The following is a 1153433-nucleotide window of genomic DNA, read 5'->3' on the forward strand; positions in this document are numbered from 1 at the left end:
ACCGCTCCACCCATCATGGTCTCTGCCCCTCTGCATCACTAAGGGACCTGATGACAGGCATGCCCCATCTCGCTGTTACCCACTGCTGCTACTGCTGGCCCTTGAACAAACCATCCAGAGGCCAAAGAATAGACCCACCTTGATCCACTAACAATGGTGCTAAAAACTGACAGGGATAACTCCTCACATATCAATAATAACCTTGAAGGTTAACAGATTAAATTTTCCACTTAATATATGTAGATTGGTTGAATAAACAACAAAACAAAAAAAAATGAACCAACTATTTGCTGCCTACAGAAAACTCATTTCACTTGCAAAGACACATATAGTCTAAAAGCAAAGAGATGGAAAAAAGATATTCCATGCAAATGGAAACCAAAGCAAGCAAAGGTAGTTATATTTATATCCAATAAAAGACTTTGAGTGAAAAATAGTAAAAGGACATAAAGAAGGACATTATGACAAAGAGATAAATTCATCTAGAAGATATGACAATTCTAAACATATAGGCACCCAACACAGAAGCACCCAGATATATATAGCAAATGTTATTAGACATAAAGTTTGAAATAGACTCCAATGTAGTAATAGTGGAGACTTCAACACCACACTCTCAGGAGTCTAGAAAATCAACACAGAAACATTGGATTTAAACTGGACTTTAGACCAAATAATCCTAACAGACATTTACCAAAGATTTTATCCAACAGCTGCAGAATGCACATTCTTCTCATCAGCACACAGAATATTCTCTGGGATATACTACTACATGGAAGGCCACAAAAGAAATCTCAACAAATTTTTAAAAATCAAAATCATATTAAGTATCTTCTCAGACCATGAAGGAATAAAACTAGAAATTAATAACAAGACGAACTTTGAAAACTGTAAAAATACATGGAAATTAAACAACATGCTTCTGAACAAACATTGGTTCAATGAAGAAGTGAAGAAGGAAATTTTAAAATTTTGGAAGAAAATGAAAATGGAAGCACAATATACCAAAACTTATGGGATACAGTAAAAACATTGATAAGAGAAAACTTTATAGCAATAAACACCTACATCAAAATATTAAAAAGATTTCAAAGAAACAACATAACAAGTCACCTCAGGAAACTAGAAAAGGAAAAAAAACACAAAACAAAATTAATGGAAGGAAAGAAATAATAAAGATCAGAGCAGAACTAAAGAAAAGAGACCAATAACAACAAAGGATTAATAAATGAAAAGTTGGTTTTTTGAAAATATAATTAAACCACTAGCTATACCAACCAAGGGAAAAAAGAGAAACTCAAGTAAATAAAATCAGAAACAAAAACTTAGACATTACAATTGATACTACAGATATGTGAAAGATCATCAGAGATTATTATGAACAACTATACACTCAAGACTCTCTCTCTCTCGAAAACCTAGAGGAAATAAGCAAATTTCTGTACAAATATAACCTACAAGATTGAATCAGAAAGAAATAGAAAATCTGAACGGACCCATAATGAGTAAAGAGATTGAATCAGTATTAAGAACTTTCCCAGCAAAGAAAAGCCCAAGACCCAAAGCCTTCACCAACAAATTCTACCAAACTTAAAAAGATGAACTAACTCAAACTGTCCTCAAAGTATTCCCAAAAATTAAAGAGGAGGAAATTCTCTTTAACTCATTCTAGGAGGCCAGCATTACCCTGCTAACAAAGCCAGATAAGGATACAACAAACTAAGAAGAGTACTGATCAATATCCCTGATGAATATAAATACAAATAACCTCAACAGAATACTGGCAAAATGAATCCACAGTATGTCGAAAAGATAATACTCCATGTTCAAGTGAGATTTATCACAAGAATGCAAAGGTGGCTCAACATATGCAAATCAATAAACATGATACATCACATCAAGAGAATCAAGGATAAAAACCATATGATCATCTCAGTAGACAGAGAAAAATCATTTGATAAAATTCAACATCGCTTTATAATAAAAACCCTCAATAAACTAGGCATAGAAGAACATCCCTCAATATCATAAAGGCCTTATATGATAAACACAGAGTTCACATCATACTGAATGGGGAAAAGATGAAAGCCATTTTTTAAAGAACTAGAACAAGACAAAAATGCCTACTTTCACCACTCCTATTCAACATAGTACTAGAAGTCTCAGCCAGAGCAATCAGACAAGAGAAAAATAAAAGGCCTCTAAGTTAGAGGAAGTCAAATTGTCTCTTTTTGCAGAAAACATGATGTTATAGTTAGAAAACCCTAAAGACTCCACCAAAAATCTCATAGAATAGATAAACATATTCAGGAAAGTTAGAGGTTACGAAATCAGTATGCAGGAATCAGTGGTCTTTCTATACACTAATAATGAACTAACTGAGAAGTAACTCAAGACGGCAATTCTGTTTACAATAGCTACGATAAAATAAAATACTCAGAATACATTTAACCAAGGAGGCTAAAGACATCTACAAAGAAAACTACAAAACACTGATAAAAGAAATTGAAGAGTGCAAGAACAGCAAAACATCTCATGCTAATGGATAGGAAGAATTAATATTGTTTAAATGACCATACTACCAGAAGCAATCTACAGATTCAATACAATTCCTATCAAAATACCAATGCTATTTTTCAAAGAAATGGAAAAAAATTCTGAAATTCATATAGAACCACAAAAGACTCAGAATAGCCAAAGCAATCCTGAGCAAAAAGATCAAAGCTAGAGGCAACACATTACTTCGAAATGTATTACAAGGCTGTAGTAATCAAAGTAGCACTGTATTGGCATAAAAACAGACACACAGACCAATGAAACAGCAATGAAACAGATAACTCAGAAACACATCCATGTATTTACAGCCAACTGATTTTTGACAAAGGTGCTAAGAATATACATCAGGGAAAGGACAACCTCTTAAATAAATGTTGCTTGGAAAATTAGATATCCATATGCAGGAGAATGAAAGTAGATCCCTATCTCTTACTATACACAGAAATTAACTCAAAATAGATAAAAGACTTGAACATAAGTTGTAAATTTACTTAAGTGTAAATTTATAAAACTACAAAACTACTAGCAGAAAACATAGAGGAAATACTCCAGAATATCGATGTAGGCAAAGATTTTATGGTTATGACATCAAAAGCACAGGTGACAGAAACAAAAATAGAGAAATGAGATTATACTAATCTAAAAAGCTTCTGCACAGCAAAGAAAACAATCAATACAGTGAAGAGGCAACCAACAAGGCACTAATATCCAAAATATACAAAGAATTCAAACAACTCAATAGCAAAATAAACCCAAATAATTTCATTAAAAAGTAGGTAAAAGACCTGAACAGACATTTCTCAAACGAAGACATTCTAATAGCCAACAGGTACATCATCAAATGCTCAACATCACTAATCATTAGGAAACTGCAATTCAAAACCACAATTAAGTATCATCTTGTCCCAATTAGAATGACTATTAACAAAAAAGACTAAAAATAGCAGATAGTGGTGAGGATGCAGAGAAAAGAGAACTCTCATGCACTGTTCATGGGAATGTAAATCAGTAAAGCCATTATGGAAAATGATGTGGAGATTTCTCAAAAAATCTAAAAATAGAAATATCATATATTCTTACAATCCTACTGCTGGGTATTTATCCAAATACTATTGGGTATTTATTCAATCAATACTACTGTTTAAGGAAATCAGTATATCAAGGGAATAACTTAATTCCTATTTTTAATGCAACACTATTCACAATGGCAAAGATATGGAATCAACCTAAGTGTTCATCAGTGAATGAATGGATTTTAAAAAGTGGCATATTTACACAATAGAATACTATTCAGCAATAAAAAAACAATGAAATCCTGTCACGTACAACAACATGGATGAAACTGGAGGACAATATATTAAGTGAAATAAACTAGGCACAGAAAGACAGACATTAAATGTTCTTATTAATATACAGAAATTAAAAGAATTGATTTCATGGAGGTAGAGAGTAGAATAATAGTTACCACAGGTGGAGAAAGATGTGTGTCAGCAGCACATAGGGGGCGGGATGGGAAAGGTTGGTTAATGCATACAACATACTGTTAGATAAAAAGAATAGCATCTATTTTACAATAGCAGAGTAGAGTGACTACAGTTAACAACAATGTATTCTGTATTTCAAAATAGCTAGAAAAAAAAGGGCTTCAAATGTCCCTGACACATAGAAATGATAAATTCATGAGGTGATGTATTCCTAAATACCCTGACTAGATAATTGCACATCCTATATATGTACATATCCCATAAACATGTACAAATATTATTTATCAATAAAATAATCTTTATTTCTTGTCTGCTTTTTTATTATTTGTTTCCTCTCATTAGAATGTAACCTTTCGAAAGAAACCAAATGCTAACAAGGGAGGTTAGTTAAATGATTACATTGCGTTTACACATTGGAACGCTATTCAGTCATTAAAAGTGTTGCTGGAAATGATCACTTATTGCAATGGAAAGATGTCATTCTGTATTAAATGAAAAAATGGATATAAAATATGTAAGAAAAAAAGAATGTCACTCAACATATATCTTTAAAGCTGGGTATGGTGCTGCATGCCTGTAGTCCCAGCTACTAGGGAGCCTGAGGTAGGGGGATCACTTAAATCCAGGAGTTTGAGGCTAGCCTGGGAACATAATGAGACTTTGTCTCTGATATATACATATATATTAGAGACATATATATGTTTATATATCTCTTTCTATATATATCTCTGTATATATAGATATATATAGATCTATAGATATATAGAGAAATATATATACATATATGTTAATATCTATATATCTTCATATATATCGATATATAGAGATATATAGATATAGATATATATGTATATACATATATACAGAGAGATATACAGATATATATACATATAGATATTATATACCTTTATAGATCGAGATCTATGTTACATATGTATATGTCTATACATGTAGGCATACACACACACATACACAGATATATAAGTATCCCTCCTCCAAGGCCTAAAAGATTTATTACCTCAGAGCAGAGTGAGGATAAATATTAAATGTTCTCTTCAGGCTTTTTAGAAAGAGGAGTTGCTTTTTTAAAATTTATTTTTGTTTTTTTGGACGTGCACCTCAGCATGCCCAAAACCAGGATTTTTTTTTTTTTTTTTTTTGAGACGGAATCTTGCCATCACCCAGGCTGGAGTGCTGTGGTGCAATCACAGCTCACTTCAACCTTTGCCTCCTGGGTTCAAGCAATTCTCCTACCTCAGCCTCCTGAGTAGCTGGGATTACAGGTACCTGCCACCACACCTGCTAATTATTTTATTTTTAATAGAGATGGGGTTTCACCATGTTGACCAGGCTGATCTTGAACTCCTGCCTTCAGGTGATCTGCCTGCCTCAGCCTCCCAAAGTGATGGGATTATAGACATGAGCCACCGTGCCAGGCCCCAAACCAGGATTTTCACTTAGCATAATCTATGACATACTAAATAGTTATAGAACATTTTTAATATGTTCCAACCCCACTTTTTAAAGATAATGCGGAATCAAATGGAATGAATAGAAAGAAACATATCAAAATACTTTGCACATGCTAAGGGTAATTGCTTTGTAAGGGAAAAAATATGTTCTGGATTGTGTGTGCCTGTGTGTGTGTGTACTGGTTCACGATATTATTTGGGGTTGAGGTTAAAAAAATAGCAAGAAAAGACAGTTGAAAGCTTCTACTCTACATAAATTTTATTTAAGGGAGGCAGGAAGAAGAGGGAAATTCCCCTCTTCTGGTCAAAGGAAAGCAAGAAAAAAGAGGAGAGGGCTTGTGAGATTTCCTCAGACCTTTTCTAAGTAAAGTGTTCTTCATCAGATAGATGCAGGGGAATGCTGAGGACAGGGGCACTGTTGCCTTGATTCTTCTCTAGGACATCTCGGGCTACTACACCCCTATCTGGAGAGCAGCCTCATTGAAGTTAACTTGGGCATAGGAGTCCTTCAAGTCTAGCTTTCCTGGTTCTTTCTGGTTCCCTGAGAGAGGGAATAATATGTCATCTATGTTTTAAAAAGCGTTATTCCACTGAGCTCTCAAGATATTTTTCTGAAGTATGTTTTACAGATGCAGAAACTCAAGTGCTATCGATTGTCTAAGCTAGACAAGTGTGATTCCATAATGATTTAAATTTCCTAAAGTCAAGGAACTCGGATAAAGACCCTAGTTATTTGGTCTTAGCCAAATAACTTCTGTGTAGACTCTCACTTAAGGTACAAAATGAGCTCTTGTATTCATTTCCTAGGAATGCTGTAACAAGTACCTCAAACTGGGTGGCTTATAACAGAATTTTGTTTTTTATATTACAGTTCTGGAGGCCAGAAGTACGCAGTCAAGATACACAGCAGGACCATGCTCTCTCTGGAGCATCTAGGGAGACTGTGTTCTATGCCTTTCTCTTAGCCTCTGGTGTTGCTGGCAATCCTTGACGTTCCTGAACTTGTCAATACATCACTCTAATCTCTGACTCCATTGTCACATGGTGTCCTCCCCTGCGTGTGTGTCTTTTGCTGTGCCTTTCTAGAGCATGTTGATCCACATCTATTTCCTTGCTCTGCTGAGCAATAAAACTTGAAAATGAAAATTAAAAAAGACATCAGTCATATTGGATTAAGGGCCCATGCTACTCCAATATGAACTCATCTTAACTAATTTCATCTGTTGCGACCAGTTTCCAAATCAGCTCACATTCTGAGATTCTGAGAAGGATGTGAATTTTGGGGGGACACTGCACCCTCTAGTACAGCTCCCTTTGCCACATTTCTTCTTTCTGTATCTATCTTGTCATGTTCTTGCTTGTTGACCTACATCAGGTGACTCAGCTGCATAGGTTTATTTGGCTGGTCTTATTTTCTTCACCCTTCCAGTTTGATGACACACACTGGGATACCGGCCTCTCCAAACTCCTAATAATCAATTTCCTTCCTACAGGTTTTTTCCCCCTTCTTCAAGGTACTTCTTTTCATTGATTCCTCTGAAATCCTCCTACTCCAGCCCTGCATTCCTGTGGATCTCCTCCTGACCTTAGAAAAAGAGGTTTTGCCTTCCTAGGCCACCCCAAATAGGTCCTGGTCCTACCACCTTACTAACTTATTTATAGAGGGTTGGGCAATGCAGCCATAAATTGAAAATATCTTATATTCAATTTATTTCTGATTCCCTGTAATTCCTGCTGCTCTATGGTTTCACCTTTATTGAAGTTGAGCATTCCTTCAGGGAAAGGGCAAAAGCCAAGGGAAGAAAAAAATGTGTCAGAGCACATATTTGAGAGAAAAACGTTTTTTAGGGGAACTCCCAGACTTAAGCTTTAAATTATTAAGTTCTAGCTCAGAGGATTCAGACCACGGCAGTCTTTTGTAAACCAGAGAGTAGGGAGAATGCAAGGTTGAAATGAGGTCCATTTTTCCCTATACAAGGAAGGTAAAAACTCCCCTGGTGGGAGGCTTGGGGGACAGTGGAGGAACAGAGAGAGAGAGAAAGAGACAAAAGAGACAGCAAAGTTGGAAGATCGGTATATGCATGTACCTTCCACATTAAACATTCTGTGCTATAGAAAGTCTTTTTGCAAATCTTGCCTTAACGCTGATGGAAATGCCTCACAGAGTATAAATTAGAAAATATACAAAGCAGTAGAAATGTCAACATGGTATATCCAGGTACAGAGAAGGAAAAGTGGGGCCATTTGGTTTCCCAATGTGAGTGATATGCAAGAGTTCCAGAATTTGTTGATGGCCTCAGAGGAGAATGGGAAATGCTTCCATGGCTGGAAAGCTGGGAAAAGCCTGATGTTTGGAAGAGGAGGGAGCTAAGTCCTTTTTACTTAAAGCCAGTGTGCAAAGATGTGAGCTGTGGGTATAGCAGGGTAAGTGGCAGACACTCACAGATCAAGTGGAGGCCAGAAATATTGGACAAAAAAGAACATCCTTCCCCACTGTCAGTACAAGGGGAGCGGACAAGGAGAAGACTGTGTGAGAGTAACCCAGAAAAACTGGGTAATTACATAAAGGAGACTAAGTTGTAAACCCAGAAGATACTGTGTTTCTCTGACGTCCAAACATTAGCTGATATGAGTAGCTCATTAGCAGATTGAGTTTAATTATGGAGGATGTTAAAAGTTACATTTCTATAAATATCTGTTGTGATGGCAAATTTCAAGCCTATCATCTGGTTAAGACGCAAATATTCTTTTATTTCCTAGTACATGCACATCTGTAAATTGCTCCAAACACAGAATCTTGGAAAACATTTTTCAACTCTCTTCTAGTCCTTTATATCTTATCTGTGGGTTAATCAGATCATCTCTTTGTCAGAAACAATAGATGTTTTAATATTTACATCACAAAATTTCTAATCTAACTTTGATGTTGATCTTTAATCTGGTCTATTGGCAATCTAAACGTGTATGCATTGCTTCATTCTCACATGCTTTTAAAAGATAGTAAACCAAGCATAGTGATAAACAGGAACTTCTTCACATTAATATTTAAGCTGTCGAGTTCTCCAAGGATACATCCAGGGATGTGGCACTTTCAAAAATAGTCTTGAAGCAGAATTACGCTCTCAAATTTTCAAGTTTCCAGAAGATATTAAGTGATGCCTAAGTACTGAACTGCCAAACCATTACAGCTAAACTGTGGAAAGACTTCAGAATTCGATGTGACTGGACAGAAATGGGGCAGATGAAGTTTGAATGAAAGTAAAGTAACGCTTTTAGAGAAAAACATGTCATCATACTTATAAAACTAAAGGTTCTAAGCTGTCAGTTCATCCCCAAATGGAAATTATTCAACTTATTACCCCTATATATTAACACCCTTTAACTAAAAATATTATCAATAAAAATATTGAGTAAGAATAATATATTACTTGACCACTATGTGCTGGGTGATGAGTATATCTTACATGTGTTATTTTATTTAAAATTCTAGTATTCTTTCGCTCTTTTCCTTTTACGGGACAAGGGGAATATCAAGGTCATACTGACGTCAACGATCCTGCCTAGGGCAGTCTGATGTCAAAGCTCAGACATTTACCTACTATGTTACACTGCTCTGCACTGAACATCTTCTACTCTGGAACAGATCAGCCTTGTGTCTGTTCCTGAAATAGCGTCAGAATTATAATAAGAGTTCAAGGTAGACATGCCAGAATAAGAATAAATCTAGGGCAGGGCTACTAAAATTACCCAGGATATGGTATCTAAGGGTAGCCTTTTAAAAAATAATTATAGGTTCAAGATACAAATTGTATAGAAATCATGAGTGGTACGCAAAATCCTGTAAGTCGAAATTAGGGACTAGCGTGTCTGGCTTGAAAAAGGGATGGCATTTACCAAACAAGTAAAAACTCTCAGAAATGTGTTGCTACTTTTAAGCTGAAGATAGAATATCTAGAATACCAAGATCCTTACCTCATGCTTTCTGCCTCTCCTTCTTCTTTTTTAGCCAGATACTCTTCACTGGCAGCCACAATACATCTGAGACCTCAGCCCCATCATCTGGTTACAAATTACCTTGGCATCCCCTCAAACAGTATCCAAATATACAGCCTTTCCTGGGTACCTCCTCTTCTATTTGCACCCCCAATTTGCTATTTCCCGGGATTGTTCTTTGGGTATTTTGTTGCTTCCTCAAGTTGAATATCTCTCCTGGACACAGTGGGGATCTGGGACTTGACCTGCCTCCTTATTTCTAATATTAGAATTAACCATTCTTATTCCTCTTTTTGTTCTCACTAAAGCCCTCTTGAGAGATAATTCTGTTTCCCTAAGTGAAATTGTCTCATACCTAACAGCAGTGTCTGGGTCCCACTGCTTAGGAGCAACTGCCCCCTATCTGCCTCCGGGAAATAATCAGCACCTGGAATCTCCAATGCTATTCTGTGCCTCACGGCTTTCACTATCATCTGAAACAGCCAGTTCTATGTGATGCTTCTTAGACTTCTAAAAGTGAGTCTTGCATGCTGGAAACTATTACTAAGTAGAAAGAAAGAAATGGGTGAACAGGGATTTGGCTAGAAATAATTTACCATCATCACTGATAATTTTCACATCCTTGTTTGGCAATAGTGTGAATAGCAGTTTGTGTGACTTTAAGGGCTGGCAGGGAAAATGGAAGTTGATGTAAACAACAAACAGGACCTGAGATTTGTGTTCTGGGAAGAGGCTAAGTTGGAAAGAAAGACAGATTTGTCCCCAATGTTCTGAATTTGCCTTACTCAGCTGTATCTCTAGAGATACCAGTTTTTCTCACTTCTGTCCCACTACCTTGGTTGAATCTTGTGCCAACGTGTGACTCTTTCCATGAGAACGTCTCCCCCATGCTATGGAGGTTGGAACATCAAGCTCATACTGGAGAATGGAGACAGAAATTTTAAATAAAACTATAGTCAATAAAATGATAACAGGTTATTACAGCAGGTTATCTGGAAATTTTTATGCTCTATGCAACACCCATATTCACTGTGAAAAATCCAAGAAACTTGTGATCTCTGAAATTATTTACACTGCTCCTGAAGAAAACTGCTCTAATGGGCGATATAAAGTGTGCTGGGCCAGATTTCATAGTGATCTCTGGGCCTGCCTTCTACAGCTTTTCCCTTCTCTCTGATCTGAACCATCTCTTGCCTGTCCTTAAGCTTCAGCTCAGGCTCACCACCTGGAGGCCTTCAGTAGCCAGTGCTAAGGTGTGGTTATATACATTATGTCTGGTTGGTCAGTGCAGCCTGAAGAATGTTGAACTGCAAGAAGCAAAAAACATAGTTTGATTAAACTGACAATTTTTTCCATAAGTAATCTATGTAGTATTTTCATAGGAACAGAAAACCCATATTAAATACAGTGCATTTTTAAAAATCTGTTATATAAGTCATTTAATGATTGCATGTAAAATGTGCCACTTTGTGCCCTAGGACTTTGTTTATCTACAGCACTTACAATATCAGTAGAAGTAATGGTGCAGATGTTGACCAATGCACTCTGCCCACTAGATTGTGTGCTTCCTGAAGGAAGGAAATACGTCTTATAAAATCTTTAAGTGTACAACAGTCTAGGATAAGGCCCAGCAAAGAGTAGCTGCATCTAGCTATTTCCTCATTTTTAATTTAAACTACAACTGGAATAAATTGTAAATTGACTGAGTTCTCTAAGTTCTCTAAGTTCAAAGATTTCACTGAGGCATTGCTGAGGGCTCACTGGGTGCATGTTCCTTCCTCTGCAGAGATGAGCATTATATGGAATAGAAAGGTCCTGGGCTCCTGAGGCTCTGTTCTAATGTTGAAGGTTAAGAGTAATCTCCATACTGAGTCTGGGCTCCTTTAAAATGATACACCGACGTTTGGGGATGACAAAGTATTCCAATCTAGAGTCCTTCACACACTCAAAGATCCTATGATTCCATAACTCAGCGTTAAAAAGTGCAGTACAAATATGGGGGTGAAGTACTGCTTCAGAACATGATAAGCTGAAATCAGGAAGAGCCTCATGACAAGATACATTATGAGCTTTGAGCTGAGAAAGGAGGTGCAGTTTATTGCCCCATGAAGCTACTGTGCTGCAAGTGTACAGGAATGATCTACTCATAAAAGGCAGATTTGTAAAATCATGAGACAATTTTTACCCCACAGGTGACCAGTGAGTGTCACTCATTTTTCTTCAGAAATGGCACATATTGACTTTACTTATATATAGTATGATGCTTAATTCCATCTAGTTAAAGTGGAGTTTCAAAAATAACGGGTTCTCAACACTATGTGGGTGATCCCCTGGGGGACCTCTCAAAATGTTTGGTTTCTCGTATCTTATAAACCCAGAGGGTAAGCACTAAATCGCACCCCTATAAAAAATACTATGCACCATTCATTTAAGTGAGGAAAAGGACCTTGGGGGAAAGACTGGGGACTATACATTTTCCAGTGCTTAGGGTCCCCCACCCCCAGCAGAAGTACAGCATGAGGAGAGGGACCTGCCGTGTGTTCTACTAGTCTATTATGGGAGCAAATAAATGAATACTGTGCTCCAGATTTCCCATAGCAATTACTTTTGTAACACATGTATAAGTGTGCGTTTTAAACCATTCCAATCACTTCCTACCCATATGCTGTTTGAATAGTGAAGAATATATTCAACAAAGTGGACTGCGTACCGGAAACATTATTATCTCCGTTACAGTAAAAAACCACTACTATATTCCCAGATGTTCCCTATTAATTTTTAGGGAAGTATTTCCACACTTGTTGCAATATAAATTAGAGATGCTTTAGATTTTCTAATCCTTTTGTACCTATAAGTTTTTAAAGCCCCTGAAACATTAGAACTACCTCTGCCCCAACAAAAGAGCCTGTCTTTCACACAGGAAAAGATTTTCCAAGCAGTTAACTTTAGTAGGAGACACTGCATATAAAATAAACTAATCTCTGAACTCCTAGTGTTTCTTCCCCCAGTGCCTTCATCTACTGTGATGACCATATTTCCTTTAAAGACGACAGAAATAGAGAAGAAACGTTGCCACTTCCAAACGCTGTGGCCTGTTCTGCCCTCTAGCCCAGCATAACGGATCCTGGAAGACCTTGGGCGGCGGAGAGGAGATGGTGTGTCATGCAGTTCCCCCGGGTCTAAGGTGGTAGCTGGCCCTTCGGCGTGCAAACGCGGACGGCGGCATCAGAAATACAGAACGGGCACTGGCCAAGTGCGTCGGCGGGGGAGGTTGGAGGCCAGATGCCGCCGGCCTCGCGGAGCCTTCCTGCGTTGTCCACACGGATGAGCTCGGCTGACACAGGAAGGCAGCGCACAGGAGGGGCAGGGGAGGCGCGGAGGCAGGAGGCAGAGCGGTGCACCCGGCTTTGACGTCGCCCGGCTGCGGCTACAGCTCGCGCTCTCAGCACGTAGCGCACAACGTGACCGCACACAGCCTTCCTCCCCGGCCGCGCGGCCGCCTGCGCCGCCTCCTCCTCCTCCTCCTCCTCCTCCTCCTCCTCCTCCTCCCCCTCCCTCCTTTCGCCTCCGCGGCGCGCATCTCCGCGCACACCCAGGGATCCCGGCCGGCTTCGAACCCCGGGCGCCCCGCCGCCCAGCCAGGGCACCTCGGCCCGAGCGGACGCCACGCACAGCCGGGTCCCCTCCGCCGGCGGCCGCTCCCGCGTTCACCTCTGGATGCCGCCACCACGTTAGCTCGAGCGGGGAACCCCTTCCGCGGCTCCCTCCTCTAAACTCCCGCCTGTCCCGCCCGTCCCCACCCCCTCCACCTGGCGGGGGCGGCGCGGAAGCGAAGGGGACGCGCAGTGCCGGTGGGCGCGCGGAGACGTGTGTGCGGGTCGGGCGTTTGCCCGGCGTTCTCCCTTTCTCGCAAGTGGCGGTGCCCGGACTCTGCTTTCGGCTCCGGGCATTGGTGCGGCCGGCCAGGGCGCCTCTACGCCGGCGGGGCGCTGAAAGCTGTTTTGGAGCGTGGCGGCGGTGGCGGCTGCGGCTGGTGTGCCCGAGCGAGCTCCAGACGCGCACTCCGCTCCCCGTTGGACCCTTTCCTCCTCCGCCTTCCCCCTCCTCCCTTCCCTCCTCCCCACCCCCGTTCCCCAGCCCCACTCCTCCTCCTCCTCCTCCTCCTCTTCCTCCTCCTCCTCCTCGTCTTCCTCCCCTCCCGGTTCGGCGATGCGAGTCTGTATCGTGTAACAGGATTGGCGTTGCAATGGCAACTGATGGAATGGGGGAAGGCAAGACAGCAGGGCTGGGGGCTTCGGACTGCGGGCGGGCGGGCCGCTGTCGCCGCTTGACGCCCCTCCGGGGACCTTCGCGAGTTACTTTGTAAAGGCGAATCCAGGCAAGAGAGCCCCGCTCGGCGTCCTGGGCCAGAGGCCGCTGCTCCTCGGCTGTGCAAGCCGGGCTCCTACCGCGCGGCCCCCCGGCCCCCTGCCCGCCGCCCGCCGCCGCCTCTGCGGAGACTCGAGCCCGCTTCCCCGGAGAACACTTCGCCTCGCGGCTCAGCTTCCCATCACCGCCCCCTGCTCCTCCGCGGCGTCTGCGATCTTCCCAGGCACCCGGTGTGAGTGCGGCGTGCGTGTGAGTGTGTGTCAGCGTATCGTGTTGTGTGAGTGTGTGTGAGTGTGTGTGTGTGAGTGTGTGCATGAGTGTGTGGAGTGCGGGGCTCCTGCGCTCCGCTCGCGGCCGCCGCCGGGGAAGGACAGACGGACGGCGCTTCTTCCTTCGGCGAGCGGTTCCCGGGCACCTCGGCTCGGCCCGGCCGCGAGTGGAGCGCGCCTGGCTGGCCGCCGGCCTCCGGAAGGTCCCGCCGCGTCCCCCCTGCGCTGGATATGTTCATGTTCACGTGAAGATGGATTTACTGTACGGTCTCGTGTGGCTGCTGACAGTCCTCCTGGAGGGGATCTCTGGCCAAGGAGTGTACGGTGAGTGGAATCGCGATGCTATCGTGACCTTGTGATTCTTAGGCAAGATAGCCTGGGGAGCGAAAATGCACGACTCGCGCCGTTGCGGGGCCCCTCCCGGCGTGGCATTTGATTTGCACTTCATCACGTTATTGGGAGCGGTAAGGAGGCAGCGAGCGCGCTGCGGATTGGGCTGCGAGCCGCTCCCCCGGCGCCCGGGCTCTGGCTCGGAGTTGGGTCTAGCCGGCAGCAACGCACTCTTGCGAACGAGTGGCTTTGCACTTGATTTATCCCCCGGGGAATGCGAGCTCCAGCAGTCTTTGATTTAATAATGGTTTGGCTCCTTGCATGCCACGGTGTGGGTGCCGCGGTTTCCCGGCACCCGCCAGGGAAGCTTCCAGTGTGACCCCGTGAGTCTCCCCACCCCTCTCCGCCCCCCGCCGCCTCCTCCTCTCCACCTTTTCCTTTTTCTGTGAATGCCTACATGCCTTGATTTTCCGGCTCAGGAAGTGGGGTGACAGTTGAGTTGCGTTCTGCACCAGCGGTTGCCATGAGCACTGACTTGGGGAGGGGAAAATAGCAGGCAAGATTCTCGGTGCCAGACACAATTAAGGGACATGTTTGTGTGAATGGATGAGCAAGTGCATGAATGAACGGACTGCTAAGTCCGCGCGTCTGGGTTCCAGGGCTGGACACCAGCTCGCTGCAGCGGGAACACAATCTCATCTCCCCTCTGGAAAACCCAGATTTAGGTTTAGGAACTAGAGAAGGGCAAGCTTGTTAATTAGGAGGTTTTGAAGTCCTCAAAAGCAAATTCAGGTTTTTTTGCCTGTCGGCAGTTGGCACCCTTAGCTTTCAGGATGGAAACACACACACACACACACACACACACACACACACACACACACACATCCAGGTCATAGTTAATAGTGGACTAAAATGTAAGTCTTCTCTTGGGACAAGCAGGTGGTGTCCAAAAAAAAACTTCCGTGTTTTTGAGGTCTGGTGGGAGGTTAGAGGTGCACCCCTTGAGGGGACATCAAGCCAAGACCCGCCCACAGCCAGTCCCACCCCTCGCCCCTGAGTCAGTGTCCACAGAATGTGTGCTGAAAATCCAGCCCACTTACTTGCCCTTGGTTTCACTTAGGGGTTTGGACTCTGGTGCTGCAGGACTAAGTCAATGGCTGACCCTGGGCAAAAAGGAATGAATTATTTGTAGAAGTGTCAGAGCTTTCCCTGCAGACCCTGGAACTGACTGCAGAGTGGACACAGGTGCCGGTGAATCCCGAGTCCTCAAACTCTGTGGGAACGGATTGTACAGTGGGTGGGTGTTTGGGGATGAATGCCACAGACCCAGTCTTTACTCTGTCCACTGTGTCCTGTCCAGGGCTGAACAGTGCTGAGGTGAGCTCTGGTACCCGCTGCACTCCATCTGCTCTTCCCTTTCCTGTGTTTCTAGCTCCCTTCTTGGCTCCCAAGAAACCTTCACTTTGTCCCGACTCTAAGGATCAGAATGTACCCTCTCCCAATCCCTCCTTCCCAAATGAAAGACAACTTGCCTGGTGGTGGTGATGGTTGTGGTAATGGGGCGGGGGGACGTGTGTATGAGAGAGATGCTGAGTCTCCTGGCGGACCTCAAGGTTTGACTGACAACAGGAGGTGGGGCCTGAAAAGAGTAGGAATTAACTTAGTGCTCTTGTGACTATCCTGGACCCTGGTGCCCTCTGAACAGCTGAGAAAAACGGGGATTCTAGGGATGTAGGAATGCCGGAGATACAGCCTTCCCAAGGGGCTGTTCCTTAGGATGGGAGAGTGAATTCTTCTCATCCCATGCCCAACTCTGTATTCCTCTCTCATTGATTCAGATCATCTTAGCTAAAAGGAATTTTTTGTTCTGGTTTTTTAAATTTGTGTGTATGCATGTGTGAGTGTATGTGTGTGTGACGGGGTGATGAGAAGTGAGAAAGGTTGGGGGCATGGGGCGACAGTGGTACATTGCTGGAACTATCTGGATCAGAAGGGCATGGTTCCATTTTCCTGCCACTTTTTGTTATTCAGATTATTTGTCCTGGCAAGTCTCAGATTGGGTAGTGGAAAAGGGTACGATCTAGTAGTGAAGACAAATAGGAAACAATCGCATTAAAATAATCCTGTGTTTATGTCTGTTAACAGTAAACAAGGAGGCAGTTCTGCTACTGAGCTGATGACTGTGATGAAGGCCGGGGTCTTTTTCACTTAGTTTTGTTTTTATATTGATGTGGTTATTAGTTATGTAGCTAGGAATAGAATTGCTTTTGTGTGAAAAATATTAATCAGTATTCCTGGCCATTATAAATGTCACAGCTATGAGGTGGGTTAAAAATTATATGTTACTTTTCAGATATGTTTTACCTGTCACAGATGTTAGGTTCTGAAAGAAGATTAGGCCCCTAATCTTCAGCATTAGCATCGCCCTGGAACTTGTTTGAAGTGCACATTTGTGGGCCCCTCTGAGGCTTTCTAAATTAGAAACTGAGAGCGTAGGGCCCAGTGATTTGTGTTCATCACCTCAAGTGATGATTACAGTGGACACTGAAGTTGAGAAGCACTAACATAGGCTTACAGTTTCATTGCTTTGATTTTGTAAGTCATGAACTTTCTTAACCTCAGTAGTTTCATTTTTATTTGTGGAAGCATTTATAAGGGAGAGAACATTTTTTAAATTTATCAAAAAAAGGAATCAATTGTAAAGGACATAGACATAAGATTTAGTGTAAAGTTAAAAAATGTGTTTTGAACATTTTATATGAATAACTTTGAGAATGATTAATTTAAAAGACAGGGTTATTATAAACAGAAACTTCAAAAGCCTAGATAGGAACTTTGCTAGCATAAAAATCTGTATTCCTTTATTTGCCTGTATTTGCTACATGTAAAGCCATTCATACTACACACAAAGTTATATTTCTCAATAGTATTTTCTGGTATCGTGGTTGAAGAGGAAACACAAATGGTTTTCTAGGTTACTCAGGCAAAATCACTTCATTGTAGCCTAAAATTGTTTACATGATTGAGAACTATGTCATTATAAACTTTCTTCCCAGGAATAGCTAGGGTATCCCTTTTCTCCTCTACTTCCTCACTGAAAAACTCTGAGCATGAAATTCAGATTCTATTTTTTAGTGAATTGAGAATATTTGTTGTAACGCATGGATTGTATTGTCTCAAGTATTTTAATCTTCTTCCTGTTATGCCCAATCTGATTGACAACCATGTGCAATACTTAAGTATAAAAGTTTCTGCTATAGACCTAGGAACTTACTGTCATTTATCTGGGAATATTGCTTAGCAAACTAACTGCACAATAGCTAAGATTTATATATGGTGTCACAGTTGGATGAGGGAGATTATCTCTTAACTGCCTACATTCCACCAATAATTCTGTCCTATAATTTTTTTAAGTGGGATTTGTACTTTAATTTATTACATTTTCAATATCAGATGTAACATTACAGTAATATGAATTACTTGAAAATATTTCTGAAGGAAAAATTGCAAGAAAACCTCTTCATAATAGAATAGCACAAAAAATCATATGGAGTAACCAAGGCAATTTTAATGGATACTACCCATTTGACATATATATTTGGCAATATATATATGTGCATTTAAAAAATTTTACTTCCTTAAGCTATAGATTTTTGCTTATTGGATTTTAAAGTTATTTATATTAAAATAATTCTCCCAAATACTCTTGGAATGTTAAAGTTTTGTTTGAATTTTCCTTTTAGCTTAATTAAACACCACTGGATAACAAAAAGTCATTAAATGAACTGGTATCTATTTATCACGTTATTGATTTTGTTGCACTCACATTTCATTAGATTTAGAATAACGAATCAACATAGCCTCAAGAATTGGAATGTAAAACCTAGCTATCGGTATGCTTATTGAAATACCTAGAGCTAAGTGATCCAACGCATTTTCTTAGTTTTGAAAGTTTTCTTTGTAAGTCATTCTGTGGTAGTAAGTCATTTGGGTTAACTGTGTTTTCTAGAGATCCTATTGATAATGACATCATATCAAGAATTGTATCTCCTGTAAACTTATCAGTCGGCTTGCTAAAAAAAGAAAAAGTATTCTATTGACATATTCTGTAATTTTACTTCTGGTCACCATGCCTTTAATTTCCAAGGAAGTTATTAAACATTATGAATGCATCAGCACAGACAAATCCCCACTACAAACAAAAAACAAAATACAACTCCAAGTCTGAATAGTTTTGTTGAGAACCAAATCAAACGATGATTTGGTGTCCTGAAATGGTTAATTCACTGTCCAAAAATAGCTTTCAGAATGCATTAGAAGTAATAAATAGAGTAAGCTTAAGAAACACGTGAGTATGACAAATTAGCAAGCTGTATTAACTCAATTCAAGTAATATCAGTAAATCTCATACAATTTAAGAATGACACCCCAGGCAGTAGCTGGACAGAAATGGCCTTGGTGAAATTAAGAACAAGGGCATAAGTGATACAAGAAGGCTCTGGAAGATATTTCAGATGGTACTTTAGTGGGTTGAATCTGGATGGATAGGAAGGGATAAGAATGACATGGATGGTCAGTTGGCCATTACCATTCAGTCTCAAGATGTTGCCATTCTCAGAGCAAAGCTGTCCCAAGGTACATTGATTATGATTTTTGTTCAGATTGGGTTTGGAGAGGCCGTGTGACGAGATACTGCCTTTGACTAAACCATATTTAGGGTGTTAGTCTGTAGGAAAAGAGGAAGAAATTATTTTAATAAATGCTGTTAAAAAATCAATGTGAAACTCTATTATATACCATCAGCTGCAACCTCTTTTTCCTCTTCACTCCATTGTCCCTACACACTCATGCACATTCTTATATTGTCACCACCTTGGCTACAATCACGAAGGAAAAGTGGCTGGGCTGCTCGCTGTATCTTGGGATCATTTTTCCCCTTTCAAAAATTGTCCTCGTTGGTCATATTACTGAGATTTCACATGCAAAATTGGCAGATTATTTTATATAGTGTTACTTGCTCATGTCCTATATTTCCCTGGGAAAGCCCCTAAGTGGACTAATAAGTATTTTAGATTGAGCAGATTGAGCCTAACTTATTTTACAATGAATAAATCAGTGAGAGCGCCAGGGTTTAGAGAATTAACAGTCAGAGATAAAAGTTTAGAGATGAAATAATTCTGGTGAATAGATGTCACAAAAGTAATTCTAGGAAGGCATTTTTCATGATCTTGATTTCTTTGCTTAATTTTATCATCTCTGGTTATGCTTCTTTATACTTATATTTTGCCAATATTTTTATTTTTGTTTTATAGTTGTGAAACACCTTAAACCCTGGTTGAGAAGCAGGGTACAAATAAACTTTTCTGAAAGGATGTGCTCTGTACTTTTTAAAAACTTATTATTTTAATGTAACTGCAGTAGGAATCATGGGGATGGGATTATAGCATAAGCCTTGTGAGTTCAATTATATTTTATTAAAACGTTGTCAGGAACGATGGTTTTGGGTTGTGTTCCAGGTATAGAGGTGATTCATCACTCATATTCTCTGACTTGGTCCTCATGCTTGGAGAGGAGTTTTGCAAGGGTTGGGCTCAAGGTTTGTAATCTACAAAGGCAACAGCAAACAGCCAGATACACCGACCTACTCTGGGAACTGAGCTCCAGAGCTTGTGCTTCTTGGTAGCTCAGATTAACTAAGGGAATGTGCTGTCATCTCAGTTAAGTAAGAGAAGGGCTTCCTTAGTCTCCCTTTTGGCTATTTTGGAAGGATATGCAAAGTATATTGCATATATTTAAAGTATGGAAAGAGTGAACATTTTTAGCTTCTTTGTAATTGACATTAACTTAATGGTCCCACAAAATAACTTTTGTTTCTTTGCTTCAGCGAGTGTGAGTGTAAACACTATATTACTTAGAGCAAACAATAAATATTGCATTCATAGAAAACTATATCCTATCTTTATTTTCAAATCCAATTAATAATCTTTTGGCCCTGTAAAATCATAAAGCTGGAAGTGAGAAGAGACTTTAAGATATCATTAAATCGTCTCACTAATTCAAGGCACAGTGATTTTACCATTATGTCAGGCAGATGGAGGTCCTGCATTATTTGTGAAACTTATTTTCTCCAGGGTCCAGTCGTATTCATTAGATGGATTTGTTTTTTACAAATTACTAAAATCTCTTATTAAAATAATCTCATTAAAATAATGGGGCATGTACTTAGTTATTTCCATTTTATACCAGTGCAATTCCATTTTCTTTTCTAACTATACCACCTTGCACTGATCCCATTTCAGCTTTTCTATATCAGTTTCTTGCTACTTTTCCAAGACACTGTGCCATTTCTAATCTTATATTTTAAAAACTGTTTCCTTTCCTGTTGATTTCATTGATTGAATTGAGTAAGATCTATGCTTTCTGTTTCAACATCCAAATGACATATTCCCTAGGAGTTACAAAAGAGGATTTCAACTATTATAAACATATTTTTGGCTATTACACATTTACTACAAAGTTATTTAAATACATATTGTGGTATGATGAAAGGCATTAGAAATTATGATGTAACTTACTCTTTCTGTCTCTACAACTTTGCATGAACAGGAACCTCAGTTTCTTGCTGTTCCTGCTCAAATCTATATTAAGGACTGTTGTGTGGCTGAAATTTGGGGTCATGTGTATGACATGTTACAGTATCTTCAAGCAGTGTATTTTTTGTCTTGTTTTGTTGTAATGTGAACGGTGGAAATAAAAATAATCAACTGATCCTGTGGAAGGGGAAATACATCTTCCTGAAAGAGGAAGGGTTTGTTCACAGCTAGGCGTCTCTAAGTCTTAAGGGACAGCACAAAAGGCAGCTGAGATCTGAAGGAGGTGAGTAGGAAGTAAAGGCTATTAGAAAAATGTTATCTACCCTTTAAATAATGGCAAAACAGCAAAAGCATATATTTTTATCTGAAGCCACTAGAACTTCGTTGTAGTGCATCAGGGTGAAAGAGAAAAATGTCTGCTGTCTGCCTGAAGAAAGACCATCTTGAGGGAGATTTTTCTGGTGTCCTGAAAGGAAAGGATGAGGGGATAAATGGCTCTTAATAGAGCCTGTGGTCACTCTGAACCAGATTACTCTTCTTACTGATGGATTGTGGGATTTGGGAATACAAGGAAAGGTTGGGTACAGATTGATCATTGGAGCATTCCATCTTTTACTCCTGAGTGTAACTGAGTTGGGTTTTTGCCTCACCTCTGCTGGACTCCTTACTAGGAAGGCTAGAAAATACTGGAGGAAGATGTGCTACTTTACAGAAGTGGTGACCAGTGAGAATTCCCCACAGAAATTCTAGGGTGATTTAGCTTCAGTTCTCATAAATTCAGTCAACTAATTAATGTATAACTGCTGTGGATGATGCATGTAGCTATGTAGTAATGTGTCCGGAATTGGTGGGTTCTGGTCTCACTGACTTCAAGAATGAAGCCGCGGACCCTCGTGGTGAGTGTTACAGTTCTTAAAGGCGGCGTGTCCGGAGTTCCTTCTGATGTTCGGATGTGTTCAGAGTTTCTTCCTTCTGGTGGGTTCGTGGTCTCGCTGGCTCAGGAGTGAAGCTGCAGACCTTCGCGATGAGTGTTACAACTCTTAAGGCAGCACGTGTGGAGTTGTTCGTTCCTCCCGGTGGGTTCGTGGTCTTGCTGGCTTCACGAGTGAAGCTGCAGACCTTCGTGGTGAGTGTTACAGCTCGTAAAGGCAGTGTGTACCCAAAGAGTGAGCAGCAGCAAGATTTAATGCAAAGAGCAAAAGAACAAAGCTTCCACAGTGTGGAAGGGGACCTGAGTGGGTTGCCACTGCTAGTTCCAGCAGCCTGCTTTTATTTCCTTCTCTGGCCCCACCCACATCCTGCTGATTGGTCCATTTTACAGAGAGCCGATTGGTCTGTTTTACAGAGAGCCGTTTTGGCAAGGTGCTAATTGGTGCGTTTATAACTCCTGAGCTAGATGAAAAAGTTCTCCACATCCCCACTAGGTTAGCTAGATACAGAGTGTCGATTGGTGTATTTACAAACCTTGAGCTAGATACAGAGTGTCGATTGGTGCATTTACAAACCTTGAGCTAGATACAGAGTGCTGATTCGTGCATCCACAAACCCTGAGCTAGACATAGAGGTTCTCTTAAGTCGCTACCAGATCAGCTAGACACAGAACTCAAATCTATATTAGTTATTTCCATTTTATACCAGATTGGTACATTTACAAACCTTAAGCTAGACACAGAGTGCTGATTGGTGCATTTACAAACCTTGAGCTAGATACAGAGTGCCGATTGGTGGATCTACAAACCCTGAGCTAGACACAGGATGCTGATTGGTGTGTTTACAAACCTTGAGCTAGATACAGAGTGCTGATTGGTGTATTTACAATCCCTTAGCTGGACATAAAGGTTCTCCAAGTTCCCACTAGACTCAGGAGCCCAGCTGGCTTCACCCAGTGGGTCTCACACCCGGGCCACAGGTGGAGCTGCCTGCCAGTCCCGCGTGGTGTGCCCGCACTCCTCAGCAAGGGGGCGGTGCTCATCCGGTTGGCTCAGGCTGTGCAGGAGCCCACTGGTGGGGTGGGGGGGGGGGCGGGGGTGACGTTGGGGGCGGCGGGGGTGGTGGGGGGACACTCAGGCCTGGTGGTCTGCAGGTCCCAAGCCCTGCCCCGTGGGGAGGCAGCTAAGGCCCAGGGAGAAATCAGCGCAACGCCAGTGGGCCAGCACTGCTGGGGGAACTGGCACACCCTCCGCAGCTGCTGGCCCAGGTGCTAAGCCCCTCACTGCTCAGGGCCGGCAGGGCTGGCCACTCCAAGTGCGGGGTCCGCCAAGCCCACGCCCACCCGGAACTCCAGCTGGCCCGCAAGCACCCCACGCAGCCCCGGTTCCCGCTCGTGTCTCTCCCTCCACACCTCCCCACAAGCTGAGGGAGCCGGCTCCAGCCTCGGCCAGCCCAGAGAACAGCTCCCATGGTGCAGCGGCGGGCTGAAGGGCTCCTCAAGCATGGCCAGAATGGGCGCCGAGGCCGAGGAGGCACCAAGAGCGAGCGAGAGCTGTGAGGCCTGCCAGCACGCTGTCACCTCTCAGTAAGTGCTGTAAAATCAAAGAGGTTGTGCATTAATCCAGGAGACAAAAACAAATGGAAAAACAAATAAAATAAGCCTATGAGAAATACACAAAAGTGTGTACCTAGACAAGAGAGAGGAATTACTCTTCCTATTGTGGTTGGAGAAAACTTGAAAAAGCGCGGAACGGTTAAGACTTGAAAGTGGGTAGGCATAATATAGGTAAAGAAGGAAGAAAGGGCATTGCTATAGCATGGGTTCTAGGTGGAGGAACAGTGGTGCAGAAAGAAAAGTAGTCCTGGAATGGGTGTGTAATAAAGCCTCAGCAATTTCCTTAAAGTTTACCCAAACTAGAAAGATGTATCTGTCCTTTAACTTATGTCATCATATAATTTTATTGTATGATACTCTGGAACTTGTTCAGATATATATGTCCATCAAGATTCTGAAGTGATGTGTGTGTTAAATGTGCGAAGCTAACTGACCATTTCTTCAGAAGATAGGACAGTTATCTCTAAAGTTCCTGTGGGGGCAACTCCTTTTGGAGGTGAACTCAAAGACTTTTTAAAGTCTTTTTAGAGTGCTAAAAAGAAGTGCTGTTTAGCAGCAGTAGACTATGGGTCCAGAATGACTTAAATCATATCGTTCTTTACGAATGTACAGCCACTGAGATGAAGGCATTGCCCTTGTGAAAAGAGAGGTATGTGCTTTCATTATTGTTTTTTATTACAGTGCAAGACAGCATGATGTAGTTGAAAACTGTTGGGTAACGTGGGCTTTCTTCTTGTTCAGCTGCTGCTTTACTGTGTTACTTCAGGCAAAAATCTTAATCTCTATCCCTCAGTTTCCACATCGAATAAACTCTTAGAAGAGTGGGCTGATGCACAGAAGAAATGTAGATATTAGCAAGAATAAGAAACTATGGCTGCATTTTTATATCTGGAGTAGAAGGGAGAGGGAGCATGGAGAGTTTCCCTTCTGTTCTTAAAAATCTACATTTAGTTGCTCTAGCAGTTGAACCTCATAACAGGACTATCATTTAGTTTTTAGAGCAGAATAAGAAGCTAGGAGGTAACAGAGACCAAGTAATTGTTTTTCTGGAAAAAATATTCTGGTTGTGTCAGTCTAGTGGAAAATGACAGAAATTGAATATTTTTAAACACTTTAAGTATTATAAATATGTGCATGAAAATGCGATTTGATATTGTATTTCGATGCACGTGTACTTCATATTGTTGCTTATGCTAGTCTCCCTTTCTCAATCCACATAACCCAGGAGTTTCTCCTTTTTCTCCTTAATGGTGGTTAGCAAGGAGCTGGCATCCTCCCCCTCATTTACGGCTCCAGAGAACGTTAGTGTGTCCTAAACCTTATGGCTATGGGTAAATTTATGCTTATATAAATCTATAAGTGTGTTCAAATACGTGTATCGATCTTGTTTTTGAATCAAGGAGTAAAAATATTTTTAATATTAATAGTCTTCAAGACTAATAGTCTTCATTTCAAGGCTAACTGAAAAATAGCAGTTTACAAAAATCAGCCATCCAATTGGAAAAAAATAACCTGGGGATATATTTATTTATAAGAATACTTATAATTGGTAGTTAATACATAAAAACAGAAAATGAGGATAAACCATTAAATGGGGTCATCACAAAATTACTGTGTCACATCTTCTAGTTTTGATCCAGAAGTAACCAAAATTAGTGTTTCCCACCCAGTCACCTAATCATTTAAATCATTTTTAAATTAGAATTAACTGAAAAGGGCTGAATGGGGCTTTACTCACCATTAAACTGTAACAGCCACGTACCTAAGAAAGCGTTTTATACATAACGCAATCGTTTTCTTTGGCAAACACTTTCTATTTTTGGAGGGTGGAAGGTAGTTCACTTCCATATTCTCTATTCATATAATTAACTAGATGGCTGTAATTGCTTAATTCAATTATTCTTCTCCATGTCTGAATATTAACTCAGTATTAGTCGAGTATATTGGTCAAGTATCTCTTTAACTACATAGAAGGCAATCTTTACTCAGGACTGTGAAAGACAACAAAAACTGTTAATTGAGAAGATTTTTCCCATTATGTGAAATGAGCAATACTGACTTTGCTAAACAAATCACCTTAAGCAAAGACACACAGTACTGTGTAATATGGACAGATACAACTGCCAAGTAATTTTACAGCTGTCAGTCTAACTTGGTATTTCAGAATGAGTTAAGTTATTATCAAGAATTGGCATAGTTAATGTTTTTATTTCAGTTCTCAACTTGTTCCTTGTTTTTCATGGGTTACTCTAGGCCATTATTGTGATTCTCTCTCATCTTTTGAGTAACTTATATTTGTCATTTGGTTCATGTTTCACACTGGTTTGTACCACCTGTACAACAGAGATACTATATTCATTTTAGAGTTTTAGGTCTTAGTCCCAATTAATCAAACTCAACCTTTGACTAATTTTGTTCTTCCTTTGTTGTGCATAGATTTATCTAAATATACTCGTCTACGGAAGTGCAACCCTTTTCCATTATGACCATCGCCTACAATATTATAAACTACATAATGACATCATTACTGTGAAAATCGGGGTTTAGAAACCTCCCAGTCTTCCCCCAAGACAAGAATAACTCGCAGTGGACTGCAGCCTGAAATAATCTGTCTTGTTACTCAGAGACTGCTTATTCTCTGATTATTTCCTGTGCCTCACTATCAAACATCCCTCCAATTCCAGCAGCTGGGATGGAAAGTGGCCTTCTTCTTGCTTCCTGTGATTTTGCGGTTGAACTCTATGGTCATTATATCTTTTTGGCTAATATTTCAAACAGTGTTTCAGTTTTATTTTCTGTCGTCATTGATACTAATGTAATGCCTTAACTCTCTAAGCTTACTTATGCAAAGAAGTACTTTGACACCCTTATGTTTAACCACCTCCCCTCTTCCGGAGAGAGCTAAAGAAGATACACACACACACACACGTGCACATGTGCATATACATACACACATTCATAACACAAATATATGTTTGTATATAGAGTATTTGCATGTATACTATAAAAAATATATGTTACATGTTCAAATAGAAATCGATTAACTATGTTAAGAGTATATAAGAGTATGTGTGTGTATTCAAAAAATGCATGGAATAGTAGGTAAACTTTAGGCTAATCCCAAGAAACTGGGTGCTTTTCCCACTTCCCTTGCAAAGCTGACTCTAATTCAGTGTTGACAGCAGAGTATGCAGTCTGTAACCTAATACTCAGTTTGTGTTTCAATATTTGTGATACATTCATGTTTCTGTTGTTCATGGGTTTACAAAATTACCTTTAGAAACTCCAACTACTGGCCGGGCACGTTGGCTCAGGCCTGTAATCCCAGCAGTTTGAGAGGCCGAGGCAGGCTGATCAACTGAAGTCAGGAGCTCGAGACCAGCCTGCCCAACATGGCGAAACCCCGTCTCTACTAAAAATACAAAAACTTAGCTGGGCGTAGTGGCGGGTGCCTGTAATCCCAGCTACTCGGGAGGCTGCGGCAGGAGAATCGCTTGAACCCGAGAGGCGGAGGTTGCGCCACTGCACTCCATCCTGGGCGACAAGAGTGAAACTCTGTCTCAAAAAACAAACAAACAAACAAACAAACAAAAAACAAAACAAAACTCTGATTACTTCTTTTTTTGCAGTTGACAAAAGAGAAATATTTCTTAGCTGCCTAACAGCAATGCATGTGCAGTTTATTCTACCTGCATTACAGTAATGTGTATATTTGAAGGTTAGCATCTCTTGCATATTCAGAAGACCATCCCTGCCATTCTATTAATCAGGACTTTAAGTTGTATTTTATTCTTTATAAGTGAGCTTTCAGTGCACTAGCCATATCTATATTCATGTCTGGATTCTAAAATACATGCACAAACAAAACTTCAGTAATTTGGATTATCTTCCATCTTTTTTCATCTATAATTGAAAAATAATTAAAGATGAGATATAGTAATTTTTCATAAAATAATTGCCATTTATCAAATGCCTACTGTATGCCACACCTTGTATTAGAAATTTTATACACATTGTACCGTACTCTAATCTTTGTTTGAGATAGATACAAAATCTGAAGCTCATGAAGTTTAAATAACCACCATATAGTTACTGGTGGCTGAATTTGGAATCAAATATGAAATGTATGTAAAAATAAATACTTGCATTTATACTTATTTATATTATTAAAATTATATTCAGATATGTGTGTGCTTATACTTATTCTAATTGAATCATAAAAGGTAGCTTACATTGTGCTATGCATGAAAATTATCTTAAAAGTATATACTTGAAATGCAACTTGGGTAATACATTTTAGCTTGTCACATGAGAAGTATATGTAGGTAGCTAATGTCAGTACTTTATACCATATGGTTTTCTTTCTTAGAAAAGAAAGATATGATTTATAATTCTTTTTTCAGTATTGAAATTGCCCATACTGAGGACTCTCTCTCATATAATTTATTTTTGAAATGATAGGATATTTTAAGCTTATTCATAATTAGTAACCTCTAAAAATGAAGAAATGGTTCCACTACATATTCTGCAGAAGTAGTTATATTCCTCCATGTAAAATAGTAGGTATGTGCTTATAAAAAAATAACCACTGTCAGGTGTACTACTTTATTTCTCCCTAGGCTGATTAACAATCACTGGTCTTGGAAAGATTGATAGTTAAATGTCATATTTGGCCTGATTTTTGCTGAGTTCCCTCCGGGTATTGCTTGGGCATTTTTCGCACAGAGTTAATTGAGGAGACTCTATCAGCGGATTTCTTTTCTTGAAAATCTTGTTGTGTTCAAGAGGACAGTCGATTGCGAGCTCTGCCCTTCTCTTAGCTGACAGTGAGTTCCTCAGACCTCAAAGCTTACAAATTAGTGCAGTTTAGTGATTTGTTTTAGGCTTTTAGCTACAGTATTTGCCACTATAAAAGTCATTTTTCCTATGCTTTTTGAATAGTGTTATTGTGTCCTATAGTATAACTCTGTATCATTGTGGCTATTGTGTCATTGATACAGAAACTGCTTCAATAGGAAACCATTTCAAGAGAGAACAGGAAAGGTATTATATTCAGCTGTAGCGCCATGCATTTCTAAGCAGCTGATGTTTTCTTTAACTGATAAACATCCCCCCTCAAATTTTCAGAGGCAATTGAGTCTTTAGAACTTTAACTCTTAATTCAGTCTGGCTGCAAGAGCACTGCCCTGAAATTCATTATACATTCACATTTTACAATTGGGAATTCATTAATTCTGTAGTATAATTGTTGTTACTGTATTTCAAAGCCAGATCTCTTCTATTTAAAAAAAAAAAAAAAAAAAACATGGAGAAGCACTGATTTTGTGAATTCCTTCTTTAAACAATGACTTCCTAATATCTAACCAAATACTTGAAACTAATGGGGTATGACTTTTGCACGCTGGAAATAGTGCTAATGTTAAATGGTGGAGCCACCATGCATTTTGTAACCAGAAATTTCAAATTAAACTGGAAGCCTTTGTAAAGGGTAGAGTAAAAGATGAGTCAAATCCAAGTTCATAAGAGTTTAATAGATTTCGTGTTTTTACAGTTTACACATTTAGTTCTATATTTGGGAGTACTCATAGAATATAGTACACCTTTTTAAAGTCTTTCTCTGCTTCCAATTCTTGCACTTTGTGATATTTTAGATGCATGCTCTATTTTGAGTGAGAGTGGATAATGACTTCATAATTGAGGTATACACTTATACATCTAAGATTTAAGTACATATCTATATTGTGGTTTATCATTTAATTTTACCAATAATAATTAAATAATATCCATGAAAGCTGGAATAGAGTTTCTTAAATAAAATAAAAGGTAAAATATCTTATGAACCTAAAAATGCCATTTAAATGTCTTTGGCTGTGACGAAAGCTAATTTAGACTTTCTTAAGATATTTCTAAGTTTGTTCTAAGAATATTTTTAGCAGCTTAACTATTGACTGCTTCTCATTCATTTTGCATAGCTGTCACCCTCCCGACAATTATTATGACATTTCAGAGGTTTTCACAGTAGTAATGAAAGACTCAGCATTTCTACAGATGGAAAGTTATTTATAAAGCAAATAATGAAAATAGTAAAGCAGAATTTCAACTTACTATTGTGCTCTGCTCTGGGGATTAGACTTGAAGTTGCATGGGTAGGAGCAGATGTGTTAGTCTGGTCACAATCTTAGCCTAGAGAATTAGGCCTAGAGAATAGGAATAAATTTATTGACATAGCAGGGTGATAGGAGGATTTCATGTCATGAGGATTAATAGAATAGATCAAGGCAGAATGCAGTGTGTTCATGTCATAGGTTGACTTCCCCAGGAAACTGAACCCAAGTGGAAGGTTTACATGCAGGTGGTTTATTAGAGAGCGATGTTGGGAAGAACACCTGTAAGGGAAGAAGGGAGCCTGGGTAGAGCAGAGGGAGAAGGTGAACTCTGATTCACTTGCAACAGAGTCCTAGGCTGAGTGCATGGGATGCTGTAAAGTTGGGACGGACCTTCAGAGATGTTCCACATAGAGAAAGAATTCTGTTTACTCCCTTTTCTACCAGTCCTTGGACGTGGGTTGCCCCTGGGGCAGAGCCAATATATTTGGATTAGGCAGCTCCCTTTGGTGGAAGGGAAATTCTGGGAGGAACTCAGTTGTGAGCAATCACCAGGTAACACTATTGGAAGTTGAGTGAGTGGATGTCTTCTTCATGCAGAAGGAGTTCTGGATGTTCCATCCCATCTCAGACCACTTGTGTTGTTCATATCTGCTTGCTTATCCTATTTGAGAACTGGCCCTCCGGGAGCCAGCCTTTTATCTTAAGGAAACTTACAAAAGAGGATGGTTAACGGGACAAACGTCAGTCCCTATGTCTGGTCTCAGAACCATGTCTGATACTCATCATTCCCCTTTTCTACTACTTCTTCTAGAACCCATTACCCTCAGCTAGCAATTCTAAAGGATTAGATTGTGAACTTGGCGAGGTGACCTGAAGGGCCTAAGATCTTGGTCGCCAAGATCTTCTCAGGTCACAGCTGATGCATTTATCGGTTTTCTACCAGAACTAGGTAAGAGAGCATCAACACATACTTCAAGTGGGTTACTGGGGTGCCAGAGGTCTTCTCCCCTGCTCATGTTACATAACAGCGCCTTCCCTCCCCCAGACAATCAGGATTTATTATCCCTGCCTGAAAAGTGACTTTGTTCTTTGCCTGCTTGTCTTTTGCATAAGGAGCCCAAATAAATAGGTGACAACTGTCACAGGAGTTTGAGACTCTTGCTATTGTCCCTAAGAAAAGTGTTCCCCCTCTGGGAACCAACACATCTTAGCCACACAGGCCCTGTAATTCTGGGGACAGGAAGCACAGATACTATACATATGTCATGGGAGTGAAGATAACTGTGAGGATACTACACTGCCTCCTCTTGGCCCTTGGACTTATATATTCTACCTACTGGGGACACAGCTACATATAATAGGCATTAATTTAGGACTGTGTCATATCCTGCAAGTGTGGAGTCCAACTTTAAGAGTATCATCTCCAAGCTGCTGTATTAATGCTGCTCCTTCAAAAGTTTTCTATTAGATGATGTGATAGAACCAGTAGATTCCATGATCATTGCAGCACCTTCTTTTCTGTTCAGTGGATCCCTTTCATTAGTACAATGTTAGGAGAGATCCTGTTTTGGGTATATCACATATTCTGAAATCTCTTATATTGATGTGTTTTATGGGGCACTATAGGCACAAGGTAACTGTCAGTTCCGATCAAGATGAATTTCTAATCTTTCATTTGTACATGGAGTCCACTGTACTCAATTTCTACCAAATGCCTAGTTAGTTTCCTTGAGGAATGGGGTACATCAGGGTCCCTCCTGCTGGCAGGTTGGACATTTAGCAGCAGCATTAGCTAGTTCAATGCTTATGAATGGGAGCTTTTGCTATTCAGTATATGGATAATGTCCATAATTTTCACTATGGCTTCTTCCTTTTTGTGTCTATTGATGCAACATTGGAGTAGCTGATGGCAAGCTAATGTCAATAAATCAAGTTATTCTGTATTCTGATTCCAATTACTATTGCTCTGTAACAACCGACCCCAATTTTGTGGTGTAAAACACTCCCTTTATTATATTCATAAATTCCGTGGGCCAAGAATTTATATGAGGGATATTCAGAATGGTTTATCTTCGCCCCATAATTTCTGAGCCCTTACCTGGGAAGACTTGATGGTGGAGGATGACTTAACATCTGGAGGCTGGAATAATCTGCTGGCATCTTCACTGACATATGTGATACTTGAGACTCTGGCTGATAGCTGGGACTTTGGCTGAATTGGAAAGTTTGGGTTTTCCTGCAGCATGGTGTCAGGATTCTAAGAGTAAGTATCCTGAGAAAGTACAAAGGATCGCTTGGAATTTTGCATTGGAAGTTACATGGATCAATTCTGTGACGCTCTATTGTTTGAGGCAGAGACAAAGGTCCACCCAGGTTGAAAGAAAGGGATTATAGATCTGGCCTCTTTACACCTCTTTATGGGAATAGTGTTAAGTTTACATTTAATGGACGACTTCTAGAATTGGAGAAATTGTTGTGGCCTTTTTAAAAGAATACAATCTGCCACATGCCTCTTTTGTGGTGGATGCTCTCTGGGGGACGATAACATGGTCTACAAAGATCTCTCTACTTTGTGCCCACTCCCATAGGAGGTACATTTGCATGCCTGTTTTTCTGAGTTATTGTTGCTGATTTTCTGTCACTTCTCTTTTCAGGCCTCCAGCCAACAATCAGCTAAGTTATTCACTGCTGCCAATAAGACTATGTTTATTTTTACCGCAGCCACTTCTCTTTCCATACAACCTATATGGTCCCTGATGCTGTACCCCATTGGGAATATTTTCTCTCATTGCACTCTTTGAAGGCACCCATTAGTGGGGCTGCAGGGCAGGTGCAGTATCTTTTTGGTTTATACCACATGTGGAGCTAACCGATCTGTGAACGTGTCTTGAACTTGATGGTTAGACAGGACTGTCCATGCAGTCATAGGGATGAGTTGAGGGAAATGAGGCAGTGCAATAGGAAAGATGTAGGGGTTTGCCATTTCTGCATATAGCTCACTTGGGCTTTCTCTGTCTACTTGTGCTCAGTCCCAAATGTATCATTTTTATTTAATAATGGATTGCCACAGGACCTGCATGATCTTATGACTTGGCTGACAAAACCTAGTTATAATGGACATTTTTGGCACCATGGTCTCTTAATTGCCTATTTTCAGGCATTCTGCCTAAGTAAGTTCCCAGTAGTACACCATAAACTGTTGGTCAAGTGATTTGTAATTCTATATTGCAAATGGCACAGGCTTGCTGAAAAACCTTCAGTGGCTAACATTGTGATTTTTCTACAGGGACTTGCCATAGACTTTACATGTGGCTTGTCACACTAAAGATACTTCTAATATCATGGGGCATGTGGGGTTATATGGTCTAAGCTTGAGGAATTAATTCTTCAGTTGAACCTATACCTCCTCCAAGGTCTTTAACTGCCCTAAGCCCCAGTCCAAGCCAGCATCCTTCTGTGGCACTGGTAATTAGGTCAGAACAGTATTCCTGGCATGGACTGTGTTCTCTCTTAGATCTAAAGTGTTCTGTTATGGGTTGTGCTACCTTCTTATTGATGGGGAAAGTGAGCTAATTTGTTCTTTTTTTGGAAGATTGCCCTTTATTTTGGAATTTGCATCAATTTGTCTTTCTCTTTGGAAAGGTTGTCTTTCCATGACTCAGGCAATAGACTCCTACAACTCACTGAGGAGGTGTCTGTTTTCCATCCTCTGAGCACGTCTTACCCAGACTTCCAAAGTACTTGCCACTTTTTGCTTATTCGGTTCTCTTACAGGATGTCATTGATATTATATAACGGACCAGGATAATGTTCTTTCTAATGTCCAATAAATTCAGATTCTTTCAGACTGCATTATGGCAGAGGACAGAAAAGTTATTATAATCCTGGATCAGGATGGAAGATGCATACTGCTGTTATGTCCATGTGAATGAGAACTGCTTCTGGTTCACTTTCTTGGTAGAGATGGATAACAGTGTTCTTGCTAGATCAGTTGCCAGGTACTATGAACTAAAGTTGCATTAATCTGCTGTAGCAAAGATACTGCAACTGCCAAGCACATGCAAATGGGGCTTCTACTTGGTTGAATTTGTGTAGTTCAATTCCAACTTCCAGCATCTATCTGCTTGTTGTATCAACAAGAGTGGTGAATAAAATGGAGGGCACAATGAGGACTATAAAATGTGCCTCCTTTAGATCTTTAAGAGTCGTACTGACATCTTACATTTTTTCTAGAATGCAATATTGTCTTTATCCTAGCAACATTATCACACCATTTTCTGGAGTCCTCATCAGGGTGTTATTAAATCCTGTATCCTGGGAGGGTCCTCCCACATCAAAAATGGCTCTCTTATCCAACATTATATTCCTTCCCATCTTAATCTAGCATCCTTGGAATCAATTCATCTACATACTCTTCTAACTTCTGCCAGTACTTATTGGCTAAATCTACCTCTTTCAGAGCATAAGTCTGTTTTCTTCTTCTTTTCTCCCTTGGTAATCTCAGCACCTTCATTGCTAGGTTAACTTGTAACTTAACCCTGGTGATGAGTTTGGCTGCCAGTAGGAGAGTTGGGGATATACTCTAAGGGGGAAATATACTGTCTTGATAGGTGGAGATCTCTTCATAACTGGAACTCTCAGTTATTCAACTTTATGTTCCGTTTTCTGGTGACCCAGCATCTTTGGAATTGGTTCCAAAGTTATTCTACTGATTCTACTGGAACATATTGGCTAGGTCCTGTGGCTCTTTTGGGCTACTATCCCCGTCCTCCTTTTGAAGGGTTAGCACTTCAGCCAGTTGTGACTTACCCTTAGTTATTGGCCAGTTGGCCAGCAGAGGAGGTGGTGGAAAATCCTGGGTGGGACTTACCTTCTTTTTCAGGGACAAGTCATCTTCACTGTCTTCAAGCAGGGGGGAAGCAGGAAGCACTAGTCTCTTAACAGAGAGGAGACTTCTGTAGGTACCTAGTGTCCATGGGAACCTGACGATCAAGATTATTGACTGCATCAAACTAGATTTTGTTATTTCTAGGCCTCTATATCTTCCTAATTTGCACCCTTACTTTCAAGTAGCTAATTTTTCAGGTGATTCAACCGTATCTAGAGCTTTGCTGTTATGATTAACTTCTGTATCTGAACCTAAGGAATTTTTACGCTATTTGTAGAGGTGAAATTCTTTTTATTTACTCCATGGGAAGATCTTTGGCCTTAAATTGATGATTGTGTTACTTTTCTTTTGTTTTCGTAACAAATTACCACAAACTTAGTGGTTTTAAGCAATATTAATTCTCAATGTAGGTCAGAAGCCTAACATGGGTCTCATTGAGCTAAAATCAAGGGGTCAGCAGAGCTGCACTTCTTTTTGAAAGCTCTAAGGGAGAATCCATTTCCTTGCTCTTCCCAACTTCTACAGCCTCCTTATATGTCTTGGTTCGTGGCCTGTTTGTTCCGTCTCCAAAGCTAACAACATCACATCTCTCTGTGCCTTTCTTCCATAGTCCTGTCTCCCTCTGACTGTCCTCTTTTTCCGGTGTCTTGCACTTTCTGAGACCCTTGAGTACATTGGACTCACCCTGATAATTCAGGATGGCCTCTCTGTTTTAAAGTTAGCTGATTAGTGACTTTAACTACATCTACAATCTTAATTCCACGTTGTCATGCAGTCTAACATATTCACAGTTTCCAGGAATTAGGATGTGGACTTTTTTTGGTGAGGTTTGGTTTGTTACTGGTTTATTACTGCTTACCACAGTAATACATCAGTGTCATCTTTCCATTTTCCATTGGCTTTCTCAAACGCGTGGGTAGCCTCCAGAGATAACCATCTAACTTTGTAGTCCTTGTAATTATTACTTCCCCCAACTCTTTAAGCACCCGCGACATTTCACATACCTTCCTCTGGTATATTATCCCGGTTCACCTAGAGAAGACAATTACATAAAGCTCAAGAGCAATCTCAGTCATAGATCTCAGCAAATCTCAGCAAAGAACTGTTGCTTCCACAGTATTCCCTGGATGAATGAAATCTATTCTCCTGGAAAAATCATTGCTATTGTGTTGTTTGTATTTCCTGAGTTTTTTGTGTTCCATAGAAAATTGATTTTTCTATTTTAAAAGACCTTAACTGTGGCAATTTTACATCTTCTTATGGTGAGAATTATTTCTTGTCCATCTAAGATTCTTATGGGATATTTGGGTTCTACTGGGATAGCACTCATATCCACCAGTGGCTCCATAAATTGGTTTTTGGAAGTTAGCAGGATAAAAATGGAGAGAAGATAGTTTGTCAGACAGTGCTTCAACCTGAATCTGGCTCAGATTTTCAATTACTTCCCTGTGGTGTAGTAAGAATCTGGGCCACACTGGTCAGTTCGTTAGGGATTTTGAAATCCTGATTTCTGACTCTGAGTTATAGTTCTTACTCATTTTTACTTTTTTGAAAAAATTAAAAGTGATATGTTTTCTTTCCACTATTAATTATCAGTTGCTGGATAAATATTTGTATGTGCCTGGGGGGAGGGGAGCAGCATTGAAATGATCTTTGCAATTTTAAAAATTAATGAAGAGTTATAAGGTACTAATTTTTTATGCAATATCCACTTGCCTGGTTTGCTGATGTTTTACAGTACTTGTTTTAATTCAGCAAATAATTATATAATCCTGAAACTTTAATGAAATTTTCATATCATCTTTATAAGCTTGTTACTTGTGAATCAAAGTTTAATTCTATTTCAACACATATAACTATTATAACTTGAACAAATTAGTATTTTCAGATAAAGGAAACTGACTTTGTAGTTTTGCCATCATTGGAATTAGTCTCATTTATATAAGATTTAAGAACATTCGTATGTTTCTGATACTTTTATTGCTGTTATGTATGTATAGTAGAAGTTCAGGTTTCTCTGTTAATAATTTATGATGTCTATATAAAACTTTGTTCTCAGGAATAATAGATGAGAGGAATATGGGCTGTATATAAATTTTGTGTAAATAACCTTCTTTATTCCAAAATAATTTCAGATGTTCTGATAGTACTTTATAGCAAAAGAAAGTAATAATACTTTCTAGCAGATAAATATATTTGATAACTAATGCTTCTGTATAACCTTTGCTAGTTCTTCCTGTTCTCCTCAATCACGAGTAATCAAGATCCTTCTATTTCTGTCCTTGTCCCTCTTGCTTTTCTCACCATGCACCCTCTTGCCTTAGGCAGTTTAAATACCACCCCTGTTTGCCGACTTTTAAACTTACACTTCATATCAGGTCCTTGTTCTGAGTTCCAGATGCGTATGTGTAACTGCCTCTTTCACATTATTACTTAGAGTGCTCAAAGGCATCAACATTAATTTGTCAAAAGCTGGACTCTTGGTCTAACCAACTCTTTCTCCTCTTCCTACCCCTTCTCATTCAGTCACCCAGGTCCACATATCATTCACCTGAAAGTCATGCTTGACCTTGACCTTTCGTTTCTATCCCTGAAAGCAGATGGTCACCTTTATTTGGGGAGCAGTTCTGCAGAATAGATCTCAGATGTGCCACTGTCACCACCGTTACCCCTTCCAGGTTTCTACTTTGTCTCATCGAACGCAGTATTCTCTTCATTAGTCTCCCGTTTGCCCTGTGAGTACCCCTTCCTCATGCTTCATATAACTCCCTGCATACATCCATACATCAAGCCTGTGTGATGGCTAAAAAAACCCAGCAGATTACATCACTCTTCTGCTTTAAAAGCCATTCAGTGGTTTCTCATTCCTCTGAAGATACATTTGAACCTCTGCTATCATTCTCACACACTCCAGATATGGCCCTGCCCACTGTGCTGCCTCATCTTGAATTGCTTCTCCCTTTAAGCATTGTGGTGGAGATACAGTGATTTTTATTTCATCCCACGGAAGCGCTAGGCTCTTTCCTGCCTCAGTCTTTGTGTGTGCTTATCCATTGCTCCGAAAATGTCTGCCCTGTGTTACAGCTCTTCAGAGAAACAGAACCAATAGGATATGTGTGTATAGGTATTTATGGGTGTACCCACACACACATGCACACACACACACAGAATCTCCCTTAAGGTCGTCTACAGGTTCTTGAAAACTGTGACTTTAAGCAAAATGACATATAATGAAACAGATTTTACCATAGGCTAGTTAACATAAATGACAGTTAAGTTCCTGTGGTATATTTTTGGTCACAAAATCATCACGAAATTTCTAAATAAAGACCCAAAAACTTCTAATATTAAACATTGAAATAAATGTTAGTTACACATACTTTTAAGAAATAATAACACCAAGTAAGATAATTATTTACCCAATTTTTGGTAAATCATTGAGTGACAGCAGTCACAGTGGCAGTGGGGCAAATCAAGGAATAAAAGTTTGCAAAAAGAAAACTGTCACTACCTACCAGCATGCAATTCAAAACAAACAATAACAAATATGATGATCTTGCTGAGTGTGTTCATGCCACATTGTTTGTTTGTGCATTTGTATGATTATCATCTGCTTCACATATTTTTATTTTACAATAATTTGTGTTCATTCATTCATTTATGCATTTTTCCAACCTGCTTATTCCAGTTCAAGGTTGCAGGTGGCCAGACTCTATCTCAGCAGCCCAGGGTGCAAGTTGGGAAGCAACCCTGAACGGGTTGACTTTCCATCACAGGGTGCACTCACATGTGCCCATACTTACTCGTACTGGGACAATTTAGGCATGCCAGTTTGCCTAATGTGTATATCTTTGGGATTTGGGAGGAAACCGGAGTACCCAGAAAAAACCCATACAGATATGGAGAGCCTGCACACTCCACATAGGCAGTGGCTTCTGCTGGGAATTGATTTCGTTTTCTCATCAAAATTATGATGAAAAGATGTTGAAAGAAACAATGTTATTCAAGGACCTGCTGCATACGTAAAATAAGGAATTGGCTCACATGATTATGGTGGCTGATAAGTCCCAAGATCTGCGTTGGCAAAGTGGAGTCCCAGGAGAGCTGAGGATGTAGTTCCAGCCTAAAGGCTGGCATGCTTTGGGCCCAAAAAGAGATGTTTAAGCATGACTCCCAGAGCATGAAAAAACATGATGTCTCAGTTTGAAGGCAGTCGGGCAGGAGGAATTCCCTTTTATTTGGACAAGGGTCTGCCTTTTGTTCTTTTCAGGCCTTCAATTGATTGGATGAGGCCCACCCACATTAGAGCGACCATGTGCTTTAATCAGTCTGTTGATTTAAATGTTAAACTCATCTAAAAGCATCCTCATAGAAGCACTTAGACTAAAGTTTGACCAAATATCTAGTATCCTATTACCCAGTCAAGTTAACACATAAAATTAACCATTACATTCTCTTCCTCTCTCCCAATTTTTTAGCCTAATTCATCCTGGTTTTTCGATATTCCGATTAAAAATAGAGCCACCTCAATAATCACCATCCCCTAAATTTAAATTTAAATCCACTCTTATGTCTCCTATAGCATTACATGTTTTCTCTCTGAGTACTTATTATAATTTATTATGCTCTATATACTTGTGGGGTTTTTTTGTTTTGTTTTGTTTTGTTTTTGAGATGAAGCCTCACTCTGTTGCCCAGGCTGGAGGGCAATGGCATGATGTCGGTTTACTGTAACCTCTGCCTCCCAGGTTCAAGCGATTTTTGTGTCTCAGCCTCCTGAGTAGCTGGAATTACAGGCACGTGCCACCATGCTCAGCCAATTTTTGTATTTTTAGTAGAGACGGGTTTTCACCATGTTGGCCAGGCTGGTCTCCCAGGCTATGCTGTATAAATTTGTGAAATGATTTCTTTAAAGTGTAAAATTCGATGACCAAGAGGACAGGAACTACTATGACTTGTTTGCCATTTATACATAAAGCACTTAGCAGTTTGCCTGACACAACACATTTATTTTGCTGGAGCCACAGAATTAATGAGTAGATCCATGAACAAACTCTTTAGCTTAAATTTGTCTATAGATAAACTTTTAAGCAGTTGCTGCAGTCTCTAAATAATAGGACAGTAAGAAAGTTTTCCAGTAGTAAGTTGCAATTTACTCCCTCATTTATTAAGAAGAAAAAAATACCCAATAGGTTTTTTGGCAAAAATGTAAAGTTACTCTAAAATCACTATGACTATGGAAATAATAATTAAAACGTTTAATGAGTATACAAATATTTTATATGATGAATTTTAAACATTTGAAAATGTATTGATATTACTAAATAATTATTTCCTCTAGGTACTAGACATGAGGTCAGAATACATATATAAACCAACCATCATTTTTAAGTGTTAATGTGATAGCTGCGGGTACAATTGATGTTAATATAATTTTAGGTAAAAATGTATTATCTCTTCTCCATTTCTGTTTGTATTCTAAAGAAGATCTGTTTAAATATGGTTTAAGAAAGAAGTGTTGAACACACATGAAGAAATTCCAGAGTTAAGTGATTTTATGAACACTTTCTTACGAACTTTATTTTAAGAACACTTCAATTAGGTGAAAATATGCTTCTGAAATGTATTCTGCAGAGAACATTGGGTGATTTTATTTATCCAGTCTTATGCTACCTATGAAATGCTTTTACTTCCCATTCCTGGTCCCCTGTCTGCCATTGATCCTTCTCTGACTATACCAGCCCACTAAGATATTCTTTGCTGATTAACTTTGCTTGTGCTTATATTTCAGTGCCTTATGGTTTAGCACTTATTGTTCTCTATTTATTTTTTATTGCGATTGTTCTTTGAGCAAATCATTATTAGACATTATGTATATAGCAGGCTACTTTCTAGTCATTGAGGGAAACATTCAAAGAACCATAAAAATGGTTTTTGTCTTCAAATGGCATATACTGTCATTGGAAAGATATGAGAACTTATAATCATGCCCATAATAATACCATTTACTGAGAATATACTATATAGAAAGAACTCGATTTCAAAAATTCTCAACATACTTCTTTAACAGTATCCCAAAATTCAGAGGAAGAGGTTAAGTCTCAGACTGCATAAATAGTGAAAGGTTATGTAACTAATAAATGTGAAAGCCTAGATTAAAAACACAAGTGTCACACTTGACAATCTGTATTCATGTCTCTTAACAACAATATAAAATGGCACAGTATGACATAGGCAAACCGTCGGAAGATTCACAGGAAACAAAGTTTGAAGTTGTGAGTATGTAAGCAGATATTTGCCTACACAATTTGAAGTGGTTAGTCATAGTTTATTGTTGTTTTGTAGGCATTTATTTATTTGTTTATTATTGATGCATAATAGATACACATATTTTGGTGGCATCTGCAATAATTTAATACATTAATATAATTTGTAAAGATCAAATCAGTGTATTTGGGATAGCCGTCACCTTAAATGTTTGTCTTTTAAAAAATGCATCTATATAAGTTATAGCAATAATTTTATAGAATTCAGAAAATAAAATGACAAAGATACTACAATGTATATAGCTGATTTCATGTTTAACCTTGTGAAACTTTTAAAACAGCTATAAAACACATACGTTTTGGACAGAAGGGCATTAATATTTCCATGTTATTTTGTGGTAAGTGAAAAGTGGCAAACCACCTGCCCACCCTGATATTACTGTACTGCACAGAGTAAGTTAAGTATCAACATGGGTAATGCGAACTACTTTTTTCTACAAGAGGAGATCAGTATTGCATACAGTGTTTATAAAAGGTTATGGTTTATTTCTCCAGTTGCGTTTTGATCAACTAGGATGAAAAATCTTATGACATTCAGTCCCTGAGCCAAATGGAGAAGTGGAATTGTGTTTCACAGAAATTATCATATTTTTTTGCCTTTTTAAAGCTTGTGTCTAATGTTAATGCCTACTGTTATAAGGAAAAGTCATCCCAAGGATGACATTGCAAAGATTCATCCAGTGCAATAAAATGAATAATTCATTTGAAATTGGCCATGTGTGTTACTGCTTATAATCTAATATAACATGTTGCAATTAATAGAAAACTTTTGAAGTTGATTTTGTAAGGTGAGGCTTCAAAATGTTTGAACAGACCTAAAATACGCTTGAATAATTAAAATCTTACAGTATTTTTAATCTTCCTGACTTAATCTGCATGAAACGTATTTTGGCAAATGGATACAAACATTTATTTTTATGAACGTTTGACATACTAGAATACCATATATGGTGACAGAGCTAAAGATTAATCCAAACAATATTTAGTATAGACAGTCATAATTCATAAGACATGGCAATGTGTTTCATTAGTAAACTATCTCTTAGATATTCATGTAAATTATGGTGCAGTAGAATGCTCCTAAATAGTTGAGTGAAACTTGGTCCAAGGGAAGCAGAGATATTAATCACACAAAGCACTATTTACACACACTAAAGAGTGTGGATTTAAGGAGCAAGTAAATCTCACTTTCAAATTACAGATTCACAAACAATTTCATTTTACATAAAATGACTCTGATTCACATTCAACCCTAAAATTAAATTGTCATCTAATATTTGTTCAAAATGTGCCATATTTTATGCTAAGGGTTGTAGAGCATTAAATGATGTATAAGAAAAACTTCTATTCATAGAAATTATGCTCATGATTGGGCAAGTATTTCATATGCATTCTCAGCTACACACCATAATGAAGAATGCATTATTGTTATCCCCACTTCACTGATTATTATACCAAGCTTAGAGAGGATAGAAAACATGTCCAAGTTAACCCAACTAGTAGGTGGCAGACCAAGGATCCAAGGATCCGGACCCAAGAAGAAAGACTCTGAAGCATGCATTTTAAATCACTTTTCCACTATTTTGGCTTCAGAAGTAAAATTTAAACTGAAAATCTGCTAAGAATTGTATGTATAATATATATGCATCTATATGTGTTATGTATGAGTATTATATATGTTATATGTGTATATGTGTATGTATGTACATGCGTATATGTATATGAAAAGCTTAATGAAGTAATTGTATAGATACTTGAAGTATGCTTTAAGAAACTAGTTTGGTAATCCTAGACAGTCATTAGTAAGTGAAAAAAGCAAAACCTATTGGTATGTTGTGTATATTTACATCTTTGTATTTAACATTGAGTATATTTCAGAAATGAAAGTTTATGTGACGTAGTAAAACTGAGAAAAATTTTCTTCCTTTTTTTTTTTTTTTTTTTTTTTTGAGACGGAGTCTTGCTCTGTCGCCCAGGCTGGAGTGCAGTGGCGGGCTGTCGGCTCACTGCAAGCTCTGCCTCCCGAGTTCATGCCATTCTCCTGCCTCAGCCTCCAGAGTAGCTGGGACTACAGGAGCCTGCCACCACGCCCGGCTAATTTTTTTTCTTTTGTATTTTTAGTAAAGACTGGGTTTCATCGTGTTAGCCAGGATGGTCTCGATCTCCTGACCTCGTGATCCACCCGCCTCAGCTTCCTAGAGTGCTGGGATTACAGGTATGAGCCACCGCGCCCAGCCAGTTTTCTTCCTCTTTAATATTGGGTGTTATTGTTAATCTGTTTTGTTAAATAGTTACATTTTGGTTAGAGCTTCTTTTGATCAGTTGTAAGCATTTTTGTTAGTGCTGGTACTAGTTTTAGGAAATCTTAAAAAATTGTGTAATAATGAAACAGTCCGTAATTATAATAATTGTAATTATAAGAATTCTTATTTTTATAAGAATTATACGAATTATTTTTATAGGATTTATAAGAATTGTGAATCATAAGAATTGAATTGGGCCGGGCGCGGTGGCTCATACCTTGTAATCCCAGCACTTTGGGAGGACGAGGCAGGTGGATCTTGAGGTCAGGAGATCGAGGCCATCCTGGCTAACACGGTGAAACCCCGTCTTTAATAAAAATACAAAAAAAATTAGGCGGGCGTGGTGGCGGGCGCCTGTAGTCCCAGCTACTCGGGAGGCTGAGGCAGGAGAATGGCGTGAACCCGGGAGGCGGAGCTTGCAGTGAGCCCGTGTGGCGCCACCGCACCTCCAGCCTGGGCGACAGAGTGAGACTCTCTCTAAAAAAAAACAAGGATTGAATTATAAGAATTGTGTAAAAATGGTAGCTGCATTATTTTTAGAGAAACAGTGTCTTAGTTTCTTATTGCTGCTGTAATGAATAGCCACAAATTCAGTGGATTAAAGCCATTCAAATATGTTATCTAAAGTTCTAGAAGTCAGAAATCTGAAGTGAGTCTTATAGGGCTAAAATCAGTCTGTCTGTAGGGCTATGTTTTTTTCTGCAGCCTCTAGGGGAAAATCAGTTTCCTTGCCTTTTCCAGCTTCTAGTGGCTGGCTGCATTCCTTAGCTCACGACCCCTTCCTTCTTTTCCAAAACCAACATGGTAGCATTTTCAAATCTTTCTCCTACTCTGAAACTCCCACCTAATTATTATTTTAAGATAGATATGTATTTTTAAGATTTATTTTTAGTTTTAATTGATACATAATTGCATAAACTTATGGAGTAGAGTGTAATGTTTCCATATACATGTGTAGTGATCTAATCAGGGCATTTAGCATGTCTGTCACCTCATACATTTATCATTTCTTTATGATAAGAATATTCAAAATCCTCTCTTCTAGTTTTTTTTTTTTTCAAATTTACAATACAATATTGTTAACTGTCTTCACCCTGTTGTGCAATAGAACACCAGAATTTATTTCTCCTATCTTAACTATAATTTTATACCCGTGGATCGATCTCTTCCCTTCTCCCTCTCCTTCCTACCCTCTCCAGCATCTGGTAACTTCTCTTCTGCTCTGTACTTCTGCAGCTTTTTTAGATCCCACAGATGAGTGAGATCATGTGGTATTTGTCTTTCTGTGTCTGTCTTATTTCACTTAATGTCCTACAGATTCATCCTTATTCAAAAATGACAAGATTGTAATCTTTTCTTATGATTAAGATTCCATTTTGTATATATACCCCATTTTCTTTATCCATTTTTTCCATCGATGGACACTTAGGTTGATCTTATAAGAATCTTTGTGTTTCCAACATATTCACAGCTTTTAGGGATTAGATGTGGGAATCTTTGGGGATCATTATTCTGCCTACCACAGCCAGATTCTAATATATAGACTGAAGTGACTGTTTTTCTATAAAAACATATCTTTATATATCTTACTGTATGCGTATAGATGCTTTAATAAACTAACTACAAATTGGCTGTGGAAAAACTCACCTGGTCTACACTTTGATCCACTGAATGACCTTTTAATGGCTTATTTCCTCCTTTTCACTATATAAATTATACTGAACAAGGAGAGTGCTCAGTAATGAGCTTTTAGCTATTACTGTATTTTTAAGAACTGATTTAATCAGTAACCCTCACAAAAATTTTTCTTTTCTATTTAAATAAAGAAAAGTGGAGAATCTATGCCATTTAAAAATCCTGGCCCTGGTTATTCCTAAATTTGTCTTTGCAGGAAAAATGAAAAAGTAGAAACATTTTGTTATTTTATCAAATGAAGATTATTATTACATGAGGAATGTGTCAGTCAAATTATGACTTCTTGATATTTTTTATGTACACAGCAGACCTTTTAAGAAGAGATTAAGAACTGTTAGGTAGGGTAATATTTGGTGCCTCCTTGCTTTCCTGCTTGTGAATGGCTGATGATAGAAAGATGCAAGGTTTTATTTCAGGAACTAGGATGCTATTCTCTTGCATATTAAACTACTACTAGGGGATGGGTATCTAGGAATTATTGGGAAGAAATTGCCATATGCTATTTACATAGGTAATTTCCATGTAGCAGATCTGATGGTGTAGAGAAATCATTAATTTACATATGCATGTCCAAAAATGGTGAATGTTAGTGATTGCTGCATCATTTAAAAAATGATTGACAAGAAGGACCATAGATGCTAAAACAGGCTGCTCATTAAATATGTTTTCAACTTTTGATAGACATTTTATTAAAAATGGTATAATGTAATACTTTAAAATATTTTCCTTTTAAAAATTTTTTGCTTATGAATAGAATTAAAAATAAATGAAGATTTACGGAACCTGTTATATATTCGGCTCTTCCTTTAAGAATAGAATGTGATTTCTCATTAGTATAATGAAGGAATATAATCATTGTGCTTTATCCAGAATAAAGACAGTAATGCTCATAGCGAATGGTTACATAGTGGTCAGTATTTTCCAGGTGATATTTTAAGTGCCTAACATACATATATACATACATACATACATACATACATACATACATACATACGTACATACAAAATACTCTGTTGTTATCCTTATTTGACATATGAGGAAAATTAGGCAAAGACTCATTTAAGCCCAAGTCCCATTAGTCTTAAATAAACAGCTAGAGTTTGAACCCAATCTATCTCCAGCTCATTAAGAAATAAATTATATTGGATTGTTTAAAATGTTATTAGGGAGTCGTCTTGATGAAATGCGAATAAACCAATCCACTTATTAATCTTCTAGAGGCTAAATTTACAAAGTTAACCTTTTTTTAGTTAACAGAAGTTGGGTTATGGAATTTACAATGTTTATGCTTTAATACAGATATTATTATCTAGAGATTGGATAGATGATAGATAAATAGATAGATAGTTACATAGATAGGGCTGGTAGAGTTGAGGACTCTAGTACTTCTATATAATACGGATTTAGGAACACAGTTTGTTTGCTTGGTAGGATATGAAGCAGTGTTTGCCAAGCAGTATGTGTGAGGCTGAGAAATGTAAATTTTTGATCCAAGTGTATCTGATAGATAATCTGTGGGAACTAAAGCTCTCTCCAGGCCCTCTTTTGGAATAGTCAATGGATGTATATTATTGTCTGTTTTTAATATGCTGCGAAGTCATGTTTTGAGCTCATTTCGTTATCTTAAAATGCATACATATTTGTTCGGCATAAAGAGTTATGTACTGCTGATTTATATATCAGGCCCTTTTCTAAGTGCCTTGGGAATACTGATTCAATTAATTCTCCTAAGAGTCCAATGAGATAAGTACCAAAATAATTCTCATTTTACTGGTGAGGGAGCTGAGTAGTAAGAAATGGGCACATAGCTGAAGGCTACTGAGATAACAAGTGGCAGAGCTGTCTCCAGAGTCCATTCCTTATTCGTAAATACAGTAGTTCACATCTAACAGCAAGTTCTCCTTGGGAGAGAATCTTCTCCCCTCCTTATTTTACCCCACTTTACAATTTTTCCTACATTACACATTTGTATTGAGGTAATTAAGCACTGTAACACCCAGTTCCCATTCTTCACCACTTGGGTTCTAGCTTATTTTCATCTGCAGATTGTACTGATTCTCTTCCTTCTCCTTCACTCTCCTCTGCTCTCCTCTTCTCCATTCCTATCCTTGCATGTCTTCCCTATCAAATGAGTTCAGTTGACTAATGAACTGGTAAATAAATTAATACACTTCTAAAATGGCATTTTATATGCAGTGCCTGACAAACTTAGCTAAAGCTATTATATGCAGATGAGGTATTACAGCAAAACTTTCTAATTATTTAATACCAAATTGTGTTATCAGAAATGTTCAACCTAAAATGTATTCTAAGAGTTTGATATCCTCATTATGGTAAATAGCAGCTTTTTAGAAGATAGCCACTACTTATCAGTCTTTCTTTTGATTTCTTATTGACTCTCGTCTGGACTTTTGAACTTCTAGCCACTATTCAACTCCTTATTCAAATGCTATTTCTTTTTGGTATCCTCTCTTTCACTGGATCTTCTCTCTCCTTTCCCTTTTTCTCTAATACTTGGGTCCTCATTATAGTATTTTCATTAGTCTACTTTTTACAGTCACATTTGGACCTGGACTCAAGTAAACAGAAATGGTGAGATGTCTCTAGAGACATTCATTGAATCAGGGATTACAGTTGTCCAGAGTGGGCAGAGTTGACAATGTAAATGAGATAACTGATCATGCTTTGGAGTCAGACTTGCGTGTACTTGACTAAGGAACCTGTTTTATCCTTTAGACCAGACGTGGTCATTTAGGAATCAAGCTAATGATCTGTATCCCTGGCAAGCCTATGGACTTCTTGCTTGACTTCAAGTATAACAAGTTGAGACATACTTAATTTGCATTGAATACATACATATGTATAGGTGTACATATGAATACTTCTGTATTTTTAATTAAATGAGTAATTTAATGAGTGTTTCATTCACTGGGAAGAAGATGAATATTGCTTCTTGCCATTGAGGAACTACTTGAGTAGGGAAAACAAAACAAAAAAAAGGTAAAGAAATCATTGCAAACTTGTTTATTCAGGAAATGGTTGATACATACTTTCTTGGTGCAAGTCATACTAAGCTCCATAATACCAGCTGTGAACCAGAGACAAGTGCTCCTGCCTTTATCAGCCTTACACTGGGATCTTGTGTATGAGAGAAAGCAGAAAGGGCTTGATGATAACATAAAGAAAGGAAGGCCTCTTAAAAGAAATTATGTTTAAGTCTTTGTAAAAGCATCAGAAATACTGAGGGACCTGAGGATATTTTGTGCAGAGGGATAAGCATGTGCAGTAAGCCACAACTTCTGACATTTGGATGACTAGAAGTGGGACAATTATTGGAGAGTAGATGGATCTTGGAAGGTGAGAGAACAGTCAAGTGCCAAGGAAGATGTACAAAGAAGAGGTAGGGTTCTTAACATTTGGGGCTTTTATGATATGCCAAAAATTTGATTTATAGGCATTCTAGAATGATACAGAAATCCCTCCACAATGTTTTAGAAAGGAATATGATATGATGATTTTACCATTAAAAACCAACAACCACAACAATAAAGAGCAACCACAAGGAAGACTGGTGGGGTAAAACTGAAGGCAGGAAAGACAGTTCAGATGTCATTGCAGTACATCTGGTAAGAAATAATGATGTAATCATGTCAATGTTAAATGAGGGAAGACTCACTGAAGAAACATGTAGAAGAAAAAGCCTTCAGAAGTTGAAAACTGGATATACACCATCAGGGAGGAGAAATGATTCTCAAATCCTTGACTCAAGATGTAAACTATACAAGAAGGGGACCATTTGGCATTAAACTTGAGGGTGAGGAAAGAGGAGATGGAGAAATATATGACTTACGTTGTGACCATGTTGTGCATTAAATGTGCAAAGACACTCCCAGTGAAGAGAGCATATCTAATAGGAAGGGCTATAGTTCTGGAAACAAAGGCAAGATGTTACATAGAGTTATAATTTACTTGAGAGTTCTCATTCATTCAGCAGATATTTACTTACCTTCCATTCTTTACCAAGTACTGGGCTTAAAGCCAGTGATGCAGTAATGAGTAGGTTAAGGCCCCTTTTCTCAAGGAGCTAAGAATGGAAAAGTGAATAATGGGTATTTGAGAGTTTAAGCTATATAGATATTTGAGATTGTCCAGGCAGTGTTTCTACTGTGCAGAAAGGCACATGTGGAGTCTTACAGAGTGTTAGCATTTTGATGGATTGCTGTTGGAGGAGAAGTCCTTGAATGAGAGACTGGGAAGCAGCAGCCTCTGGTAGGAGCTGAACTGGGAAACACATGGAAACATAGAACAGTATACAATATGAAATGCCATAAAAGTCTTAAATAAAAGAAGAATAAAAATAGCATTTTTTATCTGAAATCTAAGAGGTTATCTGTGCCCCTGTTGTAAGGAGTCATGATGTACTTGTGAGCAGAATTCAACGTGTAGTGCTTTGATGCAAAAATGCAAAGCACTGTACACTGGAGCCCACGAGTAATTGTAAAAGCAAGGAGGGCTCATTTCTTAGACAAAATAATTTTTTAAAAAATTACTATCTCTGTTGTATTCAAAGGGGAAGAAGGTGGAGGAAAGCCAAAGGATGTATCTATGTCTGGGACAGAGTTTTTCAGAGAGTGAAGTTCATAGCCGATGAGGCATGGTAAGGCAGTAGTGGTGTCTAGTGAATATGTTTGTTCATCAAGGTTTTAAGCAAATGACATTTTCAAAAGATATAAATAGCTGTTCACATGGAGCTTACATTCTAAGAGGGTAAAATAGACAACAAATTTATATCTGTATCTATACACACACCTTTATACTCACACATATCAGGTGGTAATAAGTGCTATAAAGAAATATAAAATAAGATGAGAAGATGAAGAAAAATGGCAGGAGGTTCCTAATTAAAGTAAAGTAGCCAGGGAAGACCTCCTGTGGTGACATGTCATCAAAGACCTAAATTATGTGATGAAGTTAGGATAGAGCATTGCAGGGTGGGGAAATGCTGACTGCCAAGACCCTAATATATGTGAATGTCTGATATCTTCAAGGAATGCCAAGAAACTACACAGAACTAGAGAAAGTAATAGAAGGTGAGACCAGAGAGGTAACCAGGGGCCAGTCGTGTGAGGCTTGACCATTTTAATAATGAATTGTAGGGTCTGAATGGTGATGTGAAATAATCTATCATCACATGTTTTAAAGGGATCGCTTTGGTGCATGGGTAAAGACTTGACTATAGAGGGTTAAACCTGTATGAGAGAGGCCTGTTACAAGTCACTTGCCATAGTTAAGGGGAAGGATGATGTGGTCTGGACTAGGGTAGGAGGTGATGCAAAGATTCTTGATGCATTTTGAAAGTAGAGGCTTAACCGTTTTGAGTACTGGGTGAGGGGTATGGGAGAAAGAGAGGCGACCAGAACTACTCAGGAATTTTAGCCAGAGTAATGGTGCAGGATTAGGCTGAACAAATATGAAGGTGAAATTGTTTGGGAAATCTGTAATTCCTACTTCTTACCTAACACTGGCAATTGCATGTTCCAAAGAGCCTGCACATGGTATACATTTAATGAATGTTGGCATTAATTCCATCCAAAAGTAAGGATGGAGAGGCAGTTTTTGTTTGAGGTGCAAAAATTATTCTAGGTACTGTTGTTGCTAAGTTTTCTCATAGCAAAACTGGATTTCTAATTTATTATCTTCCCATAAATTCTCTCTGCCTGTTACTCCTACTGCTCAAATTAAATTTATTTTGATTGATTTCACTGCAAAAATGGGTTTTATATTTATATCTAAACATTTGTATGTCTGCACACACACCCGTAACGCACACGTGTATTCTGTGGACACGTACAGACTTAGCATGGACCCCTTTTCTACTATTTCTGACGGTAGATGTCAGGGGCCTCATCTAAATTATTTGCTTTAGGCGTCATTAAACCAGCTTCAGTGATTCTGTTGTAGCTTGGAAGACTGTAATCACATGTTCAAAGCCTGGCAGGATTTGATTGATGATGACAGAGGAGACAGGAAGCAAATGAATCAGAGTTGTGTCACATCGTCTCTTTGGGTAACAGTGTAGACATTTAATCTAAGTGTATTTTAGTTTGCCTCACCAAAGCCTGTGTAGGAACAGAGCTGTGCAATTAGCATGAAAGTTCATCCAAGAAGAACAGTGAAATGAGACCAGCTAAACTTTAGTATTACGTATATCATATCTGAAACCAGACACTTGACACTATCTAAAAACTAACTTGCACTTACAATTTGGATAACATTTTCTATGGCGAATTCACATGAGTTTTTATTTCTTATAATATGTTACACGAGGGCATTTTTATGCAGAGCTTACATGTATTTACAATATGCAGAATTTAGATTTTTAAGAGGTAGGAGTGGTACAAACTTTTGGGGAGATATTTAAACCTCCAAAAATTATTTCCTTAAAGTTTCACCAGGATATTATTCTTGGAAAATTGTTTAAAACTAAATTTTTCTACTGGTTATTTTAAGTGACAATTTGGCTGTATTATCTCAGGAGGAACTTAGCCATTAGGAGAGTGGTTTTCCTCTCAAATTCATTTTCCTATATTTATGCGGAATTTAGTTATTTTAAATTGCTGCCAAAGTTAAATAGTTTATTCATAAAATTAAATAACTGTGGGCATCTTAACAACCAACAAAACCAGCATCTCATAATGGTTAGAGTTAGAAGCGCTTGAGTTGTTCTACTTGGATTTGTATCCCGTTTGTACCCCTAGCCAATTGAGTGATCTTGGTCAACTCATTCAACTTCATATACACACCCATATCCATAAGTATGTTTTATGAGACTTGTGTCCTTATTTATAAAATGCAGATAAAATAGCAGGTCTCATAAAGTTGTTTTATATGCTGAAATGTGAAAATGGATGTACATATTTATTATGATGTTTAAAACATTGTAAATACTTATGCACTTTTTAAACTGCTTGAAGTATATGCATACATTTATTCATTTTTTTTAATTTTTATTTTTTGAGACAGAGTCTCGCTCTGTCATCCAGGCTGGAGTGCAGTGGCGCGATCTCGGCTCACTGCAACCTTCACCTCCCGGGTTCACGCCATTCTCTTGCTCAGCCTCCTGAGTAGCTGGGACTACGGGCGCCTGCCACTACGCCCGGCTAATGTTTTGTATTTTTAGTAGAGACGGGGTTTCACCATGTTGGCCAGGCTGGTCTCAAACTCCTGACCTCAGGTGATCTGCCCGCCTTGGCCTTCCAAAGTGCTGGGATTACAAGCGTGAGCTACTGCACCTGGCCCACTCATGCATTTATTAATGCTGGCTTCTGGATGCTAGATATCTTCAGTTGATGTAGCTTTCTGTAGCTACAACAATTTTAGTGGATTTTGCTCTGATGATTAATTGAAACCTAGAAACCAACAAAAACTGCCTTCTTCATTTGCATGAATGAAGGCACAATTAGACAGCTTTGAGGTTTCATACAGTTTATTTTCAGTTATACTGAGAAGTTGTTGCTTTTAAGAGTAAAATTAATATTATTTTATCTTTTTTGCTTAAATTCAAGTTATACCTTATGAAGATATATGTGTTTTAGGAGTTTTTGAGTCTGGGGGGATCAAAGTGTTTGAAAGTATATAACCATATATATCTGAAAGATCAGATATAGTGATATGATATCCATGTTGTAAGAAATTATTTGTCCTTTACTGGCAAGCCTTATTCCCTAAGTAGCTTTTTGAAAAAAATTTCCGATTTATCCTGCTGCTTCTTAGTTGCTCGAGTATTTTAAAATAGGCAACTTTTTGAATGAAGATTTGCAAATGCCTGTGTTTTTTGTCAATAAGTTTATTGTCTGACCATCGTTCTCTCAGATTATGTCTTACATAAGGTGTGTCTATTTTTATGTTTTCTAATTTAATACTTTTCCACCTTATTCTTGGATATTCACACACTGCTTGTATTAAACCTGCACTCACTGGAAGATAACAAGGCATAAATAATTTTCCTGACAGCAAATCAGCATTATTGTTCTTGGAAGTTTGAGTTGCAAGATTATAAAACATTAACACTTCTCATTTTAAGGACCATTGAATTTGGGGGGTTAATTGTTTTCTGTGAAGACAGATTTAAATCAGATAACGGCCACAGTCCTTTGTATCCAGAAATTGATATTTTTCTAGTCTTGTAGAAAGGTATTTGCACTTTGGCATCAAAGTACATTTAATATGTAAGGGATGATGACAACTCATGACATTCAGCCTGTTGAAGTTATTTTTTATAAATTAAATTCATGTCTACTGGAGCAACTTTTTTTCGCACAATTATCCCTACTTTTAAAAAGTATTATTATTTGTAAACCATTTTCTCTGTGTTAGATACTATGTCAGGTCATATAAAAATTAGGAGAGAATAAATTGATTATATTGTATTCAATTCTGTTGTATGTCTCATTTAATCATGTCTAAATCATAATGTAGGCATTTATCTGATTTTATTAGTGATGAACCTGATACTCAGTTAAATAAGTGACCTGCTTAAGGTGAAAACTTTGAGATACAGAATCCTTGGACTTTCTCTTAGAAAAACAACATAAAATTTATTTCTTGCCATGCTTTGTAGAGCACTTTAATATAAAACCCAGCTGTGATTAAAAATTAGTGACGATGATACAATTAATAAATATTTTTTACCACTTGCCATTTACTGATCTAAATGGTTTCTGTCTATAAAAACGTTTAATGTTCAGCACAACTCTATTGGGTAGGTATTATTGTTATTACCCATGATAATAATCAGATGAACAATTTGAAGCACAGAGATGTCAAGTCACTTGCCTGAGGTCACACAGTTTATTAAAGAAGCGTTGAACTATGATTTTATGGCCCGCCATTGAAATAGTTTTATTTCATACTAAGGCGCTCTTTTGAAAGTGATTCAGTTAATGAACCTACACATGGTAATGACTGAGATGGAAGACTCTAAGAGCAATAAGCCTTTTACCTATAGCATCCTGTAGATTTTTCATTTACCACAAAGTAAATAAAACGAAAGTATTCTTTGTCCTATATGAACTGGTATTCAAGAGCTCATGAAGTCAGATTAACTGCTACTAAGATCAATCAGTCTAACTAAAGTTTATGGTTTAGGCATATGAAATACAAAGTTGATCATATTTAAAAAATGTAGCACAAAATATAGATTAGAAAAGCTAAAAAAGAAAAAACAGTTTCGTTTACTGGAGGCCAGATTTACAAGCGAGTTTTCTTTGAGAACAGACAATATTAATAAAATTCTAAGACTGTGTTTTTACATTTGGGGAATTTTTTTACATGGGCACGTATAAAAATATGCATATTACACAGAATTTATTAAGCGAGCTTACACAGTTATACAACTAATAAATTATTATTTGTTTTCTTGTCTACTTCTTGATATGATTATATAATTTTTACATAATTGAAATCAATTTATATCAAATTTTTTATTTGATATTTTATGATAACATGAAAAGTGCTTATGATAGAACTAATTTTAAGGGCTGCATTTGATGTGTCAACATACAAAATTCATTTTGAATCTAGATAGATTTTAGTTTTTCCCCTCTATTTTGAGAAATACCACACTAAGCAAAAAATTACAACAAATGGTGCATTTGGCTTTTTTCTTTTTATATTTAAGGTGAATTCCTTGAGAGAGGATTACTGGGTCAAACTATACAAACATTTTTCCAAATTACGTCCCAAAAGATATGTACTTTATTTTCCTTCTTAAAGGATCCACTTACTGGCTAGATACATTTTGGTCTGTACTTCATCCTAGGAAAGGGCAGTCTATTTTTCAAACCTTTCTCCTTTATAGCATTTTAATGTAGGAAGTTTCTCATCTAAACATTTCGGACCCAGTTAATAGAGTTTGCATCAATCCTTATGTTACAAAACTCAGGATCCTTTAGCTAACCTACAGGAAGTATTTTTGAAGGTTGCTTAGAGCCAGGGAAGAATTAGACCCAGGGAAAATGGTCTCATCATAAAGTGGACTGCAAACTAAAATTTGTGTTGTCTTTATAGCAGCATCAGTACAATTTGCACAGCATTTGTAAAATAAGCAAAATGTGCAGTGTAGTTCACTGGAAATTACTGACGTGATACCAGTATTTTGGGATGTATCGGAATTCTTCAAACTGCAATTTGGTGTTTTTTCTTATATGCCCACTTAGATTTGTCGTGTTTACCTATGAACTTATTTATACTACATGTTTACTAAAGTGTTTACAACATATACTAACATCTCACATTTTAAAAAAGTAAACAGTGTTAGAGATTATCCCTGAATGGTTCAATTTACACGCTTACACATGCACAAATACTATGATTATTCCTTCCAGGAGCAGCTTTTAAAAGTGCACAGCCTGTGCAGTCGGAGAGTTCTTTGGAATTCCAAAGCCCCTGCTCTTTATTGAACTAAGGTTTAACTGGTGTTGTTATGGGCTCATGTCTGTGTCAGGTGTCCAGAATTCAGCAGCAAATAAAACGGGCATAGTCCTGACCCTTAAGAGCTTCAATATAGTGGAAGATTTGGAACAATAAAAAGAGACATCGTTGTTCCATGTAATGGGAACAATGACAGGAGCAGTAGAGGACGTGGTGAGAGCAGTCAGGATACTGACCAAAAACATTTCTAGGGTCAATGAAAGTATCCCAGGTGCATGAAAATAATAACATTTACTGACAACATCTGCCAGGCAGCATGCCAACCACTTTACAAGCATTATCTCATTTCACATGCATATAGTTACATCAGATAACATATTTCCATTATCCTCATTTTAAAGAGGAGGTGGTTGCAAATTAGAGAAGTTAAACAACTCCTTTAGGTTCACACTGTAAGAAATGATAGCGTCCCAGTTCAAACACAGGCAGAGTTAAAAGTATGAGCATTTATTGTTGAACAAAAACTTGAAAGATAAGTGAAGTGTTAATCAGAAGGAGAGAGAGGTTGGGGAAGGAAGGAAAGAAAGAGCCCCCCCCCCAAAAAAAAAGAAAGAAAGAAAAGAAACTATGCCAAGTCTTAGAAGCCAGAAAGAGCATGACAAACTCAAGGAAATTTAAGAAGGTCATTATGGATGTTTCTTTTAATGTGAAAGATAAAATCACATGCTGTAGGACCATAAAGGAAAATAATGATCAGTTCATGAAAGATCTTTTAAGATAACAAGTTTGAACTTTATTCTGAGGGAACTGTAGGACCACTGAAGTTTTATTAAGAAACATGACCTTTTACAGTTTGCTTTTTACAATGTTTCTCATGACTACCATTTGTGTATTGGAGTAGAGGGAACGAACAAAACTGGGAACAGTTAGGAATAGTAATTTAGGTACTAGATAATAGCAGCCAGGCTGGGAAAGTAAGGATGATATCAAGAAGACATATTTAAGGATTAAAAAGACTTAATGATTGGTTTGGACTCAATGATTGGATGTTTGTGTAGGAAGAGAGAGGTTTCAGGAATGCAGGTATGTTTCTGGGATGAGAGTGAATTCATGGCACCATTCATTTCTATAGGGAAAATGGATAAAATTTTGTGGGGGAGGATGAGGAGTTTGCCCTTGGACATATTAAGTGACTGCAGACATATCTAATTTATAGTAGGACATATGAATGCACAGTTCAAGAAAGATTAAACAGGGCATCAGGATTTGTGATTTACATCCCGTAACAGTATTCATGTGGGTTTCATGTGCATGCATAGGTGTCCAATCTTTTGGCACCCTTGGGACACATTGGAAGAAGAAAAACCATCTTGGGTCATACATAAAATACACTAACAATAGCGGATGAGCTAAAAAAACAAAACAAAACAACAAAAAAAACAGAAAAATCTCATAATGTTTTAAGAAAGTTTACAAATTTGTGATGGGCGGCATTCAAAGCTGTCCTGGGCCACGTGCAGCCTGCGGGGTGCGGTTTGGACAAGCTTGCATTAGGTATTATGAGAAACCCTTGTCTCGCATCAATGTATGTAACACAAGAAGCTTGCAAAGTGACCAAGAAGGACCTTACAAATCATAGGAGAAAAAGCCAGGAAAGCGCAGTGTTGCAGCAATGAAAATAAATAATTGGGAAAGGAAAATATTAAGAGTCAACTACTGATAGGAGAGATATTGGGTGAAAAGTAATTTTGGTGTCAATAGATTATATGGAGAGTTGAGGTAGAAATCAGGCTAACAGGGTAATGTATGAGTGGCAGGAAATACTGTCATTCATTATGGATAATTTGGGGAAGAAATTTGGCTTTGTTGGGATAGGATAGGCTAAAAGGTTATGTGATGACAAAGAGGGCTTTTCGTTTTTGTTTTTAAAAATAAGAGAAATTTAATCATTTTAAAATAGCAATGGAAATGTATTCAGGGAGGTTCCTGGAAAGGAGTTTGGGCTCGGGGGAAGAGAGGATTCAAAAATTACTCTCCAGTGTAGACCAGAGGAAGTGGATGTGGATAGAAAGTGTCCATTACATAGCATCTACTGTCCTTGAGAAATGCGAAATGAGGTCATCATCTGGTTACACTGACGGGAGTAGAAGAGAACAAGATTATTTAAATGCTCCAGAATAGTGGTTTTCAGCTCTGGCTATGAAAACCAAACATCAGACAATTTAAGTTAGAATCTCTAAGAGGTAGCATCTAGGAATTAGTACTGCAAAAGCTTTCCGGGTGATCACATTGTGTATCCATAGTTGAGAACTATTAAGAGGATTTTTTACCTATCTTTTCAGAGGAAAAAAGGAGCTGTCTTGCTCTGTGACCAAGGACAGATTTCTTATCATTTGTGTTTTGCTTGCAAAATGGGAATAATAGGGTTTAACCTCACTAGGTTGCTGTGAGGAATAGCTGAGCAAAGAGATGTAAAGCAACTACCATACTCTCTGGAATATAGGAAGTACACAATGAATATTGATTGTGTTGTTCTTTATATCCAAATAGAAGAGAATCTTAGAAATGTGTTTCATTTCTAGTATCTGGCTGTTCTATGTACTCAGGACTTTGGGATAGTTGTATTGACTTCATTGGAATGGAACAGGTAGGGAATAGATACTCTAGATGTCCTTACTTCCTTTTGTACTATTATAATAATTCCTTCTCAGAGCTACAGGATGCATAGCTGCATATGGCTTATTTTGATGATTGCCATTGTTTTTAATATTTAGACAACTGAAAGTACAGGATTCTTTCCAGAAAGAAAGTCTCTGTATTGTATGGATAATTCTATAAGCACAAAAAGTAAGATTTTTACTGAAGAAACAGACATGAAACCAAAGTGTTTGGATCATCAACTTGTATTATCTGTCACTGAAGTGCATTACATAATCTTTGACATACAAAATTTGTATCTGTGTATGATGCACACACACACACATACACATACATAGACATACACTACATACATATATACTCAAATTACAAGCTAAAGATTTAGTTTCCTTAGTATAAAAATAAGCTATTGAAACTTTTGTTGCTCCATGTAACCCATACTTATAAAAATATATAACTTTTTGAGGTATATATTGCAGAAGTGATTGCTAACTAGGCTTTTGTCTATGTGTTCATTTTATAAGTACAACAATTAAGTGCCTGTGTGACTTTTTGTAAACTTATGCTGTGTGTGTGTGTGTGTGTATTTTTTTGTTCACAAAAATTTATATATCCTTTTTTCAGTATCAGAAGTACTGCCTTATATCTAAATCATATTCTGTGAGCCCTCCCCACAAGTTGTGTTTTTATACCTTGCTTTTATACCTTGCTATTCAGAGTGTGGTCCATAGACCAGCAGTATCAGTATCACCTGAGTGATACTGGAAATGCAGAATCTCAGGGCTCACCACAGACCCCCAGAATTAGAATCTGCATTTTAATGAGATCCTTTGGGTGATTTGTATTCACAGTAATGTTTGAGAAGCCCAAGTGCCTCAAGGGAAGCCTTTTCTTCTCTAGTAGACATTTTCTAATGAGCTGCAGAGGAAGGAGAATGTTTATTCCTTTAGGAAGAAAGGATGCACCTAATTTTAATTGCTTAACTATAAAATATGCATAACTGATGTATAAGGGAGAAAGTAATAAGGGTTACATTTTAGCTAGTCGGCTGCAAGATAATAATTCCTTTATTTTAATAACAAACAGTTGTATCTCCTTCCTTTTGTATAAGGCATCCCTTCTTACCCTGAACTAGTTACATCCTCATTCTGCAGTACTTACTGTCTGAACCAATGCCTTTATATGGAAGATCTCCCGTTTTCAGGGAGGTAAACAGAAACCGCTGCGGTATGGCACAAATAGGGCATGCCTGCCCTCCACTATTTCCTTTTTTGGCATAAAACTATCTTCAATAATGTATTACTCAGCCTGTGTTTATCAGGCAAATGCAGACCATAATAGTTAATAAATTTTTAAAAACCAGAACAATAATACCAATATATCTGTAAACCTCCACTCAGCTTAAATGAATCAGAATTGCTATTAATATAATGCTGTTGTAAGAATCATATGCTTTCCTTCTAGTAGGTTATTTAATAATAGCATGTACATCCCCACAACATAGATATGACACAGCTTATTTATAAGCCACTTTTATTCACATACGACCCTAACATTTTTTTCTTGTCACCAATGGGAAGAGATATCCTGGATGTGAGGCAGGCCCTGAGATGGAGGTTAGCACGCAGGATGTTTGTTAGGTGTGGTTATTAGAATCAAGACAAGCAGGAGTGGGTACAGGGAGGAGTTGAGTGAGGCTACAGGGCCTGTGACAGCCTCTGTGGACTCCATGGAGAGCTCTGGAGGTGGGATGGCTCTCCAGCCTTGTCTCACGGTGGGATATGGGGCTGACCTTTATATATCTGGAGTATGAGTGTCCCTGCAAGGAGCAAAGTTCTCAAACGCAGCAGTTTCCTTCCCTTGAGACTTCCTAAAGCTACGCTTAAGTGTAGCACAAAGTGAGCTGTAACTCTCACACCAGCTGGGGAGGATAAATCTTCATTCTTGAAGGGGAGTCTGGCTGGTGCATCATAGTATCCGTCATATTTCCCCTTGAGATGTAAAGAAATATAAGGTCCTTCAGTATACCTTGATATTCAAAAAGAGGTTAGTACTGTTCACCATAGTTTTAGGAGTTTTGGTTGGTCTTTGAAAATTGCCCATTTATTAATCTAATACTTAGTGAGCACCCTCTATGGGCAGTTCTGTATTGCACAATTTCTTAGTGTTACAAAGTTACATAGAATCACAATTCATCAGAAATAATGAAGCTTAGTGAAAGAGACTTTAAATTCATTAAACAAATATTTCTAAGCACCACATGGTGCCAGTCCCTGTGCCAGGCCTTGAGTTTAGGATGGTGAACAAAACCAACGTGTTCTGAGACCTCGTGGAACTTGTGGAGGATGTAGAGGCAGATATGAAACAAATAGTCATGCAAATAGGCCCATAATTATACATTTTGATAGGAGCTATGGAAGAAAAGCAAAATATGCCATGCAAGAGCAATTTGCGTAAAAATGGATGAGGGCAATTATTGAGGAAGCGTCAGGTAAGATGAGACCTGGAGGTAAGTGATGGCAAGAGTGGGGAGAAGAGAACTTGAGACAGAGGGAAGAGAATATGCTAAAGCTGGTAAAGAGTTCAGGTTTGCTCCTTTTCTACCCACCTACCCCATCAACACCCCAAAACTATGGCAGGTGGTAATGTGTCCGGAATTGGTGGGTTCTTGGTCTCACTGACTTCAAGAATGAAGCCGCCGACCCTCGAGGTGAGTGTTACGGTTCTTAAAGGCGGCATGTCCGGAGTTTGTTCCTTCTGATGTTCAGGTGTGTTGGGAGTTTCTTCCTTCGGGTGGGTTCGGGGTCTTGCTGGCTCAGGAGTGAAGCTGCAGACCTTTGCAGTGAGTGTTACAGCTCATAAAGGCAGTGTGGACCCAAAGAGTGAGCAGCAGCAAGATTTATTGCAAAGAGCAAAAGAGCCAGGCGTGGTGGCTCACGCCTGTAATCCCAGCACTTTGGGAGGCTGAGGTGGGCGGATCACGAGGTCAGGAGATCGAGACCATCCTGACTAACAGGATGAAACCCCATCTCTACTAAAAATACCAAAAATTAGCCAAGCGTGGTCGTGGGCGCCTGTAGTCCCAGCTACTCAGGAGGCTGAGGCAGGAGAATGGCGTGAACCCGGCAGGCAGAGCTTGCAGTGAGCCGAGATTGCTCCATTGCACTCCAGCCTGGGTGACAGGGCAAGACTCCGTCTCAAAAAAAAAAAAAAAAAAAATTGAAAGAACAAAGTTTCCACACTGTGGAAGGTGACCCCAACAGGTTGCCACTGCTGGCTCAGGCAGCCTGCTTTTATTCTCTTATCTGGCCCCACCCACATCTTGCTGATTGGTCCATTTTACAGAGAGCCGATTGGTCTGTTTTACAGAGAGCTGATTGGTCCATTTTGTCAGGGTGCTGATTGGTGCATTTACAATCCCTCAGCTAGACACAAAAGTTCTCCACCTTCCCACTAGATTAGCTGGATACAGAGTGTCGATCGGTGTATTTACAAACCTTGAGCTAGACACAGAGTGCTGATTGGTGCATTTACAAACCTTGAGCTAGATGCAGAGTGCCGATTGGTGCATTCACAATCCCTTAGCTAGACATAAAGGTTCTCCAAGACCCCACCAGATTAACTAGATATAGACTACAGATTGATGCATTCACAAACCCTGAGCTAGACACGGGGTGGTGATTGGTGCATTTACAAACCTTGAGCTAGATGCAGAGTGCTGATTGGTGCATTCACAATCCCTTAGCTAGACATAAAGGTTCTCCAAGTCCCCACCAGATTAACTAGATACAGAGTGCTGATTGGTGCATTCACAAACCCTGAGCTAGACACAGGGTGCTGATTGGTGTGTTTACAATCCCTTAGCTAGACATAAAGATTCTCCAAGTCCCCACCAGACTCAGGAGCCCAGCTGAATTCACCCAGTGGATCCCACACTGGTGCGCAGGTGGAGCTGCCTGCCAGTCCTGGGCCCTGCACCTGCGCTCCTCAGCCCTTGGGCGGTTGATGGGACTGGGCGCAGTAGAGCAGGGGGCGGCGCTCGTCGGGGAGGTTCGGGCTGCGCAGGAGCCCATGGAGGGTGGGGGAATCTCAGGCATGGCGGCTGCAGGTCTGGAGCCCTGCCCCGTGGGGAGGCAGCTAAGGCCCAGAGAGAAATCGAGCACAGCAGCTGCTGGCCCAGGTGCTAAGCCCCTCACTGCCCGGGTGGGCGGGGCTGGCCGGCAGTTCCCAGTGCGGGGCCCGCGGAGCCCACGCCCACCCGGAACTCGCGCTGGCCGCAAGCGCCGCGGGCAGTTCCGGTTCCCGCCTGCGCCTCTTCGTCCGCACTTCCCCGCAAGCTGAGGGAGCCGGCTCCGGCCTTGGCCAGCCCAGAAAGGGCTCTCACAGTGCAGCGGCGGGCTGAAGGGCTCCTCAAGCGGTCAGAGTGGGTGCCAAGGCCGAGGAGGCACCCAGAGCGAACGAGGACTGTGAGGGGTGCCAGCATGCTGTCACATCTCAGTAGAGTGGACAGGAAGAAGAATGTTGCCAGGCAGGTAAGGCTGAAGACTTGAGCCAGACTATCTCAGGTAGAGCCTAAGTCGGCTATTGTCCGGAATTCAGGAGACAAGTATTGACTGCTTTTAATGATATGATTAGTTTACCAAAAAAAGAAAAAAACCAAAACAAAAACCTATCTGCCATGTAGAAAATGGATTCAGCCCAGATTGTTGATGGATAGAATGCAAATGTTCAGAGGATGCAGTAAGACCACCCAAGAGGGCATCTAATGAAACAGAGGGTCAGTGCCATGCTTGAGCAAAGACTTAAGTATGAGTGAGTCTCACTGTACCATTGATGGGAAGCAAAGGATTCTAGGTCCAGGAAAACAGTAACTTGGAATTAACAGAGACTGGAAACTCTGTCTGCTGTCCTGAGGTTCCACTTAGAATAATTAGTTGTATAAAGATAGCAAAGGAACATAGGGCAAAAGAGAGGGCAAAGGCTGTCATTGAGCGCCTGAGATTAAGGTTAAGAATTTTTCCTTTTTTCTGACAACTAAAGCACTAATGAAGGCTTTAAAGCAGAAAAATGACCATCAGCCTAATGAGCATATTAGAAAGATAACTTTGTTAGTCTTGAGAAATAAAGTTTGGAGAGTGATTAGTAAGACTCGACATAAGGAAATGGTTAGACAGATATTTCAGTAATCCGGATAATAAATAAAGAAGGCTTATTTTGAGACATTGAAAATGAAGATTGAGGAACAGAATCTAAAAATGTTTCATGTGAATCTATATATGTCTATTTTTATTTGCCAGTTTTATTTGATAATCCAAAGTCATGGGGCAATTTTGATAGTTGGAAACCACAGTTACCCTATTTTAGACTGAAAATACATAAATTTTGTGTAACGTTGCTGTTAGGGTGATATTGTGAGCATCAGCATTGGCATGTGAGTAGCAGGTACAATTTAATACAAGTTTTAATAGACTAAATAAAACATTGTTAGACAAATATTTTAGTATAGTAAAGAATCTTGGACTCTGAAGTTAAATGACATCCTTTTTTTGTTGTTTTTGCATGAACATTGTTTAGGATCATCTGTGTCCTTTATCATTTCTCTCACTGCAGATCTAAGAAGTTTGACCAACTTTTAATAGACGCCCTTACAGTATGCTAAAGAAAAGCATTCCAAGATAAATAAAAACTTGTCATAGAAACAACTATACTGTAACCTGCTGTGTAAAAGGAACCATAGATGTGTCACTTACTACCTATACAATCTAGGGCAAACTGTTTAATTTTTAGGGCCTATAAGTTGGTCAGGGCATATGTATTGAACCATTCTACAACATAAAACTGTAAAAATGAGAGTTTCGGTGATTTTTAAAAAATTTAGATGTCATGTGAATAGTAGAACCAGGTCTAAATGAAGGTTCCATTTAATTATGATACTAATAGAAATATCTATATGGCAAAGATTAAAATCATATATTCAAAATTCACCTATCCTGCATTTGCAGTGTTTTATGGGGTGCCTGACATAGAGTCTCTTTATTTCTGTGTACTACAGTTTTTATCTGAGAAGCATTTCTTGTTATGAAGAAGATAAGCAGAAGTGTTATGTTTCCCTAGGTTGAGATCAAAGGAACTAAATTGGTTTTGACTTCCACCATTTCAGTGTGACCTCAATTTTAATTTAAAATTAGAAGCACATAGGGAAATTATTTACCATCTATCTTACAGCCTGGAGCTTAAAAAAAACTGATTAGATATAAGAATATTCATTTATATTCAGATTCTGGAACCAACCCTTTGGCTCTATTTATATCCTTACAGTTTGATAAAATGTATAGTTGTTTTCTCATGGGTAAATAGGAAAGAGTTATCATTTATTTATTTATTTGTTTGTTTGTTTACTTATTTGAGATGGAGTCTCGTTCCCTTGCCCAGGCTGGAGTGCGGTGTTGCAATCTCAGCTCACTGCAACCTCCACCTCCTGGGTTCAAACGATTCTCCTGCCTCAGCCTCCTGAGTAGCTGGGATTACAGGTGCCCGCCACCATGCCTGGCTAATTTTTGTGTTTTGAGTAGAGACGGGATTTCACTGTGTTGGCCATGCTGGTCTTGATCTCCTGACCTCAGGTGATCCTCCCGCCTCGGCCTTTCAAAGTGCTAGGATTACAGTCCTGAGTTACTACACGTGGCCTAGAAAAAGATTTATCAAACAAAAGGAACGAGGACCTTCAACCTTACTACGTTGTGAGAACATCTTTTACAAATTACAACGATTAAATTATAACAATACTTATATGGGTAGACATTAAAGGAAAATCAGTGCCTCAAAAAAGGGAATGGTAAGGATAACATAGATGAATAACCTGCTGAGCATACGATGTAGCTGAACATTTTTCTCACTGAAATTACCAGAAGAAGTCGGCCATTGTTCTTTGGTTTGGGAATTAAACAAAAGAATTTGTTTGAAGTGATGGATAATTTCAGTATATTCTTGGGTTTTGCCACATAGATAACCAGCTAATGCTTCTGGCTTTTCTGCATAGATTGTTTAAGTGGCACACATCAAAGGGGTAATAGTGTGGGTTTTAGTTATAATGCATTACAAATTCACATTGGGATTTTAGGAAAGTGTTAAAATTTGCTCAAGCCTCAATTTTTTTTTTCAGTTATAAAATGAGGATATTAATACTGGTTTTCTGTAACTCACAAAATTGTAATGACAATTAAATGAGGTGTTTATGATGAATGGGAAAGCATTTGAAATAAAGGGAAGTGCTATGCAAATAAACTAGTAATACCCCCTTAGATCCCTTAAGACATGCCTGCCTCTGCTGGTTCACAGAGAGAAGTATTTAATATATCCTGATGATATACGCCGACAGTACTGCATTAGATATTGTATGTGACCTAATTTCTTAAAAAAAAAATCTATGCATTAGTTTCATTGAGACCACCAGTCCCTTGAAACTTCAGCTTTTATAGTTTCTTGTCAGTAGAAACATCCTGTCTTTGTTCAGTTTTTGTTGCTACAATGGAATATCACAGACTGGTTAATTTATTTAGAAAAGAAATTTATGTCTCACAGTTTTGGAGGATGAGAAGTCCAATATCAAGGTGCTGGCATCTAGTGAGGGGCTTCTTGTTGCATCATCCCATGGTGGAAGGGTGGACGGGTTAAAAAGCATGTGTGAGAGAGGGTGGAAAGGGACTGAACTCATCGTTTTATCAGGAACCCACTCCTTCAATAACAAACCCATGCCTGAGATACTGGCATTAATCCATTCATGAAGGCAGAGCCCTCTTGATCTAATTACCTCTGAATAGTCCCACTTCTCAACACTATTGCATTGGGGATTTTTTCCAATATATGAACGTTAGGGATGCATTCAAACCTCACCACACCCTCACCACCATCCTTTAATTTTCCTGAGGTAGATAGAATAGTCCACAATGACAGCTACACCCTGGTCAACATCCACAATTCATTTCCTTCTTGGCTTCAGTGCAACCATCTGGCATCAGAAGCTGCTCTGGAACAAGCCACCTATCTACTTCCCTATGACTATGACCAATCCTAGTGTTGCCATAGAAAATCGCCCAACTCTGAAGATTCATGCCATTCTGATGACATTTTATAAAGGCTAGCAGCAACACCTAGAAGATTTCCGCATCCGTGGGTCAGTTTCCGTACTTATTTCCTGTAATGGCTGCATCAGACCTCATGCAACTTCCTAAAGATCAGCTTTTGTCCCCCACCACCTTTAATTGACAACAGATGGTGTTATTTGTTTTCACTGGGAAAGCAGACATCAGCTGTCTGCTCTACCTGAAACATTCTTTCCATATCAACTTTGTCTACTTCATCTACATACCTCCCATTTACTCTTGAGGTTACAACCGGAGGAAAATGTCCTTGACCCAAGTCAGTGTGTTTTTTCACACTGGAGGACACATGTGCTTATAATTGCTGCTTCCTTTTCATGATTGCTCTAACTCAATGAAGGCAGAATTGCCCCCTTCACAGTTGTCTCCTTGATGCCTGTCACTGTGTCTGACTCATAGTTAAGTGTTCAATAAATATTTATTGAGTAGAAAATAGTGATGTCATTCATTCTCCCATCCCCCTCCAAATCTTATTCTTCTCTCTTTTGTGGCTCTCTTCAGGTTACCTTTTTGTTGCCTTTAACTTTGACTTAATGTAATATGTATTTATTAAGTAACTGTCACTCTTCTAGGCATATCAGGAATTTATGCCTAGTTTTGTTCTTTGAAGGATGTTAGAAAATGAAACAGATACGTGTGGAATACGTTATAATAGCTCATATGAATTGAATACTTACTGTGTTACAAGCACAGTGCTTATCACCATGCCCATTATCCCATTTAATCATCACTATGTTTAACCAACATTACATGTTAATTCCTATGTAATAATGTATTAGTTTTCTCTAGATTATGCTCTGGTGACATAATCCCAGAATTTCAGTTGTTTAGAACAGTAAAAGCTTATTTTTCGCTTACAATGTATGTTGGCTGTGGTTCAGCTGTGATTCTGCTCTGTGTCTTCTTGACTTTGGGAACTAGACAGAATGAGCAGCCCCTTTTCAAGATATGTCTTAGTCCTTCTTAGGGGTTACGAACATTCAGACCACAGTAGGACTTGACATTCTTGTGTCAGAAGGAAAAGAAAGAAGTGGCAGAAACAGTTAACATCATCCCTGCTCACATTTTGCTGGCCAGAGGAAGTCACATGGCCGCTCCTCATGCCCATGTTTTGATGTGTTATACTTACAAAGAGATGCTGTTTGCTCTGGGGGCATGATCAAGAGAATTACATGAAAAGAGGCAAGAATGTATTATTAAGGAGTGGGAAGCCAGCCACAGTGGTGACCTCCTGTAGTCCTAGCTACCTAGGAGGCTGGTGTGGGAGGATCATTTGAACCCAGGAGCTCCAGTCCAGCCTGGGCAATAGAGTAAGTCCCTGTCTCTAAAAAAAAATTTAAAAAAAGAAATAATAAAAAAAGATGAGGGAGGTTGGGCAGGATCTCCCATGCATGTTTGAGTATTCAGAAAAGTGACATGGAAAGAAGGGAGAATAATAATTCCTAAGGACTAGATCTTAACTGTATTTAATATAGGGTTTAAGAATTTGTGAAGGGACTTGGAATTGTAAATAAAAGGAAAATCAAGTTCTAATATGCAAGAATATGAGTGGTGGGAGTTAGTGGGAGTGCTCGGTAATGCCAAATGCATGTATTCAAGCATAAAGATCATTAATTTGGCCAGCAGAAGGAGGGTGACCAAAATTTCAAAGGATTTGCTCTGTTTAAGTAATCTCCAAATATTTGTTATGTTGAAGTATATTACAGGTAAATGGCTGGATCTAATTTTCAGCATTGGAGATGCTCAATGATTACAGTCGTAATTGGGCTTCAGGTGACAAATAGTGGGCAATTTTGCCAACTCATGCTTTACCTTGTCTTAATTAAAGTGATGTTGTGCCTCAGCCAGCCTGACCCAGTCATGGTGAACACAGATACTCAATCATTTACTGCTGGGGAAAATTCAGGTTTGCTATTCCAAAAGACTGAAAGCCCATTCTTTCAATTTCTCCGTTCTTCCCTCAAAGCTTTGTACTGTATTTGAGCCATACAATGGCAACCAGATTCTTAATCTTATTTAAAAATTGTTGACACTCTGAAGGGCGGTGTATAAGCTAACCTTATAATTTAGAACTTGGAATAGACAAAATTTGGGGGCAAAGTTTATGGCCCAGTTAGGGAAACAATTAGGTTATCCTGCCCTCTCATCATTATTTGAAGAAGTATGTTTGTAAGCATCTACAATATACATCTATCATTAGATGGAAAGTTTTCACATGTAATCAGATCTTTATGATTTAAAAATTTGGAATTCAAATTGAAGAAAGTTTTAACTTGCATTTGCCAAAGATTTCCTGTAAACAGCAATTTTCTTAGAGTATCTTTATATACGTTAACAATATCACAGTGGTGTCCACTATATATCATTTTGTTCCATGTATCCTGGCACAGGCCACACAGCGTCATGACTGCTAGTTATTGCTGTCATTCAAAAACTCAGTTATTAATGTCTTCTTGAATCAGAAACAGTGATTCATAGTTTGATAAAATATTCTGTTGCCATTAGTCACTTGATGATTCCTTTATTTCTAAACTGTAGCATCAATTCGATGCCTTGGTTTTCATATTACATGCATGGTTGGGTCCTCATATCCATCCTTCAATATTTAACTTCAGATTTAATGTGTGCCAGCATTAAGCCAAGGATTATGTGTGCTCCTAGCTAAGAGCTTCCTGTGAACCTTTCATTGGCACCTCTTTCGTGGCCAAGATGTGAAGGAAGGTTTGGGCCATCGGAATCAAGTGGATGGCTGTGTGCTGGGATGAGGAGAACAACAGATCAATCTGTGAGTCAGTCAGGCTTCCCTGCCAAGAGTAGAGCAGCCCTGGATACCTAAGTAATAAGTTAAATTTCAATCGCATTTAGAATCAGTGTTAAAAACCTATTCAGATATTGTCTGTGGTGAAAAGTGACCAACTGGATGACTGATCTTGTCAAAGGAAACAAAACATAAAATTCACAGCCTTTTAAAACGTCAGTACCAGGATCAAAAAGAGCAATGTAGTTCCTTATGCTTGACCTGTGAGTATAGGGAATTACCTACTCATCTGTGAGTTGTGCTACGTGCTCCCTTGAAAGCCCTTAAGGCTTGGTCATTCTGAGATTCCATGTTTGCCATCTGAAAGCTGGAGAGTTGTGTCACTGTGCCCTTTATCTGCCTCCTCAGATGCTTTCTGACTGGATACACAGTTCTGAGTCATGGCTACTTCCACCCTTCACTTGATGTGTGGAGACTTTGGCTTACCTATGAAATTATTAGTATTAGTTTTAATGTACTTAAAGCTGTTTGCTAATTCATTCAAAAAAATAAGCTATCTATTTCTTTGTTAGCAGCCCACCTCATTGTGGTGATGATGCAGCTAACCACTATGCCATAAAGAGTACAATTTTTATTCATATGGCTTACATTTGGAATATTATTGAGCACTAAAATTATTAGGTACTATTTATGATTGTCTAGTTAGTAGTATCTAACACAACGCTAGGTGCTGTATAGACATTGTTTCCAATCATATTAGCAGTTTTGTAGATAATGTATCTCTCCCTGTGTGTGCGTATATATACATATAATTAAACTGAGGCTCAGAGATGCTGTTATATCAATGTATCAAAATCATTATAACCTGGAGATTTGTACTTCAGGGCTGTGTATCTAAACCTTGATTCTTTCATCCTCTCAACCTGTAACAAAAAAAAAGAGGCCTGTGGAAGCTAGAGTCCCTGGATGGGTCACGTCTGACCACCATGAAAGGCTTTTTTATTCCCTCCAGTGTGCCTTGTATGTGTGGCCCTTTTCTATGAGTGCCTTGAAGAGAAAATTTGGAAAACTCTAAAGTCTACTAAGTTGTGGTACTGGAATTTCAGCTCAAGTCTGCATGGATCCAAAGCTGCGTTATTTTGCGTCATCCTGGCTTAGTTTTTTTTGTTTTTGCTTTTAAACTCAATCTAATTTCGTTCATGTTCCAAGCTTACAGACATTTGTAATTTTGTGGCCAGTTAAAAGTACTAGAATAGCCATTGTAGAAAAGTAAATGCAAAGAAGAAATGCAAGGTAGATAAAATAAAATATTAGATGCGGCATTCAGAAAAATTACAAAAATGAGCGACATACAGTGCCTTCTTATAACACATTTAGAGAACTTAACATGTACTGCAGTAAGAAAAATTGAAATAGAGAGTTTTAGAGAGTCTTGAGAAAGGACGGGTCACATTCAGGGAGTAGGGGATGATTGAAACATCCAGATAGACATCCACACAGACTTGATGGACAGGTAGGCTTTTGATAATGAGGAGCATGCAGATGGACACTTGGCAAAAGGAACAGATCACCAGAAATGGAGGTACAATGCCCACTAACTTTCATAGAATTCACTTATCTTTCATTCTGAATTTTGCATTGCAAAAAGTGCACCAAGGTAGGTGCTCACTACTTTATAGGCATCGGAATGATCTTTAAGACTGACTGTGATACAATTTATGAGTGGAGCATTTTGCTTGATTAGAAGCAGCATCTCAAGCTAGTATGATTATTTGTATTTATGCATATGTTTATCCTTGTCTCCCTTTTGGACATAATGATAATAATTATGTTTCTCAAAATTGCTGTGACTTTTGCCATTTTCACCCCTATTGAACGCTGATAGGATGTAGCTAAGAGATGCAAAACCAGTGAATTCTTAGCTGAATTCAGACTCTCAGACTCAGCTTAAATTGAAAACTTTTTAATTAAAAAGTTATATATTAAGAAACTCTTTGGGTTTTTTCTAAGTACTGGCATTTTTTAATATAAATCTTTTATTAATCCACTCATTTATGTACAATGAATATGAATTTACCCACCATTCCCCAATTACATTGTTCCTCAAGCTGTCTCTATCTCCCTCTTGGTCTATGTATAGTATTTAGTTTGCACATAATATGTTATATGCAAATATATAAATAATATGCATGCAACCTAAGGAAAAATCAATAAATATAAATTAGTTTACCAAGCAACTCAGTTATGGTTTTGTAAGACATCCATAAAGAAATTGTGTTAGGAGACAGTTAATAAAGAAACTCTATATGAGACCTAAGAACTGTAGCAAGCTGGTAGGTTTAGTGCAGAAATTGTTTTTTAAAACTGTACTGACTTGATAGCAGCATGCAAGCTCACCAATTCCTCATTTAAAAAAGGACTAATAGGCCAGGTGCGTTGATTCACACTTGTAATCCCAGCACTTTGGGAGGCCGAGGTGGGTGGGTCACCTGGGGTCAGGAGTTCAAGAGCAGCCTGGCCAACATTGTGAACCCCGTCTCTACTAAAAATACAAAAATTAGCCAGGTGTGATGGTGGGTGCCTGTAATCCCAGCTACTCGGGAGGCTGAGGCAGAGAGTCGCTTGAACCTGGGAGGCAGAGGTTGCAGTGAGCCAAAATTGGGCCACTGCACTCCAGCCTAGGCGACAGAGCGAGACTCCGTCTCAAAAAAAAAAAAAGACTAATAAAATGTAAATGATCTTAGAAATGCTTTATTATTCACCTAGTTTGCCAGAATATTCTACTCTTCACTATATATGAGACTGTTAGATCTTTTGTAGGCATATGAGTTGAATCCCTTAAAGTTCTTTATTTAGTAACAAGATCATACCAACAGTGGTGCTCTAAAATCATTGCTGTCTGGTAGGACGTATGTGAATGATGGAGATGTTTTATATTTGTGCTGTCCAATAGGACAGTTGCTAATCACATTTGGTTTTTGAGCACTTGATATGAGGCTAGTAAGAATGAGGAAGTAAATTTTTACTTTTGTTTAATTTTAATTAATTTTAATTTAAATAGTCACATATGATTAGTGACTACCTAGTATATAGCTCAGTTTTAACTGATTCATGTCATATTTCTAATGTTTGTGGACAAATATATCTTGTGAACATTTTATATACGAGCTCATACAAATATGGAAAATGCATTTATAGTCCATTATCTAAAAAATTGTTCTATTTTTATGTTATGCTTTCTTAGGTGCAAACTTTAGAAATTAGTGAGATTTCAGTTGTCCCTTTTGTGTGTGACAACTTCTAAAAGTAGCCTAAGGAACCATTTGGCCCATTACTTTGTGCTTAAAGCAGACCCAGTAATTCACAGGAGAAGCATATAGAAGAGCGTTTGGAAACTCAAGACAGGCCTCAAGCAAAAGGTGTCTGGGATAAAGAAGTACGTGCTCCAAAACTGTACTGGCAGGTAAGTAATGAGGAAGGAGAAGTTAACAGCATTATAAAATTCAGGTCTTCCTTTTTTGGCATTTCAACCCAATACCTAGAACAATAATAAAACAATCATTATCTTACAAATTATATGAGTAGCATAAATGCATAAGCAGACACTGTTAATATATCTCTTCTAATTGGCTAATTTAGAGTTTACTGCCAGGGACAATGTAGTCTGGAAATTTTAGCAGTGTATCAGAGGAGGACCAGATAATGTGCAGACACTTACTTTGGTTCTCCTGTCAAATTTGACAGTAATGGCCCTTCATATTTTACTGTCTGCTTCAAAATTCAGAGTCAAATATATTTTTGTTATAGCACTGAAACTCATAGTGCTTATTGGTCTTATGCTGAGATTTTGTGGTCCTGATCTCTCTTCCTTACTTTCTGTCGCTCCTACTCATTCCTCCCAGGAGAAGTGGAGTAACTGTTGTACTTGGAGAGATTGGACAGAGGAACAAGGCCTCCCCCTTTAGTATTTCCAGCCCCACCCATGCTAGTGCCAAAGACCCTGTTGAAGGGCTCAGCCTCAGATCGTTCCAGTGTGTCAGTGCTGAATGGACATGGTCAGTCCACTCAGTTCTGGGGTCAGTATCAGGAATCCCATTTGCTCACAGATTTCAGTCATACTTTAAAATTTCTGCTTTATTAATAATCAAGGTGAGGTGGGGAAGAGGTTTGTTATTTATTAGACCCCTTTGAAACCTAATAGTTCTCACCTTAGCTGGTGATAAATGAGATTGAGGCTTTAGGATTGTCTATTAGAATATCTGGGGGACCAGGTCATTGTGGATTTGTCCTCTTCCTTCTATCCTCTGTCTAACTGACCTAATTCAACTGCAGTCCCTGTAAATATCTCCACTGAGAACTGGCTTAGGATATTGGAAAAGCCCAGTTACTATTCTACTTAGTGTAGACTTGCATATTCCCCATTTCAGACTTTAACTACACCAGGCTGCTATACTGTGAAACGTTGTTCTGTATGTGGGCTTGGGCTAGAATCATACACTTTACATTTACCTTGGTCAATCCCTCAATGCTTCACATAGCCATTGATCTGTATAACTGGAATTACTCTTAAAATGTTCATGAATTTCAAATTTTATATTAATTTTTAGTAAAATGTTATTATAGAATGGTTAAAATCATTATTTTTGTAGAAATTAAAAGCACCACTAAAATGTTATTTTTAAATTTTCTGAATCTTTTTTTATTCAACATCTGTTGCTCAGGAGGTCAAGGCAAATAGAATAAATATGTTTGTGTTTTTTATGGCCATACATCTATGAGAAAGAATATAAAGGCAAGTAATAATAATAAAAATACCACATCAGCAATATGAATCAAATTTGCTTTAGGATTTTTTTTAAATTAAATAATGAATTCTACCCAAGAAAAAAATAAAGCAAATAGGTGGTTACTAAGCCCACCAATTATAGAATCTACTTTCTGACTGCCAAATACTAATAATAAAGTTAAACTTATGGAACATTTACTGTGTACCAGGTGTAGGGCCAAATTCTAAAAATCCAAACCCCACCTGAAGTGGGTACTATTATTGGCACCATATTATAGAAGAGAAAAGTAAGAGAGAAATTACATAATTACTAGGCCCTGGAAACATGTACCTTAACATCTTACGATGTGGAATTGTTTAAATCTGAGATGCATACAAATTGCTACACTTCTCATTTTCCCTTTTTCTTCAGTAGAGGTTTTATCTGATCAGATAGCGATTTAGATCCTTGTCCCACTGGAGGGTTTTAAATCAGGAAGCTTGGCCTTTTTAAAATCTATAGCCGTTTTTAAGAATCACTCATTGGTGAACACTTGTAATTTATATGGCTTCATGGAAGAATGTTGTATTAAAATTAATCTATAATTTATCTGTGAGTTAGCACAATGAGTATGGAAATAAGATTAATGGAAGGCCAGTATTGGGTGTAAGAGAGGTAGGCTTCTGCTCCATAAAACTGAGTGAGATGCATCTGAGAAAAATCATTGATTTAAAAGGTGAAAAAGTGGCCGGATGCGGTGGCTCATGCCTGTAATCGCAGCACTTTGGCAGCCGAAGGTGGGTGGATCACTTGAAGTCAGGAGTTCGAGACTAGCCTGACTAACATGGTGAAACCCTGTCTCTACAAAAAATACAAAAATTAGCTCAACATGATGGCGGGTGCCTGTAATCCCAGCTACTCGGACCACCTGAACCCAGGAGGCAGAGGGTTCAGTGAGCTGAGATCGCACCATTGCACCACTGTTTTTTTTGAGACAGTCAAAAAAAAAAAAAAAACAAGAATAACCAATCTCTGGGCAAATTTAAACAACATTTTTTTATGGGAAAAATTGATTTTTATCCGGGAAAAGTGTATCATAACTTCTAAATAATCTATATAAATTTCCTCTAGAATGGCACAAATTCTGTTGTCAACCCCTCCAATAGAGCTACATAGTAGCCATATTTTTTTTTTTTTTTTTTTTTTTTTTTTTGAGATGGAGTCTCGCTCTGTCGCCCAGGCTGGAGTGCAGTGGCGAAATCTCGGCTCACTGCAAGCTCCGCCTCCCGGGTTCATGCCATTCTCCTGCCTCAGCCTCTCCGAGTAGCTGGGACTACAGGCGCCCACCACCACGCCCGGCTAATGTTTTTGTATTTTTAGTAGAGACGGGGTTTCACTGTGGTCTCGATCTCCTGACCTCGTGATCCACCCGCCTCGGCCTCCCAAAGTGCTGGGATTACAAGCGTGAGCCACCGCGCCCGGCCCATAATAGCCATATTTAACACAACTCCAAATATTGCAAAGATGTTTTAAATGTGTTCATAACTGATGAAAGAAATTTAAAATAGTTCAAATAAAAGTATAGGTAAAATGTTTAATAAGTGAATGGGGGTTTATTTTTAGTGTGACATGAAAAGTTAACCACATGAAATCTTTTACCAGCAAAGAAAATTACATTGTCATCACGTGTGATTAATGTTGATAGGGCAGATGTGTATCATTCACAAACGAAATCAGGATAGCTATATATAAATGTATGTGCAGATAACATATTAAATCCATATCCTAGATTGTTTGGGTGTTTTCAGCCCTCATAATATGAAGTGAATCTCTCTTTCACAATAAATAATATTTCTGCGAGTTCAGGAATTATTTCTGGAATGGTTGGTGCGTGTGCGTGTGCGTGTGTGTGTGTGTGTGTGAGAGAGAGAGATAAATGAAGTAAAGTTGCCTGCAAAGAGTAGATTCAGAACCTCCTCCCCAAAATATGCATTCCCATCTTCTGGTGAATGTCTGAAATCCACCTTGTAGCTTGTTTTATTTCTTTTGTTTAAAACTTTGCTAATGTGTTCAGATGTAGAATTCATTTGAGTAGGATATGTTTTTGGCAGTTTGCAGTCTAATGAAAAACAGGGCTTTTGGGGTCAGACAGAGCTGGAGTTGACCCTTGCCTGTAGCTGGCTGAGTGGCCATAGGCAAGTTATTTATACCCTAAGGTCTCCTCAATTATCTCTACAGGAAAGTAAGGTAATGGTAGTTACTTCAGAGTTGGTATGAAAAAGAAATGAGAAAACTATAACAAAGATCACAATAGCTGGCGTATGGAAGGTGCTTAAAACTCAGTGTGAACGGCTTTCTGAGATTCTTCCTTAACTTCGGTTTTCAATACCCACAATAAGGGAAAGAAAATATGGTATCGGTAGGTCTCCAGAGGATGCTAAAGTGTTGGAGAGGTGAGGAAGGGGAAATATTAGGTCCTGCCAATAAACTTGATCAGCTTTTAAGTATCGTTAGGTTTAGATGACTGGAGCACATTTGCCTAATCAATAAGTACCATATTTTAAAATAGATATGAGTTTTATTCTGTGTGTTTTTACCTGGTGGAATATGTATAAAGTACACTTAATTTCTTGTATATAACACATTTCCTATAGAAATGCTATTTTAGCACCTCGTGTGGGAAAAAAACAAAGTATAGATAGCTTTTAAAGAGTACCAACAGTGGCAAATTGCTTGGAGAAGGTATAGAAGCATACCCAAATAGTTTTTCATAGCCGGTAATTTTAAAAATTACATTATAAATGCTGTTTAAGAAGTTGAAAGACAGATCACCTTGGAATACTAATAAAATTTAAAATTGAGATGCCAGAGGTTATAACCTTCGACATCCAGAACTTTGAGCAGCTTAAGAAAGTTATATGACTCAAGTTTTTGTTATTGTTGTTAAAGCTTGTATTTGAAAAAAAATTTTGAGGTATTAGAAACATAACAACTTATTATTTTAGATCGGTAGTTTTTCCATGAGTTTGTGTAACCTCCTAAATTACATGAATTCTATTGAATAAGCTTTTATCCTGTGACTGTGGGGTCACACTTTATGCCAGGTGACAGCAGTTAATAAAACACAGAAGATCTATCTATCTATCTATCTATCTATCTATCACGTTTGAAGTATAATTTGGTGAATGCAGTGATAAAGTAGAATTTGGGTACAGAATAGGGAAATCATATTTCTTGGATTCAGCATTCATTTGGAAACTTGGGAAGTATTGCCAGATAAGATAGCCAGAGTTTCTTCCCTCTAAACATTTTGTTTGAGTCCCAAATAATTTTTTAAACTGGTGATTCTGTGGTATCTCTCCCTTGCTAAACACAACTTTCCACTCTTGGGAAGTAATAGGTTTTAGTGTTTCTCTGTTTACTGAGCAAGTGCTTCACATAGGTGAGTTACTCTGCTGTTGCTCCCCATGATTGCTTTTTGAGGTGTTATGTTATGCTGTTGGCCAATAAAATGCTTTATCAATATGCATTATATCCCAGATAATCCTGTTATTTTCATTGGCTCTGCTATGCTTTGTTTGGCATGTGGCTTTCCAAGCACCTAAGATTGGGAACATCTCAAACCTAACATCAGAACTGAATGCCTACTGTTTTTTTATTTTTTGATTATGGCCATTGTGGCAGGAGTAAAGTGATATCACATCGTGGTTTTGATTGGCATTTCCCTGATCATTAGTGATGTTGAGTATTTTTTTATGTTTGTTGGCCATTTGTATATCTTCTTTTGAGAATTGTCTCTTCTTGTCCTTAGCCAACTTTTCGATGGGATTGTTTGTTTTTTTGCTGATTTGTTTGAGTTTGTTGTCGATTCTGGGTATTAGTCCTTTGTCAAATATATATATATATAGTGAAGATTTTCTCCCACTCTGTGGATTGTCTGTTTACTCTGCTGACTGTTCCTTTTGCCACTCAAAAGCTCTTTAGTTTAATTAAGTCCCAGCTATTTATCTTTGTTTTTATTGCATTTGCTTTTGGGTTCTTGGTCATGAAATCTTTGTCTAAGCCAATGTTTAGAAGGGTTTTTCCAATGTAATTTTCTAGAATTTTTATAGTTTCAGGTCTTAGGTTTAAGTTCTTAATCCATATTGAGTTGATTTTTATATAAGGTGAGAGATAAGGATCCAGTTTCATTCTCCTACCTGTGACTTGCCAATTATCCCAGCTCCATTTTTGAATAGGGTGTCCTTTTTCCACTTTATGTTTTTGTTTGCTTTGTCAAAGATCAGTTGGCTGTAAGTATTTGGGTTTACTTCTGGGTTCTCTATTCTGTTGCATTGGTCTATGTGCCTATTTTTATACCAGTACCATGCTGTTTTGGTGACTGTGGCCTTATAGTATAGTTTGAAATCAGGTAGTGTGATGCCCCCAGATTTGTCCTTTTTGCTTTGTCTTGCTTTGGCTATGCGGGCTCTTTTTTGGTTCCATATGAATTTTAGAATGGTTTTTTTTCTAATTCTGTAAAGAATAATGGTGGTATTTTGATGGGGATTGCATTGAATTTGTAGATTGGTTTTGGCAGTATGGTTATTTTCACAATATTGATTCTCTCCATCCTTCACAATATTGATTCTCCCCATCCATGAGCATGGGATGTGTTTCCATTTGTTTGTGTCATCTAATTTCTTTCAGCAGTGTTTTATAGTTTTCCTTGTGGAGATCTTACACCTCCTTGGTTAGGTATATTCCTAAGTTTTTATTGTTGTTGTTGTTGTTTGTTTGTTTTTAGCTATTGTAAAAGGGGTTGAGTTCTTGATTTGATTCTCCGCCTGGTCGCTGTTGGTGTATAGGAGAACTACTGATTTTTGTACATTAGTCTTGTATCCAGAAACTTTGCTCAATTATTTTATTCTAGGAGCTTTCTGGGGGAGTCGTTAGGGTTTTCATGATAAACGATCATATTGTCAGCAAACTGTGACAGTTTGACTTCCTCTTTACCAGTTTGAATGCCCTTACTTTCTCTTGTCTGATTACTCTGGCTAGGACTTCCAGTACTATGTTGAAGAGGAGTGGTGAGAGTAGACATCTTGTCTTGTTCCAGTTCTCAGAGGGAGTGCTTTCAGCTTTTCCCCATTCAGTATTATGTTGGTAGTGGGTTTGTCATAGATGCCTTTTTTACATTGAGGTATATCCCTTTTATGCCAATTTTGCTGAGAGTTTTAATCATAAAGGGTGCTGGATTTTGTGGAATGCTTTTTCCGCATCTATTGAGATGATCATGTGATTTTTGTTTTTAATTCTGTTTATGTGGTGCATCACATTTATTGACTTCCCTGGTATGAAACCCACTTGATCATGGTGGATTCCGTTAGCTAGTATTGTGTTAAGGATTTTAGCATCTGTGTTCATCAGGGATATCAGTCTGTTGTTTTCTTTTTTGGTTATATCCTTTCCTAGTTTTAGCATTAGGGTGATGCTGGCTTCATAGAATGAATTAGGGAGGGTTCCCTCTGTCTCTATCTTGTGGAATAGTGTCAATAGGATTGGTACCAATTCTTCTTTGAATCTCTGGTAGAATTCTGCTGTGAATCCATCTGATCCTAGATGTTGGTGTGGATGCAGTGATTGGGGAACACTTCTACACTGCTGATGGGAATGGAAACTACTACAGCCACTATGGAAAACAGTGTGGAGATTCCTTAAAGAGCTAAAAGTAGAACTACTATTTGATCCAGCAGTCTCACTACTGGGTATCTACCCAGAGGAAAAGAAGTCATTATACAAAAAAGATACTAGCACACACATTTTTATAGCAGCACAATTCACAATTGCAAAATCATGGAACCAACCCAAATGCCCATCAATCAACAGGAAATATATATATATATATATGATGGAATACTACTCAGCCATAGAAAAGGAATGAATTGACAGCATTTACAGTGACCTGGATAAAATTGGAGACTATTATTCTATGTGAAGTAACTCAGGAATGGAAAACCAAACATCGTATGTTCTCACAGATATGTTTTAGCTAAGCTATGAGGACGCAAGAGCATAAGAATGATATGGTACGATGAACTTTGGGGACTTGAGAAGAAGGGTAGGAGGGAGGTGAGGGGTAAAAGACAACAAATACTGTGCATCGTATACTGCTTGGGTGATGGGTGCCCCGAAACCTCACCAGTCACCACTAAAGAACTTACTCATGTAACCAAATACCACCTGTACCCCAATAACCTATGGAAAAATAAAAAAAAATTTAAAAAAGAACTGAATGCCTGATTTTCCCTCACTGGACCTGCTCTTCTAGACTTTTTTTTTTCTCAGTAAGTGATAAATTCATTCTTTTAGTTGCTCAGGGCAAAAACTTTGACTCCCTTTTTTCTCTCCAGACCAAATTCCAACCTGTCAGCATAGTTCTGCTTCTACAAATATCCAGAATCCAGCCAGTTTCCCTGCTACTACCGTCATCCAAGTCACATGTCATCACCTGTCAACTGAATCACAGACAAGATCCTAACTAGTCTCCTGCTTCTTCCCTTGTGCCCCTCCAGCCTGTTTTCAGTACAGCAGCCAGAGTGATTCTTTTAAAACTTACTTTTACATCTTTCACCTGCTTAGATGACTAAGTCACCTCCAGTGACTCCCTGTCTCATTCAGAGAAAAGCCAAAGATCTTTAGAGTGGCATAGCAGTTCCATATGATCAGGTCCTTGTTGCCTCTGAATTTCCTTTTTACAGTGCCTATCCCCTACTACTCTAGCCACATGGACTTTCTGCTCAGTGTTCTTCATATATGGACGTGCATTCACCCATTTCACAGCCTTTTTATTTGTGTTTGTTATTCCCTTTGTTTGAATGTTCTTCCCTATGAGCCTAACTTAGAATTTTCTCGTGAGCGTCGTGTGCTCTCAAATATTTTTGCAAGAATGTATGGATTTAGTGGGATCTACCCAAAAGTTGACATATAAGTTGCCTTACTGATGTCTGTCTGAGGATCATGTTACATAATTAGGATTATTTGTTTCTCACAGTTCTGCCCAGAAAAGAGTGGAAAAGTCTTAATAAAAGACGCCCAACTCACTAGGAACTACTTGTGCATATTCCTAAGCCAGTGTCTATGAGCAGTGATACATGCTATGCACCTTTCAGTGATGTCTTTCCCACCATGAGCTAAAGGTATTACTCAATGGAGATTAAACTATTCTTTTATTGGGCTTACTTTATGTCTCTCAAACCATTACCAGTGACATTGTGGTCATGGAAATGTAAAAGAAAATCATAGTAATTTAAATAATGACAAGTCTTTTAGAGCTTTGTATTTTTTATTATTAGGAAAAAACAATCAATAAATGTAAGTTTATCAGAAAAAAAACATGGCTGTGATGCAATTCAAAGTATTGCCAAAATACTTGCTTTTATCATATTATGAACACCTTGGGGCTGGATTAGGCCATTTCTAATATACACAAGAGTATTAACCTGTTTTAAGTATTCAGATAGCTATTGACTACTTATTTGAACATACTGAATTAAGTTTGCTTATTAACCAGTTTTATAAAATACAAATCCCATATCCCCTCTGGCCTACATGATGCAATCAAAACCACTTACTCTGGTTGCAAGGGACTTCCTGCTTTGTCCATTGATCTGATGACCTCACTACCCTGTTGCTTGCAAGGACCCTCTAATCCCCTGCCCTCTATGCCCTCAAAATTCAGCTCATTGACTTGTATGTTATGAACCAAAACTGCTGCCATTGATCTTTGGTGTCCAACCATACAATTTGAACCATTTTCCAGTTTAAAATGTTTATTTTAAAACTAAAGGCATAGAAGATTGTATTTAAGTTTTTATTTTGCCAAAGGAACAGTTCTGTTGATATATAGCAACTAAAATAACCTTATATTTTCCTTCTTAGCTGCAGTAAAATTCAAGAAAGGTGAAAAATAAGTGGATGAACAAGGTTCATATATCACTAGTTGTAATGTTTTCTTAAACTATAAATGAAATTGAAATACCTATCTTTATAAATATGCACTTTATTTTCTTCTTTTCCCCACACTGATCTCTTTCATAGGAGAGTAAAGAAGTTACAGAGATTTGGAAGCAGCACGTACCTGGAGATGAATGTCAGGCAGTTTGTGTTCTGCTAAAGTGTACGATATAATAGAGAACTATAGGTCTGTTTCCTTGGGTATTTATATCTTATAACAAATCTTAACTTTCAAAGTAATTTGACTCTTGCTAGTCATTGACCATATAATCTTTAGCAAACAATAATGCAAATTTTTTAAAATTAAGGTGTTGAAAAATTTTCCTCTACCATTTAAAATTTAGAAAAAAATTAGTTACACCAGCATGTGTGTTTTTCTTTATTCAGGCATCCTAATGTTATAAATTTTACCTATACAGGACATGTTTCGTATTACTCATTAAGCTGCAAATAAAATGGCAAAGTTTAAGCAGTAGGGAAAACTGGTGAATTATTTTACAAAATTCTCTGGAGCGAGGCATTTCAGTTTTGCAGAAGATTCATGCTTTCTGACTCACTCACAGCAGCTCTTTTTGTCCTACAAACCATTTCTTCCCAGTGGGAAACAAATCATATCATACATCTTTATAAGTATATTGTGCACTATAGGGAAGGGTGGTGCATTTTCAAAGTGATGTGGTGGATCTGCTGACACAAGGCAAACAGTACCTTTAATATTTAGCCTCAGATGTAAGTTTTTAGCTGGAGACCATGATTCCGAGATTGCTATACATAGGTCTCAATTACCTCTACTGATGGAGAAGTGCAGGTATCTCATGTTCTGACATGTGATTAATATAATAAATACATTTAAACTTATAGAATATATATTTAGCTTTAGAATTAAATTGCGTTCCACACAATAGATACAATTTAAAAAGTTTCGTTAGGCCCATATCAAAATTTAGCTTTCTTTTTGGAGTCCTGATGTTGATAGAAAAGCAAGAGATTCCAAATTATGTGGCAGGAAGAAATTACGTGGGATTAAATACTTTAGCCTGGCTGGTAGATCAACTTTGCACTTTCTATATCTAGTTCATTTGTCCAATTCATGCAACAAACACATATGTTCTAGATACTAAGGACATAATAGGGAGTATGGAAAGGAAGGTCCTTGATCTCATAAACTATTAATTTAGTTGGAGAGAAATAAATAATAAATAAGTCAACAAATTAAAATGCAAGGTAATTTCAGCTAATGATATGTGTTACGTAAAATAGTATATCAGATTAATATTTAAAACACTAACTTGGGCAACAGGCACCATTATATATGGTGTTTGAAGACGGCCTCTTTGATTCAGCACCATGAAGGAAGAGACTTGGATGATGACCATGAGATGGCCCTTTGTGAACTGAGCATATTTGAGATAAACCAAGGCCACACTAAAGAGTGGGAAAAGGATAAGGAGAGATGGGGAAGGAATTGGATTACTGAGGGCATTACATTATGAAATATGTGTATACCGTATGACCAAATGGCAATAGAGATTTTGAAAACCTACTGTAAAATCAAATTTGCCTTTTGTGGGGGATTATCAGTCCTCAATTTTTGGAAAGGTATTCCACAAACGTCCTTCAGAACTTAAAGGGATTTTGAGGAATTCTGATTAATCTTTTTTTCCTTGTAACCATTACAAAGCTTATCTATAACACTATGGGAACATTGGGTATTGCCTTAATTTTCCTGCCTTGAATATTTGCTGGACTGATTTGATGTGATTTTTTCCATTCTGGCAAGTGATCCTATTCTACCTGTAACGTTTATAGAAAAATGTGAAAGATACAGCAGTTCCCGATTTTCTGTTTACCGGCTGAGTCATCCATTCCCGTGTGTCCATACATCTCTCTAGTAGTTAGGACTTCTGAATTTTAGTACATAAAGTCCTTGTAGCTATAATAAAAAGTGTGTGCATGTGCATCCATATGCACACATATACAAACACACATATATTGCCACTTAACTATTTTTCTTCTTATCTATAAGTGAAAAAGAATGATTGCCTTCATCTGTCTCATTGAAAATTTAGGTGAATTCATGGGGTCATGGGCAAGTGCTGTGTTACTCATTGAAGAAAAAATGATTTGCCAAAGGCAAATAAATAAACCTAAGGGAACTCTTATGACTAGACAAATGTCTGTAGCATTGGTAGCACAGGGCATTTTAAACTGTGGGGGGAAAAAAGAGAGAGGAGGAGTGAAAGAAAATGAGACACTGAAAGTGGAGGCTATCAGTTATGTATGCCTTCACAGCATACACCCCCCAACCAAGTTTAGTGGTTCTAAAAAATACCATGAATTTGTGAATGGTGTGGTGGTTCTTCTGCTGGTCTTGCTTGTACTGTGTAATGAGGAGTCCTGTGCAGGTAGGTCAGCTGGGATGGCTGGGCTTTTCTCTATGTGGCATTTCAGCCTCAAAAAGAAAGCCAGAGCAGGCTTCCTGAGAGCAGGTAGTCTCAAAGTACCAAAAGTTTGAGAATGTGGTCTTTTTGGAAATTCCAAGATCATTTCCACTGAAAGTCATAGAAGCAGCCCAGACTAAAAGGATGTGGAAGTAAATTCCTGTTCTTGACAAAAGGGGCTGTGAAGAATATGTGGTCCTTTTAAATTTGAGAGAGAGTAAAACCAAGATTAAAGACTAGGTAGGGTGTGGTGGCTCACACCTGTCATCCTAGCATTTTTGGGAGGCTGAGACTAGAGGATCACTTGAAGCCAGGAGTTTGAGACCAGCCATGGCAACAAAGAAAGATCTTGTCTTTATGGGGGGGTGGTGAAGGTGGAGGCGGGGGGGTAAGCTGTGAATGGTGGAACACGCCTATAATTCCAGCTACTTGGTAAGCTGAGGTGAGAGGATAGCTTGAGTCCAGGAGTTTAAGGCTGCAGAGAGCTAAGATTGTGCCACTGAACTCCAGCCTGGGTGACAGAGCAAGACCCACATCTCTTAAAAAAATAAAAGTAAAAACTAAAGAAAAATAATAAACATGGGATGAGAGTGGTGGAGGGGAGAGAAAGGGATGGAGGTGGGAAGGAAAGGAGAAAGTGACATTTGAACTGCCAACATGAAGGTTACAAATATTCCTTCCAAGTTTTATGCTGTTAATCAGCCATATGTAAGGTAAGAAAAGTCTTCCAAGGGCTTGGAGGCTGTATTTGGCTGTTCTCATATTGCTATAAAGTAATACCTGTGACCAGGTAATTTATAAAGAAAGAAAAGACATTTATTTGACTCATGGTTCTGCAGGCTGTGTATAAGCATGGCACTGGCACCTGCTCAGCTTCTGGGGAAGCCTCAAGGAAGCTTTTACCTAAGGTGGAAGGTGAAGAGGGAGCAGGCACTTCACATGGCAAGAGCAGAAGCAAGAAAGAGAGCAGGGAAGGTACCACACACTTTTAAACAACCAGGTCTCGTGTGAACTCCCAAATAGAAAGCACTCATTACCAAGGGGATGGTGCTAAGCCATCCACTGGATCTGCCCCTATGATCCAATCACCCCTCACCCAGCCCTACCTCCAAAATTGGAGACTGCATTTCAACATGATATTTAGAGGGGACACATCCAAATCATATCAGAGACTATGGGTGCTGGGTAGGAGAAGGAAACGAGGAAGGGAAGAGGGCAGAAAGAGAGGACAAGAGCAACAGAGAGAGAGAGAAAGACTGAGGGATAAGTGGGGGAACTGGAAACAAATCCGCATTCTAATTTTAGCTCAATCATTGGACAAAATAAAAGTGTTTGCTAATCAGTGTTATGCAGAATATAGGTATCTTGTTAGTTCGATGGAATGACCGGGCATAGCACTTTGCAGTGTGATATCAAATATGACCCCCTTTGAAGAAGCTAGTCTTTTGACAGTGATGATTTTATGTCTATGGTACACAATTTGAAGATGTACTCTGATGTTTTGGACTGATACATCAGTATGTGGAATTAGCGTAGACTGATCTATTCGTGTAATAAAGCATTCAAATGAAATCTGATGGTTTCATTAATGACTAAGAAAGGATTATAAAAGCGAAGTCAATTAGTAGTGAGATAGGAAAAATTAGGATTCTTTTATTTAAATCTTTGAAGGTGGAAAAAGTAAAAATATTGCATGTCTCTGTGTCTTGGCAGACAGACTATGTTGTTACTTAGAGAGCTGTGGTCCCAATTCTTACTGGGGTAGATTATATATAGACTCATCAATTTAAACCCCTAAATTGGCTAGATGAACTTGTAAGGAGAAGGAGGGTCCCATGGCTTTGTGTGGGCAACAACTGGAAGTCTTATATAGGCTCTACTTAATGTAGGACTGATGGTCCATCTTGTTTCCTTCTTATTGATAACTTGAGCCATTCAGATGTACCAAGTACTTCACTTGGACTCCAGTGATACATTCAATCAGAACAAAGTTCAGAAGTGTTATGCAGGACTAATCCTAACGTTCCGCACTGTGGAGCCGTTTCTATATATAGTACGACGTATTTCACAGTCCTTGAGCCCTGAATAAGGGAAACGTATATGATGGGCTACTTTTCACCAAGCTCTCTTTTGTCTGGTTTGCATGCTACAGACAAACTGATGGTAAGTTTTCCTGCCATTGGAGGCCTCAAGGAAAAAGTCTAACAATTTTATGTCTGTCACTTTTATCCTCCAAGGGGGCAAAAAGAAATTCCTGTGCAAACTCTTCCTTACTGTAAATAGTTTTTGATAGAGACATTGCAGGAAACTAAAAATATGCACATTTCAACCTAAAAAGAGAAGAAACATAGGTGGTCTCTTTTTTCCTGTTGCTTTTAGAAAAATTGTGATTTTTTTTTTAAATAAAGAGTTCCAGAGCTCTGTAAACACCCTGTAAAATAGAGTTGAATTATTCTACTGTTTTAATGAGTGATTCATCTGATCAAAGTTAATGCTGTTCACTTCTCTTGGCTCACCATGATCTGGAAGCAGGCATTAATTAGTGCTTTTAGTGCGCTCACTCCATGCTGGGACTCTAGGTCTTACCTGTGTTTTTGGATTTTAGAATTGCTGGCACTCATAGGGCACTTTTGTGATTGGGTCTGTTGGTTGGTTGTTTAACATAGTCATTTCCTAGAAACATTACGTTGCTGGTAGAAAATTGAAGCAAGATATGTGTCACTAACTTAAAAAGATAGTTTGTTAGCATTCAAAATAGTCCCAAGTTTTCAGTCCTGAGAGGGGCTGTCTTAGGTTAATAATGTAGCTAGATTGTATCATTTATTCTGCATCGTAAATATATCATTCTTTCCCTTTCTGAATGAGTAAATTTCCTATAGTAGCCATAACATAAAACAGTGCATGTGACTCTAGGAAAATAAGCCTAAATCAAAACTCCGAAGCTGGGGGAGAGAATATAATTTTTGTACTTTTATGGATTCAATAGATTTCCTTGTAGTTAAATCAAGTTCAACTTTCATTAAAGAATGTCTTTTAGCATGAGCCCATACATACACAGACTCGCTTTCATATGCACTGGGCTAACAGATCTAAACACTATTCACTGATGTAGCTAAAACATGACCCTTTGACCTTGTCTCAGATGCCTCTGAAATGGGAATGAAAAAATCTTTTACCCACATATTTTAGGAACAAAATTTTAGTTTTATCTCAACTATGTATATAACTCTGACATGCTATTGTCTTTCTTATTTAAAATAAGAAATGTTTTAAATAAAACCATTTCGTTTCACTGTTGAATAATGGAAAAGGAAATGAATAGAGCTGTTTTATCCTACATTAGTAATAGAAAATAGGTTTATATGTAAGCGTCCTTTATAGTTTAAGGGTCATACCTTAAACTATTTCTTTTTAATCCTTTGTCATCTTCCAGAAAGATAACTGCCTTTGATCAATACAGATTTTTTTTAAAAAATTTGCTTCTAAACCTAGGATGTAGAGACTGGTGAAGAAAGTCACAAAAGTATTCTCTTCATGGCCTGTCACCTCAAAGGAGTCCTTGATCTTGCCCTATAACCACAGCTGTTCCAAACAGCCTCTCTTCATTGTTCGCTGTAAATATTAGAGACCTTCGCTACTTTCTTCATGCCTCCTATCTCACTCCTCATCTCTATTTAGCTGATGGCACTGACTAGTATTTATTCGACAGAGCAAAAGGAGGTTGCCAATATACAACATAGTCAGTGCTCAAAAATATTTGTTAAATTAAGATGCTTAGGATTTCTGTTTGACTTCTTATAAAATATTTTGTCAGCCTGTACTCAAAAACCTTCTGAAAACATCCTTACACTGTTACTCTAAATAGCTATACAGTCTTATAAACAGTAGATATTTTGTACCACATATCTCTGTATGTTGTAAGAAAGTGTTGTATTAACAGCATACAATTTTGGTATCACTAAATTTAAAATTCTTGTTAAAGTTTCTCATTAAGTCATGGGAAACCTACTGGCTACCATTACTTTTTTCATTACTTGGAAATGACTTATGAGCAATCAGGCAGACAGTTGAAAGCTGCCTTTTGGCAGTAGGGATGGATTGATAATTGAAGTGCAGTGCACTCTTCCCTACTTTTTTTTTTTTTTTTTTATGATCCGATGAGAAGAGACACAACTCGTGTAGTTTACCAGGACAAGGATGACTGAGGTTGGAGTTGTGAAACATAAGCATCCACACCTGTGGGTTTAGATGCATTCCTTTTATCTCAACAGCATAGAACTCCAATAAATCAAGACTACAGAGAGTCCTGGAAAAAGTCTGGACACAATTCTTACTACCTTTAAAAGGAACCATGTAGACAGTAATTCAATAAGAATAGGTTAAGTATTAAACTATTTTCCTGGAACACCCATATATGATATTTTTAAAAATTTTTTGAGACAATATCTTGCTCTGTCATCCAAGCTGGAGTGTGGTGGCATGATTGCTGCTCACTGCAAACTCTGCCTCCTGGATTCAAGTGTTTCTCATGCCTCAGCTTCTCTAGTAGCTGGGATTGCAGGTGGACACCACCACCTGCAATCCCAAAAAAATACAAAATACAAAAAGATACAAAAAGCTACTTTTTTGTATTTTTAGTGCAGAGAGGGTTTCACCATGTTGGCGAGGCTGGTCTCAAACTCCTGAGCTCAAGCAATCCACCTACCTCAGCCTCCCAGAGTGCTGGGATTAGAAGCATGAGCCACCGTGCCTGGCCCATATACAATATTATAAAAGAGAAAATTCAATGTAGCCATGTCATGTATATGGCTATAAGTCATGTATGTCACATTTCCTTGAAAATTTGCATTACACTTCTTTATTCTGTGTAGTGTAAACTAACAACCAAATAAGCTGTTATTTTGGCTCTGTGGAGTGACATTATTGAGGATATATGAAATATGCAGTAGGTTGTCTATATAAATATATTAAATCTTTAATTTGTATGTATTTTATACATTCCAAAAAGACCTCTTCTTCATTTTAAAACGCAAGAGTTGAGGGGATGATGACAGAATAATTCGTCAGTAGACTTGATGCCGAGCCCTGGCTCTAGCACTGACCCACTGACCAGCAGAGCAACCTTGAAAATGTAATTTACATGCTCTTGTCCTTATTTATCTGTGAAAGGAAGAGATGGGGACACACTTATTTTTACAAATCTATTCTAGTTCTACATTAGTATAATTTTAGACCAGAAACTCGCAAAATGTATGCAGGCAATGTTGTCAAATGGGGAAATGGAGGCAAAGTCATTAACTTTTTTAAGGCCTATTGTTTGGTATGGGATCAAATTCATTGATGGGGTCAAATGAAAATCTCATGACTCCTTATTCCAAGCATGTGCTACTTTCTACTACTTCTTGGAAGAAATAAAATATTGAATGCAGTAAATAGCTGTGTGTAAGTGCTTTGAGTTCCATATATTGCCTTTTCCTTTTGTGCCTGAGTATACATCAGTAATTATCTTAATTTGATTTGCTGCCATTTGAATAAAATGCAAAAAAAAACAGCATTTGTCTTAGTTTCCAACTGACTTCATTCTTTCCTGATAGCAGATTTTCTATCTAGTTATGTTTCAGATGGAATGGCTTAACAGATTCGTTTTAAGTTAAAATCATTGACTCAATTACAGAATATCTTCTTTGTGCATAATGGTATTTTGAGGCATACTAGAAGAGGACAGGCATAATGTCTTCCCAAATGGTCTTATTATCTAGTTTAGGAGATGAAATAAACTGATGGGAAACAAATAGAGAATGACATATGGCTGTTGTAGCACACGAGATTCGTGATTAGAACTCAGATACTTTCTACTAAACTAGGTATATATTCACTAGGTATTGTGTCTAGATTTTTAAAATAACACTTCCTTACAATGTATCTCATATCAGTTAGTTCTGCTAATTATTGTTTCTGTGGAGAAAGTCTTTGAACCTTATTTAGGTGGGGAAGAGTGTAGAGACAGTTGTAGCTTGAAATACATAGAACATACTGTTTATCATTTTAATTCTTTGTCAGTATACAGATTCAGTGGCATTAAATACACTCACAGTGTTGTGCAACCATCACCACTATCTATACCCAAATCTTTTCAGCAATTATCTCTAACATAAACTCTGTACCCATTAAACAATAACTTCCCCTTCCCTTTTTCCTCCTAGCCTTTGGTTATCTCTATTCTAATTTCTGTCTCTGTGAATTTGCCTATTCCAGATACCTCATGTGAGTGAAATCACACAATATTTGTACTTTTGTGTCTGAATTATTCACTAAACATGTTTTCAAGGTCTATCCATGTTGTCATATGTATCAAAATGTCATTTTTTTATGGCTGAACAATACTTGATTGTATATATCACTTTCTATTTATCATTTATCTGTGGATGGATACTTGAGTTGTTTTCACCATTTGGCTATTGTGAATAATGCAGCTACAAACACCAGTGTACAAATATTTGTTCAAATTCCTGCTTTCAGTTATTTTGAATATGTACAGCATAGAACTCCAATAAATTCTAGGAGTAGAATTGACAGGCTGTGTAGTAGTTCTATGATTAACCTTTTGGGGAAGCACCAGACTCTTTTCCACAGCAGCTGTAATATTTTATGTTTTCACCAACAATACATAAGGATTGCAATTTTTCAATATCCTTACCAACATTTGTTATTTTCTATTCTTTTTAAAATGATAACCTTCATAATATGTGTGAATTTGTGAAGTCCTAGCTTTGTGGCTCTGGTTTGCATTGCCTTCATGAATAATGATGTTGAATGCCTTTCTGCATGGTTATGGCAGCTTGTTTTTCCAGCATGTATACTAAAGCACACTTTGACTATGTCTTATAGACACTTTACTTGTAAAGGTTTATATACACGCTCAGTGTCTTAATCAATCAATATTTTTTCTTGGATAATTATATCTAGAAGTGGCAAGTCCAGATTCTGTGTTTTGTGTGTGTGTGTGTGTGTGTGTGTGTTTGGTGTGCGTCTCTGGCATCCCTGTGTGTGTTTAAGGAATCTTCCATATATTTAACTCTCTCTAAAATAAACTCTAATTGACTATATTTTTTAAAGGAAGCCATTGTAGCAGCTATTAAACCTAACCAAAGATGTGTGAAAGTATTTTAAAGTTGTTATAATAATTATGATTAGGAGAAGGGTGTTTAGCAAAGGTCTATTGTGATTCAAATGACTATAAACTTGTCATATTTATATTCGTAAGCAATGAATATAAAAGAAACGGAGATACTATAAAGTTATTTTTTACATTTTCCAATTTCTGAGATATAAAAATACAAAGTTAAAAGACTTAATGTATTCCATGACACCCCAGGGGCTAGTCATATTATACTTGGAATATTTTACCAACATTATTAACTTATGTTCATTATTGAGAAAGAATTTTGGTGAATTTGATGGAAAGAAAAAAAATACAGGGAAGTGTCACCTGTAATATTTTTCCCAATTGATTTCAGTTTTACTGAAGAAAAAAAAAATTTCTTTAATATGTTCATTTTGTTTAAAAGTTGGATAGATTACTTCATATGTATCATTTATTGATTACCCAATCTTGATAAATCTGTGATAAATAATCTTGAATTTATTTTAATGATTCTCTTAGATTTTTTAAACTGATTACCCAGAAAATTTAACCTTTAAGGGGAAATCTTCATGACCAGGGTTTTGTAATGAAACTGTCTCATAACTGCTTGAACATACCCCTTTATCACAGAAACTCTCAGTCATCTATATAGTAAGAAGGTTTTGATGGGATTTTGAATGTGTGGTCTCAGTGTAGTAACACAGTGAGTCACTAACACCTTAGCATGAATCCTTTATTTTATTTAGCTACCGATTAAGGCGGAGCAGGGCTCTTAGAGAATGGGCTTATCTACCAGGACATATTAGTTATGGATACAGGCTCTTGATTTGGACTTGAATCAAGACTCCATGACTTATTAATTTTTAGGAGTTAGGAAAGTTTCCTAACCTCTACAGGACTAGTTTCTTCATCTGCCAAAAGGGGAATAACCAAATACTAACCTCACAATGATATTTTGAAAATTAAATGAACTACTGCACTTAGCAGAATGCCTGGGAGATGTTACATGTTTAGGTAGTATTAGCTGTTAATGATATTGGTAGTAATTTTTGGTAGGGGTATGAGGATAGGAGGAAAACAGAAAAGTGCAATTTCTAGGCACTTGCTATTTATTTATGTCACACGGAGCCCTTCAGGACAGCCAAGGATAAAATGGGCTTCCTGGGAGGAGACAGAGTGGGGAAGGTGATGCTGAAAGTGAAGCTGGATAATGGTCAAAAGCAAACGTCACCTGCATAATAATTTTACTGTGGTCCCTGAATATATGAAACATCAAAGAAAAACATAAATATGGAAATAAGCCTCTAAATTGGACTTTCCAGAATGAATCAGAAATACTTTCTGAAGATGATGAAGAGCTAAATCCTTATCAGTTTTCAGGTTTCAGTTCTTAGGGTGAGTCAAATGCTTAAAGTTAGTTAATTCTCATGAAAGTCCTACTTCTTGACTCTAGAATTACTAGAACAAAACTGTATGTGTTTTGGCTTCCTTTTTATTTAGCTTTAAATTTCATTTAGATATAATTAGCATGCAATAAAATGCACTTATTTTAAGTTTGTAGGCCTATGAGTTTTGACAAATGTGTACACCTGTGTAACGACCCTCACAATGAAAACATAGAATACTTCCATTATGCACCCAAATTATCTAGCTTTCCTTTGCAGCCAGGTTCCCCACCGTGGCCTCAGGAAGCAACTTACCTACTTTCCAGAATTATAGATTAGTTTTCTGTGTTCTATAATTTTATAAAACTGTAATTAAATAGAATATAACCTTTCATATTTGGCTTGTTTCATTCCCTATGGGATCTTATTAAAGTCAGATTTTTCCCATAGAAAAAGCATTATACCTTATGCAGATATCTGTTTCTTTACTTGGGGCTTTGCAAACTACGTAGTCATATAAGAACATTGAGTTATGGGGCAGAGATCACTATATGTCACTATATGCCTATATGCCTTTGCCTAGAGTCTGCACTGCCCCAGTGACTCATTCCAGATAATAGACATTTAAGATGCATGACTGAGGATGGCTCCTTCAAAGAATATAATTCATGCCTCTCACTTCATTATGCTGTCATGTCCTTGCGTGAATCCTTCACTTGGATTCAACTAAAAACATGGTAGGATGAGTTTTTGTGGGTTGCTTTTTTTTTTTTTTTTTTTTTTTTTTGAGAAGGAGTTTCACTTGTTGCCTAGGCTGGAGTGCAATGGCATGATCTTGGCTCACTGATACCTCCACCTCCCAGGTTGAAGCAATTCTGGTACCTCAGCCTCCCGAGTAGCTGGGATTACAGGCGCCCACCACCGTGCCCAGCTATTTTTGTATTTTTAGTAGAGAAGGGGTTTCACCAAGTTGGCCAGGCTGATCTCAAACTCCTGACCTCAGGTAATCCACCCGCCTTGGCCTCCCAAAAGGCTGGGATTACTAATTTCTTAAAGTATATCAGTTTTTCTTTTTTCTTTTTTTTTCTCTAATGCTATAGATCTATAAGAAAAATGGCTTGAAAATCTCTCCCCAATTATTACATTAGTCACTTGCCATGTCCAAATACAACAGGCCTTTATAGTATGCAAACTTTTTGTTAGTCACTTTCAGGGATGAGAGAGGAACTTGTTACAGGCTTTGTTCTAGATAAGCACGTGTACATCAGTCTGGGATTTGTGAAAAAAAATGTTTAGCTATACCTTGAAAGTGGAGAAGGTTTTAATTACGAGGAGTGGGGAAGCATTCACCGGTGAGGAGAATAAGTACTAATAAAGGCCAAAAGGTTTGAGGGAGATGGAGGAAATCAGGGAGATGATAGATAATTTGTGATCTACACCATACAGTCTTTCTTACCTGTTGTGCTGCAAGTAACTTAAGAACAAAGAAGCTTTTTGGCTCCATTTGATCACCAGCATCTGGCACAGTTCTGGTTACACAGTTGGCACTCAATACATACTGGTTTAAAAATGAAAGGGTGCATGGAACCTCGCAGTGGGAACTAGGCCTAGTGGGAATGACTCTGAATCTACAATACCTACATGGTTAAGAATCATGGTTAAAGGGTCTTTAAGTAACTAGCATAATTGTGTCTGACTTCTGAGAATACCAGCAACACTTAGGGCTCAGTATTTCCTCCTCTAAGTTTTGAGGAGCACTGGACCTAGAGTATTGCATAAGATGAAAGAGTCCTCTTTTGCTCAAACTGAAACTTAATGTGTCTATTAATTTATTATACCTTTCCAATGAAAACAACTCTTTGGGTCCTTCAGAGAAATCTGTTCATGAAGCTTTGCTTTCATGGGACTGTTGAATTTATGCTCATGCTCTCAATACATTATCCTAACACTTTATGATGAAAATCAGAATAGGATTAGTTATTACCAGCAATAGCTATTATAAATGTATGGGAGAAAATATGTTAAAATAGAGGAAAATATTCATCTCCATCTGCTCACCATGTTCTAACAAACTGGATCTTTAACAGTATGACCACCTACTCTAATGTTTGTCCTACACAAAATCAGAAATTCTTTAAAGGGAGCAAGCCTTAATTTAGGAATTAATTATACTTTGTATGAGGACTATTTCTTCACTCCATGCTGAATCTAAATTCCTTTCTGAGGGAGAAAAATGCACTGATTGATTTATTTTGAAAATATTGTAAGTTTTATCCTGAAAAGTCCTAGCACTTCTACAGTTTTGCTAGTCATTCAATTATATTTTAAATATTTAAAATGTGAAAGTCACTGACAAAAATCTCTCTGCAAGAAATATTTGCAGTAACTAACCTCACAAATAGTCAGGCAAAGTTTTGTTTTTAACAAGTATTTTATTTTATTTTATTTTATTTTATTTTAAATTACAGGATACATGTGCAGGACGTGCAGGTTTGTTAGATAGGTAAATGTGTGCCATGGTGGTTTGCTGCACAGATCATCCCATCACTTAGGTATTAAGGCCTGCATCCATTAGCCATTTATCCTGATGCTCTCCCTCCCCCATCCCCCAACAGGCCCTAGTGTGTGTTGTTCCCCTCCCTGTGTCATGTGTTCTCATTGTTCAGTTCACACTTATGAGTGAGAACATGCGGTGTTTGATTTTCTGTTGCTGTGGTAGTTGGCTGAGAATAATGGCTTCCAACTCCATCCATGTCCCTGCAAAGGACATGATCTCGTTCCTTTTCTGGCTGCATAGTATTCCATGATGTCTATGTACCACATTTTCTTTATCCAGTCTATCATTGATGGACATTTAGTTTCATTCCATGTCTTTGTTAATGTGAACAGTGTGGCAATGAACAAACGCATGCATGTATCTTTATAATAGAATGATATATTCCTTTGGGTATACACCCAGTAATGGGATTGATGGGTCAAATGGTATTTCTGGTTCTAGGTCTTTGAGGAATTGCCACGCTGTCTTCTACAATGTTTGAACTAATTTACATTCCCATCAACAGTGTAAAAGCATTCCTGTTTCTCTACCACCTTGCCAGCATCTGTTGTTTCTTGACTTTTTAGTAATTGCCATTCAGACTGGCGTAAAATGGTATCTCACTGAGGTTCTGATTTGCATTTCTCTAATGATTAGTGACGTTGAACTTTTATTCATAAGTCTGTTGGCTTTGTAAATGTCTTCTTTTGAGAAGTGTCTGTTCATGTCCTTTGCCCACTTTTAATGGATATTTTTTTCTTGTAAATTTGTTTGTGTTCCTTATAGATTCAGGATATGAGCCCTTTGTCAGATGGATAGGTTGCAAAAATTTTCTCCCACTCTATAGATTGTCTGTTCACTCCAGTGAGAGTTACTTTTGCTGTGTAGAATTTCTTTATTTTAATTAGATATAATTTGCCAGTTTTGCTTTTCTTGCAATTACTTTCGACATTTTTGTCATGAAATCTTTGCCCATGCCTATGTCCCAAATGGTATCGCCTAGATTATTTTTCCAGGGTTCTTATAGCCTTTAGTTTTACATTTAAGTTTTTAATCCATCTTGAGTTAATTTTTGTATAAGGCAAAAGGAAAGGGTTCAGTTTCAATTTTCTGCATATGGCTAGCCAATTTTCTCAGCACCATTTATTAAATAGGGAATCCTTTCCTCATTGCTTGTTTTTGTCAGGTTTGTCAAAGATCAGATTGTTGTAGATGTATAGTCTTATTTCTGAGATCTCTATTCCATTCCATTGGTGTGTCTGTTTTCATACCAATACCATGCTTTTTTGGTTACTGTAGCCTTGTAGTATAGTTTGAAGTCAGGTAACAGGATGCCTCCAACTTTGTTCTTTTTGCTTAGGATTGTCTTGGCTGTACAGGCTCTTTTTTGGTTCCGTATGAATTTTAAAGTTTTTTTTTTTTTAATTCTGTGAAGAATGGCAATGGTAGTTTAATGGGAATAGCATTGAATATATAAATTGCTTGGGGAAATATGGCCATTTTCATGATATTGATCCTTCCTATCCATGAGCATGGAATGCTTTTCCATTTGTGTGCTCTTTGATTTCTTTGAGCAGTGGTTTGTAGTTCTCCTTGAAGAGGTTCATCACTTCCTTTGTTTATTGTATTCCTAGGTATTTTATTCTCTTTGCAGCAATAATGAATGGGAGTTCATTCATGATTTGGCTTTCTGCTCGTCTATTGTTGATTTATAGGAATACTTGGGATTTTTGCACATCGATTTTTTTATCCCAAGACTTTGTTGAAGTTGCTTATCAGCTTAAGAAGCTTTCGGACTAGGATTATGGGGTTTTCTAGATATAGGATCATGTTATCTACAAACAGACACACTTCAACTTTCTCTCTTTCTATTTGAATACACTTTATTTCTTTCTCTTGCCTGATTGCCCTGGCCAAAATTTCCAATACTGTGTTGAATAGGAGTGAGAGAGGGCATCTTTGTCTTGTGCCGGTTTTTAAAAGGAATGCTTCTAGCTTTTGCCTATTCAATATGATATTGGCTGAGGGTTTGTCGTATATGGCTTTTATTATTTTGACATATGTTACATCAATGCCTAGTTTATTGAGAATTTTTAACATGAAGGGATGTTGAATTTTATTGAAGGCTTTTTCTGAGTCTATTGAGATATTGTCTTTAGTTTTGTTTATGTGCTGAATTATGTTTATTGATTTGAATATTTTTGAACCAGCCTTGCATCCTGGAGATGAAGCCGACTTGATCATGGTAGAAGCTTTTTGATGTGCTGCTGAATTCGGTTTGCCAGTACTTTATTGAGGATTTTCACATAGATGTTTATCAGGGATATTGGCTTGAAGTTTTCTTTTTTTGTTGTATCTCTGCCAGGTTTGGGTATCAGTATGTTGCTGGCTTCATAAAATGAGTTAGGAAGAAGTCATTCCATTTAAATTGTTTGGAATGGTTTCAAAAGAAGTGGTACCAGCTCCTGTTTGTACCTCTGGTAGAATTCAGCTATAAATGTCATGTTGTCTTAACTAAACTGCTGCCTTTGCATGGCAGTGAGCTTTTCAGCTTGTTTGAATTTCTGCCAAACTGTAACATAAGTGTGAGAGCATGAATGGGAGATGTACAATCCCAGAATTTAAACCTGGGAATTTTCACATTAGCGGTTTTCTTTTGCCATAAGAATGAGCAGAGAGAGAAATTCTCCTTTGTAAAGCTGGTACTAAAATGTTATAAGATTCCACAGTGTAGAATCATTTCTCTTGACTTATCAAAGTTCTATTCATTGCCAGCTTAAAGGTGAAATTTCCTGTCCTGTTCCAGAGTTAGGCTGTAATTGGGTTAAATTGACTTTTTTTTCTAACAATTCATCATTATTTGTTGATTAGTCATCAAATTTCGAAAATATTACTTTGTCAAATCAATGGAAAACTATCCTCCTGACTGTGGTTGGTCAGTGAACATACTGGAAAATATTGTTAAATGCAATGCTAATACAATTGTCTTGGAATACTGCTTATGAAATTTTCTTTATTCTATTCAGAAAAATTTTTGTGGTTACATAGTAGGCGTATATATTTATGGGGTACATGAGATATTTCAATACAGGCATGCAATGTACAATAATCACATCAGCCATCATCTCAAGCATTTATCCTTTGTTTTTGTTACAAACAATCCAATTATAATCTTTTAGTTATTTTAAAATGTTCAATAAATTATTGTTGACTGTAGTCACCCTGTAGTGCTATCAGATATCTTGACTTAAACAATCTATATTATATTCATGGTATTTTAATAATTAAATTTAATAAAATGAAGACAGACCTCCAATTTTTCTGATCTGTAAAAATTGTACCTAATATTCATAATCATGACCTATGTTTTCTTTCTAAATGTATTTTTTTACACCTTTCCCTCTGCCTAGAATGTCAAACTCCAACTCATTCTTAGGGATCTAGGCCATGGTCTTTTATTTCTACTAATAAGTGATAACTACATCTCCTGAAATGTCTATTTGCATCTTTCTTTTGGCGTTTTTTATGTTTTGCTTTTTACAATTAAAGTAAAAAGTGATATCTGCTCCTACCACTTCTGGTTAACATTATACTGTAGGGTCTGGCTAGAGCAGTTAAGCAAAGAAAAGAAACAAAGAAATGGTATCTAGATTGGAAAGGAAGAAGTAAAGCTATCCCTGTAAATAGACAACATGCTTTTGCTTATAGAAAACCATAAGGAATACACACACACACACACACACACACACACACAATTAGAACTAATAAACTAGTTCATTAAGTTTGTAGGGCACAAGATCAATACACAAAAATCACTCATGTTTTTATACACTGGCAAAACAATCCAAAAATGATATTAAGAAAGCAATTGCATTTATAACACCATGAAAAAAGAATAAAGTACTTGATTAAATCTCACAAAAGTGCAAGGTTTGTACACTGAAAACTACAAAACATTATTGAAAGAAGTTAAAGAATACCTAAATACATAGAAAAATATCTCGTGTTCATGGATTGGAAGACTTACTCTTATTAAGATGACAATAATTCTCAAATTATAGCTTCCATACAATCTACATCAAAACCCCCTCTGCCTTTTCTGCAGAAATTAACAAGGTAATTCAAAAACTCACATAAAACTTGAAGGACCCAGAATAGCTAAAACAGTGTTGAAAAAGACTAACAAATTTGGAGGATTCATGTGACCTGATATAAAAACTTACTACAAAGCTGCAGTAATCAAGAAAATGTGATATGATATATAGCATAGATCAATGGATTAGAGTCTGGCAATAAACTCATATATTTTTGGTAAGTTGATTTTTCCTAAGGGTGCTAAGACAATTCTATGAGAAAAGCAATCTTCTGAACTAATAATGGTACTGGGACAAATGGATGTGCACATGCAAAAAATGACATTGGACTTGTGCTTTACACCACATACAGAAATTAATGCCAAATGAATTATAGACCTAAATGTAAGAACTAAAACTATGCAACTTTTAGAAGAAAATGTAGGCCTAAATCTTCACGATTTTAGGTTAGGCAATGATTTCTTAGAAACGACATCAAAAGCATAAGTGACAAAAGAAAAAATAGAGTGTGATTGTTAAAATAACTGCCCCACAAAGATGTCCACATTTGAATCTTCAAAGACTGCAATTATCTTACATGATAAAAGGCACTTTGTGGATGTAATTAAGTTAAGGATCTCAACATGGGGAGATAATCCTTGATTATCTAGGTGAGCCCAATGTAATCTCAAGAGTCCTTACAAGAGAAAAAACAAGGCAGGAGAGTTGTAATCAGAGGAGGAAATGTAAAGATGGAACCAAAGGGTGGAATGATGCAGGGCCAAAAGGCAATACATGCAGCCTCTAGAGCTGAATGGACAAGGAAACAGATACTTTCCTAGAGCCTCCAGCAGTCCTGCCAAATTCGAGTGAGATCCATTTTGCCTAGAACCGTAATATAATAATTCTGTATTAGTTTCAGCCATTGGGTTTGTGGTAATTTATTACAGCAACAATAGAAACCTAATATATATAGATACATTGGACTTCATTAGAATTGAACCATTTGTGCTTCAAAGGACAACATCAAGTGAGTGAAAGGACAACTTCAAAAATGGAAAATCATGTATCTGATTACGGACTCACACGTAGAAAATATAAAGAACTTTAAAACTCAACAAGAAAAAGATAAATTACTCAATTAAAAAATGGCCAAAGAATTTGAATATCTTCTTCAAGGAAGATACACAGATCGTTAATAGGCATATGGAAAGATATCCAACATTATTGTTCATTAAGGAAATGCAATTCACGCACTAGGGTGACTGTAATGAAAATGATGAACAACAGCAATGTTGACAAGGATGTTAGAAATTGCTACCCTCATACACTGTTGGTAGAAATATAAAATGTTTTGGCCATTTTGAAAAACAGTTAGTGGTTTTTCAAAATGTTAATCATAAAATTACTTATGAGCCACCAATTTGTGTATATATATATATATATATATATCTCCAGGAGATTTGAAAATATAGTTTTACACAAAAATTTGTATATGACTGTTCATGACAGCATTATTCATAATACTTCAAATGTAGAAACAACAAAATGTTCATCCACCTATGAGTAGATAAATAAAATATGGGCCATTTATATAATTGAATATTATTGAGTAATAGAAATGCAGTAATAATATATGCCACAATATGGATGAACCTTGCAAACATGTTAAGTGAAAGAAACCAGACATAAACGTCATTTCTTATATGACCTCATTTATATGAAATGTTTGGAATAGGCAAATTCATAGGAAAAGACAGTAGATAAGAGGTGCAAGGAGTGTCTAATGGGTGGCAAGGGAAGTGGAAAGAGATTGTTATTGAGTATGGAGTTTCTTTTGGGATGATGAAAAAACATTCTGGAATTAGATTGTGGCAATGGATGCAGAATTCTGTGAATATACTAACCAAAGACTCCTGAATTGTAAACAAAATTGTGAAGTTTATGGCTTGCAGATTGTATCTGAGTAGAGCTGTTATTAAAAATATACTAAAAAATAAAATTCAGGGCAATGAATACTTTGAACAGAAATGTGCAAGTATTTCCATACTTTAGGAGTGCTACCTCAACATGACTGGGGTTGTTACGAAAGACTTCTTTATAGAAGAGATATCTAAGTAGGAACATAAAATAATTTGTTTACTCATATTTTCTTATAGCCAGTGACTTCCCTAACAACAAAAATTGCATTTTTGGGAGACACAGTATCAGATAAAATAGACAGTTCAAGGGTGTATAAATGACACAGTGAAGCCAACAAGAATAGCTAGATGCCCTCATTATATATATTTTTTCAATTTTAACATGAATAGGCTTATTTTTTTTAGAGTAATAAATATATATTCCAAAAATATCTCAGGTTTTTATTTTAAGTTTTATTTTAAGTTCCGGGGTACATGTGCAGGTTGTTTCATAGGTAAACTTGTGAAATGGATCGTTTTTGTACAGATTATTTCCTCACCCAGGTATTAAGCCTAGTACCCATTTGTTATTTTTCCTCATCCCCTCCAACCTCTGATAGGCCCCAGTGTATTTTGTTACCTTCTATGTGTCCATGTGTTCTCATTATTTAGCTTCCATTTATAAGTGAGAACAGGCAGTGTTTGATTTTCTGGTCCTGATGCCTTCATTATTATAGGAGCACATAGCATAAATTCAGCTGCGTGGCCAAAACTAAAACAATCCAAGAATTAATAGCTATTTGTAGTTAAGACTAAGGTACTGACCTCTGAAAGAAAGACAATGCAATGGACAATGACTACTAAGAAAGTTTGAACATGACTGGAAACAGGGCAGATGTTCATGATGAAAGAGTGCTTGGACAGAGCAAAGTATGTGGAGACCACTTATAGATGATTTTGTGTGGTTCAGCCCATGTCTGCTAGGTACTCAATTTCCTTAATGTTGCTGTCCTTCTGCAAGCTTCTGTGACTTTGGCTTGAAGGGCTTTCTTTCAACCCTCATGGAGGGTGGGTGTGAGGAAATGCTTGGGGATAGACATACCCTAGAGCTGCCCTCAACCACTGCCAAATGAATGCTGGAGGATAAATATTCCCTGATTTTCTGTTCTTTGGAAACAACAACTCTGGAAAGAGTGGTAGACAATTTCCCAGATGTGCCCAGTGGACTTGAGTCCCTGATGTCTGCAGATATAACCTGTTCTTTGATTCCTATCATGTTGGCTTACTTGCATTCATTGTCTTGCTTTCCTATTTTATTCTAAGCTTTCTAAGATCATCCTAGCAAAGACTCAGTTATACTCAAATCTCTGTATTTTGGGTCTGCATCTGAAAAAAAAAAAAGATACCACTGAAACAGGAACCATGAGTGAAGACATTACAGAACAATCAGAATGACAGACTAAATCTCATTGACTAACATAGGTGGTCAGGTAGAGTGTGAAGACGTCGTGTTGTCGGTCAGGGTTATGGTAGTAGTAGTGTTAAGTGCAGTCTCCTGTTAACGGTTAATGCTGTACACCAATTCTTTAGGGAGTAGTCAATTAAAATGAATTATTGAAACAAGCTTAATTTAACTAAGACCAAGTTGGAAATGGAGATATTACTAAGAAGAATAAAATAATAAATACTATTTACATCTGTCCAATGTACCTCCTTTCCCATTCTGGTAACAGACGTCACCCTCCAGAACTCAGGAGTAAATATGTGACCTAAGTTGTAGTTACTTCTCCTCCCATCTGCAATAATTGCTTCAGAGCTGACCAGTCAGAGGCCTTCCCAGAGACTGTATACACTGAGATGAAAGAAGGAAATGTTTCTTGCCTCTTGTTTTGCTAAGTAGTTTGCTAAGATTGAATGACGTGTAAGCTGAGAGCTCCTGGACTGAGGAAGGTGATACACAGTGGAAGACAACTGGAAAAAATGTACATAGGAATATTATGAAAATATATTTATGTATAAGGGAAGGATGAAAGGGGAATAGGTAGAGAGAGAGAGATTGGTAGATCGAGTCTGCAAGTGAAAGAGAATTAAGAAATTATGGCAGCCTATTAGACGCCTTATACTTCCTATTTGTGGGAGCCAGTGAATCACTCTTCGTTTGGCTTCTGTTGGTTTACATTGAGTAATCAGTTGCACCTGAGAGACTCTTAACTGTCAATGTCTCTGTTTCTTGCGCATTACTGTACACCATACTTTCTTATAAGCCCTGTGTTTGTATTCTCATTTAATCCTTATAGTACTTTCTGAGATGTGTATTGTTATTATCTCAATTTTATAGATAAGAAAACTGGGGTTAGAGATCAGTAATTTGCTGAAGTTTTTTGTTGTTATAAGTGAAGCAGGATCTTAAACATAAAGTACAAGTTCTGTGGTAACCCATCATTATTCTGGAAGCTGAGTGGTGCTAATGCTGCAGAGAAGCTATTGGGTGAACCAACATCTGGAGAGTTGGGGAAAAGGCGGCCATCCTATTTTACATATATTTTTGTTTCCTGCAGGACCTCTATACTGTCTCCAATAGTCACTCAATATATTTTCATTTAGTGCCAAATTACCTATTTGGAATAAAAAGTTAAGATTGTAAACCTTAGCAAATTGTATTCAACCAGGAATAGGTACTCCTGTATGCATACATGTTTCTAAAAGTATGTTAGAGTCTGGGCATTACAACTTAAGTGATACTGTTATAAGGAACATTAAGTAGGAAATAAAGTTTTGCTTGAATGGGGAAGTGGGATTCAGGAAAAGCTTTATTGAGTGTCATCTTGATATGAGTAAATGTGTACCACTCAAGTTGAAGAGGAAGGCATTCTAAGGACAGGGAGCAAGTGGGAAGGGTATGAAGCCCTGAAACGAAATGAGTGTTACAGAAACTATAACAGCTTTGCTGAGTTGTGGGGTATTAATGGGATGTAGGCAATGATTAATTCATGGAGGAACTTCTATGGGATTATAAGAAGTTTGAATTTTATTGGTAAGAAAAAAGAAATCACTGAAGATTGGGTATTCACAAAGATGGCATAAGAAGATAAACCTTTAAAAATGGAAGATGATTTTGATTTATGCAATAGGGGAGATTTAGGAGATTTTGTGATAATCCAGGCAGGAGGCTCTAAATTTCTGAATCAGTGCCATAGCAGAAGGAATGGAAAGGATTGGTATGAGAGTTTTTAAGATATTTAAGAAATATGAAATTTGGTTATCTGTACTACAACAGCAGAACAGTGCTTTTCTCTACATAAAGTTCTGTCTTATTTATGGTTCTGCTACTTAAATTATATCTACATAACAAAATATTATCAGTCATCAAGTATTGATTGAACAACCATCATATTCTCAGATTTAAGGTTAATCTGTAGCAAACAGATAGTTATTCACAAGTGTGATCATGTTTTACATTGCATAACATATTACGTTAAAAAAATCAGTGACTTGATTGCCGGAAGAGAACACATTTGATTCACATTTGTATCCTCAGTACCTAGCACAATGTGCAGATAATAGAATGTACATAGTAAGTGCTTGTTCAATGGGTGAGTGAAATATTAACAAATTTCATGGAATCACTGAATTAAAAATTAAAGGGTTTTGTAAAATATGGATGATTTTATTATTTAAATAAACATTTGTATGTTTCTCAAATATATTGTCATCAGAGGGATAACTGGCTAAGGTGCTTACTTTTTACCAGACACTTTGTGACCGTGAAAATGCAGGTGATAGAGTAATCAGAATAAGTAACTTAATTGCCTAGTGCCTCAGTTTATGCATCAGCACAGTAGGGATAAGATTGTCTTCCCTTTACATCACTAAAATGTGTTGAGGATTATGTGGATTTAAAGTAATTAAAAATAAAAGACTAAAGGGATGACTAAGCTCTTCAGAGAAAATAAGGTAATCATTTCAAATTCTAGAGGCAGCTAATAAAGAAGTTGTCTTTAAAAGTAATCACGTATCATCTGGGGACCAGATTCCAGCGTGAAGACAGAAGGAGTTTTAGATTATTTTAATCCAAGATCCAAATACAGAGATTTAAATAAAGAACAGGTAGTTATTAATAAACAGACATAATGTAAAATTTATCATTTTTTCCATCCTCCTGAAAGTTAAAGGCAGATAGTTAGCTTTATTGCTGGGTGTTAAGATATTTATCAATTTTTCAAAGTTGAGAGAACTCAACATACGTATTTGAAATATATTTCAAGAAAATCTTGACTATTCAACATCCCAAAGTCTGACAGCTGAAAGTCTCTGAAAATAAATGAGAAATCAATTAAATGCTTTTAATGAGAATTGTCAAGGTGAATCAGAGGCTCATATTGCCATTTAAATCAGGAGTTACAAAGTTCTCTGTTCTCACTGGCTAGCTGCTTCTTGTCATTCAGAGCTGGGCTTTAATCTCATCTCCTGATAGACAGGCCCTTCCTGAGCATACAGTCTAATCTAGGCGTTCTCCCTCACGTCATTCTATCTTAAGTCTCTGCATTACACTACACTTGTTCATTCATTTACTTGCACACTGTCTGTGTCACCCCAAGCTCTGTGAGAACAGAGACCTTTTCTGTCTGGCTTCCTTCTCTCTCTCCAGTGTCAAAAACCATACATTATGTGTTCTCAGTAAAGTTTGATTGAATTAATGAATTATGAATAAAAATCATAATTTGGATTGTCTTTAGAAATATCTTAAGCTTTTACAATTTGGTGTTATTTACCCATCAAAGAGAGTGCTGTGGCATTCACGATAAGATGTACATTTGCTCACTTGCCGTAATTAGAAGCTTATGCAGTGAGAGACTGAGTTGAACCTGACAAAGAGGTTGAGGTTGTTATTAATTCTGAATTAAGAGAAGATGTTTTGAATAATGCTATATCATCAAAGAGTACTGATGAATAAAGTACAATTTTATTGAGAATATAAACAAACCCCAAGGAAAACTGCTGCTTCCCTTGATTGATTTATCTGGGTAGAATAATGGTTATGTAGCACTGTAGCACAAGCCTAGCATCCATACATCCTGCTCTGATATTTAAGCTAAACAATGGAAAATATTGTACATGATTTGATTTAGAAATAGAAGCCATAATATTTGCTCTAGAATCAGTACTGACACTCTATATTGAAAATACAAAATATTATAATTACTGAAAATTAATAAGAAACTAAGACATGGTGTCATTGAAGATGATTAGGTTTCCAAAAAGTCCATACACTGAACAAGCAAGGTGTAGCATATAAATTAGAGACATTTCCATCAAAAGGACTGAAAATAATTTCAGTGTAAATATCACTTCAGCCACATGTAAAAGCCATTCTCATCACATTTTTAAAACATGAATTGATTGTGATTCCATCTTTGCTGTTGCATGTTTTATGAAAAATCTTGAATGAAGTATAGAGATCCATTTTTCATGACGCTATTATGGAGGACTGGCCGTTGGAAGAGCATTCCTTTCTTCTTCCCTCTTTTATGTCTCATATCCTACTTAGACCTTTAAGAGCATTGTGTGCCATAATACTGTGTCAGGAATTAAGACATAAGTAATGAAAAAGCAGCAACACCATAGCTAATGTTTAGTGAATCTTTACTGTATATCAAACACTGTACTAAGAATTTTAAGTCTGTTATGTTACTTAGCACTAACAATAACAATATGAGATAGATGATATTATTATGTCAGTTTTACAACTGAATAAGCTTGCAGAAGTTAATTTACTGAAGGTCCATTTTATTTCAGAACTTGCATGCTTAACTGTTATTTCTTTACCTACAATAATGAATGCAGCCCTGGGCAGAATGAGGGAAACAGGTATGTAAAATAATTTTTGAAACCCAGTGTGTATTAGCCAGGTTTATATACTAGAAAGCACTAACTAGCAACAACATTTCAGAGACTTATAATGGTAAACATTTAGTTTCCTGCATAACTTCAGCTTGTTGCACCTGTGTTTTCATTTTCGGACCATTGGCCACTGGCGCATGTTCTTTCCACGAAGAAGCAAAAGAGAAGAAGAGTTTTATAATTACTAAGGAAGCCTTTACTCTGAATTGGCAAATGGTCACTCTGCTCAGGTTTTGGTTATCAATACAAGTCATGTGACCAAGTCCAAAATCAATGGGACAACAAAATATAAGGATTTAGAGTGGGAATATGCACTGTACGTATTTCATACGGTAGAGCTTTCTATGTTCTTTCCATGTTACTCAGCTAAGCTCATTCTAAAGTGTATCCCCCGGATTATTTGATCCTTTTTAAAAGACTATATTTGAACATATTTCCATAAAAACTTGATTGTTCACAATTTCCAATTCTTATATCCTCAAATAATCAAAACAGCCATCCTTAACCAGAGCTTGGATTATTGAAAATGAGGATTGAGTGAAGTTAGCAGGCAGAGGTAGTGTGGAAATGATGCTTTTGTATCTGACTCTTATTCTCAAATCCTGTTGAGAACTACTTTCTAAAAATACTGCTTTTCTCCAGTCAGTAAGTGAGCTCAAATGCAGAAAGTAATGTAGGAGAGGTTGGAGAGAGAATTCTCTTTCCTGTATGTTCATGAAAATACATGCTTAGGGCTTTCATGAGCTTGAAAGCTGGATGAAGGGATAAAAGCTTTTAAAGCAAATTATTGAAGAAATTTAACGCATTATGGTAACTTGTAAGTGCTTTCCTGATTTCATGTGATTAAAATTTTGCTTTGCTCAGTGTGGTTGAGCTATTCAAACTTATTAGCAATCATTTTTCTTTTCTAAAATGACACAAGTTAGAGAAGTCTGGTAAGCCAGCCAACTACTGTTGATATATGCTCCTTTGATGTGTAACCCGTGGAGAGGGCCATTGTCACCAAGTTGGCTAAGAGGAAACAGGCAGCATGTTATGTAGTGGAAGCATTATTTCCCATAACTGCAAACCATAGGGTAAGAAAACCAGTGCCTTCTTCTGATGTAAAGCCTCAGGAAATTGTAAATACATATTGTTTCAAAGAAAAAAAAATGACTTCCAAGACACATACTGGCTTTTTTTTCCCTTTGTGCTTTCAAATATATAGAGACTCCATGTAGTCTCGTCTTTTCAGAGATTACTGGCAGGTGGAATATTTCCCCTTTAAATTTCTGTTTCCACAATCTCAGATCTTCTGTTGATAGAGCTTAAAATAGTGGCTCGAATGGAATCTTGTTGATATGGTGACATTTTGTAAAGACTCACTGCTGTGGTCTAGATATTTGTGTACCCTGAAAATTGGTATGTTGAAACCTACTACCAAATGCAAAATGATGAAGAGATGGAGCCATTAGGAGGAGATTAGATCATAAGGGCAATGCCCTCATGAATGGGACTAGCAGCCTTGTAAAAGAGGTGTGAGGGAGCTTCTTTGCTCCTTCACCACATGAGGACATAGAAGGCAAAAATCTATGAGGAGTGGGCCATCACAAGACACTGAATCTGTTGGGTCTTGATCTTGGACTTCCCTGCCTCAGAAACGTAAGCAATAAATTTCTGTTGTATATAAATTACCCAGTCTAAGATACTTTATTATAGTAGTAGGAACAAACTAAGACATTAATTTACATGTAAAAACTTGAGCTTTGGAGAGTATTCAGTAGAGCTGGGTTCAAGTTTTTGCTCTACCATTTAATTGGGGTGTGAATTTGACAATGAAAAGCAATCTCTTTGGATCTGCTTTCACATCTGTAATATAAGAATAATAATTCCTCCCTTTTTGAACCTACTATGTAAATTAGATGTAAATATATATATTCACATAGCATAATAACGTAGTAATACTAATAATGGGTATCCAATAGTTTTAGTGATTGCTATCTCTTTTTAAGAAATGTTTTCACCTTGAAAATGGATATGCAGCAAGGACTACCTTCCCTCTGTATAGCGTAAGAGTCTATTGGATTCAATTGTAGATTTTAGTGTCTTTTGAGAGCAATCCTAACTTTCTGTAAAGACTGATGTATCATGATTTTTATTATTTTTAGATGTCTTGCAAAACACAAGGAGAACGCATATTTCATTTTAAAAGTGAGAATAAAACTTACCCTATCTTTTTAAATTATCATATTGGTCCATTGGCCCTTATTATAAATTTAAGATATATTATGGGATTTTAGCATTATCATTTTTCCTGTATCTTGAAACACTGCTGTTTCATCATTCCTAGGGATTATTTCTTTATTCATCATTAATGTTCGACTATCAGAAAAATACTAAAAAAAACAATTAAAAGGGAAGATAATCTGCAATTATTAAATGAGTGAAAAGAAACAGCAGCACTGTAGACTTTGATGATGTTGCTGAAATTTATAAGCAAAATCTCAAACCATGAATCTTCAGATTACCATATCCTAGATGAATTTTCTCAAAATCAAGAATAAGTGGATGAATAATATCTTTTTAAGGACAAAAATAAATATGGTATTCTCACTTCGTTAGTCATTCAACTGGAAGGACATTATCATGTCATACTTTACTACAAAAACTTGATCCATTCTATTTTGATAAAAGGTTATCTTTTGTAATATTTTTATCCAAGAATTCATTTGAAAAGAGATTAGTATGTTTAAATATTTTTATAAATTGTAACTTTTCAATTGTCTTTCCTGTTCTTTAAGTTATTCATAAAACTTAAAAATATATTTAAGATATTTATGTTAAAAAATTGGACCCAAATAGCAAATGGTGATGATTATTTTTCCTGGAATGCTAAGGGTAAAATATTCATATACTTTGACCTAACAATGTACTCCCAGAAGTTTGCCTTAAGAAAATCTTTCAACTAAAGCAAGAGTAAATGCATTGCAGTACAAAATGTAAACAAGCTAACTGGATAACATATGGAATGCTTTGATAAATTATGATGTATCAACAGCATAGCACATCATGTAGCCTCTAACAATGATAATTATGAAGATCATGCAAACTTAGAAAAACACTTCTGATGTTGACTAAAAACATTTAAAGAATCCAAAAGAACTTTATAAGTCAGTACTTTTTGTAGGAATTATGGTAGTGGATGAATTAAAAAGAAAAATATTAACTCTGCTGTTTTTCCATTATTTGAGAAGAAAGACAATTAGTAAAATTAGCAAAGCTTAATTTTGCCCTGTTTTGGTGATGTCTCACTATCATCGTTGCTTGGCTGGGGAACTGAATTTAGATTTTGATAATTTCCATAGAGTAAGATGGAAATTCACCATACTTTTGGGACATTGTGTATTGGGACATAATTTTGCTCAAGCAGCTTATTTATTTTTTTAAATTTTTTATTTTTAAGTTCCAAGATACAAGTGCAGAATGTGTAGGTTTGTTACATAGGTATGTGTGTGCAATGGTGTGCTGCACCTATCAACGTGTCATCTAGGTTTTAAGCCCCACATGCATTAGCTATTTGTCCTAATGCTCTCCTTCCCCTCAACCCCACCCCCTGACTGGCTCTGATGTGTGTTGTTCCCCTCTCTGTGTCCACGTATCTCACTTACGAGTGAGAACATGTGGTGTTTGGTTTTCTGTTTCTGTGTTAGTTTGCCGAGGATAATGACTTCCAGCTTCATCCATGTCCGTGAAAAGGACGTGATCTCATTCCTTTTTATGGCTGCATAGTATTCCATGGTGTATATATACTGCTTTTTCTTTATCCAGTCTATCACTGATGGACATTTGGGTGGGTTCTATGTCTTTGCTATTGTAAATAGCGCTGCAGTAAACATAAGTGTGCATGTGTCTTTGCCGTAGAATGGTTTATATTCCTTTGGGTATATACCCAGTAATGGGATTGCTCAGTCAAGTGGTATTTCTGATTCTAGATCTTTGAGGAATCACCGCACTGTCTTCTGCAATGGTTGAACTAATTTACATTCCTACCAACAGAATTAAAGCATTCCTATTTCTGAACAGCCTCGCCAGCATCTATTGTTTATTGAATTTTTAATAATCGCCATTCTGACTGGCGGCGGTTTTGATTTGCATTTCTCTAATGATCAGTGATGTTGAGCTGTTTTCAATATGTTTATTGGCTGCATAAATGTCTTCTTTTGAGAAGTATCTGTTCCTATCCTTTGCCCACTTTTTAATGAGGTTGTTTTTTCTTGTAAATTTGTTTAAGTTCCTTGTAGATTCTGGATACTAGACCTTTGTCACATAGGTAGATTGCACACATTTTCTCCCATTCTGTAGGTTGTCTGTTCCCTCTGATGATAGTTTCTTTTGCTGTGCAGAAACTTTTTAGTTTAATTAGATCCCATTTGTCAATTTTGGCTTTTTGTTGCAATTGCTTTTGGCATTTGCATCATGAAGTCTTTGCCCGTGCCTATGTCCAGAATGCTATTGCCTATGTTTTCTTCTAGGGTTTTTATGGTTTGGGGTTTTACATTTAAGTCTTTAACCCATCTTGAGTTAATTTTTTTATAAAGTGTATAAGGTGTAAGGAAGGGATTCAGCTTCAATTTTCTGCATATGGCTAGCCAGGTTTCCCAGCACCATTTATTAAATAGGGAATCCTTTCCCCATTGTCAAGCAGCTTATTTCTACTCTTTACTCTGCTTTTGTCTCCTGTCTCATTTATCTTCCTCGTTTTCAGAAATATGCTCAATAACATGATTAACTTTACCATCTTTCTTTAAGAATATTCTAGGCTGGGCATGGTGGCTCATGCTTGTAATCCTAGCACTTTGGGAAGCAGAGGCAAGAGGGTTGCTTAAACATAGGCATTCGAGACCAGCCTGGGCAATATAGTGAGACCCCATCTCTATAAAAAATAAACAAAAATAGGGGGGTACAGTGGCACATGCCCATGGTCCCAGATACTTACGAGGCTGAGGCAGGAGGATTGCTTGGGCCTGGGAGGTTGAGGCTGCAGTGAGCTGAAATCGCAGCCTGGGTGACAGAATGAGAATCTGCCTCAAAACAAAACAAAGCAAAAGAATACTTTGACTAGACAGGAAAGTATACTTTCAAAGAGGATCAAGACATTTGTTCGAAATTTGAGAACCAAAAATATTTGTATTTGATTCTTGGTAATTATCGTATTCTGGTCGTTTTTCCCCTTTTTAAACAGTTTATAGGCTTCCTGAAGACAGGGATGGCTTCTGAGTTCACATTTTATCTATTATAAACACACAAAAAATTTCTTAGATTGAATTAATTTAAATACTTCCGTGAGAACAAACCAGGTACAATGAGTGCAATCAGAACACATTTTGAGACAAAGGGAAGAGATTGAAAAAAATAAAAACAGATTTTTTGAGTATCTGAAATGTGCCATTCATGGACATAAAATTTCTACATCTATTCTTGTAATAATTTTCACTAAAATCTCTAAAGTACATATTATTTTTTGTATCGTTAATAGATGATAAAATTTTGGTTCAAAAATGTTTTATGTTCAAGGTCACAGTGCTGATAAGTTTCTGAGCCAGAATTTCAACACTGGTCTACATACTTCCCAGTGTGTTTACTATACACTACTCCATACAAAGTAGAGAAACAGAACAACAACAACAAAAAGGCTACTACATAAGCTATTCTCTAAGATTGAGACACTTATCCAATTATCTGTAAAGTTGGTTGCCACCTTTTACAAATGGTGAAATGTACAAAATGTGTAATTATTTGACTAGTCCAAGGTTGTAATAGGCTACTGGGTAAAGAAGAATGAACTTTGGTATGGTTTTGATTCTCAGTTTTGTGTCCTGTAAAATCAACTGTTTGGCCTTATTAAACATGCAAGACACACACACACCCCAATCTGATGTCTTTACAATAAACTACCTTGTTAATACCTGAAGCTCTTTGGCTAGATGTAGCAGCTACATTGGCATATGTCACCGTGTGATAAATTTCAAATAACTTAGAATGAAAATAGAGCTGTGACTAGGTTACTATGACAGATGTTTTAGGTTTTTTTTGTTTTTGTTTGTTTTGTTTTGTTTTGTTTTGTTTTTTGCTTACATTTTCATTAGAAAAGATACAGCACGTCATGGGTTTATGTTAATGTTTTTACAGTCTGCATTCCAGATATACCAACCACAGGGTTACAAGACACTGACCTTGCAGTGGGGCTTGGGGAGTGCATTTATGGAATTTCATTTATAAGGAAAGGAAAAACTACCATGCCATTGAAATCAACTGAAGACCCGGAAGCATAGTTCTCAAGTTAGTATGCTGGAATTTCTTCCTGACCTTATTAAATCCTATCTCCCTGTTCCTACTGGATTTAACAATGCTTCCCAACCTCCAATTGCAATAGATACAGCTTGTGGGGTACAGAATCTGTGTGACATACATACTCTTTTTAAAACTACAAAGCTAAAGAGGAAATACACCGATGCACAGACTAGAGATAGAAAATATACCTTAGATTTTTGAGATCAGCTAAAGAAGTTATCAGTTTAATGAGTATTTGGCCAATAGTGGGCCATTTATACTATTTTTGTTATTATCAATACTAACATTTGTCTTCACCCACAGTAATAAACTAGTATATTTTTGCAAGGCTCTCTTCTCATGTATGCACCTCATTGGCTCCTTTTAATTTGTACTCTTCCAATATTGCCAGATTGACTCTGGAGACTGAACACTGGGGAAATATGGCTGTTTTTTTTATAATGATTGATTTGACATTTGCACCATCACGCATCACTTAATTTTGAGATATGATAAAAGCAGGGAAATGAAGAGCCAAATTCGTATGGAAGGAATCTCTCTATTTTTAGTTGTTTTTAAAATCATACCAGTAATTCACATTAAAACTCCATTGTGGAAGCAGTTTTAACAATACTGGTCTATACTATAGAAATATATATTAAACTCTTTCTAGAGTAAGCTGATTTTTATGTTTTCTGTTTTTGCTTACAGCTTCAATATTTCATAAAAACTTTGATACTGGTTTAAAAATAGTATCTGTAATGAAATGGGAAAATAGAAATTAAGTTAAAAAAATCTGTTTCAAGTATATAGAAGCCAAGTTATAAGCATACATATAATCAGTCTCTGTGATTGACATTCAGATATGTACTTCAGCTTCTAGGAAACTGGAGTTGGGGTTAAGGAAAAAGCAAACATGATGTAATTATGTAATTTATAACACTGATAAAGGAATATATATAATAGTTCTTCAGAGGAAGCCCAGATTTCTTTAGCACTGAATTCCAAAATGCATCATGTGGGTTTTTGTGTGCTAGATATAAATTGATAGAAAATGTCCTAAATTATATTTTTACATAATATCAGTATTAAATTTTATATATATTTTATGCGACCTTCAAAATTAGGAGCACAATATTAAATTGTCTTTTAGTAAAGTTGATTCTGTGAGGGACAAAATTTATGTAATTGAAGTTCAAATCCTTACAGTAGCTGATCTTGATCTCTGATAAAATTTAAAGTACCAGGGGAAAGGGTGGCTCACACACATTTTCCCTAAACGTTGCTTCTTGTCCTTCATGGACAGTATATGGCAAAACATCTAAAGTTTTATTTTCTAATGATTACCTATGAGGTTGGCGTGGCAAAAGTAATTTTTGCCTGGAAATACTTTAAAACTTGTATTAATAGTCACCATGGTTGGCCAGTCAATCAGCGGTTCCAAGTGACATGGTGGAATTTCTCTCGGAGTCTACCCAGATGATTTTGGTTATTTGCCAGAAAAGATGTTTATGCTTTTGATAGAATTAACATGTGATTAATTTCTTCAAATACTTAGATAATGAGACCAGATTTTTTTGCTTGCTATTTTATATGAAAGCTGTTCATTAAAATGATGAAAATCATATCATCAGTATTTAAAAGGAAATTACTCTTCACTGTAGTACTGGGATTTGATTTTTTTCTGTTTTTCAATTATGTAATAAAATGTCCTCCGTTTTTCCGTGTGCTACAGTGGTTCATTTTCAAAGTTAATATATTGATTGCGTTTTGTAAAATGGACAGAATGATTAGAAATTATCTACTCACTCAGAAAAGTAATCTGGAAGAGTAAACTCAGAAGTCACTCATACTAAAATAAGCCACGGGTGTTCCAAATATAGAAGACACCTACCTATATAAACTTTATACACACAGACCCACATATACTCATGCACTTATGTCCCTTAATGATAGAAGATAGAGGGTGTGGGTAGCCCAGGGCCACATAGCAGCTGGAATAGAGCAGTGAGGAGCACAGACTGTGGGGCCAGACTTGCTGGCTTCAAATTCCAGCTCTAGTGACTGGCTCCGTAACTTTCGGCAGATTATTTGCTCTTTAGTGCCTCAGTTTTGTCAACTGTAAACAGAGCTAACAGTAGCAACTACATTAAAGAGTTGGTGTTCAGGTTAAATAACTAGTATATGTAAAGTATTAAGAAGTTTTTCTCATTCATAATAAGCACTGAATAAATTTTATCTATTATTTTTATTAGTGGTAATAATAGCAGTGTTACTAGACATGAAGGCAAAGAACATTCTTCATTTTAAAGGCAGAAATCAGATATTACGATTGACCTGTCATGACTGGATTAACTAGAATTAGGATATAATTCATAGTTAAGAATATGAAAGCAAAAAGAATATTTGAAAATTGTATTTAGTTCATCAAACTGGACTAAGAAATACAGAGTTGGAATATATGGGTGGCCGAATTAGGCTTAGAGGCCAGGGACAAAGCAGATGAAAGTTCTGTTGCTGGGCCAAGCCCAGGAACCCAGGAGAGGAATGATGCACTTGCAAAGCTGGCTGATGTATAGGATTCTGGCATGCGGACCTTAGCAAGCAGCCCAGGAAGTAAGACCATAAAGGAGTAGTAAAGTACCTTTACTTAGGCTCGTGATATGGATAGGGCCACGGTTGCTGATCTTCAACAAAGACAATAGTGTTTGAATTGCATAATACCTACTTGGGTTTAATCTGCTCTCTTCCTTGGTCTGACTCTAGCGTGTAAAAAAAGCCACGATCCACAGAACCCGTTTTCTTCTCCGTAAGAACTTGCCATATATAACCTGATGTTTTTGCTTGTACTTGTATACACCATGTGAAGTTTATTATCAACATAACAAAGAGAAAAGAGAATAAACGCAAAAAAATGTTCATTTTGATTCAAAGCAGTTTTGATGCAGTCCATAGAATTGAAAGGATTTTTTTTCTGTTAACTTCGAAGTTTTACTCTCTACTCTTTCACCTTTCTGGAATTTCTGAAAACAGCAGCATTCTACAATGAAATCACTTCTTAATTTTTAAAATAAGGTTAACAAATTCATGAGTTGTAAAACACTCCTTCCATGTCATTTCTTCCAATCAGCTCTTCGTATGCTTTTAGCTGATGTTCTCCTGCTTATTAAGAGCAGCTGTGTTTAAGCAGCTGGAGCCCAAGCTGGCCAGTAAATGCATGCTATATAGACATTCAATACCACTTGGTGCTTTATCAGGCTTTACAACTCTAATTAGTTAAACCACAGAACACCCAAGCACATTAGGTAATTATTACTTTTCCCCCATTTCACAGATAAGGAAACTGAGCATGAGAAAGGTTTGTTTTCTGTTAGACTCTAATAGTTAAAGACGTGTGTAAGATGAACACTGGGTTTGTGAAAAAACGTGCTGGCTAGTGATATGGCAAGTCCTCAGGGCCCTGGAAATGAGAAATGTAGTAACAGTGCTGCCAGTATTATCCAAAGGATTATAATGTGGCTTATAGCAAGCTACTTTTTCAGAGCTAGTAATAGTCTATGTATATTATGCTGGATTCTCTAACCAACAGTTCATGCTCAACTGCTTGGAAAACACCCCCCAAAAGAATAATGCTCATTTCTTCAGTGTTGTTATCTTAATCAAGTCTCATCTTTTCATTGATATTTTGATGGAACTTATATCTATTAATGTTTCCAGAGGTGTAAAATGAGTCAGAGAAGCAAATTCCTTAATGGATATATTTGGTTACGGAATTATGCATTAAATTATAGACACAATCAGTTGCAGAGGGGTTGGTCATTGGTATTGTTTCCGTAATGGATATATTTGGTTACGGCATTATGCATTAAATTAGAGAAATAATCAGTTGCAGAGGGGTTGGTCATTGGTATTGCTTCATAGGGATCTGCTCAAAAAAACAGAAGACCATGGTAAATGAATTAGATTGTCTGTTTCTTAGCATAATTTCTGCCTTTAATTATTGCTTTACACTGAACTAGAAAGAAAATTTTAAAATAACCAAAAAATAAGGAGCATTTATATTAAAATTCTAATCAAAGTCGGGTAAATTTGTTTCATATATGAAGTTTAAATTAGTCTGCTGTTCTGATTGGTTTACACTATTGGATTGTGCTGCTGAGGCCAGAATTTCTGGTTCCATTTATATATGGGCCAGTTAATTTTCCATTGTGAAAAAACATATTACTGTTTCTGAGGTCTGTATTCCTAAGTCCAGATAGTTGCCTTCCCAGAAACTTGGCTGCCTCTCTTGAGTAGTCCCAGTGGAGGTGGAGAGTTCCTCCCAGAGGACCCAGAGAAGACATGCTGCCTATTGCAGGATCTGGTGGAATTTCCACCTGAAATATTTGGTCCTTTGTAAGCCAGCTCTGCAAAAACCTGAGCATTGACATAGCGGATACCATCAATTCATCCCTTAAACATTTTTGATGATCGATTCTTATGTTTGAATCAGGTCAGAATTTGTTTAAAATTATGCAGTCAAAGTTTAATAGCCTTAATCATATTCAAGTGATTGTTATAATTAATAACATGATCCCAAATATTTCTGATATAAGCAAGATGTACAGCTAGCAGTTATTCTAATACATAAAATATGGCCCATGATTTAGATAAAGTTTGTGTGGGGACATTAAAAATATACAAGCGGCTTTTATAAAGTAATAAGAGAGCACATAGAAGTCAAAGTTATTGTTCATAGTCACTGTATACACACATACCTTGTATTGTGTAGAGAAGAAAAATCAGCAATGTAATAAATCATAAATGCCACAAGCAGTGCGACAATTTGGAACAGCAAGGGATGGGATTGAATAGCCTCAGATTCTATTTGGAACTTCTTTCTGCAGTAAAATAGACATGGAAGACATGCTGTGTAGAAGGAGTAATAAGAATAAATGGTGGAGACCAAAAACCAGATCCAGATTCTGACTGAATATACTTTTATTTAACAAATGAGCAAAGTATGTATGTGTGTGCATAAGAATGTACTGTTCAGGTGTGTTTGTGTGAATGTATGCAGTATTTTTTAAATTATACTTTTAAGTTCTGGGGTATGTGTACAGAACCTGCAGGTTTGTTACATAGGTATACACATGCCCTGGTGGTTTGCTGCACCCATCAACCCGTCATCTACATTAGGTATTTCTCCTAATTCTATGCCTCCCCTATCCCCCCACCGCCCCCCAACAGGCCCTGCTGTGTAATGTTCCCTTCCTTATGTCCATGTGTTCTCATTGATCAACTCCCACTTACGAATGAGAACATGTGGTGTTTGGTTTTCTGTTCTTGTGTTAGTTTGCTGAGAATGGTGGTTTCCAGCTTCATCCATGTCCCTGCAAAGGACATGAACTCATCCTTTTTTATGACTACATAGTATTCCATGGTGTATATGTGCCACATTTTCTTAATCCAGTCTATGATTAATGGACATTTGGGTTGGTTCCAAGTCTTTGCCATTGTGAATAGTGTCGCCATAAATATACATGTGCATGTGACTTTATAGTAGAATGATTTATAGTCCTTTGGGTATATACCCAGTAACGGGATTGCTGTGTCCAATGGTATTTCTAGTTCTAGATTCTTGAGGAATCGCCACACTGACTTCCACAGTGGTTGAACTAATTTACACTCCCAACAGTGTGAAAGCATTTCTGTTTCTCCACATCGTCTCCAGCATCTATTGTTTCCTGACTTTTTTTTTTTTTTTTATTATACTTTAGGGTTTTAGGGTACATGTGCACAATGTGCAGGTTTGTTACATATGTATCCATGCGCCATGTTGATTTCCTGCACCCATTAACTCGTCATTTAGCATTAGGTGTATCTCCTAATGCTGTCCCTCCCCCCTCCCCCCACCCCACAACAGTCCCCGGAGCGTGATGTTCCCCTTCCTGTGTCCATGAGTTCTCATTGTTCAATTCCCACCTATGAGTGAGAACATGCGGTGTTTGGTTTTTTGTCCTTGCGATAGTTTACTGAGAATGATGTTTTCCAGTTTCATCCATGTCCCTACAAAGGACACGAACTCATCATTTTTTATGGCTGCATAGTATTCCATGGTGTATATGTGCCACATTTTCTTAATCCAGTCTATCGTTGTTGGACATTTGGGTTGGTTCCAACTCTTTGCTATTGTGAATAGTGCCGCAATAAACATACGTGTGCATGTGTCTTTATAGCAGCATGATTTATAGTCCTTTGGGTATATACCCAGTAATGGGATGGCTGGGTCAAATGGTATTTCTAGTTCTAGATCCCTGAGGAATCGCCACACTGACTTCCACAATGGTTGAACTAGTTTACAGTCCCACCAACAGTGTAAAAGTGTTCCTATTTCTCCACATCCTCTCCAGCACCTGTTGTTTCCTGATTTTTTAATGATGGCCATTCTAACTGGTGTGAGATGGTATCTCACTGTGGTTTTGATTTGCATTTCTCTGATGGCCGGTGATGAGGAGCATTTCTTCATGTGTTTTTTGGCTGCATAAATGTCTTCTTTTGAGAAGTGTCTGTTCATGTCCTCTGCCCACTTTTTGATGGGGTTGTTTGTTTTTTTTCTTGTTTCCTGACTTTTTAATGATCACCATTCTAACCGGTATGAGATGGTATCTCATTGTGGTTTTGATTTGCATTTCCCTAATGACCAGTGATGATGAAGTTTTTTTCATGTTTGTTGGCTGCATAAATGTCTTCTTTTGAGAAGTGCCTGTTTATATCCTTCACCTACTTTTTGATGGAGTTGTTTGTTTTTTTCTTGTAAATTTGTTTAAGTTATTTGTAGATTCTGGATATTAGCCCTTTTTCAGATGGATGGATTGCAAAAATTTTCTCCCATTCTGTAGGTTGCGTGTTCACTCTGATGATAGTTTCTTTTGCTGTGCAGAAGCTCTTTAGTTTAATCGGATACCATTTGTCAATTTTGGCTTTTGTTCCCGTTGCTTTTGGTATTTTAGTCATGAAGTCTTTGCCTATGCCTATGTCCTGAATGGCATTGCCTAGGTTTTCTTCTAGGGTTTTTATGGTTTTAGGTCTAACATTTAAGTGTTTAATCCATCATGAATTAATTTTTGTATAAGGTGTAAGGAAGGGATCCAGTTGCAGCTTTCTGCATATGGCTAGCCAGTTTTCCCAGCACCATTTATTAGATAGGGAATCCTTTCCCCATTGCTTGTTTCTGTAAGGTTTGTCAAGTACCAGATGGTTGTAGATGTGTGGTGTTGTTTCTGGGGCTGTATATTTTTAAGAGAAAATATACCTTTGCTTGATAATATGAAATGGAAATCCAGAAAGAAGTATCACTTATAAAGTAATATATCATTTAAACTTCTAACAACTCCATGAAAGGAAAATTATTATCCTCATTTTGCACGTGAGTATACTGACTTAAAGAGGTTATAGAACTGGTCTAAGTTGAACATATATCTCTAACTCCAAAATCTGCTTATTTGAGTATGATAGTAGCAGCTTTGGTTTAGAGAATATTCATGTGAGGTTGGTTTTGCCATTGAAACGAATAGCAAAAACCACAATTATGTTTGCACCAAGAATATAATATATTCAGGATACTAAGTGGGTCCTCTGTCTGTTATTTCTTTAAGTAGAAAAGGATTCTTTCTTTTAATTTTAGTTTTTGTAATTAATTCTGTGGCATATTTGAGAAAGAAGATAACATTTTTAAGGTTAATATTTTATGGCATCTTATCTGGACACATTCTAATATTATATATTAATTTTAAAAAAACCTTTTCCTTTATTCATTAAATTTGATCGATGTGTGAGGTTACACTTAATTCCAGTTTAAATATTTTCCTATATTCAACAATGTAAGATTTATTTTGCCTAAACATTTTATTCAATACTTCATTAAAGTTTTTGCTTCGTGAATGTAACCATAGATCTTTAAAAGCAGATTTACTGTTCCTCATGCTTAAGATGAACCTTTCTTTAAAAGTGACCTTTTTGAAATTAAAACATTAGAAGTTATTAATTGTACATAAGTGGAATACAAAACAACAAGAGAATAATCTGTACCTGAAATATACTTAAGTTTGATTTATCAATTGGATTATTCTTTTAGTAAACTGAATGAATTAGGACACTGAGCTGTAGTAATGGAAATTCTGACAGAACTGGCCTAAATAAGAAGAGAATTTCTTATCTCCAGAATTTCTCAGTGCTCGAGAATTGATTGTTGACTGAACCACAGCATCAGGACCTCTCTACTCACTGCCCTGCCATTTTTGGTGTGTTAGTTTCTTCCTTCCTTTGGCTGGTTTACATGGTGCTTGCAAGTTGGCTGAGAACATGACCTGGGGCTGTGTTGGGTTTTTCTTCATAGTCAATGAGAGACAGAAAATCTGTTCCCTAATCACGAAATGTAAATATTTTTTTTAACCTGACTGGACCAGATTAACTGCAGTTGCCATGTTAATGCCATGCACTGGTAAGCCAGCAGTACTCAAGATCCATCCCCTGTAGGCAGTTGTGGGAAAGATGCATGAACAAAATTGTGGATTAAAATGAGGAGAATGATTATTAGATTTTGGCTCTGGACACTAAAAACACGTATCATTTCATAATCCAGTATTAATGTTAGTTTCAACCTTAGTTTTTGTATAAGATCTCTGATTATCAAAGAGTTGATTTTTGTTTTGTTTTTTTCTCACCCTGTCTTATGGTGCTGACAGAGAGTGTTATTTTGAAAAGCAAATAAAGGTATTAAAAACAAAAAACTCCACAAGGTTAGATATATTATTTATTTCAGTAATCAGCCGATTTTATATCAAAAATGACAATAAGTGTGATAGTAAGTTCAAAACCAGCCTGGGCAACATACTGAGACCCTGTTAAAAAAAAAAAAAAAGACAGTAATTTTATGTTTTAGTAAGATGTGAGGGAAGAAATTACCCTACCAAAAGAAAGTTAAAAACTCTCCAAATAGAAGCTTAGTTCATAAACATCAGTGCAAACTTAAAAAAAAAAAATTGGAAGTACATGTTTTATAGCCAGCAAAGTAAATGTCACCAAAAGTTGATCATGAGAAAAATTCTGCATTAAAAAATATTCTGACCCCAGCAACAATTTACAATATAACAGGATTATTTTTTATATACTGTAACGATTGGCAGAAAGATAATTTTACCAATCTCCAAATATTTCTTAACAGAAATTATTTAAATACTCTTTAACTTTATTCTCCTTAGATAATATAAGCTTAATAGTGTTTGGGGCAATATGTATGAAATTTAAATTGGAATAAATGATCAATTAAACGACTTTAAGTGGTGTAAATCATCCATGCCACCTTCTCTAAAGGCATATTTGAACTTTCTCTTTACTGTGAAGAAAATGCCCTTTTTTCTTGGTGATGTATTTTTGCTAAAAATTGGTTATTAATCCATAGTCCATGCAGTCACATTCAGTATTTAGATGTACTTGTCAAAAACTGAATTCCAAAATAACTGCATTTTGTTATATTTGTATGATTCATTAAGTTTTATATGTTATATTAAAAGAATGACTGCTGATGAATGCTTTAAGTGGACAGGAATAAGGGATGCTGAAGAGCTTTAACATTCTTACTTGCGGTACTGGAGTAAAATCCCCCAGAACAGCAGTTGATTGATGATTTTAGGCTATATAGACAGCATGAGTTCCATAAAATCCACATGTAATTTTAAAACTTTTAACTTTAGTAACCTCGCTGTGTCATAATTCAGGCAAGCTGGAACAGAATCCATATTACTAGGGCCCCAGCAGTACTGACTAATGAAGAAAAGAAGGAAAATGGGATTTGGTGGACACATGGGAGTGAGCCCAGGAAGCCTGTAGGGCTAGATTCTTATTGGGAGCTTGCATGGGAGTAGCCCAGAAAGTCCAAAAACGTATCCAGGTGTTTGGAACATGCCAGCAAGCAGAGGAATATGAGGTTTTAGACAATCTGACAATTCATAGTGAATTTCAGCCATGCATGGAAGTAAAACAAATACAATTTTGTACTTTTTGTTGATGAGGTGAATGTTAAAATCAAAATAAACAAAATAAACAAAAACTATACATAGAGTTAAGGCCGTAGTTTAGTGGAACACTCTCAGATCAGGTTCCCTGGCCCAGTAAGAAACACGGGTGTTAGGGAAGTGGAATTGGAAGTCTAGGCATTTTCTGGGTCAAGCAAATGCAGATGATAGCAGCTACCCCAAAGGAGCGTGTGTTCAGCCCTCCCACAAATGCTATAGACGCTGGATCTCATCACGGAAAACTCTTAATTTTACCTTACCTACAAGTGTTTTGCATATGCAGGCATTCTCTGTCATAGTTGGAATGAGCTCAGAAAGATGAAATTTAGTTTCTAGAGAAACAGTATTGCTGCTTGTTTGGGCAAGGAAATGTTGAATGGTTTCTAGACTGTGTCATTCAACATGTAGCATTTCTAGGATAATGTATGATAAGTGTTTTTCCTTCAGTTGTTATGTTCCTCATTTTAGCTTGCCATAAGTAAAGCTTACCATCTTATTCTGTTAGATACTTTTTGTCACAGGTTCTATAATAAACATGAATTGCAAATAATTACATATGGTAGACGTTTGGATGGATATCTTCTAAAATATTTTAAAATAATACTTTATTGGGCTGGGCATGGTGACTCAGGCCTATAGTCCCAGCACTTTGGGAGGCTGAGGTGGGAGGATCACTTGAGCCCAGGAGTTCCAACCTGGGCAATATAGTGAGACCCCATCTCTACAAAAATTAAAAAAAAAATAGCTGGGCATAGTGGCACATGCCTGTAGTCCAATTTACTCAGGATGCTGGGGCAGGAAGATCACTCCACAACCTTAGGGAGACTGGCACCCAGGTCCCACCAGCATCTCACCCCATCCAACCAGTATGCACTCTGTCATATGGACGCAACTGCTGGCACAAGAAGCAAGGAAGTCAGATCCTGCTGCTACTACTCAACAAAGAACTTTGTCTGGTACCACCCTCAGAGAATTGTGACCAACAGTTTGGGAAAGCGGACTTGCTCGGCCCCTCCAGGTCAGCAGGTTTCCAACCTCCAGCCAGAGAACAAAGCTGGGGGCCTGATAACAGCCCCCCAAAGTTAAAATACACAACCCAATAATCCTGAGCTGAACCTTGGCCCTCAAAAACCTATAAGAAACAAAGCCAGTCAACTGGACCTACCTTATGCCACAATCAAACTGCCAAGGACATCAAAGAAGATAGAAAAGCAAACAAAACAAAACAAAATAACAACAACAATCCAAAAGGCAGCAACTTGAAAGATTGAAGGCACAGCAGCCCACACAAATGAGAAAGAGCCAGCACAAGGACTCTGGCAACTCAGAAAGCAAGAGAGTCTTCTGACCTCCAAATGACTACACTAGTTCCCCGGAGCAGTGGTTCTTAACTAGGCTGAAATGGCTGAAATGACGAAAACAGAATTCAGAATATGGATAGGAGCAAAGACAATCAACATCCAGGAAAGAATTGAAACCCAATCCAAGGATTCTACAGAATACAATAAAACTATACAGAAAATGAGAAAAAAAAAGTGGCCGTTTTAAGAAAGAAGCAAACTGAGCTGATGGAGCTGAAAAACTCAACAAGAATTTCAAAATACAATCACAGGTATTAACAGCAAAATCCACCAAGCTGAGGAAAGAATCTCAGAGCTTGAAGACCAGCTCTCCTCAATAACTCAGTGCGACAAAAAATAAAGAAAAAAGAATAGAGAAGAATGAACAAAACCTCTGAGAAGTATTGGATGATGTAAAGAGACCAAATCTGTGACTCACTGACATCCCTGAAAGACAGGGAGAGAAAACAAGCAATGTGGACAACGTATTTCAGTATATATTGTTCATGAAAATTTCCCCAACCTCACTGCAGAGGCCAGCTGATATGGTTTGGCTCTGTGTCCCCACCCAAATCTGATCTTGAATTGAACTTCCATAATTCTCACGTCGGAGGGACCTGGTGGGAGATAATTAAATCATGGGAGCAGTTTCTCCCATACTGCTTTCATGGTAGTGAATAACTCTCCTGAGATTTGAGGGTTTTATAAGAAGAAACCCCTTTTGCTTGGCTCTCTTTGCCTGCTGCCATCTGTGAAAGACGTGACCTGCTCTTCCTTGCCTCCACCATGATTGTGAGGCTTCCCCAGCCTTGTGGAACCATAAGTTAGATTAAGCCTCTTTCTTTTGCAGATTGCCCAGTCTCGGGTATGCCTTTGTCAGCAGCATGGAAACAGACTAATACATCAACATTCAAATTCAGAAAATGCAGAGAACCCATGTGAAATACTACAAAAGGCCATCCCCAAGACATATAGTCATCAGATTCTCCAAGGTCAAAGTGAAAGAAAAAATGTTAAAGAGAGCTAGAGAGAAGGGGCAGCCACCTACAAAGGGAACCCCATCAGGCTAACAGTGGACCTTTTAGCAGAAACCCTACAAGCCAGAAGAGATGAGGGCCTATATTCATCATTCTTAAAATAGTTTCCAACCAAGAATTTCACGAACAGCCAAACTAAGCTTCATAAATGGAGAGAAATAAGATTCTTTTCAGACAAGCAAGTGCTAAAGGATTTCAATACCACTAGAATTGTCTTGCAAGAGATCCTGACGGGATTGCCAAACATGGAAAGGAAAGAACATTATTCACCGCTACAAAAACACGTATAGTACATAAACCAGTGATACCATAAAGCAACCACACAAACAAGTCTGCATGATAACCAGCTAACAACATGATGACAGGAACTAACCTGCATATATCAATATTAACTTTTAATTTAAAGGGGCTAAATGACCCAATTAAAAAGCACAGTATGGCAAGTTAGATAAAAAAGCAAGATCTAGTGGTATGTGAGACCCATCTCACGTGTGGTGACATCATAGGCTCAAAGCAGAGATGGAAAAAAAAAAATCTACCAAGCAAATAAAAAAAAAAAAAAAAAAAACAGAAAAAAGCAGGGGTTGCTATTCTAATTTCAGACAAAACAGACTTTAAACCAACAAAAATTTTTTTAAAGGTGAAGAAGGGCATTACTTAACGGTAAAGGACTAGATGCAACAGGAAGACCTAACTAACCGTCCTAAATATATATGCACCTAACACAGGAGCACCCAGATTCATAAAGCAAGTTCTTAGAAACCTATGAAGATATTTAGGTAACTACAAAATAATAGTAGGAGACTGCAGCGTGCCCATTGACAGTATTAGACAGATGACTGAGGCAGAAAACTAACAAAAATATTCAGGACCTGAATTTGACATTTGACAAAATTGACCTAATATACATCTAAAGAACACTCCACCCAAAAACAACAGGATATATATTCCTCTTATCTGCACATAAAACATACTCTAAAATTAATCACATAATCAGACATCAAGCAATCCTCAGAAAAATTTTTTTAAAAAAATGAAATCATACCAACCATGCTTTCAGACCACAATGCAATGAAAATAGAAATTGATACTAAAAAAATGACTCAAAACCATAACATTATATGGAAATTCAACAGCCTGCTACTGAATGACTTTTGGGTAAACAATGAAATTAAGGCAGAAATCAAGAAATTCTTTAAAATTAATGAGAACAACGACAAGATACAACATACCAGAATTACTGGGACATAGCTAAGGCAGTGTTAAGGGGGACATTTATAGCACTAAACTCCCACCAAAAAAAGATAGCAAAATCTCAAATTAACAACCTAACATCACAACTGGAGGAATTAGAGAAACAAGAGCAAACCAACCCCAAAGCTAGCAGAAGACAAGAAACAACCAAAATCAAAGCTGAACTGAAGGAAATTGAAATGCAAAAACCCACACCAAAGATCAACAAATTCAGGACTTTGCTTTTTGAGAAAATTAAGATAAATAGAATACTAGCTAGACTAATAAAGGAAAAAAGATTCAACTAAACATAATTGGAAATAAAACATGAGACATTACCACCGATCCCCCAGAAATACAAAAATCCTCAGAGGCTATAATGAACAACTCAATGCACACAAGCTAGAAAACCTAGAAGAAACTGATAAATTCCTGGACACGCACAACCTTCCAAGACTGAACGAGGAAGAAATAGAATCCCTGAATACCAATAATGAGTTCTGATATTGAGTCAGTAATAAAAAGCCTACCAACCAACCAAACAAACAAACAAACAAATTCCCAGGACAAGATAGATTTACAACCAAATTCTGCCAGCTGTATCAAGAAGATCTACTACCATTCCTACTGAAACTATTCCAAAATATTGTGAAGGAGGGAATCCTCCCTAACTCACTCTATGAGGCCAGCACCATGCTGATACCAAAACCTGGCAGACACAACAACAAAAAAATACAACTCAGGCTGATATCCTTGAAGAACTTAGATGCCAAAACCCTCAACAAAATACTAGCAAACTGAATCCAGCAACACATGAAGAAGTTAATCTACCATGATCAAGTAGACTTTATCCGTGGGAAGCAAAGTTGGTTCAATATTTGCAAATCAGTAAATGGGATTTATCCTGTAGACAGAACTAAAAATAAAAATCACATGATCATCTTAATAGGTGTGGAAAAGGTTTTTGCTAAATTTCAACATCTCCTCATGTTAAAAACCCTCAACAAACTAGGCATTGAAGGAACATACTTTAAAATAATAAGAGCCTTCTATGACAGATTTACAGCTAACATCATGCTAAATGGGCAAAAGCTGGAAGTATTCCCCTTGAAAACTGGAACAAGACAAGGATGTCCTCCCTCAGCACTCCTATTCAACATAGTACTGCAAGTCCTGGACAGTACAATCAAGCAAGATAAAGAAATAAAAGGCGTCAAAATAGGAAGAGAGGAAGTCAAACTATTCCTGTTTGCAGGACTATATGATTCATACCTAGAAAACCCCATGGTCTCTGCCCAAAAGCTCCTTCACAGGATAAACAACTTCAGCAAAGTTTCAGGACAAAATCAATGTACATAAATCAGTAGCATTCCCATACACCAACAACGTGCAAGCTGAGAGCCAAATCAAGAATATAATCCCACTCACAAAACTTAGAAAAAGAATAAAATAACTAAGAATACGGCTAAACGGGGAGGTGAGGGATCTCTATAATGACAATTACAAAACACTGCTGAAAGGAGTCAGCGACATGAACAATTAGGAAAATATTCCATGCTCATGGATGAGAAGACTCAATGTCGTTAAAATGGCCATGCTGCCCAAATTAATTTACAGATTCAATGCTATTTCTGTAAAACTACCAATGACGTTCTTCACAAAACTAGAAAAAAACTATTTTAAAATTGATATGGAAACAAAAAAGAGCCAAATTAGTTAAGGCAATCCTAAGCAAAAAAAAAAAAGTTGGAGGTATCATGCTAGCCTATTTGAAACTATACCACAGGGCTAAAGTAACCAAAACAGCGTGGAACAATACGGAATCAGACATGCAGAACAATGGGACAGAATAGAGGGCCCAGAAACAATGCTGCACACCTATAACCCTCAAATCTTCAACAGAATTGACAAAAACAAGCAATGGAGAAAGGATTCTGTATCCAATAAATGATGCTGGGATAATTGGCTAGCCAAATGCAGAAGATTGAAACTGAACCCCTTCCTTACCCTGTATATAAAAAATCAATTCAAGATGTACTAACAACTTAAATGTAAAACCTAAAACTATAAAAACCTTGGAGGATTACCTAGGATATACGACCTGGCAAAGATTTCATGATGAAGATGCCAAAAGCAATTTCAACAAAAACAAAAATTGACAAATAGGATCTAATTAAACTAAAGAGCTTCTGCACAGCAAAAGAAACTATCAACAGAGTAAACAGACGGCCTACAGAATAAGAGAAAATATTTGCAAACTGTGCACCTGACAAAGATCTAATATCCAGAATCTATAAGCAACTTTACAAAGCAAATTTACAAGCAAAAACAAACAACCACATTAAAAAGCAGGCCAAGGACATGAACAGACACATTTCAAAAGAAGACATAAACATGGCCAAGAAACATGAAAAATGCTCAATATCATTAATTATAAGAGAAATGCAAATCAAAACCACAATGAAATACCACCTCACGGCAGTCAGAAAGTCATTATTTAAAAATCCTAAGATAGGCCAGGCGTGGTGGCTCATGCCTGTAATCCCAGCACTTTGGGAGGCCAAGGCAGACGGATCACGAGGTCAGGAGATTGAGACCATCCTGGCTAACACGGTGAAACCCCATCTCTACTAAAAATGAAAAAAAAAAAAAAAAAAAAAAAAGAATTAGCCAGGCATGGTGGCGGGTGCCTGTAGTCCCAGCTACTTGGGAGGCTGAGGCAGGAGAATGGCGTGAACTCGGGAGGCAGAGCTTGCAGTGAGCCGAGATAGCGCCACTGCACTCCAGCCTGGGCGACAGAAAGAGACTCCGTCTAAAAAAAAAAAAAAAAAAAAAGATCCTAAGATAACAGATGCCAGTGAGGTTGCAGAGAAAAGGTAACACTTACTCACTGTTGGCAGAAGTGTAAATTAGTTCAGCCATTGTGGAAAACAATGTTGCGATTTTTCAAAGAACTTAAAACAGATGTGCCAGTTGACCCAGCAATCCCGTTACTGCATATATTCCCAAAGGAATATAAATCATTCTACCATAAAAATACTTGGCTGGGCATGGTGGCTCACGCCTGTAATCCCAGCACTTTGGGAGGCCTAGGTGGGTGGATCACCTGAGGTCAGGAGTTGAGACCAGCCTCACCAACATGGTGAAACCTCATCTCTACTAAAAATACAAAAATTAGCTGGGCGTGATGGTGGGCACCTGTAATCCTAGCTACTTGGGAGGCTGAGGCAGGAGAATTGCTTGAACCCGGGAGGCGGGGGTTGCAGTGAGCCGAGATCGTGCCACTGACCACTGCACTCCAGCCTGGGCGACAGAGTGAGACTTTGTCTAAAAAAAAAAAAAAAAAAAAAACTTGTACTCATATATTCATCACAGCACCATTCGCAGTAGCAAAGACATGAGATTAACCCAAATGCCCATGAATAGTAGACTGGATAAAGAAAATGTGATGCATATACACCATAGAATAACTAGCCATAAAAAAGAACAAGATCATTTCCTTTGCACTTTGCAGGAGGAACATGGATGGAGCTGGAAGCCATTATCCTAAGTGAACTAACACAGCAACAGAAAACCAAATACCACATGCTCTTATAAACGGCAGCTAAACATCAAGTATATATGGACACAAAGAAGGGAACAACAGACTACTGGGACCTACTTGACAGTAGAGGGAGGGAGGAGGGTGAAGATTGGAAAACTGCCTGTCATGTACTGTGCTTATTACCTGGGTGAAAAAATAATCTGTACACCAAACCCTTGCAACATGCAATTTACCTATGTAATAAATTTGCACATGTACCCTTGAACCTAAAATAAAAGTTTAAAAAAAGATAAAAACTTCATCTCAACTTTTCTTCTAAGGTCTTACTGGTTAATGTTTTAAAGTGCTTTATTATTTGAGACTCCTGTATAAAATCTCGAACAATTTAATATAAAAGCTCTTTTGCAGAATCGTATGTGTTTCATATGTATATATTCAAATTTTTAAGAAAATATAATAAAATTTACAGATTATAGCTGCCTATTTTACTTCTTTAAAAAAAACAAACAGGAATGATAGAAAATTATCTAATCAGCAGTCTGTGAGAAGCTCTATTGTTAAAAATAATCATTTCTCATCATAAATACACCCCCAATATTTTATTATAATTGTCATTATTTAATATGAATTTCCTCTCTGCCCTTGGTGAAAGAGTTAAATTTATATGCACTTATAAAAAGGATAAGCATATTTTCATTGACTGGCAGGAAACAGTTATTTCATAAAAGGCAGAAAACTTGTCAAGATGGACAAAGAGGATGTGCACATGTGTGCTCTCCCTGAAAGCAGAGGCTAATTATGAAATCCACTACTTAAAAACCTGTTTTATTTTGTCAATTTATGTCACTTATTTATTTCTGAAATCCAGAGATGTTTACTTATTATTTTTGGAAACTTGACTGTTGTTCATTATTTGTTGAGGTACAAATAATGTACTCCCCCAGAAAACTGCAGAGTGAGTCAGTCATTTTCAGTAAACATTACTTTTATATTGAAAATATAACTTCCTCCAGATGCTGGGTTAAAATCAAAACTAGCATTATATTAGCCTAGACCTAAAATTTCTCCAGGATATCAAAGTGGACTAATTCTTTTCTTACCCCTGCCCAACCCTATCACAGGTGATTTTAAACCAGGATTGGATACTCTTTGAAGAGTAATGTTGTTTTTAGAAAACATTACATTTGTATCCATAGGCATAGATGGGAATAGAGTCTTCACCCAACCATAGTCTTTTTTTTCTAGGGCCTCTGGCATTATGGTGTCAGTCATACCTTCTTCCTGCCACACTCCCCACTTGCCTTCATTTTCACTGTCGACTATTCCACAGGATTCTACTTTTTAAAGTCATGATGACTCATATTTATTAGAAAGTGGACTATTCACACTGTTATCTCAACTATGTAAGATAAGTGAAGTATTTATAATGACAAATGTGGATAATCCAAAAATCTATTTGCGCATCTATGGATCTGTTTGAAACTCTTTTATATAACAATGTGGAGACGTGAGTTTTGAATGTACAAATTAATAAAGGGAGGCCAAATCAAACATTTGTTAAAGATGACTCGTAAGTCAATCATATACAGTTATAACACAAGTTATAGACATAGGGCTAAGGATACTATTCCTAACAAACAAATCTTTTATTCACATTATATCTATAGTGCCTGATGTAGAACATGATGCCATATAGCAGGTACTTAGTAAAAGGTTTTTGACTGAGAAATGGATTTAGTTTGATGCAGTGTAACGTTTGTGAAAATTTTTCTCTATTTTGAACTTTTGAATGTTGACTCAAGCTTTTTAACATTGTATCTGCCTCCCCTCCCTTTCCTACCAGGTGTTGGAAGTCTCTCACTTTCTCTGGTTCTTAAAGACCTGTCATGAAAGGGTCTTTTCTCATAATTGATTTGTCAGCCTAGACTATTGGGATGTTATGTAGACCTAAGGAACTGTAGAACCAAACCTATTTATTTTATAATTGCAAATTACACCCTTAAATTTTCCCAGAGATAAAATGATACACCAATTTCTGAAATGTTCCTGATTTTATCATGATCTTTAGAATGATTTGAATACTAAAATGTGCCCATCCTCAAAGTTCTGTAAATTTTACTTCTATTAGATTTGTAAATCTTGCCTCCCTTATAGTGCCATTTTTCTTCCTTGGTTAAATTAGTCCAGGTAACAGAGTCATTCTGGTGATAGTTCAATTTTACTCCTGCATAATAATTTGTGAAATGTGTATTATGTACCTACTTTGTACAAAAATAAAATGAACTATGCACCTCGGGAAATGGAAAGACTCCAAATGCATGGTTGTTCCCTCCCAAAGAAGCTATGCCACTGTGGAGCTTGCTGAGGCTAGTGTCAAAGAGTTTGGCATTCACTAGATGTATGTGTCTTTGGATCAGTCACTTTGTCTCGCAGTCTTACTTTTCTTTATTGGCGAACTAGGGAGAAATCCTTGATTACAGAGCTGTTGTGTGCATTACATTTTTTTAATGCAGAAATTTTAGCAAATAAACATCACATAAAGATACTAAACATCCCAGAAAAGCTTACAAAAGGAGAGAGGAACTATACCAATTAAACGTCTTAGTTTTATTTTAGTAAAAGTGCCATAGAGCTATATTATAATAGCAAATATTTACTGAGCTTGTATTATATGCCAGGCACTTTTCATTTTAAACTCAGATAATTTTCCAATAACTGTATGAAGTTGCAGCTATTATTTTCTCCATTCTGCAGACTGGGATGCAAGGCTTAAAGAAACTTAACTTGACCAGGCTGTTCCAGCTGGTGTATTAGGGATCCAAACCTAGATATCTAGTTTCTCTGTTGTTCTGCTCAAGGTGATGAAATTGTGGAAGATGTGTTTACTTCTGGCTGTAATCCGGAAAAAATGTCTTTAAAATGCAACCTTGGAAAATACATAGAATTCTAACAAGTGCAGATAAATTTCTGAGAAGATCCTTCCTGACCCAGGGGATTGTGTGAAGAAAGGATCAGGGGTGGGAATGTATTGCGCAGGATTTGGAGTGACTTTTGCAGATGTCTGGAGAGAAGTGAAGAGGTAATGAATTACAGGTTCTAATAGATGGGATAGATCAGATTGTGGAGTCTTAAATGTCACTATATGGAGTTTGTGTTTGATTAAGTGGGCAACAGGGTCCTATAACCTGTGCTATGTGTCACTTGCAATGACAGAACCAACTTAGAAGCCAGGCACAACCTAAGGTCTGATGCTGGGAAACGTGAGTGAAGCTACCCACCCCAATGCAGCCAAAAAAGCTTGAACAGAAGAACTGGGGGTCAGGTGTCTGGAAGGAAGTCATTCAGTAAGAGTGATTGTTAAGAACCTAGCTCAAGATAGGCCCTAAATTCAGAAATGTCAAAATTTTTGAGCAAAGGAAACTTTTAAGCCCAAGCAACAATTTTGTTTGGTTGCAGCCTGTTTGAAGAACCAGTTTGCCTTCACTGATGGCTAGGGGGATGGAGGAGCTTTCTCAGGGTTTACAAGCAGGGCTTACATGGAAAGCAAGGTAAATGATAGAGTTGTGTTTGTGGAAAAAATAATTACCGAAGGGTTGAGATGGATGAAGAGACTGAAGATAGAAGGAGCAGTTTAAATGAAATCTAGTGGAGATTTTGTCAATTATTTCATTGTGGGAGGTGGAGAAGATCTAGTGACTCTAATTTCCACTGATTCACTCTTGCTGTATTTTCTTATCTTCATTTTTCTGGGAAAATGTCTCTTGCAAGGTAAATATTTTTAACTTTTAAAAGTATGATTGTGGTGGATTGTTACTTACATTCCTGCCTCTTGAGTCTTCCTGCTGAGGATATGGGAAGATTATGACTTTAATTTGAACGTACATGGCAACTTAATGACAACATTGAGTATGGCGTCATCAAATATCCCCAGCACACATACTGGTCAGAATAAAATGCTGTGTCTTTCCCAGACTCAGGAGTATATAGCCTTAGTTCCATTCTACGTCCAATTTCATCAGTCTCTCTTATACACAACTTACAAACTCTCCACAGCCACACACTCCCAGTTCTTATAAGAATGAGACTCCAGTGACTGAGAAAGTTACAGCATTGTTGAATATAAAGCAATGAAAAGTCAAAGTTTCTGAGTTCTAATTCTAGTGCTACTGCTAGATAGTTGTACGACCTTGGTTAAAAATATTGGAGAGGCCGGGCGCGGTGGCTCACGCCTGTAATCCCAGCACTTTGGGAGGCCGAGGCGGGCAGATCACGAGGTCAGGAGATCGAGACCATCCTGGCTAACACAATGAAAGCCCATCTCTACTAAAAATACAAAAAATTAGCCAGGTGAGGTAGTGGGCACCTGTAGTCCCAGCTATTCGGGAGGCTGAGGCAGGAGAGTGGCGTGAACCCCAGGGGGCGGAACCTGCAGTGAGCCGACATCACACCACTGCACTCCAGTCTGGGCGACAGAGCGAGACTCCGTCTCAAAAAAAAAAAAAAAAATTGGAGAGATATTTGCCTTCAACTTGGCGAAGAAAGCCAGAGAAAGCATTGGTGATGGTTTTTTGTTTTTGTTTTTTTTTTGGTCAGTGAGAACACACACAATAGAAATTGTATCTCTTGTTGCTAGCTTGTACTTTGATAAAGGTAGCCATTCTGTTCTAATAATCTCCTTTCCCATAACATTTATAGGCCGCAACTCAGGATTCAGAATGTCATTTTGGCTTAGTTGAACTTATTTGCTTGTCTGGACTTTCCCTTATTCTGTAACTCCACTGGGAAAAATTAGAAAAGAGAAATATGGGAATAAGGAAAAGAGAAGTCAAATCGGTCCATAACAGCTTGTGGTGAATAACTTTCGTTCTCAGTTTCCACACTGATAAAAGAAAGCATTTGGGGGTGGAGCCAAGATGGCTGAATAGGAACAGCTCTGGTCTACAGCTCCCAGCGTGAGCGACACAGAAGATGGGTGATTTCTGCATTTCCATTTGGGGTACCGGGTTCATCTCACTAGGGAGTGCCAAACGGTGGGTGCAGGACAGTCGGTGAAGCGCACTGTGCGCATGCCGAAGCAGGGCGAGGCATTGCCTCACTCGGGAAGTGCAAGGGGTCAGGGAGTTCCCTTTCCTAGTCAAAGAAAGGGGTGACAGATGGCACCTGGAAAATCGGGTCAGTCCCACCCTAATACTGCGCTTTTCCAATGGGCTTGGAAAATGGCACACCAGGAGATTGTGTCCCGCACGTGGTTCGGAGGGTCCTATGCCCACAGAGTGTCGCTGATTGCTAGCACAGCAGTCTGAGATCAAACTGCAAGGCAGCAGCGAGGCTGGGGGAGGGGCGCCCGCCATTGCCCAGGCTTGCTTAGGTAAACAAAGCAGCCAGGAAGCTCGAACTGGGTGGAGCCCACCACAGCTCAAGGAGGCCTGCCTGCCTCTGTAGGCTCCACCTCTGGGGGCAGGGCACAGACAAACAAAAAGTCAGCAGGAACCTCTGCAGACTTAAATGTCCCTGTCTGACAGCTTTGAAGAGAGTAGTGGTTCTCCCAGCATGCAGCTGGAGATCTGAGAACGGGCAGACTGCCTCCTAAAGTCAGTCCCTGACCGCCGAGCAGGCTAACTGGGAGGCACCCCCAAGTACAGACAGAATGACACCTCACTCGGCCAGGTACTCCTCTGAGACAAAACTTCCAGAGGAACGATCAGACAGCTGAATTTGCGGTCTAACGAAAATCCGCTGTTCTGCAGCCACCTCTGCTGAAACCTAGCCAAACAGGGACTGGAGTGGACCTCTAGCAAACTCCAACAGACCTGCAGCTAAGGCTCCTGTCTGGTAGAAGGAAAACTAACAAACAGAAAGGACATCCACACCAAAAACCCATCTGCACATCACCATCATCAAAGACCAAAAGTAGATAAAACGACAAAGATGGGGAAAAAACAGAGCAGAAAAACTGGAAACTCTAAAAAGCAGAGCACCTCTCCTCCTCCAAAGGAACACATTTCTTCACCAGCAACGGAACAAAGCTGGACGGAGAATGACTTTGGCGAGTTGAGAGAAGAAGGCTTCAGACGATCAAACTACTCCGAGCTATGGGAGGAAATTCAAAATAATGGCAAAGAAGTTAAAAACTTTGAAAAAAAATTAGATGAATGGATAACTAGAATAACCAATGCAGAGAAGGGCTTAAAGGAGCTGATGGAGCTGAAAGCCAAGTTTTGAGAACTACAAGAAGATTGCAGAAGCCTCGGTAGCCAATGCAATCAAAGGGAAGAAAGGGTATCAGTGATGGAAGATGAAATCAATGAAATGAAACAAGAAGGGAAGTGAAATATAAGACAACATATATACTTTTATGCCATATTTTTTCTTATATTATGAACTATATCCTATAGTATTGTTTTTATAAGTATATATACACATACATACATATTTGAATACATTACAGTCACACACATATGTATACACATACTTGTATGTATGCAATGTATATGTAGGAAAATATCAGGAATAAATATTTCAAAATGTCAGTAACATTAAAATAAAGATGACATTTTATTTTACCTTTTAGAGTTTTCCAAAAACTTTCAAATGTCCACACTATTATTTGAAAAAATGAGCTATTTAAACATTAAATAAATAATAAATATATAATTCATTTCAGATATTACTTAATAAGTTAATTATCTATTTATGTTACATAATAGTAGAAATTACTGAATGCCTAGCAGGGGTTCCAAGGAACTGACCATAATATACTAGTTGATTTCTAGACATCACATGTCATAGCCATAGTTATAATGTGTTTTAGACATCTATTCTGTGCCAAACACTTTTCTTGTTGCTAGAAGCAGCGAAAAAGTACACAAAATTTTTTGCCATCAGAAAGTTCACATTCTAGCGGGGAGAGTTAGAGAATGATAATAGAAACCACCAATAAATATGCAGTACATCAGATGATAATAAATGTATAGATAAAATAAATCAATGAAGTGGCATAGAGTGCCAAAGCAGAGGTTAGGGCCGCCTTTTAAAATAGGTTGATTAGTGAAAGTTTTCCTGAGAGGGTAATATCTAAGTAAATATCTGAACGAAGTCAGGGAACCAGCCAGCAGATAGCTGAGGGAAAAGCAATTCGTGGGGGAAGGAGTGTAAGTACAAAGATGGTGTAGCAAGAGCTTGCTTAGCGTTTGAGGTATACAAAGGAGTCACATGGAGACTGAAAAAAGGCAAGAGTAGGGCATCGTAAGATATGTTATTGTGCTTTTAGTAAGAAATAAAGAATTTGACTATTATTTTGAATTTAAAATTTTTTAAAAAGCCATTGGTAGGGTTTTACCAAAGGAGGGACATGATCTGACTTTTTCTCACATTTTTTTTTATCAGAGGGAAAGAAAAAGACCAGTTAGGAGGCTGTTGTAGTTCAGGGGTGAAAAGATGATGATGATTTGGACCATTATAAAAGTGGTGGAAATTATGAGGTGTGATCAGATTCTAACTGTATTTTGACATTATAATAAATAGGATTTGATGAAAGATTAGATACTGTAGCATAAGAGAAAGTATTCAGGAATTTCCTCAATATTTTTGGCCTGAACAATGGAAAGGACATAGTTGCAATTTCCTAAGGAGGGTTAAACTGTGGAAGAGCTTTAGCCCGAAGCCAGTTTTAAACATACTAGTTTGGAAATGCCCATTTAATATCCAGGTGGAGTCACTGAGTAGACAGTTGAGTAGTCAGGTCTGGAATTCAGAAGAAAGTTTGAGGCTGGAGGGATACATATAACAGTAGACAGTCAAAGGTGGTATTTAAGTCTGTGGACCTTGGTAAGATCTCTGGCAGAGTGAGTGCTTATACAGTAGAAATGAAGGTCAAGGGCTAATCCTTGGAGAAGTACAATATATAGGGTCACTGAATTGAGATGAAAGCAGGCTAATATGAAATGGCAAGGGAGGAGGAAAGAAAACTAGGAAAGTTGATGTCTTGAAATATTATTTTTAGTCTGGTTTAAAATAAGCCCCAAATGATCATGAATCTTTCAGAAATAAAGTATCATTTCTTATTGGAAAACAGAAAAATAACTGGATTACTTTTGTAAATACTATTGTTGCTGTTATTTCTCCTACTGTTTTTCACTTTCCTCTTTCACATACGTAATTTCCTCTTACCGCTGCAAAAAGAACAAAGGTAAGATCTACCGAGAAAGGACAAATGGGAATTGATTTGTACCTCGTTAAGTATTACATGAAAAAAAAATTTTTAAATATGGCTACAAATTCTTTTGAACTTGTTTGTTTTATGTTCCAATATGTCAAGGAATAGATATCAGCATGTAATACTAAGGTCTTGGGAGATCTGGCTGAGTCTATTAATATTTCTGTTGCTTTTTATATTGTGCAAATTCTTGGGATATGCAGGATTGATATATAAAATGTCTGATAATGCAGAAATGTCTATCAGTGATTAATAAGAGATCAAATTGGGGGAAAGGTTGAAATTATTAATGTAGGATGGCATGGACATCCTTTATTTAAATAAAATGTCAGGGTGTTTCATGGAAACCCAGAAAACAATATGTACGTATTTAGGTATCGTGTGAAGAAGTGAGAACATCATGATATTTAGCCTGAAGTGCAGCTGCATGCAGTAGATAATGTTTTGATAGAACAGAAAAGCATAGAAAGCAAAAGTGTTTATCCCCAGGCAAAGAACAGGCTTCAGTTATTTCTGAGCTGGTTATCAGAAATCACTCTAATAAGTTAAAGGCTGGTCTGTGATAAAAGGCTAAAGGAAAACCACCTACCTAGGCAGTCTGGAGGCAGAATTTCGAGATATGCATTTCAAAATATTTTTTTAATCAAAAACAATATTATCCTCTTAATTATATTAAACAGTTATTGAAGTTGATTTGTATTTTAACTTAATATTTACATATATACTAATACATTAATATTGCACATATCTTTCTCATTTTAATAAGTACTTTCACCTTTATGAATGCCCTTCAAAAGTGTAAATTAATGAGACTCTATTTGTGCTTTAAAAAGGCTAGGTTGGTTTGCCTCCTACATGTTCCATAGAGATCACTTCAACCTGGTGGCCGCAACTTGTCTTGGACAGGGTAGATTCTGAGAGAGACTCTGCCACTCTCTCAGTGTGAATGCTGGGCAACCTCTGCTCTTTAAATTCAACAAGGAAGTGTTTTCCTGTGTGTTACCCGGTTATCAAAAATAAGATTCCCCTAAACAGAACTGATTATAACTCGTAACAGAGGCAAAACCATTGTCCCATCTGGCAACACATATAATTTCAGGAATTCTGCTTTATTATTAAATGCAGGGGCAGTGTTTACAAAGATGCAGTCTCATATAGTGAGACAAGAATTTGGTCTTTTCTTTTTTTCAGGATGGTGAATTTAAAAGTGAAAAAAAAAAACAGCAAATGAATCATATATTAAGTTACATAACATCTAGGAATTTCTGTGATTTTCTTCACCAAATCATCTACTCTACTGATAGGTTGTTCAGCAGTACTGTAGACTCATTTAGTATCACATACACATTCTCTGCAATATCATTGTCGATGACAGTGGTTTTATATTTATAGAGCATGGCTTTTATATGCTTGATACTGTTGATTCTGAAATAAGTGAAGGAATATTAACATATTGAAGTGGTTTGCCAAACATATCGTCCTGTATCCTATAGCCACAGCCACAGCCACAGTAGGATTATAATCATTTTATTCACAAAGAAGTCACTAGTAAAGAAAATAAAAAGCTAGTTTAGAAATTGTCAATAAATATCTAGTTTAGAAATTGTCAATAAATAGCTTTGAAAGACATTTTATAAAATAGACTTTACTAGAGTATATGAACCTGAGTACCTGGGAGTGTGAATCATTAGCTCAAATTAGGAAAGACGCGGGGGCAAGGGTACTGATTTAGTTTGAGTTCTTTTTGGAACTTGTTGAAATTATGAGGACAAAAGAACATCAACGAAGCAATACCCAGCAGGAAGTTTTTTTAAAGTATGCTAACAATTCTCAAGTGAGCTTAGGAGTTGAGAAGGAGATTTGGGGATAGTAGCTGTATTTGTCAGCTTGGGCTGCCATAACAAAATACCACAGATGAAATGGCTTAAACAACAGCAAAATTATTGTCTCACAGTTCTGGAGGCCGAAAGTCTCAGATCGGGGTGAAGCATGGTCGCTTTCTGGTGAGGGCTCTCTTCTTGGCTTATAGACAGCCACCTTCTTGCTGTGTGCTCATATGGCCTTTCCTTAATGCATGCATATGGGGAGAGTTGGCAGTATGAGAGCGGAAGAGTGCTCTTTGGTGTCTCTGCTTGTAAGGACAACCAGTCCTATCAGATCAGGGCTCTTCACCCTTATTACCTCATTTAACTTCAATTACATTCTTATAGGCCATATCTCCAAATATAGTCACATTGAATATTAGGGGTTCAGCCTATGAATTTTGGAAGGAACTTAATTTTGTCCATAATAGGCAGCAAAGACAAGGAATAGGTAGAATTGCTGATGCTTTGCATATTGAAAATATGAGTATAAGAGCCAAAGGAAAAGTCCGATAGTAAAGAATGATGAAGACTAAGGGAAACAATTGACGCTGGATAGTAAAGTACCATCATGAGAGAACCACACTGGAATGGTGGAAAAATGACCTCCAAAAAAAACTGTTCTTCAGAGAGAGAGAGAGAGAGAGATAATACTGGTGAAACCTATCGACATGAACTTTTTTAGAATTCTAGAAGTAACTAAAAAAGCTGCAACAATCCAGAGTATTTATTTGAGAAAAATCATTGAATTTCAATAAGAGCAAAGAACTTTCTGGCATTTTTTTGCTTTCTCTATGTTCATCCCACTCTCCCTAACCAACCAGTAGCTTCCTGAAAGCAGTAGCTATGGAAACTAGCAGGGTGCCAACCATCGGTGAGAGACAACAGATTTGGAACCCCTCAAAAAACTCCATGTTCACTGATTTGTCACTATTTGACCTGTCTGGCAGATCCCTGGAAGAGCCCCATTCACAAGTTCTATCTTTTTTTACCTCACGTAGAGCTCATTCAGTGAGGAAAGGCCTATCACTCAGGAGTTTGTTGAAAAGAATGAATAAATAACCTCAGCTGCAGTTGTGAACATTGTTGCTGTCTGAAGTAGTGATACCATTTGGGCCAAACAATAGACTGACCACAACTTTAAAGGAAAATTTAAGGAATGAGAAGACCATAGGAAATATGGTAATCTCCGCCATACTCCTGGAGATCTAGAAGGCCGCAGGCATGTGCACGCTGGCCACATTCAGGGTTGTGTGCATGCCCAGAAAGGAATTCAGAAGACCTTAATTTGTCACCCTTGACTGATCTCGAGGCTTTGCACAAACAAGAAGTGAAGTCTAAGACAGTTTTTAAATGTTAGAATTTTGAAAACCCACCTCCAGCACACACAGAGAGCTCCTATTGAAAAGCTAAGGAACTTACTGGTTCAATGCATTGAAGAAATCTCTGTCTCATCATTTGCTGCTCATATCCTAACTAAGCAGAGACTTCTATGGATGCATGTAACAAAGTATACAGACTTTCTGAATTAGTCCTTAAGCAAAAAAATTAGTCATTAAGCAAACAGCAGCAACAACAAACTATGGGGATGGGGGACTCTGTTTCTTAAATTGTCCCGTTTTCAACCAAAAAAAAAAAAAAAAAGTCACAAGAAAGAGGAAAGCAATGGCTCATACAGAGGTTTAAAAAAAAGTCAAAACTATTCTTGAGGAAGTTCAGATGGTGGATTCAATTGAGAAAGACTTCAAGTTAGTTATTTTACATGTGTTCACCAAACTAAAGGAAACTATGTAATAGACTAAATGAGAGAGCTCTAGGCAGTAACCTGAGATCACATGAAGAAATAAAGAACGCAGGTAAAAGTTACTATACACATGGATATAAAAGAGAGTACAAATATATTTTAGTTTGTAACTTTTTTATCTGATTTAAAGGCAACAGCGTAGTTTTAGAAATTGGGTTGGTGGATTTATCATATGTAAGGATGTAATTTGTTTGACAACAATAGCAGAAAGCCGGGGAGGGGCGAACATAGTTATATTGGATCAAAGTTTTTGCATGGAAATTAAGTTGTTATTAATTTTAACTAGATGGTTAAGATTTTAGATTAATCGTATTTAATAATGACCACATCTAAACCAAGGGATATAATTTTTATCCATTTACAAATGCTCAATTGATGCTTTACAGAATTTACAGTTATGGAATTTAACTAACCTGTTCATGGTCATACCAAGAGTAAGCACAGAGTCAGATTTTAAATCCAAGACTTCTTATTTGAGAATCTCTGTGTTTAACATATTTTAGGCTTTGAAAGAATTTTATAAAGCAGTAAGCAACTTTTATGCTTTTACCTGGACAAACCTGGGAATGTCAAGTAGCTGTGAAAAAATGCTATTTCTCTTTCAGCTGCAGCCAGTTTCTCTGACTGTCACCCTTTCTTGGCATGACTGATTCCCAACTCCTGTCCTCCCCACTTTGTATTCTGTTCAGAACAAACCCTGGATGGAAACACATAAAACCTAGGAAAGGAAAACAGGAAGATAAGGAAGTTGGAGGAATCATGTTCTTAGAATCTCCCCTTCAGTTTTTGATTCTGTTGAGCACCAACAGTGATACAAAATGGAGGTGCAAGGATGAAAAACCAAGGGGCTGGTGTTCAGAGGTTTCAAAGCCTGTAATGAACGCATATGGCAACTGATAACTGCAGTTCTGCCCATTATCTTTATTGTTGCCCTGGCCCTCTTCTGTATATACTGGTTGCAGTCTTTCTTTCATGTATAGAAGAGTCTTAATTCAATCTTGTTTTGCTGTCACTGTCTTATCAATAATGAAAAAATTAGGTTAGGACTAAAATAGAGCTGTTTTAGTCGAGATTTCCTTTTAGTAATTCGTGTGAGACACCCTCATTAAAAACTGAATGGGCCTAAATAATATGCTTCAGGAAAATATACATTGGGGATAATTTTTTTTAAAAAAACAACTTGTTTTGTTCCTTTGTGAATTATGGAGGATAAATAACCTCGGTTAAAATAAGTTATTGACAGCTTTAACATTAATTCATTGTGTTTACTGTGTGCCTAAAATGAATCAGGTACTGTTCTAGGTATCAGGCTCTAAAGTGAACATGATTCAACTCCCTGACTTTCTGGAGATCCACCGAAGGTAAAAAAGGGAATAACCCAGGAGCTAGAGAGACCAAGAAACATTCTCAGGGTTTCAAATTAATATGAAATCCCAGACGCTGAGTCCCCGTTTCTGGAGCTCCCACAACCCTTCTTTGATGGCCAGATCCCTGGTCAAAACCAAAGAGATTTTCTTGTGTGTCTCATTTTGGAGCCTTTCCATTTCTGAAGTTCTTTGGATAGAGTTAGTGGCAAAGCAAAACTTCTACATTTGTATGGAATTACTTCCTGATGGTCCAAATACAGTCCTTGAATTTGTTTTCCCATAGAAATATGATGGTTCTCTTCATATTCAACATTCAATAAATATTGTAGCCTGCCTTAATAATACTATGATGAGTAGATTCTGTAGGTAAACATATACCTGTATGTGTGTTAATATTACACAAAATTAGTCCACATTATTAGTTGATTAATAACTGTGTCTTCTAATCCTTCCCCAGAGCAACCACCTGACCCCCTTGAGTGTTTCCCAGCAGGACTCCTTTCTTCGCAGCATACCTAGTTATATGCTGCTCTCACACTGTATCTTATTAGTCTCCATTTCCTATCCTTACTAGATTCTCATACCTGTTAAGCTATATCATTCTGCTTAAATCATGTTTTCCAAGTTCATGTTAAAATGAAGCTTCTATATATTTTTCTCCCCATCTGTAACTTCTCTTCTTCTGAATTATCGTAAAATTATGTTTGTATTTATTTTAGCATACCAATATACTACTTGGCATAATGGTTTTTTCTCCTAAATACAGTACTTTTTTCTCCATTCCACCATTATACCAGTCATTTAAAAGGCAGAAATTCTGCTTAAAGCATCTAAGTATTTCCCAAAAGTGCTTAGCACAGCACTGCATACTGAGATGAACACTTAAAATACAGCCTGTTCATAAAGTGGGCTACATTAATTCCAGCCAGGCATCTCAATAAACACTATTTTTAAATTGACTAGATGCACTTGATGGGCATTGCTTTCAAGCCCCCACACTATCTCCTTCTTGATTTCTTTTTGTAGCCTACTGCTGTACATGAGACTGCTGCTGTTTTTTTTATCATTATTAAATACTTGATGTTAGAATCCAAGCAGCTTCTTTTTTCCTTTGACCATGACAATTTCTTAAATGTCATTGATTGAAACCACAGAGTTGAAATGTGTTTTAGGGAATAAAGCTTTGTTGGAAGAAAGTCACCTGTGTAAATAAAACATTATAAGTAGAACCCTGCATAGTTTTCCTTTGCTTTTGGTATGTGCAGACCTTTAATCTATAGCTTTCATTCTTCTTTATAATGTATGTCAAATCATGAACATGTGTTTTTTGAGAAATGAAGTGTATTCTGCCTCTCTCACATGATCCCTGCCCCTCTTTCTAATCTTTGGTGATCTATAGAAACATGAGATGTTTTCAAACCAAATATTGAGTCTATCTGACCACAAAATGGAGATTTCCTCTTTAGTGAAAGTGTGTGTTGATGGATTTTATGGTGTGCAGTTTAAACTGCTTCTCAACCATTAAATATGGACACTTAAATGCATTTTGGGTTTGGACATCAGCTTTTAGTGGCATCAGCCTTCCTATTTTGTTCTATTTTTTTGCACAAATATTAAACACAGCCAACAGTGACTTCGAATTAATTCATGGATATGAAACTCATTTGTCACAGATTTTTACAATACCTGACAGATTTTTACAATACCAATAGAAGGCCAGGATTTTTCATCTAAATATTGAACTTGGTGTTGCATAGTTGAATAATGAAGATGATTCTTCTTTCTTAAAAAATTAAAATCAATTTTAGTTGGCACAGAATTTAGATAATAATTTTATACTCACTTCTCTTGGTATCATTCTGTTAGTAAATTAGATGAAATTTAGAAAAGATTGTTTTACTTTTAAAAATAAGTCCAGTCTGAAACTGCAGCCATCCTTGGTGATCTAAAGGGTTCTGAGAAAAAGCTATTTCATATTGGCCCTGTAATATTACTGTCATGGTATCTACAGGTTTGATCCCATTAGACTGTCTCTTTGTATTATCTAGTACAGACTGGATGGGAGAAACAATGTGATTGGCTTTGCTAATTAACCTCACCTCTGGTGGGAAGACAGAGTCCTCACAGCCCAGCACTTTGCAGGTCATTGACCAGTTGACCTGGTATTCAGCGTACTCTTCTGGACCCATCAGTGACTACCCTCTATACAAAAAATAAACCAACCAATTGCATTAACAACGAAGCAAACACACACAAAAAAACAAACAGCATAGCACTATCTTACAAGGAAGCATCTTTGCTGGAGAGGGGAGTATTAGGCTTGGCAGACACGTGATTGACATATCCCATCCACCCATTCATTCAGAATTGGATTTGAAGAGGCCATGATTGCCTCACATTGAGCTTTCCTGGCAATTAAAAAAATATGCAATTTAGGAAGCATATATTTTATTATAGTTGTCAGCCCATAACTACAAGTTTTAAATAGGAAAATTGTATATTTTACCTTAGGAAAGCAAGTTAGTAAAGTACACTTTAACCTGCTAATGGTTTTTTTTTAAATCAGGGAGCTTACACACATAGTCTTGTGATTGGTTAGGCATGAACACAACTTGACTTTTAATAACAGTTGTTTTCTCACTGGTGATATTAATCTTAGCATTTAGTCTCTGACATACTTTCTATAGTCTTTATATTTCAAATGTGTGTACATTATCTTTAATTCTTTTGACCATATTTAGTGTTAGGACTTCATAAGACCCATTCTTAAAGCTTCAAGATATGCCTGAGGGGGACCAAAGAAGTTTGTCTAAATGTTTCCTAGTAAATATAATGGAAAGACACTGGATTAAACAAAGTTAACCAGGTTTTTTGCAATACATGTTCTCAAAGCCTTTCTATGTTACATATTTTGGGACTCTGGACTCTGGCAGAGAAGGTTAAGAAACCGACCCCTGCTCTTCTTTATACTTAGAAAGCTCACTGGACTAATGCTCTGTAGTATTCACTTTGCCAAATGATATTTTAGTGCTTAATCTCTTAGATAGCATCTTTCAAAACATCTCCCATGATGATTTACAGATTTTTATGAAGTCTGGTGACTAGATTAGATGATTTATGACTATACCTCTAGCAGGGTGCATGAGTGAACACAATATATTTTTGAATTATCTGAGTATATTCATTTGAAGTGGCAAGAACAAGGGTCATTAACTTATTAACCATGGGGAAAAACTAGAAAATTGATGGTGTCACCTGCTCAGAAGTTATATTCAGTTCATTGCTTTGGATCATGCTTATGTCCTAAACTCTTTTATACTGAAGTGTCAACAGTTTAACCAGCTATCTCCTTATTTCAAGGTTAGTGTTTACTTTCTGCTTGTACATCTTAAGACAATAAGGCAAATTATAATAATCTATGAGACAGTGAACTCTGTGCCTGATGTTTTTTGTCATACTTTCATAATTGCAATTATTATTTTCTGCATCTCTTTTTATATTTTTCTACTTCCCATTCTTTTTGTTTTTTTAGAGTGCGTGCATTACTCTATAACCTAAAAGATAAAATACTTTTATAGATCTATTTTCTTTGTCGTTGTTGCTGGGACAGGGTCTTATTGTGTTACCCAGGCTGGAGTGCAGTGGTGCAGTCATGGCTTACTGCAGCCTGGACCTCCCAGGCTCAAGTGACTGCCCCACCTCAGCTCCCAAGTAGCTGGGACTACAGATGTGCACCACCTTGCCTGTCTAATTTTTCTATTTTTTGTAAAGACAGGTTTTTGCCATGTTTCTCAGGAAGGTCTCAAACTCTTGGGCTCAAGCAATTTGCCCAGCTTGGCCTCCTGAAATGTTGGAACTACAGGTGTGAGCCAGTGCACCCAGCCTATAGATCTATTTTCTAATTCAGCACAATGCCTGACACACCTTTGTATTATCCAGTTGTCAATATCCACAAATTAGTTAATACCAAATATAAGAAGCAATTATTGCTTGTTAATTAAAACAAAACAATACTAAAATGTATATAAAGATAAAGTAGCATTTTTATAATAGCACCTTAGAATTGTTTTCTCAAATTTTTTTTAAAATCTGATTTAACTGGTTTATTTTTATTCCAGTTGACTTGTAGGTACATAGCAATTTTTCTTAAACCTTTTTTTGTGAACACAAATTTATTGTTGTTAAACAAAACCTAAATGATATTATTATGTCTTCAACCTACTAATGACTTAAAATACTGTCTCTCTTTAAACTGTACTAGAGTGTAAAGGATATAGTAACAGTCTTGACTCTGAATTTACCAGTAAGAGTATAAATATCACTAAAATTAAATAAAAACTGAAAGAGCATCAACTACACTAATCATAATCAACCTCTGACTTATATTGTGTACCAACCGATTCATCAAATGTGCTTCTCTGGGGTTTTTACAAAACTCACAGGAAGTTGTCTAAGTACAAATCTTTTCAGAAATAAAGATGAGTTTTTAAATGTCTGTTAAAGGCATAATAACAGAAGATATTGCGAGTAGAATATCCTAAGGAGAAACATGTGCTTTTCAAAAAATAAATATTTTGGCTCCCTATAAAATACAATCTTAATTATTTATTATGACCATGTAGTCACAGAATCATGGAACACAAGTGGTACTTTACGATTATGCTTTAAGGCTACATCATCCATTCTTTTGCCTTGTATGAGGGATAATTTGTAACAAAATAATTATTGTTTCTTATTCCTTATCCTCCTCCTTCATGGTTTTCCTATCTTTGTGTCTTTCTCTTTTCCTAACTCTTTCTCTCTCTCTGTCTCTATATTAGTCAGTTTCTCCGTTCCCTTTTGTGTTAGACGAAGTAAGGAAGGTAGATGATAATGCATTGATAGAGCAGTTCAGTAATCCGGAATAGTATATGGTAAAATGAGTGACAGCACCAGTATTTTACTTTCTGAAGAAGACAAAGGAGACTTGTGTGATTCTCCCTATTAAGCAGAGACAGATTCAGGCTGCTCAGGGGAGGAGCAGCCAGAGCCCTGGAGGACAACCTAAGAACAATACTGGGAAGTGATTGCAAGGCTTAAGAAGAGGATAAAATGGAGTGGTTTCCAGGGGAACTCAAACACTGTAAGAAAATTAGAGATTGTAGATGAAGAAATTTCTCCAAGCTCTCAGACCGATGAAGAGGTAAAACTATAATTCACCTCTCCCCTCCCCACTTTTTTTCTGATTCCAAAGCAGATGTTCCTTCTGAAAATTTACTATGTGTGGGCTACTGGCAGAAAAGACTGAAAGAATAGAGAATATAAAGAGGAAAAAGGGAAGAGAGTGTGATGTCTTTATGGGGACAAGAGCTTATGGGTAAGAGAGAGAACTGCAACATTAAGAGTCTGAGCATCAGTACAGAAAGGGTAAATTTAGAAACCAAACAAGGAATTTCCTTAATATACCCCAAGTGTGGGAAAATTATGTGGCCTCCTAATTGCTGTGACTGCTTTCTGCCTCTGGACATATTTTGTTTGTCTTGCAAAGTGTTTTGGTTTTATTTTTGGATTCTTCTTGTTCTTAAATTGAATTAGTGCCTACATTTACAGACTAGATTATACCCCAAAGTGCTCATTTTATTCCACTTTTGAAAAGTCTGAAAATGACCATACATGATTCTTATTCCTGTATGGTCACAATTTTCAATAGAGATCATAAATAATTACTCTTTCAGACACACATTCGTCACTTCACTCAGGGACTCACCCCAGCCTGCTTCAGTCATTTGTCTGCCTTGGTATCTAGGTGGATTTGAATTTTTTGAAATATGAAGTAAGGAGCAAGCAATAATCTAATCTTAGATTGTAGGATGAGTCATTTGACTTGTATTTACTGATCAGGCAGTAATCTAGGACATAAAATATGATATAGTGAAGAAACCAGAAAAAAATTCATTCATGGTGCTTGTGTTTTAATGTGCATGGCAGATAATTACCAAACAATCAAATAAAATATATAGTGTGGTTGGGTGTAGTAGCTCATACCTGTAATCCTTGCACTTCGGGAGGCCAAGCTGGGAGGATTACTTGAGGTCAGGAGTTCAAGACCAACCTACGCTACATAGTGAGACCCTGTATCTAAAAAAATACATTTTTTAAATTAGCCAGGCATGGGGGTGCATACCTGCGGTCCTAGCTTGGAAGGCTGAGGCAGGAGGATTGCTTGACCTCAGGAGTTTGAGGTTACAGTGAGCTATGAGCACACACTGAACTCCAGCCTGAGTGAAAGAGCAAGATCCTGTCTCTCTCTCTATGTACATATATACATATACATATACACACACGCACGTATACACAGAGAGAGAGAGAGAGAAAAAGTGGGGGGAGAGACGGAGTGTGTGTGTTGGTGATAAATGCTTAAGAGAAAAACCATGAAAGGGGACAGGAAGTATCAGTGGGTTGCTATTTTAAATAGGATAGTTAGGAAAAGTCTTACTGTGGAAGTACCACTTGAGTCACTTGAAAATGAGTGGATGGGCCGGGCATGGTGGCTCATGCCTGTAATCCCAGCACTTTGGGAGGCCGAGGCGGGCGGATCACGAGGTCAGGAGATCGAGACCACGGTGAAACCCCGTCTCTACTAAAAAATACAAAAAATTAGCCGGGCGTGGTGGCGGGCGCCTGTAGTCCCAGCTACTGGGGAGACTGAGGCAGGAGAATGGCGTGAACCCGGGAGGCGGAGCTTGCAGTGAGCCGAGATCGCGCCACTGCACTCCAGCCTGGGTGACAGAGCAAGACTCCGTCTCAAAAAAATAAATAAATAAATAAATAAAATGAGTGGATGCTCCCTGTGGCTCTTTTAAGGAAAAGTGTTTGGAGCAGAGGGCAAAACCAAGGGCAGATGCCCTGAATGGATTTGCCAGTGTGTTCTAGGAACCTTGACGAGGCCAGTGTGGTGAGCATGGAGTGAACCAGTGGGAGAAGTAAGGGTCCAGATTTGGAACGCCTTACAGGTGATTGCTACTACTTCCGCTTTCACTGACTATGGTATGAACCATATATAACTATAAATATTAGGCTGTAAAGAAAGTGAGCTTATGCCAGATCTACTCTCAGCTACACCATGAAGCTGGATATGATTTACCTTATGTAACTATCCCCCACTTCTCTCAGATACAAGTAAGGGTAAACTGTGGTCTTTAAACAATCTGTATAGTTCACTGTGAGCGATTGTTTGGAAGAAAGGATACAGGTAGGCCCCAAAGATAACAGAATAGAAATGATCAGTTCTTAAAATGGGTGCTTGTTGAGTACAAATTTCTCTTTTGATTGTTGAGTGATGTTCTGGTTATCTGTTCATTGCCTGTCAGCTCCATAGCCACCCTTCATTATCTGCTCTGCTGTAATGGAGTTAGACCCTCCAAGTGTTTCTCCTTTGTACATCTTAAAATTAAGCTTTGTCAGTAGAGGGCACTAAAGCAACATTGCAGAAGGAAAAGGGTTTATCTTCCTGGTTCTGGTATGATTTGGTTTTGCTTTTTGCTTCTGTTGCAAGAATGCCTGCATGGGAACATGCGGTGGCACTCTGCTTTAGTCAGGCACCCAGTGCACGCAGTCCGGGGCACCAGGTTCTTGCTGTGGCTGTCCCTGGGTTATAGATGGTCTCCTATGTACAGTTGGTCTCCTGCTGCTCTGCTGGTGAGCAGGCTCCAATGCTCTGACTCCATTTGTGTGTGCACCAACCAGCCCTCACCAGCCTGTACCCTGAGGGAAGTTTCCACTAGTCTAGACAAATGTGGGTCAATTCTGGTCTGGACAATTCAGCAGACTTCTCCACTAACTCCTGGGCTGCAGCCATACCTTCTCCAGTGATCGGAATCCTAGACTTGGGGAGGTCTCCCACTTATCCAAGTTCTTCCTTCTTAGGTACTCCATTACCCCTGAGATATTATAATGAGCCCTGATTTATATATATATAGGAGAGAGAGAATATGTGTATGCGTACGTGTGTATCACTAATTAAGTGCTGACACCCAGATACATACTGTATAATTGCTATGCTAATCACATAGGGTAGAGTAGACAAGGGGATTTTTACCTTTCAAATATCTTAGAGTTCAGTGGGAGAGAGAGAGAAAAAGAAAGAAACATATACACACACAATCGCATCATATGGTAAGACCTATGATGGAAGTGACAGAGTAAATGTAATAGGAAGGTCAAGTACATCTGACAGGGAGAGTTAGAGATGTTTTGAGTGTGAGAAAACCCTGCCTTTAAGGACCACCCTATCAAGAGTTGTTGTGTTGTTATCTTTGTATATAACACTAAATCTCAACACAAAAGATAATTTCTAAGGATGCGTAGTCTTGTCACAGACTGAAACACTTTGACTTACCCATTATAGTTCCAGAACGATAATTTACTGGGAATCACCTGGTAGTTGAATAATGAAGTCGACTTTTTAGATGCTTACTTAACACTCATGAAATTATGCACTGACCAGATTCTCCTAATTGTAGGAAAAAAAAATAATTCACAAATTTGAAAGCTCATGTCAATTATTTAGTCATACTTTGAGAAAATATTGGGGCAGGAAAAGCTCTCAATTTTATTTTATCACTAAGACATATATATCCAGGGCACATATTTGCATATGGTTACAATGTGCTAGCACAGATTCAAAACATCATACATTTGTTTAACTACTGCTTCTTTTAAATAATTAGGACTTAAAGGAGTCTAGCAATTGTAGTTTAAATTGCAAATGGAAAAACATAGAAGTTCTATTTATCCGAATCTGTATTGTCTTAAACATCAGTGCTGGTAGAATTACTTTGCATTTAGCAATATTTTTCCTTATCATATAAACAATACATTAAGGCATAAAACTGCCCACCTGTGCTGTACATGGTTATTATTCATTATGTTGTCCTTGGGAAGTCTGGTTCCTAAATATTTATTACTATGAACTCATCCAGTTGCTTTAATTCATAAGGAATATGTGGAAATCTTAATCTTGTTCTTTTGAAATGCAGCGAACGCTGGAATTAATGTGGTAGCTGAAGTAGGGGGAAGTTTAAACCACAATTCTTTTGCACAGGATCAATGGATCAGTTCCAGTGTAAACAAAGGTTGGTTTAGTCAAATTAGCCATCTGTCTCTGATGAGTTTAAACAGTAATGTGACACATTTAGTACTGTAACAAGCTTTTGCTTATTTTTATTTTATTTTATTTTTTTTTTTTTTACAGAGAGAAGGTAACAGTGGATAATAGCAGTCCCGGGTTTCCTCTTTAGATTAATTCTTGAGCTGCATGGTAGCATCTTTCTTTCACGTACAGCAGTTGACAGAATTTTTTTTTTATTATTAAAGTTTTAGGGTACATGTGCACAACGTGCAGGTTTGTTACATATGTATCCATGTGCCATGTTGGTGTGCTGCACCCGTTAACTCGTCATTTAACATTAGGTATATCTCCTAATGCTGTCCCTCCCCACTCCCCACACCCCACAGCAGGCCCCAGTGTATGATGTTCCCCTTCCTGTGTCCATGTTTTCTCATTGTTCATTTCCCACCTACGAGTGACAACATGCAGTATTTGGTTTTTTTGTCCTTGCGGTAGTTTGCTGAGAATGACAGTTGGCAGAATTTGTAACGGTTGCACGTTTGAAGGAACTTCCATTTCTAGATGCTACAGTTCTCAAATTTTTCCACAGTCACTTGACATCTGTTCAAAGTCTTTTTTTCTTCATGGATTAACCTGTTAAGTCTGCCATTCTTCCATGAAGTGGTCTATAAGCTTTAATTACACGCATGGATTTAGCGTCATATTTTACTTTTGAACAGACAGAAAGATGTCTACTTATTTTGTTATGTGGCTAACTTTAAGGCAAGATCATATATTTAGGGAAATTCGACCTCTGAAATCTCTTGATGGCAAGGCTATATGGAATATATATGCTTAGCTATTAAAACTATTGGTTATTTAACCCATTTCCTATTTAGAAAAAAACAGTGCAGCCTGCTCCCAGTGCTCATTTCTGAGAGCAAAGGGGAAATGGTTTAAGTAAAATCCTTTTACTACTTACATAGAAGTTAGTAGTAGTGCAACAGAGCGAGACTCCAAGAAAAAAAAGTTAGTAGTAGTTCTGGATTGTCTTGCTGGATAATTTTCACTTCATTACAAACTCCCAATTATTTCTTACAACAGTATAAATATATTCTAGTACTTATTCTTCTCCATTGTTCCAATGGTATGATAGTTGATTAGTGTGATTAACAAGTCAATAGAGGACTCCTAAACTCTTAACTCTTAAGTGACAAAATGCTTGGAAACTCCCATCTGCTGCAGCAATGTAAGACTCACAATTACCTCCATACTTCAGAATAGACAGAACATAGGACAGTTATTCTTATTCATTTCTTTGTGCTAATATTTACATCACCTTTGTACATACAATCCCCCAGATCACAGATGTGCTCTATAAATACGCAACCACCATCTGGAGGAGAAATATACCTTTAAGTTTGTTTTTAATGATTCATTTGTGCATATTTCATTTGGTAATTTATATTTGCTTGACTGTGTCTTTGTGATAGATTGAATTATCCACCCTAATTCTTCACCCTACCCTACATCCACACCCATTGTTTTGGGTCTTTGTAGTTTCACCACCTAGAGGGAGCGTTCCATGTCTTGATTTGAGTTCAGCCATGTTACTTGGTTGGATCAATGAGATGTTAACAGATGTGGACACACTTAATGGCTTTCAAGGTATGCCTGGGCTTGGCCTCCTGGGTTCTGCCATTGCCATGAGGTCTCAGTTAACCTCTTCCTCCAAGAAGTAAAAGAGGCATGTGAAGCCCACTTGGAAGGCAAGACTAGCTGAGAGCAGCCTAGACCAGCCAATCCCCGGCCAACTGGCAGTCATGGGAGTGAGAATAAACAATTGTTGTTTTAAACCAGTGAGTTGGTGGGTGGTTTGTTATGTATCACATTTGTGTCTAAAATCTTGATTGATTCAATGGCTTTTATTATGAAGAACATTGCCTTTAGAACTATTGTACTGGAAGTTAAAGAAGATGAAAAATTTCAGTCTGCACCTATTTCATGTTTGTTTCCTCCTTTTTGTCTGAATTTATTTCTGTCAAACATCATCACTTCTAAGTTCCATTATCTGCTTCTATTTCTAGCCTGTCACTTTATTATTGAAATGCACTCCTTCCCAACTTAGAGCCACTTCTTCCACGTCCTTTCTAACACAGAGCTGGCTAAACCCTGGCCTGTAGTCTCGGAGAAAAATGGCAAACTCCTCACAATGACTGCCAGTTCCCTCTCAAGGTCTTTCACAAAAGCAGCCCCTTTGCCTGACTGCTAATATAAGACATGACATTACTTCCATTCCATTTAAACTGTTTGCATTTGACTTAATTTCCCAAAGTTAGGTGTTAACCTAAATAAACTAGTACCTAACTTACATCTGCATGCCCAAAAGAGGCAAACAAAATGGCTCCTTCCAGAACAATGAATTTGCCCTAAAAAGGAAATCGTGTTTCTGCTCTTAGAACCATCAAAAGCAAGTAATTGTCCTGTTACATGAACGAGATTGCATAAGTGATATAAATGGAATGTACATAGCTGCTTTTTAATTTTTTTTTTCATTTTGTTAGGAATTAAAGTACAGACTGAATACCCAACACCTGGAAATCCTAACGATGACAAATAGGTGCTGAAGAAACAGAAGTAAAAAACATGTTGACATATTAAAATAAAACTTTTCACAATTCAGTTTCTAATTTTGAGACACAATCTGGATTTTCCTAGGATTTAGCTGAGTGGCATTCACAAACGGCTGCAACAGGAGCAGCAATATTATGTTCCCTCAGCTCTGTCCAAATGGATCTGTGAGACATTTAGGTGCTTCAGTTTCTCTCCAGATAGTCTGGGAGTTACTGCGGAGGTTTTCCATTATATGTTTCACTGTAGTTCTAAAATTTGTCACGTGTTATCTGATATTGTCTACCTTTTCTGCTATTGGTGCCCCAACGTACCAGACTTGGTTCAGAGTGCCAGGACAACCTGTGCTTTTGAAGCTACTGATATGGTTAGGCTCTGTGTCCCCACCCAAATCTCATCTCAAACTATAACCCCCACATGTGGAGGGGGGGACTTGGTGGGAGGTGATTGGAGCATGAGGGTGGTTCCCCCATGCTGTTGTTGTGATAATGAGTGAGTTCTCACGAGATCTGATGGTTTCAAAAGTGGCGGTTTCTCCTGGCTCTCTCTCACTTGCTGCTATGTAAGACATGCCTGCTTCCCCTTCCACCAGGATTTTAAGCTTTCTGAGGCCTCTTCAGCCATCCAGAACTGTGAGTCAATTAAACCTCTTTTCTTTATAAATTACCCAGTCTCAAGTAGTATCTTTACAGCAGTGTGAGAATGGACTAATACAGCTGCTATTGTTGTTGGCACCAAAGCTATTGAATCTAAAGCCAGCACTTTTCATTGTTACTTGATCTTTTATTAAAGCTACCAGCTTCTCCCTCAATCACACCTCTACTCCAGGGTTTAAATATTACGAGTTCATGAAGACTGGGCTATAAATCAACCCGAGTAATAGATGTTTCCCCTATTTTAAAGCACTCTTACCGAACCAAAATTAGCTCACTGTCTTTGAACTTCTATTGAGCCACGTGTCTCACCCGTTGGATACTTTTCTTCCCAGTAGTTTTCTAAGTTACATGAGGCTCCCTACACATATCCAGACCCATTTAATTACTACAGTGGAAAAGGTTTAGGCTGCTTAAACTAGGACCTCATGTAGATTATAAAGAATATTTTATAGTGATGAATTTGACCTTTTAAGCTGCATTTATCATGATAAGGGAATGCCATATTTGTACTTTTTGCTTACTGTCTTTACTAATCAAATAATATAATAATTAATGCTATTTAACAAATAGATATTTGGGACCTACTGTGTACCATATCTTTTGCTAAACTCTGGAGCTAATAAAATGATCAGTGAGAAGTTACTTATTTTTTCTAAATAAGTGTCCAGTCTACTAAAGACACATATATCCATTAAAAATACACAGGAGTGATAGGAGGATACCATGATACAGTCAATGTCATGAGGTCACTATTCTTAAAATTCCAAATTAAGACATAGGCATGATAGCATATGCCGATTTCAAATTATATTCTAATATGTGCTGGTGTTTTGAGCCTTCTCCATATGTGTGTGGAGGCAGACAATACGTGTGGAAAGAGACATCATCTCCTATTTCTGTATCTTCCAAGCCTCTTAGTCCTAGATGAATTGATGTAAAACGTTTGATCCAATATGTGTCTTTCAGGTTGGAATTTTACTTATTGATCAATCAATAAATCCCAACATATATACTAAGAATCAGCTGGTGGGTCTTCCACAGTGCTGGATATTGTGGGAATGGAAGGGCAGACGAGAATAAGGAAGACTGGAATGTATTCAACATGATCTGTGCTCAGAGTTTGTAATCTAATTGGCACATGTCTCAGACATGTTGTTTTCTTTCCCAGTGCTTATTTCTCCTTCCTCCAGCACCCTGATATTCCTTTGAAGGATTCATCCTGCCCCCATTCTAAGCTATGTGTAGTGGGAAGATTTGAGGACACCACTGACTCAGTAGAACCATCTCTGGTCTCAGTGATTGACTTAATGATGGATATATGACCTAAATCAAGACAAGAAATAAATAATCCCAGGATTAAGTGGATGCTGTCAGAAAAGATGCTGACTTCAATGGAGGTGTTATATGGGGATTGGAGAACTAGGGCTGATGCAGCCATGTTGCTACCATAAGGGAAGGCATGATGTTTTGGAGGCCATAGGATGGAGCCTAAGATGTAGCCTATTGCGAGGAAGGCAGAACAGGAAAGTATAGCAAAATCAGATCACTGATAACATTGTTTGAGGCACTAGGTAAAACCTAGAATTGAACCTAATCTGTACTACATCTGGATTTTAATTTGCTTGAGCTAATTATTCTCTTAAAAAATGACTTTGGATTGGTTCTACTGTTACTGGCAACAACAAAAAGTTTTAACTGATACAAAGAAAAAAATATTCAGTGGTATTACTTGTGAAAAAGAGCTCAGTAGCAAGAAAATTAGAAGAAAGTAGTATCACTGAAAAGCACAGATTAATTCTAATGCGATAGTGCAAGGAGGTGAATATGATGTAGCGGAAATATACTAAAGTAGATTTGCTCTATTGGTTCCTGGAATTACCGGACTAGAAATAGAAGTGAGAGCAGGGCTAGAGGTATGGACCTATGGGTAACTATTAAGATGACAGTTAAATTCATTAGAAATGAACTCACAAATAATAAACAGTAAAATGCAGTGGACTTAATGAGAAAACTTTATTGTTAGGGCAAAATTGGTGGGTGAAAAAGATAATGAAGGCAATAATAAAGAAGGAAAGACAAAGTCAGGAACTGTCAAGGTTATAGAAACCAAAGAAAGAGAAACATTTATAATGCCAATTAAAATGGATAGATCTAATGCATTTCTTTAATTCTATGACTGTAATCGTAATTGACTTGGAAGATGAAAACTGGAAATTTTTCTCTGCCCTTAAAGTGCTTGGTAATGAATCATAAATATGTAGAGGCAAAGACTACTGTTTGATGCAATTATAAGTCTGTAGCTCATCTCCCCTCACTTTGCACTGTTATCCTCAAATTATGTGAAAGACTTAGCACCCTTGTAAGGAGCTTCTAAGGTGGACTAGAAACTCTAGATGTGGTGGTTTCTGTTGAATTACCCTTATGGTGGTCAATTTTCTACAACATTTGCTTTGATCATAGTAATATGTTTGTTGGTCTTTTCCTCATTAAATTATTTTAAGAATCTTTCTCCCCTGATTTTATAGACTTCTAAATATAAATGCACACAATTCTCTGAACCAAATAGAATATACGTTTTCAAATTTATATGGTTTTTACCTACATAGAATTAAGTACTTAAAATAAGAAACCATTACTTCCTTAATTTCAAAGGGTAAATGCATTCAGTGTTGCAGTCAACATTTGACAAGTCTTTACCAACATGTCTTAGGTTTAAGGAAGAGTCTCCCCCACTAAGATGAAAGAATACTGCTTAGTTTAATGCTATAGAATGACAACAGTGAACATGCTATGCTCCTAGAGATTAATTCATTTAATTCTCATAACAATTCTATGTGCAGATGTTATTATTATCCACAGTTTACAAGCAAGGGATTGAAGTTCAGATAGGTTAAGTCACGTATATAATAATAATACATTTTCTACTGGCTGCCTAAAATAGGTCAAATACTTCCTTTCCCTTTTAATATGAGTCATTGCTAGTATTGTCTTTTGAAGGACCATAAAACACATAAACATTATATGTGATTGTACATCTTGTATCCTCATTTTGAGAGTGATCATATTTCAAGTCTTTCTAAAAGAGAGATACCAGATCCAAAGTATTGTATCCTCTACTGGGAATGTAATGTTAATTTCCTAGGTGTTTTTTTTGTTTGTTTGTTTGTTTTTTTTTGAGGTGGAGTCTTGCTCTGTTGCCCAGGCTGGGATGCAGTGGCATGATCTCGGCTCATTGCAAGCTCTGCCTCCTGGGTTCACGCCATTCTCCTGCCACAGCCTCCCGAGTAGCTGGGACTACAGGTGCCCGCCACCATGCCCGGCTAACTTTTTGTATTTTTAGTAGAGATGGAGTTTCGTCGTGTTAGCCAGGATGGTCTCAATCTCCTGACCTCGTGATCCGCCCCCCTCAGCTTCCCAAAGTGCTGGGATTACAGGCATGAGCTCCTAGGTATTTTTAAATCTTATATGGAAAATTAACTTTAGTCTAAAAACTTAAAGGTATGCAGATTACATGAACTTAATTTACATATAATTTAGGTAAGGTGAACACTAGCAAAAATATTTGTTTTATTTTATTTTTTTCTTTTTTTATTTATTTTTTATTATTATTATACTTTAAGTTTTAGGGTACATGTGCACAATGTGCAGGTTTGTTACATATGTATCCATGTGCCATGTTGCTGTGCTGCACCCATTAACTGGTCATTTAGCATTAGGTGTATCTCCTAATGCTGTCCCTCCCCCCACGCCACAACAGTCCCCAGAGTGTGATGTTCCCCTTCCTGTGTCCATGAGTTGTCATTGTTCAATTCCCACCTATGAGTGAGAACATGCAGTGTTTGGTTTTTTGTCCTTGTGATAGTTTACTGAGAATGATGGTTTCCAGTTTCATCCATGTCCCTACAAAGGACATGAACTCATCATTTTTTATGGCTGCATAGTATTCCATGGTGTATATGTGCCACATTTTCTTAATCCAGTCTATCGTTGTTGGAAATTTGGGTTGGTTCCAAGTCTTTGCTACTGTGAACAGTACCGCAATAAACATAACGTGTGCATGTGTCTTTATAGCAGCATGATTTATAGTCCTTTGGGTATATACCCAGTAATGGGATGGCTGGGTCAAATGGTATTTCTAGTTCTAGATCCCTGAGGAATCGCCACACTGACTTCCACAATGGTTGAACTAGTTTACAGTCCCACCAACAGTGTAAAAGTGTTCCTATTTCTCCACATCCTCTCCAGCACCTGTTGTTTCCTGACTTTTTAATGATGGCCATTCTAACTGGTGTGAGATGGTATCTCATGGTGGTTTTGATTTGCATTTCTCTGATGGCCAGTGATGATGAGCATTTTTGCATGTGTTTTTTGGCTGCATAAATGTCTTTTTCTGAGAAGTGTCTGTTCATATCTTTTGCCCACTTTTTGATGGGATTGTTTGTTTTTTTCTTGTAAATTTGTTTGAGTTCATTGTAGATTCTGGATGTTAGCCCTTTGTCAGATGAGTAGGTTGGGAAAATTTTCTCCCATTCTGTAGGTTGCCTGTTCACTCTGATGGTAGTTTCTTTTTCTGTGCAGAAGCTCTTTAGTTTAACTAGATCGCATTTGTCAATTTTGGCTTTTGTTGCCATTGCTTTTGGTGTTTTAGACATGAAGTCCTTGCCCATGCCTATGTCCTGAATGGTATTGCCTAGGTTTTCTTCTAGGGTTTTTATGGTTTTAGGTCTAACATGTAAGTCTTTAATCCATCTTGAATTAATTTTTGTGTAAGGTGTAAGGAAGGGATCCAGTTTCAGCTTTCTACATATGGCTAGCCAGTTTTCCCAGCACCATTTATTAAATAGGGAATCCTTATCCCATTGCTTGTTTTTGTCAGCTTTGTCAAAGATCAGATAGTTGTAGACATGCAGCATTATTTCTGAGGGCTCTGTTCTGTTCCATTCTTCTATGTCTCTGTTTTAGTACCAGTACCATGCTGTTTTGGTTACTGAGGCCTTGTAGTATAGTTTGAAGTCAGGTAGGGTGATGCCTTTGTTCTTTTGGCTTAGTTCTTTTGGCTTAGGATTGTTCTTTGGCTTTGTTCTTTTGGCTGAGGATTGACTTGGTGATGCGGGCTCTTTTTCGGTTCCATATGAACTTTAAAGTAGTTTTTTCCAATTCTGTGAAGAAAGTCATTGGTAGCTTGATGGGGATGGCATTGAATCTATAAATTACCTTGGGCAATATGGCCATTTTCATGATATTGATTCTTCCAACCCATGAGCATGGAATGTTCTTCCATTTGTTTGTATCCTGTTTTATTTCATTGAGCAGTGGTTTGTAGTTCTCCTTGAAGAGGTCCTTCACATCCCTTTTAAGTTGGATTCCTAGGTATTTTATTCTCTTTGAAGCAATTGTGAATGGGAGTTCACTCGTGATTTGGCTCTCTGTTTGTCTGTTATTGATGTATAAGAATGCTTGTGATTTTTGTACATTGATTTTGTATCCTGAGACCTTGCTGAAGTTGCCTATCAGCTTAAGGAGATTTGGGGCTGAGACAATGGGGTTTTCTAGATATACAATCATGTCATCTGCAAACAGGGAAAATTTGACTTCCTCTTTTCCTAATTGAATACCCTTTATTTCCTTCTCCCGCCTGATTGCCCTGGCCAGAACTTCCAGCAGTATGTTGAATAGGAGTGGTGAGAGAGAGCATCCCTGTCTTGTGCCAGTTTTCAAAGGGAATGCTTCCAGTTTTTGCCCATTCAGTATGATATTGGCTGTGGGTTTGTCGTAGATAGCTCTTATTATTTTGAGATACGTCCCATCAATACCTAATTTATTGAGAGTTTTTAGCATGAAGGGTTGTTGAATTTTGTCAAAGGCCTTTTCTGCATCTATTGAGATAATCATGTGGTTTTTGTCTTTGGTTCTGTTTATATGCTGGATTACATTTATTGATTTGCGTATGTTGAACGAGCCTTACATTCCCAGGGATGAAGCCCACTTGATCATGGTGGATAAGCTTTTTGATGTGCTGCTGGATTCAGCTTGCCAGTATTTTATTGAGGATTTTTGCATCAATGTTCGTCAAGGATATTGGTCGGAAATTCTCTTTTTTTGTTTGTGTCTCTCCCAGGCTTTGGTATCAGGATGATGCTGGCCTCATAAAATGTGTTAGGGAGGATTCCCTCTTTTTCTGTCGATTGGAATAGTTTCAGAAGGAATGGTACCAGTTCCTCCTTGTACCTCTGGTAGAATTCAACTGTGAATCCATCAGGTCCTGGACTCTTTTTGGTTGGTAAACTATTGATTATTGCCACAATTTCAGAGCCTGTTATTGGTCTATTCAGAGATTCAACTTCTTCCTGGTTTAGTCTTGGGAGCGTATATTTGTCGAGAAATTTATCCATTTCTTCTAGATTTTCTAGTTTATTTGCATAGAGGTGTTTGTAGTATTCTCTGATGGTAGATCTTCTAGAGGACTTAGGCACTGAGAAGAACAGGCCTGAGAACAGGCACTGAGAACTACTGGCCTCAGTTCTTGTGAAAAGGATGTGGTGGTTTTATTTGGCCTTCAGTTTCATGTGTGCTTGCTCTGAAATGTGGATACAAAAAAGGTCAAGGGCAATCGTATTACATATTATAACATCTAAGGAAGGAATCTTATTTTCTTAGCTTCATGCTCTTGCCAGTATTTTCTGTTTCTGCCTTCTGTTTACTCCTTGCCCTTAGTGTGTAAACATGCTCAAGTTTCTCCAGCATTAAAACTAAAGAACTTATTTGGCTTTTACCCACTCCTTTTATCTCTTTCCTCTCTCTCATGTACAAATTATTAAGGAGGATAATTGGTAGTGGATGTCTTCAATCTCTCCTTTCTCATTTCTGCTTAACGTCTCTGCAGTCTGGCATTGCCGCCACTGTTGTGCTCAAAATAGTTCCATTGAAGCCTCTAAGGCTGATATTATGAGGCTCAAATGCAGAGGGTATTTCTGAGAAATTCTTGCTGCATTTGAGGCTTCTGCTCATATCCACTTCTCGAAACTCTGTTCTCTTGCTCCAGACTTCAGAGTTTCCTCTTTTCTAACTACCCAACCTTACGCCACATCACTCCTGCTGTATACTTTAGCTTTCCCCAAGGTTCTGCCCTCAGTTTTCAGCTCACTTCTTTTCTCATGCACACATGCTTCGCAGATGATCCTTTCCACTGCAAGTATTTTTAACACAACCTCTATAATAACTGTCTTTTCCTTTCTTTCCTACCTCCTGCCCTTCCTTTTTCTATTCCTTCCATCCTCCTTTCTTTTGTTCCTTCCAAGAATCCATCTATAAAATTCTTGACAGATACACAATGGCTGTTTCCTAGTGGGAACCAAGAGATTGTGTCTAGTTTCTTTTTATAGTTTTATTTATTTTCTGATTTATTTTACAATGATTGTGAATTAGCTTTAAAGTCAGAAGTAAAATACAAAATTATTTCCAACTAGGAACAAACAGAAATAGTGATTATTCTCCAGAATAAATACCCTGTTTGACTCTCCTGTAATCATCTCACACACTTGACCTTACCCTCTGTGTGAATGAAGTGAAGGGCAGGAACCATGTGTTAATCACCTTTGTAGGTTGTTCAGTACGGTGCTTGGGACTTAGTAAATACTCAGTAAGCATGCTGATACTGTGATAAGCTCACTACACTCTCTGCAATTAAAATGACATACCAAAATCTTGGGAGATGTGGGTGAAAACTCAAAGCAGATGGGGCTTGGACCCACATTCTGGAGAGGAGAGTGCACCATGGTGATCTCAACAATTCTTCTACTTTTTTCTTACCAAAATCCGTCTATTTTCAGCAAAGAGAAGAGAGCCTGAGGAGGAAGTATAAAGTCAGACGCTTACAACAGACTTGCTGGGTTGGAGAGAGAGACTGTCACAGCCAGGGCTGCCAAGTAAATCAGAACTGGAGGGTGAAGAAGAAATCTCAGAGAACTAAACCAGAGATAATATACAGTAGGTGATTTCCTGTGAAGGCATTTGCCAATTCTTACACTACACAAGTGTGGGGTGAAACTCCTTGAAATCAAGCAGAAACCTGTTCCTGGGAGACCAAATAGCTGAGCCAAAGATATCACCAGTCCAGTCGTACTGGGGAAAGAGAAGTTAGCGTTTAGGGCCTAGGAAAGTGGAGTGATCCTTTTAAATAGCACTAGCTTACAGTTTTGATCCCAAAAGTACTACGATCCAAGAATAAGAGCAAACTGGAAGAAAACACCATCCCTAACAAATTCCAAAACTCACACTTAACTGAAGATATCAGTGCCTTACCTGCCTTCTAGAATAAAATAAAATTCTATTTGGAGAAAAATCAGACCAACCAGAGCTTTTGTGCAATATCTTGTGTACTATATATAGTATTCTTTTAAAATTACCTGGCATTCTAATAAACAGGTTCAGATGACCACAAATGAAAAAAACATATTTAATATATTATTTAGATTTTGGAGTTATCAGGAACCCCTAAGTATGATTAATATTTTCAAGAAATAGAGAAAAAGGTGGAGAATTTTCTTAAAGAACTGGAATCTGAAAAATGCAGTGATTGCAAATTAAAAATTCAATATATGGATTCATAACAGATTTGGCAAGTCAAAGGACAGGGTTAGTGAACTGAAAGATCAGTGCCTAGAAATATCCAGATTAAAGCTCAAAGAGGGAAAAGCCTGGAAAGTGAAGAAGAATATTGAAAAACTGGTGACATGTGCCTACATATATATAATTTAGAGTTCTATAAAGTGAAGAGCAAGAGAATGGGACAGAATCAATAAAAAATTTAAACTGAAGATTAAGCCACAGATCCAAAGTCTATACATTCCTGGAGGGTAAATATAATGAAAACAAAACACATCTGGACACACCATAATAAAACTGCAGCAAAAAAGAGAGAGAAAAAAACATAAAGTCAATTAAGCTTTTTTTTTATTATTTTATTTTATTTTATTTTATTTTTTGAGACGGTGTCTCACTGTCGTCCAGGGTGAAATGCAGTGGTGCAATCTCGGTTCACCACAACCTCTGCCTTCCGGGTTCAAGTGATTATCCTGTCTTAGCCACCTGAGTAGCTGGGACAACAGCTGTGTGCCACCACACCCGGATAATTTTTGTATTTTTAGTAGAGGCAGGATTTTACCATGTTGACCAGGCTAGTCTCAAACTCCTGACCTCAGGTGATCTGCCTGCCTTGGCCTCCCAGAGTGCTCGGATTCTGGGCTGAACCACTGTGCCTGGCCAGCCAGGCTCTTTTAATTTTGTTCATTTTGAGTTCCACATTTACAGAAGGTGACTGAAAAAGTAGAGAATATCCAGTGGCAAGTGTCCAGAGATCATAAAAGACCAAGAGACTGGACCTGGAAACCAGAAAACCATAAAAAGGTGAGAGATGTGGGAACGTTAAACCAGAAACGACAATTACAGTAGTCTTAAACCAGAATGAGACAATTACAGTAGTCTTAAAAAGTTTCGAGTGTTGTCAGGATGAAAAGGCAATTTTCTTGTTCTGTGTTATCCAGAGGACAGAGTTAGGATGCAAGCTGCAAGGAAGCAATTTGTGACTCAACATAGGCAAGTTTAACAAATGAAGCTGAATGAAAATGGAACAGTGAACTTGCAATCATTGAGATTTTTAAACTGGGATTTAGAGGACAAAGCCTCACAAATGTAGAAGATATTCTTAAATTGAATGTGAGTTTAATGAGCACTCCTGTAAGACTCCTTGTAACTCGAAGATTAAATAATTTTGTAATGTGCATTCTAGTGACTGATGGTTGTGTTTTCATGACCACAACTCACTTAAGAAATCATTCATTTAGTCATTAACTTAGCAAGTGTTACTGAAGACCCACCCCATGGAAGGCCCCCTCACAGGCATTGGAGCTACCAAGAGGCATAAGACACAGTCCCTGACATTATCTTGATTGTGCACATGAGAAAGCCTATTCTGGAGAGTTTATAACTTATTCAGGTCACTAGAATGTAACTTAGTACAAGAGGAGACAGGACATATATTATTAAAATAGAGCTGAATAGTGTAAAAGAATAATTCATCACCACTAAATGGGTATTTTATTCCTTTTTACAGAGGAGATTACGTGCTGTTTGTCATATATTGAACAAAACTGCTATAAATATAACCCTTTTCAGGACACTCAGATGATCTTAACATACTGTAGCTTAATTCTCTAGAAGCCATACTTGGAGCCTCAATGTTCTTATCTTAAATTATCTTTCATTTCTTCAATGATCTCTACTTTCTGTTTCAGTTGTCAGTGTAATGATTCCAATTCTGTGGCGTGAAGTGATCAAATAAGTCTTTATGTAATGGCAGAAGAAAGATGTTATTAATAGTAATTTTTAAATGCATTTTCTGTGCCATTAAAGTAAAATCCTCTGCACTTATTTCCTGCCCCAAACATTTTCTCCTACTGAGTCTAATAGGTTTAGCCCTCCTTGATCCCATCATTTTAATAATCTAGGCTGAAGGGTTGGCTTACATTGTAGTTTGAAATAAGGATACAAATCTTCAAAAATATGCATACTAAAGTCTATTTTAAAAACTATCATCTAGTAGAAATGATGCTTTACGTTTAAAAGCACCTTTAAACTGGAGGAGGAAATAAAAGAAATACCACATACCACAGTTCTGTTCTGTCTGTCCTTGATTTGCCCTCAAGCATTACTGAAAAGTATTGTCAGTTCCACTGCCTGAAGATTGTTTTTGGAGGAAAATAAATGTTTCAACTGTGACGCTGTGTTCCCATTTGATACACCTTTCAACTTGCAAGCTGCTGAAGGAAGAAATAGGGACATTTTGTTTCAGTGACAAACTAAGGCAAAAGCAGCTTCTAATATGATGGATAGCAAAATAAAAACAGTTATCTCTGTTGTGATCGTGTGCTGAAGGCTTAATGAACCCACCCCTAGTCTAGCTATAAGCTCACATATAGGCAGGCAGACAGGCCTGGAGTCACCTGGAGACTGAGCCCACCTGGGGATTAGAGCAAAGTGCAGGTGCCTTTGCTTCGTCTGTTTCCCTGAATGGTCCTTACCTGTTGTCATCCGTCACAGTTTCATTTGAATTTATATCGAGACCACCTGAAGATTCCATGGATCGATTACAGATGTAACCTCTAAGTATTCTGAATTCCAGTCTCTTTGTCATCACTTTTTCCACTTCAAATAGATTTTGCTAAAAGCGTACTAATACATAGAAGTAAGGCCATTCTCTAAATCACTTTAAAATTTTTAAAAATTAAAATTAAAATAATAGATAATAATTCAAGGTCAGTATCAATTAAATTGTATTTAACCTCTACTTTTTGTGTTGAACTTCTACTGTATATCCAGAACTATTTTGGTGATTCTAATTAACGTAGGTTTTACCATAATAACTTTGTGTACTTACTGGGTGTTTTGTCATGTGAAACCTGAATAAGCAAGAAATACGGACTTGATTATATTTTCATTATTTTTCTTTCGTCCTTCTTGGCCTTTGCTTATTTGGCATGCCTAGATAGGGAGGACAGGCTGTTTCCTATTTCAAGAGCATGTTGTTGTTAATGTTTGATAACTATATAAATGTATACAACAATACTGATGAGCCAAAGAAATTAAGCTTTGCAAAGGGCAGCTTTAATTTGTTGATCTGGAGCTTGGAAATGTGGGTTATTTTGTGATTGAATAACGTTCTTGAATATTTAATGCATGGCCCCATTTACCTTGATTAGCTCAGCAATTCGCGACAGATTATTTCCAAAGATGCTAATCAATTTTAAATCAAAATAGATTGAATTGCCTCTAAAATTGTGGAGATTACCCGAAAGTGTCAATCTTTTTGGGAAATTGAAATTCTGGCATCTTAATGAATGCAGCCTAGTTATGGAAGTACTGTATAAGAATAATGGGTTTTCAAAATACTATAAAGTAGGGCTAAACTTCTGAATGTAATAGTCACTTTTAAGCTAATTTAGCACTAGAATTATTTTATCTATTATATTTGAAGGAAATACCTCTGCTATCATTGCTGATTCTATTCCTTGTAACCGTTAAAATTTGAAACTTAGAAATATCACCTCACTAGTTATTAGCTACCTCATTCACTTCTTCTGGATTGTTCTAACTTTACAGTTTTAGACATTCTCTGTGGTCAGATGGTAGTAAAACTACTCAGAACTGCATGTATAAAATTATTTAAAGCAGAAAGAGAAGGCAGTTTCTTTAGAGAACACTTCCAACTGAACATAGCATTTCTACTGATATTTAATCGTGTGTGTGTGTGTGTATATGAATATATATGTATATTAAATATCTAGAATATATTTATATGTGTGTGTGTATATATGTGTATATATGTATATATATATACACACACATATATATTGTAGATATTTAATTAAAACACAACATTATGTTGTTTTGATTAATCTATTTCACATGTTAACTTGCATTTCTATTGCAAGAGAAAATCATTGGCATACCTGTATAAAGAAACTGAAATGCAAAGGTTTCTGACTATTGGTTTATATTAGTCAATGTGTTTAATTTTAGTTCAGTGGAGTATTTAAAATAAGGAGAAATAGAAAAGGAAAGTGTTTTCCTTTTAGAGTCATTCAGGGGCTTAATATATTAAGAACTAGAAGGACAGTTTTTGTTTTGTTTTGTTTTGTCTAAAAAATAAGTATAAACATGCCCATGGGGTGGGTGCAGTGGTTCACGTTTGTAATCCCAGCACTTTGGGAGACTGAGGCGGGCGGATCACCTGAGGTCAGGAGTTTGAAACCAGCCTGGCCAACATGGTGAAACCTCGTCTCTACTAAAAATATAAAAATTAGCCAGGTGGGGTGGTGAGCACCTGTTATCCCAGCTACTCAGGAGGCTGAGGCAGGAGAATCGCTTGAACCCGGGAGACAGGTTGTGGTGAGCTGAGACCGTGCCATTGCACTCCAGCCTGAGTGACAGAGTAAGACTCCATCTCAAAAATAAAAATAAAAAATAAAAAATAAACATGCCTACGGAGATAAAAATCACAATTTTTAATAACATAAAGATATTTTGAAGAGTGGTCATAGCATTTTGGAATTTGTATGATCCCATCTCATATTGAGCTCCTACCATTACTACCTTTGGTGCTTTGGACAAATTATTAAACTCTTTGAGCCTCAATTTTTTCATTCATAAAATGAGCCTAATTACTACTGCTCTGTAGGATTTTTTGTTTATTTGTTTGTTTTTTGGAGAGGGCAATGGCAAGGTCAGGATTTAATAAGATAAAGGTCAATAACTTTAGCAGTCCATCACTGCACCTGGTAAATGTTCTTGTTAAAACTGCTCTTAATGCATGAATGATGAGTCAGGGAACTTTGCAAGGTACCCTGCAGAAGACTGAAAGGAGTACATGTGATATCATCTAAAAAATAATCACCCACATCCAGATTCTAGTTCCTTATTCAATAATTGAATATAAAAAATTACAGTCATTGAACCAATGAGTAAGATGCTCTGGAAGGAGGAAGCAAGTCTTCCCTTGAAAAGACTGGGGTCAGGGAATGTGGGAAATCAATTTTAATTTCTATATATGTGTGTGCCTTCAAAGTGGAAGTTATTTTCACTAATTATTTTATCCATGACAGGTTTTGCTATCCTTGGATTTAGATCAATGACAAAATATCAATGTCTTCAATAAGCATTAGAAAAGAAATAAAATTCTCATGTAAGTTGAAATTCATCCTGTACTGATATTGTTTGACAAATTATTGTTCCTTAATTCTGAATGACACCATTCCTATACTTTGAGGAAGGTCAATATTAATTTAAATTTGAATTTATCTTTAACTCAAGGGAAATTTATTTAAGTTTTTCATGTAATGAATCTAATAGATTGGAATCATATTTCAAGGAGTGGTCACTGGTTCCTTCAGTGTTCTAAAGTGTACATTCATTTCCGACGTGTCAAGTGCTTAATTTAAAGCACTTATTGATTCTTGACTTTTGCTTGCATGTGAGCTCATTTATTTTAATGGAATTGTTAATAAAATGTCAGCTTTCTCCTGTTCTGTGTTCTGTATCTATTTTCTGACTACACTTACTTGTGATGTGTCATAGAAAAAAAATGACTAACATAATTTCTCAGGCCTTGAAAAGTACTTACACTTTAATGTCCATGTTATAGATTTTTACATTAGACAGTTCACATGGGTTCATAATATGCAGTTTTACTTATCATTGACATCAGCCTCTTCTGGGAAATTAATCTCATGAGTTGCTTGTAGTGGGATAATAGCAGCAACTGTGCTTTTGGATGATCATTTTCAGTGTTTTATGATTTTAGGCAGCATTTTTGTTGCAGATATCTTGAGTGCATTGCATTTAGCTTGATTTCTCAAAGTGTATATTTGTTGAGTCAGAAGGATAGAGTGACTTTTCAAAAGAGAGGAAAACATCATTAAAGAGAGAATAGTACATTGTGAATGCAAATCCTTAGAGAGCTCATAGTTGCTACTGAGAATAAGTGAAGTAGGTGCTTTAATAATGTGTTGTTTCCCAGGGAATATGGCTCAGAGGTCTGCACTTCATAATATCTGAGATCTGGAATTAGTCTATCTGTTAAGCCAGGTGTATAGACATGGCATTTGCCAAAGAAGAAATGACTTAAAAAATAGGAGGTTGTTCCAACATAGTTCCCCTTGTTCTCAAGCAGTGGGCTCTACTGATTTATTATCTGGCTTCATGGAGAGGAGAGTTTATTATCAAGAAGCATAATGACCTTCTAGTTAAGTGCACCTTATTTACCTGAAGTATTACTGAGATGGGGAAAAAGTCTTTGGACTCTTGGTTTATCTCTTAATTCCAAAAAAGAGGAGAAAATAGTCCTTACTCATCTGGATATCATTATCTCACAAATTATAGCTTATTAAGGTAAGAATGCCCATATATGGTGTAAACTCATAATTTTTTTTCCAAATGAAAAGATGACTCCAGAAGATTAAAACAATGTGACTTGGAAAGTAATTAGGGAGAGTAAGGAGGGATAAAATCTTTCCACTTCCCTCTGACAAAATAATCAAATAAAAACTTGGGAGAATTTAACCTTTGCCATTTTTATACTTGGGTTTACTCATCATTTTTAAAAGAAAACCATCAACTATTTCCATTAAGCATTACATGTAAATTCAAACTCTATAAGATAGGGTAACAATGTAATTGACCACATGAGTTGTATTTTTAAGTCATATGCTGTATACAAAATTGCAATTTAAAATAATTCCATGGAGGGGAAAACAAAACAGGCGGCCTAAGACATGTGGACCTTCCATCTTATGAAGAGAACTGTGGAGAAACAAATAACAATCAGCTGCTTAAATTAGAATGTAGGTATGCATGAAATATAAAATAGATTAAGAACTAAAAACAAAATAAAAATATTTTAATTGGTAGGGTTTTTTGTTTGTTTTGTTTTGTTTTGTTTTTGAGATGGAGTCTTGCCCTATCACCCAAGCTGGAGTACAATGATGTGATCTCGGCTCATTGCAACCTCCGCCTCCCGGGTCTGAGTGATTCTCCCTGCCTCAGCCTCCCAAGTAGCTGGGATTACAGGCACCCACCACCACTCCTGGCCAATTTTTGTATTTTTAGTAGAGACAGGGTTTCACCATGTTGGCCAGGTTGATCTCGAACTCCGGACCTCAGGTGATCCACCCGCCTCAGCCCCCCAAAGTGCTGGGATTACAGACATGAGCCACTGTGCCCAGCCTGTAACTTGATTTTTAACAACCAAGGGCATATGGCCTCCAAAAGAGGCAAAAGTTAGAAGATGAAAACAGTAAAAATTATGATAGCCTAGCTCTTAGCTAATTATCTATGTCTCCTGAATGTGTGTTTGACAGTTTCTAGTGTCACCAGACTTTATATAAAGCAGACCGATGCTATAGATGGCTTATGGCTCCTAAGTACCTTTATTGTCAGATTCCTGTAAGAGGCTTAAACATGTTAGTCATCCAACTTTCTTTTTAAAAGGTTTCCCTATAAAGATATCTAATGTTACAGAATATTAGATAAGAAGAAAAAGCATAAAAGTAGGCATAAAATAACAAAATGTTTTTTGGCAAATGCTTTTTGTATATTGTTGCAAATTATGAGCATATTCCTATCTGTTTTGTGCGTGATGTGATATGTAGATCAATAATAAAAAGCTTAATGTTTTGTTTTATTCTAAGCAATTAATTAGTATCTTAGAACAGTTTATACCAAGTTTTATATATTTATCAACACACATATGCATATATAACATTAACATGTGTTTTCTTCAGAAATTATTTATCTCTATATAGATATATTTAAAATTGCATTAGTGTTTTCTTCTTATTAAAAAGAAATTTAGCACATTTGTTCTCCTGCAGTATCTGTGAAGCCTGGTGAACTCCCTACCACCTGCCCATCCTCCACCCCCACAAATTTAGTAAGTTTTTCTGGTTATAATATTCTGCTTCTAGAAATCTAGAGTACCATCAGTCAGTTGCTGTGAAAGAATTATTTCTTTGCCTACCTTAGTAATATACATATACGTGCCCAGTTAGCACACCCATACCTCCTCACTCTTTACTGCTCCAGTCACCTACAACAAAAAATCTCTTTATTTCTATTACATAACCACCCCCATGAGCACACACAATAAAGCATATATATATATGACCACACACGATAAAGCATATATATTTTTCTCTCCTCATCATGGGCACTCATCACTTTAATTTTCTACACTATTGATATTTTTAAAAGAAAGAATTACAAAGTGAGGAAATTTAAGACACACTTTTTAAGACAACATTTAAGACAGCATTTAAGACACACTTTTTCTTTATATTAAAATTTTCAGCTTTCTAGTTGAAAAAACAGTTTCATAAATAGGGACAAATGAACGCGTGTAATTAGGTCATTAAACATTTTTGTCGGTTTCAAGTATAAGCTATTCTTCATGATGTTTGAGTAATGTCAGTTCACTCAGTAGCCTTATGCACAAATATGTGGGTAACTGAAGGACAGAGGTGTCTATGCGCTGCCCAAGTTCATTGAGTTGATTGCATGGGAGAATCTAAGAGTACATTGCCTCTATCTTTCTGGAATAGACTAATTTATACTGAGTCATTTAACATCACATTTTGCATTTAATATAAATTTACATATATGTGATTTTTTTTCAAATCTTATCTGTGATTTGCATATTGCTTTTTTAAAATGAAGATTAAAAATAGTATTTTTGAAAGTTATAACTTACTTTCTAAATATTTTGCTCTAAATATCCTTTGTTTTCTTTTGCCATTTTGTACTTTTGCTATGAGTGTTCATATGATGGCATGCTAATATCTCTGCATTAACTTTTACTGAAGGATATATTTTAACATTGTAATTTTCCTTCGGAGCTGTGGGGTGTTTTAAGCTTGACTTCCCTTGATTTTAGTCATCAAAAGACTCCCACATTGAGAGTTAAACTATAAAAGTCAGCTGAAAGCATTTTTTGCAAGCATGATATTTTCCTTGCAGTAATTTAAAAAATTCAATCTAAGATTCATTTTATCTGACTGGTATTTTCAGTCTAAAAGGAGGATAAATAATCATATGTGAAAACATTTATTGACATATATAAACTATTTGTTAATAATACAACTATCCTGAGTCTTAATCTGTGATTCCTTCCAGTTATTTCTTCTGATCGTTTCTCTAATGAATGTTTCTATAGTGTATGGGGCAATTTTTTTATTATCAGTAAAGTGTCCACTTTTTTTGTTCTTATGGGTAACAGTATATTTTCTAATCGTTTTCTAGTTTACTCTTGAATTAGAAACTTTCAGTTACGTGTGGTAGAAAACTTAACCAAAATGGGCTTTAAAAAATTAAAAGATCATAATTGTGCCTGTGTATCTGCAAAATAAGATTTTTCTAACTTGATGTACATCTTGAGCTAAAGGTTCCTGATGTCATCTTTGAAGTTTGGCTTTGCTTATCTGCAGTGCTTCAGCTATGCCCAACCTTATGAACAGGGACAGTGTCCAGGTCAGCTTCCCACATGGCAGCTGAAGTTCAGAGGAAGATTAGCATTTCTTCTGGTACTTCCCCTTAAAAAGTTGATGAGATTACTCTCCTGCAAAACCCAACAAATATCTTCTTATGGCTCATTGGCTTCATCTGAGATACTCATCCCTGAATCAGACTCTGTACTCAAGAATATATTCAAGTCAAGTCTATTACTCAGGAGTAATTTAGTACCTGGTTTAAACATGTGTCCCTCTGAATCTAAGGCTCCACACGCTAAGAATGAGTTCAGAGGAATTCAGCAGAGGAATATCTGGGTGCTGCTGGTGAAAGAAATGGGGATTAGATGCTGAGAAGGTGACAATAAATGTCTGCTACAGGTCATTTGTAAAAGGACATTTTACAACACTCCTTATGAAAAATGATCACTGATTTGTGTTTAATTTCCTGTAAACTCATGGTTTTACTTGGTAAAACTTAATGCACAGGAAGGATATGTTTCCAGGATATGTACTATAAAGGACTCATGAATATGCAAACAGACGACATAAGCATCACCTGCAAGTCAGGTCTTATTTCCAGGAAACTATGCGTAAATGGACTTTGTGCCTAAGAAAATGTACTAAGTATTGAACTGGGGCTAATGATTGAGCTATAGTTATTTTCCACTGGCTCTAGAAATAAAGAGTCTCATTCTCTTTGATTTAATTTCCTGACAATTGAATAACTGATTATTATTCAAAAATGTATTTGGTGTTTTAGAATTTGAAATAAACATGTAGATGTTGGTTCTGTAAACTGAGGTGCAGAAAACTCAGTGAATTTGACCAGGGCCACACAGCTAGTAAGTGACAGAAATGGTATTTATACCTGTACAGTCTGTGTTCTTAATTGCTGCATATACTGTCCTTCAAAGTTGGGCCTTTTTTAATTCCTAAAAATATATTGTGGTACCTGATAACTTATGTTTCTAGACTTGCCCACCGTGGCTTATTTATCTTTTTGTACTACTGAGCATATTATTCTGAGAGTTAAAACTAACCCCCTTGGTTTTAACTAGGGTGTTAGATTAGATTCCCCTCTCGTCTCTGTCTTAAGTACTTGTTGATGTTTGGCACCCAGCCACTGGATAGTCATTCATTCTGTTTTCAGTGTGTGAAGATTCCAGAAGAATCAGGAAGCAATGCCCCATTGATCTCTATACAAAGACAGCAGACACTTTGCTCACTGACTGCAGTGGTGTCAACATGTGACACAAGCTTGGCCTATCAGATGTGAACTTTACATCTTGATATGTGCTGGGTACTCACAGGTTATTCACAGTAGTGGTAACCAAATGGAGAGTCCAGCAGCATTACTGAAAATTACTATGATGATGCCAGGGGAAGCATCTTAAATATACATTGCTGTGGCATCATCTTTATAGTCAACTAGCCACCCCCTCATCCAGGCCTAATTCTCTAGTCTGCTGTGCAAGTCTAGGAGTCACTCTAAATGCTGAAATAAATTCCTTTTCTGCAAAAGCTATTTACCATTACTTTCTAACTATGACTGGCAGAGCCACTTTTCTACTGTGTTCTTCAACTAATTTGTTTATTCAGTAAAGTTTATAAGAAAATACAAAGTGAACATAGGAACAAAGGTAGAACTTTGTGTATATGAAGAGACAAAACATAGTTAATCTGTATTTTAGAGATGACGGCTTAAATTACAGAGCTTCTTATCACAGGAGATGGGACAGGGCCACTGGTCTCCTGCTGGCATAAGAATATCTAGAGAGGTGGGAAAGAAGAAAGAACTTAGCATTGTCATGATGTGACCCCCTTGTAACCAAATGTTTTGGCTGACAAGCAGTATCTAAGAGTATCAAAGAAATAAATGAGTGGTCTTTTGCTAATCATTGGAGAGGAGGGATAAAATAAGGGGAGGGATAGGAAGCGCCCTTAGTTGGGACTATTATTCCTATGTGATCTTTCAAGTATAAAGGACAGTTTACTTTATATGTGTATAAATTAAGACCCGGCTGTATAAAATGGACTGCAAGGCATGAGATGTAATGGAAGTATACTGATGGTAGAATTACAGGATATCGTTCTAGTCCCAGGGCTGGTGTCAATAGGTTTGTGATTTATGGAAAAACATCTGAAGAGTTTCCAGTGTTCTTGTTTGGAAAACAAAGATTAGAGACATCTAAATACCCCTCCTTCTCCAATTATTACCACCGAAAACTCAGAAGGGCAGAATTGCAGGAGTTAATTTTAGTCTAGAGTGGCTTTCTGATCTAATTTTACTTGCTTCTTAAGCCCAGCTAGGAGCTCACAAATGAAAGATGGCACATCAGTGTCACATTTCTCAGGAACTTGGAGGCATTGCCTGTCTCTTTTAGACTTAAAAAATGAGGACTGTTGTTTAAAGGAGGGAAAAAAATACGCCAAGTCGAGTTTTCTCTTCAACAGCAGCTAGGAATTACAGCAAGTCTTCCCTCCACGTTTCTCAAAAACAAAACAAATGAATTGAAAACAGTAAAAGGCTGTCAAGGTGGTCACCTTGTAAAAACCAGAACTCCTTGTTGTTAAGTCTGCTGTTGGTGGCTTTGTTGTCAGCTTCTGAGTTTCAGCTTCTCAATCCAGTGTCACTACATTCTACATAGTGTTTTAGCCTACTAGCCTATAACTAGAAATCAACAAGATTTGTTGAGCTTTTACATTATTTCAGATGTTACACATTCATCTTAGACTATTCCAACAGTATCTGAGTTCTTACACAAAGAGGGAAGGTACATAATAAATGTTGTTGAATTGATTCATATGTGAGTTACTGACTGAATTTGGAGAAACCATTTAATATTAATTTTTACAGCATTAGAAACAGGTCAATTAATTTTTAACTCAGAACATATGACAGGGAATGCCAACTTACTGTACTTTTAGTTTCTTAAATTTCACTCTTCAGCTATCATTTATTTATGGTTCTTAGCCTTAGGAACAATATGTATCAGAATTTATATCCTAAGAAATGTTTACATTGTGATTGATTCTGCTATTACTGGTGAAATGCTTATTTACCGATTCATTTTTCCAGAATGGGTAAATAAAATTATCTATTTTTCTATGTGGGTAGAAAAAAATCACTAAAATTTGCTGGTGAAATGCTCATTTACCCATTCATTCTTCCAGATGAATGAGTGGGTAGGAAAAGTCACTAAAAATACTTGTGGGAAAGAATTAAACGATTCAACATTTTCCACATCAGGAGATCTTGCACAAAATATTAAATTGTGCCATGTATATATTAAAGTGATTGTTTTAGAATATTTCTTTCATTGTAAGCTCCATTAGTACATAAACTATTACTGTTTTGTTCACTGCAGTATCAGCCATATTAAAAAAAGAAAGTCTTCAATAAACATTTGAGCAATTTGAGTGAATACTTCTCCTATATAATTTGTAGTAGTTCCTATTTTATTAAGGTGATGCTTTCTTTCATCATGAGCTTTACTTCAGTAACACTGCTGTGTAAGAAACATTGTTTCTGTAAAAGTCATCAGTATTTTAGATTTGTTAGAAAAAAGGCATAAGCTATTGACATGGAATGACTATATATAATAGCAAATGGTGAAACAGTTCTTATCTTGAAGATGAGGTACATGAAGTGTACGTCAAATAAATGATACAATAACTAACTTTGGAAATATAAAGGTACTATTAAAAGTTTCCTTGAATATTACTTAGTAAATTTTTCATGGCATTGTGTATAAACCCAGCAGAGTTTTGAAGTTCACCTCTGAATGCTGGTTGAGAGCTAGAAAAGACCGTTTGTTAAATGAGGATGATAAAACATGGGACCTATTTTCTTCCCATTCTTTCATCTAGCTCAAAGATGGCTGACACCCTCACAGTGAGAATAAGCCATGGATTTTGAGTGGCTTTATAGGGAATCTACTTTATAAGAGACTGACATCAATAATTCCAACATTATGCTGTCATCTCCTAAGAAAATCATTGAACTGTGGATTTAAATTAGTATTTCACAGTTGAAATACTATTAAATATGGACCTTGGCATGGACAACGATAGATTTATGATGTCGATAGAACAAAGCGTCTCTTAATAAGTCATTCAAATCTTTGGCATTTGAAAGGTGATACCATTTCAGTAAGTAAAATGGAGAATTTGATTTATGATTTTATAGTCCCTCAACTCTGGGGTCTATTTGAGTCTTTATGAGTGATTTTGAACTATAGTTGAATTGAGATCACATTAAATGTTTATAATGAGGAAATTAGCATATACACCAAAAATTTTACTGAAAATTTCCTAATGCAGAAAAATGAGAAGAAAAAGCTACAATGGGTAGTTTCAAGGTCACTTTTAAAAAATTCTGACACTTATTTAAGTTCATTGTTGGACATCAAAATCCGACATAAACAGGAAACATTTTACACTCTAATATGTTTATGTGTCTATGTATGCCACCTGAACTTAGAAAATAAAATACTAAGTCATTTGATATGCATGGTGTTCAATGGGCAGTTTTCAGTAATTCTCACGGGGCCCCATGAAACGGTAGCACTTGCCAGCTCTGTGATTCTTGACAAGGACTTTACTGAATGAAAGTTTATTATTTGTGGGTTATTGTGCTTGGGTATGCAAAATGGCTAGAGCGATTTGGAATATGTAAGCCTGCAAGTGTTTATCATTAAACACACACACACACACACACACACACACACACACACACACACCCCTGTTTCTCTGAGGGGTAGACCTGACTCTGTGTTGCCATAAGTTGTTCACCTTCACCATTCCTTTTTCACTATCTTCCTGCTCTTCCTTTCTCCTCAATTCAATGAAGGTAGACTTCCTGCCTGAACTGGCTGCTTCACCAGTTGCATTGATATTTCTAGTTTAAAGGTGTGTTTGTATCTGTCTTCATTTGCTGCCTTTCCTCTCTTTGGTGTGTGCAATATACAAAAATTTTAAGTAATAACTTGAACGAAACAATTTTTATACTCAGGAAAATATAAGTCCTGGTTTAAGTCCATTAGAATTGAAACAATAGAAAAAAGGCAACAAACAAAACAACCTCTTTCACATTAACTGTTTCCACAAAAAGAAACTTTAAAACAGTTTCGTTATTTAATAGATACTTTATGTATTATAAACAAAACAACCTCTTCCATGTATACTATTTAAATATAAAATAATTTTAAATGTTTAATTATTTAATAGATACTTTCTGTATGCAACTACAAGAACCTCTTATGTGTTAGCTATTTCCACATCATATAAATTTTTAAATGTCTAATTATTTAATAGATATGTTCTGTATTAGAAGTGGTTATATTTTTTCTATAAACATATTTAATGCTGAACTTATGACATAGTCTTTCAAAATTCAATTTCATTCCACCAGTAATGAGGTTTCTTTTGGGTCAAAGTGTAAGTTGTCTTCCTTCATTCATTCATTCATTATAGTAAGGTTTGTTTACTGAAGGTCTTTTTTCTCACAGGTACTATTCCAAGATCTGAAGGAACACTAATGAATGAAACATAGTTTTTGCCTTCACGGAGTTAACATGTGTAGGTAGGTTGGTAGACACAACACAAACCAATAAAAATAAGAAAACTGTGGATTACAATATCTGCCATAATAAAGTTGAGACAGGGCAACAGAATAGAGAACAACAACTTGTAGGTGTAAGGCTGTTTTTGCCAAGATACTTAATGAGGCCTGTGCCAAAGAAAAAACATTTGAGCTGAGATCCATACTATAGGAGCAAAGCACTCCCATTCTGAGCTGAATAAATGACAACTGCAAAGTCTGTCAGGCAGGCATATGTTGGAGCAGGACAGAAAGAATCACTATTGATGGGAGGTTAAATGTGATGAGATCAGAGAGACAGGAGCCAGCTCCTGTAAGGACTTACTGACAAGCACAAGCAGTTTGGATTTTATTGTAATCACAATGGAAGATCACTGGAAGGCTTCCCATTTATCCTTACATCACCTAGGTGATATCAGTCTTCCATTTCAGGAAGAAAAGGGAGGAGCGGAATAACTAAAAAGAGCAACATGACAATTCAAGGATGTTCTGACTACCTCAGATTTTTTTTAAGACATTGAGTTAATCAAAATAAATAAAATTAGGCAGAACTCTCAGGCTAATATCCAAAGGGTAAAGGCCAAGATAAGTTAAGGTTTGTACAGTTGCTTAGAAGGGCTTTTCATGTCTTATTTAGAAAATGTTAAACAAGGAGAACTCTATCTCTTCTTTAGTTCTCACTGTGTATTTCTGTCTTAGTTCGGGTTTCTATAATAAAGTTCTATAGACTGGGTGGCTTATAAACAACAGAAATTTATTTCTCACAGTTCTGGAGGCTGCAGGCTTGAAATCAAGGTTTTAATATGGTTTCTGGTGAGGGCTGTCTTCTAGGTTGCAGAATGCTGTCTTCTTGCTTCATCTTTATGTGGTGGAAAGGGTGAGGGAGCTCTCTGGAGCTCCTTTTATGAGGATGCTAATCCCATTAAAGAGGGCTCTGCCTGCATGGCCTAATCACCTCCCAAAGGTCCCACCTCCTGTTACCATCACAATTGAGAGTTAGGAATTTGACATATGAATTTTCATGAGACAAAAAAAATCAGACTATAGCATTACACACTTGGCCCCCCAAAATTCATATTCTTCCCACATACAAAATAAATTAACATCCCTACAGCCCTAAAAGCTTTAACTCTTTCCAGCATCCACACTAAAGTCTAATCTAAACATCATTTGATCAGATATGGATGTAACTCAAGGTACGATTCATCCCAAGGCAAATTGCTGTCAAGCTGTGAATCTGTGAAATTAAACATGTTATGTTTCCAAAATACAAACATTGGAGGCAGTCTTAAGATAGACATTTCCTGTCCAAAAGGGAGATAGAGAAAAGAAGACGTAATGGACCCTAACTCCAAACTGCAAGACAAATTTCATGAGATGTTAATCCTCAGGAATAATCCTCTTGATTTGCTACTGTGCTTTTCAGGCCCACTGGGGTGAAAATGTCATCCACATGGCTTGGTAGGAAGGCCCCCCACTCCAGCGGCTCTCTGCCTAGGTCCCACAGCTATCCTGGGCTGCAGTCCTGCACCTGCGGCTGTGCCAGGTTGTCATATCCTTTGAAAGGTAGATGGAGGCAGTGATGCCCCCAGTGCTCTACTGGGCACAGATCCTTTTGCCTATATACTTCAAATAAAAGAGCTCCCCACACTTCCCCCTTCTGTGTTTTCATACCACTTTCCTTCAAAGATCTGATCCACTTTCATGGATAACCACTTATAATCTCCAAACTCATTTTTTAACTCATTGTCCTTAGTTCCAGAATAAATATTTCAAGGGTTTTACAAAATATACTCACGCACAATACTATCCCATCCCATCTCAGCAAAGGTGCTTCTAGCATTCTGTCTTTTCATATTATAGTTTACTTTAATTACTCAATGTAGACTAAATTCTGTCATCTAGACATGTCTGTTTTTCACAGCATTCTGGTACAAATGGCAGCTACTTTCTCATGTTCTTTTGTGTGTGTGTAAAGTGTGTGAACGTTGAGTAACCCGACTTTCTTCATAGAAACCTATCTACATCTGCAACCATCTTAACTCTTTGCCTATATTCTCATAAGGTGTGTTCCTTGGCCAGGCACGGTGGCTCACACCTGTAATCCCAGCACTTTGGGAGGCCGAGGTGGGCAGATCACGAGGTCAGGAGATCGAGACCATCCTGGCTAACATGGTAAAACTCCGTCTCTACTAAAAATACAAAAACAATTTTAAAAAATTAGCCAGGCGTAGTGGCGGTTGCCTGTAGTCCCAGCTACTCGGGAGGCTGAGGCAGTAGAATGGCGTGAACCCGGGAGGCGGAGCTTGCAGTGAGCCGAGATGGCACCACAGCACTCCAGCCTGGGCAACAGTGTGAGACTCTGTCTCAAAACAAACAAACAAAAAAAAAAGTTGTGTTCCTTTATGCACAAGACTTATTTTTATGTCTGTGTTTATCTTATTGCCTCCTATATTGTTCTAGTCAGTATATCTAAGCTACGCACTAGATTTCATATCCATATGGAAATAACCACCAAAAACAAACAATGCAACAGCAACAAATAACCTTTCTTACTTAAACGTGGAGACTTTGTTTTTATAACAACAATGGGAGTAAGTGTTATTCTTTTTTTCCCTTCTGTTTCTCATTCATATTTTTAAAAATTCAGAAAAACTGCTGGTAGCAAATATATATATACATACATATATATACATATATATATATGTATATATATGTAGAGAGAGAGAGAGTCAATCAACAAATTAGGAAATACGTGGCTGCCACTAATTTACTCTACATTACTCAGATATTTTTACAGGAAGCATGGTCCTTCATAAAGGACCAGTATAGTAAAAATAGAGCAAACAGCTATATAAGAAATAGTGTAAGGAACTGGAAATATTTAGTCTGGAAGTAAGATTTATAGGAGACATAACTTTCTTCGAATATTTGAATTGTAGCCTTGTTGAAAAGTAGCTGTCCTTATGTTGGAAGTCTTCCATAGAGAATGGAAATGATTACACTACTATATCAGGAAGACTTCCTAACAAATAGAACCATTCAAAAATAGAAATCTTTTTCACTGATGTCAGGAAGTACCCAGTGATATTTAGATAGAGGCAAGACGTGTCAGGAGAGGCATAGTGGGATTCATGTATGAGGATGAGCTGGACTACATTAAAGTTGCAGTCGTTTTTTCAGTCCCTGCTTCGGTTCCCAGATTCTGTGTTGCAACAGAGTATAAAGAGTAACCCGAGCAATCAACTGAAAGATCTTAAGCCCAAATTTAATTTTCTTCAGTTATTGACATAATCTCAGCAGAAACAAAATTTTGTATGAATTGTTTAGGCAGTTCTGACACTGAAGATAAGATCCATAGAAGTGTTATCTGGGAGGAATTCTTTAAGTATAAAGAAAAATACTAAGAGAATAATGCTTACCTCTATAACTAGGGACAAATTGAAATCACTATTCAAAACCTTTCTTTTTCTAGTGTCTGATAATTTATAGCCAACCTGTTATAGCTACTTGAAAGGGACTAAAAGTGAGAGGTTAATCAGCTCTGTTTTAGTTAGGATCAAACATGGCTATGTGAAATCCTGTTCTCTCTCCTTTTCAGATCTGGTCTGTTTTGTACACTCTTTACAATTGATATTACATTGAGCTTATTTTCCCAATTTATTTTTATGCAAGTGGCTTTCTAAACTGATGTGTCAGTCCTGCTGTCCTGGTAGTTCTTCTTCTGAATGTTTAAATCACCATTGAGTGTATTTTTTTTCACAAACCATACTCATAATTCTGTCTTCTGAATCCTCTTCCTTATTCCGTTACCTAATTTGAAAGTAACCAGTCTCCATTATCTCCTAGGTTACTATGGCAGCTGGATAGTCCTTTGTTATAACCATGATTCTACATTCTCTGCAATTTATCTCTCTGTTCTCTCTTTTATATTTTCATTTATCATATTATGTAGATTTGATATTATCATGTATCCTCATTTCAATCCATTTTATGCTCAACTGCCAACAAGTTCTTCTTATCAAATTCTAGTGAAATAACTTGGAAGAGCACAATGATGGTACATGGTAAATGTGCAAAAAAAAAAGCAGCCCTTTTGTCTCTTCTTCCTCTACCTCCTAGTGACCATAAAAACAGAAAAAAAAGTCTAAACTCACGCTGGCATCCAGAGCCATAAAATAAACTCTGGATGTTAGAGATCTAGGCTGGCTCTGCTGCAGGAAACCATCCAGGGACCTCAGTTCCATCCTTTGTTTGACTTCACACCTTCTGACCTCAAATAATCCTCCCGCCTCAGCTTCCCAAAGTGCTGGGATTACAAGCATGAGCTGCCCCGCCCGGCCTGCGTTCTTTTTTCATACTAAGTGTTGGAAATTCCCGTGTATATTTTATATTTGCAACACATCTCAATTAGGACTTGTCTTCGATAGCCACCTGTTTGGCTAGTGGTTACCATACTGGACAGCACAGGACAGGCCTGGAATGGTGGCCACTGTTGCAGAGGCAGTGACCCTAACGCATTGTTCTCACATGTATAGTGAAGCCTAGTCAAGTGTCAGAAACTTCCAGCCTATGAGGGAAAAGAGAGAGAAACATACGAAGTCCAGGGCAAGCAATTTAATTTAAGATACTGAGAAGAAATTTGCACAGAACACTTGCATTTGTGTACCATGACAAGAAGTCGTTCACGTGGCCATATCTGACTGTAAACAAGGTTGGGAAATAAAGCTTCTAAATGGGTGGTTGTAGGAAAAATAGATTTTTTTTAGAGGAAAATCAGCTGTTTTTTTAATCAGTTCCATTTTTCATATTTATTTTATTTTATCTTATGTGTCAGCCTTAGTTATGTGCCTTTGCTCAAACTGGTTAGCCCATTTGCATGTCTTCTCTGACATCCAAACTCCATTTGCCCAAACACTTTGTGCTCAAAAATTACTTTCCTTGTAGAGAAGATGCTGATCATTCCAGACAACAGGAACCTACTGAACTCTCATAGCTCTTTATCTATACTCCTCTCATCACTAATAACTGAATTTTAGTAGTTATTTATGTGCATGTCTTATCTCTCCTACAAACTTTTTGTCCACATAGAATAGGACCTGTGTCCTATTCATAATTTTTTCCTACTTCACTGTGAAGAATGTGCTTTGAGCATCGTTTCTTCTCAGTACTCATTCAGTGAATGCGTGAGTAAATTAATTATTATTTTTCTAAATTTAGGTCCAACCAAGTAAAAAATCAATAGACAAGACTCATAATGGATATGTGCCGAATACATGAAGGTCTTACCATAGATTAGGAATGATTCCATAGATAAATTAACTCTGGATTTCAATTCAGATTATATTTTTTATTGATTTTGTATTCGTGTTGCAAGAAATGGCAGTGTAAGTTGAAATTTGGGGGTTAATTGAAAACTAAGGGAGAATTAGTACACATTTTGCAAATAATGACATAAAAATAGTATATTTTTTACTAGAATGGATTATTAAAAACTTGATTAATTATACATTAATTGGTTCATTTCTTCATTTGACAAACACTTTAGTACATAGTGATGCATCAGGCATTTAAAAAAATATTTTGACACCTCTTAATTGTACTTATTTATGTGTATAACTTGATGTTTAATGAGTCAGTCTATGTTGTATAATGAGTCAGTCAGGGTAGTTAGTGCATACATGACCTCATGCAGTTATCATTTTTTTGTGGTGAGAACATTCAAAAGCCCCTTTTCTAGCTATTTTGTAACATACAACATTGTACTGCTAATCTTAGTCATATCACTATGCAATAAAACACCAGAATTTGTTCCTCCTAATTGTAAGTTCACACCTGTTGACCAACCTTTCTCCATCTTTCCCTTGCCTCTCCCCTATCTGACAACCACTGTTCTACTCTCTGTTTCTGTGATATCCACCTTTTTTTTTTAAAGATTCCACATATGAGTGAGATTGTGTGGTATTTGCCTTTCTGTGTCTGGCTTATTTTACCATTTTACTTAACCTGTTGTCCTACAGTTTCATCCATGTTATTACAAATGACAGGATTTCATTCTTTTTCATGGCTGAATAGTAAGTCCATTGCGTATACAGCACATTTCTTTTATCCATTCATTTGTTGGTGGACAGCTAGGTTGATTCCATGTCTTGGCTATTACAAATAATACTGAATGAACCATGGGAGTGTGGTTATCCCTTCAGCATGTTGATTTCATTTACTTTGTATGTGTAGCCACTACTAAGATTGCTGGATCATATGATAGTTGAATTTTTAGTTTTGTGTGGAACTTCTGTACTGTTTTCCATAATGGCTGTACTAGTTTACTATCCCACCAACAGTATAAACAGTTTGTTAGTGTTCCCTTTTCACACATCCTCTCCTGCATTTGTTTTCTTTTTTTATAATAGCCCTTCTAAATGGAAGGAAGCCGTATCTCGTTGTGGCTTTGATTTGCATTTCCCTGATGATCAGTAATGGGCATTTTCGAATATACCTGTTAGCCATTTGTATGTCTTCTTTTAGAAAATGTCTATTAAGATCTTTCTGCAGTAGACATTCTTGAGACCTCAGATATAGCACGAAGAAGTCAGACATCATTTTTGTACTCCCTCTTGTAATATTACAATATAATTCACTATAATGTGATGGAGAAGAAGAGCATTGAAAAAAATATATGTATATGTAAAATTACCCACCAACTGTTGTAAATGTTATCAAAACTGGTCACCTATAGCAGGTTCCTAGTCCATAGCTCAGTATTCAAAATTAACATCTGCATCCAATTAATAATTATGGAGAAAACAACTGCGTACAAAGAATAATTATGGTTTAAAAAACCATTTTTAGGATGAAAATATGACAATATGAATTACTGAGCAATTAAAACACCAAAGTTTTGAAAGAGTTCGTTTAGATTTTTTTAGAGCAATTTGATCCTTGGTCTCCCTTCACTTTTAACGCCAGATATATTTGTTTTATTACAATGTAATCAGTAAGTACTGTGTCACCTAGATGTATGAAAAGCATCATAAAGTTGCCGTGTATTCTAGGTTATTAAGGAGATCTTAGGGTTACACATTTTATACATCTCTTTTTGGTACTAGGCTCTATAAAAGATGAGAACCTTTATTTAGAGAGGGAAGCTAGGACTAAGCATTCATGAGCTAGATACAGGTTAACCACATTTTAAAAGAATGTCACAGGTACATACTGAAAAAGGAGAAGGTAAATGTCATCTTGAACATCAATACCACTCAACCATATTCCAGAGAATATGCGTTGGTTTTGGCAACCAGGAAAATTGTATTGGTACTGACAACAGAATAAAGGGATAAGAAGCAAGGATACAGTTAAGATAGTAGAGGAGGCCGGGTGTGGTGGCTCACGCCTGTAATCCCAGCACTTTGGGAGGCTGAGGCGGGCAGATCACGAGGTCAGGAGATCGAGATCATCCTGGCTAACACGGTGAAACCCCGTCTCTACTAAAAATACAAAAAATTAGCCAGGCGTGGTGGAGGGCGCCTGTAGCCCAGCTACTAGGGAGACTGAGGCAGGAGAATGGCGTGAACCTGGGAGGCGGAGCTTGCAGTGAGCCGAAATCGCCCCAGTGCACTCCAGCCTGGGCCACAGAGCGAGACTCCATCTCCAAAAAAAAAAAAAAAAAAAAGGTAGTAGAGGATAATGTAGTGAGGGAGTGGTAAATCAATTAATTTTGCTAATCATATCACTTATCTAGGACTGCTTTTACTAAGTCACCTAAATATGCCTTTTTTTTATGATACCTAAAGCACGTTTTACTCTCTGACCTCTTGGCTTTTCCTATAACTAATTTTGGACATGCAACCCAGCTATATCCACTGTATTGATCATCAGCAGATTTTAAAACAGCTTTATATTTCAAGTACATATTTTTTTTAAAAAGTAAAATGGTCTAAATTGTCTCACTGCTGTCCATACTATAATGGAGAAACATCAGATAACCAAGTGCTACTTTGAAGGATGAATTTGAATTTTTAAATGTTAAACGGGGCATTTGTGTATGTGCGTTTAAACTTTTTCTGAAGCAGGTTGTTTTTAATAACAATATATATTAAAAAGTATCGTTTAGCTGGACACAGTGGCTCAAGCCTATAATTCCAGCACTTTGGGAGGCAGGAGGAGGATCACTTAAAGCCAGGAGTTTGAGACCAGCCTGGGCAGCAAAGCCAGACCCCTTCTCTACAAAATAATAATTAAAGTAAATTACTCAGACATGGTGACAAGCGTCTGCACTCCCAGCTGCTTGGGAGGCTGAGGCAGAAGGATTGCTTGAATCCAGGTGTTTGGAAGCTGCAGTGATTTGTGATCACGCCACTGCACTTCAACTACAGATGGGGTGACACAGTGAGACTCTGCCCCCCCAAAAAAATACAAATAATAAAACAAAAAAACCCCAAAGGATTATCTTTGATATTTAAAATGTTATACTGGATTCACAGACTATTTCAGTTCTTTTTGTAGTATTTAATAAAAACCTTCTCAGAAAGTTAGTTATTAGACTGGGCTTATCAACATCCTAAAAGGTACGGATTGAGATACAAATCTTCATGATAAAATTGATGAGTGGCATTTCTCTGGCTAGGTTCTTTGGTTTATGTTCGGTGTTGTACACATGAGACAGAATTTAGTTCTGTGAGGGAGCGTTAATTTCATCAGTGTGATCATTGAGTATATGCATTTATTCTTTCTTCATTTGTTGGTTTATTGGTAATTTTTAGAAATGGGGGTCTCACTCTGTCACCCAGTCTGGATTGCAGTGACATGATCATAGCTCAAACTCCTGGCTTAGGGATCCTCGTAAAAGTAAGGGATACTTTTTAATATACATTATGTAATTAAAAACATTCCTGGATGCTTCAGAAAAAGTTCCTTAGCCTCCTGAGGAGCAGAGGCTACAGGCCCAGCTATTTTGTCTTTTTTAAAACCTTTCAAATGGACCTTTTCAGTCAACTTATAAATTAATATAGCATAATTAATTCTGTGTATCCATAACTGCAGTAATTATGAAGGCTCTCATCTTATTTCTTCTCTTTCACTTTTTTGCTAGATAATTTTACTGGAAATCTTGCACATGTTATTTCATGTATAAATACTTATATAATGTATTTCCAACTAATATAGACAATCGAATGGTATATTAGTTTGCTAGGGCTGCCATCAAAAAGTACTATAAACGAGATGGCTTAACAGCAGAAAAGTATTGCCTCACAGTACTGGAGTTTACAAATCTGAAATCAAGGTTTCAGCAAGGCCATGCTGCTTCTGAAAGTTCTGGGGAAGGAGCTGTTCCTTGGCTTGTAGATAGCTGTCTTCTGGTGCCTCTCCACATCGTATTACTTTTACTTGTGTCAATCTTTGTATCCAGATCTTTCCCTTTATGACATCAGTCATACTGGATAAAGGCCCACTCTAATGACCTAATTTTAACTTGAGGTTAATTGACCTCATTTAACTTTACCTCTGTAAAGACTTTCTATCCAAATAAGGCCACATTCTGAGGTATTAGGAGTTAGGACTCAAATATATCATTTTGGGGTGACACAATTCAACTCATAATAAACATTAATCTGTCTAACACCAGTATTTACAAAATCCTTAACACTATCCAATAGCAGTTCTTATTCAGGTTTCCTTGATTTGCTCTAAAATATCTTAGTAGGTATCTGAAATATTGGAGCCAAAGAATATCTGCTCATTATATTTATTTGTGATGTGTTTTTCATTCTGTAAAGGACGCTATCTCATCCTTTTTTTTGGAAATGCTATTGAGTTGTCAAGAAACTGATTTACTTGTCCTATAGAACGTTCTGCATTTTGAATTTGACTGAATCATTTCTTATGGAAGTCATGTAACCCATTCTACTATCACCTCTTAACTGTAAACTGGTAGTGATATTCAGAGGTTTGATCATATTTAAGTTCAGATTTTTTAAATGTTACATCATATCATGAAGCACATAATATCTGACTATTCCACTTTCAGTGAGGATAAAATTCATCAGTGGTTTCAGGGATGATTACCCTTATTTTTGTATTATAAAATATACATTAATATTTAACAAAATTCACTGATGATCATTACTTAGATCTATTATTATTTCACTGGGGATTCAAAATAGTAATTTTATTACCCTTTTTGTATTTTTAGCTATAATCTTTAATAGAGAAGAACTCTCCCAAATTATTCAGAAAAAGCAGGGTGAATGTTTGATATTTTTTCTTTTTTTAACCAACTTTGAATATAAGTTGCTTCTAACTACAGTTGTAGAGTTGGTTCTATTAACTTTCGTTAGTCTCCTTGTGAATATATGGATTTTAAAATGTCTGATGTGTTTTGATCAATTGTAATCATGATTATTTTTAATGCTAAAATTGTTGCATTCTGGACCCATTGGAACCCCTTCTGCTTGGTTCTGGCAACTTCCAAACCTGTCAGCACATGCCCCAGGTTCGTCTTTTATGTATCCTTCCAAGAGTCCAAAAGTCAGCTATTTCTCTGGGAAGCGCTGGTTCAAGTGAGAATTAGTATTTGGATACCACAAACTTGGTGCTAGTTTTTAAATTCTGAATTTTAGTGAAATTTCATTTCAGATTTTCCGGCTCAGCTATCTAAATCAGTATATATTTTTCATGACCAGTTTTCTTTATGTTCTTTTGTCGTCTTGATTTTCTTATTACCAATGAATAGAGAAGACCCCTGGTTACAACTGTAATCATATACAAAATAACCTAAATACGGAAATAATTCCCGTTGGATGAAACTGGAAATCATCATTCTCAGCAAACTATCACAAGGACAAAAAACCAAACATCGCATGTTCTCACTCATAGGTGGGAATTGAACAATGAGAACTCATGGACACAGGAAGGGGAACATCACACTCTGGGGACTGTTGTGGGGTGGGGGGAGGGGGGAGGGACAGCATTAGGAGATACACCTAATGCTAAATGACGAGTTAATGGGTGCAGTACACCAACATGGCACATGGATACATATGTAACAAACCTGCACATTGTGCACATGTACCCTAAAACTTAAAGTATAATAATAATAAAATAAAAAAAAAAACCAAAAATGAAAACAACCAAAAAAAAAAAAAAAAAAAAAGAATTCCTGTTACTGGCTGAGGCCTCTAAGTGGTCAATTGTTCAGTCACAAGATTAATTTACCTTTTGAAAGACTTAAAATATCCAAGGAGTTCAGTTAACAGGAGCAGATGAGGAAATGTGTTCAATATAGTTTTGACCGAATTGAAGGGGTATGAGCCACACAGATTTATGTGTGGGGATTATACATGTTTTTAAGTATACTTTATCATACTGTTTTGTGAAAATATGCAAATGATTTTTCAGGGGAAGTAGACATGCAGATTTTTTTTTAAATCTCTTTGAACACTTCTAGTGTTGGTGTATTTTCCAACAATGTCTACTACTAAATTTCACATTTTCTTTCATCTTCAAATTAAATATAGACACATATATCCCTGTGGTTATCTGGACAAAGATAAATGCCCGGACACAAAATGAGAGAATGCACAATTGTAGTAGAATAAATTAGATCTGATTGAAAATGAAAATCTATTTGTAAATTCTCAAGCATGGAATTGCAGTGCCCGTGAACTGCCTTTTCTCGGGAGACAGAGCCTGGATGTCGTGATTTAGTAAGTACAACAACTCATCAAAAGATAAGTTCTGCTTCTGTTGTTGTGCCTCTTATTCCTCTTATTATCTTTAGAATAGCCAATCTTTGCTCATCTCTATTGCTGGAAGATATAGGTATATAAGCTGATAGTGGTAGGGAGCTGTAGGACAACTGCACTGTTCAGATTCTAGTAATGTACATAAAAATAAATTAATTGCGTACTTACAATTTATAAAATACTTTCTTGGTCTAGAGAATAGGGAATAACAGTGTTTATGTATATGATGACTATTGGTAGAAGGGCATTAATCTGGTTCAATTTTAATTCTGTATCAATGGGGGGAGAAAGAACTGTATTTGCATAGACATACAAACTAGTTTTCAATGATTTTCCAATGTTAACAAATATATATGCAAAATCTACAATAAAGGATAAAGCTCACCTTTATAGCAAATCCTGGAGTATTGATATCTCCAATATGCTAGGATTTGCTCGGGATTTAAGATATCTCAGTCTAACAAAGACCAGTAAGTGGGAAGACAGCCAGGTACATTTTATGCAACTTTGTTCCATTATATTATATTATGGACTAGTTCCAGCTGAAATAATTAGGAAGAAATATGCCTAAAAAATGAACACGCACCTTTGGTTTCATATATGGACTAAGATTAGCTGATTAGCTATCCTGGAGTGATATGAACATATTGGCATATAATACAAGGAAAATAAATATTGTAGAATAAAAAAAGTGCCAGAATAGCTAAGTATTAAAATATTGAGTGACTACTTCCCTGCTACATGATTTATAAATTATAAATGCTACATGATTTATAAATTATAAATGCTGTAGTTTCATAAATTATAAATGGTGCTGTCAGAACAATAAATAAGGAAACTGCTTTTATAAAAAGTTTTCAGACCAAAATATGTAATAATACACAGGGTATGTATATATGCCAAAAACTGCTATGCCAAAATCCTTCCCATTGGTACTATATGCTTTTCCTTTTCAGTGCAAGTATTGAAATATTTTTTCCTAATATTTTTATTTTGTTAAGCATTGGGCCCCTTTATTTCATATACATTGCTAATGTGGAAATGCTTGTTCCAGTGCATTTGATAACAATTTAAGTAATGCCATTATTTTTTTCCTGACTTGAGTGTGTTAGAGACGGGTGCGGTGGCTCACGCCTGTAATCCCAGCACTTTGGGAGGCCGAGGCGGGCGGATCACGAGGTCAGGAGATCGAGACCACGGTGAAACCCTGTCTCTACTAAAAATACAAAAAATTAGTCGGGCGTGGTGGCGGGCGCCTGTAGTCCCAGCTACTCGGGAGGCTGAGGCAGGAGAATGGCGTGAACCCGGGAGGCGGAGCTTGCAGTGAGCCGAGATTGCACCACTGCACTCCAGCCTGGGCGACAGAGCAAGACTCCGTCTCAAAAAAAAAAAAAAAGAGTAAAAGAGTGTGTTAGAAATAGAACCTTTGTTGGTGAATTCCTGAAGGAAAGGTTTCGTGTGTTCACTCAAAGTACCATTTCTCTTGTACCTATAATGATGGGAGAGACACTGTGAGCACATGTTTATACTAACAGTAGATTAGAATGAGGATGCCTTCATAATAGCACAGTCTAACAGCAAAAATCAAGGTCTTCTATGCCTGCCTTGTTCCAGTAACAGCTTCATGAAAAAATATATATATATTTATCCTTTGCTCAGCGTTTTGTTGTAGGAATATTAGCTCAGTGAACAAGTTGCAACGCATATAATTAGAGTTGATAAGAGAGGGTAACTGCCTCGGAATAGTCTATGGAAATGAAAAGAATTATATTACAGTAAAGAAAGGTACATAAGGAAGATTCTGATATCTGGATATTGATAGAAAAGTCAGAGATTTATAACTAACATGCCAGGTTTCCTGTCCAGTAGACCTGGTTTCTGCTCCTTCTGCTGTTTGCTTTCTGCCTCCCATGTGGAGCCTGTTAGATGATTACTTAACTTTCAGAAAAAGTACCCAAAATAGAATATTATACCTAATCCTTACTTAAAGGAATATTTATCAGAAAGTAACATACAAAGTGAATTTTCGTGAATTACATTGTATTTTCCATTGACTTATGTTAACATTTCAGACATAGTGTTTGTGATTTATTTTTAAATTTCAGTAGCCTCTGACAGTGCAAATTTTATTGCTTCCCTAATTTGTAGACTTCAGAAGTTTCCGATTGGGTAACAGAAATTTCTTAGATTATAGATAATCACAATTTAAAGGAAATGTTCGGATAAAGTAGTCATAAAGGGAAAAGTACCCCAATAACACTAATAATTACACACTAATATGTTTATTTTTAAATTTTAATATTATGTTGCTTTAACTAGAGCATAATCTATTTATGTAATGTTCAATTTTTAAGCTCTCTATTAAATTGACATACAAGCAGATTCAGTAAATTATCCAGGATCTCTCACCAAACCAATCAGCGGTAATGTATAACTAGTCTATTAACTGAATTTGTGTATTAAAAGACTCAATATTGGCCAGGTGTGGTGGCTCATGCCTGTAATCCCAACACTTTAGGAGGTTGAGGCGGGCAGATCACTTGAGGTCAGGAGTTTGAGACCAGCCTGGCCAACATGGTGAGACCCCTTCTCTACTAAAAAATAGAAAAATTAGCTGGGTGTGGTGGTGCATGCCTGTAATCTCAGTTACTCAGGAGACTGAGGCAGGAGAATTGATTGAGCCAGAGAGATGGTGGTTAGAGTGAGTCGAGATTGGGCCACTGCCCTCCAGCCTGGGCAAGACAGTGAATCTGTCTCAAAAATAAAAAAGACTCAACATTGAAAATCTTAAGAGTAGTTAAATCTCGATCTCAATGAACATTTTAAATGGTTTCTAAATTTATGAACATAAATGAACTGTGGAAAAAATAACTGATGTGAACTTCAGTCCTTTTTCAGGGGTCTCCAACCTGCAGGGTCACAGACTGGCACCAGTCCATGGCCTGTTAGGAACTGGGCCCCACACAGCAGGAGGTGAGCAGCGTGTGAGTGAGCATACCACCTTAGCTCCACCTGCTGTCAGATCAGCCCAAACCCTATTTTAAACTGCACATGCATGAGAGGGGTCTAATTTGCCTGCTCCTTATGAGAATCTAATGCCTGATGATCTGAGGTGGAACAGTTTCGTCCCCAAACCATCCCCCTGCCAACATCAGTCCATGGAAAACTTGTCTTCCAGAAAACTAGTCCCTGTTGTCAGAAAGGTTGGGGACCACTGTTTTATTTTACTGAGCATATATGTATAATATATTATATATATTATAGTAAAATGTATAGATTACTGAGCATATTACATATAGTAACATATGTATGCTCAGTAATATATATAGTATAATTAATTAAACAATATATCAGCATACTTAATCTCTAATTCCAACACCAATCAGATATCTTTCTTTTAAAATTTCTTAGGTAAATTCTCCACGTTCATTTTCCCACACCTGAAAGTTAAATTTTTGTATAAAAAAGGTGGGGAATCAGGGGCCTGGGCAAGGTGGCTCATGCCTGTAATCACAGCACTTTGGGAGGCCGAGCCAAGGGAATGGCTTAAGACCAGGAGTTTGAGACCAGCCTGGGCAACACAGCCTGACCCCATCTCTACAAAAATGTTTAAAAATTAGCCAGGCTTGGTGATGTGTGCTTGTAGACCCACCTGCTTGGGAGGCTGAGGTGGGAGGATTGTTTGAGACTAGGAGTTAGACATTACAGTGAACCATGATTGCACCACTGCACTCCAGCCTGGGCAATAGCATGAAACCCTGTCTAAAAATAAATATAATTTTGTAAAAATATGGATAGGTACAAAAGATATTATTTTTCCTTCTTCCACCTGCTTGTGGAAAATTTATCACAGCATTAACTCATTCATTCATTTGGTTCAAAAATTTTTGGTCCAATTATAAAAATATCACAAGCAAATTGTTAATATATTCAGTGTGTAGAATGAAAAAATATATTTTAATTATTAAATGTACTAAGTATGTGAAGAGACAATTTACCCAAAAATGCAGATATCTAATAGCTTTGAAAAAAATTCAATCTTACTGATTTTCAAAGAAATTAAAATTAAAATTAGGGTGAAATAATTTTTCAAACATCAAATTAAGAAATGTTTTTAAATAAGAGATAACCTAGTGATTTTGAAAGAACAATGAAATGGGTATTTGTGTACACTGCCACTGAAAATGAAAATTTGTTCTTATTTGAAAAGCAACTTGGAAATATCTGTGTGAAGCAAAGATACTTTCTGTCCTTCTACTGAATGATCACCATCCTCAATACACATGCACTGTGAGAAATACTTGAAGAGTTATTCAACAGCATTAGACAGACAATAGCATTTAATCACCACACATAACATTCCTTGAAGGTAGGTCTATCGCATTTTGCAGATAGAAAATTGAGGCTACGAAGAGTAAATAAAACTGCTCAAAACCATGAAGATGGCAAACAGGGGATATATAATTTGAAAATAGAGTTGTCTGAGGCCAAACCTGGTTGATTTGATTTATTAGACTATTACCTGTGGGGAAATTATAAATAAAGTAAAAGCAGAATGATTTCTAATTTTCCATAGCCATATTGCCAAATTTCTTTTTTTTATTTTTACTTTTTTTCTGGATTTAGGGGTACAAGTGGAGTTGTGTTACATGGATGTATTGTGTAGTGGTAAAATCTGAACTTCACACAAATAGTGTACATTGTACCAAATAAGTGGTATTTTTCCCCTCATCCCACTCAAACACCCACCTTTTGAAGTTGCCAGTGTCTTTTATTACACTCTGTATGTCCATGTGTATGCATTACTTACTCCCACTTATAAGTGAGAACAGGTGGTTTTTGACTTTCTGCTTCTGAGTCATTTCACTAAGGATAATTGCTTCCAGTTGCATCCATGTTGCTGCAAAAGAGACAATTTCATTCTTTTTATGGCTGAGTAGTAGTCTATGATGTATGTATGTGTGTATATACACATACAAATATCTAATCTATTATCTAATGTATACACACATACATACACTATAGAATGCTACTGAATAAATGTGAAAATGTGACCTGTGTATATATATAATATATAATATAATATTTTATTTATAAATATATTTATATATAAATAAAAAATTATATATTTTATATATATATATATCAACAGTTGACTGGATTTTAAAATGTGATTTTATATATATATGTAAAATACCTGCAGCCAACTGATCTTTGACAAAGTCAAAAAATGTACACTGGAGAAAGCCACCCTATTCAATAAATGGCACTGGAAAAATTGGATAACCATATGTAGGCAAATGAACCTGGACCCCTCTCTCTCACCATATACAGACATCATCCCAAGTTGGATTAAAAAGCTAAATGTAAGACCCGAAACTATAAAAATTCTAGAAGAAAACCTAGGCAAAACTTTTCTGGGCATTGGTCTAGACAAATAATTTATGGCTAAACCCTCAAAAGAAAATGCAGCAAAAACAAATGGGACTTAATTAAACTAAAAAGCTTCTGCACAGCAGAAGAAATAATCATCGGAGTAAACAGACAACCTACAGAATGGGAGAAAATATTTGCAAACAATGCAAATGTGTTTCTAAAGGCTTTGTTCTGCATGCTTTGAGGGAATGTAGCTTTGGCTGTTAGCCTTAATTTTAAAATAGTAGGATAGCAGCCAAACTGTGGTGATTATAGAGTAAGTTTCAGGAAGCTTAGGTTTATATACCAATCCCTGCACAAACATTTCTATAAAACTCAATTTCATGTGTTACACAATGTATTAATCTGATCTCATACTGCTATAAAGAACTTTCCAAAACTGGGCAATTTATAAAGCAAAGAGGTTTAATTGATTCACAGTTCAGTATGGCTAGGGAGGCCTCAGGAAACTTACAGTCATGGTGGAAGGGAAAGCAAACACGTCCTTCTCCACATGGTGGCAGGAAGGAGAAATGCAGAGTAAAGAAAGTTAAAGCCCCTTATAAAACCATCAGATCTCATAAGAACTAACTTACTTTCACAAGAAAAGCATGGGGGAACCAAGCCTATGTTCTAATCACGAGGTCCCTCCTCCAAAGTGGAATTTTAAAAATATTCGATAGTTACTTTTTGGGAAATAATATTATTCAAACAGATACTTAAAAACTATTTTAGATGATTTAGGCCAGGTCCGGTGGCTCACACCTGTAATCCCAGCACTTTGGGAGGCCGAGGTGGGTGGATCATTTGAAGTCAGTAGTCCAAGACCAGCCATGGACAACATGGTGAAACTTCGTCTCTACTAAAAATGCAAAACTCAGCCCAGGCAGTAGTGGTGCGCACCTGTAATCCAGCTATTCAGGAGACTGATGCAGGAGAATCAGAAGAATCGCTTGAGCCTGGGAGGCAGAGGTTGCAGTGAGCCAGGATCACAGCATTGCACTCCCATCTGGGTAACAGAGTGAGGCCTTGTCTCAAAAAAAAAATATATATATATATATATATAAAATATTATATTATATAAAATTATATATAAATATATTTTACATGATTTTGTTACAACAGTCCCAGAAATATTTTAAGTTAATAATATTGTACATGTCTATTCAATTCTTTCAGAGATGGGGAATAACTGGATGGCTTAAGTACTATATATCTGCTTATTATTATAGGTCTTACCTTAAAGATTGCAAAGATAGTTTAAAATGTAGAATTAACAAATGTTAGGAAGCCACATTCATGATAACTATGCACTGTATTACTTTGATACTGGTAATGAGTATTATTAGAATGATTTTCTTAATTTTCTTCAAGAATATAAATAATAATTAAAAGATAGATGTAGTATTAGAGAAAATAATAAAATGAAATAAAATTTCCCTAGATTCATGTAAAGTAAGTATTATTCTGGTTTTTGGCTTGGTACTTTTAAGATATAACTGTCTCACCTTGAATTATGAACTAAAAGGCTGTATATATTGCACAAGTCTGTCATGGAAATAATACTTTTATTGTTGCTCATATAATTTAGCAAGGTCATGGGTGGGGTTTGGGACAGTAAAAAAATTTCTTATATGTTCTTGGTAATATTATTATAGACCAAACTGTATTTAATGCAGTGCTTTAAAATACTTACCTTCCTGTCAAAGTAAAAATAGGCACAGATAATGTGATCTGAAATTGATCATATTTTAACTTGTTCTATGGTGATGAAAATTAACTTATACGATTTATGATCTTTTCCTCTGCTAAAGTGCAAAACAATTTCTCTGAATTTCTTTTGTCATTTTTCTCGTTTTCTGTCCTGAATCATAATTTTAGATATATATGTATATCCATATATATATCCACACACACACACGCACACACACACACACACACACACACACATATATATATATATATATAAAAAGAGCACTCACTGTAAGCTCATTGAGAGTGTGGTATCTGTCTGATTAATATTTGCATTGTCTGCAGAACCAAGATTGAACATTGTACTTAGAGACTTAATAAATCTTTGTCGAATGGATGATTGAGTGAATATATCATCTCCACCTTCTGTTTATGTCCATTGTGTTAGTTGTTGACACCAAAAACCCTGGCAAATTTGATAGGCACTTTGGGTTCATTCTGCATCGAAATCAACTTTAACATATTAATAATGGAAAATTAAAGATTAATTAAAGTTGTAAGCAAATGCACAATTGATTCATTTGAGGGTTCTTGGAATGAGGAAGCTTTGAAAGAAAAGAAGAATTTATATTTGTGATACATGGTTCAAAGAGAATAAATGTTCTCGAATGGTCACAGATTGCTGGAGGCTCTATAGACAAATATATTTGCTGGCCAAACTCAGATTCTAGACAATGTCATCGCCATAAATAGAATAATAATTTATTTAATTATAGAATGAAAAGTGTGATTACCAGGATGTATGAAAATACTACCCCAACACTGTGGTCAAATGTGATAACTTTAAGTTAGAATTTTTTTTTAGGAATAACTATTGGACACTGAAAATTAATAATACCTTTAATGCCTTTTTTTTTTAACTCAGATTTGTCACATAACTACCATAGCGTACACATGAAGTAACAATTGTCCAAAGTTAGTATTTATTGTTCACAGGTATTTATCATCCTGGTGGTATTCTTGGGGAGAAAAAAGATAATTATTTCTTAATCGTGGCTGTATATCTGGGATACCAGTTCAGCTTAAAAAAGCAAAAACAAAACAACTACACCTCCTCAGGCCTCCATTTTGATCTTCATGGTTTTTATTATGAGTTCTGCATACTTTGGCTAAGGAGTAAGTCTTTTGCTGAAGCAGAGATTCTGGGAGATAAAGTACTATCTAGTCTCTCCTTCCTATAGGCATTCTTAATCTTTACTGTTGATATCTTGGTGCCTCTTTCACATGGCTTCAAATAGGAGAAAGTTCACCATTCCCCTTATTCTCATAGAGGAAAGGAAATCTTTAAAATGTTTGTGATTTTACAGCAAAATCTGTACTCCTAAGACCTTGAGAGAAACTCTCAGGAGGTGCTGGTTTATTGGTGCTCAGTGGTTTTAGGGCCAGTTGTGCCCTACTTAATCGATTCTGTAGAAGGCATTTGGTCACAGTTTGAGGGTCTCGCACAGTGCTTTAGGATTTAGACTTATTAATGAATTTCATGTTTAGCTATAAGCCTTAGTGGTAATTTTAGGATAACAAAAAAATTCTACTTAACATTTTCTTGTAATTATTTCCTAAAAATCCGTTTTTCCTTGTCATGTGATTGGATTTGTTTATCTATCTAATCCTCTATCTGTTCATCTACCAACTGTCGGAGTATCAAAGGCCAATTCTTCCAGTTCTTCAACAGACAAAAAAGAGGACTTTTGACAGCAATCTTGTTAGAGGTTCTGTGAAATGTTGTTCCCTCTTATTGCATATACACAGCTCATCACTGAAAGAGATATCTACACCAGGCCTAGACAACCGATTCCCATAAGAAGGTGAATTCATTCTACTGGAGGATCAGGGAATCGTACAACCCTTGGAGGAGATTCTTCAGAGTTCCCTGTAATTAGGTGACATTTCACTTATTACAGCTAATATAATATTTTATTGTCACTTATATTTTTAGATTTTCAAAGTTTCTTCCTTTGTAAATTCTTACATCATATTCCTGTTCTCTTAAAATTCTACAATTTAACACCTTTAATGTTACTTCTATTATAGCTTTTCAGCACCTCCTTTTATGCTCACTAATATGTATAAGATTGTGAAAGTGAGACTTGGCAATTACTGAGTTAATGTGATGTGCCTAGAGGAGACAGACTACACCACCTGATTTGATTTCAAAATGAATCTTCATTTAGTCCTCAAAGAGTTATTAAATGATGCTGTCAGTCACTAGTTATTGAACAGCAGCTTATTTTCTTGAAATGTATTCAGAATAAGATTCTTTTCTCAAATATTTCATTTCATTAGGTTCTTTGATAGTATTTGCTTTAAATAAAATGTTTTCAAATTACTGAAGGTGATTTCTCTATATATGCATACTAGTGCTGGGGTGGTCAACAGAGTTCAACTTTTCTGCAAGTAAGAAAGTGATTTTGAATAAATAACAGTAACAAGCACAGAAAACTAGAATGCAAAAATATTTTATATGAGCTAACCCCAAGAGTTGGAATCTTTACACAGTTTATTAGCAAAAAGGCTGACTAATCTCACTGTTGTAGGCATTCACTTGGGGAATAAATTTTATCCTACTGCTGACATACTATATCTCATTAAGGCAGCAATCACTGTCTCAATTTTGTTGTTCAAATTCAAAGTAGGTTGCATATAGTCATTCTTTATTCTTTGTTAGAATCCTATAGAAAACAGGCTTCCCACAAAAGTATATATGAGTATGAAGACTACCAAGTAACTTCTGATCTTGAAAGTAACCTTGTTTTCAGAAAGTGATTCACTAGTATGCAAAGGAATGCTGATGATTAGTTTGAGCTATGTAAGAAAAAAAAAACTCATGGGGAAAAAGCGAACTGAAGAGATATTGAAATGTCATAAACTGTGAAGAGAACCAAGTGCTACCCAGCTCTTTCATTGAGTACTTGCATGACATTGGCAGCATTCCATTTGCTGACTTGATTTTACCTTTATAAGATGGTGATGGCAACAGTTCTGAATGCTTAGAGTTTCTATCAGATAAACAGCATTTTAAAAACCTTGAACAATTTAAAATTTTATCATGCAAATTTTATATAGTCCATATACTGTTTGGATTATCAGTGCCATTTGCTCCTTTTCTTTTGACTACCTGGTTTATGCATTTCACAGACCACTATGATCTCCCCCAAATAAATGAGGAGCAGAAAGTACAACGGGCCACCAAAAAAAGGTAGCATTTAGGAAATATCTTGTTTATTCCTGTCAGTTAGTTTAATTAGCTGTCAATTTTTTGAGTACGATGTTCAGGGATAAAACATAAACTAAAAAGCCTATTTCATTTAGTAATAAATGAGTGCCACAAAAAAGTTATCGTAAATTCAGTGTACAACCATAACTTAATGAATTTCATTTATAAATTTGGGGAGAAAAACATTTAAAATTTGTTTGAGAGTGCTAGTTGTCATTAAGATTTTAGTTCAAATTTTTTTAGTGTCAGATAAGCACTAATTTCATCCATTTATATGTTTATTAAATCTTCTCAGTCCTCAAAATTATTATAGACTAACAAGAAACTTAAATTGTCCACATCTTTTTTTTAGAAAAACCTACATCATCATAAATACCAGGACTGATATGCGTAACTTAGAGAGTCCTCAGAATGGTATACAGAAGATTAATTTTTTAATTATGTTGTTTAATTTTAATTATGTTGATTTAATTATGTTGATTGATTTTTTAATTATGTTGTTTTGCTAATTATCAGATCATAACTTTGTCTTACCTGTTATATGAGGGACACTTCCTCTTATCTAAGAGGAAAACTATAGTAATTTGTCTGTTTCTCCTGGTTATGACAAACATGTTTCCCATAGCACATTTTCTTTACTTTTCTAGTGAACCTCTGTTGTGCAGAGTATTATGAATTATCATCCTTGATTCCTTGATTTATTACATACTCTCAATAGTTCCATACATGGCCTGCTTTTATTTATTTGTTTACTAACTTTTGGGTTTACTTATAAATCTCTAATAAATAATCAATAATGACAGTTAAAATGAAAACTAAGACCTTACTTGCATTTATGTGGTGTTTCTTCATCCATTCCTTGCTTATGCCCATTTTTCAATTGCTCTTTTTTATATAGTTTTAATTCATCAACATATATCCCTTAAAATCTATTATACTAATCATTGTTAACTTTATAAAAGAAGTGGCATTTATTTCTATGATACATTGTTAAGACTAAATCAGTCACAAAGCACACAAACTAATAGAAATATAGGAGGTGGGATGTCAAAGAGTATAATAATTTCCCTGAATCTGGTGCATGAACAAAATGCACAGACCATTTGCTTCCTTGGGAGAGGTAAGTAGTCAGCTTATGTCTCTTGCTTTGCAAAAACTGGCTTTGTAGAGAGATTTTACTTACTATAGTTTGGATGTTTATGAGGTTCTGTTCCTTCTCTAGCCTAAGTACATCATCTTAGTTTGAAATCTCATATGTCGACTCATACATCTAACTGACAATACTCCTTATAGGGTGACCTACTCTATTCAATAAAATATTCATTTAAACTTAAAATGCCCAATGATCTAACCAGGGTCGAAAACAAGTGACTTGGAGCATTGAGATAACCCAGAGAGCCCAGGGCTGTGTAGCATTAAATAGTTCCTACAAGACAGCCTGCATTCAAAAAACCATTCCTAACCCACCAATAATTTTATTTCCCTACTGCAGCAATGCTTTATAGGCAAGAAAATTCTGGTATGATATATAAAAATAAATGATAATTTAAAATCTAAATCATTTCCCAAAAAGCCACATAAATATAGACTTGTTATAATGGACATTTTGGGGGTTATTGCCAAGACTAAGCAAAGGAATAATTCTTGGAAAATCTAAAAAGAAAAGTTAATTTTCAATAAATTAAGATTTATTAAACAACAAGGAGGTATTATGCATTTTCTATGTATGCTCCTGCTTCCAAATTTAGAAATAAGCAACCAATAAACTTAAAAAGTAACATGAAGAGATGTCAGGCTCAAATAATTACCTGATATTCTTTTCCACTTTTCCATTCTGTAAAGAAGTCATTTAGATGTCATAATAATAAAGCCAAAGTGCTAGGAATATTGAATATTAATAATTATGACTATTCAATGAAGATAGTGATAAAGTTTTCATTTTCTGTGAGTCTTCTCTGTGCCATAGTCTTTCACTTTATTTCATTCAACTCATACAACTCTGTTGCTTATGGTTTATAATTTTTATTTTACAAATAAGGTGTAGAAATATTTGGTAATCTGCCCAAGGTGTGAGTTTTATTAATGTATGGCTCATATTCCTTGTTATGGAAAGATATTAAATCTTCTTTAAATCAGATCCAGATGGATTGTAGTTTTTTATCTGATTGAATGTGGTCTACAAACTCTCCATTGGGATTATCCACAGTAATGTTGATACAGCTGAACATAGATCAGGAAGATAGAAGTAAAGCAGTGTTTCATAAAATACCTATGTCCCTTGTTTTGAATGGGGCCTGTGATACTGCTTGTTTACTCAAGGTTTGGCTAAGGAAAAGTGATTGCAATGAAATTAGAAATCATTCAAAATGAGCAGTTATTTTTCATAGCTAAGGGAAGAGATTTTTGTGTTTCTGATACTGTGAATTGATAATAAATGCATAAACTTTCTGAAACTTATGTATACATAAGAATGATAAAGGAAAACAACCCACAGTATTAGTTTGCCGTCCCCTTGTGTGTTAGTCTTTTTTCATGCTGCTGCTAAAGACGTATCTGAGACTGGACAATGTACAAAATAAAGAGGTTTAATTGGATTTACAGTTCCATGTGGCTGAGGAAGCCTCACAATCATGGCAGAAGTCAAGGGGGAGCAAGTTACGTCTTACATGGATGGCAGCAAGCAAAGGAAGAAAGCTTGTGAAGAGAAACTCCCATTTTTAAAACCATTAGATCTGGTGAGGCCCATTCACTATTATAAGAACTGCATGGGAAAGACCTGCCATGATGATTCAGTCTCCCACCAGGTCCCTCCCACATGTGGGATTTATGGGAGCTGTAAGATGAGACTTGGGTGGAGACATAGAGCCAAACCATGTAATTGTGCCCCTGGCCCCCCCTCAAATCTCATATCTTTACATTTCAAAACCAATCATGCCTTCCCCACAGTCCGCTAAAGTCTCAACTCATTTCAGCATTAACTGAAAAGTCCAGAGTCCAAAGGCTCATCCAAGAGAAGACAAGTCCCTTCCACCTACGACCCTGTAAAATCAAAAGCAAGTTAGTTACTTCCTAGATACGATGGAGGTACAGGCATTGGGTAAATACAGCGATGCTAAATGGGAGAAATTGGCCAATACAAAGGAGCTACAGGCCCCATGCAGTTCTGAAATCTAGCAGGGCAGTCAAATCTTAAAGTTGCAAAATGATCTCCTTTGCTTCCATGTCTCACATCCAGGTCATGCTGATGCAAGAGGTGGGTTCCCATAGTCTTGGTCAGCTCCACCCCTGTGGCTTTGCAGGGTATAGCCTTCCTCCTGGCTGCTTTCACAGACTGCCATTGAGTGTCTGCAGCTTTTCCAGCCACATGGTGCAAGCTGTCCGTGGATCTACCATTCTGGGGTCTGCAGGACAGTGGCACTCTTCTCACAGCTCCACTAGGCAGTGCCTCACTAGGGACTCTGTGTGGGGGCTCCAAGTTTACATTTCCCTTCCACACTGCCCTACCAGAGGTTCTCCATGAGAGCCCTCCCTGCCCCTGCAGCAGACTTCTGCCTGGACATCCAGGGATTTTCATACATCTTCTGAAATCTAGGCAGAGGTTTCCAAACCCAAATTTTTGACTTCTGTGTACTGGCAGGCTCAACACTAAGTGGAAGCTGCCAAGGCTTAAGGCTTGCATCCTCTAAGCCATGGCCCAAGCTCTGCGTTGTTCCCTTCCAGCCGCAGCTGGAACAGCTGGGACACAGGGCACCAAGTCCTTAGGTTGCACACAGGGACCCTGAGCCCAGCCCAAGAAGCCACTTTTTCCTCTTAGGCCTCTGAGCCTGTGATGGGAGGGGCTGCTGTGAAGACCTGGGACATGCCCTGGAGACCTTTCCTCCATTGTCTTGGGGATTCACATTTGGCTCCCCCTTACTTATGCAAATTTCTGCAGCTGGTTTGAATTTCTCCTCAGAAAATGGGATTTTCTTTTCTATCGCATTGTTAGGCTGCAAAATTTCCAAACTTTTGTGCTCTGCTTCACTTATAAAACTGAATGTCTTTAACAGTAGTCAAGTTACCCCTTGACTGCTTTGGTGCTTAGAAATTCCTTCTACCATATACCCTAAATCACTCTCTCAAGTTCTAAGTTCCACAAATTTCTAGGGTGGGGGCAAAATGCAACCAGTCTCTTTGCCAAAACATAACAAGAGTCACCTTTGCTCTAGTTCCCAACAAGTTTCTCATCTCCATCTGAGACCACCTCAGCCTGGACCTTATTGTTCATATCACTATCAGCATTATTTTCAAAGCCATTCAACAAGTTTCTGGAAAGTTCCAAACTTTAGCACATTTTCCTGTCTTCTGAGCCCTCCAAACTGTTTCAACCTCTGCCTGTTACCCAGTTCCAAACTCACTTTCACATTTTTGGATGTCTTTTCAGCAGCGCCCCACTCTACTGGCACCAATTTACTGTATTAGTCTGTTTTCATGCTGCTGATAAAGACATACCTGAGGCTGGGCAACTTGCAAAAATAAAAAATAATAAGAGGCTTAATTGGACTGACAGTTCCACATGGCTGGAGAGGCCTCACAATCATTATGGAAGGCAAGGAGGAGCAAGTCACATCCTACATGGATGGTGGCAGGCAAAGAAAGAGCTTATGCAGAGAAACTCCGGTTTTTAAAACCATCAGCTCTCATGAGAGCCATTCACTATTACAAGAACAGCATGGGAAAGACCTGCCCCAACGATTTAGTCATCTCCCACGGAGTCCCTCCCACAGCATCTGGGAAGTACGGGAGCTACAAGGTGAGATTTAGGTGGGGACAGAGATGCAACCCATATCACCGTGTGAAATCTGAATAGCTGTTTTTGACTGTAGAAATCTCCATGAATTTTGCACCAAGCAGGAGAGCAAAATTAACAGATGATATTGAATGCATTAGCAATTTTAAGAAAATCTTCAGTTAGTGTATCCTCCCTAAGATTAACAAACATCTCTGCACTTTTGATGAATCTTTCCTCTGCTTTTAAAGCACTAATTTGGCAATTATTCATTTCAATTATTCCATTGTCATCAAGGGCTGCTCTATTGGATGGACTTGACTTTATTTTGCAACCTTGTAAAATATCCCTCTATACTTGTATGAAAACTGAAGACCAAATGTATTTCAAATCTAGTTGTGTCTGTGAAAGTAAATCATATATATATATATATAATTCCTGGCTTATAATTTTTATATCATAATTCTGATATGGCTTTATAGTATAAAGCCAAAACTTTGTAAAAAATAGCTATCTCAAAAAATATCAAAAAGCGATAAATCTGTCAAGGAAATAGAAATATGCATGTAGCCATATACCTACTATTAATTTTGAGCTTTCTCTAACTCATTTACCCTTGAATATATTTTGCTAAATTAATTAGACAAAACTTATTTTTAAAACTATGAAAATGAGGATGAAACAATTTCTGATTAGAGAAAATTTGTATCTCAAGAGTTTTGACACCGCAGGTACTTTTTACCAATACTGGGTAGACAAAGTAAAAATTGCTGAGGAGTGGGAATACTCCAGCACTTCTTGGGGGCTAGAATATGTCCTCAGCTCTTGTCTTTATAATATCATGCTGTTTAGAAAATGGAGACTCAATAACTACTACAAGATGAAAATAGATGCCAACCACTCATTGCCTGCTGAGATTTGCCAGTGTGAGTGGAAAGTAGAGAGGAGTTCTTGTGGGAAAATGAGGTAAATATGAATATGTTAACAGATGGAAAGCCACTGTTATTTTGACTTCTGTGATGTATTCATGAGCTTTCAGCTTTGTCTGTCACCATCTGTACTTCTCTTTACATACATGGTGGACCTTGATGCTGTGTGAGACAGGACTTAGAGCAGCTTTCTGTTGCAACTGTTGGAAATGTAAGGTCTCAGATAAATAATTAGAGTGAGTCTTAAAATTGAAGCCTCTCAAAGTTGAAAGTCAGCTTTGAACATGAGAATGACAGGACAGGAGGAATGAAAAGAAATAAAAAAGGCAAGTCTAGTGATCATGATTATGATGACTGTATGTGTGTCTTTGAATGAAGTAGGCTCTTGCTCATCAAAGTTTCTGATTGAAATCTTGACAAAGTCAGGGAAGTTAGTGGAAAAGGAAGAGGAACAATATGGAATATCTGAAATATATGACCACTTGAAGTAAAAGTAATGTAGAACAGCAGTAAATACAAGTTACGAAGTTTAAACAATAGATATTAAATGTTTTGGAATTGTGGAGAAGAAAATATAGGGTCAATAAAGATACTCCAACTGATGTTTCTGAGTGTTGTGATCTGAAAAAATATAAATAAAAAACTTTTTTAAAGAAAGATTACTTATTTTTTAAAACTTGAAAGTATGTCATAAAATGTCAGTTCAGTAAAATGTTTTCACTGTGGTATTTTAAACTTGAAAAGGAAAAATAAGTGCATTAGAAGGGCAAGGTATGAGGATGTAGAAACAAAAAATGCAAAACGTCTCTTTCTTTCCTTTTCTCTCTCTTTTTTTTATTACTCCACCATCCAATCTTTCAGAATATCTTCTTGCCTATATTTTTAGAATATATCTAGAATCTGACCTCCAGAATACATCCAGAAGTTTTATCCCCTCTGCTAGTAATATCTTGGTACAAGCCAAATCTCCTAATAAGTCTCTCTGATCTTACCTTACTTACTGTAACTTATCAACATAGGAGTTAGAATGATAGTTAGAAGGTGGTCAATAATATTGAGTGAATAAATGAATGAATGAAGAAGGAAGAGAGAGGCTTCATGTCTTTGACACAGGTTTCCTTGTAGTATAATCTAGAAATTTTGATTCGATTAAGTTTTGTAAAATAAACATTAGATTTTAAAATTAGATACATCTGCATTTTTCAAGGTCAGAATGAACTCTAGTCCATTGCTTTCTGTGCTGAATGAGGCAGCTGAAGCCCGGTGAAAGACGGAGATAATATGTTCTGTGTCATAGTTTTACTTAGACCTGGAACTAATTTCCAGTTTGGTGTTTCCTCCAGTATGAAGATAAAAACTGTTGAGAAGAAACTGAATGATGTCCAGAGTCGAGCAAAATGCTGCTTTGTGAATGGCCCTGTAGCAGAAATTTTGTAATTAATTCTTTGCAACCTTTTTTATATTACGGAAACTTCCCTCCATTCCTCTTTTCCTAAATTTCTATCATCCTGGGACCATATAATTTTCTCCCACACCTGGGAGTTTAAGAATCAAGAGCTAAAGCCTCCTTTTTTTGTTTTCTTTTCACCTGGAAATTACAATGTCTTTAAGAACGAACCGTGGAGCTACATTTCACTCACTATTGTCAACCCATGATAAATTCTAACTGGAAAATCTAGCTTCAAACTTCAGACTGCTGATTATTTACAATATCTTACTAAAATGTCAAATAAGACTTCCATATCACAGTGCCTGTGTACCTGTAACATTTCTGAACTGGGGGTAACAATATCCTCCTGTTTTTAACTGTTTCTTTACTTCCGACTACTTAAATAGTAACTCAAATATAGGACACTTTGGATAGTTAGGATTTTTTATTTTTCTAAAATAATCTATGGTACTTCTAGTGAAAACTGCATTTTTTGTAGTATTTTAATTTTCACCAATGGAGAAATAAGCCTGATACGATATTTTTACTGCCAAATTTCTAAGTCAAATATAAATCATTTCTGGCCCATAAATGTTTTTGTCTTTGAATGCCTCCTACCTAGGATGGAGAAACTGAATGAAACATCATTTCTCATATGTGATTTAATTTAGTGGATCATGAAAAGTCCTCGAGCCATTTGGTCACTGATCAGTGATTATATGACTATGGTATAATTTGATTACTTTTGTCTGTAGGCAAAGATTGGATATTTTTGAAGCAGAGCTATTTTAAATCTGTATCAAGACACAGAGAAACATTACATTAGCAGTTCAGGATATTAGTGTCTGTAAGAACTCATTCCTCTTGGCTATTAAATAATAGCCAAGATTGGACAAAATACCTTGCATCTATAAAACTTATTTTCCATTACAAGCAGACCGTATCATTTGCAAATTTCATTTCCTGTAAAGTGTATCATGTAAATGTTGTCAAACAAAACTCTGATAGTCTACTCAGTTAGATGTCGGTTTAAAAGTTTCTAAGTTGAAATTATTTTTTTCCTCTCTGGAAATAGGACTGATTCTTTGCCAAGTCAGATTTCCTCCTACGCTTATCACTTTATATGTGGAAAATGGAGTAAAAGAGTAGGAGGAATAAGGCTAGTATCTTTTCTTAGCATCACACTAACTTAGGCAAGAACTGGATATGGTTAACTCATATTTGCAATGGCACTGTCATTATTTATGTACTGTTTAGCGATATTACTTGTTCTTAAGTGTTAGGGTGTTCTTATATAAAGACATAATTTCTCAGGGTTTTTTCCCCTTCTTTCTCCATTTCTACTCTTGTACAAGATGAAGATTACCATTAAAATAGCAAGGTAATTATTACTATCAGAACAATTCTCTAGGGTGCTTCTCCCTATCAGTGTAAAAATGAATCATATAATCATTCTGTAATTTGAGAATTTTTACAATAGCACGTTGTCCTAACTATTACAGAAGAATTTACAATATCTCATTCTTCTTAGAGATTCATATTGGGGCACACCACAAAAATATTTTGCTTAATCTTTAATACTAGGTTTCAGAAGCCACTAGAGGTATTTGAGGACCACTTCTGGTGGACTAAGTTTATTCTTTCTTCTTCTTTGAACAATAATTAGAAAATGAAATGCATCTTCATCACTTTTGAAAAAAAGGCAAAAGCGCAAGAAAATAGTATTTTTAAAAATATTAATGTCTAGTAAATAATATGTTATATTTTAATAGGAAAAAATATGGAATTATTGGTATTTGTTGCTTGAAATCTTAATTCTTGTAATTATTTTTGCCAAGTCATAAAAGCAATTGGGAACTAAATGTTATTGCTATTGGTGAAAATTGCTTTATTGTAGATAAATCGTTAAGTATTACTTTCATAGTATTATTGCTGCTTAGGCTTAGAAGACATGCTAGGAACCATTTCTTTGACATATTAAAATAGCCATCCAATGCTTATGTAAAATACCACTAGAAACTATTTTAAGATTATGCAGTTCTTAGCTTAACTGTAAACTAAGAATTTGTAAACCCTGATATGTTTAGTTCTTCCCTCTGAAAGTGTTTGATTTTGTGTCATTATGAATTAATTTTACACATGCCAAAGTTTGAGCTATACATTAGTTTTTAAATAAATATTAAGGAAAAACTTAGGTGTGAAATAATTTCTAAATAATTGAAACATTGAATTTTTTGTAAAGGAACCACATTATTTATGATATTTGTGCCCAGTTTAGCGTATGAAATTTGAAAGGGATGAACCTGGAGGAAGAGAGAATAGAAAGGATATTATTGCATAACCTTTAGAAGGTAAGATGTGAACCTGTACAGTGGCAGGGAAAGTAGAAATGGAATAGACATGATTAACTTAAGAGGTATTGTAGGAACTGGAAGCTGTAAATTGTTGGTGTGAGTATAACTGAGGTTTTGTGTGGTTAGCTGGGAGGGTGATGCCATCACTAAGGGAATGAATATAGGAGATGTTATAAATAATTAGTATCTGGAAAAGCTTGTTTTTTTTTTCCTTACTCATCAGATATTGAATGTTTACCAATGGTTATTTAGAAAAACATTTCACCAAAAGTAATCAATAAATGTGTAGGTCACTAAGTGCCTCTATGAAATATCCCTGTAATTAAGGTTAGATGCCAAGAAGAAGCAGGAGATCCTTCATTAGATTGCACAGTTTACACCTGTGGCTTTGTGGATTCTAGCATTTAAAGTATGTAAGTAGTCTTCACTGTAAGTCCTTGCTTTTCAAGTGATTTAAGCTTTCTTTGAAAATTAAGCAATTATGTTCAGACTGAATATTATTATTTAAATCATCATCATTTCACCCTGCATCTCAAAAGGGAAGATGTTATCTGTTTCAAATTATTTCTGACTTTATATCAGGATTTAGTAAGGTTAGATGCCAAGAGGAGGCAAGAGATCCTTCATTAGATTGCACACTTTGCACCTTTGGGTTTATGGGACTCTAGCATTAAAAGTATGTAAGTAGTCTTCAGTGTAAGTCCTTGCTTTTGAAGTGATTTAAGCCTTATTTGAAAATTAAGCAGTTATGTTCAGATTGAATATTATTATTTAAATCATCATCATTTCACCCTATATCTCAAAAGACAAGATGTTATCTATTTCAAATTATTTTTGACTTTATATCGGGATTTAGTAATTATTATATGCAGATCACCTTGCAAATTAAGTTTGAGAAAAAATTTAACATGTTTATAAGATTGTTACCACAAAGAGCCTGCTACTGTTACTCTCAGAACTAATTGTTTTAAAATAAGCATTGTGGATATTTTCTTTTGATGGAACTATTGCAAAATCTGACTTGCCCATGAAAAGCCAAAAGTGAGGCTCGTCATAAACTAGTTACCATTTCAAAGGCTTCAAGATGTCAAAAGATTTCTAATTCTTCAAAGCCATGTCTTTCACTCGTCTATTTAGCGTGATCTGTCATCCATTGGTCAAACATTCTCCACTTAATCTCTAACTCACAGGAGATTTTTCTCAATGTGTTTTCCCTCATCAAAGAAGGGTCAGTAGGAGAGATACTGCTCTTGTATATTAAAACTTATGTAAAATAATGTTTGCAGGCAGGTGCAGTGGCTCATGTCCGTTGTCCAAGCACTTTGGGAGCCTGAGGCGGGTGGATCGCTTGAGCCTAGGAGTTTGAGACCAGCCTGGGCAACATGGTGAAACCCTATCTCTACAAAAAATACAAAAATTAGCCAGTCATGGTATCGGGCACCTGTAGTCCCAGCTCTCAGGAGGCTGAGGTGGGAGGATCACTTGAGCCAGGAGGTGAAGGCTGAAGTGACCTGTGATAGCACCACAGCACTCCAGCCTGGGTGACAGAGAGAGATCCTCTCTCTAAAAAATAATAATATTTGCCAATACAATTGAATTCTTAATAAAAATATGCAATACAACATTTGATATTGAATAACCTTTTGTTTTGGCCATCAATGTGTTCTTTTAGAATACATGCAATATGTCTGCATGTTGAAAATATGTCTCCTTCAAGTAACAGAAGAAAGCTCTGCATTGAAGTTTGGCTAATAAATCATATTGAAGACTAAATTTCTACTAGTCAGCTGAAACTTTTTAAGGTTAAACTTTTATTTTCTTTAGAAAAAGTATGTAAGGTTGAGTTTTGCCTTTGGCATTGTGAACTAGAATACAAGAAGTCTTGTCCATTTTAAGAACAAAAATAATATGTTCCAGGCAGCACTGAGTCTATTTTTAAGTACCTTAAAAGCAGCAAGATAAGGTGGGAAGGGCAGTAGTCTGGGAATAAGAAGGTCTGAACTGTTTACTAATTAGCTGTTTTGGCATGGACAGGTGCCTTAACCTTCAGGGGCAAAGTTTTCTCCTCTATAAAAGAAAGAGGTTTGCTTGATGATCTGTCAGGGTTCTTGACACATGTAAGTGGGAATCTCTCTGGAATGTCACAGTTTTTTGTCTTGATTAAAGCTAGGCAATATCCTTCTCACATATTTATTCTATTAGAATTTCTCTCTTATGAATGAATGAATATCATTCTTATATCTCAGAGGGTTAGCACAAAGAAACTGAAATTGTCATGATGGAGGGCCTTTGGTCAAATATTACATACAATTTGGCATTCAGGAATAACTTAAGTCCAAGATAGAAATCAAAGTTGAGAACCAGTAATTACTTAAATCAGGTAAAGACAAAAGCTCCATAAAGCAAAAATCAGAGTTAGAGTCATAAATGAAAACGTGGGTAAGGACTTGGCAAAATCAGAAGAATCGGCGTATGGACTCCGGTTGAGACATTAATGAAGTGGGAGCTTGCTTTCCATATCGTGTGTTCAGTCTTCCTTCCATTTCACAATGAATTACTTTCTACTTGACACTACTTTAGGTTCCAAAGATATTAAAATTGAAATACATGTTTTCTAGCATCTTGAATCTTAAAGCTCTTACAAATAAAATGACTAAAAACTGAAAAAAAATGTATTTATTGAATACTAATTGAATATCAATCCTTGTCTCAAGCACTTTACATGAATTATTTCATTTAATATAATAATTTTGAAACGTAGATGTTGTTTTTATTTATTTATTTTGAGACGGAGTCTCACTGTGTCACCCAGGCTGGAGTACAGTGGCACGATCTTGGCTCACCGCAACCTTCACGTCCTGGGTTCAAGCGATTCTCCTGCCTCAGCCTCCCCAGTAGCTGGGATTACAGGCATGCGCCACCACGCTTGGCTAATTTTTGCTGTTTTAGTAGAGACGGGGTTTCACCGAGTTGGTCAGGCTGATCTTGAACTCCTGACCTCAGGTGGTACACCCGCCTCGGCCTCCCAAAGAGCTGGGATTACAGGTGTGAGCCACCACTCCCAGTGAAATGTAGATGTTATTGTTACATAAAAACATTGAATGTTAAAGAGATTTAGAAGATTGTTGATGTCAGAACTGGCTTTCAGTGCTAGATTTGACTGTGTACAAAAGTCATGTTTTTATATTTTCAATTATATTTTCTCTGTTACATACCCATACACCTATGTCCATATTTGTTACTGAAAATTTATAAAACATGAGTTAGGGAAAATAAGACTGATTTAAATATATATAATCTCATGCTAAATGATAGACTCTGTGTCCTTCAGATTTTTTCTAGGTACACATTTATATAACATGTATCCATAAAAAAATAAATTTCACTGTGTATGTTTTCTATTTTTTTTCTTCACTCAGGGGTATATTTATAGGCCAGTAAATATTTTTGAGATGAAATTCAATGACATCATATGATATTTGATTAACAAATGTATGCATTTCCTTAGCAAATTTCTTATCAGTAAGCACTTATTTTGTCTCAATCTTTATTTTACAAAAAAAAAAAAACTAAGTTGTTTACGTGTATCTCCAAAACTTATTTAACATTATTTTATTGTTTAGGATATTCTAGATTAAATTTATAAACATTTGTGAGAGTTTTGTTATGGTTTGTTGAACTGTGCACCCGAATCTTTTTGACATTTTATACTCCTAGCAAGTATGACTGCCCTTTATTCATGTCCAACACTAGATTTCACATATATGTGCATATTGTTATACTTTTGGTAATTTGGCAAGTTGCTTATATTCATGGATCTTTGCCTAATACTCAGCTTGAACATTTTTATATATGCTTTTTAGCCATTAAAATTTGTTAAATTGATTTTCAATTGATTTTTTTTACTTTAAGTTTATTATTTTATTTTATTTTTATTCTTAAACTTTTAAGTTCCAGGGTACATGTTCAGGATGCACAGGTTTGTTGCATAGGTGTAAACATATGTCATGGTGGTTTGCTGCACAAACATGTCAAACATGACAAACATGATATATGATCAACCCATCAGCTAGGTATTAAGTCCAACATGCCTTTTCTGTTCTTTCTGATGCTCCCTGATCCCTGACAGGCCCCAGTGTGTTTTGTTCCCTCTACTACTGTGTTCCTGTGTTCTCATAGTTCAGCTCCCACTGATAAGTTAGAACATGCAGTGTTTGATTTTCTGTTCCTGCATTAGTTTGCTGAGGGTAATGGCTTCGAGCTCCATCTATGTCCCTGCAAAGGATATAATCTCATTCCTTTTTATGGCTGCATAGTATTACATGGTGTCTGTGTACCACATTTTCTTTATCCAGTCTATCATTGATGGGGTTTTGGGTTGATTCCATGTCTTTTTATTGTCAGTAATGCTGCAATGAACATACACATGCATGTATCCTTATAATAGAATGATTTATATTCTTCGGGTGTATAGCCAGTAATGAGATTGCTGGGTCAAATGATATTTCTGCTATCTACATCCCTGAGGAATTGCCACACTGTCTTCTATAATGGTTGAACTAATTTATATTCCCACCAACAGTGTTAAAAGTATTCCTTTTTCTCCACAACCTCACCAGTATCTGTTGTTTCTTGACTTTTTAATAATTGCCATTCTGACTGGCACAAGATGGTATCTCATTGTGGTACTGATTTGCATTTCTCTAATGATCAGTGAAGTTGACCTTCAATATGTTTCTTGGCCACATGAATATCTTCTTTTAAGAAATGTCTGTGCATGTTCTTTGCTCACTTTTTAACGGGGTTGTTTTTTTCTTTAAATTTGTTTATGTTCCTTATAGACTCTGGATATTAAACCTTTGTCAGATGGATAGATTGCAAAAATTTTCTCCCATTCTGAAGGTCATCTGTTTACTCTGTCAAGTTTCTTTTTGATGTGCAGGAACTCTTTAGTTTAATTAGCCCCCATTTGTCAATTTTTGCTTTTGTTGCAATAGCTTTCGGCATTTTCATCATGAAATCTTCACCCATGCCTAAGTACTGATGGTATTGCCTAGATTTTCTTCTAGAGTTTTTATAGTTTTGGGTTTTACATTTAAGTCTTTTTTTTTAAATTTTATTATTATTATACTTTAGGTTTTAGGGTACATGTGCACAATGTGCAGGTTTGTTACATATGTATCCATGTGCCGTGTTGGTGTGCTGCACCCATTAACTCGTCATTTAGCATTAGGTATATCTCCTAATGCTGTCCCTCCCCACTCCACCCACCCCACAACAGTCCCCGGAGTGTGATGTTCCCCTTCCTGTGTCCATGTGTTCTCATTGTTCAATTCCCACCTATGAGTGAGAACATGCAGTGTTTGGTTTTTTGTCCTTGCAATAGCTTGCTGAGAATGATGGTTTCCAGTTTCATCCATGTCCCTACAAAGGACATGAACTCATCATTTTTTATGGCTGCATAGTATTCCATGGTGTATATGTGCCACATTTTCTTAATCCAGTCTATCGTTGTTGGACATCCGGGTTGGTTCCAAGTCTTTGCTATTGTGAATAGTGCTGCAATAAACATACGTGTGCATGTGTCTTTATAGCAGCATGATTTATAATCCTTTGGGTATATACCCAGTAATGGGATGGCTGGGTCAAATGGTATTTCTAGTTCTAGATCCCTGAGGAATCGCCACACTGACTTCCACAATGGTTGAACTAGTTTACAGTCCCACCAACAGTGTAAAAGTGTTCCTATTTCTCCACATCCTCTCCAGCACCTGTTGTTACCTGACTTTTTGATGATGGCCATTCTGACTGCTGTGAGATGGTATCTCATTGTGGTTTTGATTTGCATTTCTCTGATGGCCAGTGATGATGAGCATTTTTTCATGTGTTTTTTGGCTGCATAAGTGTCTTCTTTTGACAAGTGTCTGTTCATATCCTTTGCCCACTTTTTGATGGAGTTGTTTTTTTCTTGTAAATTTGTTTGAGTACATTGTAGATTCTTGATATTAGCCTTTTGTCAGATGAGTAGGTTGCAAAAATTTTTTCCCATTCTGTAGGTTGCCTGTTCACTCTGATGGTAGTTTCTTTTGCTGTGCAGAAGCTCTTTAGTTTAATTAGATCCCATTCGTCAATTTTGGCTTTTGTTGCCATTGCTTTTGGTGTTTTAGACATGAAGTCCTTGCCCATGCCTATGTCCTGTATGGTATTGCCTAGGTTTTCTTCTAGGGTTTTTATGGTTTTAGGTCTAACATGTAAGTCTTTACTCCATCTTGAATTAATTTTTGTATAAGGTGTAAGGAAGGGATCCAGTTTCAGCTTTCTACATATGGCTAGCCAGTTTTCCCAGCACCATTTATTAAATAGGGAATCCTTTCCCCATTGCTTGTTTTTGTCAGGTTTGTCAAAGATCACATAGTTGTAGATATGCAGCATTATTTCTGAGGGCTCTGTTCTCTTGCATTGATCTATATCTCTGTTTTAGTACCAGTACCATGCTGTTTTGGTTACTGTAGCCTTGTAGTATAGTTTGAAGACAGGTAGCATGATGCCTCCAGCTTTGTTCTTTTGGCTTAGGACTAACATGGCAATGCAGGCTCTTTTTTGGTTCCATATGAGCATTAAAGTAGTTTTTTCCAATTCTGTGAAGAAAGTCATTGGTAGCTTGATGGGGATGGCATTGAATCTATAAATTACCTTGGGCAATATGGCCATTTTCACAATATTGATTCTTCCAACCCATCAGCATGGAATGTTCTTCCATTTGTTTGTATCTTCTTTTATTTCATTGAGCAGTGGTTTGTAGTTCTCCTTGAAGAGGTCCTTCACGTCCCTTGTAAGCTGGATTCCTAGGTATTTTATTCTCTTTGAAGCAACTGTGAATGGGAGTTCACTCATGATTTGGCTCTCTGTTTGTCTATTATTAGTGTATAAGAATGTTTGTGATTTTTCCACATTGATTTTGTATCCTGAGACTTTGCTGAAGTTGCTTATCAGGTTAAGGAGATTTTGGGCTGAGACAGTGGGGTTTTCTAGATGCAGGATCATGTCATCTGCGAACAAATATAATTTGACTTCCTCTCTTCCTATTTGAATACATTTTATTTATTTCTCTTGGCTAACTGACCTGGCCAGAACTTCCAGTACTATGTTGAATAGGAGTGGTGAGAGAGGGCATAATTGTCTTGTGCAAGTTTTTAAGGGGAAGGCTTCCAACTTTTACCCATTCAGTATAATATTGGCTAAGGTTTGTCATATATGTCGTATATGCCTCTTAATATTTTAAGGTGTGTTCCTTCAATATCTAGTTTATTGGGAGTTTTTAACATGAAGGGATGTTGAATTTTATTGAAGGCCTTTTCTGTGTCTGTTGAGATAATTACGTGTTTTTTGTCTTTAGTTCTGTTTATATGATACGCTTATTCATTTTTTTATTGGAGTATTCATTTTGGGAATTTTCTTTGTAAGGCTTTTTACATATCATAATATTAACCTTTTCATTCTTTTATTTTGCAGTCCCCCTCTTTTGCTTTTCAATTTTCTTCATAGTGTTTTTTACATTTAAAAGAGGTTAATATTAATTTATTGAAGTTTATTGGTGCTTCTCTTTTTTACTTCTGCCTTTGTTTTTAACAAATTTCATTTTAAAACACGAAAGGCCTTGCTCTCTCAAAAATTGTTTTAGAGTACAATATATTCTCTTAGGCACTCCTAAGGCTATGATAAATCCAAGTTGTTTATTACTATTGTAGTTGTTTATGTAGTAAGTGAGAGTTGTTACATCCATGGCATATTGTTGGAACCTGTCATACTCTGTGACTTGGAGGGAGACCCCTAGCTCTAACAACTCAAAGTGAGTATAATTAGAACCACAGAGCGGGGCTGCCAATGGATTGGGCCAATGGGTCCTATGCCCCTGTCACCTCACACTTGCTCTGATTGGTGACTCTTCCTATTGTAGCTGCTTCTTCATATCCTTCTATTTATCCTGATAAACTCATGGCACACCTTGCTCCCAGGTGTCCTCTGTTATGAATAACCAGGATTATGCAGGTTTTTCCTCCCATTGGGCATTCATGTTCTTCTACTCCCATTTCCCCAAATCAACCTCCTGGGTTCTAACCCTCAGTTATACAACTGTAGAATTGTCTTTTTAATTGGTTGAAGAATACTGTCAACAACAAGTAACATTTCTGAGTTTTTTAAAAAAATGCCAGACACTTCTGTAATCACCCTTCATGTATAAACTCATTAAGTCATACAACCATTCCATGAAGTAGGCATCATTATAATTTTCTCCATTCAACAGCTGAGGAATTGGAGGCTCGGGCTTTTAAAGTTATCCAGCTGGTAAGAGAAGGAGCCCTTTCCACAGCTTCTTGCATTAAACATCTTCACACCTTCCCGCTATACTTCATGATAGTCAAGTTCCCCCACCTTATTTTATTCTTTCTTTGTTGCCACCATGTCTAGGACATGGCTGGCTAATATACTAAATCCACTCCAACCATTACATTCTAACCTCCACTGGCATTAACTAAACGTACATTACCTTGTCATGGAAGCAGACAAGATCTGCTTGTGGTCCCACAAGACAGTGGCCTCCTGAGATTAAAATACAGTATTTTAGTATACCTTTTCTTTGTTTAGATATGTTCAGATAGACTAATGTCGTTGTGTTACAATTGCCTAAATTATTCAGTACAGTGACTTGCTGCACAGGTTTGTAGCCTAGACGTGATAGGCTATGCCATATAGCCTAGCTGTGCAGTAGGCCAGACCATCTAGGTTTGTGTAAGTATAGTCCATGATGTTTGCACAATGACAGAATTGCCTAGTGATGCCTTTCTCAGAATGTGTCCCTGTCGTTAATCAACACATGACTGTATATACTGTGAATATGACCATTTATTTTGTAGCTAAAATATGTATATAGGAGTAACTCAAAATGCAATAACTAATAATGAATTAATTGTGCTGGGGTAGTGGATTGCGTATACTTTTTCTCCTTTTTTCTGGATTATCATTAGTTTTGATATGTTACTTTTACAATTAAAAGAAAGAAAAAGAATCACATAGTTCACATTATTGTTTTCTATTTATTTCCTGTTCCCCACTGTATTACATTGCCTTGAATGAAAAGCATTTTATCTAGTATTCAGTGAAAATATAATAACACCATAAACATTCTGTTTGTACAAGCCTGGTCTTGTAACAAGCTTAAAGTTATTTGGAAAGTGATATAAATGATTTTTCAGCTATTAACTTCCAATTTAGTTAATTATTATTATTATATAAAATTGGAACTCTTAAAGAACACAAGAATTATTTTACTTTCCAAGCTTTCCATGTTTTTTTGCTTTCATAGAGTTTATTACCAAATTAATTCCCAATGAGTAAATATGCCACTAAGAGGATTGAGGCAATGTTGAAATTTAGAATTATTTGCTAACTAACCAAATAACAACATCTATTATCAGTTATTTTATTTGAATTGAGTAAATCCATGTAAGCAAAACTAGATGTTTTTAAATTAAAAATAGAAAGCATTTTGCCAGAGAAGACTAGTTCTAAAAATGGGGGAAAAGGCTGTCATGATATAATTGTTGCTTGAATAAATAAATGTTTTCCTAAAATTGTATTTCTTAGATTGGTTCATATAATAATTTTTCTTCTCTGTTTTGATTTACTTGATTTTAAAACATGTCTAACTAGTTTAATCTAGAGTAGAAATAAAGTGCTATTTTTTAAATGTCAAGACAATTTTACAACTTTCTCACTACTAAGTGATTTAGCATAGACTGTGCAAAAATGGTAAGGTGACAACATCCAGAGTCTGTCAGTGAAAAAAGAAAAAAACCCCGTTAATACCATTAATCACAAGAACAGAAGAATGCTCAAGAATATCTTCCCTTTGTCTTTAATTTTTATTCTAATAGCCATCTACCACGTACCTTGCAAGATACAAAAGAAGAAAGCAGACACACTTGTTTCTTGCACTATCAACTCATAATATTTGGGGATACTAAACCAGTGGTGAGTGTAATTTACAACCTCACCTCCAGTACCACCCCAAGTAGAGAAGTCCGTAATCTTCCCATATTTCTGCCTATTGCCACCAACCTTCAGATAACACTTATAAGTGAATCCACTGTTTCTGGTAAATCATAATATGCAAATTCACTCCCTGAAAATTTCCTATAAACTTTAAGGGAAAAATAGTCTCATTACTAAGTAAACTTCCATGCTTTCATTAATTGATGACAATTTGGCCACTGGAAATAGCTACTCCTGGGATAATTTTTCATTCTTAATTTTGACAGAAATGGTGGGTAATCCTTTAGTGGAAGTCCCATTAAACCTATCCCACAGGGATTGTAAATTAGTTCAACCATTGTGGAAGACAATGTGGCGATTCCTCAAGGATCTAGAACTAGAAATACCATTCTACCCAGCAATCCCACTACTGGGCATATATCCAAAGGATTATAAATCATTCTATGATAAAGACACATGCACACATATGTTTACTGTGGCACTATTCACAATAGCAAAGACTTGGAACCAACCAAAATGCCCATCAATGATAGACAGGATTAAGAAAATGTGGCACATATACACCATGGAATACTATGCAGCCATAAAAAAGGGTGAGTTCATGCCCTTTGCAGGGACGTGTATGAAGCTGGAAACCATCATTCTCAGCAAACTGTCACAAGATCAGAAACCCAAACTCCGCATGTTCTTACCAGAACACATGGACATAAGGAAGGGAACATCACACAGCGGGGCCTCTCATGGGGTGGGGGGCTGGGGGAAGGATAGTATTAGAGAAATACCTAATGTGGCTGACAGGTTGGTGGGTGCAGCAAACCACTGTGGCACGTGTATACACCTATGTAACAAAACTGCACGTTCTGTACTTGTAACCCAGAATTGAAAGCATAAAAATAATAATAAATAAATAAATAAAAAGATGAAAAAAAACCCTATCCCACAGGAAGCCTCACAAAATCTCCTAGCTGCCACTGTGATGGAGCTGACCGTACTGTGAGCCTGCCTATGTGTCACTGATGAGCATTCAAGTTGATTCCATGTCGTTGCTATTGTGAATAGTGCTGCGGTGAACATTCACCTGCATGTGTCTTTATGGTAGGACGATTTTTATTCCTCTAGATATATACCCAGTAACGGGATTTCTGGATCAAATGATAAGGCTGCTTTTAGCTCTTTGAGAAATCACCATACTGCTTTACACAATGGTTGAACTATTTTCACTCCTAGTAACAGTGGATAAGTGTCCCCTTTTCTCTGACACCTTGCCAGCATCTGTTATTTTTTGACTTTTTAATAATAGGCATTCTGACTGATGTGAGATGATATCTCATTGTGGTTTTGATTTGCATTTCTCTAATGATCAGTAATAATGAGCTTTTTTTCATATGTTCTTGGCCACGTGTATGTCTTCTTTTGAAACGTATGTGTTCATGACCTTTGCTTACATTTTAATGGCGTTGTTTGTTATTTTTCTTGTAAATTTAAGCTCCTTGTAGACTCTGGATATTAGACCTTTGTCAGATGGATAGATTGCAGAAATTTTCTTTCACTCTGTAGGTTGTCTGTTTACTCTGCTAATAGTGTCTTTTGCTGTGCAGAAGCTCTTAAGTTCAATTAGATCCCGCTAGTCAATTTTTCCTTTTGTTGCAATTGCTTTTGGTATCTTTGTCATGAAATCTTTGACTGTTTCTGTCTCTAGGATGGTATTGCCTAGGTTATCTGCCAGGGTTTTTATATAAGTTTAGGGTTTTACACTTAAGTCTTTAATCCCTCTTGATTTAATTTTCCTGTGTGATGTAAGGATGGGGTCCAGCTTCAGCCAGTTATCCCAGCACCATTTATTGAATAGGGAGTCATTTCTCCATTTTTTTTCTGTCAGCTTTGTCGAAGATCAGGTGGTTCTAAGTGTGTGGACTTATTTCTGGGCTCTCTATTCTGTTCCATTCGTCTAGGTGCCTGTTTTTGTACCAGTATCATGCTGTTTTGGTTACTGCGGCCCTTTAGTGTAGTTTGAAATTTGGCAATGTGATGACTCTGGCTCTCTGGCTTTGTTTTTTTTTTTGTTTGTTTGTTTATTTTGTTTTGTTTTGTTTGCTTAGGATTGCTTTAGCTTTTTTGGTTCCATATGAGTTTTAAAATCGTTTTTTCTAGTTCTGTGAATAATGTCTTTGGTATTTTGATAGGAATAGCATTGAGTCTGTAAATTTCTTTGGGCAGTATAGCCATTTTAATGATATTGATTCTTCCTATCAGTGAGCATGAAATGTTTTTTAATTTGTTTGTGTCATCTCTGATTTCTTTGAGCAGTGTTTGGTAATTCTCATTGTGGAGCTCTTTCACCTCCCTGGTTAGCTGTGTTCTTGAGTGCTTTATTCTTTTTCTGGCAATTGTGAGTGGGATAACCTTTATGATTTGGCTCTCATTTGGCTGTTGTTGATGCATAGGCAGGCTGATGATTTTTATACATTGATTTTTTATTCTGAAACTTTGATGTTTTTCAGCTGAAGGAGCTTTTGGGCCAAGATTATGGGGTTTTCTAGGTACAGAATAATGTCATTTGCAAAGAGAGATAGTTTGACTCCCTCTCTTCCTGTTTGGATATCCTTTATTTCTTTCTCTTTTCTGGTTTTTTTAGTTAGGATTTCCCTTAATTCAAATATTAATTTATATGTTTAATTCAAATACTTATGAGAAAGAGAATTTGATTAATTTTTCCTATCCCTTGTGTTATTTTATCCTGGATCTCACATCCACCTTTGGTCCATCTCAGGTCCAGTCAGCTCTGATTCATGTCTGCTGATACCAACAAAGCAACAGAGGCTGTGTGTGTGTGTGTGTGTGTGTGTGTGTGTGTACATAGTAAGTGAGAAATGAATTTTAAAACTAAACTACCCAGTTTTTCTTTCATTAGTTGTTCTAGAGAGGTTTGTGAGTATTGTAATAACATTCTAAGGTTATACCTATTGGTAATCCATCCTAATCAGTCCTCTCAATGAGCATTTGGCCATTAATTATACTGTGATGAAGTAAAATACTATATTTTAAGTTATATCCATTACAAACTAAAGTAATGCCATTACATAAGGAATAATCAGAAGAACCTTTGAGCCTCTACATTATTATAGGAAAGCAATCAAAACAATAACAAAAAGCAAAAACAAAAATACGACGATTAAATGAGATGAAGGTGCCTGCCACAATGATTGACACATAACTGGTGATTAAAAAATGTTATCTATTATTTTAATAATATTAAGTATATGACTCTGTTCCCAGAATTTTGCTTGGAAATTAAGAACTCTTACATCCGGATAATCCGCTACCCTACCCCTCTCTTTACATATCTGAATTTTCTCATTTTTCAAAGTTCTCCTCAATCACTACTTCCTATGTGAAGGTAGAGCTTATCAATCAAGGCTCAAACATGAAACCCAATTGACTTTATTTTTCATCAGGTGCTTCATTTTTATGATACACAATATTTATATATTTGCTATTTTATTTTTTGTATGTCTGTGACCCCTCATTCTGTACCTAAATTGTGAATATCCTGTAAACAAGGGCTAAGACATATAGTCCACACATTATCCATCATTGTACTGTATGTTTGAGTGCAAGCATTCATATGATTTCTAGCAGGAATTTGTAGATAGCTTATTTTAAAAGGAATTTTTTCAGTGGAATAGGACAAGGAAATAAAGTAATTTTAATAAAAATTTAATTTAAGATTTAAATTTGCTAAAAACTATTTTCTATGACATAATGTTTGTTGTCCTCGGTTATATAGCTGGGTTTTTAGGAATTGTAGGACTACTGAATAACTGAATGCTCTTGTTCCTTTCCAAGTCTTAGATTTTAGTTTATTTCTGCAACACAGACACATGCACACACACACAAAGATTTCTTTTCTTAAATGATCAACTCCTGCAGAATTTTTGTGACAAGCCACAATTATGAAAAAAAAAAAGTCTTAATTTTGCTAGTAAAGTTCAATTTTGAAACTTTATGTGCTTTGATCATCTGATGTTTATATGTTGCTAACGTGTTCAATCACTTCCATATGACAGATGGATGAATAAAAAGTCCAAATAATTATTTAGTTTTGAAACCTTCTAGGCAAAAATGTCACTTATTTTAGTCATTTGATTTTTTATGCTCCATTTAAAAAAAATGTTTCATTCTTCGCATCACATCAGTGTTTCCAAAACTTCTACATTGATAGTAATCATTGGGAACACGGAGCTTCCTGTCTTTCCCTGGGAGATTCTGAGTCAGCGACTCTTAGGTGGAAGTTGTAATTTTAACAAGAGTTTGTATTTTTAAATGTAACTTATATTCTGGCAGAATTTTAAAAAATACCTCAGGCAATTCTTAACATCCAGGAAGTTTGGGGAAACATCTGTATGAAGCAGTTATTCTTTTTGTCTGTTTCCATCATTCCTAATTACAAATCTTTGTGGGCTTCACCTAACATAATCACTAGTTTTATTGAGAACACCTGTTTTTTTTTTTTCTTTTGAGACGGAGTCTCGCTCTGTCACCCAGGCTGGAGTGCAGTGGCAAGATCTGGGCTCAGTGCAAGCTCCGCCTCCCGGGTTCAGGCCATTCTCCTGTCTCAGCCTCCCGAGTGGCTGGGACTACAGGCGCCCGCCACCACGCCTGGCTAATTTTTTGTATTTTTAGTAGCAACGGGGTTTCACCGTGTTAGCCAGGATGGTCTTGATCTCCTGACCTCGTGATCCACCCGCCTCGGCCTCCCAAAGTGCTGGGATTACAGGCGTGAGCCACCGCGCTTGCAAGTTGGATTTAAAGGTAGCAAAGCAATTAGAATGTATTAAGTTTCTTTTAATGGCAAAGAAAATCACTCACCTAAAAGTATTGTTAGCTGTTGAATTGTCTTCATTGCTTTTAAGATATTTCTAATTAGAACAATTTACTGTCCTCAATCAATTATGTAGAGATCCTACAGATTTTATTTCAGGGACTATCCTGAAAGCACATTACTCATCTATGGGTTTCTTTTGTTATTGTTGTTTCGATCCTTTCAAAGTGCTCTTTGAAATTTAATTGGGTTTCGGGGAAAAGTGGATAGATTTGAACTTCAGTAGTATCGTTCGCGTCACATGAAAATAAAATGGGGATCATATGTTGCTCAGTTCTTTTCAATACATACCTACCTCTGGTCTTTTTTTTGTTTTGTGTTTTTCGTTTTTATTTTTTTCATTTTTGATGCCTACTTGTGGTTCAGTCTGTAATTCACAGTCTGTACAGGTATTCTTGGGGTTTGAATATATTTGAACTGCTGAGCACAGAGCCTGTAAAGGAGAGGATGCTCACAGTGGGAAACCATTTTCCTGAGAAATAAATGTACTACAGAAAATTTAAATTGCTTCCATTTTTTCACAGTGCTATTCTGTTGGTAAAACTAAGACATGTTCTTCGTTGTTATTTCTAGGTTTGAATCCCCTCTGTTCTAAGAGCTTTACAATTCTCTTTCTTATTTCTATTTTGAGTAACAAGTTTGACCAAATGTTCTTCCTAGCGCAGCTGCCTGGACCCTACTGTTTTGGCTTTGTGCTTCCATCTCACAGTAGATATTTATACACACACACACACATTTTTTTTTTACTTGGACTACATGGAATGGTGAGAGTATTTAATTTTGACTCTTTCATTGAAGTAATTAGGAAACTCTAGGGTTATTCTGATTTGACTCCATATCTAGCCTCCCTGGATAGCCTCTTAGCTGTTAATGATTGCCATTTGTGTAAGATGATTTCTTAAAACAGAGTTGTTACTGATAAGCAGTTTTACACTTGTACAAAATGTATTCCCTCAGGTTTCAAAAAACAAAATTTGAAGATATTCTTTTAAAAAAAATCAAACTGAAAGGAATTCCTTTATAGGATGTAAAACTGTGAAATAAATAGCATTCTATACCTTTCTTATTTAAAGGTTTATAATTAATGTGTTTAGACAACAATGCATAAAATTAATATATGTTCTCAGTCTTGAGCTGTCTGCATTTCTGATGATGGGACTTGTCGGCCTGTATGGTTATAGAGTCATTCCAAGGTGAACAATGGATCAGGAATACTAATATTATCCTTTGTCATAGTCTATTTGACAATCACCACCTAGAACCAGGGGCCCCCTGGGTTCTGTTTTCAGTACACCATGGCATGCCATTATGTAATATCTTATCTTCTAAAGGGGGCACATCCTTGGATGAGCCTCATGGTGAGACCTGAGTTGCCAAAATATTACTGTATAAAATTATATATATTATCTCCCAATACTTACTAAAACTTTCTTTTCCGTCTTTCATTATGAATTTTGCAAAAATTTGTATATCTTTTTGCCTTTTTATAGTAATTCTTTCCCCTCTCTTCTCTTTGTGTCTTATCTAAATGAGTAAGTCTAATGTTTTTCTAAAAATAGAAAGGCAAAAATACACCAAATTTTAAATGCTGTAATACAGTGCTTATGTTTTACATTTCTTCTCTCAGTTATAACCTTTGTTTCTGCTTAATCCTCAGACTATTTTGAAATCATTTCAAACCTTCTTTACTCTTTTTTTCCTTCATGTATCCATGTTCACAGGAAAAGCAGGAAAAGTATTTACTTACGACTTATCATCATTTAAAGAATCAAAGTTTGTAATGCCTAAAACAGGAACAAGATGTCCTCAGAATATTTTCTGTATTAGTCATATCTAAGAAGAGAATTAAATCTTTTAGGAGTCAATTTTAATAATGATGATGAGTGAGAATGAAGAAAATGTTATTACCTTTCATCGTGAAATATTAGAATCAGATCAAATGGAAATATTTATTTTGAAATTTTGAAGTTAAAAATAACAGTTACAAATTAAGGTAGACAGCCACTACTATATTGAGAAATTCACTCTTGATCATTCAAAAATAAATTGCCTGGTTTGAAAAATTTAATTCTATTCTTCTTTACCTACTTCTGGTCACTACTGTGAAAATAATTCTACTTCATAGCATTTTTATAGAACTTGGGAGAAGCAGCTACCATAACACATAAATCAGTACATTTTGGTATTAATTCCATAACCATTTTGATAAGACTAATAGTGTTTGAGACAGAGAATAATGAAAGAAAATGCAGTCAATTGGAAGTTTTCCTTTCAATATGTAATTTCACTTTAAGAGTTTAATATATCCTGTTATAACTGTCTCCTACTGATAAAAATTTTAAAAACCCACACCTACACAAAGGAGAAAGCAGAAAAGAAATAAAACAGGAAAGAAGGAAGGAAGGAAGGAAGGAAGGAAGGAAGGAAGGAAGGAAGGAAGGAAGGAAGGAGGAAGGGAAAGGAGGGAGGGAGAGAGGGACGGAGGGAGGGATGCAAGGAAGGAAGGAAGGGAAAGGAAAAGATGGAAGGAAGATGACTGATTGAAAAATATATCTCACAATTCTGAAAAAAAATGAAACTAATGGTTAAACACTAACCACAATATAAGAGGAATTCTTCATGCTTTAAAGTAGTACAACCCAGCCTCCTATATTCTTGGGGATGCAGGACCTGTACTATGGAGAAAACCAGGCCACTGTCTATACCCCAAATCTCCAGGACCTATGCCAGCCTTTGGAGGTAATCCTTCTTGAGAAAGTAAGAGTTGTTTTCCTTTCACCCATCATCAGTAAGTCAACAATTCAAAGACATCAAGAATAATGGAGGGGGAATTGATGGCATCACATTTCCTTCTGGAGGTGTATTTCCACCATAAAATCTTCTGCAGAATAGTAGAAATAGGCTGAGCCATAGGGATTTAGAGATTTTTCTGGTCAAAGAATTATAGACTGCCTCAATTTCCCTAAGACATAAATACTTCTCTCCCTAGTTAAAGAATTATTGAAGGGCAGAAGAAAATATACCTTCATCCCACAGAACAATACTAGATAAATTTCTGCCCTTTGCTGGAAATTGAACTGGAAGCACTGCATCTCAACCCTGCCAAAAAGTAGTATATTCTTTCAGTCTCAGAGGACAAGAGTACAAAGATTAATTCACACATTCCTTCAGTTAGAAAATTTTTTCTTGTTTGTTTATTGTATATATTAAGGGTGCACCTTGATGATTTGATATGTGTTAGTGTTGTGAAATAATCACCACAACCTAGCTGATTAACAGATCCATAACCTCTCATAGTTACCTCTCAGTGTGTGCTGACAACACTTAGGGTCTATCCTCTTAGCACATTTCAAGTATACACCAGAGAATTGTTACCTATGGTCACAATGCTACACATTAGATCTTCAGAACTTACTCATCCAGCATAACTGAAACTTTGTACCCCTTCACCAACATCTCTCCATTTCCCCCTCACCGCAGTCCTTCGTAACCACCAGTTTACCCTCTGCTCTCACCATACACAAAAATCAACTCAGAATGGATTGAAGACTTAAACATAAGACCCGAAACAATAAAACTTCTAGAAGGAAATGCGGGGAAAGCCGCTTGATATTGGTCTTGGCAATGATGTTTTGCATATGATGCCAAAAACACAGGCAACAAAACAAAAATGTGAGTGTAACAACATCAAACTAAAAAGCTTCTGCTCAGCAAGGGATACAACCAACAAAGTGAAAAAGGCAACTGAATAGGAGAAAATATTTACAAACCATGTGTCTGATAAAGAATTCATATCCTGTATATAAGAAACACATGTAACTCAGTAGCAACAAAGCAACCTGATTTAAAAATGGCCAAAGTGCCTGAATAGACATTTTCCCAAAGAAGACTTACAAATGGCCAACAAGTATATGCTCAATATGTCATTAACCAGGATATCATGACAAGATTTAAAAAAAAAAAAAAAGGGAGGAGACATCTTATAGAAAAGATAAAAAATTAAATTAATTGCATAAAAATGAGCAATATCCTCTTAACCACTTGGAAGAAGAATGAACTTGTGAAAATAATTTAATAACAGTAAATGATTTTAATAAAAGGTTAAAATTATGTTTAAAGCACATAGATGGACTTAGGCTAAGATTTTTTCAAAAAAGGAAATAAACTAAATTTTTTTTTTAAGTAGCTGAAAAAGAAAATGAAAATGACATAATTAACTCCAAATTCGAGGCAAAGAACTGTCGAGTTAACATTGTAGAATATAAGTCATATTGAGGAACACTGTTAGAAGTTAACTCAGAATGTCTTCTTTGGAGACAGTATATTATCTCCTCTCTCTCTAAACATTTTTGTTTTCTAAATTATTGTTTATACGATTTCAGAATGACTTACCACATAGCGTCTTGAATTCAAATTTCTTCATGCGTTAATTCTCAATTGTATTTTAATTTATGAAGGGTAATGAGTTTGTACTAGTGTATTTCTCATTGCATTTATTAAATATTTTCAGAAAGCGTGCCTTTTAAAATGCATCCTCTCGAGCAATATACCTGTCTAACAAACCTGCATGTATATTCCCAAATCTAAAATAGGAATTGAAATTATTTTTTTAAATGCATGCTGTTTGATAATATGTCGCTAATACTTCCTTTTATGAGAGAACATATTCCAAGAAGAAACACTAAATTTTCTAATTCAAAGTTGGTAGTAAAATATATATGTTAAAATATTTACCATCATTACAATTATCTAACTCCATTAACTAATTCAGACCTTTTGACTGTGTGTTGGCTCATATGTGCTTTATCGGAATATTCCTTCATTAATCTCTCTAACACCAAGTTCAGCCAGTTGTTGTAGTATGTCAGCTTTGGTTCTAAAGATATTATTATACTGACTAATCTAGAATATCTGAGGTGTTGACCAGAGTCTACATAGAGCATGAGGGTTTTTTTTTTTTAGTATATTCCAAGTGCTTCTCTTAATTAAATTTATTCAGTAAGAACTAGTGCTACTTGTAACCAGAATATATTCACACAGAGTCACTATATTTCTATTGCTCCTATATCAGCAACTTTGAGAAAAGAAGCCCGTTAATTTCAAACATCGTATTTCTTTCTTCAAAGAGTTTATTCCATTTAATCATGTGCATTTATTTATCTCTCACAAAGGGGCATTCTAACATCCCACTTGTCTAATGATTTGTCCACTAGCTTATGGTTTCACATCTATATAACTCTTTTAAAAGGTAAACAATTGGCCGGGCATGGTGGCTTATGCCTATAATCCCAGCACTTTGGGAGGCCAAGGGGGGCGGATAACCTGAAGTTGGGAGTTCGATACCAGCCTGACTAACATGGAGAAACCCCATGTCTAGTCTCTACTAAAAAAAAAAAAAATTAGCCAGGTGTGGTGGTGCATGCCTGTAATCCCAGCTACTTAGCAGGCTGAGGCAGGAGAATCACTTGAACCCAGGAGGCAGAGGTTGCGGTGAGCCAAGATGGTACCATTGCACTCCTGCATGGGCAATAAGAGCAAAACTCCTTCTCAAAAAAAAAAAAAAAAAAAAAAGGTAAACAATTTTCTTGCTCACACTGACTCAATTGTCTATTTTAGGATAAGCATTATAATTATTTCTTGACAACTTTTCCATTATCTCTTAATAATCTAAAATATTTTATCCCCTAAAGCCATATAAAAGGCAATAGAAATAGAGGGCTTGTCCTTCCCTCCTTTCCTTCTTTCACTTAAAATGCTTGTTACAAACTCATTCAAGTAATCTATTTTTTTTCACAGCCCATTCTCACTCATAATCTTTATTTTTTTATTTTAATTTTATTTTATTTCATTTTTTGAGACAGTGTCTCACTTTGTTGCCCAGGCTGGAGTGCAGTGACATGATCTCAGCTCACTGCAGCCTCCGCTTCCCAGGTTCAAGGGATTCTCCTGTCTCAGCCTCCTGAGTAACTGGGATTACAGGCACCCACCACTATACCTGGCTAATTTTTGTATCTTTAGTAAAGAAAGGGTTTCACCATGTTGTCCAGGCTGGTCTTGAACTCCTAACCTCAGGTGATCCACCTGCCTAGGCCTCCTAAAGTGCTGGGATTACAGGCGTGAGCCACTGCACCCAGCCTCTCACTCATACTCTAATATTTAACCTTCAATTTACATTCACTCATAAGTATTGAAAACCAAACAAAACTATTGTTACTACTGTTTCTTTGTCTTATATTCAAGATTCCTTAGTAAGACATTTTTTGTTATCTAATATTTACTGTGCCTTTTTAGGTTGATCTCTTTAATGTGCCACTCTTTTACATGCTTCTTCCCCTATGCTTTTTTTTTTTTTTTTGAGACAGAGTCTTGCTGTGTCATCCTGGCTGGAGTGAAGTGGCATGATTTTGGCTCACTGCAACCTCTGCCTCCTGGGTTCAAGCAATTCTCGTGCCTCAGTCTCTCGAGTAGCTGGGATTGCAGACGTGTGCCACCACAGCGAGCTAATTTTTGTATTTTTAGTAGAGATGGGGTTTCACCATGTTGGCCAGGCTGATCTCGAACTCCTGACCTCAGGCGATCCGCCCACCTCGACCTCCCAAATTGCTGGGATTATAGGCATGAGCCACCACACCCGACTGCAATGCATTCTTAAAAACTAGATAATATATATTCATACACACCTTCATGTTCATTTTGGCTTATTATTTTGTACAACAGAAATGTTACAAGTTGCTTCATTATTCTCGTCTGTATAATGTCCATGCTTTATCATCTAATGTTCATATCTTTTTAAAGGTGTTGCATGATACTGTTTTCTCATCTTTCTAGACTATTTAATAAAGTTGAATGAAGTGATTATACATATATAAATGCCTTTCAATCACACTGTTATATCCACTTCTCCACTGTGGTTATTAGTGTTCATTTGTGAGTGCTATCTTCCCAACAGTCCCCATTTCCAGGAGTGAATGTCTCCTGGTTTTTTTGTTTGTTTGTTTGTTTGTTTGAGACAGAGTCTTGCTGTGTCTCCCAGGCTGGAGTGCAGTGGCGCAATCTCAGCTCACTGCAAGCTCCGCCTCCCGGGTTCACGCCATTCTCCTGCCTCAGCCTCCCGAGTAGCTGGGACTACAGGCGCCCACCACCACGCCCAGCTAATTTTTTGTATTTTTAGTAGAGACGGGGTTTCACCGTGGTCTCGATCTCCTGACCTTGTGATCCACCTGCCTCGGCCTCCCAAAGTGCTGGGATTACAAGCATGAGCCACTGCGCCCGGCCCCATCTCCTGGTTATTCATATTTAATCTTTTCTCAAAATCATCTTTGCTTGGAAGAATGTGGAATTATCTCACTCAGAAGAACAGATTTCAGATCTGCAGACATCCTGAAAGAAAATTTTTATCATTCATAACTTCAGGGAATCATTCAACACACTTTCAGGTCTTTAATTCCAGCCACTATAATAGGTGCCCATAAGCTAACATCTCAAACAGAATCTTTTTATCAAGACACCACCACTGTTAAACCTGAGAAATTATTATAAGCTCAGAGAATCAGGTACATGTGTAAAAGCTTATTCTTACAGAATATGAAAACTATATACACAGTTTTAAAAACAAAACAGAGAATGAATAATAATCTTTTATTGATAACTTAAGGACATTAAATAGTACTATCGAATTAGCTTGTAGATGATTTTGGTCCTATGTTTTGTATATTTAAAGTATTAAAGAAATATTGAGGTTATAAATATACCATGGCCCAGTCATTCCTCTTCCTATAAGGGAGAATGTGAAGCATCATGATTTATGATAAACAATACTGCCTTTTTTTCACCCAGCTTCCCCTTCATCGTAAATAAATGTTGATGCAGTTCAGAGGGAAAGAGAAAGTCTGTCACAAGAATGTCATTTGCTCTGTCAGACATCAAAAATTAGAGTTGGCTGCCTATGTCACTCTCCCACCTCCCTGGATGAAATAGAAGTGTCAATCAATCACTTGGATCAGCAGCCTAAAGAACAAAGAGGCTACATTTATTAAGCTAAACCTCCCTATTGGGGGCCGTTTTCACAATTCCAGTAGCAGAGGGAGTACATAATCTATAATATGACAAATGAAAGATTTCAAAGTAATGTATGCTATAATTTTAGCATGACATTTAACATCTGCTACCTCATCTTTTAACATGTTCATCTACGTGGCTTAATATTCCATAAGATTAGAAGACTCACAGGAGCAAAGATACCCCTTCCTATTTCATCAGCTAACTCTAGTTCATGGAACTCACTGCACCTGATAGGTGTCAGTGCTCATCCAAAATCAGATCTCATCAGACGTTTCCAACTGCTTCCACCTCTTTAGCTCCCTTTATTAACTGGCTATAGACTAGTCAATTATTCAGAGCTTAACAAAGAATTTCAGATAATTCTATAATTAAAACAACTCTTATCAGAATGACTGCTCTAAAATTTAGTTAACTAATATTCATAAGATCTTTACTTTTTTGGCTTGAAATTATGAGATTTCAAACCTTGTACTTTTCAATTTGGCTCATAGATGAAGATTAGAGTTAGACAGTGGTCTGATCAGGAGGGAAGAAATTACCAGGAAGAGTGAGAAATGAGTAAAACAGACTTCTAGACAGTTCAAGATTTACTCAGAATTTACTATGTGAAGGAGATGATTATGCGACTTATTTCGGTTATCTTTCACTGAGTAACAAATCACTCCCAGATTTAGTGTCTCAGAATGACATAAATTTATTATTTTTCACAAGTCTGCAATTAGAGCTTCGAATTTGTCAAAGACAAAAGACTTTAATATGCTTTGAAACTCTACAGCACCCCTTTGTAAGGAAAATTTTTATATTTAAATATGAGAAGGCAAAGGAATTTAAGAAATATGACAAAGCTGGAATAATCAAAACTCAGCCCTAATCATCAGTTGATCATACTTGAAAAGGTAGCCTTTACTTAAAATTACTCTTTTGACATTTCTTCCATTTCTATAAATGTATATATTAATAGTGCATGTAATAAATTATAATATTATTACAGAGCCAGACCATATGAAATACTTTAAACTTTATTAGAAAATGAGAAATTATTATAATTTTTATAACTTAAGGTAGACTGTTATAATTAATCCCAAATTATTAGTGACATAATATAATAAAACGATATATTTCCCAGCAATATAACAGTTACTCTAATGTGCATGTAAAGTTGGTGGCCTTCCACAATGTGACTCATGGTCTCAGATGCGTTCAATCTTATGTCTCTACCTTCCACTAGAACAATGTAATTTTTGTCTTTTAACCAGAGCACAAAAAATGAGAACATGGTAAAGATATAAAAATTTCTTAGCTATTTTGTCTTAGAACTAATAAATATCCATTCTGTTAACATTCTGTTGGAGCATTAGTTAAATGACCCCATCTAGAATGCAATGGGACTGGGAAATATATCCTTGGTTAGACTAGTGCTAAGGAGCAACAATTCTGTTTTTAAAGAAGAGCACAAATCTTTGGTAGACCACTGGTCATTTCTGTTGCAGTATGATAAAAATCTGTGTTTTGTAAGAATTCCTAAAGGTCATCTGTTATATGTCTGATAGTTGAGTCCTTTTTATGAAATCCAATACAGTGGCCACCTAGCCTAGAAGGTCTCAATGTGTCAGAACATACTGGTATATATCCACCATTTAAGAGAGAAGTTGAAATTTTAAAAGTAACTAAAAAATAATGTCTTAAAGTTTTCATAGGATTTACTTTTGTCATGATATAGTTGATTTCATTCATTGTTACCTTTATTCACATTCAAGTTTCTTCTGTATTCGAGTAATATGGCAAAATACTATATAATCTACATGTCATCCAATCTATTTATTGGATCCCTTCAGCAAGATCTGGGGTATCTTATGAGCATGTTTTGAATGTGTACATCATGCATCAATATGTGTAAGTTTGTGTGTGGGGGGAAGGCATTGAGAAACTTTTGACCTGCCTATACATGTGTGATAGCCTGCTTATTACCACTCAGTGCTGCTTTTTCCATCTTTAAAGAATCCTGTTCGAAATATTTCTTTTTAGCCCTTTCGGCCGGAACCGCCATCTTCCAGTAATTTGCCAAAATGACGAACACGAAGGGAAAGAGGAGAGGCACCCGATATATGTTCTCTAGGCCTTTTAGAAAACATGGAGTTGTTCCTTTGGCCACGTATATGCCAATCTATAAGAAAGGTGATATTGTAGACATCAAGGGAATGGGTACTGTTCAAAAAGGAATGCCCCACAAGTGTTACCGTGGCAAAACTGGAAGAGTCTACAGTGTTACCCAGCATGCTGTTGGCACTGTTGTAAACAAACAAGTTAAGGGCAGGATTCTTGCCAAGAGAATTAGTGTGCGTATTGAGCACATTAAACACTCGTAAGAGCCAAGATAGCTTCCTGAAACGCGTGAAGGAAAATGATCAGAAAAAGAAACAAGCCAAAGAGAAAGGTACCTGGGTTCAACTAAAGCGCCAGCCTGCTCCACCCAGAGAAGCACACTTTGTGAGAACCAGTGGGAAGGAGCCTGAGCTGCTGGAACCTATTCCCTATGAATTCATGGCATAATAGGTGTTAAAAAAAATAAAAATAAAAATAAAGGAACTCTGGGTTGTAAAAATATATATATATATATATATTTCTTTTTAGCTATTAAAAACATGTCTTCTTGAAGATTTGGCCTTGAAAGTGTGCACCATATTGAGCAAATCTAGTGCCTTTCCATAATGGTATCCCTCAAAATGTACCCAAAGAAGTTATCTATCTCCAATTCCTTCAAACCAGTACAAGATGTACTTTCTGTCTATTCATACCATTCTCCTCTAAACATTACTGAGTCTTTCCAAGGACTTCTCTTCTTTGCCTGTATATATTTCCATTTGCTTAACTTGTGTCAGTGTGGGGAAGTTGCAAACATTTTATTGTAACATATATTACTGCATTTTCATTTACATAGAGGAGGATAAAAAAAATCCACTGGGCGGGACCGAAGTCTCATTATACTGAACAGCTAGCTGCCTAATGTATTCACTGTTATGCCTATGTAGTTAACAAAGATGCACAGAGAAATCTTGTGACTAAAACTGTCTTTATTACTACGTAGGTTTTTGGCCCATTAAATGCATCTATTTTCTCATCTTGGTAGACTGTCACATATACATTAGCCTCAAAGATTCCTTTAGTTTATGTTAAGATTAGAAGGAAGCTTTAGCAGTCAGTTCCACATTCTCTTTTCCCAGAACCATATCCTGTTATCTGTGCACCTTCCAAAGACAGGGAAATCCAGGTTTCTCAGAGTCCATTTTAATATACCAGGTATATATGTTGGAAATGAGCAAAGTGATCAGGAAAAAAATCAAAAAATTCTTTTCCGTTCATATCTATTTATGATCACTTCATTCCTTCCACAGATTCACTAAAGTTTTTCCCTTTTCCCAGTGTCCTCCTTTGGGTATTCTTAAGGAACTCTTGATAGACTTGGTTCAAATTAGAGACCTTCTTCCCTGAGTAGGAGAGAATGACCTCCAGCCACTTCCTAAGGTTATAATGTATGATGCTTAGCAAGTCTTTAAAACTTACAGGTAGTAAGCCTTATTTCAGTGATTATGAAGGAGGGTTCAGAGGGTTGTAGTAGTGGAGACAGACAGGGAAGAATCCACTGAGGTGCCTTTTCTAGGGAGTAGCTGCCATTTTAGAATCCCTTCTGTGGTGAGCCATGGTTACTGGCATATGTCATCTCTCTCAGATGAGTTAGAGAAGTTGAGGGCACCTGCCCTATACAAATGTTAATTAATAGTGCCTCAGCTAAGTAAGAATTTTTGATTTGAATCCTTAAGGTTATTTGAAAAGCAAGTCCTTCAGTTCTCTATTCATTAACCTTTATTATAAATTCCAATCACAATCACTTGAAAAAATTAAACTATTCACCATTTTTTGCAACAATTGCAGTTCCCTTCAGCTTGAAACTAAGCAGTCCTTATTCATATTAACTAATACAACTTTTTTTCCTGTTATTATAAAGACTATATGTAACTGTCCTGAAGATCCTAATGTATCACATTGTAGTCAGTTCTCAAAAATGTCTTCATAAATTCTCATAGATGCCGTAAGAATAGTTCAAAATGACAGTTGATGAAAAACAGATGTTATCATTTGACATTGAGATTTTTAAATTTTATCCTTACATTTCGTTTGGAGAGTCTCTTCAATATCTTTAATAATGTTAATTATGTCTGTGTCATCATAGCACTGCTTGGAAATTATTTCCCAATTTCTGACTAGCAACTCCTCTGCAACTCATCTGAGGCTGGAAATAGATGATGCTCATTTAAGTCTGATCTGTGAGATACACCTTTCTTCTGATTGCTTTGCCTTGGGGGATACTATTTTACGTGTTTCAAAGGATTTTGCTGAGAGATAATAAAGAGAGAAAAGTGACAACTCTACAAAGTTTAATATTTAAATGCACTGAGGGCCTGACATTTGTTACCACATGATAAGTCCCATTTTTAAGAAAGGAGTAAACCTCAAATCCATTTACCATATAAAAAGCTATTTGTACTAAAAAGAAAAACCTTCAAATGAAGATAGATATTAAGAAAAAAGAATATGTGTGGTAATGCATGTGTTAGTTAATTATAATGAAACATTGCACTATATATATATAGAAAACATTGTGCACAATAAATGCATCACTTCTATGTCAATTTTTCAAAAGTAGTGACCAAACTGGAGCAAAAGAACATATAGGTTGTCTACCTGTCAATGATGACTGCAAAAAAATGAAACAATTTGAATTTATGGAGTCTTGTTTAGGCTATGTAAAATTTTTTTCACATTTTTAGGTAGCAACTCTTTTTAAATCATGGGTTTTATTTATTTATTTATTTGCATAAGAAAGCACATTCTGACCAAGATTCTGGAATATTTTCACAAAGCATAAAAAAGTTGGTCAGTGTCAGCCTAGGTAGCTTTGCTTTTGCTCTGCATGATTATGTATATTTAGAAAACCTGAAACTTTTTTTTTTCTATCGTTCATGTTACTTTTTGGCTATGTAGTTAGTTACAAAATGAGATACTAGTATTATATGACTCTGTCTAGCTATAGCTTTAATGTTATTAACCTCTTAAGTGTGTTTAACTGTCTCTGTTGAATCTATGTAATTTAAGAAGGTAAATTAAATGATTTCTAAGTTGACTTTTATTTACAAACAAAAAGTTATGCTCCTTTGAAATAAAACAGTCACTGTGGCCAATTCTCATCAGTCCCTACTTATGAAAAGACTATAGTAGGCACAAAAAATAGTTAAGAATATGTTCTGAATTTATTTATAGTAGAGTTGAGTCTAATAGTCTACTTTGCTCCTTCTGTAGCAAAGTCCTCATTTATTTCTGCCTGAGACCCATAAGCAACTCGAATTTAAAATATGAAATATGCTTTATGGGTATCATAGCGTTTAAATAAAAGTATACTCTTTCAGACACAAATAGATTGAGGAGTTTCCAAAAGTAAAGAACAAAAACGTGCCATATGCCTTCACATTTTTAGGAATGGTGCTGGACTACTTTTGCAGGACAGGCAAAGACAAAATGCTAGTTTAATGAGTCCTGGCTGTTCATCTAATTTTAAAGTTGAAGAATCTAATGGAGTTCAGATTCCTCTGGAAGGAACTGGAGAAATGCTTTCTTTTCACCTATTATCATCTGTTTCTACCAACACAATACTTGTGGCACCAAATGTGTAGTATTTTTCCTCATATCAGCAACCAGTTCTCCAACTCTCTGGACACCAACTGGGTAACCTACAATTTAATGAAATTCTGACATTAACTATCTGGAGTTAGTATCAGATCCTGCAAGTTAAGTACTCCATTCCACATGACTGCCTTCACTTCAGAGGCCAGTTGCAAGTCCTGGACCACTGAAACTTTTGACCGACTAGCAATAAATTCAGGGGTTTCCTGCAATCGCTTTCTTATGCTTGATAATTTGCAGCATAAGGAACTCAGGAAGATACTTTATTTACTATTACTGGTTTATAAAGCATACAAATGAACAGCACGTTGAAGAGGTTCATAAAGAGAAGTCCAAAAGTGAGCTTCTGTCCTGCTAACTTAGGGTACACCACCCTTTCAACACATGGAAGCGTCACCTGTCTGGAAGTTCTCCAAACCTCATTACTAAATCTCAGCTCCTCTTCTCTTCCAAGAAGTTCTGGGGAGTGGTATTGAAAGGTTGTTGGTGGGAGTGGGGGGATTGAAAGTAGACTTCAGGCTGGGCACAGTGTCTCACACCTGTAATCCCAGCACTTTGGGAGGCCGAGACAGGCAGGTCACTTGAGGCCAGGAGTTCGAGACCAGCCTGGCCAACATGATGAAAACCCCGTCTCTACTAAAAATACAAAAATTAGTTGAGCATGGTGGCACATGCTTGTAATCCCAGCTGAGGCATGAGAATTGCTTGAACCCAGGAGGTGGAGGTTGCAGTGAGCCGAGATCTTGCCACTGCCCTCCAGCCTGGGTGACAGAGCGACACCCAGTCGGAAAAAAAATAAATAAAGTAGGCCTCAAATAAAGCTTCATCTTTCTGGAAACCAAAAGCTATCCTTCTCACCAAGAGTCATCTCACTAGAATAAGAGGGATTGCTATTACCCAGAAAATTCCATGGGATTCAGGAGCTCTTTGTCACTCTGAAAGACACTCTTATCACCCCAATCACTCAGGAAAATACAAGCATTTTAGGAGCCTTCTGTCAGGAACAAGGGACCAAAGTCAAATACATATTTCTTATTTTACCACATCTCCTCAAGTCAAATGAGAGAATTTTAGAGGAGCCTAACGCCCTGATATTTTGTTTCTGCCTGAGAAATTTAGAGTCAATAAGCTTCGACTGGAGCTGTGTCCTCATGTGTGAGAGAGATCACTGCATTAGGAATGAAATCATCTCTACTGACCGTAAGAAGAAAAGCCTACATTTCCCATGGATGATAATGGATCACAGGACTGGGAACCATCTACAGTGAACTTAACGAGAATTTTGCTACGACTGCTGTCTGGAGGCACCAAATCTCTGTAGAGTTGACTACTGTATGCCCCCATAGAATGTTAAGAATTGCCATCATAAATGACCAGCTAGAGAAGTTTGTTGCTGTGTCTCCTGTCACTGTGGAGGTTTTACATATAACCCACATAAGCATCCAACAACGGAAAACACAGCATTAGTATGGAAAAACTACCATACAAGGCAGCCCAGTAACCCACTGGCAACGAAGGAAGCCTTCTTCTTTTTCTTTCTTTGTCCCATTTCTTCCCTGCACTAACTCCCTAAATAGATTCAGAAACTGTGGCCAGGACGCAGAGGGTGGCATTGGGATAGGCATGAGGTAAGAGCCTGGCCTTTCTCTTGTCTTCTGCAAGAAACTTCCCAGGCTAGCAGTACCATGCCAAGCCACAGTAGGGTATGCGGGAAAGTATTCCCTTCTGTGAAGTCAGTAGCTCCCTGGACTAAACAGTTTTATTACTAAAATGGTGATATTTAGCACGTGAGAGCATGTGAGAGCAACATGAAGCTATTTTATTATCAAGAAGGAAATATAGGAAATGTCTCATCCACGGGGTAAGGAAGAATGAGTCCATGGGTCAGGTTTAAGAGAATAGTGTGGGAAAAAAATAAATTGTTTTCTGATTCTATACCATTGTGTTCAGCACATTCAATATAATGATTAGAGTCGCTACAAGAATGCATGAGATTCATTCATAGCATGTGAAGAGAATTCTGTTGTGCCACACTGAAGTCTGCAATAGAGGGGGGCTGAAATAAATATCATGGATATTAATATCACCAATTTAAATTTGACTTTAGAAAGTGGGTGCTCTCTGATCTCCCCCACCCTGTCTTTTACTTTTTTTTAATTTTCTACACCCACATACACTGGCTTAGGCTTTTTTTAATTTTACTTACTTCTGGGATCTAGCTAAGGAGATGCAGAATAGGAGAGTGGATGATCTCACTGACAAGTGGGAGAAGTATCTTTTTGAACATTATGTAAACTTCAGTCTTGCAAGTCTTCATCATGCAAGAAGGTTTTTCTTTCTCTTTCTACCCTTAGACCCCAACAACACTCCCCACTTTCGTTTTTACAAAGAATTTTCTTTTAAAACAAACCAACCACCAAAATATTTCTAGTATTTTCATTTCACAGTGAACCATACCCTAAAGGAAGGGAAAACCTATAATATGACTGTTTAAGCTGTAGCTCTCGGCCGGGCGCGGTGGCTCACGCTTGTAATCCCAGCACTTTGGGAGGCCGAGGCGGGCGGATCACGAGGTCAGGAGATCGAGACCACGGTGAAACCCCGTCTCTACTAAAAATACAAAAAATTAGCTGGGCGTGGTGGCGGGCGCCTGTAGTCCCAGCTACTCAGAGAGGCTGAGGCAGGAGAATGGCGTGAACCCGGGAGGTGGAGCTTGTAGCAAGCAGAGATTGCGCTACTGCACTCCAGCCTGGGCGACACAGCGAGACTCTGTCTCAAAAAAACAACAACAACAACAAAAAAAAGCTGTAGCTCTCTGTTTAGGCCTTTATGAACTGTAATGAAACCAGGAAAAATTCTTGGCCACAAACACATAATCATTCTTGCTAATAATGACTGATTCTGTTATCTTCCACTCAGATTTCTTGTATAATCTTCTCACACATAATTCCCAATGCATGAATATAACATTTTCCCCTACTTCTTTGTGAGTAGGTAAGAAGACAAAATTCCCAAGATGTTTTTGCTTTGTTACCTCCAACCAAGTACTCATACACATCTTCGTGTAAAACTTCCTCTTTAATAATTACACACAGGGATGACTCTCTGATAGAAGTTCTTTATTTTTTAAGGAAGTGAGTAAAAAGTTGTACATAGGCGTGGGTTTATGAGAATCTCCTGAAAAAATAATAGCTACACAATTTTGCAGGCTAAGACTACAAAGCTATGTGTTGTCACAGAAAGTATTGACCCAGACTGCTTTGTGTGTCCCTACAAGAGTTATGGAAAAAATTATATTTTGTTCCATTTGTTTCTATTTTTCAGCCATCGTACCTCTACTATTGTGGTATCAAGAAATTGAATTCCATTTCGGACTCATTGCTTTGCTTTTTCTGTTTGTGCTTGTCTTGTTCCAGACAATTTACAAAGGGATCACATGACATCCAATGAATTTAGTGTGCAGCAATTTTTCTCTTTGTTCCCTCCTCTTGTGCTTAGCCCTCAAAGTATTCTTCATTTTCTTATTGTCACTATTTCTTATTGCTGTCCCTCTCTGGATTTTATTTTGTCTTATGAGTAAGAGTGGGTAAGAATACAAATTAAGAAATTAGTTACACTTGGGTTTTTTCAATAATTTTTTCATGAAATTTTTCCTTATCACCTAATAACAAAGAAATTTGGCAAACATGAACTCACAAATTAAAAAGAAAAAATAAAACTCTCTTGTTACAATTTAAATAGGGTATGCAAGGTGTGATTTGCAACTTAAAAGTTGTACTTGTTGTTTTGAATTCTGGGGATATATGAGGGAAAACATTTACTTTCAGAAGCTATAGATGCTTATTCTCTGAACAATGTATGTAAACAGAAAAGGTTGCTACAGCCAGAAGATGAAGCTGGCCAAAAGCAGACATTTTTCCATGATCTTGCTGCTGTTTCAAGTGTGTTTTATCTCTTCCTTCCTTCTTTCTTTCTTCTTCCTCCTCATAGTCAACACTGATTTTCAGTGTGGGAATCAAATGCCCTACCACTGAACTTCACTTATCTTCAAAAATGGAGAAAGCATACCAGGAGACTTGAGGTGACAACCAGGATCAATGTTTTCTGTTCTTACTTTTGTCCACCCATACACCAGGTTTAGCACTTACCTTTACACTGACCATCTTTTCCACTTTCTCTCTCCATGCATACCCTACAGAGTCTCACCTCAGAGCAGATACTGTGATAAAGTCTTAATCTCTGACTTACTAATTCTCTCAAATGCATCATTGTACATTTTATAATACTTTGAATATATAGTCCTTAGAAGTAGGTATTATGTCACTATTCAATTAGGTTATGGTATATAAAGATTTCAATGTACAACTCCTCCCTTTAAACTTGAGAAAAGTAGGGTTTAGCTGGTAAATCCAGTCTTAGTGACCTCTCATGGAGTGCATGATTCACTACTATTACAAGCAACTATGAAGCTCAGTGACCATTACATCTAATTACTTACCGTCATCAAGTTCGCCCTTCCATTTTTTTAAAGTTCTTGTGAATAATCAAGGTTTTAATAGAAGATGGCCCTTTTGAAAACCCAGAAGTCTTACATGCATGCTTTATGAATATAAGGTAAAAAGTTTTACTCCTTAGCAGGCGGCCTACAGGCAATCAAATCACCATTCATTTAGAAGCAAGATGATCTCTCATTTAAACATGTACTTCTGTCCTTTTTCCACCATCTTTCCATGCCATCACAATGGTGCTCATGATTGTCCTGGCTGATGCTCTCAAGAGCAATAATAATGCTAAAAAGAGAGGCAAACATCAGGTTCTTATGGGGCCGCGCTCCAGAGCCATCATCTGGTTTCTCACTGTGATGATGAAGCATGGTTACATTGGCAAATTTGAAATTATTGATGATCACACAGCTGGGAAAAGAGCTGCGAATCCCTCAGGCAGGTTAAACAGGTGTGGCATGATTAGCCTCAACTTTGATATACAACTCAAAGACCTAGAAAAATGGCAAAACAGCCTGCTGTTCTCCAGTCAGTTTAGTTGTATTGACAATCTCGGCTGGCATCATGGACCACAAAGGAGCAAGATGAAAGTGCACAGTAGGGAAAATCCTGGGGATCATTTTTCTAGGGATGTAATGCTTACAAATAAAATGCTCAATAGACAATAAACAAAAATAAAAGTAAAATAAACATGTACTTCTTTAGTGTTTCTTATGTGCAAGAGCCTACGCTGTGGAAAAGATAGATATATACCTTCAATAAAGATAATCTAGTAACTGTGTTTTAGCAAAAAGGGTATCCCCAGAACCTATGTAGGAAGGAAAAGTACAACTTTCAGGGACAAGCCTAGGATTGAAGAACATCCTCGGGCGTTTCCAGGCAGAAGGCCTTGGACCCTCTCTCTTATGGATGCCTTAATTCCAACATTCACCTGAGACCTCCCTCTTTAGGGACATCCCTAGTCATATACAGGTGAAAGGTGTCTTTCTTTGCAAGGGGCAGCTTATTGATATTTCAATTTTTATTCTGGATTTATTATTATTTGAAATATTACAGGCATTTGAGGATGAGCTTGGACAATTAGTACCGTATTTGATATTTTATTATAAAAACAAAATACAACATAAATGCATAATTTATGAACTGAATTATGCAATGGTGAAATGCAGAACAATGAACATTTATATAGTAAATATACAGAGACAAATACATACATAGAGAAGTCTAATTCTTTTAATTTTGTGAGCCAGTCAACACAATTACCATTTTCTCATCTGTTTTGAAGCTAGAGCTCTCCTAGTGTCATATAGTAGTTCTCCATATCCAAGGGGGATACATTCCATCATCCCCAGTGAATACCTGAAACCCTGGAAAGTACCGAACACAATTGCCACCAACTGGAACACATTTCTGTTCATATCTTCTACCCACAAATTTAATGCCTTTTATATCTTTTTTTTTTATTATTATTATACTTTAGGGTTTTAGGGTACATGTGCACAATGTGCAGGTTTGTTACATATGTATCCATGTGCCATGTTGATTTCCTGCACCCATAAACTCGTCATTTAGCGTTAGGTGTATCTCCTAATGCTGTCCCTCCCCCCTCCCCCCACCCCACAACAGTCCCCGGAGCGTGATGTTCCCCTTCCTGTGTCCATGAGTTCTCATTGTTCAATTCCCACCTATGAGTGAGAACATGCGGTGTTTGGTTTTTTGTCCTTGCGATAGTTTACTGAGAATGATGTTTTCCAGTTTCATCCATGTCCCTACAAAGGACACGAACTCATCATTTTTTATGGCTGCATAGTATTCCATGGTGTATATGTGCCACATTTTCTTAATCCAGTCTATCGTTGTTGGACATTTGGGTTGGTTCCAACTCTTTGCTATTGTGAATAGTGCCGCAATAAACATACGTGTGCATGTGTCTTTATAGCAGCATGATTTATAGTCCTTTGGGTATATACCCAGTAATGGGATGGCTGGGTCAAATGGTATTTCTAGTTCTAGATCCCTGAGGAATCGCCACACTGACTTCCACAATGGTTGAACTAGTTTACAGTCCCACCAACAGTGTAAAAGTGTTCCTATTTCTCCACATCCTCTCCAGCACCTGTTGTTTCCTGATTTTTTAATGATGGCCATTCTAACTGGTGTGAGATGGTATCTCACTGTGGTTTTGATTTGCATTTCTCTGATGGCCAGTGATGAGGAGCATTTCTTCATGTGTTTTTTGGCTGCATAAATGTCTTCTTTTGAGAAGTGTCTGTTCATGTCCTCTGCCCACTTTTTGATGGGGTTGTTTGTTTTTTTCTTGTAAATTTGTTTGAGTTCATTGTAGATTCTGGATATTAGCCCTTTGTCAGATGAGTAGGTTGCAAACATTTTCTCCCATTGTGTAGGTTGCCTGTTCACTCTGATGATAGTTTCTTTTGCTGTGCAGAAGCTCTTTAGTTTAATGAGATCCCATTTGTCGATTTTGGCTTTTGTTGCCATTGCTTTTGGTGTTTTAGACATGAAGTCCTTGCCCACGCCTATGTCCTGAATGGTATTGCCTAGGTTTTCTTGTAGGATTTTAATGGTTTTAGGTCTAATATATAAGTCTTTAATCCATCTTGAATTAATTTTTGTATAAGGTGTAAGGAAGGGATCCAGTTGCAGCTTTCTACATATGGCTAGCCAGTTTTCCCAGCACCATTTATTAAATAGGGAATCCTTTCCCCATTTCTTGTTTTTGTCAGGTTTGTCAAAGATCAGATAGTTGTAGCTATGCGGCATCATTTCTGAGGGCTCTGTTCTGTTCCATTGATCTATGTCTCTGTTGTGGTACCAGTACCATGCTGTTTTGGTTACTGTAGCCTTGTAGTATAGTTTAAAGTCAGGTAGCGTGATGCCTCCAGCTTTGTTCTTTTGGCTTAGGATTGACTTGGCGATGCGGGCTCTTTTTTGGTTCCATATGAACTTTAAAGTAGTTTTTTCCAATTCTGTGAAGAAAGTCATTGGTAGCTTGATGGGGATGGCATTGAATCTATAAATTACCTTGGGCAGTATGGCCATTTTCACGATATTGATTCTTCCAACCCATGAGCATGGAATGTTCTTCCATTTGTTTGTATCCTCTTTTATTTCATTGAGCAGTGGTTTGTAGTTCTCCTTGAAGAGGTCCTTCACATCCCTTGTAAGTTGGATTCCTAGGTATTTTATTCTCTTTGAAGCAATTGTGAATGGGAGTTCACTCATGATTTGGCTCTCTGTTTGTCTGTTATTGGTGTACAAGAATGCTTGTGATTTTTGTACATTAATTTTGTATCCTGAGACTTTGCTGAAGTTGCTAATCAGCTTAAGGAGATTTTGGGCTGAGACAATGGGGTTTTCTAGACATACAATCATGTCATCTGCAAACAGGGACAATTTGACTTCCTAACATCACAACTAAAAGAACTAGAAAAGCAAGAGCAAACACATTCAAAAGCTAGCAGAAGGCTAGAAATAACTAAAATCAGAGCAGAACTGAAGGAAATAGAGACACAAAAAACCCTTCAAAAAATTAATGAATCCAGGAGCCGGTTTTTTGAAAAGATCAACAAAATTGATGGACCGCTAGCAAGACTAATAAAGAAGAAAAGAGAGAAGAATCAAATAGATGCAATAAAAAACGAAAAAGGGGATATCACCACCGATCCCACAGAAATACAATCTACCATCAGAGAATACTACAAACACCTCTATGCAAATAAACTAGAAAATCTAGAAGAAATGGATAAATTCCTCGACAAATACACCCTCCCAAGACTAAACCAGGAAGAAGTTGAATCTCTGAATAGACCAATAACAGGTTCTGAAATTGTGGCAATAATCAATAGCTTACCAACCAAAAAGAGTCCAGGACCTGATGGATTCACAGCTGAATTCTACCAGAGGTACAAGGAGGAACTGGTACCATTCCTTCTGAAACTATTCCAATCGATAGAAAAAGAGGGAATCCTCCCTAACACATTTTACGAAGCCAGCATCGTCCTGATACCAAAACCTGGCAGAGACATAACCAAAAAAGAGAATTTCAGACCAATATCCTTGATGAACATTGATGCAAAAATCCTCAATAAAATACTGGCAAACCGAATCCAGCAACACATCAAAAAGCTTATCCACCATGATCAAGTGGGCTTCATCCCTGGGATGCAACGCTGGTTCAACATACGCAAATCAATAAATGTAATCCAGCATATAAACAGAACCAAAGACAAAAACCACATGATTATCTCAATAGATGCAGAAAAGGCCTTTGACAAAATTCAACAACCCTTCATGCTAAAAACTCTCAATAAATTAGGTATTGATGGGACGTATCTCAAAATAATAAGAGCTATCTACAACAAACCCACAGCCAATATCATACTGAATGGGCAAAAACTGGAAGCATTCCCTCTGAAAACTGGCACAAGACAGGGATGCCCTCTCTCACCGCTCCTATTCAACATAGTGCTGGAAGTTCTGGCCAGAGCAATCAGGCAGGAGAAGGAAATAAAGGGTATTCAATTAGGAAAAGAGGAAGTCAAATTGTCCCTGTTTGCCTTTTATATCTTAACTGAGCATTTATCATGCAGTCTGAGGTGGAACAGCAAAACTGGCATGAATTTCTTTTTGCCTCTTTACAATTTCGTGATCTCAAGATTTGTTCTCACCATAGATCTTAGCAAGTTCAGCATACAATTTTTTGCTTTCCTTAAGTTGAGAACGTGCACGGTTTCATTTAAAGAAAGTACTTTATGGCATATCTTAATTGCTAGCATCACTATTTTTGCACATTGCAGCCATGATTAAGTAAAACCAGGGTACTTGAACACAAGAACTGCAATTCAGTGACAGTCCATCTGATAACTGAGATGGTTAAGTGACTAAAGTGTGGGTAGCATAGACAACATGGGTATGCCAAACAAAGGGATGATTCGTATTCCAGTGCAAGATTTTATCACGCTACTCAAAACAGCATGTGATTTAGAAGTTAGGAGTTATTTCTGGAAGTTTCCTTTTAATATTTTCAGACCACAGTTGACCAAGAGTAAATGAAATTGCAGAAAGCGAAACTTTGGATAAGCGGGGGCTCGAATACACAGATGTGGTATCCGCAGGAAGGTGAAGGATGTAGGGATTAGAGTACATGCTGGGCTTCATGGTGCCTACATTCCATTTGCTGTGCCTCACTTTTTTAATGCCTTTAAACTTTTGTTTGCCCGCGTAGGAAATGAGGGGTATAATAATACCTATAAGGCAGAATTATTGTGAGGATAAATTTGTTAATACTCTGCTCCTGCCTTCACTACTGACCTCATCTCCAGTGAGATTTCCTGCTTCTATCACCTCAGTGCACCAGCCTCCTCTGACTAAGTCCCTGACCAGGTCATGTGCATCCCTGACTCCTGTGCTGGAAACTCCTGTCCTGTCTCCTGTGCTGGAAACACTGAGCCTACAGACAACTGTTTGCCTTACTGTCTCATGTAGATCTCTCTTCAGATGATCAGAGAAGCCTTTCTTGCTGTTTATTCGCCATTAGGTCTGTACCATCTGGGACACTACCTGACACTAAACAGACACTCAATAAATGTAAGTTCATTGAAGAAATACAGAAATGTGTATACATACCTTAACCAACTAATCACAAAACAAGAACTGAAAGTATCCTCTCCATTGCCTCTATTATCATTTATATTGTTAAAAATTGATCCCAACCCATGAGAAATCACATGACAAGTAGTGTGTGTTTGAGCCCCCACATTTTCTACACCACAAGCCTGTTTATCTTTTCTTCACTAGACTGCAGTGGAGGGTTTTTTTCTTTTCCTAGATAGAACCTTAAATCAATATATTTGACTGGGTTATCTATTTTCTGAAATCAAATAGGAAAATATTTGTTCTGTTGCACAGAATGTGTGCATTTGACACTGATTCTATCCCAAGATACATTGTGGCAGCTGTTTCTAATCATTCTCAGCTTTGTACTCATGATATTGGGTCTAATTAATAAGTTTCACTAAAACTTCAAGTACTGGTTTATATTTCTATTAACAGTATTCTACCAATTGACATAATAGCATATTTAACTTTTATAGTTTATCTACCAAGTATATATTGTGATACTCTGCTAGTTGTCATATGTTGTTTGTAACCATGACAAATCTGATTTTCAAAAAACTGTCAATTTCATGAGGAAAGGGAGTCTATATGGCTCAATAATATAACCTTAGTACTTATTGATGCTTAATGTAAGTTTGTTGAGAACATATTTATTTATATACTTATTGTGGTAATTAGAGTTAGGTTATCTTTTAATTTTCCTACTATGTCCTTTGGGATGTCTAAAAAAATGCTTTACTTCCGTCACTTATTTGACTTTTTAAAAATTCGCACTTTTGCACAAATGTGTATTTTGAACAGCCTCAGCTGGTCAGTGGAATTTCAGTCAATGAAATTCAGCCAGCGGGTATTCACTGTGTTCCTGAAACCTCGCCAGTCCGCCTGCTCCCTGTCCGGCTCAGTGCTACCTGCATCGTGAGCCCATTCTATTTCTGCTTTCCACATTTGCTTTCCATGTCAAGCTGCCCTTGTTATGTTGTTCTCAGTTTGGAAGTCCTTGACTCTGCTTGATCAAATCTTGCCTATTAAAGGATCTCATCAAGAGCTTTCTTGGCTCTGCAACTTTGCTTGATCACTCAGCTCAGAGTTCATCGGTCTCACCTTTTGGCTCCCATAAACTTGTATTTATCATTCTCTTTGTGGCATGCATTTCCTTCCCTGCTTTATAGTTGCTTTGCACAGATCTGTCACTTTTACTGTATTGTAATACAGCTGAAGGTAAGGAATGTTTGTTTGACTGTCTATTTTCAGTCCCCAAATGAAATCAGTGCTTACCATATATTCAGTTATTAGCTGTACCCTTGAATTTAATTCTACCTCTGGAAAGGGTAAAGGGCAGAGATAAGAGAAGTAAAATTTTTTTACATAATGATACCTTGGATTCCAGAGGAAATAATCACATCTTTCCCTCATGAAAGCATAACTGTGGGGACAAAGGGCACCCCTAGAGTGAGAGGAAGATCTCACTGTTTTTGATATTTTGACAATTCCCTTTCCAGGGAATTTCTAGAAGCCTACATAAAGTGTAGAATCATGCTGAGTTAGACTCTGGGGTTTATTTTAGCTTTTCTTTATTACTTTATGGTATCTACCAGAGATACCAAGTAGAAGAATTTATTTTCACTCTTCTCTGGAAAAGCGTTTATATAAAATTGCCCAGTGATTCTCAGTTTTGCCAATCCTAGGTTTAACAATTACCTGTGACTTAAGTTGCCCTCACAGTCCCAATGAGCAGACCCTAAGACAAGGTTTCATGAGACAGTGACATACTAGAAAGCATTCCCATGAGTGAGGAAATGGCACAGGGAAGGGCAGCAAGTAAGGATGTGAGATAAACAAAGTCCCATGGACATAGTCCCTCAGGGAACTCTGGTAATAGTGGAGATCACACTTCAGAGATGTCAGATCAGGGGCCAGATATTTATACGTCCTCATTAAGGTCTGCCCCAAATGTGCATTTTTTCCTGTGTGCAGGCAAAGCAGGCTGCAGCAGCTGAAGGGCTGCTTTCCTCCAGGGATCCTCAGGGGTATGCTGTTGGGAGTGAGACACTGGAGCTGATACACGTGATGGGGAAACAATCCTAGAGGTATGGATGGAGCAGTGACGTTGTCTGCACTGTGCTGCCTATACTCCTGCAGGTTTCTGCTGAGAATCTTGGCACTAGCAAGAGAGGTGGTAAGAACAGTGCACCCCAGGTGCAGGCAATAAGAAGGTACATTTTCTGTAAAGAATTTACAAACCAAAAAAAAGAAAAAAGGCTGAAAGTCAGTCTGCTTTTTAGTATCTTCATGCATCAACAACTGTGGAAACTGACTAATAAAATACTTCTAGCCCTCATATGCATACACACTCATATTCACACACACGCACACACATACACACTCCCTTAGTGCGTAACTGTCCTGGCCCACTCTTAGGTACTCGAGTACATACAACAATAATCCCTGCCATGATTAGACAATAATATTTAGACTATACATACATACATAGACACACACATATGCACCTGTATGTAAAAAAAATTTAGTCGGTCATTATCCCTGTAGGTACAAATAATTTGGCATTCTTTTTAAACCACATGAAATCAAGCATAAAAAAAGAAAGTGCTTTTCTACAGCTCTGAAGTATAGATGTGTCTTTCTGCAACTGAATCACCACAAGCATAGAGGGAGTAGGGAGAGCAGAAGGAGAGAACCACTGACAATGGAGAATGTTCACCTAACGTTGCCATTCATTCATTTTACAAATGTTTCTTGAACGACTACTAGCTGTTGGATACTGATTGCTATGCACATTTTGTGATAAATGATTATGTAAGTATGAATTATTCCATTAACTCATTTAGGAGATAAACATACACACACAAACAGAGGCACAAAACTTATCTTACATATACACACATCAGCTGTGCATGTATCTATTTATATCATGGTTCATTTCCTTATTTGACTTAAGTCATTGCCATATCTCTCAATATAACCTGCTATATATATCTCGATCATAGCTAACTATTCTAAAGAAAGACTCTTCATGTGTTTGGAATAACTTCTCTTCCTTGCCTTTCTTTTTTTTATTATTAACCGGAGCACTACTGCAGTTTATTACAGCATCCTGGGCAAGACAAAAGGACCTAATTCACTACAGAAGCCTAATGCATAAATTCTGCAGATTATTTGCTAGTGAGTCAGCCTATTTACCGAGATAATTCAACTTGCAAATTAGTCATGTAGAAAGATTTAGTTGGCGAAGATAGAGTAGGCACATTTGCCCTAAAAATAGACACACTATGCTTGTTCCTAAGGCAGTACAGTAGCACCACACATAAGAGACACAGTGAAGCAGCGAGAGACTTTTTTTTTTTCTTATCCAAATGATCAATTCCTTTCCCTGATAGAGCTTGGAGCACATTGCCAAGCATTTGTGCCAGTTTTTTGTACACTGGAAAATAAACCCTGGCCCATGCTAATGAGTCAGGCCCTGACAGCACCAATTGGTCTGGTTCTTCTTTTGCTTTTTGCATTGCTGACGTTTCCTCCTTCCAGCTTGGGAGTTGCAGCTGCAGGGATAGAGCTGCAGCATATTTCTGGCTCCTGTCTCTTGAAAATGTCATAATGGAGCTAGAGAGGGAAGTAGCTATACTGGTTTACACATATGAGAAACGGGAGCTGTTTAGAGCCTGATCAGGAATATTTGAAATTATTTGAAAAATGACTAGGGCTCTGAACAGCTCCCATTTCTCACATATGTAAACCAGTGCTAGGCTGCAAGGTCAGAACACAGTGTTTGCCTATCAAGTTATATCCATATTTCTTTGAAGGTGGTGGGATGGTTAGATATATGTGCCACTCCTTTCTGGAGGAGACAGTAACTTTCGGTATGCTGTGGAGTAGCCTCCCATTGCAAAATTGCAAAATCTTACCTTACTCTTGTATTGAAGATGAGCTAAAATCTTTACCTTTAGATTGTTCTATTTTTAGACCTCAAGTTTGCAAATGTAATAGGAAGCTAAATCAATGCACAGATGGTTAATAAGAATACAGTTCAGTAATGGATAGGTTGTACCCAATCCATCCACTGGTGTTTCTGAATCATACCCTCATGTAGAATGGATTATAACAATTAAGTCTAAAGGTACTTCAGAATGAGGTCTTGAGAAATACATGGCTCCATGCATATTTGACAAGCTACCTATAATGGGAGAAATTCTTGACTAGAAAGACTGGTACTGTGCTATATGAGGAAAGATACCACACGTAAGACTTGACCTTATGTAGTGCTCAGAAAAATGTTGCCTTTATTAGAGTGTAGCATGACTACTCAGAATAAACTAGTGCTAGAGCTCATTAATGAGGCTTATTCAGCAAATTACCCCTACAGTGGATATGCTTGCATATTGCTGGACTGAAATACCAAAATTTGCATGTGTTTTTCCAGCTGTGCTTGTTTGTTTAATTTAAATGATCAGCTGCAGATGAAATTCTGATCATATTCTTAAATTAGGAGATGGCCCCAGTTCCCTGATCACATTTGAAGGCTGATTTGTTTCACACAGTAACTTCCTATCATTTGTTGCCTCCACTCTACTCTGTACTTCATTTGAGATTTGGCAACCCTTTCCATTTACAAACTGTGGGTGGATTTGAGTACAAGACATGAGGAAATACTATAGCCACTAAAGAAATGGAGGCGCAGACATTGTCTTCTAGTAATTTGCAATCTTTCCAGAGTTGCAACATATAAGCAACATGGAACAACTGGAAATATATCAAAGGTATGAAATCAAATACAAATAATAGCTGTTATTTACTGAGATTTACCATATGCCCTTGAGTAGGCCATAGTTAGGTCACATTTAATTAAACCTCTCAAACCTGTAGTAGGGATCCTTATCATCCTTATTCTCCAGTTGAGATATCTGAGGCACAAGACAGTTGAATATTTTGCTTTAAAATCTGAATGCTAATTGTCCTTATAGTTAGCCATTATTTCATACAGTATAAGCTTACTTAACTGCTTTGGGATGGAGAGGAGTAAATCTGACTTCATTTCTCACAGAGGTGAGTTTAGAGGAATTGCCCCCGACCCCACCAAAAAAAGAAAGAAAGTACAATTCTAGGCTAAAAAGAATGAAGTAATGTGCCTGCTCTTTAAGTAGCTTTTTTTATGGTGTTAGAGAAAGACAAATCAACCAAAAACTGCATTGCAGAGTGGGAAGCACTGTGGTAGGTATACGTGCGTACAACTTTGATGAACACACAGAGGAGAACTCAAGGGTGGCTAGATATCGTTCTTTTTTCTGCAAGATACAGATGCAGTGAGCATGTATCAAGAACTTGGATCCTGAGCTAATGCTTTCCTCAAGAAATGAACTGGCTAGACTGCAAGCTTGTCCAACCCGCGGCTACCGGGCTGCCTGTGGCCCAGGACAGCTTTGAATGAGGCCCAACATGAATTCATAAACTTTCCTAAAACAATGTTTTTGCGATTTTTTTTAGCTCATCAGCTATCTTTAATATTAGTGTATTTTATGTATGACTCAAGATAATTCTTATTCTAATGTGGCCCAGGAAAGCCAAAAGATTGGACACCCCTCGGCTAGAGGATACTTTCTGTGGTTTCCCTAAAAGCCTGGGTATTATAAAGAAATATGTTGTGTTCACCCAGAGAGTATGGCATACTCCATCAGGGGAAGTTCTTTTCCCTGCCATTCTCTTAGTTTATCTATGAACTCCAGCTGGGGTCCCCTTTTTGTACACCTTAAAAAGAAAATGCCATTTGTTTTGCTTATCTATACTACTAGAGACTAGCTACAGGTAACATTATGAAATTCAGTTTATACATAAAGATGATTCTGTATAACTTAACTTGAAACCTATATCTAACCGTTGCTACACTAGAATACACTTGCTGCACCTGAACTATTATATAAACTTTAGCCATTTAAAAAATCTTGAATATCTTATCAGCTTTCATTTATCCTTGTTAGAAAGACAACTTCTCAAATTGAGAAGTGAAAACACTGGGAATATCAGAGATGTATTTATGGATGAGTTTTCCCTGAGATGTCCCAGTTTGTAGACAACTATAATCTATGGACTTTACTATTGAAGTTTTGGGTGCACAGAATGCAGGAGTCAAGCTTGAGAAGGCATTTAGTCATAAGGATGGCCTCTCTGACTAGAAGCGACCAGCTTGAGAGAGAGACAAAAAAAGGAAAAGAGCCCCAGAAAAAAGCCTATGATTTTAGGTTAGTTGGAAACAGTGTAGATTTTCTAGAAAGAAATTGAATGATGCAAACTGTTTGATGGCCACGTTCTGCCAGATTCATAGGGAATGGATTTGAGAGAGCTGAGCCCAGAAGCATAAAGTCCAGGGGGCACTTTTTCAGTAACCTGGTCATGAGGGAGTAGAATCATCCATCACAGTATTGTTGGCAGGAACAAAAAGCCATGTGCCTCTCAGTACAAGAGAGGTTTGGCAGGACTAGCATTTTTCAATAAGCCTTTAATACTTGTGAGTTGTTACCATGAATGCAAATGGCCATTTATGATGACTCTAGAAAGTTTTAGAAAACAAATTAAACATTATTGTGAAGGCCACAGTAGTCACATGGCATAGGTCCTAGACAATGCTAAGCCAGGTGGTTAAAATGTGGGTTGAGGATTTTGTGAGTGAAAACTACTGATGCTCAAGAATGCCAATGTCTAGGTTATGCTGAGACGTGCTGCTGTGGTCCACGCCTCAGACTCACTGATGTGTGGGTCCAGGTAAAAATGTGCACAATCTCTATTTAGGAAATGATGGGTAATTTTGGAAAAAGTATACAGCAGCCAAAAATATTTGCATTGCAGAAATGCATTTTAATGTCTGGCAGAACACAAAATCTTGGTTTAGTTAAAAATTAAGAGAATTGGGTATCATTAAGAGGGTGCAGCAGCTCTTTCTCATGAGTGATACTTTCACTAGAGCTAAGCATGATAACTAACTGTATTTGCCTACATAAAGTGCAGTTGTATATTGCAATGTTGGTTTGTTTTGCTTTGTTTTGTTTTTGAGATGGAGTCTTGCTCTGTCTCCCAGGATGTAGTGCAGTGGTGTGATCTCGGCTCACTGCAACCTCCACCTCCTGGGTTCAAGCAATTCTCCTGCCTCAGCCTCCTGAGTAGCTGGTATTATGGGCACGCACTACCACACCTGGCTACCTTTTGTATTTTTAGTAGAGACAGGTTTTCGCCATGTTGGCCAGGCTGGTTTCAAACTCCTGACGTCAAGTGATCCCCCCACCTTGACCTCCCAAAATGTTGGGATTACAGGTGTGAGCCGCCACCGCTCCCGGTCTCAGTGTTGGTTTTAATTAAAGCATTATAAAGTACCATCTTGAAATAGTGGGGTTCAGAGTAACCAAATCAAAATTTATGCACACCACACTTAAATGTTGATTGTAACTATAAAAAAACTAGAAAGTAACTATAAGGTGGAAATGACATTAGCCCATTTAACACAAGCTATATTTGCCACTTCCCATATATCTTTGTGATGTACTTAACATCTCAGACATCCTTAGGGTAACTTATCATTATCTGTAAAATACTTTATTTTAGGCAATAAATACAAAAGTCCACACTGGTTTTACATACACACAGAGAATGATATTCTACCTTCTTTGACCTCAGAGAAATAGTCTAGAATTAGTAAGAATCACTTGATCAAAGTATAAACCATGTTAGCTTTCCAACTGAAAAGTCACTCAATAAGCTATGAACTCAAAAGACAAAGTTTCACAATGCTACAAATTATCCTAGTTCTATGAGATATGACATTTGTTGTCTGTTTTTCAAATAAATTAAAGGGTAACATTAATATTCTCAGCAGCAGGAAACACCTATAAGTAACAAATTACTGGATAGTTTTTAAGTAACCTTTTCAAGGGGGCCTGTATCTGAGTATTATTGAAAGAGTTGAATTTTTGTCAAAATTGAAAGTATCACAGAAAAACATTCATATGGCAAGAATAAAAAAGGGCACCTATTCAATAATTGATAAGCTATTCTTAAATGATGATTTCCTAAAATAGAGAATCTTAATGTGTATTTTTGTCACCAAAAGTCTTATTTTTTGCTATCAGAGTGACTTTTTTCAGATATGAAAAGCTTTTATCTTTTAAGAGATATATTCTCTTATTATTTAGCAATGGTTTAAAATTAATTTGAGAATGATAATTATGGATACATATGCTAATATCAGATATGTCCACCACATGATTAAGTTTTCAAACACATGCAAAACTTTACAATGACTGATAATTGTTTCACTGACCATATCTCAAATTATTCTCTGTGAAGCTTCAACACATTCCTGAATTAGCACATGTATTAGTTTCCTGCATAGCTAGATGAGATATTTAAATAGCAGATAATGCTTTGTCTGCTTTGAATTACAAAGAGATGATTTCATTTTTCTCAGTGTGCTTACAATTGAAGTCTACAGCTTTATTCCATTTTCATGGAATAACAATGTAAATGGCAGCATCAGCCCCACAACACTTCATTTGCCTGATGTCCTGAATCCAGAATTTCTAATTTCCCTTAGTGAATAGTTTTTCAAATGTCTTCTTAGTCCTGAATTAGATTTTATAAAGCTTTAGGGAATATCTTCATTAAGATATCAAGCTACTTGCTTCAAAACTGGCAATAGCCATCTCGATTATTTTATAGGGTAAAAATATTTTTCACAGTGATTTTAAATTATTTCAGTTCTCTTGTCTTCTCTATTTTTCTGTGTGTTTAGTTTTGGTAATCAAAGAGTAGTTTCTCCAAAAATTCAGGTGGATGGAGGAACATCACGTTTTTTCTTAATCAATACTTGGTGTTTCCAGAAGACAATCCTAGCCAAGAAACCAAGTAGAAGGAAGAGAGCCCTCCGTTTCCCAGAAGGACAACTCTGCTGGTTTTAAGGTTTCTATGTCTAATAGTATTAAAACGCTTTTAATAAAAAAACTATTGACTGTGGTTGTGACCATCTTATAACTACCCAAATTAATATTTCCCCTCAAACACTTTTTTCTAAAACTTCCTATGCTTTGTTTACACCCTGCCCTTTCTCTTTTAAAAAGGCAGTTATATCTATCATTACTGGCTCAGTGCATGCCTTCCTCATGTGACCACATGGACAGCTCCTGGACAGTCATTCCTCTTTATCTTTGTGTCCCAATATTTGACACAATTCCAGGCACATAGTAGGTATTCAATAAATAGGAAAGGAATCAATGAAATTATATTAATGCCTGGGTTCTGATATGCAACCAACTTCTAAACTAATTATTCTTCTTCAAAACTCTAATCTTCATCTACCTAGATCACGCAACAAAATAAAATAAAGATGATTGCTTCAAACTAGAGTTTCCAAAATGTCATCCTTCAAAAATTCATTGTTTAGAATATATTTAGACTAAATTGTACAAATTAGTAATATCAAGATTGGAAGATCGATTTTTCTAACATTCATATTTAAAATTTTCTTTTTTTTCAAATTTTATATTCAAGGCAAGCATTCTTTCATTCAGAAGGACACAGAAAGTATAAGGTAGTTCCTAAGGCCTTTGTTCATATAAGTGAAAATATAAATATACTGGTGGACTGAGATCCTATGCTGTTTTCAACTAAATATACCGTGGAGAAATTTCAACTAAATATTCCATGGAGAAATTTCTTCTACATGTGATGGAGATAAAATAGGAGCCAGAAAGTGCATATAAGTTATTAGCTTTAATATACAGATTGTTATCCCAAGGACTTATAAATCTAATTTAGCAGATGTATATGAGATAACACAATATGACACATTTCAACTGCTAGACAAGAGTTGTGGCTCAACATGTAGGTGTGAAATTCCCTTAATCATCAGAAGTGGATGTTAATTCAGTAATATCTTTTAACTCTGGACATTAAATAGACTTTTATCTTGTGCCATAGATTTTTAATATTTTTTAACCACAAAACTAAGAGCGAAAAATCCCCATGTGAATCTTAGTTAGTTATTCTACAAAGTCTTTAGAAAAACAATCAGAGCTTGACATGTGCACAGCACCCATAGGTTAGCACAATCATTTAGAGTATTTTGATCTAATAGACATAGTCTTTCAAGAGTTGGTCATTTATGTTAATCTCCATTGGATAACCAAGTCGACGTAAATAATATGCTGTCTATATTTGTGTCTCTCAGACTTCGTTCGTTCAAGTAATAATGCTTCAGGTTGTTCATAAGGGTCTTTGAAATAAAGAGTGCTTATAGTCAAGTATGTTCCGCAAATTTAAACGTTCCCTTACTGTGGCACTTTTTAGACTCCACTGAAGTATAGCGTGAATTGCCATTTAAAAAATGTAATGTAGACAAATCTCAATGTTTTTAGTTACTCTCTATTTTAGATGGTCTTCATCTATTTTTCACCATGAAGTTTCAAAAATGTGTGCCGTTAAGTATAACTTATTTTTGTAATTATATAATACTGTTACTCCCCAAAGCCTCATTTGTGCAAAGGAAAAACAGCACTCTGGGTAGGATTTTAAACATGATCAAATTTCTTCAAAGCACGGTTAGTAGTAAAGCCAAGACCTGGATTTACCTCTTGTAAGTGTTCTGCTTTTTCCATCATAACAACAACAAAGGTGTAATATTTAACAAATTCTTTCTGTGTGCCTGGGCATTCGGATTAATATTTTATGTATCTTTCCACATATGAGTCCCATAACATTCCAGTGACATGAATATCATAATTTTATTTTTACTCAGGACCTTTGAATAGAAAGATAAATATAAATGACTTTTAAGCAATTTTTTTCACTACATTTAGAAAATTTTATATTTTTCCCCTCCCTAAAGTAGATGATTAAAACTTACATCGTGAGCCTATTTTCAAAGCTGAGTGAGTTGCCATTGCCTATGGTGATACTTGTAACCTCTGATTGTTTAATAATTATTCATTCTCTCTAAGGACTCATACAGGAATATGAATATATACTTATATATTCTCATATATTCATATGTACATGAAAATAAAAAGAGGAACGAACCTAGCCAATCACACATTATGACATGGTCAGGGCTAACCAATATTGCCTATGTCTGCACACAATCCCCAGTCAAAACAGATAATGACATAAAAACTGTAAGGGCTGCAAATGCCTGATGAGTTCTTCCTGTATGCACAATTTTAAGCCCTTCACATGGATGAGTGTGCACTCAGTCAATCTTCAAAATAACCATATGAGATAGATACCATTTTACAGCTGATGAAAGTCAAACTGAATTAATTAACTTGCCCCTAGTCAAACAGCTAGACTGGTGACACCAGGATTTGAATTTAGATAATTCTTATACTTGGTCATTTTGTGTACTGTCAGTATTTAAATGAATGAGCTGCCATCATTTGAATGAATAAGACTTTCAATTGCCATGAAAAATATTATTCCAAGTGCTTACTTCATATAAGACCTTATAGGTTTGAACAGAAACAACTTAAGCTGCTCTATTATTGGTATTATTGGTAGGTTGGAGCAGTATTTGTCATTGTGATTCAGTAAAGTAATATAATGGTACCCCTTTTTTTCTTTTCCACAGAGAATAAATTTTATTTAGGTATTTAAAATTTCTTACACCCCCAATAAAGTGTCTTCCCACTCAAATTAATTAAGCATGCACTTTCTTCAATGAAGTATAAGAAACGCAGATCGTGGCAAAGGGATCATATGTAAGATAATTCTAGAAAACTACCTGGCTAAGAACACAGACATCATCTTGATATTCTCTGTTTTGGCACCACTATCTACTCAATTGCTTAGGAAAACAAACAAACAAAAATAATTGTCTCCTTCTTTTAGTTTATAATCGCTGATCAACTCATCAGCATGTTTTAGTGGCTTTACTTCCATCATCTCCTGCAACAGTTCCCTAAGTGCTTCTCACTGGGAAAGGGTCTTTCACAAATATATCTCAGATCACAACCCTGCCTTGCTTAAGACTATTACCAGTGTTATTACAATCAAATCCAAAGGGTGCAGAGGAGTCAGCAAGGCACTGTAGGAACTGTACGTGTAGATCTGTACCTCTCTGACTTCAACTCCATTCTCCCATGTATTCATTACCTTCTAGAGACACTGTCCTCCTCTCTTTCCCACCTCAGGGACTTTGCACATGCTTTTCCCTCTAGAATGCTGTTCTCGTTATCATCATCCAGACCTCCTTTTCAGTCAATTTTCAGATTATGTAATGGTATGTTTCCCTCTCCTTGTTTCCCTCTTAGCTACTGATTCTATCACATTATTTTACTGTCTTCTGAAGATTCCTCATTACATGATATTACTTCGTATTACTCCATCTTTCCCACTAAAATACAAATCTTGTTTCTCTTTTTCACCGATTTATCCTCAGTACTGAGAATGGTGCCTCGGACTTTGAGGAACTCAATAAAATGTCTTACAGTGAATAAATATACATCACATCATGATTAATAAGTGAAGTAGGCACTAAGCATTTGCATGAAAAAGCAAGTCTACCAAAACTGATTTATGAAGATTATACCTAATGTGAATTTTCAGCATTTGATAAGTCACAATGCAGAGATGCAGATGATGATGGATGCTTTTTAAAAAGAATAAGACTTTCCCAGAATAGAATGCTATGAGAGAAGAGTGCCATGGAAAAGATAGAAAGTCTGCAGAGCATGAATAAAGTGAAAGAGAAATCCAGAAAATACAAAACCATTACCTGTGTTATATTTGCTAAGAATTGTTGTAGTTTTCTAGGTGAGAAAGAACTGGAGCTAAATATCAAAACTGTCTTTCTCCTTTGACATATATGCACATATAAAAATATATATGCATGTATATATATGTATATCTCTTCATATTTGGTAATTACATTAATTTCTTAGGGGTTTGTTTGTCTTTTGTCTTTGAGACGGTCACCCTGTTACCCAGGCTGGAGTGCAGTGGCGCAATCTCAGCTCACTGCAACCTCCGCCCCCTAGGTTCAAGTGATTCTCATGTCTCAGCTTCCCAAGTAGCTGGAATTACAGGCACCCGCCACCACGCCTGGCTACTTTTTGTGTTTTTAGTAGAGGTGGGGTTTTACTGTGTGGGCCAGGCTTGTCTCGAACTTCTGACCTCAAGCGATCCACCTGCCTTGGCCTCTCCTTAGTTTCTTTGTATAATAACTTATGGATGATCCTATTATCAGTTTGTGATTTGATTCTGTTCAACAAAGCTTTTAGTATTTTGTATAAATAACTATTCCATGTAGCATTTTACAAAAATGTAGTTCTTAAGGTCAAGAATTTTATATGTGTGTGTATGTGTGTTTATATACATATGTATTTTACATATATACATGTATATTTATGTATGTGTGGGTATGTATACATAAATATATGTGTAACATGTATATGTGTGTATATATACATAAATATGTATATATGTATGGAGAGAAAGAGTGAGAGACAGAAATGATAGGGAAAAGCTCTACTTAGAAAAGGCTGTCCCACTAGGGTTTCTTATTTGGGTTTGATATGATAATGAGATAGTAGAATACAAAACATATGTAGAGAGAGTTCTGAACTCAGATGATTGAAAATTAATATTTTAAGGTGACATTTTTATTGTGAAACAGCAGCACATTCCAAATATTAAAAATCAAATATATACCTGATTTTGAAAATTAATCTTTATGTAGACTAACCAACATTTCCCTAGTTTATGGTGAGATTGAATGATAACTCACTATAAAAACATCTGTACTACTGTAATGTAAAGATAGAATGCCTAATTAAAATCTTGAAAGCAAGCCACAGCAACAATTGCAGTAAAACACAATTGTACTTTAAAACTACACATTAATCTTTTCAAATATGAGAATGACTGAATGATACTAATATGGTATTCTTCAGAGTAATTATCCTTATTCATTAATAATACATAGAAAAAAGTGAGTAAAGAGTTTCTTTAATTTTTTCCTGTTTTCTAGTTCTGTATCAGGTTTGAAGTGGGATAAGGAATATGATATATTTTTAATGCAGTGCATCCCTAGGAAAGTTTCCTTGTGAACAGATCATGAAATTAAAATAGCTACTCAAAAAAAGAAATGAAAAATCTGGCAAGATCAATAAATGTGCTTTAGTGAAATCAAGGAATAATTTATCTTAGGAATTTAGCACCAGTTTATTTCTTTCTCAGGTTGCAGCTAATCCATAGACCTAGACTAACTGCATGATAAATTTTAGTCCTGGCGTGTTCAAACGATAGATCTCTTAATAATGAGAAGCACATCTCTTACACAGTCTGCACTGAATCAAATGTTTAGCAGAGTCATGTGAGGCTTCCCCTAACTCACTGTTCATTGGCACTTTCTGAGAGAGAAAGATTGGCAGATAATTGAAACAAATTCCCCACTTGAGGGAGTATCTGGCATGACATCCCAGGAAAGAGAAAAGTGGTTCTTTTTTGACCCTGTCTCTGTCTCCCACCACACAACCTAGTGACAATTACTCAGTTGCAATTAATTCTTGCTTCTACTGAGAATGTTGCAAAAAGATAGTAGGGCTACAGACAATGAGGAGATTGTGTCTGTATTTATATTTGAATGAATAATTACAAAATGACATGGAGAACCTGGTCCAAAGACTTTTTTCTTGTTACTATTGATCCAATTGGTGAGTACTCTGAATATTCAGAATAGTGTTGAAAACACAGTATCTGCAAACCGTGGCGTTTGACGATCATAGCCATCCTTCCCTCTGTTTTCCCTGACACCTCTCAGTTCTCTCTTGCTATTCCATAGCTAAAAAGGATTTATCATTTTCCTGAAATCCGTCTCTGCGTTTTCAGGCTTTGGAGGTGGATGTGGGGGGAAGGGAGCAGGAGGGTGGTGTTTTCTGCCTCAGACAACACATTAAAGCCATTTTTAAAACACTAAAGAAAAGTAATGGCTTTGTATGCCATTTTATTTTATTGACAATAATGGCATAATGGCAGTTTATGGGAAGTTTATACCTGTTTAGACTAAGATTTATTTAAATACTGTCAATTTAGAAACAATCTAGTAAATAGTAACATTTTTATTTAAATCATCACATAGTTGTAAAAATCACCTGAAATTAATTAGTCCTTGCTAACTATTATTACTTTGATGTGTTACTTTCCAGACATTTTTCCTACCATTTAAGAAAGTAACTCACAACTTACAACATGTAGAGAATTCCAAAGCTTGCTCTTCTTCACCAAGCAGTATATTATCAATGTCCTGCCTCCTCTGAAAATATGAATTTATATCATATGTGAAAGTCTTCATATCAAATACTACAATTAGTGAATCCTCTATTGTTGGATAACTATGTTGTTCGCTGTGTGAGATACATATATATATATAAATAATTGATATGTATATAATATGTGATATATTCACATATCACACACACAGATGCTTTTTCAAAAAATATGTTTTTTACAAAATATTAATCTGCATATTTTCTAGAAAATAATTTTAGGCGCTATTTTTTAATTGTATTATCTAACTAGTAATATTAGTAACTTCCATATTTTGCATATTTCACAGTTAAAATGGTTACTATCTTTCTGTTAAACGAACAGTTATACCCAGATCATCTTGTGTTGTCAAAAAAGTAAGAACACGCTTTAAAGAAAAGAAAGGGCTCAAAAAAAGTAGGGGCATACTGAAAATATGTAGGGTCCTTCTGAAAGAGATCCCAGTGACCAAATTTGGAATAACATGATCCACAAGATAAATAATAATAGAAGTGAAAAAATCACCGTTAGATCACCACTGTAATAACTGCCATAGGCCAGACCCTCCGACGGAAGTGAAATTAGCAAAAATTTAGGAGGCAGAATTAGTGGGCAGAAACATGATATCCTCTAGCAAATACTTTGTGAAGTATACAGAAGAATGTATCCCCGCCAAAATGTCCATGTTTTCATCTGCCAAAACTCTATGTTATTTTATATACCCTACAAAATAAACAACCAGTTACTCTTTGAAAACATCCAGGCTGTGTAAGTCAGAGAACCCTCCCACACTGGAGGACACAAAGAAGACACAAAGAAGCTAAGTTTGATACGGGATCCTGGGATGGATTCTGGAACAGAAAAAGGGCATTCATTAAAAATCCAATGAAATCTTAAAAAAAAGGCTATACGTTTGTGAATTTAGTATTGTACAATAGTTAATTTCGTAGCTTTGATAAATATTCTGTGGCTATGTAAGATTTTTACATAAAGGAAAGCTGTGTAGAGGGCATACGGGCACTCTCTCTTTTGCAAGTCTTTTTGAAGTCTAACATTATGTCAAAATATACACACATATATATTTATAGACACAGATATAAAATGTCTCAAGAATAATATATCAAAGTTGAACTCAAATGAACGTTACTTTCTGAAACTCTCTGGAGAAAGTAGCCTTTAAATTACACGTCAGTGAAAAATATCCTAACACTCCTTGACATTCCTGAACAGAAAACAATTTACTTCCTGTTCCTAGAAGATTATAGCCTCAGTGGCTTTTCTCTGTGTGCGGGTGTGTGCATGCTTAATATTTCCTTTACTCCTAGACATTTAACTGACATCATATTCACTAGTTGCCAAAGGTCTTCTGTTACAAAGCATTCTTAGGATTTGATGGTAATGGATGCTATTATTTTGTGCATTTAGGTAACTCTTCGTACGTGCATCTCCTACTGAAATTAAATGAGGGTGTATTTATCTGATTTCATTTTATTGTCTGGATCGATGTGTGCACTAATATTTAAAACCTGTTTTACCAGATAGTGCTAAAAATGAATATCTCCACATCTGAAGTTTGTAATGCGAATATCAAACTTGGTTCAGCCTCTCCCAATAAGGCATTAACATTGAACCACATTTTTCAAGGACAAGGATTTCACAAATTTACAGAAATACACCAGGGATTATGGAGACTTATCAGATAAGCTAAATTTAAATTGCGTGATAACTTTAAATGAGAAATTCTGTTTGAAGGTCTACCTTGGGAGCTGCTCCAATTCCCATCCCACTTGGGCTACTTCTTTACTGGATTTCCTCTATCTACCTTCCTTTTCATCGTGCCCCACCTTTCTCTCCACAGTTCGGATTGCCTTCTCCGACAACGTACCAACACAAGGTGCCTTTTCCATGTCTCTATCCTTTAGAGTTAGAAAAATAAAAACTATGAGATTATGGATGGTTGTTTGCTTTGGATTATCCATAGCTAGGCAGTGGGAGGGTCGGTGGAGAATGAGAACTTCTATCTTAGTCTATGAAATCAGAATTTTTCTTATAGAAAACAGAAACATGAAGAGATCAGTTACCTACGTCACATAGATAGATATGTATTGCTCCTGTGTAAGACTCTGTAGCTCCACGTTGAATTAACTAAATAATATACAGTCCATGTCACATCTAGAATTTCACTGTTTGCTTAAATAATAATCAGAATCACAAGTAATAATCAGAATCACCACCCTCATAATTGTATGTGCCAAGGAATGATGCACTTCTAATATACAAATGAGTATAAGGGATAAAGTTCTAACACACATGAGAAGATGTTGGTGGAGGATTACAAAGAGTGCTGAATTCAGTCACTCTGAACCTCAATTAAATTTGTTCTTAAAACTTTTTTTTTTTTTTTTTTAAGACAGAATCTCACCCAGGTTGAGTGTCATGGCGTGATCATGGTTCATTGCAGCCTGCATCTCCCAGGCTCAAATCATCCTCCCACCTCAGCCTCCCAAATGGCTGGAACCACAGGCACAAGCCACCACACCGGCTAATTTTTAAAATTTTTTGTAGAGACAAGGGTTTCTCCATGTTGCCCAGACTGGTCTCAAACTCCTGTACTCAAGCAATCCACATGTCTGGGCATCCCAAAGTGCTGGGATGGTAGGTGTGAGCTACCATGCCCAGCTGCTCTTAAAAATTAAATGAGGATTAAGGCCGGGCATGGTGGCTTATGCCTATAATCCTAGCACTTTGGGAGGCCAAGGCAGGTGGATCACCTGAGGTCAGAAGTTCGAGACCAGCCTCACCAACATGGTGAAACCCTGTTTCCACTAAAAATACAAAAATTAGCCAGCTGTGGTGGCTCACGCCTGTAATTCTGGCTACTTGGGAGGCTGAGGCAGGGGAATCGCCTGAACCTGGGAGGCGGAGGTTGCAGTGAGACGAGATTATGCCACTGCACTCCAGCCTGGGTGACAAAGCGAGACTTAGTCTCAAAAATAAAATAAAATAAAATAAAGTTAAATAAAATAAACAGTGTGTTACTTCTCAGAACACTGACATGTCTTTTGACTTTAACAATCTTAATCACTAGAAAAATTCGGTAGGAAATAATATATTAAGTTCTATCACATGATTCTTAAAACGCTACATAAGTAAGAAAATAAAGCATCCTAATACATGAAGAATACATACAAAATTTCAGTTTCCATCTGATTACCATATTGAAATTAAAGAGTACACACACACACACGCACACACACACACAGGTGTGGGGATAGGGGAAACTGAGTACAAATAAAGACTGACAATTAGTAGCTGTGTCATCTGGGCAAGTTAACTCTTCTGAACTTCACTTTCCGCGTTTGTCAAATGAGTTGCTCTGATGATTAAATTAGGTGAACAGTGCATGTAAAGCACCTAGTGTCTGGTAGATGGATATCAGCACTAATAAAGGTTAGTTTCCCAGCTTTTACTAATAAGTGTTGGGTATAGTTACTTAGTATGGAAGAAGAAGAAAGTTAACTCACAGAAGTGAATTACTTAGGAATTTAAAACATTTTGCAAATGCTTTTGACTTTTTAATTATTTTTATGACCAATAAGAAGTGTAATGAATTTCAAATTTAGCTCATGATACTATCAATGGGGATAAAATTTAATATATCATTATAAAGATGTGTGCCATGTTTAGAGTCACTAGAATGAAAACAAGAAGAGAAAGCAAGGATTGTACATCTAAACAATACAAAATAATTTGCCTAAGCATAAAAATATCTTCCACATACATAAAAAACAACTGGTTATTTAATTATGGGTAGGAAAAAGGAGATACAATAATCATCTGAGATTAACAGGTAAAATCTATTGTCTGAATATCTATCTACCTATCTATGTGTCTATAATCTATCATCTATCTATTTAAAATCCATCTATTTATCGATCACATGTTTCCAGGGTTTCGAGTGTATAGAATCAAAATGTTAACTCTATACTTAGTCCTTATGAGTGAGCTGACACAGAAGACACATGTATTGTGGCTTTCATGTTGATGGCATTTGAAAAAAGCGACAAACATATTCTTCATGAAAAATTTCAGCTGATTATTTTTAACTTTATTTTTGCACTGTCACCAGCTCAGTTGATACCTACGAATAAGAAAGGAGTTAGAGAAAGAAGGATGGCAAAAATAGATATGATGAAAATTATAATATAAAAAGTTAAAAAACTTCAGACCTAATATTTGAATGAGGGAAACAAAACTTTATTCAATGTAAATATACCTTTAATTTAAGCTTTTTCACTTGATCCTTGCTTTTAAATGGTTCTTAGCTTGAATTTCGGGGATATCCTGGCAGTTCTCTCATTCTTTGGAAGACATGTTTGGTTAACTCATTTTCCTTTTGTTAACCTGCAAGCTGGAGGAGACAAGAGGGGGTCAAGAGAGGTCTGCCACTCCTCTTTGGAGACAAGCCAGGTCTGCCACTCTTATTCACATTTGCCTTGCTAATTAAAACCTAAAGAAAAGCCCAGGACTTACTAGGAAAAAAAGTAATTGGGAAGTCAACATTAGCACTCATAGTTTCTTTTTAGTCTATGGAGAGTTTGCTCCTGAATAAACTCAAATATTTAATGTATTGCTATTACAAACTACTTTACAAATATTCATTTATACCATGGAAGTATCAGCTTAAAATCTAGTTCAACCACTGGCAGATGGATAACTGGTACACCAGTATAAAGTGAATGACTTGCTCAGAGTTGCGCTTCTTAAAAGTAAATCAAAATTAGTATTATTATTATTATTTTATTATTATTATACTTTAGGTTTTAGGGTACATGTGCACAATGTGCAGGTTTGTTACATATGTATCCATGTGCCGTGTTGGTTTGCTGCACCCATTAACTGGTCATTTAGCATTAGGTATATCTCCTAATGCTGTCCCTCCCCCCTCCCCCCACCCCACAACAGTCCCCGGAGCGTGATGTTCCCCTTCCTGTGTCCATGAGTTCTCATTGTTCAATTCCCACCTATGAGTGAGAACATGCGGTGTTTGGTTTTTTGTCCTTGCGATAGTTTACTGAGAATGATGTTTTCCAGTTTCATCCATGTTCCTACAAAGGACATGAACTCATCATTTTTTATGGCTGCATAGTATTCCATGGTGTATATGTGCCACATTTTCTTAATCCAGTCTATTGTTGTTGGACATTTGGGTTCGTTCCAACTCTTTGCTATTGTGAATAGTGCCACAATAAACATACGTGTGCATGTGTCTTTATAGCAGCATGATTTATAGTCCTTTGGGTATATACTCAGTAATGGGATGGCTGAGTCAAATGGTATTTCTAGTTCTAGATCCCTGAGGAATCACCACACTGACTTCCACAATGGTTGAACTAGTTTATAGTCCCACCAACAGTGTAAAAGTGTTCCTATTTTTCCACATCCTCTCCAGCACCTGTTGTTTCCTGACTTTTTAATGATGGCCATTCTAACTGGTGTGAGATGGTATCTCACTGTGGTTTTGATTTGCATTTCTCTGATGGCCAGTGATGAGGAGCATTTTTTCATGTGTTTTTTGGCTGCATAAATGTCTTCTTTTGAGAAGTGTCTGTTCATATCCTTCGCCCACTTTTTGATGGGGTTATTTGTTTTTTTCTTGTAAATCTGTTTGAGTTCATTGTAGATTCTGGATATTAGCCCTTTGTCAGATGAGTAGGTTGCAAAAATTTTCTCCCATTCTGTAGGTTACCTGTTCACTCTGATGGTAGTTTCTTTTGCTGTGCAGAAGCTCTTTAGTTTAATTAGATCCCATTTGTCAATTTTGGCTTTTGTTGCCATTGCTTTTGGTGTTTTAGACATGAAGTCCTTGCCCACGCCTATGTCCTGAATGGTATTGCCTAGGTTTTCTTGTAGGATTTTAATGGTTTTAGGTCTAACATTTAAGTCTTTAATCCATCTTGAATTAATTTTTGTATAAGGTGTAAGGAAGGGATCCAGTTGCAGCTTTCTACATATGGCTAGCCAGTTTTCCCAGCACCATTTATTAAATAGGGAATCCTTTCCCCATTTCTTGTTTTTGTCAGGTTTGTCAAAGATCAGATAGTTGTAGATATGCAGCATCGTTTCTGAGGGCTCTGTTCTGTTCCATTGATCTATGTCTCTGTTGTGGTACCAGTACCATGCTGTTTTGGTTACTGTAGCCTTGTAGTATAGTTTGAAGTCAGGTAGCGTGATGCCTCCAGCTTTGTTCTTTTGGCTTAGGATAGACTTGGCGATGCGGGCTCTTTTTTGGTTCCATATGAACTTTAAAGTAGTTTTTTCCAATTCTGTGAAGAAAGTCATTGGTAGCTTGATGGGGATGGCATTGAATCTATAAATTACCTTGGGCAGTATGGCCATTTTCACGATATTGATTCTTCCAGCCCATGAGCATGGAATGTTCTTCCATTTGTTTGTATCCTCTTTTATTTCATTGAGCAGTGGTTTGTAGTTCTCCTTGAAGAGGTCCTTCACATCCCTTGTAAGTTGGATTCCTACGTATTTTATTCTCTTTGAAGCAATTGTGAATGGGAGTTCACTGATGATTTGGCTCTCTGTTTGTCTGTGATTGGTGTACAAGAATGCTTGTGGTTTTTGTACATTGATTTTGTATCCTGAGACTTTGCTGAAGTTGCTAATCAGCTTAAGGAGATTTTGAGCTGAGACAATGGGGTTTTCTAGATATACAATCATGTCATCTGCAAACAGGGACAATTTGACTTCCTCTTTTCCTAATTGAATACCCTTTATTTCCTTCTCCTGCCTGATTGCTCTGGCCAGAACTTCCAGCACTATGTTGAATAGGAGTGGTGAGAGAGGGCATCCCTGTCTTGTGCCAGTTTTCAAAGGGAATGCTTCCAGTTTTTGCCCATTCAGTATGATATTGGCTGTGGGTTTGTCATAGATAGCTCTTATTATTTTGAGATACGTCCCACCAATACCTAATTTATTGAGAGTTTTTAGCATGAAGGGTTGTTGAATTTTATCAAAGGCCTTTTCTGCATCTATTGAGATAATCATGTGGTTTTTCTCTTTGGTTCTGTTTATATGCTGGATTACATTTATTGATTTGCCTATGTTGAACCAGCCTTGCATCCCAGGGATGAAGCCCACTTGATCATGGTGGATAAGCTTTTTGATGTGCTGCTGGATTCGGTTTGCCAGTATTTTACTGAGGATTTTTGCATCAATGTTCATCAAGGATATTGGTCTGAAATTCTCTTTTTTGGTTATGTCTCTGCTAGGCTTTGGTATCAGGACGAAGCTGGCTTCATAAAATGTGTTAGGGAGGATTCCCTCTTTTTCTATCGATTGGAATAGTTTAAGAAGGAATGGTACCAGTTCCACCTCGTACCTCTGGTGGAATTCGGCTGTGAATCCATCAGGTCCTGGACTCTTTTTGGTTTGTAAGCTATTGATTATTGCCACAATTTCAGAACCTGTTATTGGTCTATTCAGAGATTCAACTTCTTCCTGGTTTAGTCTCAGGAGGGTGTATTTGTCGAGGAATTTATCCATTTCTTCTAGATTTTCTAGTTTATTTGCATAGAGGTGTTTGTAGTATTCTCTGATGGTAGACTGTATTTCTGTGGGATTGGTGGTGATATCCCCTTTTTCGTTTTTTATTGCATCTATTTGATTCTTCTCTCTTTTCTTCTTTATTGGTCTTGCTAGCGGTCTATCAATTTTGTTGACCTTTTCCAAAAACCAGCTCCTGGATTCATTAATTTTTTGAAGGGTTTTTTGTGTCTCTATTTCCTTCAGTTCTGCTCTGATTTTAGTTATTTCTAGCCTTCTGCTAGCTTTTGAATGTGTTTGCTCTTGCTTTTCTAGTTCTTTTAATTGTGAGGTTAGGGTGTCAATTTGGGATCTTTCCTGCTTTCTCTTGTGGGCATTTAGTGCTATAAATTTCCCTCTACACACTGCTTTGAATGTGTCCCAGAGATTATGGTATGTGGTGTCTTTGTTCTCGTTGGTTTCAAAGAACATCTTTATTTCTGCCTTTATTTCGTTATGTACCCAATAGTCATTCAGGAGCAGGTTGTTCAGTTTCCATGTAGTTGAGCGGTTTTGAGTGAGTTTCTTAATCCTGAGTTCTAGTTTGATTGCACTGTGGTCTGAGAGATAGTTTGTTATAATTTCTGTTCTTTTACATTTGCTGAGGAGAGCTTTACTTCCAACTATGTGGTTGATTTTGGAATAGGTGTGGTGTGGTGCTGTAAAAAATGTATATTCTGTTGATTTGGGGTGGAGAGTTCTGTAGATGTCTATTAGGTCCACTTTGTGCAGAGCTGAGTTCAATTCCTGGATATCCTTGTTAACTTTCTGTCTCGTTGATCTGTCTAATGTTGACAGTGGGGTGTTAAAATCTCCCATTATTATTGTGTGGGAGTTTAAGTCCCTTTGTAGGTCACTCAGGACTTGCTTTATGAATCTGGGTGCTCCTGTGTTGGGTGCATATATATTTAGGACAGTTAGCTCTTCTTGTTGAATTGATCCCTTTACCATTATGTAATGGCCTTGTCTCTTTTGATCTTTGTTGGTTTAAAGTCTATTTTATCAGAGACTAGGATTGCAACCCCTGCCTTTTTTTGTTTTCCATTTGCTTGGTAGATCTTCCTCCATCCCTTTATTTTGAGTCTATGTGTGTCTCTGCACGTGAGATGGGTTTCCTGAATACAGCACACTGATGGGTCCTGACTCCTTATCCAGTTTGCCAGTCTGTGTCTTTTAATTGGAGCATTTAGCCCATTTACATTTAAAGTTAATATTGTTATGTGTGAATCTGATCCTGTCATTATGATGTTAGCTGGTTATTTTGCTCGTTAGTTGATGCTGTTTCTTCCTAGCCTCAATGATCTTTACAATTTGGCATGTTTTTGCAGGGGCTGGTACCAGTTGTTCCTTTCCATGTTTAGTGCTTCCTTCAGGAGCTCTTTTAGGGCAGGCCTGGTGGTGACAAAATCACTCAGCGTTTGCTTGTCTGTAAAGTATTTTATTTCTCTTTCACTTATGAAGCTTAGTTTGGCTGGATATGAAATTCTGGGTTGAAAATTCTTTTCTTTAAGAATGTTGAATATCTGCCCCCACTCTCTTCTGGCTTGTAGAGTTTCTGCCAAGAGATCAGCTGTTAGTCTGATGGGCTTCCCTTTGTGGGTAACCCGACCTTTCTCTCTGGCTGCCCTTAACATTTTTTCCTTCATTTCAACTTTGGTGAATCTGACAATTATGTGTCTTGGAGTTGCTCTTCTGGAGGAGTATCTTTGTGGCGTTCTCTGTATTTCCTGAATCTGAATGTTTGCCTGCCTTGCTATATTGGGGAAGTTCTCCTGGATAATATCTTGCAGAGTGTTTTCCAACTTGGTTCCATTCTCCCCATCATTTTGAGGTATACCAATCAGACGTAGGTTTGGTCTTTTCACGTAGTCCCATATTTCTTGGAGGTTTTGTTCATTTCTTTTTATTCTTTTTTCTCTAAACTTCCGTTCTTGCTTCATTTCATTTATTTCATCTTCCATCAGCGATAGCCTTTCTTCCAGTTGATCGCATCAGCTACCGAGGCTTCTGCAATCTTCGCGTAGTTCTCGATACTTGGCTTTCAGCTCCATCAGCTCCTTTAAGCCCTTCTCTGCATTGGTTATTCTAGTTATCCATTCATCTAATTTTTTTTCAAAGTTTTTAACTTCTTTGCTATTGTTTTGAATTTCCTGCCGTAGCTCCGAGTAGTTTGATCCTCTGAAGCCTTCTTCTCTCAACTCGTCAAAGTCATTCTCCATCCAGCTTTGTTCCGTTGCTGGTGAAGTACTGTGTTCCTTTGGAGGAGGAGAGGTGCTCTGCTTTTTAGAGTTTCCAGTTTCTCTGCTGTGTTTTTTCCCCATCTTTGTGGTTTTATCTACTTTTGGTCTTTGATGATGGTGATGTACAGATGGGTTTTTGGTGTGGATGTCCTTTCTGTTTGTTAGTTTTCCTTCTACCAGACAGGACCCTCAGCTGCAGGTCTGTTGGATTTTACTAGAGGTTCACTCCAGACCCTGTTTGGCTGGGTGTCAGCAGTGGTGGCTGCAGAACAGCAGATTTTCGTGAGACCACAAATTCAGCTGTCTGATCGTTCCTCTGGAAGTTTTGTCTCAGAGGATTACCCGGCCGAGTGAGGTGTCAGTCTGTCCCTACTTGGGGGTGCCTCCCAGTTAGGCTGCTCGGGGGTGAGGGACCCACTTTAGCAGGCAGTCTGTCGGTTCTCAGATCTCCAGCTGCGTGCTGGGAGAACCACTACTCTCCAAAGCTGTCAGTTAGACAGGGACATTTAAGTCTTTAGAGGTTCCTGCTGAATTTTTGTTTGTCTGTGCCCTGCCCCCAGAGGTGGAGCCTACAGAGGCAGGCAGTCCTCCTTGAGCTGTGGTGGGCTCCACCCAGTTCGAGCTTCCTGGCTGCTTTGTTTACCTAAGCAAGCCTGGGCAATGGCGGGCGCCCCTCCCCCAGCCTCGCTGCAGCCTTGCAGTTTAATCTCAGACTGCTGTGCTAGCAATCAGCGAGACTCCATGGGCATAGGACCCTCCGAGCCAGGTGCGGGACACAGTCTCCTAGTGTGCCGTTTTCCAGGCCCGTTGGAAAAGCGCAGTATTAGGGTGGGACTGACCTGATTTTCCAGGTGCAGTCCGTTACCCCTTTCTTTGACTAGGAAAGGGAACTCCCTGACCCCTTGTGCTTCCCGAGTGAGGCAATGCCTCACCCTGCTTTGGCTCGCGCACAGTGCGCTTCACCGACTGTCCTGCACCCACTGTTTGTCACTCCCCAGTGAGATGAAAGGGGTACCTCAAACAGAAATGCAGAAGTCACCTGTCTTCTATGTCACTCAGGCTGGGAGCTGTAGACCGGAGCTGTTCCTATTCGGCCATCTTGGCTCCACCCGAGTGTATTCTGTTAAGGTTTATACAAAAATTCTCTTGGGGTTAGCAGGACTGCAGATAGTAATATACTATGTTTTTTTTCCTATGTACACATACTATAATAAAGTTTAATTTATAAATCAGGCACAGTAAGAGATTAACAATAATAGTTAATAATAAAATAGAACAATTATAACTATATACTGAAATAAAACTTACGTGAATGTGATCTCTGCCTCTCTGAATATTTTATCGTACTCTGCCATGGGTTTCTGAAGCCTTAGAAAGTGAAACAGTGTATAAGGGGGGTTCCTAGTGAATATGTGTAGATATCCAAACTACATATAAAACATATTTTAAACAAGGTAGGATGACTAAAGTTGGTTAAATTATAGAATATTGCTAATGTTTATTATCTGAGCTATGAGGCAAAGATAGGTTGCTGAGTTTGTCATTCATGAAACAGCTCTATTGATCAATCCATGTTTCTTCTTTATATGTTAGCAACCAAAATTATATCTGATACAAAAGGTTTACTGATATAGACATTACTCTGCATCTAGATCCAGTTTTGTTTCTCCAATTAAGATTTTCCCAAAGAGTCTTTATCACATCAGAATAGTAACAGTAGTTTATTGGTGTTAAAGGAAATGGGTGAACTAAACAACCTGATGATAGAAGATACTCAAATTTATATTAAATATATATAATGATTTACATTTTCACTATTAAGATTCTTTGGACAGAAAGGAATCTTTTCTTTGTGTTTTTTATTTGCAATAGAATTATATCTAAATCTTTACAATGTTAGTAAAAATGATGATTACATTAATTTTAAGAATTTTTTGGTTGCTTTTATCTTTCTTTAAATATCTGTTTTATTACATCTAAATTTATGTTTGGTTCTTGGTGACATGGTATAAATTTAAATCAGGAGAAAACATCACAAATCTTAATAATGATCAAATGTTCAACATAGTAGTGATATATACAGTAAAATATGAATCACGGAAAGTAACTTCAAAGACCTCAACCTTGGCAGGTTTCACATCCACAAGTACATGTATGTTAGCATTTTTGTAGAGCTCTGGAAACTCAACATTAATTTTTAGTTTTTACTTAAACTAATGAATCAGCAAGTGCTTAATCTCATACTATTTCCCTTTTCTTATCTATCTATATCGCAAGAAATTTATTTTTAGATACTCATTTGTAATTTAGCAAAGGTTATTATTCTTTCCATTAATAGTCAACATTTACTGAGCACTGTGGCATATACTAGCTATATTTTATGAATTATATGTTATTTTTCATAACTAGTTGATGAAGTGGTCATTTATTATCTCATACTGTAATAAAACACTCAGTCTTAGAAAGATTAAGTTATTAGGCCAAAGCCATACAACTGGTAAGCATGGCTCTTGGATTATAACAAGGTGCGGCTTGTTTCTAGTCAGTGGATTTATCTGCAATGTTCATGGACATTATGGAAATGAAACAGTTTCATTTGGGATAAGTAGCTGGATAATAGTCTAGGACTGTAACTCAATTTCACAGCAGAGTTTTTCCACTGTATCTCAGTAGGACTTCATATGTCCCTTAATTCCTGAGTGACATTATATCTCTTTCATTCTGTTGGCCCTTAAGAAAAGCTAGTTATCATTTTGTAAATGTGATCTTCTGAATAGACTCTCACACCCTAAAAAGCCTGCATCTGGTACTCTTCTTTACTTGGAACTTAAAAGAGCCTGAGACATAGGCACTGTGTAGTTTTAATGATATTCATAACAGAACTGAAGGTTGATTTCTGTTCCTCTAATTCTAATAAATTTCTAACCATGCTGTTGCCATGACTGATTAGCTAACTCACTCTATTCCCTTGTTTTCATAACGTCCGTTTGTAATTTATGTTTCATTGTATATAGGACATGTCACTTGGTGTTTAACCCCAGTGAGGGATTAAACAAATGTCCAGTCCCAAAAAGCTGAAAAGTGTCTTTGTTTTCTCACAGTAAAAAAAAAAAAAAAATTTACTTATAATAAATATAGCATCAAGAGGGAGAGGGATGGCCAGTCTTTTTGTTATGTAGATATTTACCTTGAAAATGTCCATTTCACACGTTTTAACCAGAACGTTTGACTCTTTCCAATTATTTAGCAAAACAAGATTTGAAATTATTCCCTTATAGGATTCTTGAAGACCCAGGCAATGCCTTTAGTTACTTTTTTATTCCACTTTTTCATGTTACTTCTTTCTTTCCCACTGCCCTTCCCCTTGAAAACAGAGATCCATTTTTAGAAACTCAAACACCTAATGCAATGCATGAGACGTAGTAGAGACTTAGTAATTTTCTTGGCTTCGTTTTATTAAAGGACAGGCTCTTAACTTCAGCAATTAACCAAGTACAGGTTCCAGCCTATATACGAGTAATTAAAGCATGTGCTTTCCTTGGTGTCTACTGTTTACTTCCAGTCAAATAGTTTGCAGCCTGGTAAAAACTTTTGTCATTTTATAGATATTTAATAGTGATAGGCCAGGTTTATTGTCAGTTTGAAATACTGAAATGTGGCTCAAATGTCAATTGGCCTGATGGAATGATTTTATTCACATGGAATTAAAAGGTTTAGCACTATACACTTTATTCTAGACTAAAGCAAAAATGGTTCTGAAAAAACAAAATGAAAGTTTGATGGGATATTGATAGCTTTCAAAAGCACATTAATAAATCTCTGAGATACATCCATTTCCTTTATTTGTAATATATTCAGCCTTCAGTTAGAGCGTGGATTAAAATATTTGACATCTGATTAAGGATGAATGCAAAACTGTTTAGCTCAAAGGCCCTTTTCTGAGAATCTCACCTTGAAATTGCATGGGCAACATGTGGTTTGTGTGTGTACCTCAATAGCATCTGAAAACCTTAAGGCTCTTTCCCAAGGAAATGAGGCTGATGTTGGTGATAGCCTGGAGCATTTCTTTCATTCCAGCCTCTCCCTCCCTCTGTAAATCTACTGTCAAAATAATTTATTTTGTCACAGAATTTATACATTATCTGTAATCTACAACATTTCAAAAGTATTTTTGCAACTTGAAATATTTTCAGCAGGACACAGTAGCTCATGCCTGTAATCCCAACACTTTGGGAGGCCAAGGCTAGAGGATTGCTTGAAGCCAGGATTTCGAGACCCACCTGGGCAAAATAGTGAGACTTCATCTCTACAAAAATTAAAAATATTAGTTGGGTGTTGTGGCATTCGCCTGTATTCCCATCTAGTAGGGAGGCTGAGGAGGGAGGACTGCTTGAGCCCAGGAGAAGTTGGAGGCTGCAGTGAGCTGTGATCACAACTGCACTCTAGCTTGGGTGACTGAATGAGACCCTATCTCTTGAAAAAACATAAAAGGAAATAATTTTTTTATTTCTGTTTTGTTTTTTCTTCCAAATAGTTGTCTGTAGAGTTTCCTGTCTCAAGGTTTTTGTTTGTTTTTTGCCTCACATTATTCATTCTTCTCCTTTCCCATGAAGATTGACAGACATTTTATATCAGGAAAACTGAAGACAGTTGTGAGTGTTTTGATGACTACACTTTCCTTCTTCTTTCCAAAAAATATTACCAAACTAAATGGATGCTAGACTTTACTGGGTTACTAACTGTGAGACATTAGACCGGCTTCTTAACTGTGATTTTGTTTCCCAATTTGTAAGATAGCAGTACTCCTAGTAAGAGTGCCTGCTTTTCAATGTCTTTGTGAATTGTTAATATTTGCAAGAGTATCTAGCACGTAGCACTCCATAGGACGTCTTACGGGTCTTTGGGATTATATCAAATGATCTAATATGGCCAGGGCCCTTGTTCCAATATAGGCACGGATGCCTGATGATCCATTCTAGAATATGCATTGATAAGCAGAATTTGTGAACTTGACAGACCAGTAGAGTAGATGGCTGTGAGCTGCCTGCTTTACACATAGGTTAATGCTAACATTTTGCTTATGTGCTCCTTCATGCACCTACTGCCAGTTAACATTTTTCATTTCCATATGCTTTATTTTCCTGTCTTCTGGTCCTATATAACATTTTCAGCTTATAGTTGTAGTTTTTTGTTTCCCAAGGCCAACCGTTATGATCCTAGTGATGTAATAAAATTTAAATAATTGAGAGCAAAATATGGGTAAGCTTATACTTAATTATTTAAGGGATGCAAAGGTTGGCTACACTCTCCCTATCTGGACAGTGACATAAATGGCCTTAGTTCTAGGCATGATAATTTGTCCAGAGTTTGAGGACATTCTAGAATGTTCAAACCCCACCACATTAGCCACTTATATACATGCCTTAGTTTTCTTTTCCTCTTTTAATATTATACTCTGGAGTGTACTCTGAAAGCTTGGGAGTTTTTTTGTTGTTGTTGTCTAACCACTAACCCCTTCACGCTGGATAGAAAAAAAAAGGACGTTTATGGTATTCCTATTATAATTATAGGGGGATCAATTCATATTATCTTGCCTTTCTTTTTGCAACCTACAAATCATCCTTTTCTGATTAGTTCCATTTGCAGAAGAGATATACTTTTCTTCCCTCATAAAGTGTGATGTACCTGTCTATAGGAAACAGAATAATTCTCCTACATTAAGCCAGTGGCCTGCCAAACACATTATGGTGAACTTTCAAGCCCTAGAAGATACAGATTTAATCCAGGGTTGAAAGCCTATTCAATAGACTAAAGTTGAATTAGAAAAGTATTTGAGACTCTCAAAAAAGTATTTGATACAAGATACAAGGCTCACTCCAGGTTCATTACGCTTCTCTTGGTACTAAGTGGTTAAAGCATTTAGTGCCAAAGATTAACTTATAGGCATGTCTTCTAACCAGTGATTAGAATGCAAAACGGTCTTTGCTCTGATCCTGACAAGCTTCCTGTCTGAAGACAACAAATGTTAGTTGGATCTTGTTAGTATATGGACCAATTTAAAAAAGTTTTTAAAACGAAATGAATCTCATAGCCTGTAATGATTGTGGTGCTTATTATGGAGCAGAAATCAGTTACCATACATATTTCACAGACTTTGAAGTTTTTTGCACTTTACTGCTCAGTGATATGTGAACATGGTGTCACTGCTCACATTTTTTTTCTTTTTGAATTGGTCCACACTGTTTCTTTAGAATGCTCCAACCCACAAAGCGGAGGACGTAAATTAAAATCCAAGAAGCAATATTACAAATTGACTGTCTTTCTATTGATGATTATACTATATTCGTGAGGTTTTCTTTCTTAAAAAAAAACAAAATAATATGAACGTGACTTTCACCTCTACATGTCTTCTGGGTGGTTTGAAGTGATAACAGCTTCTGAGGGAAGTGGCCTGAAGGACCTCTGCTGTGTCATAAAAGATAACTCTTAGAAAACTGAAGTGTGCCTACAGTACTGATTAGAAACAGGGATGGTAGCATGTAGCTTTTTATTAGGCTCACCTGAAAATACACAGTTGCTTTTCTTAGAGTTCAATTTGCTGTCTAGAAGAAAGAGTAAACAGATGATTTCATACATGTGTGATGAATGTTTGATAATAGTGTGATATATTTGTGATAAGTGAAGCCATCTAGGAATGCCATGGTGGCTACCTGGAAAAAGAATCTCTTAAATTTTATATGTACATTTTTAAATTATTTGGAGAGCAGAGTCCCTTCCCATCACCTTCATCTTTAAAACCTTAGTTAAGTTCCCATTATCTTTTATGTGGTTTGGCGAAGTAACCTCAGAACAAATCTCTTGGCTTCTTCCCATAACAGGCTATGTTCAATATAGCAGCCACATTGGCTCTTGAAGCTTTTAAATCATATAATATTATTTGCTTTCTCTAAATCTTTCAGTGTCTTCCCATTTCACTCATAATAAAAGTTACAGTTTCCAAGGGCCATGATCCAGTCCCTCCACCTTTTGGTTTTATCGCCACATGCTCTCTTCCACCAATCCACTCCAGACACACAAGGCTTCTTGCTGTTCTTCAGAGATGCCTGTCTGCTTTGGAGTCTTTCCTCTCTCAGGTCCCTTTGCCGCCAAACTGAAAAGACTTCCTTCATGTGTCCACCTGGCTAACATTCTTACCTCCATCGTGTCTTTTCTCAAATATTACCTTCTTGGTAAGAGTCTCAATCTGGCCATCCTATTTAATCCTCTGTCTGCCCAGACTCCTCAAGCAGGCATTCCTGACCCCTCTAACCTTACACTAATTTTACTTTTTTAAAAAGAGCACTTAATTATATCTCCTAATATTATCTAATTTAATTATTTTGCGTTTAGAATTAGGTTTCTACTGACCTGAGGACAAATTACACAAATATAGAGGCAGCTTGGAGAAGAATAGACTTCCTAGCTTATTCAGAGTGTTGATAAAACTTTGTGGAGGTTTCATTGTCCTTGCTGATTTCCAGCTGGTGACCGCCCTTAGCACTTACAGTCCTTTCTCCATTTATTGCATGTGGATCCCTACATCTCAGAACCAGCAATTGCTCATTGAATCTTTCTTAGGCATAAACTATCTCTGATTTCCCCCTCTGCCTCACCTCCTTTACACTTCCAGCGAGAGACAGTTGTCTACTTTTAAAAGATCATATGATTAGATTGAGTCTACCATGCATATAAGAATAATCTGGGCTGGGCACAGTGGCTAACACCTATAATCCCAGCACTTTGGGCGGCTGAGGCACGTGGATCACAAGGTCAAGAGATAGAGACCATCCTGGCCAACATGGTGAAACCCCGTCTCTACTAAAAGTACAAAAATTAGCTGGGCGTGGTGGCGTGCACCTGTAGTCCCAGCTACTCGGGAGGCTGAGGCAGGAGAATCTCTTGAACTCGGGATGTGGAGGTTGCAGTGAGCCAAGATTGTGCCACTGCACTCCAGCCTGGCAACAGAGCAAGATGCCGTCAAAAAAAAACAAAAAAAGAAGAAGAATCTCCCTCTTTTAAGGCTCACAACATTAATTATATCTACAAATTCTCTTGTGCCATGTAATACAATAGTTACAGGTTTTAGGGAGTAGGGTAGGGACATCTCTGGGGAATCACTATTCTTCCTACTACATGTGTTATTTGTTATCTATCTCCCCCTATTAGAATGTAAGAAAGATTCCTGTAGTCAAGAATCTGCACCTGTTTTGTTTAACTGATTTATTCGGTGTCTGAAGGGAGGCCTTTTTAGCCGGTGGCTGCCCAATATACAGTATTAAATGCAGGAATGAATAAACAAATAACTCTCAATTTCACTGTAATATTAAGGTATTGCACTATTGATTAAGGATCAATCAGAAAAAAATAATTAACGTGGAAATTCTCACCTTACTTTGAATGTATATTTTAGGTTAAATCTGATTACATAAATGCATTCCCATATCCTTCTCTAAGAATATACATATGAGAAAATCTACTAAAAGCCAAAGGACAAATTAAGAACTATATTTTCATGGATATAAATTGCTACTTTTGGTGACATTTGAAGGTATCATGGAATTCTATAAAGAATTCTCGAAGATTCCAGTTGAATAAAGGCAAAATATATGAATAAGCAAACAGAATAAAAAGTAAGATATCTAATAATAATAATGATTACTGCATTATTAGTAAAATGATTGAAAATAAAACCAAAGAGTCCATCGTAAGCTTGAAGAGTAGTAAATAATTTGTAAATGATTATACTGAATGTTGATTAGGTGCAATGAAATGGACATACATATACCACCAGTGGAAGTATAAACTGCTGCATTTTGGAAAGTGAAACAAAACAAAAAACAAAACAAAATACACCAGAATCTTAAATTAGCTCTTAGGTTTTAGTCTATAATGCACAATGGAGAAATCATGCCTAATGAAACAGAAACTTGGGCCAGAATTAATATGCACATCTCTTCATTGCAACCTTAGAAGAAACTGGAAACAACCTACATAATGTTTTGATAAGGGAATGGATTGTATTTTACAAATAATACAATACCTTTTAAGAAATGAGAAAATATTCACAATTTATTAAATGAACAAATGAATAAAAGTTCATACTGTACGTAGCATAGTATATATTTTTATATTTGTACATCATATAATTAAGAAAAAACATCAAATTGTCAAACAGTGAGTGGCAGTCCCTAGAGAGTGAGGTTGTATACGATTTTTGTGTTCTTTCTAACTTTACAAAACTTTATAATTCTCTTCAGTAAGGATGCAGTGCTTTAATATTGAGGAGGAAATTATTTAAATCATTATGGGAGTATAAATATTATGTTCAACACAGGATGAAAGGCTGACTCATTGAACCACACCTATTTCTATCAGTAGCCATTAAGTCCAAAGAATAGAGAAATGAAGAGGAAATAAGCCAATTACTACTTTAAATATTTCATGTCTCTGTCTGTCTTTTCTTTCTGATTTATCCCGAGAAGAGAAAATTAATAGGATGTGAATACTAGGATATGTCATGTTTTCTCTCTTTATCCCAACCCTTCCCTGGTAAATTCTCCTCAGACTTTTATTTTGTTTCCAAATCTACTGCTATTTTAGTGTCTGCTTAATAAAGCATGCTAAATTTGTACCATAATTAAGTAAATAGTTACCGTATTGTCAATCACTTGTACTATATTTAATAAACACTTGTCATAATTCAGAAATTTGTATTGTTTTTATAATTTTGTCATTTTAAAGGATGCTGGAATGAACTACTTAATTACATAGATTAGTTTGTGATTATCTCCCTGGGATAGATTTCTGACTTAACTGGAAAATTTTATTAGTTTTATTAAAACTTATTTCCGAATTTTTTTCCAAAATGAAATCTAATTTGCACTTCTACGAGCAGTGTGAGAGTATAACCTTTTACATATGTTAATTCTTACAACTAGGAACAACTCCTTTCTTGAATGAGACCAATTGCATAGTATTTCCACATAAAGAGATTAATTAATTTTTGTTTCTCTGGACCATTACCTAGGTTTAGACATTTATACTTTATAGGAATATTTTAGTTATACCGAAAATGATTGAAAAGCTTAAAGTCAAATAATCCTTAAGGTTTTCAATTGTTTCTCTTTTATTCAAATATTAACTGTACAGGTGCTACTTACAATGTTGAGTCACTCATGAACATAAATAATGTTTTAGAAATGTTCTTTGTAGAGGTAAATCTTTTGATTAAATTTATATGATTGCTTCACGTGTCATTTATACTGTAGCAATTCAAGCACTTTAAATCTCCCTCTTATTGCCTTCATGCCCCAAGTGCTTGGAAGATTATGCAAAATTATGTGACAAAGGCACAGATTCTAAAAATAGAAGCTGTAACTGTCAAAGTGATTTTGCATTTTATAATTCAAGAATGGTATTTGGGAAAGACTCTGAAATTGGACAAAGTATTGCACCTTCAAAGTCAAGTGCGTAGCTTTGTTTGGGGACTGATAGTTTCATTTTTTTCCACCAGTGAGGAATAGTAACATTGCTTAACATTACTACTCCCCTTATCTTCGAGAAACAGGCAAAACATAAAAGATATGCTGAGAAAGAGAAATGAATGATTAATTCTCAAACATTTTAAAAAGCACCATGTAACCATCTTTTTCATGGCTGAAGACTTTGTGGAATTTATATATATGAAGAATGGTACACTCTAGCAGTAATACATCAGAGTTTATATTCATCAGGAGAGAGCCAAGTGAAAAACATAAAACGAGGGTATGGCTTAAATTTTATTTAGAAATTCAATTAAGAACTGTAAGATGAAGGGCCCATTATAGTTTCTTGATTTAAAGAGGATTTTAATTAATTTGTACTTCTGATAAAGCCACATTGAGCCATTCTTGTTATTAATCATTTTTACATAAGCATAATGCATGTATTTATTAGACAAGAAATACATAGAAGAAAATACTTTTTGAGATGTTGCTTAGAAAGCACCAATTAATTATTGCTATAAACGTCATTCATTATTTCAGACTCCAAAACTTATAAATTACTTTTAATATTTATCGAAACTGAGCTGCAGTTTTTCATCATTGTTTTCATGGGTAAAGGCTTTATAACACAATCTAAGATTCATTTAAGGGTAAGATGAGAAATTGTCTTTAAATACTTAAAAGATATCTGTCCTAATCACTCCCTCAAAATAAGGCAAATAAACCAACAATCCTATCATAGCTTAAAAATTATACGTAGGCTGGGCATGGTAGTTCACACCTGTAATCCCAGCAGTTTGGGAGGCCAAGGCGGGAGGATTGCTTGAGTCCAGGAGTTTGAGACCAACCTGGGCAACAGAGTGAGACCCCATCTCCACAAAAAATAAAAACTTAGCCATATGTGGTGGTGCACACCTATAGTCTCAGATTCTTAGAAGACTGAGGTAAGAGAATCACTGGAGCCCAGGAGTTTGAGATTCCCGTGAGCCATGATACCATCACTGCACTCCAGCATGGGCAACAGAGTGAGACCCTGTCTCAATTTTTTTTTTTTTTAAGCTTGGTATTGGCCCACTGCTGTGGCTCACGCCTATAACCCCAGCACTTTGGGAGCCCAGGGCAGGCGGATCACTTGAGGTCAGAAGTCCGAGACCAGCCTGGCCAACATGGTGAAACCCCATCTCTACTAAAAATACAAAAATTAGCTGGGCATGGTGGTGCAAGCCTGTAATCCCAGCTACTCGGGAGGCTGAGGCACGAGAATCACTTGACCCCAGGAGGTAGAGGTTGTAGTGAGCTGAGATTGCACCAATGTACTCCAGCCTGGGTGACAGAGCGAGACTCTATCTTAAAAAAAAAAGATTGGTATTATAGAAGACATTTCTTTTCTCACCCATTGCTATGTTCATGGCTGATGACTCTCTATAACAAAATAAAGATTTAACAGGAGAAAAACATACACATTTATTTAATATAAATTTTACGTGACGCAGGAGCCTTCAGAAATGAAGACCCAAAGAAACAGGGAAACATGAGTTTTTATGCTAAGTTTGATGAAGAGTGGACAATTGTGCAGCTGTATGGTGAGACAAGGAGGGTATGTTCTATCAGGGAGGCCTTAGCAAAGCCCACTTTTTAGATACATCTTTGAGTCCCTGTGTCTTCAGAGATAGGGACATCCCTTTTCTCTGGATATAGAGTGGGCTTCAGAGGAAAATCAGATAATTTTTATGGCCTGTTTCAGGGGAGAACAGAAGAAAGTTCAAGAGACCTTCCTTTTTTTGCTATTTTCTCAAATGCCAAGGTGCTGTATTTTGGCATAGCATGTCCTGAACACCATCATTGTGGAAAGCTAAAGCACGCAAATTCAAACTCAATTTGAACTGGTGATGGTGACGGTCATGGAAATGATGAGAAACAGCAGGAAGAACTGTTAGCAAACTAAGAGTCATTCAAGTAGTAGAGGGAGAGGATATGAGTTGAGACAATGGCAGTGGAGATGGAGAGAGTAGATTGGTATTTGCATGTGATTTGTCAGTTTAATGGACAGTACCTGGTGATCAGTTCATTGCAGGGGGAAAAAAGAGAGGGAAAAATACAAGAAGACTGCAATGTTGACCATGAATATGATCATCCAACATTCATCTAGACAGCATAAAAGGGGAATTTACAAAGAAGACTGAGAAGGAATGGACAAAAGGAAAAAATCTGATTTCCAGATTCCAGAATGGCAAATAAGAGAAGACTTTTTTTTTTTTTTTTTTTTTTTTTTTGAGACGGAGTCTCGCTCTGTCGCCCAGGCTGGAGTGCAGTGGCGCAATCTCGGCTCACTGCAAGCTCCGCCTCCCGGGTTCACGCCATTCTCCTGCCTCAGCCTCTCCGAGTAGCTGGGACTACAGGCGCCCGCCACCACGCCCGGCTAATTTTTTTGTATTTTTAGTAGAGACGGGGTTTCACCGTGGTCTCGATCCCCTGACCTGGTGATCCGCCCGCCTCGGCCTCCCAAAGTGCTGGGATTACAAGCGTGAGCCACCGCGCCCGGCCTAAGAAGACTTTTAAGGAAGATGACAGTGTCAAATGCAGCAACGATGTTAATTTGGTTAAGAAAAGAAAATGCCCAATTGAATGAGCAGGTAGGATATCTGGGACTTAACAAGAGTGCTTTTATAGGATTGGGGGAAATTAGACTAAGTTGATAAATTGCTAGTGAGTGCTGTTGGAAATGGAACATGGTGACTAGGAATAAGAGGAATAGAAGGCCACTCAGCTTGGACTCTAGAGAGAGACAGTGTGGAGAGAAAGACTGCTGTTTTTAACATGGGAAAGATCTTAAGAATGCTTTTGTGTTGAGGGAAACAAGAAAAGTCAAGAGGGAGAAATTATATACTGAAGAGAGTTAAGTGACGGTGCCAAATGCCTAAAGAGACGAAAAGGTGGAGAATTCACAGCATAGGTGAGGAGGGAATAGTCCTTCACAGGACTACAGACTCTTTGTGAATGGAACAAAAGAGAAGGATTTTGAAAAATTAACTATAATACTTAATGGGTACATTTTTAATGTTAATGTTTGTGTGTGTGTGTGTGTGTGTGTGTGTGTGTGTGTTCCAGTATCCTCAGTTGTAATTTCCCTATTCCATGCAAATTTTAGGACAAAGATGAAACATACGTGCATGTGATATTTTATAAACTATACAATTGCAAAAATTTTAAAAAACACATTTTTAAAGGAGAACAGTTTATGCTCTGCCTTCTCTTTTCTTCTTTTACATTCTCCTCTTCCACTACCTTTTCTACACCATTCCAGCAACATTACAAAATACACATGCTTTGTAGGCTAGAAATGGAACTTCTGTATCATTTATAGCATTTCATTGGAAGGATAATGTACTCCTTAGTGAGCTGGAAATGTGGCACCTGAGGACAAATTTAGCCTTCTGATTGTAGCCAATAAGACTCTGTTAGAGAATCATGGCTTTTCTTTTCTTCTTTTCTCCTTTTCTCTCTCTCTCTCTTTTTTATTTTATTTTATTTTTTTTTTTGTCTCTGGGGTTTCTGCCCTAGCATACACCAGTCATTAGTTTTTGAGAGTTTCCTAAATAAGGTTTGTGAAACATAATAGTAACAATACCACTTAGTTTGCCAATGTAACATTCTCCTGTTGTCCAAAAGCTCCTCGAGGTCTGAAATTCCACTTTTAATGCCTTTTAAAGATGTGCTAGTACTACCTACACAGAGCTATGAATATAGGCATTGAGCAAAATTTAATTTGGGGAATGAGAAACCATGAAGGTCTTAAGTATTTCTCCTAGTCCACGTAAAATAGACACTGATAAACTACATGCTTGTGTTAACTTTTGACCACAAAATGGAATTGTATTTTTATACTTTTAGACCCCATGTCCTAAAGGCAGAGTTTTACTTGTTACGAGGCATTTGAATATTGATTATTTACTGTCTCTCATTGACTATTTACTGTCTCTCATTGATTATTTACTGTCATCTGTCAACCCTTTGAGAATGACTGTATTAATTCTACTTCACGATGAAGCAATCTTACCACTCAATGGACTTCATAATTTATCAAATAATTTAATCAGCAAAACTGTGCAGTGACATTGGCTGGCATGGGGTTTCCATAAGAGAGCTTATGGTGATTGTGCTGGAGACATGGCCTCAGAAGATGTAGCTTAGACTTCTGAGTGAATTGATCTGATTGAGTAGATAGACAGGATCACACAACAGCTGTAGGCTATGGGTTGGCCAGTAATTTGCTGCTGGTTAGCCTAGTACCAAACAGATCATCACCCAAACTCACAGTTTTATTTCATTTAATAATTCAGTGTTGATGTGCAAAGATAACCAAACTATAGCAGAATTTGTTGGTAAAAATTTAAGCATTTTGGTGAGTACCTCATTTCTAAAGTTGATCATGCTGATTGTACATAGTTAGGCTACATTATCACCCTTTTCTGGCAAGCAGAACAAAACATGGTTTGCTTTCCCCCTCCCCTTATTTCCCATGTAATAGCTCAGAATCTTAATCTTAAGACATTCTAAGTTTTCAATGTCTGTTTTAATTATACATGTTCCTGTCATCTTCCCTAAAGAGACTTTTACCGTTTTCAAGGCTGGAATTCTGTTCTATTTTTTATCCCTATAATACCTGTTGAAATAAATGGAGGTAAGAATTAATGATAAACTAAATAGGTGAACAAAAATAATGAGCAATTGTGTGATTATTGTTTTCGGTTGTTAATTTATCTATTTGATGTTTTTTATTGAGATTCTACTGTTGATTAGACAAATGAAGCACCCAGAACCGTACTGGAGACATAAAGAAAAAAAAAAAAACACCAGCCGGGCGCGGTGGCTCACGCCTGTAATCCCAGCACTTTGGGAGGCCAAGGCAGGCGGATCACGAGGTCAGGAGATCGAGACCATCCTGACTAACACGGTGAAACCCCGTCTCTACTAAAAATACAAAAAATTAGCCGGGCGTGGTGGCGGGCACCTGTAGTCCCAGCTACTCGGGAGGCTGAGGCAGGAGAATCGCTTGAATCCGGGAGACGGAGCTTGCAGTGAGCCGAGATCGCGCCACTGCACTCCAGCCTGGGCAACAGAGCGAGACTCTGTCTCAAAAAGAAAAAAAAAAAAAAAAAAAAATGCCTTACCACTAAGGGTTTGTTTGTTTGTTTGTTTGTTTGTTTGTTTCGAGACGGAGTCTTGCTCTGTCGCCCAGGCTGGAGTGCAGTGGCACGATCTCAGCTCACTGCAACCTACGCCTCCCGGATTCAAGCGATTCTCCTGCCTCAGCCTCCTACCTCTAAGGGTTTTAAAGCTTATATGTTGTTTTTCTTGCAGTGTTTTGTTCATTGTTGGTGTCACTGATATAAATCCTACAAAGTATATTTTAATATTAGCTAAACAAATATAACTGGTAGATTTTAAATCAGAGCCAGATACAAATGTGTAAGTATAAGGGGATAGAGAGAACAGTCAAAATGTTTATTCTGTATAAATAGTAAGTAGAGGAAGATAATTTGCAGAAAACAATAAAGAAAAAATAATAGCCATAAAAAGAAGGGAATTAAACATTGAATGTACAGTTGTGTGAGTTTGAGAGAGAATTCAAATGAAATGTTACCTTTGATAGCTTGGGACCATGAGTATACACATTGAAGAATAAAGATTTTGACATTAAATTGTGAAAGAAACAAGAAAAATCATAGTACAGGAATATGAGTGCTGCAGTATATTTTCTCATAATAAATATATACTTTCAAATGTTCTGCATCTTGAATTTTTTTTCTCTTTATGATTGCTCTGTCAACAAGGTTATTTTTACCAGGACATTATGCATTCAAACTGGAAGAACATTGTCAGGGTTAAAAGGGAAGCAAATTGGAGGTAGGTGCTATTCTTATACCATATGTAAGCCCTTTAGGTGTCACTGCTTAATTATATATTCTCAGTGCCACACTCTAAGTGTGGACTTGGATCCTCTTTACAGATACCTTCTCTGACCACATCAGCTGACCCATGGTGAATTTTCTTTCTTCTAAAATCCTAGAGTTTGTTATTTTTATATCCCAAATTTGATCATTACCATGCATTGTTATACAGCATTTTTTAAATAAAAAAACAGACATGATTTGTTTCCTGATTTTTTGTAAACTCTTTATGAAATTTTTTAAAAATCAATTATTGAGCATTAAGTGTTTGCTGGGCACTTCACTTTATTCTTATAGGCATTTATTCAGTCTGCTCTAGCAGCTATAAATATGTTATGTGTGCTCCTTAGAATTAAATCATGATGCCATGCCGTGCTATGCATGGTGTTTTAGAATCTAATTCAATCATATAAAGGTCTTCTGAGGTTTCCGAAGAGATTGAAATAAATCTTCTTCTACGATAATGAAGCAGCAGTGGCCAGTTATTTTGAGAATACAGAAGCAGATGTTGGACAATTATTCCTCATTCTCTCTTCCAACTATGCAAATAGATATTTCGTATTTCCGGTTTCTGTACCTGCTTTTCCCATTTTGCAATTTCTGCGGGTCCTTTATCTTCTCATCGTCAAGTGATTGGGCACAATGAATTTCAATGACAGACCCCTTCCTCTTCCTGTTCCTCCTCTTTTTTCTTTTGTTGTGGTGTCGTGGTATACTTCTTTAAGATGGATGCTTCCTTCTTTCTTTTGTCTTATCTTTGACATTTCTCTTCTGTACATTCCCTTATTTGTTGCCTATGATATTTGCAAGTATCTTTCAATACTCAAATTTCTACCAAAAACCTGGTTTTCTTTCTTGGCTGGAGAGGAAATAATTCCTAGAGAGGCAGAGGGCTCATCAAATGAATACAAATAGACCCTAAGTATTTGTTGAAAGAGTAAGATTTGTTCTATAATGAAATCAAATAAAGTTACTTTTTGAGTACACAGGTACAGGTAGATACACTTGTGTATATGTCAATTATTCTGTCCTCAGGCAATTTGACATGTTTTTGAAGAAGCAACAAATACAATGCTAGAAATAGTTAAATACTAAATCGTATCTTACACACTTTGTACTACATAGAGATTCAAAATCAAGAAAGGGTGATATGAATATAAAGAACTAAGGGAAATAACTGAAAAGATGAAGTTTGTGCTACATATTAGGGAATTTTTAAAGCAGAATGGTGCCCTGAAATACATTAAATTGCATGAAATACAGCACCACAGAACCTGAGTTCAAGTCACACCTCTACTACTTAAATGTTGTGTGTCCATGGAAAAATCCTTTACATTCTCTCATCCTTGATTTTCTCATATGTAGCTGGAAATAATAATGATAGTTTAACAATAGCTATCATTTATAAAGCCCTCATCAAATACCAGAAAATGTATAAATATATATTTTCTATAATCCCCATAACAACCTCTCCAAAAAATAGTTGTTTCTTCATAGCATATAAAGTATAAAATGAGATGGAAGATGATTAAGACACTTACCTAAACTCTCACAGGCAAAAGTTAGTAGAATTGGACTAGGACCCAGGTCTGCCTGGCTCAATACTGCTTCCTATAAGACTCTTGAGAGAATTAATGCAGATGAAACTGTAAGTCTCAAAATAATATTGATTTTTATACTTCAGTATTTTTTGAGTTATAAGTAACCTGGGCATACAATATTTAAGCTATAGTTGTATATCATGGAAAATGTGGGCCCAGGTAGTTAATTGAAGAGCCATGTAGTATCATGGTAGACTCTGAAGCCAAACCACTGTGGGTTTGATACCTGGACCAGACACCAATCATGTGACCTCAGTAGTGTCATTTCGTTTTATGGTGCCTCAATTTATCTTCTGTAAAATTATGTTAATAATGGTTCCATTCTCAAAGGGATGTTGTGAGGATAAAATGAAAATATATGAAAGTACTGAAGACAGTGCCTGGTACATAGTAAGTGCTACGTAATTGCTAGTCACCAGATGTTTCTAATTCTTGACGTATCTAAATAGGTGAAGCAAATGCACTTGATAATGAGAACTTTACATTCTCTGTATTTTACCTGTCTTAATCTGGGCCTCTTCAACTAGCCCCTAAAGTTACCCCCTTGTAGCCAGAATACAATTATATAGCATTTCTTTTTGAAATATCTCCTTGTGTGTGTTTACATGTATTTATATATGAATATCTCTATGTTTGCATGTATTCATATATGTGCTCATGTAATTTATATTTATAGAGATAATCTATTTATAAAGATACTTAACTATTGATCTATAAAGAAAAGAAAATGTCCAGCTTTGCCTACACTTTCTTTTATTTTGGCTTTTGAAAATTTCCTAGGTAATTCTTCCATCTTCATTCAATGTTAGGTCTTAGTTCTTTGGGGTTTGTTTGGGGTTTTTTTTTTGGTCATCTTTTTTTTATGTTATAATTTAAGTTCTGGGATACACGTGCAGAACGTTCAGGTTTGTTACATAGGTATACACATGCTATGGTGGTTTACTGCACCCATCTACCCGTCATCTACATTAGGTATGTCTCCTAATGCTATCCCTCCCCAGCCCCCACCCTCCGACACGCCCCAGTGTGTGTTGTTACCCTCCCTGTGTTTATGTGTTCTCATTGTTCAACTCCCACTTATGAGTGAGAACATGTGGTGTTTGGTTTTCTGTCCTTGCGATAGTTTGCTCAGAATGACGGTTTCCATCTTCATCCATGTCCCTGCAAAGGACATAAACTCATCCTTTTTTGTGGCTGCATAGTATTCCATGGTGAATATGAGCCACATTTTCTTTATCCAGTCTATCATTGATGGGCATTTGCGTTGATTCCAAGTATTTGCTATTGTGAACAGTGCTGCAATAAACATATGTGTGCATGTGTCTTTATAGTAGAATGATTTATAATCCTTTGGGATATACCCAGCAATGGGATTGCTGGGTCAAATGGTATTTCTGGTTCTAGATCCTTGAGGAATCACCACACTGTCTTCTACAATGGTTGAATTAATTAACACTCCCACCAACAGTGTAAATGCATTCTTATTTCTCCACATCCTCTCCAGCATCTGTTGTTTCCTAACTTTTTAATGATCGCCATTCTAACCGGCATGAGATGTTATCTCATTGTGGTTTTGATTTGCACTTTTCTAATAACCAGTGATGATGAGCTTTTTTTCATGTATTTGTTGGCCACATAAATGTCTTCTTTTGAGAAGTATCTGTTCATATCCTTCACCCACATTTGGATGGGGTTTTTTTTTCTTGTAAATTTATTTAAGTTCTTTGTAGATTCTGGATATTAACGCTTTGTCAGATGGATAGATTGCGAAAATTTTCTCCCGTTCTGTAGGTTGCCTGTTCACTCTGATGATAGTTTCTTTTGTTGTGCAGAAGCTCTTTAGTTTAATTAGATCCCATTTGTCAATTTTGACTTTTGTTGCCATTGCTTTTGGTGTTTTAATCATGAAGTCTTTGCCCATGGCTATTTCCTGAATGGTATTGCCTAGGTTTTTTCCAGAGTCCTAATTTTAAAAAGATAAAAGGGTTTTCATGGTTTTAAGTCTTCTAGGGTTTTTATGGTTTCAGGTCTTACATTTAAATCTTTAATCCATCCTGAGTGAATTGTTTTATCAGATAATACATATAAGAGTCTAGAAGTACAAATGTGACTAAAATAATGAAAGCCTTCTGCATTACATAAAGTAGAACAGAAAAAAATAAAATTCCTCAACTTTGAAAATATGTTTATTAGGAAAAATCTGTTTGTTCACTTAAAGTTACAGTCTAAGTTTGTTATTGAAAATTGATTTGTGCACTTGCCTCATGACTATTAGTGCACAGTCTACTATTTCTCCTCAATTTTACCCATTCCAACACTTATGAAACACATAGATTCTCTTACTAGTCAGAAAATACGAAGACTTGGGTTTACTTTTTGTTTTTCATGCTTACTACACACGAAAGTAAATATGAGAACCTGTGGCATAAATTGCTAGTTAAAAGAAAAATGGTCCTTTACTTATTTTCTAACCTAACACATATTTAAACATTCTGAGTACTGTAACAAACTTAAACAAAATGGTGACTATACTGTTTTTATATATGAACATGATTTAAAAGTTATAATTAAGTATGAATTCATTCTTAGCTCCTGTACTTTATTAAGAAAAACCTACTAAATGTATATTTTTGTCTGATAATATATAATAATTATTAATATGTTCATTGTCTATAATTCAGTCATGTTTATTTTCTAGGAATCATCATGTACATTTTTGGTTGCCTTACAGTTTTCACTGCAACTCTCAAAAATCAAGTTCATATTGAATAACATCATTTTCCAATCACTAGGTATTTACTTTAGGCTAACATTTTAAAAATTATTGCTTTCCAATATGTTTAATGTTATGTTTGGCACTTGCCATAAAGTCAGAAATTTAAGTATATTAAAGACCAAACATTATATGTAGATATATATTATAACATGACTCATCATATTTTTTATTCTGAGAAGAACACTATGGGGAAGTAGATAAACATCAACACTCTGAGATATGACTACATATTGTGAACTTAATTTCAAAACTGGTATAAACTGTTGAAAGTGTTCTTTTTATTCTGCATCAAGCTTTTTTCTTTTTTAAATTAGGACTCTAATTTGTTCAGTTGTGATATTTATGTTGCAATATATGAAAATCTAAGCGTATCAGAAATAGTTTTTTTGTTTCTGTTTTTTGAGCTGGCTTTTCACTCTTTGTCACTCGGGATGGAATGAAGTGGCACAATTATAGCTCACTGCATCCTTGAACTCCTGGACTCAAACTGTCCTCCTGCCTCAGCCTCCTGAGTAACTGGGACCATAGGCATGAGGCCCCACTCCCAGATAATTTTTAAAATTTTTTTGCAGAGACGGGGGTCTCACTATGTTGACCAAGTTGTCTTAAACTCCTGCCCTCAAGTAACCTTCCCACCTCAGCCTCCCAGATTGCTGGGATTACAGGGATGAGTCACCACGCCTGGCTAGACGCAGTTTTAAATCTTTGATACATAACTTTATATTTGTTGTCAAAAATTATTCATTTTAAACCTTTCTAATAATTGTAGTTTTGAGTATAATTCATGATCATAATATATTTTTGTTCTAATTTGACACTTTACATTTAATCATGTGAATAAATCCACACATTTTAATAGTTATATAGTTATGAAATTCTCAAATTAAAATGTTACAATTTTAAAGAGACCTAGTAACAAATATAGAAAGGCATGTATACTAGCATATATAAAGAGAAACATTAAGTCTTCTTTGTATTCTGTTTTAGATACATTCATTCAAAAAGCAATACAGTAGCCTCTCTGGCTTGTTTAAACTTAACACCATTTTTTGCAGATAAAATCAAATAGCCACGCCTATATGATACTCTTTCTGATATGGTTAAATTGCTATCACAGTTGAGGTTAAGTTTAAGATGGTTTCTTGATGGTAAATATTGGGAGTCTAGGACCTTTTACACTAGGTTACAGATGCCTTCTTGCTGATTTATGGTGTTCTAAGTCAAGAAGCTTTGGTTCTGATCCAGGCTTAAAAAACTACGTCTCCTTCAGTTGTTTATGCAAAACCTCAATGGCTTAGTTCTTTTATTTTTTTAAGTGAAAATACTATTCTTTTGTGGATAGTTTAAAAGTTGAAATGAATGAACAGATAAAAAAGCAATTAAAGGAACGCCACATGCTAACAAATATGTAGCATTTTTATTATAAAATTTTTCTATTGTGATGTTATTTATACTCACGATGGTGGAAGTGATGAATTGGCATTTTCATTTCATAAGGGGACGAAAGGGAGCCAGAAAATGCAGGTTCACAAGCGATTTTGTATTTGGAGAACATGATTAAACAAACTTAATTGTCCTCCTTCTTCTGACTAAGCTACTGTCCAACCCCAACTTCCAGTGATCAGTTGTCCTGGTTTTGGTACCAAATGTTCGTTTATATTTGTAGTCAAAATACAAGGTTTTCCAAGAAAACCTTCGGTCCCTGGTAAGCCAGTATGATTAGTCATGTCACAAATACATTTCCTCATTTCCTGTACAGGCACAAGTCACAAAATTTTCTTACTATTGAAAGATGGAAAAATAGCTGGTGATCATATCAATGTAGAATGTTAACTGATTATCAATATCACATTCAGATTTTGTTGGCCTTTGAAGCTTATAAAATTTTGAAGGAAGGAGGAAGGGCTTCTAAATGAATAGAATATGAAATAACAAATCAAAAACCAGAGGCAGGTCCTTGGAAACAGACTGTGCAAATAAGGGACCTTAAGCTTAGAGGCGATGGGAAATTAGCTTCTGCTGATTATAAATCCACTTTTCTCTTTCTCTATACCCACAATTTAAAAGAAAAAGCTGTTATCTGTGGTATTTTAATTTTGACATGGCAAATATATTAATGCATTAAATGTGCAATTATATTTTTTTAATAATTGCAATTTAAAAACTTTAAAATTTTCCCAAAATTGGAGAAAAGTTTGAAAAAAGAAAACCTAAAATAAATAGGGATTCTAGTTTTAATATAAAGCAGTATATTTGGAAGTAAGTTATTTTGCCACAGTAAGTACACAGATTCTCATGGATGTGAAAGAAATGAACGCTTTAGATTCCCGAATTAAAGCAACCATAAAGTTTTTTAACTTCTCAAGCCTGTCAGTCTCCAGATAACAAGGATCTCTGACACAGCGAGCTATTTGTATCCCTTCTTGCGATTGTTATTATTATTATTTTAATTATCTGGTTTCTTTGGTTAGCAGCAATTCAAGGTTCATCTAACAAATACTTTAGTTTTTAAGACTTTGGAAGATTACTTTCTTTTTTAGCTGCAAAAGCTTCTGAAAAAATACTGTTCTGATCTGATATTTCCCGCCAGGATGTCCTTGGCTTATGAAGAAATAAAAGTAATGAGATGCTCAAATTTACATTATTCCCATGCTTCTGAGCTTTTTCTTTACCCTAAATGTGATCCTTATTTCCATTTAGGCAATAACAGACTTACATGTTTTATGTTTAAATTAAGAAATCTCATTCAACAGATATTTTTTCTTTATTTTTTTTTTGGCTTAAAAATATGTCTGCCTCTGGACAGCAAGTATAAGTGGGAATGTAGGCTGAGCCACACTGCCATGTAAAGCACCTCCTCATCTGTTCATAGCAGATGTTAGCAAAGTCTTGCTTCCTGACAAGGTTCCAGAAACATCACAGGATATGTGCAGCTCAGTAAGGTCTCTCTGGACTGTTTACCCTGAAAGTTCTCCTGCTTGTTGAAGGCAGAGTCTATACTTATTTTGTTTGTCATTGTACCTTCCGCTCAAAGATATTTGTTGAATAAACATAGATTTTCTTGAAATCTGGCTAGGACTCAAAGGCCTACTTGCATGAGTCTGTATTATAATAAACATTTTTATGTGGGCCAAAATTTTTATGTGGGTCAAACATTTTTATGTGGGTCATGAAACATCAGCAAAGCTAGATCTTTTATTTCAATGTACTATGGTGACAGTGTTCCATCACTTTAAATGCTGGATCATTTGCTTCATGAAATGATAAAAGTTAATGATTTCTAAGCTTCATTTTTGTCTTTGCCCCTTTGACTTCAATAATTAACTATGTCTTTTTCCTTTCCTCAACCTCACCTTAAACGATTTATTTATCTATCTATTTATTTATTTTCTTGTACATTCATTATTCACTCAGTTATTTACATACACCCTCCATTTGATGCACTCTTCAGGAGATCTGAGTGTTAAAAGTTTGAAATTCTGAAAATTTGATAAAAGGGAACTTAATTTAAGTTACAGACAGAATTACAGGGATCTGCACAGTTTTGCCTCACAGCATACCAAAAGTAGTCTCCTTTAGCCCTCTATTTGTTTGAGGGATGCATATGAGAATAATTAACATAAAGAGTTGTCAGTTTAAAATAACTTTTAATTAATGTTTCTAAATTGCTTAAATCAAATCTCTGAGATACTTATATTGAAGGGGGTTTATAGACACCAAAGCTCACCAAAGAGAAAACGGAATATCTGACACTAATCAAATATAGCTGTGTGTTTCTAGTATTTGCTGGTGTTGACATTGAAAATTAGAAAAACATTTTCAAACTCATGTATTTTACTGTGAGAATGACTTTTAGAGATGATCAAGATCAAACCTGACATTTAATAATCGACAAAACCAAGATCAGAGAAATGAGTTGCCTTGATTAGTGTGTTATATTTACATGCATACCTGTGACAAGAAAAAATACAATTTAAACAGATGTCCAAAGTGAGATGGGGTTGACATATAACCAGGGAAGGCCGACTGGCATCCACAGAGTGCTAATGGCTGCCATTATATTGAGTCTGACTTTCACTCCCTTAAACCCCAGAAATAACTCTGAATGGATCATCCCATTTCTTTTTTTTTTTTTTTTTGAGACGGAGTCTTGCTCTTTCGCCCAGGCTGGAGTGCAGTGGCGCAATCTCGGCTCACTGCAAGCTCCGCCTCCCAGGTTCACGCCATTCTCCTGCCTCAGCCTCTCCGAGTAGCTGGGACTACAGGCGCCCGCCACCACGCCCGGCTAATTTTTTGTATTTTTTAGTAGAGTCGGGGTTTCACCGTGGTCTCGATCTCCTGACCTTGTGATCCACCCGCCTCGGCCTCCCAAAGTGCTGGGATTACAAGCGTGAGCCACCGCGCCGGGCCGGATCCTCCCATTTCTTAGAGGCAGTTTCACACTTGTCTGTTCACAGAAACTGATTCCTAAAAACTATGGCAAAACAATGCCACCCTATTTATAATGAGAAATCACTGTCACATGAGCAGGAATTCTGGAGCACATTTGTGCATTTTCTCCCTTTGGCAAATCTACAGTATAGGCAGTCACAATCAAAAAGTTGCTAGGGCAGCATGAAATCACAGCAGAGTTTGCACTGAAAGGAAGGAAGAAGTGTTTGGCCAGAGTTTGGTCCAGAAAAGCTTCACAGAGGATATCATACCGGAGGAGGGTTATTATGTGTCTGCCAAGAGAATGGAGAATATGATTCCAGCCAGAGAGAACAGCATCTTAAAAGCACAGAATAAAAAGTAACATGCTATGTCTCTAATCTAGTGTGTTACATTGTAAAATATGCAAGGGCTGGCTAGACAGGAGATGGTAGGAGTGGAAACAGCCAGGATAAGGGTTGGAAAAAGAGAAAAAAGACTAGACCTTGAAAAATTTGGTCCATTCTATGGTAGGAAAAGAATTCAGCCAAGGAGATCAAGAAGAAACATACAGAGAAACAGGAAAAATTCCAGGAGAAACTGGTGTCCCGGAAACCAGGAGCAGATGTTAGGGAAATAAAATTAGAAACAAAATCTCCCAAACCGGAAAGCCTCTCCCACAAAAGTAAAGGAGAAAGAAACCAGTTTAATTGTTGAATAAGCATTAAACTGGAATGTAACGTGCATCACAGAAATCCACTAAAGAGATTGCAAAGATAGAAAGAAATCACCCTTTTATATGTCCAAGCAGGTACAACTCATTTCCTACATGTTCCCAAGATAAACAATAACTAGTTCTCAAGTAAGAGAACTTGACAGCATCATTTGTCACACATAATTCATCCTAACTTCATTTGGTAATTGGGGTGACCATGCATATTGTCATGTTAGCTAGTTGGCTTTATCCAAAGGAAAAGCAAATGTATCTTTATGACGGAAGCTTGTTTTGGAGAGAGGCACCAGCCAAAGTCAGGCTCCTTCTCTTCCTTAGGAACTGGGAGAGAGAGACACTATCTATCTTCCTTGATGATTCCATTTCAAAAAGTTGCTTCCTTAGTCCTTGAGAAAGACATTCTGGGGTTGTGAAGCTGGCTTATCATCTTTTAAAAAGAGTTACATATATTTCAAAGAGAAGAGGAAGAACTGAAAACTTTTCTAAATAAATGCTTTAAGAAAAGGACAGAGAAAGTTTATTTCCTTATTTTCAACAGGGAGAATTAAGCCTCTCATATTTAATCTGTATTTGCCTTTAGGGACTGTTTTAAATTGAGAGCGATTAACACTTCAAATGCTGAAGTTCTCCGGATTACAGAAGGGGCACAACTAAGACTCTAAGGAAAGTCATTCTGCAGCTCAAAGAGGCCTGTCCTCTGCTTCCAAGGGTAGCCTCTCTATCTGTAAGAGCATATTCAAGGAGCCAGCCTACATGGTTTCTGTCTGAGAGTCAAGACATTCACCACTAAGTAGTTAAATGGCTTCTCTCTTACTATCCTTTTAAAGTCCTTTGGCTCTATGCTTAAAATATTGTTCGTATATATTTTAGGGAATTATGTCAGAATCCTCTACCCTTAGGCATTTTAAAGTACTTGACTCTGGCAACAGTTTTTATTCACAGCTCTCTGGGAAATCCCTCCCCCCTTTTTTCACCCTGAGGCCCAAGGACTGCAGAGTCGACAGTGTTTTGCCTTCTCACTTCTGCAGCTGCAGGGGGTGAGTGAGGCTGCTTTGCTTTCTGAAGTGTGTGTGTGTGTCTGTGTGTGTGTGTGTGTGTGTGTGTGTGTGTTCCCGCAAAAGGGAAATTGACAAGTCCTCTGTAATTGTTCAAATAGCTTTTTATTTTTCATTTATTTATTGTCTAAAGACATTCCTAGGAAGCAGTTTTCAAAAAAAGACCCTATAGATTCCGAGTAAGTTTTCTGCATGTATGCCATTTACAATTACAAAAATTAGTAAGGTCAGTCTAAGAAACATACACAATATATTATTACACACATTTTTAGTCATTAGTCAGGTTTGGGGACTTTTTGTTATTTAATTTCATGATACATCATCTATTTTAGAAGTCAACATGTTTATGTGTTCACACCTATATTTTGACCATACAGCATTTGAATAACATTTATTGTTTCATTTCATAGATTCAAAGTATACCCTGTGTTGATCAAAGCTGTTATGAAGCAGCAGCTATTTGCTGGTGCTGTGCTGGATGTATGTGAAAATTTTTTAAAAAGTAAACACTTGGTGCTGATCATGGGAGTTTACAGTCTTCGTGGTGACACGTGACTGACAGATATAGATAATGCATAACTTTGTATAATTAGTACAGAATTTTGTGGCACAAAGCCTCTATTGCAATGGAATTTTTAACATTTAGACATCAATAAGAAACAACCAGGGAAGATGTAATACAGAAGGTAAAATATGGCCTTTAGTTTGAATGATAGTCAGTGTATCCATCAGGACATATGGTTGTAACTGAGAGGTAGAAAGCACTTTATACTGAAGGAGGCTGAGGAGGACATCATGTGCTGAGGAGTTAGACTCAGGCCAAAGTGGCGTTGCTTTGTCTTTCTCTTTTTCTGTGGGTCACTCATCCTCCTACCTAGGCTGCTTTATGTGCACCTGCATCACTTTCCCCTTTTTCCCTGAGACCAGCTTTCTGTACATTTCTAAGCATGATAGAAAAATATAACTCACACTCCAAACCCCCAATTTTCTGTTCAAGATGCTACTTGGCATCTCAGAGTCCTGATTTCAATATCCTGAGAAAAAGAGAATCTGACTTGGTCAAGTATGGTCAGAAATCTTCAGTCAAAAGGACAACCAGTTAAGATAGATGAACTGATGATCACTTCTAGAAAAAGAGTAAGGTAGGCAGAAGACACAGCATTCAGGTGGAGGTAGAACAGATTGTGAGAATGCACAAAAGCAGAAGGGAGCCTTGGTTTGTGAAAGGGAAAATAGCACTGTATTTGGGATAACAGAGTCTGAAACAGTTGATTTAGTGCCAGTAAGGAACTATCCGAGGATTCGGTTTACTTTAATATACTATTGTCAACCTGGATAATGGTGGACAGTATTTAATTTCAGACTAGATTTTAGAAAAGGAACTCAAACTAAGAAATCACTTATACCGTTATTTCTTACTATTTATGTCTCCATATCTAGGATAATTTCAACAAGCATTGTGGCAATACCTAACAGAAGAAAGGAAACAAAATACAAATAATCAACAACAATAAAGACAAAAACAAACTCCTCAAAGCATCCAGGAATGAGTTTTCAGGATTAGATAGAAAGGAAAATATGGAAATAGTGTTTGTCATCATTTTCGTCTGTGATTTCTGAGTAACCATACATTAAGATCAGAGGAAACAATGAAAATAAATGTAGTGAATATTCAAAAGTGAGATTTACTAGCCAAAAGGGATTTCCTATCCACATATTATCATTTTCCTTTATATCGAAGGCTGTGTTTGTCTGACCCATCCCTTAAATACGCATAGGTTTGGACATAGAGAGGGTCTTTCTTACACGTAAACGTATCCTCAGTCCAGAGAGATGGTGAGATCTATGACTTTCAAAGTTGTCATATCCATTCTATGCAGGGCCTAGAGTATGTCAGTTAAGTATTTTATACTGACACATGGATATTTAAAGTATAAATATGTTAAAAATAATTATGCCCACGTGCTGAATTTGGCGAAGAAGTGTTTTCTGCCTCACATGTTTCAAAACAATTGAGTATCTTGGTTGATTTAGTAAGCAGCATAATTTAGAACAACTTCTGCAGCTTCTAATTTTTATCTTTTTTACTTTATTTAGCTGAAATTGCTTACATCAAAAGAGTACAAAGGAGGGTAATAGAGGAGGGGTTGTGTGGGCTTAAGAGGTACCTGGTAGACAGCGAGGACAGAGAGAAAAACACCCAGCTGTTTTGGTGTATTCCCCACAAAGATCCAAGTGCGTGATAAGGTCATAACAACTTTAGTCTCCACCTCCAACTTCCATCCTTTCTCTCTAAAAGATAGAGGGGTGGGTTTGGGGGTGGGTGGAGAATAACCCAACCATGGTACCAGAGTAACCCACTTTATTCTGTTTGTCTTGGTCTCAAACAACCTGTTCGCGAACTGAAGAAAGGATGCTGATTGTAGAACCAATTTGGCCTACGAAATTTTGAAATAATGTTAGGGAGATCCTTAACATTTCCTGAGCTTGTACAGCAACCAGATCCTAGTAAGATATTCTAAAAACAGTAGCAGAAACACGACTCATACCCTCTGAAGATAACCTTGAAGAAGAACAGTCATGGGGGTGTACAGTCTGATCATATTTGCTTTGGTGCTTTTTTAAATTCATTATGTATCAAGAGCTGCCATTTGTTGAATATGTACCATGTGCGATATATACTATTTTAAATCCTTCATATTATCCTCATAAAAACCCAGTGAAGCAGATATTAATACTCTTCATTTTGCAGATGAGGAAAATAAGACACTTTCTAAGATGACACAACTTGTAAATGCAGAGCAGAATCTGAAGCCAGGCAGTCTGCCTCGTGAGTTTATGCTCACAGATACTCTGTTACACTGAGTCATGCTGCAGCCCATATATAGTCCTTGAACGATATAAATACCATAGTTGTGGAAGTGGATTCTTCTTGTTATTATTATTTATTATTAGTTTGACAAATTGCCAGAGGCTAGCTTCAACAGGTATTGATAGACTTGGTACTTTTCTCTCCATTTTTCCTTTTTCTCTTCATATGTTTTCACTCTTCTTCTTAGCTAATCAGTACTTTTCAGCAGGGCTCACATTTTATACTACCATTTCCTGAGAACACTTTTACCTTGTAATTGTCACTTTTGTTAACATTTCTTCTGAAATGATTACCGCGTTCACGTCTTTGAGGAGTGGTGGCCATTTCATTGTGAAACTGATGATGATTATGTCTTTGTTAACTACGTGTTATCAGTAAATGGTTTAATTTTTTCCCTGATAAAATTCACCATAATCAGTTTTTATGAAATCAAAATCATTGAAAAGATTATAAATGAAATCTATGCTTTCTTCTTTTCTTTCTTTCTTTTTTGGACGGAGTTTTGCTCTTGTTGCACATACTGGAGTGCATGGTGCAATCTCGGCTCACTGCAACTTCCGCCTCCATGTTCAAACAATTCTCTTGCCTCAGCCTCCTGAGTAGCTGGGATTACAGGTGCCCCCTACCACGCCCCGCTAATTTTTGTATTTTTAGTAGAGATGGTGTTTCACCATGTTGGCCAGGCTGGTCTCGAACTTCTGACCTCAGGTGATCCACCTGCCTCAGCCTCCCAAAGTGCTGGGATTACAGATGTGAGCCACCGCTCCCGGCCTAAATCTATGCTTTCATAAATTAGAAAAATACTCTAATGGATATGATATAGGTTTCCTTAATTCGTTATACCAATCTGAATTACAACTTGCATTTATTATTTTTCCCTCTGTCGTGTATGTTAGTGATTACAGTTCTGGGATTTATCAACACTATAAAATAGGTAAGCAACTGCCTCAGTTGCTATCATCACTGACTTTCCTTAGAATATCTTAGAGATAATTTGTTCATTTTGGTCACACAAAAGCTACCCATTTCCTTCTTTCCTCCAAAGAGAGCAAATGTGTGACTTCTTTGCTCCTGACATTTAGAAAGAAGCAGTGACAGCATTGCTAATGGCTGGGGAGGAAGGAAGATGGAAAGAGGGGTCATTCATGCTCACTCACCTTTCTTTTGAACTATTTAAAACTTTGAAAGAAAAAATAGCTTTTTAATTATCTGTGTCCTATTATGTGTTCTTCTCTTGAATAATAATATTATTATTCCATGTTTAAAACAATGTCCTATTTGCCATTCTTGAAAATATTTATGATTATGTTTCAATTGTTATTTTGATAGATAATTTCATATGCAAAATGTATGCTAGCCAATATGGCTCTTAATAAATTATATTTATCACTTATTTCAATTATTTTTCAATTTTTCCTGAAATAATTTTACTGTACCTAAGGGAATGAATGTCAGTTTCTGGTCTTGGTAAACGTGAGCCTTCATAATGAATTTTGTTTGGATCCAGAAACTATCAGGGTCATAGTAGATATTTATATTTATGTAGTTATAATTATTAGACTTAATACACAATTTACTTAAAACATAAATAAAAACATTTTAGAAATAGTATAATTTTATAAATCTAATTGGTATTATTATTAGATATACATCATATATGTAAAATTGGTCAGTATTATCTTCAACTAGGGCTCATAGACTGTTCGGCTGCTTCACCCAGGATTATATAAGCAGGTAATAACACAGTTAGAACTTGAAATCATGTCTGCTCACATCAAGAAAAATGTTTGCTCCCTTTTATGAAACCCTGGCAAGACAAATGTGAAATAGCTGAAGGCATCAGAAGTATTCATTGTGTGGTTCCTCCACTGTTATAGGCTCAGCTATCTTTGTATTCTCTGGTTGCATGGTTTCCTGATTAGCTCTGCAGTGTTCCGTTCATCTGGGCCACCCTACTGGGCTTAACACCCTCATTTGTTCAGTGACTTTCAATTTGTTTTTGCAATATTTTGTTCTCCACTGGAGAGTCTCAAAGTGGGTATATCAGGTGGGATGGAGCCCCTGGGAGCTGTATGGAAGTACAGCAATCAGGAGCAGTGATTTGGATGGCAGTATGTGGTAAAGTTGCCCTCTCAAGCCATACTGCAAAACATAAAAGTATGAAATATACTGGGTTGGAAAGGAGGGGATGCCAATAATGGTAAATCTCTGTAGTTCCAAGTGCAGCCCATGTAATACCAAGAAGAAAATAGAAGAAATCGAGAAGGAAAGAAAGAGTAATACAAGATAACTATTCTATGAGGAATGATCCTGGAAAATTGCTGCTTGAGGAAAAATAAAATAGAATCTGTACATTGACTTTTGTTCTAGACTTTAAGATTATTATGAGGTTTAGTATCAAAATGAGGTTGTATATTATGCAGAACACTGGAGTCACCTGGATACTAGAGCCCCTCATGTGGCTCAGCAGCAACTCGCCTAAGGGTCCATTCTCTGACTCAGTCCCTTTGCCTCCATCAATGCTGCCAAGTATTGACTCTCTACCTTCCTTATTGCCTCCTGGAATTTTTAATGTTATGTCTATATGATTATCAGGTTCTATTTTACAATACTTTGTAAGCCTCTGGATATATTTTTCATATTCAAGTATAGGAGAGAGTATTTGATGGTATTCATTAGTTACTAACCAATATGGAATATCATTATGTTCTATTTATCTCTTTATCTAATCTGTCTATCTATCTATCTATCTATCTATCTATCTATCTATCTATCTATCTATCTATCTATACATAGAGGCTTAATGCTAGGCTGCCTTAAGCACCATGCTGTCCATAGATGACAATTTTTTTGTCTCAGGCATGTTCAAAATCATCATACCATATATTCACAATTAGAGTGCTTTGTGCATTAGCAATTCTAATGAATCGTCCGGATGCGGTGGTTCACACCTGTAATCCCAGCAATTTCGGAGGCTGAGGCGTGTGGATCACATGAGGTCAGGAGTTCAAGATCAGCCTGGCCAACGTTGTGAAACCCTGTCTCTACTAAAAATACAAAGGTGGCAGATGCCTGTAATCCCAAATACTCAGGAGACTAAGGCAGGAGAATCGCTTGAACCCGGGAAGTGGAGGTTGCACTGAGCTGAGATCACGCCACTGTACGTCAGCCTGGGCAAGTCTCAAGAAAAAGAAACTAAAGAAATTCTAATGAGTCTCCATTCAGAAGAATGGTGTGATATGTGTCATTTACTTTCCACACAGAATTTTATTAATATTTCTTCAATGAATCACATATTACATACAGTAGTGATTTAATAATGGACCTTATTAGGCAAGCATTTGATATGCACTACCAAGTAATCCAGTATATTTTTCTTTTCTGTTTTTTTAATTATACTTTAAGTTCTAGGGTACATGTGCACAATGTGCAGCTTTGTTACATATGTATACATGCGCCATGTTGGTGTGCTGCACCCATTAACTTGTCATTTACATTAGGTATATCTCCTAATGCTATCCCTCCCCCATCCCCTGACAGGCCCCCGTGTGTGATAATCCCCATCCTGTGTCCAGGTGTTCTCATTGTTCAGTTCCCACCTATGAGTGGGAACATGCGGTGTTTGGTTTTCTATCCTTGCGATAGTTTGCTCAGAATCATGGTTTCCAGCTTCATCCATGTCCCTACAAAGGACATGAACTCATCATTTTTTATGGCTGCATAGTATTCCATGGTGTATATGTGCCACATTTTCTTAATCCAGTCTACCATTGATGGACATTTGGGTTGGTTGCAAGTCTTTCCTATTGTGAATAGTGCCGCAATAAACATACGTGTGCATGTGTCTTTGTAGCAGCATGATTTATAATCCTTTGGGTATGTACCCAGTAATAGGATAGCTGGGTCAAATGGTATCTCTGGTTCTAGATCCTTGAGGAATCGCCACACTGTCTTCTACAATGGTTGAACTAGTTTACAGTCCCACCAACAGTGTAAAAGTGTTCCTATTTCTCCACATCCTCTCCAGCACCTGTTGTTTCCTGACTTTTTTAATGATCGCCATTCTAACTGGTGTGAGATGGTATCTCATTGTGGTTTTGATTTGCATTTCTCTGATGGCCAGTGATGATGAGCATTTTTTATGTGTCTCTTGGCTGCATAAATGTCTTCTTTTGAGCAGTGTCTGTTCATATCCTTCGCCCATTTTTGATGGGGTTGTTTGATTTTTTTCTTGTAAATTTGTTTAAGTTATTTGTAGATTCTGGATATTAGCCCTTTGTCAGATGGGTAGATTGTAAAAATTTTCTCCCATTCTGTAGGTTGCCTGTTCACTCTGATGGTAGTTTCTTTTGCTGTGCAGAAGCTCTTTAGTTTAATTAGATCCCATTTGTCAATTTTGGCTTTTGTTGCCATTGCTTTTGGTGTTTTAGTCATGAAGTACTTGCCCATGCCTATGTCCTGAATGGTGTTGCCTAGGTTTTCTTCTAGGGTTTTTATGGTTTTAGGTCTAACATGTAAGTCTTTAATCCATCTTGAATTAATTGTTGTATAAGGAGTAAGGAAGGGATCCAGTTTCAGCCTTCCACATATGGCTAGCCAGTTTTCCCAGCACCATTTATTAAATAGGGAATCGTTTCCCCATTGCTTGTTTTTGTCAGGTGTGTCAAAGATCAGATGGTTGTAGATGTGTGGTATTATTTTTGAGGGCTCTGTTCTGTTCCATTGATCTATATCTCTGTTTTGGTACCATTACCCTGCTGTTTTGGTTACTGTAGCCTTGTAGTATAGTTTGAAGTCAGGTAGCATGATGCCTCCAGCTTTGCTCTTTTGGCTTAGGATTGTCTTGGTAATGTGGGCTCTTTTTGGTTCCATATGAATTTTAAAGTAGTTTTTTCCAATTCTGTGAAGAAAGTCATTGGTAGCTTGATGGGGATGGCATTGAATCTATAAATTACCTTGGGCAGTACGGCCATTTTCACGATGTTGATTCTTCCTACCCATGAGCATGGAATGTTCTTACATTTGTTTGTGTCCTGTTTTATTTCGTTGAGCAGTGGTTTGTAGTTCCCCTTGAAGAGGTCCTTTACATCCCTTGTAAGTTGGATTCCTAGTTATTTTGTTCTCTTTGTAGCAATTGTGAATGGGAGTTCACTCATGATTTGGCTGTTTGTCTGTTATTGGTGTATAGGTATGCTTGTGATTTTTGCACATTGATTTTGTATCCTGAGCCTTTGCTGAAGTTGCTTATCAGCTTGAGGAGATTTGGGGCTGAGATGATGGGGTTTTCTAAATATGCAATCATGTCATCTGCATATAGGGACAATTTGACTTCCTCTTTTCCTAATTGAATACCGTTTATTTCTTTCTCCTGTTTGATTGCCCTGGCCAGAACTTCCAACACTATGTTGAATAGGAGTGGTGAGAGAGGGCATCCCTGTCTTGTGCAAATTTTCAAAGGGAATGCTTCCAGGTTTTGCCCATTCAGTATGATATTGGCTATGGGTTTGTCATAAATAGCTCTTATTATTTTGAGATATGTCTCATCAATACCTAGTTTATTGAGAGTTTTTAGCTTGAATTGCTGTTGAATTTTGTCAAAGGCCTTTTCTGCATCTATTGCGATAATCATGTGGTTTTTGTCTTTGGTTCTGTTTATATGCTGGATTACATTTATTGATTTGCATTCATCAGGGATATTGGTCTAAAATTCTCTTTTTTTGTTGTGTCTCTGTCAGGCTTTGGTATCAGGATGATGCTGGCCTCATAAAATGAGTTAGGGAGGATTCTCTCTGTTTCTATTCATTGGAATAGTTTCAGAAGGAATGGTACCAGCTCCCGCTTGTACCTCTGGTAGAAACTGGCTGTGAATCCATCTGGTCCTGGACATTTTTTGGTTGGTAGGCTATTAATTATTGCCTCAATTTCAGAGCCTGTAATTGGTCTGTTCACGGATTCAGCTTCTTCCTGGTTTAGTCTTGAGAGGGTGTATATTTCCAGGAATTTTTCCCTTTCTTCTAGATTTTCTAGTTTATTTGCCTTGAGGTATTTATAGTATTCTCTGATGGTAGTTTGTATTTCTGTGGGATTGGTGGTGATATCCCCTTTATCCTTTTTTATTGCGTCTATTTGATTCTTCTCTCTTTTCTTCTTTATTAGTTTTGCTAGCGGTCTGTCAATTTTGTTGATCTTTTCAAAAAATGAGCTCCTGGATTCATTGATTTTTTGAAGGGTTTTTTGTGTCTCTATCTCTGTCAGTTCTGCTCTAATCTTAGTTATTTCTTGCCTTCTGCTAGCTTTTGAATGTGTTTGCTCTTGCTTCTCTTGTTCTTTTAATTGTGATCTTAGGTTGTCAATTTTAGATCTTTCCTGCTTTCTCTTGTGGGCATTTAGTGCTATAAATTTCCCTCTACACACTGCTTTAAATGTGTCCCAGAGGTTCTCATATGTTGTGTCTTTGTTCTCATTGGTTTCAAAGAACATCTTTATTTCTGTCTTCATTTCGTTATGTACCCAGTACATTCAGGAGCAGGTTGTTCAGTTTCCATGTAGTTGAGCAGTTTTGAGTGAGTTTCTCAATCCTGAGTTCTAGTTTGATTGCACTGTGGTCTGAGAGACAGTTTCTTATAATTTCTGTTCTTTTACATTTGCTGAGGAGTGCTTTACTTACAACTATGTGGTCAATTTTGATATAAGTGCTACGTGGTGCTGAGAAGAATGTATATTCTCTTGACCTGGGGTGCAGAGTTTTGTAGGTGTCTATTAGGTCTGGTTGGTGCAGAGCTGAGTTCAATTCCTGGATATCCTTGTGAAGTTTCTGTCTCGTTGAACTGCCTAATGTTGACAGTGGGGTGTTAAAATCTCCCATTATTATTGTCTGGGAGTCTAAGTCTCTTTGTAGGTCTCTAAGGACCTGCTTTATGAATCTGGGTGCTCCTGTATTGGGTGCATATATATTTAGGATAGTTAGCTCTTCTTGTTGAATTGATCCCTTTACCATTTTGTAATGGCCTTCTTTGTCTCTTTTGATCTTTGTTGGTTTAAATTCTGTTTTTTCTGAGATGAGGATTGCAACCCCTGTTTTTTTTTTGTTTTCCATTTGCTTGGTAGATCTTCCTCCATCCCTTTATTTTGAGCCTATGTGTGTCTCTCCAAGTGAGATGGGTCTCCTGAATACAGCACACTGATGGGTCTTCACTCTTTATCCAATTTGCCAGTCTGTGTCTTTTAATCGGAGAATTTAGCCCATTTACATTTAAGGTTATTATTGTTGTGTATGAATTTGATTCTGTCATTATGATGTTAACTGGTTATTTTGCTTGTTAGTTGATGCAGTTTCTTCCTAGCATTGATGGTCTTTACAATTTGGTATGTTTTTGCAGTGGCTGGTACCAGTTGTTTCTTTCCACATTTAGAGCTTCCTTCAGGAGCTCTTGTAAGGCAGACCTGGTGGTGACAAAATCTCTCAGCATTTGCTTGTCTGTAAAGGATTTTATTTCTCCTTCACTTATGAAGCTTAGTTTGGCTGGATATGAAATTCTAGGTTGAAAATTCTTTTCTTTAAGGAAGTTGAATATTGGCCCCCACTCTCTTCTGGCTTGTAGAGTTTCTGCCGAGAGATCCAGTGTTAGTCTGATGGGCTTCACTTTGTGGGTAACCAACCTTTCTCTGTGGCTGCCCTTAACATTTTTTCCTTCGTTTCAGCTTTGGTGAATCTGATAATTATGTGTCTTGGGGTTGCTCTTCTCGAGGAGTATCTTTGTGGCATTCTCTGTATTTCCTGAATTTGAATGTTGGCCTGCCTTGCTAGGTTGGGGAAGTTCTCCTGGATAATATCCTGAAGAGTGTTTTCCAACTTGGTCCCATTCTCTTCGCCACTTTAAGGCGCACCAATCAGATGTAGATTTGGTCTTTTCACATTGTCCCATATTTCTTGGAGGCTTTGTTCATTTCTTTTTACTCTTTTTTCTCTAAACTTCTCCTCTCATTTCATTTCATTCATTTGATCTTCAATTGCTGGTATCCTTTCTTCCACTTGATCGAATCAGCTACTGAAGCTTGTGCATGCATCACGTAGTTCTCCTGCCATGGTTTTCAGCTCCATCAGGTCATTTCAGATCTTCTCTATGCTGTTTATTCTAGTTAGCCATTCATCTAATATTTTTTCAAGGTTTTTAGCTTCTTTGCGATGGGTTCAAACATCTGCCTTTAGCTCGGAGAAATTTGTTATTACCAATCTTCTGAAGCCTTCTTCACTCAGCTCATCAAAGTCATTCTCCATCCAGCTTTGTTCCATTGCTGGTGAGGAGCTCCATTCCTTTGGAGGAGAAGAGGTGCTCTGATTTTTAGAGTTTTCAGTTTTTCTGCTGTTTTTTCCCCATCTTTGTGGTTTTATCTACCTTTGGTCTTTGTTGATGGTGACGTACAGATGGGGTTTTGGTGTGGATGTTGTTTCTGTTTGTTAGTTTTCCTTCTAACAGTGAGGACCCCCAGCTGCAGGTCTGTTGCAGTTTGCTGTAGGTCCACTCCAGACCTTGTTTGACTGGTATCACCAGCAGAGGCTGCAGAACAGCAAACATGGCAGAATGGCAAATGTTGCTGCCTGATCCTTCCTCTGGAAGCTTCGTCTCAGAGGGGCACCCAGCTGTATGAGATGTCAGTTGGCCCCTACTGGGAGGTGTCTCCCAGTTAGGCTACTCGGGGGTCAGGGACCCACTTGAGGGGGCAGTCTGTCTGTTCTCAGATCTCAAACTCCATGCTGGGAGAACCACTACTCTCTTCAAAGCTGTCAGACAGGGATGTTTAAGTCTGCAGAAGTTTCTGCTGCCTTTTGTTCAGCTATGCCCTGCCCCCAGATGTAGAGTCTACAGAGGCAGGCAGACCTCCTTGAGCTGCTGTGGGCTCCACCCAGTTGGAGCTTCCCGGCTGCTTTGTTTACCTACTCAAGCCTCAGCAATGGCAGACGCCCCTCTCCCAGCCTTGCTGCCACCTTGGAGTTCGATCTCAGACTGCTGTGCTAGCAGTGAGCAAGGCTCTGTGGGCGTGGGACTCTCCAAGCCAGGTGTGGGATATAATCTCCTGGTGTGCCGATTGCTAAGACCGTTGGAAAAGCACAGTATTGGGTGGGAGTGTCCTGATTTTCCAGGTACCATTCTGTCACTGCTTCCCTTGGTTAGAAAAGGGAATTCCCCGACCCCTTACACTTTCCAGATGAGGCGATGCCCCACCCTGCTTCGGCTCACACTCTGTGGGCTGCATCCACTGTCTGACAAGACCCAGTGAGATGAACCTGGTACCTCACTTGGAAATGCAGAAATCACCCTTCTTCTGCATCGCTCATGCTGGGAGCTGTAGACTGGAGCTGTTTCTATTTGGCCATCTTGGAATGACCGTAATCCAGTATATTTTTCTTCAACTTTATCACATTTAATCTTAATGAATCCTCTGCTTCATGAATGGATTATACCCTAAATTTCAATTTTTCATAGTCTACCTCTTTGCCACTTTATATATCATCTCCTTCTAAGTACCCATCTCTCCTCTCCACAGAAAACCACAGCTTTTTAATGTTAATTTTATTTTTGTTACATCCAAGGCTTACTACTCTAAAACTTACCTACTTCAAATCCAAATAATTTAACCTTTTGTTTAACAAGTTCTTTATTTTTTCTATAGTCCACCAGTACTCTTATTGTTACTTTACATGTTGAGTAGATAGCATGTCAGTCTTTTCAATTGTTTGTAATTAATGTTTTGGAAATTTTGTGCCCCCCCTTTCCTACCTCCAGCAGATTTTGAAACCCCTCAAGGCTACGCATTTTTTCCTGCATTTTTTCTACAGTGTCTTAGTTCCCTGTACAAAATGACTGCTCAGTAAACTTCTGCAATGTAACTAATTACATTGTTTTGCTGAAATGGAATGACACCTATGAGGCATGAGGCTGTATGGCAGTTTTTAGATATACAGTGAAGACAGGAAAATGGAGAGTAAGAACAATAACTCAAAATCAAAGGGGTTGAAGAAAATCAGCAACTATTTATCACATTTTAATCCCCTACTGAGGTGAGAAGAACTAAAGGCACAGAAGATAAGATTTAAAGTTGGAATTAAATGAAAATTGTTCTAAAAATAAAGTTATGCTTATAGAAATTTATATATATATTTTTTTACAACTTGAATAAGACAACAAACCTAGGTCTGAAATTGACCAATAATAGTTGGATTATACAATTTAATTTTTCTTTTTGTTAGACATATTGGCCTGTATGTATACTGGGCATGTAAATATGGATACTAATGATGTTTTTCAGAAAACAAGTATAGAATAAATATGTGTAAAATATTTGGCTCATTTACAAAAGATGAGCTCCAGCAGCAGGCACACTTTTTTGCAGTAATTCTTAGAGCTATTCACACAGGTTTTCAAAATTAAATGATCAAAAATCCCAAGCTGATTAAAATGTAGTAGGTATAAAATAAAGACTGATGAACATGCTTTGGGACAGAGACGTTGCAAATAAATTGTGTTTTCGGTTTAAAGGAAAATGCTACCAAATATTGTTTATAGTTTTGAAGTAAATACAGTGGGAGTTAATTTTCTTGATGTTTCAGAAACATGAATTACATGGAATAATCTTGTAAATATAGGTAAATAGAGTATCATTGGCTGATTGAGTGGAAACTAACTAAATAAGAGCAAATCAAGTTTTCCACATGGTAGTAGGTAATAGATTACCCATTGTGGGCCAGGTTCTTTTAGGAGGGGCAGCTGTGGGTAAAATATAACTTTACTTATGTTGTACACATAAATCACACATAGATGATAAATCACAGCAAATAATTCCTGAACATTTCATAGAAACACAAAATTAATTACATTGTAAACTCTAAATCCATTGTTCTAGAGGTTAGAAAATGGCAGATGTGAATTATAATTAGAATAATCAGGAAGAGTTTTATGAGTTAACTAAAAATTGAGATCTGGATAGTTGTGAGGATTGGACAAGTAAGATGTCGTTAGATGGTTTAATGGAAAAGGAAACTGTAAAATGTAGTTATAGAATCAGAAAAACGAGTTAAAAGTTAATATTCTTTTTTTTAAGGCCCGACATTAGAAAATGGCAGATTTAGGGAGAGCAAGTTATTTAAAATATCATGAGTACATCAGTTTGGAATAGAAGAAAGATGAGGCCAGATTAAGGAGGATTTTAAAGGTCACGCTAAAGCATTTTGAGTTTATTTGGCAAGTTATTCCCATCATGTGCCATTGAAGATTTTTAAGGAGTGAAGACGTTAGTGGATTTTAGGAAGATAAAGCTGGCAGCAGTATTCTGTATAGAGATCAAACAAAGTGATAAGGGCTTTGATTAAGATGGAAGTTGTAGGCTAAGCAGTTATGAAAAAGAAAATTAACTGTTACTAAGCGTTTTTTTTTTTTCCTAAGAGGCACTATATATGAAAGTCTTTTTATTAATGATGACTAGCTGAACCCTCCGAAGAACTAGGAAGTAGATACTATTTTTCTAATTTTATAAAAAATTTAAAAAAATTTAAAAAGCAAGTTTGGAAAGGTTAAATAAGCAACCAAGTAAATGCTTAGAAATAAATTAAGCCAGAATTTAAGATAAGCCCTATATTTGACTTCAAAATTAAAGCTCTTACCACTATAACACACTGAAAAAAAATCTTTGAAATATAAGTAAATGATTAGTTGTAGGGGTAAGGTGAGGTTTAAAGAAAATCGAGTCAAAGCTCACACTTGGATAAGTAATGAGTTTTATATTTAATCTCTCTTAATATCTAATAATTTAGTTTGGTTATAAATTTTAGAAGTCATACCATTACAAATACAAGATGGGAGCAGAAAGGATCACATATTTCTATTTCTAAATAATAACATTTATCCGTTTGAGAAAGAAATGTATAGAAAACCACAGAAGCAAATCCAGTCTGTGTTTTTCTTGCTCTTGTATAATACTGCTAAATTGATCTGTCACAGAATTTGAAACCATTCTGATGTTTCATTTCAAAATGTTAGTGGCTGCCTTCATTGATGACAACCGCATTTGGCAAACTCTATACTGAAAAAAAGATATTCATGATGTGATTTAAATCACCAACAGGATAAAAATAGATATGAAAATCTTAATAATTTGAGCATCCAAGAATATCAGGAGCCCTGCCCAGATTTAAAATTGAGATATTAATGTCACATGTGTCTTATGGTCTAGCAATCTTGCTTATATCGAACAGAGTGAATAACCAGAAATCGAGGGAAAAGATCTGAACGGCCAAAATTTATCTCACCATATGTAAACATTTAAGATCAGGTACATTATTCATGAGAACTCAGGACTTCTCTTAAATGAGATTTATTCTTTCACTCTTATTTAGATGTATATTTAATGATCTTTACCATCAAAGGTAATTAGTGGGAAGTCCTGGGGGAAATGTTGGTGTATTATATTTAAACTACATAGTCATAACATTAAAGATGATGTTCCTATTATTGACACCTATTTTCAAGGAAAGTATGGCATATTATTATTAGACACTGCTTAAAAAGTCAAGTAGGTTTATAACAAAGATATTTTCCCATCCCAAATATGTAAAATTAAGAGAAAGTGTTGACATTTTAAGTGGGAATTCTTCACTAGCAGGAAATTTTATTTATATGGAGTACCTTATTCTCCTTTGATGGCTTATTATAAGGTTTTTAGTTAATGAGTATAATATTTAAAAATGAATTTGTTAAGAAACAGTTTACATGTTCAAATAATTGGTCATAGGTTTTCTTTCAGCTACATCGAGGTATTATTCTTATGCCATACAATTCACCCATCTCAGGCCAACACTGAATGTTATTTAGTAGATTCACAAAGCTGTGCAGCTATGACAAAAATCCAATTTTAGAACATTTTCACCTCCTGTGCCCTCCAAAAAGAAACCCCCCATCCATTAGCAGTCACTCACCATCTTCCTCTTGAAAGCCCCACAGCCTAGCCCTAGCCAACCCCTGACTTACTGTCTCTATAGGTCTCCTTTTTCTGGAGGTCTATATAAATGTAACCATATACTATGTGGTCTTTCGTGACTTACTTCTTTCATTTTGCTTAATACTTTCAAGGCTCACTGATGCTGTATCATGTATTAGTATTTCATTCCTTTTTATTACCAAAAATATTTCATTGTATGGATACGCCACATTTTAAAAATTTATTTATGTTAATAGATTTTTTTCCACCTTTTAGGTGGTATAAATAGTGATGATATTAATGTTTGTTAATGAGTTTATATATGCATATATGCTTTCATTTCTCTTGGATATATACCTAGGATCACAGATATTTTTAAAGTGATATATTGGGATTTATATACTTTATCCTTTACTAATCTTAATTGTCACAATTTTTCCCAAAGCTAATTGAATGAATTAGTGTTGCTATATTTAAATAAAACAATTAAAAATCTCTCCCACCCTTTCTTCTTTTCATAACTCTCCAAATGATCAAAGATAATAGCCTAGTTTATGTCATTCCATATTCCATGCTGTTCTCGTATGATTATAAACATATAAAACACATATACAAACTTATACAAGTGCAAAATGTATTGTATACACATATGAGGTTTGTTATATGATTTTTAAAAACTGGGATAATACTGGTAGTTGCATTGTTCTACAATACAAATGTTTTTTATCATTTAAAAACATACCATGAGTTTTCCTCTAGGCCAAAAGAGATAGCTCTGACTCATTCTTCCTAGTGACACAGCATTCTATAAAATTATAATAAAAAGTATAATAAAATGTATATAAACATTTGCCTATCATTGGATAGTCAAATTTAATTACTTTCCCTCCAGCTTTTTGCAGCTACAAAGCTACGATAATCATTTTTTACATATGTTTTTATAAGTAATACAATAATTTCTATAGGCTAGATTCTCCAAATTAGGATGACTGAATCAATAGTAATCCTTAAATTTACTATATATTTCTAAATTCATTTTCACAGTGGTGAGTAGCAATTCATACTCTAACCAATAATTCATGAGAGTAACTGTTTCAGTCTCTCCACCAGCACTGGATATAGTAAATCTTTTTAAGTTTGCCAATTTTATGTGTATTTCGTTGTTGATTTAATTTGCATTTCTCTGACTACAAATGAGAGGGAATATCTTTTCATATGTTGATTAGCAATTTAAATTTCCGCTTCTGTGAATTGCTAATTCTTTTCCTTTGCCCTTTTTCTATCAAATTTGTTTGTTTTCTTCTTACAATTTATTGGAGCTTTTTACATATTAGGGATATTAACATTTGCTTATCATTTGTGTTGCAAATATTTTATCACTTGATTTTTGACTTTTTTTGTACTTTGCCATTATTGTTTATAATGTATGCAAATATATCTATTCTTTTTTCCCCCAGTCATTGTGGTTTGCTCAGGAACACTTTTTCTGCCTGCTGGTGATAGAATATTTTCATACGATTTTTAAAGCATGTCTTAAGTGCATTTCAACTAATACTATGTTTATACAAAGGACATAATGTTTCTAAGGTATTCAGTAATATTCCTGATGTTAATGCAATATCCAACATTTTTTGCTTAGTTCCTTTTCTAAATATCAGATGCTTTATATAATTTGAGAGTATTTTATAAAATGAAATTATATATATTTTATTTTTGTAAACATTTCAAAATAATCATTGAAAGGTTACAGTATATACTGTAAATGTTTTCTTCAAAAAAGGTTACTTACAATGTTATCAGATATGAAATGAAAAATAATGCTAATAGATATTTTTATCAAAAAGGTAGGAATACTGATTTATATGATGTTATAACATAAAGCATCTCAATTTATAAACCTAGAAACTTAGAATTTATAAGTCAATATAGAAACTATCTTGGTGTTTATTATTTTCTGGTTCTGTTTCAGTAACAATGAGAATCTCTTATTCTTACACTTGGAAAATCACTATGAGTACGGAAAATTTAAAATTCATGTAGTACCTCTTAATTACTACATTTTGGGAATGAAAGAATTTCAGAGATATTCCATACAGGAAACTACTTTTTGCCTTACCATCCTCAAACTATTTCACTGGTTCTGTGCTTCCCTTACTCTTATTCGGAATATAAAAATGTGCCTGGGGTAAGGAGATTAATTATTATAATGTTAATATTTTATGAGAAAATATATTAAATCGTGTCTTGAATATAATTCATGACTGGAGAGTCAGTACCTTAATTTAGATGACTAAAAGAGATTGATACTTCAAAATAACTTGAGTCTGTATATGAGACTTTAAGTAGTACTTTAGGTTTTAAAATTTTACACTAAAACTTAAAAATTATTTCAGTGCACTAGAAAGATCAGCATTTGAAAATTGCTTATGTTTATTTTTAAAAATATCATAATTGTTGCTTAATAATAAGCTATCTTCAACAAAACTTCCTGTAACACAATCCCATGTCCTAGCAGGGAATCCTGGCTTGCAGTTTTAAAGTTTGAGAGAAAAATAAAAGTATCATTTATTTTTCAAGTGTATTTCAATTTGTAAAATTATTATTATCTTATAGAACTCCTTTTTCGCCTCGTTTTATTAGTATGGTTTTAAAGAAGTTTTTCAAGTCAAAGGATATTTTAAAATTCCTTTTGTGCTGTCAACTAGGTGTAGAATATATTCCCTGCTTTTGATGAATTTGTAATAAGGTTCAAGACATGAAATGTACATTCAGAACAGTATTAATCAGAAAAATATAAGACAAAATTTAAGAAGTGGTTCGGTAGTGCAGTATCAACCAAGCAAAATGGGAATACAGAAAAGGATGTATTATTTGAAGTTTGAAAGTCATTGGAAACCTAAAGCAAGTGTGTAATTTGTATTCTTTATTTGTTTACATAAGGGGTGGTTTACAGAGAGGGTATTGACAGAGCAAAAGGAGCAAAGAAGAAATAAATATAAGCTGTGCTAGAGGGAAGTTTAATGAGTTTGAATTATATACAATATAAAGAAAACTATTTCAATAAACAACACATTCTTACATGTGGATACTGTTTAAAATAGTAAAGTCTAACTTTCTAAATTTCTCTTTGAATGCCCAAACATAAAAATCATACACACACACACACACGCACACACACAATAAGTAGACCTAGAAAATACTAATTCAGATACAGGTCTCTGATGAACTTTCTTTTCATAAGACAGGATTTTGTAACCTATGTTAAATCTCTCCCTCCATTCACAAATATTTAGTCCTCTCTTTCTCTTAATCTGCTTTTTATTTTTTTATTCAAAGCATTGTTTTTCTGCAGTACACAATAAGTTATGTAATTATTTGTTATTTTCTCTTCCCCTGGAATGCAAATTTTCTAAGAGTAAAGTCTTTGTTTCACCACTGGATTATATCACTCATAATAATATTAAGCTCATGGCAAGAATGAGTAACTGTTGAATGCATTGTTGAATGATTGAATTCATTATTTATTGAATGATGTTGAAAAAGTAAGTTTATCATTTGAGAAAAAATGAAAAAAGAATATGTCTTTTGCCTTCATATTTCAACATAAATGTCAGAATTATTGAAGAGTTATTTTTTTAAAAGATGGCTGAATAAGGAATAACATTTTAGGCATTAAATAATAGAAGATATCACAAATAAAGTTCTTTTGAAATGATTACCTAAATGTCTAAAAGCCTGTATATACAAAAATATTATAAACCTATTAAAAACTAAGTGCCTCGTTATATGCTACGAATGTATAAATGGGATAATATTCTTAATATAAAATTAGCTCACAAATCATGATGAAAAATATTCAACTTATCTAAATGATTAATCTAAAAACTAGGCAAAAAGTTATTAAACTTCCTAAAAGAAAAGCGGATGACCACTATATTGATGGGAAAAAAACCATATTTTATTTATAATTAAATGAAATGCAAAATAAAATGCTAGTGAGTATCATTTTTCATCTATCACTATGACACTATGAGAACATCTTTTTGCTGGCTGGTGGTGTCGGGACTTGGGGGGTGGTTGGAGGACTGCAGGGTGGAGGGTGGTGGTAAGAGGATGAAAATCCTGGGTTCTCATACATTGCTGTGAGAAGGAGTTATAATGATTGCTACATTTTTGAAAAGCAATTAGGAAATAGTGTCAATCTTAAAAAATATTCTTTCTCTTTAAGTATTTCCATTTCCAGAATTTTTTTAAGGAAGTTTTCAGAGAAGTGGACAAAATTATATGTACAAAGATCTTCATCTCTGTATTATTTTTTGTTCCTAAGGTTCTAAAAATTGTTTAAAATTAGGAGAGGAATAAAATAAATTATGCCATCATAATATGGATACGTCATTGTTTTAAATTGAAGTTATCAGAGGATTTTTACTGTCATTGGAAATATTTAATTATATATCACTAAGGGGGAAAAACTGTATTGCAAAACTATATATCCAGCATGTTTTCTATCTACCTATGTAAATAGATATATATCTAGGCATAAAACTCCAAATTGTATACTAGTGTTTATCTCTAATAATGTTATTACTCATTAATTTTTACATTTATTTTTATAATTTTTGTAGTATCCAAATTGTTCTGCATTTTATATTATCATGCTTATTATCTAGAAAAGAAGTAATAAGTATTATTTAAAATTCATGCAATGTATTTAGGAGTTCATGTATGGCATAAAAATGGTGGAAGTCAATTGCTGATTTTTTGAGGTAAAAATTTAGGTTAAATTTTTTGAAGTCAGAAAGCAAGTTAACATGACTTTTCTCCAAGCATATGTTATTATTGTATGAACTCTCTAATTATGCGCTTTCTAGTAAAACTCTTTCATTCTGAGCTCAAAGTTTTACACTAATGACAATGTAAAACCTGAATAAATATAAAATGTGATGGTATTCTTTAGAATAGATGGTGTCACTTAGATACTATTTATGAAAATTAGATACAATAAATGGAGTTATATATCTTAGATCCTAATAACGAGTGACATAAAATTGCCATCGACTAGCAGTATTTCATGTTCTTGCCCCCGCAAAGCATAACCTTGCAAAGCACAAGACTAATGCAGAATTTTAATTGTCTCTTGCTTTCAACTAGAGGCAAAGTGATCCAATTTTATTACACTGTATGATTATTCAATTCTATTCTCTAGATGGTAGTAGAAATATTTAATTTGTAAATATATTTTGTTAAAGTTAGTGTTTACTGGGTCTATACAATCATTTATTCTTTCAGTTCCAGATTAATGTAGCATAACTTTCTTTTTTTTTTTTTTTATTATTTGCTTTGTTTTGTTTAGACAAAGTTTGGTTCTGTTGCCCAGGCTAGAGTGCAATGGTGTGGTCTCAGCTCACTGCAACCTCCGGCTTCTGGGTTCAAGCAATTCTCCTGCCTCAGCCTCCTGAGTAGCTGGGATTACAGGCATGAGCCACCACTCCCGGCTAATTTTTTTGTATTTTAAGTACAGAGAGGGTTTCACCATGTTGGCCGGGCTGGTCTCGAACTCCTGACCTCAGGTGATCCACCCTCCTCAGCCTCCCGAAGTGTTAGGATTACAGCATGAGCCACCGCGCCTGGCCATATCTTTCTTTTTACAAAGTGTGTGGCTAACATAGGGTACTTTACTTTGATATTTTTAGGGAAAAATAATAAAATTTATACTTCAAGAACACTTTGCCTTTGGAAAAATACATTTTTACTTCCCCAGATAGATACTAAGAACATCGCTTTAGTAATAGATAATCTTATTTAGAGTGACCTGAAGTAAGGTTTGGAGAAAGGCCAAAAGAGATTAGCCAATTAAAGAAATTAACTAAAGCAGAGAAAACTGAATTTCAGAAGGGAGGTAGGAGGTCAAGAAACATATGTTGGTAATTGTTGCTCTTGTGTAGATAAGATTTGTTTTGATTTTGCAAATTGTGGAAGAGCAAGAGTAGTACAGCTTTTAGAATGGCTCGCCCATAGAAACCTCTGGTAGTTTATGGCCTATCATTCTGTAGTTTTATTTTGTGATGGCGTTACTCAAAATTAGAAAATTGGCATTTGGTTACCTGCAAAACAGTATTTTTGGTCGTTCTAACGTCAAATTTGTTATTACTTTATAGGAAAATAGAAACAAATTATGACTTTAAAGATATTTCCTGGATGCTATTGAAGGGTTTGTTGTACGTTAGTCTTTTTTGAGCATTTTGGTTACATGAACTCTTAATTGGTTTCATACTCTTTTTTGATACAGCCAGAGACAAATATTTTTAGAGACAGCAATCTATAGGAAAGATTTAAATTGTTTAGAAAAGTCCAAAAACTTACCATACCCTGAAGCAAGACGGAGGAATGCTCTTGAGAAGACAAAGAATACAACTTCCTGTGACATTACTCATGAGAGTTAATGGATTACTTCATCCTAGTGTATTTGAACTGTTTATTATAAAATAAAGAATAATTAAGATAGCTCAGTTATATTTGCATTACTCTGCCAATGTTAACAGCAGTTGGCTAATAAACTCAGATTTTATTCACTACTGTCAGTCTTTTACTTGATGACAGATGATTAGTCTGTGGAACACATTTATTTGTAACAGTTCTAACAATGTAGATTAAGGTCTCTGCTCATTACATTTTATTTTCACATACAAATTCTATTTTTTTGTTGTATGCAAAACTAGTAGGCCAAAGTCAAACTAAAAGTAATTGTATTATATCTAACTTTTAGTAAAACATAGTATCAAACATAATCTTTAAGGAATTTAAATCTGCTTGGAGATAACTACTGTTACATGACTTGAAGTTCATGTAATATTTTAAGTGCTTCTAAAGAAATAATATGTTCACTTGAAAAAGGCAAATAATAATAACAATAATAAAGAAAAACTGTACTCAATCTGTACTGATGAATAATTCAGAGCCAGAAGACAAAATTTAATAGTATATACTTTAAATATATAGTACATATTTTTGGTAACAGACGAAGATGTTATATTGTCCGTTTTATTGAATGATTAGTAGAGCACTTACTGAACTATAACCACCTGGTAAAAGTAGCCAGGTGAAGGGCGAAGAAAATAATTAGGTAGGCATCCTCATTTGGCTTTTATTCTGGCTCTTGCTAATAGAGATCATGGAAAAGGGACCTAGTTCACCCTGGCTTGTCCCAAAAGGACTAGAAAGAGTATTAGCTCTCTAAGGAAATTCTAGAACAGCCCCCTTTTCCTTGGATTTTTTTTTTTTCAGACTAATACATCAGAGCCAGATGTCCTTAGGGGATTTACATTTTAAAATTCTTTCTACTCTTTCTGCAGAAAAGACGCTATTATGTAAGAGGGGATTGGTATTTGGGACTTTCTAATTCAGCACTCTTCCAATAGCCTTCCTGACCTCCCTCCAACACCAAAAGTCCAAAGCCCTCAGTCTGGGGAAGTTTGAGCTATGTGAAAGAATGCTTGAATTCTCCTTGCCCTGTGGGAAGAATAGACCCTGTAGTCAGAACTGTAGTTACTGGAAGTATGACTTATAAAAGTGCTTTGGAGCGAGGATTTTCCGCCTTTTCTTTTTCCCTTCATACATGGCTATTGAGATTGTCTTTGTGATTGAGTTCTTGGCACCTTAGCTCTAAAAAAGATTTAGATAAATTAAAAGAGCTTCCGAGAAAAGCCACAAAAATGATGAAAGAGTTAGAAGTATTGATTTATGAGGAAATATTAAAAGAATGAATATGCCTTGGCATGGTATCAAATGAGAACGTGTTGCCATACTATAGCTATAAATATTTGTAAACAGAAGGAGGAGGAAAAATTATTTAAATGGTCCAATGAAGCAGTATGTTATGCAAGAAAGAGAAGGTTAAGACTGCGTATTAATGTCCTTTCTTCTGGATTTCCCCTCTAAATATTCTGGCCACACCTTTACTTGGAAACAGAATTAGTTACCATTTACTATCTAGAACACCTGAATGCCTCATACTGCTTAATGTGGGGAAAAAAGGAGAATATTATTTCCTTATCAGTTTGAGAAATGTTGTGCAATGTTTCTGAGCCGTCTAGGCCTTTCCTAGGTTTCTGTCTGCCAGTACTGCTCGTGGGCACTGAGTAGTTTACGAACGGCATGGGTTGCGCTGCCAGCAGCGTAGCTGCAGTAATTCTGCCCATCCCAGTACAATCAACTCTTTATGTTCTATGCAGTGAAGAGCTCCCTTCATTTATTGTGGGAAGAGTTATCTTCGCCTTAGCAGCTGTGCATACTGCAAGCTTCAGCTTCCGCGGGAGAACCTTAACAGAAGGAAAAGGCAGGGGTGGGCCACCAAGATGCATGTTTTCCAGCTGTGCTCAGAAAGGCATGTCTTCCTTCTAATCCAGAAGGGGAATAAAAATGAACCCCATCTTAAGTCTTTCAGACATAATAAACTATTGAGAGGCGGATGGAGATGAAAGTATTGAGTTTTATTTGATTTATATGATAATAGGCTTGGGCAACTGTTTAGTTCCCCAATCCCATTGAAGGGTATAGAAAACAAACTACAAATTTCCCCAAAGGAACTTTATTTTGTACAGATGGGTTTTCTTCAAATCGACTTAAATTGTTTCTTGGAATTCATACATACTATATCATGAAAGCAGTGTTTTATTGGGTAATTCAATTTTAAATGAGACCATGAAATTCTATTTTACCTATAAACTACTAATAATTCCATTTTGGCTTTACTAGGCAACTCCCTTCATGTTGTTTATGGGGGAAAATGAACTCTAAGCTTCAACTTAAAATATCAAGAGGACATACTCCTGGAGGACAAATTCCTTCAGTGGAAATTTGTGCAATGCAGATTAGCATCACTCACTTTTAACTATCTGTATTTGCTTTTGTTTTTTAGTTTGTTGTTTAAACATATACAATTTTTATTTAAAATAACAACAACAAAACAAAGTGAGTATATCTGCGCTTGCTTTAAAGAAAAGACTTTATTTGGTCCTTATTTGGTTATCATTCAACAGAAGAGCTGTGCTCTATCATTTAATATAATTCTGGGGCTGGCTCGGTGGCTCACGCCTGTAATCCCAGCACTTTGGGAGGCCGAAGCGGGTGGATCACAAGGTCAGGAGATCGAGACCATCCTGGCTAACACGGTGATACTCCGTCTCTACTAAAAATACAAAAAATTAGCCGGGCGTGGTGGCGGGCGCCTGTAGTCCCAGCTACTTGGGAGGCTGAGGCAGGAGAATGGCGTGAACCTGGGAGGCGGAGCTTGCAGTGAGCAGAGATGGCCCCTGCACTCCAGCCTGGGCGACAGAGCCAGATTCCGTCTCAAAATAAATAAATAAATAAATATAATTCTGGATTAACAAATTAGCATATTCAGTATTGTGTCATTACATATATACTTACTCTATAGATATGACTCATACATATTATTAAAGGTAGAAACAGTAAACTCAGAGGAAATCACTGCAATGATTACCTGAAATAAAGATGGTGAAGCCACACTTGAGACTGTCCAGATTCTATTTGTGGTTCATCTATAATCATGTAATTTGGTGTAGGTCCTCTTTTATTTTTTTCCTTTAACACATAACTTTTAATAAGCTCATTTTTATTTAGACAGTTACTATCTATACATTTATGAACACTTTAAGGTATATAGTTCAAATTTTTAAAAATGCAAAGTAAAAGCATACATGTTAGACATGCAATATGTATTTAAATACATACATTCTAGAGTAAATTAGATGCTATCTAGAAATACTCTTTGCACTCATCTATTTTGGCTTTCTCTTTCTCTCTTTCTCTCTCCCCGTTTCTCCCTCCTTCCCTTCCTTCTTCCTGCCTTCTCTTCCCTTACTTACTTATTCGCTTTCTCTTCCTCCCGTTCCTTCCTCTCCCTCTGTCTCTTTCTTCTTCTAGCCCTTGTTTATAAAAGAATGTAAATGATTACCCATCCATTTACCATGCTGTGTGACTTTTTATTATAATTTAATGAGCAGAAGCTGTTCGAAATTTGTGTCAGTATTTCATGTGTATACAAATTTGATACAGGCCGGGTGTGGTGGCTCACTCCTGTAATCTCAGTACTTTGGGAGGCTGAGGTGCGTGAATCACTGGAGGTCCGGAGTTCATGACCAGCCTGGCCAACATGGTGAAACCCCACCTCTACTAAAAATACAAAAAGTAGCCGGGTATGTTGGTGTGTGCCTATAATCCCAACTACTCAGGAGGCTGAGGAAGGAGAATTGCTTGAACCTGGGAGGCAGAGGTTGCAGTCAGCTGAGATCGTGCCACTGCACTTCAGCCTGGACGACACAGCAATACTCCATCTCAAAAAATAAAAATAAAAATAAATAAATTAAACACATAAATAAATAAATAATTTGATATAACCCAGATAGTCAAGCATTTCTTAATAAGTTAGGAGGTCTAATAGTATGTATAAAATATATTAAAATAAGGTATATAAAAGTGAAGGAAGACATCCTCACTAGATGTTTATATCATTACCAAGATGATAAACAGACATTAATATCTTCAGCTATTCATAAGGGAAAGAAAAGAGGCTGCTTTTGCAAGGATAGAAAATTGTGTTAGTATGATCAAATTATTGACTATTTTCAAAAGCTTTACTAATTGCTTTTGCATCAAGGATGCATATATTCAATTCAAAATAAAAACTATCAAGCATTTCTAGTTCTAAGTGCCCCTGCGGAATGAGATTTTACTGACAGTGTTCAATACACTAATATGGTAGTTTTGATGCATTTATTTTGAAGTAATTCAGGATAAGTACAATAAAATAATCCCTATTGTCAAAACTGGTGAGAAAGCTTCCATCTTGAGTATAGCAAGCAAAATATCAGACTGATAAAAACATAGCCAAATTTGAAATGTTGTGTTAAATATGATGAAATATTTCTTCAAAATGATTGGGAAAACACAGAAACTGATGACTTTTAGTTTTTACTTCATAATTTCATAATCTTATATATTCAGAGTAATCTTTTTAGAAAAAATGCAATGTGGTGAAAATATATATAAGGCACGAAAGAAAGAAAAGTAAATGCAACCAACGCAGCAAATAGCTGGATAATATTAAGCACATTAAAAAGTATCAATATATCAAATTTCCATTTATTTGGCAGAATACTTATAGCAAATCCATGCATTTTAAAGCCAATAAACATTATATAAATGATAACCCAATTAATTGAGAATTGAGTAAATTGTTGTGTTACTGTAGATATACACGTTCAATACCATCAAAATTATTTGATTTTTATTATTTTTAGAGTCTGAGTATTTATAACTTAATTTTAATATGTACGTGGAAAGGAGTCTTCTTTGAAACAAAGGGAAGATGAAGGTACTTCAAAATCCATGAAGATGTCTATATTCCCTTTATGAGAATCAATCAGTAATGCAAATTCATTTGAGGGAGAAAGAATGAAATCCAAGGCCACTTGGGATAGAAGGCCAAGCCAGGCTTCTAGTTCAAGATTCAGGACTCCTAAATCAAATGGAAGAGTGATATATGTGCAAATAGATGTATGCTGTCTCATTGGAGGTTACAGACTTTCTATTTTGCAAAGTATAATGTTAGAACAAAACCCACTATCATTTCCATTTAAAGAAAGGACATATTTTACCACCAGAAAATCAAAATAAAAGTGAAGGATAGTAACACAGGATGAAGAAGAGTGCTTCAAATTAGGTAATTCCAGTTTTTTGAAAATCATACTCTGATATCCTTAAATTATTCTAATTTTCCTATATATCTGGTGAAAACTTTCTCATAAACTGCCCAGGTATGCAGATCAGTGATCAACCAAACAACTGAGTCCTCAGTTCAAACCCAAAGGATTCAAGAATGGAATCCTATGCAAGCAGTCCAAGAACTCATCTGGTCCAATCTCTTATTTTTAAGGGTAAGGAAACCCACATTCTGAAGCCCATTAGAAGGCACTGCATAATAATCATGCTTTAAATCTGAAGGCATAGAGGAGAAGCAGACTTAGTTATTTGGGGGTGAAAGCAACATACTTTAAAAAAAACAACCAGAAATCAGAGACAGCACTAAGTTTTAAATAACCCTAAAGTTTTCTCTGCATTTAGGAGTGGTATAGTAGTTTGCTAGAGCTGCCACAATAAAATACCACAGACTGGATGACTTCAACATCAGAAATTTATTTTCTCACCATTCTGAGGCTGGAAGTCCAAGATCAAGGTGCTGGCAGGGTCGGTTTCTTCTGAGGCCTCTCTCCTTCGCTTGCAGATGGTCACCGTCCTGATGACTCTTCACATGGTTGTACCTCTACGCACTCAAGCACTCTTATGTTTTTTTTGTGTGTTGTAATTACTACTGTCATATATATATATATAGAGAGAGAGAGAGAGTACAACATGACATTTTGAAATACATATACATGGTGAAATGATTACTAGTGGCAAGCAAATTAACGTATTCTTTCACATAGTTATTAGACAATTTTTTGGTGTGGCAAGAGCACCTATAATCTACTCTCCTAGCAAATTTTTATTATGCAATGATTGACTATAGATTTTATGTTGTACATTAGATCTCTAGACTTATTAGTCCCACGTAACTACAACTTTGCACTGTTTGACCCACATCTTCCCACTTCGTCCGTCATCCCTAGTAACCACTTATTACTCTGTTTTTATGCATTCAACCTTTTCCTTTCTGTATCTGATTTATTTTACTTAGCCTCATGTCTTTCAGGTTCATTCACCTGACACTTAAGTTTTCATTTCTGTGCTGTTGTGAGTAATGCTGCAATGAACATGGGAGCACAGATATCTCTACAAGGTGCTGATTTCATTTCCTTTGGGTATATATCTAGAGAGGGATTGCTGGGTCAAATGAAAACGCTGTTTTTAAAGTTTTGAAAAACCTCCACACTGTTTTCCATAATGAATGTACTAATTTTCATTCCCACCAACAGTACACAAAGGTTTTCTTTTCTCAAAACCTTTGCCAATACTTGTTATCTCTTGCCTTTTGATAATATTCCTGACAGATATAAAGTGAAATTTCATTGTTGTTTTAATTTGCATTTCTCTCATTGGGAAAGCACCTTTTCATATACCTGTTGCCCATTTTTATGTCTTCCTTGGAGAAATGTCTATTCAGATCCTTTGCACATCTTTTCATTGTTTATTTTATTTATTTGTTTATTTTTTGAGGTGGAGTCTCACTCCTGTTGCCCAGGCTGGAGTGCAATGGCACGATCTTGTCTAACCGCAGCCTCCACCTCCCAGGTTGAAGCGATTCTCCTGCCTCAGCCTCCTGAGTAGCTGGGGCTACAGGCATGCACCATCACGTCTGGCTAATTTTGTATTTTTAGTAGAGACGGGGTTTTTCCATGTTGGTTGGGCTGGTCTCGAACTCCCTACCTCAAGTGATCTGCCCTCTTCAGCCTCCCAAAGTGCTGGGATTACGGGCATGAGCCACTGTGCCCGGCCCTTTGCACATCTTTTAATCAAGTTATTTGTGTTTTATTTTTTCTGCTGAGTTGTGTGAATTTCTTACATATTTTGGTTATTAACTCTTTATCAGCTATATGGTTCACAAATACTTTTTCTTAATCTGTAAGTTGAGTTTTCATTTTATTGTCTCCTTTGCTGTGCAGAAGCTTTTTAGTTTGATGTATCCCTACATGTTTATTTTTGCTTTTGTTGCATGAACTTTGGGTGTGATACCCAAAAAACCATTGCTAAGGACAGTATAAAGAGACTTTTATTTCATGTTTTCTTTTCTTTTCTTTTTTTGTTTGAGACAAAGTCTTGCTCTGCGGCCCAGGCTGGAGTGCAGTGGTGCAATCTTGGCTCACTGCAACCTCCACCTCTCGGGTTCAAGTGATTCTCCTGCCTCAGCCTCCAGAGTAGCTTTTTTTATGTATGGTGAAACATAAAGTTCTTAAATTCATTCTTTTGCCAGTGGATATCCAGTTTTCCCAACAGCACTGGAGAAACTGTCCTTTCCTCCTTGTGCATTATTGGTGCCCTTGTTGAAAATTAGTTAACCATATATGCTTGAGTTTGTTTCTGGGCCCTTTATTCGCTTGCGTTAGTCTATGTGTTGGTTTTTATGGCAGCACAGTAGTGCTTTGGTTACTATATCTTTGTAACATAATGTTTTTTGTTTGTTTGCTTGTTTGTTTTTGAGACAGAGTCTCGCTATGTCACCAGGTTGGAGTGCAGTGGTGCGATCTCAATTCACTGCAACCTTCACCTCCAGGGTTCAAGCGATTCTCCTGCCTCAGCCTCCCGAGTAGCTGGGACTACAGGTGCGTGCCACCACGCCCAGCTAATTTTTGTATTTTTAGTAGAGACAGGGTTTCACCATGTTGGCTAGGATAGTCTCGGTCTCCTGACCTCGTGATCCGCCTGCCTTGGCCTCCCAAAGTGGTGGGATTACAGGCGTGAGCCACCGTGCCTGGCCAGTAATATAATTTAATATTAGGACATATGATGTCTCCAACTTTGTTTTTCTTTATCAATATTGCTTTGGCTACTTGAAGTCTTTTGTGGTTCCCTGCAAATTTTAGAGTTTTTTTGTTTATTTGTTTGTTTAAGTGAAAAATGGCATTGGAATTTTTATAGAGATTGCATTCAATCTGTATACCACTTTGGATAGTATGGACATTTTAAGAATATTAGTTTTCCTAATCCATGGGCATGGAGTATCTTCCCACGTATTTGTGTCTTCTCCAATTTCTTTCATCAATGTTTTACAGTTTTCAGTGTACAGATTCTTCAACTCCTTGATGAAATGTATTCCTAAGTATTTTATTCTTTCTAATGCTGTCGTAAATGGGATTGTTTTCTTGACTTATTTTTTGCATAAGTCTTTATTGACGTAAAGATATGCAACTGATTTTTGTATGTTGATTTTGCATCCTGCAACTTGACTGAACTCATTAATTCATTCTTCAGGTTTTGGTGCTGTCTTTAGGGTTTTCTATGTGTAGGATCTTGTCTTCTGCGAATAGGGATAATTTTACTTATTTCCCGATTTGAATACCCTTTATTTCTTTTTACCGTCTGATTGCTCTTGCTAGTACTTTCAGTACTATATTTCATAGCCGCACAGCGGGTGGGTTTGATTGCTTGGCAGGTGACAGTCTAATGACCACAACCTAGAAAGGTTTAACAAGCAGATTTTATTACTTTTAACAAGTACAGAGAACACTAGGGAAGTTCCCAAAGCAGTGACTCGCCAAAGAAAGATGAAAACAGGGCTTTTATTAGGCTGATTAGCTGAGTCATTGCATACAGAGGTGGAGTAACGGCAGCACAGGAGCAGTTGCTGGTCATGCTTCCACATCTGTGCCTAGAAAATGGTGAATAGATACCTCTCTGGGTGAGGTTTTTAGTATACTAATGAGGAGAGGTCACCAAAGTTCATCTCCAATTCAGGCATGTATGGATCCAGCTGGTTTTCTGGGGCAGAGCTTCTTCCTGGAACTTTTTGAAACAAGACCTCAAGGTGCAACAGTTGCAAGTAGGCACTTTTTCGCAGTGTGTACCAGAAAACCCAGGGACTATGGGTTACAAATCCCCCCTGAGACATTCTACTCCTCATTCTTAGAGCTGGAGGTCATTGGTCTGTAACTACTTCATGTAGACCAGGGGCATTGAGTCCCCTTAAAGTTAGAAGACTGAAACTCTTGGGCTACTGAGTTCAAATAAGTTTTGGGATCACCTGGAGTTGTTCAAAGGGGCTGATATTTTTGTTGTAATACAAGCTAGAGATGAAACTGTTGAAGTCTGGAAGACACAAAGTTTACTATCACTTTAAATATTCGAAGACCAAAAAGAAACAGGGGAATGATGGTCGCTAGAATCCCCAACAGAGGGAGAAACCAGGTGAGGTGAGGTATGGTGGGCTTGACTGTCTTGCAAACCTTGTTGCTTGAGCTACCCTTCTGGTTGATAGAATGCAGGCATTCTGTGTATCTGAATATTTCTTTTATGTTAACCTCTGTTTTCCCAGAGGTGCTCACCCAGGTGCAACAGAAGTTCTTGGTGACTGCACATACCCCTCCCTGTCCTGCTAGTAAATAGTCTAAGGCCAATTGATTGTCCAACCCTGCACTGTCTAGTGAATTTGGAGAAATATGCACATTTTGGAAAGCCTCCCTGTGTTAGCTGCCAAAGTGTTGGATGATAGGGTGAAATTTTTTTAGGGTGATCTCATGGCATGCAAACCCCCCAAGGGGCAGCCAGCCCTACAGCAAGTCTGGTGTCTGACAAGATTAGTCCAATAGTCCTTTTGGGTCTATTATGGTGGTTGGTTTTGTTATGGACGATTATCCAGTTGAGCCCCTGTAGGCTCACAGTGCACTGTCCTAGGTATATCACATTATCTACAACAGAGTAATCCACTGCAAGTTGTGGAGAGGAGGAAACGGTTTAACCAACCAAGTAATTAGGGACCCCAAAGGGGAGAGGTAGTCTCATAACATTGAGAAGATAAGGATTCTCCATGAATCTCCGCTAAGTAAAAGTAAAATCTCCATTAAGATTTACTTTTCCAATGGAGCTCTTCCCGCAGCTCGAGGAGTGCTATATGATAGTCTGCAGTATGCAGGGGCTTGTTTATCTCTTACCAAATTTTACATTGATTGTGACATTTGGTGTTAGGGTCTGTTGAGTCCCCATAGCTGTCTGTGAGGGCACACCAATGGATGGTGTTTAGAATGCAAAGTTTAGTGAGGTCAAAGGTAAGGAGGGTAGACATCAGACTTGCCTCCGTTACCTTCTTGTTCTGAATGCATTTGGTGCTTTTCTCCTTTTTCTGAACAATTTAAATAAATGAGGTCTATTTTCATGATGACATTGCCCTTAGGGGTGAGGTCCACACAACCCACAGACAGTGAAGGGCCCCTTTATGCTGAGATAGGTTCAGGCGGGATTTTGGATCCCCTTCCTTCCACCGTGATGTTATTGTTCCCCTGCAAAGGGTAAGCAACAGGCCACCCTATCTGAGTCTGGGGATACGCATGGCATATTCAACACTCAGACAGATTATCTCTACCAGCTACAACATGGGAGAAGTTTACTATTGCACTGGCCTCCCAGAGACCACTGGCCACGGGAACTAAGAGGCCCAAGAAGCATAAGGAAAAGACAGGGTTCATTTTAAGGGGTCACATGGAGGGCTTTACTATCAATTGAGGACCTAATAGAGTGAAAGAGGGAAATAAGCATAGGGGTTCCTACAAGGATGAGAAAGATGCCTAGTATGTCCAGAGAATTGCAAGGACACATTTTAGTTATATGAGCCTTTTCTTCTGAAAACCAATTTGATATCTCTGACAGGTTCACAAGTGTGTTCTGGGGAGGGGTCCTCTAGGGGCTCCTGGGCTTTCTTCTCTCTTGAGTGATGAATCCAAGGTGTTACCCTCTGGAGTTTAAGGGAAGAATGAAAACCTAGAAGCATTTGGCCAGGCCTTGTCCATGCAGGCTGAGCTGGTCCAGGGTGAGGCCAGTCTTTCAGTTCTTCATGTATATCCAGTCTCTTGGCTTGTACAGGTCAAGTTTACCTCAGGGGGGATTGGGAGACTGAGGTTGCCTTAATGGTTAAGAGCAGAAAAGACACATGCACTCAATTAAGTGTCCATTCCCATTCAGAAACTGTCAAAAGAGAAGCATCTGCCTCCTAGCTTCTGAGAGTTCCCACTCAGGGTTGCGCTAATTGGGAGAAGAGGATTGATGCTGGAAGTGGGAATAGGAAGCCCGTGGTGCTTTGGCTGTGGAAGCGACTTCTCTTGTAGAGGTGGGGAAGGCCCAGGTGGTTGAGATGACAGCCTTCCCCTCTCTGTCCTCTTGGTTCCTGAGTTTTATGGAGCAGAGGAAGTCCTCCTCATCTGGGGGGCTCTCTAGGATTTGGAGCACTTTCTCCAGCAGTTTAATGGGAGATCTGGGTGGTCCCACCTAGAGAGTGCAAAGCCTGCACTATATCTGTAGGGTCTTTTTCTGGTACAGGGCCATAAAACACTGGACATAGGGTATTACATCCCATTTCTCTTATCCCTTACAGAAAAGATCTAGCTGTAGAATGATATGGTAACTAAATGACCTGATATTCCACCCTGGTTACTGGCTAGGGCCCACTCCAGCCAGGCTATATTGCAGAAGAAAATCATCTGCTTTTCAGTCATTGAGGAATACCCAAAGATCTTGCAGCGTTAGCAAATGCACCCTAATAGGCCTTTCTCCGGGAGAGTGGTTGAGTTCCTGATACCTTTGGGTCCTCATTCACGGCTGATCATAGGTCCCAAGGGGTTTAAGTAAAAACGTATTGGCTATGCTGATACGCAATCATTACTTCTCTGATGTGTAAAAGAAAAGTAAGCAGATGTGTGAGGGCAAGCTGGTGGGGCCCTAATGCAGCCCTGCATGCTCCCCACAAACTCCAACTGTGCTGCCCACCTACCCAGGCATCGGCCACAGTAGCTGCCCCTTCTTTTAAAAACATGTCTGAAAACATACCCAGAATGTACCCAGGTAGTAAGAGCCTCTTCTCCTAAGTTAAAATTTTCCCAGCCTGTCAAGGTTGAGGGTTTCTGGGCATACTTGGGTCCCTTCTGGTTTTGGGAAATGTCTCTCCCACCACACACACCTAAAGACCTTAAACCCACCTTTTTGGGAAAAAAAAAAAAAAAAATCTTCACAGTTAATTTCACTGTTAGCCAGATCTAGATTACCAGTGACCACAAGGGATATGTCTCTCAATCCCCCAGGGCACCAACCAGCCAAAGACAAGGTTTGTTTGATCACTTGGGTGACAGTCTAACGACCACAACCAAGGTGGATTTAACAAGGGGTTTTATTATTTGCAACAAGTAAAGAAAACGTTGGGGATAGTTCTCAAAACAGTGCCTCCCTGAAGAGAGGTGAAAAGAGCCTTTTATGAGGCTGGTTGTCAGAGTCATTGCATTTAGAGGTGGAGTGGTGGCAGCACAGGCACAGTTGCTGATCATGATTTTTCATATGACTCATGTATAAAAATGGACAATAAACTCCTCCCTGGGTGGGGTTTTTAGCATGTTTGGTGGTGAGAATTTGCCAAAGTTCATCTCCAAATCAGGCATCTCTGGATCTGACTGTTTTTTGTTGTTCTGGGGCTGAGCTTCTTCCTGGAACTTTTTGAACAACAAGACCTCAATGTGGAGTGGTTGCAGGTAGGTACTGTTTCACAGTGTGTACCCCAAAACCCACAGACTATGGGTTATATGTTGAATAGAAGAGGTGAGAATGGGCATCCTTGTCTTGCACTGAATCTTAGAAGAAAAATTTTCAAATATTCACTATTGATTATGATGTTAGCTTTGGACTTTTCATAAATGGCCTGTGAGGAAATTTTCCTTCTATACCTAATTAGTTGAGAATTTTTCTCATGATAGGATGTTGAATTTTGTCAAATGCTTTTGCTATATCTGTTGAGATGATCATATAGTTTTTGTCCTTTATTCCATTAATGTAGTGAATCACAGCTATTGATTTGGGTAAGCTGAACCATCCTTGTATTCCAGGGATAAATCCCACTTAATTGTGGTGAAAGATCTTTTTAATTTACAGTTGAAAATAATTTGCTAGTATTCTGTTGAGGATTTTTGTACCTTTATTCATTAGTAATATTGGCCTGTAGTTTTCTTTTCATGTAGTGTTCTTTTTCTGGCTTTGGTATCATGGTAATGATGGCCTTGTAAAATGAGTTAGTATTCCCACCTCTTCAGTTCTTTGGAATAGTTTGAGAAGGATTGATTCTAGTTCTTTAGATGTTTGGTAGAATTCAGCCATGCAGCTTTCTGGTTCTGGACTTTTCTTTGTTGCAAGCTGTTTACTGGTACGGTTTCTTTTTTTTGTTGTTGTTATTGGTCTATTCAGGCTTTCTGTTTCTTCTTATAAGTACACCAGGCAGATTGGATTCAGATTCCTTCTTACAATCTCGTTTTAACTTAATCACCTCCTAAAAGATCTTTTCTCGAAATATGATTGTATTTTGAGGGACTAGGATTAGGACTTCAACATACAAATTTTGAGAGAACACAATCTAGCTTGTAACACATGACTTACTGAGGCAGGAGAGATAGTCAAGGAAATGATCATGTTTTCTGGCAGCAGCAACTGTAGTGACCATACCCGACACAATAAACCTTAGCATTCTCATTGTAATTAAGCTCATTCAAGCAAAGCTATCTTCAGTGGGGACTTTCCCTTCTAGAAACGATATGCATTTTCATTTCACCTTTCCTCAAACCGACCTTTTGCTCATTTGTGATAGTAAAAGACACACCCCCGGGTGGAGATTTAAGATGCTAATGAAATATGCCACGTATGAGCAAGCATGTACAGCTACTGTGCATGTGCACCCAGAAGACCACCCAGAACATGCTTACTAGTAACACCTCTTGCCACCTCCTCTTGAATAATCATGTAAAACTCCAATAAAGGGAGTTTCTCAACAATAATTAATGTTGCCTCACCCTGACAGGCGGCTCACGCTGAATCCTCTCTTCCAGGGTGTACTGTCTATTCTGCACCTAACTTCCAAAATATTCTTTTTCTTTTGCAGTGAATTATTCTATGCTGCATCTCCTTTGCTGTATGTCTCATGTAAATTCTTTTAAGCCAAAAAGAAAAGAACTGAGGTATCACAACAGCCATCAACATTTCCAGACTATTCACTAAAGCATTAAGCATTGTAAAGTGGAGAATGTCCCTCCAAAAATGCTCTTGAAATAATCACCACAAAAAAAATATTAATGACAAAATGGGAGATATTGAAATGTAGGGAACAGTATTGCAGTAACTTTACTGAAAATACTCATTAATATCTGTTTAGTAACTTATGATTTACAAAAACCTTTTGCAAATATTATGCTATGTTTTTTCTCACGATAATCTTGCGAGGAAAAAACGAGATTAGGTGAGCAAGTCATACTAAATGTGAGAACTGTCAGGTGCGTCCATGTGAAGAGACCACCAAACAGGCTTTGTGTGAGCAATAAAGCTTTTTAATCACCTGAGTGCAGGTGGGCTGAGTCCAAAAAGAGAGTCAGCTGGGTTTGCTTTTGTGAGTTTATATAATGGTTTAGTCAGGATGGTAAAACTAGGTATCCAAAGGCAGAAGTACCTAACCATGCCTGGGAAGGAAAGCAGTTATTATTTTGTAGAAGGGGTTGGAGTTTAGGAGATTAACTGGACACAATCAGCAGGGAGAGCACATGTGTTTTCATAAAGAATTATGCTGAGATAGGTAATGGATGAGGAAGAAATTTTGGCTTGACTGAAGTAATGGGGGCTGTCCGTGAAGCCTTGTGGCAGTACAGCCCAGGTAAGTTGCTGAGGCTGATGGGTGTCAGGGTCAAGAACAAATTGCATTTAATTTTTGAAATAATCATATGTCAGGTATTTTATAAATGTTATTTCAATGAATCCTGATAACTCCTTTTGCCTACTTTATATAAGAGGAAACCAAAACTCAGGATACAATAGGAAACTAATTTCTTTCTTAAACGGTCCTTTCATGATCAGTCTCTTGGAATTATATATGCATATGTGTGTATACGTGTGTGTGTTTGTGTGTATCTTTTTTAATTTAGAGAGCATATAACATCTATAAGTCCTAGAATGAAACTCTGCTGAAGACACGATGAGGCTTTACTAATTATTCTTATGATTTGTAACTTCAAGTATTTGAGGTACTTTTTCTGGTTTCCCTGAAATCATTTGTGAAACCATTTCTGCTCCATATCTATTAGCAATTCATAATAATTAAAAGGATGATTGGCTTATTTTCTTAGGTATTAACATGAAACTTATAATGGAATAGCATAATTGATGCACACCTTTTCAGTGAATAAGGTGGGGTAATGGATATACAAGAAACTCATTAAAGGCTAAGAGTCCCGGTAGACGATTTTCAGACCCTGTATCTCATTTAGCAAGTGCTTATTGAGCCTTAACCAAGAATAGTTATAATCTTAAAGATGTTGAATCCTGGCCCTTGAGTTTGCAGTTTGCTAAGGGGTAAAGGATAAAAATATAGTTATAATGATTGACATTTTTGGCAGCTGTCAGTTTGGTGCCCATCATGAAATTCAAGAAGATGTGATCAGTCCGGGTGTGGTGGCTCATACCTGTAATCCCAGCACTTTGGGAGGCTGAGGCCGGCAGATCACTTGAGGTCAGGAGTCCGAGACCAGCCTGGCCAACATGGTGAAACCCTGTCTCTACTAAAAATATAAAAATTAGAGGGGCATGGTGGCAGGTGCCTGTAATCCCAGCTACTCAGGAGGCTGAGGCAGGAGAATCACTTGAACCCGGGAGGCAGAGGTTGCAGGGGGTGAGACAAGATCGTGCCATCGCACTCCAGCCAGGGGGACAAGAGCAAGACTTCATATCAAAAAAAAAAAAAAAACCCCAAATTAGCCGGGCCTGGTGGCACTGGCCTGTAGTCCCAGCTACTCGGGAAGCTGAGGCAGGAGAATCGTTTGAATCCAGGAAGCCGAGGTTGCAGTGAGCCGAGATTGTGCCACTGCATTCCAGCCTGGATGTTGCAGCGAGACTCTGTCTCTAAATCAATCAATAAATAATAAAAATATTTGATCACATAATAGAAATCCACCTGCACAGGCAACCACTCTTCTTCCTTTGACTATCCTTTTCCCACTACACTCAGAATTCCCTTGTCTTTTATTGAAACTTTGTACTGAAATCTCTTCATGCCCCCTGGATCTAGCTACCAAAATCACTTAGGTACTTGAGAGCTATTGAAATGGAAATTTATTAAAATGCTAGGGTTATGTGTCTCTACCTCTGAGATACATTCTCCCAGTGGAATTCTAGATTTTAGAAATTCTTTCAAAAGTTTTTTGAATGAAGGCTTCAATTATTTATATTGTCTTACACTCCCACGTGTGCACACACACACACGTGCACGCACACACACACACACAATGTCTGTTACAAAAATGGCCAATTCATTTTGAGCATGCTGTGTTTTGTATATTTAGAATTTAATATACAACATTTATGTTTAAATATATAACAGTATAATTCAAATATGCCCCCAATGTTTTGGCTCCCACTTAGAGTCCTAATCTTTCTACCTGCTATTTCCATATCCCTGTCTATGCTTTAGGCTAACTGGACAGTTCTCCACCCTTGAAAATGCCCTGTATTATTTTACTTTAATATTACTCCATTCAGAAAATGAGAGCAGCATATAGAACTCTTACTTTTCCACTGGGCCAGGAAATGCACTAGTGCCCTTGCGTGATCTTACACACAATACAGTTCCTGCAGATCATGGTATAAAGTCGGGTTAGTTACAGGTGGCTGTTTAAAAGAAGGCAGATTCTGTCCTAGGGGAGTAGTAAAGTTAACAAAAAGATTTCCAGAGCATCGTCGGAGCATAATAGGGAATCGAATTCCAAGCAATATACAGAGATCTAAATGGACACAGTCAGTCATATGTTGACTTCAGAGTTATAAGGTCCCCGTCCTATTTCCTGAAATGAAGCTTAAGCAAGGGCAGGTCCTGCCTTCGAGAAATGGATGTATCTGATGTGATAGATCTTGCCCTCTAATCTCCTGCCAGTGCCTCTCACTGGCGGGAGCCACATGGAAGGCAGCAGGCAAAGGAGGGCCAGGTTAATGCATGACTTTAAGGATCTGCCTTCTGGGGGTACAAGAATGAGAAGAAGAGAGAATGGACCTGGAAAGGTCAGCAGTTAATTTGCAGCTCAGGGAAGAACACAAAGGACTGACTCTAGTATCGCTTGCTTTTTATCTCTAAACATTTCAGAATCTATTATTAGAAGGTAAGATCTTTTCTTTTTGAAAACATAATTCATGTTTTTTTTAAAAAATGAATGTTTTCAAAGACAATTTAAAATGAAAACGAAAATACTAACATACGCCTAAAAAAGCCTTTGTGCCAAAGAAAGTTTATTATTTTAAGGAGATAGTATAGTTGCTTTGAAAAGTCACATATAATTTTGTAAATAGGGAAGCTTATTTCAACCTAACTAATTTGCATTTGAAGATATCTATTATGTGGTTTCTATTAAACATTTTATCTTAACTATGAAAATTTGACTTTGTCAATAGCAATAATGATGGTTATCATTTGTTGAGTATTTTATTATATGATAAGCACATAGCTGTTACCTGAAGAGATTAAACCCATTTGATCTCTTTAAATGACTCAGCGCATGTTAAACGTTTAAGAAATGGAAAGGAGGCATTTGGACTCATGTCTAGGGCAGTCCTCTGACAGCCCTTTTCTGTTAGCACTTGTCTCCCTATCACGTTATATTTCTTCGTTCATCACTTCAAGGAGGCTCTAGGGAATACTTTCAATTTCAGTTCCCTTTTGTCTCTCTGTTACAGTTGCTTGTCAATATTTGTATCAATTCAACTGTTTATTTTCTTTACTCCTACACCACAAATTCTGTACACTGCCAAAGAAGGCCAAATAAACAAAGAGATTGATTTCACTATAAGTTTATTTTCTCTATCCTTTCAATCTCCACTGGATTCTCAGTACATAGGAAATATTTCATGTTTCTCAGTAATTCTCTCTCCATTTCTTCTTGGAAGATGTTTTAAAATTCAACTTTTCTCCACTTGCAAACTAGCTCCCTCTTCTACTCAAAAATTCAGCAGTGACTTTTAGATAAACAGAAGCCGCCAAAATAAAATTTTCTTAAATTCTTGCCACCATTTCTACAAAGATTTTTGCTTCTGCGCTTATTTTTTTCTACTCTGCCTCTGTCTCTCTGCCTCCATCTCTGTTTCTGGCTCTTTCTGCTACAGTTAAGGAGGTGTTCTGTTCCTTTCTAAGTCACATCCCTCCAATGTGCAAAGGATTTCATCCCTTTTTGCCTCCTCAAGAAACTATCCCTCTCTCAAGCAATTATATTTAATTTCTAATTCTCATGAATTTACAATAAGTATTTAAATATGTTAAGGGGCCTGATGCGGTAGCTCATGCCTATACTCCCATCATTTTGGGAGACTGAGGTGGGCAGATCACCTGAACTCAGGAGTTCCAGACCAGCCTGGCCAACATGGCGAAATCCCATCTCTACTAAAAATACAAAAATTAGCTGGGCGTGGTGTCACACGCCTGTAATCCCAGCTACTCTGGAGCCTGAGGCACGAGAATCACTTGAACCTGGGAGGCAGGGGTTGCAGTGAGATTACACCAGTGCACTCCAGCCTGGGCTACAGAGTGAGACTGTATCTTAAAAAAAAAAAAAAAAAAAAAGTTAAGGATTTTCCTATTTTAAGCACACACACACACACACACACACACACACACACACACACATATATAGAGAGAGAGAGCACAATACATTAATTTTCTTCAATTCTAAATATTCCTCCAGCTACTGCAGCTAAACTTTTCTCTTTATAGACAGGCTTCTTATGAAAAAGTTTATACTCCTAACTTTATTTTCTCATCTCTGAATTCAGTCGGCCTTCTCCACCTAAAACTTCACTCTTGTCTTCTTCCTAGGGACCTTTCTCAATTCTGCTTTTACTTGACCTTTTCCTAGCATTTGATGTTATTGAACATTTCCTTATATTTTGGCTTTTATAACATTGCACTTTTCCCATTATATACCAATATGTCAGGTCATTTCATGTCAGTCATTTTTGTGGAATTTGTCCATTTTTATGTATTGGACATCGTAATGATGTCCTTCACACTTTCTTCTGCTGCTTCCTACACTTTCATTGGATTATCAAAGTTCCCATGACTAATTTCCACTGTATGCTGATGATTCCCAAATCTTTATCTCCATTCCATATCTCTATCCTGTGTTTCATGTTGCAGTGCCCCAAGCATTTCAAACTTAACATGTTGAAATCTGAACAAACAATTTTCCAAAACCCATATTTCCTCGTCTTCTCTAGCACAGTGAATGACAATAGCAACCACCTGGAAGTTTGAGACAGATACCTTAGAGTCATCTTGTCTATTAGACTAGTTACCAATCCTTTCCATTCCTTTATGCCCGTTATTACTCACAAGCAAATAAAATGCCACGTTTTTAAAATTCTACCATCAAAACATGTTACGTTTATCACCTTTTTCCCTTCTCATTGCCATGTTTTCTACCTTTTTCTCAAGTACATACCACTGTCAAATACTGGCATTATTGCCTCAGTCTCCTCAAGGTCCCCATTCTTAGTCCATTCTTAGCACGTTCTTCCCTGTTGAAACCATTACGTGTGATTGCTTTTAGAATGACTTTTAAAAATGAAAATCTGGCCATGCCGCTTGCCTGCTTAAAATTCATTGTTCATAAAACAAAGTTCAGGCTTTTTAATGTGGCTGCAGACGTCTGTTTAGTTGGTCCCATACTTACGTCTGATCATTTCTCAATCCTTGTTTTATATACTTTAGAACCAGCCATGCAAGAGTTTCACTTCCTTAAACACAGTGGTTGTGTTTGTGGTACGCTCCCCCATCCCAGTTTTCCTTCCATTAGTCTCGTCTTTCCATTTTCAGATAGGTACCAAGTTTTTCTCAGCCTTTCTTAAAAAGACACACTGAACTGTTCCCACTCTGTATACTTCACCATCTAAAATCTAACTGCTTTGTAATTGCCTGCTTTTCTATCTTTATCTGCCACGAATTATATTGTTCATGGATTATATGCTTTGCAAGGGCAGAAATCCTATCAATTTTGTCTATTATTGTATTCCCAGTACTTACAATGGTGGCAGGCACAATAAATGCTAAATAAATGTTTCTTGAGTGAATTAACAAAAATAGGATGTGTGCCATAAGAAAACTATAATTAAGAATATTTACTCCAGTTGGAGGGAATATTAATACCTAATAGGTAAAGTATTTTCATAAACATGTTATGCAATACTAAGAACAGCTCTCTGAGTAGGAAGGACTATTGTTTTATGCATGAAAGAACTGAAACAAAGTTTGGGATTTGTCCAAGGTCAGAAAGAAAAGGATTTTTAAAAATGCAATTAGGATAACCTCTAACCTCTGCTTCAGTTTTGCTTTTTCTGTCCCACACTGGCTAACATTTTAAAGTGCTAAAATATAAAATTTGCATATGTGTTTTTCATCAGACACAAGATTATATGATGCCTAGCAGATTACAACTAACAATAAAACAAGAATAATGGTTACCACTTACTGGATGTTTACTATGTTACTTACTAGCTGTCGCTTAATTGATGTTAGCTTGACTATTTGTTTTGTTTTTAAATTTTTAATTTTTAGTTTTCAAATTGACATAATCATTGTACATATTTATGGGGCACATAGTGGTTTCAATACATATAATAGTGATAAGATCAGGATTATTAGCATATCCGTCATCTTATACATTCATTATTTCTTTGTATTGGGAACATTCAATATCATCCTTCTAGCTATTAGAAAATATATAATATATTGTTGTTAACTATAGTCATTTTACAGTGGAGCAGATCGCTAGAATGCATTCCTCCTATCTAGCTATAATTTTGCATCCTTGAAGAAATCTCTCCCCATTCCCCCCTTCCTTCTTCCCTTCCCAACTTTCAGTATCCTCTGTGCTACTTTTCACTTCTATGAGATCAACTTTTTTAGCTAAAAAAGTTGACTATTTGCAAAGAGCTACTTTTGACTCAACTCACTTAGATACTATCCCCAAATGTATTTGTGTTTATAATGAAAACAGTAAACACATGCTACACTTCTATGAATATGAAATGTCTGGTATTTGGGTTACCTAATTTATGACCATTCTTTAAGCTTCATTGTGATTCATCTTCAGTCTTACAGTGGAGAAATCCTCATGGTGTGGAAATTGTCAGATTTTTGTGGTTTTATTGTTTAACCAAGTAGGTTTTTTTGAGAGTTGGAAGTAGGGGTGGGGGGTATGGATATAACTTTTCAAATTGTGCAGGCACTAGATAGTTGAGAGTTGTCACCCAGAAATTGCTAAAAGTAGGAATTTAAAAACATCTTTGAGTTTGTTTTTTTTTTTCGTCTTTTATTCTCTTGATACTTCACTTGGAAATAGATATGAAAACTTGTTTGGGGAGATATTTATTTGCATAAAGAATATTGGTGCAGTCCTTTACCTTTCATTGTTTTATAGAACCAGATTGTAATTCTTACCTTCCTATTTATAGTATGTGTGGGAAGTATATTTTATTATAAAGGGGACAGGCTGAAGACCATCTTTGTTTCCTGTTGGGGCATTTCCAGATTGGATAAAATCGAAGGAGAGCCATCTGTTGAACATTTAGTATTCAGAACTGTAGAACTACTCCTGGCATCTGGTTTTGCCAAGTCCTAGCTAAAAATAACTATTAAATGGGGTTTGCTTCCTTTTTTTATTGGTTTTGAACTCTTCTGGCAGAGTTTATATATTCCCTAAGGAGAGAAATGTGAGAAAAAAAATGTAGACCTTTATTTTTCATTTTCATTCACAAAACATTCGGTTGAATATTAACATCAAATATGCCCAGACATTTCTACTTTCATTTCTTTTTTTTTTTAATGTTTCTTTTTTTTTTAAGGTTTCTTTTTTTTTGTTGTTGTTATACTTTAGGTTTTAGGGTACATGTGCACAATGTGCAGGTTTGTTACATATGTATCCATGTGCCATTTCTATGTCTCTACTGTAAGATTTTTTAGAAGTTGTTATTAAATAATGATTACAAATTCATTGATTTTATGTATGTCATAAACACACACACACACACACACACACACTCTCATACGCACACAGAGACACCCCTGTCTGTAGTCGCATAGTAAGTTGCAATTTTATGATAATGTAATAAAAATGTTAAATTATACTATTTCACCAACTCTTGGGAAAGTATTTTTTTTGCATGTAATTCATCATCATTTACATGCGAAAAAAGAAACAAACAAAATATTTTTATATAGGTTAATAAATATTAATATTCTATCCACAGATATTAATTAATGAATGTCTTCTCTCATGGAGCCAAGGGACCAGTATACCAAGATCGAAACAAACAAACAAACAAACAAACAAAAACCAAGAAAATGACAACAGAGATTTGTTATATTTCTGTTTATTTAGAACCTACCCAAATACCAAACGCTATTTACAGCTTATTGTTATTGGCCATCATACATCTTGTAAAAAATTTGAAAAGCTCACATTCTTTAATAATAATCATTCTGGGACAGCAAACTAGTGTTTAAGGGAAGAATCAACTATTTTCATAATTGGCACTGGTTTGCCTGGCAAAATATTACATCAAAACTGTTTGTTTGTGACTTATGGAAGGGAGGTTTTAATACAAAGGAATGTCAATAGGCCCCACCCTGGCCAGTCTTTAACAACAGGATGAGAGGCAAAACATTTGTCCTGACAATACGGCATTGTGAAAAATATTTGACTTACTCACATGCCAAAACTAAAGATTCTTTCCTCTTTAGGAAATAAATAAATCTCTTCACCCTCAAAAGAAATGTTTTTGATAAATGCCAAGGATAAAGAAGGCAGAAGGAAATTGTAAAGAAAATGAGGGAAACAACTGAGTAGTTGAGAGTGATTGTGGTAAACAGTGATCAGCTGTTTGCACTCAGAGGGGCAAGAACGACAGTTCAGTTATTTCTAAATGCGCAGAGGTATACACTCTTTTCCGAGAGTCAGGATAAATCAATGAGCCTTAAAGCAGTAGATTCCGCTGTGGAATTGAATAGTGAATAGCTTTGTTGGTTTTCAGGGACATATGGCTATTTTATTCTGAATTAATTAATTAATTAATCTTAATTAATATTACCTTAACTGTTTTCTTTTTTAATGCATTTTAAAATGGTAGAGCTTGTACAATTGTGAATGTTTGAATACAGAAGAAAAAAAACACCTAGAGCACTAGGGAAAGCTTTAAGAAATCAATTAACAGAGCAATATGAAATTACAATTAAACGAAAACTTTTTAAGGAGATAAATAACTTTCCTTTGTATCTTTATGTCATTTTATTTAGATAATTAATGAAAATGGCATCTTTGTTCCTTTGGGTCTTCCTTTTTGTTAGAGAAAATATTTTTACTCTGTGGCAGTTAATTATGCTATATCAACTGAAGCTGAAGCTAAAAAGAAGCCATCGTGAAAACCATTATGGGAAAAATGACAAAATGAATGGAAAAATGGAATGGCTGCCTATACATGAGACTGATAAGTGAAATGTAGTGACATGATACAAAGCACACAGACATATATTTATATTTGGTTCAAAGTTAGGCTTTTCACACTACTTTCTGTCCTCCTTTGAGCGATGGGAGTATTCAGTTCATAATAGACTCACAGCGTCTCATTACTACTTAGAACTTAGTTAACATTGCCTTCCTGATGTAATGCAATGCCCGGAATTCGATAATCGTTCCTGAAAAAAAAAAAAAAAATCACCATTCCTTTTAATAGCTTGAGCCTGTGCCAGAGGATAAGTGGAAATTAGTCCTCAAAGTAACCGCAGCTGTTTCATTGATTATTGAGTGCCTCGAGCATCTGGTTATTCAAGGTGAGGCTTCCATGTTCAAGTGTGAATCCCTTGCGATCTGCCGCAGGACTCAGGGTAGTGCTGCCTGCTTCTCCCACTCTGTGGCTGACTCCCCTGCGGTAGCATTCTGCCAGGCAAAGCTGCCTTTCCTTGCTCCCACTACTGTGACTTCAGAAGGTACGGTTTTCCCTAATTTATCCCAAGTACGAAATGAGTTCCTCTCCTCTTTTTTCCCCCACACGGAACCTAGCCTTTAAGTGTTTAAGGAAGCTTTCTTTGTTTAGTAGAAGTACAACATAGAGAAGAATTTGCTGCTACTTTTGTAAGTGGCTTATCTGCCTAAATCTAGGACAATTTATCTCCTCTAAGAATACCCTCAATTGAGCACCCATTCTCCAGACTGTAGGCCTACCTGAAAAACATTTCTCCATTTTTCTGGGTCAACATCTTCACAAGACTACGCATTATTTCTGTGCTGTGCTGGAATTCTTCTTAGTAAAACATATAGCTGCATTTTCTACTCCTATCAGAGAAATCTACTGCTTCCACAGATATAAGAAAACAATATTCTGAAAGGAGTATATTTTCCTAGTTCTAGGTTTTTAAGTGGAAGGTAGTAAAGAATATAAGAACGTGGGTTGTGAAATAAGAGATACTAAGGTTTGAATCTCAGTTCCACCATTCACTAGCTGTGAACCTCTGTTTTCTCATCTGTAGAGTGGGAATAATTATTGTTCATTTCATATAGAAATTGAAGAAGATATATATACACACATATTTATATATGTTATATAAATATATATACACACATATTTATATATACAACATATATATATATATATATATAAACATTTTGTGCTGGACACAAATTTTCAGTAACTGTTAGCAAGTTTAAATAAATAAAATCCCAATGTAGGAACTCACAGGCTTAGCTTATGAATGGAAATAAGCCAGGCCAGGCGCAGTGGCTCACACCTGTAATCCCAACACTTTGGGAGGATGAGGCAGGCGGATCCCTTGAGGTCTGGAGTTTGAGACCAGCCTGGCCAATATGGTGCACCTGTCTCTACTAAAAATACAAAAATTAGCCGGGCCTGGTGGTGTTGGCTGTAATCCCAACTACTTGGGAGGCTGAGGCAGGAGAATAGCTTAACCCGGGAGGCCAGAGGTTTCAGTGAGCTAAAATCAGACCACTGCACTCCAGACTAGGCCACAGAGCGAGAGTCCGTCTTGAAATAAAAGACGAAGAAAGAAGCCAGGTTCAGGTTCCAGTCACACCCTCTCCCACAATACCATGCTGCTGTTTTCTCCACTTCAGCCCTCTGTCTTTTGCAAATAGCTGCCGCCAAAATAACAGATAAGTGCACAAAAATATTTCAATTACTTCTAGCGAAAGGAAAGCACATACACTTTGCTTCCAAGGAACATAAAAACTTACAGAGATCATTTTTAAACTTTAAAATGGATTTGTCTTAGTCAAATATGTATTATCAAAGAAAATATTATTTGCATTGAAGTAAATTCCTATTTTCAGATTTTCTTGAACAACTGAGTGTATTTGTTTTATTTTTGCATTAAAGAACAAAACCTGGACTTAGAATTTACTCCAAATTAAGAAATTACGTACCAAAGAGCAGATATTTCTTACACTTTAAATAGTTTCCATTTTACACTTTATCGTCGTCAGTGTTGAAAAGAGTAATCCAGGTCTAGTCCCTTCACTCTCTGACGTGTAAAATCAGCTTATTTGGCCACATACCGTTGCATCAGGAAGTCCAGAATCCTTGGATTTTGTTATGGCAAATGTTATTAATTTCACTTGCATTTTCTTAAGAAATAGTTTCCCAACCAACAGTATTATGTGAAATTCAACCATTTCTTTGCATGTTATTAAATGCAGTGTTCCTTAAAAGGACTGTTTAGAGTAAGATCAATGTGGAGGGAAGTGTAAGTTGCCACATTATAAGACAGCAGATGAAACTGAATGCAGTTTCTTATATAGAAAGCAACAACAAGCTGCCGTTAAAATGTGAAGATATGGCCTTCATTGAGAATGAAATTATAGGAAATTAAATATAGAGGGTGGGACCAATCATCAATAAAAGCAACCAACCTGAATCAATATTCTCTAAATGTTGGGTCTAAAATCACAGAAACAGCATAACAAAGCGGGATGAATTTTATGACATTGGATCTTGAGTGTTTGAATATGTAACATGACTGAAACTTAATTCTATCTCTGAAATAAACAAATTTCATTTAAAATGTCAATTATAATCAACGCGTAGTGGTTGCCTGGTCTGAGAATGAGTTGAAGACTGAGTCCAGATTTATGAGAAAAGAGGACCTTAATTGACATTTGCCATGCTATTGCATTAAGAAATGGCAGCAAACTCTTTGCTGATCCTCTTGTTACCCTTTCTCATAAAAGGCTACATTCACAAACCCTAAAAGGTCAGTAAGAATTTTTATAAGACAATTTTGAAATGAATTGTTGGTTTGGCTTTGTCACTAACAAGTGACAGTGCCACCAGTATCAGAGACCCATCTGGAAATTATATCTCTGTGATTGAGATAGATTCTCCAGAGTAGGATAACTAGATGGCACTCGTTATTGATGTCTTCTATATAATTACCCTGGATCCTGAAATTATGAGTAAAAATTAGTATTTTGGCTATTTTTTATTTTTCATTGTGGTTTACTGACTGGGAAGGACCACAGTGATAAAGGATGTTTGGTTTGTTTGGCACTCCTATTTTTCATTATAAATTGACAAGTAGGAATTCTATTTATAAGTTGGTTTATGCTTTGATGTCTTGAGAGTTTAGCTAGCCAGAATCATTCCAATTGAGTATATCCTGCTGTGATCTCTGGTTGTGCTGATAAAATTAAATGATTACCTGTGAAACTGAGGACCCCTAAATTATGACTATCAAGATTGTCTCTGGAAGGCCTCTCCGAGTAGCCAGCCAACAGCACTGCAATGATATTTTTCCTTTCTTCTTCTAATTCTAATATGAGTCTAAGATCAAAAGCAATTTCTTACTCATATATCTATCTTTAGAGCATACATATTTGATAAATTCTATTATTATTTTTTGAGACTATGTAAGTCTGAATTTGTTGAAAATTCAGAGTAGGCCTGGCATTACTAGGGAAAACACCTGTGTGGATACAAACTCATGATTATATGATGTATGTATGCTTATGTAAATGTAAGTTAGCCATAGAAATCTTGCTTTCTGTTATAAAATTTTTAAGGTGTATGTCTTAGTCTGTTTGTGTTGCTATACAGGAATTCCCTAGGCTCTGTAATTCATAAAGTAAAGAGGTTTATTTGGCTCACTGTTCTGCAAGCTGTACAAGAAATATGGTGCCAGCAATTGCATCTGGTGAGGGCTTCAGGCTGTTTCCACTCATGGTGAAAGAGGAAGGGGAGCATGTGCAGTGATCACCTGGTGAGAGAGGAAGCAACAGCAAGTTGGAGGTGATGCCTGGTTCTTTTTATTGTAACAACCAGATTTCACAGTCACACAGAGCAAGAACTCACTCATTACCTCCAGGTAGACACTAAGCCATTCATGAGGGAATCTGCCCTCATGATCCAAACACCTCCGACTAGATCTCACTGACCAATACCACCACACTGGGGATTAAATTCCACCATGAGGTTTGGAGGGGTCAAACCAACCATATCCAAACTATAGCAGTATAATTTACAGAATACTATTTTTAAACTTTTATTTATTATGTTCTTTTTTCTTGAGAAACATAAAATCTCCTTTTGTATTATTTGTAATTGCAAATAAAAATTTACTAATATTAAATAAAGCTATGCAAAAAATAATGTTTCATTTTCTAAATACTAATGCCAGTTCCCTCATTCTTTTATACCCCTAAATATGACATACACACCCCTGTACTTTGAAGGCTATATGCTTATAAATGAAGACATGATAGTCCATTTTAAATAGACTCCCTGTAAAAGATATGAATTTATTATTAGTGATTAATTTCAATTAGTATAAAATAGACACATTTTTTTCTTTCTAAATACTTAATAGGACCATAGAAAATTTCAAAATGAGCAGCTCCTAGTGAAGGTAATGGCTAATTGTACTGTGATAATTAAATTAGAATTTTGTGAGCCAGTTAGAAAGGACTGTACATCATATGAACAACACTACGTATCCTTAATGTTGCTTAACATCAAGTTTCAGTAGTGAAAATATTCACTACTGGGTTTGATATATTTGCAAATATTTCAGAGTTGAAGAAATGAATCATAATATCTCATAGCTCGAAAACATGCCTTCTGTGAAATAGCCTTATTTGAATCTATAGATACCTTTTATTTCCAAAGAAAGCAATTGTTGTGTTGTGAGTAGAATGTTGAGGTGTCCATGACCTTATGACTACATCTTCACAGAATTCTTAACTTGACGGATTGACTAAAATGGCTACCACTGTTCACCAACCTACTTGAACAACTGTTTTCCTAGAAGTGCTTATTTGGGTATTATGTGAACTCTGCCTTTGGTTATAATTCCAAACATACAGCTGGGTTGATAATGTGCCTTTTCAAAGAGACTAGTATTCATGTATCTCAAAAATAAACACCTCTCTATATATTATATATATATATATATGAGGGCATTATAGCCCATGATACTAGCAAGATATGTGGTCTATCCAGATAGACCTTTTGTGTTTTTAGCATCGTGTTTCTTCTCTCCAGTGACATCATAGAGTTCTTCAGAGGCTACATATTTAATATATCCTATCTAGACAGTAAAATGATTTCCATAAACATGTACAAGCTGTTTAAAGCAGACCATATCAAATACAATGAAATCTCATTCACTCTAATCCTCATGATCTAGATTGATGGCATGCTAATTAAAAAGAACAAATACACAATTAGGGTATAACAGCTGTTGAAAACCAGGCTTGTCTCACCTAGATTAGTAGAGAGAATAAAGTAAACATACAGATTATTTTTAGATACTTTCAGAACAAACTTGTTCTGTTGCACTGTACAATTATTTAGAAACTCTCAAAGGGAAAAATCCGACTATGTAGTAGCAATTGCAATGCAGTGTTCTGGTGTGTGTGTAATTCAAAACAACATATCATGGGAAACAAGATATTTTCAAAATAAGGGGTATTTATAGACTAGCTTACACTAAACAAAGTGGGCAATGCAGGTGTGACATGTAGTTTTTTTCCTGATGTTTCCTCTAATATAAACATACGTTAACGTACGCAGTCTGGTCATATGATATTGAATAATGTATAATTCCAAATGCTTAATATCATATCATACATTATGAAACTAAGGGTAAAAATTATTAATAGCCATCATTTGAACAACTTATCCCCCCGTTTTCTTTTTATTGTCTCTTTCTCCTGCTTTATCAAATGTCTGATTTCTTTTGATTTTATTTTTACAGCTCTATTTCTAAAAAACATCACTGTGCTGTCAGTCTCTAGTAGTATTTATATCTGAGAAATTTTAAAGTGCCTCTCCTCTTTCTCATTCTTTACGTTTTATCTACATTTTTCTATTTTTTTCTCTTTTAATTCAATTGACAATAAAGCCTTGTTGTTCTTGCCAAATTAGTCAGATAGACGGGAGCTCTAATTTCTAAACAGATTTCTATCAACATTTCTCAGAAAGAAGAATAGCCAATAAGGCAAGTTGGTGCCCACTTTTCTCTTGATCTTAGGCCTTTGATCTGTCAGTGGCACCCACATCACCTCTTGTAGCTGTGCTGTTACTGAGGGATCTCTACAAACAATTTGGAACATACAGAATTTTTAACATCCTTACAGATTTTACCTGCCTTGAGTTTATTACTTTATGTCTTGGTAATTTCTATGGGAAACTGAGTAAAGAATACAGTTTATATAAAAACAATATCACTATAATGTAAATTGCAATTATAGTTAGTATTAGGGTTGAAATGTAAGTGGAATCAAATTTGAAAAGAGAACTGATGAATATTTGTAGTTTTGTTGTTTGCAAGATGTAACAATATTCAAGAAGGCAGGTACAGATACATATTTATGTTTTCCACATTGGCATGAATGTGAAAAGAAGAAATGAAAGAATGGTAGTCATTCATTCAACAGATATTTATTAAGCATACATTGAACATATACTACAATGGGCACTGTGCTGGGTACTGTGGAAAAAATGGTGAACGAGTCAAAAAAGATGCCTGAACTCTTACACTCGGGAAACTAAGTAAATAAAAAATAAATAAATAAATGTAATAACTACTTTTTTTGAGCACTATTAAAGAAGCATACCATGTGATATGGTGGAGATCTTGAGGGGGCTTACTTTTCTTTGAGGGAGGTGAATTTTAAGCTGAGATCTTAATGCATTATTAATGTAAAAGCTCTTTCCTCAAACCCTAAGATGTTAAGACTAAATAATCTAATGTAGTGACTCAAAGTGGGTACTTTAAATGAAATAATTTATGGTTACATACTATTGCAACTTACTAGTTTTGTGATATAGGGCAAGTTACTTATACTTCATAAAATAAGAAAAATAATGCCAACTTCAAAGAATTGTTAGGAGGATGCAATTATTTCTTCCTCTTAAACATATCTTCTTTGTTCTATTTTCTCCTTAATGCCAGTCTCCATTCCTTCCGTTCTTTCTCGGCTACATTCTTGAGATGGCTGGGTATTTGCTGAGGTTAATCTCCCATTCCATTCTTCCTCAACATTACTAGAGTCTCCCCCATGCCCTGCCTCCCGTCACTCTGTCCACCAAAACTTTTCTGTTGATGCCAGTGATGACTTGTGTGTTGTTAAAGGTAAAGATACATGAAGCCTACGAGACATCTCCTAAATGTTGATATTTACAATTCCTGACCTCTTCCTGAGCCTCAAACCTTCCACTCCTACCCTTTTTCTTGTATGAGTTAATAGCAGCTCCGTCACTCCATTCAGCTAAAAAACTTACAGTCATCGTCGAATTCTTTTCAGGGCTTCACACTCAGAAAAGTTCTGTGCTTGGTTTATTGCTCCACTGTCACTCTACTGAAATTCCTAAATTTGTATTGAAATTTGAACAAGGGATCCTACATCATTTTTCTTTCTTCACTAGGACCCACAAATGTAGCTCTCCTGCTCATTTCTGTCTTATACCCTACGTTTGAGTCCTGAAATCCACTATCTTTCTCCTGAGTTAAACTGAAAGCATCCTAACTGGCCTTCCTGCTTCAAATTTTGTCTCTCTTTAGTGTATTTTCAACACAACAGCCAGAGTGAGCCTGTATGTATGTATATATAATATATATGTGTGTGTGTATGTATAACATATACATGTAATCTGACACAAACACATACATATATACACACCTATATGTATTTATGTAAGATTACATTATTTCATTTTTTAAAATCCTCTGATAATTTTAAACATGATGACTTCCTACCTTACTTAGTGTAAACACAGAGCTCAAAAGCCCTACACGATCTGATCTCCTGTAACTGTTGACCTTATTTGCCGTGACTGTCTCCTCAGTCTGCATGATTCTATGAGCTCCATCTCAGGATCCCTCCCTCTCAGGATCTTTGCGTTATTGCTTCCGACACTTGGAAGGCTTTTCGCCTACATATCCATATGGCTCTTTCCCTCGTCTACATCAAGGCTTTGCTCCAATATCTTCTTTTCAGGAAAGTATTCCCTGACCCAGTCTATTTAAAATTGCAACGCCTCAACCTCCGGAAACCTTTTCTTTTACCATATACCTTTTTTTTTCTATGTAGTACTGATCACCAAATAATGTTGCTTACATTTTATTTAAGTTGTATCTGTCTTGGCTACTACAATATATGAATTACGAAGGCAAGAATTTTGTTTGCTTTTTCACTGCTGAACCTCATCATTCTAAAGAGTAAAAGGCTAGCATTTAGTAGGTATTCAGTAATAGCTTTAAATTAATGAAATTAAATAAGGAAATATATATAAAGTGCATGCTGTTGGTTCATGGAAAGTCTGCAACAAATAATACTTTTACTGCTATCTTACAAACCATCCAATTTCAAAGCTACACCAGATTACCTTAGCAGTTATGGAATTCACATTCCCATTGTTTTATCTGGAAAGCCAAAGCTCAAAGATTTTAAGTGCTAATTCAACAGATATTGCCCATTCAGTGTAAAGACAGAGCTGATCTGGACCTCCACCTCAGGGATCCTTCCACCACATTAGATAAACTTTCTGAGCAGTCACAGTTGCTTGTATTTTATTCTATTTGAATTATCAGTCATGCCATAGCCTGCATCTTTACAATATTGAAAATCTGGCTAGAGAGATATCAATAACATCTTTACTTTGCTTACAGAATTGTCAAGAAAAGATTAACAACTCACATAACCTGATTTTCATTTGTGTATAACTTGAAATAATTAAAGATATTAAGAGTAATATATTTAAATAAAAATTTAGATATAACCACTATTTATTCACTGCATGTGGTTTAAAGAAATTATCCCACTAATGGTCTGAACAATCCTGTGGATGTATTATAATCCCCTGTTACAACTGAGAAAACTGATGCTTCTGGAGGTTCAGTGATTTGCCTGTGATCGTGCAAGTAGTAAATAAAGTATGAATTAAAAGCTATGCTACCGTACTTCAGAAACTTGCTTTTAAAAAATAATACCACACAAAACAGACTTGATCCACTGAAAATGCAAATTTCCTACGAAAAGGATTTTTTAAAATGAATGTATAATTGTGTTTCATTATGGTGAGTCAAAATCACAAGACATAAGGTTTGAAACAGGTCTGATACATCTCAACTCTAGATATATTTTTTTAATTTTTGCTTTTTCTGTACTAAGTCCGTGCTGTAGAGCACCACAAAAAAGCCAAGATGGTTTTTTGCTTTGTTTTTGTATGTCATTTGAAGATTTCAAATAGTTCTATATATCACCTTTTGAGTGTGATGAGTCATAATTCCATTATAGACTTATTTTTAGTTTGTCATTATCATCCCTGTTGAGAGCTGTACTTCCTCCAAATTCTGAATGCCACCATTTTCCTAGAGGAAATAATCTGAACCATATTTACAATATAGAGGGATCCAGAAATATTATTATTTATCACTTGAAACTGAGAAATCATTTTAATAGAAACTACTACTACAAACATATTTTAAAATGTAGGCTCAGAGTATTTTTGTTTCTCATCTGTCAAGTCAAAATAGAATTTAATATTAATACATATTACTTAGTAAAATAGATTTGAAATCATTTTTATCTGTGAAATTATCTTCTTATTTTGTTAAATGATGACTTAGTAAATTTGTGTGAGCGTGAAGGTTGAGGGTGGAAACTGGGAGAAATAAAGGAGAAATACTTATTTATGTTGTGTGGCCTATTGTTGATAGTGGAACTGTGATTACATTTATAACTTTAAAAATTATTTCTGTATTATATTACTAACAAAAAATAATATTATGAAACAAATAAAAATTGTCTGATCATTTGGATTGTAGTGATCAAGTCTTCATAGCCAAAATAAAGATTTTTGATATTTTTGGTAATTTGGGATAAAATAGTAATCCTACACTGTTCATCTACTGTGACTACATATTAGAATGTAACTGCATTTAAAATAATTGGAAACATTGATTTTCTACTATTGTGATAGTTTGTGGAAAAATCATCATACACCAGTCAGATTGGCTCTTATTAAAAAGACAAAAAATGACAGAGGTCGGTGAGGCTGCAAAGAAAAGGGAACGCTTTTACATTGTTGGTGAGAAATGTAAATTAGTATAGCCTCTATGAAAAACAGTATGGAGATTTCTCAAATAACTAAGAATAGAACTACCGTTTAATCTAGCAGTCCTCCCAGTGGTTATATATGCAAAGGAAATCATTATATCAAAAAGTTACCTGCATTTGGTATGTTTATTGCAGCACTATTCACAATAGCAAAGTTGGAATCAACCTAAATGCCCATCAACAGATGACTGGATAAAGAAAATGTGGCGTAGAGATACAATGGAATACTATTCAGCTTTAAAAATCATCAAATCATGTCTTTTGCAGCAACATGGATGGAGCTAGAGGCTATTATCTTAAGTGAAACAGCTCAGAAACAGTACCACATGTTCTCACTTATTAGTGGAAGCTAAATAATGTGCACACATGGACATAGAGCATAAAATAATAGTTATTGGAAACTCAAATGGTAGGAGGTTGGGAGGGGGCAAGGGCTGAGAAATTAGTTAATGAGTACAATGTGCATGATTTTGGTGATGGTCACATTAAAAGCCCAGACTTCACCGTTAGCAATATACCCATGTAACAAAACTGCACTTGTACTCCTTAAATTTTACAAGTTAAAAAAATTGTTGTTAAATTTTTATTTTAAAACATAAAACTAGAATTATTTTCTGAAAGATGTTTTACATTAACAGTGGGTTAACTTAGTGTTTAGTTTTGAATTTTTTTTAAGTGCTTTACATGTTTTTCTTTCAGTAGGACTTGATGATGACCAAAGTTCCCTCTCAGCTGCATGGGCACACATGTGCTATTCTTTTCTTCTGGTAGGGTTATAGTTTTGTGTATTAACTCAAATTGACTGTTTGATTTTTTCTTGTTACCATTGTTTTAATGCTGTTTGGATTCAGCAGCATGCCTGAATTCTGCCAATGTTGTGCTAACACGCTGTTGCCAAAAGTGACTGGAGTAAGGCCAGTGTGGTCCCTTGGCCAGTTTCTGAATGCAAACCAGTCACTAGTTAACAGAATTTGAGAGCTTGAGGGAAACTTCGAAAATGACTGTCTTTCAGCTTTCCCGCTGAGAAAGCTGAGACAATGAATACGATCAGCTTGTATGGAATTACACAGAGAGTTAAAGAAGTTTAGATTTGATCCAGGACTTCATGGGATAAAAGTAACAGTTCATGTAGTAAAACTCAATATTATTATTTTGTCTGCATAGACATATCCTAAATCACTTTGCAAGTTTTTATTATGACTAGACATGAGAATAACTGGATATAATTTCCTACGCTTCCGTTTTTCTGTATCCTTGGTTAAATTGTTTGACTTCTTTATGCCAAAATGTTCATACGTGCTAAATGAGAGTTTTTTTATTTGATTTCCTTTTAGAAAAACATGCAAGTGGTCAATTATTGAAAAGGACTATTTTTGAAATGGTTGAGATTTAGAAATGAAAATTCACTAACACATAAATTTAATTACTGGCAGCAAAGGTGTTCTTGATCTAGTTAAACTAATAAGTGAGTGCAAAATAAGGCAATTGGTCTTTATGAATCCTATTATATAATCTAATAAGCTTCTCTTTCCTTTAGTCCTGATAGGCTAATTTGGAAGCAAAAACCAAGCAATGCTAAGTAGCTTTCCAGACAAGTATTAAAATAACCAGGAAAAATATCAAGTCATTTGAGAAAAAGAGAGGAAATATGTCTGCATGAAATATGGTATGAAAGAGTCGGAGAGTCAGTAAAGAATCTGTGTCAACAGAAGCATTGTGAAAGGAACTTTTTCAGATATCTATGTGTATAAGCTAAACTAACTACATATAGATTAAAATACTAGTTTCTATAGTATAAATTTTATTTGAGTACCTTCCTATTGGCGTAATGACATGTATACTAATTTTTCCGTTGATTTTTCTTTCTTGCTTCACATCAAAGTGCTCAAGGCTAAATACAGGAAATTATATTTTTCTTTCTAATCTCAGCATTTGATTGAAGAATTATGTCACCTACCATTTTATGAAAAAGCATTTTGTCATAAAAGTACGTTTTCCCCTGATGTTGGAAGTAGTGTTGTTTTTCAATATTTTGGGGGGGAATTTATGTATGTTTATGTAGATATATGTATTTGTCTTTAAACTTTTCAATGATCTCTAATAAAATTCTTAATGGAATGGTACAGCAATTTACAAAACTTTCATTCTAGAAAAGTTGCTGGTTTAGTAAACCTAAGAAGAATTGGATTTTTAAACACTGATAAAAACAGCCTACTCAGTCTGAATTTCATTAATAGTGTCCAAGTTCTACAGCTTTAGACATCACAGAAACACAGAGATAACATAGTCTATTGTCTAATTTTTTCATAGAAACTACCTTTTGACTTTATTGAAACACACAAATTTAGATAGACAAAGGATCTGAAAAATATTATGGAATGCAGCTGTTGAAATTGATTCTTCATTTTACTCATAAGTATTTCAACTGTCAAAAAGGAAACGGCCTCTGTGGTTCTTTGAGAAACTATTTGCTTAGGTTTTTGAGTCTAAGTATCTAATATCTTTGATTTCTTTTTTTGGTGGCTGCAGATAGATGAGAATCATTATGATATAGCTTTATTATAATATTTACTGTAGTGTGCTACCTGTCATGATTGAAATTGACTTGGGAATACAAGTTATACTGGTTATGCTCATCAGAGATAAAGATATATCCTCTGTACATTTAAACCTCTCTTTTTGAAGGAACAGTTTCACTTTGCTGTCAGAGTTCTGCTTTCCTGGCTTAAAATTTACCAAATATTTGTAGATTATTTCCTCTAATGGTGCATTGAATTATGAGCCATGTCATATAAATACTGTTTGAAATATATGTCCTTCTTTCTCTGCATTTCTTTGTATATCCCAGTTATTCAAAGCACAGACACATAGCACAAACTATGGCATTTGATATCTCAAGTAGAAATTTTGTTATAGATTAATATATCTAAAATATATAAAGGAATAATAATTCTTGAAATGTGCATCAGCTTTAGATCTAGGTATATACAAATAAATCAAATTGACATACAAAATACCTGATATAAAATAAAATTTATATTAAGTGACCTGTCATTCACTCACAAAAATTAGAGAAATGTAACCTTCAAAATTGCTATTTGTGAAATATACATATAGGTGTAGATACAAGTGATTTTGCAGTTCTTCCTTTTACATTGTTATGCCTTAATATTTCCAGCCCAAGTGGTTTCCCTGCAGCTATTTCAAGAAAATAAACATCAGTTTGAATATTATTAAAACACCTGATTTGTTCATTGAAATTATTTGCTTTCTTTCTCTCTTTCTAAATATAGAGGATTTTTTCCCCCACTTTCTATTCTATGATTTGGGCTAAATTTTAATGTTGAAGTCTAAAGGTGTGGCTTTGGGTAAATCACTTAATTTTTCTTTAGTTTTCTCATTATAAAATGATTGCTAGCTTACCTAGAGTTCTGTGATTATTGATTTTTATATGTATTTCTCACTATCCCTTCATGTCAAATTGTATATATTAACTAGCAATAATTAGTTCACTATAGTCAACACCTGGCATTTTTATTATAAAAATTTGAGACTTTCCAAGTATTCATGATATATAGTTTAAAAAATTTCTTGGAGAGCAGAAGATAAAGATGAAAAGAATTTATTAAATGATCATAAACAGCTGTACTTTTGTTTCTGGAAGAAAATAAACCACGCTTGAATCTTACAGAAAAGTGATATGGTCATTAATGGGAAGTGAGAAGCTTTTGAAGAATATCAACTTTGAGAAACTCAGGCAGAGCACCTATCTTTCTATGCTAGGAACTACTAAGGTTCACTTGGGCCCTCCCTATTAGAGTGATAGCCTCTCATATACTTTTCTTTCTTTCATTTTCTTCACTTCCCTTTCTTCCTTTTGTCTTTTTTTTTCTTTTTTACAAATAAGACATGTTTAAGAAAATAAATATCTAGTCTAAAAAACTAAGCTACATTGTTTGTCTTTAGGTAGTTCTTCAACATAATAGAGACTACGGGCTGAGCATGATGGCTCACACGTGTAATCCCAACACTTTGAGGGGCCAAGGCAGGAAGATGACTTGAGTCCAGGAGTTTAAGACCAACCTGGGCAACATGGTGAAACTCCATCTCTAATATATATATATATATATATGTATTATATATATATGATATTTATATATATATGTATTATATATATATGATATTTATATATAAGATATATATATCATATATATATATTTGAATTTTCCCCCTAGTTTATAACAAACACATTGTTTTAAAATATGGATTAGCTTTATGTGCTTTCACATGTATGGTATTTATTAAATAGGCAATTAAGTTTCAAAGCAAGAACTAGTTAAAAATTTTGTGACTCCTGCTCTATTTACTGTATCCACAATATGAGAGCAACCAAATGTTGCTATGGTTCTCATCTTTTTTATTTGGGGATACAATGCCTTCCAAAACGCTTATATTCTCAGCAATCTTAATTGGCTTATTGGGCAGCAGGTCCTAAAAAGAATCCACAACTTATATTTTAAAATCACTCAGTTTGCTTGCTTCTCTTCGTTGTCTCATATTTATGATGTGAATTTCCTTCAGTGAAAGGCTTTTTCCCTGAAGGTTGTTCTTACCTCTCACATTAGATACCTAGAAAAGTAAAAACAGAAGTAAATTTAAAAAAATTCAAAACAGTTGGATATGTACACAGGGATACAGTTCTTTCAGACAGACTTACGAATTCACACTTGCCAATTAGTTCCAAGAGTACAGGCTGTGAGCACGTACAGTGTGAATGAAGTTTCTTCCAAGAATGCATAAAACGTGCAAATTGTAAAAATAGGCTTGTATTACTTAGGATCTTTAAAATGCAGCATGATATTAGCTTAAATTTTGGTTGTATGCCCTGAAAGAAGAACAATAGATTCTTTAATATGTAGTTTTCTTCTCTGAACACTTCTTTTGTACTTGCTCCAGCTGATCATTAAAGTTTCCCTGAGTTAGTGGAAATATAGGATTTCATAGTAGTTGACAAATACTGTGTGGAGAAAATCTTTCTATTTCTTCAGGAATTTGTGTCTAAATCCACATTTGTCTTCCAGTGATTAGTTTATCCCCCTCTGCCCAATATGGAGTGCTCAGACCATAAAATTATATCATGTCAAGTGATGGCTAAAAAATCACCTCAATCTTTTGATCATGAAAGAGCTTCAGAAAGAAAATGACTTTGTTAAGATTATCATAGGAAGAACAGTGTTTCTGTTTGTTTTTCACAAACACAACGTGTAATAGTACATTACTCAACATTACACAAAGAAAATGTGTAAGAGTACATTACTCTATGTCATTCAGCAATTGTAGGCAGGAAAACTTTGTCATTAAGAGTGAGACACTTTTAGATTCCTGTAACTTGCATTCTAGCTTCCACCCTTTCCTTGATATGTGAACTCTTGGTATTCACTTACTTTCTCTAAGCTTTAGGATTCTTCTATGTAAATGATGATGAGACAAGTATCCTAGGTTGTTGAACTTTAAATGAGTAACTTTATGTGAAGCACACAACAAAGAGCCCAGTATATTTAAAATCATGGAAATACACACATATAAATGTTTGTACTGTATATGCATAACATGTGTGTATGTTAAATTTATTATTTGCCTAGTAATTTACATTATACAATGTGAATAAATCATGATGAGAAGCAATTCTAAGAGCCAGGAAGATGAAATAAACTGTTATTTCTGGAAGACGAGTGCAATAATCTGGTCTCGCTTTCCATTAGGATTTATCGGCAATAAGGATTTATTCATGTCTCCACCTGTCAAAATCCTTGCAATAAGGCTGTGGGAAATGGAAGCCCAGAAGCCTTCTTCTTGTGGAGAATCAGATGATATCCTTGTTTCTTACACCCATGTAGGCCTGAATTCATGCAATTTAATGTCAAAGACAAAACTGTTACATATAAAGGCCCACAAATGTGCTGGATGTTTCCCATTGGTGCTTCCATACTCACTCTCTAACCCTGTCTACTTGGCTTTGTTCCTTGACGGGCTGACTCAGCTGAGCTCTCATTGGATTAGGCCAATGGAACAAAGGGGGAAGAGATTGAATTCTAGGAAGAGAAGAGGTTAGGGAGTTTATTCCTCTAACTTCCTCTTTTAGGGAGCCACAGTTTGTCAATGGCTGTGTTCCTCTGTCCAAGTAATGGCTCCTGCCTAGAGGCCCTCATCAGCTAACGGTCTGGCCAGATCCAGACTTCTTGTCTGTTCAGGCCCAGGTGGGGAAGTGGCTTCTAGCCCTCACTAGTTCCAGAGTCTTTCACACTCCTCACTGTTTCTCAACTCCGTCCTCTCCTTGGTAAGTAGCCTCTTCGTTAATATCTCTTCCATCACGATTTTGAGTGTGCTATCTGATTCCTGACAGCACTTTGACTGATGAAAACAGCTTCAATGAAATAAAATTAATGATTTCTCTGTAGAGAGGAAGGAACAATAGATTATTTAACTCCAGGAATCAGTAGCAATTAATGTCTCTATTTCTAAAGCCAAGACAAGCCGTAACCAATTTGCCTGAATTTCTTTCTGTGTGTATGATTAAGAGTTTATAAAAATGATACAATTGTGTGTGTGTGTGTGTGTGAGTGTGTATACTATCTTACTGGCTTAAGGGTAGAGTGATGACATGACTTGCATTTTAGAATGACTGGGACAACAGCATAAAGGAGAGTGACTTGAGAAGGAATAAAACTGAAGGCAGAGACATTCATTTGGGGACCTTTGTAATTTAGATAAGAGGTGAAAGTAACTTTAACTAGATCAGTAGGAGGAAAGTTGTACTAGAGAGGAATAACTGGAAAGCTATTTGAGGGGTACTATAGTACAATGCTTGAGAATGCTTAGATGCTTACTCCCTTTGTGACCCGGGGCAAGCTATTTAACCTTTGTGAGTCTCATTCTTCACCTCTTCAAAGTCGGGAGAATAGTACCTATCTCATAGGGTGTTTGTTTGGATTAAATTGTTATGAGTAAAGCGCATAGAATAGTTCTTGGCATATTTTAAGCATAATATAATATATATTTTAAATCTTATTAGCAGTATATTTATGGATGTGGAAAGATGTGGGCAGAGAGAACACGTCTAGCATGACTTGCAGATATAGGATGTGACAGTGTGTGATTTTTTTGGTACCATTCACTGAAGTGGGTAATTTAGTAGGAAGTTCAGATCTTCAAGTTTTTCTGTTAGTTCCATGCACATTTTTTTCCTCAGATTCACACTGCTGTCATCTTAGATTAATGTCTAATATTGTCATCCTCAACATGCTCAAATAAACCCCTTTGCATGGAATCTCAAGTGAATTCTGGGCATCTTCCACTATAACTGTCTTAATTTGATCCCGTTATCCCTAGTAGAGTCCTCCATAATGATCCAATGCATCTTTCTTTCAGTTCATCCTACCCAAAGTGGCCTCTCTGTGATTTTATCTAAAACCAACTATGGCTCTCTGGTATTTCCAGAATAATCTACAATTCAAATCTCTTGCTCGTTTGACCCACCTGCTATATATTGCTTTATTTCTTCACTGTACTCCATTATCAGATATTTCTGAGCCTTGTTAAAATTTATTCCCTATACCTGGCATATGTACTTCTCTCCTGCACACGCCTAGTAAACTTCTAATCATCTTGCAAAGCTCAGGTCACATTCAATTTTTGATTCCTTCTTGCGATCTTCGTTGTGTTCTCTCAGTCCCTCATGTCCTCATGTCATAGTAAGTGATGATCTACTATAGTACTTTTCAAAGTATTTTCGTATTAAAAAAGAGATCCTCAGATTATATTGTGAATGTTATTAATGCAGCTCCTTGGGTACCCTGACCCAAGAGATTCTGATCCATTAGGTCTTCAGGTTTTAGTGCAGAAGCTTATTTTCTGACAATCAATAGTCAAAGAGAAAATGATTAATACTACTTGTCTACATGCCTATGGTGTCTCCTCTTGGTATAAAGTTATTATTCCCTCATGATTGTGATATCTCCTATGGGATAAGTGGATGGAGGCAATCATCCCCGTTACATTTGATGCATGACTTCAGTGTTGCTGAATTTTCTATTTCAGTTTCATAGTTTAGTTGAGAGATCAGTCAGATACTGAATATCCAACCAAAACAATCAGAATATACCACCTTTCATACCCATATCTTCAATGTTATTTCCCACTTCTCTATTACCCTCTAGTTCTAGTTTTTTTCTCTTTCTCTTACGCTTATCAACTTTTACTCCTAAAGTTGTGCTACAACACAATAATCATGCCCTGTTTTTTACTTTTATTGTAGCACCGTTCTTCTACTTTTTGTTCAGATATATGGGCCTATTTTCTGTTGATCAATCTTTCCCCATTTTGCTATGTCATATTTGGAGCCTACAGCTTTTTGATTTAATTACTCTGAAAACTGCCTCATCTCTCTCTCTGTCTCTCTCTTTCCCTCTGTCTCTCTCTGTGTATGCAATACTGAATCACAACATTTACAACACTTTTTTCTGTTTCACAAGGGTGAGATAATCACTAATAGAAATCAAGAAAACCTCTTGCATGTTTAAATTTTAAAACCATTTATACAAGATAAAACAACTGATATTAGAACCTGAACTATTCATACGTAGACAAAGGTTCATAGTCAAAAAGAAAACGTGCATGAATTTGTGATCTTTGCATTTTCATCACATTTTTCAAGGAAACTAAGATGGGAAATAAATATGAAAAGAATACTCTTGTGATAATATTGATAAAACAATGAGTTGGCTCAATGGTTCTGTGACTAGAAAGATACACAGAGAACTCCAGAGTTTGGATGAAATTTTACCAAAGAAAAAAAAGTTGTGCGTTTCTCTAAATGGAAGGTAACTTTGATATTTTCAGACTGATTAATCAAATGTGCATTTTTGACATCTATATTTCCAGTGATTCTGGTGCAGTTGGCTCATGGGTAATACCAATGTATCTGACTCTCCTAATTATACTTTGCACTTTAGGAAGAAATAAAAACTGTTTTTTATACTTTTTCATCACTCAGAGATCTTTTTTTTTCTTTTGAGATGGAGTCTCGCTCTGTCACCCAGGCTGGAGTGCAGTGGCATGATCTCGGCTCACTGCAAGCTCCGCCTCCTGGGTTCATGCCATTCTCCTGCCTCAGCCTCCCTAGTACCTGGGACTACACGTGCCTGCCACCACGCCTGGCTAATTTTTTATATTTTTAGTGGAGACGGGGTTTCACTGTGTTAGCCAGGATGGTCTCGATCTCCTGACCTCATGATTCGCCTGCCTCGGCCTCCCAAAGTGCTGGGATTACAAGAGTGAGCCACTGTGCCTGGCCCACTCAGAGATCTTAATACAACATTTTGTATAGAGTAGCTACTCAATTAAATATTCATCAAATTGAATTGAATTGAGTTACTTAAGATTTGTTTTTTCTCATACCCATTTCTTCCATGCTATTTCATGCTTTCATAATTATCAAATTCCTTTCTAGTTTAAGTTCTTTTCCCTCTTGTGCTTTTGCCAGCTTCCAGTTTCAAAGTTCTGTTGCAAACTAATTCCAACTGAAGATGTCATTCCAGTTGAAAATGTTTAGTAACTCTTCTATAGTTAAAGACAGTTTTATTTTCTCTGTCATGTTGCTTTTTGTTTTGTTTTGTTTTGTTTTCTGAGATGGAGTCTGACTCTGTTGCCCAGCCTGGAGTGCAGTGGCGTGACCTTGGCACACTGCAACCTCCACCTCCCAGGCTCAAGAGATTCTCATGCCTCAGCCTCCTAAGTAGCTGGGATTACAGGCCTGCAGCACCATGGCTGGCTAATTTTTTTAATTTATTTTTTAGTAGAGACAGGGTTTGTCCATATTGGCCAGGCTAGTCTCAAACTCCTGACCTCAAGTGATCTGCCTTCCTCGGCCTCCCAGCGTGCTGAGATTACAGGTGTGAGCCACTGCACCTGGACTGTTTGTCTTTTATGTAGGAAATGAACCACCAATTTCATCACATCTACTAATCAAGTCAAGCCACAAGTCATTTAAAAAATACCTGTACTTGAGCCTTTTATTAGCAGTTTTACATACAGTCACCGAAATGTCATCTGTAACTATATATATATTCATGACTTTTTTCTTTTCTCTAGGGCTTATTCAACACATAACAAAGTTCATTCCAGGAAAACGGGTGGTTAGTCTTTAAAATGGGGAGAAGAGTTCTCCCACTTTAGGATTTGTGCCTCTGCTTCTCTGAAAGAGCCTTAGGCACCGTCTCTCCTTCATTATGTATGGCAACTACAGAATTTCTATTAATACCATGCAGCTGTCCAAAGGAGGAGGATGTATGTGTGTGTAAGAGAATATGGTAGTGGCGATTCCAGCTATGGTTGGAAGGGAGAGGGAGGTTTACGTTAGCATATGCAATCCAATGCTGATAAAATATTTCCTGTATTTGCATCTTGGCTTTACGATTTTGAAAAAAATATTCAGATGTCAGGTAAATAAACTTTAAAGAATATTAATAACAACAGGCTACTCTTCATAGAAGCTAGAATTATTACACTGTCTCAACCCGAACTGAGAATCTGAATATCCACACATGATAAATAGAATCTGAGATGTGGATATACCACAGAAGTTACGTTACCTACTTGCAGGTTGTATTTTCTGGGTCCTGTCATATTAAAAGTCCTTCCTGCTCTGTCTAGCACTGCTCCTGAAGGATAAAATCGGATTGAGCTCTGTTCTTCCAGGATCTGTATCTCCTCATCAGATTGTTTGAGTTCAAAAAACTTAGCACTAATTTTTATTTTTTAGGCTTCCTTATTTTCTTGCTAGAAAGCACTAATAATAATAATAATAATAATAAAGCACGAAATGGAATAGAGCACAAAACTACTTCCCAAGACTGTTGTCAGAGGATAAGCTAATTTTCGCACTTTAAAGCTTGTCAGTAGAATACCTATTAAAGAAGGGAAAATGTTATTTTACGTGTAGAAATCTTTAGCTTCCCCGCTTTACAACTGTGTACTCTGCTGTTTTAAGTTATTTCTGCTAAGGTTTAAAAATGTATACTCTGTGACATATGGCCCATGTCTGTTGGTCTGTTTCTCCACTGATAGGAAATCAAATCCAAATATAACACTGTTAACAGGAAGTACTTTTTCTGTGGAATATCTGGGAATATCTCTGTCTCTGTCTGTCTCTCTCTCCACTCAGTTTCCTCCTACGTTTGAAGTTGAGTATTTTTAAAGAAGAGCCATTCTTAGCATTTTAATGACAAATAAACTAGCTATTTATTTCTAAGTCGAATGTTTCATACAGTTGTAAAGTAGTAAGCTCCAGAACTGAAAGGGACTTTCTCAATATAAATTATTAAAAATGAATTATTAAAGAAACATTCTTTTTTTAATGTTACCGATCAATAGTTATTAAAGAGAGAGAAGATGGAAGTAAAGGCATAGCAATTTTCCAGACAAAAAGTTTATGGAAATTTAGTAATCCAATGTGACTACATTCTTATTAAGGTCATTGCACTGCTCTTGGTTTGTAAGCATCTTTAACTTGTAAAACTAAGCAATCACTTATGAACAGTGTTGTAGTTTTTCTTTTTTCTCTGGCTTAGATAAAAATGCAGTAAGTTGAGTATCATAGGATAGTCTATGACTGTTAATTAGCTTTAATAGTTCCTACTAAATTTGTTTGTAGCACAGAAGAAACCACAGAATAGCAGATGGTAATCTCATTCTCTGGGGGGAGACAACTGGCATTGAATGTTGACAAGCTAAGCAGGTAGAGGTTGGGTTTCAATTACCAGCCTTTAGGGCAATCAATGTTTGGTAGTCAGAAATAGAATGCATCTTTTAGTCAAGACATTTCGTTTGATAAATAAAATCTGCAGGAACTATTTTTTGTGATGTTAACAATGCTCTATTAAACACTAGCTGTGTCAAAGAGCTATTAATTGAAAGGCAAGGAAAAATGCCAACCAAGCTCTTTTCTTAGTCCAGTGATCAAGGTCAGGTCTGTCACATAAGAGAATCTCAAGAGCAAATGCATAGGGTTACCCAGAACTGAGTACAGAGTCACTTTTGTGTGTGTGTGTGTATGTGTTTCCACTCTCAAGCTAAGACAGAGCAGACAGCTAATCATTCAGGAACCACAGTCTATTCTGTCTGCCTTCATTCACCTTCAGATATGTCCTGTGTAGTCACCTGTATACTTTACATGTGTTTCCTAGAAAGGTCACATCCTTGCCATAATATACCACACGATGTCCTTGAAACTCCTCTGCCGATGAAGCCCTTGCTTATGTCTTCTTTACCCATAATCTCTTATAAGGTTTTGGTTCAGTTTAATCTGGGGTACAATGTTTTTTGGGTAAATGGCAGAGATTGATAGATTTCCCCTAACTTTAGGGCCAACACAAGTACTCAAAGCATTCTTAAATCTCTTTAACTCAGGCTCTTCCCCTCCAGGAAAAATGGAGGAGGTTATTGATATAAGTTCAGATTTTATAACCATCCCTCACTTAAGTTTACTATATGTAAGTTTAAGATACAATAAAATTGAACTTCTACACTTGGAAAACTCAAGTTTCTCTTTATTAGTATTTGGAAGGTTGAGAGCATCATTATTCATCACACTATTCAAAGGAAGAAAGGAAGGGAGGAGAGAAAGGATGGAGGGATGGAGGAAAAGAGGAGAGAAAAATATCGAAGGAAAAGAAAGTGGTAGAGACAGGAAAATGGAGGGGAGCATGAAGGAAGGAAGGACAGGTAGATGTATCGGATGCTATCATTCATACTCACATACAGGTTTGGTAACTATATTCTCATATAATCAGGGAGAAATGCCAAACTGTAAGCATCCCATCTTTCTCACAGATTTTTTTGTTTTTGTTTTTGAGACAGTATCTCTGTCACCCAGGCTGGAGTTGCAGTGGCATGGTCGTAGCTCACTGCAGCCTTGAACTCCTGGGCTCAGCCGATCCTCCTGCCTTGGCTTCCCAATAGGTTAAGATTACAGGCATAAGCCACCACACCCAGCCACAAATTGTTTAATAGTGTATTTGTTTGCTAGGGCAGCTGCAACAAAGTGCTGCAAACTGGATGGCTTTAACAAATTTATTGTCTCACAGTTCTGGAGACTCTAAGTCCAAGATCAAGGTGTCCACAGGGTTGGTTTCTTCTGAGGGCTGTAAGGAAGAATCTGTTTCAAACCTCTCCCCTAGCTTTTGGTGTTCCTTGGAGATGCAACGCATCAGTCTCTGCTTTGATGCTTATATGGCATTCTTGTTGTGTGCTTGTCTGTGTCCAAATTTCCCCCCTTATACAAGAACATCTGTATATGTATTAGAACCCACTCTAAAGACTTCAATTGATCTTGATTACCCTTATCAAGATCCTAACTCTAAATAAAGTCATATTCTGAATTAATGGAGGTTGAGACTCCAGCATTTCTCTTTTAGGGGAACACATTCCATCTATAATAAATGACATGTCCTTTTTTGGTAATATTACAGAAAAAATGTCTTTAAAGTATGTTTCTCCTATTGCTGCCATAAGACAAACAAAAGATTCAAGGTAGTAGAGCATAGTGTACTTTCTTCCCATAAAAAATGGTAGGTGAAATATCTATTAGGAAGTATATCTATCATGGAACATAAAGCTTTGATAATTTTTATCAGGTCTATAGAAAATATGGAGATGAGCCTGAAGAGATTAAATACCCTTGACACCTTCTTTCTATAGGTTGGAGTTTAGTAGCATGTGTTAGCTGAAAATGGGGTATACTTTTAATCATTTAGTTTACAAGGTGTTGATGTAATAGGAGGAACATATATTTAATACTTTAAGATGAATAAAGGTCTAGAAATGGGTAAAAACAATTTCATTATTTGAAAAACAAATATAATTTTGCAGATTATAATAGATGTTTTACAACTTGCCTGCAAATCAGAAATGTACACTCACAGAAGAGAAGATTTGTTGGAATTTGTTCAAACTCAAGGGTGTTATTTACAAATGTCAGTATCTGTGACTTGCCTACATGAAGCAGATAGTCTACTGTTCCAGTCCAGAATAATAGGAGGTGATTGACGATCCACAAATCAGTAAGAATATTATAATATGACACCTCGGGAAAATATTGTAATACAATCATAATGTGCATTTTAAGCAGCACACTTTCCGACATTTTTATATGTAGAAGTTACCACATAATAAATAGAACATAGGAAAGGCAATTAGTCTTTACTCCTCAGGTTAAAGGAAAGTATGATATAACTTATCTTACCATAAGGGATATTGACGTGAATTAGTTTCATTTGATCAAGTGACAATCGGTTAGGAAAACATAGAATTTAGAAATAGAACTGCAAGTAATTTGTAAAATTAGAGTTCTAGTGTTTGCACATATTCAAGAATTATGTTTTGCTTCTCTGTTTCTTTCTTTCCTTCCTTCCTTCCTTCCTTCCTTCCTTCCTTCCTTCCTTCCTTCCTTCCTTCCTCCCTGTCCCCCCTCCCTTCCTTTCTCCCTTCCTCCCTCCTTTTCATTCTACCATAAATCTAGATAGGCCATTTTTTTCTGCTGCATTAATTAATTCGTTTGGTAAGCACTGAATGAACGACACAATGTGCTGGTCACAGTGCTTGGTCCTTGGGATAAAATGCCAATAAAATCAGGTGCAGTTCTTGCTTGTAAGGAGTTTATTTTTAACAGAAGGTGACTGACTGACTTTAACAATCACAGATACATGTGTAAAACTGTATCACGTTAAGTAGTATGAAGAGCTGGTTTATGGAGCTCTGAGTACCCATAAATGAATGATTGGATTTGTTCACAGGGGTCAAGGAAGGTGTCCATGAGGAGGGGACACTGGAGCTGAGTTTTAGGTAAGCAATTAGATTAGTGGAAAGGACTTCGAAACTAGGGAGAACAACATGCATGCAAAGGCCTTGGGCCAGGATTAAACAGAGCAAGTTAGAAAGACTGGAAAGAGAGAGAAAGGAGTTTGAATACCCTGAGGAAGCAGAGGAAGAATTTCCAGGGTTTTTAAGGTCATGTTAATGACAATTTTACTTTTAAAGTGTTAGAAAACTATTGAAGATTGCTGAGTACGGGATTAATATGGTCATTTTGAAAAGATCACTAGTGTTCTATCTGGAGATTCAATGGGATAGGGACAATCAGACTGCTTTTGCAGTAGTTGGAGTGAGAGATGATAGTGGCTTGCATTGGCATGAGAATGGCAAAGATGGAGGAAATGGACAGATTAAAAGGGCGAGTTCTTATGTTTGTGGTATATGAAACATTTCCGATGGTATTGCCATTCAATGATGTAGGAAAGGCTGAAAAAAGACAGCTTTTTTGAGAGAAGAGAGGTGTTGAACATGAATTCAATTGGATATATTGGGATATATTTAAGACATCAAGAGAAACTGTCGAGTAGACAGCTGTGCATAGGGGCCTAGAATACAGGGCAAAGTCTATATGGAAACTATAAATTTGTGGACCATATAAATGGTAACTGGGCCGTTCTAAACATAATGTATGTGTTCTCCAGGTTAGAATGGATGAGAAAAAGCTAGAGTAGCATAGGGCCAGTCTTATGGTTTTTGACTCTTTTCCCTATACAACCAAATTGGGATGAGCCCTAGGTCCTCTCCCCATATAAATCACTAATGGGAGAACATGGTCTTTCTAGGGGAAGGCTTACTTAGTGTTGACTAGCATTACAGGAAGCTTTTCTTGAAAAGATATAATCAGAGCTTTAGGTAAACTCTTCCAAAAAAAAGGTATAAATGCCCTTAGCTTCACACCACATTGTCAGCAGTCTGCATCTCAAGAAGATACAAAATAATTAAAAACAAATATCATGACATAAGTAAATATTTTTGATTTGAGGTTTTCATAAATATACACACATATATCATGTGCAAGACAGTCCTTAGGTTTCTCAAAATTAATGCTTACTTCTCTGTTTATTTAAAGAGGAAGTTTATTTCCAGAAATGAATTATGCAATCTTTGCACTAAATACTAAGTAAAAAAAGATTTTGAGTACCTGTACAGCTATTTATTATTGTATTTATCTTTTCTTTAGTGTCACTCATCAAATGAGTAATGTAGAAGCAGAAATATTTCATTGTTACTGACGTGCTCTTCTAAATGTTTGGCTAGAGACTGTCATCTGAATTAGGATTATGTGTAACTGTTAATTTGCTGTCATAGTTTGATATAGTAATGTAGGTCAGTGACAATATACCACTTCAAGGTACTGGTAGCTAACAGGAACTTATCGACATGAGAACTTGTCAAAAAGGCCTTTCAGTGTAAATTAAGGAAAGTTTGATATATGTCAAAATAGCTCTGGAATTAGGCCCTCAGGTCTCTCATTCTCAACCATTAATTAAAATAGAGGCTTCATTTGCGTAATAACATTTCTGGTTTATGTCACTTTTTGACTATTCATTTTGGGTATTGTAATTTCAGTATGGAAAATGCCATTTTATAATAGCTTGTTTGGATATTTCTCTTAATTTTCTACAAATACGTGGCTCCTTTTGAGTTTATAATAGGGAATCAAATACATACTTTGCATTCTAAATATTAAAATGTTATTTCTAAGAATGCTGATTCTAGTGGTTGATTAGCCAGAAGCCCGTCAGAAGTCCTTCTCTGTTGATAAGCCTGCTAGTTAGTTATTAGATATTTCCTTATTTTTATATATTTGTTTGTGACATTAAGTAAATGAAACAGTACTTAAACAAGTTATTTTCCGTGTTTATTTTTGAAAAGCCCAGTTTCAGTTGAAATTTTCAGCAACAATTTTCCTTCATTTATTTGATGAACTGACCTCAAAAAGAGAACTTTAGATTTGTTGACAATTTTGATCATTTCTTTACGTGGGCAATATACATAAAGTTGGGGTTTATTTTTACAAATGCACTTATTTTTTATTTCTTGGGGTTTTGTAGAAATTATTGAGAAGAAAATGTAATGTTTTTTAGTAATGAGCAATAATATTACTTTTCACATGTTTGCTCCATACATGGAGATTTTAGACTTTCAACAAAAACTAAAAATTTGAATGGTTAATGCCATAAGCCAGAAAGTATGGTAAGTCCTAGATATGAATTATATAATGTGAGTGCTACAACAGTATGAGGTAGAAAGCCATATCATCCCCATTATACAAATGAGGAAAAGGAGATTACCTTAGATTATGCTAGCATTTCCAACTCAGCAAATCCAACTTCACACACATCACAATAAATTAGCAACATTGGGAAGATTTAACTCTTTTTTCATTGAAGACTTTATAACTAGAGGAAGGTTTTTTTTTTTTTTTGCCAATACCATTAGGCAGATGTGAAAAAAAAAAAAAAACTTGTGGCAGAAAATTATTATGAAAAAATAACATTGCTTTTTTTCTTTGCGTTAAATTTTGACTGTTTTAGTTACTGCTCTAAATTATGTTGATATTGTAAAATTATAATATTGGTATTTGGGAGATAAACCCTTAGGACAGTGGGCCACTAAAAGTGGCCTTGCCAAGTTGACAGAGACAGTGACCTAAATCTTAATGAGCTTGGTCATTCTTTGGATTTTTGTGTATTGCCTTATTTGCTATATAAATGAATGGAAAAGAATTCAAATAAGATTGGAAGAGTGCAAGAAGCTGTTGAGTTTCATTAAGGAATGTGGGAGAAGGAAAAGCAAAAATCTACATTGGCATCTTGGAAAATGACAAATACTTGTTATGCTCCAATAATGACCCAAGATTTATATCACGTGATGCCTACTAAGACCCTGCCAAGAAAGTCACTTACAGTAACACAATAAGTGAAAAAGGCAAACTTTTTAGAAGTTATAAATAGAGGTGTTGGTTTTGCTTCAGGCAGACTTGCTAGGGCAAAGAAGAGGGTGAGCTTTCTGAAGGCCAGAAACAAAATATAAGACAAGTCAGAAGATTCTAAGTCCATAAAAAATGTCTGGAAGTTCACAGAGAAAAATGTAGTGGATCCAGATAGATAAGTGTTTCCTTTATCCATCTGGTTTAAGAGAACCAGGGTAACTGTAAAGTAGAAAGTAGAAAAAGTATTATAGTCAGGGAGATAGAGCTTAGCTCCAAAACTTAGAAATAAACTACAGAATCATTGTATTAGCTCTGGGGAAAAAAATGTGTTCATTGTACAAAAAAATTGAAAAATACAGAACCATATTAAGCCAAAAGCAAAGATATCAGAAAATTAACTGCTCCAAGACATCATCATTGTTAACATTCTAGTTAACATCCCTCTAGACAAGTCTCTAGGTACACAATATGCAATAGTACATTAATGGGGTCATACTATGCACATTATTCTTAGCAATATATTATGGATTTCTTGTCATGTCAATAAACTATACCATTTTTGTATTGGTCATATTGTAATCTATTTATGGATTTTTCACACTTTATTAATCCAATACTTTATTGCTTGATATTTATAATTTTAGCAATCATTTAAGAAATAAAACCACTTTAATGATTATACTTGTTCATATCCTTTCCCTCTTGTATGATTATCTCTGTTATCACTTTTTTTTTGGAGACAGAATCTTGCTGTCACCCAGGTTGGAGTGCAATGTTGCAGTTATACCTCACAGCTGCCTCGAATTCCTGGGCTCAAGGGACCCTCCCACCTAAGCCTCACAATTAGCTAGGGATACAGGCTCATGCCACCAAGCCCAGCTAATTTTTTGTTTCTTTTGTCGAGATGAGGTCCTGCTATATTGTGCAGTGTTGTCTCAAACTCCTGGCTTTAAGTTATCCTCCTGCCTCTGCTTCCAAAAGTGCGAGATTACAGGCGTGAGCCACTGTGCCTGAACAATTATGTTTTAAGAAAAAAATTTTGAGAACATCTTTTTAGAGAACTCTTAGGTGTACATACTATCTGTATATGTACTGAGTTTACACATAAACTAGAAAATATTAATGGTGTACACCTGCGGCCAGCACACTATGGGTGGGACATGGTTCCATTAAGCATTAATGATCACATGCTCATAAAATCTTTTGTGGAAGGTTAAATTATTAATCAACTTTACAGATACAGAAACAGAGGCACAGAAAGGTCAAACCATTTGCCCAGTGTGACACAGTGAAGTTTAGAGCTCTTGCTGAAAACCGCACTGCTCACTCACTCTCTATACACTTCACACTCTTCTCAAAGTGTGTTTTTAAAAATCAAACGATGTCAATATTTTTCCATGCCAGTGTAATATTTGGAGTTACAAATGTATATTTTTCCATATATGCTGTTATTGACAGTTTCTCCCAATATAAATATTACGGTGGGCTACTTGTATATGTATCTTTTGGCAATTTGTCTTCTTACAGTAATTTTTTTAGAGATGGGCCAAAAGTGAAGTATATTTCATATTTGGATCAACACTGACAAACTGCTTCCCCCCACAGCTGTACTGACGCCATCCAGGAAGTATGGAAGTATATATTTCTTCACACTGACTCCAGCATTAGGAGTAACCAATTAATTATTTTACTTATTACATTTACTAATATCTCAGGCAAAAACAAATTATTGAATTATGTAAATTTCTTTAAAAATGATTTGGATAGAACAACATTGAACATGTATAGACCACTTATTTTTGAAAGTACATTTTGAGTTGGGCATGGTGGCTCATGCCTGTAATCCCAGTATATGGGGAGGCAGAGGCCGGAGAGTTGCTTGAGCCCAAGTGTTTGAGACCAGCCTGGGTAATAACAATGAGACTCCATCTCTAGCAAAAAAAAAAAAGAGGAAGAAGAAGTTAGCCAGTCACAGTGGCTTGTGCCTGTGTTCTCAGCTACATGGGAGGCTGAGGCAGGAGGATTGCTTGAGCCTGGAAGGTTAAGTCTGCAGTGAGCCAAGGTAGTGTCACTCCATTCCAGCCTGGATGACAGAGCCAGACCTTACCTTATTTTAAAAAGTAAAATAAAAAGAAAATACATTTTGAAAGGCACCGATCCATGTGTTTTACAACTTAGATTAGTTAAAGTCTAAATAGCTTATTTGGTTTGACATCTAACAAAAACATGATCTCATCACTTCTTTGGGGTTAATATAGAATAATTTCCAAGATAGCATTTAAAATTAAAGTTGTGCAAATTCTGGTGTGAGAATCTAAGCAGAATAATTTTACATTTAACAATGAGAGAGTATGGCTACAAGTAATGCTTAGTTACTTTTTATGTATTAATATTTCTTCATTAGTTTAAAAACGGCAGGGAAATATTAATTAGCAGTTTGTATTAGAGAAAATAGGTTTATATATATGTATATATATAATTAAATTTAAAAATCTTGTATATTTAAGTGTTGTGAGTCATCCGTTTGATTTTCCACTGTTATTAAGATTCTAAGGTTCTGTGATAGGCCAGGCATGGTAGCTCATGCCTGAAATTCCGGCACTTCAGGAAGCAGAGGTGAGAGGATCATGTGAGGCTAGGAGTTCAAGACCAGCCTGGGCAATATGGAAATACCCTATCTCTACAAAAAAAAAAAAAAAAAAAAATCTTTAAAAATTAGCTGGTCATGGTGGCATGACCTTGTAGTCCTAGCTACTCAGGAGGTTGAGATGGGAAGATCCTTTCAGCTCAGAAGGTTGGAGGTTACAGTGATTTGTGATGGTGCCACTGCCTTAAAAAACAAAAAGGACTGTCATGACAATGCAAATTTCCTATATTGTTTATTTTATTAACAAACTCTAACATTATTAGTGACAATTCTTAGAAGAGGTGTTTATTAATTTACTCAGGAGAATGAAGTATATGCTCTTTACCACTGAGAGTAGGGTCTTGCTCTATTGCAAGCCAAAATGGTACCAGTGCCTTTGGAGAGGCCAGAGTGTGAGGCTCAGCCCTGGGAGCCTGAGGTTACAGGTAATCTGGAAGATGGCAGATATAAGAAGGTTCCTGGGAAGTACCATGCCACATAGCCACATATGTGAAGCCCTGAGATACATACTTACAGAGCGAATTTCAGGACTGCATCCTCAAATAAATGAAAACTGAATTGTTTGAGCAGAAATTTTGGATAATTCAGCTCCTATATCTAAATCTATGAGATTGTCAAAGCCTAATATTTAAAAAATTAGGAGCTGAATTTTCATATGTACTAATAATTGCTTATGTTTCACATTGTGTGGTTTAAACAAATGTTTTTACTTTAGATTCTCATGGCACCAATTAACCTAATAAGAGTATCTTTTTTTATCAGAGTATAAATGATTTATAATTGTTTTTCTGTATTCTATTCTTTCTCCCCAAATCCCCAAAGACACAAAGGAATGTCTAGACTTTTAAAAATGGGAATGCAGCAGGGTAAAATGAAATTATAATATATATTAAAAAATCACAAAATGTGTTTCTAGCATAAGGCAGAATTGGCATCAAAACTAAGCTTTGGCAATTCACAAACCTTCACTGGGGATATTAATTTTGTTCAAATGGAAATAAAAAACACATGATTTTCAGGGTTTTAGAGAGGACTATAGATCATCAAAAATAACATGAATTACACAGGTGCTTGATATTTACTAAGTTTACAGTCCATGAGGGTATTGCCCCAGTGGAGTCTGAATCATTTCTACCTTGTGGTAACTGTTCTTCCGCCTTTTGTAGAAGGAGGAAAGAGCCAGACTTGGGGTATGTTCCGTTATCTCACTGATCCCTCTCTCCTGGGATCCAAGATGTTTTTTGACAGGCTAAGAAACTTGTCCTTTGGGCTAGTCACAGGCAGTGGCAGTGATTTCTCAATGGAGAGAAACAGTGGGGACACTGGCAGGCCAGATCCTCACAATTCTCTGCCTACTATTGCTACTCTTGGAAAAGCAAATTGAAGTTTTCTTTTTTGTCATATTTCATAGTAAATTTCATTTGTTTTCTTGATGAGTTAGGCTGGAAAAAATAATGGCTCTCTCTAATTACCCAATTTATGCTTAAGGTTGGAGCACAATGATAAGACTAATTTCATTTTGGTTAGTATTTGCTGGGGCTTTATGGATGTTTCCAAGAAAACTGAAGAGCCCTTAATTTTAGAGAAGGATTTAAGTATACATTTCAGTCCAGAAAGATTAGAAAATGGTGTCATCAGTACCTCTGCCTTTAGGAGTCCTGATCTCTTAAGGTGCTATGATAATTTATAAGAGGCAAGGAAGATTTGGTTCAAAGAACCTGGAAGAGTTCATTGACCACATGATATATGGCTTCTGACACTATTAACAGGATGCCATTTCACAAGTTTGATTTAGAGGGAAAGACCTGATCAAAGATTTTAAGGATTAAATGCCATCCTTTCCTGCGGTGTTACAATAGCTTCTCTCCCTCTTTTACTATATTCTTGTAAATATTGCAAAACCTATAAAAAATGGTACTATAAAGGCAAGAGGTAAGCTCCCTTGTTTTTATCTCAGCTTTCTTGTTTGTTTGTTTGTTTTATACTCTATGACCTAGTTGCCAAGATTTCTGGAATAGTTATGGGGTTTTTGGTCTAAAATTTACTGATTTGGTAAACATCTAATTTAACCTTTTTTTTTTTTTTTTTTTTTTTTTTTTTGAGGCGGAGTCTTGCTCTGTCGCCCAGGCTGGAGTGCAGTGGCGCGATCTCGGCTCACTGCAAGCTCCGCCTCCCGGGTTCACGCCATTCTCCTGCCTCAGCCTCTCCGAGTAGCTGGGACTACAGGCGCCCGCCACCACGCCCGGCTAATTTTTTGTATTTTTGGTAGAGACGGGGTTTCACCGTGGTCTCGATCTCCTGACCTCGTGATCCGCCCGCCTCGGCCTCCCAAAGTGCTGGGATTACAAGCGTGAGCCACCGCGCCCGGCCTCTAATTTAACCTTTAGTTGGAGACAATTCAGGATGTGGCATAAGATCCAATATAAAATAAGGAATATATATATATATATTCATTATGTGATGTTACATTCATACCAAAGAAGAGGAAAGCTTAGTTCCCTACAATATTTACCTTCAAGTTGGGGTATTCCACTTAGTTTATACAAGTCGTTTGAGCAACATGTGAGATTAGTTAAATATTTGATGGATTTTCAAATATCTTCCAGGTTCAGGTCAAATCTACTGGGAAGAACATGGTGAGGAACTTAGGGCGGGAACACCCAGGTAGAGACAGGGAACATGGATGACGGATGGCTATGCGTGACTGCCTATACTTGATGGCCCATGGTTCTTCTCTGGCATACTTGTCAGAAGTTGTCAAACGCTGTATTTGAAAAGAATGTTATGAACCTTAGATTCACTGTAACTTTTTTTTTCATCTCTAAAACATGCAAGGATTTTTGAAGTTTTAGGCTTAGATGCTAATAGGCAACTTTTCTAGATGAAAACAAATAAAGGTAATCCTGATGAAATCTGAAGCTGCAAATGTGGAAATCTTCGTGAAATAACATTTTTAGAATTGATAGTGCTTTGTTTTAAAAAATAGGACACATGTTGTTTTGTGGAAGATAATTCAGAATAATATTTTGCAATTTTGTATTCAATTTTTTATAAAGTTAATACTTGTCAAACAAGATAGTTTTTACACAGAAAATATGATTGCTTTTTATCATTGTCTTACCATTAGAATTTAAATTACATAATTGCTTTTTTGTTTACCGTTAAAATTTAATGTACATTTAATATAAGTTTAAAATTAAATTGTTATTGAATGTCATCGGTCTCTTTTGATGACAAACTTTCATCTGTCTTTCAAAGTAGTATACCGTATACTGCACATAAATAAGTAATTTGACTTTAAATAACAAATTAAATTAAAATTTAACTTAAATTAAATGTTTAAAGTTTTTTCTTTAAATTCTTGGTTAACATCAACCTAAAAAATTATGTCAACTTTTATTATTTAGCAAACATTAATAATTGCCATCTGAAGCCAGAAGCTTCTGGATTTAATTTAATTGCCTTACTTTGTAAAGTCTCATAGTGTGGTTCAGTTACTTTATAACAATGCTGCCCAACATGTACTAAAGAAATAATACAAAATATTAAAAACCTTTCATAATCAAGGCCTTTCAACTAAAGTCATATGAGAAAGATATGATCTTCTCTTGATTAAATCCAGTTTATCAATAGGATCTTACTACTTTAACTTTACAACTCATCAAATTAAGGACAAAAAAATATTTACCTCTAGTGGACAGGAATACAATGTTAACTAAACACGGCGGTGGGAGGTTGGTAGAGAGAGTGCAGAAATAAGTTTACACTGCTGTGGACATTGTAGTTAGTTTAAAATAACCAATGGAATCAAACAAATAAAATGATCTGCAGTCTGACTTAAAATAATCTATATGTTGTTTATGTATCAGAATATTTTTCTATTTGGGATTACATAATTGACAATTACAGAAAGATTTTCACTATTTTTTGAAGAAATTATTGAATAGATATACAAGTTGAACATTTAGCTTATGTGCATGTTTGGATATATGTTTATGTTCATGGGTGCAGGGAGTATGGCAGTGGGATAATAGAATAGTCTTTATTGTGTTATAGTGTAGGACAAGTATGTAATTTCAAAGATCTTTGCACAGAAGTAAAAGCAAGCAAGCTAAGGCTGAAGGAGAGGCAAATGATCTTCTATTTTCCTGCCCTGTTCTTTTAGAAATAGAAATGATAGGCAGAGCCAGACTGTAGTAGACTGAGGAGGGCAAAGCTCATGCCGAGGATGGCTGTGAATGTGTTATCATTATTTCTAATCACTAGACAGTAAAGGAAAGACAGGAGGAGTCCTGTTGATGGGAGGATAAATGTTGCTCTTTTGTCTCTGTTTTTTTTTTTTAATGGGGCACATTAAGCTTATTTGTATACTGTAGCATATTTAAATGCTGTGAGGATTAGCCTTGACTGTTTTACAGAAGATATTTAACAGCTTGGAGAGATATGTGGTCCTGAAGTTGACAGAGTTGAATTTGTAAAAAAAATAAACTAACAGAAAGAGAGGGAAAAAAGAAAAGAAAGAAAGTGGCCTTTTAGAGAAATTTGTTTTTGAAGAATGTGGAAGGATAGTAGAAAATAATATTGTAGTGGCATAAAGTTGCAGTCATGCTAGAAGCACAAACATGGTGTGTTGTTGTTTCTTATGATTAAAGTAATTATTCTTTGCAATCCTAAAATGCTGGTACAATATTGTTGAAATATTCAGTTTTTCACTTATCACTCCTTTTTACATATGAGTAAGCCTAAATAGCAATTTTACTATTTGCTTCAAGCTTGATTTGACCTACTGAGATCTTTTTCCTCAGTCAGACCACACATCATTCATCTTTTGACTCCAATTCTCTGCAGCCATAGCTCAGTCAAAATTCACTAATGCTGCCTTAATTCCCAAAGGCAATGACCTTTTGTGTGTGCTGCTCCTGACTGACAACTCCATGGTAAGTAATATTTTTGGACAGCCCACTGTGCTCGGCTGTCTACTCATGTAACTTCTAAAGCACCTCATTTTCTTTGTTCTCCTTCTACCTCCCTGACTTTATAATCACACTGTCTCTTTCTTTAGCTTCTCTAGTTAAGAATACATATTTATCATGGTTCTATCATGACTTATTCTCACTCTACATGCTCTCCTATAGAACTATCCTCTATTCTGGCCAGGCGTGATGGCTCACACTTGTAATCCCAGCACTTTGGGAGGCCGAGGCGGGCGGATCACGAGTTCAGGAGATCGAGACCACAGTGAAACCCCGTCTCTACCAAAAATACAAAAAAATTAGCCGGACGTGGTGGCGGACGCCTGTAGTCCCAGCTACTCGGAGAGGCTGAGGCAGGAGAATGGTGTGAACCCGGGAGGCAGAGCTTGCAGTGAGCCGAGATTGCGCCACTGCACTCCAGCCTGGGCGACAAAGGGAGACTCCGTCTCAAAAAAAAAAAAAAAGAACTATCCTCTATTCTATGTAGCATCAACTACCGTTGAAAGCTCTAAAACTTAATGTCCAGCAACAACTTGTCAGCTATTGGTGAACTCACCATCAGCATCCAAAACTGAATTCTTCACCTTCTTCAAATCTTCATATTTTTTCCTGCCTTTTTTTTTTTTTTTTTGACAGAGTCTCTCTCTGTCATCTAGGCTGGAATGTAGTGACACGATCTCAGATCTCGTCTCACTGCAACCTCCTCCTCCAGGGTTCAAGTGATTCTCCTGCCTCAGCCTCCCGAGTAGGTAGGACTACAGGCGCCCACCACCACGCCTGGCTAATTTTTGTATTTCCAGTAGAGACTGCGTTTCACCATGTTGGCCAGGATGGTCTCAAACTCCTGACCTAAGGTGATCTGCCTGCTTCGGACTCCCAAAGTCCTGGGATTGCAGGCATAAGCCACCACATCTGGCCCTGTCGAATTTTTTGATAATAAAACATGTAATGTAACTAGGCTAATGAGGAAGATGTTAGGCAATGGAGTTGTCAACAACAGGAATAATTATGGACTAGGGCTGTATGCACAAAAAATATATTCACAGTTTAGAATATCATTGTGAAAAAGGGAGGTGGGGGAGATCTCATGTAATATATTAAACCAGAAACTCGGGTAGGAAAGAAAAGAATGGAAGCCACCATATCCTCGAAGTACTATACACGTGCTACATTGAACATTTTGAGATAAACAGAAGAAACCAATCATTGACAATGCGGATTAGCTAAATGTAACATGTTGTAGAAAAGTGAGAAGTGTTTTATGAAAGCATATGATCACTTAAATCAATAGAAAGCTGGGAAGAAAGTTTGGTTATTATTATGTTTGCTTTACAAGCAAAACTGAATGACAGCTAAGAGAATGGTGTAAGTAATACATACTGACTCTTTGGCCATGTGAGAACAGTAAGGTATAGGCTGTCAGTCTGTGTCTGTATATCTGCCTGTCTCTCTCTCTCCTTCTTTCTCTTTCTCTGTCTCTCTATCTCTCTGTCTGTCTTCAAAAAATCTATAGTACATGAGTAATGCTGGCACAGCATGGTTTACTGAGCTGTTCACTAGAGCTTGTAGGAGAGGGACCAGTGAACATCCTTCTCTCCACACTACTTAACGAAACAGATCTGTTACCTTAACCAAGAACATAAGTGACATTGATCTAGTGTGGAAGAGTAGCAACATGCCGGTGGCAACTTGAATTCCCAGAGAATAGCTGCATGAGTGATTTGAGGGATTTAACTAAAAAACCAGCCTCTTACTTGAAGCTCTCAGGGGAGAGAAAGCTCCTAGTACCAAAACCATAAATGTCTGACAGCAGCACGTTTTTCAGGAAGCATCACCATTACTGAAAAAAGTTTCTTCATCAGAAACATTTCTCATCTAAGCCCTCATGCCAACAACCCTCCACACCCCATGAATGGGGCTTAGAGCCCCTCATCTCAAGATTCCCCCAATGGTGGGTAATGTGAGTTCCATGGCGATCAAGAAACTATCTCCTATTAAAATAAAAAATTGTCATCTTTCACCTAGTCAGGGTATAAACTTCAGTGTCATCTTAAGTTTTTCCCTCACCCTCAGATTCAGTTAATTGTCATGTCCTATCTAACAAGACCTCTAAAATGCATATCTCCTCCGTTATCCATTCCCAGGCCTCTCCAGTGTCTCTCCTATGTCTGAGACATAATGGCAAGCTGATAAGGCTGTACAGTGGCAAGGTATGGAGTAAATGATAAACTACAGGGGATACATTTTTACATGGTTATTTCAGAAACACAATACACACTGGCATATTACAAAGGCATATTTCAGATTTGCCTTTGAGCACACTGTTTTCTGTCTCTGAAATCTCCTTCCTCTTTGGCTTCCAAGAGCATCTCTCCAAACTTAGGTTAAATGTCACTGACTTTGTGAAACTTGTTAGACTCCCCCAGGCAGATTTAGCTATCCTCTGCTTTGTCTTTGTTTAGTACTTTTCGTTTCCTTCTGTTAGAGTATCTATCCTGTTCAACTATCATATAATTTTAAATAATTTAGACAAACCCAGTAGGCTGTAAGCCTTTAGCAGGTGCAGCTCATGGCATTAATCATCATATCCCCAGCACAGAGTCTCATGCCTACTATAGCAGCTGCTCAATAAATATATGCTTGAAAGTCTATATATAAGGTGAAAGGATTAAAATGCCCCTGGTTGTTGCCATTGTAGAATAATTTATGTGTATTCTTTCTCCAGAGTGAATTCGGTTTAACTTTCAAAAGTATATTCTAACAAGATAAAAGAATGTCTCTCTTTTGCCCTTTTCGGCTGACCTCTTCAACCCAAAGCCAAAATGTCCTCGGATTAAGATAGTTGATATGATTAGTGTTAGGAAAGCTTTTACATAATGAGATTTGGTTTACTTCAAGAAAATTTGGATGAATATGAGTCTCATGCAATATTTTAACATTGTAATTCATTGCTGACTCTACAGGGCAAAGGAGATCATAACCCTTAGTCCAATTTAAGGATGATGAATTGGGGTTTTTTACCAACAAGGCAGAGGATCAGAGATGTCTTGCTTCAGGTATAAAACTGCAAATTGCATTTATATTTAAAGTAAGCAAATGCACTGCCATAATAGTTGGTATTTTGCTAAAGTAAGAAGTTGACGTCATTATAGTGATAGTTGCTAAAATAGGAACTAAAACTCAATTAGTAAATGAATACCTTCTCTGTGCTGTGAATTATGTGATATGGGGATGATGCCAAAAATGATGCTCAGTCTGGCACTGAGATGCTTACTATCGTGTCTGAATGTTGAGAGAAAGGAAAATCACAAAGCAATAAATACATACCTCCTGGAAAAAAAGAGAAGATAATCATTTATAAGTAATCCAAGAAGGTATCAGGAACATGGGTCCAATTATTGGTATAGGAATCTTAGATGGGAGAACATTATAAGCAAAGACACTTAAAATCTCAGGGTTCTTTGCATTCTCACTGAGGATAGCCTGATATTACAGAGAAATGGGACTTCTAGTTGGATGGTAAGCATGAGGACCCTTGAGAGAGGGCTTAATGCTACCCATGCACAACGATTAGGACTCTATGAAATGTCATAGGGAGATATTGTAGGTTCTTAAGCAGAGAAACAACATAATGTAAATAGAAATTTCAAAATACTATTCTGATCATTGTGAAATGTCATGGATTTGGCAGGTACTGGAGGTAGGATGATGAACTGGGACAACATTCTATTGTTAAGTTTGGTTAAGTTTGGAGGAATTCTGCTACTTACATTCTTAATGTAGTGTATGGTGCTCTAACTGCTTTATTAATAGTTTCTCAATAGTTTTTTATACCCCTAGCCTTGTCTAGGTCTGGGTCTAGTTTGGCAGTTATTTAGAACACTAATTTAACTATGACAGACATAGTTTAAATAGACAGCGTCAAGTAGTGAAAACAGCAATAGGTCAGTGGCTTTGGTCTCTTTTAGCCACAACTAGCCGCAGGATTGTGAGGAAGTCATTTGATGTCCTCAGGCTTTTCTTTCCTAATAGGGAGATAAGAGTGCTGACCTATATGAACTCTAAGGTCCTTTCAAGTGAGCTTTGTGCAAACAAAATAATTCAGGGAAGCTTCCAAAATACTCTCCTTATCATTGAGCACGCTTTAATGAATACTAAAAGGAAGACAACTTCCACACTTAAAATTCGATGGAATATTCCACCCTCCTACAGGATAGGTGGTGGGTTCATGACGACTGCACTATGCAGGCAATTACCTTTTCCAAGAATGTGTTATAATGTAGAAGAAAAATGGCAGAAAATTAACCCTTGTAAATGTCACAGTGTGCTCACTGTATAATTTAAGTGGTTTAAATAAAGCTACTTATTTGCATAATGATGTTTTTGAAAGATATACCTTAAAAATAACAATACTAAGCATTGATTTGAAATTAAAACAAAAATAACAAGTGTAAATTAGTCTGGAAAGGATGTCATGTCACTATATAATTAGATATATTAATAAACATGTGGGCTATCACGTATGAAGCTAAAATTAGCATGGAAATATATTTTAAGATAATGGATCTGTATTTTCTATTGAACATTTGTTTTATTTTATTTTGCAAGCATTTATAGATTTTCTTCAGTTTGTTAACCTGTATAATATGGATATGACTATATTAGACAGATGCCTAAAAATAAGTACGTCACTAGTATTACTTATCTAAATTGAAGTCCAAATTTGATCACTGCCTGAAATGATTTGTAGGAAATGTGGTGTGAAACATATCAGAGCACTAAGAGAAACACCACAGATAAGGATTTCTAATGTCATAAAACCAAACAAATTATTACAATGTCTAGACAGAGTCCAGAGACATGATGGAAAATTTTTAATAAATTGGTTTTATAGACCAAACTGGACATTTAACTTAAGCATCATTTAATTTTTCAAATCAGTAAAATGATGCATAGCAGAAAGTTTAGTTACTTTAAGAAGACAAAGGAAAAGGATATTTTAATTCTTGGAGTATTTTTCTTTAGCCAACAAATATAATACCCAGAACCTAGTCTAACTAGCTCTGTCATTGTAGCTGTCTGTGTGTTTGGTAAAAATGCAGATTCCTGGGATTTCCTGCAGATATATCAGGTCTCTGAACACCTTTGAAATTTGTATTTTTAAAAAGTTCTTGAAGGGTGTTTATTATACATATTTAATGTCAAGACCACTTTTCTAGAAGTACTGTTTTGTTCTTATTCTACTATTGGCAACTTTTACCTGTCATTTTGATGACGGATATTGGAAAGCAGGGTTCTGAGTTTCAAGGTTGAGTAACAGGATTAAGCTTTGGTACCTAGAAAGAGCTGGACATAACCAGTTGTTTTATTAATCATAAGTGGTCTTTTCCATCTTCCAGTTTCTGCCTGAAATTGAGAAAGATAATGAAATACACCCTGATGTCAATTATTAAGCTCTATGGGTAGACTGTGCATTTATGTTATATAAAACAAAACAGCAGATCTTGAAAACTATTCTATTTTACTTTCAGAACACAGCTTTTCCCAGAATGATTTTTTTCATGAGTTGGCCTTATAATCTTTTTTTCTTCCATAGAATTACCAAATTTATTTTAAAATTCTATAAGATCCATTGTCTTTAATGTTAGATAAAACATTCCTAATATGCTGGCATTGGCGTTAATTTTTAAGCAATCACAACCTCTGCTAGTAATACTACTGTTTAGGTTGAAGATATCTATCAGGAAATTCTTGAGATCACTGTCCTTTACATGTAGATATAACCTTTCCACTTGCCTTCAACTGAAATGATCATTCTCTTCCACTCCCAAATGTATTACAAACAAAAATGCTTAGTTCACAAAAGGAGATGATCTCCAATTTGAAGCTAGCAGCTGTCAATAATTTACTTGATGGCAAACGGCATATCTTATTAGCTAAGTACTTCTCGTGACCCACAGAAAGTTTCCATGTAGTTGTCCCCAGTGATACGTAAGTCAAGGAGTGTTAGTTAAATTTTACTGGCCCCTTGGCACTGAAGTAGGAGAAAATTATATTTAGAAATTTGGGCAGCTTTATGCTAATGAAGTTTCTTTTGAATCAGAATTTTAGACTCAGGCGACAATGGTATATTGTCTTCTTCCATGGCTTAATCAAGAATCATACTTTGTTTACATCAATACAGATGTCTATAAGTATGGTAAATTAAGTTGGTTTTCACTTCCTGAAAACCAAATCATCTTATTCGTGAGCTTCTTAACTTGCGCGCTACATGACTTAAATAATTAAGTCAATAATAATTTGTCTTCCATACAGATTCCCTTTTCTCCTCCAATTGTCTTCTTTTTTTTGCACTACATATTTTTGGTGCAATATTCCTTATTATGTTAAAGTTTGAACTCAGAAAGGAAGGGACCTTCTCACATTTTAACAATCAAATTTTATCTTGTGGTCTTGTATTGATGGTGATTTCCTGAGGTTCTTCCACTACCTTGTTCCCCTGGAAATGTGTTGGTCTCTGTTAGATAAATTTGAAGATTTCTGGAAGCAAAATCTTCAATGCCTTGGGAAGGTGTTAAGACTGATGAATCTGACTAATCTGACTATTGTGAAGTCTAATAAGAATTGCTTTTATAGTCAAGACGGTTCATGAGAAGATCACTGACTTACCTTTTCATGTATCTTGTCTCTCTTCTTCCTGACTCGACAGCTCCTCCCACGGTTCGTATTGTGCACTCTGGCTTGGCCTGTAACATTGAAGAGGAGCGCTACTCCGAAAGGGTCTACACTATCCGGGAAGGAGAAACCCTCGAGTTGACTTGTCTAGTCACAGGACATCCACGTCCACAGGTGAGTCCCGAACTGTGACACTGGAGAAAACATTCTCTGACTTTTCTCAGAAGTCAAAAAGTGTATATTTTCGAATATTTAGCTAAAACTGTGTGTGCATGTGTGTGTGTGTGTGTGTGTAACTCAAGTGCAAGTATATGTGCAATGCAGGACAAGAGTGGGGATTTCGGAACATTCAAACTTGAGCTATCTTGTGTATAAGATGAAAAAAGAAAGTTTTGTTTTGGTATTGTGGGAAATGTAGAAGACACTTCTAAGGAAGCTGTTAAAGAGACAACTACAAAAATATCTCAGTAGGATAACAATTCATATGGCAATGAGTTTATTTTAAAACATGGAACATGATTTCATGATGACATAATTGCAACCGAGAGATATTTGTTCTGAAGAATGTGAAGCATGAGGTCACACGTACTTTTCTTACTCCTAGTTATTTTATTCATAGAAAACCTTGAAAAACAAACAGTTGCAGATACTATATGCACTCAGGCCTTCAGAATCATCATCTACAGCTTTCTTAAGCTAATTTAATAGAAGCAATAAAAATGGAGACTTTTAAAGGGTACTAAAATTACAACAATATGCCAAGGCAAAGCCCAGGCGTGGTGGCTCACGCCTACAACCTCAGCACTTTGTGAGGCTGAGGCAAGGAGATCATTTGAGGCTAGAAGTTGGCGACTAGCCTGGGCAACATAAGGAGACTGTGTCTCTACAAAAAACAATTTAAAAATTAGCTGGGCCTGGTGGTGCACACCCGTAGTCTCAGCTACTCTGGAGGCTGACTTGGGAGGGTCACTTAAGCCCAAGAGGTCAAGGCTGCAGGTTGTCATGATTGTACCACCACACTCCAGTCTGGGCAACAGAGAGAGACCCTTTCTCAAACAAACAACAGCCAAAAAAAAAAAAAAGAATAAAAAATGTGTAGGAACAAAAGAAACAGTTATATAGAAGATAATATGTTTAGGTTATATATAAATAATGCAACAATCTAATTTAGATGCAGAATATTGAGGATGTTTTACTCAAAAATTGATAATTCTTATTGTCAATAACCTTACTAGCTCAAAATTCACATTTGTAATCAACACAAGCACTATGGTAGGAAAAGTAGTCACACTTAGTAGACAAAATTACATATTTTAAGTGTTTGTGTTACAGGAAAAAAAAATCCAGCTAACAAAGCTACAGAGGGAAAAGCGAAGAGTAATGTGCAGATTTTATGAACTCACCATTTTAGCCCTGTTTTTAACTTCTGCCATTCTTAACTCTTACTGACTGATCCTTAACTTAAGGATCTTTTTATTTACCATTTTGACTCTGAAATGATAAAAATAGAAATAAAAAGCATCACAGAATGAAGCATTAAACAGATAACACCATGGCTAAAACAGAAATGGTAAAATATGTTTAATAAAACTGATGCTGTTGGTAAAATGAAAAAGAAGAAAAGTAATCTAGAAAGAATAGTTATTAAAAATGTTGAAAAAGGAAAACTCACGATAACTAAAATTTCAAATTATAACATTTGCTATTAACTGAAAATGGATTAAAGAATAAAATTGTCTTAATGAAGTTTAGAGGAACACAATTTGAGCCAGGATAATTATGCTTGATAGAAAAAAAATGATTCCAAAAGACAACATACAGGGACAGACTGATGACTGATAAATGTTAAAATTTGGAACAAGGAAATGGATATGTGAAGCATTTTCATTTTAAAATGTATACAGAAAGCAATGAAGTCCAGTGAAAATAATGTTACCAAAAATTTAAACAATGATAGACTTAATTCAAGATAATATTAACTCAAAGAAAACACAGTGTTGTTACAATTTGATTACATTGTTTGTTTTTTAGACATGGAATAGAAATTTCAGAATCAAAAGTTGGGATCTAAACGGGAGGGTCCAAACACATCCAAAAGACGCCTCGAAGAGCTTTATGAGAGGCAATTTATGGCAAGAGAAGACTCATTGAGGCCCACATTAGTCCCACACTGAGTGTACTAAATTTACACCTTCTGAACTCCAAATTACATTTAAAAATGCAACTTCTTATCTCTGTTTCTAACACACTCCAGGTGTTGCTCTGCTGCCTCTCTCTCCATCCTCCTGTCCCTTTAATATTAGAAATTTCCCATTTTGTCCATACATTTTCCGTTTTTATCATTCACAATCAGGAGTACAACCTTTGACCTCTAGACAAACCAGATTAGGTTCTGAAACAAAGTAGATCATTCATTTTTTTTTTCCCTAAGCAATTCCATTTTTTGGAAACATTTCAATGTGTTTTGATCCTAAGAAAAATGTATTCTTTTGGTATCAATTTTTTTTATTCCTAGAATTAATTAAGGTGTTTGCAGGTGAATCAGTTTCAGCTTATATTGCCCGTTGAAAAATTAACTGGGCCTCTTCATTGTCAACAGACTGTATAAGGAAAGCTGACAGAATACCTGGGGCTTGCCATCCCGGTCAAAGTCTAAAGGGCATGCTGTTGGCAGCTGGTCCTGAGGATGATTTTTCTTGGCTGATATAAGAAAGCTGGAATGACTTTCTCGCTTGGTCTAATCTGAGTATAATGATAGTTGGAAATGCAGTGGAAGAGAGAGGTTCCTCATTCACTCATCAGCAGATTTATTAATCTGCTGCCTATTCTTTTTTTTTTTTTTTTTTTTTTTTTTGAGACGGAGTCTTGCTCTCTCCCCCAGGCTGGAGTGCAGTGGCGCAATCTCGGCTCACTGCAAGCTCCTCCTCCCAGGTTCACGCCATTCTCCTGCCTCAGCCTCTCCGAGTAGCTGGGACTACAGGCGCCCGCCACCACGCCCGGCTAATTTTTTTGTATTTTTAGTACAGACGGGGTTTCACCGTGGTCTCGATCTCCTGACCTCGTGATCTGCCTGCCTCGGCCTCCCAAAGTGCTGGGATTACAAGCGTGAGCCACCACGCCCAGCGTGCTGCCTAGTCTTATAGCAGTAAGAGTAATAAAGATTGTTTATTTCTAAAAGTATTGTAAAGAGCATTTTTTCTAGCCTCTTTAATTTTTTTATGGTATATTGTTTAGTGATGGGTAGTGGCCTGAGAGTTTTGATGTATCCAAAGAAAATAAAACAAGTGAAGGAGAGGTCAGTACGATGCAATGGTTAAGAGCATGATGCTGGAATCAGGTTGTCTGGATGTAACCCTGGCTCCACCAGGACTAACAGTGTGACCTTGGAAAAGTTCCGTAATCTCCCAGCTTTCTGTGCCTCCGTTTTCTTTTTTATGTATTAGGGATGATAATAACTATCTTATATCATAGAATCCTTTTGAGAGTTAAATTTATATTATGGATATATATACACACATATATTCTGTGCGTGTATATATACACATATACATATATATACAAACACACACACATGCAAATACAACTATACATTCTTGGTACATAAGCATTATGTCAGCATGTAATAGAAGCATGTTGGCTTTATTATTTTTCGGTAATTTAGGAGCATCAGCTCTAAGATCTAGATTTGGATGTGTAGGTATGAAAGTAAGTAGGTTTTAAAAATGGTTTAACGTTCCTATATCCTGCCTTAAATTAGATGCATTTAAATCAATTTCAGTATTTGTTGTGTTTTATTGCTCTACACAGCCTATACATCTCTGTTAATTAGCCTTTTTAGCTCACAAGGAATAGAACTATGTTCAGACTACCTCGTTTAATGAGGGTTTATTACGAAGATATATGAAGAAGTAAGAAAGAAGGAAAGTAAGGGTTTGCGAGTAAATCTAACAATCTAGTACAAACTCTAGATGTCTAGAGCTTCAGGATTCAGCTACCCTTTTTCTTTCCCTCCCTGCCCCCCTCCTTCCCTCCCTGCCCCTTGCCTTCCCTTCCCTTCCCTTCCCTCCCCTTCCCTCCACTCCCCTCCCCTCCCCTCTCCTCCCCTCCCTTCCTCTTTCTCCTTTCTCTCTCAAAACTGTCATGTCAATAATTTAAATACATTATAAATATAGTCTTCTTGCAAATGACTTAAACAGTAGGATATTTAACATCAGTGTTTCTCTTCTCACTCCTACCTGCCCTCCTTCCCAGAAGTAGATATTAAATAGATTGGCATATCACCTTTCAGTTCTTGTTCGATGCATTTCCTTAAATATAATTATTTATGTTCATGTTCCATTTTGAATTTTTAATAAATGCGATAATGAAAAGTATTATTCTATGACTAGAATTTTTCACTTGGCCATGTGTCCAAAACACCAAGTATGGGTCTAGGCTGGTCGTTCTTAATGTGTGGTTTCTGGAGATAATTGATTAAAAATGAAAATTCTCACATCCCTTCACATTAGAAAGCCCTGCATTGGGGCCAGCAATTCATGTTTTAGCAAGCCCTCCAAGAGAATCTGATGTACGCTGAAGTTTGAACCAGTGGCCTGGATCATTGTCTGCACTCAGGCTGAATAGTTCTTTGTATGGGTGTGCTGAATTTTGCTGTGAGTACTCTCAAATGTGTATAATTGCTGCTGTGTCCTTCGTCATGAAATTACTTACAGATGGTCACTGTTATAAACAATCCAATGAATACTTGTAGGGTATATGTTTGTGTTGCCTGTATGTACATCTTTGTGAAATGTATGGTAGCATTGCTGTGGCATAGTTTCCTTCCTCAAAATGGAACTATTTAGCCAAAGTTGAAAGGGACCTGTTACTTGCTTTCTCAACGGGAGTGTATTTTTTTTTTTTATTTTTGGCAATGTGATGCAAGAAAGTAAATTACACTCTATTGTAGTTTAAATTTGCATTTTAAATCACTAGCCAATTTGAACATTTTCCCACATGTTTATCAGTCATTTGTACATCTCTATTTACTGGTTGCTCTTATCTTCTCTTTTCTTACTAGTTTGCTGCTTATCTTCTTGTAGACTTGTGAAGACAAATATACTACATAAATAAATTCAATTGCTGATAAACATGTTGCCAATTGCACCTCCCAGTGTGTTACTTGTGTTTTAAGATTGTTTAAGATACTTTTGTTCTCAAGTTTTTGTTTTTAAAACATGAATCGTTTTTGGCTTCTGAGTTTTGTAGCTACTTTAGCAAGATCTCCTTATATCCATTTTTTTTTAACATTTTTAAAGTCATTTATGTATTTGATAATTTAATCATCAGGAAATCATTTCGTCTTTAGTACGAAGTGTTAGTCTAGTGTTCTCTTTGTCTCTTTCTTCTCTCTCTTTCCCTCTTGCCCTTATACAAACAGGATGGTCAATATTCTACTACACAGCTTCAAAATGCTATTTTTAGCATTAACAAAATTACATTAGTCTGCACCTTTCTGTTATTCTTTTCTGTACCAATTCCGTTTTAACTTTTACAGCTTTACTATATCTATCTGTCTGTCTATCATCTATCTATATATGTGTATTTTTAGACAGAGTCTCACTCTGTCGTCCAGGCTGGAGTGCAGTGGCACAATCTCGGCTAACTGCAACCTCCGCCTCTTGGGTTCAAGCGATTCTCCTGCCTCAGTCTACTGAGTAGCTGGGATTACAGGCACGCACCACTACCCCCTGCTAATTTTTGTATTTTTCATAGAGACCCAGTTTCCCCATGTTGGCCAGGCTGGTCTCAAACTCCTGACCTCAGGTGATTCGCCTGCCTCAGCCTCCCAAAGTGCTAGGATTACAGTTGTGAGCCACTGCGCCCGGCCTATAATACATTTTGATATATAAATGAGCAGGTCATTCCTTTATAGTTGTTCTAAAATATTTCCTCAGTTGATCTCAAATATTTTTTATCTACCCTATGAATTAGAAAATATTATTTTCGTGTTCTCCACCCAAATAAATGTTGAGATTTTAGTTACATTGCATTATTCTTGCAATGAGGTCATATGTAGAAAGTATGATCAGTTTTTAAAAGGAAGTTCTCAGTAGGAATACTGAACATTTGAACTTTTAATATTTCAGACTTCTCAGATAGCAATACAATTTAATTGTAACCAGTATAATGTGTGGGTCTTTGAATTTCTTTTAATAATAAACATAGTTATGCCTGTTCGCAAGGTTAGAAGATACTGACCTTCTCCTTTCAAAAACAAAACAAAGAAAAAAATGTGCATCAATCAAAGCAGCTCTGCTTTTCTTCTTTTTATATGCTGGCTTTCTGGGTAAGATTTCATTTGAATAATATTTTTCATCACTAAAATATTTTTGAAAGCCACTCTTTAAAAATAATTATGTAAATCCAAAACACTAGGAAGCATTAAAATTGTCTAGTAGTTTATTACACCTTAACCTTAGTGAGCATTTGCTTTTTGCATAAAAAAATTTGGCTGGGCCATTTTTCAATTTTATAATAGAATTGTATTCAGTCATTTGATTGTTGTATAAATGCATTTTTAACTACCAAGGCTGTTGCAGAGTTATTGATGCTTTTGTCCTTGTTAATCTTCTATGCAGATTCTCAAATGGTAATCTTACCATGATAAAAATCTTAGCAAACGTTAGTAGCCAGTTCTTCAGTTTGAAACCATTAGTGCTACGTGTATTGTTCTTTGCACATATTTTATATATCTTGATTCATATTCCTATACTTGTTTCTGATTTAGTCTATTAAATTTTTTTTCAAAATGAGAATGCATGCACTTGAATAAGAAACATACTAGATTTTTGGATTTATCTCCAATTAATGTGGGCAGGTTTAGGTTCCACTGTAATCAAATATTATATTAACTTTTTTCTGTTTTATAAAATTAATATAATTTGCTTTTTTCATCTGTGATAAACATATCTAGACTGAATCTGTCTGCTATATCATGTTAGAGAGTTTCCAACTAAAATAACTGATACTTTTTCAAATAATATTTGGATAAGATGTGGAAAATGTTTAGGATAAGCATCCAAACATTTATTTTTTAAAAAATTCCACAGCAGCTGGGTGCGGTGGCTCACTCATGTAATCCCAGGACTTTGGGAGGCCGAGGTCGGCAGATTGCTTGAGCTCAGGAGCTCTAGACCAGCCTGGGCAACATGAGGAAACCTCGTTTTTACAAAGAAATAAAAAAATTAGCCAGGTGTGGTGACATTTGCCTGTAGTTCCAGCTACTCGGGATGCTGAGGTGGGAGGATTGCTTGAGCCTGGGGAGGTCAAGGCTGCACTGAGCCCTGATCTTGCCTGGGGGAAAGAGCAAAATCCTGTCTCAAAAAAAAAAAAAAAAAGAAAAAAAAGGTTGTCATATCAATAGCTGCTTTCACAATCCCTGCCCCTGCCTCATATACCTAGTCCCATCTCCAGGTGATGTTCATCTGTATTAAGTTCATGCTTACATGAGTAAATGTATTTAGCATAGCTTGTTTAGGAGGAAACACTTACAGTCTTCCTTATAATCTTCATATAGTTTTGTTTCCACTGATTTTTATATAGAATAAGAAAGGCTTTTTGGGGTCAACACTTCAACATACTCCTAAATTGCTAATACTTTTTACTCTCAGTGTATCAGCATCAACCAAAGATTTTTAGAAATTTTATTAAAATTCTCAAGAAAAATTATTTTTGTTCATCATATTTACCTATCTACTCTCCTCTCAGAATTCATCTTTTGTTTAATTTTATGAACAATCTAAAACATCTCATTCATTCCAGGTACTATCTCAAAAAAAAATTAGTCTGTGTAGTTAATGAGACAATATGTGTAGATCATTTAACAGAGTGCCTAGCACAACATAAATGCTTAGTAAATGATAATCATATTTGTAATTGAGTCATTGATACTAAATAATAATTTATTTGCAAACAATAATCATAAACTATTACTGTTATCACTATATACTTAAATTTAACTCAACAAAGTAGGTGGAGTATTCTTGTCTGTTCCATTGAAATTTGTCGCTTCTCTATGCCCGGATTTGGCTCCTGGACTTTTAGTAGAGGTAATGTGGGTCTAGAGTGCGATGATACTGGGCTAGGACTAATTTAAGAATAAAGTACTCTTCTATGACTTGGGTTAATTATGAGTAAGAATACCTGGAGCTAGTCCTAATAATGCTGTTATGATAGTTCTTTGAAATTTAAACATCATGAGAACTTATAGTAAGTGAGCTAGAGATAGAGGAGCTACCTTCACAGAATATTAAAACTTAGAAGACTCAGGGAGGTGGGAATGTTAGCACATATTTATTATATGAGACTCGTTTTAGAGAGTTCCCAAGGCATTCACTGTGAGAAATGCAGTAGTCAGATGGACACTGGCATCTCTGAGAAGCTCAGGGTGGCTGTCTTCTGTATCCCAGGGTGTAGTAGGAGATGCTACCATAGAACAAGGATCTCTAAACTCAATGGTCTGATTCTGCCATTTTCAGAAATGGCAGAAGTTTAGTAGTAGCACTTTACCAACAGACTTAATATAGATATCAACAGCGTGAAGAGCAACAAGGTCAGAATAGCAACCAGAATTCTTTTATCCACAAGGGTTTATGACAATGGATAATATATCATAGTGTTTTTAGGGATGAAAATGATGAAATACAAGGGTAGCTGACTAGAGTAGTACTTGACTTATCTAAAAAGACAAAAATGACACCTTGAGGAAGTAGAGATTTTCCGCTAAAATGGAAGATCACAATCATTCATCCAGTTTCCAAATTTAAACTAGTTCATGGAGCCAACTCTTACTGGTTGAAAGGGAAACCAAGTTTTCTTAAAGAAAGGCCTAGCAATATCACTGAAAAATACACAAAAATGCTGTCTCAATCCTTCCTTAAAAGGATTTATGGCCATTTTACATAGCAACTTACACTGGAAAAAGTGAACTAACAAAGCCTTTTGAGGGCTCTTAAAGGTACAGACCCTGAGCTAGCACTGACATCAATGGACTTGTAATGCTAATGGGGGCTTATGAAAGACAAGAGATAAAAGGAATCCTAGCCTGGTAAATGGATTGATCTATGGTTATTTCCCCAGACTCCCAAGTACATAATTGGGACCGACATACTTAGCAACAAGCAGGATCCTCACACTGGTTATGTGACCTGTGAAATAAGTCAGAATCATTTTAGTAGAAAAGACCTTGTGTTTGTCTGTTATTGGTGTACAAGAATGCTTGTGATTTTTGTACATTAATTTTGTATCCTGAGACTTTGCTGAAGTTGCTAATCAGCTTAAGGAGATTTTGGGCTGAGACAATGGGGTTTTCTAGATATACAATCATGTCATCTGCAAACAGGGACAATTTGACTTCCTCTTTTCCTAATTGAATACCCTTTATTTCCTTCTCCTGCCTGATTGCTCTGGCCAGAACTTCCAGCACTATGTTGAATAGGAGCGGTGAGAGAGGGCATCCCTGTCTTGTGCCAGTTTTCAGAGGGAATGCTTCCAGTTTTTGCCCATTCAGTATGATATTGGCTGTGGGTTTGTTGTAGATAGCTCTTATTATTTTGAGATACGTCCCATCAATACCTAATTTATTGAGAGCCAAATCATGAGTGAACTCCCATTCACAATTGCTTCAAAGAGAATAAAATACCTAGGAATCCAACTTATAAGGGATGTGAAGGACCTCTTCAAGGAGAACTACAAACCACTGCTCAATGAAATAAAAGAGGATACAAACAAATGGAAGAACATTCCATGCTCATGGGTTGGAAAAATCAATATCGTGAAAATGGCCATACTGCCCAAGGTAATTTATAGATTCAATGCCATCCCCATCAAGCTACCAATGACTTTCTTCACAGAATTGGAAAAAACTACTTTAAAGTTCATATGGAACCAAAAAAGAGCCCGCATCGCCAAGTCAATCCTAAGCCAAAAGAACAAAGCTGGAGGCATCACGCTACCTGACTTTAAACTATACTACAAGGCTACAGTAACCAAAACAGCATGGTACTGGTACCACAACAGAGACATAGATCAATGGAACAGAACAGAGCCCTCAGAAATGATGCCGCATATCTACAACTATCTGATCTTTGACAAACCTGACAAAAACAAGAAATGGGGAAAGGATTCCCTATTTAATAAATGGTGCTGGGAAAACTGGCTAGCCATATGTAGAAAGCTGCAACTGGATCCCTTCCTTACACCTTATACAAAAATTAATTCAAGATGGATTAAAGACTTATATGTTAGACCTAAAACCATTAAAATCCTACAAGAAAACCTAGGCAATACCATTCAGGACATAGGCGTGGGCAAGGACTTCATGTCTAAAACACCAAAAGCAATGGCAACAAAAGCCAAAATCGACAAATGGGATCTCATTAAACTAAAGAGCTTCTGCACAGCAAAAGAAACTATCATCAGAGTGAACAGGCAACCTACACAATGGGAGAAAATTTTTGCAACCTACTCATCTGACAAAGGGCTAATATCCAGAATCTACAATGAACTCAAACAAATTTACAAGAAAAAAACAAACAACCCCATCAAAAAATGGGCAGAGGACATGAACAGACACTTCTCAAAAGAAGACATTTATGCAGCCAAAAAACACATGAAGAAATGCTCCTCATCACTGGCCATCAGAGAAATGCAAATCAAAACCACAGTGAGATACCATCTCACACCAGTTAGAATGGCCATCATTAAAAAATCAGGAAACGACAGGTGCTGGAGAGGATGTGGAGAAATAGGAACACTTTTACACTGTTGGTGGGACTGTAAACTAGTTCAACCATTGTGGAAGTCAGTGTGGCGATTCCTCAGGGATCTAGAACTAGAAATACCATTTGACCCAGCCATCCCATTACTGGGTATATACCCAAAGGACTATAAATCATGCTGCTATAAAGACACATGCACACGTATGTTTATTGCGGCACTATTCACAATAGCAAAGAGTTGGAACCAACCCAAATGTCCAACAACGATAGACTGGATTAAGAAAATGTGGCACATATACACCATGGAATACTATGCAGCCATAAAAAATGATGAGTTCGTGTCCTTTGTAGGGACATGGATGAAACTGGAAACCATCATTCTCAGTAAACTATCGCAAGGACAAAAAACCAAACACCGCATGTTCTCACTCATAGGTGGGAATTGAACAATGAGAACTCATGGACACAGGAAGGGGAACATCACGCTCCGGGGACTGTTGTGGGGTGGGGGGAGGGGGGAGGGACAGCATTAGGAGATACACCTAATGCTAAATGACGAGTTAATGGGTGCAGGAAATCAACATGGCACATGGATACATATGTAACAAACCTGCACATTGTGCACATGTACCCTAAAACCCTAAAGTATAATAAAAAAATAATAATAATAAATAAATAAATAAATAAATAAATAAATAAAAGACCTTGTGGAATCCTATGAGACTGTTCTTCCCAAACCAATGTATGAAATCATCAGTAACACTGCTTCTCAGGAGGAACTTCGGAGGCTATATGCTACCATCAGAGCTTTAACAGTGAAGGAGTCATAGTCTCCATCATGCATCTATTCACTTCACATGTAAAGTAACTAAAAAGTCAGGAGGATTATGATATATAACAGCTTATGGTAAACAACCAAATCAACGCAGCTGCTGGATCAGATGTGGTATCTTCACTGGAACAAAATCACACCCCTGGCACTAGCTGGTATGCAGCTAGTAATCTAACAAATGCATGCTTTTTAATTCTTATAATGAAAGAGAATTCAGAAATTTGCTCTTATGTGGGATAGACAGTAATCCACGTGTACATATCTGCCCTAGATCAGGGCTAACGCTCACTCTCTGTAATATTACAGTGCACAAGGAACTTGATTGTCTTGGTAATCTATAGACGATTACACAGATGGTCTCCTAACATGATTGTCCAACTTTACAATGGTGCAAAAGTCATAAGCATTCAGCAGAAATCTTACTTTGAATTTTGAAATTTGACTTTTTCTCAGGCTAGTGATATGCAGTACGATACTCCCTTGTGATGAGGTGCAGTGGCAGCAAGCTTCAGCTCTCAGACAGCCACGTAATGCTGATAATCTACAGCGTACTGCGTAGCCAGATGATTTTGCCTAACTGTGGGCTAATGTTAAGTGTTCTAAGCATGTTTAAGATAGGCTAGGCTACACTATGACATTTGGTAGGTTAGATGTATTAAGTGCATTTTCAACTCACGGTATTTTCAAATTGTGATGGGGCTATCAGGAGATAACCCCATTATAAGTTAAGGAGCATCTGTACTGGTCCATTGCATTGATTACATCTTGGAATTTTTTACCTAGTGAACAGGAAGCAGCGAGTAGTCTGGATGCCATAGTAAGATGTATGCATAACAGAAGGTGGTAAAAGTTGTTGCTCTTCACAAGTCCTATCACTAAGAATGGGGTGCAGAATAAGATAGACCTTTGGATTCTATGGGCTGCATATACTACATTTAAAATATTTCTCCAAGTCATTTTGTCAGTTAATTTTGAAGGCTGGCAGTTTCAAGTAGGGCTAAGAGCAAGAAAGTGTTCTGCAGCAAGTCCAGCTTTGAGTGAAAATCACCTTACTGCTCAGGCAATACAATCTAGCTGCTTTGATGTTGGATAAAGATGCTATGTAGATTCTTCAGTAAGTCTAAGAAGAGAATCACAGCACAGAACTTTAGATTTTGGAGCAAGACTAAACTTTCTGCAGCAAAGTACTAATTGCTGTTTGAAAAGCATCTGTTTGGTTAATTAAAAGTAGGTTTTAGTTGATACATGCTCCCTTTGTTGTCCCTTGGTCAGGGAGTTCTGAGCACATTCTGCATGCCTTTTCAGAGATTCACAGGAGAATGGAGTCCGTTACTCTAAGCAATGACCAAAGGAATCACACTTTCTTATACTTTTTTTTCATTCTTTGTATCACTGTTCTAAATCCCCTACATGATTTCCCTGGGATTATTTCCCAAAACAAACTCCTTTTTATAGAATTTTGTCCCACATTTCCTCTTCTCAGCCAAAAGAATAAGACACTACAAATCTTCTGGACCCAAGCTCAATGAGGAGTGTATCCATACATGTGACCCTAGTATCTTCTTCTTTGCTGCTAACCTGTGTTGCTTAACTGTGATTCAGAATTATTGTACTTTTATTTTCAAAGAAAAGCCATAAGTCATTGGCCAGGATATAATGTTTAGTGAAATTTTGTTTTTATTTCTTAAGACCTTTATATAACATAATTAGCATGAATATATTTCTAAGTCTGTCTGGACTGCTATAACAAAATAACATAAACTGGGTGGCTTATAAACAAAAGAAATTTATTTTTCACAGTCCTGGGGGCTGAGAAATCCAAGATTAAGGCACCTGCAGATTCATGTATGATGAGGGCTTGCTTTCTCATACTTGTTCTCCTTTTTATTTTACTCTCATATGGCAGAAAGGGTGCACAAGCTCTCTAGGGTCTCCTTTATAAGGGTTATAATCCCATTCATGAGGTCTCTACCCTCATGACCTAATCACCCCCAAAGGCCTCATCTACTAATACCATCCTACTGGGGATTAAGATTCCAAAATATGAATGAATTCTGGGGAGGGACACAGATATTCAGAGCATAGCAGTATAGGCTATATTTTCCTTGTTTGTTCTTCTCATCTCTTAAAAAATGTCTTTTACTTGAACTAAATCTAAGCATTTTAAGTTTGCAAGTTCATGCACAAGGAATTTTGTGTGACAGAGATTTATGATATAAATGCAAAGTAAGGATTTGTTTGCTCCTAACAACTTTGCCACTCACATTTTCTGATGGTCAAAATTGGATCATGTGGGAGCTCAGAAAATGGATCTCAAAACTCAGAATCAAAATAATTAGATATACAACGTAGCTGAAAATTTGAAATTAGGTGTCTCTTTGTGAAATCTATGTATTTTAATGAAAAATATTATATAGGTACAACAATAAGATCAGAGCCATTGTTTTACTACAAGAGTTGATATGAAATAAGTATTTGAAGATTATCAGGGCATTTCAAGAAGAAAGAAATACCATCTGTCAACATAGAATTGAAAATCTATTGATCGCGTTGCTCATAGTTATAAATATATCATTTTAAGGAAAACAGTTGCAGTTTTTTTAATGTGGAAATTCTGAACAGTTACATGAACATCGATGAATTGGATTTTGTATTTTTATTATTAGAAGACTCTTATTGACATAGTTCAGAAATGTATTATTTAAGTAGAAAGATGGCTAAATGGTAGATATTTCACAATATGTTTTTGTTCCTCAGATTAACCAACTTCAGCATAGCCTGAAGAGAGTTTTTTAATCATGAAATGATAATCAAATTAATTGATCTAGTTTATGAGTCTGTATTATGTATATGCCTTAAGTATGAGAGTGTGCGTGTGTGTGTGTGTGTGTGTGTGTGTGTGTGTAAGTCCAGAAAGTATGAGTTATTTGTTATATCCACCCCTACTATTTTAAAAAGGTAGCATGAAATAAATATGGTAGCAATCTACTTGTGGTCCTATTGAACACAATTTATCCTTTTCATTTTTGGTTAGCACATTAAAGATGCCAATTAAGACAATTAATTTACTTGAGTTTTCAAATCTCTAATCTAATGAAACACTCATTAAAATGACTTTAAATGAGGTTTCAGACTTAAGCTTAATAACTTGCAAATATAGAAAATAATGCCTATCTGCTTCTATGCTAAGGAATATGCCATCAGTGGTAATTAATAATCTATACAACTGCTGGTTGTAAACATGATACATTTATTCTAAATTAGGCTTATCACAGCCATTTTCTGAAAAGCTGCAAGATGCTTCAAACAAAATCAATAAGGAATAACAATCTTTCTGTGATCTGAAAAAGTTAACTTATACTACACAAGGAAAGTGCTTATAAAATGTATTCCCAGAACTGAAAAATAAGAAAACAGTTATTAAGAATGATTCAATCAATTTTTTTTTTTTTTTTTTTTTTTTTTGAGACAGAGTCTCGCTCTGTCACCCAGGCCGGAGTGCAGTGGCGCAATCTCGGCTCACTGCAAGCTCCGCCTCCCGGGTTCACTCCATTCTCCTGCCTCAGCCTCCCGAGTAGCTGGGACTACAGGCGCCCGCCACCACGCCCGGCTAATTTTTTGTATTTTTAGTAGAGACGGGGTTTCACCGTGGTCTCGATCTCCTGACCTCATGATCCGCCCGCCTCGGCCTCCCAAAGTGCTGGGATTACAAGCGTGAGCCACCGCGCCTGGCCAATTCTTTTTTTAAGGAATTGTTAATCTTTTATTTTGACTTCCTTTTAATGCCAAGGTCTTAACAAAAAACTAAAAATAACATTTATTTTCCTGGCAGTTTTATCCTTTTCCATCAGCAAACATTGATTTCTTCCTTTTTCTGCTTCTTGTGGTACATGAGAAAACATTATCTTCTACAACCTGGCCCCTTCTTGTTTACTTACTCGCCTTTGGCAGAAATCATTAAATGATGTTGGATAAGCTTGAGCAGAACATGATCCTTAGTTAATTAGTGCCTTCACTGGTGGGTTTCATAGAAATTCTGTATTTTTAAAAATTAACTTTTGTGCATCTGGGTCTGCAATGTGGTATCAAATTTACGTGATTTTTTTTGTGCTGATATGATACATAATCAGAACAACTCTCCATTTTGAATAACTCTGTGGTGTCTTCAGGAAGATGTAGTGTAGTCAGTCAAACTTACAGGTCATTTTGAAAAGAATTTTTTGAAATAGCAGAAAAGCATGATGTCTGCTACTGTACAGAATGAATGTAAACATATTTCATGAGATATGTAAATTTTATATCTGCTAACATCCAGTATGAGTCTAAATGGTTCTCAAATTTCAAAATTGGGCAAGTGCCTGAATTGCGTGATAGTGCCTTGTATTACTTCCTTTGGGCTTCCATAAGAAAGTATCACAAAGAAAGTGCTTAAAACAGGAATGTATTCTGTCACCGTTTGGAGGCTAGAATTCTGAAATTACAGTGTCAGGAGGGCCATCATCCATCTGAGACTCTGGGTAGAATCCTTCCTTGCCTCTTCCTAGCTTCTGGGGGTAGCTGACAATCCTAGGTGTCCCATGGTTTTCAGCTTCATCACTCCAGTCTCTGCTTCTGTTATCACATGCTTGTCTTCACATGGGGTTTTCCTCTTCTTGTAATGACACCAGTGGATTGGATTAAGGGCTCACTGTATTCCAGTATCCTCATCTCAACTAGTTATACCTGCAGCACCCTATTTCCAAGTAACATCACATTCTGAGGTACTAGGAATTAGGACTTCAGTGTATGCTTTAGGGGCACATAATCAACCTGTAACATATATTATTTATTCATTGAAATTAGATAATCCATACTTTTACTGAAGAAATTCTAAGGCTACCTTTAAAGGGTCTATTGTACAGCATTGTGACTATAGTTAATATGTTGTATACTTGAAAATTGCTAAGGAGGTAGATCTTGTATGAAAACTATGTGAAGCAGGCCGGGCGCGGTGGCTCACGCCTGTAATCCCAGCACTTTGGGAGGCTGAGGCGGGCGGATCACAAGGTCAGGAGATCGAGACCACGGTGAAACCCCGTCTCTACTAAAAATACAAAAAATTAGCCGGGCATGGTGGCGGGCGCCTGTAGTCCCAGCTACTCGGAGAGGCTGAGGCAGGAGAATGGCGTGAACCCGGGAGGCGGAGCTTGCAGTGAGCCAAGATCGCGCCACTGCACTCCAGCCTGGGCAACAGAGCAAGACTCCGTCTCAAAAACAAAAAAAAAAACTATGTGAAGCAATGGATATACTAATTAACTAGATTTAACCACTTTACAATGTATACATATATCACAACATCACGTTGTACACCAGAAATATATAATTCATATTTTTCAACTATTTGTTGATAAAATATTAATAAATGAAACATGATAAATATGACTGGTGTGCATCATTAATATTGAAGGAAGCGACAGTGCTTTTCCTACTGACTATATCTGTGGTCCCTTCTACTTGTTCCCACCCCTTCCTCTTGGCTAAATAAGTAAACACCTTATTTGTCACCTCTTCCCAAAAGCTTTGGTTGGTTTAAGAGGCTTGACTAAGTGCTTCTTCCATGTGGCCACAGAATGCCTGGCCACTTCCCTACTATCCCAGGACGCTGTTTTGGGGAGTGAATGAGATTATAGGCCTTGGAGTCAAACGGCATGGTTTTAAATTCTACTGTCTCCACTTTCTAGCCCCGTGAATTTGATTAATTTATTTAACCTCTCTTTTACTTGTTTTCCTCTTGTGTAACATGAAAATAGTTATAGTAAGTATATAATACAGTTCTTTAATGATCAAATAAAGTCATACAAGGAAAGACTTAAAACTCTGGATAATAATGATTATCACAGAATTATAAAAGAGAATAATCAAATTATTTTCAAATTTTCTGTGTTTCCGTGAACTATAAATTCTTAGAGAACAGAGACTTCATGTTGCATTCTCATTTTCTATGATAGTAAAGTATATATATATTTTTATTTATGATATATAATATATACATTTATATAATATATTATATATATTATATATAATATATATGTGTGTGTATGTATGTATATATATATATATATAAAATGATATGCCTGAGATAGTCCTGGTTTGTGGCTGTTGTTCCACTATACTTTTCAATAGCGTTGTCTCTCTATTTCAAAAAGTGTCTTGCTCTGGAGGATAATATATATGGGATCTATTGCAGCACCATTCACAATAGCCAGGATACAGAATCAACCGAAATGTCCTCCGGTGGATGAATGGATAATGGACATGTGGTGTATGAACACACAATGGAATGTTATTCCACCACACAAAAAAGAATGAAGTCACATCATTTGCTACACCATGGATGGAAGTGGAGGTCATTTTGCTAATTGAGATAAGCCAGACACAGAAAGACAGATGTTACATGTTCTCACTAACACGTAAGAGCTAAAAATAAACTAATCTCTTGGAAGCAGTGAATAGAATGGAGGTTACCAGACGCTGGGAAGGGGAATAGGGAAGGCGGGATAAAGAGGGTTTGGTTAGTGTGTAAAATCTACAGTTTGATAGAAGGAATAAGATCTAATCTTTGGTAGCACAATAGGGTGACTATGGTTCACAATAAATTTTTGTACATTTCCAAACAATTCAAACAGTGGATTGGGAATGTTCCCAACTTACATAAATGACAAATAAGGTGACTGTTACTTCCAATTACTCAGCTTTGATTATTACACACTGTTTGCTTATATCAAAACATCACATGAACTCCACAAATACGTAAAAGTGTTAGGTATCCATAAAAATTAAAAAGAATTAAAAGTTATATATATCTATCACACACACACACACACATGCAAACACACACACAGACACACAATATAGGACCCTAAACATAAAAACTTCACATGTAGTAGGTCTCAAGTATTTATTTAATGAGTGAATATGACAGGCATTATTACTTTGTAGTCAAATGACATGGTTTTAAATTCTAATGTCTCCACTTTCTAGTCCTGTGAATTTGGTTAATTTAGTATTTTAATTAATTATGCTGCGTTTGGAAAATGCTGAATTGTATTTGCCTGTGCTTCTGCTATTTACCTCTAAGAATTAAGCGTTTCATAAGGAAATCTTCTGATTCACTTATGTCCGTGAGGCACTGTCGGAAGCCATATACCTCAATGCCTGTAGGAATGTATTAAGCGCTCCCTTGATGGCTTAAAATACTTCATTTGTCTTCTTATTTTACTACCCACCTTGGACTTAAAGACACTTGGGAAATGGGACTCAGTAATATGAAGCTATTAAAGCCCTTCAGTCTGAGAAAATTCTAGCTTTAAACCCTCTACATCACGTTTGACAACAGCACACAGTTTAAAGTACGGATGTAATGGTGAGACATTGGGATCTCAAGTCATTGGAACATATTCACAAAGTACTAAATTTCTAGACAATATCTCTAAATTTACTGCTGATAATTTATTGCTTACGCCAAACTAAAAAGTTATAATCCTGTGTCTTAATAATACAGAGATGATGAAAGCTTGTTTTTTGTCAGATAAGGAAAAAAAAATCAATTTAGTAGAAAATAAAACAGAGTTACAAAAAGTATATGCTAAAACATTCATACTGACAACTAGCCATAGTTAATTTTGCTAGAAGGCTTTGAGGGAACATTGTCTCTGGCACAAAACAGAAAGCCCAAGGGTAAATTTAATTGCTTTAGAGACAGAGAGAATTTGGATGCATGAAATAGGATGCATGGGTGATCCATAAGTCATACATTCTATGAAGTATAAACTTCTCTAATATATCTTTGGATCCCCTCTCTGGAGAGCAACATATTGACTTGACCAATATTGTAGTTAATAGAGTTGGTAAATGTTCCAATATTGTCATGGCACTCTGTAACATTATGTTGAGCAGTCTGAACTTTGCTAACATCCTAGTCCACCTCTGTGGTGATTTGGTATGTTCATGGATTAAATTAAAAACTACATTTAATATACTATTAGACATACAGGTAAGCTAAGTGAGTAGCTGCCTAGGTACAGGCAGACAGTCAAAGATACATCATCTGGGTAATGCTGGCTTGCTTCTTAGGCAGTTATCCACAGGAGAGCATTGACCTTGGTAAAATAAGGCCACTCCAGGTTCTAATATTCATTTTACAAGTTCATAAATATGGTTTTGTTAGTATAATGGAAGTAGATTACAGATGGGTTTGCACTTTCCAGACTCATAAAGGCTGACACATGTATAAACGATCCAAAGATCAGGTTGGGGACATTTCTCATTATGTATGAGAAATAACGAAAATGCATGCAAGTCAACCAAGGAACCAAACAGTAATCAGACTGACAAGCAAAAACGTTTGGCTGGGGTACCTGAAGGCCATCTTACCTACTATGGAGTAGGAAACCATGGGCTTGAGTGCAATAGCAAAGAGTTTCTCTCTCAAACAGTTCTCAAATAGGTACTACTTGCCAAGCTGTCCACCCACAAGCTTGTTTTTCCATTCACAGGGCTGACCAATTACTGTTTTGATTGACGCATTCTTTCTTTAGCCATATTAATGTTAATATTAATACATTCAGTCACATTACACTCAAGTCCCAGAGATGTGTTAACAATTCGGCTTCATTAGGCTGACTTTGCATGTATCTGTTCCAAATTGTACGTAATTAATCATAACTGCCCTCTCTGAGGATAGTCTCTTTTAAGTTCTTTAGGATGGGTGCTTCTTCTTATATTTTATTAGAAAAACAAAATTTTGATGAAACTTTGATTTTATCTTATTTGTTCCTTTGCATTTCATGAATATGCAGAGTAAGCCTAGAAAAATTAAGTGACAAGACCAAGGCCACTTAGATTGTTGGGGACAGAGGCTACCGAAGTGCTGACTTCAAGCTGCTTCCATTGTACTGCTCTATGTCTTCACACGTTTATACACTTTCTGTCCCCTTTTTAGGACTTGCATACTTTTCAGCTTTGTAGACTGAAATGATCTTACTTGACTTGTTCAGGTTTTATGTTATTTATTTATTTTTTTTCCGAGATGGAGTCTCGCTCTGTCGCCCAGGCTGCAGTGCAGTGGCAGCATCTCGGCTCACTGCAAGCTCCGCCTCCCGGGTTCAGGCTATTCTCCTGCCTCAGCTTCCTGAGTAGCTGCGACTACAGGCACCTGCCACCACGCCCGGCTAATTTTTTGTATTTTTAGTAGAGACGGGGTTTCACCTTGTTAGCCAGGAAAGTCGCGATCTCCTGTTCAGATTTTATTATCATCACCCATCAAAAGCACAGCCAATGTAACTAACTACGGGATTTTTCCACTGTCTTTCTGTTTATTTATTAAATCGACTATAGAAAGGAAAGCTGGTGGTTAATTTTTGTTATTATTTTTTAAAAATAGCACTGCAGGATTATCATCATTTCTTAAAAGGCAAAGCAAAAACAAAACTATATTCTTCTGAAAATCGGGTTTGAGAATTTGACAATGACAAGCACCGAGCATCAGAAAGCTTTAAATTTATGGCAGAATATGCGCAATTCTTCCTCTCTTTGGAATTTTATTTACAGTTTACCTGGTTGCTTTTGTAACTTGCATCAAATGTAACAAAATGGTATTCATGTAATGTTTATTCCTAACTGCACTGTAGATGCATGAAGTATATCTATCTATCTATATATATATATATATATATATATATATGTATGTATAAGGTTATGTTCTAGGTGACATGCAAAACACAAAGTGTACCCTATCACAAAATATGAAAATTTTAAATTTTATTGCATTAAATAGCAAAAAAGAGAGTTGAGTGAAGCATCTTCTCAGAAGAGCATACCAGTATTCATGCGATCCCTTTCCAAATCTCATTTTAATTTACTTTTCTTGAAAATAGAGGACTGATTGAAATTCCATTCATTCTTTGTGAACTTTTACCCTCATCTACCAACTTATTGCCCTTTCCCACAATATGTTTTGCTCTCTTTTGCTTTCTATTTCTTTCCCTAACCCTCGCTTCTCCTTCCTTTCTGTTACCACAATCTATACATTTAAAAGAAGCATTCAATATTTGCCCAAAATTAATAGCCATAAGCATAATAATGTAACAAAGACCTTTGATATGTGATGACTTCATCACTAAAGAGATTTTTGGAGTGTACATTTGAACAATAGACATTTTCACTGCCTTTCCATTGAAAAAATGTATTTTGTTTATTTATTTATTATTTATTTCTTAAGACAGGATCTTTTCTCTGTCGCTCAGGCTGGAGTGCAGTGCCATGATCACAGGTCATTGCAGCCTCAACTCCTGGGCTCCAGCAATGCTCCTACCTTAGCATCCTGAGTAGCTAGGATTACAGGCACAAGCCACCACACCCAGCTAGTCCATTCTTAATATTCACATGTATTTTACATTTTTTAAAAGATGACAGGTTGTATAGAACTGATTATCTGTTTGAATTTTTTTTTTTTTTTTTTTTTTTGAGACGGAGTCTCGCTCTGTCGCCCAGGCTGGAGTGCAGTGGCGCTCTTTCGGCTCACTGCAAGCTCCACCTCCCGGGTTCACTCCATTCTCCTGCCTCAGCCTCCCGAGTAGCTAGGACTACCGGCGCCTGCCACCACACCCGGCTAATTTTTTTTTTTTTTTTTTTGTATATTTAATAGAGACAGGGTTTCACCGTGTTAACCAGGATGGTCTCAATCTCCTGACCTCGTGATCTGCCCGCCTCAGCCTCCCAAAGTGCTGGGATTACAGGCATGAGCCACCGCACCCTGCCCTGTTTGAATTTTTGTAAGCATCTGTCCATGAACACTTAACTGGGAATTTCTAGCTCTTCAGGTCAACTATTTCTTTAGTATTATTCCATGGAAAGTTGCATGAACATCAAGTGACTGCATTAATGTCAAATATATCAGTATCTATTAGTATATGATGACACCAGCCCATGAAAACTACAAAAAGAATGAATGGCCACATTTAGAATGCTTATGCATATATTCGTTTTTCTGAAAAATTATAATAAGGAGTCTAGCATTTTCTTGGCTTTTCTATACAAACATCATTTCAAGGTATCCAAATAATTGTTGAAGAAAGTGTCTTTTTTTTTTTTTTTTTCCAAGACGGAGCTCTGTAGCCCAGGCTGGAGTTCAGTGGTGCGATCTTGGCTCTGCAACCTCCGCCTCCCGGGTTCAAGCGATTCTCCTGCCTCAGCCTCCCGAGTAGCTGGGACAACAGGCGCACCGCCACACCCGGCTTATTTTTGTATTTTTAGTACAGATGGAGTTTCACCATATTAGCCAGGCTGGTCTCGAGCTCCTGACCTCAGGTGATCGGCTCACCTCGGTCTCCCAAAGTGCCGGGATTACAGGCATGAGTCACTGTGCCTAGCAGAAAGTGTTTTCTTTACTGGTGAATTTCAATTAATACATACTGAAGAAATTACAGAATTCAAAAATCAGCGTTTTACATGCCTAAAAAATAATGGATTTATGCAGTGATCATCAATGACTGCTAAAATCATTAGTTGAAATATGCTGAGGAAATTAAAAATGGATGGATCAGTATGACAATACCTAGATCCTATGATAAGTCCTAACCCTAAGAATGGTACAACCAGATAATATATACCTCTATGAGCCTCTTGATAAGCACTAAGCACTATGGTGCCATCCATGATTTATTGATGTTCTGTTATCATACACATTTTAAAAATGGAAATAAACACAATTAAGCCTCTAGAATGAATTACAAATTCTGGAAAATACCTGGATAGAGAAGTGTATTAATTGGCATCAAAATACAATCACTAAAATATATAATGTATGAAAATCTATAGGGCAAATCATCTAGTAGCTGACATGGGATGGGGGAGAGGGGTGAATTTTATAGATTAATTAAGATACTTAATGATCATGTCATCCTTATGCAATGGATAGACCTTTTCCAGATTCTAATTTAAAAAAAAAATACTTAAAAAGATATTTTGAGGCAATAGAGGAACACAACTTGGTTATATTATATTAAATTATATTGGTTATTTTATATTACATTAAATTATTATTTCATAGCATATTTAATTATATTTTATTTTATATTAATTGAACACACTTGGTAATTTTATATTAATTATATATTTTATTATATATTATATTCCTTATATATTAATTATATATTTTATTATATATTATATACCTTATATAATATATTAATTATATATTTTATTGTATCATATATACCTTATATATTATATTATTTTTGTTTATATTACAAGGTTTAAAAATGGCATTATGGTGGTTTTAAAAAATATGTTTGTTAGACATTCATACTGAAGTATTTACAGAGAATATGATATGATGTCTTGAATTTAAGATCAATGAAATAAAAATAAATTATTTAAAGGTGAGAGGGAGGATAGGGGAATTATGAATGGCAAATTATCATTTGTTGAAGCTGTGTGATAAGTATATATGGCCTTACTAAACCATTCTGTTTACTTTTGAGTCGGTTTACAATTTTTCAGGATAATACGATGAACATGAAAAAGTAGCACGGGATTGACTGTAGCACGCAGATGAGCAGGTGATAGAGGCTCCAGAATCCTGTCCCATAGAGCTCTCCACAGATCTTCTCAGTTGGAGATTTAGTCTGGAGAACATTTTAAACCATTGCAAGCTAAATATCTAGAAAATGGTATTTTTAATCATAGTAAAACACCTATAAAAAGTTTAACCTTGAATATAGTAACTTCCTGCTACAGCCACTATAACATGGGTTAATCAATATTTAATGAATTGTACACAAGAATTAAGTTGCTTTTTTGTTTGAGTAATGAGATAGATCAATGTCTGACAATATCTTTTTTTTTTTTTTTTTTTTTTTTTTTTTGAGATGGAGTTTCACTCTTGTTGCCCAGGCTGGAATGCAATGGTGCGATCTCGGCGCACTGCAACCTCTGCCTCCCGGGTGCAAGCGATTCTCCTGCCTCAGCGTCCCGAGTAGCTGGGATTACAGGCACGTGCTACCACGCCCAGCTAATTTTGTATTTTTAGTAGAGACGGGGTTTCTCCATGTTGGTCAGGCTGGTCTTGAACTCTCTACCTCAGGTGATCCGCCCACCTCAGCCTCCCAAAAGTGCTCAGATGGGATTACAGGCGTGAGCCATGTGCCTAGCCTGACGATATCTATAAAAAAAAAAAAAAAAAAAAAGAAGAAAGAAAAGAAACTAGGAGGCTGAGGAAGGATCTCCTGAGTCCAGGAATTCGAGGTGGTAGAGAGCTATGCTTGTGCCGCTGCACTCCATCCTGGAGCCTGGAAAATAAAGAAAACCGTGAGATCCCATCTCTAGTCCTTTTAATTGTCAGCAGTTAAATACCAGGACCAGTTGTCTAATAAAGCCATATTTAGGGGATGGGAGGGGGGAACATGTCATCTGAATTTTTTAAAAAAGAAAAAGTGTGTGTGTAGGGGAATGGGTGGGTGTGTGGGTGTGTTTGTCTATTTGGAAGAGATCTAGAGTTAAACATAAAAAAGGAATGAAAATACTAGAGGAAAACATGATTTTTAAAAAAAAATCACAGGGGAGGGAAGCCTTTTTAAGGATGACAGGAAACTCTGAAGCCATAAATAACTAGTATGTTTGAATACATTAAGTAGCAATAATAATAATAATGCAAAACACATCTAGGGAAAATCCTGAATTACATCAAAGGCAAACGTCAAACTGGAAAATAATATGTAAAAGATTTACAGCTTATATGCAAGAAAAAGAGATAAAGTTTTCAATAAAAGAAAAGCATAGCATGTTATAAGAAAAAGTACAGTGCAAGAGAAACATGGTCTAAGAATGTGAATAGGCAGAAATACACACACTCAAATGTCTCTTAGACCAAAACTAGCTTAATCTAACACTTATTAATAAGCTTGATAAAAATGGAAAATAGAGACTTAAAAATGTTACATTGCAGAGAAAAAAGTAATTGATAATATACTCTATCAGTATGCATACCTTCAAAATTTGCTGATGGAAGCACACATTTTTAATCAATTTGGAAATATCGATTAAGACTAATGCACCTAGATTTTGACCACAATTTCATTTCAGTGTATCCATACTTGCATATGTATATATGTGTATACTGTCATTTATACTATGTACATGTATAACAAGGGTTTTCATTGCAACATTATATACTAGCAACCTAATTGTCAAACTTTGGGGTATTAGATACATAAATCAATTAAAAAGCAGAATACTATGCAGTTTTTAAAAATAATAAAGCCTTCCTATGTATTCTGATGTCAAACTTTCCCCAAGATATGTTGTTAAATTAGAAGGGAAAATGACAAGGCAAGTGGAAACGCAGTGCTGGCATGTGTATTAAAAATTCATGGAGTAATCCTGAAACAGCATACAAAAAGCTAATAATAATGTAGGGGGCAGGGGATGAGGAGGAAAGATACTTACTTTTTATTATATACATTTCTTGTTTCTTTTGAATTGTGTGTCATATGCGTATATTATCTATTCCATACCTTAAATTTAAAAACTGAATAGTACTCAGTTTTTAAATACTGAGAGATTGGTGAGGACTAGAAAAAGAAAAATAATCTCATTCTAATCTGACATCCTTCACTAAGCGCTGATACTTAACACAGGTCTTTAGATGACTGGACCATAATTTTGGACCCAGTTTGAGGTCCCTGCCTGGTGATCCCGGGTGCCTGAGTCTGTGACTTGGCTCCTGACAGTTTATGGTGAAAGCTGGTTTCGCTGAAAACACAGAGGACCTCTAGGGGGCAGTGTTTCCCAGAGCTGTGGCCAGCTTCGCAGTATCAGTTCTGGGTTCATTACCCTGATCTGATCACTATAGATTATATGTATCAGAATATCATTGTGTACCGCATGACTATGTAAAATTATTATTTGTCAATTTAAAAATAAAATTGAAAAAATTTAAAATATTCTTCAAGAGTAACCTTTTTACTACTCTTACTTTATGTACTGAATTTGATCCCTGTTATTGCAGTAACTTTTGTGATTTTTTTGTGTGTTCATTCCTTTATTTTCATTTAATTTATTTGTTTATTTATCTTGACTCTTCATCATTCAACTTGAATTGTGTGTCCATTCTTGCAGCCATGGAAATTTTAAACCTCAGAGGTTTTTCTTTCTCTTTTCCATCCTTTACTCCCGTCTATAGCTACTTGGGCTTTCCTCCCTAACTCTTTTTCCCCTCTGCTGGCTGATGCCTGGAATCCCTTGCCTGTTTTTTGCTTCCTCTTCATCTCTGGGCTCACTTTGTCATAGAGCAGAATGATGGTAAAGAAATTCTTACTTAGGGTGAGGTTCCTAGCCATCAACATTTCCAGGAAACTGGCGGGGTTGGGCAATTGTCCGTAAGTATGCTCAAGGTTCAGTCCTGTTACCAAGACATTCAAGAGAAATGCATGAACAATTTAGCCTTCCTGAGATTTTAATTCATCTCAGTCCAACTCCCACTGTATTTCTTAGCCCTGTCATTTTGGTTGGAGAAACATTTCATAGTTTTGGTAGATTAGGCCCCAGTGACCTATATACTTTTCCCCAACTGATGCTTTCAATTTCTCGTAGTTAATATTAACCCTGTTTTACTTTCCATCTTCGATTAAATAAATTTCTTCTCTAAAGTCCTTCTCTGGTCAATACTGTCCAATCAAATGCATAAGAATTAGACAATGAATATATGTATTTTATATTTGCTGGTTAATTTAATTGTTTATAATTGTTCACTCAACACATATTTAGAGAATATCTGCTAGAGCAATTGCTAGTTAAATCAAGGTGATAAAAATGGTCTAAATGTGCAGTCAATTATTTAAGCTTGGCTCCCTTGAAAAATAGAAGGATGTCTTGTTCATTGTTTATCCGTATTGCATATATGTTTTTAATTGTTTATCTTCTATAAGCATGTCTTAGGTCAGGTTTCCTGGAAACAGTTCCTGAGATGAGGATTAACAAGAAAGAGATTTGTTAAGGGAAGTGCTCATAGGAGATTGGCAGGGATTGAAGAAAGCAGGACGGAGCAGGAAGGAAGCCAAAGAAGGGTGTGAGCTTAGGCAAAGGCACTGAGAGAGTGGCTTCAGCCTGATCCTTCTTAAGAGCTTTATGCCTCAGAGCTTCCCTGTCCTTTGTAGCTTTGAGTCCACTGCACTGTCAGCCGTGGTCAGGCCCTGTCCCTAGAAAAGAGAATTCCCAGGCTGGTAGTGGTGTGGTATGGTATTTTAGTCTTGGATTTCTGACCTTGTACTCCACACAGTAACCTAGGACTGCTAAATATATGTTTGTAAGAGAAATGAATGGAAAGTAAACTAGTAGGGAATATCAAGGAGCTTAGACTCTAGTCAGAAAAAGATTTTGAGGAGTGTGATGAAAGCTGAAAAAATAAATTGCTGTTGTAATTCAGAGGTAGAACAAAAGATGTGTACTTCAGACCAAGTTGACCAAACTCATTGACCACTCCAAATAACACATTTCTGGGGCACAGAATAGTCATCACATATTAATTGGCAGAGACATTGGCAACTGCAGAATTACAATTTGTCTTTTTGCTAGTGTCTTTTTTAATCGGAATTTTTTTTATCAAAGATACTTCCATTGGAGACAAAAAGGAATTATAGTATGACCCATTATCTCTTTTTACTTAGAATAAATAAAAATGACCCATTTTTATAAAGGTGGTTTACCCAATTAACCAAAACACCTCCATCAACATTTGGTGGTTTATCTGACTACCTTAATATATTAATCTATTATTGCCTGACACACATTTTTCTGGATTTTAGATTTAAGAATAAGGTAATTGCACAAGTATTTATTTCCTTGCTGTTAAGTAATCTGGAGAGATACCAGGGATTATGACTAAATAGTAACAAGTTTTTTAATCAATTTATCATTTCCAAGACTTAGTTCCCTCATTCATCTAAAGGAGGTTCCCTTTTACCACATAGACTGGATTAGAACTTATAATTTGGACTCTGGTAGTGTTATGCACTTTTCAACCAATGCCTGATTATGTTTAATTAAGTGATGAATAGCTGGAAGATACTTCTGACAGACTGAGCTGGCACTCTCAAATAAAATCATATAGGTGACAAACTACTACCACTGCATGTCTACACTGCCTTGACAGAGGTATTTATCACTGGCTTCACCAGTAGTTTCTGTTTGGCCACTTCATCCAAGAAAGTCACAGTTGCAAAGACTGTCTAGTCAAACCCTTGAATTTTTCACTTGAGACAATGGGAATGTAGAGATGAGAAGTGACGTGTCAGAGGACACAAAGTTAATGCAGGGAAGAACAGGAATTGTGTGTCAACTCTTAGACCTTGGCTCATTACATTACGCAGGCTGCTCTCATGCAGAAGTGAAGTATTTCTCTCCTGTAAGAGAAGATGGTCAGGGGCTTGTCTGCTTCAGTTCAATGTACTAAACTTTAAAAAAACTAAGCAAAACACTTCATGTTTAAAAATGAGACTGGAAATACAGATTTGTCTAAAGCAAAAAATATTACTATGAGTTCTATCGTTCGCAATATTATTAAATGTTTCCCCCTTTTTTCATAGGATTATAGTATTACATAAAGCTCTTTAGGTATATTTGACAGTTATCTAGATCTAGTTTAAATCTAGGATAGTAACTAGAATATTTAAGCTGGACTTTGCCTTAGGGCCTCCACATGAGAGGGCATAAATATTATAATTGTGTAATTGTTATTTTAATTATTTAAAAGAATATAAATATTTCTTAAATGTTTACATTACATTGGCCTTCTTTCAGCACATATACTCTTTCAAATGAGCTTAACCTGTAACTAGCAATAGCATAGTGTGAATAATATCCATCTGGGAACCACATCGTACATTAGAAAATCTATATAATGGTATGCAAAAGTTGTTAGGTATGGCTCTGTGGGACTCTACCCTGTTCTAAGCAAACAAAAGAGGAATTCACAGTGTATCATGGTTACATGACATTGCTTGTTCGCTAACCTCTGTCTGGAATAAGGTTCCACTATTCTTAATTTGTTCCTTACTCATCATTCAAACCTAAGCTGAGGTGATTTCTTAATATGGCACCAAAAGCACAAGCAATAATCACAACAAAAGTAGATAAATTGTACTAAATCAAAATTAGAAACGCTTGTGCTGCCAATGGGACCATTAAGAAAGTGAAGCAACACCTCACAGAATGGGAGAAGGTATTTGTAAATCATATATCTGATCGGGAAGTTGTATACAGAGCTTATAAAGAACTCTTACAGCTCTATAGTAGAAAAATAATGCAATTTAAAAATGGGCAAAGGATCTGAATAGACATTTCCCCAAAGAAGATATGCAAATGTTCCATAAGTGCATCAAATACATGCCCAACATCTTTAGTCATTAGGGAAATGCAAATTAAAACTACAAGGAGATACCACTTTAGATTCACTAAAATGCCTATGAACAAAAATAAGGTCAATAACAAGTGCTGGCGAATTGGAATCCTTGTACATTGCCAGTAATAATATAAAATGATGCAGCCACCTTGAAAAACTATTTGAGAATTCCTCAAAAAGCTAAACATAGTTACAATATGACCCAGCAGTTTTACTCCTTAGCGTACACTTGAGAAATAAAAACATACCTTCGCACAAAAACTTGTACACATAAATGTTCATACAACAGTGCTCATAGTACCAAAAAGTGGAAACAACCCAAATATCCATCAGTTGATGAATGGATAAATAAAATGTGGCCTATATATACAATGAAATGTTATCAGCAATAAAAATAAATTCACTAACAATACATGCTGCAAAAAGGAAGAACCTTGAAAACATTATCTTATTTAAAGAAAGCAGTCATAAAAGAAAACATCGTGCATGCTTCTGTTTATATGGAATGTCCAGAATAGGCGAATCCATACAGACATAAAGTAAATAGTGGTTGTTTAGAGCTGGTGGGGTTGGGGAAAGTCAATGGCAAGAGATGATGAGTGACAACTAATGGCTACAGGGTTTCTTTTAGAGGGAACCAAAATGTTCTAAAATCTGATTTTGGTGATGGTTGCACAACCACATGAATATATTAAACACTGAATTGTAAAACTCTAAATGGGTAGGTTGGATGGTATGAATGAAATTTCAGTGGTGATTGCAGTGAAGCCATTAAAAAAATAAAAGCCCTACTCTTAGTATAGCCTCTACAATAATTTATCTGAAACTCAATTTGAGCTCATTTTCCTTTCTTTTGGTTGCTTGTTCTTATATTTATGTTGACATAAAAATTCCTCATATGTCAATATTTATAGCTAAACTCAAAGTTCCTCATGATCAGAGACAAATTCTTCTTTATTATTATTACTGTTTTTTTTAATTTTTTGCCGGGGTCTGACATAGGTCTTCATGCATAGGAAGCATACAACTGGACTTCACTATATTATCCTTTACATTCAAACAGGCTTTTGAAATTATTTCAAAAAATGTTAATATTCAAAGTTGTCATGGACAGGAAAAATCTCTCCCTAAATGTTTGAAAATAAATATAAATTTTAATAAGGCAAAGATTTCGCCTTGGAAGTGTGAATGATAACAATAAATTATAAGAGAAGACAATCAATATTTACATACTGAAAGGGACGAAATGTACCAGGCCATTAATATGATTTTATGAAGGACGAATCAGATCAGCCTCATTTTACTTTCTTCTTGTTATAAGGATCTTATAATTCAAAAAACCCCTTATGACTATTTTATCTTTTGTTAAAGCACCATTAAGCTTTTCAAACATTGTTGAGTTTGCTCTGACTTTTCCTTGCCTCAGTATACTTGAGCAAAAGAGCTGGATTGAACCACCAAAATCTTGTTATTCAAATATTATCATATGGTTTTACTGAAAGATTCCACTGTGATCCTGGTTTCACTAATAATATCAGAATATAATTTGACATGAATTTTGAAGACAGCTTTAAGTAACAATTATGACTTGATTTTATATTCAAAATTATGCTTGAGAAAAATAGAAAGTCCCTTACCTCAGTGATTTGCAAGATTTTTTAAACTGAACTCTTTCTTCAACCAAAATCTTATTCAAAATCCAGTATATAAGTCAGAAGAACAGAGTTGTTCTGCTTATCAGGGACTAAAAAGGGGGTCAAGAGACCCAACTCGTGGCCACCGTCATCCCCTGGGATACCTCCAAAGATTGCTTCAGGCTCCTTAGAGTAAAAAATCACTGCCTTAGTTAAGTGGAAAGTAGGCCTATGCATTTCCCTGCATCTAAGGAGTTGTATTTTTTTATAGTAACCAATTACCTTCAGCTAAGCTAATTTAATGGCATTTCACTAACTGATTAGCAAACATCTACCTCATATGTATATTGTTCTATAGACTTTTTAAAAATAGAAAGGTGTTAGTAGGTTAACCCCGTGAAAACACACTGGTGTGATGAAAATAGCTATGGAATGAGTTGCATGAAATTTGTTACCAATAATGTTTAAAGTGTCAATTTTTGCAAATGGCTTCCTTGGAAAAAAACCTGAAGATATTTCCACAGTCAAATTATTTGTGTTCCCTTTTCTTCTTAATTAAAAGCCTAATTGGAGTACTAGGGGAAAAGTGGAGTAACAGCTGACATGGGGATTGCTTCTAACCCTGGATATGAGTTTGAGAGTGGGTGAAGGGAGTGAACAGGTCCATCCTAGAAGGGCAGAGGATAGGTGAGAACCTTTCCTTCCCTTCCTCTTTCAACTCCCCTTCCCATCTGCTTCTTCTCTTGGCCATGATTTTAATCTCTATTTCTATCTTGTTCTCTCTCCTTTCTTCTGGTGTGACATACCTGGTATCAGAGATAGCTTGGCCATTCACCCACAATGAAACCCTCGGTAAGACCTTTAGCTTTGACTTCAGTTTCTTCATCTGTGCAATAGAGATAATCATGATGTCTCCCTCGTGGGGTTGTGTGATGATAAGTGAGGCAGCCCGTGGAAAGCACCTAGCAAAGGGCCTGGCAGGTAGTTAGGTCTCAACGAAATTAACAATTGCTCTTTCATTAGTTGTTTCCTTTCCCTCTGTCTTCCCTTAAATTTCATTTTAATACTTAATGTGTTGTATTTCTTATTTATACTTAACTAAAGAAAAATATGCTAAGCATTTTCATTTGACTTTGTCAAGGTTTTGGCTTGAGGATACTTTCATGAAATAATAGCATGTAAAGGAAAAGCAAAACGTTGTTTATGAATATCTAGAGTGTCAAAACTGGGGTGTACACAATAGCAAACTATCGACTTAAAAGTGATTTTCAGCATACTGTGACTTATCAAGAATGAAGTCCTAGATTAAAACAGTTTTTCTGGAAGTTGGTCACCACAATTGAGAGAGAAAATTATTTTAGAAATCCAGAAGAAAATAAGGAATGAATATTTGATATTTGAGAAATCATTTATAAACAAAATTTTACTGATAAAATTATTTATAAGTTTTTTAAGTTTTTTACCTATTTTCTAACATTATTGATGTTTTATGTCTAAAGGGAGAAAAGAATGGTCTCTGTAGCTTAAGTGACTTATTCAAGATCAGGAGGTGCAGAGTCAGCCACAGGAATGGGACAGGAACTCTGACTTTTATCATTCCTACTGCTGTTTGATGACTCCTTCCAGGGCAATGAGCGCTCCCAGCACCTTTCAAATCAGTCTGTTTTTCCCAGGGTTCTACTTATATGCAATTCTCATTCTCTGCTGCAGAGTGAACATTTGCAAAAGAGCCTGGAACCACATTTTAGACTTTTACATTTCAACTTCATTTTCATCTTTTTAAAAAGAAAAAAACACACGCAAACTTTTAGTTGGCCAACAGACTTGCTCGCACTGTACTTTTGTAGGTATTTTCTGTTCAAAATTAGTCGTGGGGAAATAGGACAGAATTGCATTAGGGATTTTCAATTGATTGTGTTTAAAATATTAAAAATGAAAAGAAGGAATTCAAAGGTATCTGTTGCTAGCATTGGAGCAGCACTGATGCAAAGGCAGGTAGAGCTAAGACTTTGGGGGCAGGAAAGGATTGGGGTGCAGATGCGGAGGTTTGGAACCATTTTTAAGTTCCTCTCTCTGATAATCAGACCCTAACATCTTGCATTGGCTACTGTCGGAGCATATGCATTCAAGACTAAAGTTAGTAATCCTACACAGGAAAGAAAATGGCAAACAGACAGAAGAGGAGGAGTGACTTCCTTTTAACTTTCCCTGGAAAGCTTCTAGGGACAGCTTCAATCCTGCTAAGTATAGATTTTTCCTGCAGGATTGCGGTTAGAGGAAATCACGTGAGTAAACAAGCCTCTTTTGTTTTGAAAGTCAAATCAAGACATATATTTCTAGGTCTTTCTATTATTTTGAGAGCATATTCACACGTGTGCTCACGTGCCCACACGCACACACACAGAGTGCACGCTTACATACAGCCTATTCCAAGCATAAATTAAAATGTATTTGTAGTTTTCTTACAGTATGATTACTCTCTTATAAAATATTTAAGAAGTTTTTGTATTTTTCCATCACTATATTTTGTCCTAAAAGCACTGTCAAAGAGCTTTCTCACATCACCCTCCTCATCTCATGCCACCTTGTCATTTGAGCCACACGTAAACCAAGAAGAGATGTAAAGTGGTATTACCATTCCTTTTCCCCATTAACGTTAATCTATATGTTTTGAATATATTTGGGTCTTTTTTTTTTATCTTCTTCTGTTAAATCATAGCAACTGAAACTACTTTCTCTCCGAGTTCTTACATGGCATATACACATATCACCCACGTGAATATTCACGCTTCTCTTCTCAGTGATGCCACTCCAAGATGACTGGCAGCCTCTAGTTTATGGAACCACTTGATCCTGTTCTATTAGGCACAATCAGGATTGCACATACATGCAGTAGAAAATTCTGGTACTCTGGAAAGTAAGTAGAAAAAAAAATCACATTACCCTCTTTGGAGCACAAATAACAGTGTTTCAGTGTCTGATATTGCTTAATGGAAAAATCCATGGTACAGTTCAAACTAAATGAAATAATGATGTAAGCTAGGGTGCTCCTTCAAACAGCATCTTAAGTAGATAGTTATGCACTTCTGAGTTCAACCCCACAGCAGCCATGCAGCCTCAGAGCTTGTTGTGGAATTTTATATTCCTTTAATGGAAATGGCTCCACGCTGTGCTTTCACTTTTCCAACTGTGGCAGTAATAGTTAGTAATCAAGTCATAATGTAATAATCACAACTACAGGGAAATGCTGGCTGATGTAATGGGTTGCAAGGGGAAAAAATATTGCTGTTTTTCCAGACTTTATTTCATCAGTCTTTTGTCGTATGTTGAAAGAATCTGAGAATATAGATGAAAACAGACCCTCAAAGGTGCCTACACAGGTGATGCTATATCACTTGCTTATTTCTACTGAATTTTTCTCATCTCGGTACTCACAAAGATGTGACAAACTTGAAATTTTTGTGTTAAAATCTGAAAAAACATTATGCTCTGAGTAAGAGCCTAGAACTTTCCAAATTCTACAGTCTGTCATATACTTTACTGATACTTTAATGAAGCAAGGATCAACAAAGCATATTTATGTTCTATAGCTTGCAATTACTTGAAGTTTTTCAGAATCTGATTATTTATGATGTTTCAGGAATTTTCATAAAAAACGCTACTTGCTGATTAGAATGAGTTATTACTACTGCTTCTTTGATTAATTATGGTCTCCTAAATTTTCAATGAAGACACAAAGTCCTCTGATTTAGAAATACAAATTATACACTCATTCTATGAAAACTGTCCTGTCTAGTTTTTACTTTTTGGATAAGGAAACTGGTACATAAGAAAGTAACTGACTTTATGTTCTTCACATACAGAATGGTATAAATGAATATAGTTAATGATGACAATGGATCATTTCGAAGTGCCTATAGCTTCCCTTTTATAAGAACACATATATGACATAGCTTCATCAAAAAAAATGTGTAGGGAAGGGCCCATGAAGTCCTACTATGTATAGTACTAGGCAATGATCTTAAGGATGACAGAATATTTTTCTAAACTATATCCCTCAGCTAAACCTAACTCCTGTACTTAAATGCCAAGTCCTGCCATTGGAGGCTTCCTCAATCCACAGAGATTTTTTTCTCCTCCTCAGTTTTACCCAGGTATAACAAGTAGGACTTAGCTCACAGTGAGCCTTACTTCACAGTACTCTGTGAAAACTTTATAATCCCAAAAGTGTTAATATATTTACAGAAAAAGCATATTTATTTAAATCATATTTTGCTATTATTCTATTGCATATGGCAGCATTTATCCTTAAACATCCTTCCATTAACATTGCCAATAATTTATCTACTCATGGAATTCATGCTTCATTAATGCCGAGAGTGTTTCGGACATAGTTTGGAGTAGAGTTTCATAATATCAACAGATGATCACAGGGTAGACATAACTGTGCAACCCAAACTGCATCTTTGTTTCTAAAGGTTACATAATTATAAGGTTTGGGCACCAAAGAGATCAGAATTGCATCTAGACACATGACAGTAAAACACTTCAAGTTTTCAGAAATGGAGGGTTTAGAAGCATTTGGCAACTTGCTTTCTCATTATTACAGGGTTTCAGGATGGAATGTGTCTGAATTCTAGTCCTGACTATTGTTTGTATTCCTGTCTTTTCTGTTTTTTAAATATTCGATAGAATCCAGCCATTTGTTCTTTTAGTATCATTCTTTTTACAGTAAATTTTTCAAAATTATTTTTGTAATGAATTTGCCTGTATATAAAAAGGAAATGAGGGCCCGGCGCAGTGGCTCACGCCTGTAATCCCAGCACTTTGGGAGGCCGAGGCGGGTGGATCACGTGAGGTCAGGAGTTGGAGACCATCCTGGCCAACATGGTGAAACCCCGTCTCTACTAAAAATACAAAAAAATTAACCAGGCGTGGTGGCACATGCCTGTAACCCCAGCTACTCAGGAGGCTGAGACAGGAGAACCGCTTGAACCCGGGAGGTGGAGGTTGTGGTGAGCCGAGATGGCACCATTGCATTCCAGCCTGGGCAACAAGAGCGAAACTCTGTCTCAAAAAACAAAAAAAAAAAAGGAGAAAAGGAAATAAGGTGTTTTGAGGCTGCATGAGTAGGTTGTAGCCTTTGTCCTATTGTGTTAGGTACTTAAGCCCATAAACAAAATAATGTTTAAAACTCAAGGGAAGGGCAGAAAGAACGTTGCTCAATCCTACCAATAAATGTTTGTTAATCAAACCATAACATTTTGACCCTAATGTTGAGCACCTAGAAACTATATCTTTGACCTACTAAAGCGCTGGAAATTATTTTAAGTGCTTTACATTTGGTTCAGAAAAATAAATCAAATTATTAATCATTTATATCATCCATAATAAATAATACCAGTAAAAATAACACAAAGCCAACAGTGGACAAAATTTAAGTTTAAAATTTGTAGAAGAAAAAAACAATTGAGAGAAGATTGTGTTTTCTATGGGATTTTCAAAATGGTATGTGTGTGTTCATTAGAAGTAACCTATAAAAACAGATATTGCCGGGCGTGGTGGCTCACGCTTGTAATCCCAGCACTTTGGGAGGCCGAGGCGGGCGGATCACGAGGTCAGGAGATCGAGACCACGGTGAAACCCCGTCTCTACTAAAAATACAAAAAATTAGCCGGGCGTGGTGGCGGGCGCCTGTAGTCCCAGCTACTGGGGAGACTGAGGCAGGAGAATGGCGTGAACCCGGGAGGCGGAGCTTGCAGTGAGCCGAGATTGCGCCACTGCACTCCAGCCTGGGTGACAAGAGCGAGACTCCGTCTCAAAAAAAAAAAAAAAAAAAAGATATTGTTCAGATATGCATACACTTAAAACATTATCTCCAGAAAATAATGGAAAAATTAAATTATTATTATTATTATTATTATTATTTTTTTTTTTTTTTTTTTTTGAGACGGAGTCTCGCTCTGTCGCCCAGGCTGGAGTGCAGTGGCGCAATCTCGGCTCACTGCAAGCTCCGCCTCCTGGGTTCACGCCATTCTCCTGCCTCAGCCTCTCCGAGTAGCTGGGACTACAGGCGCCCACCACCACGCCCGGCTAACTTTTTGTATTTTTAGTAGAGACGGGGTTTCACCGTGGTCTCGATCTCCTGACCTCGTGATCCGCCCGCCTCGGCCTCCCAAAGTGCTGGGATTACAAGCGTGAGCCACCGCGCCCGGCCGGAAAAATTAAATTATTGTGACAAAGTTTCTATTTGCCATTTGTGACCTGAGAAATTAGGAATCAACAGTCACAATGACTGGAAAAGAAAAAAATGACATAAATAACAATTAAAAATTGGATATGGACAAAATTACATAAATGAGTCAAATTTTTTATGTCATTAATTAGTTATGATGGATACAAATGAAAATATTCAACAAAATGAGTTTTAATGGAATTTAAAATCATTTCATTTCCTTCCCAAGTGATTAAATTGCCTTCGTGATCTCAATTTTAAAGACTGTTTTTTTCACTTAAAATATTTCCACATTCATATAATTATGATTAAAAGCTGTATTTACCAAAAAAAGGGTCATATTTTGAGATCAAAGTGGAGAGGTCACAATAGCTTTTACTGTGTCATTTCCCTATCCCACCTTTGCGTCCATAGACATGGTTAGGTTCTTAACAAGGACAGTGTTACCAGGTACTTCATGTAATCATCCCTCATTAATCCTCAGAATAAACTCATCAATTCATTCAACAAATGTTTATTGATTACCATTACCATGTAAGCCACTATATTCAAAGTTAGGTATATAGACAAAAATAAGACAGACATGGTTTCTGACTTCAGAGAACAGGAAAATTATGAGTTAGTGTGCTAAGTGCTTTGAATGGGGATGTTCTGGATAACGTGAAGACAGAGCACCTCTCCTAGACTTTGGGAGTCCAAAAAGGCTATCCGTAAAGAGTGAAGTTGAAAGTTGAATAATTAATCAAATTACAGCGGAAGCGTTGGAGAAGAGTAGGAGCAGAAGATTAGCACCTCAGGCAGAGAAAATTACTTGTTCAGAAGCTAGGTGGTGAGAGCTTGACACCTTCAGAGAACCAGAAATCGGTCATTGTAAGAGGGGAAAATACAATTCCAGAGACTGAAGAGATTATAGGGAACAGATCCTGAAAAGCTGAGGAAAATGTACATAAGGACTTTGGAGTTGAGTCCTCTCTGAAATATTTTAATTAAGATATTGGCAGAATCAGATTTTAATTTTAGAAAGATTATTCTAGCTCCATACTAAAGAATCATTGAGCATGAGGAGGCAGGGAATAGTGGCAAGATGGACGAGAAGGAGACCAAGTAGAAGACTCATAGTTACTTTGGGCAGATATGACGGTGGCCTGACCAGGGTAGTGGCAGTGGAGATGATCGTGTGTGAGATTTATTTTGGAAGTATAGCCTATGGGATTTAGTGACTGAGTATACGTAGGGAGTGAAGGACTAGACAACGTTAAATAAGTCTGGGGTTTCTGGTTTGAACACTGGGTAGATGGAGGACAGGTGAGTAGAGATAATACGATAATAAATGTTCTGGAGTAAAGAATGGGCTTGGGAGTTAGGCAGACCTGGGTTTGGGTTCCAGCTTTATCCCTGTGATAATTTGGGCTAGTTACTTAGTCTATTTAAACTATATCTGTTTGTCCACCTATACATTGAAGATAAGAGGTACCTCCCTATTTGGCTGTGAGGATTAAATGAGATAACATATGAGGATTATATGACCTCATTTAATCCTAGATCCGTGCCTTGCTCATAGTGTTTGCAATTAATAGCATTAGTTGTAATAATAGTAGTAAAGATTTGTAGAGGCTAGAGATTATGATTTCTGTGTATCTTATGTGGTAGGCATTGTGATTTGTGATTTGCTTTGTAAAGGTCTGAAGAGAGCTTGATTGGAAAATTTTAAACTTCTGTGTTATTGGGAACTTGGGAGCATTAGTTTAGTTGGTATTAACATGGAAGGCCTCTAATGTGAGATAAGATTCTAGTAATGTCACCACTCCTCGCAGTGGAGTTGTGATTTCTCTAGGAGTTTTCCGATTTGGCTAGTCAGTTTTTAAATAAAATAATTTTAACCTATGATAAGCTAATTAGTTTTTTTTTTAATGCATTCCCAAAACAAAGTTAAACACTGGCTTCCACAATGTCAGGTTTATGCCATTACATTTAGGGTCTTCTCCATGAACTTCAAAGCAAATAAGATGGTAACATACTCAAACTACCATGAATAGAAAATAGACCAACCAACGAAAACTCTCTAGAATGTTTTTATATGGATATTTAAAATATGCATTTTGCTATCATGGAGATACATATATTATTAAATCTTGATTAACCTTATAACATAGGGAGTGATGTGCTGAAGCCATCTCTCAATGGTCTGTGAAAGATTATTCTTAAACACAGTGACTATTAGAAATTAAATGACCCGGTGTTACAATTAAATATATTCAAACCAAATGTAACAAATATTCAAAACTAATCACTTCATAATTCTTTTACTCTATCTATTACAAATGCTCTTGAAATTATTTATATCTACTGAATCCACATGATGGAAATGCTATGTAATGATGAACAGCGCATCTCTTCCTAACTCTGCATTCAATGCCATTATAGTGATAATTTGAAAACTGCCCTGTTGAGAATATTTCATCATAGTCATTGGCAAATGCTACAGATCGAAGCTTTTTGTTTTGCTCGGTTTCATTTGTTTAGAGAGCTAGTTGTTAAACATTTACCAGCATAACACGGAACATAGTTACCTTCTTACAGCAACATTAAAAAATAAAATCATGTTCTCACATATAAGTGGAAGTTGAACAATGAGAAAACATGGACACAGGGAGGGGAACATCACACACGGGGGCCTGTCTGGGGATGGGAGGCTAGGGGTGGAATAGCATTAGGAGAAATACCTAATGTAAATGACAAGTTGATGGGTGCAGCAAACTACTATGGCACGTGTATACCTATGTAACAAACCTGCACATTCTGCATATGTATTTCACAATAAAAATAAAATAAAATAAAAATAAAATCCTAAAATTTTTAAAGAAAAAAATCACAAATTTTTTTTAAAATTGAAGTGAAAGATATTGACTGGAGTCGACACAGTGAAAAGCCCTAATTACTAAGAAAATATTTTAAATTATTTGACACTTCCTTAGAAGGTAAGACTTGGAATGTAGAAAACTTAGTTCAGCCCTTTAAAAAAGACTTTCGATGTCCGATGCACTCTGTCTTTTTTAAAGGTATCCTCTTTGAGTAATGCCATAGAAGACTAATTGCACTGTGTTCCAAAAATATGCTTTTAAGAAATGGTTGAAAATTGCAGTCAACCCAATACTTTTAGCCTACCTGGAGCAAATAATTATGAATTTTAGTAGTTCGGCTCTATTATTTTTTGTTTATTATCTTTTACTGATGATGTCTATAATGACATGTTCCATTTGCCAAAGATTTTAGAGCAGAAAAACCTGTGAAGAAATTTTCAGTAGTATGTGATTTATTAGTGACTTCATTATAGATGGATCTCAGAAGTACAAATATAGGACAGATTTCAAAACTAATGCCTCTCTGCTTCTTGAAAACAATTGCAGTTATTAAATTACTACACAAGGACACGCTGACTTAAATAGCTTTAATTTTCTTCATGGCTTCGAGAAATGGTATAGGGGTAAATTCTGTGATATAAAAAGTGGTTTGAATATCATCATTTTAGCTAACCCTGTTATAAAATGGAACATGACTTTGAAAGTTGTACTGCTCCATAGATGTAAGCATGGTCACAGGTTGGTTGGTGCTTGTTGGAGTTTTTGAACTTAGAGTTGAATTTTTATTTTTCTTTATGAAAATGGTAAAAATGTTAAATGACAAATGGTAAAAATTAGGATAAAATTAATAAATTAATTTTTCATTTTGATATAAAGAATGGCTAAAAATATTGACTTATAAGTGAATATTTGTCAAGGCAAATCATCTTCTGCCAACTGCAAGGCAAATGTGCTGCTTTTGCTATTCAGATGTGATCACCACCATGAAATGAAGCCTGAGAATTGGCCTAAGAAAGTCCAATGCAGATTAATCTATTGGAACTTTGTAGCTCTTTGCATGTATGACAGTCACAGTAATGGTCATAAGATAAAGAACATCATCAGTTGTCCTACCCTATAACAGTTTTTTAATGAGGACTCCACTGAAACACTAAAAAACTAGTAGTAGATCAAACGCTTTTCTAATTCAAAAGATAATCCTTCAGCCAGAAAATATAAATCACATATTTTCTAAGAGAAGCTTGAAAAATATTGCTTCATATTACTATTTAGTCGTGTCCTGAATACTTTCCTTAGGTGATGAGATCATAAGGCTTTTGGGGGTGGAGGATGGGTGGCAGTGGTGGGGGCGGTGGAAACAAAATAACAATGTATAATTTGAATCCACATACCTAACTAAATCCAGGTTCTTTTTCTTTTTTGAGACGGAGTCTCGCTCTGTCGCCCAGGCTGGAGTGCAGTGGCGTGATCTCGGCTCACTGCAAGCTCCGCCTCCCGGGTTCACACCATTCTCCTGCCTCAGCCTCCCAAGTAGCTGGGACTACAGGCGCCCGCCACCACGCCCGGCTAATTTTTTGTATTTTTAGTAGAGACGGGGTTTCACCGTGTTAGCCAGGATGGTCTTGATCTCCTGACCTCGTGATCGGCTCATCTCGGCCTCCCAAAGTGCTGGGATTACAGGCGTGAGCCAAGGCGCCTGGCCTAAATCCAGGTTCTTAAGATTGTGAGACATGAAAACATAAAGGAGAAATTTCCAATTTATTAACCCAACTATGCAATGCCAGATTGAACTTAGAAAACTTAAAGTAGTAGCATCTTAGAAGCTGGATGTCACCAGGACAATACAGCCAGACTGGCAGGCAGGCAAAGGCAAGAATTACCCTGCTAACTTTGCCTTTGTCCAGGATCTACCCCACAGCCCGATAGGCCCTAAAACTCAAACTTTGCAATGAACTTGGGAGGCTGACTCAGGCTGAAAAAACTCACAATAATTCTAAGTTTATAAGCAGAATGATGATTAATTTATGTATTATGATACATTTACCTGCCACAGAGGTAGTATCATTCTTTGGCTATGACCTTTTTTCCTTGTTAGAAAGCTGTAAGGAAAGCCAAATTTTCATAAAGAGAGATAGATATAGGATTCACATATAATGATATTAAGCTTTCAAATCTATGCTCTTCATCTCCATGAAAGCGAAGTCCAAGATACCAGGGCCTGTCAGGCCAAATATTATGACCTTTTGGTCTTAACTTTCCTGTTCTGTATTTGAATAAGGTCTACCATCTTTGTCTTTTGTACTTTGCTCAAAACTTTCCCTATTGAACTTGTATTCTTCAGATTAATGGCCTAGATAGTGTTGCCCAAGCAAATTCATGGAGTAAGAGAGAAAAACATCAGAATTTCCATCGGTGCCTGTTTGCATCATTTTTCTATTTTATATATATTTTGCAATGCACATACTATTTAATAATAACATCAAACAGTGTATGGTATAAATTTTGTGTCAGTCCCTGATCTAAGGGCTTTAAACGCATTTGATGTTTGGGATAGCCTTGTGAGAAAAATACAAATAAAGCCAAGATTAAGTCATGTTAACTCATCCAGAGTAGAGGAGCTGAAAATTCAAAATAAGGTTGTCTGATTTGAAATTCCATGCTTTTAACCACTACACCATTCCCACAGTGGTCCCTAAATATAATCCGTAGATGAATGAATACACATATATTAGTGAACAATATGTATTGATAGGGCTATATAGGTGCATCCATTTGTCAGCCTTAGCCTGTTCTTTCTGATTTGAAAAAGTCTTTTGCATGTCTGAGTGTCAGCTCTCTGATCTGCTTGTTGTAGCCTGGTTTTGTAGTTGAAATGTCTGTGGGTAATCACAGCTCCCTGTTTACAGACACTACTGTGTGTCTGGATTCTGGAAGTGACCACCTGGCATTACCTTTGTAATCTTAATATCACTCTAGCAACATTTAGTGTCACCACAGACTTAATGAGTGTTGCTTTCTTTATAAATAATTCAAAGACCAATGAGTTCCCCACTCTCCTTGTTTACTGTGCAAAAAATTATCTGCAAGACTATACAGTATAGTGCACCCTTTCCTAGGTTGCTGGTTTAGTTTACTCTCATTTATCTCCATCACACAGGTGGGCTCATAAGACAAGGAGGCCGTCATTTAAGGAAAGAGGTTAGTTTCTTTCGTCTGGGCATGGTGAGCACCCAGACACTTAAACATATGCAACAGACCAAGAGTAATTCAGAAAATGGCATCGAGTGTAAAGAGGAAAAACCTTTTTTGAAGTGAAATTTCTTCCTGAAGGTATTTTTGCTGCTGTACTTGGCATCTTGTTAATAAAAATATTACTTAGGCTCTTTCAGTTCTAGTCTTCATACTTGTGTAATGTAGCACTGTGACTTAGGCCATCTGCTTTAACATCTTATGATATGCCATTCTTTGCTGCTTTTAGCAGATGAATCTTTCAAACAGCAGCTTATAAAACTTGATCCTTATTTATTCCTTGTTAAAATCTTCTGGACATCCAAGATCTAATTTCACATTTCACTCTCGACCGTGCACTTGAGCGGGAAAGGGGATAATTAGTAAACGGAGATCATGCAGTTGTGAAAGATTCGAGCTAAATGACAATTTCTGTTCCAATTTGACTTTTTGTTTTGTTTTGTTTTAAATCTGAAGCCTTGAATTTTAAAAAGCCTGAAGAACATGATATTGAGGAGGCATCAAAAATGTGCTGCTAGTTATAAATGACTATTTATATTTTTTGATGGATTTGTCCTTCCTAACGATGTTTTTCCAAACCCTCTGAACCTTCTTAAGCCTACACAGCTTTCATTGTCATTGCTATGTGATATGACATTGAGGTAATTTGCTTTTGCTCAACTTTTATGCCATTCTTGTCCATATTATTAACTCAGTGGGCTAGAGTGCTAACAACTTTAAATAACCCATTTGTTGTCATAGTAACTGATATTAAAGCCAAATATAATCTGTCTCTTGGATTCCATATGTAAATCTTTGCTGGTAGTTGCATTCTTTAGTAATGCTATGGACTGACCATAGTACAAGGTACTATGTACAAAGGGGATACATATTACAAAGGTATCCTGAAAATTTAGATTTGCTTGAGGAATCAATTCAGTGACATCCAGTATCAGCAACCAGTTTACAATGTGTTCAGACCCAGTCCAGTCCCGTCAAATGTATGTTCAGTGAACTCCAAGAAGGATGCTGATCTAAATATTGCAGGGACTATACAGTCAAAAATTGTATTTTTTCACTGTGGGTGTTGTCTATGCTGTTCAGTTTTTCTCCTTTACTTAACTTGTAATTTTTTCTATGACGTTTCTAAACCTTTAAAAATTACACTCTGGGTACTGAGAAGAGAACAGGTACATTATAGAAAGCCTTTCAAGAGAGACACCTTCTGGACACATCTTATTATCAGCTGTGTATCTTAGGCGACTTCTGTGTCCTTTAGAGGCTCAGTAAAGATTCCACCTCTTGCTTAAAGCTTGACTATCGTCTTTCACTTCTCATGTCACTTTTTTCCCCAAAATATATACACTGCATTGAGCATACAAAATTTGATTGTAGTGCTAGGGAATCTCAGAGAGAAAGCTGTCTATATACAAAAAACAAAACAAGTTAAATTTCCCTCATCTCACATATTAATTCATCTTGCATCAACTTAAAGATTCATTGCTCTCATCTGGGCTTTGTACTCATTTTCTCCAGGCAGGTCAGTTTTTCACATATTCTTATATTTCGGGCCACGCTATCCTTTTTCTCCTCCTCTAAATTACCATTTTTCCATCTAGCACCATTTGAGACTGAATGAATTTTCCTAGCTCCCTTGATCTCTGGAGATGCAGAGTTATTTTTTGTCTAGGCTCCCCATCCACCCCCAGCTTCAAAATGAAAGAATATTCTCAGCAGCAGCTTTTCTGTTGAATATGTATGAAATATCCTAGATGTTAGATCGTCTTGTCAAAGTCTCTTATATAATAGCTTGGTGGCAGAATTGAGTCTTCTGCCTTCCCCCATATTTCTTCAACTAGCCCCTTTTCTGTTCTAAATATGCAACATCCTGCTCAGCCCCTGGGTCGCTCTCTCCTCTCTCAGATTCCATAGTTATCAAAATTCACTTTCCTATGACTTCAGCAACCAGTATCATTGAGCCCTTATTTTCTAAAGCCACTTTTCTTCTGAGTTCCTGTTTTATATATCACCATTCTTTTCAGTAGCCACATCTAGCACAGTGCTACATGTGTACCAATGGAATATTAGTACTGTGGGTCGTCAAATAATGTCACAAGAGAAAAGTGGCCTGTGTTCAAATTTGATTTAGAAAGCCTGTGTTAAACAAGCCAAACAGGTTTCTTTACCAAAGAACACCCATATGTTCATTCTATGCCAACAATGAACATTGTGAGTTTTTTAAGGGGAAAAGCAAAAGTAGCATTTCTCAAACATATCTTTTTGGTACACATTTTAGGACACTTATTTATAGGATTGGTTATTTTGATTTGCTTGTTTTAAAGTACAAGCTTCAAACAAGGGTATGCAAGTAGAAGGATATTTTTAAGGAATCAACCTAAACATCTACAAAACCTGTATGTGTAGTTTCCTAAAATCTGCTTCAGAAAGATTTGTTGAGATTTAAGTTTTCCTCCCCCACCCATTATAATCACTCTTATCTCTTTATAAAAGAGAAAAAAATCCACATACTGAGCAACCCTTAATCATATTATTGGTACATTACTCCTTGGAAAACAATAACAACAACAACAACAAAAACACTCCAGGGCACTAAACAAACAAATGGAAATTGGTCTTGGTGTAGAAAACAGTGAATAGCTTTTAGGTTTGAGTGACAGATTCTTCTGCAACTAAGGTGGTTTTCAATTCTTTTTGTTTTCAACATAATTGAAGATATACCCAATAGAGTTTCAGCTGACAGGTTACAGGAAAGAATTTTTGATGATTTAGTATGGCACTGTATATTCTTTTTGTAGCTTGGAAGAATTTCCAGGAATTAAAATTTCCATATTGTTATTATGTGGCAAATTTCTCAGTTCTTAATTAGAAAAATGAAAAAAAATAAGCAGCATAGTGAACCCTCTGTTCCATTCCAGCAACAAGTGATGATCTTTCAAGTACATGAATTATTGGAAAAAAAAAAATAGCTTCATCGATTTGATTAACAGATGCATTTCCAATAAATACTTTTCACATTATGTAACACATTTATATTGTTTAAATCAAGTCTGTACTAATATAATTTTAGTGATAAGATTCTCAGTCTCAGAAAACCTACATTTTCCCACTTCCCATGTGATTATGGTTTGGATTTGTGTCCCCATCCAAATCTCATGTCGAATATAATCCCCAGTGTTGGAAGAGGGGCTTGGTGGGAAGTGATTGGATCATGGGGCGAGTTTCTTCCTTGCTGTTCTTGTGATAGTGAGTGAGTTCTCAGATCTGGTTGTTGAAAAGTGTGTAGCATCTCCCCCTTCTCTCTCTTCCTCTTGCTCTGGCTATGTGAAATATGCCTCCTTCCTCTCCACCTTCCACCATGACTGTAAGTTTCCTGAGCCTCTGCAGCCTGCTTCCTGTACAGCCTGCAGAACCATTAGCCAATTAAACCTCTTTTCTTTATAAATTACCCAATCTCAGGTAGTTCTTTATAGCGATATGCAGGCAGACTAATACACCATGTAATGTGAAATCATAATTAGTAAGTGATTTTCTAGCAAATGAACATATTACATGAAGATAAAATTCTGTGGGGAAAAGTCTCATAGAAAATGATTCAAGGAGAAAAAGAAATAACATAGCATTTCTATTAAAGAAGGCAGTGCTTTCATATTTTTCAGTGAAAGATATTGAGTATCAAGTTGTATATTCCATGGACCTATTTAAAGAGGTGATGTAACCATTTTACTTTCAAATCTCAATAGCTAAAATAAATCTTTGCAATTAGTTAAACTTAGGAAAATAATATTAGATGTCAATCAAAAAATATATGAGAAGTATCTATTTTTTCAAAAGTCACCTAGGAGGAATATGAACAAAACGTATGTGGAGACCAGTGCTACCAAACGCTCTGGAAAGAACTGACCTAAGGCTTCAGATTCTCTTTCTGAGGCCCACACTCCTCTGTTCTTCCTGTCTTTTCAGGCCAAGTGACGCTTTCTGGATACAGTTCTTGGACTATAAAAAGTGATTCACTAATCAAATTATGTAGTCACTTTAAAAAACTGTTAATAGTTTTGTGTTCAATAATTACAAAAATTGTGTTAAAGTAATTCTATAGGCCAGGCACAGTTCTAGGCAAACCACTCATGAACAAAATGATGCCAATTCCTGTCCTCATGAACATTCTAATGAGGGGATGCAGACAATAAACATACATAATAAAATATAAGAGTAGTAGGTGGGGAGAGCTGGAATAAGTTGTCAAGGGATAAATAAGATCCAATTCAATGTTTAGGAAAACCTTTGTAAGAAGCTGATATTTGAGCAAAAATCTAAAGGAGGCAAAGGGGTGACACATGTAAATATCCGAGGCAAAACGAGAGAAAACAGCAAGGGAAAGGTCTCTGAGGTGAGATCACACAAATATTACTGAGGAAAATGTCATTGTGAGTGGACTCGTGTGGGCTATGAGAGTGTGGGAGGTAAGATCTGAGAAGCAAGGGGAGCAGAAACAGAGCCACGGTGTCTATTGAAATGACATTGTCTTTTCTTCTAAGCCCAGAAGCTATTTAGAGTGCTTTGAGCAGAGGAGTACAAATACTGCAAGCCACAACAAAGTAGTGTTGTTACTCACAACTAAGCTAGCTTTCAAACTCGGGCTGTCTTAACCTAACTGTTCCTGTATATATCCTTTTCTTTCCCCATTCCTATCCCCTTCCTTTTTCATCTTGTCCCCCCCCTTTTCTCTTTTTTCTTTTTTCTTTCCCTTTCTTCCCTTGCTTCCTTCCTTCCTTCCTCTTTCTTTCTTTCCTTCTTTTCTTCCTTTCTTTCTCTCTCCCTCTCTGTCTTCCTGTCTTCCTTCCTTCCTTCCTTCCTTCCTTCCTTCCTTCTTTCCTTTCTTTCTTCCTTCCTTCTCTTTCTCTCTTTCTTTCCGGCTCTAATTTTAATTAAATTACCATTTTATGATTTGTTACATTTAATAAAAAATGTTATTCGATTTCCTTCCAAATTACAAACCAACTAAATCAAACTGTAATAAAGAAGGAAAAAGTTATATTTAAAATCACAACTATGTCAAATCACTTCTTCTCCTAATGGAGTATCAGAATTTCCTTCCAGAGAAATGACTTTTTGTTTAGCATATCTTCTTTAAGTGTGCAAGATGCATACTTCAGTGCATGCTGTGTTTGGAAAGAAGCAAATAGATAAACTGGATAAATGTACTACTATTATAAGTAAGGAGGACCAGAGAAATTTAGGCAGAGAAATGGGGTGAGACAGGAGAAAGAAAGGGTCATAGGAGCAAAGGGTGTTGTTGGTGAGTGTCACTCATAGATAAATTCCTGACTGGAGTAGAAGGAAAGTAACAGAAAGACTTTTAGGGACACGCATATTGAATATTTTATTTTTTGATTGGTAATATTGATAATCCTATGATGTAATCATAGCCCCTTTCTCAAACCATCCCAAAATTCAGTAGTCTCCTACACATACTCCATGTTAATCATGCCCTGTCCACGTCAGTTTTAAAGGAAAGTATTGTAGGTTGCTGTGGGGCTTGAATAAAATAGCCATCAGAGCGAGGTATAAGATCAGGGCTTCAGGAAAAAAAAAAAAAAAAAAGAAATTTGATTTAAAACAAAAAAAGGCCCACTAAAATAACCCAAACTTTGAGGAATTTGTAGGAATCTGGAGGTGGACATCAAACTTCCCACTAAATGTAGAGAGTGGGGTAGGGGAAGGGAAGAGGCAGGAAATGGGTCAATTTAATTTATCTAAAAGTCTCAAAAGATGGGATAACATCAGTTAACACCTGGACTATACAAATATGCCCAGTACTTGTTTCCATTAATACTTATTCTATGATCTCATTTACCAGACAAGCAGGACTAACATGCCTATACTGCTCAGATATAAGAATAATGTCCTGGAAGCTTATTTTATGTTAGAACTGAATTGGGTAGGACTAAGGAATGTGAAAATATGAGGTACTATGACAAGCAGATGACAAAATAAAAGTTAATGCACCTATTAAACTAAATTGTCATTTTTAAGTAACAAGGCAAAGATGAAAAATTTAATTTCAGTGAAATTTCATCCTATGGAAATAGGGGAAGCTGAAAAGAAAATGAGGATTAAAAGGAGGAGGGAGAAGTTAGGGCCTAGGAAAACTTCCTGTGAAGAAAGTAGTTGCATATAAATTTCGAAAATCTTCTGAAGATGCAGGCATAGGGCCAACAGACAAATCTAAGTGGTAACAACCTGAATTTGAACACCTACAATGAACACACAAATCTGATCATGTTATATCTTACATAAAAGCACCTGTTGGATCCTGCTACTTGTAAGGTACAAAATCAGTCCCCTGCCACCAATCTTTCATCTCCCATGACTCCCTGGAGGCTTGTTTGTGTAGTCAAACCCGTTCCAAGCTCTTCCTCTGAGATACTGTTTTCCTTCATACTACCAGGCTTTGCCTAGAATTTGGTATATCCTTTTTCCCTTTGTCAATTTACAATCTCTTTAATGTCTTAGATACTTCAACCTTTCAGAATTCTGTTTTTTGTTTTCTTGCAAAATTAAAATGGATAATATGTCACATGTTGATGTGGTTTGGTTGTGTCCCCACCCAAATATCTTCTTGAACTGTAGTTCCTATAATCCCCCCATGTGGTGGGAGGGACCCGATGGGAGGTAATTGAACCATGGGGGAGGTTCCCCCATGCCATTTTTCTGATAGTCAGTAAATCCTTATAAGATCTTATGGCTTTATAAGGGGCTTCCCCCTTTGTTCAGCTCTCATTCTTCTCTCTTCTGCTGCTATGTGAAGAAGAATATGTTTGCTTCCTCTTCCATCATGATTGTAAGTTTCCTGAGGCCTCCCTCCCAGCCATGCGGAACTGTGAGTCAATTAAGCCCCTTTCCTTTATAAATTACCCAGTCTTGGGCAGTTCTTTATAGCAGTGTGAGAATGGACTAATACAGTAAATTGGTACTGGCAATGGGGCTCTGCTATAAGAATACCCGAAAATTGGAACTGGGTAACAGGCAGAGATTGTAGCAGTTTGGAGGGCTCAGAATAAGATAGGAAAATGTGGGAAAGATTGGAACTTCCTGGAAACTTGGAGGGCTCAGAAGAGAGGAAGATGTAGGGAAGTTTGGGACATCCTAGAGACTTCTTAAGTGGCTTTGACCAAAATGCTGATAGTGATAAGGACAATGATTTCCAAGCTGAGGTGATCTCAGATGAAGATGAGGAACTTGTTGGGAAATGGAGCAAAGGCAACTCTTGCTATGCTTTAGCAAACAAACTGGTGGCATTTTCCTCCTGCCCTAGAGATCTGTGAAACTTTGAGCGTGAGAGAGATGATTTAGGGTATCTGGTGGAAGAGGTTTCTAAGCAGCAAAGCATTCAAGAGGAAACAGAGCATAAAATTTTGGAAAATTTGCACCCTGATAATGTGATAGGAAATAAAAACCAATTTTCTGAGGAGAAATTCAAGCCAGCTGCAGAAATTTGCATAAGTAACAAGGAGCCGAATGTTGATCACCAAGACAGTGGGGGAAATGTCTCCAGGGCATGTCAGAGACCTTCATGGCAGCCTTTCCCATCACAGGCCTGGAGGGCTAGGAGGGAAAAATGGTTGTGTGGGGGCAGGCCCAGGGGCCCCCCACTGTATGCAACCTCGGGACATGGTGCCCTGCATCCCAGCTGCTTCAGCTCCAGCCGTGGCTAAAAGGGGCCAATATACAACTCGGGCCATTGCTTCAGAAGGTGCAAGCCCCAAGCCTTGGCAGCTTACATGTGCTGTTTAACCTGTGAGTATACAGAGGAAAATAATTGAAGTTTGGCAATCTCTGCCTAGATTTCAGAGGATGTATGGAAATGCCTGAATGTCTAGGCAGAAGCTGGCTGCAGGGGCAGAGCCCTCATGGAGAACCTCTGCTAGGCCATTGTGGAAGGGAAATGTGGGGTTGGAGCCCCCACACAGAGTCTCCATAAGGGCACTGCCTAGTGGAGCTGTGAGAAGAGAGCCACCATCCTCCAGATCCCTGAATGGTAGATTCACCAACAGCTTGCACTATGCTTCTGGAAAAGTCACAGCCACTCAACACCAGCACATGAAAGCAGCCTGGTGGGGCTGTTCCCTGCAAAGCCACAAGGGCTGAACTGCCCAAGGCCGTGGGAACCCACCTCTTGCATCAGCGTGCCGTGGATATGAGACATGGAGACAAAGGAGATTGTTTTGGAACTTTAAGGGTTAATGATTGCCCTACTGAATTTTGAACTTGCATGCTGTGTGTAGCCCCTTTGTCTTGGCCAATTTCTTTCATTTGGAACTGGTGTATTTACCCAATGTCTGTACCCTCCTTGTATCTAGGAAGTAATTAACTTGCGTTTGATTTTACAGGCTAATAGGAGGAAAGGACTTGCCTTGTCTCAGATAAGACTTTGGACTTGGACTTTTGGGTTAAGGCTGGAATGAGCTAAAACTTTGTGGGACTGTTGGGAAGTCATGATTGTGTTTTGAAATGTGAGGACATCACATTTGAGAGGGGCCAGGGATGGGATGATATGGTTTGGCTGTGTCCTCACTCAGATCTCATCTTGAATTGTAGTTTCCATAATCCTCACATGTCATGGGAGGGACCCAGTGGGAAGTAATTGAATTACGGAGGTGGTTTCCTACATGCTGTTCTCATGATAGTAAGCTCTTCTGAGATATGATTGCTTTATAAGGGGCTTCCCCTTTTGCTCAGCTCTCATTCTTCTCTCTCCTGCCACCATGTGAGAAGGATATGTTTGCTTCCCCTTCTGCCATGATTGTTAAATTTCCTGAGGCCTCCCCAGCCATGCTGAACTGTGAGTCAATTAAACCACTTTCCTCTCTAAATTACCCAGTCTCAGGTAATTCTTTATAGCAGTGTGATAATGGACTAATACACATGTACATGTTATTTTCTTCCTTTATTGAGAAATCACTCTCACCTTTTCCTTCTCCTCACTCCTTTGCCAATTCTTGCTGTATTCCAACATACAGATCTGTTTAGCATTTTCATATCTGTCAAGCTTTGAATTCAGGTTGTCACTCCCAAACTGTGCTCCTGTAAGCACTTGTGTTTCATCACCAAAATGGTATAATGTCAGTGTGTCTCAATTTGCAGGAAAAACATAGTAAATTAACAGATTCAATTTTTTTTTTTTTGAGACGGAGTCTCGCTCTGTCCCCCAGGCTGGAGTGCAACGGTGGGATCTCTGCTCACTGCAAGCTCCACCCCCTGGGTTCACGCCATTCTCCTGCCTCAGCCTCCCAAGTATCTGGCACTACAGGCGCCCGCCACAACGCCTGGCTAATTTTTTTGTATATTTAGTAGGGACGAGGTTTCACCGTGTTAGCCAGGATGGTCTCGATCTCCTGACCTCGTGATCCACCCGCCTCGGCCTCCCAAAGTGCTAGGATTACAGGCTTGAGCCACCGTGCCCGGCCTAACAGATTCAATTTTTTAAAATTCTGCATGTTTCTTGAATAGTTTTAAACCTTTATTGCTATCAGTAGCTTACTAGATTATGAAAAATGAAATAGCCAGTTCACATTAACAGAAATATGCAAAGTTGTGATTAAATTATTCTTTTGTTCTTTTTGAGAAGGGACTTGTGTGTGTATAATGATCATATTTTATGTGAAAAGAAGCGATGCTGTCACAATTAAATATATCACAACCCTATTCTGTTCTGAAAGTGGTTTGCCTGAATAAAATTAATAATTTATTTCTTATTTATTATAAGATTATCTTATTGTTAACAATGTTTGTGTACTTCATGAGAATCTAGTATTTATGAATTCTAGATTTTCTATGTTGTATCCTGCCTTTAATCAAAGTATGTTCCCTATCCACTTTCCCTTCAGCTGTAAAATGGCCTGATAAAGTAAAAAGTGACCCCTATTTTACCGTCTTACCAATCTGGATTGAAAGTGAGGTTGTCCAGATCATGGCAGTAGAGGAAGAAGGAAGAATAGCTGGGGTGAGGGAAAGGTCACTCTGGGAAACTATAGCCTCTTCCCTTATTTCCAGTAGCGCCTTTCCTGCAAACCACCACCAATAATAATAGTAATAATAATGCAAGAGAAACCCACCTTGTTCTGAGTCAAATACTATTAACTTCCCTATGTTTTAGTTGGAACAAACCCAATAACAGGTTAAAGTTCTTGTCAAGGACACCCAACTAATAAGCAGTGACAGCATTGTCTTTACGTTGATTGTGTTTTTTAACCTGAAGATTTTAAAGAAACGTTCTTTTGTCTTGAGTGAGATTGTTTCACTTCCAAACAATTTGGTATCTATCCAAGCGTGAGTGTGAATGATTTATGGGAAATCTGAACATCTCCGTGTGCTTTTTGTGAAACAGCAAACAAGTGATATTTATTCGTGGTAGCTGTACTTTTAATGAAAATAACAACAATCTAAGAATTGTACGATGGTTTATTCATCTCCAGTATATCAATGTTCAGGATGCAGTACGTATACTACAGGGGTAGTGAGTTATATAGTAGACAACGTCAAGTGTTTTTTAAAAAAAATTATGTACTAAATATAATAAAGTGCTTACACTGTAATAGGACTGTTCTAACTTTTGAAGATATAACAGGGCATGAGATAGATCAAGTCTAACCTGTTATGAGGCTTACATTTTAGTGGAGAACACAAGGAATACAGACAGAGTTATCTTACTGAGATCTGAATGATGAGAAAGACCTGATCCATGTGAAGATTTTGGTGAGATGTAGGAGGCAGGAGGTAAAAGAGAAATTTTCCAGGTGGATGGAAGAGTAGGTGAAAAGGCCCTGAAGCAAGGACTACGATGAAGAATTCTAGGGTAGAAAACCAAACATACATGAAAGGCAAAGTTTCTGTAGGCATTTTAAAGCTCCATAATAGACAAGAGTAGTGGGAAGCTATTAGAGACTTTTAAGCGAGGATATAATTAGTGTACTTTGACTTATATTTAAACATTATTATTTATCTTGTAAGAAGAATAGACCACAGGGGAAGAAAGAATGAAAGCAGATCAACCCAGTAAGAAGTGACTGATATATTTCAGGTGAGATGATAATAGTGGCCCGGATGGTAGTGGTATCCATGGAGATGCAGCTCCTCCCAGATTCAGATGATGAAACATAAACCCCATCTTTCAATGGACAAAGGGCCAAGGAATTTGTGTCTATGCCTTAAAATTGCCACAATATCTTAAATTATTCTTCTTCTTTTTTAACAAAAGACACATATGTGTGTGGAAAACTTTCTTTGTCTCTTCAGGCTGCTACAACAAAAAACATAAACTGGGTGGTTTATAAACAACAGAAATGTGTTTCTCACAGTGCCAGAGGCTGGGAAGCCCAAGATCAAAGTGCTGGAAGATCCGGTGTCTGGTGAGGGCCCACTGTCCTCTCACATGGTGGAAGAAGAGAACTCTAGTCCCTTGAGTCCCTTCTATGAACTCTAATCCCATTCATGAGGGCTCCACCCTCATGACCTAATTAACCTCTCAAAGGCCTCACCTTCTAATACGATCGCATTGGGAATTACATTCATACATATGACCTTTGGGGGTACACACACATTCAGTCCATAGTAAAGAGGGTATTAACTCATTAAATTATAAATAAGTACACAAACAAATAAGTAAATAATAAAACTTTAAAAATACAGTGTAATCCAGAATTCACCAACAGCAGTCTTGCTCCCTGAAGGCAGCTTGGATCGCACCATGTGGTCTGTTCCAAGTTTTGAGTATTCTGCTCCCGAAAGTTCCAGAGAACTATTCTGGCTCCAGCAGTGAAGTATTCTGATAGATGGGTCCATGCTGGTGTTGCATCTTTTGCTATAGTCCAAGGGTAGGAATACATTGACTCAGTGTCTAACCTAATATCAAGCTACACTACAGATACAGTGAATTAAGACCTTTCCCACACCCCAGAATTTCCTTCATAATCCTGTATCTCTACCCATGTCGTTCTGTTGCTTTTTAAAGAATTTCTTCAGGGCCGGGCGCGGTGGCTGACGCTTGTAATCCCAGCACTTTGGGAGGCCGAGGCGGGCGGATCACGAGTTCAGGAGATCGAGACCACGGTGAAACCCCGTCTCTACTAAAAATACAAAAAATTAGCCGGGCGTGGTGGCGGGCGCCTGTAATCCCAGCTACTCGGGAGGCTGAGGCAGGAGAATGGCGTGAACCCGGGAGGCGGAGCTTGCAGTGAGCCGAGATCGCGCCACTGCACTCCAGCCTGGGCGACAGAGCGAGACTCCGTCTCAAAAAAAAAAAAAAATTTCTTCAGGACTTCCGGATACAATCATAATAGTCTTTGGATGTTCTCTTTTAGCTTTTCAATAGTGTGAGGGTAGGTTTCCTTGCCATGTTAGTGACAGGTTACAGATGCATTGTCTCCTATTACCTTCTCTAATTATCAACTCTTTATAGACAGGATCTGCAACACAAAAGAAATACAAAGAAGAATCTTGGGAACTTTTTTTCAGTAAAAAAGTGAAATAGGTGTCTTACTCCGTACAACTTAAGCTTATTCCTGTACTCTTTACAGAAAAATCTAAAACTGTTTCTCTAAAAAAAAATGTAGCCTAAAGTTACTCTCTGTTTTGTCTTAACAATAAACTCTAAAGAAGGTAAAGAGGCAGTAAGAATTGTGGTCAAACATGAGTCTGGGCATGGTGGTTCATGCCTGTAATCCCAGCACTCTGGGAGGTTGAAGTGGGTGGATTGCTGAACCCAAGAGTTCAAGACCAGCCTAGGCAACATGACAATACCACATCTCTTTAAAATATATATATATATAATTTAGCTGGGTGTGGTGGCACATGCCTGTAGTCTCAGCTATTCGGGAGGCCGAGGTGGGAGGATTGCTTGAGCTCCAGTGGTGGAGGCTGCAGTGAGTTGTGATTGTGCCACTGCATTTTAGCCTGGGTGACAGAGCACGATTTTGTGAAAGAGAGAAAAAAAGAAAGAGGCCGGGCATGGTGACTCATGCCTGTAATCCCAGCAGTTTGGGAGGCTGAGGCGGGCAGATCACAAGGTCAAGAGATCGAGACCATCCTGGCTAACATGGTGAAACCCCATCTCTACTAAAAAATACAAAAATTAGCTGGGCATGGTGGTGCGTGCCTGTAGTTCCAGCTACTCGGGAGGCTGAGGCAGGAGAATCACTTGAACTTGAGAGGCGGAGGTTACAGTGAGCTGAGATCGTACCACTGCACTCCAGCCTGGTGACAGAGCGATACTCCATCAAAAACAAAAAACAACAACAACAACAACAAAAAAGAAAGAATGAAAGAAAGAGAGAAGGAAGGAGGGAGGGAGGGAGGGAGGGAAGGAAGGAAGGAAGGAAGGAAGGAAGGAAGGAAGGAAGGAAGGAAGGAAGGAAGGAAGGAAGGGAAATATAAATTTACTTTTGGTTTTCAGGCAATGGTAATATCACCAAATATACTAATTTTTTTCTGAGTTCTTATAGCAGCATTAATTGAATTTTTTTCAAATCATTCTTGCTATTAGAGAAATAAAACAAAAATTTTAAAATTACTTTGATAAGCCTAATACTCTGTTGCTTTTAAACAAACTGTTTTTGTTTTCTAGCCACTAATAAGATTTACAATTATCTGATGCTCAAAATTATATTAAAAAATAAAGCAAACCAAGCTGAACAAAAATAAACAAAACCCAGACAATATAGTTTGCATGATGCCAGCCTTCTGCCAATTTTAAGACTTATTTTATTACTATAAAACTGTATAAGTTCAATTAGATATTAAAGATTTGTCATATAACTTTTAAAAAATATAATTTTATATTTAGCTTTGCCCTGTCTAAATTATTACCTTGTGGCTACTATCTAGCAATGATTTTCTGCAAATTTCACAGAAAAAATTGTCTTCTTTCATTAATCTATTTTCCTAAACTTTCTAACATGATATTCTCTCTTCTGTGAGGCTTATATAAGATGTGGAAAGGGGCATGCTTTTTATGTCATAATTTTCTATTCCTGTTATTCCATCTGATGTTTCTCATTTTTTTGTAAGATAAATTCATCCTTTTTACTCTCCTACTCCTTGTATAATATATGTTATAGTTATTTTTTGTCTTTATTTTTTCACGTATTTAACAATACCATTTGACCCAGCAATCCCTTTACTGGGTAGATACCCAAAGGATTATAAATCATTCTACTATAAAGACATATGCACAAGTATGTTTATTGCAGCACTATTCACAATAGCAGAGACTTGGAACCAATCCAAATGCCCATCAATGATAGACTGGATAAAGAAAATGTGGCACATATATGCCATGGAATACTATGCATCCGTAAAAAAAAGGATGAGTTCACGTACTTTGCAAGGACATGAATGAAGCTAGAAACCATCATTCCCAGCAGACTAACCCAGGAATAGAAAACTAAACACCACATGTTCTCACTCATAAGTGAAAGTTGGACAATGAGAACACGTAGACACAGGGAGGGGAACATCACACATCGGGGCCTATCAGGGAGTGGGGGGTTAGGAGAGGGATAGCATTAGGAGAAATACCTAATGTAGATGACGAGTTGATGGGTGCAGCAAACCACCATGGCACATGTATACCTGTGTAACAAACTTGCACATTCTGCACATATATCCCAGAACTTAAAGTATAATAATAATAATAATAAATATGTACTGATGTTAAACATCTGAAACTAGTCTGGACATGGTGGCTCACGCCTGTAATCCCAGCACTTTGGGAGGCCAACGTGGGCAGATCATTTGAGGTCAGGAGTTCGAGACCAGGCTGGCCAACATGGTGAAACTCCAACTGTACTAAAATTACAAAATTAGCAGGCATGGTGGCACGTGCCTGTACTTCCAGCTACTGAGGAGGCTGAGGCAGGAGAATTGCTTGAACCCGGGAGGCAGAGGTTACAGTGAGCTGAGATCACACCACTGCACTCCAGCCTGGGTGACACAGTGAGACCCTGTCTCAAAAAAAAAAAAAATCTGAAACTATATCAGCACTATGGGATATACACACCTATTTATTTTATTTCTGTCTCCACATCCGGAGGAGTTCCACAGTTGACTCCTTGGTTTAAATACTACTCTTATCCCAAAAATGCAGGTTCAGCAGACGCAGCACCTCTTGTCCTGCAAGGTTTAAATTTTCCTTGTGGCCAAAATCGTCCTGAGACCAAAAGACACTGGTTAAGATACAGCCTGAAGTATAGCCTTAGCATTACATGGTAGAAAGTAATTTTTATTTACAGAAAAACACACCAACACAGAAAAATATGTACAATGCCCATTTGATAACTGAGGATTGCACAATATAGCAGTAACTTCTTGCTTTGGCCACAGGCATTGGATAGATTGTGGGGAATCTTCCTATTCTCCAAACCAAGGACTGCAGCCTCACCCTCTGCTACCTATTATGCTCCTAGGGATCATCTGGCTTTTTGTTAATACGTCCGTGTGTGTGTGTGTGTGTGTGTGTGTGTGTGTGTGTGTGTGTGTGTGTGTGTTTCATTACCTGCTTCAGAATTAATGGGTTTTTGTTCTTTCCTGTTAACCTTTCTTCTTATTTCCTTTGGAAACCTTAATACAGCTTTAAATACATCTTTTATTTAAAAAATAAAGAGAGGAGTCATTTGGTTTTTGCAGTTTGTTGACCTTATTACTAGTCTTCATTCCTGGGGAAAGTGCTATTCTTTTCAGGGCGGATAGTAAGTAACTGGCTCTTTCCACACTTATCTGGATGAACCTCAGGAGTCATCTAGCTCAACCTCCTATACCTGTCAGTAGTCTTTTGAGTTGCATGAAAGGAGTTTGGGAAATTGCAGCCTTCTGGAGGGTATTGAAGTAGGTGCCTTTATATCTCTCCCAGCAGCCTTCAAATGCCTCTTATTTTCTACCAATATTAGTGATGTTAGAAATGGGTGTGAAATGACTAGATCAGGATCGGGAGAAGGACTGATAAATTTGGGCTATTACTGGGAACAAACTGAAAAGCTGGACTTACCAGTTATTGGAGATAAAGCTGTGTTTTGCACATAATTGGTGCTCAAAGCATATTTGTAAAATAAATGGATAGAAAGTATATATAAAATCAAATTGTTGATTAGCATAAACATCAGGTTAATGTTTGGAGTGGGCTGTCGAGTGAAGCGCATAGGGCAGCATAGTGTAGGAAGTGAGCTTGGAGAAAACTGGCCTCTGAGCCAAAGAATCTCTCTGTGAAGCTCAGCTCCACTAATCATTAGCTCTGTGTGACTTTGAGCAAGAAAGTTGCTTTTCTTACCTCAATTTCTTCATCTGCAAAAAGAGGTGATAATGACAATCACTTCGTAGAGTTGTTGTGAGTATTAAATGAGTTAATGTTCATAAAAATGCTTGAATGGAGCACTACATAAGTGATTACCATTATTTTCTTAAGCAAATGCTTGCAATTACGACTAGGATGTTCCTATTTGAGTGAATTTCCAACTAGGTAATGAACGACTTTAACATTGTGTATTTTTTTTTAATATTAGAAATAAGAATAAATTTAAAATCCTGTATGTTTACAAAAAATACTACCACTGTGTACCTACAGTTTTACAACTTAGTTTTTTCACTTAAAATATGTCTTGAACAATTTTCTGTGGTCAGGACATAAAAATTTTTCTCTTATTTCATAGTTGTTTTAGAGTTAGGAAGGCACTTGGAAGTCCTTTATTCTATCCTTCTACCTCCATATCATGAATTAATTGTGCAGTTGGCTCTTGAAGAACCCAGTGGGTGGGGGCACTGAACCCTACACTGTCGAAAACCCGTGTCTAATTTTTGACTTCACCAAAGCTTAACTACTAATAGCTTACTGTTGACCAGAAGTCTTACCAGTAACATAAATTGTCAGTTAACACATATTTTGTATGTTGTATGTATTATATCCAATAAAGCAAGATAAAGAAAAGAAACTGTTATGAAGAAAATCATAAGACCAAGAGGGGAGGATCTCTTGAGCTCAGGAGTTCAAGACCAGCCTGGGCTCATCACAGGGACACCTCATCTCTACAGAAGAAAATTTAAAACTTAGCGAGGCATGATGGCATGTGTCTGTAGTCCCAGCTACTCAGGAGACTTCAGTGGGGAGGACTGCTTAAGCCTGGGAGGTCAAGGCTGCAGTGAGCCATGTTTGCGCCACTGCACTCCAGCTTGGGTGACAGAGTGAGACTTTGTCTCAAAAACAAACAAATAAAAAAAGAAATGAAAAGGAAGTCATGTGGAAGAGAAAATATACTTACTGTTTATTAAGTGGAAGTGTATCATTACAATGGTCTTTATGTTTGTTTTCTCATTCAGTAGGCTGAGGAGGAAGAGAGGAGGAGCACTTGGTCTTGCTGTCTTAGGGATGGAAGAGGTAGAAGAAAATTCACATATAAATGATCTTGTTCTAAGAGAACATGGGAACAAAATACTGTTTTGGTATGTGTATATAAAAATATACAGACACAGAACCCACATTTTCAAAGCCTTTTCACAGGTAGCATCTTCTACACCTTTAATCAAGGTGTCACGTCACTGAAAAATACCAGCTGGTCTGTGTGCTATAACCTAGACAACAATATGTTTGCCATAAAGGCTGACTCTATTTTATGAAACCTTTAGAAATCAGTATGGACATAGATCCAAGAGTCAAATGAAAAGGATATAAGTAAAATTAATTTTAAAGAATTAAGACAATTATATTTGTAAGTATATAATTGAGATTCTTTCAATGGAAAATTGTAGAGTATTCTAGTATATGTGGCCAAAAAAATATGTTAGACAGCAGAGGCCAGAGATAGGCTTTCCAAAAGCTAAGAAGTTCTGGTAGAAAAGACAGATATATAAATAAAAATTGCAAGAGTGTAATATTGGATACATAGGGCCTTATTCACTTAATTCCAGAGGGTACATAACTTATACAGAAAATACATTGCTTTAGGGCAAATAGAATTTTATTTAAATATATTAAAATTAATTGACTTCTATTATTTTCTCTATAATACATTGGGTATTATTCATTCGTTAAGCCAATACATTACAGTTCCGCAGGTAGTTTTTAAGAGACTGCTACATGTCAGGCACTGAGCTAACTGTTGGAGATAAAATAATTAACAAAACAGGTAGGTTTGTCCCCTTAAAGGCAGAATCTCTCGCGAGAGAGCTAAATAAAGAAGCGATTATCAAGCCTGCTAAATCCATAAAGGGAAAATCATCAGGGGTAGGAATAGATTATTTATAGATCATACATTTTAGAATTATTAAGCTAGAAAGAATTGCAGTGGTCATCTAATTTTTTACAGAGCCATAAACTAAGACCCAGAGAGAATAATGGTGTAGCTATAGGCAGAAACGAAACAATCACATGTATGTCCTATCACCATTGGTCGCCATTCGCCACTGAAAATTGTTGGAGTGTTTGGTTTCATGAGTTTAATATCCTCTATGCAAGGCAATATTTTATCAAACCATTGAATAACTATATAATTATTGAAAAGCAGAACTGCAAGCGTGTATGTGTGGGGGAAGGTGTTACAATCTGTATGAACAATTATTGTAAATGAAATAGTAGCAATCTTCATAGGTTATTAGGATAAGACACTTAGTAGGTTTTATTAAGTGCCAGGGAAGCAGAAAATATACGAAGGAAAATAAAAACAACACCTACTCTCATTTTCTATGCACCATTTCATTTTTTCTTCACAATGGCCTTCTATGTTGGATGTAATTGTCTCTATTTTACTGATGTGGAAATGAAGTTCTAGAAGAAAGAGTACCTTCTTCAGGATCACAGAGTGATTTCATAGTAAAGAAGGGATTTCAATTTAGTTATTTTGTTTTGTTCCCCTATGTAAAAATATTCTTGGTAGGTAAACATCACTTTGCCAATTGAATGTTAAACATTTTTTTTACCTCAGTGGAAAAATCACAAAATATGTGCTAGGGTTTTATGATACAATGAAACATTCTGGAATGCAGGACAGTCAGAGGAAAAGAGTTGGGAGATGAATGTGGGGCAACATTTCTACTCTTTCCACATAATTATTCATATACATAATTTGGGCCACAAATAATTCACTGGTGACTTAACCTTTTGGTTCAAGGCGGAGTGACCTTTAATTAAAGAAAACACCTTTGCTAAAGCAAACAACTAAAACCTTTCTAACATTAGCAAATTTTCACAAAGGAAAGAAACACACACAAAAAACAAAGACAGTAATTTTTAAATTTCTTCTATCCTGTGAAGGAATTGACATTTTAATGGAAAAGATAGGATTTTTCTAAGTTCCAGGGAGTGAAAATAGCCTGAGGCAATATGAGGATGTTTGGATGTTTATCTAAAAGTGCGTGCAGCCTGAAGGAGAGCAATGGTTTCACCATTTTGCCTGCATGTGCCTCCAACCGTAAAGCACAGATTTAGCTTTTGTTAGGATTACTTAAGGTATTTCCCTCCCCCCAGGCCATCTTAAGCTTCCTAAGAGTTGAAGTAATTCCACTTGTTTTAAGGAAGTATTAAAGTAACCTTTTAAATGATCGACTTTGCAACATGGAAGTTCCTCTGAAAGCCCATCTCCTGGATTGGTCATCCACTCCTAAAGGTTAAGTGTTCAAGCAGCACATGAAAACCCTCAACGATTTCAACAAACATATCTGGAGCAAGTTTCCTTCAAATAACCCATTTTCTAAAATCACACGTGTGCCTCTTTATACTCTTGGATGGTATGCATAACATTTCCAAATTTAGCTGATTCAGCCGAATGTTATGAAGAAACCATCTGATTAAAGTAATTGATAATAAAATATGAATAATTAAGTGACACCCTCCTTAGAGGTATTTGCTTTCAAGAGAGCTGGCTAAGCGCTCACTAATTGGGAGATCAGGAGAGAGCAACAGCAATTTAGCACACTGCTTCTGCTTTACATTTTCCTTTCTGGGTAATGTATTTTTTGCTGAAACCCCTCAGTTGTGTGTGCAATATTCTAAAACATGCACTACTTCCATAGTAATAATCATTAATTATTTTCTATCCATGATATCTGAGACTTCTTTTCAAATACTTCTTTTTCGCTCCACTCCCATACCACGTTCCTTTTCATTTCCAATTTGTACCTTTTCCTAAATGGAGTATCCACAAAGAAAGGCACATTTGGTGTTATTTTCCCAGACACTGACAAAATACAGTGCTTCTTGAACTTTTTAATAATCTAGTTACTCTTTATTATTATGATTGCTATTTTATTGAATGTTCATAACTTAACACACTCCTATAACCCGGTTCAAGAAACTGAACATGACAAGCACAATATTCTTCTTCTTAAAAAATGTTTCTAGCTGGGCACGGTGGCTCACGCCTGTGATCCCAGCACTTTGGGAGGCCAAGGTGGGTGGATCAGGAGGTCAGGAGTTCAAGACCAGCCTGACCAACATGGTGAAACCCCCATTTCTACTAAAAATACAAAAATTAGCCGGGAGTGGTGGTGCATGCCTGTAATCCCAGCTACTGAGAAGGCTGAGGCTGGAGAATCGCTTGAACCAGGGAGGTAGAAGTTGCAGGGAGCCGAGATCACGCCACTGCGCTCCAGCCTGGGCAACAGAGCAAGACTCTCTCAAAAAAAAAACAGCAAAAACTGTTTCTAACCAAAAATAATGTCTATCCTTCCATTATTTTTGGTGAAATCACTTTGTGTTGTATCAGCTATTTGAGTGACAGGGTTATAATACTGAATGTGTGCAATATGTTTCAAGGACTGAAATATACAGAGAAAAAGATTGCTACTAAACTCTGGAAAAAAATGTATGCCTAAAGAAAGATATAAAATGTTGATATAAAGCCTGTTGTTTCAAAAGGCAAGGATGCAATAACATTTGTGTGAATGGAGGAAAAAAACTTTTATTCAATCAAATATTTATTAAAATAGTGTCTTTTCAGGCAGATAACTTAATTTAGAATGAACTCATTTGTTAAGCATTGAAAACTTTTTTTTCCCCAAAGGAAAATTCATTATCTTATTGCAAGGTAATAGTAAAAAAGCCAAAGGTAATAATAAAATAACTGACTTACAGCTCCTTTTGGTATGTGTTCCCTTGAAATATTAAGAAGTAACAAAAATTCTCTTCAATTAAAATTGTATGCCTGGTATCTGTTTTATCTGAAAGAAGCTTTTTATGTTTCACATCAAATTGATCAAGGCATATTACTTGCCTTTTGCAATGCAAGCACATCTTTTTGAGAAGGCTGAATTTCTCATCCCTTAGAAAGTTTATAAATTATTTTACACAATGTACAGTAATTTATATTAGACATGTTAAAGTAGAAGCCTATAGTGAAATATTTATGATTAAAATACTGATATGTTTCAACTCAGTGATACTAGTCCAGGAAACTAATGCAATGTGACAGAATTTGTCCGTAATTTAATTTAGCACTTATCAGAGCCCTTTTTTTAAAAAAATAAACTTTGACTTTCATAAAGGTTATGGTCGTCAGGGTCACAGGATATGTTTTGTTTCCCCCAAGCTAGCATGAGGTTCATATTAGGCCCTCAATCCAACTTTATGATGGTGATAGTAGCACTCACGTTTGTGGAAGATAATTTACGTTTGACAGTTATCTGAGAACAACTAAACCCAGCTACATAAATACCAATAATGGAGTTTTTGGTAAAGAATAAACAGATTCTTGCAGAACCGATCACAATTTACTTAAAACAAAAAATTTAGATATTTCTTCCCATTTTAAACTTTCTACCTTTTAGCTCATCCTTACTTTCTATTAATTTAAAAAATACTATTACAAATCATTTTGTATTATTTGGTGTCCTCTGCATTAGTCATAGTTTCACTAAAAACAGTGTATTTTGGGTTGTTTTATTTTGTTTTTACATCATTATATGTGGAAAAATTAATGAATATATCTCCTTTTTGTTCCTGAACTTTTACTTTCTATTCTTCCTAACACTGCTAAGCTTTAAAGTCTTTTCATAAATCTTATTCTCTGAATAAATGCCCATCTGGGAACATGGCATTTCCACATTTTTTTGGAGCGGTCCATAGGGTAATTTATAACACAAACATTTTAATTAATAATGTTGATGTTTTTATTATTCCTAAATAGGTAATCTATTTTTGGGGGGTTTTTTTTGTAAGCACGTATGACTTTGAATTTCTTAGAGTACAGATTTCCCTTAGAATTACATGGGGGCATTACTGAGATAATTTCTGCTGGTCAATGCTTACCCAGAATATTCTAAAGAAAGACAGCAGCATGTCATAGAAGGGAGGTGAGTATTAAGCACCTATTAAATGTGAGGCACTGTGCTGGGATAAAGCAATCAACAAGACCTACACGATCTCAGCCCACAAGTTATATTTTTTAGGGAAAAACAGGTAATACACAAATTCATATATGTTCTGATTTCTGATATTGGTAAGTGTGCTGAAGAAAATTAGAGTAGATGTGGTGATTGGGAATATAGGAACTGCTATTTTTAATAGAGTGTTCAGGGAAGGCTACTCTGATGAAATGACATTTAGGCAGAGGCTTGCATGAAGTTAAAAGAAGAGGGACAGCAGAGAGTACAGGCTCTGAAGCAGGAGGACTCTTGTTGTCTTTCAGGAAGGTAGGTTTGCCTTGAGTTCAGTGACTGCGGGTGAGTGACAAGATATGAAGAAGGATATAGGGCCTGGTGAACAGGAGTGAGTTTCATTTTCTGGGCAATGGGAAGGCAAAAGAGGATTTAAGCAGTTAGAATGTGAGTTGTGTTTTAACGGGATCACTCTGGCTGCAATTTGGGACATAGATTAGAGGGGTCAAGAGTGGACGCTGGACCTTGTGTCTAGGGAGAGACGATGGTGACTTGGGCAAGCAGATGAATATTTAGAGCAGTAGAAGAAAGTACATCAAATATATTTTGAGTGGAGAATTTTGTTGAGGGACTGCATATGGAGGTGATTCAAGAATTTTGATATGAGGAACTGGGTGAATGGTGCATGCCATATACACGGATATGGAGTTTTAATTTGCTACTTTTTGACAGTACACTTCGACATCCATTACGAACAGATATATTTGTATAACAAAGATTTTATTTCTAATATTTTTGTGCAGCTAAGTGATAATCTGTGACCATTCCAGAAAGAATATCTTGATTGTTGTTTCCATTTTGCCCCATTTCAGTGACTGAGAAGAAATATGCCATCATTTTTACCTGTAAAACTATGTTTAAAAGTCCTGCTCATTATTTAGAATCGTTTCTACTGCATTGTCTCAGGTGAATTCAGAGCTATAAAGGAAAGTTTGCATTAAGGGCAAGGCCTGGGAGACTTGGTCGTAAAATGCGGCTCTTAAGTGTTGCAAATCATTTGATTATGTTAGAAGTTAGAGTTCTCTAATTTGCTTAACGTGATTTTAATTTTTTTTTTTTAATCAGGGAACTAAGGTGTTTTAGATTTTAGGACCTTACCTTCTTGGTTCCTGCCTAATAAGTGAATGACTTTTTTCCTTTGCAAGGCTTTCTTTTTTTATGCACTAGATTCTCTGGCATCTGAATTAATAATGTCTGTCTAAATTAGATTTAGGTTGTGGGAAAGGGAAGACTTGCTCTGCTCTTGGGGAGGCAACAGCTATTTTTATAGGAACCTGAATATTATAAGTACTCCACATTCAGGGTATTTGCACTAGTAAGTTATATTAATAGGTAACTTGATAACAAATTTCTAAGAACTGGGTCAGAGGGAGGTATTAAATTGGTGCCTTACAAGGTTTCTAACAGCTTGGCTTATTTTGCAAGCAAAGTTAAGTGCATTTTCATGGAGACTTTTCTTTATAGTTTATGGCCCAGTTCAGGAAAAAGCTTCTGGAAAATAAACTTTTCCAAAATCTAAAAGCTGATATTTTGTGTTAACTTATTTTGGACATTTTCAAACTAGTTGATTATTGGGTATTTTAATACTTTGCTAATGTATAAAGACAAAACATCCTTTTATCTGCTCTCAGAAGGCACTGAAATGGCTCTTTATTTATTTAGCAGTCACTTATGGGATGCTATCATTGCTTCATCTATCTTTGCCCAGAAACTAGGGAAGCATTTGAGAAGACATCACTAGCAAAATCAGGTTTTTTGTTTTTGTTTTTGTTTTGTTTTCTTTTAAAAGGTCATTCGAAGAAAGCATCCTGCCTACTTAACATTTCTTTATCCCAGAAATAGCATGTGAATCTGTCTCCTTCATCACTGTTACCTCTCATGACTTTCGTCAAACACCAACTGCACCTACACCTACACATTTCCTACTAGGCTTAAGTGTATCCTTCAGCTTTGGTCTTGGAAAAGTATCTTGTAATAACACTCTTGCTTCCCCACAGTGTTGTTTTTTTTTTTTTTTTTTGAGATGGAGTCTCGCTCTGTCACCCAGGCTGGCGTGCAGTGGCCCAATCTCGGCTCACTGCAAGCTCCGCCTCCGGCGTTCACACCATTCTCCTGCCTCAGCCTCCCGAGCAGCTGGGACTACAGGCGCCCGCCACCACGCCTGCTAATTTTTTGTATTTTTAGTAGAGACAGGGTTTCACCTTGTTAGCCAGGATGGTCTCGATCTCCTGACCTCGTGATCCACCCGCCTCGGCCTCCCAAAGTGCTGGGATTACAGGCCCCACAGTGTTTTTTGCTTGTAACCCATTTTCTCTAACCATACCTTTGACTCTCTGCTTCTTGACCCTTGGACCCACGCGTTGGCATTGGCAAAGTGTTTAATTCCCAAGGCCAATTTTAGCCTTCAGATATGGCTTCCTGAGCAGCCACTGGGGTCAGCTAATGAACTTCAGCCATGTGGGAAAGTTAGTTCCTCTCGGCATGAGTCTAGATATACGGGAAACAGGAACAGGAAGGGATAAGACAGATAACTTATTATTATTATTTCTCCCCTCAGGGAATGGCAATGGAAGTATGTTTTCCCTTTGCAAAGCTTCCAGATAATCTGGTATGCAGAAGAAAGGCATATCACGAACAACACATCCTTTGCATTTCCTTACATTTTTCCTTGCCATGAGATTGTCCATCCCCTTTTCTTCTCTCATCTTCATTTCCTGAGCTTGCACCTCTCAAAGAAAATGTCAATACTCTAATCCTTGCTTCAGGCTCTGGTCTTTTTAAAGGATTCAGACTAAGATAACTGTTATTAATCTGCTCATTTAGCAAAGATTGTGAGGAATAGAAAGGTTTATAAGATCCCCTCTGCCTACACCATCTGAATTGCTATTAGTTGTTCACATTATTCTTTCGAGGATGAGTTTCTAAAAAAGCAAAACCAATAAAACCTCCTCCTTCAAAAGACACTGAAACTTTTTTGTATCATAATTCCAGGACTAAGAAAAATTTCTTCCCAGTCAAAACTTTTAAGCAATAAATGTATTATAAATTAATAAACTGAATGATTGAACCAAAGAATCATGAGCTATTACTAATAGGCATTTTGATATGTCATAGGATGTGATAAGCAAAAATTGTTTTATGACCCAGTAGGATACGTGACTTCTGTCATTAGCTAATCTTTGTCTTTCAAGTCTTATTAACTTTGGAAAGTAAACAATTTGGAAGACGATATTGTAAGTGATGCTTGAGATGCTTAATAAAAATCTCGCACTCTTTTAAAATCAGTAAGATAATGAAGATTTTGATCATTTCAACATACTCTAATTATATAATTAGATATCATAATTACATGTTCAAATTGTTACACATATGAACACTAATTTCTTAATTAAAGACAATTAAGCCAACTTTGTAAATATACCATAATTGACTGAAGTGACAAAATTAAGTAAATACTTCCATCAAAGAATATTAGGGAAGAATAAAAATACATTTTTATAATACAATGCCTTTCTATGAACTCTAGCATTTGTTATTTGTTGGAAGTCTTATGTGTATTGTATTCATTTTGTGAGAGTTGCAGTGAGACTGTTACCTAAAATAATGAATGTATAAATGTATTAGGTGAGGCAAAAATCCTTATCATGAAGTGCCACAGTAGCATCTTGGAATGTATGTCATTTCCCGTGGCCTGATAAGTTCAATATATATTTATTTCCTCTTGGCGTTGTATCTTTAACATGTACTCTTGCCAGAGGAATTGATATTTGAACATATTTAATATCCTGGGACTTCCTGGGAATAAAGTATAGAAGTTGTAGTGGTAGATGTGCATTCGGAATACTGAGATCCTAGGTTTTTAATCATTTCCTTTACTTAAGGAATACAATATCTGAAATTTGCTATGATAAACCAAAATTTCAGATGTGTCCAAACCTTAATTGATAATTGATAAACGGTGTCTATAATTTACCTCATGGTATTTTGTATACTAGAGGGTTTGTTATTATGCTAGGTGACTTATGATTATAGTTTCACATATATCTACATATATGCATTTATATAATATATAATATGAATATATTTAATATTTATACTTTATTGATATAAGTATTTATAGCATATATGCACACACATTATTAAGACAATATTAAATTACTGTGTCTGGTTATTTTATTTTTATTGCTATGTGATTTTTGGTCTTATTATCTGAATATAAAAAATAAGTTCAGTGACAAGAAAAAGAAATATTTAAAAAAGATATTTTGCTGTTTTTAATTTGAACTAGCCAGATAGACGAAAACATTTTAAGGGTTACCCTCAATAGTTCAGGAGGCAACAAACAGGCTGAATAGTTTCAATTGTGTCACCTATTTTCTTAGAGGACCTGAGTGCAAGTTGTGGGGCTAATAGAGAGATCCTTTAGTAGGGGTTCTAATTCATAACTTTTAAAGGTTTGAGTTCTCTCTCCCCAGTCCTTGTGGTGGGAGTGAAATGTTCTCAGAAATGTCTAAATGTAGGTTTGAATTAAAACAGTCTAATATACTATTAGGTCAATGCTCTGCCTTTTGGTTAATCACATAGCATGGTTTCTTTTATAAACTGTAACAAAATGTTGTTTTCCCGCCCTTTGCATAACATTTTCCACAGTAACATCTTCTTCTTTGAATTTTAGGACCAGTAATTCCTCATTTTTTTCTCCCTCTGCCATCTTGCTTTAATGACCCGCGTTACTCATACTGCATATCACATGAAGAGTATTCAAAGCAATGAGATATCCTTAAGAAAATGACAACCGAGGCCAAAGTACAAAGTTGGACTTTTTAAGAAATTAAGGACAATACACTGATGCAAGTTGAATATATGTTCACATAATTGCTAGCTTGAAAACTAAGTGTGTAAGGAGAGATGAACAAATCTTTATCATATACATTGTAATTTTGACATAGATTTTAATGTATCTGTTTTGTAGTAAGAATTTTATTTATATTTTACCTATCATATAGTTTAGTGTTTTATATGCAGTTCTCTCACAGTTATAAGGTCTAATGATTGTAAATATTGTGAAATACATCTTCATTTATGTCAGGATGAAACTAAGTATTCATGGGTTTTTGCAGATACTGGTTTTATCTTTACATGGATAGATGAACTGGTGACATATTTACTATCAAGCAGCAAACTTTTAGTTTTAAACTTTATAAAGTTATTTATTAAAATGTAAGTACACTGATAATTTAAATACTGAGTGTGAAACTCTTTTATAGTAGCAGTTACTTTCAGTTGAAGGCACATTAAAGTCTTTGTGAATTACGCAGAGTAGCTTCTGCATGTTTCAAGTAGTACCAAGTAATGTTTTTATTTAGCAGAACGTAACTTCTGATTGTTCACACTCTGTTGATGGTGCCACTTCTCTCTTTAGTTACCAATGCCCTCCTATTTTCCATCATTCCTCTTTCTCTCATTAAAATTATAGAATTGAAAACCATCATTTAAACTCATGGGTTTACGGATAATACTTAGGCAGCTAAGAGTGTCTATCAACAAATAAATTTCACTGGGCAGTTAGATTCTATGGTGTTGATTTATAATTTTGGAATGAAGCTGCAGTTTTCTTCTATAGGTACCACAGGTAATTCCCTGGAGGGAGCATACTTTTGTAGAGTGCGGCCTGTAGAGGTAGCATAGTAGTACTGACTTTACACTTCACTTTCTTTGGCCTGGCTTTCAAGGCGAACCTCATTGAGGGTGGTGGAGAGTGAAGGGAGAAAAGGTTTATCAGTCAGGGTTCAACTGCAGACAATAGAATTCATTTAGCTTGTTTAAACACAAGTGGATTACTCTAGGTAATTAATTCCTTACAAAACATAAAGTCTACAGAGAAACGTCCTAAAGCTATGCCTGCAAGAATAACATACAGAATATCACAGCACTTGCCCACCAAGAGAACTGCTTCTTCTCTTAGAATCACAAAGTAACTCTCCCTACCAAGGTCCAAGAAAAATGTACCTTAGTTATAAGCAAAGGATTAAGGAGCCTGCCCTAAAACTGTTGGATCTGTTTCTTGACTATGTATACTGTGATTTGCACCAACAGAAAGTGATGCTTTACAAAGCACATGTCTTCCCACTTAATCTGGTTCTGAATTCTTCCTCATATAACCCAAATTCTGTCTGCAAGCTTAGAGCAAGGGAGTCTGGTAAACATAGATTTTAGCTTTCTGGCCCCTGAATTGAAAGAAGGCTTTCTAGTCAAAAGTGGAATGAGATGATGAGTGTTCAATAAACTGTATCCTGTGGTCGTATGCGGCAATCATATGGAGAACTTTCCTATCCATCTACCCTCATAACCCATTTGATCTTACTGTCTTTCTACAAAAGTCAAAATATCTAATTTGCTACTCAAGACATATGTCTCGAAGCTGCCAATATGTTGACAATTGTATCCTATCATTTCCCTGCTGTTTGTGGAGAAGAACACTCTGTTTTAAGAAGATTATCAGACCTTTTTTCTTTTAACTTTTGAATTCTCCATCTTCTCCCCTTTTTTTTTTCTTTCAACACGAAGGTTCAGTTTTTTTTTCTTCTTCTTATTTTATCTGTCCCAGGAACATTCAGTTCCAAGAAACCCAGGTAGTGTTATTATAGGATAACTTTGTGTTTTATTCTTCATTGCCATTTCAATTAGGAAAAAAAATCTGGTAGAAATATAAATATGTATAGGAAACATTCCAATGGCTGAGTAAAATTTAATAATGTGTGCTCACTTTACCAAGAGTTACAGCAGCCTTCCATTTTCACTTGTTCTTGGAGAAAGGTTTCCTGATCTACCTAAATTAAAGCTACTGGAGTCAATGTCTCTTAACATCAAAGTGAGATTGAGCACAGGCTCTGGACTCAGATGACATATAGGACTTCCATCCTAGCTTGCTCATATACCACTTTGGGATCTGAGAAAATCATTTTCCCTTCTGATGCATCAGCTTCCTCATCTGTAAATTGAGGATCTAGTACTTAGTTAATGTGATTCTTAGTAGGGTTAAATGAGATACATTAATGAATTATTTGGCCAAATAAGTCTTTAATAAATATGTGTGACTTTCAGTAGAAAAACAGTGAATACAGATGCTTGTTGGAACCCTGGAACCACTATTTACTAATTGTGCAGTACTAGGAAAGTTAGTTAATATTTCTGAATCTCAATTTAGTCATCTGTAAATTGAAGACTGCAATATATTTACTGGTGGGGTTTACATGAAGACAATGATTGAAAAACCCCCAGTAGAAAATCGAGCACAAAATTAGTTTACATTTCTTATCTTTTTAAGCTTTATTCAAAATCCAAAGAAGGCAAATATAAATTCTTTTTTTTTTTTTTTTTTTGAGACGGAGTCTCGCTCTGTCGCCCAGGCTGGAGTGCAGGGGCGCGATCTCTGCTCACTGCAAGCTCTGCCGCCCGGGTTCACGCCATTCTCCTGCCTCAGCCTCTCTGAGTAGCTGGGACTACAGGCGCCCGCCACCACGCCCAGCTAATTTTTTGTATTTTTAGCAGAGACGGGGTTTCACCGTGGTCTCGATCTCCTGACCTCGTGATCCGCCCGCCTCGGCCTCCCAAAGTGCTGGGATTACAAGAGTGAGCCACCGCGCCCGGCCTGGTAAATATAAATTCTTACAATATTTAACCTTACATTAATCTAGTGGATTGAAATATTTCAAATGTGTGTAGGAATAGTGTACTGTGAATGCTCTCTGATTCATTGGTCCTAAAATTGGGCTACTTACATGAACATTTAAAATGGTCCTCTTTAATGTATATTATTTCTTATGCCTCAGTTTAGTTTTGCATATCTTATTGATAGCTTTCAATCACCTGGATGTTGAATGGAGTTTAAATTGTAAACTGACAGATGTAAAGGTCATTTACATCTCCAAGTGTTGCAAGGTACCCATATAATGTGTTGTTGTTCTTGTTCTTATTTTTCTAAAAGCCATGCAAATATAGTGGCAAAATGTGAGGTAAAAATTTGTCCATAAGATTGAAAATGTACCGATAGGAATTGGAGATGTTAATTTTCTCTTTCCAGTTTCAAATGCCTGGAAAAATGCAGAGGGGCAGATGATTCACTCTATAATATTCCTTAAGCCATTTTAATGTAACTTGTTTTGGGGGGGATTTTAGATGAATTATTAGAAAACACTATTCGAATTGCACTGTATTATGTATTTGGTATAGTTTGGCTAAATTCACCTGCTAGGAGAATACTTGAATACTGTAATTACAAACATCTCTGTCAAACCTATATGCCTTGGAAGCATCCCATTTTTCTATAATTGTGCTGTTGTATAATTGTGTTGGTGTTTAATCCCTTAAATAGCAGGAGTTCATTTGGTTACCTTATGAATAGATGTAAATATGACTGTAGTAGGCACAGTGGAACAGAGCAATTTATTTTTATTACATTTCTAATACTCTGCAGTGTTTGCAATACTGTTAATTTAGATTATATTCTATTATAAAACATCATTAAAGGAATTCCTGCTTCATTTTCAACAAGATTGAGAATAATGGTGAAAAAAATTCCCATAAGAAACTTATAAGGAAAAGATGGAAATGCTGTTCCACAGCAAGACTTAAAAAAATCTTCCATTTGTAAAATTTGTGATAAATCAATATTGATTATTAAGTGTAAAAGTGCCAAATTTAGATCAGGGAAACCTTTTGAAGCTATGAGAAAAACATTACAGCCAACTAGAATATCCTGCTGTATTTATTAACTCTCATTACAAAAAAGGGCTTGGAACATACGGTATGTCATTACAGCACCTTTACCTACATAAAAATGACGTACTGATGATTAAGCTGTGATTTCCTGTTTTAGGCCATTAAAGGCCCAGTTTAATTTTTTTTTAATGAATGGTTTATTCTTTCTCTCATGAGCTGCTACTCAATATATTTTTTTAGATTTTTAAAATATAGCATTTCTATTGAATGCAGTTTTCTTTATTTCTTTAGTTACTTTTAGTTGTTTCTTCAAGGGCATTACTTTTATTATTTTTCGTTTGATTAACAGAGAAGATCTTTTGTTTATAGGGCCTTCACATTTTAAAAATGTATTCGTATATTTTTAATAAGTAATTTTTATTATAAATTGTTTGCCTGCTAATTCTGAATTTAGAAATATTAGCTAAAACAAAAGAAGCATCAATTCTGTCTCACAGAAAAAAAAGTCTAGTGATAGAGATTATTGAGATGGTATAGTGGCTTCATGGTGTCATCAGGGACCCATTCTTAGCACATGACTTCTATCTTGAGGTAGGCCCACAATTTAAATTGGATCCTGGATTCCCAGCTTTCACATTTGAATTTCAGGGAATAAGGAAGAAAAGCTAGAAAGATAAGCTCCTTTTAAGGAGCTTCTTCAGAATTCCCACATGACACTTCAGCTTATGCGGTATACTATACGTGTGTAAAAAAAGAAAATAGTTAATTTAGCAAGCTTGAAAATACCATGCCTGCTTGCAAGGTTGGCCTTTGGCTGGCATCTGTGAATTTGGATTTCAAGAAAGTTCCCACCATTCTCCAGCTGATAAGAGTGGCTCACTATGTCTATTTGTTTCTTTTTTTTTTTTGCAAACAATATAGTTTATGCTGGAAATTTGCTTTAATTTTGGGAGACTGGAATTTTGATATATTGGGCAGAGAGTGCCTAAGTGGCCAGCCCCCAGCAAAAATCTTGGGCACTGAGTTTTCAATGAACTTCCCTGGTAGACAGCATTTCACAGGAGTTGTCATAATTCATCATTAAACATATCCTGTGTGACTCCATAGGGAGAGGACTCAGGAGCATGTATCCTTTTTTTCACCAAACTTTGCCCAATACACTTTTTCCTTTTACTAACTGTGCTTTGCCTTCTTTCACTATAATATGTCATAGTCATGAATATGACTATACATATGCTTCTTGACTTACAGTGAGGTTACATTCCAATAAACCCATTGTAAGCAGAAAAAAATGCATTAATTTGCCTAACGTACTGAACATCGTAGCTTAGCCTAGCCTACCTTAATGGGCTAGCTAAACATGCTCAGAACAGTTACATTATCATACAAGTGGGCAAAATCATCGAACACAAAGCCTATTTTGTAATAAAGTGTTGAGTATCTACTGTAATTTATTGAAAAGATCAAAATTTGAAGTATAGTTTCTGCTGAATGTTTGTTGTTTTCACACCATCATAAAGTCAAAAATCAAGTAGAAAAATCATTAAGTCAAACAAATCATAAGTGAAACCATCAGTCAGAGACTGTATAATGAGTTCCACAAAGTCCTCTGTGAATCATTGAACCTTGATTGGGTCTTGGGGATCCCTGACAAACAGGAAAATTTAGTAAATGACTATTTTACTACTTTTCAAGTTATAAAACATGTTTTAAAGTCTATCACTGATCCAGTATATTTTTTGTATAACTAAGATAAATACTAGTATGTTGTGTTTTTATTAACATTCTCTTTTCATCAAGGTGGACTGTAAAGTTTTGGTCTAAATGACTGGACGGATGGAGTTACCAGTAATCGAGATGGGAAAGACTGGGAGAGTTGGTTTGAGGGGGAGATCAAGAGTTCATTTTGGCTATGTTATGCTGGCGATGGAGAGCTGGCACTTGGTGGCTAAAAGTCTGGGATTCAAGGGAGAGGCCTGAACTACAAATACTAAGTTAGGAGCCATCATTACATAAATGGTATTTAAAGTACTCCATGAAGTGACTGAGGAAGTGAATGTACAAAGAAAATGATGAGGCTTTAAGGCAGTCAAGTGTTCAGAAGTCAGGGAGATAAGTAAAAACCACCAAAATAGACTAAACTCATTCTATTTTGGGTGCATTGTGTAGTGGGATTTTGTCTAATTCATAATTGTATTCTCAGCAGAATTATGTTGCCAGGAATCGATTCATGCAACAATGTTTTTTTTTAAATTATTGCTATGTCTCAGGCTCAGTTATTTGGGCTGGAGATACCAAGTTTAAGAATAGTCCTTGCCTTAATGAACTTACCGCTGGTTAAGGCAAAATTATTGTGTTTTAGGACTGATTCTTTAAAAATGGAGCTTGAGATCAGGATTCATGTGCAAGTGATTTATTAAGGAAATGCCCTTAGGAGAAACTGATAATGGAGCAAGAAAGCAGGAGAGGAAAGGGAGGAAGCTGGGCCAGGATGTGGTTTCACGAGGTTAGTGTCAGCCTGACACTGCAAAGAAATTGGGGTGTAAATTATGCTGCAAAATCTATCCCATCTAGATGCACGGGAGCAGGGCTTTCATATCCCACAATAATCATTCATCGGCTAAGAGTCACAGGGGTAGGGAATAAACTTCCAAGATTTCCCAGGCTGTCCCTCTGACTGCAAGTAACTCTGAATCCCTAGTCCCTTATTTCATGAGAAACAAAAAGTCCTAGTGAGATAACATATAGGAAGGGTAAAGGGATCTAAGGGAATCAGACAGAACACCAATTATCTCCTACGACATATACACAGCTGATTTCTAAAGCATGTGATAAGAACTCTCACAGAGGGAATTTCAGAGTGCCATGGCAAGAAAGGGGGCAGGACATAATAGAGCTTTATGAGAGAGGGAAAGCTTTCTAAAAAAATGATACCTGGAGGACCAGAGGGTATTAACTAGATACTAAATGAGGGAAAAAGGGAGAACTTTCAAGTCAGAAAGGATCCCAGTATATAATAGCACATAGTCTCATGGTCAGGGAAGGACTGGAGCTGTAAAATGGGGAGGAAAAGCTTTCTTACCTTCTAAGCTTGTTGTGGCATTAAAATCAGAGGATGGAACAATAACATTTTGTAAACTTTTAAAGAAATCGAATTCTGATCATGGTGGTTTGGGGCCCAAGACTAATGTCTTGGCGGTGCTACAAGATCAAACTTCTCTATGATGATTGCATTAATTTCCAGCATTTTATATTTATAAGCATTTGCACCAAGAAGTACCCTCCTCTGTGACCTCTGGTGTGAAATACTGCCAGCAGGCCCTGTCATAGTGCTCCATATGCATATAGGAAGTCTGATACTGTTTAAGAGAAGTGCTAAGTTTATCTGTTTTCTCCGATTGTTTATTCGTACAAGAGGTGAATAAATTCCTCAAAGGTTAAATTCAAAGAAAAGACAAAGGGAAAAAAGGATCAGAAAACCTATTGCTGTCTGCTTTAAGGCCCATCTAGTGTTCAGAAATATCATGTCCTCACCCTGCTTTTTCACCTCTCTTTCTTACTTGTCTACCGTGATGAGTCCCTCTTCATCTTTCTGTTTTCTGCATCGTGAGTAGACCTACTTTGTGAATCCCTTGTTCTTCAGACTCCTCCTATTAATTAATTAATTAATTTATTTATTTATTTATTTACGGTGAGACAGTGTCTCACTCTGTTACCCAGGCTGGAGTGGTGCCATCATAACTCACTGCAGCCAGGAAATTTTTTTATTTTTATTTTTTGTAGAGATAGGGGTCTCCCTATGTTGCCCAGACTGGTCTCAAACTCCTGGCTTCAATCCTTCCTTCTGCCTTGGCCTCCCCAAGGGCTGGAGTTAACAGGCGTGAGCCACTGAGCCTGGCCAGGCTCCCTTTTTCTATTACTGACATGAGCTTCTTATCTGCATATATCTTGCAGAAATATTTTAAATTGCATCTTAGTAGTAGTAGTGGTGGTGGTAATAGTAATAGTAATCATGGTCCCTAATATTCTGGATATATTAGAAAAATGGGTTTTTATGCATTGAGTAATGTTAAGGTTAAAATGTTGTTGCTTTGTTAGAAAATTGTGGTTCTTTTTTTTTGAAACGGAGTCTCGCTGTCGCCCAGGCTGGAGTGCAGTGGTGCGATCCCCGCCCACTGCAAGCTCCGTCTCCCGGGTTCACGCCATTCTCCTGCCTCAGCCTCCCGAGTAGCTGGGACTACAGGCGCCTGCCACCACGTCCGGCTAATTTTTTTTTGTATTTTTAGTAGAGACGGGGTTTCACCATGTCAGCCAGGATGGTCTCGATCTCCTGACCTCGTGATCCGCCCGCCTCGGCCTCCCAAAGTGCTGGGATTACAGGCGTGAGCCACCGCGCCCGGCCAGTGGTTCTTTTTTTATAAAAACAGATTCAGAAGTAAGTGTGACATATTGCTATAATTATTGTAGACTGATACAATTTATTAAGAATCGAACCTGTATGCTCTAGAGTCCTGTGCCATTCAGAATTCCACTTATTCTATTAAGTAATTCAAGGAGAAACTATTTCCTCTGTAATTTTCCCTGATATCAGTGCAGGACAAAAGGATAACTTTTATTTTGAAAACTCTAATAAACTCTGCCTAATAATAATTACATACCATTGATAGTTCTTAATATTGTTGCAGGCTGGCACTCTGTAACCTTTTTAGGTTTAGTTCCCAAGGCTCTGGTGGCCGATCATCCCAATAATTACAGCAGATCAGGTGATGTTTATCGGATTTTTTTCTCAAGGATTCTCTTACTGCTAAAGGATCTTCCTTCAGAGTACAAATAATGCTGAGACAATGCTCTCATTGACATGAGTACATCTGGCTGAACTCCCTGGCAAACAGTAGAAAGGAGCTTCAGTGTACAAATCCTCATTCACTAGACATTAATTAAATGGGGCAACCTAGAAGTCTCAGGTCAAAGTTTTTATGGAGTTTGTTGCATCTACACAATATACTTTTTGGATTCAGCCAAGTCTATCTATGCTTCAGGTTTTTAATATTTTCCTAAGATGATCTCAGTCACTACTGATTTAGTTTAAGGCTATATAAGAGCAATGATGTTCCAGGAAATATCTATATCTATATCTATATCTATATCTATATCTATATCTATATCTATATCTATCTATATCAGACTGTATTGGGAATTGAATAGGCCTAAAATAAGAGAATCTCCATGTTGTTTCTTCAGATTAGGAAGAGAGTTACCAAAAAAAGTATTTCCTAAACTCTACTATCATTCTTTTTCTGTTAACGTTATTTTTACAGAAATGAGTTTAATGTTATATTGTAAGAGGATTTAAACACAAATGTAATAATATAGCTGATATGGTTTGGCTGTGTCCCCACTCAAATCTCATCTTGAATTGTAGCTCCCACAATCCCAGTGTGTGGTAGAAGGGATCCGGTGAGAGATAATTGAATCATGGGGATGGTTACCCCCATGCTGTTCTCGTGATAGTGAGTCCTCATAAGATCGGATTGTTTTTTAAGGGGCTTTTCCAGCTTTGCTCCGCACTTCTCTCTCCTGCCGCCATGTGAAAAAGGATGTTTTTGCTTCCCCTTCCCCCATGATTCTAAGTTTCTTGAGGCTTCCTCAGCCATGTAGAACTGTGAGTCAATTAAACCTGTTTCCTTTATAAATTACCTAGTCTTGGGTATTTCTTCATAGCAGCATGAGAATGGACTAATACAATAGCATATCTGAAATTTGGATGTATTTTATTCACATTGTGAAACTAGGGGTTGTCCGAAACATCCACTCTTCTGTTTTTCCAGAGGTAAGGAACTATCAAATTTTAGCTGGGGGATAGGAAGAAGGTGCTATTCAGAGTAAAGAGTATATTTCCTAGCCTTTCTTGTGACTAAGGAAGAATAACCATATAATATAAGCGTTGTCATGAGGCAGCTTCTAGAACCTTCTGTAAAAAACAAGTAGCAGCTGCTTTTTGCCTGTTCCTCTCTCCTAAACAATCTTAAGCAGTAGTTTATGATACAGCCCAAAAAGCAACGTTAAATTAAAATAAATTCTGATGAGTACTGAATTAAGTTAAAATAAATTCAGGTGAATTTTTTATTTATTCATTCATTCATTCCTTAATATGTAGAGGGTACTTAAGGTTTATATTTTTCTGTTTGTATTCTTTTCACTGTTGATATGGTTTGGTGTGTCCCCACCCACCTTAACTTGAATTTTATCTACCGGAATTCCCACATGTTCTAGGAGGGACCCAGGGGGAGTTAGTTTAAACATGGGAGCCGATCTTTCCCATGTTATTCTTGTGATAGTGAATAAGTCTCACAAGATCTGACGGGTTTATCAGGGGTTTCCGCTTTTGCTTCTTTCTCATTTTCTCTTGCCACCACCATGTAAGAAGTGCCTTTTGCCTCCTGCCATGATTCTGAGGTCTTGCCAACATTTGGAACAGTAAGTCCAATTAAAACTCTTTTTCTTCCCAGTCTGAGGTATGTCTTTATAGGCAGTGTGAAAACAGACTAGTACAACTATATTCATAGATTTTAGTATGAAATGGTTTTCTATTCATTGGCTTCTGGATACTTAGCAATTTTCCTTTTAATTTTCTCTTTGCACAATAACAATGTGAATAAAGGTTTCCATGTATTAGTCATCTTTTGATAATTTATTTATAACTGTATTGAACTAAGTTTCAATAGCATGCCTGTCCTACCTCTAATTTTTGATTAGTGAAGGTTTAGTTTGCTATCAACTACATGATCAATTTTTGTAAATATTTAATGGACATAAGAAAAAAATTATCCTGTGGATAGATGACTTTCTGTATATTTACTGGTCTTATTTGTTGATTGTATTTTTGTAGTTTGTCCTGTATTTCCTGTTAACTTAAAAAGTTGCACTATCAAGAACTGCCTGAATCTCAGAGATCTGTATTGGAACTTTCTACTGCAATTGCATGTTTGTCAAATTCTTCCCTTTTTAATTTTGTTTGCTTTTTGTCTTTAGTGGCTCTATACTTTACTGAATACCAGTTACAAGTAATATATTTATGCTTTTGACTTTTAATATTAGAAAAAGTGATGCTTTTCTCTCCCTGTTAGTTTTTAACTGCAAATGTATTATTAATTTAATCTTATTATATATAAATATTATCACTCCTAATTGGTTGCTTGATTTTAGTTTACGTAATTCCATTACAACTTTATCCATGCCTTCTTTTCCCATCTTGGCTTCCAATTTTCTATTGTTCCAATCATTTATTGTTATTTGTTGTTAACTGTACTCAAGCTTGTTTTAACTTTTAAATTCACTCTAGTAGGCTCTGTCAGTGGGTAAATTCAATCTATTCACATCTAGTCTATGACTGATATAAATGTTGTATCTTGCTATATAGTGGTCTATTGCATAGAATGGTGACTCTAGTTAATAATAATGTACTGTTAACCAGTTTCAAAATTAATGAAAGGGTAGGTTTTAAATGTTTCATCACAAAAAAGTATTTAAGGGGATGAAATGGTCAATGGGCTTGATTTAATCATTCCACAATGTAAACTTATATTAAAACATCACATCGTACCCCAAATATATATACACCCATATATATATATTGGCCAATTAAAAATAAAATAAAAATTAAATATATATTTATTTCAAATTGTACATTTTCTTTTACCTTTGCCCTATTTTTTCAGCTCATTTTATCAAGTTTCTATTTTTTCAACTCTCTTCCCTTAATCTCTTTTTTTTTTTTTTTTTTTTTTTTTGAGACGGAGTCTCGCTCTGTCACGCAGGCTGGAGTGCAGTGGTGCGAACTCTGCTCACTAGAAGCTCCACCTCCCAGGTTCATGCCATTCTCCTGCCTCAGCCTCCCGAGTAGCTGGGACTACAGGCACCCGCCACCACTCCCGGCTAATTTTTTGTATTTTTAGTAGAGACGGGGTTTCACCGTGTTAGCCAGGTTGGTCTCGATCTCCTGACCTTGTGATCCGCCCACCTCGGCCTCCCAAAGTGCTGGGATTACAGGCGTGAGCCACCGTGCCTGGCCCGCTTTATCTGATTTTTCCTTCCATTAATGTAACTGATTTTTTTCTGATATTTTAATTGATATTTATGCTTTTTAAAATGTATAAACAAGATCTGTTTCTCCCACAAGGACACATTTTCCCCTTTCAACTATCCCAAGGTTTAAGATTCCAGAGTAACTTTTTTCTCTCCTTTCCTTTTCTTCCATCCCTACAATGTTACCTCTGCTTTGCATTACATTTCCACCCAAACTTCTCAGTTTTTCTAGGTTATTACAAATCTTCTTATTCTATGTCCTTTTGGTTTTAAGAAGCTTTATTTAGTATTTAAATTATATAGTAACCCAAGCAAATGCTCCTTATTCACTAAATGAATATCTATTAACTGCCCACCACCATGTGCTTTTCTATATCTTCTCAAAATCCCAGACCTCAGATACAATTCATTTGGTGGGAGTTAGAGTATTGTTTCAAACATTTTCGTCATGGGGGGGCTATTTGAATGCTGAGGTCAATGAATATTTGCATATCACTGAATATTTTTATTTCACACAAATGAGCTCTCGAATGGATATGGGATATTCAGAGATAGCCCTTTCCCTCACCTTTTTCAGTAAATGTGGATGTTATTCCACTGTTTTTGAGCTTTCCGTGTTGGAGATGAGAATCCTGAAGACAAACTGACCTCCATACCACTCTAGGAAAATCAATTAGAATTGAGTCTGGCTATCAGTCACAGAAAAACCTGAATAAGAAGTAAACAAGAATTTTATTTTTCCCCATGTAGAAGTCCAGGGCTATAAATAGTTTAGGTTAGGTAGGTATAACTCCATGGTGTCAGGATTTCAGGTTTCTTCTATTTTACTACTTCTCTGTGCTTGATTTTCGTTTCAAATCGGCCCACCGTTCAAATGGAAGCTACCAAAACTGTGCAAAACATGAAGTGCTGCTTCCCTGTAAGGACATTTCTGCTTGAAACAGCAAGAATGTGGCTAAATGGATGGCTGGGAAATGTCTTTATCCCGGGCAGCCATGTGGCGATTAATAATTTAGGGTTTAAGAAGAAGGAAAGACAACATTAGGGAGTGACCGGGCCCTGTGACATTACAAGTTTGTCCCTTTTTCCTGGAAGCCTGAACAATTTTCTTTGTAGCCTTTGAGATCACAACTTTTGTCGGAGTACGTATGGAGGTGTCTTTTCTCATCAGTTAGGCATATGACTTGGTAAACTCTCCTAATGTGTAAATTTATGTCTTTCTACCACTCAGGAATATTTTATTTCAGTATTTATTTCTTAAAAGTAGAGAATAAAAAGGGAGGAAAAATTTTCTAAGTGATTATTTGCATTTCTTTCTACTGTTGTCTACCTTTCTATTTCCTATGTTTCATTTGAGAATTGTTTCATTTTTAAAACTTCTTTACAATAAACAATATTTGCTTCTGGTAAAGTAAATTAAGTATAAATAAGAATTTAAAATACAACTTAAGAAAAGAACATATTTCACTATCCTCTTTTTATTCCCAGTCCCATTTACAGAGTTTTGTATGTTTCCTTGTGTAATTTTAATAAACATTTAGTAATATGTACACACATGAATACACACATATACTATTTTTACACAGATGGGAATATTCTCTTCTGTTTCTTGCTTTTTGTCTTCTTTTTTTAGGACTAGAAGGAATTTTATTAATTTTTTTTGCACACAAAACAATAAACATTTTCTAAAAATACATACAAAAAGATGCATATCAAACATATTAGGAAGGTTGCACATGGGAAGATGCGGAATAGAAATGGGGGGTGGGAATTAAAGAATATAAATGAGAGAGGGACTTTGTATGGATCAATGATAATAACTCAATCCTCTATTTGACAAAGAAGAAGGAGAAGGAAGAGGAAGAAAAAGAAAGTGGGATAAAGGGATAGAAAGGGAGGAAAATAGAAAAAATTAGAGTATGACTCCAGGGTAGACCTGTTTTGTTGTCACTGGGTTGGTTCGTTGGTCTGTGTGTTGTATTTTTCATATGTTTCGCCATGTTGGCCAGGCTGGTCTCGAACTCCCAGCCTCAAGTGATCAACCTGCCTCGTTTTAATACATTTTGTATTTTATTTTTTCTAACGACTGTATTCAGTTCAATTTTAGAGTCAATTTATAATCACCTCTCTATCATTTAGCATTTATATCATTTCCAATGTTACAGTTTTACACATACAGTAGGCTAATTTCTATGCATCATTTTGCAAATGTTAGTAAGGTAAATTTTAACCAGATAATTGCTAAGTGAAAGTGTGAGTATGCTTCCATTTTTGACATAATTTACAAAATTCTCCTTTTCTTCTTATGAGTATGTCAGTAATACATTTATAAACTACTGGAAATCAGAAATTATGCCATTTGCATCTTTGTGTATTCCATATATATAGAAGATTTTGAATAAATATTTGATATTTCTTTTTGTGATTTACAGATTTTTAAAATTCATCTCTTTTTTTTTTTTTTTTTTTTTTTTGAGACGGAGTCTCGCTCTGTCCCCCAGGCTGGAGTGCAGTGGCGCGATCTCGGCTCACTGCAAGCTCCGCCTCCCGGATTCACGCCATTCTCCTGCCTCAGCCTCTCCCAGTAGCTGGGACTACAGGCGCCCGCCACCACGCCCGGCTAATTTTTTGTATTTTTAGTAGAGATGGGGTTTCACCGTGGTCTCGATCTCCTGACCTCGTGATCCGCCTGCCTCGGCCTCCCAAAGTGCTGGGATTACAAGCGTGAGCCACCGCGCCCAGCCTCATCTCTTAATAACATATTCATTCTATTCACAATTAAGGGCAAACATGGTTATATTTATACAGATATTTTAATTATGTGGATAACTTTTTAAAGATACTTTTTATGCCATTAGATCACACATTTTAATTAACTTCATATGAAAATAGGTATATATAATGGCAATATTATAGGATCTCTGTTTTGATGATTCAGTATTTAGTTTCATTTTCCATGTCACAGCATATGTGTTTGAACAGAGGATTTCTATCAGCTGTTTCTCAACCTTAAAATAAAAACAAACTAAAATATATAGCAGGGCACGAGGGGAAATAAAATCAAATTATTTTTACTTTCTATTTTGTATCACTTTACAGTATGAGTATGTGGCTTTTATTCAGGTTTTATACACTAAAATACACAAAAGTTGAGTTGAATACCAGTCATTATTGCCAGCAAAAACGAAGTCTGTTGTACACAGCTGTGTTTAAAAGAATGGTATTGTTTATAATGAAATGTTTTCGATACTCACAATGTTTTGGCAGTTTAGTAGAAATGTTCTCCTTGAAAAGTTTACATTTTTAAAAAAATAATTATTGATGTAAAGTGAATACTAATGATCAAAATAGACAAATCATTTGTGGGCTTATTACAGCAAAACCATCAAAGAAAAAACTCTTAAACAACCAGGTGTTTAAAATTATACATAATCTCAATAAGCCATTATGGTATTATGTCTAAACTATTCAAATCAAATAGGAAATTTCAAATAAAAGAATGAGGCGTGTCCAAAAATAAAATGAGAATCTACTTGGATAAAATAAGTAAAATTATCTTACAAGGTTTGGAAAATACGAAAAACAAATTTAAATGTCCAACAAAAAGAAAAGTTAATCCATATTTTCAATGTACTACTGATATTTAACTCCCTTTATGTTATAATTTATATTGCCCTCCACACTGATTAGGCAATTGATGAATTCTATGCAATTGAATTCAAATTACACACTGTACAGTGATGATGTTACATTAAACATTTTTTAATTCAATCGTGTCTGTAAACCTTAATTTTTTTTCAATAATTTGATGAGAGAGGCAGTGTAGCAGCTCTAAATGCAAACTCTTCAAATGAGTGATTGCTATTTGATTTCTCTGTGGGAAAACCAACCTAAAGTAACAATCTTTGTTGATGCTTGCTCAGATCAGGTGGACCAAAACAGCAGGAAGTGCCTCTGACAGATTCCAAGACTCAAGTGTCTTCAATGAGACTTTGAGGATTACAAATATTCAGCGACATCAAGGAGGCCGGTATTACTGTAAAGCAGAGAATGGCTTGGGGTCTCCAGCGATAAAGTCAATCAGAGTGGATGTATACTGTAAGTAAATTTTCCAGAAAACTAGAATTAAGCCTAGTATGGATTTCTTTTGTCCTACAAGTCTATGGTTTTCTCAAAAACCATAGCGTTCTTTTTAGTTGAGAATGAAAACTGTGTAAAATAATGATAACTCCCTTAAAACATTCCTGAAGAAAGGAATCTTCACTAGAAACTTTCATAACTTCTATGATATAATACATATTCATTATAGAACACTTAGGAACAGTATTAACAAGAAGACAATAACCACTGGTAATCCCACCAATAACTAGGGTTTTAATGTATACGTTTTTTATCTTTATATATAAATATATACATGCATTTTTATATTTTTATTAAAATAGGATCATACTATATATTCTTTAACTTATGTTTGTTTTACCTACATGTGAATACAGCTATTTTTTTTTTTAAATGTACATCATACAAACAGAGCATTATGAATTGGCCTTTAAATGACCAAAAATCTCTACGTATAGTCTGCTTTTGGTCCAACTCTGTTAAAAGTAATCAGCACCAACCCTGGACAATGCTGTGCCACCTGAAAAATGTTTGTTGATTTATTTTTGTTCTTAGTCTCATTTTCTTACATTTTGCTCTTGATGATAATATTTTAAATCTTTTTGGTCTCCTTATTTCCCCACCAAAACAAAGCAAAGGCCTACATTTAATTTGGTCTTTTGCCCAGGTTTTTCTATCACTTCATTATGTTTTTACAAGAATTTGCATTTTAATTTTTAAATCTCTAATGTAAGATAATTATTTTTCTTTTCTTAAAGTAATTTAGACATAAGCAACAACTGAGAAGATGTTGTTTTTCTGCCTATCTTCCTTTCTTTCCGCTTTCCTTTCTTTCAGTGCAGGATAGGATGTTACATAGTTAGCAAGGGGCTTGAAATTATACACGGTCTACTTGTCAGATGCTCTGCTGAATCTCATTTAGTTATTTAGATGACTGAGAAGTGGGTGATAAAGCAGCACTTGTAATTTGCTTTCCACATTCAGATGCCTGCTTTCCTTCTGGAAAGGATGGGCGAGAAATCTTTGTTTCATCCTCTATAGTATCTTCTATTTCTTGAGGCACCCTGCTCCTCATCCCTTGGCATAATTTAGAAACCTTCATCCCCTGTACCACACTTTCCTTATTATTATGGGTGCACGGGTTGACCATACATGTATACTTCCCAAAATAATATAGCCCCTGGCTTCCATTTTCCTGACTAAATATTTTCAGTATTTTTATTCATATACAATTTTAAATTAGGTTAAGTTTAATTTACATGAATTGAATACTTTTTCTAATAGTCTAGAGTACATACTTCTGTTTTAGTTATTGTAGTTTAGGTCATGAAATTTTAAAATACACCTCTTCAATACCTTAAACACAATTGTAAAATCTAAAAACTTCTGAAAATCAGTGGGTATGTTTTGTTTGTAACTTTAATAAGCAAAACTTGATATTAACTAGTGTGGTGTCAAAATTTGACCTGAAATGACTTGAATAGAAAAATAGAAAAAAGCTTTACACTCTTTATTTACTAGACTTTGAATAATCACGTTTTGCCCAAGAAATGTGTTTGATTACACAATATAGCCAAATATCCAGCTAGGTGTGTCATGTAATAGATGGCATATATACTATATAACCTTTCTAAAATCTGAAAATTTCTGAAACACATACCCCAAAGGTTTTGAATATGGGATTTTTGACTTGCATTTCTGCAACAATAGGTCTGATAATTTAAAAATCTTATTGGTGGGTTAACACGTTAAATACAAAGGGGGAAATTCACATTTTTAGAGGCTTAAAAAATATTTTTCTCTTTTCCTTTTACTAGAAAGACTTTTTCATTGCTAGTCTGCAGTATCCCTTCTCCTTTCTACCCGCTCATGTCTCTTGCTGTGCAGACTGGATTGTGCCTGAGTATCTCATTCATATTGCACACCTTACTGGAAATAATAGCACTGTTCTCTCCAGATTTCCCAAACCCTGCTAGCCTTCTAAAGTTTGACTCCTCTTCCATTCAACCATGCCTGAAGACATTTATTTTGTTACCTTTCTCCTCTTTGACTTCCTTTGGGGTTTTCTCATGCAACCTCGACTTGACCAGCATCTCGTTGTGTGTTATTTCAGTGAAATATCACTGTGATGCATCCCATGTTGAAGTACTATTTTCAGTACTTGTTTGGTGGCTAGGCTTTATTAACAAGCTGTCTAAAATTATACCATTTGAGAAAATAACATGATGTTAAGTTCTATACTCTATAAATAAACATGACATCTCTCTAATATAAATTTCCCAGAGAATGCCTTACCTTTAGCGCCAATGATCTTTCTACTATGAGGATATAGACATACATTTAAAGTCGTTATTCCTATTTTTGAGGGCTTGAATAAATGAATTCCTTCAGGTAGTAAATTTTCAAACGTGCTTTGAGTGATAAGAACACTTAACAATAGAGAACACTAGACCTATCTAAGGAGTCCATGTGCTCCAAATAGAACCTTGATTGAAGACCAGAGTTTTTAGGTTCAAGTACATTTTCTCTACCTGAGTTTCTATAATTTAAAACATGCTTTATCATTGTTGATGAAGACATGACTAGTGTATTCATGTTAAGTTTAAATCTGGCAATGTTGGTGTGTAAAATTGAATTATAATCCTTAAGATTTATTTGTGCTCTAATTTTGATTGAATGTTGGACAGCTTAATTGAATAGATATTCCTTTATATAAACTATAAGCAAGTGAATGACTTATTTCAGGTACTTTTGCTTTAACTATTTTAGGAAATGCTAAAAAAAAAAGGACTGTTTTTATCTGTTTGGAATCATGCCTTTAAAATCATCCACTGCATTTTAGGTTTCTGTTTCTTTTTCTAAACTGATTTCACATGTGGAACTTTCATCAACATCAGTAGAACTTGGAAGCAGGATATGCATAAAAACAAAATACACTCATGCAAAATCAGCAGTAAAAAATATTTTTACAACGCCAAGCTGAGGCAGACTATGACTTGGATTTAACAAAAAGAATAATTAATAATGTTAGAATTTATTCTTGAATCCCTTGTAAAAGATTGTCTCTAAAATCTGCCACATAATCTATTGATATAGTAACACATAATGTATATATTAATGTAATGCATCAGTAGTCTTAGAGAGTTTTTATAATCAGGAAAATGGGTATCTCTCAGTAAATCCCACGTTCTACAAGTTTCTACCTTTAGAGCTAAAACCTTCCTAAAATAAAATTATGTGCTAACCAGTCATTATTTTGATGAGGAAATGTAGTTTCAGGAAAGGAATTTGACACAATGGTGAATAATATAAACCGAGATGACTTTCTTTAGATCGATATTTTTAAATCTTTGTAATAGCTATACTAACATTTTGATCACTTTGAGAAAGTTTATGTATCTTTATTGGCGACTTTTTCCCATATAATTTTCTAAAATTTAACTTAGTAGAAAATATTAAGCTATATAGATTTTATAAAGGAACTGCCACATGCATTTTTTTTTTTTTTTTTGAGACGGAGTCCCGATCTGTCGCCCAGGCTGGAGTGCAGTGGCGCAATCTCGGCTCACTGCAAGCTCCACCTCCCGGGTTCCCGCCATTCTCCTGCCTCAGCCTCTCCGAGTAGCTGGGACTACAGGCGCCCGCCACCACGCCCGGCTAATTTTTTGTATTTTTAGTAGAGACGGGGTTTCACCGTGTTAGCCAGGATGGTCTCGATCTCCTGACCTCGTGATCCGCCCGCCTTGGCCTCCCAAAGTGCTGGGATTACAGGCATGAGCCACCGGGCCCGGCCTGCATTTTTTTTACTATGTTAATCAAGAATACAGTTTGAAAAATTATTATAATCATGTTCCTCAATTTATAGGACCTATAATTTTATCATTTAAGAATTGTAAAAGCATTCCAAGAGTTTTAGGAAATATAATTTATTGATAAAATATATTTATAGGCTGGTAGATTTTACAACCACACAGTGACTTGAATTTCTTTCCTGAATCTGATTTGGTTATTTATGCAAATATTTCTGATCAAAAGCTAACCAATTACAATTGTTGTTGTTGTTGTGGTTGTTGGGGAAAGTCGCTTCTGAGTGTATTCTGAGTGTCTGAACATAGTTTCCCCCATGCCCACACGAATCTCATCTCGAATTATAATCACCGTAATCTCCACGTGTCAAGGGAGAGACCAGGTGGAGGTAATTGAAGCTTGCAGGTGGTTTATGTTTGTGTTGTTCTCGTGAAAGTCAGGGAATTTTCACGAGATCTGATGGTTTTATGAGGGACTGTTACGTAGGCGCTGCCCCGTCAGCTCGGCAGTTTTCTTTGTGGAAAACGTTTCTGCTACTCGTGAGAGAGGGGCTGTGTCGATTTCGTGCTCAGGACGGCAGCCTTGCGGAGAGCGTTCCCGGCTTTCTCCTTGCCTTGCGCTGTGATTGTAAGTTTGCCGAAGTCACTCTCGCCATGCTGAATTGTGAGTCAAACCTCTTTCTTTCGTGGGTTACAGTCTTGGGGAGTTTTTTATAGCGGTATGAAAACGGAATAATAGTATTCTCAGAAAAAAAGGGAAATACCAAGAAGGGACTTCCGGAGAATATAAAATAGCTCTTACAATATTAAAAGTGGTAACATAAAAATCAGCAGAAGGGCTGGAAAATAAACAGTAAAACAAAATTTTACAATCAAGTAGATACTACATAAGAAGATAAGAAAATTAGAGTATTTATCTAGCAGATCAAACATTTGAATAATAAGATTTCCAAACAGTGAAAGTGACGTTTTTTTAATTAAGAATTTCCTATCATCGTTGGACATGTGTTCTTAATTATAAGGTTACCACTGGATCCTTAACACAGTGGAATAAATAAAATTTTCAATGCACATAGCATGCAACTTCAAAACATTAGGAAAAAAAACAAAGATCTTTAAAATGTCCAAAGAGTTTTTTTTTTTTTTTTCCAAAATGCTCACATATAAAAAATTAAGAATCAAAATGGCACAGGTCTGCCCAATGGAAATCCGGGGCTAGAAGGCAGCTGAGTAAAGCTTTTGAAATTCTGAAGGAAAATTATTTCAACTAGAATCTTCTGTATGGCCAGGCTATTTTTTCAAATGTCAAGAAGAAAGACATTTTTAGACCTATAAGATTTCAATTTTTTTTGGCTAATGCACCCTTGCTGAGGATACTACTTTTATCTATTTTCCTCCAAAACTAAGAAGTAAACAAAAAAGGGAGAAATATCCCCAAAATAAGAGGCTATGTATAGGAAGATATTGAAGTTAATCTCAGAATGATAAGGAAGCAGGACAGCACAATAGAAGCTTGTCATACATTGAGCTTCAGAAGCAACCAGGACAGATTGAAGCTGGAATAATGGATGCTTACCTGATATTTTAGAGACAAATTCTCATGGAAAGCTTAATAATATGGTAATGATAGATGGATACAAAATTGAGTATACAAAATGTGAGTTATTAAGGGAATGTAAAAAGCTGTTTGAAATGAAATGTAATCCAAATATACTACAAGGTTCAGCTGTAAAGATTGCTTGCATAGTCATAATAACACTTGATTTAACCAAAAGCATGCTGTAAATATACAGTGGATGAGAGGAGGTTAGTATAAGAGTTAAATGCTTCCTTTCTGTAAGAAGAAATCAGTAAGAGAATGTGAAAATGAAAAATAAGTCTATAAATAGAAGTTGAACACTTACAAACATGAAGGCAAAAACATTTATAAATAGTTGAGATGCATTAGAAAACGTTGCCTCTGGGTATTGGAAATACCTAAGGTTGTTTGATGTATCATTATTTGGCTTTTAAAACTGCATTTGCATAGTTTGATTTTTAAAACATTAATAAAGTATAGATTTGAAAATTTTTACCTTGGAGGTTCTTGTTATTAAGCTCTATGAAGTCAAAACCAATTTCATTCCAAATCTTAGCAGATCATTATTAATTCAAAAACTTAAAACTAGATTTATACTCACAGTTTATTTATTCATAAGAATTGGTATTCCTTGATATTTGAAACCAAATAAAGTTGACTAAAAACATATCTGCTATATAAAAGATAGGCAAATAGCATAGGGAATGTTGGTACGACATTCTGATAAATAATGTTTCTTCTAAACTTTTTAGAATAAAACTCTTTAGGTTAATTTCCACTACAGTTTTCTTACATGTTGTTTAGAATAAAATATTTTTAAAAATAACTGACTTTTGTGTCATTCGTTGAGTGGCTATTCAAAATATAGCTCCACTGAATTTTGTGGGGCTAAAAAGGAACTTAATAATTTGTACCTTCAATGAGTTTAAACCACTTAAGAAGACAAAGTGACAATTTAATTCATATAAATGGTTTACAAATGTTAAGTAATAAAGTTAATAACATAAATTATGCCACACAACAGTGACTGATATGCTAATGACCCTGAAAATATAGTGCTGGAAGTAAAAGGTTATTGTGGCCTCTTATGAAAGAAGTAGGATTTACATTGCAATTTTAAGGATAGGTTTTGAAAGAATTCTCCCTGGTAGTTCTACATGTTTTTTGATAGCTTGTGTTCGGAACTCCTTTTTTCAAGAGTGTGTAACAAACAGCCTTGGACAATAGAGATAGTGTCTGCCTTTAGGGAAGAAGGCAGATTTGTTTCCTGACCAGGATAGTAAAGATAATATTTACCTCAGGGGCAAAAATTAATCAGGCTTTCTTGCAGGACCTTTATAAGATGGGGAGCTTCCTGAGCTCAGGGTCTCTTAACTGTGTCAGAAACCAGTGGTGTGCATGGCATTCACCTGTGCTGCCCAACACATTGTCACTATGAAAATCAGTGTGGGAAAACCTATGAAAACAGGAAGCACATACTTTTGAGGCTTCAGTAATGAGGTCTTTTCACTCAGACCCAGGAGTCCTGTGTTTTCAGTTAGCATCCATGAAACTATGGCAGCCTAATGTATTAGCCAGCAAGTAGGGAAAATATCAGACCCCTCCCCATTCTTAACAGAGTCGTGAGGAAGGCCAAAGATATGTTTTAATGGGTGAGAAATTTGATTAAAGGCACAAAATAAGGGAGAATAATCCCACAGTGTAGGGACTAGTGGTTAAGATGGTGGGTTTGGAGGAGAAATGAGAGCTTAAATTGAAAGATAGACAGTTAATTATGTCATAATTACGTTGAACTTTTACTGCCCATGTTTTTACCATATGAATGATGATCTACCGTTTATGTAAGATGCAAAATAAATTGTAACTTTCTTAATTTTTTAATTTTTTTTTTTTTTTAGTGACAGGGTTTGCTCTGTCACCTAGGCTTCAGTGCAGCAGTGCAATCATAGCTCACTGTAACCTTGGACTCCTGGGCTCAAGGGATCCTCCTGCCTCAGGCTCCTGAGTAGCTAGGACTACAGGCATGCATAGTGGGGTCTTGCTATGTTGCTCAAGCTGGTCTCAAATGCCTGGCCTCAAGCAGTCCTCTAGCCTCAGCCTCCCAAAGTGTTGGGATTACAGGCATGAGCCACTTGTGCCCAGCCCCTGCAATTGTAATTTTATAGCTGCAGAACTACTGATGAGGGTCAGCATTCTAATACCGATACTGCTTCATTTGTCCTAAGAAGCAATGGCCACTTATTGAGAACCCTAAAATCTATCTTTGGAGGAAGAAAGAGTATATCCTAGGTAGGAAAAAAAAAATGGTTTCATAGAATTTTGATGTGCTTATTCCCAAATATATTTGTTGCCTTAAGATTCTTGAGGACATTTAAACAATTTTCTAAGAGTGTGTTCATCTAATTTTTTCACTTAGCCATGACTGTGTGGTTCATAGGGTAATAGAGGTCATATAATGTTAAAGGTTAGGGTTTGATTAAAACTTATTTTTAATTCAAAAAGAAATTAGACTGAGAGGCATTAGCTTAATAAGTTTTTATGTGTGCAGACACTTCACACATGAGACAAATCTTTTCCAATATCCATTAAACATGTTGTAAGCATGCTTATTTCTGAAGCATATCCCCTACTTTCACGTCACTTAGGTAGATTGCTGCATTTCATTATGTTCAGAACAAGCAGTGATATTTTTGGTCCTTGTCTGATAGATTTATTACATTTTCACCTGGGACATTAATATAACATATTGTCAGTTTATTTTACAAGTACAATTTACCTGTGTTAGAAAGAATTATAAACCAAACAGCAAAAAATAAACTCATTTGGTAATGAGTTTATTTTTATTGGAACCATCAACATGATTTTTGGACAGAAAAGTTTAGGAAAAGGGCTAGAATAATGACTAATGGGAATTCTGGAAACATGACAAACCCTGGAAAGAAAACAATCCTTTTTCTAAATCCTATTAAGCAAAATTTTCTCACTCACCACCCATCCTCCCAAAACATCAGCCTTGGGTTTGGAAGGTCTTAATAATGTTTGATGTGGCAATTACAATGCTTATTAAGATGAGTTGCTGTCATGCAAATTGCCCTATTAATAAAATTTGAGACAGGATTTTGCAATTTTCTGAATTATACCGATGAAGAGTACTTGCTTATCAGTGTTATTTATGAGTGGGACATACAACCAATCTAATTTCTAAATAGTATCAGTTCCTAATAAAAGAGCTTTGTCAAAAATCCTATTACGTACCTGTTTACTGATTCGTGTTCAGAGGACATTAGGGAAGAATTACTTTTAAATCAGTTTAGTCCTATCTCAATAATTATCCACTCAATACTGGTCAAATGCACCCTCTTAAGATGCATTCACAGAGCACCTACTGGAGTCTTCCGGAATCTCACAAATACACAATCAGAATGGCACCTGGCAGCTTTCCCTCAGTTTCTCTGCACCTGTTGCTACTGCCTTTAGGTCCCTCATTCAACCTGATTCTGAAAATCTCAGGCATTCTATAAGCCTTCTGAGTTGGAGGGGTGGGAAGGCCATTTCAATTAGTCTGTCAGTTTGCAATGTTAACTGACGACCTACAATATGAAAACCACTCTACTCCAACTACTGGTGAGAGGTAAAAATACAAGGCTTTTGCCCTGTAGAACCTTATAATTAGTTGGAGATGTGAAAAATAGGCATAAAAGTATTTTGGTTAAAAATTAGATGAGTAAGTCTAAAAAATCTTTACATATCAGAAGTACTAAGGGAAAAGTGATGCGTGACATTCATTGGAAAGCTCTCAATATGTTAAGGAATTTAAAAAAATGGATATAATCATTATATCAGTGTGCGTTTAATTTCTAGGTTGTTACTCTTATAAAAACTATCCATTCCTGAGCAAACGTATTCTCAGGAATACATTTGTAATGAAAGCTTGTAGTGTTTTTCATGAAGATAGAAGGCTATTCGAATGTGCGACTGTGTTTATACTTTTGCTCTTATTGTTACCAAGAGATCTTTTAAAATGTTCATATCTAAATTTCGTAAAGATTCTCTTTCATCTAAAAATTATTTATAAATGTGGTCATTTAAAAGAGATAAATCTATGGTTAAACTGAATAAAAGCTCTTAAGAACACAGTCCATTGTCTGAGTGGGATTCCCTAGCCAAAGGTTAAGTGGCAGGCAGGTGCTCCTGCTGAGTCAGCCAGAGAATGGACATTGGCATCCAGCGTTGTGATTTGCAGGCAGTTCATGGAGCCCTCTGAATCTGGCTTTCTCCCTGAGGGCAAAGTCTGCTACCATCAACTCTGTATTGCACAGACATTTCATTAAAAAAAAAAAAAAAAAAAAAGTTTGGAGAAGGAATATAATTTGTACGAGTAAAGTGAGCTAATAAAATGGTTTGAATATAAAAAAGGAGGATGTTTAATGTGTTTTTTCCCCACGTATTTTAAAGTCCAGCAAATTCTGAGTCACACAGGAGATAAAGTAAAAGTTGGAAAGGTAAATTATTGCTTACTTAATTATTTAGCACTTGAGGCCATACTTTCTCTGAATGTATTCAGAATACACTATACTATCAAATTTAAATTTATAACTGTTTCAAGAAAACCTGTGTACCTTTGCTTTTGCTGTTTGGTCTATACCGTGAGTCAGGTCAAGTACTTTGAAGTATCCATTGTTGATTGGTATTACAGGAGAAGGTGGAAGGATTCTCAGAGTAAAAAAGCCACGAGATTCATACAAAATAAGAAGCTCTTTAAAATTAAAATGATTTCTACCTCCAACTTTAAGACAAGAGTTTATTTTTTCCCTTTGACAATTGAAGGAAATGATTCTTGAGAAGAGTGTCAGAGAGTACATCTGACCTTGCTTCGATACTTGATATTTTCAAAAACTTAGCTCTGTTCTCTCTTGATAGAGGGAAAAATTTAATATGTCTTAGCTTCTGAAACATACTGGTGTGATTGATCCATGAAATACTGAAGTATCTGAAAAGCAGTCTACTTTCAATCTCTTAAATTGAAAGTGAAGTGAAAATTTCTGCGCCCTCCCAGAGGGCACTGCAGTGTTTTTATTCATGATCTCTTGAGTTTGTCACCAGGCTTAGAAAGAGTAGAAATCCCTGTTTCACGAGGTAGCGCTGAGGCAGATATGCAATCAAGACATCCAGATGGCTGTGAATGAACTAAATGAAAGGGTTTGTTTCAAGCGTTTTCGGGTGTCCATCCCTAAGCGCTGTATTCTAAATGTAGAAGGGAACGTGTGAAAAAAAGCTTTTAGAAATATTTTCCAGTTTTCAGAATGAGCTAAAATAAAGGGGAACAAATTCCATTTTTTAATCCCACTTCTACTATCTTATTCCAGTCTCTCATCACTTCACACCTGCTTCCTGCGAAAGGCCTCCCAGCAGACCTCTCCCTCAATAATAGTTCTCTGCTTAAATTTATTCTGCAGATTATTGCCATATCAATCTTCCTTAAATTTAATGCTTATCACAGTACTTGCCGCTAAAAATTTACATTCTTTCTATGTTTTTGATTAATACAAATCCAAGCCGCTCTGCTTATTTTTTCTCCTGTTCTGTTGAAATTTAATTCCTCATCCTCCTAAAGCAACATCCTTCGACCTCACCTCCCTGCTCCCCATCCTCTCTTATGCTTCTTGACCCCCATATTCATAGCTATACATTTTGTTCTCCCAAAGGTCTTGTAAACTCCTACAGAGTAGAGGTCACCTTATGCCACTGTTTACTGTACCTATGTCCAAATGAACAACTCAGTGACAAACTTAGGGTATGAGAAACACGTGTTGCTTAATTACTCAAGGGCACTGGAGATAAAATCAAACTGTTTGATGTTACCTCTTTTAAAATGTGCATTTGAATTTTTATCTTCATCCTTTAGACTTGTGGACTTTCATTATCTCTGAATTCTAAGAAATAGTCTGTCCGTCATCTATCTATCTATCTATCACCTCTCCAGTTTTTAGGACAAGGTCTCACTCTGTTGCCCAGGCTGGAGTACAGTGGTGCAATAATAGCTCACTGCATCCTCGAACTTCTGGGCTCAAGTGATCCTCTCACCTCAGCCTCCTGAGTAGCTAGGACTCCAGGTGCCCACTGCCGTGGCTGGCTAATTTACTAGTTTTTTGTAGAGACTGAGTCTTGCCATGTTGCCCAGTTTGGTCTTGAACTCCTGGCCTCAAGCATTCCTCCTGCCTCTGCGTCCTAAAGTGCTGGGCTTACAGGTCTGAAGCCACCGCACCCAGCCCTACCTATATACTTATTTTATTTTATGTTTATTTTTGAGACAGAGCCGGAGTGCAGTGGAGTGATCCTAACTTACTGCAACCTTTAACTCCTGGGCTCAAGCAGTCTTCCCACCCCAGCCTCTTGAGTAGCTGGGACTACAGGCAGGTGCCAACATGCCAGGCTATTTTTTTTTTTTTCTTTCTGTACAGACGAGCGAGGTCTCACTCTGTTAACCAGGCTAATCTCAAACTCCTGGACTCAAGAGATTGTGCTGCCTTAGCCTCCCAAAGTGCTGGGATTACAGGCATGAGCCACCAGGCCTGGCCTCTCTGTATGTTTTAAAGTCTGTGACGACTCATTCTCAATGATAACAATAACTTACTGCTTACACATTGTGTTCTTATAAATTTCCTCAAAGCAAGCATTCAGGCAAAGACATGATGGCATTTGTCCATATGTATATTATTAAAAAGACAGCAAGTGACTAATAATCTTAATGGCAGTTCTGTGAGGGGTCAGTATGTTTTGGTTGGAAAACCCAGAGCTAGAAATTAACTATGTTCTTTCTTTTTTCTATGAACAGCAGTATTTTCAATGTGAGACTGTGATCTGCAAAACAATGCTTTTGAATAGTGCCCTTTGTGGGAGTAAAATTCTACTTCATATGGTATACAGTATATATAGTGAAGCATTCAGTATTCATTCAACAAACCATTATCAAATGACTTCTGTGTCGCAGATTTTGTGTGACTCAGTGCTGGGAACACAGTGGTAAACAGAACCAGCATGGTTATATCATCAGAGAGAGTAGAATCCAGCATAGCAGAGTTAAGATAATTGTTGTAGTAGCTGAAATGCTAAGCTAAGATTAGAAGATCGTGGTTCCATTTTTTTCTTGTGTTAGCTCTCAGACTTGCAAAATTGTGAATTTAACAAAGAGACTTACTTAACTTTTCTAGGTCTAAGCTTGTTTTTTCCTTTCTAAATGAAAAAATTGGATGAAACATCCTTAATCTGCAAAAGTTTTAGATTCTTTAATTATGAACTTTTTTTCTATTGAAAGGATATTTTACATTAAGCAGAAATCATCTAGAATGAAGATTTTTGAGTGTGTTTTGTAGTATGGAAGGAAAAATAGACCTATTAAACATATATTTACTTTCTTTTTCTAAGAACAGTTCTGAATAATTTTAATAATATACCAATAAACATTTTCTGAATACCCATTAGGCTTGGAGATATTAAAATGTATAAAGCATATTATCTACCCAATAATAAATTATAGACTCTTTGCGAAGTAAGAATAGACATAAGATCATAAGCACAAGGAAGAAATAGTACAGAAGCTGAGGGGAATAAATAGTCACTAAAGACCATCATGATCAAAGAAGTGTTGAAGTTGTCAAGAAAGAGTTGACTTAGCAAGTCTAGGTGAGAGGGAGATACTTTTCTGACAGGGAGAATGTGGCTACATACGTATGCATACATATGCACATATATACACACACATATGCACATATATATACACACACAAACACATATATACACATACAGAAACAACCTATATATGTATGTTATGTGTCTATGTATCATATGTCATTTGAAAAAAATTTGCTAGTATATGTGTGAATGATGAAGGGGCTGAGAGAAAGCAATCAATAGAAGCCCTCTTTTCTACGTTTTTGACTTAGGCCACTCCAATTTAACCAGGTTGTTCAAATCTTCATAGCATGTTGTTGGCAAAAATAGGAATTAGAAATTAAGTCTTGTAACTGTGTACCCACAATTGGTACATAATAAAATTGTTTTAGAATATATAATGTTGGTAGTAGAAGAACTCAACATTAGAAATAGAAAACTAGCTCATTTTCCTTTTTAGCATGTCATTTAGCAAATAACATGTTTTATTAACAACATAGTGAATAACAAGTTCACTATGAGTCTGAACTGTTGTAAACTGTTGTCATCAAGCTAATTCATTCAGTGAGCACACCTTTTTGAAGTTCTACTGTTAATAGAATAATACTAGGTATGAAGAAGGTGTCACACCCAATGGGAATTAGAGGAATGAGATAATGTATTTTTAAAAACCCATGAATATAGTTTCTGTACTCTAGCTTAGAAGATAATGCAAAATATACCTAAAATGAAGTAACTGATTATTATATACTTTTTCAGTAAGTGCATTAAACTTTTGACAGAGAAGATTTTAGTTTTTCACTTCTATTTCAGGATTTCCTTTCCCATCGAATTTGTGTTTTATTTTACTTGAAAGACATCTGCATAAATTACACATTTTCTGCATAACCTTATAATAAAATCATTTACTAAATTGTTGCTGCTTAATTTTCTCTCCATGGTAAGTCCATTTCCATTCAGCTTTGTCTACCATATATCTTCTCTTGTAAGTTAAACATGTAGTGTTGTTCTAAGACAAGAATGGTAATATTGGTAATATTGACTGTAACTGCTGGATAAAACAGGGTACAATGACTCCAGTCTTAGTATGCATAAAAAGTTAATTAGCAAGCCTTTCAATTAAGATTGTATAGTCCTTTCAAAATGTTCACTGTGTATGTGCTCATTTCTAATTCTGTTTGAATTTTTCATCTTTGTACTTTTCTAAATATTCTGTGCCAACTCTTAATTTTTCTTATTGACATCTGTCAGATCTCACCACCTTTCTTACCTTGCTTAAAGGCCCCAAAGACATTTATCTGCCCTGTTGCAATTAGAGTGTATCCTCAGGAAGTATTTTTGGAGAAGTTTCCTTCTCATATCTCTGAAACCATATTGCAGGTTTTAACTCTGGTTATATATCCTAATCTCTTAATGATTTAAAACATTTGAAGACTCTTGGTCTAAGCCCAAATCTCTTGAATCAAAACTAGGTGTGTCATTTTAACACACCGTCGAAAGTCTTCTTCCCTCAGGGTTTCTGAAAACTACCCTGGTTCACAAAGCCTTCTGCCTCCTGAGCTTCTACTTGTCTTTCTCTGTCACTGTGCAATCTTGCTTGGGCCAATCATAAAGCATGGTGCCATTTGTTTTCACAGCAGAACTCCACTACCACCAAGCCTCCATGAGCCCAGCAGACTTAATTGAAAATTGTCCAGATATGATTGAGGCTCCTAGCAATACCTAAAGCTTTACCTGGACCTGATGGAATCATTGATCCTAGTTTATTGTGTTCCCTCAGTGTATTCACACATTCTCTGTCTTCCTGGCACCATTCATCCTTGCATGCTTCTCTTTCCTTCTTCCTTTCAGGACCCACAAAACAAATCTCCTTCCCCATCTGTCATCAATTCCCATGACATGACAAATAGCATCCCCCTTCTCTAAGCCCTGATAGGCCCTCCCTCCTGACCTCCCAGCTTTACCTTCACCCTGAACACCTGTAAATGTATTCTTAAAGAGTGATCTCTTTGGGGAAACTAGTGTCAAATATTAGATTAATGAAATACCTCTACCTTGTTATAGCCACGTAAGTGCCCAGGTGGTGTTCGTGATAGGATCTGTAGTTGCTTTTACTCTTCTTCTCCTTTTTTAATGTCTAGGTATATGTTAAGACCATAAACATAAATCCTTTACCTTCAAATTGAACATGAGAATTGGAAACTCTTTTTAGGAATTTAAAACACCAAAACTGGAGAGAAAAGTTATTTTCCAGTATTTCAATGATCTTCCTTAACACTGCATTTAGCTATGTGTTATGTAAGTTCTATAGCATAAACATTTGTCCCACAAGCATGTATTCAGTATTATGTGCTACTAACTTGGGCATTAAGGTCATTAGAGCACCATTGTGAGTACAAGCATGAGACAAGCTGCTGGCTTCTCATCTTGGATTTACACTTTGTCACTTGTATAGATTTTTATAATTCAGATATTTTCACTGTCTGAACCTCATGCAACTAAATGCTGCTCATTTGTCAAATGGAGACAATAATAACAATTCCTTGCTTATAGGATTGCTGTAAGGATAAAATTAGTCAGGGCCTGTATAGTTACTGGTTCAATGGCTGACACAAAGTCAGGGCTCAGGAAGGTCAGCTCTTAATTCCTATGGACAAATGGCATGCAAGGGTTATAGGAGACAAAAGCTCCAAGAAGGATTGTTGTTGACAGCATTGTGACCTTCACATGGGTTGGTGCCTGATAAAAGGCCCTTTTTTAAAAAAACAAAAAATCAGGAATTTAGTGGGAAGGTTCCAAGGGTAGGGATTGTTAAGCAAATGTGTCAATGAGTTGATCTAATTGCAAGCATACATCTCCACCTTTTACTAGGTTTATAGCCTTGGGCAATTTCCTTAGCTGTTTATCAAAGGTCCATGATGATATCTAATCTATAGTTGTTTTTATTATCTAATCATCACAACTACTTTTACTAACATTAATCAAGTACTTGCTATTTGCCCCCAAAAGTGTTAAGCCCCTTATAAGGATTTTAAGTTTTACAACTATAGAAAGGTTTAAAATGATGAATGACATGGTAAGAACTCAATAAAGGATGCTAAGAAGAAAGAGTAAGAGTGAAAGGAAGAGGCAGTGGGATACGTCATATTTAATTTGTTTATATTTAGGTGTAAAAGACTTCAGGTATATTAAAATTATATTACTATTTATTAATACTACTGGTACTCTGCCAACAATAATATCTCATAGCATTTAATATGTACTGTACATGTGTCAAGTGCTTTACATACAGGATTTCACCTAATTCATTCAATATGTACAAGTCCCATTTTATAGATGATGAGTGGGAAGAAACGTAAATGATGTAAAGCAGAGAGGATATCTGATGGAATTGAGAATCTGGACGGACTGGAATCAAAACTCAGATAACTTGAGGAAAAACTGTCTTACTTTGTAATATAAAGGTAGATAAGAAGGAAGTAGAAAAACAAAGTAGGCTGGCAGTGACTGGGAAGTTGAAAGAGTTCGTATCTGTTGTCCATTTTGAGACACTAAAATAGAAAGTTATTTCGGTGAGAATGTGAGCAACAGCTGGGTTAGAGGTCTGAAGAGAATTCTACATATTTGAGACAAGTATTGTGAAACATAGGACATGCCATTTACCTCGAGGAGAGAGGCTTGTGAAACAGCACTAAGGCTTCAGTCAGGTTGACGAGTAGGTGCACCAGGCAAGACAGAGATCAGGAGATGGGAGGCCAAGGTAGAAGGGAGAACCATCTGGGTTTGTAATTTCAGAGCTAGGATATCTTTGTGTGATCCTAAGGTCTAGGTAATGTTTTTGTGAGAGTCTTGCGGAGGTGAAATGGAGGTGACTGTCCTTTCAGTAGAGGGTATTAGGGAATATAGAGCTAGTGAGGATGTATTGATACGGATATTGAAATCGCAGCATTTGGTAGCAGGAATCATGTAAGAGAGAGGGGTTATAAACCAGGTGAAAAGTGTTCCTCAAGAAGCTGATGGAGCAGGTAAACTAGCAGATAATGCAATAAAAATAGAAAAAGGGGTTTTCCCAAGCGGCTGCCGAAGATGGCGGAGGTGCAGGTCTTGGTGCTTGATGGTCGCGGCCATCTCTTGGGCCGCCTGGCGGCCATCGTGGCTAAACAGGTACCGCTAGGCTGGAAGGTGGTGGTCATACGCTGCGAAGGCATCAGCATTTCTGGCAATTTCTACAGAGACGAGGTGCAGTACCTGGCTTTCCTCCGCAAGCGGATGAACACCAGCCCTTCCCCAGGCCCTACCACTTCCGGGTCCCCAGCTGCATCTTCTGGCGGAGCGTGCGAGCCAAGCTGCCCCCAAGACCAAGCGAGGCCAGGCCGCTCTGGACCGCCTCAAGGCGTTTGAGGGCATCCTACCGCCCTACGACAAGAAAAAACGGATGGTGGTTCCTGCTGCCCTCAAGGTCTGCGTCTGAAGCCTAGGAGAAAGTTCGCCTATCTGGGGCGCCTGGCTCACGAGGTTGGCTGGAAGTAGCAGGCGGTGACAGCCACCCTGGAGGAGAAGAGGAAGGAGAAGGCCAAGATCCACTACTGGAAGAAGAAACAGCTCATGAGGCTACGGAAACAGGCAGAGAAGAAAGTGGAGAAGAAAACTGACAAATACACAGAGCTCTTCAAGACCCATGGACTCCTGGTCTGAGCCCAATAAAGACTGTTAACTCCTAAAAAAAAAAAAAGAAAAAATAGGAAAAGGGAAGTGGTTGCATATATAAGTAATTAAAAACTAATGTGATATATTGATTATGGAATTAAACTCTTACTTGATTGCCTCCAGTGAAACAGATTTATTCTATAAAAAGAGAATAGTTTTAGAAATATGATGATCTTTTAAATTGCTTCATTCATTCTGTCTTCAATAAATATTTCTAATTATTTTAGCTCTATTGTATTTGATTACATTTTACTTCAGCAAAAAATAAATTAAAAATGCCATATATGGTGGTGATAATTGGTGATTTTTTTGTGCTAAGTCTTCTCCACTATTATGTTCTTTCTTCTTCCTTTTTCGTTCTTTGGTCATCCTTATTACTATATAGAATATACATATATAAACACATATATACAACATACAAGCAAATATATATAAATATATATAAAGCATGTATTCTGTTTTCTTTTTCCATTTTTTCTCTATTATCAGCTCTGTTTTTGTTTGAGTCTCCTAATTTTCTCTTTAATTTACCCTTATTCATTGCATTTGGTTTACATATTATTTCTGGGTTCTTATAAATATCATCTGTATTTTATATTACTGAGATCCATATTATGGTTTTATATTTTTAAATTTACTTAAGGATGCTTTTCACTATTGGTCAGCCATTTAAGCCAAAACTTGCAATGAAGTAGAAATGTCATACATTATATTGTTCTAAAACTTGTATCAAATTCATCTTTATAGTCTTTGCAAACTGATCTGAATTACTATTCCATAAGCTGAAAAAATAGTGGAGGAAGAAACTGTCCTTGTTTTTCCTGTTCTTCAATTATGTAACAAATACCTGTCTGCTTATTAATATTTACTCCACATAATGTATGATTGTTTTTCTTTGAGTATGATATCAATGTAGTATCTTATTAGTAGACTTCATCCTGTCATGTTATTTGTATGACCTCAGAGCAACAATCACTTTGAAATGAGGGAGTTGGAAGACGTTTTTCTTAGGTCCACTCTAGCACTGACATTTTAATACAATCTTCATTTCTGATGAAAGTTTATGGTTTTGAAGCAACAAATTAGTTGCTTACCTGGCTTGCCTCCGCAAGCGGATGAACACCAACCCTTCCCGAGGCCCTGCCATTAGTGAAACCAAAAAATTAGTAGAAAGTGAATATTTTAAAAATGAATTTTATTATTATTCTTTCAGAGATGCTTACTCTAACTTTGTCATAATGATTTGTTGAATGAAAGAAACTGTTTATAGGATAAATAGTCAAAATTGTTGGAATGTTGAATTGGAAGATGGGAAGTTACCTAGACATCAAGTTTTATGTGTCTTTATTTTAAAAATCAGATGTGAAAATACTATTTCGAATTATATATATGACATATATATGTATAGAGAGGGAGAGAGGAGGAGATTTATTTTAAGAAATTGGCTCCCACAATTGTGGGAGCTGACAAGTCTGAAATTTGTAAGGCAGGTCAGTAGGACGGAAATTTAGGTAAGAATTAATGTTTCAGTCTTGAATCCTAACTTCACAAAGCAGCAGGATGGAAACTTAAGCAGAGTTTTTATATTGCAGTCTTGGAGAGAATTCCTTCTTTTCTGGAAACCTCAGTCTCTGTTCTTAACGTTTTCAACTTTAAGCTTGTTAACATTATGAAGAATAACATGTTTCATTCAACATTTATTGATTAAGATATTAGTCACATCTAAACAATAACTTCCAAGTACTAATGTTTGACTAGGCCAGTGGGCACCGTAACCTAGGCAAGTTGACACATAAAATTACTCATCACATCTCTTTCAATTATTTTGAGAGTTTATTCTTCATCCAAATGTCTAATCAATTCTCTTTAAAAGACATACAAAAGTTTAAAAACATTGCTAAAGTAAATGAATCTCATTGAAAGCTTTAACAGAATATCTGTACCATCATTGTAATCTTTTCATCGTGATTGTATTCATTTATAGCTAGTACTCATCCTATCATTTTATCAATTTTTTCTGAGACGGAGTCTTGCTCTGTCACCCAGGCTAGAGTGCAGTGGTGTGATTGCCGCTCACTGCAAACTCCGCCTCCTGGGTTCACGCCATTCTCCTGCCTCAGCCTCCCAACTAGCTGGGACTACAGGCGCCCAGCACCACGCCTGGTTAATTTTTTGTATTTTTAGTAGAGACGGGGTTTCACTGTGTTAGCCAAGTTGGTCTCGATCTCCTGACCTCATGATCTCCCTGCCTCGGCCTCCCAAAGTGCTGGGATTACAGGCGTGAGCCACCGCTTCCAGCCCTCAATTATTTTTTAAACAAGTTAAAGTAGATATCACTAGCCGAAGTTTAAGAAGTAAAGGCTAACCATTTAATCTATTGTAAACAAATTGCTGTTTTGACTAGTTTGTTTTGGACTAGGTTACACAAAAGTAATTCAATGCACATATATGAAGACAATACACATGTTGCTCATATGCACATCTGTAGCTAGAGATATATGGCTATGAATAGATCAGTTTTTACTTAAACAGGATTGCTGCAAAAGTGCATATGAATGGTATCATTTTGCAGGAAGTCAAGGACTGAATATGTTACCATAACTCCATAGTGATAAATAATATAAGCTTTCTTGGCTGTTACGGTACTTTTTTTTTTTTTTTTTTTTTTTTTTTTTTTTTTTTTTGAGACAGTCTAGCTCCGTCGCCCAGACAGGAGTGCAGTGGCGCAATCTTGGCTTACTGCAACCTCCTCATCCCAGGTTCACATGATTCTCCTGCCTCAGCCTCTTGAGTAGCTGGGATTGCAGGTGCACACCACCATGCCCAGCTAATTTTTGTATTTTTAGTAGACAAGGGGTTTCACCATTTTGGTCAGGCTGGTCTCGAACCCCCGACCTCATGATCCGCCCTCCTTGGCCTCCCAAAGTGCTGGGATTACAGGCATGAGCCACCACGCCCAGCCTATGTTACTTTTTTCCAATCTTCTTGTTTCAGATTCACCAACAAGAACATTTCTGACAAACATGCCTGAGGGCAGTTGTCTTAATCAAGTTACCAAACAATACCGTGGATGACTGGGCAGCATAAATATCATACATTTATTTCTTGCAGTTCTGGAGGCTGGGAAGTCCAAGATCAGGGTGCTGGAAGATACGGTATCTAGTGAGCCATGGAGCACTTTCTGCTTTGCAGATGGCTGTCTTCTTACTTTGTCTTCACATGGTGGAGAACAGAGAGTGACAACAAGGGTCTATCTCTTAAAAGGATGCTAATCTCATTCATGAGGCTTCCACCCTCATTACCTAATTGTTGACCAAGGGCTCCACCTCCAGATACCATATCATTCGGGTTTAAGATTTCAACATATAAATTTTGAGGGAACATAAACATTCAGTCAATAGCAGCAATGAACCCTTATAAATATGTATTATGTATTATAAAAATAGACACATGCACTCTTGTGTTCATCATGGAACTATTCCCAATATCAAAGATGGAATCAACCTAGATACCCATCAATGGTGGACTGGATAAGGAAAATGTACATATACAGCATGGAATACTATGCAGTCATACAAAATAATGAAATCATGTCCTTTGCATCAACATGAATGCAGCTGGAGGCCATTATCTGAAGTGAACCAACACAGGAACAGAAAACCAAATACTGCGTATTTTCCCTTATAAGTGGCAGCTAACCAGTGAATACACACGGACACAAAGAAGGGAACAATAGATTGGGGACTGCTTGAGGGTAGAGAGTGGGGAGGAGGGCATACATTGGAAGGCTACCTATTGGGTATTATGCTCACTACCTTGGTGACATGCTCATTCATATACCAAGCCTCAGCAACACATAATTTACCCACGTAACAAACCTATACGTATTCCTTCGAACCTAAAATTAATAATGCCTATGTTGTAAATGATGATACATGAACTCTAAATAAGGAAAAGAATGCCTATTTTGTAAACGACGCATGAATCCTAAATTGAGAATATACTTTTTAAATAATGAAAATAATGTTTAACTTCTTAAAATGTGAAGCTCTTATAAACTAGCTTTTTAGGGTTATGCCACTGTTCATCTGTTTATATTATAATGTAGCTTGTAAGACCTGATGTTCTATAAAGTTAGTGGGCGGTGTTAAATCACTGCAAAAAGTATGCACTCAGGAAGGAGCTAGTACTTAAAATTCTGGCTCCAATGCTTAGAAGTTGTTTAATCTTAAAGTATTTAAAACCTCTGCATCATTCTCTTAAATAATAGATGGAAATAATGATTTCTTCATCCCAGGGTTCTTGTCACTGAGAACTATTAGTACATATTAGTATACTAATTAGTATGTTTTAGTACACTAATATATACTAATTTGTATGTATTAGTATATATTAGTAATAGTATACTATTACTAATGCAGCTGCTTATACTCTCCTATGATATGTTTAATGCATACCAATTATTTCACACGGTGTGTTTGGTGCTTTACATAAATTTTACAACTCAAGGGAAAATTATTTAGCTTATTTTAAGGTATTCTAGTTCCATTTACCCTGAAAACAAGTAACTAAAAGCAAAAAACACTTTTTAAAAATGACTGCAATATTTTAGAAATTAAGTAATTACAAAGTCATTATATAAATGTCTCTGTTTTGAAAACTCTTCCTTATAAGCTTACTATTTAACTAGTGATACATATGTATATATGACTAAATGCCTGGACTAAGTGCCAAAATAGGATATATTTAAAATGTAAATTAAATTAAAATTAGCCAATACTAGAATGCTCAAAAATCATAATTTGCTGCATTTTCTCTTTGTGTCGGTTTTAACTTTATTTCAAACGTGGCTTTTTTTTTCTTTATTATTATTATTATTATACTTTTAGGTTTTAGGGTACATGTGCACAATGTGCAGGTTTGTTACATATGTATCCATGTGCCATGTTGGTGTGCTGCACCCATTAACTCGTCATTTAGCATTAGGTATATCTCCTAATGCTGTCCCTCCCCCCTCCCCCCACCCCACAACAGTGATGTTCCCCTTCCTGTGTCCATGTGTTCTCATTGTTCAATTCCCACCTATGAGTGAGAACATGGCTTTTAATTATTTTTCTTAGGCATGGTTTTCGGATGACTTTCTATAAATGCACTTCTCAGGTACTTAAGATGTTATCCACAGATTGAAGGGAATATGTAATCTGTTTATAAATTCCTCAGCTGCCTTTCTGACTTTGAGTTGTCAGTTACAGACTTAAGCAAATTTTAAATCTCTGTTGCAATAGCATTTTAAATTTCTATTTAAGATACACAACAAAAGTCAATGAACTGTTTGAACTTATCTCTTTTTATATGGTTTTCATTTTTTCAAATCACCAGGTTATTTCTTGATTTGAATATCAAAAGAAACCTTAATATGAAGATGATTAAACTTTGTAGATGTAAGCCTATATTAATTGTTCATTATTTTCCCATGGCCCAATAAAACCAGTTCATCAAACACATCCAACACACCCTGCATTGAGATGTAGTAGCTGGTGGGCCTGAATGTCTTTGCATTTTAATAAAAGGTATTTTCAAATTTTAAATAATTTAAGAGCTTAAAAGTGCTCCTTGGAGATTTGAGAATATTTTCTCTGTTTTCTAGTAGATTAGCTATATTATTAATAATTTTGTTGAAAGAGGATGCTTTTCATGCCAGTTAAATAAATCTAAAAACTATTGCTAACCTTGATGGAAACTAAAAGAACAAAATACAATCATTGAAACTTGAAATATAAGTAAAGTGCACATGAAAAGAATATAATTTGAAGTTGAATGATGAAAAATTTTTATGCCGCTGGTTTTAAATAGAATATGTACTATCATTATTTAACAGAGACACTGAATTTTATGCCTAAATGTGAGAATTGTACCTTAACGCACAAGAGAGAAAAAGTGAGAACTTGTGTTTTATATCAAACACATTCATATTACAATCGTTCCAGAATATATAAAATAAGTAAGAAAATGATACATTGTAACAGAAAACACAAGCAATGCATTTGGTGCTGTCTCTGTATTTTATAGCTAAATGGCAGTGGGAAAGGCATGAAGTATCTTTAAACTCAGATTTCCTATTTTAAACAACTAGTATAATAGTAATAATCTTGCAAAGTTGTGATGGGGGAAGAGAGAGAGAGAGAGAAAGAGAGAGAGAGCGAGAGTGAGATTCACCTAACTTCCTAGGATAACTTAAAGCATCGTATCTCTGTGACATTCCTTTATCTGAATCTTCAGTTCAATACTATAGTTTTATTATTGGTTCCTGGTTTTATTATTAGTGATGGCTTTATTTTGTCAGATCCAAGTGCTTATCTTGAAACTGCTTCCTAGAGAGGGCCCAAGGGTCCAGTTAACCTAGTTGAATGAGAATTATTTACTATTCCTCTTATGCAAAGGGATAATCCCTATTTTTAAAAGGCTTAACAACTTTGAAGTGTGGATACTGTAAAAAAAAAAATATATATATATATATATATCAAATTGGGTGAATTAACTAGAATTCTTCATTGAAAACCTACTGATGATTAAATCTGTTATATATGCATCTAAAATGAAGCTACTTTGAAAATACTTCTTGAAAAAAGCCTTTATTATTGGTGAGTCAGCAGAAGAAAAGTGGGAAATGAATGACTCACATTCTTCTGGATGAACTTAAGCCTGAACCTTCTGAATCTGTTATTATTTAATTAAATCAGTCTTGTCTCTCAAAGTATTTAAGAGCATTGTTGCTGTGTCTAGAAAATCTCTTTCAGTTAAATTTCAACACTATTATCAGAATGTGATTTTGCTATTCAGGATACAGTATAGTGAAATAGAAATATAATTACGGGAAATACGTGGAAACATTTCTTAAACACCTCTTTGAGTTATAGTGCTGTGGAAGTGATTTTTGAGTTACTTGTGCTAAAGAGACTTCAGAAAATTTATTCTGCTTTTGATCTTAGTGGCTAAAGAGGTAAGTCTGACCATTTAATAACTATACCATAAGACTAAATTAATTGAAGACCACTATAGGAAATCTTTTCCCTACTGTCCTTTATTGTTATAGCATGTCTAATGTAATTTTATAATAAATGACAAGTGACAAATGGCATTTTCAGCAGCTGTCTGAAGGAAGCCTCTGAAAAGCAACCGAAGGAAGGAGTACAATTTTATCATTCTCTGAGCTCTAGGTGTGCTGTGAATCCAGGCTAGGACACCTTAAATAATGCCATAATTCACTGACTTCACAAACACTAATTAGGAGCTTTCTCTCCGCTAATATGAGAAAGCTAGTATGCTAAGCCCTTTATGTGCATTTTTCTATTTTTGTGCATTTTCTATCATGAGAACCACGACTTCCCCATCCTAACTTATACATTGAGAGATCAAAGATAAACAGGATGACATATTCTACATCTTCAGAAAGTTCATAGGCTACTGCAAAAAAAATTCAGAATAATGAAGAAGTATTACATAGTCACATGGTTAAGATCTCAGACTCTCTGGGACAAATGGCTCTGATTCCTAATCTACTCTATCTATGAGACAATAGGTAAGATTCCAGATATTAAAATAGTTAATAGTGGTATGGTAGCTACCATACAATGTGATGACAAGTATTAAACAAAATAATATGGTAAGATGCTACATTCAGTGCCAAACAATATTAGTTGCTGTTTCTGCTGTTGCTGTTGCTATTATGACAGATCCGGCCTGGAATCTAGTTATTACAGAGGATAAAGTTGCATTTCATTACTGAAATCTTACTTTTTTGAAGAGGACTGAGAAAGTTTTCCAAGAAAGATAATATTTAAGATAAGTCTTAAAGTATGACTAGGAATTTCACCAAATAAGAATAAAAAGGTTTCCTGAACTTGGGATTTTTAAACGATACAATGATAGGCTTCCAATGGGATTCAGATAGCTCTAACGGGAGGTTTACATGAAAACTGTACTGATAGCACCTGCCTTTGAACAGAAGACTGCACCACTGGTGAGTTTTGGGGAAGGAGGTCTATAGCAGTGAATATCAATCTGTTTTTACACATGACTGGTTAGAAGACACTCTTGCTAAAGTTAACAAGCATACGTGGTTCGCCTATTTAGCTAACACATTTAGTAGCTAATTGAGAATGATTGAACACATTCTATAAAATAATTTTGTATAACTTGTTTTTATAGCTAAATTCAACAGAGTTTTGTACAGTAAACTCTAAACAATATATTCTGAAGATGTACTATTTTTCCATATCTTGTTTATTTATTTATATTATTTTATTTTTAAGACAGGGTCTCCCTCTGTCACCCAGGCTGGAGTGCAATGGGGTGATCTCAGCTCACTGCAGCCTGTGCCTCCCAAGTTCAAGCAATTTCCATGCCTCAGCCTCCCAAGTAGCTGGGACTACAGCTGCATGCCACCACACCAGGCTAATTTTTGTATTGTTTGTAGAGATGGGGTTTTGCCATGTTGCCCAGGCTGGTCTCCAACTCCTGAGCTCAAGCGATCCGCCCACCTTGGCCTCCCAAGTTCTGGGCTTACAGGCATGGGTCACCTCGTTTGGCCCCATACCTCTTTTCAAAGAATTAGAAATGCAATTGTTTTTCTTCTGGTCTGTCCCAAATTTCTCTTAGTTCATCTCACACCTTCTGGGCTTACAGGCATGAGCCACCCCATTCGGCCCCACACCTCTTTTCAAATAATTAGAAAAGCAGTTGTTTCTCTTCTTGTGTGTCACAAATTTTTCTTGGTCCATCTCACAGTTATCTCCACTGCAATTGTCATTGTCTTGCCCTTATTATTAACTACTAATTGCAGAAAGTTCTTAATGTCTGTACTTGAGCACAGTTTAGATTTTAAATGCTGGGTCTTCATTAATTGTTTGGCTGGGGTGGTTGTTTTCTCCAGTGTGCTCACTAACGTGCAAGCAGTCAGTTACTCATTATCTGGGATGGGTTTCCTCATTGACATGAGCTGTAGTAGTCTGCACTTGATAGCAGCATCCAGTTTTCGCTGCCTGGGTATTCCCTCCCTATGTGCTCATCATGGGTGGGTTCATTTTACTCTTTTTCTGACTGAGAAGAAAAGCTAAAAAGTAAATATGCAATGTTACTCTTTTCTGACTGTGGTACATCAGGAGATTTATTATTTAACTATGATGTGTCCATTAATTGCAAAGATTGGCCGGCCCATGAAAAAATGGGTAGAAAAGTAGCAACTCGGCCGGGCGCGGTGGCTCACGCTTGTAATCCCAGCACTTTGGGAGGCGGAGGCGGGCGGATCATGAGGTCAGGAGATGGAGACCACGGTGAAACCTCGTCTCTACTAAAAATACAAAAAATTAGCTGGGCGTGGTGGCGGGCGCCTGTAGTCCCAGCTACTCGGAGAGGCTGAGGCAGGAGAATGGCGTGAACCCGGGAGGCGGAGCTTGCAGTGAGCCGAGATCGCGCCACTGCAGTCCAGCCTGGGCGACAGAGCGAGACTCCGTCTCAAAAAAAAAAAAAGGAAAGTAGCAACTCACTTATTAGTGGGAAAATTCATATTATTTTTACTTTGGTAATCTTGTTTTCATGGACATAGTGTTATTTTTCTAGTAAACAATTTTGTTTGAAAAAGTAGTTAATCAACAGCCTAATCACATTAAGATGTTAAAACAACTGATGTGACAACCGAAACTTTTTGAGAATATGAAGATAACCATAAGATGGCCTTTTCTAATAATGGATACTATAACAATTGGTGATAATATTTCTAGAATTTTCACACATACAGACATGTTTGTGTGAATATATGAGATATATTTCCTAAATGTATATATTCAGAATTCAATGTATTTTGTAGAAAGAAATTTTTGCTTTCTTAAAATGGAAGAAATGATACTAGTTAATTTTATTGAGTCTTTAAAAATATAGATACATAAAAGAAGTATATGTAAGAACATTATGGTACGTTTCTAGGGTCTTCATATTGTTTTCAAATTTTTGAAGTGCTAATATGCATGAGATTGTAGTCCTAAGGGAGAAAATAGACACATACTTGTGTACTCACACACACAGACACACACACACAAACACACACACACAGATACATATATATATGTTAGAGTGGCTAAATTCAGATGCTACAAGTACTTTTTGACCTTAAAACAATTTAACATTCAGTTGAAATACTGTCCTTCCCTAAATCTAATATAAGAACCATAGGGCAAGTCTCAACTTGATGCATTTTCAGATAGTTGAATGAATGAATGTCTCCTGGAAAACTGAGCTTATGTAGAGAAGAAAGCTGCACTAACTGACCTCTAACTATATTGTTTCAAACAAGATAGTGTAATAAGATTGAAAATCCAGTGCACATACAAGTCTCCATATTGGATTTTCCACTATATTACCCCAGCCAGTTATAGCTGTATTCAACTATGGATGTGAAATGAAAATTGATTTAGATAGTTCCATAGTGAGCTACTTTCTCTTTTTTCCCCTCCTGGAAATTTTTCTGTTTATAAAACTCATTTTATTAAGAGAGGAAAGAAAAATACCCAATAGTTCATATGGGATCATGATTTTCTGAACATTATGAGACTAAATGTTACATAATGTTGTACAGGTATGGCAACCTTGTAGAGATGCACTTTTGCTTTTATTTTGTTTTGTTGTTGTTGTTGTTATTTTTACATAGCCAAAGATAATGTTTTCAGGTCTATTTCTGGGAACTTTGACCTTACGTTCAAGTCAATCTGTGAAGTAACTTAATTGAATTTGCTGTTTTTATATTTCCTCTGGAGATTATAAGAAAAATTCCAAAGGACACACACATTGAAGGTCGATGTGTTTATATAATACAGCATGTCCTGACTTTGTAATATTTCAGCCCAAAGGACAAGAAGGCCCTTCGACCCAAATCATTGATTTTAATCTGGCTTGCTGTCCTGGGAGGCTGTGTACATTGCTGTCAGTGAGACTGGTTACACATTCATGCTATTTTACCACAGCAGCGTTGCAAAGGGTAATTAGGTTCCAACTCCTAGATGAGCAAAGTGGCCATGTCCAGGAACTATACGGAAACAAAAGGAAGATCTGGCATGTTTCAATTTGCACAAGTAAATTAACTCTAGCCTCATTTTGGGTGTAGTGACAGATTTGAATTTATCATGGTTTGTTTAGTAAATAGCCAGGAACCTGAGCACTTCTGTAAGATGCTACCAGTACCCTACAGCTAAGGTGACAGCTAAATGAGAAAAATGATGGCATTTGGCAGACAAATTCTGGAGAAGTAATCAAAAGAGTGACATTTTACTAGGGCATTGTAACACAGCCTCATTATTTCTTTTTATTGCTACATGAAGTCTTTTAGGTGTTAATTACCACCATCTCAGTGAGAAAGACCACCAAAAATGATTTTAGATATATTAAGTCCATCTCCTACCTGACAAAGTGATTAAATACCTCTTTAGGTCTGTACTCTTCAAAAATCATGTATCTAAGTTATGTCTATCACATTAATAATTTAAATATACATTGAATTTTAAGATTTGTTTTTATGATATGGGAAACAATTATGGGATTAAACTTTTAAATAATGATTGTTTAACAGCAAAAGCATGCCTTCAATCATCATGAAACTGCAAATCAATGACAGCATTTTTGTTTAAAAGGTGATGGGGAGGAGGAAAAGCAAATAGATTTAAAATATCTCAATTTTTTTTTTAAGGAGGAATAGAAATGACAGCTGAATCGAGATCAGCAGCTGTGGTTGCCATAAATAATATTTTTCACCTTTATCTTATGATTCTTAAGCAGAGATACTTAAACCTCCTATATTCCATGGCTGTAGGGCAATAATCTCTGTGGTTTCTTGTCAAGTCACTCTGGGAGGAGTCTTTTCACAAAAGAGCAACATGATGGCTCTAAATTGTCCCTGTATCATGAGAGATTGCTGTAGCAGCACTGATAAAATTGTTCATATGCTTTAGTGTGTGTTCGTGGCTGAGTATGTATGGGTATTTCTATATATGGGTGGGGGAGGGACGGGATGGTAGGGTGAGAAAGGGGTAAGGGGAAGAGAGAGAATGTGTGCCACAGGATAGAGTGAGATCAGGGTTGCAATTTCAGGATACCAGAGCTGTTGGCTCTCCTGTCTGCTTGTCTTTAACTGAAAAATAACTCAACTTAAGTGAGCTGTCGCCAACAGCAATAGCAAAGCTTGTTTCTAAGGACTGCTTAGACTATTACACAGGCAGAACCTGGTGGGGGTAGAGGAGTAGCCACAAGCATAAACACCGCACATTTTTCATGCTTTTACTTCAAGTTCAGTAAATATTGGGAATACATGTTCACAAAACAGTTTGTTGTATGTTCACGGTCATTCTTCAGCGTATTGGAATGTTGGTTTTCTTTTGGGGAGAGTATTTGAGGATTTTTTTGATCTCTTTGCTCTGACATGCTAGAAATGAATCTCCTCCAATCATCTTTTTGAATATATCAAGAATATTTCATTTTTGTTCTTTGTAATTTTACTGCTACAAACATTTTTTACATTTCAAAGCCCAGTTTATAGTATTTTCCTAAGAAGAGAATCTTATTTATTACTGTGGAATAAATTACCCCAAAATTTTATGGCTTAAAATAACCAACATTTATTATCTCACAGCTTATGTGCTTCCGGAATCCTTTCGTGGCTTAGCTAGATCTCCTCTTTAGAGTCTCACGTAAGGCTGTCATCAGTGTGTCATCTGGGAGAAGTTTGACTGGGGGCAGATTCACTTTCAAGCGTACTCACATGACTGTTGGTGGGCTTCAAGTGCTGTTTCCTCACAGCCTGTTTGCCAGAAATATCAGTTCCTTGCCATGTGGCAGCACACAGCATAGTAACCACCTTCTCTTAGAGCAAGCAAGCAAGAGAGCAATAGTGGACACCCAAGAAGGAAGCCACACACTACCTTTGTGACATACTTTTTGAGGTGAAATTCTATCACTTCTGCTGTATTCTGTTTGTTAGAAGTGAGTCCGTAGATCCAGCCCACATTCAAAGGGAAAAGCTTATACGAAGACATGACTATCAGATAGAGGCAATCATTGGGTTTTTGTTTTAGGAGCTACTTATCACAAATAGTGACATGCAACCAACCATGTTACCAAACAAGCAAACAAAAAGAGACAGTTTCCTGAGTCATTTTTACAAAATCTCTAATGGGAAATTATTTTTTCCTTTAGACTATTTTTACATTTATGTTTTTACTACACTTTTTGTAATTTGATGGAGTATTTGGAACATGAAAAATGTAGAGCAATAAGACACACAAACACATGCACACACAACCTACTTTAATAATAAAACGTGAACAATGTCGTTAAAACCCCCGATGTACCCTTCCTTTCCTAGGGATGGCTGACATCCTGACTTTGATGATTTTCCTTCCAATATATTCACTGGTAATTTTGCTAGATATATGCACTATTAACAATGTGTTATTATTTTGTTGTTTTAAAACTTTAATGGTATCTTTATGTGCTCCCATGAATAAATGTTAAAGATTGTTGGAAAGTGCATAGTTCATAACAGCCAAGAAATCTGAAACTTTTAAAGGGAAAACAATCAACATATCTATTAATAGCAGAATGGATATATAAATTTTGGTGTATTCATAAAGTTGAATATTTTGCACAGTGAAAATGAATGAACTAGAGTCACATTAACATGGATTCATCTCTCAAGCATTAAATTGAAGAAAATATGTTTAATACATATTTTTATTCAACTAATTTTTAAGTGGTTCAAAGTTACTTGCCAAAAATGCGTATAAGTCACCTTTCCTGAACCTGAAGAAATTGTATCTTGCCCTTTGTATTTTTGGTTTGCCAACTGTTTATATGGGGAAATTAAACAGAATATTTCTGAAAACTCTTGGAAAAGTGTAAACTTTTAATTACTAATTCCAAGCCTATCTTATGATTATGCTTATTGTGTATATTAAGTGTAGCTGGGATTTACATAGGTTTATTCAATTCAAAGTTTAGTGTACTAGAAGCAAATTATTATTTCTCGTTTTTTTCTTTCATATTTTATTCTGAATGCCTAGACAATTGATAGTGTAGTTGTGCCCCCATTTCCCCACCTAATTTCACTTTCTTATAATTGGGAAAATTGCAGCAGCTGTGGCTAACTATTTACTTTTAAATAATAACATGTGTAAATAGCATCTTTCTAACTCTTCATTATTGGCAGCAGAAATAAATGGGAATATTGGCCCAGGCTCATTGTAGAAACAGAGCCATATTCAGAATGAGATAAAACAAATTATTATAAACTCATTGCAAAACAAGAGAACAGATTGTCAAAAGAGGGTGGTAATAATGATAATCAACAATACGTAATAATCCTAGAAAATCGAAGAAATCCAGCAGATATATTTCTTCAGAGAGGATCAGATTCCATCTGTTGATTTAAAAATGTCGAGTAATTTGAGAAGGATTAAATTATTAGACTGTCAATGACAGTTAAAAGTCAAATCGTGTTTAAGGCACATTGGTTAATAGCATGAGCTAGACTGTTTGGATTTGAAAATCAGCTCAATTACTTAATAGCTATGGAATCTTGACAATTTCCTAAACACTCCAGTTCTGTTTCCTTACTTGTAATCCTCATATGCTTCATAGGATTTCTCTGAATATTGAGTTAATTTTCACAAAGCATGTAGAAAGTAATTAGGCTATAGTAAGCACCGTATAAATGTTAGCTTTTACAAGTGAAGCATGTATATGTGGATTTCCGATTATTTGAAAATCATTTAGTACTATAAGTTTATAAGAAATTTGATATTTAATAGGGCAAGTCCTTCTCATTTTTCAAGTTTGTCCTATTATTTTGGCAATTTATTTCATATGAATTTTAAAATTAATAAATAAGCCAAATTCCATAAAATAATCTTTATGTAATCATTGCATTACATTTATAAATTGATATGGGGTGGGAGTTTTTGCTTTACAATAGTAAATATTTTTATCCGTGACCACAGAAATTGTTTCAATTATTAAGGTATTTTTCTCAAGAACGTCAATAAAATAATTCTATTTTTTTCTTAATAGTTTTGAATTTATTTTGTTTAATTTGGCCCCAAATTTTTTATGAAATCTTGTTTTATGAATGGATTTTCTTCTTCTTTTTTATCTAAATGAGTATTGATGGTATGAACATATGTACACATATTGCTGATTTTTATGTATTAAGCTTGCATATAGCAAGCCTTCCGTCCTAATTATAAATAGGTATTGAAATGTTTGAATGTTATTTTCTGTCTGCATTGATTTGTCATCTATATTTGTGGGTTTTTTGTATCTTTTATCTTAATGCGACTAAATATAGTACTCAATTTCCAAACATCAAATTTTACCAATATTTCTGTGATAAATACAATTAAGAATGATGCTTGCTAGTATTTAAGATTTTTGAATATGTTTATAAATAAGACTTATAATCATAAATTAGATTAGCTAAAAGTCTTTTCTCCTTTGGTGTTAACCAGTTTTACGGTTAGGATTATTTTAGCCACATGAAACAGATTTTTTCTTTCCTAGGTAATTTGGTAAACATTCTCTGTAAATTGTCTACATGTTTCTTTTTACAGTTTTGACTCTCATTTAATTTTATTGAGTTATTCTATTCATGTCTATTTCCTCTCGAGTCAATTTTGACACTGTGTACAAATGTGTATAGTATATATATTGCCATCACCTAATAATGTGCAATAATAGGCAAATTGCTTAAACTTTCTGACCTTTAGCTTCATTAACTACAAAATGGGAATACTAATAGTACCTAAAGCATAGGGTGCTTTTAGGATTAATTAAGATAATACATGTTAAGTGACTAAAGAACACCTCCTGGCATATAGTTTTTCATTTTGTCCAGAATAATTATTCTGTATTATAAAGTAATGACACACTTTATCACTATTGCCTTATTTTTCTGCAATAATGGTGCTGCCATAATATTATTCTGGTTAATATTTTCTTTTTTCTAATCATCTTTTTTATTTAAAATTCTATTCATCTTTTTACTTCAAAAACTTTATAAAATTATGTTAACATTTTATGTATGTCTCATAAAAGATTAGACATTTTGAAAAGCAAATGTTTATCTTTTATTATCAAGTTAAACATATATTTGACATATTCCTAGCATATTACTAATTTATTTCTATTTTATATGGTTTATTTGCTTCATTTTCTTTCATACCGTTTATATGTTCTAGTTTTATTTATTCTTTTAGTGGGTTTGAAATTCACACATTCTATTTTTATATTTTAACAACTAAAATTTTAGCATGCATATTCAACCTTATATGTTAAACATTAATAAGTGTCTCAGTTCCCTTCATGATATATGTTTTAAATATCTTTATTCAACTCAGTCCTCTATGTGCTTCAAGTCTATTAGTATAATTAAAAATGTTTAATATAGTATTCTTACTACTGAACATTAAAGAGAGAATATTGTGCTAGGCTTTTGTAAAACAATTATTTCACCTTAAGTGTCATCTAATTAGTGGTATTTTTATTTATTTATTTTTTTATTTTTATTTTTATTTTTTTATTATACTTTAGGGTTTTAGGGTACATGTGCACAATGTGCAGGTTTGTTACATATGTATCCATGTGCCATGTTGATTTCCTGCACCCATTAACTCGTCATTTAGCATTAGGTGTATCTCCTAATGCTGTCCCTCCCCCCTCCCCCCACCCCACAACAGTCCCCGGAGCGTGATGTTCCCCTTCCTGTGTCCATGAGTTCTCATTGTTCAATTCCCACCTATGAGTGAGAACATGCGGTGTTTGGTTTTTTGTCCTTGCGATAGTTTACTGAGAATGATGTTTTCCAGTTTCATCCATGTCCCTACAAAGGACACGAACTCATCATTTTTTATGGCTGCATAGTATTCCATGGTGTATATGTGCCACATTTTCTTAATCCAGTCTATCGTTGTTGGACATTTGGGTTGGTTCCAACTCTTTGCTATTGTGAATAGTGCCGCAGTAAACATACGTGTGCATGTGTCTTTATAGCAGCATGATTTATAGTCCTTTGGGTATATACCCAGTAATGGGATGGCTGGGTCAAATGGGATTTCTAGTTCGAGATCCCTGAGGAATCGCCACACTGACTTCCACAATGGTTGAACTAGTTTACAGTCCCACCAACAGTGTAAAAGTGTTCCTATTTCTCCACATCCTCTCCAGCACCTGTCGTTTCCTGATTTTTTAATGATGGCCATTCTAACTGGTGTGAGATGGTATCTCACTGTGGTTTTGATTTGCATTTCTCTGATGGCCAGTGATGAGGAGCATTTCTTCATGTGTTTTTTGGCTGCATAAATGTCTTCTTTTGAGAAGTGTCTGTTCATGTCCTCTGCCCACTTTTTGATGGGGTTGTTTGTTTTTTTTCTTGTAAATTTGTTTGAGTTCATTGTAGATTCTGGATATTAGCCCTTTGTCAGATGAGTAGGTTGCAAAAATTTTCTCCCATTGTGTAGGTTGCCTGTTCACTCTGATGATAGTTTCTTTTGCTGTGCAGAAGCTCTTTAGTTTAATGAGATCCCATTTGTCGATTTTGGCTTTTGTTGCCATTGCTTTTGGTGTTTTAGACATGAAGTCCTTGCCCACGCCTATGTCCTGAATGGTATTGCCTAGGTTTTCTTGTAGGATTTTAATGGTTTTAGGTCTAACATATAAGTCTTTAATCCATCTTGAATTAATTTTTGTATAAGGTGTAAGGAAGGGATCCAGTTGCAGCTTTCTACATATGGCTAGCCAGTTTTCCCAGCACCATTTATTAAATAGGGAATCCTTTCCCCATTTCTTGTTTTTGTCAGGTTTGTCAAAGATCAGATAGTTGTAGCTATGCGGCATCATTTCTGAGGGCTCTGTTCTGTTCCATTGATCTATGTCTCTGTTGTGGTACCAGTACCATGCTGTTTTGGTTACTGTAGCCTTGTAGTATAGTTTAAAGTCAGGTAGCGTGATGCCTCCAGCTTTGTTCTTTTGGATTAGGATTGACTTGGCGATGCAGGCTCTTTTTTGGTTCCATATGAACTTTAAAGTAGTTTTTTCCAATTCTGTGAAGAAAGTCATTGGTAGCTTGATGGGGATGGCATTGAATCTATAAATTACCTTGGGCAGTATGTCCATTTTCACGATATTGATTCTTCCAACCCATGAGCATGGAATGTTCTTCCATTTGTTTGTATCCTCTTTTATTTCATTGAGCAGTGGTTTGTAGTTCTCCTTGAAGAGGTCCTTCACATCCCTTGTAAGTTGGATTCCTAGGTATTTTATTCTCTTTAAAGCAATTGTGAATGGGAGTTCACTCATGATTTGGCTCTCTGTTTGTCTGTTATTGGTGTACAAGAATGCTTGTGATTTTTGTACATTAATTTTGTATCCTGAGACTTTGCTGAAGTTGCTAATCAGCTTAAGGAGATTTTGGGCTGAGACAATGGGGTTTTCTAGATATACAATCATGTCATCTGCAAACAGGGACAATTTGACTTCCTCTTTTCCTCATTGAATACCCTTTATTTCCTTCTCCTGCCTGATTGCTCTGGCCAGAACTTCCAGCACTGTGTTGAATAGGAGTGGTGAGAGAGGGCATCCCTGTCTTGTGCCAGTTTTCAGAGAGAATGCTTCCAGTTTTTGCCCATTCAGTATGATATTGGCTGTGGGTTTGTTGTAGATAGCTCTTATTATTTTGAGATACGTCCCATCAATACCTAATTTATTGAGAGTTTTTAGCATGAAGGGTTGTTGAATTTTGTCAAAGGCCTTTTCTGCATCTATTGAGATAATCATGTGGTTTTTGTCTTTGGTTCTGTTTATATGCTGGATTACATTTATTGATTTGCGTATGTTGAACCAGCCTTGCATCCCAGGGATGAAGCCCAGTTGATCATGGTGGATAAGCTTTTTGATGTGCTGCTGGATTCGGTTTGCCAGTATTTTATTGAGGATTTTTGCATCAATGTTCATCAAGGATATTGGTCTGAAATTCTCTTTTTTGGTTATGTCTCTGCCAAGTTTTGGTATCAGGACGATGCTGGCTTCGTAAAATGTGTTAGGGAGGATTCCCTCTTTTTCTATCGATTGGAATAGTTTCAGAAGGAATGGTACCAGTTCCTCCTTGTACCTCTGGTAGAATTCAGCTGTGAATCCATCAGGTCCTGGACTCTTTTTGGTTGGTAAGCTATTGATTATTGCCACAATTTCAGAACCTGTTATTGGTCTATTCAGAGATTCAACTTCTTCCTGGTTTAGTCTTGGGGGGGTGTATTTGTTGAGGAATTTATCCATTTCTTCCAGATTTTCTAGTTTATTTGCATAGAGGTGTTTGTAGTATTCTCTGATGGTAGATTGTATTTCTGTGGGATCGGTGGTGATATCCCCTTTTTCGTTTTTTATTGCATCTATTTGATTCTTCTCTCTTTTCTTCTTTATTAGTCTTGCTAGCGGTCCATCAATTTTGTTGATCTTTTCAAAAAACCAGCTCCTGGATTCATTAATTTTTTGAAGGGTTTTTTGTGTCTCTATTTCCTTCAGTTCTGCTCTGATTTTAGTTATTTCTAGCCTTCTGCTAGCTTTTGAATGTGTTTGCTCTTGCTTTTCTAGTTCTTTTAATTGTGATGTTAGGGTGTCAATTTTGGATCTTTCCTGCTTTCTCTTGTGGGCATTTAGTGCTATAAATTTCCCTCTACACACTGCTTTGAACGTGTCCCAGAGATTCTGGTATGTTGTGTCTTTGTTCTCGTTGGTTTCAAAGAACATCTTTATTTCTGCCTTCATTTCATTATGTACCCAATAGTCATTCAGGAGCAGGTTGTTCAGTTTCCATGTAGTTGAGCGGTTTTGACTGAGTTTCTTAACCCTGAGTTCTAGTTTGATTGCACTGTGGTCTGAGAGACAGTTTGTTATAATCTCTGTTTTTTACATTTGCTGAGAAGAGCTTTACTTCCAACTATGTGGTCAATTTTGGAATAGGTGTGGTGTGGTGCTGTAAAAAATGTATATTCTGTTGATTTGGGGTGGAGAGTTCTGTAGATGTCTATTAGGTCCACTTTGTGCAGAGCTGAGTTCAATTCCTGGATATCCTTGTTAACTTTCTGTCTCGTTGATCTGTCTAATGTTGACAGTGGGGTGTTAAAATCTCCCATTATTATTGTGTGGGAGTTTAAGTCCCTTTGTAGGTCACTGAGGACTTGCTTTATGAATCTGGGTGCTCCTGTGTTGGGTGCATATATATTTAGGATAGTTAGCTCTTCTTGTTGAATTGATCCCTTTACCATTATGTAATGGCCTTCTTTGTCTCTTTTGATCTTTGTTGGTTTAAAGTCTATTTTATCAGAGACTAGGATTGCAACCCCTGCCTTTTTTTGTTTTCCATTTGCTTGGTAGATCTTCCTCCATCCCTTTATTTTGAGTCTATGTGTGTCTCTGCACGTGAGATGGGTTTCCTGAATACAGCACACTGATGGGTCCTGACTCCTTATCCAGTTTGCCAGTCTGTGTCTTTTGATTGGAGCATTTAGCCCATTTACATTTAATGTGAATATTGTTATGTGTGAATCTGATCCTGTCATTATGATGTTAGTTGGTTATTTTGCTCGTTAGTTGCTATAGTTTCTTCCTAGCCTCGATGGTCTTTACAATTTGGCATGTTTTTGCAGGGGCTGGTACCGGTTGTTCCTTTCCATATTTAGTGCTTCCTTCAGGAGCTCTTTTAGGGCAGGCCTGGTGGTGACAAAATCACTCAGCGTTTGCTTGTCTGTAAAGTATTTTATTTCTCTTTCACTTATGAAGCTTAGTTTGGCGGGATAGGAAATTCTGGGTTGAAAATTCTTTTCTTTAAGAATGTTGAATATCGGCCCCCACTCTCTTCTGGCTTGTAGAGTTTCTGCTGAGAGATCAGCTGTTAGTCTGATAGGCTTCCCTTTGTGGGTAACCCGACCTTTCTCTCTGGCTGCCCTTAACATTTTTTCCTTCATTTCAACTTTGGTGAATCTGACAATTATGTGTCTTGGAGTTGCCCTTCTCGAGGAGTATCTTTGTGGCGGTCTCTGTATTTCCTGAATCTGAATGCTGGCCTGCCTTGCTATATTGGGGAAGTTCTCCTGGATAATATCTTGCAGAGTGTTTTCCAACTTGGTTCCATTCTCCCCATCATTTTCAGGTACACCAATCAGACGTAGGTTTGGTCTTTTCACATAGTCCCAAATTTCTTGGAGGCTTTGTTCATTTCTTTTTATTCTTTTTTCTCTAAACTTCCCTTCTCTCTTCATTTCATTCATTTCATCTTCCATCAGTGATACCCTTTCTTCCAGTTGATCGCATCTGCTACTGAGGCTTCTGCATTCTTCGCGTAGTTCTCGAAACTTGGCTTTCAGCTCCATTATCTCCTTTAAGCCCTTCTCTCCATTGGTTATTCTAGTTATCCATTCTTCTAATTTTTTTTCAAAGTTTTTAACTTCTTTGCTATTGTTTTGAATTTCCTCTCGTAGCTCAGAGTAGTTTGATCGTCTGAAGCCTTCTTCTCTCAACTCATCAAAGTCATCCTCCATCCAGCTTTGTTCCGTTGCTGGTGAGGAACTGCGTTCCTTTGGAGGAGGAGAGGTGCTCTGTTTTTTAGAGTTTCCAGTTTTTTTGGTCTGTTTTTTCCCCATCTTTGTGGTTTTGTCTACTTTTTGTCTTCGATGATGGTGATGTACAGATGAGTTTTTGTTGTGGATGTCCTTTCTGTTTGTTAATTTTCCTTCTACCAGACAAGACTCTCAGCTGCAGGTCTGTTGGAGTTTGCTAGAGGTCCACTCCAGACCCTGTTTGGCTGGGTGTCAGCACCGGTGGCTGCAGAACAGCGGATTTTCGTGAGACCACAAATTCAGCTGTCTGATAGTTCCTCTGAAAGTTTTGTCTGAGAGGAGTACCCGGTTGAATGAGGTGTCAGTCTGTCCCTACTGGGGGGGTGCCTCCCAGTTAGGCTGCTCAGGGGTGAGGGACCCACTTTAGGAGGCAGTCTGTCCGTTCTCAGATCTCCAGCTGCGTGCTGGGAGAACCACTACTCTCTTCAAAGCTGTCAGTCAGACAGGGACATTTAAGGCTGTGGAGGTTCTCGCTGAGTTTTTGGTTGTCTGTGTCCTGCCCCCAGAGGTGGAGCCTACAGAGGCAGGCAGGCCTCCTTGAGCTGTGGTGGGCTCCACCCAGTTGGAGCTTCCTGGCTGCTTTGTTTACCTAAGCAAGCCTGGGCAATGGCGGGCGCCCCTCCCCCAGCCTCGCTGCCGCCTTGCAGCTTGATCTCAGACTGCTGTGCTAGCAATCAGCAAGACTCTGTGGGCATAGGACCTTCCGAGCCAGGTGCGGGACACAATCTCCTAGTGTGCCGTTTTCCAGGCCTGTTGGAAAAGCGCAGTATTAGGACGGGACTGACCCGATATTCCAGGTGCCGTCTGTTTCCCCTTTCTTTGACTAGGAAAGGGAACTCCCTGACCCCTTGCACTTCCCGGGTGAGGCAATGCCTCGCCCTGCTTCGGCTCGCGCACAGTGCGCTTCACCGACTGTCCTGAACCCACTGTTAGGCACTCCCTAGTGAGATGAAACCGGTACCTCAAGCAGAAACGCAGAAATCACCCGTCTTCTGTGTCGCTGGGGCTGGGAGCTGGAGACCGGAGCTGTTCCTATTCCATTAGTGGTATTTTTAAAGAAGTGTCATAGAATATTTGTTCTATATAGCTGTATTGGTATCAAATATCAAAACTCGCTTTGAAAAATGCAAATGTTGCTAGTCTTATAGGTTATAAAATAGCATAAGAACTTGGGAAGAGAAAGAAAGAATATAGAAATGAATCTGGGCTACATGGGTATTTAATAAAATAACCAAAAGTTATACCATTATCAATTTATAAAATTTGTCATTATTGGGTTGATTTCCAATTAACTACATGGATAAAAAAAGTTCTAAAACATCCCAATAGAGTTCTAATTTGCAGCTGGTTGATTGTTTTACCCTACTATTATCTACAAAGCAATTATTCATGAATAAATACATCTTAACCAGCTTTCAAGGAAATATTGACCACTAATACATTTTCATTAAGGAATATTGAAGCAGAAGAGTTTAAATCAATAAGACAATATTAAAACAGGTGAAGTTTAAACAGTAAACAATTATAAAACTTAAGAAAATAAATGTTTTTGTTCCACATTCATACATACACACATATACACATACACACACATAGATTTTAAAATTTATTTATTAGATATAGTGAATGTATAATAGAGGAAATAGAGTCTTTCCTCTAAATTGCATGGAAAGAGGATTTAAGTCAGTATGTGTTAACAGGAGGAATTATCATGGAAGGCGTATTCCTGGAATTGATGTCTAAGTTGAGACCTCAAGAACTGTGTAAGAGTTATGGATGCAAAAAGGAAGGTGGAGATTTCTTTGTAGAGGAAAGTATAACATATAAGGCACAGAGGCAAGAGAACCCAGGGGATTTTCATGTCAGGAAGACCTGGATTTGAATTCTGGTGCTGAACTATTTTGTAGAAGTCATTTTATTTCAAATACTTGTGTAATATCTAACAATAATATCCATCTCGATTTTATGTTTTAGAGATTTGCTATGCATATATATGTGTGTGTGTATGTTTTGCGCAATTCCTAGCCCAAAGTGATCAATATGCTATTATAATTACTGTTGCAGTGTTTGCTATAATTATTCTGTTGCTTATTTAAGATGCTAGAATTATTTCAACATAATTTGAGCACACCTAAAATGAGAGTAGTAAGAATTAAAGTAGGAGGAAAAGGTAAACTAAGGCAGATCATGAACCATCTTATCAACCTTATTAAAACACATGAACATTGTGGCAGTAGGGATCTATTGAAATGTCAAAATTGGAATATAGAAAGCTCTGTCGTGCTATACTGTGATGAATGAATGTAGGGGCAGGTGGAATGAAACCGAAAAGAGAAATGCTTGTAACATAAGAGATGATGGGCCTAAATTGTGGTAGATGCAGTAGAGAGTGATAAAATTGGAGAGATACTTAAAGGTTCAACTGTGCTGGGCTTACTTATTAGATCCAGCGGTTGAACCAGAATAAATCAAGGCTGATGAAGGTGTCCCAAATGTGGTAAATTAGATAGATGATGATACAGTTCCCTGGAAAAACAGAGGGATGAGCCCATATGCAGAGGAAGATAATGAGTCTAATTTTGAACATGTATACATATAAATGTTCAGAAAACAACCAAATTTATGTGTCTAAGCAAGCAGTTTTTTGAGCTGGATTTCAGTTTAGGAGACATGTGAACTAAAAGTAATTAGACATTCTCAACATTTAGATTAAAGCTAAAATAATGAAGTGAATTAAATTGAATTGCGGTTCTGTAAAGAGTGAGAACACACCTGAGAAACACCCAACCGTATTTAAATATCAAATGGAATAAAAAGGTTCCCCAAAAAATCCAAAAAAGCAGTCTAATTTGTTTGAGAGCAGATTTGTATGTGAATTTCATTAGGAAAGCGGAAAATATAAAACTGTATGAGTTATAGTTCTTCTAATATGTTGGTGTTATTTTCAACTAATTCACAATGTCAACTACAAAGACCAATTTTGCCTTGAAGTATGCATCTTTGGTTGCCATCTTAGTCCGCTCAGTCTACTATACAATACTGCAGCCTGGGTATTAACAATAGAAATTTGTCATCTCCCAGTTCTAGAGATGGGAAGTTCAAGATTAAAGTATCTGCCCTGTGAGTTTCCAGTGAACCTCTCTTCCTGGCTTGCAGATGGCTGGCTTCTTTCTGTGTCCTCTTCTGCTGGCCTTGCCACTGTGTGCACGCACTCCAAGTGTCTCTTCCTCTTCTTATGAGGACCCCAGTCCTATTGGATTAAGACCCCCACTTTGACCTTATTTAACTTTAATTACATCCTTAAACGCCCTTAAACCCCTAAACCGCATTAGGGGTTAGGGCTTCAACGTATTAATTTGGGTGTGGGGTACATTACTTAGTCTGTAAGAGTTACAATATCAAAATAAGTTTAAAATTCTAATCTGCCATAGGATTAAAACTGCCTCAATGAAATAAAGATTACAAGAAAAAAAATCTAGCCCTTAAGAGTACTCTATATAAAGAGATAAGAATAATTATCCTGATATCATAGATAAACAGAAGAATCAAATATTAGGGGTGCCTGCTCCCACACATACTTGGAACAACTCCTAGCATAGATTAACGTGTTAAACTATTAAGTTTTGAATGAACACTAAGTGAAAAAGTTACTATTTGATTAGTTCATCAGCAAATAAATGTAGACAATTAGAAGTTTATAGGAACAAAGAAATAATTCAGTTTCAACTTTTTAGTATAAATATGAATAAAATTAAAGATCAGTCTAAATACTTTTCAAATGTCATATAGTTATTTAATGGAAAAATTGTGTTTAGGGCATAGCCTTTTTAATTTTTATTTCACCCACACTAGCTCATGATGTATATTGGTTTGCAGGAAAAACAGTATAATGTGACTTGCAAAGCAAAATATGAAAATAGAAATCAGGAGAGAAAAAAGATCAAGAGAAGTGATGTTCACTTATTTAATAGGAAAAAATTAAATAATTGAAAAGATAAAACTAAATTTCAACTAAAATGACTTTCATCTATGAATCTGGAGTGAAAGTAGTAAACCCTTGTTTCTAAAAAGAAATCACAAGTTAAGGTTATATTAATGTATTTGTGATTAAGTAAAAGCATAGTGATATAAATGAAAGGATTCAATACAGAATAATTTGCTGACGATGATGGCTTCCAGCCTCATCCATGTCCCTGCAAAGGACATGATCTCATTTGTTTTTATGACTGCATAGTATTCTGTGGTGTATATGTACCACATTTTCTTTGTCCAGGCTATCATTGATGGGCATTTCGGCTGGTTCCAATGCTGCAATAAAACACAACAGAAAACCAAACACCACATGTTCTCACTCATAAATGGGAGTTGAACAATGAGAACACATGGACACAGGGAGGGGAACATCACACACCAGGGCCTATTGGGAGGTGGGGGACAAGGGGAAGGGAGAGCATTAGGACAAATACCTAATGCATGCAGGACTTAAAACCTGTATGACTAGCCACGATGGCTCATGTATACCTATGTAACAAACCTGCACATTCTGCACATATATCCTGGAATTTAAAGTAAAATAAAGATTTTAAAGAAATAGACGAATCACTACACTGTCTTCTACAATGGTTGAACTTATTTACACTATTACCACGTATATAAATGATCCTTTTCCTCTGCAACCTCGCCAGCATCTGTGTTTTGTTTTTGTTTTCTTGTTTTTTGTTTTTGTTTGTTTTGAGTGGAAGTCTCGCTCTGTCGCCCAAGCTGGAGTGCAGTGGCGTGATCTCGGCTCACTGCAACCTTTGTCTCCTGGGTTCAAGCGATTCTTCTACCTCATCCTCCCTAGTTGCTGGGACTACAGGCACGTGCCATCATGTCCAGCTAATTTTTGTATTTTTAGTAGAGACGGGGTTTCAGTATGTTGGCCAGGGTGGTCTTGAATTCCCGACCTCATGATCCACTGGCCTACCAAAGGGCTGGAATACAGGCGTGAGTTTAGTAATAGCCATTCTGACTGCTGTGAGATAGTATTTCATTGTAATTTTGATTTGCATTTCTCTAGTGATCAGTGATGTTGAGCTTTTTTTCGTGTACCTTTTTGCTGCATGTATGTCTTCTTTTGAAAATTTTCTGTTTATGTCCTTTGTCCACTTTTTATGGGGTTGTTTTTCTCTTGCAAATTTGTTTAGGTTCCTTATAGATGCTAGATAGTACACTTTTGTCCGATGCATAGTTTGCAAAAAATTTCTCTCGTCTTGTAGATTGTTTCCTCTGTTGATAGTTTCTTTTGCTGTGCAGAAGCTCCTTAGTTTAATGAAATCCCATTCGTCAATTTTTGCTTTTGATGCAATTGCTTTTGGTGTCTCTGTCATGAAATCTTTGCCTTTGCCTATGTCCTTTTACTTATAAGTGGGAGCTAAATGATGAGAACGCATGGATGCATAGAGGGGAACAACATACATTGGGGCCTATCAGAGGCCAGAGGGTGGGTGGCAGGAGAGGATCAAGAAAAATAACTAATGGGTACTAGGCTCAATATACCTGGGTGATGCAATAATCTGTACAACAAACCCCCGTGATGCACTTTTACCTGTGTGACAAACCTGCACCTGTACTCCTGAACTCAAAAGTTTAAAATAAAAGTTAAAGAATAGAATAAGAATAAAATAATGAATAAATAAGTCAAGTTTATTAGAACACATTAAAATATATTAACATAACTAATAAAAGTATGTCTAACAATCCCCAAACAGTCACTAAGAAGATATTGGCAAATTAAGGAAATACCTAAATTTAGTTCTAAAAAAGATAATCTGGTTAAGATAGAATAAAAAATAGAACAATTCAGTATCATGAATCTGTGAGTAACTACTCCAATAGAATATTTTGGTGAGAAGAACTATTTGAGTTTGAAATATTTCAATGTGATAATTAATTGTTTATAATTGTTAGTTTAACATTCTTCACCTACCTCTGAACCATAGAACCTTATAATTCTGTGCTTTAAATACTTTTATGTGATGTGTATATAATTAAATCTGCAATATCACAGTAGCCTATTAAAATATATAATAAAAATGATTTTACAAAGAAAACCCCAAACCTTTAATTATGTGTAAATGTCAGTTGAATTAATACAGTGATGTGTTGTGAGCATGATTTTAGGAGTTGAATAGTATGGATATGTCAGGTCTTCACAAATATATAATAGTTTACTTACAATAATACAAATATTTAAAAGTGAAAGAGTTATGAAAAAATAAGGATGTTTGACCTTAAATATTAAGCTACAGTAGAAAGAACTATGTAGTGTAGATATAAATAGAAAAAAAATAGTAAAAGTGTCAAGTAATGATTCTATCAAAAGTAGAAAACACAAGTATAAATATTTTTATTACATATGAAAACTTTATTACGAGTGCTATTGATTTGGCTCCCCATATAATATTGTACACATGTAATTATTATTATTTGTTTAACATTTGTCTTCCCCATGAGGACGATCACTGAGTTTTGGTCACAGTCAATTGTTTGTCTTCTAACAAAAGGCTAGGCACAGTAGGTTGTCAACTAAAATTGTTTACCAAACAAGTTAACATTCTAAGAATATCTAGACCTGTTATCTACCAAAGTCCCCGGTGGATCTTCAATGCTTTTAAGACCAATACTCCCATATGTCACTCTGACAGCCCTTCGCAGTTTCCCGAATATACCTTGTTCTCTTATACCTACAAGTATAAGGTACTGGTATACTGTATACAACAGTATACTGTTCCCTCTACCTGAAACAGTACTCTCTAAACTCAGGTAAAGTATCCTTCTCTACATTCCTTCAGGCAGAATTTGTTGCTATTTCTGACTGAGTCTCTGTATACATTTGGATAGGTTGTGTAGTTAATCACATTTCTATAACATAATTGTTTCTGATAGTTCCCATGTCACCACGACACAAGATGATGATGGTTTATATTTCTGTTTCTTTCTGCCTCATTGAATTGTGAGTTATTCCAAAGTAGAAATGTTCTTTTATTTATTTATTCTTATACCTAGGTCAGTGCCTGGTACGTAAATGGTAAGAAACACTTTTGTATAATAAGTGAATTAACTGAACAATGCGTTTTGTAAAACTTAAAATAGACTGGGAAAAAGGTATTTTGTATCTCCAAGAGCCCAAAGTTAGAAACAAATAAAAGGCAATATAGTCAAAGGTTTGCAGGCATAGTCCCAGCTTTAAATATCTATTATGAATAGTGAAAAAACATTGATGTCAGCCTCGTGGCTCTCTACCAGCTAGAGATGCTTTTGAATGCTTTTGAGATATGGAAAGAAACAATGGCCCTAGAAAAGGCTTGGGAATTTAATGAGTTGCCAAATGTGCATTTCTTGTTTTAAACCAGAAAATGACAGTGCCATGTCAGTTACTTTAAAACACCACGGTACTTGTCAAATGAGTTTTAATATTACTTAATGCCTTTAACATTTTTTTCGATCAAAATGGAGCTGTGCTTGAATATACTTTTGGATTATGAATCTACAACACCCAACCCCCTTATTGTGTATATTAAGTAATATATCCCTGGGATGCACTCTAAGGGGAATCTTCTTTGTGATACTATTAGCCATGGAACAGAATTAATTATGATGAAATATTACGATACATATTTGCAGTTAATCCTCTAAGCATTTCTATTAACCTTTGTTCCTCAACAATTCACAAATGCAAAACTAGTACAGCAGGTTTAATATATATATATGTATATACACACACACCACATACATATAATAAATTGACATAAAATTTCTAAAGTAGACTACCTTCTGAAATGATTAGCAGCATGCATTCAAAATGTATATTTTCAGTAAAGAAACTACCTCCTTTTGAACAATAAGAAATCACCTATATTGATCTGTGTCATTTGTCAGTAATGAATAATTGAGGAGAATCCTAGAAAAGTAGTTACACTTTTCATATAAATTGCCTCTTCCTTGCTTAGTTTTCCTTCCAGTTAATCCGAAGGAGCTTCTCAATTCTCTCAAAAGTAGCAATGTGAAATCGTTTGATATTTTGTATTATTTTTACTTGTTTTTATAGTGTATTCAGTTAAAAATTTATAAAATATTCATTATGTTTGGGTCTTAGTATTATTAAAGCAAGAAAACTACTTTGTATTATGTACACTTAGAATTCTCTCATTGTACATTCCATATCTGGAAACTTCAGTACATTTCTCACAATCTCTTCAGAGATTATGGCTTTCTGGAGTATAAAAAGCATATAATATTTCTAATAAAAATAAGCAATATTTTAAAACATTATGATTTTTAGAAAATTGCCTTAATTATACTTGGGGTTCTGAGCCAATGGCTTATAAGTGTATGATTTTACTTTTTCAAATGTATATTTCAATTAGCCTATATTAAGGCAATATCTAATGTGTCAGACATCCTATCTTTTGATATTTCAATTTAAGTATATGTGAAGATGCTCAATAAACCACAAAGCAAAACATTTTAAGTTTATGACAATTAAAAAATCACATCCTTTTGTTCACATCGTTAACTTAAAAAATATTCTTCTTTAGGTTAGTCACCTTTCATCTAGGAAAATGAAAATACAAGTGAATCAAAACTGGTGTTGAAATTAGTCTATAGAAATGTGTTTCTTACGTAGACTTGTCAGAAGTTCTTATAGGAAACTTCCTAGAATGTTTTATCCTTTTGTCATTTTAATATGATAACTCTGTATCTAGTTGTTTTGTATAAACTTGTAATAATGCATTAAAGTTCTAATGAAAAATATAGAGCTGTTTCCCCCTAAACAAAATGTTCATAGTGACTCAACTTTTTAATTCTTGCAGAAAGAGCTTTGAGGTTCAATAGACTAGTCCTTGAATCTTTGCTTAACTTCTTAAGTCACTTAACATCTCTGAGAAATTAGCAGGTGAGTAGTTTCTCACCTATAAAATGACAATGATAGCACCTTTGTCAAAGCATTCTTGTGAAAGTTGTGTGAAATGTCAAATTCCTGTACGGTTTCAGACACATAGTTGGCTCTGACAAATGATAACAAATAATTTGGTATTATTATTGCGATTTATTTCCTCATTGTCAATTGTTTCAAATAAGTGTTTCAAAATTTCAAACAATTTCTTATTGCTGTTTCTTACTTTCCCTCTTCTCATTTGCCTCTGGTTAACTGAGAGTTGAGCAATTAAATCAAGAAGCAATTAATGTACCTAAAATCTTGGAATGAGACTAGAAGCCAAAGGCAAGGTGCCAACCCCTGGAATTAAAGGGCATGAACTTCTTTTTGTCTAGTCGGAAGAGCTCTGTGTTCATGTATGAACTCCAGTATTTATTCTGGTGATTGAGAGTATAAGGAGATTAACTCCGGATTGTTGCAATGTTATATTTGACATTTTGTATTTACTTAGTAATTCATCGTATTGTCTTGGCCTGACTGGAATGTTGTGAATGTGGAAGGAGAGTAGAGTGTTTCTTTAACAATATATGTAATTTTTTGCAATTTCTGGATGAGTTTTCTCATTTAAATATACTTGACTTATATTTTAGAGGAAATTATCATTTAAAAACCTTTAATCGAGTAGTATCTAGTTAATAAGCTGAGAAACAAAACTACAGAAATCTTCAGTTTTAATAAACTACAGAAAATTTTGTCTATTATACCATTGTTATTTTATCATAACTGTCAAGTAGAAAAATTGATTATGTATTATTAGTAAATATAAAAATCTCAGTTTTTAATCTAATGCTAGGCTTACTTTTGTTCTAATTAGATCCATAAATTCATGCCTTAGTATTAAACTTTTTGTCATATGTAAGTAGTAGTTTATTTCCATGTTGACAATTTTTGGAAATTCTTAGCCAAATTACTGGTTACCAATAAATATAAATCTTTTTATTAGTATCTATAGATAAGTGAAGGCAACATGATATATTTTGAAAAGTTATGGGTACAATTATATCTGATTGACACACTAGATATTGGCTTCATGCATACAACTTAATTCAAATTTATATTATATATATATATATATATATATGAAAAAGTAACATCATATAAGCCATTGGCTTACAACTCCTTGTATAATTAATTACTTATAGAAGTATCTATGAATATTTTAAGAACAAGAAATGAAAGAAAATATTCTGAAAGGAAATCAGTTGTTAGGGAAAAGTTGTCAAATATTATATTTGGTCATACTGAACTCGTAAGTAAGCTGAGATTCAGTATACTCAGCATGCCTGTGTTGAAGGATGTATGTAAATAAAGCAAAGTGGCTTTTGTTTCCTGTCACCTTACCATGCCCATTTGGAAGGGGAATTTTGGTAAGTTCATATGAAACTCCTTAATGCCTGAGAAGGACCAACTAAATAAATAAAACTAATTAATTAAATTTCTATCTATCTATATATAGATATATGAATTAGCCACTTAATTTTATCAATAATGAGACAATAAAAGAGTACTATTTAATGTCTCATGTTATTTTACTTATACCCAGAAATATCAGGTCTAAATGTTGCTAAGGTTTAACAGATTAACATACTTGAGGTGAGTCAGTTCCCAGTCAAAAGAAAAATCATTGAATTAGTGTCTTGAAGGCAGAATTTCTTCCATTAGTCTTATTAGCATTTTATTAGTTTGCCGTGAAATTTCAGCTTCTTTAATTTAACATATAAATGTAATTTAAGGTGAATTAATTTGAGTTTGAGGCAGTTTCTTAAAATGAACTTGGTTGATAGCTCAATATCAGAATATAAAACTTAGCACATGTTTATTCAGCTTATCTTTGTTTCTAGAACTCAGTACATGCCATTTAACTGCTCTAGATTCTGGATTATGTAATATATTATTAGTTTTAACACTCTCTTTAATAATAACTTTTCATCAATTGTCCATTGAGACACAGGTAGTTAGGGGAAAAGAACTCGAGCAAAAGAAAAACAATAGCTTATATCAGTTGAGAATACCCCACTTAAGCCGGGCGCGGTGGCTCACGCTTGTAATCCCAGCACTTTGGGAGGCCGAGGCGGGCGGATCACAAGGTCAGGAGATCGAGACCACGGTGAAACCCCGTCTCTACTAAAAAAAAAAATACAAAAAATTAGCCGGGCGTGGTGGCGGGCGCCTGTAGTCCCAGCTACTCGGAGAGGCTGAGGCAGGAGAATGGCATGAACCCGGGAGGCGGAGCTTGCAGTGAGCCGAGATTGCGCCACTGCACTCCAGCCTGGGTGAAAGAGCAAAGACTCCGTCTCAAAAAAAAAAAAAAAAAAAAAAAAAAGAGAATACCCCACTTAAAAGAATCTGAAGAGTTGTGTATTAATTTAGCAGAATTTTACTCAAATTATGGTAATGAAATCATGGTAAAGTTATGATGAAAAATTATATGGAGTATAGACATTATTGAAAACAAAATTAAATTGACATTTAATTGTCAAGATGTCAAGCTTTTTTTTTTTTTTTTTTTTTTTTGGAGATGGAGTCTCACCCTGTCACCCAGGCTGGAGTGCAATGGCATGATCTCGGCTCACTGCAACCTCCGCCTCCCGGGTTCAAGCGATTCTCCTGCCTCAGCCTCCCAAGTAGCTGGGATTACAGGTGCACGCCCAGCTAATTTTTGTATTTTTAGTAGAGATGGGGTTTCACCATGTTGGCCAGGCTGGTCTCGAACTTCTGACCTCGTGATCCACCCGCCTCAGCCTCCCAAAGTGCTGGGATTACAGGTGTGAGCCACCGTGCCCAGCCCGATGTTAAGCTTTTATGGTGAGACTTTTTGCTAACGTAATATAATGGGTGGACTATAAGATTTCCTTCACAAACCTGCACATGGACAAGCTTGACAATTTCATCTGACAACTTAGGCATGTCCATCTTGCCTTTTTAAGCAGAATCATGGAATCATGGCTCTGGTTTCTAATCTGAAGGAATTTTGTAAAATGCCTCTAAAAAAGAGATTTTTTTTTTTTTTTTTGGAACTTAAGGCCTTACCTTCTATGTCTGCTTTTGATGATGCCACTCAGTGTTGAAAGTGAGGGTACTGAATTTCAGATATCTCATTGTTACCTGAAGTCCAGCCAATAGCCGACCTTACCATTGCTCGCATGCTAGAAATTTATTTACAAGCTGGTGTGGAGGAATCCTAGCACATTTTGACAATCATGAATAAGTGGCTATTGATCATTTTGATTGAGAGCCCCTAGTTCTGCAGAAAAGATAAATCTGACCCAAATAAATTATGTGGGTTCTTGTTGTCACAAACCTTAGAATGTTTTAGCGTTCTCAACAGCAGGAAACCAGTTCCTGACTCCCTTTTCTTTGCTTTTTGTGGTGGTGGTCTGGGGGAGGTTTGAATGCTGGATTCAAAGACAATCACACAGCAGATGATATGTCATAAAGGTAGGACATTGACATGAGGTCACCCCAAGCCGGTAATACTTTTCTCTTGTGTATGGTATTCTTGCTGAAATTCCCATTATTTTGATTGAGATTTCTGTATATTGTTTATATATGAACTATATATGTAGAGAGAGCAGCATTTTACTCAAATTATGGTAATGAAATTATGGTAAAGTTATGAAAAATTATTTAGAGTATAGATATTATTGAAAACAAAATTAAACTGGCATTTAATTGTGGTCAAGATGTTAAGTTTTTTTTTTTTTTTTTTTTTTTTTTTGAGATGGAGTCTCACCTTGTCACTATGGAGAGACAGAAGCAGCAAGTGATTGCTTTTAGGCTTTTTTTCTTTTTTAAAAAATATTCTTAGAAACTCCGTAAGAGGAAAAGCAAACTCGCTCGTGGCAGAGAAGGGAAGGCAGTTGTCAAATAAAGAGATGTAGACGTACTCCCATTGCATCCAGGCCAGTTACAGATACACAGGTTTTCTGTAACAGATGTCTAATACGTTGACAATGGTCAGTTTAAAATGGGGAAATAGAGATATTTATCCATAAACAGTGCGTCTATGGCCAAATGCAATGGAGTTGTACCTTTTATCAAATGGAAATATGCAATAAAAGAGATGCAGCTGTGGTTGAAATGCAATTAAGTTACTTGCTTGGGACATTACACAGGCAGCAGTCACTCATTATTGCAAGGCTAGTCTACCAAGATTCTCAAGTTTTACCTGATTGAGACTATAAATGAAGTAATTGTATTTAGAGTAAAATAACATTTTGTTCATATAACCACTCACTTGTCAAATAAGAAATTGAAATATTTTTCTAGGGTTGACCTTCCTGAATATTTCCAATAACTCCCTGAGATGTTTTCCATGTGTAGCTGGAATGTGCTTTAACTCTTGTAATCTAATATGCCTGAGAGGAGTGTCAATCAGAGCACTCCATGATGCTTGGAAGTCCTTCGCTTTTGCTATTCTTGCCTCCCTTCTGCTCCTTTTGGCCTCTGTAACTTTGTCTCTTGTGAGAAGAACACTTACTGCTAATGATTTTTTCTTCCTGGAAAATCTCTATTGCTTTTCTCCCTGTGCACTCAGTCAGAACGTGCTTTGTGTTTTTCACAATCAACTGGCTTGGAGGTGCTTCCCACAGCAGAGCCTTTATAAAGAGAAGACATGAGTACACAGAGAGGTTAAGTATCTTGCCTTAAACTGTAATATTAGTTTTATGAGAAGAGCAAATATCTTGGTGATTCAACTTTAATGAGAATTTGTTTTATCCAGTTACTTAAAAAAAATATTTATCGGCCGGGCGCGGTGGCTCACGCTTGTAATCCCAGCACTTTGGGAGGCCGAGGCGGGCGGATCACGAGGTCAGGAGATCGAGACCACAGTGAAACCCCGTCTCTACTAAAAATACAAAAAAAAATTAGCCGGGCGTGGTGGCGGGCGCCTGTAGTCCCAGCTACTCGGAGAGGCTGAGGCAGGAGAATGGCGTGAACCCGGGAGGCGGAGCTTGCAGTGAGCCGAGATTGCGCCACTGCACTCCAGCCTGGGTGACAGAGCGAGACTCCGTCTCAAAAAAAAAAAAAAAAAAAAATATATATATATATATATATATATATATTTATCAACTTAAGCAATAATAGTCTGGCCAAAAAAAAAAAAAAAAAAAAAAGACGGATGGTCACATCTGCATCTGGAAAGCTAATCCTAGAGCAGCATTAAAAGTATATATAGAGAGAGTCGGTGGATTCTCCTAAGTTAGACACACCAGTGGTGACTGGTCAGAGTCTACATTTGAGAATATTGTTAATTTTTCCCAATTTTCTGAGAGCTAAGCCCCGACCAGAGATGGCAACTGAGAGCAGAATCCTACGTGCTGGATACTTGGCTGGATTGTCTGATTATTCTAGCTGACACACACTGTCTTGTCAGCCTGGAGGCCCTGTTGATCAGTTTTAAAATTAATAATTAGAAAGAGGAGCATTTGGTAATCAGTGGAAGGTACAAAGTTTGGTTATGCTCTTAGTACTGTCAGGCTACAACTCCAGTCATGTATTAATATGTTCTTACGTCAGGTGAAGTTTTTGTTGTGACGGTTCATATTTTTGTTTTGGCTTTTGTTTTTCATTTTGTTAATCGTTTATTTCAAGTTTTATTCCTCCTATTCCTTCAAGCTTTGTAGAGTAGAAGTCTAGAGCTGGAGATAAAGTTCTTCTCTCTTGGTTGTATCTCTTTTGAGGACTATTCTAAAGACCTATTCTTAGAATAGGTGCTAATAAAGATATCTTGCCTAAGACCAGACAATGCTGATGACTGCATTGTGGATGGGAGAGCCAATGTTGTTAAAGAAATGCAATTATGTTTCCTTTGAGTAGATAGAAAATATAGGAAATTACATATCTATAAATATTTTTTGAACTGATGAAATAAATTCTATATATGTTATTGGTATTAAATCTTTTGAAAGTTTTTAAGAATGAATTAAAGGTTAAAATAGTAAACAGTGGTGGGGCGCCGTGGCTCACGCCTGTAATCCCGGCACTTTGGGAGGCTGAGGCAGGCAGATCATGAGGTCAAGAGATCAATACCATCCTGGCTAACACGGTAAAACCTTATCTCTACTAAAAATACAAAAATTAGCCGGGCGTGGTGGCATGCACCTGTAGTCCCAGCTACTCGGGAGGCTGAGGCAGGAGAATCGTTTGAACCTAGGAGATGGAGGTTACAGTGAGTCAAGATCACCCCATTGCAGTCCAGCCTGAGCAACACAGCGAGACTCTGTCTAAAACAAACAAACAAAAAAAGTAAACAGTGCTGCTTATAAAATCGGATAAATCAAAACAGAGAAAAAGGTGTATATGTGTATATGAGCCTTCAAAGAATGGAATTATCTCATTTAGCCCCCAATTCTTTATTTATGCAAATCAAGGTAGAACAAAAATGTGTGTTTTTTATTCTGCTTATTGCTATGTAAAAGATTAGTTTGGGACAAGGGTTTATTACAAGAGCCAAAAATATCTATGTATGAGGACTTATAGTTCCATTATTACTACTAATTTGTTCTGAAAATATTATTTTTAACTGAGTTTCTTTTTATATCAGTTCTGTCAAAGGCCTAAAAACTGCAATCATTTTAAAAGACCATCCATACCAGCACTGCAGACCCTTCCACTTTGGTTTATATAAGCAGCTGAGAGTGGAACCTAGGAATGGAAGCAATTGAGGGGTCCTTCAAGAGTTCCATCCTAAAATGTGTACTGTTTGCTCTACAAAGGATGGGGTACCTTTATCCCTTATCTCCTCTCCTTCTGTCATCACCTCTACAGTCCTGAAGGAGTTACACCCTATGGCTAGTGAAAATGGAAGGGTCAAAGAACAAAGTAGGTGAAGAGGGAAGAAAGGCTAAGTAACACCACTTGCAGTCTTTTCTCCCTCAAACTTTTAGGATATCAAGCCTGAACTAGAAGACAGCTGGGAGGAATAGAGAAATTTTAAATCAGAAACTTGATAGGTCTTTTACAAAGTTATTGAACTGACATTTTAATTACATAAATGGGACTGTTTTTATATATTTTTTATTACACTTTAAGTTCTAGAGTACATGTGTACAATGTGCAGGTTTGTTACATATGTTTACATGTGCCATGTTTGTGTGCTGCACCCATTAACTCATCATTTACATTAGGTGTATCTCCTAATGCTATCCCTCCCCCCTCCCCCCACCGCACAACAGGCCCCGGTATGTGATGTTCCCCTTCCTGTGTCCAGGTATTCTCATTTTTCAGTTCCCACCTATGAGTGAGTACATACGGTGTTTGGTTTTTCATCCTTGCGATAGTTTGCTGAGAATGATGGTTTCCAGCCTCATCCATGTTCCTACAAAGGACATGAAGTCATCCTTTTTTATGGCTGCATAGTATTCCATGGTGTATATGTGCCACATTTTCTTAGTCCAGTCTATCGTTGTTGGACGTTTGGCTTGGTTCCCAGTCTTTGTTATTGTGAATTGTGCTGCAGTAAACATACCTGTGCATGTGTCTTTATAGCAGCATGATTTATAGTCCTTTGGGTATATACCCAGTAATGGGATGGCTGGGTCAAATGGTATTTCTAGTTCTAGATCCTTGAGGAAACGTCACACTGACTTCCACAATGGTTGAACTGGTTTACAGTCCCACCAACAGTGTAAAAGTGTTCCTGTTTCTCCACATCCTGTCCAGCACCTATTGTTTCCTGACTTTCTAATGATGGCCATTCTAACTGGTGTGAGATGGTATCTGATTGTGGTTTTGATTTGCATTTCTCTGATGGCCAGTGATGATGAGCATTTTTTCATGTGTCTGTTGGCTGCATAAATGTCTCCTTTTGAGAAGTGTCTGTTCATGTCCTTCGCACGCTTTTTGATGGGGTTGTTTGTTTTTTTCTTGTAAATTTGTTTGAGTTCATTGTAGATTCTGGATATTAGCCCTTTGTCAGATGAGTAGATTGCAAAAATTTTCTCCAGAAATGGGACTGTTCTTGTGATTGACTCAAGGAACTGGGAAAGCTGTGGAATGTGCCTAAAATTTCATCTGGTAGCAGGATAAGAAATAGCCTATTATATAGGCTTTCAGGGCCAGAGGGAGAGGGAATAGAGTTAATTTATAGCTATATCTATTAATACTCATTTAATAAACTTTTCCATACAAGCAGCAGCTTTCAAGATTGGCTGATTTAAATTAACCAACTAACTTACTGACTCACCTACTAACTAAACAAATAAGTAAAAGTGAACTTTATAGAATTGCTTTATGGTCACAGAATGAAATTTGGAAAACAGTCTGTGAGCTAGATGACATGGAGAAGCACAGCCCTCAATCCCTTCACAAGCCAGTGAGGACATGGCTTCCTCTATTGCAGTGTTTGCTGAATTTCTCAATGTGTGCTGTTGTTGCTCGTATTAAATTCAGGGTGCTATAATTAGCACAATTGCTTCTGCTTCCCAGGATACAACATTGTTGTCACTACTCCCACTATATGCCACTGGAATGGGTCCTTCCAGTTCTTCACCAACAGAATATTGGGGGACTAGATGTGTCTGAGTGCAAGGTTGGCTACGTGTTTTCCTCCTCATTCTGAAACACAAAAGTGCACCGTATTAGTCCATTTTCATGCTGCTGATAAAGATATACCCGAGACAGGGCGGTTTACAAAAGAAGGAGGTTTATTGGACTTGCAGTTCCACGTGGCTGGGGAGGCCTCACGATCACGGTAGAAGGCAAGGAGGAGCATGTCCTATCTTACGTGGATGGCAGCAGGCGAAAAGAAAGCCTGTGCAAAGAAACTGCTATTTTTAAAACCACCAGATCTCACAAGACCCATTCACTGTCACCAGAACAGCATGAGAAAGGGCCCCCACCCCCACAACCCACCACCATGATTCAGTCATGATTCCCACCAGGTCCCTCACATAACATGTGGGGATGATGTGAGCTACAAGGTGAGATTTGCGTGGGGAAACAGAACCAAGCCATATCATGCCCATAGTAGAGATAGGTTGGGAAAGTGTTCTCCGTCCTGAGGCTGAAAGACTATAGCGACGAAGAAGGCAGGGAGATAGTTTGCAGTGCTTCAGAAGAGGCTGGCCTGCCTCTTCACCACTGGTCCATGGAGCAGGGATGACTCTGTCTTCCCACACTTTTGATGTCGCCTACTGTTAGGGTTCATCAACAACCAGGTTAGAGTCCCAAAGATGTGACAAAGAAAAATAACCTATCAACAGTCTCCTGTGTCAGAAGCAAAGGTTAGTAAAAATTAAATGGAACATATACCCAGTGAAACACAGAACAGCCCAAATGTTAATAAATAAAAATAAATAAAAAGAAGGGTAATATTTAAAGACATTTATTTGCCAGGTACATTCATTTGAGTGCATGTGCACGTACATACACATATGCATACTAGATTTGGTGATACTAAAAATCATAATTTCTTAACTAAGTAGTTCAGTAAATAAATTGAAAATGGGGATCCAATTAGTGGCCTAGGATAGGAAGTGCTAGAAATACCTCAAAATATCAAGCACAAAATATGAAGCTATATAAATCATGAGGAAGGGAAAGAGGGAGAAAGACTTGGAGAATATAGCTTATGGAAGTAATACACAAATACTGGAAATTTTAGAAAAATAATTACAGTAATTTGTAATTATTTGAATTTGTAGCTGTGCTTACTGAAAATCCTGAACTCATACTGAATCAGGAGAAAAGATAACCGCTTGAGCTAATACAAAAAAAAATATGAAATCCGAGGAGAAAGAGGAAGTCACAAAGCAAAAAAGGACAAATTTTAAAAAAGGATTTATATCAGAGTTCTTATATTTGATTTCAAAAGATAAAAGGCAGCAGAATAATATCTATAGGTTATTAAAGAAGAACACAGCAACTCATGAATCCTGTAGCCAGTGACCATGTCATTGACCATAAGGAGAAAATATTGTTGTACAGGAATCCAGTGAGGATTCTTTTATATTATACAGTCTAAGATATGTACTCTAGAAAAGATTGAAGGAAAAAAATAGTGACCTCAAATGGGTCAAGAATGTCAGTTGGCCAGGCGCAGTGGCTTATGCCTGTAATCCCAGCACTTTGGGAGGCCAAGGTATGCAGAACACGAGGTCAGGAGATCCAGACCAGTCTGGCTAACATGGTGAAACCCTGCTTCTACTAAAAATACAAAAAACTAGCTGGGCGTCGTGGCACGCACCTGTAGTTCCAGCTACTCGGAGGCTAAGTCAGGAGAATCACTTGAACCCGGGAGGCGGAGGTTGCACCCCAGCCTGGACAACAGAGTGAGACTCCTCAAAAAAAAAAAAAAAAAAAAAAAAGGGGGAGTGGAGTGTTTAAATCTAACGGATATGAATAAACGGTCTGCAGTGTGTGGAATAAGAACCCAATTAGATTCTTAAAACTGAAAGCTATGAGTTTAAGGGAAATTTAAAATCAACAAAAACAAAACATAAGAGTTGAGGTTGGCAGGAGAGAAAAGGAGAAATAAAAAGTGTTCTAAGTTTCCTTATCAGGGGCAAGGATGTGGGCAGCAGAGGGTGGGGGCAGAGTGTGCCCTGAAGGGCATCTAAAATTTTTGCTTTATTGAAATGAGGGGAAAAGGGAGAAATTAATCACCTTGGAAATGAAAAAAAATTATCTCTTCTTGGGTATTCTCTCAAAAATGTTTGTATTTCACTATATATATATATATATATATATATATATATAGAGAGAGAGAGAGAGAGAGAGAGAGAGAGAGAGAGAACCTTAAATTCTAATAGGTAAATATTTGTATGGCATAAGTTCTAATCATAATAGAAATAAGTAATAAAATGATGATTGTTAAATTATTTCTTCTTGGACATTTTAAACATACCTTGATAGTCGTTGTATCAAAGGAAAATCAATAGGCAAACTATATACCATTTAGAAGGCACTTAAACAGATAATTGATAGTAAAAACTTTGAACATAACAAATGCTAAATTCAATGGAAAATCTGCTCAAAATGCCGTAATTATTTTTTAAAAAAGTAATGGAACACCAGAAATTCTCATCCTAATGAATCACAAAAATGTAATTAAATTAAGTAGATTAATACAGCATTAGTAAAGTAAAAGCTGAAAATAGCATAACAGCAAGCAAATACAGCTAGAAATTTTTAAAAATGCAAATCTGGTTATTTTAAAAGAAAAAAATGTGACAAACGTCTTCTAATTCTAATAAAATAGGGAAGAAAGGAAGTAAAAATATTCCTGATTTGGAATGAGGAAAGAGACATAACCTTAGATAAAGGAGAGACCACAAAATTAAGAGATGCTTCATGCAGTTTTTAAGGAAATTGGTTATTTTCTAGCAAAATTTAAATTGTTAAATATTGTCCAAAGAGCAGTGCCAATCAAAAAATATGCTTTTAAAGTTAGTATTAGAAATGTGATTAAGTATCTGTATTTGGTTGATGGCACCAGGTCAGATGGATATCTGAGTTTTCACTTACCTAAATTTAAAATTTATATGTGTATTTAATTGATTCTCAATGAACAATCCCAGCAGAGTTTTATGTTTGTCTCTGTGTGTGTCTATTTATTTATTCATTTATTTTAGAGACAGGGTCTCGTTCTGTGGTCCAGAATGGAGTGGAGTGGCGTGCAGTTATGGCTCACAACTGCAGCCTCAACCTCCTGGGCTTAAGTGATTCTCTTGCCTCAGCCTCCTGAGTAGCAAGGATTACAGGATGCGCCATGCCCAGCTAATTTTTAGTTTTTGTAGAGGCAAGGTTTCGCTATGTTGCTCAGGCTGGTGTTGAAATCCTGGCCAAAGTGCTGGGATTATAGGCATGAGCCACTTCTCAGCTGGTTTTTTGTTGTTGTTGTTTGTAAAAGAAAATAATCTGGACATTAACTGTAAGATAGATGCCTGAGAATAACCAAAAAAGCCCGAAATAGAATAGCAGTGAGGGACTGGGACAGGGTGAAGTTTTATTAGTAGAGTTCAGAAGCTAAAAACTTCTATGTCACATTAATATGGTTTTGCACAAGAAAAGAAAAATTAATTCTTATAACAGAGTAGATAAGCCAGAATTAGATCCTGACATGTGAAACTTTAATATATGATAAATTTTGGGTTCAACTCGTTGTGGTGGAATGAGTATTCAATGGTGGTGTGGCTACTATATCTCTATCAAAAGAAAATAAAATTAGACCTCAAAGTGACACAACATTCAAAATTCGGTTCTGGATGGAGTAAAGACTTCATCTGCAATCTAGGGGAAAACTAGCCATGCTTTATTATACTTTGCCAACCAAAGCTATGCAAGAAAAGACAGTCATATCTTACAATACAAAAATTAAGTTATATGTCTATGAAATGATATTTGCTGAACAAAATTAATAGAAAAATAACCAAAAGATTATCCATAATATACAAAGATTTTTTTAAATTTTTAAAGAAAAAGATAACCCAGGATAAAAATAGACAAAGGATCTAAGTAGACAGTTCAAGGAAGCAAAAATCTAGAAAATCATCAAATGAAAGCCCAATCAAGTTCACCAGTCATCAGCGAAGTACAAATATAAAGTAAGAGTGAGCTATCACTTCACACAATCAGAGTGCACAAAAATTTAGAAGAGCAAAAAAGCCTGTTATGGCTGAAATTCAGGAAGAAGAATACTGATATGCTTGTGGTGAAATGTACATTCCTTTTGGAAAGCAGTCAGGCAAAATTCGATACAACTAGTTACAAACCAGGTTCCTTACAAGAATTTCTATCAAAACAAAGCCACCAGTTTGAAGATACGAGTTTAGAGACAATTAATGGGAACGATTGACTAAATCAGAAAACATTCATGACCAGGGATATTATACAACTATTTTGAAAAGGTTGGGGAGGATTAGAGCTCTACCTTGGAGAAATTTCCATGAAGTAGTTTGTGTGAGAAAAGTAAGATTTTTTTTTTAAGTGTTATATTAAAATTCCCATGTACTTCCTCCTCCATGCATGCACAACCCCTCCCACTACCAACTTCCAGTAGCAGAGTGGCTGATTACGATTGATGAACCTGCATTGACACATCATTATCACCCAAGTCTATAGTTTACATTAGGCTTCACTCTTCGTGGTGTAAATTCTATAGGTTTGGACAATGTATCATGACACATATCCACCATTTTAGTATCACACAGAGTAGTTCCACTGCCCTAAAAATCCTCTGTGCTCTGCCTATTTATCCCTCCTTCCCTACAAACGTTTGGCAACCACTGGCCTTTTTACTGTCTCCTTTGCTTGCCTATTCCAGAATGTCATATATTTGGAATCATATCATGTTGTCTTTACAGATTGGCTTATTTCACCTACTGATATGCATTTAAGATTCCTCCATGTGTATTCATGGCTTGAGAGCTCACTTCTTTTCAGCACTGAATAATATTCCACTGTCTGTATGTACTACCTTTTATTTATCAGTTTACCCATTGAAGGACATCTTAGTTGTCTCCAAGTTTTGGCAATTAGAAATAAAGCTGCTGGCTGGGCGTCGCTCACACCTGTAATCCCAGCACTTTGAGAGGCCGAGGCAGGCTGATCACCTGAGGTGAGGAGTTTGAGACCAGCCTGGCCAACATGGTGAAACCCTGTCTCTACTAAAAATACAAAAATTAGCCAGGCAGCTGTTTGGGAGGTTGAGGCAGGAGAATCACTTGAACAGGAGGCAGAGGTTGTAGTGAGCCGAGATCGCGCCACTGTACTCCAGCCTGAGTGGCAGAGTTAGACTCCATCTCAAAAAAAAAAAAAAGCTGCTATAAATATCAAAAAAGCATTACATGATTTAATTTTTACAAAAAGACAATCTGTATACATTATATGTGAACATGCACACACACACACACACACACACACCAGGGATATGTTCTGATAAATGTGCCCTTAAATGATTTCATCATTGTATGAACATTGTAGAGCATACTGACACAAACCTAGATGGTATAGCCTACTACACACCTAGGTGATATGGTATATAGCCTATTGTCCCTAGACCACAAACCTCTACAGCATGTTACTATACTGAATGCTGTAAGCAGTCGTAACACAGTGATATATATTTGTGTACCCAAACATAGAAAAACTACAATAAAAATGTGGTATTATACCTTGTGGAACCACCATTTTATATGCAGTGTGTTGTGACCGAAACATGGTTATGCAGCACATGACTGTATGTATACTGTGTGTGTGTATGTATAGTTACTGTATTAGGCTGTTCCACACTGCTGTGAAGAAATACCCAAGACAATAATTTACAAAAAAAAGACATTTAATTGATTCACATTTCTGCATGGCTGGGGAGGCCTCCAGAAACTTAAAATCATGGTTAAAGGCACTTCTTCACAGGGCAGCAGGAGAGAGAAGAATGAGAGCTGAGTGATGGGGGGAGCCCTTATAAAACCACGAGATCTTGTGAGAACTTACTATCACAAGAATAGCATGGGGGACACTGTCCCCATGATCAATTACATCCCACTGGGTCCCTCCCACCACACATGGGGATTGTGGGAACTACAATTCAGGATGAGATTTGGGTGGGGTCACAACCAAACCATATCAGATACACACACATCCACACACATATATATATATATATATATATATATGCATAGTTTAAACATTTATATCCTTTGATATTTTCATTTTTCAGGAGTTTGATAGAAAATGAGTGAGGAAGAGGTAAAAGAAAAATCCTGGGACAGTTTTTCTAGGACATATCAAGGTTCAAAAACTTTCTCTAGAATGATATGCAAAACCATCAGGATAATATTAGCAAAGATATATAAAACATGTAGTTGCATATATTTTAAACAACTATTGAAGGTGCAGTGGATTCTAACTTGTGTGAGTAAATGAGTAAAAGCAACATTCCACATGAGAATGAATGAACCTGAGTTTTATACATAGCCTCATTCTTAGAACTGTCCGTTTGAGAAAGTTGGCTGTAAGTATTTGTCTTTTATTATGAATGATCAAATAAGATCACCCATTATTCAAAAATTGCTATGTAGGAAAGATATGAAACATTTCCTGTCATCAATATTTGAAGAAAATTTCCCATAGATTTATCAAAGAAAACAGTGCTTTTGAATTGATATCTGCAGAACTACAAATCATTTATATTGATGCTTTGTTCTTAATTATTGATGTCTAACAATGATTTAATTTCTCTTTTGTATAGCTTCACAGTAACCATTTCAGTTAACTTGTGATCATTGACAGACATATGCATATAATTAGCATTATCTGTTGTTACGAGCTATCACTCATATAGTGCATTCATACTATAGTTGTATTAGTAATATAAATTCTTGTTCATAAAGTGAAAATATGCTTTTCTAGCTTTAGTGCCTCCACAAGTATATTGAGCAGTTATTTTCCTTAAGAAACCACATTTATATATATCTTCTGTATAGGATTTTTAAGATTTCTGGTACTTCCCAGAGAAAAAGATGACATCCAATATAGTTTTTAGTGTGTCTTTCCATCTGGGTTTTCAGATTAATTTGGTTTAATTCAAAGATTAAAGACAGAAAAATTGGACCAAATGGTGGAATAAACTCCTGTGGAAAACATGCTTCTGCTGTGAATATTTTTTAGATTAACTGATTTTTTAACTTGTGACTACATCCTGTGACTTCAGTCGCAGTTAATAACTGATTAATCATAAGCCTATGGATTAATTGCACCAGTGCATATTGGGAGGTGAGTTAGCTTGTTTATGTCACTAGAGAAACTGGAATGGTAGTGGAGAGTGGACTAAACAAATGCTTCCATAATTTAGTGAACTGAAATCAAAAGAAGCTATTTAGTGTATAATAACTAACTTTGGAGTTTTTAAGGTTAAGAAAATGTATGCCTTGATGTAAATACATGGAGGGGTCAAAAATAATTTTAAGTTTTCTAGCCTAGAATCCTAGAAGCTTAAATGAAAACCGTCTGAAAAATAGGGACGCACAACTGATAAAATAAATCTTGGCCAGGTGTGATGGCTCATGCCTATAATCCTACGCTTTGGGAGGCTGAGGTGGGCAGATCACTTGAGGTTAGGTGTTTGTGAACAGCCTGGCCAGCATGGTGAAACCCCGCCTCTACTAAAGATACAAAAATTAGCCGGGGTAGTGGCGCGCACTTGTAATCTCAGCTACACCGGCGGCTGAGGCACGAGAATCGCTTAACCTGGGAGGCCGAGGTTGCAGTGAGCTGAGATCACGCCACTGCTCTCCAGCCTGGACAACAGAGAGAGACTGTCTCAAAAAAAAAAAAAAAAAAGTAAGAAATTCATATAAAAAATGTCTCAAGACCCTTGGGGTGTTGCTCTGCCAGCCAGAAACCTCTGTGGCCAGTGGCACCTTTGCCCAAGTTTTGCTCAGGTTCACTGGGTTTGTTTTGCCCACTCGACCTGTTAGGCTGTGCTCAGCTTGCACTACCGGCCTAGATGTCACACCTGTCAAGGGTGAGCCAGGCAGGGAACGGTGAGGGCTGTGTGAGCAACCACAGGGTCTGGCCACTGTGTACAGCCAAGCATGCCAGTGTGGCGGGTTGGGCAACTCCCGGCATGGGCGTTGGCTCTCTGCTAGGCCGAAGCTGGAGCAGGTGTACTACAAGCGGCTTTCACTGCAGACACTGGGGAACGTGGTGGTGCTCAGAATCTTGGAGACGCGAGGAACTGCAGAACTCCAAAGAGAGAGTCACAGCTCTGGCTTGGGGAGCTCCTAGGTCTGGGTTTCCCGAAGGACCATGGCTCTTCTCTGTTTCTGCCTTCTCTTCTTCTCATCACTCGCAATGTGGCGAGCAGGGGGGCATGTTTCAGTCCTGCCATTCAGAAGATCCCGAGTTCTTGTCCCGCATCCAGGAAGCATGAGGTACAAGGACAACTACAGGCGTGAGGAAGGAGAAGAGGAGCTTTATTGAGCAATAGTACAAGTCTCAGGAGACCTGAAGTGGGTAGCTCTTTTCGCAGGCAGGTCCTCGCAGCATCTGTGCGGCCCTCAGCAGAGAGGAGACTCAGAGCCATTAGCTCCTATGTGCAGGCAGGTTGTCATGATGAGTGTACAGCTCTCAGTGGAGAGGAGACCCACAGTGTGTAGTTCTTTTCCCTAGGCAGGTCATCCCGTTGTCTGTCCCAGTCTGGCTGAGTCTGAGATTTTAATGGGCTTCAGAGGGGAGGAAGTGCGTGCTGATTGGTCCATGGGCAGCCATGGGCAACCCTGGAAAAAGCACCATAAGTTCTCACCTTGGTAGAGGGAACTGGCAGGCTGGGTCCCATGCTACAGAGTCCATGGTTTGAAGGTGGGATTTCACAGGGGTCCTGCCCCTTTCCGCCCAGGAGCCTATCTGCCTCCTGCCCTCTTCATGGCGCTCTGGCTGTTCATGCTAGGGGGTGCTTGCAAGCTGGTGCCGAGTGGCCCTCAGCCCCATCTTGGCCTCTCTGCTATACTTGTCACCACCTAAAGTCCGGAGGTGGGTGAGGCAGTAAGAGGCTGGTGTGTCAGTGCCAACCCTAGCACACACACACCAGGCCTGGTCATGACAGCGCTTGGGCTGGACCACAACTTTGCTCCAAAATTGGAGCGGGTGCTGGGAGCCAGGAGAGGCAGGCATTGGGAGCAGGCACTTCCAAGCATGCAGGGGCTGGTGGGCTTCACGGGCCCAAGAGCACAGGGGTGTCCGGGTCCACTGCTGCGGCTGGGTGGCTGCAGCTGCACCTGGGATCACAGGGCTCCCATCCCACCAACTTGGAAGGGGGCAGGAATCCTGCCTGTTTCCGGCTCCCGCAGTTTCCATGGAATGCACAGCCCTAGCTGCATCTCCCCCACTGCGGTCGTCGTCTTTGCAGCAGCCACTCCAAATGGGGCCACTGCTGCCGTCAAAGTATAACACTAAAATAATAATTATTTACTAAAAAAATAGCTGTTTCAAAGATTGGGCATTTTCCTAATGCTCCTTGTGTTTTATTTTATCCTAGGAATTTAAATGCACTCAGCTTAAGGAAAAACAAACTCTCTCTGCCTAAGGAAAAACAAAACAGGAACAAAACAAAACAAGATTCTCTTGATCACATGTTGTCCTCTACTCCCGTAACTACTTTGTTTTATTTTGTTGTTAGAGCCAAGTTCTTGAAAGGATTACACACATGAATCTCTCCATGTTTTTACTTGACTTTCACTCTGTAAAGTACAGGAAAATGCTAGACCCATCATTCCACTGACACAACTCTGGCAAAGGTCACCAGTGATCCATTACTTGCCAAATTTAAAGTCACTTTCCAGTTCTGTTGTCTTCTCACCACTTATTCTGCTCTCCAACCTCTCTATGGCTGTGGAAGTGCTATTTTATTTACTGTTGATTTGTTTTGACTCTACCTCTCTTCTTCTTATTGCTTTTTCCTTAGTCTTTTACAAAGCCCTCCCGCCCAACTTTTTAAAAATTTTTTTTATTTTATTTAATTTCTTTTCTTTTTTTGCCTGTACTTAGTGCTGCCCAGGCCTTTCTCACTGGTGCTTCCCTTTTTCCATTCTGCATACTCCTCGAGTGGTCCATTACCCTCCACAGCATACTGATGACTCCCAAATCCATATCTGTAGCCCAGACTTATTCTGGCTCTAGGTTGTGTACATTGCAACTGGAGGAGCTGCGTGAACCAAACAGAACTCAACTTTCTTACCTTTTACAACTCCCATCCCACTCCACCCACAGCCAGGTAAAGTTCTCTCTTTACATTGCATGTTTCAGTTAGTGCACTGTCTACCCAACTGCCAAATCCAGATCCTTAGAAACCTTATTTATTTATTTATTTATTTATTTATTTATTTATTTATTTATTATACTTTAGGTTTTAGGGTACATGTGCACAATGTGCAGGTTTGTTACATATGTATCCATGTGCCGTGTTGATTTCCTGCACCCATTAACTTGTCATTTAGCATTAGGTATATCTCCTAATGCTGTCCCTCCCCCCTCCCCCCACCCCACAACAGTCCCCGGAATGTGATGTTCCCCTTCCTGTGTCCATGAGTTCTCATTCTTCAATTCCCACCTATGAGTGAGAACATGCGGTGTTTGGTTTTTTGTCCTTGCGATAGTTTACTGAGAATGATGTTTTCCAGTTTCATCCATGTCCCTACAAAGGACGCGAACTCATCATTTTTTATGGCTGCATAGTATTCCATGGTGTATATGTGCCACATTTTCTTAATCCAGTCTATCGTTGTTGGACATTTGGGTTGGTTCCAACTCTTTGCTATTGTGAATAGTGCCGCAATAAACATACGTGTACATGTGTCTTTATAGCAGCATGATTTATAGTCCTTTGGGTATATACCCAGTAAGGGGATTGCTTGGTCAAATGGTATTTCTAGTTCTAGATCCCTGAGGAATCGCCACACTGACTTCCACAATGGTTGAACTAGTTTACAGTCCCACCAACAGTGTAAAAGTGTTCCTATTTCTCCACATCCTCTCCAGCACCTGTTGTTTCCTGCTTTTTTAATGATGGCCATTCTAACTGGTGTGAGATGGTATCTCACTGTGGAGACCTTTTTTTTAACTCCCACATTTTGCCCAGCCCGGTTTCTAATCACTCACGTAGTTCAGTTCAGTTAAGCCTTCCCTCCATGCCCATTGTCACCCTTATTTCAAAGCCCCTGTCATTGTTCATCTCAGTTGTTACCACAACCTTCTTACTGATCTCCTTACCAGTCTTTGCCGCCTCCAAATCTCTTCTCCAGAAGGAGCTAGGATGATCTTTCTAAAGCGAAAGTCTGGCTAAAAAAGTAATGGAATGGATTTTCTTTAGCATAGACGGTGCTACTAATGATTTGGTCCATTTTTGTCTCTCAAACATCATACCAAATTACTATTCCTCAATACCCAGCAGTCTTTTCTAGCTTTGCTGGATATCTGATATTGGCTCTGATATCTCAGAACTTTGTGTGTGTTACTTCCTACTCTTCACGTGTATACGTTACTGTATACTTGTGAAGAATTTTGGCCGCTGTTGAATAATAAAAATCATATGCTCTTAAAATAACATTTTGTAATTATTTAATTTAATATATTATCTGGCATACTCTCTTCATAATTTAGGATTTATTTCAGGTATCGTCTTTTCAGGAAGCCTTTACTATTCTTTCCAGAAAGAAATAGTTGTCTGTATTTGGCTTACATCTCTATAGGATCATTTATTTAATTCTCTTGTGTTTTTTTTTCATGTTATTCATTTTCCTTTTTTTGACTCATGAACTGTAGGCTACTTGTAAACTGAGTTATTTATATAATGCTTAGCATATTCTAGACATGTAAAATCTGCATGAAAATAATGAACATAAACCTTTTAGATTAGGACATTTGATAATACTCATCGTGTTACATATATAATGGGAAATTACTTCGTCTGTCTGAAACTTGACTCCCAGGACATTAAAAGAGATGAGGTTTCTATAAAAATGAAATTAGTTGGCATATGTAAAGTTTCTTCCAAAACAACCTGGCCCAAAATAGGTATTCAATAAATATTAGGTATATCACTCATTAGTTGATTATTTGTACACCATGTCCTGAACACCTACATGTTGAGATTAATAGAAACTCAGAAAAATATTGCAAAGTAAAACTGGGCAAGTAGATAATTCTTATAGGTATACAAAGAAAAACTGTGGAAAAGTTCAGATTGTCATGCAACATTTCTCGTACCATTACAACAAAACCTATGTCAAATTTTTTCATACCACAAATTCTTTTGGGAGACAATTGGGAGACAGTTATTTCTAGAGTTGAGGAAAACAGCATACATTACCTTAATTTTCTTTAACTGACTTTAATCTACTAGTGTTTGGCACATTTAATCAGCCAAAAAAAAAGTTTCAAGAAAATTAGTTTAGTTATAAAGGGGTAGCTACTGCATTTAAATGAAAAAACAAATTTTTCTTAGATGATTATTATGATATATATTAGTTTCCTTGCTGAAAACTGACATTTACTATATTCATGACAGATTACTCTTCCTTTATATTAATTTATTAGATTATTATTGAGTATGTCTATTATATTGGTTTTTAAGAATATAAATATAAGTAAGGTATGAGTCCTATACACATAGAAATATATTTTATAGGAAACTATATGATATTGAAATATATTTAAAATAAATATTCATATATCAAAGAAGATACTCAATTATTTACATTACTGTATATATGTGAAGAATTTTGGCCCCAGTTTAATAATAAAAATCATACCCTCTTAAAATAACATTTTGTAATTATTTAATATCTAGATATTTGAATTCACACATTCAGCCTATAAAATTAAATTTACTTTAAAGAGAATAAATAAATATAAATAGAAAAGAGTTCAGTGTCGTTATGTAATATTATCAGGGTCATAAAGTATGAAAATTGACGAGTAAATATAGAGACAGATTTTATGCTCCCTGATCTACATTTAAAAGCTAGAGAAAATTATGACTAGTAACTTCAAGTTCTTATGCTAAAACTGTGTAGCACGTGCTTTTTCTTCCTGGAAGCGATTGGAAGATGTTGGCTCTCAAGTCAGCCCTTGTAACGAAATTGTCCTCAGCTGGCAAGAGCCACCTCACTGTGGGAAATGCTAATGCAGTGAAGCATCAATATCCTTTGTAGGAAAACGGCAGGGTGACTCTGAAAGGCCTTCTCAACTCAACAGCTCCATCTGACCTATTTGGAAGTAATGTATCACAGGTGAACTCATTCCACTGCCTAATCCCTCTTTTTTTTAAAACACTACCACATGAGTTGATTCTGAGGGCACTCTCCAATAAACTTCCAAAATGCATGTCTTCATCAAAGAATAAGATTTCCAGAGAACCCATTCTAGGTGATCTGAGGAAGATAACTTTAAAATGGAATTTTAGAGATGGATCACTCAGCAGCCAACTAACTGGCTGTAGTGAGGGCCCCATTGCTGTTGGCGGGTAGCCACTGATAGTCCTTTTTTTTTTTTTTTTTTTTTTTTTGAGACAGAGTCTTGCTCTGTCACCCAGGCTGGAGTACAGTGGCACAATCTCGGCTCACTACAACCTCTACCTCCCGGGTTCAAGCAATTCTGCTGCCTCAATCTCCCAATTAGCTGGGAGTACAGGTGTCTGTCACCATGCCTGGCTAATTTTTGTATTTTTGGTAGAGATGGGTTTAACCATGTTGGCCAGGCTTGTCTCGAACCCCTGACCTCAAATGATCCACCCAAACTCGGCCTCCCAAAGTGCTGGGATTACAGGCATGACCCACTGTGCCCAGCCAGGCGCACTTACTGTTCAAATATATCTAAGACTCCAGAATCACAGAGAGCTATGGAGATAGTTAACAGATCACAGCATCTCTAGGGGAAAATAAGTGGCTAGCCAACCAACTATTGCACAATCTACACAATTAAAATAAATTAAAAACGGATGAATAAGAGCCTGCATATGGCTGCCTAATAAAAAGCCATGCTCCTGGTCCAATTTCTATACCTGAGGCAATTTTTAGACTTAGAGCTCGTTGACTGAAGACTTCAACTGAATCACCAGAAGGAACCCCAAAACACTCTAGCAAATGTATATGGTAATTATTCTCTCAGTTCTTTCTACAAAAAACCTACATCCATTTACTTGAATAATCATACACTAGGGAAAATGGACTCCTGAGATACTTTGAGAAATGTCATACACAGGATCCAAATTGATCTGGATATCACGATTCCGGGGTGGGCACATTGCCATGGATTATCTGGTCATATCACGTACTACATCAACTAAAAATGCCAACTTAATAGAGTGATAGAATGGCCTTTTAGAGAGGGCAATTGAGTCTTACAGAGAAAATATTCATTAAGGAGTGGGTGCTACCCTCTAGAATGCAGTTAAATTCTAAATGACCATTATTATATGCTGCTTTTTCTCCTTATAGAATACACAGGTCCAAGAACCAAGAAGTGACCTCACTATCATCACATCCAGTGACCTACTGGGGGATTGCTTTCCTTCCCGCAACTCTGGACTCTGCCAGTTTAGAGGTCCCAGTTCCCAGAACGGGAAAAAGCTTCTATTAAGTGACTTAGCAAGAGTCCTGTTAATCTTTAAGCCATGGCATCAACTCAGTTACTTTAGGCTTCTGTGTCAGGAAGCAACAGATAAGACGAGTCACTATCCTGGTGGGAGTGACCAGCCTATATAAGGCTATTGGTAGGACTGTTGTAACATAGTGAGGCAGGAAATAATATGTTTGATACCCAGTTAATGCAGTGAGTCATTTCTTGGTATTCTCTTGTTCAGTTTTGGTCGTAAACAGACAAGTACATCAGCCTTGGTTTGAGAAGATGTAATGATCAAGGGCTCAAATCTGACAAAATTTTAGTAATGCAACTAGGTAAGCTACCTACACGAAAAAAGGTACTAGCCCAGGGTGAGAGGAATCTAGAATGGCAATAGTAGAAGGAGATGATGGATATAGTCCTACTATAGTTCCTTTTGAAAGTTTTCCCGGAAAGAGACTAGCCAGAGTCTTGGAGTAGCTTTTCCCAGATAGATTTATCACACCTAGCAAGTAGATTTGACTGGATGCTGCAGTGCACCAGTCAGATGCCTTCCTCAGGACTGAAGCACTCATTCCTCCCACTGCCGAGAGTATTAGCAGATGATTGCTATCAGCTAAAATTGCCCTCTCAAGAAATAAGCCAAACAGAGCAGGCCCTCCCAAGGTTATGTCTCCTAGCGAGGAGTACCACAAATTGAATGACCTGTTGATAGGGGAGGGGGTGGGTGTATAAAGGCTTAGCCCCTTTGCCTCAGGACAGGGCAGCTTTGAGGGGATATCACAGCTCAGAAAGTTCTGCAAAGCTACTGAGACCTTTTGTAGTTCAACCCTCCCCTTGATCAGTCCTACTTCTTTCATTCTCTCACATGTGTTGATCTATAAGATACTTCCAGAGCCATTTCTGCACACACATCTCTGAATCTGTTTTCTCAGAAACCTGTCTTAAATACAAATATTCAGTATATATTTAGTAATATAAAGAATATATATTAAAATAGATTTAAGTGATATGTATATGTAAATTACTTACATTATTTAGTATATATATAATTATGTATATCTACACATGTGCATACATGTGGGCACAAACATATATAATCTCCCTTAAAATCGTATATTTTTAGCTGTGCTGTCATTTCACTTGTCTTAAACAAATCTTGTTTTGGCATATTGTTTTTAAATCTGAAATGCAAAAAACAGAAATTTCTAAACGTGAGTGAATTCAACAGATAACCTAGCCAATACTATAAGCCATTGTCACAAAATGAGAATCTTGAAATCCAATGACCCAAAGATTGTCCAGACCAGGGAAGAACAGGTTTGGTCTATTCCTGACTGAGTCTGTTGACACCACCACCCAACAAGAAAAGAGCTGGGGATACATCAAGAAATGGGTGTTGGAAAGTACAAACCTGTTAACTGTTTGGAAGTCATCATTGTTACACTGTTTACCGTCCAATTCTGTTTTGTTCCTGAGCTTTCTGAATTCAGAATTTAATTTTTACAGCATATACAGTTCGTAACTTGTAAAAATAAGCCTGTGACTAAAGAGATTATGTTTTGAACAAGAAAAAAAATTGTTTACAATTGAATTAGAGTATCTTTTATCAAGTCACTAAGGCTGAATTCAATTAATCAATATATATGATGTATATGAAAGGCTAATCACCAAATTAATGAATATTTCATAGATTTTAAAAATCTCAAAACATTTTATGATAACGATGCTGGTATCCCTAAATATCCGAACTTAATAAAACCAGACAGCATATATCGCTGCAAGCTAATAGAGTGAATTTAAATGGAAACTTCCTTTAAGCTTTACCAAAAAGCAGCAGTTGTTCTGTAAATTTACGCTACTAAAATTAGAGGCCTTTGAGGTAGCTGTGAAAATATTCTGATGTTGGAGGAAAAAAAAAACCCTCAGAATGTTGCAAAACTAGAAATTAAAGTAGGGCTGTCAAGCGAATCACATTTGAAAAACACTTTTTAAAAAATGGGGAAATTTTGGATTCTGGTCTTTACTTTGATTCTCGGGTAGCTATTACTTCACTACTTTGGTTGGCATTTTTTTATGTTAACACATCAGAGAGAATCTTTTCTAAGAAACAATGTCTTTTAAATATTCAGGGTAGCATATGCTCACACACTTCACTCTTCTTATGTCCATATAAATACTGTAGGTTATTTCCAGGCCTTTGTTAAAGTTTTTGTCATGTAGAAGCATTTGATAGTCTGGACAATGGGCAAGTGGCATATTAGCTGTTTATAATAAGAGTTGAATGTATTATGAATTGGTGAAATAAAAACAAGAAAACAGCATAGAATCAATAGGAGTTTAAATGAGACTCCAATAATGATAGTAATAATATTATTAATAATAGTAATAGCTAACTTTTATTAAGCATTCATTAAAAGTAATGTCAAAAACTGAAATTACTTTTGCACCAACTTAATACTATGTGTCCAGGGCTTTATGGACTATCTCATTTAATCCTTCAACAGCCTAAATAATATGGTATCATTATTATTCTGATCTGCTGACAAGGAAATTGAAGACCCCAAAGTTAAGTAACCTTTCTTGGTTATAATTAAAAGGGGTAAAGCTGGGTGAAGGTAGTAATGAACACAGCAGGTTTTGCATCATACTTAAAGTATATACTAAGTTTATACTAGCACATGGAACTAAAAGCTTACTGCTTTAAGGCGAGTACACTTTTAAGATTTATTTTTCGCTTAAGAAAAGAACCTGGAATATGCCATAACAGAGGTTGGCAAATTATGGCCCATTAGCCAAAGCTGGTTGAGGAGTGTCTATATTTATAAATAAAGTTTTATTGGAACTCAGCAACATTCATTATTAATTTACCTATTGTGTTTGGCTGCTTTCACACTGCGATGGTAGAGATGGGTAGTTGAAACAATCGTTTGAACCACAAAGCCCAAAGTATTTATGAATTGACCTTTTTCAGAAAATGCTGAGCCTCTGCTGTACAGTCTTTCTTTAGGATACATGCAAAATGACACATAATTAGTTCCAATATCCAGTAACAGAAACAGGAGTGCCTTTTAATAATGCCTTTTAGCACTCTTCAAATTAACAAATATAATCTGGAATATAAAATTTGAGATAACATTTATTCCTGTGCAAGATCATATTTTGGTACTATGCATATACTAATAATTTGTAGAGATAATTTTAAAATTATTTTTATTATATCAGTTATAAATAATTGGAAAAAGAAGTATATTAAGACAAAGAGGTCTAGTATAGTAGTTCAGGCCTGTAATCTAGCACTTTGGGAGACTGAGGTGGGAGGATCGCTTGAAGCCAGTAGTTTAACACCAGCCTGGACAACACAGCCAGTCCCTGTCTGCACAAAAGAAAAAAAAAAAAATTAGCTGGGCGTGGTAGCACATGCTTGTAGTCTCAGCTACTCAGGAGACTGAGGTAGGGGGATGGCTTGCGTTCAGGAGGTTGAGGCTGCAGTAAGCTCTGATTGCGCCACTGGACTTCAGCCTGGTTGACAGAGCAAGACCCTGTCTTAAAAAAAGAAAAAAGAGAAAGAGTAAGTGAAGCAGCTTGATATTAACTTTTTTTTGTCACTGAGGTTCATTGTTTTGGCTAAGCTCTTGAATTTGAGTGTTTTAAATTTTTCTCTCTCTCATGGAACTCTGTTTTATGTGGCTATTGACAAAGAATTGGAAATATACAAGATTAATTTTACTATATCAACAAATAGAGATACTAATATACTTTACTGCTTATCATTGGAAACATCTTTGTAAATGAATTCAATAAGCTGAGTGAAAAAAAAAGTACCTAGTGGTAAGTAATACAGTCAATGAAGAATACCCATTTTTGGTTGGGTTATATAAGCACAATACTTTAAAAGTCATCTATCTCATAACATTGCCATTTGGTTGTTTTTATTTCCTCTAGATTTGGATGATCCAGTAGTAACTGTTCATCAAAGTATAGGCGAAGCTAAAGAACAATTTTACTATGAGAGAACAGTGTTCCTCCGGTGTGTTGCCAATTCCAATCCTCCTGTTCGGTATAGCTGGAGACGTGGCCAGGAGGTCTTGCTGCAAGGATCTGATAAAGGAGTTGAGATTTATGAACCATTCTTTACCCAGGTATGAATTAAGGTACAGTATTTCCACCCTACTTTGCTAGGATACTTTCCTAATTCAGGCAGCATGAATTCATAGCTATTTGAAAAGATAGTTTCTCTATTCTGGCCTTTCAAAAACCAATGTGTGCTTGACTTAAAGATTAGAGAACTTAAATATAAAGGACAACTTATTTTTATGTGGTTAAATTTAAAATGTTAACTTTTGAAAACATTTTTTTAACTTACTATGTCCTAACATTTTTTTTAATCTATAAATTTTCCTGTGTTTCACTATAATGTACATAGTTATACATTTTGGTAGCTGATTTGGGTTTCGTGGAAAGTATTTCTCAAAAGGAGGGATTTTGATGTCCCCATTTGCAAATGGTGAATAACTATTAAAAAAATGAAGAAACCTGTTTGAAATTTATTTGGCTTTTGTTTTAGGAAAGATATGTCTTTAATTTCCTTTAGTCATGTTTGTTTTTGACTAGGTTTAGAAAAAGAGCTTTAATTATGCTAAAAATGAAAATGTTTAATGAGTCATTAAAAATGTATTTAATAAAAGTTGAATTAATTTTACATAGAGTGAATAGTATGAAATATTCTTGTGTAATACACAAAGAGTAAGGAATTAATAAGTCTTGAGGAAGATATTGAAATTTGTGGGAATATTTGCGTGCTGTTATTATAAAGGTTTTTTGATGAAAAAAGCATAAACCTAAATTAACAATGAAAAATTTTTTTTTTTTTTTTTTTTTTTTTTTTGGAGACGGAGTCTTGCTCTGTCACCCAGGCTGGAGTGCAGTGGCGCAATCTCGGCTCACTGCAAGCTCCGCCTCCTGGGTTCACGCCATTCTCCTCCCTCAGCCTCTCCTTGTAGCTGGGACTACAGGCGCCCGCCACCACGCCCGGCTAATTTTTTGTATTTTTTAGTAGAGACGGGGTTTCACCGTGGTCTCGATCTCCTGACCTCGTGATCCGCCCACCTCGGCCTCCCAAAGTGCTGGGATTACAAGTGTGAGCCACCGCGCCCGGCCGAAAAAATTTTAAATAAAATATTTGGACAAATGTTCAAAAGTATTGTGACAATGAAAAATAATTTTTAAAATTATATAAATTGGCTGGGCGTGGTGGCTTATGCCTGTAATCTCAGCATTTTGGGAGGCTGAGGCTGAGATGAGGTCAAGAGATTGAGATGATCCTAGCCAACGTGGTGAAACCCCATCTCTACTGAAAATATAAAAATTAGCTGGGCGTGGTGGCACGTGCCTGTAATCCCAGCTACTCAGGAGGCTGAGGCAGGAAAATCACCTGAACCCAGGAGGCAGAGGTTGCAGTGAGCTGATATCGCGCCACTGCACTCCAGACTGGCAAGAGAGCGAAACTCTGTCAAAAAAAAAAAAAAAAAAAATAGAAATTAAATAGATCCTGCCTAAAAGATAGGCAGGAATTTGACACATTGTACATACATTTCAGATATCTATATATCCCTAACTAGGGAAATGTATAACTAATCTTTAATTATTATAAACATTTTACTTCACTGTTTTAAAGATTAATACAGCTTTCATATCTAAACTCTAATAACATAAGGTTATTTTGACTTTGTAAATACCCCAGCATCCCATTTTTCACCATTGAATATATTTCTTTTTATGGTAAACTAAGGCCTGAGCTCCTTCAGATTAATATAATTGCCAATGTTTAGACATTAACTGTGGAATAATGCAGTGATTATATGATAACATCTGCACACATCATATATATTCCTGTTTTGCAAGTAGATGGTAAATAAAAATATGTATTCTTTATTTTTTAAAAGGCATAGAACAGTTTTAACTTGCCAAAATATAAATCTCTGAAAATCAGCATCGCACATGTATTACTAGTCAGTTCACCATAATGTAGTACTGAAATGAAGCCTGTTCTAATCTGATTGTCTGTTGATTTAGGCCACTATGACACTAAGTGTTCTCTGCCAGCAGGCAGGACTGAATTTTCCCCCATACATTCCGCAATACTTTAATGCATTCTTCAGTTATTACTAAAATGATTTTTTTAGTTTAAAATATTATCCAGATAAATGATCATATATTACATATTTTTCTATTGTCAACTTATTTTTAAAATATGGACATTATTAAGATTTAGGAAAACATGTTTTCCTCTAGAATCTTGTAAAACATGATAACATTTTATAGATAATGAGGTAATTCTGAGCATCTTTTCTCTATATGGCTATTTCTTTTTGTTTGTTTGTTTGTTTGTTTGTTTGTTTTTGAGATGGAGCCTTGCTCTGTCACCTGGGCTGGAGTGCAGTGGCATGATCTCTGCTCACTGCAACTTCCGCCTCAGGGTTTAAGCATTTCTCATGCCTCAGCCTCCTGAGTAGCTGGGATTACAGGCACATGCCACCACACTGGTCTAATTTGTGTATTTTTAGTAGAGGTGGGGTTTCACCATGTTGGCCATGCTGATCTCAAGCTCCTGACCTCAAGCAATCCCACCTGCCTTGGCCTCCCAATGTGCTGGGATTACAGGTGTGAGCCACCGTGCCTGGCTATATGGCTATTTCTAACTTGCAAATGGGTCTAATCACTTGGAAATGAACACATGGGCCTTGGCCAGATTTTGGAAAATCTTTCATACTATCAAAGTATTTAGGAATTTATTTTAAATTTATTAAACAAGCACAAACAAACTTTTAAAAAATTGATACATTGTAATTGTCCATATTTATCTGATATGGTGTGATGTTTTGATACATGTTTACACATTGTATCATAATCAAATCAGGGTATTTAGCTTATCCATTACCTGATACATTTATCATTTCTTCATGGTGAGAACACTGAAAACATTCTCTTCTAGCTGTATTGAAACATACAATACAATATTGTTAAATAGTCAACTTATTTTGCAATAGAACACTAGAATTTATTCCTCCAAAGTGTAACTGTACACCTATTAACCAATCTCTCTATTCTCCCTTCTACCTCCCTCTCTCTAACCACTGCTAATGATTATTGTGCTCCCTAATTCTATGAGGTCAACTTCTTTAGATTCCACACATGAGTAGATAATATAGTATTTGTCTTTCTGTACCTTAATTGTTTTACTTAACATAATGTCTTCCAGATCCATCCATGTTGCTGGCCCTGGGACCGACCCATCATTTGCAGCAATGTGGATGGGTCTGGAGGACATTATATTAGGTAAAATAAACATTCATTATTTTATAGCTGCATTCATTTCATAGCTGAATAGTATTCCATTATGTACATATTCCACATTTTCTTTATCCATTCATCTGTTGATGGACACTTGGGTTTATTCCATATTTTGTCTATTGTGAATAGTCCTGTAATAAACATGGAGGTGTGGGTATCTCCTCGATATACTGTCTTAATTTCTTTTGGATCTATCCAACAGTAGGATTGCTGGATCATATTATAGCTCTATTTTTAGTTTTTTGAGGAATTCTATACAGTTTTCCATAATGGCTGTACTAATTTGCATTCCCACCAACAGTGTATAAGTGTTCCTCTTTCTCTGCATCCACACCAGAATTTGTTATTTTTTGTCCTTTTGATAATAGCCATTCCAATGGGAGGGAGGTGATAGCTCACTGTGCTTTTGTTTTGCATGTCCCTAATAATTAGTGATGTTGAGCATTTTTTCACATAGCTGTTGGTCATTTGTATGTATTCTTTTGAGTAATGTCTATTTACGTCTTTTGCCCTTTTTAAAATGAGATTTTTTTTGCTATTGAGTTGAGTTCTGTGTATTTTCTAGATATTAACCTCTTATCAAATGCATAGTGTGCAAATATTTTCTCCCATTCTGTAAGTTGTTTCTTCACTGCGTTGATTGTTTCCATTCCTATGCCCAAGCTTTTTAGTTCAATATAATTCTATTTCTCTATTTCTGTTTCAGTTGCCTGTCCCCAGACCAATGTCATGAAGCATTTCCCCTATGTTTTCTTCTAGTAGTTGTGTTATCTCAGGTCTTACATTTAAGTCTTGAATTCATTTTGAGTTGATATTTGTATATGAGGAGAGATAGAAGTCTAGCTTTACTTTTCTGCATGTGAATATTCAAGCTTCCCAGCACTATCTCCTGAAGATACATTGTCCGTTCCCTAATGTGAGATTTTAGCACTTTTGTTGAAAATTCATTGGCTGTAAGTGTGCTGATTTGGTTATGTGCCGTCATTTCCATTCCATTGGTCTATGTGTCTATTTTTATGTCAGTACTATGCTGATTTGGTTACTACAGTATTGTAGAATATTTTGAAGTCAGATAGTATGATGCCAACTTTGTTGTTTTTGCTCAAAATTGCTTTGGCTGTTCGGGATCTTTTGTGGTTTCATACAAATTTTGGATTGTGTTTTCCTATATCTGTGAAGAATTTCATTGGTATTTTAACAAGATTGGATTGAATCTGTGGATCACTTTGGATAGTACAGACATTTTAATAATGCTAATTCGTCCAATCCATTAACCTGTGATATCTTCCAATTTAATTGTATCCTCTTCAATTTTTCTCATCGATGTTTGATGGTTTGCATTGTATCAATCTTTCCCCTCCTTGGTTAAATTTATTTCTAGGTATTCTTTAGTTAGATAATAGGGCAGAGGCCTTCTTAACACTGAGGGCTCATCATCTCAGAGAAGCTGTCTCTGAAAAGCTGATACAGTGTCTCATTTCTTCCTTTTTATACTTCCATATTGGATTACTCTTTCCCTGCTTATTTTATCTTTTGCTTATTGTGCTAGTGTTTTTATGCCTCTCTCTCTCTCCATATATATATATATGTTTGTGTGTATATATGTATATATAACTTCATATAAACATATACATATATACTTCTTAGATGTTATTGATTTCTTGAACTACTGTATCCCATACTTCCATGTGTACTCCATAATGAAAAAAACTTTTATGTTACTATTGTTTGTATTGGAGCACTTAAATAATATTTTAATTTTTAAATTTATCTCCTTAGGTTGATAGTCATTGGCCTTTGTGGCTTCATGACGTAAATAAGATTCAGTTAAAATAAGATCTAGTATATTCAAGATATGGGCATACCTTTGCCAGAGACACAGAGGTCACTAGGCAAGGCTCCTCCTCTAATGTGTGTTGATATATAAAGGAAAACTTAAGGTGATCAATAATTACGATATAAAATAAAAATCATTGTCAAAATAGAGGTACACAACACTGCTATGGAGGGAGCATTCAAGGTGGAGACATTAGCACGTGCAAGTAATGCAGAAGAAAGACAATGTCTCCAAAGAGTATCCGTATCTCTGGTTAGTTAGCACAATAATTAGTATGTGTGGAGAACAGGGAACTGTGAAGCTGGGAAGTCATACTGGGAATATATGGTGGAAGGGTTCAGATAATAGATCGTATGTCTACTTAAGTTTTAATGTTAGAAAATGAAACTTCTTTTGAAGATATGTCTTCAATAATAATGTTATTTAATAATAATGTCTTGTTTTTAATAAAATAGAATTTCTGAGATAATGAGATATATCTATTTTGTATAACCATTCATAATATGGTAATAACTATAGCAATTTGAATTGAATATTTATTCCTGAATTCTTTTGAGTGACAAAAATCTTGTTTATAGGTTTTTATAGACAATGTTTCCAGAAAAAAATTGGTCTGTGTTCCTAAAGCTGATATGAATTCATAAGCACATAATGCAGTATTTCTAAGAGGAATAATTATGCTTTTTGTCCTTCTACTCACTTACTACTAAAAGACATAGGCTAGCATATATCATTTTCTATTTATAAGTTTGTAATAAATTAGTCATTAGAGCTTCATAAAATGAGTCTAAATTGACAGACTTTAGTTTTTACTGATATCTAAGTATCAAAATGAATGAATATAATTTTTTTAAAGTTCTAGTTTATTTTATAAGTAATACGGAAATACTGCTTGAGGCTGCTTCATTAGAGCAATGTCAACATTGGTAAGGGCACTAACTAATATACATTGTATGTCTTTTATTTCTTTTGTTAAAAAATAATGTCAAATTTAAATATATGTATTGCAGATAATTTTGTAATTGTTTAAGAAATGTTAAACAATTGTTTAAATCTTACAAATTGAAAATTCAGTTTTCATTTGTCCAGTACTTTTGTAAAGATGTTCATGACATCATCTTGTGTATTGTAATTATACCATCTAATTACAAGACTGAACATATTTCCATCAATTACCTAGTTATAATTAGTCTAATTAGACTAATTATACAATTAGACAATAATCAACTCAAAATTCCTTTTTACAAATCATGAAAATTCACATGCAAAAAGCCTCCCAACACCCAACATATCAAATTCAAATGATCAACAAAATAAAATTAATGTTAAATTAGTTATAAATGGTAAAGCCTAAATTATACTCATTATCACATGTATACATATATGCCATTGGATAACATTAATCTGTGTGTGCATATATTCCCTGCTTTCTTATACATTCTGCTGTGTTGTTTTAAAATATTTTTATTATATCCTGACTGTCATGAATTAAGAAGGTAAGGCTCAAAATTTTCCATAATTCTGTTATTTAAAAAAATATTCCATTAACAGACTTCATCTGTATTACCCACTCTCCCATTGGCATGGTATATACATTAATCTTACATATTAACTTAGAGACCATGTTACCTGGGCCCTCTAGGTTCACATATCTTGGTATCTTGTTTTCTGACTGCAGGAAATCATTTTAGCTCACCCAGAACAACTCTCCAATCTCATGATAGCTGAACCATTGGGAAATCATGAATCTAGAGGCTTTTCTTTCTTTTTTGTCTATTCTTTACAGTCCGTTTTGTTATTGTGTTCTGTGTTTTGTGTTGCCATAAAGGAACACCTGAGGTTAGGTAATGTATAAAGAAAAGAGATTTATTTGGTTCTCAGTTTTGCAGACTGTACAGGAAGCATGATACGGCATCTGCGTCTGGTGAGGGCTTCATGCTGCTTTCACTCATGGCAAAAGGCAAAGGGGAGCTGGTATGTGCAGAGATGAGAGAGGAAGCAAGAGAGAGAGGGGGGAGTTATCAGATTTCTTTTTAACAACCAGCTCTCAAGGAAACTAATAGAGTTAGAAGTCACTCACAGCCCCCCTCAGGTCATTAATCTATTCATGAGGGGTGTGCCCGCATGACCCAAATACCTTTCATTAGGCCCTACCTCCAACACTGGGATTAAATTTCAACGTGAAGATTAGGGACAAGCATTCAAACTATAGCACCTTCTCATATGCGCATTTTGTTGCTGTGTTCCGAATAAGAATTAACTAGGATATGGATGTGCATACCATTGTATTTATAGGGCCATACTTGTAGGTCTTTAAAGAATAGAAATAATCTCAAACAGTAATACAAATTCTGTTTTGTAATATCAATATTACCACCAAATTCATATTTTTCACCTTTAGATAACATAAATACCAGCACTGTGCCTCACCATAAAAATTCATGTATACAAAATAATTTAAGAAGGCGTCCTTTACAAAAGCCACCTCTGCATTTTAATGGCCAGAGCTGCATTGATGTTGGTTCTCTGTACTTGATTTTTGTATGTATTTCCCTTGGGGCTTACCTTTATTTTACATTCTCTTTTCCATAATTGACTGTTCAGCTCTCCTATGGGTGGCCCCAAATGCAGCTTCATAAATCTATCTTGCAGGCTACCCTAATGTAAAGATTTTTAAAATTCCTATTGCTACCATTAGAGTCAACATGGTTCAGGAAGCTTACCAAAAACTTACTGTGTGCAATATGATGAGCTGGCTCTATTCCTTTCTAGTCAGCAATCTTTTCTGAGTTGACAACATGCAAAACACTGCCCAAATGGTAGGGAAGAGGATTTGAAGTGATCTCATTAAATGGAAAGGCAGGATCAATACAAGACATAATATAAACGATAAAAACATATATAAATATATACACAAATGTGATTGATATAAATAGACAAAAAGCATTAACTCAAAAAGTAAAGGAGAATACATATAGGAAGAATACACTTTTAGAGGATGGATCAGAAGTAAGAGCTTTTAGGTTGAAATCTCTTCATATTGAGGCTGGTGCAGTGGCTCATGCCTGTAATCCCAGCACTTTGGGAGGCCAAGGCAGGCCGATCACTTGAGGCCAGGAGTTCCAGACCAGCCTGGTCAATATGGTGAAATCCCATGTATACTAAAAATATAAAAATTATCCCAGTGTGACGGCATGTGCCTATAATCCCAGCTACTTGGGAGGCTGAAGCATGAGAATCGCTTGAACCTGGAGGCAGAGTTTCAGCGAGCCGAGGTCGCGCCACTGCACTCCAGCCTGGGTGACAGAGCTAAACTATGTCTCAAAAAAAAAAAACAGGAAAAAACACTTTCTTGAAATAATGCCTGTCAGATAACATTCAAAAAGACTGGAGAGTAGAGTTGTTTGGTGAAATGGATAATTAGGGTTGGTGGAAATCAAGTTTAAGGTATCTTCCAAGAGGAGAAAGCAAGCCTTGCTGAAAAAAATTAGAAAGAGATTAGTAGCATTAAACACAGAATAAGTAACTTTAGAATAAATACAAATCTGCGATCATAGCCCATCTAATGTGACCTTTTCCAAGCTTTGAAATCTTATCTCATTTTATGCTCTTTGTTGCGCTGCACTCCAGTCACAATATATTTTTTGAAGTACACATCAGTTCAGATAGGAATAAAAAATGACTCATAGCAAGGAATGGGGAGCATTAGGAAATCATAAAGAGATACCTCAAGATAGTGACATAACTAATTTGATGAGAATGAAGACTTTGTGTGAGGAATAAGGCAAAAGTGTTTTGTTTAGAGGGCATAGAGTCTCAAATGACAAACTAAGGGTTTTTGAAATGACCTTTCAGTGAAGGGGAACAATTTAAGGTTTTCTAGACCTTAAACCTTGATCCTGCCCAACCCCTGAAAAAAAAGAAAAGAGAATGAGAAATGCAGGATAGATTATCTTAAGAAATCCAAAAGGATAAGAGACTACATTTCTTCTTGGGGAAAATGTTGAGTGGGATAGACTAAAATTTAAGTATGTCCTATAATGTATGCTAGCAAACATTGCAACTCCAAGGACAAGAAAAATTGGGATAATCTAGAATTTATTAATTATAATACTATTGGTGATTTTTAGTAAGTTTGCTTTTTTTCTTTTTGTCTAGAGATTTGTCAGTTATCTATACATAAGTGCTCATTGGAACCATGATAATGGATCAGATTTCACTAGGAATATATTAGTAAAAGGTTGCAGACTTCAGTAGCTAGAATATTCAGTGGTTAAACAACCAAGAAATGACTAAATTATTATATCTGTAATTAATTGCCTATATATGAGGGGCTGTCACAGTAGTAAAGGTAATCTAAAGTGTTAGAAATAAGCAGAGAAGTATGGAAGCATACAAAAGAAAGGTTTATTAAATTTTAACAAAAGATCATCATCATTAATGAAATTACTAGGTACTATTTCAGTGGAATGTTGGAAAAGTATTATTCAGAAAATGCAAACTGAAAAAGAATTTGTCAGTGGAAACAAACAAGAAGTGCTGACGTATAATTAACTCTATGTAAGTAAAGAGACTTTATTATTAAATATACATCTAAATGACAATGTTCATTATTTGTTTATATTTGAGAATCATTATCACTCCTTGGTTGCTTTTAGAATATTGACTACATGCAATAAATCTTTCAGAATGATTAGAGGTTTGTTATTTTTGGAGTAATTATGTGTGTATATATATATATACACACACATACATATGTATATACATACATATATACATACATATATATAGTGTGCATGTGAATATATACACACATAAATATGTAATTGCATGTATTATATATTGTTTCGTTATTTTATCATATATATGTAACTCCATGTATTTGTACCTATATATCATCAGTATCTATATCCATGTGTTTTTTCAGTTGTAATTCTACTGATTTTCATTTAAGTTTTATTTCTTTTGATATGGCTCAAGTTTTGTCTTGAGTTTTGTCCTGATAATTTGTCTTCAATTCAAATTTCCTTCCAAACCTAAAAGCGTAATCTAGATAAATCGTTCCTAGAGTAACAGACCCGCTTTCTTTTTTACAATGTGCACAAATATCTATTGATTATGTGTAATAATGTAAGCGAATTTTTCTCTGTGTATTTAAGCTCTGATTATATTTTACTTATTTAATTATATTGAGTTTATAACAGTGCCAAACAAATAGTAAATTCTGGAGAAATAAATATATATAAAGCAAACCTTGGGTAGTTACAGTACTATTAACTGAAAAAGTATTAACTTAAAAATTGTCTCCTCTCTGCTAAGCCCTGTGTCAGGTGCCCAGAATATAATGCTGAGAGCAAGACAGACATCATCTCTACTGTCTGGGTACTTACTGGCAAGGGGAGAAGTCTGGCAAGGAGATGGCATAATTAGATTTCATATATTTAACAAGTGAATAAAAATAATCATGTGAGGTTATGTATATGTTAATTAGCTCAATTGTGGTGATTATTTTACAATGTATATCAAAACACAGTTGTATACCTTAAATGTATACAATTATTTTGTCCATTATACTTCAATAAAGCTGAAAAAAATATTGGTTAAAGTGTAAGTCATTGTGGCTTGCTTGCATTCTTAAGCTATACTAAGTACAATCGTGAGTTTTTTAGTTGATTGTAGGGTTTAGAGCATTATGATTAAAAATAGAAACAAAGAATAATTGGGGTTGAACATGAGTAAAGATCAATAAAAGGATCTCGCTGAGAGAGATACTGAATGTATGAATAAGAAGTTATAATGGGATGTAAATTCCCATTATTATAGAAGGAGTAGACTTAAAGGAATATATTTGAAGTTCAATTTAGGATATGTTGAGTTCAGATGTGTCTGAAGCATCAGAATGGACATATTGACAAACATTTGTTATGTGTATCTGAAACTTAAGGGAGAATTCTGGAAATGGGGCTTAGACTTGGGAGTGAGGCAAGAAAATAGAGCTTGTAGTAGAAATTCATCAGCAAGGATAATGCCACCTAATAAAATGTTATAAAGTGAAGTTAACTATGGAACAAGTAGAATTCCATGGAATAACACTGGTTGTATTGAGACGAGAAAGAAAAGCAAAGAAATTTGAGCAATAAGTTTGACAAAGTTAGGAGAGGTAAGATGTATCACTTTATTTAAAAATTATCTGAGTTGACTAATTCTAGCATATTTTCTTTCAACTGTTCTTTCTAGCTAAGCACACTTTATAGGCATTTTATATCATGTATGGGAATTCTGTAACACGAGAATAGTTTTATATATGAACTCGAGAAACATATAGATTTCTCTGTATATTTGTATCGATATATTTATATTTTCCTGTATGTTAAAAATTCAGTGTTTCTTCTAAAAAAAAATTAAAAGGTAGATTTTTTTTTATACCACTGAGGAAAATGCTAAAGAAGTGACTGATTTAAGATTGAATTTGGACAGTTAATGAAAGTACTTATGGCCACAATTCCATGCACACTAGAATAGAGATTCATTTGACACATTTGCAAAACTGTGTGACTATTTCTGAGTAAGCTTTCTTGCAAATAAACAGCAGTGTTTTTATGTAGTAAGTCACTAAGTATTCCAGTCCTCCTCAATAACATATGAAAGTATTGCAAGTTTTAGATCTGGACAAATGTTATCCAGGTAAAGTGATGAAACACATTGTTCCATACACACGTTATCTGGAAAAAATAAACATTTTGAATTTTTATAGTATTCCTAATACTATAAAATCATTGAGACACTGTTTTGCTATCAAGATAAGTAAGTTATTGACAAGAAGACCTATTTCGAGAGGATGCATTAATGACTTTAGAAGGCAAAGAAAGCCCAGGGGACCTAATCTGAATTGGGCAGGAGACTAAATTTTGTTGTGTGTTCTTTTTTTCCTTTCAACAATTTCAATCCAGTGTTTTTACAAAATCTTTCTTGGTTCATCAAGAGTCTGTTAGATACTTCTGGCCACTTGCTTGATTTGCATCTATCTAAATTTGTGCAGATTTACCTGGAGAGTTAGCCCTTAAACTCTTGAACATGAAATAACAGGAACAATTATAATATAGAAACACTCATGAATGCTTCTTTCCTTCAGTTTTAGATATGTCTCCTGTCATTGCTCCATATACAAAATATTTATGTCTGTAAATTTAATTATCTATCATTAGATTTAATTAACTTTGTTCTAACAACCGTATTTCATTTGTTGGCTCTTCTTCAGATTCTTTTGTCTTCTCACGTCGATGTCTGAATAGATTGCAGTGTTTGTTGAATGCACTCCATTATTAAGTACACTGTTCTGATCTTTGCATAGTAATTTGCATAACTACCACCAGAAACAGACTTTTCCCCTGAGGAAGCTAGTTTGCAAAGAAAATGTTATGAATTTTCATTGTAGTCTGTTAGCTTTTATCTCCAGGCATACTTAATATTACAGTATTATTTTAAAATGCAGTGTTATTTGAAGTTAGTTCATTTATAACTTATTTTAAAGATAGGGCATTTCCCTTAAAAAAAGACAGTCTGTCATATTCTGATAATAATATGATTTAATACAATGTAACGTGATGTTTCATTCATTCTGGTTGTGTTGGCTTTTTCTAATGACTTTTTTTTTTTTTTTTTACATTTTCAGGGTGAAACAAAGATCTTAAAACTGAAGAATCTTCGACCTCAGGACTATGCTAATTATAGCTGCATTGCTTCAGTGAGGAATGTATGTAATATTCCTGATAAGATGGTGTCATTTAGACTGTCCAATAAAACAGGTATGGAATTATCTCTGTATGTTACATGTATCTTATCTACAACTAATCTTTAAAAACTCTCTTTAACTTTTTTAAAGAACAAATGATTTCTATGGTGTATGTAGGAATAAGCATCTTTATTCCCAGAAAATCCTGGGATATCTGAAAAGCTTCATACATGGACACAGTAAAATGTCATTGTAACATACGCCATGTAATATGTTTGCATGTATAACATACCCTCCTATGGTTCAGTAATGATAGGAACACTGATTTTGGCTGAGATTTAAATTGTCTTAAACTAGAGAATGCTCTATTTCATATAGTTAAAAGTCATTAAAGTTACAAGAACATGAGAGAAAATTAAACTTTATCAATAATCATAAGAAATAGTTGATGGAGGCCGGGCGCGGTGGCTCACGCCTATAATCCCAGCACTTTGGGAGGCCGAGGTGGGTGGATCACGAGGTCGGGAGATTGAGACCATCCTGGCTAACACACTGAAACCTCATCTCAAAATACAAAACATTAGCCGGGCATGGTGGCAGCCACCTGTAGTCCCAGCTACTCGGGAGGCTGAGGCAGGAAAATGGCGTGAACTCAGGAGGCGGAGGTTGCAGTGAGCTGAGATAGCACCACTGCACTCCAGCCCAAAAAAAGTTGATGGAAATTATGTTGCAGAAAAAAACAGAAATATAAAATCTTAGTGGACTTAGCACTTATAAAAGTTAATCTCATCTGACTTAAGAAATGGGAAATCGGATATTGAGAAGCAAGAATAAACAGGTTAACTTATAAGAAGTGGTTATAATTATGTTATTCTTTGTGGCATGAAATGTATTGTGCTTTATAACTAATTTTGTTTTTCTTAGCTTCTTTAATTTTTTTGAAATATATAGATACAGAGAAAATTAAAAATAAAATGAAAGTATAGCCTATGGGATGAATAAAAGCATTACTATGGAATGAGGAAGAAAAAAAACAGGATATATTATTACTTAAGTTACCACCTTGCACTTTAGCAGTGCCTTATTAATTTTTAAAATCTTTAGTGTTTTTTATCTCAGTTTATTTTTATAGGTATAGGAACATAAACAGGTAGATTTTTCTTGTCATGTCTTTTTCTATCATCTGACACATAATGAACTGTCCTGCAGCAATTAAAGCATCCTCACTGGATTGTTTTGAGAATGACCTAAATTGACATACCCAAAAATTCTTTAAAGACAAAGATAACCAATAAAATTATATTTAATATTTTTATGTTGTAGATGTGATTTTTATCATTTTCCAAGGTCCCACAGGTCATAAGAAATGGGGACTAGATTGACTCCAATGTTTGAAGAGTTATTCTAAATAGGAGACTGACAGCTCTTCTTAGTTTTCATAGAGATGGAGAAAATGAACTTAAATCTCAGCCAGAGTGTTTTGTTAGGAATAAATAAGGACTTCATACCTTAAAGCCAAAAGGGGAAGATTACTAGGAAAAGCGATAGAATTCCTGAGATCTTTTAAAGTAACTGGATGACTTTATTTCTGTGATTATTAAAAAAAAAATTGGCTTAGAAAACAGTCTTTGAATATCTGTTCTATGGAGGGCACAGGAGTGCTGTAACTAGAGATATTCAGCTTTATGTTGGCATTTTTTATTTTTCAGCTAATATGTATCTAGACTGGGCAAACATAAAAACCTATTATTCACCTTTATAAATTATCTCACAAAATTTTTGATTGATGTTCACTGCAAAATGAGTATTAGAATTATAGTAAGTGAATTTAAAAATATAAGCTAGTACCTATTCAACTCTTCAGTAACTGTAATCAGACATGTCATATGCCTCATACTTTACACATTCAAACTGGGTTCACTTCAGAAATTTTTCCATCTGGTGGTGCTCATAGTTGGAAGGATTTGTGAATTTCAAATAGGTGAAATAATTGAGGTAGCTTTCAAAGTACAGAGGGTATAAATTAAGCTTAGAACATCCTCATGCAAATAAGTCTGTAAACTACGAATAACTGCATGCAAGATATTTCATTGCTCTTTTAATAGTGGAAGAGGAACATAAGTTACTATTGCTGTAATCAATGTGAAAGTCAGTTATTCCTAGTGATTCTTACTGTTTTGAATCTCTAAGTGATGTAGTAAAATTACCGTATTTTAAACTGTTGGTTTGCAAAAATGTCAAGGAAAATGTGTACCTTATTGAGAGGAGAAAATTATAAATATTGTAATATGTTTGGTTAATCTTCTCTGTAAACCAATATGTTTATAAAAGTCTTACTTCAGAAATTCTTCTTGCAATGAATGTCAAATAATTGGCTAATCAATGAACTTTTGGTAGAGAGAAAATGCCATTGGAACATCTCCACAATCACATCAACTTTTTAATTGCAATCAGTCTATGGACCTGATTTGCACAATGCCCAAATGATATAGGATGTAAAGATGGAAACAACGTATACTAGAAGTAAAAATTTCTAAAACGTTCTTACTGCAGAACAGTTAGACCATGGAGTAAGTTTTCTGGCTCCATCCCATACCTGCTGAATTAGACTTTCTGGCACATGGCCTGGCAATGTATACGCTTTAAGCAAGTTTAAATAATTACTTTGGTTGATAATAATATGTAGTCCTTGTTATCCTAGTGTTTCCATGAGCCCATTCCATTTTGTGAATAGAAATTAATTTTCTAGAACTGCTTCGAAAGGCAGTGTCTAGGTGTTATGATAAAGTCAATGTCATCTGTAGAATTCCAATGATGTGGTTTCTTAACTTTCCTACTGTGAGATAGTATTGTGGTGGAACTCATAATTGTATATCAGCCAGAGAAAGTGTTAATTAATTTGTTGACTCCTATTTCTTGTTTGGCATGCTATGAAAATGCCTCCTGCCACAGAAGTGTCATTATGTATCACACCTAATCTAGCTGTCTTAAAATTTATCAAGATAGTTCATAGAATTTTATAAAAGATAAAGTGACTTATTTATTTATTTATTGTCATGCACCCTGACCAATTGACACGGTGCTTAGGAGGGTCTAGAAGTTGTTTTGGTTGTTTCCCTACTCGTATTTGGATGAAAAGGGGACTCACCTCTTGATTGGTAAATTATTTTTAAAATTTATATATATATTTAACCTGGGAGCATAAATTCAAATTGCCATGAATATATACTCCTTGATTGATAAATTCTTAACGTAGCTGTATTTCTCATAGTTTATTAAAATAAGCCTGTTAAAATTTATAAGTTTAGATGGTAATATAGGTGTACTTTGAAATTATCATAATTAGGATAACTGAGTATAAATTATTTTAAATTTCTCATGTGTGTTACCAACACTAGGACACATAGAAATTATGATAAAACAAATTTTATTTATTTTAATGAATTTCAAGCACTTATGACTTGATATCTCACAACTTCAAAGGCAAATAAGAATTAAGTGGGTTATCTATGTTAGGATGAAAAACATATTTTTTACATCCTTCAGAGGTTATGAAGTGTATAAAAAAGGGATAGGTGTGGCTCATTTGGCCTAATTATGTAAGTCCCTTGATTTAGTCTGCCCTACCTTAGCATTTATAAACATTATCTAATTAAGAGATCATCTTTAAATGGGATTTAATTCAAGGAACCAAGCCATAAAAGTATTACTGGCTATAGAAATAGAGGGAAAATATATATCTTTCTCCTCCCTCCCTCTCTCATTTGTTCTTCAATTTTTTTTCCTTTCTCTTCTACTCTGTTTTTTTTTTCTTTTTGTCTTAATAAATTTTCATGGAAGAAGATAGAGGTCAAGAAACGTCTTTGTTTCCTATGTTAGGCAACTATTATCTCTTTTTATTATTTTATATAGCTCTTAGGAAAGTTAACAATATAAATGTCCAGCAATTGTTGTGAATTTCAGTATAAAACCTTTTGTATACTGTTACCTATTTATGATAGTTCTCTTTATGTTTAGAGGAATTTAACTAACTTACTTAAGCCTTATGAAAAAGGAGATATTTTAGTTATATAAATTTTGATAGCTGTGGGCATGAAACAAAATACAAAAACAATTTCTCTTGTGATATGCTACACCTGTGGTCATAGACAGCCAGTGTAAGTGCAAGAGGAAGTAGCAGTGAAGATTTTGCTGTAACCTGCACCTTAGTACTAACATCAGCCATTTTCCTTAGCCATATGAATTTCTCTAGCCTCTTGTGTTTAGATGATCTTCATAGCATCTAGATAATCAAGAGAATCATTTATTAGAATCTAGATGTGCTAGTTAATCATCAATAACAGTTTCTAAGGACTATTTAGGTTTGTGAAAATAGATGTTATATGTATGATGATGTCCTATGTTAGTCAGCTTGGGCTGCCATAGCAGAGCACCACAGACTGAGTGACCGAAACAGTAGAAATTTATATTCTCATAGGTCTAGAGGCTACAGGTTTAAGATCAAGGTGCCATCAGGGTTGGTTTCTGGTGAAGGCTCTCTTCTTGGCTTGAAGATGGCTGCTTTCTTGCTGTGTCTTCATATAACTTTTCTTCTGTGGGTTCATGGAAGGAAAGAGAGAAAGCTCTAGTGTCCCTTCCTCTAGTGTCCCAAATATGGACACTAGCCATATTTGATTAGAGTCTCATCCTTAGGACCTCATTTACCCTTGGTTACCTCTCTGTAAAAGCCCTATCTCCAAATACAGTCACACTGGGAGACAGGATTCAGGATATGAATTTGGAGGGAAAGACACAATTCAGTCTATAATACTCCCAAATTACTGAATGTGGACTTTATATTTAGGATTGCTTTTCCTTAAAATTTCAGACATAAGTTTATAATATATGCTAAATCAAAGCAAGAAAATGAATCAGATGTGTTAAAGAGCCTATTCTTCACTGGGGACTCAAATTAAATAAGTGACTCTATTGAGAGCATTTATGGCCCTGTATTCTTAGCTTTGGGGAAATACAAAGAACGGAACTCTAAAGGAAGAAGGTAAGACGAAATTTTAGGGAGAGACAGATATCACTCCTGTAATACATCATGAATTTTTAAAAGCATGGTTAAAAGATTACAGCAGGGACATAAATGATAAGTCAGTGAACTTGTGCATTATTCTTGGATTTTTTTTTTCTGAGTTTCTTCTTCACTGAGGGCAAAGCTAATATGTGAAATGGAAGAAAAAACATTGTACTTTTCACATTTCATGCTCTAAAATATTGGAAATATGGGTACTTTAATAATTTTTGTTTTTTTTTTTTTGAGACGGAGTCTCGCTCTGTCACCCAGGCTGGAGTGCAGTGGCGCAATCTCAGCTCACTGCAAGCTCCGCCTGCCCGGTTCACGCCATTCTCCTGCCTCAGCCTCCCGAGTAGCTGGGACTACAGGCGCCCGCCACCACGCCCGGCTAATTTTTTTGTATTTTTTTTTAGTAGAGACGGGGTTTCACCGTGTTAGCCAGGATGGTCTCATCTCCTGACCTCGTGATCCGCCCTCTGCGGCCTCCCAAAGCGCTGGGATTACAAGCGTGAGCCACCGCGCCCGGCCCAATAATTTTTTATCATAGATAACAATCCAGGTTATCTGAACAACAGTGTTTACTACTACAGCCAATAATGGAACACAACAAATGTTATTAGAATATTGTAGATATAGAGAATAAGATGTTCCCTATAACTCTTTTGCATAAGTTTTAACATTCAAAAGTCTAAGGTTTAAATTTTGGTTCCGAAATCTTTTATGATGTTACTAATAGTTAGCTTCTCTAAACTTATTTTTCGCCTTCTTAAAAATGAAGAAAACATTTTTGTTTTCAAAAATAATAACACATGGGCATCTTTTGGGGAGAGCATTATTCTGCCTACAGCGTATAGCTTCAATCATGGATGATTAATCTTGAAATAAGTTCATGATCATTTTATGGATGACTTTTGTCACTGCATATGTTAGATATTAGTATTTCCCACTAAAATCTATAGAAATGATTCATATTCTAGGTATATTTATATCTAATCTATTAGGGGAACAAATGTTTAACATAAATACAAAATATTTTTTATGAAATTGATAATGGTTTGTTAGCAAATAGAAGAAACTTGCAAGGTTGTTGACATTCAACAGATTTCTTCGTTTCAGTGCTCTGTCATTTCCTAAGGTAATCAAGCACATATATGACCTATTTTCACTAATGTTACTTCAGAAATGTAAAAATATAGATGATGATAAGGCAGCAAATCTTGAACAGAAGCAGTGGTCATTAAGAGGTTTCAACTTTGGTTTTCCTAAGGCAGTATCTAGAGCAATAAGATGACCCAGATTTTTAAAAATTCTATTACTGTCATAAAAGGAAGTTGGCATATTGCTGGGATCTCCCTACATCTGTGCATTTTGTTGTCCCAGCAATGAAATTTTTCTATTTCTTTATTCAAATGTATCTTGAAACTATGGGTTCTTAACATAAATATACCCCATAAACTAGTAACTCTCCCAGAAGATACCATAATCCAGATACAATAAATAGCCTTAGTCAAATGAAAGGCAACACTAAAAGCCATCTCACAATACAAATACTTTGGACCATATCAAATAATCTGTGTTTTAGCAAACATCTAGGATATTCATTGATTATATTTTTCTAACTTTAAGTATGTATTATTTTTAACATGCTGTTAGATTATAATTATAATTGAACAATTTAAAATATTCATTAGAAAATCTTGCAAAAGTTCAGACCATGTATTTTATATTTGTTTCAGTAGATTGGGTCAAGGATATGCTAAAATAAAATAATAGGATTTTTTATACTCCTAAGAACAATTAATTTTTAATTTTCAAAGCGTTGCTAGATTATGGATTTGTAGACCACAGCTTGGCTCTTTTCAGAGTTTTACTGGTCTAGTGAAATACTAAGAATTGCATTATCATAGGCAATAATTCAGTTGGTAGAAATGCATTTTACAATTTCTTCATGGTTTTTGAGCTAGCCACGTATAACTTGTGGCTTAGAATAGCTCCATGATCATTTACTGACAATTTGCTTTTATAGGTTACTGGCTCTAACAAGAGAGATACAATAAAATACAAAATATTATTTTCATAAGTTCGTGTAGCCAGTCATATTACTTATTCACTCCAAATACTAGGATAGATTATGTCAAAATGTCATCTTTAGGCAGGGCAGCCATCCCAATTTGCCTTGGACTCAGTGGAAGTCCCACATTCTGGGAAACACAGTAGTCCCCCCAAAACAAAACCATTGGTCACTCAGTGAACTAATCCACTATCCAGCCTACCTCCATTTAATATTCAAGTCTTAATGTCGGTGCATATGGAACCTTAAACAACTCTACCTAAAGAAGCATTATTGAACAAGAGCTGTGTGTGGATTCTGGTTCTCTCTACAGTAGAGTAGTATGATGAATTCCTTCAACTCTGTGAATTTACTTTCCGCTAAATCATGTTTATGAGGTGTTTTAGGGTAGGTAACATAATGATGGGAAGAGAATGCTCACAATAAGATTTCACATTAATTTAGCAAAATAATGACAATAACAACAATAACAAAACACAGAGGAAATGAGGTTGCTACAAAGGAGTAGATGCAGCCCGTTAAGTACACAGCTGCCCTTGAGCCCCAAGGTTCATGCGAGCAAAGTTCAGGCGTACAGCATTTGAGAAGATTAATACCTGATTGTGCTATTATCCTTTTATACATGGGTCTTACATGATTATTTCTTAAAAATTAACTGACAAGTTATTTCTGGACCTAATGCACATATTTGAGTGAATCTTTGAAAATATTTGTGCTATCAATATTTCTGGTAGAAAAAATCACTGTCAGGAAGATTTTATCCTAACTTAAGAGAAGATGCGGCCGGGCGCGGTGGCTCACGCTTGTAATCCCAGCACTTTGGGAGGCCGAGGCGGGTGGATCCACGAGGTCAGGAGATCGAGACCACGGTGAAACCCCGTCTCTACTAAAAATACAAAAAATTAGCCGGGCGTGGTGGCGGGCGCCTGTAGTCCCAGCTACTCGGAGAGGCTGAGGCAGGAGAATGGCGTGAACCCGGGAGGCAGAGCTTGCAGTGGGCCGAGATTGCGCCACTGCACTCCAGCCTGGGTGACAGAGCGAGACTCCGTCTCAAAAAAAAAAAAAAAAAAAAAAAAAAAAGGAGATGCATACCTAGCCGCTGTTTTTCTCCAAGCTGTAAGGCATGTACAGTACTAGTTTCCCCAGATTCGTACGTCACTACAGATATTGTGAAGATAAAGTTAAATTATATGTTTATAGTGCCTGGCAAATAGTAGGCTTTTAGTTATGGTGGTGGTAGTGGGGGTACTGAAAATATCCTTTGTGAAGAAAGCAAAGAGGCTTTCTAAAGTATCATCTAGCTCATCAATTTTCCATTTTCTTTCTTATTTAGTGAAGAGTAGAATCTATCTACTAATATATATGTTTCAGAAGTAATATTAAATCATAGCTAAATTCCAAAATTTTGTCAATAGTTGGCAAAATAAGTAAATATAAAATATTGTATATCCATTTAATGTAAATTATATGACTATTATGCATGTTTGAGTATGTTTATTACATTAGTTCTGCTGAATTTTCTAAAGCCTTTTTGGAATATTGTATATTTACTTTCTTAATGAAGAAACCTAAACGTGCTCTTGTTGTGTCTGAAGGCCAAGCATACTAATCAGTGCCAGGTAAATGCATTTTTTAAAAATATTTTAGTAGGAAAATAGAAAGTGTTTTTTATCTCACCAAAGAACACTTACAGGATACATCTCCAAGTTATAGACAAGGCAAAATGCAAACAGCTGTCCTTTGGCTCAGTCACAAATGAGTTTTTCCCCCCTGATATTCTGATATGATGAAATACATTTTTGTTAAATCTTCATGCTAAAATATTTATGCTTTCAAAACATTTTCTGATGTTAGCTACGCTCATAGGATTTGATAATGTAGTGTAGCTAAATTTAGCCTTGGGGCCACTGTTAATATTACAGAGGCATGTGTACCACAACTAGGCATGATTTAAAACATCCACATTGGTTTATGTGGAGCTTTTAATTAGATCAGGAAAAAATGACTCTGTGGTAGTCCATATTGCAGAGATTGTGTATCCAGTCCATTGTTATGGGGACTAACAGGAGAGAAGATTGGTATGCTGGAAAATAGTGAACAGGCCGAGTATCAGGGATATATTAGCATCAACCTTTAACTGTACATCTGGATGCAGCGTGTACTTTTTGTCTGCAGTTGTGGCAACTATTTCCAAAGCATCACAGTAATTTCAGCTGTTCCCTCAATTTCCAGCTTCTGCAAAGTCTCTTCTAAGAGCCACCTTTATATTTATTTTTTTCTTGATAACAACATACTCTTCTTGCTACTCCTGTTGCTGAAGAAAATAGGTATGTCTAGCTGTTTAGTAATATGCTTTAGTTCATATTTCAAAGGTATTTCTTCCTTCTACCTCATTTTAGTCATTCTGCTTTAGTTGCTGTATTCTACTGTATAATCTTTTATGGATTGCATTTTCAATCACATTCTGTCCAATAAATCTGCAGTTAGTCAGCAGTATTGATTTTTGATAGGCACCCTGTGTCATAGGAATTTTTTTTATTGGAACCTTGCCCTCATGTTCTGGGGACCTATTGCCTTGGTTTCACAAGCATGGAAATAATCAAGAAACAAGGTATTGGATTTTGGTCACAAACAGGTGTGACAATTGAAGCTACTCTTTACGTTTTTACTTTAAGAAGCTACTCTTAAAGTTTTTTACTTTGATTTGGCATTATGACATTGTACTCAACCAAGGAAAAAGTAGTATTTGTAGTCTTCCCGTTGAAGCGTTACTGGGTAGTAGAGTTGTGTCTTTTTAGAAAATTCTTCAAAACCAATTTTCTTTGTTTTACTGGCAAATGTTTGTAGTTCTGAAATGACCAAATAGAGGTAGTTTTATACAGCTTGATTTAACAGGCAACAGTAGATGAGAATCCTTCAAAATGATTGTCACATATTAAGTGGAAATTAAAATACCTATGTCCAAAGTGAAGAGAGAAAATATTAGGCACCACAGGAAAGACATAAACAAAACTATTGGAAAAGCAAGCAGGTAATATGGGTTCTTTATTTATCTGGGATTTAATATACAAAGACAATTGTCTTGAAGGGGAAAAAGGAGGAAAGGAGACTACATTTCTTCTATTCTTAATATGTTTTTCTAATTCCCTTGATCAGGAATACTTAATAAAGTCCTGTCTTACTGCATATTGTCTTTCAAATTTAAACTTAGTTCAATGTGAAGAAAGCCGTAATGCTTGTGGCTTTGTTTTTTCATTTTGGAATCATCAGTAAAAAGCAATCTGATGTGATAGCCATATAAAATTATGATACTGTGAACTGTACAAAGATATTATATTACATTTTAAGGAACTGGAATATTCAGTGAATATGCATGGTCTGCACACTAAACATTGTGTGTTTAAGCAAAATGTTAGATATGAATACAAGTTTAATAAAGCATTATTGTATGTGTACAGATCTACAGTTAAAGAATACGTAGGGCCTGGCCCGGTGGCTCATGCCTGTAATCCTAGCACTTTGGGAGGCTGAGGCGGGCGGATCACGAGGCCAGGAGATTGAGACCATCCTGGCTAACACGGTGAAACCCCGTCTCTCCTAAAAATACAAAAAATTAGCCAGGTGTGGTGGCGAGTACCTGTAGTCCCAGGTACTGGGGAGGCTGAGGCAGGAGAATGACGTGAACCCGGGAGGCAGAGCTTGCAGTGAGCCGAGTTCACGCCACTGCACTCCAGCCTGGGCAACAGAGCGAGACTCCGTCTCAAAAAAAAAAAAAAAAAAAAAAGAATATGTAGGCTGGACAATGGTGGCTTACACCTGTAATCCCAATCTCTGCTTTGAGAGGCAGAGGCAGGAGGATTGCTGAAGGCTAAGAGTTTGAGACCAGCCTGGGCAATATAGTGAGACATCATTTCTATGAAAAAAAAATTTAAAAAGTATCCAGATGTGGTGGTGCATGCCTGTAATCCCAGCTACTTGGGAGGCTGAGGCAGGAGAGTCACTGGAGCCTGCCAAGTCCAGGCTGCAGTGAGCTCTCATCACGGCACTGCACTCCAGACTGAACGACAGGGTGAGAGATCTTGTTTTTTTGTTTTGTTTTGTTTTTTAATAAAAAAGCTTATATAATATGGGTCTAACTTTAAAGTCATTAGAGAGTTAAATAGGCAGATCAATACATATAGACATTAAGAACTTGGAAAACATAAATTAAAATAATTCTATCTTGAAAACAAATGGTATTTTTTGTTTTTGCTCTACAAGGATGTTTCAGTAGCTCATTAATCAGATAAAAAAGAGAAATGTGATGGTACCAAAATCTGTATTGAAAATACCAGAACTAGAGTTTGAAAGCTGTATTTTCAGTAGCTTCGAGAAATAAAATATTGACAGAGAGGAAGTGAATTCAGAGGTGATCCAATGTTGTATGCTTCATTTAAAAGTAGTATTAAAAAGGTTTTATTGCTTTTTAATATTTTCTTAAGCAATATTCCATTTTGTGTAGTAACCTATTTAGTTCTTCTACATGTATTCCGTTACAGTATTGTTCAGAAAATAAATACCTCCTTTATCATGCAGCAGCATTGTCCTAGAACATGGCAACGATCTGCTCTGAATGTCTGAAATCCCTGATAAGAAATGTACCTCGTTGAATAGTTAGGTTTGAATTGGCTCTTGTTGAAATTAGATCTGTGATAACAGTACTAAGCAGCATTAAGTATTTATGGTAAGTCAATAAGTAGTGACACCTACTACGAGGTCTGTAGTTTAAAATTGTCATTTTATTCAGGTAAAACACTTTTATGGCTTTGTAATTCAGTTCAGTAAACTGGCTTCTAACTGCATGCAAAACTTGGAACTAAATCCCTCTCCTTGGCACATTTATTTTTTAAAGCATGGTTTTAAAATTTTATTTTATTAATTGCAGTAAGAACTCAACATGAAATATATACTTCTAAAGTTTTAAGTGCACAGTACATTATTGTTGACTATAATTACAATGTTGTACCACGGATCTCTAGAGCTTATTCTTCTTGCTTGACTTAAACTTTATGCCTGTTGATTAGTAACTCCTCATTTCCTTCCTCACTCAACCCCTGATAGCCACATTTCCACCCTTTGATTCTATGATTCTATGCTTCTATGAATCTACTTTATTTGAATCTCCTTTATTTGAATCTATGATTCTACTTTAGCTACCTTATATAAATGCGATCATGCAATATTTGTCTTTCTGGCTCATTTCACTTAGCATAATGTTCTGAAGGCTCATCTATTTTGTCACATATTGCAGACTTTGCTTATTTTTTAAGGCCAAATAATATTCCATTATATGTACATACCACATTTTCTGTATTCATTCATCAGTTGATGCACATTTTGGTTGTGTGCACCTCTTGACTATAGTGAACAGAGCTGCAGTGAATATAGGAATCCTAATATATCTTTGAGATCCTAATTTCATTTCTTTTGGAAAAATAAGCAGTCCTGGAAGTAGGATTACTGGGTCATATGGTAGACACAGTTTTAATATTTTGAGGAACCTCTATATTGTTTTCCATTGCAGCTGCACCAGTTTGCATTGCACAAAGCTTCCAATTTCTTCACATCCTTGCTGACACTTATTGTCTATCTTTAAAAGTACTAGTCATCCTGACAGGTGTGAGTTGGTATCTTACTGTGATTTTGATTTGTATTTCCTTTATGATTTGTAACACTGAGCATGTGTTCATATATTTATCCATTTGTGTGTCTTCTTTGGAGAATGTCTGCTCAAATCTTTATCCCATTTTTGAATCAGGTTATTTGTTTTTTGTTTGTTTTCTTTTTCCTATTGAGTTTTGGGATTTCCTTAAATATTTTGAAATTAATCTCAATTGGATATATGGTTTGCATTTTTTTCCTCCCACTTAATAGGCTGTCTTTTCACTATTTTTTTTTCTTTGCAGAACTTTTTTTTTTTTTTGATGTGGTCCCACTTGTTTATTTTTGTTGTTGTTTTCTATGCTTGTTGTGTTATATCTATGAAATCATTCCCAAGATCAATGGAATGAATCTTTTCTTCTATGTTTTCTTATAGTAGTTTTATAATTTCAGGTCTTGTATTTAAGCCTTTAGTCCATTTTGAGTTGCTTTTGGTGTATCGTATAAGTTAGGGATCTGATTTAAATTTTTTTTGCACATGGATACCCAATATTTCCAACACCTCTTGTCTTTGTCTGGGAGACTATCTTTTCCCCATTGTGTTTTCTTAACCCGCTTGTCAAACATATATTTGTGGATTGGTTTCTGGGCTTTCTATTCTGCTCCATTTGTCTATTTGTCCGTCTTTATGCCAGTGCTCTACTGTTTTGATTACTATAGCTTTGTAATATAATTTGAAATCAGCTAGTGTGCTGCCTCCTGCTTTGTTCTCCATCCTCAAGATCGATTTGGCTATTTGTGGTTTTTGTGGTTCCATATGAATTTTAGAATTTTTTTCTATTTCTGTAAAAAATACCATTGGAATATTAAAGAAGATTGCATTGAATCTGTAGATCACTTTGGGCAGTATGGACATTTTAACAATATTAAGTCTTCCAATCCATAAAATGTGAGTCTTTTCATTTGTTTGTGTCCTGTTTCACCTCCTTCACCAATGTTTTGTAGTTTTTAGTATACGAGCCTTTTGCTTCTGTAGTTAAGCTTATTCCCAGGTATTTTATTTTTTTGGTGTTATTGTAAATGTGATGGTTTTTCAAATTTTCTTTTTAGATAATTTGTTGTTAATAGTACAAACAGGACTGGTTTTTGTACATTTATTTTGTATCCTGCAATTTTCCTGAAGTATTTTTTCATAGAGTTTTTAGGGCTTACTATAAATAAGATCATATGTTCTGCAGACAGGGACAGTTTCGCTAGTTCCTTTCCAGTTTTAATGCCTCCTATTCTTTTTTCTTGCCAAATTACTCTGGCTGGGACTAACAGTACTGTGTTGAAAGAAGTGGTGAAAGCAGGCATCCTTTCCATTTTCCAGACCTTACAGGAAAAGCTTTTTGATCTTCACGCTGAATATAATATTATCTGTGGGAATTACATATAGGCTTTTATTAATTTAAGGTAACTTCCTACCATTCCTAGTTTGTTGAGAGAGTTATCATGAAAGGGTGCTGAATTGTGACTAATGCTTTTTCTACATCTATTAAGATAGTCATGTGATTTTTATCCTTTATTCTGTTAATGTAGTATATCATATTAATTGATTTTCTTATGTTGAATGATACATTTCTTTTTAACAAATTATGCTCTGAATCTTTTTCTTTCTCTTTTTCCCCTCTTTATTAACTATGTAGAAGGCATATCAATATAAACATAGAAATAAAAAAAACTTGATATATCTGTGCCTGAAAAGCAAATATCTCACACAAACTTTTAAGACAAAATCTGTATATTTCTCGGGATTCTTAGGGAAGGCCTTAATTTATTGAGGCCACTCTGCCTTCTAGAATTAGTCTCCTCATCCAGACATCTTCAGTGCACACATATCCATTAGAGGGTAGAGCAGCAATCCCAGACATGAGCTAGTAATGAGTATGTGGTAAGATTTGAGGTATACATGACACAGTACTTGTCTGAGTTGTGACCCAACTCAGGCAATCAAGATATTATGTTCTTAATGTATTTTATAAAATTACTTCTGGAATTAAAAGTAATTGACAGTTGTAATGCTTGAATGTGTTAAGTATGAATTTATATATAATTTGAATGCTTTTATTTATTTTATCTGCCCTTTAGTCCAGAGTATATTCAGCAAAATGTTGATCACTTTTGTCCTTTTGTCCACTTCTTATATTTTATAGCATACCCTAAAAGCATAAGCAAAAATTTTCTTCCATTTTGTAGGTTGGCTTGGATGATAGGTTTTTTTTTTTTTTTTTTGGCTATGCAGAAGCTCTTTAGATTAATTAGCTCCCATTTGTCAATTTTTGCTTTTGTTGCAATTGCTTTTGACATTTTTGTCATGAGATCTTTGCCCATGCTTGTGTTCCAAAAGGTATTGCCTAGATTTTATTCTAGGGTTTTTATAGTTTGGGGTTTTACATATAAGTCTTTAGTCCATCTCGAGTTAATTTTTGTATAAGGTGTAAGGAAGGGGTCTAGTTTCAATTTTCTGCATATGGCTAGCCCATTCTCCTAGAACTATATATTAAATAGGGAATCCTTTCCCCATTGCTTGTTTTTGTCAGGTTTGTCGAAGATCAGATGGTTGTAGATGTGCAGTTTTATTTCTGAAATGCCTATTCTGTTGCATTGGTCTATGTGTCTGTTTTGTACCAGTACCCTGCTGTTTTGGTTACTGTAACCTTGTAGTATAGTTTGAAGTTGGTAGTGTGATGCCTCCGGATTTGTTCTTTTTTCCTTAGAATTGTCTTGGCTATATGGGCTCTTTGTGGGTTCCATATAAATTTAGTAGTTTTTTCCTAATTCTGGGAAGAATGTCAATGGTAGTTTAATTAGAATAGCATTGAATGTATAAATTATATTGAGCAGGATGACCATTTCCACAATATTGATTCTTCATATCCATGAATGTGGAACGTTCTTCCATTTGTTTATGTCCTCTTTGATTTCCTTGGACAGTGGTTTGTAGTTCTCCTTGAAGAGGTCGTTAACTTCCCTTGTTAGCTGTATTCCTTTGGTATTTTATTCTCTTTGTAGCAATTGTGAATGGGAGTTCACTCATGATTTGGCTCTCTGCTTGTCTACTGTTTCTGTATAGGAATGCTTGTGATTTTTGCACGTTGATTTTGTATCCTGAAACTTTGCTGAAGTTGCTTATCAGCTTAAGAAGCATTAGGGGTGAGATGATGGGGTTTTCTAGATACAGGATCATGTTATCTCCAAATAGATACAGTTTGACTTCCTCTCTTTCTCTTCGGATACCCTTTATTTCTTTCTCTTGCCTGATTGCCCTGGCCAGAACTTCCAGTACTATGTAGATTAGGATTGGTGAGAGATGGCATTCTTGTCTTGTGCCGATTGTATGATATTGGCTGTGAGTTTTTCATAAATGGCTCTTATTATTTTGAGGTGTGTTCCACCAATACCTAGTTTATTGAGCATTTTTAACATGAAGGGATGTTGAGTTTTATCAAAACCCTTTTCGGTGTCTATTGAGATAATCAATTGGTTTTTGTCCTTAGTTCTGTTTATGTGATGAATTACGTTTATTGATTTGTGTATGTTGAACCAGCCTTGCAAGTTGAAGCTGACTTGATCGTGGTGGATAAGCTTTTTGATGTGCTGCTGGATTCAGTTTGCCAGTATTTTATTGAGGATATTCACATGGATGCTCATCAGAGATATTGGCCTGCAGTTTCCTTTTTTTATTGTATCTCTGCCAGGTTTTGGTACTAGGATCATGCTGGCCTCATAAAGTGAATTAGGGAGGAGTCCCTCCTTCTCAATTGTTTGGAATAGTTTCAGTAAATCCATCTGGTCGTGGGCCTATTTTATTGTTGTTGGTAGGCTATTTATTACTGCCTCAATTTCAGGCCTTGTTATTGGTCTACTCAGGGATTCAACTTGGGAGGGTGGGTGTGTCTAAGAATTTATTAATTTCTTCTAGATTTTCTAGTTTATTTGAATGGAGGTGTTTCCAGTATTCTCTGATGGTTGTTTGTATTTCTGTGGGGTCAGTGGATATCCAGAATCTACAATGAACTTAAGCAAATTTATAAGAGAAAAATATCCCCATTAAAAAGTTAGCAAAGGACATGAACAGACACTTCTCAAAAGAAGATACTTATGCAGCCAAAAAGCATATGAAAAAAAGCTCAACATCACTGATTACTAGAGAAATGCAAATCAAAACCACAATGAGATACCACCTCATTGCCAGTCAGAATGATGATTATTAAAAATTCAAGAAACAACCAATGCTAGTGAGGCTGTGAAGAAATAGGAATGTTTTTACACTGTTGGTGGGAATGTAAATTAGTTCAACCATTGTGGAAAGACAATGTTGTGATTCCTCAAAGACGTAGAACCAGAAATACCATTTGACCCAGCAATCCCATTCCTGGGTATATACCCAAAGGAATATAAATCATTCTATTATAAAGATATATGCACACATATGTTCATTGTAGCACTGTTTACAATAGCAAAGACATGGAATCAACCCAAATGCCCAGCAGTGATAGACTGGATAAAGCAAATGTGGTACATATATACCGTGGAATACTATGCAGCCATAAAAAGGAACGAGATGTTCTTTGCAGGGAGATGGATGGAGTTTAAAGCCATTATATTCAGCAAACTAATGAGGAACAGAAAACCAAACACTGCATGTTCTTACTTCTAAGTGGGAGCTGAACAATAAGGACCCATGGACACAGGGAGGAGAACAACACACACTAGAGCCTGTCTTGAGGGGTAGGGGGAGGGAGAGCATCACGATAAATAGCTAATGAATGCCAGGCTTAATACCTAGGTGATGGGTTTGTAGGTGCAGAAAACCACCATGGCACCTGTTTACCTATATAACAAAGCTGCATGTCCTGCACATGTATCCCAGAACTTAAAATAAAATAATATATTTTTTAAAAAAGCATAAGCAAAAAATTTTCTTATTCTGTCTCCCTTTTTCTCCTCACTCTTCCTCTTCTCTCCCCATTTCTTTTATCTTTCTTTCCTCCCCCGCTTTTTTTTAGTGTTGAATAAATTTTGCCATTGTTCTGCATTCCAGGTGCCTCATCTCAGTCCTTTCAACTTAGCCCATTCATTGTTCATATTATAGGTCCATGATACAGAGTTAGCCTGGGCAGAGAGTAAGTGCATGAGCTCTGCAGTCAGACAATCTACATCCTTGTCAGGCTCTTCCTCGGAGAACTATGTAATTTTTGTGTCTCAAAATCTTCATCTTATTACTAACATCTAGCTGCTCAAGTGTATTACCTCTTATCTTTTTTAATCTGGCATTTTGGGGTGATAGTTGAAACATATGGAAGGTACGTTAATATTATTCTTCGTGACCCCATTTACTGTTCTATATTAGATCGTTGTTTCTTTCACTCTTTTCTTGCTGGCAGATTACCAACTGCTACTGTTGCTCTCCATTTTCATTCCTCAATAAGTCTTTCCATTTTAAATTTCTCCTCGTTATCTCTTAGATTCTGAGAATTTAAATCACTGAGCCAATTAAAAAGTTTTGTATGTGTGAGATGTGAACACATCCAGAACAATGGCTTAAGAACCTCTTCCACGGACACTTCAGGATTTAGGCTTTGTAATTCTGACTTATGTGGTTCACAAATCCTTTTCAACTTCTATTTTGGATGGTGAATATTTCTGCAATTCTGACTAGCAAATCGAGTTTGTTTTTACTCTATCCAATTTTTTCATAATATACCAGATGGCATCAATGCTATTCCTTCTTTCTGTTAGAGAGGCAGCACTGATTCTTCTCCTGGTGTAAATATCATCAAATATTCACTCAAACTTGGAAATCATGAACTTTGTTTATTTTGCATTGGAGTTTGCCTACAGCCTTTTACATTTATCTTAAGCCAGATTCCCTAGAATAGAATCCCAGCTTCACCTTTCACTAGCTGTGTGACTTAGGGGTTATCAAAAGTGTTTCTAAATGGTTTCTCAGTTTGGTAAAAAATAAAATAAAGTAGTAATAGTACCTATCTCCTGTAATTAAATGAGTTAATATATGCAAAGCTTTTGGAGAATGGCTAGGACCTTTTAAGGGCTACAGTTGTATGCTTCTAATTACAAACTCCACAAGGGCAGGATTTTGGCCTCTTTTTTTCCTGACATCTCCAATGCCTGGTATGCAATTGGTACTTAATAAATCTATGTTGAATTAGCATTTTTTCTTAAAATAGAACATATGTACATCTCTAAATTTACAATGCGTTTATTTGGTAGTAATTGTTGGCCTAGCTAATTAAGCTCCTGATGTGATTTTTAATCTTTGCTGTATCACGGAACCAATGTAGACATTTGAGTAGCCAAACATAGATATATCATAGATTAAGAGGCTACATGCACAGATGTTTTCCTAATCGTGATAAAAACTTGCTCTAAGCAATTCTTTAGAAATTATGTAACAGAATTTTTGGCCGGGCGCGGTGGCTCACGCCTGTAATCCCAGCACTTTGGGAGGCCGAGGCGGGCGGATCACGAGGTCAGGAGATCGAGACCACGGTGAAACCCCGTCTCTACTAAAAATACAAAAAAAAATTAGCCGGGCATGGTGGCGGGCGCCTGTAGTCCCAGCTACTCAGGAGGCTGAGGCAGGAGAATGGCGTGAACCCAGGAGGCGGAGCTTGCAGTGAGCGGAGATTGCGCCACTGCACTCCAGCCTGAGCGACAGAGCGAGACACCGTCTGGAAAAAAAAAAAAAAAAAAAAAAAAAAAAAAAAAAAAAGATATTATGTAACAGAATTTTCTCACTTTTTAGAAGAGCAAACAGAGGCCCAGCAGATTTAAATTTATTCAACATTATTCTTTAAGATTGGCTATAAATAAATGTTAGCCAAAATTTCTATAAAATAATGTTACAGAGTCATAAAGGTGTTCAAAATATTACACTGTGATAAAGTGTCCCCAGAATGGACTATGAAAAAGAAAACTAATCTTTTTCAGACAAAATCTTTTTCCCAGTAGGAGAGTACCTTTCCATATGGTACAAAATGAAAAAGTAAAAACTATAGCTATGAGATCAACACCAGATGGCCTTAGAGGTGATGTCTTTATCTCTTCTGCTGTTGCTATTTCACACTCAGAAAAGAGCTTTAAATCTTGACTAATTTGCTAAATCCCCATTAAAGTATGTACATACTAGCCCTTTTGTGAAAAAAGCCATGTAGCCTTTATTTCGTTTTCAGAGTCAATATTTGGCTGAGTTACACGGTTTATTAAAAATAATGTTCAATGGTATAAATGAAAAAATAAGTACAAAGGAGTGCAAACAATACCCTGTATTTATTTTTTTTGTGAGTGGTGCATTACATTTTGATAGATAAATGCTTTGCCATCTCCTTGTTAGTAATATAAAACATAGATAAGTTTAAATGGGTAGAACAATGAAAGAACTTGCAAGTTGTCAAAACTAGAATTTGTCAATAAATGGCTCATGAAATTCTTATCATCTGTCACACTATTTCACAGTGTTTGTAGGTTTTTTTGATTACTTTATTTTATTTTCTTTAGTTTTTGAAACAAAGTCTCGCTGTCTCCCTAGGCTGGAGTGCAGTGGCACAATCTCGGCTCACTGCAGCCTCCATCTCCTGGCTCCTAACAATTCTCGTGCCTTAGCCTCCCAAGTAGCTGGGACTACAGGTCTGTGCCACCACACCTGGCTAATTTTTGTATTTTTCGTAGAGGCATATTTTTGCCATGTTGGCCAGGTTGGTCTTGAACTCCTGACCTCAAGTGTTATTCCTGCCTCTGCCTCCCAAAGTGTGGGATTACAAGTATAAGCCATCATGCCTGGCCTTTTGATCATTTTAAATTAAGTTTGATGAATACTCAGAGCTTAGGTGGAGTTTTGGTTTAATAATTTTTAAATTCAACTTTCTTTTATTCAGTAAAACTTTATTGAGCACCTATTCTTTGTCAGATATTCTTCTGGGTGCTGGTGGTAGAAAGATGAAAAACACTACCCTTTTTACTCTGATGTCCTACTCCTAAATATCTCACAGTGAAAGCATAGGGGCAAATGTTCTAATGAGGGGGTGTTATAAAGAGCTCTTCTCACACAAAGAAGCAACTGAGTTGGTCTGGACAAAAGTTGGAAATTTTGGTGAAGAATTGTTATTGTTATTCGAGCATGATAAATTGCCTGATGACTGGTTTAATGAGTGGACAAGCACTGGAAGAGAATTCCAGGCAGAAGAAATAGAAAGTTCATGCTTTGCTGATCTTGTGGTGAAAGTGTCTTTACGATCTAGTACTGTACTTAAAATTCTAGTGTTTTCCATTAATAACAAGAAAATTTTATGGACAACAAATACTTCAGTTGGAAATGCTTACCTTGGATTTTTCTCTCTGTGGGAGATGACCCTCTGGGATTCTGCAGCAAGTGAATGCCCAGCTTCCTGTAAACTTGAGTGAGACCAAGTTTGCCAGGACCTCACCTGTTGGAAAGAACAGTAAAGGATTGTTAATCAAGGGAAGGAGATATGTGTAGTGTTAATTTTTTTCTTCACCATACCTTGTCAGTGTTTATAAAGACCTTCCAAGCTGCTAGGTATTAGTACCCCGGCTATTGGTATAGCATATACACGGGGATCATCTTTTTTGCTTCATTCACTTTTGCTCACCTTAGAACACAAGGTCTGTTTCCCTAGCTTTTCTATTTATATTGTTCAGTGATTAGATTCCAGCATAACTGTCACTTACTGTATTTTGTAAAGTCTTAGTTTACTGAAGAATGTACCTTTTGGCAGTTTTCTTTGCTCACTGTGCTCTGATGACATAAACATCCCAGTCAAGCATGATAAATGCATATGACTTCAGAGAACAGGCAGGTGAAGTAAACATACAAAGTCAGTTAAGACAAGGAGAGTCATGTGGAGTGTGCTGTTTCTCTTCTTGTTAAGTTGTAAGCTTCTGACTGCAGGGATTCTTTGACTCTTTTGTTCGCTGATACATCACAGCTTACTCTCACAGGGCCTGATACATAGTAGATGCTGTAGAAATACTTATGAATGAATGGACAGGGAACCTATTGTACTAGGGAGAACAAGCAATGCCTAAAGGCATTCATTCACTGATAATAACGACAACAGACACTGTGCCAGGCAAACAAAACCCATCTAGGGAATCTCTCATTTAGGACCCATGGTTACATGAATCACATCTCTTCCTAAAAGTTACGCAATTTTCCGAAAAGGAACAGTTGTTCTGCCTTCGCAATCATTTCCATAGATGTCTGTCCTGTGAATATTAAAGTAATGAGAAATGCATGTTGGCTTCAATATTTGTAGCCAAAGTTTACTCCTACATTAAAAACTGTTTATGAATACAATTTCAAATATTGTTATTTCCTAGGGCATCATTTTAAATAGAATTTCCCAGCATGATACCAATCTTGGGCTTCATGAGAATCAATCAATATGTGAATGATAGTATTTGAATAATAACTCCACATAAATCGGTAGATTATTTTGAGTTTTCATACCAACTTCTAATATGTTATCTCATCTTTATTTTGTGAAATATTCACTGCTACTTATATTTCAATGAAATACATGTTGAAAATGAATTTCAGTGAAATATACGAAAATACAGTGATATCTTCATTGCAGTGAAGTGACTAGTTCTAACAGAAATATTTTTCTATTCCTTGAATCTGTAAGCACAGTTTAAGCATGTTTCTCTACGTACAAGCTGGATTTAGTTTCTTTAGCATATGTATATGTTCTATGGTTTAAATAATGTAGAGTCACGAACAGAAGGAGAAACTTAATCGTGCATTTTTACCTCGTCTCTCTTAGATTCATACTGTGCTCTCATTATTTCATTTGTCACCCATATCTTGATTGATAATGGTGCTTTCACTTACCACCTACCCCTTCCTTGTTCTTTCTTTACTCTTTACACATCGTCTCCATGTAGCCACTCGTTGATCACTGGATTTACATGGAAACAAAGTCATAGCACACACACAGTGGGTGTCTTGCCTTTCCTCCTGTCCTGGCCTGGAGGTTACTGCAGTTTCTTTGGAGAGATTGCATATTTATTCTTCGATCTGAGAACTTCCACTGAATGCAGGAATGTGTTCTGCCAGAGCATGAGATGGGAAAGTTAAGGCCCCGAGGATAATTCCCAATTAATGAGGGATAGGAGTTGATGGATAAGTACCTGAGCCAGGCTCCTTGTTCTTTAGATAGAGAGCTTTGAGATGCCCTTGACTTGGTCTGTCAGAGGGTTCCTAGCAGCAGGGAGCCAAGTTTCCCACAGTGATAACCTGCTCATTAGTGCCCCTTTACTGGCTTTTCTTCCTTCCTTGTTTTGCCCTTTTCTGCTTCTTCAATATGTTTCCTGTGATCCCAGCCCAAATGAACTGCTGTGCCAGGAACTGCTTTTAAGGGGATTGAAACTAAGCAGATATTTCCTACCTGAGCATTTTAAAATTGGAGTTTATTCTGTTTATTTATTTATTTATTTATTTATTTATTTATTTATTTAGTGTGTGTGTGTGTGTTTGTGTGTGTCTGTGTGTTTCTCCTTCCTCACAATCTTCTCTGTGAATTAGGTTACTTTATAATACTCAGATTATTTCCATTCAAAAAAAAAAAGTCTTGAGCTTACGTTAGAATATCTCTAATTCAAGGCAACTGGCAGGTTTATACAGTTGTTAACTGCTTTATACTAAGTTGCTCAGAGTCTGGATGGAAAGCTGGGTTCCTTTTTCGTAATTAAATGCTGCAGATCTACAGAGAGCCGAAGTCTGTAAGAATGTAAAGATGATTAACACTGTGTCCTGCTTTCAGATTTTAAAAAGGATGCTTATCTTCATATTTACCTGTTATGTTAGGTAGCGGCAAAAACAAAGCACCTAAGAAGTCAGTGACTTCTGCTAAAGTAGTATTTTCTTTCTACATAATGTATTATTAGTTAACCCCAAATTAAATATTTGCATCACACACCCAGAAGACGTCATGAGGAACTGAATCACTACAATTTTTAGTGGGCATGAGCCCCAGTATACATACTTGGGTTTGAAAAAATGTATATCTGTCTCTACTATTTCATAATTCAGTATTATTTTTTCTTTCAAATCCCTGTTCTGCCATAACCTCAGAAAACTTTATCAATTTGGAATTCCCACTTAATTTAAATTCTAGGAGATGCTGTTGTGCCAAGGCCTGGAGCATGAGATCTGAATCCTTTGACAGGCATATATTTCCTGAGACTCCTGTCATTCCTATTGTTTTGGCACTTTTTAGTGCTAGCTGGTCTCTCTGCTCCCTCCATTCCACCATTGTGGGACTGGGTGCTGTTTCCCTGGAACATGGAGTCTTTTCCATGAGACGACTATGTGCTTGTCTATGTAGGCAGCCACACTCAGTGACCTCAAATAGGAAGGGACAAACTGATCTCCTATGACCTTGAATATCCAAATGTTTGGGATTTGGTGTAGGGGTCAAGTGGCCAGTTATTCCTCTCTTGGACCCACTGAAGTGTCTGTTGCTCAGTCCGAGAAAACTGTTTGCCAGGAGAAGAGGTGCTTATGGGGACATAGGAAAAATTCCTTTTTCTCAAAGATATTTTCTAAAATATACTTTCTATGTTGCAGTTATTGAAATTCTATTAAGAGTTTATGATTTTGGAAAATAGAAACCACAGACTTTTTGTTCCCCTTTCCCTTCCTTTCTTTCCCTGTCTTTCTCTCTTCTCTTATTTTCTTGTCATTCGAATTCGCTATGCCTCTCCAGGACCAGTTCTGTCTGTCTGTCTGTCTGTCTGTCTGTCTCTCTATCGTCCCTCCATTCATCAAGTATTCCCACTGCAGAGCACATCAAGCGTGCTAGAACACTGGCATGCTCATCTTGATGAGGAGCCTCAAATCTCTGTGGCAATGTCTATCATGACCTGTGCCTTCCATTATTACATGTTGGAAGACTACCAGCCTCGTATTCTGAGTGGCACCACAGTCATTTTTAAGCACTGCATACATAGAGAATATTTACAGCTGGTGGTGTAGTTGGAATTATTTTAATGTAATTGGAGCCATGATTTGACACAAACTATAAAACATTTAAAATAATCTATAATTTAGAATATAAATGCTCTGCTTAATCGGAAAGATTCCCTCTTTTTTACTTTACGTATTTCACCTTTTTCATTTTGGTTTGATGAAGATCTCAAATAAATATTTCATAGTGTCTCTTCCAGTGTTTCCTTATCCCGTTTCAGTTTTCATGTTTAATTTTTTATTACTTAACAATGAGAATAAACTAATAATCTATGTCACGTGTTGCTGTGATGAATCAACGGACATTTAGATTCTGTAACTGTTTTAGAACAGTGCACTTTTTTTCATGGTAATAAGGGAATGTATGACCTCTATGACCTTCCATGTTTATCCTTATATAGTAATGAGATAATTCAATTAACACATGCTGTAGACGTATGCTAAACACATACATGTGGCTACGTACACGATTTAGTAAAATGAACTTTATCTTTCTTCATGCCTTATATACCCACATAAGTGCAGAAGAAGAAGCTTGTAATGAATAGACTGAGGGTGGTTGGGCAGTTTTAGGACATTGTGAAAAAATATCACTTACCTACACAAGTGCTAACATAGATATAGTACCTTTTGCCTATGAGCTTTTAAAGGTCCTGGGAAAATGCTGAATCTTGAAAAACAATGGTTTCAATTTCCAAATAAAAATATTATAAAACAATATTAATAATTATTTATTGGAAATGTAGAGATATATTTAAATCTGTTTTATATATATGGTATAGGACTTTCAAAAGTCAAAATGGCCAAGATATTTCTGTGGTATGCAATCAGAATAACTGTGTTCTATAGTGACCACATATTTTATAGTAGTTACTCACTTATTCATTTTCCCATTTACTGCCTCGTGTTACTCATATTTATTAAGCACCCACTAAGTTCCAAGCACTGGACCAGGCTGTGAGGGTAAATAAATGACAAAAGAAAGCACTTTGTGCATCCTTCGTACTAGCTATTATTCAAAGGGCTTTAGATTGTGCATGTTACATTATCTAAATACTTCAAGATAGTTACAGTTATTTTGCCCCATTTCAACAATGGGAAATTGAGGCCCTCAATTGAAGACAAAGAACTTGGTCAAGTTCACACAGGTATTAAATGGCAGAGTCAAGACTTGAACCCAGGTACCTTACTCTGGAATTTGTACTCTTACCACTTAACTATGACATTATATAATACTTCAGAGAATGCAATCATGGCACTTTTCATCTGGCTGAAGAGTCATAGTGGTAGCCTGGCTAATATACAAGGTGATATGAAGAAAAAATTGGCAGGGGTAGCTATGTAAACCTATAAGAAGAGAATGACTAGCCTATAATGTTTTATGTTACTGTTTGTATACCCCCAAATTAGCAAATGATTCATCCAGTGTGAAATATTTTCCTTAAAATATTTTAATGGACAGAAATATTTTTATGTTTTTCCTATATCAGTTTTTACTCAACAATATGATTTACACTGAAGCTTGATAAATCCTAAGGTCTGCGGTTCTTAAGCAAAGGCTTATAGTTTTAAAAAGCTGATATTTATGAGATAAAAAGTAAAATACTAGAACAAAATGACAATAATTTCAACTTTTTTCTCTTTTTTGAAATTTAAAGCTAGCACATTTTGGTATTAAAATATATACAAATATTTTTAAAGTCTTGAAATTCTTAGCTGTTTTGTGGTCTATGTGGGCTATTTTTAGTTTCAGGTATAATCAGATAAAATAAGTGCCACCATCAATAAAAGTAACTTGAGCAATACTGTGTTTCCAAGTCAAATTTGGAAGAAAACATTTTTAATAATGTTGTGAAGGTAGTTCTAAAATGTATTATCGTTAGAACAGTGATCTTGTTACATATGCATTATTTTTTTGAGCTTTGAAAGTATCTTAAGCTTTTTGTCGTTAAATAATATCTAATAGAAAACAACTCATCCTACACAAGTCAATTTCAGGGGCAAATATTCCTCGACTTAATGTCACCATTGGGTATGTCCACAGTCCAAATACATGCTGTTAATGGCCTTTAGGCCTTGGGCCTTTTAATTTGACTAAAATGTGATGTAAAAGAAATTAATCTTTGTTAATATGATATAAATGTGGAGATCTCTATAATTATATTTTAATCAAATACTTTTATATGATTATGCTATTTACCTTAAGTCAGGCTATAAAGATTTTCTTTACCTCTTCATGATGATATATTAATAATTAAGTGTAATATCTATTTTCAGAATATTTTATTAGTACTGTCCTCCATCATTTTATCATTAAATAACTCTGAGACTTTTTTTCACCAAAATATGGCAACTTTTGCATACTTTTTTTCATGATGTGCATTTCCCAACGGATTTTCAATCATAAATATTTATAATTTCATGTTAACTCTTCAGAAGGGCTAATAGTATGACATTTTAAAAATCCCATATTATTTAAAGTGATGTTAGAAGACTCAACATGAAACATTGATGTTTAAAAAGGTCATACAGGCACTTCATGTCTTTCCCATAGAACTGTAATGTGGAATTATTTTCTTGCCTTTTCTGGCTTTTTTTTTTTTTTCAAACAAGGCAGACAATTTTGAACTTCACAAGTAGTCTAGCTTTTATTCTGAGTAAAACACTCCTCAACTCTAAGCTGAAGTTAATATATTAAAAAAACACACAGTACAATTGAACATTTTAAATATTTCTGATGTAGATTGATTTCATACAATACAGCTCTAACTTTGACAAAATATTTCTGAATGTGTGACTTGAAATGTCATTATAATGTATTTCCCCTGTTTTTATTTAGGGATGCATTATTTAGGATAGCACAGCAGTGTAAGCAGAAAAAAAAAAGTGCTATATCTGAATTAAGTTTTTGTACAGTTTCTATTTGGAGTGTTTGATGAAAAGGCTGCACACAGCTTTTTCTACTGAATGAGTGTTTATCTTTGTATTTTTTAACCTAAAAGATTACAAAAGACTTGTTTTCCATAAGGGGTTGTTATAACCCAAACAGTAGTGGCAAGCATGGCTTGGTGGCTGTTTGAGCTCTCGAATGTTTGTTTCTAAGTTTTAAAGCAATGTTTATAGGAGCCCACTGCCTAGACCTTTGTAAGTGAAGAGGTTAGAGATGAAGTATGGACACTGCATTAGAATTAGGTGATTTTATTTTTTTCTTTCGAGAACAAAAATCAGGCTCACTGAATGGTAAAAGCCTGGGTGCTCTGTGACTTATCTGTCACTTGGTTGTATTGAGATTGCAAAAATTTATCATTTCATCTCAGAATGATCCAAAAAATAAATAAATAACCATCTTCACCATGAAAATACAAGGACTGAATATCTGCAGTATCTGTACTGGGAATGATAAAAACAGAAGATGATTGTCAGCATTAAAAAAGAAAGGGATATTTTGTTTTAAAACCTTAATCACGCTTATTATTCCAATTTCAGAACAATAATACAGGAAACATAAATTTTATTTCCCCTTTCTAGGTGTAAGATTCTTAATACAGTTCTACATGTTCATACCATTTAATTAAAATATGAAACCATTAAATCTTGTTTAAATTTGAGTAATACGGTGTGATTTTGGCAAAAGAGGACTATATTTCATTTTAATTTTGTGAATGAACCAGTATAATGCATGCTGTTGAATTCTAGTTGTAGCGTATCTAAATAGGTGCATGTTCTTTTGTTTATGTCTTTTAGCATCACCGTCAATTAAACTCTTGGTGGATGACCCCGTAGTTGTAAATCCTGGAGAGGCCATAACATTAGTGTGTGTTACGACAGGAGGAGAGCCTGCACCTTCTCTCACCTGGGTCAGGTCCTTTGGGACTCTGCCTGGAAAGACTGTTTTGAATGGAGGAACTTTGACCATACCTGCCATCACCTCAGATGATGCTGGTACTTACAGCTGCATTGCCAATAATAATGTGGGAAACCCTGCAAAAAAGTCCACCAACATCATTGTGAGAGGTAAGTTTGCTGAGAGAATGTTACAACATAGATTCCTAGGTTAGGCTCTCAGAAAGCAAATAATGGTTGACATAAAATTACCTCCTCAAATATTGCATATATCTATAAAATACAGAGAAAAATCATGTATAAATAATAATGGTGGGTAATTATAAGTGGAACTTAAACAGGTTAAAGATTAATAACAGTGCTTTATATATGCATTGAATAGCTTTCATAACATATTCTTAGTGATACCATCAAATGCTTTTTATAATACGTTGTTAGCTAAAAAAAGATTGAAAGAAAAAATGTGGAATACAGCGTAAAACATTCACTGTGTAAAATATACACTGATTGTATAATAGTTTAGGAATTCAGTAAATGTATCAATTTAATAAACTTTTATTGAGCCCCATTACAATCATGGCTTTAAATTGTGAGGTTATATAGAGATCTATCAAACATTACCCTGTACTCAGGATTCCACTGTCAGATAGTGAAAATAATATATATCAATAGTCATATGATATGGTGTTCTAAAAGAATAAACAAAAGATATAGAAATTAAAAAGTGTATAGCCACTTCTGGCTGAGGTTATTAGGGAATATCTAATAACATTGAACTAGGTCTTATAGGTCGAGTAGTGTTTTGACAGGTTGAAATTGAGAAAAGACAGAAAAGTCAGAGATAGAAGATGAGATGCTTATTTGAGGAACTGAAGCAAAATGTAAGTCACTAAAGCAATGGTGTTCTAATGTGGCCATTACCAGCTAGTATGCTGGCACCACTCAGGCATATTTTCTCTCCATTTTGGAAGATGGAAAGAAGTTCTGAGGCAGATATACAAAGAGACCATATACTTCTTCATATCTCACTTCACTTGGTATGGTCCTGGGTTGGAAGTGGAGGGTGGACACTGAGGCCTCTGAAGTCAAAATGGACATCCATATGCCGAAGATGACCTTTTGAACATGCAAATGAAAATTACTTATGATGGAAGCAAAACATAATCAAATGTATAGAGATAAACATTTGTGATTTTGTGAATATAGATTGTGGTGGTTTTAGTTATCTGTTGTCATGCAAATTATTAGAAATATGCTATTTGACAAAGGTATACTCTATTCAAAACATTTCAAGGTACAGTGTAAATCAAAACATTATGGTAGTTTAACTGGCAGTATGTTTTATTTTGTTTTGATATATAAAATAATCGTACATGTTATAACATCTGCCACAAAATTGTATACCATACAATGTTTATTAATTATAACATGTACGATTATTTTATATATCAAAACAAAATAAAACATACTGTCAGTTAAACTACGTTAATGTCGTATGAGATAGAAGATTATTGAAAAAGCTATTCTAAATTGGTTTATACTTTGATTTTTTAAAAACATTTATTAGCCTACATAAAAAGGCCAATAAAAGCAAAATAAATTGATTAAATTATTCATAATACTTCACACTCAGAACTTGACTTCTAAATTAGTTTTTCTTACAGGGTCATTGATGATCATGGTTTGCTATACGATATTGTTCTTGTGTCATTAAGAGCATTAATAATTCCAAATTATGGAGAAATACTGCCTCTGAGATTTTCTTTTAAGTCAGGTCATGATTACTAATAGCAACCATGATAGACTATTGAATGTAAGAGGCATTCTGATCTCAGAATTGTTAAAATGTAAAAATAAAGATGGATTCTAGAATCAATGAAATGTGCTCTTTATTTCAATTGTTTAACGAACTTGTACTGCACAACTACCATATGCTAAGGACTCAGCAAATGTAAGGAATGCAAAAGTGTGATTGCAAAGATCAGTGATCAAACGTCTGCCCTCGAAGGAGTTTATAGTTCTTTATGGAATATAGAAATACAGAGGAATTGTATATGGAAATATATAGAAAACAAAGAATTCACAATGGAAGTATCCAACTTTTATTTTTAAAATATTAGTATTGAGAAATTGGGCTCATTTTAAGCCTTGTGTCAGTGAGCAACCGGATTCTGTTCTCTCTCTACCCCATTTTCTTTAAAAAGAAATAGAAAAATTGTATTGTCATCGGTGTTTGTTTTATTTCTATTTTTTGTTTGTTTGCTTTAAAAATACTTGCTTTTCTAAGTAGGCATAAAATAATCTACCAAATCTTGCTGTAATTATTAAAGTATTGAATTATGATGATTAAAGCATTGAAGTATTAAAGTATAATGATTAAAGTGTAGTATTAAAGTACTGTAACATCTATCCTTAAGTGCCATGGATACAATGCAGAATCTTTTATTCCATTAGTTTATCAAGAACAGTAACTTGTTAGAGAAAAATGATGCACTGAAGTTAATTTTCATAATGGGATCATTTGCAACTGTATTACAACTGGCAAAATGTCCAGTATAAAATACCTGTGCTGCTTATGCACCCTTTGTAAGGGACTAACCCAGTGAACAACAAACATATGCCTATAGGATGATTCTCTCCTCTCTACCCTACCTAACACGTTTCACCGGTATCCTTACAAAAGAAAGTTTCCAACTTTGACATGAAAGACCTGAAATAAAGCCTTAAAAATGTATTTCTTCAATCTTAGGATTTCTTTTTATGCCTTTAATTTGTCTGATGTGTACATTTGCATAATCATACTGCCAGTAGGACTTAGCAGTGGCATTCACATAATTCATCAAATCCAGTTTGTATATAATCTTACTGAATATAGAAGTAGCCTTGGTTTTAAAGGTTCTAGATTAAACTGTGGGGAGAAAAACCACTACAGTAATATGAGGCATCTGATTTCTGGTCCACAGAAGTCAAGAAATACAGTTAAGGAAAACAGTTTTCTTTTTATTACATGAAAGAAATTATTTTCAAGCCTTCGGAATGTGTAGACCTCTGTGAGTCTTAGATTAATTGTGTCATGTATACTGTAGATATAGAAATCTAGGTTTATCTCCTCTCATTCTTCTCTGTAATTAAATCAGGATCCATGGACGAGGTTTCTGAGTAAGCACAAAGATATTTTGTGCATGGAATTCCCATCCTCATTTAAGCATGTCCATGCACAGAATAAGAGTGTAGAGTGCTGACAGAAATAAAATTCAAGAAACATTTCCAAATTCTTTATTCTACGTTTTTAAAAATAGAGAATAGTGTAAAGTAAATCATGGAGATAACACTCTACGTAGATGAGAAGTAGGAAGCTGAATACAAATCTCACATGGTTTACTACTTTGGGAGAACATTTATTAATGTAGCATCAATGCCTTTTCTTATAGTTTTTTAAGAAATTGCAGTTACTGAGCTACATTTCTCATAAGTTAGGAGAGAAGCAGTTGCCTAATATACCTGAAGGGAATGTTACATTGATTTCCTAGCCACATGTTGTATGCCCTGAGCTCAATGCTTTCCAGACTCCTGTTAGATATGTCAGTTCCATGTAAAGGTCTCTGTTTTCATGATTCATTCTATTTAGAAATGCCTACATCTCTCTTCTGTCATGAATTACATCACTTTGTTGAACATGTATGGTTCAAAATATCAAGACATTACTGTATTTTAGTATATAGTGGCCTCTTTGAATGTTCTGTAGTATATTCAAATCACGAACCCACATTTAGTTCAGTGTTTTGGATGCATGGTCCAAAATAGTAATAACTCTAAGCCTGATTTAATGCAAAATTTTCTCCCCTCCCCAACTTGGGTCCACTTTGGGCTGGAGACCTGAAGTAAGAAAGGGAGATGGAGCACAGTTGACTTTTTTGTCTGTTACCTCTCCACCTCCCTCTCCACTTAGCCCAACCGCAGCCTGATAGGTATGTTCTGACCACCCTAGCTCAGAGTGAGCTATGAAGATCTTCTCTATTTAAAGCTTTCCCAATTCCTTGGTGAAATGTTAATGGGCCCTTATAAAGTTTCTCTACCTAGGCGATATATACATCTATGTAGATCAAAGCGGTGTCCAGTGATGGGCGTTTCCCTGAGTCCATGAATATGCCACATTTCCTGAGCATCTTGTGCTGTGCCCCTACCCCCTTTCTGCTGATGGCTTCTCCCTTTTTCCTCTAAGCAGCCAACTAAACAGAGCCCAAGACATGGTCATGTCCCTTCCCTGTGAGACTCTCATCTGTCTTTTGGAAATGCTTACCAATAGACTATGAGAGCACATAAATTTCAGTGGACTACCTCTGTTCTCTTGCCACACAGGTTTTAGTTTCTTCAGATATGAGTCAGGCAACATTGGAGGGAAAATATTTCAAAGCTGACAGGTCCCATGAAAAGCTCCTTAGTAGGACTGAGATGAAACACACAGGTTATTCTTTCTCCACCTTGGGTTTGGAAGAAGTTGCATCTCACAGTTTTCTCTAAAGATATCCTTCTAATTAAATTTGGTTTCTTACTCTTCTTTTACCTTTAATTGTCTATAAAGTCTAAGAATCATCCAGGAAAAGTCTGTTTTATCATCTAGTTTTACAAAAATGTAGAAGGATTAGAGGAATTTTCAAATTTTCTTACTGCATTCTTGAAGGTGATTTATCAGCCAGTCCTTCTGGTTCTATCTTCAAAATGCACTTTTAATTGGATCCTATCTTTCCATGTTCACTGCTACCACACATGTCCAAATCATCGATGTATCACTCCTGGTTGATTAAAATAGTCTTTCTATTGTTATTCTTTCCACTGTAGCCCCTCTTTTAGAAATTCACCTGCTATATTAGATAAAGTAGCCTGGGCTAAGTTAATAAATATACCCATGCATGTAATTACTCAAAAGAACTTCAGATTTTGTTCATGAAAGAGTACAGAGTGTTTACTAGTTGATAATGCTGCTGAGTGTACTTGTGTGTGTGTGGTGGGGGGGTTGTTCCATGTGGGCATTCAGGTATCAGGGCTGATGATGTCTCTGCTGTCTTCAATCTGTGGCTGCTAAGGTTACTATGGATGTTGCCTCCATCCCTGTCATCGGCAAATGGGACGGAGCTTGAATGGGCACACATGGGAGATTTTTATGAGCAGATACACATTAGTTCCAGTCACAGTCTATTGAGTAGAACTTAGACACATGCCTATACCCAATGGCTTGAAGGCTGGAAAATTCTTACTATGCACTCAGAAATAATAAAAAAAACTCATTATCCTGATCAAATTCCTCCCATGGCTTTTCATCTCACCCAAAATGAAATTCAAATTCCTCATCATTTCATATGCCTCCCCTTTTTTGTTGCTCTACTTTAGACGCATTGGTCTTTCTGCTTTGAATGTTAGTTTTTAAATACTACCCTCTGGTAAACACCTTCTCTGATTCCCCTATCTCAAAATTACGTATCTCTAATTTCCATACCATGATTTATTGCTTCTTATCACGTAACTACCTGGAATTATTTTATCCATATTTCCTTACTTATTGTCTGCTTTTTAATAGGACTATAGAGGTAAAGAATTTGTCTGTTTGTTGTCTTATTTAGTGATGTAGTCTTGGAGCTGAGAATATTACCCAGCATATAGTAGATGCTCAATAAACGTGTTTAGTGAGAGAATCTCTGTTTTAAGTTGATCAGCTCATATTAGATTTCTTTTCTGGATATGACTCTTTGATAACCTAAGTATGTATTAAATGATTTTAAGCAAAATTAGAAAATTCCATGTCCGTACTCAGTCATTGAAGAATTTGTGTGATGTGACCAACTTGTTTGAAAGGTCACATTGTTCTGATTATTCATTGCTATGTAAAAAACCATCCCAAAAGAGTAGCTTATAACAGTAATAATCATTTGTTTTGTTCACAAATCTGGGAGTTGAGACGCTCAGCTAAAAAATTCAGGGTAACCCATATAATTGCAGCTAGAGGGTGGCTAGATCTGCAGTAATCTTCAATGCTTTTTTATTCAAATAACTAGTGCCTGGGCTAAGAAGCTCCTACAGTTGGGCTTCTCAGGGCTGTCTGTCTCTTCTCTTTGTCTCTCTCTCATTCTTGTCTCTTTACATGATTTCTTCTCATGGCAGCTTCAAGGTAGCCCGACTTCTATAAGACTACCAGGCCAAGTGTTCCAAGAACTGCATGGGTTTTTCTAATGTAGCTTCTGAAGAAATGCAGTATCATTATTGTATTCCATTCTTCAGTGCAGTGACAAAATCTGGCCCAGTCCCTGGAAGGGTCAAATATCTCTACCCTGTTATGGAACAGACACGTTTTAAAGCCACTGTAGTATGCAGTATACTTCACAAACTATATTCTTCACAACATGCTCCCATGATGCCTTGATACCCATTTAGACCTTTACTTTTTCCATTTTTGAACCCATGGCCTCTGCAAAATGACACTGTAAATGACTTTAGAATCAATGAAATGTACTCTTTATTAATTTTAGAATTATTTCAGCATTTATTTTTGGCAAGGATCTAAGAGTCCTAATATAAAGAAGTAAAGAAGTATGTTAATATTGAAATAGAATTAACCTTTGTGGAAGAAGTCAGTACGTATTCAGTGAGGCATGAATTTCACTTTCCTAACTGCACAGAAATATGCTGTAACCTCCGGGAACATCATAACTCTCTTCCAAAAAGTGATGATTTAACTAATTCTAGTTTATCAACATGAAAGGACTGTATTCTTTAAATATGAATTTTATTTTATTTTTTATTATACTTTAGGTTTTAGGGTATATGTGCACAATGTGCAGGTTTGTTACATATGTATCCATGTGCCATGTTGATTTGCTGCACCCATTAACTCGTCATTTAGCATTAGATATATCTCCTAATGCTGTCCCTCCCCCCTCCCCCCGCCACAACTGTCCGCAGAGTGTGATGTTCCCCTTCCTGTGTCCATGAGTTCTCATTGTTCAATTCCCACCTATGAGTGAGAACACGCGGTGTTTGCTTTTTTGTCCTTGCAATAGTTTACTGAGAATGATGGTTTCCAGTTTCATCCATGTCCCTACAAAGGACACGAACTCATCATTTTTTATGGCTGCATAGTATTCCATGGTGTATATGTGCCACATTTTCTTAATCCAGTCTATCGTTGTTGGACATTTGGGTTGGTTCCAAGTCTTTGCTATTGTGAGTAGTGCCGCCGCAATAAACATACATGTGCATGTGTCTTTATAGCAGCATGATTTATAGTCCTTTGGGTATATACCCAGTAATGGGATGGCTGGGTCAAATGGTATTTCTAGTTCTAGATCCCTGAGGAATCGCCACACTGACTTCCACAATGGTTGAACTAGTTTACAGTCCCACCAACAGTGTAAGTGTTCCTATTTCTCCACATCCTCTCCAGCATCTGTTGTTTCCTGACTTTTTAATGATGGCTATTCTAACTGGAGTGAGATGGTATCTCATTGTGGTTTTGATTTGCATTTCTCTGATGGCCAGTGATGATGAGCATTTTTTCATGTGTCTTTTGGCTGCATAAATGTCTTCTTTTGAGAAGTGTCTGTTCATGTCCTTCGCCCACTTTTTGATGGGGTTGTTTGTTTTTTTCTTGTAAATTTGTTTGAGTTCATTGTAGATTCTGTGTTAAATAATTTGTTCGGAACTTATTTGACTGAAACATTCCAAATATTAGCACTGCTAATATTTCTAAATTATCTTTTTGCTTATTACAGAAAGACTTATAATTCCAAAGTTTTATGATGAAAAGTTTTTAACATTTGAGTGTACCAGTATGTTTAGAGAATAGTAATAACTAACATTCATTGAGCACTTATTGTGTACCAGGCTACCAGTAACACTATGTGTATTAACTTTTTAATCATCTCAATACAGTTATCAGGTAAACAATTATTATTCCCACTTTTCAAAAGTAAAACAGAAGGCTGGGCCCAGTGCTTCACGCCTGTAATCCCAGCACTTTGGGAGGCTGAGGCAGGTGGATCACAAGATCAGGAGATTAAGACCATCCTGCTTCATCCATGTCCCTACAAAAGACATAAACTCATCCTTTTTATGGCTGCATAGTATTCCATGGTGTATATGTGCTATACATATGTAACAAACCTGCACTTTGTGCACATGTACCCTAGAACTTTAATAAAAAAAATACAAAAAAAAGACCATCCTGGCCAACATGGGGAAACCCCATCTCTACTAAAAAATACAGAAATTAGCCCAGTGTGGCACCACGCACCTATAATCCCAACTACTCGGGAGGCTGAGGCAGGAGAATTGCTTGAACCCAGGAGGCCGAGGCTGCAGTGAGCCGAGGTCACCCCACTGCACTCCAGCCTGGAAGACAGAGTGAGACTACATCTCCAAACAAACAAACAAACAAAAGAAACCTGAATCAGAAGAGAGAGCATTAAGTAACTTCCCAAAAGCAAGCTTTATTTAAATAATAGAGCTGGGATTCAAAGACCACACAGTAAGTTTCCAGGGCCATTTTCTTAGCCAAGGAGCCATTCAAATTTTAGCCAAATTTTTACAAATATTTAATTTTCTCCCAAATATTTGAACTGACAATGGTCCTTTTCTATTTCCTCTATTCTTGCATTGCCAAAGATGTACTAGGGATTCTTTCTAGATTGTGAATCCCTTCTTTTTATACTCATGAAAAAAATCTCAACAATATTCAGTCTTCAGACATTTTTCTTAGTAACATTGTTTTCTTTCCCAAATATACAGCCTCTTGTAATTGAAGGAAATTCTGTTTTAGTTAATCAATATTTTTCCTCCAGTAATGGTGTACATAATCTTACTTAATGTCAAGTTCTAACTAATGTAGTGTTTACAGTTTATGATTTTCTAAATATCATTATATTTTGAAGGACTCGATATGACTGAGTGTCACTGGCTTTCTTACAAATGACTGTACAAAACTTTTAAAGAATTTGTACTTACTGGAAGAGATCAATGGGATCACTAAAGACAAAGATACAAAATATCCCCATAACTAAAACATTCAGCTAAGCAAGAAAATACAACGTATACTTATAATTGTGCATTCACTGTTTTTGTTGAACGGTATATATCTTAAGCTATTAATCGGAACATCAATCATAGTTAATTGGCAATTTCCCAGAATGATTTGTGATCAAATATAGCCCATATGCATTTCTGAATATAAATCAGTAGTGAATTTCCAGTTACTGGGATGGTGTAGTTCTTCCCAAACATTTAGATTCATCAAATTTAATTTTTACTCATCAATAGCTTTGTTACATAATCTTCCATTATTAAAACTATAATGATGATGGCTAAAATTGTAGAAAACCAATGCCTTCACATTCCCCAAAAGCAGAACTGTCTGCTGTGTGCAGGTGTCCCAATTATTCATGCAGATTAAGTGCTTATTTCTCTTTTCCCAATTTAATATTCTGTAGTAATTACACTTCCCCAAAACACCAGAGAGAATTTTATTATATTATTTTGTAGCTGGAAAATGGTTTCATTATAATCTTTTAAAAATTAATGAAGGCTATGTAAAATTTAAAAATTATCATTCAGTAGTTCTCATCTGAATTTAGGTAGCTCAGTTTCCTTTTGTAAATAAAACTAACTTATCCTTATTCATTAAAATAATTTATGAAGAATTATAAATATAATTTCAAATAAAAAATTTCATCTAGATATTGAAAAATCTTATAAGTACTTTTATGTACTGATATTCAGGCAGCTTAGTTATACATGGTTCTTTTATTAAAACTTTAAAATTTTCCTACTTAGTAAATGGAGTCTCTCTTGTCATATTTACTCTAGCCAAGAGAAAATCTTGCAATTTTCTTAATTTTCTTTGATAGTAGTGCTCTAAAAGTCAGCACTGGTTAGTGTCCAGAAAAGAGGGATTTTATTCAAATATTAACATTTCTAAAACTCTTTAGTTTCTTTGAGACACTTGGTAGTTTTTTTTTTTTTGATACCCTACAGTTGTAAAACAATGCCAAGATGATGAATACTAATATGAAAACGCATAATTCAGCATTTTTACCATTGTTGTGGCAGGTACTTAATTCCCAGATTCACTGGCTTACCAGATTTAGTTTGGACTAAATGATCTATAGGCAGGAATGTATAGGGCAAGATATCTGTGATCTGGTTCTGGTTTTGCCTTAAATTAGCTGTCACATCGTGGATATGTAAATAGGCCTTTGGTTACTTCTCTGTGATACTAAGAAACTGCAGTACATAAACTTTAAGTTAGATTTGCTCTAACCATCTATAATTTTTTTTTTTTTTTTTTTTGATGTGGAGTCTGCCTCTCATGTTTAAGTGATTCTCCTGCCTCAACCTTCTGAGTAGCTGGGATTACAGGCACCTGCCACCATGCCTGGCTAATTTTTTTGTGTTTTTTTGTAGAGATGGGGTTTTACCACGTTAGCCAGCCTGATCTCAGGTGATCCACCTGCCTAGGCCTCCCAAAGTGCTGGGATTACAGGTGTGAGCCACCGCACCCAGGCAACCGTCTATAATTCTATAAGAGCAAAATGCTCCGTGATCCATGCCCATTACAAATGCAGGAGGTCACATGTCTTTATGGATTCACATGTATTAACATATAATTATTGAAGAACACTAATTTCGTAATGAAGTTCTACTCTAAAAAATTATGTATTTGTTATTTACATCAGGATATTAAACCAGGAAGATAAATGCAAGTGATGCTATAATAGGTATTTAAAAAATTTCTGCTCTATGCTGTATCTGTGTCAGTTGCTACAAGCGAAAAGTCCCTGAGGCCATAGAGTTCATACACTTATGCAGCAAAGATATCAGGGCAACTGTCTCCATATGGCATGGAAAAGAATAAACTAACATCACAACCGAAGCATAGGCGATGTGTTGTTCAAATCTCAGATAAAGAAACAATTAATTCTGATTAGGGAGATAGAAAAAATTCCTCAGAGGATGGTGCCAAATAGTTGGGATTTGAAAAATGAGAGTCTACATATTCAGAAATAAAATGTCTCTTTCATTTGCTGCCCAGAATGGTGATATTAACTAGTTTTTTGAACTTACTTCGTTTTCTTATTTATGAAGTATTAGAAACTATTGATAATTATTTAAAGTAAAAAAAAAGTTTAACTTCTTTCATAATAGAATCTTTTCAAAAAATTAGAAGTAATATATACATTCTATTCTTTGATTAAAAATAATGCTTAAACCTTAGCAATTTTCAATTGCATGAGATTTTACATACAATTTTTAATTGAATTAGCAACCTGACAAATTTTGTTTGCCGTGTTTTTCTGTCTCTTTGAATTCTGTTCAAATTCTTCCAATATCAGTGCTCATTCTAAATGCTTCCAATGATTGCTAAATAGATTTAATCAAATATAATTCTTTGTTTCTTTTCTAGATTCTGTAGGATAATTTCTTAATTTTAGTTTTCAAAGAATCTTTTCTTATTCTTTTTACCTTGTTGGCTCAACAAATATACTTCTCCGAAAACTGTATGAGAATGTATATTATCAACCCAGTACTTCAAATTCGTCTTAGCCAAAACAGTCTGTTAAGATGAACCAAGAATTAGTGACTGCTTAAAAAAAACAAAAAACAAACAAACAAAAACTTATACATTGAAAGTCCATAATCACAGTAGTTAAAACTGATTAAACTATACATTTAATACATGAACATTTCAATGTATGTAAATTATATTTCAGTATTCAAAATAAGGTAATTAATTTAAAAGCATTGAGATATATTCTTTTCTGCTATCTTGAAGTTTATGTAAAATCAGTGTTACTTTCTCTTTAATTGTTTTAAATAACTCTCAGGAGAAGCCATCTGGGCTCACAGATTGCTTTGTACAAAGATTGGCAATTTTAGATTCACTTTTTATAATAAATATAAGACTAGTCAAATATTTAGGAATAAACATTTTTATATCTTAGTTTTGTTTTTCTAGGAATCTGAATATGCCAGTTCTGTTGTCAAGTTTATTATTATAAAGTTGTTGTAATTCCTGTAATTATCTTTTTTAATTTGGGGGAAGGGGGTCCAGGGTGTGCTGGTAAACCAGCTCTCTGGGAAAAAAAAAGACTTGATTTATAGTATTTACCAATTTTCATGGCATATATCATCACATTATGGCCAATATCCAAGTTTTGTAGTTGGAAAGAAATGCATATAATCTGCTGTCATGACCAAGAAGGAAGTGGTTCCAACAAACCACTGTTGTAATCTATAGTGAGACCACACTGTGATATTGATCATCTGTCAGTATCATTCAGTTTTTCTCTATTAGTTTTACTAGAAGTTATTCAAATTCCTTAGTTATTTTAAAGAAACAACATTTGAATTCTAGGTTTTCTTGATTGTTGTACATGTGTTTTCTACTATAATGATTTCTGTCCTTGATTATTCCTTCCCTCTATATCATTATATTTCAAATCCTAATTATTTTTCTAATTTTTAAAGCAGTGGTTTGGTTACTGATTTTATCATTTTCTGTTTTTCCTCATGTAGGCTTTAAAGACTGTAAATGTTCCTTTAGATATACTATTAACTGTATCCCAAGAGTTTTGATATGTAATGTTTATTATTATTCAGTTTGAAATACTGTCTTACTTTCATTGTGATTTTTTTTTTTCTTTGACCCAAGGATTATTTAGAATTTTATTTTTGAAGTTTCAAACACGTGGGTTTTCTAACTATATTTTTGTTATTGGCTGTGGCTTAATTTTATTCAGAATTTAGATTCTGAATGTCTTAGTTAGCACGTGTTCCTATAACAAAAATACCGTAGACTGGGTGTTTCTAAACAACAAATAGTGATGTCTCACAGTTCTAGATCCTGGAAGTCCAAGATCAGTGTGTTGGCATGGTTGGATTCTAGTGAGGACACACTTCTGGGCTGCACACTGCAAACGTTTCATATCCTCACATGGAATAGAGCAGAGAGGGAAAGCCAGCTCTGTCTGTAACTCTTATATGGGTGCTAATCCCACTCATGAGGTCTCTATTCTGATAACTTTGTCTAATCTTAATTCCTTCTGAAAAGCCCCACGTCCTGATACTATCACAAGTGGGTTAGGGTGGGGAAGTAGGGTTATAACAAAACACTGAATTACTTTTATTTTTACTTTATGACTCAGCATGTCAGTTTTTTTTTTAATTTTTGCTTTTTTTTCGCTTCTTGAAGTTGGGAATTAGATAATTTACTTGAGACTTTTCATCTTTTCTGCCGTAGGCATTTAGCAGTGCAAATTTCCCTCTCAGCACTTCTTTAACTGTCTTACAAATTTTGATATCTTCTGTTTTCATTCAGGTCAGAGTGTTTGTTTTTTAATTTCCCTTGGTACTTCTTTGACCCACAGATTATTTAGAAGAGTGTTGTTCAGTTTCCAAGAATTTGGGGATTTCCTATAATCTTTCTGTCACTTATTTCTCTTTTAATTCTATCGTGGTTAGAGAACAATTGCGGTTTAAAAAATACGTTCAGGTTTGTTTTCAAGCAGCATATGGTCTATCCCATGTTCCATGGGAACTTGAGAAGAGTAAGCATTCTTCTGTTGTTGGGATAATGCTCTTTAAATGTTGATTTGATACTATTAGTTGAGTTCTATAATATCTTTGTTGATTGGTTATGTAGTTTTTCCATCTATTTAAAGGGGGGATATCAAAGTCTCCAAGTATAATTGTGGGTTTGTCTATTTTTCCTTTCAATTCTGTCTGTTTTTGCTTCACATATTTTCTGCTTTTTTTTTTTTGGAGGGGGAAGGGTATATACAGATTTACAATTGCTGTGACTTTTTAGTGGTTGGACCTTTTGTCATTATATATGTCCCTCTCTGAATCTGGCAATTTTCTTTGCCCTAAAATCCACATTAGCTAGCCACCCTGCTTACTTTAGATGGTTGTTTGCATGATACATATATTTTGTCCTTTTACTTTTAACCTACCTCTATCATTATATTTGAAATGATTTTCTTATAGATAATATATAGGTGAGTGCAGTTTTTTTTTGTTTTTTTGTTTTTTTTTTTTCAGACAGAGTCTCGCTCTGTCGCCCAGGCTGGAGTGCAGTGGCCCGATCTTGGCTCACTGCAAGCTCCGCCTCCCAGGTTCATGCTGAGTCCAGTTTTTTAAACCCACTTTGCCAATCCTTGTTTCAATTGGTGTATTTAGATAATTTACACTGAGTATAATTATTGAAATATTAGCACTTGTCTGCAACTTACCTTTTGTTTCCAGTTCTGTGTTTCTTATTTCTGTTTTCTTTGTCTTGACTTCCTTTGGGTTACTTGAACATGAAGAACTTCTTCTTCCTAGAATATGGAGTAGTGTACTTTTCCCTATTCCTTTCACTAAGTATAATTGCATATTTCAGGTTTACATTTTGATTTATTTATAGTATTTTTAAGTGTATGTTTTTATATAGATTTCCACCCTCTACCCCACCCACCTAGGCCCTAGCTATATTTCTAAGAGTTTCTCTGTATCTTTAGACATTTTATAGTAAGTGCTTAGATGTGGATTTTTTTGTGTATTTATTGTGCTTGGATTGTTATCAGCTGCTTGAATATGTGGATTACAGTTGCGTAAGTTTTAGAAAATCTTGGGCCAGTATTTCTGCAGATATTTACTTTTTCCTCATCCTTTTTCCTGTCTCCTTCATTAATTCAATTTTTACTTACTTTAGACCTTCACTGAGTTTTACATATTTTGTGCTCTTTCCTAATTTTTCCTACTTGTTCTTCTCCATCTGTGCTTCAGTCTACAAATTGCTTATTGCCCCAACTTCTTGTTCACCAGTCTTGTATTCTGTTGTTTCTAATCTACTACTAGACATATTTATTGAATTCTTCATTTCACTTATTTAATTTTTTTCATTGTAAACTTTACATTTGATTTAGTTTTATAGGTTCCAATTATCTGGCAGAATTTTTCATCTTTTCATTTAGCTTTTCCCAGCTTTGCATCCTATGTTCTTAAGTATTTCGATTATAGACATTTTACTATTTTTATCTGAAAACACCTGTTTTGATCATCTGTGGTCTGTTGGCTTTGCTCTTATTTTTCTTTGCCTTCTCTCTTGACAAGTCTCATTTTTCACTGACTGACATTTATTTTGTATGAAAAACTGGCTCAGGATTAGGTTATCTTTCTTCAGAAATATTTTTCTTTTCTTTTTTATATTACTTTATCTTATATTAGTCAGATAAAGTACAGTCTTATTGTTTCATTCCAATCCGGGGCTGAGCATATTGAAGACTGGTGTGTTAATGTTGTATTTGTCTGCTCTTTGCCGTGTTCCTAGGACATAACCTTTCAGTGTTTCCAGTCAAATACTCTGGACCATTCACTGAAGGTTTTTGCTTGGATTTTCAGCCTACAGTTGTGTACCTGAAATAGACAATGACTTGAAAGAAAAGTAGCTATAGTATGTGAAGCTCATTTTTTTTTTGCTTTTTCCTTCTTGGAATTTGATCTCTCAAGTTCAGGTTGCCTGAACTGATATCTGATACTTTCAAAAAGGACTTAAAAAAATCTCATTGGTTTTTCTATTTTCCCTGTGGGAGTGTTGATCAGCTGCCAGTGACCCCAGAAAAGCCAGAAATGGAAATGCAATTCAGTGGACTTTGAACTGAATATATCTGTAGTGAGATAGACTAACTTTGTATAAGTATTTGAAGAACAATGATGATAGAACACAGAAAACTCAAATTTCATAAGTGAGTAAAATAAAACATAACTGAGTAGCTTAAGTTGGTTCATTTTTCCAGCATAAATTTGATACTCCCTTAAACATCTATAGTTAAAGGAGCTTTTGCTATCTCCTAATTTTGAGGAGCAAAAAATGTAACAAAATATGAAAACACTTATAATCTGATGTATTTACATAGTAAAGGTGATAACAGTAGCATAATTTTACAATGTAATGATCAACAGCAGTGAAACAATAATTGGCAAATGGTTCCATCAGAAAATGATGACAAAATTTAAATTGAGCAATAAATTCACAGTTCTTTCTTCCCTAATCAGATATGTATGAATTGCAGTCACTGCATACTAAAAATAATATGGCAATGGATATGTATTTTTCTGGTGATAATTTAGGAACCATTCATACTTACCAGTTAACATAGGATATATGGTTGTATGTAATACAGCAATTTTGTTTAGGAAACATGTCATTTCCAAAAATAAGCTCATAATAGTATTTTCTAGATGAATAAACTCTAGTGTTTTTGTTTTGTTTTTCTAAAAGCACATGTGTCCAAATTCTCTACCTAATTTTCCTGACCTTGGAGAAAAAAACTAAAGGCACAGATGTTATAAGTTTAGAAGCTGCATTATAAGTGGGTAGTACATTGTTTTACAAAAATAGTTTTGTGAAATTATATTTAAAATATTAATTGGAAAATATTTGATTTTTATAAGCTTGATACTTAGAGACATCTTATCATTAAGTTGTTCGTGTTTCCGTTTCATCATCTATAGACTAAAGATAATATGGTATAAATGACTTGGAAATGAATTTTTGAAAAATGTATGCATTTAAGAGCTACAACTTTTTTTTAATTGAGAAAGAGATGTTTATGAGTAAAATGAGAACCAAAAAGTAATACTATTTTAAATATTTTTTAAAGGAAATTTTAAAAATGAAGGTGTTGTCAACAATGTAAAATACCAGAATGAGTTAAGGTAGATGAAGACTGAAACATGAAAATAATGCTGCTGGTATACTGTAACATAGAGACACGAGTAAGAAGGCACATTTTGGCAGATCATGGAAATAACTAGTATTTAAGAAATAAAGACTCTGAAGTTCGATGATTTGAAGAAGTTGACCATGAATAAAAGTAAAAGTAGGATATGTGAAATAATGGTTTTTAATGTAACAGAGACTTGAGCAGTTGCAAAAGCTTGAGTTAAGTAATTAGCAACAAGATGGAGATTGAAAATTGAAGAGAGGAAATGAGCAGAGTGCTGGAGCATGATAGATACAGGCCCAGGTACAATAGCAATAGGACAAAGAATGGATCATGATGAGACAAAATGGAAAAGGCTAGAAAGAGGTGGAGCTATAAATGTGCTTTGACGTGGTATGGAATTCACATTGCGCATTTATACTTAATGCTGTTTTAGTGAAGTAAGAGGCCATAGCTTTTGCTGACTGTGACCAGTAGGCTCAGGTATGGTTTTGAGGATAATAAGAAGAGATTCTGGAAGAAAAGATAAGAGAATGTGAGGGAGGATGCACAAAGCATCACTGAGCAACAGAGAGATTGTTGCGTATTAAGTGGCCATGTTCTTAATATTTATTAATAACAAACAAAATAATTTAAAACTAACTCATATATATCTCAAGATTTGTTTTCTAGAAAAATATTTTTAATTGACAGTCAAAAATTAAATTTTCTCATTGAAGTAAAACCTTTCCAAAGTCTCCATGGAAGAAAATTAGCTTGATCTTGTGTTATAAATTGTTATAAATTTCCTCCAGAAATAATTGAATTAAACGTTAGTGAAATATAAACTTATTTTTACTACTCTTAGTCTCTAGCATGTCCGAATTGATTTTAGAATCATTTCTTCTACCTTATCTGTAATGACAGGACTATATCCCACTGATGCCTGAATTACGTAATTGACATTCAGTATCTGTTAAATTGAATTAGACAAAGTGTTAACTTTCACCTTCCTATACTTTCCTCATTCTATTTTACTGAATTTCAGGTGAACTGCAAATAGAAATCAGGAGAAAAGGCTGGGCATGATGGCTCATGCCTGTAATCCCAGCACTTTGGGAGGCCGAGGCGGGCGGATCACGAAGTCAGGAGAATGAGACCATCCTGGCTAACATGGTGAAACCCCGTCTCTATTAAAAATACAAAAAATTAGCCGGGTGTGGTGGCAGATGCCTGTAGTCCCAGCTACTCGGGAGGCTGAGGCAGGAGAATGGCATGAAGCCGGGAGGCAGAGCTTGCAGTGAGCCGAGATCGCTCCACTGCACTCCAGCCTAGGCGACAGAGCAAGACTCCATCTCAAAAAAAAGAAAAAAAAGAAAAGAAAAGAAATTAGGAGAAAATCAGCTGAACCAAATAACACAGTATATTTGACAAGATTCATATTTTGTCAACACAGCCTAAAACTACTTATTACCACATAACTACTGACATTTGGATGCAATAAATGTCTTTCTAAAGTAAAACTGAGTGCAAACGGATAATTTGGCTGTTCTTATCACTAAAATTTTTGCCAACTTTTAAATAATGCTATCAGAAATTATCTGTATTTTTCATGTTTGATTTGACTGCATTCCAATATTATTTCATTCTAGCTTGTACCCCAAGTAGTGTTAAGAATGAGGGAATACTTAAATATCATTCCATGCTGAATTTTTCTGACATCTAAAAGGTTGAAGTGATGACATTTCGTCAATGCTTGGGTTTTCCTCAATTTTTCAAACAAAAATGTTAGAATCAAGGACAAAATTAAATGTATGGCTCCATTGTTTTGAGCAGTGAGTAGTTGTGGATCTCTCAATCTATTAATGAGAAATTATCCACGTAATAAATTGTCCTAATTTATGCCTTCTTTGGATGACTAAAAATATCACCCAAGCAATCTGTAAATTACAAAGGGTATTTTATTAAGGAATTTTTATGTCAAGTGAAGACTAAGTAACTGTTGATGTTCAGAGAGTTTTCCTCCCTTTGTTCCTCTCTTCCTTCCTTTCTTCCTTCCATCCTTGTTTCCTTTTTTTTTTATCTCACTTACATATGGAATCTAAAAAAAGTTGTACTCATAAAAGTAGAAAGTAGAATGGTGGTTACGAGAGACTGGGGGCGTGGGGAGTACTGGGGAGATGTTGGTCAAAGGATACAAAATTGCAGTTAGACAGGAGGAGTCAGCCCAGAGAGGTCTCTTCAGCATGGCAAGTGCTGGTCAAATATTAGTAGCTTCCTAGAAAACTATGTCCTAAATATTGTATAGGTGTTATCACGCCTGGATAGGAGGGACTGTTAGGGTCATTTTTCAGTAATAGTTAGAGAAAATAGAAATGGAAATGTTATATATTTGCTGTGCTTAGTAGTCAACATTTTCTTTCCAAGAGTTTATTTTTGAAAGATTATTTTACTTCTCTAGTGAAAACTGTGTGAATGAAGTTATCTCAGTTTTTTCTTAATAATTTTCCCCCAAATTTGAGAAGGAAAAAACAGGTACATAGGTTGGTGAGTCGTGCTGTCCTAATGTCTAAGTAGGATTTATATTTCAAAAATTTGATATGGATATTTTCTTTGATATGTTGACATTCTAATGAGTTTGTGAGAGATTCTAGCTCCATGGTTTTGATGGGAGGCTGTCTCAGCTTGACTGACCATTGAAGCATATGGTTCTGTTCTTAACTGTCATTTCAGAGTTACTTGTCAGGGAGTTTAAACTCAGTTATGGCTACAAATATCTTTCAAAGCCTTAATTCAGCATATTGATATATATGGAGGAGAGCATGTACTATATGTTTTCAACTATTCTTCTAGGTCAGTATATCTCATTCTGAAGGATGAATCAGAATCTTTAGTAGACCTTAAAAATCTGGATCCCCAGTCTCTAAAATATCATACTTGGAATCACTGAGGGATGTAATTCAGACATTGTGGTCTGATGCATACATTTTGTTAAGAAGAACTGGCTTCAATACAGTAAAATCTGTCCCTGAATTGACATATCCTATCATATTATATCATATTTCCTCATCCCTCATGTATTAGAATTCCTTTTGCTGATTTCTCTTGTCCTGATGTTTTAAGCGTACACTAAGCAGTTTTAAATAAATAGTCCTGCAAAATTGTTTCTTGTTTGTTGTAAGAAAATTTTCAAAGATATTATTCATCACTCTTACACCATTTTTCTGAGAACCATAAAAGAGAAGTTGTACTTCTCTTGTACAACTTTTTTAATCTGCAAAAACTGTCTGTTTTATAATTGACCATGTTTTCCTTATTATTTTGGTTGCTGTAATGTTTACTGTGTAATATATGACGTGCCATTGTAAAATATATAGAATTTATTGCACTTTTTTTTCATCAATGTCAGTACTGGCTTTGTCTTATTTTCTTAACTGGATATTATCATTGCTTCTTTTTTTTCCCTGCAGATGCGCTATGTTAACAATAAATATGAACACCTGGTAAAATGTTCTTAGAACATGGCTAGGTATAAGTAAATTAGTTTCAGCTTCTAACTTGGGTTAAGTCCCATTATGTAGAAAATGCAAAATAACATCACACATATACAGCGATCATGCCGAGCCCAGAAGAACACAACTAAGAACGGGAAAACAACAAAAGAAAACAAAAAATAACAGTAATATAACTATGAAAAGGGAGAGAACAACTGCATATGATAAAGTTCATGTACATCTTTCACAAAAGAGGCAGTATAGCAAATTAGGAAAGGAATAAAGCTTTTGCACTAACCCTATGACGATTGTAAGGAATAAGAGCTGATAGTTACAAGCAAAGAAAATGACCAAACCCAAAAGCAACTGACACAAAGTAAAAAATGCATGCCTGTCTGTAGCCATTTAGTGAAAGGGGAAAAGATAGTGTTTCTGTCATAATCAAAAGGAATCCAGCGCCTAACTGTGCTGTTCAGTAGTGTAAATTCATGATGCTGGTGCCTGAAAATGCTTAATGTTTAAAATTGTGGTTTTAGAGTGATGTTTTCAACGATACTAAAAAAAAAAAACTTGTTTTAAGTTCATGATGAGTTGCCAACGAGAGAAGTTTTAATTTTGCTGCAAAGCTCTATTAAATGAGAAATTACTATCTTATAAAAAAATGGGTGAGTAGAAATGTGCAGGATGTTCACGTAAGGAAATGTTTTCCAGGTCAGATAAATTTCAATTATGACTATTTTGTTTCCATGAATAATAATGATGAAATAAAACATATGAAGCTAATGTATTGCACCATTGCCTAAGTCAAGGGGTTGGATTCAAGAAAATTAATTCTGATATAATCTTCTGTATAATAGCTTTATAAGATTCTCGCTGGTTTTTTCCCAAGTTTCATGTGGACTTCCAAATAAAGGTGCATGGTTCATATAGCATGATTTCAAATACGTAGATAAAATAGGAAGTGAAAAAGGAGAGTCAGAGTAATTAAAGATGTTTTTAAAAAATAATGCTTATTGGTTGGGTAATACACACACACACACACACACACACACACTCATACACATATGTTGAAATACGTCGTACCCTGATAAAATGTGATGGAACATGGCATTGTACTTTCAGCAGCCCCATTTATACATCTTCATTTGGCCTAACTGAGCTTTCACAGAGTCATATGTGGCTGCATACGTGTGGGAAAATGTTAAGAAAAATGTATCATTTTGATTTTTAACCACAAGAAATTATGAAAATGAAAAATATTACACATGGTATATATTGGATGGCTCCACATTTTATATTTTTGTTTTTTTTTTTCAAAATATCTAGTAAGTTACTGTTAAAGAGTATTAAGTTTTTTTTCCTCTGCATGTTTTTTGGAAAGACAGTTCATCTGTTTTAATTAAACTTAAAAAATATTGTACAAGTTTCTATGAGATTTTGAGTAGTAGTTTACAAAAAGCATATAGTATTTATCAGGCACCATCACTAATCGTACCCATTTGTATAAGAAGGATTAATTTATTTGCTTGACAAATATTTTATTGAGTAAAAGTCAGTTTTCTTCACTAGTTTTATTTGTTATTCTTTGGGTTTCTGTCAGTATTCAATACTAATTTTTATATTGGTGATAGTTTTCCAAGGGTCATAAATGTTTAGCTTAATTTGAGGAGAATAGTTTAATAGGAGGAGGATAATCTAGAAGTGTAAAAATGCATACTCCACTGTTATCACTGGAGGGTACAGATTTCGTATCTGTGGGTATAAATAACAATAAACCAGCTGATTTTTTAATATTAATTTCTCAACTTCTTAAGAAAAAATTTTTTAAATATCAAGAATAGTACAGAGAACTCTCATATATAGCCTTTACCCAGCTTCGCTGTTAGTTGAGTTTTTCTATTAACTTTATCATTCTTTATACAAATATGTGTGTAAATGTTTTATGAGTCCTTTGAGAGTAGCTTGGTGATATAGTGCCCCTTTACACAAAACACTTCACTGAGCATTTCCTGTATAACCACAGTATAGTTATTAAAATGTGGAAATTTTATCTTGACAAAATACTATTTCATCAAGAGCCCATTATTCAAATTTTGTCAGTTGTCTGATAATTGACAAAATGGAACAAATTTGTTCAGGTTAATGATTAGGTGGCAGCAATCAATTTGATGACTACTTGGTAATAGCTTCAGATATGTCCCCTCTGGATGAAACGCTTTACATGTGTTCTATCTTCCATGTCACCAACCTAAGTGCTGTGACAACTTACTTTGTGGAAGTGAGGGTGCTCAGGAAGGCAGCAATATGAAGTACCTCTGTTTTCAGGAAGCTTGAGAGTCCAGAGAATACAAAATATCTGGAAAAGAGTTTCCTTATAGACAAAGAATAGTGGCAATTCTTCAGACTCATTACATGAATCGGGGAAAGCATTACAAAAAAAGATGGCATTAGATCTGGGTTTTAGTCACTGGATCCAATGTGGACAGAGAGCATGGACAAGATGTCATACAAGGCAAGTCCAACAGTAAGGGCAAATTCTGGGAGACTGAACACAGTAAAGGAAATGTGGGGAAAGGTTTGATTATGTGGAGAATGTGTCATAAATGAAAGAGTGAGAAGGAAAAAAAAGATCAGACATGCCTTAAAGTAGTGATACAAGAAATTTCACTGAGGAACATTGATTGAAGTGCTGCATCACATAAAAATCGAGCAGACAGAGGGAGATAAGCAACTGTATCTCAGAGAGTTGAGAACAGAAGGTTTTACTAAAGTGGCACCTGTTCTGAGATAGAAACTATGGATGTAAAAGCAAGCTGTGAAGAAGTGATAGTGTAGACGGAGAAGAGACAAGAGGTGCCCAGTTTCAGGACAAACGAAATGGAAGTATAATTGGTCTGGGAGCTGTAAACCAAAGGTCAGAATAGGTTGTATATAGCAAATGCAGCAGGAGTGTGGACTGAGCTGCTGCTCCTCAGAACATATTCTCCCTGGCAATTGTTAAAAGTTCTGGGTTGGGCATGCTGGCTCACGCCTGTAATCCTAGCACTCTGGGAGGCCAACCGGGCAGATCACGAGGTCACGAGATGGAGACCATCCTGGCTAACACGGTGAAACCCCGTATCAACTAAAAATAGAAAAAATTAGCCGGGCGTGGTGGCGGGCACCTGTAGTCCCAGCTACTCGGGAGGCTGAGGCAGGAGAATGGCATGAAGGCAGAGCTTGCAGTGAGCTGAGATCGTGCCACTGCACTCCAGCCTGGGCAACAGAGCGAGACTCCACCTCAAAAAAAAAAAAAAAGAGTTCCGTTACTGGTGAGAATCAAAACTCTTGAGAGGTTAAAAGTGAGTGGTTTATATATTACTATTTTGAGAGTGAGAGATAAAAAGACAGTAAATAAGAAATAGCTTCAGAAGATAAAGAAGTTGAGGAAAGACTTTCTGTATTATATAGTTGTTGTTGCTTTGTTTTAATTAATGAGGAGCTTCTGATCATGTTCATAAATACATGGGAAAGACTTCACTGTGAGGAAAACATTTAAGAGAACATTGATGTGTGAGTGATGTTCAATGCAAAGCTGGAGCTGAGATCAGGAGCACAGTTTAAGAGCTCAGCTTTAGAAAGACCAACCCGGCACCCTTAGAGACAGCTGGGAAATGAAGGCAAATGTTTGAAATTATAGAGAAACACATTTTGAAGGAACCTGAGAGGATTGTCTAGAGTTGTTGAAAGCTAAGCTAAAACCAAAAGTTGGCCCAGTACGAATTCCTATTCCAGTACCCATGAAGCTGCCACTCTCTGGAATGACCTTTCAGTATCTTTAACTCTCTGCCTGCCTTTTATCCCTGAATTCTCAGGCACCACCAAATACGTGAAGTCTTCTCTTACCCTTTCACAATAATGAGTTGTCTTATAATAAAATACTGTCAGTCTTTGTCTTTATCAAATTTTTGGTTTATATACTTTTCCCCATCACTGGGCTCTTCATCTGTGCACCTTTGCCAGAAAAAAGAGTGATAGACATGTTGTGAGTGCTCAGAAATACGGAATAAAAAGCAGCTCACATCTAGTGTTTGGATATTCTGTGTTGGAACTAGCATACTCAGAACTTCATGGATCAATTGTATGCTTCATAATTACCATCATTTTACAGATTTGGGAGATTAAGTCTCTATAGAGCTAACCATACAACATTACACTGCCAATAAATGATGAAATCATATCAGAACCAGGCAGTCTGACCTCAGAATACTTGCTCTTCACCGTTTTCTATATTGACTCTCCCAGAAATCATTGCCACTCACCGAAAACTTAATAGGCTAGTAATCTCTTACCCTTAAATTATGACCATATCAGGTATTTAGATATTCCCTAATGATAGTTGGTTACATTCTTAATACTCAGTGTTAGAAATTCATAGGTAAAGAAGGTTGACTTTAAGGTGCTTAATATTGAGCCCTCAACATTTTTATCATCTTCTGAAGAAATCTGGAAATAATAAGTGTTTTTGTGAAACTTTTCTCAAGGTTTGGCCATGTGGAAAGGAAGTAGTTCCATGTTAATCTATGTGAGATCAGGTTGGACTCTTTTGTTATTGATACTTATGGGAGTTATGTTTAAATAACATTTCAAATGTTATATTTAGGATTAACAGGCTTTTGAAGATCCTTTAAAGTAAAAAGATATGCTATGGCACTTTTTAGTTTGTGCCTTAATATCTCAATAATCCTTCTGGGTGAGCTGATGACCTGCCTTCTCTCTTCAAGCCCTGTATTTCTAAAGGATGGCAGCATAAACTTTTTCAGTAACAGAGGCTCTCAAACCCGAGAGTGTATCAGAAACACTCAGAGGGGTTGTTAAAACGCAGATGGCTGGACTCTATCCCAGAAACTGAGGATTGGGTCCGGGGTGTCATCCAGTAACTTGCCTTTCTAACAAATTCTCAGGTGATGCTGGTGCTATTGGACTAGGGTTCATACTTGGAGAATCAATACTTTAAACTATCACTATCATAGTTTCACTTTCAAAAAGTAGAAATAACTTTAATGAATTACTGGTCTTAGCATCAACTCATTTTCTTTAAGAATGAATTTAGATCAACTCCTCCAACATAATAGTCGTTGTTTCTCTTAGATGTGTCTTAACATTAGACTGGCTTGTGTCCAACAAGTCTCTAAGAAATGCAAACAATTGAACGCAAAATATTTTCTTGAGGTGCTCACAGATTTTGCACTTAAAAAATTGTATTTTCACTGTGTATAGGTACAATATAAGCTCTCTATAATGTCTCTATCCACATGTATTGTTCTATCTACCTCACTACAGAATCTAGGTCCCAGATGGGCTTTCCTCCTTTCTAAGAATATGTGACTCATTTCTTATCAGTTAACTGTTAATGAATACATTTTCATGTACCTGCAACATATAATACCTGCAACCCCCTCTTCCCAAACAACAACAAGCAACAACCTTCCTGGGTCATTTTCATAGAATATAAACTTGTATTCACTCTTGTTTAATATTTACGCACAGAATGTCTTTGAATTTTTCCTTAAATTAAGCCTGAACAACTATACAATGGTGACAGACTCATTTGGTTCCTGTATAAAGTTACAGTGGTTAGCTCACCTTGATGTATAGATTCACAACTAGGATTGTGAATTTTATTGTTATGATCATTACAAAGAAGTGGGTAAAAATGCTACTTGTTGCATGTCACCTTTATGCAGGTGCAGAAAATAAATTTGATTCAGATCTCTGAAACAGGAATAGTAATTTTTGTTGTTGTTTATTTGAGGAATTGGAGTATTTTTAAGTCCCAGATACTGTGAATTGTGAAATTAGTATTTCCCTCTTTGCCTTCCTTCCTGTAAATAGTAAAGCAAATTTATGGCTCAACAAACAATTGTACAGGATGGAAAAGTATGTCTATACCACCAGCATTTTGACCTATCTTATTTGCTTGTTTGATAGAATTTTCTCATTAAAAAGAGAAAAAAACCCCCCACACACTATAGTTTGTATTTTAAAAATATACTTTAAACACACCTAAGGAAAGGTTGGGTATATGTCTATACCACCAGCATTTTGACCTATCTTATTTGCTTGTTTGATAGAATTTTCTCATTAAAAAGAGAAAAAAAACCCCCACACACCGTAGTATGTATTTTAAAAATATACTTTAAACACACCTAAGGAAAGGTAGGGTGTACTTTTTCAAAGAGGAAAGATTATACATGTCTATTTATAATACATATAGCATATTAAATTTATTTAGTTTTGAGTCTCTTCACACCTCAGCACCCTGCCATCTTTTAATTAACCAACACATCCAGATCTTCGTTTTGTGGTTTATTATCAGAAACTCTATACCTGCAGGGCATTAAAGAGTAAATAGAGCTTACCACGTTGGAGAAGATAGCTTTGTAAAGGGATTAAATTAACCTCTTTAACTCTCAAAGACTCTTGTACTTATGTGACATTCCATCTTTGAGCCACATACTGGGGTGTGTGTGTGTGTGTGTGTTGTAACCATAAGTATTTCTTTGACATTTGAAATTTTGTAGCAACGAGTTTCCTAGACTGATCCTTTTCTCATGTATTTTAATAATGCACATGACTAAATTTAATGTTGTAAAAGAAAAATTACATTGGATGCTTGTTAAAAATGGCAAGGAATATTTAAAACCATTCCAATAGGGGGAGAGAGATTTAACTCAGCTCAGGTGAAATAAAAGCAGGAGGATTTTTAAATGCTGGGTGAACTAATAGAAAGTACTGGAATAGCCTGGGTGCGGTGGTTCACACCTGTAATCCCAGCACTTTGGGAGGCCAAGGCAGGTGGGTCACTTGAGGTCAGGAGTTTGAGACCAGCCTGGCCAACATGGTGCAACCCAGTCTCTACCAAAAATATACAAAAATTAGCTAGGCTTGGTGGCACATGCCTGTAGTCCCAGCTACTCAGAAAGCTGAGGTGGGAGAATCGCTTGAACCCAGGAGGCAGAGGTTGCAGTGAGCGGAGATTACACCACTGCACTCCAGCCTGGGAGACAGAAGGAGACTATGTAAAAATAAATAAATAAAATAATAATAAAAAAAAGTACTGGAAGACTTTATGGGAGAGGTTGGTCAATGTGATTAAGACATCTGTCTTTGCTATTTGTCTCTTTTCACATTTCAGAGTTAGGCTCTAGGCTCTTACCCTCCACAGAGAATGGGAGATAGGGGCAATGTCTCAGAGACTTCAAAGATGATGATTGTATTTCGAAGGGATGGCTCCCAGATACTTCAGAAAGACATTTTTGAGTTTCGGATTATTTACAACTCAATGGAGCAGAGGAAGAATTTACAGTTTCTCCAAATTTTCAAGTTTTCTAGTGTAAATGCACTATGAAAATGAGGACCAGGGGCCTATAGTAAAAAATAAATCTATGTAACAGAATAGAAGGAGATTACCAGAGCAGGGATGGGATTGGGGGAGGAAGGTGGGCATGGTTAATGGGTATAAAAAATAGTTAGAAAGGATGAATATGACCTAGTATTTGATAGCACAATAGGGTGACTATAGTCAATTATTATTATTTAATTGTACATTTAAAAATAACAAAGAGTATAACTGGATTGTAACACAGAGGATAAATGCTTGAAGGGACAGATAACCCCACCCCACCGCACCCAAAAAAAAAAGAAAAAGAAATAAATCTATCTAAAGTTTAGTTAAAATAAGGGGAATGTTTAGATGGGCCAGGTCAATAGTATTCACTCTTCATCTTCTTACCAGATAAGGTAATTAAGATAATTTATATAAATTCTCAGTAATTACAGATATTTCTCATTTAGTCATTCAATATATCTAAGTTACTGTATTTGCTCTGTAGTGTTAAAATGAAAACATATATTTAAGTGATTTTAACACATTTTTCTTTTAAATTGAAATATGCATGGATCTGGTTGCAATATTCTACATCTCAAGAAACAAAACAAACAAACAACTATCTCATGTTCTAACATGGGCAGCAAAAGGAAAGAGAGAACATCAAGGGCAGGCTTCCAATTATGGCAAAATAATTTAGAAAAATCCTACATTTCTCAACAAGCCTGACTTTACAACTGCTGTTCGAATGATAGAACTGGGACAATGTCATGACAATTGTGATGTGAATGAGAACAGTCCACTAATTTATTTTCGAAGGTTAGAACTGTTCAAGTGATAGACAGAACTCAAATAAACTGTTCAAATGATAGAACTCAAATGAACAAGGGAGACAGTCATGACAATTGTGATGTGAATGAGAACAGTCCACTAATTTAATCTGGAATTTTAGAACTGTTCAAGTGATAGACAGAACTCAAATAAACTGTTCAAATGATAGAACTCAAATGAATAAGGGAGACAGTCGTGACAATTGTGAATGAGAACAGTCCATTAATTTATTTTCTTAAACGTTGTATCTTACCAGTTATAGAGGCCAGTATAAAAGAGATGTTCAAGAAAGAATAGCCAGTAATGTAGTGGAAAATGTAAATAATACAAACATGCATGGGAACTAGAAAATATTGGATTAATTGATTAGATCATTGCTAATCTTTGAGCCCTCACTGCCAGAGTAGCACCAGTGAAACCCAGCACATAAAGTATCCTAGTAAGTGAGTGCAACTGGTATTTCACCATTGTATCAAGCAATATACCACAAATGGTTTGAGGGATTATTGGGGTTAAGAGAAGTGTTTTAAGTTTAGATGTGACCTAAACAAGTTTCCAGTCTGAGGGAATAGAGTATGGAAGAGGAAATACTGATACTTCAAAAGAAGTGGCCAACTGGTTGTAGGACCTCAGGATACCATGAGAGAGGTTGGCAGAGGGGGCAGAATCACTTTGGAAAGAGAAAGGGCACCGTTTATGAGACAGAAAACAAAAAAGCTCTAGAAAGGTAATGAAAGATTTTAGATTAAGTTAGTCTCATTATCTCATCTAATTTTCACAACTACATGATCAATTTTATAAATATTAAGGATGTACTATTTTCAAAAGGATTTCAAATGAATTATATTTTGTATCAATCTTTCTAAGCTGCTACTCATCTGATAGCTGTTTCTAATCCTAGCTCTTTAGCAACTAATAAAAAATATAATATACCTGAACACATTCTCATTTCTCATAGTGAAAATGTATTATTAAATTTGATAGAAAGGTGAGCTCAAAATACTCACTAATTTTTATCACTATAGGGCCAGCAAAGTAATAATCTTCTATTCAAATAACTGGTGCTAAGGTATCATGCTAATTCAAATACCATTTACATGGTAGCCACATGTAAATGGTTTATGACACCGATATAGACATTTTGGTAATTTATCAGCAATATATATATATATATATATATATATATATATATATATATTTATATATATTTCCTTAATTAAAATAGGGCTAAAATGGTAGGAATGGCAAAATAATAATGATAATTATTATTATTTTAGTTCACTTTTTCCCCTTTCTTAAGGAAGAATTTACCCCCAAAAGTGTAATTTGTGCCTGCCTAAAATGTCCTTTCTTTCTTTAATTCTTACCCAAAATGCTTATCTGCTGATGTTCTATTGAGAAAGGATATTCAAAAGACATTTATAATTCAACCATACTATGCTTAAACAATTCAATGATAACTGTACTAATTCGCTTTGAGTAAATTCACAAAATATATAGAGCCTTGATACTTTATAATTAAATAGAACCCTAACTTCATTTCATCATCTGATTCTACATTCAGATTATCAGGGGTGCTATGTTAAACCACTTTCAGGAAAGGGTGTAATGTGTTTTTGTTTTTGCATTATTAATGAACTTCCATTCAGACTAGATTGGCAATTGGAGTTGTTAGATACAGAGAAGTGAATATAAGAATACTTAATAGCATATCAGAGAAAAAAATTTAAAAGACTTCCCTTCTCATATCCATTTTCTAGAAACTTTAATACTTTTAAGACTAACACTGCATATACTTTTTGTAATAACGTAAGATATAAATAAATTAAGTCAAATTATTCTTCAAGCAAATGAGAAAGATTAAGTCTTGTTCATATCAGTGCGTGGAGTTGCACAAAAGCTGATGCATTTAACTCCTTTTTAATGCTGTTTGCATACTGCAAAATGGACATTTCAGAGACAGGAACAAACTGACAAGTTAATTTTGTTTTCTAAATTGTTGGTTGGAAAGAAAGAGGCATGCGGCCCTTAGTGTAGGTGAGTTTATTAGATGAATCTGAAATATATTTTTATAACTTCAATGTACCATTACTTATTAACTTAAAAAATTAGGATCATTCCCAAGCCCTTTAACTTTTTAAATAATAAATAATATTTTCACTAGAGAGTCACACCTTGTTGATTATTTCGTGATGCTGATGAGGGAAATGGCTACAATATGAAGAATGGAATCTAATTTTAGAGTCTTTTCAGTGATTCTCTTCGACTGGTAGATTTTCTTAGGTCATTGTTTCCCAAACTTTATTCCCTGGGGTGCTAGTCCTCAGAGATGTTCCCCCTTGGTAGATGCAATCAGCCTCTCTAGTAATGTGACAATTGCATGTTAGCATGTGCAAAGCTCTGAAAAGTTTGGGAGAAATGCAAACTTTTTTTCATATAGTCAATTTTCAAACTTTATTTGTTACACTTTGGTTGTTTGTTTGTTTCTTTGTTTGTGATGGAGTTTTGCTCTTGTCCAGGCTGGAGTGCAGTGGCCTGATCTCGGCTCACTGCAGCCTCCGGCTCCCAGGTTCAAGAGATTCTCCTGCCTCAGCCTCCCAAGTAGCTGGGATTACAGGCACCTGCCACCATGCCTGGCTAATTTTTTGTATTTTTAGTAGAGATGGGGTTTCACTGTGTGGGACAGACTGGTTTTGAACTCCTGACCTCAGGTGCTCTGCCCGTCTCAGCCTCCCAAAGTGCAGGCGTGAGCCACCGCACCTGGCCTACACTTTGTTTTAATGTAACGTCTATTAACCTTTTCCTGGAACAGGTTTTAGCAAATGCTATTTCAGACAATGTAAATGTGCGTAGATGTCAGTTTTTTCCTTCTTCCATCTTTCTTCAGATTATCAACTGATTATCAGTTGAGTAATTATCCATATTTGCTCAGAAATGATTATTATCTGAAGCATATAAACAAGCCCTTTTGGATGAAATCCTCCTTTACAAAGAGAGTTGTTTGATAGCTGATGTCCCATACACATAGCTAACTAGTCAATGGATGTGCTAGAATGAGGTTTCTTGTTTTGTGTACAGAATTCTCTTCTTCACATACATTCCCATGTTGATGCTGTTTGTTCATCAAGTGTTATTCTGTTCCCACAAGAAAATCGCTGAATCCTTGAGGACATCAAATCTGTTCTTTTTGCTATTCTATTTCCCCAGATGCATCTCAGAACAAAAGTCTGCAACACAAAATCCAAATTAACAGGAACTTATCATCCTGAATGGAAACAATTGGCATCTGTAACGTTAATGCTTTGAAATGTCAATTATAATTAAATTCAATAAGGAGTATTGAGTACCAACTATAGCAATGCACCATATTCAGGATTTGGGGGCAGTGAAGAAGAGTAAGGTGTACCCACTCCATCCCCAGGTGTTCACAGTCCTACTGAGGAGAAAGATAGCTTCCTAGTTATAGTAGGACAGATTATACATACTATCATTTACTATCTTCTAAGTTGCTTTGTTGATGTAACCTATTTCCAACTGCTTATTTAATTGGCATTCAGTGGGTCAGGAAAATACTTCATCTTTTACACATAGATATTTTTATTCTCTTCAGTAAAGAAAAATAGGAAATTGATTTTTATTTATCTGATTGCACTATTAATGCTCTCTATATCCAGATCTCAACAAGGTTTTGTCAGTTCTTCAGGTTGTCCAGAATCTTGCAACCTGATTATAAAACATAATCGATTTAGAGAGTCTTTTCAGCAATTTATCAACCTGAAATGGAGATCAGTGGTCACTCTGTATCTTATCATTCTTCTGAAATAGACGCTTAACAGAAGCTTAAAAGCTGACACCTCATATTTATTATCTCCAGAGACGCTTTTCACATTAAAGTATAAGACTGTTGTCTTTTTTTGTTCTGTCAATAAATTTTAGTTTATTATTGAATTACTATGTATTGCATACTTCATGGAACATTTGACCAACAAAACAATGTACGTTATAATTTTAAATCTAAAAGTACAATCAAGATACAATCTCACAGCCTCCTCTTTGTGGAAACCACAAGCCTAGACTTCTCTGAAGGCAATGTTCCCTCTTTTAAGCATAAGCTCAAGATGTAATCTAGTTTTGCATAACAGAAGTCTTCCGTTGAACCATTGATATTCACATTCACGGGCATGGACTCTTATTTCTAGGGAAGGTCAGCAACAAACCCTACCCAAATTTTTGCAGTGAGTAGCTTCTGTTTCAATACTTGGGTTTCACTCCATTTACAGAGCACATCTGTATAGCCTGAAGAAGAGGGATTTCAGTAAGTGCAATTAGAATGTGCTTGCAAGTAAACTGTTAAAAAATGAATATTGGCCAAGCCTGCATTCAATTCACAATATTAAAAAAGGGAGGCTGTAGTTACATTGCAGTGTTTCCAAACTGATTATCCAGAACAGAGGTCCAGCTTGATGCCAGTCTTTTACATGCACTGCCAGACTAAGCAAGTACCTTTTAAGGTTCATCCATCACGGTTTATGATACATTAAGCCAAATCTAATGTTCTCTCAGGCTGGCGTTAGGGGATTTTCAATACTCAGACTGAGAAATTGCATTTGGGGAGAGGGATTTCTCCTATCCTTTTTCCATAGAATTTCTTTAGTTCTATAGAGTCTCGTTAAGTCTATTGGACCTCTGTTATACTCCAGTACTAATCACAGATTGATTTTAAGAGTTTAAAATCTTAGCTGGTAGCAGGAAATGACTTTCAATTAACATTACATGAACTACTATAAATTGTTCACTGAAAAAGAGAGTGTTTAATGATAAATGAAGGAACCTGCTGCCCAGTTGATTAACTACATCAAACACTTTATATTTTCAAAACTCAGGCACAATTGTTAATAAGCTATTTCTCACAATGTGTCTCTTAGGGAACCTAACTCTATCACCTTCTATTTTTATAAATGATGCGCTTGATCCATAAAAATTAGATTGCCCATCTGGGACCACGTAGACATGAAAAACTGGAATTAGGTTGCAAGTTCTCAATGTACCCAGACCTGGTTTACAGAGCTATGCTCTTAGTTTTCTGAGCGAAGTAAGAAAACAAAATTTCTCTGTCCTCTGTTACTATATATGAGTACACGCCCACACGCCTTTGTCTGAACATTTCTTTTTTGTATGCAAAGCCAGTTATGTTATTTTGTTAGAGGGACAACATAAACGGAGAAATGACTCTCTATTAAATAATCTGTGTTACTTATTCTGATATTCCTTAACTTGAGCTGACTTAGCAGACTTGTTTCTCTTTTTCCCTTTAGATTCTGTCATTCGAAAGACTAGTACAGTTGACTTAGGCCAAATCATAGAATTATCTGATACTAAGATTAACCAATGTTTTTCGCTATGAGTTTATTCTTAAAAGCATGCTTGATTATATTGCTTTTTGTTAATTTGTATAATTGTATATTATATATAATCTTATGTATTAATTGATTATAGGTTTATAATCTCTAGTATTTTTTCTTTGGGTTTTAAAGTTGTTTTTATGAATAAATATCCTACAACAATACAGATATTGATTTCATATTTTTATCAGTATTTTTTGAGTTGTTTAGTATTTTAAATCTAATTTGGCTGATAAGATTGCAGTTCTCTCAATATCACTTTAATATGTCACTATGCAGAGCACAGAAGTAGAAAAAAATAGCTGCATGGTAAATAAATGACAACCACTTAAACATCTCAGTTTTGTGTGTGTTTACATATGCAACCAACATATATCTTTGTAATGAAAACTGTTCTAAAAGGTATCCCATATGAACCCTGATATTAATCATATGATTATTAATAAAGTAATATATGCAATAGTAAAATTTTCAAAGTTATAACTTTAAAATATCTCTTTAAAAACAGGATAAAGAAAATTCTTAGCAAATGAAACTCATTTAAGTGTTATGGTGCTAGTAAAAGTAAATGCTCTTGACATATTAAATTTTACATGTTTTTAAAAGAAAATATATTTTATACTCATATGATTTGCTTTGTACTATAAAACTTCAATTACATTGGCGTTGTGTGAGCACAATTACTATATACCAAATATGGCAGCCAGATATGGACATTTTCATCACATTTCCCTTCCCAAATACAATGTAAAGTCATAGGTCAGTGCCTGTGAAAATATGAATATATGATTCTAGGTAAGAGAACACCAAAATGTATCGTAATTTCACCCTAGAGTAACTTAGTGATAAAGACATGGTTAGGGGTAAATAAGTTTCATAGGTTGCATTTTATTATGGAAAAATGTAACAAATGACAGTATGAGAATGTGATTTAACTATTTGTCTTCTCGTGTTTTCATTAAGGTTAAAACTTAGTGTATTTTCTAAACAATAATTCAAGGAGGCTCTCCTCTGAGATTGAAACTCCTTCAGGCATATAAAACATTTCATCGCTATATGTGTCTGTGGTTTTTCTAGACATAAGTATCATAAATGTTGTGTGAATAAGTTGGCCTCTGATCTGTGAATATGCAGGCTGCAGTATATGAGGGCCGTGGTTACGTCTATTTGGCTCATGTCCTGCAGTCAGAACCCAGTCTAGTGGCTAGTCTTAAGGAGGAGCCCTTCAAATATATCTTAAATGAAAAAGAAAGACACAAACATTGTTTTTGATATCTATCTGTATCTTCCTATTAAGATGCCAACAAGAAAGCAGATGAAAATATTTGAGGCTAAAGAGTTTTAAAACTTAGAAACGTTTTTAAGATTTAAAAGTATATTAATCTCTAGTTCATTCTGCATCATTCTATAGATTTTTATAGTGCTCACTGGTTTTTATTGGACTAACTGACAAAAATGTGGTTAAACTAAGGAGGGGCTATCCAGAATGCTGTCAGCAGCCTTCTAGTGTCTGCAGGTCCTCTAAATTCATGGCATTTTTGACAATATCATTACAAATGTAGGCTTAAGGTTAAAAGTGGATACCTAATGTTAAATGACGAGTTACTGGGTGCAGCACACCAGCATGGCACAGGTATACATATGTAACAAACCTGCACATTGTGCACATGTACCCTAAAACTTAAAGTATAATAAAAGAAAACAAAATAAAAATAACAAAAAAGTGGATGACCAATATTTTATCCTGGTAATTGTGTTTCACTGTATATGCTACATTTTGTCATGTAGGGATAGTCGTTTTAAAGGAGAGGGAAATGGGGAAGATGATGAAAAAAAGAGAAAAATTTGTGTATAAGAGAATCACTGTCACAAAAGAGAGAAGGCTTTTCCATATTGAGTATTGTGGTATCATTCAAAGTTCAGGTCCTTAGTAGAAAGTCTATAGATGCTCCCTTGGCAACCTTTTGGTAGTCATTACTACTGACCTCTTGTGAAAACAGCACTGCCTTTAGACCTAGAAAACACTTCTGTTATCATACAAACCTGTTTTCTAAGCTATCTGTGGAGAAGTTCTTTTGGTCAGCTGCATTAGAGAGCCAACGAACAGTTTTAACTGGAAACAACTATGTATGGTAGAATAGAAAAGTTAATCGTAGATGTTTTGAAAATGCTTTTTGCCCCAGGTTTTCTTTTTCAGTTCAGATTATTTCAATATATGAAAATGTTTCATGAATGTGAATGGACTCAAATATTACCAAACTAGTGTTGGTCAACATGTAGATACAACCTTAGGAGAATGTTCATATGTCCTTTGTGTAATATTTGAGTTGTTTGGAAAATTATACAATAACTAAGTAGTGACATAGGGAAAGAATTAGATTAAATGAGATCCATATTCTTACTTTTAATTTTAATACCCTATGACTACATAGAATCTGTCATTTGTTCAAAATTCAATGTCAATATTTAAGTATAATTGCACATAGACTTAAGGCATTACTTTTGATATCACTGGAAAATATTACAAAATTTATAAAAATCAGTGTTCACAGTCTTTAATTGACTTAAATTTTTTTAGATTATTTCTGTATTACCTGAATGAGTTTATTGATGTGCACACAACTTGGATATAACAAAGAAATATATGTCTACTTTGTTTGCTTTTACTTTATTTCAGTTCAGAGATGATTATCTAGAGTGAACAAATCCTTAAAGTTACGAAAGTAACACTAACTCCTTACGGAATTTTTATGTTGTAGCATTAAAAAAAGGACGATTTTGGATCACACCAGATCCTTATCACAAAGATGACAACATCCAGATTGGCCGTGAGGTGAAAATATCTTGCCAAGTAGAAGCTATTCCTTCTGAGGAGCTAACATTTGGTTGGTTTAAAAATGGTCGTCCATTAAGAAGTTCTGAGCGGATGGTCATTACACAGACTGATCCTGATGTCTCTCCGGGGACAACAAACTTGGACATCATTGATTTAAAATTCACGGATTTTGGGACGTACACATGTGTAGCATCTCTGAAGGGAGGAGGAATATCTGATATCAGTATCGATGTTAATATATCCAGCAGCACAGGTAAGAGGCATATATTTATGATGTAAAAGATGTTCACATTTAGAATGATTGAAGTTTAACAGATCAAGTAGGTTTTAGTTAAAAATATTTTTTCCCTATCAAGTTTCCTAAAAACAAAATTATAATGTTCTGAATGCTCAGTGAATACTAGGTTCTGAAGCACTGTTTTATCAGTTTTGATTTAGATTTACATAAGGTTTTACAGAAATTATCCAAATAAAATTAATAGCATTGACTAAGATAGATATAGGCTTATAAGTTAAATAATACTAGTATTTCATCAAAATACTCTGAAGGGTCTAAAATTATATTAATGAAATTAAACAACAAATGTCTATAGTTAAGACAATTTTCAGAAATTGTAAACAAAGCATAACTATATAGTGCTAAGAAGAAAATACTGAGAGATAATTTAAGAGTGTTCAAATGCAAAATATGTAAGAAATGTACCCTACACTAACAAAAATTGATATGTTAAAGTTGTAGTCAGATGTGGTTTTTTTGCAGAATCATATGGGGAAGTCTATTCATAATGAAAATAGTGAAGTACGAAAATATATTGGAGTGAAATTCTTTCTTTTAAAGTTAAAAACGAAAACATGTTATTAGTTTTTTCTTGATTAAATGTACATCTGTTGACAAGGAAAATTACAGGGATTTGGTGGAGGAGGGTTCATTCAGATGCTTTAAAGCCCTGTGATTCTATGAGGCACAATCAGCATACATCCAGAGTTTCAAAGTAGCCGTATTTGTTTTGCCAACTTGTTACCAAATTGAATTTTAATGGAAGATTCTTACATCATGCAAGGTAAATAATATGTGTTAAAAACATAGAGACAAATGTAGTAGACACATGATCAGGCAGCATTTTGTATCTTGTACTTTGAAGTATTCACCTATAATTTTGTGCCTTCTCATGGTTCCAAATTGCAGTGAACACTGGAATGATTTTACTCCTTAAGAATAGAAGTTTATGACTCAGGCTGACAAAAATGTGCTAACTTTGCACAATTGTGCTTTTTCCTAGAAGATATTCAATTTTTATCATTGGTAACTAAAACAGAAGGAAATTAGGGTGATGAAAAGTACTTGTGTTTGGACATTATTTCTTTTCTAGCTTAAAAAAAAAGCTAGAGACAATAAAAACACTTTAAAAAAAATCTAACTGATATTTAAACATTGGTGTTAGCAGTAAGAGATGGATTCTTTTAGGATATCTGAGGGAAACTGTTGATACACACAGTCAGTTATCACTTGTTTATGTATTCATTCAATCAACAAATATCCATTGATTCTTCACCTCAGTGTGCTAGGTGACACTGTACACAGTACTGTATGGCATTCCAATATGATATTTCCTGTAAGAGAGTGAGAGCAATTTTGTAGATTCAGGATAATTTGTCCTCATTTTCTGAGGGATAATTTCCCAGAAATGTTGTAGACTTAATCAAAACCATTTCTTTGTTTGGTTTGGTTTGGCTGGGTTTTTTTGTTTGTTTCCTTTACAGAACCAGTGACACAAAGCTCAGATCCAAAAAATCAATGCTTTTATCTGAAAGAACTCCTTTGATGGGAGCACAGTTTATATACCATTAAACTTAGACAAAAGATGGAGCACAGAATGGAGAGAAGAAAGCAGCATTATATATAGGGCTCACAAAAAGAGCCCTAACATTTATTTTTAAATATACTAGTTATATTGCCTATTTGAAACTATGTGTTATATATGACAAAATAGTAAAGATGGCCGACATTGATTTGTGAAATTTCCAAGCATCCTTTAAAGAAAATTCAAGATTAGTAATAAGAGATTGGTTGTAATCATTAAATTTTCTTAACTGTCATTAATTTGCCTGGCTACCCAAGGTAACACTATTGGAGATAGAAGAAATATATTGTCTTCTTCCAATACACTACCCCTGGAAAGTACGCACTTACTACAGATAGATGTGGTTTCTCCATAGAGTGGAAGCTCCACGAAGTCTGACACTTTGTCTGCATCACTCATTGCTATAGTCTCAATAGCCAAAACAATACATGGCACATAGAAGGTACTAAACAGATGATTATTAACTAACAAAATGGCTAATTTATGCATACACATTTCATTTTAGGTTTTCCTTCCTCCCTTCATCTCTGTAATATAGACATTTGCTATGCCTTTTACTGCCCTTGTTGTACTTCCCTGACTTAAAGTTATTTGATAGACAAATTTATAGTGACTTAATGTTTTATCACTCCCAAAGACAGAAGCAGCTCCTCAATTTGTGGTGTCCAGTGAAAATAAAAATGCATGCCCCTTGTTCAAAAATTAATAAATTCAGTGTGGCAACATCAGAGCATTAAAGCAAATTTGGGGCTGTTCTAAGTGTGGCTACACGGATGGCAGGCTCTTGAGACTAGGTGGCCCAGGAGATTGTATTGTGATAGAAGGCCTAGAGAAGATGACGCCTAACCTAAAGAATGAGCTTCTGTCTTCAAGCCAAAACTGAACTTTGAGGTTCCAATTTGCTTACAATAGAGTGGAATACTAGAATGCAGTAGAAAGTTCTATAAGTCTGAGATTGTATGATTCAACTGACATCATTAAAATGATTTTTATCCCAATACTATTGAAGACTAAAGTACTTTAATATGAAAATAGGTGTATTCTAGGATATAGTTTGAACAGTGAAAATGAATAAGCTATAGCATACAAGGAAATCTTGGGTTGTATCAATTTTATGAATCCTGGAGGATACTGAGGAAAGTCACACAAATGGGGTAAGTGAGTCAAAGAAAAGGAAGCAACAGTGTAAGACATAAATATATGTGTGGTGATGTGTTAGATTCTTGGTTTTGCTAGTATTTCTATTATAGGAAATCGAGCATTGATCAAATGGTCAGTAGCTTACTTGTGTGCTAAGCATTTCTTTATGTTAAATATAAGGCATTTTAGGGTGACATTTTAAAACATTTCGAAAATCTCTGAGCTTTTCATTTTTCATATAAAATCTTACATCGAATCTCAATTGTTACTGTGTTGTTTCTTTTTCCTCTCTCTTTAATTCTTCACCATTCAATTTGAGTGTTACTGTGTTTTAAGAGACATATAATGATGTTTTTTAAGTAGGGGCTGAGGTACCACAAGGCATTTTTACCTAAGACAGAAAATCATTTTTCTTAAATGACAGAGCCACATTTCAACATATGTTTTTGATGACTTTTAAAATTGAAATACAAAATATTTCAGGGAAGTAAATCCTAATTTACAGAATTATTCATATTCTCAAAAGACAATGATTTGATTTTAGAAGACAGTTTAGGGCCAGGCATGGTGGCTTACACTGTAATCCCAGCACTCTGGGAGGCTGACTCAGGAGGATCCCTTGAGGCCAGAAGTTTGAGGCTGCAGTGAGCTATCATGGCACCACTTCACTTCAGCCTGGTTGACAGACCAAGACTCTCTCAAAAAAGCAAGGCAAGGCAAGGCAAGGCAAGGCAGGGCAAGGTAGGGCAGGGCAAAGTAAGGCAAGGCAAGGCGGATTGGAGAGGAGAGAAGAAGGGAGGGGAGGGGAGAGGAGGGGAGGGAAAGAAAAGAGAAGCCTCATGTATTGTGGAGTTTGAATTTGATTGAATGATAAAAACTATGATATATGTGATTATAGGTTGTCTTACTTTCACATTAACTGAATATTAGATACCTTTTTCCTCCTGATTCTTTAAACATGCAAATTGTTTCACTGGGTGTATTTTTTTTAATTTAAAATTAATGTTTCCTTTGGATTTCTTTCCCGTGTTAACACTCTGTGTTATATGGTGATAGTACAAATGGGCCTTGCCCTTAAGGAGCTTACAATCTAAATCATCAAGACAGATTACATAGAAACTAGGCAATATATAGTGGTTGCATACTGTGCTTAAAGCTTGATCGGACTTCTGTAGAAATTGTGAATTTTTTGTTCATATGGGTATAAGAAACTTTCACAGAGAAATGACATTTGACTAAAAGGTTGACAAAAGTAGCATTGTGCTAGTGACAGTGGAAGGAGGATATTTTTAGCAGGATATATAGGATGAAGAAAGTCTCAATAATATTGAAGTGATAATTATTGTTTTTACTGTAGGGCTGATATTCATTGATATGAATATAAGCAAATTATATTGGTTTATTACAACTTTATAGTTTTTTATTACTGAAGCTATATTTTATCTGGCTAGACTGCAGGTAACTTAAAATTGTTATAAATGTTTCAATTAAAAAGTTAAATATACTGAAACTTTAACTGCTATAATTCAATTTTATAAAATAAAAAACTTCACATACTTGCTGAAAAATGCATGTGAATTTTAGCCTAAAATTTTGACGAAAGTTAAATTCTTAATTATTGTCACTTAATTGTCACTCATTTACAAAAATATAATTGTTATACAGCAGTAGACTTAATTTTCAGAGGCATTGTTGCAAAATATCTCATTGCTTCTTCCAGTATTATTCCATGGTAGAGTCCTTGGATGCTCATTAGCTTGCATTTATTTCTTTGCATGACTTGACAAACTTGTAGGTTTATAGTAAACTCAGAAGCATCTGCATCATGCCTCGAAAACCTAAACAGTGAAACTGCTGATCTGTGGAATTCCCATGATGAGACATCTGGTGGACAAATATAGCAGAGGACTCAATACAGATTTTGATGATTTTTTTTCTACCTTGTTAGAGTACATGGACATTTTATAGGCAGAAAGTGGATCCAAATTTAGAGGTTTAAACAAGAAGCTGAAGCATAGGCATAGGTGCATAGTAGTGACCAATTGAGAAAATCTGTTCAAAATTTTAGTTTGCTGCCACCCATCTAGTTACTATAATTACTTTAGTTAACCAGTGTATGTACAGGTATTCACATCTGCAAAATGAAAGTTGTTGATAGCACAGGACTACAGTACACAAGAAAGAAGAATGGTTAATAAACAGGAGGGCAACAGAAAAAATGACTAAGTCCACTTAATTGGATTTGCTTCCTCGTCCTTTCTCCAGTTAAGGAGGAATAGAAACTCATGAAATTCTGCTGATTAAAACTGAAGCTCTACAGAATGGCTATAGTAAGGAATAGGTTATTTTACGTAAGTGGAAGTCATAAGACTATCACATAAAATACCCTGACAAAGCTTTGATCAGAGGACGCTACCCTGCAATCAAAAGTTACGTAATTAGCATCTGAGTTACTGAACAGAGAAACATTAATTTCTTTCCTTGAATCCAAAATTGTGAAGTATAATCCATGACCTCTGAATTAATGATGGACATCAGAGACTGGCAAACATTTTGTAAAGGGCTGGATAGTAAATATTTTCAGCTTTTCAGGCCATATGGTTTCCATCACAACTATTCCACTCTGCTATGATAATGGGCAAGCTGCCATAGGCAATAAATAAATGGGCACAGCTGTGTTCCAGTAATACTTTATTTACAAAACAGGTGGTAGCCATATTTTGCCCACAGGCTATAATGCATTGACCTCAAACCTACGCTTCTGATATCCTATTAATACAGAAATAAAATAATTACAAAGCTGAACCTCATGGGCTTACTAGAAAATTAAACTCACATGTAACTGTTACTTATCTATACAAACATTAATACATTTTATAAGATTGAGGCAAAATCTTGTTAACAGATATAATCTAGCATTTGCTTTAATAAACTATAGAAGTTTAGGGGAGCACACAGAATAGTGTTACTGAATCTGGTCAGCAAGAGTTCCATAGAGCAGGTAGCATCTGAGCTGGATTAAGAATAAGGCACTAGATCTTAGAAGGAAATGAATCTCATTAGATCTTATTAGCTCACATTCACACAATCAAGAATGAGCAAAGTATCAGGGAGGCAATATGATCTGATTTGTGCTTTGGGGGCCAATTCAGTTGGTGAATCTGCAGAGTTCAGAAAAGAGACAGTTAGAGAAATGATGGTGGAGAAATAAAAAAGAATTTCAAAAGACATTCTTAAGGCTTAACAATCAATCTGACAAAGACAGCTTTTCCTGTTTCCCAAACAGTGAGACTACCTTTGCATTGTGACAGATTAGTCAGTGAATTATTTGGAGATAATATAATGGAGAGAGGCAAAACACTTTTATTAAGATAAAAATTGCCTGGGTGACAGAGTGAGACCTGTTGGGAAAAAAAAAGAAAGAAAAGAAAAAAAATTGGACAACGGGGACAAGGAATATTTTATGGGTAGTGGCTACGTAAGAAAAAAAGATGCAGAAAGCTTAGGTATTAAAAGCTTTGAGACTCAGGAAAAACATCTGAGAAGTCAGTTAATCTCATTGTATGTTAGATTTCTTATCTCTCCACCACAGTTTGGAATATTTACAAGGCAAAGTTTGAGGAAATAGAATGAATGAAAGGGAGCATAAGAAAACATTCTGCAGATTGTGTGTGAAGGGTACCATTTATTCAGTTGGACGGATAGATAGGAATCAGATAAGGTGCTGGGTAGTACTCACAATCTCTCTCATAAAGGGATAGTTAAGTCAATGACCAATGTTCTTAAGTAAATTTAAGTCAATTTAAGAAAGAGCCTGATTGACATCAGGCAGACTGATGTAGCGCAGAGTCCAGGCCCAAATTTACCTCCTAGTAGCTTTATGACCTTGGTCTGACTGGGCCTCAAAACTTTTCATCTATAGAAATATGGGTTCATCTGGAGAACTGATTTCCAAATAGTGTTTTAATGGCAATGTGGAAAATTTGCAAGTGCTACCGAACTGCAGAGAGAAGGGAAATAACCAGCAGAAAATTTTACTCATTTCTTCCCTTTTCAACTTCAATCAGAGTAAAATATGTTTCTCTTGTATGCATAGGACTTCTATGTAAGATTGTATTTGGACAAAGGATTCTGATTCTCAGACATATGTGTGTGTGTGTATATATATATGTGTGTGTGTGTGTGTATATATATATATACGTACACACTAGGAGTATTTACTACTTATAGTTGAAAGACATTGGCTTCGATGAGTTCTTCTGTTCCTTTTAAGTATGTTGTTTTGCTTCTATGATCCCAAAATGTTATGCCTCGGTCATTTAGAATACATTAATGTCACATAAAGGATTTACGTTTGTGAGAAGGTTTGAGAGAACAAAATGGTTTGAGATTAGTTGTAGCTGAAGGGATGGTGAAATATCCTCATGTTTCTGGTGAGCAATTAGAAAATCAGTTCTGATGATCAGGAAAAGGTCAGAACTAAAACATAGACTTCACAAGTAATTGTATTAATTTGAAACAGATCACCTAAGAAGAGAATAAGAAGCAAAGCTATTACTGTCCAAGGAGATGATAGAAAAAAGAAGAAACTATGAAGCAAATGAGCGTGACTGATCAATGGAGGTCAAGGAAAATAAGCTCTCTAATTTTAGTAGAAAAAAAGAACATCCATGCAGTGGAAAGCTTTTTGTATTTAGAGCTTCTTCACAGCCTTCAGTACTTCTTCATCTGCATGAAAATAAATGTGAATGATTGTATTTGTCCCAGAAACCATAATATTGATGCATAGATTTTGATAATGGAAGTGAGCTCTTATTTTCATTTAAGTGAAAGGATTGAATATGGAAAGAGTGAGGGGGTATGAAAGAGACCGACAGAATGAGACAGAGGATTAAGCGGAAGAGAGGAAAGGAGAGGGGAAAATGGGAAGGTCAAGATAAGAGGTCATCAGAGTTTAAATAGAGTATTTCGGTATGAAGAACATCCGTCCTCAGATTATGTGGCATCTTCTTAAACAAGCCACAGGTAGCATTATAGACACTCATAGAAGGTGACAATTATATGAATCCTCTTTTCAAGAAGACCATTTAAGGGAGTGAAAGGGATTATTTAAAACATTGTTAGTTGCAAGTTGTTTTGAGAAGCATAAGTTATATCAATATTTTACTATTTACATTTTGAGGGACATAAATATAAAAATGGGGAGTATTCTATTATTTCCTATAATCATTCAGTAAACATTAAACATGTTTTTCTATTAGAATTTTTCACATAAAATTGAATCTGTATTACTATGGAAAGAACATTGAATTTATAATTTCCCTCCAATTATCATCTGAAAATACTCCAATATTTTCCCCAAGTATCAGAACAAAGGTTTGACTTTACAACTTATTGTTTAACAGTGGTTAATTAGCTTTTGTCTAATTACTGTCCCATGTGTTTGGGACTTTCTTCATTTGATAAAATTAAATACTTTTTCAAATTCTCAGGTGATATGAAAACAAGAGCAGATCAGATCAATGAGAAATAAGAGGGTATACCCAATATATGCTTCCAATGCCCTTCATTCTTTTCTAATGCAAGCAATGGGAACATAGAAGCTATTTGAATTTTAAACGACTGGATATAAAATTCTCCAATCCAATGAGGACGGAAAATATTTTTTTAGCTTCAAAATTTGCATTTAAAATGATAACAGTGAGTAATAATGTATTAGAGTTAAAGAAACACTTGTGACAGATATCTCCATTCGCTGATTACGAATAAGTGCCTCCACCAGATTTATAATTAACAATGGAATGTACATTACAGCAAATTATTTTAAGGCTATAATACCCAGACCAACCCTGAAGTTTTTTATTAGAGGAGAAGATAGAAGTATAGGAAATGGTATGTTCACTACTAATGCAGTTATGATCACACTTCAGATTTTTATGGTCACAGATGACACTACTAACCTACCATTCACAATTGGCAAAAAGAAAATTAAATAGCAGTATTTATGATGATTGGATCCATAGGCTAACAGTTGCATCACCATATTCTTCTAGGTGCTATTTAAAGCTCTAGAACTCTAGACCTCTTAGCAATGGAGAGAACAGTTATTAAAGTGATTTAATTTGCATGTGGTGTGTTTAAGTTTCATTGTACAGTTTGGAATGTCTTAAAAGCTTTCTTTCCAGGGTTCCAGATAGAAACTAGAGCTATGATTAGTGCGAAGAACTTCTCCCCTCAAATCTGCTTGCCAATAAATGTCTTTTCAGTTTTAAAAGAACCTAATTAATTTTCATCATCTTTTGATTATTTTTCATTCAACATTGTTAGATATCAGTGAGCTTTGCAAAAGGGATTAGAAAAATTTAGAAAATCTTGAATTTGGGCTTTGATGGTGCCTTTATGGAATATGTGGTGTGTTCTAAATATTCTTAATTTAAAAAGAAAGCAAAAGATTACTGGGACAGGTCCCCACATACTTGTTTCATAAAACAATTTTAAAAGATCCCTACAGGTCTTAATTATTAGCACGGAGGGCTTATTGATGACCTAATGCCTTTCATTTTACAGAGAAGGAAATAGAGCCCAGAAGCATAGATACTGTGTTCACTTCCTAAATCTTTATCCTGACTTGAACTTGAAATCTCACATTTCAAATCCAGTATGAAAGCTTGCAGCATGCATTAAAATCTTAGATTAAATGAATATTTCCCTTTATTATCTCAGGCAATTCAAATATTCAGTCATACCCCTTTGACAAAGGCCTTGCAAGAAATGGTCATTGTAGACAAGGGTTGCAATACTCTAGAAGTGATTCAGGTAACATTCTAGTTGGATCATGTGATGGCATATTCTGTTGATCATGGGGCACAAGATTATCAGAGCCATATTCCAAGGATGCCACTCCAAAGAGTGTTAGGATGTTAGCTTCTGCTTGCCAGTCCCATATCCCGCTCGCAAAAGTTCGGAGAGCTCTTACTTATTCTAACCAATAAAAGTATCTTTAATAGTATTTATTTCACCATGGAAGACCGTATTCAACATCATGCTACATTAAAATTTCTTTAGTTCAGCTCAAGATGATACATGTCTTCTCCTAGCTGCCTGAAAACAGTGGACCCATGGTTTGGGTTTCTAAATTGCTATCTAACTGCAACTGGAGTGTATACACATGAGAAGCAGAATATTAACAGCATCCCTAGGATATACAATAAAATTTACAGCACACAAATGAAGGTCACATTGTTTATGATGAATTATTTTTTCAACTCTTAATGCCGTATATAACAGAAACACAGAAAAATGCATAAATTGTAAGCATGCAGTTTTGTGAACACACACGTCAACACCAAATTTAAGATACAAAGTGTTGCCGTAGGCTGAAGTATTTCAAAGTAAGTTACAAATAGACAGAAAGATATCTAAGGTGTTTGGAATGCTTCTATTCTCGTTGTTAGGTTAAACACTTTACAGTTGGTATTTCATTGACTCCTCAGGACACCATTTAAGCAGATTTTGTGATTATATTCATTTTACATATGAGAAGCTTAAGCTGTAGAAAGCATAGACCTGACTTTTATTGACATCACAGTTACTAAGTAGTGACATAAAGTGTTGAACATAGGTCATTTCTGGCTGAAGAACCTTGGTTCTTTACACAGAACACACAGTCTTCCAATGTAATGGGCTCAAGTAATGAGATTTTAGGCTTCGGAGATACACTGTGAGAAATGTATTTTTGATGAATCCATTTTAGAAACTTCAGATCACATTGTGTCTGCCTTCTGACCTATTTGACTAAGGAATTGGAGCCTGGCAAGTCCTGTTGGGTGAAATTTAGCCCAAGAGGAGGCTGAGGATTAGGACCGAAAGCCTTAGAAAAGGTTGCAGAGCAATGATTTGCAGGGGAGGGAAAGAGTTGAGAACAGTGGAATCCTCTCCAAGTATATGATGGGTAAAGAAATCAGAATTTCCCAAATTTTATAGATGTTCTGTCAGCAATAATGACTAGACCAAAAATATGTGAAATAAGAAGACTGCTCCTGCACTTTTGAAAAGATTCTATGCAGAATATGAAAGGAAATACAGTTAGCCCTCCATATACAGGCTTTCTACATCCGTGAATTCAATCAATCTTAAACTGTGCTCACTGTGTGATGGGATCATTCCTACCCCAAAGTCAGCATCGTGGAATATACTCATGTAACAAAACTGTGTATGTACCCCTTGAGTCTAAAATAAAAGTCGAAATTATAAAAAGTATTCAGAAGAAAAAAACAATTAAAAATACAACAATAAAAATTATACAAATAAAAATTAATATAGTACTACTATTAACTAGCATTTACATTGTATTAGATATTATAACTAATCTAGAGATTATTTAACGTGTGTGGGAAGATGAGATAGGTGATATGCAAATACTATGCCATTTTATATAAGGGACTTGAAAATGTACAGATTTTGGTAACTGATGTGGTCTGGAACCAATACCTCCCCCCACCTCCATCTCCATGTCCTCTGAATATCAAGGTATCAAGGAAGAATTGCATCTGTATGCTGGTAATTTAAATATGTGAAGTAGAAATAATAAAATGACAAGCAGTTTAAATGTCGATGTCTAAAATGCATTTGGCATGAATGACAGTCCACTGTAAATGAAACATAAGTAGTCCATTTTTACCAAGGCTATCTAAATAATACTTGTAAACAAAATAGATATAGTTGACATTTAAACAGAAATATCCCTTTCTTGGGAATAAAATGCAATGTAAAACCATATTTAAACTCTTCACACTCACAAATTAGCGCAGAATGAGTTATCTATCATTCCAATCAATCACCTTATATAAGTTTTCATGTGGTTTTAAATTAGGTCCATATGTTTATTGTAGACTTCTATATACTTCTACAGACTAGCAGAATGGTTTGTAAAATGCAATCATGCTTCAGTAGAATATTTGTTAATAAGGCCTTCATGCAGCTATAAGAAGACACTCCTTTTTTAATTAACCAGTTATCTATTAACAGATTTGTTAATTAAACCTCATCTGCTCTAAAGAACATGTGACCCTGATCTGTTGATGGAACATTGTGTTCACGGGTTGTTTCATTTTGCTCTTGACAAAGGATGAGAGAGCCAGCTTCGTTTTATGTCAAAATATTTATTAAGGTGGCAGTAGTGTCTGTTTCCACAGGATAAGGCATATTCGGTTGTATACAATCAGTGGTGTAATTAGGGAATTGGTAAAACAGGCATTGTCCAGGGTGATCATTTATAAGAGAGCTAACAATGTCACATGGGTTCTACAAGGAGACAAATGGCCTTTTTATTGCAGGAGTAATAAAAAATTGATTTTTTTCTGGCCATTCTGTGTTGAAGAGTTTACCACTGTGAGCAACAGGAAGTAAAATAAATTGCGAATTACTTTAAAGCATCTTTCTTTTTCAATGCTTTTATAAAATGCCTTTGATGTATAACTTATAGCTTATCTTCTTTTTAATTTAGAATTCCTGTATCCACCGGAAAGCAATAACATAATTAACATGATCAGACAGCTCCTTATAACTTACTAGTCCCTGGTTTTCATGGCAACACCTTGACCTTTGTAAAAATGGACAGCACTGACATTCTGTTATCCTTGTAAGGGAGGAATAGATGTATATAGGGATGTCCAAAATTCATTGTTTCATAGAAATAGAATGAGAGCTGAGATATCTGTATTATGTGCCATTTTGTTATAATAACCAAACATATAGATCAAATTATTATGTCTAATGGGAGAGAAATGCAATCTTCTTTCCTTGGATGGCTTTGGGGGAATGCGTCTGACTACTCAGATTAGAAAAGGTTTATTCCTGTTTTTTCTAAAATGTCATTTTCTTCAAATAGTATCCTCATCTGAAATGCATATGTGTCTCTTGGACAGCAGACAATAGCAATAAAATTTATTTATATAGGTATAAATATATTTATATATTTGAATTATATAAACCTTTGACCATGTAAGTACCTATCCTCAGTACTTGAGACATCATAAGTGTGAATAAAACAAAATCTATGCCCTCTATATAGAAATGTATGCATAATAATAAAGTATGGTTATTGATACTACACAAAGTACAGTGATAAAACATAATAATAACTAACATATTAATATATGGAGTGTTTACTATATGCCATACCTTGTCTTAAGAGGTTATGAGTGTTAAAAAATATGAAGTAGGTACAATTATGCTCACTTTACGTAAACTGAAAGGTGCAGACTAGCCAACTTTCCCACGTACACCCAGCTAATAGATGATAGAGCTAGGAACTAAATCTAGGCAGCCAGACCTAAGCCTTGCTCTTTACAAATATATTACAACATTCAAAGTGTTTAGAGGACAGTTTCATGAGCATTGTGCCATTTTTTCATTACTTATTAAATTCTTCTTTTCATCAGCTTAATTTGCAGATAAGAAAACTAAAATTAAGACATCCCTTTGCCCAGGTTACACAGCTAGTATGTGGATTACAACCTGAGCCCAAGTCAAATTTCTAATCTTGTAAATTTACAAGTCTTCCAAACTCTCCATGGTTATTAAAAAAAATCCTTTAATTTGGAAATAATTGTTAGCAACTATCAGCTACAAGAAGCCTTACTTCTTGCGAAGTGTAGGTCTTTTGAAATATAAATACATGTTTTCATAATATATAGTGTAATTCTTGAAGATAATGAATAGCCAAATTTATCAGTCTTGCCCCGAGTCCTAGGCATATTTGTCTATTGAAGGGAATCAAAAATGTATATTAAAATAAATTGGTATTATCTCTAACATTGGGTACAAATTGTAACACATGTGGCTCTGCTTTTGTTACTCCCAGATTACTTGCTATTAATTTAAAGGATAACGCATTTGTATAAATGTATATAAGTGTATTTGGATAAATCATGGCACCATTTCTAAGAGCAAGTAGGCAAGGATGCAAATATATTATGCAATATAATAACTGTAGGAATTTGGGAACGTTAGTTGGCTTTTTAGCTATAGGCTCCTCCTGCCTATTATTAGTAGTTTGTATAATAAACTGTTTGGAGTGCAGTATTCAACTTTTAAGGTTAAAATTCTTTATCGACTGCTTATACATAAATAACTAGTTTTCCAGATTTACTTTGCATTATTTTATTTATTTATTTATTTATTTATTTATGTATATATATTATACTTTAAGTTCTGGGGTACGTGTGCACAACATGCAGGTTTGTTACATATGTATCCATGTGCCATGTTGGTGTGCTGCACCTATTAACTCATCATTTACATTAGGTATATCTCCTAATGCTATCCCTCCCCCCCCCGCCCCCACCCCACGACAGGCCCTGGTGTGTGATGTTCCCCTTCCTGTGTCCAAGTGTTCTCATTGTTCAATTCCCACCTATGAGTGAGAACAACTCTGCATTATTTTAAAAAATAACAAACATGAACTAAAACTTGATTAAGAAAGTTAATTTGAGGAATTGGTTTCTAGTTCTCAGAAATGGTTATAGGTTGACTAGTTCTTTATCGAATGACCTAGTCATTTCTTAGTAAATGAATATCTCAGCACTTTACTTGATGTTTTGCATCTTATCATACCCCCTTTCTTTTATTTACTTTATTATTATTATTATACTTTAAGTTTTAGGGCACATGTGCACAACGTGCAGGTTTGTTACATATGTATCCATGTGCCATGTTGGTGTGCTGCACCCATTAACTCGTCATTTAGCATTAGGTATATCACCTAATGCTATCGCTCCCCACACCCCACAACAGTCCCTGGTGTGTGATGTTCCCCTTTTTTTTTGAGACCGAGTCTCACCCGGTTGCCCAGGCTGGAGTGCAGTGGCACAATCTCGGCTCATTGCAACAATTGCCTCCCAGGTTCAAATGATTCTCCTGCCTCAGCCTCCCAAGTAGCTGTGATTACAGGCACCCGCCACCACGCCTGGCTGATTTTTGTATTTTTAGTAGAGACAAGGTTTCTCCATGTTGGCCAGGCTGGTCTCAAACTCCTGACCTCAGGTGATCCACCCACCTCGGCCTTCCAAAGTGCTGGGATTACAGGCATGAGCCACTGCGCCTGCTCCCCCTTTCTTGTTATAGCAAAAAAATCCAGTGTTTCTTTTATAAATTCCCTATTCCCTCCAACATTCTCAATTTAATACATATTTGTTGCTTACTACAATTTTGACATAATTCTTTAACAAGCTGAAATATCTTGCTCCTGTTTACTTAGTTGTTTCAGAAAAAAATAGTTTTCCACATGGGAGACTTAATATACTTAATTAGTGATTTTTATTTATTTATTTATTTTAGTATAAGAAACTTACAAGTCATGGAGGTTAAAAAAAGAAAGAACTATTTGTTTTATTTTTTTTTTTCAAGGAGTTTAGGACATTCTCTTAAGAGATTTAATTATTCTAAAAAATATTTTATTACAAGCTACAGTTAGAAAACCAAGTTTTATGAAAATCATAACAATTCAAGATACTTGAAATCCTAGCTGAAGTCCCATTCACTTATCTGTTCATGAGGCAGCAAGAATAGAACATGTGTTTATTTGCAACTGGTCTTGTAGCTTGAGTAGCAGGGAAAATATGAATGCCATGCAGAGAATGATTTTCTATTTTGTTCTTTCATCTTACACTTTGTGTTCTATTGAATCCCTCAGAGACTATTCTTATGCCATAGCAACACCTGCTGGGTGAGGGAAGTTGGAACAGCCACAACTGTTGCCTGCCAAACCTGTTTTCCTGATTGAATGGCGCTGCATGCTCCCCATCTCCAATACCAAACCTTTTAGAGTTGCTACCCTCCAGGAACCTATTTCTCCCCATATGTTTCAAGTAATGAACAATGCCGTTCTAATAACATTTCCCCATTTCTTTCAAAAATAGTGATTATGTATGTGTGCGTATGCATGGACATTTCCCCTTAGAACTTCCAAATGCACATGCTATGGTATTTTAACCTCATGTTTGTTTTTAATGTGGGCTTTCTTCCTGTTCAACTGCTAGATTTGTAAACATTGTCTATCCTGTTTTGTTAGCATTTTCTGATTTATTATGGGTGAGGTACTTAAAAGTGTGTGTCAGTGTGAAAAAAGGCAGTTTTTATTTACAGAGCGTGATAAGAGATGTATTATGCTTATTTATATTGTGGACAAAAACGGCAGGCATACTATCTGGTGTGAAGACATATTTATAAATAACTGCTTCTTTCATATATGAAACATTTACACACAGGACTGCAAGTAATACAAGTCTTAGAATATAGATCCACGTGGACATTCTATCGTAGGGCCAACTAGCCTTTCCTTTACTCTGCTGATTGAGGAAAGTCATGGAATGGACAAATTACTCAGTATTACCAAGTGCTTCCAATATTTTAGTGTATTATTTCTACCTCCTTGCATCATTACTGTATCCAAATCAAAGTCTATTAGATGTACTAACATTATAAAAATCTATTGTTTTTTGGTAGATGTTTAAAATTAAAAAATAAAAGAGTTCATATATGAAAAATGATCTTGAAATTTATATGCTCTATAGTTAAGCCTTGGATAATCAAGAGCTGATTATTAATCAATGTTTTTCTTACTTTGGTTGCTTAGTAACCTTGACTGGTGCTCTATCAATCAATCAAGAACTCATTAAGCGCCTCAAAAAAAAAACTTTAAAATGTTACATGATGTGGGAGCTACTGAAGAAATAGAAAAACCCTGATGCTTACATCAGGACATTTTAGTTATATATGTAAGTGCACATTTCGTCATGACATATACAGAATAAACTGGACATGCTCTAATTCAGAGACATGGAAGATGAATAAAAGATGCAGAAATCAGAAAAGACTAAATAGAACAAGAAACTTAAATTGGACCTTAAAGAATGTAACAATCATTGGATGGGAGGTCAAACTCATTCCTGAATAGAAGGAAGGAAGGTGAGGCATTGGGAATAAGTCAAGTGTGTTAAGCAGATGAAAAGACCGGCCTCAATTGAATAGAGAGCTTTCCACAGAAGCACTGTGGCTTGTTAAGATTCGACAAATAAGATGGAAAACAAGCAGTGGAATTTAGACTTTCTGTTCTGGTAAATGGGAAACTACTATAGATATTGAAATAATCTAGTGACATGATTTTTAAGAAAGATTAATTGAGAAATGGTAAATAATATTTTTTAGATGAAGAAGAGACATTAATCAGATCTTAGTAATTCATTTAAAAGGGGAAAGACAACCCAGAAGGACATGTAACAATATAATATTATTATATTAACCTATGGCTTAGGGAAGTTCTGCATATTTTCAAACCACCACCACACAAAAAATTTAGGTGCTGCGTATTATAGAACTCAACATGTTAACTTCACATTTTTGTATACTAAGAATTGTTTCTAGTAAGTATCCAATAGCAACCTTTATTCCTTTAATAAGAAATGAGCTGTAGTTTAGCCACCTTCCATCAAACCATGTGTTGCCAATCATGATCTCTAAAAGGAAGCAAATATCAGCAGGTCCATTAATAAATGAGGAATGTCAGCATGTTGGATTGTTTTTGTCATCCTGAACATCTCTCAAGCACACATTGCTGTATTTTAAAAATTGACATGCAGTTATAATCATACTGGAAATGGGTCAAGCATATTAGTTTAAAAGGTATTATTCAGACTTGGAATGGAATTATTTTTAAATAGAATGAAATTCTCAAATTTGCCTTGTATCATTATATGAATATTTCCAGTGGCCACTGACAGTTGGTGTTCGTATAAATTTTGTATTTTAAGGCAATTCTTCTAAATCTTAGTGGTGTGTTCACATCAGCTGTGAGGTATATGGTAATTATAATGTTTCAAATATTAATGTATGGAGGTTTTAAAATACAGATTACAGTCATGACATTATTCTCACTTACACTGAATGTACTTTCTTGAATGGAAGAGAAATGAGTGGAGTTACAACAAGCATACTGACAATTTCACTTAACCAGAGGCTTATCTTAGCCTGTTGTGAGCTATTATTACTTATGTGACATTGACAGTTGTTGCAAACGCAAATTATTTAGTTCCTTGCTTCTATGTAAAAGTAGTTTGTGACTTCTCAAAACTTCAAAATCTGAGTATATCCATGTGCATGTCTCATGCTTATGAAGCCAATCTGTAAATGTGCTAGCAAAGAAGAGATGGAGGACTGCTGGCACAAACACTGAAACAGCACTCAAGTGTGATAGAATATCTTTCCTTTAAAACCGTGCTCTGAAATAAAGATGTTGCTTACCTTGGAGTCTCAATCAGATCACCAAAGATGAAACTTATCGAGTCTACAGCAATTATTTAACCCATCTCTTGTTTTGAAGGAACGCACCTGCGCGCGTGCGCATACGCACAGACACACACACACACACACACACCCCATAGATTTGGTTCATTTGGATTATTTGCATCTACAAATTTACCACTTACTTTAGTCCTACTTTTTTACATTTGTTTTCATCTGGTCAGGATGAGAATTATTGAATTCTGTTCTCTAAGGGTAACTTTCATAAACATGATATCTCTGAAGTTTTATTTATTTATATGTTAAAAATAGACTGTACATTCTACTCGAGAACATACATATCTTTTATAAAGTACTTCCCTCCAAAATTCAGGTGTAATTGAATTAGTGCCATGCTTATTTTAGGATTCTTGGAAATATGAGTCTGATTGTCTTTTGGAAGAAAATTCTATTTATTACTGAGCTTCTTATGATTCTTATATTGAAAGAAATACAGCTTTTGTTTCAGAATCTACTATTAAAGTGCACTACAGTCATATATTTAAACCAATAATTCCATAAAAAGCACATTCAGATGTCTTTGTTTCAGACAGCATAGTATTTTTCCACATAGTTCAAATGAACTAAACTTCTGCATTCTTTTAAAGCCATTTTCTAAGTAAAGAATAAAGATTAAATTTTCTCAGCTGCCTTCCCAATGAAGAAATGGAAATATTTTCTTTTTCTATATTTGCTTTGCTTTACAGTCTGTGATCAGTGGAAAAGTTGACAGAAAAGCAGTTTGTTCAATTTGTCTATTTATTTACGTTTGGAATGAGAAACTTTGGTGTCATATTATGTTTTTCCAGTTTCTCTGATTATAACATCTCCTACAGTACCATTTCAGGCAAAAAAATATCAAGGGCTGTGTGTAGACTATATGTTAGAGAATGTATCTGCATTTTTATTAGGAGTGGCTTTTTCTGGCAAGCACATTGCATAAATGTGGATCTTACATGGTATAGACATTTCAAATATTTATGCTAAATTTGACATGTTTTCATTATGAGACAATTTTTTTAAGTACTTTGATTTAAGACCTAAAAACCAAATGATAAAATTAAATTTCATGTCTTCAGATTGCCTCTTTCCTGTATGTTTTAAAAAAAATCATAACTTATCTATTCAAATATTTAAATGAAAGAAAAAGGAAAACTCGAAGTCTTTTCTTGACTTAACTTTTTCACACACCCACACATCTCAAGATCTGCATCAGAAATATATTCTAACAATATATTTTGCATAAGATTATGCTACTTGTAGGAGCTACTAATTGTAGAATTACTATAGTTCATTATTATTATCACATTTGTTCCAAAATATACGATTCATATCGTTATGTTTATCTCTGGTATCTATTATTTTGATAGCTTTTTATTTTCCTATGTTCTCACCATCTTCTTCAGCTCTGCCTTTCTTTCTTTCTCAATTATTTCACAACTTTCTTATCTATGCCAAGCAGGAAAGCAAGACACTAGGCTTTAGAGACGGATTAAGGCTCTGTGCCCTTAAGGTGCTGCCTTGTCAGGGATATAAACATAGAAGAAAATACAGGACAAAGTCACAAGGACAGGTTAAATGGGTAAAACATACAATGTAGTGTGTAGTCAGGAAGAATAAGTAACCAGGTCAGCCTGGGGTTACAAAGGGAATAACATTTGAACTGAGTTTCAACACATGGGGCATACAGAAGGTGCTAGAAGACAGCAAGAACCAGACCCTCTGACCATGGAAAAGAACTGCTCTTTCAAGGGCTCAGAGGTTAACTAGTTGGTGAAACTTCAGTAAAGGAGTGTTAACAGGAGTTAGTGATTTTAGAAGAGCATTTCTCAGTCTGTGTTTTCAGAACATCATTTCCAGAGTGATACATTTGTGCTATAAAATGTGAAGTTTTCATTGAATGAGTTTTAGGAAATAGATTGAATTAACATTTTATAAATTTCTGGGCTTCTTGGGCCCTGTAATATGTTATTATGCACTACATATATTGTTTAAACAGTAAAAAAAAGAGGGAAATAAAATAAAATTTATGAGTAATCCCACACTCTAGAGAGAACCACTCTTAGTGTTTTGGTATAGTTCTTTCTAGGATTTCTTTTCCTCTAGACTTTTCCCCCTGTAAGTCTCCTCTTCCCTGGATTAGTGCTCAATTACCTTGCTATTTAATGTATATATTAGGTGTAAAATTTTGTGCTGTGTTTCTGTATGTGAGAGATGGTGTGCTAGATGGTAACAACATAAAGACAGAGCATGTATAGCCTACCCTTCAAGCAGCTCCCTGTTAACATTCATTCAAAAATTTTTAAAATATATTTTATTGTATATATTTGGGGATTACAACATGATGTTATGGGATACATATGGATAGTAAAATGGTTACTATAGTGAGGCAAGTTAACATATTCATCATCTCGCATAGTTACTTGTGTGTGTGTGGGAGAGAGAGCCAAGAGCAGCTAATATCTAGTTATTTAATATATAAAAATTAGATACAACTGTTTATACTGAACAGTAACATGTTTTACACACTGAATAATAGTCGTTTTAGCTATTTATACTACTTGCTAACATGCTTTTCCCACTTAATATAAATGTCTTCTCAATAAATATAGGTCTATTACATCATCATTTAAAAAGACTGTGTCATATTCTATTGTTCAACTGTTTTATGATTTATTTAACAACTCCATTAAGCTGTTCTCAGGTTGTTGTTTTTTAAATTAAACCAGTGTTGTGTCAGGCACTCTCATCGAGGTTGGTAGTCGTCATACTGACATGAACAAAACTGTTTATGATGATGAAGCTTAGACAGGGCAGCAGGAAGCCTGGAAGAATGAGGCTAGTGACAGACAGACCACTTAGGATGCTGTCGCAAGAAGATAAAATGATGACTTCTACTGAGAAAACTGCCTATGGCCATGAAAAGAAACAGGCAGATAGGAGACATAGTTTTAAATAAAGAAATAACAAGATTTGATGGCTGTTTTGAAGTGGTAGATGAGGATATGGTGAAACAAATAATACTGTATGGTTTTCAATTAATAGATGGAATCTGTTGAAATTAACTATTAACCAAGTCAAGAAATAGAATGGTGCTTAAGGCTTGAAAGACTTTTGGAATATAAAGTAGGTTGCAATTTTGAGCCATTGGAATAAAGTTATAATTTGTTATTGTCAACACGTAAAACAGAGAAGTCTATGAGAACAAATGAGATCTCTCAATAGAAAAAATTATAAGAACAATTAAGAGAGGTGAGTAATTCTTAGAGATAGAAAATTTAGTGGGGACAGAAAGATAGAGAAACATATAACAGCTTTGAGAAATTATACAGTCTTTTTGGCCAGGAGAGTTGTAGGGAAAGGTTAACCCTGACTTCTAGATTTAAAATCTATTTTTTTTTTTTTTTTTTTTTTTGAGATGGAGTCTCACTCTGTTGCCCAGGCTGGAGTGCAGTGGTATGATCTTGGCTCACTGCAGCCTCCACCTCCCGAGTTCAAACAATTCTCCTGCCTGAGCCCCTGAGCCTCCAGAGTAGCTGGGACTCCAGGTGCCCACCACCACGCCCGGCTAATTTTTTTTTTTTTTTTTTTTTTTTTTGTATTTTTAGTAGAGACGGGGTTTACCGTGTTGGCCAGGATGGTCTTGATCTCCTGACCTTGTGATCTGTCCTCCTCGGCCACCCAAAGTACTGGAATTATAGGCGTGAGCCATATAATCTGTCTCTTCCTAGGCACATCTAGCCTAGGAAGAGACAGATATTAAATAATATTTTAGCTAGATTTTGCTATTTTGTAAAACCTGGGCTAATTTATCTGAAAGTCAATTTCTATGTTATTGAGATTGAAATTGAGGTTTATATTTCTGTAACTTTAATTCAGCAGGGAGGAAAGTTTATCTAATACATGAAAAACATAAACAAATTTTAAAAGGGATATTTGAACTGTTCAGCATGATAACATTTAAAAAAATTATAGCCAGTCAAGAATCTATTGTGATTTGGTCTAATGTAATAAGTTGTTTAAATATCCATTTTATTAAGTTAGGAAATGAACACTATTTTTGACACCACTTCTCTTTTTAACTTTTTATTATTCATTCTTGTAATCAGAACATCAATAACGTTGAGGCTAATAAAGTACAAATTCTTAGTTTCAAAAGTGGTAAGGCCGAGCACGGTGGCTCACGCTTGTAATCCCCAGCACTTTGGGAGGCCGAGGAGGGCAGATCACCTAAGGTCGGGAGTTTGAGTCCAGCCTGGTCAACATGGTGAAACCCTGACTCTGATAAAAATATGAAAAAATTAGCTGGGTGTGGTGGTGCACACCTGTAATCCCAGCTACTCAGGAGGCTGAGGCAGAACAATCACTTGAACCTGGGAGGCAAAGGTTGCACTGAGCGGAGATTGTGCCACTGCACCCCAGCCTGGGCAACAGAGCGAGACTCCATCTCAAAACAACAACATCAACAAAAGATAAAATTAATACAGACAGTGTTTTGGTTGGCCAAGGTCATGTAGCTTGTTTTTGGAACAGATATGGATTGTATATTTCAAGTAATAACACTCCATTAGTCTTTAAAGTTATCCATTTTTTATTTTACACATTTATCTAAATTTGGATATTTATTTTGAGGTTCGTATATCTTATAAGCAGTTGTGACATGTGAAAAATATTCAGATATAGATAATCGATCGATGTATTTATTTAAGAAATATAGATGTTGGCCTTATCCACTGTGATAGCAATAAATTACTAAAGAAATAAGAGGATAAAAGAAAGATAAGATAATTTGCAAAATACTTATTGTATACTCCCTCACATTCATCTCGACTCTTTTATGTTTGAAACAGTGACCAAGTGACAGGCAGGGATTTTGTCCAATTTGTCATGAGCAGGAAGAGAGGAGTCTATTGCTAACACTCGAAAGTCATTAATTCCAGATACCATTGTTTATTGAGCCTGCTTCGGTATTCACATCTTTATATTAGCTACCTGCTATAAATTAGTTTTTGTTTGTGTTCTGTTCAAATTGAAGTATTTATTGTCTCTTATTCTCAATGTTCTTAATTGTTTATTTTAATATTAAATATTTGGTCCTTAAGATTATCAAGGGGGTTTAAATGAAAGCATAAAATCCTTAATTGTGCCTGTCACGTAGTAGGGGGATAATAAATGTTAAATGCTGAGGTTATTCTGCACCCTTTCCCATGGAGGGTGAGTAAGTATGACAGTTCCATTCCAATCCCATTGTCTGAACATGCTGCTTAGATTTTATTTACATCATTCGCTTCGAAAAGAACAAATACTTTGCCAAAATTATTTGTTTCTATATACCAGAACAAATTACTTACCCATTTGAGTTTATAAAATGAAGCCATTTTAAACATATATTTTGTTAATGACAATTTCTAGGATGTATATATCTAATTCAAAATCGTGGTGGTTAATATTTCATATTCTTTAAATTCTAAGATGTTATACATTATGTAATTAGTGTTTTAAACAATAAGTGAAGGAATTAAATGAAAAAGTGAATTGAAGATAATCGTCATATCACTTTGAACTTGAATTTGTCTCTATAATAAGGGAAACAACATTTCAAAATTAGTTGAAAAATAATTTTAAACATAATTATGTTTGGTTTTGTACCTGGGCACTGGGGCGTAATCAAACTAGAAGGAAGAATAAAACCTTTCACTTTTCATTCATGTGCAGTACTACCTCCAAAGGGAACATATAACATTTATCAGAAGTATAGAATTATTCATGTTTCCGGTTATTCGTATTTATAGCATTCTATTTAGCTTGTGCTTTTTTGATAGATGTTTTACTGCACAAATGCATTTGAATTCATATACAATTGTATAGGAAATAAGAATCTTCCAGCGGAACTAGTGATAATGTTTGCAAGAAAGATCGTTGTATAGTACTTCCCTCATATCACTTAATGCTTTTCATTAAATTCTAACCTAAATATATTTCAGCACAATAAAGTAAGTTACAATAAAATCAATCTAACTTCTTATATTCTCCGTAAATCAGAAATTAGCTTTACTTGAGAAAAATTATAATTCTTTTTTTTTTTGATATGGAGTCTTGCTCTGTCGCCCAGGCTGGGGTGCAGTGGTGCAATCTCAGCTCACTGCAAGCTCCATCTCCCGGGTTCATGCCATTCTCCTGCCTCAGCCTCCCCAGCAGCTAGGACTACAGGCACCCTCCACCACGCTGGGCTAATTTTTTTGTATTTTTAGTAGAGATGGGGTTTCACCATGTTAGCCAGGATGGTCTCGATCTCCTGACCTTGTGATCCGCCCACCTCTTTCTCCCAAAGTGCTGGGATTACAGGCGTGAGCCACCGTGCAAGACCAAAATTATGATTCTTATATTCATTGAAATATATTTTGAAGATTTAATTAAGATTAATTTTGTAGAAATATTGGCAACATGGTGAACTATTTACAATGACATCAAAATATTATGAAGTGAAATAATAATAAATTCAAATATCACAAAAAATTAAAAGTCCAAAAATGGATAATAGAATGGATTGTCAAATTGCTTGATTTCACTCCCACTAGGGAAAAAACAAATCCTAAATCTTAGCAATTTGGCAAGTTTTAAACCAGTCAAAACTTCTGATTTTAGATCAGAGGTTTCACTTTTTCCCTTTATGACTACTTGCACTTCTTGTGACTACTAAGTCTACACAGCTGAATGCTACTCTTCTATGAAATGCAAATGATAAAGCCCCAGTCAATGGCTAATTATTACAGGCCATTGAGAAGATTATTCTTATATTGACCATTTTTCAGTTGAATGCCTTATTTATTTTGCTAATGTTTGAAGTCCTCATTTAAAAATATACACTGAAAGCAATTAAGAATGGTTTTAAGTGAGAGTATATTCCATTTATTCCCAAGGTTTTTGATCATCCGAATTGTCACATTTCTTCAGCCAGCAGAAATTGTTTCCTTATGATTTTCTGTATCTGAATATGCTTTACCAGTTTATACTAACCTTGAAAAATTTTCTTTTTCCCATTTCAAGTTCCACCCAATCTGACTGTTCCACAGGAAAAATCACCACTGGTCACCAGGGAAGGAGACACAATAGAACTGCAATGTCAAGTAACTGGCAAACCTAAACCAATCATCCTTTGGTCTAGAGCGGATAAAGAAGTTGCAATGCCTGATGGATCAATGCAAATGGAGAGTTATGATGGAACACTGAGGATCGTGAATGTATCTAGGGAAATGTCAGGAATGTACAGATGTCAGACCAGCCAATACAATGGATTTAACGTGAAACCAAGGGAAGCCTTGGTGCAGCTCATCGTTCAGTGTAAGTACATTCCCTTTTATTCATTTCCATGTGGGGACAAGGGAAGAAGTGTTACCATTATTCTACTAGTAATATGAGGTGATTTTTGTAATTGGATTGAATGATCTATTTCTACATTTCTACATTGGACTGAATGAACTATTTCTACATTCTACATTAATGATACACAATTTAAACTATAATCTACGCTAAATGTGCTTTTTACATGAACTTATACACACTAATAGAAAGAGTTGTTTTAGTGTGTGTGTGTATGCTAATTATGATGGTGTTATCTGATTGATTCATGCCAAAGAATCAACAAACCCAATGGTGAGAAACTGTCCATATGCAATAAGCAAAGTGGAGACTGGAAGTAATTGCTAATTCAGGTTGTAATACATGTTTGTTTTCACAGTCCATGTTTTTACTTCAGGCAATTGCATGTCCTTTTCCCAAATTATCTACCTATTTCAAGCATCTGTTTGCTTAAATTATGGAGATCTAATCATTGAAATGTTATATTTGCATACCTGAAGTTGTAACAGTGAATTACATAATTATCTAGTAATATAGTGATAATTCAGGAAAGTCTTAGATGCTGAATTTTTGCCTGATTTAATCTTAGCAGGTAAATGTTTTACTCTGAGAATTGAATAAGATAAATTTTAAACTATTTTTATATTTTTACTGAAATCATGGTTATAGTTCTAATTAAAAATGTAGATATTATGGACTTTACATTTGCTTTTATCATTAAAAATACCTGAATCCACACTCTTAAGGGACAATAAAATGTACCAGTGTTACTACTGTTTGGTTTTTACAGAATGCCCTGGTAACTGGGCTGCCCATTGGTAAAGACACTGCTGAAAGAGAAGAAAACTAAACACAATCTAGTCAATCTCTAATAGTGCTACTGCAAATTTTAATTGATATACTATTTGTTAAATATATGGTATAAAGTTTTCATTAAACAGATGAATTAGGTGAAACCATGCACTTCAATAAACGATGTCATTTTTGTCTGACTCTTTGGTAACTCAGGAAATTGAAAATAGAATTTAGTACAAGAATGTCTATTTTTATATTAGACTTCATGTTGTTGGCAGAATGAATGAACTGTTTTATATTTGAGAGAATAATTAAAGTATGAAAATATTATGCATGGAACTGTTTGGCTACAAATGTAATTAAGTGTGAGATATGTGAGTGTGGGGTGAGAGACAAGGTTCTGGGTGCTGCTTAACCATTCCCTGCCCCTCTTCTATAGCACCTCAGATTCCAGATATGCTATTTGTCCTAAAAATATGCAAACTGATATTTGCAAACAAATGCCAAACAACTTGGCTGGTTTCTAATCGATTATGAGTTTTTTCTCCAAAGAAGTCAGGTTTTAGATGTCAGGTTCCATTCGGCAGTTTAATATTGCCTTTTTCTCACTGGCCTCTATACTCATGACAATCTGTTCATGGGTATGAGGATCATGTGAAAACAGGTTTCAGAAAAAAAGAAAAGAAAGAGAGAGAAACTGCTTCCCATTTTCTAAAAAAAATAAGATACCCTTAAGTGACCACAAAGAAATTTGATATAATTTGGAACACTTCAATCTTGTTGGTAAGCGCAGGATTCTGAGCTGCTTCGAGGTATGCACAAAGCTTCAGTGTTCCTGCAGCTATTAGTTCAATTAGTTTTCATTCTGCTCACTCCTTTCTGCAGAAGCTCTGATACTAATAAAACCTACAGAACCCAGATGGCTCTAGAAAACTTCAAATTAAAGTTTCAAGAAATCAGAATCTCCATTCTCCATAGAATATACTTAACTCCAGAATTCTATTGATTAACTAAATTTCCTATTTTTTCCTTTTTTCTCCTTCTTAATTAGCCCCCTAGAGAATAAATTCAGCATAAGATTTTAAAATTCAACTCTATAACAGGAATGAGAATAAACAGTGGCACAGTTGTCTCTCGTGTGACAAGGATGAACATAATTGAGTAAAAAATACTGATAGACACAGGCATAGTTATTTTAACATAGGTAAAACGACACAATTTATCTGCATCCGAAGGTGACTTCCCAGAGTGTGGGTTATAATCCAACCGCATTTCCTCTCAGAGGCAAACTTCCCTGGCCTGCCCAGGAGGCAGCTGGATGCAGGCGTTCTTGCCAGCTGTAGGTGACGATCATGTTATCATGGCTTTCAAGGACCTCCCTTCCATATATTTCCAAATCTTCTGAAGAACCTGGTTATATGTTACTATTTTCCAGGTGCAAATAACTGGTAATAACTCCAGAATATTCTTGAGTACATCAAAGGTTCATTTTCCCGGCATGTAATCTCTGCCAGCAGATCTTGCCTACATGCCTATCTAAGGCTTATTCTTGCAAAACTAATAGTACAGGAATTCAGATAATGTTTTTAAATTGAAAAACAGTCTAACTTTTATAGTGATTTTTTTAAGAGACAGGGTTTCACCCTGTTGCCCAGGCTGAACTACAGTGGCATGATCATAGCTTACTGCAGCTTTGCTTAGTAAAATTGAGCTCAACTGATGCTTCCGCCTCAGCTTCCCAAGTAGCTGGGACTACAGGTGTGCACCTCCATAGCTCACTAATTTTTTAATTTTGTGTAGAGACGGGGTCTTGCTATGTTGCTCAGGCTTGTCCCAAACACCTGACTTCAAGCGATCTTCCTGCCTCACCTGCCAAAGTTTTGAGACTACAGGTATGAGCCACCATGTTCATCCTGATTTTCTTTAATTTGAAAACAATTTATTTTTTGCTTAACTTGGATACCTGTGCTACATGTAAGAAATATTAATATGGAATATTAAAAACTAAGTTATATCATACATATGTGGACGTACATATATATATATATCTATATATATTTTGTATCATCCTTAGCAATTAAGTCCATCATTGCAGATAACAAGCTATGCTTTATATATTTTGTATTCCCAGCATAATATATTTTACATTATAGCTGTTCAGTAAATTTGTTGAGTAAACATAAGTTTACTCAACAGTAAATTTGTTGTGTAAACACACAAAAAAATGCATGCCTGGTTTGTTAGTCTGTTGTTGCACTGCTATAAAGAAATACCTGAGACTGGGTAATTTATAAAGAAAACAGGTTTAATTGGCTCATAGTTTTGCAGGCTGTATAGGAAGCATGATGTTGATATCTGTTTCTGGGGAGGCTTCTGGAAGCTTACAATCATGGCAGAAGGTGAAGTGGGAGCTTGTACATCATGTGGCCAGAGCAGGGGCAAGAGGGCAACCTGGGAGGTGCTACACATTTTTAAATGAATACATCTCACTAGAACTCACACTGTCCTATCGCAATGACAGTATGAAGGGGAAATGGTGCTTAACCCATTCATGAGGAATCCCACACCAAGATCCAATCACCTACCACCAGGCCTCACTTCCGACACTGAGGATTACATTTCAATATGACATTTGGGTAGGGACACAGATCCAAACCATATCACCTGTTTTTTTATTACTTAAGTATCAGGGATAGCTGAGGATTTGCTGCATACAGATTTCTTCCATAAGATGTTTATTACGTTGACAAATTCTGGAACTGCCTATTTTACACAAAAGCACACACACATTTGTGTATAATTTTATCTTTTAAGACATAAAAGAATGTAAAAGAGGTAGCAATAATAAATAAGATAGAAAAAATCCGGTGTTTTCAAGACATTTTTACTTGCTTAGTTTTACTTGCGTCCAATTAAACAATAATCACTCAAAAAAACTAAAGGAGCACAGAATGAATTGTATGTAGGACATCAATGAGTGTAGGGCATCCATCCCTAAAAGGAAATTGTGTGTGTGTGTGTGTGTGTGTGTGTGTGTGTGTGTGTGTATATATATATATATATATATATACATATATTTCTAGATAATATAAATAATGGAACCATCCACTTACGGTTCTAAATATCCAAATGAGGTTTATTCTTAGCTGATGTTATGTTTAAAAGGAAGCAATATAATTTATAAAATTATAATGTTTATACAAGCTTTTTGAATTACTTACTCTCACTAATTAATTTGCCTCTTGTTAAAATTTGTACATAATGAGGGACAGAAGCCTAGAGATATTTTAGACCATTCTATATCCTGTTAAGAGTAACATAGTCACTACAATGAAATAGTTTGATTAATTCTTGTTCACACTGCTACTTTTTAGAAAGCAAAAGGTTTTTTTTTGATGACTTTTAACTTCTACAATTGCCAGTTATCAAACAGATTATGGACCAAAGTATGAAGTTGAAAATATAAGTTTTTTGAAACAAAAGTATTTTAAAATTAAACTTAAAAGTTTTTTCTGGGAAAAACTGCAAAGTACAATGTAATGTTTTAATAACATTAAAAAATTTTGTCCATTGCTTAATTTATTCCCATTTTTTGGAATGATAATACAATTTTTTTGAATATTTGGCTCATTTTTATTTGAAGCATCATTAGAATAGCATAATTGAAAATAAAGGTATTACATATATTAATTTATTCATAGTATTTAAAAATCATAGTATGTATAGAGCTTACTGAAGAAAACTGAAACAACTTTCTTTTTTTTCTTTTTTTTTTTTTTTTTTTTGAGATGGAGTTTCATTCTTGTTGCCCAGGCTTGGGGTGCAGTGGCGTGATCTCGGCTCACCACAACCTCTGCCTCCCTGGTTCAAGCAATTCTCTTACTTCAGCCTCCCAAGTAGCTGGGATTACAGGCATGTGCCACCATGCCCAGCTAATTTTGTATTTTTAGTAGAGATGGGGTTTCTCCATTTTGGTCAGGCTGGTCTCGAACTCCTGACCTCGGGTGATCCACCCACCTCAGCCTCCCAAAGTGCTGGGATTTGACAGGTGTGAGCCACTGCGACCGGCCAACTAAAACAACTTTCTAAACAAAGCACCTGATTGTTTGAATATTAATTAAATAAAAGTTTCATTGGATTTTCAAATATGTATGTTAAATAAGAAACCAGGATATGCTGGCGGGCGGGTGGCTCACACCTGTAATCCCAGCGCTCTGGCAGGCTGAGGTGGGTGGACCATGAGGTCAAGAGATTGAGACCATCCTGGCCAACATGGTGAAACCCCGTCTCTATTAAAAATACAAAAATCAGCTGGCTGTGGTGGTGTGCACCTGTAGTCCCAGCTACTCAGGAGGCTGAGTTAGGAGAATTGCTTGAACCCAGGAGGTAGAGGTTGCAGTGATCCAAGATTTCGCCACTGCACTCAAGCATGAGTGACAAAGCAAGATCATCTCAAAAAAAAAAAAAAAAAAAAAAAAAAAGAAAGCAAAAACAAAACAGGATACAGGATTTACTTACTGCCTTCCTAGAAGAAAGTATTGTTTTTTATATCTGTATTATATAAGTATACTTACACTTATAAAATTATATGCTACAATTTCAATTTGATAAACTATAACATTTTATTTGTAATATAAGCTCTTCTTTAGTTTCATCTCAAAGCACTATTAAAGTCTTTTAGTAATGTGAGTGTATTTCAAAGTATAATTCCTTGAAAATTAACTGGAGAATATATTGCATTGAATGTCACCTTTGCTGTTAAGTCTCCACCATGTATATGCACGTTTGTTGTACCTTCAACTAATGACATGATATTTCTGTTAAGAGGTATAAAATATATACTAAAAACCAAAGACAGATGTTAGTGTTAGATTGTGTTAAGTAACTGCCTTTTACTTAATTCCAAATCTAATTAATATACCCCTTATAATTTGTATTTTCCAAACAAAGAAAAATTATGAAAGAAAATAATCAGGTCTATTGATAAACCCTTGTTCCTCACCTGTTTCAGTTTCCCAAGCAAGACCAAATTAGGTGAAGGAGAGAGAGACAGAGATCAGGATTTTATTTTTGAGGCTTTTTCTCAAGAAATCTAGTGAAGAGAGTATGGTAGTTACTTTTAATCAAAATGAATATTCAACAAAAGCAAAATCTCATGAGCCTTACAAAGCAAAATAAAATTAAAGGTAGATTGGAAAGTGCTGTAACACATATGTTCACTATTGTTAGACAAGTTGCTGGGTAATATTCTGTAGTATTGAGATAGATAGAATTAGTGTACTGAGGTAATATAACAATTTTGTGATTTTCTAAAAGCAAAATTGCTCTGGAAATATCAGTGTGACTAGGGATTTATCTAAAACTGATATCAAAGACAAGGTAATTATTGATAAAAGAGGAAATACAGGAGGATCTAGGCCAGGCAGAAAGGCTATCCAAAAATTTTATAAATGAATGAATGAATTTTTAATTTATTAGGAGGGTAATAATGACTTTCAGCTCAGTAGCCTGAACAAGCTTTACTTGTCCAGGTCTGTTTCTTATTTTCTGTAATAATTCAGTCCATCTCTTCTCAGTCCCGTAAGCATGGTAATTCAATGTTGCCTCTCTGGCTAGGCTTTTGTGCTCCTCTTCTGTTTATAACAATTCTTCCAATCTTTCTGCCATTTAAGTGCTAGCTAAGTTGCACCCCTCTATACTGCCTCTTGGTGATGACGAAAGATCTTTATTGATAGCTCCATGGACACTAGCATTAGTATGTAGAAGACAATTTAGAGCTTCAAGGTAAAACTTCATTTTGAAGACACACATTAAATGATGTATTTCTTTCAAAATCACTAGGTTTTATTTCAGTATTGCCTTTCTCAGAACTATCCTGTAATATTGGCTATATAGGTAGTTTGGGAAATAATTCTAATGGTTGTGTATATTTACACTGAACTGTTATTATCTAATTGGATTTATTTCTTATACCAAAATGACTTGTTTCTAACAGCCTTTGGTTTCCTCCCATAATACAAATTTATACTCAAAATTTGAGGACTTACCTTTGAGATTATTCCAAAGACTCAATTAGAAACATTGATGGTAAGTTCAAAGTTATTTTCCAAATGTTTTTGGTGATGACCGCATTAAGACTATATATCCATTGCCACTATAAGGATAATGACTTCGAAGAGAGCTTTGACTTGGAGGATTTTCTTTGACTCATAGAATCTTAGTTTCACCACTTATTTACATTAATTTTCTATTTTATCATATTCCATCATCTACGTCTTCTCGGTAGTTAAGATCTTATCTTAAAAAAGAAGAAACAATGTATTATAAGATAATGTCCAATTTAAACTCTGTACAAAATAAGATCTAGGATTATTATTTCCAGTCAACATATATCTTACTTTATCTTTCCATGGATTTACATTACTCTTGAGTATTTGAAAACTGAACTTCCCACAAATAAACATTATTTTCCAGAATGTTTCTATATACTTTAGTTGAACTGCTCCTGACATTCTGGGCATTTTCCTTGCTCTCTATATCTTCATTCCTCTAGAGAAAACAGCATGCTAGATAACTAAGGGATGAATAGCCATCTAAGGAAATTGTCCAAGAAAATAGAAAGAAACTCTCCGACTCTTAAGGACTGAGTGCATTGCATATATATATATATATATATACATATATATATATATAATATGTGGTATCTTCAGATAGAGCAGTTGACTATACATTATCTGAAAAGAAGATCAGTTTATCAAGTATGTGGCTCATGTAAGGAAAATAAGTGCATAGTTTATTTTTCTGGTTTCTTCTCTGCTGCTATCTTAATGTAAGTACAACCATAATTTAATGTTTAGAGAAAGTATATGTATTAAAAATTTTATTTTTCAGCATCTATGCAAAGAAGTGTGAGAGTGACCAGCTAGTTTTAACAGAATGATTAAAAGTACAAATTAAGCCAGGCAAGACTCATTTTTATTGGTATTGTCAGCTAGGTACTTTTGTCCACCCCAACTGTGCAAAAATGAATTCAACTGGATAATATCATTATATCATTTCCATAATACTGTAAGGCCGTAAGGATATTTTCTCCCCTTGAAACCCTTCACGTATGTGATTAAGTGAAATTTATTTTATAGGTTTTTTTTTCCATTTTTTGAGACAGGGTATCTCTGTTGCCCAGGCTGGATTGCAGTAGCACAATCATAGCTTATATGGCCTCAACTCCTTGGCCCAGGCAATCCTCAGCCTCCCGAGTAGCTGGGATTACAGGTGTGAGCCACCATGCTGGGCTAATTTGTACATTTTTTTTTTAGAGACAGAGTCTTGCTATGTTGCCCAGCCTGGATTCAAACTCCTGGCCTCAAGCGTCCTTACCATCTCAGCTTTCCCAAGTGCTGGGATTGAAGGTGTGAACCACTCAGCCCCACTGAGTTAAATTTTCAATAAAAAGTTTACATGCCTCTGTTCCTGGGGGCTTTTTTCTTTCCTCCCTGTTTTGCTTTATGCAAATATAGTTTCTTCTGAGAAAAATGAACATAGACACATATATAAATATGTAAGTATGACTATAAAAGTTCTCTGCCTTCATAATCTTTCTTAGTTAAAAAGGAATTTATCTTTCTTCCAAAAACTAAATTCATTCTTCCCAAATACAGAATTTGGGCATTTCATACATACTATGATCATCTCCCCTGTAACACAAAGGTAATAATAATAAATAATTATAATAAATCACACATAAACGTGAACAATAATATATCATATGAACGTTCCTGTGATATTACCAATTTATTTTAAATATACCAACAATAATATGCTTAGTGCTAAGGGAAATATAAAATGCTATCAAATTAACTTACAGGGTTTAAGTTAATTTTTTCTAATCAAAGACCACGCCTTTTGGTCTTTGATTAGAAAAAAATAAAAGAACTTCAGAAGTTAAGCAACAATGTAAGAAATTGATTGTCAAAAGAGTACTTTAATGCATGATAAAGCCAATCTGAAAGTGAGAAATCAAAGGCAGTATTTGAGAGAAAGACATAACTTCCTCTCCCTCCAGCAAGAGATACACATTTACTAGTGTTTAATCCACCTACAGGCAGTATTCATATAGAATTTTAGCTTATATGTTGTTAGTAATTGTATCTTTATTATCAATTGTTTGATGTAATATCATATTTTAATATTTAGTACTAGCCACACATTTTTTGGTTTTGCATATATCATATTATGTTGGGTTATATTATGTGACACTAATAACTTTACTTTGTAGTAAATTCCTGTATTGAATAATCTACCAAGGGTCTTAGATTCCACTGCTTTTGAACTTGCCTGACTACTAGAGGCATATTTGGTATCAGATTCATACACAAGGGTATAAGACAGAAACAATAGCTTGCCAACATGCCCTTCCACTCTTATTCCCTGCAGATCTTTGAAAATGTCTAAAAACCTGTTTTAATTGAATCAGTGGAGAAAAAGGAATGCTCCTGGCGTCTAGAGAGTAGAGACCATGGCTACTGCTAATTGTCCCAAACACATATGGCAGTCTTCCGACATAGAGTTTTCTTGCCCAAAAAATATATATATATATTTTTGTGTTTGGAGAAGGAGGTTCTAGCCTGTTTATTGTATGGTGTTTAGAGGCTACTTAGGCTTGTAATCTTTAGATTCCAGTAATATGTCCTTCTCCCCTATGTCACGACAATAAAAACTGTCTCCAGACATTGCCAAATGTCCCTAACTGGCAAAATCACCCCAGGTTAAGAAACGCTGCCTAGATGATGACTTATAGACAAGGAGACAAGGTCTACATAATTTGGGGATGGGAACTCTGGCAGAATCCTCAGCCCCACAGGAGCCAAAATCTCTGTTGTAACAAATTTATAGGCAGAATTTCCAGGGTCCTTGAAGAGACATGCCAGTTACAAGGGCCACTGTACTAAGCTCAAAGCCATGGCTTCCTATTAAGTATTAACATTCCTCTCAAATCCAGAAGCAATTTAATGTAGAAATGCCACCTAAGATTATAGTTGACATTCTTCCCTTGTCAGGTTATCAGGGGATCAGAGCTAGAATTTTAAAAGAAGGTCAAATTCTTGTACAATAGGGAAAAGGTTTATTCCTTTAATTGCACCTACTCTTTTCATCTCCCATACTAAACTCTTAGCAATTCTTTTATATTTTTCTGCATTTGATAATAATAATTATAGTTTCATATATTAAGAAAGCATGTTTCCAATACATCTTTTTGTTTTTTAACTTGCCTTTTGATTCATCTTTTGTGAACTGCTGTGCCTGTATTCTTCTTTCATAGGCCTTTTGGCTTTGTGTCTGGGTTTGGCAGGGAGTAGCTGTATTTCATGCTGTTCCATGAAATCATTTCAGTCTACCTTGTGAGTTCCTTTCTCCTGGGAAATGAATATTTCCTTGAAGCCTTAAATATTATAATAAGCAAAAATAAAGGTTCTTCAAAAGGACACCTCAGGACTTAAACTGACCATGCATTATAACATTAAAATAAAATCTCCCTGATTATATACCATTAAGAGTTATTTTAAATGTGGAAATTACTCCTTCTTAATTCAAACTATTTTCATAAAGAAAGAAGTCAAATACTTTTCTTGAAATTTAATATGTGTATTGTTTTCTTTGATATTGTTTCTCATTCAATGAAATACAAGTTTTAAAATGTTTTTCTAGAAAAAGATTATTATTTAACTTGAATAGCATTTCTTTTAAGAAGATAATTACACTAAATTAATCAAGGGAGGAAACTATTAAAAGCTAAGCAGGAAACTGAAATGTATTTAAGAAAAATAGGAAGTATTCATTCTTATAATTTAAGTTATTTGCCTTGAAATATATGGATGAAATGACAGAAGCGATCAGATGTTTCTTGAGTATTCTCTTTCTTTGTGCCCATCAGTTTCAACAGTTTATCCAGTGTTTGAAGCCATATGTTCATAAACACAACATAATTGCCTTGTGTACAACATAAAATGATGAATATAGTGGTTTATAGCTCAGTTAAAAGATGTAAGTAATTTGAGTACACCAAGTTTTCGCTTTAAGTGCTCACTTGAAGCTCTAAGTTACAATCAGTCGTTCAATCACAGATATACATAGATATAGAGGCAGATGATGCAGATATTTAGAGAGCTATGTGTGAAAGCAGTGATGTATCCCTATCTACTCATCTATCTGTCCACCTGTCTATCTGTCTATGTCTGTGTTGTCTCCATGCAGAGGACATATTTACTGAGTGAACACTCATTCCTGCTAATGCATTTTTCTTCTTTGTCTTTTATGATATTGTAAATGCTAGTTCTGTTTTTACTTTTCAATCTTGTTTTGGCTGCTATTTATTCTTCCTATCTGTATATCAGATTTTGATTCTATTGTTTCTTTATACTCTCTTGCTTGGCAATATAATGACTTAAACTGTCATTGCTAAGCAGATCTTCCCCAAATTTGTATTTGAGATATTCAGCTACTGCAAAATGTCGACTTAGTTTCTGTATGAATAACTTAGTTTCTGTATGAATTCTAAAATCTAATGTGACTAAAATTAAAAGTATAGTAATTCCTTTTATTTTTTTCTCCTCTTGAATTCCCTGTTTCACCAGAAAGGTTCCTCTCCTCTCTATTAGCAAGAGCAAAGTCATTCTGTCTTTGCTTTTTCTAGCATACATTTCAAAGTAGGATATTGTATTCTGAATTAAAGACCTGGTTTGAATTCCAGCTTTGCTATGTATTCATAATTTTTCTAAATATTCACTTTCTTATTTGCTGTGATGAAAAGAAATCTTGTTATGATGGATTTTTCTGAAGATTAAATTAGGTGATGCCTAAAAAGCATTTAGACCAGTGTTTGACAATTTGGTAGTACTCCTTAAGGTTACCTCTTATTTCCAAAATCCTCTGAATTCTTCCCTGCTTTTCCATTCCATTGTTTTTTCAAAGGTCAGACCCTTTTACCTCCTGCAAGAAATTCCTACTAGTTTTACAACCTTTGATCTCTTTCCTTTGGCAACATTGCTGTATTGCTGTCAGATGAACTTTTTTCTTTCTTTCTTTTTTTCTTTTTTTTTTTTTTATGAGTGGGAATACTTTCACTGGCAATTGATGGAAAATTCTTGTCTGACTGTTATAGGCAGGAAAGTGTAGTGGGTTCCAGGAATGTAAACATTACCATCTTCTCAACTATCACCTCAGTTCTTTCTGTATTTGCTTCACTTACTATTTCTCATTTCCAGTCCACCTGAAAAAGCTTGCCCCTTTGTCTCTCACCCAGAGATTAACTGCAAAGACGCGATTGGTTTGGCTTGGGTAACCACACTCCACAGCAGAGGCATAAATGCAAGCCTTGTTCTATTTGGAAATTCTCTATGGCTGCTCATTACCTGTGATTCGAAGTTTGGTATCCTAAACTGGCAAAGAGCATTCCCTACCCTTTGTGAGATCATATTTCATGTTCCAGTCAAGGTGAACAGTTTATTCCCTTATGCACATTTGAACTCAATGCTTTTTGTCATTTCATTCCCTATGTAATGAATATCCTTAAAATTATCTTTGTGAGCCCACTCTTTACAATCTTCAAGACGTTACTCAAATATCATTTCCCCCCTGCTATGCCCTGAAGTCTCCAGCTATGTGTAATTTTTTTAAATTCTAAATCTGTACCTTTTTAAAAATTTTCTGAACTTAGCAATTTCAGTCTTCAACTCATAATATACAGAGACATTTTTCTTGTTTCTTTTTTTCTCTGTCTCTCTCATAAGAGATTATAAACTCTTTCCTTCACGACATAATTGCATACTGTAAAAATGCCTAGATCAGTAAGTACATACATTGGTGAATTATTTGAAATATGGTTGTTTTTCATTTATTTCATTTTCAATGTTTATTTATTTAGGCTGGGTGTGGTGGCTCATACCTGTAATCCCAGCACTTTGGGAGGCCAAGATGGGCAGATTGCTTGAGTCCAGGAGTTCGAGACGAGCCTGGGAAACACCCCATCTCTGCAAAAAACTACACAAATTAGCCAGGCATGGTGATGCACACCTGTAGTCCCCGCTACTTGGGAGGCTGAGGTGGAAGACTTACCTGAGCCTGTGGAGGTCAGGGCTGCAGTGAGCCATTATTGTGTCACTGCACTCCAGTCTGGGAGACAGAGTGAAACCCTGTCTCGAAAAAAATATATTTTAGATTCAATTGTTTTATTTTCAAATAATTCAGATTATATTTTTCAGCTACACTGTTGTCAGTGAAGATATAACTCTACACATACAGTTTTTTGACACTGGAATTCAACCTCGGTGACATAGTAAAATAATAATAAATAATAAAATGCAAAACAGGTTTAACCATAGCTACAAATATGGTTACAGTCTGGAATAGGGGCATAATAAGGGACTATAAATATGGAGGATCGATTCTAAGTCTGTCTCTGGATTCAAGTTCTAGCAGTGCCAATTTTAATTGTGTGACTTGTGTCTGTTTCTACCACCAAATTTTCTATGCAAATAAAGGGCTTAGTATGATGGTCTCTAAGTAATCTTCAAATATGGAAGTTATTACCAACAAAATTTTCTGATTTATATAATAATGCAGATGTAACAGAAACCACATATTCTATTAATTGTTTCAGAAATCTCCTAGAAACTACATGCTTGAAGGATGCATGGATGACAAAATTGCATTGCGACAAGTTATCTGCGTTAAATCGGATATGTGTTATAATGAAAGACAAGAATAAAAAAATAAGAGATTGAAGGCTAGAGGCATACATAATTATATATACTTGGCTTTGTTGCATCTAGAGAAAATGCAGTGCATTTGCAATCTTATTAAAAGCAATTCTTGCTATATATAATGACAAAATCTCAGTGCCTGATGAATTAAAATTTTCATAGTTTATAAAGGATGATGTCTTATGAATTTTACCTTAATCTTTCCCTTTCATTGTTTTGTGGTTAGCTTCTATTTAGAATGTGGATGGTTGCTAGGTACACTACTGGATCCATATATCATGCATCTAAACATATGTTATTTTACAATTCCTTAGTTTTAAAGGCTGTGGATCTGCTAACTTATGAAGGATACTGCTATATTATTTCTTCTTGATGTAGCCAAACTTTTACATAAATACAAAGAAAAAAATCACAATGCTTGATAAATCGACTTAAATTATTTTATTTTTGTCTGCATGTCTGTTTCTTTGTAGATACTCTTTGCAGCTTATCTGTAAAGAAGATAAATTTTACAAAGCAATGGAAAAATATAGTAGCCTGGAAATTCATATTTCTCTCTCAAAAGCCATTTTATGTCAAATGCCTAATTTAAAAATTATTTTCTTTTTCTTTTATTGTCTTTTCTAAAAAGCTTCTAATTTTTTTTTTTCCTGTGAGTACACTGTCATAAAGATTTGCTTCCAGTGTTTCACATGTATTAGTTCATTTGGGTAAGAAAAACTAATTTGTTCAGCCCACACAAATATATTTGTCTGGAGTTGAAAAACATTTGAGTTGAAATGACCATTTTGATCTTTGGCAACACACAAAGTAACTTTTAATAAGTCGTGTGACAGTGCCACAGTAGGTGTGTTAGGTTTCCTTCAATAGTGTTGGGAAATTGTGATTATTTTCTTAGGCTGCCTTTGAATATTCTTAGCTTCAGACAGTTTTTCTCTCTCTTTCCTCCTCCCTCTCTCTTTCTATACACACACATACGTTCATACATACTTTCAGGGGATTGTAATTTGAGTCTATTGCTCCTTGAGTGAAGATGGAACATATTTGTCACTTGTTTGAAACAATCAGATTGGTTTTCTCTAGAATTCTACGTAAGACATTCCTGATCTGTTTTCATTTTTGTGCATAAGATGGGTACCATCCTATGAAATATGTTTGGTCCCAAATTGTAGCTTGACCATAGTTCTAGAGTTTTGACATTGATGACTAAATAAATGTATTCCAGTATTTACTAAGAATCCCATCTGATCCTAATCTTACAACTCTCAAATGTAGATTCCAGTAATTTCATATTTTTATATTTTAATTAGCTCCTCCATAGAATTCCTTAACACTGATGCATTTTCATTGTTAAAGAGGTTCCCATAGGTGGAAAAAGATTGAAGTTCTGCATTTACATTCTCTTTGTTGACACTTGATCCCAAAATGTCTGTGCCTTGAATTCGCAGCTTTAGTTTTGAGTGGGGACCTGTAAAGTTGTGCACAATATGTCTATAAAATGTATGTATGACCCTACTGAAAGTGAAGTTTTCTGCATTTATCCAATGACACTAAACCTAATAGAAATATAAATGCATACTATTTTCCTTTTAGCAATAGTGATGCTACACAAATCCGTTTAAATATGGTGCTGAGGTTTTAAAGTGTTTTATCTCCTTTACCAGGTAGATAATTTTTTTTTTTTTTGAGACAGAGTCTCGCTCTGTCGCCCAGGCTGGAGTGCAGTGGCGCAATCTCGGCTCACTGCAGGCTCCACCTCCTGGGTTCACACCATTCTCCTGCCTCAGCGTCCTAGTAGCTGGGACTACAGGTGCCCGCCACCACGCCTGGCTAATTTTTTTGTCTTTTTAGTAGAGACGCGGTTTCACCGTGTTAACCAGGATGGTCTCAATCTCCTGACCTCGTGATCCGCCCGCCTCGGCCTCCCAAAGTGCTGGGGTTACAGGCGTGAGCTACCGCGCCCGGCCCACACCAGGTAGATAACATTTTGACTTGAAATGTTGATTGTTCCAAATCCCTTTACACGTTGTTATTAGGTTGGTGAGAAAGTAATTGCGGTTTTGGCTATTGCTTTTAATGTCAAAAACCACAATTACTTTTGCACCAACCTAATAAAACAACAGCAACAACAAAAATAACAATGAACTGACTTTTTAAAAAGCCAGATTACAAAAGAACATCTACTTATAGTGTATCCTCTATATCTCATTATTATTGTTTTGTGTACTTACGTATTTCTTTAATTTTGTCAAAATTATGACGATTCTTCCTACATTATACTCATGACATCGGCATTGTTTTCATTCTTGGCTTACTGATGTTTACTTTTTAATGCTTCATTCTTTTCAAGGTAATGAAACTATTTTTCATGTTTTTTGACTTTAATCGGTATTCAAATTTGAAAGCTTGAAGGAATTCAGTCAATAAATATTTACTTCAATTAATTCATTCAATAAATATTAACTCAGTCAATAAAATTTTACCAATTTCTCTGCTAGATGAAGAGAAATTCAAGTAAGAATTAAAGGTAATCTGTATACTAGGGAGATTATAATCTAATGTAGAAGCAGACAAAGACTTCTAAGGTAGGTTTCAGAGGTGCCATGTGAACGCAGAGGACAGACAGTGTACGCTAATTATGCTTTGTCCTGACAGCCATGTGTCTGGTGTGTATTTTTACATTTGAGTTAAACAGTATCCATAGGTGTAGATGTGAATGGTAAAAAGATTTCCCCCTATTTTCTCACTTTGTTTTGATTCTCTCAATGGAGACTTTTTTTTTTTTTTTTTAGTAAAATGGCTTGAGCCTTACAGTTTGGGAAGTTGCTTGGCCTACCTTCCCAATATTTCTGAGAATTTCTGGAGACTCCAAGTCTCCTGTGAATCCCTTGCTTTGAATTCTTCCTGTGTTCTCAGTATCTACGTTGCTGTCATCCCTTAGCAATTATAATTTTTCCCTCACATTACTTCATTTATTAGACATAATCTCTTTTTATAATTTTTTTCAAAGCAGTTTTAATCTAAGGCCAAGAGGCAGAATAGATTATTGACGATTTCTAGAAGCTAAGAGGAGGGGAAATAAAAGAAAGAGATACTCTGAATGAATTAGCAGTATTCCCAGATAGCCATCATTAGCCTTTTTCTGCATAAGCAACTTTTCTTTGGTAAGCCTTTTGTTAATTCCCATCTGAGTGAGATCTTTACTTCTCTTTATCCTTAGTGCTAAGCCACTAGCAGAAGGCACAACTTATAAACATCCTACTTATTATATATAGCAATTTAGTTTTTTCATGGTAATGTTCTCCTGTTTAGACTCCTGTCACAATCTAATGGACTAATAAGGGTGTTTATTTAAAAAAAAGACGGGGGAAAAAAAGTCAATTACCTCAGAAAAAAAAAATTATGATATTTCCACAACATAGGGTCAATTTGGACTTTAAAACAGTACATTTTTTACTTCTCTCTATAGTGTGTGAATATATATATTTCTGCATGTGCTAGTGCTCTTGTGTCTGTAGGAAGGAATATCACAGATAAAACAGGCAGAATGCACTGGGAAAAAGAACAGAGGAGAATAAATACCAGAAATATTAAGTCTAAAATTCAGCATAGTGATAAAATAAAAATATCTAAGCAAACAGACATTTTGCATGCAGTCCTCTTAAGAGTTTGACATCATGTTAGTTTCATTTCTTGCAGTGTGTTTTAGATCATTAGAAGCAATATTTAGAACACAAGATGGTAGCGTAAATTTATATAGGATCTGTGAAATTTGAGAACATGTATTTTTCACTCACTGGAGCACGAATGTAGGGTCTATCTCTCTAATAAATGAGGGCAATTTTTTTAATCTGTATTTTTCAGCTTTATGTGGAATTTTAAAACAATTTTCTTAAGAAATCATATAAATATTTTCTTGTATTTTTCTCCCTGAATGTTGAAGATTGCATATATTTATATAAATGTTCCTGCTCTGATTTCAGGGTTGGTTCAATCCTCAGACTGTGTTCCTCTGCTCTTCTCATTTCCCTTTTTATGGCTCTATCTCTTTGTAGCTGGACATAATGTAGAATTGGAATGTATTTTATTTCTTAAATGTATTTCCTACTCAGTTTAAATATCATTCAGTGGAATATTTTATATCGCTCACTAAAAACAATACAAAAATAAAACTAGATTTAAATTTTCTTCTTCTTCTTTTTTTTTTCTTTTTAACGTGGGCCTTGATGAATTCTTTTTGACCCTCTGGGTCAGAGGCCCTTATGGAGCAATGCTTCCCTTTCTAGATCTAAAATAAAACCTCTCTATGGACTGCAAAGGAGCATGAAGTCAGGAAAATGTTTTCCTTTGATAAGGTTGAAAAGTCAATTTCAAGGATAAAGCACCTTGATAAAAGTCAATCAGACTAGATAAACACAAATGGAAACCAAGAGAAATAGAGACAGATATGCAATATCATATACTTTTCCTAAATAGGAAGGGAGGTTACACATAAAATGCAAGTATTTTGCAAGCTGGAAACATAACAAAACAGAAAATAAGTTAGAATGTGGAAAAAAATAATAAAAATGACTATGAATAAGAGATATAAAAATATTTTGAGCAAATGTTTTAGAGGCTTTTGCAGGTGAGTTGCATAAACGCTCCATAATTTCCTGTTAACTTGGATCTATACGAGGTGGATTAACAAAGAAAACAGTTTAGACTATTAATTTTATTTCTTTAATTTTTTGATTATGAATGTATATTTACAATAAATAATAAACTTTGCTTTAAAATATACTCATGTTAGTTATATTCATTATGAATTTGTTTGGTAAAACATTTTCACAGTTCCAAAAGCTGTGTCCAAGTTGCATCATCATAGGTTTCAAATTAGTAGAGTAATAATGATGGTTTTGAGCTCTTTCCTCATATATAGATACTCAGAGTGAGTCATGGAAATTCATATGATCATAGCTTTTTCAGTGCATTTAAGTATATATTTAGAAATACTTTTCATATAAAGTTATAACTTTATGTTGACTATACAAAGTTAAACATAAAAAACAAATTGTGAATGATAAAGAAATGATCTCAGCTAATTTTCGTAAATCTTAAAAATGTAGCAGACTTAAGGATGTAATATAATAACAAATACTACATTATTTGGGAAAATATTTGAAGTGCTATTAATGATTTAATATAATTTGGACCTCATGTTATGAAGGACTTACTCTTCAGAGCAATCCTATGAAGAACACATACCTACTCACCGTTTTTTAAATGGCTAAGCCGTTAAAAACCATGCAAATACTGTAACTGAGCTGGCAATTGAATCAACTAAAAGAGATGGAATCCACAGGACAGCCTGCAGACTCTTTCAACCTAGATACTTGTAAAAAAAATACAAAACTTATTAAAGAAATAAGTTTTAAAATTTTTAAATATGTTTTTCCTGTATTCTAATAACATTGTTATGTCTCTGCCAAATAAACAGACAAGAGGATCATTAATGCTTTACTGGTGCCACCTTAGTGGTTAGTCTGGGAAACTACTTCCAAATGGTTTACCTTTTTCTTGATCATTATAACTCTCCAAATTCTTATTTCATTTTTTGTTTTTGTTTCTTACATCTGGGCTCCTTAGATTTCTGTAATTCTGCATTTTGGGGGTTTATTTTTTCTCCTCTCTAATTTTATCAGTATCTTTCTCAGACTTCTTATTTGGAAGCATATGTTACATTCTTGTATTCACTTCCAAAGTCCTAGTTCAGGCACTCCTTGGCTCTTGCCTACCCTTTCTTGAGTCCTGGCCTCATTTTTTGATATTCTCTTTTCTTGGGATTCTGTGATTCTCATCCTCTTATGAATGAATTGCAAATCCTTTAGCCTTGGATTATTGGCATGACTTAATTGGCCTCAAGCCTTCCCAGCCATGACTTTTCCACATGTACTCTCCGTTGCAGCCATAGATAGCTCAGTTTTCACTTCCCCACGTTTTCATATTTCCACCTTTTTGTTTGTGTCTATTTGATTTACATTTCTCCTTTGCTTTTTTTACGGGAAGATAGTTAGGCATACTTTGTTTTATTGTCCTTTACTTCTTTGACCTTTCACATACTGTGTTTTTTTATAAATTAAAGGTTTGTTTCCAGCAAGTCGATGGTGCCATTTTTTTTTTTTTTTTTTTTTTTAACAGCGTGTGCTCACTTTATGTCTCCATGTCACATTTTGGTAATTCTTGCAATATTTCAAACTTTTTTATTATTATTATATCTGTAATGGTGATCTGTGAGCAGTGATCTTTGATGTTATTTTAATTGTTTTGAGGTGCCATGAACCATACCCATAAAAGACAGCAAACTTAACTGTTAAATATTGTGTTCTGACTGCTTTACTGACTGGCTGTTCTCATGTCTTTCTTCCCCTCCTCCTTGGGTCTCCCTATTCTCTGAGACACAGCAATATTACAGTTAGGCCAATTAATAACCCTACAATGTCTTTTAAGTTTTCAATTAAAAGGAAGAGTCTCACATCTCTCATGTTAAATCAAAAGCTAGAAATGAATAAGCTTAATGTGGAATGCAGGTCAAAAGCTGAGAGGGTGAAAGCTAGGCCATTTGTACCAGTTAGCCAAGTTGTGGATGCGAAGGAAAATTCTTGAAGGAAACTAAAAGTGCTACTCCAGTGAACACACAGATGATAAGAAAGCAAAACAGCTTCATTTCTGATATGCAGAAGGTTTTAGTGGTCTGGATAGAAGATCAAACCTGTCACAACATTCCGTTAAACCAAAGCTTACTTGAAAACAATAACCTAAATTCTCTTCAATTCTTTGAAGGCTGAGAGAGGTGAAGAAACTGCAGAAGAAAAGTTTGAAGCTAACACATGTTGGTTCATGAGGTTTAAGGTAAGAAGCCATCTCCATAACATAAAAAGTGCAAGGTGAAGCAGTGAGTCCTGATGTAGAAGCTGCAGCAAGTTATCTGGAAAATTTAGCTAAAATCATTAGTGAAGGTGGCTAGCTCTAAACAACAGCTTTTCAATGTAGACAAAACAGCCTTCTATCGAAAGAAAATGTCAGTAGGATTTTCATAGCAGGACAGAAATCAATGCCTGGCTTCAAAACTTCAAAGGATAGGTTGAATCTCTTGTTAGGGGCTAATGTAGCTGGTGCATTTAAGTTGAAGCCAGTGCTCATGTGCCATTTCAAAAATCAAAGGGCCTTTAAGAATCATTCTAAATCTACTCTGCCTGTGCTTCATAAATGGCACAACTAAGCTTGGATGGAAGCACATCTGTTTACAGCATAGTTTATGGAATATTTTAAGCCCACTGATGAGGCTCACTATTCAGGAAAAGATTCCTTTCAAAATATTACTGCTCACTGAAAATGCACCTGGTCACTCAATAACTCTAATAAAGATATACAAGGAAGGCCAGGGGCGGTGGCTCAAGCCTATAATCTCAACACTTTGGGAGGCCAAGGTGGGCAGATCACCTGAGGTCAGGAGTTCAAGACCAGCCTGGCCAACATGGTGAAACCCCATCTGTACTAAAAACACAAAATTAGCTAGGCGTGGTGGTGCGGGCCTGTAATCCCAGCTACTTGGGTGGCTGAGGCAGGACAGTGACTTGAGCCCAGGAGGTGGAGGTGCAGTGAGCTGAGATCACACCATTGCACTCCAGCCTGGGCAAAAAGACCAAAACTCTGTCAAAAAAAAAAAAAAAAAAAAAAAAAAAAAAAAAAAAAAAAAAAAGAGAGAGAGGCACACAAGGAAATTAATCTTTTCATACCTAATAACACAACATCCATTCTGCAGCCCATGAATCCAGGAGTGATTTTGACTTTCAAGTCTTATTATTTAAGTAATACATTTTATAAGGTTATAACTGCCATAGGTAGTGGATCTTCTGATGAATCTGGGCAAAATAAATTAAAAACCTTCTGGAAAGAATTCGTCATTCTAGATGTCATTAAGAACATTCATAATTCATAAGAGGAGCTCAAAATATAAACATTAGTAGGTGTTTGGAAGAAGTTGATTTCAAGCCTTATGGATGAGGGATTCAAGATTCCAATGGAGAAAGTAACTGCAGAAGTACTGGAAATAGCAAGAGAACTAGAATTAGAAAGTAGAGCTTGAGGATGTGACTGAATTGCTGCAATTTCACAAAAGAACTTCAGTGGATGAAGAGTTGCTTCTTGTGGATAAGCAAAGAATGTGGTTTCTTGAAATGGAATCTACTCCTAATGAAGATGCTATGAACATTGTTGAAATGACAACGAAGGATTTATAATATTACAAACTTCGTGGATTAAGCAGTGGTAGGGTTTGAAAGGACTGACTCCAATTTGAAGGAAGTTCTTCCATGGGTAAAATGCTATCAAACATCATGGCATGCTTCAGAGAATCCTGAATGAAAAGATGAGTTCATTGATGCAGCAAACTTCATTGTTTTCTTATTTTAAGAAATCGCCACAGGCCAGTGGTGGTTAACAGCCACCACCCTGATCGGTCAGCAACCATCAACATCGAGGCAAGACACTTTAGCAAAAAGAGCACAACTGGGTGAAGGCTTACATGATCATTAGCGTTTTTTTTTTGCCTTAGAGGATTTTTAAATTAAGGCAAGTAACATTGTTTTTTTAGACTCAGTGCTATTGCATACTATATAGACTGCAGTATAGTGTAAATGTAATTTTTATATGCACAGGCAAACCAAAAAATTTGGTGGCTTGGTTTTCTGCGATATTTGCTTATTGCAGTGCTCTGGAAATGAACTGCAGTATCTCGGAGGTGTGCTTGTACACGCCAGCTCCGTCAAGATATCTGTACTGAACCTTCCCACTGAAATATGACCTCCTGCCTCTACACCCAGGTTAACAAACATAACATCAGTAACAACGAAAACAGTATTTGTGGAACACTCACTTTATGCTAAACACTATAGTAAGTGCTTTGTATGCACTATTTGGTTTAAACTTTAAGTCACTCTCCAAGTGTACATGTATTTTTATTTGGTTTTGTGTTTATTTAAGCCTTCTGTGTTCCTTTCCTAACCTAGGAACTAAGCTTATTAAGTTTGTTAAAGCTAAAGTGATGATTGATTTATCTTTGTATTTTCTGTTTTAGACAGTTAGTAGTTGACAATAAATTGGTATTTGAAAATGAAGTATTAATAAAAAATTACTAAATTATGTAATAAATCAATGGAAAATGTTCACTCTGAGAATGCAGCACCTGAAATGTATGTTTGAACTGATTTTACCATTTGCATCATGGAGGTTGATTCAACTGATTATTTTACAGACAAGTCAAATCATTTTATGCAAACAAGTATATTCAGTTTATAGAGAAGAGATTTTTCAGGAGACATTCAAGTGTATCTCTATCCTTTATACCAGTCTTTGATTTTTAAATTAATTCACTTTTGCATTTTTTTCTCTGATCTTGTCATCATACACTATTTTAATTAATGTAGTCCTGACATACACGGAGATCGAGGAAATCACCAAAATCTTAATGTAAAAAATGTAAATGCCTAAAATCTAATGATGACAACACAGTTCAGGAAAGTGCTGATGACAATAGCACGTATTCAACTGAACACGTTGACATTATGTTTCTTCTTTGCTGGTGAAGACTGAAATTGAGAAAAACAGTAAAGAGAGAACCTGGGAAAAAATGTATACAATTTCATTATTTCTACTTTTACATGACCTACAAAGTATATTATTGTTTTCCGTAGTGGATATCAGAGCTATCTACATGCTGATATTCTCTACTCTCCTTTTGATCTCTTAATGTAGATTGTCCTAATTGTTATACAGTGTCAGAAATAAACTAAAAAATAACCTGTATATATAAGAAGCAGCCTATTACAAATATGTATTTCACAAAGTGTCATTTTTTGTCAACATGTCATTAAATAAATTAAGAAATATATGCCAGAGTTTGAAACTAATAGACTCTACATATACAGTTAGTAGAATTTATGAAAAATTTACTTCTAGAACTCCCACCTACTACTTTCAAGCATGTTTTGATGGAACATTCTATGGGTAGAATTTATAGGTTCAACAGAACCACCCAGCTGAACTTGTTACTTTTGCTTCTCAACATATGAGCAGAAAAGAGATTCATTAGATTATCTTATAAAAGTTCACTTATAAGGCAGTTATTTAAATTTTAAATTTTAGAACATGCATTCACATAGAAAATAATGTGATGAATGGTATGTACATTCTTATGGCCAACCACAGATTTATGTAATATTCGTGAATTATAGCAAGAACAATGTTATTCCAAGGTCATAGTTCTGATTTCATGCTATGTGGGAAGTCATTTTGTTCTCCCAGCTCTAATTCCACAGTAGAGTAAGTTTTTGTGTGTTTGTTTGTATGTTTGTTTGCAATTGTTCTACTTTTCTTCTGATTATCTTTGCCCAGCTCCAAATTCACTTTTCCCTATGATGCTAAAAAGTTATCTACTTTCTTTATTCTCCAAAGTAAACTTCTAATCATTAACCTCAAACACTCTCTGCACATAAACATAATGTGAAGTATGAGTTAACAAAATAAAACTCCACTCTCTTACTGCAAATGGATATTAATGGAAAATAAATCTGATCTAATTAATTCACGTACATCTGTCCATGACTTATATTTATTTAATTATAATGAGGTACCAAGTTTAATTAATACAGTATTTAGTTGGTTAAAAAAAGGAAGCTAGACATTCAAAGCATTGAATGAGTTAGACGAAGACATTTCTATGCAATTGTTTATATTCAATGACTAGAAAAACTTAAATTTGACATTGTATTAATTACATAGGTGGGGACACTTACCTGTGTCATTAATGCAATGCAAAAAATTAATGACATTTTGTGGGGCACTTAGGGGAGTCAACAATACAATGCAAAATTTATATGTTTTGCATTGTGTTAGTGACTCCCCTAAATGTTCCCACCAAATATTTAAAGTGGGGTAGGAGACAAAACTGGGAAATAAAAATATAGTTATGAATTTAAATAATCAGTTTTATAATAGGCATAATTAAAGAAAAAAATGATTACTTTATTGGAATATGTCAGAATGGTGAATAAGGTACCCATATTTTAGCCAGGTAAGTCCCCTAATATTTTGCCTCAGAGTATATACATTCAGCTTTAATAAATTAGAATTTTGTTATTTTTTCATATCTAATTTTTTTCCTAAGATCTTAAATCCTTATCTGATTACCTTTAAGCTAGCACTTAGATTATCTCTAAGATTTCTTTGGATCGGTTCAAAAAGCATATATTGACTATTTGCATGCCAGCAATTGTACTAAGTGCTGAGGATCCAAAGATTATTATGATCTAATTTCTATCCTTACACAATTTCCAACTGGCCAGGAAGTCAGAAATATCCATGGATCATTTCCATGCCAGTCAGTAAAGGCAAAGATGCCACAGGGACTTGATGTTACAAGATCATTAATGGAGGAAGATTCAATCCTACATAGTAGAAGGAGTAATCAGAACTCTTCCGTAGATGGGGTCTAAACCGAGTTTTGAAAGATGATCAGACTTAATAGGTTGGGAAAGGCGGGTAAGGGACAGAGAAACCAGCCTGCATGAAGATTCAGAGGGCTACAAATAGCATGATGTATATGGATGACAGAGGTAGGCTGAGCATTTCTAGAGTGAAAAAGATAGAAAAGGCACAGCTCGGACAGAAGAGGTGTGTAGGGATCAAGTTACGGAATGCTAAAGTGTTGTCTGTTTCTTCCTGCTGCTGCCCTCTTTCCCTGAGAAACTAAAAGTTCAAAATTCTTATCTACATCTAATCTGATTCAGTAAGTATGTCCAGTTGAGGAAATTAAATGCACTGCCTCACTGGGAGAAGATAGAATGACAATTTAGTCTTGTATACATAGTGTTCATTCATTGTATCACATTGACCATAAAAAAGAATTCGCACATCCTAGTTGCTATAGATCTGCCTTTTTTCCCTTTGAGTTTGTATTGCTGATAGAACTTAAATGTGCTTGGTTAGAGAAAAGTGGGTACTGATTAGATTTTAATAATTGGGAACCAGAGGGACAGGCCAGATAGCATGTCAGGATTCCATAGTTACGTATCGAGGTAAAAAAGTTTCAGGTAATCTGATTTGTAAAGAGTTGTCAAATTGAAATCAGCTGCATTTATGTTTTATTCTCATAATAGTTCTCTTAGGAGAAACTATAGCATATTACATTGGCTAACTTTTTTAGAACATCTAATCACTGTATTTGAGTATTTCTGTCATGTATTATTGCTTTAATGTTTATTCCAGAGAGTAGAATAAATTTATATATAAGCAAAAAATTTATTGTAGTACCAACTTGATTCATGTGGAAAATGTAAACTAAACTATAGGACTATTTGGAGTGCTATACTGTACCATTTTATTTATCTATCAAATGACTGCTACATTAAATTGCATTGCTTAATTAAATATTGTAAACCTGGTGATACTCACTAGGAACAAATACACATTATTTTATTTATGAGTTGGGCAATGGGAATATTTTCTTGTACTTCCATGCTCTTATTTTAAAAATAGAAAGAAAGGATAATCACTTAATTTGCTGAGTAATATTTAATGATTGAACAGCTAAGATGTGCTCAGGGAGAAATAAACATTTGAATTAATTTTTTTAATAAGGATCTTACCTATTTTTAAATAGCATAAATATTATTGCAAAAATAAAATACTGGAGTGTGAGATCTGATAGAATGATTGTTAATTATATTTATAAAGCATTTTAATTTTTAAAAACCCTTCCAAGCACATTATTTTAACTGTACTTCCAGGGCAGATATTTTATAGACAATGACATTATAGCTTAAAAGTTTAAGTGACTTAACTAAATCACACACCTGATTAGTGACAGAACTGGGGCCAAAATTTCTAGAGCAGTGCCATTTTTCACCCATTCTGTCAAATCCCGTAAAGGATTTAAATATTTAAGTCTGTCTAAAATAGCTTTGCTGGGCAGAAATGTAAAATACGTAATGCTTCTTAACTGTAGAAACCAAGGGATATCAGTCTTAGAAATTGCAGCTTGTTTAGCAAGGTGGTCCAGGGAATATTTGCTTTCAAAGACTTATGCCAGATATATTGTTTAGCTGCTTGTATGAGCCAATTAGGAGAACAATAACATTAGGCATTGGCTTCTTCTGCCAACACTACCTGTTAGGAATCTTTTTATCCACCTTTAGCTTTGAAATTGTATTTACCCTTTATGTTTTTGTTTTTCTCTTAGTATCTTTGCCCTTCTTCGTATTTATTCGGAGGACCTCTGAAATGTTTTTTGTTTCTCTAACATACACATTTCTAAAACATAGGTCCCCTGGTCCACATAATTTATGTATAGAATGAGACTCAGTATATATTTATCCATTATGGAATATTCAAACTCATGGTTATCCAGTAGTTGACTACTGGTTACCATTTGATGCTTAGTAAACTCAAAAGTAGAATTGTAGAAACAAATAAAGGTCACAAATGAAACAAATGCACTTGGAAATTGCATGCTTTCCAAAATAATTGTTATCATTACGATACACTCTGTGCTCATTTTATTTTCTTAGATCATAATTGGAAATGAATATACTTGAGTACTTTTAGAATTTGTTCCACTCACATTTAATATAATTCTAGCAAAGGAAACAACTCATGGCATTAAAATGAGTATCGCTTACGTGAGAGGCAAAACAATCTGATACACACTTATATCAGTAAACAGATAATTGAGGAACAAGAGGAATGCTTGGATGATCATTGAAAAGTATCAGTGCCTTTGCACTGTGTTTAATTTTCCTACCTGTCTTCTTTAATTTTCTAATCTTGGAGGAAAAACAAATTGACCTTCTCTAATGATTGTTACACTCTAAACAGGCTACGTAAAGTTTTATTCCTTACTTCTCAAAGTAGCAAGGTCATGTTCACGGTGTCTTCATTAAGTTATCTGTGTTCATCTCACACCTAAGAAGATACCGTAAAATTTTAATGTATACTAAAATAGCCTTTATGAGTAGGTGTATGGTGAGCACTTTCCAACAATCAGACTTGTTCTTGTTACCTTCACTTACCAGATGCATGAAACCCTACAGCAAACATATCAAGCCATGGTGGACACCCAACATGAAATCTCAAACTTCAGTTCATTAAGTAGAATCAATGTGAAAAATTGTAGGGCAGCGATTTATGACTGAATGTTTGGATTTTTTTCCTTAAGCATTTGTATTTGATATTTATTACTCTGCTTGTTCAATACATAACATTATTCACCATCAGGTATCTCTGTTCATTAGTCCATCATTTCTCTAAAAATCTTGACCCAGAAGTGGGGATTAAACCACAAGACCAGATTATCACTCTTATATGATAAAAATTCCGTATGAAGTCCTCAATGGATCCTCCATGGATGTTACCACAGTTTATCAATTACCTGGAACTTGGAACTTTTAAAAGGAAATATTATTAAAGTTGCTTGGCATGTGCATAAATTGGTGGAGGTAATGAGTTGCAGTGAGAAAGAACATTGCTTAAATTAGCCTTCAAAAAGTTCATCTAAGTCTCCAGCCTGCTCCAGGACAATAATAGTCTGTTAATACTATTCTCCCAGAAAAATGCATACTGTTCTATTTTACATCTACCTAGCAAAAATGAGAGACCTAGGGGGTTATTTTATGACACAGGAACTCTGTTTAAAGATCAGTTTGCATCTTGCCTTTTAAAGGAAAAAAGTTAGCAAATTTTAAATGGAATTCTTATAGCTTAAAAAATAATAGAAAATAAAAGTTCAATGTCCATTTCCTCATCAGGTGGTACTCTAAACAAATCAATTCTGAGAAAGAACTAAATAATAGACATCATCAGCTTCCCTAACGATGGGGGATTAAAGGCATTTTCCTTTTCTTATTGTACACTTGATTGATATTATTTAAGTTATCTGATATGATAGAATAGTTGACTGGGTGCTCACAAATTCACATTTTATATTCAAACTGGAATTCTGTTCACTCTTTATATTATTAATGATATTTTATATATTTTAAAATTATAATTAAAACATAATTATATAAATATAATATAATTATAAATACAATTTTTAATTATATAATTATAATTATTATTATTTTATTTTTAATATATGTTGTAGTGAACCACTTTTAGATCTTTTTTTGTGAAATGGAGACAGAACATTATTTCAGATTTAGCTACTGTAAACATTAATACCACAAGATTATGAAAACAACATGAGACAAAATGAATTGCATCTTGACAGCTGAAAGATACCTGAGATTAACTGACCATAATAGTCCTTGCAATGTATGCTCAACACTTGAAATGAAATTATTATTATTAAAAAAATTTTTTTGAAAACATTTCCTAATCATACATTTCAAATTGGTAAATGGAGGTGAAATAGTTGAACTTACTGTTATTTTCCAGAAACAACTATGTTTACTGATGACCACATCATAGGACTCCAGATAAACTAGTGGTTCTCAGAAAACATTTTGAGAAGTATAATCCTCTGACAATCAGCTTAAAGTGCTGACAGCATCCATTTATAATTGCAGAATATTATAATGCAGTTTTTAATTGAAAAAAAAATTTTAACGATAGATTTGCATAGTTTTAAAAATACTACCCGTGGCTTATAAAACATACGATCAATGTTTAAGTATACAGATAAAAATATAGACAAAGCATGATAATTCCTACCACCCAGCAGTTAGTATCAATAGCATTAGGTTGGTATCAATATACATATAGGGAGATGAAAAATAGAAAAATAACTATAAATTTAACATCAAAATTAGGTCATATTATACACATTTTTTCAGAAAACCAAAGTGTAGAGAACTTCCTAAATCATTCAATTATGCCAACATTATTCAGATATATAAAAACGTAAATAACCGTACAAGAATGTAAAAAAATCCCTACCAACCAAAATCCTTCGTGAACATGGACATGAAAATTCTAAATAAAGTTTTAGTAACTGAATCAAGCAATATATAAAAATAATACATTGTGATGATGCAGAGTTCATCCTGAGAATATGAAGTTGGTTTAACACTCAACAGTTAAGCAACATAATTCATCATGTTAATAAACTGAAGGAAAAAATCCATATGCTTCTTTCAGTAAGTGCCCCCAAAATTTGTTGAAATCCAACAACAGTTCCTAGAGAACAGCAACAACAAAAAAAGCTCTTAGATAGCTAGACATAGAAGGGAACTTGCTAAGCCTGATAAAACTAGATACCAAAATCCTAGTTAACATCATATTCTATGATAAAAGAATGAATGCTTTCATCTAAGTTAGGAAAAGGCAAGGATGTCTTCCCTTATTATTTCTATTCATTAACCTACTAGAGGTTCTAGCTACTACAATAAGACAAGGAAAAGACATAAATCGCGTCAATATTGCAAAGAAAGAAATCAAACTGTCTTTATTCACGGATGATCTTATCTATGTAAATAATCTGATGGAATCTACGAAAGATACTAGAGCTAATAAATAGTTCAACAAGATTGCAGAATAAGGTATCAATATACAAAAATAAATCGTAATTCACTACATATCTTCTGTTTATCTTCTATATCTGACCAAAGAGTAAACAGAATTTAGAATTAGGAAAGAATACCATTTTAAAAAACATGTTAAAATCTGATGCTGTATAATTGTCAGGGAAAAATCTGTGAAAAGATGTGAAAGACCTGCACACTAAAAGCTATAAAATACTGCTGAGAGAAAAAAATTAACAAAGACCTAAATAAATGGAGAGATATGAAGTATTCATAAATTGTGATATTCAATATCGTTTTCAATTCTCCTCAATTGAATCTATATTTTCAAAACAAGCTCATTTGAAATTCTAGAAGTTTTCTTTGTGTTTTTGGATTTTGGTGTGGCAAAAATTGACAAGTTGATTCTAAAATTTAGACGGAAATATAAAGGAACAACTATGGCCAGAGCAGCTTTGGAAAGGAACAACAAAGTTGGGTGACTAACGCTATCTGATGGCTTATTACAAAAATAGAATGTGGTCTTGGAATAGATGGACTTAGATTAATGGAACAGAATAGAGATCCATAAATAAACCCACATATATGTGGACATACATGGTTATTACAAAAAATGCTAAGGCAATTTAGCTGAGAAAGGATAGTGTTTTAAACAAATTATACCATAACAATTAGATTTCCATACACCAAAAAGTGAACTTTGATCCACCTATTGATCTATATACAAAAGTTAACACAAAATTTATCATTAATTTGTATTTCTCTGCTGACTAATAATGTTGAGTATCTTCCGTGTAATTATTAGTTATCCATATATCTTTATTGGTGAAGTGTGAATTCAAATTTTATCTGTTTTTAAGCCATTGTCTCATTATGTACTTCTGAAACACCTTTACATATTCTGAATATATATCTTTAATTAAATGTATACTTTGCCAATCTTTTCTCACATTGGCAAAGTGAGAAAAAAAATGTAGCTTGTATTTTCATTCTTTTAAGTGTCTTTCAACAGAAGTTGTTTTATTTTTAATTTTGATACTGTCTAATTTATCATTTCTTTCTTTTATAAATTCTGTTTTGAGCATTGTATCTAAGAAATCTTTGCTTAATCTGAGGTCACAAATATTTTCTTTTACAATTTTTATGGTTTCATAATGTCTTAAATGTAGCACCCAAAATGCAGTCCACAAAAGAAATAAATAATAAATTAGACACTACAGAATAAATGCCATAAACTTCTGCTGTTTGAAAGATACTGATAAAAGAATGAAAAGACAAACCATAGTTTGGAAGAAAATATTTGCAAATTTAGAATATGTAAAGAATTTTCAGAACTCAGTGATGAGAAAATTGTAAAAAAATGAGCAATATAGACATTTCATCAGAGAAGATATATGGATAGCAAATAATTACCAGAGTGAGTACTCAACATTATTACTCATCAGAGAAATGCAATTCAAACCACAGTGAGATACCACTACTCACTTATTAGGATGCCTCATATTAAAAAGACTAGCCATACTAAGTGCTAGAGGGTATGAATAGGCGATGGAACTTAACATACTCTGCTGTTGAAGAATGTAAAAGGGTACAAACCACTGTGGCAAACTGTGGTAATTTTTTTTTCTTTTTTCTTTTTGGAATTAAACATTCACTTATAATCCACATCTAGGTATTTACCAGTGAAAAATGAAGCCATAAGCCTACTTAACAACTTGTACACAAATGTACATAGCATCTTTGGTTGTGATAGTCAAAAGCTGGCGACAACTCAAATGTCCACAAATAGGTGAAGGAAACACACTTCAATCATGGACACATGCAACAAATAGTTATTCTTCATGGAAGAAGCCAGCTTTTTTTAGAAAAGTACATATTGTCTGATTCAAGTTGCATTAATTCTGGAAAATGCAAACTAATGCACAATGAGAGAGAGTAGATCATTTCTTGTCTGGGGACAAGGTGAGGAGGAAGGATTGAAAGGAATGAATTATGAAGGAGCATGAAGAAACTTGGGGTTGATGGACATGTTCTCAAACTTAATTGTGGTGATAACTTCACAGGTTTGTCAAAGTATATGTCAATGATTATCAAATTACATACTTACATATGTGTAGTTTATTTTTTGTCAATTATACCTCAACAAAGCTAAGACAGGCTTACACAAAATGCATATATTTATCTAAAAATATCATATTAATTATACCTTATCAAATATGTTAAATTCAAGTATAAATTATTATTTTTTTTAGATGGAGTCTTGCTCTGTTGCCTAGGCTGCAGTGCAACAATGCAATCTCGACTCACTGCAACTTCCACCTCCTAAGTTCAAGCAATTCTCTTGCCTCAGCCTCCCAAGTGGCTGGGATTACAGACATGCGCCACAATGCCTGGCTAATTTTTTTCTATGTATTAGAGACAGTGTTTCGCCATATTGGTCAGGCTGGTCTTGAACTCCTGACCTCAGATGATCCACCCACCTTGGCCTCTCAAAGTGCTGGGATTGCAGGTGTGAGCCACTGTGCCCGGCCTAAAAATTTTTAATGTAAGAAATAAGTTATTGAATTTCTTAATCCACCAGGAATATTTATTTCCCACGACTGATATTTTGTCCTAAAACATTAAACTTAAAAAAAGAAATTATGAGAAAAATTAAGACACGTAAACCATTATATATTTTTTAACAATATATAGAACTTCAGACCATATTCATGAATGTAAGCCTTCTTATTCTTTATTCAAACTGATTTTCTATTCTTGTTTTTGAAGTTTTGTCATTAGTTTTACATTGGGAAGGTTTATGAAATTTACATTATTTTATAATTATTATTTTTTAAATTTAGTGTTAGTCTAATATTTGTATTACATTAATTTAGTGCCCACCACGAGTTCTGTTTACTCAGCCCCTCTCCATTCCCAGCATCTTCAATTCAATTGCCCCCACTCCACAACCTGGAGATAACAGATACAATATATTTTGCCTTTAAAAATATGTAGTTGAGAATCTTACTTCTTGCTTTCATAGCTTAGCAACATTTTGGCTGGAGATCTGCCTTGCCTGTGCCCTCCCTGTCTCTCCCCACTCCAGTGATGATTGCTGTGAAAATGTCTAGAATGTATATACCCCCACTGCTGCTACCAGTACTTCTCCGAGGCAGTTTATTCTGTCCGTGTGAATTGCTGAAGAACTATGTCTTATACCCTTGCATTTCAGTAACCTAACCAGGATATATACCAGTGTTGAGTATTATACATCATTTTGTTTTTCTCTTGGGATAATGTGGATTCTCTATTTTAAGAAAAAAAAAATTACATTTTGTGTAGTTTGCAGTTTCATTTGTTCAGGTCACTACCTTGGGAATACTTTTTGTATTGAATAGTGTTTGATTTCTCCATTTATTGGTTTCTTTCTTATTTGAAAAGTCTCTTTCTTTTCCTATATGCATGTATCCTGGTTACATCAAGTCTTTCTACCATGTTAGTAACAACTTTCAGCCACATAAGTTTTGTTCCCTTTTGTTTCTAATTTCTTGGTTGTTTTTATCCTCAAATTGTTTTGATACTGCTTAGTGTTTCTTTTCATCCTGTTTTGTTGCTTTAACTCCTCGTTTATGAACCCCTATTTTACAGAACTCAATTTCCTACTTAGATATCCTATTTCATAGAGCACTTATATACAATTTTCTTCTATTCCTGCAATTGTGATTTTTTTTACTAAGCTGGATTTCTTGTCCACATTTGTACATCATATTCCTTTCCTTTTTAAATTGTTGCTTATATTTTGTATTCCTAACCTGGCTGCATAAATGGCTTGAAATTTTTTCCATCTTGTTCCTGATTTGACAGTTTAAAAGAGACAATTTACTTGCTGTGATATAATGCAATTGACTTCCCGACTGTGGTTCCACTGTTTCCTCTCCTAGTTTAGTGCTCAAAGTCTGAGTATTTTATGTTCTGTCCACATTATGGGCTGATGATGTAGTATTTTTTTCTCACCTAAAATACTTTGATAAGCTAACCTATTTTCTTTGTATGTCATATTGAAATAATATGTAGTTTTCTTAGTTTTAGCATCAAACTATGCTTACTTTAATAATCAAAGAATTACTTAGTTTTTAAATGTTATTATTTTCTTCTCTATGTTGATAGTTGAAGGAACATTATCTCTGAAAAGTCAAATATTCAAAGCATAGCTTCCTTTGGATGCTAAAACACCACGATTATGAACCTAAGCTATTCAGTTCTCTTCCCAGGTCTGCTGCAACCTTAGGCAATTTACTTAACTGTCCTATACCTAATATTTGAACTTATGGATTACAAAGGCCTAAAAGATCTTGAAAGCTTTTGTTTTACATTGGATCCTAAAACTTTATAATCATTCTATGCCATTTGCTTATAAATTTGAGAGTTAAACTTCCTCTTATATTTCAATACCATGATATAACAGCCAACAATGCACTGTTAGCAATTTAACTTACAAAGATTTTGCACACTGTTATACATATATATATGTGTGTGTGTGTGTATATATATATATACTCACAGCAGTCTGGAACCTAAGCACAAAAGCTATTATTATCCTTAGAGCAGTTACATGCTTTGAAGTCAGGCTTTCTACCCTTTAAATTCCTTGTGTATTAAATAGATATAATTATGTCTAACTCACAGTGTTGTGAGAATTAAATACATCTGGCATATAGTAAGTATCAGATAAATGTCAACCACTAATATTCGTGTAACATTTTAGCTATAATATTTTTATTTTTATACATATAATTGCAGGGTTTTTTTAGGCAAGATAACTAAAAGTTGTAAAGGGTACATGACTTGTAAAATGTGTGCAGCTATCAAAGGACAATGCTGGTATTTCAATCCAGGTGATTCACTTCAAACTTCACCTTAATTAAATACTGTGTGTTACATCTAATGAGCGTGTATCATTCTTATGAAGCCCAACCACTTAGACATGTGTGAACGTAGACAGAGCAGATGATCTTACATGTCCTAATTTGTTAGGTATGTGTGCCCTTCCAGGCTATTTCTTCATCAATTGAAATATTAGTCAGGATGATTCAAAATTTAAGAATAAGATTTGATACCCACAAAGATAATCCAGAGAAAAGGGGGTGGAGGAGTGCCTTCTTTTTGGTTTCCAAGCTGTCAGACGAGGGAATATATGGCTGCCCTTGTTTCCTTGACAGACCCCTTCTTTCTTAGTCAACACTTTTTTTTTTTTTTTTTTGAGATGGAGTCTCGTTCTGTCACCCATGCTGGAGTGCAGTGGCGCAATCTCGGCTCACTGCAAGCTCCGCCTCCCGGGTTCACGCCATTCTCCTGCCTCAGCCTCTCCGAGTAGCTGGGACTACAGGCGCCCGCCAACACGCCCGGCTAATTTTTTGTATTTTTAATAGAGACGGGGTTTCACCGTGGTCTCGATCTCCTGACCTCGTGATCCGCCCGCCTCGGCCTCCGAAAGTGCTGGGATTACAAGCGTGAGCCACCGCGCCCAGCCTCTTAGTCAACATTTTAAATAATGATGGACTCATGTTTATTCAGTTATACTTATGAGAATAAGTTTACCTCATTGCAAATACATCTATCAATAAATTGCAAAGAGGAATATCAGGGGAAAATTTTTTCTACTCTTCAATTACAGTGCAAAAAATATATTTTCTTTTTGAGATATTGCACCTCATTTAGAATCAAGTAATTTTGTGCCTATTTGGTCTAGTAGTGATGAATCTAGTTTTGCAATACCTTTCCAAACACTTGGCCTTAATTTAAAAAACAATCAATAGTATCTGCAAATACTGCTTTTTTGCTAGTGCTTATGATCTCAATAGTTGGAAAAAAAAGTTTTTTTTAATTTATTACCTTAATTACCTTTTTTAGCATTATATTGTAAAATAGGTGGACTGTATTGCTTTGCAGCTTTTTTTACCTGCTGTGACAACAGAATTTTTGCCTGCTGATTCCACAATTTATACTTAAATCGTATTTTAAGATGCTGTATTTTAAATTTGACTAAAAAAGTCAACACTATTGATTGGTGAATAAAAATAATAATAACCAGTGTATGCCAAAGATAATATTTTTCATCTACTATATTCCATTCTGCATTTCTATTTCATTTCATCATTTTATTGACAAGCAATTTAGTGAACAGTGGATTGTTTCCTACTGGGAAGGGTAGGTTCCTGAGATTTCTTATGATAGAACAATTTGTAGTTGAACAACTTAACATTATATAGGAAAAACAGAGCAAGGGAAATTAAGGTTAGAAATGAAGGCATCAAGTTCCTTGTCCAATTTGTAAGTACCTTGAATAAGATAAAAGTTGACCCACTAATTAAGATTATATAAATAAAATCTTACACATATTTAGTTAATAATGATGGGTAGTGGATAATTACTGTTTATTTAGTATTCACAATTGGCAACATAAACTTTAAAATTCTCTGAGAGGCTTGAAAATGATTTTAATTATTTTTATTTTGCAAAGGATAGCTATACTAAAAAGAACTTTGTACAAGTATCAGACTTTCCCCGAGCTTTTCTCATTTTGTGACTCAGTCTTCTTGGCTTTCAACTTCTGGGTCTCATACTGGATTCAGAAATTCAGAAGAGCTTGATATTGGAATTTTAAAATTAAATAGAGAAGTTTATGTAACCTTTATTTAGCTTACTTAGCTTTATTAAACATGTCCAGATAATGTATTTCTAAACTTTCCTCTGATACATAGGTTTATATAACCCTAGGTTTCTATTAGCTCCACCCTTCTTATAATTGACTTGGTTTCCTCACTCTTTGTAGACAGATAAATTATTATTTTTTCTTTTCATCTGTTTTTATAGAGACTGGATCTCACCATGTTGCCCAGGCTAGTCTCGAACTCCTGGGCTCAAGCAATCCTCCTGCCTTGGCCTCCCAAAGTTCTGGAATTTTAGGTGTGAGCCACCGTGCCTGGTCTAGATAAATTATTTTCTAAGCCCTATGATATTCTACTTCATTTCCCTTCTCTTCTTCAGGGCTCTTCAAAAATAACTCTTTTTTCCTTCTCTTCCATCTATTTCTTTGTCTAAATTTCTGACTCGTTTCTTATTTTTTTTTGATGATGTTCAATAAGGGTTACTCAAAAATCTTCAAATAACAAAATCACCATTTTCCTGATAAAGCACAATATACATAAAATCCTGTATTGACAGGCCTTTAAACTTAAATTGTCTACAGAAGTTTTGATTGTTTATGATTTTGAAATCAGTCACACACAAAACTTGTTCACACTGCTTCCTTCCCATTATAATAGAATTTCATTAGTAATACTCATAAATATAACAAACATTTTATATTCTCTTTTGCATTTTCTTTTTTTACAATACAACAGTTTCATTAAGCATGTGAATGTACTTATTTGGTACAAAATGTAGTCACATTTCTTCCTCTCCTCTGCCCCTTAAGGCCACCACTCCAGAACCTTATGTTCCTATAAAGTCATTTTTGGCAGCAGTAACAACAAAAAAGTGAAAGAAAATGCAATTCTGACAGTAATGCTAAATAACCAAAGTGGGAACCACAAATAGGCAGGGGTTAGTGGGTTTCTTAGCTAGCTCTTTAACCACGGGCCTTAGTCCTGCTCATTTTAAGGAAACATTTTAAGAATACAACCCCCCAAATGTTATTTAAGTGATACTGCTTACCTCTGTTGGTGGCACTTTTCTTCCATCTAACCTGGTGTTATAACAAGCTTATTTGTAATTTCTTCGGGGAATTCTGCCCTAGTATATACATCTCTATCAATCTCCCTTTGAGCTTAAAAAAGTCAAGACGCAAAAACGGAAGACTAGGAAGTTTCTTAAGGATGCCAACTGAAACTTTTATGAGACCTACTTCTTAGAAGTCAACTGGCCAAATATATACACAGCTGTAGCCAATGGATTCTGAAAACAGATCCTGCTGAAAAATATCTCCAATACCCAATTAAATCTAGTTATTTTTGTCTATAGATTTTAAATGATCATCATTCACAGTTGAATAAATGTATCCCTGTATTCTAAGAAAAATTCACAGCTTTCTTGATTGAGGCTACAGATGTGTTGGAGCTGTTTCTTAAGATCCTGAAAGTTCAATCTTTCAAATCTTGGGCAAACCTTAATCAAATCTAGCACCTAGTTTTTGGCCACTGTAAAGCTATTTCCTGTCATGAAGCTATTCCCACCAAAGTTCCGTACTTCACCCATTCCTGGGTTGCAGATAGGTGCTCTCCCTTGCTGTTAGATTTGCTCAGCGTCATATGCATTGGCTACTTCCAGAATATGTGTGGAAAACTCATTCATATCCTTGAGGGGCATGATGTTAGAAGCTACTAGGCTCTTTTTGGTCTGAAAAGATCTCAGATGGCCATCACTTTCCTATATGTTTTTGAAGGAACCACAGTGTGGTTACCACTGACATTCTCTGCATTAAATCACTGGTGAGCCCCTATTGATGCAACTGTTATGTCATCCATTTCATCAACAATATTGGCTGGAGTCCTCTCTGCAATATCTAATTATCTCCACAGTAGTGATCTGAGAAATCTCAGCATTCCAAATTTTGAATATTTCACCCACAAGAATGGCAAAAAGATGCTGAGATATGGTACAGAGTACAGTGTTCTGGGCTTAGGCTCTTGATCTTTTTTCTGAGACGACATCAGTGTTCCAAAGCCCCATGGGACTCTGCACAACCACTGGCTCTTCCCTAGCTGGAGTAGCCATGGGTTTCCAAGGCACTATTCCACATCTTGGTTGTGGTTCCCTCAGGAAAGAGGCCCAGAAGGCTTAGGTTTGGTGGGTTCCCAAGACACCTCGGAACCCTGTTGCTCCTGCGGCAGTCTACCTTTCACTGGTTTTCCGTGGCATTTTGGATATGAACAATGTTGAGTAGAGATTTAGAAAGATAATTCAAGTATGTAATCATTTAATTTCCTATCAGCAGAAATTTGGTGCTCTTTGAAAGCAACGGCAAAACTTAGACAATAAAAAGCTTTTCCTAAAACCTATAAAAATAATGGTGCTTATCTGATATCTCCCAGGATGCTACTTAAGGACTTTACAAAACTCTTAACATAAACTTACCATTTTCCTCCTTTTGTGACCACAGGCTTAGAAGTGAGTAGACACTGGATGGATATAGACCACTGGATATAGACCAGTGCTTTTTTTTAAATGTAAAAAATTAAATGGGGTCTTCATTTTTTTCAACCAACTGAATTAAACATGTCACCTTTACACAAAATATATTATATAATATACAGAATTTAAGAAATTTGTTGTTTAACTTGCTTTAATTCTAAATATTTTTATCCTGTTAGACGAATAATAAATAATTTTATATTAAAGAAATGAATATAAATGTTTATTATTAAAAACATTTGATAATTTTCTTATACTAATCTTTTCCTTATTTTAAATGTGTGAAGAACTGGTTTTTCATATTTATAAAAGTATATTGAAGAAGTTTCTGCTGAAAAAACTTTGATATAAATATTATCAAATGAAACATTAAAACATTCAGAAGAACTGGCAAGACTTATTTTCTTATAATGGATTCAGCAAAATATACAGTCAAAGAAAAAGCAATGGTTATGAAATAGTTTAAACACATTGATTACCTGTCAAAAATGACAAATTCATTTAGAAATTGTAATTCATTAACTTCCTAAAATGTAATTAATTTAAATTGTGCCATATTTATTTAACACAAAGCAATGTGCTAGGTCCAGTGCTTAAACTTTTGAATTATATTATCAGTAGTTCTTAAACTTTGGTCTGCAACAGTACTATCTAGAAGCTTGTTAAAATGCAGAAACTCAGGATTCTGCCCAGTCTATCAATTTGGGATATCATGAATTAGGATCTGAAAATCAAAAAACTCTCTAGTTGGTTCTAATGGATGTTGATTTGATAGCCAGTAATAGTAATTTCGTAGGGCAAAATGGAATTAAGGTAAATAGAAATAATTTTTGTTTTGTTTTACTTAAATTGTTTTTTGATGCCTCAAATCCTTTTCATAAAATATTTATCGCCATCTCTGTTTGATCAGAGAAATGCTATTTTACTCTTATTAAATTTTAGATGTATGGTTTTACTCTGTACTAACCAAGATAAACAGAATTCAGAATTCCAAATTTTTTATTTTAATATTGGTATTGACCAATATGGGTGTATCCACAAGAATGATACTTGTCGATAAAGTGATGAAGCAAGGTCTGAAAATGATGTCTTCAGAAAACTGATTAAAGGAGCTATCCTTTGTGTTTTAAAAAAGGAACACAGTATAAGGAATTATATTTAATTGCATTTCCACTATCCTATGTTATTACCTTTTCATCAAGACAAACAATTAATGATTTAATATTTTCAATTTTAGAAGCTTTATACTTAAGGGTGTTTTGCTCTTATATTTAAGGCTGTTTTGCATCAACACTTGAATTGACTATTAAAATCCATTTATAGTGCAAGAGGCATGAGAGGAAGTAACGTGGCACTGACAGTAAGTTATTAAAATATATTTATTAATCTACAGTTTGGTCTGTTGATGTTCATTTTTATGTGTGGACTGAGTTTCTGTGTTTATGTATTTGAGTGTTTTGAGTGTGTGAGTGTGTGTGTGTTTGTATGTGTGCATGTTTGCCTTTTAGTTAATTTGTCATCCAAGCACTTCTGCCCAGGAGTTAGTCCAGCTGCAAAGCTTGAGGACACAATCCTTTGCAGACTGCCCTCACTCCTGACACCAATTGCAAGTCCTGAAGGTCACTGTTAGGTCTGATAACTTGTTAGAAGGACTCAGAACTTATTGAAAGCAACTGTATTTAAAGTTAGAGATTATTATAGGGAAAAATACAGACTAAAATCAGCCAAAGGAAGAGTCATATAGGGCAGAGCTTGGTAGAGCTCTGAGTGTGAGGCTTCCATCCTTTTTCCAGTGGAAGCAGGATGGGCATTACCTTCCCAGCACTGATTTGTGACAATGTGCGCAGAGTATTGCCAACAAGTACAACTTATTCAAGCCTCTGTGTTCAGATATTTCTTTAAAGGTCCATTATATAGGTATGATTGATTGATCAGTTACCCCGTGGTTGAACTGATGTCAACTGATATGGTCTGACCCAAAGCCTCCCCCCTGAATCGCATGGATGGTTCTTCTGGCATGTCTATGCTACAACCTAGGATTGTTGGGTGTGACCAATTCCCAACCTAAGCAAAGACACTTGTGTCAAGTATAACATAGATACCTCCCAGAAGCTGAATACAAAGGCAATATCTTTCTTTGGGCAAGACAAAATCTTATATTACATAGTTTTTTAAAGCAGAAAGATTAAATAAAAAGATAGCCAGTATGGATCCTAGTGTATAAGAACAACATAGGGTCCAGGTGCAGTGGCTCAGGCCTGTAATCCCAACACTTTGGAATCCAAGGTTGGCGGATCTGTTGAGACCAGGAGTTCAAGACCAGCCTGGCCAACATGGCGAAACCCGTCTCTACTGAAAATACAAAAATTAGCTGGGCGTGGTGGCATGCACCTGTAATCCCAGATACTCGGGAGGCTGATGCAAGAGAATCTCTTGACTCGGGAGGCGTAGGTTGTAGTGAACTGAGATTACACCATTGCACTCCAGCCTGGGACACAGAGCAACACTCTGTGTCAGAAAAAAAAAGTCTCAAAAAAAAAATAGAAAAAAAGTGACAATTTTCTAAAATGTATTGTAAGTATTATTTATCATCGGTGGTGTAAATGTTCAGGATTTATAAATAGTTGTTAATTATGAAGTATTGATAGCCAAACTAAATTTGAAACCCAATTAGGAAGTAAATAACCTTTCTGGAAGTAAAATGTTGATAGAGAAGGTAAATTGCTTCCAGGGGTTTTCAAGCAATCTCTATTCAATTAGGAATAATGGATAAAATGTGCTTAATAAACAATGCTATTTTATTAGAAGCATACCTCGCATCATCATAATGCTAGAATAATAAAATGTATTTATATTTCTAATAATCTGTTAACTTATTTTTTCATCAGAGGTTACTTTCCTAGTGTATGAGAAGAATTTTTTTTATTAAGGATAACTATTTACAATGAATAACTGAAGAGCCAAGTAAAACTCAAAATTGAATAAGTTATAGTTATTGGGGAACGAAGTATACAATTTCAGTACTTTTGGTTGAAAATGTTTTCACATCACTCATTTTCACTTGTCAATATTAAATGATATGTAAGCGATTAGGTTTAGTCGAGGCATATTCTATGCTATTAATCAACTTCATTCAAGGCTCAGGAATCGTCAGGGCAGACATGGATGCTATTTTTGCTCACAATTCATTTTATAGCACTGAGCTCAAAATTTAATTTCTCTACATATCAAAGTGAAACAATTTACACTGCTATGCTGATTTTATAGGAGCGTTTGGCAAAGTGCAAATAAGTATATGATTACTGAAGAACTCCGGTCTCTATCAAATTACTCTGAAATAGTATCAACAAATGATCTGAATGATAGAATATTCTATTCTTGAGTGAAAAACATTATACAAATAAAAGTCACTACACTGTACTATTCTAATGCATAATAAATTTAAGCATAAATGATTTCTATCAACTGTTAGAGTATGGAAATTACTAGTAAATTGTTCTGAAGCATTTCATTGTAACAAACATGGAGCTGCCAGTAATTGTCCCCTTATGGGAAGAAGAAAACTGTGAGATTTAAAAAAATTATTCAAAACTTAACTAATCACTTGAATGGTAAATAGTCCTGAACTTCTTCTGATGACACTGGTAGATTTTAATCTACATTTTATTTTTTCTTTTGAATAAAAATATAGATTTAATTTTACTGTGGACATTTTAACAGTTTTAGCCACCTCCAAATTTAAAATTCCAAATTAGATTTGCTATAGATTATTATCACTCTTTTCTTTCTGTTGCTTATGTTCATATTGTGGATAGATTTTAATTGAGAATTTCTTAAGCATTGTCAGTGGAAGCAGTTTTATTGTGTTGTATACCTCAACTATTGAAAGTATCTGCTAGTTTTGGTCTTTTGACGGAAAGAGCGTATTGTTAGGAGTAGCTTTTATTACTAAATCATGAAATTATGAGTTGGAAGCAATTATTCGCCTCCTAGTGAGATCATACAACTATGCAATTTTCTGAGTCCATGACAAAATGCTAACCTATAAACAAGTCTCTTTTTGTATTTCAACCTTTGGATGGGATCCAAGACAGTCTTATCCTGAATTTTATGTTATTACAGATAGTGATCTAGCTAAGTTCTAGCCAACTGATCTAGCTAGTGTATTGAAGGAACAAAATATTTGAACATTAACTTTTAATTTTAGGAGTTTATTATAAAACACGATCTTACAAAGTATTTTGTTTCTCTTGCAAACATTAGGGAAAATGACCAAGTTTTAGTTCCAGTGAATGAAGGAATTTCATATTTTTCCCTTAGAAACATTCCAGTCTGAGAGGAGAAAAACTGATTATGGTTGTAAGTTTGGAAATGTTCTCACAGACATCATTAACTTTTTCCATAGAAAGTATTGTTTTCATATGTACCATTTAGTAGATATAAAATTTCCAAATAATTTAAATGTCCAGGCCGTAGATGACTAAACTTTACTGCTTTGACTCTTAAGACACAAATGAAAAAATGATGATGCTAGGGACTATTAAGGCAAATTATCCAGTGACAGCTGGTATTGCTCTTTAATAAGTGTTCTCTTTGATAATAGAATGGACAAGTCAGTACTTAAAAATAAAAGTTGTTTTCTAAGTCCCAAGATGAGCATAATATTTCTTTTCTTTCTGAAAACTATAAGATCTTTACATTCTATAAAAGATTTAAATAATCCTCAGGAAATGACCTTTCTAAGGCAGAGGATGTCTTCCCTTTTACTATTCTGTATCTTGATGCTCCTGTCGAACTATGTGACATTTCCACAGAACTTTAAATAGAAATATGAAAGGACAGAAAAGGAAGTGCATTCATAATAATAAAAAATGTCTGGCCATACGACCCCAATAAGACAAGTCAAATACATTACCACTACTTATTTCATATTGAAGGACCAGATGGTAGCTAGACAAAATCATTGAGGATAAAGCCTAATTCAGGGTATGTGCTCTGATACTTGCACTGTAATCCCATAATCCTTTAAAGAAACAATCAATTATCTCTTGCTTCTGTATTTTCTAGCTCTGTCTTATGCGGGGTGTGTGTGTGTGTGTGTGTGTGTGTGTGTGTGTTTGTGTGTGTGTGTTCTAATCCATATATGATTATTCAATAACTAGAAGCTTGATGTTTATACCTTTTTGTACTTAATCAGATTAGTAAGCATATTTTTATAACCAGCAAAGTAAAGTTTGACATATTATCCAAGCAAGGTTTGTATTTTATTATCTATCTGGATCTAGGAGCCTTACTATAAATTATTTTTAATCTTTGATCTTGCTTTTAAATAAATTACACAATGTTCAAATACTCCTATTTTCTAATGTATAAGTAGACATTAGCAGAACCTCAAAAATAAAAGAAGATTAAAGGAGTGGTTAACAATTTTTTGAAAATGTGTAACAAATGTCAACATGTTTCTTTACCTGTTTCCTGTATATGTTTGCAATACTTCTCAGAACATTTTTTTCTTGTTAAAGAATATCATGAAGTTTCAAGAGGAGAATAGAAACTGTAGCAGAATTTTTAAACAAATTTTACTATGAAGATTTTCGTTTTCATTAAATGCTCGTGATTTATATCTGGTAATTTATTTAAGAAATATTAAATGAGTACTTGAATTACTATAGTAAACAAAGCTTTATAAGTCCTACTCTCACAGTAAACTAGTCTCTTATGACTAATATTCCATAGAAACTTTGTAATAGCTGAGAGGGAGTTAAGGGACTATAGTAAGTGCTTCATATATGATATCTCATTTAATTTTCAAGACAAACCTAAGAGTTAAGCACTGTTATCCTCAGTGAAATTGAAACCTAAGGGAAATGAAGTTAACACATTTCAAGGTCACATGTCTAACAAGTGATAAAGTCTGGATTTGAACCTATGAACTCTTAGGAACATTGTATTATATAGAAGAGTATTATTTAGTAACAGCCTGTCCTATAAAAGACAAAAGCAAATACTTTGTCATATACATAAAAATCGGGGCTGATATTTTAATTTCATAATATGGATAAATTAAATGCTGGGATACTAGTACCAGAAATTTCAGTTCAACTAAATGGGCTGTTGAAGTGCTAGCCTCCTCTATTGTTCTTTCAAATTCTGAGAATTCTTTCTGATTTTATGAAATATTCATGATTTACTTGGTGGTCCCTGCCAGCTGTCTCCTCTGCCATCTGGTTTGGTCCTGCCTAGATAGCTAATTGTGTAGAATATATATAAGTGCCTGTATATAGTTCAATCTGAAAAAAACACAATCTATATGGAAGTCATTTTCGAAGTTGAAGCAATCCATGATCTCATATTGTCTATATATTTTCCTTTCCCATTGGCAAATTACTCAGTAGTTTACTGGATCTTTATTGAGTAGCTATTGCCAACAGAAGATTAAAGTTGATGTAATATTTAGCCTTTCCTATGATAGTACTAGCATTATGTAATTCTAGCCATGAAGAAAAAGATGGATTAGTCACATATTGTCACCTGCCAAGATTAAAAATTAGGAGATTTTGAGCTTTCCACTTTGTGTTTAAATGTACCTGGAGTTCACTCTGGTAAGAAATCATGTTACCCAAGGCAAGTCTTTTTTTATTGTCTTCACAAGAATACCTTTTTTTTTTTTTTTTTTTTTTTTCCAGTGCAGCTATCCTTTTCTGATATGTGTGGGGGGAGTTCCATTTTCCTTCTACTATCTTGCAAGTATTCCTAGCCCATATAAATGGAGCAAGCCACTAAGAGCTACTAGCAGAGTTGGGGAAAACTACACAAACACAGAAAGTGGAAGTTTGAAATGGTATTAGAACTCAGAGTTGTGTGGACAGATACAAAGAAAAGTGATGACCGAGCAGAGAATTATGGGTGCATGTAATGAGTAATTTTTAATTCATGTAAAGTACTAAAATCTGTGACTTGGTTTCTTTATGTAAATATAAATGAAAAGAGATTATTACAAATTTGAGCTTATGCCATGGATATGCTTTCTTTAAAATGAAGGATGGAGTTTACTCTAGCAGTCCAGAAACTGTACTTTGCACATAGCCTTTTAAAATCCTTGCCTCTAGTCTGAGAACACATGGGATTCTGTTGTGCATAGTACTATTTTCCAAGCGTTATGGTGGAGAAACAGTTGAAAATTACTCTTCTAAAATAATCTATTCTGAAATATATGTCATTCCTGCTGGTAGAATCATTATAGAACACGAATTTCAATTCTACCTGAGAAGAGATAGATAAATGATATCTCCCTAAGATTCCTTAAAGCTCTACTCCATCCATCCCTCTTTCCAGCTCACACAGGGCATCCTCACTGACGCATATGAAATCTGCACTTGTTTATTCTCTTCTTTAAGATTTGGTTTTCTATGAGTCCTTCTGCCACTCGTTAGCTTCTTCCTGACCATAATATGCCTACCCTGGTGTCCAACCGCTACACTAAATCTTCTGAAAACTGAAACACAGCTGTCACCATGCAGCACGTCAGCAGCTTCCTATCAGCAAACATGTCAGAGTCTAACCTTTGCTTCCCTGGTGTTTCAGTTTTTATTAAGTTGCTTATGTTCAAATTAAACTTTATGGCAACAGTTGTCTCAGTCGTCGAATCAAAATTATGCTACTCTTACTTGATTTTTTACATCAACCCTTCTTATTTCTATCCAGTCTGTAAGGTAAATATAAACTCTTAGTAACTCTGCTTCTTTTTATTTGACTCTAGTTTTCTATTTCCTTCTTCATAATTTATGGAATAATCAGCATGATTCTCCCATTTTGAATCTGAGGACACAGTAATAAACTAGAGAGAAGAAAAAAAAATACAACCCTTCTCATACATTCATATATGGCACTGCTAGCTAGTACCATCCTAAGAAGCCATGTTCTCCACTCTTTACTACTATTTTACTTTAATAATATTAATTTCAGTATTATATTACTCATTTTTCCTTTCACCATTACATACTATACTCTGTACTTGACATAATAGTAACATACTTCTACAGCAAATTACAACATACACACATGCGCGCACACCCCTACCCCAGAATATTCAGTCCCAACACTTTTTGGCATATATAGTTCCCTTACTAGATATAACAGTTTATTAGTAAGGAAGATGTCCCCCTCTGAGGCCCTTAACAGTTTTATATTATTATATTTTGAATTAATCCAGGTTAAATTGCCTTGCACATAGAAGCAACAGTAGTTGCCTTTCACATAGTTGTAAGTTTCACTGTCATTCGTTTCGCTTCAAGATCAGGGAGGCATTGTTCTAACTTTTTGTTAGTCTTATGCATACTTAGGAGCTTAATTAAACAAAAACGGTCAGATGCACGAGTGTTGCTCCTTAAAATGATTTTCTATTTTCATATCACCAAGGTAAATTCCTTCTCAATGTGGTGAGTGACGCGTGGCTGCGTCTGACTTCAGAAAAACTCAGAACACAGGCCTTCTGCCCTCTGCATAATGGAGGAATATCTATTAAGCTGCTCCGTGGTTTCTGATAAAGAGTAGCTCCTGTAGATATCATGAATAAATAGTGAATAACAACATTTTGTACATTAGACATTTTTGTGTCGAATTCTCAGTTATGCTTTGGCAGGGCAAATCACAAAATATTTTGTGACAGTGCTTCAGTAGTAATCAAAAGGACTCATTCATCACATGGACTAACAAACCAGTGATGAAAATCCCAGCCCTGTTTGCTTGACCAGTGTGATCCCAAAGAGTCACCGTGGGCATATTAGTGTTCATCATTTACTTGAGAGAACTGTCATTTGAAAATAAGCTTTCTGTCAATAAATTTATTAAAATAAGTTGAGGTAAATGCACATTCTATGTTAGGTGTTTTAGTGTCACTATCGTTAACTATTAGTACTACCAATATGCAGACACATACATACACACATGCATACCTACATGCCTGCCTACATAAAACTGGTACAGAGTTGTGAGTGTCACTGTAATGACATGAGTAAATGTGAAAAGTTGCCTTCATGAGTTACAAAGTCCATCTCTCAGAATTGTCTTGAAAATCAATAAGCATTCTTAACCAAGCTTTCTAAGTAATTTCTGATAGAAAATCAGTCACACTTGGCAGGTTACGCTAAAAAGTGTAGAATAAGTTACTCACTTCTACTGACTTCAATAATTAAATCAGTCCTAGGCAATAAAATATAGCTTACTCTTGATGCTTTGGGACAAACAATTTGCCAGTATGTTTATCAGACAGCATGCTAAGCAGCTAGTTGTGTCTTTTGGGTAGTTGATTTCTGTTGAAACTAATTTCCTTAAGACATTTATCTTTTGGAAATTTCATCAATAGCCTGTTTGAGATTATCTGGAATCTGGCAAAGTTAATTATGAATTTAATCAGCCTGTACATGAGAATCAGAAAGAAGATCTACTATCAATATTTTGGGGGAATATGATTGGGATATTCTGGGATCAGAGGTGGCAGATGCCCAGGTTGTCAGCCTTCAATATTGTTTTCCCATTTTATGTGGTCTTTAATATTCAGCAAATCACCCTGGTGCTTTATAATTAAAGGGAGTAGCTTTACCTCAGAAAGAATTCCTGAAGAGGCTTTGTTGGTATAAATAATAAAGGCACAGATGTAGAGGTAGCTGATGAAACTTCTTGTACAAAGGGCTTCTGTATCCATATGTTCATAATTGAGTTCTGTGTGTGACACTGTTCTTGAATTGAGAACAATTGATATATTTGTGCCATCTGTTATGTTGTGTCTGTGCCAAGTGCCAACACTATAAGCAAAAAAACAGTGGTCTGTGAGCACTATAGTGTACGAGTTACTAGCTTCCCTTGGAACTTGATATTTTAGCAAGATTCCTCAGGCTGTCAAGGCTAACTACAATGGCACTTTTTTGGTAGGCAAAGATAACACTCCTCATGTTTGCCTCTTGCTGAATCACATTCTTGGAGCAACCTTTGAAACCTTAGAAGTGTTGAAGTTTTCTTTTTCCTAAAAAAAAAAAGACTCAGTTGTAAATAGCTAATGGTGACTCTCAATAAGGTGAATAAGGCATTATTAATGCAGCAAGATAAGTTGAAGAGGTCTGTGATTCTTAACATTCTTTTCACTTTATTAACCTGTTCATTGAAATTATGTAAGGTCCATAAAGGTGTTCTTTGACTTTGCTTTGTGTTATTTTCATGATCAATATATGTTACCATCCTGAATGTGCAACTCACTGATGCTCGACTTTATCAGCTCCACAGTAAACCATTCAAGCAAAGGTTTGCTCAATTGTCAGCATAAGTGCCATATTCTATTACTTAATTTTGAGAGCAGATTTTTCTACTGTCGTTTGGATTCTTTTTAAGTACATAATATCTTTTTGACAGCACAGTATTTGGGGTAGCAGTAACTCAGGTAAGAAATAAGTATGCCCCCACAAAATTTACTCTTCTCCAAAAAATTCACAAAGCAATTCAGCATCCCATGGGACATAAAAACTTACATGTATGATTACATATAAATGCATAGTCCTTTAGGTTCGGTGCAGTTCTCTTCAACAGACTCCTACTTATACTTAAGTACTTGCACTGGATTCCATACACAGATCAAACAAATTAATAGTAGAAAACAAAATTGATACTACTAGATTATCCTTTGCTAAGGTATTATTTTATATTTTATCACTTCTTTCTAGCCACTTTCATGTTATTTCATTTAATCCTTATAAGAACTCATTGATAAAGACAGGAGAAATCTAAATCTAAGATTCACAAAGTGCAAACTAGGAATTGAATCCCAGGGAAGGTCAGTAGCTTGGTCCTAGTAACTGAAGCTATCAGCTTGAGCAATGGGAGGAGAGTTCTCTCCATGTCTGCAGCTCTACTCTATTCTTCTTTTACTGCTGTCTAATTCTGTTCTGAAGATTTAAGGGAGAAAATGAATATGAAACAAATGTACTGATATTTAAAGAACAATTACTAGTTAAAAGTATTTTAAGGGAAATTCAGCAAGTGCCTAGTTAGAAATTTCAGGATTAAGTATAATTTAGAATGACTGTTATTAGGTCCAAGCTTAAGTTTTGCCAGCGTTAGCAAAACTAGGTGTTAAATGTGAAAGGGCAAAGTGGAAACTTGAGTTATGTATAAATTTTGTAATTTTTCTTAACAGAAAATTAGAACATGGAAGTGATTGTTAATTCTTTTGCAAATTGGCAATTGCAACTAACTATTCATCTATCAGTACTTTGATATGGTTACCAGAACACATCTAGTTAAATAGTTAAGGACAAACTGTAGTACTATAAATCCATTGTGTAAGATTATAACTGGGGAATTGATGGACAAGGTAAGTACTCTTGAGAAAGGTAATGGGGACAGCTGGATACAAGAATCCCCTGGAAACCACTATCGTGATTTTGATATAATTGCATTGATTTTCTATTAGAGATGTGTGAGCAGAAAGCATCTATTTTCTAGGTGCATCTATTTAAGTGCATAGAATTAATATTATAATCAACATTAATAGAATTAATATTACAATTATTTATATATTATGTTAATTATATTATAACAATAATATGATTAATATTATAAGTGTAAATATAGTGCTGTAAGTATATTAGTGATAAAATATAGTTATATTACTTGAATAAAGATATGTCAAATATTTTACATGATTCCACTGGATATCTCAGAACTCTAGATTCCAACCCCCAGGGCATATGTACTGGTCTCTACATCTGCTTCTTTACTTATGTTATCAAACACAGAAAATCATATAATCAGTATTTCATTTTCCTGGTATTCCAAATGAGTATCTGGTGTAAATTTCTACTTCCTCAGACTGTTTCACTTCCTCTTCCTTAATAATGTTCAGTAAAAGTGTTGCTATTTGTCATACAAATATGGAAGCATTTATTTTATTTTTACTTGTGTATGGGCAGAAAGTATTTTCTAATTGGAAATATTATGGGTGCTTTGATTACATAAAATATAATCAAAAATAGAATTATATAAAATATATGAAATATAATTTAAACACTCATATGTTAACAAGAAATATGATAGTGAAGAGTTACCACACAGCTGAAACTCTTCTCTTTTAATGTGTGGAGTGCAAAAAATTTTAAATTTTGACACTTTCAGCACCTTAATATTACTGAAAACTAGGTCTGCAACCAGGAAGATATTGAAATTCATCCCTACAGAGCAAGGAGACTAAACAAATTAAACAAGTTCTCAAATGTATGACATTTAATTTTTAATTCTCCAGTGGCACTTGAGATATCTCAACTTTTGGTAGGAATTTTTTGATGATGCTTTGCTGGAAGTACACTTAAAGACATTATTTTATTAGTAGAACATTTCAGTTGACAGAGAAAAGCCAATTGATTCTGTTAATTTCAAATTTATAAGTCATAAAATATAGCTGTGAAGAAAATTTCAGAAAATTTTATTTAAAAATTAAAAATAATATAACCACATTAGAAAATATATTTATCAGAAAAATATTAATGAGAATATTAGAAGGATTCAGCTAAGCAACTGAATAAGGTACATGATTATTTGCCAAAAACAATTTTATTTATTTTATTTGTAATGCTCCCTTAACCAATACAATGTAATTAAAAATATTTCTTTAGGAGCGTGCATAGATATAGGCTATATTTTACTTTTTAAAAATATTTTTGCATCAGTTTTTTTTTTTTTTTTTTTTTTTTTTTATGGAGTCTCCCTCTGTCACCAGGCTGGAGTGCAGTGGCGCCATCTCAGCTCACTGCAACCTCTACCTCCTGGTTTCAAGTGATTCTCCTCTCTCAGCCTCCCAAGTAGCTGGAATTACAAGCATGTGCCACCACGCCCAGCTAGTTTTCGTATTTTTAGTAGAGACGGGGTTTCACCATGTTGGCCAGGATGGTCTCTATCTCCTGACCTCGTGATCTGCCTGCCTCGGTCCCCCGAAGTGCTGGGATTACAGGCGTGAGCCACCATGCCCAACCTGCATTAGTTTTTTAAAGGAACTAATTTTTGGTTATACCAATATATTAAAACTAATTTGTCCATTTGTAAATAAATATTTTTATTTTAATAATTATATGCCATTTTAATAATGCTACTTTTATACCATTTTAATCATAGTGTAATACTATTTCAGTAATTTATGGACCTCCTTTACACGCTTTGGAAGATAAATTATATGGTTATCCTACTAGTCTTTTCATGTTAGTACTCGTATCATATGGTGTCTTTTATTGCAGTCACTTATGTATATAGCTGAAACACTGAGGAAAATTGAAAAGTTCTTGTTACAACACTTGTGTCTGACATCACTCACATACTATGTCTGAAAGAGTATTTAATATTTAGGTGATGCTCAAATACTTTTGCATGGATGATTGGACTCATAAATCCGGTTATATGCATATCACATATTGCTCAATTTCTGAAGCTCTAAGTTGAACTGATGGTATCCTCCTATCCATCACTTTTGTCAATATGCTTTTGGTTTGTCACCTCTGTGATTTTGTTTGTAGAATCATTCGCCTCTGTGGCCAGTCCATATCTTTTAGTTAACCAAGACCCAAATATGTTAAAAACGCAGACTCAGAAAGTGTATAATGCTCTGATTTTTAGTCCCAGCCCCTCTCTACTGCGAATGCTACCTTCTCACAATTTTCTCGACTTCTTTCTCTCTGTGTGATCAAGGAATTGTTTACAAAACAGGTCATGATAACCCGGATCACTTCATCCTACAGTGATGTGCTCTTCTTGTGAAAACTTACAGCATTGGTGCCCTGTATCACTCCTTTCACACCTACCACTTGACATTTTTAAACTATTAAACTTATCATTTGTATTATTTAAATGTTCATATATTTATGCCTTATCTTCTTTAACTTAGCCATAAGCCCTATGAAAAGAGGGAGTTTGTATTATTTCTCAAAATGCCTGAAATGCTGACTTGCATACAATAGTATTAAAAGCATAAATTTATGTTTTAATTTATTATATCCTAGTACAGACTTTTTTTTCTTGGAGACAGTCTCGCTCTGTCACCCAGGCTGGAGTGCAGTGGCGCCATCTCTGCTCACTGCAACCTCTGCCTTCCAGGTTCAAGCGCTTCTCCTGCCTCAGCGTCCTGAGTGGCTGGAATTACAGGCGCACACCACCACAGCCGGCTAGTTTTTGTATTTTTAGTAGAGACAGGGTTTCACCATGTTGGTCAGGCTAGTCTCGAACTCCTGACCTCATGATACGCCCATCTCAGCCTCCCAAAGTGCTGGGATTACTGGCATGAGCCACCACGCCAGGCCCAGACTATTAAAAAGTCTCTTGAAGGGTAAAAAATGTCGTAGATGGTAGTCTTCAATCTCAATAGATATTTATTTATTGTCATAAATATATGCTGTTATCCAGAGATAAATAATAAAGGCTTTTTAAAGTCGAAGATGGTCAAAAGTCAGAATATGAAACACAGGTATTCCTCAAAGATATTGGGAGTTCAGTTCCAGACTACTGCAATAAAGCAAATTCTGAAATGAGGCAAGTCACACAATTTTTTCGTTTCCTAGTGAATATTAAATTTATAGTTACATTATACTGTTGTCTATTAAGTGTGCAGTTGCATTATGTCTAAAAAGTGTACATAGCTGAACTAAAAATGCTTTATTGTTAAAAAATGTTCACAATCATCTGAAACTTTAGTGAGTCATAGTATGGTTGCTGGTGGAGCGTCTTGATGTTGATGGCTGCTGACTCAATGCGGTGGTGGTTACTGAAGGCTGTGGCAGTTTCTTAAAATAAAACAACAGTGAAGTTTGCCACATTGATTAGCTCATCATTTCATTTCATGAAAGATTTATCTGTAGCACGTCATGATGTTTGATAGCATTTTGCCCACAGTAAAACTTCTTTCAAAATTGGAGTCCATCCTCTCAAACCCTGCCACTGCTTTATCAATGAACGTTATGTAATATTCTAAATCCTTCATGGTAATTTCAGCGATGTTCACGGCATCTTCACTAGAAGTAGATTCCATCTGAAGAAACCACTTTCTTTGCTTCTCCATAAAAAACAACTCTTCATCCACTGAAATTATTTTGTGAGATTGCGACAGTTCAGTCACATCTTCAGGCTCCACTTCTAATTTTAATTATCTTGCTATTTCCAGCAAATCTGTGGTGATTTTCTCAATTGAAGTCTTGATCCTAAGTTTTCCATGACTGTTGGAATCAACTTTTTCCAGACTCCTGTTAGTGTTGATATTTGGACTTCCTCCCATTAATCACAAATGTAGATTGTAGCATAATTCATGTTGATTTAGCATAATTCTTAAGGGCCCTAGGATTTTGGAATGGCAATTGAGCATTGACTTACACTTACACTAATGCACTTAAACCAGCTACATTAGCCCCTAACAATATAATCAGTCTGTAATTTGAAGGTTTGAAGCCATGCATTGACTTCTCCTCTTTAGCTATGAAAGGTTTAAATGGCATCTTCTTCTAATAGAAGGCTGTTTCATCTACACTGAAAATCTGTTGTTTGGTGTAGCCACCTTTATCAATAACCTTACCTAGATCTTCCAGATAACTTGCTGCAGCTTCTACATCAGCACTTGCTGCTTCATCTTGCACTTTTAAGTTATCATGATGGCTTCTTACCTTTAACACCATGAATCAACCTTTGATAGCTTCAAACTTTTCTTCTGCAGCTTCCTCACATCTTTAATCCTTGATACCATTAAAGAAAGTTAGGACCCTGCTGTAAATTAGGGTTTGGGTTAAGGGCATATTGTGGCTACTTTGATCTTCTATTCAGACCGCTAAAACTTTCTCCATATCAGCAATAAAGTTGTTTTGCTTTTTTATCATTTTTGTGTTCACTGGAGTAGCACTTTTAATTTTCTTCATGAACTTTTTCTTTGCTTTCACAAGTGGGCTATTTGGAGCAAAAGGCTTAGCTATTGGCTTATCTCAGCTTTCAATATGCTTTCCTTAGTAAGTTTAATCATTTTAATCTTTTGATTTAAAGTGAGAGATGTGCAACTCTTCCTTTGATGTGAACACTTAAAGGCCATTGTTGGGTTGTTAACTGGCCTAATTTCAACACTGTTGTGTCTCAGGGAAGAGGAAGGCTTAAGGAGAAGGAGAAGATGAGAGACGGGGAAACAGCTGGTTGGGAGAGCAGTCAGAACACACACAACACATAGTAAGTTTGTCATAAGTGCGCAGTTCCCGGCATTCCAAAGCAATAATAGAAGTAACAATAGTAAGATCACTGAAAAAAAGGTTACCATTTTGGATATAATAATAATTAAAAAGTTGGAAATATTTTAAGAATGGCCAAAATGTCACACAGAGACACGAAGTGAGTAATGTGCTGTTGGAAAAATGGCGCTAATAAATTTGCTCAATGCAGGGTTGGCACAGATGTTCAATTTGTAACAAATTCATTGTGTGTGAAACACAATAAAGTGTAGCACAATAAAACAAGGTGTGTTTTTACATAGTTACAATGTTGAATAGCAACCTGTGTTTACATGAGCAGTCAATTCATCTGTATTTTGAAAGTCTAAGAAATGACCTATTTTGCAAACTCAGTATTTAAGAAAAATGTAGTTACCATAATACGGAATGTGAATGGAGATGTAAATATTATCTTGCCTCTGTGAGTCACTCAGGAAAGATCAAGCATTTTTTATAATACGGATTCGATAGTATTTTCTCAGTGTGTCTAAATGCAGCAACTATGACTTGGCAGAGGCAATGATAACAGTGTTTTTCCTGTTACCAACAATAATCTCCAAAAGCTGAAACTTCATATTTACAGTTACTTGATATAAAGGAATTTATGGCACATTAAAAAGTGCATTGCTTCTTCTGTCAGTACCTGTATGTGAAATACAGTGAAAATATGTATTTTTATAGTTATTGACTATTTTGAACTATGTCATGAGAGCATCCACTATAATGCCTGGTAATTAATATCAGCAGCAAAACACAGTGCTGTCTAAACTAATGCCCATATTCCTTATTTCGTTTCTTCATTTAATGCAGCACTTCAATATTAGCATATATGTTAAATATCTTCCTTAAATTATAATAAACGAAGAAGCCAATTTTGAAACCTAATTACAGTGATGTATTAAAACATTTTCTAAATATGAGTGGTTCCTAACATATTTTTCATCGAATGTTTATCTTTGTTATAATAGAGAAAAGAGTAAATTAAGACAATGTGATCACTATGCTTGATATGACACAATTTTACAGCTACTGGAATTATAATCATTTTAGTTTTATTTTCTTGCTTTGTTTTGTTTGTTGTTTTGTTGAAACTATTATACCTAGAACATAATGAATGTCTTTAATCCTCCAGAAAAATAAAATGACAAACATACTTGTTCAATATAAAGATACTCTGAAAAAAACTGTTAAGCCATAAGCAAAAACTGGAAAGAAAACAACCTCTACTCACTCAGATTTTTGGTGATGAAATGTATTTTTATAGTCCCTTACTGCTGAGACTAAAGCAACACATTATCTCCTTTTTTGGCCTGAGATGAGCCTTCACAATTTCTCCAGCAAGATTTTCAAGGATATTTCTTTTACCGAGTCCCCCTACATTATCTCCCCAATTTCTGCTGCTGTGAAAAAATTCTTTATTTCTGAAAAGTTCTATACATACTAAGTTTACTACCATGTTATTGATCAATATTATATCTGTAACTGGTTTGTAAAAGATGATCAATTTATATTGCATTTCTCAAACTGTTTGTCTTCTTAAGTAAAATTCTGACTTAGAACTATCAGCATATAAAATGGTTAGTTATAATAGACTTCTGGTGCCAAAGGCAACATTCTAACTACATTTGTGGGAGGCCAATATTTGCCTAATTGTGTCTATTATCAAATGACCATTTAGTATTTGGATGTAAAAATGTGGACAATAATAAAATAGATTGTCTAATTGTGATTACTTACTACTATAGTTGGGGTTACTAATTCTAGAAAATGGACTCTCTGTTTTCATCTTTTATTTTTGTTTCTTGCATTAATGTTTGTCAATCCTTGTGACAGGAAAAAAATATTAGAAATTTAACCTCTTCTTATTTCAACCCCTCCCATTCATATCATCCTTTAAGAAAAAAGTGAGGGCCTTGAATCCTAGAATGACTAGTGAAAGTGTTTAAAAAAAAGAGAAGAAATTTGAAAATCGGCTTTTTTTTCTGATATGAAATTTCTAGGGTTAATTTTTACCCTTGGAGCTTGATGATACATATGTCATATAGTCATGTATACCATAAAATATGCTGTATCTATTTTATAAAGCAAAACTGTAAATCATAAAGAATTGAGAATTTTTGGTCTCCATGTCATTAGTAACATAATTTGGATAAACAATCTTTTTTGACTTGTGTCTTAAATTCCATGAGAATGATGAAGTTTGAATAATATAAAATGGTATGTTTACATTCCAAGGCATAAACTTGTTAAAATTACAATTAATCTGCAATTATCTACTCATTAGTTTCAATAATGGTGCATATAATTTGAGAGCAGATGAGTAAGAAAAGCACAGTTCCTATCTGTGAAATTATATTCCTGAAAACTCAATTCTAGAAGAATTACTTTTAGAAAAATATGAGAAAAAAGTATATTAAATAACTGAAGAAGTGTCTGAACGAATGAAAGATCTTGACAGTCATTAAATAAAACAATGAAGACAGCAAACTCAATTCAATATCAAATTAATAACATTATATGTACCAATAACAGATACGATAGCTTCATTTTGGGATCAACCTTTTTATATTTTCAAAGAATTATTCATAGATTGGTTTTTATGCATGCCAGATAGTGTAAAATAAAAGCAAATTTCTGCCTGAATATCTAACCAACTGTTAGAGAAAACAGCTCTAACCAAGCTGTTTTCTTACTTCCTGATTCACAAGTATGGAGTACATCAAATAGTGTCATTTGTTCTAGAGGTAAAGAATGATGTCTCTGTCCTTTTTCAGTTCTATTTTTTAAACTTTACAGTAATCTTGGTTCAATTTCTGTAACAGTAGTTCAATGATGTTTGATGTTCTGTTTTGTTCCTTTTTGTTTTGTTTTAAGCCACTGTGTTTTTGTTTTTTGTTTGTTTTAAACCACTGACTTCATTTTTATTATTGTGGTAAAATACACATAATATAAAATTTACCATCTCAAATATTTTTAAGCATATGGTTTAGTGGCATTAATACATTCCGCATGTTGTGTATCCAACACTACCATCCATCTTCATAACACTTTTCATCTTGTAAAACTGAAACTCTCAATATATTAAACAATAACTCTCCATTTTCTCTGAAAATTATTGTGTTGATACCTATTCACCAACGTGGTTAGGTATTATAAGGTTGATCCCTTTGGGAGGTGGTTAGGTCATGAGGTCAGAGCTCTAAAGAATCGGATTAGTGCCTGTATAAAAGAGGTTCAAGATTGTTGTCTTGCTCCTTCCACATGCAAGGACATAGCAAGAAGCCTTATGTCTGAACCAGGAAACTGGCCCTCCTCAGACACTGAATCTGCTGGCTTCCTATCTTGAACTTCCCTGCTTTTAGAACTCTGAGAAATAAATATTTGTAAGCCACTCAATTTATGGTATTTTTTAATAGTAACTCAAACATACTAAGAAATCTCCTCCCCCAGCCTCTGGCAACCACTATTTTATTTTTGTCTCTAAAAGTTTAACTTCTCTAAGTACTCTATATGAGTGAAATCATAAAGTATTTGTCTTTTTGTGACTAGTTTATGTCACCTAGCATAATGTCCTCAAAGTTCATCCATGTTGTAGCGTATGTCAGAATTTCATTCCCCTTAAAAGCTGACTGATATTCTATTGTATGTATAGACCTCATTTTGCTTATCCATTCATCTGTTGATGAATACTTGCTTTGATCCCATCTTTTACGTGTTGTGAATAATGCCGATATGAACCTGGCTGTACAAATATATCTTTGAGACTCTGCTTGCAATGAGATACACACTTAGAAGTAGAATCCCTGGATCATGTAGTAATTGTTTTTTAAAAATTGTGGGAAACAACTATACTGTTTTCCACAGTGGCTGTACCATTTTGCATTCCCTCCAACAGTGCTTAAGGGTTCTAATTTCTCTACATTCTCACCAACATTTGTTATTTTCTTTTTTTTTTGAGTAGTAGCTCTTCTAATGGGTATTAAATGGCATCTCGTTGTAGTTTTAATTAGCATTTTTCTGATGACTAGTGATATTGAGCATCTTTATGTGCTTATTGGCCATTTGAGTATCATTGGAGAAATATCCAAGTTCTTTGCCCATTTTTGAATTGAGCTGTTGCTTTCTTGTTGAGTTTTAGGAGGTTTTATCCATTCTCCATACTAATTGCTTATCATAAATCTGAGTTGCAAATATTTTGTTTCATTCTGTGGGTTACATTTTTACCCTGTTGCTATTTTAATGCACAACTTGAAAAAAATATGAATTCCATTTGTTTTCTGTCGTCATCCATGCCTTTAGTGTCATACCCTAAAAATTACTGCCAAATTCCATGTCATGAAGTTTTTGTCCCATGTTTTCTTCTAAGAGTTTTATATTTTCAAATCTTACATTTAGGGCTTTGACCCATTTTAAATTAATTTCTGTATATAGTGATCTAATTTAATTCTTTTGCATGTGAATATCCAGTTTTCACAACACCATTTGTTGAAAAGACTGTCTATTCCCCCATTGAATGACCTTGCCTCCTTTGTACAAAATAATTTTACCATATATGCAAGGGGTACTTCTGGGTTCTCCATTCTGTTTGACTGAGCTATATGTCTATTTTTATGCCAGTACCACACTGTTTTGATTGCTGGAGCTCTGTAGTGACTTTTGAAATCAAGAAGTGCGAGTCTTCCAGCTTTGTTTTCTGTTTCAAGATTTGCTGTGGCTATTCTGGGTCTCTTGAGATTCATATGAATTTTAGAATGGGTTTTTCTATTTCTGCAAAAAAAAAAAATGCCATTGGGATTTTAATAGGGATTGCGTTGCATCTGCATATGTCTTTGGGTAGTTTTGACATATTAACAATATTAGGTCTTCCAGTTAATGAACATGTGATGTATTTTCGTTTATTTATGTCTTGTATCTTTCAGAAATGTTCTACTGTTTCCGTTGCACATGTCCTTTAATTCCTTGGTTAAATTAACTCCTAAGTATTTAAATGAATTCTTACATATTTTATTACTTTTGATACTATTATAAATGGATTTTTTTTGTAATTCCTTTTTCAAAATGTTTATTGTTAGTGTATAGAAATGCAGCTGATTAGCTGGGTGTGTGGTGGCTTATGCCTGTCATTCCAGCATTTTGGGAGGCTGAGGCGGGAGGATCACTTAAGTCCAGGAGCCAGAGGCTGCAGTGAGCTATAATCATGAATAAAACTGTATCTCCAAAAAAAAAAAAATAACAGTAATTTAAAAAGGAAGAGATGCAACTGATTTAGTATGTGGATTTTGTTGCTTTCTTACTTTTCTGATTTCATTTATTTGTTGTAACAGCTATTTAACATGGAATCTTTAGGGTTTTCTGCATGGTTTTCTGTCATCTGCAAACAGAGGTAATTTTAGTTTGTTCTTTACAATTTGGATGCCATTAGTTTGGGGTTGGTTTCATTGTACCTGAAACGTCTTTAGCTGAAACACTCTTTTGCCTTTTAGAAAAAGCTGCCTACATTTCATTGATATCTACACTTTTAAATGCATATATTCTAAATCTCAATTCATTTTTTTATTTCAAAGCAGGCTGAGTCCTGTCATGACAGTTTCGCCTTCCATGCTGAGATTCCTGCATTGTCTGTTAAACATTGACCAATTATTTGATTAAGGCATGGAGTCCAGGTCAGTGTTTCTCAAAGGGGCTGATCTGCAAGCTTTTTGTGTAAGCTGCACAACAGGATTATGTCGTTTGTATTAAAATCTAAGTTGATGCCCTACTTCCTTTATTGAAAAAGTCTTCCTCAAAAAAATTACCAGCTGAACTTAACTGCACTGTCATGTTGGTCGTTTTTTTGTAAGCATAAGTTTTCAACTCCTTTGAGTAAATACTAAGGTCTATGATTGCTGGATCACATGGCAAGAATATGTATACTTTTGGCCGGGCGCGGTGGCTCACGCCTGTAATCCCAGCACTTTGGGAGGCCGAGGCGGGCGGATCACAAGGTCAGGAGATCGAGACCATGGTGAAACCCTGTCTCTACTAAAAATACAAAAAATTAGCCGGGCGTGGTGGTGGGCGCCTGTAGTCCCAGCTACTCGGAGAGGCTGAGGCAGGAGAATGGCATGAACCCGGGAGGCGGAGCTTGCAGTGAGCCAAGATCGCACCACTGCACTCCAGCCTGGGCGACAGAGCGAGACTCCGTCTCAAAAAAAAAAAAAAAAAAAAAAAAAAAGAATATGTATACTTTTGTAAGAAACTGCCAAAATATTTTCCAAAGTTGCTGTGCCATTTTGTGTTTCCACCAGCAACGAATGAAAATTCACATTGCTCTACATCCTTGCTAGCATTTGGTGGTGTCAGTCTTCTGGATTTTGGGCATTTTAATAGCCGTATCATGGTATTTTATTGTTTTAATTTCCATTTCCTTGATGACATGATGCACAGCATCTCCTCATAAACATAATTTCCATCTGTCTTCTTTGGTGAAGTGTCTGTTAAGGTCTTTGGCCCATTTTAAAAATCAGGTTATTTATTTTCTTATTATTGAGTTTTTAGAGTTTTTGTATGTTTTCAGTAACAATCATTTATTAGATATGTCTTGGTAAGTATTTTCTCCCAGTCTGTAGTTTTTCTTTTCATTTTCTTGACCGTGTCTTTGCAGAACAACGAAAAAATAATTTCAATAGAGTCCTGCCTAAAAGTTACTTCTTTCAATAATTATGCCATTGGCGTTGTATCTAAAAAGCTATCACCAAACCCAAGGTCATCTAGCCTTTTTTCTGTGTTAGTTTATAGGAGTTGTGTAGCTTTGGACTTTGATGTCATGTGGTTTGGATTTGGATCTAAACCTGTTATCTGGAATGTGTGGGTTGCTTGAAAATGTAACTTCTCAGATTTAATTTCCTTGTCTATAAAAAGTAGATAGTGATAATACTTTACAAATTTGTTATAAATATTAAATGAAGTAATAAGTATATGAAATGTGCTAGCATGATTATATACTGAATTAACCTAAAAAATGTTGGCCATCTCAATCCTTTATTCTTCTATATACATTCAGACAGATCCTACAAACGTCTCAATATCTTTTCTCAAGTAGATGATTTTCGTATAGTTCTCTACTGAATAAATTGGATTTATTTAAAAACTTGATTGGCAGTTCTTTCTGACACCAAATACTGGTGTGTTTTCCACATCAATTCTCCAATTCTCCAGCATTAACTGGGTATTCAAGAATGCAATTCAATTCTCACAGTAAATATCCTGAGTTAGCATACATCCTACAAGTTAAAGGACTCAGCCCCACTAGATTGGCCCCATTTCAAATGCCAGTCACAAATCCCAGTTTGCCATCCATACTTCTAACCTACCAGCTATAGATTCTGAGGTTCCCATGATAACCCCTGCCACCTCAGGTTTGACAGTTGACTAGATGAACTCACGGAACACAAGAAAACATTTTAATTACATTTACAGGTTTATTACACAGTAGGTTTTACTTTCCATTGTTTCGACAACCCAAAGTCAACAGTGTTCCAAAAGTACTGCCGGATTAAACAGATTGTATTGATAACAATATATTTTACATATTTGTTAGGTACATGTGAAGATGTGTTACTTGCATAGAACGTGTAATGATCAAGTCAGGGTATCTGGGCTATTCATTACTCCGAGTATTTATCATTTCCATGTGTAGGTAACACATACCTCTTTTAGCTATTTTTAGCTATTTTTTAGCTGTTTACCTCTTTAACTATTTACCTCTCTTTTAGCTATTTTTATTATGTAATACATTGTGGCTAACTCTACTCTCCCTAATCTGCTATCGAGTATTGGGGTTTATGTCTTCTATCTAACCGTATATTTGTACCCACTAATCAACATATCTTTATCCCCTCCTCCCACCCATACACCTTCCAAGCCTCTGGTATCTATCTATACACTATCTCCATAAGATCTAATTTTTTAATCTCTCACGTATGGAAGAGAATATGTGGTATTTGTCTGTCTGTGACTGTCTTTTCTCACTTAAGATAATGTCCTCCAGTTTCATCCATGCAACTGCATGACATGATTTCATTCATTTTAACTGCTGAATATTCCTCCATTGCGTACATATGCTACTTTATCCATTCATCCATTGGTGGACACATAGGTTGATTCTATATCTTTGCTATTGTGAATCATGCTGTGATAAATGTGCAAATTCAGGTATGTATCCCTTTGATATATATGTTTCTTTTTCTTTGGATAAATATCCAGTGGAATTGGTGGATTGTGATAGTTCTATTTTTAGTTTTTTTGAGTAATTGTCAGAATGATTTCTATAGTGGGTATACTAATTTACATGCTCACTAGTAGTGTATGAATTGTCTTTTCTCTGCATCCTCACCAGTATCTGTGTTTTTGTTTTGTTTTGTTTCGTTTTGTTGTCTTTTTAGTGATAGCCATTCTAACTGGGGTGAGGTGATTGGTAAGGTAATTGTGGTTTCGATTTGCATTTTCCTAATGATTAGTGCTGTTGAGCAGTTTTTCAAATACCTGTTGGCCATTTTTATGTCTTCTTTTGAGAAATATCTATTTATGTCTTTAGGCCACTTTTAATGAGATTTTAAAAAAATTATTGAGTTACTTGGGTTCTTTGTATATTCTAGATATTATCCTTTGTCAGATTAATAGTTTGAAAATATTTTCTCCCATTCAGCATGTTGTCAGTTCATTCTGTTGTTTCTCTTGCTGTGCAGATGCTTTTAAGTTTAATAGAGTCCCATTTGTCTATTTTTGTTATAGTAGCCGGTGATTTCAGTGTCTTAGCCATGAAGTCTTTGTCTAGACTGATGTCTAAAAGTGTTTCCCGTGTGTTGTTTTCTAGTTGGCTTTATAGTTTTAAATTTTACATTTAAGTCTTTAATCCATCTTGGGTTTGTACATGGGTAGAGATAGGCATCCAGTTTTCTTCTTCTGCGTATAGGTATTCAGTTTTCCCAGCACCACTTATTGAAGATAATATCTTTTCCCCAGTGTATGTTCTTGGCATTATACAGAATGTCATTTGGCTGAAAATATGTGGATTTATGTCTGGACTCATTATTCCATTCCATTGGTCTATGTCTGTTTTTATATGAATACTATACTGTTATTGTTACCATGACCTTGTATTATATTTTGAAGTTAGGTAATATGATGCCTCTAACTTTCTTCTTTTTGCTTAGGATTGCTTTAGCTATTCTGGCTCTTTTTTGGTTTCATACAAATTCTAGGATTGTTTTTTTCTAATTCTGTGAAAAATGATATTGACATTTTTATTAGGATTGCTTTGAATCTATAGATTGCTTTGGGCAGTAGAATCATTTTAATGACATCAATTCTTCTTATTCATGAAATTGGAATGTCTTTCCAATTGTTTGTGTCCTCTTTATTTCACCAGTTCTGTAGTTGCCTTTGCAGAGATCTTTTACTTCCTTTGTTAAATTTATTCCTATTATATATATATATATATGTATATATATATTTATTATTATACTTTAAGTTCTAGGGTACATGTGCACAACATGTAGCTTTGTTACATATGTATACATGTGCCATGTTGGTGTGCTGCACCCATTAACTCGTCATTTACATTAGGTATATCTCGTAATGCTATCCCTCCCCCTTCCCCCTACCCCACAACAGGCCCCGGTGTGTGATGTTCCCCTTCCTGTGTCCAAGTGTTCTCATTCTTCAATTCCCTACCATCAAAGTGAACAGGCAACCTACAGAATGGGAGAAAATTTTTGCAATCTACTTATCTGACAAAGGGCTAATATCCAGAATCTACAATGAACTCACACAAATTTACAGAAAAAAAAAACAACCCCATCAAGAAGTGGGTGAAGGATATGAACAGACACTTCTCAAAAGAAGACATTTATGCAGCCAACAGACACATGAAAAAATGCTCACCATCACTGGCCATCAGAGAAATGCAAATCAAAACCACAATGAGATACCATCTCACACCAGTTAGAATGGCCATCATTAAAAAGTCAGAAAACTATGGGTGCTGGAGAGGATATGGAAAAATAGGAACACTTTTACACTGTTGGTGGGACTGTAAACTAGTTCAACCATTGTGGAAGTCAGTGTTGTGATTCCTCAGGGATCTAGAACTAGAAATACCATTGGACCCAGCCATCCCATTACTGGGTATATACCTAAAGGAATATAAATCATGCTGCTATAAAGACACATGCACACGTATGTTTATTGCGGCACTATTCACAATAGCAAAGACTTGGAACCAACCCACATGTCCAACAACGATAGACTGGATTAAGAAAATGTGGCACATATACACCATGGAATACTATGCAGCCATAAAGAATGATGAGTTCATGTCCTTTGTAGGGACATGGATGAAGCTGGAAACCATCATTCTCAGCAAATTATCACAAGGACAATTTATTCCTATATTTTTTGTAGCTATTGTAAGTGGGATTGTTTTCTTGATTTTTTCTCAGCTAGTTCATTATTGGTATATAGAAACACTACTGATTTTTATGTGTTGATTTTGTATCCTGCAACGTTACTGAGTTTATTTATCAAATCTAGGATTTTTTTTTTTTTTTTTTTTTTTTTGAGACAGTCTTGCTCTGTTTCCTAGGCTGGAGTGCAGTGGCATGATCTCAGCCCACTGCACCCTCTGCCTCCCGGGTTTAAGCAATTCTCTTGTCTCAGCCTCCCAAGTAGCCTGGACTACAGGCACACACCACCATACCCAACTAATTTTTTCTTTTTTATTTTTAGTAGAGACGGGGTTTTACCATGTTGGCCAAGCTGATCTTGAACTCCTGACCTCATGATCTACCCGCCTTGGCTTCCCAAATTGCTGGGATTACAGGTGTGAGTCACCGTGCTCGGCCCAAATCTAGGAATTTTTTAATGAAGTCTTTATATTTTTTAGACGTAAGATCATGTCATCAGCAAAGAGGGACACTTTGACTTCATCTTTTTCGTGTAGATGCCTTTTATTTCTGTTTCTTGACTAATTGCTCTGGCTCGGACGTCCAGTACTATGTTGATGTGCTGCTGAATTCTATTTGGTAATATTTTGTTGGGGATTTTTGCATGTACCTTCAGGGATTTTGGCCTGCTGGACTGTGAGCCTGTCTCTGGAGAGGGTGGAACCACTGTCAGTGGGAGCAGCTTAGGCAGGCACCTGTGGGGCAGGTGATCTCCCCTTGTCTTGGTCCCACAATAGCCTGCAGCATCAGCATCAGGGAGATTTGTCTTCAGGGTGTGTGAAAGTGCCCAGCCTCCCGCCTTCCACCTTGGCCAGCTGCACCAGAGGTGGTGTTAGCCCCAGGGCAGGTCGTAGTTCTTTGAGGACTGAGGTCTCAGAATGGCACCATGTTGCACCTGCTCAGGGCTCAGAAACATGTGGGACCCAGAATGAGTTCCTTCTCTGGAGCAATTCCTCTGCATAGTATCTAGGCAGCTTTCTGTGTTACTCTGGAGGCCCCCAGAGAGTCAAGGGGTTTTCTCATGCTTAGGATTATTGAAGTCATTGGTGGGGTTGTGAAGCCCTGGGGGTCCGTCACTCACTCTTTCCCTGCATCTGCAGCTTCTTTCCTTATTATAGTATTTTAAGAGAGAAGAGGAGGGACTATATTTACGTCACTTTTATTACTGTGTATTATTATAATCATTCTATTATTAGTTATTGTTGTCCATCTCTTATTGTGCCTAATTAATAAATGAAAATTTAATTTGTGAACCACTGGTAGTATCTGCAATTGGAAATAATGTGACATAGGCTGTTTTTAAGAGCATGCATTCTGAAATCAGATTGCCTTGTTTGATTCCTCAGTCTGCTACTTTTTAGCTGGGCAACTTTGCTTAATTTTTCTGTTCGTCTTCTCTTTTTCTTCTATAAATGGGTTATTGTTATAAAAAGATAATCTGTGTGAATATCTTAACATAGTATCTAGCATTTAGTAAATATTCAGTGTCAAGAAATACAATCTTTATTTTTATAATCATCATCCTTTAGTATACATGTAGTGTGGTAGTTTCATAAATAGACTTTTTAACCAGCTATCTTAGTATAAGTGAAAAAACTTGTATAATATAATAGTATATTATAAGAATCATATATTTTAATTGAACAAAACACAGGCACCTACTTTTCTTAAGAAATCCTACTTTTAAGCATTTCAGAATATGCTAAGTAGATTTTTCTCGTAATATTCCTATATATTTCATTTCCTTCATGTTAAATACTTCATAAAAACATTCTGAGTAAATTTTATGCCATAAAAAATCTGATTCTATCAGAATAGTGAGCTCTAACTTTTTTTTAACACCTGAAGATTTCTTTCATCATATTCGAAATTTTCACACCATACATTTCATCATAACTGCAGAGGCCTGTCATTCTCACTGGATATTCCAAAGAATGAAATGTCCAACTATTAATAGCTAGTGTGCTTAAAATGAACCATCTATCAGGAGAAATTTTCCACTGACAGACTTGGGTGCACTATAATGAGTGTGCTTGGTTTCATATTATTTAGCTTTTTTGAGGTGAAGAAACTACCCTGGAATCAAAGTAGTGTGGACAGTCTTTTAAATCAAAGGCCTTTTAAATAGCCTTTAATTTAGGTATGCTTTGCAACTCAGACTCTATTAAACTTTATGAAAATAGACTATGTTTGAAGAATTTTAACCCAGCATTATCATCCTTCCTTACAGGCCATTGAAAATTGAATGGGCTGAATCTTTCAGGTGTGGACAAATGACATTCACATAGAGAGAGAGTCTAGAAAACCCCCCTTTGCTGGTAATAATTCATTAGGTCGGATACTTTCAAAGAATTCTCACAAAAGTCATCTATGAAAAAGTAAATATATATTTGGGGATATTTTCCCATTAGGTATAATTAATTACACTGATAACCTCTTCCACTTAAAAGGAAATTTCTCCTTTTATAAGAAGAAAAAAATGGCTACCAACACGTTTAGCTTTGTTAGGCAAATACAAATATAACTTGAGAGCAAAGACTGTATTCACTGAACTTATTAGCATTTGACTCTAGTACCATTAATCTCCACTTCAGTATTACATTCCAATGGTCATATCTTTGATTTTGTAATCATTCCAAACTTCTCTGCCTGTGAGCTATTAAATTGCAACAATATCCTGTTCATTGACTGAAACGTTCTGGCTCCCGACGCCTTTGTTCTCCATGTATTTGCTTTTCAAGTTTTCAAGTAGTTCTAGCAAATCAATCTGTCGGCTGTCTTCCCTCATGAGTTTCCTTCTGAATTCTTTCCTTCCTGAACCAGCTTAGACTGTCCCTTAAACTAGGCCTTAATGTTTTGTCTCCTCGTCCTTTTGACTCCACTCACAGTATCGGACTCTTGACTTTGGAAGGATAGAAGGCATCTGTTTCAGTTATTTCTTGCTGTGTAACAAGCTACTCCAATACTTCAGAGCGTAAAAGAACTACATTTTATTATATGTAATCATAGTAATTCTAACTAGTGGATAGCTGATCTGGTCTCTAATGTCCAAGATGGTTTCATGTGTCTGGAACCTTGGTAGGGACAACTGGAAGTCTAAGCTAAAGTCTGCCCTCTCCTTTTCCATATTGTCTCTGGGCCTCTTCACATGGTTTCTGCAGAAAGGTTGAAGTTTTACATGGGGTTCAGCGCTTCCAGAGTGGGTACTTCAAAAGATAGGAAGTGGAACTGCCAATTACTTGTGCCCTGGTCCCAGAAATTGGCACAGCATCACTTCTGCTCTGTGTTTTAATAGTGAAAATAATCACAGAGCCCATCCAGACTTAATGAAATGAACATAAACTGCAGGTCTTGATGGGAGGAATTTTGAAGATAATGTGTACATCTTTACCCTTTCAACACCACTCATGTATTCATTTATTCAATGAATAATGATATATCAGCAACTATAATGACAGATACTGTGACAGACACATGGGGTGCAACAATGATTGGAGAATTTTTGGTCCCTTTGTAATGGAGCTTACATAAACAAGATATGAACAAATAGTGAAGATATGCAGAAAATACATGCAATGATAAATAAAAATTAACCATGGGAGAAGTTACTTTACTAACTTGTCATCAAAGATGGGCTCCCTAAAGAGGTAAAATCTGAATGATGAGAATGAGCCAGCTATTGAAAGACCAAAGGAAAGAACGTCTCAGGGAGAAAGAACAAATTAGAGGTCTAAAGTCTACAAAAGGCTTGTCATGTAGAAACAAGAAGAAAACTTATGTGTTTGGGATATAGTCATCAAGACAAGAACAGTTGAGAATATGGCCAGAGCCAGAACTTGCAGGACCTTGAAGTCCTGAATAGCAAGCAAGGGTGAGTCCATAAAGTTTTTTGAACAGGAAAGTAACATGAGCTGATTTTTCTGTTAAACGCACATTTGACAAATCTCAGAAGAATGAGAGAACAAAAGAAGTACATTGACCTATTACGAGTCTACTGCAGGGAATTTGTAGTAATCGATGGGAGAAATAATGGTAGTGGTAGTGGATATAGTGACAAATTTATAAGCTCCTAATGTATTTTAAGGTAGAATCAACATAAATAATTACCTTTTAAAATCATGGACAGTGTTCTCGAACAGTTATCACTCATTATTTCTACAGTTTAACCGTCAATTCACATACCCCAAACCCAAATTATATATAATACACAGAAAAAAATGCTTTCACTATATTCCTTAATGGTACTAAACTTGTCAAAGAAAAAATATATATTTTACATATCTTCAGTCTTAACTTGTTTTTTGATAGCATTTGGTACTTCTGACAACTCATATTCTCTAAAACATGCAGCTCCTTCAATTTTTGTAACACAACACTCTGGATCCCCACATCTCATTGATTGTTTATGATTATTCTCCTTTAAAAGCTTTTATTTTTCTCTAACCCTGTAAGTGATTATATTCAAAAGTAAAGTCCATATTTGTCATTTTACTTATTTTTGTCTATATTTACTCTGAGCTATCTTAATAACTGTAACCTTCAGTCAGCCCTTTCTTCTGAGTTTCAGATCCATATTTTCCCTTGACAATTAGATACATGTTTCTAGGCATGTAATAGACAAAATATTATGTAAAACCTCTCCAATGTAAATAACTAAAGATTCTGGACAATATTGTAAAATTAAAAACATTTAAAATGTTTATTTGAAAAATACTTTGTCAAATTTAATGAAGTACAATGAAGTTACATTTGCCTTGAGGGTATTTGCTGAACATGGACAAATTTGAGCTTCAATTCTGACGGCATCTTTGGGCAAGGGGTGCTGAACCTCAAACCCAGAGTATTCACTAGGGGAGGGATCTGTTGGTAGAACTGTCTCCCAAGAAGTTGGAACTCGAAGGATTATATCTGTAGGGTAGGAGTAAAGCAGAAGTAAACCCAGTCTACACATTCCCACTCCCAAGGGAGTGCAGGAAATGTGTAACTTTGAAATGAACAGGATGGGATGATGTGGTAATCCATTCTTGAAGTTATAGTCACAAGTTGACCTTTATATGGACTTTTAACTCAAATTCAAGTCACTTGATAATTTAAATTAGCCTTAAGTCATGCACTTAAATATGATCCTAGACAGTGATGTCTATAGTTGCCTGTGGACATAAATTTTCTCTGGAGAAAGAAACCATCATTTTAGTCATCAAAATATCCTACAAATATTTTTAAAGGGCAATAAATAGCATAGAATCAAATTTATCAAAATTGATCGAGAACACACAGGAAGACAGTACTTCGAAAGAAAACCAACAGAAAAACTTCCTCAAAACTTCAATTGAAATTATCAGGCAGTCGTCTGGTGTGGTGGCTCACGCCTGTAATCCCAGTGCTTTGGGAGGCTGAGGCGGATGGATCACAAGGTCAGGAGATTGAGACCTTCCTGGCTAACACGGTGAAACCCCATCTCTACTGAAAATACAAAAAATTAGCCGGGCGTGGTGGTGTTGCCTGTAGTCCAAGCTACTCGGGAGGCTGAGGCAGGAGAATGGCGTGAACCCGGGAGGCAGAGGATGCAGTGAGCCGAGATAGTGCCACTGCACTCCAGCCTGGGTGACAGAGTGAGACTCCGTCTCTAAAAAAATAAAAATAAATTATCAGGTAGTATAAAACAATTACTTTGTTTAAAGAAATGGAAGATAACCTTAACTACTTTTTCAGGTAGTGGAAACATACAAAAAAGTAGTGCGGCAGGTATACAAAATAACTACACAGAAAAGGAATACATGAAGTATACATTATTGGAATTAAAAACACAATATATATTTTGCAGATTAAATAGGATTGGAGAAAGAATTAATGCACTGAATTAGCTCAGACAAATTTATTCATAATGCAGTGCAGAAAAACCAACAAGTGGAAAATTTGAATGGGTTTAAAGACATCAAAAACAGAATGAAGAGGATCATGTAATAAGGACATAAAGAAGGAAATAGAGGTGTTAAACAGCTTATGATGAGAATTTTCCAAATTACCTCAGATGAAAGGCACCAAATTTAACAGATTTAAGAAGCCCAACAAATTTTTTTTTAATTTTATTATTATTATACTTTAAGTTTAACGGTTCACAAGGACAAAAAAGCCCAACAAATTTCAAACCCATAAGTAAAAAGAAACCCATCCCTAGAAACCGTATATTGAAACTGCAGAACAGCAATGACAAAGATATTTTGAAAGTGGCTGGAGGAAAAAAAAGACATTCATGTCAAAGTGTGAGACTTCGAGTTGACCTCTTTACACCAACAATGGCCATCTGAAGACCATGGAATTATATAATGATGCGCTGAAAAAACAAAGCCTGCCAAACTACAAGGAAATACCTTTTAATGTTTTATGTATATATATATACACATATATATAAAATATATATGCATATAAATATTTATAAAACATTAGATATATACACACATACATATATGTATATATATAACTTATATTTATGTGTATATATAAAATATTAAAAGATATATATGTATTTTAACTTATATGTACATGTATGTATATGTGTATACATAATATGTATAAATCTATATATGTATAATATGTACACACATAAATTCTACATGTGTGTATATACACGTATACATATGAAAAATGAAAATTATATTTCATATACGTATGTGTATATATATGTATGTGTATATATAACATATATACATGTATACACACACATATATATATATACATACATACATACATGTACTTTGAGACCTTTATTTACTTCTCCACATAACTAATCATGGATTATTGCATGCCTATGAGTGGCTAAGTGTTGGATCTCCTCAGGAAAACACAGCACTATTGCATGTGTATGGTGTCCTATAGAGAACGTCAGTCTTTGGGCATAGCATTAAGAGCTCTTGGTTTCCCAGCCCCACAAACTAAAATATATTTTTTAGAAAATCATGATCAAAGAGTTCACTAAAGATACGATAGATCTAAATGATAACTTCAGACACAAGGAAAGTGGTCACGGATGGAAAGTCTACCATGAAAGAAGGAACGAAGGGCCAATAAGCTGGCAAATGTCTGGACATTTTATAAAATACTATAGATATACAATATTGTATTATAATGTACAGTCGATTTTTTTTTTTGAGACAGAGTCTAGCTCTGTTTCCCAGGCTGGTGTGCAATGGCGCAATCTTGGCTCACCACAAACTGCGCCTCCCAGGTTCAAGCGATTCCCCTGCGTCAGCCACCCGAGAAGCTGGGGCTACAGCGACACGCCACATGCCTGGCTACTTTTTGTATTTTTAGTAGAGACGGGTTTTCACTATGTTGGCCAGGCTGGTCTCAAAGTCCTGACCTCAGGATCCGCCCTCCTCAGCTTCCCAAAGTGCTGGCATTACAGGCGTGAGCCACCAAGCCCGACTATGTACAATAGACTTTTTATTTAAAAAAAGGATTGAAATTCATGACTCAGTAACACATGTTAGAATGAGAATAAAAGGAACAAATTATCCTTAGATTATTGTTTTCTTCAGTAGTATAATAAGGTATTGATTGATGTTTTTGGATAACTTAAGTATGCATGTTGCAAGCTTTGAGACAATCAGAGTAATAGAGGCAGAGTAAATAAATCTTCAAGTAGCAGCAGCAAAAAGATCAGAATGATAATGTAATCCATCTGTCTAAAAGAAGGCAATAAAAAGTAGCAGAAAACAAATAGTACAAAATAATAAGTTACAGTAAATTTAATACAAAAATGTAATAAAATAAAAGTACAAAATAAGTTACAGTAAATGTCAATGAATAAAGTGCTAAATGCTCTGGGTTAATAAAAGATTGACAGACTTAAGAAAATCCTAAAAAATAAAACATAAGCTCATGATGTTTAAAAGAGATGCTTGTAAAATTTAAAGATACTGAAAGTATAAGATAAAAATACTTATAAAGATATTGAAAGCATAAGATTAAAAGGATGGAAAAATATCACATGTAAATACTAACAAAATAAATGCCAATGTAGCTATAATAATGTTAGACTATATGTATATGTGTGTGTGTGTATATGTATATATATTTATACACACACACATATTATAGCGTTGCTGGGGATAAAAGAGATTATAGTGATAAAATATTCAATATTCAACTCATGGACAACATAAAACAATTCTAAATTCATATATACTTAATAGCATAACCTGAAAACAGGTAGAGCAAAAAGGAGGGAGAACTACAAGGAGAATTTTTTAAATTAGATATCTAAAACATAACTTTTTTAGAGGAGTTTAAGAAAAGCTTCTGAATTAATTCAACTGGAATAATTAGGCAAAAAATAAATGAATAAACAACTATATAGATGATTTGGACAACCCCTCGATATTAGACTTGGCCCAATGGATACATGTCACACTTCAAAAGTGCAGACTGTTCCTTCTTAGCGGGCACACCCAGAACAGAAATATATATATTGCATCATACGGCAAGTGTTAACAAATTCAGAGGATTGAAAACGTGGACTATTTTATCTGACTACAATTCAGTTAAGCAAAAAATCAACAGCAAAGAGAAAATAAAACATTACCCATATGTCTGGAAATGAAGAAACACTGCTTCTGGATGTGTGATTGACAGGTGATGAAATTGACATGTGCAGCATACACCAATCTACCTCTCCTTTTCTTCACTGTCTTCATGACTGGCACTGTTATCCACTTCATTGCCTAAGGCATCATTTTTGGTCCCACTGACCTCACCTTAGTTCAGGCTTTCACCAGTGATTTAAGTTTTTTGCAACTTGTCTCTTCCCTCTGTGGTTTATGCTTTTCCTGTCTACCACAGTGTTTTTCCTAAAAAAAAAAAAAAAAATTAATTTGATCATATAAATCCTTTATTTAAAAATTTTAGAAGACCTCCTCAATGCCAAGAAAATGCATTCCTTGAATAGAGTCTCTTTCTTTTCATCTTTATTTCCCCCCAAGCGCTTATGGTCTTCTTCTGTGCATCAGCTATGCTAATCCATCTGCATTTCTCTGAACACCCCTTCCTTGTCAGATTTTGTACCTTTGCATGTACCCATCCCTCTACCTGGAATGCCTTCTCTTACTGCTTACTCAACTGACCATTTCCTGTACATTCTGAAGACACAGCTGAGTATCATTTTTGTAACATACTTGCCTGGTCAACTCTCGTGCTGTCATTCACTTCTTATTTAGTTAGCACTGTAGAATTATTTTTCATACACTTTTGTAAATTAGCTTTTTAAATAGCTGGCTTCGGTATCAGACCATTAAGTAAATGAAGAGAGGAATCTTTTCATTGCATATTAAAAAAAAGAAGTCTTACCACATTTAGACAAAGGGCCCCAAACAAACAAAAAAGGAATATTTGATAATATTAGAATTAGTAGGAAAGTTTTAAAAATTTTGCTGAAAGAGGTAAGAAGGATCAGTCAGTGCTAGTAGTTTCACCTGCAAATGCATCTGTACAGCAAGGAGGCTCATTTACTTCCTACCCTCGGGAAATCACATTTCGCAACCCAAGCTAAAATTTCTGGGCTTAAATATGTTCTTCATTCACCTCCTACACTCCTCCTCTGTTGCTGCATGTGTTATTAAAAATGGCTTCTTCTAGTAAGAGTAGCTTTTAGCTTGTTGCAAGTCACATCTTTCATCTGTTTTTACATACCTTTTCTACAGATCCCCCTGCAGTGGAACCAGCATTCTTGGAAATCCGGCAAGGACAGGATCGAAGTGTCACTATGAGCTGCAGAGTACTGAGAGCCTATCCAATACGGGTGCTGACCTACGAGTGGCGCTTGGGCAATAAATTATTACGGACGGGTCAATTTGACTCTCAGGAATACACAGAGTACCCTGTGAAGAGTCTTTCCAATGAAAACTATGGGGTTTATAACTGTAGCATCATAAATGAAGCTGGAGCTGGGAGATGCAGCTTTCTTGTTACAGGTAGGATTCCAGATATTTCCTTTTTATATATTTTGTTTTATTAGACCAAGAGATTTTAGACCTATATCAATATAAGAATGAAAACATTTTGTAAATCAATGGAACATAGAACAGCTTGACTCCTCAAGTTAGAGCTTCTACACATTTATTTTTAAGTCAAGTTTACTTTAATAGTTAAAAGAATGCACAGGCCTACAAAATTACATAGAAGTTTATCTGAATTCTAGTAGAGTTAGTGAGGAGGAGGTTGATTATCGTATTAGTCAATTCTCACACTGCTATAAAGAACTACCTGAGACTGGGTAATTTATGAAGAAAAGAGGTTTAACTGACTCAGTTCTGCAAGCTGAACAGGAAGCATGACTGGGAAGCGTCAGGAAACTTAAATCATGGCAAAAGGCAAAGGGGAAGCAAGGACCTACTTCACATGGTGGCAGCAAAGAGAGAGAGAGTGAAGGGGTAAGTGTCACACACTTTTAAACTATCAGATCTCATGGGAACTCACTCACCATCACGAGAACAGCAAGGGGGAAATCCACCCCCATGATCCAATCACCTCCCACTAGGGCCCTCCCCTGACATGTGGGAATTATAATTCCACATGAGATTTAGGTGAGGACACAGAGCCATATATTTTTAATGCACAAATCTTTCAAGATAATGCTGTTTACTTCTGAAACTCAAATTAACTAAAAACATTTTAAATTTTATTTTTTACAATTATTTTACTCTTCTTACCATGAATTTTGTATAGTCATCCCAAAGTAGACTTGATCCAACTATACACCAAAATGTGCAGAATTGAACTAAAAGGCAATGACATCTATACCTGTATTAGCTCACAGGATATCTTAAAAGATTATTCCTCTTTTCTTTGTTCTTTTAAAATTCTATGTTTATGATGTATGTTAGAGTAAGGGGCTAAGAGAATAGAGTTGTGTTCACTTAGATGTCAGAAGGGGTGTGAGAATAGTTTCCTGCTAGGAAGAAGAACAAAGTAAGCAAAGGTATTTTGGAAACTGTGATGAGCCTAGCTTGTAGTATACTATCCATGTTAAACATAATTAACTGTAATAAAAATACTTTGCATTTGCATATATTTTATTTACTCATATTTTAATGGTGAAGTCACAGCAGTTTTGTGAGGTTTAAGTGAGCTTCATGAGCTTTAGCAGAAACCCAGATGCCATTTTTCATCTTCTATGATGGGCTATTTTTTGCAAGTTCCAAAGGTTAATGTAGCATATTGATTTATTAGAATAAGCCCATTCGTAAATTTAAAATTCCAAGTATTATCTATATTACTTATATATTAATATGTAGACATAAATACTTCTATTTTAATAGTTCTGTAATATTATAGCACAAGATTTAACTGGAGCATGCATTTCAGTTTATCAAAGATTCAAAATGTCTCAATATTTAACTGTGGAAAAACATATTCTTCAATACTTCAAAATATCTGGGCTTATTTTTTCATGGCATGACTGAATATCATTCTATGTTATACCCCATTATGTCCCATCACATTGCTTGATGTAGAAAAGAAAACCAGTAAATCTAGAGTGATTAAATAGATGGAGGATGAACAAAAGAGTTAATGATTCAATGAAAGAAAATTTCTGAAAATAATTTTTAAATGAGAAAAAAGTGAATACAGAGAGGGTAAAAGGATGGCTTAAGTTGAAAATAAATCATATATATTTTAGGAAGCTAGCTAGTGCCCTCTGAAAAAGATGTCTATGTTCTAATCCCTGGAACCTGTGGATATTAACTTATATGGCAACATAAGATATCATAGAGGAACTCTCCCGGTAGAGGACACAAAGATAAGTAAAGTCTTAAGAGGTGTGAAGGACAAAATAATAATAAGGATCTGCTTAGCAGGAAACCCATAAAGAAGTAAAAGACCAAATGCAGGAATAAAATTAAATGAAAAAAATAATAACAGAGATTGTTTTAAAAATTAGAAAGTAAAAAGGAAGACTGTATTAGTCCGTTTTGACACTCCTAATAAAGACACACTCGAGACTAAGAAATTTACAAAAGAAAGGGGTTTCATTGGACTTGCAGTTCCATAGCTGGGGAAGCCTCACAATCATGGTGGAAGGCAAGGAGGAGCAAGTTATGTCTTAGATGGATGGCAGCAGGCAAAGAGGGAGAGGGAGCTTGTGCAGGGGAACTCCTCTTTGTTAAAACCATCAGATCTCATGAGACTTACTCACTATCACGAAAAGAGCATGAGAAAGACTTGCCCCCATGATTCAGTTACCTCCCACCAGATCCCTCCCACAACACATGGGAATTCAAGATGAGATTTGGGTGGGGACATAGCCAAACCATACTGGCTAGACTTCTGAGTGATGTGCCTCATGGAGTGACAGCAACAATACGTTGGGGGGAAAATTTACATGCTCTGATAAATTTAAATGAATTTAAAAATATCAAGTACAAAAATGTTTAAAAAGTTATTTATAGAGATAAAGCAGATAATTTACACAGGATTTAGAATTATATAGACATTAAACTTTGTGCAACTTGACATGCAGAGAGATAATGGAGTTATGTCTTCAAAATATTAAAGAAAAAGTAATTGAAAAAGAATTTTGCATGCAAATAAATGTACAATTAATTGTGAGGACACAATAAAAATATTCCTATTCTAAAAGTTTATCTTACAAAGATAATTTTAAAAAGAATTCTTGTTTGGTGGAATTAAGCAAGAAAGAGATGAATCTGGGGGAAAAAAATGGAATATGAGAAAGAAGAAAGGTTGAGTAAAAACCTAATCAAGTCTGTTTTTTGTAAACAAGTAATGTTTAAAATATTTTATTCATATAATTCAGTGTTAAGACTTGAGTCGATGCCAATATGACATAAGGGGCAGGTCTTATGAGGATATAAGGGGAAGGACCTGGCATCCTTCCTATGACCTGTCGGTCATGGTAGGGAGTTGCTGACACTCAAAAATCAGTGTTTCACTGTACTGTCAGTTTTCCCTGGGCCTATGGTGTAAGTAAGGTGGCGGGAGGAACTTAGGGGTAAAAGAGAAAATTCTAGCTTTGGAATCCTTTTCTCTGGTCTTGGTATGACTAGCTCTTTCTTGTTCTACAAGTCTTAATATATGTCATCTCTCAGAGAGTGTCTTCAGAATGTTGTCAAACCCAGAAATTATGTAACTGTTGACTACATCCACGTCATAATGTATGTTCCATAGGAGCAAACATCAGTCCATTTATTGAATGAATATTTCAGGCCATTAATATTTCTCTTAACAAGCACTTATTCCTGCTTGTTAGCCTTTCATTTCCTGCCATATTGGCAACACAACTCCAGTGCAATATCAGTTCACAAGCAAATGCATTCATTCACTTAGAAGTACAGAAACCTTTGAAAAGGTCATTTTTTTTTTGCAGGCTCATTAATAGATTGTTTTGTGAGTAAACAAGCGAGAATATGCCAAGTTTCAATAATTATCATATAAATTGGCAGTATAGCTGTAAAATCAAGCAATAAAGTTATATCATATTGAGCTCATTGCCTACAATCTCCCCTCCAATATCTGTAGGAATTCCTCATATATAGAGCACTACTAATGAATACTTATTCAATGAGTGAAGCTATAGGAAGAGAAAGGAAATTTAGAAGTTTAGATCTCATACCTGAATTTTTATTCAGATTAAATTAAAACATCATTTATAGTTTTAAAGATTTTTGTCCACTTTTTGACTCAGTTTATCTGTGTTATAGCATATTGTTTGTTTTTTTTCTTTGTGCTAATTTTCTTTGATTTTTAATTTAAGCAACATTATCTACTTAACCATATATGTTAACCATGTCTTTAAAATACGTGCATTATACAACTCGTGTCTTCCTTAAAATCTTTTGAATATTGTGTTGTAGCTTTGCTAAAATCTTGGAAGTTATCTGGAAAATACTAATGGAGCCAGCCTTTCTACTACAAATAACCATAAAATTGGACAAACTACATGAGGTTACAATTTTAAGGAATAAAAACAGACAGTGCAAGACTGCATTTCCTGTGAGAGGGAAACCCATGACATGAGCCCCATGATTATTCTAGCTCTCCATTTGGGGGAATTTGCTATATATGAGCATAGCAAGGTGGATTCCAAGCAGAGCATAGATTTCTGGCTAAGCTAAAGAAACATATTAAACTCAAAGCAGCAAAAGCATCTATCTGTAGGACAAAATATTGTATAGTAAAAAAACTCTGTAGAAGAAGGGTCATAGGAGTTAGTGTGGATCCTTACCTAAGGATTAGACTCTACAAGGATGAGGTGATTTACCATTTTCTTCTCTATGGGATTTTTGCAAGTAGGAGATTGATAATAGAGTTCTAGCAATGCTAAAGGAAGCCAGAATTTCAGCTCATTGGGTAGATTATACCTCCTTAAATTCTAAACATCCTGATGAGACTCCAAAAGGATTAAGTCAGAGGAATAAAAACCATGTCAGAGTAAAGACTTATTCTAGTTACTCCTTAACAAAGACTAACACCAAGCTCTGCTAAAATTTAGAAGGAGGCAGAATTTAACAGTGAGTCCCACCAAGTTAGAAGAGCTTAGGAACATCCTTGGATTTCCAGATTTCATCACCTTTTACGTTAATTGTAAATGGCAAGCAAAGGTTCAAAGGGACAGCAGGTAATTGAACTGTCTACTGAACTAAAACTTGACACTCTTTACAGGGTGAAAGAGAGCGCAGTCCAGTTATTTATCATGTATTATTCATAATCTTCATTAAACAATAAAAAATTACCTGACATGAAAAGAAGATAGGAAAATGTTACTTTTGGTCCAGAATAATAGTAGTTTATTAAAAACTCACCTTCAGGTAGGCCAGATGTTGGATTTAGCGAAAAGCTTCAGGTAGCTATTATGAATATTTTCAAAGTATTATGGGAAAATATGTTCAAATAAGTAAAGAAAAATGCAGATTTCATTAGCAAATGAATAAGAAATTTTAGCATACAAAAAACCCTAAAAAAGAACTAGATGCAAATTGAACAAGTAAAACTGCACAATGATTGAAAGAAAAATTCTATGGGTGGGCTTAATAGTATATTGGAAAAGGCAAGAGGACTGGTAAAATTGAAAACAAATTGAAAGAGCTGATACAACCTGATGGATTAAAAAATAGAGGGATTGAAGAATAAAGAGAAGGGACCTAAGAACATGGTGCACAATATAAAATAGTTGAAAACAAGTACACTTGAAGTTCTAAAATAGAGTCAGAATGGGGCAGAAAAAATGGCTGAAATTTTCTACAAATTTATGAAGCAAACCCAGGGATCCAAGCATATCATGGTGCAAAAGCAAGAAAAATACAAGAAAACCACATGTAAGAATACCATAGTCCAATTGTGGAAAACTAATGATAAAGAGAAAATTTTCAAAGCAGCCAGAAAAAAAAAATGATATTCTGATGATATACCTGACCATTACTTTCTCATTAGAAACAATACAGCCTAGAAGAAAATGGGACATCTTTAAATCTTTAAATATCTCTTGAAAATACTGTCAATTTATATTTTGTGTCTAGTGAAAATATACTTTAAAAATTAGAGTCAAATATATATATTCTGCAAAAGAAAAGCTAGAGAATTGGTAGTTTGCAAAACTGCAGTACAAAAAAAAGCTAAATGGTGATCTTTATACTTAAGGGAAAGGCTATCAGTGAAAACCAGGATCTGTAAAAATAAATGAAGAGGATTAGATATAGTAAATAAGTGGGTAAAGAGAAAAGACTATATTTCTTTTATCTTTCAATTTCCCTAATAAACATCTATATAAATGGTGGTCAACAAATAGCAGCCTGAGGTGAGCAAACTGTTTTTGTAAAGAACGTTTAATTGGAACACACCTTTCCTGATTTGTTTATGTGTTGTCTGTAGCTGCTTTCACGCAACAACCACAGAGGTGAGTAGTTGCAACAATTACTATATGGCTCAAGCCAAGAATATTTACCGGCTCACCCTTTACAAATAAGTCTGCCAATCAATCTCCAGTTTGAAGAAAAAATGACATTGTAATTTAGGGTTCACAGCATATGTAGAGGTAAAACGTGCCAGTAGCACAAGCGATGGAATTTGAATTATACTGTTGTAAATTTATTACATTTGTGATGTGGGAAGTGAGAAGTAAATAGGGACCTCAGAGAAGCATGAAGTATGGAATGTCATATGTTAACTGGTACAATATTGACTCTAAGTAGAATCGGTAAGTGAATGTTGCATACTTTAAGCCATATAAAAATCCTTAAAAAGTTTTTTGAATTTAGTCAAAATACCCCAGGAAATGAGTAGCAGATGAATGAAATATTGAAGAGACAAAACAAAGAGCAAGATGGTAGACTTTAACTCAGTCACGTTAATAATTACATTAAATGTAAATGAATTTAATGTTCCAATTAGCTATCAGAAGTGGTAGAGCTGGATTGAGAAAAAAAAAATGCAAACTATCTACAAGATACACACTGTTTGCTACCAAAAATGCATTTCGAATACAAAGACACAAAAAGACTGAAAGGAAATGGGGGAATGCATAGCTTTCAAACAGCAGACATGAAAATGCTGGCATGGCTGTACTATTATCAGGAAAAGCAGACTTCAAGATAGAGTAATTACGAGAGTTAAAGAGGAACACAATAATACTACAGGAATTTATAGGGAAGACATAACGGTTCAAATTATGTGAACATCTATTAATAGAGCCTCAAAGTTCCTAAATAACAAATACTACCAGGAGCAAAACACTATTCCAGAATTATAGTTCAAGATTTTAATACCCATTTATTCGTGATTGATAGAATATGGAGATAAAAAATCACTAATGTTTTAGAAGATTTTAAGCATACTATTAAGTAAATTAAATTAATTTACCCGACAGAAATGAAAGCACATGTATACACAAAGCCATATGCACAATCTTTAATATCAGCTTCATTTGTGATAGCCTCAAACTAGAAACAATCCAAATATCCATCAACAGGTGAACAACTTGTGATCTATTCATGAAATGGAATTTTACTCAGTGTTAAGAATGGAAAGAACTACTGATACATGCAAGTGGATGGATTTCAAAACAATGTCGAGTGAAAAGAACCAAATCATATGATTTCATTTATATGAATTTCCTAAATCGGAAAAAGTAATCTTTAGTAATGAAAAGTGGATTTTTGTTTGCCTGGGTCAAGGGTGGAGGTGACGAATTACAAAGGGGCAGGAGGTAACTTTCTGCAGAGATGGGAATCTATGTCTTGATTATGGTGGTGATTACATAGCAATATATATTTTTCCAAACCCATCAATAATCACATTTAAAATGTATGAATTTTATTATATGTAAATTATATCTGAATACGGTACTATTGTGTTGTAAATGGATAAAACATCTGCTAGCTAAGGTAGGCTTGGGAATAGGAAGTGTTTCATAATGTGAATGGCATTCGTTCCATGTAATGTTATAATGTATATAACTTTTCTAATGCATATTGCAGTAACATATGCAAAGTAATTTAGCAAATTAATTTTTCCTCAAGAATGATTTGTTCCTTTTTCTCCTCCACTAACCTTCAAAATTCTTTTAGTTGGGGAAGCTAAAATGATTATTCTTCACAGTATTTCCCCTCTCCATATCAATGTTTCTCTCTTATATTTCTTGCATTAAGAGACAGCGACTGTTACATCAAAAATATAGAAAGACCCAATTTGTTGGTAGCAAAAGTCATATATAAACCTTAAATCCGAAAGATATCAATCAGGTTTGGAGTATTACCATTTTGTAAGCAGAGACGGTCACTGCTGTGTAAAATAATGGAAAGACAGAGATACCAGTCTCGAACAAGCTAGGGTGTAGGGTTGCAAAACTGTGTCTTACAGCTTGCTCACATTTCTTTTGAGTCTGCATGAGATCTAATTTGTAAATAATAAGAAACAGTCTAAAATTTCAAACAGTTTCCTCTGAGAGAAAAGAAACTTTCTAATATTTACTGACACCAGAGAAGAATCGAACAAAGAAAACTGAATGTAGAAAAGCACATCTATGTATATTAATATCCTATGTTTAGTACTGCTATTCTTAAGGGCCTATTTAGCTCGTAGCACATTTGGATTTCTCAGTAGAAATTGAATGGTAATAAAACCAGTCTGTGAAGGAATCACAGAACTTTTTAGTTCAGTGGAATCAAAGCCATCTCCCAAACCTCCCGGTGTCTGTTTAAGCACCGGGCCTCTGTCCTTCACCCTGAAGGAGTGATTAATGGATGAGAACAGTGCAGAGTGTGTTCCAAGGGCATGCCTGAAACCAGACTTAAAGTGGTCAGGAGAGAGATTCCACAGATGATAGCCCGCGGCCTGATCTGGCATCTTTTCTTAAGAGAGATTTTGTGACAGGGCTCTAAGTTGAGAAAGTCAATAGAGGTTTCCTTGTTACAAATTCTGTCAAGGATTCAGACCACAGGTTATAACCAAAGTCTTATAATTTCACATTACTTAAGTGAGCATGACTTAAGAAATCTCCTTCTCTTATCATTCTAATGACTGTGTCTATTTTAAAAGAATGTACGACAAAGACCATTACAAGGAGCCTCGAGATCCAACTGCAGGCAGATAGATAACTTCTTTGCGGTCAGATCCAGTCCAGTGATTCCTTGCAAGGTGATAAGAGCAGTTATTTGTGCTCTATTCTTTTTCTTGTTCTAGGATTCAAATTCAAGACTTTTAGTTATTCCTGGAGAGTCACAGTGATGCAGGTTCAATAACCAGTTTCCTTTATTCACATCTAAATCTACTTTGTTAACTCAAGTTATATGTTTTGCAGAAAATAAATGTTCCTAGAAGATAAACAGCGTACCTTCTGGGCTTCTCTCCAACTCACTTGAACACCTCTTGCTCCCTGCCCAAATGATATTCAGCACATTCACATTCAGCGATGGACCACCCACATGTGCAGCAGCAGCACTTGCCAAGAAGTTAATGTGGTCTATAAGTACACCATTGAACATTCAGTTCTTTCAGCCTGAGAGTCGCTGGATCATTTCATCCATCTGTTCCCCTCCGCGCACACACTCAACCAATGGTCCTTTAAACGAATACAAGGCTTTTAGATATTTTCGAACTATTAAGTTTAACTTTTTTTTTTTTTTTTTTTTGAGACAGAGTATCTCTCTGTCATCCAGGCTGGAGTGCAATGGCATGATCTTAGCTCACTGCAGCCTCCACCCCCCGAGGTTTGAGCGATTCTTCTGCTTCAGCCTCCTGAGTAGCTGGGATTACAGGCGCCCACCATCGTGCCTGGCCAGTTTTTGTGTTTTTGTAGAGACCAGGTTTCACCATGTTGGCCAGGCTGGTCTTGAATTCCTGACCTCAAACGATCCACCCTCCTCAGCCTCCCAATGTGCTGGGATTACAGGCGTGAGCCACCGCGCCCGGCCGGAACTATTAAGTTTTAAGGAAATAGGTAGCTTTAGTCAAGACTAAATACATTTATTTGCAGCTTATGGTATATTTATTATTCCTGAGTTAAATATTTAACAAAGTACTTGTTTTTATTCTAGAGATTTAGTCAATCCTTATCTTTGTAAATTCCTGAGTCGACAATACTTCAAATAATGATATAACATAGCAAATATGGTTGAGTCCTAGGGATAAACTTGTAGTTTAGGTTTCCGTACTCACAGAGGCAAAGTGGAGACCCTTTTGCAATAAGTCCCCCACCCTATCAGAAAGTCCACTAGCCTATACAATAACTGTAAATTAGGAGGAGAGAAAAGCTCCTTTCTTGAAGTAGATGTAGTTTTTACCAGGGCAAGCGTGGTAGCAAGAGTAATACAGCCTGGATTTCAGCCTCAGTCATGCTTTCAGCCAGGCATGCACTTGGTTGTGAGCAACCATACCCAAAGGTATTGGAAATTAGTGTAAAATGGACTTTGGACAGCCTGAGTTCAAAATGTAGCTTCGTGACTTGATGGTTGCTTACTACAGCACAAGTGGCTTAAGATCTCTAATCTTCACTTTAGTCTTGTGAAAGGACACAATGATAAGGATATTGCCATCTTGCATGAGACTGTGAATATTAAAAAACGTGTGTCTGCAAGTTGATTAGCATGGTGCCTGACAAATACAGCAACTAACAACAAAAGTGCCTTAAAACATCTTGTTCTGTCTGGGAGAGATTAAACACCAATTCTTCCTTAGGCCTGGAAATAATTGTTTTATCCAATATTAAGCTCCCAAGTCCCTTGAACCTGGGAGGCAGAGGTTGCAATGAGCCGAGATCACGCCACTGCACTCCAGCCTGGGTGACAGAGCGAGACTCTGTCTTTAAAAAAAAAAACAAAAAAAAAAAAACAACTTTATTGCGCTGGATGCAGTGGCTCACGCCTGTAAATAATGCTTTAGAAACTGCTATTTTTAGTATTTTCTATGAACAGTGTTCTGTGGTAGAACACTGGAAGCAGGTTTATAAGGTCATGAATAGAAAGATCTCAGTGGAAAGCATTTCATGGGAACCTTGTTAAAAACTTTTTAAGTGACATATAATAATTTTACGTATTTATGGGGTCCAAAGCAATGTTTCGATACATACAATATGTAGTGATCAAATCATAGTAATTAGCATATCTACTATCTCAAACATTTATTATTTCATTGTGTTGGAAACATTCAATATCCCATCTACCAGCTATTAGAAAATATATAATATATTGTAAACTATAGTCATCCTACGGTGCTATAGAACACTACAATTTATCCCTCCTATCTGTAATTTTGTATTCTCTCAAAAATCTCGCCCTATTCTCTCCTTCTCAACTACCCCTCCTGGGCTCTAGTAACCTCTGTTCTACCCTCTACATTTATGAGATCAACCTTTTTAGCTTCCATAAATGCATGAGATCGTGAAATGTTCAACTTCCTGCTCCTTGCTTATTTCGCTTAACATAATGCCCTCCAGGCTCATCCGTTTTGTTGCAAATGACAGAATTTCATACTTTCTTATGGCCAAATAGTATTCCATTGTATATATACTACATTTTATCTTCCAGTCCATCCCTTAATGGATACTAAAGTTGATTTCATATTCTGACTATTGTGAATAGTACTACAATAAATATGCAAGTGTAAATATCTCTGTACTGTACTGATTTCCTTCCCTTTGGATAAATATCAGTAGAGGGATTGTTGAATCATATGGTACTTTCATTTGTAGTTTTTTGAGGAACCTCCATACTGTTCTCCGCAGTGGCTGTACTAATTTACATTCCCACCAACAATGTTTGAATTCCCCTTTCTTGCCATCTTCACCAGCATTTGTCATATTTTGGCTTTTTCATAATAGCTGTTCTAATTGGGGTAGGATGTTGTCTCTTTTTTTTTTTTTTTTTTTTGTGATGGAATTTGGCTCTTGTTGCCCAAGCTGGAGTACAATGGCATGATTTTGGCTCACTGCAACCTCCACCTCTAGGGTTTAGGCGATTTTTCTGCCTCAGCCCTCCCGAGTAGCTGGGATTACAGGCTCCCGCCACCACACCCAGCTAATTTTTGTTTTTTTAGTAGAGAAGGGGTTTCACCATGTTGGTCAGGCTGGTCTCCAACTCCTGACCTCAGGTGATCCACCCGTCTCTGCCTCCCAAAGTGCTGGGATTACAGGCGTGAGCCACCATGCCCAGCCAGATGATATCTTACTGTGGTTCTGATTTGCACTTCCCTGATGATTAGTGATGTTGAGCATTTTTTCAAATATTTTTTGGCCATTTATATGTCTTCTTTTGATAAATGTCTATTCAGATCGTTAGCCCATTAAAAAACTTAGATTGTTTATTTTTTGTGCTGGAGATGTCTGAGATCATTGTATTTTCTGGATGGTAATTCCCTGTAATATGAATAGTTTGCAAATATTTTCTGCCATTCTGCATTGTCTTTTCAGTCTCTTGATTGCTTCTTTTGATGTTCAAAAGCTTTTTGGTTTAATGCAATCCCATTTGTTTATTATTGCTTTTGTTGCTTGTGTTTTTGAAGTCTTATTCATAAAATCTTTTCTCAGCCCAGTGTTCTGAAGCATTTCCCTTGTGTTTTCTTCTAGTAGTTTTACAATTCCAGATCTTACATTTAAGTCTTTAATCTGTTTGGAATTAATTTTTATATAGAGTAAGAGATGTCTAGTTTCATTCTTCTGCATATGGATATCTAGTTTTCCTAGCATCATTATTGAACAGACTGTCCTTTCCCAAAGGAATGTTCTTGGCACCTTTGTCAAAAATCAGTTGGCTGTAGAAATGTCAGTTAATTTCAGGGTTCTGTATTCTATTCCATTCGTCTATGTGCCAGCACCATACTGTTTTGGTTATTATAGCTTTGTAGTGTATTTTGAAGTTGGTAGTATAACGCCTTCAACTTTGTTTCTCTTGCTCAAGATTGTTTTGACTGTTTAGAATCTTCTGTGGTTCCATGCAAATTTTAGGATTTTTTTTCTATTTCTGTGAAGAATGTCATTGGTACTTTGATTAGTAATTGACAGCAATTGCATTGAATCTATATATTGCTTTTTTGTGTGGTCATTGTAACAGTATTCTTCTAGACCATTAACATGGGATGTCTTTCTACTTTTTGGTGTCTTCCTCAATTTTTTTTAACCAGTATTTTATAGTTTTCCTTATAAAGATCTTTTACTTCCTTTGTTAAATTTGTTTCAGGTATTTGTGTGTGGGGTGGGGGCGGGGGGAGCGGTGTGCCTGTTGTAAATGGCATTGTTTGCTTTATTTCTTTTTCAGACTCTTCACTCCAGGCGTATGTAAATGCTACTGATTTGTGTATGCTGCTATTGTGTCCTGCAACTTTATTAAATTTATTTATCAGTTCTAAGAGTTTTTTTGGTAGAGTCTTTAGGTTTTTCTGCATATAAAAGTATGCCATCAGCAAACAGGGACAATTTCACCTCTTTTCCAATTTTGATGCCTTTTATTTTTTTCTCTTGCCTAATTGCTCTGGCTAGGACATCTAGTACTGCATTGAATAAGAGTGGTAAGAGTGGGCATCCTTGTCTCAGTTCTTTGAAAAAAACATGTTCCGCTTTTCTTCATTCAGTATGATGTTAGCTGTGGGTTTGTCCTATAGAGACATTATTGTGTTGAGGTTCCTTGTGTTGTGGGCCTTCTACACCTAATTTATTGAGAGCTTTTGTTTTTTTACATGAAGGAATGTTCGATTTTATCAAATGCTTCTTCTGTGTCTATTGAGATGATCATATGGTTTTTGTCCTTTATCCTCTTGATGTGATATATGAGAAGCTATCCATACCACAGTATAGGAAAGGAAAAGTCCTTCAGTATCTGATATTACAGAGATGAACAAAAATAAATTAAATTTCTAATATATTATAAGTGAGATTTTTCCCTTGTTTGGATATATACTCTATTTCAAATTTTGTATGTTGGTATTTTTTCACATATTATTTTACTTACACAATTCAAATTCATATAACATCTCCCTACATGTACCAATATACATGGACCTCCATTCCCATAAATAAAGATATTTTGTTTAATAATGGGAGGTGAAAAATAGCAGTTCCTCATGGGAGAAGAGAAGGCCCAGCAGAAGAGCAAAGATGATGTAAGGGAAAGGTGTATATCTGTTCTCTGATTGTCCCTTTGCTTCTGGTTTGCCCCTATCTTATGGGCTGGTGTCAGAAGTTGACAGAACTTTTCAAGAACGAAATTATAGACATGAACAGGAGCTCAAGTGATTGACTGGCAGGAACAAGTTATGACTTTTAACCATAGGCACCTTTGTCTTTGTGGTCCACTTCATTAAAAAATTAAGTAATACATCAAAATTTAAAATTATATATTTATGACTGCATTTATATAAGTAGGATCTATAATCCCAATTTTTATTGTTGTTGTTTATTTAGTATTATTATGTTCATTTTTCTTCCAATTTTAAAATGAATTAAATTTAAAACATTTCCTTGGACCTCTGAATTATCATAGGTCCTAGGTGCTGTGACTCCTGTGCCTAATGAATAAATCAGTTCTGTCAAGTAAAATGGAAGTGTCACAACTTCCTCCAACTCTCCATGTCAACCCAAACACTTTCTGCCAAGCCAATCCCCGCATTCCACTCTCAAGGAAGTGTTGGAAGCCTCTGGAGATAGAATACCTGGTAGTGGTGGCGATGGTGAAGGTGAAGGCAGTGGTTAGCTTTGTCTAGCTAGCTTTGTGGGCATTTACTGTGGACTGGTGGAAGATGGAGCAAGAAAGGAAGGGCAGGAAAACCTGATGTTAAGTGGCGTTCTGATTACATGTGAGAAATCTCTTGGGGATTCCCAGAAAGAGCCAGGAAAAGGTTTTGGAGATTGTAAGAATGTGGGTTCTACTAAATAACCAGAGTTTTGGGTTATTTTACATATTGGCTTATAAATGCTTTTGTATATCTTGTGTATTTAAGAGGAGTACAGATAACATTTATGTTTCTTTTATGGCTCACATGCAAATAAGCAATTGAGTTTCTATGTGGTTAACTAGATACTTTAGGGATTGAGTCTTCAGCAGAGAATCAAGTAGTATTTCCTAGGTGCGGGATATGTAGGGTGAGCTGGATTGGTAAGAGAACTAAAGTGTGCTCACGGTGCCTATAACGTGGGAGATTTGTAACAAAAGTGCACTCACTACAAAATGGGCAATTTGTGCTGATCTCAGGAATTGGGCATAATGTACATTATTCATTTTCTGCTTCCGTCTCATTAAATAACTTCCGTGGAATTTCTTCTGCTCTCCTGATAATATCTGTGCTCTCTATGCCACCAATTCACTTACTCTACAGTTGGTTCAGTAAAGCATATGGTTGTGAAATGTGAAGTAAGTGGCATAACTCTTTTTGTAATAAAATTCTGACACTATCCACCTGGAGATCAAGTGGCATAACTCTTGAAGCAGTAGTTGCAGAGCATTATGTACAAGCAAAAGAGAATCACAAAATTGACGCAGAGCCATAACTGTGACAGAAGCCAAATGCAGCATGTCACAGCTGTTTTGACCTTGTGCTTTCCTCACCCACTGACAAAAAAGTAGTAGTGACAATTGACATACACCGTGTATTAATGAAATGATTTTTTTAATATAAAATTAAGCAAAAGTAGGTTTGTGTTCTTTCTGCGTTCTTACAGCATTTGCTGTAATATTTCCATAAGGAGGGATTTCTGATCGTGTCATTTTACCGTAACATTCCTAATATAATATACCTTAAGGAAGGTAGACTCAGAACCTCTCAGTTTGAATGCCAGCTTTCTTTGTATGTTTAGGTGAATTATGCAACTTCTCTTCCTTCTGATAAAATATCCATTTGGATCTTTTTGAGGTAAGATCTGCAGACCAGACAAGGACAGTAGTATGTGTCAGTTCAGTAATTATGACAGTCTTATTAACTTTGAAGATTTGCAATTCAAGCCAAGAAATATGCCTCTGTGTATTTGACCTCCCTCAGCTCCGTGAAGACTGAACTAAGTTAATATTTGTGAAAGTTCTTTGTGAGCTGTAAATTCCTATATAAAATTGAGATACCATTTTTATTTATCAAGGTTTTTCTTGCTCCGTAAGTCCATGTTTTTAGTTGTAAATTATAAAAGAATAATTTATAAACAGCAGTGCAGGACCATAATTCTGGTATGTGTCTTAAATGCTTGCTAGAGTAGTGGTGAATGAAGGCCCCTTGGAAATCTTTATAATAGACAAACAAGACGATAGAGAATTTGAAGATTCCAAGTATAACATAAATGAAAATATAATTTTTATTTCCCAACATTTTTTAAGTCCTAGGCAATTTCCTAATTTCCTACTTGCATGCCAAGTGTAAACATTATGGTTTCATCAAATTTAAATAACCTTTTTGAATTTTTGGACAAGATTCTTAACTAAACTTATTTTCAGAAAAAATTGACGTGTATTACTCATATTTTTCATCATTTTTTTGCAAAGTGTATCTAGGATTTCAGAATCAAGGAGTTATTCATTTAAGTTGAAACAGTATTTATCTGTTAAATGCATGAATTTATTTTATATTGCCCAAGAAAAGTATATATATATATATGTATGTATATTTGTTGCATAAACCAGTAGAACTTTGTATAGTTCTGTAGGAGAATGTCAAAAAGAAGCCATGGGTGACACAATTGTGTTGAAATAATGCCTCATTAAAGTTTCAAGAAAATAAATGCAAACTCGTTTAAAATTGTCTAGTTAATTTTAAAATTCCCTCAAATTCCTGTATATGTTAACAATAATCAAATTAACTTACGGAAATCTTCCTGAAGAATGTTATTTGATTAGATTTTCTTTTGCTGTTGGGGTGGCAAGGGAAGTGTAGTGGGAGATTAACATTTATTAAACACTTATATTTTGCCCAATGTTCTGATAGGTATTTTATATAGACTAATCATATAATTTTAAAAATAATAATTTGTGTATTAAGATCCTTTTGGATCTTCAGATATGTCTTTTTATTCTAGCCCAATTCATAAAGTACTTGTCATTTTGAGAACCAAAAAAAAATTTTTAAAGACTTCTTGGTAGTTATGAAATCAATCTATTGCTATTATTATTTTGCTGATTAACTATGTTTATTAATTAATTTGTGAGTAAAGTCTTGATTTTCTATGACAGAGCTCTACTCAAATGACATGAACTCTTCTGGAACGTGTCTTAAACTGGGGGAGAAATTGTACAATGGGAAATATATCAGGTTAGCATTCAACTGACGTGGAGTATGTGTGGAGTGAACATTCGATGGTTTGGTAGAACAGACATGATTTTATAAGGATGGAGTAATTACTAAACCATGTTACTTCTGAAAACCCAAGTAGGTTGCCTACCTATTTCAGTCTGAGTGACTTGTTTCCTAATAACTAGTGGCAGGATTCTTGGTGAATTATACAGTCTTGGGATCTGATCATCATTTTTCTAGTTTCTAATTCTTTTTTTTTTTTTTTTTCTTTTTTTTTTTGAGATGGAGTCTCACTGTATCGCCCAGGCTGGAGTGCAATGGCGCAATCTCGGCTCACTGCAAGCTCCGCCTCCTGGGTTCACGCCATTCTCCTGCCTCAGCCTCTCCGAGTAGCTGGGACTACAGGCGCCCGCCACCACGCCCGGCTAATTTTTTGTATTTTTAGTAGAGACGGGGTTTCACTGTGGTCTCGATCTCCTGACCTTGTGATCCGCCCGCCTCGGCCTCCCAAAGTGCTGGGATTACAAGCGTGAGCCACCGCGCCCGGCCTCATTTTTTTTATTAGGAAAAGAAAATTGAAGTTGCCATAATTTTAATTACTTCATAGCTATCGTTCTTTATGCTAATACATATTAATAAAGGAAATGAACTGTATATCATGGGAATCCTGCTATATGGCATTTTCTTTAAATGAGTCTCTGAAGATTGGAGTATTGTAATAAACATAAAGCTTAAATAATTGGAATTTGTCAAATTATGGGTTATGTACACACACATTATTATTCCATTTTGCTCTATATTACTTATTGTTATTCCATCGATATTTTTTGATATTCTATGGATTACTCCAGTCATTTTTATTTACTTAAATAAAAATTTAATGAAAAATTTAAAAATGTTTTTATTCATATGACTACAATTGATTACATTTCTCAATTATACTAACAAAAATAGGCTGGGCACGGTGGCTCATGCCTGTAATCTCAACCCTTTGGGAGGCTGAGGCTGGTGGATCACCTGAGGTCAGGAGTTTGAGACCAACCTGGCCAACATGGCGAATTCCCGTCTCTACTAAAAATACAAAAATTAGCTGAGTGTAGTGGCTCGTGCCTCTAGTCCCTGCTACTCAGGAGGCTGAGGCAGGAGAATCACTGAAACCCAGGAGGCAGAGGTTGCAGTGAGTTGAGATGGCACCACTTTACTCCAGCCTGGGTGACAGAGGTAGACTCCATCTCAAAAAAAAGAAGCAAAAATAAAGAAATTGGAATGAAACACATTTTTTTCTTAATTGTAACTGAAAATTATAAAAGAAATTGACCTCCAAAGTTCTACTGAAAAATGTGGTACATATTTGAGTGCTTTATTCAGGGGAGATATTTTCCCTGATAATATTAACAAATTTAAAAATATTCTTTCAATTGACAAAATTTAAATCAACGTATTTCTGATGACAACTCTGTAGTAAGTACCTGAATTACTCCTTCTTTTCCTACCAGCTGCAAATGACTATCTCAATAAAAATATTTTGATTTTTTTTTTTGTTTTTGAGACGTAGTCTGTCTCTGTCACTCATGCTGGAGTATAGTGACGCAATCTCGGCTCACTGTAACCACTTCCTCCCTGGTTCAAGCGATTCTTCTGCCTCAGCCTGCTGAGGAGCTGGGATTACAGGCGCGTGCCACCATGCCCTGCTAATTTTTGTATTTTTAGTAGAAACGATGTTTCATCATGTTAGTCAGGCTGGTCTTGAACTCTTGACCTCGTGATCCGCCCACCTCGGCCTCCCAAAGCTTTGGGATTACAGGCCTGAGGCACCGCACCTGGCCCAGATTTTGAGATTTTTAAAAAGAGTTTTATTTTAAGTACAATTGATTTCCTTTTAGATCCTCAACCGATAGGACAATATATGAAGAAGAGATGTTTGCCATCTGGAGCTTATAATTTGTTTAAAAAACAGGAAGATAAATTAAGACAATTAACTATTGAAAGGGTGATAAAATATAATGTGGTCATTTCATGGAGGTATTGTTGTTAGTAACAGCAGTCGCTTTATCAAAATGAAGGTAGTTATAAGGATAGGGATTTTATGAATAATCCTAAGGAAAGAAAAGATTTGCCAGTGTGATTAACTCTTTCTCATTTCAAATACATGTTATAAATAGAATCTTCTTAGTCATTATTTCTCATTAAACAGATCTTATATAAGATTATTTAAGCAAGGAAAATAAGCACTTATTTTAGCTGAAGTTTTCTTCTAAGGGTTTTTAAGTTTGTGATTTTTAAAAAGTCCATTAAATATTCTAAATATTACTGTTTTTATTTACCAAAGTTTGTTTTTTTACTGATGTTGGTATATGAGAGAATAATGCATAGAATACCAAAAAGGATATGAGAGTAATTTGACTTTAAAAAAAAAATACGCTGATGACATCTTAAATCTCTTTTAATTTGTTCTAGAGAAGTTTTTAAAAGTATTGCTTGTACTGCATCTACAAAGTGCAATTGGGACTAAGTTTTAATTATCTATCTGTGTGAGACAAATTCTGTTAAACTTTATTGAAGCCTTTTGCCAACATTTGGGTATTACATGTTAGAAATATTGAACTTCTCAATCTCTTCAGTTTTTTTTTTCTTCTTTGGGTGTTGCATACTCATGAAATAAATAGTTTTCAGTTGTAAATGAATACTTAGAATTGGAATGACATGGTCAATTCTGAAAATAATAAAAATAGGAGCACAAATAACCTGTCAACTCATTGCATGATTAGGTGAATTTTGCATTTGTCACCCTCTCAAATTATATAATCATGGGCCGGGCGTGGTGGTTCATGCTTGTAATCCCAACACTTTGGGAGGCTGAGGAAGGCAGATCACCTGAGGTCAGGAGTTCAAGACCAGCCTGACCAACATGGCAAAATCCTGTCTCTATTAAAAATACAAAAATTAGATGGATGTGTCATCCCAGCTACTCGGGAGGCCGAAGTAGGAGAATCACTTGAATCCAGAAGGTGGATGTTGCAGTGAGCCAAGATCGCGCCATTTGCACTCCGGCCTGGGAGACAGAATGAGAGTCCATCTCAAAAAAAAAAATAAATAAAAAAAAAAAAATATATATATATATACACACGTATATATATATACACATATATATATACACGTATATATATACATATATACACGTATATATACACATACATATATATATACACACATACATATATATACATATATACACATCCACACATATATGTATATATACTTGATATATATACATTTGCCCTACCAATTAAACTCTATTGTCAAAACTAGATCACATAAATCATAGGTCTTTCATAACCTTCACCTTGAGGAATAATTAGCAAAGTTTCCAAGCAAGTAATTCCATAGACCCAGTATTCATAATTAGGAGGTACCAAATCTATCAGATGTAACTTCCTAATATTCATTTTCCCTCTTTAGGGGTTTGATGTAACATAAATGTTAAATATACATCATTCAAATTAGCATAGGGAATCTACCAGGGAATCTAGGCTTGGAGTCTTTCAATTTTTATACTTTGCTAGTTAGAGATTCTATGTGGCTAACTTTCACTCTTCACCAAAGCTGTGGTTCATACATACATAAATGGCATATTTGTTTAAAATAACAATTCGGCAGACAGGTCAAGCCTAAGAAAGACACTTTTTAGATGTAAACTTAGCATATTCTGAACTCTCAGATAAGAACCTAGTAACAATACATTGCAAACTGTAACATCCTGAAATAATTTAGAACAGAGTTTAGCAATCATGGGTCATAGATGTGACCCCAGAGCGAAATTCAGCTGGCCAACTGTGTGTATATGGCCCATGAGCTAAGAATGATTTTTACATTTTAAAGGTGTGGTTGCTTTGTATTGTTCAGTACCCGATACTGGCCTCAACTATATTATGTCTAAATCTGGGAAAGGGCCTCAACAAGAAATAAAAATGATTTTATAGAAAACATTTTTGGGACTTTTTATGTATTGGGATAAAATTATGATATGTTTTCATAATTAAATGCTAAGTACTGTGGTGTAAATAATTATCATAGAATAAAGAGTTACTAAAGGAAGGAAGGATAGGCGTGATTTTGGTATTAAAAGATAGATAACAATTGAAAAGCAGAGAGGGACTGCAGGAGGAAAGTAGTTTATGGGATCAAGGTGTGTGAAGATGAAACTGGGGCTTTAGAAGCATTCAGTTATTGGCATGCTGAGTCACTAGAAAGTGAATAGGAGAAGTGAAATCATGTGGAAAGTTCACTGATTGATTTATTCAATAAATACTGAGTTACAAAGCTTTTGTTGGTGTGGAGTGATAAGAGTGAGGTTCAATGTTATTAGAATAAACTCTAATAGTTACAAAGAAGAGGCAATCTAAAAGATGAATCTGTAAATGCAAGAGAAGAATCAGAAAAAGATGAGTGGGCAAGACTTCCTTTTATAAGTGAATTTAGCCATAAATTCCATAAAGCTTGTTCCCAGTTTCTCTTGGTATATGTTCATCATAAAAATGCTTTAGACATATTATTATGAATTTGTCAGTTCATAAATTCATATATTGGCTGAACGTATTGTTTTTGTGACTGAATTTTTTTTAAATAATGCTCAAATTGATATTCGTAAACAAGTTTTCCAGATTAATAATAGGAATACTAACTTGATACGGAATGTTTTAAATAAAATCATTTCTGGGAAATGAGACCTTTATTTTTTCAGCAGATTTATTTTGAAGAGGCATAACCTACAAGAGAAATCATAATATTGTAACCAAAGCAATTGTACCTTATGCCTGAGCAGATTTAAAGGCTTTCTATAAAGAGCCCAGTGATTTGTAAAGACTGACAATGTAATCAATAGTTTTGTTATTTAACTAATCAGTAAACCTGCTTTCCAGGGCTATAAATTCTTAGGAAGCTCTTGAGTGCTGAAGTGTGGTCACAGGGTAGTCTGCCTTAATGTGATGTGTACAGCTCTGCCTCCAGCAGAAGAAAATGAATTCAAGTAAGGGATGAATACACCAGCTATATTGCAATTTATAAATAATGTCATGATAATGACTGGCCATTGAAAAATATATTCGCTGTTACTAAAATGGGAAGACACAGTTTTGATAAACACTTGTGTGTCTCAAGTACAAAGGCACTTGACCTAAATAATTTAGCTGGATTATAAATTGTTACACACATTTTGCGTTCATTTTAAAAATGAACCTTTAACTGAGAGATGGTGTCATTGACTTCACAGTTGTATTAATTAGTTGTTATGTTTTTATTTCCTGCATACATATTGACAAGTTATCACTGTTGGACAAACTATTAATGACATTGAGTTTTATTGCTGCTATGACATTCATCTTAATTCCAAGATATTGTTTTAAAATCAGATACAATTGTTTATTTTGTTAAATACTGCTTGCATGTTTAACATTTTTAAATTCCCTCTTCATATTAATTTAGTATCTTTCAAGCCAATGAAATAGGTAGAACCCATCAGATTAGTAATAATTCCTGTATTACTTACTTTTAATATAAGACATAATATTAAATACCCTACAAATAAATGCCAAATATAGATAACAGCGATGAGTATATTTCTATTTTTTTAAATTTTCTTTTGACTTGACAGAATTAAATCTTATTTTCCTCAAAGTATTCTTTATGGTCTTAATTTCATGACACATACTTTTATATGGCTTTGAATCTAAAACAGTAGGCCTTCAAAAGGACAGAATCTCAAGAAATAATGAAATTTTTCACTCCTTTTCCAGGATGAGATACTCACAGTCATTTTCCCTCTCAGTTAGAGACGCTAGTGACCATTCCCTCTCTCAAGACTGAAAATTTAGGAGTCTACGCTGAGGATCCAGTCAGAAGACGCATGTTGATTAGCAGTATGCGCAATCACTTTTGAATTCGTCAGCTTTTCTTCTTTTCTCAAATCATATATCTTTTTTTTATATAGGCAGTATTTTTTTTTTACTACTTTCCTGCCTCAGATTTCTCACTCATTCAATCCATTAGCTTCCTTCCCAGCAGTTATTGTTGTAAAACATAAAATAAATTTATATCATTTCCCTGATTAAACATTTAGAAAAATGCCTGTTTCTGTAGCAACATTTTTTCTCTCTTCTTTTCTAATTAATATTACTCAAGATTCATTAATTTGAAGAGAATGTAATTTTGGTTCCAATAATTGCATGTTCTGTGTTTTGCCCTATGAAGGAATGACAGAGAGCTGTATATATTTTTATTGTATATTTTACCTAACATTTTAACACATAACCCACCGCCTTAGCCAGTCTATGTATGTAAACACAATATGACTTTGATTCTCAAATCGTTTGGCTATATTGATTAGCTTCTAGAGCTGTGATTTCTGATTTTTAGGAGGCTTTTTTTTCTTTCTTTTTTTTTTTTTTCAAATCAGTGTATCACCGGTGTTTAAGTTCACCTTGGATTTCAGTATACATTTGAGAAGTTTTAAATTAGGTTTTATTATTTTTGATACTTTGCAAGTGTGTTTTTTGTGAAATTCTTTCCTTACCACCATTTAAATTATTTGGTTCCTATCCAATTATTTGCCATCACTCAGTTCTTTTCACACTAAGAAAATGAAAATCAGTGGATTCAGTATACAATCTTTTGTCCCATTTACATGAGGACTGGTTAAAATCATTTCAGAATAACTGGACTTTAGAGTAAATATTCAACATCTTATATCACTAAGATGCTTCACAAGTTAGCACTGACATATTTTTCCTGTATTCTGCAAGCACATGGATTATGTCAGCCATTGTGGTGAGAGCTGATGATATCATCCCTGTTCTTGAGAAGTGCACAGTTTGGTAGGAAAGGTGGGCACTGAATGTTATAACAGTACCATATTCTATAGTAGTTTCTAAAGTATCTACAACATACTCATTTTTCTCCACCTAAGGACATACTTTATTTCTTCTCTTTTTTATCCCTTCACGAACCAACCTTTTCTGTCTGAGAGATTTGATTTTTTCTTCAAGATCAGTTAAAATGCCAGACATTTCTCTTGTGAAGGCTTTCTTTGGTGCCAGTAGACAGTGTCAATTATTCTTTCGTAGAATATTCCATGGTGTTCGTTTATATTTTCCTGTTGTATGACTTCAGTCTTATTAAGTATACTTATAAATTCTATTTTCTTTTCTTTTTCTTTCTTTCCTGTTTTTTTTTTTTTTTTTTTGAGGTAGAGTCTTGGCGTTGTCTTCCAGGCTGGACTGTAGTTGGGCAATCTCGGCTCACTGCAACCTCTGCCTCCCGTATTCAAGCGATTCCCCTGCCTCAGCCTCCCGAGTAGCTGGGATAACAGGTGCCTGCCACCACTCCCAGTAGATTTTTGTATTTTTAGTAGAGATGGGGTTTCAACATGTTTGCCAGGCTGGTCTTGAACTCCTGACCTCAAGTGATCCTCCCACCTTGACCTCCCAAAGTGCTGGGATTACAGGCATGAGCCACTGTGCCCAGCCTAAATTCTATTTTATTTTTCTATTATCTGAAGTCTAATCTTACTATTTATTTACCTTGTTAGTCTCTCACAGTGGAATGTTTTCTTGTGTTATTTGTGTATTCAAAATGTTTGTGAATTTATGATCATTGGGATTTAGAGGAATTCTCTGCACTTTAAGGTGACAGCATGTCTTTCAAGATCAACTTGGCATTGGCTCTTTTCAAGCACTCCAGCAGTATCAAAAGTCAAAAAAATTTTATGGTAACATCAATATTTTTGTCGTCTTCCTATACTGGTGAGAGTCAAATGTTTTCTAGTATATCCTATGTCTGAAACTATAACTTTTCTAGATTTTAGTCATAGGTGGTGGCCTCATTACCAACTTCTCTTCTTGCAGTAGTCTATTAACCTTATCTCCTATGGGCCTGAAAATCCATCTCCCAATGGTAAAGAAGACCAACAGCACTCTAGTTTTCTCCCCAAACTCTTATTAAATGTCTTGTTTTCAGCAGTGTTTTTTGATCCCTAGAGACTTCTTTTTCTTGGTTGCAAACATACATATAAAAAGAGGTTTGGCATAATTTCATCTAGCATTTCTACATGGAAAACATAAATTTGTTCTTGTTTTGAGTCAATTACGCCACCAACTATATCAGAATTTGTTATCTGTATAAGTTTTTTTTCTGAGATTATGCAATCTGGTAATAAAATGGGCTCATTTTATTTATCTAGATTTTCTCAGCACCTCGTAGGAAAGCAATATGTATTAGCTACGTATTGTCTCTTTTACAAAGTGAAAAATTAATAGATGTCCCTAAATTTGCAAACATGTCCTATAAACCTGTGGTTCTTTTAAGTTTATATTCATACAGTCTGTTTTCCAAAATGTGAATTATTTTCAAAAGCAAGATATGTGTGGTCTTCATCACTATTATATACTTTCTTTTGTTTTTGTTTCAAAACCTGTATTGACTTTACTGAAACCAGTTCCTTTATCCAAGCATATTTTAAGTGTTCATAGTGGGAATAATAATTGTTTTTAATTTATGTTTGAAATTTATGCATAAAATTATATTTTGCAATCTCAATGTAATCATTTTTCTAAACCATTTTGCAAAATAAAATACCAGTATTTCTATATAAATCTATAAAATATTTTCAAAAACAATTTTTTTCTATATAGATATTTTAGGGATATTTTTTAAATCCAAGATTTATGTATAATCATATATGATGATTCCAAAAATTACCTCCCAGTTCAGTTAATGAATATAGTTTTAGGTCAGTTAATCTGAAAATATTTAGATTGGAACAACATTGTGTAAGAATAAAACTAGAATGTGACAGAGTAAGAAAATTTTCTTGGTGTGCTTATTGGAAGAATTAAAATGGCTGAGGTATAAAAAATATATGTATTTATGAATTCTTTCCCTGTTGAACCAGTAGATGTCATGTTTGGATGTCAAAGCCCAGGATTATTATAAGGATATTTCCTTGGTTTTACTGTGTCTTTCTTACAAATGAGTATATAAGCATAAAGTATAATTGGCTCTGAAATTAGAGGAGAAAATTGTGTGTCCCGTTTCAAAAAATTTAAGATGCCCTTTTCCAATAAAATCAGGAAGCATTTTTCCTTTTTAAAGCTTTTCCACAGTAGCTTCAGTAGAAAGTATGCTGTGAGGTGTAAGTAAGCATGTCTATATTTAATCGTAACAACTGAAAATTATTTCTGATTAGCAGTTACTTATTACTAATCATTGCTATTTATGCACCATCTGAAAACATTTTTTACCTTTAATTCCAAGTAATATGATTATTCAACTAAAAAAACTTTAATTTATTTTTTAATCTCTTGATTCTAAGTAAAAAAATGTAATGGATCTTATTGTATTTGATTATTTATTTGTATAACCTTTCATATCCCCATCTCCATTCTGCATCTTAATTTATGTATCTATAATATGAGATATTGAAATGTCTCTAAAGTATTTTCTAATCTAATGCTCCATGAAAAAATATTACGTGTGATTTACTCAATGCAGATAAAGCATTTAAAAAATACATTGGAAAGTCTTTGTAATAGCCTGCAATTAAATATAAAGATGATAACATTTTATAGTGAAATTTGATTTGTAACATTTTAGTGGGTTAGATTGGAGCTTAATTTTTTACTACCTTGAAAATGGATCTTGATGAACAAATTCATATTACAAGATCATGAGGATCTGTTTCTTAACTTCAGGGTAAAAGTATTTCAGTAACTTCAAAAGTGTTCATTTAGATAAATAATGTTCCTAGAATAATGGCAATTTGTATTCATGGTATGCAGCCAGTTATCCTTGTGGTAGTCAAAAAAAGTCCACTATACTAGGATAGCTACTTCCTGAAATGCTTCAAATATTTCCTGTTGTTATTCTATCCTACTTCGCTCCATCCCCGTTATCTGATGTCTCTCAGTCTTGCCCCAGAGAGATCCTGGCTGTTGGATCAGGCATGCTGCTGCCGGTCTCAGAGGAGGAAGAAGACCGGAGAGATGTTTCTTATGACTTTAGGATAAGTTTTTACATCTTTTGTTATATAGACTTGGAGGTAATTTCAGAGAGAAATTTCAGCCTGTTTAAAGCATTCCAAATTGTAAATCTGTATTTCCTTGCATCAGAATAACCTAGGGTATTTGAGAATGTCTGGATTCCTGGTCACTACCTTAGAGATGAATTCATCCTTATGAATACTATATTTGGAAAGACATCTTTCTTTTCAATAAATACATGGCCTTTCAAGAGGAATTTTTTTTAATGTTATGAGATAATTTTGGAGTGCCAGTTCCTCCGTATTTAAATCATATTTAATCTAAAATTAGTTAACATATCAAATCCAGTTTGACAGGCAAATGTTTTATAGCAGCCTACACAGTTCAGTTTCAGGACTGAAAGTTATTTTAAATGACCATCTTGTGGGCAGCTACCCATCTCAGCCCTGCTAAATGGCTGTTTAAGTGTTGACTGAATACCTCGAGTAAAGGGAAATTTATAGTCTACTGAGGTAGGCCATTCCATATTCAAAGGTCATTGGTAGAACATTTGTAAGTCAAAATATTTACCATTTTAATAGGAAATCACTGGTATTCATTTTATTTCTTACATCTGTTAACATTTATTGTGATTTCTTCTGTGATCTATTTCAACTTGAAATAGAGAAAACTCTATTTGCCCCCCGCCCTTTTTTTCCATGCTAAATAATCCCTAGTTGTGCCTGTATTCTCTTCTGGATTCTCTTTGAATGAATTGTTTATTTTATTAAGAATGGGCTACTTAGAACTGAATCAATCACCCTTAGGTGTCTTCCTTGATTAAATAACAGAAGCAACCCCTCAATCCTCATAGAAAAGAAACACTAGACTTTTACCTCCCCTATTCAATCTTGACACTACTCTGTAATGAAAACACTCTAGGTTTATGTTACTCATCTAAGCAGCTCATTACTTCTTTAGTAAATTTGTAGGTATTAGATGTGTATTTTTAATTAAAACCTCTAGCTGTCCAACTCAGCTACTACTGAATTCACCTCCTTTATTTCATTTTGAAAAATTTTGTTTCAACTACAACTTATCAAGAATGTTTTGCTTGTTGACTCCTTCACTCAGTGTCTTGTTTTCCTCTCATTTGAGATGTGAGACTTTGCTTTTTTTTTTTTTTTTTTTTTTTTTTTTTTTTTTTTTGAGGGCCTGGCTCTGTCCCCCAGGCCGGAGTGCAGTGGCACAATCTTGGCTCACTGCAACCTCTGCCTCCCTAGGTTCAGGTGATCCCCCCACCACAGCAAGCAGGTCTTCCTGAGTAGCTGGGACCATAGGTGCACTCCACCACACCCGGCTCTTTTTTTTTTTTTTTTTTTTTTTTTTCTGGTAGAGACATTATTTTGCAACGTGCTCAGGTTGGTGGGTCTTTAACAACTAGGCTCAAGAGATCCGAGCACCTCTGCTGCCCAAAGTGTTGGGATTACAGGCATGAGCCCTACAGCTGGCCTAATCTAATTAAAAGAAAGAAAAAAAGAAAAGATGTTAAATGAGTGATGATAAAAATACAGCTTTTCAACTTACTAAGAATTGTGAAGCTACGTGAAAATTCTGGAAAAAAAATATGTAATTAATTCCATGAATGAGGAGGCCATACCTCCTCATTCATTGTATTCTTAATAACTAGGACAATATTTTGCATTGAATAGGTTCTCATTAAATATTGTTGTATTATTAAATAAATATGTTATTTGTAATAGAAAAAATTATACTTCAGAATATTGGGAAGTTGGATCTATAATTCCAAATGGTATGTAAACTTTTCATCTTGGGAATTAAGAAAAACTGAGATGGCTTGTATGTGCTATATACACTATATGTAATTCACATTTCTTTAAAAATCTAAATATAAGCTAAATATTGACCAGATCTTTTACTAATTGTTTTAAGTTTTATTAAGTTCACTTTACTGATGAAAGCTGCAGGTAATACAAACACAAATTTTCATTTCCGCTAATTGTTTTCTACACAGTGGATCACTCACTTCCTGAAATACCTCTTTTGACCTCTAGGATACCACATTTTTAGTTTTCCTCAAATTTATGGTTGTTCCCTCTCAGGCTTCTGTGTGATTTTTATCTCCTCGCATAACTCTTAACCTTGGATTGCCCCAGCGTCAGACTTTCACCTTCTCTATCTACTCACACTCCCTTGGTGATATCATCCGTCTCATGGCTTTAAACTTAAATTCTATCTGCATGCCTATGGTTAGCAAGATTGTATCTCCAGTCCTGATCTCTCTTGTGTTCCAGACTAGTTATATCCTACTGCATACTTGGTGTATCCATTTAGATCACTCAAATTATTTAAAAATGACTTTGATCTTCTTTCTCCAGATTTCATCCTCCCATGGATTTCCATTTTGGTTGATGAAAATCCCATTCCTCCAGTCACTTAGGCCAAATGCTTTGTGTTCTTCCTTCTTTTCTCACACTGCTCATCCAATCAACCAGGAAATCTCACATCTGCTCTCAAAACATATCCAGAGAATTGATTGGATTTTACAATTACGAATGAAAGATACAGTAGAAATGGTAAAAGGGCCAAAGGGAATAAGTATGCTTAACACTACAGTATGTTTTCATTCAAATTTAAGCACACTTTCTGTTTTCAGGAAAGGCCTATGCTCCAGAATTCTATTATGATACCTACAATCCAGTATGGCAGAACAGACACCGTGTTTATTCTTACAGTCTACAGTGGACACAGATGAATCCTGATGCAGTGGATCGGATTGTTGCATACCGGTTGGGTATCAGGCAGGTGAGAAATCTAATCGATGTCCTTTTTTCTTTGTGGTCCTCTGTGAAGACCTTGTTGTTATCATTTTTCTAATAGTTTTGCATGAATTCCAAAATATATTTTATGTATATGTGTTTCTTTATAGATAGATATGTTTTCACCATATGTATATTACTCCACACAAACTGTTCTGAATTACTTAAAAATCTTTGAAATTACACATTTTTCACTATGACAGCAGACATACTAAAGTGACAGCCTTTGAGCCTTCTAAAATCCTTCATCACTAGATATACGAGATAAATTACATGGTATAACTTCATAAAAGGAACTTATTTCAGATGTGCTCACGCTCAGCTATACTGCGTAACCATTTGTCTTGTTTCCTAAGAAGCGAGAAGTTGTACATATTTTTGCTTTAAGAGTTCAAGACATACACAGAATGTTGCATAAGCTAATTTAATATGTCTGAGAAATAGAAATACTTTTGTAAAATGAAAAGAAATTGAAGTATGATAGTTTCTTAAGGGAGCTGAAGCAGAAGGGTTATGTGGAAAAAACTGTATCTTTTTCAAAGGGTTAAAATGTTAAATTCACGTATCCTTTGTATAAATGATATTTTTGAAATTTAAGTGTAGGTCTTTACATTGTTTCTTGTTAGCATAATATCTGGATGAATTTCAGCATAACAAAACATTTTTGAAGATTTATTTGATTACCACATAATCTATTAGCTCTCTCCCAAAACCTTGTATTATCCCTAGATTGGCAAAGTGTCTGTTCCACTTCCTTAACTAAATCACAGAAAAATCTTTTGAATTGGGATGGTAGAAAGGATAAAATTTTCATTGAGTAAGATTGATCAACCTCCAAGGATTCATTCAGCTATTCTATCATAAAACCATTGTTTTTTATCTTGCTCACAAGGTTACAATAAAATACTTGTATGACGCATTACTCACATTAAGATACACTGTGGCCGGGAGCAGGGGCTCAAGCCTGTAATCCCAGCACTTTGGGAGGCCGAGGTGGGCGAATCATGAGGTCAGGAGATCGAGACCATCCTGGCTAACACGGTGAAACCCCGTCTCTACTAAAAATACAAAAAAGTTAGCCGGGCGTGGTGGCGGGCGCCTGTAGTCCCAACTACTCTGGAGGCTGAGGCAGGAGAATGGCGTGAAACTGGGTGGCGGAGCTTGCAGTGAGCTGAGATCGCGCTACTGCTCTCCAGCTCTGGGCAATAGAGCAAGACTCCGACTCCAAAAAAAAAAAAAAAAAAAAAAAAGGTACACTGTAAGTAACATATTCTTATTCAGGCTGTTTAAGATTCTCAAAAAAGTGAAAGAGCTTTTCCTAGTGAAAACATCCTGGCCTTTGATAATTACTGGATTCTTCTCTAAGTGCTGACAGGCTACTGATACAGCAGACCATAGTGGATCATTCACAGTGTTTCTCTGGTTATCCCTCATTGAAAAAGGTCTGTAGATTAATCTGAGCAAAACTGAAATCTATATTAACATCGTTCTACTCATTCTAATTTGCTAATTTTCTTTAACAGAGAAGATAAAAACAATAGCAGCAACAAAACAAATTAGCAGTTCTTTCTCCCTCAATTGTGGGCTTATTTCTTTTTTTCTTAACACAGCTAATATTTTATAACCTTTCATATTTGGAGTATCTATAAGGATTCTTGAGTTTACACACCTCATACTCTTTTTAAAACTCCTTACTACAATGTTTAATCATTCACATTCATTTGTTTGTTATACGTGCTTTGTAAAAATGTAAGAATCTATGACCAAATTTTCATTTGTAAAATTAATTGTTTTCTGTGGGTAATTATTGTGCTATTTTCTGGTTATGGGTTTATTTGCAAAGATAGAGTCATAATTGTATCTTTAGTTTCTTACTTTCTTCCTCAGTTATGTTTTCTTGGAGTCTCTGGGTAACTTCCCGTTACCAGCTGTGTGTTTTAAGTTCATAAATTTACCCAACCCTTCTCATCATCCTCTTCCTTTACTCTTAGGCATCTCAAATACTTTGTTTCTACTCAGTATCTGTGTTGTGGATGCAAATCAAAATCCTTACCTGTAAGTGACATTTTAGTGCGTTAGAATTCCTCCCGAGAGAGATCCCGTTATTTAAGCCTTCTCTTTCTCATCCATATCTTGTACTCATTCGCAAACTATCCTCTGTAATATTTTTGCTAGGATTGCCACACCATTTTCCAGTGACAAAGTCTTCTTTTCCTTTCCTGACATGAACATCTCCAAATTCAATTGTTTATATTTTTTATCATAAAACTGGTGTATAACTCGCTGATGTGCAGTGACACACATTTCTCAGTCATTGCATTGTTCCTTTTGAAAAATTAGTGAATTTTCGCCTACTTTTCTTCTTTAGAATAAATTATACATATGTATAAATTCCATATATATGTATAAATTTCCCTTTTCTATGTTTTTTTAAAATAATGAATTCCAGACACACTTGGCTTCCAATTCTAACCAATACAGCCTCATATTTTTATAGCTACATAACCTTGAGCCTGTTTCTGAACATATCTAAACGTGGGTTTTTATCCTGTAAATTGAAGATTATACTTGTCAGGCAATTGGAGTATGAAGTGGATTATGTCCCCTACTTGTTCCACAGGCCAGGCACTCTTGTGCAGGGCACTCCTTGCACAAACAGTTGTGGCAGTTCTTATACTCGTCTGTCAATGTTGTCTACAAATTTTTTAAAAGAGTACGTTTCATGAGGTGAGCATGTATAATATTTTTATTATTTGAGTTTTATTTAGTATACTCTATATTCTAAGCCTAAGCATTATTTCAAGTCATAGTTTTCACAAAATAATTTCTAGACCTTTTTTTATTATGTCTCATTTTCATTTCAAACCTGTTGTCTTCTCTAAGATCTATATTATTGATTCGCATTTTTCTCTTCCACTTTGAGTTTCATTCCAAGCCTTCTTGATTGGATCAGTAAGTCTCATACTAATACTGTTCTTTCCAGGTTTTGTAAGATGCATGCTATTCACTAGAGGAAAAAAAAACATATTTCTAGTGTAATAAACCATGGTGCAGAAAACAAATATTTCCCTTACTCAATTTTTGAAGGTAACTCTTTACCTGCCACTGTATACATTCTCTTCTAGACTCCTTTGTTCTTAAGATTTTCTTTTATATTTAGAAATAAGTGTTTTTTTCTAGGGTGCTTTTTATGATGCCGTGTTCTAATTGGTAATTTTACTCTTTCCATGGAAGAGAAAACTTTGATGTATCTTTCAGGGATGTCTCAATAAAGAGTAATGACTTTGTGCTATTCTGCCAATGTGAATAAGATGGTGCTGTTTGTAGATGGAGTGTAAGAAGAGAAGGAGCATGTAGACACACGCCTCTTTTTTTCACTATAACCTCTGCACTGAACTCTTGCATAAAACGTCTCTACATGCAAAATGGCCCCAGCAAGCAACATTGCCTTTGAAGATTCACTTACAAACAAAAGTTTAGGATGATAGGGCAAAAGTATTCTAGATACAATAAAATCGATGTAGTTCTTTTTTAAAACAATCCTTTTTAATAACAGGAAACAAAGGCATTAATGGAAATAGGTGCATTTTTGTATTATCTCAGAAAATTTAAATTTCTCCTTTACCAGGCATTAACATTTAAATATCAATATTATCTTAGGACACAGTCAGATACTAACTTTTAAAAATCACCTTTGGATAAAGAAATCACTCTTGAATTCTGAACTGTTTATTATTTTAATGAAGATTTTATATTACATGCATGTAGCCTTTTTCATCTGCCGAGCTATTTCAGAATCCGAAATCAATGAGCTTTTGAACATAGTAAACATAACTTGGATGGTTTAAATAAACTGAGTTAGGCATGTGGCCTAAGCAGTATACATTTTTAAATACATAGATTTCTGTCCTAATAACTATGGTTCACATCTTTTACTAGAAGGCCAAATTTTATTCAAAGGATTATTAATTTATGTTACATATTTTGTGATTTTAAAGTCATTATTTTAGGCAATATTTCTATTTTTAGCCTATACATGTAAATGATTTCTTCTATCCATAAAATACCTAGGTTATCTAGTACAAAATATCTCATTTCTTAATATGAAACATTGCCTTGATTACATAATGCATTTGTGTATGACATGAAGTCTGAAAACAAATTCGATTCTTTAAGACTAACAGCAAATTCAGTTCCTAAGACCTTACCTTGTTTTTAATCCAGAAACCTTTAGAAACCTTATTAGTGATTCTTAAATTAAATAGGATTGTAAAAACCATTGCTGTGTTATTAAACTCATAGATGTAAGGGGTTGATAAATTGAACCCAGCATTCCCTTTTGGTTAAACTGTATGGTCTGTACTTAAATTTGATTAGGAAAATTGTCTCAAATTTCAGTATTGACTTACACTATTTTCTTGTAAAATAATGCATTATATCTAGAAAAAAAGCACTGTAACTCTGGAATCACTGCTTTAAGAAACTTAAAAAGAGAACCAATATATAATGAGAAGCTAAAAAATTAATTTGTGGCAAAAAGTTTTCTGAGATTATGTCCTAACAAAGTTGTACTTTTTAGGCTCAGCTAAGCAATTGTTTAATCTCCTTAGACAGCTATTAATCTCCAATTATTTGCTTCATTTGCTGCTTAACAGGAAGGAGAAAAAGGTTATTTGAATGTCTACCTTCCTTGGTATCTAAGGAATTAAAAAACAAGAGAAATGTTTCTAAGTTATCTAAATATACCAAGCAATATAAACATCATTTTACTTCATTTGAAATGTACACAATTACAGTTTTAAATAATAAACAATTTTATACCGTTTCCTTTTTTATATTCAGCCATAGAAATACACAATGATGTGACTTTTTGACTATATCTTTGGAAAGTAGGATATTTTATTTAAAAAAAAAACCTTAATTGACCAATTCCTGTCTTCTTAAGTCACGTTGTATTAAAATATTTAGAATTACCATACTTATTTGCTCTCCCATTCAGTCAATAAAATTTTGGTTAAATTAGTTATATGGTAATTTCCAGGAATTTAAAAACGAAGAAGTATTGTCCTCAACGTCTTATAAAAGTAAGTGGTTTAATAGAAATAAACAGTATCATAGAAATTGATGGGGGCAGTTAGTCCTGCCAGGTAGTGGCGCAAGAAACATGATCACTAAGGTGCAAACTTCATTTCTTTGTTAGTTTTATAGGTTTATTCCTAAACTTTCTTCTTAAACGGTGACCACTAGTAATCACTAATTACTAATAAAATATTAATAAGCAAAAAAGATATGTTTGATACAATTGATTGTTGGATAACTTTATTACAAATTTAATTTTGGTCTTCAGTAGATGTGACTATAATGGTTTGAGCTATTGCTTATTTCTCCTTCCAGTTAAAACATTTTTAAAAGTTATTTTAGTGAGTAATTTTTTGCTTATTGTTGCTTGTTGTGTGCTTGACTTAACCCATTTAGATAGATTTTATTGCAAGAACTGTTTGGAGGAACCATTTCATGCCTTTCCAGGAAAATCTGTGGAGATTTGATAATCTGGATTCTTTGTATAATCTTAAGTCATGAATAAAATGACATCTTCCATAGATTAATCTTATAATACCATACTGAGTATACTGAATGTTATTACAATAGAGACAGGTACAACAGTTAGGCACATATTTGGGGCACGTACTGATGATTTAGATTAGAATAGTGAAAGGGGAGAAGAAGAAAAATGGAATTAAGAAAATGCTAAAATAGGCAGAACTTGAATTTTGACTTTGTTTTGGGGAACAATTTTGAAAAAGACAGTGACCTTATTTCTCTGTCATTCACTTCAATTTCTTTAGTGAATGCTCTGGAAAGCATTAAACATATAGAGATGAGAGAGAATGAAGGACCCAGAGACATGTAGAGAAACCATTTTGTGGCTCTGGAAAAGATATAAGCCATATGTCAGTTGTAAAAAGTGAAGTTTATCTTCATCTTCCAAATGAAGGACATTGCACACATCTGCTTCATTCCTGTAAACTAATTTTACAATGTATTTATTAGAAGGGATATATAAATGGTAAATTTGAGAGACCTGGGTGAGGGATGGACCCTTGATTGATGTAGAGGTTCTGTAAAATAAGGGTGTCTTGTCTTGGAAAACTCCAAATACTTCTTGAGGATTTTCTCTGAGTCTGTTGCCTTTGTATAGATTTAATTCTGTTTAGAAATACGGTTTGAGAAAATTAATTAGAAATGTGAAGGAAACAAGCAACCTCAAAGACACTTAAAAGAGTGAAAGAGGGTTAAATTATTGACATAAATAATATTTTTAATCAATGTTTACAAGTATTCCTATATTTTCAGATGTGGACTTGTTAGGCTGGAGTGATAGGGGAGCATAAAACTGTTATCCAGATTAGAAACATGCTACTAGAATTTGGGTGAACACTTTTTCTTCATTATGTTAATTTACAAGTCAGAAGCATTAGATATGAAACTGAAGGTGGTAACAATTTAGGCATAAATTTTCCATCTGAAGACAGTAGTCATAGAATTTCCAGCAAAAATGAACTGAAAGGTAGAAAAATCTTATGTTTGTATGGAAACTAAGAAGACAGTGTGTGAATGTGCATTTGTGTGTATGTTTGTACTTACAAACAAAATTTTAAAATATGAAAATGCAAATTTGCTTATGAGCAACGTACAGCAGGTCCTTGAATAATGTCATTTGTTTAAGGTCATATGGTTATAATGTTGATGAGAAAAAAATTCAGTTCCTGTCTGGGACCACTCTCTGTATGGAGATTGGATATTCTCCCTTGTCTGTGGATTTCTCTGGTTTCCTTTCACATCCCAAAGATGTGCACATGAGGTGAACTGGCATGTCTAAACGAATCCCTCCCAGTCTGAGTGAGGGTGGGTGTGTGTCCGAGTGTGCCTTGCAATGGGATGGAGCCCTGTTCAGTGTTGGTTTCTGTCTCGCTCCCTGGCTGCTGGAATAAGCCCTTCCCCCACCCCATGACCCTCAACTGGAATTACTGGGTAATAATTATCTTCCTTGTTTGTATTAATATTTCTTAAATATATGTATAGCTCACATTTATTTTATGTTTAATATTAGAAGCGTTTGGGGCTTTATATAGAAGTTCTGTGATGTTTTTCTTACCAGAAATATGCCATAGGATCTTAACTCTTGTTTAGATATAAATTAACTTAAGGTAAAATTGGTTTCCTTATATGTCATTTCACTTAAACTTGCAGTTGATTTTGAGTCAATCATCATTTTCAATTGGTCCTTTTAATTTTAATGATAAATGACTATTAGTTTAGCTTTATCATTTTCAGTTGTAGTTCAAGTTTCTTAAATTATCTTGAAGTGTGGAGTCATCCACATCTTTACATGACTTTTATACCAAAAACCTGACTGCTTTTCAACATTTAAAAGATTTAATTAAAATAGCTGAAAAAATATTTATCTATGAATAATAAATGTTTGACATGATAGCTGTCAATAAAACTACATAACTACTGCTGTACAACTACTCAGTAATGGACTGCTCTGTTTTCCCAGCTTCTGTTTTTTGTTTTAAAATGTTCAAGAAAGAAATGCAAAATATCATTGAGTGTTTAAGTTGCTTTATCAGACTTCAAGTTTTGGATACCATTTGTAAAAAGATGGAAGCAATAATTTGAGTAGAAATTTGAAGGTAGTAGTTTAAATGTCATAGGCATCACTTATCTTTTTTATTTCACTTTTAAGTTTAGGTGTACATGCACATGTTATATGGGTAAACTTATGTCATGGGGGTTTGTTGTGAAGATTATTTCGTCACCCAGGTATTAATCCTAGTACCTACTAGTTATTTTTCCTGATTCTTTTCCTCTGCCCAACCTCCACCCTTCAATAGGCCCCAGTGTGTGGTGTTACCCTCTATGTGTCCATGTGTTCACATGATTTAGCTACCACTTATGACTGAGAACATGCTGTATTTGGTTTTCTATTCCTGCATTTATTTGCTAAGGACAATAGCCTCCAGCTCCATCCATGTCCCCACAAAGGATATAATTGCATTCGTTTTTATGGATCATAGTATTCCTTGGTGCATATGTACCACGTTTTGTTTATCCAGTCTACCATTGATGAGCACTGATGGCCGACACTATGCATTTACTAGATACAGGATCATGTCATTAAGTCTGATAGTTTGACTTCCTTCCCACCTATTTGAATGTCCTTTATTTCTTTTTTTTTGCCTGATTGCTCTGGCCAGAACTCCCATTGTTATGTTGAATAAGAGTGGTGAGAGAGGGCATTCTTGCCTTGTGTTGGTTTTCAAGGGGAATGCGTCCAGCTTTTGTCCATTCAGTATGATGTTGGCTGTGGTTTTGTCATAGATGGCTCTTATTATTTTGAGGCATGAAGGGCCATAGGAACAGTTCCAAAGAAGTTAAACTTTACCTTGAAAAGTGGGGAGACACTAAAAGAGTCAAAAGAGAAAAATCAAATAGTCATTAATGTGGTATTAAATTAATAGGGGACAAGCACAAAGTAAAAGCTGTTCTTTTTTTCAAATGAAATATAATGACCTGAATCTGATGCTGCGTTGGAAATTTGAGAGAAATATATGTGGCAAAATGTGGAGTATTTAATGATTGAATGGAGGCTAGGGGAAGGGAGAGAGCAAAAAGGCAGGGATGAAAACAATGTTCACTATTTACGTGCTTATTGTCTTAAGATAACCTTGTCAATTCATATAAATATTTGTCTTATTTCTATATATTAAGAACATATCCTTGAACATGATTGTTTATATTAAAAATGAAAATTAACTGTCATTGAGATGGATGTTAGGCATAGGTTTAATGGAATATTTTCAGGAAATGTAAAATTATAACATTTATAAACAAAATCTCAGGAAAACTTCAAGTTAAAATATAAAAATATCTGCAATGTACTAATATATCCATGAGGTTCTTTTGTTTTCTGTTCTAAAGATCTTAAGCTAAAACTTTTCCTTTAGAGTTCCATATCTTAGCAAAATGACACAATACAAAATTCATAGGTAGTTTTCTTATACTGAATAAGCAGTTTCTCTGCTTAGATAAGCTAATTTTGAAGATATATGTGTTTATGCTATAATATAAGGTACTGCAATGATAGGTCATAATTTTTATAAAGGAAGAATTTTTAAAAATATTTTCAATTTAGGTGTATTTTTTCCTTTATAATATCTCCTCTATAATTTTTAGATTATCCTTTCCTCATGTTAGAAGGTATCTTAGTATCCCACTAATGTTAGTGAACTCGGTTAAGTACTTCTATGTATTGATACAAAATTATCTTTGGAATGTCAACTGTATTTTGGAGGGAGAATGTTGATGCAGGTACCAGGCCTTAATTTCTCCTTTTGGAAGGGACATACAGTGCTTCTGCTCACATTTTCTTCACCCAAGCAGCCCCTTGACTTCATCTGAGTAAAACACGGGAAAAAAAAAATGTTCTTCCTTGAACTTGAAAGAAATAAAAGAACCAAATACTTGTAAAGAGCTCAAATTACTACTAAGTTCTGCATTTCTAAATAGCAATATTTGATTGAATATATAATAGTGTATTTGATTTTCTAAAAATATAACCTCAAAAAGATCTACTTTTTAAGTTTATTTGTAGAATACTAAAGGAAGAAGTATAAAGATTTGATTCATCTTTTGCACTTAAATGTATTATGTTCTATTATGTGTACATGGGATAGGAAGTGCACCAGACAGAAAATATCCATGATCTCATGAAGCTTATAGTTCAGTGGAGTAGGAAGCAGACGAAAAATTAATGGATGGAAAGCAATTAATGCTATGCAACAAATAAAACAGAGGGAAAACTGGCATCATTAAAATTCATTCTGTATGCCAAATGATTGAAAATTTGGGAAGGTAGCAGAAGCTGATCTTTACATTTCCCACATGTTCATTATTTTGGAACAATTTTCAAACCACCTTGATGGAAAGTGGACTTATACTTCAATCTGGAGAAAGAAGGAATCTAATTTTGAATAATCAAGCACAATAATTGAAATGAAGCAATAATTTCTCTCATGTTCATTTGACATTTTACTTACTCTTAAAAACTATACGAGGTAAGGTAAATTACCTAAATATTTAGTGGCTACATTTATAACCCTAAATTATGTTCAGGAATAAGAAATTAAAAATCTTCAGATCTGGAACATAGTTTCAATCTATATATTTTGAGGATGTATTATGTGTAGGGGATTTGTAAAAACCTATGGACAATTTACAAGACAGATGACTTGCACAACAAACTCTTGACGAATAAGAACTTATGAGGATCCAGGAGGCATTGTCATGGAGGCTATTAGTCCTGCTTTAAAAGTGGTTAAGACTCCTAAATGTTTCAATCAATACTACATTTTCATGCTTACTTAAATAATTATTTTAAATTTTCTATCTCAATAATCACAATTTTTAAATAGGATAGAATAATCCTAAATAGCTCCAGAGAATTGATCAGGGTTAGAGTGCCACAAAAGCTAAGAGAGAGGTGGCAGAAGATAAAATTTGGTCCAGTCAGCATATAAAGTACTGGGAAATCAAGAGCTAGAGCTTCAGCTATTTCCGTCCCCTTTCAGTCAGCCTACTCTAGGCACTGCAAATAGCTTTCGTTTTACATTTTTAGCCTCTGAAATTTTGAAAGAGGTTTATACCACTCCAAATTGTTAGTTCATATTTTGTAATAAGCACCAGAAATTGTAATTTTGAGGATCATTTTGGTTTTATTTCTGATATGATAGTGGTGTGATGATATGTGTGAGAGTTATTGTCTCTTTGTGGGGACTTATATCAATGTAACACAATGGTGCCTGAAACTTTTTGTTGCCTTTAAATTGGTACGTAATATGCTAATTCCTGGGACAAAGATGTGCCTCTCACTCTGAGCTAATGAGAAGACAGAAACAACCTTAACTACGTACTCAGGAAAAATTCCTACTTTGTGAAACTTTCCTTTTTATTTAGGAAGAAATACTAATACTGTATACAAATAAACAGCTACTGTGGTGTCAGGTACTAATAATTTTTTTGAGGGGTAGAATACAATCAGATAATGGAGAAAGAGTGGCATTGCTATTGTATAAGATATTGTGGTCAAGGAATGCCTCTCTAAGGAGTTGGCATTCGAATAGAGACATGAATGATATGAAAAATGGTGCCACAAAATAATTCAGCTAAGAAGTGAGAGCAACACATAAGTATGTAATAGGAAAATAAAAGCTTAAGTAAATTATGCATATGTAAATCAAATACATATATATAATATCTATTTCTGTAGGCACTATATCATCAAAAGTCTCGGACAAAATTTACAGTGGTACATTATGAGAACAATAGAGGTCTAAATTAAAAAATACAGTGTGAATCTAATCATTAGAGTCATATAGAAGTCAACAGGAGAGAATTGGCATTTTGCAAATTAGAAGAGTGGTCAGCAGATATTCTCAAATTGTTAGAATGAGAGGACTGATAGAACACTTGTTAGTGGGAGATGAAAATGCAAAATCCACAACTGATTTGCTAGAAAGCAAGGCAAGCAGGCCGGGCGCAGTGGCTCACGCCTGTAACCCCAGCACTTTGGGAGGCCGAGGCAGGAGGATCACCTGGGGTCAGGAGTTCGAGACCAGCCCGGCCAACATGGTGAAACCCCAGTCTCTACTACAGATACAAAAATTAGCCGGGCATGGTGGCATGAGCCTGTAATCCCAGCTACTTGGGAGGCTGAGGCAGGAGAATTGCTTGAACCTGGGAGGCAGAGGTTGCAGTGAGCTGAGTTCGTGCCACTGCACTCCACTCTGGGCAACACAGCAAGACTCCATCTAAAAAAAAAAGGTAAGCAAAGAATGCGATGTTGTAATTGAGATTGCTTAATAGGAGTCAATTGGTAATTAATCTGTATATTGGCACATTTTTAATGTGCCATTAAATTTAAATAATGGCACATTTTGTCAGGGTGGGCAAAATGATTTCCTTCTGATACAGAAACACACATCTCTCTACTGAGTAATTGACTCTATTATGGTTATACATCGTTTTAATAAATACTAGTCTAGACTGCAGGAATATTACAGTGATCCAAACAAAGGAAATTATCTCCCTTCCTAGAGTTGTATTATAAAGGATACATTAACCTATTGTTAGACAGTTATAAAGTGCAACGTTCTAGCTAACGGACGGCAAGTAAATATATGCTCTAATTTATATCAGCGATAGAATAGTGAAATCTTACCAAATTTTAAACAGAACATGTGCATAATCATCTTTTTTAATTAATGGTTTTACTAGAAAGTGCCATGATAGATTTTATTTTATAAAACAAGGCAATGACAAGGTTCAGTGTTTGTATCAATATCCAGGTTTATTCAGCATGACCTAGGCACCTATTTACTTGCAAAAATAAAGTACAGTAATTCTGGTCCCAACTATTACTTCATATTTTAAATATTTTAGTACTATGATTTAGTAGCACACAGTAAACTCTCAGTAAAATTATTATTATTTTAAGAACTCATCTCATTCTAAGAAAAGTAAGCTTAAGCACTCATTTTGGGGGTATACATTGTACAGATAAATGAATGAAATCATTTCAAAAGCAAGAAAAATGTCATTCCTTTCTGAAGTACATCTCCCTCTCCCCCTGCTTATTCTATAGTATAATATTTACCACAGAATGGCTTAATATGCAATATCAATACTAACTGTATAATATTAATACTAATTATATGCTATTAAATTATTGATGACTCTTTTATAGAATAACAATGTGCCATTGTAAGTTTTGAAAATTTTATGAATTCTATTAATATAACAAAATATTTTTATTTAAATTTTCAACAATTTTGTCTATACAGCTATGCATATTTTCAGTGCCAACTGTATACCTGTTGACCCTCAGGGATTTATGTTTAGTTTGGTTACTTTTACTACTTCCAGAAAAGATTAAGTATGGCTGCTCACCAAAGAGGAGATTTGTGTTTTTTGTTTTGTTGTGTTTTGTTTTAGTTGTCTGATGTTTGAAGAATTCAGTGAACGTGATTTTTTCTTTCTGTCATCATGAATTGAACTTTATGCTTATGATTATTTCATTTTTTTCTGTCACGTAGATAATCAGTCATATTGATGCTCAAAGCACCTAGCAATATAGTAACTCTTTTACAATATTTTCATAACATATTGGATACCCAGATAATAACTTGATAAATTTTAAGATTTAAGAAACATTACATAGTCTTTTTCAATCTGTTTGCATTTGCATGCATTTCAGTATGTGCATTGTTTACTGTGCATATGCATAATACCAAAAATTGGTATTAACAATATGTATGAGGTAGTTTGCCTGCAATCTCAAAACGACTTAAATAAAATGGAATTTGGAAGCATAATGAATACACTTGCCAAGTGAAAAGAAAATAGAAAGAAATTGTTTTATTTGTGCTTCTGCAGTGGTTAGTACTTATTTTGTCATAGGTTTCAAGAAATCCCAACTGCTTGAAAATAGCCTTTTCTAACCTAAAAATTGCACCATTGCAAATTTCATTGAGTATCTGAAATACTTTCTGCCCACACCTCTTCTTGTATAAAATGAGTTTTCAAGGACTCACTTTAAGGACTTAACTTATCTCGTGGGAACTTAGTAATGATATTGTGAGACGGAAATAAGATAAAAGATAATCATGTAGGTACAGAGTCTTGTGCAACATTAAAAATGTGCCTGGTTGTCTGGTTTGAATAGGGCTGTCCCTGCATGTTCCATTATTTTTGTTTTAATAGAATGTGACTTCCATATCCTTTCTCATAGTTACAGAGATTCCCATTTATTTCCATTGGTTCCACATAGACGACCCTGATTAATACAACTTCAGAAACTGGAGGTAGCCTTCTAATGGTACAAATGTGAATTTTCTAGGAAATAAGGATGTTGAAAGCCTGAAGTTGGATATGTCAAAAGAGAAATCACCTGAGTTTGGAGTTTCTAGTCAAGTTTCATCTTAGGAGTTTAAGGATTAAGAACTATATAAGTTTTCATAATTTATAGACCTCTACTTCTTTTTTTTTAAAGTTTTTTTTTTAAATTTTATTATTATTATACTTTAAGTTTTAGGGTACATATGCACAATATGCAGGTTTGTTACATATGTATACATGTGCCATGTTGGTGTGCTGCACCCATTACCTCGTCATTTAGCATTAGGTATATCTACTTCTTTAAATGTAAACATGTGGCTATGAACACTGAAACACGTTAGCTTGTGTAGTACAGACATAAAAATGTTTGATAAAAATAAATGGCTTTGGTATGAATTTTCTCAAATATTCTTAGAACATTTGAACAATCATAAGTAATGAGCAACGCTTTTTGGGTTGCTCACGGGAGGATTGTATTAGGCACGTAAAAGTACTTAGCCTTATCAAAGCTCTGGATAGCTACATATTATTTTGTAGATTAGACCCAATTTTGACCCAATTTTCCTAATTAGCACTTCTGCTATTAATGCCAGTATCAATAATAATGGCCATACGAATTATAATTTCTTAATCAAATATTTAAAATAAAATTGGCCTTTTTTTTTTTTTGAAACGGAGTCTCACTCTCTCTCGCAGGTATGATCTCGGCTCACTGCAACCTCTGCCTTCCGGGTTCCTGTGATTCTCTTGCCTCAGCCTCCAGAGTAGCTGGGATTACAGGCACATGCCACCAGGCCCAGCTAATTTTTAATTTTTTATATTTTTAGTACAGATGTGTTTTCACCATGTTGGCCAGACTGCTCTTGAACTCCTGACCTCAAGTGATCCACCTGCCTCGGCCTCCCAAAGTGCTGGGATTACAGGCGTAAGCCACCATGCCTGGTCCAAAATTGGCTTTTTTTTTTTTTTTTTTTTTTTTTGCCAGACATAAGCCATTTTATTTTGATTTTCTTATTTGTCTTTCATTACTGATCATGTCGTCGGAGAACACAGTTCCTAAGACACTTATTCTTCGAATTTTGTAGAGTAGATTTGTGACTTAATACATGGTTAATTTTGCCAGGCGTGGTGGCTCACGCTGGTAATCCTAGCACTTTGGGAGGCCAAGGAGGGCGGATCACCAGGTCAGGAGATCGAGACCACGGTGAAACCCCGTCTCTACTAAAAATACAAAAAAAATTAGCCGGGCGTGGTGGCGGGCGCCTGTAGTCCCAGCTACTCGGAGCGGCTGAGGCAGGAGAATGGCGTGAACCTGGGAGGCAGAGCTTGCAGCGAGCGGGGATCGCGCCACTGCACTCCAGCCTGGGTGACAGAGCGGGACTCCGTCTCAAAAAAAAAAAAAAAAAAAAATACCTGGTTAGTTTTCATAAATGTTTCCTATATGCATGAGAAGGTTGTATATGTAATATTCTCAATTATTACATGTGCTAGCAATCAGAGAAAGGTTCCTATTGCATTATTCAAATTTTCTCTACCCTTATTTTTTTTTTTTACTGTGAATTAATTATTATTTCTTTTTTTATTTTATTTTATTTTATGATTATTATACTTTAAGTTTTAGGGTACATGTGCACAATGTGCAGGTTTGTTACATATGTATACATGTGCCATGTTGGTGTGCTGCACCCATTAACTCGTCATTTAGCATTAGGTATATCTCGTAATGCTATCCCTCCCCCCTCCCCCCACCCCACAACAGTCCCTGGTGTGTGATGTTCCCCTTCCTGTGTCCATGTGTTCTCATTGTTCAATTTCCACCTATGGAGAACATGCGGTGTTTGGTTTTTTGTCCTTGCGATAGTTTACTGAGAATGATGATTTCCAGTTTCATCCATGTCCCTACAAAGGACATGAACTCATCATTTTTTATGGCTGCATAGTATTCCATGGTGTATATGTGCCACATTTTCTTAATCCAGTCTATCTTTGTTGGACATTTGGGTTCGTTCCAAGTCTTTCCTATTGTGAATAGTGCCGCAATAAACATACGTGTGCATGTGTCTTTATAGCAGCATGATTTATAGTCCTTTGGGTATATACCCAGTAATGGGATGGCTGGGTCAAATGGTTTCTAGTTCTAGATCCCTGAGGAATCGCCACACTGACTTCCACAATGGTTGAACTAGTTTACAGTCCCACCAACAGTGTAAAAATGTTCCTATTTCTCCACATCCTCTCCAGCACCTGTTGTTTCCTGACTTTTTAATGATGGCCATTCTAACTGGTGTGAGATGGTATCACATTGTGGTTTTGATTTGCATTTCTCTGATGGCCAGTGATGATGAGCATTTTTTCATGTGTTTTTTGGCTGCATAAATGTCTTCTTTTGAGAAGTGTCTGTTCATGTCCTTCGCCCACTTTTTGATGGGGTTGTTTGTTTTTTTCTTTTAAATTTGTTTGAATTCATTGTAGATTCTGGATATTAGCCCTTTGTCAGATGAGTAGGTTGCAAAAATTTTCTCCCATTCTGTAGGTTGCCTGTTCACTCTGATGGTAGTTTCTTTTGCTGTGCAGAAGCTCTTTAGTTTAATTAGATTCCATTTGTCAATTTTGGCTTTTGTTGCCATTGCTTTTGGTGTTTTAGACATGAAGTCCTTGCCCACGTCTATGTCCTGAATGGTAATACCTAGGTTTTCTTCTAGGGTTTTTATGGTTTTAGGTCTAACATGTAAGTCTTTAATCCATCTTGAATTAATTTTTGTATAAGGTGTAAGGAAGGGATCTAGTTTTAGCTTTCTACATATGGCTAGCCAGTTTTCCCAGCACCATTTATTAAATAGGGAATCCTGTCCCCATTTCTTGTTTTTGTCAGGTTTGTCCAATATCAGATAGTTGTAGATACGCGGCATTATTTCTGAGGGCTCTGTTCTGTTCCATTGATCTATATCTCTGTTTTGGTATCAGTACCATGCTGTTTTGGTTACTGTAGCCTTGTAGTATAGTTTGAAGTCAGGTAGCATGATGCCTCCAGCTTTGTTCTTTTGGCTTAGGATTGACTTGGCGATGCAGGCTTTTTTTTGGTTCCATATGAACTTTAAAGTAGCTATTTTTATGTGTCTTCCTTTCAGTAACAAATAGATACATTGAAAACACCCTTGTTTATAAAGCAATTCTAATTGACTCAACATTTTTTAAAAATCTTCTTCCTTTATAAATGATAATTTTATAATGTGATCTGGATTTGACAATTCAAATTTGATGAACACACAGAAAGCATGAATACATTATTGTATATTAAGGTATTCAATTTTATTTCAACTTGAAAAAACTGTTGCTTGGAAACCAGGCAATCATAGTAAATCACACGGTCATTTTTAGTAAATGGGCAAAGGCACTAACCAAGATAAAGTAGGAACTTTTTGCCATAGAGTAAAACAAGCATTCCAGTATTCCACATATTACAAATAATGTAACCAGCACATATATTAGACTAATATTAACTTCACCTGGAATTTTTGGAGAAAAATTAAATTATATTGATGATCTATAACAAACAGAGGTATAATAATTGATTTTAGAGCAGTGGCTCTATAATAAAGATGAAGAGGGGAAATGCTTTCATCTATTGGAAATAGAATGACATTCTCTGAAGTCAAGTATAGGATTAGACATTTTGGTTAAGATTCTAACATAAGTCTTCTAAATCATCCAAATAAAATTTATTGTTTTGAGGTAATAAAAAGTCAAGGTATGTAAGTAACTGTCATTCTTACATTCTTACCTATAAAGGTTACACTAGACTAATTCTGCTCTAATGATAAAATTAAAAGAATGTGCTTCTTGACATGAAACGACCGCATACCCCTTTCTGTTAAAATATATTCTAAAAGGGAGATTAGTGTTGCAGAATTTCTGTTCCTTAGTTCAGCTAAATCTGGGTTCTTGTGTCACAACCAGGAAAAGTTAGGCATGCTGACACACTGAAAGGTGAAGGGAAGAAAATTTATTGGACGAAAAGAAAAAACACAACAACAACAACAAAAACTCTTAGCAAAATGAGGATTCCTGCCAGCGCTCCCATCTCACAGATTGAATAACAGGTCACAGCACAGGAACTGAAGAGGCGAGGCTCCTCCCTGCTGCAAATGGCTCAAACTTCCCGTGGCTCCAACCCATTCTTGCAGTGTGTAGGCCAGTGGGAGATTCTCTTGGGCCCTCCGCCTTTTTGCCTCCTGCATCTATCATTAGGTTATGAAATAAAGAAAAGAAACACTGATTAATCTGTATATTTAACTAGGTCTGTGTATTCCTGGTGCCTTAGAAATTATAACAAATGAAGCATTGTCACATTAAGTAGTGTAAATCTTGAGAAAATGCTTATATTCTCTACCATAAAATTCTAGATAGCATTACCTTGAATATACAGCAGATTCTTAGACATTGTTGCTTGAGAGTGTGAAAATATCATGGCTATATATGAAGCAATAAAAGTAGACAAATCATGGGAAGGAACTCATTGTAGTCCTTGTATTATATACATTCTGCATCAATACAATGCTATGCTTACCTTATTTCAGTTGCTTAAAAAACAAAACAAAACCTTAGTTGTAGAAAATTTCTCTTAGCATAGAAAAGAAAGCAAATGTTTTGGAAGGAAATAAGATTTTTATTCTTCAAAGAGTGTAATTTCTATGTATTCAAATATATGCTGCAAAGGTATAAAACCATATTTGGGAAAAGAAAAAAAAGTATCTACTGTATATAGTTTTCCCTGTAGTGAGGGAGGGAGGGAACAGGTTTGAGAAAAGATAGAATATGGGTTCCATACATCTGCAAAGTTTTATTTATTTTGAAAAGAGCTCTGAAGCAAATATACAGTTCCACTAATTACCACTTATGTTAACATTGGGAAGTAAACAAAAATAGTAATGACAATTCAAATGCAAACACTTTCAAAATTGAGGTCATGGTGGTACTGTTGAAAAAAATCAACTAAAAATAGATGTATTTATATAAAGACATTACACTTATTCTACAGTGGCATATGGTTTGCAGAAAACTCTTTCTTGTAAAACAAGGAGAAAATGAGGGCAAGTAATAAGTCATGCCTTTATATCGCTAAAAGGGAGGGAGCAAGAAAGAGGGGTTCATTGGTGACAACTGCATTTAAACCTAGTGGCATCTGGATATACCTTATGAAGTAATTGCTTAAAAGTCATCCTCATTCCCATGCAATATTCCTCATGGTGATGAATAATCAAGATCTCCACACAAGCCACAGTTTTCCTTTTTGAGTTTACTTTCAGACTTGGCCATAGCTCTTTAATTAAGATTACCATGCCAGTATGGTCCAGAGAATGCTCAGGTTTCGTCACAGGCTCAGCTCACCATCCTTAAGCCCTAGCAGTGAGCCTCAGTTATTAAAGGAAAGGGAAAGGTTTGAACAAGGCTTTCCAGAGTGGTTGAGAAATGTGGAGAGCATCACAGGTTAATTAAATTGCTTTTACAATTGCACAAAAATGTGGAATAAGAGATTTTTCTCATTTTATTTTCTGCATTATCCTCAATGCCTGGTACTGTTTGACACATAGTGGTTGTACAGTAAACATCTGCTGAATAAATGAATAAATACATGTGGGATAGTTTAGCTGAATATTTATTCTAGGTTTGATTTTCTTCTCCTTTAATAGTTGAAAATATTGTTCCATTGTCTTTTGTATGCACGGATGCCATCAAGAAGCATGCCAATCCGATTTTCCATGCTTTGTGCTTGAATACTCATGCTTATGAGATTTTCCAATATTTTCTCTTTCTTTAATATTCTTAGAATTTACTATAACAAGTTTGTGTGTAAGTGTTCATGTGTGTCATTTGTGTATCTTTTTCTCACCCTTACATATCCCCTTCAGTACTTTAAAAGCCTTTTCAATAAGGAGTGTTTTTTTTTCTTTTAAAAAACGTTTATTCTGAAATAATTACAGATTCACAGGAAGTTACATAGAAATGTACAGGAAAGTTCCATGAAACCCTCCCCCACTATGCCCACTTCAAGCCAGAATCCTACACAAACACAAGTACATTATGAAAACCAAGAAACTGACATTGGTACAATCCATGAGGTTTAATCAGAGTTCACCCATTATACATGCATGCACTCATTTGTTTGTGTATCTGTGTTTGCATGTGCGTAGCTTTGTGTAACCATAATGCAAACAAGATACTCAACTGTATCGTCACCATAGACTCCCTGATGTTACTCTTTTATATCTACACTTATCCCTGGAAATCACTAATTTCCTCCTCATCCATGAAATTATATTATTTCACAGTTGTTACATAAATGGAATTATGCAATACCTATTTGTTTGAAATTAACTTTTCTATTTAGTGTAATTTCCTTGAGATTTATCCAACTTGTTGCATGTATCAGTAGTTCATTCTTTTCATGGTTGAGTAGTATTCTAATAGTATGGGTGTCCTACAGTTTGTTTAATAATTCTTTCTTTAAAATACATTTAGGTTGTTCAAGTTTTTAGCTGTTAACAGTAAAGGTACTATAAGCATTCATATACAAGTTCCTGTGTGAAAATAAATACTTATTTCTCTGGGATAAATGCCCAGCAGTGCAGTTGCTGAGTGGTGCAGTAAGTCCATTTTTAGTTTTAAAAGAAACGGCCAAACTATTTTATGAAGTGGTTTTATTCTTTACATTCCCACCAGAAACATATGAGTGAGTCACTTTCTGTATATGCTTATCAGGATTTGTCGTTTTCACTATTTTCATCTCAGCCATCCTGATAGGTGTGTAGTCATACCTATTTAGTTTTAATCTGTATTTCTCTAACGGTCAATGATATTTCAGTTGCTTATTTTCCATCTGTATATCTTCTTCAGAGAAACGTCTGTTCATGTCTTTTGCCCACTTTTAAAAAATATGAGGTAATATCCTGGAAAATTGTACCATTGTATTTTCAAGTAGTGACTACTTTATTTTTTTCTTTTCTAAGTATATGTGGATATTGACACATTTTTTCCTACATATTTCTTTACTTCTTTTATAATTTTTAAACCATACTGATACTCTACTGATGCCCTATGAGAGCATTGTTTGACATAATCTGGTTCAAAACCTTCTCTTGTTAGATCTGTTTTGCAATTCAGCCTATCTGTTGGGTTCTTTATTGCAATTAGTATTGCAGTACCCAATATTTCTCAAAGGTTTTAAAGCTATATTTTTGCCAAGTAACAACTTACAAAATCACTTCTGTTTCCTTGAGATAGTTTTGTTGATTTTATATTTTTATCTTACATTTGGGTTAAAAATTTAACATTAATTGCATCCTCAGATAGTCTAGATTTTTTTTTTTCTATCATTGTTTATCGTGGTTGAGCTTTTCTGTGAGCCCCATATTTTTGGTGAGTGCATGTTCTTTTGTGAGCACATATTCTTTTACCCATGTTAATTGTCTTGGGCAGTAATATATTTCTGTGAGATAAGCTAAAGCTCAAATCGTAACTTCTTTCTATCCACCTGAGTTCAAGAATAAAATAGAAAGTGAATGGTACAAATGATTCATCTCAGAGTATAGCCTTTGGCATTGCAGACTGGACTTGACTCCTCTCCATACTTTATCATAACTCTCAGGGAAATGTATTGTACTTCTGCTTTGAAAAGACTCCTTCACATGTAATCATTTTGGGAAAAAAAAGGTGGGGAGGAGAGGAAACACTCAGGTTGCCAGTTTGCCTACAAATTTTATCTACTCCTGACCTATTGCCTGGTATAATTAATTTTTGTTTTCTCAGAGGAAAAATCTTCAGTACTGACCGACTTATAAAAATGATGTGGTGTGGGACAGAAAAAATAAAATATCATATGGCAACCTATTTCCTGTTTGTGACATAATCCCCTTTCCATTAGTGGCTGCAATTTTCCCCTTAGGTTCAGGAATCTCCCTCTAATTTTATAGTGTCTCCAAGGTTGAGTTTGGGGAGGGGCAAAGATTCCGTTAGTTTTTTTTGTTGTTGTTTGTTTGTTTAATTGAGAACTGCAGTGTGGACAATTAAATACTTTCTTTGCTTACCCTAAGCTAATATTTTTATACTGTTTCATTATTTTTGTTGATGTCATCTATATGATTAAAAAGATTGACACCCTTTGTTCTTTTTTTTCTTTTTATTATTATTATTATTATTATACTTTAGGTTTTAGGGTACATGTGCACAATGTGCAGGTTTGTTACATATGTATCCATGTGCAATGTTGGTGTGCTGCACCTATTAACTCGTCATTTAGCATTATGCTAAATGACACCCTTTGTTCTTAGTCAATTGTCTGACCTTAATGAAATATTTCATTTTCCTGCCAAACCTCATGTCCTATCCAGTCTTGTAGTCTTGTCCTGAAGTAAATAAATCCCTTGTTTTCCTAACTTCCTTTCTTTGGTTGTGTTCTTTAAAGGAGCCAACGCACAATATGTGATTGCCATAATACTTCAAATTATTTGTCAAGTACCAAAAACATGTTGATGAATGAAGTTGTCAGAGTTTTAATGTTACCTCCCTAGACCTATTTATTTGAAAAACCTGTACTTGGATATCTCAGTGGCCTCCCAAACTTAATGCTTCTATATTCTAACCTATTCTATCTCAAACACACATTGTCCTCCTCCTGTGATCCCCGTTAGACTGAATGGCCATTATCTGTCCCATTGCTCAAGCCAGCAAGAAATGTACCTTGACACCTTTCTCTATTTTATTTTCTATATCCAATTAATCAATAATTTCTACCAATTTTATTTTTCAATATTCTTCAAATCCTTCAAACCTTATTCGTATCTACCACCATCACTAACTTCAATTTCTTACCAGAGAAATTACCAGAGTTTCTTCCAAAATAAACTCTTGTTCTCCAAATTGTTTTCCATTTATATTTTATATTTTTAATTGCTAATATTTTTCTTACTGATTATACAGACCCTGTATATATTAAGAAGGATTATGTCATATGTTTTGGAAATAGTCCTCCATGCCTTTATCTTTTCATTTGTTATTTTAATTTTTCATATTTTTACATTTTTATGCAATTTTTCCATTGTATGGTCTCTGAATTTCAGATCCTCTTAGAAAACATAACACACTCAAAAATCTAAAAACATTCTCAAATATTTACTTGTAACACTTTATAGTTTCATTTTTTACTTTTAAGTTAGGATCTATCTATCATTTATATTGGTAAATTTTCCTATTTCCAAAAATAGATAAAGATTATTACTATTTCTAAGCAAGGTCATATCTCCATGTTTTTCATATTGTATGTTCCCAGATTATTATTATACATTTTGAGTGATAATTAAATTAATCGCTCACTGCACTCTTTCTACACACGTACCAATTGCAACCAAGTAATTTTAGTCATAATGGTAGTAGGAATAGAAGATGTTATTATCGCATTAGCTAACACTTGTATAATGCTTACTTTCTGTTAATCATCTTTAAGTGCTTTATATATATTAATTCTTTTAATCATCAGAATAACTCAATGAGGCAGGTATAGGTTAGACTTTAACGTATAAGGAGAACAAAGACTGTCTAATTTGTTTAAGTAATAGGCTCTCAACAGATGGCTTTCAATGACTGAATCAATCTATGATATTGTACAACATTTTCCATTAAAATGGAATGTTGTAGTTGTTTGCCATTCAAAATATCAAATGACCTTAATGTACATCTTTGTATAAGACATCGCGTGTTTCTCCGACTGTTAATTTCCTGAAGCAATGCATTAAGAAATCTTTGATGATTAAAAAACATTTTTCTAGAAACTGACAGGAATATACGGTACAAATATGAGGTTGGTAATAAGTTAAAATAATATTTAAACATAGGCATACTTCAGTGGAGAGTGATACTAGATTAGTTACTTAGTAAATATAAATATGTTAGTAGAGAACAATAATCTAAATATGGATTTCATACAGGAATAAATATGGATATCACATTAGGGCTTTCTGAAAAACATTTAAAATATGTATTCTAAATTGTCATTGATTGGTTCAATTATCAATTTACTTTGTGCCATTTGGGAGGCATGTTTATGGTATCTCTTTAAACAAAGAACCCTACTGGATATATCACTATTTCAATAGTTACTATTGAAAAGATGTAGGCCTTCCCAGAGGCCTCACACAGCAGAGGCCTCACACAGCACCTCCACTTACATGTCATTGGCGAGGACTAGGTCATATGACCACACCTAATTTAGAGGGATGCTCAGAAATACAGCACTGCTAAAAATTGTTAATGAGTAAGTGGAGTGGGAAAAGATTAGCAAGTAGCATTTCTTGTCATATTGTCCTATGTATTCATTAAGAGAAAGTTACTGCGTTTCATTGGCCGTAAAATCACTAAAAAGCGATATTGTATTTCAGGTAATTTTTAATTTTGAATATTCTAAGACTCAAAGAAAATGTATAGAGAGCTTGAAATTATATTAAATTATGTTTGAATATGTTTTAGATAACATCCTCATGCTCATGTCTCTTCTCCCTTACACTTCCAATTTTAATGCTCACATTAAAATTGGGATTATAAATATCAAACATATAACAATAATATAAAAAGTTTACTCTGCTTGATCCTTCATTGCTTTTATCGTGCCAACATAAGTTAGATGATTTTAAATGAATGAATAAATGTATCAGTTAATGTTGTACGATTTCTACGAGAAGAAAATATTACTGACATTTTAAATCCAAAGTGTAGTAAGTGATGCTAATCTCTATTTATACATTTGTATAAGTATTCACAACAAGAAGCATTGCCTGTTTTTCTTACTTTTATTCTTCTATGTCTATAATTTTAGGACACTTTGAGAATTAAATTTTTTATCATTGTCAATAATTGAATTAAAGCTACATACGGTACATCAGTATGTTTAAATTTATATATCAACATGCTCTACTGTGTAAAGTCTGTGAAAATACATTAATGAAAATGACTGCTCAAATGGATATTTAAGTGACATCAAGCTAAAATAGCCTAACAAAACTTAGAAAATATCCATGGTGACATTATACATTTTAACCCAGTTAAGTTGAATAATCCATCAAAGTGTATAGTAGCTATTATAAATAATTTTACAAAAGAGCAATGGCTCAAATAATTTAAGCAGGAGAATAAGATTGAAGTTTAGTAGCAATACATACTATGGACAGTAATTGGTACTCACCAGAAGCAAGAACTTCAGTTGAAAGACTGTTAAAGGAAGTTATCAATGACACATGGAAGGGACAGGTGGCACTGCAGAATCAAAACATTAAGACTATTAGTAATAAATCCAGAATATAGCATATAGCAGCAGTAAAATATCCTGTAGGTTTATAGAAATATACCTAGTTATTCTTTTTTTTTTTTTTTGAGACGGGGTCTCACTCTGTCGCCCAGGCTGGAGTGCACTGGCGCAATCTTGGCTCACTGCAACCTCCACCTCCCAGGTTCAAGCTAATTCTCCTGCCTCAGCCTCCCAAGTAGCTGGGACTGCAGGCGCCCGCCACCACGCCCAGCTAATTTTTGTATTTTTAGTAGAGACGAGGTTTCACCATATTGGCCAGGGTGGTCTTGAACTCCTGACCTCAGGTGATCCACCCACCTCGGCCTCCCAAAGTGCTGGGATTACAGACATGAGCCACCACGCCTGGCCAATCTAGTTATTCTTAAAAATAATTGAAGGAAGTGATTATGATTCCTTTTATATAAAATACTGTATTAGTCCATTCTCATGCTTCTATGAAGAAATGTCTGAGACTGGGTAATTTATAAAGGAGAAAAGTGCCTAGCAAAGGGGTAAAAGCCTTTTATAAAACCATCAGTTCTTGTGAGAACTCGCTCACTATCACGAGAACAGCAGTTTGGGGGTAACTGCCCCCCTGATTCAATTACCTCCCACTGGGTTCCTCCCACACCACGTGAACATTATGAGAACTACCATTCAAGATGAGATTTGGGTGGGGACACAGCCAAACCATATCAGATACCAAGATGAATAAAAACTAAAAACTCAAACCCTAATTATTAATTTATTACTACCTCCTGGATATTTTTGTAGTAGTCCTTAGAAAACCTACCTGATGAAGAAAGATGCTGACTGAACTGCTTAATTCCAATTTATCAGGGTTGAAATCTATAACAAATTAATTTTTAGGTTGAGGTGTCCTTTCACCTGCCGATCCAAGCATGACAAGAAAATAATTAGAATGTGTTTTTTCCAAACTTGATAGGAAGCAAGTTTTTCTTTCATAATAATTTATCGGAACCTGCTAAAGAATGATTATTTTTACTGTTACACATGGTCTCTTGGGTGGTTTTCAATGTTGTTTTGCTTTAACAGATGGGAGTAATAATTACATGCTAGGGGGATATGTCAGCAATACATATAAATTCTTTCCTGAGGCAGTATGAAATACCCTGTCATTTAATGATTTATGTAACAGTTATGAGTACAAACTCAGCACAACCAAAGCACACATCCACTGGAGTCTCTAAATAAAATGGAAAGCAGAATCAGAATTCACTTTAACTGTCAGGTCTCACAAAATCGTGACCTTTTTGTATGACTAACCCTTGTCCTAAAGAAAAAAGCTAGGTTTGTTATCTTCCTCTGTCGCCCCATGCTATGTAATTGAGTTCAACAATGGTGAAAAAAAAATTTATAAATTTCTAAGGGAATGTAAATAAAGCACACATTTGTCAGGAAAAACTGAAAGCAACACATTTGATGTAAGAAGAAGAAATGGAGAATAGTGATTAAGATTACAAGAGTAGCCTTAAAAATTGGACAATATTGGGTAAAATATTTATATTATCTTCTGCTTCTTACCAACTGTATGACCTGGGAAAGTTTATTGGTTTAATCTACTTCTTCAGCTGAGGAAATGAAGATAATAATACTAACCTCGATAGATTCTTTATAAGATTTAAATTAAAATGATGTGTAAAATATTTAGCAAAATATCTGGCAATAGTGAGTCCTCAAAAATATTTTAGTTACTACTTTTCATTTTTTTTAGCAAATAAAAATACTTTAGTTGAGTGTTCTCAACCGTCACCCCAAACTGCAATTCTAAAAATTGTGGAAAATTAATCAAATGTGCCATTAAAGGGTCAGGCTTTCTGATGTCTGGTGGTGGAATTAAGGGACATATACATAGAAGTCTAAAAAAATGTGTAAAATATCCATGGTGACATTATAAATTTCATATTTAGGCACCCTACTGGCTGAAATCACAGTGAATTTAAGGGAGACTGATAGTACAATTTGTACTAAAAACACAGAAGATAATTTTTAAAATAGCTCAATCTCTTTGATTACATTTTTAGTTCCTATGTAAAGAATAATGTAGTTGTCAAAGTTGTTTCTAGAAACTTGTAGTATTAAAATGTGAATATACTGTTGTTAATTTTTAATTGTACATTTTTAAGGTATACAACATGATGTTTTGATATAAATACACAAAATACAATGATTACTACAGTCTCACAAATTAACGTATTCATTATCTTATATAGTTCTCTTATGTTTGTCCATATGTGGGTGTATGTGGTACAAGTACCTAAAATCGACTCTCTTAGCAAATTTATGTTATGTAATACTATTAACTGTGGTCCTTCTGTTCTGTGAGAAATTTCTATCCTTATTTATCCTACATAACTGAACGTTGTACCCTTTGGCCTCCATCTCTCCATTTTCCTCACACTTACACCCCTGGTAGCCACTTTTCCATGTTCATGTTCTATTTCTGTGTATTTGGGTTTTTGTTTTGTTTTGTTTTAGATTCCATATATAGAGTGAGATCATGCAGTCTTTTTCTTTCTAGGTCTGCTTTATTTTACTTCGCTTAATTCTTCTAGGTCCGCCCTGCCGTTGCAAATAGCAATACCTTGTTTTTTTAAAGCCGAGTAATATTGAATTGTGTAATTTGCAATTTCTTTATCCGTTCATTCATTCATGGACATTTACATTGTTTCCATATCTTGGCTGCTAGGAATAATGATGCAATAAACATGGGTGTGCAGTTGTCTTTATAATTTGGTGATTTCTTCTGGGTAGGTATCTAGAAAAGAGATTTCTGGGTCATATGGCCTTTCGATATTTAACTTTTTAAGGAAGCTTCATACTGTTTTTCACAATGGCTGAAGCAATCTACATGCCCAGTAATAGTGTAGAGGTTTCCTTTATCTCCAAACCTTTGCCAACACTTATTATCTCAACTTTTTTTTATAATAGTCATGCCAACAGTGGTAAGATGGTATTTCATTCTGGTTTTGATTTTCATTTTCTTGATGATTAGTGATATTGAGCACCTTTTCATCAACCTGTTGACCAGTTTTACTTCTTCTTTAAAGAAATATCTGTTGTCTTTTGCTTATTTTTGCAGAGGTCAGATTATTTGTTTTTTTGCTGTCGGGTTGCGTGAGTTCATTATATAGTTTGGACATTAACCCTTTGTCTGATAATGTGGTTCACACATGATTTTTACAGTTCATTGCTAGCTTTGCATTTTGTTAATTGCTCCCTTTGTTGTACTGAAGCTTTTTAGTTTGATGTAGTCCCAGTTGTTTATTTTTTATTTTGCTGCTTATGCTTTTGGTTAAATATCCAAAAATTTCTTGTTGGAGCCAGTATTAAGGGGCTTCCACCCCTTTTTCTTCTAGGATTGTATAGCTTCAGGTCTTATGCGTAGATCTTTAATCCATTTTGAGTTAATCTGTGTATGGTGTAAGATAAGAGCCAGTTTCATTCTTTTGCATGTAGATATTCATTTTCCCACACTATTTACTGAAGAGGCTATTCTTGCTTCATTGGGTCTTCTTGGTGGGCTTATGAAAAATTTGTTGACTGTATATGCTTATTTCTAGGCTCTCTGTTCCATTTGTCTATATGTCTGTTTTTATGCTAGTCCAATATTGTTTTGATTACTATTGCTTTGTGAACACATTTTTATATTATTTTCTTTAAATAGGCTTATTTAAAAAACATTTTTAATAAAGTTGTCACTTGTATCTTAAGGACTGATGTTTCCCGTTAGAGGCTCATTTCCCCACAGATGAGAGTATGTTAACCCGACTGTGACCAAAGTGAGTATTATGAGCCAGAATGTCTCATATTAACTTCTACTACATAACACATTTGCTTTTGTAAGTTTAGATAGGAAACTTGCAAAAGTTCAAATATCATTTCATTTTTAATTCTTAAAATATTTATTATGATATTTATTATAAGTATTATAAAGAAGTCTTGTCATTAAAAAGTCCTGGCAAATTTGAGGTTTCTTATTCCGTGTTTTTGTGCAATTGTAAAAGCAATTTAATTAACCTGTAATGCTCTCCACATTTCTCAACAACTCTGGAAAGCCTTGTTCAAACCTTTTCCTTTCCTTTAATAACTGAGGCTCACTGCTAGGGCTTAAGGATGGTGAGCTGAGCCTGTGACCAAACCTGAGTATTCTCTGAACCATACTGGCATGATAATCTTAATTGAAGAGCTATGGCCAAGTCTGAAAGTAAACTCAAAAAGGAAAACTGTGGCTTGTGTGGAGATCTTGATTATTCATCACCATGAGGAATATTGCTTGGGAATGAGGATGACTTTTAAGCAATTACTTCATAAGGTATATCCAGATGCCACTAGGTTTATCCCTTTAATATACTTTAAACTGACGTATTAGGAATGTAAAGTCACATAAAATATGTACTAAATATTAAAGACTATGTAAAATGAGAGTTTTTGTTTTCATCTTCACTTCAGCTTTAGCTACTGTGAAAGCAATAATTTTTTTCAAGTTACTAAATATCTTACTTTTTTCCAAAGTTCTGTTTTATTGTATGTGTCATAGTTGTTTTCGAACCACATGTTTAACTTTGTCATAACACCCTTGATATGTGTAGGAAGTTTCAGATTCAATGTTTTTTCAACTTCATTTTCTACTTTTTCTATTACTTCTATTTCTGTGATGACAGGGCAAGAATATTTCCCTTGGTTGTCACTAAAGACCTTGTTCTCTGTGCTTAATGCTTAGTTTTCTTTAAAAAGATCCTTGAAGTATATTTGCAAGGCCTTTCATTTATTTACTGGTGAGCTTTACCAGAGACTCTGCTTGCATAGCCAGTTCACATCTCTTCAAATAGCAGTAGCTCACTAAGACAGGTGAAGGAAGAAAACTTGCTAAACTGCATGAAAGACTGAGGGACCCACTGATGCTGTGGACGCATTCAATGCTGGCTTTACCTGAGGGCTGCTGTGTTTGTTTTGCTTTATAATCAGTAACTGATGCTAAAAGAAATATAAATAAGAAATACTATAGGGAATTATTTTCAAGATACCCAAAGCTAAATGCAAGTTGAAAATAGTTTGCTGTATAAGTTAAAAACTTTTTGAAAAGGTCAGTTGAGAATTTGACAAATTAACAAATGCATTTTTCTATTCTTGTGATTTTCTTTATTAACTGCTCTCTCATTACTTAAAATTACAACAGAGAAGGCTAAGTTTTATGGCACAAGAATGAGAAGACCAACCCACACCTGCACAAAACAAGAAAGGTGACAAATGAACTTTTAATAGATTGTATAAAGTCCAAGCAAAAAGGGTAGCCTTGAAAACCTAGTATTTAAATCAAATAGAGGTCATGGTGGTGGAAGTGAGCAGCAAGTGGCTAGGGGAGAAAAGGCATTGAGTTCTGAAATGCTTTATGTCAGGAATAGAAAATATCACGAACAATTCCCAAAGCAAATACAGAGTTCCAGGCGTGGGAAAGAGGATTATTTTAGCATAAGTGAGAGAAGAGCAATAGAGTGGGTCTTACATTCCCTGATAAAGAAGGGCAATAGAGTGGGTGCCTATATTCCCTGATAAAAGGCACCTACAACCCAGCAGAGTAGGAAAGAAGGATGCATGCTCACTTCCCAATGTGTAGTTGAGGAAGATTGCAAGACTTGCCTAGAAGTTCTGAGATCTGGGTCCCACTTGGGGGAGCCCTCAAGTAGCATAGTAGGGTAGACTGAGTCAAATTTTCAAGGAATGGAGCCTGGTATTTCTTTGCCTTACTGTAGTTCTGGGGAAGCTGTCAGGATTCACCAATCCCACACCCCTTCAAAAGAAAGGGAAAGATAATGATGTTAGGCTCAAGGAACTTGTGATTTGCCTAAGAAAAATGCAGACTGATTAGAACTAGTGACTAAAGGCCAAGACGGTTCTAAGGACATAAAAAATAAATGCTATAGATGCTAGACACTAGAAAACAACTAGAAAAACCAGTTGAAGTTGACTGAGTTCAAACAAGAAGTATTCTCTCCTCTACCACACCAGGATGCTTTCAAGGAAAACTCTTTAATTTAGACATAATTCAATTAATAAAAATAATGCAAGATTCCAAAGACCAAAGGCAGATAAAAACTTATAAATATCTGGATATCTAAAAAATACAGTCACTTCTAAAGGTGTTAATAGCATGAGCAAAGTATGATAAGCAAAATGTTTCTATGATGTGAAATTCTTCTGTGCCTACTCAGAAGAATTCTTGCTGAATGTAAAAAGATGATACTCAAATTTGTGGTAATGAAAGAAGAAAAGTTATATAATTAGTTGAATAAATGTTTGCTATTATTAGTAGAAAATAAAAATAAGATTCATTTAATGCCATGTTAGTTATTATCTCCTTTCCCCTAAAAGGGGTTATTAAAATAATAGTGCATCTCAAAAATCAGTGTTACATTTTGTTTGGGATTATAAGACAATTTGATTTTAATGCATGAAAATGTCATCTTCATGATTTCTTATTCTGTTGGATAATCATTAGTGTGCATGATTTAGGGTCTGTAATTCCTGGATTTTTAACGTCAGCTATTATTTTTACTATCAGTATGGTTGCTAAACATGAATAGGAGTTTCCTATAAAATGGATATATCAATCTCTTATAGAGTTACATAAAAATAAATGAAATAAGCACACATATATGCCTTGTATTCAGTTGTTGCATTTCCTCTTTTGTTTTAGTTTTCACTTACCTGGTACTTTTCAATGGAGCTCATTATAGTGGTTAAAAAGATTTATAGTCTGGTTCACCGCATGTTCTCACTCATAGGTGGGAATTGAACAATGAGAACACATGGACACAGGAAGGGGAACGTCACACACTGGGGACTGTTGTGGGGTGGGGGGAGGGGGGAGGGACAGCATTAGGTGATATACCTAATGCTAAATGACGAGTTAATGGGTGCAGCACACCAACATTGCACATGGATACATATGTAACAAACCTGCACGTTGTGCACATGTACCCTAAAACTTAAAGTATAATAATAATAAAATTTAAAAAAGAAAAAAAAAGATTTGTAGTCCAAAAAAAAAAAAAAGAGGAAAACATGACCACTTTTATTCCCTTCACATTTCAGAATCTGTTGCAGCCTTCTGCTTTTAAATTAGTTAATTTTGTTTCTTATAAAATTAAGAGAAAAAATTAACATGGTTTTTCCTCTGGAGACCTTTTCAGCAATAGCTTTTTAATTATCTTCTGTGGTAAAAATAACAAATTACAGTTTTTAATAAAGTCTCACTTTAGGGTACTTGGGGGTTTTTAGGCTAACCTCTAAATCATCTGAATGGAATATACCTCCTGGGGATAAAAGAAAAATTAAATGGATTTTTAAAATTGACATGAAGAACATAGTTTAACACTTACTTACATATCATCATGCTTATAAGTATGATCTGGGATTGTCATCTGCTGTATTGTTTAGAACCCATCTTCTCTGAGGGTTTTCTGGCATTACGTTCAATCAGTGGAAGAATATTGCATCTCCTTTTGTGTATGTGCAAACATTGCATTTAGTTTTCCATTTTTACATTTTGCACAGCTCACTGAGATACAATATGAAGTATTTAAATGCTTATTCCACCAACTGCTGAAGTATACACTTTCATTACAACTTAAATTAAAGACTTGGAATCAAAGTTATTGCTTTTTAAATACACATGAGGTTATTGACATTGGAGTTTGTAATAAGTGACAACATCAACGTATCTCCTGACTAAAATTACTTGAGTAGAACACTCATTATAACAAGAGGATACCTGCATGTCCCTTTGTAATGTACTACAAATTTCAGTGGTATTAAACTCTTATTTAAACTTATGTTAACATCAAGAAAAGTACACCTTGATTAAACTTGTGTCTTTAGGTAACACTAAAATGTCAAATAAATTATTCTGTATATATTTTTGTGTGTTTAAATTGATATTATCTACATTTTAAAATCATAGCACTTTGCCTATTGTTCATATATATATAAATCTAAAATTAAGAGACAGTAAAAGTATCATCATTTATATTATGTTATAGAATTTTAACCTACCGAACTAATAGAAGCTTCCTAATACCTAGTATTAACTATGCATGCTTATCTGAAAGATAAGTGCTTTCTGTGGAATTAGGATTTTTTCCTTCACCACTGTATGTAAATTCAGTGACTGTATGCAGTTTTCACTGAAATAACTTTGATTTTCTGCCGTACTCCTTGGAGGCCAGTTAAATATACATTGTATTCTGGCATTTAATTTCATCATATTTTTATCAAGTTAATGACCAGATGTGGTGTATTATAACTAAATACATAAGGGCTCTGGTAAAAACAATTAAGGGAGCAATATATTCAGGGAAAGCAAAGGAGGAAGTGATACCAAAAAGAGTCGTTTTGGGTCTAACCACATTCTGAAGCTGCCACTTAAAAGAGTTACCTTAACCTGTCTCTGCCTCAGTTTTTTCATTCATGAAATAGGGCTAAATATAGTTACTACCTGCTAGGGTTTGTGGGATATTGCATATAATGATAGGTATAAGACAGTTAAAATAGTGGCACATAGTAAAGACTAATAGATGTATTTTTTTCTTAATTTTCTGAGCTGAAAATACAAGTTACGAAGTTATCAATGTAGAGACACTAGAAGAAGCTATTAATAGTAATGAGGTGGTTTAGCAGGACTAATCTGTGCCTCACCAAATGTAGCCTCTGGATTATTTGTATCCAAATTACTATGTGGGAGAGGAGATGCTTTTTAAAGATTGTATTTTTAGATCTCATTGAACCATAATTACTGATGGTTGAGACTTGGAATTTTGGTTAACAGTGTCATCTAGTGTTTCTCATATATGCGGAAATATGAGAACCACTAATACAGAGTACCAAAAACGCCATATACAAAATTCTGTTGAACATCAACATTTAGAACACGGGAAAAGAAAATAAGGAGTAGCCAAAGATGCAGATGTGGGAAGCAATATGAGAGAGAGCACTGCCATAGAATTCAAGGGAGAAAGAGTTTTAAGAAAATTCAGAATTCCTTCTCTCTTTTATTCTCTAATTCTCTTTATTAAAAACAGAGAAACATTTCAGGCCTACACAAAATAACATAATCATAATTTTTACATCTACCATTAATCTAAAACAAAACAAAACAAAAATCACTCGGTAGAGTTGAAGTCCTTTCTTTACCCCTCACAATTGCATCATCATCTCTTGCACTCTTCTAACCTATTTAAACAGTATCTTCAACTCAGTGTTTACTATTTCTCTTCATTTGTTTATTCTTTAATATGTACATATCTATACATCCTCTTTAAAATGCATAGTTTAAAACTAAATTTTATAACATATCTTCTTCAAAATTAATTTTAGTTCAATATTACTTTTGTGAAAATTTTCCATGTTGATGTATGTTGCATAGGTTCCTTTTTCATGCTACATTTTATATTCCAGTTTATGAACAGTCTACAATTTCATTATCACCTCTTAAACGATTGAGGTATAGATCATTTTCCATTTTCTATGCCATGAATATACTTGTTTCCAAGTATAAGAATTTACCAGTTCTCATTGTAACATGGCTTTTAATGCAAATTACTCTCCAAACTATACCAATTTGCATTTTCATCAAGGATACATGTTTGAAAGACAATTTTTCATGGATTGCTTATATTTCTTTGTGTCTTGTGCCCAGAGGCACCAGTTGCCCTTTTATTACACCCTGTCTTTTCGAGTTATTAGCATAGCAAATGTCTTTTGAATGTAGTGTCTTCCTCTGGAACAGAGGGGAGGTTTGTTTGTTTGATGTCCTGTGATGTCTCCTTTCTGGGCAATGGTTGGACACATTTGGTTACTATCAGTTATAAAGACTAAGGTTTCTTAAACTCAGAGTCCTTCAGATGTGATGCACAATCAAGGCATGTGCAGCGTCCTCCTTGGCACATCTGCAGTACTTCTGTGGAACTTCGGAGGTAAGGAGGATCAATGCTAAAATAAAGCTTGGGATTTATGCTGAGTCATGAGTCATTTTCTCTGACCAAGTAGTCTCCAGTCTTCTGCTAATATTCATGATATTGTGGCAGGCTAACTTGTTAGCTTATACGTAGGATAAATATCTCATTTGTTTCCCACCCCATCCCCTGGTTCTGACATGCACAAAGATTCTCATTGTTTTACATCTATACAAAGCCCTAATAGTTAATTTTTAAAAAGTTTTTGCCTACTTGATGGTGGAAAATAATGTTGTGGTTTTAATTTCCATTTCCTTGATTCATTGTGAGGCTAAGCCTCTTCTTTAGTTACTTACTTATTTGGGCTTCCCCATCTATGAATTGCTTGTTATTTAGCTCAATTTGCTACCGAATTCTTTTCCTTGTTTATTAAAACGAGTTTTTAATAAAGTCTATTTAATTGTGTATATTAACATGTGTAAAATATCTTCTTCAAACCTCTGGCTTGTATTTTTCCTGTTTAATGGTGAATACTGATGAGAACAAATTTTTTAACTTGAAAGTTTATATTTAATTAATTTAAATTTGATAGACAAATTTATCAATCTTTTTCTTCGTGATTCATCCTTCCCTGTACTGTTTAAGAAAGCAATATATTGGCCAGGCACGGTGACTTACACCTGTAATCCCAGCACTTCAGGAGGCCGAGGTGGGTGATCACTTGAGGTAAAGAGTTTGAGACCAGCCTGGCCAACATGGTGTAACCCTGTCTCTACTAAAAATACAAAAAATTAGCCAGGCATGGTGGTGGATGCCTGTAATTCCAGTTACTCAGGAGGCCGAGGCAGGAGAATTGCTTTAATCCTGGAGGGGGAGGTTGCAGTGAGCCAAGATAGCACCATTGCACTCCAGCCTAGGTGACAGAGTGAGACTGTCTTAGAAAAAAAAAAAAAATAAAGTAATGTTTTACCTGAGATTATAATAACATTTTTTCTGTATTTTTTCCTAAATGATTTAAATTTTGTGTTTTAAATTTAATTGTTGAATTCTCCTGAGACTGAATTTTATGTATAAGATATGATATAAGGTTCCAATTCAAGTGGTTTTTTTCCATGTGCATAACCAATTGAATAGTATATATTTTTCTCTCTTTTGTGCAGACACTCTATAGATTTCATATTTGGGCTTTCTGTCCCATTCCTTTATTTAATTTGTCATTTGTGTAGGACTGTGCCAGTAGCACACATCACATATGTGAACATATGTGCATGTGTGATATGTGTATGTGTGTGTACATGTGCATATAGTGTGTACGTGTGTGTGTACATAGAGAAAGTACTAGGTAAAAATCCAAGGAAAATGGCATTCCAAAGTAACAAACAGAATTTCTGTCCAAACTACTTTTGCCCTCAGCTGTTTGCCAACCCAGACAAACTTGAACTTTGATTCTTAATAGTTTGGCACCATTGTGGCAGACAGCAATGTAACTCAAGGCCTACTCAAAGCAAGGGATCTTCTTCACTCTAATTTGTGACACCAAAGAGTTTCACAATCAAAGTAAAAGTAAGCCATATTGTTGATGACCTTAGGAGCATGTTAGAAACAATGGTACATCTGTACAGAGTATGTCTTGTCATAGGCCACAGATAACCCCCAATAATGGAATTTTAAGCCATATTATCAGCACCCAGTGAAAAATAACCCAGCAAATAAAAGGAGAAAAGCCCCATGAAAAAGGATACCATAGATTTCCGCTATGAAAAATATCAGACACATATTACAAGGCAATGATGCATACTATATGTTTAGATACATACAGAAAGAGGACTGTATCTGTCATATATATATATATCTGAATTAAGGAGAATAAAAAAATTTGTCATAATTGTATAAGCCAGCAAAATATTAATAGCTTAAAAGTCACAATTTACAATAGCAAACGAAGTTGTGGATTACCTGTTATCTTGTCTAATAAATTATATGCATAAATTTAACAAAGCTTCAAAGTGCTTGTAAAAGACATTCAAGTGTATATGCATATGGAAGGATAGAGCGAGAGAAAAGGAAAGAGAGAGATTTCTATGTAGACAACTATAGATCTATTTTGGTTTTGTTTTTCCAATTATTATACACTTTATTGTTACTAAAGTACAATTTTAAATAGATTATGTTGAGCATTCTCACTTGTAATTCTAAAAAAATTTCTAATATATAAGCATTAAAAATAAATCATCCCCTACCTTTTTGCTGGATCTTCTTTATCCGATTAATCAAGTTCCCTTTCATTCCTAGCTTGTTCATAGTTTTATTATAAATAGGAGTTGATGTTTCCCAAATTTTTCTCCATCTAGTAGAAATATGTTTTTTCTTCTTTTACCAGTTAACTATGTTAACATATTTTCTAATGTTAAGCAATTCCTGCATCCTTGCAAGAGAAACAATACTGGATGTAAAACTTGATGAATTTGCTAACAGTACTGTATGATGAATTTGGAAACAATACTGTATGTTAAAACTTTATGAATTTGGTTTGTATACATATAGTTTTTCTTTCTTGTACCATCCTTACTTTTTGGTTTAAATTAAATAACCTAGCTGGACCGTTATTGTTTTTCTTTTTAAAAATATCTGCAAGATTTTATAAAAGATTAGAATTCTTTCCTGAACAATTTGATAACTCTGCTGTGAAATTATCTGAGCATTGTGATTTTTTAGTGAGGGAAGTATTGTGAAACTCATTCTTCTTTTAACATATTACAATCACACTTTCATTTCATTACTCTGACACCATTTATTTCAAGGAGACCATTGCTTCCATCTTGCCAAATCCTACGGTAAATTCCTAGCCTTCATCTTAACTTCCCAACATTCTTCTTATGGAGATGTCCTCTGATTAACTGAAGAGTACCCCTCTCCAGCCTTCCCACTATGACTCTTAATCTCCTTGTGATTTTTTATTTTTCCTTATTGTACATATGACTAACTGAAATTTTATATTATACATTTGTTTATTGTGCCTCTCTTTTTAATAAACTTGAAAAATTAAGGATTTGTCTTTGTTTTATACTTCTAATGCCCAGAATATATGGGAACTGTTATATATGCAATGCATATGTTTGCTGATGTGATAGAATTGTAAGTATTCAAGAATCTCATATGCCATTAATATGTTAAGCAAGAAGTAGCTAAACTTAGATCTCTCCCGACTTTGAGATCAGAGACACTCTGGAATTTTCTGACTCTTACTAAACATTAGATGATATATTAAATCTATTAAATACCTCTGATCATTTGGCAATTACCTGCAAACATCTGCATGTAAACATCTCAAAATTTGTTTCTCGTTATAGAAACTTGAACTTTAATAATATGTATTCATTAATATAAAGTGCTTTTTGATTTCATAAAATTTCAGAATTTGTTTTCAATTTTCTTAGTACCTCTGAAGAACATACTGGGAACATTATTCTATTGTTTTGATTTCAGGCTGGACAGCAGCGTTGGTGGGAGCAGGAGATTAAAATAAATGGGAATATTCAAAAGGGAGAATTAATTACATATAACTTGACAGAGCTAATTAAACCAGAAGCTTATGAAGTCCGACTGACTCCTCTCACCAAATTTGGTGAAGGAGATTCAACAATTCGTGTGATCAAATATAGTGGTAAGTAGCCTTTCATTTAAAATTATTTATTTATATATGTAACTATATGGAAAATTTTGGTTGCTGCTATCTACCAAATTTAGACACGAAGTAAAACTTAGCATATTGACTTTCTGGATCATTAGCCGGTTAACTAAACAACAAAACCAAAACCAAAACCTTAATCACCATAAATGTGACATTTGATTACAAATGTAGAGATACAGAATAATTTAGTTAATTGTGAACCTATGCGATATAAGCAATGTTTATTTTTGATCCCACAAGTTATAATACAATATTTGTCTGCATTTTATCTTTTCAAATTCTTGATGACTTTAAAACTTATTAAGAAGTAAAAAAAGGCCGGGCGCGGTGGCTCACGCTTGTAATCCCAGCACTTTGGGAGGCCGAGGCGGGCAGATCACGAGGTCAGCAGATCGAGACCACGGTGAAACCCCGACTCTACTAAAAAACACAAAAAATTAGCCGGGCGTGGTGGCGGGCGCCTGTAGTCCCAGCTACTCGGGAGGCTGAGGCAGGAGAATGGCGTGAACCCGGGAGGCGGAGCTTGCAGTGAGCCGAGATTGCGCCACTGCACTCCAGCCTGGGGGACAGGGCGAGACTCCGTCTCAAAAAAAAAAAAAAGAAGTAAAAAAAGATCAAAATGCCATTTTCTGTTTTTTAAATAAAATTAATAGATTTCAGTTTTAGAGTAGTTTAAGGTTTACAGAAAATTGGCAGGAAGTATGGACAGCCCCGTCTCCCTGACACAGTATCCCTATTATTAACATCTTACATTATTGTGGTACATTGGTAAAAATTGGTTAACAAATACTAAGAAATTATTATTAAAATAAATTTTACATTAGTTATTTGTGTTTGCAGTTATACGGATTTTGACAAGTATATATAATTTATCCACCATTACAGTATCACACAGAATGGTTTCATTGCCTGAAAAGTCCCCGTGCTCTACCCATTTATCTCTCCTTTCTCCAGTCCAGGCAACCAATGATATGTTTACTCTGTCTATAGTTTCTCCTTTTCGGGAATGTTGTAAATTTGGAATCTACAGCATGTAGCACTTTTTAGACTTCCTTATTTCACTTAGAAATACATAAGATTGCTGTATGCCTTTTTGTTCCTTCATGGCACATTTCTTTTTATCATTGAATAATCTCCATTGCATAAATGTACCGGTTTATTGATATACATATCAAAAGACATCTTAGTTGCTGGATTTTTGTCTTGGTTGTTGGTGGCCATTCATTTTTCATATTGCTAATGTTAAAAAATGCTAAATGTTTGTGCGTGTGTGTGTTAGTGAAAGTTTTCTTTTTATTAGCTATATGCATAAAATATTTCTTCACTACTTAAATGTCCTATTTGGAGAAAAATAGAAATTAGTGCAGAACTTTGAAAAAGTTAAAAGTGGATCTAAAACTTTTATCTCGAATTAATATCTCAGAGAGAAACAATGGCAGTTAGGTATATTTTTTCTTTCTTTCTTTCTTTTTTTTTTTTTTTTTTTTTTTTTTTGAGACAGGATTTTGCTTTTGTTGCCTAGGCTGGAGTGCAATGCTGCAATCTTGGCTCACCCCAACCTCCACCTCCCAGGTACAAGCAATTATGCTGCCTCAGCCTCCCGAGTAGCTGGGATTGCAGGCATGTGCCACCATGCCCTACTAATTTTGTATTTTTAGTAGAGACGAGGTTTCTCCATGTTGGTCAGGCTGGTCTCGAACTCCCGACCTCAGGTGATCCACCTGCCTCGGCCTCCCAAAGTGCTAGATTACAGGCATGAGCCACTGCGCTCAGCCTAGATATGCTATTTTACTGTATACTAAAGAGATAAATATTTTAAAAATTGAAATGTGTGCATTTTAGAATTTTAACATTCAATATTAGCTATAGAATTTTCAATGTATTTCAGGTTTGAATGAATCATTATTTAAACAGTTCGTATTTATTGTATTGCTTCAGTAGAATATTATTATTACTATATATATAATTTTTGAGATGGAGTCTCACTCTGTCTCCCAAGCTGGAGTGCAGTGGCGTGATCTCCACTCACTGCAACCTCCGCCTCTTGAGTTCAAGTGAATCTCCTGCCTCATCCTCCCCAGTGGCTGGTATTACAGGCACTTGCCACCACGCCCAGCTAATGTTTGTATGTTTAGTAGAGAGAGGGTTTCTCCATGGGCAGCCTGGTCTCGAACTTCTGACCTCAGGTGATCCACCCGCTTCAGCCTCCCAAAGTGCTCGGTTTACGGGCATGAGCCACAGCACCCGGCCAAAAGTGATTCTTTTTATCATTGATTATCAGAACCTGAGTTAAAAAGATAATAGAATGCTTTGTTCGCAGCTGCAGTACTCCATTGTGTTTACCCTTAAGTATACGTTTCCTGCTTAAGGCGGAAGTAGTGAATACTGTCAAACGTGAAATGTGAAGTAAAACTATTAAAAACTCATTAAAGTTGTTTGTCCTCACAGTTTTTACCAGAAGCATAAGATGTATAATGTAGAGTGCATTAATATCAATATCTTTAAAAGATGAAGATATTCGGACCCAGAAAGTTTCAGTGTCCTGCAAAGTTAAATGACTGTGAAATGACAAACCTGACTAGAATTAGGGTTCATCACTCCATTAGAGAAGATCTTTACTTCTTTGCTAAAGTTAATTGACCATTATGACTTTGCTTAAGAGATTTTAAAAAGTTAATTAGCTCAATAGTTGTTATTGAAAACTCTGAGGCAACAAACTAAAATGAAAAATACATGCGGAAAATAGGTATTACTTTTAATAATAAGTTTTCAAAATTGTTTTTACACACTTAGGCATACATATTAAGATCTCCAACTTTTTTTAGAATTATTTTTATGTAATATAGGTTTGGGCAATGTATACTTTAATGGTTTTTAGTCTGTTTGGGCTGCCATAACAAAATACCATAGTAGGAGGCTTAAACAACACAAATTTATTTCTCACACTTTCAGAGGCTGAGAAGTCCAAGATCAAAGCACTGGCATAGTGAGCTTCTGGTGAGAGCTCTCTTCCTAATTTATAGATGGTCACCTTTTCACCATGTCTTCTTCACATGGCAGGGAGAGCTCTCTGGTGTCTCCTCCCAATCCCATTGGATTGGGGCCAAGATTAATTTAATCTTAATTACCTCCCTAAAGGCTTTATCCCCAAATACAATCATATTGGGGATTAAGCATTGACATATGCATTTTTATGGGGACATAATAGTCTATAATATGCATTTATAAAAAAATTATACATGCAAGTTCAAATGAAAGAAGAAAAAACTGGACTCACTGAAATATTTAGAAGTTAGATGTGCAAATTTTCACAAGTTAACTGCATTATGTATAGTGAATTTGGTGACTAGAATGTTGGAGGAGAAATCTCAATTAAAATTCAGTCTGGTAAGAGCTTTATATGTACATATGACATATCTTAGAACTAAATTATAATTCAAGGATGCTTACATCTTTGAAAGATAGCACAGAATTTTTAAAAAATTTCATATTAACTATGAAATAATTTTAATTTTTACTAATTTTAAAATTAAAATACATTGATATCTTGCCATAAAATTAAATTGTTATTTTTAGTTCACTTTCAGTTCCTTTCCTATGTTATTCTTTTCATAATTTGCAATGTGGAATGTAGAATCAGAAAAACAACTACAGTAATGGGAATTGTCTTCTGTATGTAGGAATAGTGAAAATCATTGAAAAACTTACTCTACTTGTTAAAATTTATCATTTGTATACTAATGTTACAATTATATATGAGTATTTTTGCCCATCAGACTTTATTACTATAGCACAAATATTAATAAAGGTGGTTAATGACAGCCACTAAGAAAATGACAAATCAGATAAGTTCTGCACTGTAGATTAACTGCCAATTGTAATCCTGGGAAACTACATTCTGCCCATTGTAATCCTGGGGAATTACATCAATGCTCTCCTTCATCCAGATTGGAATATTTTCTCAGAGTGATAAGTGGTTAATTGATACATACAGATACAAATTTGGCCCTTAGATGAGAGATATTTTTGTTGATGTGTTAGTAATATTTAAAGTATTCATTTATCTTTGGGTGGAAATTCATTGGCACTTGTATTGCAAATATAATTAGTGTTCTGGGAAAAAAATTCTTTTGGTATCCCAGAACACAAAATGTGTTGCTCATCATTTTAAAATTCTGTGTGCATGCATACGTGTGTATGTATATGTGTATTTTACTGTAATTAAACAAAAAGGCATTGATGTAGCTATTCGTTTTAGTACACATATTACAACATGATATCAGGATTGCTTTATTTTCATCTGTGCCATGAACTTTCTACTTTACTCTCAGTAGAAGTAGAAAACAGCAAAAAACAAAAGTGGAAATTCTGCTAGATAATTGTTTTCATTTTTAAATCATCTAGATTATAGATTGGCCTAGTTTCAGCCTCAGTTTTGATATCTGAGTATTTTTGTTTGGTACTGGTTCAGATATTTAAGAGGTCAGAAACTCTATACCTTGAAAAGGGAACATTTCCTGTGCTATTTAGCATTGGTGTTTTTGGTAATTTGAGGCTGTTATTGCTGAGCTCCAAGGCAGATTATATTCAGTCCTCTAAAACAAAATGGATTGCAGATATAAATCTCAATGGCCACAGTGGGAAAGATCATTAAGTTTTGGTAAGGAACTATGAGATACTGATTAGACTTTTATTTATAAAAGACATTCAAGCCATGCTAACATTGTTTTTTTGTTGTTTCTTTTGCTTTTCTTGTAGCTCCTGTAAATCCTCATTTGAGTAAGTATATTTTAACTTACGAAATGGCACTATATTTAATAAATACAAAAATAGAATGTTTATAAATATACAAAGATTGTTTAGTAACTATGCTTAGGTGGTTTAAAACACCATGGTTCAGAATCAGTAAAATTGGCATTAAATGTAGATTTTAAATTTCAAAGGATAGAAGTATAAATACAAATTTTTTATTACTGATAATTGAGATTTATAGATTTTCTTAAATATTGAAATATGGAGCCATTTATCAACCTGCTTAATATTTGCTATTTCTACAGCTGTGGGATTATTTTTTCTTTTGTGGGATTGCATATCATTTTTTATTGTTGTTACACGTTTCTTTGATTTTCCTTCTTTGAATGTCTATATTCCACTTATAAAAGAGTATGGTTACTTAGAAAGTTGGTATTTGATGGGTTTGAGACTTTCTTTTATAGAACACTAGTTTATACCCCAATGTATTTGGTCTAATTTAGGTTATGAATTCTGTAAAATTGTTAAATTTGGGGACTTCTGGAAAGGTTTTATTTTGTTTTATATTAAACGTTATAAGATGATATGTATCTACCTGAAAAATATTCCCATACATGAAAACTTCTCTCTCCCTGGAAAATAATATTAAATCAACAGAGGATTTACTATGAAGACATATTCTAAAATCAGAGCTATTTATTTGTAATTTAAGGTTAGATTTTTTACAAGTTTAAAGGACTAAAGAGCATCATCTCTGGGTGCAAAAGGACCACTGGGTATCAGGATTCTTATTCCTGAGTTTTTATTTTTATTTTTTCATCATATTGGGAAGGATTCAGGGAAAATTCTGCAGATCAAATAAAGCAAAACTTTGAAGACCACATAATGGAGAATATTTAAAATATCTTTAATTATTTCTATGTAGTCCCAGAAACTCTGCCACAATCATGTTGTAATTAGAAAACCAGTGGAAAATTCAAGATCCACTCGATTCTCGGTTCTATATCTTTGTGAAAATCCTGGACTTTATTACTTTCTTACTTATTAACTCTTTTAGTATTTTATATTACACTGGCTTTTGAAAAGTTTGTACAGCTCACTGCATTGTCATTATCTATCAGATATTCCTTATTCTGATAAACTTTTTAAATGAATAAATGTATTTGCACATATTTATAACTGTCTCTTTTTAAAGTGACAGGACAATCATAAAATTCTTGGGTTTTGACTAGTGAGTTTCGTTTTCATTTTACCTGCCAATTTTCTATAAATTTTCTTCAGTAATAGGTTTATTTATTATAAAGATGTATGTCCTTAGAAGGAATCAAGAGCTCTTGATGTTGCTTAAGTATCTTTGTTTGACTTGAATTGTTATACTAGTTATAATATTATAAACAACTTACACCGTGTAAAATAACCTAAACTATGAAAATTTTTAGGCACAGCTGACATTTTTTGTAGTTTTCGTAAGCTGCATTTTTGCTTAATTTTACTATGAAAGACTTAAATATTTAGGTCTCAAAAATTATTGTATTGATTTTAAAGACAAGATATTTTCTCTTTTTAACCAAGTTTAAATTACAAAAAAAATGGTTCAACGGTGTTATAAAAATTCATTTTACATAATTTTAAATAACATATAAAAAGTGAGACTTGGCAGTAGATATATAAACCGAAATCCTTAATCTGTACATTTTTTCTGCGACTCTTTTTTGGGCATATGTGATATGTAATTAAATGACTGAAAACATTCAAAATCAAACATTGCCTTTATGAGATTCAAAACTCCAGAGTAGCAACTAATGGAATTTCATGTCATACCTAAAATATCTTTAAAGAAATACATGCATGTATGTAAATGCATACACTGCTACACTGCTGTTACCAACATTATTTTTCCAGCTTGTAGCATCAAAAAGTCATGTCTTGTTTGGTACAAGGTCTGTGACATAAATATGTGCCTAATAAATATTTTATGTACAACATTGTTTATTTGGAAATTTATTGATTTATTTATTTAGACTCCCTTAAATATGTATGTTTCCTGTAACCTTACCTACCCAGAATATAGAATATAAATAAATACAAAGAGATAAAGCAAGTGTTTAGTATAAAAAACAAAAACAAACTCATGCCCTAAATTGAAAGGGAAAAGCCTTCTGTTTTATTTTTATTTGTAAGTACCCAAAATTTTCAGTTAATTCAGGTACATGATGTCAACCAGGGCTCCATTTCCAAGGATATCTGATAAATCTAACCCCTGTGGGTAGGTTGGAGAGAGACTACAGTGGAAGTCTCTGTTCTTTAAGTGTTTATATCTCTATGAATTCCAGGGAATTTGGATTCCATTTGACTTTATCATTTAATAGCTGACCTTTGCCAAAGTTTTCTCCTCTGTAACACCTCATGAGTAAGGATTATTGTGATTTCATAGAGTTGTTATGAGGCTGAGTGAAATAATATACATTACGTTTATTTTTTCTCAAGGATACACACTCTTTAATAATGTATCTAGTGGACCTTACCTACTTCTTTATTTATACCTATTTTTTCAAGCAATAAGATAACCTTTGATACCTAGAAACATTACTACTACCACCCACATTTCAGGGATAGCCGAAAAAGTCTTTCTCTGAACTTATGTTGGCCCTGAACGTAACATAAGTTAGGCATCCAAGAAATCACAGTCCTTCAAAGTCTTTAAAAGATCTTTTAATTACTTCATTTCCATACTGAATTTCAAGTATCTGGGAAACCCACATTCAGATGAAGTAGGAAGGATAAATACTTTTCAAAATAATTTGCTATTAGCTTGCCCTAAACACATTTCCATTTATGCAAATGGATATTTAAAAGCATCTCTAGACATGCATGAAAAATTATAAACTTAAAGTATAGCAATTTAAAACTACCCTCAGGTAAATTAAAAAAGGTAATTTTCCAACTGACAGTTTTGTTTTGATTGTTTCTATACTGACAAAATGAAAGTTGGGAAAATTCTTCAGCAATAATTCAAGCATAAATTGTATTCTTTAATTTCAGTTACCTGGATATTTTAGAGAAAAATTATGTGAGTCTTAATTATTCAATAAGATATTAACTTACATGTAAAATTCTTTTACTTTTTCATTAAAATTAGATTGGTTTTATGTTTAGTTGTAATCTTCTGCACTATTATGGCTCTCATGCCATTATCACAATATTGCATTATTATTATTATGTAATATTTTACATTTTTCTTATGAAAATATTGCAGTATGTGTCTTAATTTAATTAATATTAATTTAATTAAAATTTATCAACAGGAGAATTTCATTGTGGATTTGAAGATGGTAATATTTGTTTGTTCACTCAAGACGATACAGATAATTTTGACTGGACAAAACAAAGTACAGCAACAAGAAATACAAAATATACTCCTAATACAGGACCTAATGCTGACCGTAGTGGCTCCAAAGAAGGTATTGACCTTTTGTGTTCATAGCAGTTAGAGACTTTTAAAAACTGCTATAAATATGAAATACTAATTTTAGCCATATGTTTGAAGATTATGAATAAAATATTAAATTTTCTATACAGTATCAATTTCGATATTTACAAAACTTTGTAGACATTAATTTTTTTCTCAGAATTCACTGCTATGTATAGTAGAGAGAATAGGAATTTTTTGATAATTCGAGTCTAAATTTCTAATTTATTCTCAACTTTTTATACATTTTATCTTTAATTTGGTAGATCATTTATTCTTTGTGTTAAAGCCACTATCAGTTACATATACACATACAGATTTTATAAATGAGATACAAATCTTCCTATCCATCTTTATTTTGTATGAAAACTATAAGACTTCTCAGTGATTTGAAATTTCATTATGCCTAAGAATAATATGTTTAAACACTTTATTTTGTCTATTTTAAGGTTTTTATATGTACATTGAGACATCACGACCCAGATTGGAAGGCGAAAAGGCGCGACTTCTCAGCCCTGTTTTCAGCATAGCTCCCAAAAACCCTTACGGACCCACAAACACTGCATATTGTTTCAGCTTCTTTTATCACATGTATGGACAACATATAGGTGAGACAGCAATAATTACTAATTATTATAAAATTAATGATAACTAAGAAGAAAAAGGTTCATAAACAGACAGCATTAAAACAATTTTTGGTCAAAGAATGCTATAATTTACTTTTTAAATGATTTATCTGCAAATTGCAAAAGAAGATACTAAGAATTTTTTCCCACCATCTAATTTAGATTAGAATTTGACATTTTAGAGCATCACCTACCTCCCTTTGGAATCCTAAATCAGGTAGACAATCAGTGAGTTAAATTCTTTACCAGGTCTCATGGAATTGACACAGCATAATTTAGGCTGCTTCTTTCCAAAGAAACTTGCTTCAATAGTGACTGAATGCATATTAATCATGATGAAATCAATATTGTCATGTTGCTATATTGACAGTTATTTTTAGCACCATCCACATATTTGAAATATTGGTGTGATTTTTTTTCATGTTTTTAAAGTATGCCAAACACACCCAGTAAGATTTAAGAACGTTCTAGGTCCTGCACAGCATACAAAGATAAAGACACATTTCCTTCCCATAGAGACCTTGTACAGTAATAGAGGATAAGATTAGATGCACAACTGTGCTATATAGAGCACGACGTGACACTCAGAGTAGACCTAGTAAACTCTGCGGGGAAAAAGATCATGCAGGTCTACCATTCTTTATGTGCAGTTCTCAAATCCTGAGAACTGAATATCAATTTTTAAAATTTAATTATTTGACATTACATGTTAGCCTGATATATAACCTGAACTGATATGAACCTATTTATAGTCTCTATCCAAATAAATGTGGACATTTATACCATTTGCAGCAAAAAATATTACTGTTCTTAATAATAGGATTCTACTCCAGACCATTCCAGGAGATATCACATAATGTAAGTGATATAATCTCTCACCTTTCTAACATAAGACAAAATTCTGAATAATGAAGCATATCTAACCCCATAGAGCTTGAACCAGGGATTGTGGATCTGTATCTAGTTAAGGAATGAGTCACTGCATCAATATAAATAAGAGCATTTCTCTGGTATGCAAAAGGAGCATGTTTTCAATAAGCAGAGATTAGCACAGGGAGGGTTAAGGCACTGGTAATAAGGAAGTAAAATTTGAGAAGTTAGGATTACATTAGTGTCTTTATATAAATTAATAAAATAATAGTATAAATATATATATGATATAAACTAATACAATTGGACACATAATATGTATCAGCCACCATATTATTTAAGCTAAGTAATACTCTCAATTAAATTTGTAAAAGTGAACATCACTGTCCATCTTTTACCGTGGAGAAAACTGAACCTCAAGAAGTTTGCGTGAGCTGCCAAGTAAATGGTTGTGCTGGGATTCAAACTCATACCAAACAGCATTAAGTAGTATTCTTCACAGTATACTGACAAGCCTAAACGGACAGCACTTGGGTTTTTTTGTTTTGTTTTATAATTTATTTTTATTTTTATATTTTATGAGACAGGCTCTTGCTATGTTGCCCAGGCTGGTCTCAAGCAATCTTCCCACGTCCGCCTCTCAAAATGTGGGGATTACAGGCATGAGTCATTGTGCCCAGCCAGAAAGCTTTTGAGAAGTTAAACTACTATAAACTTGAAGTCAGGAGACCCAGGCAGGAACTTGGCTGTAGCACTTCATCACTATAATACTTTAGAGAAATCATTTAAAATGTCTGAACCTTAGTTTCCTTATCTGTAAAATGAGAATAAGAACTCTTATTTCAGAAAGCTGTAGTTTAAGTTAAATTAGGCAACATACATAGTATCTTCAACCAGATGGCAGACACTCATCATCTTAGGTTACTTTGAATCTGAAATAGCAATAATAATAGCAATAATAAAATAATAGTTGACATTTATGAAGTACTCACCATAGGCTAGGATACTTTGTGGATTATTTCTCTTAATTTTTACGATCAACATTTGTGCTTATTAAAATCATTATCCTGTTTCATAGATAACAAAATTGAAATACAAAGAACTTTAGTTACCATGCCCATCATATGGCTAAGTAGTGAAGCCATAATACAAACATGGGAAGCTGGACAGAGTCTGCCTGTTTTATTACTGTGCAGGAACAGTTGTTGGAAGATTTTGCAAGCCTAGCTAAGTATGTGACAGTTATTTAGTAGTGGCTGAGTTATTAGATTTTCTGCAATCAAAAAGCATAATGAGATATTTGATTTGGAAAATAAACATAAAAATAGGTAAAATCATTCAGAAACAGAATCTAGACTGGGAATCACTTAAAAAACCAATGAAAGGAAACAAATCACATAATTGCCAAGCCATTTTATTTATTGTGGGATTACTATATTATTACTAATGTAGGATTAGCTCAACTCTAATTCTTCCTTTTTGTCAGTAATGTATACTCTATTTCCTCTTTATTTTGAATATGTTTCATGTACTTTCTTTCCCCTCTTCCAGTTTACATTGGAACACATATTTTAATTGATTTTTAAATAAATATTTCCAAGACCAATATTTTGAATTATTTTAAGTCATAAAATATGTTCACCTTATTTATGAGACTAGATTTTAGGGCTTTATTTTAAAATAATTTTAAGAATACTTTAAAAATACTTTTAATACATCATTGTAATATACTTTTAACTTAATAGTTGTTAGTCTTATCTTCTTTATTGTCAATGAATGTCCAGTTGACGTTCTGCTAGTTTTATTCTGATTATTTTGGGATAAGGGGAAATTAGGAGGACAGGTCTCCATTTCTTGGCAAACATTTACATTTTGACCCCTGTGTCATTTCTTTGCTTCATCAGACTGAAGGTTGCAGGCTGGGTATCAGGTCTGTTACTTGGGTTCCTCTCAGCAAGCTGCAGGCATGCTGCTTACTAAAATCTAGGCAAAAATACCTGGTCCAGACATTGAGTAATCAGTTAAAGCTAGATGAGATAGTTCAGTAGAGAGATCTGCTGGTAGTTAAAACGTGCCCTCTTTGCATATATTATTTTCAGACTTTCATTCATCTGTAAACTCAGGAGGCATTTATAGCCACTGGTTTTGCAAATTGTATTTTCAGTTTTAGTCATTCTTTTGGTAATCGATATTCAAAGATGCCTTGTCCTGAATTTCTAATAGCCTAATTAAATTTATAACTTCGTGAGTAATTGTAAATAAATCTTGATCTTTTAACTGTGACTAAAGGATGGTATACCATTGAGAAGGTTCATAATTATCTAATACAGAAATGAGCAATACCGTACTAAGAAGAGAGATTCCTCTTTGAACTAAAGTCAAATATGTTGCATTACTTATCATGTGCAGTATAACAAATTTCCCCAAACTTTTGTGACTTAAAACAACAAATATTTATTATCTCACCGTTGCTGTGGGTCAATACAAGTGTAGCTCAGCTGAGTGCCTTTGGCTCAAGGTCTCTCCTAAGGTTGTAGTCAAGCTTCCAGAAAAGGACTCCTCCGTAATTTGAAGACTCAGTTTGGGGAGGATACACTTCCAAGCCCACTTGCTTGATTTTTGGCAGGCTTTGCTCCCTTAAGAGATTGGACTATAGATACCGATTTCCTGCTGGCTGTTGATAGGAGGCCTCCCTCAATTCCTCACCATGTGGACATCTCTACAGGGCTGTCGCATGACATGGCAGCAGCCTTTCTTCAAAGCAAGTAATCCATTAAGAAGAGAGACAGAATGCATGCCCAGGATTTTTCATAACCTAACCCCTGACGTGATATCCCATAATGTCTGTCTTGTTCCATTTAATGTGACTGAGTTGATCATTCAAGCCCATACCCAAGCGGAGAGAAGTGCACAAGAGTGTTGGTGCTAGGGCCTAGGCTGAGTTGAGCTCTGCCACACTGGTACAGGTTCTTTTTAGTTAAATGTTTCATCAGAATTGATTGAAGAGAAAAACATGTTTCCAAATGAAAACTATCATGTTATCCTTAAAGTACCTGCTGATTTCTATGTAAGTGATACAACATCTGGCCATTGATAACAATAGAAGATTTTTTCAGCATTCCTGTGACTACTAATGGACATTTCAATTCTCGATGAATCCACTGAATTTCTAATGTTCTTGCAAAAAAAAAAAGGATTAGTAGATATGACAGAAGCTTATTAAAAATAAGTTAAATGCATCATTCATTTCTTTAAAAAAAGAATGTGCAATGTAAGGGTCATATCATACCAGGAAATTAAGGCACTTATGAATACATTCATTGTACTTGATACGAATGGTTCAATAAAGTTGTGTCTCTAGAAAGCTAATTCCACTATGGAGTAAACAGGAGGAAAGCAAAGGAGTTCATTAATGAAGAAGCAGGAGACTGTAAAAGAACTGATAAATAGAGAGATGTGGGATTGTAGAAGGGCTTATTTTAAGAGGAAAAAGAGGTAATGAAAAGGGTAAGCTTAGATGGGAATTTAGAGCTTTGGTTGGGGAATGAGACTTTAAGAGAGAAACTGATGCCATTTCCACTCAAGTGGGAAAAAAAAGAATTAAGTATTAATACTAACATGGCTTCTGATAGATTTCTAGCTGCAATAACAGCAAGCTGACATGAAAGTTGCCTTCTTAACAGTCTCCATTTTCACTGCAAAACAGATATAGAGGTACATGTTCAAAGAGGGGAGATAGCTTTAGGAGAGTGGTAAATGGGAGCACAAAGTAATTGACAATATAGAGACAGTTGGAGAGGCTGCAGATGAGGACATCAGTCTTCAGGTTTCTGAAATGCATTTTGGGATATAATGACCAGTTTGAGTCCCCATCTGTGCATAGTACTGCATTTCGCTTGCTAACTGATTTTCTTGCTGTCTTTTTAAAAAAGTCCGTAGCTCCCAGGGTAAAGATCTTTCTCTAAAAACAGTAACAGGACCTCAAGGATATATGCCTCTCTGGCTTCTCCTTGGGGTAGCTTCATAGTCTGTTCCAGTCATACTTGAAGTTTTTCGGGTAAAGCTCTCTTGTGCCTGGAGCGTCTTCACAGGCTCTTTCTTTTGTCCTGCTGAGCTGTAGGCTTGATGGGAGTAGAATTTCTGTCTCTTCTGATGACACCCTGCCCTGCATGTAAATATGCAAGTACCCCCAAAAAAATTAATAAATATTTGTTTAATTATCTAATTGAATAAGTACTTTTTCTCCTATTTAATCATCTAAGTCATGCATAACCTTCCTTAAAAAGGCAATTCAGGGATATCTGCTGAAATTTTTTCCTGTCTTCTCTGCTCCTTTTGTTCCCAAAACTCCTGATGTGCATACCTATCATAATGTTTGTCACACTGACCCCTGTAAAATTGTAAACTCCTGAGAGCAGTAACCATGATTTATTTATATTTGATTCTCAGAAACAATGTTTACACAATAGATTTAAAGAATGATCCAAACTAGATTCTTTTGCTTCTGGATATACTAGAATAACAAAACAACGGAATTGAAAGTATGCAGTTTAGTTTGGAAGTAGAAGGTAGTTTCATCAAGACATTATCGATTGTAAAAAAAAAAAAAAGAGAGAGAGAAGACGAAGTTTATTATTGACTTAATGAATTTTCATCTATATGCTGTGGGAACTAAAGCAAAAAGAAAAGCAAAAGTGTCACATATTCTTAACAATTAATGCAAAGAGAAATGCATATTATAAAAGTACACTTCAGTAGTGTTATCAGCAATATCTTAGTAAAATATTCATATAAAGGATAAAGATATAAAACTTGTTCAAATAAAAATTTAATATATTGATAAACCACAATACAGGATAAAATGCCATTTTTGTTTTGAGCTGAAATATTAAGGACAATATTAAGGACCAGGTATGTCACCTTATGATGATCTAACTTAATGTAGAGAAAGAATGTAAAGAATCCGAAATTAACTACTCATGAAGTTTCTCTTAATGAGATAGATTAAGCAAGAGTTTGGCAAGAATGGCTGAATGCTTTCTAACAAATATGCTGGCATTCAAGGATTTTAAATAGGAACTTAAACATATTTATACAAGATATCGAGAAAGCAAAGATAGTATTTTCCATGATTTTATGAGTTTGATTTTTATTCTCATTTTGGTCAAAGACTGTATATCTTCTGATTAGAATTTAAAATGTCAAGATTCTTGCTTACATATCAAATATATTCTGAAATAGGAATCAGCTCACAAATTGGGATTTTTTTCCCTTGGAGTTAAACGCCATATGAGAAAGAATGTTAAGATAAGGAGCCATTATTTTAGAGCCTTGATTTCACTGACTGGGAGAATCTCAGTAGAATGAATACAAAATATTAAGGTACTTGCATTCTGATAAATTCTCAGAATTCAGTTCCTTGAAGAAGATAACGCTTAGGTGGCTGAGGGGATGGATAAGTCTCCTTAGTGTTCTCCATTTAGATATTAGGGAATAACTACCAAACCGTGAGCTGTTTGATAATAGTTGATATTGAGTCACGTTTTCTGTTAAGAATTAGTCAATGCTCTCAGTGAAGTCCTGTTTGTGTTTAATACTGCTAATGCCAATGCTGTAAGTGTGAAAATAATGCTATAGGTGGAAGACATTCATTCAGTAAACTGCTTTGTTAAATGAGATGAATTTAAAATTGAGGAGGTGGATAGAATCTGGCCATGACTTATTACAATGTATAATAAAACTCTTTTTACAGATACTTGTTATAGACCTGCTAGTAAAACTATATGTAATCTTTAATACATTTATCTTTTTAGAATCCAGGTTTGAATCACTAACTACTTCTAAACTCAGTTTTTCTATTCTTCATTGATGATGGTCCCTTAGACAATGTATATAATAAAATCTAGTGTGTTTAAGCAAAATTAGTGATATGAACTGAGGAAGGCTGAGAACGCAGCCGCTGAGAAAGGCTGCTACTTCCAACCATGGAAGTCTCATTTTCAGTATAATTAATAGACAATGTTATTTCATCAGTTGAATTGATGGTACGCAATTGAATTAACTGCTTCTGTTTCTCATCCAGTGTACCAAACTTTCAAACTAATTTCATTGACATTAAGGATTTATTATAATGGGTATTTTTTACCCTTAGGTTTGAATTCACTCATTTCTGTTCAATAGGATGAATTGCATAGGCTGTGTGCCTAATCCTAGTGTTTAGGATTCTATAGAGAATAAATGACAAATATGATAAAAGTTTTTTTATTCATCAAATAGCTCATCATCTTTTTGAGGTAATAAATTTCTGAATAAAATAAAAATCAGAAAGTAATATTTATCAAAATGTAGAACAAGCCCATGGTGTGGGTGAACAAGGGAGAGAACACTGGGGGGTACATTAAAATCAAAGTGTCTATGGAAGAGAAGAAATATAAAGCATCCTCCAAAAGAGGTAATTATATAGGAGGTGAAGAACAAAGGTCAAAGAAAATGAGAAATAGACAGAGCCAGTGTATGACAATGGAGAATACAGTGCTTATGGAAGAGGAGAGAAAGTGATGGAACCAAAGAGGGCAAAGGTCAGCAGAAGGGATCTGACTTACATCAGAGAAATAGAGAGGAAAGCTATAATTTAAAAACATTTTGGACTCTAATGTACAAATTCACCTGTGCACCAGAAGGAATGGTAATACCTGTAGAAAATAAACTGACATTTTTCATTTAGGATAGCACTGCAATTATATGTTGAAAAAATAATATCAGTGGACATGGGCAGCTGTTTTTATTCAAGCAGAAAATAATGATTTTATAATTTCTCACTTTGTATGTATGTATAAAACAAATGATGCTAGCAATTACCTATCAATATACATAGGTCTTGCCTCGAGCTGGATGATTTTGGTACATCCTCATTTTTCATGACATGTGAAACTCAGTAAGTGTGTGTTACTGATTATAACAGCAATGCGATTTGTATGCAAGTGATCTCCAGACCTCAGAATAAACCAAATTACAAATTAATTCATGTAAATGTGGCAATTTCAAGACTCTATTGGGAATATGTATGCACATTTTAGGACATATACTTAAATTATTTATCTAAAATATATACAATACATATTTATAGTACAATAATTAAAAGTAAAATTATGTTAAGAACTTAAGAGAACTAGGTAACAGTAGTGATAAATATTATTTAAGCAAATTATAGTTTATAATATATATTAAATAATATTAAAATAATAATCAGGCTATTGCATAATGCCATGAATAACCTCAAAGTTTTGACCATTATTCATGAGATAAGACAGCACTTGTGTCATTTAGCCTTTTTGCCTGCAGTGGTTAAACTTAAGAGCTGACTAAAGTCCTCTAAGCTCTAGCACCTGATTTTTGGAGAGTGGTGACCAAAAGATGAGAATTAAGAAAGTAAGGAAAAGAAAAAGTTTGAGTTTTTCTTAGCTTCTGCAAACTTATATTCTAGAACTATAGAATTTGAAAAATCCCATAAAATTGAAAATCCTTGGGGATGATTAAATTTATACGTTTTGGTATCTGATGTCTACCAAAGCATGGACACAGTGTCTCTGGGGATTTAAACTTACTTTTAAGGAGTATTAACACAATCCATCATATTCACTTCAGAGTTTTTTTACTATAATACTATAATGTGCTGAATCAGCTTTGCTGAATCTAACTTCTGTTGAATAGCTTTATTCTATTTCACAAGTTCTAATTTTGTTGACCAAGATGACTTGACATAAGTTTAAATATCTTTTGGCACTGATTTCTCTTTTATAAACTTAAGAACTGGAAACTTCCTTGGAGAAAAGTTCCAAAATCATTTGTTGATTAACACTGCTTTTCTCATCACCTCTAAAATATATCAGTAATAAGTAGTTTGCATTCACTGACTGGGATGATCATATCATTATTACTATATATGTAAAACATTGAAATTATATTTGAAAGATTTATTTCAATCAGTTGTAGTTCTGTGTCTTTTTCTTATCAAACAAGTAAAATTTGCCTTTTTAAATGACATCTAGCCACAATTGAATACACCTTGTTTAGCCTATTCTCAAACCTAGTAATAACTCTGGGATAATTCAGACCTGGCTTCTTTAAACCTAGGCAAAATATGTTTTTATATATTATGTATTCAACAAACATAAATAGAAATAACTCGTTTGAATGTATATTACATATGTAAAAAGAAAATGTTAAGAAATATAAACATAATTACAGGCAAACAGAATTCCCTCAGTGAGAAACAATATTCAGTACTGACACAATACCCTATCATTATTGATAGAAGAAAGATAAGTCATACATATTAATATGTTTTACTAAATCATGTATTTATTAAAATGCATGAATTCTGAAGGACATATAGTATGCACTATTTTGTTAGCGATCTATAATAGATCTTAAAAATATTCTTTTAATGTTTTCTAAAAAGTGCATTTCTTGATTGGATGTATTTCCTGTCAATTAAATCAAAATAAAAGGTCATGCAACCCAAGAGAAATAAAACTCTATATGAAAGGGTGTAAGAGAAGCCTCAAAAATTGTCTGGTGAAAAATGCCAAAGGATTACTTCTTATTATTCAAGAATGAATAAAGAGGAAGAAAATGGAGAGAGGAAAAACATGAGGTTATAATGAAGATTCCATAGAATAAAAACTGGCTCACATGGCACATAGTAGAAGAAACATATACTGGTGAAAAAGACTTACTGAATTACTTCAAGTGAAAGTAAAATGTGTACAGCATATGCTTTATATATTTAACAAAGCATATAATAATATGAACTTTATGAAAGAATATAAGAGAACAGTGGACCAATAAAAAGATGGAATTGGATAAAGTCTAGATATAAAGGAGAATCCTATGAGGTCACAAAAGAGTGATACACTTTAAATAGTATAATAGCAGAGTAAAGATGACATTAGAAACAAAACAACAGAAAAAAACAATATACTATGGAAATTAAAGTCAGTTCTGTGGAAGACGAGTTTGAGATTCTTTCTTATCCTGAAGACGAAAAATGATAGAAGGTAATTTTGAAGCAAAAAGTGAAAATGCGACACTGAAAGATAAAACCAAAAAAGAAAACTGGACAACCATAAGGATAAATATACATGAATTATTCCAAAATAAAATACTAGCAAATGAATCAGCCTTATAATAAAAAGTAAATGGTCTATTATAAAGTACATTTTATTCCTGTAATATACTATTGGTTCAATATTATGGAATGAATTAATATAACCTAATACATCAATAGAGGAATAGAGAAACCTTAGTTGAATATCTTCATATAATAATAAATGTAGTGCTGATTATATGAGAAATAATATATGGTTTACATACTTTAATTCTCACTAAAAACTTATGCTAGTTACCATCATTTAGTTATCATTTGCCTGATGAGGAATTGAGGGAATGAGAGATTTCGAGATGAAGCCAGAGTCATCCAGCTGTGATATAAAGAATGCAGTTTGTGCTTAAAAAGTGGATACCCATATTTATATACTTCTATTATATGCATACATGTGGTCTTATGTGTAAATAATTAAAGAAAATTTCTCTAAAAAGTTGAAGGATAAGCTACTCTATATCATATAATGATACATATGAAGGTAAATATTTTTTAAAAGCTAAAGCAACATACACCAAAATGTTAAGGCTACCCTCTGAGTGATTTAATTTAATGATAATGTTATATTGTCTTTTCTGTTCATTATAATTTATGTAGCATGTTCATATAAATCAGTTTATATACTACATTATATGGAAATTTTATATGGATATTGTGAAGTGTATATATTAACATATTACTAATTTATATCATTATCTGTTATCAAAATGAGATCGTCTTAAGGCCAAGGTGTAGTAAATGATATCAGATAAGTCCTATTGCCCTAAACAAGCATAAAAATGGGCAAAATATATTAGAAACCATTTTTTAGAGAATAGACCAAAACACAGGGTAGGACTGCAATGGATGAGAAAAGAGAAACTAATGGAGTGATCTCCATGACAGTCCAGTTCTCTGCCTGAGGAAAATTTCCTGACCTTGCCACAGATCCCAGAAATTCAAGCAGAATGTAAAGATCCCACTCAGTCAGGAAACAAAGATTAGTGTACTGTACAATTGATGTCATTGGAATCTGTAGGTCAGGGTAACAGAAAGAAAAGAGATATGCAGGGTTGAATCCAGAAGCCTGTATGGGGTTCCCTCATGACTATTTGCTGAAGGTTAGACTGTATATGTAGAAGACTAGAAAAACCAAGACTTAACCTTTGTGGGATTGACAGCACAACAAAGATGGGGAGAGCAAGGAGACCTGAGAGGGAGAGCAGCATGGAATATTGAAGTCTCCGCCATGAAACTTTGTGAGAGTGGAGAGATCTCATAAAACCCCTGGCAGCACAATGAAACCAGAAAGGCTAGAATCATACCTGGGAGAAAGGCCTTCTCTAGACATTCTCTAAAACAGCCTAAATGCAAGCCCCAATAAGATTCATTGGTAAGACAGATTTAGAGATTGAGTCCCATAAAGTTAGAGAATTTAAGGCAACAATTTTGGCTTTTCACAGATCTGCATTAGTAGCGGAAAACCAAGCCTCTACAAGTTCAGCATGGTCAATTTATAACTGAACATTGTGCTATAACAAGAGCCAATAGCTTTCTGAGAAAGATTACAGCTGAAGAGTCTCTATAATGTTCTATCTACGATGCCCATTACTCACTGAAAGTCACTAGATATACAAATAAATAGAAAATATGATTGATAGCCATAAAATGTTAACATCAGTTCGTAGAAACCAAACTTAAGAAAGTTAGACTTTGGACTTAGCAGATAGAGGCTTTAAAGAAGGTATTATAGGCCGGACATGATGGCTTACGCCTTTAATCCCAGGATTTGAGAGGCCAAGGCAGGTGGATCACGAGTTCGGGAGATCCAGACCATTCTGGCTAACACGGTGAAACCCTGTCTCTACTAAAAATACAAAAAATTAGCCGGGCGTGGTGGCGGGCGCCTGTAGTCCAGCTACTCGGGAGGCTGAGGCAGGAGAATGGTGTGAACCTGGGAGGCGGAGCTTGCAGTGAGCCGAGATTGTGCCACTGCACTCCAGCCTGGGTGACAGCGAGACTCCGTCTCAAAAAAAAAAGAGTATTATAAATGTGTTGAGTGAAATAAGAGAATGTGCTGAAAGAATCAAAGGAAATAAAATGAGTGGATGGATAAAGAAGTTCAGCAGAGAAAGAAACTATACAAAAGGACTAGGACTAAATAAGAATTATACTACAAAGTACAGTAAACAAAAAAATTTACTGGATGGGCTTAACAGAAGACTGGAGATGACAGGAAAAAAAAGTCCATGAAGTTGAAGACAAAGAAAATTTTCCAATTTGAGAAAATAGGGGAAAATATTGAAGAAAAATAAACAGAGCCATAATGACCTATACAAGAATATCAAGTTACATTATATATAAGTACTTTTATATATATGTACTTTAATATTATATATATTTAAGCATTTCTATATAAGTCAATTGTGCAAAAGAGAAGAAAGAGACATGTGGCAGAAAATATTGTTAGAAGTAATGGGACCAGGCATGGTAACTCACGTCTGTAATCCCAAACACTTTGGGAAGCCAAGGCAGGAGGATTGCTTGAACTCAGTTGGAGATCTACCCGAGTAAGATGGAGAGACCCCATTCATAAAAAAAGATAAATAGGTAGGCATGTTGGGGTGCCCCTGTAGTACTAGCTACTTTGGAAGCTGAGGTGGGAAGATCCCTTGAGCCCAGGAGTTTGAGGCTGCAGTGAAACACCAGTCTGAGTGTCAGAGCAAGACCCTATCTCTTAAAAAAAAGAATAAGATAAAATAAAACAAATTTTAAAGAGAATTAATGGAAAAGACTTAGAAGAAACTCAGCATAGCCCTGAGCAAGATGAATCTAAAGAAAACCATATTTAAATTCATCACAATCAACTACGGCAAACCAAAGACAGAGGTAAATTCTCTGAAGTGGCCTGAGAGAGAAAGAAAAGCATACTATGTGCAAGACAAACAAAAATAAACGATGGTTTACTTCACATTAGAAGTAGCATACAGAAGATAATGGAACACCTTCAATATGCAGAAAAAAAACCCCACCTGAATTCCAAACCTCACAAGAAATATGAGAGAAATGAGAATATTTTTACTTAAAGGAGTCAGAGAAATGTTGTCCCTAGAAGCTCATCACTGCCCAAAATGCTAAGGGATGCCCTTTGGGCCATGGGTGCCAGATTGTAATTCAGATCTACAGGTAGAAATGTAAACCACCAGAAATGGAAATAAGTGGAAATTGAAACGCCATATTTCCTTTCTTCTTATAATTTATAAAAAATATATTCATATTTGGCTCTTAAAAAATAGTACCGTAAGGTAAGGTTTACAATGTAAACAAAAGTAAAAGATATATTTGAGTAAAGAAATGGGGCAGATAAATGAATTATAATGTTGTGTAAGGTTGTTACATTTGTGGAGTGAGATATAGGAAGTGAAGTGAATAGGATAAGGTAATAGTGAACATCTGAAGGGAGTTTGAATTATGATTTGTAAATATGAAGAAGTAAAATATTGACTCTCATTAGGCTCTGAGGAGTTATATCTTGTTAACTCTAAAATAATCACTAATGCATAGTAAAAGGAGATATAGTTAAGTCAGTAGAGTAAATACATTGAAATCTTACATTTTTATTTTTTTATAAATCCTGAAAACAATCTGTTCCTGATAAAAAGGAATGGAAGGAGAGAGGGAGAAGGAAAAACAGAAGAAAGAAATGCAAACCAACAGGATGGTATATTTAAGTATAAACACATCAATAACTACATTAAACATAAGTAAACTAAGCATTGAATTTTAAATGACTAAGAAAACAATAACATAAATACCATCAAAGTTACGCTGAGGGAAACTCACCAAACACACAAAAATTATATACTACCGAATTCCATTAATACGACACTCTATAAAAGAAATCATTGATTAGTGATAGAAGCCTGATCGCTAGTTATCTAGCAAAGGGAGGTTGGCTGGGAAGATAAACTACAGAGGAGAGTGAGAGAATTGTTTGAGGAAATGGAAATGTTCTGTATCTTGAACATTGATACAATCAAGATAACGTTGATTGTATCTTGATCAAGTACTAACATTGTAGTAGACATTAGTCTAAAATTATTGGCCTGTACACATAGAAATGAATGAATTTTATTGCATGTAAATTTTGCCGCAATAAAGTTGATTTTTAAAATCATCTAGTAAAATATTGATTGCCTAGTGATTAAGATGTAAGACTCTGAAACTCCCTGAGTTCAAATCCTGCTCGTGCTATTTTCTTACTGTATGACATAGAGCAAATTGTTTAATCCCTCATCTATAATGTGGGGATAATAATAATAAGTACTTCATTGAATTGTTGAGAGGATTAATTCCTCATCTGGAGTAAGTGTTTGAAATGTATTTATTGTATTAATATTATCATCATTAATATCATTACTGTGTACAGCACATTAAACTATTGAAAGATATAAAATAATGAGATAAAAGCTGTCTTCATTTTATTTTCCAATAACTCTTTTAGAAGAAAAATGAGACAGGTAAAAATCAAACTGAAAAAATAAGATGCTAAATGATAATATAGGACGACAGGATTAAAGTCCAACTCTGAGCAAGTCAGTCAGCACATGATTACATGCTGTATTAATTTCCTCTTGCTGCTGTAACAAATAACAAATGATCACCAGCTTCATGACTTAACACAACACGAATTTATTAGCTTATCATTCTGGAGAACAGAAATCTAAAAAAAGCATTCTGGGCCTAAAATCAAGATGTCAGCAGGGCTGACTTCTTCTGAAGCTCCAGGAAAGAAGCCCTTTCTTTTGCTGCCAGTAGCCCTTATAGCCCCTCCTCCATCTTCGAAACCAGCCATGTAACATCTTTATCTCTCATGGCCTTCTTTCCTGTATCATCTCCCTCTGCCTCTGTTTTATAAAGCTATATGTAATTGCATTTGGGACTCACCCTAATCTAGAATAATCTCCCCATTGCAATATCAGGCAACATTCACATGTTCTAGGGAATTAGGACATGGTTACTTTTGGATCAAATGTCAAATGTCATAAAAGCAAGATAGGAAATGAGAGAAGAGAGGACAAGACACTAGAGTGTTCTGTAAAATTTCACTTTAAAAGGTTTACAAGTGTTTGGTCAAGGAAAAACAAATTTGAGGTGAAAATGAATATGCAAAATAAAATTTTGTTGTCATTTTTAGGTGTCTTAAATGTTTATCTACGTTTGAAAGGGCAAACAACAATAGAGAATCCACTGTGGTCTTCAAGTGGGAATAAAGGACAAAGATGGAATGAGGCTCATGTTAATATATACCCAATTACTTCATTTCAGGTAAGAAAAGTAATTTTGGCTAATTAATTGCTGTAAATGAGCATAACATTAAAGGTGGTCTTGAGCAAATATTAAAATATGAATATTCAGAAATTCCATGATATAAGCATCACAAAAATTTTATGATTAAGTTTTGCTTTAGTTCTAAAAGCTGTTTTATAAAGATAAATGCGCTTTTCCTTTATTCATTAATACTCATCAAGTAATTGGTTTGAATAATAGTTTATCAAACTTTAAATGATTTGCCTGGAAAAAATGTAATCCATTTCTATAAACTCACATGCTTATATTTTACTCCGTGAAAAAAATATATATATGTTTCTATAATAATGGAACTTGGTAGTCAATTCTCAATCTGTTTGAATTTTTTTTGATTAAATTTTATATACTTATAACAAAAAATTCCTTCTGATTTAATGCCATATCAGTAATTGATCACTGATTATAAAAATTAAGATGACTTTAAATAAGTTATTTTTCTTTGTTTCTATATAGAAAAGAAGTAAAGCTTAGAGAGTTAGCTAAGAGAGTTACCAGTAAAGATATAGAAATTGTAAAGACTGCCACACTGGCCATGATAGCTAGAGACAACAGATCAGTAAACTATTTCAATGGAGTGAATATACTGTTTACTGATTTTAATGTGTATAAACATATATACATATATAAGTATATATACATATCCAAATATTTTTATATTTTAAAAATATAGTAAAATATCTTCAAAGTCTATGATATATATCTTCTATAGCTCTATGCCTTATTTCAAAAGAATTCAAATCTATTTCATGACATTGTATTTATAGCATTGAATGTTTCTTCTACTGGTGATTTTTTTGGATGCATTTCATGGCGTATGTTGTAAGGGAATAGAAAATTGTGCCAATTTTTAATTGGTGGAATGACCTTTTCTTGTAATCTAATCTATAAATTCTAATTGCTTTGAGATTGCACTTCTAAATCAAACCAGGATGATAAAAATACATAGTCATTCACAATGATAAAGAATCAGAGTAAGACTAGCCAATTATCTACAGATATATAAAAGATTTATTCCCATATGATTCTGAAAAATAAAAGAATCATTTTGTTTCTATGAAGAACAATACAATTGTGAAAATGAATGACAACATATCATCAAACTAAATTAAACTGGGAAGGCAGGATTCCAAAGTATTACTGGTAGAAGTAACCTTAATATTAAAATGTATATACTGATACTGTCATTAAAAATCAATTTTTTTCTAAAAAGTTGATATTATTCTAGATATACTTTCACTTCCCACATGACTGCCTCTCCAACACAAAATTCCAGCAAAGTTCACAATAAACAAAAATGCCAAGGTCATAATATACCACACATTTTTTGAAAGATTTCCACTGATTATAGCATCCTTTTTTTTTTTTAAGAACTTTTCAGATATTGTACCATACTCTTCTTGTTTGCATTGTTTCCAGGAATAAATCTGTGGTAGCCTTAAATTTATTATTTTGTATGTAATGTGACTTTTTTTCTCTGGTTGCTTTTAAGATTTTCCTTATCATTCGTATTTATAAATTGTGTTGTGATGTGCTTTGATATAGTTTTCTTCCTTCTATATGTGCTTCGTGTTCATTGAATTTCTTGGATCTGTGGATTTATAGTCTTCATAAAATTTGAGATTTTTCTCAGATATGTCTTCAGATATTTCTACTAGTCCTCTTCTCCTTTGAAGATTTCAATCACACATAGATAAAATCGCTTGAAAGTGTCACACAACTCTTTAAGGCATTTTTATTTTTTTCTATTTATATATAATTTGTGATCGTTTTTATTATGTCTGCATATTCAACAATAGTTTCTTCTGCAATGTCTAATTTACTTTGTTTTATTCAGTGTATTTTTCATCTAAGCCATTGGATTTTTCATCTCTGTAAGTTCAATTTGAATCTTTTTAAAAAACATTTGTATGTCTTTAGTTAATATTTTGAATGGATGAAATCCAGTTATAAGAACCATTTTAAGTCATTATCTGCTATTGCTAACATCTATATAAGTTGTTGGTTGGTTTCAGTTAATTGGTTTTTCTTCTCGTAATGGATCACTGTTTTCGTTTTTTTTTTTTAACAAGTCTGGTAATTTGACTGGGTACCAGACATTGTGACTGTTACCTTGACAGGTGCTGCATATTTTTGTATTCTTACAAATATTCTTGAGCTTTTTCAGGGAAGATAGTTGAGTTACTTCAGAACAGTTTTATTATTTTAGGTGTTGCTTTTAAGATTTGTTAGGCGAGACTAGAGTAATGTTTGGTATAGGGCTAATTATTTCTCATGATGGAGGCAAGACTATTCTGAGTCCTCTACCAAATGTCCCATGTATTATGAGGTTTTTCCGTGTGGTGGCTGGGAACAGTCACCATTCCCAGTCCGGTGAAGGCTGGGCACTATTAACTCAAATTCATCCCTCTGGTTCTTTCCAAAGTATTGGGTAGATTCCTCATTTCATGTCCTGATCAGTACTCTGCTGAATACTCAAGGGGGACTCTCTGCAGTGCTCTATTTCTCTCTTTTTCTATTTGTCTGCCACGGTTTTTCTCCGGTATTCTGCCCTGAACATTCCAGCTTCCCTTGTTTTTTTGAACTCTCATGTCCTCAACTCAGATTTTCTACCAGGTTTCACCTTCTTTTCCTCTACTTGCACCATGGCCTATAAACTTTGTATTGTTCAGTAGAATTCACCTTGTTTGACTCCCATTTCCCAGGGATCACACTTCTTCATTATCTGGTACCTAGTATCCTGAACACTGTGGTTGGCCCAGTTATTTGGTAGTTTAAAGTAGAAAGATAGCTATTGTTCCTGTTACTCTATTTTTCGTGGAAACAAATGGAAAAATCTGTATTTGTAAGTAGTTTGAATTGATGCATTTTTAAGCTATTTAAATTACCAGTGGAAAATAAAGATAGATAAAATCATCTTTTCATTTTGATGGAAGCTCTTTCATTTCCCAGCATTATTTCTAGGTCTATTGACTAAGGTCTTTATTTCATTAATCTTGACTGTTCAAGGAAACGTGAAACACAACTAAATAATCCCACACCACTTTTTTGTTTTTGTCTCGTTTCATTTTAGAGAAGATTTGTTTCGAATTGTTATATACAAAGTATTTTTTTTTACCCAAAAATCTTTTATAACTTGTCAAACTTCTCAAAAATACTTTCTTTGGTATGTAACATCTTCTAGGAACTCCTGATAACAACAATGATACCAATATATTGCTATAATAATTAAGTTTTGAGAAGTTTTAATATTACTCGAATGTAATTTTCTGGCATTTGAGGTTGTATTTACTTCAAGTGGAAGGCACAACTTTTACCTCTTCAAATTTTAAACAGTATAAGTGACTTTGAGTCTCTTTCACTAGCATTTACGCTGTTTTATTTATTTGAGTTGCATGACTTTAAATTAATTTGATCCATAAATCCTTTATAAAATTACTTGGACAGTCCTTTGAGTGTGTCCAATTAGTTTGCTTAGCTGAAAATACAATTATTGCTTAGTACTTTTCAAGACAAGTAGAAGTTTTATTCTATTGAAATTTATGTTGGGTTCATTTACTAGAATTAACTTAGCATGATCAGTGCTTGGGATGAAAATAGATTTTGCTTCATTTGGAAAAATTAGGGCAACAATTCCAAAGAAGCAAAAATGGATATATTCTTATAATGTCAGTTAATTTTACATCCCATACCAAGGAAAATATTTAACCATCCCCTTTTAATGCTTTACTTCTTTCATAGCATATTCCAAATGTTTTCCAGGGGTAAAGTATACAAATAGATTGTGAGACACAAAATGCTCTTTACATTTTCTTAGTTTAAAAGAAAGGGATTCTGGAAATCTCCTGCTCTTACATATTAATTTAAAGACTTAGAAACAGGTTTTGACATAATTTTTGAGAAAATTAAGATACAAAAGCTTAACACTGTAACAGGGACTGGAAAAGAGACTATACTGCTCTCCTTACATCATGCTGCCTTATGTCCCAACTAAGAATAATACTAAGCTAGAAAATATTGTCCTCATTAGTAGACATTACATGCTTATGTAGCATATCTGGCATTCTAAGCCACATTCCAGGGCAATTATATGGACACAATGGTGGCTCCTGACTTAACCATTGAAAACATTTACCAGTTGCAGCTCACAATTTGATGCATTTCTTTGTCTTTCCCAACAGTCGACTCTCATGTTATTATTTAATATTAGAAATGTTGACAACTAATTGACATTTGTCCCACAAGATGAACTGGCAGAGTATTGTGAAGTTAAACTCACTGTTCATATTTGGGATAGTTTCCCCAGGGAAAAAGCCAAGGCTACCCGCTACGTCTATTATGCTGTCTCTCTTCAAATTTGTTTTGTAATGGTTGAGGATAGTTCAATTATTTGCTAAACCAGTGATAAAATAAAGATAACATTATTAATGCTAATGGTTATTTTTAAATATATTTATATCCTGAAGGTTTTCAAAGTGATATATACTGTCAATTTTCAAACTGCAGTCTGAGGGTTTTCAATTTGCCTCAGCAGTAATGATTAGAAGTGATTTGCCTTTTGTCAGGAAGAAACTATGTTGTAAATATTTGCAGAAGTCACCATTAACAATGAAGGCAAATCATCAGAAGTGCATTTTATTATTTAATTCCCCCATCTACTTTTACTCATTCGTGATTCATGTAGCTGTTCTTTTCTTGCTGAGAAATTACATTTGACACATACTTTTATAGCATCATCTATATCTTTATTTTGACATCTATATTTATATGCTTTAAAGCATTATAATGTATGTAAGAAACTGTCAATTAATGAATTGAAACAATTTTGTGAGGTATAATTCTAATACAGAAATCCACATTAATTTTTTAGAATTCCCATTTGAATTTACTTACCAAAAGTTAATTTTCTGATTACACAATATTTTTTATATGTTAAGTTTGCTGAGTTGCATGAACACACTGTGAAAACATTTCAATTTTAAACTCGTCATTTCAATTAAGGGAAATAATTTTAAACAATAGTGCTATTGTGTGGGAGGAACAGGTTTTGCATAATTTTATCCCTCTTTTAGGAGACCTAAACTTTAACATTTTCTCCATGGGTACCTAGATGCTGTTAATTCCTTCGTCAAGTGAGTTAAACCAAATGCATTTCAGAAGTACTGAAGAGGAAATGAAAATGTTTTTTTCTCTGTAATGTAATGGTAGTTAAAATAATGATGGAAATTCATAAAAAGATGACAATTTAACTCTTTAAACTAGAGAGTCTTAATTCTCAAGATAAATATAATTAAGATTTTTTGTTGTGTAAAGATAACATCTTCTATGGCTAAATACATCATATTTTAATGGACATAATTTATCATCTTTATATTCTAGAAAACATCAGCAAAGATTTGTTTTTACAAATGCTTAAAAGTTTGGCTAAGGCACATTATTTAAATTTAATATCTACACTTTATATTTGTCTAACTCACACAAAAACAATGTCAAGTAAAACATGCTCTCTCTAGATCTTAATCTAGGAGTCATTTATGAATCTGTTTGAATCTATAAAGTTTAATTACAATAATTCAGAAATATAATGGTAGTCAAGAGCTCAGAGCATAAATAAAACAATGCAATAAATATTTATTTGTGAAATTCAACCAGTTAAAAAACAATCTACATCTTTGTAATAGCAAAACTGTGGAAACTAAAAGGAAACAAATAAACATGCTACACAGGACCTTTCCTTTCCTTTTTGTTCAAAAAGGTCCCTGTGGAAGACTGCAGATTTCTCTGGCCTATTAAAATAGATTCTTTATCATCACAAGATTACCAATAAATATTAAAAATATAAATTATGACTGTACTAAGAGTTTTATTGCTAGAAATTATCTTTATCATACCAATAAATAACTAGATTTATTTACCCACAGTGTCTAAAATTCCTGCTATGCTTAAAGAAATTACCTTGCTTTATCAATGACAAATGTAATATCAATAATTGTAACTGTAAATGTAAGTAATGTATTTGCAAATCAGCCTACTTTTTTAACTGTACCACTTAATTCATTCGGTATCACCAAGGGATGAAATATTCATATAAGGTAGTGCTCTAGGTATAGGAAGCCCTCTGGACACGTGATGCTTTGATTTTTCTTGATTGCTAGTTTTGTTGTTGAGCAAACCACAGACTTAGAGTCAACATATTGCCAGTAGGTAGGTAGCACACATATTAAATTACATTAGTCAATCTGCTTCCTGATGTTTACTACAGATGGTTTCCTGACGCATTCTCTCAATCTGACTACAAAAGGGTCTGTCTTTCACAATTTCACTGCTCTGGGACTTTTTTTTTTTTTTTTTAGCACAAGCCTAGGTCCGATCTTTTGATTTTGATCAAGCTGCACAGGGAGGCAGGAGGACAGGATGAAAAAGAAAAATAATAGAAAAAGGAGGATTGTTTAATCCTTTAAAGGCGGTAGCAGAAGAAGTTTTGAAATGCTTTGAGTAATGGCAGGATCATTGTAATTAAACTATGGCTTTCCCAGGACAGCAGTTTTGAAAAGTTCAGAAATGACTTCGATGAGATGTATGTTTTAGTTTTGATTTTTAAAGAAATCTCACCATTTTATATGACTCCCGTCTGGAAGTAACAAGAACTTACTAAGTGAAAGCAATTGTGTACTTTGAATAAGAAAAAGTTGGCCGGGCGCGGTGGCTCACGCTTGTAATCCCAGCACTTTGGGAGGCCGAGGCGGGCGGATCACGAGGTCAGGAGATCGAGACCATGGTGAAACCCTGTCTCTACTAAATGTATAAAAAAAAAATAAGCCGGGCGCGGTGGCGGGCGCCTGTAGTCCCAGCTACTTGGAGAGGCTGAGGCAGGAGAATGGCGTGAATCCGGGAGGCGGAGCTTGCAGTGAGCCGAGACTGCGCCACTGCACTCCAGCCTGGGCGACAGAGCAAGACTCCGTCTCAAAAAAAAAAAAAAAAAAAAAAAAAAAAAAAAAAAAAGAAAAAGCGTAGATATTTTCTTCAAACTTTTTACCTTTACATAGCTAAGATGGGAAATCCATGTACTGCCATTTTGTTTTGGCTTCAGTGATAAAGAACATTGTGGATGTTTTTCAAACATCCTTCCTAATAAAAGGATTTTGACTTCAGCTTCATCTGTGTAAATTTCAAGTGCGAGCAGGTGCAGAGCATTTTAACCCACCTTTGTTAGGCTCTTCACCGCATCTCATTTCCCCACATAAAGCACATGGGAATGCAAACCCCTTATCTTTGCTATGGCTACATTGTAAACCCTGTATTGCACCCTACAAGCAGTATTTAATATTAACTATTGATTTATTCTAACACTGACTCTCTATCAGGTAAGGAACACATATCAAAGAGGGAAAATATACCCCAAGACTTAAAAACCTACTTTTTGGAAAAAGGGAAATATTTTCTCACAGGTAGCTTGCTCATAGGGGCAATTGGTAATGACCTTACAGAACAATGTGCTTTAAATAAGTCTGAATCATAATTATTTGAAACGTAGTCACCTCAGCCTTGTTCATAATAGTTTTAATGTCTAACAATGACTATAGGGTACTGGTTAAATAAATTACATCCATAATGTGGAATATTCTGCACCTTAAAATGACTTCCCTTTCTCCATATTCAATTCTCTCAAATGTTTATATTGTTGATTTTTTTCTAAATCCTTTCTCATAGACCTTTTAAATAAAGGACTGTTTAAAAGTCTTCTGAGAGTTTTTAAAGCCACTTCCCAGTTACCTTTCCAGACACCATCCTATCTCAAACAGAAGTCATCATTTCCAAGCATCCAAAATAATACTTCATTGCAAATTCTATCTGAGGACTGACAATTTGCTAAACTGCTAACTTGGTTCTAAATATTTGAACTGCAGCTGCCATTTTGTTTTGTCTTCAGTGAAACAGACCATTTTAAATGTTTTTCAAAGAGATGGCTTTGGAGAATCTTTAAGAACATGCTTATCTTAACATAGATAAGCAGGAAACTCCACATTTATCATATTTATATATCAGTAAGAACTCAAATTTTTCTCTGCTATCAAATCATGAAAATTATTGTTTATTTGATGAACTACACTTAAGGGAAGGACAGGGTCTCAATACAAAAGTTGACAACTGATGCCTCTGCTTACTACCTGGAGACTCCCATTGATAATATTATGAGAGCATATCAAAGAACATTGGATCGATTTCTCAAAAGTGGCCTAAGTTCTCTCAAAATCATCATAATTAAGCTATGGCTTTCCCAGGACAGCAGCTTTGAAAAGTTCAGAAATGACTCTGATGTGCCTTTGAGGAGATGTTTTCAAATAAAAACAAAAACAAAAACTTTGGCATTGATAAAAATAAACATTGTCAAATTTGTTGTGATGACTTAAGTCTAGAAATGTTATTAATAAAGCACATTACCAGATTGACGTTAGAAACGGCTCTTTATTAAACTATTCTTTGGAATGACCAAAGTAGATATTTCCTTTTAACACGTAAATATTTTTCTAGAACTATAAACCCACCACTAAATGCATGAATTGCCTTACAGTATCAAAAAGATTAAAAAGTTTTGCTGAAAGCAAGGAATAATTTGGGAGTCATAAAGAAAATTCTAAAAGAATCTGGTTTCTGTAAAAATAAAAAAATATATAAATTCGCTAATTGTGCTTCTATTGTCATTGTATTTTTAATAATAAAGGATTCTGATTTTACTCATTTATTCTTTCAATATTCACGCATTGAGCCTCAGTGACCACCATTGTTATAGATACCAAAAATTCAAAGGTATACCATGAGATATTCAACATAAATAGACTGATAAATATCTTCAAGTTTAAAAAATGGAGTATCAGCAGTGAAATCATGGAGGTAAATTATAAAGTCAACATGGGAATATGACGAACATATTCAATCTATTTGTGAGAAATCAGTGTCAGAGATAGAAAAACTTCGTTCCGGGCTTCAATATACATATTACTGTTGTAAAGAATCCAGAATTTATTTATTCTTTAAAATATTTCTAGAAAACTAACGTTATGAGTTATGTTCAGATAAAACCAGAATCTATTTCAGAGAAAGACTTTTCAAATAAAACACTTTTTTCTTATCCCTAAAAATTGAAAGAGGATGTGTAGTCGTTGTTTTAATTGTATTATTTAATTAAATTTAGTTTTGCTTTAAAATCGACACAGAGCTTTTGATGTGAAAAACTAATAAAATGCAAGGAAGATTCAATTATTGGTTTGGGGATAAAAGTTTATGTTTTCTGCAAGTTTTAATTTTGAAAGCCATCAAATATAAAAGATGCCAGGATTACTGACAAGTTTACTTTTGTCACCTTGATTTCTCAAGAGAAATTGATCTGCAAATCAAAGCTCCACATTTAGGTTTGTTTCATTCATGTTTGTAGCTCATTTTTGAAGGTATTCGAGGTCCTGGAATAGAAGGTGACATTGCTATTGATGATGTATCAATTGCAGAAGGAGAATGTGCAAAACAAGATCTAGCAACTAAGAGTAAGTATCTTTGCTTGAGATTGGTTTGTTGTAAGTTAAAGTAACATCACTATTAAATTAAAATTTAATTTAATTAATTTTAAAAACAGTTATTTTTAGTTGGTTTATTTAAAAATTTCTTATATCTAATACTCTAAAGTTTGTTCAGTTATTTTTAAAGTATTAAATTCAATTATAGACATATTTGGCCTAAGATAAAATAGAAGTGAGATTTTGATCTAGATCTATGTAAGGCAAGTACACTTTGATTTTTAATTAAGATTTTAAAACATTTTATTTGATATTATTTGTTTTAGAAGATTTAAAAACTTTTATTAAAATATTTGATGAACCTGTATACGTAGCACATATTTACAATGTAAATTGTATTAGTCAATCTTCATACTGCTATAAAGAACTGCCCAAAACTGGGTAATTTATAAAAGAAAGAGATTTAATTGACTCACAGTTCAACAAGGCTGGGAGGCCTAAGGAAAGTCACAATCATGGCAGAAGGGGAAGGGGAAGCAAAGTACCTTCTTCACAGGCGGCAAAGAGAATTGCTGAGAGAAGGGGGAAGTGCCCCTTGTAAAATCATCAGATCGGCCGGGCGCGGTGGCTCACGCCTGTAATCCCCGCACTTTGGGAGGCCGAGGTGGCGGGGGGAGTCACAAGGTCAGGAGATCAAGACCATCCTGGCTAAAACGGTGAAACCCCGTTTCTATTTAAAAATACAAAGGAAAAGAATTAGCCAGGCATGTAGTCCCTGTAGTCCCAGGTACTCGGAGAGGCTGAGGCAGGAGAATGGCGTGAACCCGGGAGGCGGAGCTTGCAGTGAGCCGAGATCGCGCCACTGCACTCCAGCCTGGGCGACAGAGCAAGAGTACCTCTCAAAAAAACATAACAATAACAATAATAATAAGAAGAAGAATTAAAAAATCATCAGATCTAGTGAAAACTCACTTTCTTGAGAACAGCACGGGGGAAGCGCCCGTATGATTCAATTACCTCCACCTGGTCTCTCACTTGAAACATGGGGATTATGCGGATTATATTTCAAGATGAGATTTGTGTGAAGACACAAAGCCTTACCATGTCAGCATAGATGTTTTTATTCCTCCAGTTTGTGAATATAGTGAATATATTTCCTGATTTAGCCAATTTTTTTTTTTTTTTTGAGACGGAGTTTTCCTCTTGTTGCCCAGGCTGCAGTGCAACAGTGCAATCTCTGCTCACTCTGCAATCTCCGCCTCCTGGGTTCAAGTGATTCTCTTGCCTCAGCCTCCTGAGTAGCTGGGATTATTACAGGCTTGCGGCACCACACCCCGCTCATTTTTTGTATTTTTAGTAGAAACGGCGTTTCACCATGTTGGCCAGGCTGGTCTCGAACTCCCGACCTCAGGTGATCCACCTGCCTCGGCCTCCCTAGCTGCTGGGATTACAGGCGTAAGCCACTGTGCCTGGCCTTTTGCCAGCCATTTTAACAGATTCAGCATTCTAAAGAGCCTAAATACATATATTAAGTAATGAAGTAGACCTAATATTTATGGTCTAATGTCCAATCTGCACCACAAGCTTGTTTAATAAGTTGATTTTCACTTTATATCCTTTTTTGAATATTACAGTTTAATGATATCTTTAATTTTAATTTTTTGTCACAGGCCCATTTTATAATAAAGAGATATAAATAAAACATGATAAATAATGCACAAAGATTTAGAATTATGTGTTTAGCTGCTTCTTAAAATCCTCATCTCCATATTTCACATTCGAAGCTATGAAATCTAAAATCATTCCTGTTAAAAATGACTGCAATTGAAGGTTTATCTTAGACTCATCTGGAATCTTTTATTTTGTGGTCATATATAGAGAAAGTAATCAAACTAAATTTACACAAATTACTCATCAATTATTTAGCACATACAAAAGCATGAAAATCTAAGTTGTATAAATCTAGAGCAAATCAGAGTCTTTGGTAATTTTCTATATTTAGTGAGAAAGTATATCAGTCTAGATGTTGAAAGTTGAATGTGTACAATTGTCCACTGATTACTTACATGAACTGAATTGACCCAATTCTTAAGTATTGTCAAAAGACAAAAACTAAGATTTTTATATAACAATGTGCCATTTTGCTCGTAGTATCTTGTCATAAACTTAGTATTTCAAATAACATATTTAGTAAAAATGTATCCTTGTGTCTGTCTAGTTCTGCTTTAGAAAACCAGTAGCTATACTCAAAAGAACAGTTTTTCTAATGCACAGGAAAACACGTATTCTCCTCAAAGGAGAATAGGATTTCTTTTGAATTTCATAGTATGACTGAGTGGCAGTAACATGTTGTTAATTGAAGGCAGTAACAACTATATACAGAAATTTTACATTTTCATAATGTAAGCACAAATATTATAAACAAATTAAATAAATTGAATTAAACTTTTCAAAGGAGGAAAGCAAAGGAAATTATTTACTCCCTAGTGCAGAAAGAAAGCATAACTGATAAAAGCAGCCGCAGTGAAATACCTGTGAAAGCCCATAGGGACTTCATTACCACAAGTTCTATTACAATAGAACATTTTTATAATTAGTTTTTTTCCTCTTAAACTAGCAAGTCCAGGAAATGTGTAGCGGTTTTAAATATGAAAATACCCTCTATATCTATTGAGGGTGTTTAAACTCTATAAATTAGGGGAAATAATCTTAATTGAACACAAATAATCTATTTGGTATCAGAAAGTTTTCTGTTACATTTGTGTCATTTAATTACCATTTGTTGTTCATTTTATGACTAGGATTTGATTGATTGATGATTATTAAATGAATATAACATTCTAAGTACAGACCAGCCTGAAGGCTGAAAGCCTCTTCCTTATTCCTCAGGCTGCCAATTCTTTCCAGGCAATAAATGGAACTATGGTCCACACCATGCAGATATAAGATTTTGTCTCAATTTTCAAACTCAAGTCTCCCCTAGATACAAGCCATTTTGCAACTTTAGCTAGGTTAATGAATTATACCCGTGTTATCCCTCCTTGGTAAGGCATGCATTCTAAAAGGCATCAACTGGACACCAGGCTTCAACAGAAATCCCAATTACAGTAGGACTTTCCAGATCGATTGGTGAAAGGGATTTTTTAGTTTGAATGGACTTCATCATGCCTCTAAAAGTTAAAATAAAGAGAAAATGATTTGTATAATTTATAGATAATGGACTGATCTAGACATGGATAATCTACTAGTTGCAATAGTTAATTTCTGTACACATAACCATCCCTTTCTAGTTTTCATTAACATAGATTTTCTTTCAGTCTTCAAGCTTATCCACTTCTGGAAGCTTGAAAAAAAATCTACTTTTTGAAGTATTCTGATAATTTTCTCCATGTTCCTGCTTTCATGTGGCTAGCAGAACTCTAAGACTGAGCTCAGCCACAAACCTATGTGAATATGTTACGAACAAGTTTTCATAGCATATTATATCAATTCAAAATCTGTAAATCTTTTTATCAAGTGCCTTACCATATATTCATTTTCCTTTTCATTTCCCTTAGCAATGACGCTGATAAATAAAACAAAATAAAAATAAATATTTTCCAGAAATATTTTCCATATACTTGTTTTATTATTCACCAAGGTTGTGTTAGTACCTGCGTGGAATGCTTATTCTTCCTCTTTTTTTTGTTCGCATTTATTTTCCTTATCTTTAGATTCCGTTGATGGTGCTGTTGGGATTTTGGTTCATATATGGCTTTTTCCCATTATCGTCCTCATCTCTATCTTAAGTCCTCGAAGGTGACCTTATCCTGGCAGAGGCTATAAAAGATTCACCAGGCACTGGCATGAAGAAAGAGTCTTTGTAAATGGACATTGAACAAACAAACTACCAAAGATTCCTCCACTGACTACTGACTCAAAAATAAAATAATACAAACAAATTTTTTTAAGCACTGGGGATAAAAAGACATCATGGAAGTATAACTTATTCCAAACTAAACATAAAAGATAATCTTGACCTGAGTAGAGAAGAGACCTTCAGGTGCTTTTGTGGCTAAAAAGATTACAACGTCATCTGGTTGAACTCTGGAAAAAAAAAAAATGAAAAAAAGAAAAAAAAAAGAGCTATAGAAATCCTTGTCAAAGCACAAAGTCATGGCTGGTTTTGTTTCAAATGAATAGTTTGCTTGTTACCATGGAAACCTAATGGCCTGCCAACAAAAACCTCACTGTAAACAGGGTACGTGAAGAGCTGGCATTTATTTTCCTTTCAAGAAGGCTTTCATAGAGAATTAAATAAATGTAGGCCCTTTTACCTTTGGCTGTTACCCTTCCTTGAAAATAACCCGAACTCAGAATTATTTAAAGCATTCATGTTTCTCCCCACCTTATCCCCATCCCACCTTTATTATTATTATTTTTCTCCCATGGCTAAGCTAGATAACTGTATGCTGTCTCTTTTTGCATGCACTACTATCCAGGCTGGTAAACCTGGCCTTACATATTACACAGGCTTATCGGAGTTTGCTTGCGGCCACTTGAACACCCAAACTATGTCATCTGTTCCAATGAAGAAACCAAACCACCATCTTTTATAAATCGCCATGGAAACCAAGTGCCTTCAATGAAACAAGCCTGAATAATTTTCAACTCAGAAGCTTGCACTGCTAAGAGTGGTTTGTGTCAAACTATTTTATAAACAAACTACAGAGCCTAAATGTGCAAATTACAGGCAAGACAACAAAGCCGCTTCTGAAGAAGAAAGGACCCAAGCTGCTGCGTAAGCCCATGCAGACGAGATATTTGTTGTTTAACCTCCTAGGCAGCCATGGCCTTTCGGCTTATTGTCCATTAGAAAATTACTTCCATTGAGACCAGACATGGAGCAACACTTTTTTTCTTCCAGGTTATTAAATGGGTCAACCAGAGCAAAAGGTTAAGAATACTTAGTGCAGAAGGTGGTAAAACACAAAAGTGATTTTTTTACTCTAACCTCCATTTGAAATGAAATTGGCCCTAGCTTTAGAGGGAACAAGAAAATGTTTGGGACTGCAGTGCATACTAACTCTACAGTGGAACTGGGCCTGAAAAATCTGGCTTTATTCTAAACTCTGAGGGTAATATGCCTCTGCCCTTTAGTCAGACTCTGTGCAAATTGTGAAATATTATTTTATTATTTTACCAAGATTAAAAAACACTTTTACAAAAAAACAAAAACCTGTAAAAATGATTTTGAGCTACCTGAGGACAAATCATATCTTTAACCAGCCAGTTTTCCAATGCATTGTAAATTTCACTTAAACCTGTTGGTTATGAAAATTTGAAGATCCTTTTCCTTAAATTATCTCAGCTTTTAACTTCATTTAAAAAGACTTTTGTCTAAGAAGAATATTATTATTATATGTTCTTTCAACACCCCAGGATTAAAAAAAAACTGATTATGCAAGTAATTGGAATATAAGTATTAAATTATAACATTTGCGAATATTAATATAAAAGCACAACAAAATGTAGTGGAAAATGACAAAGCTTGATTTTTTAAAACAATTCTGTAGAAATGTTTGTGCAAATTCAGTAATTCAACTTAAAATATAATTTTACAGCTATGTTCAATAAAGCCTCTTTCCAGGTAAGGTATGACAAGCAGTATGTGTGTTTGTTGAGCAATGTTCACTTATCACTAAAATGAAATTAGTTATCCAATTTATTGGTTACCATGGGATAAATCTTCAGTGCTCCACATACCTTAATGTCTGCAGAAAGAAATTTTAATAGGAACTCCCTGATGCACTCTCCTAGATTTGTAATACATGTAGAAAGCAGTTAAACCTTTGAAGGTAAAATATGAAACATATATGAACCTGGAATTTAATGTCTATTTTCAGTCAGTTCAAAAGGGGACCACTTTGAATATTTAGGTAGTGATGGAGTTGATCTGAACCAAGTCCTTTAAATTAAACATAATAAACAAATGAGTTTCATAACTTATTTGAATGAATTAGGCATATTAAAATTTTTTCAGAGTTTCACAGTAACCCACATACTTTATCAGACCAAAGAGATTCAAGTACACGATATCTGGGGCATTTCTTTTACTTTTTGCAAAATTTCGCTTCACCTTGACTTCCATTTTGTGGCAACTGGCCCCTTTTCTCCACTCTCTTATCAGTAGATCGCCCTTTTTAATTGATTTTCTGCACTCTCATTCCTGATAATAGCAATGAAAATGTCTTAGATCTAAAAGGAGACTCTTAACTCATTGCCTCTCCCTCCCTTGATCTTTAAGTTGATTTCAGTGAGGCTTTTGCAAAAAAATAAAAAATAAAAAGACTATATTCAGAATATTTGAAGATACATGTGTCCTTCTCAGGTAAACAATCAAATGTCCTATTATCCTAAGTAATCCTGCACAAAGAAGCTACTGTAAGAAAAAGTTTCAATCCTACTACTCAGCATTTATTAAATACTAAAATCTTTCCTACCCTCTCAAACAGTAAGAATACACAATGCTTCAGAAGTTGATGAGAACTGGCTGGTACCACAGATTAATTTTGATTAAATTTTTTTAAAATTGCAGATGAATGTGAAGAACAAAGGGGCAATCAGAAGAAGTGCAAAGCAATCAGACTTATTGAGATGGTAATAAAATGTGTATCTCAAGTGGGTTCTGGATCATTCACGTAAACCAACAAACAATTTGAATCAATGTTTTTCACTACAGATCATATGTTCAGTTGCTTTAATTGAAAGTAAATGGATAAAATGCAGAAATTTTAAAAGATTGGGATAAGTGAAATGTAAATTTTTTAAGTAGCCTCTTTAATATTAGTAAAAATAATGAAACTTTTAAAACACTCATTTAGCAACTGCCTTCCTTTTCCTAATTTTTTTGTATTTATTATGAACTGGACTCACCAACATATTTTTCCTTTTCCATTTTGATAACACATTTAAAGTGTAATTGATGCCAATATTTTTCGTTCTTTTATAGAGAGGCACCAGGCAATGGAGTTTTTAATATTGTGGAAGAAAGAATGTACCATGTGATCTCTTACTGCCAGTAATTGATCCTAATTACTTTGGAGTATTATTCTATTTCATGAGTTCAAGAATGCTTGTCTCTCTACATGTTAACATCTCTGCAATTGGGCCTATTTTAATTGCAATTGGCAGCATTTCTTTGTAGTGATATATAAAATGCATCATAGATATAATGAAATTCACTAAAGTCACTAACATTGCCAGAAGTGCCAAACAATGCCTAATATTACTACTTTTCAACAAACCCTAAACTGAGAAGAAAACACCCAACCATATTTGTAAGATTTACATCAAATGCTCATTGACTATGCAGTATTTGAAAATAATGTAATTTTTATTTTGTCCGTTTTAAAAATCTGAGTCCTCTCTTAAGTACATTATATACATACCTAGGTACACTCTTTTTTTTTCTGCTGCGTGTTTTTTAATTCTACCACAAATCACAATATGCTATATATCCCTGTTTAAAATGTTTCCTCCTTCCGTGTTGTTCACAGTACTTTGTCACAAGTTTGGCCTGCCATTAACTTTTCTTTAAGAGATTTGGAAGATGCATGGTACACCACAATGTCATGCAGTCGGCTAAACTAAAGGTATTTCATTTCACACATATCACAGAATTGACTTCGGCATGGCAATGAATTATGATAATTATAATACTGAGAATTACAACCCAGCTAGTCAGTTACATCATGTAATAGAGTAAAAGCAATTCAATTCTTTTGTATTTTAAAATATGATGAAATACAAATTACAACTGTATTAACTTTTCACCAAACATGCATTTTTATTTTAAAAAGTTTATAATAAACATATATGTCAATAAAATGTGTAACTTGAAGAACAATTAATTCATTTAGTTATGTAATTGAGACTGTATGAACCTGGCTGTGGTGTTTTACATGATCAATTTTTCTTTGCTCTGATTAGTGATTTGAAAGATGGTGATGGAATAATCTTATTTTTATAGACTGATTTCCAAGTGTTCTTGTGAATGCGTATTATTTACCACAAAACTTTTTTTTTTAACGTGCCTTTCAAAGATCAGGGCCAATCAACAGACCTTTAAACTGGAAAATCTTTACCCCAAATTAATTTGCTTCTTGGTTGATGACTATGTTTTACTAATTGTTTCATCTGTGTCTCACCAAAGCAGAAGGTACACTCTTCTTGCAACTGGGTAGTTGATGTCAATGAGGAGTTATTGCATTTTCTGTGAAAACAATAAAATCACAGGGTTCAGTCCCAAGCTATTTCCTTTCCTACAGTGTTCCCTTTGTGGCTAATTAGTTTATTAGTTTTCTTAGTGCTCATTTTTAAAAAGCAATGTCTAGCATTTTCTACATCTGTGTAGGAGAAAAGCTACCACAGAATGATCAGAACTTTTTTCAAATCTAATATAAAATGTTCTTTGCCGAATATCCACAATATTTATCAGTAAACATGTATGTTGTTATTACATACATAGAAAAAGAAAGACTAAAGACTTGAAATCTGTATGTGAACTATGTCAGTTCTGAATCAATCCATATGTTCCTGTCTGCTTAGAAAAAGAAGTGAGGCTTAGAGAGGGAGAAATATTCCATATATTTGTATATGGATGACTTTATTAACATATTAATTTAAAGCTTAATAAATTATGAGTGGTGATATCACTACCCTGAACCTACATTGAATATATTGAAATTAGGAAACTGGAATCCAAAATGTTGAGTAGGGCAGAGGTTAAACTCTGGGTAGAAACTGAAATGGTTTTCTCAAGGAAATATTTACAACTGATTGAATTTAATTTCAATTGTACTAATTTTCCATAAGTTGAGCTAAAGTGTATTCTTATTTTTCAATAAAACAATGGGAAATTCTATAAAATAGGGATTAACTTGTTAGTTTCAGTTCGTTTTTGTATGGCTCTTAATTGTTGTCCTGGGTTTCCAGGATATCATTTTTATTTCTTGAGTCTCAGCAATATATTTAAATGTGTAAGTTTAATCGAATATACATTGTGTTAAATTTATATTGAATATTAGTTTCATTTGAAATCTCAAAGTTTAGATTTAATTTCATTCCTTTTGATATTTTCTTCCTGCTAAATAGTTTCAGATAGCTGTATGTTATTTTCCCTTGGATTTTTTTTCAATAAATGAAATTATGTTGAATACTCTATTAGTGTTTTGGGGAAATTTCTGCTGTCAATAGCACTCAAGTTAGAAACAAAAAGATTTTTAGAAGAGCAATTATGTTTGCAATTTAAGATGAAAATGCCATCATTTCTCTCACTGTTGAAAAGCTTTTATGGACTCAACACTGCAGTGAGCACAATTAGCCCATTAAGATATGTGTGGATTTTTACATCCTTTCTAAGGGATCATTTATAAGATTGTGTTAAACAAACAGGCACTAAAATCTTCCTGAATTAATGTGATTTAAGAATTATAACTCAGTTTAGTAACTATGGACTTCTGTATGATATGTGAAATAATTGCGGTTTAATGGTGCTAATGTTATTCAGGAAGATAGTTTTGATCACATATTTCATGGGGACACTAGACTAAATGTGAGTTTTCTGGGAGAAACAAATAATATTGCTTGACAAGGATTGAATGAACCAAAGTATAAAGGGAATTCTAAGAATTAACTTACTTATCATTGTTTCCCTACTGACATTTTAGCTTAATTTTATCTTTATTTTTGGTATTATGTATCTAAATAAACCTAAGAAATTTTGGAAATGCAGGTACAATTAACATTAACAGACTCATTAACAGTGTTCAAAAATCAACCCCCCAACTGCTTTCTAACTGTGTGTTAATTGCTGTTTATTTTTCATATGCTATTTTAGTTGAATTAAGGATCTTACCTATATTTGTATTTCCGGTAGTCTTTAGTTGTCTACATACTTGCTTCCCAAATGAAACTGGAACCTCTTCCATCACAAGGATGTGTCATTCACATCTTCAGCAGTCTCTGTTGAACCTAGGTATATGGTAAGTCACGGTTCTATGGAGACTACTGACTTAATGATTATTGAAATAATTTATGATTTAGAGCCATATTTAGACCAGAACTTATTCAGTTAGCCTAGAAATGGGCAGCAACTTCATCTTTCACTAATAAAATCAATGTAATTTCATAGACAGAAGAGATCTCATGTATACTGAGAAAAGACGAGCAGCCAACTGAAGAAACAGTTTAACCATTTGCAACATAATTTGCTAGCACTTCTTAGTTTTACAGAAAACAATTGTATTTCTTAATAAAAGAGCAAATGTTAATGTTTCTGCAAACAAAATCATTATATTTTTAAACTAAGGAAAATTAGACAAATTCTGTATATTTTATCAATTAGATATCATAATTATAGATGAAAATAATACTTTAGGGAATCTCTATAACTAAAGTGTGTTAATTATAGAATATTATGCTTCATTTTACAACAGTAGGGTCGTATAAGCTCCAGCTAAATTCAACATCTTAGCTCCTTTCTAGAGTCTGCTGCAGTGTATATTTCTTGGGATCTAAACTTGAAGTGTAGTATACTCAGACATGTAAATATTTTTCAGAGTTACATGATAATTTGAATTGTAAAACAAAATTTTAAAATTAAGACTATTTTAGGGTAATAGTTCATGTAGCAGAAACTAGATTCTTACGAATGGAACAAAATAATAAGAAAAATTAATTTTCAAAATTGGGAACAGTGTTGAACAGAGAGGACTATTAATTTTTATTATTTTAACTTGTTTCTGCTTTGAGTTACATTTTTTAATTTTCAAAACTAACACAGTTAAACAGGCTGATGAGTCCAAAATATAAGGATGGTATGGTGCTAATATATGGCAGCCAAATAATAATAAGTAAATGAAAAATAAGTACTATAATGTCTGTTGTAAATTTTTAATGAAAGAGACATACATCTTTCTCTTTTCAGATTTTGATAATATCTTGTACAAGACTGAGATTTTGAATGTATCCAAAAGGCTTTTTCCAATGCAGTCATATCTGGGGGTGCTGGAAGGGTACCCATTCTGAATCAATCCCCCCACTCTAGAATATGATGCAATTATTCTGCAGTTTGCCATTCAGTTATCCATTCCTTCAACCTTAGCGTTACTTTTTTCCATTTAGTATTCCTTTAAACTACAAATACTTTCATAAGAGAAAGACATTAGTCCCTAATAATATGGGGTGTATTTTATCCGATCAAAATCTTCCAATAACTAGAGTAATAGGCTGAGGAAACTTACCAGAAAGGACTAGGAAAACGAAGGAGAAGCATGCTAAAAGAAGACGTATAGGACTTGAAAGACCACATTCATTTCATAATTTTCCTGAGAATAGGTTCAGATTGCATGCGCAATACAGAAAATGTAGATAGAATGAGAAGAATGTCCAGCTGTCGGATATATGCAGTGGATCAAAGAACAGAGTTGCAGAGTTTATAGAACAGAATCATAGACAATGAAGTCATAGAGATGGGGACAATATGAATAGGTATGGATAATGTAGTTTAAAATGAAATTAGTTAAATGAATGCTCACATCAGTACAAGAGAGACAAAAGGAAAATTTTGTAATCAAATGCATTTGGTAGAGACATAAAATCTAGAAAGTGAAAATAAAGTGTTCAAATCAAGTAAGTTTGAAAAGGAGTTGCAATAAACACATTTGCAAATATTTTACGGCATGTTCTTCTTGCTTTCTCTTCTTTCCTTTTCAGTGACTATTTACATCTTGGCTTCTCTGTCCACTTTCTCCTTCCTGTGTTATGTGAAGTCACATAATGTAGGTTAGTTTAGAGTAAATTTTACTTTAAGACGTATTTCAACAGGTTACTGTCTCAAAGTGCTTCTGCTCACACTTTTACTCTAGCACTTTCTCATTAAGTAATTTTAATCAACTTATTTAATGTTCCTACAACTCAGTTTTTTTCTCCTGTAAAATAGGGATAATAGCAACAGTAATAATATGGTATTTTACAGGATTTATGGGGGGCTCAAATGAGATAATCTGCGAAAAGCACTTAAATAATTTCCTAGAGTATAGCAAGCATTAAAGAGCACTCTTTACTGATATGCTTCCTATTATTAGAGAAAGAAAAAGAAAAATGTTGAAAATCTTGATGTCTGTTACAATGCACATGTGCCAAGTTTGGAAATGAGCATCATCAAGTTATTTCTACTTTCTCTAATAATCTTACTTCAAGCCCATGCTTATGCTTACATTCATACACACACAGCATTTACATAACGATTTATCATTTTCAAAGTATTCTCAAACTCATTATTTTATCTGTTCATGGGTTAGTGACTTACACATAGTATATGTGATTCTACATATGATGGAAGACTTACAATTTTTTTTCCATAACCCTGACACGGCGTGTAGAAGGGCACCCTTTCACATGTGACCCAGGAGCAAAAAAAAAATATATATATATATATATAGTGCTTAATAAGCAATGTCTCTTGTATTTTAATACCCAGTGAACCTGTATACATTAACAAATCTAAAGCAACATTATTTTACGTAGCATGAAGAAGAAAAAAAAACCTTTTTATTGTGATTACAAGAACCACCAGTTTTAACAGTCAGTCCTATTTCAGAGATGTTAAAGTGTCTTTAAAAATTAAACATTAACTGGCCGGGCATGGTGGCTCACGCCTGTGATCCTAGCTCTTGTGTAATCCTAGCTCTTTGGGAGGTCGAGATGGGTGGATCACCTGATGTCAGGAGTTCGAGACCATCCTGGCCAACATGGTGAAACCCCATCTCTACTAAAAATATGAAAATTGGCTGGGTGTGGTGGTGGGCGCCTGTAGTCCCAGCTACTCAGGAGGCTGAGGCAGGAGAATCACTCGAACCCAGGAGGCAGAGGTTGCAGTAAGCCGAGATTGTACCATTGCACTCCAGCCTGGGCAACAGAGCAAAAACTCCTTCTCAAAATAAATAAATAAAAGTAAATAAAACATTAAAATTGATAAAATATGGCATCATTTATAATTATTCCAGATATTTCATTTGAATCTCATAGGAAACCTGCTTTGTGCATTAGAATGCAGCCAGAATGGGAATTTAAGATTAATCAATACCTCGTAGGATGGTTATTGACAATTCAGATTCCCAGGTTTTGGCACCAGAGATTTACAGTCAATAGAGATGGGGGAAGGGAGGGGGCCTAGGTTTTAAACAAGCTGCTTAAATAATTCTGGTGTATATGATCAAAAAATCAGAATTTGGTAAACGTTGTAGTGGAAAGAAGGTACATTCAAATCCTGATTTTACCATTAGTAGCTATGTGACCTTATGTAGATGGTTCAAATTCTCTGTTCCTTAGTGTCCCTTGGACACACCGTAGAGCAGTCTGGAGCCAGACTGCCTGGATTCTTCCTTATACAATTTCCCTCCATTCTTTCATGTGTAAAAGGAGGTAGTATATTGCCTAATTTATGAGCTAATATATGTAAAACACTTAGAACATTACTGGCAAATAAGAAGTGCTATATAAATGTCTACTCACCTGTAAAAAAAACAGGCGCAGCAATAATAATATCCATCTCATAATGATTAAATGAGGTAATGCATATCAGGTATAATATTTAGCAAATAAACCATTTTGGATTTTTTTTCAAAATAATGGCCTAATGCAGTAATCTATCTTCTAAATAACTTTAATTTTTTTCATGAATACCCCTTTTTTAACCTTGTTTTATCTTGAGGATAGACAAGGAAGAATTTTCCATGATGTTTTAATGATGCAAATATTTTAATATTGTTATGTAACTGACATATATTAGCCCTCAAATGAAGTAAGTTCTCTGGTATTACTTTCTAACATAAATGAGTTTCGAATAATCATGCTTATTTTAGAATGTAAACAATTAGAAAAATTAGGCAATAAGCACAAGTTTGGCATTCTTCAAAAGTTAATCATTAATATTTATATACGTACATATATTTTAGACAGAAATGTTGCTAATTTGTAGAAATTTAACCTTTTATTTTGACATAGATTTACATCCAGTTGTAAGAGATAACACAAAGGTTTCATATACACTTTACCCTTTTTCCCCCAATAACTTTAAAGCTGTAGTACAATATCACAAACACATTGACATTGATACAATCCACTAATCTTGTTCCCAGTTTTATTTGTGCTTGCCTGTAAGTGTGTATTTAGTTCTGTGTATTTTAAACACATCTGTAGGTTCATGTATCCATCACCACAGTCAATACACAACAGTTCAATCACCACAAGGATCGCTCTAGTGTTGCCTTTTGACAATACGTCTCCCTTCGGCCAGCTAATTCTATACCACTGGCAACAATTAACCTTTTCTCCATTTCTACAGTTTTGTCAATTCAAGAATGTTACATAAATGGTATTATACGCTACATAAATATTGGGGAGTTGCTTTTTTCAGCCTAATTTCCTGGAGATTTATCCAAGTTGTGGTATGTATCAATAGATTGTGCCTTTTTATTGCTGAGTAATACTGTGTAGTATGCACGTACTACATTTTGTGTAACCATTTATCCATTGAAGGACATCTGGATTATTTCCAGTGCAGGGCTATTATAAATAAAGCTGCTACAAACATTCATGTACACATTTTCCTGGGAACTTAGATTTCCATTACTCTGAGATAAATGTCTAGGAGTATAATGGCATGCAACATAGTAGTTGCATGTTTAGTTGTATAAGAAACTGCCAAATTGCTTTCCAGAGTGAGTATAACATTTTGCATTTCTGCCAACAATGTATGAGTGATGAAATTTCTGTACATTCTCACCAACATATGTTATTGTCACTGTTTTTGTTTTAACTGTTCTGATAGGTGTATAGTGATATCTCACTGCGGTTTTAGTTTGCATTTTCCTAAAGGCTAATAAAGTTGAACATCTTTTCATTTGCCATCTGAATATCCTCTTCTGTGAAATGTCTAACCATGTCCTTTGCCTGTTTTATAATTGCATTTTTAAATGGTTTAGTTTTGAGAACTCTTTTTATATTCAACATCAAAGTCATTTGCCAGATATGTGGTGTTCAAATATTTTCTCCCTGCCTGCACCTTGTCTTATCATCCTTTTCACATGGTATTTTGCAGAGAAAAAGTTTTTGGTTTTGATAAGGTCCAATTTATTTATTTTTCCTTTATGGATTTTGCTTTTTTGATGTAAAGTCTAAGGATGCTTTGTCTAGGTTTAACTACTAAATATTTTCTTGCCATTGTAATTTTCAAATCAACGTTGCCCTTATCTTAAAATAGAAAATAAAACAAATTTTTAGACTTGTATTATGTTAGGTACATATATTTTAGCTCAAAGTACTGGCTTTTTTATAGTAATGATGAAATACGTAAAATTATCAAATAAATGTGGCTAAAAGTTAGATATTTTAAGTATTAAATCTAAATTTAGAAGGTAACATTTAAAGTTAATTATATATTATCTGACATTCCATAGAAACATTCATTTAAGAAGAAGAAAGTTGCCTCTCTTTATCCCAAAACATACCCACAGATTACAACCTTGAATTTTTTGAATTACCCTTTAATATCACCAACAGGAATTATATTATGTAAAAAATCAGAGAGTCATACAAATAATTATGTATAAGGATATTGTGGTAGTTTATAATGTTGAAAGCAATGGAAACGATCGAATTGCCCATCAGAAAGGGAGCATGACGTAAAGCATTTGTGCTCTTATATCTACTCCAGCTTTAATAGCACAGTGCATCCTGAGGACAGCTGATTGCATGCGAGATTTTTTCAGGAACCAGGACCTATCCATGATTGTAATTCAAAAGTGTCAGACATTTAACAACACCACAACCACTCTCCTGTTTCCCCACCCTGCACCAGCAGCCTTGGGTCAGCTCTTCAGCTTTCCATCCCTGAGGGAGAATGGCTCTGAGGAGCCTGTTTTATAGACACCCGGAGTTCTCCAGTGAGACCAAGTTCGTTACTCACCATGGTCCCTGGATCAAGGGCAATCCTTTACTGGTTGTCTTAACTTCCCTTTCTCATTTCCTCAGATCTCAGAATTTACTGGCATCACCATCCAGATAAAATACTGCATTGAAACCCTTGTCTCAAACACTACTTACGAAATAACTGAACAGTGATTTATTTGTAGAAGAGAGAAGCAAGAATCTGTTTAGGAAAATGGGCTCAAACTTAACATAGGATATATGTATTAACATATACATATGTCAACTATATGTTGTTAGGCTAAAAAAATACATAAAGTTATATGTCATCTGATATCTTTATAAAAACATGTATACCCTAAACTGCTAGGATTCTTCCGGCCTGGTAGATATAGTGAAGCAGTTTCATTCTTTATTCATTTTCTGTTTTCTTTTTGGGTACTTATTTTTTTTTTACATTGAACATATGTTGATTTTGTTGTCTTAAAAAAAAGAAGGAGGAAAACACCTGATGAGAGAAAAAATGGTTTAGTGCAAGGAAAAGTTTTCTTTGGGGTTTTTATTTTTCAAAAGTGGATCTTTTCTAGATTTGGCCTAGAAAATAAAGCTTTAGGCATTCTAAAAGGGAAGTATAATACAGTAAGAAGAACCACGTCTGCCTAGTGAAGTCCTAGGGATACTGAAAGCAGGCTAATTATCAAAGGCAAATATTACTTAATGGTGCACATTGGCAGAGGAAATCAAGTAGGTTGAAGAGTCAAAATATGCTCTACTTGGTGAAGAATACTTAATTCAAAGTTTAGACTGGGAATATTAGTTGAAAGAAAAGAAAAAATCTTGATTGTGAGTTCATGAAAACCATAATATGTGTATTAATGATTGGCAACAATGATGAGTTTAAATGCCAGAAGAAACATGCAGAATTTCTGTGTTAGAATATAATGGACATGTGCTTTAAGGCTATTTTCCCGCTTTTATCCCCTCTTTCCAGTACACTAATTATTTGTTGATCTCAGTCGTAGTCTCTCAACTGTATTTATTTGTTCTGGAATATAGTGCACTGCATATGAAAGTAATCGCCATCACAGTGAATGCATTTCTTTTCATCTCTCTGGCCTGGCTAGCTCTGTTGATTTGGGCATGTGGTAATGAGGCCAGTGCTGTCGATTCAAACCCCATCCTAATTAGCTGTGCATGGAGAGATGAACTCCATGGACAAACCTGCTACTCTCAACCAAACATCAGACCAATGCTTATTATCAGTCAGAAATGGGACAAAGATTGTGCAGCTAAATTGATGGTTTTCATTATCTTTATTGAATAAAAATGTCAAAAGTTTGTTTTTCACTGGTGTATTAATACCCTGTGCTTCTCCAGTATTCCCCTTGTGTGGAATGGCAGCAAAACTCACTAAAATTTAAGCCAGAAAACTGGGAATCAACCTTGATACCTCCACATTCTTCATTCCCTCTATTCGATCAATCACCATACCTATTTGTTTTGCCTCCTGAATGTATTTCAAATCTATCTTGTCATGTCTAATGTCCCTACCCCAGACTAGGTTACCACGTACTCTTGCTAGGATACTGCAGTAACTTCTTCCTGTAGACCTTTACATCCAATCCTGCCATCTCTAGTCATTCTCTATGTTATAGCTTATGTGATTGTCTTAAAATGCAAATACTATACACATTCTCCTTCCTGAAGCCTTTTAAAATCTTCCAATTGCTCACCAAATAAAGACAGAATTCCTTAAAGTAGGACATAAAGCCTGTATGACCCGGTTTCTTCTCACCAATCCAGCCTTATAGCTCCTGTTTGATGGGCACTGGTACTCCCCAACACATATCATATTTCATAGTCTATCATCAGATTTAAATAAAGAAATGAATGATGAATGATTATCCTACCACCTTCACTCACGTTGCTTAAGGATTTTTTTTTTTTTTTTTAGTTTCCCCAGTGCCATCTCCAAACTCAGGGTTGTGTCTGCTTTTGTTTTGTCTCTTAATGCTCTAAGCCCCTCTTCCTTTCTCCAGTTCATTCCTGGTCTCAGCTTATACATACAACCCTCTGAAAATCCTCTATCATTTAGGCCAAATAGGTTTTCTATTATATTTACCCTTTCCCTTAGAACATTCCTCAAAAGTTTAATTGAATATTTGTGTGCTTTATTATTGTCAGTTAATTACCAGCTTATTACACTGTAAGTTCTAGGAAGCCAGGGGAAATATGCTTGTTTTGGTTACCTTTAAAAAAAATTCATAGGAGGGTCTCAAATGTTTGTTAAATGACAATGAATGACTATATTTCCCCTCTATTGATCCCTTAGAAGCCAAGTCCAAAGATTTCCCCAAAGATTCATTCTCTTCAGTCATTTTGTACAGTTGATCACACTTTTTAATTTTGAAATTAAAACATGTTGGTGTTACTATGTTTGCTGGTTTTTCCTAATTGTTTTGAGTACCATCTATTGCTTCCCATACCACCTATTTCTTCTTTTATCTTTAACCACAGTTGTTTTCCATAGGTCTATGTTCATCCCACCCATTATAAGAACTACATCTCAATGGATGATATCAAACTGACTTCAGTCTCCCAGACTATATTTGTTATATAGATTCAAGACGTATGATGAATCATATACTCTACAGTCCAAATCATAAATCAGTTTCCTCTTCATCACTAAAACACATTTTTTCTCCTAAATTATGATATTCTTCTGAATTCTCTATCTTGGTTAATTTGATCACCATTATGCTCCCATTTTTCTAGTCAACTATGTTCAAGTATATTCAAAACCCATAGAATCATCTTTGCCTCCATATGTTGTATCCAAAACTTAATCAGTATTGCCTCCTTATTCTGTCATCTCTAACCCTTTTAAAATTTCATTCTGCTTCCAAAGAAATTCAGATAGAACCTGTCTTGACATTGTAATAGCATACTAACTCATGTCATTACCCTTGTACCCGAGATTCATCATCATAACCATGTCAAATTTGCCTTCCTAAAGATAACTGTACTCCTTTACAAGAATGTGGAGCCTCAAATATTTTGGTCCCCTGCTCAGGGATCCTTAGTATCTACCTATTGTATGCTGACTAAGGTACAAACTCCTAAGTGTGTACCCCAAATTTTTTTTAAATGTTTATAATATATCTTGCCAGATTACTATGCATTGCAATTTTACTGAAAAGCATATTCTCCCTAGAACATATTCACACTTTCTAAATTCTTTAAGCTTTATCTTACTATTCCACTTGACTTAAGTGACTTCTAGCTTATGATCTTGAGGTAGGAGTCCTACTCATTCTTGAACATTCGTGTCAAGAGCTACTTTTTATTCTGATAACCTTCTTGGACTCCGTAACACCTTTTGGCACCTCTTTTATGGATATTTTGCTTTATATCATAACTATTAGGTCCTTGTCTTACTTCCTTAGTGGAGACTGTCAGCTCCTTAAGAGCAGGTATTATTTCTTATTAGTTTTATGTTCCCAGTCATGCAATTTCAAAGATTGGCATATACCAGGTGCTCAATTAATATTTGTTGAATTAAACTAAATATGTAGGAAACCAAACTAATAAAAATGTATATATATATATAGAAAAAAATTCAAGAAATCATTAAAATTTGTACATCAGAATGTGTAGAATAAAGACTTTATTGTTCCTGCTGTATCATTTGTTTTATTATAAGATTTAATATTATTAATGTTTATATGATTTAATTGTCTTCAAATTATCTAATAAAACCTTAATGTGATATTCCCAAATGTTCTGTGAGATAGTCAGAATAAATAATAGAATATTCATTCTAAAGATCAGTAAACTGGAGTACAGAGATTTTATAACAGACCTACTAAGACCTCATAACATAACACGCCTAGAACTAAAACCAGGGTCTTTTAACATTCATCACCATAATACACTGTCTCATAATCCCAGTAATATTTGTTTGCCAATATAAAGTGAACTAATGTATTAATGGTGTTTGATAGTTTAATTTTTTTATCTAAATGCATAATATATGTAAACATATTCTGGATATTCTTAAAGATGATGAGAAGACTGACAAAACTAATGAGAAAACAGGAAATGGCAATAATTAGAATTTATTAGTTATTTATAATTATATATAGACACACATGCATAAAATTATGAATATGTGTTTATGCATATAAATATATGTATGTGTATATGAATATACATACACACACAATTTGTTATATATGTGTGTAGATAGACACATAGATCAGCACATATACATATATAGCATATGACTGAAAATTCTAGGTACATAATTATTTCTCCCAAACATCTTATAATTTAGAATAAATGTTATGGGGATGATCTCTCAGAAGCTAAACTAATCTCTTGACAAGGAATCATGAATCTGTATATAATATAGAAGTTCAAAGGAGAAAAAAATTGGAAAAGATTTACATTATCATCAAAATTTGATCTTGTTCATCCTAGTTTGAAATTATCTGTAATGTATCAGCATAAACTAAGGTTCATATAACTGCAGCCACTTCAATTATTTTAGTGTTATTTGTACACAGCAATCTTCACATGAATAATCCAGATTCAGATCCCTTGTGACACTTTGCATTTTGGATTCATAGTCACGTTGAAACTTGTACAAGGAAGACATGGTGTTTAAACTTCAATAGTCTTCTTCATTCATCCTTAGCACTGAATACAGGCTCAATAGAAGAACGGGAATTTGCATGGTAATAATATGAAATGTTTTGACATCAAAAATATATAAAAGACTTTTCTGACACACTGAGTACTTGGTGTGACTAAGAGGTTTAAGTGCAAGTGCACTGATATTGCTAAAGAAACGAAATGACTTAGCTGTAAGGAAAATCTATTTGTAATTGCCCCTTCACCCCTATAAAAGTATTTGTTGAGAAGTACTATGACTGTTTCCAATTGGCTACAAATATTAAGAAAGAATTTCTAGACTGTTAATTCTATGTTGAAATTGAGTAGAGATAAACTTCATAAGGCAGAATTCAAGTAAGTCAGTCAAATAAACAGGATTACTGTTTACATTTACATTGAATACACAAAGGAGAATGTCATGCTTCTTCTGAAAAGATTTCCCAGTAATGCTACTGCTAATTTATTTGAATAAATTTATTTTCTGTCCCAAAGAATAAGCTTAGAAAAATAACAATTTTGCAACTTGATAGTATAAGAGCAGTGTCTTACATGAAATATAATTTCTGTTAGAAAGGAAAATTTTGTTCTAAGAAATACTTGCTGATAAAAAGACACATTTAGGTCTTTTAAAAGTAGTTTAAATGATATCTGTTTTTTCAAATTTTTCTGAGATTTTTTGTGGGTTTTTTTTTCTACATTTGGATTTATATTCTTTTTAATTGTGGGTTGGTTGGGTGCTTAGTATTGAGGGAAAGGCAGATGGGTTGCCTGTACTAACTAGAATATAGGCCTTACAACTTAGTCATGCTGGAGTTAGACTATTCTGCTTTCTTTTTACTTCTGAATTCATTGCTTCAAGCATGCATGAATTCCACAGAACTATAGAGTATGCTATTACAAGGTAGGTATGCTGCTTAGAACTGGGAGTGCAATGTGAACAAGATGTATGACACTGCCCATTCTCAAGTTAATATCATCAATTTAAGTGAGCTTTTGCTTTTTTATATTTAAGGCAATCTAGCCTCAGTCTTCTTGGTGGGAAACAGTAACAAGTCTTGAATGAAATATTTACGTGCATACTTGCAGTAGCTCTATTCAATTCTCAGTAAATATTTCTTAAATATGCCCCACCCACCCAGTATTTGTGAATGTCGGTTCTACTCTCGGTTTTGCATTGCAAAATTAAGGAGAATCACGTTGAAAATAAGATAACACTCTGCCTCCACAAACTGCTCTTAGCCCGTGAACCCAGTATCCCTTTGTTTTGTGAAACTGCTATAGTGACCAAAATACGGTGGTCATGAATGGAGAGAATGCAGACACTCTGGAGAAAGGATGCTCTGAGGCTCTGTCAAAATCAGTTACTCAGAGCCCTCACTTCTCTCACATCTGATATTTTGCAAAATTATTAGTTACAGCTATAAAGCAAGTGTATTAAAAACTATGGGGCTATAACATAAGCAAACTATCTTTTTGTGAGGTTAGTTCTGACCCAAAGCCTAAATTTAATTTAAAAAAAGAAATGTACTTACCAGGAGCTTAACAAAATCTGTGATGCTGTGCAGTCAATTGAGAAAGAAGCTCTGTTTAAAGAGTCTTTGGGTAAATATGCCCATTTCTAAAGAAGCTATTACAAGCCCGACTTTCTTTATCCTTAAGTAAATTAGTACTTATCTGGTTAGCTATTGCAAGCAAACCTTCCACGGTTGTGTTGCAAGTATAAAGGAAGGATGACCTAGAAATAACATCATTGGATTTAGAGGACTACCTGTATTTTGTTTCAGTCACATTCTGTCCCCAATCTATAGAAATTTCTGCAGATTGAATGATTCTGTAAAATGACAACTTTCATAGTGATATTATAGTTAAAGTTGTTTCATTTTTGTTTAATCAGTTTCTACGTTATAATAAAATGTTTCTATTCACAAATGTAATGGGCTTTTAAAGGGATGGGTTCAAGAATGTATCTGTCTCTCTATTCATTTGATAATAAGAACAACAACAAATCAGTGACATCTGTGAGCCAGGCATTGTTCTGTGTATCAAGAGCACAACAGGATAAATGACAAAAATACGTACACTTATGTAGCTTATGTCCTAATAGAAGTATAAACCACCGCCACTGCCACCACAAACAAAACCAAATAAACTGCTTTATACGTTGAATTGTGACAAGTGCTATGAATAAAAAAATAATAAAGCTGGGGACAAGCAAAGCATTGGAATTGTAAGCTGTTGTAAGATGATTTGCTCTTCGTAGGTTTAAGAACAGTTTAGGAAATGAATTGAAATGATGTATGATAAAGAAATAAAGAGAAAAAAGCATTCATTTGTATCAAATGAATGAAAATTACCTAAAAATTAATTTTTTTCTTTCTCCTCTAATAGGAGGAACAGAAAAAATAAAAATCAAGAATTGTACATGTATAGAATTAATTCGAAATCAGACATCTCTCAAACAATTATGCTAGTATTGAAAACTATACTTGATTTTTAATAAATAGAATTTTAAAATATAACTATTGTGATATTAAAATTCGTATGAGGTGTGTTGATTATTGTACACATCTCACTTCTCCTATGCACCCGATTTTGTTTCAGAAGATGGATGAAAGGGGCTATTTGCAGGTAAGGTCTCACATTTTGGCCATACAAAAAATCAGAGATGTATTTACCATCATTTACAACTTCTGATGGGTCAAATACCTTTGTAAAGAAGAAAATCATTAAATCAAAAATTGAATTGCAGTCTATAATAAGTAGCGTGAACATTATAGTTAATATCCAAGCAATTACCTTACATTTAGAATACTTAGATCTTTATATTTCTGTGTGGGTTACCTGCAAATTAACTCAGTTTTTGTTATATATTGTGTACCAATTCAAAGCTGGGTGTTCAGATTAGTTACTTAATCTGACCAATGTTTTCTGATTTTGACTCCTTTTCTCTCTCTCTCTAAAAGGCACATACATATGAAAAATAAGTTTCATAATTTTAACTCTAATTGACTTCTAAATATAGAGAAGTCAATTGCCTTACCTTTAAACTTTTCTCCAATCTATATTTCCAGAGAAAACATCCAAAATTTTAGAGTCCAACTCCTATCTTTCTTTGCTCGATTAGCTCTCTTGAATCTGATCAGTGAGCAAATTCCACCAATACCTTCTTCTTCCCACCTCTTTGCCTTACTGATTTTATTAATACATCCTTTTCTCTCTTGACTGTATAATTTTGCTCACGATGTTTTCCTTTCCAGGGTGTCTTCTTTTCTTTCTGCACAAAATGGCCTCATGCATACTTTACTCAATGTTTTCTCAAATTCTAGTTTGTCAGTATGCTGTCTTTTGCTGTTTTCCACTAAAATCTCTTTATTATTTTATGTTCATGTGGACTTGTTCCCTCACCACTTTATTAGCATGGCTTATATTATTTTCTCTTGCTCTAATTTAATATTATGTTTTATTGACTTGAGTGTTGGTAAATGCTGAGCATTTTAGGAAAATAAAGCCCTAGAAATCTTCCTGTCCTCTGAGATGAGTGGGCATTCGGGGAGACAGCTATTATTGAAGGGGTCAAAGTTCAATCTAGCAACTCAAACTTTAATCACCCTATCAGACCTATTTATATGTTCCCTCTTCCATGATACACTTCTTAGCTGAGTTAGTTTTGGCTTCCTCAATTTTCCCAAAATATACTGTAACTACCTACTTTGCTTATAAGTACTCTTTAGAATCTGTCTTCTTTCTCAAACTATGAACTCATTTAAATTTATTCCTAGAACATAAAGTGTCAAGCACAAAGCATTTACTAATTAATTGGTCACTAAATTAAATTCCATTGAATTACAGCAAAAACAAAGATCTAAATGGCAAGAATGTTAACTTGGGGCTAAGCCCCAATATTTTGAGTCAGGGTTCCTTAAATCTTTCTAATAATAGCTTCAGATGGGGCTGAGTTTAGAATTAGTTGTTTTCTGTTGTAGAAAAAGGGACACTCTAGAGCAGGTATTCGAAAAAATATGAGAAGCTACAAAGCTGGGAAAAATATTGATGGTAAAGAAAGAGAAAAAGTAGTTCATAAAGTCTGAGAGGAGAGAAGATGTGGGGAGACATGCTATGTCACATAGATGACAGCACTCCACAGATTTCTGCCGAGCTATCTTGGAATCACAACCAGAACTACGAGGACTGCTTTGAGGCAGTCCATATTCTCAAGTTTTTTGTTTTTCACTGTATGTTTATCCAAGTGAGGCCCATATTTTTAAATTGTCCTTAACTCGGTACATATTCTTAAAATAAACCATCTTCTGCATTTTTAAAAACTCCCCAAGTGAAACTGATCATCGTAGTTTTGTGTCTGGAATTGGTGGGTTCCTGGTCTATCTGACCTCAAGAATGAAGCCACGGACCCTCGCAGTGAGTGTTACAGTTCTTAAAGGCCGCGTGTCCGGAGTTTGTTCCTTCTGACGTTTGGATGTGTTCAGAGTTTCTTCCTTCTGGAGGGTTCGTGGTCTCCCTGGCTCAGGACTGAAGCTGCAGACCTTTGTGGGGAGTGCTACAGCTCTCAAGGCGGCGCATCTGGAGCTGCTCCTTCCTCCCAGTGGGTTCATGGTCTTGATGGCTTCAGGAGTGAAGCTGCAGACCTTCACTGTGAGTGTTACAGCTCATAAAGGAAGTGTGGACCCAAAGAGTGAGCAGTAACAAGATTTATAGCAAAGAGCAAAAGAACAATGCTTCCACACTAAGGACTGGGACTGGGGTGGGTTGCTGCTGCTGGCTCGGGTCAGCCTGCTTTTATTCTCTTATCTCGCCCCACCCACATCCTGCTGGTTGGTCCATTTTACAGAGACCTGATTGGTCCATTTTGACAGGGTGCTGATTGGTGTGTTTACAATCCCTGAGCTAGACACGAAGTTCTCCGCATCCCCACCAGATTACCTAGATACAGAGTGCTGATTGGTGTAGTTACAAACCCTGAGCTAGATACACTGTGCCGATTGGTGTATTCACAATCCCTTAGCTAGATGCAGAGTGCCGATTGGTGTATTTACAAACCCCGAGCTAGATACACTGTGCCGATTGGTGTATTCACAATCCCTTAGCTAGACATAAAGGTTCTCCAAGTCCCCACCAGATGAGCTAGATACAGAATGCGCATTGGTGCATCCACAAACCCTGAGCTAGACACAGAGCACTGACAGGTGTGTTTACAAACCTTGAGCTAGATACAGAGTGCTGATTGCTGTGTTTACAATCCCCTAGCTAGTCATAAAGGTTCTCCAAGTCCTCACTAGACTCAGGAGCCCAGCTGGCTTCACCGGTGGATCCCACACCAGGGCCGCAGGTGGAGCTGCCTGCCCGTCCCGCGCTGTGCGCGCGCACTCCTCAGCCCTTAGGCGGTCAATGGGATCGGGCGCCGTGGAGCAGGGGGCGGCGCTCGTCGGGGAGACTTAGCCGCGCAGGAGCCCACGGCGGGCGCGGGGGAGACCCAGGCTTGGCGGGCGGCAGGTCCGCAGCCCTCCCCTGCAGGGAGGCAGCTAAGGCCCGGCGAGAAATCGAGCGCAGCCTCGGGGGGCAGCTCTGCTGGGAGACGCGGCGCACCCTCCGCCGCTGCTGGCCCAGGCGCGAAGCCTCTCGCTGCCCGGGCCGGAGGGCTGACTGCGGGGCCCGCCAAGCCCACGCCCACCCGGAACTCTCGCTGGCCCGCAAGCGCGGCGCGCAGCCCGGGTTCCCGCCCACGCCTCTACCTTCACTCCTCCCTGCAAGCCGAGCGAGCCGGCTCCGGCCTCGGCAGCGCGGAGAAGGGCTCCCAAGGTGCAGCCGCGGGCTAAAGGGCTCCTCTAGCACGGCCAGAACGGGCGCCGAGGCCGGGAAGCACCGAGAGCGAGAGAGCGAGCGAGGGCTGCCAGGACTGCCAGCACGTTGTCACCTCTCAGTCTGAGAACCATGAAGTGAAGGTATTGTTCACAGCTCTTATTTATGAATAAACAGCGCCAGGTACGTGGCTTAGACCTGTAATTCAGCAGTTAGGGAGGCTGAGTTGGGAGGATTGCTTGGGCCCAGGAGTTTGAGGCTGCAGTGAGCCACCATTGGGCCACTGCACTCCAGCCAGGGGGACAGAGCAAGACTCTGTCTCTTAAAAAAACAAACAAATACACAAACCAAAAGAGTGAATAGTTAAAAAGTTGAGAAGCATCAGTCAACCAGAGAAGCACACACCTGAGGGCTGTGAGGTGCCATTTCAGCCAGGATAACTTAGTAATAGTGTGAGACTGACTGACTGAAGACTATCTCTGCAGCGTACGTTTCTGAAAGGTAATGAAGATAGATCTCTGGTGTTTGTAGCCCCCCAGGTGTGGGACATAAGAAGTAGGTGAAGTTTCTGGAGCAAGTTTGCCTCACTTACTGCAGCATAGAGCAATAGGATCCACACAGCGGAATGCAATGTAAAGCCCCCAAGCTGAGGAGGCGGCTGAAAGGTGTAGCCCAAGCCACAATAAATTCCCCATGCCTAGGGAGACTGTTTAATATAGTGTCTTCTCAGTGAAGTTTTTGCCTTTCTTCTCATTGATCCTATAAACTACACAAGGGATTGTTGTAGGACGACTTTCTTCTTGCTCAGCCAAAAGCTGGCTTCTTGTCACACAACCAGGAAAAATTAGGCTCACGGACACATAGAACGGTGGGAGAAACGGAATTTTTTGGGCGAAAAGGAAAAGAAAATAAACAACACAGCAAAGCCAGAGAGGGGTTCCTGTTAACAGGCCCTCATCTCACAGACTGAATCCCAGGTTCCCATCCTGGAAAAGGAGAGGCCAGGCTCCTCCCCGCTCCAAAGGGCGCGAGCTTCCCGCAGCTCCACCCGGTTCGCCCAGTGCACAGGTCGGTGGAGGATTCCCCAGGGACCCCTTTATACTTGACTGTCTCAAGATAATGACCACCATAGGAAGGACCACAACTTTATCATCTCCAGTGTGTGGCTGCTTGTGTTACGTATGATTGATCATAAGATTTAGATAAATTGCCACAGGCATTAAAAAACAGTTATCTTTCCCTCTTCCTTTTTGTCCCACCCCCTGAGAGCAAGGACAGTGGAAAGGCCAGTGTGAGAGAAGCAGACCAAGTTTACCCACCGTACAATGCAACCTACTGGGCTTTACTGACCCTGGTAGGGGGGAAGGGGAAGAACGTTAAGTAAACATGAATCTACATTTTTTAAATCTGTAGGATAGAATCTCAGTAACTGAATTACATTGTTGTAATAACCCAAGGTGAATAACAAGTCATGGAATCAGACTAAAATATTCAAAAGTAATCTTGATACTCAGCAAAAATAATGGTAACAGAACAGAGTGGGTAAGAGTTACAGATAAAATAAAGCCATTTGATGTTTATACTTGACAGAGATGAAACTCTTCACAGAATACAGCAGAAAATTTACAGAAGCAAAGCATAAACAAAGTGGTTTCATTATCTGGCTAATAAGCTGACTCTTGATGTATATCAGCTCATTGAATGACACCAGCATGATGGAGGGACACCATATATTTAAGGATAACAGCAATTTCCGAGTGATTTTAAACTTCCAATTAAACACTGCTCTATATCAATTCCTCTCAGGATTATAGAGCTTGGTTTACGTCTCACCAACTGATTAAATGAATGCCAAGAAATTAGGATGCCTGAAAACACATGGTGAATTCTGCTGAACTTTTAGAATTGAAACATGGAGGGTGAATTAGAACTGTAACACGTGCTTATGCTTTGGAAAGTGCACCATCTTAGAGATGCTGCTTCTCTGATTGTTACATTGACAAAGGTGAGCCGCACCATAGTGAGAGATAATGAGTGGCTTTAAATGAGCCATAAAGGAAGTCTATTGACTAAAACTAATTGCTTGTTACCCATGGTTGCCTTTGAAAACTGAGTAGTCATTTCATGCAACATAGAAAATTAGAAATATGTGATTATGACTTCAATTTGGATAAAAACTAGCCATTGTTTTTTCAATAAAAAATTTTGATGCTTACAAGAAAAAAAAATCCCTGTAGAATTTTAAATGTGGGATTCTGCATTGTGGTTGGAAAGGTATAGTCTTTCATCTATTGGAAGGATCTGCCAAATTCCTTCTCATTCTGTGATATCATTTCCCTCTAACCTTTAATAAGGTATAATTGACAATGAAAATTGTATATATTTAAGGTGAACAGTATGACTTTTTGATTACATATATTGTGAAACAAATACCACTATCAAGCTAATTAACATATTTGTCACCTTTTTCTGTGTGTGTTGAAAAGATTTAAGATCTAATCTCTTAGCAACTTTCAGGTATACATAGTATTATTAACTGTAGTCATCACGCCGTCAGTTAGGTCTCCAGAGCTCTTTCATCCTACATGACTAAAACGTTGTACCCTGACACTTCCGTTTCCCTCCATAACACAGAATATATTACTTTTACATGAGGTTTTTTTTTTGCAGTGGTGATGCAGTTAAATATAAAGACAAAATGAAAATATAGCACTGAATTATTTACTATAGGTATGTGGCTTCTTTTATTGCATGGAGGAACAAATTTTGCCATTTGAGAAGAAAAAAAAGTCTTTGGCAGTGTCTTCTGAAGTATCCATTATTTAATATTAGATGGCAAAGGGGTTTATTATAAATTTTAAAGAGCCTGTATAATTCTAATGGCCAACCATGTAATTCTTTGGGCACAAATTCTTTTTTCATAATCGTTACTATGAGACTCTGAAAGCAAATGTACTACCATCACTGGCAATTACAAGTGCCAAATTATTAAGTGCATTAACAATTTTAGGCTCTTGGAGTTCCACTTAATGCACTGGAGTAGCACTTTACTAAATGGACATAAGTGGCCTGAAAGATCTAATGCACCCCACAAAGGTAAGCACTCAATCACTTCATTACCATTGGATCATCTGTGTATTGAAGGATTGCGGGAATGAAAATTATCATTAAAAATGAAAAAGGGAAAAGTACACCATAACATAAGCAGTTTAGGTATTGCATGTTCTTAAGAGGTTAGAAATTTTAAGAGCGTTTTTGGAATATGAAGTGGATTAAGTTTGATGTGACAAATTGTAGTCGACAAAGTTAGTTTTCTCTCAATACTTGAGATTCAAAATAAGAACTATCCTGAAATCTTACTGCAAATACTAAACACGATATTGTGAAGCTGTTCAAAGGAAAAAGGGAAAAAAATTCTATGCATGAGTAGAGAGCTAATTATTCAAGGTTATTCAATTAACAAGCAAAAAATATATCTGACCTTACAGACATAATGTTAAATTACATAAGGACATGAAGAACACAAGGGTACAAACATGGTATATATATTGAAAGGTTAAAGAAGTTTTGATTAATTGGTTTATTTTATTTTGATATTTCAGCTCTGGCTTCAAAAAGAGCACCACATACAATAGCCCCTGAGTTTGCTTTTTTAAATAAAAGTAGGTTTACTCTAAGAATTAATTGATTCTGAATTTTGCAACTAGCTATCCTTATGCAAGTCTACTTTAAAATGCTTTTATAATTGATGAATATTAAATGAATAGATTTAATAATCAAGTCTCTTATATGAATACGAGTCAGTTATAGATATAAAAAGCCCATGATATATTGAGAGCTGAAATTATTTTGAAACACATTTTGGAGATGCTTCGCGTCATAGTCTAGGATATTTTTTGTTTGTGTTTTTTGCTTGGCGTTGTTGATCACAGTAACAGGTTATTTCAAATAGTGCACGGTGGAAGTAAGGATGTGCCTGGGTATAAGACAACCTGACTTTTACAACGTCGATGAGGAGGAACTTTTACTGGCTGGAGAATAGAATTCTTTTTAAATCTAAGGCTTGTATGAGCAACAGAACATTAAGAATGTGCATGATACAGCTCCCCATTTACAGTGCCTCAGCTGTCTCTGTATGTTTATTTCTATCTGAATCTATTTTCCTCTCTTTCTGTTACCAGTTGGCTTTCCTATGCATGCAATAAATGTTTACTGAGTGCCTATTATGTGCCAGATTATGTTCTTGGCATTTGGAACTTGAACCTCAGTGAACAAAACAGATACGTATCGAGATTTCCTGAATGTTTATCTTAGTTGTGGAGAGACTGATGATAAACAATAAATATAATTTTGAAAGTAAATTATGTTAGATGGTGATTCATGTTATAAGGAAAAAATAAAAATGTAAAGCAGAGCAATGGTAATTTGAAACCATAATTTTTAATTTTAAAATTAAAAGCGATTATAATTTTAATAAGTTTCTGTTGATAAGGTGACGTCTGAGCAGAGACTTGAAGGTGGCGAAGAAGTTAGCTCCATGAAAGTCTGGGAGAAAAATGTTCCAGAAAGAGAGAACTGTTAGAACAAAGGTCAGAGGTGAGAGTGTGCTTATGTTCCAAAAACCCTAAGGCATCCTCTGTGGCTAGAGCATGTTGATGAGGGACATTAGTAGGAGATAAGATCAGAGAGATAATGAGGGAAAGAAGAGGATGTAGGGCCTTTTGTGTTTCCTGCTGAGTGAAGCATAAAGATTTTGAAGACTTTTGAAGAGGATAGGATCTACAATGTTTGTTTATTTATTTATTTAATTTTAGATTCAGGAGGTACAAGTGCTTGTTTACATGGGTATTACATGCCTAATGGTGGGAATTGGGCTTCTAGTGGACCTATCACCTCAATATTGGACATTGTACCTAATAGATAATCTTTCAAACGTTTTCCTCTCCTTCCCACCCCCATTTTGGAGTCTTCAGTGTCTATTCTTTTAAAATTTATATCCATGTGTGCCCTTTGTTTAGCTCTCACTTAAATGTGAGAAAATGTGATATTTGATTTTCTGCTCCTGTGTTAACTCAGTTGGTATAATGGCCTCCAGCTCCACCCATGTTGCTGCAAAGGATATGGTTTCATTCTTTTTTAATGGCTGCATAGTATTCCATGTTGTATCTATACACCACAGTTTACTTATCTAATCAACTAAGTATCTTTTGGTGGACACTTAGGTTGATTCTATGACTTTGCTGTTGTGAATAGTGCTGTGATAAACCTATGAATGCATATCTTCAAAATATGTACGAATTCAAACACCCAACACTATTTCCAGTGTTTCTGGTCATAATTATCATTTAGGGTTTTCTAGGTGTACAATCATGTCACCAAAAAGAGAGAATTTGATTTCCTTTTTCCAATTTGGATGCCTTTTATTTCTTTCTCCTGCCTGATTTCTCTGGCTAGGACTTCCAGTACCATTTGGATAGGGGTGGTAAGAGCAAACATCCTTGTCTTGTTCTAGTTTTTAGTGGAAATGCTTTCTTATGTAGTGATTTTTTATCCTTTGAGTACATACCCAGTAGAGGGGTTGCTGGGTTGAATGACAGTGCTATTTTTAGTGCTTTTAGATCTCTCCATATGTTTTTCCATAGAGGTTGAACTGATTTGCATTCCCACCAACAGTGTATAAGCATTTTCTTTTCTCCACATTCCTGCCAACATTTATTTTTTGACTTTTTAGTAAAAGCTATTCTGACTGATATAAGATAATATATCAGTGTGGTTTTAATTTGCGTATCTCTGATGATTATTGATGTTGAGCATTTTTTCATGTGTTTGTTGGCTGCGTGTATTTTTTTTTTGATAAGTGTCTGTTCAGGGCCTTTGCCTAGTTTTTAATATTTTTTTTTAATAAATTCTGAATATTGGTCCTTTACTAGAGGCATAATTTATAAATATTTTCTCCCATTCTGTAGGTTGTTTAGTCTGTTATTTATTATTATTATTTTGCTGTGCAAAAACACTTCAGTTAAACACCATTTGTCATTTTTTTTTTTTGTTGCAATTGCTTTTAGGGTCTCTGTCATAAATTCTTTGCCTCGGCCGATGTCCAGAAGATTTTTTCCTAGGTTTTCTTAGATTATTTTTATAGTTTCAGTTCATACATTTAGGTCTTTAATCCATCTTAACTTAATTTTTTATATGGTGAGAGATAGGAGTACAGTTTCATTCTTCTGCATATAGCTAGACAGTTTTCCCTGCAACATTTATTGAATAGGGTGTTCTTTCCCCGTTGTTTATTTTTGTCAACTTTATCAAAGATCAGTTGTGAGTAGATATGTGACTTTATTTCTTGTTTTTCTATTCTGTTCCATTGATGTATCTGTTTATCTTTGTATCAATACCATGCTGTTTTATTTACTATAGCCTCATAGTAAAATTCGAAGTCAGGCGGTGTGATGCCTCCAGATGTGTTCTTTTTGCTTACTTTGGCTATTCAGGCTTTTTCTGGTTTCATATGAACTTGAGGATTTTTTTTTCTAACTCTGAAAAGTGGCATTGGTAATTTTATAAGAATAGTTTTGAATCTGTAGATTGCTTTGGGTAATGTGATCATTTTAACAATATTGATTCTTCTGATCCATGAGCATGGTATGTTTTCTATTTATTTGTGTCATCTACAATTTCTTTCATCAGTGTTTTGTAGTTCTCCTTGCAGAGTGATCTTTCATGTCCTTGGTTAGCTGTATTCCTAGGTATTTTATTATTTTTGTAGTCATTTGTAAATGGGATTGAGTTCTTGATTTGTTTCTCAGCTTGAAAGTTATTGTATAAAAATGCTACTATTTTTGTACATTGATTTTGTATCCTGAGATTTTACTGAATCAGGTCTAGGAGACTTCTACGGGAGTATTTAGGGTTTTCTATGTATAGGATTCTGATATATAAAATCCACCAGGAAATATTACCACTATCTTCAAAATATGTACGAATTCAAACACCCCACACTATTTCCAGTGTTTCTGGTAATGATTATCATTTAGGGTTTTCTAGGTGTACAATCATGTCACCAAAAAGAGATAATTTGATTTCCTTTTTCCAGTTTGGATGCGTTTTATTTCTTTCTCCTGCCTAATTTCTCTGGCTAGGACTTCCAGTACCATTTGAATAGGAGTGGTAAGAGCAAACATCCTTGTCTTGTTCTAGTTTTTAGTGGAAATGCTTTCAACCTTTCCCAGTCAGTATAATGTTGGCTGTGGGTTTGTCATAGGTGGCTCTTATTATTATGAGTCCTGTTCCATCTATTCCTAGTTTGTTGAGGAGTTTTATCATTAAGAGATACTGGCTTTTATCAAATGCTTTTTCTGCGTCTATGGAGATTATCATATGATTTTCGTTTTTAGTTTTGTTCATGTAGTGGATCACATTTATGATTTGTGTATGTTCAACCACCCTTGTATCCCTGAATAAAGCCTGCTTCAACATGATGAATTAGCTTTCTGATGTGCTATTATTGGATTTGGTTTGCTAATATTTGTGGAGGATTTCTGCATCTATGTTCATTAGGGATATTGGCCTATAGTTTTATTTTTTTGTTTTCTCCCATGTTTTCAGTGGATCGTATTGACTGCTTTATTGAAAACAGACTATAAAGAGCAAAGGTGGAAGTAGAGAATCAAATCACAGGGCTACTGTAGAAATCCAGGTAAAATATAGTAGTGACCAGAACCACTGGAAATAGTGCTGGGTGGTTAAATTTGTATATATTTTGAAGATAGTGACAATATTTCCTGATAGATTGGACATGTGGCATGAAAGTAAGCTAATAGTTAAAAAAGACTCCCAGGTTTCGGCCTGGGCGACTGGAAAATAGCATTGCCAATAAAATAAGAAATTATACAGGTAGAGTTTTTGGGGTGCAGGGCTGGTTTGAGGTCAAGGGTTCTTTTTTGCATATTTTGTCTTTCAAAATTTTAAGATATATCTTTTTAAAATAGCAGATACGAGCCTAAACTTTGGGAAAGAATTCTGGTTACAGATCCAAATGTAAAACTTCTTAGATTCATTTGCCTACTTAATAACATAGGTAGTTCTAGCATGAGTTTGGTCAGGACTCATCTATGTTTTATTAAATCTATATATTATGTTTATTTATACACACACAGACACACACATACACAGTTATACCTATGGACTTACAGATATATCTGTATATCTCTTGCCTAACATGGTGCTTTGAAGCACTCCCAATATGCAAATTGAATGCATGAGTGTAATGAAATAAATGAAAAAAACTGAATGATTTCTGGGGCCTTAGCCTTTCTGTCCTTCTAAAAGAGCGTGACATGGTCCTCACTTCACAAGATGCTTTGAAGAATAAAAGAGGTATAAATATTATAGATCCATAGGGTACTATTAGACTTGCTTGTGGACATTTATTGATTCTTCTGTGCTGAACTATGACCAGATTGCTTTCCTGTATTATTTTAGCGTGACTGCCACCACTTACTGACACATTCTTGCCATCATTCCCAAGTCCACATGAATATTCTGAGAGTTTGAGAGATTAGCATAGCTTCTTCTGTAGGTTTATACCAGAGCATGTCACAGAACTCCATCTATCATGTGGATATGCATACAGAAAGGTATATATAAATATATCTCTCTTTATTTGATAGCAAACCAAGATTTTCTTCATTCTCTTCTCATGACCATGAAATCAAGAACACAAGATGTGCTAGTTATGTTATAATAGTAATATTAACAATAATAGCTATCATTTACTGAGGTTTGCTATATGTCTGGCACTGTGCTAAGTTATATCCAATGACTCATTTACAATATTGTCATATATATGTGACTGAGATGTACTCAGTCTTGTTTACTGTGTGCTAGTTAGGATGAGAGTTTATCATATGAACTGAACAGGACAATATGCGAGCCACAATAGGCATGCCAAAATACTATGTACATACTCTCTCCAAGGGCTTATTTAAATTTTCACTTCACTTTATAAGGAGAGGTACCACTAGTAATAAGATTACAAAGTATGCCTAATCCTCAGTCCTTACTGAAACAGAAGTGTGGGTCTAGACAGAGAAGTATTCCCCAAAATAAGAAGAGGAAGCAGAATAAGATATCTAAAAGGATGACATGGGCAAAAAGGCCAGAAAAGAAAATATGATAAAAAAAATCTTAAAAGGAGAAAAAATAAAAACAACTAAAAGGGATGTTTCACTGAAGCCTTCACTATACCCCACGAGGAAGCAAAACCACTACAAGCAAGAGCACTACAATTACTTATTTTTCTTGAAAATATGTGCATCTGAGCATTAAAACCCAGTTAGGTCTCCTCCACTTTTATCAGTGGCAAAACTCCTCTTCCAGACCAGAACATTAGTGGCTATGGTGGTGGTGGTACATTGGTTGGGGTCAGTAGATAAGGACCCTTCTCTTGGGGATAAGGTGTATTGCATACCTAACATACCTAAGCAGGATTCCGTTGTACAGGACTTGTCAAATAAACCTATTGTAATAGAAAGGCTAACTCAATTTTAAATGTTAAACTGCAGACAATTTCAGTCCTCCCCTCTCACTCTTCTCTTCTTGCCTCACATTTGGGCAAACCAATCAGAAAGCTGTATGCTATCTCCTGTGGTACTGGCAAGCAGTTTAAATCACATGGTCCCTGGATTTCATGAGGAAACCATCACATTAGCCCCACCCTTAACCCCAATAAAAGCCCAGACTGGTCATTTCTCCTTGCTCTATCCAGCCATTTTAGGACATACTTGGGAGCCTCCTCTGCTTCTCTCTAAAGCCTCATTGTGTTATGGATAAATCTATTGATTAATTTTGGTATGTGTGTGGTGTCATCAATCTTCATATTCTAACCCATTTTCGATGAGGATTCTTTGCTTCTCCAAAGGGTGAACATATCATCTCTATTCAACCAGGGGCATATCCAAGACTCTCATTTTGTGAGTCACCTTTTCTTTCATTTCAGACAAATTAGGTATTTATGTCATTATGAATATCTCTGATCATCCCCAAACCACTGAACATGATCAGGGCATTACTTTGATTATGTCTAATGACTGTACTCTATCCTAGTAGAAATTATTTTCTACTCTTTGGCCCATGTTAGATTATATTTGGTAATGTTATCAAGGCGTATTCTTTAGGGAGGGCTATAAAATGCGCTAAATAATGAAGAACTAGCAATGTAATCTGCTCCCAAATATATCCGCTATGTTTAGCAGCTTCTAACATTTCAATAGCTTGCTCCCTAAGAAATATTAATATCATAAGACATTTGTAAAAATCATTTTATTTCATCCATTTTCTTTTCAGTCTCCTGAAATGGGAGACAAAAGAGAGATTTCTTGGATGCCTGATAAGAGCTAAATTTTTTGTTCATTTCATTATTTGTTTTTTTGTTCATTTCAGTAGTTGAAGAATAAGACAACTGCCATGAAAACTGATGTTGTCCCTTCAACATCTCCCAGGCTGAAACAGTCCAATCTTAAATTTCATGCATTTCAGTTCAACATTGCAGATTTCCAAGGAGAAAATGGGATACAGAACAATACTATAGAAATCTACCATTCACAGCTGTAAAAAAAAGAAAATCACAGCCACATATGTAACAGTTACCATGTACCACATAATTGACTGAAAAACTTTATAATGTGCAAGTGTAAATTATTTCATTAATAAGAGTAATGCTTTGCTAAATTATAAATTTTTCACTATCTGGGAATTGAGAAAAAGAAACCCGAAGTATCTATTCTGCCAAAAGACTCAAAATAACAAAAATAAGCAAGCTAAAGTCATATATATCTTAAAATATAATTTTAGAATCATTTTGGAAGTTTGCCTATTGCATATATATGAGTATAATAGTTAACAGCTATTTTAGGAAGTGAGTCAACTCTGTTTTAGGAAACACTGGATTTTTTTTTCTTTTTTTATTTCCTCCAAAACCCAGTATAGTTCAATATTTAAAGACAAGTTTATTATTCAAACTTTCCCTCATTTATGACCATATGATATAATAAAAACTTCTTTCCTAGTAATTATCATTTATTATAAACCATTCTAACCACATTTTAAAATTCCATGCCTGTGGCAAAATAAAGATATATATATATTTGGGCTTAGTTCTTGTTTACTGGCACCCAGCTTCTTAAACCCTTGGAATCTCCTGAGTGATGAGTGACTTTCATTTGCTAGTGATGTGACTTTTTGGCTGAGGTGCTTCTAGATAGCTTCAGAATGGAGTTTCGTTGCCAGAAAGATCGTCTTGATTTGAAGCTTAAAAATTTTAGCCGCATCCTATAACTACCTATAACTACCAATGGCGATTGATGTAATCAATCATACTTATGTAGTGAAATTGTCAGTGTCTTATGAATCAGAACAACTGCATCTTGAACAGGAGCTGGGTAAAATGAGGCTGAAACCTATTGTGCTGCATTCCCGATGGTTAAGCCATTCTAAGTCACAGGATGAGATAGAAGGTCAGCACCAGATACAGGTCATAAAGACCTTGCTGATGAAACAGGTTGCAGGGAAGAAGCTGGCTAAAACCCACCAAAAGCAAGATGGCCATGAGAGTGACCACTGATCGTCCTCACTGATATACTCCTATCAGTGCCATGACAGTTTACAAATGCCATGGCAACATCAGGAAGTTACCCTATATGGTCTAAACAGAGGAGGCATGAAGAATCCACCCCTTGTTCAGCATATAATCAAGAAAGAACCATAAAATGGGCAACCAGCAGCCCTCGGGGCTGCTCTGTCTATGGAGTAGCCATTCTTTTATTCCTTCACTTTCCTAATAAACTTGCTTTCACTTTACTCTATGGGTTCGCCCTGAATTGTTTCTTGTGCAAGATCCAAGAACCCTCTCTTGGGATCTGGATCAGGACTCCTTTCCTGTAGCAAAATGTCCAAAAAACAAAAACAAAACAACAAACAAACAAAAACACACCCTAAACAAGGGTATTTGTAGAACTTCAGAGTTGGCAAACATGTCCACATGCCAGGAGTGTGGCACACCCAAACTCCTGTGTTCAGGATCCTTCCAGACCTAGCCCAATGTACCTCTTAATCTGGGTGTGTTTTATTATATTCTTTATAATAAACCAATGACAGTGAAGTGTCTTCCTGAGTTCTGTGAGCCATTCTAGAAATTACTGAACCTGAAGGAGGAGCTTGTAGGAATTCCCATCATTGTAGCCAGCTCAGACAGAAGTGTGGGTACCCTAGGCTTACGATTCTTGTAACTTGTATCTGTAATGAGGACAATCTTGTGGTATGGATCCCTTAAACTGGTGGAGTCTGACAATTGCTCCGGGTAGTTGATGTCACAATTGAACTGAATTGTGGCACGTCCAGTTGGTGGTCTAGAGAATTGAAGAAGTGGTTTTGGTATGGACAAAACCCACACATTTGATGTTAGTAATGTTGTGAGTAAAAATAGATTATAGTGCCATTAAAATAATATTAATAATTTTGTTAATATATAATTTTCAATCACATGTAATTATATAAAATATAATTTTATTAATATTTATTGAAGATTTATTATGTTATATCCTTAATATAAGCACTGGGTACAAAATGGCTGCAAAGAAGATGCCTTGAAATCCTGTGGGGAGGCAGGCATTTATCAAGTGAGCCAAAACAAAAAAAAAGGAATAATAGGAATATGTAACCTGGTTGTGTGGTCATAAGTAGAGGTGTCTTGAAAGAAATATTGGTCAGGGTGAGATATTCTCAATGAATAGGCAAAGGGAGGCATCCCACGTGGAAAAAATAGCATATACAAAATCCTCAAGCAGGACAGGATATGGTGTATTTGAAAGAGTGAAAGAACTGTGGGCTGAAGTTTAGAGAGTGAAAGGGAGGGTGGCCTCCCTAGTCTACTTTAGGCAGTGACTGGCTGATTATGTTATAAACTGTACCTTTATCCCCCTAAACAATTGGAAATTATAAAATGGCTTTATTGAGGAAAATGTCATAACCAAATTCATAAAATAATTTCATAAACATTATTCTTCTTTCAGGATGCAAATACTTATAAATAGCAGGAAACCTAAATAAAGTTGGCTTACATCATTGAAAGTGCAGATATAGAGTGAGCTTCTGGAATTATCTAATTCAGTGCCTAAATGGTCACTAAAGGATCCCATTTCTTTTCTTCACTCTATGTTTCACTTTTGTATAATGCTCCTTTCTTTCATGATAACCAAATGACTACAGCACTTCAAGGCCTCATATCACATATACCATCACCCAAAAGAGAAGAGGGAGTTATTCTTACAGAATATTAAATAAGATATCTGAAATTCGTCCTAATGATTTGGTGTATATCATATATCTACCTCAGAAATAGCCACTGAAGTTAAAGAAATGAAATCTAATGTCTTAAGTAAAAAAGTCCAGCCCTATAGGTTATGCTGGGATCAGTTTCTTCTGAAGCGGGTTAACTGATGGAGGAGAGATGGACATGATGTAGGAATAGTGCTGTCTGGTAACAGGACGATGGAAAAACCCAAATGACAGTTGAAACAAGAACTAGACAAAGAAACCGTAGGATAACAGAAAGCCCAACATAAGGGAGAGAAAATGGCCAAAATCCCAATCAGGGTGACATGTCCACGACTAAGGCAAACCCAAAGAAGGGGAAAAGGGGTCAGCAACTGAGGGTCCTTGAAATCCCCTCCTTTTCTAGAGTATCTAATGACTATTCCACCCCCTAATTAAAGAAACACCTATAAAATAGGAATGCTGGGTGGCCACAGGAGAAGTGGGAAACATATCAGCAGTGGTTTCACATAACAGCAAGAAAGGAGTTGTTAACATGAGCTACAAGGACGATGATGAGCCTGGGCTGATAAGATCTTAACAAAACAGGGTGGGGCCTAAGCTAGTTGAAACTGACTGGGTCCAACGTAGTGTTGGGTTTGACCCATGCCATATCACAGACTTAATTATGTGCTCATTACCATACTAAATCACACATCCATCAGTATCATGACAGATCTGAGTATGCCCATATTGAGTATAAAAATTAGTGGCATCTCAATTGTAAGAAATCTCCACCTTTTCCCTAGAAAACCTCATGATTATTCCACTCCCAATTAGAAGAGCCCATAAAATTAGAAACCCAAACTCCATTGTGCGTGACTTACTTTCCCAAATACACCTGCATTCCCACTCTTGAGTGTGTACTTTCACCTTGCAATAAACGCTTCTTGTCTTTTGCTTCTTTCTAACTTGTCTCTGAATGCTTTCTTGTGGCAGTTTTAGGAACCTGGAACACCACGCTGGGCTAGTGATCTCACCGGTGCCTGGAGACGCACCTAAGCCCTCTGGCAACATATACGTGAAAAAAAATCCCTAAGTTAGTAACAAGGAAGGAGATAATGGATGCTGACTAAATACCAAACTACATATCAGTGCATTTGATAATCACAACACTCTGAGCTGGTGTTTAGGTAAACTAGTAATAATAATTTTAAAAACCTACTCACATAGTTAAAATGCTTTATTTTTAGCATTTTCCTTGCTTAGTATTCCTAAAATATGACATTGAATTCCCTGAATTCCCTAGCAACAGAGAATCGTATCTTTATTATTTAATAAATAATAAAAATTGGAATTTATAAAACTTATGGGTTACTCCTTTTAAACAACTTTGTGTGATATAAGTGACACGTTGCCAATTAAAGGAGTTTTTGATTTTGGCAAAGATGTTGCCCTGTTAAAGCTTAAATATAAGTCTAACATTGGAAGAGAGACATGAAGTTCAAAAATAAATTATTCAAAAATGATAAAAATATATTAGAAAATATAACTACAGGGTTATATAATGGACATAGACACAAAGATTACAAACAGCATGTCAGAAAGTCCAATCTAGCAATGTATAAAGGTGTAATACATCCTGACAAGTGGGTTTATACAGGAAATGAGTTGATTCAACATGTGAAAAACAATATAATTAAACATACAAAAAAGGAAAAAATAATAATTTCAATAAATGCAGAATTTTTCAATATCAACTTATTATAAATTCCTCAACCTGATAAAGGCTATTAAAAACAAAGCTTACAGCTCACATTATAGATAATAGTGAAAGCTTTCTCCCAAAAATAGTAAACAAGGAAACAATATTCAATCACTCCACTCCTATTCAACATTATCCTGGAGGCTCTGGACTGTACAATAAAATAAGGAAAAGGAGTAAAAGGCATACATTTGGAAAGGAAGATATAAACTGTTTCTATGCACAGGCAAAATAATTGTCTGCATAGAGAAATCCAAAGATACAAAAATTAGTTACTACAAATATTGTGAGCTTAACGAAGTCAATATATGTAAGATATATATATATGACAATTATATTTCTATATAATAGCAATGAACAACTGGAAATTAAAATTGAAAAAACAATAATATTTATAATAGTACTGAAAAACATGAAATAGGTATGGTATACGTAGCACAAAAAATGTAAACATCTCTATGCTGAAAAGTATAAAATATTCATGAAAGAAATCCAAAAGATTGAAATTAATGGAGAGATTTATAAGTTCAAAGATAGGAATACTCACCATTCTCGAGAAGCTGTTAAGAAACTAAATTTTCGTACAGATTTAATGCATTACAACCAAAATTTTACGGGGATTTCTTTTGTAAAAATTTACAAGCTGATTCTAAAATCTACATGAAAAATAAAAAACTATTATAGTCAAGACAATTTTGAAAAAGAAAAAAAATGAGAGCACACACTACTTTAAGACAATGTTAAGACAGTGTAGTGTTGCTAAAAGTATGCATACATAAATATGTGTGTCAGAATAGAGTAAGCTACTATAAACCCACACATAAAAAGTCAACTGAGTTTTGACCAATATGCCAAGGTAATTTAATAAAGAAAAGACAAATCTTCGCAATATACAGTGCTAGCTTCTGGTGATAAACTATTTATAATCCTATCATATGCAAAATACATTCATCTCTTTCCAAGTTTCCAAAGTCTTATCCCATTATATAACTAGCAAAAAGTTCCTTATCTTGCCATTTATATCAGCTCCATATGGAGAAGCTGCTGGCTCACTTTAGTTTCTTAGATACAGTTACTGAAGTATGACCTAAGGTATAAACAGACGTGATGCCCACCCACTCTCAACAAACAGTAGTGGGACAGATATACAATAACTATTATAGACATTCCTGTTCACAAAGGGAAAAATGGAAATAACAAAATCATTAATTAATGCTAATTTTGAAATTCATCCAAACAAGTATTAGAAGGTCCTTGATTATAACTCATGCTAGTCTTTCTAAGAAATAATGCTTCCTGACAATTGTCTTTTCCTTCTGGGGGTTTTTATTATGCTTTTTGGGCTTTTGGTTTCTCCCTGTCAATCATCCTCCTTTTCTGTAAAAGTAACCCGTGTTTGCTGGTGCATAATTTACTTAGGCTGCTTCCTGCTAGTCAAGTTGCGGGAATCCAAAAACTTTTCGCTTTTTACCGCCTTCGTGTCTTAATTGTAAATTCACGGTGTTTAGTGAATGTAACTGTCTTCAAATTTCACAGGTCCCACGTGAATAATACTGGGGTTCACTTCATTCTCAAAAGTTATACTCACAGATTTCTACATAGGACTTCTACTGTGACAGCAAGGACAATGCCTTTGAGCTTCTTAGAAAACCTGTCATTTGAGAGGATCCATGAGATGATTAATTAAATTCTTAAATGGATCTTTTGTCTGAGGCAAGACCATTGATATTTCTGACATCCTAACAACACATTTTACATTCATGCCTTTGGTTTCATCTTTAGACAATGATTTTCTTACAGTGAACTATATTCGACCATTTCTTGGAAGCCATTGCTTGATTTTTAACATGTTTTGCTTTTTGGAAAGTCTGATAATTTTCAATGCTATTAAACCTCTAATTATTACTGTTTTAGAGCATTTCCATTGTTTCTCTCACATTTTACTGTAAGCAGTAAGAAGCCACCAGAAAGCATGTTCAACACCGAGAGTGGGAATGTCCTTACCTCGAGAATCCAGTTCATTAGGTGTATTTTTTATGTTAAACATTATTAGAGAGGGCAGTATTTCTAACTCCCACTGTGTAACAAGTATCCAGTCTTCTCCAATTTTAAATTTTTCCCACTTTCCTTTAAGCCCTCACTTACAGCCTCCCGAAAGTCCATGGTGCTTCTGCAGACACTTTATTCTAGGCTTTTTCAGCTTTTATAAACCCTCTCAAATGTTCCCAGCTTCTTCCCACTGTTCAGTTTAATAGTCATTCTCACAGTATAGGGTTATTTTGTGTCAGTTCCTCACTTTTAGGCATAAAAATATGTATTAGTAATCAATTCCTGTATAACATATTATTCATATATCAATATCAATTTCTTATAAATTCCTAAATATATTATAAATTCCTAATATGTTATAAATTCCTAAATAAAAACTAGCTGCTTTAATAACTGAATATTATATCATTGTTTCTGTGGATAGGAATTCAGAAGAAGCTTACTGGATAGTTCCGAGTCAGAGTCTCTCATGCGGTTATAGTCATTTGTTGGACAGGGCTGCTGTCATCTAATGGCTTATCTGAACTAAAGAATGTGTTTAAAGGTAGCTCACTCACATGACTGTTGGCAGGATGCCTCAGTTCCTCAGTTCTTGTTGGCAAAAGGCGTTAGCTTTTTAACAGGTAGGACTATTTTCACAACATGGCAGCTAATTTCTTCTCAAATGTGAATGACTGAGAAGAAAGCTACAGTACCTCTTATGACCTACTCTCCAAAGTCACACTCCATTATTATCACTTTATTCTATTCTTTAGAACCAAGTCATAAGTCCATTTCACATTCAAGAGCATCAATACAAGGCTTCATATATTAAAAAAGGAATATCAATGAATTTGTGGTTATATTTTAAAACCATCACACAGCCCTCTTGTGGAGACTTCACTTGCTTTAATTATACACATATTAGGCTGTTTGAAGTTGCCCATAGCTCAATGATAATCTATTCATTTTTTCTATGCATTTCCTTTTGGATACTTTCTATTGCTTTGTCTTTAAATTCGTTACTTTTTTTTCTGCAATACACAACCTTCTATTAGTTCCATCAAGTGTATTGTTTAATCTTAAATATAGTTTCATCTTTAGAAGTTGATTTGTGTCTTTTTGATTCTTCTGTGTCTCCATTTATGATATGGTTTGGCTGTGTCCCCACCCAAATCTTATCTTGAATTCCCACATGTGAGAGGGACCTGGAGGGAGGTAGTTGAATTATGGGTGCAGGTCTTTCCCGTGCTGTTCTCGTGATAGCTAATAAGTCTCATGAGATCTGATGGTATCATAAGGGGGAATTTCCCTGCCCAATCTCTCTCTTTGCCTGCTACCATCCACTTAAGAGGTGACTTGCTCCTCCTTGCCTCCTGTCATGATTGTGAGGCTTCCCCTGCCATGTGGAACTGTGAGTCCAATTAAACTTCTTTCTTTTGTAAATTGCCCAATCTTGAGTATGTCTTTATCAGCAGCATGAAAACAGGCTAATACAACTTAACATCTTCAATCTTTCTCCAGGTTCTTGAACATATAGAATATAGTTACAGTCACTGATCTGATGTCTTTTTCTATTCCTTTGATCATAATTCTATTAATTTGTCATTTCTGGGTCAGTTATATTTGATAGATTGTTCTCTTTATTATTAGATAACAACTTATAATCCCTCTCCATCATGTGGTAGTTACTGATTCCTATAAATTGCTTTCTGAGATGTTTTTATAAATGATTTCATTTTGGAGCATATTGATTGCTGAGGAAATGAATTACAGCTATCAGCACTAGTTATTTAGCTGACTTCTTCACACCTTTTAATAAACTGATGCCATAAATTTTGTTACTATGAAAGTAAAAAAAAGAATTTTACCACAAAAAATGAGGGTAATGTTAAGAAAAGAGTGACTCTTAAGAAGATGAAATAAGAAAATTGTTATTTTTTCTCTCCTGGGAGCAATTCCAAAAGTAATAATGGTTTGCAAATTGATCAGTTCTGTGTTGCTCATGTGGAAGACTATTGCACAAAAGTAAGCACTAGACAAGTGTTCTTCACATCAGTATTGTTCCACAGCAAATGTCATTAGTGCAAAACAGAATAAACGGAACACAGCATAAACAAAACCCTCCGATTCTATGACACCATGATTTGGCCACTCATGAAAAATATTTACTTTCTTTTAAAGTAAAGCAAGGCTAGAGAAAAGAAAAGCAAAAGATTCTTTGAAAGAGGAGTCAGCCTGAAGTTGTTATAAATTAAAACTTAACCATATTTTAGAAATAAAGCTACTGTATCATGAGAAAATTGACTATTCTTGAACTTCCCTCAAAATCTTGAAACAGAGTATGGGGACAACCCAGCTTATTTACTATTTTAAAAACATGTTGGTAGAACAGAAGTTAATACCCTTTAAAATAAATACATACATACATACATACATACATACATACATACATATATTCTAGGCTGTCAGAAGCATAGCATTGGCAATGTATAGCATATAATATAGTTAACACAGATGTTAAAACTAGCCAACAAGGAATTTGAACCCAATTATAAATGAGGTTGATGATTTAATGAAAAAAGATGAATATGATGAGTTAGGAGATAGGAATCTCAGCAGAGAAATGAAATAATATAAAAAAGAACTGACTATAAATTATACTAGAAATTGTAGAATAAAATTATTATATATAAAATAAAGAATTAGTGAATATGCTTAACAGTAGATTAGGCACTGCAAAAGAAATGATAAATATATAAAAATTATCTTAATAGAAGCACAGAAAGAAAGAGTCTGTGTGCAGACAGTTATTCTAAATTGTTCTAAACATTTAGATTTCATAATTAGTTTCTTCTTTTCCATGTTTTTCACATATATACACATGTAAGACCAATTCTTTAAAAAATAGATTATATCAAAGAAGCTAGTAGATTTTTAATGGAAGAGAAGAAGAAAACTAAAGAAGATAAAAATTGAGGTAGAAGAATATTTGAAGAAATAAGGTCCCAGTATCAATTTTTATGAAGAACATCAACTCATATGCCCAAGGAACTCAGCAAATTTAAATCATGATAACCCCCCAAAATTATAAGTAGGTACATAATAATCAAATGTCGAAATTTGAAGTGAAAAGGTAAATCTTAAAGTCAGCCAAAAAGATATATAATACATTTAAAAGAGATAAAACTTTTAAAATCTTGCTTATCACAATGATGCAATTAAGGCAAATATGAAAAGCTATTAGAATGTTCAAAGGGAAAAATAATCTGTCAAAGGAAGATTCTACATCCAGCAAAAAGATCCATCAGTGGTAAAGGTACTAGTTTCACTCTGTTTTGGACATGGAAAGACCCAAGTGAATGTCATTATTCCAGTAGCAGTAAGAAAATAGCTAAACAACATACAAAACTGTGTTGTTTGTTTTAAGGTAATCAATCAGAGATATTAAGTCATATAGCAATAAGTATTTTGAATTCCAAAGGGTGACAAATTTCTCTCGGAAAACATGGAACACAGAAACTGTTTCACCTTTGGCGAAGTACTGGAAGAAAAAATGAGGAGAATAAAATCATGTAAGACAAAACAACAATTTTAACACATTCCTAAAGATCAAGGCTGGGTGTGGCAACTCAATCCTGTAATCCCAGCACTTTGGGAGGCTGAGCCGGGAGGATTGCTTGAGCCAAGAAGTTCAAGACCAGCATGGGAAGCAGGGCAAAACCCTGTCTCTACAAAAAATGCAAAAAATTATCCAGGCATGGTGGTACATGCCTGTAGCACCAGCTACTTTGGAGGCTGAGGAGGATCACCTGAGTCTGGGAGGTCAAGGTTGCAATGAGCCATGATCTTGCCACTGCACTTCAGCCTGGGCAACAGAGCAAGACTGTCTCAAAGAAGAAAAAAAAAAGGAAAAAATAAAAGAGCAAAAATAAGGTAGCATGACAATTTAGAGAACTGTGAGTGTTATGTAGCAAGATTATTTCACACACACCCTCAAGATCTTTTCCATGGGTCATCACTAGATGCTCTGGAGAAAGACTGGGAACTGAGCATGGAACAGGAGAGGGAGATTCCTGTTGGAGGCCAAATGATGCAGTGGGTGATTTACTGCTTTGGGGTTTGGCCTAGACATCTCACACAGTTTTCTAGAACATTCTCTCCTGTGAAGCAAATATTAGCTACTAGGAGAGAGGCAGAAAACCCCCATAATCCCAGGTTTATGCAAAATCCATCACCTGAAGAAACTCCTTTAACGTTCTTAAAGTGTAGACCTATTTCTGATGAATTATCTTAATTTTTGTTTACTTAAAAAGACTTTTTAGGCTAGACTTGAAAGGCAACACAGCATCTCTCCTCTTTTCTCTCAGTAGTATTGTCCTGGGAACCCAGTCACTGCTGTGGAAAAACCTAGATCATATGGAGAGATTTCCAGCATCATTTGCCTTATATATGGATGAGGACAACTTTGCAGTGATTCCAGCCCTGGCCATTATCTGACTGTAACCTTATAAGAGATTGTGAGTAAAACCCACCCATCTGAGCCTAGTCAGCCCCCTGAGCCATATGACCTAAAAATAAAAATAACTTGTTTATTATTATAGCAACCCTGAGTTTAGGATGGTTAGGCAGCAACAGGTAACTAGAAAACTTATTTAGTGTGGTTTATTCCAAAAATGTATGCTGGGTTAGCATTTAAAAATCAATTAATCTTATTCACCACATTAATAGAATAAAGAGCTAAATTCATCATCTCAGTAGATACAGTAGTCCAAAATACAAACATATACCTAAAGCAAGAGACATAAGAAGACTTCCCTGGTTTTTGTTAAATGTTACCTGGGAGAAAAGCAGTATTTTATCACAGATTAGAGTAGCGAGCATGCAGTCCTATTGATACAAAAGTAAATGCTTTTCACTTTTTCAAGAAATACAGTTAAAGAGAATACAGACAAATATAGAAATAAGAATTAGAGAGTGAGACCTGAATGCATTTTAATCTGAAGTTCTCATAACCATTATCTTTCCCTTAATTTTCTTATGTGCAACAATATACTATTTCTGTAATTTTATTTTTCATCAAAGACATCTCAGGTCAAGTCTTTGCACTTGCAAACAAAGCTCATTCTTTCCTATGAGCCTCTTCTAATTTTAATCTTATGTTTTAATAATGAATCTACTGAAAATAGGGACCGAGTAGGAAACTGAAAAAAAGACAAGTAACAATTAATCATCATGACAATGTAAATTAATATTGTTACATAACCGGAAGATAATGTTAGACGTGTAGACAAAATATACACAAAACGAAGGAAACACAACTTATAGTTGTTTTGTGTTAGGGTTTTTGTTGTTGTTGTTGTCGTCATTTTATCTCTGAGTTGAAAGAAGCCAAACTAAAGAAAGTGCTGGGCCCTGAAAAGATAGTATCTTTAAGGTTGTTCTTCTTGAAACTGAAAAAAAGAAAAAAAAAAACTATGTAGGAATGTTAGGCATATTACAGCACATTTCTAAAATAAACATAGCCTTTATTTTTTCTCCCAAAGATCAGCAAACACAGATTAAAGAATAAAAAATAATAAAGCAAGAGAATGATGAACAAAACAAAGAGGAAGAAAAAGTGCCAATCCTTCAAGAGTCTTGAAAAAATGTTGCAGTAAAAGTTCGTAGTAGAAGGAAAGTAACAAGTCCAGAGATTAGAGATCTCAAATGGCACATTCCTTAAGATATACGCTCAAGAAGGAAAATTGAGGAAGGCCATCTCAAGTCTGAGGGAACTCCAATGGATTAATCTTAAATTAATTGCTGTGTATTAAAGTATGGACTTTTATTTTTGTTTTTGCTCTTTACAGTGTTTCTAAATTTTCAGTTGTCTGCTTTCCTTAATTTTAAAGAGACTCACACTTTGTTAACTTAAATCAATTTATTTTTAAAAAATGCTTTATTAATCTAAAAACTTCTGAAGTTTTTTGACACTTCTGAAAGCAAAACTGGATAGTACTCTTGATACGTATTCATACCTTTATCTCATATTTGTCATATTGTTTTGTAATTTATTTTACATGATTTTACTGTGTCTGACTGTGAGCTGCTTATGAGCCAGGAATTTGTTTCTTTCCCTTTCTCCTTTGTTTAAATCATTGCAACTTTAATGCTTATTACTTCTAACAGAATTAATAAATAAATTACTTCTAATGGAAATAAACAAAAGCAATGACTGTGTATCCTTGCAGTGGATTGTTAGATCATGTATTATAGATACTTCTAGGAATAATCTGATTCAAAAATAATGTGAATTGTGATAAATTTTAACACCCCTTCATGTTAAAAACTCTCAATAAACTAGGTATTCAAGGACTATACCTCAAAATAATAAGAGCCTTCTATGACAAACCCACAACCAACATAATATTGATTGAGAAAAACCTGGAAGCATTCCCCTTGAAAATGGGCACAAGACAAGGATGTCCTCTCTCACAACTTCTGTTTAACATAGTATTGAAATCCTAGCCAGAGCAATCAGGCAAGAGAAAGAAATAAACGGCACCCAAATAGGAAGAGAGGAAGTCAAAACTATCTGTGTTTGCAGATGACATAATTCTGTATAGAGAAAAACACCATAATCTTGGCCCAAAATCTCCTTCAGCTGATAAACAACTTCAGCAAAATTGCAAGATACAAAATCAATGTATAAAAATTACTAGCATTCCTATACACCACAACAGCAAAATGAAGAGCCAAATCAGAAAGGCAATCCCAACTGCCACAAAAAGAATAAAATACCTGGGAATACAGCTAACCAGAGAAGTGAAAGATCTCTAAAATGAGAATTACCAAACACTGCTCAAAGAAACCAGAGAGGACACAAACAAATAGAAAAACATCCCATGCTCATGGATAGGAAGAATCAATATAATTAAAATGGCTATGCTGCCCAAGGCAACTTACAGACCCAATGCTATGCCTGTCGAACTATTAATGATATTCTTCACAGAACTAGCAGAAACTATTTTGAAATTCATATGGGACCAAAAAAAACAAAAAGAGCCCAAATAGCAAAGGCAACCCTAAGCAAAAAGAACAAAGCTGGAAGCATAACGTTACCTAACTTCAACTATACTACAAGGCTAAAGTAACCAAAACAGCATGGTACTTGTACAAAAACAGGCACATAGACCAATGGAACGGAATAGAGAGCCCAGAAATAAGGTCGCACATCTGAGACTATCTGATCTCTGACAAAGGTGACAATAGCAAGTAATGAGGAAAAGACTCTCTATTCAATAAATGATGCTGGGATAACTGGCTAGACATATGCTGAAGATTGAAGCTGGACCCTTTCCTTACACCATACATAAAAACTAACTCAAAATGGATTAAAGACTTAAATATAAAACCCAAAGCTGTAAAAACCCTGAAAGACAACCTAAGGAATACCATTCTGGATATAGGAACAGGCAAAGATTTCATGATGAAGACACCAAAGGCAATTGCGACAAAAGCAGAAATTGACAAGTGGGATCTAATTAAACTTAAGAGCTTCTGCACAGCAAATTAAACTATCAACAGAGGAAACAGACAACCTAGATAATGGGAGGACATTTTTGCAAACTATGCATCTGACGGAGGTCTAATATCCAGCATCAATAAGGAACATAAATTTACAAGAAAAAAACAACCCCATTAAAAAGTGGGCAAAGGACCTAAACAGACACTTCTCAAAAGACAACATAAGTGTGGCCAACAATAATATGAACAAAAAAGCTCAATGTCACTCATCATTAGAAAAGTGCAACTCAAAATCACAATGAGATATCATGTCATACTAGTCAGAATGGCTATTAGTAAAAAGTCAAAAAATAGCAGATGCTGGTGAGGCTGTGGAGAAAAAGGAACCCATATACCCCATTAGTAGGAGTGTAAATTAGTTCAACCATTGTGAAAGGCAGTATGGAGATTCTTCAAAGAGCGAAAAGCAGAATTATCCTTCAACCCAGCAATCCAATTACTGGGTATATACCCAGAAGAATACAAATCATTCTACCATAAAGACACATGAATGCAAATGTTCACTGAAGCACTATTCACAATAGCAAAGACATGGAATCAGCCTAAATACCCATCAGTGAGAGATGGCATAATGAAGATGTGATGCATATATACCATGGAATACTATGCAGCTATAAAAAAGAATGAGATCATGTTTTTTGCAGGAATGTGGATGGAGCTGGAGGCTATTATCCTTAGCAAACTAATGCTGGAACAGAAAACCTCATGTACTCACTCATGTACTCACTTACAAGTAGGACCTAAATGATAGGAACTTATGAACACAAAGAAGAAAATGACATACTGGGTTCTACATGAGGGCGGAGGGTGGGAGGAGGGAGAGGAGCAGAAAAGATAAATATTTGGTACTGGGCTTAATACCTGGGTGATGAAATAATATGTACAGTTAACCCCCGTGACATGTGTTTACCTATGTGACAAACCTTCACATGTAGTCCCCAGTCTAAAGTCGAAGTTAACAAAAAGAATGTGTATCTTTTGTTATTTTGACCAGGCTATTTTACATTCCTGAGTGATAAAACAACTTTGTTGTAGGAAATTGATGGGAATGCAAATGCTTCTTGTGTTTATTAATGCAAGTATATAATGTCCAATGTCCAGTAGATAATATGTATATATAATACAGGCATACCTAATTTTACTGTGCTTCACTGATGTATTTTTTACAAATTGAAGATTTTGGGCAACTTGGGTTGAGCAAGTCTAGTGGCACCATTTTTCCAATAGCATATGCTCACTTCATCTGTCTATTACAGTTTGGAAATTCTCAAAATATTTTCAACTTTTTCTCATTATTTTTATATTTGTTATGATGATCTGTGATCAGTGATTTTTGATGTTATTATTGTAATTGTTTTGGAGCACCATGGGCTGCACTCATAAGACAGCAGAATTAATTGACAAGTGTAATGTAAGTGTTCTGACTGCTCCACCAGCAGTTCCTCTCTCTGTCTTCCTCTGTCTCTCTCTCTGTCTGTCTGTCTCTCTTTCTCTCTCTCCTGGCCTGCCTATTCTCTGAGACCCAGCAATATTGAAATAGACCAATTAATAGTCCTACAGTGACTTCTAAGTGTCCAAGTGAAAGGAAGAGTCTCATATTTCTCATGTTAAATCTAAAGCTAGAAATGATTAAGCTTAGTGAGGAAGGCATGTCGAGAGCTGAGCGGCCAAAAGCTGGGCCTCTTGCACCAAACAGCCAAATTTTTAATGCAAAGTTAAAGTTCTTGAAGGAAATTAAAAGTACTACCCCAGTGAACATACAAATGATAAGAAAGCAAAAGACCCTTATTGCAAGTAATATGGAGAAAGTTTAGTGGTTTGGATAAAAGACCAAATCAGCAACAACATTCTTGTAAGCCTAATATAGAGCAAGGACCTAATGCTGTTCAATTCTATGAAAGCTGAGAGAGGTGGGGAAATTGCAGGAGGAAAATGTGAGGTTAACACATGTTGGCTCATGAGGTTTAAGGAAAGAAGCCATGTCCATAACATAAAAAGTGCAAGGCAAAGCAGCAAGTGCTGATGTAGAAGCAGGGGACCCAGAAGATCTAGTTAAGGTCATTAATGAGGGTGTCTACACGAAACAATAGATTTTCAATGTAGATGAAACAGCCTTCTGTTGAAAAAAAAAATATGCCACCTTGGACTTTCAAATAGAAGAGAAATCAATGCCTGGCTTCACAACTTCAGAGGTCAGGCTGACTCTCTTTTTAGGACCTTACACAGCTGGTGACTTTAAGTTGAAACGAATGCCTGTTTACCATTCTGAAAAACATAGAGCCCTTAAGAATTATGCTAAATCTACTCTTCCTGTGCTCTATAAATTAAACCACAAAGTCTGGATGACAGTAAATTTGTGTGTAATATGGTTTACTTAGTATTTTATGCCTACTGTTGAGACCCATTGCTCAGAAAAAAGATGTCTTTCCAAATATTACTGCTCATTGACAATGCACCTGGTTACCCAAGAGCTCTAATGGAGATGTACAAAGAGATTAATGCTGTGTTCATGCCTGCTAACAAAATATCCATTCTTTAGCCCATGGATCAAGACTGGACTTTCAAACCTTATTATCTATGAAATACATTTCATACAGTATTGCTGCAATAAATAGTGATACCTTAATAAATCTGGGCAAAGTACATTAAAAAACTTTCTGGAAAGGATTTATTATTCTAGATGCCATTAAGAACATTCATGATTCATGGGACAAGGTCAAAATATCAACATTAACAAGAGTTTGAAAGAAATTGATTCCAAACCTCATGGATGACATTTTAGGGATTTAAGACTTCAGTGGAGGAAATAATTGCAGATGTGATAGAGCAAGGGAGTAGAATTAGAATAGGAGCCCAAAGATGTGACGAAATTGTTACAATCCGATGATAAAATTTTAACTGACGGGGAGTTTTTTTTTTTTATGGATGAGGAATGAAAGTGGTTTCTTGAGACACAATATATTTATTAAATATTCAAAATCTGCTGTTGTCATTTCAGTAACATTCACAACCTGGTGAAGTTGTTGTCAATGTTGTTGAAATAAAAGATTTAGAATATTTAATCAATTTTGTTGATAAAGCAGTGGCCGAATTTGAGAGGTCTGACTCCAATTTTGAAAGAAGTTCTACTGCGGATGAAATGTTATTGAAGAACATCCCATGCTGCAAAGAAATTTTTCATGAAAGGAAGAGTCCATTGATGGAGCAAAAACTTCATTGCTGTCGAATTTTTTAAAATTGCCACAGCCACCCCAGCCTTCAGCAACCACCGCCCTAATCAGTTTGTAGGCATCAACATTGAGGGAAGATCTTTCTCCAGTAGAAAGATTACAGCTCTCTGAAGGCTCAGTTGATCATTAGTTTTTTTAGCAACAAAATATTTTTTAGTTTAGTTATATACATATTTTTAGACATAATGCTATTGCACACTTAATAGACTAGAGTATATTGTAAACATAACTTTTATATGCCTTGGAAAACCAAAAAAATTGGTTTTAGTGAATGAAGCAAACAACTTATTGCTATATTCACTTTATTGTGGTGGACTGGAATGCAACCTGCAATATCTCCAAGGTGTGCAAGCATCTATTGTATATGTCAAATTTTTATTTGAACCAAAACTGGTTCTTTCAATAAGTATGTATACAATCTTTGACATGCATTAATTTTATATCTGTATTAGAATGGTGCTTTTACTTTTTTAAAAAGTATATCTTATCAACTCATATACATCATAAGGAAGAGCATTCTCTGTGAAGGCCATTAACTTCAAACAGAGGCAAAGGGGGGTCTTATTAAGGGAAAGTCCAACATATTTTATCAGAAAAAGTGATTGTTCTGTTAGTCAAGTCTGTCTTTGACAACTGAGGATTGGTTGGCTTCCAGGGAGTACTGTGTTGGCTGATTGCTGATCTGTGAACTAATTTAAGGAGTTGTTTCTCTTTCTGTACACTTTAGGGTGGCTAAATCAAATTGGCACAGTGAATCAAACCAAGATGGAGTCCAGTAGTGTGATCAAATATTTTTTCTCATAACTCTTTCTAGTAAGGGTTCTCATAATACAACTCATCTACCATTGTGAAAAACTGCTGTGGGAGAAAAACTAGTTTGAACAACTGAAATTTTGAAATTTCAGCATAAACAGTATACAAGGATAAATAGTTAGATAAGTACTTTATACTTTTGTATTGACTAAAAGGAGTTTAGGAATCTGGAGGAAAATCATCATTTGTATTCTTTGGCAAGGTTTTATGCAAAAGATAGACTTTAATTGAATCTATAAAAGTAAAATAGACAAAAGAAAACAGGAAAGCATTTTATAAAAAGAAACATCAATAGGGGCATGAAAGCAGAGGATGCAGCTGGCTTGGAATAGCAGAAGCAAGAGCTACGAGCCTGGGAAGAAGGGAAACACCGAGGAGTAGAAAATGGGCGGTGGTGAGGCAATGGAAAGGAGCTAAGCATGTGGGTATCAGGCAGAGGAAAAAAGGAGATGTTGGGGGAAGAAACCTGGACTGATGTCTGGGATAGCAACAATTAGAAATCCCAAGAGGCTTTCTGTAAAAAGTAGGGCAGAGATTTTTTTTTAATGAAAAATCTCTGGAGACATTTAAAAGTAGAGTAACAAAATGAACGAGGCATAGTAGAAGGGAATGCTAAACAGCTCTAGGTAAACAACAACCATAACAATCTGAAAACAAGGTGGTTTTATATATATATAGTCACACACGCACGTACATGTATGCATACACACATATACATACATACACACATATACTCTTGTGTGTGTGTATAATTTCAAATACATGATACACTTTTGAGAATAGGGAGAATATATACTTAATGGGCATACGGTTTTGAATTCCAAACATTGTTAAGACAGATGATTATATCTGTGAATAAATTTTCAAGTTAAATTAAGTCATTTCTTTAAAAATTGTAAGATAATTATAAAAGAAACATGCTACTTTTCATCCAATTATGTTAAAGTTGATGTAATTTTTCTATTAAATTATTTTAGAAAGTATGTATATGACCCTTTCTCATTCAAAATATCAGAATAATATATTTTTATATCTCTTAATGTTTTAGATATGCATGTGTTTGTATAGAGTAATTGAATATATTAATCTGAAAGCAAAGGGTCCAAAAACATGAAGGAAAAATAAAATTTTTTTGAATTAATAACTGGTTGAGAAAATGCTGGCTTCAAATGTTTCTTTGATGTCCAAATATTATATTTTCATCAATGAACACAAGCCAGTGCTTCCAAAAGCTGTTAACCAAGCTTTTCTGTTTGTGATTGCCTCTTTCTATTTCTCATTAAAATAGCCATGAAAGTGTCAAAAAAGTTAAGTGACAAACAGATAAACAAACCGTGGAAGTCCTTTTTTCAAATACAGATATCTGTTATAATTCTAAAATGCACACTTGAAGCAGGGTTGAGAAAGAGTCATACCACCTGACGTGAGTCTCTGGGTTGGTAGGGGGACACTGACTGCACTCTAGGGACAAAACTGACAAAGTCCTGATCTCTTACCACGTTCTCTGGAAGTATCTATTAGGTGGCTGTGTGATGGTCAGGAAAATAAAGACATTAGGATGATTATAACCTTTCCCTTTGTACCCTTCTCCCATGCCACTTAGGTTTGGATATCAAATGATGGTGGGATTGGGGGACAAAACAGGCAGAGGTGACACATAGCTGTGATGCATGTATTTGAATCCACTATTCAAACCCCAAAGTGGTATTTAGTTTATTACAACTTCATACTTTTCCCCAGACCACAGACGTGAAACATTGGCCTTGAAGGCTTCAGATTCAACATTATCAGCCTTTGGCACATCTGTTTTCCAAAATAAAGAAATCTCTTTTAAGTGTACCGACAAAAAGCATCATTAGTCCTTGAACAAAATGGACCTGCTGTCAGTTATTAATAAACAATAAGGTAAATTGCATGAATCAATATTTGCAGAATACAAGATGTGTGGTTGCAGGATCTTAATTTAAAGTCTTTCATTTGCTAGCTACAAAACCAGCCTAGGAAATTTACTTACAATATCTGTTCTTCAGTTTCATCAATTGAAAGGTGGGTGCAATGACATAAATTTTTATAGAGTTCTTTTAATGTAATAAAAAATGCATATAGATTACTTAGCACTTAACCTGATGCATAGTATATTAATATACCTAATTTCTAATAACAATATAACTGCAAAAAAAATTAGCAAAATGAAAAATAAATTTATGAATCTCCATAAAATCATCTAATATATTTTGTAAAATAAAGAAAAAAATAATGTAGAAAAATCTCAGCGCATAAAACTCCCACAGGGAATTTATGAATATTTAGAAAAATAAATTATTTGTTCATATACAAATTAAAAAATCATGAATTATAAAGAAATACGTCAAATTTTGCTTCAGAATAATTTGATGAATATAAGAAATAACAGAATTGAAACAGTAAAATTTGATTTGTAAAACAATGCGACTTGCAGAATGTAGAAGGGATTAATAAAGGGACAAAATTCAGCTAGAATATGACACACTGACAACATGCTTGGCAAAGAATGGAGGTATGCGTGGTGAATAATAGAAGTGCTTTTACAGAATAGCTAAACAAACAAAAAATGCTAAGTCATGGAATAAATGAAGTGTCTGGAGGCTACAGAACTGAGATGAGGAATGGAAAGGACTAATTGTTTTGGGTAAAGTTAATTATGAGAAAGCAATACTGAGACATCATCTAGATAAAATTCAGTTCACCATAGCAAACATTTATTAATTATAAATCATTTCCTTATAGAATCAGTCACCATGAAAACAAACTTCGTTCATTTCTACATGTTAGTAACTCATCATTTCCAAGGAATATCAGGTTCTATTAAAATCACTTCTTCAAATTTGTTTTGATTAAAAGATGGAATTGGCCAGGCACGGTGGCTCATGCCTGTAATCCCAGCACTTTGGGAGGCCAAGGTGGGCAGATCACGAAGTCAGGAGTTCAAGATCTGACCAATGTGGTGAGACGCCGTTTCTACAAAAAATATAAAAATCAGCCAGGCGTGGTGGTGCATGCCTGTAGTCCCAGCTATTTGGAAGGCTGAGGCAGGAGAATTGCTTGAACCTGGGAGGAGGTTGCAGTGAGCCAAGACCGCCATTGCACTCCAGCCTGGTGACAGAGCGAGACTCCATTTCAAAAATAAATAAATACATAAATGAATAAATAAATAAAAGATGGAATTAAGTAAAAATGCTATATATATTATAAAAATAGTTCCTCACTAAATATCATCGGCTATAAATCAAAACTTTTTTAGGATTGATTGCAAAATACCACTAGGAACATGTCCTGTTATGAATGATTTTGTTTCTAAGAAAGAGCTTGTGTTTAAAACTTTGGATGTTGAGTACTTGTTTTTTGTCCTCATAATACTTTTGTTGAATAAATTCCAAAAGGACTTGATTGTCAGGACTGTATTAGGTTCTGACCCTTAATGTCACAAATTTGTACTTATTAATAATTGTTTCAATGAAAAGTACATTAGCAGTCTGAACTTCTGGTCCAGTTGGAAGTTCTTCCATTTGAAAAAATGTGATATTTGCATGGGACTGTTTGAATCTTTTCTATTTTCTAGTCCTCCTCCCCCACGCTGGATAGAATTTAAGCTAGAATTTTTCTCTTCTGATAAAAGGACAAAAAATGAACATGTTATTTGTAAATTGATGTTTAGTAACTAGTGATAAGCTTGAAATACAAGAATACATTATAAGCCTTAATCTTAGGTAGGCTTATGAAAACAAATCTCTTAACTATCTTTTGAACCAATATTCACATTGGTTTTCCGGATATTTTAAGTTGATGGGGTTGTTTGTTTTTTTCTTGTAAATTTGTTTGAGTTCTTTGTAGATTCTGGATCTTAGCCCTTTGTCAGATGAGTAGACTGCAAAAATTTTCTCCCATTCTGTAGGTTGCCTGTTCACTCTGATGGTAGTTTCTTTTGCTGTGCAGAAGCTCTTTAGTTTAATTAGATCCCATTTGTCTATTTTGGCTTTTGTTGCCGTTGCTTTTGGTGTTTTAGACATGAAGTCCTTGCCCATGCCTATGTCCTGAGTGGTATTGCCTAGGTTTTCTTCTAGGGTTTTTATGGTTTTAGGTCTAACATTTAAGTCTTTAATCCTCTTGAATTAATTTTTATATAAGGTGTAAGGAAGGGTCAGTTTCAGCTTTCTACATACGGCTAGCCAGTTTTCCCAGCACCATTTATTAAATAGGGAATCCTTTCCCGATTTATTGTTTTGTTTTGTTGGGTTTGTCAAAGATCAGATAGTTGTAGATATGTGGCATTATTTCTGAGGGCTCTGTACTGTTCCATTGGTCTATATCTCTGTTTTGGTACCAGTACCATGCTGTTTTGGTTACTGTAGCCTTGTAGTATAGTTTGAAGTCAGGTAGTGTGATGCCTCAAGCTTTGTTCTTTTGGCTTAGGACTGACTTGGCAATGCAGGCTCTTTTTTGGTTCCATACGAACTTTAAAGTAGTTTTTTCCAATTCTGTGAAGAAAGTCATTGGTAGCTTGATGGGGATGGCATTGAATCTATAAATTACCTTGGGCAGTATAGCCATTTTCATGATATTGATTATTCCAAGTGGGCGAGGGATATGAACAGACACTTCTCAAAGGAAGACATTTATGCAGCCAAAAAACATATGAAAAAATGCTCATCATTACTGGCCATCAGAGAAATGCAAATCAAAACTACAATGAGATACCATCTCACACCAGTTAGAATGGCCATCATTAAAAAGTCAGGAAACAACAGGTGCTGGAGAGGATGTGGAGAAATAGGAACACTTTTACACGGTTGGTGGGAATGTAAACTAGTTCAACCATTGTGGAAGTCGGTGTGGTGATTCCTCAGGGATCTACAACTAGAAATACCATTTGACCCAGCCATCCCATTACAGGGTTTATACCCAAAGGACTATAAAACATGCTGCTATAAAGACACATGCACACGTATGTTTATTGTGGCACTATTCACAATAGCAAAGACTTGGAACCAATTCAAATGTCCAACAACGATAGACTGGATTAAGAAAATATGGCACATAAACACCATGGAGTACTATGCAGCCATAAAAAAGGATGAGTTCATGTCCTTTTTTGAACAATGAGAACTCATGGACACAGGAAGGGGAACATCACACACCGGGGGCTGTTGTGGGATGGGGGGAACGGGGAGGGACAGCATTAGGAGATATACCTAATGCTAAATGACGAGTTAATGGGTGCAGCAAACCAACACGGCACATGGATACATATGTAACAAACCTGCACATTGTGCACATGTACCCTAAAACCTAAAGTATAACAATAAAAAAAAATTTAAAAAAAGATTAAATGAAGAATAAGATTATAAGATTAATGCATAAGATTATAATGGATAATAATAGAAACCTGATACAAAGCACTTGATACTGACATTTCAGATCAAGTAGGGGAAATGATTAAGATTCATTAATGATGCTGGGACTTTTTTTGTATGAAAAAATGTATGTAAATAAAAGTATATAGAGCAAAAAAAAAAATAAAAATCAAGTTTGACTGAAACTCTAATTTCATTTGTGAGTCTTTCTAAAATTCTGTAGATTCATTTATAATATCAGTATTCTGAAATAAATACTACCTAATTTGTATTCACTTGAAAAGACATTTACAGGTTGTAATGTACTTGAATCTAAAAACTGAAATTTGTTTGTATACGTGTAAATTATTATTTTTCTCATGGTGCTATCCTGAAATGACAATTCTTTTGAAAATGTGGCAGTTACAAGTTTTCTTAGAAATGTTTTAAAAATGTAAAAAATTTTCTTTCCACCCCTAAAAGTTAAAAATTTTTCAAAACATTTATTTTTTCACTTTAAGAAATACAAAATAGATTCACCCAGACATCATATGCATCAAACACCAACTATGAAGTAATCTTGCTGAACTATCTGTACTATCCATGAAGTAATGTTGTGGAATTATCTGTATTTTCCATAAATAACAATTTATAGAAAATAAATTTTAGTAGGCACAGAAGCCTACTAAATACCACCTGGAGGAATGCCATAAACAAAACCTAAACTGTGAATAATTTGCCAGAGCAAAAAACTACTTCTTCTACCAATATTTTTCAGAAAAAAGAGAGATGGGAGAAATTATATTAATAGATTAATAAAAGACTTACTCTGAATACTTTATATGGATCATGATCGAAGTGAACAAGCTGTAAAAAAAAAAGACATTTGTGGCATAATTGGAAATTTGAAAAACAAGTATACTTAATGAAATTATTAATTTTGGTAGCTGAGCAAAATATATTGAAATCTTTTTTTTAGGATTTAGAGCAACTTACTGAGATATTTACAAGTATAATTATATGAAATCTGAGGAAATAGGTGGAGATATACAAGAAGAAAGATTAACATTACTTGACAATTGTTGAAGATAGTGATTTGTTCATAGCATTGATGATGCTATTTTTTTCCTTTGATATATAGCTAACATTTTTATAATAATTTTAGTGTAAATTAAAGCCTTTAAATGAGAAAACTATGCCATGTCATTGTAATTTGAGAAACTCACACAATATTTGAGACTCTACTGTGTTATACATTCCGAAATCAAACAAAGTAATTCAATAGTAAATGCATATTTAATATATGTTTATTTAACATTATTGACCAAGTGGAACTTCTCTTTAGGAGACTGCCTGTAGGAAAATGCATCTCAGAAATCCCGATTATCAGATGAGAAACTTCCTAATTAATTGTTTTTGAGTATACCTTTGGATTAGTTACAAGTAGTTGTTTACAACATATATTTTTGAGTGTTATAGAATATAAACTAATTTTATTCATTACCTATGTGATTTATTTATACCATGTGTGTATTTTATTGTCTAATAAGAATTCATAAGAATATTGAGTTCTATGGGTGTAATAAATTTATGATTACATAAAATTAGCTGCATTAGTTACTGTTGCTAAGTAACAATATTATCATAAACTTCATGACTTAAAACAATGCATGTTTATTACTTCACAGTTTCTATGGGTTAGCAGTCTAGACGCGGCTTAGTTGGGTCATACACAAGGCTGAAATAAAGGATTTTGCCTGAGCTAAGATCTCCTCTGATGCTTAATGGGAAAAGGTTTGTTATTTTACTAATATGTTTGTTTACAGCATTCAGATATTTGCAGCTTTCCAGACTGCACTGGGAGGGAGCAAATTAGGGTGTAAATATCAGAAAGTGAAGATCATGGATATGACCTTAGAATCTATTTACCATATAACAAAGTCAATATGGTAACTGTAACAATACTAGCCTCTTTTTTTTGCTAATTAGATGCAGTTATCCAGTGTTTCACATTGACTATTAATTTCAGATACTCATATATTACTCAAATATTTTATGAAACTTTCTTTAATCTTTTTTCTTTGATTTTATGTAATAGAAGTGAAGAGAGTTGTTACACAACTTGTTTTTTGTTTCCCAACACAATTATTGTATTTTTAAACAAAATCAGTCTCATTTATATCTTTTATCAACCTGTGATCAGGACCATGAATTCTTGGTTGTATTCGGATTACGCAAATTCAGTATTAATCTTAGATACTTAAAGGTGAAATTCAATGCTCTCTTTTACAATATGCCACACATACTTAGTTGTAAAACTCTAAGGAAAACAAGCATATACTGTATTTAATAAAATAATAAAATAATAACTTCTCACTCTTTGGCTACATCTTCACAAGGAAAAAAAAACTGAAAGAACAGCCATCAAATGTAGTTGAATTTTTCTGGAGGGTCTGAAATCCCCTGCTAAATGTTTCATTTCAGTTTGTCTATCAGATAGCAAATGTCATTCTATTGTGCTTTTATAGAAACCCACACGTCGCTTTCTATCAGATAAATTTGGAATAAAATGGTTTATCATGAAAAGTCATTCAATGGCACGTAGGTATCAAAATACAAATTATCTCTGAATTGCTCACTTTTCAGAAGATGTCAACAAATCCACTCTAGCTAGTGTTAACAAAAAATTATGCAATATAGAAAATTAGGTGCTTATGCCATCATTTAAAGGCATGAAGTAAAAAATTTTAGACAGAACTCTCTAGGCCATTTTGCTTTTGCTATAATTGCAGAGGTTTCAAAAGCTGTTGAATTGGAAGCTACCTGTTGAAAAGGGAGTTATTGCTACAGATTCTTTTTTTTTATTACACTTTGAGTTTTAGGGTACATGTGCACAATATGCAGGTTTGTTACATATGTATCCATGTGCCATGTTGGTGTGCTGCACCCATTAACTCGTCATTTAGCATTAGGTATATCTCCTAATGCTGTCCCTCCCCTCTCTCCCCACCCCCACAACAGTCCCTGGAGTGTGATGTTCACCTTCCTGTGTCCGTTGTTCAATTCCCACCTATCAGTGAGAACATGCGGTGTTTGGTTTTTTGTCCTTGCGATAGTTTACTGAGAATGATGGTTTCCAGTTTCATCCATGTCCCTACAAAGGACATGAACTCATCATTTTTTATGGCTGCATAGTATTCCATGGTGTATATGGGCCACATTTTCTTAATCCAGTCTATGGTTGTTGGACATTTGGGTTGGTTCCAAGTCTTTGCTATTGTGAATAGAGCTGCAATAAACATACGTGTGCATGTGTCTTTATAGCAGCATGATTTATAGTCCTTTGGGTATATACCCAGTAATGGGATGGCTGGGTCAAATGGTATTTCTAGTTCTAGATCCCTGAGGAATCGCCACACTGACTTCCACAATGGTTGAACTAGTTTACAGTCCCACCAACAGTGTAAAATTGTTCCTGTTTCTCCACATCCTCTCCAGCACCTGTTGTTTCCTGACTTTTTAATGCTGGCCATTCTAACTGGTGTGAGATGGTATCTCATTGTGGTTTTGATTTGCATTTCTCTGATGGCCAGTAATGATGAGCATTTTTTCATGTGTTTTCTGGCTGCATAAATGTCTTCTTTTGAGAAGTGTCTGTTCATGTCCTTTGCCCACTTTTTGATGGGGTTGTTTTTTTCTTGTAAATTTGTTTGAGTTCATCGTAGATTCTGGATATTAGCCCTTTGTCAGATGAGTAGGTTGTGAAAATTTTCTCCCAATTTGTAGGTTGCCTGTTCACTCTGATGGTAGTTTCTTTTGCTGTGCAGAAGCTCTTTAGTTTAATGAGATCCCATTTGTCAATTTTGGCTTTTGTTGCCATTGCTTTTGGTGTTTTAGAGATGAAGTCCTTGCCCTCGCCTATGTCCTGAATGGTATTGCCTAGGTTTTCTTCTAGGGTTTTTATGGTTTTAGGTCTGACATGCAAGTCTTTAATCCATCTTGAATTAATTTTTGCTTTAGAACTTTATCACCTTACTTAGAAACTACATTCCATATAACTCACCTGTTTTTCCATCTGACTCAGTCTGCTTGCATCAACATCTCTTATAGATATACGTATTTGCTGGATAAGGATGGTAATTGCAAAAGAAAATTGAGGAAATGTAATTTTTAAGTTATCAGCTAAGGGAGTTGCTATATGCTAGAATGGAATATTGAGTTAGCTAATTTACATACATATATATGAATATGTTTATATATGAACGAATTCAATGTAATAAGAAAATAAACTAGTTGTGTCTTGTATTCCAATTTCAAGTAGCCTCACTTTTCATTGACAAAAATCTAGAAATAATTAATTTATAAAGTTAGACTTGTTGAGAATTGTATGGGGTTCATTGAAAATAGCAATCATTATTTATGTAATAATAGCTTGTATTATATGTTAACTTTACATTTTAAAGTGACTTTATCTTAATTATCACTCATTTTTATCACTATTAATTTATAAAAGTTACGAAGTTTAAAGAGTCACTATAAAATCTATTCTGAGCATGGGAATAGGTAGGCATCAAATCACCCAAAGTAACTTGCCTAATCTACTTGTAACCTACTAGGACCTATATTACAAGACTCCTAAAACACTACCCTTTGTCTTAAAATATGTTCTGTCATATGGAGAAAAGTATCATTAGGTACTGAAGTCCTGCTGTCCAGATGACCTTTGTCAAACAGGGTTTCAGAATTCGTCTATATGGGCAAACTATATATTAAAGAAAACAAAGACTGCAATAAACCGTGTTCCCTTAGTACATTTTCATAAGTGAGGCAAATATAAGGATAATATCATTATACTTATTATGAGCATGAAATTTACAATCCAAATCTGAGGAGAGCAGGTGTAGCTTTCTTAATTTGTCTATAACTGAATTCCCCTTTGCTCTGGAGGCCCCCTTTCTGCCAACTGAAAGAAAACACGATTTTGGTACTTTTATTTAACTCAGCAGTTTGAAGTTTAAAAATTAGCTAATCTATACGCAATATTCAGTTAAAAGTTTATTGCCTATCCGCTGGCCTTTCTGACTGGAACATTATTTTCTACGATGGTCCTGTGAGCCAAGACACTGTTTCTTAGATGCTCATTTACCTTGGCCGTGTGGTAGCTCTATTTCAATGTATTCGAATTAAGACATGAGTTGTTGGGAAAGAACAAATAACAGAATCTTTGTCCCTACTGAACCATCAGCTGATTTTCAGTTTCACCTGGTCATCACCAGGAAGGTTACCAGATATTCAATATTGTAAAAGGGAAAGCAGTTTATTTATTTGAAATGTTATTATTTTCTTTTTATTATTATTATACTTTAAGTTTTAGGGTATGTTGGCTCACTATCTTAAAAAATAAGGGCATATGCAAAACATGTAAAATCTACATGAAGATTGCTGTTGATGCCCAGGATACTGGTTGACAATATCTCACACTTTAATGCATTTTCAGGAATTGGAATGTTAATAAAGTGCTGCAGTATTTTTTCATTTAACACTGAAAAGATTAGCTTCTTTGTGATCATATGAATGCTGCGATTCCTCTTACAAGCTGTAGTACGTGTTTCTTGAGTTTCTATTATTGGTCTCACTAGCAGTCATCTGTTATAGTAATTTGTTAATTAAGATTAAATGGTTCTGAAGAGCAACTTTCATTTCCTCCCATCTATAGCCATCCTTTACTGGCAGAATCTATTGCTTGTTTTCCAATGAGAAGATTTTTTTTTTAAATACTATTCAAATTTTCATTCAATCATGATAGATTTAATCCATGGACATCCCTCTGTTCTCTCTAAAATTCATCACAGAAACAGCAATGGAATAATAAAAACATTTTGATCTAATACAGAAAGAAAAGAATAGTGGACAAGAACAAGAGAGGTCAACATTTTTTTTGGAAGATGGAAAGAGGAGCATGAATGTAATAATTAAATAATCGACACAGCAGAACAGGGAATGAAAGTACATGCCTGCAGAGGAGAAGCTAATTAAAAGCCAGCCGCTTTGCCTTACAGAAACTAAGAAGGAAATCATTGCAGGAGGAGCCAAAGTAGGTAGGGGTGAGAGTAGGGGCTGAAAACTGGCATGATGGTTTAAGACATTACAAGGAACAGACCTCGTTTCCCTTTGCAACTCTTTGTTGGCCGAAATCACCAATATCCCATTTCTTCAGGAGAAATTGAATGTGAGACCCAGCAACATAAGATGTTGAGGAACTTTGCTGCAAATAATGTGTTAAGTGAAAGGCAGCATAGTGAATGTTGATACCCTTCCTGCAGCGCCGTCCCTGTCCCAGTCCATAGTGATCTGATAGTTAAGGTTGCACATCTTCAGATAAGAGACTATAGGACTCATCTCTAGAAAAACTGAAAGGCCCTTGGTGGGGAAAAGATGTGCAAATAGTGTAACTTTGCAATGTCTTAATGAAATACAAGGCAATGAAATACATGGTAGCAAGCTACCATGAGCTCTCTGACGTACATATCTATGTCAATAATTTTTTTAGAGTCTCACTTGAAATGCGAATGTTAAGTATCACCAGATACTTAAAAGAGAACACCCAACTTAAAAAAACAAAGGAAATTAGAAGGGACGAAAAACAATGCGAGAAACAGGCAAAAATCTGAAAAGGCTGTCATTAATGTGCTTAGGTAGATAAAATAATGAATACTATGAGAAAAAGAACATTTAGAGCATAGAAAACAGCCTTTGAAAGTTAAATATGTAAGTCAGAAGAAAAAAGGATTACAGAAAAGTGAAACAAGAAGTTGATGAAATTTTCCACAAAGTATAACCAAAAAAAAAAAAAAAGAGATTGAAGATTGAACCGAACAAAAAGGTAATTAGAGCCCAAGTCTCGGGGGCCAACTATCCGAGGATAGTGTTCTCAGAAGTGGAAAACAAAGAAAATGAATGGGGATGTAATGTACAAATAAAAACAGAAGAATGTTTCTCAGAATCCAGACAGAAAGGGGTATGTATCCTTCAGAAAAATCATTTAAAAAACTAAAGAAAGAGCACAACTGTGAAATATTGGATAGCCAAGGACATTTAAACTTGTTTGTGTGTGTGTATGTGTTGTGTGTGTGTGTGTGTCTCTGTGTGCCTGTGTCTAAAAGAGAGACACAGAGGTAGAGGAATTAGAATACTGAGCTCTCAAAGGAACTCTCTGAAGGTCGTTGTAATGACACCTTCAAAATTCTGAGAAAAATGTTATAATTAATCTATGGAAAATATTAGCCTATATAGAACTCTTTGTGCAACCAGATTATCAATCAAACATGGCAATGACAGAATAAGTATATTTTCTAATGTGTAAGTTTTTAGGAAGTTCCTCTCTCCCTTGTACTGTTTGTCAGGGAGCTCTTAGATGAGGAGCTTAATTTTGAGAAAAGAAATCTGGACTGTAAGAAACATGGAATCAGACACACAATAGAATAGAAGGAATTCCAAGAATAAAGATAAACGAGCATTCCCATATGGAAGATTTCAACATGAGAAGCAAGCAACGTGGCTAAAATGGATTGGCAGAATGGAGAGTTTCAAGAGGTAGCTGTTGTGGAGAAAAGTGTCGTTGATAGATTATCTGATGCATTTTACAGATTGAAAATAGTATTGAAAGCAGTTGTATCAGTTAAGAAGCGGCAGGCTGTACATAATTTAAAAAAGCCCAGCAAACAACAGCTTTAAGTAATAAAGGATTATATGTTTCATGTCTCACACAACAGTACTGGATAGGAGCTAGAGACACTCTGGGTCTCAGTATCATCAGAGACGCATGCATCTTCCAGCATTATGCCCTGATGTGTTAGTTGGCAAGGGCTACCATAACAAAGTGTCACAAACTGGGTGACTTAAAGAACATATTTTTTTTGGTCTCAGTTCTAGAGGGTAGAAGTCCAAGATCAACACTGGGCCTTTCTGAGGGCTCTGAGGGAGAATATGTTCCATGCCCCTCTACTAGCTTCTTGTGGTTTGCTGGCAATCTTTGTCAATCTTTGGCTTCTGCTGTATTACTCTGATCTCTGCCTTCATCTTCACGTGGTGTTTTCTCTCCGTGTGGGGATCTATGTCCAAATTTCAACTTTTTATAAGAACACCAGTCATATGGGATTAGGGGCCCACCTTTAACTAATTTTATCTACGATAAGCCTGTCTCCAAATAAGTTCACATTCTGGTACTGGCAGTTAGGAGTCAACATAAGAATTTGGGGGTGGGGTGGGGAAGGGTACAACTCAACCCATAACACCTGACATCCCAAGAATATAAATATTGATCTCCTTATTGTCTCATGGTAACGAACACAGTCAGACATCTAATTCACTGCTTTAACCAGGAAGGCAAAAAAACCCAAAACGTTTCCTTTAGACAGGAAGATAAGAAAGCAGAAGGTCAAAGAAGTACAGAAATCAAATCTCATATTTTACACAAAATTCTTGGAAGGTCTACCCAGTAAGTTCCATCTACACGTCACCGCCAAGGACTGGGTCATATTACAATGTATTCTGTGAAGATGAGAATTTGTTTTCTAGCCTCTAAATTGAAGAAAGCTTAGGAGGAGAGGACTTAAAAGAGTTTTGATGTATTCTATCTTCAGTGTCCTCTACATAATTTTAAATTTTTTACTGCCAATTTGGGAAAAAATAGCATTACGTATATAGAAAAGTAAGTAAATGAAAGAATGATGACAAACTATTGACTCTAGGGAAAAATGATTTTACAAGGAAATAAATGTAATTATAATGCACTACTTAAATTCTAGTTACACATTTGTAGTTATTTAAAATTAAATATTGACTTAATTTTTGATATAACTTAAGGAGATGGTGCAAGAAAAAGTGCAGCATACATATGACTTTGCTTAGAGTTCTAAATCTTTATCTTTCGTAGGATAAATAGGTAAATACTCAAAATTTATAACTTGAAAAATAGCAGCATAAAAATCATGAGAAATCTGAAGTTAAATATTTGAGGAAAAAACAGTTTAAAGAGTTAAAAGGAGGTGGCTCTATGGGGACAAACTGTAGAGGTTGGTGGGGGAAGGCACCTGTGTATTTCTGTAAGACTTGTGATTTTTATATTACTTATTTATGGATTACTTTGATGAAAATAAGCTTCATTTAAAAACCGTCCTAGTTAAAATACTATGTGGGGTGGATATTTGGCTATCGTAACCATAATCCTTCCATTAATTTGCACAGCTGGCTTGTTGAGGACCCCCTTCTTTATCCCCTCTTTCATGGTTTCTACTTAGGTACTGGAAGCGGAAACTTTCACTCTTTAAAAGTTCTGAAAAGGGTTTTATGTTTGGGGGAATCAGAGACATTATGCAGACCTTGAAATTGAAAGTGGTAAGTTTCACTATTACTAAGAACAGCAAACCTGGGCTTTCAATAGGTGTCCCGGTTAGAGAAGTCAACTGACTGTTTTTAACCAGTGAAACTAGGCATATGAATTTGTATAGCATTGAGTGGGAAGAGAAAGAAGGAACAAACAGTCAATGCTTCATAATCACATCAGGACATCTCCTGTAGAATCTTAAAATACTTCAGTCTGTATCACTACTCAGCAGAAATAGCATAGTGATTCTAGAGGGAATGAGATAAACACAGCATTGCTTTATTACATGCCTTAAGCTATAAATCTTTCAAAGAAGTCTCTTTGCATGGGATTCTGCTACTTCAACGTAGAAGATAAATAGCCAGATGAAAACATGCTGCTTTAAGTTAATATTTACATAACACGAAGTCAAACAATGAACACAATTTATTCATTTTATTTAGTTTAATAAAAAGAAATTCTTCAATGTTCTGTGGTTAATTTATTCTAGCACACCACAAGCAGAGGCCTTCAATTTGTGTACTATACTTCTATACATTTATTAAGTAACAGTTATCAAATTGTAGCTTTATTTTATAATATAGCTCATAATCTGATACCAATCAAGTGAAAAAAGCTATAGATATTTTTGTCATGATTTTGCTGCATTATTCCTTCCAGCACCATTCGAGAATAAAGTCATGAATGTTTGTGTATTTATTTAAATATTAGAAATTTTTATATTCAAAGATATTTCTCTGCAGTTTCTGTGTAAACAAAACCCGACACCAAAAATAACTACCCAAGGATACTTGAAACTATTACAACTGAGACATCAAGGTTGCTTTGCCCATGAAGAACACAATATATACTATTTAAATTGCAGTAAGATTTTTAAAGGAACATTTTATATTTTCTTCTGTTTAAACAAGATTGAATAAAACATAATAAAACAAAGGAATTCTATTTTCTTTATATTTACATTGAGCCTTACAGAAAATTTACTATGTACTTAGTACGTTACATCTTAAAGGTTGATTTTCTTTGAACTCGTATCTTGGATTGTTTGATCAACTGTATTTATTGAAAGACAGATTCATTCATCCATTCATTCACTGAACAGGTGTTTATTTTACACACACTGTATGCTAAACATAAATTTTATATAAAGTTTTTGAGAAGATGAATATATACATTATTTAATTTAATCCTTGAACACAACTTTTGCTAAATGCCTGCTGATTGCTAAGCAGATTGCAAGCCACTGAAGATACTTTCCTGAATTTACAGCATTGGGAAGACATACAATTACAATAATTTACTGTGAGAGGAAGGTCAGGGTCCTGGGAGAAAGCACAGTAGTAGCTGAATTCGGGGAATTAGTGAATGCTTTCCTGATATAGTGATGTGTAATCCGTGAACTGGCAGATTGCTAGGGTATAGCCTAGCACAAACACAAAAACATTTTCTAAGCAAAGGACACCATAAGTGTAAAGATATGAGATGAGAGAATGCTGAAGGGTAGTTTAGTGCTCAGAAAAAAAAAAAAAAGTTTGGGAAATCTGGAGCATTTAAGTTCATGGGACACAGTGTTAGAAATGAGGCTGATATGGTGGGTAGTTGCTGGGAAAACTTACAGGAATTTGGTGTTTATCCTGAGGGGTATAAGAAAACCATTTTCTTTGAAGTGTTTTAAGTTGAATATAAACATAAGGAAAATGGCACATATTTTTTAGAGGCCTATCACTTGCTACATGGCAAAATGATATTTTCTTTAAGGCTCACATACAATGATTTTGCCCTCCGTGCTTGCCACCAGAGGTTTGGCTACAACTCGGCTTCATGTCCTCCCTCTGCTCAAGAAGTCTTCAACTCCTGTGTGTTTCCACCGACCCTCTTGCTCCACAAACGGAGCAGCTTGGAAACGTTTACTTGACAGGTTAGTTCTCACACAGAGGCAGACACTTCCAAGAGAACACTAAGGAAGATACTTTCTGTGTTTTAAAACTCTTAGATATAAGATTGAAGCCTTCTGTTTACTCAGTTCCCTTATGTGGAGTGGACAACAAGACTTAATTTTAAAATTTAATTTTTTATTTTTGAAAATTTAAAAGAAAGCCTGTTATCTCAGCACTTTGGGAGGCTGCGGAGGGAGGATCACTTGAGCACAGGAGTTCAAGATCAGCCTGGTCAACACTGGGAGCTCCTATCTCTACAAAAAATAAAAAGAATTAGCTCGTGGCACATGCCTGTCCTCCCAGGTAATCAGGAAGCTGAGGTGGTAGGATCTGCTTGACCCGGGCGTAGAGGCTGCAATTGAGTCATGATCATGCCACTGCACTCCAGAATGGGCAACAGAGTGAGATCCAGATCCTGTCTCAAATAAACAAACCCAAAGAAAATTTAAAGGAAGTACAAACGCAGAAAAAGAGTGAAATAAGATCCCACACATTCATCTTCAGGTTTAACAATTATGAATGAATCACCAGCTGGTTTAACTATCCTCACGCAACCACTTCTTGCCATCCTGCATTATTTTATAATTGATTTCTTTAACAGCTTTATTAAGATATAATACATATATACCGTAAAATTCACTTGTTAAGAGTATACAGATCAATAATTTTTAGTTAACGCGTAGAGTTGTCCAACCACCCCACATTCTAGTTTAAGAACATTTCCGTTACCCCCCAGAAGGTTCTCCACATACATTTGCAATATTCTACACTCACTTCCAGCTCTAGGCAACCACCGATCAGCTTTCTGTGTACATATTTGTTTTTTCTAGATATTTCATGTAGGTGGAAGAGTGCAACGTGCACTTTTTTGCACTTCTTTTATTTAGTATAATATTTCTGAAATTCATGTTGTAGCATAAATGAGTACAGCATCTCTTTATTGCTGAACAGTGTTCCATTGCAGAGATATATTTTCTGTATCTTTTACTAGTTGTGGACATTTGGATATTAAGAATAATGCTCCTATGAACATTCACATACACAACTTTGTAAGAGAATGTGTTTTCATTTCTCTTGGGTATCTTCTTAAAAGTCAAACTACTTGTTTGTATGTTTATTTAACTTTATAAAAACCTGCAAAATTGTTTTTAAAGTGGATATATCCTTTTACATCCCTGAGCAATGTTTGAGAGTTCTGGTTTCAACATGAACTTGCCAACACTTGGTACTATCTCCCTTTTTAAATTATAGTCATCCTACGCGTGTATAGTGGTGTTCTGTAGAGTTTTGCTTTTTTATTCCTCTAATGATAAGTATCTTTACACTTAGGCTTAGCAGTCATTCATGTATCTTTTCTGATGAAATCTCTACTGAAATACTTTGCTCACTTTAGAATGCTTGATTGTCCACCAAATTTGTTCTCTTAAAAAAGTGCTCTTGCGCCGGGCGCGGTGGCTCACGCTTGTAATCCCAGCACTTTGGGAGGCCGAGGCGGGCGGATCACGAGGTCAGGAGATCGAGACCATGGTGAAACCCCGTCTCTACTAAAAAAATACAAAAAAAATTAGCCAGGCGTGTTGGCAGGCGCCTGTAGTCCCAGCTACTCGGAGAGGCTGAGGCAGGAGAATGGCGTGAACCCGGGAGGTGGAGTTTGCAGTGAGCCGAGACTGCGCCACTGCACTCCAGTCTGGGTGACGGAGCGAGACTCTGTCTCAAAAAAAAAAAAAAAAAAAAAGTGCTCTTGCTAGTCTAAATCCTTTGAATATTAATACAAATGTTAGGAACAGTATACCAATTTCTACAAAATACTTTGCTGAGATTTTGATAGAGGTCTCACTATATTTTTTTTGTTTGTTTAGAACAGTAGTAGAATTTATTTACAGTCATGTAGAGCATAATGATGTCTTGGTCAAGGACAAACCGCATACATGATGGTGTTCTCATAAGTTTATAATAGAGCTGAAAAATCTGTATTGCTTAGCAACGTCATAGCCATCCTAATATCATAGCATGTTTGTGCTATGTGTTTGTGGTGATGGTGGTGTAAACACACCTACTGCACTATGAGTTGTATAAAAGTATAACACATACAGTTATGTGCAGTACATAGTACTTGATAATAAAAATAACGATGCTACTAGTTTATTTACTATACTATCATCATTATTTTAAAGTGTACTTCATGTACTTATTTAAAAAAAACTGTAAAACAGTCTCAGGCAGCTCCTTCAGGAGGTATCCAAAAGAATGTCTTGTTGTCACATGATACGACAGTCCCATGCCTGTTATTGACCCTGAACACCTTACAGTGGGACAAGATGTGGAGTGGAAGACAGTGATATTTATGACCCTAACTCTGTGTAGACTAGGCTAACGTGTTTGTGTCCTAAACTTTTATTTTTTATTTCATTTTATTTTTTATTATATTTTAAGTTTTAGGGTACATGTGTGCAACGTGCAGGTTGGTTACATATGTATCCATGTGCCATGTTGGTGTGCTGAACCCTTTAACTCGTCATTTAACATTAGGTATATCTCCTAATGCTATCCCTCCACCCTCCCCGCACCCGACAACAGGCCCCGGTGTGTGATGTTCCCCTTCCTGTGTCCATGTGTTCTCACTGTTCAGTTCCTACCTGTGAGTGAGAACATGCAGTGTTTGGTTTTTTGTCCCTGCGATAGTTTGCTGAGAATGATGGTTTCCAGCTTCATCCATGTCCCTACAAAGGACATGAACTCATCCTTTTTTATGGCTGCATAGTATTCCATGGTGTATATGTGCCACATTTTCTTAATCCAGTCCATCATTGATGGACATTTGGGTTGGTTCCAAGTCTTTGCTACTGTGAATAGTGCCGCAATAAACATACGTGTGCATGTGTCTTTATAGCAGCATGATTTATAATCCTTTGGGCATATACCCAGTAATGGGATGGCTGGGTCAAATGGTATTTCTAGTTCTAGATCCCTGAGGAATCGCCACACTGTCTTCCACAATGGTTGAACTAGTTTACAGTCCCATCAACAGTGTAAAAGTGTTCCTATTTCTCCACATCCTCTCTAGCACTTTTAATGATAGCCATTCTAACTGATGTGAGATGGTATCTCATTGTGCTTTTGATTTGCATTTCACTGATGGCCAGTGACGAGGAGCATTTCTTCATATGTTTTTTGGCTGCATAAATGTCTTCTTTTAAGGAGTTTCTGTTCATATCCTTTGACCACTTGTTGATGGGGTTGTTTGTTTTTCTCTTGTAAATTTGTTTGAGTTCATTGTAGATTCTGGATATTAGCCCTTTGTCAGATGAGTAGATTGCAAAAATTTTCTCCCATTCTGTAGGTTGCCTGTTCACTCTGGTGGTAGTTTCTTTTGCTGTGCAGAAGCTCTTTAGTTTAATGAGATCCCATTTGTCAATTTTGGCTTTTGTTGCCATTGCTTTTGGTGTTTTAGACATGAAGTCCTTGCCCATGCCTATGTCCTGAATGGTATTGCCTAGGTTTTCTTCTAGGGTTTTTATGGTTTTAGGTCTAACATGTAAGTCTTTAATCCATCTTGAATTAATTTTTGTGTAAGGTGTAAGGAAGGGATCTAGTTTCAGCTTTCTACATATGGCTAGCCAGTTTTTGCAGCACCGTTTATTAAATAGGGAATCCTTTCCCCATTTCTTGTTTTTGTCAGGTTTGTCAAAGATCAGATGGTTATAGATATGTGGCATTATTTCTGAGGACTCTGTTCTGTTCCATTGGTCTATATCTCTGTTCTGGTACCAGTACCATGCTGTTTTGGTTGCTGTAGCCTTGTAGTATAGTTTGAAGTCAGGTAGCGTGATGCCTCCAGCTTTGTTCTTTTGGCTTAGGATTGACTTGGCGATGTGCGCTCTTTTTTGGTTCCATATGAACTTTAAAGTAGTTTTTTCCAGTTCTGTGAAGAAAGTCATTGGTAGCTTGATGGGGATGGCATTGAATCTATAAAGTACCTTGGGCAATATGGCCATTTTCACGATATTGATTCTTCCAACCCATGAGCATGGAATGTTCTTCCATTTGTTTGTATCCTCTTTTATTTCATTGAGCATTGGTTTGTAGTTCTTCTTGAAGAGGTCCTTCACATCCGTTGTAAGTTGGATTCCTAGGTATTTTTTTCTCTTTGAAGCAATTGTGAATGAGAGTTCAGACATGATTTGGCTCTCTGTTTGTCTGTTATTGGTGTATAAGAATGCTTGTGATTTTTGTACATTGATTTTGTATCCTGAGACTTTGCTGAAGTTGCTTTTCAGCTTAAGGAGATTTTGGGCTGGTATTACAGATCAATTTGGGGAGAATTGCCATCTTGACATTTAGTCTTGCAATCCATAAACATGTAAAGACTTTTTATTTATTTAGACCTTTAATTTTTCTCAGCAATGTTATGCAGTTTTTAGTATACCTGTCTTAAAACTACTTTTTTATTGAACTTGTCCCTATATAGTTTGTTCTTTGTCATACTATTATGAATGGAATTATTTTCTTATTTTCATTTATGTACTAGTTGTTGTAATATATAAAAATATAACTGACTTTTTAATATTGGTCTTGTATCAAACAACCTTGCCAAATTTGCTTGTTACTTCTAGTTTATTTGGGGGAATTTCTTTTGATTTTCAGTATACAAAATCAAGTCATCTGAAAATAATAATAATTTTACCTATTTTCTAATTGGTACACCTTAATTTTTATTTGTGTGTTTTACCTTATTCCATGGCTAAAATCTGCAGTACATTGTTGAAAAGAAGTTGTGAGAATGCAAGCATTCAGTCTTTGACATTTATGTATAATGTTAGCTCTGGGTTTTCTCATGGTTGTTTTTCATCAATTTGAGAAAATTCCCTTATATTCCTAGTTTATTAAATTTTTTCCATGAACAGATGTGAGATTTTTGTCAAATGCTTTTTCTGAGTCATTGAGCTGACGATCCCTAATTACTTGTGCTGCTTATATATGTAATGATTTTATCAGAAATATATTTTAATAATGTTATTTTACTAATTATTTTAGATGTATATTTTGATTTACCTGTGTATTATAAATTTGTATTGGAAGGAATACCATCTTATGCTTTTATACCTCCTCTAAATCTAATCAACATTTATTTATAAAGTTATACTCAGTTACTATTACTTAGAAATAACACTGTGGAATCAATAGTTAGAGTTGAAAGAGAATTTAAATATTAGCTAGTTCAAAGCCACACTATCTTAAGATGAAACTGAAGGTCCAAGATTTAATTTTTTTCTCTCAAATTTACTATTCAAATTAAGATCTTATTGATTAATATCCATTAGTTCTATGCTCCCAAATCTTTCAAGCTTCGTGTGTGGTGTTGAATTAACATTAACTTGAAGTAATTAATTTAGAATTCTTAAATTAGTTGATAGCTGGTTCTTAGGAATTAGTATAACAGTGAATAACTTGGAAGGAGAATTAAGAGATACTTGTTTTTGATAAGGTTTTGCTGTGTCCCCACCAAAATATCATCTTGCATTCTCACATGTTGTGAGAGGGCCCACTGGGAGGTAATTGAATCATGAGGGCAAGTCTTTCTCCTGTTGCTCTCATGACAGTAAGTCTCATGAGAGCTGATGGTTTTAAAAAAAGGAGTTCCCCTATACAAGTTCTCTCTTTGCCTGCTGCCATCCATTTAAGCCATGACTTGCTCCTCCTTGCCTTCTGCCATGATTGTGAGGCCTCCCTAGCCACATGGAACTGTAAGTCCAATTAAACCTCTTTATTTTATAAATTGCCCAGTCTGAGGTGTGTCTTTATCAACAGCATGAAAATGGACTAATATAGTAAATTGGTACCAGTAGAGTGGGGCATTGCTGAAAATGTAGAAGTGATTTTGGAACTGGGTAACAAGTAGAGGTTAGAATAGTTTGGAGGGTTCAAAAAAAAGACAGGAAAATGTGGGAAAGTTTGGAACTTCCTAGAGACTTGTTGAATGGTTGGACAAAAATGGTGATAGTGATATGAACAATAAGGTCCAGGCTGAAGTGGTCTCAGATGGAGATGAGGAACTTGTTGGGAACTAGAGCAAAGATGACTCTTGTTATGTTTTAGCAAAGAGACTGCCGGCATTTTGCCCTTGCCCTGGAGATTTGTGGAACTTTTAACTTGAAAGAGATGATTTAGGGTATCTGGTGGAAGAAAATTCCAAGCAGCAAAGCATTCAAGAGGTGACTTGGGTGCTGCTAAATGCATTCAGTTTTGTAAAGGAAGCAGAGTATAAAGTTCAGAAAATTTGCAGTCTGATGATGCAGTAGAAAAGAAGAACCAATTTTTTTGAGGGGAAATTCAAGCCAGCTGCAGAAATTTGCATAAGCAGTGAGGTGCCCAATGTTAATCCCCAAGATAATGGGGAAAATGTCTCCAGCGAATGTCAAAAGGTCATGGCAGCCCCTCCCATCACAGGTGAGGAAGCTTAGGAGAAAATGGTTTCAGGGGCCAAGCCCAGGGTCCCAGTGCTGAGTGCAGGCTAGAGACTTGGTGCCCTGTATCCCAGCCACTCCAGCGATGACTAAAAAGGGCCATGGTACAGCTTGGGCTTTTCCTCAGAGGGTGGAAGCCCCAAGCCTTGGCAGCTTCCATGTGATGTCGAGTCTGTGGGTGCACAGAAGTCAAGAATTGAAGTTAGGGAACCTCTGCCTGGATTTCAGAAGATGTGTGGAAATGCCTGGATGACCAGGCAAAAGTTTGCTACAGGGTGGGGCCCTCATGGATAACCTCTGCTAGGGCATTGTGGAAGGGAACTGGGGTCAGATCCCCCACACAGAGTCTGTACTGGAGCACTGCCTAGTGGAGCTGTGAGAAGAGGGCCACCATCCTCCAGAGCTCGAAATGGTAGATTCACCGACAGCTTTTACTGTGTGCCTGGAAAATTCAGACACTCAATGCCAGCCCATGAAAGCAGCCGGGAGGGCGGCTGTACCCTGGAAAGCCACAGGGCCAGAGCTGCCCAAGACCATGGGAACCCACCTCTTCCATCAGCATAATCTGGATGTGAGACATGAAGTCAAAGGGGATCATTCTGGAGCTTTAAGATTTGACTGACCCATTGGATTTTGGACTTGCATGGGGCCTGTGCCCCTTTGTTTTGGCCAGTGCCTCCCATTTGGAATGGCTGCATTTATCCAATGCCTGTACCCCCATTGTATCTAGGAAGTAACCAACTTGCTTTTCATATTACAGGCTCATAGGCAGAAGGGACGTGCCTTGTCTCAGATAGTACTTTGGACTCTGGACTTTTGAATTAATGCTGAAATGAGTTAAGATTTTGGGGGACAGTTGGGAAGGCATGATTGGTTTTGAAATGTGAGGACATGAGATTTGGGAGGGGTCAGGGGCAGAAAGATAAGGTTTGGCTGTGTCCCCACCCAAATCTCATCTTGATCCCACATGTTGTGGGAGGGACCAAGTGAGAGGTAACTGAATCATGGGGCAAGTCTTTTCCCTGCTATTCTCATGACAGTGAATAAGTCTCATGGGATCTGATGGTTTTAAAAAGAAGAGTTCCCCTGCACAAGCTCCCTCTCTCTCTTTGACTGCTGCCATCCATGTAAGACATGACTTGCTCCTTCTTGCCTCCTGCCATGATTGTGAGGCTTCTCCAGCCATGTGGAATGATAAGTCCATTAAACCTCTTTATTTTGTAAATTGCCCAGTCTCAGGTATGTCTTTATCAGCAGTGTGAAAATGAACTAATACAGTTATTTTCTTGATATGCTTCAGCATTGTTTGAATTTGATCAAATTCAGCATTGTTTGAATTTGATAAAACAACCTAGAATATTTTGGGATTTTTAATAAGCATATTGTTTTAAGGGAGGAGAAAAAATAAGATGAAACACTATATTTATTTAGCTACATTTTGCTTTGAAAATCTGTCCAATGTGATTCATACCCGTGTTCTTTGACTTCAACTCTTAGGGAATTGGGAAGTCTAGATCTGTGTATAAAAACTGGTAAAACCAATAGGAGTCTTTAATATATCTTGATCAAGACCTTCAAGTTGCCAACTCAAGCATTTTTTTCTGAAGTGTTTTGAAGTGAACACATAGATTCATGTGTTTTTTCATCTGTACATGGGTCTAATCTATTACTCTCACAATTGATTTGGAGCCTAGGTATGTGGCAAAATTTAATTAATTAATTAATTAATTAATTGAAATTTAAAATAGCATAGTTGTCCCTAGAATGTTGTTTCTGTTATATGAAGGGAGATATCTGAGGTAGTGTTTGGTACTGGTTTCATTTAAACATAGTTAATAGTGATTTTTTTTCAAAATTCAGGGAATGAAAATGATAAAGTGGCAGAGATCAATATAAATTTGCAAAGAGTGGAAATACTAAAGTCAGGAGATAGTAAATGATGTATATCTGACTTGATTTTGTTTATTTACATAGAAACAGAGGAACAAACTCCAAAGGGGAAAGTAATATCCATTAAAATCAGCATAAGTTTCTAAATTTCCCCAAGCAAAGTATTATCTAGAATTATTTTGATAATCGTTGAACTTCTTTATCCTACATGGCAATTGAAATGATCAGGGATTTCCAAAAAGATGAGAAATATACTTGAGTTTTCAGTTCACACCATTGATTCCAGATTTGTCATTCTTTCATGGTATATTTTGCTATTTTTTAAATTGGGATTAACAGCTTCAAGTATTTGACACAATGGTTTTCATAAAATGCAGTTATGAGGTAGCAGATCGGCTGTTGAATGAATCAATAACCTTATTTTATTTGAATACTTACATTTAAAGTCTTTTATCCCCAAAACATGATGTATATTCAGAAGGTACACTGGTACATAAAAGATGTTATAAATGTACCTCGCCTTTTAAAGTAGCTGATGCCGTATATAAATCTTTCTCAGAAAACCCATTAGTCTTTCCTATTTTGGTTAGCTAGATAGTGATAAAATCCCATGGGGCATTTATACTAACTGGTTTTTTTGATGATTTTGGCTGATAGACTTCCAAAGAGTGAAATTTAAAAAGGAAAATGATCTTATTTCCTAAAGGAATGGAATTATCATTTATATTTCTTATTCAATTTATCTATGCTAAATATGAATCATTTAGTAGATGCCATATAAGATGGTAGCTTGCAGTGACAAAAGAAAATGTGTGTAATTCCCACCGATAACTAAAAAAGAAAAAAAAAGAAACTACTCACATCATAGCAAATATGGCACTTTTAAATTTTAAATTTTAAAGCATTTATAAAACCAACACACATGCTCATCAGAAAGACAAGATGATTTACGAATGTAAAAATCCTAAAATGCATTTAATCATGTAAACATTATTATGTAGAAGAGGGAAAAATAGACATATGGGTTAGATAAATGTAAAATTTTGAAAGCAACACCTAAATGGTTTTAAGAAGAATATGCCTTTAATGTATACCTTCAAGACCTTATCTTTGTTGTCCAGCATAGCATAACTTTATTGTTGAGTACACATTTACTAACTCATTATAATAGAAATAAGCCAAGAAAATTGTGATACTAAATTATCAGAGACCATGTCTCAAGTATTTGTTTAGCATAACTTGTTTTAAAGAAGTTTAAATTTTATGCATTAGGTTATACACAGCTAACCTACTACAGTTCCCATCATTCCCTGTAGTTTGTTAGCCTTTTGCTTCACTTCATTTCCATACCTACTGGTCCTTAAAAGTATTTGAGCCTCAACTATTGCAGAAGCATGTTGCACCTTGCAAATGTGGTGCCCCTAACTTTGGACTATCTAAGTCAGGTCACAAGATCAAGTACTAATTCACATACATGGTAGTAAAATTAGAATTTTTGGTAAATAAATATGATTCATTTATCTAATTGTCCTTGTCTTTGAATAAATTATAAAAAATTTAAAAATACAATTATGATAACATTTTATCATATAAATTCAATTGTTCTATTCAACAAGAAAAGCTCTGAACCAATACAATCTGATTTTATCACAATATTTTACTGTTTCCTCCACAGCATAACAAAAATGTAAGGTAAGCTTCTATCCTCAAAAATCAAAAGCACTTTCCCCATGTCAAGCCCTCTCCGTGAAAATAACTGGTACTCAAATGTATAGGTATTTGTATGTCATTTGCTTACAGATATACACCAGCAATATATTGCTGTGGGCTGAATTGTGTCTCCTTTAAATTCAGAAGTTGAAGTCCTAATGACGAGTACCTCAGAATGTAACCATACTTGGAGATATGTAAAGAGGCACTTAAGTTAGAATGAGGCTATTAGGATGAGTCTTAATGCATTCTCATTGGTATCCTTATAAAAAGAGGAAATTTGGATACACTGAGAGACAGCAGTGATGTCTATGCTCAGAGGAATAATATGTGAATAAAGTGGCCATTTGCAAGCCAAAAAGAGAGGCCTCAGAAAATCCAAATCTGCCTATATCTTGAACTTTGATTTTTTTTTTTTTTTTTTTTTTTTTGAGACGGAGTCTCGCTCTGTCGCCCAGGCTGGAGTGCAGTGGCGCGATCTCGGCTCACTGCAAGCTCCGCCTCCCGGGTTCACGCCATTCTCCTGCCTCAGCCTCCCGAGTAGCTGGGACTACAGGCGCCCGCCACCACGCCCGGCTAATTTTTTGTATTTTTAGTAGAGACGGGGTTTCACCGTGGTCTCGATCTCCTGACCTCGTGATCTGCCTGCCTCGGCCTCCCAAAGTTCTGAGATTACAGGCGTGAGCCACCGTGCCTGACCGAACTTTGACTTTTAACCTCCAGGATTATGAGAAAATAAATTCCTGTAGACTCACAGTTCTACATGGTGACAGGCCTCACAATCATGGCGGAGGGTGAAGGAGGAGCAAAGTCATGTCTTCCATGGAAGCAGGCAAAATAATGTGTGCAGGGCAACTCCCCTTTATAAAAACATCAGATCTTATGTGACTTATTCACTATCAAGAGAACAGTACAAGAAAAATCCACTCCCACGATTCAATTACCTCCCACTGGGTCCCGCTCATGACACGTGGGGATTATGGGAGCTACAATTTAGGGTGACATTTGGGTGGGGACGGAGCCAAACCATAGACCCTTGTCTTTGTCATTCCTGGACACATGGCACCTGGGTTCCTAATACTTTTCTTAATGAATGGATGGATGGACGAATGCAGGTCGGCCAGATGAAGCTTCAGGATTGGCTGATTAATTTACCTAAGATAAAGCAAATGTTTGTGGAATTAGTGAAACTTATCAACATGATAAATAACATAGGCTAATATTTCATGTATCTTGATGTTATGGGATAAAGTTTTTAGCCTAAAAATGATAAAGTATGTGACTAGTCAATACTTGTAATAATTAACCACTTTGAATTATGCCCTTCCCAGAATTCCTTCACTTATCCTAGTAAGTTTCAATGCTATAGCTACTACCAATCCATAGGAGTTTCTTCTAGAACGAGAATTTATTTGCCACTCATAGTCATATAAAGGTTAACAAACTTAGATAAGACTTGAGCTTTTGTTCAGATTATCAGAATCTAATAGTTTATTTCAAGCTAAGACAGTAGCTTCAACAATAAAAGATAGTGACTCAGATGCATTGTGTATAAATGTATAATGTAATAATTACGTGATTCTAGGTAAATCTCTTTCATGAATTAAAAAATTCCATTTACTTGACTGTTGATTAGAGAGTGAAACTCAGAGGTATTGTTAACTATGATGCATGTACAACAATTTTGTGAGATATTTGAAATTACTTTTTTTTAAACAACAAAATACTAAACACACGGGCATGCCATTGAGAAATTTACAAAAGTATATAATAGACTTTATGCCTGATTAAAAAAAGGCCAAAGTACTATTTTCACTGCTTAACAAAATTGTCCAATTTAAAGAAGATTTGAAAAGATAAATTAGCAGTACATTCATTAATAAAAATTAGAGGAAAAGCTAGCAGGTTTTTGTGAAGAGTTGCTATGTTTTTACTAGTTAAAATATACTTTTCAGGAGACAATGGGAGGAATTTGTAAAACAAGAGGTATAATCAGAGATCTAATGTATTCTTTAGCAATTTTATGTTTCTGACAACATGATAGCTACATTAAAAATGCAACAAATTTTATGTAAGTGACATGTCTCAAAATACTTTTTATTAAAGAATTATTTAATAAAAATAATAAAATAAAACATTTGTGTATTTAAATATTGTTATAACACTTTTAAAACCACATTTTGTGATCTATAGGCATACATATGTTTATGCCCCAAAGACAGTAAGAATATGCATTGTAGAAAATAATTATATAAATTCAAATTGAGAAATGAAAGAGATCTTGATACCACCGTAGATCAAAAAAAAAATGTATGTCACTGACTTTTGCAAAACCATTCCGTTTTAAATGAATGTTTTAAGATAGGAAGAGAAATAACACCACCTTCAGTGAACACACATAATAGGTAAAATCTTGTCTAAAACAGTTTACCTTTTGAATTTTCCCAAAGAATTTGATTTTTATCACTTTATGTTACTTCCTGACATCCAAACTAGTTTGAGCAAAATAGTTTTAAACAATTGTTGCTTTATTTTCTGTCTTCAGATTCACATCCCCCCGTTCACTCATCATGCTATGGCAGACTTTTAAAAAACAGAGATCAGGTTATATTATTCTTTGCTCACTAAGCTGTTTCTCCAGTGCCTAGAGGATCAATACCCAATTCTTAAACATGAAAAGTTAAGATTTTTGCAGTTTGGGCTCAACTTGCCAATCTAATTTATTCTCCCACCTTTATCTCATTTGTCCTCTACTCTGGCACACTGGATTAGCAGTCATTTCCTGAGCCTGCCGTAGCCCTCCAGCCTGCCCCTTGAAGGATTGTGAAGTGACCCTATGCTAGCCTGTGGTCCAACATAAATCCACGGAAACACTCTGGAGATGCATATTGCATTCAGTTTATTCTCTCTCAAACCAACTGTCTGTCTCCCTTTAAGTTTGAATGAGACCCTAGTTATATGAGTCCACTAAGTTCAAAGAAACATAGCAGACTTATCAGTGGTCTCTTTAACATCCCTCTCTAGACAGAAGTGAAGAGAGATGTAACGTATCCCTTCACATGAGGTGGAAAGTGGAGACTGATTATGATGAGTAGCAACCAGGCAGTTCTTTCTCATTATTCTCTTCACAAATCCTTCATTACCAGATTTCACTGAAACTGAGAAGCCATTGATTCTAAGAGTCTCTAGTAATTTATATTTCACTAAGAAAAACAATATGCTACCAAAAATATGTACTATTGATTTTAAGATACATTCTGATTTCAGAGATGTCAAAATACGCATTCTTCCTCTTAGGGACGTGGAGTTAAAGGTGGGACTCACAGCCCGCTTTTTTCTGAAGCAACTCACTTCCTTAACTCAACAATTATTGACCCTTTTCATACCCTGGATGGAGTTAGGGGCTTGAGAATCATCTAATTATCTTTTCTGGCCACCTATTTTTGCTACAGTCAAAACGTTGATTTTAACATCTTATTACATATACCTTTTCACACAACAGTACTTCGTCTGTACTTTCATCTTTTAAGACTCAGATAAAATATGACTTTTCATAGAAAGCTTTCTCTGATCCTCATCTAACAAACTTCTCACTGCCAGGTAGAATAAACATTTTTTTAACTTTCACTAATTTTGATAATATTTGTTATAAAACATTTTACTAACTGTGGTTGTGTTCATGTCTGCCCATCCTGTTTTGTGTTTTAAGTGTAGACTACTGCCTAGAACACATGCTCTATATTTGCTGAAAGAGTGAATGCATCAAAAGTTAAAAAAGACAGGAAGCCATCTTGCTGTCTTAGACAAGATCCAAGAAGCTTTGAGTACTTTATTGTGATCCATACACATCTAGTACTTTAAATGTTCAGATTCATAAAATTGATTTTAATTCATCCAGAAGTGACTGTGCTTTTTGACTACAGACATGGCAAATTAAATTCTAAAGTTTGTTTTTTTAAATTTTAAAAATATATTAATTTGCACTGCTAAGTATAACTGCCAAGTGAACAAAAAATTTCACATAACATTGCCAGGTAATTCCTTCACTTTTTATAATCTTTACAAGAGAAACAATTATTACCAGAGGTTGTTTGCCAAGCATGAGTATCATTTTTTGACCCTTGTGATTTGGACTTGGTATTTTCTACCATGGACCTTGCTGAAGAAATAGTAACACTTCTAACTAACTAGGTGTTTTTAAAATGTAGATTACTAGTTCTCTACTAGGTCAAAATAACAATTATCCAATTTATATAATGAACGATTTTGTTGGCTACAGCATTTCAGAAACTCAAATTTAACAGATGTGACAAAACCTTCTTGTTAAGAATCCATTTAAAGATTGTTTTTCAGAGTGTGATAATGCTACAAATCATGACTATACTTACTTTTATGTTGATTCTTATAGCTGTTAGTTAGTTTTAAAGAGAAATCTTTACATTGATAGTTTTGGGTCCTAAATGGAAGGTACACGAGAATACAATGAGTGGCAATTTAAAATTCTGCTCCACAGAGAAGAAAAGAAAAAAGTTTACACTTTTAAGACAGGGTTGCAATATAATTGAGTTTATGGGGTAAAAGGACTAAGTACATATTTATACTAAGTAATAGAATATATTTCTTCACTAAGAAATTTATTGGACCATAGAATAATTTCTCTTGGGAATTTCTGTAGAAAAATTGAGTATATTTGCAGTATTGATTTTCTTTCCACCTAAGCAAGTGACTCATTGAATTCTATATTAAGAAAGAAGCAATCCAAGAAAATCTGTGATAAATTTAAAATTTGATTGCATCTTTGTAGGAATAAAAATGATTCACTAGAAAACAAGGTAGACTATGATAAAAATTCTTGGCCTTGTTTTGTTATATACATTCTGTTTTTCATCCGGCCAACCAGATGACCATTCCTAAACCAAAGTAGCTATTTTTATATTTAATTATTTATGAATATGTTTGTTATGATTTGAACAATTGGGCCTCAAGTAAAGCCATAAAGAAATTTTACCAATTAACTTCCTCGGATGTTTGAATTGAACGGTACTGTTATTTTGTTTTAATATTTTAATACATAGGTCAAATCACCATTAAGTTGTGATATTCTCACCAAAAGGCAGCTACATCATGACCTCTTCTCCCCTCCATTAAAAAAATTTCTTTTAATTAGTTTTATAATATGTAGATGTTGCTATATATTTTAGATATCCTTTTTTTGTAAAAGCTCATTGGAAAATAAAATTGGATTGCTTCTGAGGTTTTAGACAAGGATGCTATTTTATGTATTTTCTAGGTTACAGCTAAACATATGCCTCCAGCTAGAAAACTCCTGTGGTGACAGCTAGAGCTGGGTAACAATTCCCCTTACGAAATCAAGTATCTTTTGATTTCCTCTGCATGAATTCTCTTTACTATTCTCACATGAGAAATTTTTTTCTTAACTGACAGTAAGTATATATAATTTTACAAAAAGCAAGTTTCTACCATTTTATTTTAAATGAAATTTCAGGAGAAACTATTTTATTGAAAAATGGTAGACTGTATATAGATGAATTGCCATAACCTTAACATCTCTTCCTTTCCCGTCTCCAATGTTTTCATGTTAAAATATCACTGTTTTTATTCCTGAGTGAAAAAGTAATTTCTTCCACAAATGTGTTTCTTGTTTTCCAAAAATGTGTTAAATGTATTTTTAAAGATAAAAGGGATACAACATGAAAAAGTCAGTAATCTTGTTGATGAAGAAAATACATATATATATATATATATATATATATATATATATATATACATACACACACACATACGCACACAGAGAGAGAGAGAGAGGGAGACACACACTCTTATATACATTCCATCATTGAATTTGGTTCATTTTATTTTGATATAAAGAGTTTCAAATCTGTGGAGGCTAAAGCAGCTCAATCTTGGATGTTAATCCATGATGTTAACTTCTGATTAACCCCAGTCCTGAGAACATCCCTCAGATTCTATTTTATCTACTGTTCCTGTGTAAGAGTGCATGCTTACCATAAATCCTGCCCTTACATCAAAACAAACCTAGATTTTATTGTAAATTACCATAAATCCTGACCTCAAGCATTGTTCTACACATCCCTTCGGAAGCACACGTACCATTTCCTTATGGTGTAAATCCTGGATCTGAGGCGCAACCACACTGGCTTTTGCCATCACATCTTGCCACAACCTGAGACGTGGCCTCTGTTCATGAGATCCTATTAAACATTTCTTTCCAAGAAATTGGATTTGTCAGACTCTTTCTTCAGCCTCTCAGCTCCCTTGGTCTCCAGGGAGTAAGTTTCCATAGATCTCCTTACTGTGGGATGACCAACTCTCTCTTTCTGTCCCTGGAGTCACTATTTATACAGATAATGGCTGTATAAATAGTGTTTCATTATGTTTTCTTTGCTTTTGTTCATTGTATTTTCTTTGCTTACGTGGACTTTGTCTTTCATAAAGATTACATCTTCTTGAAGGTCAACAACAAGTCTGTTTTACTACAATATACTACTGACATTCTTGGCCAGTTAAGAAAAAATATGTTCATTCCCAAAAGTTACACCCTTTTAAAATAGATTCATTTTATATATCTAAACATCTATTTCTGTTCTATGAATAAAATTAGTTGTCAGATATGTAATGTAGTAAGATAATTGTGAGGCACCTTATAGTTTTTAAGAGACCATAATTAATTTAGTACATTTTTGTCTTTTTATTCTCTTATTTTAAAAAGTCTTATTGTCAATATTGTTGGGATAAGAGTATGGAAAATTTTCAATTGTAGACTTAAAATATACAAGAAAATGTTGTAATCCCAGCACTTTGGGAGGCTGAGGTGGGCAGATCACGAGATCAGGAGATCAAGACCATCCTGGCTAACATGGTGAAACCCCATCTCTACTAAAAACACAAAAAATTAGCCAGGCTTCCTGGTGGGTGCCTGTAGTCCCAGCTATTCGGGAGGCTGAGGCAGGAGAATGGCATGAACCAGGGTGGCAGAGCTTGCAGTGACCTGAGATCGCACCACTGCACTCCAGCCTGGGCAACAGAGAGAGACTCTGTCAAAAAAAAAAAAAAAAGCATTGGGGCATTGGGGCCGGGCAAGGTGGCTCATGCCTGTAATCCCAGCACTTTGGGAGGCCGAGGCAGGTGGATCATGAGGTCAAGAGTTCAAGACTAGCCTGGCCAAGATGGTGAAATCATGTCTCTGCTAAAAAAAAAAAAATTAGCCGGGCTTGGTGGCAGGCACCTGTATTCCCAGCTACTCAGGAGGCCAAGGCAGAGAATTGTTTGAACCCTGAAGGCGGAGGTTGCAGTGAGCTGAGATCGTGCCACTGCACTACAGCCTGGGCAACAGAGTGAGACACCATCTCAAAAAAAAAAAAAAATTGGGATTTCTCAGATTTCTATTACGTTAGACAGATGTTTGTTTTCTGCACTTTAGTGAAAAAGTAAAAGCGGGTGTCAGCATGTATATTATAATTTTTACCATGAATATTGTTATGATTTTCTTCTCATAAAAGAAAATTGAAAGTCAAATACTATGTTTAGAGCTCAGATTGCAGATGTGTTGAGTGTCTTCCACTTTCCCCTCCAGATTCATCCTCCACTCTGCTCTGTGTCTTAAGAATATTTGTGCACCACACCAACCAGCTCCCCTACCCTCTGGCTCCTACTTGGGTTTGACAATTGGAAGGCATAGCAAAAGACTGAATGGCAGTAAGGGAGCAAGTTCATGATATTTAGCAATACCGTGTCAAGTCTGTAGGACTTCTGCCAGGGCCCTGACACAGTCTTGGAAAGCTGAAGTGACTTCAGGACAGCCCCGTGGAAGGAGAGACTCTGGGAGCCTTCACTGAGAAGCATGTGGGTAGCCTACTTTCTGAAGGGTAATGGCATGTTTGTAAATCTAGTGAGATCGTTATTATTCAAATTGTCACTGATGGTGCATGAGATGGCATGTAGATGAAGAACAAAGTATGGGGATATCAAGTAGCCAGGGCAATTAGTTACTATGGTGACAAACATGACTAGATATATCATGGCTTCCTCTGATGGCCCCAGAGAACATACAGTAGAAGAAGGTGAAATTAAAGGCTGCAAGTATGCAACTCAGAAAATAAACAAAAAAAAAAAAGAGAAAACTTTGAAGGTAGCTTGATAGAAGTATCTCATCTTCTATCACAGTGGGGCACATATGACTGAAGATCATACCTATGTTTCCATTGTTAAGAATTGCTGTTGTAACACTAATTAAGTGCTTAACCATACCAGGACCTTAAGCTAAGGTAAGAGAGCTAGAGGGGAAGGAGTGGAGTCTTAATGTTACATGTCTGACTGGGGACACCCTAGACAATATGAATGAGGCTAAAAGTTATGCATTCTCAAATACCATGAAGCTCTTTTGCTAGTTGAAACAGTGCTATCCACACTCATCCTTTTGAGAACACCAGCCTTGCCCTGTATAAACCTTTAAGTTACTGCACCTATGTCATTTGCCACATAAAGAGACAAACTCACCATTGGAAGTTGTCTTCTGTCTCATAATATGAGACTAAACATAGATAGCATAGTAAGATTCAAAATCTACTTAAGAAGGAAATAACTCATGCTCCAACAGAGTTAGAAAATCTTGCCAATCTATTTATATAGAAACTGTGGAAGCATGTGTGGGAGTGGATTGTGAAGGTGTTAGACCAAATGTGATGAGATATAGAGTCGTTCAGGCTGAAGTCATTGACTCCGGTGCACTCATCTGGAATTTGAGTTTTCACATGTTGGCTTCAGCACCTGGGGTCATTAATTAATTAATAATAACCTGATATGCTAGCTATTTGAAACCTGAAACCATTTTTGGCCAAAATAAAGTACGGATGAAGATGTGGAACTCCTGTGGCATCCTGTAAAACTGTGATTTTTAAACATTAATGGGCATTGGAATTAATGAGGGATGTTTTTAAAAATGCAGTTTCTTATTCAGTAGGCATGAAGTGAGGACTGAAATTCTGTATTTCTAACAAAATATCAAAGCTATCCCAATGTTGCTGGTGTGGAGCTCACACTTTGAGAATGAGATTTGAGTTTGCACTTCTAAGGACAAATAAAAACCTTTTTTTAAAAAACTAAATTCTGTCCATTGAAAATGAGGAAAGATTTTCCCCTCCCACCCTTTTTCTTACACCATTCACTTTAGGAAACTTACAATTATAAGTATTTTCTCCTCTCTTTGACTCTTATATAAATCTTTTTGAAAACTATGTAGGACTTTTGTCAACTTCATAAACCAGGGAAGTCTTTCTCAAAACCTGAGTTTCTTTGAAATGTAAAACATCAAAGAAGATAGCATCCTTCTCTCTCCATTTCTGTGGGAGGGTGGGATCTAACTTAGGATCTTGTTCCAAGTTGCAAAACTCTCTCTTGTAACAAAAATGTGAGAAGTTAATTTTTCCTTTGGTGAGAGACAACTAGCTAACACACATAGTCACCCCAACTACCAAGTGAATTTAGGATATATTGTGTGTAATAAAAGTGTCAAGTCCTCTTACTTGAGGATCAGTTACTGCTTGAGAACATGTACAAAATGGGTTGTACCTGCTCAGCTATGTAAAAGGGTAAGATTTCTTTCTGTCTTCACAATTTCTTGGTGGATTGCCTGTGATGTGTATGAAATTCTGATTTAATGCTTATTTAATAATAAAACTATTTTCTGCCTCTGTTAGCTTTTTGGAGAGGTGGGTTCGTTTGTTTTGCATTGTTATAAAGGAACACTCGAGACTGGGTAATTTATAAAGAAAAGAGGTTTATTTGGCTCATGTTTCTACAGGCTGTACAAGCATGGCACCAGCATCTGCTTGGCTTCTGGTGAGGCTTCACAAAGCTTTGACACATGGCAGAAGGTAAAGGAGGAGCAGGCATGTCACATGACAAGAGAGGGAGCAAGAGAGAGAGGAGAGGCCATGCTGTTTTTTAACTACCAGCTCTTGTGTGAAGCAATCGAGCAAGAACTCATTTATCAGCAAAAGGATGGTGCTAAGCCATCAATGAGGGATCTACGCCCATGACTCAAACACCTCCCACCAGGCCTCACCTCCAATACTGAGGATCACATTTCAATATGAGATTTTGAGGGGACAAATAATCAAACCATATCAAGGTTTTCTTTTGTTGGGGGGCAGATTTTGAGAAGATTTTGTTTTTAAATTCTATTTCCCTAAAATCCTCTACCGCACAACCCATGCACACCCCATTGTTTCGTGTATCTGACCATTAGCATGTTTAATTTTCATCTATTCCTTTTTTTCCAAGGCAGAGATAAAAAAGCTCCAGTTCAAAGCAACTACATCCAAATGTTCTTGGTGCCAAAATGTTATGTGCCTACACTTTGTCACATCCTTACAGAATTTCTTTCTTTTTTCAAGCCTCAGATTAATGCTTCCAAAACAAAAGCTGCTTTTGTCCATGCTGAGCATATGTTCTACTTAACATCATTGTACTTGACATGCAAGGCATTTGGAAGGAGTGACAAATCCAGGGAAGTGTATACATTTTTAAAAGATCTAGACAAGTGCAAGGTTTAGAATCTGAGGTTATTTCAAATAAAAGGAATGTCAGTGTTCTAGTTTCAGAGAGTCATTATTTAATGACACAGAGACTCTGGTGGGCAGAAAGGAACAGGCGAGTAATGGCTGTTAATGAAGTAGCCAGGTCCAAAGGTCAAGTAAATACAAGAAGGAAAAACAGACACGGCAAGAAATGTTACAGGTCACAAGTTCTGGATGCAGACTTGATAATTCAAATACAGATTTCACCACTTACTGTGTGACAGTATCACTATTGCCTTTGTGAAATGTTCTAAAGTGGAGGTTTCTTCAGCACCCACCAAGATAAAACTCACGATGTCTGACGTCCAATAAAAGTATTATCATGCATAGAAAGAAGTAGTAAAATATGGCCCAGAATGAGGAGAAAAACTCAATAAGTTGAAGCTGACCCAGTAATGACCCAGACGACAGAATCAGTAAACGAGGACAGTGAATCAGCTTTATAGTTGTATTCCATGCTCAAGAAGCTATTTGAATAAGTTAGTTGAGACATGAAAAATATGAAAATGACTCAAGTCAAACTTTAGAGATAAAAAACCTGAAACATCCAATAGGAAAAATACTTTGGATGGAATCAACAACATATTAACCTTGCAGAAGAAAAGATTAGTGAAATTGAAGACCTAACAATCAAAGTATCCAAAATAAAACAGAGAGAAAAGAGACTTACAAATGATCAGAGAGTGGTATAGGCACTCTGAACCGTGTGCCCGTGCTCAATATTCATGGCACAGACCTCTGGGATTCATCCTGAGATCTGTCATCTGAAACTTCACCCTCTTCCAGAGACAGAGCTCAGGAGACCAGTAAATGTCTCCAAGGTCTCTGAGAGCCAACAGAGTGCCCCCATATTATGAGCTGCTCTATGGAGAGGCCCCAGTTGCAAGGAACTAAGGCTTTTATTCCAATAGCTTGAAAGGAGCTGAATGAACTTGAATGTATATTCTCCTGCCCCAGTCCAGCCTTGAGAGGATGTGAGTTTGGTCAACACTTGGACAGCAAACTCATGAAACATTCTGAATGAAACTCACACAGCTAAACTGCTTCCGGATTCTTAGCCCTCAGAAATTTGTAAGATATTAAATATTTGTGTTTTTAATAGCACTTTAAAATCTACAAGCAATCAATTATCAAAAATTTAAATTAAATAAACACTATCATTTGCAATAGCTTTAAAAAGTTTGAAATACTTAGAGATAAGTCTGGCAAAAAATGTGCAAGATCTATACTCTGTAAAGTACAAGACTTTGCTGAGATATTAAAGGACATCTAAACAAATGGAAAAAAAAACAGTGTTTATTAATCTGAAGACACTACCTCCTTTGATGCCCTCTCAAGTACTGGGTTTCCCCCACCCTACTGTGTTACTGTAAGGATGGTGCTCCTTTTTGTCACTCGTGACCGTGTCCCAACACATCAACCATACAGCTTTGAATCTCTTTTATTATCAGACTAAATCACTGATTAAGCCTCCTTATCATGGTGATTTACTGCCACCAGCCCCTGCCCTTTAACTCCTTGAAGATTTTCAAACTCAAATCTCCAACAGGACTATATAATTCTTGGAATTCTAAAATCAGTAATTATTCTAATAGCTTACCTTTCAGTTTCCAAACATTGTTTTGCATCTCGTACTGCTTCCTGTCTCAGACACTTCTTCTCCTGGCAATATCCTATACCTTGTCGTCACCCAAAACTGTCACCAAGAATTACAGCCCCTCTATCATCTCAACCTCAAGTATTTCACTCTCTGACCACCATTTCCTCTCTTTATAGATCACCTTCTCTAGTACTCCAGCTCTCACCGTCATTTGATCTCTCATCAAGCTTTAATGCCATGGTCAATCATATTCACCATCCTAAATAGACACTGAATTTTTCTTGAGTGTCTATTTCTTATTTCTTTTGCCTTCTATTAGCTTTATGGTGGGGGCGGGGGACAGTCACTTTCCATTTAGTTTCAGGATTTTGGCTTCTATCCCCAATGTATCACTTGTGAAGTCTTGTCATGACTTTGAGTGCTCATATCTTGGCAGGTCCTTTCCATCCAAATAATAAAATTTCTCTCAATGTGCTAGTCCTCTAAGCCACTATATGAGTGGTATTTCGGAGCTCTTACTGGTTTTCATCTATTAGTGGGTAGTATTTGAGAATTCTTAGCTATTATCCTCGGACTAATCTTGAATTTAAGAGATGCTTTGAGATTGTATCCAGTGCATCCACCTAAAGAATTTCTACTGCCACTTTTTCTCTACTTTTTTTTTTTTTTTTTTTGAGACGGAGTCTCGCTCTGTCGCCCAGGCTGGAGTGCAGTGGCGCAATCTCGGCTCACTGCAAGCTCCGCCTCCCGGGTTCACGCCATTCTCCTGCCTCAGCCTCTCCGAGTAGCTGGGACTACAGGCGCCCGCCACCACGCCCGGCTAATTTTTTGTATTTTTAGTAGAGACGGGGTTTCACGGGGGTCTCGATCTCCTGACCTCGTGATCCGCCCGCCTCGGCCTCCCAAAGTGCTGGGATTACAAGCGTGAGCCACCGCGCCCGGCCCTCTACTTTTTGAATGTAAGACTTGGTGATCATACTTGCAGCTTTTTAAGATACACACTAGGAAGCCAGTCGTTTATGCTCTAGTACCTATTCCCCAAATGTACGTGTGGTGTTTATTGTTTTAAACTCTGTAACTGAACTTGGATTTAGCTAGAGATGCTTTCACGGTTTTCTTCTGAGATAAACGTTACCATTTATATTCTTGACATATGCCTTAAATTTACTTGAACCCTCAATTTCCTTTTTCGATGTCAGATACATTTGTATTGAACAATCTCTGATATCATTCTTTCCTACCCTATGGTTTATATTATTAAGTTTATTTTCTGCAGTTTGCCACTTTGAATTTTGGAATGCAAAGTTTTTTGAGGTCTGTGTGTATATGTGTGTGTGTGTATTATTTATTTTCTGAAGAAGCTCAGGTTTTGCATTTGAAAGTAAGAGTTTTCAAAACTATTATTTTCAATCAAGGACTCAATTATATTTTTTACTGGGTTCTTTGTGTCATTTTTAGCTACTAAATGTATTCAAATAATGGGAGATGTACAGGTCAGAAGGATTACCAAGGAGAAAACAAAACAGATAGTGTGTATAAAGACTAACCTACTAAACTAGAATTGACAAAATCCACTTACCCAGAGGTGGGAAGGTTCTCTGTTCCTTTCTGTCAGTGGACAAAGGTGTCTAATCATCTTATATCTTATTTTCAGAGAATATTCCGTCCTTTTTCCATATCCGCATTATAGACTAAGATTTTTTAATAACTGGACTCAGGAGCCACTTGGGTTTTGCTTTTTGTTTTTACAGGGAGGTGAGTGTAAATAAAAGATTTTTGTTGATTACATTTCTTGAGCTTGAGTCATCTTGGTTTTTAGTTTCATAGAACTCATACTGGTAACTTTTTTCTTCTGGGCACTCTGAAGATGCCTTTTCTGGGTGAATTATTTCCTGGAAATGTTGTCTACTAGGCTGGCACTGTGATATTCTGTTTTATGTCTCTCAGAGAAATGTTTGTGTCCCTGGACAGCTTCCTGTATGATCTGATGGAGCTACAGAGAAGGGTGAGATTATAATTCAATATTTTTGTGACAGAAAGATTAAGTCCCGCATTGGGTACAACTTTAAAAGAATCTTTCTACGGTACAGAAAGATGAACTCCATGTTACTTGCTATGTAAGCACAATGACACATTCCTGAGTGTAGCAACCTATAGTTTGACCCTTCAATCTCTGTCTTATTGGTTTGTTTTTCTTTACATTGAGTAACTGGTTTTTTATAGACTTCACAATTCCATGAGGGTATCAAGACCCCGAAAGAATATCCACCTGAGGCTTCCCTCACTTTGACATGGGTTGAATTTAGCTTACTGTAGGTATCAGGGGAATATCTTCTCTTTAGAATAGTACTTATAACAGCTTAACATGTATCAGAATCATCTGGAACCTTGTTAAAACACAGATTGTTGGGCCATCCTCCCAGAGATTCTGATTCAATAAGTCTGTAGTAAAGCCTGAGAATTTGGGCTTCTGAGTTCAGTGATGACACTGATGTTTTTCATTGGGGATCACACTTGGAGAATTGCTGCTCTAGAATGATGCCTCCCTTCATCTTGAGTAACATTATCATTTTTCATTCTGCCTGGTAAAAGTACGTTTCAAAATTAAAATACACCCTTTCACTTTGCCACAGAGGCATAATTCAAATTGTGTTAAGTCTTTTTCAAATCTGAAAATTGGTCAAGAGGGTGCTATTGTGCTATCATTGCTGTCATGAGGGGCACCAGTGATGAGGATAAGTTGTCCTTGATGGGTTGGAGAATTTTTATTCTCTATAGTCATTCAGGGATTTTTGTTTCTCTGTGAGTAAGAAAGTCTCACTGTGTTTAATGCGCTTTTTCAATTCAATAGAAGCTTGTAAAAATAATATTTGAGGTTAGATATGGGGTGATTTTGTAACACATAAGCTGTTGAAAGTTCAGCAATGAAATATTCAGAGTGAGAAATAAACATTTGCTTTTGTTTATGAGGTTATTCTGAGTGGGAAAAAAATTTGATTCAAATCTTATATGAAACCAGAAGCTATGGATATATTTAGGATGTATATACATGGGTGTTTGGAAATGATGGGATGAAATGATCTCTGTCTATCTGTCTGTCTGTATTTCTTTGTCTCTCAAAGATTGAGAGAAATAGGATAGTCAAGAAAATATGATACAACCAGACATTGCTAACATCTGCTTTAAAATAATCTTTGCCTAGGCCATTCTTGATATAAAACTATATGTTTATATTCTTCAAATCCTTGAGATCTGAAGCAAAGTAAATATCTTTTGTTTTCATCTATAAGTGAAAGAAGATAAGAAATACTAGGGCATGAATATTAATGGAATTTTAAGGATCATGAATTAGAACAGTGGTTCTCAAGTGTGGGTACACACTGAAAAAAAAAAAAACAAAAAAACTGGGACAGGTAGAAAAAGAAAATATCCATCCTCAGGCTGCACCTTCAGATCAGTCAAATCAGAGTATTTCCAGATAGGACCTGGACAGCCAATTTTTCTTTCTTAATCTCCCAGGTAGTTCTAGTCTGTGCCAATGTGGGAACACCACATCCATGGTCTTTAGTGTCTTCAGTTATTTTGCTTTCAATAACTTGGAATATATGTAGTATATGTAGTAAAATAAAGAACTTTTGGAGGAAGAAATATTTATACAACAATCCATCTGTAGATGGGAAAGTTAAAGATAAAGCCGAAATCATTAATTCTAGGACAACTATTCAAATTCTTGTTTCCTTGTTTTTCTTGAAGTCCTTGTTCAAGTCAGCTTTTCATCTTCTGCCAAAGTGATCCATTTCTATCAGCCTAGAGTTCATACCTTTATTTTGGATGCAATTGGCTTTTCAGGAGGTTGAAAGCTGACTCACTTGAAAACACTCAGCTGGCCAATCAGTTCCAAATATCAGGTGCCTATATAACTCTTTTAATAAAAGCAATTTATAGCATCACATTGTTTTTCCCTAATGTGTTTTTACAGTGGACAATTACTGTTTGAGAACTGGTGAGAACTGGAAAAGTATGTATTTTTCAGCAAGTCATATCTGTTCAATCAATTCTTTCAACCATTCAACCATCTGTAAAAGTTATTCTACTGGCAATGATGAGAAAGTCACAAAGATATTGATAAATGCTTCTGAATATAATTAAAGCTGATTTTCTAACCCCCAAATAGTTTTCTAACTACTAAGAATCACTGAATGTTACTTTTTTATATACCTTGAAACAAATATTTATTAGATATTCACTCCATGCAGGCAGTGTGCCAAGAATTAAAGGATATTAAACATTGAGCCAGACACATTGTTTTCCTTTCAGTTAGAGAAATATATAAAGGAGGTGGCTTTTACCAGGAAAATCCTATAGAATGGAAAGAAGTATTTTCCCACCTGACTATGAGCAGAGCCATAATCAGTGATACTACAGGTCATTTTTTGCTGCCCTTTTGTTGGGAAACAAGGTTGATATTAAGAATGCATACTTTATAATCATAATTTGGATATTCTCTTGTACAAAAGATTGATGTTTTTCTACCTCAGGCAAAATAATCAAATAATTAAAGCATTTTCCATAGCTCAAAAATTCTGAGTAATAATCCATTTTTATAAAACCTCAAGTTTTATAACAAACCAAAATTTTAGTAACAAACCAATTTTAGTAACAAAACAAATTTAGTAACAAACCAAAATTTCTCTAAGATAGGAGCAGTAAATTAAACAGGCAAAAGGTATCAGGAACTGTAGTAAACTGAAGCCACATGTTGCCATGTGAGAACATAAATGCTATTTTGCCAGATCTTCTACTTTTTATATATAAATAGTAATCTGGATACCCCATAGAAGATTTACTAATTTTTAGAATTTCTTCAGAAATTTACTAATTTTTAAAACAATTGTAGGCCAAACCAAAATTGTTGAAGGGCCATATTTAGTGAGTCCCAGTTTGTAATATTTTTCCTTAAAATAAATAAATGGCCTATCCAAATGTATAGTGGTTAATTTTATGTGTCAACATGACTGGGACATGGGATGCCCAGATATCTGGTTAAACATTATTTCTTGGTCTGTCTGTGAGAGTGTTTCTGGAAGAGATTAGCATTTGGATCTGTGGACTGAGTAAAATCGATTACCCAGCCCAGTGTGAGTGGGCTTCATCCAGTCTATCAAAGTCCTGAACAAAACAAAAAGATTATATAAGGGACAATTTTCTTTCTGCCTGAATGTTTGAGCTGGGACATGAGCTGGGACATTTGTCTTTTCTTGCTGTCGGAGTGGGACTTACACCATCAGCCCTCTGGTTCTGAGGCCTTTGGACTTAGACTAGAAATCATACCATTGGTTGTCCTTATTCTCAAGCTTTTGAACTCTGACTGGAACTACCCCACTGCCTTGCCTGTGTCTCCAGCTTGCAGACAGTAGATCATGGAACTTCTCAGCCTGCTTAATAATATGAGCTAATTCCTCATAACCTCCCTCTCTCTCTCCTTTTGGTCCTGTTTTTCTGGAGAATTCTGAGTAATAAAAAAATCTACTACAAGTTTCTGAGATGACCCTGTAGTTAATGTAACTAATCTGGAAATAGCTATCATTTGCCCAGTGTTTGAAGCATTTTAGTCAAAAGTAGTAATGTCATTAATTGATTGATTGATTCAACAAATATGTGTTAAGGCAGTGATCCCCAACATTTTTGGCACCAAGGACTGGTTTCATGGAAGACAATTTTTTCCAAGGACATGGGCAGGGGATGGTTTTAGGATGAAACTATTCCACCTCAGATCATCAGGCATTAGATTCTCATAGTGAGTGCACAACCTAGATCCGTCACGTGCACAGTTTACATTAGGGTTCACATTCCTATGAGAATCTAATGCCACCACTAATCTGAAAGGAGGCAGAGCTAAGGTGGCAATGCTCACTGGTCTGTCACTCACTTCCTGCTGTGTGTCCTGGTTCCTAACAGGCCACTGACCAGTAACAGTCCACAGCCCAGGGGTTGGGGACCCCTGCCTTAAGGCATTCCGTATCAGAAATTGAGTTGAAAACTGGAGAAACGATGGTGCATTATTTTAGACACTGTCCCTTTTCTTACAAAATTTATAGTCTAATGGTAAATAAAAACATTAACCATGAATAGTGTCTTGCAATGAAAGTACATTTTGCTATGACAGTGTACTGTAGTAGGTTTTTACTTAGGGATAAGATTACAGAAGAGGCCAGGATGGTCATCAGGGAGAGTGTTTTCAGGACCCTGTAGGCATAATAGGGATTTTCATCTCTATCCCAAGATCAAGGAGAAATTATGGAACTCATTTAAGAACTTAGTCTCTGACCTATATCATTGTCCTTCTCGAAATAACTTTTAAAAATATTTCTTACTATGCAATCATACTAATGACAGTCTTCTGAGTTTTCATTTGTCTGAAAAAGTTTATGTTACTCCTTCACTTAAATATAAAATTCTAAGTTGGTGGGTTTTTTTCAACATTTACGTATTTCTCTCCACCCTCTTCTTGCTTGCATGGTTTCTGAAGAGAAGTCTGATGTAATTCTTAGTCTTATTCCTCTATATGTTAGTCTTATTCCTCTACATATTAGTAATTGTTCTCAGAAAAACAGAATCACAGGAGGTGTGTTTGTGTATGTACATACACATACATATATAAAATAATTATATGTAAAATATATTATTATATATTATAATATACATTCATTATAATATGGAGTTTCATTATAAGAAATGGGGTCACATAATTTGTGGTTATGGAGGCTGACAAGCCAGCAATCCAGGAAAGCTGATGGTGTAGTTCCAATCCTAATTCTGGAAGACTCGAGACTCAGAAAGAGCTGATATTTCATTTTGGGTCCAGGGGCCGGAAGAAGCTGATATTCCAGCTAGAAGCACTTGGTTAGGAAAAACCCTTTCAAAATCAAGGAAGAGTCAGCCTTTTCATTCCATTTAGACTTTCAGTGCATTAGATGAGGCCCATCCACATTGTGGAGAGCAATCCGCTTTACTCAGTCTACCAACTTAAATGTAAATCCCATCCAACAAAACCCACACAGAAACACTCATAATAATGTTTGAGTAAATATATATGCACCACATGATCTAGTCATGTTGACAAACAAAATTAACCAACACAATAGATGAGGCATTTTTGTTTTCCTCTGAGTTATTTTAAATTTTTCTCTGGGACACAGCTAAGGCAGTGTTAAGAGGAACATTTATAGCACTAAATGCCCACGTCAAAAAGTTAGAGAGATCTCAAGTTAACAACCTAGCATCACAACTAAAATAACTAGAGAACCAAGAGCAAACAAATCTCAAAGCTAGAAGAAGACAAAAAATAACCAAAATCAGAGCTGAACTGAAGGAGACAGAGACATGAAAAGACATCCAAAAGATCAGTGAATTCAGGAGCTGTTTTTTTGGAAAGAATAATAAAATAGACTGCTAGCTACACCCGTGAAGAAGAAAAGAGAGAGATTCAAAAAACACGATCAGAAATAACAAGGAGGATATTACCACTGACCTCACAGAGATACAAAAAAAAAATCAGAGAATATTATGAACACTTCTATACACATAAACTAGAAAATCTAGAAGAAATTAATAAATTCCTGGACACAGGAAACAAATTCCTGGGACACCCTCCCAAGACTGAACCAGGAAGAAATTGAATCCCTGAATGGACCACTAATTCGTTCTGAAATTGGGGGAGTAATAAATAGCCTACCAACCGAAAAATAGGCCAGGACCAGACAGATTCACAGCTAAATTCTACAAGATGTACAAAGAATAGCTGGCACGATTTCTTCTGAAACTATTCTAAAATATTGAGGAGGAAGGACTCCTCCCTAACTCATTCTGTGAGGCCAACACTATCCTAATACCAAAACCTGGCAGAGATACAACAAAAAAGAAAACTTCAGACAAATATCCCTGATGAACATCGATGCAAAAATCCTCAATCAAATACTGGCAAACTGAATCCAGCAGCACATCAAAAAGCTTATTCACCATGATCAAGTAGGCTTCATCCTTGGCATGCAAGGCTGGTTCAACATAAACAAATAAATGTGATACATCACATAAATACAACTAAAGACAAAAACAGCACATGCAGAAAAAGCTTTCAATTAAAATCAACATCGATTCATGTTAAAAAAAACTCTCAATAATCCAGATATTGAAGGAACATACGTCAACCACGTCAAAATAATAAGAGTCATATATAACAAATCCACACCCAACATCATACTGAAAAGGGAAAAGCTGTAAGCATTCCCCTTGAAAACCAGCACAAGACAAGGATGCCATCTCTCAATACTCCGGTTCAATTTAGAAGTATTGGAAGTTCTGGCTAGGGCAATCAGGCAAGAGAAGGAAATAAGGCGCATTCAAATAAGGTGAGAGGAAGTCAAACTATCCCTGTATGCAGACAGTATGATTCTATATCTATAGAAACCCATTGTCTGAGCCCAAAAGCTTTCTAACCTGATTAAAAAAAACTTAAGCAAAGTCTCAGGACACAAAATCAGTGTGCAAAAATCACTAGCATTCCTATAGACCTAAAACAGTCAAGCCAAGAGCCAAATCAGTAATGAACTCCCATTCACAGTTGCTGCAAAAAGAATAAAATACCTACAAAAACAGCTAACTGGGGAGATGAAAGATCTCTACAAGGAGAACTATAAAGCACTGCTCAAAGAAGTTAAAGATGACACAAACAAAAGGAAACATTCCATGCTCATGGATGGAAAGAATCAGTATCATTAAAATGGCCATACTGCCCAAAGCAATTCATAGATTCAATACAATTCTCATTAAACTACCACTGAAATTCTTCACAGAACTAGAAAAAAAAGTATTTTAAAATTCATATGGAACAAAAAAAAGAGCCCGAATAGCAAAGGTAATCCTAAGCAAAGAGAACAAAGCTGAAGGCATCAAGCTCTCTGACTTCAAACTATCTTATGGGGTTACAGTAACCAAAACAGCATGGTACTAAAAACAGACAGAGAGACCAAAGGAACAGAATGCAGAGCCCATAAATAAGACCACACACCTACAACTATCTGATCTTTGACAAATCTGACAAAAACAAGCCATGGGAAAAGAATCCCTATTCAATAAACAGTTCTGGGATAACTGGCTAGCCACATGCAAAAGATTGAAACTTGACACTTCCTTATACCATATACAAAAATTAACTTAAGATCGATTAAATACTTACGTGTAAAACCCAAAACTATTAAAACCCTGAAAAGCAACCTAGGCGATACCATTCAAGACACAGGCACGGGCAAAAATTTCATGAAAAAGACAACAAAAGCAATTGCAACAAAAGTAAAAATTGACAAGTGAGACCTAATTAAACTAAAAAGCTTCTGTACGGCCAAAGAAACTATCAATAGAGTAAACAGACAACCTATAGAAACAAAGATCTAATAGCCAGCAACCATAAGGAAGTTAAACTAATTTACAAGAAAAACAACCCCATAAAAAAGTGGGAAAAGGATATGAATAGACACTTTCAAAAGAAGACATACATATGGCCAACAAGCATATGAAAAAAAGTTCAACATTACTGATCGTTAGAGAAATACAAATCAAAACCACAGCAAGATACCATTTCACACCAGTCAGATGGCGATTAGTAAAAAGTCAAAAAAATTACAGATGCTGGCAAGGTTGTGGTAAAAAGGGAACACTTATACTGTTGGTAGGAGTGTAAATTAGTTCAGCCATTATGGAAGACAGTGTGGCGATTCCTCAAAGACCTAAAGACAGAAATACCATTGGACCTAGCAATCCCATTACTGGGTATATACCCAAAGGAACATAAATCATTCTTTTATAAAGACACATGCACACATATATTCATTGCAGCAGTATTCACAAGAACAAGGACATGGAATCAACCTAAATGCCCACCAATGATAGAATGGATAAAGAAAATGTGGTACATATACACCATGGAATACTATGCAGCCAGAAAAAAAACGAGGTCATGTCCTTTGCAGGGACACAGATGGAAGTGGAGGCCATTATCCTTAGCAAACTAACACAGGAATAGAAAACCAAATACCCCATGTTCTTACTAATAAGTGGCAGCTTAGTGATAAGAACACATGGACACATAGAGGGTACCGACACATACTGAGGCCTACTTGAGCATGGAGGGTAGGAGGACGGAGAGGATCAGGAAAAACAACTAATGGGTATTTGGCTAAATACCTGGGTGATGAAATAATCTGTTCAACAAACCCCCATGACACAAGTTTCCCTATATAATACTCTTGCACTTGTTCTCCTGAACTTAAAATATCAGTTAAAAAAGAAATTTCTCTTCTCTCTTTCTCACTCTGGTTTTCTGCACCTTAAATATGATAGTCATAGGTGTATCCTTTTTGGTATTTATTCTTTTTGAGGTTCTCTGAGATTCCTGGATATGTGGTTTGGTTTCTGTGTTTAATTTCAGAATATTCTGAATGATTATTACTTCAAACATGTTTTTTCTACTCCTTTCTCTTTCTTGTCTTTTTCTGTGCCATACACATATATTAGATCTTAATAATTGTCCCATGGTTCTTGGCTCTTCTGTTTAACATGTTTTCATTCTTTTTTCTGCTTGCATTTTAGTTTGGGAAGCTTCTCTTGACATATCTCCAAGATTATTAATTGTTTCTTTTGATTGTCCACTATGTTGCTGAGCACATCCATGTTTTTCATTTTTGTTTAAGTATTTTATTTTTTTGTAGCATTTTCTTTAGATTCTGTCTTAGAATTTCTACCCCCTTTGATTACATTATTCATCTGTCTTTGCATTTTTCACTTTGCTCATTAGAGTCTGTAGTATATTAATTGTAGTTATTTAAAATTTGCAGCCTGACAATTCCAAAATCTCTGCCTTGTTTTGTCTCTTCACCTTGTGTTTTTTTCTTGTAGAAAGCTGAACACGATGCATCAATAATAGGAACTCAAGTGTGTAGGCCTTTAGTTTGAGGTTTTATGTTTTTCTGGCTATGAGGTAGACTACATTTACTGTTTGTTGTAGCTGTTCATTGAGAGATTGCAATTTCCTCTATTGTCTATTTTTTTTTTTTTTTTTTGAGACGGAGTTTCGCTCTTGTTGCCCAGGCTGGAGTGCAATGGCGTGATCTCGGCTCACCGCAACCTCTGCCTCCCGGGTTCAAGCGATTCTCCTGCCTCAGCCTCCTGAGTAGCTTGGATTACAGGCATGCACCACCACCCTGGCTAATTTTGTATTTTTAGTAGAGACAGGGTTTCTCCATGTTGGTAAGGCTGGTCTTGAACTCCCGACCTCAGGTGATCCACCCACCTCGGCCTCCCAAAATGCTGGAATTACAGGAGTGAGTCACCGTGCTGGCCTCTATTGTCTATTTTTATAGCTTCTATTGTCTTGAGTTTCCCTAGAAACTCCTTGTAAAATAGAGTCTGAACTTTGCAATTCTTTCAACTGTAATTTGCTTTTATTATACAGGAGCCTTGTTGATGTAGTGGTAACGTGTAAAGGGAGGAAAAGCTTTCTGTAATCCTGTTAATCTGATACCCTGAGCTGTGCCCTTCACAAATATATAATTCTCAGTTCGTTTTCTCACCTTAGATGAGACAGGAAGGGTAGAGGGGACTGGAGTTGGCTAAGTTCTCTTTCTCCAAGTCAGGTAAGACTCTGGTGCAGCTTTTTCCTTTGATGGTCTGGCCTTTATTGTGGAAAATGCTATGGGTTCATTTCAAAATGGCTATCTTTCAAACCTGAGCATATTTCAAAATAGTTACTTTTTTCCTTCCCATGGTCAAACGAGAGTTTTCATCTGTTCTTCGCCATGAGAAGCTGGTAGGGCATCTGAAGGTAAAATCCATGAATGTATGAGGGCTGCCTTTAACTGAAACTTGAAACCTCCCAGGGGATTTTATCTCACAAGCGTGATCAGTGTTCAAGCTCCAAGAGTTAATCAATTATCATTTAAGCATTCTTAGCTGTTCATGCCTCCAGCAGTTTCAAATCCTGGCAAACTATGATTCTGTGTATTTGCCCCTCACTCCAGTTTTTGGGGCATGAGTTTTTTTCTGTAACTTCTATTCTCTGATGGATCTCAGATAATTCGTTGATTTTCAGTTTGTACATCTTTTCTCTTGTTAGGACAGGAATGATAATTTACAAGCTCTATATGTCAGAGCACAAATCAGAAGTCTGTAATAATCCAGAATTGTGTTTTGAAAAAAAAAAAAAAAGCAGCTTTCCTGGCTGAATAGTTTGGATCAGTTTAAAGGGACTTATGAATGGAAGCATGAAGTCAGTTAAGAACCAGCAGTAGCTCCTATTGAAGATATGGTAGCTTGGAATTAAGTGGTAGCTGCGGAAATGGAGAGGTACATAAAGATTAGAGAATACTTTTGGAGGTAAAATTCACTTTGTAATAAACTGAAATGCATAATGAATTAGTATTATCTTTTATGTAGTCCTAACAATAGCCCCATGAAATAGGTGTTACTACTTGGTTAAAAAAAAAGTAAACTTTTAATGGCCAAAACCGCAATAACTTTTCCACCAACCTAATATTATTATCCCTAATTTATAAGTGAGAAATGAAGGCACAAAAGATTTTAAGCTTGTGGGTGCTGTGGAGAACTTTGGCAGTCTGAGGAAACTCATGGACAGCTTCCCAGAATAGTCATTTTCAAAAGCATAAAATAAATTAAATTGGATTGAAAAGAAAACAATTACATTGAAATATAAGTAACATCATTTAATAAAAATGTAAGATAACTATACCTCTTTATTAATGCATTAAATAAGATGGGTGAAGTGGCCAATGACCAGTGTAATTTCAAGAGTGCTGACCATAGAATATATTCTAAGATGCTATAACAACTGTCGTGTGATTTAAAAATACATGATGTGTTTATTCGTGATAGAGTCACAAGGGCTAAATTTACTACTTAAACTTATTTTATATATTGATAATGAAGAAAATACTAAATTCCTGTTTAGTATTACTGAAATAAAATTAAGTAATCCAATATATCATAGATACACAAATATATAATCAAATTAAGACTAAACCAGTCTGCTTTCAAATAATGTGCACCTAATTTGGTTATTAAAAAGGGGGATACATTTTCATTGTTGGATAACTTCTAGGTAGAAAACTTTTACTCAGTCAATGTTGCAACTTGAATTATTTTTTTCTGAAAATAACTGCACAGGAAAGAATGAAAATTTTGTCAGAAAATCTTATTGTCTATGTATATCTGGTTTCACATGATTCATTCATTGACTTAATATTTCCGTGTGTTCCAAGAAATATTATCTGAAGTGCTGGCTACTGTTAAGCATCCATTTATTCATTCCCTTATTTTTTCAAAATATGTGATTACTGCCCCCTAGGAGTATAACTATCCAGACTAATTCAATAAATCATTATAAGAAAACATTATTTACTTAATTCTAGTACTTTGTTTCTAAATCAGCATGTGTGTGTTTTGTGTTATTCAAATTTCTCAGTTAATTCATTCATTTGCTATGCTTTGTCAATTTCAGTCTTTCTTCCCAAAGATAATTGGGTTTAGGTATTTAGTAGGTAATTTATAGGAATCAAGCGTATGAATGTATGAATATATGCATGCATACACCCATGAATATATATACATACGTAGATACGTAATCACATATGGGACATATACATACATGAAAGATATGAAATAAAACTTCTATTAAATATATTTAGTATTACTGGTACAATTTTAATGATCTTTGGATTTTTGATTTGAACTCAGTTGTGAACTGACCCAACTCATATAAGGAATTTCTCATTAGAAATCATTCCTGTGTAATTTTCACAAGGGATATGGTCTGAAAGGCATACCCCACTTCAGGCAATGTGGCCATAGAAATATAGGTAGGCACAGAATGTGTGGTGTAGAAAAGCAGCTCTTTTGAAACGAGGTTAGGGTAATATATTTGTCATTTGTTTAATTTTGTTTGATTAATATTTGTTCATTACTGACTTAATTATTATGTAGAATGAAATACTCTGGATATTTTACCTTAATATAAAAATGGCTTTATATATAATACTGCTATAAAATTAGGAATAATCTTTAAGAAGTTTTTCAAATATTGCTTGTTTTTTTGATAAAATAAGAAGGGAAAAATAATGAGCAACGTGTTTTAGAATATCTTATAGGCAAAACTGATATTTGGTTATTATTTGGCCCATATTGAATGTCATTTAACTACTCACGTAAGAGTACATATCTTACTGCTCATGGCCAGATTGAAGTGAGGATACAATGTCTTCTGATAATTTCAAAATTAAGCCTTTTCAGATGAGGCTTCACAAGATGTACATTACAGAAAACATTCATTTTGCCATGGTGAATAATATTATAGAACTCTTTCTACATGGTGATATCACATACTGAATGAATTATTCTATATATGGGAAAATTTATCTACATATTGTAAAGAAAAACTCTAGTCCTTAGTTATATATCAACAGTTATCTAAAAGAACAATTAATCCAAAACAATAAGGATAGCTGTGTGTTTGTTTTATTGCATTATATAACATTTCAAAAATCATTTCAAGTAATATAAATTAGTCTTTGCTTATATGCTAAGTGCTGTATTAAATGTGATAAAATTAAAAGTTGTAGAAGCCATAGTACCCTTTCCATAAGAAGCTCTTGGCCTACGTTCATTTTTAATTCAGGATCTAAATACTGCCATGAAATAAGAAAAATATCCATATTATAGGGAGACAATTGAAATTGAAAGGCATGTATTTCCTAAATGATGAAGTTCTCCATCAAATGTGGGATTTCTTTCTTAAATTTTGATACAAGTTTTTCCTATGGCTTGTAGTAATAGAAATAATAATAATATCCACGTCAGTAGCATGCAGTAGTGGTGGCAGCAGCAGTAAAGATAGTGTTTTTAGGAGTCCTGTAGCTGTTACTATTAATGGTACATGTTAGAGTACGGTTCCGGGTCTTGTTATCATACATCCTAAATGGCTGAAATGAGTAAAGACTCTACGAATCATACCGTGTTGACATTTGAAGTTTTGCTGAATGTCAGCTCTGAGGTAAATTTTGAAGTAGTTAAAATTTTTCTTCCCTGTTCTTTTTGTACTCCATATCCGTTTATTTATTTTGTATTCCTCCTTTCAGGGTCCCCTGCTTTTGCCCACCAAGATTTATCCCAAATTAGGCCTATCCTTTGATGTCCTGAGTAGAAATTGGTATGAGCTTATGCTAGAGTTATGTCTTACACTGGCCGGAACTGTTAACACTCTGAGAAGCTAATATATTAATCGAAGGAATCTCTTTCATGGTGGAATTTTAGAATCTCCTCCCTAGAGTTCTTCCTTTCTCGTGAATCTAAAATAGTCTTCCAGTTACAATCTATCATATTATAATGTTTTATTTTTTGCATCACACGTCTCATTATCCAAATTCTCTTCCTTATTTTTATAATATTTTGTCTGTGATTTATCCACTAGAAAGTAAGTTTTAATTCTAAGGACTTCATCTAATTCCATCATCATTTCCCCAAAGTCTAAAACAACCTGGCACCCTGGCACCTGTGAATTTCTCAAGTGTATTTGGTAAATTAATGAATGAAAAAATAACACAGACAATGGAAATGCATTTTTGTTTTGTCACTAAAGTACACTACCTAAGGAAAAATAAAGTTATAAATGCAGAAGTTCATGTATGGCAGGGATGGACCAATAAAGACTAAAGGGACACTGAAAGGATTGCTAATGTAATTCAGACTTGTATTGGGTGCTTAATTGCCATTCCAACTCAAATCTTATGCTGAATTACAGCTCCCTCCTTGATATTCATGTCCTTCTCTGTCTCCTGTCTTTTATAAAGTCTTTTAATTTTGATATAAAACAAAACTATTGTATTATACTAATTAGTATATATTGTTCATGTTATTAAGTATGACACATGGAAAGGGACTTGATGTATTCAAAAACTTTGAAGCAGCAAAATTTCAGATGATGTAATGGAGGAAATAGTAAGCTTCACTTCAGAAGCTCTGTATACCAGGATATCAGAGTGCTGTTGAGACACTGATTGCTTCCCTTGGAGAAAGAGCCATTGACCTCTATGATCCTTCAACTTTGTTCTTTTTCCTGTCTATGAGGCTAGAAAGACATTTTCATGGAAGGACTATATCAACTTCTGTAGTAGCATCAAATACTTATAATAAGCAGTGAATATATTGATCCAAACTCAGTATTTGGAGAAGGGTCTGTGTAAACTAGGAGTACAATAAGACTTCTTCAGTATGAGAATGTTACCTCAAGCAAAGAACCAATTTTCAATGTCATAATGAAATATTACAGTCATTTTCACAAAAAGGACAACAAAAATAATGAGATTAATGATATTCTATATTGTTCTGGAAATACTAGCCTATATTATAAGGCAATAAAAATAAATTATTATAATCAGTATCAGGGACATGATATAAATGTAAAAACTGTGCTTAAGATATAATTATTTATATCTATAAACCCCATGAAAATAGAATACAAAAGTGTGAAAATTAATAAGAATTCAATATACTAGCAATAGCTAGTTGAGAAATTTAACAGAAAACTATTTCACTTATAAAATAATAAGTACTAAATGATAAACTTCAAAAGAAACATGCAGGACCTATGTGAAGAAAAATGTTGAATTTTAGTGAGAAGTATAAAAGAAGTCTCAAGTAAATATGCGTTCTACTTTCCTGGATGAAAAAAACTAATGTTGAAGATCATACATTTTTCTCAAACTAATTTATACATTTAATATTATACCAGGAAAATTGCACTGAGCTTTTAGGAAAGATGCTTAACAAAATAATACTGAAATTTGAAAAATAAATAAAAAAAAAAATTTAAAACCTTACAAAATTTTGAAAGAAAGGTTTATAGAGTCTTTACTTCTCAAATATTAAAATTGAATAATATATTTTATGACTATTTGCTTCATGTGATAGCAAAATGCACACTATGGACACAGCAATATGAAGCAGTGGAAAAATACAAAATTACAATACTCTGGGGATAAATAATATGATAGGATTAGTAGCATGCTGCATGAGAGCTTGAAGAAGGAATATATTTAGAGAGAATCATATTGGATTTGACGTACAAATGGACCAATGAAATAGACACCCAGAATTAATGTGAAAAAATTTAACTCAAGATAATTTGGCATTTCAAATAAGTTTGGAAAGAATAGATAATTTAATAAATGGTATAAGGACAAGTAAAATATTTTAGAAACAATTAAAGGGCAACCTCACATTTTATACAAAAATAAGATCTACACAATTAGTACTTAAATGTTCAAGTAAAAGAGATAATCCACATCAAAGTTGCATTACAAGGAAAGAAAAACTGTACTTATCAATTGGTATGTGTAAAAATTAGCATTGCATTGGGAATAAACAATTTGGCAATACATTTAGAAAAGGTTACAACTGCCATTCCCTAGATTATTGACTTCGTATGTATAGCAATATATACTTTTAAGAAAATCATGCAGGTACAAAAATTTTTGATATCAAGGATATTCATTAAAGCTGTTAATATTTTTGGGGGCATAGTTTCTGTTTTATTTAAATATACCAACATGAAAACAGTGCATGCAACCAGCCATTGAAAGAACAAATATTCGTTTGTCTTTTTTTGACTGGTTTGTTTCATCTAACATAGTGTCCTCAAGGTTTATTTATGTTGTAGCATATGACAAGATTGCCTTCTTTCTTAAGGCCAAATAATATTTCATTGAATATATGTACCACATTTTCTTTATCCATTCATCCATTGATGGACATTTGAGTTGCTTCTACCTCTTGGCTACTGTGAATAATGCTGCATTGAATCTCTTCAAGATCCTACTTTCAGTTCTTTTGTATGTATAGCCAGAAGTAAGATTGGTGGATCATTCGGTAATTCTGTAAGCAGAATGCAGGTTTATTTGCTTGCTGCTTGAGGAGTCCAATTAACAAGAGCGAGGTCTGGTATAAAGAAAGAGACTTTTTATTCCAAAGCTAGCTGAGAGAAGAAGCAAGCGTTTCCTGCTTTAAGGGCACTGCTTTGATTTTGGAGCAGAGAGGGGGCACTTTTAAAGGGGTCATATCATGAATGATACACAGGGGAGGAAGTGAGCAGGTGGAAGGTCCACATGCTAGCTTTTTGCCTTATCTACCACGCAGTTGAGTTGGCATTTTCATGGGCAGAAATGAGGTAGAGGTGGCTGAAAACTCTCCAGATGGGAGAGAGTTTTTTTTTTTTTTTTATAGCAAGATTTTGAGTTGTAATGTTGTCTCTCGAGGCAGTCTCCTGCTGAGTGAGAGTTTTATAGTGGGCATACTTTGGGTTGTAAATTGACTGTTATCTCTTGAGGCAATCTCCTGGTGGGTGAGAGTTCTGCTCTGGAGCTTCTAAGCTTATAATTAGATGAACTTGTCCTATAGGAAGTGCCTGGTGAAGGGGAGGTTAAAGGTTATAATTGTATTTCTAAAGGAATAAGTAGGAAGTGGAGAACAAGAGGATGATGTTCCCCTTCCTGTGTCCATGTGTTCTCATTGTTCAATTCCCACCTATGTTCAATTCCACCTATGAGAACATGCAGTGTTTGGTTTTTTGTCGTTGTGATAGTTTGCTGAGAATGATGGTTTCCAGCTTCATCCATGTCCCTACAAAGGACATGAACTCATCATTTTTTATGGCTGCATAGTATTCCATGGTGTATATGTGCCACATTTTCTTTTTTTTTTTATTATTGTACTTTAAGTTTTAGGGTACATGTGCACAATGTGCGGGTTTGTCACATATGTATCCATGTGCCATGTTGGTGTGCTGCACCCATTAACTCGTCATTTAGCATTAGGTGTATCTCCTAATGCCATCCCTCCCCACTCCCCCCACCCCACAATAGTCCCCAGAGAGGACATTAGGAATTTTATAAAAATTCTCTATTTCTAATGAATGTATATAATCAAATGTATACTTGGATGTACATATAAAATATTGATGGATATTTATCAAAATGTAAAGCATGGTTCTCCCTGAAGTAAGATATTACTGAAGTGTTAGTGTAACTTTTATTTTTTCTTTATATTTACATTTTTTCAAATTTTCAGAGTAAACACATATTACTGTCAGGAAGAGAATAATGTTTTAAGAAAGAAAATCTTAAAATCACAAACATGGATACAATATATGTAATATAACATTTTTTCTAAATGGTTGTTTTGAATTAATTTTGCTTTTAGAATTTTTTCTCAGCACATCTCCATGAAAGAATAAATTATAAAATGAATAAGTATGCTAAATCATGAGAGCAGAATCATTAATTAAGAGGTAGTGTGATTTAAGAGATGGAAATGGAAAAGTGGCATCAGTTATGCTTTTTATAAGCATAAATGATACGTAATATATGCTTTCTAAATGTTTGATATTTGTTTTCAAAGAACATTGGCATGGTGTTTGAATTCAATATTCAGTGGTTCACTTTTAGTTAGATTAGGCCCTTTCTAGATGCCTTACAATTTATTTCAAAAAAGTATAGAACAGTTAATGTTTTTTGTTTCATATAAGTTGTTAAAAATTATTATTAACTATATTTAATCAACATCCTATACCTAATTTAAGTAAATTGATTTTTATTGATGCTTTGTTTCTATTCCTATTTACCTTATTAATATAAACAAACAGCTCATATAATTTTGAGTTCTTACACTTAGGAATTTATTAGTCTTTACTATTATTTTATATAATCATTAATACATATAAAATATGATCATATTGAGTAATATCTCAGATATCAACAGTGCATTAATCATATTTATGACTTTCACTACAGGGGTCTAATTACAACAAATGCTATAAGGAATAATCTGTCGGTTTTTTAATTGTATGGCACATGTTTTAGAAAATAGAGACCAAGAAATTTCTTTTAATTTCCCAAAATATCACCTAACATTTAGAAAGCTGTATTACACTTTTTTTTGAACCTCAAATAATATTAGTAGTTATTCTAGGAAATAGAACAGGGAAATTGTGTACACTTCAATTTTCACCTTATCAAGTGACCAGTCCTGTGATAAAGGAAAAAGAGAAATATTAGGCAGATGTTACTTGAGATATCAAGTTATTTTGCCTATATTTCTATAGAGTTTGGGTAAATTATTCCATACTCAATTTTAAAAACTATTAATTTTAAAAAGGCAAATTTGATATTTCCAATTTTCATCGCATCTTCAGCCATTGCTATTGCTAGGCAATACTTTAGTATACTCAACTCTAGAGCCAAAAAATTATGTTTAGAACTATCATTTTGCTCATATGGCTTCTCTTTAAGGTATTTTTGCTGTTTATTTTTCCAGTGTTTAAATTCAATTTTGCTGTTGTATTATGTTTTGTACAGGATACATATATTACTTATCAAAACTTAATGAAAAGATAATGCTAACAATACTTTTCAGTATGTTTAGTATTATTTCACTTATGATAAACTATTGGTTTAAAATGTCTATAATTTGATATATATACACATTTGAAATATAAAATTATATTCTCCTAACTCATTAAAACTATGTCTGGGATACTAAAACTGTAACTATTATTATTAGCATTAAAATATTTTTAATTTAAAAAATAATTAGATGTCATTTTATAAATACTTGTGCTGAGTTTACCTTGCAATGATTTATGCATAATTTAGTAACAATATTTCAGATTATAAATTATACTTTTTGAAATTTTAAATTCTCTTAAATGGGATTTTTAAAAATATCAGTTTGCATTTCCACACAGAAATATTGTGATAAATAAGTATATAATATTATGCTGTGCCATTAAATACTGTCAGCATAATTGCTGTGGAAAGTGTAAGAATTGAGTACTACCGTATAATTTTAATTTATAAAGTTCTGATATATCTCATTCATTTTTTGCAAATGATTATTTTGGCTGAAAGGCCTTTTAATGTAAAGTAAATTATCATACCAGAATAATGACTATTTGAAAACTTCAAGAACTCTTAGTTTTCACTGTCGTTTACACAGACAAACACACACACACACACACACACACACACCCCTTCTCACCTAATCAAGACTATTTTGGAAAATCATCTTACAACTTCTTTCACATTCAGAGTCTAAATCCTAAAGATGAATCATTAAACCAACTTGTCTTTTTGCCATAGAGACTCTTTAAATACTATGGGAATACATTTTAGAGCAAATAGAGTACGACCGGTACGTATGCCATATTAACATGTCCCTAAAATTCTGTGTAGAAAGAAAATATGGCTGTGGGGGTTTATTTTTTATCTGCTTTTTCTCACTGTTTACAAGGTTCTGAGATTTCTGGTATGTTTACTTATTATGCCATAGTGAATTTGATTTTCGTCTTATGTGCTAATAAATTCATTTTATCTGTTTCTCGTAATGAAACTGCGTAAAATCCAAAAATAAGCTATTTCCATTATAAACATATAGCTATCATTTCAAGTGGTATGCCAGGATTCTGGGAAGAAATTCCTAGAATAAACGAACCAAAGTTAAAAGACAAGCACACAGGATGGTAGCAAGGAAAGGATGGAAGAAAGAGGGAGAGCTGAGGAAGGAAAATAAAATAAAATAAAATAATAAAATAAAAACAGAAGGAAAAGCAGTAAGACATTTAATGTTCCATCTCCACGATGTATATTGCTATCCCAAAGAAAGAAATAGGATTTACTGGAGAAAAAAGGGAAGAGATTGTGGATATAAACTTATCCTCCTCAAAAATCTAAAGAAAGAGAAAATTATAATTTCTAATAGGTATAGCTGAATAGCATGCTGGTAGAATTTAAGGAGGATAACAGTTAAGTGAAAAAACAGGACAAAGAATAGGTTTGTCTGGATTGTGAGACAAGAACATCAAAAGATGACACACCTCCATGTAACTACCTCTTAGGTCGCGAATTAGAGTATTGCCTGAACCCTAGTTACCCACCACATGCCCCTCCTCATTTGCAATACCTTCATTTACTCCCCAGAATTATTCTAAATTTTTTGATAATAATTTCCTTTCTTTTTATATTGTTGTAATACTTATGTATTCCTTAAATAATATAGTTTAGTCTGCCCATTTTTGTAGCTTTTTAAAAATAAATTGAAACCATATTCTCTGTGTCTTGCTTCCTTAACATTAGGCTTTTGATATTCATCTAGGTTGTTGTGTGTTACTATAGTTTGCTCATTTCCGCCGTTATTTATCCATTCTACAATTGAGGACATTTGGGTTCTTTACTGGATTAACTTTTGATTAAAACAAATCTGTATATGTTCTATGCGTTGGCTTTAACAACACCTAAAATCTCAACAATTTCAAACACTATTGAGATAGCAATATTGTCCTTTTGTTTTTAGGTAAGAATAAAGTGAGAAAAATAAAACAAACAGTAATTTTATTGAGACCTTGCAACTTGCATAAAGCATTAAACTAACAGTAACAAATCATTATTTCTCTAACTTGTTCACTATTGGTGTTTGAAGGAGTCTAATAAATAAATCCTCTTTCCTCCTTCCCAAATTCTGAAGCAATTGAGAAGATGAAAGCGTCACAATGGAGCTCAGTTACTTTTTTATTACTGTTAATAAGAGTGATACTGAAAAAGCTGTCTTAGATATATGGAAACAAGAAATTTCTTAATACTGAATCCCAGAATCAGGAGGAATTATTCAGCTTGATATTGGTAGTACCAGTAGACCATGGGCTTCCTCATTTGAGGACTTGTCTGTGAAATATGACATGGGGAAACAGCACAGAATGTCTGATTTCTGATAGAAATGGACACAAAGAGATGATGCAAGGAAGATACTAGATTTTCTTTCTTTGCTTAATTTCTCATCCAATTCACCAAAAGGATTCACTCTTCTTTAATGTTACATCAATTGCTGTTTTTCACAAGGAAATATAAAACAAGGTGAAGGATACTTCTCAAACTTCTACTCTATAGAAACACTAGAACCATTGGATTATTGGGAAATAAATATGAGTAGCTGAGGAAATAATTTATATCAATTTCCCTAATTGTCTCAGTTTCCTCAGAGCAACTAGATTTTTAATTCATTTTCCAGGAGAATTATTGGTTTCCTTGGTGAATAAACAGTAGACATTTAGCAGACTTAGTACAACAGTTCTTCAGACATTCTCAGACAGGCCTGAATAATACCGTGCACACACCTTCAAATCAAACAGAAGGTTCTGTCATGAGAATTTATTAAACAAACTCACCCACCTGCTTCCATTTGGCTCATGCTTTTCATTCAGTTTGATGTATCCTTGACTAAGTTAAAGATATCTAAATCCTATTAATACTTATCCTTCTATATGAATCTCAACTGCAATTCTTTATAGAAGATTGTCCTAAATCACCTTAACTGGAGATCTTAGAAAATAAGGATCATATAGTTCAGATACACGTCTGATGTGTGAGGCTTCTCTATGATTACACAACCAAATATCCTCTTTTATTTACTTTCCTTCCTCCTGAAGAAGTCCATTCCTCTTTTGGATGCTTTTGATTTTCAAAGAGTTATTTCTTAATTTTAGTCAAAGTTTAACTTCCTATAGTTTACATGTATTGGTTCTGTCTTTGGAGACACACAGAACACATTCACTCCTACTTTCAAATGATATTGTCTCAAGTGTTTAAAGATAGTTATCACAGTCCCTTTTCTTCTTTTTAAGAGTTTTTCAGTTTCATTGGGGTATAATTGATAATTAGAAATTACACACATGTGCATATATATATAATTTATATATATTTAAATAAATAAGAGAGTATATCTTAAGTGTCAGTGTTCTCACCAAAATAATTTTTCTAAAGCTAACTATATAAGGTGATGGAAATTTAACTAGCTTGATTGTGGTGATCATTTCACAATGTATGCATACATCAAAGCATCAAGCTGTATACCTTAAAATATATATATTTAATATGTATTTTTATATTTAAAATACATATATTTATATTTTTATATTTAAAATATATGTATTATACCTTAAAAAATATATATATTTTAAATATAACTTGTATATTTTAAAATGTATATATTTTTAAGATATACAGCTTCATATATATAACAGATTTATATATAATTTTTATATATTTATATTATATAATATATATGAATTATATATATTTAAGGTGTACAGCTTGATGCTTTGATATATGCATACATTGTGAAATGATCACCACAATCAAGCTAGTTAAATTTCCATCACTTACATAGTTAACTTTAGAAAAATTATTTTGGTGAGAACGCTTACACTTAAGATTGACCCTATTAGCAAATTTCAAGTACACAATACAGTATTACTAACTATAGTCACTATGCTATGCTACACATTAGAGCTTCGGAATTTATTAATCTTGCAGAACTGAAGCTTTATGTCCTTTGATTAACATCTCCTAATTTCCTTCCATACCCCCAAAGCCTGGCAACCACCATTCTCCTGTTTTATGGGTTTGACTATTTTAGAATCCACGTGTCAGTAAGACAGATCATGCAGTGTTTGTCTTTCTGTGTCTGGCTGAGTTCATTTAGTATAACGTCCTTCAAGTTCATCTATGTTGTTGCAAATGGCAGGATTTCATTTTTTTAAGGCTGAATAATATTCATATATGTATCAAATATTTTCTTCATCCACTCATCTTCATGGCCCATTTTCTGAGTTAAATATTCCTAGTTCTTTTCATTTTGCCTTCCTTGACTTTCTATTTCTATAACAATTCTTTCTTTTATCTGAACATGCTGCACTCTATACCTTAATAGGATTCCGGGAGATAGGGTGTAAATACTCTGGTTGTGAACTGAAAAGTACAAGGTAATTCCTCTTTTGAATTTCCATAACATTTCCTGAACTCATACTAATATTTATTAATGTCTTCACTGTCTCTCTTTTCTCTTCCATAAACTTCTTAATATAAATCCAGTTCCTTTTCATTTTTGTGTCACCTACAATGTAAATGCATATAAATAACTCAGTGCTCAATAAATATCAGAAATCAAAGGTGTAGTAGGCTGTGCAGTGTCACTCAGATATGTGCATGTCCTGATCCTGAAACCCATGAACATGTTGCTTTACATTGCAAAAGGGACTTCACAGATGCAATTAAGTTAAGCATCTTGCGATGGGGGGATTATTCTGGATTATCTGGGTAGGGCCAGTGTAATCATGAAAGAGAGAAGGAAATGTGACAATGGAAGCAAACGCCAGACTTATTCAGGGCCGTAAGCCAAGGAATGCTGGCAGCCTCTAATTGCTGGAAAAGGCAAGGAAACAGATTTTCCCATTCCAGAAGGAATGCATCCCTGTGACCCATTTTAAACAGCTGACATTCAGAGCTGTTAAATGAGAAATCTGTGTTGTTTTAAGCCATTAAATTTGTGATAATTTTTTACAAGAGCAAGAGAAAACCAATACAGAATGGAACGATAAATAATTAACTTTAAACATATTAAATATTGTTCTAAAATAATACCTTTAAAAAGTATTTCTTCCATGGATTAATAAAACACACAATAATCAAGGTGACCTATACTATACACATGTTATTTGTTATATAATTTTGCTTCTGTAACAAACAGAAACCAAGATTTTAAAATATCAGAAAGTATAGAAATGTTTTTAGGCGGCATTTTCTTTGCTTTATTTTTTAAGAGCATTTTATCCAAAGTATTTTCATTTTGCAGTAGTGAATAAGCAAAATATGAGCAATGGTGAAACTCTAGAGTTCATCATTCTTATGTGTTAATTGAAAAATAATTGCAAAGAAACCGAAACTAAAATCACCAAGGTTTTATATTAAAAATCACTACATTAACAGATTATTGTAATTCTGGAAACCTTTTCACTAATTAGTTTCTCTGGATATACAGACAAAAAGGGATGTGTGAATTTTCTCTAAGCTCATGAAATTCCTCCTGGAGTAATAACTTCTCATTTGTAGTCTGAGTGCTTCATTCAGTGCACCATTTGTGAAATCTGACACGAGATATGAAATCTAATAGCTTTACACAAGGAACTGAAAGTCAAGAGGAAGCTCCATTCACTAACAGTCTATTATGGAGCCAACGTCTATAAAATTCCTTCAATTTGCTCGTATTCCCAATTGGATTACACTGGAAAATCGATCAAGATTTTATTTTCTAATTTATAGTTCACATTTTGCTACACGTTATATTCAACCATTTCCTTACTGTATGAGAAAATATTCACAAGATTTTATAGTGATGTGGAATTAATTTCAAAGTAGATAATCTATATACAGTGAATGGCAAAGATTTACCAGTGATTTTCATATGTTTATGTTTATGCCTGCTCCTGCTTTAACTTAGCAATTGGTTCCAAACTTGACCATCTGTTAATCGGGAAGGAAAAAATGAAAGAATAATCCGGATAATTCAAAACCACTTAGATGTAATATACGAAATTGTATTGAGATACATAAGTAAAATCACATTCTTAGAAGATTATTATAGCCTAAGATATACTCTGTGACTTAAATATATCAAGTTCTCACAGGAAAGATTTGTATCAAACATTACAGTGCAGTAATGTTGAAGACTGGAGCTATGGAATGGACCACGTAATTACATCCAAAAAATACACGAGGCAAATTTTGGGTAAGTACAATCCAACATTTACTTTAATTTGAAATGTTCAAATATATGAAATTACTAAAAGCTTTAAAGCCAAAGAGGTATGGGTTTAACCATTTGTAAATTGTGTGAGTTTCAGCAAATTCTTTAGCCTCTGGCTATCACACCTATCTCATTTTATCATGATGCCTACATAACACATGGACCACATAAGAGCAGGACTTTTGTCTGTGTTGTTCACCTCTCCATTTCCAGTGGCTAGCACAGCAAAAGCAGTAAGTCTTCATTAATTATTGTTGAATAAATGAATAAACTAGTGATCAGCATATAGCTCACTTAGAAGATAGTCGTTAATACTAGATTTATAACTTCCTTCATTTTCCCTGATTAAGTTGCATTCTGTCTTCAGAAATATCTGATATCAGAGATAAGCACTTGAATTACCGTGATATTTGCCCCTATTTCCTACATTTCTGTGCATGTGAATATAAAGGACGTGTATGTGCTTATATGTATTAAAGTAACATGAAGTGCTATCATTTGTTAGCTGTGACATTTGAAAGACTTAACACCACAGCCTTTCTCTACACCTTCAGTCTTCTCCAGTCTCCCAGGGGTTGGAGAGATGATGTTTATAAATTACACCCACCTTCTTTCTTCACAATTTAATATATGGGCTACATTGAACCCCAAGAGAAGATAGGAAAAAGATTATGGCTCTATACCCAGAAGGAAGAAGAACCTGTTTGGTGAACAACAAGCTGTTCTCTATCACAGTCTGCCCTTATGGTCGCCAATTACCTATTCATTTCTCCTCCCACACATACTGACACAAAACTCACTTCTTTCCCAAGTAAAACAACACGAAGCCCCATCGAGTCAGAGCATTGAGAAAAATTCCAGAATATGACATGCCATTGTTCGTAAGAGGTCATGCAGTCGAGATGTACTTCTGTAAAGTCTAATGACTTATTAAGTAGGAGATAAATTATCTCTTTCCCCGACACACAATATTAAATAGTGGAACAGGAATAGGAAAATTGCAATAAACACTCCTACTCAGAAAGGAGAAGGAGAAACCCAAAGTAGTCCCTGGTCTCTACCAATTCTGATATTCTGCCAGGCCGGTGATAGAATTTGGATGTGCCGCTCTGGTGGTGAAATGTGACCTCCAGTGTTTGAAGTGGGCCACGTGCGAGTTGTTTGGGTCGTGTGGGCAGATCCCTCATGAATGGCCTCCTGCCATCCCCATGGTAATGAGTGAGTTCTTGGTCTGGTTGTGAATGAGAAGGCTGGTTGTTTAAAGGATCCTGGTGCCTCCTCCGATTAACCCCTCTCTCACATGTGGCATGCCTGCTCCCCATTCACCTTCTACCATGAGTAAAATCCTTTTGAGAACCTCACCAGAAGCAGATGCTGGTGCCATGCTTCTTAAACAGTCTGCGGAACCAGAAGCCAAAATAAACTTCTTTTCTTTATAAATTATCCAGTCTCCGGTATTCCTTCATAGTAACACAAAACAGTGACTAATACATCAGGCACTTTGCAGTTTCCTCTGCTGGGGCTAGTGAGAGTTCCTGATGATACTACAGCTCCGACCTCCGACAGCCTCTTCCTTGCTCATTGTCCTCCATGTACATATTGGAATAGGTTTTAGAGGATGTACTTAGCTGAGAGTATTCCAGCATCCACAACTGGTTTTCTTTTTAAACAACTTTGAGAGTTTGGGAGTTTTACTGAATTTCAAACAATGCAAGATGTTTGCTCTGGGGTGTGTGTGTGTGTGTGTGTGCTTATGCACATGTTACAATTCCCTCAACTATTTGTAATTAGCTTCTGATCTATTCCAGTGCATTTGCATGTGCCAGTAACTGCACCTAGATTTTTTCCTTGACACAATTGTCTTTGCTTTATCACTCAGATTCCTTGCCCTGATGTTATTTCTCTCATTTAATGGGCTAATTTGAGGGAATTGCGTACGGTACTTCAGGGGAATATCATACTCTTAGCTGATCTTTCCTGTATTGCAGAGTTTCTTTGTTTCATGGAGAAGTTCTACTGTGTGATATTGTAGCTCAAAACTTCTTTCATTTTATATTCTTACTACTTCGGTTTCAGTAGCAGTTGGCCGTTTCAAGCCTGCAAGGCGTCTGCTCTATCAACTCTTACTAATAGTTTTGATCTCTGAAAACCAGGCAGTTTTGCTTAAACATACCTATTTCATGAAATATATTGCCAAAAACAGAAAGTAAAAGCCACACATCACCCTTTGACTATTTCCGACCACTGTTCCTTGATCTGTGGTGTCAGTGGGCTGGGCTCAGTGAACTCAACGTTTTGCACCCCATAATGTGGATCTCCCTCTTTATAACTTACCCTATCAGCATCTTTATGGTTTGAATTTATAAATTTGTGTTAGTCAAGGCAATACCATAAAAGATAACTTCAAAAACTCAGTGTCATAACACAACAAAACTTTATTTCTTGTGCAGATAAAGTCAAATCTGTGGAAGGAAGGGTGAACGGGGCTTACTCAGTTACCCTTGTTCTTTTCCTACTGTGAGTCTGCCCTGCTCTTTATTTTTGGAGTTCTCTTTAACAGCAGAATATGGTGACAGGAGAGAGAAAGGAGGATCATGAAGATGATTATTACGGCCAAGCCTAGAGAAATTTACATTACCTACTCCCACATTCAATAGTCAAAGACCACCTGGACACACCTAGCTGCAAAGTAAGCTGGGAAAGTTTATTCAGCAGTGTATTCAGAAAATGGAAACTGGCTTTGCAGATAACTAGCAATTTTCTGCCACCACAGCATATGTGTAACACGCATTTCTTTACTGCTAAAAGCTATTTGAGGTCTGACAAGATGGGGCACTGTGATAAGTTGTGACCATATGGCTCTCAGTTTAATAACAATTTTTCAAAGTCTGTAGAATAAAAATACAGTCATTATCAGAGTAAAGAAAAACTTAAAATATCAAATTTCAGCTCTAAATACTAACATCAACTGGAGTAGAAAAAGTTATATTCTTTCTTTGTTTCAAATTTCACTCTGAAACAATTTATTACTATTAGTTCTGGAATATCCTTTGCTATCGACAATCTGTGATAGCAAAGAATAAGAAAAACGTCTACTTTTGTGCTGTTGGCTTGATCTGTAATAATTTGATTCAGGAGTTTCTTTAAGAAGTATCTTTTGGTGGTGGCTAATTTTGGCAAGGAAAAATATCTTAACATTAATGACACTAACGTTTCCCATATCATTGTCAAATAGAAAGTGTTCCATGCAATAAGTTAATTTATTCTGCAATTTCAAGATGTGGTTATCTAGTTCCAATTCACCCTGAAAGCTCTTTAATATGGTTTATACTGAAAGGCAGACAATCTTAGAGATTTGTTTATATTACTGACATGTCCTTTGGAAATCGAATGTTAAAATTTCTTAAGCCCCAATGCTTAAGTTCCACAATATGCATCCAAACAACAAATTTTATATACATGCTTATATATTTGAAAGAATAATCCTGTTTTTTTTTTTTTTTTTAAAAAGAAAGAAAATAAAGTTTTAGGACATCTTTGCTGTTACTACTGACCACTTTTGGGTACAGTTCAGATGATATTCAATATGAAGGAAAAGATGAGCAAGAGCTCATATTTTCAAAACAAAACTGTCAAATCTCCAATATAAGTCTAGCATAAAATAAGTAGATTTATTGTATTAAATCACAAAAAATTTTGCCTTCTTTCACTTATTAAGGAGCAATTGGTAGTAGATTTCTCCTCTCACTGTATACAACTATAAACGTTTTTCTAAAAATATGAAACAGTAGTTTTCAATTATGGGGTAATAATCATTGCCCAACTGTGATCCATGAGAGAAGGGAAGTATATGAGAGAAACTTACAAATGTGAATTTTCTACTGAGAAGGAATTTCTTATTCTGACATGGAGGGAGAGCCTAGAAAGTCTTGATGAGGTGAAGAACAGAAATCCAATTATAAAGAAGCTAAGAAGGCTGGAATTTGCAAAGCAACATACTACAGACACAAGAACTGTAACTGAGAAAAAGCTTCAGAAATTTGCATGAAGTCCCTTATGAGTCTTCCCTTAAGTACTAATCTGGGCAAAGATAAGGGGAAACTCGATGAGGTCAAAGAAAGAACTGTTGCCAGGGGACTATAAACTAAACAATTTCCTAAGCTTACATGGGCATAGGAGATGTTCAGATTTTCACCAGCCAGAGTGGAGATATATGTTGGATACTTGGAGATACTAATAAAACCCCAAGAAAATCATGCTTCAGTAGGAGGTGTCAATTAGCCTATGGTGAAAGCTATTTTGACCCACCCAAACAAGCTAATCTAAAAGTAACTACCTCCAAAACTAGCTTCAAAACTACTTAAAAGAAGCAGAAAATATAACTCATCACTAGCCAATAAAAATAGACATAAACATGACAGATGGTAGCCTGGAAACTTAGCTAGATGGTCACACCTAAATTTAGGGATTCTTTGTGTCAATTGATTTTCTAGAAGTATATCTTTTATCTATCTTTTTCATTTCACTTTTAATTGGTGGTTGGCTCTTGTAAAATTTAGTATTTCATGGTTATAATGTGCCAAATTAAATAAATTGTAATGTTTACAGTCTAAACCATAATAAAATATAAAATAATATATGCTTTTGTGCAGATATATTTCTCAGGAAAAAAATTTTTGAATTCATTAGTTAAAATTTGTTTTTCCTATCAATAAATTCCAGGTTGTATATTTCTGTATTAAAGATGATATTTTTGACATGGGAAATTACCACGTATTTTAAAAGAAAAAAATTAATAAAGAAAAAACAATTTTAAATAGTAATTAAATTCTAATATTAGCAGTCAGGGGTCAGCAAAGCAAGAGCTCTTGACCACAATAGGCCTACTGTCTGTTTTTGTAAATAAGTTTTATTAGAGCACAGCCATCCCCATGCCTTTACGTATTGTCATGGCTGTTTTGTCATTATAATGGCAGGGATGAGAGATTGTATCAAAGCCCAAAAGCCTAAACTTTTTGCTATTTTGACCTTTACAGAAAAATTTGCTGAACTCTTTTCTAGATTACCATGAAAACTTTAAAGTTTGATTAACTATTTTTTCACTGTACATATTTATTTATTATTCATTTAGTCTTAGACCATGGTTATGTGGTGCATGAAAATGCATAACAATTTAAAATTTTAAGTATAATATGAAAAATTATAAAGATTCTTTATTAGATAAACAAGAAAATGAGTGGTAACATGAAATTTTTAATGTTTCTTAAATACAAAGGGAAAATCAAACCACAATCAAGGCATTTCAATTAATTATTTAGTACCAGAACCAGTAATAAATAATGTTGTTACATTTTACATTTAAGATAACGGCAATGTAAAAATAATAAGCAAATTTCAGATTTGTCTTTATAGTTTCAAGTAATGTAAGTGCAAAGAAAAGGTAGCAGTACTGTAACATTTGACATTTGCACAAGAACATATCACATATCAAAAAATCAAGTTGAACTTACTCTTCTTAGCATGTGAAGAATTCAATGTGTTCACTAGCTGAAACCAGTTTCACAGAAAGTGAAAACATTTTTATTTTTATGAACTTAAGAGTATACTTCAATTTAAAAGTATTATAGATTAAAGGAACTATATATTGTAATAAATTATTTTGTAATCAGAAAATTATATTTGACACGGAGGTTTGTATAGAATTATTATGACATTACTTTCATTTTCCTTATACTTAAAGCATTACTTCAATACTTTAAAGTGAAACATATATGACTTGAAAAGAAATTACACTGACTTTACAACAGTTGGAAAGTGTTATTCCCTCATTGTTGTCCTATAAGCAGAGGTAAGGATCCCAGTCCTCTCTTACACTGACCCTGCCTGTCAAGGCCTCGACTCATGGTTCCTAATATTCCCAGTCACATTTACCTAAGAGCCTAGCCACATAGTTCGTCTCTGAGGCAGATAGCTAGTTAAAGTTAGATTCATGTAAATACAACAGTTGGACTTCCCAGTGCTTTTGCAGGGGTGAAAGTAGTGTGACATTAGACTCAGGAGTAGGAATGGGTTTCAGCTTGCATAATCACAAATGTAAGTCTGACCAAAAAATACATATTAACATTAATTTCCTCTGAGAAAAAGTCAAATGTTTTTAAACTCATATAAATAATACCTCTCAACAAAAGTCATATAAAATTCTCTCTGCTGCTATTAAAATAAATAAGTAATCAAAGGGTATAAAGTTTTAGTTAGGATAAATGAATCTTGGAGATCTATTGTACAGACTGGTGGCTGTAGTTAATAATCGTCTACTATGTACTTGAAAAATGGCAAGTGAGTATTCTTAAATGTTCTCACCACATACAAAAAAAGTACGTAAGGTGGTATACATGCTAATTAGTTGTAAATCATTCCACAAAGTATGCATGTAAACATTGTAGGCAGTGTAAAACATCATGTTGTACACTGTAAATATATATAATTTTCATGTCTCAATTATACCTTAATAAAGCTGGAGGAAAGTTTCTCAAAAGTACTGAATATTTTAAAATTAATTAATTTTCCACCGTTGAAAATGAGTACTGTGGGTACTCCCTATATTTAATTCAGTAACTAATGATTCTTGCTATTAATCTATCAGTTGAACAAATGGATATAAATCAGCTAATAATCTGCATAAATCTTACTACCTACAATAAAGTATTATATATTAGTGACCTTATTGAAGAGATTAGTTTTTTTGATATTAGTGTTTCTAGAACTGGTTAAGAAGGGAATTCTAGAAAGTCAACTATAATTTGCACACACCATCTTACACTGGTATAATTATTTACAAAAGGCCTTTAGGCGTTTGACTCATGTCTATGTCTTATGACTCAGTTGCTGTATTTTTAATATAAATTTAGGAATGATTTTTCCTAAGTAATTATTGCTTCTAGTAAATGCATAAAAAACCCACTGATGAATTTGCTAGGATTGATGGTTATAAACAGGTTTATTTCTCAACACATTATTATTTAAAAATATGACATTGAAAAATGAACAGCATGGCCAGGTGCGGTGGCTTACGCCTGTAATCCCAGCACTTTGGGAGGCCAAGGTGGACAGATCACCCAAGGTCAGGAGTTCGAGATCAGCCTGGCCAACATGGTGAAACCCCATCTCTACAAAAATGCAAAACTTAGCTAAGCATGATGGCGGGTGTCTGTAATCCCAGCCACTGGGGAGGCTGGCGGGGGAGAATCACTTGAACCCGGGAGATGGAGGTTACAGTGACTTGAGATCGCGCCATTGCACTCCAGCCTGGGTGACAGAGCGAGACTCCATTTCAAAAAAAAATGAACGGAACCATTACAAAAATTATTACATGAATTCCATGCAAAGTATTCAGTTATTAGAAGACCACAGACTGCTGGAACATTGATGTGATTTGCACACAGTAAATGAATTTCATAGAAACATATACACATAAGTGCAATTCATATACACATACATTCCCTTAGATGCTAGGAAAGAGAACAGAATCAACACTTGTTCTAAAATTGGATGTCACATTACTTCAAGTATCACTTATCACTTTCCAGATACAGTCAGATAATTTTAAGCAATGTGTAATAGTAATGGTTTGAGTTGGTATATAATTTTCTTGAAGGAATCTTTTTCAAGTACTATATTTGCACGTTTTTCCTAACATCATTTTGAAGTATTTCAGGTCAAAATCTGTTTCAGAAAGTAATGTTATACTAAAAATATATAGGTTAAAAATTTAAACCTTAATAATGGTCCACTTTCCAAGAAGTTTAACAACAATCAAGAGGGGAAAAAATATTTAAATTTTGTTGCAGTAGAATTTAATTTGCACTATTTGTTATTGAGAACAAAGAATGCATGTTCACTCGCCCAGGCACTTTTCAGTTCTAAAGAAATGTAAAAAGATTTTTACATTTTCCAAGGCTAGTCTTGGAAAAACTAGCCTTTTTCTTGTGTATGGATGAGTTGCTTAGTCCTGTGTATCACTGTTGTTCTTGTATTGACATAGTAATGATAATAGATTTCTTTTTTTAAAAATAATGAACTTATTTAGATTCTAATTCTATAACAAATCTCCCACCACTTTTAAAATAACACAAGTTAGCTAGAGAAACTTGCAAAGTATAACTTAGCTACTTAGATTTAGAACAAAAATATCTATGAAATCAAATATCTGGTGAAGGTTCTAGACCTGGACCTTAGGAATATCAATGTCAATTTTAATTTTCTAGTTACTTGAAAATATTACACCTGAAAATATATTAGATATAACATTGTGCATTACAGAAGGAATGCAAGACTAAAAATAATTTTTGGTTTCCACTCAGCCATTAATCATTTCAGGTGATCTTGCACAATCCCAGTAGAGTCCATCTTTTTTCATGTGAAATAAGAATTTGATGAATGTAAAAGTCTGTAAATTATATGACAGTATGAAATTCAATTCATATCCTTAATAAAATTGTATGAATGAAAACATTTGTTCTATAAATGTCCCTGTGTCGCCCAGGCTGGAGTGCAGTGGCGCAATTTCGGCTCACTGCAAGCTCCGCCTTCCGGGTTCATGCCATTCTCCTGCCTCAGCCTCCCGAGTAGCTGGGACTACAGGTGCCCTGCCACCACGCCTGGCTAATTTTTTGTATTTTTGTTGGAGGTGGTGTTTCACCGTGTTCGCCAGGATGGTCTCGATCTCCTGACCTTGTGATCCGCCTGTCTTGGCCTCCCAAAGTGCTGGGATTACAGGCGTGAGCCACCACACCTGGTCAAGAATGTAACTTTCTGAGAAGCAGTTCATTTTTCTAATAACGAATGTCTTCCTAAGTGTTAGTAAACAATAAATGATATATCTAATATTATAGATTTTGGTAGTATTTTGATTAAAATAATCCACAATAAAAAATCAATATTTGTTCTATAATGTTCACATGTAAATAAATAATGTAAAAGTATTTTTTAAAATAGGAAGTAGATTGTCTTACATAAACAAGCAGATGGTTTTTCGAAGTCTAAACAAAACAAGAATAATCCTTTATCTGCTAAATGGTAAAATGGCATAGGCAGTGGGAGATTTTCTCAGTTCGTTTGGGCTGCCATATCAAAACACCATGAATTGTGTGGCTTGTAAATAACAGAAATTTATTTCTCTCAGTTCTGGAGGCTGGAAGTCCTAGAAAAGTACCAGCAGATCTCCCTAGTTTAATTAGATCAGAAAGAAAACCAAATGCCACATGTTCTCACTGATAAGTGGGAACTAAATGATGAGAAAACATGGACACATAGAGGGGAACAACACACACTGGGGCCTGTGCAGGATGGATGTTGGGATGAGGGAGAGGATCAGGAAAAATAACTAATGCATACTAGGCATAATAGCTGGGTGATGAAATAATCTGTACAACAAACCGCGTGCCACAAGTTTACCTGTGGAACAAACCTGCACTTATACCCCTGAACTTAAAATGAAAGTTTAAAAAGAAAAGTACCCACAGATTCAGTGTTTGGTGAGGGCCCTCTTCCTAGTTCATAGACAACCGTCTTTCTGCTGTGTCCTCAAACGGGAAAAGAGAAAGGCATTCAGTCTCATTAAGGAGGGCTCTACCTCATAACCTGTTCACCTCCCAAAGGCTCCACCTCCCAATATCATCAACTTGGGGGTTAGGATTTCAACATGTGTATTCTGGGGTGACAAATATTCAGTCCATAGTGGCAGAAAACTTTCATCTTCTCAACATAATAAAGATAATCTCAACATACTTGTTTTGAAAGCATCAAACTAGCATTCATTTTCCTAATATTTAGCGTTCAGGACTTTACTATTGAGAATTAAAATGCAACTGCTACATTAGTCCTGTCAAAACCACCAAAGACTGTAACTGCATATACTAAAGGTATAAAAACCTAAAACATAGAAATCATTTCCTTTTTTCCTGTAGTGTTGGGTTAGTCACATAAACCAACATACATGAAACCAACACTACATAAAAATAAGTCATATAAACCAACACTACATAACATACATCCTTAGTTAAAGCATTTTCTGAGCAAGAATATTTTTACAAGACAGGTGAAAACACCTGTGGATATAATAGAATTACTTACTCAAAAGTGCTAATTAAAAAAACCTAAGCAATAGAGTTCCTTACATCCAGAAGAAAAATGCCATTTTCCACAAATCAATTTTATCTGTAATATTTTGATAATTTCCAGGAAAACATAAGAGTGAAAGGATGAGGCGAAAACCATCCTGTTGGCACCTGTAAGCTCTTTATTGGATGTTTTTGTATTGGGAAAGCTAAATGTCTGTTCTACACCTCCTCCAAAATAATATGAGAAACCAAAAAGTACCTTTTACTTGAAGAAATGGAGGACAAATGGCTTCAAGAGAGCTAATAACATAGGATCAGAGCTTGATGTTTGGAGCTCAGCCTCTGGAGTCAGACAGTCCTGGGTTCAAAAAACAGTTTTTCCATTTACTACTTTGTGACCTGGGGGAATTATTTATTTATTTATTCATAAATTTATTCATAAATTATTTATTCATAAATTTATTCATAAATTATTTATTCATAAATGTACTCATCTATAAAATAAGGAAAAACATTGCTGGGAAGATTAAATGAGATAATACAGAGAATATGCACTGTACATGCTTTTAAGTGCTTGGTATTATTATTAACAATAATACTGATATAGGTATCCATCCAGTAAGGAAAATCATCTTGATACTGGGCAAGCAGCCGCAGCAGCAGCAAACAAGGCTAAAATATACATTTCGGTGTCGGGAGTACCATTTTCCTCTGTCTACTCAGATATTCCAGTTTCACAAGAAAAAAAAGTCAAACAGAGGGAATAAAAATGACTAATGAGTGTTTTCACTTTTATATACATGAACTATCTGGTATTACTAGAATTCATGTGTGATGGAGGAGGTGATATGATGGGGAAATACAGTTCCCTTAAAGCAGTGCACCATCACTTGAATGTGACCTTGATACCTTCAAATAATTTTTTGCGAAGTAGTTTCAGAGGCACTGGACTTGTAAGAAAACTGGAGGCTGTGCTACCACTAGAGGTTTGTAGGTTGGCTGCAATGTTTACAAGTGTGGTCCTTCTGGAAGTGTTGATGATAAAGAGGAAATGGCAGACCTGACTGTAATGATGTTATGTGTCAACCTGACTGGATTAAGAGATACCCAGACTGCTATTAAAATATTAATTCTTGCTGTGTCTGTGAGAGTGTTTCCGGAAAAGATTGACATTTAAATCAGCAAACTGAATAAAGAAGATTCACCCTCACCGGTGTGGGTGGGCATTATCCAGTCTCTCGAGAGCCCTGATTAAAAAAAAAAAAAAAGGAGAGAAAAGGAGAATTTGCTCTTTTCTGAAGCTGAGACATTCATCTTCTCCTGTCCTTAGCTCCAAATTCTGGGGCCTTTAGAGTCTGGAACTTACACCAACACCCCACCCCTCTATCCCCCAAGTTTTAGGCCTTCTGGCTTACACTAAGAGTTATGCCATTGGCTCTCCCAGTTCTTAAGTCTGCAGATTTAGATTGAACTACACCATTGGCCTTTACCTTCTGAACAGTATATTGTGGAACTTCTCATCCTCCATTATCATGTGAGCGAGCCAGTTCTCACAGTAAATCACCTCTTACATATCCTACTGGTTCTATTTCTCTAGAGAACTCTGACTAATACGCTGGTTGTATGCCAAAATTTCATATTCTGAAATGCAGAAGGAAGACAGTACCCTGAGAATCTGGAAGTCTACCTGTCTGAAAGGGGAGTGAATATGAGTAAAGAAGAGAATATCCAAGACACTTACAATTTCTAAGATTTGCCTGCTCAAAAACTGAATCCCAGTCCCCTTACCTTGACCTGTATTTAAGGCTCCCTGTATTCTGGTATTCCGTATCTTTTCGAGTTTTGTTTTCTCTACTTTGCCTATATTACAGCCACCTGAGCTAATTTTGGTCCCTATCTATGCATTTTTACTTATGTTCTCTCTGCCGTCAGAAAATGCCTTCTCACAATGCTGTATGTTCAAATCCTACCCAAGAATGAAGACTTAGATTAACTTTCACCTTTTTTGATCTCTTTCTCTTCCTATTTTCTTTCTTCTCTTTGTGTAGTGGCCCAGAAGTTATCTGGCAGGAACAATTTATGTCATTCTTTAATTCCATTTTCCCCACCTTCCTTAAGGTACTTTATACCTCTTATTTGTTAAACTCCTTGAAGTCCATTTTTGAAGCATATAAATTGGTAAATTGATAGGTAAAAGAAAGAGAAATTATTTGGAGAGATCAAAAATGCTCCATGGAGTAGCTGGATTTTGACCCAGGCAGTGAATAATGAGGATAATTTGGACTAATTGAAAGGAAAGAGAAGGTTGGTCCAAGTGACATGAATAGAGTCAGTAAAGCAAATAAGTAAGGCCAAGAACGGGAAAATAGTTCAAGAAACACGGAGTACTGGCTGGAAAGCTGTGAGATACAGCATTAAAATAAGAATTTAGCGCTAGATCCTGCTCTTCGGTAACAGGGCTGTGTATTTGGTTCATCTTTCTTCGCCCACTGTTTTGCAAACTGTTACTTAGTGTTGCTTGTCTGCTCTCAGCATCTGTTTTTCCATAACTCTTCCCTTTTTTGGTACATCCATGATCCATCTAAGAGCGATTTTCTAAAACATAAATCTGATCATGCCCTTCTTCTGTGTCAAATTCATTATTCTTTGTTTAATGTTTCATTATATCAATTTAAATCCAAAGTCCTAAGCAGGGTGCACATTACGTTATTAGTTCATACGTGATTTTCCAGCTTTTTTAGAGTTTTCCAAACTACTTGCTTTAGACACCTTGCTTTTGAACAGTTTCTTCAAACTTCCCTAACATATTTACCGTGTAAATTATATTGATTGTTTAGATTTTAATTGTTGCTTTTTATCTTTATTAAGGATTTCCTGACACCTTTAACCAATTAATCTAAGAGGCATTAAGTGCTCTGACCTCTCTGCCTTTAACATCCTGCATATCCATCTATCATTAAACTGTTAACACATTTTCGTACTTGTTTACTTAATGTTTTTGTCTTCAGTATAACAATAAATTGGTTGACGTAGTGTTTATTTTTGATGTTTTAACACGGCACAGAGAAAAGTTTCAATACAATAATAAATATGTGTAGAATAAAAAATAATTCATAAAATTAACATGATATAAACTGAGTTTGAGGGAGATTTCTCTGGCAGGAGAAACTGGAGGCCAGAAGCCCAGTTATAGTAGAAAGTCTGGGCAAATTGCACTAGCTAACTATTCCTTATGTAATTTTCAGAAGCTGCTCAGCATTGTTAAATATCATAATTATGAGGCAATAAGAGGAAGGGAAATATTGAAAGATTAAGTGACTTACTGTGCGTCTCATGAATTGACATTAACGTAGTTATTTCTTACAGCTAATTCAAGGGCAGTGAAAGAAACATTCCAAAAGCCATTTGAAAAAGATCATGTGCTTTCACTTTGATATACATGAGTATAAAAATTTGACATTTTATTGGCATTTATATGTGGGAGATAGGCAATCTCCTTCGAGGTTCATCAGTCCCACAAAGTGCACAGGTGAGGTCAAATGAACATTTTTAAAAATAATGCAAATGACAGCACTTAGAACTTGAGCATTTGGGCATATAACCACAAGGATGATATACCAAACTCCTTGCTACCTGATGGAAACCTACCCGTTCATACAGAATGATTACTGAAATGATTTTAACCTTTTAAAATATCTCACATTCAAATAGTGGCCTACCACTACAAATCAGTGGAAATACTGGATTATATCTTTCTTTATCAGATATATGACAGCGTGATGTTCAAGTGACATACTAAAATCTTGGTGACAGATTCAAAAATGGCTTTTGAGTGGGATGTAACCGAGGTAGCAATTGATAACATTACCAATAGTGTATCTACTCAGTCAACACAGAATATTTGAAAACATATCACTGCTATTTTCCCAGACATTTAAGAGGATTTTCTAAGTGTAAACTAGAAAAATATTAGACCATGTGCTATTTGCTCTAACTAAATGAAGTTGAATCGGCCAAACATATCCCTACTGGATTTCAGAATTGCTACTATCAGAAAATGGGGCATTGTTGGTTTTTATAGCTCACTTTAATTAAAAATCTATCCAGTTGCTACAAAAACAGATGATGAAACAATAATAAATAAAACATTTTCTGTTCTATGGGAGCTTACTTAAGAGAAGATAAGTATGATACGATACAGTAAACATAGAATGCGGCTAATTTTCTGGTTTAGTCAACTAAAATGCAAAAAAGATTTTCTGTTGAAACTATTAACGTAAGGCTTTTTCTATTATGCTTATGTTTTATTAAAACAATGGAACACTGAAAGAGATAAACAAAAGATATATTTTTGGTAATATCAAGAGAAAAATCAAACAAGTAGACATTTTGAGTGTGTTTTTTCAAGACTCATGAAATCATATCCAATTGCATTTGACTAGATTTAGAATTGCAATAATCATTGTCATAGTGATGGTAAAGAAAAAAACATCAAAAAACTTGGCTCACTTACAGAGTGTCACAATGTAATAAGCCCTTATTCTGAGTGGACAGCCTACAATACTTGCTTTTTCTCCTAGTCACGTAGCACTATTAAGAGTCTACGGTGAAATGTACAGAGGAAAAAAAATGCATCATATTGTTTTTGTTCCTATGGTTGTTCCCTGATTTCTACACTTACAGGGGTGCTTTCAATGTACAGCAGATACTTTTTCAGCCCTGTTCTTTGTTAACTTTCATTGTGTAATTGACATGCTGGGTTTAGTTAAATGTTCCTATAATAGATAGTAAAGTTTAATTTTCAACTCTCTAGATCTGTTGTATAGAAAAAAAAACAAAATTTCTATGTATAGAGTATGATACCTTCTATACTATCACCCTCATGGCTTTAAATGCGTTGCAATATCTCAAAAGAATAAAATTTTTGCAGTCTCAGGATTCCTGAAAACCTGTAGCAGATACTTCTTTTCCCAAGTCTAGTCCTCCACTGCTTCTTCCTTGCTGTGCCATGAGCTCAGGGAAGTAACTTCTCCTCAGACTTATCTTGATTAATCACAGCCAGTCATGATTGTCTTGCTCCTATTGCTAACTCATCGGTTTAGTCATGGTATGTCACATAATTCTGACCAATGCAATACAAAGGTAGGTCTATTATAGAGTTTCTTATAGATTTTCCTTGCACTTAAATGAAATTCGATATAAGACAATTCCTTTTGAACTCTGAACATGGTGATGAAGTGATGTTAGAATTGTGAAACACGATAATTTTGCTCATGATGTACAACCAATTATGATGAGGAAGATGAGACAAATAGGATTCATCTTCCTATTTCTGAAATTAGCTCTGTATCCACCCTTTTCCTGCATTAACTTTTTTGACTGATCATGCACTATACATTTGAGAAAATTTACTTGATATGAACAGAATTAAACTTTTTATATCAGAAAGAAATTATTTCACAGATATCACGATTACTATTCACTTAACTCCTGAATCTTCACAGAATTACATTCTCTTGACTTAAGGAGAGATCTATATTGAAATAGTCTACATTTTGACTATGCAGCTTTTTGCAGCAACATAACTAGAATACAGTTCTTAAAAGTTGATTATCTACTTTTACCCTCGATGAGACTTCCTGTGAAAATAAAGTTCTTATATTTAAAGGCAATCCTTTAGATTTATCCTGTATTTATTTTTTTTATTTTACTGTTCAGAGAAGGGGCAAAATTGATCGTCATATTTTAAATAGGTTTGCATATTAGGATCATAATTGAATTACTTTTCTGCTTATATTACTGAATGATAACTAGTACAGAATAAATTATTACTATTATTCCCTATGTATGTTTGGTACTTTAAAAAATAATTATGTTCTAAATATGTGCAGAATCAAAAGCTAGAAAATTACTCTTCTGCACACCTCTATATCCACAATAAAAATTACACAGATCACCTCAGCTTTACTAAAATATCTACACAAGAAGGAGGAAATCCTTTTAATTTGAGGACATTTATAAATTCACTCTAATTTGCAATGCCTTATATTGTATTCCTATATTGAAAATACCTCACAAGGAAAATTCTTCAGGAACTGAAAAACAACTTTAGCAAAATTTTTAATATCATTAGAACATAATTATCTTTTTAAAAATTATTACATGTACTAGAAGGAAAGAGTTATACTGGTCATTATAAAACAAACAAACAAAAAATCAATGTCTCCCAATTAGTTTCATTCAAGTTCCTATGGGGAAAAGGTAATTATAATTCAGACTTTTCTATCTAAATACAAAGTAGTTTCCGTAGTCTTCTTTCAGAATATGCAGTATTCAAGTAAAATTATGTTAGTACATTTTCTAACTTTATTGTAAACTTTAGAAACTCTGAATTTGCTGCATTGGATTTTTTTTTTTTTTTTGCCTGTTCAGTTTTAGTTTTTACTTAATTTGCCATTATAGACCTAATTTTTGAGGGATAATTATTATATACAGTATAATATACTGTTTTTTTTCTAGTAAAAACTTTATTTTCTTAGTGAAAAATGCATGCTCTCATTTTGTTGAATTTTAAGAGAAGTAATTTTCTGTCTTTAGTTGCATATTATTCTCTGGTGCATATGAATATCTTCACATTGTTAAAGAGCAAATTATATTCAAAACATATATAATTAAAATTTTGTTAAATAGTTTCTCTGCAGGTGGGGTATAAGAGTAAAAGCTACAAGAATTCCCAATAATATTTTCTCTAATGCCTTTAAAGTAAATATACTACAAATGTATTGTACTGTGGAACTTTAAGTTAGGATGAGTAAACTGACAGTAAGGAACAAAAACTACTCACCAGTAAAAAGCTGAGATGCAAATCTTTGCTTGAAAATAAAAATTGTAAGTCTTGTGGAAAATGTTTACAAGAAAGGCTAAATAAAAATAGAGACATATAATAAAAATTAAGAGTACATTGACTAGAGAATAATATTTTAGATATCAATTTTTTTCAGATTTGTTTAATGTGTGACCAAATTGCAATGTGGTTTAGCTACAGAATTATTGCACAGTGGGCTAAAATGTACAATTACATACTTAAAATTTGCGTGGCTGGTATCATCCAAATATACAGCCTATGGATAACATTACTACAAAACCTCGTGGTTAGAAATAAATGAGTGAACTAAGTCTCCCTTCTAGTTCATTTAAACAATTAGTGTGATATAAAGAAAGGCATTGGCTATGGCCTCTGTGTTTATTTCTCCAACTTTGATCTTATGTTTTTCAACTGGTGGCTATTTTCTTTTGCTTACTTTATTATCATTATTATTATACTTAAAGTTTTAGGGTACATGTGCACAATGTGCAGGTTTGTTACATGTGTATCCATGTGCCATGTTGGTGTGCTGCACCCATTAACTCATCATTTAGCATTAGGTATATCTCCTAATGCTGTCCCTCCCCCTCCCCCCCACCTCACAACAGTCCCCGGAGTGTGATGTTCCCCTTCCTGTGTCCATGTGTTCTCATTGTTCAATTCCCACCTGTGAGTGACAACATGCGGTGTTTGATTTTTTTGTCCTTGCGATAGTTTACTGAGAATGATGGTTTCCAGTTTCATCCATGTCCTTACAAAGGACATGAACTCATCATTTTTTATGGCTGCATAGTATTCCATGATGTATATCTTCCACATTTTCTTAATGCAGTCTATCGTTGTTGGACATTTGGGTTGGTTCCAAGTCTTTGCTATTGTGAATAGTGCCGCAGCAAACATACGTGTGCATGTGTCTTTATAGCAGCATGATTTATAGTCCTTTGGGTATACACCCAGTAATGGGATGGCTGGGTCAAATGGTATTTCTAGTTCTAGATCCCTGAGGAATTGCCACACTGACTTCCACAATGGTAGAACTAGTCCCACCAACAGTGTCAAAGTGTTCCTATTTCTCCACATCCTCTCCAGCACCTGTTGTTTCCTGACTTTTTAATGATGGCCATTCTAACTGGTGTGAGATGGTATCTCATTGTGGTTTTGATTTGCATTTCTCTGATGGCCAGTGATGATGAGCATTTCTTCATGTGTTTTTTGGCTGCATAAATGTCTTCTTTTGAGAAGTGTCTGTTCATGTCCTTCGCCCACTTTTTGATGGGGTCGTTTGTTTTTTTCTTGTAAATTTGTTTGAGTTCATTGTAGATTCTGGATATTAGCCCTTTGTCAGATGAGTAGGTTGCAAAAATTTTCTCCCATTCTGTAGGTTGCCTGTTCACTCTGATGGTAGTTTCTTTTGCTGTGCAGAAGCTCTTTAGTTTAATTAGACCCCATTTGTCAATTTTGGCTTTTGTTGCCATTGCTTTTGGTGTTTTAGACATGAAGTCCTTGCCCACGCCTATGTCCTGAATGGTATTGCCTAGGTTTTCTTCTAGGGTTTTTATGGTTTTAGGTCTGACATGCAAGTCTTTAATCCATCTTGAATTAATTTTTGTATAAGGTGTAAGGAAGGGATCCAGTTTCAGCTTTCTACATATGGCTAGCCAGTTTTCCCAGCACCATTTATTAAATAGGGAATCCTTATCCCATTGCTTGTTTTTGTCAGGTTTGTCAAAGATCAGATAGTTGTAGATACATGGCATTATTTCTGAGGGCTCTGTTCTGTTCCATTGATCTATATCTCTGTTTTGGTACCAGTAACATGCTGTTTTGGTTACTGTAGCCTTGTAGTATAGTTTGAAGTCAGGTAGCATGATGCCTCCAGCTTTGTTCTTTTGGCTTAGGATTGACTTGGCGATGTGGGCTCTTTTTTGGTTCCATATGAACTTTAAAGTATTTTTTTCCAATTCTGTGAAGAAAGTCATTGGTAGCTTGATGGGGATGGCATTGAATCTATAAATTACCTTGGGCAGTATGGCCATTTTCATGATACTGATTCCTCCAACCCATGAGTATGGAATGTTCTTCCATTTGTTTGTATCCTCTTTTATTTCATTGAGCAGTGGTTTGTAGTTCTCCTTGAAGAGGTCCTTCACATCCCTTGTAAGTTGGATTCCTAGGTATTTTATTCTCTTTGAAGCAATTCTGAATGGGAGTTCACTCATGATTTGGCTCTCTGTGTGTCTGTGATGGGTGTACAAGAATGCTTGTGATTTTTGTACATTGATTTTGTATCCTGAGACTTTGCTGAAGTTGCTAATCAGCTTAAGGAGATTTTGGGCTGAGACAATGGGATTTTCTAGATATACAAACATGTCATCTGCAAACAGGGACAATTTGACTTCCTCTTTTCCTAATTGAATACCCTTTATGTCCTTCTCCTGCCTGATTTCCCTGGCCAGAACTTCCAGCACTATGTTGAATAGGAGTGGTGAGAGAGGGCATCCCTGTCTTGTGCCAGTTTTCAAAGGGAATGCTTCCAGTTTTCGCCCATTCAGTATGATATTGGCTGTGGGTTTGTCATAGATAGCTCTTATTATTTTGAGATACGTCCCATCAATACGTAATTTATGGAGAGTTTTTAGCATGAAGTGTTGTTGAATTTTGTCAAAGGCCTTTTCTGCATTTATTGAGATAATCACGTAATCATGTGGTTTTTGTCTTTGGTTCTGTTTATATGCTGGATTACATTTATTGATTTGTGTATGTTGAAGCAGCCTTGTATCCCAGGGATGAAGCCCACTTGATCATGGTGGATAAGCTTTTTGATGTGCTTCTGGATTCAGTTTGCCAGTACTTTATTGAGGATTTTTGCACCAATGTTCATCAAGGATATTGGTCTGAAATTCTCTTTTTTGGTTGTGTCTCTGCCAGGCTTTGGCCTCATAAAATGTGTTAGGGAGGATTCCCTCTTTTTCTGTCGACTGGAATAGTTTCAGAAGGAATGGTACCAGTTCCTCCTTGTACCTCTGGTAGAATTCGGCTGTGAATCCATCAGGTCCTGGACTCTTTTTGGTTGGTAAGCTATTGATTATTGCCACAATTTCAGAGCCTGTTATTGGTCTATTCAGAGATTCAACTTCTTCCTGGTTTGGTCTTGGGAGGGTGTATTTGTCGAGAAATTTATCCGTTTATTCTAGATTTTCTAATTTCTTTGTGTAGAGGTGTTTGTAGTATTCTCTGATGGTAGATTGTATTTCTGTGGGATTGGTGGTGATATCCCCTTTATCATTTCTTATTGCATCTATTTGATTCTTCTCTCTTTTCTTCTTTATTAGTCTTGCTAACGGTCTATCAATGTTGTTGATCTTTTCAAAAAACCAGCTCCTGGATTCATTAATTTTTTGAAGGGTTTTTTTGTCTCTATTACCTTCAATTCTGCTTTGATTTTAGTTATTTCTAGCCTTCTGCTAGCTTTTGAATGTGTTTGCTCTTGCTTTTCTAGTTCTTTTAATTGTGATGTTAGGGTGTCAATTTTGGATCTTTCCTGCTTTCTTTTGTGGGCATTTAGTGCTAAAATTTCCCTCTACACACTGCTTTGAATGTGTCCCAGAGATTCTGGTATGTTGTGTCTTTGTTCTCATTGGTTTCAAAGAACATCTTTATATCTGCCTTCATTTTGTTATGTACCCAGTAATCATTCAGGAGCAGGTTGTTCAGTTTCCATGTAGTTGAGCGGTTTTGAGTGAGTTTCTTAATCCTGAGTTCTAGTTTGATTGTACTGTGGTCTGAGAGACAGTTTGTTATAATATCTGTTCTTTTACATTTGCTGAGGAGAGCTTTACTGCCAACTATGTGGTCAGTTTTGGAATAGGTGTGATGTGGTGCTGAAAAAAATGTATATTCTGTTGATTTGGGGTGGAGAGTTCTGTAGATGTCTGTTAGGTCTGCTTGGTGCAGAGCTGAGTTCAATTCCTGGGTATCTTTGTTAACTTTCTGTCTCGTTGATCTGTCTAATGTTGACAGTGGGGTGTTAAAATCTCCCATTATTATTGTGTGGGAGTCTAACTCTCTTTGTAGGTCACTGAGGACTTGCTTTATGAATCTGGGTGCTCCTGTATTGGGTGCATATATATTCAGGATAGTTAGCTCTTCTTGTTGAATTGATCCCTTTACCATTATGTAATGGCCTTCTTTGTCTCTTTTGATCTTTGCTGATTTAAAGTCTGTTTTATCAGAGACTAGGATTGCAACCCCTGCCTTTTTTTGTTTTCCATTTGCTTGGTAGATCTTCCTCCATTCCTTTATTTTGAGCCTATGTGTGTCTCTGCACATGAGATGGGTTTCCTGAATACAGCACACTGATGGGTCTTGACTCCTTATCCAGTTTGCCAGTCTGTGTCTTTTAATTGGAGCATTTAGCCCATTTACATTTAAAGTTAATATTGTTATGTGTGAATTTGATCCTGTCATTATGATGTTAGCTGGTTATTTTGCTCGTTAGTTGATGCAGTTTCTTCCTAGCCTCGATGGTCTTTACAATTTGACATGTTTTTGCAGTGGCTGGTACCAGTTGTTCCTTTCCATGTTTGGTGCTTCCTTCAGGAGCTCTTTTAGGGCAGGCCTGGTGGTGACAAAATCTCTCAGCATTTGCTTGGCTGTGAAGTATTTTATTTCTCCTTCACTTATGAAGCTTAGTTTGGCTGGATATGAAATTCTGGGTTGAAAATTCTTTTCTGTAAGAATGTTGAATATCGGCCCCCACTCTCTTCTGGCTTGTAGAGTTTCTGCCAAGAGATCAGCTGTTAGTCTGATGGGCTTCCCTTTGTGGGTAACCCGACCTTTCTCTCTGGCTGCCCTTAACATTTTTTCCTTCATTTCAACTTTGGTGAATCTGAAAATTATGTGTCTTGGAGTTGCTCTTCTCAAGGAGTATCTTTGTGGCGTTCTCCGTATTTCCTGAATCTGAATGTTGGCCTGCCTTGCTAGATTGAGGAAATTCTCCTGGATAATATCTTGCAGAGTGTTTTCCAACTCGGTTCCATTCTCCCTGTCACTTTCAGGTACACCAATCAGACGTAGCTTTGGTCTTTTCACATAGTCCCATATTTCTTGGAGGCTTTGTTCGTTTCTTTTTATTCTTTTTTCTCTAAAGTTCCCTTCTCGCTTCATTTCATCCATTTCATCTTCCATCACTGATACCCTTTCTTCCAGTTGATTGTATCGGCTACTGAGGCTTCTGTATTCTTCACGTAGTTCTTGAAACTTGGATTTCAGCTCCATCAGCTCCTTTAAGCACTTCTCTGCATTGATCATTTTAGTTATACATTTGTCTAATTTTTTTTCACAGTTTTTAACTTCTTTGCCATTGGTTTGAATTTCCTCCTGTAGCTCGGAATAGTTTGATTGTCTGAAGCCTTCTTCTCTCAACTCATCAAAGTCATTCTCCATCCAGCTTTGTTCCATTGCTGGTGAGGAACTGCATTCCTTTGGAGGAGAGGCACTCTGCTTTTTAGAGTTTCCAGTTTTTCTGCTCTGTTTTCTCCCCATCCTTCTAGTTTTTTCTACTTTTGGTCTTTGATGATTATGTACAGATGGGTTTTTCGTGTGGGTGTCCTTTCTGTTTGTTAGTTTTCCTTCTAACAGACAGGACTCTCAGCTGCAGGTCTGTTGGAGTTTGCTAGAGGTCCACTCCAGACCCTGTTTGCCTGGGTGCCAACAGCGGTGGCTGCAGAACAGCGGATTTTCATGAACCGCAAATTCAGCTGTCTGATAGTTCCTCTGGAAGTTTTGTCTCAGACGAGTACCTGACCAAGAGAGGTATCAGTCTGTCCCTACTGGGGGATGCCTCCCAGTTAGGCTGCTCGGGGGTCAGGGACCCACTTGAGGAGGCAGTCTGCCCTTTCTCAGATCTCCAGCTGTGTGCTGGGAGAACCACTACTTTCTTCAAAGCTGTCAGACAGGGACATTTAAGTCCGCAGAGGTTCCTGCTGACTTTTTGTTTGTCTGTGCCCTGCCCCCAGAGGTGGAGCCTACAGAGGCAGGCAGGCCTCCTTGAGAGTGGTGGGCTCCACCCAGTTCGAGCTTCCTGGCTGCTTTGTTTACCTAAGCAAGCCTGGGCAATGGCGGGCGCCCCTCCGCCAGCCTCCCTGCTGCCTTGCAGTTTGATCTCAGACTGCTGTGCTAGCAATCAGCGAGACCCCGTGGGCGTAGGACCCTCCGAGCCAGGTGCGGGACACAGTCTCCTGGTGTGCTGTTTTCCAAGCCTGTTGGAAAAGCACAGTATTAGGGTGGGAGTGACCCGGTTTTCCAGGTGCCATCTGTCACCCCTTTCTTTGACTAGGAAAGGGAACTCCCTGACCCCTTGCGCTTCCTGTGTGAGGCAATGCCTTGCCCTGCTTCGGCTGGGCTCGCGCGTGGTGTGCTGCACTGACTGTCCTGCACTCACTGTTTGGCACTCCCTAGTGAGATGAACCCGGTACCTCAGATGGAAATGCAGAAATCACCTGTCTTCTGTGTCGCTCACGCTGGGAGCTGTAGACCAGAGCTGTTCCTGTTAGGCCATCTTGGCTCCACAACTGCATGTCTCTTCTCTTGCTTACTTTCATCTCTGACTAGATCCCTAAGAGTAGAGAATACCACCAAAATATGACAAATTCTCCATATTACCTAGGAACCCTTCATAACCGAACTGTAAAATATATTAAATATCTTGATCTCTCAAGCCATTTGCCATTGGTGAAAAACATACAAATTAATTAACTGGTCCAAATAATACAGCTTCATTAAAAAGTACTAATTAATATATTGGAAAGACACAAAAACCTCTAAAATTATTGAGTATTACGATAGATGATGCAGTTAAAATGGGACAAATAGCATGTTTGTAAATATTGGCATATGAGTTTATCATTTTCCCTTTATTCAAAAGAGGATGTTAAGAATAATGCAAAGGCCATATATATTTTTTTAAGACATGTATTTCCATGTCAGCTCCATGCCCATTGTGTTGACTTCAATTATGGTTATAACATCTGTTTTCTTTACCTAGATACAGCTGAATCTAGAAGATCATTTCTGTATTTTAAAAATTCTGATATAATAGTTTTATCTTTGCATTGTAGACTTAGGACATAATTACTGGAATTGTTACTAATTGCCAGAGTTTCAGCCTAGGTCCAGTTGCTCGCTGCACAGAAAGCCAATCACTGAGTTGATGAGTATTGCCAAGGAAGAAAGGCTTTATTGTGGGTAACATCAGCTTAACTGTCAAACCTGACCCTTTCCTAAATGACTAAAGTTAGGGGTTTTACATAGCAGAGCAGGGAATTAGGAAAGATTAAAGAAGAGGAGTTGGTCAACAGGCAGCAGGTGCATCTCATTGTCCGTATACAGTGATCCAGAAGGTTTAAATTCCTCTATACTAGCTGGGAGGCCTGATGGTAGGTTTACTGATAAAGGAAGTCATATAAGACTAGTCTTAGTTTCTCAAGCTTCAGTTCTATGTGTAAATTGGGTTGGTTTCATACTAAATGAAATCCTACTTATGCTTCCTTCAATTATGTCCACATACCAGGAAATATTCTCGGAGGCTTAGTTTGAGTATTTAATTTAATTCTTTACTCCTCTGTGGGTAGATATTTTTTCATTCAGCAAACAATTATTGATCTCCTCCTCTGTGCCAGGAGTTGGAATAAGAACTATTTTAGTGGGGAAAAAATGTCCTCTTCCCAGAATTATCTCCCAGTCAGAAGGCATACACATTACAAGAAAAGTTACAGGAGAATGAAGAAAGTTCTTTTGAACAGTTAAAAAAAAAATGCACAAGTTGTGCCTGGAATACTCATAAATGACATTACTGATAGAACAGACTTAAAGGAATTTTCTAGGTAGAGAGAGTCCAGAGCATTCTAGATGGAAGAAATCAGATCTTGTAATTATAGTATATACCTCCTCTACGGCCAGTTCCAGACCTCTGTGTCGTCATATAACTGCCATTTTTCAGCTAACATGCTTGATAATTTTTTCCTAATATTTCAAAGCTTACCTCTATGAAGTCATGCTTTGGTTTACACTCTACCCTCCACCTCATCTGCTGCATCATAAAATTTGTTCCATAGCTTTATTACAGCTCTTATTACATTATACTGTAACTTATGTTTGGGTGTTTATCCCCGCATTCTAATACTTATCCCTACTAACAAAGCACCCAATTTAGATCCTGTGTTGTAGTAGAAAGCCTGTGGGCAGTAAATGGATAAATTAATAAATAAGTGAATTATCTTAGACTCCAGAGAAAGAAGGAAAAATAGTCACCTGCAAAAATGCAAGGTAAACCTGGAAGAGAAAGAAACATCTTTCTCTAAAGCAAGCGGGAAGGATTCAGAAACCATTCATTAACAACAGCAATAACAACAACAAAAAGAAGTAGCAAAAGTGTCCTCCTCCACAATGCTGTTTTATATGCCTTAATTAGGAGGCACATTCACTGCCTCAGTGTGAAAAGGCAAGGAGCTGAGGCAGTTGTATAGTGGCAAAGTAAGAACTGCTGAGCAGAAACATGAGCTTAGCAGAAGTTGAAACATGAATTAGCTGTAGCGCTATTCTTCATGATTGGATATTTTACTCCATTAATGCTTGAAAATCAACTAATTCATTCATTTATTCAAGAATGTTAATGAGAACTTATCATGATAACAAAATATTTTAGCTAGTAGAGTATGTTAGTTAAATATTACATAAATTTTAAACAAAAACTGAGTGCTATCAAAGACACTCATTATCCTAAATTTTCTGTTGGGAGTCAGGAATTGGGACTGGCAAACCTCTGGCTGTGTTTGTATGGCTCAGATTCAGCGCTGTGGTTGCAATCAGGATACTGATAGGGATTGGAGAAATTATTTCCAAAATGTTTCTGTCTGTGCTAAAGGAAAAGTTCCCCTTCACCCTCTGAAGATTTGCTGAAAATCACTGACAAGAGGCCGATTAATAAAAGAAAAGGCATACAAATGTATTTGGTCATAGTTATATGTGACACGAGAGCCTTCAGAATGAAGATCCCAAAATAGAGGAGAAATTGTTCATTTTTATACTTAGGTTCAACCAAGTATGGCCAGCCATGTAGAAACATGATTGAACAAAAAGAATATGATCCAAAGCTAACAGACTGAGTGGGGAAACCCGTCAAGGCCCGTCTGTCTAGAAACTTCTTGGCCTCTCTGAGCATGCGTTCCTTCCTTCTGGGTATAGGGTAGAACACTCTGGAATTGGGGTCTCATAACCTACGCTCAAAAAAGAAGATCAGATAATTCTGGTGTGGCTAGTTTTACACAGAAAGGCTGACGGAAGGTTAGAGTAATATTTGTAAGTTTTTGGCTGGCTTTGGGGAAAAGGGGGTCTGGTTTCTATGACCTGCCTTGGGGAAGATGGATTCTAATTTACGTGGCTAGGCTTAGGGGAGAATGCGGCTCAGAGGCAGGAGGGAAGAAGAAGGCCAGAGAAAATCTTTTGCTTCTGAGGCCTTACTTTGGGGGTATTGTTTTCTAAGTCCCAGCAGCTCCCATATATGGCTTTGGCAAGATGCCTCAGTTCCTTACCACATGGCCTTTCCATAGGCTGCTCAAGTGTTCCCACAGTAAGGCAACTAATTTCTCCCACGGCAAACTACAACAGAGAAAGAGAGAGAGAGGGTACAAGCAAAAAGTTGAAGTTCCTTTTGTGATGTCGTCTCAGAAGTCCCACACTATGTACTATAAGCTGAATGTTGTGTACCCCAAAATTCATCTGTTAAAACCTAATCACTAGTGTGATGGTATTTGGAGGTGGGATCTTTGGGAGGTGATTAGGTCATGAGGGTACAGCCCTCATGAATTTATCACAGCCCAATGGGTTCACCATGCCTGCTACCTATAAAGAGCAAATTTATCAAGACAGGGGAGTTGCAATGGAGAAAAAGTAATTCATGCAGCGCTGGCTGTGCGGGAGACTGGAGTTTTATTATTACTCAAATAAGCCTCCGGAACAGTTAGAGATTGGAATTTTTAAAGATAATTTGGCAGGCAGGGGCTTGGGAAGAGGGGAGTGCTGATTGGTCAGGTTGGAGATGGAATCATAGTGGGTCAAAGTGAGGTTTTCTTGCCATCTTCTGTTCCTGGGTAGGATGGCAAAAATGGTTGAGACAGATTACTGGTCTGGGTGGTGTCAACTGATCCATCCAGTGCAGGGTCTGCAAAATATCTCAAGCACTGATCTTAGGTTTTACAATACTGATGTTATCCCCAGGAGCAATTTGGGGAGGTTCAGACTCTTGGAACCACAAGTTGCATGACCCCTAAACCATAATTTCTAAACTTGTAGCTAATTTGTTAGTCCTGCAAAAGCAGACTGGATCTCAGGCAAGAAGGAGGTCTTTTTGGGGGAAAGGCTATCATCAATTTTATTTTAGAGTCAAACTGTGAACTGAATTCCTTCCCAAAGTTAGCTCAGTCTATGCCCAGCAATGAACAAGGCCAGCTTTTAGGTTCGAGGTGAGATGGAGTCAGTTAGGTCTGATCTTTCACTTTCATAATTTCCTCAGTTATAATTTTTGCAAAGGTAGTTTCAAATGGGATCATTTTTATAAAAGGGACCCCAGAGTGATCCCACACCCCTTCTGCCATGTTCAGTTATAATGAGAAGATGGCCATAACTATTAACCAGGAAGCAGGACCTTACCAGGCACTGAATCTTCCTGTGCCTTTATCTTGTACTTCCCAACCTCTGGAACTGTAGAAATAGGTTTCTGTTGTTTACGTGCCACCCATTCTGATTCTTTACTATAGCAACCTGCATGAACTGAGACGCTATCATTTACACTTTTCTTTTTTATTCATTGGAGCCAAGTAATTATGTCCAGTTCACACTCAAATGTAAGGGAATTAAGCTCCATTTTTTGAAGGACGTTTCAAAAAATAGGGACATATTTTTAAACCATTTATGCTTGAGGTTGCAATTTTTTGAATTTTGAAATCGGACCTTAGTGATGACCTTGAGCAGTAAGATATAAATCACTCCCACATGCTTAGAGTTCCAATAATGGAACCACATACGAGTATAATGGTGAGCAGGGCAGACAAAACTCTGCCCTTATGGAGACCGTATTCTACTTCAGGAAGATTTAAAAAATCAATGCATAAAATCTATAAGCAAGATAATTTCAGATTGTTTTAAATCTTATGAAAGCAATGAAAAGATGTCTGTTGGAGATCTAGGAGGTAAGGATACTAGACAGACTGGTAAGGTAGATTTCTCTGTGGAGGTTAGCTAGGACTAAGAACCTAATACATGCGGAGGGAGAGAAGCCATGTGAACAGCCTGTGAAAGAGCTTTCTAGTTAGAAGAACCTACTAAGGAAACAAAGTTCAGAGGCAATGTGGACCTAGTAGTTTGAAGACTAAAAAGAAGCCATACTGAATGTAATGAATGATTCCAGTTGGCACAGGAGAGGTATGGAAACACAAGATAATACAGATTTTTCCTGGTGTCCCACAGAGGGAATCCTAATTTGCTTATTGAAGAAGACATTGAAGAGTTTATACAGGACAGTGAAATGAATGGATAGACATTTTAAAAACCAGACTAGGAGTAACAATCATATAAACATGTAAAACTCCATTTAGATTAAAATGAAAATATTTTTAAAGATTTATGTGCAAATTACAGAGCACATATTTTCTAACTGAAGTAGCAAGGGAAGGCTTAATTTTTCTTACCTGGGTCTCAAATAATGACAGAGTTTTAGCTTGGGGAAAAAAAGAGGAAGAGCAGTCAAAGCAGATATAATGACATATGCAAATATACCAGCTAATCAAAGAGCTTTGGGTGGTTGTCACGTATGTGGTGTTTAAATGTGAAACATATTTTATATCAAATTTCTTAAATAAAAATACCATAGTTTCCTTCTTGCAAACTTATGTATATAATCTTTGTAACTTTGCAATTGGATATAATATATTCACACTTGATAAAATATATGAAATCACAGCAGCCATAAAAATTGTCCTCTTCCAGAATGTACAGAATTATATACATGAGTCTGAAGAAACAGCTTTCCCCCAAAACTCACATACCTACATCCTGGAAATTCTCAAAAAGTACTTTCCAAGGGCAAATCTGACATATTTTGAAAGGCCAAGCATATGTGTTAACTCTAGAATTCGTAGTTACACGCAGGTGATAAAAAGCAAACATGAAAAAGCATTCAAAATGTGACAACACAACATATACACAAGATTTTTCTTGTATTTTAAAAATGAGAGTGGAGCTATGACTCACCATCTATTTGTAAGTTCTCTCTTTTGTTTTTCCTTCCTTCCTCCCTCCCTCCCTCCCTCCCTTTCTTCCTTCCTCCCTCCATCCCTCCCTTCCTTCCTTCTTTCCTTCCTTCCTTCTTTCCTTCCTTCCTTCCTTCCTTCCTTCCTTCCTTCCTTCCTTCCTTCCTTCTTTCCTTCCTTCCTTCCTTCTCTCCTTCCTTCCTTCCTTCCTGTCTTCCTGCCTTCTACTTTCCCTCTGCCCCTCTTTTCCTCTCTTCCTCTCTTCCTCCCTCCTTCCATTTTCCTTCCATTTTTCCTTTTATCTTTCAGTTTTTGTTCATTCTCTTGTTCTTTTGTTTTCTCTTTCACTGTTTCTTCTGTTCCATCTTATTCCACTTAACAAAAACAGCACAAAAGTATTTCAAACAAAATAACTCAAAATTTATATACTCAGCAAATATTTATCAGAGCCTATGAGGGATTTACTAGTTACTGGTGCTAATTATGGTGATCAAAAAGAGATCACTTATGAACGTTCCAGGCTAGAGGAGAAAACAGGAGTTTGTTAATAATTCTGATTAGTATCTACTAACACATTCATATAATGGTTCCTAAGACAAAGGATCTTGTGTGTCAGAGTATATAAGACGGGAATCTGACAAGACTTCTGAGTTGTATGGTTTATTGAGGAAGAGATACTTACACTAAGATGTAAAAGATAAAGACAATTTCATTAGGTGAAAAGAGATGGCGAAAGTATTACAATCAATAAAGCATATAGTATGTACCAGGCACTGTGCTGCTGGAGAATATGAATGGGGAGATGAGGGAGTGCTTGTGAAGGAGAAACAGGATGAGTTTGAGGAATCAAATAATCGTGCAACTAGATTAGAGAGAAAGATGTGTTCTATGGGATAATTCTGGGGTGGTTAGCACTGTGAACCAAAAAGTGACTGACACAAGTGTCAACCGATTTGAGTTTTATTTACCCAAGTCTGGAGAAGTGCTTGGGAAAGACAAAAATCACAGGAGAATCTGTGTCTTAGGCATTTACCAAAAGGGGATTTGTGAACTTTGATATTTAATGGGGAAAGAGCAAGCAGGAGGGGGGAAAAAGGGAAAGAGGGTAAGCAAGTGAGGCAGATGATTACATTCTTATGAGGCTTTGACTAGCCTCAGAAAATCTACAGTTTACACGTGCAAAGAGGGAGTAGAGGAAAAAGTGAACTATGCATCACCTCCTGCTCAGTATATCTACATCCTACTTAAGAGAAAGTAAACATGTGAAAAGAGGAAGTAGAGGAAATGAGGCTATGACATAGAGTTGTGAAATTCCAGCTATCTATTTGGGAACAAAAGGAAGACTACTGGTGACCCAGTACCAAAGCTTAACTTTCCCTTTGGCCTGGTAAGTCTGCGGTCCTGAGAGTCTATTTTTCTTTCACAGCACCAAAACATAACTTTTGGGCTTCTTTAGGTTTGCTCCTGATGTGCTAATCACACTCCTTCATTCAAAAATGTTGAAACAGTTGAGAAACATGCACAGAAATATAATAGAGATAAGATTAAGTTTCTCCTTAAATAAAAACAACTAGAAAGCTTGTTTTAACCAGCTTCCTGCTTGTTATAGGTTGAATTGTGTCACTCAAAAAGATATGCTAAAGTCCCAACCTCTTAGAATGTGAATTTGCTTGGAAAAAATGTTACTTCAAATGTAGTTAATTAATTAAGTAAAGTCACACTGGAGTAGGGTGGGCCCTGAATCCAATATGACTGGTGTCCTTATAAGAAGACAAGAAAGATACAGAGAAGAGAATGCCATGTGAAGACACAGAGACCCACAGGAAGAACACCATGTGACCACAGAGGTAGAGATTGGAATGATGCCGTTGAGAGACAAGGAACAATCTGCAACCGTCACCAAAATTTAAAAAGAGGCAATAAATAATTATCTCTCACAGTTTTCAGAGACAGCATTGACCCACCAAAGCCTTGACTTCAGACTTCTAGTCTCCAGAATTGTGAGGCAATATATTTCTGTAGGTTGAAGCCACCCATTTTGTGGTACTTTTTTATAGCAGCCCTAGGAAACTAATACAGTCTTGCCTGTCAACTATGCATCATCTTCCTCATGAATCCACAATTTATTTGATATTTGCAGAACCAAGGAAAATGTGCAGAAGATGTGAGATATACATGTTTAATCACTTCTCCAATCTTTCCAATCAGATAAACATTTCATCCATGGTAAAGAGCATGGGAAGGACAAAGAAGGAAGGGAAGAAACCACCTTTTCATCCCCCAGGAAGTTGAAAGTTTCTCTTTTATGGTCTGGGCTAGTAACATAGAGAATGGAAATAGTTTCCTCTTGGTCTTATAATTCTCCAGGATTTGGCAGTTTTACATAAGGCAATAAGAATTTGAGGAGTGTGTGTGTGTGTGTGTGTGTGTGTGTGTGTGTGTGTGTGGTGTTCTGGCAGAAGTTTTGGCATAGAAGCACCCAATCAAATTTTCATGTTGAAAAGATTATTTGCCAACAGTCAACAGAATGAATTAGAGAGGGCCCAAAGGGAACTTCGCTAACTCTCATAGCTTTAAAAGAGAGATTCTAGCAACCTGTCCTAAGGTGATTTTATTGGAAATAAAATAGTTTAAGAGAAACTTAAATGTAAAACTCTCCGCATTCTGATGAGCGAAGTGGGGTGGATATGTGGAAGCTGGCAAATTAGTGAGTGAGAAGATGATAGCAAAGGAAAGTAAGGGTGGTAAAAATGTTTTAAAAGTAGAAAAAACAAGAATAGAAAGCAAAAGGTTAGAGTGATCCATGAATTTTGCTAAATATGGGCCACATTACTACCTCTGATGTTTTTAGAAAATGACACGAAGAAGTAAATATGTAATTTCTTACAGTACTTAGAGGATAAAAGTGAATCATTCTTTTTAAAAGAAGCATAAGAATTCCTGATACCAGGAACCAAAGGACATTTTCTATGTAGTTCTCTATAAAAATAATACTGTATAATCAGTGAATGTCATCCCCACCAAAACCTTAGCAACAATTACATCAATGAGAAGCTGAAGACTAGTTAAATTCATGGTAAAATTTTAAAAGTATGATGTCAAATAAGAATTTTTTGTAATATTTGGCAAAGCTTCATAAGCACTATTCTCTCAATGAAGTATTAAGTTGTATAGATTGGAGGTGATAGCCCTGTGAAAGAATGGAATATGTCTCACCTGTGTTACTGAGTGATTCATCACACAGCTGAGGTGGATGTAACACTGGCATTTGCTTATGAGAGTTGTTGAGACATTTAACAAGAACATGTGCTGATATAGGTAACAAGAACAGTGTCTGGATAGAAACCTGTCCTACCACTGCTCAACAGGTTTCTAAGATAACATGCTTGGCAGGGTAAGAGAGTCTTTAAAAACAGAAAGGAAGGTGATTCTTTGGGACATAGATAAACAGAAAATGGAGGGCTGGAGGTTCTGGTTGATGATTGTAGTCTGAAAATCAGTCAATCATCCAGTGTACCTTCATGTAAAAGCAAAAATCGTAATTATCAGGGAAAGTAGCTAATAATGTGACCACAACTTCCTTGAAAAAGTAAATACATCAATGGGACCATCATTTTTGTTAGCTTGAATTCTTAACTAAAAGTTATATGAATAAGTATTATCAGATAATGAAACAATCTGGTTTCCTGGTAAGAAAAATGAAACTCTGCACAATTTATTTTACATACCAGATGACTTTATTTCATATAGTAACACCCCCATTTGTTAAATAAGGGTATAAAATAAATAAAATAGTTTATTTTATTTTTGCTATTTTAGTGCTCATTATAAGTAGATAAATACGTTTATAAAAATACCTGTATAAGAAAATTGGATTGTCAAATAGGTTTCTTCCAGTTGTAACTGAAGACCCTAGTAAAAGTGGCTTAAAGAATAAGCCTTGTTTTCTTATATAACAGGAAAGGTCTTTCAGGATGAATACTTCAGGAATTAGTGATGTCCTAGTCTATCTTTCTGTCTTGCCATATTTAGCATGCCAGTCATGCTAAGTATTACTACATTGATGTATGAGGACCCCACAGTTTCAGTCATCACATGTAAATGCAACATCATCCAATGGGGAACTGAGAATTTTTTTTTCTTGTCTGCCTATATGATCTAGTGAGGAAAACCCTTCTAAGAAGGAAGCTTTCCATCTCATTTCATTGGCAAAGAATGTGACAAATATCCATACATAAACCAACCAATGGCTAAAGTAATAACATTTTTATGATTGGCTTAAAAAATTCGTCATTCACTCTAGGGCCTAGAGGTAGGTGAGGATTATAACCACATCTGAGACTGATTGCATGGCAGAGGCTACTCAAACAAAATTACTGTGTGTTTCTAGCAAGGAAGAATAATGGCAGAGGGTGTCTATTGACTGGGCAACCAGAGTAGCTGCCACAGTTGGTAAAGACATTCATTTTAACAAGTGAGATAGAATGACATATTGAGATTTCATATGTGTTTGATTTTATTTTGTTCCTACTGGAGGGAAAAAATATCTATTCTTGCCAGCTTTGGGAAACAGAGAAGAAAGCGAATGAAAGGAGGAAATAAATGGCTTAACTATTATTCTAGGAAAGTAGCCAGGCGTTTGAAAAAAAAAATAAACAAGTTCTTTGGTAATTTGTATTTTTATTTTGCAGTAAGGAGATAGGCCTCTTGCTGATGAGAGATCAGGCTCTACTATGAAGGGGAAAAATGCACTCTTTGTATTTCTTGGAATTGTTAAAAAGTTGCTAAAACCCTAAAATTAATCCTGGAAGTTTAGGAAAAAGGACAAGAATGGTGGGCCTCATTAAAGATTGATTTCTGAGCCTTTTGAATAAGGCTTCTCCATGATGTAAAAACCTTAGAGAGAAATGGTTCCACACTATTCTGTTATACATTATAGTATTTATTTTCATAGAACGTCTCTCAAAGTTTACAGTATCTCAATGAAACTATATAATTAGACAGTATGGGCTCTTTCTATCAACTTTGCAGGCTTAAATCCTGTAGAATAAGATGATACAGATGAGAAAATCAAACTGATAAAAGATTTTTGTTAGTTGTTGGGATACAGATATGAAAAAATTTAGAAGAGCAAAAATTCTAAGAAAGTCACAGTTTTTCTGAGAATGGTTGTGAGTATAGACTGCTAAAGTTAAAGATAGTAAAGCGTAGTTATTTGATTAGTTGTTAGAACTAAGAGTATTCGTAATCTTTGCTTCTTAAGTAGATAGATTTCAGGATGTACAGTTCTGGAGAGAGGATCAATAACTATCATAACGTTTTCAAAAACATGGTAAGACCCCAGATTTTAAGATCATATTAGATAATTAGGTAGGTCAAATTAGATGATTAGGTAAGTCTACATTTAATGAAAATGTTATTTCCAAATTCTTTCTGTGTGTTTGTGTGTTTACATATTGACTATCATGATGTTACTTTTTGCCTAAGACTTGCTATGTACTCTAGCTAATTTGTAATCCTTAGCAAGTTTCAAGAAGCAATTTTGAGCAGGGTATAGGAATACTTGCTTTTCTCTTTTCTTATAAACAGTCAGCTTTGTTTTTCTAGGAGTATGGTATTAGGCTTCACAGAGGAAAGAAATGTCTCTGTAAAACACCAAATTTTAATGGAAGGTATGATGTTTATTTATGTGAATATATTTGATCAGAAACTACCCAAAAATACCTTGTCAAAAATAAATATATATAAAATAATTTCTTATATTCTCCCTTAATTATATAAATTTAATTGCTCCCAAAGTTTATTTATAAATAAGTTAAATGTTTAGAATAAGATTATATGGAAATAAATATATTAATTAGAAATTTTCTAGAGATGTATCCTCTTAATCTGATTCTAAGAATTTTTAAAGGCTTTTTCTTTAAGTTTCAGAACTTGACTTTCTGCTTTACCAATTCACTGAAATAATAAATGAATATGGAGAATAGAGTTACTTGAAAATACCCTAGAGACATTTCTCTTTGCCTACCTTTGTGGAAGAAGAAACTTAGAATCAATTCAGATTGTATAAGCTGTTTTATAATGAGAAGGAAATGATTCTTATAAAACGGAAAGAAGTAATCATTTGTAAGCTTGAAATGAAACATTTAGAAAGCTTACCTTTTGTAATGAAAATGTAATCCTAAAATTGAGTTGATAGATTTTACAAATATCTTGGTGTAAGAGATTCCATCAGAAGAATGACAAAATGATAAAAGAGAATGTTCCACAGGAATATTAGTGAAAACTGAAACTTATGCTAAAAAAGCCATCCGACTGCTGAGAACATCATTAGAGCTATTAACCAACCAGTATGCAATGCCAAACCCACATATTTGGAGTGATTGATTAGGAAGTAACTGAGTTTGTACTTTGTGCACATGGCTAAAAGAACAGAAATAATAAAAAAAAAACTGCTATAAAATAACAAGCTCTTTTTTTAATGCAATAAAATGTAAAATAATATATTTCCAGAAAAACAAAAGTCATCAAGATGTAGGAAACAGATAATAAGTTAAAGGAAGACATAGACAGGAATAGGGACCAGTGGTAGGAGGAAAAGACTTGAGCACCTTACACGTTTTATTATTTACCATTACTTTCATTACAATACCTAATATTAACTGAGCACTCTCTGCTAGTCATTATTCTAAATATTGTACATACATTAATCATCAATGCACTGCAATTCGACAAAGTGTCAATGCTTTGTTCATTTTATAAACACAGAATCAGAAGCAAAGAACAGATAATTAACTTTCCTAGGATCCTATGGTCAGTAAATGGTAGAACAAGGATGTGATACCAGTCTAATAGCAGGACTTTTTTGTTTTACTACTCTTCAGTGATGGGCCTAATAACTGCAAAATAATTTTACATAATATAATTGTATTCTAAAAAACAATTATTTCCTAACTGAAGAATGGTAGAAAGGGGGCATGAGCACAAGATGTACATTATTGGTATATTAAATTATTTGTAGTTTTAGATGATGTCTTGTATCATATCCTTCTAAAGGATATAGAAAAGTGTTTATTAGAAATGAACAGATGCATTATAAAATATTAATTTTTTAGACAAGGTTATAGACATAATATGGTAAACTTCATACTTTTTGTAAAGAAACAATAAGATAATTTCTTAGTTACACTAAATAGTCAGGGCCCAGGTTCTGAATTAGACCTACTCAAATCCCAGTTTTGCCGTATAGAAGTTGTGTGAACTTAGATGCCTGCTTAAGTCTCAATGAGCTCATCTGTTCAATGGGAAAAATAAATTAATCTATTTAGTAGGTTTACCCTTGACAATTGCATAAGTTAATATATATAATTTGAATGCTTAGCCAAAATGACAAATAGCAATTAAAACAAGCATCACTATAATTAAAAGCAAACAATAAAATAGGTACCTGTTTCATTTTTCCATTGTAGTCAAACATGAACATGCAAATAATTAAAGGTTCAACAGATTAGGATGGCAAAATAATGCCCTCCAGCAATTGTCCCCATGCAGGAACATCAGGTTGAACAACAACTCATGTAAGAAAACACCTTCACCAGAAGTAAAAATTCAGGTGAGAAATCACAGTGCCTGGTTTTAGCACAGTAATAAGAAGACTCATTAAAGAGGGTAGAAAATAAACATTGTCACACTGTTTATATTACTCTTCTCCCAACCCCAGGCAGCACAGAGAGGACAGAGCATCTGTGTGATTGCATGTGGGAGACGGAATTGAGTGTGAGACTTTGCATTAGAATTCAGGGCTGGCTCCCACCACAGTGGAACACAGCACGGGGCAGAATTCCACAGCCCTTGATTCCACAGACAAAACATTTAGGCCTATGCTAGGCCAGAGGGAAATACACTGCACTGGCAAGAGAAACCTGAGTTCTGACTTGCTTCACCACTAGCTGACTAAAGTGGTCTGTAGCCCTGAATAAATTTCGGTGGCAGCTAAGAAGTGGTAAACATAGCCCTTGGGGAACCCTGGTGCTGCCCTGGTCTGAAAGGCTGTGAACTCAGGGTGAGACCCAGTGTGACACCAGCTATGGCAATGATGGGATGCCTTTGTCACCCCTCACCCAACTCCAGGCAGGGAAGGAGAATGAAGATTACAGGGGACTTTGCCTGGGAACTGGTACCAGCCTTGACATAGTGAAACACAGCACTGAGCAGAATCCTGGAGAAGCTGGTTCCGGGCCATTGCCCCTGGATGCTTCTAGAATCCAGCACCCCACAGGACAGACCAGAGTCCCAGAAGCTTCCCAAGTGGCTGACTAAAGTAGCCTTGGGCCTTGAATAAGCGTCAGTGGCAGTCAGACAGTAGCTGAGTAAGTGAAGCAGCAGTAGTCAGGCCAAGAACTGAAGGTATGACCCAACACAGTCATAGTGCCAGAGCTGTGGTGACCACAGGAGTGCCTTCATTACTCCTCTTCAAAGTGTAGGCAGCTCAGCATGGAGAGACACTTCTTCTACTTTGGTGAAAGAAAGGGAAGTAATAGAGGACTTTGCCTCGGAATCTAGGGAGTTCCCCCTGATCTTTCTCAACCCCATCAGTACTGGGTATCTAGGAGTCTGCAAGAGAGTTAAAGTATAACTGGGCTTAGGGTGTCCTCTAGTGCTGAAACAGCTGCAGTGACCACAGGCTTAGGGGCCCTTTGAATTCTTGGAAGGCCTTCTGAAAAAGGACAGATACAAACAAGGCCGGACTACAATAAATACCTAACTCTTCAATGCCCAGATATCAATGAACAACCATAAGAATCAATTACACTGAGGGAAATATGACCTCAGAAAATGGACTCAGTAAGTCACCAGCAACAGACCCTGGAGAGAGAAAGTTGTGTGACCTCTCTTACAGGGAATACAAAACAGATGCTTTGAGGAAGCTCAGTTAACTTCATGAAAACACAGAAAAGCAATTTAGAAATTTATCAGAGAAAGTTTTTAAAGATGGAAATAACTTTAAAATAAACAAAAATCCTGGAGCTGAAAAATACAACTGATGAAGGGAAAAATGCATCACAGTGTCTCAGAAGCAGAACTGATCAAGCACAAGAAAGAATTAATGAGCTCAATCACAGGCTACTTGAAAATACATAGAAGAGAAAAAAAGATGAGAATAAAAAAGAACAAAGAACATGTATGAGATCTAGAAAATACCATAGAAAAGGCAAATATAATAATCATCAGCCTTAAAGAGAGAGCAGAGAAAGAGGCAAGGGTAGAAAGCCTATTTAAAAAATAGGCTGGGCATGGTGGCTCACGCCTGTAATACCAGCACTTTGGAAGGCTGAGGTGAGCAGATCACCTGAGGTCAGGAGTTCAAGACCAGCCTGGCCAACATTTTGAAACCCTGTCTCTACGAAAATACAAAAATTAGCTGGGCTTGATGGCAGGTCCCTGTAATCCCAGCTACTGGGGAGGCTGAGGCAGAAGAATCACTTGAACCCAGGAGGCAGAGGTTGCAGTGAGCTGAGATCGTGCCACTGCACTCCAGCCTGGGTGACAGAGCAAGACTCCATCTCAAATAATAATAATAATAATAATAATAATAGAAATTTTCAAATCTAAAGAAAGATATGGATAACCAGGTGCAAGGTCAAAGATCACCAAAAGCCATATTATTATTTCAGCAGATGCAGAAAAACATTTGATAAAATTCAACATCCCTTCATGAAAATAAACTTTCAACAAACTAGACATAGAAGGATTATACTTTAAAATAATAAAGGCTATATATGACTAACCCACAAGTAACAATATACCAAATGGGGAAAAGTTCAAATCTTTTCCCTAAGAAATGGAACAAGACAATGATTCCCACTTTAACCACTCCTATTCAACATAGTACTTGAAAGCCTTAGTCAGAGCAGTCAGGTAAGAAAAAAAAATAAAAGACATGCAAACTGGAAAAAAAAAAAGGAAGTCAAATTGTTGCTCTTTTCTGATGATATGATCTTATGCTGAGAAAAATTTAAAGACTTCACCAAAAAACTCTTAGATCTGATAAATGAATTTAGGAAAGTTGCAGGATACTAAACCAACATACAAAAATCATTAGCGTTTCTTATACATTAATAATGATCTGGCTGAGAAATAAATCAGAAAGGCAAAAAAACACAAAAACACCTGTAGGAGTCAGTTTAACCAAGGAGGTCACCTCCACAGGGAAATCTACAAAATGTTGATTAAAGAAATTGAAAAGGACACAAACTAATGAAAAAACATCCCATGCTCATATATCAAAAAAATTAATATTGTTAAAATGACCATATTGCTTAAAGCAACCTACAGATTGAATGCCATCCCTATTAAAATACAAATGTCATTCTTCACATAATTAGTAAAAGCATTCTAAAATTCATATGGACAAAAAAAAAAAAAAAGCCTGAATAGCCAAAACAATCCTGAACAAAAAGAAAAAATCTGGAGGTACCACATTACCTGATTTCAAAACGTATTACAAGACTATAGTAACCAAAATAGCATAGTATTGGTATAAAAATAGAAACACAGAGCAATGGAACAAAATAGAGAACTCAGCAATAAAGTCACATATTTATAGCCACCCAATTTTAAACAAAGCCAACAAGAACTTTACACTGAGGGAAAACACACCCTCTTCAATAAATAGTGCTGGGAAAATTGAATAGCCACATGCAGAGGCATTAAACTGGAACCTTATTTTTCACTATGTACAATAATCAACTCAATATGGATTGAAGACTTAAATATAAGATTTGAATCTCTGAAAATAATGAAAGAAAACCTAGGGAAAACTCTCCTGGACATTGATCTTGGCAAAGAATTTATGACTAAGGACTCAAAGGTACAAGTGAGAAAAACAAAAATAGGCAAACGAGACAATATTAAACTAAAAAGCTTCTGCACAGCAAAGGAAACAATCCACAGGGTGAAGAGACACTGTTGAATAGGAGAAACTATTTACATCCTATGGATATGACAGGGGACTCATATCCAGAATGTACAAGGAACTCAAATAAATAAATAAATACATCAACAAATAATATCTCATAGTGAGTGGGTAAATGACTTTAACAGAGATTTGTCAAAAGAAGACATGCAAATGGTCAACAGGTATATGAGGGTAAAAGGCTCGCTAATCATTAGAGAAAGGCAAATCAAAACTGCAAAGAGATATCATTTCACCTTGGGCAGAATGACTACTATTAAAAAGACAAAAAATAACAGATGTTTGGCTGCGGGGGTCTGTCCCACAGACCCTGACCCAACGACGAATGAATAAAGTACACTGACACAGATATTCTGCTTTGACAGTTTGACTGAGCATGCAGGACACTTAGTTGCAGCTGCAGCCCTAATCAGCCAGCGAGACTCGCATTTATTCAGTAAAGATTAATTGTCAAAGGCTTGAGTCAACACCACTGGAGGGTAATTGACGTTGTGGACTTCCCCAGTAGAAAGCAATTAAGCACCCTTGGTAGAACAAAGGTTAGTCTTAAGACCACATGAGTAAACAAGTTATTTAGATAAACTCCCCACATTCCTTTATTTCTACTCTAATTTATTTAGCTAAAGGTAAGAAGACTAGGCTTCCTTCAGCCAGATTTATGACTGAAGTTATGCAAACTCTCAGGCCTTCCAAGAGGGTTTGCGGCTATTATAACTAAATATTTTCCCACCAGCCTGACTGAACCCCCACATTTGGCAATGATGCAGAGAAAAGGGAACTCTCATACACTGTTTGTAGGAATGTAAACTAGTACATCCACTGTAGAAAACATTATGGAGGTTGATCAAAAAACTAAAAATAAAACTACCATTAAATCCAGCAATCCCACTATTGGGTGTCTACACAAAGGAATATCAATTAATATATCAAAGGGATACCTGCACTTGCATGTTTATTGCAACATTATTCACAATAGCAGAGATATGGAATAAACCTAAGTGTTGATCAACAGATGAATGCAAAAAAATATATTGTATGTATATGCAATAGAATATTATTCAGCCATAAGAAAAAATGAAATCATACCATTTGCAGCAATATATATGGAACTAGAGGTCATGATCATACATGCAATAAGCAAGGCATAAAAAGACAACTATTATATATTCTCCCACATGTGGGAACCAAAATATTTGATTACATGCAGGTGGGGAATGAAGGGATGGATAACAGAGGCTGGGAAGAGCGTGGAGGAGAGAGGAAAATGAATAAAACTGGGAAGAAAGGTACAAACATTCAGTAAGATAGAAGGAATAAATTCAGTGTTTGATAGCAGAGTATAGTGAATATACTTAACAAAAATGTATTACACTAGGGTGATGGACACCCTAAGTACTCTGACTTCATCACTTACACATTATATACATGTACCAGAATTTCTCCTATACTACATAAATTTGTACAAAAAAAATTATTCACCATGATCAAGTGGGATTCATCTCAGTAATGGAAGAATGGTTTAACATACTCAAACCAATAAACATCATATGTAAAATTAACATAATGAAGGAGAAAAACCATATGATTATTTTAATAGATACTCAGAAAAGCATTTGATAACATTTAACATCCCTTCATGGTAAACCTCTTAACCAGCTTGGTATAGAAGTAGCATACCTCAACATGATTAAGGCTATATATGACAAACTCACAGCTAACATCATACTGAACAGGGAAAATTTAAAAGCCTTTTCTCTAAGATCTGTACAAGACAAGGATGCTCACTTTCATCATTTTTATTTAACGTAGTACCAGAAGTCCTATGCTTAGCAGCTAGGTAAAACATAGAAATAAAGGGCATCCAAACTGGAAGGAAGAATTCAAATTAGCCTCTTTTTTTTGCAGATTACAGGATATTATACTTAGAAAAACCTAAAGACTCTACCAAAAAAACCTGTTAGAAATGATAAATAAATGTAGGCAAGTTGGAGGATACAAAATCAACATCCAAAAAATCAGTAGCACTTACATACCCCAATCAAGATCATCTGAAAAAGGGATCAAGAAAGCAATCTCATTTACAGAAGCTACCACCCCCAAAAAAGAAAAACCCGTGAATCAACTAAAGAAGAGAAAGAACTCTACAATGAATATCAATAAAACATTATGAGAAAAATGGAAGAAGATACCAAAAATAGAAAGATACCTCATGTTCATGGATTGGAAAACAATATTGTTAATATAACGATACTACCCAAAGCTATGTACAGATTTAATGCAATCCCTATCAAAATGCCGATGATATACTTTAAAGAAATAGAAAAAAAATTCTAACGTGTATGGAATCTAAAAAAGACCACAAATAACCAAAGCAATCCTGAGTTAGAAGAACAAAACTGGAAGTATCACACTACTCAACTTCAAAATACATTACATAGCTATAGTAGTCAATCGAGAATGTTACTGAACTGAATAGAGAGCCCAGAAATAAATCCAAGCATTATAGACAACTCATTTTTAAAATAGCTGCCAAGAACATACATCAGGAAAAGGACAGTTTTTTCATAAGTGGTGCTGAGAAAAGGATATCAACTTGTAGGAGAATAAAACCAAGTTCCCATCTCTCACTATATACAAAAATCAAATCAAAGTGGTTTAAAGACGTAAATGTAAGATATCAAACGATGACACTACTGGAAGAAAACACGGGGAAAATGCAGGACATTGGTCTGGACAAATATTTCTCAAGTAAGAGCCCAAAACAGCCAATGCAAAAATGAGCAAATGGGATCACATCAAAGTAGAAACGTATACAGCAAAGGAAACAATCAAAAAAGTGAAGAGACAACCTACAGAATGGGAAAAAATATTTGCATACTATTTAACTGACAAAGAATTAATAATCAGAATATATAAGGAAATCAAACAACTCAAAAGCAAAAAATAAATAATCCAATTTAAGGTGGGCAAAAGATCTGAATAGGTATGCCTCGAAAGAAGACATGCAAATGGCTAACAGGTATATGACATAATACTCAACAACAGGGAAATGCTAATCAAAACCACAGTGAGGAATAATCTCACCCCAGTTAGAATGTTTTTTATCAAAAAGACAAAGTCATAGATGTTGGCAAGGATGCAAATAAATGGAACACTTAAGAACTGTTAGTGAAATGTAAACAATGGAAAACAGTATAGAGCTGCTTCAAAAAACTAAAATAAAACTACTATGCAATCCAGCAATCCCACTGCTGGGTATATATATCCAAAAGAAAGGAACTCAGTATACTGAAGAGATTATCTGCACTTTCATGTTTATTGCTGCACTATTCACAATAGCCAAGATACGGAATCAACCTAAGTGTACATCAACAGACAAATAGATAAAGAAAATATGGTATGTACACACAATGGAGTACTATTCAGCCATAAAAGTGAATGAAGTCTTGTAAGTTGCAGCAACATGGATGGAACTGGAGGTCTTTATGTTAAACTAAATATGCCAGATACAGAAAGACAAAGATTGCATGTTGCTACTTGTATATGGGAGTTAAATGTTGATATCAGGGTGGTAGTGAGGTAGTGAGTAGAATGGTTTCCAGAGGTGTCCCAGGCAGAAAAAAATAATATTAGAAGTTCATTTATGAGGCAAAAAGTGTATTGAAATAATACATTCACTGCATTATTATCATTTCCATTATTTAATATTAGAATTAAGAGTAGTATTTGTATAAAGAAGAGAATAAAAGAGAAACTAAACTTTTAAACTATTATTCATATGCATGAAACACACAAAATATCAGTTTATTCATTTAGGTTTGAGAATAAAATTTTGTAGCAGACAGAATGTAATTTTGTCTTTATCTTTTTTTTTTTTTTTTTGAAATGAAGTCTCACTCTTGTCCCCCAGGCTGGAGTGCAATGGCACGATCTCAGCTCACTGCAATCTCTGCCTCCCGGGTTCAAGCGATTCTCCTGCCTCAGCCTCCTGAGTAGCTGGGATTACAGGTGCCTGCCACCACACCTGGTTAATTTTTGTATTTTTAATAGAGACAGGGTTTCACCATTTTGGCCACACTGGTCTTGAACTCCTGACCTCAGGTGATCCACCCACCTCGGCCTCCCAAAGTGCTGGGATTACAGGCGTGAGCCACCACGCCCAGCCACTGTATTTATCTTTTAAGTGAATACATCTTTCAGTTCACAACATAGACAAGGAGACCTTGCCAAATTATTTATCAATGGAGTTCTACAATACATACTTAAATAAACAAATTTGATTGGCAGCTAATATTTTCCCCCGGCTAAGCTTTATCCTTATGCTTAATAAAATTTTCTGAGAACATTGCTCAATATATACATATTAAGAAAAACTTACATTGAGTATATCCTCAAAAGAAGACATACAAATGGCTAACAGGTATATGACATAGTACTCAATGCTGTAGTTTTACCTTGCTCTAAACATTTTAATCTTTGAGTTCTCCTAAAATAAAATAATTAAAGTTTTTTCAAATTTTGGCTGGAAAAAACTTTGAATGAAAATGCTGTACACAGAAAATGCTCTCTAGAACATTTTCTTCAGGCTTTTTTGCCTAATACTTTTAGTAGTAGAATAACAGATCACATTTAACATGTAAACCAGTAAGCCAAATCTCATGTTTAGATTGGAATAATTTATTCTAAATAACTAAATCTATTTAATCACTATTTTGTGCAAGGATATTCTTGAACTGTATTTTATATTCTCACTTTCTTGAAACATGAAGTACTTTGAGTTTCTGCCCAATAACAGCTTGTTTGATGCTAAAGTTTAGACTATAAATCATCACAAGGATGATTTGAAATTTCAGGAAATATCGTGGATCTACACACAACAGAAAATTCTAAAGCTCCCTCATTAGGTGCCAGCTCTTTGTCCACTGCTGCTTTTGATTGTGACAGGGCAGCACTGAGTTCCCGTGCAAAATCCTTCAATCACTGTGCTTCCCTCATGCAAGCGCATAGATTCTCTCTCTGTACCATGTGTCTGCTGCCAGGGTATGGGGGAGGGATAGCATTGGCAATTTAAGACTGTCTTTCCTAGCCTCTTGAATGCCTCTTTCTGCGATACCAAGTTAAAACCAGGTACTGTGACCCTGCACTTGATTTTTTATTCTTATGAAGATGCTTTTTTTGTGTGAAAAGTTGTTAAATTTGGTGTTTCTTCAGCCAGAAAATCAGTGGAGGCTTCTATTCAGCCACCTTGTTCCACCTCCTCCATTTACTCCCAAAACATTTTTAAATGAGTCATGTTTCTTAAACACAATTTTTCCCTGTGGAATTATTCTGTAGTCATGTAGATCAAACATTCACTTCCCCTTGACTAAATAGAATAGTGCATTGTAATCACCCTGACAAAGGTAATATAATGTTGTTCTGCAGTTAATATTATTTTCCTGTTCCATTATCAAAACAGCAAAATTTTTACGGTTATATTTTCTACATAAATGTCCAAACATTGTCTAATTGACCTAATGTGTGTATGGTTTACAGAAGTAATGCAAGAGCAAGTCTGGCTCACCACTAACCTGTGTTTTCCAGCATTTCGAAATTTTAGAGTAGAATATGATAGATATTAGGATCATATGTAATTTTAGTTAGTAAAAAGTCCAGCCAAATTTGTATTTAATTTAGAATTAAGTGGAATAAACAGGGAATTAGTGCTTAATAAGGTAAAATTACCAACCCATGACATTTGTGACTAATAAATAAAAATATGTAGTTTTTAATTTTTTCTTTAGTTTGTTATTTTAATGAGTGAAAATCAAATTCTGAGCAATATATGTCTAATTTTTATAGTAAAATCTCTTTTTAGGGAGCAAGTAGAGAATTATACAGACACATAATATGCATAGAGATATGGTAATAAATCATTGTCTTTCAACATCAAGAAAATTAATGGAGTTTGTCTAAATAATCTGCAGTTCTATTCCTTAAAATTTGTATATATTCAGTGTTGACATTTCTTCATGTGAACCTGCACTGCACTAATGAATATGTCTTTGCCATAGTATGATATTGATGCGAATATTCTTACATCTATTTTAATAGACCTCAATTTTTTTTAAGAATCACATAGTCCTTTTTAAAAGCAATTATGAAAAACAGCAGTCAAGATGATAGAAGGGGTCCTCTAGCAGGAAAAGCATTTACTGAGTAATTCTTACTGTGTGCTAAACTGATGCGCTTTAGGAAAGCAGGAAGCTGGATTTTGTTTTGCTTTCATGACACATCCACCTCATTTCCTTTCCTTTTCCTGCTCCAGTTCCTCACTGCAGGTGCCCGGAGAGACCACACCTTCAGCCTGTATCCTGCCAAGTTGCAGGGCAGAAAGGGCAATCCCACTGCAGGAAGGCAGTATAGGAACTGCAAACATCTTCTTTCCCCCATCTGGAGTACATCTCTGCTCAGTCTAAGATGCAGTATACCCAGGAGGCCCAGTGTACTGCCTTTCTTGTCCACAAATCTTCCTTGTGTTGAACAGAGTTAAAATATAACACAGAAAATTATGACTTCTAATTCTATTGCACAGAGATGTGCTGTTAACATTTTGGTTTATATTCTTATACTGTCTTATACCACACACAACACACACATACACACACACACTCACACCCCTACACACCATATAATACACATAAAAATATTGCTTTAGTTTGGATTTTTCCATAAGCAGACCCTAAGTGAGGACTGAAGAGCAAATCATTTTATTTGGAAGGTAAACCAGAATCATGTATAGAAAAATGGCATGCAAAGAAAAGAAAGCCCACTGGGGGCATCAGTGGATAAATTGCCACTATGAGAGACCCAGGATCAGTCCTGCTGGGAACATCTGGGAAACTGCAGGGAACATGGTTCAGAGTTGTCCCACCCAATGTGTGAAGAAGTTGGAATATTTATTCACACATTCCCACCCATTATTGGCTGACAGTGTACGCAAAGGTATTAACTTCCTGGCAATTCAGGTCAGCCATGCGTATTTCTGAGGTCAGAGAGAGCCCTCAAGTGCTTGGAGAAATCAGATAGAGAGTGTCCAGCAAAGTAGGAGCATATCTAGCACCCACTATACAGAAAGAATTTTTTCTTATCCTGCTTTAGATTTTTAAGTCTAGTCCAATAGCTTTCAAGTCAGTGTGGCCTTACCCTTTTTAACATAACCTTGACATCCTTATCAATATACCAGCTTTATAACAGCAGGTTGCTGTACTATTTGTTTCCTATTTCCTGGGGTGAAACATTTAAATTGTCTACAAATTTACTATTTTAATTAATAATACACTAAATTATTATTGCTTTAGAATAAAACCTAAGAAATAGAATAATAGAATTGAAGAATTTGCACATTATAAATTTTGACTAATATCTTTTGATTATGTTCCCTAAAATTTCTACTATTTTATACTCCCACCAATAGAATAATTAAATACTTGCTTCTCTACATCTTTTCCATTGCTGTGTTTTATCATCTTTTGCAAGCTTCATCTAAATTTTTCTTTTGAATCTGTACTATTTACACAGTGAAGGGACAATTGCCCATTTATTTCTTTACCACATAATCTACCAGGATGTTAGGCTTAAATTCCTCTGCACAAACCCTGAAGAAACTCTGATGTCATCATTAAGGGTGTCCTCTGAAAATTCAAAGAACTTAATGCCATAGACAACTCTGATTCTTTAAGTAATTGAGAAAACTTAATTTATCTATAACTTAAAAAGTTGCTGCCACACTTTGTCCATCTTGAGTTTTCCAAGGCAAATATTGGGAAATCAATCTTGCCAGTTGGTCATTCTTGATGAACCCAGAGTACCTTCAAAACTCTTAATTCAAGGTGCCTAGCCTTCCCCCATGTTGCTGAAGCTGGTTCAAAAGATAAAGTTTAGAGGTTATCCTCAGGTAGATGATAACTAAAACACATTTGCTGTTTTTAGCCAGATGCTTTTTTAATGTGAGTGCCTTTTATAATTGTGTACATTAAAAACTCAATGAAAAATATGTTTTCCTAGCCATTGACCAAAATTTTGCTTTAAGATATTGGTTATGGGTGTGATACAGAAATATTTCTTACTTGCTAGTGTAATAGCATGCCATTGTTTTTACGGTGATGTTTATAAATAGCTTCCAAGCCATGAATTATCCACGTCAAAAATTTTAAAGTCTAACACTCTCCTGTGTTCTAAAAACATTGAGATATTTTAAGTGGAATCTGTTTTCTTAGCATTTCTAGGTATAAAGGCTGTAAATGAATGAGAAAAATTATAAGATTATGTTCCAATAATTATGCTGTCCACCCAAGAATAATTTTATTATTTTGAGTTGAATAATACAATATATCCTATGACACTAAGCAAGTTTTCTGTAAAAATATTTGATTAACATTCACTGAAAAGTTACAAAGTCTATTAAACTAGTGTAACATTTGATATATTTACAATTAAGTAGACTTGGTTAGATGTCGTTAGAGGTTAGTTAGTTTCTATTTGGAGCTTTTTGCCTTTTGTAGCTGCATTCAGTACTATAGCCAGGGAGTTAGCTAATGCATTGACTTCAGTTAATTAACATGTAGGTAAAAACTTTCACAAATCAACAAGGTAATGTCCCACTCCTTATGTATATGCATTCATTTAAGTTAGCTAACACATTCCCTGTATAAGCTCTAAATTCAAGAGTACATTTTATAACTTAGATCAAATAGGTGATTCTCTCATCTTTCCTTTTTTTTTTTTTTTCCTAAAAAGACTAAAAAGTTTTCTAGGTTTGGTATTTGAAGCCTTTCCAGTATAAGTTGAAATTTTAAATTAACTTCTCTTTATCCTGAATAAGAACACATTGAAGCCATTTTTCTCTAAAACAGCCAAATGATAGAATAAATACTGCCCACACCAGGGTGGAAGTACTTGACTTTATTAAAAATAGGTAACTAGCACCACTAAGTCTCACTCTCCCTGCTAGTGAGGTCTAAATAGCCTGCAGAGTCCTTTCCTGACCCCACTCTTGGTTCTAACTAAAAAGGAAACTTCCTCAAATAGGTCACTCTACCTGTCACTCCAACTTCTTTTAATAGGGATGACCAAACGCTCATCTGCTCTATGCCAGAAGAACCAAGGTCTCTTTCCTTTCGCAGCATGTGCACTGGAGAAAAGTATTGTCTTTTTAAAATTTTGTTTGTGATTTTCTAAACTTGGCTGAAATAAAAGACATCAATTTGACACAAGTGTGAAGCTGAGTATGGGAGACTTTTTTCCCTATTAAATGTATGTTGTTTTTATTTTCTTTGTAAAATAGCTCATATAGTTGTATTTTAAAATAAAAGGTAGGCCGGGCGCGGTGGCTCAAGCCTGTAATCCCAGCACTCTGGGAGGCCGAGGCGGGCGGATCACGAGGTCAGGAGATCGAGACCATCCTGGCTAACACGGTGAAACCCCGTCTTTACTAAAAAATACAAAAAAAAAATTAGCCGGGCGTGTTGGCGGGCGCCTGTAGTCCCAGCTACTCGGGAGGCTGAGGCAGGAGAATGGCGTGAACCCGGGAGGCGGAGCTTGCAGTGAGCCGAGATTGCGCCACTGCACTCCAGCCTGGGGGACAGAGAAAGACTCCGTCTCAAAAAAAAAAAAAAAAAAAAAAAAAAATAAATAAATAAATAAATAAATAAATAAAAATAAAAGGTATTACGGATAAAATATAGTCAACCTTGGTTACCACACTCTAGCCAGAATAATATTTTGACTTTGTTTTTTTTAGCTATCATAAACTTGTCCCTTCTCCCTTGTCTGTACATGGATAAGCTGTAGTTGTTACGACTGTAGCTACTAGACCACATAGACTATGTGTGTGTGTTAAGGTTTTCCAGAGAAACACAACCAACGGAGCTCTCTCTCTGTTGAGAGTAAGAGGAGGGGGAAGAGAAGAGAGGATAAGAAATCAGCTTATGCATTTATGAAGGCTGAGAAGTTTCACGATCTGCAGTTGGCTAGCTGGAGACCCAGGAGAGCTGTTGGTGTAAGTTCCAGTTCAAAAGCCAGTAGGCTCAAGACCAAAAAAGAGCCAATGTTTCCATTATAGTTTGAGGCAGGAAAAGACTTATGTCTTAGTTCAAATGCTCTGGCAGGAGGAGTTCCCTCCTTACTCTTTGTAAGATTAATCTTTTTGTTCTATTCAGGCCATCAACTGATTAGATAAGGATCACCACATTAGGAAGGAAAATCTGCTCCAGTTATTATGTCAATTCAAATATTCATCTCATCTTAAACACAAACACACCTGGAATAATATTTGACCAGGTATGCCAGCACCCCTTGTCCAGTCAAATTAACACATACAATAAACTGTCACACCACGTCTCATCTTATCTGAAGGAATGAGCTAATGAGAAATAAAGACTTCACTCCTGATATAATAGCGTTTTGAAGATAGGATCAATGAGATCATGATTGTAATGTAAAGCACAAACACTGGGGGAAGAGAGCAGCAATAAAACTCAGATCCTGGTGATAGAGTGCAGCTACTAAGACCACCTAAACATTTTAATCATGTGTCCATGATTTAAAACAACCACCATGACCACAAAAGGATCTAGAGGCAAAAGACTATCGCTTTCTTGTCCATCAGGGGTTGCAAATATGTACTGTTAGCCAAATCTATTTTGAACAAGATGAGCCAGCATTTGAAGATATCCTACCTCAGTACCAGGGGTGGAGACACATCAAAGCCATTGTTGTATTTTGTTTATCCACCCCACTACACAATGATGAAGCTTTCTCCTTATTAGTATTTAATTAGGTGCTAAGACTACTAACATAAGGTGAAGCATAGAGGTGGACTGGAGAGGACCCACAGAGGCTCTCTCAGCGCTGGTCAGCAAGTACAGAGGCCATTCTACAGCACTGTCTCTCCCAGTACTTGAGAGGCACCTACCAACCATTCACTCAGTACCAATGCACTGCAGAGGTGAATTTCCTTTTAAATCTACTCATGTTTTACCTTACATTTAAAAAAAAAAACTCTTATTTTTTTATATGGTAACATAAATATTACATTAATATATAAATATATATAAAATATAACATGAATATATAAATGTTATAACATTAAATATACATGTAAAGTGCACACCTAGTAAATGTAAAAAATTTTTCACCAACTGAACACACCCCTGTAAGGACATCCAAATTGAAAAACAGAACATTACCACCACCAGAAGTAGCCCATATGCCTCCTCCCAGTCATTAACTGCTCCTTGACAAAGGTCGCCACCATCCTGACTTCTAGATTGAAGACTAGTTTTGCCTATTTTTGTACTTAAATAGGAGATATGTTAATTTATTAAGAACAACTTTTTAAAAGCTGTATTAAAAGATTGAACCTAGTATTTTTAAACTGCTCTATATCCGTTCTTTAACAAGTTCCTCAGCCCATATTTTTCCTTTTGCCTGTACACAGCCCTCTCATCTGTCTGGCTTAAGGTCCCTTTTACTCTGTACTCTGTCTTATCTCAATGACTTCCTTATCATTTACCTTAGAACAAGCCCACTGATGACCCAGCATCTTAACTCTGATTTGTGTCTTTACTATTTCACTTGCCAGTTGCAAGCTCTATGCTCCTATATTTCCCAAGTGCCCAGTTGAATCTCCCCAGTCAGTAAAACTTATCCCACTAACAAGGTTAAAAATGACTTTTCTTCTGATTTGATTTTATATCTACTGAAATATTTATTATTTTCCCAGCACTGGGTCAAGGCAATATTGTTTTCCTACCCCTTTAACCTAATTTGAGTGACATAAACTTTAATGACATGCAGAGAGTTTTGCTAATGTCTAGCTAAACATAAATCACTTATTCCACACCTGATTACTGTTTATAGAATATATTTATTAGTTATTCATAATTAAAATACTATGATTTGTTAATTACACACCAGTATGACAAAATAGTAAATATAGCAATGTTTGGTGCCATAGAAAAGGAAGATCACACTATCGTAATATTAGATTCAATTTTTATTAATAGACTGCCAAGGGAAAGGAATAACATTTGAAGAATAAGATAAATGTGAAAAGCATCCTGTATGTGGAAAGTTATGGTCATATAATAACTTACTATGATTATTCATCCAATCTTTTCCTCCTCAGAAAGACTTAAGCATAATGCTAAACATCTTGAGGGCATAAGATATGCCAGGCAAGACCAAGAGAAATAAGTAGAAGTAGTTTTCAGTTCTCCATCAAAAGGTAATATATTGACTGTTCACAGTATCCAAGAAGACGTGGAATCTACCTGAGTGCCCATCAGTGGACGAATGGATAAAGAAAAATGTGGTGAAAGATTATTCAGCCATTAAAAGAATGGAATCCTTCCATTTTCAGCAACATAGATGTAACTGGAGGTTATTACCATAAGTTACATAAGCCAAACACAGAAAGACGATAAGTGGGAGCTAAAACAGTCGATCTCATGGAAGTAGAGAGTGGCAGTTACCATAGGCTGAAAAGGGGTGGGTAATTAGGAAAAACTGCTTAATGGGTACAAAAATACAGTTGGAAGGAGTAAGTTCTAGTGTTTGATAGTACACTAGAGTGACTATAGTTAACAATAATTTATTGTATATTTCCAAATAGCTAGAACTGGAATGTTTCCAACAGAAAGAAAAAATAGTTAAGGTGATGGACATCTCAATTACACTGATTTGATCATTACATATATTTACATGTATCAAAACATCACCTATACCACAAAAACATGTACAGCTATTTTGTATCGTTAAAAAAAAGAGGTGATGTGAAAAGGAAACAAATTAGCATGGGCTGCAGACCTTCAAGCCTGTCAAACAAAGAAAGTAATATTTAGTTAAGGTAGTTACAGAAACTATAGAAAACACTCATAAAAGACATCTACTTGCTCTTTGAGAGCAAATAAAGGACAAGAAAATCTGACTTCCACTTTCTTCCTATTAGAGCTGATAAGGCTTGTTAAATGTCTCCAACCTGAGGTTTCAGGAACTACCTGGATAAAAGTCACTATATGTGTGTGCCTCCACATCAATCATTATTAAATATGTTGAGAGTCTAATTTTGTGCCTCACTGGTGATGAATGTAAATATTTCTGGCTAAACTTCATATTGTAAAGTGGAACTTATCCATTCTAGCAGGTTGCAAGGCACTTGAAAAAACAGGTAAAGAAGGGCCACTGTGGAAACAGAAATTAAAAAACAAGTTTCCTGTCAGATATTAGCAGTATCTTAGAAGAAGAAAGGAGGACGGTGTTTGAATTTATAATTGAAACCTCTTCCATAAGGTGTGTTTCACCATCTAAATTTAAGGAACTATTACTTTCCTCCAATTTTTTATATCTCTAATTGTGTACACCAATTAAATTATGATTATTATAGTGTCTTGAGTTTTTAGTTATCTTCTAATATGTACACATCTTATCTCCCAAATTAGATTTTCCCACATCTATTCCTGATTACGTCCCCCTACACATCTGGAAAATACTAGAGCAGAACTGAGCATTTGGCATTCAATAGATCTTTGTTCATTAAGTGATTGGATTCCTTTAATTCTATATAAAAATGTATACAGACTTCAATTTGATTCAGATATAGTAAACTGAAATGAAAAAAATTTTCCAACATTCAACTTTGGAAATTTTCCAAAATTTCAACTATTATGAAAATAGTTCTATTATGAAGACACATGCACAGTATTAATTTAGTAGCATTGGTCGTCTGCTCTTTGAAAAATTTAAAAGTTATTCTGCCTGTTGGATAATTAACAGGTGAGTAGCATATAAATCACAACCTAAGTTTTACCATAGCTTAAATCTTAATTAAAATTAGACTTTGTTTAAGAAATAGAGTAGAGAATACCAGTCAGAACACTGAGATTTAACAAGTTTGGAGCTGACAGATCCATGCAGCTGTACTCAAGAGACAGTGTCTGATTCACTGTGCTACTGACTGGACGAGGAACTGCCACTGTTATAATTAGGAGAGGATGTGTGAATCTTGATGTGCCAGACAAAGTGAAATCCTTTCTATAAGTCACTTTCCAGGAGGATAAACTATATCCATCACACAGTAAAGATGAGTGGGATTCCAACACTAGATCAATGTTGAAATTAAAAATTAATGTAGTGTAATATCCTGATCTCTACACATTTTAACTATATTGGTATTATCTACGGTAGCCAATTAACTGCTTTATAATAATCATTTCAATTGATCATCGCATCCATGAGAATAATTTGTGCAATATACAAATGCTTCAATATTTAGCATCTCAGGAATTACATCTTCTGGTAATCATGTTTCATGAAAAACACATGTCCTGAAATGCTTGGTTGGATTTTTGTTTTTCAAAATTAGTTAGAGTTGCATTTGAGAATTAGTTAAGAGTTGCTTAGGAGTACTGTTTCACACTATTCTAAATTAGTCATTAATAACCTATTTAATATTTCATACTTATCTAAAGGATTATTCTTAGGTTTCAATGTATCCCCATTTTATTATTTTAAAATTACCAAATAAATCTGAAATGTTAATGTTTATTTCTAGAAATAATGGGCTTGAAGAAAACATGCATCATGCAGAGTTTTTCAAAATACTGTTTTTTTGTGAAATATATGCATTTTATTTATATTAAATATAGCAAGGCAGAAAAGAAATGCAAAGCATCCAGTTCAGCTCATACTGTGAAATGCTATTAATAAAGGCTATCTGTACACCTTTTACATTGTTTCAGCTGGCATAAATGTAATAGCTAAAACTATTCCAAAGTACATTTTAAAACACTTCCAACTTATGCTACCATTTGGTTTATGTCTTTTAAAAATACATTAAAGGATAAACTCTAGTTAAATCTATACATGAAGTTAGCTAGGATATGCTGATCAGTGTGAAAAGATGTATATGTAAGAAATGTTTTCCCCCATTCTATGAGTTACCATTACATTTTCCTGCAGGTGTTGTTGGAAGCATGCAAGATTTTTTAAATTGATGCAGTCCAATTTTTCTATTTTTTTCCTTTGTCATTTTTCCTTTTGGTGCTGTATAAAAGGAAGCATGAAGTTTTATTACAGTATTTTTTCTGAGAGTCTTACATTTTTAGTTCTTATATTTAGGTCTATAATCCATTTTGAGTTAAATTTTTATGTGGTTTGAAGTTGAGGTCCAGCCTTGTCCTTTTTCATGTGTAGCTGTTGTCTCAGAGTTATTTGTTGAAACGACTGTTCTTTCTCCCTTTGAATTGTCTTGACACTTTTGTCAAAAATTGGCTGCCCATAAATAAAAGAGCTTACTTCAGAGCCCTCAATTATATTCAACTGATGTGTGTGTGTGTGTGTGTGTGTGTGCGCGCACACGCGTGCGTGTTTCTCCTTACCCCAGGACCACATTGTCTTGATTGTTGTAACTTTTCAGTAAGTTATGAAATTGAGAAGTGTCAGTCCTCCAACTTTCTTTGACTTTTTCAAGACTTTAATGAATATTCTGGATCTCTTGCAGTTCTACACGAATTTAGGATCAGCTTAATTAACAATTTCCACCAAAAAAAAGCAGCAATGATTTTGATAAAGCCTGTATTGAAATTTTAAATCAATTATCAATTTGGGGAGAATCATCATTTTGGGGCTTATGCCGCTGTGGATTTGGGCACATCAGTCCTGACTTGCCCCACCTGGGTGGTCAGCAGTGGGTCTCTACCTGTATCCTCCAGGACCCCCCACCCCCGCCCCTTAGGGATGAAGACTCCCAGGGGGAATATGCCAGCATCACAGAATTCAGTGCAGTTTACACATTTCCATTCCTTTCATCTCAGCAAAATGGGCACCATTGGACCTAGTTCTGATCATGCCACTATCCTGGACCACGTGACTGGAAGGTAGATAACCAAGTTTACCAGCAATAAAATCCTGGGCCCAGGCGGCCTCCGACACCACGACTTCCAGGCACTGAGGGAGGCCCTGGTGCAGGGCAAGTCGCAGCAACTGTTTTAGAGGCCATCCACAGCCAGGGCCATTGAGACTCTGGACAATTTCCTGGGATGACCGCCAGCTTGAGTCTGTATGGTGCTGCTGAGACGGGGTGGAAGAGGGAGCCAGGTGGCCCTACTTTCCTTTGCTTAAAGGTGGCCCTGACTTTCCTTTTCTCAGAATGGTTTCCTGAATGTGTAAATGTGAAAGTAAAATAAAATTTAAAATATGTGCCAAAATATATATATATATGTATGTAAACACAGACACATAAATCCCTTTAGGCAAGAGTGGAAAGCATATTGGTTCAAAGCAATTAAGAAAATATCTGTCCAGTCATTCCAGCCATTAGCAGATCACTAAGCTAACTGAGCAGTGTCTTTTAACCGGTACACACAACAGGGAATAAAAACTTGAAAGAATTACTCCAGAAATGCTATTAGTCAAATAAAGAGCAATAGTAGCAGCAACAATAACAACAACAAATGGGAAGACAGAGATCTGATTTCTTGAGCTGCCATATGATATTTAACCCAGTTTTCTACTCAAATATACGGGAACTCAAAGAAACAGATATTATCAATCGATAGAAGAAAAAAAGAATGCATAGAAACTGTCCCAAAGGAAGTTCACGTGTTGGCCTTATTAGACAAAGGCTTAAAATTAACTATTATAAATATCTTCAAAGGCTAAAAAGAAAGTCTATAGAATTAAAGGAAAGTATGAGAATCACCAAACAGAGAATACCGATAAAAAGTTCAAAATTATAAAAATAACCTCCAACTTCCAACAGGCCTCTTTACCGTGAAGATCAGAGGTTCACAACACTCGGGGCCCTCAGGCAGGGAGCGTGCATTTCAAATCTTGACTTCACTCATACTGAAAGGCTGCACGTGTTCCTTCTTCCCTGCCTTCTCTCTGTATGCGCCTTGAACCCGAGTGGAACACTTTCTTCCTCTCTCTGCTGACAACTGCAAATGCAAATTCTCAGCCAAGGATGAAAGAAGTAAATTGTAGGCTTATCCAAGTAGCAGTAATTCCGCAGGTCACAACTCCTGCACAAGGACACCTCCTCATTGCATAATTAATATGAGGAAGTCTCTTCCAGTTAATCCCATGAACTAGGGAGGGCCTCAAGTCACCAAAACACACCAGGATGTGGCCGGGATTTACATGTATATTGAGGCATTCCTTCAATGTTCTCGCAGTTTACAACTCTGTCTTGGGCTTTACTTTTACACAGGGACTCAAGGCCAGCCAAAGGCAAGAGATTAGAGCCTTCTCAAGATTTCTTGAGCATGTACACAGCCCTTTATATGTGTGTGGTTTTCTATACCCCCAGAATTATGTCAGAGCTCTTCAAAGCTCTTTATAGATACCTCATTCCCAGGAGCTTTCTTTTAAGTCTTTTGGCCAGCCTCTTGTTTTTCCCAATGGGTATTTCCACCTCAGGCAGCTGCAATACTAAACAATTGCTATTTATTGATTGTTTCCAACAAACAACTCAGTAATAGAGCTTTTCCCACTGAGCAAGCTCTGATTTAGATCAAATAACAACAGCCCTGTGTGTGAGGTTTTCCCAGGGTACCAACGAACAAGTCAAATTGTGACAATTCTCTGGAGATGGAGCTTTAGGAAAAGCTCTTTACCCAGTCAGCCCCCCTAGTGGTTGCTTGCCTGCTGACTTTCACAGCAGCCATGGATCTGAAGAAAAGGAAATGGACATAGGGCAAGTTAACCACAAAGCTCACTGTCCTTGAGGAGAAGCAAGTTTTCTAGAATAAACGTTCCGTGGACTGTTGCAGGTCTTAGCTTAGTTTCCAGAGTTCTGAAAAAGTTGATTTTAACAACTTTCACCAGTGTTCTTACTGCCTTTATGGAGAAACAGATTTTCATAGGTCCTTTCTTCACCATTCCGTAAGTCTCCTCAGTGACTAACTTTTAACAAATAAAATGTGGTGGCAGTGGTATTGCAAGCCTTCCAAGGCTAGGTCGCAAAAGGCAACATAAAAACTGTCTGGCTCCACTCTTGAGATGCCATCCCTTGAAATACACAAACAATGCTTCAAGGAAACCCAGGACACATGGAGAGGCTAAGTGCAGAAAATTTTATTAACAGCGCCCAGGCAGACCCCAGCCAAAAGCCAGAGGCAACTAAAGCTATGTGTGTGAAAGGCCTTCAAGTTGTTTTCAGTCACCATCTGACAAAACTGCGTGAAAAAGTCCCGAGCAAGGACTTCCTAGCTGAACCTAATAAACTCTCAGAAACCTTAGTGATAATAGTAAAGAACTATTGCTTTACGTCACATAGTCACAGATTATTGACACAGATTTGGGATACTAGAGGTAGGATGCTATGGACCCAAATTTTAAATAGGTGGCAATGTCTTTCAGATTCAGCAGTGGAAAAATGCTAGAAGTACCTTGAGATCATTGATAAAATGCTGAAGGGACTTGAAAAGGCTTTTGGTGAGCACCTAATAAAAAGTGAGAAAAATGTGATTGGAAATTAGAGAAAAGAAATCCGTTGTTCTTTCCTGACAGAAAGTTTAGCAACGCTGTTGCCTGTGGTAGCATAGAAAATAGAAAATGTGCTTAATGAACTGGATATCTGGCTAAAGGGATTTCAGGCAAAGTGTTGAAAGTGCCACCTGGCTTCTTCTATTTGCATATAATAAAATGAAGAGAGAGATTAGCTAATGAACAGATGGTTGAATATAAAAGAGCCAAAATTTGCTGATTTCAAAATAAAACCATTTTTCATTCCCAGATTATCCAAATGGCAAACAATTTTCAAATTCAGAAATAGCTTCCAGGCAAAGATCAAATCCAGGGCACTGTTAGGAAAACATTGTCTAAAAATAAAGTAAAAAAAACTATAACTTAGTGTGTGTGTGTGTGTGTGTGTGTGTGATTCTGTGTGTCTCAATATTGAGATCTTTATATCCATATACCTTTATGTATGTGTGTGTGTGTATATATATATATATATATATATATACACATTTTAATCTTGCAGATATTTAAATATTTTATGATGTCACAAGTTTCCTTTACAGGTTCTATTCTTTGTGTCTTGCTTCAATAAGCCTTTCCTACTTCAATAATATAATAACTTCCTGTGTCTTTTCTTGTAGTTGTTGAAGGAAGTCAGGGATCCTGAATGGAAGGACCGGCTGAAGCCGTGGGAGAAGAACATAAATTGTGAAGATTTCATGGACATTTATCAGTTTCCAAAATTAATACTTTTATAATTTCTTACACCTGTCTTTACTTGCAGTCTTGGAACATAAATTGTGAGTATTTCATGGACATTTATCACTTCCCTAATAATGCTCTTATAATTTCTTATGCCTGTCTTTAATTTCTTAATCCTGTTATCTTCATTAGCTGAGAATGTATGTCACCTCAGGACCACTATTGTACAAATTGATTATAGAACGTGTGTGTTTCAACAATATGAAATCTGATTGTAAAACATGTGTGTTTGTACAATATGAAATCAGTGCACCCCTAAAAAGAACAGATAACAGCGATTTTCAGGGAGTAAGGGAAGATAACCATAAGGTCTGACTGCCTGTGGGGTTGGGCAGAATAAAGCCATATTTTTCTTCTTGCAGAAAGCCTATAAACAGATGTGCAAGTAGGAGAGATATCACTGAATTCTTTTCCCTGCAAGGAATAACCCTGGGAAAGGAATGCATTCCTTGGGGGAGGTCTATAGACAGCTGCTCTAGGACTGTCTGTCTTATGCGGTTGAGATAAGGACTGAAATACGCCCTGGTCTCCTGCAGTACCCTCAGGCTTACTAGGATTGGGAAACTCCAGCCTGGTAAATTCTAGTCAGACCTGTTCTCTGCTCTCGAACCCTGTTTCCTGTCAAGATGTTTATCAAAACAATACATGCACAGTGGGACATAGATCCTCATCAGTAATTCTAATTTTTCCTTTGCCTTGTGATCTTTGAAGCATGTGATCCTTGTGACCTACTCCCTGTTCATACACCCTCTCCCCTTTTAAAATCCCTAATAAAAATTGCTGGTTTTGTGTCTTGGGGTCATCATCACGGTCCCACCAATACATGATGTCACCCCCGGAGGCCCAGCTGTGAAATTTCTCAGACCAGCCAACACTTAGGGAAAGTAGAAAGCACTTATGTTAAAATATTGGGGGCTGGTTCCCCAATATCTAGTGTTTTATTTTATTCTAATGTTTAAATAATTACTAATACCTCTAGAATCTATTTCATTATAAAAATTTCAACAAGTATACAGATTCTTTTTCAAATAACAAACCAACATGTATTAGTTTTATTTCTTCAACCAATTAAAATATAAACTATGATTTTAGAAGAATCTGTATAGTCCCATGCACCCAAATATTTGTCTTAATTCATGATTTTGAAATTGTTTACTATTATTACCCATGTTTTTTATTATAAGGCTTTGATCTTGGAAGTCTTAAGAGAGAAACACTTTTAAGTTGAAAACTATAACCTACGTTTTAGTAAGTAAAAGGACATGAGTAAACCATATTTATACCCCATCTGCCCTCAAGTCCTTATTGTGAGTAAAGGACTTAAGGACAGTTAAGGACTTTAGGACAGTAAAGGACCTGAGGGTGGTTAGGGTATAAATATTTTTTGGAGATTTCTGAAGACACTGGGGCTGTAGAAGGCAAATGGGAGAAGAACACCACTTAGGTAGGCAAAAATGAAAAGGGATTTTAAAAAACAGTAGTATCACCTGCTGAAATAAACAGAAATGAAATTAACTTTTAACAAAATTAATAAAGACTTGGATTCAGGAATCTTCATGTACACAGATCCCTTCCCAGGCCCTAGGATGGGCCCTAGCAATGAGCTCATGTGTTGTTTTTATAAAAGTTGCCCTCCATTTTGCACTCCCACTTGCCTTCACACTTCTCCCTGAGAGTAGGCATCATTGAAGTGATCTTGGCAATTTGGGGATCTTGCTAAAGGAAAAGTTATTAAAGAATGTATTTAGTTCACATTTAATAGGGTGTGTTTATGTGTTCTGTAGTCACATCGATGAATAGATGAGGTATTGCTAGTATGTCTGGTGTTGGAATTGCTTCTAAAAGTATTCTGACTACCCCTGTGCTGACTCATTTGGCACTCATCAACATTTTGATACAAAGATAATATGCCCAAAGAGATAAGTGTTTATTTAAATAATTCAAAGTGATGAAATACATTATTTTCACTGCAATTGAAAAAGACATTTTGGAGCATTTCACTTAAAACAACTGAAATATACAGACTTCTTATTTGGCAGTAATTTCAAATATATTTCTTAAAAATTTGAGGGAAAAATTGGTAAAAACTAATAGAACATAAAACAAATGCAATACAGATGAATAATATCAATAGAAAGTATTTAATAATAAAGAACCAAATTGTTGACAAAACAAATTTCAGATTTGTTTAATTAAGCAAACATTTTAATTGCAGTTAATCAGCCCTAAGATTATTAATATTTTACAATCCAATTAATGAAGAATAATAAATTGTTTGAGCTCATTAGAAAAAGCCTGAAGTTTCTGGCTGACCTGACATTAATTAGTGAAACCAATAAAGGAAGCATATAACTTGAAAGAAGGTGTTAACAGTGGTGTACTGATACATGTTTAATAAGTGGCTCTCCAGGGAGAAAATAAGACTGGATTTCTAGTTTTTCCAATGCTATAAATACTCCCACCACCACCAATTCAACCTACCAATATTATGTGACTGAACTAGAAAGTTGGGAAGAGATGCACACAATTAGTTCTTCTGAGTACAATTGGTATAAAAGTGGTTTCCATCCCATCAAATGCTATATTACAAGCAGGATATCAACTGTAAACTAGTTCATGAAGATTTTCCATTAATACTCGAGAGTAGTCAGTGCACAGAGAAATGAAATTTTTTTAAATACTATAGTTCACATATGAAAGATGTAAGATTTTCTCAATCTGACAATAATCCTAAGTATACATATTATATACACATTGAGTTGTGAGGCCAAAAGAAACTTGTATGTTATCAATACAAATTTCAAACAATTTACTAGAGGACATATTGAATTAAGCTTTCAATCTTTTCATAAATATATTAGAAAGTAATGGTCAAATGCAGCTAGAAAATATAAAGAAGAAAGAATATAAAGATGGATTAGGCAATTTAAAAAATTTTTTTAAAGCTTGTGATGTAAATGCTGTTTATTAGCTATTTATAATTTGCAATTTATTTTCTTTTTCATTCTGAACAAGTATTTGCTTTATCTCTAATTTTGTATTCATAATCTATTTCCTTTTTCTTTTTTGTTAATGAATGAATGAACGAAGTGAATGAAAAGGTTGGACAGATGTCTTAGTGAGTTTGGGCCGCTGTAACTAAGTACTATAGGCTGGTGGCTTATAAACAACAGAAATTTATTTCTCATAGTTCTGGAGGCTGGAAGTAGTAGATCAAAGTGGTACAGGTCGGATTCTGGTGAGGATCCTCTTCCAGTTGCAGACTGCCAACTTCACATTATATTTTCATGTAGTAAAAAGAGGGCTAGAGTATTCTCCGGGGTCTCTTTTTATAATGGTATTCACCTATTTATAACAGTTTCACCTTTATGACCTAATTATCTCCCAAAGCCCCACCTCCTAATACCATCACCTTGGGGGTTAGAATTTCAACATACGAATTTTGGGAGCACACAAACATTCAGTCTATAATAATAAGTGAAGCAAAGCTTTTTAAAAAGCTTTCCAAAGTGCTTTATCAACTTGAATTAGTAGTTTCATAAATAAATAACCCATAATGTAATTACTAAGGTTGATTGCTCACTTTCAAAATTAAAAAAAAAATCTGTTTAATGGATAAAAGAGTCATCCATTAAAAGTACAAGATGAATTTAACCTGAAATAGAGTTGGCTGTTGCGATATAAATGATTAAATAATCTATATATTTAGCTAAATATGTGCTTCATGCATTTCTGTAAACCTTGTAAACCACACAAACTACTACTAAGTAAACTGGGCAAAGGAAGTAACAACACTGTCCCCATCATTATGCCTTTTAAGTGAACAGATAGGAATTTGGATCTAAAGCACAGGAAATCTATGCATTCAGTATGTGGGAGGCAAACTTCATACACAGCACCCTAACCCAGATCAGTGTTTCCCAAATTTGCAGATTGAACTAATCCCTTTTTAGAGAAAAGGGCTTTCAAAAACTGATGTAGAGTCTTATGCTGATTCAAACTGTTTATTATGTATCACATCTTTTTTATAGCATTGCTTAAATATTTATAATTATAAAACTGCATTTCAATTACTTACCGTACAAAACTAATTAATGGCTTATACATTTTGTACAATTATGAAACCTAAACAAGTAAATTTAAAATGTATAAGGAAAAAAAATCAACCAAATTTTAGCAAGCATATTTCTGTGCCACCTCTCCCTGATTTAATACTTTCCTACTTTTTTCCAGCTTTCTGGAAGAATGTCAAAAGTCATTCATTTGGGGGGAACTCATTATCTACAAGCAAACTACAGAGGTAAGTGTACATGCTCAGTTCCTATATCCAAAGTAAAAAAAGATTCCCAAAGAAAGAAGAAGAAGAATGTAGAAAATACCAGTCAAAAAGGAAAATGTATTAGGGCTCTGGGCTAAAGAGTTAAAATTATCTGACTATATTTCTGTTCAAAAAATGTGCATTTCTACATGTTTTCTTGTCAATAGATAAGAGACCATTGTGAATCAAGTGCATGAGAGACAGGCAGCGTGACCACTCTTTAGCCATGACAATAGGCACAATCCACTGGCTTTGAAGAAAAGGCCAGCCATAACCATGGCTCTTTTATATTCATGATTCAACACTAGGAATACTGTATATAGACAAATTGCTCACCTAGTCTCAAAAGCATTGACATTACAGCCCCCAGTGTGAAGTTGCTAAGAAATCCAGATGAAAATGACTGTTATTCATCAGTGGAGCCTTCACACTTCATTCAGAGTCCAAGTGGAACACGATTTATGAATCGCAGTCTATTGTAAAGCACCCAGTGATGGTACTCTACATAATGACTGAAAGATCAACAATGCAGATGCTTCCTGTAGCAGGAGAGGGCATCCATGGTGTGTGCCACTCAACTCATTAGGCTCCAGTGCATGTTCCCCTTTGAGAACAAAGTCAGGTTTAGCTCATTGTGAAACATTTGAAAGATTATATCAAAAAAGGAAAGTAAATGCTGTGTTGAACTAATACACAGAACTGTTCTTTTCCAGCCTTTGCGTGAAGACAGAGGATATCTGGAATTTGATTGTATTTCTCACACTGTCTAGTGCTAATTACAAGTAAGTAATCAATAAGCAAAGTACTTACAATCAATAAGTAAAGAATACTGCAGGCCTCTTACATAAGGGTTGTGAAACCGGAGGGAGAAACCACAGAGGGAAACTGTTTCACAGTCAAAGCTGAATCAAGTTTAAACATTCATGCCTGTCTGCTTTCTAAGGGCTCCTAAAAAAGATCTCTCCCTGATCATTCCAAAATTTATTATTACAGGATATGCATTATTAGCATTAGCAAAAGACAAGTTTGTCTTTTCTGTCTTGTGTATGCGTACCAAATGGCAGCATGTTGGAGCTGGCTAACACTCGCTTACAGAAGCTGATAGTGCACATCTCTCTCCATCTTTGTGCTCAGTAAATCACACTGATGTTTGAAACTGATGACGGGAAAAGTATTTCTACCAAATCAATCAGCAAACACTACAAATCAGGGATTTCTCCTCAAAATCCTGACCTCCACTAAGAGCAGGTTGTTAAATGTTTATTGACACCGCACTGCACCTCCGTAGTGTGTGTATTCATTGTGCTACTCGTCACACAATGTGACAAAAACAGGAGACAAAACAGTGAACCAGATAGAGATACTTCTGTTCTCATATCTCTTAATGGTTTTATGAAGTTGTTCTGCTTCATTTCTACCATATCCCATATTTCTGCTTGTGAATGTTCTACCCATTCTTTAAGCCATCTCTATTATACATGATATTAGTGTCTCCCTTAGCTACGTATCTCAAAGCAGACAAATTTTATATATTTTTGCAAGGTTTGCTTAGCATATGTACACTGGATGGCAAGAGCAGAGAGGTAGGGAAACACTCAAAATGTTGGAATTGATTGAGAGGAATGCTTGTAATATTTCAACAGAATGGTGGTGCTTCATGCATTTTTCCACAGGCTCTCCTCTTATATCTGCAAGGTTAGGGAAAGGAGTATAAACAGAGGATCCCAGTGTGGCCCTCCCTTTTCTCTTTCCTCCCTCCTAATCTGCAACTGTGAAGGGCCTCATGCATGAGTGGAGTAGGGTGGCCAACCCTCCCACTTCGCGTGATATTAAGGGGTTTTGTAGGACCCAGGACTTGAATGTTAAAACTGGTACAGACCCGGACAAACCAGGATTGCTCAAGCTTTGGATTAAAGAAAGAAACTTACGTAGAGAGGCCCTGACAGCAACACAGCATCTGCTGGTCAGATAATTCTAGGGTTTTGGCAACATTAGACAGGTGGGAGATCAGACAAGTGGAAGTGAGTGTGTCGTGGCACATAAACTCCGGGCGTCTTCGTTTTGCCTCACAAACACCTCTCCCTGAGGCGCTATCATAGATTCAGGGCATGTAGTAGTACAAAAAAGATACTAACTTGTATATAAAGTCAAATATTTTAAAGTATGTTCAAGTTATTATGTGTTTTCTGCAGTATTGCAAAGTCTTCCTTTCTGATCTCCTTGCGTACATTTTTTGGGCTTGTTTCAGTCTATTCACTATACCATAACCAGAGTGAAAAAACCTATGTAAAGCTCTTTAATGGCCTTGCATTAAAGATCAGGATCCCTAACTTGGTAAAATGGGCCCTCTATGAAAGCATGACCCCTTTCTCTCTCACACACACACATTCTAGGCTCATGTTATGTGACTCACCCTCTCACTCACAGTCACGTTGGCCTGACTTTAAGTTCCTTAAAATGTTCCATATTTCTGCCTGCGTCAGGCCTTGCATACATCAGACCTCATGTGCCATGGTCACTACATGAAATTTCTTTCCTGATAAAGATTTTCCTGTCCATTCCTCAGTCTAGATCAAGGTCTCATCCCGAGCCTCATCCCATGGTCTCAGGGCTTACTTTGCTTTTCCTTTTTGGCACATTTTACACGTGGTAATATGATGATATATGAGAAGTATCTAAATCCTCTCCTAGGCTTGCAGGCTTGGTGCGAGCAACATGGTATTAGCTACTTTATCTCAATATAGTAAACAGGAACTAGTTGAGAAAAATGGGAAAGAAGAAATGAAGGAAGAAAAGGGAAGTGAGCAAGCTTTCTTAAAGGTAAGAAAGTTTTCTACATTGGGAGTTTTAATTGTTTTATCCTTAATATTTTGTAAAAATCCATTCACTTTAAGGGCAGGGTTATTTTTCTCCCTTAAAACAAAAAAGTATTGACAGAATATATTCACATTGGAGGGATTTTGTTCCATGATGTAATGGATTTGTGAAACAACATTAAAACAAAAAAGAAAGCTAGAAAAATGCAAGTAGGGTTTGTAAACTATTAATTTCTTTTCCTCTCTCTTCTTCCTCCTTTCCTACACTCTGATCCCTGTCATAATATTTTTACAAACTCTGAGAATAAAAAAAGTTTAAGTTTATTCTCAGGAAGGTGCAAAAGATTACTAAAGCACAAACTATTACTCTTTTATATAGTTTCAGCAGTTTTAACATTTGAAAATGCGCATAGCCTTAAGTTAAAAAAAATCTAGTTGGTGTTTCAATTTTGTATATATCACTTTGATAATAAAATCATTTCTTTTGGCCAAATAAAGAAAAAACAAAGTTTCATGTTTATAAAACAATTGCCAAGCTACAGATACAACATATATCTTCTCTTTATCCCTCTCTCTACTCTTCCTCTCATCTCTTCCTAAGTCTCATTAAGGAACTCATGCCAAGAAACCACTTTATCCAGGGAATGTGGCCACATACCCCAAGAAATAGCAATTGATCTACAAATGCTGACAGTGAGATACGAGCTCTGGAAAATGAATTGGCCAAACTGGAAACAGTATGTTGAATACCTGGAAGGATTTTTCCTCTGAAATTCTAGGATTTCTTTTTTTCTTTTTCTTTAGACAGGGTCTCCCTCTGTCACTCAAGCTGGAGTGCAGTGGTGCTGTCTCAGCTCACTGCAGTTTCTGCCTCCAGGGCCCAGGTGATCCTACCACCTCAGCCTCCTGAGTAGCTGGGACTACAAGCATGTGTCACCATGTCCAGCTATTTGATTTTTTTTTTTTTTTGGTAGAGACAGAGTTTCACTGTATTGCCCAGGCTGGTCTCGAACGCCTCAGCTCAAGAGATTCTCCTGCCTGGAAATAACTTATTTTATACTTAAAGCAAAGCTGAAAGCAAGGGCTCCTAGCCCAAGATGGCTAGCGGGAAGGAAGCAGCAGCTGCGCAGTTGGGGCGGGGCCCAATTCCTTCCCTGGCCGCCAGAGGGAGTCTACCCACAGCTGCCTCTCTGCTCACCTCAAGTGTGCCAGGTCGCGCAGGCGCAGAGGCGCCAGACGTCGCTGCGTCTCTGGTTGGGTCGTCTTGAAAGAGTCGTCACATCCTCCTCAGGACTCTGGTTCCCGCGAGGGACGAGGGGCAACGTATATAAATGCGCGCAGGTGCAGTTCAGGGAGCGCACTTCCACTTCGACCCACCGCCGACGTTCCTGTGTTGCCATGGGCCGCCGTCCAGCTCGTTGTTACCGGTATTGTAAGAACAAGCCATACCCAAAATCTCGTTTCTGCCGAGGGGTTCCTGATGCCAAGATCCGCATCTTTGACCTGGGTCGAAAGAAGGCGAAAGTGGATGAGTTCCCACTCTGTGGCCACATGGTATCTGATGAACATGAGCAGCTGTCTTCTGAAGCCCTGGAGGCCGCCCGTATTTGTGCCAACAAGTACATGGTGAAAAGTTGTGGCAGAGATGGCTTTCACATGCGAGTGCGGCTCCATCCCTTCCATGTCATCCGCATCAACAAGATGTTGTCCTGTGCTGGGGCTGACAGGCTCCAGACAGGTATGCGAGGTGCCTTTGGAAAACCCCTGGGTACTGTGGCCCGGGTCCACATTGGTCAAGTCATCATGTCCATCCGCACCAAGCTTCAGAACAAGGAGCATGTGTTTGAAGCCTTGCGCAGGGCCAAGTTCAAGTTCCCTGGACGCCAGAAGATTCATATCTCCAAGAAGTGGGGCTTCACGAAGTTTAATGCTAACGAATTTGAAGACATGGTGGCCAAGAAGCGCCTCATCCCTGACGGTTGTGGAGTCAAGTATGTTACCAGTCACGGCCCCTTGGACAAGTGGCGGGTTCTGCACTCGTGAAGGCTTTGGCAGTACTGTCTCCTTGGGCCATGCCAGTCTGACTTATGCTTACTAATAAATTCTGTTTACTGGCAAAAAATAACTACTTATTAACTTTTAATGTTTTTTTAAATATCCAGTGTTTTAGAATATAGACTACTAGAGAATTTTTTTTCTGTTTATGCAGTTTTAATGGCAAATGTTACCTTCCTTGCTTCAGTAAATCTATACAATTTATAGAGAAAGCTGTTTTAATCAGACACTTTAAATTTAGGAAAGTATAGAGCAATATGTTGAAAGTTTTGTTTGTAGTAAAGTCATAAGTTATGCAGCTGTCATTCCTTGAATACAAAATAGATTTGAGTGAAAAAATTTATTGTTTATAGAATATAAACTAAACAGTAGTGATGAAAATAATAGGCATTAGTGATATTTCTACCACAGCCTCTTTGGAAGTAATTTATTTCTAAACTTGGTTGCCTTATGTTTTTCTATAAATTTCTGTAAATTGTTTTTAGAATTACCTTACACGTCTGATTATCACCCTTAGGATAATTGAGTATCACTCAAAAAGGCTTTTTCCAGACGAACTTTACATTGTCTCACAGTCAAGAGATAACAGTCTAATCTTTTATTCATCATAGAAAGGTCATAGGTGACAACACAGTTCATATTACTTGTATCTGGGCTCCAGTAGAACCAAAAGAAGAGAGAAAATGACACTAAATTGGTTATCTGTACTCTAAAAGGACCCTAGACAGAGTTTGCAATTGTAGGTGCTTGCCCTGAATTAGAGTTGCATTGATCACACAGGTGCTTTTTGTTTTATGTTTGAAACTGCATAAGCAAAAATTCCTGAGTTTGTACTGAATTAAAAAAATTCCTGTTCTTTACAATTGACTTAGCCTTTTGAATCTCAATCCTGCTAACAGTGCCTTCAGTGTTTTTCTACTAACAGTTCTTTTTCAAAGTCAACACATTTAATGAAAACAACAAAAGAAATACTAAGTAGTATAGAAACTCTACTATTTAATTTTTATTTATTTAAAAAATTGCTATGTCAGTCTTAACATGTTGTGTCTGGCTGGATATTTCTTTCAGGCCCTTGCTATAAGATATTTCCTGTGTGTATATATTTAAGCTATGTTGCTATTCTAAGACGTTTTTCATGTTTGCGTTTTACCACACTTTCAAAACAAAAATTCAACCTCAAAAATAATAATAATACTAATCAAAAGGGAAAGGCAATACAAAACACAATAAAATAAGCAACCCTTTAGCTTCTAGTACAACCATGGCCCAGCTTTGAAAATATTTTCCATCTTCATTATTTCCATTTCTCTTTGGTGTTAAACCTCTCAAAACATCTTGACGTTCAAACTTGGAACTCTGCACTCACTAAATATACAGGGAGCGAGGTCAGTATAAGCTCATGAACTTCCTTGCCCTAAGAGATTGGTAGCAGTAATTGTTCATGCATATAGATATGGGAGTGAAGAGGAAGGATTAAAAATTAATACATTAAAAGCTGGTAGGTAGCTGTCAATGAATTTTTTATTTGAATTTTCCCCCAGTTTCACACTATAAAGATTATATATAAATTCTTTTTTAAAATGTCGACATGCAAGCACTTTTATTTGTTTTTGTTAAAAATCCTTCCTACTGATTTTCCGCAAGTCATAATTTTGTTTTTTCAGCATTTTCTTATTTTAGGGTCATTCTAATTATTTAAAAAATTGGTAAGACAACTGGGCTGAAGGATAATTTAATTATGATTTTGCAGAGTTCCTTATTTTAAAATTTATGCTCAAAATGGAAAATTGCATTTGGGAACATATTTCTGTTCATCTACTGCTGCAATAAAATGAACTGTTTGCTCATTTGAAATAAAAAAATACAAGTGTAGTTAATGAAATTCAAGCAAATACTGCCCAATGAAACTTTTGATTTAATTGATGAAATATATAGGTTTTAATGGAAAATACTGACTAAGAAGATGAAGAAAACTTCAGTAGGACTATGTAATGTATCAGTTTAGTTTCAAAAAGCACATTTCATAAATGATTGTTATATAATCCATCATTTCTACTCCCTCAAAATATGCAACTGTATTAAGCATATTTAGCTTGAAAATCTCTAATTTTTATAAAAATATACATCAGCTCTTCCATGAATTGGCTGTCACTAACATTGGCAAGCATTTAATTCTGCTTTAGCAGCCTCGTACTGCCTACCCTTACATAATTTACGTAGAGCTTTCTGGTTCTCAGAATGTTACTATTAACCTAAGGATTGAGCTAAGACATAATTTCACGTCATTCATCTTCCTGGCTTTATATTAATGCCCTTTTGTTTTTGTTTGTATTTTAGTGTAATAACTTCATTTTCATAAAAGTACCTATGTATTCTTTTTTAACAGCAAATTAGGTGAAAAATAGTAAAGTCAAAATAATTAAATTATACCTGCAATAATAATTCAAAATGAGGTTATTGTCACTTAACAATCGATAAGAAAAGCTGATGTCAGGATGACTGGATTTGAATCTCAGCCTTTTTACTTTCTTGGGCAAATTACTAAGTATCGCCATTCTTAGTAATTTTGCCCTCTATAAAATGAGGTGAAGACACTTTAGTTATAGGATTGTTTTGGGGATTAAATGAGATAATGCATTGAGAAATTGATTTTTATTATTATTATGGTTATTTTTTTGAGACAGGGTCTTACTCTTTCACCCAGGCTAGAGTGCAGTGATGTGATCATGGCTCACTGTAGCTTCAACCTTCCCAGGCTTAGGTGATCCTCCCATCTTGGCATCCCAAGTAGCTGGCACTGCAGGCGTGCAACACCATGCTCAGCTAATGTTTTTGTATTTTTTGTAGAAATGGGATTTTTTCATGATGCCCAGGCTGATCTCAAACTCCTGGGCTCAAGCAATCTGCCCACCTCAGCCTCCCAAAGTGCTAGGATTATAGATATGAGCCACTGTACCCGTTAGAGAAATTGAACAGTATTGTAATTTGCACATATTAATTATACAACATTGATATTCAGTTAATATTGATGTTATTATTATTACATTTGCTCTTGCGTCACTCCTCAGCTCCTAATTTTTGGTGCTTGTATTACTATTTTTTCTTGATTTATAATGTTAATATCCTGTCTTGCAATCATTATTGCTTCCAGTTATATACTCTTAGTTCTAGATTTAATTGGATTCAATATTCTGTTTCAAGTCTTTTTTAATCTTTAGTTTTGTAATTCCCAGTTTCATGTCATTGTATTTTGTCATCTCTTTGTGGAATTCTTTTGAAAAAATTTATGCTTTACTGATTATCCTCTACATATGACTCACTTATGGGGACTAACTTACTTTCCTGTCCCCCAACTGGATTTTTTTATCTACTTTAACCACTTGTTAAATTCAACATTATTTTTCTTTTTTCTCATTTTTATTTTCCAAAGATTATTATATGGCTATCATGTCATTATGTTTATACGGCTTACATGTGATGTAGACTATTCTGCTCAGACATTCTATTTAATCGAAAAGGTTGTGGGTGCATTTCTCTTGTCACTCTTTCACAAAACTTTTGACTTTTTTTTATTCATCTAGACTTCTCCCTGGGTGTTACTTTTCCATGGCCTTGTGATGAAAGGATGGGAAAAAGAGAGAACTTGAAAGTTTAATTATACCCTTTGATGCTGGCTAGATTCCACTTCTTCTGAGATCCATTAAATATCCTACACCAAAGCACACTCCAGTCAGCCAGGTACACAGTCCACTCTCCAGCTGTGGCATATTCACCTTTGGCCTGCTGTTATTCAGTGCACAACCCTGGAAAATGGCAAGCCCAATTGCTGTGCATCTTTGGTGTTGGTGTGGGCTCCACTTGTCAATGGATTTTTCTACAGTTTTTTCTTGTGTAGGTATATGTTAAGTACATTTCTCTACATATTAAGGCATTATTGAAACATTTTTTTAATTCATGTTTCTTTTCAGAAATTTTTTATTCTAAGAGGTTGGAAAGTTCTGAAAAGGTACAGTATATAAATGATTGTTATATAACTCATGATTTCCTCCAGTGCCGCAAAATATGGATTTACACTCAATGTGTTTATCCAGAAATCTTTAATTTAAAAAAGCAAAATCTGGTTCTGACTTAACACATGAGACTACTGCCTTCATTTTTATATCTCCTCCTAAATTTATGACATATATAACCCTTTGTCTGGCTTTGGCTGTATTTATTTTATCACATTTTATTTATTTCATTAGGTATTGGGGAAAGAAATCATCTGATCATGTTTTTCCTCAGGTTATTTACCCAGAATTTTTTTTTTATGTCGGACTAAAGAATTATCTACTGTTGGAGACTTTAATATTTCAGACAACTCGTATAAAAACTACCTTTCCATGTATGTAACAACTTCCAGTTATTTTTTATTGTTATGGCTCTCAAATAATTATACCTAAAATACTTTGAGTATCAAAATGATAAACTTTAAATATCAATTCCAAAAAGATCAATTTTGTGTTTGTGTCCATACAGAATCTTAACAGCTCTCATTATATTATAATAAGCTATTTAATTAGTTTTATATATTTATATAAATTAGACTTGAGAGTTACTGATCAAGAGATATTTTTGTGCTTCACATATTTAAAGAACAAGACCATATGTACAGTAGAAAATGTATTTTGAGGACCATATTATTAGACACTTCAAGGGTCCTATTGATGAAATTTCCTTTTGTCCTAAGTTTACTGGTCACTGATAAATAGAAATATATGAGGTTGAGGAAGAGGACAGAATGTTTTCGGCAAATGGAGTCTTCTCAAAGGGGTAACTGTTCCATCTGCTCTCAGAGAGGGACAGGACATTGCAATGACAGGAAATGGTGTTTTGTTTTGCCCAAATGTTATGTCACTAAACTGAGACTTAATGGTGTTGGTGGTGACAGAAGAGATGGCAGAACTGATGGAGAGATTGTCAGGAAACAGCCCTTAGGTTCAGTCTCTGACATAATAAGGGAAAGACTTACATTTCCTGTGAGTGTGGGGCCATTATGGTGTTTTAAATATAAGCAACATTGTATGTTCTTTGCCCTGTTCTTCAAAAGCATTGTTTATTGGGAGAGGGAAATATGGCAGCAAGAGGCTGTATGGGGGACTTACTCTGTCGCTGCAACTGCAGACAGCAAGAAAAGAGCCACTGTGCCTCAGCCAGATTTCCTCTGAGAGAATTGAACAGGGAGAGAAACTTCAGTATCCTCTAAAAAACTGACAAATAGACCCTATAAAAGACTCAGCACTTGGCCACCAAATATATGGAGAACCAAAGGCATGTGTCTTTATAGTAGAATGGTTTGTGATCCTTTGGGTATATACTTAGTAATGGGATTGCTGGGTTAAATGATATTTCTGGTTCTAGATCCTTGAGGAATCACCACACTGTCTTTCACAATGGTTGAACTAATTTACACTCCCATCAACAGTGTGAAAGCATTCCTCTTTCTCCACATCCTCTTCAGCATCTGCTGTTTCCTGACTTTTTAATGATCGCCAGCACTTGGCCACCAAATATATGGAGAACCAAGAGTAATATAAAGAGAACCAGCAACAGCTGAAAGAGAACATGTCTGTCGTGACTTGAAGTCATTTAACAAAGAGAATATTGTCTATGTTTACATTCTGTTATCAATATCTAAATCAAGGGATGGGGGAGAAAAAGCGGAATAAGAGAGCATATAATTTCCTCTTTCCTGATCTAAGTAGCTGAAACTGCTAGTCAATGCTACACTAATGGAACAGATGAGAGATTTAAAAAGGATAAGTAACAATATTCATAATTGGCAGTGATTGAAAAGTTATGGAAAGAGGTTTAGATATCATTAAGGAAATGTGCTACTTACAAAGCAATAGAACTTCAATGGAGCACAGTTGGTTGTTTCTGAAAAATAAAAATTTCATGTAATGTACACTTCAGTATTTCTCCTGTCAAACCAGTTACATAACCATTTTGATGAAGAAATTCCACTAAGCATGCTAGCAAATGTCCAAATTACTAAAACATCATGAAACCATTGAAATTTCACCAGACAAAAGTAAAATCTCATTCAACACAAAGAAACTTCTATACCACTTCCTAAATACACTTTTAACTGTGGTCCCTCTACCTCTGTAACTTGTATAAATGCCTTGAATATAAGCAAACTTTAAATTATTGTCACTGAAACCCGTGTTCATGTGGCTGTAGTCAAATTTTATCTCTCAGCTACCTACCTGCCTGCCTACTTACTACCTATGTATAGATCTCCCAAATTTCCCATAAATAATGCCTATCAGTCTTATCTTCCATCTACTTAATAGGTATTTGATTTATACATACAATGGACTGCTTCAATTGATGCCAATACTCTGCAATTGTAAGCCACCCACTTTTGAAGCAAAACTGCCAAAAATGCCATTAATAAAATGCCATTAATAAAAATGCCATTTTCATGGTTGTATATATACATTTTTCAAATGATAATTTTAAGTTGTCAAAATATAACAGCCTACAAGGTCAAAACTACCTTATCTAAAGGCAAGATTGAAATTTTTACAAGTTTTATTCATAAGTACAGTTCATGATGTATTTGTAGCAAATACCATTAGGATTTATTGATAGAACTACTGAATTTGAAGTCCATGGACCCTTGAACTTGAGAAAATATTTTATTACATAACTGATTTGAAAAAGCCTATGTCCTAAGATCCAGTAATAACACTACAGATAACTATTATAGAAAAGCTCTCAATTATATGAACCAGAAGGTATATGCAAAGAGCCTTCATAGCATTGTTCATAGTAGCAAACACTTTTTATCCTTAATTTACATAAAGAGGACAATGAATATATCTATTGTGGTATATTCACAATGGGAGCTACTATACACAGTGAGAATAAATGAATGACATCTACAGCTAAAACGTGGATAATTCTCAGAAAATATTGAATGAAAAAAAGAAAATAGGACTCTAAATAATATTATGCCATTTTCGTAAAGCTCAAAATGCAGCAGAAGTAGAGGTAATACTGTGTTATGTGTAAATAAATATAGATCTAGTTTTTAAAGGTAATGCTAACTATGAAAATTTAGGATAGTGGTTGCATGGGTGGGGCGTAACATGGCAGGGGAGGAACAGGCATAGTCTATGGAGGGTACTGTATAATAATATTTTAGCTTTTAAAGTAAGTCCTTCCAGGTCTTTATTCATCAGTATGTCTGGGCTATTCTTGGAACTTTTCCCTTCCAACGATTCCAAATTTGAAAATCAGGTTGTGAAATTACCACTGTCAGTTGCCTTCAAAAACTTACTAAATTTATAAAGTTAAAAATACATTATTTTATATTTTATAATTAATAATTTTATTATGGAGGTCTTGGGAGATGTAAATTTATTATTTGTTGTTTATAATTTTATTCCTATTTCATAGTAGTTTGTGTTGTTTTTGTGGGCCTATACTTGGCTTAACTTATCCTCTTGTGTATTAAGATCTGTGTTGGGTACTTTTTGCTCATGTTTCTTTCCTCTTTCTTTAATTCCTACACTTTTTCCACCAGAGAAAATTTGTAGTTGATTCAGCCTGTTCCCTAGGATCCTACCATCCTGAAACCAATTTCTCTTGTCATGAGACATAAGAAAATGTGTGGTTCTCAGGTTGAGCTTTCTGACTTTGCTGCGCCCTCAGGTTTTGTAATTGTGTGTCCCTGATAAATCCACCACCTTAGATGTACTAACCATTCACAGCTCTCTGCTCCAGTTCCCACTTCTTTGTTTGCTTCTGGTTTAAGTCCTTGAAGGTTTATTTATTTTCTAGTGAACCTAGAAATGTATTAAAAGGTAAGACTGTAGGCAGAATCTAGTTATATCTAGATGGAAGGATCACTTACAGTATCTAGTCTTCCATACTGCTAAGTGGAAGTTTTGTGATGTATTTTAATTTCATCTCTGTTTCTTGAAAAATACCATGGTATCTACAACCTGGAATCATATTAATGTACACAGATTCGTACATAGTATAGTCTTTCTAATTTTATTGTCTACTTCACAAATTTAGACCCAAAATACTTTGTACAAAGTGGTGGATTTTTATTGCCTTATCTCGCATAAGCTGGAAATATGTTCTCCAGAATTCTCTTCTCCATAGGGTGCTTAATCACAATAGAAATCAATATGAAATTTGGAAGGCAGAAGTGAAGCAACAATTATAAAATTGGTGCAGGGCCCCAGGCATCACTGTGATTCAGAAATGTTGGGTTGATTTGTTGGCTCACTTAATTGAAGGATGCCAGCAGTGTCATTTCCTCCAGCCCTTGCTACATCTTGGCGTTCACCTCTCTGAGACCCAGGCCAGGCATAAGTGCATCTTTGTGCCGAGTGGCACAGACTTCTATTCACAGACATGATTGGAGTTAGAGGCACTGACCTGGATTTTAGATTGTCTTCATGGGTTTCAATTTATCCTTGTGAGTTCCATTTGTCCTGTGAGATACTGTTTATCTATACTTAGCTTTACTTTGCATTTGTTTTCTCCCAATTGCCTGCCTGCCTTGCTTGTAGCAATTTCCTGCTCACCCCCAGAAAAGAGGCAATCACATTCAAGAAATTTCATTGTCCCTGCTTGGGGACTGTATTAGTCTGTTCTCACACTGCTATAACGAAATACCTGAGATTGGGTAATTTATGAAGAAAAGAGGTTCAACTGACTGGCAGTTCTGCAGCCTGTACAGGAAGCATAGCAACATCTGCTTCTGGGGAGGCCTCAGGAAACTCACAATCATGGTGGAAGGCGAAGTGGGAGCAGGTGGTATTCATCACAGGAATAGGACCAAGAGAGAGAGGTGTCAGGTACCACATGTTTTTAAACAACCAGATCTCATGAGTACTCACTCACTATGGCAACACAGTACGAAGGGGAAAATCTGCCCCCATGATCTAATTACCTCCTACCAAGCCCCACCTCCAACATTGGGGATTACAATTCAACATGAGATTTGGGCAAGGACACAGATACTAACTATATTAGTGACTTAGGTGACTTTTATCTGATCACACTGTCTCCTTCAGTACTGTTATTTTCCCAGCCTTTCTCATTATTATGCAAGGTCTAACACCCATAATAAATATCTTATTCTATATTATGCTTAATACTTCTTCCTTGAGCAAACTGTAACTGCTAAGGCCATTACAATCATTAAAATCAGGAAAAGATCAAAACTTGGTTCAATGTAGCTATTGAAAAGAGCAAATGTATTGGAATATACAGACTTCTGTTTAGATCCTCATTCTGCCCACTACTTGTCCTTTCATCTTAAGCAGTTTATTGAACCTTTCAGGGCCTCAGCTTCATAAACTTCCCAACTGTAAAATAAAGGTTATAATGGTATTTATGAGAATATGCACTTAGTGCAGCTTCTGGGACATAGTACACACTGAATAATGTTGCTTATTATTACTGTCCTTTCTTATTAAATATTAGAACTTAAAAGGAATTCACTATGTATTAGTTAAAGTAATTTATATCATTACTCTGGTTGTGAAATTGAAGTGGCACACATTTTGGTTGCAGAATCTCCAAATCTCTTGATGTTATCTTTAAAATTCATGTTTAAAGTATACATTGTATGTACTCTTTTCTCAGTAAATCCAACAATGATGAAGTATTTGAATATAAGTGTGAAAGGTATGTAATAGCCATCATATCCAGTATTGCCTGGCATATTAATTCTGATTCTGTACTGAAGACACAAAAAATTTATGTGAAATAACTTTTGTAGCTTATGCAATTCTGCCATATTTTAACTTTTTTGTTGTACTTTGTTCTGGGATACATGTGCAGAATGTCCAGGTTTGTTACGTAGGTATACATGTGCGATGGTGTTTCACTGTACCCATGTACCCATCATCTACATTAGGTATTTCTCCTAGCGCTATCCCTCTCCTAGTCCCCCACCCCCTGACAGGCCCCAGTGTGTGATGTTCCCCTCCCTGTGTCCATCTTTTTTCATTGGTCAACTCCCACTTATGAGTGAGAACATGTGGTGTTTGGTTTTCTGTTCCTGTATTAGTTTGCTGAGAATGATGGTTCCCAGCTTCATCCGTGTCCCTGCAAGGAAGAACTCATCCTTTTTTACGGCTGCATAGTATTCCATGGTGTATATGTGCCACATTTTCTGTACCCAGTCTAACATTGATGGGCATTTGGGTTGGTTCCAAGTCTTTGCTATTGTGAATATTACTGCAGAAAACATATGTGTGCATGTGTCTTTAGAGTAGAATGATTTATAATCCTTTGGGTATATACTCAATAATGGGATTGCTGGGTCAAATGTTATTTCTGGTTCTAGATCCTTGAGAAATTGCCATACTGTCTTTCACAGTGGTTGAATTAATTTACAGTCCCACCAACAGTGTGAAAGCATTCCTATTTCTCCACATCCTCTTCAGCATCTGTCATTTCCTAACTTTTGAATGACTGTCATTCTAACTGGTGTGAGATGGTATCTCATTTAAAGTATATGTTAATATATTTTAAGGCATTTAATCATAATTTTAATTTCACAAGTGATTATTTGTGTTATGAAAAAGAATATTATAACATAATTATGTTTATAGCAGTATAAAAATACCAAGATAATTCATTATTTCCAACTTAGAAGCTACAGCAGGATATTGATATATATTATATTAGATTTAATGAACCATGAAAAGCTATGATTAAGTTAAGAAAGCATTTCAATTTGTCTTCATGTATTTTAAGAGGTTTATAAAATGAAAGAATGGGCTATATAAATTAAACCGATTTAAAAAACACTGGACTGCAACTGTGAGATCATAAAGAATGTTGACCTAGGCATTGTCTTTCATTTGGACTTAACCCTACCAATGTATCGGATTCTCACATAATTGCAAAGTCTTCATGCTAGATTCTGATTTGTAGCATTTTTTCTCTCTCTCCCTTCCCCTACTCGCACATACACACACACATACATACACATATGTGTGTATACATTTTTTACATACACATATATTTGAGATGGTCAGTAACTCAGTACTCTAGCAAATCTGGAAGTTTCATATTCAATCCCGTCTAATCACAGGACAATCAACTAAGGGTAGAAGAAAGGAAAAATCACTTCTGGAATGAAACCTTTTAAATATCAACTATTTATCCAAAAATGTATTATATTTAAATCATCAAGCATAATATTTTGAACTTTGGGAATAATAATTACTATATTGATCAGATGTTAATATATAAGAAGGAATTAGAAATTATGTATAGAATTCCTAGTTAAGCTTACTCTTTGCATATTATAATAATGCCCCTAAAGAGTCTTACAACAAAAAGTAGTCCGAGTAATGCAATAAGGCTCATTATTACCAACCCCAAATCCATTATTCATGTAAATATGCAGTAGCTATGTGAAGGGTAAATAGTATTCTTTCTTAATACAGATGTACTATTAGATAAAATATGTTCCATTTATTAGGTTAACCTGAATATTAAATACCTTTAGTGGGATGTGGCAGACTGAGACAGAATTGAACCTGGAAATGGAATCCCTGGAATGAAGTTCCAATTTCATCTGAAAGGTAGAACATTCTAACAAAAATATGGACACAGGTAACAATTGACAAAGTTGTCATTACAATTGGTGCAATTTCAAGAAGTCTCTAGGCTTCTTTACAAGCTGGTATGGAAATGTTATGTAAATTCCAGCCCCAACGAGGTTGGTAATATCAGTGCAAGAAAAAAATCTCAGTAACTATTAGGATAAAAGTCATAAGAATTGGATTTAGCCACAGGATTTTAGTTTCAGATAAAAGTATTATCAAGACTAAGAAAATACTCTCAGGTCTGTAAAAGGGAAAATAGTCTTGTTGTTAATATAGTGATTGGTCAACTTATCAGAATTGGGATAAAAGATCAAAATGGGGTTCATAATTATGGTATGCATAACTGTTTTTAAACTTGAGTAAAAGTGGTCCCTTTACTACTCCATGTGCTTTAGAGGATTCCATATATTGCATAGGTTTCTTGGTACGCAAGTGCAAGAACCTCTTTAGGGAAAACATGACTGAATAGAATTGGTAGAATGCTTCAATTTTGCCAAATAATGCTGAATCCTTTTCTAAAAATACCATGTGAATTTATTCTCCTACCAGCAGTGTATGAGATTCCCATTCCCAAATATTTCCCATAACTTTTTTTTGACTTTTTATGCTTTTAAATAATTTTATAATGTTGAAGTGATATCCAAATGTGATTTTAATTTTCATTTTTCTGAGGAGCTTTTACAGGTTTTTAAATGTGATTTGGCCATTCATTTTTCTTCTTTTGTGAAATGACATATTCTGTCTTTTGGAAATATTCTGCATGGCTGTTTTTATTTTGCCTTTGAATTTAGAGTTTTTCTGAGTATTAGACCTTTATGAAATATATTTTATATGTTCCTTCTGTCTTCTGCTTATCTGTCATTTATCTTTTCAACTTCTTTGTGGTGTTTTGATAAGCTGAAATGAAGTTTATTGTATTTATATATGTAAATTATTTCCTCTATTGTTTGCATTTTTAAAAAATTTTCTTTAAGATAGTTTTTACTGTTTATATTTTCTTTAAATGTTTTTTTTCTGGAGAAGAACTAAGGTGGCCAATAGACACAGCAAGGAAGAATATCTCCCACCCAGAGACGAGACCATCAAGAAGACTGGCACACTCTGAGCAGATCTTAGAAAGGAAGGCATTGAGAATGGATGGAGGGTGGACATAGATCCTAGGCTGAAGTGGGAGGAAGCTGGGAACCCTGCACAGGGATGCTGAGCACCAGGAGTTGTTTCTGGCCCACAGTGGCTCTTGGTGAGTTAAATAGGTGAGGAGTGGCCTACTCTTGCCACAGACCTCCAGAATTCTAGCTTCAGGAGACTCCACAACCCCCACGGACATTTGTGCCACCTTAGAGAGGTGGCAGGGACAGGACTCCAGACTGTGCTGAGCAAAGATTTGGCATGGGAACAGCTGCATTGGAGCACGGCCAGGGATGCCCAGCCTCAAGGCTTATGACACAGCTCTAGGTGGCTTTGGCTTCTGTTGACTGTCAGACCTGGACAGATCAGGGCAATCTTGCCCGTGGGAAAGAGCCAGTCTGATCTGAATGCACCTCTGTCTACCAGCCTCTCCTGGGGTTCCTGCATGGCCAAGTCTGCTTGAAGCACAGCCCGGATCCCCAAATGGGGTACTTCCCGCAGCAGCCACCATAGCTCATTTGCAGGTAGGTCCTGCCTAACTGTTGGAGAGCTTCTGCAGATGGTACCCCACAACATGCACCCACGCATAGCTTCCCACATCATTTTGCTGGGGGGCACCCACCCACAGACTCTCAACACTGCTTTGCTACTGCATGAGCAGACCTCACTGCCCCACTGCCAGCAGTGTGCTTATGCATGCATGGACTTCACTGTAGTCATCCCACTCATGCCAATGCACACTGCAGATGCCACTGTCACTGCTCTGACAAAGTGCTTTTTCAGGCACTGCCCATTGGAGTGTTGTTGCCAGCACACCAGGAATACCTAGGTTCCTCAAGTGCAGCAGGTGCTTAACTTTGAGGTGCCAGAGAACAAAGCTTTGGGCCTGGTCTCAGCCCTCCAGGGATAGAGTGCAAAGCCCAGGAGTGCTGAGCTGAGTCTTGGCCCCCTGAAATCATCCAGAAACAAAGCCAGGTTATTGAATCCAACTTATGCTACAGTCAAACCCTCAACAGCAAAAAAAGAAAATAAAAGTAAAAAGTCTCATCGAAAGGAGAGCAAATTCAAAGATTATAAGGAACATCAGCCCACATAGATGAGAAACAATCAATGCAAAAACTCTGGCAATTCAAAAACCAGTGTGTCTTCTTACCTCCAAGTGACTGTACTAGCTCCCCTGCAATGATTCTTAATGAGGCTGAGATGGCTGAAATGACAGACATAGAATTCAGAATCTGGATGGCAACAAAGATAATTGAGATTCAGGAGGTAGTTGAAACCCAATCCAAAGAATCTAAGGAATCAGTAAAACACATCCAGTAAAATGATACAAGGGCTGAAAGGTGAAAAAGCCACTTTAAGAAAGAACCAAACTGATCCAATAGGGCTGAAAAATTCACATCAAGAATTTCATAATACAATTGGAAGTATTAACGGAAGACTAGACTGAGGAAATAACTTCAGAGTATGAAGACCAGTTCTTTGAGTTAATTCAGTCAGATAAAAAAAATTAAAGAAAAGCTCTGAGAAATATGGGATTAGGTAAAGAGATCAAACCTACAACTTATTGGCATCCTTGAAAGAGGAGAGAGAACAAGCAATTTGGAAAACATCTTTGAGGATATTATACATGAAAATATCCCAAACATCTCAAAAGATGTCAAAATTCAAATTTGGGAAATGCAAAGAACCCCTGTGAGATACTATACAAGATGACTATCCCCAAGACACGTAGTCGTCAGATATTCCAAGGTCAGTGCAAAAGACAAAATATTAAAGGCAGCTAGAGAGAAACAGTGGGTCACCTACAAAGGGAAGCACATCAGGCTAACAGCACACCTTTCAGCAGAAACCCTACAAGCCAGAAGAGATTGAGGGCCTATGTTCAGTATTCTTAAACAATAAATTCCAAGTAAGAATTTCATATCCAGCCAAACTAAGCTTTGTAAGTGAAGGAGAAATAAAATCTTTATCAGACAAGCAGATGCTAAGGGAATTGTTACCACCAGGTCTGCCCTCAGGAGGTATTTAAGGGGGTGCTAAAAACCAAAAGACTGTTACCAGCCACCACAAAACACATTTAAGTATGTAGACCATTGACATTATAAAGTAATTCCTGCATAACATCCAGCTAACAACACAATGACAAAAATCATATATGCACAAATCAGTATAAACCTTGAATATAAATGGTTTAAATGCCCCAATTGAAAGGCAGAGAGTGGCAAGTAGGATAAAAAAATAAACCAACTGTGCAATCTTCAAGAGACTCATCTCACATGCAATAACACCCATAATTTCAGAGTAAAGGGATGCTGAAAAAATCTACCAAGCAAATGGAAAACAAAAAAAGAGCAGGTGTTGCCATTCTTATTTCAGACAAAGAAGTAGGATAAAAAAATAAATAAATAAACCAACTGTGTGCTATCTTCAAGAGACCCATCTCACATGCAATGACACCCATAGGTTCAGAGTAAAGGGATGTTAAAAAATATACCAAGCCTGTTGCAGTAGTCCAGGTAGATAGTTTAAACTCAATAAAAAGGCAGAATAACATCCCTCCACCATGAAAGCATTCACAACTTAGTTCCAGAAGCATGTGAATATTTTATGTTAAAATGCAAAGGGAAGTTAAGATGGCAGATAGCATTAAGGTTGCTAATTGTCTGATTTTAAGATTAGATTATTCTAGATTATCCGGGACTGTTAAAGAGTCCTTAAATGGGGAAGAGGGAGGTAAAAGAGTCACAACCAGAGAGATGGCTCTTCCTTTCTTTTTTATGTATTTATTTATTTTTTTTGACAGAGTCTTGCTCTGTTGCCCAGGCTGGAGTGCAGTGGCGCGATCTCGGCTCACTGCAAACTCTGCCTCCCGGGTTCATGCCATACTCCTGCCTCAGCCAAGAGATGGCTCTTTCATGAGAAAAACCCAACTGGCAATTGCTGGCTGTTATAATGCAAGGGAACCTCTAAACGTTGGGAAAATCAAGAAAACGTACTCTCCTTTAGAGCTTCCGGAAAAGAACCCAGCTGTGGACACCAAACCCACTTCAGACTCCTGACTACCAGAGCCATAAGATAATAAGTTTGTGTTGTTTTATGTCACTTAAGTGCGTAGCAATTTGTTGCAGTAGCTATACGAAACTCATACAGATAGCTTGAAGTAGCGTGGGGCAAAGCCATAAAGAGGAGAGATGAGTGTAGGGAAGTATTTTGGGGCCAGGTTCCATGAAACATGCTGGTGGATTAGATAGGGTGGGGTGGAAGCAAAAAATAAATTAAAAAATGCGTTAGAAAACTGAGTGTCGTTAGCTGAGAGGAAAGACTGGGAGAGAAACAACTGTAGATGAGGGATGTGGGGCATTAAGATTTCTGTTTCAGGCATGTTATATTTTGTCTCACTGACATCCTATAGACAGGAAGAATCTGCTAATAATAATAAAACCTTTGAAAAAACTCTGAAATTCCCATAAAATTACTGAGCTTAAAAAAATCCAGATGTTTGGCATGATATAGACCTGGGGTTGATAAATTTTTCTGTAAAGGGCCAGAGAGTAAATATTCTAGGCTTTGTGGGCCATACAGTATCTGTAATAACTACTCAACACTGTTGTTGACATTTAAAAGCTGTCACAGACAATGTAAAAACAGATGGGCAGGTTATCTTCCAAATAAGACTAAACATTCAGCCTGTGAGTTTGATTTGGCCAATGGGGTATAGTTCATCAACCTCTGATGTAGACTCTCAGAGCATTTATTTCAAAATTTGCATTAAAAATGTGTATGCCACTTTATAGAAACAGCGCTAATATCACAAAAGGAGGAAGAATCACTTCATTGTGCTAGTCATTGAAAGGTAAACCAATGTATTATGATTTATTGGCTTAGCTAACATTTGTTGTACACTTACTATGCTAAGAATTTTTCTTGTGCTATGTGACTTAAGCTTCTCAAAACCCAGTGAGTTACTTATTACTATTATTTCTTGTTTTACAAATGAAGTAACTGAAGTTTAAGGAATGAGCAAATAACTAGGGTTTAGGAAAGATGTATATTCCTTGTTAAACAATCCCTTATCAATTATTAAATTACCTTCTTTATATCTAGCAGATCTATAATTTCAATCCAAATCTAGGCTAAATTACTTCATCATTGCAGTGGAGTTTACACAACTATTCTGAGGCCATTTGGTCTGTTACCTCTAACAATTATGTGAATATTTATAAGAATATAAAAGATAAAAGTTTTGGAATGCTCATAGATGGCTCTGATAAAATCTAGTAAGATCTCTTTTTAAAATCATTAATTCTGAACTTGCATAAACCCCACATCTGACTGAAGTATGTTTTTAAATAGAACTAATCAGAACATAGCCACTTTCATTTTATATAAAGGATGAGAACACATTTTCTTTCACTCTGAATAAAAGACATGGAGGTCTAAGAAATGTATTAAAATCCTAGACACTGATTAACTGTTAGAAAGAAAGGGAACATATCTCAGCCTTTATTCCCATTTAGTAGCTTCAAATTTTCTTCTCCATCTTTTTCAAGAGCTACTCTGATTTAAAACATTTCTCTGCTTACCTCTTGTTAAAAAAAATTATGTATTTTTTGACTAGTATTTCAAATCCTTCTCTGACAAATCAATGTGTGACCCAAACACACTTTTATCATACTTCATTTAAATAACGAAACATAATTAAAAGGGCTGATGTTAGAGTCAAGGACAATATTAATTCAACTCTGTTAAAATATATTTACTTGTAAATATAACAGAAGAGTTGATTCTTCTCTGCTCAATTCTTAGAATACAATTGAAAGAACAATGCATTGAAGGCATACAGCATTTTTTTTTTTTTTTCTTTTTGAGATAGTGTCTCATTCTTTTCACCTAGGCTGGATGGAGTGCAGTGGTATGATCATGTCTCACTGCAGTCTCTACCTCCCGGGCTCAAATGATCCTCCCACCTCAGCCCCCGATTAGCTGGGAGAATCAGCTGTTTTTGTTTTGTTTTGTTTTGTTTTTCACTTTTTGTAGAGACAGGATCTCACTACATTGCCCAGGCTGATCTCTAACTCCTGGCCTCAAGGGATCCTCCTGCCTTGGCCTTCCAAAATGCTAGGATTACAGGTGTGTGCCACCACTCTCAGTCTATACAGCATTTTTAGGTGAGAAGGATTGTGATTGCTAATATTAAGTAAAGTAGCAGCAAGAGAGACTGCTGCCTCTCCTGCTGGTGAAGGGCTATTGAAGATTATAGAAATCTTCTGGTTATTGATTTTACCTATAATATTCTATACAAAATCCACTTTCACATGAATTTTGTACTAGGAAAAAATATGTGAAAATCTAAAGTTCAGTATATAGTGATTAGCAATGTCAGAACAATTACATAGTTGCCTTTCTTGGGGATTTTCTGTTTGAAAACTCTTAAACCCAAAGACTTAACATGTTATTTATTTTATTGAGCATAGAAAATCCTGCATCTATCTTTCTTGGCAGAACAAATTTCATTGTATTTGATATATATAAATAAGTTTCAGAAATTTTTTTGCACAAAGTTACTTCTTTCTGTTAATGCCTAAGTTTTATCTCTGGAAGTTTTTGAGATAACTAGTTTATTAGAGGAAATCACTTTTGATAGCTTTATACAATATTAGTACTTTTTCTTTAAACAAATTGCTATTTTTAAAAAGACATTTGCTTTGAAGACAAGTGTGACTTTTGTCTATAACGTAATGATAGTAAAAAAAAACTTTAAATAATTTTTCCTATTACAGTGTAAAGTTGATTGTCTAAAAGCAAGGATATAAAAGTAGGAAAACTCAAAGGTGCAGATAGGTCAGACTTCTCCATTTATAGTTAATTTAAAGGTTAAAAACAAAACAGAAAGCCAGCCTATATTCTTAGCACTCTAAGACTGGAGAGCCTAGGAGGATGAAGCATGATGAAGATGATACATGGAGGAGAGTGGGCTCGAGCGGTATGTTAGTTCTAAAAAATCTAGGTCAGGTTCATTGTGAGAGTAACTAAGTGAGAAATATAAATCAGACAAAGTGTATTTGCCTGGAAATAGCTAATATGGAGAGAGCAAAAACACTGGATAAATAGAGGGGGCAAAAACATTGTTCTTGCTCACAGTAATGGCTCAGCAGCTTTCTAGCACACTAAAACTAGCTGTAATCACACATTTTCGTTTGCTACTCTCTATCACCCTGATGGCCAATTTATCCACAGTAGCATATTTACAGGCCTGTTTATGGAATTGAAATTCTTCACCAGAGCTGATGCTACATTGCCTGGGAGCACTATAGGATTTAATTGAACCAGCATGAAAGAACTGATGAATGGCTTTGCTCGCAATGAAGGAAGAGGCGCAGGGCAGAATTTCAATGGAAGATTTTAGCCAATACTTAGTGGCTGGGATACAAAATTGCTGACTATTGAAGTGTTATCCTCTCTCTTTCTCTCAAGCTTACATGTGCCTAATTATTATTTTCTTCGTCACATCCCCTTGTTTTTCTTTCTATTATGTTTACTGTGCCATCCACCCTCCGCTCAAGTAGATGTAGCGTGACCAAATCAGATATGATTGCAAACGTCAGCCTTTTTACTTTATCATGTCTCACTAAAATATCCCAAAGCGATAGCATTTTCAGATTCCTGCCACTCATGGAGTTATTGAGATGGAACATTGTAAATCAGCTGTAACCAAATTATGTATACCATAGGACCGCACAAAGGTACACAATGCATCTTTTTTATGCCGATTTCCTTTAGCTGTTTGCTTATTTAAATTCTTTATCCTTTCTCCTCCCTTATGTGGTTTTCCGTTTTAAATATTTCCTAATTCCTTAGATTTTTCCCTTGTTACTCATCCTCATGGTCACAGTCTCCATCTCCTATCCTGATGTTGTTGCTTTTGTTTTGTTTCTCTGGGAGATTACAACAAATCCCATAAAAGACATCTTTGTACAAAGCATTTCCTTTACATTGACAATTTTTCAAACATTTGTTTCTAGTCTTGGGATTTCAAAGTTTTATCAACTTTCTGTTTTTTCATTTTGTTTTGTCTCTTTTTCCTATTTGAAGGGATCGTTTTGGTTTGTTACTATATAATAAAAGCAACCTAGGAGTTTTATTTGTGTGTATGTGTGTGTGTGTGCGTGTGTGTGTGTGTTTCTTTAATGTTTTAATAGTGCTGCTTCTGACCTTTCCTTCTTAGATATTACTGGATGTTAAAAAGTGATTAGTGGAAATTATATATCTCACTTAATTTGGTGAGCTACATAACTAATTCATATTTATTTGTTTTCTCTATCATCTTACCAAAAGCAGGAATAATTTGTCATTCATACGTTTTCCTTTTCCACTGGATATTGTTTTTTTCACTGTCTTTCTACTTTGATCTTCTTTCTTCCTTTCCTAGTCTCCACATTTCAGCTATAAAATTTTGATTTTTCTTTGATTTAATGCTTCTAGCACTTAGTCTTTTGAAAAATTTTCACTCCATTCCACCTTGTTTACCTGCTGCTTTGGACATGCCTTCAAATTTGTCCTCGTTAAGTACTGATCTCTCTCTCTCTCTCAATATCTTCTCTTATCTGAATGTTTTTTGGTCAGTTATGGTTTAGGTCAATCCCTTGACCTTTATATTTGTCTATCACCAGTTATTTCTTCTGGCTTCCCTGATATTTCATTTGTCTGCCTATATTAGACTTCACAAATTACTACCCTAACTTTTATGCAGCAGTCCTTATTCCCCAGTCATTCACATCTTAATTTCTGTGTTCAGAACACAGATATTCAGTCAAAACGTATTTACCGGTGGAAATATCCTCTGGCCATTTATTTGGCTCAACGGACTCATATGGCCATTTCCTCTTCCACAGTTGTAAAGACATTCGCCTAATTTCTGGCCAGCTATAGAAGTAGTGGTAAGGATAATGTAAAATATCTTTTCTTTTTGTCTTGGAAATTATGAAACTACTTCTGAAGATTGTATTATCTAGTACTCAGAAACTTACTTTGTACATAACTGGGGGTGGGGGCGTGTTGCTCATAAGTTATCTGATTCTTCACTGCACAATTGGTTTTCCACCTTCTTACAATTTCCTTTACTTCTTCCTTTTTGTTCTAGGAATGAACCAGAATATGAAGGATGAAAAGCATCAGAGAGAAACACTTCTTCAAATCTCTGCTTGAACAAGACTAAGTGTTCTTGTTTTTCTTTAATAGAAACACATCCTGAAAAAAAAAAAAGAGAAAGTAAAGTGTGTTTTAACTAAACAAGGAAATATTAAAGATCACACAGGCAGCAGGTGAGCAAAATATGTAAGAGTTCTAACATGGAAAAAACTGAGGAAAAAATGTCGTGCTGATTGAATATGGACAATACTTTCTCTTTATTGTTTTGTCCTACCCAAACTTGCATGCTTTTTCTGTAATTAATTGAATTTTAATTTTTGGACTTAATTCCTAGTAAAGTTAAGTCAGTGCATACGCTTCCTTCTGAATCTTACTGCTATTAAGAAAATTGTGTGGAATACCTAAAATACCCATCAAAATAGAATAGTCAGCACCACAATAACAAAAGTAATAAACTGGCCTTGCCTTAACTTATAAGTCCCCCATCCGTGCATGCGTGTGTGTTTGTGCATATGTGTGTGTGTGTGTGTGTGTGTGTGTACACAAAGGGATAAGAAAGAACTGGCAAAGATAAGCCAAAGAAATATTTTTTGAATGAAAGATGAACTTTCACGAGAATTTTGGGAAGGATAGAGAAATACAAAGCACCAAATTCAAGGGGATTTTGAAGGAGAGAGCAAGGACAGCTAGATGAAGTAAATAAAGCAAATTTCAGTTAAATGGAATGGGTGAGTTCAGGGGAAAAACAGTACATATGGCCAAGAAATATTCCCCAAGGTGTGATGATAGAGAACCAGGTCACCTCTAATTAAGTGGAGTTACTATAGGTGAGAGGAAACTATTAAAGGCACTGTGCTAGTTTGGACATTTTATATGTCATTAAATAATTCAATTCAATAAACATTCCATGAATATCTGTCAGAAACTCTACTAGACAAGGGTGCAAGTTAAAATGAAGCATGTTTTCTATGCTTGAGGATTTTATAGCTTACTTTGTGGAGATAAGACATGTATACAGATAGTTAAGACATGGCATATTTTGACAAATTCTATATTGCTGATAAAGTATAACGATTAGTTTTTTTTTGCTAAGATAGAGAATGAAACTTAAAATATGAAATTGAATGTCAGTCGCCCTTCAAGGATGGGTTACATATTGATACTGGAGATGAAAGGAAGAGTATTCTAACAGGTTAATATAGCTCACAAAACAAGTCTCAACAAATTCAAAAAAGTAGAAATTATATCAAATAATTGGCCCATCAATGATGGGTTACATATTGATATTGCATATTAAAGGGGAATATTCCAAGTTAAAGTTATATAGTCATGACATAAGTGGCCAAGACCTAAGTGGAAGAATAACAGTGCTTAATTGTGAAAATGTAAGTGAAGAGTTTGTTGCAATTATGCAGACATGATAGAGGAAGGTGATTCAGACTAGATTATGATCTGTTACATATTTTATTTTATTCTGTTTGCCATAAAAATCCAGGAAACATTTTTCATCCAGCATCTGACTAGAATCATGGTTATGCCTTAAGAAATTAACTTAGCAACAGAGGAGAAGACAAGCTATATGTAGAAGAAGATTAACGACAGGTTGATACAATCACCCAAACAAGAGGTAAGAAGAACAACAATAATATTAAAAATTGAAAGAAAGAGTTTTAGAGAATGTGGAGCTGATAATTAAACATATAGAGGGAGTAAGAGGAAGAGAAAGTAACTCAATGTCTCTAAGATTGAATGGCTGAAAAGATGTAGTTTTCACTATTAGAAATACAGACATAAAGGAGAAAGAATGTGTGGCTGGGATACAGTATATAATGAGATATTTCAATACATCTATAATTAATGTCGGATATTCCGAAGGTCTCATTTAAACAAAATTATCTACTTGAAACCACTTAATTATTGTAATTTTTGTTTTGAATTTGATACCATATAAAGACCAATAAACATATGATGCAGTTGGCAAAAGTCTGGCCAATTTAACAGGTTAATATAGGTTACAAAGCAAGTCTCAACAAATTCAGAAAAGTAGAAATCATATCAAATAATTTTCTGACCGCAGTGGACTAGAAATCAGTAACAAGAAGAAACTCAGAAAATACCCAAGCACTTGGAAATTAAACAACATGCTCCTGAATGACCAATGGCCAATGAAGAAATTAAGAGGGAAATTAAAAAAAAATTCTTGAAACAAATGAAAAAGGAAATGCAACATACTAAAATCTATATGATACAGCAAAAGCTGTACTAACAGGGAAGTTTATAGCAATAAATGCCCATATCAAAAACAGAAGGACTTCAAATAAACAACAATGTAACAATGCACCTCAGAGAATTAGAAAAACAAGAAAAAACCAAACCCCAAATTAGTAAAAGGAAAGAAAGAATAAAAATTTGAGGAGAGATAAATGAAATTGAAACTAAAAAGAAATACAGAAGGGATAAAAAATGAAAAGTTGTTTTTATGAAAAAATAAAATCAACAAACCTGTAGCTAGACTAGTAATAAAAAAAGAGAGAAGGCCCAAAAAAGTAAATGTGGAAAAGAAGAAGGAGATATAATAACTGAAACCACAGAAATACAAAGAATCATTGGAAACTATTATGAACAACTATGTGTGAAAAAATTTAAAAACCTAGAAAGAATGGACAAACTCCTGAATGCATACCTACCAACCTGCCAAGATGGAACTATGAAGAAATTAAAAAAAAAAAAACCTCAACAAATCAGTAAGAGTAACGAGATTGAAACCATAATAAAAAGTCTCCCATCATGAAGCGCTGTTGAATGTTGTCGAAGGCCTTTTCTGCATCTATTGAGATAATCATGTGGTTTTTGTCATTGGTTCTGTTTATGTGATGGATTACATTTATTGATTTGCGTATGTTAAACCAGCCTTGCATCCCAGGGATAGAGCTGACTTGATCATGGTGGAAAAGCTTTTTGATGTGCTGCTGGATTCAGTTTGCCAGTATTTTATTGAGGATTTTCGCATCGATGTTCATCAGGGATATTGGCCTAAAATTTTCTTCTTCTTTTTTTTTTTTTGTTGTGTATCTGCCAGGTTTTTGGTATCAGGATGATGCTGGCCTCATAAAATGAGTTAGGGAGGATTCCTATTGTTTGAAATAGTTTCAGAAGGAATGGTACCAGGTCCTCCTTCTACCTCTGGTGGAATTCGGCTGTGAATCCATCTGGTCCTGGACTTTTTTTGGTTGGTAGGCTATTAATTACTGCCTGAATTTCAGAACCTATTATTGGTCTATTCAGGGATTCGACTTCTTCGTGATTTAGTCTTGGGAGGGTGTCCAGGAACTTAATGATTTCTTCTAGATTTTCTAGTTTGTTTGCATAGAGATGTTTATAGTATTCTCTGATGGTAGTTTGTATTTCTGTGGAATCGGTGGTGATATCCCCTTTATCATTTTTTATTGCCTCTTATTGATTCTTCTCTCTTTTCTTCTTTATTAGTCTGGCTGGTGGTCTACCTATTTTGTTTTTCTTTTCAAAAAACCAGCTCCTGAATTCATTAATTTTTGAAGGGTTTTTGTGACTCTATCTATCTCTTTCAGTTCTGCTCTGATCTTAGTTATTTCTTGCCTTCTGCTAGCTTTTGAATTTGTTTGCTCTTGCTTCTCTAATTCTCTTAATTGTGATGTTAGGGTGTCGATTTTAGATCTTTTCTGCTTTCTCTTGTGGGCATTTAGTGCTATAAATGTGCTATAAATTTAAAGCAGTGGTACACACTGCTTTAAATGTGCCCCAGAGATTCTAGTATGTTGTGTCTTTGTTCTCATTGGTTTCAAAGAACGTCTTTATTTATGACTTCATTTCATTATTTACCCAGTAGTCATTCAGGAGCAGGTTGTTCAGTTTCCATGTAGGTGTGTGGTTTTGAGTGAGTCTGTTAATCGTGAGATCTAATTTGATTGCACGGTGATCTGTGGTCTGAGAAACAGTTTGTTATGATTTCTCTTCTTTTGCATTTGCTGAGGAGTGTTTTACTCCCAATTAGGTGGTCAGTTTTAGAATAAGTGTGATGTGGTGCTGAGAAAAATGTATACTCTGTTGGTTTGGGATGAGAGTTTTGTAGATATCCATTAGGTCTGCTTGGTCCAGAGCTGAGTTCAAGTTCTGGATATCCTTGTTCATTTTCTGTCTCGTTGATCTGTCTAATATTGAGAGTGGAATTTTGAAGTCTCCCACTATTATTGTGTGAGAGTCTAAGTCGCTTTGTAGGTCTCTAAGAACTTGCTTTATGACTCTGGGTGCCCATCAATGATAGACTGGATAAAGAAAATGTGACACATATACACCATGGAATACTATGCAGTTGTAAAAAAAAGGATGAGTTCATGTCCTCTGCTGGGTCATCAATGAACCTGGAAACCATCATTCTCACCAAACTAACACAATAGCAGAAAACCAAGCACCAGATATTCTCACTCATAAGTGGAAGTCGAACAATGAGAACACATGGACACAGGGAGGGGAACATCACACACTGGGGCTTGTTGGGGAGTGGGCTGCTGGGGGAGGGATAGCATTAGGAGAAATAATTAATGTAGATGATGGGTTGATGGGTGTGGCAAACCACCGTGGCACATGTATACCTATGTAACAAACCATGTTCTGCACATGTACCCCAGAACTTAAAGTATAATAAAAAAAAGTCTCCCATCAAAGAAAGGCCCAGAGCCTAATGGCTTTATCAATGAATTCCATCAAATATTTGAGAAGAAATAATACCAATTCAACAACTAAAGATGAAGGAATATTTCAAACTCATTCTATGACACCAGCATCACCCTGTTACAAAAACTAACAAGGACACAACCAAAAAACGAAAACTATAGGCCAACATCACTGATGAACATAGATGCAAAAATACTAGCAACAAAATACTAGCAAACTGAATTCAACAACACATTTAAAAGATCATTCATTATGATCAAGTGGGATTCATCCCAGAGGTCCAAGATAGATTTAATATATGCAAATCAATAAACATGATGCATCACATTAACAGAGCTAAGAACAAACACCATATGATTATTTCAATGGATTCTGAAAACGCATTTGATAATATTTAACATTTGTTTATGATGAAAACCTTATCAAACTGGGTATAGAAGGAAATATCTCAAAATAATAAAGGCCATGCATGTCAAACTCACAGCTAACGTCATACTGAACAACGACCAATTGAAATCCTTTTCCCTAAGATGTGGAACAAATATATCCACTATCACAGTTTGTATTCAGCATATTACTAGAAGTCCTGGCCAGATCAATTAGGCAAGGGAAATTAACATAAGCGACATCCAAATTGGAAAGAAAAAGGTCAAATTAGGTTTGTTCACAAATGACATGATGTTATATGTAGAAGCTCCACCAAAAAACAGAACTGTTTTAATAAACGTATTCAGTAAAGTCACCAGGTACAAAATAAACATACAAAAATCAGTAGAATTTATGTATGCCAACAGCAAACAATCTGTAAAATAATTCAAGAATGTAATCCCATTTACAGTAACTACAAAGAACATAAAATACCTAGGAATCAATTTAACCAAAGAATTAAAAGATCTATACAAGGAAAACTATGAAACAATGATGAAAGAAATTGAAGAGGACACAGAAAAAATATAAATATAATACATAGTCATTGATTGGAGGAACTAATATTGTTAAAATGGCAATACTACCCAAAGTGATCTTAGATTCAATGCAATTTCTATCAAACGCCAGACATTCTTCACAAAAATAGAAAAACAACAATTAAAAAAAAATATGGGACCACAAAAAAAACCCAAATAGACAAAGCAATCCTGAGCAAAAAGAACAAAGCTAGAGACATCACATTATCTGATCTCAAAATATACTACAAAACTGTATTAATCAAAACAGCATGGTGCTGGCATGAAAACAGACACATAGATTAATGGAACACAGAACCCAGAAACAAATCCATGGATTTATAGCCCACACACTTTTGATAAAGGCACCAAGAATATACAATGGGGAAGACAGTCATATGAAGAAAAAGGAATCTAGGCTCCTATCCATCACCATATAAAAAATTCAAATCAAAATGATTTAAAGAATTAAATCTAAGACCTGAAACAACTGAAAGAAAATATTGGGAAAATGATCCAGGACATTTGTCTGGGAAAAGATTTTTAAAGTAAGTCCTCAAAAGCAAAGACACAAAGCAAAGCTAGATATCAGGCTAAAAAGCTTCTGCACAGCAAAGGAAATAATCAACAAAGTGAAGATACAACCCACAGAATGGAAGAAAATGTTTGCAAAATATTCATCTGACAAGGGATTAATAATCAGAATGTATAAAGAGCTCAAACAACTCAATAGCAAAAACGAACAAATAATCTAGTTAAAAGTAGGCAAAAGATTGGACTAGATATTTTTCAAATGAAAACATACAAATGGCCAATGGGTATATTAAAAAAGGCTCAAAATCACTAATTAGCAGAGAAATGTAAATTAAAAAGAATGAGACATCATCTCTCCCCAATTAAAACGGCATTCCCATGTTTATTGCAGTACTGTTCATGATAGCCAAGAAATTAATGTTACCACCAACATTAAGAATTTATGTGAAAAATAAATGCTCCCTAATTGGTAATTGACTTTTCAAATGTTAAAAATTTGGGGGGAGGGCGGGATTAGGAGAGGAGAGCATCAGGAAAAGTAGCTAATGCATGCCGAGCTTAATACCTACGTGATGGGTTGATAGATGCAGCAAATCACCATTACCCACATTTACCTATGTAACAAACCTGCACGTTCTGCACATGTACCCTGGAACTTAAAATTTAAAAAAAAAATAAAAAATTAAGAAAATATGCTAGAGAACAAGTTTAAAATATTTGTAAAAAGAAAATACAAATATATCTTCTATAGGAAGCAAATAATTTCATAACAATTTTAAAAACCTAGATAATTAAACTGAAGTATTTTAAAGTAGAATTTGACAAACAATTGCTTCAACTTAATATTTTATTTACATATATATAAATTTTGGCTATGTGGTTCCTAGGAATAATGTATTTTCCAAGTCCAGTTCATTTCATTCATTAGAGAGAATACTCTGCATAGTATCTTTATATAAATTATGTATTGTTACATAAGACCTTATGTAAGAATACATATGTATTCTTACATATACACTTACATATGTAAGTTCAAAGAATTTTCTTTTCTTGGAAGGAAGTGGATATATTTTCACAAATACAGAAGGTACACAAAATAAAAAGTTGTTTCATTCATAGAGGTCTACTCAGAAAATCATGGATGTGTTGGGACTCCATTCAAATCATGCTTATGAAGTAACATAAGACCATTTTTTAAAGATCAGAGAAAAATCTGAAAAACCTTTCAGCATTTCTCAACGAAACAGCATATACCAAGTGATGTGACAAATTGAAATACTTAATTAAATTTTCCTTATGCATTTGTTTGGAATGTACGAGTGAGAAGAAACATTTGCAATAGTCTGTGGGCTGAATTTTCTCACATTTGTATTTCACATCTTTTATGCAGGCCTCCACATGAAACAAAGTGCTTTCTTGTGATTAAGCAATATAGTAGTTTGGAAAATATGTATCTCATCAAGATTCAGTCTTTAAAGGGAAAACCCAAAGGGACAATGTCTTGAATAGAAGAGCTCCCAACATATATACATATATATAAATATATATTTAATAAATATATTAAATATTTATTAAATAGGGAAGATGGTCATATGAAGAAAAAGGAATTTAGGCTCCTATCCATCACCATATAAAAATTCAAATCAAAATGATTTAAAGAATTAAATCTAAGACCTGAAACAACTGAAAGAAAATTTTGGGAAAATGATCCAGGACATTTGTCTGGGAAAAGATTTTTTACAGTAAGTCCTCAAAAGCAAAGACACAAAGCAAAGCTAGATATCAGGCTAAAAAGCTTCTGCACAGCAAAGGAAATAGTCAACAAAGTGAAGATACAACTCACAGAATGGAAGAAAATGTTTGCAAAATATTCATCTGACAAGGGATTAATAATCAGAATATAGTAGAATATTTTAGAGTTGCTTGCTAGTAATCAATACATATATATAAAATATGTATACATACATATATATACACACATACGTATACATATACATATATATACATATATATACAATACATATATACACATATATACATACATATAAAATCTATATATATAAAATATACACAGAAAACACTTTTACTTGAGTGCCATCTTTGTCCTTATTAGGATATAGAAACTAAAAGCCAGGCCAGGCATTGACATATGGACCAAGATATGCAAAGGACTAAGACAGTATCTCTCTCTTACAGTGTGGAAAACTGTCTAGAAAAGTAGACTGCCTCTAAGAGTAGTGAGAGTTTGCTTTAATTTGGCCTGCGCTCTGAAATCCTAGAGTTTAAGTCGCCTGGAGGCCCAGAAATGACTCCAGGTGGTAAAGGAACAAGGGGCAAACTCTCTCAAATCCTTCCCTCTTTCAATAAGAGAAATTCCAGTTTTCACTCTTTTCTATTTTTGGTTTCTCTAAAGATTTTTTTGAAGAAAGGCTTCAAATTTTTTTTTCTGAGAGGACTTGTTTAAACAGCATGATGTCATGAAACTCAATCATATATATTAAAATGTAAAGAGCTAATATTTTCTAACTTCTTTACCTTTCACATAACTGGGACTATAAATTCTTTGGATAGACTAATGAGATTGAAGGGTAGAGTAATTTCTGATATCCTTGCACTATACTTTAAAAATGTTTCTAATTTTGTATAAAAGAATAAAATTCGTTAATTTATAGGGCTTTTTTCCCTTGAAAGATGAAAATTATTTTCAGAATTATAGAAATAAACCTAGGTCACTCAATATTTGTGACTTTGCTAAAAAGTAAGCAAAGGAATCTTGTCAGTTTTTACTGTGAGAACACTTCTTAGCTCCTCTTTGTCAATTACAGTTTTTCCTTTGTCTGTTGATATGGTTTGGCTCTGCGTCCCCACCCAAATCTCATGCTGAATTGTAATCCCCAGTGTTGGGAGAGGGACCTGGTGGGAGATGACGGGATCGTGGGGGCAGACTTCCCCGTTTCTGTTCTCGTGATAGTGAGTGTTCTCACAAGATCTAGTTGTTTGAAAGTGTGTAGCACATCTCCATTCACTTGCTGTCTCTCCTGCCCAGCCATGATAAGACGTGTTTGCTTTCTCTTCACCTTCCACCATGATTGTAAGTTTCCTGAGGCCTCCCAGCCATGCTTCCTGTACAGCCTGAGAAACTGTGAGTCAATTAAACCTCTTTTCTTCATAAATTACCCAGTCCTAGGAAGTTTTTTTATAGCAGTGTGAGAATGGACTAAGAAACCTATCTTGATTTGCTTCTTCCCTAAATAAGCGTTTCTGGCAACCTGTGGCCAAGTACCACAAAAATATAAACCAGAAAAAATATCTGGTCCTGTGAATACAGACTAAGAAAACAGATTTGGAAATATGAAGCATAGAAGTTTTAGGGAGCATAAAGGGTCACGATGTCTTACCCATTATCTATTTCATTTGTTAGGCAAAGTTACATAGTTTTATATATATATATATATATATATGTTTTATATATATATTTTATATATATTTATATATATATTTTATATATATATTTATATATATATATGATGTACAACAGGCTGTTTTGGTACACATATACATAGTGAAATGATTACTACAGTTAACAAATTAACCTGTTAATCACTTTCTATAGTTACCTGTGTGTGTGTGTGTGTGTGTGTGTCAGTGGTAAGAGCATCTAAGATATACTCTCAGCAACTTTTCAGTATACAATATTAACTCTAGTGATCATGTTGTATATTAGATCTCTAGACTTATTCATTCAAATAACTGCAAATTTGTACCCACTTTTCATTTTCTTCCCCTCCCTGTCCCTAGTAGCCAAATTTCTACCCTTTGTTTTTATGCATTTGATTTTTTTTGGGTTGTACAAATATGTGAGATCACATAGGATTTGTTTCCTTGTGTCTGGCTTATTTCACCTAGTGTAACATCTTCCAAGTTTATCTACGTTGTCACGAATGGTGACATCTCCTTACTTTTAAAAAATATGTATCACAATTCTCTTATCCATCAACTGATGCTTAGATGATTTCCATATCTGGCACTATTGTGAATAGTGTTGCAATAAATATGGAAGCAGAGATATCTTTGTGAGGTGATGATTTTAATTACTTTGGGTATATACCCGACAGAAGGATTGCTGGGTCATATGGAAGTTCTATTTTTAATTTTTTGAGGAACCTATATACTATTTTCCATAATGGCTGAGCCAACTGACATTTCTACCAACAGTGTACAAGGGTTCCCTTTTCTCCACATCTTCACCAGCACCTGTTATCTCTTTTCTTTTTGATAATAGCTATCCATGCATGTGAGGTGACAGCTCACTGTGGCTTATAATTGCATTTTCCTGATTATTAGTGATTTTGAACACTTTATCATATACCTGTTAGATGTTTTTAATCTTCTTTGGAAAAATGCCTATTTAGATAATTTGCCCATTTTGAAAATCAGGTTTTGTTTTTGCTATTGGGTTGTGTGAGTTCCTTTAATATTTTGGATATTAACCTCTTATCAATATCTCACACATTATCTTACACCATATACAAAAATCAACACAAAATGGATAAAAAATCTAAATGTAAGACCTGAAATCATAAAGCTCTTAGAACAAAACACAATGGAAAAGTTTCTTGATGTTGTTGGCACAACACCTAGAAAGCCCAGCAAAAGAAACAATCAACAAAATAAAAGACAACCTACAGATTGAAAGAAAAGATTTGCAAACCATAGTTTGATCTTAAACACAGGGAAGAAAGTAGGAATCTAGAAGAATTTGAGATGATATCCATTTGTCTTAAGTGTACGTGCAAGAGGAGTTTTAGAAGGGGCATAACACAACCCTAGAAGGAAATGCCAAGTAAATGAGGTGTCTTTTGTAATCACTAAAATTCCACCACTCCAGCACCTAAGTACCCTTCAAACCCAATTTTCTGCTAAAGTATTTCTGGTACAATAAAATGATTACCATTAAGATGCAAAAAGAGGAGATCGTGAAACCTTTTCCAAAAAGAAATTGTATGTTGAATACATATTTAAACATGTGTAAGGAAAAGAAACAGGAAAAATCTATTATGTACCTGCACTATGCTAGACACTTCTCAACTCAGTTCTCTAAGATTCACAATAGTTCTGTAAGACATGTCATTGTCTTATTTTTACAGATTAATACAGCAAATCTCAGAGAAGTATCTTGTCCACTGTCAAACAGTTCATAAGAAGCCAAACCTGACTTTGAGCCCAGAACTTGCTGAGTAAAGACTCATGTTTTATATGAATTCCTAGTGCCAATCAAATACAAAATTTAACTAAAACCAAGACTAATTCTAATAGTAGGTAATTCAGGCACTGTTGGTAGCTGGTTTGGTGGAGGTGTCACTTTAATCAATATATATACACATGTTTATATACGATCTATACATGATTTATATATATAATATATCTATATATAGAGATATATATTTTTCATTTCCCTGACCCATATACCATATCACTTTGAGGGGAATATGTGTTCACAGTAGAATTAGAAGTGGTATACACTCCCTAGAAACCACCTACCAAAATTGTGTCGTCTCGGGACAGAGAAAAGTTAAAATATATTGCACGTACAGTTGCTTTTTTCTTCAATTAAACATATACATGATCGGTAGGTAAAAAAAAAAAAATATATATATATATATATATATACCGTAAAAACGTTTTAGGCTTCTTCCAAGACATGACAGTCTAAAGCTTAGTAGTTTTCTCTCTGGTGCAAAATTGAGCTGACATACTTTCATTAAATAAAATAACTTCCTTAAATTAAAAAAAGAAAAAAGTCCTATGCAGTTCCAAATTGCTTTCCTGAGTGTTTTCATCTTGAAAACAGCAGGTGAATATGAACAAGTTCAAACCTATTTTTATTTTCTAGTAAATCCCAAATGCCTTAGCTTTGCAAGCTAATAACATCCAGAAAACATGCTGATGTTGGCAGTAAAGAGAGCCCTGAGAGACACCAGGCATCAGGCTGAGTGAAAGAACACAGCACTGGGTTTTTAAAAGAAAAATTTAAAGTAATCAATATAAATGTTAAAACTTTAAGGTTCATCTCTTCCTAATTCCCACATTTGAAATAATATATACTAGATGAATTAACCTGAATTTCTTTTTTAGCCTAGATCAAAATGCATTTCAAACTAAAACCAGGTGAAGTGATATAAAAAGCACCAGATATATACAGTGCAATTAACAAATAAAATTTGATCATCCAAATATTTGTTTTATGAATATATACAATTATATAAGTATACGTATACATACATTTATATGTATATAAATTTAAAGCAGCCACGACTAATTATGAAACTGGAAATAATCCAACGCCATTACCTCTATAAAGTTGACAATCTAAATTCTAGACTCACACAATTTTTTTAAGAATGTACTGCTTGAATTTTGTGACCCTTAGTAAAACTTATCTTCCAAAGAAAAATAAATGAAGATTTTACTTGTTTTCTTCCCTTTCGATTACGTTCTTAAAAATAGTCGTCATTGTGATTGAATATTTTTCCCTCATTTTGATGTTTGCTTGTTTAATTATTTAGGTACAAGAAAATTTCTTATAATTACAATATAAATAATAGATTTTTAGAATGAACTTAATTTCCCATTGGGCTGTTGAACAAATGATTGATATTGCTGGTTTTTGCACTATATGTAGCTTGACAGCACTGACATTTTGTACACTTACTATAGTATGAATAGTTCTTCTATTAAAACAACACACTAATCTTAGATGGCAGAGGACATATATATGTACGTATTTTTGAATACATAGCTGGGGATCAAAGGAAACTTTATCTTTTGCAAAGATGACAATGATGACAGTAAAAATGAAATTTCCCTGTGGAAGAGCCATATAAGCTTTTAGAAATGGATATATCTTTAATAAGAGAGAAATGGTTAGAGTAAGCAAAACTATAAACACCTATAAGAGTCATGATCATCAAATTCTATATCAAAGAGCAGAAACAGCATGGAGATATTTCAAGTACACAATGGAATGTCTTTTCTTCAACCTTCATTTGGTACATATTTGGGCAAGGTTACAGAGAAATGAGGGGACCTAATTCAGCTCATAGCAATGTTTCAGAAGTTGAAGTCCCAGCTTTGTTGACAGATAGATGAGTTGGGGATGCTGCTTACTTTTCATGTAGTGGTCAGGGAATGAGTTATAACCTTAGTGGAGTGACCTTAGAAGCCAGGGAAGTCTAAGAGCTTGCAATACTTCTCTAAACAGTTTCTTTTTTTTTATTATAATCTTATCTTTGTCAGAAAGAAATGGATCTCCCTTTCTATGGTTCCCTGCTATATGTTCAAAAATATGCTAAAGATATAATACCCTTGCCTTCAATGACTAATACATTAAATAAAGATTATTCACAACACATCAATGGAAAAAACTTTCAATATATCAAGCTACATATGAAGCAAAAAATGGCGGTTTATCAGTCATTCATTCAATATCTCGATACAAAATTAGGTTCACTCCAAAATCTATTATTTAGGCTGTAACTTTAAGAACATTTCTTGGAGAGATTGCAAAGGAAATTTCTTGCACATAAATAACTGCACAAGCAATGATTCCATGAGAATATATAGAGACCAAAAAAAAAGGTACGTAATTTTGCTTTCTGGATTTATGCTTCTGGGGCCTTTGGGACATTCAGGTTGATATTTGCAAATGGTTGTGGATATTCACTTATAGAACTCAGATTCAGTTCAATAATCAGTTAACAAACATACCTGAATGTCAGAAATGTGCCTGGCATGCTGAAGGTTATTGTGATACACTGGTGAATTAAACAGAGTGTGAATCCTATATAGGTTACAGGCTAGTGTGAAAACAGGATAATAAACTTATGATTTGAGAAAAGTACTTCAGTTTTCTTAAATAAGTGTATGTTGTCAAAATGCTAACAGAAATGTGAACTATTATGAGACCTACTCCATCTGGGGAATAAAAAAGACATCACTGGGGCTTTGGCATTTATGATAAGACTAGAAAGAGATATAGACTCGTAGTATTTATTTGTATGTTAGATGATGGGGCCACAGTCATCGATGGAATTTCTCAGTAATGATGTTCAGAGTGAGGACAGAAAAACGAATTGCAGAGTCCTTGACTAATACCGGCATTGTATATTGGAAAGAAAGTGAATGTAGAAAAAAGATGCCTTATAATGTAGGAGGAACAACTAGAGGTATAAAGAAAGCCAGGGGTGGAATTATAAAAAGGAAGAAGAGACTTAATAAGAGCGGGGGGATAACCAAATTTGACCAAAATAAAAACTGAAGAGAGGCCACTGGGTTTTACAAATAGAGAATGAAACAATAATCCTAACAACATTGAACAGGAAAGTGTTGAGAGAGGAGTGCTAAAGCTAGATAGTATTGGGTCAAGGAGATGAGAAATATGAGACATTAAGTACAACTGTTCTTTCTACAAAACTGATTCTGATGATGATGATGATGATGGTAATAGTAATAGATGAAGAATAAGGAAGAGAAGACAGAATCTTATTATATCCCTTAACATAAATCAAAATTTTTAAGTAATTTACATGTATTAACTTGTTTAATCTCTATAAATGTGGTTTGTTTATACATGAAGACACTAAGGCATAGAAAGTTTAAGCAATTTACCCAAAGGTCATAAAGCTAGTCAATCAAGGACCAGGAATTTGATCCAGGAGGTCTAAATCTAAACTCTATGTCCTGTGTATTTATGCTAGTAAAGAAGGAAAGGTACAGAATACTAGTTTACTGAATGCTTACTATCCTGAGCACTTTACATACAGTATCTCAGCTCATATTAAAAGAATCCAGTGTGAAAGTTAAAATTAATATCTCCACATTAGAGATGAGGATACCAAACCTTAGGAAAATTCGATAAGTTAAATAACTATAAAAGTCACATCTAGGTCTGCCTAATGTATTATTTCTTTCATATTTTCTACAACCTTTATTTGGTTTCTATTGTTTCTGGACTTTAGATTCAAAAGAGTGAATTAATCTTACTACTCTTTTAAACACATTATTATTATATGTCCATCAATGCACTTAATTATTAACAATGTTTTAAGTACAGTTGTATAGATTAACATGACTTACATATAAGTCACAAAATGCCATCAAGTGGCTGAATAACATACAGCAAACATTTCCAGCTACTACTTTACTAAAATATTAGATGACCCAACTAGGCTTTTCCCTGACTACTTCACTTTATGATTCTTCGGTCAGGTCTGCCTAGTTTCTTATCCATTTCCCCTTCCTGGGTATTCGAACTTTCTCTACCTTGTCTTTGGCATATTAACAAGCTCAAGAATTTCTCATATTTAAACACACACACATGCACACTATCCCATAGTGTTCATTTCATTTAGCTCAGTGCTTGCTATTTAACATTCCTAAGCTTTGATTTCCTTGTCTTTAATTGTGAACTGCTGTAAAATACAAATTATGACTCTGAAGGGACATTAAGTCTCTTAGTATAATCATATATCAATTATTCTTGGAAGCTGCAAAACCATTACAGATGTGTAATGGTTATCATATTATCAAACATGCAACTGTAATCCAACATAAATGATGCAATGAGTATAATGAATATGTAACAAATTTCTGAGCATATACCCATGAGGTTGTGCCCAGTCCATATTTTCAAACTGCATAATATTAAAATCTTCGAGTTTTCCTCCTTCCTTGTAAATTTGTTATAAAACATCGTAAGTAGGGGGAACTAACTATAAATTCCCAGAAGACATTTAATTTGTTCTTTAAAGCCAACTGTCTATGAAAAATATAAGACATTGATTTATAGTGAAAGGAAAGAGTTCAATTTCAATCTCCTGCATATGGCTGGCCAGTTATCCCAGCACCATTTATTGAATATGGAGTCCTTTCCCCATTGCTTGTTTCTGCCAGTTTTGCGGAAGATCAGATGTTTGTAGGTGTGTGGCCTTATTTTGGGGCTCTGTCTTCTGTTCCATTTCTCTTTGTCTCTGCTTTTGTACCAGTGACATGCTGTTTAAGTTGCTGTAGCCTTGTAGTACAGTTTAAATTCAGGTACAGTAATGCCTCCAGGCTTGTTTTTTTTTGTTTGTTTGTTTGTTTGTTTTTTTGGCTTAGGATTGCTTTGGCTATTTGGTATCTTTTAAAATTCCACTTGAATGTAAAACAATTTTTCTTTCTAATTCTTTGAAATACGTAATTTGTAGTTTGATAGGAATAGCATTAAATCTGTAAACTGTCTTGGGCAGGATGGCCATTTTAACAATATTGAATCTCCTATCTATGAACATCCACCATTTTTCCACTTGTTTGTGTAATCTCTGATTTATTTGAGCAGTGTTTTGTAATTCTCATTGTCCAGGTCTTTTGCCTCCTTGGTTAGCTATATCCTTAGGTATTTTATTCTTTTTGTGGCTATTGTGAATGAGATTGTGTTCTTGATGTGGTTCTCAGCCTGGGCATTGTTGGTGTACGGGAATGCTAGTGATTTTTATACATTGATTCTGTATCCTGAAACTTTGCTGAAATTGTTTGTCAGATCTAGGAGACTTTGGGCAGGTACTATGGGGTTTTCTATGTATAGAATCATATCATCTGCAAACAGGGATAGTTTGATTTCTTCTCTTCCTACTTGGATGCCTTTATTTCTTTCTCTTGCCTGATTGCTCTGGCTAGGATTGTCAGTCCCAGGTACAATAGGAGTGGTGAGAGTAGGCACCTTTGTCTTTTTCTTGTTTTCAAGGTGAATGCTTCCAGCTTTTGCTGCATTCAGGATGATGTTGGCTATGGTTTTTCACAGACAGCTCTTATTATTTTGAAGTATATTCCTTCAATGCCTAATTTGTTGAGGGTTTTTAACATAAGGGAATGTCAGATTCTATTGAAAGCATTTTCTGCATCTATGGAGGTGATCACGTGGTCTTTGTTTAGGTCTGTTTATGTGGTGAATCACATTTATTGATTTGCAGATGTTGAACTAACATTGCATCCCAGAGATAAAGGTGACTTAATCGTGGTGGATTCGTCTTTTGATGTGCCGCTGGATTTGCTTTGCTAGTATTTTGTTGAGTAATTTTGCATCTATGTTCATCAAGGATATTGGCCTGAAGATTGTGTGTGTGTGTGTGTGTGTGTGTGTGTGTATGTGTGTGTGTCTGCCAGGTGTTGGTATTAGGATGATGCTGGCTTCATATAATTAGTTTGGGAGGAGTCCCTTCTCCTCAATTTTTTGTAATAGTTTCAGTAGGAATGGTACCACCTCTTCTTTATACATTTTGTAGAATTGGCTGTGAATCTGTCTGGTCTTGGGCTTTATGCCCACCAATGGTAGACTGGATAAAGAGAATGTGGTACATCTACATCATGGAATACTATGTCCTTTTCAGCAACAATACAGCTGAAGGTTATTATCCCAAGCAAACTAACACAGAAACAGAAAACCATACACCACATGTTCTCACTTATAAGTGGGAGCTAAACATTGAGTACAAATGGACACAAAGAAGGGAACAAAAGACACCAGGGCCTACTTGAAGGTAGAGGGTGGGAAGAGAGTGAGGATTGAATAACAAACTATCAGATACTGTGCTTATTACTTGAGTGACAAAATAACCTGCACATAAACTTCTGTAACATGCAGTTTACCTATACAACAAATCTGCAAATTTACCCTTAAGCCTAAAATAAAAATGAAAGAAATAAAACACTGATTTATATGGGATTTTGTTTCATTTTATTACATGGACATTTTATTCATTTGAAAAATTAATCAACTTCCCAAGTTCAGTATTAAATCTAATAATACAAAGATTTTATATAATTTATATAATTTTAATATAATTTGTATAATTTTCTTTGATATGAAATTATTACTTGACTTTTTTAGATAGCCTGTAAATACATCTGTATCTCTACATGGATAGTAAGAAAGACAATATACTCTGTCAAACATCAATGTACATTAATAGTAAATTTGTCAGAATGGTCATTTAATAACACCATTCATTTCAGGTCAATTAATACAACATTATTTGCACAAATATATAAGTACAGAAATTACAATACTGAGCGTAAGGTATATATTTCTCCTAGAGGTTTTGTTTATTTATAGTTATAAGAGAGGAAAGGCTACAAATATGTGGTCTAAGAACGTTTGAGATGCAAGGGTTGTTAAGCAACTGTTCAGTTTTGGTTTATTCCATCTATTAATCTGCACGTTAAGTATAATATATTATGTCATTACAAGAAACAGCGTGCATATTATGGAATATTTAACTCTATCTTTTTTATGAGCAGGGTGAAATAACACAGTCACATTTGACAGTGTCACTGACTGGTGAGCTAGACAAGATAAGCTCTTCAATCAAAAAACATTAGAATTCTGTGAAAGGCAGGGATTGTAATGAAATGGCATGGGATTTTGCATTTGCCAGCTGTACTGTCATCCAGAAAAAATCTTTGAGCTTAGGTTTCCTTATCAATGAAATGCTGTGATGACTGACATACAATTTACACATTTTGGTAAAAACTTAGCACGGGGTCTTGAATAGTAAGGCACAGAGGTAGCCACTATTGTATTTTAACCCAGTAGGTTAATAACTTTAACATTATAAATTTTCATTTATAAATACATATTTCAGTATAATCTCATGCTATCACATAACAACTTTAAAATCAATTTTAACCACTGTTCAGAAATTCTAGGTGACTTTTTAAGAATAACTTTTTATTTTGAAATAGTTTGAGACACATAAGAAATTGCAATAGTTCAGAGTTCCCATATACCCAGTAGCCAGCTTCCCCTAATGTAGTATCTTACATAAACATAATATATTGTTAAAACCAGTAAACTGATGTTGGTATAATATTATTAACTCAGATACAAACCTTTGAATCGACTTTCAGTATGTATTATTTTGTGTATTATTCTCATTAATATACTATACGCCAGAGGCATGAATACATGTATAAATCAGGCTGTCAGCCAGATTGAACTATTTAAAGCACTCATAGCCATAGCCAAGATGCAGCATGTTTCAAGCCTATGGTTTGGAGGAATCATCTAGCTAGACCAAATCATTTTTCGATCATGATCGAAAAATCATTTGCACTTTAACAGTATTTTGGTATTTTCATGTGAACACATGATATTTGGTAACAAATCTTGGCACTTATCAGCTGAATAAATTTGGGCAAGTATTTTAATTTTTCTTTGCCTCAGTTGCCTTTTCTAGAAAAAGGAGATCATGATATTATAGTACCATATTGTTGTTTTGGTAAAATAAGTTAATATATGAGTGCTGGTAATTTATCTATTGTCTTTTAGCTCCAGGCTTACTATTCTATTCTCTGCCCTGTGATACTGAGACAGGGACTCTGAAAAATAAATGTCTCAATCTTCTGTGTCAGAGGAAGGCCAAATACATCTATACTAGTTAGGTTCTTCCATTGTAAAATCCAAGCAGAAAATTGAAAGATGAAAGCATGGGAGAAGATGCTATCTTCAGGTTTTCTTTTTTTTTTTTTTGAGACAGAGTCTCGCTGTCTCCCAGGCTACAGTGCAGTGGCGTGATCTCGGCCCACTGCAAGCTCCAGCTCCTGGGTACACGCCATTCTCCTGCCTCAGCCTCCCAAGTAGCTGGGACTACAGGAGCCCGTATCTTCATGTTTTCAAGTGTTGGTCAGTACATTTCATCAGCCAGCCTATAGCATTCTTCCCTTGCCCCTGCAGGAGTTCCAACAACATCAGCCCTGCACCCCTTTGACAGTCAAAGTGCATCTTGGCCCATATTTCCTCTCCTAGAGAGTGACTGACACACCCTCACACTGAGCATTTACTGAGTCATATCCCTTTTTCAGATACCTGAGCATCAATTGTGTCATTTTCCCCAGAGAGTGAAGCACCATCCCTGTAGGTCCTGCTGAGTCCCAGGTTCTGGTCATGCCACTTCTTCCTTTGTGTTCCCTCAGATCTAGTGGTAGTAGATGTTTTATGCAATATTCTACATGAATCCCGCATTGGTTTTGGATTTTTAGCTTCCTAATACTTTTCTAACCAATTTTGTGTATTAAATTCATTTTTGGTATACATAATGGGGCTTGGTATCCTAATTGGACTTACAGTACTAGGTACTGTACTACCACAATAGTACTATGCTACTTGGTATCAGGAGTAGTACCAGGGAGAAAGATACTCAAATCTAGGATTTGGTATTGGTTTGTTTGTGTTTGACGTGGAGTCAAAGCCAGTTTTGGCTGCGCTACTGGACAATGGCAATGGGAAGTAGTATTCCAAAAATCTTACATGCAGTAGCATCACCAATAATTGAATTATCACCACAAGTTGTCTGGGGCAAGATAATCAGTTAAAAATCAATGCTTTGAGGCCAGGCACGGTGGCACATGCCTGTAATCCCAACACTTTGGGAGGCCAAGGTAGGTAGATCACTTGAGGTCAGGAATTTGAGACCAGCCTGACCAATATGGTGAAACCTTGTCTCTAGCAAAAACACAAAAAGTAGCCAGGAATGGTGGTGTGCACCTGTAATTTTAGCTGTTCGGGAGGCTGAGGTGGAAGAATTGCCTGAACCGGGAGGCGGAGGTTGCAGTGAGTGAAGATCACACCACTGCACTGAGCTTGAGAGGCAGAGCAAGACTCCATCTCAAACAAAAAACAAACAACAACAACAAAAAAAATCAATGCTTTGAGAAAACAAGTGACCACTGAACTTGACTGTGATGGTAGAAATTCTAATGATAAAGACTGTAAGGCATGATTGCAGTTTCTAACGACACTGCAGAGTTTAAGAAAAGAAAATGAAAAATCAAGGGATTTAAATGATCAGTTAATAATATATCAGAGAACCAGAGACCCTTTGTGATAACCTTAAATTAATCTCAAATTTTTATAGCCAAAGTGAATATATAGTTAAAAATCAGACCTATATTTTAAATATATAGGTTACAGAAATTATATGTAAGTATCTTTCGTGATTATTGAGGCATTGATTAAGAAGTAGTAGGATCTTGAGGCTTGGAATAGTAACATTAGTTCTATTAGAATAAAACTGAGAATTTTAAACTGCTAAGCCTTTTTGACTCACCCTTTCTGACAGAAACAGCCCAGCCCCTTCTCACTTGAACATAGATACTAGTCTTCCTGTGCTTAAAGATCTTGATAACCAAACTTGAAGTTGTTGCCTTGCAAGAGGGAAGTTATTTTCCTGAAGACCTAGTGTATTATCTCTCATTGCTTTTAGATTTGTAGTGTTGGATCTCAGCATGCTCCAGGGAGGATAAGTGCAAAGTCTGACATAGAAGGAAACATCTTATACTCCAGAAGAATTGTGAAACTTTGTAATTTTTTATATGTAGCATCCTGAAGAATACATGTATGATTGTCAATTTTTGACGTCAGCTTGACTGGATTAAAGGATACACAGTTGGTGAAGCATTATTTCTGGGTTTGGCTCTTAAAGTTTTTCCCAAAGAAATTGGCATTTGATTCAGTGGACTGAATAAGGAAGATTCACCCTCACCCGGTGTAGGTGGCACCATCCAATCCTCTGAAGGTCTGGATAGAACAATAAAAGACAGAGGAAAGGCAAATTCTCTTCCCTGACCCTGTCTTTCTATCCCTATTTAAGCTGAGACATCCATTTTCTCCTGCTCTTGGACATCAGAACTCCAGGTTCTCTGGCCTTCAGACCTTACGACTTGCACTAGTGGTCCTCAGAGTCTCAGTCTGAGGCCAAAGGCATGAGATTTATACCACCGGCTACCCTGGCTCTCAGTCCTTCGGACTTGGACTGAGCCACACTACTGGCTTCCATGGTTCTCCAATTTGCAGATGGCCTATTGTAGGAATTCTCAGATTCCATAATCATGTGAGCCAATTCCCTTATTAAATCTCCTCTCGTCTATCTATCTGTCCATCTGTCTTTCATTCTATCATCTATTTATCTGTCTCCCATTGGTTCTGATTCTCTGGAGAACCCCTACCAATGCAACATGTGTTAGTTCAAGCAGGAATGAGCATACATTTGACTGGTCCAATTTATAGGTATAGTAGCACATGAACAGATATTTTGGATTTAATGTATTAGTTTGAGGAGTTTGCTTGAATGTTTGGCTGAAACTCTTGGTAAGTGGTAGCCTAATGTTAGTAAGAGTAAGATGCTAAAACTTCCCTGGGATAATACAGAGAAAAAAATCCAAAGGCTTAAATACAAGAAAATGCGGAGGTAGATTTTATCATCTGCATTCTGCATATTAATTCCCTATTATATACCCTGAGAAAGACCAGAAGGTCTTCTTTCAATAAAGCAGCAGGAAAGAAGGGGGCATGACCATCCTTGAAAAGCTCTGGGTGGCTGTCTCTGTAGGCTGAGGATAATGATGAGAGTTGCTGCCATTGAGATGAGTTCCCTAATATCAGTCAGGATGATGGGACCCCAACTGATATAATAGGCAAGCTTTCTAGCAGAATACCTGTCATAGAGTAAACAATCTATAAATGTTGACTAACATCAATCATATATTTTTGGTTTCCTGATTGAAGAATATTACCTTCCATTTTGCTAACATGAATGCTGTTATAGTCCAGTACGATTACCAATAGTAAAGATATTCCATTGGATATATAATATACTTTATATATTTAATTTATACTTTATATAAATTAAATTATGCGTCTATACATTCTTAGCATTCTCAGTTAAAAAATGAGAAATACTATTGCCAACGTCAGGTAAAAGAAATGAATGTTCAGTTAGGTTGTTTAAATGCTTTAATATTTATGAAAGGAATGGATATTTTCAATGCATAACTGGTAATTATTTATAGGAGGGGCTGAATTTGTTCCTCTGATTGAAGGACAATAGGCCTCTATTTTATTCATCTACATAAGTGGTCATGATAGAGGCATCTTGAAGATTTGTGAAGGTATTCTTAGTTATGACGGTAATAGAGATGAGCTGCTACTGGCATTAGTGAATAGGGGCTAGGGATGTTATACTTCCTGTAAATCAGGGAACTGTATTCTGTCCAGCATTATTTTTAAATATCCTGCCATATTAAACCCACTACAAATATAAATCAATAATATCTAATTTTAAAATAAGTTTTGTTAAGTTCAATTTTAATAAGAATTCCAAGACTAGAGAGAAAGCTTGTCATGAAGAAGAAAGCTTAATTTTTGAGAAGACATTTTCTTAAAATTATTGAATAACGTATTAACTTGTACCATACTGTTTATTCTACTGTATTATGGCATTGGCAACTAAATAAAAATTGAAAATATTTTAGCCTGATTACACACTTAGTACGAAATCAGTAAGTCCTATTGAAAATATTTAACAGAGAAATATGTTTTTAATAAACTTAAAATGAAGTATTTCTAAATTAGCATGGACACATCAGACCCAGAGTTTCTTTATATTTCACTAATAGATATTACTGTAAAAATCTTACATTATTTCTAGCCTCCTGACTTCTAATTTATTTAGCATTGTAATGGAACATCTACAATAAGATTATTTATTGAGATTATTTTAAAAAGTATACTTGGAGCTTTATGTTTTTAATCATACAGATAGATTATATTACTTATAAATTTTATTTCAGAGTAGTCAAAGGCAGCATTGGGTCCTACAGGGTCCAGGCCTACCACTGTGTATGTAGTACGATATTAACATTTTAAGGCTCTTGTTATATGCTATGCACAGGGCTACTAACTATTCATGTGAAACCTCTGTTGATTCTCATAACTAACATTTTGAAATCAATGCTTCTATTACTCATTTATGCTGTCAGCCTCAACTATTTTAATGTAACAGATATTTTAACTTAACACATTCAAAACTGAACTCCTGAACTTTCTCCCCAAACTGGCCGTCTCAGTTCATCAGAACACAATGCTTCAAGGAGGAATGAACAAAAACAAAACATCAAAAACAAACAAGAAACAAAACAGAACAATAACAACACTTCAATCCATGTTTGACATGTCTTATTCTTATAACTCCATCTGTTAGGAAACGATATTGACTCTCTATTCAAATAACACTCAAAATACAACCAGAATCCTGCCACTTCCTAACATCTCCATGCTACTTTGGCTCAAGAACCATTTTTTTTTCTCTCTCTCTCCTTAATTATAGCAATATGCTTCTAACTCGTTTCCTTGCTTCTCTACTCTTGTGTCTGAATGTCTATTTTTGATACAGCAGTGGCCCCTTTAAAACATAATTCAGATCTGTTCCTGCTTAAAGTCCTACATGACAACTTTCAGATCATGACCTGTTCCTGCTCAAAGTCTTCCATGAAATCTTTTTATTCTATCTTGAGGTAAAAGCAGAAATCCTTACAATGGCCTGCAAGGTCCTATATTACTGGCACCTGTAAACTCCGTAATTTTATATTGTATTTCTCTGCCCTTGTCACTTCACTGAAAATACACTGGCCGTCTTGCACATCTTCCTTCACATCTCAAGGCCTTCGAATTCACTGTTTCCTCTGTCTGGAAGGCTCCTTCCACAAAAATTGTTCTTCACTTTTAAGTTTTTGCTCAAATGTTTCCTTTTCCTTGAAGATTATGTGGGCCAGTCTTCTAAAAATTGCGAAGACATACTTCTCAGCACTAGTGCCCTAAACCCTGCTTATTTTTTTCCCCCACAGGTTTTCTCTTGACAAAGGTTTTGCTTTGACAAACCTACATATACTGTTTGTAAAAGCAAAAATTGAAGTAAAGTTAAATAGGTAAGAATGACTTCATTCAAGGCTATTGCAATAAGGTAGAGATACCAAAGCACAGTCTGAACTCAATTATACTGAAACAGAGGACTGGAGAGTTTTTAAGAGCTGGACTGGGAGAAATCAAAGGCCCTCTGTGTTTGCTAATTGAGCGTACTGTAAGAAAAAGGAAAGTTTTTTAAATTTTCATGCTATAAGGTAGTATTACAACTTGAACCAAGGTACCCACTTAAGTCAGGCTCCTACGCTCCCAAAGAGAGCAGGAGATAGAGGCACTATCTTTCTTGACATTACATTTCAAAGTGTAAAGAAAAAAAATTTTCAAAAAAAGATAGCCCTGGGTTGTAAAACTGGCAAAAGGCTATAAGAATACTTATATCTAAAAGGAGCAGATAAGTAATTTGCAATTACAAGGTTTCTAAAGTAAATGCTCAAAGACAAAGGAGTGGAGGAACCTCACTGGTTAGGTCATCTGGATTCTGTAAGGACCTGGGAGAAAGGGCAGTTGGGGGCCTTGATGCGAGAAGAAGACTGTCTAAAGTTGAGTGAAGCTGAGGAGAATGGTAAGGCTGTCTTGGTTATGTTAGGTTGTCTGTTGCCTCTCACCCGCAAATATGAAGCAGGGTAATTTTGTCTGTTTTGTTCACTGCTGTTTAAAAAAATACTGGGAAAAATTCCTTCTGCTGGATGGGACTGAGGTAATGATATAATTTGTGCATTTTAATACGGTACAATATTTAAAGTAGAGAAATAATTTTGTCATGAAAAGGTATTAAAAGACTAATATTGGAAAAGATAAAGTTTGATTAATTTATAATTGTTGAAGACTAGACGTGTAAATACTAGAAAACACTAGTGGACATGTTTTATTTAACATGTTTTTCAATCTGTTTGTCCATCTGGTTCTCTAACCAGCATTTATTTCCTATCATACTGGGAACTCAAATAGAGAATTTGATTGAATTAAAAGATGCATAATTCTTCTTTTACTATAATATCATTTTGCTTATTTCTTATACTTTTTTTAAAGTCCTGATCATCAGAGCACACTGATATGGTGATGGAAAGGCTTTTCTATGTACCAGCAGATTTTATTTGTGCAACTAATTTAAACAGATAGAATAACTGCAGTCTTAACCTACCACTGGACTATATTTATGAGCTGTCAAGAATGTAATGATACGACAAAGCAGGCAGTTGTGAAGTTTATACATAAACTCTGACTTAAGATTGACTTTAGAAAAAGGCAGATATAAATATTAGGGAAAAATTATATATTCCCTCAGATGTAAAATTTGCAGGTAAAGAAAGGCATATTTAAATAATATAAACAGTGCTAAGTTCAAAGCATACTTATTATCAGGAGATAAGGCATCATATGGCCCAGTTATTTTAAATTTTCTTTTGCCATCTTGATACCACGGTATGTAGATATTAATAAAAAATAAAGAAATTCTATAATTTATTATTGTTTTATTTGTTACATTCATGAGTTTTAGGGTTTATTACAAATATTTATATTTTGAGAAGCCCAACAGTCCTATGATGATTTGAGCTTAGAATATGTGTAAACCATTCATGTTCATAATAATGTACAATTTTATATTTATTTCAGATATTAAACACAATAGGAAAACTTCATGTATATTATTTCTGAAACAAAGGATGGTATTAAACCAGAACAGAGCTTGTTGGTGAAAGTTCCTGGTATTTTACAAAAATAAAAAAATGAGACTCCAAAGGGTTAAGGAGTTTGTGCAAGGTCACATAATTAGTTAAATGAGAGAGGGTCTAGAGTAAAGGTTTCTACTCTGCTCTGGAGTAGTCATTGCATAGTGCTCTTGGTAAGTGCTGTAATGAAGTACTCAGGTGGCTTAAGAAAGCTTATGCCAGTGCTGACTTCTCATTTATGTTGTGCTCCATATCAGTTTTAAAACCTCTCTTCTGGTCCTCAAAGGAAGGGCATACTTTGTTAAAGGAAGTTAATATTACCATCATCATCCAATATTATCTTCAGGAAACAAAGCCACCCCCATTATTCAAATCCTCAGATTCTTATGTTCGGAATAGGCATATTCTAATTATCAGCAAATGGTTAACCTTACAGATTCCTTTTTAATTGCTCTTAATTCTTAATTGATGAGCTATAAATACTCAAAAGAGCTTTTAAATGAGACCTACATTTATTTCTCCTTGAGAAAAGAAAGATTACAACACAATTTGACATGCTATGAAATATTCATCATCAGTAAGGTAGCCTCTTTGCTACTGAAAACAAAAAGAAGAGGAGGCTTGGATTCTGTAGTTTAGCTACAGAAATGAATTTCACATGCATTTCAAAATGCTTAATTTTAACTCTTCTTCATTCTCTGAAACTCTCTAGAGGAAATCTGTATGGGTTATGAAAAAAACACTGTTAAAATCACAAAATTGATCTGAAGTTCAATAGCCAAATAGACCTTCCCCTGATGTCCTCTGATTGTGCAAGCTACTCTCAAATCTCTCACATTTTTTAAAGGACAGACATATGGACTACCTGAGTAATCTATATTTTTTTCTATAAAAATTATTTTAGAAGTGATTTCCACTCTGGATTTTGAGAAACAAAATGATATCTAATAGGCGATAAGAAGACATATGAAAACAAATTAAATAAAACCATTGGAACTGAATGCATTTTTTATTAGATATATAAATCTTCTGTTCTTTTATTAAGTCCTGAAAAGATTTATTAAATTTTCCTTGATTTGAGAAATACTTCAGAATTGTAATAAAAAAGATGGATGGATTTTAATCCAGTTTTCATAATGATACAATGGGTTGATTGCAGCATTTTGATGTGGGGAATATAAAGATATTATAAAGGAAGATTTATTTTTAAATTACAGTTTTTGAAAGTTATAATAGATTCTGTAGTACATTCAATTGTCATTAACCACTGGATTTCCTCTTTAATATTTGTCTATCAAATGATCAATTTTTAATTCAGATGAATTATCAAGAATATATTTTTTTAAAAAACATCAAAAACTATAAAAAATAAAGTATCTTGAAAACATTGCATTCTTGTTACACATAAAACCATAGGCATAATAAATAAAAAGTAATATTGCTATATTTACTGTAATTGTATTTTTGAGGCTGTTTTTTACATAATATCCTCTTTTTTGAGGCCTAAAGAAAAACATTTTCTCCATGTTTAAGCCAAAATTTGTTGTGCTTTTCACAAAGCTCTTATATATTTTACCCACTGATGTTATTAATTGTGTGTGTGTGTTCGTCCCTGAAAAACATAGATTCACATTTGTAACTCAATTCTAGTAACAGTAAAGGGCTATATTGTATTCCAGTAACAGTAAATTCTAGTAACAGTAAAGGGCTATATTGTATTCCAGCAGAGTGGAGGGCACCACTCTGCTCCCATTGGTTACCAATAATTACCCAAATTGCTCATGTTTCAGGTTTCATTCAGTAGAACTTCCTTTCCTCCCTTCTGACTCACTGATTCAGTAACATGAACTGAACTAGAACTATCTTCTTTCATCCATCTTCTTCCATTCACTCAACAAATATAAGTTGAGAGCCTACTACAGGTCAAACTCTCTTGGAGGTCTTGTAACTATAGAGGTAAAACAAGTGGAAAATTCCTTCCCCTCATAAAGCTTAAAATCTAGAGAGAAAAGAAAGACAACAAACAAAGAAAAAATGTATTTTTCAACTGGTATTATGTACAATGACATTTACTAAAGAGGTGAAAGGAATATGTTATACATGGTATTCATGAAAGTCCTCTCTGATTAGGTGACGTGAGTAGGAACCTATAGGAAGAAAAGGTTTGAACTGTGGGGATTTTTGGGAAAATATGCTTGGCTTATTCGAGTAAGGCAAGGAAGTCAATATGGCTAGAATGAAGTGAAGTAGGTGACAGTAATAGAAGAGAAACTATCAGATTATGCATACTTTTATGAAGACTTTAGTTTTTCCTCTGAATGCTATTGTAAACTGTTGGAAGGTGTTGAACGATAGAATGTTAACGTTTGATTTATGTTTCTAAGGATCATTCTCAGTGCTGTTTGGAGAAGAGTCTTTAGAAGTGCAATGGTGGAGAATGGAGATCACTTAAGATACTACTGAAATTCTCCAAGCTGCTAGAAGTAAAGGTGGTAAGATGTAATTGAATCTTAGGTGTATTTTGAAATTTGGTGATTGATGCGATGTAGAAAGTGAAAGAAAGATGTTTCAAGGACCACACCAGCTTTGGAGCCTGAACAACTGGTATAATGGAGTTGGCATGTATTGAGTTGGGGAGACTGTGAAAAGAGCACGTTTGGAAGGAGTATTGAGAGTTTTTCTTTGGACATGCTAATTCTAAGATGCCTAATAGACTGCCAAGCAATTTTATTAGTCATAAAAAGTCTAATACAAGGAATAAGTCTCAATTGGAAATATAAATTTGTAATCACCAAATTTACAGATGATTTGTAAAGACATGAGAGTGCATATAATTTATTCAGACAGCATAGCCAGAGAAGATGTGGAAACCATACCAGAATTTAAAGTTGGTGAATAAAGGGGAACCAGCATTTTTTAAAAAATTAAAATCATTGATTAGAAGAAAAAATAAGAGAAAACAAATTTCCTGGATAAAATAATTGATAAAGTGATGGCATCTTAGTTTGAGTTCCCTTGAAAGCAGAGCCTGAGATAAGAAATGGGAAAGGATAGTTTATTTGGGACATTATCATGAAGCCAGAATGAGGGAATGGCAAGAATGATACAGAGAAAGATCAACATAGAGGTGCATTATTAATCTGGTTACCACTGTGGAAACTAGGGCTTCTCAGAATTATCAAAAGCTCCCCTTCCCCAGTTCCCATTCTCCACTGATGGAGGATTGCTCTCTGGAACCTTGACTTCCCTATCGTACCAGCCTTCTTAAGTACATGGGCTCTTACGGCTTCATGAAGGCCCTGAGAATGAAAGCAGAATAACAGCTGGATTTAGGTTGAGGTGAAATAGTTCCAGAACAAGTCTGAACTTTCAAAGCATTGTCTAATGATGCTGCAGCTGAAATCAGAGCTGGCAAGGGAATGGGATGTGGGGATAGGTCATGTGACACCAGGGGAAATTACTGAAATATCCGACTCAAAGTAGCTAATATTAGCATTTTACCCCCACAGTCACAGTGATGGATTTATGGCTGGCTGTATGACACAACCTGAGCCAGAGTCTTTCTCTAATTTTGTTTTAATTTGTCCTGTAAGGAAATTATGCTTTCTAGTTGTTTGTTTATGAGTTTGTAAACTGTTGGCCAACTAAAACCATTCCCCTATTACATGGAAATCACTATAGCCATAGGAAAAAAAATCAAAAAAGAGAATAAAGAGACAACCTGCAAATTGGGAGAAAGTATTTACAAAGCATAGATTTAACAAGGGGCTAATATCTAAAATATATAAGGAACTCAAACAACAGCGAAGAAACAAATAACCCAATTAAAAAGTTGGCAAAGGACCTGAACAGACATCTCTCAAAAAATAGAGATATGGCCAACAGATACGTGAGAAAATGCTCAGTATCTGCAATAATCAGGGAACTGCAAATTAAAACCACAATGACATACCAACTCAAATATGTTAGAATTGCTATTAGAAAAATGACAAATGATAACAAGTGTTGGCAAGGATGTGGAAAAGTTGGTGGATATGTAACTTAGTACAGCTATTTTGGTATTATGGAGATTTCTCAGAAAACTAAAAATAGGATTACCATATGATCCAGCAATCCCATCTCTGAGTATACAGTGAAAGGAATTGAAATCAGTATGTTGAATAGATATCTGCATTCTTATATTTATTTCAGCATTATTTACAGTAGCCAAGATATGGAAGTGTCCTAAGTATCCATCAATAGATGAATAAAGAAAACGTGATACGTATACACAATGGAGTATTATACAAACTTAAAACAGAAGGAAATGCCATCATTTGTAACAACATGGATGGAACTGGAGGATGTTATGCTAAATTAAATAAGCCAGGTACAGAAAGAAAAATACTGTGTGATTTCATTTACATGTGTCATCTAAGAAAGTCAATCTCATAAAAACAAAATAGAAGGGTGGTTACCAGAAGCTAGTCAGGGAAGTAGGAAGGATGGGGAAAGAGAAAATGTTTTCAAAATGTTCAAAGTCTCAGTTAGACTAGAGGAATAAGTTTGAGCGATCTATTGCACCACACAGTGACCACAGTTAATTATAATATATTGTATATTTCAAAATTACTGAAAGTATAAATTTTTAATATTCTCAACACAAAAAATGACAAATTAGGTGATACAGTGTTAATTAGCTTGATTAAACTTCTACAATGAATACATAGAACAAAAATCACATTTTACCCCATAACAATATACAATTATTTGTCAATTAAGAATAAATTTTTTAAAATGAAGAAGAAAAAATTTGAATGTAGATAATCTTAAAACTGTTCCTGTCTCTCGATCCAGTAACTGATGATTTCAGAGTTGCTCTCATCTTCATGTTTCATAATGATGGCTTCTTCAGTCTGAGCTACCTTGGTGTTCTATAGCAACTCCCACTTATAAATAACTTAGCTTGAGCTGCTTTTCTGGTAACAATTAAGAGAATCTTGACATATACAAAGAATTCTGTCATACATTACCTCTAAAAATATGTTGTATTTTCTAAGGAAATTTCCAATTTCCTTAGCTACTCATTCTTAATTATTTAGTATTGATGTTTTAACTTAAGGATGTGCATAAGCCACTTAATTTATTTGCAAAATGTAATAGGTTATGAATAAATTTTGTATAAAACAACTATGTTTACTTTATAAAAATAACCTTTTTTTTTGACAGAGCCTTGCTCTGTCTCTCAGGCTGGAGTGCAATGGCGTGATCTCTGCTCACTGCAACCTCCGCCTCCATGTTTCAAGCAATTCTCCTGCCTCAGCCTCCTGAGTAGCTGGGACTCTGGCGCGCGCCACCACGCACAGCTAATTTTTGTATTTTTAGTAGAGATGGGTTTTCACCATGTTGGTCAGGCTGGTCTGCAACTCCTGAACTCGTGGTCCGCCCACCTCGGCCTCCCAAAGTGCTGGGATTACAGGTGTGAGCCACTGTGCCCTGCAAAAATAACTTTTAAGATAGAGCAACATATAGTAAAACTCACATATTTTATTAGCTATAGCTTTATATTGAATCAATGAAAATGATAAATAATTGTTCCATTATGAGTGGTGTTTCACTATAGATATAAATTTACTGTAATAAATATTATAAGGTAGGTCCCTTCTTAAATGTACCCAAGTGAGATTATTTGGTGGTTGATGTGGTAAAACAAAACGTAATAAAACTTATAATGCAGTTCTACAGATTGGACCTGAAAATTGCATAATGTTGAAGTTTCCAGGTTTGGAGAAACAGGGGACTTAATAATTCAATGAGAATTTTTTTTCATGGATAATTGGTTTGTGTAGTTGGATAAGTAAATTATTTCAAGGTAATGACCATTTTTTCTAGTTTGCCAAACCAAAGTTATATGATGTATAGTTTTAATACTAGATTCAGAAAATTTTATTTTACTTTAATGTTCCTTTATTGGGGCACTTAGGTACATCCAAATGATTTTTGACAAAATAATAGCTGACTACTGGATGATATTGAGTCTTTCTTTGGCATTAGACTGCCAGTGTTTTGCAGTGGTCCCTACTTATAGTTTTCCTTGGACAAGCAACTTAGTCTTAACTGTATCCAATTTATAGGAATGTGTGTGTATTTAAGGAGTTAGCATATGTCAAACAGCACCTTGAATATAATAAGTGGACAATAAATATTGTATAATTATTTGTACAAATGATTATGATTAACGATAATGGTATTGAAGACCATTTTAATTCTTCTATATAAAACTGGGCTTTGGGACTTTTATTCGCTAGGGTGTTAGTGAAGATGCAATGTTTTCTACATCTTATTTTTTTCCTCTGCCTTGATTTCCTTGCTTAATATGCAACATGATATCTGGTAGTAACTTGTTTAGAAAAGGCATATGTGTAGTAAATCTTATTGAGACTTGGTATGTCTAAAATGAGTTTAAACTCTTTTCTCACTTTAGTGATTGTTTGCTGGTTTAAAATTCCTGTATTTATTTCCATTTCTTCTGATGTGTTCAGACCCTTGTACCAGGCTACCACTCTGTCCCATGAGATTGTTAATTCAGGTTCCAATTTATGTCCCAGGTCTTTATTTCCAACTTTTTTGGGAAGTTGTCTAGAATAAAGTTGGCCCATGTCCAGACTTGACCTGTCATTGTTCAGAACCTATATTAGAGAAAGGAAAACATGTAAGTATATATAATGAACCTGTCTTCTTGCTACCAGCCCACAGTTGACTCACAACAAAAATTAGGCTTTAAATGGGGTGTCTATCTTCGCCATAGTGTGCACACATCCCAGATATTGTACCTGGGAGTTTCTGGTGAATACTTTTTCTTTCCTATTTCTTGCAATACTAAAATGCATTCACAAAAGGGAAGCTTTGTGTTGACTTACAATCTACTATTTTTGGGGGTCAAATAATGTTATTTCTGTAGAATTTACAGACTGAAGGTTGGACTTGTTTTAAAGATAGCATAATTAAGGCAATCCTCTCTATTTCTGCTTAGGATACTCATTTATAAAATCACTTCTAATTTTTAAAGAGAATATAGGGTGTTCTAGATGTACGGGTGGATAAAATGAAATGCTGATATAGGTGAAGAGCTATTTACTTGAAAAGTGCTTCAGTAGTCTGCTCAGGGACGGAATATTTCCATTGGTATTGTGTATTCCATGTAGACCATTCTATAATGTTGTCCCCAGTATGGGCAGAACCCAGGGATGGTGGAGCTAGTTTTTTTAAAAAGGAATGTAAAAAGAAGGGTCAGTTCTTCTGTCTTTCAAAGATGTCTTTGACATCCGTTGATCAATTGCTACAGCAAAGTCTGCAAGACAAACCACAGAAATATTTGAGGGGTGTCTGTATGCTTTTTGTAAGGGTATTAACAGTTCAGGAACCTTTAAGACTTCTGTTCAAATTTCCTGGACAGGAAGAAAAGTGATTGGTTAAATATAATTGCTGCTCAGGATATGTGCAATAGTACCACTGAAAGAAAAGGTTGGAATGATTATTTGGGAAGATGTTTTAGGAGGAGTCCCTTGGCAGAGAGGTTTAAACCAAAACTAGAAATTAGTAAGGAGTTATTAAAGACCTTTGACTAGAAATTAGTAAGGAGTTATTAAAGACCTTTGAGCGTAAGAGTTGTGAAGTGAAAATGAGATTAATCTGTCATATATCTAGGATGAAATGTAGCACAGAGATTAAAGGAGAATGGAAATTAGTTCAAAATAATTGCTGCAGTCTCTAAATAAAAGAGTTGACAGTTAGTTAAATTAAACATGAAGGTATATGTGGAAAAACACTGTAAAGAAAGAATCCTTACGACTTAGCAAATAATTAGCTATATGGAATGTGGACTTAGAACTAAACAAGAAATTTGGGAGAATTTCAACCTAGATGACAAAGAAAATGGTGAGGACAGAGTAGAGAAAATTCAGGTATAAAATATAATGTTCAGAAAAAAAGTGACATTTCAGTATCACTTTCTGTTTTTGTTTTTTGAGACAGAGTCTCACTCTGTCACCCTGGCTGAAGTGCAGTGGCATGATCTTGGCTTACTACAACCTCCACCTTCTGGGTTCAAGGAGAGTAGCTGGGACTGCAGGCCTGCGCCGCCACACCCGAATAATTTTTGTATTTTTACTAGAGACAGGGTTTTGCCATGTTGGCCAGGCTGGTCTTGAACTCTTGACTTCAAGTGATCTGTCTGCCACGACCTCCCAAAGTGCTGGGATTACAGGCTGAGCCACTGCGCCCAGCCTGAAGTTTCACTTTCACTTTTGAAATGAAATTGTCATTTCACTTAGGATGCATTGCAATTAATGTTAACACTAAAAAGCTTTCAAGCAGTTTATTGGATATAAGCAGTTTATTGGAAAATCTTAAATCCAAGATACATTCCTGATTCAGAAATCAATAAGTAATATTTTATTTTATTTTATTTATTTTATTTATTTTATATTTTATTTATTTTATTTTATTATTTTATTTTATGTTTTATGTTATGTTTTGTTTTTATTTTATTTTCTGTTTTATGTTATGTTATGTTTTGTTTTATTTTAATGTAATTTTATTTATTTTATTTATTTTATTTTATTTTATTTTATTTTTATTTTTATTTTTATTTTATTTTTTTATTTTATTTAAGGCAGAGTCTAGCTCTGTCACCCAGGCAGGAGTGCAGTGGCAGGATCATGGCTCATTGCAGCCTTGACCTCCTGGGCTCAAGCAATCCTAGTTTTAAAGTTTTTCTTTCTTTCTTTTTTTTTTTTTGTAGAGACAAGGTCTCACTATGTTGCCAGGCTGGTCTCCAATTCCTGGGCTCCGGCGATTCATCCTGCCTTGAGCTCCTGAAGTATTGGAATTACAAGCATGAGCTATTGGGCCTGGCCTGTAAGTAATTTTAAATTACACTAATTGATAAATTAAAAATATAAATCTGTATAGTTAGCATAAATACAATCATAAGGAAAAGAACTAAAAATGGGTTTAGGTAATAAATTAATTAAGCAAGTTTGGAATGTATACCATTAATTGTTAAAAGTCATTTATATTATTGTATGCAAGTAACATGCAACATGAAAATAAAAGGAGCTTTATTTAAAATGGTGAATAGAATTGGTTTGAGACTAATTTAACTTAAGCTAGGCTATTTATTCAAAACCAATTATAAAACACTAATGAAAAAATTAGGAAAGATAAAGACATGAATAATTATAAGGTTTTGATCATTGCTGGGAAGACTAAATATGGTAAGGATGACAGCCCCGTAAGTTCATATATAGACAAGTCCGTTTCTACTTAACATTCTTGTGATACATTTCATAAAACTTGCATCAAAGAAAGTAAACTCCTGCTGGAAAAGCAAGTAAAAGTTCTTTTTTAAGGTATTGGCAGTAGACATGCCCTTCAGAATTTTTGAAGTATATTAAAAATTTAACTTCTCTAACACGTGCAGTATTATATTTCAACAGAAAAGACAATAATCTGTTTTCCAAAAATTAATGTTTCAAAAAATTAATTCAAACTTTTATACTAAGCTTAAGCAAAGAGATAAAATCAGCAATGAGAAAGTGTTTCATTAAGCAAATATTAGTATAATTAAATATGGGAATGAGCACCATGTGAAATAGATCCGATACCACATATCATAATGCATGCTGGATAAATACATAATATATATATTAAAACAAAATAATAAAAAATCATTTTTACAATGAAGATACAATATTTTTAATAAATTAGAAGGATGGCTATATATTATATTCTAGTATATGTATACAATAAAATATAATGAAAATAAATATTAAAAGAAAAGCAAATAAATCAGGAAAATATTTACAAACATAGCAGAGAATAGCAGTTATCCAAATGCAAAGAATGTATTAAGCTATGTTAATCTAATGGACCAATTATACTTGAAAAATAGAAAAAAAAAATTCAATTGAAATGTATAGCTTTTTCTTAGATATTTACATGTCTGTCTATACAAATATTTTGTAAGCTTTTTGAGTCAGAATTTAGAACACACTAGTGTTTTTATCCCAAAACAATTAATAGAATGCCCAAAATATGCTAGTTGAGTAAACAAAGTAGATTAGTTCAAAGTATAAAGGAAACTCATGTTCTCATTAACAAATAAAAAATAAAAAGCAAATAAAAATAATACTGTATAAGAACCAGTAATTTTCTTTCAACAATGGAATTACTCTCAGAAATTTAAGCAAATAAAGAATTGTTTGGATATTATATGGAGGGGCTCACATATTCAAAGGAAAAGCTACTGAAGGAGTCTCAGTAAAGGCCAAGAGTAATACAGCTCTGGGGATCTTGCTATTGAAACTAAAATACAATCTTACCAAGTGTGCATCCACCAGCATAAATCAGTTGGAGTCATTTTTAGTCTTTAGGTCAATGTTTAATGTTTAGGGAAGAGCCCGTGGTAGGTTGGCCTACTCAAACCATGTGGACGTAGAGTAGGGAAATACTGATTTTGCAAAACCTGTGACTATTACTAGAACAGTGAGAAAGATACTGAACAGCCCAAAGCAGTAAGGTTATGTATAGATACTGTTATTCACCTATTTAAAATAATAAAGATAAATTGTGTATAATTTAGGTATACTTATATGTTTACAGTAGCACTGCAAATCTCATCAATCTTTTAGGAGACCCAATTTCTTATATGTAATATGTCCTAAAGAAAATTACTCATGTGCAGTATTTCCCCAATAAAATACTCCTTGGGAAATGCACCCCATGGAACTTGTCCCCTACTTCCTCTGTCCCTTATTTTATCAAAATATTCCGAGAAGTGATATTTATTGCTTTGAATATGAAAAAACACTCAAATGGCCAATAAGACATGTCTAAGCAAATTGATTCTGCATAATATGACACAGTAAATGCGAACAGTGAAAGTCCCTCAAGAGAATGACGCAGGAAAATGGGGTCCCGAGGCAGGGAACATAAGGCCAATTCACACTTCAGCTATGACAGGAAATATCGTCTCTATAGGGTGTAGGCCAAGTAGATGACTTTGTAACTTTACTTCATCATTTTCATTTACATAGGGCTTACCCAGAGTAACCAATGGAATCCTCTAGAGGGTATTTAAACTCCCCCAAATTCTTTAACGGGGCCCTTGAGCCGCAATGCTCGGGCTCACTCCCACACTGTGGAGTGTACTTTCATTTTCAATAAATCCCTGCATTCCGTCCTTACTTTGTGCATTTTGTCCAATTTTTTCTCCAAGACACCAAGAATCTGGACACCCTCCCCCGGTCACACATTTTGGTGATCCAGCCAGGAGGAGGAGGTAAGCCCTAAGTTTGGGACTTATTTTTCTCCTGTCTCCTTTTCCCTTTTGCTGCGTATTGGGGAATCAATCTCTCTCTCTCTGTCCTTTCCAACTCAGGACCCTTGGTGGGAAGCACCTAAACATGGAAGCAACTGCAGGTTTCTGGCCATGGCCAGTGAAACTAAGGGCTTTCCGTGAGGAGAAGCCTAACTGCCGCCACCCAGATCTTAAGGGACCTGGGTCTTTTTCATTTTTGTCCTCTCTTTCTTTTTCAGCCTTTCAGCAGCTGTTTCCTAGTATAGCTCCTTGGAAATTGAGGGCAATCGGCTGGGGTCCCTGCCTGGTATTCCCTAAAGGCCTAGGAATGAATGGAAATAATTACCCTGCCCAGAGTGGGAAGGACTCTTTTTTAATCTTTTCTGCCCTTGGTCACTGATCACTACATGTGGTGCAGCTCATAGCAAACTTGCACATTTTTCAGGCTACTTATACCTTCTTATCTTATGCTAAATTCTTCCTTTCCCCTATTCAACTGGCTAAGGGCAAAAGAAACCCACCCAAACTTCAGTTCCTATCATTAAAGTTCATGGAATGGGAAGCATGGGAAAGTGTGGCCTTATCAAATTATAAGAATGCTGAAAATCGGGAATTACACCCAGGTACCAAAGGAAAGCTCGTTGTAGGCTCTGGAGGGAAAGCATGTAAAGTGGCACCAGTGCCCACCTAAGGTCAGAGACTTCTGACACTAAGATTGGACCCCACAGGAGGACACTCTGGGGGATCCAGTGTACCTCAACCCCTCCAAAGAGGATGCTCTTGACATAGGTTCTGAGGTCTAGTATTAAAAGTATTAAACCCTCCTTAGAATTTTCTCTCATCATTGCAATGTTTTTTGGCCCCAATATCGTTTTGAATTTGGAGTTTACGGCCTACTCAGTAGTGGGATGGCATTGTATGTATCCAGGCTCTTGTGCTGCTGTCCTAAGCAGGATATGACGTCCTCCTTTGGTACTATTTGGCCCCAGTACTCTTTGGAGTCTGGGGAGGTTTGGCCCTTAAAAATGAAACTGCCATGGAGACTGCTTTACCTGAAATTTTGGTTCACAGCCTTCATTGGATTATCTATTGGGGCAAAGTAAAACTGGCAAGCTCGTATTGCTGTCTCATGGCTGAGGTTCCAAGCTATTGGATCTTCGTTTCTGTGTGTCTTTACATGTCTACATGTGTTTATTTGTATGTACACTTATTGTTATATGTTGTGTCTACCAAACTGGCTTATAAGTAAAATAAGTCTAAGCATTTTTCAAGTTCACGTGACTTAAAGTATAACTTTACTGAACAAGCTAGCTTTAAAATTATTGGTGGAATAAAAATAGAAATGCCTTCAGAATTGTCAGCATACATTTTGTCTGAATTTTATGTTTGTTTTTGCTAGATGTTTTTAAATGTCAGTGTTAATTTCAAGCTGAGAAGTGCTTCGGGTGAGCTTGCCTCCTGTTCTATTCAAAGTCTCACTGAGATAAATGCTTATCTGATTACTTCCTTTGGAAAGGCTAATCAGAAACTCAAAAGAATGCAACTGTTCGTCTCCCACCTACCTGTGATCTGAAAGTCCCCAAACTCCCTCCCCATCTTGATGTGTCCTGCCTTTCCAAACAAATCAATGTTCATTTTATGTATGTGGATTGATGGCTCCTGTCTCCCTTGTTAAAAGTAAAAATTAAGGCTAGGCACAGTGGCTCACGCCTGTAATCCCAGCACTTTGGGAGGCCAGGAATTCAAGACCAGTCTGGCCAAGATGGTGAAACCCTGTCTCTACTAAAAATACAAAAAGCCAGGCATGATGACCCACACCTGTAATCCCAGCTACCCGGGAGGCTGAGGCAGGAGCATCGCTTTAACCTGGGAGGCAGAGGTTGCAGTGAGTCAAGATCTCACCACTACACTCCAGCCTGGGCCACAGAGTGAGACTCACTCTGTTACAAAAAAAAAAAAAAAAAAAAGTAAAAAGTAAGTACAGTGAATGGGATAAATATTTTAGGTTAACTTTTTGTGTAAATTAAAATCTTAAACATTTTTGATGCTCATTTAATATCTGGGTCCTTTCCAATTAAGAAAGGACTATGATATGGGAAATATGTTTCTAAAATTGTGGAATAGTTCTGATCTATAAATGCTCATATCTGATAGGTCAGGATTTCTTGCTTTTTAGGGTTTCACTAAAGTTTTAGGTTACTAAGGATAAAAATTCTAGTTCTAAGGACAAAAATTCTATATACAAAATGTGCCATAAAGGGTTATGTTATTAGTGAAAAAAGAATAATATTTTCTAATTCAGAAGTTATCTAAAAGTTCAAATTACAGATTTGCAAAGGTTACTTATGAAACAGTGTAGTTAGGAATTATTAAGTAGGGGAGAAAGATGTGGAAAAAGTTTAAATAAAAAAAAATTTTTTTTTTTTTTTTTTTTTTTTTTGAGATGGAGTCTTGCTCTGTCACCCAGGCTGGATTGCAGTGGCGCGATCTCGGCTCACTGCAGCCTCCACCTCCCGGGTTCACACCATTATCCTGCCTCAGCCTCCCGAGTAGCTGGGACTACAGGCGCCTGCCACCGCGCCCGGCTAATTTTTTCGTATTTTTTAGTAGAGACGGGGTTTCACTGTGGTCTCGATCTCCTGAACTCGTGATCCACCCGCCTCGGCCTCCCAAAGTGCTGGCATTACAGGCGTGAGCCACCGTGCCCAACCTAATAAAATATTTTTTTAAACCTGATAGAGAATTGGAGACATTTGGCTAATTAACACTTTCATAGTTAAAGCTCTTAATCTTGATTACAGTAAATTAAAGAAAGATAAGAAGTGTCTGGGTGTGGTGGTGCACACCCATAATCCCAGCTACTCAGGAGGCTGAGGCAGGAGAATCCCTTGAACCCAGGAGATAGAGGTCGCTGTGAGCCAAGATCATGCCACTGCACTCCAGCCTGGGTGACAGAGCGAGACTCCATCTAAAAAAACAAACAAGAAATGCGTTGGCAGTTTGGCAATTCATTTTTTAATACAGTTAAGCATGAAGCTGGATTTAGTGTGAGGCCAAATTTTATATACGTGCCTGCATTGCTTCACACTATATTTGCCATTTTGTGTGGACAGTGTTAGAGTACTTCTTGGTCATGTGACTAAAGTGAATTTCTTGATTGCACAGGATATATATGACAATATTGGTGAACTTAAGGATATTTAATTGTGTATTAGGAATAAAATACTTATTATGTGGGTTTTCTGAGACCCTAGGTAACACTGTAGCCTTCAGGGTAAATTAAGTAGAAAAACTTAGGGTTGGTTTCCCGTTTATTTGTTTTAGCTTCTAGTTTTCATTTGTTGGGTGTTTACTCTTCATTTATCTTAAATTCCTAGGCTACCTTTGGCCCACAAGAACTGATAGAGCACACCAGACTTTTAACCTTAAACTAACTTTGGATTTTAGGCTTCCTGATACTTTAAGTGTATTGAGCATACTTTCATAAATGGAATTTGAGTCATATTTCTCTCTCTCTGCCTAATTGGTCCAAAATTTGTAAACTGTTTGTTTGTGAATATTCTTAATTCACGACAATGTGTTTGTTTGTCTGCATACAGTCAAGCAGGGTCACTAGGGCTGCTCAGGGAGAGAGCGCCCAGGAACCTGGCATGCCAGCAAAAGGGCAAGAATTTCTCACCAGCCAGTCTCTGCCCTCTTTCTCTCTATGCAAACTGGTTAAATAAAAGGTATAAGTCACTGTTTATCTCCTCTGTAAAGTTTTACATTAATTTGTTTAATAATAAGACCTTAAATCAAATACTTTGTCAGAAAAGTGAAAAACATAATGTCTTTTATTTAGTTCATGTGACTTGAGTAATCTTTTGGGAAATAAACAGTTTTAAAGATTATTGGTAAAATACAAATGTCTTCAAAATGTAAACATGTGGTCTAAATTATGTTCAAATATTAGGTTTTCTAAATACTTTAAGGTCATAAATTGTTTCTTTGGCTTTCGAAAATTGTTTAACTTGCCTGCTTTCCAGCTAGGCAATGTGGAGTTGGGCCACATCTCTCTAGCTATGCTGGAAATAGTCAAACTTTTCAGAACATAACTTTCCAGGTTTTATGTTACAATTGCTAAGAGTCACCTTTGTAACATGCAATTATGACTAGTAGAAACAGTTTTACATGCAAGGTATGTAAGAACAGTAAAATGTGTTTTTTTTTTTCCTGTAAAAGGTTACAAAAGGTTTTTGCTTCTTTAAAATTTCTGAGTCATCATTTTGGCAAAATATAAAATTTATGGTAATCTGGAAGTCCAAAGTCAAACTTCAGTTTCCAAATTCTCTTTCCGAATGCCTGGCTTTTTGGATGGATCAGAGAGCCCCTGAAAACATCCAGAAAAGAGGTAAACAGAATTATTTGACATTTTTAGGTACATGTGATTGCGAAAATGATGTTCAGTCTTCTTTAGGTTATATTTTTGTGAATAATGCTAAATATATGTTCCAAAATTGTTTGGGATTTCTAAAATTCTAATGTCTAAGTATGGTTATTATGTTATTGTAATAATAACCAAATTAAATAATTAAATTAAATAACCACAGGAATAACCAAATTTCCTTGTCAGTGCTGTGCACCTAATTTGGAAAAACAACTGGTATTCAAGAGCATAGAAGTCTAATGTTGATTAAGCATGGACTAATGGAGAACCAGATGGCCTTCTTGTACTTCCTGAGTCCTTGAAGCTCTTATTATTAAAAGTTCTGCATTCCATGACTCATCATGGAAAAGATAAAATGATCCAGATTGAATACAATGGTGTAGTGACTTACAAATTACTGAAACAGTTTATTATCAGTGTTTGGTCCTAGATGCCTGGGAAAACAATGAAAGCTTCAGGTACATTTGGTCACCTGGTGGGCCATTGAAACCTGTTATAAAGGGATTTCATTCAATTGTTATTTTCCATGCATGTTTTCTGGTGTATAAAGCTTTCCCATGCAAGAGGGCTGATGTTATAAGAGTAGATTGTTATGCAACAGTGTATTTTCAGCAGGTGAAAAAACTTTTTATGGTTTGGATCTTCTGAAAACATCAGCAAAAGACTGTCCTTGCCATCCAGACTACAACAAAAACTTTAGGACCTTGAAGTTTCGGTTCATAATCTCATAAATGAGAAGGGTCCCTCTGCACTCTCAGAACTGTACACCCATTGGAACCCTTAAGGTAAAACTAACCAGGGAAATGTCTTTCAAGAGGAAGATGGAATCCTTAATGTGAATAGCTTTTCCCAAGTTGACAGATGAAGGCCTCTATCATGAAACTCTGATCTTTGAATATTTTCCCTTGCTTATGCCTCTATAAACAATACAAGTGGAAAGGGGGTCTGTTACGTGCACTTATGGGGTGTACTTTTATTTGTGAAGAAGTTTACAGCCAGCCTTATACATGGATAAACTTATACTTTGATAGATAAAAGATGAAGGCCCAATGTAGGTAAGCAACTTTAATGGTATGTACGTTGCCTCATAATCAGTCAAAAACATTGGTTGACTCCTCTTAACTCACATCATGGGTTAAAGAGAACATTGCCAGGAGGCCTCCACTCTTCTAAAAGGGATCATTTGTTAGTTCTTTTTTCTGTGGTTTAAAGTAAAAGAGGCAATGATTAGAAATGTATTTCCCATGATAACGTCTATAGCAAATTCTACTGTAAAGCCTACAGTTACACAACAGACTTTAAATTCTTTTGTGAAAGTTATAATAGAATTGGCTAAACAAGCAGCTGTGCGGCCACTAGCACTTGTGGCCCATGGAAAAATACATCAAATGAAGATTATAGAAATTCAGTGGTAGGGTATTAACAAAGAGACTGCTTAGTTAAGTGAGCATACTCCTTATCTAGCTTATTCTTTGATCCATTTGATTTTAGGAGGTTTGGCTTGTGGGGACCTTGGGTAAGCAGCATACTCCAAACTCTTGGTGTTGTCATCACAGTAGTCTCCCTGGTGCACTGTATTTTCTCAAAGATTTTTAAATACTTGCATGCAGCCATCTGTAGAATGTCATATGGTCTGTCTTCAACTGGAATGACAGGAGGTAAAAGAAATGTGCAACCATGAGGACACAGTAACCTATGAATGATGTGTTGAGACAGGAAACCCAAAATGATGGTAACTGAGAATGGTGCTAAGGCCCTAAGTTTTGGTCACACTCTCACCTGAGTGAGAACCTGACCAAAAAGGGGGAGTTTTTTTTAAACAAAATTCTGGGGGCCATTGTTTTGGACTAAGCTCATGCACTAGGCCCCAGCAGACCAAACCAAACCAAAACAGAGTTGCTTGTGTGTTAAGAAAACACGTAGGTTCTAGGACAAACCAGGTTTTGTTTTTTTCTGCTGCAAATCTTTGTAACAAACATTTTTGATAGTATAGGTATCCCCCCCACCATGAAGTTCACAATAAATCTTTTAACCAAATTCATTTCCTCTTGCCTAGAGACCATCAAGCTTCACATAATCATGCAACAAAGGTTCCAGCCAGTTCCAGGTGAAGACACCACCCCTGGCCATCAAGAAGCTACCTTGCCTTCACCAGACAGAGCAGGGTGAGAGTTCCATGATTCTCAATAGGTAGGGACTACACCTCAAGCCAGCATGAAGCAGATACAGAAAAAAGACCATCGGTTTCTCTGCCTCCCATAAAGATTTGTGGGGTCACATCTCTCATGGGGGAGATGAGGCAGGAAAAGAGGGTCTGGAAGCAGGGAAAATAAGGCCAATTCACACTTCAGCTATGACAGGAAACATCCACTTCATAGGGTGTAGGCCAAGTAAATAACTTTGTAACTTTATCCTGTTCATTTACATGGGGTGTACCCCCAAGTAACCAATGGAATCCCCTAGAGGGTATTTAAACACCCCAAAATTATGTAATGAGGCCCTTGAGCCCCTATGCTTGGGCCCACTCCCACACTGTGGAGTGTACTTTTATATTCAATAAATCCCTTAATTCCTTCCTTCCTTCCTTTGTGCATTTTGGCCAATTCTTTGTTCAAGACGCCAAGAACTTGGTCGCCCTCCAGTGGTGACAACAAGAGACTACAGATTTCCAAAATTTCTGTAATATGTTAAGCAGAGGGAGTCAAGTTGAAAGAAAAGGCCATTAATGCTGAAACACCTGTGATGTCATACTGGAAAAGGAAGGACTTTCAGAGAAATATGTAAATAATTTCCTCCCACTAAAAGTTTCTGAAAGTAAGAGCTTTGGGTGGGGAATTGTGTGAAAATTGGAATGGGACAAACAAGAATATTGGTGCACCAAATGCACTTCAAAAGGTAAAGTGAGGAACTTAACATTACAGGTTCTTGATATTGCTAGTATGAAAATGAGATGAGGCAGAAGCTCTAATTAGTTTCGTCTTGATAAAACACTCAGGAGTGAAAATCACTAAGGTGATTAGCTTTTAGTATAACCCTGCTTTCTAACATTTCTGGAGGTTGGAAGTCCAAGATAAAGGCACCAGCATGGAGATCTTCTGGTGAGTGGTCTCTCCTTGATTAGTAAGATAGCTTCCTTCTTGCTGGGTTCTCACATGGTAAAGAGAGGGGAGGAGAGAGAGAGAGAATGCTCTGGTACTCTTAAAAGGGAACTGATTCCATCATGAGGGCCCCATATTCATGACGTCATCTAAAACTAATTATCTTTCAAAGGCCCCAACATGAATGGATGCTGAATTTTACCAAAAGCCTTTTCTGCATCCATTTAGATAATCATGTGGTTTTTGTCTTTAGTTCTGTTTATGTGATGAATCACATTTATTGATTTGTGTTATGTTGAGCCAACCTTGCATCGCAGGGATAAATCCTACTTGATACCTAGGAATACAGCTAACGAGGGAGGTGAAAGATCTCTGCAAGGAGTACTACAAATGACTACTCTAACCAATCAGAGATGACACAAACAAGTGGAAAACCTTTCTGTGCTCATATATAGAAAGAATCAGTATTGTGAAAATGGCCATGCTGCCCGAAGCAATGTATAAATTCAGTGCTATTCCTATGGAATTACCATTGGGATTTTTTTCACAGAACTAGAAAAGACTATTTAAAAATTCATATGGAATCAAAAAAGAACCCAAATAGCCAAAGTAATCCTCAGCAAACAGAACAAAGCTGGAGGCATCATGCTGCTTGACTTCAAACTATGCTGCAGGCCTACAATAACCAAAACAGCATAGTACTGGTACAAAAGCAGCCACATAGACCAATGGAACAGAATAGAGAACACATAATTAAGAGTACACACATACAACCATCTGATCTTTGACAAACTTGACAAAAACAAGCAATGAGGAAAGGCTTCCCTGTTCAATAAATGTGCTGGGATCTCATGCTAGCCACATGCAGAAGATTACAACTGGACCCCCTTCTTACATGATATACAAAAATTAACTCAAGGCAGATTAAAACCCAAAACTATAAAAACCCTGGAAGACAACCTGGGAAATACCATTCAGGACATAGGCATGGGCAAAGAAAGATTTCATGAGAAAGACACCAAAAGCAATCACAACCAAAGCAAAAATGGAGAAATGGGATCTAATTAAACTAAAGAGCTTCTGCACAGCAAAAGAAACTATCAACAAGCAGACAACCTATAGAATGGGAGAAGATTTTTGCAAACTATGCATCTGACAAAGGTCTAACATCCAGCATCTATAAGGAAGTTAAACAAATTTACATGAAAAAAAAACTCATTAAAAACTGGGCAAAGAACACAGATAAGACACTTCTAAAGAAGGCATACATGTGGCCAACAATCATATGAAAAAATGCTCAAATCACTGGTCATTGGAGAAATGCAAATAAAAACCACAATGAAATACCATTTCATACCAGTCAGAATGGCTTTTATTAAAATGTCCAAAAATAACAGATGTTGGTGAGGTTGTGGAGAAAAAGGAATGCTTATACAGTGTTGGTGGGAGTGTTATTCAATAATTGTGGAAGACAGTGTGGTGATTCCTCAAAGACCTAAAGACAGAAATGCCATTTGAACCAGCAGTCTCATTACTTGGTATATACCCAGAGGAATATAAATTGTTCTATTATAAAGACACAAACACGTATATATTCATTGCAGCACTATTCACAATAGCAAAGACATAGAATCAACCCAAATGCCCATCAATGATAAACCAGATAAAGAAAGTGTGGTACATATACGCCATGGAGCACTATGCAGCCATAAAAAAGAACAAAAAAGTTCCTGTGCAGGAAAATGGATGGGGCAGGTGGGCATTATCTTTAGCAAATTAAGTAGGAACAGAAAACCAAATACTGCATTTTCTCACTTACTTATAAGTGGGCGCTAAATGATGAAACATTGGACATATAGAGGGGAGCAACACACACTGGAGCCTATTGAAGGGTGGAGAGTAGGAGGAGGGAGAGGATTAGGAAAAATAACTAATGGGTACTATGCTTAATACTTGGGTGATGAAATAATCTGTACAACAAACTCCCATGACACAGGTTTACTTAAGTAATAAACCTGTACATGTACCCTTGAACTTAAAATGAAAGTTACAAAAAAACAATATTAAGAGCTCCATTTTTATAAAATAGAAGAATCCTAGAATCAGCTTGGAGGACACTGGAGTCACAATCTAATCTTGTCTCATGGCATGGATAGCAAATTCAAATGCATACGGGTATCATGCATGCAGGTAATATAAATGTCTCCTTATATCTGACCCATTTCATTGAATGAGAAAACCCAATGATAAGGTGATAGTGACTTTGGTGAAATGGAAAAAGCATGCCCAGTATAAAATCCAAAGAAGCAGTGGATTGTTGATATGAGGAATATGGGCACAGGATAACCGAGTCTGACTTTTCAAAATTAGCAGGCAGTATACTCTCTGTGTGTGTGTGTGTGTGTGTGAGAGAGAGAGAGAGAGAGAGAGAGACAGAGTGTGTGTGTGTGTGTGTGTGTGTGTGTGTGTGTGTGTGTGTGTGTGTGAATTCTCAAGTTTCTAACTTTGAATCAAAGATTATTTTTTCCTCTGCACTGCGTGTGGGCCATACAGCACAACTGTAGGCCACTAATTTGCAAGCCTTAACTTATATAGAAAAACTAACTTCCTCCATTTTCCGGAACACATGCTGAATAGAGATGGAACTGAAACATTCAGGCAAAAAGTGGAAGGCCACGCCCATCATCTGTGGAAGGGAAGACTAAACCTACGTTGTAATAAAACAAACAACCCCGATTATTTAGACCCAAGAAGAAAAATTTTGAAAGTATTTTCTCCAAATAGCTTCATGTTTGTTAGCCTATAATTGAAAGAGCTGATGATTGGATTGTTTTATCCATAGGCAAATAAATGCAACTGTTTACTTTTCAGAGATGACATCCTAAAATAAAACTAATGATTTTTAAATAAAAAAACTTTCTGAATACATTAAAATATTCCTTAATATAATATTACTAGGTGAATGATGTGTCATTTTACTTATTCCATAGTGAAAATATTGCTTTTCTAGAGATAGCTAATAGAAGAGAATAGAAATTTATTCTGTGAACTGTGAATCTTCCCAAGACACTATGCCTGAAAAGTGTAGTTTTATTTCAAAGCAATTTATAAACGTTGGCCAAAATTAAGTGGTCTCTAATTTACTAAAAGATATTTTAAATATATCACTATTTTGAACAAGGTTTGTCACTTTTTTCAGGAATACACTTTAAGAGAATATGAAAAAGTACATAATAAAAATGAATCATGTTAATTTCTAGCTAAAGAATCATGAAATATTAAATAATTTTCTAGATATTTTAAGTGGAAAGTTAATTTGTCTCTTTAATTTCAGCACACATTTAAGTTTGGTAAGTGAGATAGTTTGGACATTTGTCCCTTCCAAATCTCATGTTAAATTTTGATCCTAAATGTTAGAGGTGGGGCCTAATGGGAGGTGTTTGGCTCCTGGAGGCAGAGTACGTTCTCACTTTATTAGTTCCCAGGAGAACTGATTCTTATAAAGTGCCTGAGACCTCTCTCCACATGTTCTTCCTCTATTGCCATATGATCCCTACTCCCTTTCACCTTGTGCCGTAAGTGGAAGCTTTCTGAAGCCCGAGAAACAGATGCTTACCCCATAGTTTCTTGTACAGCCTGCAAAAACGGGAGCCAAGCCCTTTATAAGGCCAACTTATCTCAAACTTTATCAGAATTAGTTATGATAACAATTTCTCATTGAGAAATCTTATTTTTTTCCCCAGGCTGATTGTGATTATTTGGTATCCAAACCCAGCCGTTGTGTAATGCTTAATTTCTAATGCCACCCCTGTTACAGAGAAAAGAGGCAGTATATAATGTAACTTGTTCTTCACTGATCCCTTCCAATGCTTGCGATGCTTCTGTAGTACTTAAGAGAATTCATACCATAATATGATTTATATAAGCCAAATGCTATGATTCTTATTACTTTTTTCTCCTCATCTATGTGTAGTAACTTCATTTCTCACGTGCGTGCTGGCTAAATAGACTACCTGTTTTGCTTTCAGGTTTGTTCTCTACCAATGCCCTACACTGCTAACAGGAAACTGCCTTCTGGATTTGTGGGAAGTTCACCAGTAGGAAGCTCCCGTGGAAACTGGGAGGGGTAAGAGTAGGGGAGCAACTTAGGTATCCCACCATCTGCTGTGGCACCTAGCATCTCTTCCTGCACCTCAACTCTGCCAAATGGCTCCAATTTTTCAGCTCTGATAGCAAAATCTGCTTTTTGTCCCTACAGCACTAGCAAGAGTAGTACCTCCTATTATTCATAATTTTAGGTTTGTTTGGTCCCTTAGCTCTTCCATCTTCAGTGTAGTCATTTACCTTCATTAAAAATCCTCTATTTCTAAGACTTTAAAGTGAATGATTTCTGCTTCTTTGATTGATACACATGCCCAAATACAGGACTCTACATAGTTCCAATGACATCCATTAATTTCACATATCCTCTAACAAACAGTAAGACCCTTTCTAGACAAATAAAAACTAAAATGGTTTCATGGGCATTGTTGTGAATGCTGTGAATTGTTGTGAATGTGGTTGTGAATTATTCTGAAGCTCTGTAAGTTGTATGTACAATGTTCTATTGGGAGAAACAAAGCACCTACAGACTAGGGATATTATTCACTTCAATTAATTAACCACAGACAGAAACTATGTTTCACTTTTTAGCCTGGTCACAAGAACTTTGCTTATTGGTGAAATCTTAAAGTTTTATTGTCAAGCTTCAGGTAGCTTAAAGTGAAAAATATTATGGGGACATTTCATATGGTGAGTTTTTGTTAACTAGGGGATAGCTTTTATCAAATGATGTGGTTATTTTTCTTTAAATGTATGTATTAGTTACTATGTTTAAAACCTTAATAGCCCCCAAAAATATTTGATTAAAGAGTTCTGACTGAGGCTAAAACGTGTGTGTGTTAAATAAGACCTGCAAATATTTAAAAAAATTCTTAACCACTGCAAGATGCCATTTTCTGATGCATAAACAATGCCACGCATATTTAAAATTATAGAGAAATACCTTATAACCTGTTCTCACTAAAAACCTAGATTATAAGACTTCACATAAACAATAGGAAAGCTTCTAATCAGCCAAATCCAACTGAGTACATACTGATTAATACTTCACGGTATTTATCTAAGAAAATGTCAGCAAATGCCGGTTAGTAGAGTTTGTTTTTGCTGAGATATCATTTTTTTTTTTACTTTTTTATGTTGGATTTCATATTCTCAGTGGCTATAGCTGATTTCAACTGTTCTTCAGTTAGTTTCCTGGCTGCTCACAAAGATTTTCCTGCATGCCACTGCTCTCCGGGAATCTACCAACATTGACGTAGACTTCTCAATGAATGGCACGGAAAGATTCTTCTTAAGGTATGTTTCTAGTTATTACTATTGTATAGGCAGATATTTTTACAAACGCAATCAAAAATTTAGGAAAACACTTAAAAATCTTGCATTATTTATTTGAACATAAATTATGAGGAGTATACAATATTATCACGAAAGAAGAAACTATAAATTACACTTTTCTGCCCATTTTCTGTGGTGGGAGGAAGGAAAATAAAGCAATTTTCTAAGATCGGCGAGGACTTCTATGGGAAATTCCTCTCATAAATATTTTAGTCTTATTCCTTTCAAAATATATAAGAAATACTTTTCTTCTAGCAATTTCTAAAAAGGTAGATGATATATTCTAAAAGGGGCAACAACTGAAAACTTCTATGTCTTGAAGACAACATGTTTTTTCTGATTACAAAACAACTAAATATCTTCTTTTAAAAAATTCAGAATACGAAGACTGCACACAAAAGCAACTAGAGAATAGGCTACTGATAATTCAAGGTATCTGAACATCAATTTATCTTGGAGGTTTTGCACATGTCAAACTCAGCTCTTACTGAATAGGCCAATGATACCAGTATCACTGAGCGTCCAGTGGACTCTCACTGCATTATTTTAATTCTAAAGTTTATTTTAAACTTTACTGGGATATAACTGAAATGCAGTAAACTACACATACTTAAGCACCATAATTTGTTGAGGAGTTTTATACTTATGGACTCAGATATGGTTTGGTTCTGTGTCCCCACCCAAATCTCTTCTCTCATCTTGAATTGTAATCCCTACCTGTCAAAGGGGACCAGTGATTGGATTATGGGGGTGGTTTCTCCCATGCTATTTTCCTGATAGTGAGATCTGATGGTTTTATAAGCATCTGGCATTTTCTCTGCTTGCACTCACTTTCTCCTGCTGCCTTGTGAAGAAGGTGCCTGCTTCCCCTTTCACCTTCCACCATGATTGTAAGTTTTCTGAGGCCTCCCCAGTAATGCAGAACTACGAGTCAATTAAACTTCTTTCCTTTATAAATTACCCAGCCTCAGGTAGTATCCTTTATAGCAGTGTGAGAATGGACTAATACAAACTCATAAAACCATTACTGCAATTAACGCCACAGGTTTTCATATCCCCATTTGTAAGCACTCCTGACCTGTCTTTTTCCACGCCAGTTCCAGGGCAAATGGTGATTTGTTTTCTGTGGCTATAAACTGGTTTACATTTTGTAGAATTTTATATAAATGGGATGACACAGTACATTTTAATTTTTTTTGCTAGCTAAATAATTTATAATTATTATTATTATACTTTAAGTTTTAGGGTACATGTGCACAATATGCAGGTTTGTTACATATGTATCCATGTGCCATGTTGGTGTGCTGCACCCATTAACTCGTCATTTAGCATTAGGTATATCTCCTAATGCTGTCCTTCCCCCCTCCCCCCACCCCACAACAGTCCCCGGAGTGTGATGTTCCCCTTCCTGTGTCCATGAGTTCTCATTGTTCAATTCCCACCTATGAGTGACAACATGCGGTGTTTGGTTTTTTGTCCTTGTGATAGTTTACTGAGAATGATGGTTTCCAGTTTCATCCATGTCCCTACAAAGGACATGAACTCATCCTTTTTTATGGCTGCATAATATTCCATGGTGTATATGTGCCATGTTTTCTTAATCCAGTCTATCGTTGTTGGACATTTGGGGTGGTTCCAACTCTTTGCTATTGTGAATAGTGCCACAATAAACATACGTGTGCATGTGTCTTTATAGCAGCATGATACATAGCCCTTTAGGTATATACCCAGTAATGGGATGGCTGGGTCAAATGGTATTTCTAGTTCTAGATCCCTGAGGAATTGCCACACTGACTTCCACAATGGTTGAACTAGTTTACAGTCCCACCAACAGTGTAAAATGTTCCTATTTCTCCACATCCTCTCCAGCACCTGTTGTTTCCTGACTTTCTAATGATCACCATTCTAACTGGTATGAGATGGTATCTCATTGTGGTTTTAATTTGCATTTCTCTGATGGCCAGTGATGATGAGCATTTTTTCATGTGCTATTTGGCTGCATAAATATCTTCTTTTCAGAAGTGTCTGTTCATGTCCTTCGCCCACTTTTTGATGGGGTTTTTTTTTTCTCGTAAATTTTTTGAGTTCATTGTAGATTCTGGATATTAGCCCTTTGTCAGATGAGTAGGTGGCGAAAATGTTCTCCCATTCTGTAGGTTGCCTGTTCACTCTGATGGTAGTTTCTTTTGCTGTGCAGAAGCTCTTTAGTTTAATGAGATCCCATTTGTCAATTTTGGCTTTTGTTGCCATTGCTTTTGGTGTTTTAGACATGAAGTCCTTGCCCATGCCTATGTCCTGAATGGTATTGCCTAGGTTTTCTTCTAGGGTTTTTATGGTTTTAGGTCTAACATGCAAGTCTTTAATCCATCTTGAATTAATTTTTGTATAAGGTGTAAGGAAGGGATCCAGTTTCAGCTTTCTACATATGGCTAGCCAGTTTTCCCAGCACCATTTATTAAATAGGGAATCCTTATCCCATTGCTTGTTTTTGTCAGGTTTGTCAAAGATCAGATAGTTGTAGATATGCAGCATTATTTCTGAGGGCTCTGTTCTGTTCCATTGATCTATGTCTCTGTTGTGGTACCAGTACCATGCTGTTTTGTAGCCTTGTAGTATAGTTTGAAGTCAGGTAGCATGATGCCTCCAGGTTTGTTCTTTTGGCTTAGGATTGACTTGGCAATGCGGGCTCTTTTTTGGTTCCATATGAACTTTAAAGTAGTTTTTTCCAATTCTGTGAAGAAAGTCATTGGTAGCTTGATGGGGATGGCATTGAATCTATAAATTATCTTGGGCAGTATGGCCATTTTCATGATATTGATTCTTCTAATCCATGAGCATGGAATGTTCTTCCATTTGTTTGTATCCTCTTTTATTTCATTGAGCAGTGGTTTGTAGTTCTCCTTGAAGAGGTCCTTCACGTCCCTTGTAAGTTGGATTCCTAGGTATTTTATTCTCTTTGAAGCAATTGTGAATGGGAGTTCACTCATGATTTGGCTCTCTGTCTGTTATTGGTGTACAAGAATGCTTGTGATTTTTGTATATTGATTTTGTACCTGAGACTTTGCTGAAGTTGCTTATCAATCAGCTTAAGGAGATTTTGGGCTGAGACAATGGGGTTTTCTAGATATACAATCATGTCATCTGCAAACAGGGACAATTTGACTTTCTCTTTTCCTAATTGAATACCTTTTATTTCCTTCTCCTGTCTGATTGCCCTGGCCAGAACTTCCAACACTATGTTGAATAGGAGTGGTGAGAGAGGGCATCCCTGTCTTGTGCCAGTTTTCAAAGGGAATGCTTCCAGTTTTTGCCCATTCAGTATGATATTGGCTGTGGGTCTGTCATGGATGGCTCTTATTATTTTGAGATACCTCCCATCCGTACCTAATTTATTGAGAGTTTTTAGCATGAAGGGTTGTTGAATTTTGTCAAAGGCCTTTTCTGCATCTATTGAGATAATCATGTGGCTTTTGTCTTTGGTTCTGTTTATATGCTGGATTACATTTATTGATTTGCATATGTTGAACCAGCCTAGCATCCCAGGGATGAAGCCCACTTGATCATGGTGGATAAGCTTTTTGATGTGCTGCTGGATTCTGTTTGCCAGTATTTTATGGAGCGGTTTTGAGTGAGTTTCTTAACCCTGAGTTCCAGTTTGATTGCACTGTGATCTGAGAGATAGTTTGTTATAATTTCTGTTCTTTTACATTTGCTGAGGAGAGCTTTACTTCCAACTATGTGGTCAATTTTGGAATAGGTGTGGTGTGGTGCTGAAAAAAATGTATATTCTGTTGATTTGGGGTGGAGAGTTCTGTAGATGTCTATTAGGTCTGCTTGGTGCAGAACTGAGTTCAATTCCTGGGTATCCTTGTTAACTTTCTGTCTCATTGGTCTGTCTAATGTTGACAGTGGGGTGTTAAAATCTCCCATTATTATTGTGTGGGAGTCTAAGTCTCTTTGTAGGTCACTCAGGACTTGCTTTGTGAATCTGGGTGCTCCTGTGTTGGGTGCATATATATTTAGGATAGTTAGTTCTTCTTGTTGAATTGATCCCTTTACCATTTATGTAATGGCCTTCTTTGTCTCTTTTGATCTTTGCTGGTTTAAAATCTGTTTTATCAGAGACTAGGACTGCAACCCCTGCCTTTTTTTGTTTTCCATTTGCTTGATAGATTTTCCTCCATCCCTTTATTTTGAGTCTATGTGTGTCTCTGCACGTGAGATGGGTTTCCTGAATACAGCACACTGATGGGTCTTGACTCCTTATCCAGTTTGCCAATCTGTGTCTTTTAATTGGAGCATTTAGCCCATTTACATTTAAAGTTAATATTGTTATGTGTGAATTTGATCCTGTCATTATGATGTTAGCTGGTTATTTTGCTCATTAGTTGATGCAGTTTCTTCCTAGCCTCAACAGTCTTTACAATTTGGCATGTTTTTGCAGTGGCTGGTACCGGTTGTTCCTTTCCATGTTTAGTGCTTCCTTCAGGAGCTCTTTTAGGGCAGGCCTGGTGGTGACAGAGTCTCTCAGCATTTGCTTTTCTGTAAAGTATTTTATTTCTCCTTCACTTATGAAGCTTAGTTTGGCTGGATATGAAATTCTGGGTTGAAAATTCTTTTCTTTAAGAATGTTGAATATGGGCCCCCACTCTCTTCTGGCTTGTAGAGTTTCTCCTGAGAGATCAGCTGTTAGTCTGATGGGCTTCCCTTTGTGGGTAACCCGACCTTTCTCTCTGGCTGCCCTTAGCATTTTTTCCTTCATTTCAACTTTGGTGAATCTGACAATTATGTGTCTTGGAGTTGCTCTTCTCGAGGGGTATCTTTGTGGCGGTCTCTGTATTTCCTGAATCTGAATGTTGGCCTGCCTTGCTAGATTGGGGAAGTTCTCCTGGATAATATCTTGCAGAGTGTTTTCCAACTTGGTTCCATTCTCCCTGTCACTTTCAGGTACACCAATCAGACGTAGGTTTGGCCTTTTCACATAGTCCATATTTCTTGGAGGCTTTGTTCGTTTCTTTTTATTCTTTTTTCTCTAGACTTCCCTTCTCGCTTCACTTCATTCATTTCATCTTCCATCACTGATATCCTTTCTTCCAGTTGATCGCATTGGCTACTGAGGCTTCTGTATTCTTCACGTAGTTCTCAAAACTTGGCTTTCAGCTCCATCAGCTCCTTTAAGCACTTCTCTACATTCGTTATTTTAGTTATACATTCATCTAATTTTTTTTCAAAGTTTTTAACTTCTTTGCCATTGTTTTGAATTTCCTCCTGTAGCTCGGAGTAGTTTGATCATCTGAAGCCTTCTTCTCTCAACTTGTCAAAGTCATGCACTGTCCAGCTTTGTTCCGTTGCTGGTGAGGAACTACGTTCCTTTGGAGGCGGAGAGGTGCTCTGCTTTTTAGAATTTCCAGTTTTTCTGCTCTGTTTTCTCCCCATCTTTGTAGTTTTTTTCTACTTTTGGTCTTTGATGATGGTGATGTACAGATGGGTTTTTGGTGTGGGTGTCCTTTCTTTTTGTTAGTTTACCAGACAGGACCCTCAGCTGCAGGTCCACTCCAGACCCTGTTTGCCTGGGTGTCAGTAGCTGTGGCTACAGAACAGCGGATTTTCGTGAACCACAAATTCAGCTGTCTGATAGTTCCTCTGGAAGTTTTGTCTCAGAGGAGTACCTGGCCGAGTGAGGTTTCAGTCTGTCCCTACTGGGGGGTGCCTCCCAGTTAGGCTGCTCGGGGGTCAGGGACCCACTTGAGGAGGCAGTCTGCCCATTCTCAGATCTCCAGGTGCGTGCTGGGAGAACCACTACTCTCTTCAAAGCTGTTAGACAGGGACATTTAAGTCTGCAGAGGTTACTGGTGACTTTTTGTTTGTCTGTGCCCTGCCCCCAGAGGTGGAGCCTACAGAGGCAGGCAGACAGGCCTCCTTGATCTGTGATGGGCTCCACCCAGTTCGAGCTTCCTGGCTGCTTTGTTTACCTAAGCAAGCCTGGGCAATGGTGGGCGCCCCTCCCACAGCCTCACTGCTGTCTTGCAGTTTGATCTCAGACTGCTGTGCAGGTGCCGTCGGTCACCCCTTTCTTTGTCTAGGAAAGGGAACTCCCTGACCCCTTGCGCTTCCCGAGTGAGGCAATGCCTCGCCCTGCTTTGGCTCGGCTCGCACACGGTGCGCTGCACCGACTGTCCTGCACCCACTGTTTGGCACTCCCTAGTGAGATGAACCCAGTACCTCAGATGGAAATGCAGAAATCACCCGTCTTCTGCATCACTTACGCTGGGAACTGTAGACCGGAGCTGTTCCTATTTGGCCATCTTCAACTGACACAGTGCATTTTAATTTTTGCTCTAGTTTCTATCACTTAATAATAATTATTTCAAGTTTCATTTATGTTGTTAAATATATGAGTAGTTTATACTTTTCTATTGAAAAGTATTATTCCATTTTATGGATATACCAAAGTTTGCTTGCCCATTCACTTGCTGGTGCACATATGGGTTGTTTCCAGTTTGAAGTTCTTAAAAGTAAAGCATCTATGAACATGCAAATACAGTCTTTGTGTGGACATATGTCATTGTCTCTTTTTGGTAAATCCCTAGAAGCAGAATAGATTGTATGGTAGGTTTATATTTATTTTCCTAAGAAAATGCCAAACTCTCTTTCAAACTGATTGTACCACTTTACAGTCCTATCAATTCCAGTTTTAGTTCCTCCATATCTTCACCAACACCTGGCATAGTCTTGTTTTATTTTAGTCATTCTAAAGAAGTAGTGTCTCATTATGATTTTATCTTACATTTCCTTGATTACCAATGTTGTTGAAAATGTTTTCATATACTTTTGGTAATTCATATATCTTCTTTTGGGAAGTGTGTCTTCAAATATTTTACCTATCTTTTATTATGTGTTTGTCTTATTATGAGTTGTAAGAGTTTTTACATATTATGCATAAAAGTTCATTGATAGATGTGAGATGTTTTCTTCTAATATGTGCCCTGCCTTTTCATTTTCTTAATGGTGTATTTCAAAGGGAAAATTCTTAGTTTTGATAAAGTCCAATATAGAATTTTCAAGACATTACTCTTTAAGAGCAGTTTTAGGTTCACAGCAAAATTGAGAAGGGAATACATAGGAAATCTCTGTTACTTTCTCTCAATTTTGCTGTGAACCTAAAACTGCTCTTAAAGAGTAATGTCTTGAAAATTCATATATTGGACTTTATCAAAACTAAGAATTTTCCCTTTGAAATACACTATATATATATATATAGAGAGAGAGAGCTATACAGATGTAGAAATATATTATATATAGTGTATATATGTATATATTTATGTATATATGTATATATATACATATATGTGTGTATATGTATATAGTGTATATATACATATATGTGTGTATATGTATATAGTGTATATATATACATATATGTGTGTATATATGTATATAGTATATATGTATGTATATATATACACATATATATGTATATATGTATATATAGTGTATTTCATATATATTATATATACACTATATATACATATATACATATGTATATATAGTGTATATCTATATATGAATATATATATGAAATGTTTATATGTATATATAGTATATATGTGTGTATATATAGTATATATATTGTATATACATATATGTATATACGTATATATATATACACACATATATATGTATATATGTATATATATGTACACACACATTGCCTACTTCCCCAACCAGAGTGGTACATTTATTACAACTGATGAATGTACATCTACATCATAATCACACGAAGTCCATAGTTTAGGGTTTACTCTTGGTGTTGTACCTTCTGTAGGTTTGAACAAATGCCCAGTCCCATGTGTTTACTATCATAATGTCATACAGAATATTTTTACTGCACAGAGTAAATCTTCTGTGCATTGCCTAGTCATCACTCTCCATTCTACCTTTTTGCTGTCTCCATAGTTTTGCCTTTGCCAGAATAGTTGGAACTATATAGTATGTAAGCTTGTTAAATTGGCTCGTTTTGCTTTTCATAGCTTGATCGCTTATTTCTCTTTACTACTGAATAATATTCTATTTTCTGGATGTCTTATAGTTTACTCATTCGCCCACTGAAAAACATCTTGGTTGATTCTAAGATTGGCAATTATAAATAAATCTGTGAATATTCATATGCAGGTTTTTGTGAGGACCAAAGTTTTCAACTCATTTGGGTAGGTACCATAGAGCAATAATTTTTGTATTTTGTGTTTCATGCTTTTTGAGTTTTAAGAAACTTTTTGCCTATCCTAAGTTTCCATGATTTTCTATTCCATTTTCTTCTAAAAGTTTTCATGGCCTTAGGGTTTACATTTATATTTATGATCAACTTTTAGGATTTTTTTTAAGTAACCAGGGTTATATTTGAAACTCTCAAGCTAATATTTGAACTCTGTTTTATCTCTTTGTCATTTACACAATCAGATAAGTCCCTGAGGTCATATATAATCTCTCTGATTTGTATGTTTCTGAGCCTCATATTCCTTACATAATAACCTACTAAATGTATCCTTCTCAAACTTAATATACTGAAAATAACAACTGATAATAAGAGTAATATATAATTATTAAAATTATAATATTATCATGGTGGCTGTTTGTTGAGTACTAGTTCAGTACCAACAAGTTTTACTTTTTATTTCATTGACTCTCTTCCCAACAAACTTATCATATATATTATTATATCATTTCCATTTGTACAGGTGAGAAAATTATGTCTTAGAGAATTTAACTTATCCATGGTTGTACATTTAGTAATTGGCAAAGCTAAGAATTGGACACTATTCTGACTGCTGCATTGCCAAATTTTAAACACTGCTCCCTTTATCCTTTTGAAATGGCAATTTTCTAAACTCCACTGTATCTTCACTTCACTTTTTGAACACCCCATTATATCATTATCTAAAGTCAAACACATCTCATTTCTTAAAATTTGTGGCCTCTCCTATGGCCTTCCAAAATGGTGCTGCTGATTTTTTCCAAGTTTTGGATACTTAAGACCATTTTGCTAGGTTCCACTTGCTTGCCCTCTTCTATGTCTGATTGTCTATAGCTTTATCTTCCCTCTTTTCAGGCCAAACTTGTTTGCTGTCTCGTATCTGACTCCATAGAGTTTTTCTTCATGTTTCTTGAATATTATATCCCTAACTCACAAATCATTGCCTACAGAAAATGTCATAATGACTGGAAAGATATATACCTTAGTTATTGAGCACTTGCCTTGTCTAGGCACTAGGCTATGTAATTTTTATAATAATGTCTTCTAATACGTTACAACCTTATGAAACAAGTATAATTATTATTTTAACTTTACATATGAAGAAACTGAATTGGCCACTACTTTGGCCATAGTTAAAAGAAATGATTGATAGAACCAGGATTTGATCCAGGTTTCTTACTCTCCACTCTCTAACAGTGTAACAGAAAAAATGACAGCTTTTTCCAGCTAGCAAGTCTGCTGACAAAGCTTTTTTTTTTCTGTGGGTGAATGCAGCTGATTCTCTAGTCTTGGGGAGAGTGTTTAGCACCCCAGAAGGATAAGTAGCTTCTTCTGTCAAAAACAAGTTATATAAATTTGTAACAGTTAATAAGATTTTGAGGAAAACTTGGGGAAGAAAGACAAATAGATAATGATTTCTATTAAGAGTGACCACTGCTTCAACCTTGCCTCAGGTTACAGACCCCACACCTAGCCACCTTTCGCCTGGCAGGGGTAAATCAATTCTGATTAATAAGAATTTTCGTGCTTCACCCTAAACTGTCTTCAGACAAAAAGAGGAGGAATCTCGTTCTTCACTGTGAATACCATTCACATTCCTTCCACGGAATAAGTAACTGAAAATGGAAATGGACATTCTGTTTGTTAGAATAACAAGAACCCCAAACTTCCTTAACATACTTTCAAAAATGAAATAAGATGACTCTTGTAGTTCAAGATGAATCAATCACAGTACTTCACAGTACAATACAGAAATCTGAGTTATTCAGTCTTAATTTATACAATGTCAAGACTCCATCAGTCCAGTTCGATAACTATAATCCCAGTCCTGGCTAGTTCTTTGTCACATTCTTTCTGTCAGCTAGATACAGAAAGAATATTAAACCAATATATGCCTTTTGTTTTTTCTCAGTTTTACAATTTTTTGAGAACAAATAAATTGAACTGTTTTAACTGAACTACTTTCTTGTTTGTCCTCAAAATTTATATCCTCAATGTTTATATGGATAATCATTAATATAAGAATTTTAGAGCCAGAAACATCTTAAAAATTAACACATTTTTCAGGCAAGAAAATATGTCCTTCTAGGTAATTACACTATGTAAAGTTACACATCTAGTTAATGGCAGTGCTTTAACTATAATAAAACATCTTCTATATCTAAATTTGGAGACATATTTCTAGGAAATTTTACGCAGTTTTGTTTTTTAGCTTACAGCTCTTCCCCTTAAGAAGAGTTAACAGGCATGGGGAAAATTAATTTATATCATCAGAGAAGAACAGAAGTTATGATATCATTTATGTGGCATTCAGAAAAATATCAAAAAATACGTAAGTATATATACATGTAGTGAAAAGTAAAAATAGTTAAAAGTCTGCATCTATGATATTTTTAGAAAATGAGAATTATAATGATAAATTCTGACTTTTTATGTGCTAGGACTCTCAAACAGAACGCTTACTCTGTAAAGGTTCAGATAGTAAATATTGTCAGCTCTGTGGGCCATATGGTCTATCATAATTACTCCAATTTGTTGTTGTTGTGAGAAAGTGGCCATAGACAATATGTAAATGAATATGGCTGTGTTCCCATAGAACTTTATTTACAAAAGCTGGAGCCAGGCTGTCATTTTCCAACTCCTGCTCTAGACTGATGCATGAATTATTTCATTGGGTTAATTATTCTTTAAATATTGATTGAGCTACTATTTTATGCCAATATCTGTTCTAGGCTTTGAAGATAGTACAGCAGAAAAACTACCTGTTCCATGAAGCTCAGAGTCTAGTGACAATAAATTAATAATTACTATGTTGTAGTTAATAACAATAAGTTAACAAGTGAATGTGGAGTATGTTAGGTGAGGATAAGCACCAACAACAAATATAGAGAAAAATCAGGTGATAGAATTTGAAATAACAAGGAACAGCTTGCTAATTTAGAAAGTAGGGGCAGGACATTCTCTTCAATGAGCAGAAAACAGAATCATGTGATTACAGAGACTATCTGATGTTTGTCAAGTTTATTTACAAGTTCTGTGTAGAAAAGCTATTCTATTTCTCTGTTATTGGGGTTTATCCTTCTCTCTCTTATTTTTCAGTTCTTTTAAATGCCTGCCTTAGGCATTATTTTTGTTTGGATGAAACAAAAATAGTAACCTGAGGTGCCCCACTCTTTGTGTACAGAGATATTGGTGCAAGGGGGCCCTTCCTGCTTTACATCCAGGCAGATCTCCAGGTAGTTGGAGAACTTGCTCACCTTGATCAGAAGCCTAATCTGCCCCCCTCTTCCATGTCTGGCCCATCTTCTGTGCATAGATTGTGGTGCAGTGGGGCCCTCTCTGTTTCATGCCCAGGCAGATCTGCAGGCATTCAGAGCACCTACTTCCCTGGTTCAGCAGCCTGAGCCATTCCACTCTTCCTGTGAAGAGAATCTGGTGCAGGGCAAGGGCTTCTCCACTCAAAGTCCAGGCAGATCTCCAGGCATTCAAATCACCTCCTTGCCCGTATTGGCAGTCTGAGCTGCCCCACTTTTCCTGAACAGATTGTAATGCAGCAGAGCCCTCTCTGCTTCATACTCAAGCAGTCAGAACACCTGTTTGCCTGGATTTCAAGCCTGGGCTGCCCCACCTTTCCTCCTCAGAGATTGTGTTGCAGAATGGCCATCTATATTAAATGCATAGGCAAATCTCAAGGCATCTGAATCACACTATCCTGGACTCAGAGTTTAAGCTGCTCCCATTGCTTGTTCTAAGACCTTGGAGTCAAGGATTTTTTCCATCTCCATGCATAGGGACACCTCTGGGTGCTTTGTCACTGCTTACTGGATACTCACTGTGCACTGGTGTGTGTGCATGCCATTGGGGTACCTGCCATGTCTGGCCCATCTTATGCCCCTCCTGCCCCACCCAAGGGATGAGCGGGTAGCTCAGACCACTGTACACTCCATGGATCAGCCCACTGACTGACTGAGGCAATAGAGAGCTTCTCCCAGTAAACAAAAGTCAAGTGTGTATGTCTAGTTACATTGGCTGCAACTGTCTCTTACCTATAAGTGCAACCTACTGGCTTACAGATTGAATTGCACAGCCTAATAAATATAAAACCTGCTCAAAGATGTTCATAGGGCTATAGAAGCAACGCCGAAGTACCCTACCCGGTATTTTCTACAGTCACACCACCTGGAGAGGGAATGGTGAAAGGGCAAGTAAAAGAAAAAATAATAATATTATTAAAAAAAATTTAAAATCCTATCCAAACAAAAATTACAAAAATCAGAAGTACCAGTGTCTCCAGATGAGAGGAAACCGGCACAAGAATTCTGGCACCATAAAAAGTATGATTGTAGTGATATCACCAAAGGATCACACTAGCTCTCCAGCAATGGTCCCTAACCAAAAGAGAAATTCAGAAATAACAGATAAAGAACTCAAACCATGAATTGCAAAGAAGCTGAAAGAGACCAAGACAAGTTTTAAAGTCAACACCAAGGAACTTCTAAATAAATCCAGCAAATAAAGGAAGAGATAAACATCTTAAAAAGAAATGAATCAGAGCTTCTGGAATTGAAAAACTCACTTGAGGAATTTCAAACACAATTGAATGCTTTATTAATAGACTGGACTAAACAGAAGAATTTCAGCAAAAATTTCAGAGCTCGAAGAGCTGATCTTTCAAACTAACTAACTCAGTCAGACAAAAAAAAAAAGAATTTTAAAAAATGAACAAAATCTTCAAGAAATATGTGATTATGTAAAGCAACCAAGCTTAGGAATTATTGGCATTTCTGAGAGAGAAGGAGAAAAAATAAACAACCTGAAAAACACATGTGAGGAAATACTTTTAGAAAATTTTCCTAATCTTGATAGACAGGTAGACATCTGAATACAAGAAATGCCTAAAACACCTGCAAGATACTATACAAAACAAAACCAACACCACCAAGACAGAGTCACCAGCCTGTCGAAGATCAAAGCTAAAAAGAAAAAATATCAAGGGCAACTAAAGAAAAATATCCAGATCATGTACAAAGGGAACCCCATCAGACTAACAAACAGCAGACTTCTCAGCAAAAACCTCACAAGGCAAGAAATATTGGGGGTTTATTTTCAACATTCTTAAAGCAAAGAAATTTTAACCAAGAATTTCATATCCTGCCAAGCTAAACTTCATCAGTGAAGGAGAAATAAAACCTTTTCTAGATAAGTAAGTGCTAAGAGAATTCATTACCATGAAACCAGCCTTACAAGAGACCTTAAGAGTAGGAGTCCCCAACCCCTGGACCAGAAAACAGTACCAGTCCATGACCTATTAGGAACTCAGCTGCACAGCAGGAGGTGACTGGTGGGCCAGGGAGCATTACTGCCTGAGCTCCACTTCCTGTCAGATCAGTGATGACATTAGATTCTTATAGCAGCACAAACCATATTGTGAACTGCACATGCGAGGGATCTAGGTTGTGTGCTCCTTATGGGACGGTAACTAATGCCTGATGATTTGAGGTGGAACAGTTTCATCCCAGAACCATAATCCACCCCACAGCCCCCACCATCCATGGAAAAATTGTCTTCCATGAAACTGGTCCCAGGTATCAGAAAGGTTGGGGACCACTGCTTAAGAAAGTTCAAAACATGGAAACAAAACAACAATACCTACTAACACAGAAACACGCTTATGGACATAATTTCTGGGATGCAAGTTTAGTTTAACATTCACAAAACAATAAATGTGACTCACCATAAAAACAGAATTAAAAACAGAAATGATATGATCATCTCCATAGACATGGTAAAAGTCTTTGAAAAAATACAATAACCCTTCACGTTAAAAACTCTCAACAAACTAGGCCTCAAAGGAACATACCTCAAAATAATAAGAATCATCTCTGACAAACTCACAGCCAACATCATACTGAACCAACAAAAGCTGGAACTATTCCCACTGAGAACTGGAACAAGACAAGAATGCCTGCACTTACTTATCACTCTCAGTCTTCATAATACTGGAAGTCATAGCCAGAGCAATCAGGTAAGAGGAGGAAATAAAAGGAATCCAAACAAGAACAGAAGAAAACAATCTGTCTCTCTTTGTGGCTAACATGATTCTATACCTGAAAAACCCTAAAGACTCACCCAAAAGCCACCTGGAACTAATAAATGACTTCAGTAAAGTTTCAGGATAGAAAATCATTGTAAAAAAAAAATCAGTAGCATTTCTATACACCAATAGCATTCAAGCTGAGAACAAAATCAAGAACACAATCCCATTTACAGTTGCCAAAAACAAACCAAATTACCTAGGAATACATCTAATCAAGGAAGTGAAAGATCTCTATAAGGAGAACTGTAAAACACTGCTGAAATAAATCATATATAACACATACAAATGGCAAAATATTCCATGCTCATGGATTGGAAGAATAAATGTCATTAAAATTACCATACTGCTCAAAGCAATCTACAGATTTAATGCTGTTCCTATCAAACAGCTAACATTATTTTTTCACAGAACTAGAAAAACATGATTCCAAAATTCATATGTAATAAGGGGCACAAACAGCCAAAGTGATCCTAAGCAAAAAGAACAAAGATAGAAGCATCATAATACCTGACTTCAAACTATACTATAAGGCTGCAGTAACCAAAACAACATGGTACTGGTACAAAAACAGACATATAGAACAACAGGTTAGAATACAGAACCCAGAAATAAATCCACACACCTACAGCCATCTGATCTTTGACAAATTAGACAAAAATAAACAAGAAAGGACTTCATATTTAATAAACAGTATTGGGATAATTGGCTAGCTATATGCAGAAGAATGAAACTGGACCCCTACCTTTCACCATATACACAAATTAACTCAAAATGGATCAGACATGTAAATGTAAAACCTGAAGCTATAAAAATTCTGGAAAAAAAACTCTAGAAAATATCACTCTGGGCATCAGCCATGGAAAAGAATTTACAACTAAATCCTCAAAAGCAACTGTGACAAAAAAAAATTGAGAGATGGGACCTACATAAACTAAAGAGCTTCTGCACAGCAAGAGAAACTATCAAGAGTGAACAGAAAACCTACAGAATGGGAGCAAATATTAACAAACTGTGCATCTGACAGAGGTCTACTGTAGAGAATCTATAAAGAACTTAATAAGCAAAACACAAATAACTCCATTAAAAAGTGAGCAAAAGACACTGAGACTCTGTCTCAAGAAACAAAAACAAAACAACTCCATTAAAAAGTGGGCCAAAGACATGAACAAACAGTTCTCAAATAAAACATGCAACCAGCCAACAAGCATATTACAAAATGCTGAACATTACTAATCATCAGAGAAATTCAAATCAAAACCACCATGAGATACCATCATCTCACATCAGTCACAATTGCGATTATTCAAAAGTTTAAAAAACAAACAAACAAAAAAAAACACCAAGAGATCATCTGGCAAGGCTATGGAGAAAAAGGAACACTTACCCACTTTTGGTGGGAATATATTTAGTTCAGCCACTGTGGAAAGCAGTTTGAAGATTTCTCAAAGAACTTCGAACTGCTCTTTGACCCAGCAGTCTCATTACTGGGTATCTATCCAAAAGAAAATAAATCATTGTACCAAAAAGACACACAATATGCACTCATGTGTTCACTGCAGCACTATTCACAATAGAAAAATCATGGAATCAACCTAGATGCCTATCAACAATGAACTGGAGAAAGAAAACGTGGTATATTGACACCATGGAATACTATGCAGCCATGAAAAAATAACACAATTTTCTTTACAGCAACATGAATGCAGCTGAAAGCCATTAATCCTAAGCAAATTACTACAGAAACAGAAAAGCAAATACCGTATGTTCTCACTTACAAGTGAGAATCAATCATTTGGTAGTTGTGGATATTAACATGGTAAGAATAGACACTGAGAACTACTAGAGGGGGTAGTGAGGGAGGGACAAGGGCTGGAAAAATAACTCTTGGGTACTATTCCCTCTAACTGGGTATTTAATCCATTCTCACACTGCTATAAAGAACTACCTGAACTGGGCAATTCATGAAGAAAAGAGGTTTAGCTGACCCACAGTTCTTCAGGCTTAACAGGAAACATGACTGGGAGACCTCAGGAAACTTACAACCTTGGTGGAAGGATGAAGGGAAAGCAAGCACCTTCTTTACATGGCAGCAGGAGACAGAGAGTGAAGGGGGAAGTGCCACACACTTTTAAACCATCAGATCTCATGAGAACTCACTCATGAGCATGAGAACAGCAAGGAGGAAATCTGCCCCTATGATCCAATTGCCTTCCACCAGGGCCCTCCTCCAATTTGACAAAGATCTGGGAGGGAGCACAAATTCAAACCATATCACTGGGTGATGGGATCATTTGTAGCCTAAACTTCAGCATCAAGCAATTTGCCCTTGTAACTAACCTTCACATGTACCCCTTAATCTAAAATAATAGTTAACAATATAAAAAATAAAAAGTAAAATATAATATAATGAATATCTCCTTTAAATGTATTGTTTACCGAGGTGTTTGTACACAGTTAGTTGTCATTTGATACACTCCCTCATTATCTATTTAACTGCCCCCAATCACCCTGGCAAGGTGTAGTGTTGCTTGCTTCAGAATACTATTGAAATGTCCATATTCAATCCTTGATATTGATGAGCTAAGGTGGCAGCATTGTATTTTTCCTTGTGAGTGAGAGAAAACTTTGATACCATTAAACTCTGAGCCAGATGAAACTACTGTTTTGTGTACTCCAAATTGTTTCGTTTTAAACAGAAAATAATAAGCATAGTATAATAGCCTATAAATTTGGAGGCCAAAGAAATTTCTATACTGTACTGATTATTAAAAAGATTTATTGAGTGTTTACTATATGCCAGACATTAAGCGAGGTGATAACTGTATAATAATTAGAAAGATGATCATATATCTGCTCTAATACCCTGGGAAGGTGTAATTCCTATGCCCCATTTATAAATCCCTCAGCCTCACCTTTTATTCATACCATTGCTGTGGCTGTGGTAGAACTTAGGACAGGTGCAAACTAACAGTGCCTCACCTTGGACTTCCACCTTCCCAATTCCCATCCCCAAATTCCCTTACCAGGGAATAGGACCCCACGGGGATCTAGTCAGCATTTTTTTTCTTTGCAAAATAGTATTTAGGCACAGATGTTATGGGCTTACCCTGGACGAAAGAGAATGGAGTCAATAAATAAATGATTTCCTCAGTCATCTGCAAGCCAGACAGTTCAGAGATGCATTTCATCAAGTTTCTTATTAGCCCGGGTGGGAACACATTTAAGTCCACAGTGGTCTTTCTTACTTGCCTGATTTAACTTATTTCAGTCTGGCCTCTCACTCCTATTCGCTAGAATCCATTTCCAGTTAAACTACTTGCACACAAGTCTTTTTTCTCTTCTGCTCTGGGGAAACCTAGGGCGAGATATGATGGAGACAGACTAAATAATTCATAAAATAAATTTACAATTATACAGAATATTTTAGAAAGCTATGTGACCATATTGCAGGTGTAGTTCACCAAGTCGAAAGGGTTCAGGAAGGCATCTGTTATAAAATAGGGTTTGAGCTGAAGACTGGGGTTAACAAGTTGAGTGGAAGGAGAAATCTAGGCAGAGGAAACAGTACGTGTAGAGAACTGAGGACACAGGCGGCTTTAGAGTTCTGGAGGAACGAGAAGCCGTCAGTGTAGCTGCGATGCAGGAAGCCAGTGGTTAGAGAGGGGACCAGCTCCTGCATGCAGTATTGCTGATGGAGGGCTTAGGAGGGTCTCCAGATGCCAGTGAGACCCAAGTCCCTGCCTGTGTTCCCAGTTCTTGATACTGCCTCAAGAAAGAACTCAGAGTTTGGGCTTCTAATTTTATGCTGCTTCTAATCAGGGGGTAGAATAATGATGAGGATTTCAAGAAAAAAAAGGTAGAGATTTCTTGGAATTGGGGTGCCACCTTTGTTTTGTTTTGGAGACGGAGTCTCGCTCTGTCACCCAGGCTGGAGTGCAGTGGGGCGATGCGATCTCGGCTCACTGCAAGCTCCGTCTCCCGGGTTCACGCCAATCTCCTCCCTCGGCCTCCCGAGTAGCGCCTGCCACCATGCCCAGCTAATTTTTTTTTTTTTTTTTTTTGTATTTTTAGTAGAGATGGAGTTTCACTGTGTTAGCCAGGAAGGTCTCGATCGCCTGACCTCGTGATCCACCCGCCTCGGCCTCCCAAAGTGCTGGGATTACAGGCGTGAGCCACCGTGCTCCTATCTGTCGTGGTGCTGGTGGGTGTCTGACTTAGTATGGTAATGAGCATATGATTAGGTCTGGGGTAGAGCATGGGTTAAACCCAGCACTATGTTGGACCCAGCCGGTTTCAACCAGCTTAGCCCCCATCCTGTTTCTTAGGATCTTATCAGCCCAAGTTCGTCCTTGTCCTTGTGGCTAATTTGAACAGCTCCTTTTTTGCTGTTGTGGGAAATTGCTGCTTATTTTCCCACTTCTCTGGTGACTACCCAGCATTCTTATTTTATGGATGTTTCGTTAATTAGGGGTGCAATAATCATTAGATATTCTGGAAAAAGGGGATTTCAGGGGCTCCTGGTTACTGACCACTTTCTCCCTTATTTGGGTTTGCCCGGAAGAGCCATGGACATACCACCCTGACGGAGGTTTTAGTCATGTTCTCTCCCTTATTTTGGGTTTTCTGTTATCCTGTAGTTTCTTTGCCTAGTTCTTGTTTTGGCAGTTGTCTTGGTTTTTCCATCCTTCTGTGAACACCTAGATCTATTCCTATTTTAATATGAGCCAAATAAATATTTTCCCTATTCTCTTAAGAGCCATAGAAAACTATTTAACGATTTGAAACAGCTTTAAATACGTGTGTGTGTGTGTGTGTGTATATATATATATAAATATATATTTTAAAGATCACTCTGGCTACCTAATGTGTGTAAAGACAATAACTACAAAGTAATAGAAATCAGTTTTAAGACAAAATCAGCCAATCTCTTCCCAAACACTATAACTGAACCTAAGGTTCTCATTTCCTAACTCTCAGCTACTATTTCTCTACGTGGAAAATGAGAATCTCTAAGAAATGTTCAATTCTAACAGCTTTTTTCTTTTTCTACTTCAACTTAGCAATATTATGATTCAAAATAATGAGTTCCTCATTACATGCATAAAGTTATATAAAATTAAATATTAATTTTGAGCTCCTGCCCTTCAGAGCCCTTAGCAATTGCAGACACTAATTAAGGTAGGGCTTTATATTTTCTTTTCAGCCCGGAGTTTTTGAATGACTTATGTCAAGTATTTAGTCAATAATTCTCAGCTGTCATTAACTGTAATTAATTAGTATTAATGCTAATTTAAGTAGCATTTTTCCACTAGATTTTTAAGTTGAAGATAGGTGCTATGCTTGACTCCAGTATAGCCTCAGCATCTAACAGTTCCTTATACTTAGAAATCGCTCAGCAGGTAAGTTGAATAAATAAGCAAATGAATGAACAAATTGCTGCCCACTTGAATGAGGACAACCTATTTGGACCTCAGTCAAGCGGACAGAAATACATTTTTTATTTGCTCAATCACTGTCACTACTAGGGGAGAAGCTGCATATCTCCGTTGACTCTCACCTTAGACTCTGCCTATTATTATTATTTTTTTAATTGACACATAAAATTGTATATGTTTACTATGTATGTCATGAAGTTTTGAAGTATGTATACATTGTAAAATGACAACATCCAGCTAATTAACATATGTATTACCTCACCTAGTTACCACCCTTGTGGTGAGAACACTTTACAACTACTTTCTTAGCATTTATATTAACTATAGTCACTATGTTGCATAATAATTCTCCTGACTGTGTTTCTTCTATATAACTGAAACCTTGTATTCTTTGATTCTGCCTATTTCTTTCTCTCTTCTTTACCCATGTGCTTGTGTTGAAATGCCCTGCCTCCCAAAAATGCACAGATGATCAGAACTCATGTCAGTTGCAATCTAAAAACTCACCTCAGTTGTAATCTACAAACTACGGGCTACTGGGCCATCTTATAAAGTAGAAGGCTCATGTTTTGCAACTGTGTGTCTGCTTTTTAAACTAGATTAGTATGCCAGGTTAAAATATAAACCTAAGGATATACGTTTGATTCCATATTAATAAATAATTTTTTCACATGATGTTTAAACATATAGGGATATTTTTTAAAGTTGTATATGATTGGATACATATTTTATATTTGCACAATATTAACTCTAATTTAAAAGTAGAATTTACATTATTTATTTTATGATTAAATTTCCAAAGTCCTTAGACCACCACTTTCTTGTAGATGTTTCCCAGATCTCTATCTAGTTCTACACTGTAGTCCAATACACTCATTTTCGGCTGGCTGTTTCTGCTTGACTTCTTCTGCTCTTGGGCCATGGCAGTTCTCCTGGGTATAGATGTATGCTTACCTTATCCACTGGTACAAGTTAAAAAGAATTCAAATATTTTTCGATTACTTCATCTTTCCCAAAGTACATTCTATTTGATCCTCACAAAAATTCTATAAGCTAACTTATTCCTACTTAGAGGAGGAAATTAACATGAGGAAAATAAAACTTAGGTGGCTTCCTTGAGGTTATATAGAGAATCCAATGACTGACATCCTTATAAGAAGGCCATGCAAAAACACAGTCACACACAGCACGAAAACAGCTAGTTGAAGGTGGAAGCAGAGACTGAAATGATGCAGCTACAAACCAAGGAATCCAAAGGATTGCTGACAATCACCAGTGGCTAGGAAGATGCATACCTTGTTACAATCTTAATTTCAGACTCCTCGCTTCCAGAATTATGAAAGAATAAATTTCTATTGTTTTAAGCCACCCAACTTAAGCTAATTTGTTATGTCAGCCCTTTGAAACTAATACAGGCGATTTCTTCTTTCACTTCACAAAAGTATTACGTATTCAAAAGAAAGCATCATAAGCACACTGAGATGCATATACTGAACAGTAAACTAGGCTCATTAACTATCACAAGGATGTGATTCAACACATTAGGCTCAAAACAAAACAATTAAATCTGAATTCATGACTTAAACATAGGATAACTTTTCACACATCCTAAATTTAATTTAATTTATTTTCTATAGCACGGATATTAAATCCATAGACCCTTTAATTTTCAAAGAATTATAAGCCTTATTATAACTCAAGAATCTGTATGACTTCCATGATTACAAAGAACTGAATCTTTGGTTTCTCAATGTAGATTTAGCTCTGAAAAATTCTCTAATTATATCATATAACTAATAATTTTACTACCAACGGGATATCAATAGCTCTAAGAAAATAAATCAGTCATAATCATGATCATTACTCATATGCTGAATGACAGCATATTTCAATTGTTCTTTTTATAACAAATTATCAGAGTTCACAATAAATGTTTCCCCTTTCAGATAGTCTAAATTTTTTTTAAAAGGGTCAAGGCATGATCAATTATTTAGTTCATATTTAATTTAGGTTCATGATCTTTAAGGATCATGAGCTTTAAATTTAATATTTCAATTTTTATTTCAAGTCACATAAAAATAAAAACCTATTTAAATAGTCATTAAAGAGGTCTCTGAATATAGTCTCATTATTTATATCTTTTTTAAAAAATAAGGAATACCTTTTTCGGGGGCGGGGGGTCAAGATGGCCAAATAGGAACAGCTCCAGTCTACAGCTCCCAGCGTGAGCAATGCAGAAGATGGGTGATTTCTGCATTTCCATCTGAGGTACCGGGTTAATCTCACTAGGGAGTGCCAAACATTGGGTCCAGAACAGTCGGTGCAGTGCACCATGCGCGAGCCGAAGCAGGACGAGGCATTGCCTCAGGAAGCGCAAGGGGTGAGGGAGTTCCCTTTCCTAGTCAAAGAAAGGGGTAACAGATGGCACCTGGAAAATCGGGTCACTCCCACCCTAATACTGCACTTTTCCAACGGGCTTGGAAAACGGCACACCAGGAGATTGTGTCCCGCACCTGGCTCGGAGGGTCCTACGACCACAGAGTCTTGCTGATTGCTAGCACAGCAGTCTGAGATCAAACTGCAAGGTGGCAGCGAGGCTGGGGGAGGGGTGCCCGCCATTGCCCAGGCTTCCTTAGGTAAACAAAGCAGCCAGGAAGCTCGAACTGGGTGGAGCCCACCACAGCTCAGGGAGGCCTGCCTGCCTCTGTAGGCTCCACCTCTGGGGGAAGGGCACAGACAAACAAAAAGTCAGCAGTAACCTCTGCAGACTTAAATGCCCCTGTCAAACAGCTTTGAAGAGAATAGTGGTTCTCCCAGCATGCAGCTGGAGATCCGAGAACAGGCAGACTGCCTCCTAAAGTGGGTCCCTGACCCCTGAGCAGCGTAACTGGGAGACACCCCCCAGTAGGGACAGACTGACACCTCACTCGGCCGGGTACTCCTGTGAGACAAAACTTCCAGAGGAACGATCAGACAGCTGAATTTGTGGTTCACGAAAATCCGCTGTTCTGCAGCCACTGCTGCTAACACCCAGGCAAACGGGGACTGGAAAGGACCTCTAGCAAACTCCAACAGACCTGCAGCTGAGGGTCCTGTCTGTTAGAAGGAAAACTAACAAACAAACACCAAAAACCCACTAACAAACAGCAAAAACCCACACCAAAAACCCATCTGTACATCACCATCATCAAAGACCAAAAGTAGAAAAAACTACAAAGATGGGGAGAAAACAGTGCAGAAAAACTGGAAACTCTAAAAAGCAGAGCGCCTCTCCTACTCCAAAAGAACGCAGTTCCTCACCAGCAACAGAACAAAGCTGGACAGAGAATGACTTTCATGAGCTGAGAGAAGGCTTCAGACGATCAAACTACTCCGAGCTACAGGAGGAAATTGAAACCAATGGCAAAGAAGTTAAAAACTTTGAAAAAAAAAACTAGATGAATGTATAACTAAAATGACCAATGAAGAGAAGTGCTTAAAGGAGCTGATAGAGCTGAAAGCCAAGTTTTGAGAACTACGTGAAGAATACAGAAGCCTCAGTAGCCGACGTGATCAACTGGAAGAAAGGGTATCAGTGATGTAAGATGAAATGAATGAAATGAAGAGAGAAGGGAAGTCTAGAAGAAAAAGAATAAAAAGAAACAAACAAAGCCTCCAAGAAATATGGGACTATGTGAAAAGACCAAACCTACGTCTGATTGGTGTACCTGAAAGTGACAGGGAGAATGGAACCAAGTTGGAAAACACTCTGCAAGATATTATCCAGGAGAACTTCCCCAATCTAGCAAGGCAGGCCAACATTCAGATTCAGGAAATACAGAGATCGCCACAAAGATACTCCTCGAGAAGAGCAACTCCAAGACACATAATTGTCAGATTCACCAAAGTTGAAATGAAGGAAAAAATGTTAGGGGCAGCCAGAGAGAAAGGTCGGGTTACCCACAAAGGGAAGCCCATCAGACTAACAGCTGATCTCTCAGCAGAAACTCTGCAAGCCAGAAGAGAGTGGGGGCTGATATTCAACATTCTTCAAGGAAAGAATTTTCAACCCAGAATCTCATATCCAGCCAAACTAAGCTTCATAAGCGAACGAGAAATAAAATACTTTACAGACAAGCAAACGCTGAGTGATTTTGTCACCACCAGGCCTGCCCTAAAAGAGCTCCTGAAGGAAGCACTAAACATGGAAAGGAACAACAGGTACCAGCCACCGCAAAAACATGCCAAATTGTAAAGACCATTGAGGCTAGGAAGAAACTGCATCAACTAACGAGCAAAATAATCAGCTAACATCATAATGACAGGATCAAATTCACACATAACAATATTAACTTTAAATGTAAATGGGCTAAATGCTCCAATTAAAAGACACAGACTGGCAAATTGGATAAGGAGTCAAGACCCATCAGTGTGCTGTATTCAGGAAACCCATCTCACCTACAGAGACACACACAGACTCAAAATAAAGGGATGGAGGAAGATCTACCAAGCAAATGGAAAACAAAAAAAGGCAGGGGTTGCAATCCTAGTCTCTGATAAAATAGACTTTAAACCAACAAAGATCAAAAGAGACAAAGAAGGCCATTACATAATGGTAAAGGGATCAATTCAACAAGAAGAGCTAACTATCCTAAATATATATGCACCCAACACAGGGACACCCAGATTCATAAAGCAAGTCCTGAGTGACCTACAAAGAGACTTAGACTCCCACACAATAATAATGGGAGATTTTAACACCCCACTGTCAACATTAGACAGATCAACGAGACAGAAAGTTAACAAGGATATCCAGGAATTGAACTCAGCTCTGCACCAAGTGGACCTAATACACATCTACAGAACTCTTCACCCCAAATCAACAGAATGTACATTTTTTTCAGCACCACACCACACCTATTCCAAAATTGACCACATAGTTGGAAGTAAAGCTCTCCTCAGCAAATGTAAAGGAACAGAAATGATAATAAACTGTCTGTCAGACCACAGTGCAATAAAACTAGAACTCAGGATTAAGAAACTCACTCAAAACCACTCAACTACATGGAAACTGAACAACCTGCTCCTGAATGACTACTGGGTACATAACGAAATGAAGGCAGAAATAAAGATGTTCTTTGAAACCAACAAGAACAAAGACACAATATACCAGACTCTCTGGGCACATTCAAAGCAGTGTGTGAGGGAAATTTATAGCACTAAATGCCCACAAGAGAAAGGAGGAAAGATCCAAAATTGACACCCTAACATCACAATTAAAAGAACTAGAAAAAGAAGAGCAAACACATTCAAAAGCTAGCAGAAGGCTAGAAATAACTAAAATCAGAACAGAACTGAAGGAAATAGAGACATAAAAAACCCTTCAAAAAATTAATGAATCCAGGAGCTGGTTTTTTGAAAAGATCAACAAAATTGATAGACCGCTAGCAAGACTAATAAAGAGGAAAAGAGAGAAGAATCAAATAGATGCAATAAAAAATGAAAAAGGGGATATCACCCCTGATCCCACAGAAATACAATCTACCATCAGAGAATACTAAAACACCTCTATGCAAATAAACTAGAAAATCTAGAAGAAATGTATAAATTCCTCAACAAATACACCCTCCCAAGACTAAACCAGGAAGAAGTTGAATCTCTGAATAGACCAATAACAGGCTCTGAAATTGTGGCAATAATCAATAGCTTACCAACCAAAAAGAGTCCAGGACCTGATGGATTCACAGCCGAATTCTACCAGAGGTACAAGGAGGACCCGGTACCATTCCTTCTGAAACTATTCCAATGGATAGAAAAAGAGGGAATCCTCCCTAACACATTTTATGAGGCCAGCATCGTCCTGATACCAAAGCCTGGCAGAGACACAACCAAAAAAGTGAATTTCAGACCAATATCCTTGATGAACATTGATGCAAATATCCTCAATAAAATACTGGCAAACCGAATCCAGCAGCACATCAAAAAGCTTATCCACCATTATCAAGTGGGCTTCATCCCTGGGATGCAAGGCTGGTTCAACATACACAAATCAATAAATGTAATCCAGCATATAAACAGAACCATACACAAAAACCACATGATTATCTCAATAGATGCAGAAAAGGCCTTTTGACAAAATTCAACAACCCATCATGCTAAAAACTCTCAATAAATTAGGTATGGATGGGACGTATCTCAAAATAATAAGAGCTATCTATGACAGACCCACAGCCAATATCATACTGAATGGGCAAAAACTGGAAGCATTCCCTTTGAAAACTGGCACAAGACAGGGATGCCCTCTCTCACCACTCCTATTCAACATAGTGCTGGAAGTTCTGGCCAGGGCAATCAGGCAGAAGGAAATAAAGGGTATTCAATTAGGAAAAGAGGAAGCCAAACTGTCCCTGTTTGCAGATGATATGATTGTATATCTAGAAAACCCCATTGTCTCAGCCCAAAACCTCCTTAAGCTGATAAGCAACTTCAGCAAAGTCTCAGGATACAAAATCAATGTACAAAAATCACAAGCATTCTTGTACACCAATCACAGACAAACAGAGAGCCAAATCATGAGTGAACTCCCATTCACAATTGCTTCAAAGAGAATAAAATACCTAGGAATCCAACTTACAAGGGATGTGAAGGACCTTTTCAAGGAGAACTACAAACCACTGCTCAATGAAATAAAAGAGGATACAAACAAATGGAAGAACATTCCATGCTCATGGGTTGGAAGAATCAATATCGTGAAAATGGCCATACTGCCCAAGGTAATTTATAGATTCAATGCCATCCCCATCAAGCTACCAATGACTTTCTTCACAGAATTGGAAAAAAATACTTTAAAGTTCATATGGAATCAAAAAAGAGCCAGAATCGCCAAGTCATTCCTAAGCCAAAAGAACAAAGCTGGAGGCATCATGCTACCTGACTTCAAACTATACTACAAGGCTACAGTAACCAAAACAGCATGGTACTGGTACAAAAACAGAGACATAGATCAATGGATCAGAACAGAGCCCTTAGAAATAATGCCGCTTATCTACAACTATCTGATCTTTGACAAACATGACAAAAACAAGCAATGGGAAAAGGATTCCCTATTTAATAAATGGTGCTGGGAAAACTGGCTAGCCATATGTAGAAAGCTGAAACTGGATCCCTTCCTTACATCTTATACAAAAATTAATTCAAGATGGATTAAAGACTTATATGTTAGACCTAAAACCATAAAAACCCTAGAAGAAAACCTAGGCAATACCATTCAGGACATAGGCATGGGCAAGGACTTCATGTCTAAAACACCAAAAGCAATGGCAACAAAAGCCAAAATTGACAAATGGGATCTCATTAAACTAAAGAGCTTCTGCACAGCAAAAGAAACTACCATCATAGTGAACAGGCAACCTATAAAATGGGAGAAAATTTTCACAACCTACTCATCTGACAAAGGGCTAATATCCAGAATCTACAATGAACACAAACCAATTTAGAAGAAAAAAACAAACAACCCCATCAAAAAGTGGGCGAAGGATATGAACAGACACTTCTCAAAAGAAGACATTTATGCAGCCAAAAAACACATGAAAAAATGCTCATCATCCCTGGCCATCAGAGAAATGCAAATCGAAACCACAATGAGATACCATCTCACACCAGTTAGAATGGCCATCATTAAAAAGTCAGGAAACAACAGGTGCTGGAGAGGATGTGGAGAAATAGGAACACTTTTACACTGTTGGTGGGACTAGTTCAACCATTGTGGAAGTCAGTGTGGCGATTCCTCAGGGATCTAGAACTAGAAATACCATTTGACCCAGCCATCCCATTACTGGGTATATCCCCAAAGGACTATAAATCATGCTGCTATAAAGACACATGCACACGTATGTTTATTGTGGCACTATTCACAATAGCAAAGACTTGGAAGCAACTGAAATGTCCAATAAGGATAGACTGGATTAAGAAAATGTGGCACACATACACCATGGAATACTATGCAGCCATAAAAAATGATGAGTTCATGTCCTTTGTAGGGACATGGATGAAATTGGAAACCATCATTCTCAGTAAAGTATCGCAAGGACAAAAAACCAAACGCCACGTGTTCTCACTCATAGGTGGGAATTGAACAATGAGAACACATGGACACAGGAAGGGGAGCATCACACTTTAGGGAGTGTTGTGGGGTGGGGGAGGGGGGAGGGACAGCATTAGAGAGATACCTAATGCTAAATGACGAGTTAATGGGTGCAGCACACTAACATGGCACATGGATACACATGTAACAAACCTGCACATTGTGCACATGTACCCTAAAACTTAAAATATTATAATAATAATAAAAAAAGTGAAAAAAAACTCACAAAAGTAAGTGAATCAAAATAAAAGACATCTTAAAAAAAGGAATACCTTTTTCAAAAATTCTTGAGGATAAATGACCATTAAATTACTTATGTGGTAAAAATTTATTTCAGTTTTTATAAAAGTTAAAACTGAAGGTCATTATCTCAACAGAACCTTGTTACTTTCTTTTAGAAGGAAAGAAATGGGCCTACTGAGGACTGACAAGGGCACCCTACAAAGTCAAAGGCATTAGAATCGCCAAAGAGTGAAATAATTCTTTCAAAGTATGCATGGGAGGCATTAATGTTGCAAAATAATCATAGAAGGAGTTGATTATTTTACAAGTAACTGAGGGTAAGATCCACCTCTGTGATAAAGGAGAAATATGAAGCATATGCATACATACAGGATTTGGGAGGATTTAATCTTGGGATAATAAAACAAGAGAAGAGTGCCTTATCTTCTAACAAACACTATTTTTATTTAAATAAAATCATTACATTCTGCCTAAAAAGTGTTTATGCAAATATTTTGAAAAGAAGAAAGAGAAGTGGTTAATCATGAAATAATACCAATAAAGTAAGAGTAACATAAAAGAATCATTACTATGAAGAAAATTAGATGACACTCAGAAAACATGCAGAGAGAAAACGTAAAAGTTAAATATTAGGTTTAAATCACGAGGTTAATTAAGGAAATACTGGACTAATGGTCAACAAGAGAAGACTACTCTGAAAAGAGCCACATGACATTACACTTGTTCCCTTTTTTATTGGGATTTGAAAAACAGTGTGTACTATTGTGAAAATTGAACGCCTGAATTTTCTCAAAGTAGTTGGCAAATACAGTCATGTGTCACTTAATGACAGGTATAAGTTTTGTGAAATGCATTTTAGGTGATTTTGATATTGTGCAAACATCATAAAGAGTGCTTGCACAAACCTAGCTATACCATATAGTCTACTACACCCTAGGCTATATGGTATTGCTATTGTAATCTTATGGAACCACTGTTGTATATGTGGTTCATCACTGACAGAATCATTGTTAAGAAGTATATGACTGTACTTAGGAATAGGTGGAGGCTCATAACCTAAATGCTAATATATTACAGAAATCAGTTGTTACTTAACCTGGCCCTAGGCTTCTAATAAAAACAGATAACCTCTACCCTGTTACATTAGCCTTCTATTTTTAACGTTTTTTCAAACTTTGAATAGCTATATAAAATATATAATTATTAAAATTCAGAAATTAAGATGTCTCAAATATAGAAAAGACCAAGTGTGGAACCAAAGGAAATTTCTTATGACTGTGTCCTAAAAAAGAAAAATAGCTTTAGCCATTGTGGGTCAGAGATTTCTGTGAGCCATTTAAATTGGTAGATTTATGTGAGTCACCAAAGAGCAAATGCATTTTTGGACTGCATAATCAAAAGACTATATCTAAAAACTTATATATAATTGCCTCCACTCACTATTGAATGCACTGCTTTTCTATTTCAATACCGAAGAGATGGTCTTAGTGTTGTCCTCAGCTTAAATAAACATTAAATATGTTTCCTCCTGACTAAAGGTCTATGGCCTCTCTTTGCTTGGAGCATTTACTTCAAAAAACTTGTATTTGTAAATTTCTTCTTTGCCCCTTTGAGACATAAATCTTTTCATAACCTCTGGACAGTTTTACACCCCAGCAATGTCCTTCTTAAGGATCTAGTAGCCATCCCTTTGAAACATAATCATCAAGGAAGATACTGCCACTAACTCCTACTCTTTGTGGTAGCATAGTAGCCTAACTTTGATAAATGCCAATTAGCAAATACAAAAGGATTAATCACATTGACCACCCTCCCACCTAACATCCTTATTTTATACCAGTTCACCTCAGTTCTTAAACATTCTCCCATCTTTTGTTTAAGGCAGTGTTGAGTTCAATCTCTGTCTCCCTTTGAAATAGTCTTGAATAAAGACTTCTTACCTATTTAATTTGTCTGATGCAAGTTTTCCTTGACAAAAGCTCTAGGAACTACATATCAAAAAATCTCTAAACAAACTTTTAAAGATTCAGAAGACAAACAAAAATGTAATGAAAAAGCTAAAACTAAAGTAACATTGAAGAGAATGGGTGGCGCTTCCTAGCTTGTAATAGCCATTTAGTGTTGGCTTAACTTGAGGAAGTTCAATCTCGTGAGATCAATTCTGAACTGTTTCTCAACATTTATCGCCCTCTAGGTGCTGAGAGTGTAATTTAGAATTGTTATCTTTAACACAGTCTTCACACTATCTAGAATAATCATTGGAAAACAATGTGCCCCAAGAGAGGCCTTCGTTCTTACTCCACTTATTAAAAAAAAAAAAAAAAAAAAAAAACAGAAACAAAACAAAAAACTAAAACAGGAGGCATTTTCCTTGCTTTTTAGTTTTGTGCTCCAATTGGGAATAATGCTCTGTCTTCAAACTAACTCTGTGTCTTGCCACTCCCTTCCCACAGAGGAAGTAGGCATGCCTCATGTTCAATATTATCTGGGGGCATAATCTTCTATTCTTGGCATATAATCTAATCACTCCCCAGATTACATTATGTGCCAGAAACTGATAACTTTGTTACTCATTCATCAAAACGAAGTTTCTTTTTCTGTGTTAGGCTACATATTTCAACCTCCATTGCAGTTTGATGTAGTCTTGTGACTAGCTCCTGCCAATGAAATACAAATGAAATGATGTGTACCACCTCTAGTCCAAGCTTTTTAGAACATGAATGATCTTTGCATATTGAGAGATCATAGTTGTGGGTGAGGCCAATAAATTGTTTCTTCATTCAAAGGTCTTTGCACCATGAAGAACCACAGCTGATCTCAATAAAGAAGACTGTATGACCCTGAGATGCTGGGGTTTGAACTGAATGGAGTAAAAGGAGAAGAAATTGGGTTGAGATGTGAGTGTGTTGTATATGCAAGGATGTAACAAGGATCCAGTGAAAATGAGTCCAAATGGATACTTGCTGAGTAGGAAGTCTTACGGCTAACTGTTCGCTGAAAATATTTCTCTCTTCTCTTAGGCATAGAGCTATCCTGTTATTGCAGCTTCTCTTGTAGTTCGCTGTGGCCATGCAGTTTATTCTCACCAATGGAAAGTAAATTAGAGTGATGTGCATTATTTCAAGGCCAAAGCTTTTATGGCATTTAAGTTCCCCTTCAATGCTCTTTTACCCTTTTGACTGGCTTAGATGGAGAATACAAGACAAAATTGGAAGGCTTTATTGAAGATGGCAGTCTCTTTCAGCATGTATCCCTAAAGACTACATGAAAGAGAGATGACTCACTAATCTATTTACCTTCCCAGGAATATTTTGAGGGAAATGAACTACCGTTTTCTAAATCTATGTATTTTGGGTCTCTGCTGTAGCAATTAGTGTTACTACAGTTGTTCTCAACAGGGGGCAATTTTGTTCCCCAAGGAATATTTCACAATATCTGGGGAAATGTTTGGTTGTCACGACTTGGAGGTGACGGCTGCTGGCATTTTGTGGGTAGAAGTCAGGGATGCTATACATCCTACAAGGAATAGGAAACTCCTCCCTCAATAAAGAATTCTTCCACCCAACACATCAATAAAGCTAAGATCTTCCTTAACTAATAATGATCATTGTTTCATAAATTGATGTTATGCTGCATCTAGGGCAAATGTGCTATGTCCCTTTGGGGAAATTGCTTAGACAACTCCTCTTGTAACAAGATGTCTTATTATAGATATTTGTGTACTTCTGAACATTGTTCAAATTGTGGCACATCAATAATATCTAAACGCCATAAGGGATGGCATCCATACAGTGTCATTTAAAAGGCAAGTGAGTATACTTGAACAATGGAGAAGGTTCACTGTCATTAGAAAAACAGTAGGAAGTTAATATTTTATTGTCCTCAGTTAAATCTCTGAAGGATCTAATCTAACTTAACAGACTAAATATACTCTCATGGCTTTGTAAAGCCAATACGAAATAATTTCTTTGAAAGGTAACACCAGTTTTTTAAGGTAGAGATTGACAGAGATTATCAGTGCAACAATGTAAAAGATACGAGGAAAAAGGACAGAGAAAGCATGAGGTTGATGGAGCTGTGTAATGCAGTGATTAAAAATGGAAAGATCTAGTTCAAAATATGGGAGGTGGTGTAGTTAGTGAGCAGAAAAAAATGAGTTGGGCATTTTTAGGTTCTGTCTGGTTCAGATTCATGTAAGTAATAACAATTGTCAGCCACCAAAGATATTCAATTTCATTTGGAAACTGACCACAGAACAAATGATGTACAAAAGTTAAATAGGCATATATGTTGACACTGTGGTGGGAAGGGAGGATTTTTTTTGCCTATACTGTGATGGAATTGAGGTCCCGTCAGACCTTGAGCAATGCCCCTTCTGAAATAGGAATTCACTGGATTACGGTGACTTGTCCTGGCTTCCTTGCAAGGTGGAGAATAGAAAAGAGGCACAGTCTTTTGGGTTTTCACTATATTTTTTCCCTTGTGAACTAAGATGGGTTCCTTGTGGTGAGAAGGATCTAGTAAAGTCATAATCCATTTCAATTTATCTCAATTATAAGATGTGTGAAGTTATACATTTATTATAAATAGCAATACAAACTTGCCTCCAAAGAGGGAAAAAACAATATCACTAGGGAATCTGGTGAGCTATAAAACATTAAATTATAACAATTATTTTTATTATTTTAATTACATTGTAATTATAGAAAACATTAAAATAATGTAAAATTTTCAAGCCACTGAAGACTTATTAAAAAAGTGTATATTACACAATCAAGATTTCAACACTTCTTTGATTTCCGATGAAAACACAGGCCTATCCTCACTTAGTTTTAAAGCTATAATGGCTTTAAATAAGTTTTAAAACTGGCTTATAGTTTTAAACCTTAGGATGGTCCATTTAAAACTATAATGGCTTTCAGCCACTAGAAAACTATAATAGCTGTCAGCCACTAGAAATTTTAGCCACACATTAATTATTTTATGTAACCCATTTAAATGAACTGAAATACTTAAAGTACTTTCAGAAGAATGCATAAGAGTATGTATGTGTGTAAAGGCAAGTACTATAGAGAAAGTCTATTGCAGAAAGATGTGAGTATATGTAATCAATGATATATGTCTACAATAATGGAAATATTAACTAATCATTTTGATGTTTTGTCAGATGATACCAAAAATAAATACTTCTCAACAAGTGCATGTTATGAAAAGCAACTGGCTGAATAACTTTCTAAATTTTTCAGTGTCAAATGGAATATTTTATATCCTTTAATGACATGTAGGTAAAATGATACATGCTACTTCTAGGCCAAGGCATGAATGTATGGATGTGTGTGTTTAGGGCAGCAGCCGATTTGTGTTCCAGTCACTAGCACACGAGGAATCACATGTAAACCTGGTAGACTGGTCGTGAGTCACCCTGAGATCCTAGAGTTTGCCTTTGGATTGTTTCTTTTGGGGAGGAGGGTGAGTGATCATTCTGTAAGAAGAAGCTATAAAAATAAATGGAGTCACAAGAGCAGACGGTTCCTGTTCCCCAGCCTCCCTTACTATGGTGCATGGTGGCCATGTAACTTGTCCTCACTGAAAGAGTCTGACTTGAAGACATCTTTTCACTCAAGTCCAAGCTCCTAAGAGATTCGTGAATATACTTCCACCAGATCATGTTGCCTTGTTCAGTTTTGCTTTGGAATTTGAACGCTAGATTTTATTTATGGATTTATTGGATGGCGCAGTAATGGAAAGGAAATAATATCACTGTTCTTCCTGCTTCTCAGAAGTTCAACTAACTTCTCAAGAAGAAGCTGGCTTACAAGAAAATATAATAAATGAATAGGCAATGAGTATTTTTGGAGAGTAATGAGAAATTGACCTGATTAAATACAAAAGTTTTCTTATAAATACAAACTCTAGATACAAAATAAAACATTAATTTTAAAAAGATATTTATAATGGCAAAAATATTAATCATGAAGTGAAGTATTTGTCATTTTTCCTCAGGCAGTTCCTGTCTTGACCCATACCATAGTGATAAAATGTTACACGAGGTGGAAGAAAAGCTGCATGATTTATTCTAACCTATTTTATTTATAGTCTGATTACATATGTATCTTGAATAACTCATAAAGGCTAGAGCATTTTAGAGGATGAAAAATTGTTTGGGAGCAGCATAAACTTAATGCATCTTGATAATTATAGAGGAGGTTTTGCAGAAATACTTATTCAAACATTCATTTAAATATATCCTGTGCACCACACAGACTTGGACTCTCAACTCCAGTGGAGAGCACATCATCATTTTTAACATCGTATCATTCAATTCCAACAACTTTTCTGAAAATATTTTAGAGGAGTTCATTTTTATTCCTTTTATGTTGCATGCATTATATTATTCTCAGCCAAGAAGAGTTGGTTGAGCAGTCTTGGAATGCACAGTTCAAGAATGTCTTTAAAAATACAAAAACCAGGTGGCTGGCCAAATAGGAACAGCTCTGGTCTGTAGCTCTCAGTGAGATCAATGAAGAAGGCGGGTGATTTCTGTGTTTCCAATTGAGGTACCCAGCTCACCTCATTGGGACTGGTTAGACAGTGGGTGCAGCCCACAGATGGAGAGCAGAAGCTGGGTGGGGTGTTGCCTCACCCGGGAAGCACAATGGGTCAGGGAACTCCCTTCCCTAGCCAAGAGAAGCCATGAGGCACTGTGCCGTGAGGAATGGTGCATTCTGGCCCACATACTATGCTTTTCCCATGGTCTTTGCAATCCACAGACCAGGAGATTCCCTCGGGTGTCTACACCACCAGGATCCTGGGTTTCAAGCACAAAACTGAGTGGCTATTTGAGCAGACACCAAGCTAGCTGCAGGAGTTTTTTTTTTTTCATACCCCATGTGCTCCTGGAATGCCAGCTAGACAGAACCGTTCACTGCCCTGGAAAGGGGGCTGACGCCAGGGGCCAAATGGTCTATCTCAGCAGATCCCACCCCCCCGGAACCGCGGCAAGCTAAGATCCACTGGCTTGAAATTCTCGCTGCCAGCACAGCACCTGGGATGCTTGGTGGGGGGAGGGGTGTTCATCATTACTGAGGCTTAAGTAGGTGGTTTTCCCCTCACATTGTAAACAAAGCTGCAGGGAAGTTCGAACTGGGCAGAGCCCACCACAGCTCTGCAAAGCTCCTGTAGCCAGACTTCCTTTCTAGATTTCTCCTCTCTGGGCAGGCCATCTCTGAAAGAAAGGCAGCAGCCCCAGTCAGGGAATTATAGATAAAACTCCCATTGTTCAATTCCCACCTATGAGTGAGAACATGCGGTGTTTGGTTTTTTGTCCTTACGATAGTTTAAAACGTAAAGTATAATAATAAAAATAAATAAATAAAAGAATACTTAACTACAAAACAAACAAACAAACAAAAATGATAAAACTCCCATCTTGCTGGGACAGAGCACCTGCGGGGAGGGACGGCTGTGGGCACAGCTTCATCAGACTTAAACATTCCTGCCTGCCAGCTCTGAAGAGAGCAGCAGATTTCCCAGCACAGTGCTCAAGCTCTGCTAAGGGACAGGCTGCCTCCTCAAGTGGGTCCCTGACCCCCATGCCTCCTGACTGGGAGACATCTCCCAGCAGCAGTCGACAGACACCTCATACAGGAGAGTTCCAGCTGGCATCTGGTGGGTGCCCCTCTGGGACAAAGCTTCCAGAGGAAGGAACAGGCAGCAATTACTGCTGTTCTGCAGCCTCCGCTAGTGATACTCAGGCAAACAGGGTCTGAAGCTGACCTCCAGCAAACTCCAGCAGACCTGCACCAGAAAGGCCTGACCGTTAGAAGGAAAACTAACAAACAGAAAGGAATAGCATCAGCATCAACAAAAAAGACGTCCACAAAAAAACCCCATCTGAAGATCACTAACATCAAAGACCAAAGGTAGATAAATCCATGAAGATGAGAAAAAAAACCCAGCACAAAAAGGCTGAAAATTGCAAAAACCAGAATGTCTCTTCTCCTCCAAAGGATCACAACTCCTCTCCAGCAAGGAAACAAAACTGCATGGAGAATGAGTTTGACAAATTGACAGTAGTAGGCTTCAGAAGGTGGGTAATAACAAACTTCTCTGAGCTAAAGGAGCATGTTCTAACCCAATTCAAAAAAGCTAAGAACCTTGAAAAAAGCTTAGAGGAATTACTAACTAGAATAACCAGTTTAGAGAAGAACATAAACGACCTGATGGAGCTGAAAAACACAGCACGAGAACGTCATGAAGCATACACGAGTATCAATAGCTGAACTGATCAAGCGGAAGAAAGGATATCAGAGATTGAAGATCAACTTAATGAAATAAAGCATGAAGACAAGATTAGAGAAAAAATAATGAAAAGGAACAAACAAAGCCTCCAAGAAATATGGGACTTGAAAGGACCAAACCTATGTTTAGTCTTGTGAAAGTGATGGGGAGAATGGAACCAAGTTGGAAAACACTCTTCAGTAGATTCTCCAAGAGAACTTCCCCCAACCTAGCAAGACAGGCCAACAATCAACTTCAGGAAATACAGAGAACACCACGAAGATCCTCCTCAAACAACATGAAAGGAATAAACTGTACCAATCACTGGAAAAACATACTAAATTGTAAAGACCATCGACACTACAAAGAAACTGCATCGACTAACAGGTAAAATAACCAGCTAGCATCATAATGACAGAATCAAATTCACACATAACAATATTAACCTTAAATGTAAACGTGCTAAATGCTCCAAATAAAAGACACAGACTGGCACATTGGATAAAGAGTCAAGACACAATAGTTTGCTGTATTCAGGATACCCATCCCACATGCAAAGACACATATAGGCTCAAAATAAAAGGATGGAGGAATATTTACCAAGCAAATGGAAAGCAAAAAAAGAGAAGGAGTTGCAATCCTAGTCTCTGATAAAACAGACTTTAAACCAACAAAGATCTAAAAAGACAAACAAGGGCATTAGATGGTAGTAAAGGGATCAATGCAACAAAAAGAGCTAACTATCCTAAGTATATATGCACCCAATACAGGAGCACCCAGATTCATAAGCAAGTTCTTAGAGACTTACAAATAGACTTAGACTCTCACACAATAATAGTGGGAAACTTTAACACCCCATTGTCAATATTAGATGCATCAACGAGACAGAAAATGAACAAGAATATTCAGGGCTTGAACTCAGATCTGGACCAAATGGACCTAATAGACATCTACAAAACTCTCCACCCCAAATCAACAGAATATACATTCGTCTCAGCACCACATTGCACTTATTCTAAAATTGACCACATAATTGGAAGTAAAATACTCCTCAGCGAATGAAAAGGAATGGAAATCATAAGAAACAATCTCTCAGACCACAGTACAATCAAATTAGAACCCAGGATTAAGAAACTCGCTCAAAAACCACACAACTACATGGAAACTGAACAACCCACTCTTGAATGACAACTGGGTAAATAATGAAATTAAGGCAGAAATAAATAAGTTCTTTGAAACCAATGAGAACAAAGACACAACGTACCAGAATCTCTGGGACACAGCTAAAGCAGTGTTTAGAAGGAAATGTATAGTACTAAATTCCCACAGGAGAAAGCAGGAAAGATCTAAAATTGACACCCTAACATCACAATTTAAAAGAACTAGAGACACAAGAGCAAACAAATTCAAAAGCTACCAGAAGACAAGAAATAACTAAGATTAAAGCAGAAATGAAGGTGATAGAGACATGAAAAATCCTTCAAAAAATCAATGAATCCAGGAGGTGCTTTTTTGAAAAGACTAACAAAATTAATAGAGAATGCTAACCAGACTACAAAGAAGAAAAGAGAGAAGAATCAAACAGACACTAGAAAGCCAGGTGTGGTGGCTCATCTCTGTAATCCCAGCACTCCAGGAGGCTGAGGCAGGCATATCACTTGAGGTCAAGAGTTTGAGACCAGCCTGACCAGTGTGGTGAAACCTCGTTTCTACTAAAACTACAAAAAAAATAGCTGAGTGTGGTGGCATATGCCTGTAATCCCAGCTACTCAGGGAGGCTGAGGCAGGAAAATTGCTTGAACCCAGGAGGAAGAGGTTGCAGTGAGCCAAGATCGCACCACTGCACTCCAGCCTGGATGACAGAGGGAGAATCCATCTCAAAAAGAAAAGAGAGAAACAAACATATAGACACAATAAAAAATGATAAAGGGGATATCACCACTGATCCCACAAAAATACAAACTACCATCAGAGAATACTATAAACACCTGTACACAAATAAGCCAGAAAATTTAGAAGAAATGCATAAATTCCATACACATACACCCTCCCAAGACTAAACCAGGAAGAAGTCCAATCCCTGAATAGACCAATAACAAGTTCTGAAATTGAGGCAGTAATTAACAGCCTACCAACCAAAAAAAGCCTGGGACCAGACGGATTCACAGCTGAATTCTACCAGAGGTACAAAGAGGAGCTGGTACCATTCCTTCTGAAACTATTCCAAACAATAGAAAAAGAGGGACTCCCTACTAACTCATTTTAAGAGGCCAGCATCATCCTGATACTAAAACCTGGCAGAGACACACAAAAAAGAAAATTTGAGGCCAATATCCCTGATGAACATCAATGTGAAAATCCTCAATAAAATACAGGCAAGCCAAATCCAGCATCATATCAAAAAGCATATCCACCACAATCAAGTTGGTTTCATCCCTGGGATGCAAGGCTGGTTCAACATACACAAATCAATAAACATAATCTATCACATAAACAGAACCAGTGACAAAAACCACATGATTATCTCAACAGATGTAGAAAAAGGCCTTTGATAAAATTCAGCACTCCATTTATGCTAAAAACTCTCAATAAACTAGGTATTTATGAAACGTATCTCAAAATAATAAGAGCTATTTATGACAAACCCACAGCCAATATCATACTGAATGGGCAAAGGCTGGAAGCATTCCCTTGGAAAATCGGCACAAGACAAGGATGCCCTTTCTCACCACTCTTATTCCACATAGTATTGGAAGTTCTGGCCAGGACAATCAGGCAAGATAAATAAATAAAGGAATAGGGAGACAGAAAGTCAAATTGTCTCTGTTTGCAGATGACATGTTTGTATATTTAGAAAACCCCATTGTCTCAGCCCAAAATATCCTTAAGTGATAAGCAACTTCAGCAATGCCTCAGGATACAAAATCGATCTGCAAAAATCACAAGCATTCTTATACACCAATAATAAAGAGCCAAATCATGAGTGAACTCCCAATCACAATTGCTACTAAGAGAATAAAATGCCTAGGAATACAACTTACAAGGGGTGTGAAGGACCTCTTCAAGGAGAACTACAAACCACTGCTCAAGGAAATATGAGAGGACACAAACAAATGGAAAAACATTCCATGCTTATGGATGGGAAGACTCAATATCATGAAAATGGCCATATTGCCCAAAGTAATTTATAGATTAAGTGCTATCCCCATCAAGCCACCACTGACTTTCTTCAGAGAATTGGAAAAAAGTACTTTAAACTTCATATGGCACCAAAAAAGAGTCCGCAAAGCCAAGACAATACCAAGCAAAAAGAACAAAGCTGGAAGCATCATGTTACCTGACTTCAAACAATACTACAAGGCTACAGTAACCAAAACAGCATGGTACTGGTACCAAAACAGATATATAGACCAACGGAACAGAACAGAGGCCTCAGAAATAATGCCACACATTTACAACCATCTGATCTTTGACAAACCTGACAAAAAAAAGGAATGGAGAAAGGATTTCCTCTTTAATAAACGGTGTTGGGAAAACTGGCTAGCCATATGCAGAAAACTGAAACTGGACTCCCTTCCTTACACCTTATACAAAAATTAACTCAAAATGGATTAAAGACTTAAACGTAAGACCTAACACCATAAAAACCCTCAAAGAAATCCTAAGCAATACATTCAGGACATAGGCATGGGCAAAGACTTCATGAGTAAAACACCTAAAGCAATGGCAACAAAAGCCAAAATAGACAAATGGGATCTAATTAAACTAAAGAACTTCTGCACAGCAAAAGAAACTATCATAAGTGAACAGGCAACCTACAGAATGGGAGAAGGTTTTCACAATCTATTCATCTGACAAAGGGCTAATATCCAGAATTTACAAGTAACTTAAACAAATTTACAAGGAACAAACAACCCCATCAAAAAGTGGGCAAAGGATATGAACAGACACTTTTCAAAAGACGACATTTATGCAGTCAACAAACATATGAAGAAAAGCTCATCATCACTGGTCATTAGAGAAATGCAAATCAAAGCCACAATGAGATACCATCTCACACCAGTTAGAATGGCCATCATTAAAAAGTCAGGAAACAATAGATGCTGGAGAGGATGTGGAGAAATAGGAATGCTTATACACTGTTGGTGAAAGTGTAAATTAGTTCAACCATTGTGGAAGACAGTGTGGCAATTCCTCAAGGATCTAGGACCAGAAATATCATTTGACCCAGCAATCCCATTACTAGGTATATACCCAAAGGATTATAAATCATTCTGCTACAAAGACCCATGCACACGTATGTTTAATGTAAGACTATTCACAATAGCAAAGATTTGGAAAAAAATGCAAATGCCATCAATGATAGACTGGATAAAGAAAATGTGGCACATATACACCATGGGATACTATGCAGCCATAAAAAAGGATGAGCTCATGTCCTTTACAGGGACATGGATGAAGCTGGAATCCATCATTCTCATCAAACTAACACAGGAACAGAAAACCAACCGCCACATGTTCTCACTCATAAGTGGGAGTTGACCAATGAGAACACATGGACACAGGGAGGGGAAGATCACACACTGGGGCCTGTCAGGGGTTGGGGGGCTAGGGGAGGGATAGCATTAGGAGAAATATCTAATGTAGATGACGGGTTGATGGGTGTAGGAAACCACCATGGCATGTGTATACCTATGTAACAAACCTGCACGTTCTTCACATGTATCCCAGAACCTTCATTCTGCAACAGAATCACTTCCTATAAGTAATAGACTAGTGAGCTACCTCTCTCTACCTATTTACTTACTTATTTATAACTAACTACTTTACTGTTTCTCTACTTCTCTTTAGGCCTCATATACAACACAGATTGTTAGCCTTATTTTCTGATTAGCTGTCCAAGTTTAGTAGTAAATAATCATCAGACATAGATTCCTTTATAAGACAGTACATGTCTAAATTCTTCTTCCTCAAATGATATTTTATATTAAAGAAATATTTAATAATAAATTTAAAATGTTTAACAAACCTTCTTTAAAATAATCTGTTATTAAAAAATATTTACAGTGTTAACCATAAGCAAATAAAAAATGAAAACATATAAATCTTGAAACAAAAACTTAAGAAAATATCACAAACCTGAACAGACTGAGATGATCCTGAAGTTGAAATAGGATGTTAAATGAATAATAATACTGTGGCATATCAGGAAAAAAAAGTTAACTTTATTCCCTTTTCGCTCTGAAGTTAAAACTGGATTCATCCTTTTTAGATTTGAAGCTATCACTTTTAGATCTGAGGCTATTAATCGTTATCATATGAGTCTGGGATAATTCTCTTTGCGCAGTTCTGCATGTGGTTTTGTTTGTTTGTTTGTTTGTTTAAGTCTCAATTCTGTTAAAGTAAGCCTCGCCTTAGAGGTTTTAGGTGCAAATTCAGCAGCTCCGTAATGAAAGTTGTTTCCCTTGCTGATTCCTTTTACAGTGTTACATGGGCATTATTTCATTCAGAACAAGTTCAACAAACCAGTGAGTCCTTTGCAACTTGTTGTTGTAAAATGAAACTGATTAAGTCAATGAGCTTTAAAAATGTCTAGTCAGTTGTCTGATTAGTCTTGTCTATTTTCTATCGGTGTTTGCTACACAGCTTTGTTTCTCTAAATATAGTGCTAGGTTTTCACTGGCAAGGGAAGAAAAACCATGTAAAAGTCTAACATAAGAAAATAATAAAATATATTTTATATGTAAAATTAACCTTACAGAAACCTAGTTGATTAAATAATTTTAGTATATTATCTCTATATAGTATATACATTGAATATGTAAGTATATTTTATATTAGAAGGTACAGTGATCTACATACAGAGGTGCAAAACAAATTTTCAAGGAAATAATTGATACTTAATCCAGTTGCTACGTTTTTTAACAAGTTTAAGTTAGTATAATGTTCCATTTAATAGAAGGAGAGTCAAAGGAGGCCTTCATGTTGGTCAGAAACTCAAACCACTGAAGTCAAAATGAGAAGCACAACACTACACTGATTGATGACAGTGTCTGGCAGAGTCTGAAACTGTTAGCTTTATAGTACAGAAAAGAAAGCTACAGTATATCCTAAACATCCACACTGCAGGATTTCTGTGGGATTCCTTAAGAGCTTCGATTTCCCCAAATTGGTCAACTAGATTTCTGGAATAAAGACAAGGAGCAGATCAAAAAAGGATACTAGATAACAATGTATGACTAACTACAGAAAAGTAGTTTTTAAATTGAAAGAGTAAATGGAAAAGTGAAAGTTGTACTGTATAATATTAAACAATTATGACAATGAAAGCCAGTGCTCATCAAAGAATACTTGAAGTATTAACTGTTGCCTTTTTCATAATTCTGTTGCCAAAGTCAATCAACAATATTTTTTAAAGGTGATCTTTAATATTTAGTAGAGTCTCATATAAATAACTTTGTGCTTTACTTCTTAAGATTTATTTTTAGGAAACTGGTCTTGACTACATTTTCTTATACTGATACACAAATTATAGAATATAACATATTTGACCAGCCAACTACTTTTAGTCATAGTATAAGCATAAACTAATATATATGTGTATATACACATATATATATTAGATACATATATAATAAAAGATTCATATATACATATATTATCCACCATAAACAACAGTTTTTATTTGGGCTATAACAGAAGCACATGCAATTAACATCAAGAACCAAAAGTTGAGAATCCAATAACACATATTGAAGACAAACTTAAAACTATGTATGGATAAATAATTTCACTGTTAAAGTCTTTAAGATTTTTCTACATAATATAAAAATTATAAAGATAGAAATTAAGTGGAATACAAAAAGTTATAATGTAATAAAGATGTTCTAAAGTAAATAAGTTAAAACATCTGTATCTAATCATCCACATAAACATTAATTGAAACATTATGTGTGGAGAAAAATGTAAAATTTCGAAAGGTCACTTCAGATAAAGACACAAACAAAAAGTAATATTCAAAAGCAAACAATGGAAGCATTAAGACACAGTTCTCACTGGGATGACGTAGCTAGAGTATGTGAAGTAAGACAATAAAGTGAAGGAAGCTCTTGCAAAGTTCTCTGACAAGGATGAATGTGTTTATCAGTGGTCAGTAATGAACTTTGATGTGCCTGGAATGGGCTAAGAAATCATGTATAAAACATTAGGATCAACAATGCAGTATACGAAATTGGTGTTCTTTTGCCGTTATATTGCAACGTTCCTTGAATATACTGAACGAATCTATTAATCATTGCTGCTGAGATAGCCATTCTACCAGATATATGGAAGCCTGAATGACTTCTTCCTCTAATTGTTCCATGCAAATTGAATTGCAGGTTGTAGACAAACCAGTTTATTGAGACTTTTATTTAAAATATGGTAAACACTTATTGAAATATAAACTTAGCAGAATGTTTGCATCATTCTGAATAGATAAAAATATCATCTCATATATTTAACTGAGCATCCAGTCTGAGCAATTCTTAAGTAAAATAAATGGGTGTGAAATAGATGCTTTGTAAAATACAAAGTTTTATTCAATCATTAGTCATGTATTTAATAAAGCTTTAATGGACACCAAGCACTGAGCATTAGAAAGTATGTCTGGCCCTAGGGACATATAGGTAAATGTGATATGGTCTGTACTATCAAAAGCCTTAAAGAGGAGTCAAAGACACAAGTAATCAATGCTTGAGAGACTTTGTGAAAAGTGTCTTGATGGAGGTGAGCATAATGTGCTCTGGGGATATGGAGAAGTGTCTACACTGGGCATGGGAATGAGGAAACTCTTCTTTGGAGAGAGGTGGGTGGTTTGGATGTTACAAGAGTCAGTCATAGATAATCAGTAGGAGCATTATGTGTCAAGACCAAAATTTCTGACCTTAATGTCGTCCATGTCATAGCAATATTTACCTCACCATGAGTATGGGAGCCCGTTGCTTCTTACATGTTTTCCATAGTGTCTTTTTAAAATCATGAAGATTCATGGCCTCATTCAAATGTTACACAGAGTGATACGGTACTTGTGGCTGAACTAGGTATGAATTGAGAGAGTATACAACTTAGGAAACATATTTGTGCTGCACTACCTTATTCAGGGACCTTTTGTGTTCAACTTCGTTTAGAGCTTAGGCTACAATTTTGCCCACCACAAGTAGTAACACACTTCTGCCCCCCTCCAACTGATGCCCCCACCACCCACACCACTTAGGTCTAAATTTTCCTTTAAAGGACACCATGTAACTAAGGTGACCCTATTTCCAGTTTGCCTAGAGGAGTCCTAGCTCACTTCTGATGTCACAGAAAAATTATTAACACCCCATTTCATCTTTAAGAATGACCTAGTTTAGTCAAAACCACTATATGGGCACTCTATGTAAATTAACTTTAGTTCCTGCCTGTGGTGTAGTCACCAGGATTTTAGAAAAAAAAAAAATGTATCATCACCCTCTCTGGTCTTTGCCCCCTCCATACTATTAAACCTCCCAGGACCAATTTATTGTTCAGAAGCCTGACACTGTATTTTATTTTCTCGGATTTAATGCCAATGACCTAGTCTCCACCATAGCCATAAATAATATATAATATGCTAACAGCACCTGGTTTTGCCTTAGGATAACAAACCAGTCAATTGTTTACAAGTAGTAAAGATGGATTTTATAATGATGATATGGCTTAATCCTCCAGTTATATGAATTAAAAATGACACAACATTATCCTTTAGGCTGTTACATAGAATTTAGTGTTATGCCTGAAAAAGGAAATAAAGGGCACTATTGGAATGTCTGTTTCTCATAGCGCTGTCATAAACTACATTTTAGTACCAGATTTTTATGGACATGACTGCAAGACAGAAATAAGGCAATAAAAGATAAGATTTTGAGTTATTAGCATGAACAAAAAAGGAGGAACTGCCATGGATATAAATAAAACATACATGATATCATATATATCTACATATGCATGTGTGCTCATCTAAAAACATGAATATGCACATATTGATGATCAATATTATTGTATAATAACAATAGATAAATTTGTGCACTTTCTGTTTCTTAATATTTTACATGCACTTTCGCTGTTTTCCCCCCAACAGCCTTAAATGGTAGGTAGTATTAGCATCCCCAGTCTTACTATGTGGAACTGAAAAGGAGAAGGATAAATGATTTGCCAAAGGTCAAATCTCCCATAAATAAAATGTGGAACAGGTCATTTGATTCCCAGAACCTGTGTTCTTAGCTATCATGTAAGCATAATAATTTTTAAAATAAATACACAGAGAAAAGTGCACAGCTCAATATTTTTTAAAACAAACTGAACCAGACTAAATTCATCTTTGAATCCAGCACCTGGAATAAGAATGAACATTATCAGGACCTTAGAAATCCTGCTTGTACTCATCCCTGGTTACACCTACCCCTCCTCAAAAGTATAATAACTAGATTAGATTTGCCAGTTTTGGGATTTTATATATATATATATATATATATATATATATATATATATATAGAGAGAGAGAGAGAGAGAGAGAGAGAGAGAGAGAGAGAGAGGGAAGCATATCAAGTATAACTCATTTATTTTGCCTAATTTTGTTTATGTGATTCATCCACTTTGTATATAACAAGTTTTTAAAACTCTTTTTGCTTGGAGTAGTTTATTGAATGATTCTGCTATAGTGTATATTGTGTCCATTCCCTGTTGAAATATATTTGGATTGGTCACCATTTGGAGTTATTATAAATTGTATTGTTTTGAACTATTTTGTACATGCGTTTTAGTATTTACATGGAATTATTTCTTCCACTTGTAGACCTAAGTAGAATCACAGGGCTTGTGTTCAATCAACTTTAGTATGTAAGTCCCAGCTTTCCAAGGTGCTTGTATCAAGCCGAGTAAGAGTTCTCACAACTATCAGTCTAACAGAATTCTACTTCCTTCACATTCTCCCCAGTCATGGGTATTTTCTGTCTTTTTCATTTTAGTCATTTTGGCAGATGAGGTTTTGTGGTTTTAATTTTCATTTATCTGATGACTGCTGAAGTTGAGCTGTTTTTATATGTTTATTGGCTATTTCTATATCCACTTTTGTGAAGTGCATATGTTGTTTTATGCCTTTTTAAATTATTTGAAGGAGTTCTTTATACATTAGGGATACAAATTTTTTGTGGACTGCAATGTCAGCTCACGCCTTGAATTCTAGCTTGCCATTCCTCATGACCTTCCCAAGGATTTTGAATTTGCCTAGCAGGTCCCATAATCACATAAGCCAATTTCTTGCAATAAATCTCAAATGTATATCTTCTGCTAGAGTGTTTCTCTGGTTGAACCCTGCCTAATATAATATCATTCATCGGATTTTACAGTTGCTCATCTATTTTTAGTTTGCTGAAAGTTTTTATCATGAATAAGTATCGACTTTTATAAATGCTTTTCTGCATCTATTGAGATGATTACCTGGCTTCATTCCACTAATCTGTTAATGCGATAAACTACAGTGAATGATTTCTTAATGTTAACCCAAACTTGCATTCCTGGAATAAACTCTACTTGATCATGATGAGTTATTCTTTTTATATATCTCTGGATTCAATTTCCAAATGTCATTTTCAGGATTTTAGTGCCTATGTTCATGAGAAATATTGGCCAGTAATTTTCCGTTCTTATTAGTGTCCTTGTTAGGTTTGATTAAAAAATTATGGGGCCTCATAAATGAGGTGGAAGGGTACACTCTTTTTTTTCATTTTGGGAAATAATATATGGAAGCCTTGTATCATTTCCTTTTTAGGATTTGCAAGAATTTGCCAATATAATTATCTGGGCCTGGAATTTTATTTCTCCTGGGCCAGTATAATCATCTGGGATTGTATGTTCTGTATTTTGCGATAAAGATAAACTTAGGTTTGTTTTTCTTCTTATTTCAGTTATGGCAAGTTGTGTTTTTCAAAGGATTTTGTCCATTTTCTCCAAACTGTTATATTTATTGACAAAAATTTGTTTGTATTTTAGATGTATTATCATAGTAGTATTCCATTTATTTCATTGACAGTATTGATCATTTATCTTCTCTCTTTGTTCTGATTAACTTGAAAGAGGCTTGTAAAATTTTTATTAACCTGATAAAATAATCATTTATCTCTGTTATTTTGATCATATATTTGCAATTAGATTTTATCTCTATATTCTGTTTTTATTTTTATTATTTCCTTCTTTCTACTTCCTCTGGTTTAAGTTTGCTCTTCTATTACTATCTTCTTAGGTTGGAAATCTATACCTTTGGTGTCTAGCTTTTTGTCAATGTATACAATTAGCATCCTAAATTTCTCTCTGAGCAATGCCTCAGCTCCTCAGCTGCATCCCTGCAAGTGGAATAATGCCCTTGTATTATGAGGGTTAATTTTACTAGGCCTTGAATAGGTGTGGGCTATTTTGTTGATGTAATAAATGTGCTTAAATGGTAGTCATTCCTGGTCAAGAGATGAATATACTGATTAGTGTTTTTTTGTAACCATGTGTCCAAGGTGAGGTTTGGGGTGCTTTATAACAGCTTGTCAGCATTGTTTATTGATAACAGTGAGACTGATTATTTGTGCCTGATCTTAGGTAAAACCTGGGAGGGCTCCACCATTGAGGATGTCTATGCAGCATGAAAATGCCTAATGATCAGAAGGAAATAGATTTTGCACTCTATTTTGGGCTCCCTGGTTTCAAGGGTGTTCCATCCACGTATCAGTGCTTTAAGATCTGAGAAAGAAGAATGTCAATGATGACTCTACATAGGGAGAAGAACTGGAGATTGTGCCTGACCTCTAACTGTGAAGCAGCCTTTGGCTACTGTGCTTGTTTTTACTTGTTCCAATTTGGTATTATTTCCCTACAATACATCATAGATTTATAAGCATTGTCATTTGGGGTCCTGTGAATCTTTAACAGTCAAATCCTGTTTAACTGCTCCCGTTAGTGAAGAACTGTTTTCATTAACATTCAGTTCAATATATTTTCTCCATTCCATTGTGATTTCTTCTTTGGCCCCTAAGTTTTTTTAGCATAGTGTTGTCCAAATATTTAGCAGTTGTCTATCTTCACAACTTAATTTCTATTTTAAGTTTACATAGATAGAACATCATTTAAAATTTTATTACATTTCAACATATGGTCTATTTTAATAAATTTCTATGTCTACTCGAATGTGTTATATATTTGTTGGAAGTAAAGTTTTGTGTATTCCAACTGGATCAAGTTGCTAATAATAATAACACATAATCCTTATTTCGTTGATCTGCTCATTCTACCAGATACTGAGAACGCTGTGTTAAAATATCAAATACAACTGTGGATTTGTTTTTACTTCCTTTTATTGTTTCATATTTGATTCTTTTGTTTTTCAGGTGCATCCAAATTTAGCGTTGTTATGTCTTCCTTTTGAATCAATACACTCATCATTATAAAATGTTCCTCTTTTTTGCTACTTATACTTCTCGTCTCAAAGTACTCTTATTTTAGTAGACTAGCTTTCCTTTTATTTAGTGTTTGTGTGGTATTTTTTTCTGTCCTTTTATTTTCAATATTTCTGTGTCCTTAATATTTATAGTATGGTTTATATATGTAACTGCATAAATTTCTTATTTTTCCTTATCCAGACTAAAAATATTTGTTATAGGATTTAGCAAACACACACACACACACACACACACACACAAAATATGTTTTAGTCACACATTGTATTATTCCTTAACAGTTAGACTATGCACTACAAATATACACTCTTCATTTACCATAGCACTTTTACTATTTTACTATTAGGTTGGTGCAAAAGTTATTGTGGTTTCTTGCCACTGAAAGTAATGGCATTGAAACCTAATATTTTTCTAAAGATACTACAATCATACAACAATTTAATTCCATTTATTCATGGCTGCACACTGTATGTTTTTTCATATATTTTACTTTCTCATATGTTTAAATTTTATATCATTTGCTATTGTTTTTGAAAGTCAATACAAATTAAAGAATGTTTGCTATCAATGTAATATTACATTTTCTTTTTCAACTCACTCATCTTACTCATCACGAAATTGAGTATCAACAAAAATAAGTAATTTATTCAAAGTCACATATCTTATTTTTAGCAGAGCCAATACTTGAAGTCTATTCTGACTATTAGGCCAATCCTCATATCTTTACAAAAAGTGTCTTCAAATATTTTGAAACTGACTCAGAGGTTTTAAAGCTGTGGATATATATATAGCTATGGATATACATACAGACTGAAATTTTAATACTTACAAGCAAAATACTTACTGAGCAAGTTCTATGGGGCCAGGAACCATACTATGCACAAAAGTTATAGTAATTAGTGAAACAACAAAATTCTTGCCAAAATAAGGCATTTTTCTAATTCAGTTTTGAAGTGAAGGAGTTAAGAATATGCCACCCACAATATGTAATTCTGGCATATGAATTATTTAAGTTAAAGGCAATTGAAAAATAACAATTATAATAAGATCACTTTGACCTTTGTGCCCTCTTAAAAGCAAGAAATGAAAGTCTCATATGAAAGATGCTCTCCTTATCTTGGAAGAAAAATCGCATTATTATCATAACAGATGTAAAACTGAAGCCAAAGAAAATTTGTACAAACCTTGTTACATTTAATTCATGTCTTCCTGGCCACTTTTCTACCCAATTAACTGTCCTGGCTCAAGCCCCTTTGCCTTATCACATTTTCATAATTTATTATTCTTTGTCAAATTTGCTATATAAGTGATTGATTCTAACTCCTCCTTTGGGTCTTTATTTTCTTGTGAGGGCTTCCATGACCTGTAAAACTTGTGTTAAGTAAATTTGTCTGCTCTTATTCATTTTAATCTATCTTATGTAAATTTATTTCTTCAGCTGGATCCCTAAATAAATGGAAGTGGAATTTTGCCTTCCCTGTGACAATTGTTTCAACGTTTGCGAAAGCCTGCTTTATACTAGGCAATATGTTGTACCTGGCAATATTTATCACCAGCAACTAGATATCTAATGTGACAAGGTATATAATTCTATTGTTCTTGTCCTGGATACTTTGTGGAAAATAGAACCAGAAATTTTAACCTAAATACTACATCTGTACTCCTAGCTTTTTCAAACGTAATGCCATATGAAAGAAAATCACTTCCAACAGAGTAAGCTCAGGGAACCAGAATCTAGTGTTAGCACTTTTAATTCACTATTTGTTTTTCTCCTGCCAAGAGGAATTCAACCAATCACTAAATGAGTTTTATGAAATAGTTCACCAAGTATAACCTGAGAAAAAGTTCCCACACTTCACTTGTCAAATGCCTCATTCCTAGAGTGACTTTGGGATCTTTAAGAGAAATTTATTTATAGCTCACAGATGCTCAATATTGCTTAGAATACGGACATACATATGCTAGACTTGTTATATATAAAGATCTTATAATTAAATGTCATATGTGGCAATTTCATGTTGGCTCCCCACCATGGGTGTTAAATGTAGCTCTATTTGAAAACCAGTTTTCTCAACTTCAAGAATCAATTTAAAAAATCAAGTGGTCAGGAAACCACTTCAAGGTATCACAGCCTTTATAGATGCTACTCTATCTTAATATTATATTATTTATAACAATCACTAATCTAATGTGCAACTAAATCATCACCAAGTCAGCAACTTCTCAAAGGGAAAATAAAATTCTACTTTCTGAAGAGCTGTGCAATATCTAAAATAGAATTTGAAAGATGAAGAAAATAAAAGAGTAAAAGGTTATTTATAAGAAAGACTAACAAGGCAATGTAGTAAAGTGCAGTTTATTTGAAAAGTATTAGGAGCTCATCTAGACACTAATCAAAGGCCAGGTAAGCAAATGCCTTGCTTCAAGGCAGAAAAGCTGACTTAGAATTAAAGATTCATGGCAAGTAATGGTAATGGTAAAAAATGAACTGTAACATTTAAAAAGGAGGGAGGAAAAACATTTTCTTTTTAAAAGTTACCATATTTTCAAAAATAAAGTAAATGGGGGAAATATAAATGTGAGATATTGTTTAGAAGGTGCAACTCAAGATCTTAGATTATATAGACAGGTATACCTAAAACAAAGAAATTTATAATTTTAGGGATAAATCGACTATTTTTTTAATGTTTTATTTTTAGTTATTATGGATACATACTAGTTTTACATATTTATGGGGTACATGTGATATTTTAATACAAGCATACAATGTATAATGATCAAACCAAGGTAATTAGATTATCCTTAACCTCAAACATTTATCATTTCTTTGTGTTAGGAACATTCCAATTCTACTGTTTTGTGTGTGTGTGTGTGTGTGTGTGTGTGTGTGTTGCATTTCGTTTTTATTGAAAAGCCAAACAAAGCAGATAGGAATTTGTCATCCATTTTTAGTTTTACTTTTTATTTTTATTTATTTTTCATTTTTCATTTTTTTTTATTATACTTTAAGTTTTAGGGTACATGTGCACAATGTGCAGGTTTGTTACATATGTATCCATGTGCCATGTTGATTTCCTGCACCCATTAACTCGTCATTTAGCATTAGGTATATCTCCTAATGCTGTCCCTCTCCTCTCCCCCCACGCCACAACAGTCCCCAGAGTGTGATGTTCTCCTTCCTGTGTCCATGTGTTCTCATTTTTCAATTCCCATCTATGAGTGAGAACATGCGGCGTTTGGTTTTTCGTCCTTGCGATAGTTTACTGAGAATGATGGTTTCCAGTTTCATCCATGTCCCTACAAAGGACATGAACTCATCATTTTTTATGGCTGCATAGTATCCCATGGTGTATATGTGCCACATTTTCTTAATCCAGTCTATCGTTGTTGGACATTTGGGTTGGTTCCAACTCTTTGCTATTGTGAATAGTGCCGCAATAAACATACGTGTGCATGTGTCTTTATAGCAGCATGATTTATAGTCCTTTGGGTATATAGCCAGTAATGGGATGGCTGGGTCAAATGGTATTTCTAGTTCTAGATCCCTGAGGAATCGCCACACTGACTTCCACAATGGTTGAACTAGTTTACAGTCCCACCAGCAGTGTAAAAGTGTTCCTATTTCTCCACATCCTCTCCAGCACCTGTTGTTTCCTGACTTTTTAATGATGGCCATTCTAATTGGTATGAGATGGTATCTCATTGTGGTTTTGATTTGCATTTCTCTGATGGCCAGTGATGATGAGCATTTTTTCGTGCGTTTTTTGGCTGCATCAATGTCTTCTTTTTTTAAAAGTGGGTGAAGGACATGACCAATTCCACTCTTTTACTTATTTTGAAATATGCTGTAAATTATTGTGAACCATAGTAGCCACATTGTGCTACTGAACACTAGCTCTTCCTTCTAACTCTATTTTTGTACCCATTAACCAACCTCTTTTCATCTCTCCCTCCCCACCACCCTTTCAAGCCTCTGTAATCATCATTCTACTCTCTATCTCCATTAGTCCAATATTTTTTAGCTCCCACATGTAAGTGAGAACATGTGATATTTGCCTTTCTGTGCCAGGCTTATTTCACTCAACATAATCTCCAGTTCCAACCATGCTGTTGCAAATGACATGATTTTTACTTTTTTATGGCTAAACTATTCCATCGTGCATATGCATGATATTTTCTTTATCCCTTCATTCACTGATGGACACCTGGGTTGACTCCATATTTTGGCTATAGTGAATATTGCTTTAATCAACAGGGGAGTGCAGATATATCTTCAATAAATTGATTTTGTTAATGTATACCAGCAGTGGGATTGCTGGATCATATGGAAGTTCTATTTTTAGTTTTTTGAGGAACTTCCATACTGTTTTTTATAATGTCTGCACTAATTTACGTTCCTACCAACAGTGTACAAGGGTTCCCTATTCTCTGTATCCTTGCCAGCCTCCTTTATTTCCTGACTTTTTGATAAAAGCCATTTTAAAGGGTTTGAGATGATATCACAATGTAGTTTCAATTTGCAGTTGCCTGATGATTAGTGATATTGAATTTTTTTTATATGCTTCTTGGTCATTTTTATATCTTCTTTTGAGAAATGTCTATTCAGATCTTTTGCTCATTTTTAATTTGCATTATTTTTTATTGTTATTGAGTTGTTCGAGCTCTTTATATATGCTGGTTATTAATTCCTTGTCATCACATGGGTAGTTTGCAAATATTTTCTCCCATTCTGTGAGTTGTCTCTTTATTGTGTTGATTGTTTCCTTTGCTGTGCAGAAGGATTTTTTGCTTGAAGTGATCTCATTTGTCATTTTTTACTTTGGTTGCCTAGATCTTACTTAAGAAATCTTTAGCAGTCTTAAGAAATCTTTGCCCAGACCAATATTCTGGGGTGTTTCCCCAATGTCTTCTTATAGTAGCTTCATATTTTCAAGCCTTAGATTTAAGTCTTTAATCCATTTTAATTTGACTTTTTATATGGTGAGAGATAGGGGTCTAATTTCATTCTTCTGTATATGGGTCTCCAGTTTTCTCAGCACCATTTATTGAAGAGACCATCCTTTCCCCAATATATGTTCTTGGCACCTTTGATAAAAATGAGTTGACTGTAAATGTGTGGATTTATTTCTGGGTTTTCTGTTCTGTCTCATTGGTCTATGTGTCTGTTTTTATGCCAGAACCATGCTGTCTTAGTTACTATTGCTCTATAGTATAACTTGAAGTCAGGTAATGTGATTCCTTTGGTTTTGTTCTTTTTGCTCAAGATAGCTTTGGTTATTCTGGGTCTTTTGTGGTTCCATGTAAATGTTAGCATTATTGTTTTCTAGTTCTGTGAAAAATATCATTGGTATTTTGATAGGAGATCTATTGAATCAGTAGATTGCTTTGGATAGTATGGGAATTTTAACAATACAGATTCATCTAATCCATGAACACTGAATAACTTTCCATTTTTTGTGTGTCCTCTTTCTTTTAAATTTCTTTCATCAGTGTTTCATGGTGTTCATTATAGAGATCTTTCATTTTTTCAATTAAGTTTATTTCTAAGTATTATATTTGTAGCTATTGGAAGTGGGATTATATTCTTGGTTTCTTTTTCAGACTGTTGGCTGTTTTAATATATAAATGCTACTGGTTTTTGTATGCTTATTTTGTATCCTAAAGCTCTTATTTTGTATCCTAAAACTTTACAGAATTTGTCAGTTCTCATAGTTTTTGGTGGAGTCTTTAGGTTTTCCCACATTTAAGATCATATCATTTGCAAACAAGGAAAATTTGATTTCTTCCTTTCCAATTTTGCTGTCCTTTATTTCCTTCTCTTGTTTAGTTGCTCTGGCTAGAACTTACAGAACTATGTTGAATAAAGATGGTGAAAGTCAGCAGCATCCTTGTCTTATTTCAGATCTTAGAGAAAAGGCTTTCTATTTTTTTCTGTTCAATGTACTAGGTGCGGGTTGGTCATATATGGTTATACTGACTTTAGATGTAGTCTGTTCCAATCTCTTTATTTTATAGATAAAGGCAACAAATCTTTGAGAGAGCAACTCACTCCCTGAAGCCCTAGAACTAAAATATAATAAAACCAAGTCTAGAACCCAGATGAATCTGTAATATTGTGTTATTCCTGTCATACTTTTCAACATAGAACATTTGTAATTATCCTTTTTGAGAAATATTAGGCATTTTACCTTCTTTGGGAACTAAACCCTTCATTTTGGCACGATTAAGTAGAATATTTTTGTTTTTTGGCTTCTAATAATGTTTGGAACTAGGATGATTAGATGTCTTTCATTTTCAAAAGGCTGTGAGCTTATTGAGTTCCATTTGATGCTATTTATCTTTGATTTTGCCAGAGTCCAATATCATATCTTACACATAGTAAGTGGGCAAGATGTTTGAGGTATATAATGCGTTTGTTCACTTAGTGATTGGTTGAATTTCCTCTTAGCTGGAGAAAAACAAACACTGAATTATGAAGTGCTACCACTAGGTTCTGATTCCCTGAGTTTACTCTCTCTGAAACTATTTGCTTCCACGTGGCTTACTTTTGAAAATTGGAGCAGAGATCTAGGATTAGATAAAGATGTCTAAATTGCTACATCTGTAGTTATTTAAATTAACTTATGTATCAGATTCAGTTCATAAAGCGTTCCAGATCCGCTCAATCTGTTTTCTTCCTCAGCCCTAGCAGCTTCTTCACTGGAGACATGGGGCCACTGTCCTCATCGTCTTATCTCCTCTCACTGCTGGCACTCATCCCTTTCCAAGTGAGAGACGGGCATCGGCAGGAAGTCTAACCACACTGGACTCACTGGCTTATTATTTTTTAACCACTTCTGAGCCCTGATGAATTGCCCCAACATGGGGAATAAAAAATGGATTCTGCAATATGTGTCCAAAGATACCAGATAATAGCAACTGCAAATGTCTTTGAAGGATAAGACTACTGCCTCTCAGAGTAAAACATGAAGATAGGAAGGAACTGACAGATACGCTTTCCTTCCTTCT

At 35.7% G+C, this 1153433-nt stretch overlaps 2 protein-coding genes, 3 long non-coding RNA genes and 1 pseudogene across 7 annotated transcripts; 5 read left to right on the plus strand and 1 right to left on the minus strand.

The window, feature by feature from the left end:
- The first annotated feature begins 13366 nt into the window (after positions 1-13366).
- MDGA2 (MAM domain containing glycosylphosphatidylinositol anchor 2) lies at positions 13367-850972 on the plus strand. Of its 2 annotated transcripts, none has more exons than XM_055291423.2 (17): positions 13367-14466; positions 390965-391104; positions 478077-478251; positions 553726-553922; positions 566643-566775; positions 595275-595544; positions 631959-632288; positions 657424-657717; positions 733469-733738; positions 763167-763315; positions 802081-802258; positions 807044-807064; positions 810343-810498; positions 810956-811114; positions 826342-826472; positions 835945-836050; positions 842598-850972. In XM_055291423.2, the coding sequence occupies exons 1-17, from the start codon at positions 14187-14189 to the stop codon at positions 842702-842704; spliced, it is 3096 nt and encodes a 1031-aa protein (XP_055147398.1). In that variant the 5' UTR covers positions 13367-14186; the 3' UTR covers positions 842705-850972. The 2 variants fall into 2 exon arrangements, with proteins under 2 accessions (XP_055147398.1, XP_055147399.1); XM_055291424.2 differs by having other exon boundaries at positions 839734-842685.
- LOC129489151 (uncharacterized) lies at positions 28900-34474 on the minus strand. Its single transcript, XR_008659917.2, has 2 exons — positions 33398-34474; positions 28900-33364 (listed from the first exon to the last, which is right to left on the minus strand). It is a non-coding gene; the product is annotated as an uncharacterized lncRNA (long non-coding RNA).
- LOC129489150 (large ribosomal subunit protein uL13-like) lies at positions 494638-496229 on the plus strand (annotated as a pseudogene).
- Positions 850973-898260: 47288 nt separating the features above from the next.
- Positions 898261-904302, plus strand: LOC129490514 (uncharacterized). The gene is made up of 3 exons (XR_008660272.2): positions 898261-898359; positions 902418-902659; positions 903969-904302. It is a non-coding gene; the product is annotated as an uncharacterized lncRNA (long non-coding RNA).
- Positions 904303-1023727: 119425 nt separating this feature from the next.
- RPL10L (ribosomal protein L10 like) lies at positions 1023728-1026503 on the plus strand. 2 transcript variants are annotated; one of them, XM_055291426.2, is made up of 2 exons: positions 1024899-1025088; positions 1025170-1026503. In XM_055291426.2, the coding sequence occupies exons 1-2, from the start codon at positions 1024980-1024982 to the stop codon at positions 1025622-1025624; spliced, it is 564 nt and encodes a 187-aa protein (XP_055147401.1). In that variant the 5' UTR covers positions 1024899-1024979; the 3' UTR covers positions 1025625-1026503. The 2 variants fall into 2 exon arrangements, with proteins under 2 accessions (XP_055147400.1, XP_055147401.1); XM_055291425.2 differs by having other exon boundaries at positions 1023728-1026503.
- A 20156-nt stretch (positions 1026504-1046659) lies between these two features.
- On the plus strand, positions 1046660-1055858 carry LOC134731398 (uncharacterized). Its single transcript, XR_010113616.1, has 3 exons — positions 1046660-1046724; positions 1048047-1048178; positions 1055786-1055858. It is a non-coding gene; the product is annotated as an uncharacterized lncRNA (long non-coding RNA).
- Positions 1055859-1153433: the final 97575 nt, after the last annotated feature.

Source organism: Symphalangus syndactylus, chromosome 9 (genome assembly GCF_028878055.3).
Source record: "Symphalangus syndactylus isolate Jambi chromosome 9, NHGRI_mSymSyn1-v2.1_pri, whole genome shotgun sequence".
Classification (NCBI taxonomy): Eukaryota; Metazoa; Chordata; class Mammalia; order Primates; family Hylobatidae; genus Symphalangus; species Symphalangus syndactylus.

Bases quoted from the DNA above. Each gene is read 5' to 3' on its own strand.
- MDGA2 (XM_055291423.2), top strand. From the start codon at position 14,187: ATGAGTGTGTGGAGTGCGGGGCTCCTGCGCTCCGCTCGCGGCCGCCGC. The intron at 391,105-478,076 runs GTGAGTCCCGAA...ATGCTTGCTCAG, and splicing joins CAGGACATCCACGTCCACAG to ATCAGGTGGACCAAAACAGC. The intron at 826,473-835,944 runs GTAAGAAAAGTA...TCATGTTTGTAG, and splicing joins ACCCAATTACTTCATTTCAG to CTCATTTTTGAAGGTATTCG.
- RPL10L (XM_055291425.2), top strand. From the start codon at position 1,024,980: ATGGGCCGCCGTCCAGCTCGTTGTTACCGGTATTGTAAGAACAAGCCA.